Source organism: Zonotrichia leucophrys, chromosome 4A (genome assembly GCF_028769735.1).
Source record: "Zonotrichia leucophrys gambelii isolate GWCS_2022_RI chromosome 4A, RI_Zleu_2.0, whole genome shotgun sequence".
NCBI lineage: Eukaryota > Metazoa > Chordata > Aves > Passeriformes > Passerellidae > Zonotrichia > Zonotrichia leucophrys.
In genome coordinates this window covers 9,027,321-10,128,570 of record NC_088174.1, presented here as the reverse complement: position 1 = coordinate 10,128,570, position 1,101,250 = coordinate 9,027,321, and the positions used below count along the sequence as shown (strand labels likewise).

The 1,101,250-nt window shown below is 38.8% G+C and overlaps 5 protein-coding genes across 23 annotated transcripts; 3 read left to right on the top strand and 2 right to left on the bottom strand.

Annotated features, from left to right (window-relative positions):
* Positions 1–6,725: 6,725 nt before the first annotated feature.
* On the bottom strand, positions 6,726–54,608 carry THOC2 (THO complex subunit 2). Of its 6 annotated transcripts, none has more exons than XM_064713361.1 (40): positions 54,395–54,606; positions 48,603–48,658; positions 47,331–47,422; positions 46,148–46,199; positions 44,626–44,696; positions 43,851–43,972; positions 42,983–43,116; positions 41,745–41,911; positions 40,923–41,015; positions 38,469–38,624; positions 35,372–35,544; positions 35,055–35,250; positions 33,831–33,872; positions 33,108–33,149; positions 31,995–32,125; positions 31,807–31,908; positions 30,506–30,590; positions 29,426–29,519; positions 28,909–28,989; positions 28,542–28,638; positions 26,732–26,849; positions 26,054–26,233; positions 25,299–25,463; positions 24,367–24,642; positions 23,784–23,925; positions 21,328–21,485; positions 20,504–20,632; positions 19,772–19,903; positions 19,504–19,688; positions 18,590–18,774; positions 18,189–18,294; positions 17,393–17,829; positions 16,471–16,529; positions 14,937–14,972; positions 10,825–10,962; positions 10,408–10,477; positions 10,171–10,328; positions 9,488–9,564; positions 9,337–9,384; positions 6,726–7,590 (listed from the first exon to the last, which is right to left on the bottom strand). In XM_064713361.1, exons 1-39 carry the CDS (start codon positions 54,454–54,456, stop codon positions 9,357–9,359), a joined length of 4,827 nt encoding a protein of 1,608 aa, XP_064569431.1. In that variant the 5' UTR covers positions 54,457–54,606; the 3' UTR covers positions 6,726–7,590; positions 9,337–9,356. The 6 variants fall into 6 exon arrangements, 4 of the variants coding, with proteins under 4 accessions (XP_064569431.1, XP_064569432.1, XP_064569433.1 ...); XM_064713362.1 differs by having other exon boundaries at positions 18,189–18,291; XM_064713363.1 differs by lacking the exon at positions 33,831–33,872.
* Positions 54,609–60,551: 5,943 nt separating this feature from the next.
* On the top strand, positions 60,552–77,791 carry XIAP (X-linked inhibitor of apoptosis). Of its 6 annotated transcripts, none has more exons than XM_064713356.1 (8): positions 60,565–60,643; positions 62,647–62,767; positions 68,882–69,778; positions 71,476–71,575; positions 72,555–72,633; positions 73,231–73,264; positions 74,493–74,717; positions 76,101–77,791. In XM_064713356.1, the coding sequence occupies exons 3-8, from the start codon at positions 68,914–68,916 to the stop codon at positions 76,292–76,294; spliced, it is 1,497 nt and encodes a 498-aa protein (XP_064569426.1). In that variant the 5' UTR covers positions 60,565–60,643; positions 62,647–62,767; positions 68,882–68,913; the 3' UTR covers positions 76,295–77,791. The 6 variants fall into 6 exon arrangements, with proteins under 6 accessions (XP_064569430.1, XP_064569426.1, XP_064569424.1 ...); XM_064713354.1 differs by having other exon boundaries at positions 62,647–62,770; XM_064713355.1 differs by lacking the exon at positions 60,565–60,643 and adding an exon at positions 61,359–61,377 and having other exon boundaries at positions 62,647–62,770.
* A 9,222-nt stretch (positions 77,792–87,013) lies between these two features.
* STAG2 (STAG2 cohesin complex component) lies at positions 87,014–159,569 on the top strand. Of its 5 annotated transcripts, none has more exons than XM_064713353.1 (34): positions 87,014–87,240; positions 122,971–123,115; positions 123,717–123,795; positions 124,345–124,506; positions 127,255–127,351; positions 128,622–128,698; positions 130,263–130,467; positions 132,706–132,857; positions 134,078–134,151; positions 134,266–134,389; positions 135,408–135,506; positions 135,602–135,681; positions 136,196–136,303; positions 137,141–137,252; positions 137,829–137,946; positions 138,669–138,772; positions 139,646–139,738; positions 139,933–140,022; positions 141,086–141,289; positions 142,776–142,846; positions 143,194–143,281; positions 143,385–143,465; positions 145,420–145,512; positions 147,882–148,056; positions 148,510–148,649; positions 149,758–149,859; positions 151,497–151,645; positions 152,142–152,270; positions 152,613–152,818; positions 153,205–153,394; positions 153,510–153,593; positions 154,383–154,509; positions 154,835–154,912; positions 157,285–159,569. In XM_064713353.1, the coding sequence occupies exons 2-34, from the start codon at positions 123,072–123,074 to the stop codon at positions 157,306–157,308; spliced, it is 3,759 nt and encodes a 1,252-aa protein (XP_064569423.1). In that variant the 5' UTR covers positions 87,014–87,240; positions 122,971–123,071; the 3' UTR covers positions 157,309–159,569. The 5 variants fall into 5 exon arrangements, with proteins under 5 accessions (XP_064569423.1, XP_064569419.1, XP_064569422.1 ...); XM_064713349.1 differs by having other exon boundaries at positions 153,480–153,593; XM_064713352.1 differs by lacking the exon at positions 157,285–159,569 and adding an exon at positions 155,452–155,757 and having other exon boundaries at positions 153,480–153,593.
* A 31,144-nt stretch (positions 159,570–190,713) lies between these two features.
* SH2D1A (SH2 domain containing 1A) lies at positions 190,714–218,132 on the top strand. The gene is made up of 5 exons (XM_064712821.1): positions 190,714–190,805; positions 202,726–202,992; positions 214,730–214,793; positions 217,134–217,269; positions 217,628–218,132. Exons 2-5 carry the CDS (start codon positions 202,856–202,858, stop codon positions 217,666–217,668), a joined length of 378 nt encoding a protein of 125 aa, XP_064568891.1. The 5' UTR covers positions 190,714–190,805; positions 202,726–202,855; the 3' UTR covers positions 217,669–218,132.
* A 3,371-nt stretch (positions 218,133–221,503) lies between these two features.
* Positions 221,504–996,427, bottom strand: TENM1 (teneurin transmembrane protein 1). Of its 5 annotated transcripts, none has more exons than XM_064713345.1 (35): positions 996,343–996,427; positions 881,272–881,369; positions 687,844–687,945; positions 572,506–572,631; positions 452,274–452,552; positions 427,415–427,675; positions 376,007–376,247; positions 364,125–364,363; positions 354,145–354,297; positions 348,835–349,034; positions 347,219–347,429; positions 343,747–343,848; positions 342,517–342,711; positions 339,425–339,625; positions 320,549–320,734; positions 319,425–319,448; positions 316,997–317,143; positions 305,607–305,823; positions 298,572–298,691; positions 296,558–296,819; positions 293,760–294,027; positions 288,301–288,444; positions 283,451–283,700; positions 282,582–282,602; positions 278,957–279,189; positions 269,117–269,271; positions 251,131–251,497; positions 248,836–249,346; positions 243,640–243,812; positions 241,161–241,396; positions 235,009–235,305; positions 230,584–230,971; positions 228,670–229,890; positions 228,034–228,176; positions 221,504–226,642 (listed from the first exon to the last, which is right to left on the bottom strand). In XM_064713345.1, exons 5-35 carry the CDS (start codon positions 452,488–452,490, stop codon positions 225,884–225,886), a joined length of 8,142 nt encoding a protein of 2,713 aa, XP_064569415.1. In that variant the 5' UTR covers positions 452,491–452,552; positions 572,506–572,631; positions 687,844–687,945; positions 881,272–881,369; positions 996,343–996,427; the 3' UTR covers positions 221,504–225,883. The 5 variants fall into 5 exon arrangements, with proteins under 5 accessions (XP_064569415.1, XP_064569414.1, XP_064569416.1 ...); XM_064713344.1 differs by lacking the exon at positions 996,343–996,427 and adding an exon at positions 922,148–922,276; XM_064713346.1 differs by lacking the exons at positions 572,506–572,631; positions 687,844–687,945; positions 881,272–881,369; positions 996,343–996,427 and adding an exon at positions 527,855–528,178.
* Positions 996,428–1,101,250: the final 104,823 nt, after the last annotated feature.

Genomic DNA, 1,101,250 nt, shown 5'->3' with positions numbered 1-1,101,250 from the left:
TGAGTTGTATTTAAAACAAACGTTTTTCTTAAAAGCTGTATAAAATATGTATGTTTATCAGATCAATTTTTAAGAGTGGAGGCTTCACACCAGTGAAGGGAGTTTGGTAAATGGTTCGATATTTTTTAAACTTGCATGTAAATCTAAAATGTGTTGAGTGCTTACCAATTCTGGCTACCAACTTCAAGCTATCAGAAGTTTGGCAGTAGTCTCATGATGATTTGTTTTGGTATATTTTTTTAAATTTGTTTTGCTTCAGGGGCTTAGGGGGTTCTCTCCTTTTTCTTTTTTTTTCTCCTCTTTTTTGTTTTTTTTTGTAATTTAAGTTCCTATTTTTGGTCGTTGAAACTGCACTTGAGTGAGCAGAAAAATTGCCAAGCAAACTAATGGCTGTAAAAGCATAAACTGCATGTGTGGACATCAATTACTGAGCCTCATTTTGATGAGGTGTTGTACAAAGAGTTTTAATACATTTTGTAAATAAAACTGTAAAGAAAAAAAATTAAAGAGCTTGCTTCTCTCTTCTTCAGTGGGTAAAGAACCCCTCCCTCCTGTGCTCCCTTTGGCCAGTCTGGGATCTCCTCAGATGTTACCACAGAACTTTGGAAAGCTTTGGGTTGGAAGGATCACCCAGTCCCAGCAGCCCCACCATGGGCAGGAACACCTTTCTCTAGGCCAGGTTCTCAAAGCCTTTCCAGCCTGGCAGCTTAGGGGCCCCCACACTGAACTGAGGACCCTGCTGGGAAATGGCTATTCCTGGCTTGGTAACCTGCAAACCAACCAATTTTTTGTTTTCTTGATGATGGAAACTGGTTGATCCTGCAAGATGCAAGGAGCACCCTGTGAGGAGCAGGGGAGGAGCCTCAGGGCTGCACCCAGGGTGGGAGATGCTCTGCCCTGCCACTGCAGTGTCAGCAGTGTGGCTAAATAAATTCCTTAAATATTCACTACACAGATGTATTTTCCTGCAATTCCCAGCTTTTCAGCAATGCTTCTTTAAGGAAAAAAAACCCTTCACCCAGCATTGTAGCTAATCCCAGCTCTAATTTATTGAGTTTACTTCACTCACAGTGTAGTTTTTCCAAGTCACCCCAAACCATGAACTGTGGTAAGTACTGTTGGTATGAACTGGGGTGTACCCAAAGCACACCCCAGCTCCTCTGTGGGGCTCCCCCTGCCCACAGCACCCCCATGGTCCCCATAGGAGCAGCTCCCTGGGCTCCCTGCAGGGACCAATGGGGGTCACACTGCTGTCAGCACCCACGGCCACTGGGGCTGGGCTGGAGCAGCACCAGGCTTCTCTTGCATGGCTGGGGATGAAAAGATCAGCCTCTGAAAAATAAAAAAAAATCCCCCCATGCAGGTCTTGGGCAGTAGCACTGCTGCAGAGCAGGAGGGCAGGGACCTGGGTGGTTTGGTATCTGTTGGCCAAAACACGCCCTGCAAAACAGGAGATGCCTGGGGTGTCCCTGTGGCCCTGCCTCTGGCTGCAGGGGAAACAGGAAAAATGTGCTGGCAGTCACTGCTTTGGGTGCCTTTCCCAGCCCAGCACCTGGGGCCTGGCTGTGGGTCCCAAGTGTGAACCCAATCCCTGTGGAGCTGCCTCTGGAGCTCATTGCTGATGAGTGCAGGGGGGGACACGTGCTGAGCCCACCCTGTGCCTTCAGCCAAGGCTTCAGCAACTGCAGGTAAGCTCAGGGATAAACAAGGACTAAGTTCGAGCAATAAATAACAATCATTCAACCCTAAACCACCCTGCAAGGATGGAGGTGTCAGGTTGTCCTGGGTGTAAGCAGGATAACAGTGTGCTGTGTGCTGTGCTGATCACACTGGGCTCCGTGTGGGACCACACTTCCACAGGGCACAGGGAGGCCCCTCTGAATGAGCCTATTTATGTGTGAAGTGCTCCCACAATAAACACAGGGAAGCATTGAAAAAATATTGTTCTGTCCTTCAGCTTTCATTTCATGCTTAACATCCAGACCAACATGGGCAGACTGCATTTTTCTAGAGAGCTGTCTGGCCCACTCCCTGCTGCCTGACGGGCACACACAGCCCTGCACCAGCCATTGGGTGAGCTGTGCTGCCTCCCTCAGAGCTGCCAAAATGTGTCTGCAAGGAGGGCTCTGTGTGCCCACTTGCCCAGCCAAAGGCCAGTGCCAGGCTGATGCCAGCCCTGCCCTGAGTGAGCAGCCCCTGCCCTGCTGCCCTACCAGGCCCTGCACAGGGGGTGTTAAGTTTTTCTGATAAATGTGTCAGGTGAAGTTAGGGCTGTGCAAGTGGCACAGCTGCACCCAGTGAGCTGGGAGAGCCTGGCCAGCTGGGATGGGCTGGGGCATGGCCTCACATGGGAGATGATCTAATCTGGAGCCTCCCTGGGCCACCAGGGCAGTGCCCTTTGGGCCAAAACCTGGCTGCTACACAGACTACAGCAATGGCAGCAGGGCTGCACGGCACCCCTGGAATGCTGGGCTCCAACACACCCCAGCATGACCTTGTCTCTGGACTTCTGCAGCTGGGGAATAATAATACAAGGAAAAATTCAAAGTAATGCTTCAAATTGCAAGAGCCATCAGTGGCAGCAAAAGGACCTCAACAGTGCTCGGATTTGAGACTAAAAATCCAAACCAACAGCAGGTCTTTCCCATGGCACACCACACCGAACAAAATAAAATAAATACTGTATCATTGTGGCATAGGTTTCCCTTCAAAGGTTTTGCACAAAGCACTGCAATATTTATTTTTTTCAAAAACAATTGTTCTTTATGGTTATTAAAATAATACTATGTCATGGACATTGCAATTAAATTACAAAATGTCTTTGGTGCCCATATTCATCATTTCAGTCTGGAAAATGGGCTCTATTTTTGCAGGCAGCAATACATAAACAAGATCTGGATAATGATAGCTCTATTCAATTAACCTAAAGGATTTAAGTACAGAGATAATATTTGCATGGATATTATAAATTTCATAGTAGCATTTAACAAGAATATAATACATCTGAAACTGCTATCAGGGAGCACAGTGTCCCCAGGAGCAGCAGCACCCAGTTCCTGCAGCACAGGAAGGGCCAGGCTGGAATTACACCATGGGACAGCCCCAGTGGGGCCAGGGCAGCCCCTGCTGCATCTGCCCAGCCCAGGAGCCCCGGCTGCAGCCCCAGCACCACGACTGGGACACTCCTGTTTGTGCACCCTGTGAGCAGCAGGTTTGGCCAAAATCTGCCCATCAACATCCCAGTCCTGCTCTGACTCTGTGCTTGGGCTTTCTTGCCTTTATTTCATCAGTTACCAACAGAGAGATTACTGAGGGTGGTTTGTAACATGGCACCACCACTGCACCAGCACCAACAGCAGTGGTTTCCAGCTTGCCCTGGGTGCAGCCACAGGCAGCAGCTGCCCCACCAGGCAAGGAGCAGCACCCAGAGGGGAGAGTGAGCACAGGAGCTCACACACAGCACACACCCTCCAGCCAGTGCAGCAGTGAAACCTCTGCCCCTCCCTGGGGCACTGGGAGAGCTCCTGCAGGGCTGGACACCAAGGCAGAGGCTGACTGATGTGCTGGATGGTGGTGCCTCCACGGGCTGACACCAAGGGCAGCATAACAAAGCCTTGGTGCACACTCCAAGTGTTTATTTATTGCTGTTTCTACCACTGAAGTGTTATAGCCTTTAATTATTTATGCCATCATGGCATTTTGAGAATGACAGGACATCTTACAGCAGAGCAAGAGGACAAGATCCTGCTCTGCAGCAATTCCCCACTGGTGAGAAGCCTGTTGGCACCTCCAAGCTCACAGGCAGAGCTGAGACCTCGGGGTGAACCCAGAGCTGATTTGTAGCAGCAGATCAAAGCCAGGGGGTGTGGTGGCACCTGGCCTGCCCCAGCAGACAGTTATGGGGGATTCTCCCATCATCTGTATTTTGTTGTTTCAGAGTTTTCTTACTTCACCCTAATTTCAGGCAGGGAGGAGTTGAAGGCAGCAGTAGAAAACAAGGTAAATCCAAAGAGAAATGGCTCTGAGGGAGGGCTGGGAAACCTGGCAGTGATTAATGACCTGCCCTCTCAGAGTGGGGACCAGCACAGGGCTCAGGAATGGGACTGAGATGGTGACTGGACCTCAAAGGGTTAACAGAGGTGCAGGCAGCACCCCAGCCCTCATGGCAAGGAGAAGGTAAATCACTTAAAGCCTGTAAAAAACATATAATACAAACCAAAGCCATGATGCTGGTAATGACTGGTGCTTTAGATAATGTTTAGCACATAAATAAAGTAATTGACCAATTAATGAGCATGTGGCAGATGCTTGATATGCTGTAACAAGTGGGGAAGGGTGTGATGCAACACCAGACATTGATTAAAGGAATGCAGGAGCAGAGCAGAGTGTGGGAGAGCAGGGCCTGGGCCCTGGGCCCGCTGGTGTGGGCAGGTTTGGGGCAGAGCCACAAGAACAGGGACAGGAGACAGGGCAGGGACAGGAGACAAGGGCTTGGTGCCTGCTGCAGGGCCAGAGGGGGGCATGGAGGGCACTGTGGGAAAGGGGATGACTGTGGGATAATTTATATTCACTCACAGCCTAGAACACCATCCTGGGCAGCATCACAAGAACCAAACCATGGCCCGCAGGTCGAGGCAGATTATTGCACTCTCTCCACTCTGCTCCTCTGAGATCCCCCCTGGAGCAGTGTCCAGCCTTGGAGGCCATAGCACAGGGACATGGACACAAAGAAACCCAGAGGGTTGGAGCCCCTTTCCCCTGGAAACATCCCCAGAGCTGGCACTGCTCTGCCCACAGAAGAGAACGCTCTGGTGGGACCTCAGAGCATCTTCCAGTAGCTAAAGGGGCTACAAAAGAACTGGAAAAGGACTTTTTACAAGTCATGGAGTGATAGGACAAGGGGCAGTGGCTTTAAACTGAAAGAGGGTAGGTTTAGATTGGATATGTGAGGAAAATTCTTCCCTGGGAAGGTGCTGAGGCAGTGGCACAGGATGCCCAGAGAAGCTGCGGCTGTCCCGTCCCTGGCAGCATCCAAGTCTCGGAGCAGCCTGGTCTGGGCACGGCATCCCCACCACGGCAGAGGGCTGGGCCGTGGTGATCTGCACTGTCCCTCGAACCCAGAGCGTTCTGCGGCTCTGTAACGCCGGGAAGCGGCGGGGGAGGGAGGGGCGGGCGGCGCTCGGCCGTGCTCGGTCCAACACTGACATGCAGCGGCAGCCGCGGCGCGGCGGGAGCGCCGCCAGCCCGAGCATCCTCTGCCCCTGCTCGCTGCTGCAGCTGGCTTTTAATGTCATCCCAAGCCTTTCGATAAATATTGCATTTGATTTCCAAATATGGCCCGAGCAGTCTAATTGCCCAAAAAATCCTCCAAAATTAATGTAAGAGCCGTGGTTTGATCCGAGGCAAATAAATATAAATGATGTTTATTTAATATTCCCCTGACCTTTAAACAAGGGACGTTTGCCAGTGCTGAGGGAAAACACCTTATTATGAAATTGCTGAAGCTGTGACCTATCACAGATGCTGCAGATTATAGAGAGCAATTAGAACATCAATTTAGGGCTTAATTAATGGGTTCTGCGTACCAGGTTTTCCCGCAGGACCATGGGCCAGGACCAGGGCTGCTTGCCCACCCTCCCAGCTGTCCTTCCCCACAATCCTCTCAATCATAAAAACACTTAAGTTTGGAAGGACTTACCATTGAGTTCAACCCTTGACCCAGCGCTGCCACGATCATCACTAATACCCTAAGTGCCACATTCACACCTCTTTTGAACACTCCCAGGGGTGGTGGCCTCACCGCTGCCCTGGCCAGCCTATTCCAATGCCTGATCAACCTTTCAGGGCAGATTTCTCAATCTATATCTCTCCTGAGGGAATCCAACTTGAGGCTCTTTCCTCTTGTTCTGTTTCTTGTTGCCTGGAGAGCAGACTGACCCCAGCTGACAACAATCTCCTTCCAGGAACAGGTACAAAGTGATTGTGTCACCCTCAAGCCTCATTTTCTCCAGGCTGAACACCCCAGCTCCCTCAGCTGTTTCTGCACAGACCCTTCCCCAGCTCTGTTGCCGTTCTCTGGACAGGCTGCAGCACCTCCGTGTTCTTCCTGCCGTGAGAGGCCCAGGGCTGGACACAGGGTTGGAGGTGTGTCCTCCCCAGCACAGGATGGGCACTGCCCTGGCTCTGCTGCCCACACTATTTGATAAAGGCCAGGATGTCCTTGGCGTTCTCAGCCACCTGGGCACAAAGTCAATGAGTGTGCCGGTGGCCTGCACAGCCACACCATCCGGCCAGCTCCGTGCTTTCTCCAGCCCTCACTGACTCCGGGGATGCTCAACATTTGATCAAAATTCCCTTTATATTGTATTAAGATCTCACCAACACGCCCACAAACGAAAACCCCGAAATATTTAAGAGACAAGTCTCTATGTTTAATAGTATTAATATTTGATAAAAACTGAGATTTTAATGGCATTTGGACCAGGGACAAACAGCTCAGAAGAAAGGTGTAAACTTGGCTGAACGCAGGAAGGCAAACCCAGAGCTCCTGGAAACCACTGGAGAAGGGCAGCACATCTGTGCCTTCACAGCAGGCACCACAGTCCACAACCAGCCCTTGGCATCCAAAACAGGGCAGGGACAGAGGGACAGGAACCATCCCCACCCTGAAAACTAGAACCCAATTTTCCTAATCCAGAGAAGTAATAAAGTGACCACACAGAGAATGATTTACGACCCATTGAGAAAACTATTGTTTATTTAGAAAAAAGGTTACACTGGTAGAATTTAGCAGATAAAAAAATTCTTTTTTTTTCCTTTTTTAAAAATGTCATTGTGAAATTTTCAGACTAAAGTTCAGCAATACAAAGCTCCTGTAGCTGTAACTGAAACTTAATTTATTTCAGTTTTGAAGAGAGCATTTCCAATCAATCTAAAAACAACATGACAAACAAAAGGTGTGACAAGGGACAACTGAGCACAGGTTTAGGTTGGGATGGGACAGGGTTCATTCATTGTTTTTTTAAACAAGTCAACGTTATACACAATATACAAATATTCCCTAAGCATTGCATGAAAACAGTGCTCCCACTTAACTTTGTTTTTTTTAGTTACCGATATTAAAAACAGGCCAAGTAATAAATAAAAACTGAGTTTAAATGAGGTAAATCCAAAAAGGTTCAATAACTGTTTATTTGTGGTTTTCAAACATCTAAAAGAATGCAATTTCAAACTGAAAGAATTACTACACTCAGGCAGTATTTTCGACAAACTAAAGTGGAACTATGTACACATGAAACCTCATTTGCACTATGGCAACTGTTTGTTTGCAGCACATTGTGCTAAAATATGGAATAGGTAACACTTTCAGCCAGGTACTGAAAATAAATGTATAAGAAACTAAGCAACAAGTTAAAAATACAGTAATGTACAACTTAACAATTAAGTCCTTAGCATGGGGAAATAAAGCAGAAAACTGAATAATTTAAGGAGATGCAGATGGGTCCTCTTCATTGACAATTTTCTGTGCAATCTATACTCTGGAAAATACATTTCTGGTCACAGCTGGATATCTTGCCATTTCAATGTCACCTGCAACAAAGGTGGACATAATTAGAATTAGATGTTTAAATGAACACTGATCTCACAACTTCACATTTTATTCCATTCACAACTCAAAGAATGAGGGGGAAATAAAATAAAATTTTTATCATTCCCTAACTCTGGCTCATTCCACAGCAAGAAGTACATTACTGTGAACACTGCCCTGTAAGTAGTGAAATGCTAATTTAAACATACAAATAGCAAACAAGTAGTCACTTGTGAGGGTAGAAACTCCTTTAGAAGTGCAACCCCCTCAAAATCTTACTATCTCTAAATTAGGCAAGAAATAAATGCAGCCAATCAGACATTGTACATTAGGGAGAATGGTATCAAAGATTTAACAGGAGCACAGGATGAGATTCCACAACTGTGCTGCTACACAAAGCACTTCTTCATCCTTCACTATGCACACAGTGGGGTGCTGTCAGTGCTCCAGGCCAGAAGCTCCAACCATTGCACAGCTGGATGTGAATTCCACAGTACAACTGACATTTACCTGAGCACTTGCTATTTACACTCAGCAGATCATAGTTGTGCTTTTTTAACTAATGACTTCATATCCTTAAATCCTCACTCTATATTGAATTGCTAGTCAAGACAAAAGTTCATATTTTATTATTAAAGAAGCTGCAAGTGCTCAGTGGTGAACTTCATTTACCAAGACTGCCTTTTTCCTTCTGTTCCAAAGTAACATTTAAAAGAAGAGGGAAAAAGCTGGGATTCCTCCACAGTGATCAGACAGTAACAGCTATGAAGGACAAAGAGCCAAGAAAATTCCAGCAAATTCTTTCCAAAGAATGTTCATAATTTTAAGTTTAGAAAATATTCACAGAACTATCTTTCATTATTTCAATGGCTCAATGTAGAAGAGAAAAAATGCCTACCCTCATAACCATAAAACAAATTTTAAGTGCCCACATAACTCCACAGGTCTGAAAAAAGCCCCAACCATTCAGAGCCCCACCAACTACAAAGAACAATTGATTTTTCCAGAAGATCCAGTCTGAATAAGGATTACTAAAAATACTCCAAAGTTTCTTTTCTTTCTTCAAATAGTCCATGTTTCCATGCCAGAGTTTTCCTTTATCCTGCTCCTCAGATCAGACCAGATAAAAGATTATGCAGGGACAATGAGCTGACCAACTGCACCATGCAGCATTGTGGTTTAAAAGCTACTGCTTTTGTTGAAGTAAGATGAAGATACAAAACTTGAGTTTGCTACAGATTAGGCAAAATTTTGCCAGTAACACATAGATTATCAGGGCTGATGATTATCGGAATTACATAAATCCACCTCTGCTTTTGTATGGTAACTTTTCTTGGAAAAAGCAACAAAGATGCAATTCCACCAACCACTGCTGACACACCACATCCTCTGCCTCTTCTTTTTCCCAAAAAAAAAAAAAATCTGAGTATCTGTATCATCTCTGTGATGATGACAGGGAAATATTTTTCTCCTCAAGCAGTAATAAAAATTTAAAATACTAATAATATTTTTAAAATATAAATAATATTATTATTTTAAAAACCCAAGCCAAAACCACCCATACCCACAAAAACCCCCAAACATGAAACACCATCAATTAAAAAAAAAAAAAAATCCCCACAACACAACCAAAACACCACCCAACCATCCTGGCTGATTTTAAGCTGTTTTGTCTGTATATCCATTACCAGTCAACTGGGCCCATGGGAGATACCAAATCAAAGAAATTAAATAACAAACATTTTTACCTTTCTTGAAAGAATCTTCATTATCTATGTTTGTCTGATGATTTATGAGTAAATTCATTGTTAAGGAAAAAAAAATATGTATTGTGCTACATATAATAAAAGGAAGCTCATTTGCAAAAATTTTCTGAAATATCAATGTTTAAAAGGATATTGTTTCTTTTCTTCTTTCCCCCCAGTACTGTCTCGCTTTTCTTTCTTCTCTGCTTTTTCTTTATCATGTCTTGATTCCTTTAAAAATACACATATGGGAAATAGCTTATTATGGTACCCATTGTACAGGACATTTAGGAAGACTGTAACATTTAACATTATAACTGAACACAGCTAAAAAAAAAAATCATCACTCAAAATGACAGTACTCAGCTTCTGTGATTTTTGAGATGATTTTATCTTTCTTATCCAGCTCCCTGGTTAGTGCCAGCAGCAAAGCTGCAAGAGGGAACCACAGTTTGGTGAATACAAATAACTGCAACACACCTGCTTTTACCAAAAGAAGCTGTGCTGACACATGCATGTGGAAATCTGAATTACAGCCTAGTTTATATGTAAGTTAAGAGGAGTCTGCAAATATTTTAAATTATTCAGAACCTGTAAGTTCTGAATCTTCCTGGCTACTGCCAAAATGAACTAGTCCTCCAAACTATCCTGCTCCTGCTGGGAGCGACTGCTGAGATAGTTAAAGTCACAAGATCCCAAAAGTTTCAAGAGCATTTTCTTACACATTCACAGCATATCTTTTAAATTTAGGCTATAAAGCAGCAATAAGTTTTAGGGAAAAAATATCCGCATGCTCTGTCAGCAACAACAAATAAACAAGAGAAGAATTTATTTTACCTTTTTGCTACCAGAGGAGCTCTTCTCCATCTTTTCTGCCTTGATTGAATCACCTTTCTCTTTTCCTGAAGATTTTGATTTGTTTTTCTCCTTCTCTTTTTCATTTAAGCGAGGGGAATCAGAAGGACTTTCACTTTTGCTATGTTTTGAAGAACCAGCTAAAAAACAGAACACAAAGTTGTAATTCCCAACAAGCAGAAGCCTGACAAACACTCACACAAAAAGTAGAACACATACTTGTGCCATTTTCCTCTTTGCGTCGTTTAGTTGAATCCTGGGGCACCTCTCGGTCACTGTTTGAATGATCCTGGCACCAAATACAATTATGCAGATGTTAGCAGACTAAAACACACTCCTGAACTAGCACCTGCTTGTATTCTTACTTTGGAGAACTAATTTTTCAATACTTAGAATGTAACTGAGCTGTTACATCTCGTGTGAAGTTTCTGGAGATCAGTTTGGAGGGAGCAGAGGTTTGAAAACATTACTGCAAACCAAGCCTTGAAAGAGTAGCAGAACAAAAAAGGCACCTCTGATACAGATCATTCTGCTCAAATGGGCTGGACAGCCAATTATTACTGCAAGGGCTTGCAACAGAAAGCTTTCCCAGGACAAACCAACTGTCTAAGCCAGTTCATTAAAAATGCCACCAACCCTTTTTCGATCTTTCCTGTCCTTTTCATCTTTCTTCTCTCTCTCTCTGGATCTCTCCCTTGACTTGTCCAAATCTTTCTTCTCCACTTCTCTCTCCTTACTCTTGGACAGTGTTGGAGTAGTGTGGTTTATGTAGTGCTGTTAAATTAAGGCAACATCACCAAATATTAATATGTATTCCTAGACATGTAAACAAAAAGAAATCTTATTCTAACATATCAGACCTAGCTCAAATATTAAACATAAATACTTTATTAACAAAACAAAGAGTGACTGAAGACATGTTCAAACTCATAATCTATAATTTAACCTACAGCTTATTTACTCAATTTAAGAATATTTCCTCTTAATTGAAACATTTATATTAAATACACACAACTCTGTTCACCAGGACTGTTGGATGCAAGAACACAAATCTGACACAGGGCAAAAGAAACAGGATATGGAGGTTACTGGACTAAGCTAACACCTGCAGTCTTGCCCAGGAGGAATGAATGGAATCAACTGCTTAAACAAGCTATAATTCATTTTTAAAGAATTATCTTATCAACAAAGTATTTAGGACAATACTTTGAATAATGTCTTTTAATCTAATTTCTAACATTCAAATGAGAAAAACAGCTAAACATAGAAAATAATTCTATGTTTAGTTTCTCTAATATGTGCTAGATTGTTATTCCACTATCTCTTCTAACCAATTCTGGTAAGCTCCATAAAACAGGCAGCACATCTGTTATTATAAATATGGATACATTACAGTAATTATACCTGTCTTTTTCAAAACAGTTATATAGTTAGATCTAAAAAATATTAAGAGCACATTTTAAATTAAAATCACTTCCCTTGGTATTTAAGTTACACCAGCACACAGATTTAAATCAGTATACTTCATTCTTTCCCCAGTTTCACAAGTTAACAATTTTATTTGGGGACAAAACATCTCTACTAAAATATGCTCTGTATTTCTTTTTAGAGAGACACCCTACTTAAAAAAACACCAATGAAAGAGGGAAGTGGAAGATTAGTTTAAAACAATCAAGATAATGCTTGAGCCAAACCAATCAGTGCTTCAACTTTCAAAATTAAGGTAATCCCATCCTTCTCCAGTTTCAGCAAATATTTAACTTACCAAAACCTGATGTTAGTGATTCTATGTTAAATGCCACACTGACAAAATTTAGGTCTCTTTCCTTTTATTTCACTGGAATTTTATTCTCCTATAACAGACTGAACCTTCACTACTTCTTGCACTAGGTATTTCTTTTTGCTTTTCGCTCACTCCTCTTTTCTTATTCAATTTCTTACAATGCCATTCCACAGGTAAATTTATTCCTGCTCTCTTCTTTGCTGACAATGACATGTAAATGTGTTTTCTCTAAACAGCCCCATTCAGTTGTCTCTAGAGCTGCTTTCCAGAGGGGAAAACAGAACCTCATGGCTCTGCTTTCTCCTATTCCATTTCTTGTGTTCTCATGGCTGTTCATGACAGATTCCACTGCTCCTCTACCATTCCAATGCAGAGTTTTGGAAAACTACATCCATCCTCCCCCACCTCCTTTACCAGAAAGGCTTTATCAACTTGCTGCCAGCTGATGACACATCAGATTTTGGGTGCTTTGGTGTGGTTTGTAACTTGGACAAATGCCAAAGCAAGAAAAAAACAAACAAACCCTAACTCAAGTCTGGCACCATTTATTTTATAACCTGCAGTGTAAACCAGTATTTCCATTGTCTGGTTCCAGAAACTGAGCAAAGTCAGAATAAAGAAAGCCTGTAAGCAGACAAGAGCACTAGACTTTTAACTTTTAGTGGAAACTGAACTCATAAATCTTACAGGCATCTGAACATGCCATCCCTTCCCCAAATAAGTACATGGAAGTAAAGAACATTTAACTTGTCTTACACCATGTACAGGGAACATTGGCATGAACTGCTTTAAGTCTGTTAGAACAGTACTGAAGAGTGAAGATTAGTTCATTAAGTGAGAAAGATTAGAAAAGAACATTGAGAACAGGAAGGAATGGGTTGGACAACACCCAGTTTCCCAAACACTTAAAGAATAAATCCATTAAAAGGTCACACAACTGCAATACACTTCCAGCTAAGTCTACACAAACACATTACAGTTAATTCTAAAACATAACTTTTCAAATTAACTAGAAAAATAAAGCTGTTTGCTGTTAATTTGATTACAAACAGTTCCACTGCCTGCTTAATTAAATCAATGTGCTAATAAGTAAAATAAATACTTTTATTTAAAACTTTAGCTTAAGGAATGAAAACATAAGCAAAATTTCAATTAACCAACTGAATCTTGACTCATGCAGTAAGGAAGGGAAAAGTGAGGTTTAACAGATTTTCATACACCACCCTTCAGGCAGAGGCAAGCTCAAGACAAATACTATACTTTTCTAATTGAAAAGAATTACATATACAAGATATGTTGATGATTTATAGATGTATCTAGATTCAATCTACAGACATTGTAGTTTCATCAATGGTAAGACTAAAGGATGTTTCCCATATACACTACCCCCATAATCAGATACAGTTGGTATTGGAAAGATTCAATTAAAAAATCCACCTGCAAGTGTCCATTAAAGGATCACAGTTATTTTGATTTAAAATGTACAAAGTGTTCTGAACCCTTTGTACAAAGATAAATGCAACTAAAACAACAGTGTAAATACAGAACATGGAAATCTATAGCACATTTTTAAATTAGGTGCATATAAGTAATCCTAGGTAAACCCAAAAAGTATCCAAAAAGTCCAAATGGTCAGCATTTTCCCAGGGATAAACCTTTGTGCAGTTTAGTTACACACTGGTTCTGGTTATGTAACCAAAGACTTTAACAGCCACTTGAGAAGATTTGTCACATCCCCTGATGTATCAGCAGGTGTGCAGTGCCTGTGACTGTTACTGTACCACAGTTACAACGTGCTTGAGTTCTAAAAAGAGTAACAAAATATTTACAGAATCTGTCTAAAATACAATATTCCCAGTGCTAGTAGGCCACACCCAGAACATCCTGCTCAGTTTAGGTCCCTGCTGTACAAGGAGGATTTGGACAGGCTGGAGGAGGGCCAGAAGGGTCACAGAGGCTGATCCAAGGCTTGGGAAGCCTGACCTGAGAGGGAAGGCAGGGTGAACAGGGCTTGCTCAGCCATGAGAAGGTTTAGGGGAGACCTCAGCACCACATGCCAGTATTTAAAGGGTGGCTACCAAGGGAGATACCCTTTTAACATGGAAAAATAATGGGAAATGGATACAAGTTACTCCTGGGAAGATTCCAGCTGGACACAAGAGGGAAACACTTCACACCAAGAGCAATCAGCCACTGGAGTATCTCCTCAGGGAAGGGATGGATTCCCCAACACTGGACACTTGTATGATGTGGCTACACAGGCTGCTGGGCCAGCCTGCCTATACCACATTTTTGCTAAAAAGCCTGGACTAGCTGATTCTTGAAGTCTCTTCCAATCTGGGATTCTGATTCTATGAACTCTTGAGAGCATTCTGTAGTATCCCTTCTCCTAAGGTAATGAAACTGAAGTGAATTTACAGGAAGCAAATACATAAAGATGATAATTCAGGAGACTGTCTCTGATGCTTAGAAACAATACTGTAGTACTAGAACATGAATACAGTTTTAAGGGGAAAGAGTATCAATATTCCAGAGGCATGTCAAATATTCTTTAACTAACTGCTGTTCTTTAATGGGTATATTCAAAACCCCTCAAACAATTCTAAGAACTATTTTAGCTATTCTGTTAGCTCTTCAGCCAAACAAATGGCTTAATCATAAGGACATTTCTGTGTATGCAAAAGTTTTAGAGAGGAATAGAAGAGACACTGATAGACATCTCTTCAAAATATTGACAGAAAGGTAAATTCAGGGGATTTTTGTTATGTTGCTACTACATTATCAATTGTCTCTCCTGTACAGAGGATTTACACAACAGGGCAAAAAAACTCCATCCCTCCATAACTATGCTAGTATTGGAATGGAATTTGAATTTCTGATGGGAGTTTGCCACAAGAGCAAAAGATAACTTCTCTCTGCAACAAAACATGAAAATAAACTTGGCTGGTTTCTAAAAGATTCAAACCTTTGCTGAAGATTCCTTGAGTTCGTTGAGGTTGTCCTGTAGAAAATGAACGGAGATGACACGTGAGCTGGAATAGTTTTCAGAAACCAGAGGGACTTTGGGAAGCACGGCCGTGCCCTTGAAACAAAAAACAGCTACTCCTTCTGGAATAAATCTTATGTTAATACCATACTTCAAATAAAGCTAGAAACTGAAATACTTTTTAAAAAGAAAGTGGGGGGGGAAAGACAGTCCTTATCTATTCTCTAGACTTTGCTATTAAATAAACTACAAAATAAGTCTACATCTAATTCTTCCTAAAATAGTGAAAACACACTCTCCTGGCTAGACAAAAATACAAAGAAAAAGTAGTCAACTCTAAATTTAGCTGAACAAGAGGTGAAACAGGTTTAAAATACTTGTAAACCTGTATCTTCTCCACTTTCAGTTAAATGTGGTAGAAGTCACTCTAGAATGACCTTATGCTGCTATTTATAAAAAATGTCATCACTGAGTAGTTATCACTGTCACCTGTTTCTCAAAACTAGTAAAAGCTATTTGAATTCTCCAAAATTAAGTTAAATATTTCAAGTAAATCTTACATAGAAAAAGATGTACTTTGAAAAAAAAAAAAAGAAAAAAGAGAAGAGCTTGTTCTAAAGTTGGTAAGATGGTGAAGTTTAAAGACCCACATAATCCATCACAGTGCTCTCGATGAAGTATTGGTAACTTACAGTTTTAAATGTTCAACGTACTGCAAATTCAAAGATTCCATGAACATAGATGGTTTAGAAATAATAAAATATGGAGCAAGGAATGGCTACCCTGAGTCTTCAAGTAGGCTACGCCCATGGTTTTGTGCTGCGCTTGAGTGCTTGGGGTTTCTCTTTGCTGGGTAGGAGGCTTGGTGGCCACATCTGGTTTTATCGTAACGCAGGGCTCAACATGGTGGGAACCCATTGGAAATAAACAAACCTCGAAGGGAAGGTACAACAGAAGCTGCATGCGCACTGAATACACACAACTACAGGAGAACTGATCACCAAGGAGACTTTAAAATGGAACTCCTTTCAAGACTCCTCCTTAGAAGGCACATATCGGTATGATGCTCATCAAGAAGCCTGATGAATTCAGAGGTATCGTACATCCCGTATCATCCAGGAATCTTCAGTGCTATAGATTCTTCAAAGAAGTGCAGAAAAATATGCTCCACTCTGTTGCAAAGACTCGTTTGCTTGTAGCTACCATTGCACTCCAAAAAAACTGACTGCTTAAAGCAATGAGGCACTTCTGTGTAAAAATTCTCTTGAAATTTCCAAACACTATTTTACAAAATTTGTGCTAGGTCCTTGAAGCATTATTTTGGTTAATTAAAAAATATTTTTATAGAAAAAAAGACAGTCCGCCAATAAAGAAAAGGAATGCATTTTCTAATGCAACATAAAACCTCCAGTGGTTCCAGTGTATACTTGGCACAAAACTTGAAGAAGTCGAATACTGGCATCCCAAACTCGTGAGCCTAACATGGGTGCTGCCTTCCTCAGGCTATACTAACCTTTACTGTTGAGGAATGTGACGGAGAAGAATGTGTATCAACTTTGCGGCGTTTTTGTTCTGAGGAAAGAACAGAACAATGGCATTATTAAAACAGTTCAAAGAGTCTGAGAATCAAATAATATAACTTTCTGAAGTACCAACATAATTACAGCTAGATTTCTTACCACTATGAGAATTTTGTTTTCCTTAAGCTATCTAGAGTTAGCAGCACACATTGACCATCTTTATGAAAGTTTGCAGCAGAAGTGTAATGTGAACAAACTGCTGCAAAATTATGCTCACTCCAAACTTCCATTTTATAGAAGTCAGCACGTGAATTTCAGAATTTCTATGAAGACTCTGAACAGGTGAACCCTAAGAAAAGCATTACAGTCTTCCCTTATGGTGTTTGCCTCATGCAGAACAAATATAAAATTTAACATCAACCTCAAATAATAACTTAAGGATTTGCTCACTCTTAATATAAGAGGAGACCGATAAAGCTTTCTACATCCTTCTTAAGGATGCAAAGGTCTATCTTTCACTTTCCTTATTTTCTTCCAATTCAAAGGTTGTCATGAAGCTCTCAAAGTACACACAAAGTTTTTGCATTACACTTTTGCAAAACTTGCATGGTCAAAGTTATATCAATATATTTTAATAGAAGAACATTTAGACTTGCATTTAAAAAATGGCAAGCTTTGTGAGAATAAGCATTCACTGGAAATATGCGAAGTTCACACATTCCCATAGTTTGCTTTTTGGAGATACTCTGACCACCTCCCTTAGCTATTGACTGTATTGAAATGTCAGTGCCAAAATCTTACTTATTATGTAACGATTCTCTCTCATCTTCTCCAGCATTTTTTGCCATTCAGTGATTTTCAAGTGACATATTCTATTTTCCTAGACAAGAACAGAAACTAAATATTCAAGCTTACCCCTTTCAGATTCTGATGTTTCTGATCGGGGAACAGGTGACTTCAAGGACCCAGCTACTGGCACCTTTTCTCCTCCTTTAGCATTTTCCTTGGATTTCATTTCCTTTGCTAGATCTCTTTCTCTGGATGGCTCCTTTTCTCTCTCCTTTTCTGCAGTTGACTTTGACTCAATGATGGTTACAACCGTCTTGGACTTTTCTTCTTTTGAAGCTTTTTCTTCTTTCTTCACCTTTTCCTTCTCTTTGTCAGATTTTGGTGTTTTCTCCTTGATCTCTCTTGCTTTCTCCTCTTTGTTTGCCCGTTCTTCCTTCGGTTTATCTTTCCCATCTTTCCCAAGTGCCTTCATCTCCGGAGTGGCAGCTGGAGTCTTGTCTTTCTTTTCTTTATCTTTTTCCTTCCCGCTTTTTTCTTTATCATCTTTCTCTTTAATAATTTTGCTGCATCAAAAATAAAATGGCCAATTAGCATAGATACAAAACAGAGCTCTAGCTTTATCACAGAAGTTTTACTTCTGAATGTTTGACAGAATTTTCTGGAGCAGACACTAAGATGTACAGTTCTTTATCAGAACAGCAACAAGGAAATGTTCTCATTTATCTTTTGTAGCTAAAATGAAATGTATTTATCAATAAAACTGCATATTTTGAAAGAAATAATGTAATTTTTTAAACTTTAAAGAAATGGGAACTATTTACACAGAACCCAGAAGTAAAATGAAAAGGCAAGTCATTTCCAAGTGTATTTCTGTGGCTTGGAAGGAAGAAAATAGAGAATGTGACAGAATAGTTTTTCTCACCTATTAGATGCACTGTTTCCATTGCTTGTTGTCACCTTCGGTGTAGCGTTGACAGTTTTATTAATAACTTTCACCACACCCTGAGACTTCTCCTTTAGTTTATCTGCTTAAAAAAAGAAAGAACAGCTCTATTTCAACAAATTAATCTATAACCTACTGGTAAAAATACAACAAGTAGCTGAGCATATTCATGTCAGGTCATGTGTAGCTAACAGCTAAAACAGGCAGCAGATCCTCTCCCCCAAAACCAAGTAAAAATAAAGAACACACACCGATACCATTTAACATCCCATTTGTATTTTTTTTCTTTTTAGCTTAATGAGGCAAATTTTGAGAGAAGCCTGTAATGTCAGAAAAATTCTATTAAAAAATAAATATATAATAATCATAGTTGTGTTTACCAGTCTCCTCAGTAGTGCCCTCTTCCAGTCTAACTGTATTTATTGTGAGAGACGTAGGCATCCCAGCACCACCTGGCCCATTTTGTACTGTTGCAGGTACAGCATTCCTGGCAGGTGGGTCTTTGTGGTGAAATTCATTTTCAGGTATCATGAAAGGCTTCCTACTTTTCAACTGTCCAGAATAGCTGCAAGTCGCACAGATTGTTAAATATGCACAAACACAAAGCAAAACATGGGTTGAATCTTAAATGTGGATCTAATCTAACAGTTCATCTGTTATTTATTTCACAGTTTTTCCTAACTGATACGCAGTTTCTTCCCCCTATACTGATGAGCTCAAAAGAAAAAGAAAAACAAACAAACCCACTAGACACAGAAGCAGCCCTACCTCCACACCCTCTTCCTCAGCACCACACACACACACCGCTGGCCAAACACACAGAACAAACTGACTGCTGACAAAACTTCAAACTGTCAGGGCAGCCTGAACTGCCCCTCAGGCACACAAGGATGATTCCACATTCACCACTGGAAGATGTAACATGTAACTAAGCATTTTAGAATCATATGCACTTTCAATATCTAAACAGTCTTGCAGCAATAGCCCTTGGCTTTCTTCCTGTTACTATCCCTCCTATCTCCTTGCTGCTATATTATTTCTCTAAAATTAAGCTATGCTCTTGTGAGTAGAAATCTTTACTATTTTAAGGGTTTTCCTAGAGTCTTGCAAAGGAAATTAGTGATCATCCAGCACAAAATGAATGTTTTCATTCACACTGCCAGCACCGAGATGCAGGATAGCGAAATCTTCTGTGATAAGGTAAAAATCAAATGTTAGGACTGTAACAGTTCCGAGTCTTTAGATGCCTTTCATGATCCACTTTTAACCACTTTCTTAAATAAGTTGTTGTTACCCCATAGCCAATGCATATAGATCAGGTCTCTTCTCTTTCTCTTCCTGACATATCTTGTGTACTCTTCTTTCCAAGGCTTGACCCAGGTTCAGCACTTTTGGATACCATGGAAGGATTTTGGTCAGCACAATCAGGATGTTTCTGATATGTGTATATTCACCTGTTTCCAGACAGTGCACAGAAGCCTAAAACATAAATTACATCTAATGAAGTTGGGTTTGTTTTTAAAGCATTCAAAAAACATAAGGTTTTTGGCATCTCTATTTACCTTAGTTAATTTATAGTGCCATTTGTGTACCACGTGTCTAAAATTCTCATAATCCAGTTGATCAGCCTTGTTTCCACCATCAAACCCAGTTGCTCGTAATATAGTCAGGAAACCTGGATAGTTGCCACATTCCTACATCCACATCAACAAATAGGAGAAAGTTATTTTTTGGGAAACAAAACCAGTAATTCTAAACCCTAAACTCTAAAGAACAAGACACCATCACACTTTAAAAGACTCTTTTCTTTTTTTAAGCTAATTTATGTTGAAATTTTAGTTGTGGGTGAGAGAAAAGATTATTCATAATTTAACTAGCTGGTGCAAGGAGTATTGGGAGAGTTTTCATATGCTCCCTAAATTATCTTCAATTATTATTCAATATTATCTTTTCTATGTGAAAATCAGAAATGGAAAGGGTTTTTTAGCAAATTATATTATTAATTAACATAGTTAAATTTTATTTATATAATATATAAGAATATATATTATAATAGAAAAACCCATTACTAGTATAATTAAATTATATTTTTAACACCATACAAAATTACTTCTACCAAAACTACATGAATTATAGTAAAATATAAGTCAATTTTATGATTATAGCATCAGAAAAATCCAATCATACTGTTTTTAAATCTAAGAGTTACACTAAATCCATTTTTACTGGGCTGAATTACACAAATTGTTAGTACATACTCTAATGAGCAAACTCATTTTATTCAATTTCTGTACCTTTTCATATATGACTCTGTCACTGTGCCACCTGGTCACAGTCTCCAGCATACAGCACAAAAACCTGCCATATCTACTGGCTTCATTTTCTGTGCAACTTGCAACTGTATATATAATATCAGAGAAAACCTGTGAACAGAGCAAAAAAACATTACTAGGACCTTACTGAATTACAAAAGCAAAAAACCCAACAAAAATTATAAATTTTTCTCATCTAAACCACCATTAAGCTGGTTTCTAAATGCAACAGAGACTGCTTCTAAAATATTGTTTGTGTCCCAAGTGCTGGTCCCACACTTAGCCCAGAATCCAAGCACACAGCTGCTGCTGCCACACTGATAGTTCAAGTGTCTTTGCTGACATAAGTGTTTTATTTTCAAATTAATAATGATTTGAGCTGGTAGAAGTAAACATCCAGCCAATCAGATGCAAAAAAGTGTTTGTTTTTTTTTTTCTTGGCCCACACAGGTCCATCAGATAGGGCTACTTGACTAGAAAGGCCCTTTTGGACACATGAAATCAGAGCAGGTGCAGTGACACAAACAATCCCACTGTCTGCAGCACCATTTCCAGGGTCAGAGGGGTCCCAAGGATGTTGCTGGTGGGGGACAAGCAGCAGAAAATTGGTTCTACAGAAGGGAACACACAGCTAAAATGAATAAACCACTGAAGCTTTAAGAAAGCTTTAATCAGAAGATCTGAAGTACAAAAGTGAACCTCTGATTGTCACAGGACCTTGTTTACCTATTTTGGCAGGGGAGACTCTAATTTGGGATGTTTGCAGTGGTAATGATGAAATTACACACACAATGGTAGCTACTTACTCGGTCATAGCAGAGAAGTGTGGAGAAATTGGGTGTTTTCTGCTGATGCACCAGTTCAACAAAGTGAGCACAGTAAACTGCATCAATTGCCGAGAAAATGCAGCGAGGAAATATACACAACTGTAAAAATTTGGTGATAGTCTCATTTTTGGTAGATTCTTCAAGAAACAAAAGTTGAGAGGGAGAAAAGGAAAGAAAAATAAAGTCAATGTTTATCATTCAACTACTCTCTTCCCAAGTTCAGTATGACAGATCCATACTCTGGTGTTTGAATTCAGACACATCCTTGGCATTGATCAGAAAAAGTCAATAGAAGTGCAACTGTTTGAGGGTGGGGATAGAATAGCAGGGTGGATGTGCCAATTTCTTATTGGCAAAATTCTTCTTTCACACAATGGGGCTAAAAACAGGTTATAGGAAAGCTTCAGTAAACTTCACCTGCTCAAATTGTGCACAGCAGAAAAGCAAACACCACCTGCCATTTCTCTAGAACACCTTTCATCTTTCTACATGGGGCTGACTTTTAGTTTGGCCTCCTTCTAAACTGAAGAATATGGTGTCTCTATAGAATCCATTAACAATCATTTTTCCAATTAATCAAACAGAGAGGAATTTAAAGAATAGCCTTCAATAAACCACCACCCCAATATACACACATTTTGTGAAAGTTTCATTCTTCCACTGAGTAAAAGACTGCACTGTATCAAGTTCTAGAGTCACCCATTTCTGTTTGGTCAACCACAGGTTGGCAAACTCAAAGCATAACACATACCCAAACTGGTCCCATGGCAACAAGGAGCATAAAAACAAGCTGAGAGGAATGTACAGCATGAAGGCAAGGTCAGAGGGAAGTACAGAACTAAAGACTGCAAGTGGATGCCTTCAAAGGAAGAACAGTCATGATCCTCACAAGGGCCACTGCTGGTTCTGCACAGGCCCCAAGTTGTAATACCCAGGGTTTTATTGCTTCAATTTTGCAATGCTTGAGGAATAAAGCTTGCTCAAGAAAGGACTGGTAAAACTTGATGTTGACTTTAACTTTAGTATCTACCCCTCAAAGACTATAACAAACATTTGATGCCTTAAAAAAAGAAAAAAAAATCTATCAAGGGAATCACAGTTCATAGGACAATCAAGTGTGTGTTGCTTCAGAAGTGTACAAAGCAAGTCAACAGCCAGTTGAAGAGGTACTCTCCAATTGCTAAAGGTACCAGGTTACTCTGCCAAAAATTAACCTGTTCTCAAAGGTACCAACACTATCGAAAGTCTGTGGACAGGAAGCCAGTCTTAAATAAATTAAATGTCAATAATTTAAAAAATAATAATAACCCCACTACTAGAGTGGATGTGCTTTTCTAGTTCCTCATGTAGTGCAATTACAGATTACTTATTTTAATGGGCAAACTGCTGAAATAGTGAGCTTGCCTCTGGATTCAATGCTGGGAAACCCCTCAGCTGAAGCCCAAGCACAAGAGCCAACAATAAGCTATTCCCAGTACCCCACATAGAGTTACGTGTGTACCTATGTAAATTATTTTCTACACACTTTTTTAGGTGTTTATTTAAGTAGAAAAATTTACCAAGTCACCTCTAGACCAAGTTTTAATCAGGCAGTAACTTTTCAACCAATAATTTCTTGTAGTTCATTTGCTACAGTACATTAAATACTTAGAGGGAACAGTGTTTCTTCATGAAACCAGTTGGATGGATCTTACATGAGTTGGACAACAAAACTTTTCCACTGGATTATGCTAGGCTTCTTGGGACAGACGAACTACTACTTCCAGTTACAAACTCAAAGTTCATCCAGAGAAGAAAACTGACCAGAGAAAAACATTTCAGATTAACCATACCAGCAGAGTTCACAAGCAACATGAAACATTACAGATGTTTTGTAGGAGAAAAGATTTGATTCTGCTTGCTGCATATGTGCTCTATGAAACATGTGCATGCTGTTTCACTGCACGGGGCTGTTAGGCTGGCACAACACTTATCCTGTCATTGGAACAGGGCTCATGCCACCACCCAAACCCTGGCATGTTCCTCCTAATCACAGGACTCAAAGTAAGTTAACTCAAACGAACCATTGAGACTTTACATGCCTATTTTTTGTCCTGTAGCAAATATATTAATTCAGCAGCATTCTAACTGCAGTTAGCAAGTACAAGCCAGCTTGCAATTACAAGTTTCCAATGAATTGGTCAATCTCTAACTTATTTTCTAAATTAGGGCAAAATTTAAAAAGTCTTGACATCACAAGAAACAAAATCTTCTCTATGAAAACCAATTACTCAGCATTTGCAAAGACACATTACATTCTAACTAAAATTTTACCTTGCTGTAACAGACCTCAATGTACAAAAAATAAAATTTTCAAATAAACATTAAGAGTATTAGTGCAAGGAAGTTCTGACAACTACAAAAACATCCACATCATTTCCCTTAGAGATACTTACTTGCCAGAAGCCAGTTATCTTTCTCTAGTTTCAGTCTCTGTAGAACCCTCTGCACATGCTCCAACTGCTTCTTCTCCTCTTCAAGGAGCTTGTCCTGCAGAGCTGTGCAACGTTCTTTTTCTTTTTTCTTTTTATTTGGAGGCTATAAAATGTCAGCAGAACTTATTTAGTATTATACCTAAACTTGCTATAGACAGAGCAATAAGTTCCTGGTAACACTAAAGAATATTTGAAAAACTTTTTACTCAGAAATGTTCTGCTCTAATAATCAACTGATTTTATGAACACTGGCTATAGTTAAGACAAGAGTGAACAGACAAACCATAGGTACAGGTGTCTGAAAAAGATACTGCTTTCTGAAACTGATTTTCCAGTAGTTTTCACTTACTGGAGTCACTAGTACTTTAAACATGAGAGTTATGAAGGAAAGTCAATCCAAATTATGTTAACGTGGCAAATCAGAATGGATGAACCAGGTGACAAAACTTCCCAGATCTAAACAAGCTTAACATAATACTTAATGAAAAGCAACTCTTTCAAGACTAGAAAGTTTAAATTGGACCACAAAATTATATCAACATACCATTTCCTGATTGTCATCTATGGCTTTCATCTGGACTTTAAGTTTATTGACTTCTCTGTCATAGCTGCTGTGTGGCACAGCAAGGTCATACATTGTTAAAGACCAGAATGTAGCATAAAACTGAGGGCTGATGTCATCCCAGACTTTAGGGAGGTGCAGGGAAATCACAGCTTCGTGAACAGGAGCCATCACCAACTCACAAGATGTAATGTATTTGTGCACTTTGTGCTGCTGTTTATTTCCCTTCTCAGCTTTTTTTAGCTCATCATACTTTGACTGTGGATAAAAAAATAAATAAAATTGTAATCTATAGATACAAAAATTATATTTAATAATATCATTTAACTTTTCTATACAACATTTGCTTGTGAAATGTCAGTACATAAAACTGAAGAACCTCATACACAACTTTAGTCTTCATCCTCATTGGATGGATTTATCTTTCTTCACTGATGCTGCTGCCTCTTGTTATAGTAACACATTATGCTACACCAAGTAAAAACTGCTCTCCATATCAAACTTCTAGATGCAGGAACAAAGTCATTTCTGACACTTCCTGAGATAGCACACCATTTGGCAGCTGCAACACTTTCCTCCACAGCAAAAATCCATTTAAAACACCTGCAGAAGAACTTACACCTTTGAGGGAACGGGGAGGGAGAGAATTCCTACTACTGATAACCCAAGACATCCAAAGAAGTGAGTTCATCAGCTATGACTCCTTTCAGTTGTGTGAAAGTTGACACATGGGCCACATTTCCTAAGAAGATTAAGGACAACCTGTTCCAGCCCACAGCTTCTATTTCTAACTCTACTAAAAAAACTTAGCAAGTTTTATTTAGCCAACAATTTTTATCTGGAACCTGCCACCTGTACTGGTAACAGGTAGTAGAGCAGCACTAGAAGCAGACAAATGGAAGAGTTGTACTCACTGAAATGTGGTGTGCATACATAGGTCTTGAGAGGAAAAATGCAGCATCATGGGGTGTGTGAAACTCATTACAGAGAACATCAATAGAAGGCACTCGCTTAATGTAATCCTCTGTGCTTAGATTGGATGCTAAAAACCCACCAAACTGTACCAGGGTATCATGGCACTACAAAGTAAAAAATACAAAAAGTTAGCAAACATTATTATTTTGTTCAACAATTAAGTTAGGGAGAGCTTCAAAGTCTGCCTTTTTTTCCTTTTTGTTTATTGTTAAGAATGCTAACATCAAAGTAGAGCAAAAAAATTCTCATTGGGGAAGAACAATAAAATAAAAAACTCCACCTAGAAAAGCCAGCAGAATTCAAGAGCATTCTATTCTACCAGAATGGAATGCAATTAGTTCCTACTGCCTAAGGCAGCAACAGAATTATTTTTTTAAAAAAGGAAGTTTCACTACCAAAGTAAGATTAGGAAAACACAATGGACTCTTAAAAAATAAGAATTTAACTTTTTATGATAAAGGATGCGTTGCTCTTTTACTGAGAGGTCACTTGTCAATATAATATACTTTTAATACTTCCATATATTTTAATAGAAAAACCCAGCAATTAGTTTTAAAAATCCTATGTATTTATATTTATTGTACTAGATTCTCATATATAGTTCTGTTACTTATGTGCTGAATCCTCACATATTGTGCTGATACAGTAGAAGTTAACAGAAAGAAGGGGATCTCAAATAGATGTTTTCACTTGCCTGATCATACAGTTTTCCCACCAGCTTCAGATGTTTTTCTCCTCCTTCTTGAAAGATGACACCATTTCTCTGCTGAGCCATAAGCAGGCACAGTGGGAGGGCAAGATCATGGTCCAATAATGCATCTTTTAATCTCTGAGATGATTTCTTTGTATTCCTGATTTGGCCAAAGTATCCACCCTGCAGAGGACAGAAAAAGTTACCCAAGCTGAAAAACAGTGCATGAGGAATGGAATCTGTGTGAGCTGACTGCAGAAATACTGATGAATTACCAGCAATAGTTACTGTGCAGCAGTAAAACTCCCTGGATGCTGTACTGCAATGTATGTATAGAAGAATCAGCAACTAACCAGTCTTGCCTGCTTTAATCAGTTTTCACTGCTCCCCCTGAGCAGGGCTGAGCCAGCAGGGCTGCAGCACATCCAAGCTCAGTGCCTGCTGGAATTCCCAGCTCTGCCATGTGACACTGTCCTGAGGATGAGATGCTGTGATGCACAGGAACTGAAGTTCACATCTACACTGCCTTGGCTGCCTGACTCAAGGCCTCCAAGCTCAAAAGGAGGCAGCTCTGATAAAGCACACATCTTTCTCAGCTGTGCTGCCAGAGTTCTTGAACCAGAGTCTTTAGAATCACCAAAAAAACCCCAATAATTATTATTAAATTTAACACAAACACACCTCAGCTTTCAGCTGCTCTCCACCAGTCATGGCTTCCAACTGCTCCATGGTCATTTCTTCAGTAATTTCTATCCCTGCCATTTTCTGCACCACCTCTTTTAAAATAAGCAAATCAAAGCTGCAAAGAAAACAGGAAAGTGGAGTAAAAACAAGACAATTTGTTTAACAACCAGGAGCTATGACATTCAATATATATTACAAGGCAGCACCACAATGCATGTTAAACAACATTTTCATTCTATTTTGAAGAAGAAACTGGTATGTCAAGCCCAAGGATTTCTTTATTGCAAGTAAAAAGCTAGTACTTAAAAGCAATGCAATCATTCAACAGTTGGACATGAAGATGGTAGGGAATGTGGTGCTATTAAGTATCAGCAGATTTATCAATGTTTAGTGCCTCTTTTTGTTGCTTTCCATGTTTCAAACTGTATCTATACAACTGCTTCACGAATGCTTTATATTTTGTTAAGGATTTCTAGAATAGTACAGAGCCTTGGAAATGCACTGGCAAAGTTAGTCTGGAGAGGTTACTTGGAAACATGGAAAACATCCTATTTTTACTTGAAACAGAGAATATACAAAACATTCCAATAATCACCCTGCCCAGAGACAAGGTTTTACTTCCTGCTCTGAACTCCATAAAGACAATGACTTTTACTCAACAGAAGTACTGTTAATTGTATCCCAATCACACAAAGCAGCAATGTTTTCCAGTTAACTTCTGAAATTTGTGTGACTAACTTATAAAATCATTTACCCATGCTTTCCAAAACAAAGATTCATCTTTAAATAATTCATATGGCTTATATTTTTGTTTGCTGTTCCAACCATAAGTATGTTTTCTGTGTAGGAACTGTGCAATATCAGCATAAGCTCCAATACCTGAATACTGCAGTCCTATGAAACTGGCCACACCAGTAAATCCATTTAATTTTATTATCCCAAGTATTACACTGACTTTTTTCCCCAAAATACTTACAGTTGTGATTTTGAGGAAAGACAATAAACATTACTTACCCTTCCTCTGTAGCTCAGTGTGATTGCCATCATCAGAACAAAATGTAGGGACAGAGGAGCATATGAGACTGAATGTCTACATTGCAGGGAAGGGGAAAAAACTACATTTCTCAATGTAACTACCCTGAAATAGCATGCTGTGTTATCACCATTGGTAAGGTGCCTTTCAGTACATGGGGATTCCTAATAGAAAAAGGCTGATACTCACCTATGTGATAAAATTAAAACCAAAAAAGTAAATGAAACAATAATACTAATGATGACAATGGAAAGACAAAAGGAAAAGTCTAATTGGAAACCTTGTTTTGAATTATGATTGACATTGACACATGAAGAAGCAATTCAATTACCACTAAATAAACTGGATAAAGTACTTAAATAATATTAAAATGTTAAGAGCCATCCCTGCAGAGAAGACATTATGAGAAAAGAAAAACAAACTGTAACAGTCACACTGCTTTATATAATGGACACTTATTTTTCAAATAATGTACAATAATGTGTATGATGAAATAATACACTGGAAGGTTTTTTCCCCTATCTGGTTAGGTAATAATAAAACTATTAAAATAAGTTAAAGATGAAAAATCATTGCTTCAAGAATGTCACAGCTATACAATTAGAGGAAAAGAGTGTATCATTCTTTCTTTCTGCTATTTAACCCTTCCCAGTGCTCTGAATGGAGTTTACCACTACTAGAGCAACAACTACACTGAGTGTCTGTGGATCAGCAAACACCTAAATAACACTTCATAGAAACTGAGTTTATAAGGATCCACTGTGCAATACTTGCCTTTTGCCAGCTTTCAGCTGGTTGGCTACATACTGCAGGAGGCCTGCCAGTTCAATCGGGTATTTTCGGAAAACGGCACCACAAAAACTTGCCAGACCTGAGGCAAAGAGAAACAGCTATGACTGCCCCTGCTTATTAAACAAACATTAACCAACTGCATATGGCATCTTAGCAATACATGCATTTCTGGAACACAAAAGGGGAAAAAAATTCCTATTGATTAAACTTGACAGCTCTCCATTTTGCTTAAAATATTAGCCAGTAGGTGCAAGTGAAATATTGATTATAATGATCAATGGTTGAATAGATCATGGGGGAGGTGAATTATTTTAAACATTACTGTAACAAATAAAACAAGAATACTAACTCTGAAGCCAGCTTGAGATTGTAGTGTCATCATGCTTCATTCTCTCCTTCTCAGGGTTTGCCAATGCTTCAATGATACAATCTTTAGTGGAGTTAAAGAGAGTACTTCTCCTCAACTTACAAACACAAAAGTTACAAGGACTTGCTTTTCTGGCTTTTGTAATATATGAACACAATATGTAAGTACAGCAATCACTAACATAACTATGGTTTGAAAAAAAATAAAACCGTGAAATAGTAACCTAAAAGCAGAATTTACCTCACTATTTACAAGATGACTATGCCTTCAAGATTGAAAGTAGTAAAAACAAAGAATAATTTTCATAATGTGAAAGAATAATAGAGAGGGTTCCACAATCCACTACAAGTGCAAAGGTATTTGTAAACTTCACTGAGATTTCCAGCAAAAAGCAGCAAGAAGAGAAAACAGAGGCAATATTTACTCACAGATAACACTCAATCTGGCTACAATTGCAGCTTTATCAATAAGTGATGCAGTAATTTAAATCAAAGGATACATGCCAAGACATCATAGTTCAGGGAAGTGAGGTATTTCAGCGAATCAACAACCGGAGTTATCAAGTTATCATATTTTTGTATTTGTGATAAAATCTGCAAGTTACAACAGACATTCAGCTGAACAGGGACAGTATTCCTTATCTTTCACATAATAAAAGCATTTAACAATACTTGTCTTCAAAACCTACAGAAAACATGCTTAAAATTAATTTTTTCAAAGGTCCTAAACAACTGCCAAAGTAAATAGGCAAGCTCATTAACCTAGCTAGTACCTTAAGGATACCAGTGAAACATGTCTCTAACATGTAAAAACAATTCCTTATTTCTCTTTCAAATTATCAGCAAATAAAATAACAAAACCATTTTTTCCTAATATTCCTTAAGAATGCTAAACCTTAGCAGCAAGATTTCCTGCTGCTACATACAGTAATAAAAGAATGTTAAAAAAAACCCCAGCACCATGAAGCTAGGTCACGAAAGACTACAAGTAAACTGCATTAATCAAGTTCTAGGATGTTCTCTTTCGTACATGCAGCAGTAATTTCTTCCAGTACAATCTAAAAACAGGTCAATCCATACTCTTAGGTCACATTTGTGAATAAGGTGGAGGCCCATCAACACATTTTTACACCCCTCCAACACTCTGTAGCACTAAGCAATCTTAAAAACCCTTCCCAACTTCATAAGTGTATTTCAGACTTCAAAGCTTTAAGTTTTCCTCTAAATGGAAGAATCTGATCTTTATCCACCCCACTCATAGACAGCTGTCAGAGCAACTTAACCTGATTTTGCATTCTGCATAATGTGATCAGCAATCCCTGTGCCTGAGATCCACCTCTGCTATCTCAAATTAATTTTTTTCTGCAGTTGGTTATTCAAGACATGTTTCCACATTTAATATGTCACTAAGTATTATTAAGTCATATTTAGTATCTTACTATGCGCACTATAAAAAACTACTATGTTTTAAAATTTGCATCAAAAGTAAAAAATAATGAAATTAGAACTGCAGGCCCCTTTCTGAGCTTCAATTATCTGTTGACAAGATGAGATAGCATTAAATACATGTAACTACGTACATAATCAAATAAAATTGTAGGATTGCTGTGGCTGAGCTTCCCAATTTGTCTTCCAGAGGGTTTCACATTTTCCTTAGTTAAACGCCTGTAAAAGAGAACATAGTTTATTACAAAAGATAAGCTAGAAGAATATTAAAACATGTCAGTTTCAGTGAAGAAATATCTTTGTAAGTCTCAGAAACTAAATTCTTGTTAGCAAATGTATTTTCAAGACACCTCAGAAATGCTAATCTGCTGAGAACTGGAAATAGAGAAATCCTCCAAGACGCAGACAGTACAACCAGTCCAGCTGTCCCTCTGTTACTATGGACTATGTACTATGACATATTCTAGCTTCAAATTCCAACATTTTGCTTTCCAAAGTCATCAGTGAAACCTGTAGCACATACATCAAACTACCATGTGATGCTGTTAGTTGCTCCTGGAAATTTAACTTAGCCACAGATCATTTTTTGTTGCATTCAGTACATTGAAAAACAGTATTTCCTTCTGTGTGTTACAGCTCCACAGCATTTCCTACTGAAGATCTGAGCTCAGCCTGAAAGCTGAAGTTGACAGTAAATTACACACAAAGCTGTTGACCTTCAACAGCTGACAGCACCATGGTTCACCTGCACAGCTGAAATCCATTGTGCAGGGAAGGGGGAAAGGTTCATGGTGCATGCAGCAAGTCAGAAGGGAATCAAAACAGTTGTTCCCAGCTTTCACAGCTCTGAGTGCAGAGACTTTTATCCAGAAACAATTGCTGTCTTGCCTATATGGAAGGGTTCTGATTATCCACATTTTGACACCACACCATCTGCTTTTGGCAAATGGAGAACCTAATTCACTTGACAGCGACATCAAATGTGAGGTAAATCTGGAATTGCTGTGAGCCCACTTGAGGGTGAGAATAAATCATTCTGTTCACCTCACTGCCATACATTCAAATCTACAGAGAACTTGACAATTCTAGAGACTCTGGAGAAGAGTCTCCATACCTAAAGGAAATATGTAGCACTTGTACATTTCATAAGAAAAGCAACTTATCAAAAACCTTCCCCATGGAAAAGGTTTTAAGTCATTTAATGGGACATTTGTCAGAGATTATGTACCCTTACTGGTGACAAATTTGTCTGTATTCTTGCTTATTTGATGGTTTTTAACCACAATACATTAAATGCTTTATGAACAAGAACTATTTGGGAAATTACTAAGTCATTAGACAGCGAATGTATTTGTCAAGCTTTTTTTTCTCCAGCTGGTGACATGCAATAGACTGTACTACAGTTTATAATTATTTCTGGGAATTGACTACTTACTTCATGATGTATTTGGCTCTATCTATGGTTTGGGCTTTAACCTTCACAAGCAGTGGGTGACTGTTGTACGTTTCATTCTTCCATTGCCCATAGAGGCGGTACCTGGAAATGTTTCACAGGAAAAGGAATTTCAGAACTGACAATTCAGCAGCACATTCCAAAGGATGGAAACAAATCATTCCACTCACCGGTACTGGTATGGAAAGGTTTTGAACATCCCCCACAATTCCTCAGACATGCATGCATTGCAGTCCATCAAGGAAAGAGATGGAAGCAAGACTTGATCAGTAATGCTCAACAAACAGCTGAACAGTGTTTCCTGGGATAAAGACAAAAGGAAACCATCAGGATGTGCCTCAGAAGCAGTGTTAGACATGCAGTGTGCAGATGCACAAATGGAAAATTTGATTTTAAAAAAATACACTACAAGATTAAGATTTCCAGAACAAAAATCTAAATAGTATCTTGCAATATCTCCCATCATAAATCATCCAGTCAATAATTTACTGCCAATATCATATCTGCCTATATAAGATACTAGAACAAAGCTGCTGAAATCTTCAGCAGGTTGCATTCATTTTTGAATCAAATGAACCATTAAAAAAAGATATTGTATGGATTTGCATGAAGTGCAACACAGGAAAAAATTCATTTCGTCAACAGCTTTCAATGTATTGAGGTATTCCCCACCTTTACTTCAATTTTCAAAATTTCAGATAAAAGCCCAAAGGCGTTATACACGTTTGCAAGACATATTTCCAATTACCATGTTTTCAGTATCCTACCACCCTCAACCTTTCTTAAACAGTCCTCTTTTCTGCTGAGCTATTTTAGAATAACTATAGCAGCAGTGAAAAACAACCAAAACAAAACACAAAACCCAGAAGGGATTTTCTCTGCAATAATTCAGGAAATCAGGATAAGTGAGAAAGAGGAACAAGTAACAAAGAAAACTGCAAAAACTTCATACTGAAAACCCATTTGTTCATTTTAAAAAAATCAAACACTTGTTTTCCAAGTTAGATTTCTACTGAACACTTGGATTTCATTGTGAACAATACTGATAATAAATTAGAAAATTTTGAAGTAATAAATTAAGCAATTAAAGAAAAAATCATTGTACCAATAAAGTCCTCTCTTACTTCCAATTTGTCTTTTCTCTATGCTTTTCCCCACCACGAAGTACATTTATAGAATAAATAGCTGGAGGATTTCCAGCTGATTCCAAGCAAATAAGAAGTAAAATGCAGATTTGGTCAGCATTACAATCTTGCATAAAAACACTTTCCTCCAAAACTCACCATTTTCTCTTTATCTTCCTGTTTGCTCCCATCAGACTGAAACTATAACAAAGACAACCACGTTAATTGTAGCACAGTTAATGTAACAGAGTTCAGAAAAGAGCTATCTCAGCACAAGCATAAACCTGAAGGGCCAAGCATCTCTTAAATGTTTAATCTGCCATATCTGCCAGCATTAAAGTATTTTTAAATAGAAATTCAAATGCATGGATGAAACACATTCCTTACTTAGAGGGGGTTTGTACAATTTTGTCCAAAAAGAAGTAACAACTAGAGCTACAAGGAAACTTGCTATTACATGTGAAATACTGTATTTTCCTACTGGAGAGGAAAAAAATTGCCTAAGCATCCACCTTCTACCTAAAAAATCTGAGGATTTCCAATGCAGTTACCAACAGCCATAGATTATCTCCCCCATCTTCCTCTCTAACACCCTCTTAAGCTTTTAGTCTTCGTTATTAAATTACTTTTTCTCTCTGCTTGCTCCACTCACCATGAAAAGCATATTAAGCTATCACACCAGTAAGTGCACAATTATTTTAAAGGTACACTTTAGCATGAAAGCTGCAGTGCAGTGTTAGTAGTCTAACTAACTACTATATGGGTTAACTTAGAGTCAAATTACCTTCAGTTACAAGTATTTCTACTGCGTGTTAAATGTAATTTCACAACTAGAACATGCTGATGGCAACAATGCATTAAAAATAACTTTCCCTATGTTACCTTAACCACTCTGTCACTGACGAATTTCTTCACAGTTCCAACCTAGAGCAAATAGCTAAAATGTTGCTCATTCTTGTCAGAAATACATTAAACTGTCATATAAGAATATTTACAGTAAACCTGCATGAGAGATTCCTATAACCATGTAATCTCCATTCCAGTGTACATATCCTCAGAAACAGGGCTTTCTCACAAACCTTCAATACTTCAATTACAAAGTAGTCCTAATAGTCTGCTGACAGCAATAAAATGCATTAGTACCTTAAAATGATAATTTCCCACTTAGCTATTTTGCACTGACAGTGCAGTTACCACTGAAGTGATATCAGTCTTCTCACTGGCCAGCAAGAAATGAGCGTGCTATGAAACCAGAGTATTTACCACTGGGAAATCTTACCATTCTGGATGAGAAGATGCCAAGAAATTATACAGAAATATGGAAGTAGGGAAATAGTTGAAGGTTCTCTGATTTTATTACAAAGACTACATGGGAACCAAAGTTATTGTAGGTCTCTATCCCTATCACGGCATCTTGGAACCTAACAAGAATAAAATCTCTTGACAAAATCTGCTATTTTGAACAAAATAGACACACATGGTCAAAAGACAGTAACCCATCTCAAGAGATCAGTTAATTTCTGAAGTTGGCAACTTGAAGTGATTTCCACATCAAACTCATCCTTAGCAGCATCTAAAGATTTGTCACTGACACAAGATCAATACCAGCAGCATTTTAACTAGGCAGAACAGGGGGAAAAAAAAGAAGTAAAAGGATGCAACATCCCCTGTTTCCCCCAAGTAACCTAACAGCTGGAACAGAAAGCTGAAATTATTTGTACTGCACGTGTATTAGGTTATCAATCCTTGCTGATTACATTGTTGCTGCAATAATGTAGAACAACTTCCAGACATCAGTACCATATGTCTGTTGGGTTTTTTAATTATACACACACAGATAATACTTTAAAATATGAATACCATAATAGGAAATTAGCTATCACTAAATATCAGTGGTTACAAATCTAAAGTGCCTTAAGTTGCTCATAAAGATGTTTATAGATCATATAATTGATCCAAAATTAAAGTAAGATTCTCCATGTTTGTCCTTAGTCAAGACCCTCTGTTTTAGCATTAGAATATCACACAATTGGCAAGACAAGCATTTTTTGACATCAGAGTAATTGGTACTTTTCATGTTTTGACCAGCTGTTGAGTCATACCAACCTCTTTCATAAATGCTTTTCCAAGGCGCACCACTTTTGCAAATAAAATGGGATCGTGGGACAGATGAGGACCAAGGTAACAAAGCATGTTGAACACTTCCTTTCTCAATTCCTCAAAGCTCTCTGCTTGTTTTGGTGCTCTCTTGTTTGGCAAAGAGGAAATTGGTGACCCTTTAGCTCCTTTAGGTACACCAACTCTGAAAAACAAAACGTGCAGCATTCCATATGAAATAGAAAACTTTAGAAATGTATTTCTAATTAGGCTGTAAAGAAATTCTTTTTCCCCTGTGCAGCAGCAGCACTGTGGCTGTGCCCTACCTGCGGTACAGAGGCTCAATGGTGACGTGGACGAGCTGGCACAGCGCGATGGCGATCGGCTTGTGCGAGGTGGAGTAAAATGGAGGCATCTGGTCCATAATGCTTTGGGCATGGTGCCAATCACCAATTTTTAATAAGGCTTCCAATAAACCAAGTTTTTGATTATCAGGAGGCTGGAAGATAATAAAGAAAAAGTGTGTTCATAAAGTCTCTTTAATACTTCTCCTTAAGCAGCTGCGATCCACAGCTAGAGAAAAAAGCCATGTATATCAACCGTGTAATAAACACATAGGCAAAATAAAATTTAGCTAGACATTAAGACAGTAAGAAAACCTCAAAAGAAGTTATAAACCAATCCATGTAGAATTTAACATCTAGATCAAAGAAAAAGTTAAAAATGAAACAAATTTATAAAGTTGTCTGATGTATGTCTGATCACGTATTTTTCAAACTGTCACAATCTATTGCAGCTTATTATTTCCTTACAGGACATTTTAAGAACAATGCAAGCACTTGAGAATCCTTTATGCTGTGTGTTTTTCTGAGTTTACAAGCACAAACTTCTCTTGCAAAAGCAGATTAGAATTAAAAAAAAAGCTAAGCCACACTCAAACCCTTTCTCCATCCTAGTGTGCCTGTACAATAAGTTTCACATTAGCACCTATTCTAGGAGACTCTGGACTTGAGTGCAAGTCTACACAAAGTTTTTCCAAAATTCCCACTGCAATACAGGCATAAGAGGAAACAGGACTCTAAAATTAAGGTCTTGCCTTGAAGCACTTTTTCAGGGGCATGGTATTGACAGATTTTGTTATAAATTGGTTTTTCCCGGCCCCCAAGGTAAAAGTCTATTCCTAAGTGACTGACAGTAAGGAAAACTAGCTGTAAGTAACAACAAGCCCATGATGATGTTTACACCCAGGGAAGGAAGATTACAAGTCTAGGACAAAATGTTTTTATTATTTTAAAGCAAAATATAATTTTATTTAAACCACACAAGCAGAAAAGGCAGACTGACAAGAACAATAATTACTTACAAAACAGACACTCCTTTGCTTCTACAGTTTGCATGGTTTTAGTGGGGTTTTTTCCCCTTTTAAAACTTTAACAATGGCAAATATTTTTCTGATAGTTTTGAAAATAGAAAACAGCACAGCATGTGGTAAAATGTACAGCAAAACCAAGTCAGGTCTCTATTCATGCTGAACTTATGGAGCTCACATGCTGCTTGACTTTTGGGTAAGCATGTTCTGACATGAGCTCTCCGAAAGCCAAGACATGTCTGGCACAGAGGGGTCAGTCTGGAACTGCTGTCAAAGCCATTCCTGCTGCCCACACTCTGACCTGGCTGCACGTCCCATCACACACTTATGGCAAATGCACCTTCAAAGGCAAAAGCAGGCAGCACATTTGTCAAGACTAAATCATCCATATTAGAGTCATTAGATAATAATGAATTTTAACCACACAGAATAAGCACCTTGTGGATCTAAAAAAGAGTCCGGTCAATACTTTTTAAAGGCTGCTTTCCTTAAGCAGGCATTTATTCCATGATACTGTATCAACACCAGTACATTAAATGATGTGCTGGATACAATGTGCCTAAACTTGGGCTACCCACACCTTTCACGTGTAGTTACTCCCCTAACTGCCACGAAGTGCACAGCTAAGCACATACAAAAATACTTTTAACACAGAAACAAGCTTCTAAGAAACAGCATGCATTGCATAACAATGTGTGCAGTCACAGAAATTGGTTTCTGTTAAGTACAGCTCTTAATTTTCCCATCACACAGGCACAGACTTTGTCATTTTAATCCTTCAGAAAAATGCTACAGTTTCTGCTAAAGCTTAAAATTCCCTAGTTCTTAATTCTAAAGCTTAGTCATGAAAGCTGTCTTAACTCCTCTGACATGACTTGCAATGTAATTCCTCTGACATTCCTTGCTACACTCCCCATGTCCCATCAAGAGTTTATTTTTCCATCAGAAGAGGGTGACAAGCACACTTCAGAGAATTCTGGGCAGCCCCCTCTGACAGCAGAGAAGGTGGGCCAAAGCAATGTGCTGTAAGCAAAAGGGAGGGGATCAGAAATTTCAAGCGAGTGAAAGAAATTGGCAGCAGCTGTGCTGCAGCTGAGAGTCAGAGGGCAACAACTGTATCAGGGGCCTGAGGGAAGAAAATGGAATTAGATTTTTCAAGCCAGGAAAGAAAAATGAAAGGAGAAAGGAAGGTCAGAGATTACCAGAATCAAGGTGGTGTAGAAGATGTAGGAATAGGTAGACAAACCAGATTGATAAGGAATACAGCTGGATACAGAAATTCAAGAACAGACACCACTAAGACTGATGGATCCCTCCCCTCACTCCAGCATGCAACTTAAAAATGCATGTATCAAGCATTTATTTTTCTTTTTTGTTTTAAATACAGTGTTTAAGAAGCACTTAAGCACTCAAATAATGATGATAACAGAAGAGCCTCTAAGAGATCAAATAACTTTGTTTCTTAAATAAGGCTTGGACACACTAAATCAAATTAGACCTAGGGCAACATAAATCTGACTTAGTAGGAACTTAAATGAAGAGTTAAATTTACACATATGGAGATACAGGCTTAAAAGAAAGCATAGTGAGCAGTTACAAGTAGAAATCCTCAGTTATAAGCTTTTTCTACAATGCAGGATAATTACACCAACATTCCTTAGTCTGGCAATTCTTTATGTCCCAATTCTTGACTGAGAGAATTAACATCCTTATTTTTATGAAATCAACTAGGATTACACTATCACAAATCCTAGAAGTGCAGTTGTTAAAGGCTGTGAAGTGAATAAATGCTGGGGCATACTTAATGGAGCCAATACAACAAAACGGGAAGCAAGAATTCAATTAGCCATAGAACCAAGAATATTTCATGTACAGAAATCCAGAACAAACCCCAAACCATGCATTTTTGCACATTCAATATATCAGAAGTGTGGCTGGAAGACTAATACAAGCCATCAAAGAAGCACACAACTGCTTTTTAAATTAATATGTTTCTAAAACAATTGTTTTATGTAATTCAAATACTGTTACTGAAAAGAAAGCTACTCAGTCACCTTTTCTGTTTTCTCCTCCTCTTTTTCCTTTTCTTTCTCTTTTTCTTCAGTCTTTTCAGATGATAAGACAACCATGGTAAGTTTTCTGACAATTTGTTTAGCTTCCACTATCTCTCGCTTGTGTTCCTCAATGATGGCATTATCCCCTGGTAGAAGCTGAAAAACAGAATATTATATCTCAAAATTGAAGTGACAACTCCTGCTGTGGATCACCTGAGCTTGGAGAAGAACTTTGGCCTTTCTTGTTACTCATCTGACAGTGTTTCAGGGTACCAGTTTCTTTTCCTTGCTGCCATCATCCCAAACAGGGAATTACACTAATAGCAGACCATTCTGAAATCAAGGACTCATGAGAAATAATACCATTCTACTTCTTCACAACCATTTGTTGTCTGAGTCCCCCTTGCCCTCCAGCAAGGGGGACTCAGACAACAAATCCAGCTATATGGTGACAATTATATACCTAATTCATGATAACATTAACACAACTCAGTGCCTTCAACCCAAGTGAATATCCAAAATATTGCTGATCTAAAGGGAAGCAAAATTTAATCACCAAGGAAAACCAGGTAACCTACTTAGCAACACACTCTCATTACACATTTATTTTAAAGAAATAACATTCAAAGTGTACATAATTTTTTATTTATGAGCAATGTGAATTAAACACACGTTATATATGTTCTTTAAAAACCATCTTAAATAAAGTACCTGATATGTAGAAAACCTCAGCACAGTCTTGTACTTAAGAATAATCAGGGTGAGGAATATAAACCTACACTCAGTGGTTAAAAGGTCAAGTTGTGAGACAAAAGAAAAACTCCATTTCTGACAAAGCCAAACTTCAATTTAGCTCCTGAAACCAAGATGACACTTTCCCTGCAAGTAAGTAATCAACTTACTGCAGAGTCATGACCTCTTCAATGCACTTTTCTCTTCTTCTAATGGTTTTAACCAGAGAAGATTTTTATTGGTTTTTCTTTGCTCAAACTGATCATTGAAGGAGGAAAGAACTCCTGCATTTCACAGAAATAAGCTTCACCGAGAAGCAGCTAGTGTGGAATTTCAATGGGTAAATTGTATCTTTAGGATGCCAAGCATTCTGCATGGCTGTGTGTATACACAGACTGAGAACAGTTTTTACAGGCTTGGAAGGGCAGGGAGGGCAGAGGTGGGGAGAACATTCTAAATATGAGTGATAATCCTGGCAGTGCTCTCCTGTGGGAGCCACACAATGAACACCCCTCCAGACTCAACACCTACATGCTATTCAATAGAAACTTTCATAGCAAGTTAAATTAAGCCTGAACTGAGAAGAGATTTTAAAAAATACACCAGGTCAAACATGCAGAGACAGACTGGCAGAGAGACCCTGGAATGAGACAGAGAATCACCACCATGCAGGTGAACACTGGAAATGACTGCAGGGACCCTTGAACCTGAGACTGGAATGAAACATGCCCACACCTGCACAGGTCTGAGCTGAGATTGCACAGTAACTGTAACCCCAAGCCTGAGCATGTTCTGTAAGCTTACAAACATTCTCTTGAAAACAAGCTTTATCACCACACATTCCTCACTCCACACCAATTATCTGAGACATGCACTCCTACTCTTGCTCCACCCAACACATTTTCAGCCAAAATACTCCTATGAAGCCAGGGACAGTTATTGGCAAGTCAGTATTGATCAGATTGTGACTAAGGCTAGGAAATGCCACACAAATTAATGGCAGGACTACATTCCAAACTTTCCACAGATGCAACTATAACTCTTTCCTTGATTTCAGTGGAAGAGGTGAATCTTTAATTTCTTAAGACTATCCATGGATATTCTGAAATTAAAAATTCTTATATAATGTAAAATAATTTGATAGCTACAACAGTCTGTTAACTATTCACCAAACTGGAATGTTGGTTTATAAAGAAATAAGTCTCTGATTATATGTGAACACCTAAGTTCATTTCCTTCTTTCAACCTAATAAATGTAGGTCAGTATTCTTGTAGAGCATGAGAGGCCTATTCAGGAACCTGCAAGCATTTTTAAAAAATAACCCTACTATTAAACTAGAACAATGTTTGGAGCTGATTGTCCTAGCACTTTTCTCAAAAACTGATCTTGTAAAGTAGAACTTGATGGCTCTAATTCTTAAGGAAGGTTACTCAGGCATTTACCTCCAACATCCTACTCTGCCAGAAGGTAGAAAATCTGGAGGATGTTACACAGATAATTCAAATAAAGTTTATCAGCATTTATACTTCAATGTGTGCTTATTTGAATATGTGGCATAAAGAAAGCACTGAAAATTTTAAGAGTCACTAAATATTGTACACCTACAGGTATTACACAGAATATCATGAACTCAAAAAATTAGAAATACGATGAAGTCTCTGATTTTGTTTTTTTAAAATGTCCTTAGTTTTGGCATCTAGCAGAGTAGTACTGTTACTTACATGAACATAAAGATCTTCCAAGTCTATGAGATTATGTTGCAAAAGGACAGCAGCAACTCTGTATAAGGAGGAAGGGGTCTCACCACTTGGATCCTAAAATGGACAACATCGAAATAAAAGAAAAAAGTAATCAGACCACAGCAGAAAAGTATAAAACAGAAACCACTCAATTTCTGTTCAGATGAAACATATTAACCCACAGTTCTCCTTGTCACCACGTTATTTAACAGCTATCACTTCCAAGTCACTAGACTTTACTGTAATACACATTGAGCACTTTCAGAAACAAAACCTTTACCTTCACACCCTACAGTTCTTGTATGCAATTCCTAACTATGCATTTAAAAAAAAAAAAAAAACCCTGAGTATTTTATCAAGTATCAACCATGATTCCCTGCAAATATGCTCCTCACTCCTGGGGCTAAGTCCTGTTTAAAATGCACACTCTCTTTGTTCATGCCAGCCCTTACATAACTCTACAAGTTCAAGTGGAAGGTACCAAGATTGTTTTCAGCTCTTTTAAGAGAATATTAAGCATTCTCCTGTAAAATATGGTAAGAGACTCCCACTCAAATAATGAAATTATTGCTTTTAATACCAGAATTTTACAACTTAAAAACTAAATTCTATGTGAATAAAAAAAAACACCAAAAAGACCAATCAACAACAACAAAAAACCGAAACCCCCCAAATCAAACAAGCAACAAAAAACCCAAAGAAAAGACAAAACAAAAACCAAACAACTGCAGAAAATCTGTTCTTACTGACTGCAGTTCAACCACCAACCACAAAACCCAAGAATGAATAATGGAAATACATTACCTGATAAAATTTGAATTTGAACCCAAGGATATGGCATAGAGTTTGAGGTTCACACATGTACATGTAAGACTCTATCAGTGGTACAAAGAAATCATCATACTCAGGCCTGCACTCATAGACTTCTAGGATGATATCCAAAACTCTATTAGGATCAAGATTGAAACATCCTAGTGGAGAAGAACAGAGCAGGAAAGCTTAATTTTCATCTTCACTCTGTTTCTATAACACAAATCCATTAACTTTTAAAATTAATTCTCTGCAGTTAAACTTGAGCCTGATTTATCAGTAGCAAAATAATCTGGATCATCTATAAACACCGCAGAGATCATTGTGATTTGTAGAATATTGAACTACACAAAAATATTAAACAGGACTTCCAACCCAGATTACAGCAAAAATAGAAATTAACAACTTAAAGAGAACATTTAATAGTTAAAAACCCGACCTCACCAACACCACAGGGCCAGCAAAAGGCATGGGCTGCTGCTCCTCCTCTTGCGCTGCCACACACATTTATTCAGTCACACCAATCAGCCAGCTAGTCATTATTTTACAGCCCAAAAGCTGTTCTGGTTTGAGCTAGACCCTGAACCTCCTGAGGTCCTGCCCTGTCAATTCACCATTATTGCCAGCAGAGAAGAACAGAGTTTCTTTATTTGAAGGGGAGCAAGCATTTTTTTTTATAAAATGGCAGCACAGCCTTTTGCCCATTACTGCACTGGTACCATATAAGACAGGCACTGGTGCAAACATCAATATATTGTAAAGAATTCTTTGTTCAAAAAAGAAGTTTAAAACAAGGGTAATTACAGGTATTTCCTGTTTCATCACTCAACTTAGAAATATGAAAAAACCACTAAAAGAACTAGGTAAAGGAAAAACATTTACTACTTCTCATTTCTCTTCACAAGGAATCACTCATTCAGTATCTTCAAGAACAAAAGAATGCTCATGCACTGAACTGATATATTCAATAGTAAAAAGCATTACTTTGTTATGCTCCAATCTGCCTGACAAGCATATCTTCAAAAGATGTTAAAATCACAGCATGCATATCTAAGGCTACACCATAAATTCAGTATTTTAAGTTGTGTACCTACACAACACTCCCAAAATTCATTTTTCCAGAGAAATAGGAACTTAAAGATACCATAATTCTATCCAAGCTGATCTACTTTATGTAGTCATAAGATCATACAGGAAAACCAATGCTCATATTCTTTCAATAAATTCCTTACCTATTAAAGATTTGATATTTTCAAGGATTAAATCACTAGTGATATTTCCAGATAAGTCTTGACCCAATTCTGCAATAAGCTTTGCATAACCTTCATTCTCTTCTCTTAGCAAATTAAACTTCTGTTGCTTATAACTGCAAATAAAGAGAAATTAAATACTGTTGTGTAATATGCATCCAGTGAAGCTTACTTATGGTCTTAGCAATTTGTTATACAAAATGCTAATTCTGAACACATTTTTAAGAACTTATTAACCTGTGCTGTTGCAAAAGTTATTAAATGCAGTATATGAAAATACCTGTAAGGTAGCATGCACTCTCCAAACAAATCCAGCTCTTATTTCAAATGCAGACAATTAAAAAGATCAGACTTACACTTAACAGGAAAGCTTGTTCTACACACTACTCTGGAGAACTGCTCTGTGGCAGTCCATGTTTAAGAATCTATTCTTGTTTCATGTGATGTTCTTTGACACTGAAACATTGGATGCAGAGACAGAAACCAAACTTATACCAAAAAAACAATCTGTGCTGCCCAAACTAAAATAACTCTGTTTGCCTACTTATGAAAACAAAACCTATTCTTAACTGATGCAAGAGCAATAATTAATTTAGTTATATTTTGTAAATTCATATATCTGCATATGGAATCCCTGTAGCAAAACCCATAGATAACATGAGAAAGATTTTATACTTCTCAAGAGTTTGAAAACTAAGGGCAAACAATTCTTCTGTCAATGGCAAGTTAAAATGCAACAAAATATATTTCCCAAAGAAAACTGAGCACTTGGTAGAAAACACTGTTACCAGACTAATCATCATTGCCCTTCCCCACCCACTCCCCAGACACCCCTTGCCCCAAGACTTACAATAGTTTTGTCTTTATTTTAACAGATTTCTGATTGAACTGTTGAGACTGCTTGATGAGTCCCAATGACTCCAGTGTCTCTGGATCTAAACGCTCCTTTAGGACAGTGTCAGATACAAGATACTGAAAAACACCAAAAGCACACACCAAATTTGTCAATTACAAAGACCTAGAAACCATACAATTATTACTTTATGCTACATGTGCTTTCTGACTACAACAGAAAAGAGTTTGCATTTTGCTTCAAACACAGAAGCTGACAAAGCTGACACACTATTAACTGAAACTGGAATTTTACAATGGTAGATTTTATATACAAGAGCACCCCAAAGCCCTAGAGTCTAACTGCTAGTTAAACTGCATAGCACCCAGGAACATTACTACCAAGAACTGCATATTTACAAAGATAATTCTTTATTTTTTAAGAAGTCTTATTTTCATATGCTGAACTTTCCTACAAATCAAGCTTATCCCATGCATTTAGGAATGTTACTTCTAAACACAAGAGGACATTACATAAAGAAGTGCAACTCAGAAGAAAAATTTCTGGTAAACCTGCAGGTAGAAAAATTTAAGTTCTCTCAAAACTCTTTAGAGAACTCAAGAGGGAGCTGTACTGTACTCTTCTATCAAACACTTTGGAGATGAATTTTTAAATTATTTGGGCATTTGGAAAACACTCTTACAGTCTTTCCTGGAGAAAAATAAAATCAAGTTTCAACACTCTTATTTTCCTTGTCAAATTTTGACATGCAATTTTTCCAGGTATAACTTACCAAACAGGCCAATACCAGTTGTGTAAAATGATCCCTCTTATTTTTTTCTTCTAAACAACTTGTTTCAATATCTACAAAAGAAGATGGGCAGAAAGCAATTTTTACTTGTGAAATTTTGAGAGTTTCTTCTTTTAGGAACTATTCTGATAAATACTAATGATAACACAAGGCAAAGGAACTTATTGATAGCATGGCAGTTTCTTGCCACTTCCCACCCACTCATCCCCCATGGGATAATACCATAATACCCTGATGACAATTCTCACTCATCCACAAGTCTCATGAAAAGGTAAAACAGAAACCAGAGGAATGCTGCAGTAATTTTTCTTGCCATTCTCTTTGTTGCAATAATGTTTATGGCAAGCATTAAAGATCAATAGTAAGCACAAAATCAGAAATATGAACCAGTGAAGAGAACTGCATGACCCTGGCCTTAAGGTAATGTTCTCATCTTTTTCCCTGTGGCTTCAGAGAACTACCATTTACTGTCTGCCTGCAGTCTCTTACCAGCTGTGGTTCTCTATTACCATTAATGCCTTCTGTATTGTCAACTACTGAAAGCAATTCCCTCCTGTGGGTAGACAGGCCATGGAACACTGGCCAGGGAAGCAAACCTTCTAAAGCAGTTTTTAGAAAAGCACATCATGATAGGAAGTAAGGAGCTGCACAAGGAGTAGAAAACTCCCTAACAGAATGCAAGACAGGCTTTACAATAAACAAACCAACAAGAAACCCACCACACATACCCACAGAGGAAACATCAGCAACAAATATGTCAGAAAGAAGGCCCTAAAGAGACTGAAAACCAGTGACTGTAGCAGGGTAGAAGTGGAAGCAACAGACCAGTCAGACCAGCCTGGACCTCAGCAGCCAAGACTCTCAGCCAAAGAACAAAAGCTGCATTAAAAGTTTTTCCAGTGTATGTGGATGAGTGGACAAATCAAAATTCTCATATATTGAAACACAGCTGGGAAAAAAATCCTGATAGTAGCAAATACTGATTAGAGTAAAAAAGGGGTTAGAGGAAACAAGCAAGAAATTGTCAAATGTCCTTTGTTGCCAAGTTCAAACCCAGCTCCCTAGCCACACTATTCTCTGCTACTAGTGAAAGCATTTGGCTACACACTAACTTAAAGGAAAGAGGGAAAAGAAATATAAATAGAAAAGCCAGATAGATACACTAGTTTCAGTTATTCCTGTAGTTCAAGAAGCAGCTAATTTAAGTCTTCTAATCTAACATCCAACACTCTTACAAGCTAGCTCCTTTAACTATTCTTGGCAGATCAACTTCCACTGCCTTTAATAGGCCAACTTCTGGAAACTATAACAGAACAAAGCAGAATGAAAAGACATTAACAAGTGAAGTACAGATACACTGAGGAAGCATCAACAGATGCTTTGTAAAGAGGAATCATGCTTTACAGATTTAATGAAATTTCCTGAAGAAGTCAACAAGCAGGTACACAAAACTTGAATTTCTCCAAATGGGTTGCAATGCTGAAAGGAAGGGACCCCAACCTACCTAATATGCAGAACACATCAGCTAGGATAGAAGGCATGTCTTCTCGGAATTCCTAGGGAACAAGATCCCGTTTAATGAACGCAGAAATTCCAATATGCAAGCTTCGAAAATGTTTGCATTATATAAAATAATGCATCAGCATAAAGTTTAGATAAATTAGTCATGCATATTATTTATATTATTAATAATTGAAATTAATAATGCAGGTGTTTAATTAGTGACTAATATCTAATGTAAGTGCTGAACTAACTATTGATATGTAGTGACACCCTGTAACCTTGACATGTAATTTAAGTGTGTTTTGTGACCAGGGCCAAACCCCCTCGATAGTCCCTTCACCTCCTTGGCTCAAGGCTCTTTGTTGCTGTGTGAGGAGCAGGAGCTCAGAAAGTGACCTGCAGTTTCTCACACACCAAACAGATTCTGATTTCCTATGGCAACCAAAGATCCAACATTTCTCATGCCACCCCAACAGCAAGGTGCCCTACAGCCTTGCCTTCCCTCAACATCAATGCTCAAGTTCAAAAAAACCACAAAGATTACACTAGATTATTGCAACACATTTTTCTTTAATGTTCCATACACATCTCAAAACAGCAACTTAGCAAAATTAAGAAATCATTTCTAAAGGATTTTCAATGTATTTTTTCCTAGTTCACTATCTTAAGAAACTGATATTTGTAAGCATGGTAGTTTAGAGGAAATGACTCTCTTCCTTACTTTCTCCACTTATTCAAAGCATTTTAAGAAAAGTCTTTTTCAAACAAAAAGTAAGTCCAGTGCATTATTTCAAGGGCCATCACAGAACTTAGACATCCCAACAATAAAATGGAACACTGTCACACTGTTATAAAAACCAGAAGGTGGCATCACAGATGTGCTGCATGTGCAAGTGACATTTGTTTCTAGCATTTATTAACTTATTTATTAACAACTTCAGTCTTCATGTGCCCTTCAAAAGTGACTTAACTTTTCATTTATGCTGAAATATCTATTCCTCACTGTGAAAAAATGAAACCCTGCCAGTCTACATAAATATCACGTGTACACAAATAAAGAATTTGATAAAAATGACTTTTAGACATATCAAAGAAAAATCTCGAATACTTTCCTGCTTGGATGTCATCTGGGCTTTATAAGAAAGATTTTATTAAGTATGTAATTGTTACAAATATATACTTACTATGACATCACCAAGAACATTAGAAGCTTGATCATGCTTTAAGTTTCCTCTGACAACGTGGTAAGCAAGCTCATACAAAGCCTGCTGAATATCTGTTGAAAGACAAGAGATGACGAAGGAACATATTAGCTAATCCTCTGTGTTAAAGCAATGTTTACAGTAATGCTGCAGACATCACACAAGTAAAGGAGATATGTTTTCCTCACCAGTAAAGGGGATTACTTTGTTATTGCTAATAGATTAAAACTGATCATCAAAATCTAAGATTTCACACAAGCATAAAGTGAGCGATGATCCACTTTCTCTGGAGAGTCCATGGAATAACAGTAAAATGGGAAGAAAAATTACCATCCTGCATACAGAAACCTGAGTCTTGATAGGTGACTTAACAAAGACATCCTTACCTTCTAATTCCCATCAATGCCATATTATACAGACATATTATAATATTATCATATTATACACACATAGAAAACATTACAGTACTTTCCTAGCCGTGTCTCATTACAGATATGCTCTCAAAAACCACTCCTCTAGGAGAAAGTAAAATTTAATTGGAGAAAAAATGTTTGATAAGGATTATTTCTTCATTTTTCTAAGGAAAGTCTCCTATAACTCAAGAATGTAACCTTAAAAATGCTTGCAATAAGCTGAAGCACTAAACAGAGGTATTCCAGTTGAGAACAACCTTGCAAAATGTAAACATAGTGGTTGTAAAATCAGCTGTGAGAAACCTGTAAGGTTCTTAAATAATACACAAAAATGTTGTGGTTTTACTATATGAATAATGACAAACCCCCATGTGTTCACCTTGCACTTTGACCACATGGTTTGCTCAATAAACTATATTCGATAACAAGTTACACAGATCTGAATGCCTTAAATCATGCAGTCAGTAAGGTGGTGACTACAGACCACTGTGGGCGAATTAAAACAATTTCTTTTTAACACAGATAGGATAATTTCACACTTGCACACATAGGGTTCAGATATTTAACTTTTAAAATAAAATCTAGTTTTGTGTTGAGCTTGCAAAATGGAATTTCATTTTCTATGGCATAAATCAAATATTGGACAATCCTGCCAAAAAAAACCCCTGGATGTCTGAAAGCAATCCTGGTAGTGGAAGTTTGTATTTGTAGTATTCACCTTCAGCACCCACTAATGGTCACAATACATGAACACTCCAATCACACACATGCAAAGGTACCATAATCAACTGTTTCCAGGCTTGTTTTCTATTCAACTAAAACCAGCAAACAAACAACTTACCTCTGAAACCCACATCATGATTTTTGTTTTCACTGAGAGCACGACACAGCTGCACACTAAAATAAAACAAATGTTTTAAAAACAATCATTAGATATTAGGATACAAACGTTTTGGGGTTCTTTTTTCGTTGATGCTCTGGCTAAAGCAGCTTTAGATTTGGGTGGTTTAAATGGATAATGACATTTGAATTTCTCCAAAATAAACCCTAATTCAGAGAACTTACAGCAAAGAAACACAAGATTCCCAATAGATCTCATACACATATAAATATTTTTCCTAACATTGTATTTCCTTGAGAAAAGTAAGAACATGAGGCAAGGAAGTCCTAGCAATAATCTACTGGCGTTATCCAATGAGGAAATGCTTCTCATTGAAAACTACCATAGTTATAGTAATTCTAACTCCTGCTTGTAAAAAACTTTTAACATTAACATATGTGCATGATTTCCTCATGCAATGTTTCACCAAGAGTAAGACAGTTTTTCTTTATTCTAGTCTCTCAAAAATCCACTCTAGGAAGCAGAAACCTGTCGTGTTGCATTGTGACTGGCTGCTCCCAGGGCTCCCCCACCCAAAGAGCCACATGCAAAAAGCACTCAGAGTGCTGTGCACACTGTGCAGGAGAGAAATTTAGAGTTCTCTGTGTTAGAAAAGAAATGCTTCTCCACTACCCTGACAGCTTGGAAAGGGACATGTTTCCAAGATACAAGGATCTTCCCTCTTCTCTACCACTACTGTCACCCCAGCAAGAGGTTTCAAAAGCAGTTTCCTATTTAAAAGTGGCAGTGTTTAAGAAAGGTAGTGATTTATCTTTATCATAACAGACACCAGGGAATATTTGAAGAATTTTTGTCACATTTGCACATTTTCAACCAGAAGTTCACATATTTTTCAAAGTATCTTTCACATGCAGAAACTGAGGGTATCAGAGCTATGTCTCAGTCCTACATAAGATGGCAAGGCTACAGTTTGCTGTGGGAGCCATTTTAAGCTGTCTCAAACAAGGCAGTTATGTGCAATTGTTACAGAGGCTCATCATGAAAAATAACAGTAAAAAATAGTTCTGTAGCAATCCATTACTCATTCTATTTGCATCCTATAGAGATTATCACTTCTCCAGCAAGACTAAACAGCTGTTCCAGCAATCAGAGGATTATAATTAGCAAATATAAGGTATACACACCCTTCAGACAACAGGAAACTAGGGAGTTTCACACATAACAATCAGGAGAAACATAGAACCTCAGCAAAAAGCAAAGGTATGGCCAAAACATCCTAAACACTATTGGAGAGAATGTAATATATTTGGAAATAACTAGAATAGAGACAGTAAAACAGGGGAATAGGTATTTTATTTTTCATTAATGGTAAGTTAACATTTTTTAAAGAATAGATTTCTTCCCCCAGCTGTCCCCAAAAAGTATATCAATTCAATAGAAATCAATTTAGTTAAATTTTAATTACTTCTTCATAAAGAAGGTGCCCTATAAGCACTCATTTCTAAATTCTCTATACAAATAACAGTAAAGTGAAACATCAGATGCCAAAAAAAATTTCTGAGACAGACACTTTGGCCCCTATGTCCTAAGATGGTATCCTCAACCAGGTTACAAGAGCAGCAACCCTGTCTGCTTGGATTGATGAGTTCTTTTAAGTACACCTTAATGCAAAATCAGAGCTTCAAGCCCTTCCCACTCCCTTTCCAGCAGTACCAAAATAGTATTAACAACACCACATTACTTTAGGACACAAATCTGTTTGATCAATATAGCAAAAAACTCTTAAGATATCTGCAAAACAACATGCTTAATATTTGCAATTAGAACCCCCTGAATTATTAAACTGGAGTTAAAAAGAAGAAAGGCAGAAGTATTTCTTTTTATGATTCTATTATGATTCTATTCTTTTCTAGAGGCATTCCCTCAAAGCAAGACCACCTTTGCTGTAGGTGCTGCCAGGCAGTGCAGCTGCACTGATTTACTGGTGTGTTACTGCAGAAATGGGACACGTTCAGGAACACTTCCTCCCTTCTCAGCAGCACTTTCAGCCCTCCCATCAGTTACATCAGTGCACCTGACAAACCTGGCAGAAAACTGGTCCAAACCCAGGTCTCCAGCCACTTCTGCAGGTTGGAGCACTTCCCAGGAGGCCACAGAGGCACCCTGGTGACTGAAGGCAAGGCAGTCTCCTCCTTTCCAGTAACAACAAGCTGAGAGATGAGTTCATCTAGTCTCACCTGAGTGCATGAAATGAAAATCAAAACAGCTGCACCTTCACCAGACAGAATCTGGTCAGTGTTCATTTGACTTCCTGCTCTGACCTGGTAGCTCATTGCTGCCAGCTTAGGCTGGAGAACTTCCCTGCTCTACTAAAACCTACATCTCTTCATCTGAAAGTAAAACTGTCAAAAATATTTTTAAAATAACACACAATCACTTTTGAAAACCACAGTTTCAAAATTAAATTTCTTTTGGATTGTGATGGGATAGATTTGCTGAGAACACCAATTCTGAAGCAGTGTGAACAAGCCTGCATGGCAGAGGCAGCAGCAGAACTGAGACCTCCCAAGTCATACACCACGTCCTACAACCTCCATTCCACTCCCACACGGGGATTAAAGCAGTAATTATCACAAAGTGCATGTGCCTGCCAGCACTTAATATATGCATAACTTCACTGATGCAGGTAGTTCTTCAGCTGAGATAAAGTACAATCTATTGCACTTTGCAGTCAGGATGGCACAGCCTCACCCAGCTCTCGGGAGGATTCCCAGCCCCTCACCTGTGAGCAATGTTACAGTGCTGGGCTAACGTAACAAACAAGCTGGAAGGGCCTGAAAGATCGAGTCTCAGCATTTCACATCCACACAATGTCAAATTCTTCAGTTTATCCTGAGGCCTACACTAAAGGCTCTTTGCTGTGCAGATCTCTCACAGAACAAGGTACCAGTTACTGTGTGTGTTAGGAGTGTCCATGTGGGCTGCAGGCACACACCAGCATCTTGCTGTGGAAAACACAACAATTTTCCTACAAAGACAGCACACACAAGAAGGTCTACAAGGAGCAGCATAAATGGCCACCCTCAGACTCCAACTTCATCTGCACACCAGCATCTGCCAGTAGCAAACAAATGAACATTATTTAGTCAAGTGTACTTAGATAGAGGAGGATCTGAACAAAAAAGTGACACGTAAGATGACCACATCCTGACCAATGTAGTTTTGGCAGCTACATACACTTGAAACTACCACATTTATGTATTTTTATTAGATACTATTACAAATGAGTAGCTTGATTAATTAAATTCCAAGCTTGTACAGTTTTGACCAATTTCTCTGAACAATGTCTTAGAAGCAAACGGTCACCACTGCATTACTAACTAACATTATGACACTCTCAAGACATACAAAATCCTTACCTTCTGCTTTCTGGATAATACTGTTAAATCATGACAAATTGATCACACTATCAAAAATATCACACCATTCAAAAAAAAAAAAACCACACCAAAAACAACAACAAAAAACCCAACAAAACAAAAAAAACCAGAGCAATTATCTTAAGCAGCCATTATTAATCCCAGTAGAAACTGAAATGCCAAATTAAAACAAACCATTTTCTTCTCTCAATTTTATTTTCTTCTCTCTTCCCCCAGAACACAGAAATGTGTTTTCATTTAGGTATCTACTACTGCCAAAATACTATCTCAACTGATCTAGCCAGATCATGTAAGCCATTTCATGCTCCAGCAAGTAAATACTTTTACCATAAGAACTCATCTTTCCTAGTAATTATGAAGGGGTTTTATCTCCTTAAAATGCCTACCAAAAATCTTCTAAATTTTTGTAATTCTTCTATTTGCTAGTAATGTCAGTTTGGCCATTCTGCAGCACCCTTCCCCTCCCCACTTTTCTAACATCATTACAATGAGTTGGCCTCACTTTGAACCACAAAGACCAAGAGTGAACTTAGGACTAGACCTAATTTTTATTCTTGGGCATACTAGTATTAGACAAATAATTCAATAAAAATAAGTAGTGTTACATTTACTCCCTTTTTACTTTAATGCTTAAAAACATTTCATGTGTTTCATTCTGAAATGATAGCAGCCTAGCTCTGTTTTCCTCTAATTAGTCAGGGGATAGGAAGTTTTGGAAAAAGAAAAAAGAAGTTAGGCACTGAAGACCCTCCCAATAAAACTGGCTTCCTAATAAGTTCTCTAAATATTGTCTACAGGTATACACCTTAGATTCTAGAAACTAAGTTCATGTATATTCCTCAAATTTCTAAAGCTACCACTGCAAAACCTGACAACTGCTATCCAGACACAATTACACTTCTTTTAAAGCATATGGCCTCATCTGCAAACTGCTCTGTAAGTCATGCCTGGAATGTCATTTAAGCAGTCTCCCAAATGAAGTGCAAGTACCACAAACACAGGAATCTAGCTGATCATTTTGTTTTATCGGTCCCATGGCAGATGAACACTCTGTTCCCATCCTGTTTAAGAAGCACTGCTCCGAGGGGAGAGAAGAATCCCAGAAGGTTTTACCATGGTCCAAAGCCAGGTAAGCTGTCTCTTCCAAAGCTCAGAGTGCTGAGAACCCAACAAACACAGTGCAGTTGCCATTCTGTGATCAGCCAGGAAATGTCTGCTCTCTTGCAAACTCCACACGGCCTCTCAACGTGTTCAGCTTGTGCATTAACACAATAATGGTTCCAGCATAAGTCAAACCAAAAATTACATGGCCATAAAGGGGGCCCCTTCACTACAAAATGGTGGCTCTGGAAATAACAGTGTTTTGTGCAGGATTCTCTACATTCTCTAATCTCCAACCCACTGCCGTTTCCCTCATGCACAAGGAAGAGTCATTGGCAAATCTGCACAACCATTCAGAAAACACGAACAAAAGAAAATAATAAAATGTGTGATTATCAAGAAGTGTTTCTCTGAATGATCCCTGCAACATCCATATTTAAAACAGCAAAATTTGAAGTTTTGTTGTTACTCACAACAAAAAATAGAAGCACATGGAAGAATTAAAATAAATGCACATAAAAACATATAGTTAGTGCAGAGAACACCCCTGTTTAAACTAACAGAGAAACATGAAATGACCAAACTGGTGAAATATCTCTTGAACAGCTGTACTCCTGAAACACAACGTTCAGTGAACCTGTCACATTAAAATGGCTTAAAACAGACACAGGCCCAAAATGGGAAGCTCTTGGTACACCTGGATTAATTTGAGAGGTTGCAACCGGACCCCTCCGTGCACAAAGGTTACTTTGTGGGATAGAGCAAGCGTGAGTACCTGATCATATTTTGCCTGGGTCAAATAATACGGGGCCAGTCCTATCAGAATCGGTAAAAAAGTGGGAACGGGGCCTGGGGCCTCTGCCAGAAGGGTCAGTACGGTAGAGGCAGCGACACAGGAGCGCTTCAGGGTCCGTATTACCGCGGGGGGCGGCTGAAGATGAGTCCGACCCCCGACAAACCCGGCCCCGAGGCTGGAAGGGGGCGCTCGGGGCGCCGGGAAAGCCGGGCCCAGCTACGGCGGCCCAGCGTCGGCGGAGGGCGGCAGCACCCGGCCGAAGCGGACGGGAGGGCGGCCCAGGCCCTCATCCCGACCATGGCTTCGACCCTACGCCCAGCAGCAAGGACGGAGTCCCGACCGCCGTCCTCCCCGCCGCCCCCCAGGCTCCCCGGGCTGGCGAGGCCCGGGCGCCCTCGCCCCCCTCCCGCAGGCCGCAGCGCCCATCCCTCCCCACGGCGAGGCCCCGCACTCACAACTCGCTCTTGCCGCCTTTCTCCCAGTTCTTTATCCACTCGGCCGGGAGCAGCGCCGCCATCTTCCCCGTGCAGCGCCGAGGGCCCGGATGGAGCAGCGGCGGCGCCGGGTCAGAGGGGACGGACGGGCCGCGAGAAACCGCGGGACGCGGCCGCGCTGTGCGGGGAGGCGGCGGTGCGGACTGCGCCTGCGCGCGGGGGCCGCGAGGCGGTGCCACGGCCGCGCGTGTGCGTTACAACAGCGGGGAGGGGCGGGGCGGGGCGCCGTGCCTCCTGCGCGTGCGCACTGAAGTCCCGGGGGCGTAGGGCACCGTGCGCGTGCGTGGCAGAGGTGTGTGGTGGTGTGCGTGCGCGCGCGCGCGCTAGAGCCGTGTGGCGGGGTGTGTGTCAGAGCTGTGTGGTGGTGTCTGTGCGCGCACGCGTTAGACTGTCTGGTAGTGTGTGCGCGTGTGCTCGCGCGTTAGAGCCATGTGGTGGTGTGTGTGTGTGCGCGCCAGAGGCGTGGGGCGGGGCGCTCCGCGTGTGGCGTGTGCGTTAGTACAGCGGGGCGCGTGTGCGCATGTGCGTTGCGGTCGCGGAGTCTTGCGCGTGTGCTTGAGGCAACCCCAGCCCGAGTACCGTGGACAGAACGGTAAAGCGTTTGAATAAATAAGCGGCTAAAAAAGGATTTGTGTAAAATTTGCTGTGACACGTTTAAATGGTCGTTACGATACGAGCACTTAGGACAAACAGTTGTATGGATGCCGTATTCCACGTGTCACCCCTCATGCCTGTGCCTATTTTGTTACATATCCCTTGTCTCCATTAAGTTTCCGCAAGCTGATCTGTGTTCCCTTCAGTTGATAATTGGGACATTAGGGTTAAAATACTCTATTTCGTCGGGCAGCGCTTTTCAGACATTTCTCTTTCCTCTCAAGTCACCTACCTTCTCAGTCTTGTGAACGCTTCCTCCTCTACTCCTCTAGTAGTGTAAATTGTTTCACAAATGCGATGGAACTTCAGAAAACGGGGAAATTGAAATGAAATCTGAAGGTGAGGCCTCGGTGCCCCTGTGCCTGTGTCGGTACCAGCCCTGCTGTGCTCGCTGCCTTGTGCTCTGTTCACACTGAAGTGAATCGGAACTGAAGTTTGCCAGCCCTTGGTGTAAAGCTTTCCACTCGCTAATAGCTCTGTTCAGAAATGCTGGCCTTTCAGCAAATCTGCATAACTCTGCCTGAGAGAGGGAACAGTGTTGTTTCAATTCTCATTCTCAGCCAGTTCCCACAAGCTGTATGTTGTGCTGGATGCTGCTGCTCTTGGGCCCTATGAACAGCGCTTTCATCAAGGGAATCCCTTACAGCCCTAAACTCTGCACTAACACAAGTAGCAAAGGCGGCAGATTCTCTGCTTCTCATACTTACATTTTTAATTAGATACAGACCACATTCCAGGCATACCATATGCAGTGTGATAGAAGATACACTCAGTTTACTAATGCCTAATTTATTTATGATAGGCTATTTTAAAAAGAAAAATTCAATAAATATATTTAAAACATATGTGTGGATGATAAGAGGCACAGAATTGCAGGCCTGAGGAATAACATGAGAGGGTGTTATAAGCAAATGCAATAAGTCTATTTAGAATATAAGCCTAACAGACACATAAACAGAAAACAAGAATCTAGCAAAATATATTAGGTGCAAGGATGTATGTAGGAATAGCTAGGTAAGGTCTGAATGTAAAAATTTGAGATTTTGCCTTCATGATCAAGAGGAAGAGACAGTCATGGAGAAATGCAGTAGAATAAAGCCATCGAGTCATTGCAGGACCAACAGGTTAAATGACAATAGTACATGCATTGTAGAAACACACGTGACAGAACCAGTTTTAAAATTACTCTGAGAAGAGTCCACAGTATTTCTATGGTACTATACAAAACATTTAGTGGTAGAATTTATATAAAATATACTCTACTTAATTAATATTAATTACGTATATGACATACAAGCTCTAAAACATAGACAGTCATGCATTTTAATGAAGTAATGTAGGCAAAGCAAAATATTTTTAAAATAAGTATGTACCAATTCCTCCTCAGAATAATATATTTTTGACACAGAGTAAGTAGACTTTGTTCCAGGCTATAAAATCATATTCAGTTTTGACTTATCCTTGCTTTTGTGGTGGACATCTTTATATAGTGAAATGAGTTTCTCAGTACCACCTGATGTTAGCTGAATTGTGAAGAATTCATAGGTTAAGAAATAAGACTTATATTTTAGTTCTATAACAGCCTTTATAGTTTATTCTTCATCTTTTCATGAGGCTTTTGTGTGCTAGAAAAAGCATCCTGGGCATCCTAAGATTTGTATAAATGAGTCAGAGAACCTTGTTAAAAGCCACGACAATTTTGTGTTTCTTTCTGTTATTTCTACAAGTTGACATTTACCTTTCTAAATAATGGAATAAAATAAAATTTTGAAAAGAAGGAAGAATGATGCCTGCAAAGGCAGGATATGTCACAGCACAGTCTTAAGTCACCTACTGTGCTTCCTGCCTGAATAAAGAAGTACTCTGAAGGCTTTGTCCCAGCTGCATTAAAGGAAATGCCTGTGTCACCACTATGGTAACAGCTGGATAGCAGCAGGAAGTTATTTAACTGAACAGTGAATACAAGGTTTTCAAGGATGTAGTACATTATCCAGCAAATACATAGCTAGAAAAATATCAGCGGTAATTGGATCTTATAAAAATGTATTTATTCTTGGTTTTCTAAATAAATACTACAGACATCCATTGGGAGAGCTGGCAATGTACAAAAGCAAAAGAAATAAAACATCCAGCAGCTCATTTCCTCTTTATTAACCAGTTCCATGGAATTCATGTGGCAAGGCACAACTTTATTCTGCTCTCTGTCCATTGCTCTCTGTTCTGCTGCTGCATCTCTTTCTGATAGTTTGTGTGAATTCAAGGTTGGAGGATCCTCAGTTAAATACATCTGCCTTTGACATGTGAAGAATATATTTTTTAAGTTTCTACAGCAATATAAAACATTTAATAAACTTACTCTGTTAAGATTTGGATGGTCATGTTGAGTTGCCCACATATGTAAAACTCAGACACCATCAACAGGATGTGGGGATAATTAATGACCAAAGTGATCAGTTAAAAGGACATGTTTGTTAACCACAGCATTCCTCTTTGCTCCTCTCTGTCTCTTTTCTCCTGTCAGGGCATACATATGGAAACATGCAGGGAATAGGCAAGCATTGCCTTGAGCTTGCCATTTTTCTACTTATTATATCAGACTTACATAGTACCTGTGTGCCAGAACTAATATTCCAGCACAAAGGAGTTATGAATAGAAAACCATGCATGTAGTCATATGTCACATGCTTGCTAAGTCCAAAGTCCCAGTTCTAGATAATTATTTCTTGCATTAATCAGTTCAAACAGAACTAAGATAAATCACTAGTTGCATTTTCCTCTTCATTTGGCATTTATCTTAGCTCAGTGGATTGTGAAAGAGTGTAAACAGTCTGATTTGACATCACCCTGAAGTGAACTTCGAAGTAGTTTCAGCAGCAGCAGCATACTAAGTCATCAAAGAAAGATTCAGTTTTTACATGTTTAGATGTAACTTTCCCACAGGGAAAAGTTATTACCAAGTGCAGTACTGTTGCCATTATTTGATGGTTTTAGTTTTAATGAGAAGGTAATTTATTGCATTGTCTGACAACAATGGATTTGGGAGTTATAGGAATGTTTGTCCTGCATAAGATTTCATTGCTGTAGTTGAAAAGGCTCATCAGGTTTTTTCAGCTTTTCCTGTTTCTGTACTGTAATTATGCCTCTATTTTTCTCAAATTTCCCTTCAGACTCTTCCACTGCCTTCATGAAAATGTAACGAGAATGACGTTTATCACCTGCTTGCAACAAAAAGAAAGAAAGAATGAGTTGTAATAGTAAATGTTGTGGATAAAGAAAAAGAATGTTGTACTGTTTTGGAAGAGAGAATTAGATTTGATTTTCTGTGGGCCAGCATAGAAATGCATGACTTTCCTATCAAATGACTGAATCTCTTCTTCCAATGGTACTGAAAGCACTGGATATAATTCAAGGGAAAAGACAGCTTTCAGACATCTGTTACTTATTAGTTATTCAATTTTCTATTGTCATATGCACAAGAAAATGTTCCTTTTCAAGTTGCCATTTTGTGATTTTTCCGTATTTGATTTTCTTCTTTGCTGCACCTCTGAAATCCCAGCTCTGGATTGCATTACTTTTTTCACTCCATTCATTAATTTGGTACTAATGGCCCAATTGACAAGTCAATGAGATGAATAGGAAATAAATTACATTAATTTCTTAGGGATTATGTCAACAAACACAGCTTCCCATATGAACCTCTGTGACTCTTGACCCATTGTTGACTAAACAGTTTGTGTCAAAGAACTGTGTGCTAAGTCCAGTTTATGTTTATCTGACTCAAACAGGTTGTAACTGATTGAAATTTTTAGCACGATTGTGTAAAGAAATTTTCAAAGAGACTGTACTTTTGGTATGATCCGATTTTTTCAGTTCTTTTATCTCATATTTTTTGATGGAAAGGTTTTTGGTAGGCGATCTAACCCAAGCTCCTGCAGGGTGAGAGCTTTTCAATTTAAATTTTTACCACAGTTCTTGATTTAGACATCAAAACCTGAAAGTGGGTATTTGCAAAACCACTTTGTGACCTCTGAAAACAATCTGCTTCATCTGGACAAATATCAAACCTCAATAGAGCAAAGCCCTTTGTGAAAATCACTGCTAATGAATGTATTAATAATGTGGTATGACAAGGATTTAGGAGATTAAATATTCATATTCACATTGCAGTGTTAAGAGGCAAACCTCTTATTGTGCCAAAGATTCTTAAATAAATAATCTTGGCTTTGGACAGATGTGGAATAAGTTTAGGTGGATGTGACTCAGTACTGCAATAGAGCTGTTTATTCCTTATAGGCTCAGCATCACCCCTGTGCTGCATCACTAAATATTATGTTCTAGATTGCAGGTCATTCTTTTCTGAAAAAAGAGCAAGTGGTATGTGGAATTGCATCCTAAGGTATTGAGTATTGGTTTTGATTACTGAATGATCATTACATGTTTTTTCTGATCAAAGTGAGTTTGTTCCTATTTCATTGCTTACCTTGTACTATAGTTACTTGTAATAACTACAGGCTTTGGATCAAACTGTGGTCTCAGTAGGTGTTGGACAAAGTGAGAAGCAATCCTTACTCAAAAGGGCTTTCAGTGTAAGCCCTGGAATCTGCAAACATTCTAATATATTGTATGATTACACTGCTTCTCCTGAAATTGTCTGCACTATCTGCCACAAGTCTTTGGGGATATATGGTCTGCAAAAAGTGAGTTTCCTACTGTTGACATGCACGAGGGGAAAACCAAAAAAGTTTGAGAACATTGTTCCAGGTTTTCCTGAGGATAGCAGGTCCCCATAGCCAAGTACTGTCAACGTTAAATGTGCTGGGTCAGCAATGAGATCACCTGAGATTTTAAAAACCAGAAAAAGGTTAAAGCAACATTTTAATGTTCAGGACCATCTTAGTCTTAGCCATGAGAATGATTAGATGATTTTTGGCTACAAAGAAAATAGCCTGAGGTTTCTGTCTGATTTGGGAAATTCAAGTTCCAAAAAAATTATGGTTTAACAGATTTAAATCACAACAAGCTGTAATTCTGCGGGGACAAGAGGTGAGAACAAGGAGAGCGCTGGGCTGAGCATTTGGAGAAGATGGTGTGACATGGAGAGGCTGTTGGAGGTGCTGAGGGCGGAGAGGCGAGGCCGGCGCGGAGCCGGGAGCGCTGGGAAGTGAGGCACTGAACGGACGGAGAAACGGAAGGAGCTGAGGAGTGGGGCCAGGGAAACTGAGGGGGTTTGTGGGGGGTGAGCGGGATGAGAAGCGGGGCAATGGCGAACGAAGGGGCTGCGCGGGATGAGAAACGGGGCAGTGGGGACCGGAGGGGCTGAGGGGGCTCAGGGGAAGGAGGAGCGGTGCTGAAGGGCCGCTCTGCACTTCCTCCCGCCGCCGCCACGCGCCGCCCTCCGCCGGCCGGAGCCCGCCAGCCGCACCCCCACCGGCCCGCCAGGGGGCGCTGCTCCTTCCCCGGCGCTGAGCCTGCCGGGAACCGCCATCTTCTGGTGACAGCGCTGCCGAGAGCGGCTCCGGTGCCGGGTACCGGACGGGACGGGATGGGACGCGCCCGGTGAGTGTCCACGGCAGCGGCGGGACCGGGGCGGCTCCGGGATCTGGAGGCGGGCCGGGGTCCCCACCTTCCCGCGCTAGGGGCTCTCACCGCTCCGGGCGGCTCGGCGGGGCTCTCCGCGTGGAGCGGGGGGCTCGGTCCCTCGGTTGTGCCCCCACGGGGATGCCGAGGGCCGGTGCGGCCGCCGCTGCCCCCGGGCGCTGCCGGAGCCGGCGGGAGGTCCCGGTGCGGCGTTGCCATGGGGACGGGCGCGCCGCCGCCCGCGGGAGCGGCCGGGCCGGGCCGGGGCTGCCCGGAGGAGCCCAGAGCCCGTCCCGAGCCGTGCCCGGCTCGAACCTTCAGTGCTGCTCTTGGCCAAAGTGGATGAAAAATGTTCTATGCTAATAAGCGCTTCTGTGGTCTCTGTGGTTCTTTTGGCGTATGTGAATATTATCTCTCCTTGCCCACTCTTTTAGTATTTTAATTTTTATTAGGCCCGTCACTTTCTAGAACTGCTTCTTGTTAATAAAAATGCAGTTTTGTTCGATTACAGTATTTATTAAGAATTCTATAGGGACAAGTTCACTCAAAGTAATTTTTTTCACTGCTAATTTAAGTTCAAGCAGTTCTCTTTTGCACAATGTCTTTGATTATACGCTTATACATTTCTCTTTTAAAGTAAGTGCATTTCTGCTTCTGTACTGCTTGTCTGATGCTTCTGTCTTCCTGCAGAAAGCCCTATAAATGGGTGTAATGTAAGTATGCATTTTGGTTTGGGTAATTTTTGCACTGTTTTTAATCTGTATCTACTGCAAAATGCAGACATGTTTGCAGCACTACTTTCATTATCCCTTTACTGCTACAGTCTTAAATTGCAGTTTTAATGCAAATACTTCAGGTAGCTAACAGGGAGAATTTCGTTTCCTAAATGAACATCTAGAAACTGCAAGATCTTACAGTAGACCAATTTTAAAGGAAAAGCAACCAACTGCAGGAAAAACCTCTTTTATCTTTTTGTCAAATACCCTTTTTTTTTAATCTAATACCTGGACAAAGAGCAGTAGGATACAGATTTACGTAATTACTCATTGCATACAGATTTACGTAATTACTCATTGAAGTAAATCACTCATGTAACAGAGAACAGTGAAGTATTGTCTCTAAGAAAGCAAGTTTTTGTGTGATGAATTGGCTGGTTAAGCTTTTATCTGGATATTTTTAATTTTTAAATTGCTTCCTTTTGCTATCTACTTGACTGGTTTGCAGTTTTCTTTGAGGTCCTTTAAAGAATCCCAAGTAGTTCCTGTTATGAAAAGCTTGGCACCTACAGCACTGGCCAAGGAGGGCAAAGGAATGAGTTAATGATTGTTCTGCATCTGCTCTGACCTTGCCCTTTGCAGTCAGCAGCAAAAGTGAAAGAATGCTGATGAGGATGGTAGGTGTGGGGTTTTTGACTACTCCCACTGATATGAAACAGACTTGCATTTGTTATCAGAAAAGTAAGGAAATGTGTGTTCATATCTCAGTTTCAGAAGTATGGAAATGGATTTCATTTCTGGCTGTGTGTACCTGTGATAGGACTTCTCTGTGTTGCTCTCCTCCCAAGGTGGGTGGTACAGCTGCAGGGAGCTGAAGAGTTCCAGAAATCCAGTTTATAATCAAACACAGAATTTTCCTAGGAGAGAGAAGTCTGGATCATGGGATTTAACTGTCTGCTTTACATTTTTTCTCCTTTTTGCTGCCCTCTAGTTTTTAATTTCAGGATTTTGTCTTGTTGTCTTTGAATGTTAAGGAGTATCCCCAATTTATGTCCCTTAGTAGTTTTAGTAAAACATCTAACAACATTTCAGAGTTTCCCTGACCTCAGACTCTTTCAGCTTTAGATTATATTTTAATTTGGATTACTTGTCCAAGGGACAGAGTTTTAAAATGGTTTTTTCTTTGAAGTTGTGGCTTCACAAACAATGCTGAAGGTTATGTGAAAGAGGTTTCTAACCTCTTTTTTTTTTTTTTTCTACCAACAGGAATGTAAATATTGGAATTTGTTCTAAATATTGGCGGACAATAGCAATGAAACCAGTATCTGCTTTGATTAGTCCATTGCTGTACTTGGTCTGATTGGATACTAATTCCTTAGGGAAAACTGTTGTGAGTACCTTTTGTATTGTTTTGTTTAAAAATGTCCAGTCCTTTGCTGCTTTTTATTTTTCATAGCATGGGATCTTTTTTACAGAGTTCTAATCCAGGATATTCTGAGCATGATGATTTGAAGTCAGGCTCAAGAAACCACAAGATTTTTAAACATGAAAAATATAGCTGTGTGTGAAGACTGAAAGGCTGTTATTATGAAGAAGGCATGCTGCAAAGCTTGAATTGAGTGTCACTCCTGTCATATAAAATGTAAAATGAAGCTGCACATGTCTTGCAGATCATTGTCCTTCAATGATTTGGAGAGTTTCTTATTAAATAAAAAGGCAAGCAGAGTATTTTCAACAGGAACAACTTTCATATTTTGTTTTTGATAAAATATTAGAATTAGTTCCCTAGAATTTATTCCTTAGAAGAAGTCAAAGTTAAAAGTAAAATATAATGGATAAAAGTAAAATATAATGGATAATCCAAGAGAGATTTCCAAGTTTACAAGATCATGAGGGGGCTGTGTGTGTATAAATACACTTTATATATGTATGTGTGTGTACATATATATGTGTATATATATGTACACATATATATATACACATTTACATGTATATATGCAGATTCTTCCTATTCTAATAGTGAAGCATTCCTGCTGTGATTCTAGAAGGAATTGGGGTGCTGTTCTCCCTCAGTGCAGCTGAGTATTGGGGTGCTGTTCTCTCTCCCTCAGTGCAGCTGAGTCTCAGGTTGCTGTTCTCCCTCAGTGCAGCTGAGTATTGGGGTGCTGTTCTCTCTCCCTCAGTGCAGCTGAGTATTGGGGTGCTGTTCTCTCTCCCGCAGTGCAGCTGAATCTCGGGGTGCTGCTCTCTCTCTCTCAGTGCAGCTGGGTCTCGGGGTGCTGCTCTCTCTCTCAGTGCAGCTGGGTCTCGGGGTGCTGTTCTCTCTCCCTCAGTGCAGCTGGGTCTCGGGGTGCTGCTCTCTCTCCCTCAGTGCAGCTGAATCTCGGGGTGCTGCTCTCTCCCTCAGTGCAGCTGGGTCTCGGGGTGCTGCTCTCCCTCGCTGCAGCTCAGTGACAGCGATGCTCGATGATCGCAGCGTGGCTGCTGTGGCGGCGGCGCTGGCGGGGCAGGGAACGCCCTCGCCAGAGGCCGAGGCAGGAGGTGCCTGCCCGGTGCTTCTGCAGCTTTGCCTTGGAATCCAGGAGGTTCAGCAGTTCTGCTGTGGCATGAATCATGTTGCTGTTATTATCATAATATCTCCCTTATGAAAAACGCCCTCTTTTTCCATATTTTTCTTCAGCTAGAAGTTTAAATTATTTGCGAAAGAAGGATGTAGCACTAAAAGCTGAAGCTCAGCTCATTAGGAAAGGCGCATCTCAGGGCACTGCAGATTCTAATAGGCATTTTTTACTACTGGCTGTTCTTTTTAATAACCCCTCTTAACTCAGGGTGGTTTTTTTTTTGTTTTTTTTTTTTGCTTCTTAGCCGCAAGAGCAGTATCTTACTTGGGCTACAGCCTGCCAGTTTTTCATACAGAAGCTGGTATTTACTCCTTCCCTCTCATACATGCAGCTAAAGTTCTGATGACATTTAACTTGGAAGTTCTCCAAAAGGATTTTCTTTCTCTGCCCTTAGCAGCCATGAAGTCATCTTTTTCTGTTTATTTCTCTATTCCATACCCGTATGACTTCTTCATGAAGAAAATCACAGTGTGCAAATACTTCTCAGAATGGTATGTTTCTGTTGGCCTGGTTATGTACATTTTGAAGACAGGGAGAGCATGAAAGTCCTTGTGACTTAAGTCAAAAATTAGGAGGATATAATAGCCTGCTATAACCTTGAGCAGCTGACTGACTTCCTGTGATGACAAACCCTGATGGGAGGCTAAGCAGGACCTGTTGGAAGAACAGACAAATAAAGCTGAGCTGATAGGGTTATGTAAGCTTTGGCACTGAGTCAGGAGGCATTCTGTAGATACACACCCTCTCTCTAAAATAAATCAAAAATATCTAAATACATCTTTTTTTTTTTAATGGCTCTTGATAATTATATAAATACGCTGAAATTTTCAAACACTGTTTAAATAGATCATGTTTGTGGTAATTTTAATCTTTATAGGTAGGTTTTCAGTTAGCAGCATGCACCTTCCTTGATCTAATTGCAGCTGAGCAAGCAGAAACTGAAGTTCATTGAAGTGACATATGCATAATCTGTGTGTCAGCTGGTACAGTATGTTCTGTTTGATATTTACTTGGTGCACTACTCACATTTCAAAATTCAGCCAACAGTAAATACTAGCATGTACCCTTTGGTCAGGAACAGGAGGCTGAGCAAGGAGATTTCTGACTTGGAGATTACTGCCATGCTAGTCATGTAAATGAATTAAAAATAGCTCCTTGTAATGCCAGTCTAGTTTGGGGTTAAGGATGGAAATAATCACATGTAGTGAAATATACTTAAAAGGGAAAAGTGAGTTTTGTACATTTCCTTTGAAGCTTTTCAAATCTAGGTAATATGATCATGTTGTATTTTTGCATAAAATCAATACTTCTTAATATTTTTAAAGCTGAATTAAACATGTTTGTTTTGCAGATCCTCAATGTACAATTTTGCATTTTGAATAAGTTAACATTTTTGCTATATATTTTTGTCTCTACTTTTTCTTCTGAAACATAATCAGTGGGCTATATAGATTGCTAATTCAGGTTGAAAGAGGGTGGTGTCTCGTGGCAAAGAGCCTTCAGATGTTTAAAATCAGGATTAAGCTTGGCTTATCTTCTGGAAGCCTTTCAGGCTAAAATAGACTTGTTTACTCACTGTATAAAAATATATATATATAATGCTTCAATAATAGTTGAAATATCTAGGTTTTATAAGTGAAGATGATCTGTAACATTTCTGGAACTTCTACCTTTAATTCTCATGTGGTTAATTAAAACCTATGCAAAATGGCTTCATTACCTTAAGTGTACATGGAGTGTACTCTGACCTCAGGTTGGCTACTGGTACATATTGTAAAGTCTTGTGTGCCCATCTTAGGTGGCAGATTTTTGTGAGTTTATGTTTCTTAGCTGTAAACTATTAAAAAATTTACCCTCACTCATTTTTCTGCTACAGTTAATATCTGTCTGAGTGCTGTTATGGTGCCAGATATCATTCTAGATCATTATTCCAACCAACTGGAGTTAGGCAGCTGCTAAAAAACACATGCAGAAGTGGTCTTCCTAAGCTAGCTGTAATTTTACACTTTGATAGTTGCTTTTAACTACTAGTTGTTTGAAATAGAAATAGTTGAAGATGATACTTTATTTAAGGTAGTACTAATGTTGTATATGAAGCAGTACTTACACAGGCAAGGAGTTTGCCTCAGTGCTTGATAAACATGTTTCTCATAGATAAAACTATAGTGAAATGTAAACCAGCCATGTTTCGAGGGCTGCTGGAAGGGAAGGTGTGGTGTGGCTGGAGCATTGTCAGACCTTGCCTCTTCTGGGAGGGACTGGCCCTGCTTCTGTCAGTGCAGGAGTTAGGTGAGGCTTTTAGGGTGATACGTGAACCTTTCTGCTCCAAGTGATCCTGATTAAATTATGTGGTTGATAGAATTTGAAAAAGCAGCTAGTTCATATTAAAGAATTGATCTGTTGTGATTGTACCCCCTGTGTCAGTACTTAGTGCTCTCTTGGGACATGCTTTTCATACTGTTTTGATTGTGAGGATTGACTCCAGAGAATCCAAATGTGGCAAATATTTTCATTATCACCATGGGGAGGGCATAATATCTTTTTTTTTCACTATGTAAACAAAGGATTTTTGAAGTATTCATGGCATTGTAGAAAAAACTAATGTACATAAAGCAAAAAATTAAAATGTAAAAAATTTAAATAGGAATATTTTTTTCACTGTTTCAGAACTCATTTCTATGTAAATACTATAGAAATAGAGGTATACTGCTATTCATACAGCAAAAGCCATATATGTTTGGTTTGGTTTTTTCAATGGACAGTTTGAGAAGGAATTTTTGAAGGATGTGAGGTAGGCTTTGTTTGTGTTCTTGTAGAAAGTCTTTCAGGCATGCAGATAAAAAATTACTATGCAGCTAACTGGTTTTGAGTAATACCAGTTCTTTCATGAATGCAGTGCAGTAGTGATAGATGCTTAAGGTCACTTGAGATCTTTACAGGAACAGTTCTAGAGGCTTTAAAATAAGGCTTTATAAGAAAATAAACATGAGCAATAAACATAAAACCTTTTAAGATTTCATTTAAAAAAACAATTGCTTTCAATAGATGTATATATATAAAAATACATGTTTTATGACAACTTTCATATTACTAAATGTAATTACTGGTTTGGGTTTCTTTGCCCTTCAAACAAGCATATAGGTCAGATTTGTAGGTCAGTCAATGCAATTTATTCAGATGCTATTTTTGAATTTGCTAAGCTAAACCAGAAAGGCACAGTATAATTTGTAGTGTTATTACATTAGTCATGAAGGGACAGACAGAAGGAATTAAGGCTGGTGCTCAGTTTGGATCCATGATTACATGAAGCACCCGTGCCAGGTGGCTCACGTCACATTTCCTTCACCTGCTCACAGCCTAATTGTCTTTGTCATCTTGGCAGAGGATGCTGCAATCCTGCACTACATAGGCATTTTATTTTCCTCCTCCCTTTTGGAACCCTAAAAAAGGTTTTGTAGAAGCTAAATGTGGTGATATGGAAGTAATCATTGTAACATCTGCATTCCAGAATGTATAATCAATATTAATGCAGGTCTTGTGGAAGCTATATTTTTGTGTGCTGGCCTGCCTTATACAGACTGGAAATAGATATATTTCAGTATTCTTATAGAAAATGGAGAAGAACATTTGTTCAGTTAAGTACGTACTCTGTTTTCCTTACATGCCTTTCTTTTTGCTATTTGCTGAACTATCACTGCCTTGTGCTAAGAAGTTTATTTGGGCAGTCTCATAATTTAATTTACCACTTTAAGATGTGATCAGCAACAGCCAAGACTTTTTAAGTTCATAGTATCACTGCACTTGTCTGGACAAGACAGGAATGTTTACTGTGCTTTGACTTCATGCATGTTGGGATGAAGGTGATGACACTGTCAATTTGCGGCTCTTGCACAAGAACTGCTGTAGCCAAGCTGCTTTGTTCCATCCTCAGCTAAGACGGGGCTTGTCTGAGTGCTCTGAGCAGCCTTCTGGCACAGAAGGGACATGAGGCAGAACTGGCAGCTGGTACTCACCCTGGAAAAGTATAGGCAGGGGTAGGAATGTGTGACAAGTGCTAAGAAGAATGACATTTCTTCAGGTAGGGGAGGGAGGAAAAGCTGGGGTGATGGCAGAGGCACAGGAATTGTTCTAGGGGGTGTAGGCAGGGTGTGGAAAAGTGGAAGCAGTATGCTGGATGTGAACACTGGTGCTGGGTATTCCCAACACACTGATCTTTAAAGCAATGCCCAGCACTTCAACCAGTGAAATATTTGATAGTTAATTTCACAAGATACTTTGCTAAAATATAAATTGAGGTGTGCCTTTGCAATATAAGAAAAGTAAAAAAGCTTTTTTCTTTTCAATGACTGTTTTACCAATGTCTGCCCACCTGTAATGGGCAGGGATGTGATGGCCTTCATATGAGGTTAATATATAGTTGTGTTTGAGAATTTAGCTCTAAAATCTTGCAACTATGTTCTGGCTCAGATCAGTATTTTAAATTTAGTAACTTAGTATTTCAGGTTCAGAAGACTTTTGGCATGATTTTGGCCAAAACTTTTACTTGTATTTTGTTGACTTCATTCTTGCAATCTTTCTTAAGAAATAGAACATACTTTTAAAGCTATAAACCTGTGTGTTCTCTAGGTAAATGTTTATAGGCCTCTGAGACATCTTGATCTTTCTGCCTTTCTTTACAAGTTTTGTTATTTTGGTTTTAATACCTTGTTGTTTGCCTTTATGTGGCAGGTAATGCAGGCAGGGGTGAAATGGGGGAGAAGAGGAGCAGTTGTTATTTTAGTAGATAAAGGATGGTGTTGAATTTAGCCATTTTCCAGGGTTGTATATGGGTATGATCTATCCTTCTGTCTGGGAAATTCAAACATGTGTTCTTTGTTTAGGGAAGGTGCAGGGGAGCCCTGCCTGTGAGGAGATGACGTGCAATGTCCCCCCGAGCTCGGGAGCCTCTGCAGACACCGACGGGGCCCAGGAGTGGGCGCAGGAACGGGAGCGACTGGGAACTTTTGTGGGATTCCCACAGGACTGTCCTGTGTCTGTGCTGGCTCTAGCCCAAGCTGGCTTTGTTTATACTGGAGAAGGTGACAAAGTGAAGTGCTTCAGTTGCCATACTACTGTGGAAGGATGGGTGCCTGGGGATTCTGCAGTTGAGAGACACAAACAGCTTGCCCCCAACTGCAAGTTTATTACTGAATCTGCTTTTCTGGAAAGTGGCATGGATCCTGATACCCAGAACTACCAGAATGGAACTGAAAATGGTACCAGCAATTCAGCCCTCCCAAGTGCTCTGGATGACCCTGACGTGGAGGCAGATTACCTTCTGAGAACTAGGCAGGTTGTGGATATGTCAGACACTTTGTATCCTAAAAACCCTGCGATGTGCAGTGAAGAAACAAGATTAAAGTCTTTTCACAACTGGCCCCTCAATGGCCAGCTGACACCACAGGAATTAGCTAATGCTGGATTTTATTACACAGGTGTTGGTGACCAAGTGGCATGTTTTTGTTGTGGTGGAAAACTGAAGAACTGGGAACCCGGTGACAGAGCTTGGTCAGAACACAAGAGGCATTTTCCCAAATGCCTTTTTGTCCTGGGCCGGGATGTAGGAAATGTTTCAAGTGAATCTGTTCCTTCTGAGCTTGGTGTGAGTGGTCTGAACAATGCACAGTACCCAAGGAATCCCTCTATGGCAAAATATGGAAAACGTTTACAAACATTTTTATCTTGGATATATCCTGTTGACAAGGAGAAACTTGCAGAAGCTGGGTTCTATAGCGTAGGTAAGCCAGACCTTGAAATGACTAATACCTTTTACAAAGAAATTGTACATGAGGAAGTGTCTTGTTATGGAAGAAAACCCCAGTTTTAAAAATTTTTATATGGAACAATGTGGGAAATAGGTTTGTAGAGAAGAAACAGCTGACTTCTGATTGTGATAGCATCATGTGTATTGTCTCACCCTTCTCATGAGACTGAAAATGGAATGAAATTTTTTTAAACACCTCTCAATTGCCCCATCTGTGGGTCAGAAAAGGGCATTGTCCAACAAAACAATGTGCCAGAATCTCTTTACTCTGTAATCTACTTTTCACAGTTCTTATGTAAAATTGCATACATTGTATCACCTATGTTTACTAGCAAAGCATGGACTTGATCATAAATTTATTCTTGGCAGTAAAACAACCAAGTATGTTTTTTTGCCTGTTAAAACCTTTATAATACATCTTTCACAATGCCAATTATTTGAGTAATAATTTTTAAGAAACAAAGTGCTGTCCCCCAGACCTGAGGTGTAAGGAATGGGCCTGTGGCCTGTACAAAAGCCTGTGAGCGAGACAGTCCAGAATCCAGGTGGTGTGTCATTGTATTTAACATGAGTTTGCATTATCATGGCATGTGGACACCCAAAACCAGCAAATACCACTAGTGCCTGCTTTATGAAGACAGTGGTACCAGTGGAAGAGCTTTTACTCTTTGACATGTAGGGTTTGATTTGGATAAGACACCATCTCTGTGCATTGGGTTCTAAATTAGATGGAATTGCACAGTACCATTAAAGCCCTTTGAAATTCCACACTGAGATAATGCACAAGTGCAAAGTATTGCTCTTACTCAGTCACAAGGAAAAGGGGATTATCTGGGGTAATTTCTTGCTTTCATCTTACTTGACTTCTCTCTTACTATGTCTCAGAACTTTATAGTATAATTATGTTTATTTTACTTGTGGCCATAAATAAAATCTTTGCTGTATTCCTGTGTAGGTTGTAAATGGGCAATATTTGTACCCTCTAGAACTATTTTATTGATTTCTCCTTGGGTTCATGGAAGTACCAATAGATCTGTATGGTGGAGTTGCACTAGCTGGGCTCCAGCTTATCAGACTGAGGGCTCTTCAGGGGACTTGTGTGAAAACTGCCCCCTGTGGCCTGAGGAGCATTTAACTCTCTGTGGAAGCACCACCCATACCTCCTCTCATTCAATAAAAACAAGATTTAAGCAGTTTCTGGGGCAGTCTTGGATCACAGTGGGCACAGTGCTAGAACAGAGAGGATGCAGTTCTCAGCTGGTTTTGCTGTTGCTGGTTAGGGCCTGTTGATCTTAATGGGAAATAGAGGACCACAGAGCCATGTAAACATCTCTCATTCTTTGTGGCAGGCATCTTCAGGCTTGTTTACCATTGGATAGAGCTCCATGATAACAGATTATTTTCAGCTTTTGTTTTTTTATCTATATAATTACTTACTAAAATAAAATTCAAGAAATTTGCTTCTCTTATTTTGTGTTTCATTAAGTTCAGTTCTCCCCTGAACATTTGTTTCAAATCATGTGTGTTGTCCTCTGTTAAAAGGGAGTTATTTTCAACTGAAATTGTAAATCAGTAAAAGCAGTACTTCTTTTCTTAGTTTAACATTGTAGTTGAAAACTTGGTGTTATGCCTGCACAAAGTATGCAACTTCATTGTTGTGTGTTTCCTCAGGTAATGGTGATCATGTTGTGTGTTTCCACTGTGGTGGAGGATTGCAAGAATGGAAGGAAAATGAGGACCCTTGGGATCAACATGCCAAATGGTTTCCTGGGTAAGGTATCCCTTGTGTGTGTCTGAGGCTTATTTACAGTATATTGCACTTTAATGGCAGTGCATACTAATAAAGGCTTGAGAAGGTTGATTATGGTTTAATACTGTTTAGATTTATAATAATTTTGTCTTATTTGTATTGTTATTGAAGGGAAGATACCTGTGTCTGGATTTAACGGATGTTTGCTTTGTCAGCAAGAACTGTGTGGTTTTGTCAATATGTAGCTGAGGGGTTTTGCTTGTTATCAAAGTGCTACATTGTAATGATTGTTTTGATAGCTTTGTATTGTAAAAGTTTGTAACTTATACAAGATACAAAATGACTAAACAGCTGCCCCAGAGCAAGGAAACCCGAAGAAGCGGGTTAGTGGCATGGAATATCGAATATAGTTCTATTAGTAGCAGCAGCAGAAGTTGTTTTTAGAAAGACTGCCAGTATTGTCTAAAATCTGTTTTGAGGTTTTGCACATTAGCCTCAGTGGTGATGTGTCAGTCTCACAGCAGCTCTCTGTTCCTGCTGGAGCTGGAGAACTCTTGTCAAGGAGTTATGGCATCCCCTAAATCTTCTGGTAGGGAAGGCTAAGGCTGGCTGGAAAATAATGAAAGAAAGCATGGAAGGCACATGTTTCACCAGTGACTGTTTGCTTTGATTGTGAAAGACTAAAAGAACCAGCTTTTTAACATAGTGTTTGTTTTTCATTTGAGTGAGCCTTTACATTTTGAAATCTGTCATGAGCTGTCATGGCCAACAGCTCTTAAGCTTTCTTTTTTACCAAAAATGTGGGAAAGATAAGTACTGCTTAAGTGTTTAAGTGTTCTTAGAAATATTACAGTGACATCACAGAGGTTGACTAAACATTTAGAGATTTTAAAAGCAGGCAGTCTGTATGATGTAGGAAATTTGTCAAAGCTTCCATAGTTATGTAACAAATTTTTGCTGCTAATGCAGTTCTATTAAATCTAAATATTCTTATTTTTAGGTGCAGATTTGTGAGGAATGAAAAGGGGATAGAATTTATAAATAATGTTCACTTAAAAGATGGATGTACGGATTCAACAGTAAGTTTCTTGCTTATTAATAATTTTGCTAAAATAGAAAAAATAAACATAATTTTTATATGAAGTTACCTTTTAATTACATGGCTATCATTTAATCCACCTGCTGCCACTTTGATTGGCAGGAAGTGAAGGCATTGCAGTGTGTTTTGGCTCTGTCAATCAGAGTGTAGCCATCTCCCAGTTCTCCAAGGCCTGGGTTATGGATCCCAGCCAGGGCACCTTGGGAATGTGGGATATTGGATACTGAACAGGTGCCATTTGTTTTACAGCCTGGGAGCCTAAGGTGGATGATGAATAATAGCAGATACATTTTCTTTTCTTGTTGGTAGAACATTGTTAAACTTGTGTATAGTCACTAAAATGTCAAACTGATAATGTTTTAGAATTCTTTTGTAGACTAAGAATTGTGTACATATGGTTATTGCAGAGATGGGTTAAAATTATAACAAAATACTGATCATGTTCAGAGCAGATGAAATAGTTTTAGTTGCTAAAATAACTTGAGATCAAATAGCTATTTTTTAATTTTGTAACTGTATGTATTTCCTTCTACTTTCTCCAGAATTGTAATTTTGTTTCTTTATGTTTCACTTTTAGACAGAAGCTGCTGAAGGGACAATAATTCCTAAAGGTATCTGTTTAAAACAAATGGCTTCCCCTATTTTGGAATATCCATATTTGAGTGTATGGTGACAGGAATGGTTAACTTTAATAATAACCCTATTACGTTTTAAAATAAAGCACTACAGGCAAAATGTTGGATGATATTATTCCATTACTTCATTGCTTCTAAAGAAGTGCAGAGTGCATTTTATTTCTCTTAGAGGAAATATAATTACAATTTGGTAAATATAGTTAAGTAAAGATTGTGAACCATGGAAGAAGCTGTATAGGACTGAGTTAGAACTAGGGAATGTGCAGCAAGTATGGAATTAATAGTGCTGTGGGATGAATGCTAAACTCTGACCAGAACCAGCCCTTCTTCATGGCAGGAAGAGTTGGTCTGTCCAGTGGCAAGGAGCAGGAAGCTGAGCAAGCTGAAGTAGTTTATTATGTCTTCCAGAGTTACACATTCCTGCAATGCTTTTCACAAATAGCAAGCAGTAAAAAGACAAAACAATCAAAGGGGTAGGAGGAGGCCAATCAAGCAGCTTCATCCCAGGGAATGGGAGCTATTGACAGTAAGAGTGGCTGCACAAAACCTGCTTAGAAATCTCTCCCATACTGCTCATTTATGAGAGTTAAAACAAAAGAACCTTTAAAAAAAGGTTTTGTTTTTAAAAATTAAAAATTCAAAAGTTTTGCTATTTGAACAATGTTGATAAGTAAAAGGAAGGGGAAGGCCCAACAAGTGGTTTCCCAAAGTGGTGCTGTGTCTTGCCATGGATAGACCTGCTTGCTTGTTGGTGGTGTGTTTTGGATTTATAAATTCAAATTATTTATTGGTTTCTCTCAACACATGTATGAGGATTTTTTCCTTCTCCAAACTGAATTAAAATTGATGTAATGTGACTTTTCCAGCCTTTTTGGATGAATGTCTTTTAACATTCAGCAACAAAATTTGTGATGGTAGTTCTATGAGACATGTTATTTATTTTGAAGTAGTTGATTTTAATAGCAAATTTAGGAGGATTTCTATAATATAAATAGATGAGGGGAGACTGGGAAAGCTAGGATAGAAAAAAACTTCAAATCTGCACTCTTTACAATTAGCAAAATTCTCAAATTGGAAGTATGGTTCCTTTGATTACATATTTGTTTGCAAATATGTGTCTTAGAGTACTGTAGTCAATACTGTCAGATAATCAGATTCATCCTTCTTAAAGTGTTTTTGTTTTGTTTTTAATTTCTTGTTTTAGATGGTCTCTTACAGAATCCTTTGGTACAAAGTGCCATAGCCATGGGTTTCAGTTTGTCTGAGATTAGGAACACCATGGAAAAGAGATTGCAGATGACTGGAGAAAGTCACACATCTGTTGAGGATCTGGTAGCAGACTTAAGTGCTCATAAAGAAAATACAAGGGATGAAGAACCAAATGAAATCCCAGTTGAGCAAGATGAGCTTATTCAGTTACAAAACCTCTGTGTGTACTTTCATATCAGTTCTTTAGTCTGTGAAATATTTTTTGATGTTATCTGTTTACCCTCTGATCCCAGTCTTACCTATAGTAAATTTACAGTATTGTAAATTAAATTTAAAGACATTTGGTTTGGGACATTTGGAAAAAAACCCAAAATCCTGAACAAATAGTATGTTAAAATATTTGAGTGTAGCAGCATTCATAAACATCATCTCTAAAATAAGTAGTATTGGTATCTCACAGTGACAGCCTAGTGTGCTTCTGGTAAAGGCTGTATATGCTAAAATAAGCCAAAATTGTGACAATAATATTTAAAAATAAAAGCAAGAATATAGTTATAAGATGAACTATAGATGTGGCAAAGTGAAATAGAGCCAGGGACACGCTGCTGTATTTGGTGTATTCAATGTGCATTTATTTACAGTGTATCATTCTGCTTGGGGTAGAAGTATTTTTGTTCTTGGCCAATAAGAACAAGTGTGCATCTAAATGGTGTTTCTGTTCAGTTATTTATGTTCCACCTTTGCTGGGACATGCAAGTCAAGCTCAGAAAGCCCTTGTGGTGCACTCTGCAGACAGACCGAATGCAGGAGTTCTGATTCAGGAGACTTGTCATTTAAGCCAAGCACATGCGTGAATTCATAGGGAGGGCAAAGACCATCTGGTTGGCATGATAAGCTGAGATCTTACCAACCCACTCTTTTTAATAAGATTTTTAACAGGGCATTGTGGGGGAAGAGGAACTTGCAGTGCAACTGGACCTTATTTTGGTGGTTGTCTGTGCAGAGCTTCCCCCAAGTGGCAGGGGAAGGTGTCTGAATGTTGTATTTTCAAATGGGGCATATTGGAATAATAAAGAGCTCATGTACAATGCCAGATTGATTCTTTCTGTGTTACAGATTTTAAGCTTTTTGAAGTATGGCCATTTTGAAAATGAGGACAGGGAAGTCACATCCTTATTTTCTCATTGGGAAAACTCAGAAAAAGAAATAAAATCCAAATGACTTAACCAGTAGCAATGAGCCTTCCTTTCACCTTCTGCTCAAATTTTGGGGAAATTTTGTCAGAGAGAAGTCTGTGAAAAGAATGGTTCCTGATTGAAATATCCTAAGTTCTGTAGGTATTTCAAGCTCTTACCAATACAGATAGATGTACTCCCTGCTTGCATTGGCCTGGGAGATGTAATGGCATAGAAGGGGAAATAAAAAAAGAGGATTCCATGCTGCAGCTAGGATTCCTCTCTTGTAGTTCTTCTTGGTTCTTTTTAAGGGTGTAACCTTTAAATCACATGAAGAACACCTTGTCCTTGTGTGTAAAGAGAAAATAAAAATGAGATTCAATGGTAGTAAGTGTGTTAACTTGTTTTTATGTGTCTATTTTCCTTAGATCTCAGTACTGAAGAGAAGTTAAGACGTTTGCAGGAAGAAAAGCTCTGTAAAATCTGTATGGCCAAGGACGTGTCTGTTGTCTTCATTCCCTGTGGTCACCTTGTTGCCTGTAAGGAATGTGCTCAGTTGCTTAATGAATGCCCTCTGTGTCGTAAAGATATTATGAAAATACAGGACATTTTTTTGTATTAGTGAAATACACAGCCCTATGGATGCAAATGTTTCTTGTTTTATTACTTTAAAAATGTGTAACATAATGGAAAAAATCCAGTTAATTCCAGACTGTAACCATATGGCAGGACTTAGATTTTCTGCTGTCAAACTACACATTTTAACACTTTACAAATTATTTTCCTTAAGTGATTTTTTGTATGTAAAAAGCAATATGTATGAAAGGCAAATATGTATGTTTTGTAACTTCAGTTCATAGACCTGATATGGGAAAGCCCAGGTAATGTAAACGTTTATTTATGTGATCATTGCTTTGCTTCACTTTGGTAGGACTCTGTAGGACTCAAGCTTGTGCAAATACAGTTTGTACAAAGAACCTACCCCTATATAAAATTTGTAAATAAATTAATTCAAAATATAATTGTATACATGTATATTATACCTGAGATTTTAGCTTCTTCAAAATATTATGTAGGATTGTAAATAGTCTCTTTTTTTCTGTAACTTTGGTTGTAACATAATTCAGACAATACACATAAACCTGCTGCTGTAACCTTTTGGTTACTTCTGCTACATTTTAGGTTTGTCTGTTTTAATTTAATCCCTGTCTCCCTATCCATTTTTCTGGTTCAGATGTATAAATTGTCTTCAGTAAGCTGGTTTTTGACATCTGCTTTTCACAAAGTTCCATCTTTATATAAAATGTACATTAATTTTATTGATTAAAAGGCAACTCAAGAAATTAAGGATATTTTGTGTGCCCTTTGTGAGAGGAGGCTCATTTTAAATTTGCCCCTTACACAAAAAGATGTTCAGTTTGACATTTTTCTTGTTTGTTTTTTTTTGTAACACAGTGTCATCCTAACTGATTTATCAGCTCATACTTTGCACTGCTTCATAACTTATATTTTCATAGGAGAAGATAAATTTATCTCCTAGAAAAAATTCACTGGCAGTGTTAGAAATCTTTAATTTTTTTCATATCAGTTTGTAGCATTTAAATTTAAAAGTTAAGAACTATTCTGATGAGAGCCACCTTAAAATATTTAAACTATTTCTTGCTGGACTGATCCCCCATTTCTGATTTTGAAAGTATCACAGCTTTGTATTTAAGTACAGCTGTTTTATGATCACTGCTTGATTATGTCACTTGCTTACTTTGTGGAACTGTTGATATGTTCTGTGTATATATTTTTGAATTCTACACACTAAGGTTTAGAGTATAGAATATACAGAACATAGTTTTTCATGTTATTAAAGTTTTGAATACACAGAAATATATTATCTACCTTTTCTATTTTTTTAAATCTCTGCTGTGTAATGGTATGAATATTTAAAATAAAATGCAACCCAGATGTTCTTTGATCAGTGTATTTGATTCTCACATTAAAAAAAAACCAGAAGGCTGCTTTCTGTTGCTTTTTGTTTTATAATTAAATTAATTAATTTAACCTGAGTGTTATTAAGGTTAATGAATATATTTTAATCTGAGAGAAAATAAAATCTATTGTTTTTATAGATTGAAGTTTGTTAATTATAAATCTGACGTTAGTTTTGCTATTTTTTATGGTTGAATTTGGTCTTGGGAATAGATGATGACTTAGAAATTCATGAAGAATTCAGTTTTATTTTGCCTTTCTGTGTCTTTGTGAGGAGTTTAACATTCCAGCTAATTCCTGCATACAGGGATTTTTTGGGACAGATACGGACTGGCAATCCTGTTTGTTCCTAGCTGCCATTCTTCCCTACAGGGAGGGTCTTCTGTCCCTATTGAGGGAAATGGGGGTTGTGAGCCCTGAGCTGCTGGGGCTTGCCAGAAATAGCTTGTTTGGTGAGGGCTGCAGCCGAGTGCTGCTGACTGCTTGAAGCAGATGGTTGGTTACCTAAGCCTGACCTGAGTCATGTGAGAGCCTGGATCAGCTGCACCCAGCCCACAGGCTGCAGAGCCTGGCAGGCTGCTCAAAGTCCTGTCTGAGAAGGAGCTGGACCAAATTTAGCTTAAACTGTTGCAAAACTCAATCTCAGCAAGGAGGTGATTTGGGGTGTAAATGTAGTATGGAAATTGTCTGAGAAAAGCTGGGAAGTAGGTCACACACACAACCTTCTACACTGCCATGGAGAGCAAACACATTGTCCTACATTGCATGAGTGCTTCATGCTAAAGCTTGCTAACTTTTAAAAGGTTTATATTTTTAGATACATATCCCTTACTGCAACTTTTTCATTAATATTATAAAAGATACAGCTATATAGCAATTCAAATTGTAATCACTTAGGGACATTAAAGGATTAAAAGCCTTTTAGTGAGGTGTCAAAATAAAAATTACAAACTCTGTAGGTTTAGGGTTTTTTTTAAAAAAGCGATAATCAGAGTTCTATTCAGACTAAATGTGAAAAAATAATTAGCATAGTCATCAAATTCTGACAGCTTGAATTAGGAAGACTTTTTTTCAATTTATTCTGATTTTTAGTATCTTAAAGAAACAGAAGAAATTCCATGGCCTCTAATACTGGGCTGGATGTTTAAAGAGATGGAAAAGAAAGATGCAAATAAATGGGAGTGGAAGCACTGGGGCTTTGAAAAGGAGGTTAGCAGCAGGACACAGATGCCTTGGAAGTTGATTTTTATGAGTTTCCTGGGAGATGTGCAATATGTTCAAAGATCTGTATTCAGTAACTTTCTTCTAGTGGCTTCTGTATAGTATCTTTCTTTGATGTTACTTGTAGTAGCAGAACTACTTGCTACTCTGGATACATGAGATATTTACAAGGGTTTTCAGTAAGGTCCTGGAAGTGCATGGCTTATTTAGAAACAGAAGGCTAAAATAAGGAAACCCAAAGAGTTGATGTCTTTGTTAAATGTGGAGCTTTTTCTCACTGCCTTAAAATGTGAGGTCTGAAACACAGACTCACTCAGCTTATTGCAGCAGCTTCTGCCTCTGCAGCCAGGATCTGTCTGGACTTTTTTAAAATTTGTTTTGAGGCTTGATCTTAAGCTCATAATACAATAAAAACTTCTTAAATTATTATAGCTTGGGGATTGGTTGTTGGTTCGTTGGTGGGTTTTTTTTTGTTTTTGTTTTTGGGGTTTTTTTCAATTAGAGTCCTTAAATATTGATTTTAACATTGTCTGGTCAGTTTAGTTTTGACCACAGTTCTTCAGTGGAATTTTTTGTTAGCTATATGTGCAGTCTGAAGCTACAGGACAAATAGTTAGTTAAAGTTTTCAGTGTTGCTGTTAATCAGCATGTGTTTTATAGTTACCTTTTCTATTTGTTTTTTTGTAATTAACAGAAATGTAAATACAATGGATGTATTTACATTTGGAACTGAATTATCACTGGGTGGAGGTTAATGCAGGCACTTGAATATGGTGTTGATGTGAAACCAAGCTGAAGTGGAGTTCTCTCGGATGGAGCATTGCCAGGGGCAGTGGCCTTTGCTGCTGTGGTCTTCAGGAGCTACTTGGAAGAGAATCTGCCTTAGAAGGTGTGCAAGTTCAAGCACCTGATGTGTGAAGGTCAGCTCTTCATAGAGCACAGGAGGAGCTGGAGGTTTTCTGGCTTTTGCAGTGTTTTCCTGCAGCAGTGAGGATCAGAACAGTGAGTTGTTACACGATGCTCTTTGTTACCCTCTGTGTGGTGCAGACTGACCCTGTCAGCACGGCCAAATGCCAGAGAAGGCTGGAGAGGTGCTTCCCGTGCTGCCTCTGAGCCTTCTCCTGTTGGTCTTGTGCAGAGCAGCTGGATTGGCCTCGTGGCTCGTGAAGGGTGCTGGTCCCATTCTCCCTAGGGTCAGTCTACCACATGCACCCTAATTCCTCATGGAACTATGAGTGAATACTCTCCCTCCTACCAGCTTCTTGTGTGGTTAATATGCATTAAGTTTTACTGAGTAGCTTGAAAAACTTGATCAAGGAAATATTTCCTCCCCCCTGCTCCTGCCATGACTTCACGCTGATTCAGGTTGTTGAAATTACCTTCTCATCTTGGCAAATGCCACTGTGTCATGTCACTGTGTCATGTCACTTCAACAGCTCTACTGATGCTGCTGTACAGCAATTAATGTGCTGTAATTATAATGTGGCTTTCTGTGAGAAGGCAAAATGATGGCTTGTGATGATAAACAATCTGTGTTGAAATTCAGATTATATCTTCAATTTTTTCTTAACCATGAATTCCTGTTAAGCAATAGTGACAACATTACAGTAAATCTATATGTGTTAACTCAGAGAACATGGCTGTGTAACTAACTTCTCAAGAAACTTGCTTTTTCCTAGAATAGGAAAGAAGATGGTATATATTCATTTATGAATGATTTGGATAAACAAAACCCCAAGAAAAATCTGGGACAAAATGGTATTAATTATATTGTGAGTATATAATATTTAAAGCTGATCAAAAACTATTTGGTTGCCTTCAGATAATTACTAATTTACAGTTTTATAGCCTGGATAGTTACTGTGTTAGCTGAGACAAATTTCTTGATAAGTAATAAATGCTGGAAATGTATTGGAGAGATACTGGAATTAGTTTTGCTCTCAGATTGAAAAATGGTGCTTTTTCAAAAAATGAAAAACACATTTACAGAGTCCCACTGTGAAAACGTCTAGAAGAATCATTACAATAACTGCTGAAAAGCCAGGTCTACTGTAAGTGCAAATGGTCACCTTCAAATTTTGGAGAGTGAATTATTATAACCTTCAAAGATTACCAAGACAGCATTTAAATCTATTAATGTTAGGTCTTTTTGATTTTATATTGTTAGATCTTGCTGTAAAACTCGTGACACAATTTCTCTTGTGTACCTTAATTTTGCAGTGTATGATGAGAATCATCACTTCAGCCAAATAGTTAATCTTCTGAAAACGAGCTTTTCCAAAGTGGGTGTCAAGCCACAAGCATCTCTTCCTTTTAACTCTTGTGTTACAGAGAGAAGGTTCTGAGGGCAGGACTGGCTTTACCTCCCTGTCCTGCATATCTGACCCATGTGATGTCACTGGGAGCTCTGTCTGCAGGGTACAAGCACCAGAAAAGTCACTCTTGCTTCAAATGAGTGTTTTGCAAAACAGATGTACCAAAAATAACAATTGGACATCTGCATCACAATTTAGGACTTTTATAACTTCATCAACAGTTGCTTTCCTAAAGGCCTCATTGGCAATTGCAAGTTTCTTTTAGGAAGATCCATGTTCCAGGTTGGAAGCTTCACTTCTGCTAGGCCCACAGTTGGAACCAGAGGTACAGGGAAGGGAGAAGTGGGGGGTCCCTGGGGGACTGGGAGTGTTTATGGTGGGCATCCCAGGTGTGCCCTTTGCCACAGAGGGGAAAACACTTCCTTCACAGCTGGCACTTTGCAGGACTGCTACTGTCACACTCAAGAAAGTTACAGTCTGAAAAAGGTATTTTTATCTTAACGGTTTTGAACATCTGTGCAACTCCCCCAACATGTCATAAACTGTTGTATTCCTTGCTGCTTGTTATGCATTGTGCCATTTACAAAAACCTTTAATCTCAGCTAATGACACCATCACACTTTGCTTTGCTTCCACCACCCACTGTGTCAGAGCTGAGGCAGCAGAAAAGGCCTTGAGCCCCAGACACAACTGGCAGTAGGGGAGTGACTTGTGAGAAACACAGTCTGAAAGAAACCTTGAAGCTGCCTGATGGTGAAAACTAAACCAAAGGAAACTTGTGTTAGGGACAGACATATATAGAGGATTTTGGGAATGTGGTAGGTCAGCCCCAGAAAACCATACAAGTTGATCTGAAGAATTAATCTGTTCCTTGGTTTTATCTGTCAGAAACAACCTCCCATTGCCCAGACTTCCCCTTTGGGCCCTAAGTTCCTGCCTCAGTAATTTGTGGGGAAAAGACCAAGGTACATCCTCCAAATTTTGTGTTTGCCTGCACATACAGAATGCTGTCCCATATATTTAATAGAGGATTTTCTTCAGAGTTTAAACACAAAAGTATTTGACTTTGTTGTTCATAATTGTTTTGCTCTATGATCCTGGGCAGAAGTTGAGCTGAATAATGTTGTTTCTGTCTCACTTCCACTCTAATTTCACCTAACCACAAGCCAGCCTCCTTTATCCCCTTTCTAGGCAAGCCCTGGCTCCACGTAGAGTTCTGGAGAGGGGTCTGGGTCCCCATGAGCTCTGAGAGCTGAGAACTGCTTTGTGTTCCTGATGGGTTAGGTGCCCTACACATCTGGGTGATGCAGTATGATACAGTTTCACTGGGGGTTAGCTGTTTCTCAGCTAAAGCTTCTTCCCTTGCTTGGCATCAGTTGTGCTGCTTGGCCTGCTTGACCTTATTTCAGTTCTTGGCAGCTTCTCACCCCAGCCCTTTGTCTGCCACACACTCTGTTCTTTGCTGCCTTTAAGGGAGCCCTGTCACTTACCTGGCTTATCCAGTTTCAAACATGTTTCTCTGGTTCCTGTGCTTCCTCCTCAGACTTTGTCACTGATGCTGTCACAGTGCCCAACTCATAAAATGGACCTTGATTCATGGTCCCTCTGCCTGGACTTAGCTACAGAACACAAATAATGTCCTGCCTGTCTTCAGAAACTTCCCCACATCTGGAAACCAGAGCAAATTGTGTCCTGAATCCAAGAGAGGTGGCCTGATTGGTAACACTTGCTCCTGCACCTAGGGTGAGGTGATGCCTCAGGTGAAAGTGGCTTGTCCTGCCTGCAGCCAGGGGAAGGGCTTTTCACTCTTTCCTACCAAAAACTGCTGTGGCCTTTACAGCAGTTTGCTAAGGAACTTTAGAATCCAGCTAAGGGATTTTTATCTCAAAGAATGAGACATAGAAAGTATGCCTCACTCAAACAGGGGAGCTCAGGGCTTTGGGTGACAAGTGGCACAGGGGACTGAGTAAAGCTGCTGCTCATAATGCAATTGGCAGGAAGGCGTCTGCAACTTACTGGGATTCTGTTCATTTTTAGAGCTGATGATGAAGAGGAGTTAAAACTTCCTTTGTAGTGGTACAGGACAAATTGATTCTGTGCTCCTTAACAGAAGGAGCAGGCAGAAACTTACTGAATCAAAGAAAATTCAGACATGAGTTGGGTGTTCTGGAAAGACCTGGTGAGAAACAGGGGCACACAAGGGAGACTTACATAAATGGAAGAAGGAAGAAATTATTCACAGAGCAGGGAAAGACCTAAGGAGCTACTGATGTGCAATCTCCTGCAAATTATGGGAAAGTAACCCATTTTTTGGTCTTTATTTTTGTTTCTTATGTAATAGCTCATCTTCAAAAGGATTTAAAGCAGATTTCCCAGGAGTGACTAAGCCAGATTCAAAAATCTGGGAAAAAAAATTGACTTTTTCCCTCTGTATCCATCTCAACAGACAGAAGTATGGTCATGGCTTATTCAATACAGGCCATCAAAGCTACCACCTCACCTTGGGACAAATCCAGTATACAAATTCTGCTTTATTTTTCCAATTCTTTAAAAGAAAAGTCTTTAAATAAATAAATGATTGTGGGTGGTGGTGTGTTGTTGGTGGGTTTCTGTTGTTGTTGTTTGTTATTTTGGGTTTTGTTGTTTGTTTTTGATTGGTTGTTTTGGTTTGTTTATTTGGGTTTTTTTAATAATACAAATGAGGAAATGGACCTGCAGAGGGGCTTCCTATTCTGCAGGAGAAAGAAAAGGAAGAAGCATGAAAAGAAAAGGAAGCAGCATGAGCATGAATCTCCTGCCTGGGAAAATGAATCAGCCATCTGTCAGCTTGAGTTTATTCTGATCTTCTCTCATGGTGAACCTCTGGCCATTAATTCAGACACAGAATTGGTATCTGCCCTCTCCCTGCTCAGTTTCCTGTGTCACTGATCACGAAGCTCTCTTCGGATCAAGCATAATAACAGTGCCTGTAAAGTCTTTGTTAAATCCTCTCTAAATTGGGCTCAATATCAGAAACGGTGGAATTTGAAGCACCTAAAGAGTAGCTTTTTTGAAGAAGATGACAGTCCTGTGAAATACTTTCTCCTAGTTTTTCACAGAACTTCTTTTCTATCAGATATAAATCCTTTCTAGACAGGTCAGAATTTAAAATATCTCTTTTTCTTTATAATGCTTAGATAGCACTTACTTTTCTTTTAAATTTTTTCATTGTATTGGAAAGGATGCTAGTATGCTAAAACTATACAGAAACTTCAGGATGGTCTTGGTTTTTTTTTCCCAAAGTCTGAACTGATGGTACAAGCCCACTCTGGAACTGGTAGCTTAGAAAGAAGTGATGAGCTTGCAGAGGAATTGCTTTCCATCATGTTCCCTGTTGTACCAACTGGAAGGCTCAATCCCAGAAGCATGATCTCTTCATGAGGAAAATGCAGGAGTCAGGCTCTTCAGAGAGCCAGTTTGGCCCCCTTAAAGGAGGAATCCTCACAGGCCTCAGTTGACTTAAGAAATTCCTGTCTTCTGGTCACTGGAGCAGAGCAGAAACTTTCCTGGCCTCAGCACAGTGCTCAGCACCTTCAGCTGTGCTGACTTCAGTGCTCTGCAGCTGTACTGGAACAGCTCAGAGAAACGGGCTGGGCTGGGGGGTGGGAATCAAACCTCAGAGAACAAATGTCCCTCTCCCTTCTCCGATGAGACAACAGCTTTGCTAAGCCAGGGCTGAGCCAACAGCTGAATGAAACAACTGTGAGGGAGGAAACTGAACTGCAGAGTGTGAAATCCTCTTAGGCAGGCTCTGTGGCCAGGGGTTTGTACTGTGCTGCTGCACCTGGAGCCGGGCTCTAGAGCACTTCCATGCTTTGGCTCAAGCAGAAAAAAGCAAATTCTGTCCTGTGAGTCAGGACACCCAGAAGTGTTATGGATCTGGGCTTCCAGTGCCTGAGTCAGCTTTGGGAATTGGCTGAACTGTGCCATGGTATTGTCAGCACTTGCACACTCATTGAAAACCACACCTTAAAAACGATGTCATGTTTGCTTCACGTTAGGTAAGCACATTTACCTAAAACCTCTGAGCTGAGAGCTCAAGTGTGAACTGCAGTGCTTTTGGAATAGAACAAAATCCATGTGCTGTACATGTATTTAATGTACAGCTGACTGGAGCTGCCTCGTGTTCCTGCCAGCTCCTGCAGTAAACTGCTATAATCTTTCAAAGTTTTGGATTGGAGTTTAATCTGAGTTATCCCTATTGTATCTCAAGCAGAAGGCACATTCCTGGAATTCTGTGTGCAGGCAAAATGTTGTAGTTTATTTTTATGGAAAGGTTGTCTATATGGCAGCTGTCAGAAAAGTTGACTTTGTATGGGAAAGGCACAAAAGGATCCAGATCCTTTCCATGTATTCCTAAATGTTGTTTTATAACAATATAGACAATTTTTAAGGCTTACATTGTGCAGTGTTTTTTTTTTTTTTTTTTAATACACAATTCTTCAACATTTTCCAGACACTATCAGAGTAATATTAAAGATCAGCAGCAGCACCTGTAGCTGCAATTGAAACCGGGAACATGGTTGTATGACTGGGCACTCAGGATGCTATTTTAAAATGTTCCCTATCAGGCAGTCATTTTGCATTTCTTTTGTTGTTTTGTTTCCCCTGAACTTGACAGAAGGTGCAAAACCATTCTGAAATGTGAATTCAAGCTACAGAACATAATTTACTTTTGTAATCCTGTCTCATGTACCGACAGATTGTATCTAGTATTCCTAGGTGTCATCAGTTTATATTACACTGGTTTTAGTTTTTGGGGATTTTTTACAAGTTTTATTTTAAACACTCCTAATCTGATCACGGTTTCCATTGTACGCATTATTTTCTCTGCGGGATGCCTCATCTTAGTTTTGAAAGGACTGGAGCTGGTGGATACTCTTCCCTTAAATACCCTGCCTTTGTTAGGCAGGTGAGCAGAGTAACTCGCTTTAGCGACTGCTTAGTTATGCTAACGCTGTCCCCAAAATTATAAGTAGATGAACACAAGAGGGTGATTAGAGCCTAATTACCAGGACAAAACTATTATTGTGCTGGTCTAAATATAATCGTACGTGGAACTATTCAGCATGAGCAATGTGCTTAGCATTACACAATAAAGTGAAAAAAAAAAAATCAGGAGTCACAAATTGCATATCTGGTTACTTTAAGAATTCTGTACTGCTTATATGGATCGCTTTAGGTTCACATAATCCTCACGCAGGGAGAAATAAGGAATCCCACAAACGCTCATTGAACTGGGAGCACACGGGGCGATGGGCAGAAGCAGAACGCGTTTCTGGAGAACGCTGAGACCACGGGAGCTGCCAGCGGCGCCAGCAGCCCGACCTGCCGTGCGCGTCCTGCCGTGCCCGATAAGGCACCCGGCCCCGCGAGGGAACCGAACCGCGCCTTTATCTCCCGGGCCAGGGCTCCCTCCGGCCTGGCCCCGCTTCCCGCCGGCACAGCGCGGGGGGCGAGCAGGACCCTGCGGCATCGGCTCCGCGGGGCACTTCCGTGAGGCCCAGCTTTGCCTCGGCCCGACAATTACATCCAATTACTGCAGGGCTACAGCAGCAGAGCCGGGGCCTGCGTGCGGCCGGGCGCGTCCCACGGGCTGGCCCCGTGTCCCAGCGGCCGCTCCTTTTTAGGCCGCGCCGGGCCCCGCTACCGAGCCCAGCCCGGGCCCGCCCCGCGCATGCGCCGCACCTTGTTTACCCCGCTCGGCGCGGCGCTGCCGCGGGCGGCCGGCAGGTGTCGCCCCACGCCCAGGAGAGCGGGCCCCGCTGGGCGGCCGCCAGGTGGCGCCTGCGCCCTCCATTCGCCCGCGAGCCGCCGAGCAGCGAACACCCCAAACAATCCCCAGCGCCGCCGCCAAATTAAATAACCCCGACCCGCCCGCGCCCCGCGCCCCCTCCGCGCCTACAGCCCGGCACCGGCCGGGACGGGCGCGCAGCCGGCGAGCCGCGCCGGGGATACGGGAGCGGAGCTGCGCGCCGGGGCCTCCTCGCTGCCTACGCCGACACTGGGCAAGGTAAGTTAGAAAATGGCGGCGAAGCTTCTGGAAGTTTGGCGGGGGGACAGGGGATCGGGGTGCGCGGCGGCGATGAGAGGCCGGGCCGGGGCCCGCGGCGCCCGGGCCCGCGCGGGGCGCCAGGCCGGCTGGCCGCGGGGACTGCGCGCAGCCAAGATGGAGGACGGCGGGGCCGAGCCGCGAAAACACTCCAGCCCCCCGCTTCCCCACCCCCCGTTCCCGGCGCGCCGCGGCGGGGAGGGGGGAGGCGAGCGGAGCGCGAGTGAGAGAGCGAGAGGGCGCCGAAAGCGGCCCCCTTGCCCGCCCCGGCCCCCTTCCTCCTCCCCAGAGCCGGCCGCGGGCAGGCCGGGCCCGGCGCTCGGCGAGCTAAAATGGAGAACCGCCTTCTCCTCCTCCTCCTCCTCCCCCCTTCTGCCGAGCCGAGCAGGGGCTGCCGGCAAGATGGAGGACTCGGGCATTGTGTGCGTGGGGTGTGTGTGCGGGCGAGCCGGGCCGGGCCGGGCCGCTCGGGTGGGCAAGGCAGGGGAATGGGGTCGGGGCCCGAGCCGCGCTCGGGGGGAGCGCTGGGCCGCGCACAGAAAATGGTGGGGCGGCTGCCGGTGCCCCGGGGTCGAATGTCGGGGGAGGCCGCGGGCAGGGGACTCGCACCCCTGACAGCGCTCCCTTCCCCCTGCTCCCCGCTGCCCAGCAGTCGAGTTCTTCCTTCCAGCCCGCTCCCGGCGGGGTCCCCGCGCAGGGAAGTGCCGAGGGATCGGGGTTTGTCTCCTCAGTCTCTCTTCCCAGAGCTGGGGAACTCTGGCCGCCCATCCCCGTGGTTGCATAGGAGGGCTGGCGGAAGCGGGGCTCCTTCGGCCCGAGTGAGGACGTAGGTAGGGACTGACCTGCACCTTCCCCCCCCCGCCTCCATTCGCTGCCCCCCCGCCCCGGCGCCCAGCTCGGCGAAGGCCTTTGTGGGTCGAGTTTTCCCCTCCGAGTGACTTTGGCCGGGCTCCTCGGCTGCTGTCCGCTAAGAGGAAGAGTTGTGGCAGTTTCCGTTCGGCTTCCTTTATTTTTTTTGTAAAGAAAGGGCGCTTGCCAACTTGTGCCGGGGACGCCCGATGCCGGGAGCCGCGTGTTGCTGGAACCCCGCTGGGCTCTCGCCGGCCCCGGTGGGGGAGGGGGGCAGGAGGAGGAGGAGGAGGAAGGAGAATGCTTCTTACTGGGGGGTTTTGGCGCCACTTTTGTTTTAGATAGTGCTCCTCTGCCCCCTCCTCCTCGGCACGCACTGAACTGAGCTGAACCCTGCCCAGGTAGGAAACCAGAGCTTTCCTGGTGTTTCTCTTTTAGGGGCGCTTATTTTTTCTACACGGATTGAAAAAAAATACTATATATAGAGATACGTGTATATATACGTATATATAGTTGCTGCGGTTGGGGACGGAGGGACAGAGGAGCGAGCGGCCGCAGATGGCTGGGCTGGGAGGCCCTGTTTTCCGGGAATTCCTCCCCTGCCCGAGCGCATCCCTCGGTGCTGGGCGTGCTGGCCTCGGGGGCCCGCACCGCTGTGCTCCGGGCCGCGCTGCCTCCATGCCTTCCTCTGTTCTGCTGGCGTTGTATAATCCGTCTACCCTGTGGAAATCCGGGACCCACCGACCTCAATTTTTTTTCCCCCCTCTCTCCTCGCCCCCGCGAGCGGGTGTGGAAGCGATCGGGCTCCTCTGTCGTTGCTTTTATTTATTTATTATACTGCCCGGCTCTCCTTTCTTGTGTTCCCACGGGATGCGGCGTTAGGAGGTGACACAAAGTTTCGATCACCGCCGAGTCCGGTGTTCTAGTTACTGAGGGGGAGTGTGTGCTTGGTTGTTTAGTTTGGCGTTGGTTTTTTTTTTTTTGTTTTTTTGTTTGTTTGGGGTTATTTTTCCGTTTGTTTTATTTTTTAATTACTTTTTGGCAGCCCGGGTAGCGCTGCTGCCCCCCGCCTGCCCTGCCCGCGCTCGAAAGCTCTCCCTTCCCGTTCGCTCCCCGAGCCACACCCTGGCGTGTCCGGTCTCCCGAGGCGCCCGTGCCGCCGGTGTGACCCCGCGTTGTCGCTGCGCGGCCCGGGGCCGCCGCCCGGCGCGGTGGCGGGGGGGCCGTGCCGGCGGGCCCGGGCGGGCGGGCGGTTGCCCAAGTGCGTCACGGCGGCCCCGCCGGGCCTGCTCGCCGCGCCTCGGGCCGCGCCCGCCGCCCATTGGCCGCCGCCGCGCGGGAGGCGTTCGCTTCCTCCGCGCCCGGCCGGGCCCCTCCGCCCCGCTCCGCTCCCGGCCCGCCGGGAGGGAACCGGGGCAAAACCCCTTCGGGCTCGCCTCTCTGGGAGCCGTTGCACGCCGCTTTCGCGCTCTCTGGGAGTTTTGTTGAATCCTGTGTTTAATGACCAAGAATGAGAGTTTCTGGCGTTTCCTACAGCGAGGTGTTGTTCTCCAAGCATAAGTCTCCCTCTTAAGTCTCCCTGTTAACTCTTGGCAGTTTCGTCTCTATTTGTGATTGATTACTTCTTTCTCGTCTGTGGTGCTTGCCCATTCGAAACAACTTTTTCCGTTTTTAAATCAGTAGTCTTTTTATTATTATTCCTGGAGTATTTATCTGGTGTTGAACTCTCCCAAGACTTACCCATGTGCAGGATGGCTGATTGTGTGCAGAGAAATAAATACCACGAGTGATTGTGCAATTGACCATCATTAATCTCTGTCATCTTGGTATCACTTGTTCATTATCCTCAACTCATAATTTTGTGGCTCTGTCTTCCTGGTGATCAGTCGCAAGCTCAGTACCACAGATCTGGTATAGGGCTCTTTATTGGGTAACATAGTTTGTTTTCTTTTATGGCACAATAACAGTTTCATTGGTAAATGAAACAGGGTGTGAGAAATGCATTGCTTTTAACATTAACATGAATATTTTTTGGTGCTGAAAGCCCTGGAGGTGAACGGGCTGGAATCCCCGCACTGTTCTGCTTAATCAAAGAATAAAAAAGTTTCGAAGTTATACAAAGGAGAAAAACATGAATTGAATCTCATCTCTGACAAATAGATCTCGCTGTGTAACTCATTTGGCTCATGTTGGTCCTTCTTGACAAAACCAGTGACATTTCATTGTGCTGTCCACAGGTGGGCTTTGTGCAACCTGTGACACGAACCTCTGACCCCTTAATTTCTGTTGCTGTTGTTTGTATGAAGTTAGCTGTAGTAAACTTAGTTGGCTGTTGTATAAGCTTAAATTCAACCAACCAAAAAACCCACAGGCATGGAACTGGGAGATAGGAGAGACTTTAATTTTTCTGTGATGCTTCCTAGCCTTTAGATAACTTCCAAGCTATGTACTTAGGCCAGAGTTGTTCTTTTAGAGCTTTTTCATACGTTTACGGTTTTAAGAAGATAATGCTGAATAAAGTCAATAACCAATATAAGGATTTGTTAAACTTGTATTTAAGAAGATAAAATTTATGTACAGCTCTCATCTTTTAGATATAAAGTCTTGATGTTTCACAACTGAAAACAAATTAATTTGATTTGGTTTAAATATTCTGTGATATTTGAATATATCTTTAAAAAACTGGGTTCTGTGAAGTGACAAAAAACTGCTATTTCATAGCTTATTAAAATACTTAGTTTAAAAATGCATTGTGTTACTTGAATAGCATTCATTTTATAAATTGGAGTCTTCAGTTTGCTGGTTGGTAATCTTACTCAGATTCCATAAATACATCACATTTGAACTTTACGTGTTCAAGTCTTTCAACATTTGGAGTGAAATAATTTCCACTTGGAAGGAGTGTAAATAGAATTGTCAGTTAAATACTCTCTAGGTTTATTTCGTCTTAGTATAACTTACCAATAGGAACTGAATTATAAAAAAGTAAAGTCATGTAGACAGCTTCTCTTGAATATTACATGCTACTGCAGTCTCCTGTAGAAAATAGCTGCAGGCAACAAACCACTTGAAAGTTCCTGCTCTTGGTGGTGGGAGCAACTGTGTTAGACTTAGTTAAGTCATGAAATGATGTTGGCACATCAAAGCTTTATAAACTTTTTAAAATTAGATTGCTCTTTGTCACTTATGGCTCAAATTTAGAATGATTCCAGAATCCTCGTTTGTCATTTTCATTTGTGGTCCTACTGTCTCAGTTGTTTTGCTGCAGGCAAATATTTTAGGAGAGATGAGCTTTTCTGAGACTTGTGTGCCAGTAAAAACAGGTTATATGTTTTACAGAAACCTGAAATACTTCCGTTGATTATTTTCACCAAATGAATCTCAGAAAATAAGCAAATATTTTTGCTTGTTACGTATGCTTGTTGGTTGTGGTACTGGAATTCTGTGTTCTGTCAGATGAGACAAGGTTTCCAGCTCAGTGTGATCCTTCCCTACAGTGGCCATTTCTTCTTTGATTGATTTGGTAACTTGTAAGAATATTGTAGGTGTGAATTAACAAAATAATACTGTTGGGTTTTGGTGGTGGGTGATGTTTTGTTTAGTGTTGTTTGTTCCTCCTTTTTCCTCTTCTCTTTTTTGTCGATGTGTGTAATTAAGAGAACATACTGGATAGAGGAATATGTTGTCGATGTGGTCTCTGTCAGCGAGATGTGAGCATTTCCAAGAGCATCATCTGGTTCAGTACTTGTTTTGTCATGGAAAGAAGTGATTGATAGCAGCCAGCAACATACCAGTTTAATAATCTTAAATAAAGGCTTTCCTGTCTTTCTCAGCATCACTTAAAACATTCGTATTCTGAAAGCTTTATCTTATATGAGGATTAGTGACAAGAGAGTGATAATCTAGTCCTTGGGAAACGGAGGTGAGTGGGAAATTGGAAATTGGAGTTTTAGGTAGGAAAAAAAGCTTGCACACAGCAAATACATTGAGGAATGGAAAGAGCTCTTTTTCATGTGCATCACAAGAACTTACATGGTGACATTCCCTGCAGCTGTAGTTTCGATTCAGTGCCGTCCAGCGTTTTAGGTGAACTCCCCTTTAAACTCAAAGGCTGAGTGCAGATGGGAGTTCCTCAAGGTCCCGCAGTTCCCGGTCATTGGCACGGGCAGTCGTGCGGCGTGGGCTGCTCCGGGGCTCCTTTGCCTCCTGCCGCTGCCGTCCTTTGGCTCCAGAGGTGGAGCGGAACGGGGCTGCGGGCGATGAAGGCCCGGTTCCGAGCGGGAGCCCCTCCGGCGGGCCGGGGCCGGGCCGAGCTCGCGGTGGGTGCAGCGGCCGCCCCCGGTCCCCAGGGGGCGCCCCGGCGGCGGGGCCCGCACGGGGAGGGGGCGGCGGGAGCGCTTCGGTCACCCCGGCAGTGTCACACTGTGAACCGCAGCTCTGGGGCCGCCGTTTGTTCGGCCAAAAGGCTGCTGTGAGAGTGAACCGGTGAACAGGCTTCGTGTTTGGAGATCAGTCACCTCAGTTGGCTTTTTATATTAGAAAAAACAATCTGCGTTCAAAAAGTTCTGCATCTTTGTAGTTTAAGGGTAATAAGCCTTGGGGTCCGATGTGACTTTTGACAAGGTCGAGTATTTACTTGAGTGCTGTAGCAAAAACTGATTCTGAGAGTACAAGGTTAAAATTGTAGTTTTAATCCTATGCTGTTTGAACTAGAATTTATTTTCCTTAAATATTCTCATCTTGAAGTTCATAAAAATCTGGTAAAGTTGGAAAGTAATTTTTTGTGAGAATAAATACAAATTCAGGGAAATCTCTGAAGGTGACCCTCATTTAGATCATCACAGGCAATTGTAGGACTGGTGTTGGTTTGTTGAAGTTGGGACGCTTTTATCAAGAGAGATGTTTCAGTGTTCAGGGGGTATCAGCACATAAACTGTGTCCTTTTATTCTCAGTCCTGTCAGTTTGATGGGTGAGATCACGGAGACTAGAGCAGCATCCTAGATTTAATGGGTTATGCCATTCCATTAGTTCACAGAATACTCAATCAGTTTTTAGTATCTCTGTATTTCCAAGTTTTCTACTGTTTAATTTTTCTAGATCTGTGAGATCTTGGGTGGAGAAGAGGGAAAGGGAAACCTTTCACAACATTTTCTGAGATCTGGCACCCAATTTTGGAGATAGGAATGTGGGAAAATTTGATTCCCCAGGGTACCCCTGTGGCTTTCATGTGGCACCTGGCTTTTCCTAGCCTTTACTGGCTACAGGTTTGCATGGAGGAGCCCAGGACTAGTCTCTATTTAAACTTGTTTATGCCAATTTGAGTCACAAATGAAGGACAGGTAGGACTAGATTTGTGTGCAACTACCTCTTGTGTTATTGAGGGAAAATAATTCAGTGGTCTGATATCTGCTTTGTCCATGTATATACTTCATTGTTGTCTATTCTGCACATTTTTAATTGTGTAGCTAGCTATGGTTTCTGCCTTTGGAAGGCTTATTTTTGTAAAAGAATATAATCAGAAGAGGGAGTAGATGTAAGAAGATTGGCATATATAGCAGGGTAGTTTGTGATCTGTGATTGAGAGGCTGATCACAATACCTACCCAAAAAAGTATCTGAGAACATGTGTTGGTTGGTTTTGGGTTTCTTTGTGAAATTTTCTATGGTAGGTAGGTGAATGGTTTATTTTCTTATGGCTCTGAATTTAATGGCTTATTAGTCCTGCCCTTACACAACCTTGTATGCATTTTACTTTCTATGCTTTATTTCAGTAAACACTAGTTATTATATTGGAGCAAGGGAGTATGGGTGACACTAGAAATCATTTTGTTTTCTGCAGCAGTTTTTTGTTACTGCTTCTGTATAGCTCTAGAGAGGAAAGTATTTTTGTATCTGTTCAAGGGTTGATAGAAAAAGCTGATGACTTCTGCTTGTGTTTTGAAAAAGGTCTCAAAAGGTGCCTGTTGCCATATAATGGATCTCTCTGCAGTGGTTTAGATTTATAAGAATTATAGCTGAAATTTTAGGGTTTCCTATTAACAAAATAGTGAATCTGAATATACTGACATTTCAGAAAAGACAAAACATTCCTGAAACTACTGACTATTTTAAAAAGTAACAACTGATGTATGCATATTTTATTTAGTTGTGGTTGCATTCCAAATTTGGCTTTGGAGTTGCTGCAGAGGTTTGGTGAGATGGCCTGTGGGTGATGTGAGGACACCTGACCCAGCTGAGGCTCCCTCACTCCCTCCCTGCCCAGCGGTGCCTCAGTCCCAGCAGGGCAGGTGCCCGTGCTCAGCCCTGCCCTGGTGCTCGCTGAGGGCACACAGCAAAGGGCAGTTCATGCAGGTATTTCCTGACTGCAGAGAGGTGGGCATTGTTGATGGGGAGGTGATGTTGCAGCTCTTGGTTATGGCTGAATTGCAGTTTTTTACTGAACAAAGCATTTTAGCTTCAGTTTTAAGGCCTTCCTTGCAGCATCCTATCTGGGCAAAAGAAAATTGATTTCTACTTTGTTTACAAATAAAAATAAGCTGTTCGAGCTAAGGCTTTTTCAGTCTTTCATGATATTACCTGTTATTCCTTTATGTAAAACTTTTGGTTCATCCCTTAATAAGGATCAACTGAAAATTTGGACCATATCAAGTCTTAATAAGCAGATAATAAAGAAGTGATATAATTGGTTGGTTTTTTTCTTTTTTGGTCAGAGTATAATGTTCCAACGAGGAGAGTTCATTATAAGTATAGTTTGTATGGAGTCGGGGTGTGAATATTGGAGGTCTTATTTTTTAATCTCTTATTTTTTTAATGTGCTGTGGGTATTTGAATGTATAGATTACTGAAGTTACAAATATCCCCAATGTAAGTCATAAATGTGAGGACCACAGGTTCATAATTAATGCATGCATTTGAGGTGTCTGGTTTTCAGTTTGAAGGTGACTGACTGACAGGAGTCCTGGAGTAAGACATTTTTTATAATTATGGATATATTGGTGAACTGATTTGTGTCAGATGGTGGTGCATCCTGACCACTGGCCATTTCACTTCTGATTTTCTTAGAAACAGAGGACTGATTATGATGATGTTCTTTCCAAGGAAGGAAAATGGGAAGGCTTGATCAAGCCTTTTTTTAAAAAGCAAGAATGACCAGTGGCTGCAGTCTGTATATCATGTGGCAGAGCTGTGCTTGCAGCAGGGAAATAGAGAGGAGAATTGATATATTATATTTTGATTTAGGGTAAAGAATACAGTTTAAATATATTTGAACAGGAAAGACTATCATATTAATAATTTAAGATTAATAATATAAGAATTTGTAAAACCTGGCTGGTTTTTTGCAGGGAAGTTCAGTTTGGTGTGTGGCTATATACTATTTTTGTTGTTTCTTATGTACCTGTTTGGACAACTGTATCCAAAATACTTTCTTTTAACACCACATGAAATAAAGCTTTGCATAATGGATGCACAGTTGCTTCCTAGAAGTAATGCCACAATGAAAAGTTGTGTTCTTGGTCCCAGAATTGCTTAGGTGGGAAAGGACCCCTGGAGGTCTGATCCAGCCTTCTCCCTAAGTCTTGTCCTGTAAGGCCACTTTAAGTTTGGAATGTCTCAGAGGATGAAGTTTCCTCAGTGTCTCTGGCAGTCTATTAGGCTGTTCCTATTGCAAGTTCCTTCTTTATTTCAGATTTTGAAGTTATCTAAAATTCCTGAGAAGATTCATGTTTTTCACCCCCAGTATATGTTTAGAAAGTATCCCTTGATGTGGGAGGATTGGAACTCTAATGTCCCAGTTTAGAGCTGGTGATGGTTTTTTGCTGGGAATTTTAGAAGAAGAGTCAGGTAAATGGCTACTGAATGGCTTTTTGGTACCTGCTTTCCCCTCTTGTTCCATGTGCTGTATTTATCCTCCTTCTGTCTTTGCTCAGGCTTCACTTACTGTGTTTGACAGAGTCTTGCAAATAAAACTTCCTTTCCTAAGCATTTACCTGTTCACTTAAGTGCCATTCATACACTAATCCAAATGATTCTTCTTGCAGTTTTCCTATTTAAGCAGTGATATTTTTATTCCTTCTCATAAGTATTATTTCTAGAGATCTACAGTTCATTTGAAACTATGGTAACCAGAAAGGAAAGCTGCACAAGTATCTCTTGGATCTGTGGCATAGGTCTATTGTTACTTGCTTTATAAACAATTGACTAAAGAAAAGGTGAAACTGGCTTTTGCATGTCGATTTATCAAATGTAGGAATGGTTTAACAAGGCAAATGCTCAATAACACTGGAAAATGTTTGGGTTTTCTTCCCCACTCACTTACATTTATTTTCAATATTCTACATTTAAGCTGTTCTTGTTTTATTAAGTGTGCTTCCCTTCAACTAGTTTTGATAAGTTCTGTTTTCAAAGCTGATATATATTAGTATTTGATTAATTTAAAAATTTTTATCAATTAAAAGGTATTGCTGATGCAGTGACATGTATACTGTATTACCAGTCTGCTATGAAACAAACCAGATTTTGTACACATGGGCTGTACAGATGAGCTGTGGATTGACAGTTGAAATATAATCTAAAAAAATCAGCTTTTAGGAATTTTATTTATCTTGCTGCATTGCATTGTCTCTGTTATACTGCTCCATTTCTATCTGGCAAAACAGTGATTTTATTAAAGCTAGCTTAGAGCCTCAGAGCAGTACTAAGTGCTAAGCAGAAATTTTCAAAGGTGGCAAGACAGATTGTTTACATCAATATGATATAAAAATGTCAAAAACATTTTTAGACACTTTCAGTTCAATAGCATTGGATAGAAGAAAATGCAGAAAGTCATCCTCTTCATGTACAGTAGGTTAGTCATTAAGATTCTTCCTATTCACCCCCAAATGCAGTAACAATCTCTGTAAAATTGAATTCTCAAGGGTTTTCCTTTTTGTGCCAAGAGGCTGTAAACTGCAAAGCATACCTTGCATTCAAAACTGGTTAGAGAAGTTTTGTTTACAAGAGAGATTTATGCATTATTGCATAAGCCTACAAATGGGTTTAGTCTTCCCCTATCTCCAGTGAAGGGAAGCATGGAAAAATTCAAATGGTTCTTCTGGGTGCACAATTGACTCAATGTTCCTGGGAACTTGGGGATTTAAGAAATTTACTGAAGTTTTTCAGTTCCTTTACAATTAGCATTATTTGTTAGTGTATAAGGAGTTAAGCATCCTGGGAGATGAAATGGGATTACTGTGATAAAGGAAAATATAGCAAGAAAGATAGGAAAGGTAGGAATGTGGGAGAAAATGGGGATGAATACTAGAGCCATTTCAAAAATACCTTGTGTGTCCAGTTCTATCATCATCTCCTCTTCATTCTGTCGTGGAATATGTTGGCATTGAGTTCTTAGATACATACAGTACAAGTAAATGCTTTAATGTAAAAACTTAATCTTAGAATACATTGCCAGATGTGTAAAGGTGCAAATGTTTGTTTTGAATGGTTAATTTTTGAATGCCAAACTATCAAACATTAAAGGCTTTTTGAATGGGATTTGGAGGGAGAACTCAAACTGGCAATCTGTTGAAAACAGTTTTTTCTGTCAGGGTAGTTGGAGAGCCTAGTTACAGTTACTTCATTGATGTGAAAGAGCAGAATTGAGCAGTTATGTAACCAGGTAATTTTTCAACATAACGTCACGTGCAGATTTCCTCTCTCATTCATGGTGTTCTTCCTTCCACGCTTGTTCACTTCAAGCTGCTCAAGAGGAGCCTTCCCATTCCCAGGGCAGTTCCATGAGTGGGTGGCTCTGTCTCTGTGTCCTGATCACCTGCTCTGTTGGGGCCTTGTGCCTCTTTTATGGCCACTTGAGCCCTACAGATGGACTGGTTTAAGGAGCTAGACTCTGAGGAAAAGTATTTTTCTGTGGGTTAAATTCCTGTGAAGTCAAATGTATCCTGCTTCTGCATGAAAGAGGATATTGCAGCTTTTGGCTGGTAAGAATACAGAAATACTCAGTATTTCAGTAGTTGAAGTGCTTTATCACTTACCTTGTGCAACAGTAGTAGCAATGTCTTCTGTTACTGTAGAGCCAGGAAAAGAAAACTTTATTCCTGCTGCCATCTACTTTTCTACCTCGTCTTACTCATAAAAACCAGGCTGGCATGCCAATTGCTAAAGGAGTTCTCTAATCTCTGCAGTGATCTCTATTTTATCTTTTTTTTCCTCCCCTGAACTGTTGCAAAGTCTGTCATAGATCAATTAGAGCTCCACAAGGAAATTCAGGGCTGTGGTTGATTTACATTAATTTATGCAGGCAGGAGGACGATGTACATTTTTCTCTGGTTTCAGTCTGTGCTGGTTAGAAGTTGTGCAGGTGTTTCTGGGAATAAGATGGAAGGGCTAAGAGAAGATTTTAGGAACAATTGCAGATTTTTCTTGCAGCTTTGGCATGGTTAATCAGATGCTGCTGTAAAAACCCTGCTCGACCTCCTCCTTCAGCTGGATGCTTACCAGCCTGCTGTGGTTAGATCTCATTATGAGCCTTTGCACTCTTGGCTTTTCTGTGGTTCCTGGAAGCTGCAGTGCCAGTTCTATACATGAGATCTGCCTCTGGCCTGTTCACAGAGTGTGGACCATGCTCTGCAAGGGTCTGAAGTCCCATTCCTCCTGGCTTTGGAGATTTTTGGGGCATCCTGAAGCTACAGGTCTTATCTCAGAGTACCTGATAATTAAATCAGACATACCCTTTTATAATCTTATAAAGTAATAGTATTGTCCTTCAGAAATACTGAGAAATGCCTGAACATGCTGTGTGCCTCTCCTCTTTACCTCACTTTTGGCACAATTTAGGCCATTTTGTTTTCTTCCACTCTTGGAAGAAAGCTTGTAGAGTGTTTTTTGCAACATGGGGTCCTAGCTAGGAAGGTGCTGGCTTTCTTTACATTTTTGGGAAGAACTTTGCTCTTGAATGATCAGAAGCTAATACATTGTGATTCATTGCCTAATTCCTTGCCATTTTAGATTTTAAATCTGGGAAAACGAGTCTGCTCTAGACAGAACTGTGATGTATTGAAAATAAGATTCTATAAGAAAATCAAACTGACATCTCCATTGTAGGCTGACTTTGCTTTGTGAAGTTGTAATCTGGTCAGGAATACTAGGCAACAGGAAAGTCATATTTACAAGATGTTTGGAGTTCTGCAGATCATTTCAGGTTGTACAGAGGATTATAGAGATGTGGGTTGTTCAGCCTGTGTTTATATAAGCTGTGTTGGAGCAGGAGTTTCTTTTTTGGTGGTGGAATTTGAAGCAGGCAGTGGGCATTGGTTCTCCCCAGTTTTGCAGGTGCTCCTTAGAAGGACTGTTGTGAATATAGCTGCAATTGCCTGAGCTCTCTGTTTCTCCTTACTGCTGTTGAAATGTTTCTGTGGGACTTCCCTGCTTGGAAGCATGCCAGAATGAGTGTGTGGGAAGACTTAATACTGGCTACTTACATAGCATTTTGTATGTTCAAACTCTTCTGCAAATATTAACTGATCTTTACTTAACGTTTGAGCCTAATTTCTGTCAGTATAAATCAATAACAGGCAGTTATGACCCCTATTTTTTTGTGTCAAATAGCAAAATACTGTAACTAGAATAGTAAGAATAATCTGTATCATCTCATTAACATAGCATTTTTTGTCACTGTACCCTTCTGGTTTCACGTGGTGTAGAGCAAAGTTCCTGATGGAGTGCAGTGCTGCTCTTCAGGAGGTCTGTGCATTGTAGGATGCTGACTGTGGGAAGGAATGGCATTGTGTTCATTTTGTGTGTGGTATTTCAGGCTTTTCTGTGTTGGTTTTTGGTTCTGCAGTATTAAGGTTTATTTCTTTCCAGTCTGGGGAGCTGTAGCATATTCATAACAAGGAATGCTGTGAGAATAATGTTCATTCTGAGCTTGCTGCTTAAGAGCTGTCATTCATCTAAAAATGTACAGTTAGGTTGAAAATTCCTGTAAAAGTTACTAAGGTTTACCCTACTTGTGTTTTGGCATTGTAAATGCCAGTTTTCAGTTAACTGGTATTTATTAAATGGAGCTGCTATGACAAATTCATTAAGCTGGTAGTGTTTTAATTACTGTAAGGTTCTTGCAGCACCAAACCTAAAGCAGCTGGGGATGTTTTTATTGGAGTCCCATATTTTACTTTGAAAATTACAGTCACATTGTTTTTTGTTGATGCTGTTGATCAGCTCTAAATGACTACTGTGTTGTAGGCAGTTGTTTTGCTGCAGCAGTGTATAAAATATCAGCATATGGATTCCAAACAGATTTATAATTATTAAAAATGTTCCTTCTGAGTGGCAGTTTTTGCAGATAGTTTGCTTTAGTTTATGTTAGCTGGATTTTCTACAGCTTCTTTTTATTTTGAAGAGATAATAAAATAATTTTCTTCATGTAATTTACAACTGTAGTTTGCATGAAGTGATAAATGTGTGTTCTTGCCATTTGGGTTGGGTATGTTTTCATGTTAAGCATCCTTTTAAAATGTGGCCTCAATTCTGGCTTAAGTGTTAAGGTTTTGTCATTCCAGCTTTTGCTTTGTGAGTTAAACATGAAAGAGGTTTGTACAGTGAATTGCATGCTGGAAACAGCATGGATTAATAGGAGGGAGTACTGAGGCCAGGGTCCTTAGCACAGGTGTGTGCTGAGCTAAACCAGCTCCTTTGGGTTCCAGCTTGGAGACACTCACTGAAGTGGTGGCTTGGGTTTATTGGTCTTAAACTTTTAACAGAGAATTCAAAGAGAAATTTCCTAAGTTAGCGAAAATTTTCTTTTCATTTGTAATAGCATTATTTGTAGAAACTACACAGATCAATGAAGAAAATAATTGGGATTAGAACTAGTTCTCATTACATACTCTTGGAGTATTGAACTACTCAGTGGTGAGTGCTGTGTTGGAATAAAGCTGCTCCTGGCTTTGCATGGACAAATGGTACATTCTGGTCATATCTCATGTGTTGAAGTAACTTTATAATAGTAATGGATTAGAGAACCTAGATGAGACCACTCCAGGTTGTACTTGGTAAAATGAGTTAGTGGTTCATTTTTCTGCAGGAATTAAACAATTTCCTATTTCTGTCACATTTCTGCTGCTTTCATTGCCATTTTATGTAGGCTTTAGGCAAAGGTGATCAACTGTTGGCTTATCAGAACATTGAATTTATTCAGACAGAACAGAGTGAGTTAAGAATTTTCATTACTGTGGGAAAAACAGCATGTGGGGCCAGGCTTTTCTGTTTCATAGCTGGCTAGGTAACACTTGGTACAGGCCCTTGGGTGTTGTACTCAGTGTTCCTCATGGTGCCATAGCCAGAGAGAGCAGGCTGGGTTTGGAGCAGTGGATGGCAGCTTCTAAAGCAGTTGTAGCTACCAGAACAGAACAGACATCTCTGTTTGCTTTTGATGGAATTGGACACTTGATTCTGTCTGCCACAGTGTCTCACTGCCTTTCAAAAGAGCTGTTCTGCACCAGCCACAGGACTCCTTTGTTGAGCCAGCTCAGCTTATTAAACTGTTGGAAAGCTAATTAATTTGAAAAGAAATTAATAGATTGTTGCTCAACAAAGAGTATGACAAGTGCCCTTGACTATGAAGTATAGCCAGAAGTAAGTGCAAGAAGGGGGCAGTGGGAGAGCTCTTTTTTCCAGTAGCAACCCATCTATTTTATTGTATTATCAAACTACTATGTTATTGTTTGTAGTTTTGTTCATTATTTAGTAAAAAAGAGGATAGTTAATGCAATCTTTTCAAATACTGGTATAAATGTTGAATCACTTAGTTGATAAGTGAAAGGAATAACAGAATAAAATTTGAAATAACTAGATTTTGGCCAAATTGTTACTGTTGAACAGCTTCCTTTTCTGCAGGTCAGTGGCAAGTTGAGAAGGTGTAGAAAAGGCAAAGATTGTGAATTAGGGAGGTAAGTGGGAATGGTGGAAATGCTTAAGTTGTAGAATGCATTTTGTATAATGTGTTTTATGTTCTCAGTGTTCAATAATAGTGGTGTAAAACCTTTTAACTGCTGGAGAGCATGATGGTTTAAAATTTTTAGATTTGGTAGCTTCTGTACAAAATACTTAACAATGACAAACATAACAATTTAGAGTTGAAGGGTTTGTTTCATAGGTCATATATTGGACTGTGTACTACAGTATCATAGAACATAGTCATGAGTCTCAGAAACGTGGGGATATCTGTGTTACTTCTATTTCAGTGGTTCTCTGGAGCCACTAATCTGGGAATATATTATAGTCCAAATGAAATGGATGGAGGAGGATTCTTCATGTGTTTTGGGGAACCTGTAAATGGCTGAATTAATAGTTAGATATCAAACAGTATAAGCTGCATTTTGCTGTAAAATCACTGCTGTTGTGGGCATCATGCAAAACCTTAACAATTGCAATTGTCACATCCTGTAATAGTATCCTATAGTGAATCAGAAGTTTTTATCTTCTATGGTAAGAAAGAACAAGCAAAAAAAAAGTTACTTGAAACATGTATTTCACCAGTGTTGTTACTAATTCCTCAAATCTTGAGAAAGTGATGCTAAGGAATGTCTGTCTATGGATATATGTGGAATGAGTTCAAAAGGAGAGCAAAATAGGTTGTTTATATGAAGAGAAACATGAATGGCTGAGAAATAGAGTTGTCAAAATGGTAAGAAAACACTGGTGTAGACCATTTTAATGATATAGTATAATGATAAATCAGTATTGGAGAAAATGCAGACTCATGGCAGTAAGGAGTGTCTAAGAAAAAAGTAGTTGGGCATATACTACATTATTTTGCTTTGTTTTAGTCTATATTTGTTTTACTGGACAAATAAGGTGTTTACTTTTGGAGATGCTTGGTCCTACTCTATAAGTTAAGGTTTCTATTTTAAAAATACTATTGTATTTTAATTCTTTGGTGACTTTTGAAGCTGTGTTCTGTATGTGTCTTCTCTTTCTGCATTCTTGACATTCTTTCCTCCAAAGCACAAAATTCAACTGGTACCATGTAAAGGAAGGATTTCCATTATCTGTAATACTGCTTTGAGTATTGCTTCAGACTTTTTAAAATTATAAAATATTTAACTATCATATTTAGTGCCCACCTCTTGTGCATAAGGCCTGGCAGCACTCTTAAGTGTCAGTGAATCAAAAATGCCACACCTACACGTTAGGAAGATGCTGAGTTATTCTTCCTATGCTGACCTGTTCTTCCTGTTTTTAAAATCAATCTGTAATCCAGCAGGTTTAATGATGGATCACATATCTTCTGTCCAGGGCAGGTCTGGTTAATGCAGAATTGCAGAAATGTAGTTGTGGGCCTCAGTCTTAGGGACATCAGGGTTTTGTGAGTGTGGGATCTGGTACTGGTTTGTACTTGTCCAGGTATAAACACTTGTGGTGGCACTGTCAGAGGACTCCTGGCTGTGCTTCTGTCTCTTGTTGGCACAGAAGGCACATGTTCATGCAGAAGCCTGGAAGATGGTGTGATTTAAGTGTCATGCTGCAAGTTTTGACTGTCTTGTAAATTAATCTGTGTTTAGACTCTTTGGTGGCTTAATTTTGGAGTGAGATGGTTTTTGTTCAGGAAATGCTGTGCAGTAGCTTGGAACAGGCTGGGTCATTGTTCCTGAGTGCTGTTGCTTGGGGACTGTGTCTGTTGACACTAGAGGTGGGCATACCTGTTGTGTGCATTATCTCCTTGTATTGCATCATGGGGTACAGATGAAATTCATTAGTTGTATTATTGTTGAACTTCCTCATAACTGTGAAGTATTACTAGACTACTAAACTGCTCTTCATTGAGAGCTTAATTAAAGACAAAAGATACTACAGAAAAGCCTAATTTTACTTAAAGAATACTAATTTTACTTAATAAATGCTGAATTATGTGGTAGGTAAATACAGTCCATTTCATAATGGCAGAATATTAATCTTCTGATCATAATTTGGTAGCAGTTACTTTCCTGAAGTAATTCTTTAACCATACCATTTTAATTTTTTCCTCCTGCTCTCTCATTCCTGCCCCCAGATATTTAGATTTATGATTAGCATCTGTCATTTAACACTGTTAACTCCTCTGTCTTCTGGAATTCTCTGCAAGACACGGTAGTGCTGCCCTATTTAATTGCATTAATATTTTTTTTCTTGCATTGATGTTTGCTAATTCATCTCGTGAGGTAAATGGTCTTTGGAGTAACAAGTAGGAAGGGGGGAGTTGTCAGTAATGGAGATGTGGGCTAATGGGTGCACATCAGGCACTGCCCCTGACAAGGCATAAGAAACTCCACCAGGACCTTTTAAAAACATCTGCTAAACCAGGGGAAGTGTAAGGGGCACCCTGGGGATGTAGGGACCTGTTCATTGCTGGAAGTAGACCTGATCACTTAATACCAGTTAGGGCAAAAGGCTGGGAAGGGAGAAATAAAGTATTTTCCCTGGTTTGGTCACTCATAATTCTTTAGCTAGATGTGCAGTTTCCTGTGCAGTGTTACAAAGGATTTAAATTTTTTTTTTAAGAAAACATTTTAGGCTTCTATAGATAAGCCTACCTGTAAGACTGTGAAGGCCCACAATCTTGTTAGTCATGAATTCAAGTTCATAAAGCAGTCCTTGAACTTAAATTTTGTTTTGTTCTTGTATATATTGATGGAGAGGGTGAAAAGCAAACACTTTCAAAGCAACAGCTTTAGTTGAAATTATTCATTACTTTGCAGTGAGAAGTGCAGGGTTGTACTCATTAATAAATGTTTGTAAGAAATTTTCAGGTCATAACATTCTCCTTTTTTTTTAAAAGTGCATTGTGCTTTTAATCTAACTTGGGTGTGTAATAATGTGTGCTACATAAACTGGGCTGTGCAAACCCAAGCTTAGAGAAGTGATTGTTGGAGCCACAGATGAACAGGCAGGCAGGTGGATTGCTGAGCTCTTGAGGGAAGTGGGGTTTGTTAGGGCTGAGCCAGGTGGGCACTGCAGCTCTGGCAAAGCTAAGGGAAGAATTGAAAAGGAAGGTGTGAGCTTTGGTGGTCTTGCTCTTTCCTGTATATGATTTTAGTCAGGGAAGTTTGAAACTGATGTGAGCTATAACATTGCAGTTGTAGGACTTTGGGGTACCCTAAAACCCCCTAGTAGACTGACCATAGTGGAGGGTCATGCAGCTCCTTGTGCTTTGGCCAGCCATGTTTAACTTTGTACAATATACCTTGCTTAAAGGTCCCTTGAAAAACTCACATCCTGCTAAAAAATCCTCCAGTTTCTTGTCAGTAGCATTTATACTGCACTGCTGTCCAGCTGTGGAGAAAAAAAAATTGCGTGCATTGGGTGTTTAGTGCTTTTTCTCATCACTGAGTAAAGCCTGTGAGATTCAGGAGGTAGCCACTAGAAGATTCCATAGTATTTTTCACAATTTTGTGCCTTAAATTAAAAAAAAAAAAACCCTTGTTTTACAGCATTTATTGAGAACATTTGTGTCAGTCTTTTGGCTTTTTCAGGGAGCAATAGAGGATTGCCTTGTCTGCAGGGTAACTGTTAGGTTAACAGCCTGTTTTAAGGACTAAGCTAATATAGTTAAAAAGCTGCCTTTGAAAAAGATAATGGTTACATTATCTTTGCAAATATTATGGGGGACAATATTTTTGAATTTATACACTTTCTCCAAGTGGATTTCACTGAACATCATTCTCCTTGTGGCATTAGATCCACCTATGAATCAGCTGATGGGTTACTGCCTGGGTTTGTAATTGGACTGCCCATATTCCATGCAAGTGTAGGATTTTTAATTTGGGAATTGCAGAAGCCTTCCAGGAGTTCATAGCAGTTGTCACAGGTTAAAATGAGACTTAAAATTTTTGTGAGAATGCCTGGTTCTTGATTTTCTTCTGATCAGTAAGAGATCATAAAGGAGCCTGTGCTGCAAGGGTGGATAAACAGGCATGCAAGTGTGAGTGCTGTCTATATGCTAATGTTCAAGAAGGTTTTGAAGAACTAGATATCATCTGTTACAATGTCTTTGTTTCTTGCTCCTCACATGAAAATACAGTCAGCACTGAAGCAGCCATAGCAAAAAAAAATGTCTACTATAAAATGGCTGAGGGAAGATTAGAAAGATGAACATTTTTTGTTCCAGGTTTATAGTTTTATTTGGGCTTTTTGTGTTCATTTTTTTTTCTGGTTTCGAACTGTTTCATTGGAGCACAGATAATCTGTGTCTGGTGTCACTTATAAAAGTTTGTGAGAGGTTTGTTTCACGTGACTGAAAAATAATGAATTATAATTGTATCAATTTTTCTTGAAATACTACTCTTCATGAGTAATTCTGTCTGTATTAAAAATACTCGGGTATCAATATTTCCTGTGAAAGAGGAGAATTTTGCCACTTGTGGCTCAACAAAGATTTTTAGTAATAAGTTCTCTCCACTCATGACAAAATGTTTGTGTATCCCTCCTTTACTGTGTCTGAGGGACTGGAATACTGCAGTGCTGCTGGTTTGATATTGCTTTGGGCAGAGAAGGTACCCAGGTCCTGTTAGTTCCCTTTTTGTTCTCTCCCTGGCAGAGGGGGCATTGCTACCTGGGTGTGCATCCCTGTTATTGGTGCTGCTTCAATCAGCCACCAGCAGCTTCAAGAGAACATCTTGAAGACATTTTCCTTGGGGATTTACTGCATTTGCAGCCTCACACCTCTGATCCTGCTGCTTACAGAATATGATTATCAGCCATTAGGGCTGAATATTTAAACATGGTCACTACAAAGTGTTTCCCTTCTCATCTCGGGTTTTTTTTGTTGTTGTTCATCATTAAAGATCTCTCTCCAGTCTGTTGAGTTTTTGTGGACTTTTCTCCATGTGATGTTTCTCCTGTATTCATTGTTCCAGTGTGAGTTCTGTCTACTTCTTAGTTTTGCTGACAGATATGCTGGTAGATTTTCACAAAATGAATTTTTATACAAAATACATTTTCTTCATTTTCCTGAGGAAGATAAAAGTTCTGTCTTTTTTTCTAGTCACCAGTTAATCTGTGGACGCTTTATATTGTTTCTCCCCCCTGACCCCCTGTTAGCCTTGTGTGCTCCAGAAAAGCAAAAAAATCACATAAAAATATTTAGGTTTTGCCATCATGTTGTCTATATGAGAACTGCTGAGAAGTAGTATGTTATTGCACCTTAGAGACTGTGTGATATAGAAAGCATCAAATGGTATTTTACCTGGACAGTTAAATTTTTTTTGTTTGATTTTGTTTGTTTCAGCACCCCATATGGTCATACTTAGTTTACATTACACTATTGTGTGGGAGATGCACATGTTTTAAATCATGTAATTTATTAGTAAATAATAAAGAAGATTTATTTAGTGTGTTATTTTAATGTAGATTTGGGGAATGGTAAATATTAACACTTGTATTTTATCTTTTAGTTTCAGAATAGGATATTGTCATAGTGCATGTACCCTGATGTGTTAATTGGTGAGAGATGAGGTTTAAATAGGCAGCCAGGCTTTTCTTTGTCTTCTCTCCCCTGCAAATATTAGCTGCAATTGTGAACAAGAACGTTGTTTTGGTCAAGGGGAAACATTTAATAGCATAATTTTATGCCAGTGCTGGAGGGTTGTGGATATTGCAGTCCAGCAAGTACTTGGAGATTCCTTGAGCTGGAAATTGCTGCATGTGTTGCTCCAAGGTTGTAACTTAGATGTGAAGTGAAAGGCTTGATGACATAAAGTGAATTTCTTGATGAGCACTTCTTCTTCATTTATTGGAGGACATGAAAATATTTCGGTATCTGCTTCTGGAAATAGTGTTGGACAATTGGCTTTTTCCCTGCAAATTGATGTTTTTCCTTCTATTTAATTAAGGGTATTAATTCTTGGGAAAGCCAGGTTGTTGATATCATTAAAATTCTCAATTTATACTATGCAGTGCTTAACATACCAATCGAAACAACTTTAATTTTCTCCATTAAATGTTCTTTTGGGGGGCTTTAGGGAACTGTGATTGCCATTCTAAAATGTGTATATCCAGGTTGGGCTGTAATACAGAATTAAGTACAGAAATTCTGTAATGTAAAGAATGATTACCTTTTCCTTGCTGCAAAATGTATCCTGGTAGTCTGTAATCATTATACAATTTATTTGCTTGGAAGGAAGAGATGTGTATTTGTGTATGGTACAGAGAGTCCTGTGGACATTGTGTTGGGCCTAAAAGGGTAAGGTATCCTTTGTGGATTGGATTTTTTTGTAGTCATAAAATGCCAGAATGATTTGCTTAATTATGTCCTAGGTGTTAAGGGTTTTATGCATTTGTTTGTGAGAAAGCTGTGTGAACAACAGTTTTGATGGAATGCTATTTTTAGCTATTGCTACAAGAGTGAAAAGGCTTATTTAGAGCTTGTCACTGGTGGTGTGTTTACTGTGTGTAAATTCAGTACTAATATTCGATATCTAAATTTTAACACTTGCTATGCTGTCTTGTTTTTATTAACATACATGGATGTTAATTGGAGTTAATTGCCTTGGAGACCTATGGAGATTTCTGTAAATTGAATGATATCTCTGGGTCTTGCAAAAGCTTTTTCTCATTTCTCAGATGGTGTTTATGTGCTGTGATTTTCTTTTGCCGTTGAACAGCTGTGACTTTCCCATTCTCATGCTTTAGTCTTTCCACTACTCCAGCTGTGTCCTTAGACCTCTCCTTCGCAGTCAGTGAAGTTCAGAGGAGCTGATTGCTGCTTGTGTGGGGCCATCATCCATCTTGTGTGACCTCTGGAGAGGTTCGGTGCTGCTGCTCCCTCAGTGCTGGGCTCTGTTCTTACCTTTGTTCCTTCCCTGCAGCCCAGACTTGCACAAAGGAATTTCGCTGCTTTGTGGCCTAGCACGTCTGTCTTGCTATGATCAGCTGCAAAAGTGCTTACGTACCTTCCTGGTGGTTTTCTCCTTCTGCCTTGTTTTCTTAGTGTGCTGTGTATTATACCAGGATCTGCAGTTCTGGGATAGTTTTGCACTTAGCATACCAAGTCTTCAGTTAATTCACATAGTAATAAAATTTATGTTCTGTAATTAATTTTTTTGGCAGGCATCTGTTTCACAGTAATGAATTGGTAGCAGTTCCTAAAATGTCTGTTGACTGTCTAGAGAATTGTAGGAAAGCTGGCATTTAAAAATGTTTCTCATAACTGAAAGAAGTGGGCAGCTTTGTTTTAACCCATCTTTTCTCAGAAAAAGTCCAAAAACTTCCAGCTGAAATCTCTAAATTGTAAAAAAACAGTACGTTGTTTTTCTTTGAATTTAAAGGATAGTCACTTTCCCTTAATCTCAAAACCACCCTGAAATAAAAATCATATACTAAGGATGGAGATAGTAGTTGTGTTTCTTAAAAAAAAACTCACTACAAAACCCCAAACTTAAAATCTGCCAAAGAAAAGCCCAATTTAACATCGTGTTATCCATTATCACTATTGTCTGCAACACTTAACAGAGATTGAAAACTGTGGCTCTGATTGTAGGTTCACTTTAGGTTGCTTGCAAGACTAAATTTGTAGCATTTAATGATCTAGGATTTTCATACCCTAGGGCAAGATTATAGTAAGTGGAGGTCAAGCTGAACAACCGCCAGACCTGATTTACACTCGGATAAAAATGTTCTTGTCTAACAATTAGATTGAATGATGTTACCTCTTCTTAACTTCTGCTGGAAATTGTTTTATACTGTTTCAAGACCAAGGCAGTCAGATGCCAAGAAAGCATCCTGTGCATGGAATATTAGTCTTGCCTTTCAAGGTCAGGGAATCACAGAGGATCCAGGTATATTCATCAATGGCCCCTGGCCCGTGTGTTGTGGGGATAGGAAACTTACTGCAAACACAATGTGATTTATATATGTAAACTCTTCTTAATGGTATGTCCATATGAAAGCAACGGTCAATGGTGCTGAAATAGGGACAAGAAAAATCTTGGAAAGATGTAACTTTTGGTTATTGACATTTGAGTCTTCCCAGACATACCTGCCAAGTGTTTCAATAAGGTTTGTGCAGTTACTTCTCCAGAGCGGGTGTTTGACGTGCCAGTAACCGATGTTTTGACACTCAGGTAATAGATCATGACCAAAACAATGAGAGTTTTTAAATATATGTTAGGTGAGCAATTAAACTGTACTCTGAAACATTAAAAGTGATTACATTTAGTTAATGTGGGCAACCTAAAGGAGAGATGGTAAATACATTTCAGTTGGAGCATTGTGTTACTGTAACTCAACATTATGTGTAGCTACTTTGTCAGGTGATACTGACTTCAGTGGAATGCCTGTGTTGAATTCCATTTCTGTTGAAACAAGGTATTACACTTGTAATCCTGATTAGTGGTACAACAGCATGAGAATCCTATACTGCTGATTTATTGCCACAGCAGTTCTAAACAGTAAGTGACTTTTTGAGTAAGAGCACAAAGTTGGCAGTTTGCATTAGTAATGTAAAGAGATTACTGTAGTGTAGTAGTAGAACAAGCTCATTGTTCATACAGTGTTTTTGAAATTGGTGCCTGGGGCATTAAAATGATGACTTGAAAAAAATTTGCTATTTGATGATACTGAAGCATACTAGGTTATTTTCTGTATAAAGGTATTTAAACATGCATGAATCCTAATCTAGTTACCTAATTTTAAATATCTTCCCTTTTCCCATAATGTATAGCCCAACCCTGTGATAACAAACTGCATGTAATTAAGTTTTCTTTTGTAAGCAAATCATGGTTTCAGGAGCTGTGAACTTGTTGTAAGTAGTAAATGATTTTGCAGAATCTTAACTTAGTTAGAAAGTTATTTGCCATTAGGTGTTATGATTTGATGTAACAGTCCTGAGTGGTGATCACAGATTTCTGATAGAGGTAATTGGAGAACCAAATCTGTTAGACATGAGTAAGAGCAGAGCCTGCTGAGTTCAACACAGGAGTAATAAATAATTATATAATTGATGGTAACTAATTAAGTCAAAGAAACACTGCTCTTGAGTAGGTATCTAGGAGAACTGAATAACTTAATATGAGGGATTCAACAAGATTGAAATTCTATTTCAGAAAATTAAATATGTGTTTAGAGAAAATGTATTGACTTATTTCGGCATTGCATCAGTGCACAACATAAAATGGAGTAGAAAGATCAAAGCACTCTGCAAGAGGTATTACCTATTTTAAATAATCCCTCTTCTGTCCACCTGTTCAAAATACTTGAAATTCTTATTTACTGAGAAATGTCAGAGAATAAGAATTGAAAAACTCAACATGTAACAGTATGTTGTGTTCTCAGCTGTTGAGTTACCTGATTCTGATTTGAGTGTGGGGAGGTGGGGGGCAGGTGTTTGGTACAAAGCAGAGAAATCTATGCTGGGAGTCGGAATGCAGATAATTGCAACCCTACAGCAATTGTTGGGGAAGACTTGGTGACAGATACAGCACTTGCATTCTGGCCATTCTTGTTCTAATAATTAGAGATAATTGCAAACTGATAAGGCAAATATTATCATAAACTGAAAACCACAAGAAGATGACAGAGTTCAAATAACAAATTAAAAGCAGAAACTATGGTGAATAAAGTATCTTTCCATGCAGTTGTTGGACAACTAGAGATTTGTTAGTTGTCCTCTGGTGACTTTCTCTGTTGCAGTTGACTTTTCCATCCCTCTGTCAGGGGTTACCTCCTATGCCATGAAAGTCAGCAGGATGGGATTTGTCAGCTCTTCAGTCTTCTCTGTTTGCAAGTCCAGAATATTAGCTTTAATTGTCACTGCAGATGAGTTGCCATTAATAGATCTGACTGTATGCCAGAGCATATGAAATGGTTTCTTTAGGTTTTTTTCAGTTGGGTTGGTGGTGTTTTGGGGGGGGGCTTTTTGTGTGGGTTTTTTTTAAATTTTTAAAAATTTTTTTTTCATCTCCAATGTAATGATAATTACCAGTCTAGTAAAGTTCCACCCCCCCAAGCTCCTCCCCTCCCTCCAAGCTCCTCCCCTCCCCAAAAGCGTCCTGTTAAGCATCCTAGGAAAGGTTGGTCAGCAGTAACTGTGTCTGAATTTGCCACACAAAATCATGATTATGAAACTGCTGTACAAGCTAAGCTGTAGCTGATGTAAATTCAGTCAACACTGCTGTGTAACCTTATTCTATCTTTTGTACATACTCACCAACTAACATTAGCAGGCAGAAATGGTTTTTGGTGTGCCCTACGGTGAAAGAGCTGGTAAACTATGATGGCTAAAAAAGGATGTTCTTTTTGTGTGTGACATTGGCTAAAAACAATCACTGGATTTCTTTCCTTTTGCCCAAAATGGCATTTTTGTCTCAGCTGGAAGGAAGAAAAAAGAAGGCAATATTTAGCATGCAAGCCTTGTTCCATGTGCTGGAGGTGAGGGGATTGGTGCCTCCAGGTGCTGCAGAAATGCTGCAGGTTTCGGGCACCTCCAGGAGTGGGAATCGAGCTCACCGGTGCTGTAGGGTACACCCTGCTCCAGAATGCCTCTCTTGGAGTGGGGGAAGGGGGAGAAATCATAGCACATGTAGCTTGTTTAAGAGACATCTGGCACTACTGCTCCTTTTTTTTTTTTTAAAGAAAATACAGGAAAAAGGCTGAAAGCAAGTACCTTATCTCAACAGCTTCTGCTGTGTTGCTGTGTTGGTAAGTCTGATAGTTGTAGTTTTAATATTTTCATTGTATTGAACATGGCTCAAATAAAATATTTACTACAAATTGTCATACTTGCATAATGTCATCAGTGAATTTTCAACATAATATAAATTTAGCTGTAGGGTATAACTATCTTTTGAAAGAGGAGGGAGCTACTAGCTTTATTTACATGATGAATTTACTCGAAAGCAAACATGTAGGGGTACAGCTTTGTTTTTTTTTTTTTTCTTCTAAGATTAAATGAAGAAACCAAAGGTTTAATTTTGATTCATTTAACTAGCTCTACTTGTATATTTTAGGTCTGTGTAGAATGGATGCTTCTGTGTAAAAGATAGTCCTGCACAGTAACAGAGGCACTTAGAATGGAAGATAACTTCAAAAGGACAAATTTCACTACCCTTTTCCTCAGAATACTTTACACACATTAAGACTTGCTCAATATTTGTCAGCCTGCTTGGGAAAATGAGACTGGTCTCTAAAAATCCTGGGTTTGATACTCTTTTTCATGTTAGCTTCCATAAAACAGGCCTGGTTTGTTCGAGCACTCCCAGCTGGCTTAATTTTCTACCTGCCCCAAGTAAGCAATTCCAGAGCTGAAATGCCAATATATTTGCAATGTTTTTGAGACACATGCAAGTGGCCAGGCTGCTTTCCTCTGGATGTTCAGTGAATGTCAGTAGTTAACTGTAGGTCTCCATACATGAAGTTTCAGTGCCAGTCATCTCTCCCACAAAATTATTTTAAGAGAACTCTGTTTTAGGATGAATAAAGGGAAAGGAGAGAATCGTGTTTAGACTTAGTGGTGATAATATGTATTTTTTGTCCAGTAATTAATTAATGAATTATTAATTAATTACTGACTATGAAAATTTTTTATTGTGCTTATATTCAGTTCTCTAAATTGTATGGGGGAAAGCTGTGCACATCACAGCTACTGTTTTGTATAAAATTGGTATTCAGTACTGCAGATCTCTGAACAAACCAATTGGGCTTTTAGCCCAAATGTTATGAGGGAGAACAAGAACAAAATGTTGGGTATTAAAAATGTTTGAGCTATGACTGAGGATGTATGGAGCACAGATGTTCTGAGGTTGGCAGAGTTGCTGAGATAAGTTTTTAATGAACGATAACAAGGTTTTCATCTTTATTTCTTCTGTTTTAGAAGCAAAGCCAACTCTTGCATACGTGTGTAGTTTGCTTGAATTTTATTTTGTAAGGATGATTATTTAGTTTGACCCACAATCCACTTATGTAAGGCTTAGGTTTTAGCTTCCGATTACTTGGTTTGGATGTGGCACAATATTTTTAATTTGTTTGCTTAAATACTCCTTTTCCTTTTTGATGGTATAGATTTTCATTTGGGCCAGGGAAGGATGGACATGGATGGCAAGGTAAAGGCAGTCTTTGGAGCTGCCCTCTGAATTGGTTTTGCAGTGCTGCTGTGAGACCGTGGGTGATGGATGGGTGGGTGGGTGAGCGCCCGGCGCTGGGTGCAGAGCAGCCGAGGCCCTGCAGGCGGCCTGGGGCACCCTGGGCAGTGATGGCCTTGCTGTAGCCCAGGCCTGGTAGGAAAAAAGGCTGGGCTGATTGAGCAGAACAGTATTATAGTGAATGAATTATCCTCCCCACCATTTTTAAATTTTTTGTTTTGTTTTAAAATTAATGGTCCAGGTAAGACTAATACCGTTTGGCTTGTGTCTGTAGTCTTTTCCATTTATTTCTGTGGTGAATTTAGTGGCTTTTAGTTACTGTCTGGAGCCAGTTCAAACATTTGGAATGGTGTGAAGCTTCAGCTAATAAACTGATGAATCTGAGCTGACCAAATGTAGAACAGAGTTGGTCTCTTTTTGCCTTCTGATCTTGGAAGGCTTGGGATCAACATGCAGGGGGTTCTGCAAAGGACTATCCCAAGTGTGCTGTGACCTGGGCTGATAGCAGCTGACTGGGAGATGTGCTTGAGAGATTTTACTTCCCACTCTTCAGTAGTTTTATTTTATAGGGTTTTCCCTTATTTCAGCCATCTAATACGGACTGTATCTTAGAATAGCAGCTGAAGCTGTTGCAGTGTGCTCTTGTATAGTCCCTCCTCCAGAATTTGTAATCAAACACAGTTGTTCTTAAAAATGCCCAGAGTTTTGGGCACAAACCCCTGGACTTTTTAAAGAGGAAAATCTATATGGTAGGAGGGAAAGCAGTGGGGCTCCACTAAGTGAGGCAACTTGCAGGTTCACACTGATCAGTGGCAGAACAAAAACCAGAACTTGCTAGATGGGGAATGCCTTGTCAGTTGGAAAACCCTGCTTCCACCCTGTGCACTGAAGTAATTCCTTGCTGTTGGCTGTACATTTGAACAATGCTAATTCTGCTCAAGGATTTGCTGTGGAGCAGCTTACCTGCTTGCTGTGGACTGTGCGTGTCTTCATCCCTAGCTTTTACAAAAGCAAAGATTTTGAGGGGATGTGCAAAGTACATTTTTGAAAAATCAGTATGTGGAGAGGCATATTGTTGTATTCTGTAGTTTAGCTTGGAAATTTATGGCATTTAGGCAGCTGGAGGGTGTGCTTGCCTTGTATATCATAAATGAACCACTACTCGTTTTTTGACTTAAGTAGGCATGTGTGGCTTTTCCCCCCACTTCTTTCCCCCATTTATTTATTTTTTTCAAGTCTTGGTTGTTATCTGACTTGGCTTTTATTCTTCCTAAGAGCCTAATTTTCCACACAGTCAGACTAGAACATCTGGAAGCAATCTCTTCTTTGGCAAGGAAAGATGTGACAAACACAATGAGGTGTAACTTCTACTTTTGTTATCTTACCTTTGCCTTTTTTAAGACATCCAAACTCAAACCATTTAAAATATATATGGGAATTTCAGGTGTGTTTTAACAAAGCTTGGGAATATTGTTGGGCAGGATCATTAGAGAATAACACAGGTATTTTCCCCTTTAATAAGCAGAATAGTGGCATTTACTGTACAGTTCAATAATCTTTTAGATATTGTAATGCAAGTATTGAGTGTTTTACAGCCACATTTTACTGGACAGTGTGAATTACTAGTTGCCACTATAAAAACCTCATAGGACTCAAGCAGTAACAGTGTACTTATGTTTCAAAATAGCATTTAACTTCATTAAAGATATGGATGTTATTAATGGTACTTTAATGAGCAATCCTATGACTGTGAAGCACTCACTGTAGCAAGCTCTCTTCCTTCTGTAATAGTTCCACATATTTAATAAAACTAGCAGAAATCAAAAAGTACTTTCAATGAGAGGAGGATTATTTGGTGGTGTAGTTGAGAATGGCAGGCTTATTAGGTCAAATAAGTACAAAGGTCCTTGTATATTACTCACTTTTCAAGCCTCTAAAATTGGTGTAAAGTCTCAACTTTCACTTTGAATTTTAGCCTGACTTCTTTCATATGCCATTTAAATTTGTTTTTTTCTTTATTTCTTCCTTCTCCCCCTCAATAAAGCCTGTTTAAGATTTTGCTTCCATAGCATTGAACTGTGAAAGCAAATTTTGCTTTGTGTTGACCAGTGTGTGCATTGCCTCTGGGGGCCTGTGTTTCATGTTCTTGGCTGTTTCCTGGCTGGCTCTCTCAGGTTCTGGGGGTCCTGAGATGCTCTCAGCCACCTTCTGGCTGGGGAGCGGTGAGAGGTGGATGGCTCTGGAGGTACTGTGCTGTCTGCTGTATAATGAAAATGGAGGAAATGCTTGTGGAAAAGGAGTAGGGAGGAGCTTTGAGGAGACAGCTGGGACTGGGCAGGTGCCTGATGAACTCAAACAGAGGTGCTGTCACCGGTGCCGTGGGTGTGTCCCCGGGCGGGCGGGGGCCGTGGGTGTGTCCCCGGCGGGTGCTGCTCTGCAGGGCTGCTCCTCCCTTGGCAGGTGTGTGAGGTGGGCAGTTGGGGCCTGCTCAGCCCCACAGAACTGCAGGCTTGGCAGTGGCCCCTCCCAAGAGAAGGGTGGGAGTCCTGGCAGGAGCCATGCAGGGCCTGCAGTTTGCCATGTTGGTGTAGGAGCTCCTGTGTCACAGCAGAGCTCTGCTGCTGGTGGGGATGCTCTGACAAAGCTGGCAAAGCTCCTCATTGCCTTTGTTGGGAAGGTGGAGTTCAGCTGCCCATGGTGCATCCAGTGACTTGTGTGGCTGCAGGAGGAGTTGATTCAGTTGGTTGATCCAATGGAGAGCTAATCATGGCGGAAGGAAATGGCTTTGGTTTTATAATTTTCTTGCTGCTGGTTTGCCTGAGTGCCAGAATGAGCACAAACTTTCCTGTGTGTTTAGAGAGAGGAAAGGAAAACCTAGTGCTTGCAGTACCAGCCCACAGTGTTGGAAAGGCATGTTCGGAGATGGCTCTTCCCCACTTATTCAGCAGACTTGTTGTATGAACTAAAGAGCAAATGTTATAAAAAATTAATAAAGAGCAGGCCAGGGGAAAAAATTGTAGTGAAGGCATACAATCAACAACCATCATAACATGGCTTTTAAAAATTTTTTGAAAGATGGAGGGATGTATGGTCCCTAGTGGTGTGGAGGGGGTGTAACAGCTGGAAGTTTAGGGAACAAAAATGTGAAGAAGGAGACTGAAAAGATAAGAGCTGTGTGAATTCAGTCATTTAGGTTCTTTGTTGGCATGTTAACTGTTCAGTGGCTTTGGCACAGTGGATTGGTGCTGTGTATATTGACCATGTCTCTCTTGGTAAGCAAGGAAGAATGTAGATTGATGGTCTCTAGTTCAGGTCTTTCTGTAAAGGAATTGCAAGTCTCATTTGTTAAGCAAACAGCACAGAAATAACCACACAGATAAAGGTATTCATTGCATTATTGTTTTGTTTACTCTTGATTGCACTATCTTAATATGATCAAAACTGCTGATATGGTTATAACTAATATTAAAGTGCAGTTACATTACAGAATTACACTTGAAGTATGTTTTCTGTATTTTACTCAAATTGCAGAATTGCTTCAAAGCTTGTTGGCAGCTGAAATACTAGGTTGTGTACTATTAGTAGAAATAACACACTCTTTGAGGTCTGTAGAGAATATCATGCACTTGCTCAAAATCTTGCTTACAAGTCCACTTATAGAAATAGAAGCAAAAGGAATATGAAGAAGCAGATTTGTCTTTTTTTTTCCTGAATAACTAACACTTTTTAATCAGACAAAAGGTTAGGTACGTTCTAGTTTATCAGAGAAAGGAGTGAGAGGTATAATGTAGTTGATGCTTTCTCTTCTAAAATAGTTGAGGGAAAATGCTGGATGTATTTCTGATCCTTTATTTAAATTTTATCTGACTAGCATTGTAACTGTTGCTGCTGCATAATTGGTCCTGAATCATCAGCATCTCTCATTCATGGATAGGTAAATAATTCAGAGATGAAGTTCAGCCATAGTCTTCAGCATCATAGTTTGAGAAGTTCTAATTTTCTGAATTAAGTGAGGTCCTTGATTTTACAGGTGATTAATTGAATTACAGAGGAAAAAATCAATACATCTCTGAACAGCCTATTCTGCATTACCCAAATCTTTGTCCTGGCCATGTAGCCATATTTTAAAATTTGCATCTTTGCCTTCCCAACAGAATGATAACTGTCTTACTGATTTGCATTATAAAACTTCCAGGTGATGTATGCCAAGGATCCAACAGCAACCAAAATAAACAGCCTGTGTAGAGAATCCTCCCCAACCAAAACCCATCTACCTGAAACCTCACAGTGAGCTTGATCAATAACCCTGGAGTTACTGCATTTACACAAGTGTACAAAGCACAGGCGTTTGGGGCTGTTTTTGTGATGGTTTATAGTGTATATAAACCAATATATAATTAGGGATATTCTTAGAGCAAATGCTGCTCACTGAATTGCATTAATAGATCTGTGCATGTAGCAGGAATTGGGGGAGCACAGGTAGCCCTCAGCAACTGCTGATGACAGCAGATGTGTTATTGTGTGAGTTGTGCTGGTGAATTCTGTCCACTTTTGGCAGAGTCAACATTTGACCAGTGTATTTGAGTTAATCACAGCCATACCTAAATATTAATGTAATAGGGATAAATAGCCTTGAAGGTTTAAATCTGTTTTTGAATGAATATGCTTTTGGAGTCCTGATAGTGTTTCATGCTTGCCTCTTGCTTTTAACAGTCAAATTCTTTTAAGTAGGAGCCCCTCCTACATTTATAGTTGGAAGCATTATGTATGATTACTGTTGCTGGACTGCTCCTGTTGTTCCAGTAGGTTTTTTAGTTCAGTAATGTTTTGTTAGCAAAGTTTTAAATAGCAAGGTACAATAAAGGGATGCATTATTTCTGCTCTTAGAATGTGTTTTAAAATCCTTCTGGTTGGTTTGAAAGCCAAATACTGAGATTAGTCATACAACAGTAGCTGCATGCATTTTTGTCTTTGTAAGAGTCATTGGAGTCAAGCATGTTTGTGCCTTTATTTCAAAAAAGATGAAGAAATCCTCTGGTGTCATAACAATCTAAATACAAATTTAAAGGAAATGTGCTACAATATTGTCACAATTTTAGCAGTCTGTTATAAAGTTTATTGCAGAGAAATAACTAGGTCAACCTCTGGATGACCTGTCTTTTGGAGTTTCTTCAGTTAGCTTTAGGCTAGAGCTCCACCTTGTGATCCTTCAGCAGGATACATTTTCTTTTTATAGTTAATAATTTAATTATGATTTCACAAAGTTGAATGCCTTTTAAAGTTTTCACAGGCTTGAGAGATTTCAGTATCTGCTTGGGAAAATTAAAGTTGGAATTCTGTGAACATGCCAAAAAAGAAACTCAAGAGCTGATTTTTATGATGTAGTTTAGTTTAGAGTTAACTTCCTAGAGTTCTTAAAACAATTTATTAGAACTCATTTAATAAATAATATAGACTTGCACTGTTTGGAATGACATCTGCAAGAATTTCACTGTGATATATGAACTTGATGTATTTAAAAAGTTTTGGTAGGAAAATCATTCATATAAGCGTCTTTCCTTATTGACTTCCTGAACCACATGCTTTGAATGAGTCATCCAGTGTGGGCATGAAGAAGGCATGGCTGGCAGTAGTCTGGAATTCCCAGAAGGTGTTTAATGGGATGAAGGATCTTGGGGAATGACCAGTGTCACTTCTCCCATACCAGAACAAGAGAACATGACATAAAGTTGGAAAGTAATAAATTCAAGGCAAAGAATATGCCTTTTTGTAGTATGGAATTTGGCTGTGGGAGTTCTTGGATGGAAGATCCTCCATTGAGTATTGAGTTCAAAAACTATTTGGAAATAGTAATGGAAAAAAATAAGGTGGTGTGAAGTATAGGGACAACCTCTCTGGCCAGCAAAATCCATAGATTATTTCTGGATGCCAGGAAGGCATTCAGGGAAACTTTGCTCTAAAGAAAACAGTCTTCTTCCTTGGGCAGCTTCTCTTGGCCACTCCAGAGGGGGCTGACTGGACTGGCTTGACCCTGCTGGCTGAGCATTCTGGATGTGTGTATTAATCTTGTACGATTATTCTTTAGCAGGACAAATGCAAGGGGGTTTTGGTCATTGCTGGAATTAAAGCTTCACGCCTGGGATCTGTTACACTCTTTCGTTGTTCACCATTGCCAGGTGTTCATCTCTGGCTTCTGTTTTCCAGAATAGCAGTATCTAGTTGCACTCATGAGGGCTAAGTTTGTTCTACTTTCAAGAAAAACAAAAAATATGAATCTTAGTAGTTAATGCTTCAGCATCAGGCTGAACTTGATATGTCTGTTCTGTTCCAGGAGGTGGTTCTGACAAATGCTGCATTTTCTCTCATGTTTTGTGGTCTGTACTAAGATGAACAGTTCTGACAAGAAGATCAAGTTGGTGTAAATGGCAGACAGCTTTTGTTACGGATTTATTTGTTACAGATTTTATTTTATAATGTAGAGAACAAGTACTCTAGTAATTTGCCCATTCTTTTTCATAGTTTTTGGTTTTTTCTTTAATTTCTGTGATTCTAAGCATTTACTGAGATTTTTGCAAAAGTTTGTAGGATGGAATGTTTGGGTTTCATGTAAGGAGCCAATTTGCTTGTAAGGATTGTGATTGTTGCTTTAGTAGATGTCTTGCCTCTTAACATTGAAAAATGTAAATTAGAAAGAATCAAATACCAGGACATTGATAGACAGGTTGAACTTGAAACTGGTGGTTTTTGAAGTTTGCATCTCTGCTTTGCACTGGGTTTGAATCACAAGCATGCCTCAAAAAGAACTTGTGTAGATGTTTATCTTTCTTCTTCATTTTTCTTTTTTCTGTTCCCCCCTCTCTGTAGAGCTGAGCAGGTGCCAAGCCTGATCACTAAGTCATTAAAGTTTGTCCTTTTTTCCAAGTTTGAGTTGCTGATTGAAATAAAAGTAAATATTAAGAGATAAATAAATACAAAGTACACAAAGCAATTCCAAAGTGTAAAGCTTTTCGATATGTTGGCTTCTGAGCAGGGCATTTCACAGATGGCCTGGATGATCTAATAGCACCTTGCCACCAAAGAAGGGAATTTTACCCTTCCCTCCCCTGCTGGAGGCCATGCAGTCTTGTGTTTGCTGTGCCTTGACTCTGGAAAGCTGCTATTGAACCACTTTAACTTGAGAATCTCAGGGGAAAGTGCCTGAGTTGTGTTTTGCCCATGTTAGTGGGGACTTTGGTTGGGTGATGCTGCATGGGCAGAGCCTGCAGTGGTGAGTGGCTGGGCAGGGGCTGCCCCAGGGAGGGTGAATGGATGGAGTGCATTGCTCCTGTGCCCTTTAGAGAAGGGAGCAGTGCAGTGGCAGAGGCTGCTGCCATTCTGCAGCATGGTTTTTCTTGGAGCTTTTTACCTTCTGCTGTGTTTTGGATGGAAGATGCTTTTGTATTTGCAGCCTGTCTTGAGATTGATCATCTTGAATCTCCCTGCCTTTGCCACTATTTATTTCCACTGTGGTTCGCTACTTTAATGTAATTACGTGAAATGTGAAGAAAGAGAACTTAATAAGTTCAGCATTTATGGTTTCTCTCATTTCTCTAAATCTGGAAGCTACAGTGGCCCCTAGCATTCAGAACAAGCACTTGCAGGAGAAAACCTGTCCAGCCTCTGCCACACGCTCAGTGGAAATGCAGTCTCTGGAGCAGAGCTACCAGACTTTGAGCAACATGTGCTTGGCATGCCAAAATGAAATCTTTCCCTCAAATACCTAATCACTCCAGAAAGCTGTAGAGTCAGCAGACTGACTCTGAAGGTTGTTCTCCTTGGTATTCTGTTTTTAAAATTCCTGAACATCATACTCTCCTAATTTCTCTGTGTAAAACTTAGCCTGGGGAGCAAAGTGACACAGAAAACTTAGCAGATGGCTAAAACTTGAAGTATTCAGGGAAATTTTTTCCCCCCATTGATAATAGGAAAAATAAGAGAAAAAACTAAATTTATTATAATGAACAGTAGTATAAATGAAGTTTAAAACAACTGTTTCACAATCTTTAGTTTTCTTGCTAATACAATTGTGTTTCCAATGTTTTCCTTTATACTATGTGGATAGTGTAAGAGTCTGTCAAATGCTTCAAATGTTAAACCTGTTGTAAATCTGGTTTATCAGCTCTGGAAGACATGGAGTTCTGAAGCAGCTGGTTATAATAACTTGTTGTAAGAGATTATATTTATGGAAAATTACATGGAAGTTGGAGATGTAAAAGTTGCTATGTATAATATCTTGAAGTATACACATATTGCGCTTCAAGTTCAACATCAAGTCTGGTTTTGGTTTGGTCAGCTAGAATTAGAATTATCCTAATGTGGTCAGTTCTGGGCTTTGCTGCTTAGAGGTGTTAATGAAAACTATTCCAGTTTGCTCATCCTAATCAGGAAATGTGGGGTGGTTGGTGATTTTTTTATTTGTTTGTTTGGGGTTTTTGGGTTGGTTTTTTTTTTATTGTTACATTTTGTTTGGTTGAGGTTTTTTACAGTATTTCTGTACTATTATTTTTCTGCAATGCTTTTACCATTTGTGGAGTCACAATGTTAGTAGGATCATGAGAGGACTCAAAATCTTTAAATAAAGGGAAAAGCTTGGTTGGAAACAGAGGATAATGTGGTTTATGTTTTCTGTGTTTCCAACTCTTTATCCTTCCATATGTGGAATAATTTTCCCTGTATTTTTTTATTTATTTCATTCTAGAAGTTGTCTGCTACAAAGGAAGAAAGAAAAGTAAGCTTGCACTTCAGACTGCTTTTTGAATATCTTTCTAATACAGTGGTGTTCCAGAAGATGATAAAGAAATGATAGCAGCTCCAGAAATACCAACTGATTTTACTCTCCTTCAGTAAGTGTTTTAAAAATTTGTTGTTCTGTTTGTAAATGTATTGTGTCTTTTTTGTGTTATGGTTTACTTTCTCTTGGAAACAAGGAAACATAATAAAGGATGGTCTTCTTTTTTTATTTTCTATTGAGAAGTTGGTAAAATAATTTTAAAATTTTTTATTGAGTATTAATTCAAGAGTAACTTAAATCACATTTTTAAAAATATAAAAAAACTTTATTTTAAATCAAGTAGTTGAAATATTTGCTCTTAACTGGGGTGAGTCACTTAATATTTAAAATATGTCATTCCAAATGCTTTAGTTAAAGCCAAATTAATGGCTTCCCTTAGGCATCAGTTCCTTGGTGTGTTTGACACAATTTTACTAAGCCTTTTGTGTTCCCACAATTTTAAAGAAACTGACATTTGAGTTTCCAGGATTTAGAATTAGGTACAAATTACACTTTTGGTTAGAGAAGTAAAGTGATTATTTTAAACAGACCAAAAGAATCCAGTTCATCCCCTTTGGTGTTGACTTACTAGACTGAGAGCATACTGTGGTTTTATATAGTATATTTAAGAATGTTTCTGATGAAATGTGTGATTTGTCTTTTTATCCTTGCAGGGAGTCTGAAACACACTTCTCTTCAGATACAGACTTTGAGGATATTGAAGGAAAAAACCAAAAACAAGGCAAAGGCAAAGTATGTTCACTCTTTAGGGATACTGAAACGTTTCTGCTATTATAAATTGAGGAGTTTAGCACTTTCTTTGAAGTTGAATGAGCAAGAAGGAATATTTTCTGAAAATGCAAGTGTTCTGGAAAGAGAGTTCCTATTTGTATTTGCGTGGAAATGCTTCATCCTGACTGTTCCTGTGTTATTTCCTTAGTGCTCTGAAGGCATAAGGGAGGCAGGGGAGGAAAGGATAAGCTTTGATTTGATCAGTCTTTTGGCATATTTTCCATCCTATACCTAAATTCATCATGTATTCTGTGTTTTTAAATGAAGGAGGAGCCTGTAGTGTTCTTGCTGGTCTCTGTATCACTCAGGATCAGCTGTTCTCAACTTTTGAATTTTTATTTTATATATACATAAGCATACACACAGGGACACACAGATACACTGACATTTAAAAAATATAGTTGCTGAAAATCCAAGGCCTTGCCCCTATTTTTCATGGTATGGATAATGATTTCTTTTTTTGAATACTTCATGATAATTAAATAAAACCTCTTGTGTGTGTGCTTGCAGACCTGTAAAAAAGGAAAAAAAGGACCAGCAGAGAAGGGAAAAAGTGGAAACGGAGGAGGGAAACCCGGTGGTCCCAATCGGATGAATGGACATCACCAACAGAATGGTGTGGAAAACATGATGCTCTTTGAAGTAGTTAAAATGGGCAAGAGTGCTATGCAGGTAAGACCTGGGATAGCTCTTTGGCTTGGATGTAGATACAATTTAAATATAACAATATTTTCTTCTACATGCGGTTTAATCAAATGAAGTCTAAAGTAATTTTTCCCCTTCAATTTGCTGTTTTTACTTATATATAAGAATAAAAATAAAGTGGTTTTGCTTTGTTGATTTTTCAATGTGAATGAATTGATTTTTCATTTCTAAATGTTATTCATGAATAATCACATATGAAATGATTAAATTTGTACTACAATTTAAAATAAGTTTTTGGTATCCTGATTGAAGAAAGGTTATTTTATTTAGATTGCATAACTTTAAAGTCTTCTTGTGTGGTGGTAACTAAATACAAATGTGGCTTAGACTTATTGTTGTCATAGAACTTAACAAGAATCTGTAGTTTTTACATGCATCCAGAGCTTAGATTATCTGAAAATAAATAGTTGCTTCTCTTCTCTCATGCAAAGTAAAATCACTAGCTAAAACGTACAAACTCCTCTTTAAATTTCCTGACCCAAATTCCAGCCAATAACAGTGTAGCAATATACTCTGGCCAAGTCAATTTAGGGTAGATTTAACCCCTTCAAGTATCTACATTAGGTACTCCCCCCACTGCATTTACTAACAGGATGGAAGTCAGACTGTTAAGAAATACAGCACTGTTTTTGTTGGTTTTTTTTGAATATTCAGGTAGGTAACTGGAGTGTTTGCTTGGCTGTGAGTCTGCCAGTCGAGATAGGGTTAAAGTATAATAAGTGTAAGCCTGTCAGCCATGGAGCTTTGCTGCTGACTCACTCATGTGACTCCTGGCAGTGTGGAGGAAAGGCTATCTTTAGCTCTGGAAATCTGGAGTTTGCTGCTCCTGTAATACACATGCAGGAAGCTGGGTTGCTGTGCAGCTCTCTCAAGGTTTACAGCTGGGAACAAGAACAAATTACTTGGATGTATTTGCCCAGAGAAATTCTGATTTCCCCATCATTGGTTTTGTTCTGTTTCAAAGCAGATGGAAAAACAATACTTCTCTAACTGTTGCTCTGTGTGCAACTTGTTCAGCCAGTAATCAGTAATTGTATCTTCATGAATTTTTAACTGTTTAAAATTATATACAGTCAAAATATTTTGCTTTCTAAGGGCAAAATGAACCTTTGCCAGGTCTGATTACTTTGTTGAATTGGGAAATTGATACCTGAATTGTGGTCAATTTTTTTAAAACTAGGAAGAAAAAAAATCTCTAATTATTTTTAAACTAAAGTCCATTTCAGCAGTCAGAGGACAAAGTTTCCTCCATGGCCCTCAGTGTTTGCTTATCTGGGAAAATTTTGGTAATAATTTTAAGTTAACTGTTTTATTTTAAATTCTATTCTGTACCTTCTGAATTGGCTGACAAGGTGCTGTTAAGTAATGGGTTGGACTTGACGACCTCAAAGGTCTTTTCCAACCGAATCCATCCTGTGATCCTGTGAATTAGTGTCTCTTCCCTGGCAGAAAGAGGTGATTCATTCACTGAAACAAAATGTTTCAAGAAACAACTGTTTTGCTGGCACTTCTTTAAATTGAATAGATTCTGAACACAAGGCTGCCTAATGGAAATATTTATTCTGTTCCTATCATTCTTCAATTCTTGCATGATGGCCTTCTTTAGAAGCTGAATTTGATTTCTCCATATTTCATTCATCCCTTCAGGTCAGTCCACTCAGGTCCAGTTCATAGGTTCTTTTCCTCCTGGAAAGAGCATGATGGTTTCACTTTGAGTTTTTCATTGTTTTTGTTGTGCTGACAACAGTTGTGCATGACACCATAAACAATCTGAGATTCAGGGAAGAGGGATTTAGCTGAATCTCTGTTCAGAAATTTTTCTTCAATATGTTTTATTTGTCCTCACAGCAATATTGGCTGTGAGAGTCAGCACTGAGAATACAGACAGGGAGGCTTGGAGATGGTGCATAGTCCAGCTGTCTTTTGAAATTCTGAATTACTCCATCATTTAGGGAAGGGTACTAACGTATTAAAAAAAATCAAAACATGAAAACTTGATACTACAGCGAGTCTCTTGTACCTATGTTAATAAAATTGTGTGTGTGTGTTTTATGACCTTGGCAGTAGATGGTTTATACTCTACAAATGGATGGTTAAAGCATAATTGCATGTAAATTCTGTTTTCTCAAAATGATTTTCACAGGTTTAATTGCTTCACATTAAGGTCTTTTAATAAAACGTGCTTGTTCCTCTTTGGCTTAGTGACTACAGAGTAATTAATATCCATGGAGTGTAGGGCAGTGCTGTTCATCCTGTTATGGCAAATGTGGATGAAGCAAAGTTCATCCAAGGGACACATTTTTTGAAGAATATCGGGAGCTGTAGCTGTTGGAATTGAATGCACAAATAATATCTTCAAAGAAATATCAGTGGCTTGGCACAGCAGGGGGAGGGTGTAAATAAAAAACCTGATTCTGTAATATGCCCCAATTATTTTTTGGGTTCTTCCCAAAAATGTTACTGTAGAAGGATATGGTGTTCCTGTGCTTTATGTTCAGGTGTCATTTTTGTACTGGTATATGTTTATAGAATAAAAGGAGTTCTTGAGAACATACAGCAGTAAAAGAACATTTAAACATTTAGTTCTGTAGTAATCAAAAAAGAGTTCAAGTTACTTAAAGGAATGAAGAAGAATTACTTACTTGAAAGCAGTTAAGTAACAATGTCTTCAATTTGTGAATACTGAGCAGTGCCTTTTTATTTGTTTTCTTTCAGTCTGTAGTGGATGACTGGATAGAGTCATACAAACATGACCGAGATATAGCACTTCTTGATCTCATTAACTTCTTTATTCAGTGTTCAGGCTGCAAAGGTAAGATCCTGAATTGGTTACTCATCCATTTAGGCAATATTACAGCATGATTCTCAGTCTTTGCTTTCATACCACTCAGGCTGTAAGACTGCTTCACCCCCAGAGCAAGTTTACATTATCAGGTTCTTGGAGTTAAACAAGTATTTCTGAATGTGGGAGCAGGAGGTTTAGAATCCTATAATGTAGTTTCAAGTGTTGATTAAGCCTTTTGTATTTACAGCAGATAGAAATCAGTACTGGTATTTAACATGTGCTTCCTCTTCTTTTGTTCCTGCTATTATTTCAGAAAATCATTTCTCCTATCACTAATAGTTCAGGGTATTCAGTCTTGGAATTCTAATTTGGATGTACCTGTGTTTTATCATTGATTAAAGTTGCTTCATAGCTTTTGTAGACATGCTTGTTTCAAAAGATATTATGGACAACTTTGTGGTAGCCTGTCTACAGTAAGGTTGTGTTTCCATATTTTTTTCTTTATTTTCTGAATTTTCTTTCCAAATTTCCATGTCCTCCATTCTTTTACCTCTCACCTCCTCTTGAAGAGAAGGTAACTTGCCTTGCAGTGTCACCATGCTTGGCAGAGGAGGACTGGATGTAATTTCTTCTGCTCAAGTGCTTCTCTGTCCTGATAAACTTTTAAACGAGTGTAAATCTCCAGAAAGCGAACAGTGTTCCTCAGAGGTTATCTGCACTTTCAGGAATAGTGACCTTTTGATTTCTGTTACAAGATAAAGCTGCAGAATCCTTTAATGATTTCTGTGATGATCCTTGTCATGAATTTTTGCAGTAAACTTCGGGAGGTCTAACAATTTGAGGCCAAGACAAATAGAAATTTTATGAAAGTGCTCTGTTTATTATAGTGCAGAAGAGAAGAAGTAGCAATACAGCTGTTGGAAATTGTCTTGCACTATTTAGAATCTTGAGTCCCAAAAGGTCAGTGCAGGTGGTGGAATGCTCACTGGTACAGAGGCCTGGCACAAGTACCTTTGACTTCTGATTGAGTGAATGAGTAAATTCTAGATGTGTGTGTACATGCACACAAACACACTTCTTAAGAAGAATAAGACTAAACCCCACATAAATAAGTGCTGTTATGTATTTGTTATACAGGAATGATAGAAGAAAAAAAGTGAAATTTATTAAAAATATACATGTGTAATCAGTAGGTTTGGTGAAAATGGGTTATTTTGACATTGTAGCAGGAGGTATGTCATCTGCCATCTACAGCTTTCATATTAACAGTGCTAATGACCTAATATCTAAATTGCAGGAGTTGTTACAGCAGAGATGTTCCGACATATGCAGAATTCTGAAATTATCCGAAAAATGACTGAAGAATTTGATGAGGTAATTTAATGAAGTGCTGGTTATGTATTCATTTTTATTTTCCTTTTACCTGTCCTAATCTTGCTGGATCACGTTTATTTCAAGATATTTATTTCAAGAATATGGAGTTACAAAAATTACAGGACTTTTATGAATGAAAATGTTTAACTCTTATTTCACTGAACTTAAAAGACTAGGAAGTAAAGTTCTGCATGTATACAACTTATTTTATTAATGGTTTAAGAAATCAGTATTGACTTTCAGTTTTTAAATAATGGGAACTCCTACTTTGGTGGCACTGGGGGATGCCTCCCTATCTTGCTGTTTATATGGGGCCTTATATTGTCTCCTAAAATGGTTGCTGAATTTATTTCTATGCATTCATTAATCTACAAATCGTGGGGATTTAAATTTGATTATTATCCAGTTGAAGACTAATGCTTTTCGTTTGATAGGGATTATGGTTTTTTCCCTTTAAATTGTCACTTTCTGTTCCACAGAGTGTTGGGGTAAATGAGATGTATTGGTTTCTTTTTTTTTTTTGATGGGTGATGGGTTTCTTTTTGTTTTGTTTGTTTTTTGTAGTTTTTATTTTGTTTTTGTTTTGGGTTTTTTTTGTTTGTTTCATTTGGCTTTCATTTGTTTTTGATTTTCCTGGGTTTGAGTGGTGTTCCTTTCATCCTGTGTTCAGAGAACGTAAATGTAGCTTTAAAACCTCCTCTCCAAATTTGTCTAGTACAGATGCAATTCTCTCCACTGCCACTCCTCCAATAATGAAAAATATCAATAACTCTAACTGAGGAGATAATGTAATATCCTTTTCTTTCAAGGAATTTTAGTATTCCTTAAAACTACCTCAATGCATAAATAGATTTGACTACTCTAAGGCAATATTGTGTGAAATTTTTAAAGCCACACCTAGGACTGTTGGCACATGGTTTTTTAATCACTATGTCATGCTGACTCTTTATTGTAATAGAATTCTAATGAGCAGCTCTCAGATTTCTAATCCCTTTTCATGGATACTTACTTTATTTTTGAACCAGTTTTGTTGCTCAGCCTCTTAAGGAAACTGTTCACAGTGGCACTGACACAAATGATTCTTTTTGTCCCTGTCATTTCACCATTATTTGTAAAGGCTCCCATATCATGAGAGGGCACACATTTGTTATATTTGAGGTGTTGTAGTAGGTAATTTTATGCCTTCAGGAAATTTCAGTGTGATATGTGAGCATTTCCCTGTCAACTTCCTTATGATCCCAACCTGTTCCTAAACTTGTCACCTAACTGTTCACGTGATGATTCTAGTGTAACAAAGATTTGTAAGGCAAATAATTTTTTCCATTTACTTTGTGTCAAACAAAAAAGAGGAACTAGTAGTTATAATGTTGTCTTTGTGTTATAACAAGCCTCAGCTGCAAAGTATATTCATATTTATGGAATCATATTCTTCTGATGTATCATTTTTAAGGCCTCTGAGATTTTGGCTTTAAAGTTGCACGTATCTCTTCTTAATCTTTATTTAATGAAATAACTTTCAAAGTGTTTGAAAGAGTTTCCTGTTTCCTTTTCTGTGTTTTAATAGGATAGTGGAGATTATCCACTAACTATGGCTGGCCCCCAGTGGAAAAAGTTCAAATCCAGTTTTTGTGAGTTCATTGGAGTGCTGGTCCGACAGTGTCAGTACAGCATCATCTATGATGAGTACATGATGGACACTGTCATTTCCCTGCTCACGGGGCTCTCAGACTCACAGGTCAGAGCCTTTCGGCACACTAGCACACTGGCAGGTCAGTAAATTCTATTTATTTGGGTATTATTATTAATTACATTTATTTGGGTATTGCTTACATTTAATGTTTTGTGTTGCATGGGACAGAATTACTCTGCTTGAACTTTTTAATATTCAACATTCAACTTAGGTTTTATTTTGTGATAGTTTTCATCTTTAGACAGCTTTTTATCTTGGATTTTTGTTACTAAAAACACAGCACTATTTTTAAACATTCTAGCTCTCTGGTATTTTAATTTTTGTTACCTTTAGCAGAAAAGTAAATGGAAGGAAATCTAGTTGATTCTACTAGATTGTCTTTGATCATAAATAAGGGTGTAGGTGTCTTTTAATCTCAAATGCAGTTGAACCTGTTCATGCTCTGCATTAAGTCAAACAGAAGTTGTAGTTTATGTTGGATGCAATTTTTACTACAAACTTAAATTGTGCTACATATTGAGGCCATGGCGTTATGTAAAGTAGCATTTCCAGTCTTTGCATTAGAAATCATTAAAATAATTTTTTCATCAGTAATACAGTCTCTAAATTTCTGTGTTTTATGTAATTGACCTCTTCACATAATTTTTTCCCAATATGTTAAATTGTGAAGAAATCCTTTGAGTTAAGTATGGAATGTTTCAAAGAACTGTATTTGTGTGGACAAAGGATGAGCTTCTTGGATAAGGGAGTCCTAAACTTGCACTGATTACTGAGGAAGGATTGTGAATGGCTTGGTGTGGCTGTCAGCTTATGTGAGGTTATGGTAACAATTTTACTTTGAACAAGGTAAAATGAGGCAGAGTGTGAAACTGAGGTTTTGCCACACAGGAAGTAATTATTGTTAGCTTCCCTTGACCTGGCTGATTTACAGCTGGCTTCAGTCCTGACTGTCATGTCAGTCCTTCTGCATCCTTGATAACCCTCTTGAATTTACATTAGCACACTGCATGTGGGGCTGCTGCTGTGTGACTTCTACCAGCCAGAGCATTTCTTATGGAGAGAGAAACAACACTTTTTATTTCTGGAGAATTTACAGATTCTACTGTATCATCAGTTTTGACTGTTGCACTATATGACTTAATACAATTCTAGATCTTAAAAAGCAAGTTATTACCTTTGTTTTTTTTTTTAATTGGAGTTGTGCCTGAATAAAAGTTGCAGAAATTGCCCTGTTGCATGTTAGTTTCCTTCAAACAAAATATTTTTTTACAAGCCATGTGTTTTCATTTGTTCACATCAGCAGTGAATTCTGTTGGTTTTGTGTGTTCATCTGAGTTTTAGTGTTTGCATTGTTGAAGATCATATTTTATATGGAAAAGAGTGCCAGCAAAATCCTTGTATCCATATTTACTAGTACTTCTGTTAATTTCAGCTTCTGTGATTAACTCAGACTTGCTCTTTAATCTTGGAGATCACAGTGTGAGATGATATTTCAATGTAACTGCATGTCTTTAAGCCTTGCTCGTGAGCTTTATGCTGGTGATACATGCACATGAATTTTCTGTCTGCTCTGCCAGTGCAAGCCCTTTTATGCCTGTGCCTTATTACAGAAGCTCACATGGCAAGCAAGTACACAATTGATCACCTTTTACTTTCTGAAAAAGGGGTATTTGTCTGCACCCTTTTAAAAAGGGTTGAGCTAAAAATAAAAGGACAGAAAAATCCCACGCAAGTGTGTTTTATATTTTGGTTTTCTGGCTTGTAGTCGGCTAGTGGGCTTTCTCTGCTTCTGCTAATAAATGAATCTTTTGAAAACCTGCACCTTTTAAAAATTAAATTGAGTAGAAAAGACTGGTGTGATATAGTGGTGTTGGTTGTCTAAGACATTTCCTTTTGAAGAAAAAAAATTCTTATATGTTTAAGACTGAATGGTATCAGTCTAACTGACTCTGATAACATTATTCTAGTATTTCTTGGGCTAAGTTTATTGATCTTACATTCTTCCTTCATTTTGGGGAGGAAACAGATCTTGTATCTCTCAATTCAATACTAATAATGTACATATAATAAAAATAATGCTTATAAAATTAGTGATAAAAAAGAACAGAATAGCAATATTGCATCTATTGTCTTGATAAATAATGATGCAGTGCTTGGTAAAACATTGCATAAGTTTGTGTATCAGAAAATTACACTAAATATATTTTCATAGATACAGCAAGGGTTCACCAGAAGAGGTGTCAAGATTTTTCTTCTAAGTTTTCTTAGATCAGGTAACCTTTTAAATAATCCTTATTCTTTTCACTTACTTTTGTAGCCATGAAACTGATGACTGCTTTAGTGAATGTGGCATTAAATCTAAGTATTAACATGGACAACACGCAGCGGCAGTATGAAGCAGAACGAAATAAAATCATTGGGAAACGAGCTAATGATAGGCTGGAGCTCTTACTACAGAAGAGAAAGGAGGTTAGTCCAACTAAGTATTCATAAATATGAATGTTCATAAATGGCCACTAATAATTAATCTTGTTCTCTAATTGGTTTTGGTAGTTATCTATCTCTAGCTCTTCAGGTTGTTCATATTTAATGCTTGAACAACTTTGCAAGGTGCTTTCTACTGTCTGGTTTTCTGTAAAAAGAAGTAAATGTAGAGTCTTAAAAATAGTAGTGTTGCAGTGAGGTTAGTGAGAGAGATTGCAATCAGTAATAAATACATTTTTGTTGTATTTCTTGAGGAGTTTCCTACATTGAGCTCAAATATGTATTGAAAGTTACCACACATTGACAGGTTTTGGCTTCTAGAGAAGATCTCCATGATCTTGGAGCAAAATACTGCTTTTTTAATGTCAGTAATGATCTCAGCAGAAAATGTATTTAAAGGCTTCAGATAAGGCTTTTCTCATGTACAGAAAGCACTATCAAAGTTGAAAATGCAGTCTACTTCTGTTTTCTTTCTTTTGTGTAAGAGACTTGCTGATTCATTGCTGACAACGTTGTCTTGTTGAAAGCCCTAATTCAATCAGGTTTCAGTTTGTACTGTTGGGGCAATTGGAGGTTTGGTTTTTGTTTGTTTTTTGGGTGGTGGTGGTGATGTTTATTTTCTTTTAGGTTTTTGGTTTTTAGACGTTAGGAATGACTTCTTCATGATCAAAGGAAACATCTCACCTTTGCTCTTCAGCATTTGTACTGTTACCTGTTAAGGACTTTTTTTCCTGACATTGAGACAAACTAACAAGTTTGCCTTCTGATCATCTCCCAAAGATCTTACAGTTCGAGACTGATCTCTGAACAAGCCATTCAATGTAGTTTTGTTAGATATGTGTGCAGGGCCTGTCCTAGTGTGAGTAATACATAGATATGTAAAAAAGCAATGATGTTACTAGGAAATTAAATCAGGCTTTCTTACAAATTAAGAAGGGCCTTTCAGAAACACAAGATGTCTTTGTTACACTTGAAGAACAGTTTCCCAGTAACCAGAATTACTAAAATTTGTATACTGTGGTAGGTATAATTTCTTAAATAATAGCATATTGTATTGTGAAACAGATCTGTGAATATTTCTGAATCTGTGAAAGGATTTAATGGTCACACTTGTAAATGTTAATTCAGTTTGTCTAGCATCAGCACCATCTGATCTGACTGTAAAAATGCTGCTCACTGTTTATGTATTCTCTACATTCTTTCAGCTTCAAGAAAATCAGGATGAAATAGAAAACATGATGAATGCAATATTTAAGGGTGTTTTTGTGCACAGATATCGGTAAGTTTCTCTCAGTAAGTAATGTGTAGCATCATTAATTTATTCTGGAAGCTGGGGGCAGGTTATTTCTAATTATTCATCTCTTTGAACTTACTGCCCCACTTCTCTCCACAGAGATGCAATTGCTGAAATTAGAGCCATCTGCATTGAGGAGATTGGAATATGGATGAAAATGTACAGTGATGCCTTCCTCAATGACAGCTACTTAAAATATGTGGGGTGGACTATGCATGACAAGGTAAACTGCACAGAGCAAAAGGAGCAGAACTCCTTGGTTTTAGTTATTGATCTTTCCAGACTAGGTTTGCATCTCTTAACTGTTTGAGTTGATCACTGCTTTCCTTATCACCAGCATTTCAAAATGCATATAAGCCAGACTTGAATGTTTTTAGAGAGTACATACAGATTTTTTTTTTTTAAGAAACTGTTATTTGTAGGCAAATGGTCTTTTCTATTTATGTATTGCTGATGCAAACTTGTAGTTCATCATGCTTAACTGCTTCAAGTTAGCACATCATCCCTATAGCCTGGCAGTACTCTGTTTTGTCAAGTTATGAAACTCTGGTGTTCTCATCTAGCTGCAAAAAGTATGGGAAAAGCCCCCTTTTGTGCTGGTTAGTGCCTCAAGCTGTTATTTACCAACTACCACCTAGAGACTATTCTCTGCTTGGAGGGGTCAACATGGTTTACAAATACTCCCTGACTCATTATTGAGTCAGCACATCGCCTCAGTTCTTGCATCAGAAACTTCAAGCTGTTGAATTTGAAGTGAAAGAACTGAGGGCTGCTCGGTCTTGCTGTGCTGTTCATTGGCTTGGTGTAAAAACCCCATAACCTCTTTCAGTGGGTGGGGTCATCTTTGCCTTAGAACATGTACTCTGCTGAAGCAGATCTTGTATCTCAAGAGGAGTATTGCTCTCTTTATCTACTTAGTAATTTTGATTGAACAAGGAGTGGTCATCTATGATACAAATATCTTGAGTGTTTAGAAAGAATGAAACAGATGTATTTTGATTTATGGAGATGGTAACTGCAGGAAGACCTTGGGGGGGTTTTGTTAGTTTTTGTTGCTTCACTGCCTTGTTACAAAGAAGGTTATATCCTTATGTCATTAACATGATTATTCATATTGTGACAGCATTTAATCTTTGTTTTTGAATTAATTCTCACTGTAAAAGAAACTTATCCTGTATGACATGAAGATAACATCAGTATCCTGTATTTGACTTTTAATTCAGTTCTTAATTTTATTTTAGCAAGGAGAAGTAAGACTCAAATGCCTAACTGCTTTGCAAGGGCTTTACTATAATAAGGAACTTAATTCCAAATTGGAACTCTTCACCAGTCGGTTCAAGGTTAGTGTTATTTCTTACTTTGAGTACATATGATTTTTTTAAAAGTTGCATTACACATCTTTCCTCTTCAAAAATATTTTCTTTTGTGTTCTTAGGATAGAATTGTGTCTATGACTCTTGACAAAGAATATGACGTTGCAGTCCAAGCAATAAAATTACTCACTCTTGTTTTACAGTAAGTACATGTATATTTCCTTATCTGACATACAACAAGTACCAAAACTTAAGTGTTGGCCTTGTGGGTGAGGCCAGCAGCATGACACTTCAGATAATCTGAAGGCTATAGAAATGTCTGTGCATCTTACACTCAAAGAAAGTAAAATTCCAAAAGTAATCTGTCTAGAACAGTGTTACTGTTTGTCTCCCTCAGTTCAGTAGGTGTAAGGGCTAGGGACTCATAGTTAAAACCCATTATGGAATGGTTGAAATGAAAAACACAGAATATATTGAATGTTACACAGTAGTTGAGTCCTGAGCATAACCTTCTAGCAATAGCTCATACTTCATCAATGTGTTTTGTTCAGGAAGACTTTGGAGCTAAGACTGGAGTTTTAGGATGATAAATTGAAGGAAAAGGTTTAGCTTCTCATTCATTTCCATCTCCCTCATTAGAGTTCATACTTTGTTGACTCAGCCTTTTTGGTTTTTTCTTTCTTTCTTTCTTTTCTTCTTCCCATCCCTACCCCTAGGAGTAGTGAAGAAGTTCTGACTGCAGAAGACTGTGAAAATGTCTACCACCTGGTTTATTCAGCTCATCGGCCAGTGGCAGTTGCCGCAGGGGAATTTCTTTATAAAAAGTAAGATGGAGAAATTACAGTTAACTTCTTGGTCCTGTAGATTTGTGTGCATTAATATGATGGTTCTTATTAGATTTAATCAAGAGAAGGAAAAAGTGAAACATAAAGTGGCCTTAAGAAAGAAGAGACAGTGTAATATTACTCTATTTTCTAAACTGCTGTAGTTTTTCTAAATGTGAAATAGAAGTTTGGACTTGACTTTGAAAGCTTGTTCCTTCAGGGAATAGAATAAAAATGTTCCTATGTCTTCTCCTTTCCCATTCTCCCTGTGAAACATCTTAAAATGCTTATATAGTTTGGGGCCTAAAACTTGGGCTTGCATCAGGAGTGTTTTCCTGTTTGTAGTTCCTCCCCTGTGCCTGCCTCCTCCACATTGTCCCATACGACCATTTCATAAAATATTTTCATTTAAAAAATCCACTAAAAAGCCAGCATGTCAAGTGTGTAGGAGAACAAAATAGAGTTTCCATCTAATATTTTTCAGACCTCCTTCCAATATTTCTTAGCTGCTTTAAAGTCTCCTGTAGGGAAGTTCAGAAAATAGCATTTGCTGAGGAGGAGCATAGGACCTCAAGCACCTGCAGTTATCATTGATGTTTGTAAAGCATTTTGTTGTAATCATACATCCCACTGGAAACAGTCGGTGGCATATTAACTCAGCATATATAAAATGCATATTTTGTCCCAGATTACTTGTCCCAGATTACTGCCTTTCAAAGTAAAATGTGGAGCAAAGCAACAAGGTATTTAGTGTGTAAAAACCCAGTATCTTGATGTGAATGGACTATGGTGAAGGCAATGAAGAAGAAAGTTGTCAAGAAATAATTTTTCTTTTAGGCTTTTCAGCCGCAGAGATACTGAAGATGATGGAATACTCAAAAGGAGAGGAAGACAAAGTCCAAATGCTAATCTTGTGAAGACATTAGTGTTTTTCTTTTTGGAAAGTGAAGTAAGTTGAATTTCAGAGATGTCCTTGTTTTTGTGGTGTGTGTGGGGTGTTTTTGTTGTTGTTCTAATTTTTGTCAGTTAAATTTTGTTGGTCTTTTTTTTACCGCACTCATTAGTTAGTAACCATGGTCCATGTCCTGGTTTTCTTGTTGTTGGAGCAACATGGGGGTCAAAAGACTGTTTTGTAAGGTTGTGTTTGTTTGAAAGATCTGTCAGTACAGTATTGAGACGGGCTGTGAGTGCTACTCTGACAAACATGATGATGTGTAAGTGTAAAGAAATTGCGAATTGATAGATTTAAAAGGGGACAGAGAAAAAAAGAAAAAAATCCCACAATCCCTACCCACCTATCCCCCAGGTTCTGACAGATCTTGTAGCACTACTCCTTGTAGTTGTTGATCTGGATTCATCTTTTTAAGTTAATTGGGGAAGAAAATCTTCTGTTTAACCAGAGAGCTTGCAAAACTTGCTCTGTATTTTTGCCACAGGCAGGAGCCAAGCATGAGAAGCACTCTATATTATAGTTCTGTAATAATCTTCATTGCTGATAAAATACTTAAATATGTTCTTATTTTAGTTGCATGAACATGCTGCTTATCTTGTGGACAGCATGTGGGACTGTGCAACAGACCTCTTGAAGGACTGGGAATGTATGAACAGTCTTCTGCTGGAGGAGCCTCTCAATGGAGAAGAACGTAAGAGATTTTTGTAGATCTTTGTTTATATTGCTGTGCTGTTTTTGTTAGGCTTGAAATAAGGGAAAAATATGTTTACAAATATTTTCTGTGTTTCCATGACTATAAGAAGTCACTAATACCAATTATGAAATGTGAGGAAGTGTAGAAAGAGATCACCACCTGGTATGGAAGTGTTACACAAGAGCAATGGTTAGAAGAAAAGAGAAGGAATTAGCATGCAATGTTGCCTTGGTGCTCCACAAGTTCAGGCTGCACTTTTGGCATGGAGAAACTAAGTTACTTGTGAAACTGGTTAATTTATTGTTAAAACTACCATAAGGAAAAGGAACGTAATTTCTTTCATGACAGTAGACCCAAACAAAACCCCTGGTATAATTCTGTATTTCATAGGTCCTAGTGAATGGACCTCTGAAAAATAGAAAGGAAGTAAAGGAATTATAAAACTTAAGTCTTTATTCCATCCTATCCTGTGACCCATCCAGTGATATTCCCTAAATTTTTCAGTATTTTCTGGTGGTGTTTTTTAAGGTACTTACTTACTGTATCCTCTCTGTCACCCCCATCTCTAGAAATGAGCTGTTGGTCTACATGTCTGTCTTTTTGCCTTAAACAAAAAGCTGGAAAAACCCCCAAAACCCAGACAAAAATCTCAACATACCTCAATCCTTGTGGTAAATGAAAAATAAGTTGTGTGTTAACATCTGTTTCTTAAATTTCAGCTTTAACAGACAGGCAGGAAAGTGCTCTGATTGAAATCATGCTTTGTACAATTCGGCAAGCGGCTGAGTGTCATCCTCCGGTGGGAAGAGGAACGGGGAAAAGGGTAGGAAGCAAAAAACCCTGTTCATCTGGGGATGTGGGAATGGCTCTGTGGGGCCACTGTGGGAAGAAGGAAGAGATTGTAGGCTATTGCTGCTGAAGGAACTGAGATGGGAGATTGAGCTTTGGTCTCCACATCTGACTAGCCTGGCTAGTTTGCTTTTTCTGGACTCGGGCACGTGCTTGGTACTGTTCAAACTACTGCATTTGTTTGTACTAGTAAAGATAATAAAAATTGATTTTGAAAACAGTATTGATTTCAAGGGAGGACTAGAATCAATATTTGGGAAAAGCTAGAACTATTTTCAGTGGGGAAGAACAGAATAAAGGAAAGGAAAATCCACCAGATAGTCTCTTGAAAGAAGGCCAGTCCACCAGTTGGCTTTTCTGTGATTGTGTGGAGTTTAGACAGCCTCTTTTGGGAAGATATTAAGCACTCTTCTCTCAAGACTGGTTCGTATTTTGGTAAGAAACCCATTTAAGAACAGGTTGAAAGCTTGTATGAAAACAGGATTGACAAATTAATTGAGTAAATATTGCTAAAAATTGTAAGCTGAAGGGCTCCCCATTCTTACATTATCATTTCAGTCATGGTATTTTGTTGCAGGAAAGGTAAACCTTTTGTTCTAAGTTATCACTTCTGTTTTCAAGTTAATCTTATTTTTGAATGCTGAATGTTGGTATTTTTCTTCTTACTATTTTTTTTAATTGCACAATTAAAAAAAATTGTGCACAATTGCACAATTTCCTTCTGCTTTACATTGGTATGTTACAGTGATTTTAGAGCTCTGTATACCTAATGATCATTTCATTAACAATAATGAAGCTTTGCACCAGAACTTTTAGCTGTAAAATTCTCACAATGCCAATATTTTAGGTGCTGACAGCAAAGGAAAAGAAAACCCAGCTGGATGACAGGACAAAAATTACTGAGCTTTTTGCAGTGGCACTTCCTCAGTTGCTAGCAAAGGTAGGTTTAATTCCATTCCTTGCTGATGGATGATTGTTGAAATGTTTACAAGTATATTTCTGTAATTGAGGATGCAGCTTGCCATGAGTTTTATTTTTTTCTTACTAATTTTTGTTTACATTTACTTGTTCTGTAATGAATTATGTTGTCCAAGACTTTATCAACTAAACTTTTTTTCTGTGCCAATTTTACAGTATTCTGTAGATGCAGAAAAAGTCACCAACTTACTGCAGTTGCCACAATACTTTGATTTGGAAATCTATACAACGGGGCGATTAGAAAAGGTACAGTAACTTCCACACACAAACATTAAAGGAAAAGTCCCAGAATTTAGACTTCATCACTAGAATTTCAGTCACCATTTTAGGAGTGGTTTTTTTTTGTAAAGGAGATTTTATTTATTGTAACCCTTACTGATAGTGTGAGTTCAATTTCAGAATTGTGACTGACTGCTCTTCTTAGAGATACTGAAAATATGAGTCTTCTAAGGCCTGTCTGGCCAGCTTTAACAGAAAATCTTCCAATTAAATGAACTTGAGAACATTTATTACTGGGTTATGGTCGTATTTGTGATAGCTGTCTGACAGATAAAGCTTATAGAAACAGCTCAGTAAGTTCTCTTTTTCTTCCTCTCACTGAAGCTAGAAAAGCACCATCATCATTGCATAAAAAAGAGGAAGGATACCAGATCACAAATGATGTAGTTACTGCTCTCATTTTATCTGCTATGATGATGAAGTTGAAGCTGTTCTCATCTCTGTCTCCTTCTCAGATGTGCTACTGCATTGTGAAGGAAGTAGCTGGAAATCATTAGAGTCTAAAAGTGATGAAATGTGTAGTTGACAGCACAGCCAGCAGTGCTAGAGCAGCAGTGAGCATCTCAGGTTGAGGGAGGAATATATGAACAGCTGAAGTTGGCTTTAGTTGGTGGACAGTAGAGTGTTATGAAACTAAAACTTCAATTATACAGCTTTTAAGGCACACATAAACATGCATAAATGTTTGTGTGAGTGGGAGGTAAATACTTCTGTGTTGTTCAGTTGTCATTGCAAATTCAAGTGTTAGATAAGACCATACCAACAACAGCAAACTTTTAATTACTTCTGAGATTTGGTCTTTGACAAACTCCAACTTAATTTTTGATAAATAGACTTAATTTCTCAGAAGCTTCACTGATTTTCTAGGAGATGTTTGTGTTCTGTATTATAGTTACAGAAGTAATTAACAGAATTGACCTTTTAAAATTCTTTAAGGTTTATTAAATATGCCTGTGTATATTTGCATGTGTATATATATATATGAAAATAAAAATAATATATTTTCTTCTTTGACTTGTCTTCCTTGCAGCATTTGGATGCCTTACTGCGACAAATCCGGGACATTGTGGAGAAGCACACAGATATAGATGTTTTGGAAGCCTGTTCAAAAACCTACCATGCTCTCTGTAATGAAGAGTTCACAATCTTTAACAGGGTTGACATTGCAAGAAGTCAGTTAATAGATGAATTGGCAGACAAGTTTAATCGACTGCTTGAGGACTTCCTGCAAGAGGTATTTTAATGTGCAAGATCACCTTTTCCTGCCCTTGTAAATATTTCCAGTATTTTTTCTGTCTTTCTCTGCAAGTCAGAGCTAAGGATGGGAGCTTCCCTCTGGTTTTCAAAACTCTTAAGTCAAGTGCAATAATACAACAGTGTCGATGCTGTGATAGTGTGAGCACAGGCTGTTCTTGTAGTGAGTCTTTAATTTTGGTCTCCTTTTGACAAGAGTCCTTTGGGAATTTGGGATAAGTTTCAGATAAACAATTAAATACATAAACTTTTTACTCTTAGCTTTTGAGGCCTTCATTTTTGAGAGTTGTAGTATTGTAATTCCCCCAGGATTCTCCTCAGATGTACTACTGTTGCTAGTCTTGCCTGTGGTTGCATGTTGCTGTTGTTAAATATCAAAATCTCTAGAAAACACTCCCCCTCCCTTCCTGAATGCAAGCAGATGCAGTTAGTAGATCAAAAATAACTTTGTTCCCACACTGTGTTGATCTGAGAAGTGAGAATCTCCTGATAGAGTATTTAACTTCACTATGTGGGATCTCTGACATTCAGACAAAATTTGTTTCTCCTTTTCATCTGTGGTGAGGAGCATAGGAAGTGTCTTTTTGACAGCTTCATTCTTAACATTTCTCAGATGCATGTAGTTTATCAAGCTCTCCTTTTTTCTCTTGCTTTTTGTTCTGAACTAGAATTCCATTCTAGAAATCCCAAACAAGAAATGTGCCCATTTGTTTCCCTTTGTGATGAAAAGAAAGAATGAGACATAAAGCAAGGAAATGAGATGTCAGAAGTTGGCTTGAAGGAAAAAGGCAAATACTCTGGTGGAAGTGTTGAAATCCTTAGTTCTTTGATAGGTTGTGCAACTACAGAATAGTAAAACTTGCATTATCTCTGCTAGACTGGGGAGGAGTTTCTTGACCTCAGATAGTTTATCTTATGTACAAATAGATACTTTTCTGACCCTTTGATTTTTACTCTTTCTTTACCAAATGCGAGTTTGTCAGAACTTACAGGAAGATTAGAACAAACCAGTTCCCTTACCTGACTCAGAGACTTTTCTGTGATTAAAGTAAGACTGAGGTACTGACCTGTGGCCCGTCTAGTCCAGTGTCTTTTGTCTGACAGTGGCCTCTGCTGGATTCTTCAGAGAAAATAGAAGCACCTACATTATACATTGTATTTCACTAGCCTAGGCTTTTCCCTTTTCTTCTCCCTTCTCCTCCTTTTGTAGAATCCTAGAATTGTCAAGGTTGGAAAAGACATTTAACATCATTGACTCCATCTCTAGATATGAACTGCTGACTGCCCTGTCTCTGACTCTTCTGAAAGCATATATGACATGATAAATCATTTATCAATAATTTAGAATCAGGTCTGCACCCTCTCCTGCCCCCCAGTTTGGGGGTTTGTGGGTTTGGTTGTATTAAGTTCCCCAGTTCACTGAGACTACACTGCTTGAGGTATCTCACTGTATGATTATTAAATAGGGGGAGGAACCTGATGAAGATGATGCATATCAAGTCTTGTCAACACTGAAGAGAATCACTGCTTTTCACAAGTAAGTGGCTTCTGCACATGTCAGTCAGGGTTTGTGGTGGGGAAATTGTTTGTTTTTAATTCAGTATCAGTGTTTGTGGTGAGGGGCTTGTTTGTTTTTAATATGATACATCTTACTTTTTAATGCAACTTCATGGGATTGTTTTGGGGTTTCTTTGTTATTTTGTGTGTGTGTGTGCTGGTTTGGGTGGGGAGGTATTCAGTGGCTGGGCTTTTTCAACATAAATTAAAAAATTAAATTAATTAATTAGTTAATTATTTTTGACAGCTTTTAGTAGTTGTTAACCTCAAATTGCAGAAAAAGTGTTAGTTAAATAATACTTTTTGCTTCATTTCCAATGTGTCCAGTGCTCATGACCTATCAAGATGGGACTTGTTTGGCTGCAACTACAAGCTATTGAAAACTGGCATTGAAAATGGAGACATGCCAGAACAGGTCTGTAGTTAAAATGTGTTCTTTAGACACAACAACAAATACCTTTTGTTGCTGTCTTTTATTGGTCTTTGTTGTCTAATGCTTTCTTTCCTTTTGATTTCAGATTGTTATTCATGCACTGCAGTGTACTCATTATGTAATCCTTTGGCAGCTAGCAAAAGTTACTGAAAGCAGTTCCACAAAGGTATGCCTTGTTCCAGTTGTGTGAGTAAATAAACATTTGTACACAGTGCAGTGTCATCAAGTGGGGACTGTGATGGCATTAATTAAAACTAAGAATGTTTTTTATTTTGATACCTACCTAATCCTGCTTTTTTAATAAGTTCTTCTGAATGAATAGTTTTAGTAGTCACATTCTTTACTTTTGCAAACCTAGTACTTCCTTTAATTGCTTTTATTATTTAAAATATATTATTTTATTTTGTATTATGTTTAATTTGACTGAATTCAACATGATACCTATCAGCCACAGTAACAGTACCAAGAAGGGGTAGAATGGAAGTTGCCAAACACAGTATAGTTAGTGTTACTACTCTTAGGTAGTGGGTTTGGATTTGTTTGGAAACCTTGAAGTATCAGTGACAAGTTGGTGAGATCTAAGACTTTGTACTATCATAGTATTCTTATTGCTCAGTATGTCACAATCCTGCTTTATCCTTCATTGGTCTTTTAAATCTGTTGTTAAATAAAGATGTGAAAAGATTAAGTTCATTTTTTTCAGGGAATGATGAGCGGCCCTGTTCTGGTTCTATGTATAGTAATCTTGAAGGGCAAAGCTCTGGTAAATGTCATCTTTCCAATTTCACTTCTTGAAAAATCTTAGAGAAAGAATTAAGATTTCCTGTATCCAGCATTGCTTGAAGAAGTTGATTAGGTGGTTCACTGTGTGAACTGCCACATGAAAAAATGCTTTTTTTCAAAAGGACTAGCTAGTTTAGAATGGAGTTTGTAAGTGCTGAAGCATTTTAATTATTTCTCAAAAGTAAAAGATGTAATCCCTGTAATCAAACATACTTTTCCTGCAGTTTCCAGTTTTTTACTGGAAATCTATGCTGGAGTTGCACTTCATTATTGGAGTTACTGTTAACACACCTTTCTTTATGTCAGAGGGGAGGCAAGGAAATTCTTCAGGTTTTTAAAACACTTTGATTATCATGCCTATAATTAATACAAGAAAAAAAAGTTATGACTGTCACAATTTACTAGGGAGAAAACAAAGGGAACTCATGACATTAATAGTGTATGAGTAATTAATAATCCATTACTACAATATTCTCATTTTAATGTGAGGACACATACATTTTTCCTTTTATTTTAATTTTAGGATGTTGTAGTTTGAGCTTCTGGTAGATGCAGGAGTGGGAAATCATGCTATGTAACTTGTACTAATGATCTTATAACAGAGAGCACCTGTATCAGATTACTGTGGTTTTCCCCTATCTGTTGAGACTTCTTTAGTCCAGTGAGTAATCATAGTCTGAAGGTGTTGAGATGAATATGAACTTCACCACTGGCTGGTTAGTTTACCCATCTGTGTCTTGATGGCTTTTAACATTTCCAACCCCAAATACCTGATAAGAAGTGGCTGCACAGATTGTTGAGAGGTGGTGTAGGTGTGTGAAGGATTTGGAGGTTTTGTTACCTTATTCTTTAAAGGGTAAACAGCAGTCTTGAGGTTTTTGTAATTGTGATTAAAGCTTTATCACAAGCCTAATGGCAGAAAGGTGAGCTAAATACTGACAAGTTAGTTTAGAAATGAAGATTAAAACCTAGCTGTTTTGCAGCAAAATGTAATTTGTAGTACTTTCAGCAGGAATGATAAGAACCTAATGAAAAGTGGTGCCTTATTGAGATTGTTTTCTGCTCCTACATAACAGATTTTTTAGTTACTGCTTTTTTTAATAAAATAACACGATTTTCATCCCAACTGCCATCTCTTCTGTGCTACACAGAATGACAAAATTAGGGAAATTGCTACTTGCTAATTTTATTTGTAATGGTGATTTTTAAAAATAATGTACTGGACTTGAATGTTACCACTGAGATCTGTGGTGAAATGCTCTGTAAAAGTGAATGCACTGTATGGGACTGTACAATTGGAAAAGCAAAACTGTTACATGAAATCATTCTTTTTAAAGGAGGATCTTCTACGTCTAAAGAAGCAGATGAGAGTGTTCTGTCAAATCTGTCAACACTACCTGACCAATGTAAATACTGCTGTTAAGGAACAGGTTAGTGGCTGTTGTTACTTGGAGTCTTCTAATACTGTACTTTAAAGCAGCTGAAAAGTTCCTCTTGCCAATATTTTTGTCACTTATGTGGGAATGTGATGTCCTGGCCGTTCAAGCTGAGTGCCCTTTGAGTGTCAGTGCACATGGTGCTTGTATGCTTGTCCTCCTCCTGTACATAGGATTTCAGAATCCATTTAAACTTGATTCTTTTGAGTAATTTTAGGCAGCATAATGTTTTATGCAAAGGAGCTTTTTGTTACTTTTAGTAATGACTCTGCAGGTGCACTGTAGAAGCCTCTGGGTATAAGCTGAGTGAGAGTTCCATTTCAAACCTCTTGCTTTCCATGTGCTAATGACCCACATCTCCTGTGGAGCTGTGGATTCATAGCCTCAAAACTAGCTAAGGACAGCAATTTAAAAGGGTTTTTTTAGTTCTGTCTTTGAATGCGTGCAGGTGCACCTTCTCTTCCTTCTCTGTGTTGCTTCATGACACAATATATTCCTCAGTTTTTCAGAGTCCCAAAAATTTGGGCATCTCAAAATCAGGAGGAAAAAAGTGACTACTTACGATGAGTGTGTATATGTTTGAATATGTATGAATATGTACATTCACAAAGTATTCACTTAACCTAGGAGAGTTTATTGTTGGGAAATGGGAATTCTTGGAGTTGCCTTTAGGAACACTCTCACACTGCTCTGTTGGTAATAGTGTTGTTCAGAGATGCTGTAGCAAATGCTTGGAAGCCTCAGCAATGATACACTGCTTGATGAGCAGTTTTATAGTTAGTCCCTCATACAATTGCCCTTTGTGGGGAGAGTTTTAGCTCCTAAATGTTTCAGTTCCAAATGTTTCAGACGTAAAAAATGTAGATATTGAGCTTGAGTAAGTAATGTGTGACACTTCAGGCAGAAGACAGAAGTCCTGACTTTTTGAAATGCTTGCATGAAGGTTTTGGGGGTGGTCCTTAGTTTTTGCTTCCGTTTCAAAAAGAATTGAGACATTGGGAAACACTTGTCCTGAGTTCTGAGAATAACAGTTAAAAAAAAAAAATTAAATTGAACTGTAGGAGCTGAGTCTCTTCAATCTGTGAGCAAGTAGTTCTTTGGCCAGGATACTCATAGGAGTTTGAGGTTCCAGTGAAGAGCACAGGTTACTGATAGCAGAATTAATTCTAAGTAAAAGCCTTTAACAACATTTAAAATGCTAAAATGAAAGAAAATGAAGTGTCTCTACAGGGGAAGGACCAGATTATCTTCTAGGTAGACTGTTTAATTAAAGACATAGAAAGCCAGGAGCCTTTTTGCTGCTGAAGATAATAATAACCTGGTTAAAGTGGAAAATCTGGTCCACTGAGTCGCACAACTGCAGCTTTTGAAACTCTTGCTAGAAGAAGAGTATTCCTGGAGCTTAATAGGCATGTTCTATGTCCAAGAGCTATCTGGTGTAATAATCACAAGGTGTAGGGTGTGAATGTGCTAGTAACAAATATTACTGAAGCTCTGAGTAGGCCTAAGAGGCTGTATGACTCTGACTCTGGTGAACACTCTGGAAACTGGAGCTGCCTGGTTACACAGGGTACCTGTCACACAGGTACAATGTTCCACTTCTCTGGGTTCCACTTCCCTCCTTTCATCTCATGGAAGGACACAAGGGAATTCAGAGGGGCACATGAATTTTTTGTGACCAGGAATTAGTAATACTCACTTTGAGGAGTTAGAGAACAGACCTGTTCATGGAAGTACTTAGGAGATTAGAGCCAAAGAGAAGGTGCAGCACTAAGCAGCTTCTTGCCTTGGTCTGCTCATTTGAAGAATGTCAGGTACTAAGTCATTTGAGCCTTCTGGGGCAGTGGAGTACAGACATTTAAATCTGATATCAGATGTACAAGTTAGCCAACAAAAGAAAAAGTTGGTTGTACTTTTGCATGTTTGGACATTAGGATTTACAGGGATTGAATAATCTCAGCTGTTATATGTTAAACAAATGTGATTGAAACATTTTTAAGAAAAGACAGCAAAAAGGAGATTGTACTATGGTCAGAGTCCACAAAGTTCTCTAGTGACCGAATGTAGTATCAGTCAGATACAATTTGGGAGTTTCAGGCTTCTCATGTTTTAGTCTTGCAATATTTTCACATATAATTTGGCATCATCTGTGCAATATTTTTATTTGGAGACCCAGTCTTGATACAGGAACCTGCTGTGTGAAGCTGTCCACATTTTGAATTCAGTTGGCCTTTGTAGTTGTGTAGGGCTTTAGTGGCCTGTGTACACTGTTGAGATCTTGAGTATTTTCTCAAGTGCAAATACATTATTCTAAACAAAATCTGCTTTCCAAACAAGTATTTATTAAGGTTTCTTTTTAACAGGCTTTCACAATTCTGTGTGATGTGTTGATGATCTTCAGCCATCAGATTATGACAGGAGGACGTGACATGTTGGAGCCACTTGTTTACACTCCTGATTCTTCCTTGCAATCTGAACTACTCAGTTTTATTTTAGATCATGTCTTCATTGATCAGGATGATGATAATAATAGTGCGGGTTTGTACAAAACTTAAATTACCTTTTTATTTTTTGTTTTCTAACTAATATCTTTGTTTCTTTATGCATTTCTGTGTTTTTGTGGTGGTGGTATTTTGTTGTTGGTTTTTTTCTTGTTTGCCTGGTTATTTTTTTGTTTTAATTTTGTTTTGTCATTGAGAGGTGTGCATGTACACAAAGGTAGGTGTGGCTTTTAAATGTCAGCAGCTGAATAAAGGATTTTCTGTATTGGGAACACGTAGGATAATTGCAATAAAGGTTTGGTTTAGTAGGTTCAAATATTTATCTCTGTATCAGGGTAACAGACATGTCAGTGGACAGTGAAGTGTGTTGCCATCAGAACTGAGATCTGATTTTCTGAATCATGACCACTAGCCCATATCAGTTTTATATATAAATACTTAAACATAGGTCTTTAAACCTGACAGTTTTCCTGTTCTGAACTCTTTCTAGATGGACAGCAGGATGATGAAGCCAGCAAAATTGAAGCATTGCACAAAAGAAGAAACCTGCTTGCAGCTTTCTGTAAGCTCATTGTGTATACTGTGGTGGAAATGAACACAGCCGCCGACATTTTCAAGCAATATATGAAGGTAAAGTTGAAGCTTAGGAGTGCTACTTCATAAAACTACTAGAATACAGCAGTTGTAGGATTTTTGTTACTTGTTTTTTACCTTGCAAGATAACAGGTTCAAAATGTGAAGAATTCAAAACTCCGCAGTTGTAGGCCCTTTTTTGTATGTAGGAAGAAAAATTACTGAGGTGAGATTTACAGTTCCAGTGTTGTGTGGGTGGTGGGGACCGGGGAGGGAAACTAATTATTTTAATGTTGTTTTTACTAGTTTTATTTTCTTACTCTGATTGATAGTGTCTTTCTAATTCACTTATTAGTTTAGTAGGCCTTTTGAGAATGTTCTTCCCAAGATCAACTCCATAATGTCTAGTCTCATTCAATAATTTAAGTTTAAACTTGGTGGAAGTAAAATTTGAGTTCCCTCTCCCCATTATCTTTATATCTGTTTCAATCTTACTTAAATATAAAAACCTCTCCTGGCTCATGGGATTCACAGCTGCACACTAATATGAGTTCTCATTTTGTGAACATGATCAAGCTTTGCTCCTTTGTGATTACCTTAAAATCCTAAAATTTCGGCAGCCTGCTTTTATATCTGTCTTGAATGTCCTACATATATTTTTGATTCTCCAAATAACTAATTGGGTCTTTCTTAAACCTGAAATACTTTAAAAACTGAACAGACAGCTGCCTTTGTTAGACAAATTATACCTATGATGCTGTCTGTAAGTGCATCCTTTCAGCAAAGAAAATAAAACTCCTCACCAGAGTTACAGGAGTTGGTAAAAAGATTACATTCTAATAATGTACCCTGAAGGGGTGAACACGTGTCATTAACAAATATGTCATGAAGATAAATAGGTCATTCTGCCTCTAAAGTAATACTGCAAGAATGAAAAGTGGGTTTATTCTTTTTGCATTTAGGTTTTTTTTCAATTATTATTCTGGAGATAGTTTAGGGTGTAATTTTGATGTAATCATGAACATGTTGGGTTTTTTTCCCTTTAGATAATGTTTGATTTTTCTTTTTAGAAGTTCATATCCTAGATTTTGTTTTCAGAAGAATTCAGTAGTTGCAATGTTTTCAACTAACATTGACAGTTAACCTTTTTTTTTCTTTTTCCTAGTATTACAATGACTATGGTGATATTATTAAAGAAACGATGAGTAAAACAAGACAGATAGACAAAATCCAGTGTGCTAAAACACTTATTCTTAGTTTGCAGCAGGTAAGAGTTTACAATATTTTTATGCATGAAATTTCATCCTGTAGATGATATCCTGTTGTTTAGTAAGTAGTTTCAGATATTGATGATGAAATCTTGATGGGCAGTACGGATAAGTAGGTCTAAACTTAAACACATTTTCTGCATTTTCTACAACTATGTGAAAAACTGCCATAAGTCTTCCTATACTTACCATATATTGTACCACAGAAAATGTAGGAGTGGTCAATAAATACAAAATGAGTGTAACTCTATGAAACCTTCATAACTCTAAAACAATATTTTAAGTAAAATATTCAGATATGTGTTGTGAGGTGGCAAGTTTTCTTGTTTGTGAACAGATAAATACTTCCTGCCTGTGTGGTAGGGGGTTGGGGGTTTTTTGTGGAGGTTTTGTTTTGCTTTTGGTGTGTTGTTTTGGTTTTGGTTTTTTTTAACTATTCTGAGAATTAATATGAAGTTTTAGTAATTTCTTAATGTTTAGTAGAGACTTCACACATTTGACAATAAAACATAATTTAATGCTCTCTTCAGTAAAGTTTGTGTGGAAACCTGACGAATTCAGTTAAAGTTAACATTTGATTAATCTGCTCACATAAACCATCTGCATGGATTTTATTCACAGGCTCAGAACAGTGGAGACATACATCTCCAAAGCACTGTAATCCAGCATAGATCACTTCTATCCATGAAAGGAAAATCTACCCAAATATATTTTCTCTATCCCTGGTTTTTGACTGAAGATTATAAAGCCACATAGTGACTGTGGATCTGGGTATTGAGCCTGGTGGAGGCCAAATGGAAATAGTCCTTACTAAAGTAAGGACTGGCTTATCAGTATGGATATTGCCAAAACAAGGCAGGATGAGGCCTTTCCTTTTGATAGCAGCATGACTCTTAAGTAGCTGGTGGAACTGCAGTGTAAAATATGTAACTAAACACTCTTTGTTTCATTCTTTGTGATACAAAAGAGTGAAGGGTGTGTTAGACAAAATTTAAAAAATAGAAAAATGTATTATTGAAGCGCATTATAGTTGAATTCAGTAGAATTGAGAAAGGATTGATCAAAGAAAAGAAAAGACTGAAGTTCAGAGTATTTGACTTTGACAACTATTGATGAGTACTTAAAAATCTCATAATTGGGTACAGAATTTCTGCTGTCTTTGGCAATTTCCCTGAACATATCTCCATTTTAGAGTTTCTTCTTTATACGTGTATTTTGAGAAGAAAAAAGAATTGGGAACTAGTAGTTTGACAAAGTATTTTAGTAAAGACCAGGTGAAGATCAGCCCATTTATTTCTTCTCTGTTGGTGTATGTAATTAGGGAATCCTACTAATTTTTTGTATTCTCAGCTTAAGAACACTTTGAGTTAGTGAAGCACTGAAATCTGTCATCCACTATGTCTACAGTTTGATGAGTGCTTGATCAGTGCATCTCAAAGTTATCTCTGGGGTGCAGACTCTTCAAGAGTAGCTTTGGCTTCATTGTCCAAAATGTCCATGTTTGTCTCTTGGTGTTGTCAGATTAGCAGTGGGAGGAAAAAGCTGTGAAACATACTTTTAAACTGAAACTTATCTCTAGTCCAAAGTTTGACATAATCTTTTAATACATAAAAATTTCCCTTTTTATTCCATGCAGCTCTTCAATGAAATGATTCAAGAAAATGGTTATAATTTTGACAGATCATCACCAACGTTCAGTGGCATAAAGGAACTTGCTCGACGTTTTGCTTTAACATTTGGATTGGATCAGTTGAAAACAAGAGAAGCTATTGCTATGTTACACAAGTAATTGTGTGCTTTGTATTACTTCCATTCTTTGAAAATGAGTTTGTTAATACTAAGTGCCTCAGCCCTAGAGATGATATAGCCCATATATTAATTAGGGGATGAGTGCAGTTTTGTCTCTGAGTAAAACCTAAATGTTTAATATTGTTGGTGTTCTCCAGCATCATTGTATAAGCATGTAAATTATAGCAGTGATGCTATAATGAACAAGCTTTTTAATGTCTGGTCTATAACAATAAGAAAAGATCCACTTCATTGTCAGTGGTGATCATGTTGGCCTCATGCAGAAAACCTGCAATGCAAGGTAGAAATTCCACGGCAGAAAGAGTGTGTCTAGATTAAAATAATAACTAGTGTTCACTTTTTTTGCTGGAATATGGAAACATCAAATTAATGCTTTCTTGACATAAAGGAAAGGGGTTTGGTTTTAGTAGCTCACAGTGTTTTGAACTTCTGTTTGTTCTTTGTCTGATGTAATTTTTTTTTTTGTGCTTAGGGATGGCATAGAATTTGCTTTTAAGGAGCCTAATCCACAAGGTGAGAGCCACCCACCATTAAATTTGGCATTTCTTGACATTCTCAGTGAGTTCTCCTCGAAACTTCTCAGACAAGACAAAAGAACAGTGTAAGTATTTTCTTAATATTCGTAGTATTTGTAATGATAACCTCAAAAGATGTGCATCAGAATAAATATTTGTGTATTGTATTCATCTAAAATGGAATCTTTGACGCATCAAGGTAAGTTTACACTAATGTAGTCAAGTATACTCACAGAAGGTGAATTGTGTTTATTGTTATTTTTCATTTTATGGTGAACAAACAGAAATTGTGTTCCAGATTTGCTGTTGTCAGGTCTTTGTGTTTTGTGAAATTAACATTGGCTGGTAATTTCAGTAGTTGCTTATCTTGACATGGTAACATTTTGTTACAGATTTTTGCATCTCTGTATTTCTTGTTTCATTTCAAGGTATGTTTACTTGGAGAAGTTCATGACCTTTCAGATGTCTCTACGAAGAGAAGATGTGTGGCTTCCTCTCATGTCCTACCGGAACTCGTTATTAGCCGGTGGGGATGATGACACCATGTCAGTGATTAGTGGAATCAGTAGTCGAGGATCTACAGTAAGAAATAAGAAGACAAAGCCAGCAACAGGCAAGCGGAAAGTACCCGAAGGTAGAACTTTAAACTTTACTACAATAGATATTCATATAAACTGCACACATTGTTTCATATTTCTTAGTGTGACTATATTGGTATGCCTTTATGTATTTTTTCAGAACAGGTTGCCTCTGATCATGTATGTGTCTTAGTGGGAAAAGTATTCATTTGATTCACAGAAGAAAAGGGCACTATACAGTGTTGAGTCATACAGTAGAAAAGTATAGAAATGCTCCAGCCAGTGATTATAAATCCAAGCCCTTTGAGGCACATGTAAGACTTTGTGGCAAAAAGTAAAGCAATTGATTCTCTGTATCACACATTTAATTTTTGTTTCAGCATTGACTTTTAGACTAGTTTGAAAAACACTTCACGGGTGTTCTTGCTGTGTTTGCTTCCAGCTGAAGAAAGCAGCAGTAGTGACAGTATGTGGCTGAACAGGGAGCAGTCAATGCACACCCCAGTGATGATGCAGACACCTCAGCTCACCTCCACGATAATGAGGGAGCCCAAGAGATTGCGACCCGACGAGAACTACATGGGCGTCTATCCCATGCAGCCCGAGCACCACCAACCGCCGCTCGACTACAAGTACGTACAGCAGTAGGTCTGCTTTGTCTTAGTGTCCATACACAAAACCAGTACATGTTTAAAATAGAATAATGGTCTTTTTAAGCACGCAAGTAACGTGGATGTTGGCTCAAAGGCAACAGGAAGAAGCCGCGCGACAACAACAGGAGAGGGCAGCGATGAACTACGTCAAGCTGAGAAGCAACTTGCAACACGCCATGTGAGTGCAGTGAAGTGCTCCTTCCCTGGGTCAGGGAGGGGAGGGGAGGGTTTATAAATGCAGTGGTACACCTGTATCTTTTAAGAGAGATACATCTTCTAAGTTCAAAAGTTCTCTGCATTCTTAAGGGCAGTGTAGTTCTGCAGAAAAAAAGTACACATTGCAACCAAAACCACATGTATTGAGGAGCGTTACATCTTTCCCCTACTTTTGATTGTTTTATATCCAGTACTTCATGTAACATTGTTTAAGTGGTGGCTTTTTTTTAATACAATGGCACCGATTAGTATAATTAGAATGACTCCTTAGTTTTCTCATAAGTTCTGATGTTTCATGTGGAATTTGAGGAGAGAGGATGAAGGACTGTGTGGGTGTATTTGTAATGGTTTTACACATCTACTTTATTTCAAAGGCATTCTTTCTGGCCTTATCATAAGGCAGAAACAATTTTTCTTTAAGTGGCAAAACTTAAGTTCATTCTCACTTGAGCATAAATTAGGTATGGAGTAGATCTGCTTACCAGTTCTCACACCCTCTCAGAATACCCATTTAGAAATGTCCCATGGTTGTCTAAACTGACCTTTGTTAGGCATTGTCTCATGCCCTCTTAGTATCTTCTGGTTAAATACCAGCTTTCTTTAGTAGTAGTTGTGCATTCATTTCATTACTTCATTTCTGCTTTATCTAATGGAATCACCATTTGTTAGGAGTCCTTTACTGAGCATTAGCTTTTTAAATTGATAGAAGTTAACTTGATTTAGTGCTAAACAGTCTCGCTTTTCATTTCAGTCGACGTGGCACAAGTCTAATGGAGGATGATGAAGAGCCAATTGTTGAAGATGTGATGATGTCATCAGAAGGGCGGATTGAAGATCTTAATGAAGGCATGGATTTTGACACCATGGACATAGACCTAGTAAGAAATTTACTTACTTTTAGTGGTCTTGGGATTTGCATTTCTGCTTTTAAAGTAAAATATTTGAATTAAATTTTCCTTCTTATAAAATAAAAATCATTCTGGTTGCTTTCTGCCTTGCTAAAGGGCTGTGCTGTTGTCTGTATATAAGAGCCATCTGCTCCAACTGCCTTACAAAAACAAGAACACTTCCTGTCATAACTAATAACATTTATCCCTTGTGAATTTCTACCCCTTGAGAGTTCAGCTTCACTGACTACAGTGTAAAACCTCTGTTTTTCTGGTGAAATTGCACTTAACCTGTTTGTTTGTTTGCTTTCTAAAGCCACCATCAAAGAACAGGAGAGAACGAACGGAGCTAAAACCAGATTTCTTTGACCCTGCTTCAATCATGGATGAATCGGTAGGTTCACTTACATAAGGGGCAAGTAATGTAAATCAGTCTTAAGGTTGCCATACTCTCTTACTTCAGATTTTAAATGGAAAGAATGCAATACTCAGGTTGTCATTGTTAACTTATTTTGACAGACTGGTACAGTAATTCAGCTCCATACATTCTAGGATAGTCAGTGTTCCTTGCCATTTTATGGGATTTTTGTTCTTAATATCTATATATAGCTATGTAAAAGTTAAAAGCCTATGATTCTGAGCAGAAAACACATTTGTTATGGAAAAGACTGTAGCAGAGGCTGATAGCAAAGAGCATTAGAAAAATGAAGAAATGTGCATACACAGTATTAAAGGCAAGTTTCCTGTTGTGCTGAGCTTAGTTCAGTGACTCTGATGTCATTACCAAATGTCAGCACTAGATGGTTTGCATTTTGTGGGTTTTTTTTAATTGGCATATTTACTTTTGTGCATAAGTAAGATAATGGAGAAAATAAGAGATAATACAGATATCTGTTTATAGAGATGAGAGGTATTTTTTCTTTCCATATAAAGTTTTAGGTCCAAAACATCCGAAGTCTGTAGTTTCTGCTTGCAGTTGCCCTTTTATCCGACTTGATAAATCTGCAGTCTCTATTCTCTTTTAAAAATCTGCATGAGGGATTCCTTCTGTCTTGAACTACTTGTAAAGTATGCAGCCATTTTTGACCCTGGGTAGCTGGTACAAAATTACACTGGAAATAACAAGCTGCAGCAAGCCAGCAGAGGACAGTACAACAAGGCTTCCTGGGAATCTTGGACAGCTTGGTGGAATTTGGAAGATGGTTATGTATTTTTTTACAGTATTGTTGCAGCGTGAACTTGTTCATGTTTATGGGAGAAAGAAGTCCTAAATACTGTTTTAATAATTGCAAATCCATATATTTTGTACCAGTAGGGCTTTGCTTTAGTAATAATGAATCAGTTAGGCTGTGTGTCTGGCTGTTGTGTGTTCTTTCCTGAATTAACACCAAGAAAATATCTCGCCTGTTCTCTGACATTCTGTTTTACAATAATTCTTCCCCTCCTCTTCTCAATTTTTCCTGGACTGATCTGTGAAGTACCAGTCCCTTTTTAGTCTGACAATGCTGAAACCATGGCCTTCTCCAGGCTGCATTTCATTGATGTGAGAGCCCTTGCAGCTCCAGCTCTGACACTGCTGGGGCCGCTCGGGCAGGTTGGGGTTCCCGCCCGGCCGCGCTGTGCCGGCTGCAGTGCGCGGGAGCGGCCGCGCGGGGGCAGCCGCGGGCAGCGCAGCGCCGGGAGCGCCGGGCGGGGCCGGGAAACGGCTCGGTCTAAAGACAGAGTTCAGCGCAAAAACATCATCGCATCAGTGCAAAGCATTCTCGGAATAAAGTTAACTCGCTTTATTCTTATAATTTATTTCAGAGGTCCCTTATTCTTGGAGCTGTTGCACTTGTTTTTAATAGGTGTTTAATTTATTCGGATGCACATGGTTTATGACTAGACTTCTAGTCGGATGTGCCCAGTTACTGCTGGCAGCAGAGGCAGTTCTGTGTGCTCTGTTATAGGAGGCACCCAAAGTGAATCTAATTCAAAGAACAGTAAAAATGGGTTTGTAAACAGATAAACATGAACAGCATTGTCAAGGTTCAGGAAAATTTGGTCTGTTTTGCCTCTGCCTGATTTTATAATGTCCTACAAATGTTAAGACAGTCACATAATCTGGATCTTCTTTTTGGCACATACATACTTCCATTGACATAGAAAGCTGTATAGCTTGTTCTCACATGGGAAGTGGAAACTGATTCTTTTTCTTTCCCTAGTTACACAGTCTCCTGAAGTACAGTTGCTTGATTTTACCCGATGATTGTTTGATTTTTCACTGTCGTCCTGACAGAGTGAATACGTTTCCTAGGAAATGTTAAATTTGTGTCCTGGCTGGCTGATGTGGGATGGCCTGTGGTTTCTGTCATCACAGACACAGCAGCAGCCAGTGTCTGCAGTGTTTTGTCCCAGGTTTAGTAGCTGGTAATAACACATTTGATTTCAGGTTAGTGCCAATAGAATGTCAAAGAAGTCTGAGTTAGGCACCTAACTAAAAATTCTTCTGCAATTATTACCTAAAATAATTAAAACACAGGCTTTATTCCTACTGGATCTAGTTAATTTCAAGTGTGAGAAAAATATTTCTAATGAATGAGGAGCCCTTTCCATATTATTATCTAAATCAGAAGTGTGGTTAATCTGGTTTGAAAGAAAAATAAACTTAATAATGCCTTAACATATCTTGAAGTGTCTTAATCTTAAATTATATACTAATTGCTTTGTTATTTGTTAAATGTGTATTAGACTACAAATTGACACCATTTCTAACTTTTTTTTTAGGTTCTTGGGGTGTCAATGTTTTAATACCAGAACAGCAAATAAATCAGTGGTGAAGTCATTTTCTAAGTGGAAGAGGAAGTTTTTCAATACAAAATTGTGGTAGATACAGTGAAATTCTGAACAGATTTTTCTCTAAGGAGAATGACATGCTTTCAAGATCAAGTGCATTGAAGGGGCAGTTTTGTTTGCCTGAAAGAAAAAAGAAATGTAAAGGACAAGTAAACAATTGAGGATAAGCTACACTTTTTGTTGGGAAAAAATTCAATATTTTATTTATGTGCTATCAGTTTATTTCTGGATCATAAGAAGTATTCCCTCTGAGTTTTAATCTTAACAGTCTGAGAGGTGTTTGGTACAGATTTGAGCCCCTCTCTACACATTTGCTGGCTATACTAAATAATCATGAGCTCTGCTGGATTGCTGTTCACGTCCATGAGCTGTAATAGTAGATGGATTGGTTTTCTCACAGTGTAGAACGAACCAGAAGAGTTGTCAGTATTTTCAATAAAATGCAAACTTCAGCAACAGAAGGTTTGTATCAATTAATCATGGAAATAAATACATAAAACAGAATTTTAACAGCTTTTTAATCTAAAACACACTTTTTATTCCAAAAGCTTCATGTTAGCCTTCTCAGAAAGGTCCATAAGCTATAAGCTACCAGAACATAACAGATTTCACTCTTGCTTGCCCATTACCAACCCTGAAAGTTTGCTTGTCCTTTAAGAAAAATGTAATGTTGTGAAATTCCTTCCAGTAGTGCCACTGTATTTTGTCTCCAAATAAAAGAAGCTTATTGTAGTATGTTTGCAGAAAAATTCTAAACAAAAATTATACAGCTTATTAGAGTGTGGGAATAGGGATCTAAATTTTAAATAAAATTATATATATATATAAATTGGTGCTGATTTTATAATTGCGCAGTTTGTTTAGTTTTTTCTTACTTTTAAATTCCAACTTAAAATTATGAGGTTTCAGAAATATATTGAAAGTTTAACAATGTTTAAAAATAGAAGAGCATGAGAATTCATGCTTTAAAAATGATTTTTAAATTTGTATTTTATATTGTTTTATCTATCTGTCTTTGCAAGCAGTCTTCAGGTTAAAGATACTTCTAACAGGTTACAGTACATTTCCTCTATATGTAAATTAGATTGGATAATAGAAGCTCATAAACAACCCATAATATTCTTTAAAAGCTAAGCTTTAAATTTCATTTTGTGTCCATTCACAAATAAATTAAATTTGGTCTAAAACAGAAAGTGGATCTATGCCATTTTGACATTGACTCATTTTGCAAGGCTTAGGCAGCTAGACATCATTTTAAAGGAAATATTAACTTATATTACATATGTATATTTTTTGTCAGTTGTCTCTCAGTTCTTGAGGTATATTATTTTAATCATTCCATGCCTTAATACGCTTGCAATACAAGAATCTCCCCAAATGGGTGAATACAAAAAGGCTTCCTGTTTTTAGACTCAGAAATTAAACATTCGGCTGTGGTAGCCAAAAACCATAGATTATCTAAAGGATCATGATAAAATATAATTATTTTACTAGGTCATGGGTAACAACAAAATGAAAACTAGATCTGCCTAACTCATTTTACATAAATAAATACTCTCATGTCTAAAAGTACTGCCTATATTGTTTTCCACACCACTGCATTTAATAGAACTGCTGAGAGGACTGTATATATGATTTTAAACTTAAGTTGATTTTTCTTACTCTTGAAGGAGTGTTTCTTTGTGAAAGCAGTTCTTACAGCTTTGTTTTCAACCAGCTAAAAATGTTTTATATATTTACCTTAACCTGTTGTCCTCCACATTCTATTGTCCTAATTGTACTGTTTTCTGATTTGTATTTATGTCTTGAGACAGTAACTTTTTGAATAAAAATAAACCTACAGTATGTTGTATGTTTGATCTTTTTAAATTGGGGTTATGGGAGGACAGTGAAGAAAGGGGTATGAGTAATGCAAATGTTATGTTTATAGAAATCAAAATCTTTTTCCATGTCTTTTAAGTGTTTGTCTCAGAGTTGGGATAATGTATGAAAAACTGCACTGTTTTATATTTGTAATAAATTGTACAAGTTTTTAAAATGTGAATAAAGCACTAATTGGGTAATAATTTAAAGCAGAAAAGTTAATGCAATCATGATTGTTTTAAATATGCTTTAATTTGAGATAAACTTGTTAAAAGAATTAGTGTAAATACAGAGTGAGCTTTTGAAGAGGTTAGTACCTGCAAATAAAATTTTTAAAATTTGTATAGAACTTTTACATGCCAAGAAAGCAGTGGTTAATTATTTTTGTGTTACGTTTTCTAAAGGTGTATTAATAACCTTTCTGTTGGTTTCTTTTTCCTAAAAACTTTTATCTGATTTTACTCAGAATGCTTTTGATTCTGACATTGGAGATGCTGTACATAGTCCAATGGAAATACCATTAATTGTGTATGCTACTTTCCATTCCATAAGTTGATCATGCACCTGGTAAGCATTTTGAGCTTAATTGGCCAGACAGCAAGGGAATGAGGGGAAAACCCTAAACATCCCCTCCCATTCCCCTCTCCTCAACTACTGAGCACCTCTAGCTGGGAATTGAAAACTCCTTTCTGGTACAAGACTTTTTAAAGCAGTAATTTTAAGATCTTAGAGAGAGAAAACTTTTAATCCTTGCTAATGTAACCTTAGGAGTTTTGGGTTGGTTTTCATTTTAGTTATTATTATTGCAAATGTTCATTATTCCTGTCTCTAAATCCTGCTGTAAGTTCAATAGTATCTTGTGGAAAATTGTTTTAGTAAGTTCTAAGTTTATAATGCAAGAAAAATACCTTCACTATACAATGTAAAGTCTGTTCTAGTTAAACTGCTTTGGTACAAAAGCCTGTAAATGGAAGAAATTGGAGTTTGAAGAGAGAGATGATAAAAATGTAGAAAAAAAGCAAACTGTTCAGAGAAAGTAAAGCCTGTCCTCTGGTTTACCAGAGAGGCCACAGGGAAGGTATTGACACAGAACGAATTTCAAAGGAATAGTTTCCACATATTCTGTAAAAAGTATTTCTTGATATTAAACAACCAAAGACAATATGCAAGACGTTAGTGATGGCTGTTGTTTGTTTGTTTGGTTTTTACTCCTTTGGATGGTGTGATGCTGATTCCTGTAGCATGTTAGAGATCATAAATTCCCATCTTTAATCTCAGTATAACTAAAAATGCACCTCTTTAAAGTCTGCCCCCCTGTCCCGTTCCCCCCCCTAATTTATCCATACACTTTTGCTTGTGTGGGATTTCAGGACAGCAATACAATTAACTTCCTACACATACTGGATTTTTTGAGCTGCTTTGATTCACAACAATGCTTTGCTGTGCTTTTTTATCTATAGATTTTTAAAATTTTATTATAGCCCGATTAATATCAACGACTTGTTCCTTTGAAGCACTTGTCAAAATTGTGAATTTGTGCTTCAGAATTCTTTTGATAAAATGCAATTTGATTCTTTAAAAATATTTCCATTCCTACTTAACTGCTTTAATTTAATATTCTTTGACTCATTTGTGATACTGAAATGTAGCTTTTGTCATTGCCTAATTTTTCATAATCCTATACAATTTCTTGTCCTGAGATTGTTTAATATTCTTACATATTTGTTGGCATCCAAAAGTGATCGTATTTTTGATGGAGATGGATGATGACACATACTCGGAAAACAAGGTAATGCAGGACAATACTGTTCTATAATAATTCTGTTTTAAAAGTAACAATTCCATGTGAATTGTGCCTGTCATTTTCCTTAGCTGTCGTTCTCTCCTGTATCCCTTCTTTGTGTTGCTGTTCTTTCTTTAATCTATTTCTTTGATTAAATATCAATTTTCATATTTCTTTAAAGTTTTTACCAGTTAGATGTTGTTGCAAATGGTGCCTTCCAGCTAGAGATTCAGTTGCTGCTTTTTGTTGTGGTCTTTTGTAGCTACTGCCAGCTTTTATGGGTGTAAATCATAGTGGCAGTACAGTGGTAAGAAGCTATAACTGTGCCCAGAAAAATGATCCAAAGTGTGGTTGGGTGGCTGGCTGACAGAAATGTCCCTGTCCTTCAGAGAATGTGTGTGGTTCCATAATGTCATCATGCTTCCTAAACCGGACTGTGTAATTTCTGCTGAGCTTTTCTCAGCAGTTTTTTGATTGGAAAATAAGAGGAAAAGTCATCATGTTTTGTGTATGTTAACTGTTTTTGTCAAAGAAAAAGCTGCAGTTGCCAGCTTTAAAAGTGAAAGTTGTGTTCAGCTGATAACAGCTTGAATTCTGCACTTGCAGAAAAGCTATTTAAAAGAACCTAATAAAATAAAATATAAAAGTAATAAAACCTCTGGAGGCCTAGAACATCTCAAATTAGTAAGGAGAGATGTGAAGTTGGTAGTTACTTTGTGAAAGCATTCATGCAATACAACAGGACCTGGGAAAATGGATTCACGAGCTTGCAGAGAGTTTCCTGTTGGCTGAGGTGGGTGATGGCAGGTGAGAGATCCGTGCACAGAGCAGCAGCTTGTTCCCAGTCTGGTGAGCTGTGGGTACAGCTTGAATGATCCCTCAGACATTGAGCAGGGATGGTCTCCTTGTGCTCATCTAGCCTTTCTCTAGACTGCTCATTCACTACCTTTGCCCTTAGGCTTTTGTCCCTAAATCCCCTGTACCATCTGTAGGGCCTGGCTGTGGGACATTGGGGTGAGCCCTGTGCTGTGGGACATTGGTGTGAGCCTGTGCTGTGGGACATTGGGGTGAGCTGTGGGACATTGGTGTGGCGCTGTGCTGTGGGACATTGTGTGAGCTCTGGGACATTGGGTGAGCCTGTGCTGTGAGACATTGGTGTGAGCCTGTGCTGTGGGACACGGCTGTGAGCCCTGTGCTGTGGGACATTGGGGTGAGCCCTGTGCTCTGGGACGTTGGTGTGAGCCCTGTGCTGTGGGACGTTGGTGTGGGCCCTGTGCTGTGGGACGTTGGTGTGAGCCTGTGCTGTGGGACGTTGGTGTGGGCCCTGTGCTGTGGGACGTTGGGGTGAGCCCTGTGCTGTGGGACATTGGTGTGAGCCTGTGCTGTGGTTCCTGCAGCTCCTGGCAGGGCTGGGCTGGCTCAGGGTTTCAGCGCCCTCTGATCCTGCGCTGCCCAGCACTGGGGTGTCCCTGCTGGAGAGCTGCAGCCCCCGTGTCCTGGCCAGGGCTCCCCATGACACCTGTTTGCCAGGCCATACTGCCAGCAGGGAAGCCTTCAGTTGGCTGCTGCCTTGTGAAAAGCAGTTAAACCACAGCTCTTGAGTGACAAATGCACCCATCTCTTATTATTTTAACGCACTCTTTTCACAGGCTTAAATTCTGTTTTCTGCTTTTCAAACTGCTGCACTCCACCAAAAGCAAAAAAGCAAACCACATCCACTTGTTTTTCATATCGTGCACAAAAGCACTTAAAGATGTGGTGTATCTTATATTTAGCCTGCTCTTTATTGTTCATCTTAAAGCACTGAGCTGTCTTTTACACAACTGTTCTTACGTATCAACTGACAAAAGCTGTCTTTCCATTATTTCTGTTGCCAGTTTATAATCTTCTGAATCTTGAAAGGCAGATTTCTTGGGGTGTTTTTTTTCAACTGAATTCTTCCATTACAGACAAGAATCAAAGTGCTCTGTGAAACCTAGCGTGGATTAGGGAAAGTGGCATTGTCAGTGAAAACAGTATCTTGTCAGTTCCATCCTGTCTGAGGGACTGATGGTGTTACAGTTTAAGGGCTTATTGTGTAAATGTTTGTAACTGGAGAAATCTACAGATTTGGGCTATTGGTCCTTTCCCTTGTTAGGGACCCTTTTATTCTTGCTCATATCAATAGCTTGTGTGTGGTGAAAGGAGCTTGTTGAAGTGCTGTGAAGTAAAAGAAGCACATGTTCTATTTAAAGCTGCTTTCATTACAAATTCTCTCTTTTATTTATTTTTTTAACCTTGCAATGCTTCATCTTCTGCTTCAGACTGACTTTTAACTGCATAGTTAAAACTCACTTGGGTTGGATTTGTAGATCTGACAGAAAGAAAGGTTCCCTGTAGAGCAGAGAGGCTGCCAGTGATGCAATATCAGCTGTTTGTGTTGGCTTTTCCTGGGAATTGTGTCGAGTTAGCCAAAGAGAAATAGGCTGGTGGTGTTTGTTCTGGCACATTACTGATTTGTCTCAGATTGTCACAGAGCTACAGATTTTGTGGATTTAGACAGTGTAGAAGCATTTTCTCTCCACATGCTGTTTCTGTAGTTAACAATATTCAATGCAGGCCACTTGATCTATTAGTAAAGTTCAAAATATATATATGTCTTTTAGTTTTTTCTTAATCCCTACTCACAAGGAAAGTCAAATTTCTTCTTTTCTTTTTGAATTTTATTTAATCTCTCACTCATTTATAAGAAATGAATTGTGTGGAGTGTTCCATGGAGCCAAACCACAGCACTCAGGGATGTATAATCCAAACTGGTAAGTTGGCAGGGTGAGTCTTGTGGGTGGGTAATGACTGGTGTTGTACCAACCACAAACATTCACAGTGACAGCTCCAGATCTGCTTCACACTGGTGTAACTCACATCTGGAGAGCTGAGATGCTCTGACCAGCTGCCACGTTGGGCCCTGGCCACTGTGTGCTTCCTCCTCAGGCTCTGCCTCCTGCATGGTATCAGACATGTGGGGTGCCCATCTTCTCTGAAATGGCACTTAATTATTATTAATTATCATTCCTATTATCACCAAGCTGTCAGCAGCCTTCCCAGTCCTGTAACCCTGGGTCAGCCACCTTATGACTCCCCCAATTCAATTTTAAATTGCTTAGTGTGGTCAGCCTGTGCCAGGAAATGCAGTCATGTCTCACCTGCCTGCAGAGTGAGATGATTAATTTTTTTTTCAGGAAAATATTAAAAATGAACCAACGTGATTTTGGGTCAAGGCTTTCAAGGTGTTGTGGTCTAGGAATAAAAATACAGATCTGATGGATCAGCACACCCCTGATCCCTGTCAGAGTTGGTGGGGAAGAGGAGTGGGGACCCTCCTTCACTGTGTAACACTGAATGGGGTGATTTATTTTCTGAATTTCAGAACAATGGTTCTTGTGATGAGGGGCTTTTCCCACACTATTTTAAGGTGAAGGAGGGTGCATGTTAGAGGAATTTGGACTGAATGAGCCATGTCTTGGCTCAGGTACACATCATAAATAAACTGATGTTTGTGGTACAGCTGATTATAAAGAGCTCTGTTTCCAAAGGACAAGTCTGGCAATTACACAGTGTAAAGGCCTATTTAGTAGTACAGGCAGCCCAAATCAGTATCTTTTATAAGGGATGCTTTGCAGCTTTTGCAAAGTCAAAGAATTAATTCTGTTTTCATTCTAGTACCATAGGATTTAGGGAGAAAGTTCCCTGGCTTTGTATGAGTCAGCTCTGGGTAGATAATTTCTGGTAACTTAATAATTGAATTTGGCCTCTTTGATTTGTCCAAACATTGGGTGTTCTTTCCATTATTTCTGTTTCTGGTGCTACTGTCTTTGGTGGAGAGTCAGGTATTTTTTTTCTGTTGCTGTTCCAAAATATAGGGAGTTTTTCTACTTATCTTTGATCCCTATTGTATTTTTTTAATAGATATCATTTTTGGACAACCAAGGTTTTTAAATGCTATTTCAGTATAGTTCTTGACACCTAACAGATTACCAGGTGAATATAACCTTCATATTGGCAGACAGCTTGAGATTTTTATCACAGCTCCTACCTCCAACCAGGAGAAGAAATTGCAACCAGATTGAGGAAAAGTTGCAGGTAATTTTTTATGACATCCAAAAGGTTGTAAAAGCAACAAAATGTTTGTTGCTATATCCAAACCAGACATTACTTGTAGTGAGATTGCAGAGTTGTAGGATGGGAAAGGAGTGCTCTGCCTGTCCCAGTGGGGCACCCTGTGCCACAATTCCTGCCAGGAGGAGCCTGAGCCCTGTGCTGGGGCTGCCCAGCTGGCACAGCCTGGTCCCTGCTCCCTGCCAGCCCTCCTGGGGCTGGATGTGAGCTGACACCCTGATGGGAATGTTGCTGCCATGCCTGGTTCACAGCTGTCTTCCCCCTGGGATAAGGTCTCTTGGAGGGCTGGGGATTCCCACCCCCCTTTTTATTCCTCTATCACTTTGTTCCTGCAGATCTTCACAAACCAAATCCCTACAAGAACATACAAATAAGCAGAACTGGTTTTGTTACTTTGCAGTAACAAAAAAATCAATCCTTTTTTCAGAGCAGAGAAACCACAGCAGGGTAAAGAGAAACTTGGTCACCAAAACTTTCATAGAGAAGAATAATAGTGATTAAGAGAGGAACCTTCTTAAAGAATACTTCCAGGGGTGCTGTGGTGAGAGCAGGGCTGAGGGTTAATTCTCTGCTGTGTTTTGTGAGCTGTGTCTGGGGACTTCACCTCTCCCTGTCGCTGGGGAGCTGTGCCAGGACACTGGGCAGGGCTGTGGGTGCACAGCTGTCTGTCTGTCTGTCCCTGGAGCCTCTCTGCAGTCTGAAGGGCTGAATGCTGTTCCTGCCTGAGAGCAGCCCTGCAGAGGGTGAGGGTTTACCTCTGCATTAATGAACAAAATGGAAGTAGTTCAGGGGTCAGCAGGAATTAATTTATCAAAATGAGCTGAGTTCTTTGTCTTACAAAAATATTAATATGGAAGAAAAATATTAAATTACAGGAGCCTCTGAAATGAAGGACCTGACAGAGTAGAAAAATAAACCAGGAGATTTTAGCATGGTTTCAATTTTCAGAGAAGTTTGAGAGCAGATTGTACATTTCAGTAGGGTCAGGATGTGCTTTACAGGTGCTCTGGTTCAGATGTGTAATGGGAAGTAGATTTTAATGCTGGAATGTTGCTGTGGTGAGGATGGCTGTACCTCTCCCTGGAGAGGGGCTGGGTGAGTGCTGCTGGGCTCCCTGGAGAAGGTTTCAATGTTGCCAGAAATCTGGGGAAGAGAGAATACTTTTTGTTCAGTCCAAGAGCAGTGTAGATGTAGCTGAATTTACACTAGCACCCAAAATAGCCGAGAAATGGATGCTGTGGTTCTTTATGTTGTACAGAAACTCTTCTATCACTCATGTTGGTCCTGCAGTAGCCTGAGAGATGAATGTGTGACCCCTGCAGCAGCAGGGCTGTCTCCCTGGTGTTCCAGGGACACATGGCCAGCAGAAGGGCTCCCTTAAGAGACTCCAGTTGCAGTATAAATTCCATATTCTCACTGTGATGTCTCTGGGGAGCTATCTGGGCTTGTTTCAAATCCACACTCATTATGGATCAGTGGGGATGAATGCTGTGTGAGCTGCTTGTTCCATTTCCATCCCAGGGGCCGCTCCCTTTTCTCCTGTAGGGCCCCTCTCAAGATAAAAATTCAAATGAGAGGTCCTCACCACATGGTAGTGGTCTCTAGCTGGGGCCTTATGAAGATGTTCTCTCTGAATCATCAGCAAAAAAAGCTGTGTATCAATGTCTTCTGGATTGTGTTCTCTGCTGATATGTCTTACCATGTCCTCTCAGTGGCCCTCCAGCTAAAAAGAAAAATAAATTAAGTCTGAGTATGTTCAGCAGGAATTTGGGATGGCAGTTCCACAGAAGCCAGTCATTCAGCTTTACATATTTTCCCCTCATTTCCTTTTTCTTTTAGTCTGTCTTCTGAATGAATTTGTCACAGTGACAGTTTTTCAGTCTGGGAAATACTGATTATTTCCCCCTTTTGTGGCTGCCTGACCTAGCTGTAGGACAGACATCTGCAGTGGTGTCTGGGAGCACCACCTTGGCCTTTGGAGCCTGTGGATACCAGTAAAGCATAAAAAAGCAGTAACATGGGAAATGACAGGGCTACTGCCAGGTAGCTGATGATAGAAGATCTACAGCTGTGTCATTTCATTAATAGCCATTAACTTCATCAGCTCTTTTCAGCCTTGGCTATGAAATTGGCAGCCTGATCACAGTGCTGTCCTTGACTCTTCACTGCCTTCCTTAAACATTTCTTCTCAAATTGTTCCAGTTTCTTGACTCCTTCAACATTTGCACAATTGCCATAGGAAAAGAACCCCACCATTTCTATTTAAAATTTGAGTAGTTTTCAGCTAGACTTTGACTAAGTATTCAGGTCCTTAGTGGATGTCAGGGCTGAGATAATGCCAACTCCTGCACTAATTAGGACTAATCAGTGTCATTTAAAAAGGAATTTAGGATCTATCAAACTTGATATGCTTTCCATTAAATAATGAATGTTTCTGTCTCCACCCTCTCTGTGGTAGTTGAAGTCTCCTTGGCTCTGTAGAGGGGTTTGTTTTAAGCCAGACTAAAACTTTGCAGGTTCTTCTTTCCATCAGTGAGGCATTGTTTGAGTGATAAAATAAATGCTAGTGGAAATGGGAGCAAAACCCTCTTCTTTCTTGAGAAAATGACCACAACACCTTGGATGACTTGGTTTTCTTTGCCTCCATTTTGTGCTTTGTGTAACTGGATCTATTTTACTGTATCTCTTCAGTGCCTCTGTGCAGAGCATTGTGGCCGTGGAGCTGAACTGGGGGCTCTGTGATTCCAGAGCTCCCACCAAGGAGGAGCTCTGGGCTGGGGAGCCCTGGGGGAGAGGCAGCAGCTCACTGGAGATGGACTGGGAGTGGCTGCTGGGCTGGGGAATGGGAATGGGACTGGGAATGGTGCCTTCCATCAGCAGGAAACAGCCCCAGCAGAGCCTCACTGGGAGGGTTTGAAGCTGCTCCTTATTGCCCTCCTTGGAGCTGCAGGGCAGTGTCCCCCCTCAGAGGGGCTCATGCTGGAGTTGCTTTGCAGAGGTGATTCTCAACACCCCCTGACATCAAATTCTTTGTGTTGAGCAGGGCTGCTCCCCTCAGCAGCACAGTGAAGGTTCTGCAGTGCTCTGGCTGCAGCAGAGATGGAGGGGATGGGGTTTGAACTTCTGTGAACGTTCTCCTGGGCTGTTGGTGGGGCCACACATCCTGTGCTGTCCTGTCTCACAGCTGTGTCTGGGTGGGAAGGGTGGATGTGAACATCCAGGGTTGGGTTCTGGCTCAGCAGGTGCTCAGTTCACTCCACAGCGGAGTTTTAGCAAAAACCTGATCCTCTCTCTCACTGTGGCTGCTCGACAGAAGGCTGAGCTCTGGGAGTGGCTGAGCTCTCTGATGGACACACATCTTCTCCAGTGCCAGCTTGGTGTCCAAGACAGATTTTCTCAAATCATTACAATATCTTTTAATAGTGGTGAAGTCTATGATTCCCTGCAACACTCCTGGAGGCCATATGGAGCCTCCCATATAAATTGTAATTTCCTATAATTTCCTTCATTCTATCACAAAAGACCACCTTCTGCAACTTTTAAAAGTTCATGTGCAAATTAAAATCAGAATTCCACTTGAAAAGTTTTTACATACATCTGAATAGCACAGCAGAACACAGAAGCTGAAATTTCACATTATTAGGGCACATCCCTACAAACAGCATCACACAGTGGTACTGAGTGCTCTCCATAGACAGGAGATGCCACAGTCCTCTCACCGCCTTCCCAACTTGTGGGAGCCCCCTAGCTCAGGGGCAGGGTGTGCCAGGGCTGCACAGCCTTGGGACAGCAGGGCAGGAATGCCCTGAGGGAAGATGGGCAGTGCCATTGCCTTCCTTCATTAGGAGCCCTGGGACTCCCTTCTGTTTCTCCGCCACACGGCGGAGCTCTGTGTTTGTCTTCCAGCCATGAATGAGGCCGAGGAGAGCTATGGGTTGTACAGGGCCTGCACCCAAAAACCCAGTGTGAGAGGAGCTGCGGCATCGAGGGGCCAGCTGGGGGCTGGCCTTGCAGGTGTGGTGGGCTGCAGTAATTGAGTTTTGGGGGACAGACTGAGAGGGGATAAGAGGAATGGGAAACAAATGAGATATAGGTTACGAAATTAAAAAATCCTGTAAGAGAGGGGAAAGCAGGGAAATTTGTTAATACCAGTGAAGCTGGTTATTTGTTGGTTAGGTGGACCCACGCATGTCCTGGGAAAAGAAGCCATTGAGGAAAATGGACCTGCCAGCAAGTGGAGAGAGATGTGATTGAGGAGGAAACTGCTGGTGCTGCTCTAAAAACCTGGGCTTTGAAGGAAACTTAGGTGCTGGGTGGAAAATCTGAAGTCACAAAATGGAAAGGAAGTTGGGAAGCCACAGAAGGCAGAAAGCTCTGCATGAACCTGCCTGGTGGTGCTGAGCTGGCAGAAGCCCTGCTCAGGTAGGTGAGGCAGGAAAGGCAGCTCCTTCCTGCACACAATGGGCCCCTGTGGCAGGACAGTTCCCCTGGCAGTGGGGCTCTCATGCTCCTCACCACTGATCTCTTGCAGCTTTTTGAATCTTGTTCATCACAAAATCCTGTCTGTATCAGATGAACAAGAGGCCCTGACTCGCTTCTTGTAGGTCTGGTTCAAACCCCAGTGGGTGAGAGAAAAGCAGCTCCGAGGCCTGTGCTGGGCTCTGGCTCCTCTCCAGCCCCCAGCTCTGTGTGATCCCACAGAGGAGCACTCAGCCCTCCTCCATGCTGCACAGGGCTTTGCTGGTGTTGCAGGGTCTATGGGAACAGCCCCTCCTGCGAGTGAGCATGGCCAGTTTGAGTCCCTGTGTTCACAGAGCCACCCCAGGGAGTCCCTGGGCACTGGGATGGGGCAGTGCCTGCAGGTGGCTCCAATCCCACCACCCTCAGCTGTGGGGAAGAGCTGAGACCTGGCTGGAAACAAGAGCCTGTGGATTTCCAGTGCACTGGGCAGTGTGCCCTCCCTTTAAAGAAGTAAGTGAATGATGTAAAAACTGATTTAGTCAAACACCTCCAGTCCTAGGTCAAGTGTCTCCAGTTGGGCACAATAGTGTTTCCTGTCCCTGACAGCCTCCAGCTCTGCCCCTGCTGGGCTGTGTTCCCTGGGCCTGCCCCTGCTGGGTGAGGGGCCAAGAGTGCTGGACCCTGGGAACATTAAGCCATGGAATTATTTAGGTTGGGAAGGATCTCTAAGACCCTGTTGTGGTTTGACACTGGCCAAACACCAGGCATCCACAACAGCCAATTACCCTCCCCTGTCACAGCTGGGCAGAGGAGAGAGGAAAAAATTAGCTAAGGGTTCATAAGTGAAGATAAGGACTGGGAGAAAAACACTCCAAGGGCAAAACAGGCTCAGCTTAGATGTACAAAGTGCATTTATTACTAACAAAATCAGAGGAGAATAAGAGAATAATGAGAAGTAAAATAAGCCCTTAAAAACACATTTTCTTCTCCCAACGTCTCCCCACTGGCAGTGCAGGGAGACAGGGCCTGGGGCTTTGGTCAGCACATCCTGGTTTCCATGCCCTGGAGCCTGGGTGTGAACACTCCCACCACCTTGTCACAGGAGAGGAGAGAGCCCACCACCTTGTCACTGGCTGGAGAGAGCCCACTGTATTCTGGGCTTGTGACAGGAGTCTGCAAAGGTTTTGTGACCTTTCTTCATGGTTCAGGAAGGGGAAAGAAAAAAAGTGGATTTTTTTTTTAATGCTTTATTTTTGCTCTGGGGTTCTGCAGCCTTTCAGGCACCTGAGTAAATGTTTGTTGTGATGAACTGCTCACTCTGCATTGCTGTGGTCAGACTGAAGTGGTTTGTGCTGGGTCACTGATGAAAAATAGATATTTGCATTTCTGTTCCAAACTGCGTTCAAAGCACCAGGCATGAGCGATGGCACTCAGTGAGTGATCACCTTTCATTGCTTGGCCTGTGACTCCTGCCTGTCTGCTGCTTTGATGCCAGATCTCCAAAAAGGCCCAGAACTCACCTGGGGATGGGTTTTTAAATGTGCATCATCCAATTCAAGTACAAAGCAGATGAAGTCTTATAAAAGTGATCAGTCACTCAGGTGCTGAAGTTAAAGCACTATCTCTTTGTAAATCCCAACACCTGTTAATCTTCAATCAGAGCTGCTGGCTGCTGTGTTTCTCCCCAGTTTATTTATTTTTAATATCTAGCTACTGGTATGGCAGCACTTCACTCCTCAATGCCAGGGGGAAAACCTGTGCAGCCTTGCTGGCAAGAATGTCTGGGGAAAGCAACGTGATTTGTGTGTGTGCACGAGCAGTGACAGAATTGAAGTGTAAATAAGGGTTTGGGCTGTGTAAATCTGTGCTGCAGGAGGTGCTGCTTGGTGGTAAATCCCTGTGTCCCAGAGGGAGGAGGCAGCAGGAGCCTGTCTGGATGAGGAAGGAAGCAGTGAACACTCGACTTCCCCCATCCCAGGTGAGACCTTGAGCTGTGGGGTTTGTGCTGGCCCGTGGCTGAGCCCATGGGGATCCATTGGTGCTCCAGGACACATTCCCTGGCTGTGCCTGGTGCCCCTGGCACAGGGAGGGAGGGTTTCAGCAGGTTGGGGTTAGTGAGTTAACCTGGATGGGGCCCAGAGCAATGGGCAGCACTGCTGGGACAGTGCTGTGGTTCCCTGAAATGGACTTTGCTTGCTGGCACTGGGGAAGGTGCTGAAATTGCCCCCAGAGCCCTGCAGCAGGAGCCCCTCTCCCCAGGAAATGCACCCAAACCTCCCTGCAGCTCACACTCAGCAGGCACTGGCTGGAAGCTCCCTCAATAGCTCTGTCTGGGGAGAAAGTTTTTAATCCAGAAGAAATTGTGCTTAGGGAAGAAAGGAGGCCAATTGCAGAGAGGGGAGGTGAGGTGCTGGGCAGAGGTTTGGCCTCTGCCTCTGAGGGTGGTTTCCAGACAAAAGGCATTTTTATAGAACAGTCCAGAAATAGCAGTGTGATCTGCCTGCAAGCCACCTGTTCCCTGCCAAGACATTTGGGGGCCCTTAGCCATTTAAAATATTTTAGGTGCAGAGCAGCAGCAGCTGCCATCAAAGCTTGCATGGAAGAGAAAGAAATGTCTGGGAGCAGTGGCAGCAGCAGCTCTGAGCCCTCTGCCCAGAACTGCACACCAGCCATGCTGTATTTGCAAGCAATGAAGTCTAATATTAGGTCCTTTAACTTATTTATGTTTGGAGTGCAAGGATGATGGAGAGAAAAACAGTTAAACTTCTCTTAATCTCTTTAATAGTTTATTTGTTTCCCCTCCTGCTCAAGTCTGGCTTTCCCAAGGAAGCTGCAGCTCAGCCCTTTCCTTCTCTCCTTTCACAGAAGGGGACAGAGGAAGGCAAGTCCCACACCCAGATGAAAAAAAAAGTCTCTTTTATTTATTTGTTAATGTTTCATGTGTGAAATGAAAATCCCCACATCACCACCTCCTATCTGGTGTAACCAGCTTTTCCTTATGGCAATGCCTGCTGCTGCTGCTGCTCTGCAAGGAGCAGAGATGCTCTGCTCTGTATAAATATTGTAAATGCAACCATCTTTCAGCAGTTTGGTGTTTCAGGGGCTGGAGGTTTTGCCCCATTGCATTTGTTGTGTTTCACAGGCTCATAGGAGAGGCAAATGCCAGGAATCCGAACCAAGCTATAAAACTCATTTAAGAATGATGAATTAGTAATAATGAACAAATAATCCTGACCCAAAAGCAAGCTGTGCCCATCTCACCCTGGGCACATCCCTCTGTTCTGAGCCAGACAAAGCAGGATCACTGGGCTGCATCCCAGGAAAGAGGAAAGCCTGAACCCTCCCTGTGTGCCCGATGGAGTCACTGCTGGCACTCCCAGGGATGTGCTGGGGGCAGGGCTGTGAGTGCCAGAGCCTCCATCTGCCCTGTGATGGGGCCAGGGGCGAGCTGTGAGGTTCCAATAACGTGTCAGGGTGGTATTTCAGACAGCAACCTCACCCTGTTTCCACCTCCATGTCCCCAGGCTGCTGGAAGTGTCCTGGGCTGTGTGTGGCCCTGCTCTGCCCGTGGTGGCTGTGACCCCTCCTTGTCCATGGAGCACCCCTGCATGGGGTCAGTCATGGCCAAGGCTTTATTTCAGCTCTAACAGGGCTTTGTACTTGCACCTCTGTCTGCAAGGCAGAAATACAGACATGGGTCTTCCTGTGCCCCAGCTCCCTTCTCCCAGCTCTTGGCCTGGGTCAAGAAGGCCACTGGGCCAGGGGTGGGTGCTCAGCCAGACTCAAGGCTGAGCCAGGGCTCCATTGTAAAGCCTGTGTCCCCTCATCTCCTCTTTAACATTTATGCCCAGACTGCAGAGGTTGGAAATATTTCCAATCAATAAAATAGTTTGATGGGACCAATCAATAAAACATTATAAAAAAACAGTTAAAAATGGAGGAGAGATCCACTGGCTGTAGAGCACCAGTGCTGTGTGCAGGCTCTCCAGACACAGAGCACGAACTGCTGGTGGTTTCCAAAATCCACCTTTCCTATGGGGTGAGGAAGAGGAGCATCTCCTGGGATGGGAGCAGCCCTGGGATGGGCTCTAATGGCAGCAGAGGGACATCCAGGCTCTCTTCTAAGAACCACATGCACTGGCAATAGTTCCTGCTCACGGGTCTAGAACAGATTGTGGAGAGGCTCCTGGTCCCCAGAGCATCCTTGTGCTTCAGCACCTTCCTGCTGGGGTGGCAGGGCAGTGCAGAGCTGTTGGTGGCTCTGAGGGGCTGCCTGGACATGAGGGGGAGGTGCTGGGGTGTCAGGGCAGCAGCAGGGAGGGTGTTTGTGCCAGCTGAGTGTCTGTGCTGGGGCCAGGCAGCAGGGCCAGCCTGGTGCCACGAGAGCACTGAGGGCTGCAGGTCACCCAGGTGCTGATCCATGGCAAAAGCATGAAGCTGTTCAGGATCTGGCTGGCCTTTCCATCCTTTTAATCTGGAGGAAGTGGTGAGAAAAACCTCAGAGGCCCAAAGCAGGGAAGATCAGAGTGCTTTGCAGAGCCTGTGTGATCACTAAAGCCACATACATTGTTTTTCTTTTGTTTAACTAAAGCCCAGGAAATGTAAACTGTGATGGTTCTGTGAGGAGGAAGCTGTAGCACAGATCACTTCCTTGGCAAAGGCAATTACAGGTGTTTGTGGGTTTTGTGTAGTCTGCAGCTGTCAGTGTGACCACTGGGCAGTGGCTGTCCCTGTGCCCTGCTCACACTGACACCTGTGGCAGCAGTGAGGTGTGTGGTGCCAAGGAACAGGCACACAAAAGTTAAACCCCACAATGGTGTCTGCTCTTGGAGGATGGAGAGAATTTAATTCAGCAGCTCACAGCTAGGTACCACACAAGCCAGGAGGAGAGCTGGGTGAGAGGTGCTGGAGGGAGGAGATGGGAAGCTGAAGATGAGGATTTGCAGGTGCTGGAATGGCAAATGAACAGGTTAAACAGAAATCCAAGCAGCTGCTGTGCTGTACCTGAGCCTGGTGCTGGGGGCACCACAGTGAGCACAGCTTGGCTGGGGAGGCACTCACTGCACCCTCTGTCATGTCCTGGGCCAGTCCAGCTCGGGAACTGCTGACTCCAGAGCAGTTCCCACACATCCCTCATTGCATCAACCATTTCTGCTGTGACTGACTTACCCAGGGACAAAATTTTGTCCAGCAAACCATCTGAACTTTGTGAAATACTAATTATTTCCTCCCTGTGAGGGTGGTGAGGCCCTGGCACAGGTTGCTCAGAGAAGCTGTGGCTGCCCCATCCCTGGAAGTGTTCCATTTGGAGGGGACCCTGAGGAACCTGGTCTGAAGGAAACATCTCTGCCCCTGGCAGAGGTTTGGAACGGGATGAAGGCTGCTGCAGTCTGTGATTCCATGGTAAGAACTGGGCTGAGCTCTCCCACCCCACCTGAGCCCTGCATAAGATGAGGGGCAGCTGCTGCCCTTGAGAGACAAGCAGGGTTGGGCTGTGGGCTATCAGGGTGGAGGAGATGGCTCCTCTGTCTTCCTTTATTCCCAGGGTCTTGTGCCAGGTGCCCAGTGCTGCTCAGACAGCAGCAGAGCCTGCAGAAGGCAGAACTGGAACCAGCCTTTATTTCTGTGGGAATCACTGGAGTCTCTTGGCAGTGGGAATGCCTCACGTGGCTCAGTGCTCCCAGTGGAGTAAAGCTCCTGGTGTTAGATGTGTGTATTTATGTTACAGTGCTTGGCTCTACAGGAGCATTGTAAATCTGAGCCTTTCCCTGTCATCCACGCTCATCTTGATTTTAGAGCACTTGGTGGTACCTGGAGTATTTAACAGCACCTGGCTCTGACTAATGGTTACAGAAGCATATAAGATAGAAAGATTATCAGCTCAGCTGTCTGATTAATATGTAAATGTACCCAGATATGTGTGAGGGCTCTTAATGAAGTAGCTCACACTTCTGCCTCTGTATATCAAAGGTGATTGATGGGAAAGTACTTCAGGTGCCTGCTGGAAAGTGTAAAAGTTGTTTTTGTCTACATCTTGCCTTCAAAAAATATCTGTAGACCTAGGGCTGAGATTTCCTAAGGGAGGAAAACCAACCCAGCCTGAGTTTAATCTCAACTAATCCAAATTGTTGGCCATGCTCCTGCAGTATCTGTAAATTCTCAGATAGGAATAATCCATCAGGATCTTGTATAACAATCCACACGGTGCCTTAAATAAACCTTCCTTTTGGCTGTAGCCTGCAGCTGACACCTCCTGTAAATTTTTTGATGATACTTTATATGAAAGGCTGGAGGCTGAGCTGAATGTTGTGGTGAAGGCAGGAGGCCCCAGCCCCATGGAAGGAGCTCCTGTGCTGCTGCTTCCACCTGGCTCATGTCACACCACAGCCCCAGTCCCAGAGCCTTCTGCTGGGCAACCCGGGGCAGCTGCCTGCATCAGGGGAAGCAAATGGAAATCCTGGGGCACCAATGGATGTGTGGAACGCAGGGGATTCCCTGCTGGAGGAGGAACACCCCCTGTCACTCTCGGGGTGTCCCTGTCACCACTCTGTGCCCTGGTGGGTTCCCTGAGATCACTGTCCTGAGTCATGCTGGGCTTTCATCCCGCCCCTACAAACCACTGTGTGCATTTCAAGATCACTCTGCCAAACAAAGCCCATTCTGCTGAACCTGGTGGTGGAGTGGAAATTTTGCAGTGGCAGCGAGAGCTGGGGTGCTGCAGCACGCGGAGCAGAGCCGGTGCCTGCTGCTCGCCGTGAGATCTCTCACAGATAAGGTGTGTTACAGCACCTGGCTGTCAGAGCAGTTCAAAACACTCAAACCCTGTTACAGCTCTCTTTTGCTGCCTCTTTCTCACTCTCACAGGTTCCTGGGGGGCTCAGAGCACACATTGTTTCCACCTCTCTCCAGGCTGTGGGGAAGCCCAGCCTGTCCCCCTGGAGTGAGCCCACCTGGAACGTGTTTCATGCTGCTCTCCCTTTGTCAGGGTGTCTCAGAGCTGGCTGAAGCTGCAATTGCTTTGTCTAAAATTTTCCATGCCTCTAGCCAGGCTTTTTTTTGGTGCTGATTTTACATAGAGAAGGGATTGGAGCAGTGTGAAGTTTCCTTACAAAAGGTATTTGCTGATGTTCTCTCTGTGAGCAGAAATGTCATCGCAGTCGGTGAGCCAGGGAAGAGGGAGGGAGTGACAGGGCAGAAAGGCAGCAGGTTGCAGTGCCACCAGCAGCCACACAAACCACGGCCAGTCGCTTGCCATTCCCTGGTTTCAGCTCTGGGGAGGAGCACTTGGGACACAGGTCTGCTTTGGCACTTGCAGGAGAGCCCTGCAGGAGGTGTGAGGGCAGCAGGGTGACCCCTGAGCACCCAGGGCAGGGCTGACAGGGTGGGTGCAGCCCCTGAGCACCATCTGGGCATTTCTCCATAAATAAACACTTCTGCTGGCTCTGAAGGGTTTGTTTCCTACCATCACATTTACTGGCAATCATTCACATAATTTTTCCCCTAGCTGCAGCAACCTGGGTGCACACTCTGGCATTTTCAATTGTAGCTTCTTATTTCCTTCCAGTTTCTCTGGCGCAGGAGAATCACCTCCCTGGAAGCACTGCCTCAGATAATGGTTTATTGTATTCCTGATGATGGTTCACGATAATTATTAGGCTGATGTTTAAAGCTTTCAGTGTAAATCAATGCAATTAAAAAGAAAATAATACTCCATAATTCATACAGATAAAGATATTTGTCGATGGCTAATGTTTCAGAAGAAAGTTTTATATGAAGATTGTTCAGTCCCTGTGACACCAGTGTCCAGCTAATGATGCTGCACTGGGACTGTAACTGGGACTGTTTTCTCTGTGTTTCATGGCTACCACGTGTGTGGGTCCCCAGCACCACCTGAAATGCTGAGGGGCTCAGAGTTCCCTCTCCTGATTCTTCATGACAGCAGAAAGAGTGTATGACTTCAGCGTCTTGTTCCAGACTTCCATGATCCTTCTGCTGTGAGTTCCCTGCTCTGCCTTCTCTTCCCACCCTCCCATAAAGGTAGGTAGGAGAGCAAATCAATGGATTTTTGGTTGTGTTCCCTGTGAGCTTCAGCTGAAAGGTATGTCAGAGACTGAATTCATAATTTATGGATTTAATACCTTCATGTAGGCATCTTCATGCCTGTCATAGCAAAACTGTATTTCCAAGGCTGCAGAGAAGACCACCACACCCTGAACAGGCCTTCTGACTGAGGCCATGAACTGCCATGAGCTCCATCTCCATTGCTGACGGGGATAAGAAAGGAAACTCAGGTCTGGGGAGAAAAGAACACCTTCACAGAGGGATCAAGCTTAGCACCTTTGGGGTGGAGACCACAGCTTGCTTCCCCTCTTTCCCTCTTTTGCTATTAAGTAAAGTATATAAAATTTTTGACCCCAGCATCTAAGCTCATTTAGTTTTAATCACATTTTTGGGTATATTTTGAACCTTTCTGGGTCCAATCAATTTTATTCACAGAAGCTTAACTTCCTTTGGTCTCCTGTGTTAAAACAGTTTGTAAACAAGATATTTAAGGGTTCACAAAGTACAGAAGAGTCAAAAAGCTTTGATCTCCCAGGCAGACTGGGGAAAAGCACAAGGAAATATCCAGCCCTTCTTGGACAGAGTGAGGAAGGGGACTGGTCCATCACTCCCTCTCATGATGAGCCACTGTTTGTAGCAGGTGGGGGACACCCAGAGTGGACTTTCATTGCTGCCCGAGCTGGCTTTGTGTCACACCTGCCCTTTTTGGGGCTGTCCCTCCCTGCCAGGCTCTGGGCTCCCCTGGGCACCTGCCCTCTCCCACTCAGCCCCCAGCAGCAGCAGGAGGAATTTCACTGGGCTGGGAGGGAAGGACCGTGGCTGGTGGGCTCAGGCTGTCCTGGAAGATTGGCAGTTTGGGTTCTCACTTTTGTGACAAAATTATTAATAGATTTTTACCCAATGACAGTTTGGTGGGTTTGAAAGGTAAATATTCTCAGTGTAGAGTGAAATTTAGGAACTGCAGAAAATTGGGTCACTCCAGGGCCACTCCTTTACAAAATGATATTGTAGCTCACAGACCTAATATATATCTATATACACATCTATTTATATATATATTAAAATATCATAAAGTATATTGTATATATTCACTATGGTGTCATGCAGCAGGTTACTCATATATTAATAATTACTAACAACACAGATCTTAGATCTGGGTGAATATCCAAAGTTTCTGCAATTCAGTTTTCTTTTAAGACTTCAAATCCTTTATTCAAGATTATAAAAACAGACCTAAAATTATTCAAGAGAATCCAGTATTTCAAAGCTCTGTTTTTTAATGTGACAGTGCTTTACAATTTGGTCACTATGCAGAGTCAGCCTGTGCCCCTTGCTAAGGGACAGTGCTGTGGGTGTGCACTGCAGAGTCCTAAAGCGACATCATGATGAGTTCAGCTTCACCCTGTAATTTGCATTCAGCTGTTTACAGCTCTATCTGGGTCTTTTGTGGTAGATTTTTTTTTTCTTTTCCGATTCTAAACCAATAGAAAGCCTTTTAATAGCAGTAAGTGTACAGCTGATCTGCCGTTTTCAAGCTGCAACTTATGTTGTCTCTCAGCAGCTTTAATTCCAGCTCCAAGGCAGGAGGAGGGCTCAGGGCAGGCAGGCTGATGAGCAGGAATGGATCTGTGCTGTTTAATGAGGGCAGCCGAGAGGTCTGGGTGGGCAGAGCAGGAGAGCAGCTGGCACACAACTCCAAGCCCTCACCAGCACTCACTCCCAGGTGCAGGTTTCCCATATCAACTTCTAGGCACAGCCTCCATCACTTTTGAACTGGGATTCAGTCTCATTCTGGGGGTCCTAAGGATTATGTGTAGCACTGTGTAGAGTAAGAGAGGAAAACCCCCAATTTTCAAACTCAAATTTCCCTTTCTGCAGGAGAGCACTGATTGTTTTTGTGCTACAAATTGCTTTTTGTTTTTAGGAAGACTTTCTGACAGCCCTGCTGGCTCAAAACCACCTGGGACTGTGAAGTTGTCACTCTTGGAGGGAGGATGGCTGACTATAAACTCTCTGTGATTCTTAAAACCAGAGAAAAATTGTCAAGGAAGGTACATTGCCATGCATACTGGCAAAGGTCTTTCAGGTGTTTTTCAAGGGCAGAAGTGAAACTGCACACGTTGTGACAGGGACATGAACCATCACAAAACACGTCTGTGTCAGAAGAGCCTTAGTGCGGTTTTCTTTGCCTTTTCCACTTCCTTTGTCCCTGGCCTTGCAAGTGGGACAAATGCCTCTCAAATGCTGCTGGGACAAATGCAAGTGGGACAAATGCTTCTGGGAGTCTCTGGGGGAAGGGAAAGAAAAGATGAGGAAAGAGAGAGGCAGATAAAACGGGAAGCAGCAGGACGTGATGGATATATTTGCATATCATTTTGCATTCATGAGAACAATCATAACCCACTTATAGAATGATGACATCAAGCAAATGACATATCAGCAAATCAGTTTTAAGGCCTTTCATTTTGTTTCCAAAATAAGTTCTCTGCAGTTATTTTCCTTTTTAGTCTAGCTCCATCCAATCAATTTACTGGAATTTATGGACTGAAATTTGGGATAGTTTGTTTTTATCTGTCATGCCAAAAATCAGGTAAATAAACACGGCCTTGTTAGGTGTGACTGGAAACTGTGGGGCCGAGGGATAATGATGAGAAATGTGCCTGAAGGGGGGGTGGGAGCATGGCCAGGCACTGACACTGTCATGGAGGGGGGGCAGTCCTTAATCATCCCGTTTAATCACACAGAGCCCCTGCCCCTGGGGAAAACCAGTCCTGAACTCTTCTTTTCAAACATTTCCCTGCCTAATTCCAAAACTTTTCTATATCTGAGAAAATGGGGCTTCCTTTTATATGAGAAGGAAAATTATAGAAGAAGAGCTCAATAATTCCCAGAATTTATTGGGAAGAAAAGGCATTTATTTCGTCAGGTACCAGCTGAGCCCTGCAAAAAAAATCTTTTGCTAATGCAGAAAAGCCACTGATGATGCAGAAAAGGCACTTGATCCTTGCAGAAACGTTCAATAAATGTGTCATATTTGGGGAAAACAGTTCCAGCTGTGGCCATAGTGCAGGATGGAGTGTCCCACAGTGCCCCTGAGTGAGCAGCATTGCACAGGCCACCACTGGCCACTGGTGCTGGCCACAGAGCTCTCAGAAGTGTTTGTAATGACTGTCAGTGGTGCTGAGGCCATCACAGATGGGCAGCAGGGAGAGCAACCTTGGAAAGCAGCTGAGGACAGCCCAGCTTAACACCAGACCTAGGTATGGAACAGCACACAGCAGGTGTGGCTAATGAAGGATGGGGACAATTCCAAGTTATTCCATTCACTGTAGGGTTACAGAAAAGAACTTCATATCTTTTTAATGAGATTGCAAATTAGACTGCTAAAGGTAATAATGTTGTTGTAATTTACGGAGATATTTGATTCTTCAAAACTGTTGATTAAGGAATTAAAATTATATAAAATTAATGTAGTACATACTGAGTGTATTTCAAGGCAAGGGATTTACAAGCCTCACATCAGAGCTGCAAACAGGGCAGCAAGGGAGCTTGCGTCTGCCCAGCTCTGGTGGGGCACAGGTCTTGCTCTGTCACAGTTTAACACTTCTGTCTGTGGTTTTGGGGAGAAAATGAAACAGTCACAGATGACATAAAATGAGAAGAAAGGTGAAAAATGAGGTAGAAAGTCAGGGAGGCCAAACATTTGGGCTTTCTAGCTTGGCACAAATAAAGAGTGTTTGTTTGTTTTTAAATAAGGTCAAGCATCAAGCCCTGCACCCTGGAAGTCAGGAGCCAGGCTGTGTTTGCAGACAGGAACTGCTGCCCAGACAAGCAGGGAGCCAGAGAACAACTGAGAGATTATGGAGAATTAAAGCTCCTTGTCCAGCACTGTGTCTTGAAGGTAAAGGAATGATTGTGGTGGGATAGAGGGAGGAGTTTCAGCACTGGTAAGGAGACACTCTTGTTTCTGTGTTGGATGAAGATCTCTGAAACAGAACCTGGCAGGGTCTGAGACAGGGCTGGTACAGGGGACGTTTCTGACCTGATAATCCATGAACTGTGCTCTGTGTTTGAAATAATGCCTGGCGTGGGTGGATGAAATACGTGCCAGCTGAACCCAGATGTGCCTTGTCCTCCTGGAGCCTCTTGTAGGATCCAGGGGCTCACTCCCACCTCCCTGCTGAGGCTCTGTGTGCTCTGAACACACTGATGAGTACAGAGGCAGGGAAAGAGGGATTCAGGTGATACATTTTACATTTCCCCTTTGCTGCTGCCTTTTGCTCCTCTGTAGCTGCTTGGTGAGAGCCAGCTGTAGCCTTCAAGCATTAGAAATATTTAAAAATCATCCCCTTTGCTCAGGGGAAAGGTGGCATAGCAAACAACTGCCACGTTCCCCGAGAGATCAATAACACCCTGCAGGAAGCTAAATCGTCCTTTATTAATCTGATGAATTAGCCTGATACAGGGAGGAAGAGATCAACAGCATGGAAAATAAATGCATGCCCTGAGGCAAGCTTGTCAGCTATGGAAATAGAAGTGTCTTTCGTTTTATCCATAACAAATAATGTTGAAAGTTAGGCTGGAAGACCAAAGTGACTTCTGAGATTTGTTAGTGCAGTGTGGATAGAGAAACTCACTTCTCTTTGAAAAGCAATTACACAATCACGCAGAGACAAGCAGTTTCCCTGCTGTGCTGCTGGATTAGAGAGCCTGAATATCTTACTCCTTATACTTCAAGAGGGACTGATTCAGACAAGTGCTTAGGTATAAGTTTCAGCTCCAGAGTCATTCCAGGGAGCTCGGCTTTAGCCTTGAAGAATCAGGATCTAGAGGAAAAGACAAAATGAAATGGCATCAAATTTCTATCTTCTATTGAAGAAGGAAAATAGAGTTTTTTAACAAGAAACAAAAATCAGCACCCCTGACCAACTACCCTGGAGAGGCAGCCCTGGCCCTGGGTTTTTCCCTTGCCCCTATGGGAGCAAGTAGCACATGGCCAGGAATCATTGTGGTTTTCTCTCTGAAAATAGCATTATTCAGCCATTCCTTAGAAAATGTTATCAGCTTTTTGAAAGTCTCCACACTACCTTTGGTTGCATTGATTTGACCAAATCAGGGCTGGCTATATTGAGTTTTCAAAGATTATTCAATTTCCCAGTGTGGAGAGACTTCTGTTTGACTTAGGGATGTGGTTTGGTGATGGATGTGGCAGTGTGGGTTAATGGTGGGGCCCAAAGATCTTTGGGTCCTTCCCAACATAAATGATTCAATGACTTTGTGATTTGTGCCCGTTTTCCTTCAGGCCATGGTGCAGCATCACCCATCCATGCTCTGCCTGGGCCAGAGCAGCCTGAACCCAGCAGCTCTGCAGAACTGGGGCAGGCTCCTGTGGCTGCTGGAGAGTTTTGTTTCCTGCAGGTGCAGGGCCTCAGCAGGAGCTTTTGAAGATCTGCTCATTTCCCAGTGAAACAAGCATGAACGCTCATTCTGGAGCCAGGATGGTTGACATGTCAGCTCTCATATCAGGTAGTGTTTTCGCAAGAGTGAGAATTTCAGTGTTCATTTCAAAAGTCCACAATTCCTACTTAAACCGTCAGAAACTGCTTGAAGAAATTTCAAGTCAGGTTTAGGATTTGGAGCCATGTCAGAATTTGCAAATGGCTGTACATGGCAATGTGAATTGATAGACATGGCTCTAAAATTGCCATTGGGTGTGGCTTTTTAAAGGCATGCTGTAGTAACTCAGGAAGGTCTTCAAGCAGAGTCCACCAGGATCTTGGTGTATTTTCTTGGTGTAGAGTTAAGGGCTACATTTTCCCCACCAAACTCCACAGCCTGAATCAAAACCAAAAATGCACTGTGGTCTCTAATTCAATCTTCACAACTTACTATTATTTTTTATTAGATAGAAAATTCAAATATACAAATAGTCCCTTATAGTTATTGGGTCCATGCAAGCCACAAGGTGTTGCCAAAAAGCAAGAGGGGAATTCTGCAGGTGCAAAACCCAGTTCAAAAGATGAACTACCTCCAGTGTCACTGCTTTGCTCATTTCCCATCCCTATGGGCAAATATGAATTTTTCCTGAACCTTTAATATACAACTCTGCATAAAGTTATGTAAATCTGGTGCAATGAAGAAGGCTTTTAAGCTGTGGTAGGTATATCATGGTCCTCTCCCATTCTGTGAAATTACTTTACAGCCAGGCCATAATCGCAATGACAGACATGCTTGATTGAGTTTTGTCTCTCTGTTAATCTATGGAGTAATTTTCAGGTGCAAATGAAGAGCTGTGTGTATCTGGGAAACTGGGGATGCACTGAAAAATAATCCTTTTAATACTGAGCATGGAGATTCCCTTGTGCTATTATAGGAGTGCATTTTAGGATTAGAGTCTTTGGAAGCTTCTTGTTATAACTGTAATTTATTTTTAGTGGTTTTTTCCCATAAAGTAATATTGGATATTAAAGAGCATATATTTCAGGTGATAGTGAAAAACTGAAGATTTAGGCAAGGTATGTGAATGTGAATGCATGAGAGATGGTGAAGATGACTCATTTCTCTAAGCACAGGGTGAAAGCTTAACTGAAAGGGTGAACAGATGAGAGGCAGAGCACAAATGGTGTTTTATTGCCAAATCCTGAGAAATGTCATTTCAGACTCTCAGGGGAATTCTGCCTGGGCTCTCCTGTTATAAGTACAATTTGTTGTACACGAAACAAACTGGTGATGAGGGGAGGGATGGCCTTTGGCAGTGGGATGAGGAGAGCCACACGTTCCAGGCAGGGTGGACTTGCAATGGCAATGGTACCAAAGTAGCCAGGAAGGCTGCCTGTGTCCTTTCCTGGTAAGGATGAGCCAAGGAGAGCTACATCAAAGTGAGGGAAGGTTATCTTGAGTCTGCAATAACAGACTTGGTGGCACTCACCGGATCCCAAAGTGATGCATAAGCTTTAATCCACCTGGTGCAGACTGGAAGGGCTTTTCTCCTCTTTTTTTTGCACAAGAGGCTGCACACTGCTGCTGGAGCCTTGTGTGGCTGCAATCATCCTGTGCATGATTGCAAGCCCTGGAGGGTTCACATTGCCACTGTGAAAAGGAGATAAAAGCTCTTCTTATCTACATAGTTCTTCTCAGATATCAAGATGATTAAGCACACGCATTTGTAAAATGTGCCCCAGCACATCTTATTATTGATGACAGGGATGACTGGCAGCAATGAGTCAAAGTGAAAAATCAAAAGACAAGGTGAGGCAGTGGGGAAATCACGACTCCCAGTCACCAAGGCTGTGCCATGGCTCTTGCTGAAGGACTGCTTCCCACCTAAAAGGAAGGACCCTGACAGCAACCAGGTTGCAGATGGGGCAAAGAAGTTCTGATTGCTCCTTGTCTAATTATCATCATATGAGCTGTCCCTCTCTCCTGAGAAGGCTGTTCCTGGACAGGTGACACTGTGGAGCAGTGCCAGAGCAGATGTCAAGAGGCTGAAGCAAGAAGGGAGTCACTGGAGAGGACTTGGTGATCCTTGCACAGACCCACCTGATTTTCCTGTTTCCCTTGGAGAAAGAAGAGGAAGAGTAGACCAAGTGAAACAAAGAATACCTTGACATACTGACTCATTTCCATGCCCAAACCTGTGTCTCCAGACTCCTGGCTGACTCCCCCCATCTGCATCCAATTATATGGTGAATCTAATGGGACAGTGAATGCTGGGACAGCTGATCAAATTTCTGTGAAAATCAATGGCAAGGCTTCCCTGGTGCCAGACCAGGCTTCTCTGAGGGAAATGCTTCTTGTGAACGAGGAAAGTTGGTGGGAGAAAAACCCCAACTTCTTATAAATCCTTTGTGGTGATCAGCATTTAAATTTAGCCATTCAGGGACTTTTGATCCAATGCAAGTGGAAAATTGTAACCTTTGCTGACGAGCGTGATCCTGCTCAGGAGGTGGTGGCAGGGTGCCCCGGATCCCGTGGGCTTGGGCCCAGAGGGAGGTTTGTTTTTAGGTCTCATGTTGACTAAGTTCTCCTCTCTCTTTCAGAAAGGGCAGCGTTACTGTAAGGAGGGATATTGAGACGATCCTTGCCTTGGGCCCTTCAGAAGAATTGCCACATTTTACATTAAGGGCAACCTTCCTCACATAGCACATCTCTGCAATTAATTGTCTTGACACATGATTAGTACCTAGGGGCAAGGACGGATCGTTCTGTTGATTGGGCAGGGATGCGTTATTAATTGTATAAACTGGCAGATAGTCAAAGGACACAAACCAGTGGCTGCAGTTGCTGTCACCATGGATATTTGAAAGAGCACTGGAGATTTGTGTCAGGGCAATGCTCCTTTGCCATCCCAATATGATTAAGATTCTCTCACTGAAACTCCTAAGAAATTAGTCTTTAAACCTGATCCCCTGCAACACCAGGTCAGCTGGTATTTCTGGTACCATGCTGCACCCTCTCATTGTCTCTTGTTTTCCTTCATTGCCCAGACATGGAATGCGGCAGACAGAAGCATGCAGGCAGCTTCTCCCCAGCTGGCAGGGAGCAGTGTGGGGTTTTGTACTTAAAAAAGGAACTAGCTGACCTTGACTCATTCTGAAATGATGTGACATCCATTTTAGAGTTTTAATGCAGTTTTTTCTGCCAAGAAGTTATTCTGAAAGGAAATAAGTTTATGAAGGATGTTAAAAAATTTAGCAGAAGCAAATGTCAAAAACCTCAAAAATAATAATAATGGTCATATAATGTAATTTCTTCTCTCTGCATCCCATGTAGCTGAGGCAATTTTATAGTTGTTGTTACTCTGCACAGGATCTCCTCAATGTATTAATTGCCAGATGAGATAATACAGTTCAGGCCTTCCATACTTCACTAAAATGAATCCTAAAGTTTTTCACTGCTGGTTACCCACTGTTCATACCAGTGAGGATGCTTTGGAGAGCAGACCTGGACCTACAGGAGGCAGCCAGAGATGAGTAGGAGTGGTGGCTCCTTCCACAGGTAAACTTGTACAGGAGGAGCTGTGAGGTGGAGGCCAAAGGAAAGTCCGAGGTGGGGAGAATGTGTGAGATGTGATGAAGGCAGAGACAAATATCAAGGGGTTTTTTTCAGGTTAATGCTAATAGCTGTGAGTTTGCATTGCAACACCAGCAACATCTCTGCTGACTGGAGGCTGTTCCATGCACTGCATTTATTCACGTTGGTTCTCTTTGTTCCCAGCTCTGTGGGCTCTGAGGGGAGCAGTTGATGCTTGCAGGCTTTCAGTACCTCTCACATGCGCAGCTCCCATGCTCATTTCTAAACCTGTCTGGCATCCCTGGAGCTGGTGGCAGTGCCAGGTCTCTGGGGGTGCCCAGGTGGGGAGGACACTCCTGCTGTCAGCCTTGGGGTGACCCTCCTGCCCCCAAGTCTGCCCAGGTGCGACAAACTGCCTGCCTGTGTGCAGCTTCATACAATGCTGCCAAAATTCCTCATCTTAACAGCATCACCCTCTGCTCTCATTACTTCAGAAACAGAAATTGTCCATACCAACTTTTTAGAGTGACACCTGAAGGGAAATGCGTGTTATGTTACACACTGTTATTAAGTGCCTCAGGCACCAGCAATCTTTTTTCCTGCCAGCATTGATTCATTAAGCAGCATACGGAAGTACAACAGTGACTGGTATTAGTTTATATCTCCCTTGCTAACCAGGCTCTAATTTGTCTTATTCATTTTTATTTCCAGTCTTTTGCATTGTTGTAATGAAGAACAAATAGCACAGGAGAAAAAGCACCTTCAGAGCTGTAGCTCTTTGTCTTGTGCATTTCTACCAGGCCCAAGTGGTTCACTGATAGGACTTTTATATATTGCAAATTCAAAAAGAAAGACTTCTTGGTCTAAAAATTGTCTTGATTTAAATGGGATCTCAAATTGAGAGTAAACTTCTCAAGTTTAAGCACATTCAAGAGCTGCAGCCATTGTACCTGGTAATGTACAGAGGTGTCCAGAGCCCTGGAAAGCTTATGTAGAAGCATAGGGAGGAAAAGCTAAAGATAAACCAGATAAAGACAACAGCCGAAAAAAGGCGTAATGAGAAATGTCGATTGTTGTACAGTCTCCCCATAGGAGAAAACCACTCAAACGTCAAGGGCAGCCCAGTCTGGCTCAGCTGGAGCATGGTGGGTGCACGAGGCCCCTGGGCTGCCTCGAGCAGGACCTGCTAAAGGCTGCGGTTCCTTGGTTTTCACAGGGCCTTGCAGCACTTTACGTTTACAGTTGATCACCTTTGTGTTCGTGTCAAACCTCATGGAAACAGAATTAAAAATAAACTGAAGCAAGCCACACAATGTACCGAGCGAGGTGTGGGACCGCTCAGGGGACGCGGTGGGGATGGACTGGCAGCCCCAGTGCACAGCAAGGCTGAACAGCCAAAATGCTGCCTGGCCCTGGGTGGCTTTTTACACCTTGTTGGACGTTTTTCTCAGCCTGTTGTGCAGAATTTCCTTTGTTTCTGCCTTCTCCTCTCTGTTACAGTTGTGGTGATTGTGCAGGAGGAGAAGTGACAAAAAGCTCATCCAAGCAGGAGCCCCAGTGCCTCAACCCTGTACATCTTCCATAGCATGAACTCTTTCACAAACACCTTTTTTTATTTCAAAGCCACGTCCTGGGAAGCGCCAGGTTTGTTGCTGGGCTCTGTGGCGCTGCCCCAGGGCTCTCAGTGCCCTGTGCCATGAGTGGCTGGGTGGTGGCAATGGCCCCTCTGCCCTCAGGGCTTGGACCCCACAGAAATTACCCCCCTGCTCTCCACCTGCTCACATCCTGAATTTTTAAGTGTCTTCAGAGAGTAATGACTTCAGAGCAGCTCCTGAAAAGGACCCTGAGATTAACACTGCAAGAGCAGTAAAAGTGATGCACTAACCTCTAATAAAGTTTAAGTGCCCTGTTAACCAAATACTTCATGTCTCAACTCAATTTAAACCCTACTATGAAATATTTGTTCCTTTGAAGTGGACAAAAAATTTTTTCAACTGGTGAGGCACATTTAAAATTAATTTTAAAATAATTATATTAAGGTGCACTAATGACAATGAAGAGACGTGTGTGGGTGCTTGGGGCAAGACCAGAGCAGACACATTCTTCAATATTAATTAATTCATCACCTAATATGCAATCACACATCATATGTTTTATTATTGTTATTAATTAATTTACATTATATTAATATTTTTATTGCTCTGGCCCTCAGAAGAATCCCAGGGCTCCGGGGAGCAAAACGAGCTCTGTCAAACTCCTCATGTTCCAGCTGCAATGGGAGGCTGTGATCATATTGCTCCATGTAGGCAGAGGTGAGCCCTGTGTCTGGATTTAAAACATCACTGAAACAAAAATGGAGAGATAGTTCTGAGGATGGGTGGGTTTCCCCAGGTCAGAGCTTCTTGCAGTGTCTCTGGTGCCCTGGGTGTGGACAATCTCCTGTTTTATTTATTTTTGTTGTAGGCAGTAATTTTGTGAGAGGTTTTCTAGGCAAAGCAAAGGAGCAAAGGTTGAACTTTTGAAGCAAATGCACACAGCATGACCTTTATGTCTCTTAGCCACTGTCAGGCTTCACTGAGTGCTCTGCACCCTGACATTCAGTAAGGCAATAAAGAAATGAAAAGTACTAATGTAACCTTTATAAAAATAGTTGAAATGATAGTTTAATTTTTAATCTCCCACTATGGTGTTAAAATAAGCTCAATAAACTTTGGTGGTAAATTACATTCAGAAGGAATTTAATTTAAATAACATTATGGTTATGGTAGTCAGCAAATTATGTCCTAAACTGCTGCTTCAAGAAAAGGAAGACACATTTAGGGTGGGATTGTTGACCTTACCAATTTTTGGATAATACTTGGGCCGCTATTAATTTTTTGGTAGTTGATCTGGAACCTGAGGTGCTTTTGTCTTGCATATTCTGCCAGACAATCAAGAGGATGTTGTAGATTAGCACCTCTCAGCAGCCAGGGCAGATGAGTCTTGTGTATTTGAGCTGCAGCATTGTGCTTCATCATCTTTAGAAAAGACCTGCACAAAAAATAGGACCAAAAAAACTATTTGAAGTGAAGAGGAAAAAATGAAACAGAACCATGTTTTAAACAAAGTTATAAAGTTGTTTGATAGTGGAAATAATCCCTCAGCCTTCCTATAAAGTGACATGGTTTGCAGGGTGATCACTGCAGATCTGGCTATAAAATCAGGCTGAGCCTGTGGCTCTGAGGTACCTGTTGGAAACTGCCATAAGCTCACATAGCACGTGCTGGAAACAAGTGCTGTGTGATGATTGAAGCCTGAATGTGAGATAAAAGTTAAACAGAACTGTATGTACAAGACTATGTCTCGCATCTTACATGGAAGGATCTGATACTGTTTCTCAAACACATATTTGTCAGAATTTTTTTACCTAAAATGCTTTCCTTTTGCAGTCTGTGGAGGTACAGCAATCTTTTTCCATTGCCCTGGATGCAGTTTTGAGCTCTGTTTTGTCTAACTGCACAAAACATACTCAGGAAGGTAAGGGACATGTGCCCAGCTTTGGTTTTGTTGGATATTTTAATTCATGAGAGATAGCACTGTTCTACTTGTTCTCTTGCAAAATTAAATCCGCTCCCATGTACCAGCCTTTAATTGCTGGTAGTGCTTAGACAGAGCTTGGAGAGGAACAATAAAATAATTTTTTAAAATAGGTAGGACTAGGGAGAGCAATGGTTCCTGAGCTCTGCCCACCCTCTCGTGCCTCTGCTCAGCCTGACTCCCCTCTCCCAGTGGGACGTGTGGCCTGTCAGGGGGACAGCAGCAGGGAAGATGAACACAGGGAAAAAATGCAGTATTGCCACCAGTTCAGATGGACCAGGAGCTATTATTGGAGGACTGACTTTATTTCTTACAGCTGTTGGGAGGTTTCTGTTCCTTTGAAGCTGGGGAGAGCACAGTGAAGGTGTGGGAGGTGATGTTCAGTGTGGGGAAGAGGGACACAGCAAAAGCCGTTTGCACTACCAGGGAAAATGCGCCGAAGGGAAGGAAACAAATCTTCCCTGTGGGTGCTAAAAATATTGATGCACATTATAGACTAGTGGGGGCTATTTTCTGGAGAAATGGTGATCTCTACTAGCAGGTGAGTGGAATTGCAATGCTAAAGGCTCATAGCATTGTTCCCAGTGCTGCTCTAGGCTTAGGTAATTTCACACTTTCTCACTTTCTCTATGAAGAAATAATCTGCTGAACGAGTTTTACTGTATAATTTTCAATGAATAAAATTTAAAAAGGTTTCAGTAAAACAGCTCTTTACCCCTTGAAGGAAACTGAGAAGTAGGAGGTCAAAAATTAGTGATCTAGTTTCATGTTATTAGATTTCCCCTAATCAAGGCACCAGCAAATATACTGCATTAATAGAGCACCAACTGTGTAGAACAAATGGATTATGATTTTTTTAATGGTGTTGCTATAAATACTTTTTCCCTACCTAGATTTGCCATTGGAAGTGAAGTATGAAACATTAACACATGTAAAGAAAGCACATAATCATATCTGCATAAGCTTTTAACTTTTTGGGACTGATTAGGAATATGGGGACTTTTTAAAAAAGTTGGTTGGTTCTTTCTTCTTGAAAATTAAGGCAGATAAGTGTATTCCAGATGCTGAATTGGAGGGGGTTTCAAACCTATGGTTATATTGTTGCTAGTTGGACTTTAATCAAACTGGGGGCACTTACATATCCTTATGAATGCAAGGTGTGGCTTGTTCCAGGGGGTAAAACTGGTAAGAAAGGAATGGGCTAAAAATGTGACACTCCATGAAATTATCTGACCTCAAATATCTGAGAGTTAAGAGAAACATTTCCACTGGCTTGTATTCAGGACATGGCTTAGTAAAGGAAAAAGCATATTTTGTTTTTATTCAGTGACTGTCCCCTCTCTCTATGAAATGCAGCATGTTATCTAGAATTCACTCATTTCTTGCCATTTCTTAGTTTTCCCTTTTTTCCACTCAGTATTTGCTCAGTAGTTTTTCAGTTAAAGTATGTACATGTTATCATAGAATATAGAAGTTTGGTTTACTTTTCTGAAATTTTTGTAAAAACAGAGAAAATTTTGGAGAAGTTATGAAAATAGAATGCCCTAAAGTCTGCCAGATTTATCCTATTGTCTCTTAGAAATTTTAGGTGAAAATATTGCAGGAAGAACAATAAAGAAAGTGATTCAACAACACAAGAAGGAAAGTATTTAAAGAAGTATTTATGTAAAAAACTAATTACATGAAACTAAAATCAGAATTGTATTTTACTTTAAAGTTTGCAGTACAGTATCCGGTGGGGGAAAACCCCTTCATATTTGGTGAGAAGCTCTCTAAGGTAGAGAAAGAATTCAGGTCAGAGATTTCTGCCTGCTTTATCTGTCAAACAAGAGCAGGAAATTGCAGTCAAACACCTACATTTAGCAGCACAGAATGATGTGCTTTATACAGCCCACAGGGCTGGCACTGTTTGCTCACCTGGCACCAGTGTGGTCCCCGAGGGTCCCATTGCCACTGGATTGCCCCAGACCAGAGGGCTGGGGGCTCCCTGGAGGGCTGGGGTCTCTCAGGGCAGGTCATTGCAACCTGGGACTTGGAGCTGTTCCTGAGCACATTGTGCCCCTGAATGCAAAGCCCTGATGGGTTTTTTTTTGGACAACCCTGAATGTGCTTATGAATAGTTCATAGTAAAAGCTTCCACGGAGAATATAAAAAGCAATTAAATCTTAATGGCCTGATGTTTACATTTTTTGAACCACAGGTTGGAAAGCCTGAGTGCAAATTGTTCCGACACAGCTAATGTTTTTGCTGTGAGGGGATTTGTGATAAGCACTGGGCAAAAATGTACCTAACCAATCTAATCTCTCATTTTTCCATACACATTTTCCTTGTACCTCTAGAAGTGAGGGTTTTCAGTGGTATTTTAGGTGACAGCTCCCTCAGCAAAATGACTGTCAGTACCTGCAGATTTATGGTCCCAGGGAGGGGGCAACATGGTCTCACCTGGGCAGGGAGGTCAGGATGGAAATGCTGTCCCCAAATACCATCAGGGTACTTAGACACCGTCCCCCTATGAGCCATGATGACTACACACAAATAAAACAGGACCCAAGTACTCAAAGTGTTTTATAGTTGCTTTTCAGGAGCCAGTCCTGCAGGGGCAGCAGCCTAAGGGGAAGTTTCTACCCAGGCTGGCACTTGGGAGCCACCTACACAGACCTGCTACCAGCCTTTCGTGGGTATGCTATGCCAAGTCAAGCAGCAGGTTTCAGCTCTAAATAAAACTTTCCCTTTGACATGAGGGAGGATGATATTTTTGGTGCTTTTAGCTTTTTCCGCTCCCTATTGAGGAGCCTTTGCCATCTCAAATTTTGTTACCCACAGGCCAAGAGACACATCAAGGGAGGCAAAGGTGAGGCTTCCCTTTCAGCCTTGAAGATTGTGTGTCTTTGTGCCTGACACAGTTTTATTTATCTTAAAATACAGTAGTAAGCCACCACACAGTCCCAGAATATCCTGAGCTGGAAGGGACCCACAAAGATCATCGAGTCCAATTTCTGGCTTTGCAGGGGACAACCCCAAAAATCACACCATGTGTTTGAGAGTGTGTTCCAAATGCTTTTTGATCTCGGTCAGGTTTGTATCCCATGCACTCCTCCTCATCTTGTCCTTCAGGCTCACCTTGCTCTGACACGGAGGGCTCAGCCGTGCCTGGGCCAAGGCTCCCCAGCCAGCAGGGCTGCCAGGGCGTGCCAGCCAAGGGAACGGCTTCCTGCAGGCCCTTGCTGGCTCTCAGAGGGGGCCCATCTGGTACACACGGAGTCATGTGGATCCTCTGCATCACCCAGACTTCATCTGCTTAGCTTCTAACCTTTGAAAAACCCTCTTCTGCCTCAGGGAATGGCCTTAAATGCACAGAGCTGTGACAGTGATACAAGAAGTAAGAGTCTCTTGTGGCATGTAAAACGTTGTTGTCTTGGCCAGCTCAATTTCTTTTGCTCTTTTCTCTCAGTGTATTTGAGTCTGTAATCAATAGTGAAATTAAAAGGACGTGGGTTTAGTCCACCCACAGACTTTCACTGCCCGGCCTGGGGATGCCAGATCTGCAGTGTTCTGCTAATCTGTGCTCAGATGCTGTGTAGTCCTTGCCTAAAGATTGCTGCTCTCCAAAAAACCCCACATTTCCTGTTGTCTGTCAAGGGAAGTTTCACTGGCTCATGCTCTCACTAGAAGCAGGGCAGCTCTGCTGTTGATTTCAATCAGAACAGGATTGGAACTACTGTCATCTTGGTATCTGTGTAGGTTATGAGCAGATGGTATTGCCTGACATTGAGTTCAATGCAAGGTTTCTGGCTTGGGCTGAAGCAAAATAACTCTACTGCAGTCTTTCATCAGTGAGGAAAGATAACATTTAATGAAGGCATTTTTCAGGATCTGCCAAAAAATTAGAAGAAATTTAATACACAAAGATATCTTAAAACGCATAAGCTCCACATGCCTCTGTGTGTGTATACATGAACACATCTGTTCTGGGTTTTTTGGTTTTGGGTTTTTTGGTACAGAAATACAATTTTTCTTATTGCTGAAGTCTGTGATGTAGGCCAGAAAAGCAAGCTGTGCCCAAAATGCTAAGGAAAAACTTTCCAAGAACTATTAGTATAATCAGAATATGTTTATGTTTTTTCCCTTATTGAGATTGTGTCTGGTTTGGTGACAGCCTGGTGTCTGAAGCATGAAATGAGGGCCACAGTCAGTGTGGTATCTACATAAAATAGTGCAAGTATGTGTGTGTATTTCTCTGTGCTGAGACCAACAGAATATCACCACAGTGGCTTTTGAACAACTCATGAAATGAAAAACCCCAATGCAATGAGGGAATACTTGCTGGGCTGTACTGAACTATCTGTTCAAACAGTTAGTTTAAACTTGGTTAATGAACAACCAAAATCTTAACAACTCCCATCCATATATTTTCCCTTTGTGCTATTACAGGTAGACTTACAATTGGAATCCCAAAATATTAGAAACTCTAGCTAGACACAGAAGTGTGCACAGAGCACATTTTTATTTTGCCATGAGCAATGTTTGGTTTCAGGGGAAGCAGTTTGTGCATCACCACAAATTGATAGTATGGGATGAGGAGGTGAGAACCGTCATAAAAGAAACCTGGATTATGCCATAAAAGTTCCCATTGGGATCAACTGGTACATTCTGAATTCTGTAGTTATGAACCTTCAGCACAGTGTCATTTGCCTCACCCCACAGCTGGGTACTGGGGAGGAGAGACTTCATTATAGGCTAGAAGTTCCTGACAGGAAAGCAGCTCAGGATGTGCTGCCAGGGCAGCAGGGACTCCTCTGCTCCTTGTGTGCATCGTTGGCACTGAGAGAAACATCCGGGCACTATTGAAATAGATACAGGTAAATTAAAAAAAAAACACAGAAGGACTGCAAAACCAATTTTGCCCTGTGAATTTTCAGAGTTCATCAAAGCTTATTAGATAAAACCAAAACAAAATACTTGAGAGGTGACTCGACTCCAGGGAATAAACACTTACACAGGGGAAAAAATAGGGGGTGTCAAAGAGCTTTTTGACTTAGCTCTGAAAAGTGTAATGAGATCCAGTGGACGGAGTCTGGAGCCAGACACATTCAAATTGGAAACATGACCTACATTTTTAATGGTGAGTGTGCTTAGCCATTGGAACAAAGTACTCACAAAGTGGTGGATTCTCTCCTCTTGATGGCCTCAAATCAAGTCTAGCTGCCTTACTGGGAGATAAGCTTTAGTCAAAAATAGTTATGCTTTAGTCAAACACATGTTACAGGGCTCGATATAGAGGTAATTGGGAAAATGTAATGGTCTGTGGCATCCAGGAGGTCAGGCCAGATGGTATAATGATCCCTTCTGGCCTCAAACTCAATGAATCTCAGAATGAATATAAATGCTATCATCTGGATCTGCATTTGAAATAATTGCAGGCAGAGATTAGACACGCAATTGCATATGGTTCAGAACTGATAAAACTTTCCTCCCCTCCAGAAAAAAGCCTTTATTTATGCCTAATTATATGGTGCTGTTGTAATTCAGGTAAATATCTGTTAGAAACTCAGATGCCATGTCAGCAAATCAACTTTAACTTCTGTGTGTGTGTGGTGTGCAGATCTAGTTTCTAAAGCTGAATATTCAACTGCAGACTTGCTCACACAGGAATGTATCCAGGTAGAACTCCTGTGTGGACTTTTGCTTCACCCTGAGAGTACCCTGATGTGATTTAGCCCTCTCAACTTTGAAGTTGGTTCAGCTAAATCACGTGGAGGTTCTGGGCCTCAAAGCAGCTGCGTGCCTAATGCTGATGACTGCCCGTGCATTGCTGAATTTTACGGGAAAGAGTTGTGGAAAGAGTAATAGCAATAGCAAAAACTGAAAAGGTTCAAGCTTCTCTGAGTAGATTTTCTTATGCTGATATTATCACAAACAGCATCTCTGCTTGCCAATGCACACGCACCTGCAAATTGCATCGCTTCTGCAGAAAGAAGATATGAGAAATATTAGCTGGCAAAAGAAACCGCATTAAAACACAGATGACTTTTAATATGAATTTCACCTATATTGTGTAGCTTTCAATTTTGGTGTTGTCTCACTCACAAAGCTTTCAAAACAACTGCACAGGTAAGCAGTGAGGCTACGCAGAGGAAATAATATTGTTAAAGTTCAGTGAAATGTCGTCATTTATGGTATTGTGTGCATTTACCTGTGCTCAGAAGACAAATGTTGATGAGTTTCATTCATAAAGGTCCACAACCTTTTGCATTCTCAGTTGTTCTCCACATTGGGTTCTGACGGATGGCACCAAACCCCTAATTTCCAGGTGATGAGAAAGTTTATTTTTTCAAGTTCTCAGCACCATAGGGGAATTCTTACAGTAGCTAATATGCACCTTGAAGACTGAATATTCTGAGGTAATGAGGTTTTTCCCTAGGCTATAAATTTAATTTAAAGGGACAAAAGCCTGGATCTGCAACCACCCTCACAACTACCTTGCTCACCATTAAATCATGTCCTCAAGTTCCATGTCCACACAATTTTTGAACACTTCCAGGGATGGTGACTCCACCACTTCCCTGTGCAGTCTTTTCCCGTGCTTTACCATCCTTTCCAAGTAAAAAACTTTTCCCTAATATCTAATTTAGTTCTCCCCTGGTGCAGCTTGAGGCCATTCCTCTCATCCTGTCACTTGTTACCTGGGAGAAGAGACTGACCCCCACCTTCCATCACCCTCCTTTTGGGCACTCAAAAGAGAGCAAGAGGGCCCCCTCCTTTTCTCCAGGATAAACACAGGTTGGCCTTTCTCAATATGAACAATGTGTCTGTCCCAGAATACAAAGCTGGAATCCACACCTACATCCAAACTCTATTTATTATAACCAGCTTCCATTTCTGCCCCCTTTTTCCCAAGCAGCACACATAGAATGATGACTAACATGGAGGCTGTATAAATACTTGCTTATCTGTGAATTTTAAGCCACGAGTTCTTTGTATTCTCCTTCTGCATTGATGCTCAGAACCTTGCAGCTAATTACACATTTGCTAATTGTAGCCTGCTTTTCTCAACCTCTTTCATTTCAGCTCAAAAAGGAAACATGATAATGGTGACTCTGCAGATACTCTGAAATAACTAATGCTTTTCTGAATCTCAGCATTATTTTCTTATGTGAATAGTGAATATCTCTCTGCAGATACTATTCTATACTGTTCTGAATATGTTTTCAGATTACACTAAAAATGAAAGTGACATGAAATAGTGAAAATCCTATTTAAAGTTAGCTGTGTTTTAATGTGGCATTTTACCAATTAGATATTATGTCAAAAACTTACAAAACCTCCTGATTTTGAAGGTGCTTTTTCCATACTACTACAGGGATGGCATTTATGGTAACACTGTTGTATCAGCAAAACTGCCAATGCAGGTATTCTGCTTTTTGTCTGCTTTATAGCCCTTTATACAAGGCCTTCCTATAACAGTTCTGCAGTAGCATTAATTTCATAAAGGTCTCAAAGGTCATTCTTATTTTCAGTCAAATAACAATAACCGAGAATTTTAATGATGCTCTTGCATTAGTGTTATAATATTCAGAATTGTTATAAAATTCAACAATGTATGAAAATGTCATTGCTAGGGATGAATGAAGCAGCTCCTCTGAAAATGAAAATCAGCCCAAATCTTTCAAAAGGTATTAAAAAAAACTTCAGGTAATTTCATTTTCTCTCTCCCTTCTGCCACTTCTCAGGTACTTCTACAAGTTCCGGCACCTGAAATATCATCATAATTGATTTTTCTAGACAAAGGAAGTGCTTACAGCTAATTATCTAAACTTAAGTACAGCATTTGGTACAGTGCCATGTGGGAAATTATTACCTAAAAGGGGAAATAAAGAAAGAAATCAAAAAGTGAATAAGAATGTGAGGGTAGAAGGAGATCAGTACTGAGGGAAGGTAGTAAGGCTTCTCAAACATCAGTCTTTGGCCTAGTAATATTTAACATTTTTAATTAATGATGATCCCATAAAAAAATAAGTGTGTGCTAATGGAATTTACCAGTGGCATAAGGGAGGCAGGCACTGTCACTGCAAAGACAAATAACACTCTCATTTAGGAAGAACTGAGTGACCTTGAGAGTAGGATAAATTAGACAAAATTCAGAAGGGTTTGACTGCCAGTTCATGCATCTGGGTTTTGTTAATCAGGTTTCTAGTATACCTGCATGCTCATAGGTAAGAAAATAGTAAGGAAGGGAAAACACAGGCCATACAAATCTGGGTATTTTTGCCAGAGTAATGAAACACCATTACTGGTGTATGAGGCAAGTGTTAGAAATCAGCCAGGATGGTGCACAATATTCACAAATTATTTGCTTGAGTTTTGGGAAACTATGGAAAAAGATGATTAGGGTGGCCATGGAAAGGAGAGCCTGCAGTGCAGAGGAATTTGGCAAAATGAATGCTGAGGGAGGTCTCTATAAATACCACATGGGCAAAAGCTCTAGGAAGAGAAAACATCTATTTAAACTGAAGGACAACATTGGCATAAGAACAAATGAGCATAAATTGGTCATGAATAAATTTAAGATAGGAACTGGAAGCAGGTTTCCAAACAACAGAATAGCAATGTTCTGCAATTGCTTTCCAGTGAGAACAGTGGAAACAACATCAATAACAAATCCTAAGCTACTTTTAAGATGGATTTAAATGAGTTTCTGAAGGGTTTTATATGACGTGTTTGGTTAAGATAGCAGAGAAGTAGACTTGATGACCCAAGAGGTCTATGCTGTCCTATCTGTCTGAGCCTGTTTTTCATGACCAAATATTTCAGATCACTTTTAAGTACTTCCTTTCCTTCATGTATTTTTTAGATAATTTTTTTATAGCATATTGCAGGGATTGCTAGCTGGACTGATTTAGGAAAGGCACAAAGCAGTGGTGTCCAAAATATGCTGAATACTCTCCAAACAAAACAAGTGTGCAGTGTCCTACAGGGCAGTGCTTGGGTGCTTAAAGAAATCACCATTTTCTGTGGAAGGTGATGGGGACATAGTCCCAACAGAAGCAGCATCCCTTTGAGCCTCAGTTCTCTCTCATTTCCCTATGGCTGCTCGATTTTGCCTTCTCAGCACCCATGGCACAGATGCAGCAGTGAGAAATAGGATGGCAAACAATGCTTTAGATCCACAAGATTAAATGGATGAAACCTGGAGCAGTCAGTATAAGTGTGACTGGATCCCAAAGGGCAATGAAGATGGCTTGTTTGGGGGCATTCCTCCAGCCCCACTAGTGTGGTGCAGAGCTGTGTTAGCCTGTCATGGTTTATCTTCTTTCAGCCCTATGTCCTTTAATTTAGTTTATCCTGCTTGGTGCTGTTCTGGTCTGGTTTTACAGTTATTAGAACAGCCTCTGCCCGAATTAAGGTGCAAATGAGACCATATGCCAAAGTCAATAGTATGGATTTTATTTAATAGTAAATATGAGAGACAGAGAGAGTGAAAGGAAGAGAAAGAAATAGAAAAGGGGGGGGGACAGACGAGAGAAAGAGGGACAGAGACAGAATAAAGACAATATCACCACTCTGTGGATCCCAGTGATGTTCTGTTGATCCTCTCCAGCTGGTCCTCTTGGTGGTGAGGGTGCCCTGAAAAGCACAGAATCCAATGGAATAATATATGCTCAGGCCAGGTGGGAATGACCAGGTACCTCACCCAGGGTGGGGGGCAGTTTGGTGGTGTCTTGCAACAGACTCTGGCTCTGTTACATCACTTTGTGTCAGCTGCAATGCTGTGGTGCAAAGCCTCAGGAAGGAGTGTGGGGAGCACTTTGGGGGGGTCTTTGATGGATTATGACACCCCCTCAGCTGCCTCCTACGTGGATGTACCATGCACGTGGCCTGTGGGGCTGGGGATTTCACAGCTGGGCCGATTTGTGTAAGCAAGGATGGATGTTCAGTGCCTCTGACCAGAGGTTACACCACGCACAAAAACCTCCTCTCCCCACCCTCAGCTGTGGGAGATCTGTGTGAACCTGGCTTCTGTAGGCTGTGGTCTTCCCCACCCCAAACATGGCCAGAGATGATTCTCAGCACAGCTGCTGGGCTTGGCTTTCTTGAGGGTGCATTCTTCTCCCTCAGCCTGAGATTACTGAACAATAGTGTCCCCTTTATCTTATCTACGTGGCTTAACTCAGGGTCCAAAGTTCCACTCAGGCATCTTCAGGGAGGGGTGGATGCAGCCTCTTTATACAGTTTTTGCTATAATGGGCAAAACCTCTTCATAACAAAGTTTAAGGCATGAACCATTTCAGTCCCTGACAGGTGCCTCAGTGTTACTGTCCCTTGTTCCCAAACCCAGCATTTCCATGATTTTTTAACAGCTGCAATTCCCCTAGTCAGTGGGGCTGTAAAGGGATTTGTAAGCAAGCCTGGGGTTGAGATTCAGTAGCTGGACTTTTATAGATTCTTAACCAGACTAGCAAAGTTGTGTTTACAGCTGTTTTACAGTAATAGATGCTTCTTCATCCAAGTGCTGGAGAATGCAGGTTGGCTGGGTAAGGTGGTGACTCCACATTAGAAGAGGACCTCACAGTGAAAAGTTTTATTATTTTCTTTAGTTGAAATCTGATGAGTGGGACAATGAAATCTGCAGAATTAAATGATTCTGGCTGTTTTTCCTCTCCAGCTAATTACACAAATACTTTTTCTGATACCAGCTATTAATATTGAGAATAGGTTAAGAAATTGGAAAGTTAGATGAAATCCCCAAAGAGCACAGGTAGTTTGGAAAATGAGAAGAAATAGGCAGCAGCTTTACAGCTTGTTGCTGTCCACATTAATCAGATTTGCAGTAGGCAGTAGCTACTTTATGTGCAAATACTTTAACAACTGGTTTAAAAAACCAAGCAGGATGTCTGAGTCCCCAGGTTCACGTAAAGAGGTAATGAATACCTGCATAATGAGATAGAAAGGCCATAAACTCGGTGGTGGGAGTTTTCAGTCTCTCTTCAGCTGAGGTTTCTGCAGCTTTCTGAGCCTCTCAGTGCCAGCCAGGGAGGCAGTCACTTGCCAGGGTCTCCCTGTGGGGAAAGAGGCTCTTGGCTGCAGCTTTGCCATCAGCAACTTTGTGCAGTGCCCCATGCACGAGCTGCTCTGTGATTCTCACATCAGAAATGCCCATCCCTCAAAAGGAAAAACTAAAGCTAGTTTGAAAAAAATATTTCCAAGGAAAAACTGTATTGAAGATCAAAAAGTAAAGACATGCACTGTGAAATGGTTGAGAGAAAACACTTTGATTGATTGAGAGCAGCTATTAGTTTTGCTATTTTTTAATATAATTTCTGTTCCTGAACTGTGTGTATCTTAAAAGCTATTTTTCCACCTATCCGTAACTTCAACAAGGACACAGCATCTGTGAGCAACTGGATGAGATTATTTAATTCTGTCCTGTCCTGCTAGTAAACTCAATTAAAAAGCAATCAATCATAACCACAACCCGTACTTATTGCTATATTTTACTGACTTCTTGCTCACATACACAGGTGTGGGAAGGTGGCTCTTTGAGAGAGGGTGGCAGCCTCATGCCAGGGATGAATTTAGCCCTGAGCTTGCTGCAGCCCCATGGTGGCCATAACTGCAGGGAAACACACTCAGTTTTTCCATGGGTGGAAATATCTGTGGGGTGGAAATATCTGTGGGGCACATTAAAGCACATGGACAGCTTGTTTGCGAACAGCTGTGCATGTGGGAGCATTCAATTGACAAGTATACTGAGGAATTGTCTTCAGCCACAGCAGGTGAAGAGAAATGTCTCCTTCAGACATGGCTCAGGGTTTTGGATGCCAGCTCATGCCCCACATGAAGACAGCATTGGCAGCGATGGCATCCAGGAAGGTGTGAGCCTTGTATGTGCCAAGGCTGCATCCAAGTAGGAGCAATGACGCCCCCGACATTAACAGTGATTAAACAGCACCAAAGGCTTTGGAAACAACCCCTGGTGAGGTGAATCAGCTGGGGCTGGTGTCTGTGGAGCAGCTGCTGTGGAGCAGGGGCTGTGGTTGCACCTTCAGCCTGAAGTGAGCGCTCGGTGGGACAGGGACAGAGACAGGTCAGCTGACTTCCTTTACTCTCATCCCTTTTTTTAAAAACTATTTTAAAAACAAGAGGTTTAAAAACAATCCCTCATTGGAGTAATAATCCCCTTGGGTTAACAGCAGAAGAGGGGAGTGCCTGGCACGGCGCTGACAGCAGTGCCCTGGTCCTGTCCCAGCCAGGCCAGCCGCAGACCCCCTGGCCATCGTGTGCCCCAGCGCCATCCCTGCTGAGCAGGAGCCACATGGCCGAGAGCCGATGTGAGATGACACCTCTGCAGGAGAGCTGTGAGGGTGCGAAGATGTTATAGCCTACGTAAAAGGAAGACAGAAAGGGGCATAGGAAAATAAAACCCACAAAAATTGTGTGTTCGTTCCTCACTCTTCCCTCAGTGCCGTCTCACCCCGTGCAGAGGCTTCAGAGGTGTGAACACATCCTGTTTACATCTGCCACCAAGACGGGAGGCTGAGGGAGCACACGGCTGAGGCACGGGAGAGCAGCTGCAGCGGGACAGGCCCTGGCATGGACACAGTGCCCGTCTACCACGGGGCCATCACCCGAGAGGCTGGGGAGAAGCTGCTGCTGGCGGCGGGCACGGACGGCAGCTACCTGCTGCGGGACAGCGAGAGCATCCCGGGGGTCTACTGCCTCTGCGTGCTGTGAGAGCGGGCCGGGAGCACAGGGCTGGCTGGGGCAGCGGGCCGGGAGGGGGCCGGGAGGGGGCCGGGAGTGAGGGGCTGGCAGGGCAGCGGGCCGGGAGCACAGGGCTGGCGGGGGTAGCGGGCCGGGAGCGAGAGGCTGGCCAGGGCAGCGGGCCGGGGGCGGGCCGGGAGCACAGGGCTGGCTGGGGCAGCGGGCCGGGAGTGCGGGGCTGCCAGGGCTGCTCAGGCGGCAGCTGGTTGCCGACAGTCCCCTCCACAATACGGGGTGCCCCACAACAAAGTATGTTCTAGTGTTGCCATCTGCTTACATGAGTGAGACTTTTGGCTCCTTCACCTTGGCTTAAGAGAGAGGGGTGCAATAAGTGGTGTGGGGTCCCTTGCAAAGCAAAGAGGAGCAGGTTTTGCCTTGCAGAGCCCACGCTTCCCACAGACAAAAAGCCGTAAAGAGAAGTCAGGCAGGCACATGGGAAGGATAAGCAAGGTGCCATGGAGAAATGCCAGGCAATTTGGCTCAGAATGGTGTGTGTATCCTCTTTGTGCTCTATAACCCTCTTGCCTTCTGTCTGTGTTCTTCTGCTTCCCTGGTGTGCTCATGGGTGTGCTCAGTGACAGGGTCATTGGGAAAGGTAACACGGAGTGCTGCCATCCACAATGTGCCTTTGTTCAGGATGCTCTCAGTCCCACAAGCTTGTGGCTTGTCCCACAGGCCACGAGGCTTGGAGCAAACTGCCTGTAATGCACATGAAATACTGATGGTAACGTACTAGGTGATAATGTTTCATGAAATTGGGTGAAAAGGGAGACATCTGATGGGATGGTCTGTCAGAGAGAGAGTAAAAGTTCCCCTGGGAGAGCTAGGGGAATTTATATTCATAGGACCTCAGTTTAATGAGGAAATTAAATTACCCTACTGTTGGCAAAATTCTCGGAAGTCCTGGTGACGCTGTACTGTTGCATCAGAAGAACAAAGATGACACTTATGCTGTACTTCAGTAGGAGAAGGAACACTAGAGAAAACCCTTTTAGGTCCAGCATGAAATCAGCTAACAGGAGGAACTCGGGTACCTGGCAAAAAAACACAAGGGGAAGAAAGGTCCTAAGTCAGGTTTTCCCCAAATCCCTTGAATACATTTCTGACAATATGTAATTAAGCCCTGGATGAGTGTCATTATCTTCCTGTTATAGACCAGTAAATGGAGACATGCAAGGTGGTTATAGATAATCCAAAAATACACAATACTCTTCTCAGGGAAGGTCTTGGTGGCAGAGGATGTATTCTTTCTTCTCTTATGAAATCAGGTGAACCAAGTTAGGTGTTCCTGCTAACAAATGCCTTAACAGCGAGCTGAAAAATGGGAAATAAGAAGCATCTTGAGTTAAATGAAAATGGAAGAGACATAGCAAGAGGTAAGGAGTGCTATGATCCCTGGGGTGGGAATAGGCAATAAAAGCAGAATCTCTTTAAAATAACTATCAGAGGAAATGGGGATATACCACCCTTACACTCAGAAGTCATTCAGTGCAGGTGAAACACTAAGGCATTAGAGAAAGGGTCAGGAAGAGTGTTACAATGCTGAATAAGACAGAGATACTAGAATTAGTCCACTGTCAGTCTAAATCAGGATGTAGGTATGTAACAAGGTCTTTCAGTTGTACACTATCGGCTGGGATTTATTGTTAGTAATTTATGCCCTTTGAAAGAAATTTCATTAATGAAATAAAATATAGAAAATGAAAATAGGAAGAAATTAAAGCTTTACTAGCTGTGAAGCTCTGCAATCTTTGGAGGAAAAGATACTTCAGTAAGAAACAGACTAAATTGCTTCTAAAATTATAGGCCATTCATGTCCCCATGGTATGTTGCATTGAAACATATGTATGATAAACAAAAGGGTAAAAGCAAAAAACCAAAAATTAATGGTGAGTGTTCTGCAGGCTGAGAACATAGATCCTTAATAGTTATTCTGTAAAGGAAATTTGAAATAGCATCTTGGATAAATCCAGATAAAATTTAAATGAAAAATGTTATGATGAGTATGAACTGATACAGAAAGAAAGATGGCTGAAAAATTGTAGAATTAAGCCTTGGTTCCAATAATTCTTAACAGTCAATTCAAATAATTACGTGAGAAATAGCAGATATGGTAAACAGCATGTCACACACTAACTGTGGAGACAGTTTTTATACCAGGAAAGTATCCCACACTGAGATAGCATTGACAGTTTGAAGAAATGTGGGCTATAAACTAGAGAAGTGCTTTGACAGGCTAAGTTTGCCAAAGCAGAGCACTTTAGTGGAGAGACTGCAGGAGTAGGAAAGGAAGGTGTGAGAGGTAGAGATCTGTGTTTGGTGGAGAATGCTAAGCCTGGCTTTGGCAAAGAAGCCAGTGGACATAACCAGTCCAAATTCCAGTCTGAACATCAAGGGCAGAGATGGAACAGGTGACAAACACCCATGTGCAGGGCAGCTCTGGTAAAACTGAGGGAAGTGTGCAGTTGCTGTTTTCACTCTGTAAGAAAAAGAAAATTAAAGAAAGAATAAGTATTTCTCTGCTTTTTAAAATGTTTCATTCTAAATAAATAATGGAAATTATTAGGAATAGCAAAGTTATTCAGCAGTTTACATTTTGGTTCAGAATCCATGCCAAAGATCACTATAAGAATATATAGACATATGAAGATCAGACAAAAGATGAATTTGCTAGAAGTAATGAAGTGATCTTTGAAACATGGGAAATAAAGCTGGTCAGCCATTAGATATACTGCAGTAAGTATCAGAGCTAAACAAAATATTTTTCATGTTTCCAGTGAAAATTTCTACCAGGAGTGTTTATGTTTTTTGCTGCTGGTAGTGTTTCTATTGCCCTTAGAAAACAAAGAGAGAAAAATAGTCCAGTTTTCCAAAATCAAGACATGTTCAGTCTGCCTTCTTTGCCCTCTCCCTCCACTTCCCTGGGGAAATAAAACAAACCAAAACAAACATAAAGTCCTGCAGCTTCCTAGTTCTAACCATTTTTAGGGCTCCTTTTCCCATCACAGGGGAATTACAAGGCACAGTTCTGATAAAGAGAAAAGAAATATTTATCAAAAGAGCAATTAAGCATATATTTGGATGACAGTGATGTTATCTACTTGAATTCACATTAATGGCTGCTCTGCACTTCCAGTTCCAGGTACTGTAATTGTCAAGCCCTGTGATTTCACTGCATTGCTTATGCTCAAACAATGTCTCCTTTTCCCAAGAAACTGCATAAATTTGTAATGCCACGATCACCACCACATCCTCTCCCTTGAAAAAGCCCTGACATATTTTGGCAGGCTTTGAGCCTCTTAAGGCACACAATGAGGACTGCAGTGTTCATGGTCAGGCTCATTCACCTTTTGCTTTTCCAATTAAGAAGCAGAGCCCTGACCTTTAAAAAGGAGAAGAGTCAAAGACTTCATGAATCCCTTGTGACTGACGCTGATTTTACAGGGCAAGCATAAAAGAGACAGGTAGTAGCATAAAACCTGACCTATAGAGGTGGGTAACTGCAGCAGGCAGGGCCCTGTTGGAGCATTCATCTAGAAAACTCTCTGCTTTCTCTCTTCTTTGTTTCTCCTGAGCTACTGATTTATCTCCCTTGAATGCCACTTTCCACTTTCTGAAGCTGGGATGTGCACGTGGTGTGCCTGAAAGCTTTCAAAGAGACAATGAATATTTTCTTGGTGTGACTGCAGCAAAGCACAAAGGACCCACTTTCAAAAATATTTTAAGACCACAATTAAACAATGCATGGAAGAGTAGAAAGGTTTTGATTTGCAATTGTATGCTCTGGGGCTCTTGCAAACAGAGGTGTTGCTTTCAAATTTTGGCAAAGATTTTAATACCAGATGCTCCTGGGTCTTCATTGTATGAATATCATTATTGAATTGATATTATCTACTTTAAGGATGTTGGGAATATGTCAACAGAGGTACACAACTCTTTCCTGGAAGTTTTTAGAGTTGAACTGAAAAGCAAGATTTTTGTTGTTCCTGAGAACTGGTCTAGAAGAAATGCATGTGCTTTATAAAGCATACACGTTTTACCCATAAACAAGTTAGACACTACACACAGTACACCAGGGTTTTAATATCAAGCCTGATTGTTCCAGGGAGCTTTCTTTACTGGTTTGGTTTCCTCTCTGCTCAATGCCCCGTTTGACATTTTTAGCACACTCAGAAATCCTCTGTGCTCGCAGCTCCTAATGAAGTCAATGGGGGACACGGGGCTCACTAATGGTGACTACTTTGAGGAGCAGCCTCTTCAACCCTGCCTGAAAAATGTATAAAGAAAATGCCTGAGAGTGCCAAAAGCCCCATGTTCCTTTACAGATATATGAGCACACATGCAGGAACAAGCAGCTCATGCCTGAATTGGCAAAGATAAAGCGTTTGTAGTTGGGTTTTAAAATCCACATGCTTGAAAATACTGAGAATGTTAGTAGTTGTTTCAGAGCTGTAAGTAAGACAAACACGACGTGCTTGTCAAACTGTATGTTCAGATGATTTGTTTGAAACCAGCTGTTTGTGTTCTGTGCTGCATTAAATTTGTGGAGAATAATCAAAAGCTGGAATTGAAAGCTGTTTAGAGCTCTTGAAGCAACAGTAATGGCAACAGGGATAGGCTGCAGTCCTATCAGATTTTACGTGTGCTATTTTTTCTGTCACTGTAACCACGGTGCACAAGTTCAAGGCAACGTGCTGAAACTTTCTGATGAGACAGATACATCAGCTGTACAGTACGAAGGTGTAATACAGGATCACAAGCCAGCTTCTGCTTCACATTTCCTTTGTTTCCTATGTATTCTTTTTGATAGACATGGCAGAATAATTGCATTTTTTTATAACACTGCACATAATCATCGTCATCATTTAAGACGTAATTTGAAACAAAAGAAGAAGCCTCTCAATTCAGTATTGCTCTTGCAAATATCACACGCTGTTTTCAGCTTTGAAAAAAAGTCTTCTGTAGCACAATGGTAAATTTTACTAAGGTGAGTATTTCAGGTGCCTGCTAACCAGAGTGAGTGTAGTCTTTGCTGAGCATAACTTGGCTAATGACCTTCACATATTCCAATGACTTTTCTTGCAAAGCCTGAGTCATGGAATTGATGAAACTTAGTGGGAGGCTAAGTTATTGGCCTGTCATAAAGTAATATCCTTCTCTTTAGCATCTCAGATTTGAATAAATTCTTACTTTATTTCTGAATTTCAAGAAATTCCTCTTTAAAGTATTGCTTTTGGCTGGAATCTCCTTGTACCAGACTGACAAAACCCTGCTCAGAAAGGCTTCACTCTTGCTCTTTAGGTAAATCAGCAGCATTTCTTCAGATAGTTAGGAGTGTTGAAGCAGTAAAGATACTGACAATCTTCCACAGAAATCTCTGCATAAATTCAGAGCTATTTCACAAGACTTAAATTTCTCTTTTAAGCTTTTTTTAATTTCAGAAGAGAAAATCAAGATAATGCATTTTTTTATAATGCTACAGCATTACAGCAAGTTAATATGTATTACTCCTGTGGTATTGAGGGTAAATTTTTCCCACAAGAAGTGTTGATAAAGGAATCAGTGACAGAAATCAGTGACAGGAGTGTTCACTCAAGTGCTGCTGTGGTTTAAGCTACAGTCACTCCGTTGGGCTTTTCAGATGTTGTAAACACCAGTTTAACCTATTTTATTCACTCTTGCAGACATAGAGCTTATATCTTGCACATGATCTCAATGTGAAGGTTATTTCTTCAGCTTGAGTTAGCTGAAGGGTGGTAATTTCTGAGTTGCTGTACTTAGCTGAGACCTAAATAAGGAGAGAATCAGTCTGTTTGTCAAAAAGAAAATACAAATTCTAGGAGAGAGTGAGGAGAAGCTTAAAGGCCCTGAGGAACTGCTGTGTATTCCCCTAAATTCAGGAGTTTTGGCTTTGTGGTAGCCATCTCCCACCTCTGTATCTCCTGTTGTGCCCATGCCATCACCCACATTCCCTGTCCAGGGCTGCCCACCAGGAAACTGCCTGAAGTTGTTTCCTCTGGGCACTCAGGAGCTCATCTGTACCTACATCAAGTGCCTGTGGTGGGGCAGAAGTGGCTCCAGCCTTGGCTCTGGTCCTCATCTGCTCCGTGCCATTGACTCCTGCTCCGGAGCCCCCTTGGGTCCCCAGCAGGGTCCTCTCCAGAGCAGTGGGCTGCTCCTCTCCATAGCATTAAGTGGTTTCTAGGCATTGTCTCTGCTTGAGAGATGGAGAGTTTAGCTCTGTTTCACAGAAGAGAAAGGTGACACAGCAGCCCCAGGCCTGCAGTACCCTCTAGCTTTGGGTTTCCAGTGTAAGGGCCATGGGAAGGGCTTCTGAGGCTACCCAATGTTACTCTGCACAACTTGCTGACTTTGCTGGCATTGCTAAGGTCTGTTTCCTTATTTCAAACAACTTTGGCTTCCAAAACACCCATCTTCTGCTCCTGGTTGTTTCAGCATTTTGTGCTTCTCCCAGACCAAGCCCCCTCATACTTTACCTTTGTATATCCCCTTCCTTACTCAGTCTTTCTGTCAGGGGTTCAATATTTGTGCTGTTTCCTTGCCCAGCTTGCATAGATATTGGTCCCCTTTTCTTTCCTTCCACATCCATCCCACCTAATCCAAAACTTCCTGCCCAAGACATCCAATTACTAAATTACCTTCTGGTTTGAATCTCACTAATCTAGACCAGGCAACACACATGCATTTGGACACTGCTTGGCTGAGTGCCCATGGTATAGCCAGACATGGTGATGCTACAACTGCTAACAACCTTTAGAGGGTGCTTCCCTTGCAGCCTAGAGAGCCACTGCTGCTTTCAGAGAGAGCAAGAGATATACCTTCTTTCGAACAAATTGTATGTCTTACTCTGAAAACTGGGCACCACCTCCTCTGACAATTAGAAGGTTGTTTTTTTTTAAACATTGGGAAAAGCGCTGTTTTGCCTAACGTGTTCTCTTGTGCCTTCTCCATCCCTAAATGAGGGTGAGGCAAATACCTAAGAAATGAAATTTCAGTCTGAAATGCTGAAATGTGGCAAAGTTATAAGAAACTGACTCTGGGCAGTCTAATGCTCAGAACCACTGTTTGTAGGCTACACCATGGTCTGGTTCTTAAACTATGTTGTAAAATGAAATCCCAAGGTAAGGTCAGGTTGTAAATGTACCAGGTAAGAAGAGCTGATTGACATAACACAATGACATCTGAAGAGAAAGATACGTACAGAGGAAGAAATGGATGTAATTTATTGCTGACATGGCTTTCCCTTGTCTCTGTCTTTCTCCCTTTTAATGTGTTGAATTTTGGGCTCAGAAATGAACAAAAATCAGTTTAATAAAATTTCCCAACTGGGATGCAAAGTATTTGGAAATGATGTTAAAGTATACAATGCAGCTGAAATGTCATCATTAATTTTAATCTGCAGCATGCATGTAATGTCCTCGGGCTATTTCAATGGTGCAGAAGATTGTAATCATTCACCTGTTAAAGTAAATGCAGCTTTAACAGGTCTGATCACAGCTAAAAAGGAGGAATGGAGAGGACTGGTAGACAGATGGTGTTTCAGTATGTCATCTGTGAACGATGCCTTGGTAACTCTTTGGGAGGAATTATCTGGCTATAAAGAAAAAAGAAGCCTATAATATAAAGTATTCCTGTAACAGCAACTCTTTCTAGGTTTTCCTTTGAAAAAGTTTTCCAAGGGAAAGTATTGAAACAGAGCCTGTGTTAATGCAGTTCCCAGCTGGTATAACATATCCTTCCCTATGGAGACAAAAGAAAAGTGAGATGTCACAAAAATGTCATTAGTAGTGACCAAAGCACTGTTTCATAAGTGCTATCTGGTATTGTCCTTACAGCAGTGGCTCTTTTCTGCTTCCCCTCACCAGCATTCTGGTATTTTTTGCCTATGATCAAAAACTTATACAGCCTCATCAAGATATTAATTCATGATTATTTCTCTCCCCTGAGCTTCACTGACAGGAGAGAGGAGCTTTGCTGTTGTGAGTGGGGCTGTGTCTGTGCTTGGGACAGGTGAAGCAATGGGGGAGCCCCTCAGTGAATCTTTACCTGGGTGTCATGAACTGGTCCTCCTCCAAGATGTGCTGATACACCAGTGTCACTGAGAGTGCTCCCTGAGCTCACACCACCTATAGGAACATTGTGTCTCTCTAGGAGCTTTTTTTCTGCTCTGAAGAGAGAAAATGTAGAAAATTGAGCTGTCCTCTCACGTTAGCAGGGGAATTTCTCATTTCCTGAGACTTAAGCTTCAGTAAATGAATTTTTTCACCTGCTTTTTTCCAGTCTTACATGCTTTACTCTTTTGAAGGTAATGTCCTCTGCAATCTCAATTTTAATTTGTGTATATAATTTTTCTTTCAAGAAAAACACCTTGATCTTCCTTCAGCCCACACTGATCTTAGTTCATGTAAGGTAGATTAAATCATAAAAACCTTTCTCATGGGTGGCTTTTGCCCATATAGCAGTAAACTTCACCCAAAATCATATCACTAAGTATGGAAGGTAAAACACTCTTTGAAGTGGTAGTGAAGTAAGTTCCTGCTGCATGACAGAAAGTTTTGATAAGATCACATTCATTGGGAGAGAACTTATCAGAAGAGCTATAATTCATTTTGTGGAGACCAAGGTCTCAATGGAAAGTAGTTCAACGGGAAGATCTAGCAGTGCATCCTCTGAACAAAATGCACCTTCCTTCCTTCCTTTGTGCATTGCCTCTGCAGAGGCAGATGGGGATGTCCAGGTCATCTCCCATTTACACAGGGTCTTGCTTTCCTGGTGGCTTCAGAGCCAATAACAGATGATAATATTGTGTTTTTCAACTTAAGCACAGTAAAATCCCTCAGACCTTTCAGTCTTTCCTTCTCTGGGAGAAACATGAACATTTTCCAAGAGAGTGGAGAGCTCTCACTTGTCCCTCAGGAAGCTGTGATAACAATGTCATTCTCTTCCCATTCTCCACACTGGGCTCAAAGCATCCATCTTCTCAAATTCTTGTTCCTTTTTCAAACCTCATGGGCTTTTAATCTGAACTATCCTTTGTGCTTTCCCTGTGCTCAGCTGAAATATTTTACAGTGTGATATTTTGAAAAATGCAGGATAGCTGCATTGTATCTCACCATACTTCAATACTGAATATTATTTTATCTGACCTCTATTTTTCAATTCATTCTGCTTAGAAAACCTTTCTGGTATAGTGCTGAGAGCCAACAGACAGCTCAGAGTCAGACCAGCACCACAGCCCCTCAACCTCTTCAACTCATGCAACCTCTTATGTAGAGAAAACAGTGAAAGAAACAACAAATAGGGACTTTCCAGATAACCGTGCTGTTTGTGGAAAAATCAGATTTTAAAGGGACTGAAGCAGTTGGGAAAACCTTTGGGAAAACCAAGAATCAAGCAAGGGTAGTAGAATCATAGAATCATAAAATGGCTTGGATTGGAAGGGACTTTAAACATCCCCTAGTTCATCTAATCATCTAGTTCCAGCTTGTCCTGATGTGGGCAGGGATGCCACCCACTAGACCAGGTTGCTCATATCCTTGTGCACAGTGTAATACTGAAAATAGAAGTCAAGACAATGAGTTTTAGATGTGTAGAATCATACTGGCAGATTTGAGACTTGAAAAAAATCACTGTGTAAAAGGTTAAATACCCACTTCAAAGAGATGGAACAAAATGCCAGGACCTCTCTGGTATTTTCCAGTACATTATGGCCTGTAAAATCCTCATTTCAGTAACTGTGTGTTGGCTGGTATTGTACATGTTTAGGTACAGCAAACCTCCTTGTGATTTAAAATAAAAGATTCATGTGAACATAATGTTATAGAAAGCTGATGACACAAGCCCAGCTGTCAATCTTTAAGAAGAGATGGTACAAGACTGTCTGAGGGCCCTAAAGGGAGACACTGGGTTCCCAGAACAAGAACATACATAATCTAGTGGCTTAGAGGAATGTGCTTTTAGCCAGCTGGGCTTGAGTTGTGGCTTCAAACACCACTGACCGTGGTGCTATGGCATGGACAGGAAAGCAGCTCCACATTCTCCCCTCCTCCTGCAGCCACAGCAGGTTGTTCATGTTTCTTCCCAAGGTCCAAATCCCTGATGGACTGCAGTTTGCTGGGGAAAAAAGAGGGGAAAACCAGTGATGGCTGTTTTCCTCCTTAGGTTTCTGTGAGCATGGCCAGCTGCTTTCCATGTCTGGTGGTGTACAGAAAGTCAGGGAGAAGGCTCTCTAGGTAGGCATGAAGAGGTGGATGAAGCTGTGGTGTGATTGTGGGGCACTATCAGGCACATTCCCATACTTGAGCAGAGGAGGGCAGTGTCTCAGCTGTGCACAGGGAGCTTGTCCCTGCAGCACTCTGGGTGGGAGGGGATGGCTTTGTGTCCTTCACCTCTGTGCCTAATCACACTGGGACTCAAGTGGTGGGGGCAGAGTTCTCAAATCATCACAGGCATTTTGCTCCCACTTTGCTGGGTTGTAGCAGAGTGCCAGCTCTTAACAACTCCCTTCTATTATACCAGCCACCACTTTGCAAAGGTTGCTGTAATGACTTTTAAACAGGAATTTGACACAGATCATGAGTAATTGCAATCATATGATGTCTGTGTCACTGATGGCTTCTCATATTTTTGTAGTAGCTGCTATAATGCCATGCATAACTGGAAGTAAATACAGTATATTTCTGCTTTCTTAAGAATAAGAATTGATGGCAAAATAGGGAATGGTCCTTAAAATCCTGCTGTGTATTCATGTAAATGTATGTAGTGTGAAACAGAAGCATAGAATAATAGGATATGCTGAGTTAGAAGGGACCCAGTGGGTGTCCCATCATTGAGTCCAATTCCTGGCACAGCAGAGGACATCCCAAGAATCACACCATGTGCCTGAGAGCACCGTCCAAATGCTGCTTGAATTCAATACAGTCTTTCTTATCTGATACCATCTAAACTAATGCTGTACCCATGGAGCCTCTATTAATTGTTTCTGAGTTAAATTTTTGGATATTAGTGTAGTAATCTGCCATGTAAATCATTCACTGAGTTGGGTTTGTGAGAGAAGCAAGAGTGACTTTGGCACGAGTTGTGCCTTGTGTTAATAGTCTATGGCTAATTCCCCAAAGACTTGGATTTTAAAAGAGGGAAGATGCCATAGCCTTATATGTCTCTTTTTGGAGACAGTATTTGAAAGTTGGGAACATATGGGCAAAGCAAAGAGTAATTGATTTAAGTCCTTTTTTTAGGTGTAGTTTTCCAAATAAATTACAGTAATTGCTGCTGTTAACATCTGCATTTAAACAAGTCACAGAACGGTAATGCCACCTGTCAATAATACACCTTCTCTTTTTGTAGGCAAAGTGTTTCTGGTGTGTGTCAGTGAAAGGACATCACTGAAAAAAATTAATAAAAATGCTGAGGAAGGAATAGAAGCAACACCATTTAACCTAAAATAACTGAATACTGCTAAACTAGATCCGGGTCAGACCAATCCCTCTCATCCCAAAAAAACCCAGTAGATTTAACACTGCATCTATCCAGTGGTTTTTTAGCTACCTAGAGCCTTTAGAGCTGAATTTATCTTTAAGGAAAAGTTAGCAAATGAGCTAATTCTCACATAACAGTGTAGTTCTTGTGAAAACTGTCAGGAGACATGAATAATAAATACCTTTTTTTTTTTTTTCCCCACAGGCATCAGGGTTATGTTTATACCTACAGAGTGTCCCAGACAGAGGCTGGATCCTGGAGTGCTGAGGTGTGTACTTCTCCTTTCCCTTCTGAAAATTTGTACATCCTGTTTGATATAGATTATAGATCTAATGAAATATATTCAAATTATTCATGTTTCTGCCTAGTCTGATTTTCATTGATGGTAATCGATCTAGAGTGCATCCATCAGTAAGATGTCTTGGTGCCGCTTCTGACAGTCTAGAACTCATAAATTAATTCCCTGTTTCATTTCAGCTGTTGCATAATGCAATAGTGCATCATTTTGCATCATTTTAAATGGCAAAAATATTGTGGTTTTATAATTTGACAAGCACAATCTGTTTCCGTCTATCCTATGTACCATCAATGTCAGAATATTAAAGAAATAATTTTCAATGTACAGAGTTTTAATTCATTAATCCAGATCAATTCATCATTAGTGCAAAATACAGCCAAGTCTTGATACAAAATATATTTTCACTCATCTGATGGGAAACTGGTAATTTGGGTGCACAAAAACATTATTTGTAATACAGACAACATTTAGGTTGATGAAATTGGGATGTTAATCTCTATTTATTTTATGATTTTTTTTCCCTTTGGACGTACTCTGTGTATTAATTCATAATTAGCTTTCTGTTTGTATGTTAATGAACATTTATTTCAAATATTATATAATTTCTAGACAGGCATAATGCCTTGGCCATTACTGTATTAGAGGTGATTCTGGAACACAAAACTGGTTCTTGGGGTTACTCTGAACAGATCAGGGGATGGAAATGACTGACATTACTGTGGAGTAGATAATTATCCATGTGACCCTTGGGAATAGTGCCCAGTAATTCTTTCTATAAGACATCAGGAGGTTGATGTAAGGGTTAGGATTTGTAGTGCCCAAGACAGAAGTTTTCAGGACAGGGTGAAGGTGACAGTGCACCCATCCTGCCAGGGTAAGCACTGTTATCTATGGAAGGATTTCAGGACTCCACCTGTGTGGAGGGTAATTCCCTGGCTGAGGCTGCAGCCTCCTCTAGCCCCAGATGGGATCAGCCTCTGCAGTGAGGTTTTCTGGTGCTATATAGACCTGCTATGATGTCTGGCCTGTGACCTCCACTGGCACTCTATGTGTGGCTTTTGGGCTTTCCCTGGCTGTATTTTAGGCAAACCTTACCTGAATTTCACATCATATGTGTGCTGAAGGCCCAGGCTTCTCTGTACATCCTCTGCAGGAGAAGGTTCTAGCTACAGATCCATGATGCCAACCCTTCCCTTATGGAACAGAAACTTTAAAGTAAATGTTGCTAAGACCATGCTGGCTTCAGCTGTTAGACACAGCAGCCTAGGTCCAACTGATCCCCACAGAGTGTGCCTGCAAGCCAAAACAGACTCCAGAGGCAGCTGGTCCTTTCCTGCTTCTGCTTCCTTCCCTGTGGCTGGTTAGTCTGAGCAAGCTCAGATCACACCCATCTTTCAAGGATGAGGTAGGGAATTTAAAACAGTGCTGTGGAATCTCAGCCAGAGTGAAGATTCCAGCTGGTGCCAGGGAGGCTGAATTTAGCTCACAGCTGCTGGGTGAGAGCAGTGTCCCCTGAGTGGGACTATGCTGGCAGGACCCATGCTTGTCCTCCCTTGACTTCGGTGAAGAGGAGTTATTATGAGACTGTCCTGAAGGATTTAACACAAATGTTGGATTTTTGATTAAAAGCACACATAGTTTCATTTAATACTGTTTGAAAAATTGCTAATGTAGAGAGATAGAAAGAGTCTCACTTTTAATAAATAGGTAACATTTGGCTGCTGTCTTTGTACAAGAAGTAGACAGGAATACTCGATGAACACATAAGCCAACAATGAATGCTTCAAGAAGGGTTTGCAAAGATGCTGTGTCCTTGCTGGAATTTAGGGGTGTGAGGACTCCCTCTCTATAGTAAGCCCAGGCTGCTCTCTAGGTTTTCTCACTGGTGTTTCTAGGATGGAACTATTTTACTTATGCAGGCTAAAAAGTTATTGGTAAGGAGGTTAAATCACTGACTACATTAAGTCAGGGTCAGAAACAGCAAAGGGTCACTTGTAAGTCTGTCTAATTAGTATGGCCGGTGACTGTGGGTAATTAGTGTGAGATTCTCTTGTAGTGATTAAGAAATTGTCCCTCTTGCGCCTTTCTATCTCCATGCTGCTGGGAACCGCTCAGTGTGGGAAGGCTGGGATGGCCCCGGGAAAGCAGAGAGCAGGGTGGCTCATTGACTCACCTGGAACTGGCACATCAGGGGTTCACATCCATGGCTGGTTCCTTCCCTGGGAGCTGTGTGCATTTCTGAGCACAAGGCCTGTGTGCCAGCACAGGGTGCCCAGCACCCTCCTCACCTCTCCCCCTCTGGCTTTGCAGACGGCGCCCGGGGTCCCCCGGAGGCTCTTTCGGAAAGTGCACAACCTCATTTCAGCCTTCCAGAAACCCAACCAAGGCATTGTAACACCCCTGCAGAACCCAGTTGTCAACCACGTGAAAGCCAACTACTCCTCAGGTACTGGTGGGGGGAGGAAACCTTGGCTGCAGCTGAGCAGAGCCCTCCATGGTGGCAGGGATAGAGGTCTTAGACTTACTTGTATATTTGACCTGAACTGGCCAGCAGAGTGACATTGCCAAAAATGTCACTAACTTTGCTATAGTGTAATTTGAAATGTTGTCACTCAGGTGCTCATTACAGACAGGGCCTGTCAATGTGATAAGAAAATGGATTTTGAATATGTATTCCTGAGTGCTAGGGCAGCAATGGCTGCCTTCCCTCACCACCACCCTTGCCCATGGAGGTATGAGCTTTCTGGACTGTCCATTTTCTTACAGTGTTCATCTGTTCAAATGTTTGTGATTATTTCTCTTAGGGAGGAATGAAGGCTATGACTTCCACCTGCAGCCATCATGAGGATGTCTCCCCAAGTGTGACATAACCACATCTTCCAGCATCTCCTCTAATCTATGCTTTAAAACAGAATGATTTATATGATAGTAAATACAACTCTGTGAGTTTTCTTGTAACATTTGCAGAAATGTGTATTTCATAGAATTTATTGCTTAAGATGTAGAAGTTTAGATTTCAGAGTACTTTGAAGTTAGGGTGGGATATTTTTTGTTTTTGTTTTTCCCAAGAGAGGATAAAAACCTATGAACTGCTAAATCCTTTATGTCTTTTTTTCCCTCTTTGTACTGTCAAGTAAAAACATTTCTCCCTTCAAGATCAGTTCTTAATTAATAATTAGTTATTAATTTTACATTGCTTAACTTTGAATCCTGCTTTGCTTTGTTCTGGTTGGCATTTATGCAGAATTGGGCAAGTCTCCTTTCATAACCTTAGGAGAATTGTTTACATTAAAGTGTCCTTGCCTTGGATGGGCTGTGTGTTTGTCATTCATACAGTTCCTAAAGATATTCCAGATGTGATACCATGAGGATCCCCAAAAACTGATTTCCCATCAAAGCAGTTGCTCTGCCCTCTAACAAAATCCATAATTTTCACCAATGACCAAGAACATAAGTAATGCACAGAGTAACCAAGAACACCAATGAAGTGGAAAGCCTTGTTCTTTGCTTTTAGGTGTTCCCTGTACTTGAAACAAACCATCCTTGCATACAAGTTAAAAAAATAAATTATTTTTGCATGACAGCTTTTCTTTTCCTCTCTGTGTGTTTCCATGCTGCTGCTGGGCTCCTGGAGGGAGTTTTGAATCCAGAGGATTCAGCTGTGCAGAGTTAGGTGAGGCTACTGGAGAACTCAGAGGATGTGCCTTTTGTACTTGGGGTGAAACAAGTGAGATGGCACTGGGCTAATGGACTGGCAGACAGCAGGAAACACTTTTGAACAGTCTGGGTGTCCTATGGCCCTCTTGTTTGAGGAGACAGGGCTGTGTTTGAGCAGACAGGGCTGTGTTTGAGCAGACAGCGCTGTGTTGCACTGCTGTCCACAGTCCAGACTATCTCTAGGTGGGTTTTTGCCAGGTAGGTTTGTGTGAGTTCCTGTGGGCTTTGGAGGGACCCCAGCTAGGGCCCAGCCTTGCTTGTGTGCAAGGGGGATGCATCTGCTCCAGATGGCTGTTTTGTGCCACCAATGGCCATGCTTCAACAAACAGGAATGGTCCTGACTACCAAAAGAATGGGAGTCTCACATGCTCCCTTCCAAAGCAGACGACTAACAGTGATTACAAATGGTCTACAAAAATATATGTAATTACAGAAAAACAACTCTTAAACATTGTATAGGCACCTTTGGGTGCCTCTGGTTATGTTTTATGCCTATACATGTCTCTTCTGCAGATCTTGGAAGGCTAAAACTATTTCCTAAGACAAAGAGGCTTTTTCCAGAAATGCCAGGCTACAGACTCAGGGAGAACATAACTGACTGAATTTCACCAGACACTGTCACCTGCAGCTTGGTGGCACAGCAAGAGGCCCCACACCTGCCTTGTTTTCACCTCACTAAAGGCAAGCTGGGTGTGAACAATGACAGAACTAAGTGGGCTGCAAGTCCATGATGCAGCAAGGTGGATGCTCCAAGTAACATTTGATAAGGCTGAAATGTTTACCTTTTTACCCCCTCTGCGTGTGTGAGTGAGACAGTGCAAACAATAAAAGATTTTCTAGGAAGCTCAAATTTTTTGTAAATAGGAATAAGTGCAATAAATGAACAGCCCGGTCTTAACAGGGACTACTGGGCAACGATGTTGCAAAGTTGTGGTTGAGGCATTTTCAGTTCATTACTCTGTTTCTGTCTAATTGAGGGTCAAATTTCATCTACAGTGAACTGTCTCATCATATTTTACACTGCATGTACATGTGTTGCTCTGTGCCTTTTTTGTATGTGTGCTTGTTGGTTGAAATTAGTCTTACCTTAATACAGTGCCATACAATGGCAGATCCAGCATGATTTTCTCTTTCGTAAAATATTTAAAGGCTGGGGTTTTTTTTGTCGTTACATAACTCAGCAAATGCACTGGCTGGTTTGCTGTCACTTGTGCCCATTGAAGCTTTCCCTTCTCCTCCCTGCCTTAAAGGTTTCCCAGCCTGCTGTGAGCCTGCAGCATCTGGTCCCTGGCAGTTCCTCTCCAGCACTGCAAAGCCTGCTGAGCTGCTGGGTGCTGGCAGTGCGTGTGTGCAGCCCCAGCCTTCCCAGGGAGCTCTTCTGCTTTCCGAGTGCTGGGTGTAAACCCCTCATTCACCTGGCCTCTCCTGGGAGCAGGAACAGGTGTGCCTGGGAATCATCCCTGGCAGATGATTGCACCGTGTAGGGATGCATGCAGTGGGAAGAACTCTGCCCAGGGGCTGTTTCCTATTGAACTGTCCTCTCTTGACTCGAGGCTGAGGCTGCATGTGGAAAACCTGCAGTACACAAGCAGCAGCTGCTCACCCGCTTTGCAGTGCAGTCAGCTGAGGATAACTGGTTTGCCTGTGGTTGACTCCAGAAGTGCATTGTTCTTCTGAAAAATACATAAAATAGGCCAGAAGATGCCATTTCTGTTTAAAGCTGAGAATGTCGTTTCAGTTTCTGGTGTAAATTATTAAGACAAAGGCTTGTATTGTTTCTTTTGGGTACCCAAGTGTCTGGAATTGCTGTAGGCTTAAACAAGGTGGAAACAGAGAGAAGCTGGTGGTGCCTGTGAGACAAGAAGTAGATGCTTGGTTATGGCAACAGTAATTTGGAAATTATATTGATTTCCTACAATGACTTAGGTGTCATGAGCTACAGATCCTTTTAGAGAGCAGCAGCTGCATTTTGTTGGTATGACTTCCCACATGATGTCAGTATTGCCTGCTGCTTCCCTCCCACCATCTCCTTCAGGCTGCAGCCCCACAGGGCACAGTCCCTCGCTGTGCCCTGTTCCCCTGCCAGCCCTCCCGCCCCGTCCCCTCGCTGCCACAGCCCCAGCTCTGCAAGTGGCTTTGTAGCTCACGGTGCTGCCCCAGTTCTGGCCCCTCCCCAGCACAGACAATGCTGCTCCTCTGCAGCAGCCGAGGCTCCCTCAGCTCTGCCTTTGCCTCCCCTGCTCCCTGCCTGTGCCTGTGACAGCCCTCCTGCAGCACTCAATCAATACAATATCCCAGGCTGGTTTTCTTCCCTTTTCTACTGGAGCACCCACCCCTTTGGAATCACTTCCTTCTCATCCACCCAGCACAGCCTCAGCCCTCCTGCTTGGTTCCTACCCAGCCCAGCTGTTCCATGGTTTTTCACCATGTAACCTTTCCTTTAGCCTTATGCATTCCTTGTGCCCCTCCATTCATGTGCTCCTTCTCTCTGCTGCATGTACTGGGCTTTTAATGTTTTATTTTCCTGGGCACATACTTTTGAGAACACAGAATCATTCATCATCATCTATTTGAGGCAGCTCTAAAGAACATGCAGATACTTAAACTTTGCTACTCACACTGCCAGCAACATTGACTTCAGTCACACTGTTATCAGGAGTGCAAAGGCATTTAAGGCAGTATTTTTTCTCTCTCACATTTCCTTTGATGAAATATAATAACCTTTACACAGAAACTGGCTGGGATTTCACCTGCAGTGAAACCTGCAGAGTTATAAGCATGAACTTTGGGAATCAGAATGAAAATTAAATCTTGCTAAGCAACATCCTGCCCCCAACTTTTGAGTCAATCAATATTGGCTGAAGTCTTCATTTAGCTCTGTGGAAGTACCTTTTACTGACATGACCAGAATATCTCAAATACTGATGTAAACCGATGAAATAAAAGACAGCATCACATGCCATAAGTTTGCACCTTTATTTTTTAAAAATGAAATAGTCAAAGTACTTTCTTTTTCAAATATCGACACATAATATATTAACTTTCAATATTTACAGTGTGTTGCTGGGATGTTCTTGTAGAAAATGCATGCTTCTGGTCTGAAACCCAGAGCAAAATGCATCAGACCATTTAACTGCAGCCATATAACATAAACCTGTACAGTATCCAGTCACTATTCAGCACAGGAGTTAGAGCAGGAATAAAAAAATTGGGATCTATTGTTTCCTAGCAACGAGGCTGAGGCCATTATAACACAATTTCTGTAAGATCAGAACCTCTAACTGGTGTTAGACAGAAAGTGAAGATCTTGGCATACATTGTAAACATTTTTTACTGTTGATGAGAAAGCTAAAAAGGAACATTACTTTGACATATATTGTATGCTATGCTTCTCGTTCTTGTTTATTGACACTTCTGCCAGAAGAGTATGAAGATTTTAATGTTTTATCATGGTTCATACAAGTAAAATACTGTCAAGGACACAATCTGATATACTAACATTTATTAAAAGGCTAAAGTCCACCACGAGATCTAAGGAAAAACTGGAAATTGTCAAACACGTTTCCTTAGACAAATAATGGCAGGTGACAAATGCCCAGACAAATCCACAGCGAGTCCAACCCCACCATTCCCAGTTTCTGCCTGAAGAGATTCCTCTGGCAGTCAGGGTGCTTTCCACCTGGTAATGTTTTGTATCAAGGAGAGGTTTCCATAGCAGCCAGCGTTTGATGGGCAAAGCCCGGGGGCTGTTGGTGCAGCCTGAGCCGGTGTCACCCGGGTGTCCCCGCGCCCGGCGAACGCCCGGACACACGGACGGACACCCCGGGCACTGCCTGTCTCCTCTGAACCACGAGCTCCTCTGCTGAACCACTTTCCCTTCTGGAACAGCACCTTGGCTTCCAACAGCTCACCCTGGAGGAGCTGCTGCCCCTGCCCAGCCCTGGGGGGCTCCGTGGGCAGGGGGTGCAGGGGGGACCCCAGAGCACGGCCAGGGCACGAGGCCACCTCTGCCCAGTGCCAGCTGAGGGATCAGACCAGAGAGCTCAAACCAAAGAGCCAAGGTGTGTATACCCACTTGCACATTGACCAGTTCATATATATTTATTTGGCTATGTTCTACATAGATATCTATATATATATATTTATAACTTTGAAATGTTCTAGATTTACTAAATAAATATGAAAGCAAAGGAAATGTTACTTGTACACGCTATTTGTTTGGCGGTCATAAAAAATATAGCATGTATTTCTCATGGTAGGTACTTTGCTACAGGATAGTGTGCAATAGTGGATTTTATTTATTTTTATTTTTATTTTTTTTATACTTTATTTTAATTATTTTATTTTATTTTTCCCTCTTTCAGAGCCTTGTTTGCAGTGCAGAATGCTAGCATCAAATTATCTGATCTAAATAACAGTAAAAATTTCCATGCTATTGTTTTTCTTTTTTCTCAATTGGGTCTCTTTGTTATAGTGCAAAATACAAAATTAAAAAAAAAAAAAAGAAAAAGGAGAACTATATTAAAAAACCCCAAACCCACTGAGAAATTGCTCTAACTACTCAGAAAAAAAATGAAAAAATGGAGACTGAAATATTCCCTGCCTCCATCTGAGGTTGTTGATGAACAAGACGGTCCAAAGCTATTTGTTATGTAGTTCTCACAAATCACTGCTGGCTGGCCCATGTGGAGCTGTGATATGACTTCAATCTCCCATGCTTGCTCCTTCAGCAATAACTTGTTTCTTGAGCACTGTCATCTCAACACATTTATATTTAGTTTCCTAAATTTAAGAAACTGTTATGACGAAGGCATTTTTTTGCTTGTGTAACTGGGCCACGTAATGTCATGTGACTCTTAATGAAACCATATTTTCATAAGAAATATTGTTCAAAATGCACCTTAGACTGCACCCAGGAAATGGGAAAATGCCAAATCTACTTTCAAAGACAAACTTTTAACACATTTAACTCTTTGACCTTTTGGCATAACATGAGAACAACAGTAATCAAGGCAGTATTAAAAACCACAGCTGTAGGTAATACAAAGTGCATTTCCTGCATATAATACAAATATAACTTTAAGAAACTAAAGGCACAAGCTAACTAAATATGTATTACATACTAGAAATGCACTGTTCAAGGTAACTCTAATAGCTCCAAATATTTGTTTATAACGGATATTTAAAGCAGTTTGAAAATGATCCTCATTAGTGAATTGCAAAAAAGTATAATTGCTTAAAATATAAGTAAAATAGACTCTAATATTGACATCTTGGATCAGTGATAAAATACATCATCACATTTATGAATGCACTCTCTATATACAATTCATAAATTATTCTTCCATTGATTAAAAGTGTATTAGAGGCTCAAGGATTTGAAGGTCCATTTTTAGGCTGGTGTGGAGGTATTCAAATTCTCTGTGATTTGATGGAAAATTACAGAAATCGGAGCTGTCAAACCTGGATGTCGCCAGCTCCCTGTTCTGTACGTTAGTTAATGATGAGCCTGATCACAATGTGTATGTGCAGATTTTGGTCCACAGGTCCCCCTGGCTGGGGACAGATGAGGATTTCAGGGGCCAGGCTCCACCTCAGCCTGATCCTGCACCCCCAAAGCTGCGCTGGCTCCCAGGGGAGCAAAAGGAATCTGGGAAGAGACTGCAATGGGCTGAGGCTGAGACCTGAGCTCAAACCCCAGAGAGGGGCTCAGATCTCTGGTGCCAATTCAGGCTCATCTCTAACTTGGGTACAGTCTGCTCCACTTGCCCAAAAACAAAGGAAAAAAGAAAACTGGGGGGAAAAAAGACAGAAGGATAAAGAATGCACTTGGTTGGCTTCTGTAAATATGAGCAGAAATTGTTTCAATATATTTACTACGTTTGTTCTGAAAGAAATGTGCAATAACTTCACTCTTAGAGATACACAGGCTCTATAACAAGACTTCTAGATCCCTCTGGAAAGCTGCTTGCCCGTCCCCCCCTCCCTGTGTGCCTGACCCACCTCCTGAAAATCAGGTCTTATAAAAATGACAAGCTGGAGGAAGGATCACCTACTCTGCTATGAAGTAACTGTGCCAGTAGTGCATGTTACCTTGGGAAATAAAAATTTCTGTCCATGCAATATAATGCTTTTCTATGTGCTCTAGATATTGAGCTAAAAAGTGAAGAGTCATCCCCGAAATGTTCTATGTTTATCAACATATTTACTATCCACACTTAGGTTCATCAACTCCCAACCCACTAATCTTCTTCAGACTCGAAAAAATGAGTATTACAACAGGATTATTAATTTGAGATGAAATGAATGTGATGTCTGAACCCAACAACACTGCACCTTCCAAATCATCTGTGTGAAGACAAGTCCTGGCCCAGTGACTACGGACAGGACTGATGATGCACGGCCTGACACTGCTCTGTGAGGGCTCCCAGCTGGGGTGTCCCCAAAGCACTGGGTTAAAGCCCAGCCTGGAGCACACCTGCCAGTGGAGGGCCTACTGAAGACTACAGTGCCCACTGAGCCCGCTTTAGCCACCCCATCTCTGGCTGAAGCCTGGCCAGCACGGTGCCACCAAGCAGACTGGCAGCTCTGTGTGTGCCGCCAGACCCCAGCATATCCCAGTGCTGAGGAAAACCCTGGGAGAGAGGCCTGACATGCACGGGTGGACACATGTGATGTTCAGCATGGAGCAGCTGGCAGGTGGCCATGGCTGAGCAAAGGCCATAGGAACATCCTTGTACGTACTGAATCCAACCCAAGTCAGATTTCCCAGGTTAGAAAATCCCTTTGCTTTTATCTGTGAGGAATATGTGTGGGGTTGGTGAGCAGCTGCAAAGTTTCCATACACAGTCTGGTTTCTGTATGCAATCCCTTGAACTTAGGGGAGATCTCACTGGGATAAAAGACACCCAGTAAATAAGAGTTGCAGAATCAGGCTCTGTAACCATTTAAATAACTGGTGAATTATTAAATCAACAACAACAAAAAACTTGTGTTTCTTTAGGAGAAGGCAGAGCACGTGGCGCTCGCCCCCACCCCGCGGGGCTGTGCGGTGTCACCCTGGGCACCTCGCGCGCAGGTCGCGCCGCTCGGCTCGCAGGACTCTGCTTCTGAAATTTTTGAATACTGCCACACAAGAACTAAAAATTGTCACTGTCATCTCTCAAAGAGTTAAACAAACGATATTAAAATACCATCTTCTGTCACATTTAAAGGCAGTTGGATATGTTTTTTCCTCTATATTTATATATACAGAGTTCTGATCTAGAAAAACCAATACAATAAACCATTTTACGATTAAAAACAGGCAGTCTTTGGTGACGCAAAGGCAGAGATTTTCTTTGTTACCTTCTGCCTATTTCACTCTGTCTCATGAAGTGAATATTATTGGCACTGTCAGAAAGTTCGAGATACTGCTCCACAGATAAAACAAAATATCCATCGTAGCCTTGTACCCGCCCAGTGCTTAAAAGCTGCTGTTTCTCTCCATCTGTCCACGCCCGAATTCCTTCTTCCCCCTCCTGCAGCCGCCTCTGCTCCTTAGTCCAGGCCTGAGCCACGGCTCGCTGCCTGGCTATCTCCAGGACATGGTTCTTCTCCTCCTCCACCGTGGTTCCGTAGCGCACGTTGAAGCAGAGCGCGCCGTGCTGCAGCTGGATGTCGGCAAAGCGTCTAGTCCTGCCGTTGATCACCGACGTCATCTGCGACACCGTCACGTTGACGCCGTTCTCCAGGATGCGGCGCCCGCCCGTGCTGCCAATCAGGGCCAAATCTTCTTCCAAAGAGCCCAGCTTGATGAAGTAATGGGTGTCCCTGCCCTCGATGGTGAAATGCAGATTCTCCAGATAATGAGCGTTGTTGAGGATGGCAGCAATGCGCCGGCTGTCCTCGTTAGCCACCCCGATAATGTCAGCTGTCACTATACCGTCCTTTATAGCAAATTTGATGCCTTTTCCAAATACTGAAGGAACAGCTGCAAATCTCAGTTGCTTCACTCCTTCAGAACACTTGCCATCACTATACCTGGGCGTCATAGGAAGTTGGTCTAAGGATATAAAGTTTCGGAGTTGCTTTTGTAGCTCACATTGAATACCAAGGATAGTCTGGAAAAGAAAACATCAGTCAAGTTTGCAGGCAAGGTACCTCACCCTACTCATCTCTTAATTGCTTAGAATGGCTCTTCAATTTGTTTGGAAAGTAATGTGCACAGCTGGAACCTGGACATGTGCACAGGCTTTTTAATCGCTTACGGTAGTGCTTTCTGTCTCTTGGATTCCTTCATTTCTAGGAAACAAATGCAAACAATCTATTTATTACAAATGCTATTTTTGTATTTGTTCTTTTTATTTTTCCTCCCCTTTGAACTGTTAGTCTAATGGCTGTTTTTTCAGCCCTTCACAGTTCAGGGAAACCTGAATTCAAAGCCATGTCCTTTCATGTGGCTCTACTTAGTCTCTGTGTGTTTAATTACATCTTCTGTAGAACTGTGGTAATGACTTTTATAGCCCATTCTTTAAGGAAAGCAGGTTGTGAAGGTCTTGAGACACTAGAACAATAGGCAAGTACATCACATCTGTCAATCTTGCTCCCCATACAGGCTAGAAGAAACCTCACTCCAAGCCCCTCTTTGTCTTTTAACACTATCACTACATCTTTGCTGTGCCTTGGAAAAGCTTAACATCTCAGTGATAATTTTCCATGGGCATGCTCCACATCTGGCATGAGCTCCAACCCTCCAGCCTTCTGCACTTGGTGAATGCTAACTGTCTTAAATGCTGGGAACATGAATGTGAGCTCTCAAATGTTCTATGCATCTCTTTCCTGACTACAATAGAGGAAAGGCATCTTTGCAAAATCATGTTTCTTTGTTAACAGATGCTCATATGCAGAATGTGAATGCCTGCTCAGAATATCGGCAGTTGGTCCTGTTGCAGTCACATTGATTGCTGGACTCTGATAGCTGCTGTCTGGCTCTTTGTTACTGAAAACAAGCCCTGGAGTAAGGCTAAGATTTACAGACCCCTTACAAATCCATAGCAGCATTTCTGTTTCCTGCAATAATTATGCAGAGCTACTGACTTGTAAAGCTGTTTATGCCCTCAGTGATTTTCCAGTGCTTGTGGCATCTTTGCTAACAAAGATGAAAATCTGCTGTTCTGGTTTTTTAATTCCACAAGATCTTCTGTGGGTTTTTTTCAATATTCACAACAAATACTTTTACTCTTTTGTGTATTCTGTGCCTCAAATTTGGATATTTTCTCTATAAATAGCTGCACATTTTCTTCACTGTGTTGCTAAAAGCTTCTCCTTGAACCTCTCCCCCACTCTGATGACAGTACATAATTGACAACATTAAAGTTTCTAGCATTCTTAAACAAATTGCTTTGCCTTATACGTTAAAAGATATAGTCATGTTTTTTCCTTGATATCGAATATTTTCTATTAAAACTCCTTAATTTAGTATTAAAAGCAGCTGAAGACAATGTTTACTAACCTTTCCAGGATCCCACTCCTGGGTTTTTGTTTGAAGCTGTAGAAGTTCATATGTTGTCCCCAAAGCTTCTATCTCTGGTTTTGGGAATCCAGGCAGCACGTTGTGCAACTGGAAACCAAACAGCTCTAGCCAACTTCCAATGTCTACAAAACAAGAAATAGATGCTGGCAAAAAGGCTCATAAATCCTAGAAAAAGTGAGGGCTGTCTGCAGAAATTCCAGCTATGCAGAAATAATGATTTCACATCAATTTATGTTTCCTGCACTAGCTACAGCATTTACTTTAGCAAAGAAATTATTTGGTTACAAAGCATAGCTATACTAAAATCAATAGTGTTCCTTCTATCTATTTGTAATAGAAAAAATTCAAATTAGGCTGCTTCCATTCTTCCCCTTATTTTAGCACTGAGAAAAGCAACAGAAACAGCTATTAATTATTTTCTTGGTTACCATAAATGTTAGAGAAAACAGATCAAGCTCAGTAAGATGCAATCTATTAAATAAATTACTTCAATAGATTTAAGATTAGAGACTTTTTGTATGCAAAAGATTTCCGGAATGTTGAATCCATACTACAATTCAAGAGGAAGTTTTATTTTTGTTAGAGACATTTTCATGAGAGACAGGGTACTTTTACCTGTTGTATACTTAGCAACGTCTTGGATTTTGCCAACTGGGTAATTATTTTCAAACGAGTAGAGATTAAATGGTTGTGGGACAGCATTCAGATGCTTCCATATACGATGATTTGGTGTCGTCCACCGACCAGCAATGACGTCATAGTCCCGCTGCCCCAGATGGACTAATTTAGTAAGAGGATCATAGAGTCCTCCATGAAAACCAATGATAACCTCAAAATCTGGATTGGTGTCCTGGTAGATCTCTCCGTAAGGGGTGTACAAAATTTCTTTTATGACTTGGCCTCGACTGCTAAACACAGCTAGAGGCGTCCCAGTGTTATCGCAAGCAACATAATATTCTTCTCCACTGCTTAATTCCATTGCAATGAGATGACCTTGCAGATCATAATATAGGGATGTTATTTCTGAGCTAGTGTGATTGTACAAGTGAGTAACTCTTATTGGGTTGGAGAGATCAGCATAAAAGAACTGTAAGTGTTGTCCTAGGCTTGATTTGCTTGCAACTCGTCTTCCAAGACCATCATAACAGTATTGCACAGTCCAGCCAGACACTTTGTTATAGGCTTTGTTCAGCAAACCATTAGAGTTGTACTCGAAGATCTCATTGCCTCTTTGCCTGAGAAAACCATCTTCGTCCATTTTATACTGAATTTCCCCAAGCCTGGTAATGCGATCTCTCAGGTCGTATCTCAGAGGAGTGAGGCGCGCGCTGTTCCCGTGGCTCAGCAAGTTGATGTTGCCATTAAGGTCGTAGCTGTAGCGCCACTGGGTTTTATCATTCACAGACACAGTCTGGAGCTGACCATCAGCATCATATTCGTAAAAATACCTCGTTATGTTGGCATCTACCCCCACACGTATGTCACAGATCACCATGCGACCCATGTTATCATACTGGATGGTCATCCAGTAAGCAATAGACTTGAGAATTTCATACTGAACTTCTATCACCTGACCATTGGCACTGAAGATTTTGGTATGCTTCATCACAGTGGTGGTTATCACTTGATTTAAATCGTAATTAATGACACTGAATTTCCCAAATTGTTCAGTCCTGCCAGAAACATCGACGTAACGGTACAGATCTATGGGGAGGGGCGTCTCGTTGATCATGGCCTGCATGCTGGTGACACGGAAGTTGTTATAGCTGTAGTCAAATCTGGCATTTACAAGCCCTTCTTCACTAAACCTGAAGATTTGGCGACCAATAAGTGGACCTGTCCAAAACAAACATGGGAAAGAGGAAAAACAAGAATTATGTGCCTGGTTTACTTTATCCTACAGATCTAGGTCAGACAGGATATGACCTCAGGTATGCTCTTTAGGCTTACTACTCCTTAGCTGTCTCAGAAAATACCATTAACTAAGAATATGTTAGATTGTTCTCTCACAAACCTTCATTAATGCTTGCTCTACAAGTTATTTATATTTTATTAATATTTGTTTAAGTGAATGCTGTTTTATTCATAATTATGATTTCTATTTACTTACAAGATAATTCTAAACTAAAATTATTTCACATGGTGATTTCCTTCCTCATGTAAGCAGCCCTTTTGAATTTATATTATATTACGGTGCAAACAGGGAAACTTGAAAATACAAACAATAAACCAACTTGATTTAGTATTTAGCAAATATCCACACAGAGGAATAAAACAAACAAAACATCCTAAGAGCTATTCCACACCAAGCAATAAAAAGAAAACTGTATTTCAAGTGGGACAGCTATATTCACCTATGGACACAGACACAGAGATATACACACATATTTTTCTAGCGAAACGTAAAATATAAGAAATTGTAGACATAAAAATAATGGAATTTCATGCCAGGTAAGTGCAAGATCAGGGTGTTGTGAATGAGGAACGAGGAGACAAAAACTTTAGCAAAGCAGCCACACTTAGACAAACCTGTTTGCCTGTATCTGATGGTACAGATGAACCCATCATGCATTAAATGTATTGTTTTAATAACCCCAGAAGACTCCTCGTAGGTGAAGGTGACTTGCGTGGTGTCGTAGAGGATCTCGGAGAGCCGGGACTGTTTGGTGTACTTGTAGAGGACCCTGCGGCCCGTGCCGGGGTACAGGGTCTGCAGCAGCCGCCCGTCGCGGGCCAGGTCCTGCACGAAGGCGGCGCCGCTGTCGGGCGGGGTGTAGATGTTGCGGTAGTAGCCCACGGACAGCATGGTCTGCAGCGCGTGGCGCACCATGCTGGGCATCGTCACCGACTGCAGCGACTCCGACTGGTCGTACTCGAAGATGTAGCGCCGCTGGCTGTGCAGCAGGAGCATCACCGACTGCAAGCAAACAGCAACGGCACGGTCAGGGGGCACCAGGCACTTGGGGAGCCGGCCAGGGAGAGCCTGCAGCCTACGGAAATGCTGAAACAACCACTCACTCTTGTAGTTTGCTCTTACTGTTTGTACAATTCCAAGTGAAGCTTTCGGCTCCAGGAGACCTGGCCAGCAAGGTGGTACAAAACAGGAGGAGAATCATAGCAAGTCTAGAGGTAAGGGCCTCCAAACTGGAAGGCAGATGTGGCTCTCAGTAGCATTTCAGCCTCATGCTGACTTGCTATGTCGCTTTGAAATATTTAGGGCATCCTCTCAGGAAGCAAAAACGGGGAGATTTTGTGCATGTACAAGGTGTTTAGCTTTTACTGGCATTCTGCTTATCTCCAGCACAGACCTAGCTCTTTTCCTGTATATCTACATGGCCTCAGAGTTCATAATATCTCCATGCCTACAGATGGATGAAAATACTCAGCAGATTCTTTGGTGTGACTACTTCTGTTGCTTATTTTTAATGTTTACAAAGACTATAATTTCTGTACAGGTACTTGGTATTTGCCCTGTGTTGGTTAATTGTGGCTCATTAATGAAATCCGGCAGATGAATGTGAAAGCACATCAGATTTTTTCTATTGATAATTAAAGTTTGGGTTCTGTATGCCTTCTCACCCACCATGGAAAGTCACAGTGTCACAGATCACAAGCTGGCAGGTGAACAGTCACTGTTGAAACAAAGATATTGAAAACACAGACTGAAAATCTATGGGGAGCTTTGTCACCTTGCCCCAGCTCTAGTAAGTGGCTTGGCTGGACCAGAGCACTGCACATTCCTTGCCTTGTCTGAGCTGTGCTGGAGCACCAACACTGCCCAGCTCTTAGCCCACAGCTCAAACCTACCAGGCACATAAGCAAATTTGTCAGGCATCTGCAGACTGAGACATCACACAAAACAAAGCCTTACATGGAACAGCATGACTCCTTTGTCATAGAGTATTAGGGAAAGAAATCAGAAAACTAGGATCTTTTCCCCTCTAAGCTCAAAAATCTTCTCTGGGAAGAAAACACGTTAAGATCAGCCCTGCAGTGTGTTAAGTAACACTGGCCCTCAGCCATTTTTCACTAACAAATAAACCAACTGCCCATTCAAAGGGGCAGAGATAGGCTCAGCCTTGGCCATCCTCTGTGCACCCTCAGCCCCCTGCCTGCCCAAGATGTGTCTCTTCCTGCCCTTGGCAAAAGACATCTGTCACCTGTACAGCAGCCAGAGAGCACCAACATATGGCACTCCAGCTCCCCCTCTGCCAACTGGTGACGGCAGACCTTCACACCCAGCCTTTTCTATCACTTTACTGCTGCTCCACCAACCATTTCCGACATGCACCGTGTTTGTTTTGTTTCCACCTTCAGTCAAGAGTCTCCAGTCTGCAGTAAACCACTGGCTGAACTCTCTCCTAGCCCTGCTGTGACGCCTCTCTCTATATACTGCTCCCGTGCCTGTTTTTAAGCTGTCTGCCATTGACAGAGTATGAATAACAATATCAGAAACATCCCCAATATAACTTTAGTGCCCCTGTGTACCATTTTTACAGCACTTTGTAAAAGTGCTTTGGCTTTTTCACTATTGTCCAGGATAATAAAAAGATAGACAGTACAAGGGCTGGAGGCTGAGTATCCTCTCAAGCCTATTAGAGGATACCATAAAGAAAAAAAAATTAATTCCCAATTCATCCTAATAACATTACAATAGATTTTTCAACACTGCACAAATTGGGTTCTAATTGTTTTAAAGGATTTCAGAGGGTAGCTCATAAAACATCCAAAAATCTGTCATTTTATTAAAGCAACCAGAGCCTGGTCAACCACATAATGATTGATGCCGTATGGTGTATCAAGACAAACAGCCAGTGGCCAATTACTGGGGGCTCTGCTGGGAATAGACAAATGCTGAGCATCACCACTAGATGTCATTTCTGTCCAACAGACATACACAGACACTCATCTGTTTTGTCTGCCAGATTTTGAAAGTGAGTTTGGAGTATTCAGGAGATTTTATAACAGTTTTTACTAATTGAGGAAAGTGACCAAACAAGAGGAACTGAATCTCATCAGTAAGAATTATTTACAATGCTAATGTCATAGTGCTTTTTAATATCTTATTTATTTGAGCTAATTTTCTAAGGGGCAGAGATTTTTGAAGGTGTACAATTAACTCATCTAGTGATAAAAATGAAGAATTAAATAACTATGAATTGGAAGCAACCTATAGAATTGATTTTTTTTTAATGTAAGGAATTATTGGGTCTTACAAGGCTTCAGAAAACCTTTAGCAATCATTACATAATTAACACAATGAGTTATTGACTTTAATGAAGCCACAAAGTTATATTTCAATGTCTAATTTTGACAGTGAATTAATCTTTCTTTGGCACAAGAAACAACAGTCACGGAAGTACATTAAATAGCTGGGAGATTATTGTCCATGGTGTGAATGACTTTCCATAATTTTAATGACAAGTTACTGCATTACCCAAGCTGCTACCTGAACCAGTAAGCTTTTGCCACTGCTTCTACAAGATCAGGATTTGGCCTTTTGTGTAGAATTCTAGAATAACAGTGTTAAGTTATATGACTTTATTTATAATCTCATCATAAAGTAAGAGCAAACGAAGTGGTTTGGAAAGATAAGAAGCATACATCTTTCCAAAATTACAGTCCATTAGGTCCAAAGAAAAAAGTAAAAGATTCCTCCAAAAGGCACATTGCCCAAATATTTGAAAGCTGTAGAAAATGCCAGTTTACTTGTAATTTCCTAAAGAGCATACAGACAAAAAAAGGCCTGACAAATTTATCTGAAACAAACTTCTGAAGCTCCTGGGGTTTGCCCATCTTGTTAACACATGCAAGAACCACACTGCATGCAGACAAGAAGGAATCACATTTCTATGCATTTTCCAGTCTTGATAATTTTTTTTTCACTGGGTTAGGTTTAAGTTTTTTGAGGATCTTAAATACATTAAAAATAAGTACAGCAGAGTTTATCTTAGAAGTACACATTTGGAACTTTTTAATACACAAGTAACTTCAAAGTCACTGGATTTCCTGTGTGGATTTCCTCCTATCAGTGTTACCTCTTCTGCCCCACACCCCCCATAGCCTTTTCCTGTGGTTTACAGGTTCAGAGAAAATGTTCTGCTAACTCTGGGTGTACTGGATAGTCCAAGATGCTGCTATTTAAAAAACTTTGAATATGAGTTTGCACTGAGTTCTGAAAGCTTTAAAAATACAGACTGGCTTTCTGGTTTTGAAAGACAAGACCAAACAAAATGCTATTACAGATGAAGATGGTCCTCCTTGGTTTGTACAATATTTACCTCCATGTTTTGTGACCATTGCCTCTAGACATACATGGAACTTACAATATTCAGGGAATTTAGATGCAAAGTCACCACAAAAGCAGAGCAATAAATAATTTCATATCAGTATTTCTCCCCAGAATGGCCCCCATAAATACTGCAGTAAGCTTTCTCAGAGGATCAATCCCTTGTTTAAAATACAACATTGAATACGTAAGCTTGTGCTCACGGGTTCCTAATTTTGGCTTGAAAGAACTGTTTGTGGGGAGAAAAAGTTCTCTTTCAGGACTGTTATCTTTCTGACTGTTATCCAGAGCAGCAACTTGATTTTCAGCAGTTTAGGGTGTCTTTTGCTCACTTGAACTTGGACTGAGACTGAAAAGTTGTTTTGATTTACCAATTAAACAAGCCTGAGGTGCTGATAACTTTCTTCAGAACAAAACTGTGTCAGGTTTGAGCAGGTGATAGATATGTAGGTCTGAGCATATCCAGAGACATTTTTATCTAGTTATGTAATTCTATGCATTTTCTGTTTTAAAAGTCTTAAATACTCTTGCAAGAGGCAGCATTAGCAACATAGCTCAAAAAATTATATAATAAATATAATAAAGAAATACAATATTGAAAATAAATATAATAAACCCCATTTTTTTTTTGCCTTGGCACAAAACCCACTTTTAAAATAATTTACCTTTTCTAGATATGTGTAACTCCATATTTTACCATCTGCCCATGTTCTGGAGACGATGTTCCCACTTGCATCATACTCCATTTTCTCAGTCCAGGTTCCTCTTTGGATGTAGGTGACCAATCCAGAGTGGGAATAAGTGATATTGACCTCATTGTACTTGCTGATGGGGGACCACAAAATGGGGCGTCCTGTCTGGTCGTACATGATCCGAAGAGTGAATTTCCGATGATCATCATAAATCTTCCCTGTTCTGGTCACGTGGTCAAAGTCAATGGAGAGCAGGTTTCTGTTGTGGGTCTAAACACAGAGGTACAGTACAGTAAGGACACAAGGCTGACAGGTCTGTGTCAGCCCTAATCAAAGTGAGCAATGCTTTAACTTTGTGAGTTGGGCCTTAGTGAAGACAAGAAAAGAGGAAAGATTCAGATGAGAAACGGAAAAATTGTTCCTTGCACTCAGTATTATTATATTTGGCATTACAAGATGTTTCCATGGTATAAACCCTCACCTCTGTTCTCACCTTTTCCTGAATTTTTCTTCTTTCTTCTCAGCTGTGGATTAAATTCTTGATTCCAGCCAGAGATGTGTAGTTAAATCCACACACTAAGAAAGATCTACTATCTCGCATCCTCTCTTGAATTCTGTTAACACTGACAGGTCAGCTGGTGCTCTGGGACAGCCCTCACAGCACATCCTGGTGCTGCAAAGGGCAGAGCTGACCCTGCTCAGCAGTGTCCTCACAAAGCCACCTCCCCCCAGACTCTGAGAGCCAGCAGCACTGTCTGCTACTGGCCATGCTCCTTGCTGCTCTCACCACATCTGGGAGCAGCAACTGCTGTGTCTGACAGGTGGGACACAGCCCAGTGCTCAATTTGAAATCAAGTTCAGAACTGAGTCAGACTCATGAAGACAAAATACATTTATCCAGTGCTATCATCATCTTTACAGGATGGCATCTTTAGATCATTCAGTCACTGGGAAGTCTCTATTAAACACCATTTAAATCTGATAAACAATTTAAGGAACCATAAAATATTGTTCATTGACATGTCTTTTTCAGATCAATGCCCAATGTGCTTGTTGCATTAATCTACCACATTTCATCTGAACACTCTGTTCCCATGAATGACTTCCTGACAGCACAGACAATGCCAGTGCAGGTGTCAGCACAGAGTGGGGCTCTGTGCTTGCTCCTCTCTGAGACCTGGAGGCACAGCCATGGAGTAAAGGGTTAATAAATCTTGGTTAATAATTCAAGATGTGATTAGAATGAACATTTCTTTTTTGTTCTGTTTTTAGATACAAAATAATCACAGAATCTAGAAAAGCAGGTGTTCTTTCTTCAACTACCATTTCTGGAGTTTTATATACACACATGTCTAACTTTAATAGTGTTCATTTACAATAGCTGTAAAATACCTACATACCCCTGTAGACTGCTGTAACTATTACAATTTATGCTCTAATGATAGTTAAGGAGCCCAAGTAAAATGTGATGCTCAGTTCAACTACATTTGCTTGTATACAGACTGATGGTTTAATATATTTTTTAGCAAACTTCTTCAAATTTCTGAAATTTTATTTTTTCTTGGTGGAAAAATAAATGAAAAGCAAGCAGGAGGCATACCCTGTGTCTTATTCATTTCTGTTCCATGTACATGTTTAATGTTATTATTGCTATTACTATCATTGTAGAATGCAGTTAGGAGAAAGAAGAGCCTTGAAAACAAATTGCTTGCAATCTGAATTTCAGAGACTATACAAAAAATAAGAATGAAAACCAAAGAGAGGCAGAATTAGCAGTGAAGTGGAAAGCAGCAGTAATTGAAAACTCACAGAGTTAAAATAAGGTTAGAATACTTTCCTTACATTGCACATTTTATGTCCCATTTGTTTACTTTCTTCTATTAAAGTGAAGCTTAACACCCTTCTCAAAGCAAGACAGGATCATAAATGGGTAGGAGGACTCATCTCAATGCTGCTATTGACAAGCTGATTTCAAATCCCAGTGGCTTCATGAGATGCCTCCTCCAAGACAGATAAACCATAGCAAGGACCCCCTGAGAGTGGCTGGAGCTTGTGCTCTGCTACGAGCCAGAAAACTGGTATCTGAAAGCAATGTCAGGTTGGAATACCAGCTAATGAAAACAGGGAGAAAATTCAGCTGATTTCAGTAATGTCAGAAGTACCTAAAAAGATATATTTATTTTATATTTTTTAAACATTTGTTGACTACTTCCATTAGTTTTTACCTAGAAATTTTGCAGTGTAAGTATCACATAAACCTGCACTTCTTTGGTTTAATTTCCACCCTGCCTGATATGTAAGCCAGATGAGATAATTGCATTCTTTCCTTGTCTGTGTTTTGGTTTGAGCCAATGCAAACTCATACACCCTGGCAGAGGACTTGGTCCCATCTTTAGAATTTGCTGTAAGACTGGTAAATAAAGAGAGATCGTTTGCTAAGTGCAATAACGAACATGGCTGTCAAAGCCTGAGTCTGCAGGACTTTTGAACTGAGGCCAGTGAGTTACTTTTGTTGTTGTTATTAAAAAAAAATTAAAAAAAAGAGAAAAAATTAAGACTGACCAAGCATTCAATTTTCAATTTTGTAGACATTCAGTTATAAAACCTGGACTGCATCCAATGCCACGTTCCTCAAGTTATGCAAAAGTCAGGAGGGAGCAGAGCTGCATTCTAATCAGTGTATTACTATGCATCGTGCTCATCAGATTTAACAGCAGTCTTTGCTTCATTTTTAGAAGTCAATTAAAATAGCAGTTCAATTGATAAAAAAGAAGTCTTGCTAGATTAAGATTGATGTTAAAATGCCTGATTGTACATAGATTTATTATTAATATAAAATGCATACATGCCCACAGAGTGTTTTATATATGTTCAGGAAGTGCTGGGGCAAGCAGTTCTTCACTTAAAGGAAACCTGTGGTTAATTTCTGTTTCCCACATTGATTTAGACCCTGAGATAAAGTTAGATGACTGTTCCAGCATTTCAGTTAACTTCTGTCCTATCTCCAGAGCAGGGAATTCACACCATGCAGAAATCCAATCTTTTAAAACCCAATATTTCCAGCCTTATTCAGAACATGCTAACAGTGGCCTCTTTCCAAAACTGGAAATAAAACTAATAGAGTCACATGCTTTCAAGATCGTTGCTAATTGCTATTAGAATTAAAAAAGTTAGGACCAGGCAGATAAGGAAAAGCTTTATTCTCTTTCTTCTCTTCAAGTAGGTTATCCTTTATCTCATCCCCAGCTACCTGCCTTCTAATTTATACCTTTTAGCAGTCAAAGCCATTTGTTTCACTGATGGTATCAGGACTGATTTCTAAGTAACATCTTTATACCTCATTTCTATGCTATTTTTTCTCTCTTAGAAAACTCTTCCATTGTGCTGTTTTTTCTTTAACTGAGGGCTCCTGCAAGTCTGTTCATTTCCATTGAGAACTGCTCCAGTCCCCAGAGCTTTTCTTTACATGTATTTTCAAAGTTCAGCACAGTTCTCTCTGCCCTACATTGCAAGCTTTCTAACACACGTCCTATTGTGCCAGGCATGGCATATTAAGTATTTAAATACTTTATTTTAAAAATATAACTCACTAAAAGTTTTCAGAAGGTCTGTCCAGAATCTCATCCAGCATAATGACTTTCAATGATACCATTTTTTTTCCCAGCAGTACTCAAGGATCTGTCCACAGCAAGCCCTAAATCCATTTCATTATTTGGTATACTGTTCCAAACACACTATAGGATGGTTCTTTTGTTCCTGCTGTGCTGCATTTCCTATAACCACCAAGAAAAGAGAGCCGTGTCTGGGTAGATTCCTTTGCTCTACTGTTCCAGCTCCTTCCATCTCCAGTGACTCCATTCCACCAGCATACCATGCAGGCATCTCAGCGCTACAGATGAACTCCAGGATCCAGATATTTCTGCTATTCTCCATAGTTCTTCTTCATGGTCTTACCAGCCTCAGCAGTCCCTCTGTCCCTTTCTCTTGTGCCTATTTACATGGTGGCTCCTTTGTGCAGAATACAATTGGACTTGATGATCTTAGAGGTCTTTTCAAATATAAATCATTCTATAATTCTAACATTTCTCCTCCTTTCCACTCTAAAACCCTCCTTTTAGAGGAACCTGTGCTGTCCCACCAGGTTTCCCTACAGCTCTCAGAACAACAATCCTAGAGCTTGGTACAGCCAGGACTGCAATACAGGCACCTGGCTTGTCCTTCTGAGCAGGCAGGGGACAATTCCTAAGTGCTCTTGATCTTGGGTAGGTATAAAAAGGCACAGCTTACAGAAATAAGAAGGCAATGTTCTCAAGAGCTCTTTTGTTAGTGCATACTTTAGAAGGACAAAGAGTAAAAGACATAAGCATACCAAAATTATTCTTATGCTTGTCTTTCACCTTCCATCCTCTCTCTGGATGAAAGTGAAGGGGAAGGAGGAGGAATACATGAGTGGTTTTGTCCACCAACAGCCTATTCTAAAGGCAGGTCAATCAGTTGACCTCTGGATACCCTCAGTGTTGCAATATTTCAATGAACAACTTATGTCTCCAGCCAGAATTCATTTAATCCTGACCAATTTGTGAATTTCCTTTATTTTTTTTTTTTGGTTTTTGCCAGGCAGTGTTAAAGATCACATAGAAACAAGTGAAAATGCAAAAGAAACTGCAGTCAATTTCAACAATAGAAAATACAAACTGCATAATGGAGAAACTCTGCAAGATGAAGTGGTTGTATTAAACAGAATTGTGATGAACAACCAGTCCCTGGAAATGTAAGCAGAATAGATGACTGATTAAATCCTTTCTGTTTACCATCTTTTTACATAAGATTCTTGTAGAACAATGTGCCATACTGTTATTTAAGCACAAAGTCACACAGAAAGCCTCCAACTAAATAGGCAACATGAGCCAAGGAAGCACAGTTTGGATCCTGCCCAAATCTTAACATGTTTGTCACAGTGCTAAGTTCAGCTCCCTCCCCAGACAGGGCTCACACTCATTTGGAGAGGAAGGAGGCAGGAGGTGGGCAAGAACTAAAAGAAGCTTTTGCCTGCTTGCAAGATCCTAAAAAGTAACTGTGACTGTCAAATCTGAACAATGCCCTTTCAAACAGGTGTTTTACATACAGTGCCCAGTCTGGCCAGATCTTCCAAGTCTTGTATTTTTGATTGAGCAGTTCAAAAGCAAACAGATGGTACACTTAAAAAAATCTATAGTATCTCATAATCAAAATGAGATGGTTTTGATTTTGGTGGTTTTGACAATCCAGGGATTTTAATAACCATCTCTATATTTTCAGAGCTAACAGGTGTACCTTCAGACATAATTCCTATCCAGAAAGGTTGTAGTCAATAACACAATATTTTTAAGGCAAAAATTCCCAGTTGTACTATTGGTACAGGCATTTTAAGTGGTATTCATGTGAAAACCACAACTGATTTAATAAAAAACCTGTTTAGCAAAGTAGCAATCTCTTTGAGCCATGGTGTTATGTAATTAAATGCTAAATGTTGACCATCTGTCATTGTACTCACAGGTAAAAATAAACCAACGATGCAATGTTAAAGCAAGTCTTTCTTGGAGCTGTGGTGTAACCCAGCCAGAGGGAGTTGGGGGTTTCAGAGCATGTGGGAGAGGGCAGAATTAAATACACAGCCTGTCTGGATACACAGGGAGGCTCCACATCACTCTGAGTCCAAGGAAAGACACCCAAAGTGTGTCCTGCAAGAGGCTCTGCCCTGGGCAGCGCTGGCACCCCTCAGCTCCCCAGAATAAAAAGGGTTGATAGATCTGAGAGGTGCAAAATGTGGCTCCAACTTTGCTGCTGTGCCAGGGTAACTGTGCATGGTCCTTTGCTCACAGCTTCTTCCAAAGCCATAATTAAGTTCTTAGTTGAAAAAGAATGGGAAGAAAAGAACTAATTATGTCTTGAGGTCAAATCTTACAATCAAAATCAAACAGAGATCAAACATCCCTGAAACTGTTGGAGGAGTTTGGTTTTGAAATTCATGGCTGGGCCCACCACTGATACAAAATTTTCATTCTTATGAAGTATAACATTTCAACATGATTTTACTTCAATGGCTTTCAAAGGGAACACTACACTTACACAAGAGGAAGCCTTACCCTTAGCCTTCTCTCAAATGTAGAGATATTGCCTTTGGTCTGCTCCCTCCTTTGCCTCCATTCAATGAGATTTGAGTTATGCTCTCCAGGAAGGGAGATATTGCACTTCCCCAGCGTGGGGCTGACAACCCCTGCTAGAATGTGAGGTTCTGTGTTCAGAGTGATTTCCATTCCACTGGCAAAGGTGACTCTCAGGGACCCATCTGGGCTGATCCTGTAGATGTTCTGTGTGTTATCTGTCAAAAAACAACAAAAATCAGGGAACAGAGAGAAGTGCAGATCTCCAGATTTATAAACCAAATTTTAGGCACAGCAGGGCTCAGTTTGTAACCCAGGGAGGTTACAGACAGCTGAGCCCCAACCACAGTGTGAGTTTTGCAAGCTATAACCTCCAGACCTTCCCAAGTGTGAAGAGCTTTTTATTACATTTGGCCTGATGATTTCCATCATGAAGGTTTTCCACAGCAGGAATAAAGGATTTTTGCTTTCAGCTTAAAAGTGTGTAAAACCATAAGCTGAGTACTGACCATCAATATTGTGATGATCTTAGCATGTTGCAGGAAACAGGAAAATGTACAGCTTGAACAACTGCAAGAGTATCTGAGGTCAAACAAGAAAGCTGGTTTCCAAATATCTAGGCTGACAGCCAGTCTCCCATTTTCTCTGTGTCACTGTACAAAAAGCTTTTACTCTTCCCCATTAGCAGCAGGACCCAGGGCTGAGGCACAGGGACGATCAGCCACAAGGCTGAAGCTTGTGGTGCAACAGAACAACTGGGAAGTGACTGTGGCCAGAAAAACAAATGGATCAGCAGTGGTGGCACAGTGAGCAGCTCCAGGGGCTCAGGACTGTGCCACAGAGGGCTGTTAAGGGAGCTGGGGTGACCCAGCACAGCCTCCCTCTTCTCCCCAGAACTACCAGAAGTGTGTGGAGGGTTCAGAGCAGGTCTCCACTGAGAGTAAATGAAGGCACCAGACACTGAAGCTCCTTTCCCTTGCCTGGGCAGTGCCATGCCTCCTCTGCAGGCAGAGCTGTGCCACGCTGGCATCTGCTCAGGCTGGGATATGGAGGTTCCTGCAGCTCAGCTGCAGGGGGAACACCAACACGAGCCTGAGTTTAGTGCTAACATACAAAACAGAAGTCTCACCCTTACAATGAGACTGAACTCACTCCAGCTAGGGAGTATCCAAAGTATCCTTTTTTTAAAGCCAGTCCACATGGAAGTAACTGGTCCAGCTCTTGAGATACTAATACAAGGAAAACAGTAGGGTATACCAGAAAGTAAAGATAATTGGATGTAAGGATATCACATCTGACTGGCTGTTCACAGGGTGCTTTGTGCTAGTTTTTCAGAGATATGTAAACATGTAAATTATATGAATTTATGAGACACATACAATAATAACTATAGCTGTTAATTTCTGGCCCTGCCTGTTGTGTGCAAGCACTTTCCTGACACAGACTTTGATAATTTAACAACTTTGAAGAGTTTCAGATTTAAGGACAGACAGATCAGGCAGCAGACGGTGCAGAGAGCAGATGGAGTCACTTGGACAAAGCTTAGCAGGTGACAGAACAATATAATTATTTCTATTTATGCAGTGCTGTCTCTACCACACAATAGTAAAGAGAAATGCATTGGTATCTTTTGAGGTGAGTTCTTCCTAGTTTTTTCTTATAGATCAAAACTTGAGAGAAAGAAAAGTTCTGTGATGAGCTCAATTACAGAGCTTTTTTACAGCAGACCTGGAAAGACATCAGAGAGCTATTTCCCAGCACCTGCTCTCTCAAAGCCTGAGTAATCCATTGACAACAAAAAAACCCAACAAGGACAAAAGACCCCAGATCGATTAAACTATGTAAACCCAGAACTCTGGTGATAAATCTGCAAAATCTGCAGGAGGACACTGGCACACTTCTATTAGGCAGAAAGCAGGGTTTTTTTGAGATATATGATATTACCAGGGAAATACTGTGGTGTCTACAGGGGTAGAGTCAAAAACTAATCCCCGAGGTAGCCACTAGCAGAGATGGGCCACATTCTCCCCTTTTCTACAAGTGCTGTCATCAGGTCACAGAACTACCAGGAAGAATACACAGTATTAGCCAAAGGCGGCATTTCAGTGCTAAAATGTCAGTGGAACCTGTCATTCCTCTGGGAAGTATTTCTGAAAATAACAAAGCTCAGTGTATTGCAAGTTAGTTCAAGTACTCCAAATATTGCAGGAGAAAGTAGCATGTAAAGCCTGGAGACATCAGAGATTTCAATAATTAGGTTTATGCATGGAATTCTTCTAGCAGAAGAAGAATTCACTTGTGGCTTTTTCTAACTGGTAGCCCAGCAGAATTGCAGCTGTTGGTGCTGAAACATGGAAGAAACAAATGAACTAAATCTAAAGTGTTTTTTTTTCTGGCTGACAGTTAAAAATGCAGTAATGTCTAGTGATTAGGGAAGAAATAACAGAAATGCTTTTAATACCTTGCTTTAAAGTATATATTGTAGAGGTAGCTGAGAAGTTTGTGGCTGTGATCACATTCTCCCTGTTGGAAGTATCAAGTTCCACTCGTGTCAGTTTTTCAACATCGCTGTGGAAGCTGCTGACTTCCCCTGTGGGGAAGGTTGCATTGGTCAGGTGGCCATCAGAGTCATACCTGCAAAATGATGTTAAAGAGCCATCAAAATACACCCCTGTTGTCATGTAGATACTCGTAAAACCAGAAAAAATAGTGAAAGAAGTAGGAAGCATTGTCAACACTGTGCAGTCAGTAAAAAGGTAAAAACTGCTCCATTTAGTCACTCAAAATGCATTCAGTACCTAGTCTGAATTCCTGCTAGGAGTCTCTTTCAGAGGTGCTGGATCAGATACAACTGTGAATACTGTGAGATGCTACCTACATCACTCAGCCCCTGCCAGAGCTTTCTGTGCTGCTCACGGCTGGCTGGGGCCTCCCCAGTGGGCTGCGATGCAGGAGTGAGGCCACTGGAGGTCACTCGGTGGTCAGGCATCCAACTCACCCTAAAACTGCATTTTCATACCCATAAAATTAAACAAAACCAGTTCTTACCTTCTGCAACACTTAAAAGCTGCCTTTTGTCACAGATGTGTGAAGCACATAATATGAGTGGTGAATGCAAAAAGGGGACCCAAGGCGTAACAACAGTGATAAAATTAGATTGAAATCTGCAGGAAATAAGTTGCCTACATGGGTTTTGCTCTTGTGTTTTGTTTCCCATGGGTCTACTTAAATCAGCAGGAGCTTCTCACCTAGAATCCAGAGCACTACATTTCAGTTCAGCTAAACTTCATCAGTGCTAAAGAAATTCTTGCAGCTCAAGGTACTTGATTGTGAATCAGGCCATGTTACCAAAAAGTCAATAATTAATTCCAGAGCTCTGAAGCAGCATTTCTAACAGGTCATTTCAGTTCTATCAACATATTTCTTCTTTCTGATGGTTCACACAGAAATCAGCACAAAGCATTGCTTGGTGCTTGATATTGTTTCGTAATAATGCTTCCCATCTTAAAAATCTTATTGATGCTGACGTGTTTTTATTCACCTAAGACAACTCTGCAATGATATTGCAGAGTATTTGCATGAGCAAAACCAACTCATCTTCATAAAAGAGAAACTTATTGTGCAGGTATGAAAGCATAATTAAGTTTTCATGTTTTATTAGTTGTCTCCCCTCACAGACCAAACCAGTACATCAGCTGGCAGAACTACACTGTTGCCAATGAAGCTCCAATTCACACCAGCAGATGATCTGCCTTTGTTCTTCCCTTTCAGGTATTGGCATAATTTCTCTAGGATCTTTACTTGCCACCAATTAGTCAGACAAAATCTATATGTCACAAGAAGTATTGATGAAAAAATATCAGGATCTTTTTATCTTCCCTCCAATATTAAGAAAGAAAAATAGAGTTGCTATTTTCCAAACAAACACCAGAGAATGAACTAGTGACCATCTTGTGGTTTTTTAACAGATAAGTTAAAATTTATCAAATTATAAATTCAAAATAATCTCTCTCCTTTTCACCTCTCACTGCCCTTATTGTGTGACTTATTTACATTCTCCCCTTACGATGGTTCTGTGCAAGTTGACTGGGTGCCACAGGCAGGGACTAAAATTGACTCAGATCACTACTTTTCATCATTAGAAAACTCCACGAACATCAGGCAGCTATATTTCATTTACTGCTTGATCAAACAGGTGTGACAGCTTGGTAGGTTATTTTGATTTGCTACTGTACCACAGAAAATCCCCCAAAACTGCATTTTTAAGGTGCAAATACAGCTGGTTTATTGCAATGTACTTGTGTTCAAGACATGGGATCCATCTTCACTAAGGATCCAGTTTGGCTGCTGATGGTGCAGCTGCTGAAATACAAAACTCCCTGTCTAGCTGAAAATGGGATAACCTGTTCCTGCCTGGCTGGCCAGAAAGTGCTGACTGGTAATGAGACCCAGCACATGCCAGAGGCCTCTCACTCCTGTGGATGGGCCCACTGACTTCAGGAGGACACTCAGAACAGTGTCTCAGTATTGATGCCACACCATGATCATCTAAAGGGTTTTATTCCCTTCCAGATTGCTCCAAGAAACTCAGCCCTCTGAGGACAGGTTCTGTCACCTTCCACATGATGAATAGCAGCACACTGGGACTCAGCTCCTGCAATGTCCTACCCATACTAATAGGGGTGGAATCATGACATATTTCTTAATGTTAATTTGGGGCTCAGTTATGCCACTGTTAATCATGTCAGTGACCATTTAATCATGCAAATAATTGCATTGATTTCAGTACTCACATGAGGAAGTGCTCACTAGTATTTGAAATGCACACATGGGGATATTGCTTCACAATCCATTTGCATTTCTATGTGTAGCACAGTTAAGAGTTATATCATTTCAAAGGGAAAGCAGTCTAATTAATTTTTTCAGAGTTGTTTCTTGCAGGTATTTTCTTGTCCTTGATTTAACAGAGGACCAGTGCTTCCCCTCCCTTTTACAGCTTTAATGACACAATATTAAAAGAAATCTAGATGACTTAAAATTGTACATTAGCTATAATTGTATGCAAGAGCTCTTTCAGCACTTCAATTCCATCAGATTAGAGTAGATGGATGACAAGTACTTTTGTAGGTGGTTTTCTACCTCTTAATAATTTCCCTCTGCGAGTGAATCTGACATAAAGGTAGATGTTCTGAACAGCTCATTATCTTTGCTCATATTCCCAAGTATGTGTGATAGGTGTTGTTAAACTAACTCATCCCTATTTCAGCTTGACAGTGCCACGGGTTGAACTTTTGGATGGGAATGCAAATCTAGCTTAAGCACCAAAGATGATTTCAAACAATTTGAAAGTTGCTCTTAGTTCCAATGCTACATTCTCATAGTGCTCCCAAGCAATTCATATAAACCCTTCAAAAAATTCTAATCTTCAAACTGAAATTGGCTGTCAGTACAGAATGTGACCTCCCTGGAAAACAGTATCTGGGTAAAAGATAACCAAGGCCATCACAGCCAATGACCTATTCATGGTAGCAGGTGAGCAGCATCTCCTGAAAGCACAACTATTCAGCACAAATGTGATTACAGCCCACTGTGTCTCTGACTGGAGCAGACATTCTGCATTTCAGTCATTGAGGAATTTGTAATGTATTATGAAAATTATTTAATATATTGGATTGAATATAAATATTAATCACATTATTTTATTTACTTGACATTATTTAATTTTGTTGCTGTTTTTGCACTGCTGAAGTTGTAATTATGTTAGTTTTCCCTGACTGATGTAGGCTGGCAGGAGTGTGTGGCCATGCAAATCCTGGACAACTTGAAGCATTGGTGAGGACAGTGTTACCCAGCCTGTAGTTAAAGCTGGGAAAGTATGTAAAACTCTTTAATTTAGCAAAGTTTCCTTGAGTTAATCATATACATCATATAAATCCTCCCAAGCTACAGGTACTTCTTAATGACTAAATCTATACTACATACTGCAGGAGGCACTTGCAAGCAGGTAAAGTCCTTTAAAAGTTCTTTCAGCCCTACTTTAAAAAGAGGAACAAGCAATAGTATAGCAAGAGCAATAGTGTGAAATGGCTTATGCTCAATGTCAGTGGGACATTGAGAGTAGGAATGCCAGGACTGAAAGGCACATGACTAAAAATAATCTCTCTCCCATGCTCTAACAATCAAGGCCCTGCTACAAGGCCTGTTCAGCATTTTAATAGACATGGAGTTACTGTAAAGGTTCTTTGAAAGTGTCACTGGTCTGTGGTACGGACTGACATCATCATCAAGCGGGGATATAAATGGCCAACTCAGCACTGAAATTATTAAAAACAAGCATACATACATTTACAGTCAGTTCTGTTTATAAAAGGTGACTCTGATCAGTGTTTGAACAGCACCAGGGTATCAGAGAGCTTGTGCTGTTGCAAGGGAGTTGAAATTTCCATCAACAGATGTTTGATAATGATAACTGAACCAGGAAGATCCTGTATGCTTTTGTTTTCCCAGGAAGAGTGAAAAAAGGCCCTCTCTAATGGCTTATACTTATGGCCACCCTATTAATTTAGTCTTTGGCAGAATAATAGAGAACAGGATGAAGAAACATCCTGTTGAATAAAAACCCTCACACACTAGGCAGCATTTTCGCTGCTTTTATCCTACTTTCATTTGAAGAAATTATAATTCTAAAAACCTGTAATGACAGGGACTCAACCACCTCTCCAGGTGACTCAGGCAGTAACTCACTTCTTATCAATGTGTTTTTTGTTCCAACCTCACCTAGATGGGTTTCATTTTAGTTTTTGACCATGAACTCATATGCTCCACAGAAAATAGATACCATTATCTTCCTTAAGGACTCTGAACTAGGGACAGGATTTTCATCCAGCACTTGCTGAATCCTCAAACAGGGATTATGACAATTAACTACAAATAATGAGAAATCCTGATACAAGGCACCACTTTGTAAATAAAAAATGAACTTTCTCTTGGGTTGTTCTCAGACTGGGGTGTCCTGACTCCACCTTGAATTATCTTGTCTTGCTTTTTAGAAGTTCTGTCAATGGTCTTGTTTATGAAGCCTTTCCATCTCCCCTTATATACAGCCTTTTGCTATTATATATCCATTTGCTATTATTAAATATCTTTCTCCCCTGCTGGTAGAGACAAGCTCACTCGTGTCTTTGGATATTCCTTCCACTGAGATGCTCAATTTCCTTCGCAATACTCCGTTCTCTGGTGAGTATGCTAATTTTCCCCTTTTTGCTGTCTTCAGAAATTTTGCAAATTCCTGATTCATATCACAACTTGCCTGTACCACTTAAGCTACAAAAAAAAAAATCTCATATTTTCATTTAGAGAAACAGATTCCTAACAAGAAAGTGCAAATGAAGTGTAATTTCAGGCAATTTCTGCTGCACTTAACAGGCACTGTGCACAGAGATTTTACATATGACAGGTTTAGGCCCCTAAGAAACAGCAGTGCTTCATTTTAAAAGCTTGTGCAACAGCACTGCTTGTCCTGTCTCACACAGTGTTAGTAGCAGGGTGTCTTTTTAAATGGCTAGAACTGTCTAAGAAAGTTTTACTGCTCATATATAAGTTTCAGTCCCCATAAAACAGGACTCCTTGCAGCAGGCATTTAGTGTCGTGGACTTACTCATACACAGTTGTCCATCCGTTCTCATCGCTCTTGGTTGCTAAGAGCCCCGTGTTTCCAGGATATGTCATCAGGGCCAGGTTGTAGCCTTGGGCATAGACCCTTTTCAGGACCCCATTGCTGCTGATGGTGAGCCAGTACACCTGGCCCCCCGGCACCACCACCCAGAGGGGCAGCCCGCTGGTGTCCCTGCGGATGTGCACCGAGTTCCCGTTGCTGCTGGTGATGGTGGCCACGTCCCCATCGCCGCTGTAGGAGAAGTTGTAGATGTAGTCCCTGGTGATGAGGTTGAGCGTGTGCAGGTGGGTGCCGTTGATGGTGAACTGGTAGAGCTCCTGGTCGGCGGGCGAGGCGATCTCGTACAGGCTGGAGTTGCTGAGGTGCGCCCGGTTGCGGCTCACGGCGCGGATGCGCACGTTGCCCAGGTCTGCCACGTACAGCGTGTCGTCAGGAGACACTGCTAGGGAGGAAGGTGCTTTCAGCTTTGCATCTTTGGCATATCCACCATCACCTGGAGGAGAAATGGGAATTTTAGCAATCTCTAATGCCCTTGTTAAGCTGATCTTCTTAAGCCTGACAGGCTGCTTCTCTGCAGTATCATTTACAGGTCAATAAAACAATATCCTCTTCCAACTAATTAAATCCCTATTATCTAAGGTTGGTGCAATTCTAAATTAGTCTCAGTGAAGACAAACAGGAATATAAATTATCTAATTCGCAGCATTTTTGCTGAGTCCCAAACCCTGCTGTTCAGGAAAGCTTTAATGCAGAATTGTGAAAGAAAAGACTGTGATACCTGAAGTTTCATTCCCTACTTACTGTCTGTTGGCGTGTTGTTAAAGTAGAATTTTGTTGTAAACAAAAAGAAAATTCAGCTAAAATGACACTGAAAGAAAGATTAGTTTATACTTATTAAAAACTCAACACTGCAGGAAAACAAAATCACAACAGTAGCCAAAAGGTGCCTTGAGAAACAATCCCTTTCAATATCTCTTGACAATTTACTTGATTTGTGTCATTTAAGGTTTCAAAAGGATTTTTGCATTATCATGGTCTGTATGTGTCTATCAAAATGAGTTTACATGAGCAGGATTTCCTGTAAACAGCAAGAAAGCATATTAAACCTCACTCTTAGGGAAAACCACATTACTGCGTGTATTTCTCTACTTCTCCTGACTGAGTCAAGAAATTGCTGGAGTGCTTGAGCACACCCTATTGGTCTTCTCGAGCCTATTGGCTTCCTTGGAAATGGAAAAGTCAGTGGATCCTTCTGCCAAGCTGACCCTGCCTTTCACCAAACCAGGCTGGCACAATCATTATATTTGCCACAGTTTTTTTCTTTTTTCAGCACTGAGACTACTTTTCCTCAATAGGAATCCTGTCCAGGATTCTGTTCCTCACTGGTGTCCTGCAGCCACTAAAGCTGGCAGCACCTGGCAATGCACAGGAGCCTTTGATTATCATCACAATGCTGGGTCAGTAACCCACCTTCTGTGGAAGACCATTTGCATTTTTTCCTCTCTGTTCTTGACATACTTAATGTTTTCCTGTCAGTAATTAACCTTTTACTTGAAATGAGAGGCTTAAGAATTATGATGACATTGTTATGGAGCTGAACATGTTCAGTTCTTAGAGATGACAAGATGGCAACATACTGCACACCTCTGTATGGGAATGCTGCCCTTTGTCCCATTGAGTTTTATGAAATAAAAGAGCCAAACTCTGTTTTGGTGCATGCAGGGGAGAGTGGCTGTGCTGCTGACAATGTCCAGCAGTGCACCGCAGGCCTGGAACTAACTCCAGTTTCAAACACACAAAGAGAAAGGAATTCTGCACAGTATATGTTTGCACCATTTTGCTGGTGGTGCAGTATGACATGAGTGATGAGAAGGCATAAGCTGGTGTTTTGCACTTGATATGAAATCTCTTGCTAAGCAGGGCTGCCTGTTCCAGTAGCATTTAGGTGCAATTTGGTACCACCTTCAACAGGGGCAAATGCAGCCTTGACAAATGACACAGCAAGGCAGACCTGCAAGTAATTCTGAACAGTGTGTAATCACTGCATCAAAAGAGAAAAAGCTAGCACCATCCTGAAGTTCCTCCAGTGGCAATGGAAGACTCACATCTCAGCAGTGAATGGATTAAATTCCTGAAGACCCGCTGATTAGGTTTTGGGCTTTCCAAGGAAACCCAATCACTGCTTGTCCCTCCCTCCCCTTGTTACTTTGCTGATCTGCAGCTTTATCAGAGAACCCTCCACAGATGACAGACAGGAAATAAAAATCACCTCCTTACCTGAAAAACAATCACAATTGGGATCAATCTTGCAGTCACAATCCGACGGGGCTCCAGCAATGACGGAGATCTCCCCGTTGGTGGTGACCTGCTGGATGCGGTTGATTTTCCTCTCGTCGGTCTCGGCGATGTAGAGGACGCCGCTGTGGGACACGGCGATGGCGCGGGCGGACTCCAGGGTGGAGTGGATGGCCACCTTGCTCACCAGGAAATGGTCGATGCCGGGCACCTGGCAGTGGATGGGGCGCCCCGCGATGATCCGCACGCGCCGGCTCTCGGAGATCTGCAGCACAATGTTGTTGTCCAGGACATACAGGGAGTTGTCCAGAGGGTTCACTGTCAGGTCTGTTGGCCACTCTAACCGCACCTGGAAAATACATAAACGGGAAAACAGGGAAAGAAAGGGAAGGATAATGATTAGGGCAGTACGGCAATTTTATTTCACTGTCTCTGATCACATCATCAAGATGCCTGGCAGATTCTCTCAGCACTGATTCTCTAGTACCTTTAATTAGGTTTGGAACAAATTTCAACAAGCATACTCTTTTCTGAGATCCCACTCCAGTGTGGAACAAAATTTGATTTGAAAAGTAATTTAACACCCTCTGAGAGGTATTTGCACAAGTCCATTAAAGCGGGAACTTTATTACACCTATGCAGTCATGCAAATAAAAACACACACTTCATGTCATGCAACATCAGCCAGAAAATTTTTTAGGTTTGAATGTTATTGTTTCAAGGTTGCAGTCAATGCTGGCAGAGTGGAGAACAGTGAGAGGTTGTCAATGTCGTAACACTTTAATTGCCTGTTAGCACAAAGGAAAATGACATACCAGAAGAGTAGGACTCATTTCCACTGTTATTTACTAAGCAAGAAATGTTTATAAGACTTATATGCCACAAGAAATACAAGCTTAATTCTTTGTAGCAAAATAATACACCAATAATCTTAGTTTGTATGATAATGCAGCCAAGCTTAATTATTTATAATGATTTTGCTTTGTGAATTCATTATTTCAGTCATGGAATAAGTAAATTTGTCATACTTAAGAGTAGCTTTTTGCCTTTCTCCATGCAGGTGAGAGTGCTGACCAAAGGAAGTTTCAAACCAAGCTGGAGGAAATAGCTGAAGATTGACCTCTCTCAAAAGGTATCACTCTGATACCTTTTGCATCGTGATCTGGAGGAATTAAACATGCTTCAAATTAAAAGTAGGGCTCCCTGTCCACCTGAAAGGCAACCAGTACACAGGCTGCTGATTACAGCATGTGCTGGCCAGAGCTTCAAACTCCTTCTGCTGAGAAAGGCATTGCAGGATTGCTGAACTCGGAAACAACAACAGAGCAAGCTGGTCCCTCTCCCCAGCTCATGCCAGTGGAGGATTTGGACTCCAGGTTGTCTCTGGACAGGTCAGAAAACAACTGAGCCCCTGAGATTGCAAGAGATCATATTTAAGTCTGTCTCAGGATGCTTTACTTGTTATCCTTCATGAACAGATAGTTACTTTTATCTGAGTGGAATTTTTCTGGTCTAAATATTTCAATCACCAGAAGACAATAATTACCAGCCTAAAATGTAACTGTTTCACATGCTTTATATGTCACAGAAGCTTTTACTGTTTCACTTATTCTCACTTTGATGCTGGTTTTGCTCATTTTTCCACTGTGCTAATTAAAAGCATTATGAATGCAGAGACTGCTGATGCTCCCACAAAGCTCAATGCCATATGCTGGAGTGTGTGGCCATCAGCAGCCACCTGGCTGCCTGGGGTCAGCTCAGCACCAGGCTGGAGGCCAAGTCTCTCCCTTCTCAAGCAGCAGTATTTCCTCAATAATCTCATTTCCAGAGGTGCATTGCTGGTTTGGTAAGTGATGTTTTAATAATGTGAGGAGGGCACTGTGGCTGCTGTGTCTCATCCTGTGTGGGTACCACACCATTACAGAGGTTCACAGAGCAATCCCATTCCTGCTTGTGCCTTTTGGCCAGGCAGCATCATAACTGGCATTAAGACTAATGCTCTTGGGCTCAAGATTTCTGCTGAACCAGGTGGTGGAGTCCCTCCAAATGATGCTAAATGTGGTGAAGCAGTTGGAAACAGATTCCTCCCATAGCAGTGCTAATTTCTGTGCACGTGTGACTGCCTGGGTTCCACCCACTGCTCTGAGGCTGATTTGCAACCACTGTTAGGTCTTGCTTCAGCTGAGAGCTCACTGGGGCACTAAATAAAACTCTTCACTTAACAGAAGAATCTCTACATGCCTTTCTCCAAAAAGCTAGGAAAAAACCATATTTGCAATGCACCTTTTAATTCAGAATAATTTCTTTTTCTATCAAAATAGATGTATTAGTTTTAATGGCAAATAGACACCTTCAACTTTAGGGCCTCCACAGATGGCACTGCTGTAAAAATAATCTTTGATTATCTGCAACTAGATTGTTCACAATTAAAAATCTGCGACAAAACAATCTATTTTACCATAATGACCTTGCCTAGCACCTGCCATGTTTTGATAGCTGGTTTTCTTTTTTGGACCAGCTACACTGCCTTTGCCCAGCAAATAACGTGAATTCCTCCCTCTGTGAAGGTATGTCTGGTGTTCTGCAGATGACCAGGGACTGGTTTGGGCCTAGAAAACTTTCTCTGGTTTATTTGAGGTGGATTTAGTTTACTGAAATAGAAGGAACTCTTATGCAGATGCACATTTCACTTGAAGCAATGTGCCTAAAGCTTAACAGCTGTTAACTGCAAGCATATTTGCTTTCATACTGCTCACATCTGTAAAACTAGCTGCAGTGAGGTAAAAATAAATAAAATTTTAGTTGGAAACATCCAAACAATTTTTGTTACTACACCAGAACTGCTGCCCAGCTCTCTGCTCTGCATAGCTAACTGAAGGTTATTCCTTCAGTTTCCCTTCTGCAGTTTAAAGCAGTCATGGATGTATCCCTGGTTAAATTTCATCTGAAATATTGAAGGTAGCATACACCTGTGTCTGGAGACTGCAGCATAAAAACCAGCTGCTGCACACTGCAAGCTTGTGCTGGTGAAATTGGAGGGGGAAAAGAGGTGAAATGGCCCAATTAAAATCAAACATACACAATAACACAAATCACTCAGCATTCCTAATCTGAACAAGAATTTCAGAGATTTAGAAGAAATCTGCACTGTTCTTGTCAGGATTAGCCTTCATGACATCTTAAAGTGGTGTAAGATGGGACTGCTGCTGTCCCACTCCATCCCTTCTCCCAGCGCAGTCCCCAGCGGCAAGGCCAGTTTATGGCTTCCTACAGAGAGCAGGTTCAGGACAGTTTGCTGGTAAAAAACTAATCACCTAAATCAGCTTAAGCTGAAGTGTAACTGCACCCTCAGGTTCACTGTTACCTTGAAAAGTCACTGGTTGTTTACTCCTCGTTAAAGCAAGCTGCCCTCTGGCAGCTTCTGTGACCAAACCATCAGTTGTGCTTCATTCAAAGGTAATAAACATATTACAGAGAAGCACCTCCATTTTCATCTGATACCACTGTGCCTGCTACAAAGTTCTTCCAGACAAAACCTCAGTTAGAGTTAGAACATTAAATCAGTTAATATACCTTTAAATTTGAAGCAGCACTTCAAAAGTCTGTGTAAAAAGTCCTTTTCTATATATGTGTCTATTTTTTGTAACTCAAAATTGGGCCAATTCCAAGCATTTTTTCTTATATTCAGTTGGACTTTTTTTTTAGAGCACTGACCAGAAATGGCATTGCTGATTATCCCATTATAAACAAGCAGCCAGGGTTTGTTTATTCACCACAGACAGAAATTTTCAGGTGACAATTCTGGTTTGGTTCACGGGAGACTGAGTATTTGCAATAGAAATCACTGACAAAACAAGTGAACCCTTGAGCAATGAGACTTTTTGCATGTAAGTATTAACATGTCAGCTTTTCTGGGAATTCAGCATTTAAGTGTTAACATAAAGACTCCAGCTATATCTAATAATCCATCTCTGGTTTGAGAAGTGCAAAATTAACACCCACCAGTCCGGCTTTCTAATGCATTTTTTCATGTCAAGTGCTCTGGAAAACACAAAGTGCACTAAGGGGGCTTTAGTTTAAATGAATTTTCACTGGGAGATCTCACCATGGGCTGCAACACAGGCTTGCAAAGGAATCTCTGCTCCAGCACCTGGAGCATCTGCTCCTCCTTCCTCACTGACCTGGGTGTCTGCAGAGCTGTTCCTCTCACATATCCCCACTCCTCTCTCTTGAGGAGGTTTTTTTCTCCTTCTTAGACACATGATCCCAGAGGGGTTACCACTGCTGCTAATGCCTTGGCCAGCCTTGGATCCACTGGAGATGGGGGCTTCTCACAGAAGCCATCCCTGAGGCCCCCCTGCTAAAGCAAACCTTGCCCACAAACCCACTCCATCCTCCCACAGCAAAGCTTGACAACTAAATTAAACAGCATCAGTTTTTGCCCAATGGCACTGCTAGGAGAGTCCACAAATATACTCAACCATTTGCGCCTGTAGATGTACACACATCCAAGGGTTAGTTTGTGAAGAACACTGCTTCACTTTTGGTTTTGAGCATATGGAGAAAACTTTCTGCACATTTTGTATGACGTTTGATGGCTGAGCCATTTTTGGTACTGTTTAAAACAAATCATATCAAACAATTTATACTGTTCATATCAAAGTAAGACAAGTAAAGAGTGAAAAAATTATCCCTGTCTGCAAATGCCAGTTTCAAGAGCTTAACTGTTTGGTTGTGGGGGTAAATTTCACTGGGATAAGTTTCATTTATCATGGATTAAAAGAAGCTGCATAAATCCCTAGAAAGGCTTCACCATTGCTTTGATTTCTTGCCATGCATTGCTTGTTTATTTTGATTCAATTTCATGTAACAGCATGAAATTAATGCCAAAATTTTTCTGATAGTCCTGACTGATGGATTACTTCCTATCTGTGCTACTCAGCTTCAAGGACTTCTGTTTATGCTACCTCTGCCTTTCTTCAGCTCTATGATATGCACTTGCAGACCTGCTCATGGCCTCTTCTGTATTTCTCTTTTGCTGCTAACTTCCTTTTAAAATTTCCTTTCATTTATCTTAAGAGTCACAGAACATCCTGAGAGGGATGGACCTGCATGTATGGAGTCCAACTCCTGACCTTGCAGAGCACAGCCCCAAATATCACACCATGGGCTTGAGGACATCATCCAAATGTTCCTTGAGCTCTGTCAGGCTTGGTGCTATGAACCCTTCCCTGTTCTGGAGCGTGACCACCCTCTGGGTGAAGAATCTTTCCCTAATATCCAACCTACATCTCTCCTGACACAGCTTCATGCCATTCCCATGGGTCCTATTTATACTCCAGATGTTGTTTCCAAACCGTTTTACTCACCACAACGTCCTCCTAATACATTTTTCTCTCTTCCTGCCTAAATCCTTCTTTCTCCTTCCTCCTGGGAGAAAAGTGGCTCCAAGGAAGGACTCACACATGCAGGCCATTAGGAGTGAGCTGGTAGTTTGCAAGGCTGAAGGAGACTGGTTCTGCTTCCCTGAACTCTTCACAGGATGTCTCACTACACATATTTCTCTCTATTTTTTCCCCCGTAGACAATCATGGATATTTTTTCATCATTTTCTGTCAGTCTGCTCTCACTCTGGGCTCTTCCTTTTGTTGACACCGACACTGCCAGCTCCCCTCATCAGCTTTGCTCCTTTCCTAATGGCACACAGCAACACAATTTTGGTCCTGTGGTTTGACACTGGGGAACCCTTCCCTGTGCTGGGATTACAGCCTCATCCCACGCTGGAGGAGCCTTTGTGTCTCCTGCTTCTGATGCTGCATAGCATAAAATCCAGAATTTTACAGTTCAGCTGTAGCAGTCCCTGCCCTAAACTTCACAAATGCTGCTCTCTGCACTCACTGGTTCCCAGTGAAAAACCCAAATAAAAGAGTTTTACAGCCTAATGGCTGCTGTTTTCTACCCTGGGCTGGGAAAGCAGCTGTGGCACATTTACAGATGCAGCTCAGAGGTCTGAGGCCACCAGTTCTCCAGGATCTTGGCTCAGAGAATCTCCCTGCCAACCTGCTTTTGCTGTCAATTATTTCCAGCTGATGAGGGACCTGCTGCAGGAATAAGAAGGAAAAACAGCACTTCAACAGTTTTCACTGCCTGTCTTTGCCTGCCACAAAACTTGCTGCACTCTCATTTCCCAGCTCTCTTCTTGTTTCATAATTTCTTGTTATTTTTACTGCTTCACAACTTCCAAGACTGTATCTGGGGTCTAGTAAATCAATAGGAAAAGTTGATTTCTATGGGGACGGTTTTCAAATCGTCCTTATTTAACAATAGAGGGAATATTATCCAGTGTCACATAAGCACACTGACTATAAAAATCAATGGGACTTAGACTGCTAAGCCATTTAAGTCTGCTTAAACATGGTACCCATGGTTTACACAGGCTATGAAAGGAACACTTTGTTAAATGCCCAGAAGGAATTTATGAAGTATTTAGAACAGACTGGTACCTCTGAGAGGAGGAATCTTAGACTCTTCAATTAAAATATCTCAAAATAGACCATGAATTTGAATCTAACCCAAACATGTCTCCAGTGCTGGAGTGGGAATAGATGTCCTCCAAACATGCTGCTGCAGGTAATTTGCACAGCCAAAAGGAGGGAATGGGACCAGGTGGAAATCTAGCTAATAACAGGACTGGCTCCATTCTGCCTCACTCTATAACTCACAGTTCCAGGTCCTGGGGCTTGTCAGACAAGATGGCACAAAAGTGGGGTTGCATAAATCTTGAGTTTTGGCTCCATCTCTCTGTTTTGGGCTCAGAAGTTCTGGATAGAGAAAGCCAGTGTGCTGCCAATGCAGATAAGGGAAAGGAGTATCTGGAAAAGCTTTAATTGAGACAGTAATTAAGAGCTGTTTGAGAACAGTGAGGGGCTGGAGCTAGCATATTATTGTGTCTTTTGTTTCCAATAACTGCTGAGGTTCATAAAAGCATCTGGCCTGAAAACTGAGAGGATGAAAGGATACATACAATGAAATTTCCAAAACGGAAAAAGACAAACCCCTACCTTTCAGCAACACCAGCCACTGTTAATATATCACCTAAATACTCAGACTCTTCCCTGAATTCTGAATGAAACTCATAATGAAAATTTAAATTAAATTCTTGAAATTAAAACTTCCTGCAGATTTGTGCCCAGGAAACTGCCTGCCTCTGCAGGATCTTGACCTCTGACAACAGCTTTGCTCCTCAGGGCAGAGCTCCTTTAACTCCAGGGATGGGCAGAAAGCAGGATTGGGGGAAGAGAAGGATGAGGAGCTGCTGCCAGGAGGTTTCCAGTTGAGATGTGGGAGCCAAAACTGCTCCTCAGCCAGCTCAGGGCTGTGAAACACATTCCCACAAGGATCAGAACAAACGCCAACTCCACAGCTTTCACAAGAAAATACAAATCCACTTCTGTGGTTTAAACCTTCCCATAAGAGTTAAACTCACAAATATAACTTCTGCAAGGGAAAGAAAATAGGATAGGAAAAATAGTAATCCTGAAATTCATGCTTATGTCAAGGCATCTTCTATGGCAAATTCCTACAACGTTGGGCAAGTCAACAGTAACAGCCTTTTAAAATCCATTGTAAGAGTGAACTAATAATTTACTAAATTTTAGCAGAGAGTTAAAGCAAAATACCTACAGAGAAGTTTCATGATTATCTTTAAATTATACATTTTTTTCTTCATGGACATAAAAAATGGTAGGCAGAAAAACCAACAGAAGTAATTTGTGTTCTTACTTTTACAGAAATTAGCACCAAGATCAATTGTTATCACAAGATGATTTTCTGCAACTAATCTTTCACAAGTATTTACACAATAGGTCTTTCAACTGAGGAAAATGAATGCAAACAAACTAGCTGTGGTGCTGAACAGAAAGCAAACACATACTGCTGTAAGACTTCAAACAGCTAACAGAAAAAAAGGCACCTTGCATTTTGCAGAACAAACAAGACAACAGCATTCTGTGCAGCAACCCTTCAGTGTGAGCATTTGTATTGATTAAATGCAAGGAAATGCACTGGAGAATGTTTGATTCTAGTCTGAGACTGTAAGCAGGCACTCTGCTTTAAATTTCTGTCAGTTCAGGGCTTTGGTTACTGCTGTGATGCATATTTGGGCATGCATTGTCAGACTGTGCCAGAACAGCTTACAAGGATAACGTTTAGGACTAAAGTTTTTTAAGCAAAATTCAGTAACTACCACTTGACTGAATAACATATCTCAGGTCTGTGATGGATTAACTTGGACATAGAAGGAGAGGCATTCTCTTTTCTTGCCTTCCAAAAAGGTTCTAGAAAAGAGATTTTAAAAGTGCTCCTGAAAATAGTTTCACATTAGGTTCCTAATCAGATCAATAAATAGTTTTTGATTTTCAGTAGCTGAGTTCGAGATCTAGAAAGGCATAACATGGCTTCAGGCCGAGAAAGGCTGAAAGGGCTCCACAGAAATGCCAGGCAGGCTCTCAGAAAAAGCTTGAAAAGGCTTCCAAACGACTCCAGGAGAAAAATCCAGTGGCTCTCTAGCCATGCTCCAGAAGCCATGGATTCCCCTGGTCCATAAGCTGTAGATCTAGAAAGGCTGCATACCTTAAGAAGTCCTAAATGCCTTCAGAATGATCCTCAACACCTCTGCTGAGGTCCTAAATATCTGGATCTCAGGCTTCCAGCAGCTTCTAGACCCAAAAAGCTAAAGGAATCCCTAGCAAGTAGTAGGTCTAGAAATGTCCTTTAAAATCTCTTCCTTATTCCTTCAAATGAAATAAAAAAAAAAAAAATGAAGCGAATAGCATACATCTTTCTGGCTGACTGAAAGCATACAAAAATAATTTCACAATGAAATTAATTCCTTAGGACTAGACTACTTATCCAAGTTTCAACCACTGAAACTCTTCTGATTCCCTAAATTTTTGGCACACCTTTTGTGAGCCACCCAAAACATTTCTACAGTTACAATAGCAAAAATCACATTGTTGTTATTGTCACTACTGATATGACAAAGAATTTTAATTCTGAAGTGGCAAGAAAAAAGGAATAAAAATGTAGTATATATGGATGGAGGACCTAAAGGGTTTTATATCATATCATGACTTTGCCTGGCTCTCACTGGAGACAACTACACACTGTTCAGTTTCCCATTTTGCTTTGAGCAGTCAATTGAATGGCTATTGAGTGATGTTCAGACATTTATGATTTCCTGCAATGTGACCTACATTGCTAAACTTCGTAAATTTATTCTCCAAGGCAGTGTATCATTTTCCATGCCATCCTCATCCCAAAGGAAGCTATCAGCAGGAGATGAGGCCCAGTTTATAAAAGCTGAATGTCCTTCAGACACTTTTAACTAATTTGTTTGTAAATGTGCTATTGTCAGAGTAACATACTGTATAAAACATCTATCATTCTGTTTGCAGCTCTCTGTGACCTCAACTCCATCATGCACAGCTTTAAGAACACCCTCTCTAAGGCACACTACAAATGGGTAGAACCCATTTCTGTGCTGACATTTGCCATTTTTTTCCTCCACTGACACAGTGTCTTTTCATTATTTTTTCCTCGGCACAGCCAACGGTAGAAAAGATGCTGCAGCAAACGTGGCATCATGGAGAGGTGAAATCAGGCACTCTTAGCTGTCACTGCCCAGGCTGCAGCTCCTGCCATGGTACTTACTCTGACCAAGCCAATGCTAGAATCCCTATCCCTGCAGTGTGTGACATCTCTGCAGGACAGATCACCTCTGGTGCCCTCAAACCTCCCCTCAAACTCCAGACTTGTGACAAGCCATTTGCTTGTCACTCCCCTGGCCCCCTCCTTAAAAAATAACTGTGCAACATTTCCAAATGGCCAAACCAGAATACAGTGTGCAATCTGAAAGGTTTGTAAGAGAGGCAGTAAAGACAGCTCCACACAGAGCTCACTCGTTATTCACTTCATAACACAAAAAACCTGTTACATCTGTGGGAGGTCCTTTAGCCCATAAATATGTGAAGGACTGCTTGGTGAGAGGAGGAAAGCAACATGCACACAGTTCTAGTCCTGACAATTTTAAAAAACATGGCTAAAGTAGGAACTGCCTTCATCAAAATAGCTGTTCTTAAATCACAGGCAAACCTTGCTAGTGGATGGGGATGAACCACTGGGTTAAAACAAAAGGAGGGACATTGCCTGCTTGGCTTGGCTCTGCATCTTCCCTTCAACACCCACATTCTCTTCTCAGCAGACTGACTTGGGGCTTGGAGCCCAGGAGGGCAGGGAGCAGCTTTCACTATTTGGTTAGTTATGGTAGCTCTGCAGTGTAGGGAGAAACCACACCTTCATGTATACAGACACAGTCAAATATGCACATATAGATAATAGATTTGGTATCAGTATCTCCTTCATGCTTACATTTTGTCCATTATGTCTCTGCAACAGATGAAAAAAGACAGATGTAGTAATCAGTGTATCTCAAGACATTGCAGACTCCCACCAGTCTGACAAAGTTGTACTGAACATTTTCTGCAGTGCAATTCAACACAGTAGAGATAATAATTTTCTGCCAAAAATAACTGATCCACTTTACTCCATTGTAATGAAACCATATTTAGACAGAGAGATAACCAAAGGCTACTTGCACATATGGAATAAAAGGTGGAGCTTTGAGAGAAGCTCAAAGCCTGGAGGAGGTAAGGCAGCTTGGATGAGCTGGTGGATGGTTATGGGCAAGGGCTTTGTGCATGTGCAGGCAGCGTTTCGTGAGCATGGAGGTTTCTTCCAGTTGGAAGGAAGCATCTGAGAGCACTTGGACTCAGGGTTGAGCTGCTTCCTTCTCACCAACCATCCAACTCTTACAGAAGATTTTTTCCTTCTTGCAGTTGCTTATTAGAAACAATTTTTTTGAAAAAAAACCCTTAGAACCTGCATCTGTGTAGCAGGAAGTAAAAAGGAAGTAATGAGCAGAGTCTCCTTCACTTCCCCATCAGGGGTCTAATACTGCCTCCACAATCAAAGGAAAGGATGCAATTGCTGGAAGAGTTCATCAAAATGTACATAGTCTTTTACTCAGTCATAATGGATTATTTATGGCAGATAATTGAAATAAATTGCTGTTTTGTATGTGTTCAATACAAACAGAATATTTGGGCTTTAGGAGAAATTGCGGTATCACTTCATCGGATGCTATCCTGTGTCTATGACTAATTTCAAATTCAGTGATAGAATAATTTGATTTGAATATAAATTAGTTCTGACAAAACCAACCTGCTTTCTGTCTGATATTCAAAAAATGACATTGTATACCTCCAAGCTTGATTTATGAGCTCTCAAGCCTTTTTTTCACCTGAGCCTCTTTTCTCTCAGCTTCTGTTGAAGAGAGGCTACTTAGCTGATCCTGTACCCCTGGGAAAAGATATTTGCCCTTATACCTGAAGATTCCTTCTAAAAAAGGCTTTCAGCTTTGTTTTGCTTTGAAGTATGGATGCTAGTGACTGATTGTTCCTGCATATGCTATTATGGCTGGAACAGTTTTGTATAGACTTATAGTTTCTGAAGAGTTACACTTAATTAATTGGAGGGACACCTCATTTTTGAAAAGGTTTGAAAATGCCTCAGTGAAGACCTGTTCTGGTCTATTTCTCAGAAGCACACACTTTCTTGTGAGATACAGCTGCTCCTTACTGCACACTCACCTCTCACTACCCTTTCAATTAAGCTTGGCAAAGTCCTGGTTCCACTGAAGTCAGCGGCAAAACAGTTGCTGACTTTGCTGGGGCCACGACTTCCACTCCAGCAAAGCCAGAGAAGAAAGAACATGAAATTAAGCAGTAGAGTAAAAAGAACCAGAGAACAAGACGACTTCATTTTGGAAAAAAAATGACAGCTTTGTGGACTCCTTCATCCAGCAAGACCCAGAAAAAATAATACAGTTCTTTTCTAAAAAGAAAAAAAAGCTCTGAAAGTCTTCTGTAAGGGAAGACCACAAATAAAATAAAAGGGTCTATAAATTGTTATTTCTGCTTTGTGTGCTTTTGTTCAGCAGTTTGGAATATTTATGCTTCATTAATTACTCACAGCTAGAATAATGTATCAAAAGACACGGGTAGAGGACTAAAAGGAAAGGAAGGACAGGAGTAGTTCTGCAGTACTTTGCTACAGTGAAAACACAGTTGTCCCTTTATGATGGCACAATTAGAATATTGTACATCTAATGTTAAAAGATGCCTTTTCTTCTTTCTGATTTTACAAGAATGCAGTTTATAATTTCGGGTACGCAGAGAATAGTGGAGGAATAGTGTGTGTTCTGACCTACAATATTAATTAATTAATCAGCCTCATGTAATATTGCAGTTGCCCTGCAATATTCTATTCTCAACCTGGCTTAGAAATACTTCAGCCTAGAATCAATTTGGTTTTGTGCTGGCAGCTTGCTTCCCCTGGTCTCACCCGGTCATCAGATCATATTTTTGTCTTTCACATTTTTCTTTCCTTCCTCCAAACGTACCCAGTGAAAGTTCTGTTCAGGCTGTGCTTGCTCCGATGAGCAGACCCTCATTGCTGCTTTCAAGCGGGGTCATCATGTCCTGGGAGCTTTTTGTTCTGCTCAAAAGGCTTCCACAATGCCACTGAAGCATATTGTGCCTGTGCAGATGCTGCTGGGGAGCGCCTGCAGCACTTGTGACTGCGGGAGCAATGTCAGCGTTTGCATTTTTGAGGTATAGAATACATTTTCAAGCAATTCTGCTCATCTCACTCCTGCTTCCCAGCAGTCTGTCTCTTGCTTCACTATTTCAAGTAGGTCATCAACAGCATCACTTATTACCCTCTCCCCTCTTCTCCATCATTCAAAGCAGGCTGTCCAGGACACAACATTCCTGCCATGCATGGGTCCCCTTTAAACCCTGTTCTAGAATTCTGCCTTTTAATTTGACCTGTGCAAGCAAATTGCTTACCTAAGTAACACTGTCACATTTTTATAAGGGAGCAAAACATTTTGCAGTGTCACTGAAGTTTATGTGAGGCAACACAATATAGATGGTTCCCTCACGTGGAGAACTGCTGAACAAAGGCTGATGAAGTGCAAATGTCAAGAAAAAGTCTTCAAAGCAGACCTTTCATTTTGGAACACAGCGGTGACAGTTATTAACACCATCAATCAGGTCGGAGCTATTGCTTTGGCACAGACTCGTGCCTAGTGGGACTGACATAAGCACAAGAACAAGACCATGGTTACAGGCAAAGAAAAAGCTCTTGGGATTCATTTTCTGTTGACTTGCAAATGTTTGGTCTCTGTATTTGCAGTGACTGTGCTCAAGATTGGTTTAAACAGCTCCCAAATAATACCTGTAGCCACTCACACAGATATAAATGACTTGTGGTTTGGAGCAGTGGAAATTCAGCCCACATATTTCTCATGGGAGGAAAGATACAGGATGAAATTGCAAGATGGTAGAAATATCTGCTAATTTTCTCCTCAGCTTTCACTGTAGCATTGGAGGCAAGAACAGCAAAGCTTATCACTCAAGATGAGCTGTAGTGTTTTTACTTTCACACAAAAACTCCCACAACGTCAATATAACTTCCAAGAACACTGGATCTGATGAAGTCTGGTTTCCTAAGGACTTCTGTCGCATGGCTGACTGGCTTGGGAGTTTAATAAGATCCAGGCGCGAAATGAAGTTTTCCTGTGAATGGGGCATTTATTACATCCTGAGTAGAATCTCTGGAGTTTAATAAAAGAAAGCTTATGCTGCAATATTTCCTTTTGAAAGGGCACTTTAGGTTTCTGTCCTCCAGCTGGATTAATATTTTTTATGGAACATGTAGGAATTTAATTGCTGTGAAGGTGGGTGTTTCTCTACAAATTTGTTTGAAATTGGCCCAAGCTTTTAATTTACTGTGAGGAGGAGAATACTGACAGACAGACAGAGAGACTGACAGACAGACAGACAGCCACATACCCACACAATGTGCTCTCAGCTGCTATCAATAAACTAGCTAAAAAATATCAGAGTACCCTAGGGATGTGCAAACATGAAGAGAGTGTGTACATGTGAGACAAAAACAATCTAGAGAGGCCTCTGGTCTAGACAAGGATCCAGCCCAAAGCCATCAGGCAGTGAAACTGAGTGATGATCCCATCTCTTTGCCTTCTCTCTCCATCCAAGTCCCTTCCCTTGGCACTCCTGTTGTGGATCACGACCATGTAGGTGCCTGCTGAGCTCCTGACATCAATAGTGAGTGTTGAGCACATCCACACAGATATTCACATGCATAGCTCTGAAGAGCCATTTTCTTTATGTTTGCTCTATTGACTAATTGAAGAACACTGAAATGATCTGTGCAGAGAAGAAAAGTCATCCAAGTTCTGAACAGGCTGAAACACTACTGAGAATGCTGGGGTACCATACAAACAGCTCAACTGAGTGTCCCTTTCCTTCTAAATTCAGATTAAAATCCCCCCAGTGAAGTATGAGATCAAAGTAATTAGAGCTTGGTCATTTATTTGCCACAACCTATAATCTTTTCATCCCCATCTGTCCTTTCTTCCCCTGGTTATGAATGCAGAATATTATGCTTAAGAAGGAGAAAGTGGTAAATAACAAACACCTAACGGTTACCAAGAATAATACCACGAAAACTGATATTGGAACAAATGATTAAATCCTTTCCTAATCAACTCATTTATTAAACTGAATGCCTCAAAGTTAAAGCTTGTCATTTATGATGGTGCTTGCAACAGACAGTGACTCTACATATTTACTCCAAGAGTACATTTTTGTACTTCAGTAAATTAAGAAATACTGATTTTGGGCAAGTTGTTGATTTTACTGTCAGAACAAATTGAGCTTTGAGAAATGATTTTATTAACCTATTTCGTAAGTCTCTCTAAATACACAATTTGTGAGCAACCCACATTCTCTTGATTTAAATGCCATTTGTAACTTAGCCAAAAACTAATTTAAGTGGATATGGGCCAAAAGCATTTTTCATTTATGTTTATGCCATTCTGGAATAAACTCAGCAGTCTTGCAAGGATATACACTTGTTTCTAAGTGACAATATCATTCTGTTATTTTCATTGATGTAATTCCAGATTAACATGCTTGACTTCAAAGGGGTGTGATTATTTCATAGGCTTTTCTGGTTATCAGCAAATTTTAGAAGATGATTGAGCAAATTTATACAGTTGCTTTTCAGAACATGCAGTCTCAGTATTTATTTCATGTCTATGATTTACTGTGTATGTGAAATATCTCAAAGGTGTGGATTTTGCGAAACATTTCAATAAAGAGGTTTACTTAAACCCCCTCCAAACAAGAAATGCTTCCAAAGGCTTCATGTTGCATGTCCACATTGTGACTTCACTTACCAGTGAAAAATATACATAAAATTATATAGTGTTCCTACCCTCAGAAAATGAGACTGGCCACTTTTTAGGGAGATGTTTATAAGCCATAATTTATTATGTTTTTTAGAATATTTACTGACATGCATTCACAATTTAATTGAAGACTATCTCAATTTAGGGGTAAGACCATTTCTTACTTTCCCAGAATACTGACAAAATTGAAAATTTTTGCAAAATATGCAGCCATATTTTCTTGTAGCATGGAAACACCTGAAGTGTTCATGAAAAAAAAAAGAAAGGGTTTATTCCTGTTTCTATGAAAAGGAGATTATACCCCAGGTGAATAAAGAATGATTTGCTCTATGACATCTTTCTTCTTACCTATGACTTTGTAGAAGTCCATCCTCCATGGAACTGAACTATTTTGTAGGGTGAGGTAAATGAAACTGGTTTCTGGCAAGTAGCCAACCTATGAAGAACTAGGATTTTAGGGCTATTTAAATCTACTTTACAAATGTAGCACATTTGATTTCAGCCCCAAACGTTTACTTTTACAATTCAGTTTTAATTTAAGAAATAAATAATTTTATTTCTAAATTTGCGAGACCCCTTGCTGAGACCTATTTGCTAAGGGGGAGTTGCATTTTTGAAAAGGAAATGAAAACAATTAAAACTCCCTGTCTGAGATGTAGAGAGACACTTTCTTACTGAGCAAAATCAGCAAAAATTTCAACACAAATCCACAGCACACATTACATTAGGCAAATAATGCAATTATTTGCAGAACCTGAGAGTGCAGATCCCGAAGGAGAAGGCAGGGAGCAGACGCTGCACCCTGAGCTCAGAGGTACCTGATGTGGTCAGGGGTGCCCCAGGCAGTTGCTGATGTGCCCAAGCAGTGAGTGCATGTGCTGCAGGCAGCTGTGGGCTCCATGCAGCACAGCTCTGCCAGCTGGTGGGCAGCACTGCGGTGGGAATGCTGCTGCCTGCCAGCTGCTGCCCAGCACCTGCACGACACGCTGGCCTCAAGGCCTGGGCCAGAGCAAGAGCCAAGGTGCCCAGAAGCTGCTGAAACTTAAAACTATTACCAGGCCAATTTAAGTTTGGGTTTAGCACAACTAAGCCAGTTTACCCTGTTCTGCTTTATATGGAATAATTACACATTAACTGGACCTGAGAGAATACAAAGGGCCTGTCTGTCTTAGAACAGGGAGGCTGAGGTTCCCCTCCCCATGTTTGCAAACACATAGGGTCCACTGAAACACTACACACAAAAGAGAAAGAAGTTTCAGCTCAACATGAGGAAGAAGTTCTTTCTGCTGAGTGTGGCAGAGCACTGGAACACCAGGAACACTGGAACACCCCTCCCTCTCTGGAGACATCCAAACCCCCTGGATGCATTCCTGTGTCACCTGCCCCAGGTGACCCTGCCTTGGCAGGGGGTTGGACTGGGTGATCTCCAGAGGTCCCTTCCAACCATAAGAATTCTGTGATTTGGTGACATGTGAAATGGAACACAGACACTTCTCCCTGTTCTGATTCTAGAAAGAAAATGCCTCAGTGCTTCTGCAATAGCAGCATTAGATCCCTTCATTTCACCCTTCTTTCATAAGAACTAACCAAAACATTGACCCCACATTCTTCAGGTATGTGAATGCAAGACCACATTCATTTGTACTCAAAATCTACCCAGAAACAAGCAACAAGCTCTTACCATTGTTATGCATTGAATTTTAACTGTGATTCTCCAGTTGTGAAGGACGGAGGAAAGGGCAGGGAGAAAATGAAATGAAAAATTAACCTGATCCTGGTTATTAGCTGACAGTCCATAATAGCTTAGTATGTCACTTGAATGCCTCAAGATTTTTTCAAATACAGCTTCTCCCCTGTTTTGAAGCTGATTAATTCAATTATTTTTTGGCAAAGGCCAAGTCCTTCCTTGTGCTGTCTGTAGGTATGGCTCACTGATGAGCCAAGAGTACCATTTATACTTCTCCATGATTATCCATATTTCTTTATTAGCATAAATTACAGATGTGATAAGTTCTTTTATTCTTATTTCTTTTACTGTTCCTATTTTTTTGCTCTTGACATAAGAAGCGAAAAGTATTTTGAGAAACTGAAATCCAATAGTTTGACCACAATACTGCTGTTGTGTAATTACTTATTCTAATGCTCCTCCATGACTTAGAACAGATTTAGATGTAAACAGAATATCTATTTTTTTCCACTTACTAGTTCAAGCAGATCAGTCTGAATGCTGGACTAAAGGAAAGCACTTTAAACTTCTGATTACCTTCTTAGAAGATCTATCTCAGAGTAGCAAGCAACTTTTTAAAGCAGTTTGTATTCTTTACATAAGAATGTATATATATTCTCTATATATTCACATGCCATCTCCTGGGAAAAAAAAATCAAGTGTGGTTTTCCATTTATACACCTTAAAACAATCATGTGAGTGGAAGAACTACTCCATACGCTGCCATTCAGAAGTATCTGACTCATCCAGCATATTCGATATACAACCCTGGTACAGGACAGTAAGTGATCTGTCTCTACAACGTGTATCAAAGTGACAACACATAAAAAAGAGGTGTCTACCTGAGTGATGTCCATCCCAGAGTCACAGCTCAATGGCTGGGTTGATGTGAGGCCATTTGAACCTATTATTGTTGTGATCACACCATTCTCATCAATTTTCCGTATCATTGTACCATCAACGAAGTAAATAAATCCGTGCTTATCTACAGTGATACCTGGATGAAGAGGAAGGGTAAAAAGAGTGTTAGTCCTGGCATTATCTTGATTTAAAAGTATCAGCTTAAAATGTTTCCTCTCTTCTTAGACTACAAAAATCTGCTGATTTAAAAAAGTATGATTTTTTCCCCCACCCATTACTATTTGAGGCTTATACAAACTGTATATGGAAAGTTCATATCCATCTATCACATTAGCTTTGACTTAAAGGGGGAACCTGTGAGGATGAAACAAAACAAAACAGCAGAGGCTTTGCTTTTAATGTAATTTTACATACAGAGAAGAAGGCTCTTCAACAACTTAATGTCTATCACCAAGAGGGCAATATTAGCTTTTCTAAAAACTTATAGTTGATTTGTCTTCATTTCCATTTCACTATCTTCATTCTTATGCACAGACAATTTTTAAATTGCTGCAGTCTCTAAATGATGAAAGTGGCTGAGCAAGGACGAAGAACCCACAGAAGGCCAAAGAGGCCAGTTCTGACAGGGGCTGTACATACAAGTGGTGCAGACCAGGCTCTGCTTAGCAGGCAGAAGGAGCAGCTGTGCTGCAGGATGGATCACAGTGCAGTGCTGCCCTAAATGATGGCACTGCACTGGAACCAGGCTCATGACAGTTGTGGTCACCACCTGGGGCAGTTCTCCCACTCCTGGATCTGCAGCAGCTCCTGCAGCACTGCACTGCACAAGGGATGGAACTCAAAAGCCAGGGATGGAACTCCAATGCCAGGGCTCTGCACAGGAAAGGTCATGGTCCTCTGCATTTCATGGGGAACCTGAGGAAGGGAAGGTTTGCTGTCTCCCACCAGCACCTCATGCCACAACTCATGCCCAGCCCTGTTCTGCTCTGCCCCAGTCTAACAGCATTCAATTGGAACTCTAAGTAAGATCTTATTTCCCTCAAATATTGAAAATATAACTAGAAGAGCACTTCTATTCATGTTAGACTTGTGAAATCCTCTCTACCAAAACCACTCAATTTCTTGCTTTAAACTACTTCCTAATTTCCCCTTTAAAGTTGCATAACTTTGCAATTACAGCAGCTGCTGTGCACAGCCAAGCTATTTTAATAATGAATTTATGTTCTGCTACACAGAAATGAAAGGCAGAGGACTTGAACAGATGGTCTGGACAGTGGCTTATATGGTTCTTGATTTTTGTCCCCTGCATTTAGCACAACTGAAGGCTGTATGTACTCTGAGTTTACAAAATACTTGTCTGCAGGCCAGTTTAGGATCCCATACAGCAATCCCACATGCCATTAAAAAAGAAAAATAGCCTCAAACTGAATTTCCTCAGCTTCCAACCTCAACTCCTTGTACTTAAGGTTTTTTTGTTTGATATATAGGAGCAGTTACAGCTGGAAGAAAGGGAGATTAAGCAGTCTGGAGGGAAAAGGGAAGACCAGGAAACCCTGATGCAGAACATGCATCTCAGGGCTGGGAAGAGGGGGTGATGGTGTCTCCAAGCCCCTAAACATATCTTTACCTGGCAGCTGGAAAAGCCTGGGGGCTGAGCTTGAGTTGCACACATAACTGAGTGTAATATGCTGTCTCTTGCAGTGTTAATACCTGGAGGCAGGCTCCCAAGACAAATTGCCCATGACTGGTTCTGAGGAGCCTCTTCACCACAGGTGATGTTCAGGCACCTTGCAAAGGTCTGAGGGCATGATCACAACGTTCTGAGGCTATCACCACATAAAAAATCCAAAAGCCACAGCAGTTAACTTTAGCATGCAACACTCCCCACTGCATCCAGCTCTCAAGTTATCAGCACAGTGTTGGGATTTGAAACTAATTCTTTAAATTACCAATGCAATATATCCATCTGGCTGTGAAATGCCCTTAGAGGAGGCTATCCACCATCCTGTCACCTCCTCCATCCAGGACAAAAAGTGCCCATGGACTGCCAAGTGCCCAAGGTACAGGGCTAAGCTATATCTCCTCATTATGTGAGATGGCTGAAAGTTCTGCAGGACAGATGTCACCTGGGGAACTGAAATCATCTGGTGGGGGCTAGATAGGTCAGCTGGGTAAAACTGGAAGGTTATAAAAAGGCTGGAAGATTAGCAGACAGTCTCAGAGCCTGACTCCCTGCCAGCCTGCGAGCTCATAAATCGTGACTCCTTGGTACTGGCTCCCTTAGAGGATCTTCACTCTTTAATTAGAAAGTAACTGTACCTTTGGAAACTCCAGAATGACTGGCAAACTCCTGGCTGTCATCTGCTCCTGAGAAGTGCAAACCCAAAAGGCTGAAGGTGAGCTGAGGTAAAGAGTGAGTCTGAGAAGCCAAGAGGTTTGTTTTGGGGTTGGGGTGACATGTGTGCTCCAGCTTTGGGAAGGGATGGGCCCTTGTAGCTCTATCTCACTGATCCTGCATCATGTAGCATCATTAGATGGGATCTGATTTGCTCTCCAGTGTGCTTCACAAGCTGAAATGAGAAACCTGCTGTGGGTGGGAAGGGCAGCAATGGGCTGTGTCTGAGCCTGCCTTTGCAGAGGGGAGGTGCTGCACGGTGAGCTTTGCTTCTCAGCTGGATCAGATCCACAGCACAGACAGCACAAGGCCAGGATCTGTCACCAGGGCAAGTGCATCTTCTGTTTTGCGCAATTTGCCTGAGAACAGATGGCTGTGTTGGCTGCAAACCATCCATTATATAAAAATCAAAAATTATGCTGCAATGAAATAGAGCTACTCAGCTGTGTTGTTGAATGGATTTCAAACACTGACTATATAAGAAAATCAAGGATCTTTTAATGTTTCTAGTGTTTCTAGCCCTCCAGCCACTGCAGAAAAGCAACTTGCCTGCAAGGGAAGGACATATGCCAGTGCAATAGCATAAATAAAACCACCTCTTCAGTATTTGCACTAAATTCCTGGTACTTCCTAATAAGCCAGTTTCTTCAAGTACCACTGACTGTATAGATGTTCAGCAACAACCTACTGCTTTCAGAGCTTATGACTCTCCAGTAAAACAACACAACTTCACCAACTTGAAAAAATTACTTATGCATTTAAGTCTTGGTGACAAATACCCTACATAAAGCATCCACTGGAAAACAATACAGATTGGTGGCTAAACTGTCCCAATTTATTCATTAGAGTTGGATTCATTAATGCTCTTGTCACATTTTACATGATGCTACATATAATCTGTACTCCAAGAGCTTATTTTAATCCTTTTCTGACGTACAGTGTAATGCAGAATCAAATCACACACAGCACAGCAATTGTGCTTTAATCACCAAGGAACTGGGGGAGGAAACATGCACATGCTGAGGGTAATGAATTGCACTTGAGTGCAAGTGGGAGCACTGCTCAACCCTTGAGTGAGTAAGAAAGATAATTTTTTTTTTTTCCAGAGAAGGAGATATACTTTTTATCACACTCTGTGTCTGATTATTTTTTTCTTTTTTTAAGGAACTGTAACACGAAATTCTATGCCCAAATGATGATGTCTTTGGGCACTAAAGGGACCTATGACCTATTGCACATATGACAGACTTACCCTGCTTACATACAGATTGCTCATTAAAAACTGATGGCTGGGTAAGGACAAAATAAATCTGTGCCAGGATTGAATCTCATTGTTTGACTCAGAGCTGAGTATCAGTCTTGCTGAGTGACATGCTCATGCTGCAGGACTGGTTTGGTCATATTTTAGTCCTGGGAATGTCCTACATAGGGCTGAATTTTGTACCTGAATGTGAAACAGTAGTTTTTATGAAGATCTATCTCCAGTGGATTTACATGCAGACATTTTGGAGCAATATTTATAACACTCAGAGGTCTTTTAATCAGAACCATTTGAATTCTGTTAACTAACATTAAAAATTAACTGCCAGTAATGCTGTCAAATGTGGTGACTAAGTATTATTACTAGAAAGACTATGCAGAAAGTTTTCTTTTTTATAACTGCTTTTTTCAACAAATAATAATTAATACAGGAGCTGGGTACACCCATGATAAACATAGAAGGATGCCTATAACCTCTCCTGTTATCTGCTCTCCAGAGTAGTTTTGCTTAAAGAGTTATTTCCCTTGACAGCTATGCCTTAGGGCACATACATACACCATTATAAATGCAAATAGCACTCAGACAGCAAACTGACTGCTTTTTGTGTAGTTATCATAGGTATAAATTCAAAATACATATGATCATTCAGTCTAGAAATTTTGGAATTTCAGGAGTTAACCTTATAGTGCTAAAAATATGGATTAAAAGTAATGTAGTAAATAAGATATTAAGATATTTTCTTTTTTCCCCTGTGTCATATCCCACACTTGCATTCTAAGAGAAGCTTTTTTTGGGAACAAATCCTTTTCAAACATCTCAAAAAAGAGCAGCTAGAACTGTATGTTGCCCACCTCTTGAAATTCTACTTTACACTTTTTGCTCAGCTGAAAAGTTACAAATGAGCATTTTATATTGAAAACTTCTAATTAAACTTCTGAAGAATTTTTAAAACAACATCTACAGCTACTGGTGAGGATGGATAAAAGAGAATGCCACCTTCTGCTGAAGAACAACTGTATTTAGAAGGAACTTGTGATTCTCATAAAACTTTTAATAGGAAGAAGTGAATCAAATTGGTTAATTACCATTTTATGGTGCTAAAAGGGCAAATTGCATGCCATCCATTTCTAAACTTCTAAATGTCTTTGCTGCTTTTAATTAAAGCTGCCATCCAGGAACTAAAGCAATTTTATGCAATTAGTTATTTATAGGTTTCCATAATACACCACTCAAAATATGATTCAAGTGATTTGCAGTCTGTTGCCTTGTGATCTTTGTCATCTTTACTTCCTTACTGTCTCAGCACTAGCTGCAAAATATTCAGTAGTTCTTTGTCAGTTGGAACACGACTTCAGGACTTGCACTTGAGTGCTGTTCTCTTTAGAGGCAGATCAGTACACTTGGAGCAAACAGGGTTTTTAACTACTGACTGTGAATGAAAATGTTCAGCTTCCAGCCTGAGACATGATGACTGGGGTCATCCTGCTGACATGGGTGAATAGAAAAGTGAATGATTTATGAATTCAGATGAATGTTGGATGAAATTTAGGAAAAAACCTGCTATCCAAAAAGTTTACAGTGTTCTACAAGTTTCCCATCATTTGGAAATCATAGGTGGCTAAGGTCACTGAAAAGAAAATAAGGAATAAATTTAAATGAATAAAAAGTGGCATGAGATTGGTGGTTTTTTGCTGATTTTATGATGCATATATAACAATGACTTGAGGCTGAAAATTACTTTGGCTTGTCTGTTTCTAACTTTATATACTGCTAATGAAAAATCTAACCCCATTCTACTTTCCTTTTTGACTTCTATGGAAAGGTTAAAAAGGTCTTAGGAATTTACAGAATAGCAAAGATTGCTGGAAAAATAGCATTAATCATTACCTTTGGCAAGTGTGTCTGTTGTCACAAAAGGCTGTAATAGGAATTTGGTTGTGCATCCTACTGAAAGTAAAAGGAATCTTCCAGCTGAACAGGAGCAATCCTAAATGGGCCACTGACACTTGACAAGAGCAAAGGTTTAGTATGAACAGCTCTTACAACTTTATTTCCTTTAGAATGTACTGCTCAGAATGAGGAGCAACAAGACTGATTATTTCAGGATGCAAGCTACTAGGATGAACACATCTTCAAAACCACGATTTCTTAAAGCGATATTTCCTTAGTAATTGCAAGCAAACTATATAAAACTACACTGCAGAACTGATTATTAAATTATGCTTCATTTGTGTTTTTATCTCATGGCCATTGGTCTGAGTGAAAAAGTTCTTTGCTACAGCTGTGGATAAGGTATTTTTGTGCATTGGATTCAGAACTTACTCAAACCTTCTCCATTCCCCTGGTGTTTTCTTTGAGGTCACTGCACCTGCAGTGAGGTCACTGCAGTGCATCCAAGTACTCTGTGCTCAGAGTGCAGTTGAATTCCTCGAGGCACTGGCATGGCCTGCACAGACAGTGTGTGCACCTAGGTCTAGGCACTGGGCTGAACCCAGGAATCAAAAAGCAGACACTGCAGGACCTTAAATGTTTACATCTTTAAATTTAGTCCTTGGTTTTCCTAAAGGTGTAAATCACCTTGATGTTAGGGTGGCGTCACTGGAGGCACCCACTGTTTTCACAGAAGTTACACAGCTTGCATTCCAGCAGAGCTGTCCTGGGTGAGTGCTGCTCACAGACACAAGGCACTGAAATCAGACGTTAATGGACACTTTTCTCACCCTGCTGCCTGGCAGACCCTGGAGCTCAGCAAGAATGTGCTAACCTGATTGCCTCAAACTCTCACTGCCTTTGTCAATTATGCTTAGAAAGTCAAATCTATTTACAGGTCTAAAGCCCACTGATTTCAGAAAGGCAGGGTAGGTAAGTGTTTAATGGTGTTGATTCAAGCATTGGCTTTGCACAAGTCCCAAGTATTTCCACTCATTTTAGTGCCTCTCACTGCTCCAATACTTGATGACTAATCCAGTTAAAATCAGAACATGATCCTCAAGTACCTTATCATAAATACTAATCAGATTGTTTAAAAGATAGTGCTGGCAACTAGATGTGCCATAAATTATTTCTATTAAAAAAATCTCCAAACCCACCAAACAGAATTCCCCACCCCAAAATTAAAATCTGTTACTTGGTAAAGTTCAAGTGATTGGAATTCAGTCAATGATTAATATCTTGTGTAGTTACTTCTTCATTTTCAATATCTTCTTGTGTAATAAATGTGTTCAGCTTGTCACAGATCTTATTTTATGTCCCCACCTTGTATCATTTCACATTCTGCTTAAGTACTTGGTCATCTATTACATGACTCATTAGTCTGAGATCTCTACAGAATTAAAGAAAGTTGCAGTAAAAATAATATATTGAAGTTCAAATTTCAACTACATCAGCCATGCATGTTTAAAAGCATCTTTCAAAGTCAGCTCAACATACAATAGTGTAAGATTAATTTTCACTAAGCCCCATCTCCAGTCCTTCACAGAGAATTGGGAACAGACTGAACAAAGCTACATGTGTTTGCTACCTGAAAAATGAAAGTTGTGGAAAGATGAAATCAGAATTGATTAGTGTTACTTCATGATATTTTCCTGTCTGGCATTTAATTCCTGGTCACTAGGCAAAGGCAGTCTTACCAAATAAAGATAATAAGAAAATAAACATTGATGAAAGAAATAATGAAATAACAATGTAGGACTCTTCTAAACCTCCCAGCATGAAAAATGGGTATGAGTTCAGAAAAGTTAAAAGTACTTTTCAAAGCAACTTTCATCCAGAAAAGTAAGTAAGAAAGAGAATTTGAATTTCCACCTATTAACACAGCTTTGAGGATGTTACCAAACAGGATTAAGTTTCACAAGTGTTACACAGTAAGTATTTCATAACAATTTTGCAAATGGAAAAAGAGATAAATAGATAACCCCTTATATGCTTATACAAGCAGCTAGTAGCAAAAATTAGAGTCCAACTTTTAAGATATAACTAACCAAGGTCAAACAACCACTAAATGGAGTCCTTTTTCACATACTATCTTTCTATCAAGCAAAGGGGAAAATAATTTTTCCTTTATCATGGGAAAACGAATACTCAGGACAAAAAAAAGAAGGCAAGCAAAGTAAAAAAGCTAGCAATATTCATGTATCAGCTTAAGAAATAAATACAAATTATTTATTGAATAATGCAAGCAATTAGATTTAATAACTTGGAAATTAGTCTGTCTGGGACCTATCGTTGCACTGTAAAAATCTCAGAGGTATAAAACCAGAAGCAATTCATTTATTTCTGTGGTCAAATGCTATGCAAGACTGTGTGTCTGTGTGTCCAAGGATTTTTAAACATACTTAAGTAGTTTTTGTCAAAATTTCCTGCTTCCTACAGAAAACAGTTTTCTTTACACTGTTTGAATGTAATTTCAATAGAAAAATGACATCTTCTGACTTGACAAATATTTCAAGAATAAGCAAAATAAGTGATCCAAAAGAATCTCTAAAACTGTAAAGTATGGGAGACTTCTCTGTTTCTTAATAAAGATCTATGGGTACCAGACAAACACTTCCTTCTACTTTCCAGGGTTATTCACACTCTCACAGTTCAGGGGAAAACAAGGACCTGCAGCTACTTGGCTGTTACAGTGCTACACTGAGAACACTGCTGGGGACCACGAGCTGATGCTGAATTTTTTGAGGGCCTGCACTAAAAGGGCGTGTGGCTGTCCAGACTTACTCAAGATTAAAATAAAAACCTAACAAATTGGATCATTTCAATCTGATGTTATTTAGAGGAGATGCATAAAATTAAAGCACCTGGGAGTCATTGTCTGAATTTGCCAACCAAAGAGTCATTGTCTGCTCACAATTTCTTTTTAATAATTGCTGGCTGCCCAAGAACTCCGGACTTGTGTTTTTATTCCTCCTCATTTCTTTATGACTAGAACCTTCTATTAAGGAAGTAAGTATGAGTACCTTTAAAGGAAACAGTGTATCACAACATTTTCATCAACATATTTCCCCACTAAGAAAAAAAGATGGAGCAACTGATTGTATTGTAATTGGATATCATCAATTGTAATCAGAAATATAACATTGATCACTTTCATAGAGTCACACCTTCCTGATAAAGGATCTGAAAACCTTTGTTTTCTACTATTTTTAGAAGTGATTCATTACCTTAATTAGCTGCCAGAGATTAACATTTATTTGTACTTACCTCACACTTACCTTCTTTCATTAAAGACATACTAAAGTCACTCTATAATTACAATGTGTCTCTTGCTAAACCTTAAACCAGGATTATTTGCTTGTCTTAGAGGTATTTCTGCCTGGATGTACATTCTAATTTCCTACTGATGTACAGCCTTCCTTTATTAGCTGAGGAAAAAGAATCAAAGCCCTTCCTTGGAGCCAGCTGTGAGCAGGCGCGGGGGAAGCGCAGCTCAGCCCACGCAGGGCTCTGCCTTGGGAGCTGCTGAGTACCCTTTGTTCCAGGGATTTCAGTGGGAGCTGAGGGTGATCAGCTGCTTTAGAGCACCAAATCCAGAGACTTTATCACAGTTCTAGTGCACACTGCAAGGGGATTAATTGTGGCTTTGTGGGGATTCGAGGCTTCACATGCATTTTGCCTGTGACAATACTGGATGTACTCTGACAGGGAGGATGCAGTAAAATGCTTATTTCATGTGCAGCACGGGAGATGCTCATCTTTTGCACAGTGTGTTAATAAGAAAGGACAAACTAGAGTTCCAAATAAACTCGATTTTGTTCGCTGATTTGAACAGCCCTGACTTATTGTGTATGAGTAAGCTCTGTTAACATTACAACACTCACCTGATGCATAACATCTAAAAAATGGACTTTGAAACTATATAATTTGCTTAAGGTTACATATAATTAAATGTTGCCACCTTGCAATTGAAAGGTAATGAAAGAGGAGTGTTGTCATACAGGGAAGAGTAATCAGAGGATTCTAGCTGGAGCTCACTGCCCATGCTGATCTCTCATAAAGGACTGGCTGTACGGCAGACATGAGTAAGCCTCATGAAGGGATTTGGCTGAATAGTTGCTTAAATCATTGCCACAGACACATTTTTGTACATCCAGTTGCATCTGAGTTCCTAAATAATGACAGGAAATGCAGGTGGCCAACACTAAGTACCCCAGACACAGACATTCTTACCTCTTGGGCTGTTGAGAGAGGCCTCGGATGCCTTTCCACCATCCCCACAGTGACTCTGGTCAAAAGGAAGGCACTGATCACCTGTTCCTGCCACCACGTCTGCATTTTTGGCCAGATCCTTTGTTTCAGTGAGAGACTTTGCTTTGTAGACTTTTCTGGTGTTGGTATCTGATAAGTAAAGGGATTCTGACACTGGATCAACAGCCAAGTAATATTTATGTGCAGGACTTGTACTGAAACAGAAGAGAAGAGCATCAAAGTCAATTTGTTTTTTTCTTGTAAGTCTCTGTGGCAGCACAACAATTATACTCTACTTATCTGAAGAGGACAGAGGTATAAGTGAGAGCAGCTCAAGATACCACCAGTGTCCTGCTACAGAGCCTGACCAGTGAGTTTTGGGTCAGGAGCTGGGGCAGAGACTGGTACTGGGCAGTTGGTCTGCCCATCAGTACCAAACCACTCAGGATAAAGCTAAATGGAGTGAATTCAGCTTAGTTGTAGTTATTACTATCAAAAGCAAGATCATTTTTCTATATCTGCTACCTCCTAGTACTCTTGGCACTGAAAACAAATCTATGAGTCGCAGCAAAGTGAATCACAGGCAGTTCTGGATGGGCACAAATACCCACTCTTGGTTATTTTTATCTGTTTCTAAACCTAAGGAAATATGAAGGTGTGAAATATGGTGCCTTAATTCATGCAGACTCCATTGTCAGGAGCAAGGCAGAAGGCCAAGTACTGTCAGTGCAACCAGGGATGAATTAATGCACCATAATTCATGCACTGTCACTGCCTTATTGAGATTATAAAATGTTATTTAAAAAAATATTTACATATGTTAATTAAATGGTGGGGATCATAAATTCTAATCTGAAAACCGAGCTGCATCTTATTATCTAGTAAGACTTTAAGTTTCTTTTTCAGTGCAAAGTTAATTTCCAGTTAGAAGAAAATTTTTAAGCACAAGGCACACCATGCTAGTGTCCTGAGCCTGCTGAGCCTGCAGTGGGGCTTAACTAAAAACCCAGACAGAGAGCCTTTAAATCACACAGTTGGTTACTGAAATGGTGGGAGAGAGGCACAGGCTGAGAGTTTAGGTGCTCAGAAAGTATTTTTAACAACTACTGTGTTCCTCTAAGGGGGTGGAGGAGATTTCTGGAAAGTGGCTGGGTTTTACATGCCCAGATAGATTAAAGAAATTGCAAAATATATCCCCTGCTTCTTATTTTTTTCAGGAGATATTTTATTAATATTGGTACAATTAACTAACACTTAGGATTGCTGCAAAAAAGTTGTGAAGTGAGTTCCTCCTCTCACCTGGGCCAGTCCTGTTTGTGGTGGGTTTGACAATGCTCAGTGATATTCCCAGAGCTGGGGAGCAGATGTGAAACCCAGTCCTAGGAACCACAGGGAATGAGAGGGCAGTGGTATGATGAAAGATGAATAAGAGGATGAGCTAAAAGCAATTAATGCCAAGATATCACCACTACAGAATTTGTTTGTTGAAAATATCAAGAATCATTTTTGCTCTCTGGATTGAGGTCAGGAGTCACAGGCCAGCCAAATGATGACTTTTAAATAAAACATTTCTATGAAAAAAGTTGCAAGGAGAATTCTAGACTTTAAATAAACATGTTGTTCAGTATGCAGAAACTGCAGAGAACCAGGGGTCACTCTATATTCTCCTTGTAGACACATTTTCTGTCATCCTTGTCGTTAGATTTAATAGACCAGCTGTTAGAAAACTCTTCATGTTTATGCTTAAAGCCTTGCATACTGAAATGCTTACAGAGTATAGTAAAAATGGAACACAAATAAAAAAACTTGCTATTTTTGCAGAAGATTGTAATCAGATATAAATCTGAGTTGATTTAAATTAGTCTTTTGAAAACTATACGGAGTAGGATTTAAAATTAAACTTTGCAGTACTGCTCTGTATTAAATTTTTCTTTGTACTTTTCTCCAGGTTTAGTTTCAATTTTTACTAGTCAAACAGCTTTGCTATAGCTTAATAAAATCATTATGACAAGAAAAACAAATAGGATAAGGTGCTTGTAAACACCAAAAATAAGATCAGTGGCATTTTCTGTTTACTGGTTGCCAAACTCTCCCTTTTTACACAGTATTGTCTTTTTTACATGGTAAAAATAACTCTTTTGGAGGCTAAAAGTTGTGTAGAGGAACTGGATTTTGAAGCCTTTTCCTGTCTGGACTGTCAGGAGTCATCTTTTACCTGCTGCTTCTACATGTTTCTTTGAGCATTCTATAAATTTCCACCATGACTATTTCCTTTACAGCCTCAAGAGAATGGCACACAGTGGGATTGTTGAGTACTCCCCTATGACCTCAAAGACTACATTAACTTCAAATTATTTCCTCTTATTTTCTATAAAATTCACTTGGACAGAACAGTGACACAGACATTATTATTGTAATTAATAGGGCTGGAGTACTTGATATTGTCATAATTAATTAAGGTTAAAGCTCATCTCAAGAAACAAGTACTAGTAATCAGGTATTAAAAAGAAAAAAATCTACTTATGAAAGAAACCTCTAAATGTAAAAGCTGCTTTATGCTTTGAATGCATTATAGAGAAATTTAGTTTACAAATATACTGGTCAGTTTAAAGCAAGTGGAAACAACCCTTCAGTTAAAAAATGGAACTTTGCACTTACCAACTAGGAATTATTCTTCCTTTTTAAGTTTTAATTGTAAAATATATGAGATGTGACATAATCTGGTAAATAATTTATAGTATTCAATAGCAGTCCTGTGGCTAAAGTGAGCAATTCCAACCAATACTCTCATGCTGTAAACACAGCTCAGTCCACACTCTGCTCCCTACTATGCCATGCAGTTACTGTTTCACACGGTACTAGTGCTGGTTTATTTATCTCATTTAAGTACTGGAATGCTAAAAAGTTTATTTCTAAGGAGACAGAGTGCCTTGCTGCCTCTTTCTAGCATGCAACATCACTTCTGCAGCTGGACTGTTGGAACCAACTCCCTCACCGTCTGTCGCAGAAGCCGAATGTGCAATGTTCATTCCTTTAAAGAAATCCCTAAATTGCAATGCTAAAATGCCAGCTGGAAGGGGAGAAAGCCACTTGCTTTGTCTTTAACTGGAGCAGCAAGGACTGAGCTTTGACACAGCATCTTCAGTTCTGGGCTCTGCTGTGCACTGGCAGGTTTTAAAGCTCATGGTACCCCAGAACCTCTGAAGCACAAAACACTAAAGTACAGTGTTTTTCTGTAGCTTTTTAAACTATTTTTTAGGAGCTAAAGCTCGTTTCCTAGGATGGCTATATCTATGATCAGTCAAACACCATGTGAAATGGGTATGACAGCTATGAAATGTACTCTCAGTGTTCAGGTTTAAACCTGTCCATCTCTTTTTGGTGATCAGGAAACTGATTTTTAGAGGGAGGGAGACTTTACTCCTTTAACGAGAACAAATCAAACTTTCTGAACTATAAAGAAAGGTGAATTTGATTAACATCTGTATTTATTACCATTTCTATTTATTAAATTCAAGTGTTTCTCTATATCCTGACTTTTAAAAGGACTTTTGTAAGACTGTCTCCTCGAACGTGGTTTACATACCAGTTATTACATTTTACTTACCTGTGTCTTGTGTCTCTATTCCTGGAAAGGCAGATCAGGTTTAAAAGGAAAGAGAAAGACAAGGAATGTTAGTCCCTGACAGAACTGTGCTCTTTGCCTCACTAACAGACCTGTATCTCACTAACAAAATACTGTTTATCCTCTTACTTGGTATTTCTTTCAAAATGGTTCCTTTGCACTGCCCACACATTGCCAAGTTAATTCTGAACAATCAGCACACAGAATCTTCACCAGAAATGTTAGCTAGGTGGATGATAAATAAGAGAAATTTGATATATTAATGTCCAAAATATTTCCTGCCTTCCCTTGTGTGCCTCAAAGAGAAAGGGTAGCTGAGGTGATAACTACAGGGGAGTCATTAAGGGCAGCCCAGGCTCAGCCTTTGGCATGTCTGTGATGCCAGGTTTGCTCCTGCCTGCTTAAACTGAGCCCCATCCTCTGCTCATGAGAGGATTAACTGCATTCATTGTAAACATGTTAAGTCTATAGGCCCAGACCTGACATGATACTCTGCATGTTTGCTGTGGAATTATGCAGCTTTCTCCAAAAATACACATCACGGTATATTTTAACTATTGGAGAAAATGTATGGAAAACCTCACAGCTTTATTAATTCTGCAATTTGCAGAAATTCATTATGCAAGACCTGTTCTACAGGCCACTTAAAACATCCTATTTAACTGATAACTCCAAGTAGGTGTAAGTTTTCTGGTAAGTTGGTTTGATAGTTGATGACACACATGGCCACAAAGCGACCACATGTGGCTATTTCATCAAGTCCCAAGGGATAAAAGCTCACCCAAGTTTTCACAGGCATATCACAGCCAGGATTATGCACACTGATCAGAGAAAGCCAATTATTGTTTTACCTTAATTCTAATATACCAATGGAATTTCCAGAGGGGAAGATCCGTCTGACATAATTGAAATCCCCAATATAGACACTTCCATCAGGCCCAGAAGCAAGTGCAACTGGGGCAAAGAGTTTGCTGTTGAGGGCAAGCCCATTGCAGTTGGAGCAAGAGACACTCCTCTGGTGCCCATTGCCCATCACAGTGGAGATGACTGGAGGCTGCTGGGAAATGAACATGTTTTCCCCATTTCCTTTGTGCACAATTCCTAAAGGGAGGGGAGGGAAGAAAACAGAGACAAAATAAGCACATGTATGGCATTTAAACTATTCTGCAGGTTTGGATTACAAAATCCTCCAGAAAACCAGATTACCAAAATAGCAACAAACATCTGATATTTTAAAGTCACAGGGTTCCCTTAATCTTTTCCAATTTTGTTCATAATTTTGTTCACTGTCACCATTTTGTTCAGCAGTGGCTAGTGGCTATTTTAAAGCCAACATCAGGAGGAAAACTCATGGTTGGTTAATGCTCTAACAAATTGACTGCTAATTGCAGTGCTATCTGATTTCTTGGGGATTACTGCTTTAATATTCATTTTATTCATAAATTTTTATTAGGTAGCAGAGGAATTTCTTAGGCAGTTTGAATATTTAATTAAAGGAGATTAATAGCAGGACCACTCTGCATTTTTCACAAAAGAGCACCAAGTGGCAGTACAAAATCAATATTCAAATTCAACTGTGAGTCCTTCATGGTATATGAAAGTGGTGCCAAGTGCAGCAAAGCCAAGTTAAGAGTCAAGGAGCAATTGTGAAGCACCAGTGAGTGTCTTCCCAGCAATATCCTCCCTTCTGCCATAAAGGCTAGAACAGGTTATTCTAGCACTGCTCTGCAGCATACACTGTTTAAAGTCTTCCCAATTACTAGGTTGGTGATACCAGAGCTAGTACAAAGATGTATTTTCTCAAGCTGACAGCTACAGTGTTTATTTTAAGTAACAATGTGGTAATATATTTAAGAAGTATCTTTGAAATGACATGTTATTGCAAGAATTTGGCTACTGCAAACAGAAGATAGGTATTCTTTTAGATCCTAGTCCAAAATTTCTTATTTCCCTTGAAAGGCCCAGTACTTCATCAGAACATTAGCTCTATTAAAGGAACAAAGACAAGGGAATTTACTTTCTGGAGGACTCCTGCTGGGAAATGAGAATATTCTCCACACTGCAGGAAGTGCATGTTGAGACATGTCTGAGTTTTCCCAAGGCACAGCAAATGTATTTATGTATTGTCTCTACCAACTTCTATTTCAACTATTTGTGACTTTCAGGTAAATCTGAAGATAAAATTCACCTTGGAAATTACTGAATGTTGCCACAGCTATTTTGAAGGGAATTATAGTAAAAAAAAAAAAAATCTATGAACAACAGAGGACAGAATCCACGGATTTGTTTGAATGATGGCTTAAAAAAAAGGCATCCTGGAAATATAACAGTAAAATAAATGGCAATATTCTCTCTTATGCAGTGGACAAAAATACTACGAAATGAAGATGCCGCCCTTTGTCTGAAATTACAATGTTAAGGTAATCTTTCAACATCCTCTTACAAATGCCAGTAAATAATTAGGACTCTGGAGAATATGTTTTGCTGTCAATAAATGTAAGTGTGTGCTTAATATCAGGCTCTCAAGCTGCTGCTTTAATTTCAGTTGATGCTCTGTTGCACTGGGGTTGCTTTTACCTTAAAGCATAAAGTTCCTCTAAAATTACTCCTCCTTGCCCCAGATAAATAAAAATGGAATCAGTCCACTTTCCCATCAGAAAAAAAAATTAATCAAATAACAACCCAATAAATTGGTTAATAGCACATTCATTTGTATTCATGAGATACAGGTGTCTTTAAAAGACATCAGTGTAGGAACTAATATTTATGGTATCTGTTTTCTTCTTGATTATGAGAAATGCCCTGATGATCTTCCAAACTGACAAAAACCTTGGTACCAGAAAACATTAAACTCTAATCATGTCACAAATTAGAAGTGATCAAACCTCCAAATTGGTGAGGAAAAGAAAGTGGGAAAAGAGCAGAGGAGTGTAGCTGAGAACAGGATGCGATCCTTTGTTAACCTAACAGCCAGACTGATGCAAAACTGCATACATTTAAAAAAACTGAGCTTCCAGTGACAGCCACATTGGAACAATACTTGTTATTTCACATCAATTCTGCTGGAATTGGGCAGTTTTTTTTCTTTCTTTTTGTAAATCCTTACATCTGGCAGTAAAACACAGTTTTCACTTGCTAAGGTTTCTACACGTCAATACATGTACTTCCACATTACTATGAATGGCAAGTCTGTAAAATTGCATCTATTTCCTGTAACTCAGTTTATTTTGTAACTTCTTAAAAATGAGTGACCTTCATGGGGAGGGAAAGAAGAGTATCTACCCTGGCTCTGAGCAGGAATTTTGTGCACAGTAGCAGACTAGCTGGGCAACCAGGCTAACAGCTGAGGTTAGATATAAGCTCTTCAGGACTAGTAAATCAACCAAAGTGCTTCTAGTTTAGTTTGAAAATAAAATTGCAATTTGCAGTAGAGAATGTTATATTCCAGTGATGTTTCTGTAGTTAATCCAAAGGCAGTGTTTCAAAATCATAAAAGTTTCATCCTTCTAAAAAGAGCAGTTCTTCATATATAGAAAGGAGATGCTTTAATTAAAAAGTGAAAAATCTTAATATATTCATACTCAAGCAGGCTAGTCAATGCTTTTCATATCTGTCATGGTGGCATGGAGATAAGTCTAAAACACATAATTCTAGTTGGAATCATATTCTTGTTCTTATTTAAAGTCTGTGTTATATATCTGAAATTGAAATGCAGTTCACTTGTTTCTAGGTAAGACCAGAAGCACACTTGTTATTTTTATCCTTTTGGTTACCACAGTTTATTATTTTGTTTTGTTGCTTTAATATGAACTACAGGCTGCTCTGGTAGGTGTGCACCAGCTTTGTTATAGTAATTGTTTTTCTGCCCTTAGCTGTTTTTCTAGCTGGTGTACAAGAGCGAGATCTGGGTGCTCAAAGCCTGTAACAGTCCTGAGGAACCCCTGGCACGCCCCTGAGCCTGGGCTCTGCCAGCTGGCTGGAGATGCTCTGACATGCAAACTGCAAACAGAAGAGCCCCTGGATTTCAAGTCAGATGTCCTCATGCCCTCTCCTTCCCTCCTGTGTCTGCAGGTGATGGGTAAAGGGGTTTGGCAGCTCCCCCTGCCTTCAGCCTTGATGGTGTCCAGCACAGAGGGAACACGTGAGGAAGAGGAGCAGGTGGAGGGAGCTGCACATTCCCCATCCATGCAGCGGGCACAGCCCAGCTGATCTGAGAGGAGGTGGCTTGGGGCTGACAGCTCAGGGATCTCTGGCATTCTCAGCCACACAGCTGAGATGGGGACAGGAACCAATTTGTCACCACACTCCTTGTGCTCAGGAGAGCAATGGCTTAGCCCAGCTTGGATTATAATTGTGTACTTTACAAAATCTCAGAACATGTTAGTGCCTACAGGGTGAATTGTGGTAGTAACCACTGCAGTTATCAGATAGTCATATAAATTAGAGTTACTGCCAGCAATTTAGTCTTGAAATTAAACTATGCAAGTGGTAAATTGGCACTAAGGAGCAGACTATGGGACTCACAGTTGGGGGCTCAGCTGACTGAGGTCAGATTTCTCTTTGTTAAATGTCAATAGCTGGCATTTAAAAGAGACAATCTATACAAACCAATAAGACAGGGAATGAAAGAACTGCTGTTTAAAATGTCAAACTATTTTAAATCAAAACAGAAATCCAGATAATTTACAAACTAAATCTGACCTTTTGTATTTGGAATATTTATACTGTAGCTGTGCATTCAGGAACAGAACTTGTAAAACTTGAGAGCCATACATCTGTGCATGCATCTTCATCAACAGAAATTTGCAGATGGAAATAGATTTTATTGGACTGACTCTCAGCTGGAGCAAATGGAGAGAACTTTTCTGAATCCAATACTCTGTTGACTTCTAAGTGCTAAAATATGACCAAGTTTCTCTTCTAGACAACGAGGTATTCTGTTTATTGGCAAAACCATATATAGTTACCACAACTTATCTACAAGTATTGTTTTAATAATTTAGTTCCACTAGTTCCTGATCACAGATGGTCATAGAGGAAAAGAAATCTTCCCAGGTGTAAAATAAAACACAGGAAAAAAATATTCAAGCCTCCATGCCTGAAGAATATCTCTGCAGGGTTAATGTTATGACACTAAAAGCATTTACAGATTTTTTCACTAATGGTTTGAAATGTGTTGGATTGCTTGTACTGAGGAGTGACTTACTGTGCTTCTGCACAGAGTGGGAGCCACAAAAGCTGCACAGGGGACTGGCAGTGTGGCATTGGAAGTGCTGCCCTGTGATCAAGCAGGGTTTGTCTGCCTGGGGCTGTGCTGCTACAGACTGGTGGCAGCCATAGGATGAATTAGGGGTGAAGACACTTCACTGGGAATGTGACACACTACAGACTGACCTGAAACGTGGCACTTCTATACCAGTTGGGTGAGAATGAACCCAAATTAGTTTGCCCTTTTCCCATCTGAACGACCACAATGTGTTAACAATTGCAAGAGTCAGTGATATTAATGTCTAAACCCTGGGAGCCAGAACATTCAAAAAATCCTTTCAGATGGCATTTACAGTTCAGCTCTCAATACATGAGGGTGCACATTCAAAGAGGATTACACATTAGGAAGTGTAACACTTAAAACCTGAACAATTAATTCCTTTAAAATTTGCATTCTCCTTCTGTGTGGGCAGTTAATAAAGGAGGGACTTACCACTTTGTGGATTTAATACATGGTGTTTGTTTATAGACCAGCCACCCAGATTTGAAGCATCCATTTCAAAGCCTTGAAGGATTACTGTTCTCTTCTCCCACAGAATAAAATCAGGACATGTTTCATATTCATATCCCACCGACACTGCAAACAAATAATTAAAGATCTCTCAGTCTACCTTTTCCTCTGTGAACTGCTAGGCACTTTTTCATTCTAGGTGTTGATATTCATCTGTCAAGTAATGATGCCACTAATTTTCCTCTGTCTGATTGCTATTGTATGGTATTTTTTGAAAAAGAGTTTTAAGAGATTATTATGTTATTACAGCTATAGTTACTACTGCTTCAAAGCAGAAAATAGTCTGTGGTATCAGTTATGGATTTCATAAGATTACAAATCTCCTCCAATGACTCCTGACTTGATTGTTCATTGCATTTCTGCTAATTACCTGAATAACTGCTTAAACAGAAAAGAATCCATGCTAAAACAAATTGGTTTTAATTAGTTTGCAGGCTATGAAAATTATAGTTAGGCAGAAATGGATTGACAAGCTGAATATTTCCAGAATTCCACATTTATCTTAACAGGCTTGCATATTACCAAAATACCTGATAAAAAATCTTGAATTTCCCTAAAGATTGTGCGTCTTGGTAACTCAAATTGATTTAAACAGTTTTCATTTAATTTCCATAAAAGAAAACAAAAATTCGAAATTTTTGATATCTCTAACATACCAAACTTTAAAGAAAAATTAATTATGCCTGACTTTAATGGATTTCAGTGAAACCCATTAATAAATGAAGAATAATTCTTTATATCAAATTCCATAATTTGACCTTGGAAATACTGAAACAGTTCAACCTTTCCAAAATAGAAATGTTTAAAAAAAAGATTTTAGGTTACAAAATTACAAAGATATTAAAAAATTTTAATAGTTTCTTTTCACTTTTTCTATTTAACAGCTTTAGGTATATTTTACTTAAACCCTAAATAGTTTTAATACCACCTAAATTCTATTACTGTATACAATCAAAATATTCTGACCAGCTCTAACAGAGAACATTTCTGTTTGTAAGATAAATGTTTTATGGCCAACTGAAAACTGTTCCTTACAGTAACAGCTCTAGAGGTTCTTCACCACTTTAGCAGAAAGAAACTGTTTTTGCAGCTGAACTCTGATTTGTAAAAATCACATTTCCTTAAGTACTATAAATATTGTACATTTCAAACATTACAGGTTTCAGTTTGAGGGTCCAGCAGTCGCTTTGTCCAATTCCTCTGTTACAGGAGCTCTTACAACCAACACCAGCAAAGCTTCTGGGTTGACCCTGAGCTGAGAGCCCAAGAAAGGGCAGGGAACTTCCAGAGCAGCCACATCCTGTGCTGGCATGAGTCAGAAGGGTTCAGTAACTGAGCACACTGTTTTCTAGGTGTTAATGCAGAGAGGAGATAAAGGGCAGAGTTTTCCTCTGAAGCAACCTCAGATTTGCCACCTACACATTAAAATTTTTCCTCCAGTCATGTGCTTAACACGTTCAGTCCCAGGTCAGCTGTGTGTGCCCTTCAACACAGCCCCTCAGCCTGGCTCAGGGACCTGCCAGGGACACACAGGACAGTTACCAGCTGCTGGGAGGGACCGTGCTGGGAGCTGGGCAAGGGAGGGATAACTATTCACAGACCCTGGAATCTGGGCCCGTGGATCCACTGAGGCATCTTTACAAGGGCTGGAGCTAACTCTGTAAACCTCAGTATTCCCTGCCTACAGCTGATGTTTCTGAGCTGCAAAATTCTCTCCAGGGGTTATATCACCCCCTTTCTTAGAAGTTCACTGCTCCCTGCTCTCATATTGTGCATAGCTGTCATTTTGTCCCCTCTCATCAGTGAGAGACATATGGACTACACTCTCTGTGTGTCTACAAGCAGGTTTCTATGTGAATTTACCCACATTTATGAAAGACACCTATGCTCCGTGCTCCAAAAAGAAATATCTGTGTGATCTTAGAGCAGGGCCTCCTGATCCATCTAACTGGATGTTACTCCCATGAAAACTTCCTATCAGTCATTTTGCAAGCAAAGTAATCAAGGCAAAGCATAACACTGGTAAAGTCAGTAGGATGATTACAGTGCCACAGGAGAAGTATTTTGTTAGGCACAGGTTTAGAGAAATGTAATTTTGTAAGTGAAATTAAAACCTTGGTCAGCTTACACTCGTTGTGGGGTGTTACTTTCTGATGCAATTAATTCATAGCACTTTTTTGAGGTGACTGAGATTTCATTGTATAAATGTGAACTTGAGCAACTATGGCTTTAGATTTCAAGAGTCAGCAAGTACTGTTCTTTGCAGTCTCAAAACGGATTTCAGAAGATCTACTGATCATCTGTATCAAAACCCAATTCTTTTCATACAACTATTAAGAATAGTCAGTGCCAGACCTACAGCTTAAGGGCTTAAGACATAAAAGACACAATTAACCAGGACAGTAACCTCGACTTCAACCTCCCCTGAAATATTTGTACTTATCTGCATCCATCTTCTTTGAACAATGAATAAAATTCAACCACAGCACCAGGTAGGGCTGCTGGAGAGCTCATTTATGCTCATCCCTAAGAGAGTTCATCCTTGCAGACCCCTCAGTGCTGCTGTGTGGGACGCAGGGATTTGCACGAGTCTCTATGGAGTTCACAGGAGCATTTATTGAGGATTTGACTGAAATCCTTTTCCTGTGTTAGATTACAAGGGGACATAGACTTTACCACCAGACTTTTGTGTGTCAACATTCACATGGTGCTTATTTATTCAGAACAAAAAACGCTGCTTTGTCATCTCAGTTGTTACTCTGAGAAAATAGCCTCTTGTGGGGAGCTTGGGGACTGGACACATGCCAGCAAACATTTCTCCAACAAGTTCAAACAGAACCATTTGCATGTGGAAATATGTTCAGAAAGTCTTGTTTTCTGTAACTGGTTATGTGATCAGTGCTGTCAATAACCCCAAAGAAAAATATAGATGTTTATAGTATTTAGAAAACCAAAAGCAGATGGTTATAATCCTGAGTTCTAAGACTTCAACCTGCTCCAATTTAATTTAATTAAAATGAAAACTGAACAGAATGCATTATTAAATATTGGTAATATACTGGCAGAAGAAATTATTTTGACAAAAATTCATATAATGCATGCAGATAAAGGTCCCTGAGTAACTACAGTGTGTCAAATTAAATAAAGCTTTATTGGAATCTAACAAAGCATGCAAGTAATGCACTTAAAATATCAAGATTTTTGCTTCTATTTTGAAAGAAGCATAATTAACCTAACTTTAAGGAATAAAAAAAAAATTAAGCAGCTATTAAATAATTTAATAGCTGTTACCCAGCACTATTGTGCAAGCTTTATTCATATTTAAACACATGAAGCTCATCTACTCCTAATTTGGGAAACTAACTGCAGTATCATTTCATGAGACACTATGTATTTGAATTAAAATGTTTTAAAGTCTGGATATGTACTGGACTTCCCAATCACTAGAGGACTCCTAGATGATGCAGTGGGAGCAGTGTAGCCAACTGTTCCCTGTCAAACATGAGACAGTGACAGCCTCTGGACACAGGGCACATGTAGCTGTGCTGAGGGAAAGCCCCAGGTGGCACCTGAGACCCACCTGGTCCTGCCTGCTCACCCATGGCACTGCCAAAGGGCAAGCTGGAATACTTTTTTTATTTCTGGAGTTGCACAAATATGTGCCAACAACTCATCTGACACCTTCCCTTGCTGCAAAAACAAAAGGAACTGGTATCAGCAATGGGACAAGGCTGGATTTGCCTTCTCACAGGGTCTCTTGTATCTCAAGAGGCTGAGAAGGGCACTGCTGCTCCTTGCCACACACCACACCTGGGATGTTCAGAACCTTGGTGGCTGCAGTGCCAGCACCTGACTGACCCCAGGAAAAAGTTGGGGAGTCAGTTTCTGAGGTTGGAGTTTGGACTTCTTTAGGCCAATGCAGTACGTCAGCTACAGCTGGAATGAGAAGATCTGAGCTTCTGCATGAGCATTCATAGCAGATCAGGAAACTAATGAAGCCAAAAATGTATCACTTATTCCTTAGTTGCTTCAGTTTTCAGCTGAATTTGTTCCTGATCTGGCTCATTTCATGATCAAATGAATGTGAGTGGTGGCCCATGGGTAAGGAGAGAATGTGGGACTGTCCCTGCAGGCAGCAGCTCGTGTTGTGTGGGGTCAAGGAGACAGCAGGACCACTTGAAAAACCAGCTCTGAAAAAACCTTCATCTGACCTTTCCTTAGCATACTGCATTATGTAATCACACTGCACAGCTTGGTGTCATAACCCATCATGGGCATCCCTGTCTGTCTATGCCTGCATCATTCTCAGGGATGAAATGCCAAGGAAAATGCTGAAATGCTCCTTTTCCCCACTGCCTCCCCACAGAGGCACCTCCCAGACCACCTGTCTGGGAGCACACAGCAACAGTCACACACCAGAGCCCTGGGAGCTGCAGAGCCTGCCGGGCACCTTTTGCCTCTGCACAGGCCACTCTGCATGGGCAACACAACAGGTCCTGAAGGAAGCTCCTGGCTGCCCCTCAGAACAGCATTTTCATATGTGGAATGAAGGATATTCCTTGAGAGGGTGCACAGCTCTGTCACCCCTGCTACTCTTCCCTGACAGCCTGATCTGCCAGTGCTGCTGCTTATTATTGCCTTAAAAAAAAGCAAACAGAACTGCTACCAAAGTGAATGGGGTTGATTCACAATTCTAAGCTTTGCTTGTAAAGTAAGTAATTCTAATATAAAGCATCTATCAGTCCGTTAAACAACATAACATCAAATTAAATTAAAAAATAGAAAGCCCTTAAAAAAAACAAATAACAAAATTAATGAAAAAAAATGCTGGCTAAATAAAATGTGTTTGCACAGACAGCACTTTTGTAGCAATTCTCAGAATAGCCTGTGCTGCTTGCTGAACAAAGCCTATGAAACATGATGATTTTTGGATAAACATCTTTAAACAACAAATCAATTAGTTTTAACTATTGGGGACATGAAACATAGTACGAAAAGATGCCCAAAAGTTAAAATTTTGAAAACCCTAAGTGGAAATGACATTTTAAATGTCACAGCCAAAAAATGACAGAAACAATGACACACCAAAGGTCATATTCAGAGTAACATTCAAAAACAGAGACAGCTGAATATAATGCCATTAGTACATAACCATTCTCTGAGGGAAAAAGGAATTTTCAAATTGATTAAATTAGAAAGATGACATTGGAAGAACAAGAAAATAAATGTTCTTGGGAAATCATACAAGTCACTTCAGTGACTTTAGCTAAAGAGGCATTTGATTTAAAAGAATGTAGGAGCAGCAACAAAATTTATCTGCCATATTTTCCTGGCTTGATGTATGTGAGTGCTTCTGCTTACATCAAGGTGATTGTACATACCCATTGCCTCAGCCAGACCAGAAACCTTCTGTCCATATATATCTGTCTTATTCCAGGCAAACGTGTACACCAAATTGGCTGCAGCAGGAAACCACTTCTGAAGCAGACGACCTTCAACAGCAACGATCAGATGGACTTTGGCCATTCCAGAAGGGATGGTTGAGTGGGTCAGAATAATGCGCAGCAAAGTTTTATACCCCGGGGTCCGACTGCTGAGATAACTGAGCTTCACAAAACTTGAAGGAATTGCAATTTCCTCTTGGACCACCTTGGAAAAAACCACATCATTATATCTACAGCCAAGAAAAATGCAAAATTGTAACAGTAAGACAAGCTAATTATTTCATGTTTCCCAATTATAATGTGAGCACAGCACCACTGAAACAACTGGGTTTATTTCAGCAATGCAGTAGGCAGGCACACGGCAAAATGTCTAACATCAGACACTGCTTGGTCAACCTACTGGATGGCAGGCTGTCTGTCTGATAAAGAACCTCTTCCCCTGATGCTTTACTCTTATCTACTGGGGAGCAAATACTGCATCCATGCACATATTCTTACATATAAGCTGCACAGCTTTACCCTGTCTTTATTCTTGGTTTATCTAATAAGTGCTCTTAACTGGAATACAATAAATTTTTTTAAATATTCACACACCTTCTATCATATACATTGTGATGTAAAGATACTATCTTGCTTTGGAGACAATAACTTTAACTTGGGGAGTGTTAAGAAAGAAAAAAAAAACACCTTCCTGCTAAACCATCTGTGCAGTTAGGCCAAGCTCCAGCAAGAAGGAGCGCGGAGTTTAAAGGAGCAGCATTAGGAACCTAGAAAGACAACTGGGAACACACAGCAGTGAGGATCAAACAGCCTGAGCAATAGAGTCATCTTGCTCACAGGTAAGTCCCCAGGGAGTGCAAGTGCACTCAAATCCCAGGGCCCTGCTGTCAGTGCTGCTGTCTGAACCAGCTGGATTAAAGCAAGCTTGGATATGCCCACTGCGGGGTGGTACCAATTCCCACTGCGGTGGAGATGGGCCCTCAGCTACACAAGGACTGCAAAGGCTCTGAGCTTGTTAGGTGAAAATAGACATTTGGCCTTGACCTTTTGAATGATGTGGGCCTTGGAGCTACAAAAAGGGATTTAGCTCCTGATAGAAAAGAGCTTTTTCTGGGACAGACTGTGAGGAAGAACAGGCAAGAGACAAGAACAGCTTCTTGGAGGGTGCTACCACAGTCACTCAAAAGCCACCTGAAAACTAGACTGTGCTTAACAAGGTTAATGATGTTAGTGCATTTCTGTACTAATGAATCAACCTGTCACAATGTAAATTCATCATGCTTGGAAAAAGACAAACTGTTTTGTTTATATTTTCCAGTTTTTAAATATTCTTTATTTAACAATAGACTTACTTCACTTTCAACCAATTTTATTTACACACTGCAACAGTATCACTGTCACAGCATTACTGCAGTACAGCTGGAGGCCTGCCAGCACTTGTCGTTTCAACATATGAAATGTAGTGTTGCCAGGGAAATCCTGCTCTCTTTATTGTTCCTGATTTGCAGAGTTCCCCTTCCTTCCTGCTGACATCCCAGCTGCCCTCTCTGTCATGCATCTGACATTCCTTTTCATTTTTTAATAAAAAAGTAGGAAGAAATATTCACACATTAATACATGCTAATGTATCTCTTTCTCCTATTATTCTCAGTTAATTTTTGCTCAATTCCCAGAACCACACAATGAAACTCAACACTATGAAACCTCCAATGACAAAAAAAGAAAAAAGAAAAAAGGAAAGAACTGGGGAGTGGTTTCTCAGTAGACTGCATCTTTGAGTACCCCACTGTTCAAAGAAGACCAAGGCATACCTCATGTGGAGCACTGTGACCCAGTTTTTTCTTACTAGTGTGCAGCAGTTATTCTTAATTTATGTTCATTAGTTTCACTTAGTACATTCTGTGAAGCAATGCTATGACCATCAACTGGATGAAGCATGATAACAGTTATGGAGGTTTAGACATAATTCAGTTCAAGCAGAGGTGTCTCACATGTAGAATAAAGTAGCAACACTTTTATGAAGCTACAGGTACACCTCAAAGTATCTTCCAGGCTTGCTTGGTGAAATTAAAAGAAAACCCAGAAGAGGTCATATTCTTTAAAATCTAACTGCTCAAACAACATACAAAAAATTAAGGGCATTAATATGATCTGAGCTGTGTTTTGTTGTGTGCTTGGCTCTCACAATGTCTTTCAAGTCCCAAGTAAAACAACAGTTAATTACAACATTAATTAGAAATTACTTTAAACACTTAAGAGAGAGTCAAGAAAAAAAGATATTGAAATTAAAAAAGAAGTCCTAAAGATCATGTTAAAATTGCTCTCTACCTTGGTAATAAGAAATTAAAGTAATAAACCCCAAGAATCTGACATAAAGCTGTGAATGGATGAAACACCCCTTAGAATGTTCAAAGCATCATGTCTCTCACATTGATGTTTGGGAAGTTGTACAGTTCATCTGTAACTAGGGATGGTTTTGTGCTTCACTACCAACAAATCAGAATTTCAATAACAATTCATGTTAGCATTTCCCACTTTCTTCTACTTGAAGACAAGAAATAAAACACTTTCAAATATTAAAAGTAAAGAAAGAATAAAGACCACAGAATCTTGTTAAACAGTGCCAAATAGATGTGCATTGGTGCTATTCTGCCAAGTGAGTGGCATTACAGCAGTTACTGGCTCACTCTCTTTGAAGAAAGAACAAATTGTTAATTTAGAATTCTTTTCATTACCTGTAGTTCTGGAATAACAGTTCCTCTTTCAGGACAGGACCCTCCAAATGCTGTCAAGGGGGAAGGGAGTACAATTGGATTTGGACTGATAAAGCTACTGATGTCACAGGATGGTGTGTCTGACTCTGTTCTTTGCATTACAACTTTGTCTACAATGATAAATCTATTCCAAGGCAACCAAAGTGTTCTTTTTTCAGATATGAAAGGAGATCTGTCAAAAACTAGAGTGACAGAGATTCCTCCAACAGCCACAAGGTCAAAACTGAAAAAGAAAAAACAAATAGTTTTGTTTCTTTTTGGTTTTTTTTTTAAATCACATTACCACACCTTTCAATGCATCACAAAAACATTATATTCATTATTACAGCTCTTAATTTAGTATGTGAAATCATTCAAGTGTACATTCCTTGTATCCACAAAGAAGCTTTACCTCTGTGTGCTTTCTCCCTGTATGCAACAACACCAAGACACAGAGTTTCACTGTTACTTGGCCTCTCTCCCCTCTATTTATCTACTAGCATCAATACCAGTGAGCCATCTGTAACAAAACTGTCAACCCAGTTGCTTTGGTTTATATGAAAAGACATTCCTATCTCAGAAAAAGGATGCCACTCATCATGTATGCAGGAAGAGCATGCAGAATAAGAAAGCTTAAAGCCTGTTAGGCCATAGCTCTATGAACATAACCCTTTCCCTTCTTCTAAAAGCAGCAGGAGGATAAGGTTGAGTACACTGTGCATTTATCCTCCCTGCACAGGGTATGAAATTTTTGGGAAGGATGGTGATTAATTGCACTGAGAACTGAGTCAGCTCTTGAACACAAGGAGGGTGATCCTCTGGGAGGTAACTGTGAAGAACCTTTGGCACATCTGGATTGCAAAACAGTGGGATATAGAAGGTATGATGTACAGTCTCAATTTCCAGAGTTTCTGACATCCACAGTCAGGCAACACAAGGTAATATGTAAATAGCTACTTCACTCTCTGTATTACTGAATACATCTATTATGGAGGTTTTTGATGGTAACAAACTGTGATAAGAAGTCAGACTTAATTATGCATATCTCATCACATTTCCCAAATGACACCGATTACATTCACAGCAAAATACAGGTAGCATATTTTAATGCAACAACTTTATCCAGGCTAGTGTAAGGAGGAAATGATAATTACTAACTTTCAGTAGTGTGATTTGAAAGTCAATAAACCCAGGTGAAATAAATATGCACACTCCTTACTTCTATAAATTGGCAAAGCCAAACAAAAAAAATAATTGTGGAAACAGTGACAAATTGCAGCACTTTTTCCCTGCTGGAAGACAGCTTCAGATTTCCTGTAATTCACAATTCAGCCCAGGAAGATGAAGTCTTAAACTGCCCTTAAGAGCTTAATTGAAGTTCAGGAGCAAGTCATGACCCTATTGCAAATGGATGGCCAGCCCTCGAGGGCAATATAGAATATATTGAAACCTCACCTGCTTTGAGAACTGAACTCAGACCTGTGAGGGTGGGGAAGAAGGGAAGCCAGGGCTGGTTATGGAACAGCAATTTAACCATCTGCCTTTGGAAAAAGTCTGCTCCCACTTTTCCTTGTATGCCTCAGGTGATCAGCTAAAGAATTTGACTTCACTGACACCTCAATAAACTACTTGGATGATTCACACTTAACAACAACAAAAAAATGCAGAAGACAGGATATTTCCTGGAAAACCTGACTTGTGAAAATATTCCAATGTCAAGAAGGTACTGTTACAGCAGACCTGGCACATTTTGACTCCAGGAGTTTGAATGTCACTGTAGTTTTGTTGCAGTTTAGGTTTTTTTCTTCTCTTTCTTTGGTCCCTTCACTACAGAGAGCTCCAATCAACTGTGCTCCCAGAGCAGGCGGCCAGATGTCATCCTCAAGCCACACTGCGAACTGTGATGTCTATGAAAATTCTGTACATGAATAGAAGTTGGCAGATGGCCTTAACCACACAAACCTAACCAGTGGAGGATAATACATGAAAGCCTGACCTGCCATCCTGTCGACTGATGGTGTATCCATACTCATTGTGGTGCAGGAAACTGACGTTCACTCCAACCAAAGGTGTTCCATCAATTGCTACAACCTGGCCTCGGATGACACACGCCCGTCTGCAACAAGAAGAGTAGAAGGCAACAAGTTACAAACATGAGGAGGGTGAGAAAGACATTGATTACAGAAACTGGGCTGTGCTTTGGTCCCAAACAGACAAAACCACTTTGATATCAGAATGACTGCTGATTTTTGGAAGAGAAGTCATACAAGCCCAAAAGACTGATTTTAAAAAGCATTCTCTCATAAGGATGACACACAGACTCTCATGAACAGTTAGTATAGGGAGAATATGTTCCTGTTTACTCACATATTTTAGGGTACTATTTGCTCTGCCACTGAATGGCACTGCAAAGGTTTCACTGATAGTGTGATTTAGCTGGCTGCAGCTCTAGGGAGTGATGGTTTGTGAAAGGAAAGAATGAAACCTCATTCTCTACTGCTAGGTATAGGGCATTGCTGTCTATTAGAGAAAAGCTGAACTAATGTGATAAGGCAGTAGTGAGATACACTGGCTTCACAGAACTTCAGAAACTCATACAGGTAAATTCACAGGGTGCCTAATCAAGTGTAACATACATTTTTCTCCATCCCCCATCACATGTGATGCTATTCTGAATTCCCTCTGGGATGCATTGGACTTGCACCCACTTTCCACTTTATCCTCACATTCCAGTGAAGAGGGTGGAACATGGCAGCACAGCAGAAAACATCAAAGTCAATGGACAGGAAAGTGAACTCATTACTAAGTGTGTCTAATCAGAGGCTAACAGGATCACAGAGTCATAGAAAATGAGAGCTGAAAGGAAATACAAGACTTTATCTTGTCCATTCCTTTGCCTCAGGTTAGATCAACTATGCCTACATCAGTCCAGACAGATGCTTGTCTGACTCTATAAGCTCACCAAGTCACCCATTCCAATGCCTCTGCATGAGTGCTCTACTCATGGTAAGTTCTTCCTACTGTCCAATTTGAACTTTCACTGTTGTCCTTTCAGACCATTGCTTTCACCTAAGTCACAGAAATGGTGAAGAAATTACTCTTTTTCTTGGCTTTGGTTTTTTACCTATCTGAATAAAGAAACATAAAAGAATTAGGTCTCCTAAGGATGAGAAGACAGACATAAAATATCCTTATGATGTAGATTAGGACCCAGTGGGATTTTCTAAGGGCTTACACAGCTACGTTCAACTGAAATTCCTCCCAGTCATTTTGCCCTGGGCTGTCAGCTACACCACACCTCCACTGGCTGAGCCAACCCAGATCCTGGAAACTCATGAAACTACTGCAGCTATTTCCTGGAACTGCAGTTTGAGATAATGAAGTGAACAGTGTATGCAAAAGTCTTTTACTAACATTAAGACATTTAGGGTCGAAACCAATGCAATACTTATGAAGTGAACTGGCATTAATTACTCAATATAAATGACAAGCATAAATTTAGGCATTGTTATGTTTCTTTCTTAACTTGAAAATTTGTGGCAAACCTCAAAAGACACATCCACTGCACAGTGAATGTGTGATCTAAAGGAAAAAACTTAATAGCTCCTTAGACAAAAATTATTTAGGAGTCTACATATGAATTTTAAAAATATACCCAGAGAGATTAATTGACCATGATCCAATGAAATCATATGCAGAAATTGGAGAACATAAATTTCTGAAAATTTTGACATGCTTTTTAATATCCCATTCTCCCAAGCCACTAACAGGACACTGATTTATCACCATGATATCATCAAACCCATCTGACTATGACTTGAGAAAACACAACTGGTAAAAATTAACCTCTTTGCCACTACAGCATTCACCACAGTTGCTAATAGGAATTCCATGCTACCAGGCCATGAAAAGACGCTGATAAATCCTAGAGGAATGGGAGATGCTGCATTACTGCTAATATGCAAAACAAGAGTTCTGATTTATCACCTGCTTTGTTTCCTACATAAAGTAAATGGGTTGTGGCCCTATTTGTGGCCCAAAATCTGCTGCTCCACTGAAGGCAATTGAGCTCCTGTTTGTCTCAACAGACTCACAAGACTCACTCAAAAGAACACCCAGGTCCAATTACTCTGATTTCTTAGAGCAGATAATACTTCTTTATATTATTTTCCTGTATTTCTAACATCAACAGATGTGCATTTTCTTTTCTAATACCTTTATTAATGCACTCCATATATTTACAACACACTTAGGTGTGAGAGTGAGACCCCTTGGAGTAATCATTATTCAGTGCATTATTCTTGCACTCCTGTTTGTTCATTCCACACAGACCAGTCTTCTGACGCTACTCTGTCCTCATATTTTATCAAGCACACAGATTTGTACGATAAAAGCTCATCAAAATCTCCATCCATGGTCTTTTTTTCCTTTACTCATTCACTTTACTTCCCATAATTCATAAATAATATTAAGAGACTTATCTTTCAACATTCTCCATTTTATTCATCATATTTTACAAGCCACACATATTTACGGTATGTGATAAAGACATATAAACCTCATTATTCTCCATTTGTCTGTACTGAATTGTCTTTCTAATCTCTTAGATTTTAAATGTCCTAAGCCTGCCTCTGTGCTCCTACATTTGTCCTCATTATTTAATGTCTCTTTATGACCTATTCTGAGTTGAAGAGTCTTCTCTGGCCTCTTTTTGAATTACCAGAACCTACTAAATCTTTGACTAAGCATTTGATCAGAATTAGCTTTAATTCTGGCATTTACTGCAGCTATGAAAACATTTTTCAGTTCCTTCATGACCAGCACGAGTTACCTCCAAGGCTCAGGAGGTAACCAGGAGCCCCCCAGCTGGTTTCCCTTTGTTTCCCAGTGCCCTGGCAGCTGACAGAGCACACCCCACATCCCCAGGCAGGTTCCCTGCTGCTCAGAGAACACCTCAGTTCCTTCCCTCACAGAGCTTTTAGAGCACGTTCCCTGCAGCTCTGCTGCTCAGAGCACACCTCAGTTCCTTCCCTCACAGAGCTTTTAGAGCATGTTCCCTGCAGTGATGTCCCTTCATAGTCAGCTGCCACTTCACGCTTCCTTGCCTCAACATCCATCCTCTTCCCAGATGAGCTGGAGGCCTTGCTACCACTCACTGCTTCTCTTCATTTGAGCAGAGAAACCTCTAAAGATCATGATGTCTCCTCAATGCACTGTACTTTCTGCCTCTAAGACTTATTCCACACTCTTGTGACTGCCCTGCTTTGCTTTCTCACGGGGGATAACTTGTACTATGTGTCCAACAGCCACCTATTTGTGATGATTGCATAAGCTCAGACCTAAGGCTTTCCAAGTTGTTTTAACTTGAAAGTCAGTGCAAAAATGTCTTTTCTAATTTGGTGAAGCTGGGCAAGAACATGCCCCTGATAAGCTGCCTTAGTGTTTTCAAATGCATTAAAAATGTTCCCAGTCCCCTGGCAAGCTGTACTAAATCTGCAACTCCAGAGGGAGCAGTTGGCTTTTTGAGAGAAAGCTGAGATTCCCACGGGTTGCAGGTGGCCTAAAAGTAGAATTCCTCTATCAATGCTTCATGGGTCATTCCATGAGCAACTGAGGAACTCACTACTCTGTGGATCTCAGGTCTCTGCTGTGAGGCAGTTTGTTTGACATCTCTAATTTAAAATATGAACAGAAGTTTAAATGTTAGATGTATTATTTCAGTACTTGTGAAGTATTTTATTATTTTACCATCATTCTGCCTTGCTCTGCTGCTACTTACCTGCTATTTTTTGCATGCTAAGTTTCCAATAATCACCTCAGGCTGAGACATTAGGCTCAGATATGGAACTCTATCAAGCAGCTTGTGAATTTGCAAGTGTCACATTACCAGAAGATGTCATTTACTGTATTGCATTTCTGATTAAAATCTTCAATGAGAGAAATGAAGCTGAAGGCTAGTGAGGTACATTCGTTTCTTCCTGCTGACAATGTTGCTGTAAGCAGCATTTGAAGGGTAATTAATTCAGTACCATACACTGGACCCTTTTCGTGGGCAATTTACAGTGAGTCAAATAGCTTGCCAGCAGCATGCATTAAAACAAAAAAAAAAAAAACTCAGCAAAGAAACAAGCTAAAAACCTTCCTGAGAACAGAAGTTGACAAAAACATTATAATCTGCTACACCCTGCTAGATGCAGTAGGTTAAAACCATGCCTGATGTAAGCAAGTACATTTCCATTTATCCAGAATGTCTCTCATCTGCCTTTCAGCATGCCACAGTTTAAGTGGGAGTTTGTAAAAACCCAATGCATATGACATAGATTTGACATAACAAAAAGAAAAATGTTTTGCAGACATGTTGCCCCTTAACATTATTTTTGGTGTAGTATTTAGCTATTGCTCAAGCAACATCCTGACTGTACTGTATAAGCCAAATGATTAAATATTAGACCTAAGCTAAAGTCCAAGATGCAAATGCAGACGGATAGATGTCTCAGCAGGTGTCAGAACAGCTAGCTTTACTATTTCAGATTATTTGGAAAATTCCAGGATATGGCAGAGACCAAACATATCCAAGTATGAAGGACAGAGATAATCTTCACCATTTTTGACAGCTTTCCAAGATCTAATCAACATCATTTTGTCTCCAGCCAGATTCATGCAAACATCACTCATACTAGAGTTCCACTGACCTGTGGTACAGTAAAACACTGCACAATGTCATTTGAATCAGAAGACTGAAAACACTGGGTAGATGTCTCTTCCTTAATGCTCCTAATGGCCTCAGAGATTTCTTGTAAAGGGAAATGAAAAAAAAAAAAGGCAGATAGGGCTTTGCAAAATTGGAGCAAAAGTGGGAATGGATGGCAGTACTCTAAAATAAATACATGCCATTATTCCATCCAATCCTTCCAACATTTCATGCTGTACCACCAATGCTATAAAATCAGTGCCATTGCAGGCAGCCACGAGTTAATATCATCTGCCTGGACACAACCTTTTCAGCAACAGCCCAAAGGAGATTAAAACCCCTCAAGCATTCTTTCTAGATCGCAGATTTCTGATGTTTTTTACTGTAGCAGCAGTTGTCTTTCTGTATTTTTTTCAGTAATCTTAATTCCCAGGAGAAGAACCGACACAAGATGATAGTCAGATTGGCAATGTCAGAGGAAGATTTTTGAACAGAAGCACAACAGTTTAGCTATTGCCTCTTTCTAAAACCCTGCTTATCTCTTATCCTTGAGTAAAATTCTGGCAGTTTTTAATAACATTTGACTTCTGGATGAACAATATTTCAACAGCCTGGAAGACTCAAGGATCCAGCAAAGTGTGGACTGAGGAACCCTTTGGGGTGCCCAGTACATTGCAGATTGATGTTGACAAACCTCAGGGGAGACAGCACAGCACAAATCTCCAGGCACTGCCCTGACTCCTAAGATGCAGCCACCCCCATCTGAATCCCAATGATCTTCTCAAAATAACTATGAATTTGTCTACAGTGGGAGGAAATGGTATCTGGGGTGTCAGAGATACACCAATGCCAGCAGAGTCCTGCTCCTCAGTGGCAGGAAGCCAGAAGCTGTGGTGAGAGCGTGCTGCTGCTTGCACATGGGACTTCACTGCTCTTCAGTCTTCAAAGGCATGGCAGGTAACAGAGTAAAGAAATGAAATACTCAGAAACAGCTTTTAAATCCAAGTTAAATCCCATCAATGATAGCTTTAAAAGATCAATTCCTTATATCTATAAAAGCACGTTGATGGGATTATGTACAATCTGGCTGCTAACATTTGCAGTGTCACAGAACACTGTACAGGCAACTTGAGCACTCACCTCCTCTCTGGAAACTCCCCACTGTCAGGCATTTTGATGAGGAAATTTTTTCAGTGGTGACTTTTGGTTTAAACAGCATAAAAAGCCAGCCAAAGACCCTGCCCCAAGTACAGAAGCCTGATTCATAAGTGCAACACCCCAAGAGACCCACCAGTGGCAGGTGGGTGCATCTCATGGAGTTCATCTTCATGGCCTATTGCTCTACATATTTATAACATCCTGTTACAGTATTGATAGTGATTAAATGTTTAGGTATTTCAGATCAATAATGATGGTTTACAAATTTACTTTATTAAAAATTAATGCTGAAGAAAAAAGTGAACTGAATTTGTGTGCAGGATTGTGTTGAGGTTGTAAACTAAGTGCTGTGTAGGGTGAAAATAAAAAATTCTTATGTGCTTATTACTGGAACATGGTTTATCTAATGCAGGGGCCTAGTTGACAGGGTAACAGTCAGGTGATGTGGATGATTTGTGGATCTCTTTGTCAGCATGTAAGTTATAGCTTCCCAAGTGAACTGCAGCATAAAAACTTATGTGCCCCTCTACTTCAAATGTTCAAGAAAATATGTGTTACCAGGTTTTCTGAGTGAGTAAGTGCCCTTTTTCTACTGCACAGTTCCCTCCTGTTAAAGGGCAAAGCCAATCTCACAAACACTCAGGAATCACTCCACTCTTTGCATGATAACCTGCAGCACAAACCAGTAAACTCCACACTGCTTTATCAAGGTGTAGCAAAACCAAGGAAGTTTTTAAATTTATGTAAGTGACACATATTAAATTCATTGCACTGTAAATACCAATCAAATTGTACTGGGCAGAAAGGTGACTGAAGACAACAGATGTGAATCCAATTTGTCCTTCTGCATCCTGCCATTACGTATGCACAGTGGGAAGGGCTGAACTTCCTCTGCTGATTTTACAAGTGTGAGACAACTTACCTTTCACAACAGTCACTCTTGTTAATAACAGCAGAAGAGTGTGTTGGTGGGACACTTCCATCAACCAGACAGGCAGCAACAACAATCTGATAACCAAGATCCTCAGCTGTTGGGACTTTAAAGTTTGCTATCCTCTTAAGTATTTTATGAGCACTGGCAAAAAATTTTCAGCTACCCAGGTATCCCCATTTTTTCCTGGTTAAATAATTAAATTGCAATTCTCAATATTCGGAAAGTCTTTCATTTAAAAGAAGACTCACCTGCTCTCAAAGGAGACATCTCCTGGGATTACATGAGTGCTTTCCTTCCCAATAAGGAACCTGATTCGATCATAGAAGAGCCTTGGAGGATGCTGAGAGAAGGGTGGTTGGCTGTGCTGGATAAGGTCAAGGGGATCAGGTGAACCCTGGCAGAGAGGGCTGGAGTAACAATTGCTTTGCTGACAGCAGTCAGGGTCTACACAGTCTGTCAAGCCATCTAAAATGGAAAGAATGGAAACTTCAGGAAATTGAGCAGTTCTGAGAATAAAGCATTTATTATCAGAGAGCACAGGAGGGATGTAATCAATGTGAAGGCATGCTGATTATGACACAGTCACATTCAATAAAGCATGCTTAGTCCAGGAGGGTTATTTGTCTGTCATTAACACTGTATCACCTCACCAAATCCTCACTCAGTGAGAAAACAGAGCCTATAACTAAGTGAAAAGGGAAGAGCAGGACAGTGTTCCCTGCAGACCAGGCAGAAGAAAGTCACCACACTTCACCTGCCAGTGCAATGTGACCCACACTGTGCAGCTGCTCCCTCCAACAGCCCTTCACTGTCAGCACTGCCTGGTCACCCCAGGTGGGACATCCACTCACTACCCAGCCCTCAGTAACGAGGCCTGAAATTTACCCAATTCTCCTAAGTGTCCCCACTGCAGAAAAAACTGTATTTCTTATAGTTGTTTAACTTCTGCTTTAAGCCCTATAGTAGTTTTACAAGTGGTTTAGGATATTTACATTTCATTTATTGGTTGCAATACCAGAATGATCCAGAAAGAGCATAATTGTAACTACACTCCTGCAGCTGATACATGAATACACACCTAGATTCAGGCTCTATCCCACTGACCAGACAGTTACAGTCCTCTCTATAGATGTTTGCACCATGGAAGCAAATTTGGAAAGTGAAAATAAAGCTACTTCTCCTCTGTCCACTTTCAAGTATGAAAAATAGAAGAAATAATAGATTTTTCTAGAAATCTCCATTTCTTCATGAACAAATTTGCAGCAACACTTGCAGGTGAAATTAAGTTACTTAAATATCTAAAGCTTATGATGAAAATTGAAACACTGAAGCGCATCTAAATTAAGCACCTAAATAAAACTTAAAATTGGGCTTGGACTATTGACATTTAATTGTTTCTATCAGCAGCTTAGATTGTCTAAATTGGCTAAATTACATACTCAATCAGAAACAGATTTAATAGGAGGTGGTAAAATGTCCAACAATCTTTTTCAACATCCACTGTATGACTTAGCAGCTGTGTTGCTTGCATCTAAAGCAAGATAAAGGCGTGTTATCCTTCAACAAAGACATTTTGTATTTGTAACAAGGTTGGTCTGAATAAATGCAGAGTCATCACATCACTGTATGGATCTCCCTTGTATTGAAATTGGAATGCTATAGGATCAACATACCGTTGATATTTCAGATATTTTGTTGATACTGTCAGATATTTCACTTCATGCTTTGACTTTCTCTGTTCTGTTTGTACCAACACTTTGAAGTCTATCAAACTGCACCTCAGGGGTGCTCTTGGAGGGAGCAGGGGAGCTCCTGGAGTTTTGTTGTTGGCTTTAATGAGTGCAAGACCAATCCCCAGCCAAGCCTACTGCTTTCTCAACAGAGCCCTGTGTGAATGCTCAGTAAATGGCAGCATAAAACATTCACTTTGAAAAGAAAGCAAAAGCCCTTCTACAGAACAAACACATATAATGAAATGGGCTTTCCTGGCATCTGAAAATCCTTACCTGACCTAGAGCAAGATAATTGCTTGCCTAAGCAAAAAAAATATTAACAAATCTATCCTCTGCAACTGGGAAATCACAGATAGAGCTATTTTTTGTAAAGATGAGCCAAGGGCAACTGTAGATAGCTAGCAACAATAATCTAGGACCCTCAGCTCCAGCAGAGCTGGCATGGCTACAGGTCAGTGCGTGCTTGCCACATTCCCCAAATCCTGGAGACAACAGGCATTTGCCAGCAGCAGAAGAATAACTTCACAGGGCAATGTTGAGTTTATTGACTTTGAGTGTAGAAGTCACTTTATATTCAGGAAAGCCTAGGAAGCAACTGAAATCTGCTGGGAAGTCAGGAAGCTGAAACAATAAGAGGCCTCCAGTCTAAACAAAAGCACACTGGAAGGGATGGAGGAGTTCACAACATAAACCAGAGTCTTTTTCAGTGTGCTCTGATAGGAAAAAAAGTGTTTTGAGTTGAAACTTGAAGAGCATGCTTGGAACTGCAAGGAAAAAATATTGTTTCATCTATCTTTTGTCCAAGGAATGAAGCTCTCTGTATTCTTAATAAGAACTGAAAAGCATCAAGCTACAGATGCTTTTCAGCAGAGCATCCAAGACTACAAATATGAGAGAATTCTACTAGATGTGAAAATGTCATAAAGACATTGAAATCTCTTCCTGTGGTTTATACTGGTAGTTGCTCTGCCAGGGGAAGGGTTATGGCAGTGACAAGTCTTGCTCAAGGAATCAACTAATTTTCTGGAAGATATCAATTTCCACAAGCTCACCACTGTCTACCTAAGAAACCTGACAAACTTTGGTCAAGCAGATTTTGTGCCAATCAAAAAAAAAAAAAAAAAAAGGAGCACTTATTTCAGAATAACAGTATCCATGGGGAAGCTGTTTTGGAGTCATTTATTTCACTCTAGCAATTCTGATTAATTTTTTTCCTTGTCAACAAGCTATTAGATGTGGGAACTGAGCTGACCTGATTCTCTAATATATGTAAGAAATTAAAGTGAGAGGTCACAGATTATTAGAATATGAAGGTCTGCCTAGGAAAGAAACAGCTACAAAAATAAGACTTAACTATTTTGGTTTTTCTAAGAGAGTCCTCATTTTCCTCTGCTTCAGTCAAGAGCTTACATACCTGGTGACAACACAGGGCATTCAGGCTGGACACAAAAAGAAACCAAGGAAAGGGAAAGCAGTTTTCCATCTTCCAGTCAGACTCAATTTTTCTCTTTTCTTTGCAGTTTACTTGTCAGCAACAAGACTGCCTTATAAACTCTTCCAGATTGTGCTAATGGAGTTATTCTGGTTTGAATTACTTGCACCTGGTTTCATTTGCCTCTTCAGCCTCCCAGGGCTACAATAGGGAAGGTTTCCCATTAGGAGGGTGTGAAGTCCCAGAAGCACATGTGAACAAGTCATTTTGAGACTGGTGTGAGCCCTAACAGCACTACAAATGTATGAAGTGCTGGATTCAGCAGGAACAGCTTACAGGCAACAAAGGCTACAAAGTCATCAGAGAAAGAAACTGCTACCCAAAATGCAAAGGAGCAGGGTTCTAGGTCACACACCATCATTCGTGGGCTCTCTTTCTCTCTCATGGTGTTTTTTTTTTTTTAAATATTTTGATTGATCAATGGGAATTTATTTCAATCTCCTTTCAGAACCATGCAGAATGAAAGAGAAGACATGTTAGGCTCAGAGAAGATGCTTCATGGGCAGTAAGGCAAGAAGTGCAGAAGCAGCAGCTTCTCTATGCACCATTAAAATCATGTACTTGGCCCAGACTGCTGTGTGTATTTTAGGATAATTAACTACAATTATCTGAATAATGAAATTCCAGCTTTTCTCCAAACAACCAAAATTTAGAAGAGAAACTGACTTCCATAGAACTTAAAAATATTTTAATCATTTTGTGAAGAAGTAAAATAATAAAACACCTGTTTCAGGGCAAACAGGGAACTCTAAAGCCGAAACAAAATCTTTTTTCCTCTCTAGGCTCATTCAAGACATTCGTTTTAAATTAAATTATTTAAAAGAAAAAAGTAAGAAAATCCAAATCTAAGACCTCAAAAGAAAACTCCTATAATTTAGCACAATATCCATCAAAATGAGCCAGGCAAACCAAGCTGGTACAGAATCACAAGCTACATATGGAGGGAGGTCGTGATAATGCAAATTGTATTAATAAGTGCACATGAGGACAAAATTTTCAACAAGCCAATCCTATTTGAAATTAGATTTTTAATCCAGGAGAATAACCCAGGGGAAAACAACCCCAAATAAATCTTGTTTATAAACTATATTGTCAAATTCATGCACTTGAAAATGCTACAAATACATTAGTCAGTTTGCAACCAGTGGTCACAATTTTAGTTAAATTTCCGTATCAGGAACCAACTATTAAAAAGCTCACTGTGTCAGCAAATCAGCAGGGTTTCTTTTAAATCTCAGGAGACAACAGCCAGGAATATGAACAAACTACTACAAACAGCAAACATTGTAATTCATACAGCAGGAGATCCTTGTATACTGAAGTTTTTACTGTCAATTACCCCAAAGAGCATCACAGCATAGGCGCAGACTAAAATGTATTACAGATGTGTAAATGGTTTTGGTTTGTTATTAGCATTTTAAAATTTATTTTATATGAAAGACAGGCACATTCACAGTACACTATAGACTTATATAATAAAGTGATTTACATTTTGATGAATCTGAAATTATGGCTTCCCATCCTCCAGGTACTTTCTTTTGTATGCAAGGATAATGACGAACTGGGATTTTTGTTTTGAAAGTGAATTAGAAAATTAGAATATGTTTAATATTACTGCTAAAACAGAATTTACAAAGATCAACTTCAAGATAGAAAGCACTTCATAGTACTGTTCAATAATTTAAACAACCTCAAAGTGAAGGCAGAGCATGCCAAAACAAGTTCCTCTGTTTTCAGTCACAGCACTCCTATCTGCATTGCAATAGATCACAGAACTAGGACAAGATTTTCCCATTCCTTTGCTGGGAAATAGATTTTTTCAGGAAGCCTTCTATAAGGAATGATATTAATATTTATTGGGTCAGGACTGTGTGTCAATGGAATCACACACAGTTTTCCATCAAACAAAGTACATTTTCTTGCTAATACATTTATATATATATATATTCCTTCTTCTATATGATGGAAGGGATGTCACAAGTGCTGTGAAATTATTTCCACAGCCATGCTTCTGCTACAGCCATAGCAGGCTCATGTTGTGCTTGGTGCAGCACATTTTCTCATGTACACAAGAGATATTGGGCAGCAATCTCTCTTCTACAGGCATGATCACCTTCAGCAGCCAGAAAAATTGGCAATGGACCTGTGGCTATGGACCTACCTCTCCACTGGCTACCTTCCAGCAATATATATCTCTCTACTTTCTATGTCTGGAAAAATGCTGCACAGTGAGTGCATTTCATATGTTTTGCATTTGAGCTTTCCATGTGCTGCAGAATACTTGTGTTATCTTTAAAATAAAATAACAGTTGGAAACAAAAAAGGCATTTTGTCAGCTCTAAGTTAATTGCAAGAACATTGAACAAGTCATATACTCTGTGCCTGATACAAACACCTGTCACCTACTTTTCAAATCCCAGCATCTCTATTCTTCTCAACCACCCTTGTAGTACTTGCAATTCATGAGCACAAATATGGCAATATCATAATAGCTCACATCCCTGAAAAAGGATCTGTATCCACAGTTGGTACAAATTGTCTAGATACAATTTCAGGAGCACCCAAGGACAGTAGAGAGGCACTGCATGGGGACACTGGTAAGGGGACAAAGAACAAAAGGGTTCACACCAACAGCGGTGGCTTCCCTACCTCACCAGTGAAGCACACAACAACCTGCACAGCAGCTTCTTTTCTACTAAACCACTAAGACACTTCATTAACTGGCTTGAAAATGAAAAATTCAATCAGACTCTACCTCCCATGTTACTGATGTTAGTTATTTTAATAAACCATCCTCTATAATTAAATTCTGGTGAGGAAAACATAGCTAATTAGCAATAAAACTTACAATTGGTCTTCTTCTGCTTAAAAGTTCATTAAATGAGCAGAGCTCTCACCCTTTCAATATTTTTTCACCATGCAGAACATGTACCGAAATTAACTACCTGGTTCATGTAAACAAATAGATTTGAAGTTTTATGGTAATGTCAAAGCCAGAATACTACAAGAAGTGGTGTAGATGCTTATATGGTGCACAAACATGTATGCAGACATGCTCACAAACACATCCTAATGATGCACTTGCTCAGTGACACAAAAATCTAATCTCTAGATATGTTGTGCTTAGTTTTGGGCACCAGGATATAAAGCCATTAGAAAATGTCCAAAGCAGAGCTATAAAGGTGGTGAAAGCCCTCTAGGGGAAGCCCTAAGAGGAACATCAGAGGTCACCTGGCTTGTTCCTGGAGGAGACTGAGGAAGACCTCACTGTGGTCTTCAACACCTGCAGAGGGACAGGCACTGATCCCTCCTCTCTGGTGACCAGTGACAGGACTCGGGGGAACACCATGAAGCTGTGTCAGGGAGGTTTAGGTTGTATTTTAGGAAAAGGTTCTTCACCAAGAGGGTGGTAGGACACTGGAACAGGCTCTCCTGGAAAGCTGCAACAGCACAAAACCCGACAGAGTTCAAGAAGTGTTTGGATTATACTCTTAGATACATGGTGTAATTTTTGGGGCTGTCCTGTGCACAGTCAGGGGCCACACTTGGATGATTCTTGTGGGTTCTGTTAAACTCAGAATATTCTACAATTCTGTAAGTACCAATGAGTTTCATTTTCACTGCTGCAGAGCTACCCAGAGGGGTGTGAGTGTATCAGTGCGCTCCTGCTCTGTCTATACTGATCCCAGTGAGTGCAAGCCAGAGATGGAGCTGTGAGATCTGTGTTCAGAACATTTTCACAGAAAGTAAAAAATGGGATTTAAGTGTCTCCTTAAATATTGCCTGTGCTGACTTTGTTCACCATGGGCTCAGTTCAGTCTAATTAGTGTTGCCAGGAATCCAAGCAAACGGAATCAAAGAGTAACTTCAGAAGAGACGAAGCAGCAGCAGCAGCAACTGTCAAGAGTCTCTAACGCTTATTCATATGCATTAATTCAAAGTGCCCAAATTTTATCCATAATACATAGCAGGCAGCAGACAGTGAGGCTGTTAAGTGGGAATGCTGGTGTTTATATAAGGAAACCCATCAGTGCACCTATGGAAAGGCTGTGAGTGCTTTACCCAGTGAGTACCAGCAGTGTTTGGCCTTCCACACTGGGGACAATACGAATATATCAGGGTTTTCAGAAACTCTAAGTATCCCTAGAGAGTCCTTGCTGCTCAGCAACAATGAAAACCATTCCCATCAGTATTATTTATATTGGGTAATAATAGCATATTACTTATATATGGACTCAATATCTCTGTGATGGATGGGTTATTAAAACGCCAATGGACGGGTCAGAAATACATCAATATTTTAGCAGCACTGGTTATCAACCCAAGGCTATGCTGAGTCATATATTTCCTGGTGCTTGGAAAAGCTTGGAGAATGCTACAATAACTGTCTGAAGTGACTGAAGGCATATTTGGAAAAGAATTCAAAGCTTGTAGTAAACAGCATTTTCCTTAAAAACAAACTGGCAAGATTGATTCATGAAAGACAAATGATAAAAGGAGATGCAGGCAAATTTAAAAGGGAGATCTGTATCAAAGAAACTAATGGGAGTGACAGGCTGCAACTTTCAGCTTGAGACAAAGACCTGTTTGTGCAGCAACTAGGTAAATATATGTCCAAAAACCAGGCAAATTGTAGCTTGCCTACAACTGAGTGGGGTGTGACCCATGAGTGCCTTGTGTGTCCCCACACCTCAGCAGTGTGTTCTGCCTCCTGCCCCAAGACACAGGCACTTTGCCTGTGAAGAATTCAGCAGAGCTTTCTAGAGATCTTTTGGAGCTACTGGAGCTTCCAATGAATCTAAATTAGTGGCAGGACATGAGGAAATGACCTGCTCAGATGAGCTGAATTGCTCACCTTATAAACTGAAATCAAGTCAGTTGTGACAGGAAAGAAGGAGGATAAGGAATGGGGAATTATGCTGAGGGAAGCCACAGTGAGGGAAAGGCCCCACTGCAAAGGACACCTGCTTGACTCCTTGGCATTTTTTAATGGACATCACACTGCTAACAGACTGCAGAAGCACTCCATGAGAACAACTGCAAACCATGCCATCGTGCATCTGTTATAATGCTAAGACCTTTCCACTGATATTTGTAGTGATATTTGAACAGGTAAACATGCCCTTAAGCCTGCAAGCAGGAAAAAGCTAACAGAGACTTATGAGCTGGAATGGAAAAGGCAGCTCTGGTACAGCCAGGGAACAAGTGCAGCAAATCCTAATGGGGCTCTAAAAGAAATTGCACTTTCCCTGCCCCCGAGAGTAGTTCCACATGTGTTTTATCTTACCACCAGCAGGAACAGCACCGAGGGGGTCTTGGTGCTTCAGTGGCTGCAGGACCAGGATGACTGTGAATATGCTTATGGCTTTTCTTTATATAATTATATCAGTCCTTAAAAAATTAATTTTTTAATACTTTTTAATACTTTTAATACTTAATACTTTCCCCCTCCCAAAGCTTTGTGCTCTTAATACAGGGTAAACAACAACACCAACTCTTCCTCATACCAATTAAATGACATTACTGAATCCTTATGGTTGGGACTAACCTTTTTTTTTTTACTGTGTCACTGAATGTAGTTTTGAATTATAAAAATCTCAGGTTTTCCATCCCCAAAAGTACCATGTGACAAATTAACTGAAAAAATAATGTAAAACTACACAAAATTATCCCTTTGTCTAAGTCCTAAAATTAGAGTTTGTTTGAAATTATAATTGCTGAACTTTACTTCAGCTTTGTTCTGTGGTGGTGACCTCCACCTCATGAACTTGAAGCACAAAAGGACTGAGATATAAATGCTTGATATAAACACAAATGGAATGATTAAGACCTTTGCTAGGTGAGAATTCCATTATTTGGCCTATAAAAGGGCGCTTAATTATCTCTTGGGCTATGTGTCACTGACTATGTCACATCCTAAGGCCTTAAGAAGCTACCACCTGTCAGCTGTGTTTAACTCACCTCAGCTGCAGGGGAAAATACTATTAACTTCCATCCTGATGAACCTGCTCCAGGTGTTTAGCTTGGTGGATGAAAACTTGCTATACCACCATAATATTCTCAGTCGAAGGCTCAACCTCCCAGCAAACAGGACTTAAGAGGTAATGTCACACCTCCTTCCCAATTCCTGACTTTCCTGTTGTGTTGGTATACAAACCCTGAAACACACAGCTTCTGATTTCATCTAACACTGATATAACTCCAGTGGCTTTAGGGGGAATTTTACTAATTTATACTTATGCCAAATAAGGTCCTACAAACTTCATATATATATAAAGAGAAGTGGTTATAATATGTAGATATAATTTTCTTCTCTTATAGGAAATTGTGAAGAAAACTTAATTACATTTAGCCCATCTGTAGTAGTCAGATTAATTAAATATTTCTCTCTGCACTTATCTCTAATTTTAATGTCAACAGAGCTGTCCTAGTCCATGTTTTGTTCCCATTAAAAAGGGAAAAGAAAATTGCTTTTAAAACCTGCAGTGAAATGATGTGAAGTATCTGCCTTAAACTGACAAATTCAAGGAGATTTAGAGTTCTAAGTGCCAACTCTTCCAATAACTCAGTGTTATTGCAGAATATAAAGCACCCAAAATCACAGTACAGGGCAGTTTATAGAGAGCCAGTTCACAGAGAGTATCAGAAAATGCTTTCCATACATTGAGGCTAACCAGGGTTTAGTGGGCAGATCTAAGAGTGCAGTGAGTCAGAGGCTCGGGCAGCAGGGGAGAGCAGCGACAGATGGGAGAGCACAGGGGGCAGGGACACCAGCTGTGGGACCTTGTGTGACAGGGACACTCTCCAGTGCAGGAGAGCACAGACAGTGGGCACAGACAGGGCTCTTGGACCTCTTGGAAAGAAAGTGGAAAAGGAAGGATATGAGAGGAATAAGGAGATTTTGAATAGGGTTCAGAAATAAGGAAGCCTTTGCCAAAGGACAGCAGGGTCTTAGAGCTCACAGGATACAAAATCAGAAGGTCTCAAAATATATCTGTAAATGAGGAATCATCACTGAGTCAGAATGTTTCTATTGAGGTCCCACAGTGACCTCAGTTCTTGGACCTACATCAAGCTTAATTTATCAATGACCTAGAAGAAAACACAATCATCATAGAAAGGTTTGCTCCTACAGTCAAGTGTAAGATCTCATCCAGGACACTGATATGGTCTTCAAGTGTGACACAATAAGACAATATGTATTTTAATACATCTCAGTGTACAATCTAAGGGAAAAGAAATTAACTATGTTTTGGGCTGATCATATAATCACAGAACTGTATGGGTTGGAAGGGACCTTAAAGATCCCCTAGTTCCAAGCCCCTGCCATGGGGAGGGATATCTTGCAGTGCTGCAGGTATCTCAGAGCCTGATAAAACCTGGCCTTGAATCCACTCTCTGCTGCACAGCTCTGAGGATGGGACAAGCACGTGGTAAGGGATGGTAGCAGGTGAAGGAGAGAAAAGCAACAGTCCTTGACCGTTCAGTAAATGACAGAGTCTAAAAGAGACACGAAAAATAATTAACTCTGAGAGAAACCAGTCAGGAATATTGTGGCTTCTCTCCCACTGGCAAGTTTGAAATAGAGCTGGATGTTTTTTCTTAAAAAAAACCCCAAAACTCCAAGTCTTGTATTAGAACAAACTATTGCAAAGGAAGCAGAGACGAATGTATGAAAGAACTATGTTTTCCCCAGCAAACCTAAAACTTATGCAACCTTAGAATGAAATCAAGATCACAGAGAACTGAGGGGAGCACTTAGTGCTAAATGCCCTTATTCAACTGATAGAAAGGAGCAAATGATTATTTCAGTACAAGGCTCTGTTTACAGTACTTTCCAGAATCTCTTCTGCACACTTTCTACACTAGTTCCCTCAACAGTCCTTCAAAAGTAGGTCCCGATAATTGCAAGAACTGTGCTGTGTCTCAGTAGAAATATTGAGACTAATGTTAAAAGCAACTGCAAATGTGCACTTTATGCTTGCATATATGTTAAATTAATAATAATAGAAGTCTAACTGGATGCATTTTGACAGGCACAGAGGTTTCTTTCATTTGGGTGTCTCTTGGCTGTTTTTTCTGAAAGACTGACAGAATTATGAGGAAGAGTGGAAAGGAGATACAGGAAATTACTTATTAAACTTTTGTTTTGTTTTGCTTTTTATGAGAAAAAAACCAAGTAGTGGGATGGTAAATATGGCCAAAGATATTTTTTGCCTTCAGTAGCATCCAGCTCAAGGGTCTGTGTCCTCACTGTGTTACTTCAGATGAAGTCAGTGGAACAACTGTCTTGAGCAAACAGACAAACATTGACATTTTGTGATAAAAAGGAAAGCATACACCAAAACTATGGATTTAAATGGCAGTCAAGGATGTGACAGATAAACAAAGACACATGAATTATGTATCATACCTCCATCATTGTCCAGGTTATCTGCACACACCATTTCCATGACAACGTTACATCCCGAGCCACTCCAGCCCACTTGACAAACACAGTGCCACCCATTCTGATCAAGAGTGCACCTCCCATTTCCATAACAGAGACCTGGGCAACCATCTAAAAAAGAAAGTATGAAAAAAAAGCTTTCATGAAGGGATATTTTCTCTTATTTTGCAGTTGCAATTATTCATTAACATTCCTACTTCTAGCACTATACTTGCTGCCTTCAAATGTTCACAGCTTGAGAGCCACTTACATTTCTGGCCAAATATGGAAAAATCCCCAACTGTGTCTTTCCCTTTGCTTGCCCAAAAGTAGCTTCTCAGTGAGGAATAAGGATTTTTAGTGTTTAATATTTTGTGCAGAGGAGTAAAGTGAGTAAAGTCATGGTATAAAGTCATATCCATCTCTTTCTCTATTGAAAAATAAACTACAGTTCACTAACAATATCACACACATAGTCAAGATTTATATCAAAGATACACATGGAAAACATTGTCCAAATGACAAACTGGCATCTGTGGACATAATCCCACACATTGCAGGGAGTGGAAGTGACCTTTTTATTCTGTTCATAAATACTCATCTGACTGAGAAAAAGTCAATTTGATTTATGCTACAACACACTCTTCCCACAGAAGGCAATTGAGGGAGCTCTGCCTTCCCGTTCCACTCTCTTCCTTTAAAGCTGATTCCAACAGGACCAACACATGCCCCTTGGTGTTGCTGATTCTAGATTAAAACTGGACCAAGGACTATAGCATCCTCTCAATTACAGACCTGCAAGCTCTCTGAATCAGTAGTAATTTGGACATTCATATCTAGATTTCTTGCCTGTAAGAGTGAGAGAGGAATGGTCTCTTGGATGTGTACACTCATGTCCATCTGCTTGCATGGTGCAGTGCCAGCTCAGACATATCTCAGATCCTCACCATGTCACACATGGAGCCAAAGGACAATGGATAAAGCTTGGCAGTAAGATTGACAGAATGAGTGGCATCACTTCTAAGCTGGCTCCTTTCTTTTTGCCAGCATGAACCCATACAGGGTCTGAAAGCCCCTGTGCAGCTGATACTGATCATCAACACACATGTGTTATCAAGGAGAGGGCATTTTTGAGGAGGAGAGAAGAATCAGTGCCTGACAGCCCCAAGATCCTCCAAATGGAGTTCGGAGGAGCCAGTTGGAGAACCTGGTCTGTCAGGCTGTGATTCACAGCCCCACCTGCAGCACATTTCCTGGTAACTTTACATGAGACACATGATCTCCCTCCTTCTCACCCTTGGCACAGTTTATCAATCACATCTGCAAACAGAGGGATCAGAGAGTCTGACTCTTGCTCAGAAAAAATGGAAATGGGTGGCACCATTTTCTCACACTGAGTTATGGAAGATGCTACTCCAAAACAACATGAACTTGGCAACCACCTAAGATACAGTAAAAGCCTCTTTCAGGGAGTTGGGGAAAGGGCAGGATGTGAGAGCTCTTTTGGGTAATGCGGACATTCTTCCACTTTCAATCACCGTCCTGCTGAGTTAATTAATTTCTTTCTTCTTAAATTCTTAATTTCTTCAAAATTATTATATTTTGCTACTGTGTATGGTTACCCCCTAAGTCTATAAATGCAATAAAATGAATGCTTATGTGCTTTTATTATTATCTAATTCCAAAGAAATAAAACAAGAAACAGAAAATAAGCACTGAGGTCTTTCTGAACTCGTGGTTATTTTGGTGCTTCAGTGAGCAGCATTTTTGGGAGGGGCTGTGCACCACTGGTGTGGGGCAGGCACAGGGAGTGCTGTCATACTGGGAAGGTTCTCACAGTGACATGAACGAGCAGGACCTGCAGCAATGCACAGGAATCAAATGAACAGCACCAAACACAAAGCAACATCAAACTTAACTCTTGTATCAAATGATTTGAAGAGAACTAGATCACATCTGGCACAGACAGCTTTAGAAAACGAGAGCACTGCTCTAGCAAAAGAAACTTACTTCAAGCATAAATGACAAAAGAATACTTTTTTTACTTCTCATGGGAGACAGTTTCAACACAAGCTTTTTAGCAAGTCCTCAGCTCTGGCATTACTTTGTATGGTAAACAAGAGCAAAAAATTGATTTGCCTAACACAGCACATCAGATGGCCCTGTAAAACATGCTTACATTGGTACAACTTTGCAAATGAGTTGAGCACATTACTTATTAAAAACTGCACTTTCTGCTGTAAATCTCTGTGTGTGCATATATATCTATATATATTTCCATAAACAAATGTGTCATCTATTCTGGGAACCTAGCAGTACAGAAGCCAAACAAAATGAGTAACAGAAAACACTCCATTCCCATACTTTTGTATATTTTCATTATTTTTTTGGAATGCTGATATGAAAAACTTACCTTGAACAGCATCTAAGTAGTGAGCTTAAAAAAGAAAAGAACAAAACTGAGATGGATCAAACTTCTGTACCAAATGAAAATACATTTGCTTATGGCTTGACACCTGGGGGTTAGATATAAAATGTCTCCCTCTTCCTGCAGGCAGATCTATTCCTGCTGCTGTGACCAGAGCATTGTGTTTGTGATCGTTCTCCATTTGATGACAAGCGTGCAGGGACCACACCTGGCACTGCCTGTTCACTGTGTGAACAGCAGGTCTTTTCATCTTTTAAAGTATTCTGGTCCTTCTCTGCATTTGCTCTAAACAATCTTCAGAAAATTAAGCTGTTCCTCCATCACAAACCTAATTCTTGATTTAGTGAATTCTAGAGCCAGCGAATGAATTATCTTAAAATGCTCCAGATAAAGATAACACATTCTAGATTTTTTTTTCAAGAAACAAATATGAGACCTTATGCTGCTCATCTCTGAAAATTAGATGATGATCTCACTTTGGGACATGTTAGGGAGAAACACTTAGACTTTGTAAAAAACTGTTGAATTTCATTAAAAATAAAACTATTACATTTTTATAGTAGACTAATGACTTCTAAAATGATCTGAAAGCTTTACCTTGTTAGGAATATTGTTAGCAGTCAGCTCTAGAAAAAACACCATTAGCAGTAAGTAAAATATGTAAATCCTCAGACAGAAAGGCAAGATATTTAATGCAAGAATTATGTAAGGTAAATAATAGCTTTGTTCCTTCACACCTTCTACTTTTTAAACTTTTTTTTCCTTCCTGACTACAAAATTCACATATGAACACATCCCAAAGATATGTTAGGACTGAGCTATCTTTCCTTTATGTGGTTTTTTAAAACAATATTTTATTTCCTCTACACAGGAAATAAAAGATTAATTTAAAAATTATTACATTTTAATAATTTTAATAATCTACAGAGAGAGCTGTGCCATGTTGCTATTCTGTGGGACAAACAGAATGCAGAGGCACCTTTTTCACATCTGCCTGGCTTCTGAGTCTCTGTTTTTCCAAACAGATTTCAATCAGAATGATGGTGATCTGTGTAGGACTGGATTAAGATTTCATGTATTTCATTTCTTGAGGTACAAAAGGCCCTTACCAATGGTGCAGTGGTCCCCTTCCCATCCTGGGCTGCACTCACACTTGCCGTCCTTGCACTGCCCGTGCTCGGCGCAGTGCGAGTGGCAGGTCCGCTCTTCGCAGGTGGGTCCCACCCAGCCCTCCTCGCACTGGCAAATCCCTCTGGAGCACACACCGTGGCTGCCACAGTCCAGGGTACACAGCTCTGCACAGAAAAACAAAAGTACACCACGTGGAACAGCGTTTCCATACTGAAAATAGACTTTGCATCAAGACTAATTCACTTCTGTATGAATGTCACTCATCAGCTGGATCAAACATGGGATTTTATCACTCAGTACTGACCCTTATGCAATCTGGCTGCCTCCTTCTTTAGCAGTTATTTATCATTTATTTATTTGGGGTGGGGACTGCAAATGCTGGCTTTGCAGAGGGTAGAGTAATAGGTCTGATGCAGACAAACAATGACATGAAAGAGTCTGTATCTTTTGACTAATTCTTCTGAGACTCAGCTCTAAAATCTCTTACAAACTCAAATATTGTGAACTGAATTAAAGGAGAGTAGCACATAAAAAACATATAAGCAAACCAATCTTATAGATATTCAAATAGCTGTAGTGATGATAAAATGGCTTTCACTTGCAGGACAGAGAGCCACCAGAAAGGGAGTAAGAGATGAGGCAAGCACCTCACTCTGACAGCAGCATGCAACATAACATGACTTACAGGCCATTCAGATCCCCCCAGTTCTAAAATGGCTTTCAAGGATTCAGACTTTTTTTTTCCTTCCTGACCTTCATGAGTCAACTGCTAAGAAACCAGGAAAGCTGTTTCAAGTAACACCTCCTTCATTGCCCTTGGAAGATTTCTCTACCTGGGCACTGTAGAAGAGCCCTGATTGTGAAGTGATACGAAAGTCCTGAATTGTTTCAATACATCACCATATGCTAATTGCAATTCTGCTTCTATGTATACTAAAGTTGTCTGTGAAAATAATGGTTTCATTATAGAAAGGTTCCATGTAGTTTGAATTTATTTAGAATAATTATTGTAAAGACACAGGATTTGCTTGTTATCCTGTAATTAACCTGCTACAGAAATGTCACCTCCTTCTTCCTCTCAGAAAGCAGCTGATAACACTTAAAGTATAAGCCAAACACTCACGTCTACTCCCATTTCAAATGTCAGCGCTACATATTTAGTTGTGGCAGGATTTTTCCCTTGACAGATTTTAAACAATGATCATTTAGATCTTGGAAGTATTGTATATAAACATCCTTAAAAGCATTTGTAGTGACAAATGCTGTCACTTACATACCAAGAAAAGTTTTTAAAGTTTAAATTGAAATCTTATCTTCCAATCATTTTATCATAAAGAAAAAAGCAGCACAGAACTGGAACAGCACAGTGACATCAAAGACATGCTGGGCTCTGTCTTGAGTGAGAGCTTAGCCCTTATTTTTGGTAATAGCCAGGGTGACAGCACAGTGCACAATCAAAAGGATGGGTGAGTGACAAACTGCAAGAGCATTGTCCAACTCAAATTCAGAAGCAGAAGGCACAGTAAAGAACATTACGCACAATTCAGTAAAAGCAACTGCAAAGTATTGTCCTTAGGAATGATGATATGATTCTATGATATTCCTGAAAAACAGTATGTAAGACAAGAAAAGAGACTGCTCTATTATATTGAAATGAAAAACTGTGCTGAGTCTGGGACATTATACCTTAGAAAGTCTTGATTGCTGCCTGCTGATCATATATTCATCTACTGCTTCATGCCTTGGACTGCCTGCCTGCAGGTACTGGAAAGGATTTCTTCCCCCTTGCTGCATAATTTGTCTTGGCTCTTTTGTTTTGCTACTTGTTTGTTCCTTGGAAACCTGGGAGATTGCTTGGAGGACTATAGGAGGACTTGCTTTGTTATTCCATTGGTACTGAAGATGTCCAAATACTTGCTCCTGTGTTTAGGAAGTAAATTGATCCCACCAGATCACAAAAGCATCACTCCCAAGCAGACTGGCAGAGGATCACTGGTTTTATTTGAACCTATTGTTCCAGCTTGGACATCGGTCTACTTGTAAAATTAAATCTAGCAAATACTTAAAGAATTTAGGCTGCTAGAGGTTTGAGCTTGATCTCCCCTGATCTCTCTCTATTTTACTATAATTACTGCTTTTGATATTTTACTTCAAGTGGAAAAGATTGTTAAGAGGATATTAAGAAATATTGTCTAGTTTACAATATACTGAGGTCAGTGGAACTGATGATCATTTTGACCCTCTGGATTGACATTCTACTACAGAGACTTTTGCAGCTTTGGGACTGGCTTAGTTCAACTGATTCCAAAACTCCAGAGAAGACTGTAGGCATTGGAATACAGAAGTGGCAATGGCTGAAGTGGGGAAACCAAGCAATACAGAGAGCTTCTGATCCTGTCAGCAGTGCTAGCAGCTCCTGCCACTTCGCTGTCTGTAAACAGACCCAAGAACCAGCGGTGGAAAACCTTGAACACATTCCCACACACGGCATGCATGGCTGCACTACCCCACAAAATCTGATTATGACAAACTCATCTTCCAAACAAACAAAAGAAATAACAGCACGGAGCTGAAGGTAATGTAGGCACATTCCTACCACAGGGACAGGGATAGATCACGCACACACTTCCCTTTTAAAACCAAAAAATTAAACAGACCTAAACTGTTAAAAAGTTTTCCATGTTTTCCCTACACATGGAATAAAATGTTAAAACACAACTTAACGTCCTAATCTTTAATGAAGGGGAGATACTAGATTACTATCTTATAAAAAAAATCCTAGGTCAGTACATATAGTCTTCACTCATAAGGCTACTTTTTTTTGGTTCTGTTTTCCAACACAAGATCATACTCGAAATTAACTTACCTAGTTATTGTATTTCCTTCTAAAAATGAACTTTTTCCCCAAAATATTGAGTCTAAATGATCTTTAATGAAAACCAAACCCAATTTTGTAAGCACAAGATGTAATGAAATGAGGTTTCTTAGTTTGGGCCAGACACTCCTCAGCTACCCTAGCTGACCTGCAGTTCAGCCAATTCACACTCTGTCACATCATTGAGGCAACCTTGAGACTTACATTCTTTTTGGTGATTTCATAAGTCTTCAGAAGTGCTGTTTACCATGATAATGTATTCTTCTGCCAAGCAAATCCAAGATTCTCCACAGACTTCTCATGCAAAGCAAGGGAAATCAAGCCTAATGTCATCCTATTAATGCTGTGGTAGAACATGCAGCTTTAATCCACAGCTAATTCAAACAACTAAGATCAAAAAAAGGATTATCAGTTCAGGTTGTCCTGCTTTTAAATGCAAAATATTTCTTAACTCCTCCTGCAGATAAACAAGCCCAGAAACCTTTGTGTAGCAGGGAGCCACATTAGCATTTGTGTTTGTATTGAGGGCTTCTGCCAGAGACTGGACAAAATGAGAAACTCCAGGGAGTGCTCAGGGACCAACTGAAATGGGAAATTATAAAGTAACTTTAACTAGGTAAATAGCTTCAAATAAAGCTGATGTGGCAAAAATTCACACAAAAGTGAAGGCGGACAGCAAGTCATACAACTGTTCAGTTCACGGGAGCATCTTCCTCCTTCCAAAGCAGTTGGTCCTAGAGGACACAGAAGCACCACAAAATGCAGCAGAGCTAGCACAGTGGGAAAGGGCTTTGAGCTGTGGGTCAGTGCAAGCAGCTGAGACAGCCAAAAATGTCTTCTCTGACTGAAACAGCTATTCCACTCCTCCTCCTTCTCTCCATCCATCTCGTGGCTCTGTGATCCCTGCCTAGCAGTTAGCATGGGAAAGTGGTGAGATGATTCAGATCATGGAACTGTCAGATAATTATTCAGTTTATTTTCCTGGGTTAATACCTGCCAGCTAGCTGAGCTAAATCAGCCCAAGGAGAGATCAAAGCAGCCATACAGGCAGGATGAGGGAGGAGATGCAAATCCCAGCCTGGACAGAGACTGTCCTGCTGAGGAGCCACAAGCTGTGCCATCATCTGACTGCAAAGGACAAGAGCAAAGAGATGACTTCTGTAAGGTAACAAGGGAGGCAGGTGACAAGAGGAACAGTTTGGATTAGTTGATTCAGGGATATTACATCACAAGCCTTTACTTGTGCTGTTCCATTAATTGCCATTCATTCCTACCATGTACAGTGCCACGCTCACAGTACCTTAGCTCCTCGACCATGCTGGTGTTTAGGCTTACATAAATCCATCTCTTCCTTGCCACTCCTCTGTGCCACAGTTTAGTGGGACATGCACCTGCCTGCCTGAGCTCTGGGCACACCTTGTGCCCAAGCTGGGCTGCAGGCTGGTCTGTGGCTGAGACCCCACTCCTCAGCACATGTGAATTTTCAGGGTTCCCAGCACACCGAGTCACCCAAATTCACAGTAATTCACGGCCCCGTGGCAGTTTTTGTAGCTGTACACTTTGAAATCCACACAAGGTTCTCTAAATGTAGGCCAGGAAAGATAATTTTGGTTTTGAAAAAAGCCCAGGCATGCAGAGTCACTGTGAGCATTGTGCTGGCACAGGGCCGGGGGATGGCCTCAGCTGACCCCAGCAGCTTCCCTCAGACTTTCATCAAATACAGTTTGCATCAAACCTGAAATTCCAAGTCCTCAGACTCACACCAATTAATGAAGAAGAGATTTAAAAAATGTTCAATTCAGTCTAGAATTTTTACGGACATGCCCTTAATTCTGAATGCTCATTAATTTCTTGGAAAAAGGCAAATGTGAGCTGTGAACCATTATTTGTACATATTCTTGAGGAGGAGACAAATAGTTGATCATTCCTGAGCTAATCTAAAAAGCATTAAAAATTCACTCCACACTCTTCATTTTAATTACCTAAGTCAACAATGAGTTCTTTCAAATGTGTTTTATAATAAGTTCTTACTTATGTGTTATGAAAAGGGAAATTAAAGCTAAATATTTTATAATTTGTAATGATAGGGAAGATTTTAATGTTAATTCAACATGTGTCAGAAATAACTCCTAGAAAATCATGCTAAGAATACAAAACTATATGTAAACAAAAGTGGCCAAATACGATGAAATACTCATTATACTTTTGTTCAGTGGTGAGTCTTGTACTACAGATAGTCTAAACTTTCAGTATTATATTAATAATTTTCCTATCCATTTTTTAATAAGTGGTTTTCCATAAAGATTAGAAATTAATCTACCCTGACTTTCACCCAATAAGCTTAACAGCTAGAGGCAGCAAAAAAATCACCTATCTAGCCCTAATAAAGAATTTTTTTCAATTTAAATATACATTACATTTAATAAGTTGGCATGATAATTTCAACAATGTTCCTGAGCTTTTTAAATTACCTTCCTGCTGTGTCCTGGAGACAACACTGTTCTAGCTTTTATTTTCAGCAACTGACTTATTAATATAATTTTTTACACAACAAGAAAGTTCAAAAATGTAAAGTTTTAGGAGTTTCAAAAGCATTTGAGCTTTTTTTTTTCTTTAAAAACTTATGGAAATTTGTTCCCCTTAAAGAAGGTTACCTAGGAGAGCACAGTAGAGCTTTCATGCAGACATCAAATTGTACATATTTGTATTAGAAGAGATGTTATTTTTATGGTACAGCTTATCTTATTTTCCCAATTTACATAAATTTCTTTGGCAATCTGGATGTTAAGTGCATCTGATCTTGGCTTTCCCAGCAGTGTCACAGAACATTAGTTAGGTGTGTAATTTTGAACATTCTTAGTCAGCCACAGCTATGCCAATAAACCATCCCTGGAAGTGTTCAAGGCCAGGCTGGATGGGGCTTGGAGCATCCTGGTTTTGTGGAAGATGCCCTTGCCATGGCAGGGGAGTTGGAATTGCATCATCTTTAAGATCCCTTCTAACCCAAACCATTCTGTGACCTATGACCAAGCAAGGGAAAGCTTTTTCAGGGGTACAGCAGTACTACATGGGTTTAGCCAGTGTCTTCAAGCTTGAGATGGAAATCAAAGGGATTTGCAAATGTCTTCAAAAACATTAATGCTGAAGTCCTCCTCTGTCAGCTGCCAGGTTTTGTGAACATGTTCCCTTTGGAAAACTGAAATCAGGTTCCTGTGTGGAGAGGCAGCAATGGTGCAGTGCCCATCTCTTCCCCATCCTGCAACCACTGAGGAACATGTGATGGGAACTTGCCACAGAACTTAATGTGAAATTTAGTACCATCAGAAATAAATCAATAGGATAGATTATCCCCAAATGACTGATATATTTTAACATAAATTTATAAAGAATAGAACTGCAAAAGACTTCACAGGATCATCTATTATCATTTCAAATTAAATCATACCTGGCATCACTGAAAAGCTCCCAGCAACAGAGAGCAGGCTATACTATGACAGGCAATTCATACCACTATCAGACCATCTTCACAAAAAAATATTCTCTCAATCTGAGTTTCTCTTGCAGCAACATTCTTTATCCTTCTCTTCAAGCATTGCATGCTAATATCTGACACTGAAATATATTAAAGGTCACCTCACAATACTACAACAATGTGCTACCGTTGTGTGAATAAATTCAAAGCAACTCTTTCTGCAAAACTATTGCATTGAATTTATTATCATATATCTCTCCAAAATAATTTTCACAGTCATTTCCAAAGATTCTTTCCTGCCCAAAGTGGGTCATGGTGGCCCATCTCAACAAAAGACTCAAAGAGTGAGATTCATCTCACCTGACCTGAAACATTTGTCTGAAATACTTTTCTATTACAGTCTGTTATCAGACTAGAATGCTTAAATTTATTCAGCTATTGATATTTATCCTTTCTGACACTGTCACGAAGCAAGACTATAGCATGCATATAAAACTATGTTAAGCCAAGGAAGAATTATTTGGAAAAAATCTTAAGGAGAAACCAAGTCCAACTTGTAAATTGCATCTGCCCTCATTTCTGGCTCTGAACGATGTTAGAGAGGCTCATAACATATTCCAACTATTTACAGTTTTCCATGAATTACACAAATTTGGACATGCCTTAGCCCCCTCAAATACCATTTTTTTCTTATGTCTTCTTGATGTCTTCTAATACTTAAACTCATATTAAGTACTCTCTTTCATGCATGACTGATAAGCTGTATCTATTTTCTCTTCAGTAGCTTGCTGGGTTTTGTTTTGAAATGAATTAGTGATTCCAGAAAATAAACTTTTGTGTGGTCTCACTAGCATTTAAAAAAAAACAAACCAGCACAGCTGAAATCTGAGTAAAGGACTGGCCCAGGCACTCTTTATGTTTTGCTCAGTATTATCTCAGGAGCTGTTCTACCAGGAGGCAAAGAGGCATTTCAGGAGGTTGGGTCTTCCTCAGAGAGACAAGAGTGTCACAAAAGGACTATTGAATAGCCAGTAAATCAGAAAATAAGTGTGGGGGGGGGATCTAAACTTCACACAGCCCGACTTATTCAAACAAAATTATTGCACAACCATCAACTATATCTACCAAAGGTAAAACTTCCCCAAAACTTCTTCATTCCCCAAACATTAATTAATTTTTAACCTTCCTACTCTAAGTTCTATGTATAAAACCTTTCTGGAGGCTTGCCTTGCAGTTACCTAACTACCTTTCTTATCTTCTCACCACAGGCCACAACATATAAAATAAACCCACTGGAACTGAAATGCCATATCCTCACTGTTGGTTACTCACAATGTTTCACTACCCATAAAGTGGTGGTTTTAATTGCTCTCTGGAAATAATCCTTCCATCATCTCATTGAACTTATTCTTGATGCATTAGGTACTCTATAAATAACTCTTCTGGCCTCCAGTAGGAAGGTTGCCATTAGCACTACCGAGTATCACAAAATATATTAATGCAATTGCATTCAAAAAGCCCTTTAAGGTAGGTTCTGATAATGCTACATCTATTTACAAGTATCTTTTTGAAAGTGGAAGCCTCAATTTGCTTGAAAATTTATTTGTAGAAAAGTAATCAGTGGACAGACAGAAAAGTCTAGAGGGCAAATACAAGAGAGGCTGGGGAAATGACAGAGCAACTTTTTCCTCTTCTGAGATCTTTTATCACACTTTTTTCACCCAGCTTTATTTCTCATCTGATGAAGATTTTCTTCCTGATCCAAATCCAATTTATATATATATAAAACCTCACTCTATATCGATTTTGCTGGGGTTCAAAATGGTATTTTTACAGTACGAAAATTTAATCAATACAGCCTGAAGAAGCTGGACTGGTAATGGTAAACATACTAACAGATATTTCATTTCAGGCAGCCAGAGCACTGAAAATTGATACCACTGAAAAGAATTCCTCATTTGGCACTGGGAACATCTCTGTTTACCCAGCCACAGCACTGGTGTAAAGGAGAACACAACTATGCTGGGCTTGCCACACAAGAGACTTGAGCTGCAGAACTTGTCTCTGTTTTTTAGAGATGATACAGGTTGGCAGGTTGGACGAGGCCAGTGTGGGCAATGTTAAAATAAATGAGCAGAAGTGTAACTTAATAGCAAGGAAGATTAGACTGACACAGGGCAAGGAGAAGCACATCTGACCAGGACATTTTTAAAATATTGTTGCCCAAGTAAATGTGGAGTTTCCTTGTCATATTTGGTCCTGTTTTATAATTTGTCTTCACTGTTTAATTTCAAGTTGTACTTGTAGCACAGCAGCGAGATGTCAGTCATCACTGGAGACTTATACTCTGAGTAACAAGCTCTGAAATCCTCTGCAACACCCCAAGAACCACAAGAGAAGTGCTGTGCAACGTCTACCTTGTTGGATATTTTGTTTGATCAGGAGATTGGTATGAAAGCAGTCCAGAACAATCTGTCACGAGCTGTGATGAGCGAGATGAAAGCAATGTCATTGTGCTCACTCACAGAGGGGAAATGCGATTCACAGCTCCTCGGACTGAAAAGCCAGTTGTGCAGGAAAAATGGGAAACCTGTTGAGCAAGTGACAGACCACAAGAATCAGGGAAGGCATGAAGCCTGTGATAACCATGAGGAACATGGAGAACAACCATGACTTTGTGGAGAAAAGAGAAACAGGCAAAGAGATGGCTCAGTAGGTTCATACACTATAGCTGTCTCCCAGGTACAGCCTGAAATAATACAGCATCAAAAGAAAATAAAGGTTTTGAGACACCTATTTTCAGCAGAAGTTCACCAGATTGTCTGAGGACATCAGGATATGTCTATGTAAGCACTAAATCTTCTGTGGTACACAGAACAATGATTGTTAACACTGATTCAGGCTCTGCTCAAAATATAAAGCTTTCCACAATTATTCAATTACTAAGTTTGATTACTGATATCCAGTAAAGAAGTAATGATTTATTTAAGCATTATTTGCAACAAGTAGGCACCATCTTTAATTCACTGGCTTACAGGATGATGTTTGGATATGGGTCCACTCACAAAAATTGTGCTGGTCTGTGCTCTGCATGTTGGATGTTGCTGACTTTAGTAATGAAGATATATTTTACTTATCCTGTTTGAAAGAGCTAAATATGCTGAAATTGGCAATACTTCTCAATGTATGAGAGAAACAGCTATTCAGATTCAGCTCTGTAAAAGCAATTGCAGCCCAAAAGTGACAGAGATGCCATTGTTGCCCAAATCAGACACAGAGCTGGCACTCAGAAGGAAAGGGGATAATGATCTGCAGAACACACATCTATGCACTGGGACTGACTGCTTTTAAAAGGATGTGATTTTTATCTTATTTTTTACATTGAAGAGCCAGTCTATGGACAGATGGAAATCATGTTAAGCCTGGAAAAGAGAAGCTTCAGGGTGACCTAACTGTGGCCCTCCAATACCTGAAAGGGAGCAAGGAGGAGGGAGAGGACCAGTGGACAAAGGCATTTAGTGATAGGACACAGGGAAATGGCTTTAAACTGAAAGAGAGTAGGTTTAGATTAGGTAGGAACAAATTCTTAACTCTGGGGGTGGTGAGTCACAGACACAGGCTGTCCAGAGAAGTGTGGGTGCCTCATCCCTGGAAGTGTTCAGTGCCAGGTTGGATGAGGCTCTGAGCAACCTGATCTAGTGGAAGATGTCCCTGTTCACAGCAGGGAAGTTGGAGGGTGTCTTTAAACCCAAGTCATTCTATGATTCAATGAAAGAGTGAATCAACTAAAATAAGGCTCTGTGTGTTCCCAACAATCAATCTGTATCACAAGAAAAACTATTGTGAGAAATTGAAAGTCATTACCAGCTTCTAAGTAACATCTTAGGTTCACAGGCAAAAGCAGATGAAGAAGCTGGCCTTGCTTCCTCCCATTTTAGCACAAATAAACAATTCCTTGGACAAACTCAGCAGTGAGGCATGACAAGCTCTTGCACAAAATCAAGGAGTGCAGTCTCAATTAGCTCAAGTTCCACAGCATCAGCATCTGCCCATGAACACTGTGTCCATCCACAGGCAGGGAGCAAATGTCCCTGTGCTCACAGCTGAGCCTGGGCAGGTGAGTGCAGACACAAAGCAGCTCCCAGTAAATAAACCATAACTTCCTCTGTGTCAGCAGCACAAACAGAAATAGCAGCATGCATCTGGCAGCTGCTCCCTGCCCGACTGCTGCCAAACCAAAGGTGCAGCTCATGACTTGCATTTCTCTGTGGAGCCTGGTACCAGCTCCTCAGAGCTGGCAGAGGCACCACCAGGCTGGCCACCCTTCTTCAGGGCATTTTTGAATTCACCATATGGGGGACCAGAGCAGGAGTTAACAACCACGTGTCATGTGAACAATCAGCCCTCTGCACTCCATCAGAAAATTATTTTGGATCCCAAGGTGATAGACACTATTTTAACAATCTCTTTATAAAATAGCCAAGGCTTCCTGGACTGAAGAATGACATACCTGAATGTACACTGTAGCGACAATACACAAGGAGTTTTTGCCCCATTGCCATTTAAATATTGTTGGATAATTATTACAAATTTAATTTTATTTAAACATATTTAAGAAAATCTCCTTAAAGAGGGCAGTGACTGGGAAATCCTTATATGTCTACAGATATTACCCTTGCAACAATACACACAACCAAAACCCTCAGAAATGCATTATGTAGGGAAGTTCTCATGGGTTTGACTTCCACCAATAGGACTTGCCTATTTTCAGAGGAAGTTAAGATGCACAGACTCTGCTGCATAAATATGTTGAAATGACAGCTATTTTTGTACAACACTTACCATGACAACAAAAAAATATTATAAATATCTGCCTTTTAGGGACTGATGCAGCACATTTTGCACAATAGTTGCTCCAAAATTCACTGAAGGACAAAACCTCTAGTTCTATTGCTCTTTTGTACCCTTGCTCTTACAATTCCCATTTGTGCTTTTTCAGCTGTGAGGAAACAGAAGGTCACTCTAACACAAGAGCCCTCCTTTAAACCATAGTGGTATGGATAATTTGTGAGAGTTTCATCTTTGGATTCAGCTTAGCAAATTAAAAGTGGAAGATTTCCTATGTCATTCCTGTTCTGTTGTTCATCTGGGCTACTTTTCTCCCTCTACTGCAGCATCCACCAGCAGAACTCTCCCACAGCTCCTCTACTTCAGAGTCCTCTTTTACAAAGGGTTACTGTGGAGTACAAGCTTTCCAAAGTCAGAATATCCATCTTGACATTTTCTTTAATACAGACTATTCATGAAAGACCTTTCCATCCTCTACCCTGTCAGTTGTTTCAGCATGGTTCTTAACCCCTGTTCAGCACATTGAGTTCTGTGCAGGTAATAAGGCTGAGATGTAAAAGAGGGATGCAGGCATTTAACTATAAATATACACCCTTAAACCCCTTGCTTACCCTACTTAATTCAAAGGTCCTTGAACCTCTTCAGCACCTGAGTTGCTACTGAAATCCCACTTAGTCACCAGGTTTTGCTACTAGATAATGACAGCAGCTTTATGTTAAGAGCTCTAGTTTTGCAATCTGCAGGACCTTGCACCAGGGCTGCCCAAGGATCCTAAGGAGCAGCCCTCCCCTGGGGCTGGCCTAGCACAAAGCACAGTGAGAGGGACATTCCTGACAGGATGGACTCCCTGAAGAGGCACAATGCCATACAGACAGAGAGGAAAGGCTCTGTCAGCTACCCAGAGTAGAGAATAAACAGAACCATTTTGCCATCACCAGAGCAATTTGGCTATCTCCCTCCTGGGTAAGCCAAGAGTTGCTGAGATAGAAGCATCCAAAACTGGGTCTGTGGATTCCACCCTCTGGAAAAAGTAATAGCTTGCTGTGAATTAGACTAGGATTTACAAAAGCTGACTTAACTAAATTGCATTTACATTGGAATGAGGAATATTTCCATTAATTGCTGAATGAGGTGCAGACAGCAATAGATTAAGAAACTTAATTTTCAGGAAGAAAAAGGAAAGGAAAGGGCCATTATTTTTGGCATATCTGCAAAATAAGCAACAAACAGTTGAAAAACACCCCAAGTTTCCTCACTGTATATCTCATACCCTTGACTCATCCTATTTCTTAAATCAATAAATTACTACATCAGGTATTTTTGGTTCCCTGTGGACTGATTTAAACATAAAGGATAATTAATTTTTATTAGAGTGCTTCTTCACTACCTTAAATTTCTCATGTTTTAAATTCTGCAGCAACACATATTAAATGTTCCAATCTTTAACTAGTATTTTTTTAACAGAAACCTTGCTCATCAGATACGTTTTTGCAAACTCTTGCAACTCTACAGGAGATACAAATCAAACCAGTCACACATTGTTTTTTTCTCTTCAATGAAATATACAGTAGTAGGGAAGAGCCTTTCTACAATGTCAGACAATGTACAGCAGGGGAACTTCAATCATCCTTTTAATTAGCAGAGCAGTAACAGGCGAAGCTCCTCACAAATTACAGAAAGAGGACAGTTAGATGAAATTAAGCAAGTCCATCATTTCTTAAGAACAAAACAGCGAAGGACATTTCCAGTATAATTAAAAAGTTCTTGAGATTTGTCTAAAATAGGGAGCAGAGGGGCAGCACCAATGTGCAATTGAGCAGTCTACAGAAAATGCACGACATTACATCATGTACTGAGGAAATTTCAAGGCTATTTTCACTACTGCAAGCTCTTTGTAGTGAACAGCCTTGTCCTTGGTAAATGAGAACGACTGACACCCACATATTGCAATTCCCTAAACCTGAAGAGTTTCTGATTACGATGAAATGGGTTCACCTAATTATTTTTTCAAGCTGCAGTTTTTGATGTTTAATTTTGAAACCTATTTGAGATGTCTTGAACTACATTAATATACTGTATTATGCCTTAATTTCTTTTTGAAGTACTTTCCTGTAAAAAATGCAGACTTCTAATGATTTTTAAATTACTCCACTCTGCACATATCAATTTACAACAATTACAGCATTTTGCATTTTTCAAAGCACTTCAGTTTTAAAGACGTTTTTTGCTTCACAAGATATCGAAGGAAGAGGCTGCTGATTCATTTTTACCCTTTGTAAAATTACCACCAATCTTGCTAGGAGAGCTTAACCAAAAATAGATATGCTAAATATATACCATCTCCATATAATCATTTTAGGATGAATGTTTTTGTGACTAAGAACTGCCAGTATTCTTTTCCCAATCATAATTAGGTTGCTTCAGTGATATAAATGGATTCAGCAGAATTATGACAAATGTCCTGGAGTAAGGGGACAGAAACTGGCCTACTTTGTCTGAATAGAGTCTAAAGAAATGAATGCAGGACAGGATGTCAGAGGCATCAGCTCTGTCACAGATTTCTCAGCCTATAATATTTTAGGCACAGTGCTGCAATTAATTAGTGACTCAGGGCTGGATTCTCACCTAAAACACACTGGGACTGCACTGCTAGTATCACTGCAGGTACACTAATTTATGCAAGGCTCTGCCCCCCTGAACAACTCTGTCATCCATTTTCTCTTGATTTCTCTCCCTTAATCTCAAGGCTCCATGTTAAAGGTGTCAATCTGAGAACAGAAGACGAGGTTTTTTATTCAGTTGATGCTGCACCTTCAATTAGCCAGAGTTTGCCTTCTACCTGACAGGAGCAGTCAGCACTACGAGTTTGATTTTCTCTTTCTGAAAAGCACTGCCTAGACACCTCAAGGGGAGATGACTCATTAACATCAAGGCATTTTGGGTGACAGCCTATAAATAAAGCAACAAAGATCCATAGACAGTAAGTAGAAAGATGTATACTGAAGTCCTGGTGATATTAAAATAGTGCAATATGAGTCTTCCATCCTACTGACTGTGTCATTTATCAGTAGATCACACCCCTACTGCCCAGGTCAGCTGAGATGTATGCTGAAGGTCTCACTGATAATGGATTTTCACACACTATCATAGCAGGGTTCAGCATGGTGTAAAGATGCTGAGACTCTGAAATACTCCAAGGATGACCTTTTTCAGTACAGGTGACTTTCACAAAACATATTATATAATCAGTCTGACTTGGAACAAAGTATGAAATTTCTGTTCTCCACATCTCATAGAGGCAGGGGAAGACTAAATGAGAAATGGAACTCAGTCTCTTGTGCATATCTACTGTCAGATGGCTAAACTGGTAATGGCTGAATGTCTTCAAGCATTTTGGTGTGACTTGCCAAAGGATGACCAAACTAGGGAAAAACCCTAAAATTAAATGGGCAAAGTGATAAACAAGATAGCAACGAATTAATTCCAAAACCAAAGGTGTTCATCTGTGTTGTGAGCATTATAATGGATTTTTAATTTTCAGTGCTTTATATCAGAGAAGCATCTGTTTTTTCACAGGCTAATTATTAGAGAGATGAAATCACATCTATTTTTTAGCATGAGCTAAAGCCATTTCAATGTTTGAAGATGACCTGTTTGCTCTATGGTTGATGTTACTGTTGGGAACATCTTGGACAATGTAGAGCTGTAGCAGTGCTGGTGCTGTTCCTTTTTGCCTTGGAAACACTTTGAGAATCAAAATGGTGAAAAACAGCTCTTCTCAGAGATGTCTGTGGATCTCTGCCTGAGATGAGCTTAGCCTGACTCTGATGCCTGTGCCTCTCTTCAGGCAAAATGGACCTAACTCCCCTTAATTCTTGCACAGTCCAAAGAATACTGCAGAAAGCAGGACAGATGACTGTTCAAGGTACAGCAAGTAAAACAACTAAAGAAATAAAGTTCCTGTGGAAGAAGATGCTAGATCTCTGTGTATTTCAGCATGGACCACACTACAGGTAAAGGCAGCAAGCAACATCTGCCCAGGCCAGTAGCAATGGAAGAATCAAACATATTACTGCAGGCTTGGGATCCTTACAACTGGAATTATAAGCTGTGTCCCAGGTACAGCACTTGAAAACACTCTGCTGGAACAACTCTGTGTGGCTTCTCTACAAATTTCTGACACTGATATAATTTTGAAGCAGTGAAAGGCACAGCTTGTTTTTGACCTTCAGCATTAAGGCCAGTTGGCAAACTGGCACAAGAGACTAATCCATCTCCCTCATGGTAAATCCATGCCAGTATATATAACCAATCTATATCCATACAGAACAGTTAGAACACTTTGATCTTGTCCATATAATAAACCAAAGACAGACAGAAGGTACTTTTAAAATTTCTTCTCCTGATCACATATGGCTGTCAAAAAGACACAATGTTGTTTTGATTGGTGTAGCTAAAAATCTGCCAGAATCCTTCCAGGGTGAAGTTCAGTTGATGCTGCCTAAAGAAGGCAGAAGAATCAGTGGTGTATTATCTGTATGTTTGTAGTTAGCTGATAGGAAGAGCCTTTACAAAGATGCTCATAAGCAGCAAGGCAAAACTTAAATGAAAACCATGTCATCTCTGGGAGAGGCAAATTGAAATCTGAGCTAACAAATGAAAATGAATTTTCATGGAAGTTCAATATTGTAGGGTGGAAAGAGGCCAAATATATCTGAAACAGATATCCAGCCAAGGATATTGAAAGGATGGATCTTAACAGAGCTGAACAAAAATGCAGCCTAAGTTGTGCCCTACAAGTAGTACAGGATTAGCGATACTAAGTGTCAGAACAACTTTCAAGCTATATTGAACTGCATTTATTGAGAACCAATTTAAACACAGCTTTGAAGTTCTGCAAGAGGATTTTCTGGCCCCCAAGGGATGACAATTGTGTGGCAATAAATTTAAAAAAGAAGTGTCTGGAGGTGGTGCAGTGATATTGGGTTGTGCCAGTTCACAGGTCAGAGTAGAGGTCAGGCTGGACACTGGAAAGGACTTCAAATAATTTGCCAGTCTTTCACCTCACAGAAAGAAACATGATTGCAAGACTTTGCACCTATTCAGACTAGGAGTGGAAGGTGCACTTCTTAGCAGAGAGGGCCAGACACAATTGAAACAATTTATCTAGGAAATGGTAGACTACCCTTCATTTTCTGTCTCTGTGTGAAGCTTCACTTTCAAAAAACTAAACAGAAACTATGAGTGTCAAGCTAAAACTGAAGGATGATTGTTATTTTTTGGTAATGTTCTACAGAAAATCAAACAATATAAACAACATAGTCTTTTCCAGCCTCAAAAAATCCATTAATGATTCCAGAGCTCAGGCTGGGCCTCCAAACTGGCAATTCTTAAGGATATGCACAGATCACAGTTACCCTTCATCTCTCTTCTGCCCATACTGATTCTTTCCCCAGTCTGCCACTTTTAAAGTTTCTATTGTTTGAAGAGCTAGAGATGGGTAGGTAGGGGAAGGTATCATAGAGTTGGCTCATCCCTCTTTAGGTTGGGCCACACTGTATCGGGACCAGCATATTCAAAACCATTCTAGAACCTTTGCTATTTCTCCCTTTTTAAGTCTGCCAAGATATACTAACTTCTATTTTTAAAATCCCATAAGACTAAATATAATACATCCCTGTGTTTTGAAAGTACTCGGAATTTGCTGGGGAACACAGAAATCCTCAAGGCAAGACCCTATATTCTTCAAGGTGCTACAGAAAGGCAAATTTTCACAGCACTGTGAATGATGTGGTACAGAGATGGCAAAGTGCAAGGGTTTGAGGCAGGCTGAGAGACTGCTGGCTTCTCAGCTGCAAAGCTCTGCTGTTGTCTGACTCCAGACAAGCAGTCTGTGCTTTACCATTTCATCCTCTTCATTGCACAGAACCTCATAACTTTCTCCATTCACATATGACAACTCCTTTACTGTGACCTTGTTACTCCTCTTATGCTTCCTTACTAAATTCATTTGGTGTTTTCCTTACTCACTAAAATCAAGCTTTATTTTCCACATGTACAGCAATCACTGATCCTAGGAAGAGCATCTCAGGCACAAATGAACATCTTATACTTCAGTCTAACACTCAGCATATTGCCAAGGGCATCCTGAATCTGGTCTAACACCTAAGAAGAAACATATTTGAAAGGAGAAGTCTGAAGCATCTGGCTATGCTGCCTGTTGGCAGTTGGAAAAGCATCCTTTGACAACTCAGGATACACTAGGGGTGAAGAGACGTATTTTCTCTACTGATGGAGGTAAAGAGGTTCCCTTCCAAAAATGTTCAAAGCACTGGAGTTTATTTATTAGTCTTTTAATTCCTTACTTAATATCTAACTGTCCCACACAGCTGACACAACAGACCCATCTGAGACTAACATTGCTTTTTGAGCTACAATAACATTGTATTAAAACAGAATTAGTTTGCAATATTTTTGAGTAAAAAATTAGTACATAGTAACACCTCTCTTAATTATTTGCTTCATCAGTGGAAATATTGCTATAATACTAAGCCTCAGGGAGTATTTTTAATATATAATAAAATACAGGATAAAAATGCAAACAACTAATGCAATTGGCTTTTGCTGAAAACCAATAAAAAGTCAATTCTTATCAAAGCAGGTGCCATATCTGACAGTGTCAAACTAAAATTGCATGCATTAATTTTGGAGTGTAGACTGCATGCAAGGTCCTTGTAACAAACACTGAAAATTATTAGAAGGTCAATATTTTGTTGCTTAAAAATTCATCATGTAGAGGAGCATTTTATAAGTCCCTACTTAAAGACCATAATCACACACTTTGAAGAGCTGTGCAGAAATTTATACTGTTCCAAGTGCTCTTCTGAATGATGATTTCTAAGAAAAATTGGTGACTTGGACCACTGGCTGTATTTCACAGTATTCAGCAGATCTGTCACTTGCATCTATTCTCTACTAGGATGTGCTACTTATCATCTGAGATTCTGGCTCTGTGGGCTCTATAGGGGAAAAAATAGTAGTACAGACACTGGTAATGACATGCTCCACTACAGAGCAAAATGTGCAGAGTGCATTGATTTCAGGAAAACAAAATGTAGCACGTAGGAAATCCATTTCAACTCTTAATCTAGTTTAGGGGGATCAAACTTCGATGGTCCTCTGAGGAGGAAGAGAGTTTTTATCCCAGCATGAGAGAATTACAGTCTTTTTTGTTTAATTTTTTTTTCTTGACAGAGCTTTCCTACTCATCAGTCATTGTGTTTAGAATTTTTTTTTTTTTTAAAACATCTTCCCAATCTCTCTTGGAACTGTGGATTCCCTGATTGCATGAGCCTGACAGGTGCTCAGCAGCTCAGGTGAGAGTCACATTTGCCCCCAGTGCATGCCAGGAGGCATCAGCCCTCTTGCAGGATGTCACGCCACCAGACAGAAACATTCTTGTCACAGAGAAAATACATTTCTTATTCTTGGCAACTGAAAGCCAGTTGCTGACAGCCCATGAAGTGCCATGCCACAGTACTCATGGTTCATCCCTATCTTGTTTTTAAAATTCCTATTAGCACAGCAACAGCAACTACTTTCTTTCACGCCTCCAGCAGAAAGCACAGGCAATGCTGATACAGCCAAGTCTCATCCTACCTGTGGAGCAGTCAGGTCCTGTCCACTGTGGCTCGCAGCTGCAGAGCCCTGTGTCCAGCAGGAAGGTGCCATGGCCTGAGCACTGCTCCTGGCACACGGGCAGCGCAGTCTCACAGTTGACCCCGCCCCAGCCCGTGGAGCAGTGACATTCCCCCTGCACGCACACGCCGTGCCCGGAGCACATGGGGTCCAGGCAGTCCTCTGGAAGGAAGGGAATATACAACTTAGAGCATGAAACTCACACCTTTACAGTTATTTACCAGTGAAATACAACAGGGATTTAGATTAATTTGATGATTTTTTGGTGCAAATACTCAACTGAAAAAATGTTAGCAAACACAAGGGAAAAAGAGTCTGTTAACATCTGTGCAAAGGTATAAGTCAAAAACAAGGGAAAAAGCAAGCACATAGACTGTTAGAGGCCATATAAATCTCTTGTCATGGATTTTGTCTTATTTTTAAAACACAGATTCCCAGGACAGATCTATTGGTCTCAGTTGGTGAGGTCTGTGCTTCAGTAGTAGAGCTGGGAAACTGCTGGAGCAATTAATAGTTAATTCTGTAATTGTGCCTTGTATTTCCATTAGGGTATTAGTGCACTGTGTTTTATTTACATCTGGGAAAAGAAAGATTTATTCTTTCACCTTCCTGTGAAAAGCTATCTCTGTAGCTGAAAATCTGCTACAAAAAAAGGTTATCCACTAAGACTGAGTAGTGAATCTCTGACTCAATGCTTGCTGTAAAAAAAAATAATTCCCATACACATAAAAAATATGTGCTGGGCAATTGCAGGTAATGAACAGCTTCATAAAAGTCATAATCTACTGATGAACAATTTGCAAACAAAGAACTAAATTTGTTCTCAATTTGGATTAAACTATTCCTAGTGAAAAATTCAGGAGCTCTGTAGAGGAATTTAAATCAGCTGGTTAGTGCTGTATGAGCAGCATATTCTTTCACAAAGCCCCAGCACTGCTTTAACAAGACAGGGTTTAAGCAGGAAGCAGCCAGCCTTCCCTGGAGGCTGCAGGAAGACTGTGGAGCTGAAGGATCTGAGTATGGGAAAGAATTAGCCAGAAGCCCATTGATGTTACATCGTGCTTCAGACGGATGTTAAAGAGACACTGTGAAAGTTCTGCTAGGTATTTCTCAAGTACCAGCACAAGCACTGTTTTAATAATTAAACTGTAAACTTAACAAACAGCAGCCTGTGTTACAGGAATGAAAAGATGTTTTCTGCTTCAGGAAGGGAAGGCTAAATACTTCAGACATAGAAATTAATGGCCTCCAGTTTATAGGACCTTTCAATCTAAAAATAAAGAAGTAAAGCTTTATCTTTTGAACTGCTTTGCCACCAATTCAATATTTTATTTCAGGATTTATTCTGTACCTTTTTAAGCCTTCCAGGCTTGTGCACAGTGTAATTCTGAGAGAGGGAATCAAGTGTTTCTGGACAATGCACATCTTGCTAAGCATAGGACAAAAATACACAGCAATTTTCCCTCATCCTGAGACAGCTCTTTATTTTGCTGATATTTTAAAATTAATAGAATGACTCCATTTTAGGAATGATAATCTGGCAGGACAAAGGGACCTCCAGAGCAATGAATACATGGAGTTACTGGTGCTCCCTGGATAGTACATCTGTTGCTGTGTCTGTTAACAGCACTGCTATAAGACTAAATCTTGTTTACATACAATAAAATAATCTTAATTCCTTACAGAATTCCCTAACTACTGCACTAGCTATGTTTTACAATACAAAGTGAACACTCATATCAAGGACACACTGCTACAATAAAACCCCACTGTACTTGGTTACACAGGTTTGCTTCATCCACCATATTTCAGTATTTCTACATAATTACACCTTATTTTATAATTTAAATAAGTTTCTTACTGTAAAAATCTAATGTTTTCCCAGTCTCAGTTTCAATAACTGTCTGAGTATATTTATGTCAGTTTTTTCCCTAACCATTTTGCAGGATCTCATTATGGCAAGAAACAAAGCAACTGAAAACAGCAGTCAGCCTCTCACCACCACAGGCTTGTTCAGCATCATGGCCTCACTGAGGAAATCTGTGTATTACTTGCTTTTTCCCATTTGGGTTTTCTTGATTTCTGAAACTACCAACAATTGACTATGTCAGAAGCATTCTCTTGATCCTCCCTTTAAAAACCATTCCAGGTATGTCAAATCTATCAAATTCATCCTGGACATTTTTCTGACTAGAGAATTCAAGCAACATAAAAAGCCTCCTGTGTGTGCTACTCAAAAGAATTACTGAAAATCTCTACAGCAGGACACACAAAGTATGCTGTCAGGAGCTCCAGGCTAAAGCGACTAGTGAAAAATCATCAAATCAGGGAAAGCAAGAGGAAGAGTTCTGCTTTCTGAGGCTATGCACAAGGGAAAAAAGTCAAAGCTGATGAGCAATCTCAGACATGCTGAGGGAAACAACAACTGCTCCTGTTTATAGATGAGGGCAGAGACACATCAGCACCATAAGCAGCAAAACCACAATACCTTCTTCTCACAGAATTTCCCACTTTTTGTTAGCCAAGCCTTAAAGGATGCCAGTTTAGTGCTGTGAGCAAAGACTCCCAGTAAAAATGACATATGACAACAGAATTACACAATATGTTCTGGTAAACTAACCTGTTTGCTGCCCTTTCAGCTTTATATTGTCAGAAAAATCTAAGATATAACAGAATGAAAAAGGGAAAAGCTGATTACACTAGTCTGATTGCTTTGGAGAACTAACACATCTTGTTTTGTTTAAATGATCTTCTGACTGCCTTACCTTGAGCTTTTGGCCAAATCGAAATAAATAATTTTATCTTTTCAAATAAAAATGTGAACTTTATGTGATCAGTCCAGAGGACTGTTACCAAGACCTGAATACCTTTACCTTTGACAAACTTCTATTTAACATTACTTTCTGTCAGACAGTAAAGGCAGTTTTGAGAAAAATAGTTCTGCTTCACAGAAAGCTGATCACATCCCTGTGAATTTTTAACTACCTTAAACCAGGTGGAAATTAAAGACAAAAATCAACCCTCCTGACCATGAAGAAGGAAATTTCACAAACCTTCCTCACAAATCTCTCCTTTGTATCCGGGGACACAGATGCAGACGCCCATGATGCAGGTACCATGGCCAAAGCAGGTTGGATCAATACACTGCTCTTCTGGAACATCACACTCTGCACCTTTCCAGCCATTTCGACACACACAGTGACCTTTCTCATATTCTCCATTTCCACTGCACAGCACTGGACAGGAATCTGAAGAAGGCAGATTGACCTTTTTAATGTATTTACATACTTACATAGATTAACATTTATTGCATTTATTGTTCTGTAAAATTGCTTTTCCACTCCAGCTCCTCAATTCTTCATTTGGTTCAAGGGTTGTCACAGACTGAAATCTCTGAACTAGGCAGTACAGCAGTAATACAATGTCCTTGTCTCCTCAGTCTCTCTTGTATACCTTAATTTTGACCAGAAATGGGATATCTTAAAAGATAAAACCAACTCTCCCCTTGATTGGCCTCTGCAGAAAATTTGCAGGGGTGCCTGATTTTCAGTAAGATTAATATTTATTTCCTGTGAACTGAAGCAAGATCCTGCCTTTTTCTTCTAAGAAGCCTTAATATCATTGAAATTGTAGCCATTGCTGATCTGTATGTAAACCAGCAATGTGGAAGCTTACTTTTACAATCCAGTATCAATTTCTGAGCCAACTGAGTCTTAAAAAAATTAATCCTACATTTGAGGAGACATTGGGAAATCATGAGAATTTCTGGACATCACATGCAGTGGATAATGGATAATACTTACAGAAATATCTGAAACAGAAGTAAGCTCACTTAACATGCTTTTTTGCCCTAATGCTAGAAAACTGTCTTTAAGCTGCTTTAGGTTTCTTATCTGCACCCTATTTAAGTTAAGACTACAGAAGCATTTGATTTACTTATGTTTTCTCCAAAGTGAAACCTGCTTGTTACTTTTAAGTAGCAGAAAACATTATGCTATGCTAACCACCTATTAAAAATGTATTTTACAATCACAGACAGGATGCAAAGGTGGATGGAGGAACCTATTAAATTTGAAAGTCAGGGAGGGAGAAGTGGTTGATCCGTGTTAACTCAAGTACAGCATAAAGAAACTTTCCACATGTGTGCTTGTACTGTATCTGCCATCTGGCTGGAAAAAGGAATTTAATCTCCTTTAATCACTTTGAATCTTTGCAAGCCCAGCAGTCACACACCATAATCATGATCCCTGTCATGCACCATGGGTCAGTTAATATGAGATTACCTTTTGCACAATCAGGACCAAGGAATCCTGGGAAGCAGTGGCAGTGGCCTGAGATACATTCTCCATTTCCATTGCAATTAGTAGAGCAGTCATCCAGGATTTCTGTTTATTCAGGCAATTGTGCACAAAGAAAAACATAAATTGGTTAAATTTGAAATGAATGGCATCTTCACCTCACTCTGCAGGACACATCTCAACATACAAATAGGTGCAGAAGCAGTAAAAAGCCCATTTTCATTCACAGGGAGCATAAAACAAAACTCCTGTTCAAGCAGCTTACAAATATTTATTAGATTTTTTCTTGACAGCTTTGAGATAACAGGTGCATCATTTATATTACAACAAAAAGCTTTTAAAGTAAGTGTTCATGTAAAATTTACCACCATTAAAAGCACTGCAGGAACCTGAGTATTTGCTGAAAAATGTCCACCTTAAACACTTTCTTTTCTTGCTGAAGTAATTTGTTTGAAACCTGTTTATAGAGTAAATTGCCTTCTATCGTGTTCATTTGAACCGTGTGAATTGAATCCCTTAGAGAAGGGTAGGATTTCCACTTCTATACAATCAGATAAACAAAAAAATAATCTTTTGTACAGTGATGAAATTCAATGTGATAAAGAACTAAGAACTAGATTTGAAGGGAAAAACCCCCACCTTCAGTTCTGATCTTAAACCTGCCCATGTTTTATCTCACAGCTTTGGATATTAAGCCACTTAACCTCACACATCTGAGGACAGGCTCCTATCTGTACATGGGTTAGCTGGTTCCAATTTACACATGTATTTCCTACAGGAATGCAGTGGATTCACTGATTTTTATGGATTTTCCATAAAGAATATAAAGTAAATTGAAGCTAAGATGATCCTTTGTGGGGAGCAGGTCACTGTCAGACCAGCTCCAGGACTGAGGGGCTCTGCAGCCCAGGCAGGTGCTGGATGGGAGAGAGACTCTGGAGCCAGGGGAACTGGCACTGTCCAAAGGCCACATCCACTAAGACATGTGGTGAAGTACCCCTGGCTATGGAAAATAGGAAACTTGACACCTTTCCCACAAAATAATTGAGGAGAAGGAAGAAAATTCAGATATACAATTAATTAAAAAAAATAAGTGTATATATATATAACTGATATAAGTATATTTTGATCATTATGGACACTTAGGTAAGGATTAGCTCCTCTTGAAAGCTCCTATGGTTATATGAATTCATTCTTTTCAGGCTATCAGTTTTTACCAAAGAACAGACATTTGATATGCATCTGTTCACCAGATATCCACAACCTATACAAAGATGTCTGTTCTGAAGTTTAAAAAACAGCTCATTTTTAGAATGAAGATTTTTTCTCAGAAATGCTGGTCATTACTAATTTGGTTATATTAGTTATATAATAGTTATAATACTGTTCATTATTGACTCTTCTATTGCTCTATGTGTGCACTTGCCTGCCTTCTCTCAGTTTTCCTAGAATCACATGGCAAATGATCCCCACACTGACCTGAAGAATGAATGATTTTAGAAGCTATTTCCCCTCTGTGCAATGCCCACTTTGGGCTGCCCTTTCTTTAGTTAACAGAAGTACTTGAAGCATGTCACATTTTGCATGCAATTTACCCTCCTCAGGAAAGTCTGATCAGAATTTCAGTAAAAATCAATTTTGAACACAACTAACACAGAGCATCTTGAAATACAATCTGACAGATGCTGATGAGGGGCATGGCTGGTTCTCAGGAGAATTTGGCAGAGATGCATCCAAGCTCTTGCTCTGTTCTAAGGGTTTCTGGTCCTGGCTGATTCCTTTGTTGGCAGAGATGTCAAATATGACTAGACCAGTCTGGGTAAGAAGAAGAAGAATGCCTCAAGGATATAGATTTTTTTTTTGGTGGAAAAGAAGAAACAATCAAGTTCTGATGCACATAAAGGACATAGATATATATCCTCTAGACATGTAGATATCCTTGATATATATCTCCTAGATATATATATCAAGGATATAGATTTTTTTTTGTGGAAAAGAAGAAACAATCAAGTTATGCTGCACAGAAGACCAGGAGAAGGTGATACACAGGTTATGAAAACACAATAGCTGGCAGTATGCTCAAATGCACAAACAGTAGAGCCTTGCAGCAGCATGAACAGACTTTTTCCCAAAATTATCTTCTTGCAGGCATTTTGAAGGTGAAGCACAAGGATTCCTGCCTGCACTGTGGCTCACACACTTCCCCCTTTCATAGTCTCTTCTGCTTATTGGCCACAGAGGGGATGGAACATGAATTAAAGACTGCCAATTAATTTCATTTTCGGGGTGGGGGTGTGAGGAAGGGGAGGAGTAGAAGTTTTGCTACTAAATGAAATATTATTTAAACCCTCCTGTATAAACCCTGCTGTCTTACAATAAAAATAAACAAGGGATCAGGAATTTGGACACTGGACCGGTTTTATGGTCTTTGTAGAGCATCTGCAAAGATGCTTCATAAATTGCTTGACTCTTATTCTCTCAGATGGAATTGAATAATGGCATATTTTCTTGTAGAAGTTCAACTTTTTTGAACAGAGAAACTATGAAATTTTACACCAGAACCAGTCATTACAACTCTATCTCAATTTCTAATTTTTTTCTTCTATGCAAGTCCTTCAGAATATGGGTATTTGAATCACACTGTCCTGCTCTGCAAGGTGTTTACCACACAGTAAAAATAGTATCCACTTGCTCTCAAGAGCAGATGGCACGTCCATTACTAGTAAAGACATCTTGCTCAACATATGGTAGAACAGGTTAACTAAAGGGTATAGTGGTTAAAGTCTTGCAGCAAACTGAGACTGTCATAAATACAACACTTCACCTAAATTTAAATTCCAAAAAAGCCCTACGTGTGAGGACTGCTCACTCACAACACCTACATCTGCAAACACTTGCCCACCTATGCATGTTAAAAAGGCAGGAGGAATCTCATATGCAACCAGGACACTGCCTCCTGTATTTGTTCTCTGTATTCCAAACAAAACGGTGCATTTGAGTAACTGCATAACAAACCAGCATCCATGCATCAAACAACACTCACAAACAAATCCACAAAAGATTTTATAAATTACAGCTGACTAAAATACTGGAAATAAAGACTTAAAGCCTGGATAATTTTTGTAGTATTTATGGCCCACATAAGTAGAGAGGGCAGATATAATCTCTTTTACTTGGAAAAAGATAACACCAGAAATCATTCAAGCATTTAAGCTATCATATAAAAATCTTAACACATGACAAATTCACACTTAATTTGATAACATCCATCTGTAATATACAAATATTGCTATTTGTCTAACATTGGCTTAACATGATGTTGCTCCACTGGGGTTAATTAAACTAAGCTGAAATAAAACATATTTAAGAGAATACTTAAGAGGAGCTGGAATACATCAAACACATCTTTGTAATGTAATAATCATCATAATAATAATTACATAGTGATTTTTCTTACCAATGGCTGTAGTTAGTACAAACACTTGCTCTACTTTCTTTCCATCATTGTAGAATGCCATATGCCAAGCTCCTTGATCCATGTACTCGATGAAACCTGTCTCTTGCAGGGAAGTCAAGATCAGGTTCCTGGGAGCTTGCTGAGGCTCCTCTGAGTTTTTTGGTTCCTGTTTAATTAACTGTTTTCCATCCATCAGTTTTACAAAATCAAACTGAAATAATAATGAGCAAAAATTAACCACCTAGCAAATATTCATGAATCTACTCTGCATGTCTCCTTCAAACATGAATTAACAGTTGAAATCTTAAGAGGAATTGCCTAAGTATTCACCAATGCAGACAGCAATTACATAACCTAGTCAATTTGGCTTAAGTTTACATACAGAAAGCATTATCATAGTTCAGAAATGTGGCATCAAAACTGGTATAACTGTTTGCTATAGCAGGGTAAAATCAGACTTGCTACACTAGATACAGCAGATTCAGTCCAAAAATTACATCTCTTCAATGGGAATAATTCCAAAATTCCCAAAGTGTAGTGCCTATGCTATGCAGCTATTAATCTCAAATGCCAAGAGCAAATGAAAAACCTGTAGTTCTTTATCAGATTTTTAAATCCTTAATCTCCTTGATAACACTATCAGATATCAAAACCTCAATATACTTTTTCTTTATATTTAATTTCAGTAATGCAAATTAGTATATATTTTTTACAGGAAAGTTCTTAATACCAGGTGGATGCTGACAACTTCAACGCCTGTTAACCTCAAAGAGAGATTTCTATGAATCCCTGTCCAAGAAATAGACATATTTCTCTAGGTTTTTTAGGCATTCTGATTTTCAGTAAAGTTCATTGTCAGCTTGACGGAAGATCCAACTTCTATTAAAGTCAGTGACACCTGAAAGTGCATATTTCCAATACCAAAACTCTAGTAAAAATTTTTTGAGGTTAGAGTAGATGATCTCCAGTGGTCCATTATAGACAATCTTTCCATGATTCTACATATGTTTATCACACTCTGTGGAGTGTGATCCTGCTATAAAGAAAGATTAAAAATTTACTATCCATAAAAATGACGGCTTCATATGCCAAATACATTAGGCCTAAACAAAAAAGCAGGATGTGACTAGCAATATTGCATGTGACTGCTTAGCTAGATTTTCTCTTGCAAAATCCCCAGGAGTACGCACTCAAAAATAATTTTGATCTTAGCAACCAGAGAGAGTTTTTTCCTTTTCTGTTAACTCTTTAGACTGACTGTACTATCTATTTGTTTTAAGGGAATCATATAAAAATTAAAGCATTTTCAAGTGAACTGGAATTTCATCACTTGCATGGAAGACACTGGATTTATGCAGCAGGACAATGTGTACCTGTTCAGTCTCCCAGACAGTCACATCCCTGGGGTCACAGCTGCTGACCTGTCTGCTCTGACACTGTGCTCTGGGAGAGCATGGTTTGACATACTGCTAGAGCTCAGTAAAAAGAAAAGGCTAACCAGACTGGTTACTGCCAGTCCTTCCCTCCCTCTCTGCTTTGAAAGCGTGTTGTGAACACTCCTGTACACTGCTGATTGAAAATGTAAGTGTGATAGAACCAGGATCATTTCCAATTACCTGAGTGTGAGTAGGTGGGATGTTTCTTCTGCCATAAATCCCCAGCAGAGAATCCTTTGCCAGCGAAATGTTGAATTTCAGGTACACGGGGTGATGTATGGTAATTTGGAAGCGCCAGAACAAACCAGGTGGGATGGTCTGCATAACCTGCGCTCCAATCTCCACTTCTCCCGTGTCTATGGCCCGGCCCTTCTGAAACACTGATTTTCCAGAAACAAACAAATAGCCAGTTGAGTATTTACAGAAGAGAGAAGGTTACAAGGTATAAACATGCCTTAGATATATTGGAATATACAAAAACCAACTCCTAACACTGATAACTACATTTTTTATTCAACAAGTCAGAAAACACAAACAAACACGAACAACATATTTCCAACAAGTGTCACAGCATATTTTTTGACATGATTTTTGCTGATTATGAACACTTTACTGATTATGAAAAGGTAGAACTGCTGCTGTGTAAACCATGGTCTTTGCCCATCAACTATGCAACCAAAACACATTTAACTGCGAATACACAGAGCGAGGACAGTGGGAAATTCTCCCTCTGGCACAGATTTCTGACTGCTGCTGAAGGGGCATTGCAGAAGCTACACAAATGGTCTCCAGTGAGGACAGAAAATCCATCAAACATGGTAGTTCAGAGCCCCTGTCCAAGGCCTGGATTTCTATTAATCACCATTCCTAATGGTTTTATTATGGTAGTGTTAATCTAGTCCTGAAGAAGTGAAGAACATCTGTTCTGGCTTGGTCTTCATGAAAGCATAATAGGGGCATGAGGACAGGCAAAAGCACTCTGAAGATAAAACTGGCATGATTTCATAATGCTGGACAATAAATTTGCAGACATCTACAATGTGTACCTTCACACATGTGTGTGAGAGTGCTGAAACACAAAGTGAAATGGAAAGCATAAGGAAGACTTTGCCAAACTAAATTGGAGCTGGCTTGCTTTGCTGGCTTATATCACCATCTTTATGTTTTTTACTGCCTGTCTGTGATCAGCATTGTGACATGCTGCAAATCCTGACCCAATCCTGCTAACATTTGAGCTAATTCCACTGAAAGGTTTGTAAAACTCTCTTGACATTTCCATACTCTGAACTAAGGTAAAAGCAGGATAGTGTGTGGCATTAGAGGACAAGTCAGGAGAAGATTGAATTCAGCAGCCATACCCATCTATGTTTCATTTCATTCCAGAATCACAATGAAAAATAACCAGGGCAAAGTGACTGGAGCCTCATCTTTTACAATACATGGATATAAATATCTAAACCAACATAATGTACATGAAATTTTATAAATCACCCCTGGAAATGAAAACAGCAGTAGCAAAGCTAGGCCAGCTTTTGCCTGAGTATGTTAATAACAAAGCCCCTCTGTGGGACCTTACATAGGCTTTAACTAGCGTAGGAAGTACTTAGCATTCTTAATGAATAGAGATTTAATTTACAAGGCAGGAGCAATTCTCAGGGCACCAGATCTTCCAGCTTTACAGCTGCTTTGTGTCATCAAACCCACAGCAAGAATGAAGGACTAACTTGTAACACCTCACCACGTAAATACATCCATTTTTAGAGTAGGAACTTGTAATATAGTACTCTAAAAATACACCACTTAGTTTTTGAGTTAAAATATTTCCAAATTGCTACTTGAGCAATGTTCAAGATGAGACTACTTCTGCCCAACTTGCTTCATAGAAAAAATTTTGAATGTTGAGTTTTGAAAAAAGAATTAAACTTTCTCTGTTGTACAATGAAAGTGGATCCCTTTCCATCCCAATCTATAAAAGATCCTACTTGGCTTATGCAAATTTAAAAACCTTCTCTCCTATTTCCAATACTCTAGAGATATTAAATCTTAATGATTCTTTGCAAGCAATTACCCTGGGTTAAGTAAAACACTATGGGTTTTTTTGATGATATTGATACATGGTAATTAATATGATTCAATTTCAAGACAATAGAGCACTAAGTAAAAAGTTAAGGATACAGTATGATTTTTGAAGTTAAAGGCCTTACTGGTTAGTGTTCAAGGTCTTTAACATACAGTAGCTACTTGTATTTTGGAATGAGAAGGTCTGTTTCCTTGTTGAAAGGAAAAAGTGTTATGTTGTCAGTCTGGCTGAATTCTCACTAATTGATTTAATCAAATTATGCTGAATATTATATTAGTGTTGCGATGTACCTTAGGAGTTTTTCCACATTTGGCTGAATACCTTTGCTTTCACAATAATTTAATATAAGCTTAAAAACCCAGATGCACTTATATGTACATATATCTCATCCCTTGGGAGAGAAGTGCAGGCTGCTGTTCACAATGCTAACAGGAAAACACACATACTATCTGCCCCTACTGATAGGATGCAGCCACAGAATCCCCACCTTTCAAATGTTAATTTTTCACCCAACCACAGAGCATGGAAAGGCCTTTGTAGGAGTCATGTCTGAAATGCATATTTTCATCTTCACTGTGCCACTCTGCTTTCTTTAGAGAAAAATAATTTAGCTTTGTTTCTGTGTTTAGTTGAACTAAGCAGGTATTTGGCTGTACAAAAAAGGCACCTGAAAACACACTCCTCACAGACTATGCTTGTGTCCTTTTTTGCTCTTTCTTGAAAAAGTCCAAAATAAGATTTTAAAGTTACAGCACTGCAATACAATTCTGCTTTTGTTGTAAAACCATTTTTTTTTATGACAAAGTATCATTTAATTATCTATATTCAATTCCTTGTACAGCTCCAATCTTGCCAACTGGGGTATTAATTCTCCCCTATGCTTTCTAAGCACAGTTTCCTCAGAAGTCTAAAACAGAAGATAGATTCCTAATCACAGCTTTCTCTTGGCTTCAAGAAAGAAAAACTCTGAACAGCGTGGTGCCAATTACCTCCACAAGAATATACCCACATGCTTATTACTACTGATCCTGAAACAATCAATTTCCTTGTACTCCCCTGATAAATACCAGCATCAATAGGATATCTGACTTTTTAATCACATTACTACATATTAAAATGTTAACTCGTGTAAACTCATAGCTGTGGGTCAGTATGTTATAAGGTGACTTCTTGAAGAAATTTGACTTCTGACTGGTTTAAATTATTGATTTTCATTAAAAGATTGGTTTAAAATATACACTTTCAAAGTCTGGAAAAGTATTCTGTACTGCTGCATTGAGTTGGGAAAATGTGAGGTTACCAGTATCTGACAGCAGTTATTTATTCCTGTGAAATTACATCAGAGGCTTTACGTTTACAGCAAAGCATCAACTTTCTGTGGTTCCTGCTGTAGGGAAAGGAGTTGCCTGTTTCCAAGTCCACCTTTTCATCACTTAGATGGAGAATTTGTTAGGAGGACTGGGAATAAAATTACTGATATATATTAAAAGTGATGGAGAGAAAAGAAAATGAGCAAAGACTAGCCAGAGTCAGCCTATGCAAGTACTAATTCCACATAATTTTCCTTGTGTTTTCCCAAGTGTATACTCCTCGCTATCTTAAACTCTGGATTACATGTTACCCCCAAAATGTGAAAGGGGCCAAGTGAGACAACAGTGCAGATCTATTCCTGACCTCTGAAACTGCTGGATAAGCCCTCAGTGAAATGGCTCTGCTAGTACAGGACTCTGCTCTTTAGTGTTGTGGGGGAGTTGTGTAGCTACACTAAAATCTGGAATTCCCAGGGGCAAGGCAGGTGGTTTGCATTTTTACCTACTTCACTCTTTATTGACTTGCATATTCTTTTCTCTATTCCAACTATCTAACTTCAAAGATTTTTGATGTTTTTCTACACATCCTTCTTTGGAAGCCAAATGCATTGGAAAAGCTTTTATTATATCTGTAATACATTGACAAAATGATTTAACACAGTTGAGGAGAACTATTTGAGGCACTTTCCATGGTGCACCAGGACAAAAATACAAAAGTGTATAAAACATTTTCTACAACTCATTACAAATCCATTCTAAGGGATGAAATAATGGAAAACAACATCATTGTCTCCTTACATGTATTTCTATTGTTCATTTATCTAATATGATCTGTATCCAGTTGTGCCACACTGATTTGCAAGATTATTGATGTGTGCAATCTTCCTCCTGGAGGGCCTGGCACAACAGCATTCCACTTTGTTGCCTATTTTCAGCCATGGATCTTACCCAGAGCACACAAAATCAGATCCCTGCTCTGCTCTAAAATTTGAAAGCTCTGTAAGTCTCCTATCACTGCAGAGCTACCAGTACAATTTTACTTTTCTCCTAACAACTGGAAAGATTAGGTTTCATATTCCACTCCCATTCACTTTGATCTGATCTGATTTATCCACTTTTTCTGTGTACCATAAAAAGAAATGGGAAGGCCATTTTCTTTTTATGGTCAGAAAGCATTGTCATGATGGCTGATGGGAAGCACAGGCCAGAGCATGTGACTAGTACTGGAGCAGGTGATCAAACCACAAAAACATCACATAACAGGACTTAAGAGGAAGGAATTGCACACCTCAGTCAGATTCTTCTCTCTGTTTCACACCCTGGCTGCACAGCCCACTCCTTTCCTATCCTAACTCAGGCACCTCAAGAGCTCTGGTTCAGCCACTTCCTTGGCAGAAGATGATTTGCATTCTTTAACAAAGCCATTTTCTGCTGCCATGAAGGACTGATGTGGCTGGGCTGTGCAGGTGACAATCCCTGCAGTGGGCACAGGGCCACAGCGAGCTGCAGAGGGAGGCGGGAGGGCAGAGCAGGGCTGTGCCCCTGGCAGCAGGGAGCTGCCACACGGGCTCAGGCATTTGTGAGAGCTGTGGGAGATTCCTGGGAGCTGATTCACTGTGACTGGGTCAGCTGGGATGTGACAGGATGCTGTGCTTTAGCTTAAACTTCAAGAACTGGATGCTTTAAAAAAGCATTAAGATTTCTACTCTTCTGCACTTCTGACCTGTTAATACAAGGAGGTTCCCTTTGCCTGAGACTGACTTTGGTCTGCAAGACAGGCACAGTGTCAAGCCCTCTGCACAAGAGGGAACAAGGCAAATATGGTCTCCCCTTCCTTGTCTCAAGACAGAAGCCAAACACTCTCATCTCTTCTCTCACTGTGCTACTGAACCTTCCTTTTCTAATGGGCTGGGTGCTAATTTCAGTGAGAGTTCTGCTAAAGGAACCTATCTGGTTATGGGATTTTCTTACCTGTTTAAAAATTATACTAAAGAAGATCAAACCTGAACTGAAAATACTGTCAAAATGTAGAAAATACAGGATCTGAAGAGCAGTAATGTTTAACAATCCATCATCTGCCTCCTTCTCATTTACACTTACCTTTTTTTTCTGTTTTGTCTGAAGCTTTTCCTCCAATTGGTGAGTAAGTAGTATCCGTGGATTCTGTTCCTTTATTTCCTTTGCTAACTCCATTTTCATAGAGCTGCCCTTCCACAGGCTGTAGTTGCCAGGTTAAACCAAACAAGTGTACTGCTGCAAAAAAATGAAGACCAATTAATTGGTGTCTAAACTACAGCACCTTCAGCGAGACTACGAAAGAATGCTATGACCCAGTTTCTGCCAAGTCAAGTATTACTTTATTCTGTTAGTAATAAATCAGAATTTCAAGGGGGCTAATGAGCAATTTACCATTTTACCTTAAAACTCAATGTTTAATTAGTTTCCACACTTTCTTCTGGAGCTCAGCCAGGTGAGGGTGATGCATTTCTGCAGCAATTAATGGAATTACTTGCACTTAAAAGGATAACAGTTGAATAAATTCAATATTGTGTGATAGATTATAAAGCTATATCAGTGTTGTCCCTCAGCTTTTGACTGTTAAAGATCTCAGATTTTGTTGACAAAAACAATGACACCAACTAAAACATCTCACCTTTCCAATCCAGTTTGAAGTGAAATTGTGCCCACTGCACTCTGAAACCCTTTCATTTAGGTTACTTACTTACAAAAACTTACTTACAGGTTACTTACTTAACCAGACTTACTCTAGAACTGCACTGCAGATAAAAAGCTGTCTCTACATCTAAAATATATGCAATTATTTAACAACAAAAATGGACAGAAATACAGTTGTTACAGTTATATGTACAAGGAAAATGACTAAATAATCCTTTTTAGAAGTTATAAACTATCTTTATTGCCATATGCAGAGGCTGCCTACTCTGCTTTGCCTGCAGAGCCATTCATGTTTTCTGCTTTCCCTTCTTTCTTTCGGATCTGAGGCCCTGAAGGATGGTTGGAGAAAGACAGCAACAGAGGATCTTATTTTAGTGTAACATGACATTACTGCAGTTAGTCTAGACAATTGCTTAGGTCTTAGTGAGAAAGGCAAATTATTCCAAGGAAGAGGTTGCCTTAGCATTGAAGCAGCTCAGCAGGGAGGACTGATGACCCATTAAAATATAGATTGAGGATGATCCCCACTGAGGAGCTGAAATTGTCACATGAAGAGCAAAGCCTGAGCAGCAGCTCTTTAGCCACATGCAGCAATTTGCACTGAGTAGGATCTGCCCACCGTGGGAGCCTAAAAGGCAATATATTTGCTCTTCCTGAGCCATGTAGGAACCTCAGAGACTCCCAGGAGAAAGAAGTGTGATCTAGAATAGGTCTTGCATTAAGAAAGTACATGGTTTTATTCTGCACTTGTACATACTTCAAGGAAAATATCTCAATACAACCAGAAAACTTGGAGTCCATTTCCCATGTGTTTGGTCACAAGTCTCACTTGCACACTGAAAAGTTAAATTATAAAAACTCAACAAAATCCCAAGCCTTGAATGGATTCCTGCCCAGGGCTTGGGAACACTACCACAAGAATGCGAAGCTGCCAAACTACAGTCATTAATTCCAGATCTGTGCACTCCAGGGTCACCCAACTACAGATACATGATCCAAATCAAGCAAATGAGAGCATTACTGCTGAATTACTGAGGTGACTGTATTTGAGAGAAATTTACTGCATCTCAAACCACTGACTCACCATCAGATCTGGACTCCGCAGACTGGGCAGGACACACCCGCTCCCCAGAAGAGGTATTAGAAGGGTACTTCTAAGCTTTCTCGTGTCAGTGGTGAGATCTCAAGCCTGGATTGCCTATTACTCTATGGTCCTGAAATCACCAAGGGACCATGATAATACTTTGAAAAGGGTCTTGCAGTCAGATCACACAGTTAAGGTCTGAGTTTTGAGATTCTTAATGTGAGACAGATCACTGCCATGGACAACAAAAAGCAGCCTTGACATCTCTAGAGTAAGTGCTCTTACTCCTGACGAGCTTCTGGACGCTATTATTATTTAAAGAGTCATTAACAAAAAAGAGAACACAGTTCAATGAGACTGATAGCTAATGAATGCACATTTCATTTATACTAATGCAAATAATTATATAAGCACTTGAAACAGATTACTGGAAGCAAAACTCAACTGCCCACATCAATAATAAGCTTTTAGTGGTTATGGAATCCTGAATATGATATTGTTTCTTTCTTACACTATTCCCATTGTTGTTATTATTCATTTCCTAGGACAGCATTTGCACATGCTGCAGAGGGTAGGTCACAAAGCCAGGGCTGAATGTTTTCCTTGGTGCATGCCCCTGCTCCATCACACACTCTCACATTATCATCCACTCAACAATTCCAGTCCTTCACTGGCTTTGTCTTCCCTCAGGCTGGGGAAGTGCTGTTGTTTTTATAGCTTGTGCCAAAGCTTGGCAAGCTGCGAAACGATCTGTATCTACGTCTGACAGTCAGCTTCCTCCCTGGAAACACCGAGTGCGTGGCACAGAGGACGGCTCTGCCAGCTCGGATGTCTCATCCCCGGGAGCTGACACAGGGCACTGGACTGGGCTACACAATGGGCACCACTGAGGGCTGTACAGCAAAGCACATGGCTGGGAAAATAACAGCTACATGAACTGATCAATGACTTCAAACACTGCAGAAACCCAGTCACCTTGCAGTCTTAAAACCATTCCAATTTTTATTACATTAATTATAGCTATTGAGAAGTTACCTTCAGATCCAGGTGACACTCTGAGAATAACCAGACCACACACACCAGTGAAGGCATTAATTCTGAGAGACACTTTATTCAGAAGTTAACTATAGATATTTATTTAGCAGACACAGAGCCCTCCCTAACCTCTTCATTTCTGTGATACTTTTCTTTTACCCAGGGTATACAAAATTCCTATGGAGCTTTTTTCCTACAACATATGTACAGTTATTTCACCAAATAAGATTACATAAAACTTTCAAATCTCCATCTCTCAAATCTCTTTAGAAATAAGTAGGCATGTACTGAATTTCATTAAAAAGCTCAAAAGAACTTCTCTTTTGAGTTATCTGCCCTTTGATTTTTTTTTTCTATTGGATTTCTGGCTTTTACAAAAAGGGGTACAGAAAATGCTGTGCAATTCAAATGTGGGCCACAATGTCACTTCCCCCAGCATAAATCCATTTGCAAGGTTCTCAGCTGTATTTCCCGTGTGTAATGCCCAGGTGTAAGCTCCTACTCCACAGAACAAATAGGAGATGATACCATCACTCTGTCTAACTTAGCCTAACTCAGGGCTGGGTAAGAAGGAGGGAGATTCACTTTCAGTGAATGTCTCTGCCCTTTCCTCCAAGCTCAACCTTCTGAAGACCTTGACTGCAGCACCCTTGAGGGCTGACTAACAGTGTGAAACCCACCATTAGGGCTAAGGATGCAGCTCAACTTCACACAGAACAGCCCTTGAAGTTTGATGACTACACTTACATTACAGAAGGAGCAAAAGCTACTCTGGCTCTCCCTATCTGGCATTCCAAAAAATTTCTGCAATCACCTACCCTGTATTTTGCAGCACCTAAAACACTTCAGGTACTGGTGGGGTGTGTAAAATCACTGCTGAGCTGCTACAGTTCCAGGCAATACCCAAGGGCCAGCAGGCAAATGGAGATGAAACAGCTTCTTAGCTGGCATGACTGCAAAATTCACACTCCTGTTAGGAGGAGCTGTGGTGAGTCAGCAGGAGCATCAGACCCTAACTTCCTTCAGCTGGCCTAACCAAACCTCTCCTCTGACAGCTGAGTGCAATATTCTCCCTGCTGGGAGGAACTGCACTCATCTGAAGAGATATTCTTTCTTGGCTTGCCTGAACATCCAGTATAATCCCCTGTAAATAATTACATCATTACTTTGCTCTGTGCAATCTATGCAGTTGCACGTTGCCATGACCAGACTTGTACATTGCTTTCACTGATGTGATCTGGAGGCAAAATTAATTTGAAGTCAAAATTTGATCCTCTTTACATAATGCGGGGAGATAGGGCTTACATGATGGATACTACCATACCTATATTTCATTTATATTTTATTAGATAGCCCTTATAAATTCAAAGTCTCTGATAAAATTCTAACACAAAAGTTGGCACAGATTTTTTTTTTAACATGCATTATGAATGCTCTGGCAAAAGCTAAATTTGGAGGAGTCTGTAGTCTGTGGATTAGAAGAGACTGGAGGATGCCACAGGATCATGATGAACCTAAATGTTTTCCTCAGCCACGCTGCCCTGGCCAGGCCACACAGTGGAGCTGTGCAGGGTAATTTTAAATGACCTCTCTCTAGTACAGAAGATCCTAGTCATAGTAGAGAGCTTTTCTTAGGTAAATTATTGTGCTTCTTAGGTAAAAAAAAATTATTAGGTATAAAACAGATTTCTTGCAGAAAAAGAAATATTAAAGACCTACATCATCTAACCTTTCAATAAATTTCTTTCATGGAATCTCTCAGCAAAGAGATGAAAAGTGAGTGTAACTTTAGGCTGCCTAAGGGATTTTCCCCACTCAGAGGCAGGTTTCTGTTGTTTCATATTACTGCTGTAAGTAAAACCAATAGGGCCATGTTCAGAACAAAAGCTTGGGTCTTCATCTCTGAAGTGACTGACCAGATCACTTATTTTGTTCAACATTTAATCAAAAAAACCTGACAGTTCCAGACTGACTACCTCAGTCCCCACAATTCTACTGCATACTCAGGTAAATATCCACAAAAATACAAGCAATTTTTTCAGAACTCGCTCTGTAAACTGGATTAACCTGCCATCTGCTAGGAAGCCAATGATCTAATTTAATTTATTCTTATCTACCTTCTGTGTAAGCACAGCTTGTCAACTCCGGTGCTACACGTTTGGCAGAATGTGAATAAGAGCCTTGGCTCCAGTGCAAAAGAGACACTCACTAGTGAGGAGACATCAAAAAAGTCCTGTGCAATAAGTACTTACTACCTGCAAGATGAACTTCAAAGGACAAAAAAATCCTGCAAATGTGAAGCCCCTCCAAACTGCTGACCTCCACTAAAGGCTTCTGTTTAGCTTTCTCTGCTTTTTTACAGAATCTCAGTAGATCATCCCCCTGAAGCCCAGACTTCAGAAGAGCTGTTAAAGAATGTATATCAGCAGCTGACTACTCCTTCTGCACCTGCTCTAAGTGCCAGAAAATTATTTGTTTCTGTAACTGCTAGCAGGTTCTGTTTATAAAACTGGATTTCACTTTGGCATAAAGCCACAGATGCATCAGTGTCTCAGTTCCTGTAAAGGTGAATTAATGAGAAAAATACCTGGACACAAGAGCCAGAATCTAAGTTTTGATCACGACCTTTAGAAGAGGTGGTCTTCGGTAAGCTCATTTTATAAATAAAATACCATTCCATTCTACTGTAAACAGATTTCGTAATTTGAGACTTTTGATTCAGTCTTCAGATAATTTTTTAAAATACATATTAAATTGCTAAGTTGTTTTGATCATGTAGGGCATTTAATGAAATAAGGACTTCTTCCATGTGTTTGTTAAAGCCATCTTAACTCTCAGCACTCTCCTCTTTCTCAAGAAGTCTTATCTTTATACCTAATATATTTTTATACCTGAAAATACAAATATACCCTCCTCTCCTACAATCCTCCTAGAGGAGGAGGTGAAATGTTGGTTTCATTTTTCATTACCAAGTCATATTTTATCCTTAGGAACAAATAAAACCTAGTCCTGGGCAACAGTAAATGTTTCTCCTCTGAATAATTAGAGATTTGTGATAGTATCAAGCTCCTCAGTAATCCAGGAGAGCAGACACCACAATTCCCAGCTGAGACACCCTGATGGATCTGTCTCAGTGAGAGTTCCCCCAGTAAGGAGTTCAATGGCATTTCAGGGTTATGCATCTGTATCTCAACGTTTGCATAACCCTGAAATGCCTAGCACTGTTTACTATACCATTATATTCTTCAGTGTACAGCAGTATATTTTCCCCTTGATCCCTCTCTGCATAATTCCTTTTTTGTCCTGTTATACATTGTCTAAAGAGATGCAACCAATGTTATAAATTCATGCACTGAGATAGATATGTCCTTAAAATTTGATCTGGCCTTTCCCAATGTTGAAACCATCACTCCTCTCCCTTGTACATGGAGTGAGAAATGACAGGTCACAGTGTCAGGCAGCACAGAGGCTTTAATTTCCTTACCCTTCATGTGAATATAATTTAAGACCCAACACCCACCTCTGGTGCCTACTCATAAATAGTGATAATATCATGAAGGACAGGGACGACTTCATATTCATACTTGAGAATTCATTTGTATATAAAATAGTCATTTCATAGTCAGGGATGGTTAAATCCAAGAACATGAGATGCAATTTTCAGAGGCACTGAACATTTGCATCACCTGCTGAAATCAATAGGAGCAGTAGGAGCTCTGCACCTTTGATCAATAGGACCAGTGATTTGCAAGTCCAAAATCAGCTGCTGATAAAATGGTGAAGAATCATGTAAGAAAAATCCTATTCACTAATGGGCTAAAAAGAACTACTAAATGAGCAGCCACAGCATCCATTCTATTGGGCTTAAAGGAAATGACGTGGTGTTGCAAAAAACCAAAAGAAATTCTGTATTTCTTATTCCATCCCTGGTATTTGCCTAATTTACTGTTGAATGTTTCAGCAAGACTCTCAGGCAGAGCAGGAGCTGCTGGTGGAGCTGCTGCAGCCCCCATGCACGGGTGAGAGGCACCAACACCACCTCCCTGAGGTGCGTCCCGACTGCTCACCTGCCTCACTGCCCACCTGTGGGCAAATTCAACAACCTTGCCCAGATTTACGTGATTTACATTTCTTAACTCACAGGAAAACAGAAAAACGAAAAACAAAAATATGTTGGACTTTTTCCATAGAAAGTAATTCAACAAATTTACAATTACACCTCCAACAGTCTGAAGACCAAACATGCACTTTATGAAATAAGGTTTTTTTGGAGTAACTACTATCTATGACTTTAGAACCTATTCACAGAGATTACTCCTGTTGAAGTGAAAATACGAGTTTTTCTTGATAAACTAAAGATTTTCAATAAATCTGCTGTTACACAACCATCAACAGTGTTCTATAATTTCCTTACTGTCCATATAATAGTCAAATTTATTTAAGAAAGGCCAAATAGTAAACACAGCAATTATAGGTCAAAGGAGGATTAATGGAGAAATAATATTTTTTTAACTGAGTAGTAGTTCAAAGGAGAGAAAATACAGAAGAATTACATGTTCTTATGTAAAAGCTTTGCTATTGAGTCTCACTGATAAGAGGGAAAGGATGAAAAATAAAAGAACAAAATCATTTTCCTAGTTTACCTTTTGATTGAATAGAAATCACAGCTTAGAGCACTCTGGCACAGGTCTCAGTTCATTACAAATGTAAGAGCCACTTGTAAATTTTGATGTGGAATAAGCTTCATGTCTCTAAGACTTTGGAGATGCTCTGACTTGAGGCTGAGATTTGGGTGTCATTTTAAAAGTAATGTATAACTTAAGCATTAAATGGCAGTGAAAAATACTTGAAAAAGAACATTTAAGTTCTTAGATAAGGAGAAGAAAAAGCTTGATGTTAAATTTTGATCACTCACTTGACCTGAAATTGTAGTTCATGGTAAGTTAATGCAGGCTACGCCAAAAAATACAACGATGAAAACAATTTTGCCTTTTAGAAGTCTCCATTATTTCTCCAATAAAAATTGCTGAGCTGATCACAGGTTAAGTTTGGTCCTAAAATTAAAATGAGTTTTGTTTTACAATGTAGGCCCATGTCTGTTGTGATTGCTCAGACACAACTCTGACTTGAAGAAAACGTGGTGGAGTGAGGGATCTGAATCATGGTGAGCAAAGAGAAAACATTTGGGGGAGTGAATTTTAACTTCAGTGTTTCATACAGTCTGAATTCCTGCATTCAATTACTCATTTAAAACATACACACTTAAATTTTTGAAGTGAAAAGATATGCAAATATACAAGCCTACAGAGCCAGTGAACTCTGGAAACAGTTTATATGCTATGATTCAAATCCAGCAAAAGGGAAAGAATGTAGGTATCTGAGTCATAAAAAGAGACCATAAACTTATCTAAATATTTAACTAACCAGAAATGGACAGAGGGAATATTCACTTGGAATAAGCTAACTAAGACTACCTGCAACTCAAAAATTCCTGGGAAAAACAAGAGCAAATAATGGCATCCTGAAAATTTTTCTGAATTAGAACTCCTGGTTCAAAAATTGATATATTTTCCATAGAAAACATAAATAGAAATGGAAATAATTTATAAAATGCAAAGACATTTCCATTTTACCTGCTTCTGTTTAACTAAAGAAAACATGCTACACCCTTGTGTTACCCAGATGTGACAAACAGACACATCTACAGGAGAGTCACACAGAGCTCTTTAATTCATGGTGACAAGGAGTGCTTCCAGCCTTCCCAGGCTGATGACATATAGCAGTATAACCCCAGAAAGTTACAGACATTCCAGTGGCAGACTTGAAATCTAAACAGGGATGAAAGAGGCAGTGCTTCAATCCAGATAAAATCTAAATGGTGTGGGTGGGATAAAATGTGCAGCAAACAGATGAGGCTGCAAAAATGATACAGCCTGTCCTAACCGAGGGCATATGCTCACCAGCTGTTATGTAAATCTGCAATTAATGGAGCTTACAAGATCCTCAGGTGCTTTCAAATCATCATGCACCAGAAATGCTCAAATCTGCTTTCCCATATGCATTAGGTGAGGATGTTAGGAAAAAAATCCCTCCTGATGAGCATCTTGCTGACAATCACCAGAACTTTGTCACTGTGGGACTGAAGAAAACCTCAGTGGGAAACAAGAAATTACTGAAATTTTAATAATTTTCACTACAGATACATTTATTCAGAGAGTATAGAAAATCAGTGGCCATTTATCAGTTTGGAGGTATCTGTACTTGTATTTCTGTCAAGTTCTACCAAGTATGAACTGCACTCTTTCAGGCAAACCTGGAATTATTCCTATTCAAGCTATAGGGTATCAGGAATACTCAGGCTCCTGCCACCTGTGAACTGCCATCTAAAACAACAGTCTAAGAGTGGGTGAAATAGCAAAAACCAATTAGATTTCCCTTTGTTTACAGAAGCCACACTCACATTCTTAAATTCTACACACAGAACATTCTTTAATATTTTCAATTCAGATTGAAAACCCAATGCAATAATTAAAGTTCAGGTTAATGTTATGTAGGAAACCAGAAAGAATTGCTCTCCTATGTATGCTTGTAACCACATTGACTTCAAGCAACCTCCAAAAAGAAAAAAAAAAAACAGAACACATAAACCCCAAACCTGACAAAGCCCTTTCTAGCTACTCTGATAAACCTGTTCAATGTATTTTGCTAACAAAATGGCAAAGTTGGTACTGTGCAACCTATTTTTCAAACATACATTCAATAAAGGGATACCAAAATCTATCTTAGACAACACGATATAAAATTATTTTAGAGCTAGTTGTCATTCTAGTAAATGATATAACAATTAGGAGGAAAATCATGTAAGATTTAAATGCTGATGAGACTGAAGAAATTAACTAAGGGTAGCAAGGCAAAACACAATTAAACATTACCAGTCTTTCCAAATAATTCTTTAAGAGAATCAATGTTGTAAGGCATAATATGGAAATCAAACGTTTAAGAAAATATCGCAGCAATTAAAATCAGCAGGAGTCCCCTGCCAGTACAAACATGTAATCCTGAATAATATTTCCTTCTCTGTTAGGCAGCATCAAGGTTAACAGAGTAGAAAGCTAATGAGAATTCTATGTTCAACCTTTAGCCAATCCAGTGTTTTGTCTGGCAGGATTTAAAAAGCACCAATGGCAAATATTACCAGTAAAACATGATTTGTATTAGTGCAAAGCAAGAAGACAGAGCAGAGGAGGTGAAGGAGTAACTCAGCAGAGAAAGGAGCAGCGCTTACCGATGACATAGGTGAGCAACAGTGCCAGGGTCACTGTGATAGCAGTGGCACTCAGAGCTGTGCACTTCCAGTTGCAACACCTGTAAGGTTTGTTAAAAGTGAAGGCAGGTCTGGAAAAGGTACTTCTAGGAAGAGGCCTAGGAGGTGGAGAGTAAACAGTGTTGGATGTTAGGGGATAGTTCTGACTGGCTGCGCTGAAGATAGCTGAAGACCCAGATCCATGTTTAAACAGGAAATGCCTACAAAGAGAAGACAAAGAATGATGTTTTAAAACCACTCGGTGATGTAAAAAGCAAGAGGAACTATATAAGCACTGTATAGTACATACTTCATATAGCCACAGAAAATATCAAAGATGGGAAAATATCTATTTGAATACCTTCTGCAAGTTTTTTAACCACACCACAAGATGTCCCAATATTTTAGGGAAACAACACACCATAAATAAATTCTAAGCAATTTCCCCATGTTTCAGAGTAACACTGAGGGAAGGTTGTTTCTCAGTAGAGTACTGGGATCCTCCAAGATGAGCACCCATGTGCCTTCACACAGGTGTGACAGACATGGGAACTGCTGCCAGCAGTATCCCCTCCATCCACACCTAACTTGTTGATTCACCTGGAATACCCCAAAAATGCTAAAGCCAGTGCCACTGTGAACATCTATTTTTTACCATGGAATATAGAAAATTAAAAAAAAAAGTAACTAGTCACCTGATTTACAAGGATAATTCATTCTGAAGAACTGTAGTTACTATATAGGTGAGCACAATTGCTTTACTGCTCTTAATTGAACAATTCTGAGAGCAGTTTTTATTCAAATGCTTTTGCCTACTGCAGTGATTCTCAAATATACTAAGAAAGAATGCATTTGGAGACCTAATTCAGCATACTTCACAGGACTGATTGCCTTCAAGAAAAAAACAGTGAAGACTTACACTAGCACAAAAAATAAGGTACAAAAAATGTGCCTTGCAGAACAGGCTCTGGTGCAGAAGTATACAGTAGTTTTTTGTAGGAGAAAGGATGCTTTTTCAGGACTGGCAAGAGCTCTTCAAGAGAATTTAAGAAAGGTTATTTAATATTAAACAATAACTTACTGCGATATGTGCTTAGAAATTGTGGCAAAAAGGTTCAGGGCTGACCATACCAACAACATATTCTTTTGGAAACACCAAAAGAATTTGGTCCTTCTTGCCTTTGTTTTATCTAAGGGAGCAGTTCTTCAGTGCCCTCTTTTCTGACAGGTGCACCTCTAAAACTCACGCCACAGCATGCACCCAAAGGAGTTTAGAGCAGCTTGGTGTTCCTCTGTCTCAAGCTGAGAAAGCAAGTGACATGGTCCAGAATCTTGCAATGACAAATGTCTTTATGCCTTCAGCAAGGCACAAAAATAGTTTTTGAATGCATAAATGGATCAGCCAATCCATGCAGGGAGAATTTCTTTGACGAACACTCAGCGAAATGTATGCAGGATCAAACACTCAAGAGTATGAAACATTGTTATACTGTGACATTTGACTTTAAGAATATTGTAAATACATGTTCCTGAAATGGTAATTGCTAAAATGGTGTAATGAGTATGGTATTATGTATTTCTATTATAAAATTTTAAAAGAAAGGTTACGGTTTTCAAATGCCAGATTATAGAAAATAAAAAGGTATTACAGAGCAGTTTTATCTTTTAAAGAGCCCTTTAGTTACATAAAAAAGAAAGCAAATGAGAATAAAGGTTAGCTTGCCTTGCAGTTTACAGGGCTTGTGTATCAGGAGTCTTATGACTAAACCACAAGAATGAAATTTGAGTATTAGTTACTTCTGCTTCATGAATATTACCCAAATGAGCTGCACTCAGACAAAACTGGACATCTGACCCTGACTGAGTACAGCACCCTGGCAGTGCATCATACAACACATTCTAGCTTTCCTTCCCACTGACTTCCACAGCTCTAAATGCACACATTAGAAAGATGGCATTGCTCTGCACTTTGTAATGTTACCTCCATTTTAGTTCAAAAATTATAAACTCATATACAGTAAAATAATAAATTCAAATGAAGTAATATAACTGTTTACTGACTACATAAACCTGCTTCCCTCCTATCAGGCCATGAGAGCACAGTTGGTATTTTGGATTCAATGCTTTGCCGTCACACATGAAAGCTTCTGCAAGTACGAGAAGTTTTTTCTCAGTCAGCAGTTAACGAGATACAGTCACTGAGACTTCTGGGAGCAAAAAATGTCATGGCAAAATTCCTATTGATATTCAGGGAAATAAAAGCATAATCACCACATAAAATAACACATGTTATTAGATACAAGCATATACACATGAGAAGTATGCATGCATATATACATACACACAAATATATACACAAATACTACAAATATAAAAAGTCAATTGTTCTTTGCATGCTTTACTTGCTCAAGACACAATGACAAAAACTTACTTGATAATTTTTCATTTAAATTTTTTGGAAATTAGAGCAAAAAGGTCTGATATTGGCAGTATTGATTATCCTTTATGGTGCATAGCTCAAAGGTATCAGAGGTAAAGGGAAGGAAATGCTGAACAGAAAATTGTTATTATTACAGCTCTAACAACCTGCAATCAATAGCCAGGAATAATTTCATACTCTTGCACAGGAATTTATAACAAGGGCTTGATGATATAGTGCTAGTGTGCAGAGGCACTTCTCCATTAGCAGCAGAGTGCACAGAACCTGGATCCAGATCACTCTCTTTTGGACAGATGAGTCCATTCACACAGAGGAGAATTTACATTGCTCTAATTTGTAATAAAACTGAGATTCTGAAGCAATGGTACACTGAAACTGAGCTACTAGTGAAATAATGCTGAGAAAACGTTTAAAAAACCCAATTGTTTACAACTTCAATTTTTGGGAGTGTATATTGAGTACCCAAAGACATTTCTATAGAATTTGAAAAATACTGGTGGCACAAAGACAAATTTCCAAAGCCAGACTGTTACTATGTTCTCATAAACTCAGATGACTCCTCATCTGTTTGAGCACACCACGGTTCCCAAAGGAGTCAGGACATGCTAAACTGTTGCTATCAATTCTATAAAATCAGGCTCTCTTTCTAAAGAGCAAAATAATAAAACCTGCAGTTCAAAAGTTTAGACTTGACTGCAGCCTGATATGTGCTTTAATATTTGATCTAAGAGAAAAGCTAAGGGCTGTGGTGGATTTCTTTTTTTTGTAAACTGAGAACACAAGAAAAATCAGAGCATTTATAAGGGTGATTGATAACACCACTTTTTCCAAGTGGAGAAAAACTAAATGTTCACAAAAACATCAAAAACATCCATAAAGAAGATTGCAATATTCTCTTAAAAAAAGAAATACAGGACATAATCTGTAAGGCATTTGTTGGCGAAATGAAAGTCACTCAATATTATTACACTGATAACTCCAATACATAAATAAATACTAAAGGCTCAGAAATAACTTCACATATAGAAGAGGCAGTTGGAATTCTTAGCTAGGACAAGGCTGGAGAAGAGTTCATTTCTTTACACACCTCTCCATCAGGATATTTCTTTATGTACTTTTGGCTCCATATCTGGAACAGCAATTTAAGTCTTATAAAAGCTTGAAGCAACATCCCAGCTGAATTCATGTGGCAATAACATAATACTGTTACCAGAAAGCAGATTAACCCCACACAGAATTCTGTAATTAAATTCTGAGAAAATATTTTTATATCTTGATACTGTAAAAATGTCCCTCAACTTTTTCAAGGGCTTGGTATCACTTCTGTAACTTTTTATGCATTAACTCTGTGCCAAGCATCTGTAGGCCCAGACTTTCATTTGTTCCTTTACCATGCTTTCCTTCCATTTCCATTAAAAATCATGAGTTTGTAAGAAGAAAAAATGAAGAACAACAGCAGACTTAAAAGGGAGCCAACAGCTAAGTTAGAAACACAAATCTTGCTATACCTTGGCCAAAGAATTAGTCTGAATTTCTCCTGGATAAACCAAGTAGGAATACATTTGCACCTGTGTATGTTTCACATTCAAGAAGTAGTTACCTAAAGCATTACAAATTGCTGCAAATCTATGTGATAGAAAAACTAAGACGACTTCAGTTCAATCATTAAAGTTGATCAATTTCTTTTCAACGACATTTTATAGCTGCACATAATGTATGTAATTGTATATCTATACTGATATTTAATTGAAGTAATTCCTTTAGATGTCAACAGAAGTGCAAAGGAAATTTTTAAGAAGCATAGCAAATGAAACAGAAAAAAGGATTCTGTTTTTTTGGCGTAGCCAGAAAATATATAGAGATGGTAGCCAAAAGGGATTTGGAACTGATACAGTTTCCCATTTACTTTGGCAAACACTGACAAGAAGACATTGGTACCAGCCCATTTTAAGTCACTTGATATTTCCTGTGACAGTAGTAAGAAGCAGAAATTCACTCTCTCTTGGTTTTCTATCCATTATATTCTGTACTCAAAGTGGGAGGGGAAAGAAGAGGATACTTCTAAACTTACATAATAATCAGAATATATTTTTTTATAAATCTCTCAAATGGTTTTCAACAAACTATACAGTATAAAACCAAGGCAACTATTTTTTATATATATATATGTGTATATATATATACATATATATATATATCTCTAAAAAAAAAACCAAGACACCCACTTGATCGCAAAGATAGACACACACTATACCCTTATCTTGAAAAACAACCCAGAAAAACTGTATCTGAATATAAGACATAACTTATAATTATAGATAGACCTGACCTATAATTTTATAGCCTTTGTTTCACCTTTTTGTGTACAAGAACTATGGGAACAAAATGGTCATGGGTGAAGACAGAAATTGCCAAGAAAACTACTTATCTAATTTATTTTATAATTGTATTTTTCCATTATTTCCATGGATTTTAGAATTGTATTTTTCCAGGATTTCCATCCAGAGATTTGTATTTGGGAACAGAACCACTTTGTTAAAATTTCCTCTTTGAACTGGACTTGCATTTTGAATAATTCCCATAGAATTGCTTCCCTGTATTCACTCATGTTTTCTTTACATGACATCTGAAAACTGAGCAGTGTGACCCTGGATGTGAGAGGATGTGAAAGGAACCTGTGTCCCTCTCTTTCTGCCCCAGTACTGAACAAGTGATGTGATTCTGGCTCACTTGCCTGCTGTTGCTGTAGGCAAGCTAGGCCTGCTAACCAGGTGACTAAACTTTCAAGTCTGGCAGAAATCTGGGATAATAATTATATAAATATAGGATGGTGCCAAAATCAATCAACAACAGCTTTTATATTGGAACTGTTGTCCAAAATACAACTGCTTTCTGGTTTCATTTGCTATTTAATGAAGAAAATAAAATGAAAATTACCACACTGTGGACATAAATTACTCTTGCATATACCAGTATGGGCTTTGTTACTGTGATACACAGTGACATCTCTACATTAATTCAGTAATCTTCAAAAGTGCTTTCTGTGGCTTGAAATTTGCTGTAGTACTCCAACTCAAGCAGCAGCTGAGTAAAACAACCAATGGGCACAGAAATTTGATATAAGGAAGGAATAATCTCATGGCTAGCTCTATTCTTTTTCCTCAAGAAATTTTAAGATTATTTTGTGGAAAATATGAAAAACAGTAGTTACAAGAATATTTATGTAAGTCATAGAAAGTACATAATATTTACAGAGAACTTTGAAACCATGAATCAAGAAGGATAAAAATTGCTTTCAATTTTATAATTTTATTACCTATATTCTATGGTTGGAAGCATGACTTAAAGAAAGGAATGAGTAAATGAAGTAGCTGTCTCTCAGTTCTATTTGCCATCAATTTCCTTCTATGAATATCCATGCATATTCTGACTTTTGTTCCCAGCACTTCAGTCTGTTTCCAAGTACCTACACTCACCTGCATATGGTCTAATCCAAACTGTACAGCTATTGTGACAAATAAGACAAAGTTTACCTGACAAGAGATGTATCACATTAACTACATAAATATATTTCGTCTTTGAAGCCAGCTTAACTACATAAATACCATTGTAGTCTTTGAAAACAGCTTACCTAGAAATAGCTAGCCAGAAAATAGTAACATTACACATACATATCTGATTTTTTGTAAATGAAGAGGTAAAATTCTTTTCATGTCTTTGACCACTTCTCACAACCTAGACACTGTGTATGAACCTGTATTTATTGTTCTCTTTCAAAATTTAGATTCAGTCTATATCTGGTTTTGTAAAAGGAAACACTATTTCATGGAAAGCTAAAAGGCTGCTTGCTCATTGGTGGCCATAAAATCACAGCATAGCCTTACATTTAGTTATAACTTTATATACCATCACCTTATTCAAAACAATGAGCAAGGAGTATCTGCAATGTGATTGTTCAAGTTACTATATTTAGCCTCCACAAAAAACCCTTACACAAATAGATCCCACTATTCCAGGGAAGCCCACACCAGAGTTTCTCACAAACAAAAATAGAATAGAGTGCATGAACAATTTAAATTGCCCCACTGTCCTTAGTGACTGGATCTCAAACTACTCAAGGCAGGACCCTCAAGTGCCATTGCTGCTGACATGCAAGTTGTACTTCATTGTAGCTGACAAATGTTTATATTTTTATTTCCATAAAAGACAGCTTCCTTCTCCCATTATTAAATTTAAGGTCATATTTACAACTTTTATTTTCAGTTCATGGTCATATTGACAGTCTTCAATTTATCTTTTGGAATTCAGAAGACAAATATTTTCAGATCTTTTCTGCTGTGCACAGAAAACACATGGGACTCAGAATGAATTTAAAACCCTTGCTGTGTCTGTTTTTAACATGGTCAGCCTCTATATGTGTTGATTTATTGTTTAATTAGGTAGAAAATGAGAAAACACAAGAGAAATGTCATAATAGCAAATACTGACCAACATAATTTGAAGAAAGGATCATAACAGAAGCCCTCTCCTGCATTTATTCTTGGAATAGCCCCAAATCTGCTCATTTAACAGAGGAGCAGGCTCCATTGGCAAACAAGTATTCAGTGAACTGCACTGCTCAAGTAGAAAGTGTCTCCTGCTTGGTGGCTTATGATCATTAACACCTGTCTGCCTCAGGAGCTGTAAAAGCTGCTCTGTTTGCTATGGAAACCTTGAACTGGGAAAAAAATCTCAAGGCACAAAAAAGTGTTTTCTGAGTCTCTGCACTGGAGGCAAGATTCGTGAGATCCACAAGATGTTCAAATGCTGAGACCAAGAAAAAAGATCAAACCTTCCAAGAGCCCACACTGAACTGAGTGTCAATTTCTAGATGCAGTTTTATTTAATTATTTTTCCTTTTAAAATGACTCCAGCTTACACAGAAAGGAGCTATATGCAGGTATCTGTGATTTGGAAGGCTATCAATGTACTTCCTGAAGAGAAAAAAGTAATTATGAGGTTGATTTAAAAAGATAAACAGTAGTACAGAATTACATCATACAGAAGTATAATCAAGTTATTTCCAGGAAAATAAATAGAGCTAATCATACCTACACACCTTATATAACTATGTAACACAGAAAAGAATGTAACACAGAAAAGAATGATTCCATCCATATGATGATTCAAATACACTTCTTGAACTCCAAAACTCTCAATGTTTTCAAGTGTTTAGAGACATAATCAAACTTTTGGGCTCTGAAATATTGCTGAATTTTAACTAAAAATAATAACTGCCTTGAACCCCAAATACTCCTCTTATTATTCGAGTACTTCAAAGTTTTATATAAATTAATGATAATTGAATCTCAGGGTTATGGTCTGGTACCTCACTGTCCCCTTAGAGCAGCTATTACCATGGTGATAAGATTGCTTAAATTAAGCTGTCTTTTTCCACAGGACTTGGCTCATTGCCAGTGCAGTGAAGGGAGATTTCAGTCCATTCAGCACAGCATTAACCTTACTGCCAACACTGCTAAATGGGCTAGAGGAACTAGGAAGAAATCTGATTTTAACAAGCAACTATCTTAAATACTGACGCACAAAACAGGACTAAAAACTCCACTTTGAAACAAAATCAAAATTAGCTAAATTTTGAGATTTAGGCAGAAAACTTAAAAATTCTTATGCTTTGGTAATCTATGTCAAAACTTAACTCAAAATAAGTGTGACCAATGGTTTATCCATGACGGATCAGTAACAGACTATAAGGAGGATAAGAATATGTCAGGTAAAAATCCCTACTTAAAATCTAGATTTTACTTCTTTGGGGATTTCACTGAGGTGGGAAAATAAATAGCAAACAGCAAGAAAAAATAAACAAAGTAAGAAAGCAAGATATGGAAACAAATACTGAGTTAACTAGAAGGGCATGGAGAAAATGAAAAACATTCCTGTGAGTTATCAGGGTTTAATACTTACTCCATAAAAAGTAGTAAGCTATGTTCAGATGGGGCTGTCAGAGATAATGACAATGTATTACACTGTAAATCACAAGATTTGAAGCATTAGAGCAAAGTATCTATGAAGCCTGATAAAACAATTATTTTAGTGGAAAGGAAGGGAACAGGCAATAGGTTGCAAGTACTTTATTCTGGGGGAGAGGGAAAAAAATCAATTTTTGTGAGAGCCCAGTAACATTATCCTAAAAAAAGAGAATCAATGTTTCCTGTGTTTTTATGTGGTGTGAGAGATCCTTGCAGTCATTTTCTGGCAATACATAAAAATTATTTCGTTGTGTGACAATGAAATCACTGCATGTTCACAAGCAATTTTAATAATGGCTATGTTTATTTTTCCCAAACTGTGTGTGCATGCATAGATGGAGATTGCATTTGCATCTCTGGGCACATTACAGTGCTGAAGGTTGCAGCACAGTCACCAGTTTGAGCTGCTACACCTCCTACAGGTACAGCTCTTCTCCAATTCCCTCACAGCAGCAGGTGTTCCATAACATGTCCTCTGGAGTTCTAAAGCTGTTCTTAATTCTTATTTTTATTTGGGTTGCTTATAATCAGAATAACTGCCGCAGTAAGGGAACTGGCCTTGGCATCAACACACAGACATACTTTAATTTTAGCTTTTAGTGTGAACCTGAACAAGTAATTTCATCTTTCCAAGTCACTGTCATCATTAAAGAGTTGCATTACTAAGTTAGGTCTTGACAAAAGTGCTTTGCAGATTAGTGCGTGTAACACCTCTAGATGAAGCAAAAAACAAAATTTCTGATTTGCCCTTTTCTATAAAAATGTAACTAGGTTTTACTGCAAATGAAACACATGTACCACAGTATATGTCTTTACTGCAGCCCTTTGCCATCTAATCTAGGGTTTCAAACTCTAATTATGTAAGAGTACATGTCTAATCTGAGTATTGCAAGCATTTTCAAAACTAGAGAATTTTCTTTTACACAAATAGAACACATTAATACAACACACTACGAGCAGACTCATTAACTTGCTTCGTTTCTGTCTGTCCAGAGTGAATAGGTTTTACAGTCACATGATTAGATCTAGGAAATCTTTTTCTGCCTGAAAATTCTCTAATATTCCATGGCAGTAAAGATAACATCAAACACAAGTTCTACTTATGGATTAACAGGGGATACAGTCAGGAAAAAAGCTGAACATGTGTATTCTGATTTTTGTCTACTTGTTACAGTAGGGAATACATTACTGTCTAAGTTTTCTTTTTGATTGCAAATGTTCCAAATTTAACAGCAACAAAAAAAATCTCCTCAGCTATATTAGGTATGTAGATATTGCCTAGATTTGGTGTTATTAAAGATCTGGCACAAAACATATCTTTGAAATGTTCCTCTTTATTTTGTAGGATTATTTTTAATGGGCAGCTAAACATTAATGGAGAAGGAAAGCAAGGGAATCTAGATATTAGGCCAAAGCACCAGTTCAATTCTAGCAGAATCATTCCCTGGTAAAGGAAGGATAAACAAGCTGCAAGCCCTTCATTTTCTCTAAGGCTGTGCACTTTAGACTTCTGGGAAGTGGTGATCCCAAATGTTTCTTAATACAGTGTTCCCCTGCTATAGCACTTGTCTGCACACAAAGTGCAGATAGATTCTGGCAAACACACTCACAGGTTTTCCTTATGGATTACCCAGCCTTTCAGCCAGCTTCGTGAGAGGCTTCTGGAGTGACCAGTGGGGGCATGAAATCAGCTGAAACAACCACTGAAGGGTCAGAACATGGTAAACTCCCAGGCTCTGTGAATGACTAACATGTAGCCCAAAGGATGTTTTCCAGTCTGAATTCCTACTTCACTGCACAGGCCTTTATATAATTATAGATATAGCTACATATCTCTGTATTTGTCCTTTAAGAGAAGATTCAAATTTGCTAAAAATAGTAAGGAACCAGAAAATTTAAACCAAACTCGAAAGAAAAATAAATTGCAAAGTGTTGTCCCCAATGAAGTCTGATGGAAATGCCATGAACGGGGATGCAGAGCCTTAAAAAGATCTACTTGACTTTTAATTCAAGAGAACCAAAAGTTAATGGGACAGAACACCCAGAGACCACCTTTCTTGCAGTTTAAGCTCACTTTTGCAGAAAAGTTTCCATCCTCCTTGATTCTTTTTGAAATTTGTCCTTAACACAAATAAGGAAAGCTTTATTTCAGAATGAATTGGCGTTTTCTTCAATCCCAACTTAATAGCAGATCTAAAACTTGACACTTCTGATGAGCAGCAGTCAAGTGTTTAAAGACATATATTAAGATTAATTTTTGTAATAAAATAAAATCAACGTTGTTATAAAAGAACAAAATCTATGTTTCAGTGATTAATTGTGCTAACTGGGTCTCAGACATATGTAAAAATCAGACATATGTTAAAAATCCCCCAAACATTTCTGTGCATAATACTTTATATTTTCTGGATCCAATTAGGTGCATGTCAGAAATTTATCTGTTTCATCAGACACAACTTTCACAAACTCTTGCTCTTTACATGCTTTAGAATGACAAAACCCAAAGAAAACCAAAGTTAAAACCTCCTGATGCTCTGCTGACAATGAAGAGGAAGAAGACTGAAAATTCAGATCTTGTTTTAAAAATCAAGTCAGCAAACACAGCTGTAGTTGAAAGCAATCAAATTAGCTAATACTTATCAGGAGCAGGTGAAAAAAAAGCTTATTATAGCCAAAAAGTCAGAGGAGATTGTGCAGAGTTTGGGCACTGAAAAGTAAGTTGCCTAAATACATAATGTGTTTGCTCTGAATTGTTTTTCAGAGTAGATTATTTGTGTAAATTGTGAATGATCCTGAATTTGAACCCTCCCTTTGCAGCCATACCCAATGTCCATCTCGGTATCGTTTCTCCATTGCCAAATGATTATAAAATTATATTTGGCTATATATGCAATAAAGTATTTAATACATATTGAGGAAAAGATAATTTTAGTATTGTTTCTGGTCTTTTCCTACCCTCAGAAAAGCTACAGCCTGACTAGATGATCTCCAAAGGTCCCTTCAAACCCCAACCATTCCTGACTCAGTGTGACTCCAGAAGTGCCAAAGTACACTGATTAAACCAAACTTCTATTTGCTGGTTACAAAATGGTCCTGGGAGAATATGGGAGGGCAAGACAAACCCACAAGCACAAATCCTGACCACACACAACCATAAAATGCCAGTGTAATCTACACACGTTAAAGGAAGTGCTATCTTCCAAAACTTTGCATAAATGTGATTTTTGAGTATTTTTGACCTAAATGAATCAAGCAAAAATGGCCTCATGTGGCTACTTGAGATGGCCTCAGAGTAAAACACATTGGCATGTCCTGAAGGACACCACCAGCCTGTGTCCACGTCAGGCCTCCTCCCCACCGTGTTCCATTTCCCCTCTGCGCGCAGCCGCGGTCCATACCTGGTTTCCAGCGGGATGTTGCTGTTCAAGACCCAGCTGTTATGAAGGTGCACCGAGTCCTGCGTGCTGGTGGGGGGCGTGGGGGCAGCGGGGCTGGGCTGGCTGCGGGTGGTCATGGATCTCCTCTGCAGCGAGTCGGCCGACGGAGGCGGCTTCCTGGCGCACGTGCACGCGTGAGGCGGCGGAGGTGGCGGCGGCAGCGGCCTGAAGGTGAACTGGTTGTGAGGGCTACCAGGCATGTCTGAAACAGCAAGGAAAAGACGACCAAACATTATTATTTTAGAAAGATCAAGACTGTCTTTAGATGTTGTTTTGCCTTTTGCCTGCAGTGTGCCTGGAGCTTGGGGCTTTCTGCTTTAAAAACTTTAACCCTAGGCCTAACGCTAACCCTAGGCAGGTAAATCAGCCTGGGGTTAGGGATGGTTCATCTGAATTAAAAAAAGGAACGGGGAGACTGAAGTCTTAAGCTGAACAAGGGCAGATTTACATGAGGTATTAGGAAATAAATCTTTGCTGTAAGGGTGGTGAGGCACTGGAACAGGTTGCCCAGAGAAGTTTTGGCTGACACACACCTGTAAGAGTTCCAGGCCAGGTTGGACAGGGCTTGGAGCAACCTGGTCCAGTGGAAGGCATCCCTGCCCACAACACGGGGTTGAAACTGGTCCCTTCCAACCCAAACCATTCTGTGATCCTGTGGTACATTATTATTGGGAATAAATCATGGTACTTTATCACTTTCTTTACCCTGTTTCCTGTAAATGTTGCTGCAATATTTGAAGTAATTTAAAATAAAACAGTCTATTGAAACACAAACAATCAGATACAGACACACCCTACAGCAGTGTAATTCAGCAACAGCCAAACAAACAAAACCCAAAAAACAACCAAAAAAGAAAAAAAAAAAGAAGGTGGTATAACATTCACTTAATTTGTCAGGATTTTTTGGGGATGAAGGTAAAGAACATAAAAAGTAACAGTGAATAGCATCAGAGATACCAACTGATTTCACAAGGTATAATTCTCATTTAAAACATCTATGAAAGAAATAGACAGTATAAAAATTAGTCTTGCTCTTCAATTTGAGAGAGAAAATGACTGAATAAGTCCTGCCCCCTAACAAACATCTTCCCTAAAATAATCTTAACACATGTCTGGAGTCTGTTACTGCATTTGTTAAATGGAGCTGAGAAAAGGTCTCTGAAGCACCAACCATCCAGCCAGCCACAGAAAAGGTTTTATGGCAGATGAGCTGGCAGGGAGCTCCCAGCCACTGGACCAGTCTGAGAAGGAGACTGAGCCTGTGGTGGGTACCCAAGGCCCTGTCCCTGTGGGGCCCTCAGGCTGGCCCCAGCACACCAAAGGATGTTGTACTTGCACAGGCTCCTGCCCTGTGCCAACAAATGCTGCCACACGGCTCAGGGTGGCTCAGCCTGAGCCACTGAGCTTCAGCCCTCCTGCAAAGGACCACAAAGACATAAACATGGTGCAATGGTACTTTCAAGGAACAAACCAAACTTTGTTTTCTCTACTTCTTCAAAGTCTCCAAAGAATCTCACTACAGCCAGATACACAGCTATGGACAATAGCAAACACTTTATAAAGAAGATAGGGGTAAAAATTGCTGCCAGATTAAGTAATCTGTGAACTTTTTAACCTGAAACTCCTCCAGCTACTTCACCTCAGTGTCTAACAAGGCTTTATCCTATTTCTGTACTCACCCTCCCTCTCCCTTTTACCTTAACAGATGTCCAGTTAAATTTGCAGAAATCCAGCTGGAGCAAAGCTCTGATGAACCTGCAAAACCTCCCTGCAAGGAGCTGTTGTCATCCATTTAAAACATTCTTTATATTATGACATGATGTGTTTTCAAGGCAAAAGATGAAAGTGTATTCCCTCCTTTCCTGGAATGGCTTGTGGAAAAAAAAGCACCTTTTTCTGTGTGACAGTCCCAATTTACCCCAGCTGGAGAAACAAGGTTGTTTAGTGCTCCACATAAGCTTTTCAATGCTGTGGTAAGCAAAGCTGTCACAGATTTGGCCCAGGCTTAATCCTTTTAATTTCATTGATCTTTTATCAAGGCAGCATTCTTACAGTTGCACTAAGGTTTATGCTGTAATATTCGTTTGCATACACCAGAAAAGCAGTTCTAAGCATATTAGAAAATTGGAGACCTCAGTAAATTAAATCACCGGAGTCAACAGTCCAGGGCTCCAAAATAATCTGCTAAGGCACTTTCATATAATAATTAATCTAGGTAAATCCTGTATCCCGCTATTTTATTTGAAAGCTACCCAGATTTTGCACATATTTGATGTCCAGCATCCCTATGTATTTGATCAATTACACTTCCTTACTTAAGGTATCAACTGTAAATCCACTCTACAGAAAATTTGCAGGATTATTAAACAACCTATAATTTGCATGACAAACCATTTCAATGTTTGAGCCACTGTCCTGTTAGAAAAATGCTGATTTTTGCCAGAACACACAGTTAGACTCTACAAGGTACATCAAGAGCTGTGCTGTGAATGCCAAGCAGCCACGGTGACTGCTTCTCTAGGTATTTGGGAAAAAAACTATAATTTATATGGCAACACAACTTTTAGTTCCCTTCTTCCCCTTTTGTCTATCCTGTCCCTATCCCATCAATGGCACACAATTGTCTGACAGAGTTTAGTTTGTTCCATGCAATAGATTGGTTCTGCTTTTGAACCATAAAGTCTCTCTGGCTCAGAGGGTACCTTAAATCTCCCAGTGCAATTTATCACAATACATCAACACATCAGATTTCCTGGGGGGATTCCTTTTTAATTATCACACTTGTCACCCTTTCATCTAGCTACTGGCATCACAGAAAACCTCACACTGGAGCCTGATTATTTTGGTGATTTAAAAAGTCTTCATCAGACCCTCATTTCAGTGAAGCACTGCAAACTCATTAGGCTGAGAATCAGCCCTAGTTTCCAATTAGTTTTTACAGACTTTCTTATTTGGCAGAGTTGGTTTTATTTTGCTTGAAACTAAGTCTATAGCTCATTATTTTTATAACACCAAAAATATTGCTTGGAATATAAAACAGCATTAAATCTCAATATGCACACTTAAGATGCTTCAGGACTCTAAATAAACAGCAGACTATGTAAAATAACTTACTGCAAAATCATTTAAATACCTAAAATGGGATATTTTGCAAGATAATATGTCTAAAGCCAACAAACTTCCAAAATGTAAGAGACTGATAGAGGAACTGGCTTACCTAATGCTGTCTGTAACAACTGCTGCTTTTATTGTAATGGCTGCTAATAATGTTCATATTTTTTAATTCTTGTACATCAAAACATTTACGTATGATATGCAAAGACAGATTTACTTGTTTTCAGTGTCTCCATTGACAAGATAGAAATTTCCATTTATCTAAAAATATAGCTATATAAAATTACATCAGCTCAAACTTTACACTTGGAATAATTTGCTTCAAATCAGATTTCCACCTGAGGAGTAACCAAGCCAGAAATTCTTCTCTTGATCTTCATCATTGGCTTGCTCATCTGCATTTAGCTCATTTTTTTTACAGACAAAAGAGACTGTTTAAAAAATTTATAAATTCTTTCCCCTGAGAAGTAATTTTTTAAAAATAGTCCTCTCCTTTCAGCAGAACACATCTAAAACTGCAAAGTTTCCTGAAAAGATCCAGACAACATTCTGGCGATTTCTTTTACTCAAACTTGCACATTCCCCATCCACTTCACAAACTCAAACTTCTTTCTACCTGTTGGTTTTAAAAACATGTATTTATTTTTAGAGGTTTTGCTTTCATTGTTCAATTACAAGAATAACACAGGAAGTGCTAATTTGATTAGCTCCTCTGCTTTAAGGCACTTTGCAAACTTCATGTACTCACACCAAAATAAACTGCAGAGGAGATGGCAGCTGGAAACAAGAAAATCTTGCCTTGAAATTCTACTAGCTTGAAGGAGTCCTACTTTCTCTCTTTCCTTTGAAATTTGAAGGAAGGAGTTATTTTTATACCCTGAATATTTCTTCTAACATAAACTCATTTTCCTTAAGAGTCAGGCTAAAATGCCTTTGTAATCATAAACATGTAGCTAAATTGCTTTACAGACTGGCAAAAATGAAATAAACAGCTTAATCAACTAGTTAACATATAATTTAAAGTTAGTTTTGAAAATTAGCCAAGCCTTGGCAAAACTATTTTCCTAACAGTTCTAAAATATACTTCACTATACTTTTTGGATCCATTTAAGACACAGGGTAATTGAACTGTTTTATCATTTACTGACAATGCTACAATAGCCTGTATTGTTATTAGATGAAGTATATCAGAGAGAGTATACTAAAATGTAATGAACCATAAAAGGTTTGCATCTAACCTGTAGTGCTCTTGAAATATTTTAATTTTTTTCAGTTCCTGAATTTATTATTTTTTCATATGTTTAGATTTTTTTTTTTTAATTTATTGGCTGTGTCTCAGTAGAGTGTGAATTAGCTGGCAATCCATTATTTAAAGAACAAAACAGCAACATATGTTCAGGGAGCTTAATTCAGTTTATTTAAAAGTTCTGTGGGTATACTACTGCTCAATTACAAACCACTCTGTGATTATTTTTTAAGCATGCTTAGAAATATAGAATGGTTTGGGCTGGAAGGGCCCTTAAAGATCATCTAGTTTCAAGCCCCCTGCTGTGGACAGGGACACTGTCCACTGTCCCAGGCTGCTCCAAGCCCTGTCCAGCCTGGCCCTGGGCACTGCCAGGGATCCAGGAGCAGCCACAGCTGCTCTGGCCACCCTGTGTCAGGGCCTGACCACCCTCACAGGGAAGGATTTCCTCCCAATATCTGATCTAAGTCTGCTCTCTGTCAGTTTAAATCCATTGCTCCTATCACTGCATGCCCTTGTCAAAAGTCTCTGTGATGCTCCTATAACCCCTTTAAGGACTGGAAAACTCTGTAAGGTCTCTGTGTTTTGCACAGGAGCAGTAAGGACTACTTATGATGGCTACACTTGTCCTGTAAGACCTAAGTAACTATATTTTATAAACACTCATACTGGACCTCATTCTAGGAAATTTTACAAAAACCCAGTTTTGAACACCAGAGAAAAAAGGAACGATGGGACCACCACCAGCATATCTTTCTTTAAAACACTCTTATTGTCACAGAAGTGCAAGTTTTATACTTCTTTAAATCTGATTAATAAAGTCTCTTGTAGTACAGCACTAAACTTGCCTAAAGTTCTTAATGGAGTCCATATTTTTTTAGGTAGGCTAACATGAGCCTGGGATTTTCCCATATTTTAATCTACACTCTTGTTTCATTTCTAAGAAACAACTGCTGTCTACTACAAAAACTTCACAAGTCAAATAGCATAAGTGGACTTTATTACCTGCACATGATATCAACTATTAATGCCTTAAAACCCTTAGCAACAGTGAGCATAAGGAATTTTCATCATCAGGACTTCTGCAATTGCCAGTAATTTTCCATTATCACTGCACATCAGGATTGTAACACTGCTGAGCTCCATTTCTGGTAAAACTTCCATTACTGGCATGACAAAAGTGAAAAAATACTAGAGATCTCAGAGTTTTCAAAAATAAAATCTAAATACCTTGAGAGGATCTCTGCAGACAACTATTTCTTGACTCAGGTGCAGAGAGATGTGGGAGAATTTTATCAGGCAAAAGAATGGAGGTTAGAACTCATTAGAGAAGGAAAGGCAGTGATTTCTCTCTAGGGAACTATCACACGGCCACCTTTTCCAGCTTTCTGGACGGGATGCATTTAATAATATTCTGTCCTTCAGGACTCAAAAAATTATGGCATCTGTTGTCTTTGTGCTGTATACTTAACTTGTCAGTTTTAATTTGCACAATTCTTGAAATAAGACTGATATAGTTGTTTTTTAAGGTGTATGTGGGGCGATGTTTCTGCTTTTTCTGATGATAGAACTGTTAATATAACCAAGCCAAAAGAAGGGCTTCTGGGCCCAAAGCTAGCTCTTCTTTCTCTGCAGCTGGATCAGCTGGTGCATTGAAAGACATTACCTTTCCTGACAAACTTTGCCTCACTTTAGAGGCACTTATATATGTACAGCATTAGAGCTACAACAGCACTACTCCTCCTTAATTAACTCCATCACTCAGTGCTTTAACTTGGGAGCCTGATTGCTGAAGTAGAATAATTTTGGTCATAAACATTGCACTCTAAAATGTCCATCCTTGTGTTGTAGTTTGTAACCTGAAACAAGTTTCAGGTTATAATGCTGTGTACTGTGGGTGAGATGCAAGGTTTAAATGTTATCATACAGGAGCACCTGACAATATAAACATGCCAATGTGTGTTCATATAAAATTAACATTGCCAGAGGGGAATGAAGAGCAACAGTTCCTGAGGTGCTTTTATTCTACTGAACTGCCTGAATTACAGCTTTGTTCTATGGTACTTCACATAGCTGCTCAATACTAATGTGCTCTATGTATAATATTTATGCGAAAAACATTCTATTTATGTGAAATGCTCACATTTATGTCAATTAATTTGAAAAATTTGCAATGAAACTACTACTCACTCCCTTCCCTCTTTTTCATTGCAGGTGGTACATCTGCCAGATTTTAATACTCATCCAGCTGAGACAGGACTCTCTTAAATCACCACAGTCTGTGCCAACACAAGACAGGCCCCTTGGAGGCTGAGTCAGAGAGGTCAAGGACAAAATGTGAAGGGAGAAGAAAAGCAGCACTCCAGCTCTGATGGAGTCTGAGGGAACAGCCTAAACAACCAGCTCAGGCTTCCAGTGGTTTGTTTAGCAGATCAAGCAGCTGCTGGTACAATTAACATCACACAGCATTCAAAGGACAGAGTGAAGATTGACAGCTCCCAGCCAGCTTCAAGGTGGTATTTTCAGGGGAATGTGTAATTCCTACCATTATTTAAAAGTGGTGGGTTCAGTCAATATCACGAGTTGTAACTTCTATCAGTGGGAACTCACAGGGGATAGTACAATCACTATTCTAAAACTCTGAACAAAATGGGAGAGATTATAGCTTACAGAGTAAGCCTATCATCTAGGTTTGCAAAAGACAGGCACTTACAAGTAGCCTGGCAGAAAATTTCTGATGACCTTTGAGGTGAACAGATTTTGATTAAAGAGCAGTTTATGATTGGTAAAATAGGTTGCAAGCAGTCATGGCTGTAAAAATTAATGTTTCTGCAGTTATTGATGGTTTTGGTGGTGAAAAATATTCAAGTTTTGGCCCTTGTGTTATAAATTCATTAGCTGTGAGGGCTTTCTGAAAGGGATCTATGGGTAATGGAATTAGCAACTATAAATCATATTGAAATACCCTGTGTATTCAGCCCAATAGGTCAGTGGAAATATCATGAATACAGACACATTAAACCACTTTGTCACCACCCTGCCTGCTTCAGCTGTGTTCCTGTTATTTTGCAACATTTTCAGGAAAAAAAGACTGCTTGAGGACATGCCCTGTTACAGACTCAACTAACATAAAGCTCTGCAGCATCTGAGCTTGCTGCCCTGTCAGGGCTGAGGGGAAGACTCTTCCTTTTCAGTTCTTGCCTCCTCTGGGAGGGGGACAGTGACACCAGTGCATGAAAGTACAGAATCCTCTTCACCTTAAAGCCCAGTCATCAGAGACATGCGTTTGTTGATTCATATTTTTGCAAACATAGACTATTCTATGGCTCTACAGAAATATGATAAGATCCAACTCATGGTTAAATCTGCCAGTTAAATCAGGACCCAAACTTCAACCCTGATGAGCTCTGAAATTACTGGGGGCAAGGTCCCAAGGGTCTCGTAGCTATCTGCACTGAGACAGAGCTGGTGCTTTGCTGGCAGCACTGCAAACTTACTCTATGTTTACTTCAAGGTGGAAGCACCTGAACTTCCTCACTTCAAGGACGAACCATACTCCAGTTTCTCCCACCTGGCTATATAAATGCTTTTCTCAGGATACCTATCTGCACTGCAGATTATCCTGTCAAAACCAAACATCCAGAATATCTCCTGAACATGATTTTGCAGAGCATAACTGGAAATCCTGCATCAATTTTTACAATCAATATCAAGTACAGATGTAGAAGCTTGAGGCTCTTCTGGATCATTTGGGACTTGGCTCTACCCACATCTATTTACTTCATTTTTAAGACAAACCTTTTTAGAAAGATACTAATTAGGGAACATCAACAGAAAATAGACTAGTGCCTATGTTCATAATATTCTGAAGAATATGTTTATAACTTTAAGAGAAAAATTAATGCCCCTTTTATTCAATAAAACTGCATTCCATATGCTTTATTATGGATTTGATCTTGAAATTAAATTGCTTGATATGAGCATCTTTACATATAGGGAGTATTTAAAAAACCACTTTTCTGTTGTTATATAATAACCTGTGGAGGGTGAGAAAAAGTTGTTAAATGCCTTCAGAATATGTAAACATATATAGAATGTGGCTCCATATGAACATCAGCCTCAAATTTGTCAAAATTTGGTAGTGGGCAGCAGGGCAGTGCTGGGGCTGTCTAAATGGCTGTGCTCCACAGGAGCAGGGAAGCAGAAGACAGCTCGCTCAAAGTTGGCTCAGGACAAACATCCCTTCCCCTAAGAAGTTGAACCAGCATTCACTGGGTGGCATCTGATTATAAATCTGTATCCCCTATGCTGGCTCTGCAGAGATGAATTCTGGTATATTCCCTGAGATTCAGTTTAAAAGATTCTTTGTAGACTGCATATCATAGCAGAGTTGTTCCTACCATTTCCTGCTTGTTATTTTGGATATCAGAGAGAAATCTTTATACAGAACCAGGCTATCAACCAGGAAAATGAAAGGCTTTTGGTAAAACCTACTAGTAATGCTTTTATCTGTCTCTTCTGAATGGTTGCACCTACATTCAAATTTGTTATGGGAATTAGGAATATGATCATCCACCCTTTCCCAGTCAAGAAGAGATTTCCACTTCATTTTAGTGAAATTTAGTTTTAGCCACAGTTAATAAGGTGACAAGCAGCAAGCACATGTGCTTAGTACTGGTCAAGAAATATTGACAGCATTTAAAAAAATAAAATCCAAGTACATGTGCCCCTTCCTATGCTTTCATCAGAGCAGTCTGACCTATAAACCAATTTGCAAATAAAACAAATTATGGTAGGACAGATTTTTCTCAGCAACCTTATTAGTTCCTTGCTGACCAAGGTAGAGAGCTCACAGGAAATCAGAGACTGTTTCCTTCACCTTCACTTATAGTCTACTTTACAAACTTTACTTAAAAAATTTCTTAGAGGAAAGTTCCTTAAGACAAATTACAGTTTTAAAACATATATTGTCCTTTTTAAGTTTTACTTTAGAAGAGAAACAAATATTTAACTGGACATTAATTTCAAATTAACTTTGTCTATTTAAAGAGCGAAATATTGTTTTTAAAAAGGGAAACAATTTTTTTGAAAAGGAAGAAGAATGGTAACCTTAGCTGTAGGACAGTTAGCATCAATTTTTTCTCAGTAACCCTTAGAATTACAAGGGACCATTTAAGGAAGCTGCATGTAACTGTCAGATAGCATAACAGAAGGCTATTTGTTGCCCACCAAATGATTTTCCATGGTGTCTAAATTACACTATATTAGTTGAAGCATATACCTCAGTGAAGAATAAGCTGATTGACTACTCCTGCCTTTTATCCCTGGAGGAAGTTTACAAGTTTTTGTCCCTCTCAATGCACAAATAAAACAAATACTTCTACAAAAAGATCTATACCTGCATTGATGTTTGCTAACATTTTATTTAGGAATGCTGACACTTCTCCTATAGTCCTGAGCTGGCTGGGAGGAGAGACAATGGAACATGTGTTACTGATGGTAAACAGCAAATCCATTATTTTTCAAAGAAAAGCTAAACTTCTGTAGGGAAAGAAAGAAACAACACAGAAGCAGGTAATGTAATGCATGAAAATGAACATGAGACAAGGCCACAGCCTTCAAAGCAGTCTCTCTAAAGTACATTTGGGCACTTAGAAGCAAGCATATGCATTTTCTGAAATACCAACACGCTTCAACCTCTCCACTAAACTGGGGATTATGCCCTGATTCCACAGAACTATTCAACAATTTAAAGTGCTCTGTCATGTCTATTGTTAGGAGCCCTGCACTCTCTTACCCATCTGCAGTTCTGAGCAGAGCATCCATCAAGCACCAACAAGGCCAGAATCTGCTGCACAAGCAGATTCAGCTGGGTAACTCCAGCCTGGAAGGTTCAACAAGCTTCTCCTGCTAATCTGGCTCAACTTGCAAAGGAATCTAGTGCAACTCAAAATGAACAAAGATTACATTATTTTACAGCATCAATAGGCTATAAAAGTTCTTTGTGACCGTATCCTCAGTTCACCTCACAAGACATTTCTTTGTGTTTCACTCAAAGCTTATCTATATACAGTTATTTAAACTCATTGTAAATAAGACACACATTTTTGAATATTACTAGAAATTACATCTATAAAATACTGAATAAAACCTTCAAAACAAATGCATAAAGAAGTATCAAGGGAAAAATACTTTTTCATATGAATCTACCCAACAAAGTATTTTAATGAGCGCAGATCTATTAAGAGAATTCTCAGGATACCGTAATTATTATTCATTTTCTAGAATTGTTTCACCATGAAGCTTTATGCTACTATGGGGACTTTAATGTTTATGTTTTGTGACGGCTGCGTTGACTATTAAAAAGCAATTTGGCTGACATTTTAAGTCTTTTGTTGCCAGTTTTAATTGGATTGTTCACCAAGCATCAACTCCCCCGTTAACTGCAAAAATTACAGACCGACGTCAGTTTATAGTAATGACTGTTTAATGATTTTACGCTTTCAGGATGCCAGCTTCATACGGATGCATGCATGATTAGCTTCATATCAAGACCTGTAATTAAATAATTGAAACCTCAACAAAAGAAAACATCAAATGGGAAGACATCCTTAATAAAGACTCCAAGATTTATCAAAACACTCATTCCAAATAAAAAATGATTAATATTTTGAGGTCAGACAGTGCAAGAGTTGATGCTAAGGCAAAAACTTCTCTCACCCTTTTCTACAGAAGAAATTTACCTTTAACTGATTCAAAGTCTGAGAGCTTGATGCAGTAAATACTTGCACACCATTCTGAAACCTAACTCCACATTATTCAGAAGTCATTATTAGCTATTTTTGTTTACTTTCCAGACTAGGTGAAGCTGCTTTTATAATAATAATTATAAGATATAAAAATAATTATACCTCAACTGAAACTTACAGTACTTACAACCAAAGAAAAACAAGCCCACTAACTTCTCAGTAATTCAGGTTCTTGACAGAAAACAGATTATTACTCTTTGTTCAGCTCTGAATCTTATGCCAAACTCCCACATATTTCAGAATTTCATACAGAATAAAAATGGCTTTTAGAAGAAAACTCTTTGAAAGTGTGAAATATCCATGAAAATAAAGCCAGAACAAAGACTCACAAAGCAGGGCCAGCACTGCACAGGCAGCGAGTGCCTCCTCACAGTGCTCAGAGAATTTCACACCTGATGGCCACCCAACATGGCTGGAAACTTCCTGCAGGCAGCTCAGCATTTGAATTTTGGAAAGAACTTGGTATTTCACACATTTTTATACTTACAAAGTCCAGGGAGAAAAATTACTGACCGAAGGCTTTCACTGTCTTAATCACAACAAGGCACATTTTCACTAGAAAATTTGGGATATGGTTCCTCTTTAAACTGAGGCCATATATTTATGGATTCCGATTAATTTTACACCTCTAAGGTCAAACATCAGACTTTATTGTGTTACACAGTTGGTGTTCAGGCAAATTTCAGCAATTTATAGGAACTTCAAAGAACTCAGGTTAATCTGTTTCAGGCTTGACTTTTATAGACTATAGTCACCTAGTAGAAAATATTAACCTACTGGAAAGTCAATAGGGTTTTAAGGCTGCTTCATTTTTATGTACAAAAAGCTGTATGCCTCTAGGAATCATTCATTCTCCTTTTATTGCCAGGATGATGGCTTAAAATCTGTTGTGACCAAACACCTGAGCAGAAGGCTTTTTTTGAAAGATTTAGGGGTAAATTTAGGGCCCATCTCTTTTTCCAGCTGCAACAGCATGATATGGGATTAACTCCATTGATTTCAATTATGTTATTCTGCCTTGGTTTGCTAGATGCAACCACAGAAGAAAACAGCCCAACTTTGAGAGGGCCTATCTACTTTTAATATGTTTAGAAACAGAAAATTTGCCACCTCAAAATATCAGCTGTGGCAGAGAGCACTGTAGTTCTCTCTGAACTGTACAGTTCTATTCCAGGAACAGGGTTATTGTATTTGTAATTTAGAAAGGAATGAAGCACTGAACCAGGAAAATACAGGTTGGCACAAACGTACTTCAATTCGTAAAATAAAAACATCCAGCAGAGGAATGTGAATGGACCATACATCAGCAGCTGAAAACTCACACAGACAAAGGCAAGGTACCTCAAATTGATTGCTGAGATCTAAATTAACTCCAAGTTCTCAGAAAATGGCCTTGGGTATGTCTGCAAACAGCTCAACGAAAATTTCTTTTCTATGTACAGGTTTAGTAAAAGAATGTAGCAGCATAGAAAATAAATTAAAAAGGCAAGTAGAGTTAAATCCTCACATACACATCTTGTAGAATACCTTGTTCTATTCTTGACATGGTTTTTCAGGGAAAAAAATGGTGAAAATATAAAGGATTTTACAAACAGATGAGTAGATTGATGATGTTACACTAAACCAATTATATCACCTAAAGGGAAGGAAAATGCAAATGACAGAGAAACACCATCATGAACTCAGGTACACAACTATTTACACTCACAATAAAAGCACAGTATCACTAAATGAAACTGTTAGGACAGAAATTTGAAAGGAATACTCTGGAGTGGGTTTTGTTTGTTTTAACAACAAATTTAACCTAGAAACTTGTTGCTACTAATTGTCATTGAGAGGAGAAGGTTGCAAATATTTTATGTGTAGAATTTTATATAGATAATTATTTATCCACATAGAGCGAGCACGCAGTATACACACAAATCTCAATGTACATAAATTTAAACCCTACATAGAAAAAACAGGTACATATGTGTACATATACGTATATATTTTACATATACAGAAAGTCTCCACTGAATTTCCACTGAATGGAAAGAACAGAAGTTAGGTTCATATTTCCTCAGTTTATTTCCAAAACTAAATTTTTGTAATCTTGAAAGATTTCATTTTAGAACATTATTAAAATAGCATGGAACAAAACTGAACTCACTGACTGCTTCCTGCTCCAGCCAGAGAACCTCATCCAAATTCCAGAAATTGGTGAATTTCTTCCTATGTGATCAGGTCATCACTGGTCTAGTCAGAAGACATTTAGGGAGGAGCGTGTAATTTATAAGGAGTGTGTAATTTACTCAGCCAACTGGTGAAACAAGTTTAAGGCAATCCCTTCTGATGGCTGAAAAGAAATTAATGGATCTGCCTTGAAGTCATGTACCACTAGGAATACAAAAGTTAAAAGCTAAAGAAAAAATAGTTCATTTACAGATCTCAGAGTGAGCTGGGTACTGACACTTGAACAGCAATTTGAAACTTAGCATATGACTTACTGTACAGAACAGAATAGCCTCCTTCTAATCCTCATACTGATGTTTAAATTCTAATTTTGATGTCTCCTTGCAGTCTTTTGAAACACATGACTCTTAGCAATAACTTAGCTCATACAGATTTTGTGAGCAGTACAAATGGCACTCGTGCTCCTGAAGCTGAATGATGCAATAACCAAGTAACAAAGCACCCTCTGCCAAACTCAGGCACTGAGGAACAGAATAACCAAGGAAACTAGGATAGAACAACTAGTTCTGTTCATTGCACTGTTCTTTATCCACCTGCCTTCCCTTACTATGGAATATCCAGGCTGAATGCAAACAAAGCAATTGTACCAGGGAAGTGGAGGAAGTGGCTGGGATAATGCAACAGTTACCTTTTACCAAAGAGGATGGACAAAATGGATGAAGATCTGTAGGGAGCTTCAGCTTATAAAATTTCAGAATGTTCTTTTAAAAGTAATTATTAGAGATGAGTTGCATCATTCAGCTGAAATGGAACTTTTCAGAATTTCACATTAAGTAGAAATTAGGAAAGAAAAAAATCATACACATCAGAAAGGAGAGGGCTGCTCAAATATTGCTTTCCTCTTTCTCCACTTGGTCTTTCACAATCTTATATTGAAGAAAAAGCAACACACCACATATCTATCAAAATGAAGCATATCCTACTGCAGAAAAAAACACAGGGCTGAAAAATGTTTGAGTAAACATGTCAGTGAATTGGTTCCAGCTGAAAAAAGAAGAACTGAGTATAAAGACATAATCTAAGCCAGCTGTACGGCAGTTCACAGCCCAAATTCAGATGAAAATTTTGCCTAACATAGGAGGGAACATCAGATGGCTGCAGAGACACTTCCAGGCTAGTTTACAGCCTGCAGTGATCTTGAAAGATCTAATTCTGTCCTGTTGATTAGACAGTAAAAAAGAGGGAAGGGAAGGATCTGTCACCAGCGCAGCTCTGCAGTGCATGTGCCAGCACCCAGACTCGCTCTGCGAGCTGCAAACACCGGCGCTGGTCCCAAAGAGCCTGTGCAGAGAGAACATCTGCTGAGCTAAAATTCATCTCGTGGGAGGATCTCTGCCATTCCATAGCACAATATGATTATATTGCTACATCATCTGTATAAAAACACTGCTGCACACACGTGACAGCATAGCTAATGCAAAAATGTTTACTTCATGAGACCAAACTAAATGACAGAAACTGTAGTTGACATTTATGGTATTGATCGAGCTCCAATGTTAATACAAAGTAAATGGTTTGGGAAGTTTATTCATCTACTGATTAGTGATTCATCCCCTTCCAGATGATCCCTGAGGATGACAGCATTGTCTATGTTTGCGTTCATCTTCATTGTGAAGCATTTGCTTCATTTCACATGCTGTATAGGCAGCACTAAAATTATCGTGGTTTAACTATACAAAACCAAACACGTCATCCTGCTTTCAAAATGACTATTTCCCTACAGAAAACCCCTTGCAATCCCATAGCAACAGCAAAGACCTCCATGTCTCCTCATAAAAGCCTCCCCACAGGCACTAGTCAAAGACAAAGCCGCTCTATTAGGTTGTATTATTAAGAGAATCATTGAATGGCTGCTATTAAAGCAAATGACGTTGTCCACATTATCACTGAATATTCAAAATCGCCTGGAAAATTTCCAGAACACATTTTTTGATTTATAAGAACATTATGAATCTGAAATGCCACAGATTCCAGCAGGACTGCAAGAAGTTACTATTGGAACTACACAGAGAGCACAAGCACAAGGTCCTTATGTGTACCAAAAATAGGTGGCAAGCTCCTATCATTAAAGGCAATGAGGCTCCCCAGCCAAAAGCAGGAATGGAAAAGCATAAACCAAGTGAGACACTTTCTTATTTTCCTTTCACATAAGCCAGGTGAATGCAAGGGAACTGCCAAGTGCACTCTCTTCATGGACAGAGTAACACATTCCTCCTCTCTTACAGTCTGCTGATGATTCCACTGGTGCAATGAAGCCCTTTATTTTCTGTCCCAACTTCTTACTGTCAAGCAAAACTGAGCAATGAATGGGGATCCAGTTCAGCTGAGAGCAGTATTTGATTTAATATTCCTATAACACTTTGAACATAAAAATGCACTATAGAAGTGCTAAGTCTTATTAAGCTTGGCAGTAGTGAATGTAGGGTGACAAGTTTCCTGAGACTTGACAGTATGGCTCAGCAGACTCCAATGCATACAGGCACAACCAGGCAGTGCAGGGAACACTTAGGGGTAGAAAGCAGAGGAAACACGACTCCTCATAAATCTAGAAAGCCAACCTTTATAGCTTTCATCTGAGCACGGGAGGCTCAGCTTTGATTATTTATATGCAGTGAAGTAGCTTACAAGAGATTAGAGAGAGTGAGGAAGGGAGAAGAACTAATTGTGTACCAGGTATGAGGGTATCATTTGCAACCCTCTTCCTCACCATTATCTGACTTTCCAGGTGAGTATCTTGACAACTGCCTTTCCTGTGTGAGTCTCTTGCTCTGATGAGGAGCTTTCCCTAGAAACAGAGATCTCTTCTTTGGGGAAATGTCACTGGCATTGACACATTTCCTGAAATGTCTGGGTTTCAGCACACGCTCAAAGAAATGAGATTTTACATTTTAAAGCTTTACTACAGAGATACAGGCAACACTTAGGCAAGGCAGGAGTCAGGGAGGCAGATTTCTCTGTCAGGGACTGCACTCTGAATTCAGGGAGCTGTGCTGAGGAGGCACAAGGGCTCCGGCACAGCGCTGGGCTGGTGCCTGGGGCCCTGTGTCTGCCCTGACCAACGTGTCACCAGTGCTCTGGTCATTTATTCCTTTACCTGCCAAGCCAAGTAAACAAAACATAGCCTAAATATAGCCAATGGGGGCTTCTTGTTGATTGCAGTAGGAACTAAGGAAAACTCTGTGCATAACTTCAGTCCATTTGAATAACCAATTCACCATTTTGTTTTTTAAATCTACAAAACAAAGTGTGTGGATTCTGAATATATGCACATACCCCTGATGCTATATAAACAGTCTGATTCTACTCTATAGCCCAATAAAAGACAAGATACCTGGTAATCTGCCTCTTTGTGAAGCAGTACTTCTCATCTCACACAGCAGAGATAAGAGACAGCATGGAAAGCTGAAAGGACAGCACTTTATCCCTTTGAAAATCTTCAATAGACAGCATTAAAAAAAAATAAAATGAGTTCTATTCAAATGCAGCAAGAAAGAAAATGGTGCCTAGTCCAGGCTGGGCACAGCGACCTGCCCTAGTTTGTCACTTAAACAAAGGCATAAAGGCAAATGATAAATTTCCATTTTGTTACACAATATTTCATTAGGGAGCTAATTAAACAAGCTCTACTCAAACACAGCATATAAACAGTTTTATACTGGAAGGGGAGCATTTCTCAGAAGATATTAGCTGATAGTGCTAATGTAAATGATTTAATATTTTTTTTTCTTTTCTCAACAGTTAGGAACAAAAAGCTTTTTTCCCCATTACCTCATCCCAAGTAGTTTTGCAAATCAAGCCCATGTTCGCATTCATGCTGTCACTGATAATGGATCTTGTGTCAAATAAGAAGAGAGTAAAGGACCTGATAATAAGTGCAATTATAAAACATCAAAAATGGTAGATCAAAGTGGATTTCCTTTATTCCACTGTGTACAGTCACTTCAGAGCTTTTCAATGTTCCTGTCAGGCAGTCCTGACAGGATGTATTAATTTTCTCCATTATCCTAGCAACAAGTATGGCACACTTCAGAAAGCAGCTGACAAATGCAGCTTCTCATTATTACTCTGTCTTACTTTTTATTCATTTTGTTTATAAAAACACTTTTAAAATTCCCTTCTCCTGAGATTCTCAGGCATGATGATAGCCATCAAATGGCTGATAACCTTGTGATAAACAACATTCAGGGACAAAGCCTCAGGCCTTCCAAGTACTGACACTTCAAAAAAGGACTGAAATTTAAAGCCTCCAAAACTTTCAGTTCTACAGAGCTGATGTTAGACAAGCTTGAAAACTTCATCTAAATATTGTTTTCTAATTAATTTTGGAAGACTATCAGTTCTCTGCATATTTACTAAAATCTGGATCAGAATTTATGGCATAGATTGCCAATTTAACATAAAAAATTGCTCGGGAGTTAAGCAAACTAGCTCGCTTCATCCTTCCTGCCTCAGCCCCATGGGTACCATGACTCAGCTCCTGGTGTGGCTGCTCAGGTTCATCACTTCAACAATAGTCAGAAGCTTCTGAAATGAAATGTGCATGAGAAGAAAATAGTTCAACAGCATTTTCCCATAGGAAGAAATTAGGAGAGAGGCTTTGAGCTGGTGGTCTCTTCAATAAACTCTGCTAACACTTCCCAACATTCAGGCTTGCTCAGGGTATGTTTGCTTCTGAGCTGATCACAAAATGCTGCAGCTGGTATTGCCAATATATAAAGGAACACAGACTCCAACACTAAGAAAGCAAAATACAGATCAAGCAATTTGCACAAAATAAACCAGTGCATGCAAAATTAAGTCCTGAAGCAATACATTGTCATATAAAATTGCATATCCTTGCTGAAGTGAGTAAACCATGACAATTTGCACTAAGTGAGAAGATAAAATTCACACAAAACCCTAAAAACTATAATATCTGACATGCAGGATTTCATAGGACAAAATCTACTCTAAGCATGCATGCTAATGTGAAGTGCCCTGGTCAAAAGTATACAACGTTATTCTGAATTTAGAGTATACTTGACTAGTATTGACTTTCATGACTAGTTTGAAAAATAAATCTAAATTCATTAATTCAATTGACTATGACATGGCCCTGTACAGTTGGAAATAAACTGAGGAACTGCACCATGCTGCCATCACAAAGAGTATCTGTCTTAAATATCAGTATAAAAGCGGATGCAGCAGTTTCATACCCTATCATAAGGATATTATGGCAATGATGCGTACAAGTGATTTACATCTTCATTATTTCCAGGCTGCAAGAATTGCTATTGCAAGTACTTTGCAGAGTCATTTGCTAACATTTAAGCAAGTTATGATTAATGCAATTTGAGTAGAATACATATTGGACAGATAGATTATAGCCCTGCTGACACTGTATGTACAATAATTAGTGCTGTGACAACAGCTTATTATTTATAATTTTAAAGCTTAAGGATTTTATCCATAAATATTGTGGTTGAAGTTAATAGATTGGTTTTTTCCATAGCCTAAACAAGGTGACAGAAATTATGCATTAAATAAATGAACGATTTCTTATCAATATTTAAAACTAATGGAATGCCAATCAATAACATCCCTAGACATTCAAAGCACTGCTGTGAATTGTTACTGCCAAAATTAGTATATAAAGCACCCACATTTCATCCCACTTGCTGTGCTGTGCAACACAATGAAACTTATTAAAAGACAATTGAAAACATAGAAACTACCTCCTTAAAATTCAAGAGATCTAAGATATCAGTATGAAACACTGCTCCAGCTGTATGAAAGACCATCTGTCTGTGTAAGAACTGGAGTGAAAAAACCAGATCCTCAGATGGAGGCCAAAGGAATTACTTCATTGATTTCAATATTGCCACTCTAGAAGAGCATACCCAAATTGTCCAGCCTGCAGTCAGCAGCAGGACCTGACTTACCTGCTAAAGGCCAAAGCACTGTTCTGTACAGAATGAACACAAACATCTCAGAATTCAGGTATCAGAATGCCAAGGAAACTGTGAGGGCTTCACTCATGAATGAATGATCACATGGCCTTTATCAGAGTGGAAGTTCTGACTTTGAAATATTCCAGCAAGTTTGAAACTTTAGGAAAAGAGATTTGAAAGACCTTAAGGTGATGTGGTTGGGATGGGGGAAGGAAAGAATGTGTTTTGCTGACACATTAAGATGATGCAGAACTTGCAGCAACCCCAAATGGGCAATGAAGGACCTATTCCAATCTACATGGCACTTTTCAGTTACCCATGCCCCAGGTATAATTTGGGAGGGGAGAACAGCACTGAAGTGATTGCTGCAAGCATCGTGCCCACTTTCCCTACCCCTGCAAACTTCATTAATCAATAAGCAACTTTTGATTTGTGCACAAACAATAGCTACTGGCAACAGCAGTGCACAGCAAGAGCAGGCAGCCCAGCACTGGGATGAGGGGTGGCTCTGAGCTGCTGCCAAACTGCGGGGTCAGATCCAATACTCCAGTGATCAAACCAACGGGGCACTGAACACCATATAGGGATGCAAACAATAATTACGACTGAATTGTACAGAAGTAATGACTAAAGCTCCAAAAAACAACGTACAGCTCTAAATTATGAAATTTTCTTAAGCCCTTTAATCCATTTCCCTGTGAGTGCCTTGAGGCCCAATGGAAATAATTTCATGCTTTCCCATGACTGAGGAACACTGTTTTCCTTGAAACAAAAGCTGAAATCCTCACATCACCCTGTCAGCACTGCCTCCCAACACGCTCTCATGGAAGCCAGGGAAAGCTTGGCTGGCAGGACCTGGGTGTGCTCATTGTTCTCTGGGATTGGAGCAGCACACCGATTTTCTTTCAGGTCTTGCAATTTTTTCCAGCATTACAAAGCATTAATAATTGATGTTTCATTGATTTGATTATTTTCTTTAGAAAGCTGTCCAGTTCCTCCACAGCTCAGAGCTGCAGAATGCTCTCAGAGGCATTCACATTTATCAGTATTTCTCTGACTCACTCAATATCAGTTTATTAGCCTTAATTTGTACCTTTGTGTTTAACATCAAGGAAGTTGCTTTTTGATTGACTCTGAAGAAACAACCCTTAAAAACAGAAAGTAAAACAAAAGCTTTCCCAGCAGAACAATTTTTAAAACTTAATGATACTTGAACAAACTTCTTGGTTTCATTACTTTGGTAGCAACTGCTCAGTGCAGCAAAGAAGCCATTTCTAACAGAAGACTCACATCTCCCCTGCTCCTTTAAGTGCTTTTGGTATCAGATTAAATATTAATACAAAACAAACTGTTCAACTTTTTTTTTGCATTACTATTCTGTGAAGGATCCCACTATGAAGCAGATATAAGACTGATGTCAATATTAAATGTACTTAGCTTTTCTTTAAAGTCAATGTGTCAGTTTACACAAACAGAAAGGTACTCCTCTTCCAGCAATTGGGATTTTCATCAACATCTGCATCTCAGAATCATCATGAGATGAAAAAACTGGTCAGAAATGCACTGAGGTCGAATTGCATTAAGAACAGAAGAACCAAAGAAAGCAGAGAGACAACTATGCCATCCCATTAGTTCATTAAGAAATCTGACAAGACAGAAGAAGCAGTCTTAATTTCAAGGTACATTGAAAAAGAGAGAAAACAGTTAGTACAAAAGATTCACATTTTACTTGTCACTACATTACTGCCACAAACATGTATAAATGCAAACAGCTCTACAAATACCTTATTCTGTTTTATTTAGAATTCACCATATTTTGTCTCATAGGCAGAGAATAATGAAGAACCAACTTGTTTTTTTTCAGATACTTAAAATATGCTCTCAACAGCATGGAATTGAAGGGGTAGCAAGATTTCCTGTCACAAGTGGAAAGTGAGACATGATACTCTCAGTCCCAATAATTGCTGGGGATGGAAGAGTAGGGAAGAGCTCTCTGCCAGTGGAAGGGGGCTATCAAAGAACTCAGATCTATGAGGGACTCCCAGATCACTGCAGAAGCTCAGGCTTCTGTGGAAATGCAGTCCAAGTAGAGTACCTGACAGAAATTGTAGGCCCACTAATTAGGGTATAATTAATATTAGCTTGCCTTGAGCTCAAATGGAAGCATGCAGAAGGAGCACGTAACCAATAGCAGTAACAGCTCCACACCAAATACAAGCATTTTATTAATACATGAGAGCAATACAAGCAGAAAGATAGAAACTATGACTGATGCTCAGGTGTCACAGGACAACATGTACTTAGTACTCAAGTAACAAAATTTACAAGGTAAAGCAGGGTATATGCACTAGGTATTGCAAACTGACAGGACATCCCAGCAAGAGGTGTGTCATTCCTGAATAAATCTAATAGAGTTTCATTTTGAAGTCTCAGACTGGCTGATCAGATTTACCATTCTTCTGAAAACCACCCCCACAGCTGCCACCTGGTGCAGTTATGTTCACACATATTCATATCGAGAGCACCCCAGCTGCCCTGGGATCTGCGCAGCTTGCAGCAGACCTTATGTCCTTTAGATGTATAATAAAATAGAGAATTAAGCGATTAAGTGCAATCTGACCCAAGTTCCCCTTTCTGCATTATCACCCAGAGTTCCTTCTCACACATCTAACCTGTCCATGCAAATGTCAGCTTGAAGGCCTACTGTAATCAAGACTGAAAGTAAGAACAGATGTCTAAAATTGAAGCAAAAGCAGGAAACCACAAAAAAGTATGGATGACAAACTGTGTTCCTGCAGGTTTTATTGTTTCTTTTTAAATCATAATTGGCCCTAATTGCACTACTTAAATGTTAATGCACAACACCTGGCCTCAGCTGGATAGAAGGAGGCTAACAATGTTTTCCTCTCACCTCATTGACAAGGAATTAAAATACAGTCTCTCAAAGCTAGGCTTGCCAAATATAAGGCACCAATAATTAGGACAATGTGAAAGCACTCCAATTTAGTCACAAAAATTAAATACGTGCAAAGCTACTGAACATTCATTTTGAATTATTAATGAATTAGACTGAAAATAAGTCCAAAACACACAGATACAGGAGAAAAAACAATACCAAAAGGCAAAGCTTGATTAAAAACTTGTCTGTTGACTTAAAAGAGGAAAGTGACACTCCCCTACAAAAAACCCAAACCAGCCAAAAAAACCCAACAAACAAAAGAACAAGATTCAGTTACCTTGTGGACAGGATAAAAAAGTTTCTGGTTGTTTTAACTGGATGGGTGACCTGCTGTATTATCCTTACAATAAAAGTTCATTCAGTGCCTCCCTGACAAAGGTAAGTACCCACAGAAAACTTTATCAGTCAGAATAAACCAATGATCATGAAGCTCAAAATGCCAACCCAACTTCTAACCAAAGACTGTCCTTCCTCCTTCCCACAGAGTTGCCCTGGACCAGCTGAAAACCATGTTACCTCTTTTGTTTAATCACTGAGCCATTTCCAGTACAACTGCTCTTAAAAACATCCCCAGCTAATTCACTTTTATCTCTTTTAAACACTTGGTATTTCAGCGAAATTACCACGCCTATACAAGTACTGCTCCTGAAAGCACTCAATTATTGCTGCTAACCAGCACATCTCCAGAATTCACTTCAGAACTCTCAGTCTTCAGCATCTTCCAACCTGAAAACAAAGGAAGTAGATACTGATGTGTGCCTTATCCAAGGCCAGTGCACAGCAACGTTCTCCATCTAACATTACACTACAGCACAGCCTGAAGGATTCAGCCAAGCTTTTGTAGATCATACAAAACAATCTTGAGATATGATCTAGTGAACTGACTCTTCAGCCTATCCATTCAGATTTCCTAATAATTCTAACTGGATTTTTGTAGTAAGTATGTTCAGGAAATATTTATTTGAGACTTAATTTTTAGTTCTGCTTTGTTTCAGAAACTTAGTAATATCCTCTTGAATAGAAACAACATAATTAGCCGTATGTTGCTAATTTAATGTTGTTTGAGAAGATATTGCTCAACTACTGGGTTTAATGTTCTAATTAGAAAATTCCTAAACATTATTATAGATCAAATTACTATTTTCCTACATGATATTTCTCAGAAAAAGTTTGCAGAAAAGCTAAATCCATTGAATACACTGCTAAGAATAACCCACACCAAAGTTCTATTACAGACACACAGGGATCATTTATATGTCAGAAAATAAATTTGCATATAATGAAACAGCTCATGCAATTAAAACACATTCAGAATAATGACATTTAATTTCTTCTTAATAACGTAAAAAATGGATAAAAATGTTGTATGACCTAAGTTTTGCTGAAATCAAAATAAGAAAAAACATTTAAAGATAGGAAAGTAACTTCAACCATTACCATTTAACACAGTAAAACATTGAATGTTCATGTACAAAGAGACGTATTTCAGGAAAAAGAAAAAGAATCTCTTTGCATACTACTTTTCCCTCCAGTTATCTCTTATGCCATTTGTCCCACTACTGAGTATTTGCTAGAAAAGACCAAAATAACGAACCTGGTATGTCCACACAGTCACACTGTCAGTTCTAGAACATGTGGATAGGAAAGAAGTATAGAAACACTAGATGATGACAGTGGAAAATGGAAATGACTTACCATTCTGTGAGAAACAGAAGAGACTCATCCCTAAATCTATTTCAGAGCCCAAGTCTAGTACCAAACTCTGTGCAGGTGAGGGCCCACACTAAACACATGTAAACACCATGCTGTGCATGCAATAATTAAATTGTTGACAAATCCCTGCTTTTAAACCTGCTTGGATTTTTACTAACAGTCTTGAGAAACACCAGCAGAAGATATGAAATGCAATCTTTATGAAATTCAGAGCGCCATCCATCCACCAAGGAAAAAGCCAACTTTATGACAGTTCTGGAAGAAAAATCTAAACCTGCAGCAGAATCTGAGAGGCATTCCTAAAGGTGTGTTTTTCCCACTATATTTTAGGTCTGGGGGGAAAAGATTTAATGTGAGATGAGAGGTTATACTTTATATAATATCTAATTGACACAGAAAAAATAGTTATTTTTGTGGAAAATCAATAGAGGAAGACAAATCTGAAAATAAATAGTGATTTAAGCACTCAAGAGTGTGAAACAGAATGACAAAACATTCATTACAGTTAAGGCTGACATTCTGTGATGAATGACTTTGTAACTCACATCTGACAATCCCGATTTTATAGGAGAGAATTCATTTATAGGGACAATTAGGTAAAGATTTAGTATTTGAATTAAATTTCTCACTTTTTGTCAATTTAAGTTATGGCTCTCTTATTTATTTGTATTTTAAAAATCACAACTCATTTTGAAGAATTCTTTTGGTGAAAGCTAAAATCGTATTGTACTTATGGTTGCTACTTATTGATTTGTAACATAGATCAGCAAATACAAGTGCTGATGTAACTTCTTTCCCAAAGGAAACCAGAGCTTGCAATGGTCTTTACATCTACTTAAATCAGACAATCTGAAAACTACAACTTTAATACTGAAGTAACTTTTGAACAAACTGGTTTGAACCTATCAGTTTTCTCTCACTGTGAAGAAAATACTTTATTAGAAATTCTCTTCATCTCCCTCCTCTCCATAAACAACAGAACTTTCTGGCAGTTGTTTTATACCCTGAAGCACCTCTACTTATTTTCCCAAGTGATATTTGACAGAGGAAGTCAGTTCCTTTTATTTAAATCTGATGGCAATTTTCCTCATTCATGTTAATTAAAGTAGATTTACATTTGGAAAAGAAAACAATGGTCTTTGCCTTCTTTATATGAGAATCTTCTACTATCATAAAGAAAACAAAACTCAACTGAGAACATCAAATATGTGTCCTCAACTCTGCAAGAACTGATGGAACAAGGAAAAAGATCCTACACAGGAAGAGTTACTAGATAAATGCTTATCTTGTAATATTAAAACTAAAAAATTCCAAACACAGATTCTTGCTTTAGCTCTTTGGAAGATTACGATTCTAGAAGTCCAGATTTTGAAGAAAACTATATTCAGTTAATAACATCATAGTAATTTAACTCTGCTTGTTGTCATCCTGAAGCCCACCACTTCCTGTGAATGCAAATCTTTAATATATTAGGTTAGAATTTAGAAATAAGGGCTATCAACCAGCACACCTATTATACTGTCATCTAAGTCACACTGCATGGGTAAGATTTTTCATTTTGAAGAGCCCAAATTTCCCTCTTGTGATATGTTAATCATTGATGTTTTTACAGTTGTAGCTTTAATTACCCTTTCTCTCACTTCAGAGATTCAGGAAATAAAGCCTGCATCAGTAAATATCATGAGAAATCCTTGTCTGACATTTCAACCTGACTTTAGAATTTAATATGCATTTTTTCAATTATGTTTATTAATAAGGTTGGAGGTAACTTTCCTGTTATTAATATGAATTGCTTTGCCATAGCCCAACAGTTCTGAGGCACCTATGTATGGTGTGAGACACACATGGATGAGAGATGGTTTCAGGCTTCTACAGGAGGATGATTTGCATTTGAGAGCTGTCATATTCTGTGGAGGTAAGGGCAGAGCTGGCAGAGCTCCCAGCACATCTGGAGAACTTGTCTCAGCTCCCCTCACTCCACACATGCTCCGGGGACCACAGAGGAAACGCTTCACACGCCCCCTCTCCATCCCCTTCCCCAAACCCCAACACAAAACAGGCATGAGGAAATTAAATAAAGCAGCTCTGGATAATTGAATTGATTACCCCAGGAACACAACAGCTAACAGGAATTTTGAGGGGATGCTGTGGCTGGGGAGATCACACCAATCCCAGCAACACTGCCTAGGACGTTGATTTCAAGACTGTCTTTCATAAGAATAAAGTTTTTTGCTGATCATTACTATTCAAGGTAAACTGGAGGCTGAAGCTGCTCCTCCCAAATGTCCTAGTCTACGTGGAAAAAAAAAAACCAAAGTAGAAGAATTAAACACACTTTAATGAACAGAGATGGAGAGATAAGGAAATATCTTCTATATAAATATTTTCTGCTGTAATCAAAGGGTTTGAAGAACATCTCTCATGTGCCTTGACAAATTGTTAGATATATTTCTAGTTAGTCAAACTATTAGGAAAAATATTAGTCTAAGAAGATGTTAGGAATCAATTCTATCACATCTTTGGATTAGATGGTGCAGAAGAAAATGAGATTTCACAAGCCAGTAACAGAACTGCAAAGCCTAATGGGAAAGATTTTCCTGTATTGTCTGTTGTTGTGGATTTAAAAGATCAGCATGCACAAACACACAGAAGAAAATAATGCAAATGTCAATTTGCAAAGCTCCAGCTCTGCTCACTGAGCCTAAGCACTGAGTGAGATCCAATGGCATCCGCACCAGCAGGAGGGAGAGCTCCTGCTCAGGAGGCACCAGCTGTGGCATTTGGCGACTCTTGGAAGGAAAATAAAGCAGAAAAATAAAGATATGAAAACCAGCTGCAGGGTTCAATTCCCAAGAGTACTCTTGATAAGATCACCAAGGCCTCTCTCTCTCCACTGAGATCAGAAATATCTTTGCAAAGGAATATGGCTATTCTACAAATATATTGCTGAAACAAGTGCACAGGGAACAACTCACTCAGCAGAATCTGCAATTCTTTTATCATCAGTTTAACTGAGAACAAAATCACAGGACATTTATATGTATTCTCGAGAAAAGAGAGGATTTTTTTCCCAACTGACCTTTCAAAACAATTCTGCAGAATCGAGACCTTATGATACCTAAGCTTGAGGATCTCTCCCAGCAGTGAAAAGTCACAGAGGCAGTTCCCACCTTCCTGAGTGTCCAGAAACAATCTCAGTGATACTGGGGAAACTGGTACTATGCAGTCAACCTCCACCAGCCATTTCCAAACCTTCAGCCATAACAGCAATGTTGGGGAGGAGAAAGCAAGAGAGCATCAATCCAAGTAACCACTGAGCACAAAACACAAAGAAAAGTGAGTTGATCTCTTCTTTTACAGTCATGAAAACTAAACTTACATGAAAATAAACATGACAAATAAGACGGAACTGATGGCCAAGGACCAACTTACGTGAAGAGCTTGAGCATATTAGGCTAGATCTTGCCTCTGTACCTCTCAAAACCCAAAAGGAACCCAAAAAATAAACTGATCTGAGAAATGATAACATAGCAGAGTGAAAAACCTTTTTGTAGGGCAAAAAGAAGTTATTAAGTAAGGAGCACATCAAGCCAGAAGGTGCTGCATGAGCTCAGATCCCCTCTCTGACTCACAGGGCATTACCATGAACAGAAAACCACCAGTATTGGAAAAGTGAAGGAAAGACTAATGTTGCAAAATTGAGGTTGCAGCCTATTATACTTGGAAAATCTATTGAGAGTCAGCCTTTCCTGTGATGCAAGAGTTTATAATTTCATTAGCTGTGCTAGAACACAAATAAATTGAGATATTAATCAAAACAATTAAATGGAAGACAAAACTTGTTGAAAACAAAGTCTAGTGGGCTTTCCAAATGTGATTTTACAAGCACATATTGTTACAACAGGGTTTTTTTAATTCCCTGCCAACTTTTCATTATCCATCAGCAGGTCTTCACTGATCACATGTCAATTAATAAACCTGCAGACAAGCTGGATACTGTAAATTAATTTAATGTGTGAGAGAAAAGTTGGAGAAACCACAATTCTGCTTGACCTCCTCTGGTTCCTTCACCTGGCTTGGCCCCCTGTACAACTGCACTGCGCACTAGCTCAGCGTTCTGCATTGAGAATTAACAGAGAAAAGGAACAGTATTTTGTACAGGTCAGTTCTGACCTTGAGCAGGGTCACCAGGCCATCACAGAGATGGCAGGTTGGGGTGGTCAGGCTGATCTGAGGTGTAAGTGCATTTTAAGAGTGATAAAAGAACAGCTTCAGGGTAACATAACAAACAGTGTCCTTCCCACCCCTGCAGCGCTGCCAGTCCAAAACCTGCAAACACACAGGAACTGACTTCTATCATCTCCACAGTACTCAAAATGGAATTTAAAAAATAAAAATTGAAGCAAAACCACAGAAGTCAGGTGGCACATACCTATGCATTTAGTTTTTCAACCCCAGACTGAGTTTACAAGAAAAAAAAGGGCAAGAAAAGAACGTTAATTTAATTGAGCTATGGACTGTGGAATACAGGCTGACTGAATTGGAACCATAAAGGGTTCAAATTCAAGGGAGTTGTACATTCTTTTCCTGCTGTCTCTTCTCTACTACCCCATTCCCAATGCAAACATTGGAGGAAAGAAATTAGGAGGATCCTATCCTTTCCTCCTAGCAGCACAGTCACTAAAGCCAACGCCAGCTTTGAGTATGTGCTGGGAAGACAGGGATTCTTGTGGAAAAATGGTTTCAAAAAGCAAGTATTTTAAAACAAGGCTTCTTTTTATTTAATCATCTCACTATGTATTTTTGTCATTCTGGGCAAACAGCCAGTAACGGGAAGAAAAAAAATCTCCTGCAATCCATGAAACAAGAGAACACATGAAAATCATAATGTTATGATTCAGCCATCTTTCCTACCTTCCACAAATACAATACACTGTACTTTGAGTTTGAAATAGGCTCTATTTCTTATTAAAGAAAGAATAAACTTTGCAGACATCATCAAAGGCACCTCAGGGTGTGTCCAGCTGATGCTCTCTGTGCTCTGCCCAGGGCTGGCCTGGCTGGACTCACAACCAGGGCACCCTCCTGGCCCACTGTGGTTTCTGACAGGAACCTGCAGGGCTGATCATGAGCACCAGGATCCCTTGCTAACCATTTCACTGCAGGACTGTGCTAAAGCAAAATGGAGCTAATGCACTTTCTAATGCAGCAAAACATTCTTGCATCCTGACCAGTCATCCATTTGCAAAGAGGCTCTGTGAGAACCAAGTTAATACTATATTTCTCTCTTTTTGGCAGCATTTTTAAATACTCTTGTGGATACTGAAACAGGTGTCAGCTCAGAGAAACTGCTGCTTGAGCAGGTTGTTTGATGGGAGTGCATTCACTGCTGGATGGAATAAAAACATTTCCTACATGTTTTATCCATGGAAAAAGAATAAATCACTTCAACAGCTTATCTAGGATTCAAAGTGCACAGCATGAGAGTATGTTGTTTCCTACAACATTTTCAGGACCTCTTTACTCTTTTTTGAGGCTGGCTTCCACCAGCTTCACAAATTCCCTCTATTTTCCCCTCTCTCTTCTTTCCACCACAATTTGTTTCTGGGTAATCCCCATCTCCCTCTCTGCTTTAACGTGCACCTATATTTCATTGCACATCATCCTTCTGTCCCTGTTTCCTGTCACCTTCTCATGACACATCACCACAGTTCATGGTGCATGAGGCCCCTGCACTAAGGCAGTGAAAAGTGGATTTCTGATCTGGAATTGGCACCTGCACACAGCTCAGCTGCTTGGGGTTACCCACAGCCACCCAAGGCAGAGCTGGGGCCACTCCTCCACTTCTGTGCCAATGTTCACAAGCCATGCAACATTGAACTGAACAATTTCTGGATTATTAAAAAGAGTTCAGTAGAACATTGTTACAATTTCTGAAAGAAGAATTTAGTAACAGGAGAACATCTTATTTTCTAAAGCTTCTCCATGACAGATGTTTTTCCTACACACGAAACCAGAAGAGTTCTATTTAAAATTAGTATACAGGCGAAGAAAGATTTTTCTACTCCTTAATTAACATAAGGCCAATATAAGGATGTTAAAATCCCTGAGTTGAACAATTTTGCTTCTTATAAATTAGGCTTTTCATGATTATATTTTACTAATATAAAAAAGTTGAATCTGGTTTAGAAACAAAATATATGGTTCTTAGTGAAGACCATCAGATTTTCTCAAGTTCAGTATCTTCTTCCCTCTTAACCTGGAAGCCAGACTGCCCTCCAAGCCAAGCAGTCAATCATTGTCCCCTATAAGTGTTAAAAAAGCAAGAATTCCCAACCTCAGTGGATCATAACAGATTATAAAACTGTCTCTATGACCGAACTAGAATACTGAGCTTCTTTTACTTTAATGCCATAGGAAAAATCCTCAAGTAGAGGAAGGCTACAGAAATTCTGCTTCTATTTATGGATTTTTCCCCCTCTGTTAGTTTTACTGGCACAAACTCCTAAAACGAGTACTGGTGGTGTAGAGAGGCTTGCAGGCAGCCTCATCTGCCCTTCTCTGGCATTATTAATACATCATGTGTGACCTCTAGGAAGGCCTCAAAGTGATTGGAAGACTCTGAGGAGGAGATCCTCTAGAGGAACAGCACACTGAGCACTTCTTGGAATGCATCTCTTATAAAGTATTTCAGCAGCCCGAAAAACAGAGAAAAAAAGTATAAACTGAAAGGATTTAAGGACCATAAAGCTGCTAGCTCAGAGAGCTGTGAGGGATGGAAGGAAAGCACTACATCTGCTAAGTTTGAGTTTCATATTCTAGAAGAACACAAAGATGCAAAGAGCCCATACTTTGGTCTGTGTTAAGAAACTACATTCCTCTTGGGAAAAGTGTCAGGAAACAGTTTAAAACCACTGATGAACAAAATGTAGGTGAAATAGGAGAATCTCTCTTATAAGTGTGGCAGAGGAAGTGAGTAGATTTAGGGTTGATAGAAGACCCTAGATACCTAGAGAAGGTATCTCCTTTCTCAAAGCATGGAGATGAAGAAGAGAATTAACAAACAAGAGGAGAAAAAATTCCTCCGGAGTCTCACTTTTCAGAGGAGTTAATGTGGCAGTGGGTCTCTTTTACCACTCAGACCTCAGCTGTGTGCCAAGGCACTGCAGAAGAGCTCCAGTGAACCCCAGCTAAGCCTTTAGAACAACATGAAAACCTGCAGAGGCAGAATTATTTGCTCCTTACAGTATCTGTTTGTAGCTTTTAGTAACCGCAAAACACAGAGAATGTGGGATTTTCACTTTCTAAGAGCCTAACTCAACCAATAAAACTGAAGAGCAAGGAAGTTTTCTCCATTTGTCTGGTCACTAAGTGGCAGCACATGCTTAATTTCATAAATAATTCAAGGTAATAGGAAGTATTAACTTTAAAGTAATTATTAGTAAAAATAGTGCTTTCTATAAGAAGTCTAACCAGCAGCATAAACAAATACTTGTACTCTTGGGAATAATTACATTTATATTCATGAAATGAATATTTTTCAAGGACATCAGCTTAGATAAGCATGGGTTAGGGCAAAGCATTTCTTGCAATTTACTTACGATGCTGCATGGAAAAATGTATTTGGCTCAATCACAGTTTCAGAGAGGAACTAGGGTGAGATATGCTGCAACAGAACTACACATAAATCCAGACATATTAGCAATAGAAATTAAAAGTCAGACTTTTGAATTCATTTATATGATACCACTCTTTTTAGTGCTCCTAAATAAAATTGATTCTACCAGGAATGGATTTTTTTTTTTGTTTCTCCCCAACTGTTAGGACAGGTTCCCTGGAATACTGCACTTCTCAAACCATCAAATATGCATCAGAACAAATGAGAGCAATCCAAACTAAGGATTCATACTCCCTGGTTAGATTATGTGTGTCATCCACACCCATTAATAAAACAGAACTCTTCAGTAAACTCTGCATAATGTTTCATTCAGAAGCCAGGTGACACTGGGCAGGATTTGTCTCAACTCTCCACAGAGCAGGTGAATTATCTGTATACAATCATGCTGACTATTTGGTGAATGTGTTTATTCCAGAATGGCTTCTGGAATATTGCAAGAATGAGACACTAATGTAAAACACTGCCATATGACTGTTCACTGGCTGTTTTTTAAACTGAAATTATAGCATGATAATCACTACACAGCTGAAAATTGGGAAACAACCATCACATTACCTGTAAATTAAAAAACCCTCAGGCCACACATCACATCTTTCACTGAGCTGAGATCTCTATGTGTGCTTACATATATTTTTAATGCTGTCAATGAATTGTTATGTCCTGTGTGCAGAAATTACATTGACCAGTGTGTGGATTTAAAAAGCAAAACTACAACAGGCTCTGGATGTTCTGGGGAACAAGGGTAGGGAGCAGATCACTAACTTAGAGTTACAGAACCTCAGAAATTGAATTAGTTTTGAAAGCATTATTTTCAGGGGAAAGTTGTAGGAAGCTGGTTTATCACTTAAACTATTTAATCTTAATTCCTTACTGCAATATGACATTTGTTTTTTTCTAAAATTTTAACCATTTGGAATTAATCTCTCGTACCAGGTCCCTACCTCAGGGGGTTCAGGGAAGCAGGGTGGTTATTCAGATTCACCCAGACATGTCTGAGGATGGTGCTGGGGACAATGTGTTTTACAGATGTCACTGGAGACCCCTCCTCTGAAACGCTCCAGGGCCCCCAGCTGTTTTCCCCAGCTGGAACAGAAAATTTGCAAATTGTGGTAGCATTAGCCTTTATGTCAGTCTTGCATCCAAACTGAATGCACACAAGTCCTCAGAGGCCCCTGGGTAACAGGAAATGCTCACAGCTCACTGCAGAGAGGCTGAGGAGAGAGCCCAGGGCTGCAGTGCTCAGGTCTCTGCTCCTGCTGCTCCCTGCACTCAGCCAGCAAGGACAGCACCAGGGAATGAGCCTGACAGGGGTTTGCTCCTTCTGCACCCCCAAAGACCTCTGCTTAAAGGCACTTCAGTGTGATGGAGAGGACAGACAGCTGATTGAAACTGCTACAGAAGAGAGAAGATATGATGAAACCATCTGGACAGAAACCAGACAAACAGAAACAGGAACTGAGGGGGAATCATTAAAAACAGAATAAATAGAAAAGGAGAGAAAGGAGGAACACACAAAACCAAAATGAGCAGGAACAGTGAGATCAGATCTCTTGGAGATGCTGTGATGACTGGAATCTGAATGCAGGGTCCACAAGGAAGAAATTAGGTAAGGAAGAAATTAAATAAAAGAAAAGCTCTGGGGCAAATCTCAGGCTTGGAAAGAAAGTGCCTGGGACAGACCAGGGGAAGAGCTCAACTTCAAGGAAAGGATTTGGGAGAAAAAAAATTACTGACAAAAAACCCCCAGCTTCTCACTGCTATCAAACATTTGCCAGCTCAAGTAGAGTAAATGGTAATAATTGAACCTAGATGTCAGAAACTGATCAAAACCAACTGATGCCAGATGACAATTACACTTCTTATTTTGCTTTCATTATAAAACTACAGAGTTGCAACTTAATTCAGTGAGAGCTAATCTTAGTCATATATTGTACTAATATTTGAGGTATTCTAAAAAACTCAGGTGTTGAGCAGTTCAAAACAGATGCCCAAGTTTAGCAGGTATTTTTCATTTAATTTATATTAATTTGAATCCCCACCCACAAAAGAGAGGTAAATATCCCCCACTGTTTCCCAGAGTTATTGCAAAGAGTTATATATAAACATAGATGAAGTATTTGAATAACATAGTGATGAGCACCATAGTGATCAGCACCACAGAATTGCCAACAGGAACTTAATACTACTGTAAGAACAAGGTATGAATAGTGGCAATATGTAAGACTTAAGGTTATAAACTGAACAATTAAAATGAACTAAAACATCAAATAGATTGTCATCATAATGACAACATTCTCTTGTGTGGACTCAAAATGACAGGGAGAGGTCACAGGTAGAAAATACAATCACTGACTACAACACAATGTACAGATGTAGAGATCTTTAATTCTGACACTAGAAATACTTTTGATGATCATTATTGTAAATGATCATTATTGTAAGAGTAGGAGAATAAATATAGAAAAGCAGCATTGTTTCACATGAAAAATGAAACAACACTGAAAATACACCTCAATACACCTCTAGGCACATAGAGATATTCAGAGGGCTGCAAAGATTCAAGTTTAACAGCAATGGCAACACTTCGTTAAATCATTTTTGCTAGAAGCCTTTAATTTCCCAGTGCATTTTTACACTAACTGAGGAATATAGGAACATGAGTTTCCTTTGTTCCAGAACTCTTTCCCTTGGCACATTTCTATTCTCAATACAGAAGATCACTATTCCAACTTGCTTGGGAACATGGTTTGTTTAATTTCATGACATAGTGATATACAAAATGTACACACATTCTTATTTCATTCCCCTGCTCACTTCTCTGTGATCTTTGCCTATATGAAGAATTAAAGTAGAGATTTCAGTATTTGTTGTGGCAATGTGATGAAGCAAATTCTGCTCCTGTATAAATGGGTTTATACAGCAGGGCTGAAAGCTTCTCATTCATAAAATGTATGGATTAGTCAGCATGTAAATGACAGCAATAATTAAATTAATTTAGTCACGTGTATTTACACATAACGAGTGCCTTTGCCATGAGCTATTATAAGCTCTTAGAAGTTACTTCATAATGAGGGAGCAGAACTAGGTCTGATAATGCCAGCAAAGTGCTTGAATTTTAGAACTTCTAGAGCACAAGAACATGTTCTGTTCCTATTTTGTCAAGTGGCTCAGTGAATGTCACATCCCGCAGCCCTTCCTCAGGTAAAACTCCCAGCTCAAACAAATGTTTTTGCCCAAGTAAACAAGTCAGAAGGCAACTAAAAGTGCTGGCTACTTTTTTAAACAAAACAAATTGTGACTGGGCTTTGCCACCAGTGCTGAGCTGGGCTGAGCTGCCTGGATGCCCTGTAATTGCCAGCTCACAGAACACACTGCTGCTGGAGCTCGCTGCAGTCACAGTTACTCGCTGTGCTTTTGAAACAAAACCAGACTGACACATAACTGGAATTCTGGACCTTGTTAAAAAAATTCTAGGCCAAGGGTCATTGTTTCCTATGCCTTAATGCTCATAGGGCAGTCATGAAGTGTAATGCTCCAGTGTGAGATAATAAAATGCCTTTAGTACATTTCTTTGCATCACTAGATGCAGCAGTCACAAAAGAAGAGTAGCACACAACTGCAATAGATAATGAAAGGGAAGGCAGCCTTTTCCACAGACCAAATGCATTAGTAAATGTATTTTAAAACACTGATCTTTTGCAGTAAAGTTAATATACTGTTTTATATTCAAATACAAGTCAAATTTCTCTGGTTCTCAATGAACAGTGGCAGCCCTTGATTTACATTTGTTTCAAAGCAATTTAAATTTTTCCAATGATCTCAAAATAGCCACATTTCAGCCCACAGATAAGAAAATCACTGTTAGCTCCATTCCAAAGAAAGTCTGTAAGGTTTAGACAAGCAGAATTCTCCTCACAATAACTTTCAGTTAAGGATTGCCTCAAACCAGGTGCAGGGCTTTGCACTCAGTCTTGTCCAATTTAATGAGGTTTGTGCAGACTCACCTCTCCAGCCCATCAAGGTCCCTCTGCACAGCATCCCTTCCCTCCATCAGCACCCACACCCCACAGCTTGGGGGCACTGGCAAACATGCTGGGGGTGACCCCGCTGCTCATGTCACGACAAAGATGTTAACCTGCACTGGTTCCACCTCTGGCCTGAGCAATGTCACTCACTGCTCACTGACTTCCACTTGTGCATGGAGATGTTGACAGCAACTCTCTAAGTCCAACCATCCACCCAAGTGGTCCTTCTATCAAATCCATGGCTCTCCAGTTTGGAGACAAGGATGTCACAAGGACAATGTCAAATGCTTTGCCCAGTTCCAGGCACATGATGCCAGCTGTTCGTCCCTTATCCACCAACCCTGTAACCTTGTCATGAAAGGCCACCAAATTTTTCAGGCATGATTTGCCCTCAGTGAACTGATGCTGGCTATCACCAATCATCTCCTTTTTTCCATGTGTCTTAGCACAGTTTCCAGAAGGATTTGCTCCAGCATCAAAGGGAAACTGACCAGCCAGGTCTTACTTTAATTTCCATGTCAAGCACTTGGCAAGATGTACAGGCAATGCTCAAGAGATACAGCACATCCCCAGTTCAGAGTTTTCCACAGGAAGTATCCAGCAAAGCCAGCTTCTAACAGACGAGATGAACTGTAACTCCAGGTGAGATGCACTGCACTGACAGGCACTTTGCAGATCAGCCACTCAAAATGCAAACTGGATTAATTAGCAGTGTACACTTAATAAAGAGACATAGGAACCAAAAGATTAGATCTGTCTGGACCCACCAAAAGACTACAAACCAATTACTGTCTCCAACTGAGGCAGGAAAGCCAATGCACTTGAGGAAAAACTAAAACTTGCAACACCTGGAATCTGAATTGCAAACTACACAGGAGACAAAGAAGCTGAGATTAACACCCTGTCAGGGAGGGCAGCACAGGGAAGGTTCTCATTTAATCTTGGCACAGTTTGATTAGATGTAGATTTCTTTAATTTCTTTCCTTAAATCTTTAATAAATATTTGCCTGTTTAGGTTACCATAGCATACCATATCTTGACCTGTATTCTACTAAAAATCCCCTTTATTTAATGACTAACTGATTATTGTACAAGTCCTTCTGTGATGTGTAGGCATTATCATTTTACAAATGGATCCCACCAGCCTGTTCCCAGATGTATCATCTTCAGATTCAATAAGCTTCCTGCATAAACAAGAAATTGAATGGCCTTTGTCCTTATTAGCTAATAGAAAATTAATTTTTTAGTGTTAATTTTTGGGCTTGGGCCAGTTGCCAAATGCTTAGGGCAGCTGCTACATCTACAGACAATACACAAAAGTCAGAGATGGAAAGATCTATTGGGTTATTTCCTTTGACTACAAAATGACGAAGAACAGCAATCAATAATCACATGCTTGTCACGTCCTCTGCAGTATATAATCAGATGTGTTGGCTGGTTTTAACAACTGCAGCCACAAAACCTCTACCACTTCATTTATTGCTTCATACTACTCTAAAACAAACAAGTTGGAAAAAAATAATAGTCAGTAGAAACATAATAGCCTTACAGAAGCAAAGACAGAGCCAAGGCACCCATCCAGTCTGATCACCTTCGCAGCCAGAACAAGTTTCAGCCAGTGACCCTCACATTAACCCTCATAGCACAAGCGCTCCAAGTACTAAGTACGCTTCCTTGGCAAATTATTCCCATGCTGAATGACTGCACTGCTTAGAAACTGCCTCTGATTTCATATCTAAGTTCTCAGGCTGCCAGCTGCAGCCCCTGAGCCGCCCTGCTGGGTGTGTGGCTCTGCTCCCCGCGTGTTCTGTGCGCTCCTGGTGACAGCAGCATCACCCGGGAGGTGACACACAGAGCCCCTCCTGCCCTGCACCCCTACCTGTTTCTATTACCTGAGTAACTCAGACTTCCTCTACAGATTCAGGCCTTTAAAAAACCCCTTTTCTTGAATAACAAGTCCCAAAGACACAACTGCATTTTGTGCTGCTCTGAGATCCTTTCATTTTACACATGCCTGGTGCTGAAATGCTCAGAAGTGACTCATCTGAGAAGTGTTAATGACAGCTGCTATACTTCAAGGTTCCCTGACAAGACACATGTACACATACAGCTCAAAGTAGCATTTGACTTGTTGGCTCCATTTATCTCATTTACTGGCCCTTAAGGCCCCTTTCAGCATTACTGCTTTCCAAAGTAGCTCCTATTAAATATTTTATATTTGGTTACTATCCCACACACTGAATTTCATTCCATTTACCGTGTGTCCTTCTGGATCTTTGAAATGTTCAGTCTTGATTTGTGTATCAGGGATGATGCTTTAACGTCTGCAGTTTAAATATCAGATAAGAATCATATTTCTAACATTCCATGACAATTTCTCATAAATATTTTTATGTCCCTAACACTGTGTCATGTTATCATCCCCATGTTTCAGATATTAAAAGCCCAGGCAGCTAAATTTTAATACTGTAATAAACACCTATATTTTTAAAATTTAAAAATTGAAAATATTATATTTAAGTATATTTGGTAATTAATGCTTCAAAACATAGCCAACAGCAATAAAGACAGCAGGTATCCCTTTTAATAGTCTGTTTCATTGTGTTTCATTCCCCTATTTCAACTATTTCAACTGCTACTACCCCTATGCTACAAAACATGGTGCGGGAAACAAAGGTATCAATAAATTAAAAATACAAAAACCAATTATCCTTGACATAATAAAATATTTTTTCTGCAGAAACTAAACAGTTAGTTCAGAAAATAAACAGACTCAAAGTCTGATCTGATACCACCTGAAAAACAGATAAGAATAATAAAGAAGTTCTTCCCAGTTAATAACAAAATTCTTTATTGAAGAGCTTTATGCATATTACATGAGGCTTAGAATGAACCCATGGAAGATAAGAGATAAAATAATCAATGTATATATAAGTATATATACACACCATCTGGGCTCTTCAGAGGACTGGCTCATCTTTTACCTGTATCTGTATAATGGAAAGTAACATAAGTCTTGATTCTGATGAGAATCTATTAGATTTCTTCTAATGCAAATAATAAAAATCACTGGATGCAATGTTTGGGAGATTAGAAACCAGCCAGCTGATAAGGTTAACAAAGTTAACCAAGTCTTTGGTTATGTCCTGCCTCTATGACAGTGTGTTATTCTGATTTGGCTTAGTTTTTGCATTTTTCCTACTATTTCATTAACTGATAAAACTTCATTGCATATACTGAACATAGGTAAGCATTTCTAGTAGTACTAGACAACCTGCAAAGATGCAAGCTGGTGTAATGAACACAGATTATTTCCAAATGCTTTCAATTCCACCCAGCAGATGGGAGTAACTATGCCTTCCTCTATACTTTCACTACAGTTTGTAATATTTCAGCTTCTGAAATAACAGCTCAATGAAAGCAGGTTTGCTACTTCTTGGATATTTTCTTTTAGGATGACTATAAATTTCAGTCACAGTTACCAGTTTATCACAGAAGTGAGGTGACCCAGAAGCAGGTCTCTAGCCAATCCCCTGGGTGCCCTCACGTTAGCAGAACAATCTACATTTGAGAGAAAAGTCAAGAAACTAATTTAAGGATGAGAAATTAAGAAATACCACTGAATTTGGTAGGTATTTATAATCAACCAGGGTAGATGAGCAGAAGGTTATTTCCTGTTCTGCTAGTCTTAAGGAAATAAAATGGCCAATAAGAAAAAAACCCAAACCAACATTGAAATATTTATCATCTGTTTTCAGATCACTACCTCTAAAACACATGTAGAGGAAATATTTTTAGAAGTCATTAAATCAAACAAACAGTGAGCTTGTAACAATGACCAACTTGTGGTAGAGAATTGTCCCTGTTTGTCTTTTTCCTGTTCTGGTGACTCACTGTAAGCGCCCAAAGAAGGGCCCACATTTGAAATTACCATCACAAGCTGCTGGGCAGAAGCCAGTTAAAGAACTCTTCCAAATACAATTATTATTTATATGAAAAGGAGGAGATGCTTGACTGCCCTGTCAGCTGCTTTTTGGGATGTTTGCTTTTCTTGTATTTGCACATTGATCAATACATGAAACCAAGAGAAGAAATTCTCTCAGCTGAGGAATTTTGCAACATTTTTCAAATTAACTGGAATTTTGATATATTAGTTGTGCAAATTAACTAAAACTTCAAATTCCATCATCACAAGCTGAAAGGGCAGCAACAAGAGGGAGAGTGGAGCAGGAGACAGGGTTGGGTTTTTGTGAAATGGAAAAATTCTGCCAAAGGTGATCATCAAAACATGATGTGAGCTGGCCAAGCCAACAGTCCAACATCTCCACTTTGTGGACTGCCCCTCCTGCTCCCCAGCTGGCCAAGGCTCTGTTTCCACATTCTGACTCCTACATTTCCCCAGAACCTGAGCTCTGTCAGCTGTCCAGAGCCCACACCCACCTACACGAGTCCTTGCACAGGAACGATTTCTTTCCATGACTGCACAAATCTGGAGCTTTGGAAGAAAATAATCTGAAACCATTTGAAAGTGGCAACTCATTGCCATTTCTCCTACCACAAGCTTCTTTCCATAAGAGTGGCCATGATTCAGTATGTCAAGAGCTCTTACTGAGCCCAAAAGAGAAACTTAACTGAAACTGCAGGACTTGATTTAGCTTTCTGCAAAACCTGAAGGGAAATGCAGGGTTTTTTTTCTTTTTTCCAAACAGAAGGTAGTTAATAATTCAATCTAAACTGTTATAGAAGCAATGAATGAAAAAAAAATTTACACAGATTTATGCAAAAATTCAGTTGTTTTAGTCTCTACTTATTATGGCTATTTAACATTAATAAGCACTGTTTGAGTTGCAAAGCAACTGCAAATAAATGTGTTTATTTTATTGCATGTACAGCTTAGTATTGTTTTTGCCATTATTAGCCACCAAGCAATGAATAAGATAGCTAGAAGAAAGCTCAAAAAAATCCACCAGAAGTACAGAAAAGTACTGGTGAAGTACAGAAAAAGCTTTCTATTTGATTTTGTATTAAAAAGAAATTGGATATCACAAGTCTAAAATGGTGATGCCAGAAAGATATTTTGAGAGAAATCACAGAAGACTGCCTTTAGAGAAAAGACGCCAACAAAAATGAGTGACTGAAATAATGTGGAGTACTTCAGACATGGACAAGAGGTACTAGGGATCAGAAATGAATTATTATGCTCTAAAATGATCCAATAAAAATCGAACTGTAGTGCAGTAATCAGAAAATGTATTGAAAAAGAGATAGGTTATAAAAAGAAAAAGGAGCTTTCAAGTACTGTAGGCTATTAGCTACTACTGAGAAATCTGGATTCAGGAGATTGTATTTCTAAAAAAATATGCACACAACCAAACATAGATGAATTTGCTGCTCAATAGGTAGTGAACTATAAAAATTAAAAAGATAGATTGGAGACAGAATTACAGGCTGAAATAAAAATAATCAATGCAACCATCAATAGGAGTTTTGAAATGAACCCTGCACTGGCTGAACACACAACCACGCAGGCTTCAGGAAGAATGACTCAATTATGTTTTTCCCCACAGGCAAAGATATAAAAGATAGTTGTAGACACATTGAGCACATCAGAGAAAAGCATTTGGGCAGTGCCCCTTGCTGCAGAGGAAGAACTGCAGTTCTGAAGGGTGAATAATTAGGGATGCAGCCCCTGTGCCCACCTTCACAAATGCTCACAGCACTCCCTGCCCACAAACCCACACAAAATGGGAGGGAAGGTCTGCCTTATGGAGAAGCACTGGAACAACTCAGCTGGGAGAGAGGAGGGCTGAGGATTTTCGAAAAAGGCACAATGTGAAGTCTTATTTCTAGTCATATACACTTCCTTATAAATATATATCATCTTCCTTATAAAAGGAAATTATGTAATATTCTGGGAAACTTTTCTGGCCTCAACAAAAATTTACAAGTACATAAAAAATAAATTTGGAGATTTTCCCTTCACCAGGAGCTTTATTGCTTTACAGCAAAAGTTCCACCCCCCATCTGTGATCAGCAGCATAACCTAAACCTCTCCATGGTAATCAAAAGGTGCAAACATCCCCAAGTTGTTTTGTCATAAAGAAAATAACTGAGAAGTCTCTAGTGCTGAGCTGTAAATCCTGCATCACTCATCAGGTCCCACTGACAGTGCACAGCTCACAAGCAGCTCTCCTACTCAACAATTCAAGGAGATTCAAGTAAGATTCAATTCAAGCAAATGACATCAGATACTTTCTGATTGTGTAACTGGAGGTATGTTTATACCAAATTATGCAGAAAAACAAATTCCAAGCATGCATTATGACCCTGCCACATCTGCCATAGCAAAATACTTGCTCTAAAAGACCTTAGGGTGATTGGGCAATAATAAAGTTTGCTGTCTCAAAAGCACTGTTTGGAGGAAAATTAATAAAATAGAATGTTCTCAAACCCGAAGTGCCACTTGACACTGATGTTGAACAAAGCAATGAGAAGGGCAGACAAGTCTGAACAACACTTACTGTGACTTTGGTATCTATAAAAGGTGTGTATCAATTCATAATATACATTTACTCAAAAATAGTTGTAGGCAGAGAGGGAAAAAGTTCAAAAGTTACATTGAAAGATAAGACCAAAACCCTTTGTATTAAACAGGAGGCAGAAGTGCTAGGAACCATAATTAATACAACACACAGTCTAGAAATACCCTTTAATTTGTCCCTTGGTTACCTGCCTTTGAGATCTTTTCACAAAGTTTCCAGCAATAGAGATGAACAACCCTAACCTGATGTCCTAAGCCATCCCCACTTGCAGGTATTTCCTCCCACGTGGATATCTTGTAGGATATGTGGTTTCTTGGAATAAAAACCCATCCCCAGCTCTCCTTGTGGATCACCCAAGGCAAAGGAACGTGGTTACTGCACAGCTCGGGGTTTGAGGTGCCCCAGGGGCTGCCCCTCTGTGCTGCCACAGCAGCTCCTGGCCAGAGGCTGACATGTCCTGCTCAGCCGAAAGCCAGAGCTGGGAACATGGTACCAAAATCCACATGGCAGATCATCTGGGGTAGGAGTTTAAGACAAAATAAAAACCACTGGCAATATAATTAGTCATCAGAATATGTGAATCTGATTAAAATATTACTCAAAAACATCTGTAAGGGAAAAGAAGCAGCCTGCAGGAATTATTCAGTGCTCCTCAGCCCATATTCTAGAAGAGCTAATTGCACACATTTCCTCTTATGCTCTTGCTACAAAGTATAGAGTGAGGGTATAGAGCTAGATAAGATTAAATAAACAAAATTAATATAGAAAATGCTGATTTTTATTTTGTAAGCCATTTATATAAAAGCAAGTTGAAAGAAGCAGCATTCAAATCTGGTGAAATGAAAATCAACTCCAGTTTCATATACAGCTTCTTATTCTTAACCTAATTTCTATTGTAGAAATTAGAAATCAGCTAACACATTTAGTCTAGGTTTCACTTTCAGAGACTGCAGCCATGGGCCACTGTGTTTCTTCTAGATGAAGCAGTCACTATGTTTCTCCTAGATGAAAGCTACTTGCTACTATTAATAGTCCCGTTTTGTGAGACTTTTGTGAGATATGCTAATATTCCTAACCCTGAATAATACAGATTTATGCTGATCTTCATCTTACCCCCAAAGCCCAGAAGGAAATGAAATACTAACAAATTTGAAAATGTAAGATAATACTTTCTCATGTAATTTAAAGCACAATGAATTAAATGGGTAAAAATTAAAAAAGGTTGGAAAAGAAGAATGAACAACCTTTCTAACCCATAAGACAACAATAAATTCTTAGATCTCACATCATCAAGAAAAAAGAATATTTAGATTAAACCTTGCTAGACTCTAAAAGGGTAATCTGTCAGTATTTGTCACTTCTGTATCCATTCTCAACTCATTTGCTGGATCCCTTTTTATTTCACTTATGGTATTACAGTTTGGGCAAGTCAGGGGGAGGCCACAAAGATGCTCAGAGAGCTGGAGCTAAGGAGACAGGCTTGGGTGGAGCAGAGAAGGTTCTGGGGGGAACTCAGAGCACCTCCCAGTACCTAAAAGGGCAACAAGACAGATGGAGAGGGTATGGAAGGATAGGACAAGAGGGAATGGCTTTAAATTGACAGAGGGTGGGTTTAGAGGGGATATTGGGATGAATTATTTCCCTGTGAGGGTGGTGAGGCCCTGGAGGTGCCCAGGGCCAGGTTGGACAGGGCTGGGAGCAGCCTGGGACAGTGGAACGTGTCCCTGCCATGGCAGGGCTGGAACAAGATGATCGTCAAGGTCACCTCCAACCCAAACCATGCTGTCATGTGGCAGCTCTAACTCATTTTGCTCATTTGTAACTCATTGTGGGGATGAAAAAAGCCCCAGTTCTTTTTGTATTTAAAACCATGCTGGCTGCCAGTATAAGAAACCAAATGAGAGTAACTTGATCTCATTTATCTAGCAGCCTTAAATGTAATCTTACATGATCAGAGTTCACAAGTTTTTTCCTTAGCCTTATTTTCCACTAATGATATTCAACTTTCAGCTTTAAGCAGAACGTCCAAAACTTGAAAGAAAACCAGGTTCCAACTGGTTGAAATATCCACATTTTAAGACATATAAGGAAAATTGATTATATTTCAAAATAACTACAAAACTAAACAAAATAATTCCAAAGGACATACATACAAAATATGACTGTAGGTTGTTTCTGTAAATCAGACTGCTGATCTCCTAAAACATTTAAAAATTTATCCAAAAGAGATGAGAAATAAACAACACTGTAAACTTAATAAAACAACATAAATAAAACATCAGGACAGACATGCTGACTTTTTAGAATGGAACTTTTCCCAGGAACACATTTGTCCAGAGATGTCCTCTTGTAGAATTCACAGTAAATGCTCAACAAGAGAAAAAGTATTTTGTTCAGTGTTTGCCTGGCCTCATAAAGATTGTGAAATGAGAAGTCAGACAGTCCTCACCCTCCTGCACTGCAGCACCCTGACAGAAAGCAGACTCTTATCTGTCTACCCCATCTCAGTTTTCCCCCCAGTGGCGGCCAAAATAAACTGAGGTCCCATGAATTGCAGAATCACTGCAAAGTATTTTTGCACTGTGAAGTATTTCTGGAGATAATTTTCCTTTGCATTCATACCCAGAATACTGAGAAAATAAAAAGGATTTAAATGAAAGGAGTGATAATTTATATTGCTGCTGGTTCCTCAAGGCACATCCACTACACTTGCTGTATCACACAGGGGAGGAAAGCCAAGAGATTTTTTCCTGAGCTCTAATGCCAATTTACTGATTTCTGGAAAAAAAAATCAGACTTTTCTCCTCAAGCCTTCCTCCCTCCCCTCCTCCCCCACCATGAAAGAAAAAAGATTCAGGGAAAAAAAATTTATACAACCTTGTGCAAATGGACTGATAATTTTTACCATGCTGTGGGAAAAGGTCATTTAGATTCTGGAATATAGAAAGTACTCCTGCTACATTCTAAACACTTTCATTATCTTTAATCTAAGATGCTAAATATTGATATTTGTCTTTAAATTAGCGTTCATTGTGCTTAAAGGAGAACCACAAAAAAGGGAATGTTTTAACACCGTGTAATGGTTTTAATAGATCACATGAAAATTGTAAAGATTAAAATAGCAGACATGCAGATGCAATGCCCTTGTTAGTCAGAAAAAGTAATAAAGATGGTAATTTTAAAAGGCAGAATTTCCCCCACAATACTGACAAAAAAGCCATTAGCTGAATTTCCATAGATAAACAATTTCAGAAATGGTTTAAATACTGGAGGCACAAGCTCAAGACTTGCATGATATTGCAGCTGAGGCGATGCTGCAGTGCTTTCAGAAGCATCTCACACTTATCCAAGGCAATTTGGATAACTTACACGCTGCCTTTGAGACAGTAACATTTCCAGAGGAACCACTCTAAGGTCAACAAAAGCATCTTACACTCTGAACAACTGCAGCAGAGCAGCTCCCCTGTCAGTGGATATGCCAATGCTCCCCAAAAGACATGGCTGAGTTACTGCAGGGGCTCACAACCCTCCTTGCACTCTGAGGAGCTGCCTTTGAAACAACAGCAGAAGAAACCAACATAAACACCATGTAAACACTAAAAGATCAAAAAACCCCTCACAACAACAGCAACAGAGGTCTTTTATTAGGGGAAGGCAAGCAGCCCTTTTCTGTCAAATATCTGAAAGTATCATAAATCAAATATCTGACAAGCTATAGCAAACTACAGAAGGAATTTCACCATGAGGGGTTTTGCATGTTATTGATGAGGTTCCCCTAATCTATTAGGTGCCTTAAAAGATCTGATAGGCAGGAGTGTACAAACAGAATGGAATCCAAACCACAACAAAAAGGCAAAATAAAGCATACAAGGATCAAAGAGAAAAATATTAAATGACACAGAGGGAATGGGATTAAGACCAATATTTACCTTTATATTTTCAAGGCTACTTACACATATTTAACCTAATGGGTCTACTAGCAAATTAGTAATTCAATTTCTTAATTGCACCACTGTAAATACAAAGTGACAGGACAGGAGCTAATGGATACACTTCAGCCATCATTATTAGAAACACAATCCTGCATAGAGAGGCAGCCACATGCCCACTTCTCAGAGCATGTATTGCTATTGTAATGTAGCTGTTGGTAATAATTTCCTGGAGAAATGAGAAAGCCAGAGATCAGCTTAATGCCTGAGCTGTTTACAAAACAACAGTAAATAACAGCAACATTAATCACAATGCTGTCACTTTCTTACATTAAACACAAGACTTTTATGAAGAGCCAGATCCAAGCCTAATTTAAACAGGTGTGAATTCACAGTAGGTCTATTGTCACACACCATAAATTAAATCAGAGCCTTGTCCTTAGCTAAATCCTCCCCATGGCTGCATAGCTGCAGCATTCTCAAAGCTGTGCTTCTCATACAGCATCAGCCACTGTAGCAATTCCTTTACTAATTAAGTATCTTTATCCCTTTAACAGATACTGTAAGGATACTGAATATGAAGTGCAAAGAACTAAGGTGACTTGTCCAAAACTCACCCATCTGCCCAGCAATCAAAATGAAAAATCCCCAGAGATTTAGAGACAGTCAAAAGCTCTGTTAAATGGATCACTGCTCCCAGGCTATAAAACAAATACTTAGATGAATTACACAAGAATAATCTTACATGTTTCTAGCTCATTAAACTTAGCTTTGATCTGTAACCTACTAAATTCTCTACTACATCTACTTATTAAAATATGGCTAATACTATTACCCCATCTTTGCAGCCTGCTGTTTAAAATGTTTGTTATTATTAGAAGCATTGTTTCAAATAGAATCTGATACTCATGTTAAGAAAGAATTTCCCCAACACTTTATGGTGGGCAAAAAGGAAAAATTACATTTTTCCACAGCTGTTTTTTCCCTCTCTTGCTTTGCTTTTAACAAGACAAGAATGTTATTAAAAAAGTTCCCATACCAGATCTCACAAGCACTCTAATGCTACATTGCATGACCAGTGGTATTGCAGCCTGTACTAAAACCTTAATTTCTTGCCTACAAATCTCAAAGAAGTCATTGTGAACTACAGCTAATACCCAGTTGTCATAAAATAATTCAGCCAAAGAAACTGAGCAGAAATCTGGATCCAAGATGAGTCTGCATTGCACAGGACACTCCTCCATCACTGGAATCCTGTACTCTCCTCCTGGTTGTCACTGTGGTGTACACAAAGAGTAACTAATTGCATAAAAACATCTAAGTAGATGTCAGGAATGAGCCAAACAAGTCCGACTTAAAAGTACATCAGAGCAATCTGACAAAATAAAAGAGGTTAAAAATTGGGTTATTGTAGGAATGGCTGAAGTTCCACACTAGCTCTCAGCTGAGAGGTAGCAGCTAAAAGTAAAAGAGTTGATGGCTGTGCAGATGTGCTAAATGTGGCTCAAAATGGATTATGGCATGGCAGAAATGTACTTGAGGTCAAATTCACTGTGTCACAGCTGTATAGACATCCTGTAAAGGCAAACATAAGAACTGAATGAACAACAATGAGAAAGGTTATATGGACACAAAATGGACTGTGGGCTGCTTTTTAATACACTACCTAGTGTGGGAGGCAGATCTGTGTCAAATCATGTAATTTTAGGAATATATCTGGAGATCATGCTTTCTGTAGATCAGGTTTGTGTCCTCTTCTTGGCCTCATACTCCAGAAAAACAAATAAACAAATAAATAAATAAATTTGCCAGCTCAGTAATCTGGCAGATGAAAGCACTGAATTTTATGTTCTGACACACTGCAGTGACAGATACCACTGTACCAGTGAACTGAGGGCAAGTGCAGTCTTCAATGGAATAAAGGAACTATTTTTGATATGGTTATTCTGTGGTGCTGCTGTCTGAAATTTACATTCATATACCATAGAGTAACACTGTGTTTAAATGGAGCTGCTTACACTATACCAGAGATAAGCAATGGTCCCCAAGAAATTGGTCATTCATTCTGTGCAGTCAATATATATTTGCTTAGCCTCAGGCAAAGCTGAAGGCAGTCTGTGCCCTAATGGGCTATTATTAGTTGCCATTAACTTGACAACAATGAATGGGAACGTTGGTGTTTCATACAATCTGTTTAATGCTGCCAAAACAACCAGAGTGTGTTTTAACAGCGATTATGACAGAGTTGGTGTGTCTACTAAGGAAAACAAGCCTTAAATAAATTCTCAAATTGGGCTACCCACAATGAACAGAGAAGTATATATCCTGTGCCAGGGAACTTCAAGCTAGAGCTAAGAATGAATAGGAGAATGTCAAGAAATAGCTAAAAAGAAGAAGTTTTTACAAAGTATATTAGCTCCAGATCAATGCAAAGCAGAAAACTGCCTTGAAAACACATCTACTGGAGGCCACACAATTAATTGTCCCAGTATTACCACAAAAAGACCTGTCCTGTTTTTGTAACAAAAACTGTGTTCATAGAGGAAGAAAAAAAATAAACCCAAACCTGAAACCCTACTGATCCTTTCAAAATATGGACAACAATTACAATGTTTTCTCAAATCATGCAACAATGATGCCTTTCTCATTAATTTTACTCCAGTTCCAAATAGCTGCATTCACATACCATTTGGTCAACCCCTTGAAATCCAGAATTCCTAAATACTTTTACAGACATTAGGAAGTATCATGGTAACTAATATTTCATGTACTTCCAGCAACAGATCTTACGCACGTTCCCATTTTCACACCAGAGCAAGTTACTGGCAGGCACAAAAAATAACATTTCCATGGCAGAAACTGACAAGGATAAATGCAGCACTCGTGGCTCTCTGATAAAGCCCCTGGCACACAGGACTGCATAGAAACAGGAAGATGTGCCATCTGTGACATAATTTAAGTAGAGATTTATGAACCTCTGTATTCAAAGAGTGCTTTGTTGCTGAGTGCCAGCCCAGATGAAAAACACAGTGCTCTCTGGATCAGCAATCTTGGCTATGAACTTACCTGTGAAATAATAGATAATATAAACAAATATAGCTTGAACTGCAGTGTTCAAATTTATTCAGACTTTAACTTTCAAGACTGTAATTATTATAATGACTCAAGAGCACAGGAAGCACTGAGACCTGTGCAGTGGGCCCTGCCTGGAGACACCTAAAGACTTCAAGTGAACCTGTGCTCTCAGCTTCTCTCTCTTCCAACTTGCTCTTGCCCTCACTTTCCTCTCCCAACTATTTAGTCAAGCACCCCAAACATGAACCCCTGATTTAAAAATTGTTATAAGGCTTACAAAAAATGAAATATTAAAGCCACATGCAAAAAGACTATCTACACCAGTTTAAATGGATTAAAATCCTTCTCAGAGACTAATCCTTAGAGGAAAGCATTCTTTGGTGGGGAAGCACAATGCTATGTGTCCCTGTCTTAACAACACCTAACCCATAGTTGTTGCTACATCTGTGCAAGATGATGCAGGTGCACTACTTACAGTAATTTTCATCTACAGAAGATTACTTATTTAGTGGTACATGTACTACTAAGCAAAATAACATCAATGCCCAGCTGCACCACTGCACTCCCGACTGAAATACAGAACTCACTTAGATGATTTATTTGCTTTCAAGACTTCTGCTTCCCAGCACCTTACAAGAGAAATGTACATTTTTTAGTCTAAATGGCACAAATATACACATTCCTTCCATGTAGCATTCCCTTTCAATCATTTTCACAGTTAAGGGCCAACCAATGCCAAGCAGATCAGATTCAACTCCTTCAGCCATCACCGAAACCCCAGTGTCTCCAGGAAAACAAACACAATTCCCCCTCAAGGCCAAACAAAACCTCCCTATGCAGCAAACGCCTCACAGAGGATGGGTCCCACAGAAGCTGGAAGACAGGCAGCCATTGCACACTGGAAATGGGGTGACATCTAAGAATTAACTGATTCCACCAACACAATAAAATGTGGTGGCCCACAATGCTTAATCCTCAATGGAATATTTAATTAGAAACAAGCTGTGCACTAAAATCTCATTTTTAACCTCAAGCAGATAATGCAATGTTTTTGAGCCTACATTGGACATTATCATTGGTACTGGCAGACATCCAGGTGAAATTATATAATTATGAGCTTCATGTTTGATAAATTCAAACATGTAAGTATAGAAATGCCATTTATACTGAATCAGCTGCATTAACCTTATGACTACAGAGGCACTAAAATATGTTGCTGTCAACATTGAAGTGTCAATATTTAATGACATCTAGACCTATAACATGCAGCTATTAAACACAGAAATTAAAATATCAGCTAAGCTTGTTGATCTTAAGCATGATAAATTTGTTTACTTACTATACTTTGTAAGGAAGCAGAGTAAATTTTAATCAATTTTAATGCAGAGATAAAAGAATACTAATTCCTCACATTACTTTAATTAAATACACATTTTTTCCTTCTGTGACAAATTTAATTGTAAGAAAAGCAAATGAGTAAAAAAATCCTGAATGAGACCGAATATTTAGAAATCACAGATACACAAAAAACAAGCCCATGTGACTCACAAGCCCACTCTCTATATGCAGAGAAATACAGAACTGCGACACAACAAAGACCTGTTCAGTCTGTCTGACTGATAAAGACACGCCTTCAGGTGGAGCATAAGATTAGAGGTAAACAGAGAATTTAGGACTGCAGGTTGTCTTTCTCAAGTCATCTGGCTGAAGAGCCTTAAAATTATACCCAGAAGCCACAGGAGCAACTGTATGCAAAACATGATATAGATGTACATATATATATTTTAGAACCTAATTCATAGGCCACCAAATTCAAATGATAAATATCTTATGACATAAAAATGAAAAAAGTGGGAAAGTTATTAGTCTTTAGAGAAATTATGTTTTAACAAAATCACCGTTTCATTTTTTTCTCTTATTTTCTGTCTAAGCTATAAATACACTACACACAGCAAACAACCCCTTCACCTCACATACAGTAAAGGGATCTAGGAAGGAAGGGGGAAAAGAGAAAGAAAATAAAGGAGAAAAAAAGGAAAATAAGAGAAGTAGGAAAAGAAAGTTTTAAATAAATTACTCCTATATTGATTACATGAGACGCATTTCTTTATTACCATTCTCCCCATCAGACTTCCTCTCATGGTCAGTGTCAGTGAGGGACAGAGCTGAGTTTGCCCGGCTGGACAGGCAGGAGCTGTGCTCTGATTTGATGCCCCTCATCCACATCCTCAGGGCGTGGTCCGGGGATGCTCCTCCTTCAGTCTCGGTGTCCACATCCGAGCCCACCTCCAGAGGGTAACTGTGCTCAGCCACACCATGCAGGTCAGTCTGGTAGCCAGAGCACAGGATATGGGGAGTCTCACAGAACTCCATGTCTGGAAAAAACAAAAGTTCAGAAAAAAATGTAGCAGTGAAAAGCAATATAACTTTGATCTTCTCTTGGAGAATTTGTTTTGAGAATTAACATTGTTCACACTATTAGAAGACTTTTTTTGGTCAGTGACTCACTCTGCTATCTAATCTACTCTAAAGATAATACAACTAGAAGCATATATAGTAAAATATATAGTGATATATAGTGCTGCACTGTAATTGTGCCTTTTTGTCTAATAGAAATATGCATTATAGCTCAAACATGTGCACACCCACACACTGATAGCTGTACATCAATTTAGAATTGAAGTGAGCATCTGCAAACACAGACACTTTCTCACGTTTTGCCAGGAAGGCAACAGCTCTAAATTAATCTCAGTATGTTTTTATCCTAGGGAAAGTGTAGCAAATTTCCCAATAGAGAAGTTAAAAAATAATATTTAAAGTATTTGGTTTATGGTGGAAGACAAAGAAAGGGTACTTACCATTGGCTTGCTCTTTGAGAGTGCTGTCCTTGCATATTCACACCAGTGGGTTTGGGTTCTCCAGTGCTGGTGGCCTACAGGAGCTTCCTAGAAGAGCAGTGACTACTAGGGCTGTACAAGGGCATCTCATGACACCAAGCCATCTGAGATTTGAGAGCTGTACAGTGCTACAGGTTATTCTTACTGAACACAGCAGCTGCTGGGCAGCAGAAATCCAAGGACAAACAGAAGGTGGACAGGACCCATAATGTGAATATGCAGAGGAAACATTCTCGAAGAACTACAGGTAAGTAACACACATCAGCAAATTGCAACTCCCCTTTGAGGTAGCCTCTGCATATTCTCACTTGTGAGAATCCAATTACAAATGCAACTCACAGGGACTATGACAGGGAGTTCTAATTAAATAAGGATTACAGAACTGCACTTCCTAATTGAACATCAGACCTGGGATGCCATCTTGAGAGACTAAATACAATATCAAATATGCATACAGTATTTCAGTTTCTAGAAAGGAAACATTAGAGACAAGAGTCATTGTTTAAGACTAAGGACAAATACTCTTTTCTACTGTCATCCTAACCAAAGCTTTAATTTGCCAAACTAATCCACTTACCAGCTACTGAGAGGAATGATTCTGATTTTAATCACTCTCACCGAAATAACAAAAAGCCCTTTTATTTTCTTGAAGGTATCAACCAAAACCAACAAACCAAATGGTAAGATATAAATTGAACCACTTGAGGAAACTGTAATTTATCTGTCTCTATATATCTTTCTTTTGCCATCCAAAAATTCCTGAAGGTCTTGGCTTTGAGCTCAGGGAATGGCAACCTCAATTGTGGAGGGCAAGGGAAGAAGGCAGGCAGCCAACAGCAAAGCATGGCCATGGCCTCACTTTCCCACAGGAGTCCTGGAAGGTCACCCTGCCTTGCCTGGGGTTGCTGCATCCAGCAGCAGCAGCCACCACTGCTCCTGCTCCCTCTGGAGCAGCAAGACAGGAGTGGGGATGATCCCAAGGGCTCCAGCACCACACTCTGGTCCTTTCCTCTTGTCCACAGGAGGAGGATGTGGTCCCAGCCCCATCCTTGAGAAGCTGGGATGTGCCTTCACAAGCCCTGTCCCTCCAAGTCTCTCAAATGCTCTGAGGCTGACTCCAAGTTTGATGGAGATGGCTAAAACTGCCAAAATACTTGGAAGCAATTGCATAGGGAATATTTGGCATTTGAACTTTGTCTACCTTACAGCAGGTGGGATTTAAGGAAAAAACATCTGATTCTTCTTCCCCTTTAGAAGAGATCTTTGCTTATTTTCACCATCTGAGGAACTTCCCCATAATTAAAAATCTTCCTATAACCCCAAGAATGACCTTAGCTGATGCCAGGTCCTCAGGGGACAAGGATGCAGGATTTTTTACATGGCTGTCCCTCCAGGCAGATGTCTGCCATCAGCAGCCTGGAGCCCATCTTCCCCCTGTTTGCATTTGCATATGCCACAGGGAAAACTCATCCTAGTAAATCCCACAAAATGCTAATTAGATTACACATTTTTAAGAAGGACAGAATTTACCCTTCAGTCTATATGTTAATTCCTTTTTTTTCTTTTTATACTCTAACTCATGTTCAACTCAAGTTTAACACAATCTATTGCCTTAATAGTCTATTTCTTAAGTATACAAGCCTTTGCAGGATTTTAACTCCCACAGGAAGAATTTTCTGAAAAGCTTTTACAATGGCAGAAGTGGCTGCTTTTAGTCTGCATATCTAACCTTTTTACCTAAAATACTACATATTTCCACAAGGAGATAAAGTTCAAGTAGATTTATGATAGATTCGGTATTACCACAAAGACATAGTCACAAGAGAAATGAGAGAACATTAATACAAAATTCAAGGTTTTGCATGAACAGAGGACAGGAAAAAAAAAGTGGCAGTTATGAAGATGATGAAAGGATTTTCAACTCTGGACCCTCACAGAGCCTGGTGTAACACAACCATTAAAAAACAAGTATTTTATCTCACATTGATACTAATTAGCTTTTTCAAAAAAGTAAAGCATGAAGAAATATGAAATATCTAATGAGCAATAAAAGGAAAGAAGACTTGTTAAAAAAAATCAGCATTGCAATTAACAGACCCCTTTCTTTCTACCACTAAATACAATTTTCTATTAAAAACAAAATAAATCTTCAGAGATAAGCAGTTAAAGAGAAGTTGGAGAGTGGTGCCTCTGCTATTTAAGGCTGAGGTGAGAACTGGGCAGCTGAGCAGGCAGTGCTAACACAGCCCCAGCTTTGCTCACAAAGTTACTGAAACTGCCGGACATCTCACAAAGGGTTTATTTACTGTGGCATCAATTTAGCCACCAGTACAGCTCAAAACCTAAGTTAGGATTAGATGCAAATACAAAACATTTATCCCAGCGCATCTTCCATTGCATGGCAGGAGTAACTGTGTGCCAGCTACTCTTTCTTCAACTCTTAGTTTTTCTAGCACAGGTTAAAAAATATAACAAAATTACCCCAGTGAAAGACCACTGAGGCTCTTCTCTCCAGCCTAGTAATTCTGCAAAATTTGGGCTTGCAGGACTTGTGGAATCTCCTCACTGTTGCCATTTGCCAAGAATTCTGCTAATTTCCACCAACTAACCATGAGTATAAGTAAATATTTATTTCAATAAATAAATATTTAAAATACAGAAAAAATGATCCAAACAAAGAAGTTAGAAGAAACATAAAGCTAGAGTATAAATAGTGATGGGCATGAAGAACTTTCCTTTCCAGTCCTCCTACTCCCTTATGGAAAAATATTCTACTTATCAACAGAATGATAACTATTAATTTAAATTACTTAATTGACCTATGTGTTCAACTAGAGAAAGCGCTTACAGAAAAATATAATTTATTTATAAACTGAAATAGTTTGACATCTTGCAATTAGGTGCCTTTTATGAACCCCATCATATAATTAAGCAATTGCAATTTATTGATTGTGAAAGTCTTTAAACATCACTGATTCGCAAATTAATTTTATTCTTGATTCTTGGTATGAGGTGATTCTTACTCTGAGAATGCTCCCTGCTCAAACACACACAAAATCAATTCTCTGGATGAAAAAAATACAAATTATTCTTTCTGCAAATATAAAATTATAAAAGAGATTTAAGTAGCTCAAAGGCAAGGAGAAAATATCAGTCTTGGAATTTGAAATCCATGATACTGATTTTGGCCTAGAGTCCTCTTTCAGACTGAGTTTCTGAAAACACTGGAAATATCAGAGTCTGGGGAGGAGAATAAGGAAAGAAAGGCAAATAATACACATTAACCTGAACAGAGTCATGTTTATACTTGTGTCTGAGGGAATATATGGGGAATGCAAGGGAAAAATATCTCAAAGATGCACTTGTGTTGATGGGTTGGGATTTCAGTGTTACACCACAACCTGGTGGGTGTTTTTTCCCACTGAACTCAGTGCAGTGCTTTAATCTGCAGGTGCATTTCGTGCGCTGCCACACAAGCAGAAAGGCAGAGCAGCTACTCGTGGTGTAGGAGACTCCGAGGGAGGGAGTGAGGGAAGGAAGGAAGGAAGGGTGAGAAAAAAATGCAAATCACATCGGGAAAGTGAAGTTTGCCTTCATTTTTGGAAGCAATACATATGCATTCTCCTAAATAAGAAATTTTGAGGGCTATTGAACACTCTGCTAAATTTCATGTGTTCAACGGCCCTTAAAATTTCTCATTTTTCACCTGAGGACTGTGGTTTACTGGCTGGTCACTGGACTTGAGAATTAAATGTGCAGAGATCTTAAGCTGCTTCATAAAGGCATTTATGAAACACAACCTGCTACATATATTTTGGAATGCTTTTGTGTATATGCTTCTCATTTAGTCACAGATCTTACTTTCCATGTTGAGAGCATACCACATCTTTCCTAGGACAATATAATTCAATGAATTTAAGCTCCAGTAACCATCTGTACAAAAACCACTGAGGAAGAAGCCAAAAATAAATTAATTTTCAAAAATGCATTACACTGACTATTAATTTGTTTTATAAATTTCATGTTTATCAGCAATTGCATTACTGCCACAGCCTGGAACTGTTTCTCAGCTGCATATATCTTAATAAATAAAAATTGATATCCATATTACACATAAATAACAACCATATAGAATATATAATTTGAATTTTTTACTTTAATAACAAATGCATTGTATTGTACATTTTACTTTGCTGTATCCCAACTTTTCCTTGCATTGCCTTATTTATGTAGCTTACTTTCTTACATTAACCTCAAGTTACCAGCAGAGATGATATTAAGTTCAAAAATATCAGCTATAACAACTAAAGGAGGAATAAAAGAGGAATCAGAGTCTGTTACAACACTAAGGAGGGAAATTTGCAGGTTAGGCAGCTAAGGGATTAGGAAAGGAGGCTGCACTTTCAGAAAGCTCTTTGGCTTGTGAAATCTATAAGGAAGAAAAAGTCTTTATTCTCCAGGTCCTTCCCTAGAGGTACCAGAGGATGAGGTTCCAACCCATGCCTCATGGCAAATAGCTTTCTAGTCTCTTCTTCAGACTAATTCTTCAAGCTTAAATAAGAGCACAGAAATAGACCGAACCCCTTAAAATATTCTCATGCAGTTCTCAGATATTAATTTTTATTTTTACTACTACTGAAATCAACATAAGGAATTTTTACACAGAAATAATCCTGATCCTACAGGGACACAGATGAACATTCTCTGTCCCCAGAAGCAGAGAATTCATTTGGAGATCACTTGAAATTGTTAATGTTACCGATTTTGTTTTTCAAGAGTTTCCCAACTAACAAGATGCCAGAGGAGACATCTTTGGAGCTACAGTGTGGATGCAGCAGCTCTCATTTTAATTTAGGAAGAAACACTTTCAGTACCATATTGGTTAGAAATTTAATCCTTGAAGTTCAAATTGATCTGAATTATTGCTGGCTACAGCCTTTCCTACTCCAAAGTGTGGCTTTATGAGTTAAAATACTTCCATTCACAGGATTCTGTTAAACAGGAATTTCTACTGCAGGTACTCATAAATATCTCTCCTTTAATGAATTTTAGAGTTATAAAACCATAGCAAATGCCAGGAATTAGAATTTAAGCTAAATTTCATATAAAGGAAACCAGCTTATTCTCAAATAATGACCACATCAACTCTACCCTACTAAAGACAAGAGGATAAAAAAAAATTAGTTACCACAGATGAGAAAGAACCTCAATATCATTTGTGCAGATAAATTGAATTCTTCTAGTATTACAGTTGAAATAGAGTTTGGAAAGCTTGTCTTACAACACATTCACATATAATTTCATTCTCCATATGCAATAATCTATTAAGAAGTTACGGATTTTCAAGAAAAAAATATTGTCTGCTTCCAAAAACTCTGTCATAAGAGAAAAGCATTCCAATTTTCTTTCAAGTATTGTAAAGGCTCCTTGGCTCAATTTTTCTATTACAAGTTTTGGCATTTACATTTGTGTTTGAGGGAAGCAAGAGATAATGAATCCTTTCTTCTTGTGATTAAATTTTCAAAATTAAACCTAGCCATAACTAAAACTTTCATAAAGGGGCAATAGAACTATGAATCAAACTATCTCAAGCAGATTAACTAAGTTTCCCTTTGAAAGAGTTTCATATGCACAAATAGTTTTCCTCCAGCTGAAGCAGGGGGTGTGAAGCAGAGGGGCACTGTTCTGCTCCCTCTCATCCTGAGCATCCACAGCTCTCAACAGGCAAAGCTGTGCTGGGATTCTGCCTTGTTTCCAACTCCGTCTGCACTTCAGACAAGAAAGGCTGACAAAATTATCAGAGTGCAAACAGAATACCAACATTCCTCAAAGTGAAATTACCCTCAGATTGTGGCTCTAGCCCTACAAACTAGAATTCAACTCTGTCATGCTTTTCTGGTAGTAATTTCTGAAAGCAGTTAAATTTAAACAAAAATCCCTTTAATTCAAATCTCAGATGCCCATGGTCCATGACATCTAAGCATGACAGCTATTCACTTCAAAAAAAGAAAATAAAGTGACAAAGGTATGAAAATAATTCCTACCAACAGTTTTGATTCTGGCTTATAAAAATGCATTTAAAATACACTGTTTGTTTCTCAAAATATTGAAATTTGTTTTTAAAACTGCAGGTGAACTAAAGTCTTTTTAAGACAAAAGATGCGCAAAGCTGGTATATTTACAAATTTCACTGACCTAGCTTTGAAGGCTACACATGCAAAAAAATCCAGAAGTCTAAACATGGATTTAATTTTCAGGGCTGTAAATCCAGAAATTAATTCTATGAATCCAGTGGGCTGGGGTAGCACTTAGGCTTTAGGTCATTGTGAGACTCTCAGAGTAACCACCTGGCAAGCGCAGAACTTTGGGATGGTGGGAAGACTTTTGGAGAGCTGCTATCAACACCCATTTACCAGAAATCTTCTCCTTTACCGCTGGGACATTCAGCAGACCTGAGGCAGTCAGATCACAGACAATGCTCAAAAGGAATCATCAGAGCAACTCAGCTCCTCACCTTAACTTTCACCAGAAACTACAAAGCTCTAATATCACTTTAAAGTAGCCTAAGAGAGTATCAAGGGTACTACTAGCCATCTTTGAAGTGACATGAATGGAAGGCAGCAGCAAAGGGAGCCAGGCTGCAGCAGAGGAAGGTGGTTTTGATGCCCTGAGCCAGTTTCAATGAGGGATCAGTGAATGAGTAATTTCAGCACAAGTGAGCAAAAGGCTTCAGCCACACTGCACTGACCAAACCCCTTTTCTTCACATTCCAACTAACTGTTAAAAATGCTGGAAATCAGGAAAAAGTATTTGCAAGGGAGAAGGTACCACTGAGAAATCTAAGCACAAAGAGACAAAATCTCTTTAAGGAAGGGGTGCCAGCCCCCAGCAGCACCTTGTGCAGTGAGAACAGGAGCCAGAGAACAGCACTTGTGCACAAGGAGCAGTAACTGCTGCTGCTGTGCTGCCATCCCAGAAACAAGGAGCAAGATGGAAACAAGGAAAACAGGAGCAACACCTGCCCTGGGCACAAGGAGATGTGCCCAGCAGGAGGCTCTTGCCCCCCGTGTCCAATTCAAGCCTGAAAAGTCCCATTCTGCAGGAGTCGCCTTGTGTGCTGGCACAGCCACAAACATTCTGCCAGCCAACCTCTTCAGGTCATGGGATCAACCCCACGAATGCTGCCCATCCTGAAGGGACATCTGATATCGCTCCAAGCATCCAGCTAAAAAGACTGTCTAATGAAGCCCAAATGTGGAATCTACATCCATTGAATTTTTGGTGGGATGTCTAACCCCTGCAGAACACTACACCTAATTTTACAAATTTTTTCTCTTTAAATAACTGAAATTGGAACAAGTTTTGGCAGTCAACAGCACATCCCCAGCTCAAAGAAGGGCCAAATTAGATCAGTGTGCCCATGGCTCTTTATCAGGAGAATCAGAATCATACAGAGCAATGACTACTGGCCTGACTACCAGACTAAGAAGCATTTTAAAACTATCTCTTAGGTGAGGCTTTCAAGAGACACTGGGTTATGCCTCAAAAATAAAACCGGAAATCTAGTTTTGTTCTGGGACTTTGAATATCCAATCCATGAATCTATTTTTCACTGTTAAAATATTTCATTTTCCCCACAAATTTACTAACACCTTTTTAGTATGTAATCACCTTTTCCACTGGAAAAAAACTCAAGTCAGACTGCAAAATGCCCCCTAATAAAACCTGGGGCAACTAAACAGTTTGATTCTGACCTATGTTCGATTAGGGGTGGATTTTTTCTTCTCTTTTTTTTTTCTAATTATGCAAAAATTTACATATGAGGGGCATGAACTTAATAAATTAACATATACTATGAAAGCAGTGTATTCTTTAATTTAAATTAAACTGCTAAATAACATTCAGACAAAGAAATTCACCCTTCAGATTAATGTTGGAAGAAGAAAGGGAAAGCAGAAGCATGTGCACAAGCTGCCCAGCGCTTCCACTCACATCCAATTAGGTCCTGCTGTCAGTCTGCCATCAGTGGGAGCACATGGAGACAACTCGGCACGTCCGTTCCATTTGATCGGCCGACTGGGGACACGGCCTGCCACTCAAACAGCCCCTCTTCCCCCAAACCTCTGGAGGGGTTTGTCATCACACGTTCCATCTGATCAAGAGATGGGAGATTTAACTGCCTTCACAGAATTCTGACCACTTTTGCTCCCTCCTTTCCTCAAGTATTCGGTTTACCAAACAAATTTCAATAACAGTTCACACTTAAAGGTCAGCTCTGCTGCAGTTTAATATTTGAACAATTGAAGGAAAATCATTGGGTTTGCATGTTGTATTTTTACACATACAATCACAACAACTTTTTTCAACTGTTTAACTAATTTTCTTACAAGACCATTATTAGATTTTCTGATATTTCCAGACATTTTTTCTTCTACACTGTATTTCTAAAAGCAGTTATAAAGACTACTACATTCTGCAGCTGCAACTGCAAAACATAAAAATACTGGGGTTTATATCACCAAAATGCATCAAAGAACCGCAGCTGAAGGTGGTGGCACCATTCCAGCTCTATACCCCCAGAAAATAATTTTGGGGTAATCTTGCATCACTATCACACAACATCATTATTAATTAAGTTAAATAAGTACTTTTTAAAACACATATTATCCTAAAATGCACATCATGATTCCCAAGAAAAGATGAAAATCTGAGACACTTTTGTCAGCAAGATAGTTCCCAAGCATACAATGTGGTATCTACAAGATTTTCCATCTCGAGATTTGATGTAGAGCTCCCAAAGAGGAAGCGCCACCATCACTCCAGTGCTGCACCAAAGATAATTAAGTATGATGAAATTCCAAAGATGAACAACTTAAAAGACCTCTGTATATTGTCATGAAGTTTGAGCAAGTGTGAGATGCCATGATCTGGCATCAAAACTTACACAAACTTTGGGAACACAGTCACAACATGGAGAAATGATTCCAGTATTATTAGGAGCAGTTGGCTACAATTTTTACAGCTCTAGACCTCTTGGTTTCCTTGCCCTTTCTTAATGAGAGCTGTAATTGTTTAAAATACAAAATCACTCCTAAATGGCACTCATTTTAGTAACTATTCTAGTCCCTGACTTTGAAACCTCCAGTGTGAGATTTAACCACATAGTGTTTTAATCTTTCACAAAGACACAGCCATACAATTGACACCTGGGAACTGACAAGGCACTGACTGATATTGAAATGTGATTTCTGCTGTTGAGAATTAGTGGGCAGGCACCTTCTCTTTCTAATGCAAATCACAGGTAGTGTTGACTATCCACAACTAAAACTAAATCCCCTCCATCATCAAATAAATAGATATATACACATTGATAATGCACAGAAAGATGGTTGGGAGGCTGACCACCTAACATGAGAGAGCTCAAAGTTGTTACCAACTTTGACAGGTAAATCCTGAAAAGAAAATTAGAAAAATAAATAATTTGCATCTTAACAGATTGAAAGCCATAGGAAAAATTACCTACAGTATTGCACTGCCCATAAAAAATTGCTTCTAAAGTTTTCCAGCATCTGCCTTTCAGACACTTAATTTGTGGAACAGAAGCTGCACACTGGTGACTCTCTTCATAGCCAACACACCTTGGGCTCCACAGCTGTGAGCCCGTGAGCTCTCCTTAATTCTTGGCTCTGCAAAGGTGCTCCATCAACAATGCTCAGGAAGAGTCAACGTTAAGAGCTTGCACTGCAGCTGAGACTAACCCAAAGAAAATAAATCAAACCCAAATGGCACTAACACGTTAACCTACAGTGCCTCTGTAAACTCTGCCATGCCCTGAAGGAAAGCTTGCCATAGGCTGATAAGCAGAGCTCACACTCTGTATTGCCAGAAATACTTTGTGCCTCGTTATTAAAATATCCACACAGTTGGAGGTGAACTAATTGAGGCAGTGGAGACAGTAACACAGAAGGCACTTAAAATGTAATTAAGGCATGATCAGAAAAGGGACACATAAGGGAGAAAGCACTGAAAACAGAGACTCCAGAGAAAACACCAGATTCAAACAAAAATGAGAGCAATTGTGTATTAAACCATGTTTAACGACATTTATATGTACTGCTAAGAGAATCTGTGCAGAATTCAAACGCTAAGGCCACAGATAATCAGGAAAAACCACAATTTATAAATTTGGTTTAGGGTTAATAGATGCCAAGGAGACAGGTGTTTTGAGAGGAAGATGGCCCCACCCTCACCTGAGCAATTCTCAATCATGCTGGAAATCTAAGAAAAGAAATGCCATAGGAGCATTCAGTGTCTCAATTCTTTTGGTTTTATTCTGTAAAAACACAGTTAACTCTACTGCTGGCTGTTCTGGAAGGACTGCAGCAGCAACTGTTCCCTCTACTGAAAAGCCCACCTCACACATGCACTCACTATCATAAGGAGGGGGGAAAAAAGCCCCAAAACTAAAAGACTTAAAACATGCAACTATAAACTTCACATTTTCAACACATACAGCATACTCTCTGTAATAAACACTGTATTTTAGATATACTTGTTGACAGTCTGCAGAACAGTCTATTTTTCCTTCAGTTTAACTATTTCACAGGGAAAAAATATATCAGAAAAAAATCCCAGACTAATATGCAGTTATGCAAGGATTTTTTTTTCAGATCAAGAAAAAAGGAATCTTTGTAAAAAGGTTTCTTCTAACAGACAGCTCTATGTATTAACCACACTTAAAAACCCTTTTCCATTGATTTTTCCTATTAAATTTGTTTCCTGCAAATATGCTGAGTGAAGAGCCTTCACAAAAACGAGCTCCCCATAGCATGTACAAGTCACATGTGGATTTTGCCTTTTTTCCCATTTTCTCCATTTAGTATTGTCTCATTTCCCTACCAGCTGCTTCACCATTTCCTGAGCTGCACCATCTCGTGCTGTGTCCAATATTAGGCACAGCAGTGACAGAGCAAATGGGAAATAAACAGCACAGCTGATCAGGACAACTGGCAAAGGATGCAAGCAGCACATCCAGAAGTGGTTGTAAGTGAAAAAGCCCCAAAACATTTGGTTGTAGGAGCTTAAACTACTGATCTCTAAAAACACAGCAAGATCCTCACTGACTTGACTCTAATCAGACAGAGAGCTCTGAGAAACCATCCTGAGTCCTGCTGCAAAGAGCACATGAGCTGAGCACTGAACTGGGAGCAGACATTTTCCAGTGCTGGCACTCCCAATGGAGGGAGAAGGATGGGCTTGAACTCAGGGGGTCTGAACATGAGGGAAACTCAAACCAAGCAGGATGAGCAGTGACCTGCCATGCAGCTAAAGAGAAAGGGAATACAGGACTAAGAACTATTTTTGCTAAGCTAATAAGTATTTATTTGAGCTATCTTGTGAACATACACATTCAGAAGAGTATTTACACACCTCAGGTGTCCCCTTCCCACATCTCCCTGCTTTTCTTCAATTCAAAATGAGGAATCAGAGGACAGATGCTGGGACAGACACCTGAACACTGAATGAGGAGCAGCTCTCCTGCTGAACAACTGAAGAGACACTGGCCAGAAAATGTCACAAGCCAGTATTTTCCTGTTTAATACAGTTGCCCTCTTGCTTAGACTAGCTTGCCGAAATGATAATGGACAAATTTGTTGAATATGTTTGGAGGCTAATTAAAAAAAATAATGATGCAAACATTGTAAAATTGTGCTGCATGTTGTCAAAGACATCAAGTTTGTAAACGCCTCATTTGCGAACAATCTGTTGCTGAACTCTAACCAGTTCAGACACTTACTGATCTCCCACCACTATAATTGTAGCTATTTAGAGGTTTTATTCATTTTAATAATAATGACAGCAATAATACTTAGAGCATAGAAAGAAAACAGTATTTTTGTGTATTTTCATCCTGTGTATTTTAGGACTTATTAGCCATTAAAATGTATTTTACGCATATAAAGTCTTCCAAAAAGATCATAAAATTAAACTGAAATACTGGTACTTGTTAGCAACATTATTCCACTCAATTGACAGTTGAGATAAAGACATTACTACATCCAATTTAAGGACTGAGATGTCTTTTAGTAACAACAATCTTGGAGAAAAACTTAAAAATCCTGAAATATAATGTCTGAACACTCAGTTTATCCCAGTGGTATCTAAACTGGAGCGCCAAGGTAGAGAAAACAAACACCTTGTTTGAGGCCACTGTGCTGTTAGCTCAGGTGAGGGACGCGGGGAACACATGCAAAGGTAAGTGGCAGGTGCCTCTCTTTATTTTCTTAAAGCACTGCATAAAGGAAGAGTTTTCTAACCCTTATGATGGTCATTTGACCCAAATCTGATAGCACAGATGATGGAGCATTATTAAAGCATGAGGAATCATGAGCTCTGCGCTGCCAAAACAGCGACAGCGATGATGGGTTGCGTGAGAAGTTTGGGCTGTGTGAGTGGAGCCGCTCGGGGATGACAATAATTACCTGTGAAATGAATATTCATCACTTGGGTGAATTCAAGGCTGAATAATATTTCACTGGAGAGTTGGGATAATGTTAGGCAGAAGCTGGCCGAAGCTGACACAGCTCACTTTGTACCGAGGTCTAGTGCAGCTGGATGACACACAGATGGGTGCCAGGAATTCATGAACTGGAGACACAGCCTGCAGCAGGCAGAGCCACCCCCTGTTATAGTTTGTAAATACAAGCTGAAAATTAGCTAAATAGCTTTTTTATTCCTGAATGTATGCCCACCTCTATGCCAAGAAATACATTACTACTGTTATTTCTGCAAGAAGTAAATAGCATTGAGCGACCCAATGCCAGCCCTTCCTTTTCTCCACAACTCCGACATCTGTCAGAGAACACCTTCCTTTTTTAGAGTAATAAAATTTTTCAGAGGCAACTAATTCTAAAGGTACAGTCAGTCTCTGCCAACCTCTTTGTGAGCAGCACAAGCCTCCAGCCAGCTGAACACCTGGCAACTGCCCCAAAAGCACAACAGCCACTACAGAGGGACTGGAGTACAATACTGAATTTTTTATGTTTTCCTTCTTTATTTAATAGATGTTATCAGACTGGGGGAAAACAAACCAATCAACCAGCCAACCCAAACACGCAAAAAAACCCCAAAGAAAATGTGTGCTAAAAGTCCTCAAATGCTACCAATGAAGGAGGAGAAGTGTGGGGAGGATGCAAGAGATACTTTAAAAACAATGGAATCTTTAATAGTCTGATCCAGCAGCTAGGGCATAAAGATGCACAAATGATTCTGTAAGTAAGGCTCTTCCTTTTAATTGTCTGAAAGCAGATTAGTTTCCTAAGCATAAATAAAAGTAAACTATTAGCATCCATCCCTTAACACCAGCACTCTGCAGATCAATAGCCAACAACTCAACAACTCAACAATTAACTGCAAACTTTTAAGTAATTGCTGCTACAGTATCAGCTTAAACTCACACCTATAGGCATAATTCTCACTGTTACCAGGAAGAATCATATCCCCAGAATCAACAGCTCAATTACTCCCTTGAGAATCTATATGCAAACCAAACCAACCAAATAAACACTACAAATATTTCCTTTCCAAAGCCACTAATGACACACTTCTGACAAAACACTACTCAAGGTTATGTATTGACACATGCACAATACGTAATTTGTAATGTACTCCTTTGTTGTTAAAGAAGAAATATTATTTTGTGATTTACAGTAGTATGCCTAGTAAAGGCAAAGGGCTATTTTCATACAGAATTAGTATTAAAAACAGGCACATGGTTTTTCATACTTTTATCCATAAACAGGCATACAAAATCAATTTTCCCCTGTATCTTCAAAGCAAAATTCCACAGAAAAGAAAGTCTTAATTGAAAGACCACAACAAAATACAAAACCGTGTGTCAGACAGCTTCTCCTAGGACTAAAACCACAAACCTATAAAAATTAATGGATTAATTTATTAATGAATTAAATAATTAGGAAATTAATTTTTAAAATCAATAAAAAACCCAAAGTATCTGCAAAAATTCCTCAAGCTAAGTTTAAATGTTGGGGAAGCAATGCAAACTGTCACCAGCCATCAGAACACCACCCTGGCAGAAGGCATTTGTGAGTAAGGACATTTAAGTTACTGTGCTCAGCTTTGGCTTTACCTGCAGAAACAGCACAAAGCTGAAAGTTCTGCCTGTGCTAACTGGGCAGGTGCAGGGCACACTGTGTCCTTCAGCACAGACATGAGTACATGGTGTTCTGACAATAAACTAGGCTGTGGCTCAATGACACCATGCAAAACAGATACTCTAGTCAATTTATTACTTTTTTTTACTTTTTTCACTAGAAATCATTAAGTATTACTGAATATAGAACTGGCTCAGAAAATCTGGATAAACAAGAGGAGAAATTAAATATATTTAAAGCAACCAAAATATTCTTTATGTGGTTGCAGGCACAATGGGAGGAGGAATGCTGTTTATGCAGGTGGAAACTGTGTTTTCATTGCTATTCTTACACTAAGTAACTGACGTGATGATCATCCAAGGTATGCTCACATAAATGAAGATTTATCCAGGAAGAACAGGCAGCTATTTCAGCTACTTCCCCTATTTCCTTTCTCAATTGAAATGCAAAGATTTTTTCACACCATGCCTTACTCTTCATGAATTCTGTATTTTCTTTCAGAGAGTGTAAAAGACAAATGAATTTCATAATCCGTTCCCAAGTACAAAATGAGAAAAGGAACATCAGCAAAAGGAAATTAGTAATACATTTGCAAGCAACAAAGGTGAATACCTCTGGGGGCATCTATTAGTCAACATTTCTAATACTTATCTATTTAAACTATTAGTAATTGACTCCAATTACAAAGAACAACCCCAAATTTGTTCAAAGTTCACAAGAAGGTGCACACACACTTCTGACTTCTGCATTTCCTTTAATGTTCTGCATCTCCATGTATGCAAAAAAATCTTCCAACACATTTTCTGACAATTTTTCTGGACTAAACAGTGTAAGGTACAACATTACTCCTTAAAGTAATGCAAATAGTAATGTAACAATGCAGATCATCAATTCCAGGACATTAATACTGAATAAAGCATAGGGTTTTTTTACAAAACTTATCATTCACATCTGATTAGTCACAGTGCTAATATTACAGTTTGAATTTGCTGGCTTTCTAATAATCTCTTGGTGACTTTCACAGCAGCTGTTTATATTTTGGTATTTGACTTTCCTATGTTTTTCCTGGGGTTACAGCTGGAAGTGACCATATCAATGTTACTCAGTAGTCACATGTTTTGTTATCTAACTGGTGCTTGGAGGGTAGGGGGCAGTGAAAGAATTGTTCTGCTGGTGTTAAACATTTCATTATTCCTTCCATGGTGTTTCAGCCATCTGAGCTACAGATACTTCATCCACTTGCAAACTCTTCCTACAAAGTGACAGCAGGATTTTAAACAGTGTTCAATGAAACTGAAACTTTGAAGAGGGATCCTTAGCTTTTAAATCACATTCAGAGTTTATTTCACATAAAGACCTACGTTCAGAAGAATTTGAGCCTCTTTCTCAAAAGAAAAGCTAATTCAAGCTCTATATTGGTTAGGGTACACCCACTCTGCTGTTTATCTAGATATGCAACAATGTCATCGAGTCACTGAGCTACTTCTTGACAGTTCTTTACTTTGAGACATACAAAACCTTCTGACAGAAACATAAATGAGAAACCCTGGGAAGAAATGTTATTTCGTTTCAGCATCTGCTCTACAAATGAAGATAAGCAAAGCAGATCTCTAGTTCCAGAAAATGACAGCTCTGCTTTGTTTCAAAGAGAGTGACATGAAAGACCCAGCAAGAGAATGAACATTAAACCAGGCTGTGGGGCAGGGGCAGAGCTGTGTGCTGGTTCCCCTGCTCTGACTCCCTCACTCTGCCTTGATGCTTGCTCCCATCTTGGTTTAACTCCTGACATCTTCCTGGACACTCTTAAATGTTATAGGAAGAGGTTCTATTAATATAACAAGAACTTTTAACAGATATATTTCCAGGTTTTGAAAAAGAGAATTCCAAAACATTAACTCAAAGTAGATATTCCATTAGTATTTGGCACAGGTTACTGCAAAGGTTGCCGTATCTCATAGAACCACAGAATGGTTTGGGCTGGAAGGCACCTGGGATGGCACTCACCACATCAGGTGGCTCAGGGCCCCACCCAACCCAGCCTCAAACACTTCATGGATGAGTCCTCCACAAATACCCTGGTTCCTGTTACACTGCCTGCATTACTCTGCCCTTCTGGTTTTTACTTTTGGGCTTTCTGGCATTTGACACCATGGAAAACTGGTGATTAGGAGAAGAGAATGGAAATTCAGATAGTTTGTATCTGTGCACTGACAAATGGATTGTTAAACTTGTGTACCATTTGGAGAATGCTTTTTTTATTCATCAGATGAGATTTGTTAGCAGGAGATTGGAAATGCACTGTGATCCTTCACTATTTCATTTCCTCTCTCTGTAGGTTTTTTTTCCTCACTTTTCCCCCTCTCTTGGATATCCACTTTTTAAATCAGAAGAATTACTTAAGAGAATGAAATTATTTTTGATCATATGAGGCATTTTTTTTCCACTGAGATGATGGCAGCTGAGACAGGATCGGAAGCAGCGTTGCAGGAATGGTGACAGCAGGTTACAAGCTTTTGTAACACTCTGTGATCTAGGAAGGGAGCACCCACTTCAGCCTCGTGGGGAAAGAAGCGTCTGCACATTCCGTTCACTCATGTATTTTGATTTGATGAAGGCAAGGAAAAGTATTCCCCCTGTGAGATTTCAAATGAAGGTACAAACACAGAGTTTTCTCACCCCAGTTATTCCAGGGAGAGAAATTTCCAATTACTTGGCAAATCAAAAAAGAATATCTGGAGGGGGTCTAAACCAGAGCGCTGCTTTTCCTTTCCTTAGACTTTGCAGATCCTCCCCACAGAGCAAAGGCTGCAGTCCAGGAAGCCACAGGGAACTGCTCATGGCACTGTTTTTCTCTGGGAGACAGAAACACCACCGTGATTGCAACACAGCCAGCCAAACAAAGCACAGCACACCAGGAACCCCTTTTTGTGCAAGGGAATACACGAGCAGACAATGCACTGAAGCTTTAGGAGTGTGGAGTCTTTTACTTTGCCTCGTATGTAATTTTTTTTTGGACAACATGAAGCTCATAAACACTCGGAGCAGATGGTGTAACATACAGCAACAGGAGATGGAGCTTATTAGCTGTCGCTTCCTTCCGCTAGTCCCCAGCCCAGAAATCTGAAGGACCTTTAAATCACCCTCTGCTGAGCTGAGTCCCTCTCAGGAAACAGCACAAGGGATAAACTGTGTGCCCTCACACAGAAATCACTTCATTATGCTTCAAGGCTGCTCTAAAGCACACAGGTACATAACACACTTCAGTTCTCAGAAGATTTTCTAAAATTACCTAAAAAAACCACCCCAGCATTAAAAGTCTGAGCATCTGGTATTTGTAAAAAAAAAGAGAAAGAAGATCCTAATAATACAAAATATCTCAGCTGTTTTCACACTAACCCTGTCTAGTAATATCATTTTACCAGAAGTCTTCTATATTTCAGAAAATTTTCTTCACTAAATCAGAATTTCAAGGAAAGTGCTTGCAAAAAAAATTGGTTTCATTTGTAACCAGCCTGTTCATAACATCCTCTTTTAGTACCCAGGAATGCTTCATTCCACTGTCCTACAAACACCTTCCACAGCAGCTCAAGGCACAGCTCTGAACAAAAGATGCAGCTTAAAGGTTAAAAAAATTCCTTCCTTCATTAACCAATGAATATCACAAAGAAAACACAGGGAACAAGAGAAGTAACACCTAGCTGAAAAGCTCCAAACTACCATATTTCTAAAAGGCTGCATAGCAGCAGTTCTCTTAAGAGCATTTTTTTGGACATTATTTTTCCTGTCCTTCTCAAAACTTATGATCTCCCTTTCAGCTACAAACATAAAAATATGCATTTCACCATGTTTACATGTCAATGAACAGCCAATGAAATATATTTTGGCAGTCTTTATCTTTAGACCATGAGTACCAAATGGCTCCCAAATATGTAACTGGCAGGTGCAGTGATAGTGAACTGTAACACCCTGTTCCACTGGCCACCAGGTTACCACTGCAGCTTCTTAATATCAAGAGACTTGGGGTGCCCCCCAACAAAATTTTCCCCTTCACTTACTGCTCTTTGTGGAAGTTCATAAGCATAGACTCCTAAATTCACCCAGATAAGTGCTCCAAATCTCTATCAAAACAATGAAAAATCACTCTGCTGGCATTGGTTTCCTCTGGGAGAGCTCCCAAGACCACAGACTTGTGGTTTGCCAGTTTGTTATTCTAGTGTTATACATAACAGATTAAGGGGAGAATCTAACACAGGCTTTTTTTACCCTTACACACCATTTAAAAATAAGGTAATTGTAACTAAAAGCACATACTACATATAGCTCAAATTCAACTCTCCATGGCCCTGGTACAGGCACAAAGCAGATCTGCTGTCCTGAATGGATTTACATAATTCTGGGATCAGAGTAGAATATGGTTATTACATAAAAAGCTTTTGCTGCTTCACAGTTGACAAAACACCACCATGACATTTTCCTGACAGGAAAATTTCCTAGCAATGCCTGTCAGCATGCCTTTTATTTATGTCTAGGACTACCAGTAAAACTGGTTTTGACTGGTCATAGGATGCTAAGAGTTACATGTGTTTAAATCTTCCTTCCTAGTAAGCTGAAAATCGCTGAACTGTAATGCATAGCACAACAGACCTGTTCCTGCACCTCAGAAGCAGTTTTTCCCTTCTAGGGAACAAAATTGCTTTTCAGCACTGGAACATTGCTGTTGCTGGGATGTATCAGAGGGCAGAAAGGGGAATTGGATGGCAACAAGAGAAAGCTAAAAAGAGAGGATGAGACAGAAGTGGCCTTCGGCTGCAGAGCTTTCTCTCACTGTGACCCAGGACTCTGTGAAGTCAGTGGAGTTCATTGGATGAAGGCTTTGAACACTTAGCTGGATCTGTTTACCTATGGCTCCTGAAGATAATTTTATATGTGCTTTTCAGAAAACATTAATCATGTCACCAATCTGGAGCTTTTGTCCACAAAACCAGTTTGCTTACTTTTAAAAGGGCTAAAAGCAGAGTAGGCCAATTCTTTGTGAGGTACTCTGTCATTTCCTACAATACTAGCAATGCTGATTTCCTCACACGGATTTACCAGAAATTATTTGCTGTTGGATTCTCCTGTGAGGAATAACTCCATTTTGCTTTGCCCATAATGCAGTTCAATACGCTTATCTTGCCAGGAAATGAACATTTGTCTAACCAGAAATTTACTGCCATATGCTCATATTGTTAACAATCAATAAAGTTTATCATGCCAATGACTCGATCCCAGATGATTATCCTATCAGGAATTCATTCCTCTAAACTAGTGTTTTCTTACAAATCTATAATTAACCTAAAAGCCAGAAAGCTTTTCTGTACTGCCAGTATTTGTAGAATACAGCTTCTTTCATATTTGCTTTGGTGGAAACAGAGAGAGCTGTGGGAGAAAACAGCTCTAATTATGTAAACATGTCACAAATAAGCTTGAGATGTATGTATGGTGCATCTATAAGCACATTCTTTCCTCACAGCCAGGTCCATCAATGATTTTCCTAGAAGAGCAACATTTTTGATAACTTCTGCCAGTTCCACTCCATCTCCTTCAAGGACAAAACAGTATGTTTACCAATTCTTCCAAAAATTAATTTACTCGGTTTGCCAATATATCTCCAAACTATATGATATTGGGTCTGCCAGGAATTTACTTTGTAAGATCATCTTGCCAGGATGAGATATTGCAGGTTTACATATCTTCAGACAAGCAGGATTCTGAACCTTCCAGTTACTAAGAGAATGCATTTTTAGATATACACATTATGTGTTTAGCACTGACTCTTCAGGAGTCAGCAATGCTTTGTCAGGAGATTTTTCTATCTGCTCACATTGAGTTGTTAGGCCAGTAAAATTTAGTTGGGCTTTAAACAGTTTGTGATGTTATGTGGCAAATCTCAAATTGTCAGATAACTGCAAGTTATCTGTATCTTATCCAAGTAACACCAGACACAGAATTCAGCTGGCACTGGGCTCTATATAAAGGATACCAGTATTAAACCTGAACAACAGCACGTAAAAAACTGCTTGATCAATAGATCAATTCTGTATTAATTTGGGGTTTCTTTTATTCTATATTTTCCTGCAAGGCCAGCAACACCAACCAATTAATATCTCTGAAGTGTAACATTTGAGATACAATTTCAGGAATTTTAAGGAGTTAAAAATACTGACACAGTTAAGAATTCTATATTTGGATACTGTTTTAAATGTTTCCTATTTATATGATCACACGATGTGGCCTTTCAAACTGACATGAAAAATGTTTTAGAAAAGACTAACAGCTCTGTTCAATTCTGCAGGATGAACTGTTGAAATGATTCCTTTAAGTTCATGTCATATAAAGTTCTGGTTTAATACAGAGTGTCCATATATGCAAACATATAATACCTAATACCATATGATTTTACATAATCTCAAATTTCTATTGAAACTTTTCATAGAAATAATTCCTCAGTATTGACATTAATAATGAAATACACAAACTGTTTATAACAAAAATCTTCACAGAAATGGCTGAGATACAGCAGCATTTTGTGCAACAAATCACATTTTACTCTGAAGCTATTTACTAAATTCAGATGACTGCCCAGTCTAATTTATATAACCTATCTTGCTTAAGTAGCCAGTAGCAATTCTTTGAATTTTCATAAACATCTGAAGTGCTGATTCTTCTCACAAAACTAACTAACTGAGTGCTCACACCCCTACACTTGTTCCTGTTAAAAGTTTCCCTGTTCTAATTATTTTACTCTGACATAATTCCTTCCCACATTCCATCATTAGAGCTCCTTGGAATGCCATCTCCCAGTCATCATTATCACCCCAAGCAGGGCTGTTACTGTGTGTGTTTCTCATCTATTCTCACACCTTTCCAGGATGAAGTTCATGGGCATTATCCTCACTGTGCACTCTGCTAATTCATCACACTCAGGGAACTGTTTCAGCTGTAGCTAGAGAAGAATATTACACCACTAAAGAATTTTGGCACTAATTGGGGATACAATCTTTGATGCTCCAACAGCCTTTATAGGTAGAATTATTTTATACAAGTCTCCAGCACTGGTATGGTACAGCACTCCTTGCAGAACAGTCCCCTTTGAAAAGGGGGTGCTGTGGAGGTTTTGGTTTTTTACTTTCTTTTTCTACATTCAGATGATGTTGCAAACATCTAGAAAAATCTTGTTAAAGATTCTAATAAGGCATTTCAGAAAAGAATGGATTAAAAAACAAAAAAAATCCATTGACAGTTTTATGGATTCATCCAGATTCACAGTTCAAACCTGAACCTTTTTCCTGGTGTTGACTGAGTAACTACCAAAAACTACCAGGAACTTCCAGGTCCCACACTGTGAAGCCTGGGATCCTTTTGGAAATACTTTGATTTCACTAGAACTGCAATCCTACCTGCCTGAAGTCAGAAATTTTACACTCAGCTTTACAAACCCTTTTGCTCTTTGAATTTTGAGCACCACCAGTTTTATATTTCAAATCTGCACTGCTTGCCAGGCCAAATATTCAGGTTCAATTTGTGGCAGAGAAAAAGTATGATTTAAATGACTAGAAAGATGTCAGGATGAATTCCTGAGAAGTCAAATGGAAATACTCAGCAGTGCAATTCCAATATCAGTTATTCCAAACTGAATTCATGACATAAGACAAAGCTGTGATTTCTAGTACAGGTTCAGCTCCATCTTTACAAATCAGTGCATGTGAATAGGATTTTAAAAATATTTTGAGGTGAATAACACAGTGTTTAATAATTATATACTGACCTACACAATTCTGGGAAGAGGTAAGGAAATATTTAAGAGCTGCCCTGCATATTGGCAAAGTACTCATAGAAGCTTAAGTAATTCTTCTAGAAACGTGGACATCAAGCCTCCTCCTGCAGTCTGAAGCAGTAAAAGACTTTAGTCCAAAAAGAAAAATACCAATGTTTGAAAAATAGAAGATCTGAAAATTCACACAGTATCTCATAAAAATTAATTTGAATGGAAAAATCTTGGGGCATATAACTTCAATAAAATAATCATACAATACGAGTGCAAAATACTTCCTAGTCTGCACATAACTGATTCCTTACAGGTCACTCCTGAATAACTGAGCTAAGTTCATGCCTGACAACTTCTTACAGAAATGCACGCTAATTTGGCTATTTCTCCAAAATTATTAATGTGATTGCTTTCGGAGGCAATGTTCTGGAAGAATAAATCCAGCATGACACAGAGGCTGGTTCCTGATGCCTACAGCAGTGAGTGCCAGCCTTTCAGACGTGCCCGAGCCGGAGATGCTGCAGCTGACAGGAACATCAACAGCAGCACAGCCCTGCACACCCAGCTCCACGCTGAGCTTTCTCCCACAGCCACAGGTACAGGCAACAAGGGAGCTGCTCTGACATCCACAACAACATTTACACCATCCAGAGGTACAACAATGCAGCCAATCTCAGTTAATTAAACTCTCATAGTGTGTTCAAAACAAGGTCACAAACAACAAACAAATCTGTTTTCTAAACAATCCTCTGTCGAAATCTATGTTTATGACTTGTTCTTCCCCAAAATAGCAGTTTGGTAACTCTTTGGAGGGAATATATGCACACAGATGGAGGCAGCCAAGTATTATTACTCCCATGAATTACAGGTACTTTCAGACAACACCAGTATTATGGGTGTAACTTGAAGTACAATATCTGCAGTAAAAACAAAAATGCTGCAATAGCTTTGTAGCACAGCTGTTCCAAATTTCACATTAATTTACACATCACAGAGAAGACAAATTTTCCATCTTCAAAAAGCCTATTTTTCATTCCCTTGTAGAAAAACATAATTACTTTTATCTTCAGAAAATTGAAGAAGGCTTTTCTGAGTAAGCAGCGAGGGCTTTGGGGGCAGGGTGTGTGTGTGATGTGGCTTGTTTGAGGATTTTGGGTTGGTTTGTTTTTACATAAATACCTTAAGTTTTAGCTGAGAAGTACTGGCCTCACTTTATTGTAATTTAACCACTTCCTTGAAGAGCAGGGAGTGACTGGCCCCAGAACCCTGCTGCTGTTACCTTTAAGGGGACAGAACTCTCATTGCTTCTGACACACTGATTCCTAGAAATATTCTCCCTGTCCCACCATCCTGCCTGGACTGGGGACAGAGCTGAAAGCAGCAGCAAAGCCCCTTCTGTGCTCATTGTGCACAAAAAGCAGCAGGTGGGTTTACAGAGTCTGTTAGGAAATGCTGCAGTAAATTCTGCTCATTCCTTCCATTTCTTTAGTCTTAGTCTTTAGCTTCTGTCTCTAATCAAAGAGAAGCTTTTCCTAACTTTGGTTCAGACATCATCATTGCTCAAATATTTGTCCTAATCATGCAAAAGGCTAAAACAGAAACTTAACTCTTGGGGTTTTTTTCTTACAATACACTAATTAACTTCAGTTTTTAAATTACTCGATTATTTATATGATTAGAAATGTTAAGAGAATTATTGTATCTGAATTAATTCACAGGCTTTGTAAGCACATGCAGAGATAGCCTGCAGCCTCAACGTTGATTTTATAGCAAAATGCACCCAACATATGCAAAGGCAGTAAATAATTAATCACTCAACATTATTAAAGAGTAGCTCCTACTAAAGAAAATATTTGTCTGTAGCTAGCATGTGATGGTTTCTAGAATACCAGTCAGTCTATCCTGCTAAAAGTGCACTTTATCTTAAAAAAAAAATCCTAAATTTCTGATATTACAGGATGATTAAAACTAGGTAAAAAGTGGATTGATACTATAAGAGTTTAAAAATAAAATGTTTGCTCAACTCCTGATATTTTTTCATAATGCATAATCAGAAAGTAATCATCATAATTAGTAAATAAAATAAATTATTTACCTTGCGTGGACTGGTCAATGGCTTTTCTTTTTCTGCTATGACTGTTATAGTTAAGTCTTAGCTCTTGGCTATATTCATTCAGAGTTTCTCTTGAGTCATAGGATTGCCTTTGCTTTCCACCATCTTCACTTTCATCTGAAGAACTTGTGTAGGTTAGATCCACCTCATGTTTAACTTTTGACAGTGGCTGGTAGGGTTTGCAGTCCATCTGCTCCATCTCTGATTAAATAGGCTCAAAGTCATGAAAACAAGCAACTGGAATGCCTTAAGGAAGCAGTCCTAGAAAAAAACAATAATTCATTTCAGACATACTATATACTTTTAGATCAAAAAGGTCCATTTTTTAGTTATATAAACCAATTAAATTTCATTATTATCATTGTAACCCAGGAAAGAAACTGCACATGTCATGTTTTACTGTTTGGGCTTTTTAAAATAGAATTAAAATAACAGCTACTTGAAGGAAGAAATCAAAACTAAATATTAAGCACTGTCCCAAAAGACCAAGCAATATCTGTATCCTATATAAAAAAATACATTACAACAACTTATATTTGATTTCAAAGATGGAACAGTTACTATTTCTCTAAAGGGATGCATATTCATATTAAGTGAAAATAACATTTTATGTCTTTTAAAATATGAAATCTAGAAAGCAGAAAGTTCACTCTCTAAGTATTCTCCTGTGACTTATATTACATCTAATCAAGAATAAGACTTCAGACATTAGAAAACCACCAATATTTTAAAAAATAGAAGTATACCACATTGTTACTCCAGAAGAGCATGCAATCCTTCAGAAAACACCCTTTTCTTCGAGATTTTGAGGACATTGCAAGAGGAAGAAGCTTCTACCCTGTTCTACAACCTCTTTTCTTCCCCTCTATCTCCCATCTGAATTTCTGCCCACACAGGGGCTACAAATATTCAATGGAAACTTCCAAACTGCACCTTGAGTTTTGTGTACGTATGTGTATACTGATGTTCAAATCCAATATCCTTAAAATCACACACACTGCAGCTGCAAGTGCAACTGAGGCACCTGTTCTGTATCCTTGCCTTCATTGAGCTGCTTCCATCACTAAATTTAAGACAAACTCTGGGATGAAAAAACAGGGATTGTGGCACAGCTTTTACAGCAGCACGGCTCATAAACTGAGACTCTGTTCAGTTTGGTTGTTTTTGTTTTCTTTTTAGATCAGCAGATATTAATGACCTAGGAAAACAAATGTAACAAAAAAAGGTGCCTGTAAACATTATTTCTAGAAGACAAGAAGACCCCCATCAAAATTCAAAGAGAATTTGCTTAATTAGAAGGCAATTTCTCACAGCTTCTTCATTATTTCAAGGTCAGCAGTCGATGGAAATAAGTTTAATACTCAGTTTGATACAGGCCCATTTCTCATCTGCCCCAAGGACTTTAACCCCACATACTGCCAGCTGTGAGCATAAAAACAGAAGTGAAAACACACAAAAGGTAAACACAAAAACCCCACAGAAGGCACTTCCAAGAGAGCTAAAGAGATGGCCAAGTTCTGACACTGTCTGAATGTTTGAGACACTCCTGGTGGTACTGCACAGCGCTCCACAACTCCATCTCCTGCTTCTGCGTCCTTCCAATACTTTTGAAAGGAACAATTTCCTGAGCGGGAGTGGAAAACACTACACATGATGAGAAGAGGGAATAAGGCTTCTAACATTGTAAGAGAAAAACAAAATCCAGACCCTCAGAACCCTTGGAGGGATGGAGTGAGACAGACCATTACAGCAGAACTAACACTGGGGAGTGCATGCCTTGCTTTCTTTGCCTTTTCCAGGTTTCAGGAGGTTATCTGGGGAAAGAGGTTGAAGGCATGTCTCTGCTTGAAACACTAAACCTCAGGGAGTCCCGTCCAGCCCTTCAACCTGACACGGAACAGACCTTCAGAAACTAATGGCACCTGGACAAAGAGCTCTAGTGTCAAAAAAACCCCAAACAAAAAACAACTCATACCTCCTACTCAAAGTGGGCTTGAAAGCACCTCAGTCAATAAAAAACTCTCCAAGAGAGAGACAGAATCAAAGCTATGAACCAGGAGCTGCCAGACAGCAAGGCCAGCCGAGAGCGCATCATGGGGCTGCAGCCCTGAGCAGGGACGTGTGCAGTGGGTTGACTGCACTGTACCCAGCTGGGGATCAGCTGCTTCTGCACAAGGTTCCTACTAAGTAATACTTGCTTCTCCAAAGCTATTTGCTTAAATAATTTACTGTTATTTCCCAAGATTGCCTATTATTGGCAAAGTTCAGTGCTTGTTCTGAGAGTCGCTTTAATAGCGACAGAAGAACGCAAAGGGGCCCTAAATGCAAGCACAGAGTTGGCTTAAAAGATGAACTGAGGACTCTGTAGAAATGGTTACTGACAGGAAAAAGCCTTCCAATATATCCTGTCTGACAGAATAAATGGAGACAAAGCTACAGAAGCCAAAGGAAAACAAGGAGAAATTAAGGGCCTGTATTAAGAAGATGCAGTAGAGGAGAAATAAATTTTGCCAGGAAGGCAACAAGTGCAAGCAGCCTCGGACACAGGCACTGCATCCTGCTTTCAAAAGTGCAAAAGCACCAATCTGACAAATTTGGCTCATTACTCAAACAAACAAAAAAACCCTACAAAACCAAAACACAGAAGTTCCCCCTAAAAGACGCTGTGCATCTATTTTGTGGGAGGTTTCAAGTAATTTTTAACAAGTAATAAAAAATTATTATGATGCACAGAGACCTGTAAAACTTAAGTTATAGTAAACAACTACTTAAGGAAGATTTAGTTGTATTCTTTTAAAACAAGGTTTAATAACCACAGTCTAGCTTGTGAGGACTGTTTCTAGCAGGAATATATTTAATGATGTTAACCAAGGCAGCAGACAGACAAAATAATTAAATGTAAGCAATTAATATTAATTACATATTCCATGTATTCTCTTTCACTGTGGTACTTTCATTGTGCTGCCTTCTTATGCAAAGAACGTGCATTTTCTCAGTTGTAAACTAATGAAATACACCCTTAAAAGCTATCATTTTCTAATGCCTTGTTATAGAAGGACAAAGATGATTAAAAAATACGACCAACTTCTGAATACCCCAACACCCCACTGCCCCTGCTCAGGGATGCTACTGCTGCCATTGCTGCGTGTGCCCACGTTTGCAGCAGCAGGGACAAGGCCCTGGCACACGTGTCGGCCATAGCTCAGCTTTTCCCGCAGCAGTTCTGACCAACAGCCACATCAGCACCAGGCTGGAACCCCAATCACCTCCAGTGTGCTCTGCACAGACCAGAAAGACCCAGCATGAAGTTTTATACCCTTTGTGGTGGAAGGGTATGGACACAGATGTAATGCAGACACATCCCAACTCGCCTACTCATTCACCGCCTGAAGGAAGGAGCCCTTCAGCTCACCTGCCCCTCCCCAGCCCCACTGCTCCACAGCCAGTGGAAACTCAGCAGCACTAAAGGCTCACACAAGGACTAAAATACAGCACCAGAGCATGGAATGACACAGGGAACTCTGGCTTCCTTTCACACGGGAACCAAGCTTGTGCTTCCTTTATTTTTGCTTAGGGCATCAGCGTCTCACAAACCCACAGACACCCAGGCCTCACATGACAGCAGGTGATAAATAATTTTCAAGAACTGCAAAAATACTTATTAAAAATTTTCATCAAAAAGTGTTTTTATGCATCAGAAACAACAAATCAAATATTCAAGTTTTTATACAGTAAGAGATTCAGTTAATTTTAACAAATGATGGTATGGTACATGAACCTGAGTTTAAACACTGGCAATCAAATACTTGAACTTTATTTCATATTTTGTTTGGAAAAATACAATACAGTAAGCAACTCAAAATGCTGAAATAGGGCAGGAGTATGAAGAATATTGCCTGGATGTTAACACAGGCTTCTTCAAATAACTGGCCCTCAAGTAACTAAGCAGAACACCCAGCCAATCAATATCAAGTTGACCTTGTCAGCAAAATGATAAAGTCTCATAAAAGCTTACAGTTCCTGTAAGTGACCTTTCTATAAGTGTCTAATACTCTCCTCCTTCACAAGTAGCACTTCTTTGCCCTTTTCATCATTGTTCTGTTATTGCAAGGTTTCACAAAATATGTAATAAAAATACAACAGAAAAATATTACATGTTCATTATATACATAGACATATAAATATACAAAATACATATTTAGGCACTGAATAGCAGGTAATGCTGAACCTTATTTTAAAACAGATATCATATGCATCTTACAGTCAACTTTGTAGAAGAACGAACAACTAATAACTTAAATTCACAATGAAATGCCTCTGCAAAACCTTCTATTGGATAGGAAAATACCACTCGAAGTAATGGAACTAACAGAGACATATGTAGGATTTTTATGTATGATTTGTGCAGCCCTCTAAGTGCACATTGTACATGTTACTAGAAACTATTTTCACCTTTCCCGTACATAAAGATCCTCTCCCCTCAGCGCCCTACTTCCCTGCTCTGCTCAGATCAGCCTTCCTGCTCCAGAGCTCAGTAAGGTTGGGGTAAGTGGTTGTGAGAAAGGCTGGGCTGGGGCCGTTTGCAGTGCCCATCAGTGGTATTTGAGAACAAAACTCCCCCTGTGCAATTACACTGCTCACAGGCTCTGCACTCCAGTACAGCGGCGCCCCAGAGATCACGTTACTGTAATAGTGCTTTCTATAAATTCTTAATAGGCTGCTCTGATAGGGTGCCCATTTAATGAACAAATTTCTGTAGTGATTACCCACCATCAGCCCCATCAAATCACCAGTGGCATACCCAGTTGGTTTCCAGTAAGTCCAGAATTATTTAGAGAGGTCAGGTTATGGCTGCTAATGAGTATCATGTAGCTGAACAGGGTCTTCCAGAAGTGCACAAGATCAAAACCATGAAAAAGTGTAACCTTTGTTGGCCTCAGCTAATCATTATGTTTAATACTCAGATATTCCAGACTATTTCGAATTAAAATGTAATGGCAATTACAATGCTAAAATACAACCAGGGAACTGTGCTCTTTCTCTCCTATGTTTCCTTCCTTTCAACACACACCCTTATCTGAAAGCTACCGTTTGCTTATTGCCTTTTCAGCCCAGTAGTTTCTGAAAATGAACTGCTAAGCAGCAATATCAGCTCTGGGCTGCCGAAGGCAAAAAGAACAGCACCTTTATTCTGCAGGTCTTTCTGAAATACAAAACTGTAAAATATGAAAGGCAAAACAGAGCAAACACTCTTGATTTAAACCTTTGAGAAATGCATTACCAAGAAGAAAAGTAAAAACATTCTGACCTTGTACATACCTTCAAAAATTTACCCCTCAAATATTTGTCTAGAGATTATAAACAAAGTCCCTTTAAATTCAATCTTACAGAACACAGCAAGGAAGATACCAGCTAAAGGAGCTGAGCAGCATTAGAGGAGGAGGAAGTTCTGTTTCAATGTGATACACCGAATTAGACATTACAAAGAAATAGAGAAAATCTGCCTAAGTCTGGAGGATAATACTTTCCAATGGAAGGAAAAATCTCATACTAAAATCAAGCAAGAATGCAATACCTAGAAGATCAACTGAAGAAAGAGAATTAAAAAAAAAGACCAAACTAAAACCTACCAAAATTGATATGAACATTTTCTGTGGCTCATGAAGTATTAACACATCAAAAGATGTTTGAAAATGACATAAGGATATATGGATCAGTAGGTACAACATGTCCAGTGTTTATCAGGGAATGAGTGAGATTGCAAAATGTTGAGACATTGTGTTATTCCTGCAGGTGGACTACATAGCACCTCTTAAGAAGAACAGATGCACAGATAATAGATGACAACCTTAGAATATGTTTTTTCACATATCAGTCTAATTTAGATATGTAGATGCAAACCAGAGTTTTCAGGGCCATGCTATGGGTTTAACACACTCTCCAAAGAATGTGCTCTTTTAACTTGGATGGATTACACTGGCTCATAAATTTACATGTCATTGTGATAGATGCAAGCAGAATAAGGTTCATTTTCACATTTAATGATCTTCATTTAAAATTAGTCAAAGTCTAATTTAATTCTAGTAATTCAAAGTGCTGTCCATTACATCTCATGTTTCAGAGAGCCAACACTGCAGAATAAAATTGTGAAGAAAGTCAGGTTGCTGCAGTATTTTGTGGCATATGGCAAGACTGAAAGTGATCTTAAAAACATACGTTATGTCAGCTACTCAACTGTGCTACAGAATTCTTGTCCAACACGTGCCCTTCACTCTGCTTGGAGAACTGCCACTGACTGTAAGAATCACACGAGTCCCTAATGTTTTCTTCTGGAAACTCATTATCTGATTTTACTGAGATTCAAGCTCAAGTTCTATTTCTGTGGTACAAAGTACATTCAGGGTGATATATCCTGGACAGGCTCAGAGTACCTCTGGAGCACAAAGTCCTTCTGAAGAGCTGTACTTTAGGAAACACAATTCCTAATTATATTGCAGAATAACTCCTAGTGTGAACATTTTTTCATTAAAAAACAACGGAAACACTGTGAACAGGCTCCTACCATCTCAACATTTCAACTAAGAATGCTAAAGAACATGAAAACGTCTGAGCTTAAGTAAAAGCAGCCAAGGGCTTAATGTCTACAGATTTGATCCCTAACGCAGGGTCAAATCCTCTCCTGCCTTTTACACTTAATTCCTAACTATATGGTAGGGACAATACAGGGAAAGAGAGAAAGGAAATCTGGCCTATATGAGAGTATAGTTGGAGACTACAGGAATAGATATTTCAAAACAGATCTCCCAGAACTGGTTTTTTCCCTCCAAGGAAGTGTGGTCAAAGCTGTAAATTTCTTAGTAAAACACATTATAAGAAGATAGAACAACTGAAGAAAAGGAATGTTCCTCCTCACATTCAAGAATGCCTGGGACAACCAAGCTCCCTTGGGCTGTACAGGTAATTTCCCATACACCCCAGGCACTTATACCGAACACATCCACATGAAATGTTGAAATTCTTGCCAGTGGAAGTTCAGCTTGTTCTCCACTGTTGTAATTATTGCTCTGTTGACAAGAGCATTTTTTTGTATTGTAAGGACCTAATATTAGAATACTCCACTTAGTAGCTGAGTTCTATGAAAACACAGTTGAATGTTGTTTTTTTCTGAACTAAAGAGGCAAATATTATCAAAATATTTCTATCTATACCTGTATGTGTGCATATATACATACCTACACTGCTCTAATTTATCTAACAATAATACAATAGTGAGGTGTACGTGCACGTGTACATGCAGGTAGGAAAAATGGAATGTTCCTTTCATCTAGGAGTAACTTTGGAAGGTAACTGTTTTAAAATACACTGGTGATTGGCAAATAACATTTGTATGTGACAAGAAAATTGAGCATGCTTTGGTTATTTTTTGATAATGCAAATTGGCATAGCCATCAAATTGAGATAATTATTGTCTCTTTTCCAACTGTGTGCCTAATTAAGAAGGCCCAGTAAGGCTTAATTAGCAAAAAAGCAATTGTTAAAATCAGGTTTAGCTGCTCAGAGATTACAAAAATTGAAAATTACATGTTCTGTATAGATACTATTAATTTTTTGAGATACCAATTTAAATTTTGTATCACAATAAGCTTAGCACATGAGAATAATTTACAACACATGGATACCATGGAACATCTAAACCATAATTCAAGTATTAGATTATCACTGATACCAGGATGCCTTGGCAATGCTGCTTAAAAACATTCAGCTGGCAATTTTTTCATCATGTTCACTTTCCCTGTTTTTAATTAGAATAATGCAAGTCTTCTTTAAGCAAACTAGACATTCACCAGAGTATTTATGGACTACCAAAGCATAAGAACAAGTCTCATTATTGTCACATTTGATGAGACAAAGGATTTCATCAGTTGACATCACAATAAACAAATTTTCCTGGTAGATTTTTTCTCCCCCTGGCGATTAGGAGTTGTTGTGGTAGATCTCACGGGGCCTTAACAAGTTTCATTTCCCTTTTCAATATTTAAAAAAAAAAAAAAACCTACTAAAAATCTCTGAAACAAAATGCTGACACCAGCTCCCCCCCTCCAGGTGAAATTTCCTAACAGAACACATAATGTTAAATATTAACAGCATCTCTTTAGCACTGTCCACTTCTCAGATTTTACGTGGCTTGTTCATATTTAGATTCATGACCTTTTTGGGGCAATTTACTTTTTGCTACATTCTAGATTCCTAGAAGCAGCACTGATTCAGCAAGTTGCTTTATTTCCAGTAGAGGCTCACAACGTTGGTGCACTTACAGAAGGCAGAAGAGCTATACCTTAATGTCTTGCAAGATTCTCAATTAAGTTATCACAGCAGCATGAAGAACTTTTATGAAACCACCATTATTTACTGCACACAGAACGCAAACTTTCCAGTCTTCTCTAAAATAGTTTTCTTAACTTCTGTTCTTCTAACTCTGGGAAGAAACACCATCAAGTATTATGCAGTTCTGACATCGCCCACAAAGTTAAAACTTGAAAAGCTTTTCAAGCATTTCAAGTACTTTTTGCAGGAAGATGTGACTACTGCCTGACCACAGGACCAACATCTGCTTCACCTTCATCTGAAGCATCACTCAGGTTGCTATCCCTGTGAGTGACACCATCATGCCTGAGAAGTGATCTTTCTGTTCCTTTTCTTCTTGCTTTGATGTCTGTCAAAGTATTCAGTGTCTTCAAGTGCCATTGTTCTGACAAGCAGACCCTCCCAGTAGACTTGTACTATATCCTGTGACTCCCAGAACTGCTATTATTTGAGCTGGTGTCAGATTGATTTTCTTTCTGTTCATGATAGTGCTATGATCTTGCAGAGTTGAAATTACTGCTGATTTATGCCTTGATGCAACCCCTTGAGAACTGGCTTGTATCAGCATGTCACCTGTGAAAAGGTACATTTGAATCCTTTGAGATCTTTTTAGTGGAACCTTTGTTCTCATTTCAATAGAGAATCCTTTGTAATGAATGTTTGCTAGAAATTTCTCCTGCAAGTACCAAGAGTCTTCTGTAGTGCAAACTGGAAGTACATTATGCATCCATCCACTGTCACCAGTCTGTGAAGCCTTCTTGGCAGAGATTATTTTAAGCTGTCCATCCAAAACTTCACAGTTTCTGCAAATTGATTATACCATTTTCTTCAGTACTCTAAAAGAAAATGCAGGTAGGGCTGGCACTGAAGAGTGGGGATATTTCCCAGCTCAAAGGCTCAGCTACATCTGGGAATGCAACAGACTACAAATACAAATATGCCTCTAATGTGTTTGTGGAAGACTACTGCCTTTTATAGCCAGGCCTTCTTTTATTTAGACTTCAGAACAGCAAAGATAATTATTCTTTAAGCATTGTTCACATTTTTTACATATTGTGCCTATTAGCATCACAGTTTTTGCACTCTTGTCACAAGTAGCCCCTTGATTACATCTTCGCGAGCTATTTTTCAAAAAATTAGAGAAATAGTGTCTTCTGTAGAAATACACAATCAGGGAGGCACTGATCTTACATTTAAACAATTCTAACATGGCAAACTGCAGTTGAAATAATCGTCCTGCTCTTACCATCAATCTCCAAAATACAAATTTTCATTCTTTTTACTGTTGGTAGAGCTGTTTGCCCATGCCTTCTGTCAGACCAAGTCCTTCTGGTACAGATACTGGCCTTTCTCCTACTTTGGGCTGCACTATCCTCAAAATCCTTCTCAAAAGGGACTGAAGCAGCCATTTCCTTTTTGGAAACTAGTATTATGCAATAACCAATTCCAGTTCAAAAGTAAATAAGACTTTGCTGCAACTTCTTCTTCCCCCTAAGCAAGAACAGAGGTGTGTAAAACTCAAGCACGCTTCTGTTTGAGTGTTCCAGGAAGATGAACCTTCAGAAAAGACCAGAATAGCCTCTGAATTCCAGCGACTGCCAAGGGAGAATGGTGTGACTACAGCCACACCATGGGTACATACAATTGGAAAAATTAAACCATGCCACACTTCTGTTTTTCAATTAAGTCCTCAAAATTCCCAGCTATTTCAGCTCTTCTACATCAAATACATTACTACCACTATGACCACCCTACTTGGCAAGAACAGTGTTTAGCACTGGTACAATGACTCTTTTTAGCTCAGCTTCCTTTCTTCAGCTGAGAAGTCACAGCAAGGAGAAAGAGAAGGATAAGACTAAAATGTGACTCTTGTCTGTTGCTTTTATATATGTGTACACACACAGGAACACATATCTTCTATACTAGCTGCATTAAAAAAAATAGAATCATTATCCTTGAGGATAACAATTTTGCCCCTGCTAATTCTATTTACATTGGGAGCACTGTAGTGTACATTTAATGTGAAACTGTGTTTCTCTCATGAGCAAGGAAAATGTCACTTTCCTTTCCCAAAGCACCAAAAGACTCCTTTTACTGTCACAGAACACAATTATAAGTTAGAGCTCTGCTGTCTCTTTCCAGCCAACAAGGCAAGAAAATGACCTTTCTTTAACCTATGGATGAATTGCATTATGTTTGGTTCAGTGGATATCCTTTTTTATATTCTCCCACATCAAAAACATCCACATACTGAGGTTATGAAATGGGCACCTGACTTGCACATCTGGCAGCGATTTCATTTTTTCCAAAAATTTTGAGGGTTAACTCTCATCTCCCATTTCATATCCTAGTTTGCAGCATTTGTAAATACCTGAAAACACTCAAAGCTGCAAGGGCACTCTGCCAGCAGAATCTGGTTATTGGCTGCTGCATTTTGCCCAATGACACAACCATGAAAAAAGGTCAGGAAGAAATCTGCCACCCACACTGACTGTGTGCCACTCTGTGACCCTGCGCAGAATGACAATGCCCTGAAACAGCCCCCATCTTCCTGCCCCATTCTGTGAAGCAACCTGCATTTCAGCTCTGTCTTCATTTATGGGCAGGTTGGTAATGAAAGGAGAGACATTTCCAGAACAGGTACCTCGACTGTGCTGTGGTTTATATGCACAAGATGCTGGAGGGGAGCAGAAAAATGCAGCTGTGACATTCTTACAGTAAGCCAGTGCTCATCCGCACAAGAGAACAAGTCAGCAGGGGAGGATTTTTGAACGTAATGCTGAATGATAAATATCATTCTGGAAAAAATTGTGCCATAGAGCTTCACAGAGTATTTAGAATATTTTTAAAATTAAGAAAGTTCAGAGACAAAAGAAAACCATAAAAATCAGTACTTACACACATAACTCATATCACAAGTAGCTACCTAAATAAGCTCCCCTGGAAAACATCTGGCATCCCTGCTGACCTGGAGGCAATTCTAAATACACATTCCAGTGCTTTTAGGTGAAGAGGAGCTCCAAGGTTCAGCAATTTGTTATACGACAAGACTTATGTCAACTGTTATTAAAGATGACTGATATTAATATAAGTGCTCTTATTCTTCTTATACAAGAAGAAAAGTTGTGTAGCCTAAGGAAACCTTCCTAAATGCTGCCATTTTACCAGCACTCTCTTGTAAATGGAGATGTGCACCAGAGACAGCCTGGAAACATACATTAACCTTGTGAAGATCATCGTTCTCTTAAAAGCTTATGTCTGATTTTCTGCTATTACATTACACTGAAAATGGAAGTACCCAACGTTCAAAACAAAATGAAACAGTCATTTTTGTTCTGTAGTTAAAGAAATCTCTGTATACAGTCAAAGACCAGTTTAAGATCCTTTTGGAATTCACTGTGAAGTAAGGATAGGATCTCCATAAAAAAAGACATGAGAAATGTCTCTGAAGCAGACCAAATAAAATACAGCTTCACATGTACCTACAGCAGCCTGTGAAATTAAGGAACGGAAGTGCACTGTTCAACGTGAAACAAATAAAAACCCAGCTAACCAACGAACCACATCAAAAAACCACAACAAAACCAAATGAAAAACAACCCCAACCCCACCCAAATTACTGCAGCTGCACCATGTGATCCTCTTCATACAAGGACAAGTCTGCAGATACTCCCAGAGCATAAGTTCTGACACAATCGCTTATTAAGCACTCAGCTCTTGAGTGGTGGTACATGTCTGTGGTTTTTACAAACACATGTAAAACTTCTGGTTTCAAAAATACTGCAAGAAGAATAATTTTAAACTATGCAATTTCTTTTACCTCCTAGAAAAATGAGAAATCCCTTACATACATACTTATATTTTTATACCATATCCTTATAAAGTTACAAGGAACTCAAATCTGTAGTCCAAACTATAAAGACTAGCAGGAAAATTTGATACCAAAATCATCAACAGAAGGCCTATTCCTCATTTCAGCTCCAGCAATTCCCAAACATTATTAATAGGCTTTCAGCTGTTTTCATCAGGATTGAAGACCTAATCACAGTTAAATAAAAATCCAACTCCTGTTCCTACTCCTACACATAATTGTTACAACAGCCAACCTTGAATTACACATGGTGATGCTGCTGCCAGACAACCAAGGATAAAAATGAAGTGGCTCTGGTTCATGCACTGTTCTATGGGGGCTTTTTTGAGAGCAGCAGAATCTGGACACAGGGTGAAATCCCAGCTGGAGCACTTGACAGGGAAAACAATCATCAGTGGCTTCAGCTGATCTATATTAACTGACTGATTCCCATTTTAGGGAATGGGTCATTGAAAGAAAACAGCGAACTTGTTACTGGAAATTGCTGAATAGTTGGAGGAAGGAAAAAAGTAGATTAAGAGAAAAGATAATTAGTTTCAATTTTATTTCTGCAGATAATAGAATATTAAAAAAAAAAGCTAAAACCAACTAAAAAAACTTAAGCTATTGGCGTACCAAGTTTTATGTAACCGATATTGTTGCCTACTAATCCAACTACAGCACTTAATTCCTTTAAATAAATTAAGGATGAGTACACATAGAGAACAGGATCAAAAATTCCAAGGATCGCCAGAACCATTTGCAGGTATTACTGCATTCAACACCATGATGGCCAGTGGGTTATCTCTGACAAAAGAACACAGAAGTATTTATATATTTTGATTTCCCCCAGTTTAATTAAGCCTTTTTTAAAAAGTTGCTTTGCCTTTAATTCCTAACACATTTATTCTTCTTCAACACATTTATTTCAATTGATTTCCAAGTCAGTTCCACAGCCCAGGCATTATTTTCTTACTCAAACCCTACATTTGAAGAGCCAGCTCTCAACACCACAGCCATGTGCGTGACTTGCTGTGAAACCTCCTCGTTTAACACCTAAAACTGCAGAGATCCAGGCATGGTTTTTTCCCTTTAGCCCTCGTGAAACTTTTTTTGTCAAGTGATGTACCAGGAGTCTTGTAAAATCTTGTAAATTACCAAGCTATTTTGTTCTTTAAAATGGCAATCCCAAGCCTCCTGCTTAAATACAGTGCCTAGGAAATTGGTAGGGGTTCACAACATTGCAACACCAGTACCTCGGCAAAACCAAGAAAAGAACAAATAAACTAGTTTCTACTTTAGTGGGGAACAAGAGAAATTTTTATACATTACAGAAAAAACACAAATTGCAGCTGCACTGCACTGTACCAGACACTACCCTGTAGGAATGTGAATGCTGTCGTAGAGTTTTCTAATTTACTTTGGAAAAATTAGCTCATTAATACTGAAAAACTGAAAAGTTACAGAATTAAGGTCATCCTCAATATTATCCTCTTAAACATTTTAATGTGAATTCTGAGCAAATAGAGTGAAACTGCCAGAGCTGCAATCCTCACCACTTCATTGACTTTTAAAATTAGAAATACTTTTCTTAATTTTTTAAATTTTCTGGTGTGGGAACACATATTCTTCTATATTTGAATTACTTCTAAAAATTTACATGCATTCCTCTAAAACTCAGTGGGAGCTGCAGTGACACACAGTACCATAAGTGAGTTTAAACACAAACTTCATGGATTTAGCAATGTAATCTGGTGATTTCTGCTCCGCAGTTCAAATAAGAGAACCTTACACTGGGAGAAACACAAAGAAAAAGTCTTATTAGCAGCTTGAGAAGGTCCACTTTACAACCACAGATGTTCTGAGGCTAAACTACTTCAATAACTTGGCTTTAAGTCAACTTAAGCTGTATTACAGTTCAGAAGTAATTCAGATAACAAACTATTAGGTGAGTTTGGAAATAAAAATCCTCTTTGATCCATTCAGAATGAAAGTAAGAGACAAGTGAATAGTTCAGTGAAAGTGCATGGTACCCTAGATGTTAAACAGTGATTTAAGTATTTACTTTTTCTCAGTAACACGCAAGTATTAGTGCACATTGATCACAAATTAATCAGTTGAGCAAAACACCAGGTAAATTTATCTCCCTGATGAGTTTAAACATAAAAGAAAACATGAGAAACTGAATTCTTATATCCTAAATATCTTGGCTGAATTTGGAATGTAATCAACATTATCATATTTACTGAAAATTAAAGACTTAAATTAATGAGTACCATGTGTTTATCTACCAAATTTCAACTTGCTAATCTAGTCTGATCATCATTTTCCAAGTCAAATGGTTATGAGAAATGCTCAATGAATGTTTAATAATGATCAAATGACTTTTTACAGCAAAACAAACAACCCAAACTTAACACAGAACACATTTTCAGTAGCACAGGAAAATAGGAAACAGATCTGCCAGAGATACTGATGTTCATAATAAAAAGTACTCCATTAGGATAAATGTGTCCATTTCCTGCTATGACATAAGAAAGCAACACATCTGAATCTGTGTGGCTGAACTGAAAAATTTTAGTTTGGATTTTAGCTAATGGATGCTAATACTCAAATTTAAAAAAAAAAAAGTTAAAAGGCAATTATAAACATATTTCTGAAAAGTCATCTGAAACATGAAACATGGATGTAAAAAGTGAAGTATTCTGCCCAAGAGAAGTATCCTGCTCAGAAAACATGGATTGATTGTGAAAAAGCCTGAGTAATGACAGCAAAATATGAAGAAATTTCACTGCCCATTTCCACTGACAGGGTCAGCAATGTGGGGATATTGGTACTGCACAGCTTGTATCATGTGGTCCTTTTTCTCAGGTCTGTATTTTTCCTAAAAACATACACTGAAGAAATAAAGAACAGTACTCCTGACTGTCAGGTTTTCCAGTTCAGTATCCAGACCTTTCTATTCCCAACCCATTAAAGAAATTTCTGATTAAGCCACATTAAGCAGTGAACTCCACAGTTGGTTTAGATTTTGTAATTCAGAGTTCTTTCAGCAGGATTAGGTTGATCTCAGCAGAGATGCACAGCTTCCTGAGAAGTTAAGGTCTCCTGGATTTAAAATAAATAAATGAAGGACTCCAAGTTAATAATCAGAAAAACCTAATCAGATTAAGGTTGTGAACTCTGGACTACCACAGTGCTTTCCAGCAGCTTGGTGTGCTTAATCCACAAATGGATAACTCAATACAAAGAATTTGTATAAAATATTTCCCTGCAAGACACTAAACCTATCATTTTGGCAAAGGAAACAAACATCTCTGCTACAGCTAATATGATATTTAACCAAGATCTTTAAGCGAGCTATCAAGGCTGCATTTAAAAATAACATTTGTGCCCATCAAAAATTCTTCCCATATTACCTATTCTTTGAATTACCTTTTACATAACATTTTCAAGAAAATATTCAATATATTTTAAGAAAATATGCCTTCGCCTTTATCTATCCTGAGAGTAATGGGACTAAATAGCACAGAGCCATTTCAAACCACCATTTCATTACAAGTGGCTTGGTTCACATCAAGTATGATGTAACTGCCTTATTAGCAAAGGTCATCCTCATAGTCCAATATTATTTGGTACATTTTACTTGTCAGTTAAGCTTGGATGAACACATACAGTTAACAGATTGAACAAGTTGTGCAGATGTTTCCTATCAACTCCTGACAAATGAGAGATAGCTAAGGACATATTCTTCACAACTACAAGGAGAAATTAAAAGTCTGACATGGAATTCAACTTAGTTTGCAGCTAAGAAAGTGCACTTTCCATTCACAAATAATAAGCCATTAATACATGGCATTTGCTGTAAAGTTTCAGAGCCACCTCAATAGTCTAAACTTATGTTTCTATTTATTCTACAATAAATACATAAAACTACAGATCCCTGAATTTTTAAGTATGAATCTTTTCTAACATCACGATCCCTGTTTGACTTTCTACACCTCTGAAAAATCTTCTCTGATTTTCCTGCAGCTTAACATGCAGTGTCTCCTTGTTTACTCCCAGCCAAAGTGAACATTTGGAGCATGGGACAATGCTCCAAATTTCAGCCCTCATCGTCAGCAAGAGAGGGTAATTTCTATTCCTGCTTCATCTGAATCATAGCATTGTTAAGGTTGGATAAAGCTCTCAGATCATCCAGTCCATCCATTAACCCAACACTGACACGTTCACCACTACTCCATGTCCTCAAATGCCACATCTACACATTTTCTGAACACTTCTAAGGATTGTGATTCCATAATTTCCCTGGGCAGCCTATTTCAAAGACTGACCATCATTTCAGTTAGCAGTTTTTTCTAATATCCAATTTAAACCTTCACTGGTGCCACTTCAGGCCTCTTGTCCCATTACCTTTTGCTTGGGTGAAGAAACCAAACCCCCCCTGGCTCCATGCTCCTGTACAGAGAGGAGGCAGCTATACAGAGAAATAAAGCTCTCTCTGAGCCTGCTTTCCTCCAGGCTGAGTCCCTGCAGTTCCCTCAGCTGCTCCTCAACAGATTTTTGCTCCAGACCCTTCCCCAGTTCCAGTGTCTTTCTGGACTGAAGGAAACAAGTGACAGGAACTCTTCTGCAGCAGCCCCGAGATTTCCCTCAGCCCTCTGCAGAACAGCACTCCCAGCCAAGACATCCCAGGCTGGATTAATTTGCAGCAAAGCAATATGCAGGAAATTAAACTGTGTTTGTCATGGAAGATAAAACATGCTCATCCATTTTACTGCACACCTCCATAATATGAGAGTTTATCCATGAGCTAATACTGATAAATACTGAAAAGAACCCTAATTTAGAATAAATGTTGATTGCTTGAAAAAATGACACACAACTGAACACATGTATATGTGACTTCATGGCTATGCTAACAATATTTCATTAGTCAATGCTTTTCCCCAACTATAAAGCAGCACTCACATTTATCCATTAGTTTTTCATGGAAATACTCTGAATATATATTGGACAACTTCTAATTCATTTTCACTTGTCTTCTTAGACAAGAACAAACCCATTTTTCTTTAGAACAAAACAATTGTCTAAACAAAAAACTGTAAACTAGACAGCTTTTTATTCTCCAATAATATTCATATTTCACCACAAGTAACATATTTAATGCCAACGAGCATATGCTTAATTTCTAAATAAAAGCGTATCACCTCTCCAATACAATCAATAAGGAGCTTCTTGGTATTGAGCATATTTTTGAAAAAGTTTATGCAGTTGTAAATATATAAATATTGCCTTAATTTCCCACTGTTCATTCTATCCCCATGAAAATTAGAGATAAACTTGAAATGTGCAGACCAGACACACTGACTCCTTCGTTCATCAAAGAACTGCCACGGACAATGGGATCACACATCTAAGTCACACAAAAGCATCAGCAGCTTTAGATTCCTTTGATACCATTTATCCTTTGTTGGTTTCTGAACAGCACCCATTACTTTATAACACCATGGTATTATCAAAGCCTGTAAGACCTATTCTACCACAAATAATACACTTTGTTCATGCCAGTCTCATCAGAAGGAAGCGACCTTCACTGTGTTTGGGAAAATATGTTATAAACATCTACATGAAGTTTAAATTTCTATCAATAGGTGGCAACACTGCTATGTGTAACATATGAAGCACATGTTTATGTACGTGCATGTGCCCAGACAACTTCTGTACCCCTCTAGCACATTTTGCCCATATTGCTTCATTTTGTTTTAAATGTCAACTGACACCATTTTCCAACAACGTAAAACCAATTTACTTTGTGTGCTTTTTATAGAACATATGTATGGATTAACAGGATATTTTAAATTATTTTAGTAATTCTCCCTGACAGACTGCAAACTGTGCAAGTGGGATCAGGAGGCTGATGTGTACATTTGGTGAATGATCAACATGATACCATGGTTGCTCCTTGGGGACCAAGAGATTTTTTAGGAACACTGAGGAGTTGTTCTTGCTCCTTGTGAGGCCCACACGGCTGCCAGGGCACTTTGGGAATTTTAGGGGTATTGAACCTTTTGCTTGTTTGTCATCACAAACAAATCTTATATCGCAATGTGCAGTATAAAATCAGAAAAATTCCAATTTTTTGAACACGAAGTTTGAGACACGGTGATCTGTTTAGTGTGTCTTACGTTGAGTCTCGCATCCCAAACACGTTGGACATGTGCAGGAGGAAAAAGGATTCTGGTTGGTGATTTAAAAAATTGCTACTTCACAGAAGCTCCTATCGGGCTATGAGATGCAGTCGAGGTCAGAGGAGCTGCCACAGGCAATGAGAAACAGAATCGGCCCCTCCTGCCCCATCCTGAGCTAGAGCAGGAGCAGGTGTCCCCTGGCAGAGCACACTGTGCTCACCAGTCAGTGAAACCAGAGCTCTGCTAAAGCTGGGCAATCTTCACACCAGCTCAAAGCACAATGGGATAATTAATTCACTTTCCAAATATGTTTTTGTAAGCTTCTATCACACCGAACAAGAATAGCTCTGGAAGACCTAGTGCTACTAAACCCACATTTCTATAGACAGTGTTAGTCCACAGAGAAAAGCTAAACCTTCAAAGAGGCAGGATTATACAATGAGATAGCAGCACAAAACACACAGATAGACTTTTGTTATTTTCTGAAGTACATTCATCTCCATTTTCAGCAGGAGCTTTTTTTTTAACTAAAGAAAAATCCAACTGTGTATTCCCAACTGATAAGAAATGAATTTGGGTGTCAATGCAACAGGAAAGCTGTAGGAATTTTGACAAAAGCTCTTTCTGGTGGGGGGAAAAAAGGCATCAAAAGGTTATGTTGGACAATATTTCAGGTACCATGGTTACAGCTGCCCAGAGAAGGCTTCCTGTGTTACTGCTCTTTGGATGTTCCATGAATTTTCGGTTTAACAGCAATGTCACATGCCGGGTAGGGCTCAGATATCATAAAAGCAATTTACAGATTACTTGGAAAACATTCAAAGTGATATCATAATTTAAACGATTCCAAGTGTTCTGAGAAGAGTTAAAGTCAATCAGGACTAACATTTAAAAATTGCACAAACTCTTTTATAAAGCTATGCACATAAATACTGCTGTGTCTCAATACACGCACGTAGACACAGCACAGTTACTCTTCTGGGAAGCACCATCTTGGCAGTGCCACCAAACTTCCATGGGAATAGAAGCAGTGTTATTCTAAGAGAATATGAATAAACAAACTGAATATGTTTTTACTGATAGCATCTCCAGGTTAAACAAACTGAACTCAAAATATGCATATGTATATGTGGCAGCAACAGTCAGATTTAAAACAGCAGTCATTACTTATCTTGTCAGTTATATTTGCAGCTGGTGGGAAATACTTGGTTTATTGAAATAAAAAAAACAAGTGCTTTCAGATTTAAATTTTTTCCTTCCTCTCTCTCTGCTTTCTACTTATTCACTTGTATTTTAAACATGGCTATACATGATGCACATCCTGAGATGGCAGCATTTCAATAACAGTAAATCAGGCTGCTGTGCTTACTGAAGTTATTTTCATGTTTGCAGATGATGAAAAATGATGTCTCTAGGACTGCAATCCACACTACTTTGGGAAGGCAAACACACAGCCTTGGTACTGCAGTAAGCTTTGGGAAAATACATTTGTCATAGGGAAACCATGGGATTTCTTGCAGTCAAAAAGGCTGCAAAATTCCTCCCATTCCTTGTGGAATCAATTCAGATTTATACAGTTTTAGGCTGGCCATTTGTTTATTTACTGCCTCCTGGGCAAAACACTGTGCCAAGAATCAGTATGCAGGATGAGACTCATGTACATTTTCCACACACAGACACATTTGTGTTCTGCTCATCTATCTCACCCTCACAGCATAGGCAGATCAACATAGCTATTTACACCTTCCAGAGAGCTGTTAGCGGTGATTTATGAAAAACATGCAGTAACTACTTATTAAGGTAACCCTAACAGGTTTATCATTCATAAAAGCATACTAAATTCACCATATGTTTGGAACTATTTACCCCATCCTCTCTGCTTAAGTTCTTCCCTGCAGAGTAATAATTATCATAACCCACTGATAAAACTAGAAAAAGATTGCCAGTATCTATGCAGAAAAACTCAAAATGTAACTCATCAGCATCACAGATCAAATAAAAATACTCCTATAGACAAAATCTTCACAAAGAACCACATGCATGTGCTGACTGTAATCTGCTCATTAGTTTACAGAAGAATCTGAAGTTCAAGTGTGCTAGAAACCTACACAACATCTCAAATGCTAGCTGTTGCTTTCTAGCTTTTAGTTATCTGAAAATGTACAAAACATTGTATCATTAGACAGCTCTTCATAGGCAATCTACCTCAAGATGCTCCTGAGAGTTCTTCTAGAAACAAAAATGGCAGTAATTTACACTAAAAAAAAAAAAACAACAAAACAGCAAAGCTTAGTAAATTGAGCATTTTTGCCTTTTTTTTTCCCCAGGGTGTTCCAGGAACTGATCAGATCTGCTGTGTCTCGATTTCTGCACGTTGCCCACACATTTTAGGGGGGAGAAGATGGGCAAAACAACCCTGCAAGTCTGCTGTTGATTTTATGGACATAAAAGTTGTTAGGTAGTTGAGAAATACAGAAATCCCTAACAGAATTTGGCATAACAAATATCCTTGGAGGGAAAAATTCTGATTTGCATTGCCATTTTTAGGCTGACTTAATGAAGAGAAAAATTGAAAAATTTCTTCAAAAATATCATATTATGAAGTATAGAAGAAACATCCCCCAATGGGAAGCCCTGGCAAAACAATTCCAGTTAATAACTTGACTCCACTGAAAAATGTAAAATCTGTTTTCCTCCAAAAGCCTTGCCATACACCTCAGAAATGCTTCATCCTTCACTGATGCACTGCCATCTCTGACTGGAAAGGCAGTTTTACTTAACAATGGGTTAAAAAATAAAAAAACCTCTCTTCTTTTAAAACTAAAGAAGAAGGACAACACACCCAGTAAGTTAAGTTAGTTTATACTAAATATATTAATGTTACAGAAACCACAAAGTGTGTTTTCTAAACATTGCTAACAAGGAGTGTGACATAGGCAATGGTCATGTAAAATACACAGAAGTCCTAAAAATATGCATATAAAACTCATATGTGTATGTGCAAGGGCAGGCATAGAGAACAGGTCTGGAAATAGAACATTAATTATCATACCTTGAACAGAAATAGCAGTGTGAAGTATAATCATCCTAAAATAACACATCCTGGGGGGTGGGGGAGGAACAGAATTACTCTATAAAAATGAGTATATCTTGCAACAGCACACAGCATTTCCACTGCTAACTCCAGTATGAATTCCTTACAAAAATGCCATCAACAATCCTGCTATAGTAACTCTCTGGAGTTAAAGGATGTGGCAGCTCGGATTTTGCAGAGCCAAATCTCTTGAGGGGAAGGGGAGCGGGGGTGTTGAAAAAAAGGGAAAGAAACAGTATTTCTGCGCAGTTTCTAATATGCTGAAGTGATTCCATGCTGACATAACTGACTTGCCCTCTTAGTCCTTTTCAATTTGATTAGGATAGCAAGGTCTGCTTTTACATGGTGTTTAGAAATAATCACAGCTAGAGTTCACTTGATGCACCTTGCATGCCAGATTGTCAAAGGCACTAAAAGTTTAATTGACAATAAAGATAATTTCATTGCCTTACATTTATATGGGCCCTTTCACACAGAAGGATCCCAGAGGCACAGTTGACTTCCAGGTACCACCGGACTGGAAATGCGATTGCTGTTTGCTGCCATAGAGCAAAAGAGCTACAACAGAGCACACAAAATGAAATCGCCACCCATAAGGTCAGAATTCTCCTCTTATTCTCTCTCCCCACCCAAACAGCCTTGTTCCTAGTTAACAACCAGCTTAGACAAGCAAAAGTAAGATTTAACATTCACCCCTTTTTACTCTCTATTCATTCTCCTTGATGACTGGAAGAGAATACAGGTTTGAAAGATGCTCCAGCCCTGCCTCACTGTAATTTGATCACCCAGCTGCTCTGAAGCACACATACTGAGATGAAGAGATTTTCAGGCACCAGAGTGACAGCCTGGCCTGGGTTTCAAAGGACCTGGGTGAATTCAAGGCTGCCCCTCAGATGTCACCATTGTGGTGTCTGGAGAGGATGGCAGAGCCACAGCACCTCAATTCCCTCCCAACTCAACCTGTCCTTGTGCAATGGAGAGCTGCAGCTGAACTCCACTGATTACAAAAAATTTGAAAAAGCTTCTCAAAAGCACAGAACCTCTCCACATACAAAAAAAAAAAAAAAAGTACAAAATCATCTGCACACGATCAATGCATCTTCAAGCTGATGGAAGAGTAATGACTGCCTTGTCTCTCATGACTGAAATGATCACTGCCTCAAATAGGCAGGAGCAGGGGCAAACCTCTCCCTTGTTTTTCAGGACAAACTGAAAATGGAGACAGTATCAAGGCATTCTGAGCGTTTCTAACTGCAGGCTGCCATTCAGAAAGCCACAGTGCAGGCACGGTCTGATGACCAGCCGCTCTCCTAGAGCCTAGTAAGGTCAAGATTCTGCTCAAGGCATGAAGGAAGAAATCGCCTCAACAACAGTGATGCACAACTCTCTGCAGTGATGAATAGTAAGCAGACATCTGTGCCCGTCCTCCTAGACTTCCCTACAGCATTTAGCATCGTGGATCAGAGAGATGGCAAGGATCCAAAGAACTGCACTGAAGTCATTTAAGTCCTTTTTGAAGGCACACACAAAGTAGGGATGCAAAAGGCAATCTCAGCAGTGCAAACCTCTCCTCAGAGGGCTGACAAAGACACAGCCTCTCCATTTGTATTCACAACAATATAGACTCAAGCAACAACACACAAATGGCATTGAAGCCAAAGTGGTGCTTATCTCATGTAAGCATAAAGACATCCCAACCCCCAATTTTGTAATATTTAGCTGAAATCAAAACTAGACACTGAATCTGAACCCAGGCTCAGGCAAAGATGAAGCACTGAAGAAAATGCAAACGTCAGCCCTACAACTGAGGGCAAATTTCAGCCACAGGCACTGATGCTTGGCCACAGCCATTCACAGTTTCTGCATTCCTCATGATTCCTTATTACCAGTGGGGACAGGTTCAAAGGGGTGTTTCTAGTTCTCTTAGTCTCATCACTTAGCAACATAGCGTATTTTCTATAAATCACTAAAGCCAGTCTAATTTCAGGCAGAGTAGGAAACCTTCCAGGAAGAGACCCAGAAAAGTCAGCACCTATTCAATTAGGCATCAAACAATTTAATTTTAACTCTCAGTTTCCTGATTTGAAGAAGGAGTTACTTTTCTAAGCTCATGATCTTGGCCTTTGTCATTAAGAATACAAAGAGGGCAAGGGGTATACACTCCTTTTTTCCCCACATTTGGAGAATAGTGTAACAAAATACATAATAATCGTATATATTTTTTAAAATGTTCATTAAGATTGACAGCTTTCACCCCACATCTCTAGCTGCTAAGCCAGCTTATTTTACCAACAGACACAAAAGTAAAAAGTAATCATTCACCTGCAGTTAAAATATCAAATAGTGTATTTCAGATGAAAGAAAAAATGCCAAATTTGTCGCTCTTATTTAAGCTCTTTCAGTTCCTTAATCTATGAGGGCTACCACAGAAACTAAAGTAAGTTACCTTGTTTAAAAAACTAAAATATCACACAAGCTAGACCCATTTCATTCACAGAATTCGCTTCCACACAGATAAAAATTTCTTACAGACACGATAATGGTCTCACCTTCCTTTTCTATGATTATAAAATTTGTTTCAATTGAGTTACTGTGGATGCTAAACATAAACCCAGATATTGACTCCATTTTTAGTGGACACAGACTCAACTTTAGACCTACATCTTTCTTGCTGACATTAAAATACATCATCATCTTCCATTTTCTACTTGGGTATTTCTCAAAGTATTTGTTACCTCCATGTATTTCGGAAAAAAATCCACAACTCAAAACTTCATTATTCAGATAAAAGCAACATATGAACATAGCTGCTGGTTTATGCTCACAAGGGCAGATGGTTTTGGCAACAGAAATACTTTTATGGACATGGTACACATTACATTTGGAGGAGAGGGAAGCTGTCAGTATATTCTGATTAATATCACTGTAGACAAATGCCAGGCAATTGATTCATTGCATCATACACACAACTGGGATCTAAAATAAATTCATTAACTCAACAGGAAAACCTCTCTAGTACCTTGGAAAAATTAACGAATAGGTCACTGCTGTCATTTCCCTACACTGGGAAAAAACCCACAAAATAAAAATATTAAAGGTGCATTAAAAAATTGAAATACAAAGGGAATCATTAATTATGGTGAGTGATGTGGCATGAAACTAAAGCTAAGTCTTCTCCTGTAATGGTATAGTTAAACTGTTTATAGTGGAAGTAATATTCTCAGAAATGGGCAATTAAAATTATTATTAAAATAAATACCATTCAGGTTTTGAATGCCATGTAGATGTCTCATCTGTTACAATCAAGTGGGGATTCTTATTTATTGATCTACTGGACTATTAATCATTTCAAGCTGATTCACTTCTCCATTGAGCCATAAACCTGACACAAGACTCCCAAAAAGCAAATAAGAAGTTAAATGGAAGTTCAGACTATATATCTAACAGATGATGGCAAATTTCCATCCAGATCTGAATTTCAGAGCTCACACCTGTCTCTTTTGCAAACCAAGATACAGAATGTGAATCCCATACTTACTCTCATTTAGAGCATCTCTAAAGAACACAAAGTAAATGAAATATCTCTAGGGATCTTCAGCAAAAAATGTTGAAAGGCTCAGCTTCAGCTTACAAGTCCGTTATCACATGCGCCGTGTTATATATAAACACGGAATGCTTTGGCAAACTCATTTTCCTGCACTGAACGATGTACGAGCTGCTTTCCCCCCGCACCCCGTGCCAGGGCAGCCAGCAGGGCGCTCCCAGCCCGTCAGGCCCTGAGCTCAGCCCCGCCTTCCAGCACACCCACAGCTCAACTCCGCACATCGCTGCACACCAGCACCTCCACGGGCTGCTTTGTGTTTTCAATGAGCAAAATGCCAGATAGTACCATTTTCAGCAACAATGACTAATATTACCTCCTTTGGTATTAATCCTTTTCATAAAGCTTCTCTGATCTATTACAAATGTAAACCCTCATTAAGATTCATATATATATATTTTTTTTCTTTCTGTGTATATTACCGCAAGGGAAACTCTAAGTCATTTCTCTCTCACTGATCCTTTTAGAGCCTGTGGCCACAGTTGATCTGTATTAATTGGTACTGAAAATTCAAAATCTGCATCTTCAAAACAGGCCAGAATAGCTCTCTTCATCATTATGTCAACTGCAGTAACATTTTACCATAGAAACCCTGAGCACGATGAAGCTGGAGCCTTCTGTGAGTTCAGAGTACGAAATTATTTCTGGTGAATTACAGTTACAAAACAATTTAGGGCTCTTTCCTTAAGACAGTAATTTCAATAAGCACTTCACTTCTTTTCTAAGTATATCTGAATCCACCACACTTTGTCAATCTAGAATATAAAAAATTTTCTTTGTATTAAGTCATTAGGCTTACAATTTCCTCTTCTCTGAAACAGCCTTTCCAGGAGAGATCATTGAAATTTCCCCAAACCTACACATTCAAAACCAGATACACACAGGCATACTCAAGTACTGAGTTCACTGGGATTAAACAAAACAAGAATAAACATACAAGAATGACAGAAATAAAAGAATCTCTAAAATCTCTTACACATTTAACATGTAGCATTCAGGCAAGCACAAAAAGTTAGCTTTCAGGGTTCAAATAAGAATTACAACATGCATGTAAGTGCATGTTGCAGATTTTAATAGAAACTGGATTGCCAAAGAAGCTTATCAAATATAAGAGCCCAAAGCAGGAAATGCTCGATTAAATTGTTTTACATTTACTACTAGTTTTTAAGCCATGAGATACATTGTAGAGAATAAAATCTACAAGAGGATGTGTTTAAAAAAAATATTTACCCCTAAATCTACATAATCAGAAAGTTTGACCAATAATCCAAAAGAATTTTCTCTTCAGTTAACAAAGGAAGATGAAAAATTAGTACACACAGCTATGAAAAGTTCAAAAGTAAGGGTCAATGGCAAGGTGTAGAAGCTGTTCTTAGCTGCACGTCAAACCTTGCTTAGCCTCTCAAGTCCATATTTTCCAAACAGAAACAAAATCCTAAAATCTTTCCCTTCTTACTGCACCAGTAAATAAAGACACATGCCAGCTCCAGGTGCACAGTGCAAGCATCTGCAGCGATTTGAAGACGATGGCGCACATCAATAATGTATTTAAGACACAAGCCAGAGAGAAATCAATGGCTTAGATGCAATTCTGAGAGCAGATTGCAACAGCCATGCTCCTCTTTGAGTTACAGAGGGGTCTCACATAAAGCATATAAATGTGGTATCTCAGTGTGGAGGGCTCACTGTAAAATGCAAAAAAAAAAAATAAAATCTACACTGTAAGTGATACAAAGATTCTGAGAAGGTAGCTTGGTAGGTGGCATCAATATCTTCATCTCAACATTTTATGGACACAGAACAGCTAGTATTGCAAAAGAAGAAAACCTAAAAAAAATTACTGTGATTTTGTAGTCATTGCCAAGTTTGCAGGGAAAAGAAAAAAATAAAAAAATCAGTCTGAACCCATTTATCATTATTTTAAAATAAAGTCAAAGAGCTCTCTAAAACTCTTCAGTCATATGTCATCTGTGTCCTACAGAGAATTCAGGTGGCAAAAAGCAAAGAAAACAAAAAACAAACAAATGAACAACCTTTTTCGACGATCTGAAAGACTCTGGAAATAACATTACATATCAGCAAAAGAAAACTTCAGGGATGCAAAAAAAAAAAAACCAACAAAACCAACACTCTAAGAACCATTTATTCACTGAAAACAAACTCCTATTTAAAGCACCGTGTACTTCACATAGCTTCATCTGGAAATGCATATGGCATTTTCAGGTTTTTCCTTTACCTCTTCATTCCCAGGATTCAAATCCTGGTTAGTGTGGGGTAGTTCCATTTCAGCTACTTTGATCTCTTTCAGAAGCAGGGCCAGTCTCACCCCGGCCACTCAGCACTGCTCACTTCAGAGATCAACTCACACCCAGCAGCCTCCACTCTTAACTGCAAAGTACAAATTAGCCATGAAGTACTAATTAGCCATGATGACTGAGTGTGCTCTAGCCCTTCGTTTACTCTCTTCCTTTATTCTCCTGGTGTGGCATAAGCCACTCACATTTGGATATAAAATAATATTGCAACATGTGAGCCACTGCACCAGTCCACACACACAACACCAAGGGCCCGTCACCCTCTGGGGTATTTCCATCCATCCATCCAGAGTGGAGTGCCTCCTGAGCTCATTCAGAGATCCAGAGCCTGAAAAGAGTTTCAATGTGCTCCACCTTCAGGTGAATTTCTACATTTCCTTAGGTGCCATGTTCTCTTGGTTTGTACCAGCAATCTGAAATTTCTATGACTGTACAAAGCTAGTGTGCACTTGAGACTTCTCCCTAAAATGTCCCCACTCCCCTCCCAAAACCGGAGCCTAATTAGAAAACTGATTTTAAAATCAATGTAGTATTCAGCTATTAAGTAGCCTTTAACCATAATTTTTCAGAGAGAAAATAGAAAAAGACTGTAGAAGTCAGTTGCTGAAAAGTCATGTGGTATTTTGTTCTTTCACAAATGTTGCTCTCCTCCTTTCTCCAGAAATGTATTCTCAAAAGAACACAGACCTTTTTTTACATGTAACATGACATTTGATGCTTCTCTATGGCAAACTCAGTAATGCATTCAGGCTAACACATGCACATCTGTTGTAGAAATCTTGAGACTTTTCCATTAGAAGAACCCCAGAGGTGTCCCAGCCCCTGGAGCTGGGGTATCACATCCCCTGGAACACTACCAGTCTGTTTTTATTGACAATTTCCCTTCTGCCCAGGTTAGCTGTCTGGGCTGCTAAATGAGATCACTAGCTCAGCTGCTTTCCTACAGCTTTAGTACTGTTTGCATGGCAATGAGATTGCAAAGATAAAAATACGGATCTAATTTCCAATCTCCTTTTGGTAAGGCCATAATACCGTATGTATTACAGAGTAGCAACCCTCCTAATGCTGTGTTAAACTGAAAACCAAACAAAAACCCTTCCACTCAAAATCCACAGCTTGATCTCTTCCAAAAATAATATCAGAATTCTGGTCCATACAAGGCTACAGAAGGAAGTTTTACATGATCAAGCAAAAGAAAGGCAATCAGGTCATCTGTTCTCAGCACCAGGACAATCCCTCTGTGTGGGCTTGGAAAAGCTCTTCCATATTTCCATCAACCAAACAAAATATTTTTTTTATTTCTGCAGTAAGGCTGCATCACTTCATCCACCATTTACAGCTTCTGGATGCTGGAATTGTAAGATGCATAGAGTACCCATTAAAGACACCCAAAAAGTGGGGTTTGGAAAGGGCAGGTGCAATCCAACACAAAGCTCAGCCAGTCACTGGCTCTTGTGACAGCTCACGTAAGATATTCTGGGGATATTTAAACTGCACTAAGAACTCTGTAAATATGCTAAGCTACCTTGAAATCTTAAGAGTAAATGTTGTCCCTATATAAATTATAAATACTGTCAATTTATTTGTTTACTGACATCTTGAGTTTAATATAACAATCACCTTGACCCCCTGTTGCCAATTACAATGGTAATAATTACATAACTAATATTTCTCTTACTCCCTTTTCAGAAAATAATTTTGGCTAAAATTCTACAAGAGGGAACAATTCTTCAAGTGACTTTTTACACAAAATAGCCACAAATAATTCCCCTTGCCTTTCTGGTAATTCACTTACATTACACAAGTGAAGAGTTTGGATCAACTTCCCAGTTTTCTCTTTAGCTGGCTGTACAAAATCTTAGAAAACTCCAACTCTATTGTCTCTGGCAGAAATAGTGGCAGTTCTGTTGGCATCATTCTCCTTTTTTAGTTTGACTTCTACTACAGCTCCCAAACTGGGTCTCCTCCCTGCACTTTAGAAGACTGATATCCACACGCAAGTGCATTGTGACAATGGAGGGAAGGGTGTTCGCTGGGCAGACAAGAAAGACTTAATAGAATAAAACACAGAGAAAATACATGTCTCATACAATGAAGTAATTTTTCTTAATGTTTTAAATAAATGCTGCTTTTCATTCCTCCCAAACCACATTTATAGTATAATTATATGATTGCTGGGGGTTTTATACAGCTGAATTATAGGGTGTCTCTTCCACATTTAGTTTGTGAAAGAGTCTCTCTGCTTCCCTTCATATCTCTCTAACCACCGACAAGGATACTCTCAAGGCATTCTATAATTCAATTACAGCGATCCTCTGAGAAACATATAATTTTATAGAAAGATTTAGGCCATCATGTATCCCTTTCTTCCCTGTTATGAAAGCATTTGTCTAAAGTCTGGTATTAAATTTCAGAAGGTCTGAAACAATCTTAACCCAATAGTTTTCAAGAGTGCCATTTGACAGTTGCCAGGCTGGCACAAGCCCTGAGCTCCCGTTTAAGCTCAGGTGCTCCATGGGCTAAGGACGTGCTGCACACAAAACACCACACAGGGAGTGTCTGATGGCTTGGGTGTGTAAATATACACATGATGCATGTTCCCACCTCAGTTTCTATGCAGCTAAACCGGACAGAAATAGACACCAACATTCAAAGCAGTTCAACTGTAACACCACATTCTTAGCTGTTGTACTGGATGTCGTACACTAATGAGAAAGCAAAACACAAATGTCTGAGCTAATTAATAAACAGCACTCTAGTATCAAAAATGCTTCCTCATCATACAGGTCTTTCCAGGCACCAGAAATATTGGTTTGCAACAAATTAGATATAGGTTTGTAAACACCAGAAATATTGGTTTGTAACAATCAGAAAGCCTTATATATGTTTCTTTTCCTAAAGGAGTGATATCATGCTGATTCCAGTGAAAAACTGAAGAAATACTGAATGGATACTTCCCTCTCAGTTCAATTTGTCACACTCTTCACAGCACAGGAAAGCCTAACTAGTGCAAGTAACTCCCTCAAACAAGCTACAGATGGTCTGAATTTGTATTCTAACAGAACAGTTGTAACTTTGCAAATAGCAGCTCCATGATCCCTGCACAACTCAACTGAAGATGTACATGGAAAATGGGTTTAAATTTGCACTCTTGAACAGATTTAATTTCCATTATTTCTACTCAGTTAGTTCTATCACTCCGATGAAATTCAGTTTCTTGCAGCTTCTGTTTTAAATCCACTGTAGGGACTTAAAAAAATTAATTCATTTAAATAAAGTTTATTTTACTGTTTAAAAATTTTAATCTAGTCCTATTTTTTTCTAAAAATCAGTATTTATTATACAACATATATTTCCTATTATCCTGTGTGGAACAAAATATTATAAGAGTAATACAGAATTTTAAGCTTGATTTTCAGCTTGCTTAAACATAATCACATGGAACACTGAGTAAACTGTAAAGAAAAATAATGCAAGTATCTCAAAGTGAGACAATTGTGAGAGGAGGAAAAAACAGTAAGAAATCTGCTCACAGTTCTGAAATACTTTGACACCAGTGAGTTTAATCTCCTGATTAAACCAGAGAGAGGACTTTGCTTACCCTGGTGTAAGTAGGGCTTTCCAGTGTCAGACTGCTCGTGCTAGGGATCTGAATTGCTTTTACAAGGCCACCAGCAACAGCTTTTCCAAATGCCTGAGCTCAAAGAGAAACAAGCTTTTTTCATCAGGAACTTTACCATCTTGAGGCATTTAGTCATGTCTAAAAAACCAGAGATGTGGAAGCAACAATGCTTGCTGTAGCTAACTTGTGGAACACAGCAGTGAACCTAGCACTGAATTCCAAACCCAGGGAAATAACACTGAGACTTCCTGACAACATTCTCTTGGTCAAGAATTTTCTGATCTAGGAGACTGAAGTTATTTTAACCATGAGGCTGGAAAGCAAGAATTTTCACTGTTAATACATACTATTTTAGTTATACATAACAAAAAATCCCTTTGTGTATTTAAGTCATCACTAGTGATTTTTCACATGTCACCTGAAATGGAGGCTGAAAGTATCCCTGGAGCTCACGACTCCATCTGTACCATGTAAGGAAAAGAGACCTTGTATGTTTTCAACTTTACTTGAATTTATTGTAGTGTTTTTCAAATTTGCAGCCTCAGAGCTATCTCTGACTCATCTCTTTCTTCAGCAAAATCAAAACAAGCCATCAGAATAATTCAACTGCACCATGGCAGTTTTTTTTCTATTTCCTAGGTTTTCAAGCATGACTGGATGGCAGCCAGTGCCCAGTGCTGATTTTTGTAAGGATAACCACAAGCTACCTAGGGAAGGAAGAAAGTTGCCGGTTGACATATCATATTTCATCTATCATAATTTGTCAGCTAAACCCAAGAAGGGTTTCTAAAAAGAGAATCTCAATGGCACTTCAAGAATTTTGTTTTTCAGATAATGCTCACAGTTGACAAAAACTTTTAAACTTGTTCAGATTCCTGGTGAAATTAAGCAGATGTCCTGAGTTATTTCACAACTATTTTTACATGCATGGGTTTTTTGGAACAAGCAGCTCTCAAATGGTGATACAAATGACACTGCAGTAACACTAAATTGACACTGAAAAATAGAGCTGGATTTAATTACCTTCATTTTGCAAAGCAGATCAAAGCACCATAATTTTTACCACACAATCTGATTGTTGCTACAGAACAATCTAAACGTTAAGCGTATTTTAAAAAATACGTTATTTGTGTAAATTCAACAATTACAGCATCTGAGGTAACTAAAAAATGGTGACCTAAATCAAACTAATTCCAACAGAAACGCACCTGAAATCCATGATTCTCACAAAGATAACTGAAACCTATGCCAAACAAGAAAACAAATATCTGCAAATTCTAGTTTAAAGGGACCAAAAGATACCTCATGAGCGTCACATAAATAAAACAAGTGTAAACCACTGCAGAAGCTGTCTGCAATGCCCAGCTACTGGTGCACTAATGACTGTCAGAAAGGGATCAAGAAGCTTTTGGTGAGGAAAAAGTCAATATTATACCTAATATCCTAAGTATATACCTACAGACCAAAACTGCTAGCAATATTTTATATTCTACTTAAAATGGATGGCTGCTGTTCATAAAAACATTTTGGTGACATGCAGTTTTGGTATCACTTTCCACCAATTTTATAACAGTATAAAAGGGTCCATCATACAGTAATCTGAGCTGTAGTTTCAACTACATAGAAATAATGTTTACTTCTGTAATGAAGGCTGTCCTACTCAGTTTGACTGGAAATACATTTTCATTTGACTCCTTTCATTTAAGAAAAGCTGTGCAATATCCACCCCTCTGGCCTGGGGCTTGAACAGCTTGTTCAGCTCCTCTCAGTCATTAACTGCCCATGTGACCTTGCACAAACCACTTTTCAATGTGTAAGGCTGAGATAATAGCACTCTTCTACATCATAAGAGTATTTGGTGGATAAGAATGTTAAGGAGTGCAAATTGCAGGGAAGGCACAATTGTAACTTTGCAGAGAGAGAAAGATTAGTCTCCACTTATTCCACAACCCATTATCAAAGTCAGGTGTGGCAGAAACAGGCAGAAGATTGGTGAGAATTACTGATTTTCTTGGATATTCAGGTGCCTTACAGCCATAGAAACTAGTTTAATTTTGTTAAGATATTGCGCTGATCCCTTTGTGGAAATCAAATTGTTGGTGCCTTGAAACCTGACAAAACCAAGCAGTAAAAAGGGAGGCAGATATTCCAGTTGGGTCTTGGCTTCTCCCTCTCTCAATTTATCAACCTTAGCACATGCCTTTATTGGTCTCAGTGTTTCTGGGACTGATTTGTTTACTCCAGATTCAACATCCCTGTACACATAACTGGAACTGCCTACAGAAAAACCAACACAAAACAACCCCCAGGTTCTGCCCAGAATCAAAGGCAGTAGCACTAACACAGGAATGATAATTTGTCTTTGCAACTGGGCAGAGCTTGGCAGCCAGCAAACATGTCAGGCCTACTGAATAATTCCCACGTGATATAGGACAACACAAAAAAACCCAGACCAAAGAAACCAGAGCTCCTGGCTGACCACCCAATAACAGAAAATAAGAAGCAGTATCCTAGATTTTTCTGGGAAAGGGAATTCATGGAGATGGGGTTTGTTTTCAGTTTGTGATGACAACAGGCACCAGAGGATCCTGTCATTAATCTGCCTCCAGCTGTGGTGCTGGAGAGCACTTGACACATACAACTGAACTTAGCATTTAATTTCCTTTCACCTACAAGGCAGGGTCAGGGGAGTGCTGGGCATTTCTCCTGCATTTCAGTCCTCCAGCTCTGTGCCTCAGTGCAGCTAATTGGGAATTCTAGTGGGTGACCACTTAATCAGCACCTTACAGAGCCACCAGACTCATCTCTCTGAATATGAATGCACTGAGTTTCATGACAGTACTCTTCCTTAAAGATAAAAATGTATTTGAGAATGATGTAGAGGATGTCAAAATCATGCCTTAGATTTGCTACTGGCCCCCATGGCATGGAGAAAGGTTAGCTTGGATATTGTTGGCAAGCTGCCTGAACTCCACTGTTAGGTGCAAGGACTCAATCTTTTGCCATTGCCAGAAAGAACCATACACTAAGACAGGGAACCAAGCAGGACGGAGGGAAGAGATTAGTACAGTGAGAAGAAAAACAAGTAATGGAATAAATAATAACACTGCAGGGCTTTAAAGACAAAAAGATTGCTGGAAAGAAAATACCATATCAGATTTGTTTTTAATAAGAAAGTGAGAGTCTGCCAGGAAGCCCTGAAGAGGAAAACTACTAAATCTTCTTGACAGTGATCCTTGGAACACAGTGGAATAATACATTTTAACACAGTGTTGAATTTTAACAAACAGCAAAGGCCTCATTAAAATGTTAAGTACAGAAACAAAAAATTATCAAGATTTTGGAATCTGTGAATTCCTCATAACTATAACAATAAAAGGGAAGTAAAATACATTTATCCTACTACATTTTTATTGTCATATCAGAAAGTGACCTGATAGTTAATGAATAATCAACAAAAAAGCATAAACATGCTTAGATTACTGTTTGACAATTTATATCTAGGGGGAAGCTAAACAAAACAGGAATGCTCTCCTTACTATGTATGTCTTCAAAAGATTAAAATGATAGCTTTGTTTTTATACAAATCCAAATCTTTTTCAAGGGAAAATCTCTTACATGTTAAAGATCATCTATGAATATAATAATTTGGAATTCTTGCAGCAGGAGGAGTAGTATATGATATTCTTTCTAAAATTCCTCTTATTAAGTTTTCCTACAGCTTCCAGGTGCAGTCAAAACCTAAGGAAAAGTTACAACTTTTTATCTATAGTTGGCATGTTATTAACACAGAATTCTGAATGGCAGGGATGTTACTGGCTGCTGTGCCAAGTCCTGTTCACAAACCTTCAGCTTTCCAGTGACTCAAAAGAAGAAAATAGCTCATTGTAAGTGTGTAATATCTGCAAACAGATACAGAATATTGTCCCATAAAATTAATAATTAGCTTACCTTGATGAGGTTGAAAGATGCAGAAAAGGCTATTAATAAACTGAATCAAAACCACTTAGCAAATAAAAATTACCCAGTCCCAATATCTGAATTGAGTTTTACTCAAAGGTAAGAAGAAATCTCAGTAGTATTGTTTATGGTTTGCCACACCTACATAGATTTTTATTATGGTGCCAGTATAAAAATGAGAAAAGATTTGCAATTTACCTTCTGATAAGCAGGTGGTCTTTGAACAAGACTACAAAGTAATCTTCAAAAAAAACAAACAACAAGGAAGCATGCCTGAAAACAGCAGATCAATTGCTTTCATTAAACACATACCAGTATTCTTTCAAAGATTCATTTGTTTTAGACAATTAACTGATGATAAAAGAACTTTCCAGATCTTTTAAGGAGTACATAAAAGACTAAAAAACTCAAAGTTCAGTAAACATCCCTGTTGTCCCCCCAGCAGCCCTCATCTGGTTGAAAGTTGTGGCAAGCCCTGCTGTGTCTGGTCTGTGGCAATGCTGGCACACTCTACTCCAATAAAAGGAAAACTTGCTACACCTGACAATCATCCTGAATTCTTTTCCATAATCCCAGAGGTTGATCATGCCAACCTGTGATAGTTAAGTGCATCTAGATGGAGATATTTGAGAAAATTGTGACTCCTTCTCATACAACAGTTAGAGAAAATAAACACAAAGCTGTCCAGCTTAGAATCTAGAGGCAAAAAGTAAGATGAAAATGTAGGCCTTAGTCAGACAAGGACTTAGATCAAGCTGTGAAGACGCTGCTTTTACCATTCAATCAAGTATTTATGGAAGTCCAATACAAAGCTGCATTTACAGAAATCCATAACTCCAGCTTTAATGTAAAGGCATAGAATTTTGGTTGCAAACACAATCTTGGCTTTTCAATTACTCTGGAAATGCCCTGCTGTTTAATAAGCAAACTACCATGAATTACCCCTTAATACAGAATTGGCTGGCTGAAGCCTGGCTGGGGGATTGATATTTCATTAATTTATTTCACTTATTAACATACAAACACTGTTGGCCTTGTAAACTTTCCTTCAACCTTTTTTGACTCTTCAGACACATCCAACTGAGATGCAGGCCCTCATCAGAGGATTTCTTGAAGTTAAAACCATAGCCTTCACCAACAGGATTGTCTTTGAGCCCATTTCTATCCTTGGTCTGCATTTACTTCCCCTCTTAAGTTTTTGAACAAATGTTGACATTCTCAGACTGCACAGCAGTCAGAAGATGACTAATTCCTAATCTTGTGTTCTTAGGCAACTGCCTCAGTAAGGGGAAGGGAGCCAGGCTCAGATATATCCTTATCAGCAAATGCTGCTCCCCATCATCATTTTCACACCCATCTTAATACACATACATTCCTAAAACAAGGAAAATACTTAAGATCCTTCCCCCCAAACAACAGCTACATTACATTTTTCAATGCAGTACTTTGATTAAAGTACACACAGTTACAAAAGCACAACTAATTCAGTGCACTCAGGACGTGTAACATTTTTTGACTGCTAAGGCCACATGGACAAAGACAACAAGGCCTTTCAGCTCTAACCCAGCAGCTCAAATTTAACTCAAGTGTCTGGTATGAGCTAATGGATAAAAAAAGCAATGAGGCTGGGGTCTAGATGATCTTTCTTTCATTCACAGCCACTGCTGTTTAATCAGTATACAGCAAAGTCGAGACTGACTGAATTTTTATCCAAATTCTTAACTTTCAGTGAACAAGTGGACTCTTATTTGAAGCACAGGCATCAATGGAACATAGAAGGGTGTTAATCTGATTCTAATGAAAGAATCTCTAAGGTTGACTCGCTGGGCAGAGGGCTGTACACAGCACTAAGTGACAGGTGAATGGAGCAAACAGGACCCTGTGAGCACATCTGCAGTCACAGGCCAGCCCTGGGACAGAGGGACCAAAGCCACAGGAATTCAGGGACAGCACTGCCACAGAGCAGCAGCTGTCAGCCTCCCTGCATCTGCACTGTGATTAGGACAGAGGATTAAGATATTTGGATTTAGATATTCTAGATATTTATGGATTTTGATATTTGCAAGAAATACCCCAACACAAATGACTAGTGGTGATATATTTAGTATTTATTATTTTTAAAGAAAATCACTGCATTTAACTGAAATTAACTGCATTTAAATTTTATGGAATAAGAAAGAATCCTACAGCTAAACAATCATGTAGCCACAGGATGTTGGTTTATAAATTAATGGAAACACCTACCTCATATTAAGCCAGCTTGTCACTAATGAAAAACATATCCTACAGAAGAGTTGTCAAAAATTTACAGAACAATTCCCAGAATAATTTTTAGCATATAAACCAAGCAATAATTGAAAAAAAATAAAGGAAATAGTTGGAACCCAATCAAAACAACACAACACTAAAAGAGTTTTGTTTTTAAGGGGCCTTGTGGAGGTCCAACACCATGCACAAAGCAGGTGTAACTTTAACAGTAGGCAAGGTTCCCTGCAGCCCTCTTCAGTCAAATTTTGACTTGGCTAGGATCCCACAACTTCCCCAGCAATGCATTCCCAGGTCCATACCAACCTTCATCAGTAAGAATTCCCTGTGCTGTGTTGCTAATCAGCACCTCCCTGTATCCCTCCTGCCTGTTCCTCTTGTCCCTGTGCACCCCTGAGGGCAGCCTGGCCCCTGCAGCTCATCACCCACGGACATGCAGGAGGCCCAAGAGCAGGGCAAGGATGAACTCAGCCCTTCCCTGCAAGGCCACTCTCCCCCAGCCCCCATTCAGCCCACTGAAGCACTTCAGAGTGAGGAAGACCTTGTGTGGGAGAGTTCCAAAGCCATTTGCTACTGACTTCACACTGCTCCCACTACTATGCTAACATCAAATGCTTATGCAAATTTCAGCCTACCACCCTGCTAGCTGAAAATACTATTAATAATTAAACTGACCAAAAATACTCTTTTTCCCCCTATTCCCCATAATGGAGATACCATCTGTTGTCTATTAACCCTCAGTTTTTCAGCAAAAATGCTGAAGTTCGTCCTGTTCTGCAATTCCTGGCAGGCTGACTATTTATAGCCCATCTGAATGATTTTCTTTCAGTTTTTACTGGGAGTGAAAGAAGTAAAGTATTTTTACAGTAAAGTATTTTTATTTGTCCTTAATGCACTATGTTTGGTATGTACTGAGATATTACCCTTTGTCTGAGAAAAAGGGTCAAAATCATGTGCATATCACATCATCCCTGCACCAAACAGATTTTTGCCTAATACAAGTTACACACAAGGTGTATATTTGTAGGTTTATATAAAAGTACAAGTAATTTCACATGCATTTCATGGATGAGATACCTGCTCTTTCCTCCCAGATGATACCTTCAGACTATTAATCTTTTGCAGAAAAACACAAAAGAAATTAACAGTGTATATCAAACTAAGTAAATCAGAAACTTATTCTTTAAAAGGACTGACTAATCTTGTAGTCAAATCCTGATAAAATATCTCACCATGTCTCCTCCAGAAGCAGAAGAAACCATACATAATGACAATTATTTTCAGTAACCAGAAGCACTGCCCAGGTATTGGACACTTTTCCAAACTGCCTGTGAGCATCACTAGGAAGGGTCCTGGTGGGCCCAAAGTGAATCCTACAGGCCTATCTAGTCTGAATTATTTCCAGACTTCACCAGTGAAGCTCAGAGCATATACTTAAAGAAATTTTCTTTAGTCACTGCTAAAATGTTTAGTAACTACAACATTTCAGCTACAACTCAACACATACTTAAAAAAAACCAACTAGTGATCAAAGCGTAATTATTTTTAATGAAACTATTGATTACTAATTTTAAGGTTAAGAAAATAGTTAATATTTGGAAATAGTAAAATGGCATTCAGTAACTGGGATAATCAGTAGAAATTCCTAAAGAACTTATTTTAGCATGCCAAATAATCTGTGTCTAGTACATGTGTACACTGCTTCCCAAAAGCTCCTGTACATGCACTCTACAACAAAGAAATAATTATTTGCATTTTTTGCTGCAGTAAGATAAATATATACCCAGTAGTACAATCTGACCACCATTCACTCTTCCACAACTTCAACTCCTATTTGAATCTGAGCTTGGAAAATACTATTTTTATTTGGCATTTCCATAATTGTTTTTGGGGAGGCAGAGGGGTGATTCGGCAGAGTTCAACAAAACTGGTCCAAAAAATGGTAATCCCCAGCTACAAATGCAGCAGTCCTTAAAGGCAGTATGCTTAATAACTGACATTGATTAGAGTCTCTAAATGTTCCTGCTGGGGTTTAGACACGTGGCAAAATGTTCCCTGTGAAATCACACTGGCTGATGGAACAGCCAGAACAAGATGATGTGCTCAAGCTGATGTTTCTTTGAATTTCAGCAGAGGAGGAGTTCCCATTCACATCTTATACCACTTCTAACTGAAATATATTCAAAGAACTTCTTTGCTCCATTTCTCACCATCAATTTGGCAAGTTGAATAGTAAACCCCACAGCACCATATGGTAGAAGACAGCTGAGAGATAAACGTGTTGTGTAATGTCAATCCTAATGAGTGATAGAAATAAAACTCAAAGAGCTAAATATCTGGCTTAAGCAGCAAAAACTCACAGTTAAGGATAAAAGCCTATTGTACAGCCAGTGCCAACTATTTCCAAACTGTAATATTGTAACTTACAGATGTGTGGTACCACTTTTGCTCCTCACAGCAGACTAAGAAATATGCATTCTCCCAAACTCTCAATGAGGAGCTCAGCAATGCCATGAGCTATGCCTAAGAGCTCAATGCTGCTGGAGGAGAAAGGCAATGTAAACACATCCTTGTATCTTTCTCCATTTGAGTACAGAGAAGAGGAAGAGAGGAGAGCCTACTTTAACACTAATTCAGTACAGCTTATTGCATATGTAAAAACTCAGCTTGAAAAAAGCAGATAGCAGGAAACACTTAGCATTTGAGGAAATGCAGGTTTTAAGATGTCTCAAGCATTTTAGCTGTTTATTTTTTAACATCAAATACACTACTGACAATCCCAGACACAGTTTCAGCTCTAGACACATAGCAAGCAAATCTGTTCTCCCTCCTACTCCCTCCACCCCTTCAAAAAATAATCCTATAGTTCAATCTTTCCCACTAATATAAGAGACTCAGATATGGTAATGCCTTCAAAGGTCTGATTTTTTAAACTTTTGTCCTAGCCTCTTTCTTCTTTTAGAATACACCTTAAAACTGGAGAAAATTAAGTCCCCACCAAGAGTGGCTGTTATTGAAACCCATCTGTATAGGCCTAGAGTTGCAAAAGCATCACAACCTGACACATTATTGGGTAGAGGAAAAGGTACAGAATATTCTATAGAAAAAATTCTCTTGCAATATACAAGTATACAGACAGGAACAACTATTGAGGAAACCAAGCCTCCTGAACAGTCCCCAAACTGGCTGCATTGCAGGGTGCATTTCCTGCTTTCCCCAAAGAAATCAATCCTGGCTTCTATGTGCCCCTGCACTTAGTTGGCCAATAATGATGAGAATGGCTTAAGTCCATTTTCTTGCACCCCAAATCCTGTGTTCAATTTACAATAAGAAAGACACCGAGAGGCTGGAGCAGGTGTAGGGAAAGGCAGTGGAGCTGGGGAAGGGTCTGGAGCCCAATTCTGATGAGAAGCAGCTCAGAGTGTTTAGCCTGGAGAAGAAAAGGCTCAGGAGCGAATTCATTGCTCTCTACAACTCCCAAAAGGATATTGTAGCCAGGTGGAGGTTGGCCTCTTCTCACAAGCAACTAGCCACACAATGAGGGAAATGGCCTCAAGCCGTGTCAGGGGAATTTCAGGCTGGGTATCAGGAAAAATTTCTTCAGTGGAAGTGTGCTAAGGCACTAGAGCAGGCTCCCCAGTGAGGTGGCTGAGTCACCATCCCTGGAAGTGTTTGAGAAACAAGTACACTTCATCATCTTGAAGTATCTTTTCAAACCTTAATGATTCTATCTACGATTGCCTCCTGCTGCCCTCTGCCCTGCTAACAGGCCCTACACTGCCCCAAACAGACTACTTTCACAGAAAACTAAAACAAAGGTCTCAGGCTTTTCTCCCTGAACTTCAGACAGATGTTTTATACAAGTTTTTACAACTAATAGTACTTTTAATCTGGCACTGTTTCGTTTTAGAACAAAACCATAAAGTTCATGTTCAACAAATGCAGCTGCCCCACACTTTTGTCCTCTTGGCATATATGCTACCTATTAATCTAAATCCTGTTTGCCTTATATTACTATTTCATTATTAAATATGTAAAATGAAGACTAAGAATTCTGTTTCCCTTCCAGTATTTGATTCCACCTCTTGAATTTCAGGAAGACTCTATAGTGTGACTTCTCCCTATTTAAAATATTGCGGTTACACTGCAAATGTGCAGATCTATTTTGATTTGTATCACTCAACAAAGAAAGCAGCCAACAACACTGAGCTCACAAATGCAGAGGAGGTTAAAGATCTAAGTCCTTTGGTACTCAGACCACTTCAATTTTAGTCAGTCTGTCAAGTACCAAAAAGTTTCCTACATGGCTTACTCTACAAAATTTTTAACACTCCTCTATTAGTTTGTAATTGAAATTGAAACATGGCAAACTTCAATTTCCATTTAATGGAGTAAGAGACATTCACTGAAAAGATAACTCAAAGTAAAAGGCACATTTGTTCAGATATCCATTGCAGCCCTACAGAGTGATAAAGTCAGGAACACAACTTGGACAGCAGAATGAACATCATGTTCAGACACTCAGAAGTTGGATGCCAATTTTTATAAATGCTATCTCAATTATCCATGTTTTCAAATAGAGTAAATTTGTGTGTAATATCAGAACAAGTAGAGCTTAGTTTAAAACTATTAATTCATAGTGCTAGGGAGATCAATGTTTTACTTCCATTTTGCTGCCATGTAAAATTAGAAATAACTTCAGAGGCTCCTGTGACAGTCACAAGAGTTTTAGGCTCTGACTTGTCCCTAAGCTCCAAAAAACGTTATCAAACAAATTCTGAGTGAAGGAGCAAAAAGGATAAGGTAAAGGAGTATAGGGAACAGCTTTTCTACGTGTTCACTTGAAGCACTTTAAGCTTAAGGTGCTTCAAGCAGCATTAACTTCTCCTTAGAGCCATCGCTTACTTCAAAATACTCCTATCCTAGCAGACACCACCCACATGCAAAATAGAAGTGATTTGAGAGAAACAGTTTACAAATCAAGAACGAGGAAGGAGAGAACAGATAAATACAGCAAACAGATGGGAAAAGAAAAAGGGAAAAACTAACTATACAGTCCTGGGTAAAAGGCAGTGTCAGAGCAGTGGAGTGGTATTAAACATTACAGAGATACCACAAATGCAGAGTTATATGCAAGCATCTGAGGACAATGAACTTGGCAGGCATTATGGATTATCTTTTTGTTGAGTAAACAGGACAAAGGTGATCCAAACACTACACAAGACTGAGATAAAACTTGGTACAGGCTGATCTGTGCATGAATTTTGTCTTCCTCTAAGCTATAAACAAGGAAGCAGGCCACAGAAATTTCAGAAGAGGAAAGTTAACCAGTTTATATTTGATAAGGCAGAGAAAGTGAATTGGGGGAGATGTTGAAGTGACAAGCCAGAAATCTAGTTTTTACTGAACAATTTTCAGTGGTTATGTAAGGAATGTGTTTAGGGAAGACTAGAGGCAAATGGACATCACAATCAAGAAGAACAGAACAAGATTAAGAGATTTAACTCTTCTGTCAGAGGAGTGATGTTATCTGAAAATGTAATTACAAAAAGCCCACTCACTTGGCCAGTTTAGGTCAATCAGAAGTCACAGAAATGGGCCTGCTGCAGTGGTGAGTGTGAGCTATCAAACTCTACAGTCCTTCAGGCAGAAAACAACTGCAGATAGAAACAAACCAAACCAAAGAAACAGTGACCAAGCTCTTAGCGCCAAGTCTGTACAAAGACAAGTGGGCAAGAAAGCAGTGCTAGAAATATAGGGGCAACAGTCAAAATTCATCTGTAAAGTAAGAGGAGGAAAGATAAGCAAGAAAGTATTAGAGACAAGCAAATGATCCAGGAGACCTTTGATTCAGGAAAGTCCAAGGAGAAAAGGATTTTAGGAACAGAACATAGTATGAAATTTTAAAAGAATCCAAGGGCTTTCAGAGGATAAATGGATTTTGTTCTGACCTTTTCTTTGGTATTATTTCCTAAGCAAAACAGAAGTCATTCAGCAACCCACCCCAGGTTCTGTCACTGGACCCTAACAAGCTACGAGAATGCTTGGTAATCAACCCACCTTCAGCAACTCCATACACCACAAAAAGTCACTGAGGTCTTCACAGCAAAATTTCCACCAGTAATTCCCTACTTCTAAGAAATGGTTATTAGACTTCAGAAAAAGAAGCTCAAGAATATTTTTAATTAGTATTTATGCTTAAGCACAAACATTCTTCTCATTTGAGCACCAACACGAAAAATCAGCAACAGACAGGATATAGAGGCTCCCAAACACAACAGAACGTGGGCTTCACTGGCCCTCTGCAAAAGGAGGAATTCAGCAGAAATTTCACACATCAATGATAGTTACATATTTTAACCTTTATAGATTATTTTTACACAAGGAGAAATGAAGAACAACATTACTAATTAAAATCTGAGGAGTGATATGTCTGTTTTAAGACTTCTCTAAGGTGGTGGAAAGCAAGTCATAAGCTTATAACTTCATTGCTTGAGCTGAATTTTCTCAGGTAACTATATGCAAGCAGATAAAATTTCTTTTCACTTTTTCAGAAAGTATAATAATTATTTTCTGAAATAGGATTTTTTTCATCTAAATATTCTCTTCTAGAATAGGAACACAAAGTACAGAATGCCTAATGCAATACTCACTTAAAGATCTAATTGTCCAACCAGTATGTCAGAAGTGACTTGACTTTTAAGGGCAAGAAGATGCTGAACCTGATCCAAGTTTGTTAATTAATAGCCTCCCTAGATAAATTATTTTTTACTGTTGTACTTGATTACTAAATCTCTCTGCTTCAAGGCAACAGATGGCTTCAATTCCCCCCAAACCAAAAAGTCCATAACTCTCCATACTACAACAATCTAAATTTAGTTAGATGCTTAAATATTAGTATTTTTAATTGAGTAATGAAACAGCCATGGATAGATGAAAAATCCACTCTTCAAATCTTCTGGACATTTACAAGTTCAGAAAATTATTGCTTCATTCTTGTTGTTTAGTGAATCCTTGGTCAGCACTAGGAACGTTAAAAAAACCACAAAAACAACAAAAAAGCACCAAATCCTTGACAGCAAATTTGAAACCACTATGAGAAGAATGATGAATCACACCCTTCTGTCAAGACTGCCACTTAAACATTCTGTGTCATAAGAAAATCAAAACACAGTGCACACTCTAAAGATGTCAGTTCTGTCTCTCCAATAGCTCCTTCCCCTTTTAAGCTTTCCAGCCTTCCCAGCTGACCCACGATCACCGCAATGTTTAAACACAGCCCACAGGAACCCTTCTCTCTCAGTGACCATACACACCACGACTCCAAACACAAACACCACTTATTTCCTCCTGTTCCTATGGCATCATGACCTAAGGGCCACCAAAGTCAGCAGAAACCTTTTAATTGATTTGAAAATATGTCCTCTGACCCTGGTGTTGCAAAGATCTGCACAGACAGATCTTTGCTTCAGTGATTCCACCACTCTTCATAGAATCAGGACTACTAAAATACAGTTGCTGGTTCTTTGTAGCAGTTTTGGATTTTACACCATTCCAGTTAGTGAAAATGCTGTGGAGTTTCTTTATCAAACTGCATTAACACCCATAAAAGGATAAATTGAAATTCCTGATAGTGTGTCAATGTGTGTGTCAGAATCTTGGAGCAAAACAAATGGGACTCTTGTCAGACACATGAGCACTCTGAATAGGTCCTGCCTGGCCATTTATTAATGCTTTTACAGTAACATTTTCAACACATACTATTAAAATAACTATTTTAAATTTCACCCCAATTATGTTCATTTTCCTCTCCTGGAGTTCATTGTATCTTGTGTTTAATACCTCATGCACTGAAATGTTGTCAAAACACTGAGGTTGAAAACTTAGAGATAATTTCATTTTCCAGTACACCATTGCTTGTCGCTGCATTCTGCTTTCTACAAAATCAAGTCAAAGAGAAGAGAGTTCATCAACATTTCTAATACATTAACTTTTGGTGGGTTTTTTTTTTCACATAAAAATTTTAATCCATTCGTAAGAGCCTGTTCTATTTAGAATTTAAAAGAAAGAAAGTCAAACCTCAGGGAAATGGAATTCAATTAATATGTATGTGTCCACTGGTGCTGGGGGAGAAGCTGATCTACATGTGGAAACCACAACACAGAATTCTCCATTGGTTTACGAAAGAAAAACAGATTTCATCTGCTGAAATGGTCAATATAAGAATACAAAACTTCTAATCTGAATTTTAATTAGAAATAGGTCAAGTAAATGCTCTTCCTCTCCCACCCATGACCCCCAACTTCCCTAGCACAAATCCCACAGTTCTGAAAAGCATGGTGTAAAGCAAATCTAAAAATAAAACTAATAATGTACTTTTAGCACTGCTATCAGGAAGAGCGACAGTTTTCTGTCATTTTTTCAAAACACAGTCATAAAAAGAATAAAATTTGAGAAACCTTGATTAAAGCAGTCACTCAGAATTATCTGCTTGACTATTAAATAAAATAATAATTTGCATAGAGTACTACCTGACTCTCCTTATGTAGTTATCTCCTTCCCAGGAGCTCTCAGAAGGCAGAAGTGTGGAGATGTCCTAGATACAAAGGCTCCCCCATCAGACACACACACAGCAGTCTCACAGGCACCCAATTTCACTGCAGTGCTACAAGTGGGGCAGCAATGAGACATTTGATCTCCAAAACAAGCCCAAATACTGCAAGAAGCAATCCCAGTTGAATAACATACTCCTGCCTGCCTCAAACTGAGCTGAAAGCAAGTCTAATATTAAAGGTACCCTGGCACATTGAAGAAGAGTTAAGAAATCATGTTCCTGTTCCTTGCAAGAAAAAAATCATCACAGTAGCAGGAGGGAAAAGTGCCCAGCCCTGCAGTTATTTACATGGGCACCCTGAAATCTGTGAGATCACATGAGGGAAAAATACAGGCTCCATCTCACAGCTATCAAAGACTAATCTCTGTATATCAAAGACTAATTCTCTGTCAATAATTCTCTTATTCATACTATGGATGTAAAGTTACTTACAATAGGTGCATTTAGGTTTTGACTCACTTGGAGAAATAGCAGAACCCTTTGGTCTCCAAGGTTTACTACTCAGAATTGTATTTCAATTCAGAAGCCAGTAAAATAGTTTAAAGCAATGAAAGGACTTAATTATTAGATAACAACTTATCTGTATATTAGACATCTGAATGGTTATCAGCTCTATAGGTTGTTGCCACAGCATATGTCACAGCTGAGACAGCCACAATACACAGAGTGTCAGTACACGATTTCAGAAGGCTTTAAGCATTCACCAGAGGAACACCTTACCACATCAGAAGGCTTCAGGCACCTGCCCACACAGAGCAACACCAGCTCACTTCAGAAGGCTGCAAGCATCTGCCCTGCTTGTTCTTCAGCCCAACCTTTTATCCCCTCCTGTTGATGCCCTGCACCTGTGCCCTCTGCTCCCTTTGGTGGTTGGTCAGTGTCCCTGGGCACTCCATGGCTCGTTGTGTCAGGGCTGCTCACCTGCTGCTCACAGCTGTGCCCACTGGGGATGGGGCTCAGCCCCACTCCCAATTAACACCAACTGTGTGCCTACAGGTTGTTACAAAATAGATGGTCAAAAGCACCAACAGGATTTACTTAAGTAAATTATAAAGTACCTACATATAATGAAGTTTGTAATTGGGATGGCTCAGCCTGGAAAAGAGGCTTTAGGGTGACGTTAATGTGGTCTTCAAATACTTAAAGGAAGCCTACAAGAAAGGTGGAAAGGAACTTTGGACAAGGGGGCTTTAAACTGAGAGCCGGTTTAGATTAGATTTTAGGAAGAAGTTCTTTACTGAGAGGGTGGTGAGGTGCTGAAACAAGGTGCCCAAAGAAGTGGTGGATGTCCCTGGAAGTGTTCAGTGCCAGGATGGATGGGGCCTTGAGCAACCTGGTCTGGTGAAAGGTGTCCCTGTCCATGGCAGGGGTGGGTTGAAACCAGCTGATCTTTAAGGTCCCTTCCAACCCAGGCCACTTTGTGATTCTATGACTTCAGAGGGAAACTAGATCTATTTAGTGGCATTATTTCTCACTTCACTTTCTTTTGCTCACCTATTTAAAACACACTAAAACTTAGTTTTTTATTTTATGCCTGTATGGTTAGTTTTCCCAGATAATTATTGCACACAAAACTAGTTTATGTGGAATAACAACAGAATATCATAGTTACCTTGCCATTTATTTGGAAGCACATTATTACAGGAGGACTCCTCCTTTGTTGAATTTAATTGCCTATGAAGATCTTGCCATTTGAGTCTGTCTTCTGGAACATGCATTTCATCATTATTTTTTAGCCTAGTTACATCAATCACCACAACTGCTGCAGAAGATTTCTGGGCTGTGAAGTGATAATTTGTTCCAGCGATATTAATGAGGCAAGCATTGGTCTTGAGGGAGGTGACAGCCCAGTGCTTTACAGACAGCAGCAGATTAACGTGTTGTACTGTACATTGTTAGAAACGTATCACTGGAGCATTCCAAATATTATTATCTACACTTAAGGTATTTTTGCCACCCACACTACAAATTACCCATTGAGTAATGTTAACATCCCTTGCCACAGTGCACTGTCACTTCAGGAAGAAACACCAGTGCTGGGTGGTTTGGGGAGTCTGGGAATGACACCATAGAATCAGGGAAAAAAAGCCAAAAAAAAAAGGGAAGATTAGTTGATGCTGTAACAGCATTCCCAGTATACTGCTGCAGGAAGCAGTACATCTGGAAACAACAGATGGTCTGTGTTTAAATGGAGGGAATAGAGGATTTTAATACCCATACATCTCTAATTCAGTTCTACAAGTTTGATTTCTACGTTTTCTCAGATTATGGAGTGTTACAGGATCTGTATGACAGGCTTTACCCATATTACTGTTACTATCAACATAGCCAGCTAAAGCCCTAATGTTGTACTATCTTTATCTGTGAACTCTGACTTAGCCATATGTGCACTTTCAGAAAAGCAGACTTGGTCTTTAAAAAAAAGCTTACACCGGAAATTTATATGAATTAAAACACTATTTGTTACAAGACAGATGTTCTATCACCCTGAATAATTCACAATCACCTATTCAGCCTTTTGCACTTGTTTTATGACATACTTTGTACAGGTACACATGGTTTTACAGAGTATTTTTAACATCAAGGAAAAAAAAGGAAAAAAATGACAGAATACAGGAATTTTTTCCATATATCCTTTCCACATAAATGTCTCAAGCTCTTAACTGATTTATACATAAGAGCTACTTACAGGCGTTCTAAAGAATAATCCTAACCATGCATGATTTACATTTACACATTTTAACTCAAAGGAGTGGAGGAAAGAGGATATGGCCATCTGCATAGAAAGCCTTCTGTGGATAACAGCTAGTGCTACCAGCTCTCCCAGCTCCTAATGCCAGATTGAACCATTTGTGACTGGTGCATGGGCAATGGCTGGCTGAGAGCTGCAAGATAAGCTTCTAGAAAGAAGGACCACTTTTTTTTTTTTTAAGCAGAAAGCACAATTATGTTCCTGGTGATTAATCTCTAGCAGAAATACAAGATAGTAAAGATGAATGAAGTGAAAATACTCTGAGAATTTTTCTTTTTATGTTATTTTCAACAGCATGTGCTCCAAGTATTGGAATTTCAAGCCTGAGACATCCTAAAACAAATTTAACAGGTGTATTATACTGATCCATACCCTTAGAAATGTAAAAGGATCCTTAATGGTGGCCAAAATTGGAAATTTGTTCAAGAATAATTAGCCCTTGTGCCTTTGTAATATAGAGGTCAGCATCTGTTTGAAGTAGGATTTGACATCAGTTGAAGCATATGGATAGGAATCCAAACTCTTTTTCTCATTAAAAATACACCATTTAATTTGGCTCAGTTCAGGACGATTAGCAATATGGGCTCGAAGAGAAGCTTACAATTGGCACAGGGAAAGTTGGCTTGGGCAGAAGACCAGAGGCAGAAGAGAATCCAGAAGCTTGTAAAGATGGCCTGCATAAACTATGCCAGTCTCTCGTTAATGCTATTAGCTCTTCATTTTCATAAGCACTCAGATATAGTAAAAACATTCAGTCAACAAGAAACACAATAATATATATATATATAAATCAAACAGTATCTCCTTAAAATACCCAGAGACCTGTCTTCCAAGCTTTCTAGAGATAACTGACTTCTAAAACTAAAACACATCCTGAGGTTATTTACTCCTAAGCATTATTAAAATCAATTAGACAAAACAGACATTTAATGAAGAAAGACATAATGCTCCAATTCATGATTTATGCAATCAAATACATTGCTAAGTTTAAAGGCTTACACAGTTATCGGACTCTAAAGTTCAAAGAATGTTGCAATGCAAGAAATATTTTGGAGAAGAGGTTTAAAAGCAAGTCCTAGAACTTTCCAATCTCTGTTCTAGAAATCAAAAAAGAAACAAACAAACAAACCCAGAAATAAATCCAAACTGAAAAAGTACACCTGTCACGTTAACATTCTCCTCTCTAGAACTTCTATATATGCACAGAAATTGCTGCACAGAATGATAATCCATCATTTTGTATTGACACACAGAAGGTGCTGGATCCAACATTATAAAAATAATCAGCTGTTTAATACAGATATTGTTTTTAAAGTTACTCTGAAACCTCTGACTGAAACCTCAGATGGTACCAAATGTAGCAAACTCATAAAAGCAGATCTAGTGCATTTGTCTAGGTATCTTTTTTCTTCCCCCATAGAATTACAGAAAAAATATAAAAGGAACAAAATACATTGTGTTTTTCCACAGTAAAATTGAGAATTAAAAATGAAAATTGTGGGACATTCCCCGCTGTAACGTTACATTTTACTTCCTGTAATTTAACTGAAGTTATCAGGAAGACTGAAAATTCACTGGCTTAAAGTGAACTGACTTTGAGCCTAGATTTAGTGTAAACTGCTCAAAAGAAAGCAAGAAACTGATTTCATCTCACCTCCTTGCACATGACCATTTTTTGTGCTTAATATTTTATCATCTTGCTATAAATACACAACACAAAGCCAACAAACAGAGTACACCCATGCCTCCTCCTACCACATGCGTATTTTTTTGTCCATCCACTGTTTATCAACTGGATCATCTGATGAGCCAACCAAACCTCTTCAGCAGTGCTGTGACTCTGCCAGGACATAGTGACAGCTCATTTGCTCTCAGCTCTCTCTGCTTTTACAGAAAGGGACTCCGAAATTACTTTTCACACACCACACCTGTATTTCTAGCAATGATGCTGGCATAACAGCACACAAATTCTCTCTCTGTGGTCCCAGGAGTAAAAGTTCACTTGTGCTCCATTTTTAGTTTGTTTAAATAGGACTTCTATCAAAACCCTTGCCTTGTTGCTCTTCATAAAAACTCCTTGCTTCAGGGGCACAGTGTTATGACATAAAAATGCAAACATTCTCACTGCCTTGCTCTTCTTCTTACTAAGAATAAGCAGAAACAGGGTGGACTTCAGTGCACCTTCATATTTACTATTAATGCATTCACACAGAAGTCACACAAAAAATGTACCTTTATTATAAATTATGCTTTTTGTTAAAAGGCTCATTAGTTTTGCTTTAATACAGACTCGTCTTTGTGTATTGGGATAACAAATGGTATTTTGGGGAAAAAAAGGAGCTTTGCACTGAAGCTTGTTTCTGGGTAATTTAAAACCCCATGACAGCCTCTGACTGTCAGACTGAAAAGCAGAATAAGCTAACCAGATATCTCTTCTTTCTTAATAGGACTGACTGCTCTAATCAAATATGTGGAAGAAGAAAGAAGAAGAGGCGCTTATTTTCCTCCCATGGATTCCTCATCTGGGAGAGAATACACTTACCAAACAGCTTCAAGAATATCAAAGTAAAGCCTAAATCTTCAGCTGCATAATACAGTGATTTTCAAAGGGTATTCTTTATTGATGTGCTGAATGTAACATTATTAATGTGTACTTAGAGCAGCACTGTGATGTACCTTTATTCTGAAGGAACAATAAAGCAACAGGCATGGCCATCCAACTTGGAATTTTAATCTACATAATGCTAAGAACTTTCCAACTTCTAGGCAGGTGCTGATTAAAAACAAAACAAAGTCCAAACCATTTACCAAACCCACAAAAATCCTATACAAAACACATACCCCTCCATCAGTCCTATTCTGCAAGATACCTTCCTGACACAACTGCTTCCAAAATTTCATGTATCAAAATTCTGATAAATGACATTTATAAGGATTCAAGTTACTCAATATGATATTAAAAAGAAAAACATAATTTTTAAAAGAACTGCTGCTGCTACAGAGACCCAAACAATCACAGTAATGATCTACTGCATTAGGAGACAGCCCCCATGTATTCACTGAGTGGTGTCCCGGAATAGGCCCCCTGTAAAACATGGAAAGCACATTTAAAGACTCCAGTATTCATAACTACAACTCTCTCATTGTTTTCCAAAATGGCATATTTGTAAGACTGTCTAAAATACAAGTATACTAGGTAGAACATGTGTTACACTCATTTTTTTATCCCATAAAGCCCAAACAGATGACTGAATTAATCAATACACAGGCACTGAAACCTGTTTCAACTGCTTGGACTGTACAAAACAACAATAAAAAATATTTGAAACTAATCAATATGGTCATGTAAAAAAGCAAAACATGGAAAAATCATTGGAGATGATTGTGGAGAAAGACATACACACATTCCCAAAAGAAAAAAAAAAAAAATCACACATAACCAAACTTAAGTTTTTCAGTAATTGCTTTTTCCAGCCCATAAAATAATTCTAATCACAAATTAATAAGTTTAGTAGTAATATATGAATAGACTAATTAAATCTATACAAAGTGCTTTTCTGTTAACTATTTCTCATTAGAGTTAAATATGCCAAGTCTCAGCACAGGCATGGTGTTGTGTGCAGAGGAAGACTATTCCTTTCCTATACAGGAATCCCAAAATTATAGTAAGCAAACGCCTTTAAGAAACTTTTTTGGAAAAGCCCAACAATTTTCAAAACCACCCTCAACATCATGCACAATTATGACCATTTTTCACACTCAAAGACCAAATGCTGACGTCTAACATATCACAACCTTAATTCTTTCTAAAGCAGCTACTTACTGAGAACTGTTCACTGCAGGTAAGGAGAGACTCAACTGGTTGTTTCCTCTTTGCAGTATTTAAGATTTGTTTAAAAGAAAACTGATATATTTTCACAATATGCAACTTCCTAATGCATATTCATGTTTTGACTCCCTTAAGCACGCTACAATATTAGGTTATAATTCATTACACAAACTCATACTCACCCAATACTTTTTAATTATATACAATATTAATACACCCCATCCTCTTTGTCTTTACTAACAATACTGGTAAACTGAAACAATGACTGATATCTTTTTATGTCTGAAAGCAGAAAGAAATTAGAATTTTCCATCCATTTTATTGTAAGAGAGAAAAATAATGCAGAAGCCATACTAAGTATGCATGCTTTCATGAGCCAGACAATGCAGGCTCAATTTAAATTACACATGAATTCTGTAATTGAAGAAAGATTTAATCCTGGCCACATAAATGTTCTGCTTAAAGGGAAGGAATGAGCGATGGAAAGGAAGTTGCAGCACCTGTCTCTATTAAAGAAAAAAGACTGTTCCTTGTATAAAAGTCTTGGAATATATTTAAAACTTCATGTGGGAGCCAGAGCACTGCCTTGCAATCAGAAACATCACTTCTATGGAAATGCAAAATACTAAACTTGCACACCTTTTAGTTGTCTGGTCTCAAAATAGAAGACTTGAATTTGCTGGTTGATGACTTAATTTAACCTATAGATACAAGTAAAGAGAAAGAGATTGCATTAGTCCAAGACAACACAAATGCTGTGGGTTAACTCCCCCAGGCAGCTCAGCCCCTGCACAGCTGATCCCACAGTCTCCTCCTGTGGGATGAGGAACAGAATTGGAAGGGTAAAGGCGTGAAAATGCGTGGGCTGAGACGAAGACAGTTTGATACATAAAACAAATGCTGTGTGCGCAAGCAAGGCAAAACAAGGAATTCATTCCCCATGTCCCAAGGGTGGGCAGGAGTTCAGCATCCCCAGGACAGCAGGGCTCCAGTGGGGTGAGGAGCAGGAAAGGGGTTTAGCACCCTGCAAGCATGACTCAGCAATAGCACCTGTGTGTTATCAATACTGTTTGCATCACAAAACCTAGCCCCAAACCAGCTGCTCTCAAGAAAAGTAGCCAAATACCAGTAAACAAATCACACTTTTAATAAGAACGGTCGCAGGTAAAGTCAGTGTCATATCAAGAATTCAGAAAGAATTCCATTTTAACTCTGGTAGTTTGGAAACTTTTGACTTAACTGAATAGTCAAAAAAAATGGTTTTGCATCTCAGAATTTCCAGCAAACAAAATGGTGTAGGTCAAAAGAAAGGAAACATCTAGAAGCACTGGAACCACTGCAATACCTACTCCTCTGCAGACAGGGAGCAGCAGCAGCAATGACTGCAGAGCTCCAGCATCCTGCCTGTCAGCTCCTCTTGCAAGAATCAGGACTGTTCCACGTCCTGTCTCTGCACAAAGATCTCTCCCTTTGTTTCAACCAATATTTAAAATTCTGGTTTAACATCTCTTTTTGTAACTAGAAGCAGTGACTCTAAGTATGGGAAATTTAGAATCTGGAAATCAAAGTACAATTTTAACTACTTCCATATCTTAACACAAGCCTCAGCTATTGCTAATAGTCACAACAATTTAAATAACTGATTCTCAACAATAAGAAATAAGAAAACATGCTGATATTTTTAACAGAAAAAGTTCTTTGAATTAAGAATACAGGACAATAACTTTGCTTTGAACAATTCCCTTTCTTTCTCTGTTCTTACTACAGCAGAATATTACGCACATCCTCTTAGAATCACGACAAAAACATGAACATGAATATTCTTTTCCTAGACACAAATAATTCACCCACAGAAGTTTTTTTAGAGGGTAGTTTTATGAAATTTACTTCATAAAAAGACTGTTTGAATTATCTTATATTGGAATAAATCAGCAGAGACTCCATTTTCTTTATGCAGGAAAAGCTGAACCTTGATTGCACAGCTCATATTTTATAGGATTATCAGAAGGCACCGTGTCAGATCTCACTGGTGGACAATACATTCACACTTAGTTCATTGGTTGGTACATGGTATTTTGCACATCTATCAAACTTCTGTAAATTTTTAGTTAGTTTACATATTTTTTCTACTGATTCTCATGAGACAGATCTTATTGTTTCATGAGACAGATCTTATTGTTTATGCAGGTGCTAGTTGTCTTTTACCCAAGAATAGGTTGTTGTGTTAACAAACCTTTCATACCTAAGATTGTTTTCGCATGGGAACTTCCAAATTACTTAGCTGCACTTAGAAGAAATGACAGCTAGTTATTAGTTTAACAGAGCAGGCCTGGTTTTATGAGGCCTTTCTTCCATAATTCTTCTACCTGTCTACAACAATCTTATGCTGCAGTAAGTATACATGAAAGCTTTAAACACCATAACCCAACACAGATTGGGATCATATCCTCACACTGCAGAGTAGATTCGGTAGAATATGGCATCTAAAAGAATGCAAAGGAACTACTGCTATACACTGCCTTCAGCAGCAGCCAGTTTTACCAAAACCTGAACTGATGGCATCTGGAGACAAAAATTCACACCAAAACCCAGCCAGCACATGTGAAGGAGCCAAAATCAATTCCCATCTTCATTTGCAGCCATTTTCTCCACCAGAAACAAAACTAGTGAGGTTTCTGTGGGAATTTAAGATGAGCACATACAACATCTGTTGTATCTGTATATACAAGCAATAGTGACCTGCTCTTCTGCATTCCAGACCACCAGAGATCTGCCTGGTGATATGGTAAAACTACATCAAGACAATAAAGCATTAGCTATAAGATGACTGCAACATTTTTCAATTCACAACTATGAGTCAATCAGAATACTAACCTGGAGAAAATAAGCACACTTTTAGTAGAACAAAATTCCAGATTTATGTTTATTATATTAACCAAAATATTAAAATACACAAATATTTTCTCTTCCAGATACAATACACCTACTTAAAAGAATGGGAAATTATTATTCTGTTAGTCCTAGCTTTATCTCAGATAGCATATGTGTAACAAGTATAAATAGTTTTATAGACATATTCCTTCTCAAACCTCTATGTGATCACTATTTCTGAAAAACTACTTTAATTAACTTCATTCTCTGATGAAATCTACAAGGTACTACTCTTTATTAATAAACATCTTAATCATGGACTAGTACCAGGATAAGAAACAAGAAGAACATTGCCACCTAGCTGTTTCAGCAGTGCCCATAAAGAATGGCATGTTCAGCTTACATCTCTCAAATACTCCAGGGAAAAATCAGTCCATATAAAAAATGTAGAAAGGGCTACCTAAAACCATGGTGCAAGGCAAAGTTTCTGTCACTTTTATCTTATGAGCTCTGAAATGGTGGTCACAAAATACATGAATTGAAAGGCTATTCAACACAACCACGAATGAGTGTCTGCCACCATCTCTCTCTCACCAGTTCTCAGCAGAAAGACAAACAGACCAACATATGTGTGTACACTGACACAAGGCAATTAAACAATACTGTGAAATTCCTGCAAAATCTAGAATATCCTTAGATAAGGTATCAACGTACATGCAAATAAGTAACTACCTGTGATGGAGAAATGTTTCTTTAAAACACATTTCCTGGCTTTTTGTTTTAAATATATTTAATAAAGGCTCCATTTGAAAAGTAGTGCTTGTACAATTTATAAAATGCAACTGGCTACACAAATCATCTCAGGACTTCCCAGAAAAATCCAAAAAAAAGCAAAGCAGCTGAAGCCTGACATTGCAGATGCCCAGACTGGTATTTTCTAAGCAAATGTAAGAAATGCCACAGCAGAAGGGCATCCTGTCCTGCCCCACAATGCAGCAAGAGCAAAGGACAGCATCACAGAACTGGCACATCATCTGCTTGGCAGCTGTGTGTTCCAGCTCTGCAGCCTGGAGCTCATGCATTCCAAAAGCATTTGGTAGTTTCTCTGAAGCTCTTCAACTTGATACACTAAATTTAGGGAGCTAAAGTAGTACTTTAGTAGTACTGAGTAAACAGAAAACGGGATCAAGCTTCTGTATACCTGCAATGCTTTAGATGGTGATTGCATCTCCCACTCTATGAACTTTATGATCTTTCTAAATTAATGCCATTTTTGAAGAATGAAGCTATACTATGGCTTGTTAGGAAGTAACGTGTAACATGACAAAATGTCCAATTTCGTACACTTTTCCAATAAAAATGGAACCTTTACCAGATAGCTGCTGGTTACTCCTCATCACTGAGTCAGTCTGTGAATCTCATCCTGCTGACTGATCCTGTGCATTGACAAACAAGCTCTGGAGTTCAGGGAACATCTCTTCAGGCTGAGCCTCCCTCCTCACGGTGCAGGGAAGTCAAGAACAGGGTCCCAGGCGGCTCCAGAGGGAACCATGCCCTTAGTGACCCTGGAGGAGAACTTCAACCGGGGGCACTTCCCTCCCCAGCACCACCGTGGCTCAGCCATGCAGGGCTGTAATATTCTCCTCTTCAATAGCAATTATTTTCATTAAAACCTAGGGGTAAGTAACAATTTGAGAAATAACAGGGGGTCTTCTTTTAGCACTTAACACTTCATCTCAAACACAATAAAAGAGAAATTGACTGGGACTATGCAAGTTTATTACAGGCACAGGTCAATTCCAATTCTTCCTACAGCAGAATGCTGAAGACCTGTAGGTTCTTCAACTCCCTCCTTAACCTGGAAATGCAGTGCAGTCCTGAGGCAGTACAAGGATGTGTATTCCATGCTACATTCAAACATACACAGAGACTTGGGAAATCCTGACTATTTTATACAGGTGGAAGGAACAACAAGGAAGAGAAAGGAAGAACAAGTGGGAGAAACAAACTCAAGATAAAGATTCACAATTTCCACAATGCAGATAAAAACTGTCAATTTACCTGGAACTAGCATGAATTATACTCATCTGCTATAGATATGCCAAATAATTAGTTACATATATTAATTGATAATTATATAGACTCTCAGAGATAAAACCGCAGAAATTAATTTAAGAAAAAGTAGCATAAGCAGACAAAGGAAAAAGCTTTACACTGCCCAAAGAATAGCACTAGTTAGAGAAAAAAAGCACACACCAGAGTGTAATTGGTGTCACATCACTGTCTTTTGAAAATTAGAAGTGTACAAAGAACTTGAAAACCAAAACCACTAAAAATTAAAGACACTCAGTTAAACTATGTTAATCCCTTATGCAAGCTCCTTAAAAAGAAAATTTCTTCCCCTTAACATTTCTTGATTAAGAAGATTTTACACCTTCACCAATGGAAATGATACAAATTGCTATTACTACTTAGAAGAATTAACTGCAAATATTATTTGTATGATGACACAACCTCTGCAGAGCTTAGCTTGCACAATAGACAGAAAATGAACACATCATCTCATTCCTGTACAAATTTTAGTCAGTCTTTTCCCCTGAGCATTCAAATTTTGCATTCAGAGGTTTATTATTCATATTGGCCACTAGATACTTCTCCTGTGCTTATCAGATATTAAATCAGGGTATAATTTACGTAAACAACTGGAAACCAGCATGAGTTCCTTACTCCATCCCTCCCAGTCCTTCCTTATCTCTGTCCCATAATTATAATGATTACAGAGTGAAATTTGCTTAAAATTATTCAGAGGTTTCAAGCTGAAATTATTCTATCAGATGTCCAGAACAGATACAAGATGAAGCTAGCCAGTTTCTGGGGGAAATGGAGTGTTTCACACCTACCCCTTCTCTTTGGCCAGCCTGTGAGCACACACACTCCAACCAGCCACAGAAACTGCTGTCACATCTGGCAAGTCAGGGCCAAGACAGATAAAGAACAAAAGAGCAAGGATACCCTGGAGACTGCAGGAAGAAACTCGGACTGCTCCAGGGTATTTTCATGATGAATAAAAGATCATAGAGAGAAGATCTGGCATCTCAGATGTAACAGCGGATAAGACACAATCTGCAGGAAATCACCTTTATTTCTTTTGTATTTAGAGAACAAAAAATAAAAATGGTTAACCTGTATTTAGCCCTTCTGTTTCTAGACCTGAACCTACAAAAAGCTAAGCAAGTGTTTCTCTTAGCACAGTACACAGCATTTACCCTCAGAAGAAGAAGAAGAAAGTGCCAACCTATTTTGAAAGGATACTGGGAAAAAAAAACCATAGCCAAGTTTCCATGTATAATATGTCTTTGAACAAACATATATACACACATACATATGTCTGTATTCATATTTAATAAACAGATGATAATTAAATAAATTCAAAACTCTAATGGTTTAAATTTCTTTTGCATGATTCCCTTCAACACAAAGGAAACAGATGGTTAAACAAAATCTGACAAACTACCACACAATTGCTACTGAATTACCAATTATGTTTACTATATCTTTAAGGCCAACCAGGAAGGACACTACCCTGACTTTTAATTTCTCCAGGCCACATGCCCCTGTTTATTACTTTTACAACCATGTTAAGGCGGGTGAGTCTAAAGGTAAGGAAAAAGTTTCACAGCCTTTAATAAAAGCAACAAAATGTATTTTTGTGCTTCAGTCAATTGCCATCAGTACCTACATCATAGTGATTTTTCCTGATTTGAACACTAACAGTAATATTCTATGTTCATAACATCATATTCATGTATCACAATAAAGAAAAAAAAACCCAGATAATGGCACTGTTCAAGCTTTTCCAGAAGAATGCCCAAGAGACATAACTGAAACTTTCTTGTGAATTTTTTTTTCTGGAAACACTGAATTTATAATAAGTCCTTTACTCCAGCAGATATGATAATTATGCAGTAACAAATTACTTTACCTGGTTAATAGTTCTATTTAGATTCCTCACAATCATCTGGTTTATAGTTACTTGAATTGGTGTATTTTAGATTTGCTGTGATGCTCTCACTATGTTCTGTTCTTCCAGGTTTTTTGACTCACATTTTCAAATACTCTGAAAAGTTTGTCTAGTTTTCACAGTCCAGCTGTAGGCAACAAGTTGAAGAAAATGTCAACATTATGTAAAAAAACAGGATTGCCTTAAATTAAAGAATGGTTCTTACAGATGCATTTCAGCTATTTCATACTAAAACTAGTAAGGCTAGTTTTAGTAAGAAATTATTAAGGTGTTGCATCAAAAGCAACAATTGCTTCTTCACAGGACTTTGGACATCACAGATCTAAGAGGTACCACAGCTTCAGGCCAGAAACCAAGGCTCACCTCAGGCCACACTGTGATCCCCTACACCAGAGGACGGAGAAGGAAACTGCATTTTCACTTCAGTATCTCTGTTTTCCACAGACACCATGGGCACTCCTACCTTCCCACATGGCTGCAGGCAAGAACTCACACAACTGCCAAAGAAACCATTTATCAGCTGAGCAACAGACTGACCTGGCAGCGTCCCCATCTATGACTGCACAAATGCAATCATGCTCCTACAGATGAGCCAGGCAAATGAGGAAAACAGCCCAGAACTTACACAAGAAGAGTCAGAAGAAAGATTAATTATTTTGCCATCTGAAGGCAGGTGGGTTTCAAACATGCTCTCCATTGTCCATTTGTGTGTCTGATAATCATTAGTGAAGAAAAGGCACTTTCTTCATTCCTGATCCTTGGATATTACACCCAAACCAGAACACTTGTGAATTGGTTGGGTAATACATGATTGAATTACAAAAAAAGGAAGGACAGAAATTAGGGGTTTTAATGATAACACAAACACTGGGTGATTATGTTTTTCAATGAAAGGGTGGAGAAAATTATTTCTTCAAGGTTTGCAACTTGTGTAGTTCATTTTCCTTTCATTTCAACTCTCAAGACTTACCACTGGTATGAAATGGCATCACAAACTTAAATGAAAAGCCCTAATGGACAAAGCAGCTTCTCAGGCTCAATGGAAGACAGTATTTAGACTCCCTGTTTGGGAAGTTATCTACAAAATAAAGCAATTACCAGGTCTTCACACCAATTATTGAGAGGTGATACAGGTTTCATGAGTCTCTTTTCTACCTACTGCTTTTCAAGACTGAGTTAGAAACTAAAACAAAAGCTGAAACCTAATGCAGAAGCAGCAGACACAGAGGTTTGAAGCACACAGTCCTGAAATACTGAACATTTTATGGCAAGTAATACCATTTTTTTGTTGTTTCTATTAATGAGATATTCTCACCCTAAGAGAAAAAGAGGAATTCACAGGAGACAAATGCTCATCAATTACTCTTACACTGTCACTCTAAGGACAACTGCAAATATTGACAAAGGACAAGGTATTTATATGGCACCTGTTTCATCAGGAGGGAGTTGGGGGACGAGGGGTGGAAAGTGACCTTTGAGTACAATTCATTGGAGAGACAAACACTTGAGAGTATACAAGCATACAAGTCTGCTTGCACAAAGTCTGTCTACTCTTAGAAAAACCAAGCTATTAAATTTAGAATTTGCAAATAATTACAGGAAACCTGAAAGTGTTTTGATCCATGGCAGGATTTGATTTCCATCTATACAGCTTCAAAGAGTTGTCTCAACCTCCTCTGAACTAATGTCCAACTGCCTGTTTTGGGCATCTCTTGATTTTTCCCCCTTTAACTCTAAGGGGGAGAATTTTTAAACACATATAACATGTTTAAGCATAGCTGTCACAATATTTTCCTCTCAAAAAGCAAACAGTTCTAAATCTCTCCTGAAAACTACCAGAGTATTAGGGTTTTATGCAGCACCATATTTACAACTTCTCAGTCAGTTCTTTATTTAAAAATAAAGTTGATACAGTATAACTCAGCTCCACCATTCAAGACTGAATTTCCATATTAGGATGTTTCACTTAACCAGTAGTCTTAGGAAATCAGTATCTTAGGAAAATGCATTTTGGAGAATTTGTTTCTTTTCAGATCAAAGTACCCAAATATTTTCCGTGACTCTAAGACTAGAATGTAAACTAAAACTGTCATTATGCTCTACTACTGATACATAGTATCAGACTAAGCAGTAAACCAAAACCTTAACATCTAACATGTACACAAAGAAAACAGGAATTACTGTGTGAATTTTAACCTTGTGTCCATGAAACACCACATAATACTCCCCAATGTTTGCAGCATAGGTTAAAAAAAAAAAAAAACAACAACAAAACCAAATGTTGGGAGGAAAAGTGAGGCTTATTACAAAGTTATGAGAACTGATGAAACAAAAATTGAAACAAACACCAAGTGTGAAAAAAAGTACAAGAAATGCTTTTGTAGAAAAAAGGGTGCAATTGCTCAGGCAAAATTGAAAAGAATATGAGCTGAGAGATGCTTATAAGCAAACAAGCAGAAGGCTAACGACAACGTGGGCCATTGTGACTTCCATAATGTAAAATTAAAAGCTGATAAAGACTGAGAATACCTTTTACAGTTCTGTAGGAGGGCTTTTACTAATTGGAAGGCAGCTACTGTCTGCCCCCAGTCTGCCAGAAAACAGAACCAAATATTTACTACTTTACTGACATTTTAACAAATTTAAAAGATGACAAACGTGTTGTATTTGTGTTCATACATTTCAATTCTAACATGCAAATAGAAACAAATGTTTAAGATTTACATAAATTTTTTTTCAGCCTAAAAGGAGTCTGTTATGTTACATTTTTTTCCCACTGTAATCAGGAAATAGGAATGAAAGCTCATATGAAGAACTGTTTTGCAAAAACTTCAGCCTTTAGAGTTGTAAAGAGAGACTCAAAATGGACTATGGACTAGATGACCTCCACTTAAAAAATTAAAATAGGAGATCTGGGAGAAGAAAAAGTAAAAACTCTTTACTTCCACATCATCCAAATATCCACTATTGAATCACTATAACTTAAACAACAAATACAGTTGGGGAAAAGAAAGTCACAGGAAACAGAGACAACCTGGGGGAGAATGACAAGTACTAAATTCTTGACTATTAGCTGTGGAGAGAGTATGCCTACTCTCTGGAAATGCACTGTCCATGGTGCTGCCTTCCATCCTGCCAGGCTGCCCAGAACTGCAGGGCTGTTCTCTGCACCCCACACTTGAACTTGGCTTTTTCTCCTAATGTGAAGTTGCCCTCTGCTCACAAGCTCAAGTTGAAGAGCTGATTTCCAAAACAACAATTATATTGGTCTCTCTGGAGTGTGCAGGAAGATCTAAGAAAGGTGTAATTAAAAAAAAAACAACTGCCATGTAGATTGAATTAATAAATTGTTGATGTGTTGGTTTTAACCACCTTTTGTGCTAGTTTGTCTACACCCCATTTTAGAAGGATACCAGGCATATACCTTGGGGAACATTTCAGAGAGAATTCAGAACTAAAGTCTCTAGATTTCATTGAATGTTTACTGATTTACAGCCAGTGGCTCTTAGTCATACTATAACTCAATAAAACCCAAAATACACTATTAGAAATTAGGCACCCAGTAAAATGTGGCTTTAGCTACTCTTACACACTATTCCTAGTGACCACCAAATTGTACTGCACCATGCAAAAGGACTGCCCAAATTAAAAAGCCAAGCATAAGGAAAGTTAAACTTCATTTTTACCATGGAGCTTAGAGCACAAGTGATTCAAAAATATCAGCCTGATTCAAAAAGAGAGTACAAATTCATCATTGTTGGGTGGTACATTTATTTTAAAGTGGAATATTATGACAACTGAAAATAAAGTCCCTATCCATTTCCAAATGATGCTGAAAAATCACTTCAGCTGTTATGCTGTTATAAAAGCAACGTATCAATCATTTCCCAGTAATACTGCACTTGATTCAGAACCAATGCCAGCTATATGACTCACGTTAAGTACATCCAAGTACACACAGTTTCACTTTATGATCACTAATTTTCACTATTTAATAGCAGCATATTCAGTGTCTCTGCACATGCTGTTTGAATATTGATATAGATATTCTTTACATATGAGAAAGAACAAGAAAGAAGTTCTGCAAACTTCATTGGTCTTCCACTGTGAAACCTTTCAATTAACAGGAATGTTAGCCCATGATGAAAAAAGATAAAAGTTAAGCTTTATGAATCTCCTAGATTTCTTTGAAATAAATAAGGCACCCTTTGAAAGTGAAGTACATGAATGATTTCATGAACAATAAAAATATGTTGGAAAACAACAGCAAATTCCATTGAGGATGGCACACATATGCAACCAGCATTTTCTGCTGGATACCTCCCATGCTGAAGAAGTACAGTAACATAAGCTGAAGTTTGGGCTCAGAAACGATTTACTTCACAGCATGCAAAGTATTAGGTGCTGAAGAAAAATTAGGAGAGTTGTGTCAGTGACCCTCAAAACACAAACCAGTTATTCTCCTGAATATTTCTAAAGATTAATTAAATGCCTTGAAAATTAAATGCCTTTAAAAAATTAAACATGTGAGAAATGTGAGCAGCAATATGATCCACAATGCACAATAAACAAATGAGATACTAAGATCTGCTGTTTCTCAGTTCATCTCCCAGGAAAACTAGCACTCCATGGCTGAAGGCTACATATATTTACTTCTCCCTCTTATCCAAACCTGAAAAGTTTATCAACATTTTTAAATGTAGGAATAATAGCCCCAAAGTCCATTGCCTCAAGAACTCCACAGATAAGACTTACCTTGAAATTTCATTCAGAAAAAACCCTTTAAACTCCAGTCATTCACCTTACCATTGCAAATTACAGCTTCAATTCCATTAGGCAAGTTGAAGAAAAGGTGAAATTGTTGTGCAAAAAACAAACTCAAAGACTGGATTGTTTTAAAGACTCAGAACAACTTGTTGCTAAGTTCCTTACATCATTCTATAAACACCTTTTACTATGGAAAGAATTTTTATCTGATATCCTTTGAAATTGTTTCATATATATGACTGCAAAGGAGGAATTAACTGATTTTAATTAATTTATTTTTTCAATAAAATAAAATTCCAGGAAGTCCATAGTATTGAGAATTTAAATGGACACTTGTCATCTTGAATGCCATTCATGACAAAGAACTAATTTCTCAAGAATTATATTCTGTAGCTAATGCTTTCCATCCTTGGATTCACAATTTCAATGAATGCTCATTTATTTAGAGGCGTATTCTCCAAATACACATATTTTTACTCTACAACTATGCCTTTGTTCAGATCAGAGGTACACCAACAGGAGGACGTGAACACTAAACTGAACCTTTCTGTGTCTGGCCACCATCTCTACCATCAATGAAGAGTAGCCAGGTCAAAATAATATTCCTTGTTTATGGGTTTGTTAGAGAAATGCAGACAAGAAGCATGACACTGAATTAGAACATCCATTTTTTTAATCTCGTACAGAAAACCCTATGTCTGACCCCCACATTATCCCTTTACCCATGTAAAATTCTTAAACTGCTTGTCCATAGCAAAGAACTTCATCTAAGCTGCTCAGGGAATGTCAAGAGAAAGATTTAGAAGAGGTATCTTTAGTCTTTTAGTCATAACTAAGAAAACATAAAAGTGGATGCATACTTGGCATTGCAGATCTCTGATTCTAAAAATAATTCCCCATCCACCCACAATCTTCTTGAAGAAGTTTACAAGTTGACCCAAGTGTTTAAAAATGCAACAGAGCATTTATGGGTTTTTTTAAAATTCTCTTTATAAAGAAAGCTTCCATGTAACAGAAAAACCATGGAGAGAGTATAGTTAGATCAGCTTTGCTGCTTTGAAACCTAGAAGGGTAAGATCCCAAGCAGGACACAGCTGCCTAGATAGGAATGTGCAACAGGCACTCGGTACTTTACAGTCCTGCTTCACAAACCGTACTGTTAAATAATTTGATACCAGTGTATTTAGAGCTGTCTTACTCTGCCACTGCTGGCCACCCACCTTAGAGGTCCTCAGGGACCTTCCCAAACACCACTGATGGGTGTGTGGAAGGAGGGAAGAACTGGAGAGGATAAAAAGGCATCCAAGAGGGGAGAACATTGCTGCACTGGAGAGGGCAATGCACCTTCAGAGATGAGTGGAACTGCTCTCTCAGACTTCTCAGACCAAGCAGCAGAAGCAGATAAAACAGAGCTGCTTTAGTTCCCCATTAATTGGATACCAGAAGGGGAAAAGTGAATTTGGATATAATCTGGGAATCCTCAGAAACTGCACATAATAAATTACACTGCAGGGAGTGTCATCTACATATTCCCCAAAACAGATGAGTTATTTCAGCAAGCAGGAAACAACAAATCTTTATTTCTACTAATTCTGTTATCATTGCCCCTTAGGCCTATACAGCTCATCTACTGTCCAATTTTAGCTGTGTGCTTCCCCAGAACGATAATCTTTCTGAAAGTGTCCTTTCCTGCCCTTCTTTTTCTTTAAATATGCAAATCTCATTCTGTGTAAGAAAAAGCATTGAAACATTTAAAAGGGCTAAAATAGTAATTCCTGCAAATGATAGATTTTTTTAATGAGCACTACTTAGCAGAGAGCTCAATTTGAATTGCCATGGTAGAGAAAGTTTGTTTTCCCATTAGTAATGAACTATGCCTTTGTACTCAAATGGAACAGGATGCTCAGCTCCCAGGATAACTATCAGGAGAAGAACTCGTTTTATTCTGTAGACAAAGTAGAAACCATACTTAAGGTTTTGTCCCTAGGAGCTGAAACCATAACAGAAGACCAGTTTTGTTAACAGTTTAAGGAAATAACCTTTTTAAAGTTTCCATAATATAACATTATGACCTAAAGCAATTTTGATACAAGTTTCCTGTGGTCATAATCACCTTCATGGTACATATAGTTGTTTTCTCATCTATTAACAGCCTTGTAATTCCACAGCCTTTTTATGTTGGAACACTAAATCAGCTTTGGAGGGAAATTTTTGCACCAATGCAAACAACTTCTGTTAATAGGCACAATGCTATTTAAGCCTTCTAGTGCCTACAGACAACAGGCATCAAGAACACATTTCTGACCCCCAGGCAAGGCATCAGGGAAAAATCAGAACAACAGCTATGAGGTTTATTTCTTAATTACAATGAGCTGTCTGCAAATTCAGGGTATAACAGCCTTGAACTGATCTCACTCATCCTCATTGTAGGAAATTAATACTGAAGTTGTTACTGCATATCAGTTAATAGTAAATAAACATTTACTGGAGGGATTTTTGAAAAATGTTTCATTTCTACTTCTAATTTATTTCAAACTTTGTCATTTGTAAGGTTTCCATTAATACATTATCCAAACAATAATTCAGAAAGTTGGTTCCAGATTCATCATCCTCCTTCACTTCTCTCATGCTCTTCACAAGAAATTTGTGGAAGGGGTCACAGTTCATTGAAAATAAGCAAAACCCATGCACACATCAAAACATTACATCTTCCCTCACAAATCACAGCAGTCTCAGTGGTCAGTGTGAAGATGGGTCAGAGAATCACAGAAAGTCCCAGACTAGAAGAGACCTACAGGGATCATTGAAGTCCAGCTCCTGGCCCTGCACAGGACACCCCAGTGATCACAGCCTGGGTCTCAGAACACATTCCCAACTACTCCTTCAATGCTACTTCCAGAAAAGCTGTGGAGTTCAGGTTTTTACTGACCCTGTTGTCACAAATCTTCCTGTGAAATTTGACATAAACAGCAAATATATCAGAAGTTAATTATACAGGACTGCATTGTAGTCTAACACAAGCTCAGAGGTAGGGGAAGCACATGTACATGTCACTACAAATATTTATACAAGTGCAGTGTTTGATTACATCAGTCAAGGCAAATTTAGACTAGTTCAGATTTGCCAAAAGCATTTTGCTAACAATTGGTATCAGTGGCATGAGTCTGCCTGTGGCAGCCTACCTGGAACACGAGAGCAAACGGGGAACACCCTTGGCCTTTTTCACTGCTCCAGTCACACAGCTTCGTTCTCCTGCTCCACCTCACCTCATCTCCTCACTCTACCATTTTCAAATCTCCTTCAGCATATTCAGTTTTCCTTTGGCCTAGAAGAGCAGCTGGTTTCTTTCCCATCCCAATTATTTCTCACCTATCCTTTCTACACAAATCTTTCCTAAATGATTCCCAACTTAAACTCTTGAACACCCAACGTTTCTCTGACACTGAGCAGCAGCACTCTACTAAGAGCCTTTTCCCTTTGATTTCATACCATGGTCTTTTCTCCCATCTCTTACTTCTCTTGATATTTTAAAATTAGCTTATAAATTCTGAGGAGAAAGGGTGACAGTAGACACAGCAGATTTTTCATACTGTATTGCAACATGCAATATAAGAGTGATTCTTGATTGAGGTTTTTCCTTTTTAGTATGTAGGCAGTTTGGGCTACTTTTTAGATAGAGGCAGATCTCCTCCAGAAAAGTGTAACTCTTTTCATACATAGAAAAGTGATGACATAAAACACAAATTTTTTAGAAACATCAAAATCTAGAAAACATTCAGTTTTATTTGAAAATAAAGCCAACTACTAAGGGTACCCTGGTACTATAACCATGCCCTTTCAAATAAAATATTGGGCTCTCAATAGTTTTATTTTATTTAGGAGTACATCTTTGATATTCTGCCAATGAAACGTTTTAATGGCTATGGTACTTACGTTTGCAGAATATTTTGATGCATTTACTTGGCATTTGTGATTTAATCTGCAGCCCTACATTTATCCCTTAGGTGTGGCAATCCCCACCATTAAAAAGGCAGAGCAAAACAAAAAAGCTGAACACACTATTCATGCAGTCTATTTCAAACAGATGTCAGAGACATTTTATTATTTTTAGATCAGACCATTGATCTGCAAGATGATGAGCAAAGAAAAAGATTTGCTAACCTAAAATGGGTGACTCTTATTTACTCTCCATGTTCAATCAATAAGGTAAAACATTACTAAAATATGAAGAGCCGTGATTTGATTTACTGCTGCTTCTCATGTTCTGGTGTGAAATCCACCATCCACCATAGAACTGTTTATATTTCACTCACTACCACTTTGTCATTATATAAATATACATTACTTAGGCAGAAATGGTTCCAGATTTTCCAGCTCTAATGAAGGTGCTGGATTCTCTGGCTGACACAGCTGAGCTCTTGGTGCTTATCCCCAGACACTGGCTCACCCTGTAACCACCCTGCACTCTGACCACAGCTTAGCATGGAATAAGAGCCTGCAAACCCTTGCTCACAGCCTCTGCTTGTTAAGAACTGGTACACATTAGAAAGATTTCACGCCATTTAGTTATCTACAAACAAAAGCACATGTGGAGAGGGAGCAGAAACACACATTTCTCTTGTATTTGACTTTGAGTAATTTCTTTTAGAAATGAGAACTTGTCTCCACCTGATAACAAGGTAGACAGTACACTTAGCACCCAGCATGCTGATGGTTACTGAAATGTCAAAGGTTACTCATTAAGCATGGGGCAGGAATGACTAACACTTCAAGGGCCCCATTTGTGTTGGCTTGATGATTTATGGCACAGCAGTAGTAAGCAATGATAAAACACAATATAATTGTATGTCTGTAAAAAGTTCTGAACATAGAAGACCTAAGACAGGTTTTTAAATCACAAGTAACACAGACACCTACGATCCAGCAGTCATATTCTGAGACTTATGAAATAAAAATAACTTTTCACTTAATTTTTTATTATTTCTATTAATTTGAGAATTTGGTCTACATTCAGTGTAACAGCATGTATATGTGTATATATATATACACACACACATACAAGATGACTTCCAGCTTCTCTCAATTTCCATACATCTACCATTTCTAGATACAGTTACAAGTCTGAAAGCACAAAAGGTTATGTGGCAAATACCTAGGAGAAGTCCAAAGCTGCTCCATTCAATACCCAATCACACAAACTCAAGAAATCCAACATGTAGGTTCCATATTCAGCAGAGGAGAACACATAAGTCTTCACCATCTCAGTTCTCCAAAATAAATCCATCCTCACTCCCAGCTGATGAATCTGTTACATTAAATTTTGACTCTTCATCAGTTCAAGAGAAAAGGGAAACATGCTGAGTTCAGTATAGAAGCTTCAACATCAAGCCACAGAAGAGACAAAGCTTAGTGCTGGCAGGAAGTGAACTGCTTCTGAAAGCTTGAAAAGAAAAGAGCTTCCTTTTCTTTCAGACTAACTGGAACTTTAACAGAGAAGCTTTGAAAATACCAGTTACTTACTGACAGATAATCAGAATCCAGCTAGACTGGCAACAAGAGCCCTCAACTCACGTGCCCAATCTGTGGAAAGGGCAGGCAGAGTCAAACATCCTTGGCTCAAGAAAATAAGAGGAAAAAGCACCAAAACTTACTCCATGCAAGTAAATAAAGATTACTCAGCAACATGAATATGAGAAATGCCTCATCTCCTTGCACACCAGAATGCTCTTCACAAAGTCATCTGTCTTTTTTTCCCCTTAGGGACTTTCTATGGAGATTAATTTTTATGCCTCGTTTCATTATTATTCAGGAAACTGCTTTAGATTTTGTGTTCAAATATAACAGCAACAGTTAAGTTAGAAACTGCAGTTTTAGGATGCATTTTCCCCACCATTTTAGGACTCATTTCAACTTTTAAAACACCTTGAAATTACTCTCAGTGTAGAAGTTACAAGTAAAGGAGTTTTCATCCTCTGGAAGGTATTTTTTTCCTGACATTCAATTAACCCTGTATCACTGATATTAATATTTCAATTTCCACCTAAAGTTGTATTTCTGGTGCTTTTTCGTTGCTCAAACAGGTTTTTAAATTTATTAAAGACACATTAAGGTAAAACCAATGGCATTTAATATAGTGAATTAAATGAACAGGTAACACCTACAAGCTATTTAAAAAAAATAAAGAACCATCTAAATTACTTCTCCTGTCAAGTATAAATACTAGTGGCATTACCGTGTTGCATAATGCAAACTACAGCTATAATTTATACACAAAGATTGCCATGTTATAGTGTTGTCATCTCATTGCAGGTGTTCCATACTGCTGTCTCCTATCACAAAAGTTCCATACCTTATTGGTGTTTCTCATGAGCAGCTCCTCACAGCACTGACTCTTTCTCCTTCACAAAGCAGCCACTGACTGCAGCTCCCTTCTCACCCAGCCACCCCACTCTTTTATAGCACTCTGCTTCTCATTGCTTACACCTGTGGCCTGTTAAAGTCAGGCCTGCTCCTAATCTTTGATAACTGGCCCAGCTGCAACTCCTTAGGGGTGAGATTACTTTCTACACTATCTTTATTTTCTTATATTCTATCCCCCCACATTATAGTGCATCAAATTTCAAGATGTATGAAGGCTTTCAAGCAAATAAACAGAAAACACTTAAGCATCAACAAATAAAAAATGAGTTTTTCTGAAGTTAGATGGTAATGGCAGACTTCAGCTTCATCCATGTGAACTGATTTTTAAGCCTACCAGTAAAGACTTTTTTTAAGGAATTAATATTTATGTGGTTTCAGCCATAGGCAAAGATGGATGAGGACTGAAATCTGCTCATTTAAGCAGTCTCATTATGAAATGCAACAGAAGAGTCTCAAGAACAGGCTTATCAAAGTGCCAAGATAAGAATATAACTAATATCTCCTTTTTACTTAAGCAGCATCAAAATCTTACTTTCCATCCAACAGAAGTACCATTTAACATAATTTCCCTCTTATTTCACTCATAGAGATCAACTGACACATAGCACATTTCTGTCTCTTTCTTAAGTTAATTGTTTGATTCAGAAAGCAGAACTATAGCAAGATACATGTTGGATAGTCACTTTGGAGGAGGCATCTACCACTGGCAGTTCTATCATAGTGTAAAACCTACAGCTACAGCTGTACTACAGAATAATTCTGTGCATCTGTGATAGCTCAGCCAAATATTACTGTGCTGTATCCTTGGTCAAGAAACCACAAAAAGTAAGTTAGTAAAATGGCAAACTGAGGGAGGGACAAGTCTACCTCTAACTGATTTCAATAAACTTTGAATATGCCACTTATCAGTACTTCAGCAAAATGCTCGATATTTTAAAAGAACTATCTGCCTGGTAAAATAATGATGATGCTCTTGGTGAGCATCAGTGAGAAAGTGGGAAGATGCAAAAGCCCTCAGTGATGCAGTGCTGGTCTGGCAGAACAATGGAAAGGTTGAAATGCTGGTAGCTGGTTGATCTGTCTGTCACCACAGATGACAGGTTTGCATGCTACCTAGACTAACGTTAGATACAGAGCTTTTTGTTCTCTAGTGGAATTTCGACTTTGTCATCCCAGTTACAAACCAGCATCATACAGAAATGCAGCACTGCTGATGAACAGAAGCTTGGATAACCACCTGTAACTTTTCTGTATCAACAGAGTGTAAGACTAAATCAACCTCTACAGGAGAGCAACAGCATCACTTTAACATGTGTCCACCAAAGATTCCACATAACCTTACATTATAAAAATCAGCAAATTTTTCTAAACATGGTATTTTTTTCTGAACCAAAACCTTCATAAGTCTTAGCTTCAATGTGGTTTCCCCAAACACAGCAAGCATTTTAATTTGTGAGACAAGAATGATTTTTATTTATTCACTGGAAAGGACTGTAGTCAAATACTGATATCAACAACAATGACTTAAACAGGATAAGGGATAATGGCTTCCAGCTGAAGGTGAGCCAATTTAGATTAAGGAAGAAGTTTTTATAGCAGAGGTGGTGAGACACTGGCACAGGCTGCCCAGAGAGGTGGTACAGGCCCCATCCTTGGAAGCATTCAAGGTCAGGCTGGAAAGGGCTCTGAGAAACCTGATCTACTTGAAGATATTCCTGCTGATTGCAGAGGAGCTGGAATGGATGACCTTTAAACATCCATTCCAACCCAAACTATTCTGAGTCTGTGAAATTCTCCTTACTGTTTTAATACTGTGATATTTATTGGTAACTTCTGCATAGGTTTTAGAAACGTAAGTTGTCATCAACTTGTGTATGCACAAAAATCTAGGGAAATCTAAAGTTTGTACTCTGGGATTATAACCAAACTTTAAAGGTGAGAAAAAAAAAAAACTGACCAAAAGAAACCCAACACTGTATTTCCTTTTCTTAACTCATATAAAGGCTGCATAAGTATTGCAGTACTTCATGCACCCACCACTCTAAAACACTAAAGAAGCTAAACAGATTAGTGACTGCAATACATAAAACTGCTTCCACCAACAATTACCAAACTACAGTTTGACTCAATCCTATTTTCACAACTTTGAAGGCAGAAAATTTTGGACCTCAAATCGGTAGACTCAAAACTGGGCTTTTAGAGAAAGAGCAAAACTGTATTAAGTCTGTTTGGTCTCACAAAAGTTATCATTAACTCATTTGTGCTGAACTGTCAAATATAATCAATGGGCACATCGAAATGAACAAGAAACTGACAAGAAAACAGAAACTCGTGAATTTCAGACATAGTTCCATCACCATAGTTTATATCTGGACTCTAAAACATTTCAAAATCTAGTCCCACACAGTCATTGTGAGACACTGGCAGTCATTGTGACAGAAGCAAAGACAGGACACAGCATTCTCTCAGTCTGTACAATGGGAACAAAAAATATTCCTGACCAAATGGAGAGGACTGTTCTCCCATATTCAAAGCCCTGAGATTATGATATATTAAGCAGCATTATTCTTCTTACATTTTTCAGATTAAGATCATTTAAAAATTAAATGCATACCGTTTAGACCTCATGAATCACATTGAAATAATGTCCTGTCTGCTCCAATTAACATCAACACCAATTCTCTAAATTTCCTATCTCATTGGAAAGAAAGAAGTATACATCTACCTGTTCCAAAGCCATTACTGCAGAGCAGAACATTGCACACCTCCATATGTGACTACAGGCACACGTGTGAGCAACCAGGTAATTTCTTCAGTTTTCAAAACTACCATTTTAACTATGATGCCACATCAAATGAGTAATAGACTTCCTTTGCCACAGTTTTCCTCAGATGACACTGCTTTTATAGAACTCTGAATACACTTCAATGGCTTTTTTACACATAAGCCATCAATACAATATGTTCATTTACTTCCACATCTGACTACTTGAAGTGTTGAGAGTAGTAATTTGCATTCCCACATTCTTAAAAGCTGCTTTTAATAAGAATTTTCTCGTTTGCTATTTATACACATCATTTAAATACTTAAAATTTGGCAACTGAAAGGAACTGTTCTCTTTAAAATAAAGGATTTTTATTTCACTATTTGAAATATAATTGTCTTGGGATCTTATTTGGTTTTGATTGAGGTTTTTTTAAAGATAAAATATTCAGAGAAAAATTCTATTGGATATGTGTTATTCAGAAAACTTTGAACCATTCTTTGAAACAAAACTGTGATTAAAAAAAGAAACAAACAAAAAAAGGCACACCAAAAACAACAATAAAAAAACACACAAGACTGAGAGAGGTTCCTAAAATCCCCAGCAGTTTAGAGATTTGAGTTCTTAAAACAAACCAGCAAGCCAAAATCCCCAAGACACACAGTTATATTAAAACTACAGTATCAACTTCTGATGAATTTATGTTATCAATATGATATCTATGGGGATAGCAGGCTACTAAGAAGATTGCATTTTGCCTGCAAAAAAGTGTTTTGAGATTAATCCACAGCATTAAGGGTCATGTATAAAATAAGCTCTGAAAAGAAACTATGGACAAGGAAGAAGGAAAGCTATTGGGGCTGTATCTCACCTTCTGATGTATAGCTCTTCCCCTACTACAGTTTATCTTGCTCTCTGTGATTCACAAAGTGCTCACATGCTTCCAATATCAAACTGCTTTACGTTAATCTTCACAATTAACAGGTAAAATCCAGGCACTAGGAGTGGTGGGGGTTACTGCAAAACCATTCGGAGACACAGAAGATGTCTGAGATGCTTGCCCCACCACACGGACAGTTGGTATTTATTTCCATAGTCAGTGTATCTGACTCGTTAATTACCAGGGAAGCATCAGCACAATCAAGATGGGTATCTACAATCTTTGAATATTGGGAAAACAATCAATAAAAGACTATCACTGAGATAGTTAGTTACTACACAGCCTAAAGAGGTAGCATATATTTAATCCAAATAAAGGGGAAGGTGGGCAGCTCTTGGCATTGATTTCAGTATAAGAACACGTAAAGCCCAGATCTGCTAAGGTAAACGTGTTGCCACTCAGCACGGTAAGAGCATACAGTTAATACTACAGAGGCAGGTTCCTCACTATGTACCACAATCATATCCACAGCTGCTCTGAGCATACACCAAGCTTAAACCGTCAGTCACGAGCTGCAGCCGTAAGGTGTTTTAGAGAAAAAACAGCTGGAAGCAGCAGAGCAGCGTACCGCCTGTATGTACACACGCCTTGACTAAAGGAGATTACCAGATCCCACAACCGGTGGCAGGAGAATACACCAAGCACACGTTTAGCAGATTACGCCTGCGGAGCGGTGAGACATCAGGCTGCTCCATCCTCCAGCTGGGAGCAGCGCGGTCCCGCTGCCCCGGCGGAGCCACCTCACCCTGCGCGCACCGAGATGCGGCTTTTCATGCGAGCGGCCCCGCAACGCCAGCGCGGAGCCGGAGCCCGGCCCCCGGCAGCGCCCCGCCTTTCGCCGCACCCCGCGGAGAGCCGCGCACCGCGCCGCGCCCGCTCCGCCTCGGGCACGGGGAGCCGCTGCCGCCCGGGGCGATGGCACCGCGGTCAGAGCGCCGCTCCGCGCCCACACACCGCGCCCGGCAACCGCGGGAGAAGGAGCCCCGCTGTAGGCGTGCGGGGCGCCGGGCTCAGCCCCGAGCGCGGCATCGCTGCCGGGCGCCGCTCCCGCAGCCGCGCGGTGCCCGCACGCACCGCCCCGGAGCCCGGCAGCCGCCCGCCGGCACCGCCGCCCGCGCAGCGCACACGGAGCCGCACGTACACACCCAGTGCCATCCAAAAAACCCCTCCGGGATCGCCCGGCGGCTCCCGCTCCGGCGGGGTAAGGCATCCCCGGCGGCGCCCGGCGCTCCCCTCGCCGCCCCGGCTCGGACGCCGCTGCCCCCCGCGAAACGCGAAGTTCGGGCGCCCGCGGCGCCGCTCCCGCCTCCCCGGCAAACTTACCGAGCGCGGCCACCGGCTGAACTTTCAGCAGCGCCCCGGCTCAGCCCCGCCGACGGCTTCGCCCATCGCCTCTAGGTGCGGTGCCCGCGCCCCGCTCCCCGGCGGCTGCGGCGCGGGCCAATATAAATCCACATCGCCGCTGCCGGCGGCTCCCCCGCAGCCCGCCCTGGCCCCTCCGCCCCGCCGGGGGGACGCGCCGGCTGCTGCTGCTGCCGCGGCTCGCCCCGCAGCTGCCCGCACCAGGCGCTGGGAGCCGAGGCGTGAAGGGACGCGGGGCCGGCGCGGCGCAGCCCCGCCGCTGCTGCCGCCGCCGCTGCTCTCCGGCGGGTGTAGTGTCAGCGGCGCCGCTCGCTCTCAGGGTGGGATTTTTCTTTTTTTTCTCTCTTTTTTTTCCCCCTTTTCGGCTCCTCCGCTGTTAATGAGCATGCCCGGGAGAGCTGCGCAGGCGCCTTGCCCGCCGCCGCGCCTCGAGCCGCCTCGCGCCGACCTCGGCGGGCGAGGGCTGAGGGGGCGCGAGCGGCGCCGGGGCTGCCCCGCGGCGGGCGGGAGGGAGGGAATGAGGGGGCGCGGGCCGGGGGAGGGACCGGGCGGCGGCGGCTGAGGCGGCCCCGCCCGTGGCCGTGCAGGATTCGGGCAGAGTTCGGCAAGTCTGCGGGCAGGTGAGGCGGCTGCGCTCGCCTCGGGGAGGGATGCTGCCCCGGCTCGCCGCTCGTCCCGGGGAAAGGGAGGAAAGAACGCCGCACCGGCGGGCCTCTGCCTTGGGATGTAGCGCAAACACCTAAATAATTTACTTTGCTCGGGAAATCGGACTGATAGTGGAATCAAGGCGTGGGAGAGGGACGCTGATTTATACAAGGTGCTTCAGCAGCCTTCCTTTCGCGATCTGAGTTTATTAAAGTGGGGATCTCCGGTGGCCACCTCAATTAAGAGTCCCTGGTCTTAGCGGAGGGGAACTTCAGCTGGTGATGATCTCTATAATTTCATCATTTCTACACGGTTTATACTCAAGAAGGCATACAAGGTGTAAAAGTTATTACCACCTGCTCTTTTCATAACAGCTAATTCTGCAGCAGCACTTATTCGTAAAAATTTTATTGTGCTGAAGAAATGCAAGGAACTGGAAAAGGTGTGCCTGTGAGGCTGGACCTGGCTCATCAGTCTGCCTCCATCCTGGTCTGCGTTCACATGGATACTGCATACACGTATCTATCAATTCCTAAAAATCACTGAGGTTATTTACATCATTTGTCTTGTGCATTTAGTCCCAGGAAAACATTGTGAAAAAAGCGTGCAATTCACTATTGCTGTTACTTCTTTGTAAGTTTCTATAAGTCTTTCGTAAGTTTCTGCATGGACCACCCAAAGTGGAGTCCTTTTGTTTACTCTGTGCTGTGCCCCAGAACGTACATCATTCAAACAATTTATGGTGTTTACATATGTATTTGGATAAAATAACATCTTCAAGGTACCTATGTAATATCTTGGAATGCATAAATAAAAAAATAATAAATTAGGTAACATAATCTGATATTCAATACATTACTTTCACAGGAAGCCCAGAAAAGCCAGAAGTAACCAAATCTATTTCTCATGAACCTTGAAGCTGTTGAACAGTCTTCATCATTAACTATTTCTAGAAGTTATTTTAAGCCAAAACAGTCCTCTCAAATTTCTGTGATTTAGTCCTGGTAGGTGTAGTAAAGATCAGCAGTATAGATCAGTCTGAGTTCTTCTGAGCCTAAAGTAAAATGTAAATTTCCTTCCCAGTGGGCATGTTTGTTTTGGTTTCTTCTCTCTCTGGACAGACTTTAACATTTGTCATTCTTTAACTCAAAAATTAGACATCATGGATTGAACATGGATATAACTCAAAACCAAAGAAAGAAAAAGGTCTTGAATGAAGTCACCATGTTAGTCACAGAAACATACAGCAAGACAGCTGACCCATCTGGATTCCAGGTTTTAAGATAGTACCAAAGTCAAGTAAATATTGGTCTGCTGTGGGCAGACAAGGAACACAAATTATAATAATTCTTCTTCTTGCAATCCTATAGAATTGCCTGTTGTAGTCATTAACATATAGTAGTCATAAAAAGATGGCAGCCTCATCAAGGGAAAGCATAAAAAGATAATCATTGGAGGTGGATGTTCAGTTCTACCTCTGTCTCTTCAGCCTCTGCTGAGGAAAATGAAATAAGGTGGCTCAACTCAGCAGTGGAAAATTGTTGCCAGGTACCAAGTGGAGTGTCTGATGTATATCTATATATATGTGAAAATTTCAGATACCCATGGATGTTCCCTAATGAGTTAGGGAAACTCAAAAGATCTGCTTGGAGAACCATGCAGATACCACGTATTCATCCATTAAAAAGATGCAGAAGAAAGTCTGAAATTTTGGGTGTTACATGCAAGTTCCAACAGAAATAGGAGCATATCCCAGTGGACATCCTGTGGGATAATAAGAGTGGGACAATAAGAGTTAAAGGGAAATGCTCCAGTGGAAGGAACAGATACAGATAAAGAGCTTTCCAAGGATCAGGATGAATATTTTTATACCTAGAAACAAGAGTCCTTAAGTGCATCAAACCTAAATGCATTTAGAAAAAAGAATTCTGACCCTCAGATTTCACAGCCAAGCCTGCTAATCTAGTTTAAAAGAAAGCAGCAAGTAAAATATTGCTAGAAATGCTGGTGCCAAATGGAGTTTTCTTACACAGGTAGGTTCATATAGCATTACAGCTCTGCAGTGGAGATTTTCTCTGTAAGTAGCAGGGGATGGTATCTCGAGTGCACAGGTGCAGCACTCATCACTGCAGCACTGATGCTGAGGACTGGCTTGACACCTTTTGGCTCACTCAAGTTCAGATGAGCCTCCTGAGTGAGTCATTGTCTCTACCTGCTGAGATATGCTGAAGCACTGGTTTTAAATTTTCCTCCTGGGGGAATAAAGATCATTGACTGCATTGCAACAATCTGAGTTGAGACCTGAGACAAAGCTGCTGGTCTCACAGCTGAAGAGGAACTTTTCAACCCACCTGGGGTAGGATTATCACCTTTCACCAAAGTTCTGTCAGCCTGTGCTTCTGAGAATGATGCTGAAAGTTCCTCTTTGTGCATCTGTTGTTTCAGATAAATTCCTCAAAAATTTCTCTGAAATTCTGGGGAATTTTTCTGGTTTATACTAGACTGCTTTCCTGACGACTGTGAGACATAAGACACTTCCCTAAATAGTTGAAGTGGTTGTTTGATTTGCCATTTGTGGAAATTACTCCTTACAGTTAGCAGGCTTCAAAACACTGAGGCAAGAGGTCAGCCAGATCACAATGCTAATACACAAAATACAAGGTTCAACTCCATAGAATCATGGAACAGTTTTTGTTGGAAGGGACCTTTAAAGACCATTTCATTCCAACCCTCTGCCACGTACAGAGTCACCTTTCACTAAACCAGGTTGTTGAGAGCTCCATCCAGTCTGACCTTGAACACTCCAGGGATGGGGCATTCACAGCCCCCTGGGCAAGCTGTGCCAGTGCCTCACCACCCTCACAGCAAAGAAGGTCCTCTTAATACCTCATCTAAACCTGTCTTTAGGCAGCTTGAAGCTATTCCCCCTGTCCTGTCACTCCATGTCCTTTTAAAAGTTTCTATTACAGCTCTCTTATTGCCCTGTAAGGTACTGGAAAGACTTAGTTTCTTTCTGTCTTTTCAACAGAAAAAAACTATTTCAGAAAGGTGATGGAATATTTACAGTGAGTCCCTTAATACTGCTAGTAAACTACTCAAATATAAAGGGCATTGAGATCCCAGCTGTCTGACAGAAAGTGACAGAAGGGACTGAGTAGCACTAATAACAGTGCCCTGCCCCTTTTGGAAGAGGGAGAAAAATTACAAGGACATTAGAGACATTGTCAACCTCTAAAAGGACACTGTTGAGGGAGAGCCTGTGGTGTACATCAACATGGAGTCCCAACCATACCACACAAGGTTGCATTTTTTCTAAAAACCCAGGTTTATACTTGATAAAACTAATGAGACTGATCCTTCATGCAGAGTTTGCACAGTGGGTTTGGAAAATGTCAATTTTTTAAAATGATACCTTACATCAGTCTGATAGAAGTGCATGAGGCGTGGATGTAATATATGATCAAAACAGAAGTCTAACTGTCCCCAATGCAAATTCTCTGTAATGATGCACTAACTGAAGGGTAAAAGAGAATCAGGATCAATTTTTTAACACTTATCAGCATACCATGCCGTTATATGTTTTTCTAGTTATGTGTGTACTGAAAATTGATACATTGCACTAAAGTGAGGTACAGACACACAGTCTTGCACTTAGTCTGGGAACATTCAAATTTTTAAAGATGAGAAATGTGAAAGTGAGCTGTGAAACACCAATCAGAAGTTTTTAATTTCTGGACCAAAAGAAGGGGCCAGAAAGTAGGGACAGTTGCTATTCTGTTTCATTCTCAGATGGAAGACCTTACTTTTGTGAAGCTAGGCTAAATACACTGAGGTGTAGAAAACTGACTATGAAATTGCTCTCCCATATTATTACCAGTTCTTGAAAAGGTTTTGTCCCAGAATTTCTGCAAGATACTGTACTTCATATTGTAGAACTAAAAGAGAAGTAACTGTAATTTCTGGTGGGATATTTCTTTCCAGAAACTGTACTCCCAGAACCAAGTGGATAGAGAGAAGTGGATTTTTTTTTGAAAAAGAAATAAAAACTGATGCATTTTCATAGTCAAGTTGGTGGAAAAAATGTACCAGAAATAGATTTGTTTACAGAACAGCTTCTACTGTGCAAAAGACTGAAGGAAGCAGCACTGCCTTGTAGGATGTTTACAGGCTATGAAAGAGGAATCCAAACATGACACTGACTCTCTCTCAAGGCTCTCCATCACTACATGACACCGGTCTCCTTTGTTCCCTTTTTAAATTTTCAAAGAAAAGAATAGGTTTTACAGTGTCATGTCTCACATTCAGAAAGAACTCCTGTAAATAACTGCAAACATTCTCACAAAATTCACCTCTAAGCTATCTTGTTGCAAGATGCCTACTGAAAAAATCTGGCAATAGTTGGGCTGCTCATGTGCTGCGGCTGCTAACGCATTCACCAAAAATGCAAGCGAGTTTCCTGATAAATTCTCATGTACTTGGATATATCGATTATTCTAAACTTACAGTAGCAAAAATTATGCATCTTTCTCCCAAATATGGCTCCTTGGTTAGCTTGCTGTGGGGAGCAGAGGCAGCGCGGCGGTGTGGGTGCCCGGGGAGGCGCGTTCCGGGCTGATTTTCCCATCCCACGAACACAAGGTGGTGCTGATGCTCCTGGCACCGGGGCTGGTTCGCCACTTCCCAGGAAGCCTGGCTTGGGTGGTGGCCGCCGGTGTGTACCTGCAGCACCAGCGGCTTCATTTGCCTTCAGTTAATTATAAGAAATATTATCTATCAAGATAAAACATTTTGTTTAAAGTTAAACTCTTGGTTTTTCTTTTTTTTATAAACTGGGAGAAAAAAAATCAATTTCCAACTGACATAGAGAACTTTTTTCTTCATTATTTTGGTTTGAACTCCAGAACCCTCCAAACAGACCAGTTGGATCTGCCAGCTTCCCTCCAAGACCCAAATAAAAATTAATTCTAGGTCATGAATAAACAGGCAAAAAAGATGTAAGAGCATCCATATATTTTCAGATCTTAAGAAAAGATTGAGAAAACCCCATAAATTCACGTGAAGCAACATGCAAAATGCATAAATAATATACTGCCAGGTAATTGAAAGGAGCAGGAGTTATGAAAAGATTAGTTTAAATGCTTTGCTGCCTTTAGAGGGAACTTCTTTGGTACTGCAGAAAGCTGTACCTAACCGAGAAGATTTGAGGAACCTTTTACTAAGAAGGATGACTATTAAAAAACATTGTTGAAAAATATTCAATTGAAATGTGTACTCTGGAATATGAATGCATTCTAAAAGAGGTTTGAGTCTATCCACTTGCCCATTAGGGTGGAACTAAGGTAAAGCACTTCTGAAGAGAGATTAAGCTTCCATAAAACAGGGATCGTTTCTTTCCCAAATGAAATAATAAACTTCTCATTGCATTGAAAGCTGACACTGGAGAAGATAAGGAACATGAAAAACAAAGGCATGTTTTAATAGAGTATTTTGGATACATTGTTTCATCAGTCTCATGGTTACCTTCCAGTTTATTATACAAATAGGAAATCCTAATCAGGATCTGTTTTCAGATATATTTTATAAAGACATAAAGTCCCTTCTTCCATATTTCTCTTTTAGGTTCATCTGATAAATACATATTATCATGTTAGGGAGAACTCACAGTTCAGTGCAATATTTTTTGAGGCAAGTGAACATACTTTAGGACGGATAATCTACCCAGCCTTTTCCTGTTCCCTTATATTACATAATAATCCCCTGTGTTCCTGCTGCTTTTCTTCTTTCTTGTATTTCTGCTGATCTCTGTTGCTTATGTATTTACTTTTCCCTTAGGAGAGTATACAAAAACAAGACCTAAATATCTTAATCTCTTCAGCTTAATTAGACATGAAAGTAACTCTGGCCTCATTAAGAAATGTCCTGAAGCAACAGGTAGAATGGAATAACATGAGTTTGAAATCTGATCCTGAGTTCAGCTTGTCAGACAGTCCTAGTTATTAAAGAAACCTGGGAAATAGCTACTGTAGAGAAAAACTAAATGCTTAGTATAAGTCTCAGTGGAAGAGATGACTAATTAGAGATAATTATACACAGATTTCTTGCATTAAAAGTGCTTTAAAACATAAACATTCAAATTTTACTTAGACTCCCAAGTGCTTCCTAGGAGGCAAGCTTGCAAAAAATGTCTTTTAAATTATGACAAATGCTTTTAAACCAAATGGTTTTTAAGAGGCATCTCACTGACAATTGTGATGCCTTGAATTTTCTTGTTCATCTTCACTTTTGTAAGAAATTGCAATAAAATGTATGGCCTAGTATCCTAATTGTCATATAGCAAAGGTAATTGAGAGTCATACTGGACTAATTTGCTACTGTTCTCTAGCAACTTCAAATATTGTACCCAAAATTCACTTGATACGAAGACATTGAATTGTCTTCAGAACTGAGGCTGAAACTGTCAGAAAATCAATAAGTAACATAAAAAAGGATGTTGTGCTAAAAAATACATTATCTATGAGATAAAACCAACCAAAGAAAATCAGAACAGAAATTCAACCCAAATGAAACAAACTAAATGACCCAAAGCTTAGGATACAATCCATTAGCAAATTTCTGGAATACTTATTGAAAATGACGAAGGTTGGTGTAGAAATTTTCAGATATCTTCATCCCTTAGCATCACTTGCACTAGAGCAAATAGAGAATTTCAAATTTTTACAAGGGAATTCAATTTTTTTTCAACTTTGTATTTGTTAGCAAAATCTCTCAAATTACTCCCACAAAAGCTGCATGTTGAAACTGATGGATATGGGGTTTTTTTTAGGTAGTAAATCAAGACGTATTTCACACAAACTCTTCTGAGGCTTGCATCATTATCATGCAGGTGTTCAGGAAAATCTATATATACTTCTTTATTCAAGATTCATTGAGAAGGTTTTTAATCTTTTAAAACATTGTCAATTCATATGGTTCCTTTTGGAAAAACAGGAATACACAGCAATCAACCATTTCATCCATCCACATAGATACCTGTCAGATTGCTTATCTTCTATTGATGTCAGAAGAACATATAATGCCTTTATTAACAGCCTGAACAGTGGGCAAGAGTGCAAATTTGTGAATAACACCAGGAGGAGAGGGGTGGCTCCTGCACAGCCCAGGGCTCACAGGACCCTCAGGAAGTTCAGTCAGGGTCAGACCAAGCCCTGCAGGTGAGTGCAGAGGAGTCACGAGCCTGTACAGCGCAGAGGTGAGGCAGGACAGCAGGAGCACCTGGGAATCCTGAGGAACAAACTGAACAAGAATCAGCAAAATATCCCTGAAAGACAGCAGGCCAGGCTGCGTGCAGCAGGTGGGGAAGCCGTGCTGTGCCTCTCCGCAGGATGTCTGAGTCCACACCTGACAGATGGGTTAGAGCTCCCCTCGTACAAGGCAGACAGCAACTTTCTGGAGTGAGTTCAGCAGGATGGGACAGGAAAAAGGCAACAGGCACACATGAGAAATTACAGCTAGATATTATGAGAAATGTTTTCACCATGGAAATACTAGAACATGTTGCCTGGAGGGGTCTTATCTTTGGGAATATTCAGACTTGAAAGGTCGAGGCTCCCAGTGGAAGTAAGATCAAAAATTTCTTGAGATCCCTTCCAGCTTATTTTTTAGTTCTGTGATTGATCACTTTTTTCATTACACCAAAAGAAAACAGGATAAAAATACTTTCATATAAAGCATTCACAATCACTCTATTTATAACAAACTATTCCTTTTAATTTATTCAACCCAATTGTTCCAATGAGATAATACTCCTGAATAGCCACAAAAAACACAAACATTTTTTCAGCACCTCAAGTGAGGTTTATGTCATCATTGTCCTTCCAGCCCTTAATGTCTTCTAGTTATGGTCATTGCTATCAGCATATATTGAAAGAGATTATTGATTCTGAGTGGGTAAAGAGTTAGATTATGCAGCTGGTCATAACAACTAGTGAGTGTTTAATCACTGTGAAAAGTTTTAAAAGGAGCCATTCTTCAAGTATAAAAATCTCAGGTTTTATAACTAGAATTGGTGCTTCACTACCAACCATGTCAATAGTTTGAAGTAATTCTCACTATTTATCTTTTTTCACTTGCTTACCATCAGAACATACTGTCAGTGGTGATTGGGATAGAGAGTCAAGGAAAACAGAGTGTGGACACCCATGATCATACAAAATACACTGCAATGAAAATAAGCACTGCAGGTGGCTATAAAAATGTCAGGAAAAGGCAATGAATTTGCAAGATTTGTCTTGCCAGTAAAAAGTGAAATAAGTAGAATATTGTGGTCACATTTGTTCTATAACTGGATTTTTTTTTAAGCAGAAAAGAATCTTTTTAGAAGCAGTTTTAAGTCAAAATGGAATTGGACAGGAATTATTTATCAGACAGACAGTAATAATCTGTAACTGGAGGGTGTCTGAGTCTTACAGTGCTATAGAAAGCACACAGACAATTATAGAAATATTCTGATAATTATTAATGGAATTTGAGCATGCCAGTTGCAGAAGGCTGGATCCCTCATTCTGTAGCACATTTTTAACTAAAAGTTCGTGGATGAAAATGTTAGTATTCAAGGCTGCTTGCTCTCCTTTGCTAATTTACATTTATATTCTTAATGTCTAGATTGAGCCTAGGGAAATTTAAAACTCTATTTCATTAATACTAACTTTAACAGAAATCCCAATATGCAGAGAAGTTCCTAGATTGCAGGGCTAGTTAGATGAGAATGCAGAAGCTAAATGTAATTGCTGGGTGGTTATGATAGTTAAATATGTACTGTCAGTTTTGACTTTTGAAATCCCTATAGACATCAACCTACTGTTCTAAAGATATGAAGTAACAGAACAATTAATTAAAATATCTTTAAAACAAGCATTTTGAGTTTACAGATATGTTTGAAACTGCTCCAGCACAACAACATTGTGTTTGGTTTTTCAGAAGTTCCTGTGAAGAGTTAGATAATTTGATCTCTCCTTTTTTGACCTTCTGAATGGATGGGAAATTACAAATACATGTGCAGCCATTTTAAGAGTCCAGCCTGGGTTGTGTTCTGGCAGGCTTTTGTGAAGTGCAGCAGTTTTCCAATGCTAATGCAGCATTAATGGGCACCCATTTACTGGCTTTCATCAGCTCTGAGCAGAAGGTTCTGATGCCACTTCTTTAAAAATAACCCATTTAGAGATCTGGGTGGAGAAATCTTGATGACCTGCAGAGATCTTTGCATAGATGTATATATTTGTGTATATATGTGTGTGTATACACAAATATATAGATATATATGCACACACGCTCCTGCTTGGGCAGCTGTGGGCTCAGGGGGAATAAGACTTGATAATTTTGTTACACAGTAATTTAATGCCTTAGGTCTGCCTGCAATTTCTGCTAGGTACATTACTCCACACCTGAAGTTCTGAGCTGCCTCAACCCTTTGCAAGCTCTGTAATCCATATTCATTAAAAAAAAAAAAAGGCAAAAAATAAGAAAAAAAAGGGCATATTTTCTTTAAGTGACTACAAAATTCTGTTCATATTCATCTTGCACAGGTAAAACTGCATCAGTATGAGACAGTAGAGAATCAGATGGAGAATAAATAAATTAAAAGTGATGATGAAATATGCATGGGGCATTTATGAAAAACCATATTTTCTGCAAGGTAATCTCTTATGGAATTTATAGTACAGTATATCACCAAAGAGAGAAACTGGAGAAAAGGTTAATAGCTGGACTAATTAGAAATCCAGATACATATAATTCAGCCTCCTAAACAGCATCACACCCTTGCACTTTAAATAAGCAGCTATATGGGAAATACACTTTTGGAGCCTATTGGTCTTTTCTGTAATATTTATTACTAAACTAGCATTCAGTTCATTATTTATAAGTTTCTGACACCCATCCCATTTGTTTGATATCTAATTTTTATCAGTACTACTTTGTAGACAAGCAAGTACTTCAGGAAAGCAGAATGCACTGTAAATCTGCAATAGCCTTTGGGAAAATGTATTGAGTATGTAAACCTGACTGAATAACACATGGGGATATAGGACAGTAAGTTACAGTTTTGCTATACTTGAAGTAAATTTTAATGTTTCTGTTATTCATCCTAAGTGCAAAATCTTTAATTTGAACTTTCACTGTGCAGCAATGGATCAGAAACACAATCATTCTCATGGGAATGAGAACAAAAGCACAAGAGAGTTCCTTCATGCTTCTTTCACCTAAGGCTTCTCTAAGTTGTTTGTGTATTGGATGGGAAGAGGAGAATCAGTTTCAAACAATCTCACATAATATTTGGTATAAAAACCAATGACTGGATGAAAAGTCTGTTTATAAATGAGTGAATTATGTGCAGTTCAGTTGTTTGCAAACTGATCAGCCCACATATATGTTTAGATTTATATATATATACACACAGACATAATAGGGAGCCTTAACTTGATATGGAAATATTATTACATATCCTGTGGTCTACTGGTGGGATGTAGTTTGAGCTTTGAATTTTAGAATTTGGAAAAATAGGGCCTTAAGCCTAATAGTATTTAAAAGAAACTAGTATCTGGCTGTGGAAATGCATAGGAAAGGTTTCTGGTGTGAAAATAAATGAGATATGTCAATCTTAGTAGAAAAATGTAGAAATACTATGAGTCATGAGTAGAAATAATAATGAAATATAGGCAGAGTTGAAAGATAAATGGAAAAGTGCAGTAATACTTCTTAAAGCTGTGCTTTGCCATGCAACATAGCTAAATAGTATCTATCTCACCAAATTTTTACAGCTGAAGATAATATTTTGCAGATTTAAATGCATTATTTATTTTCCCCCTTTCAAAGATCTTGCATTACTATAAATGCCACAATTCTCTGTTGTTTGATAATTTTACATATTTGTCACAAAAAGGTAACTTTTTTCTTCAGAGAGCTCATCAGAGGTAATTATTCTTTTGCTGGATAACCTATCAAATGCAGAAAAAGCTTCTGTTCCATAAAAGTCTCAGTGGTCATGGAGAGCAAAGAATTACAGACATTTATTTTTTCTCAAAACTAATAAAAGTGACAACTAGCCAAGCCTCTCAGTAACTGCAACTCAATGTGATGGCTTTCAGACTTTTGGATTCACTGCTGACATTCTTCCTATTCCCTCATCCTTGCTGGAGATAAAAAGCAGGAGGAGCAGAACTGATGGAATGCAGACTGCAAGGGTCAAAGGAGTTACTGCAGCCAGAGGTGCTGGAATCAATCTTGGCTGAGGGGAAATAGGAAGAAGTCTGAGCTACCTTGCAGCTCCTGCTTCCTCACTGGCTGATGATGTGGGAGTAATGCAAAAAATAACTAAAGACTCTTATGGCACTGTTTCAGAGTCACTGACTTAGGAATCAAGCACTAAGTTAGATCTACACAAATTATTAGGTCCTGCTCCCAGTTTGGCAGCTGGACCATATTCCAGACCTTGTTTTTTTCTTCTGTTTGAACAGCACTGACACAAAGAACATTAGTCTCTATTAATGAAAAGTATGTCATGGGAATGTGAAAAATCCCCATAGTTATTGTGTGGAAGAACAGAAGAGAAAAATGTAATAACGTTACATAACTTTTGATATTTAGCTGCATGAAGACAGGTACATAATGCTTACTGCACAAATTTTTTTGCACCAATATACTATTCTTTTTAAAAGAAATTTTTAGTAATCTATATTCAAGAAATTTAAATTTTTACTTTCAGATGTGACCCAAAAAACCCCTTCGAAAGCCCACCAAACAAAACCAAACTTTTGCTCCAGTTGATAATCTCACACAGGCCTCCTTTAAACACAAGCATTAAATCTTTATCTCATTACCTCTTTCCTTGTTAGAGGCTAAATGATACTTCTTTCCATTGTAAGAGGAATGAAGAGTTTGCATTTTCTGAGCTGCTGAAGCTTGTTATTGAAATTAAGCTTTATGACACTGCTGTTTTCCATACTTGGACCCAGTCTATTGGATTTGTTTGGCTGCATCCAGAAATAAGAAGGGCAAATGTCAATGCATTTTGAAAAGTAAAAGCAAGGAACAGGTTGTTAAATGGGCTGAGTTAAGCAATCTCCTAGAAAGGACAGCTACTAATAAAAGTAGTATTGCTTGTCCTAATGTGCTCCTGTGTCTGTGACAGCACAGTCCACACTCAACAATGTCATTTCCTTTTACATTTGATACCTTTGCATCTTTGTGGTTTTCAGTAAGATTGATTCCTTAAAAAGGCTGAATGGCAAGGAACATCTCAACCCCTTCACTCATCCTTACATAAAAGAATGTATATTTCAGTGTTTATGAAGTGGTGAGAAAGTACTGCTTCTATTTTCCAAAGAATTCTTGTCAATTTTCCTTTCCACGTGTTATAAACCATATTGATGTGAATGCCTTCTGAAGTTACTCAGTCAAAAAAGTAATTCATTTCAGTAGAATGATTTCTGAGGCACATCACTGCCCTGTAGACTTTCATCATATTCCTTTCTTCACATGAAAAATGAGTACATTTCTAAACTGTAATTTTAAATATTGAATAAGGCTACTGATATCAATAAGTTTGATTATTCAAGACATGAGCTTACAAAGTGTTGAACACTATTATTATCAAGTACAAAGCAAGAGCGTGCAGGCTTTTCAATATAGCTGCACCACTTTGGAGGATTGAACCCTAAAGAAAGAGAATTACAAGAAATTAATGTAGAGAGATAGAAGCCAAGATCTGGCCCTTTAGATTATTTAGATATCTTAATTTAGAAATATATACCTAATTTATATTAAAAATTCATTCTAGCAATGATCAGTAATTTTTATCATTTCAGCCATGTATCACATCTATTTCATAGTGTTCATATTCCCTTGGATCAAGGTGTTGGCAGCTCTGGATATTTAACACTTCATTAACACACAGCATTAGCGTGTAATAACAGGTTATACTGACAACAATATGCACTTTGCAATTTGACAACATTCATTTAGAATTAGTAACAGAGGCTGAGCTAGGAAGCAATTCTGTTATAAATGGGATGGCAGAGAAAACCAGGTTTTTTTGTACTTTACTAATAACAATGTACAGATGTTAGGGTCCTGAGGAACTTCTGTGTTACCTTCATATTTTCACACACTGCTATGGAAGTAGAAGACAAAGGAAATTAGACATATGACAACCCTAGTTGCCTCTACAGTTTGTCTGTATTTTACTGTGGTAATTCTAGGGGAAAAGTTTAGCTCTGTATCCCGCCAGTTTTCCAGTCAAGTTTCTTTCTTAGAAGTCAGATGAAATTCTGATAAAGAACGGGCACATATTTATCTTTCTGCTGTATATGTATCATCTTGGAGCATTAATGTTTTAACTAAAAAATGTCCTTTTTTTTGAGCAGTTTGATAAATAGCAAATGCACTTGTTTTGAATTAGGATTCCTGTTCTGTAAATGGTTTTCAGCATACTTAATATGTGCTTTGATTCTTACAGCTCTTTATCTGCTCCTTTATTTCAGTAGAGTTTTCTTTAAGGAGTACACACTGTGGATGTTTTGCCCAGGGTGTTCTGATTCATCTGATTCTACTGTGCTTTCCTATTCAGTTGTCACAATTTCAAAATTTATTTTCCTTTCATCAAGAGCTTTCTCTTTGCATGAGGCATAATTTTATTTACTTTTCCCTTTTCTTTTGCCCTTTCTGGTTCTTTTTGATACCTCAGTTAAAGGAAGCAGCACTTTATTCAATGCTGTTGTCAACCATGGCTGAATATATTACTACAGTGTAAATTATTCTGCTTTCATGAAACACTAGAGGAATTGTAATCATACAAATTCTGTTAAGTCAATGGAATAACTTGATTGAATGACAGAAAACAATATCCTCTCATTTCACTAACCTAGAACCTACAAATTCGATAGCAACATATCCACAAGCACTGAGCCTTGTTTGCAGGTGAGTAGATAAAGGCCAGTAGAGAGCAGGTAAATCTCAGAAAACCTCATCTTACATTGTTTGCTTGGGCTGGTTTATGCTTTGGGGGAGTTTCTTCAATTTGTGTATCTGAGAATGTAAGACAATGAAAAATGATTCCTTAAGTAACACTGGGGCATTTTATATCTTGCCACTGTGATTCCAGATTACCCTACTTCATTGTAATTTTTTTTTAAATGTTGCCTGTTTATCAGGGTCAAAATTAAGTTAAGATCAACATAAAATCTCATAATCTAGTGAAAGATGTCAAGTAAGAAAATGACATAATTTATTGATTTTATAATACCAATGTTTTGAATTATATCACAAATTTTATCTTCCCTTAAGGGACATTGTATAGAAGGAAATACTTTGTAATTAAAAATTTTAAGATAGCATCTGGATGTGACTGTTACTAAGGCTTTTACTTTGGAAGGAGATTGCAGAACTGTAAATGAAGGTCTATGTTTTGAGAAGAGATTATACAAACATCTTTAAATCATAGATTTTCATTCTCTGAGTTTCTGTATTTTGTCTAGAATTCTGGCCTTTGTCTTGCTCTTCAGCTATGAATTAACTGTAAAAGAATTCATCAAAAATTGCAACTGATACAAGCCCAAAAATAAAATTCAGTTCAGTTTCTTCAGTTTTTGTTGGTCTGACTGGGAGAAACACAGCAGGAAAATTATTTTTGTCACAAAAATAAATAGGTACAGGAAGCAGTATCACTGAGTAAGCAAACGTCAAATTTGTAATGACCTGGATACACTCCTAGGTTGATAAACGGTGCATAATAAATTGTACAGCTCACCAAAACAGTGGTGGCTTTTTAAGTGAAATTCTTGCATGTATCAAAGTTTCCCTTTAGCTTTTGAACAAAGGTTTGCCTTGCATCTTCAGTCCTCTTGAAAAATAATGCTGATCTGCAGTATCCTCAGAACAGATGTGTTTAACCTGTGTCTCACTCGTGCTGTGAGTAGTTCTACTGCCACCAAAGAGCTTCAGTAGCTCTGTCAAGTGCTCTGCTACTCTGAGTCATATTTACTCCATATTTTCAAAGGCTTGCTCTGATATGACAGACAAAAGAAAAAGCAAAATAAACAAGGAGAGGTTTATAATGGCAGCTATCTGTTGGAAAGTATGGGCTGTTTTATTCTTTAATGTTCTACAGACATTAATCTGCTTATTCCAGGATTTCCCACTATTCTCTGAGAGCCATTGAAAGAAGATGTCTTTACAATACAAGTTATTAAAATCTATTTCCATGAGGCTCTCAATAGTGTGTGTGTTCAGGTATGTAGTCTACATCAGAACAGGAAATCAGTATGAAAAAAAAGGAGTCTCCTCCTTCCTAAGGGTGAAAGTTTCTCACCTTTGATCGTGAGAACATGTTTCAGTTTATGGTTGGCAGACAGGCTCATTTTCTTCTAGTACTGATAGCAGCTATCCATCTCTGCTCTGGGAGCCACACATCCGCACCTTCAGACAGAATGTTCTGTCAATTGGTTAAGGCAGCTGTGATGGAAATTTTTATCCAGAGGACATTTCAAATACAGAACAGCAGCCCCGTGCTGACATCAGACATAAGTGCAGCTGAAGCCATGCAGATGGCAGGAACAGTGTGCCTCCCCTCTACCTCCAGCTCCAGCAACAACATCCTGTCCATAAAAGCTGCTTCTCAGCGGTGGCATGGACTGCCTTTACACTTCTTTCTACTCTGTGGTAGACAAATAACTGACTATTAAATTAAATGGCTTAGATTGTACCATGTAAAGAAAATGATTAAGTCTTGGTGCTGGTCTTCAGCTGTAGTCAAATAAACATAATTTTCACTGCACGTGCCCCATCTGGCCACAGCCAATTATATCACAGCAATGCTTGGTGATGAATATATCCACATCACTAATACCATAGTAACTACTATTAAGAGAAAGCTTCATTAGCAGCTCTGAGAAGGAGGCAAAGATATAGAAGGGAACAGAAAGAAACTTTATCCAGTTTTCAAAATAATGACACTTGAAGGTCATGGCATGGTAGCACTGAGAAAACTCCAATGCCATATCTGCTCCTCAAGCCAGCAGATCTTTTGGTGCTGAGAATATAGACTTCTCTCACAGCACTAAAACTTTAGATTACTATATCATCTGAGATATGCTTCAATCTATAAATATAAATAAGTCCTTTAGCTTGATATAGCAGCAATGAATATTGAGAAGTGAATATCTTTCCATTACTATACTCAGTTTATTCCTTTTTGTTATCTAAGAATTCTGATCTGTATGCCTTTGCTCTTACTGAGTGGATGTAATCCAGTATTCACAGCATATTGATAAGTCTAATTTTAAAATCTATTTGTTACATCTACTTCTCTCCCCCCACCCCCAAATTTGTCATCCTCATGGAAAATATAACACTGCAACCCTGAGTTAAAAGATGAACATATTGAATAGTTGCTTTGCAGCAATATATTTGCACAGCATTATCTGTGGCTGGCCTCTGAGTCACCCCAAATTAAGGCCCCATTTTTGCTGTGTAATGAGCACAGTAGAAGAGTGTCTTGGGACTGAAGACAATCTCAACCAACCCTACAGGCATGAGATGTGCAACTAACTTGCTGCCATTTGATGCCTTGCTTTACATTTATTGTTTGAGAGAAGTGGATCTCCATGGACAGAGATGAAAATCCCATGGGTGACATGATCAGGACAGGTACAGTGGAATCTCCTGCAATCTCCTCCCCCTCCACTCCCATCTCTCCACTTCCTATCTCGTGTTCTTTCTCACCTCTCCCCTATCCCAGCAGCCCAGGTGCAGCCCAAAACCCTTCACAAGTCACTGCTGAGGAGGCAGGGTGATGCTCTCACACACAGGGAAGCCCCACCTGCAGCACACACCAGGCCATGCCCTCAGCCTCTCCCCAGCTGCTCTCAGTCTGTCCTTCAGAAAGTCTCTTTCCTGAGAGACTTTCAGGCTGTCCTTCAGACTGCCATCCATCAGATGACATTTCAGGGACTGCATTTCAGTGCACCATTCAATGGCTAATGTGCTTGAATTCACTTCAGCCATTGTGGAAAGTGCAGGATTTGGTCACAACTGTTCATAAGATTCCAACATTGCAACACTAAAAATGTCAGCTGTACAGAAAAGCTTATAAAGAGAAAATGAGTGACCTGACAAGTTTTCAAAGTACTTGAAAAACTATGATTCCACTAACAATCTGTATATAATTTTTTTCCAGAAACATTCAGATTTTGCTGTTATCAGAAGCTGATATCAAGATCATAAGGTGAAGTGCATCCAATAAAAGGAAAATTGCTGCAAAAGGGACTGATCTAAATAATATACCACAAAGGAAAAAAAAATTTCTTTTTTTATACATTGTTTAAATACAGAATGCTTTTTAAAAGAAACTTCTTTCAAGTCCAGCTCACTAAAAAATCTCGGATAGGATATGAAGACTTAACTCTTATTTATTTCTTTTTTATCCAGCTATATCTCAACACCATTTTATTTTATCCTTAGCTGACTGAAATCTTTGTGCATTTCTCTAAAGTCCATGTGTATACTAATAGTGTCACGTCTGTTTTCAGGTTTTCAAGCTTGCTGCTGATGGAGACTTTTTCTGGACATTCTGTACAGCATTTTCCATTTTAGTGGTAATGCTATTGACCTAAGAGTTTCCATCATGCACTAAAAAGTATTACAGGTATAGATCTCTATTTCTTTGCAAAGATCCATAATACTCTGTGCCAAAAAATTCTCAAAGTCATGAAAAAAATTACACAATCATGTACCAAAACAGAAAGTACTCTAGAAGTGCAAAAGTAACTCAAGTTATTAGAAATGTTATTAAAATATTACTGAGGTATTAGTGCACAACTTTAAATAGACTGTGAGTAGCTATTTTAAGAAGTAACTAGGAGATATTTTTAGATACTCTGCCTTCTAAGCTGGAGCTTTAAGTACTCATATCACGTAAAGTTAATATTCTTGTACTATAAAATCTGTTAATAGTTAGAAACAGGAAACGGGGAAGGAGAGTACACTTTCAATTTAATTCAAGTATTCCAAAAGAAAATTTCACATTAAATTTGGCAAGAATTGTCTGGCATTCAAACTAGATGCAAAATTCTGAATGCAAATTTTTGTGCCACTTGAGAATGAATACAGGATATACATATGCTTTATTTGAACTCAGTTGTAGTAGTAAAACTTAGCAAAATTTGGAATTATATTAATATCAATTAAGTTTCAATGGATTCAGAACAAAAATGTGGATTTCTTTTTGAAGTTCTGCCATAGAGATATTTAGGGTCAAAACCACAGCTGGAATAAGGAGTTGTGCCTATTCTCAGCTCTAGGGATCCCTTTAAGGTTTATGGGAAGCACAACAGTGAATCACATTGGAATCAGCAGATGCCAGAGGTTCATTATTTCATTGTAATAAACCTACTAATCTTTCCACAGATCATACCTCAAAAATATGAAAAAATCGAGTAGAAACACAGATTTACCAACGTTTTACATTGGGAGACCCTGCATAGAGATCAATTTCAGCTCCGAGTGTGTCTGGCTTAACTTTGAATGACCTGGTTTTGGCCAAATGTGTCACAATTTTAATGTTATTTAAATGGGGATGTTTTGTGTGTGAATATTAGCAAAGCCCTTGCTGCTTTAGATAAGCAGATGACATTCCATTCCTCTTCGTTTCCCTCATTAAAGCAAAGAAGTTGAATATTAATGAGTGTGGAGAATTATGTTGTCATGCATGTTAGTCTAGAAAATATAAATTCATCTCATAAAAAAGTCAAGGGATCAAAGAAGGTTTTTACTGTTAATTGGAAACAAAGTGTCAACGGTGTCCTGATTTAAAGGGCACTCAAGGAGGATAAGGGAGGGGTGGGCCTTTTACTTTTCTAAAAATGAAACATAATAAGGTAAAAGAAGAGTTATTAGTATTTTTTTACTAAAATCTTTTTTGTTGCCTGTGTCATTCAATGTGGCATTCCTGATGTTCAAAGTAATATTAAAAACAAAAAATATATTCTTGCAAACATAATTCAACATTAATAAAAGTAATATTAATATAGTCAAGAGCACTTTGCTTTTAAATCTACACATTTATTGCAGCTAGTATGTTTTCATTGTTCTCTTGGTAAGTAAGCTTAGAAAAAGCACATTTAGCTTGTGGCTAATTAATAGAAAATAACAGAGGATTACCTCCATATTTTACATTCTTATGCTCAGCCCTAATTGCAGCAGCAAAAATTGAGCCTGTGCTTCCTTAGCAAGCCTGGAAATGCTGGATTTCTTGCACACACACATGCACACAGCAGAGCAATAGAGTGAGGGAACAGTTCTATGTTAATGTTTTTAATTAAATATGCAAACTGTAAACTCTAATGGACAGACCTCTCACTTTTCTGATGAGACAACCTCTATACCTTTACAAAACTTAAGGTCATTACTCAGTCTCCTCAAACATTTCTTAGTTACAGAATTCTTCAGATACAGCTTTCAAAAGGCTCTCATTCTTTACTGCAGCAACAGTAGATGTTAATTCTTATTTTCATATAAATAGAAATTTGATGAAAAAAGGTGAAAACTATTGTTTACATTCACCCTAAAATGAAGTGCTAAAGTCAATTGGATGTTGACAAACCTACCTGAAACCTTCCTGGTCTTTTTATATGATCTCAAATGTAAAACTTAAAATATTATAAAGTCATATTGTTTGGTCAATTAATTAAAATGCTCTAATATGTATTTATTTGCATGGCAAAATCCAAACAAAACTATTCAGTATGCTCCTCCACATGCCTCAGCTGAAATACTCTAAGAATAAATTAATACCATTTCTCAATTCTTGATTTTACTAGAATACCTGTTAATAACATCAGGATTTAATTAACCTGAAATAGAATAGAATAAAGATAGAAAAATAGCATAAAAGTATGATACTGCAAATCATTACTGCTTAGAACAGTCATGTAAACTTTTTTTCAGTAGTAATGGAATTTACATGATTACAAGTGCAGTGGGTGTCATTAAAATTTCAACATTTGCCACCTTTTGTCATTGTAATTCTGCATATATTCAGGGGCAGTGAATTTGGAGGTCTTAAAGCATCTGCTGCTTCTATATAAGTTGCAAATTTTATTTCATTATAAAATAATTTGAATGTTCTGCTGATAGGATTATTCTGCTGCCTGAGCTTGCTGCTGTCACTTTTCTTTGAACACAGACCCTCTGGGGCAAAGTCACCCAACAGGCTATTCCATTACTATTGTTCAAAACCAGGACATTTGTTTTTAATTTTAAAGTTTCAACTCCATTCCATTAAGCTTGCAAAATGGCAAGTCAGTAAAAAAAAATCCCTTCTTAAAGACATGAATGCATGGGGAATATTTTAGGATATATATGAGTAATCACTGCTTCATCTCTAGGTAAGCTGTAGACAGGAGTTAATTGCTCAGCTCTCAGGACTTTTTTTGTGCATGCTTGGGTGGGGAATAGCCCTGTGCCTGTAAAGCAATTCAGCAAGAGTCATTAATTCCAGCATGACATGAAGCAAAATCTAATGTGGTTTCAGATTGATGGGAAATTAATCATTTTTTCTTGTCACCACTTGAGACACAGAACCTTCGAATCATTTAGGTTGGAAAAGGCCCTTAAGATCACCAAGCCCATAGGAAAACATGAAAGCCAAGCCCAAAGTGGAGAGCTTAGGGAATCCCTGCTGAGGAGCAGGAGCTTTTGGGCTTCACTCCTGGATCAAGAACTGCAGGGTCACCGTCGGGGGGAGCAGAGTGGGGCAGGGGCTGAGCCAGGGAGACCCAGCTGCTCAAACATCGCCCTCCCAGCTGGGCAGCCTGCGCTGTCCTGAGCAGAGAGACAGGAGCTCCAGCTTCCTGCATGGACTGGAGAAAAGGAGACTCAGGGGTGACCTTATCACCCTCTTCAACTTCCTGAAGGGTGGCTGTGGTGAGCTGGGGGTTGGTCTCTTTTTCCAGGCAACAACAGACAGAACAAGAGGACACAGTCTCAAGCTGCGTCAAGGGAGATACAGGCTAGAATTAAGGAGGAAGTATTTTACAGAAAGAGTGGTCAAATACTGGAATCATCTACCCAGGGAGGTGGTAGAGTCACCATCCCTCGAAGAGTTTAAAAGAAGACTGGATGTGGCACTTGGTGCCATGATCTAGTTGAGGTGTTAGAACATGGGTTGGACTCGATGATCTTAAAGATCTCTTCCAACCTAGAATTTCTGTGATTCTGTGTGACTGCCCTGTGTTCTGCACTTACATCTCATGGGTCAGGGCTAGGTGGTAGCCAAGGCTTCAGCACTAATGTCTAAGCATGGTAGGACAAGCAAATGCTCCCACTTCTCCAGGAGAGCCCTGATACCTCTTTCCAAGAGCAGCAGCCTAGCTACTGTCCTCTGATCAAAGGATTTTCCTAGTTTAGACTTCAAATTATGCTTTTCTATTCAGCTCCAAGGAAAAGATTAACAAGAAAAGATAGTTTTTAACTGAACAAGAATGTTATATTATCTTCTTCAGTCACTGCTTTCATATATTTGCTTAGATTTAAATATATAACTAATAAGATCAATGTAATTAGAAATGTAAAAGGTCTTTTTAGATCACCTCGTCCATCTTTGCCAGCACAGCATAATTTCATCTCTGTGTTGTCTGTTTTCTCTTGAAACCTTGATAATCTGTAAGTGATGTGGGGCACATAAACTGAGTGCTTAGCAGAAATGTTACTTGCAGATGATAATCACAAGCCAAGGAGAGGCGACACTGCAGTACACACTAAAGTTATGGATTTTTTTTTTGTCCATCACAAAATGGCAATAGCTCTTGGTGTTGAGTGGTCAAGTACCACACAAGTTCACCTCCATTGATGGGATTTATATGTTTTGACTACAATACCCTGCATAGAATGGTGTTTACTATTTGAATTTTGCCTGGGAAAACTAATTCGGGATGGTGGCACTGAGAGCAGAATCATGCTGTCAGGGAATTGGTTTAAAGATGTAACCCAGAGCTTCCCAACCCAGGTAATTTGCTGTAGAAATACAGTACAGGAGATATGTCCACAAGCACACACAGGAGGGCTGTTTGTGGAGGTACTTATTAAGAACAGTGGAGTTTCTCCAACCCAGTGTGCTACCTGCCTGTCACGTGTTCAAATCACTTGAAGTGAATATAGGAATATATAAAATATCTATACGAACATTTTTTAATGTAGAAATACACAAATCTGCTGCTGAACCACAAAAAAAATCAATGTTTGTGATAGAGGTGAAGAAAATAGCCCTGGATATGCTGAGAGCTGCCCCTTAGGCAGAAGTGAGCCAGAACAAATAGCTATGACTTGCAAAAAATCAAAACTGCTTTCAAACAACTCTTGACTTAGCACAGCCTTCTTCAAGGGACTGAGGAAACCCTAAGTATTTTTATCCTTTTAGTTTTAAATATTATTTGTATGCATATAGTATATGCACATGGAAGTACATTTGTATTTAAATGTCTTATTATGAAGAGAACATTCAGTTTGGAACCAAACGTTAATAGACTAGTTTTTTAAGTCTGAAAAAATGCCTTGGAGCTTTCCACACTTTCTTAATGCAGCAAAGTCTTAAGAACTTAATGAGAACAATTAAAACATCAATATTGTCAATAATTGTACTTCAGAGCATTTTCACAGAGACCTCAGACTACTGAGGTTGTCTGCATTCTGAAAGAGTGACAAATTCTAGAGAGAGGAACAGCAGAAAATGCTATCTAGAAAAACCTGCTGGGACAACATAACCTTTGTTGAATATCTATTTAAAATTCAGACAATTCAACCACTAAAACCTCTCCCTTAAAGAAATTAAAGGAAGGGGCACCTTTTCTAACATCCAAAATCCCCTTGCCAGAGCCAGCTGTCTCCAGGCTCTAGCCAGCTGTCAAAGGCTCTAGCTACAGATTTTCAGCTTTTATCTATCTTTTCGGAAACAAACAACTCCCCAGTTCTCTGTGGAGTACTCTAATTAATGAAAGCTCATGCATTTATTCTGCATAGTATATAAACCTACTCACAAAACAAAGCAGAACAAGGTTCATCACATCACTCTCAGTCTGAATTTTCCATCACTGGGAAGCAGGCAAGGTAAGATCAGTTGACAGATTGAGGGCATGGGACTGACAGCCGAGGAGGGGAATGGGGGCCCAAAGAGATTGTGCAGTTTCTGTCCTTGGAGGTTTTCAGGACCCCTCAATAAAAATCCCTGAGCTGCCTGGCTGAGCCCTGACCTTTCTCAGCAGGAAGGTGGACAGTGTGTGTGAGCTTCTGAGCTCTTTGAATGCGATCCTGCTACCATCCCTTCCCTTTCTGTCTCCATGTTCAAACTGGTTTTAAAACAGGAACTACCCATACTACAAAGAATAATTAAGATGAGTGATAAGTAGACTCAGTTATCAAGGTTTAATACAACTCAGATGTTGCCTCAATACCCTCTTGAACAGCTTTGATCACCCTCCTATTTCTAGGAGTCTCTCACTTTATGATTATAAAGTCCGCCAAGATGAAACGCACTGCATGAATGCCATGTATATTCATTTTTCCTGTATTTTAACCCAGCTGATGGATCAACAAAGACAGAGTTTACTTTCATGACAGATACCTGCTAATTTTGTTCTGCCTCATGGAAACATGCAGCTAATCTGAATGCACCGCAGTGATTTCTCTTCTTGTTTTATCATGTCAGACACCTCTCTCCTATTAATTCAGGACATCAAAATCTGTGCCAGTATGCAAGGGATTCAGAAATACTCCACTGCTTATTTTATGTGTAAATCCACAATTTGAGGGTAAACCAAACAACCAGAGCACAAAGAGACTGTGATTCAGAATTAGCATACAGAAATAATCAGGTTTGTAACCAGGATTACGACCAGAGATTTTAAAGATTTTTTTAAAAAACCGTAAGGATATGAAATTTCCTCCAATGAATCTTACACAAGTAATAATGCAATCTCATTAAGTTTATGCTATCATTTTCTTTTTAGTTTATGGAGAAGAAAGCGTTTGAGAATATTCATTTTCTTCTCTACCAGTCTTTATTTGATTTATTAGTATATTAGATTTATCGGCATCAGTTAGGGATGTCGGCATCAGTCTAACTTAGGGAACAATCTAAGCTATTACATAATGAATGCAACAATGAGATTGCTGTTTAAAGACTGAAAAATTTCCCTTCTGAAAATATGCCTCATTCCCACTGACAAATTTTATCTAAACTTGGATATCCCATCCAAAACACTAAATTGATAAAGGCAGTGAAACAGTTTTCCCTCCACTTCCTTCAGTACTAATGTATACAAGATGAAAGGAAAGTATGGAGTCCATAACAGCACAAAATTTCATTTAATAGAAACAACAACAAAATCTATGCAGTGCATGTTGGAATTTGGAGAACACATTTAGCTTAACAAAGCTGTAGTAGCAAAAAGTTTCAGGTGTTCTGAAACTTGCTGACTGCATCTGTTGAGAGTCCCAGCTCTTACAGTGCCCAAACCCTCTGCCCTGGAGGCAGGACAAACATCTTACAGAAATTTTCTCTCCTTTTTAGTCTATTCATGTAAAATTACACTTTGTAGCCTGTCTATGTGGACTGGGGAAAGAGGAACAGTAACAGAGGGAGGAGGAGGAGAAGGTTGCCTTCATGTAAACTAATTATTTTCTCTCAAGTTTCTTGCAGTAACAGAAATAATTGCTGAGTTTCATGACATTCAGGAGCTCCTCCAAGGAACAGTTTGTCCCTGGCCTCACAGCAATGCTTGAGAAGCACAGGTGGAGGCTGAGCCAGCTCCCCTGCAAGCTCATCTCCTGATGCCACAGCCCCAAATCTCGTACACAGCTCCAACCAAACACCAGACTGAGCCACAGTTACACTGTGAAATCCCATGAGATGTTCACACCAGGATGGAAAGGCTGCGGAGTTACTCACATACGGTCTCTACATTTCTTGTTTCTGAACGAGATTTTCCAACACCCAATCCAAAACTGAAACCTGTTTTACAGAGGGTGAAATTCCAGTTAAAATATGTAAATAGGAAATTTCTGTTTAAAATGGCCTCAGCTGTGACATGTGAGATGCGATGCAAGAAGCAGTTACAGCTCTTTACTAATTAAATTAGATAACAATTTTCCAGTTTGTGTGGTACAGTCAGAAAATGACTTATTACCTCTGAGTAGCTAACTAGGCTTGAACTAGACAATTCATTTGAAAAAAAATAAAAGCTTTAGCAAGAATATTTGTTTGATAATTTTGACCTTCATGAAAGTACGTATATACATGAACAGGCACAGATTGTCTTGTGTACAAGAAATGTACATACAATATACATACAAAATCCTATACATACAAAATGTATATACAATACATTCAATGTATTGTATATAACATATGGATGACATATTTCACTTCCATCTCACAAGAATTAGAGACTTAGCTCCTTTAAATCATGTTGCCCTTGTATAGAGAATGAGCCAATTGAAACTGGGATACTGATGTGACCTGTTCCTGTGGCAGGTCACATCAAAACACATTTATTGGAAAGAGTTCCTCCAGACCTTTCATTTTGAGCACTCATCTGACATTGATTCAAGAGCAGAAAAGATACCAGAGGACAGCAAAGCCAGGTACAAGATGATCAGCCTGGAAATATGGACTCTAAAATTTTCTGACCCAGAGGTTGTACCCAAATTTTCTCCAGGAGTGTACTGGGAGAGTTGTTCTGTAGACTGGAGGATGTCAGCAATGGGTAAAGGATGTGAGCAGTGGAATGAACGTGGCCCTGAGCACAGGCTCAAACTTGGTCCTCCACCACTATGAAAAATGTACCTGGTGAAAGAGTTCCTGTGAAAATATTTTGCACTCCATGCATGTACAGACTTATTATTGATGTTCTTGGGACTCCAAAGACTGTGTCCCTTAGATTTGACAATGTGTATGAGAAAAATAAGGTTTAACTAGGAATGTATCTGTTTCTGACAAGAGAATGATGGATAGAGGCCCTTTATTCTCACTGACAGAAATATCTTTGTTGATGAGCCTTGAGTTTTGCAGAAGAGAAGGAATGGTGAGTACCGAGCTTTATATATGTGAGGTGAAATATTGCATTTTAGACTGGAATGTATAATTTCATAGATTATGAGTTTTGTCTAATGACTGACTGCAAAACTGATATTTCAGGGTTTAGCACTTCAATGATTTATGGTCTTGTCAGCAAAGTTTTAATATGTTCTATGTGTGCAGATGTTTCTGCAGTTGTGACATGCTGTAAAAAATCACAATGGTCAATTGCCCTCCAGTGATTTTCATGACAAGTCTGTGGCAGAACAGTCAAGAGATTGTGTAGTGGAGCTGCTATGACTAGAAGGGATATTTTAGTCATTAATTTGTGATTTCTTATTGTTACCAATGCTCACAGCCCCCTGTGCTTCGAAAGGTGTCAAGAAAAAAAAGATTAATTGAAACAAAAAAGACAGAAAATTCAACTGAAAGCATTGCAACAATAACACCTTTTGTATGTACAGACCTGACTTCCTGATATCCAATTTTGGGCTAAATTTGCTCCAGTAGCTGAATAGAAACAAACTTAGAAACAAATCCTCCTCACATCTCTTCAAAATAATTTTCTCCTAAAATTATTGAAAAAAATTGACTCCTCAAAAAATCCCAAGGAGGACTGGTTGGAGTAAGTGGATTTTGTTATGAAGTATGGCACTTACAGTAAGGTCTTGCCCTCCAACTGGTTTGGGGTCCAGCAGGGTGTGGAAGAACCAGCATCTACAGCAGTGCTGCTTAATACATAACTGTATTATGTGAATATCTGTATAATCTTTTGACACACATTTCTCTAAGACCTGAATAAATTTAAACTTCAAAGCACCCTCTATTCTCAGAAGCAGCACTCACTAGATCCCAAGACTCCTGACAGCTAAAGATCTGGTCCTTAGTTTTGTTTGTTTTAATGTTTATTTTTATCCTTCTGTTCCATTCATATAATTTTCAAAGCTGTGTTCACTACCTATAATTTTGATTTGCTGAGAGTACTTTTGTCTCATCCTAGGCATGTGAAAGAACAGGGAACAGTGATACTACATTGTAGTGTGGCAGATCAGGGGTGATACAATCAGCTTGGTAGCTTCTTGGAAATTTACATCATTTATTCTGCCTCCCTTCCTTGAAACAGCTTCTCAGTCAGTCCCCGGTTTCATGTTTTGTTTGACAGACTTATTTTCAGTCTAACTGAGGTCATTGAATTGCAAAGGAAGCCAATGAGTAGGAGCACTACAGCACTCCCACACAGACAGCTCTTCCAGCTGGGTGCCACACAGAGCCCTCACACAACTCTACCAGATTTCTTGAGCAGCAATGATGTATCAGAACAATACATTGCTTAAAAAAGAAAAGCTCTTCTTTCATAAATGTGTAAGTAAGAATACAAGTAAACAAAACTAAATTGTAAAAGTTGAGATTTATTCTTAGAGAGTGTTTGGCAAATGAAGTCAATGTGCATCTAAAATCGGTGTGTCTGCTACAGGGTGTTGTTAGGGGGCTCCTAAGAAGCAAAGAAAATAAACCAAGAATTGAGCAGTTTTTCCCCTGACTGATTTATCCAATGGAGTAATATTAAAAGGACATTCACACACATACACACACACAAAGGAGAGAAAGAAAAAAGACAGAAAAAGAGCTGAATTTCATCATGATCCTATTATATACCACTTCTTCCACAGCATGGAACCATCAGCAAGCCTGACTTGCATTGCTGTAGATACCCTGTCCCTTAAAGCCCCCCACATTCCTCTGTGGACCCTGCATGCCCCTCCACAAAGCTCAGACAGGCTGAGGGTCACATGAGAAATCAGCTGCTTATTTCAAAATTGTGAAATTCAATGACTGTGGGATATTTAAGCCTGGATATCTCTGGCCCTTCCAGTTTTATCCTGAGCTGCCTACATTACCAGTGGCTTTCACTACTACTACAGCTACTACTACTAATCAGTCTGGCTTAAGAAATAGTTTTAGGAAGTTGTTATTTAAGAATTTTTTTAGAGAGAAGCAAAACCACAAAGTAACTAACTTCTCTGATGTTCACTCTCCTAAACAGTCAACATCTGACTTCATAATTTATCTTTTATAATAAGAAAATCAACAAATTCAGCTTAAATTTAGCTGTGAAAAATAGACAAGCCTTAAAAAAATTACTATGAGTAGGCAAACACATGGCAACAGATTTTAGCTCAACTAGAATATGAACAAACTCCCATATGGTTGCATGAGCAATCATGACCAAAACAAGACTATATATCTTGTAAAAGGAATAACAAACAACTATGTTTTGACAAAAAAACCCTTCACTGCTTTATTTGCATGGAAAAAATAACTGTTTTTCTGAAAGTTTAACTACAGGAATTTCTGGATTACTAAACACAAAATGTCCTTTACCAAGCTGATTCCAGAAGTAACAGATGCTCATAAACAGCATATATTCTTCTTTCTGTAGAAAAACGTCATTAAAACTGCATAACAAAAAATATATTTATGTATCTCAGTCTGCGCAGATACAAAAAATATTCCGAAGTCAGAATTCAGAGCAAAGAAACTGGGCAGTAGGTGAAAAAGGGCATAAATCAACGCACATCCAGAACATTCTCACAGAAAAAGTGTAAGCAATATTCCCATGGAGTGCAGACAGTGAGTGATATAGGCAGCCTCTTCTTACAGGGTAACTTTCTGGGTCCTCTGCAGTAGCACTGCAGGGCTGGGAAGTCCAGAGCTCCAGAGCAATAAACTCAGAGCAGAATATCTGCTTCCCTGCCAAAGGTTTCATTTTCTGCACAGCCCTAGAGACAGTATCTTCATATCTGGTACACAAAAAGGGGATAGGATGGCTCACTGGCCATTAGGGAAAAGTTCTTTAACCTAGGAGCTCTTTCCAGATTTCAGTACAACTGCACTCAGACTCTAACATTAAGCTTATTGCACTGCAAATTACAGGAAAAGGATAATTTTTTTCCCTTTTGAAATGAATGTTAACTATTCTTATTTAGACATTACAGCAAATAAACACCACTATAATACTAAATAAACAAAAGTGCATTTATATTCTATGATTCTGTGTGATATCCTGACCTCATTAAAAGAATTCTCTGCAATTTTGATATATTTTCCCGACAAACTTCTCCACCATTTGCCAGGTGGCATGTCTGACATTAAAATCTCTTTCCAAACAGTCTGAAGTTGCTAATGCAGTAGAAATTCAAATAATTTGTTCTACAGAAACAGGTTGAATCAACATGCAGACAAAGTGCAACCCCTATATTTGTTCAATATTAATTGCACTTCTGTCTAGTTCAGCACAGGACATCTGTCTCAAAGCCATCAAGATGATGTCAGTTGTAAGGAATAACATAATGCTGACTAAAGATGTGTTTAAACCAACAGCCTGAGCCACTGTGTCAATGTCTTACCTCTCACAAACATCACATATAATCCATCTCCCTTTATAGCATAAGGTGAGTTCACAGAATGACCAAAAAATGCTAAATTGATTAAAAGTTATCTCACAATATGTTCATACATTCATTGAGATGTTAACAAGAGCTTCCTCCACACTTTTAATATACTGTGGTATTCTTATACTGCAGGAGACACTGTAGAAAATTTCTGAAGTAAATAGAAAATAATTTTCTTAAATTGCACTGGAATTTGCTAAATATTTGTGAATTCAATATAAGGAACTTAATTCCCTCACTGAATAATGGTAACAACTAGCCAATATTTGGAGGCTAATGTTACCAAATTTCAAAGGATTTTGCAGGAGATAAATATCAGTATCCCCAAGCACGGCACAAACAAGTCCCTCGAGACCTGGTGCAATGTTTTGTCCATTACCTTCCATGGATACCACTGAAGAATAACTGGATAAGAGACAGCAGAACTCTCCTTCCAAGGAGACAGACAGTGTGGGCTGTGCACTGGAAACCAAGCTCTGATAGAGCCAGAGATCCCTTGGTGCACACGCTGCTCCCTGCAGAGCTCTGTGGGAGCTGCTGAGGCTGAGCAGTGCCTGCACAGGCAATTCCAGTCCTCCCAATGGACCTGGTCCTGCCACAGCATGGCTGTGCCAGGGGAAGAACCAAAATACTCTCAGATTTTCCCCAAACTCACTCTTCATCCTACAATCTCTGTTTAAAGTGTTGGCAATGATTATTAAGGTCAACAAATTATCCACACTGAGAATTCATGCAAACCACGCAGGGCGTGTCAAAAAGTGGCTTCAGAATCTCCACAGAATCCCCTCCTTCAATCTGTGTGGCCAGTACCTTTTAGAGTTGAAAACAGGAAGCTTACATGCAATAGCTTTTTAATTTGTAACTAATTGCTCACTATCAAGTTATGCTTTCCTCTCCTACCCTTTTTAAATACTATTAAGGCCATTTACAAAACCGATTTTAATTATATAGAGAATACCACGGAAGACTTGCAAGATACATATATTTTTTTCTTTACACCTGCCACAAACTGCTGTATATTAAATGTGATTTAGACAAATTGGGCTGTTTGCCAGTAATGAGCTGAAAAGAACATCTGGATACATGTAACACATGCAAATTCACCTCTAGCAAATCAGTCTGGTGCTGGTGAATCTTAGTTTGTTTCTAAGTAATTTTTGATTTGTGGCCAATCACTCTTGACCTCTAAAAAGGACTAAAACCTTTCTAGACTTGTAACTTTTTAGACATACACTTCTTGTTTACTCTGTAATATCAGATTTGATGCAGGTTTTCACTATAGAAAAAATGCATAGACAGTTTCAGTAGTTTCATGTAGATCTTCTATAAGCAGAGGTATTCATGATTCACAATATAAACATCTACAAGATGTTTGTAAATCAGTAGAGATATTTAATTTTAGAAACTTTCCTAGTAGGAGATGTAATTTTTTCTGGAGTTCTTTATTCCCTTTGGAAGCCACAATGGGTCTGACAAAGTGGCCAGATTTATCCTCACAATGGCTGTCCTGAGGTCAGTGGTGTCAGTCTGAAGTTTGCATTGAAGTCTGAAGTTGCTTCAGGCTAATTCCATTGGGATTTCACATTAGAGAAATAACAGAGACTTGGATCAAGCTTCCAGCTTCTTATTATTGCCTTTAAGAGACACCATTTGTGGGATCCCCCACAAGAGCACTGTGCTTAAAAGGATTGGGGACAGTTCTCCAGATCATTTCGTTTTCTTTAAAAAAGAAAAGTTTCTAGTTGCCAAAGACCTGACACACCTGACTTCTGCTCTGAGCGATGCCCTCCTGGAATGCCATTCATTTCAACACCTCTTAAAGCAGATACTAAAAATAATTTAAATATCAACATGGATATGCATTTTGCTGTGCTTACACAATCCTCCAGGCTAAAGAATGAATGTGAAATTTCATTTATTTTAAATGGGAGGTGAATCTATAAGTCTGGGGAATTCTACAGCTTGGTAGGATAAGACCACCTAAACCAATGTGATATATCTTAAATGTGTCCATGGTTCTCCATTATAGGTTTAATTCTGCAAGAAACACACAAGAACTTATGCTGTTCCTGACATATTCATGTTACCTTGAAATTCCAACTCACCAGACAGTGGTATCTACCAGCGTTCACTATTTTAACCTCTTTTAAGATATTTTCTAATTAGTGAGAAACAAGGCATGTGCCTTCCACATGCCATTACAGCTAACACAGACCATGGGGAGGTGACCATTTCCTAGCAGGATTTTCAACGTGATTACAAATTTTCCAGGTCAAACACTGGAAAAATTGCTTCCCTTTTAAACCAGAACAAAAATAAGTTTGCCCTTCTGGTTATTGTTCTGCAAAGCAGCAGGGCAAAGCAGCAAATTTGTAACATGCTAAAAATTGAGAGCAATTGTTATACCAGTAGTATTTCCCTCATGATAGTAATAGTGAGAGTGGAAAATTGACACTGTAAGTCACAGAAACAATTACTGTCTGATGCTGGAAAAGTTCAGATCTGTTCTTATGTTCCTTATCTTAGGGCTAAACAGTCACATAAAACTGGAATTTTTTTTTAGAGCACGACAATTGAGGAAACCAAAATAGTTTGGCAAGTTTATGTGTCTTTGAAAATGTAAATTTTCTGCCTTACATAGTATAAGAAACTAGACAGATGAAATGAGAGGTTAGCAAAAGAAACAAGCTTTGGAAAGCTTCTCACAGCATGCAATAGGCTGCAAAAGTGTATTCTTGATATCAGTAATGTGTATCAGTTGGAGGTAATTTTTTCCCCTGTTCATTTTCTCTCTACTTCCCAAGAGAATATTTCAGAGATTACCGTATAATTATAATCAACAGTTATTTTATGAGGCCGACAAGACCTCCCTGAACTAAATGACTTTTCCCTTTTAGTCACAAGACTTTCTATAGCACTAGTAATTTCTTTAAGTGGTCAATCATACAAATTCAAAAAATGAATAGCAATCTTTATTAATACTGGGTTCAGCTGCTTTATCCAGTGATGAATATATCTTACACTATACATTTTTTATGTGCAGTCACTTCTATTTTTGTTAATTTTTCTATTTCAAGTGAAAAGTTTGATAGTAAGAGATTTTTACTAGGACTGTAGCTGCATCTAAAAAAATATGTATTTATAAAGAATTGGTGTCTTTTGTTGCTTCTGTGATCATTTTATCTTCCTTTTCATTATTTTCCTTATAATTTGAAGGCTGATGTGCAATTCAGTGCTATGGAATGGCCAAGTGGAAGGAATATTTTCAAAGTCATTTATACTTAGAACAAATCAGAGTAGTTAAAAGAAGCACTAACAAGGGAGGACTCCACTCACAGCCTGAATTTCCTTTTACAATAGTTCACATTTTTCAGCTTTGAACCTCTGACAGAATATAATAAGGAAAGACTAAACAGAGAAATGATACTTTGAGTATTGCAAAGAGAGAGGTCATTTATAATGGTAATCACAAGTGTGTGTTATATCCTATTGAACATACCTGGTTTTTCACATGATTTACAAGTTCCACAGATAGTGATTAAGCTTTATAAACCTCACAAGAATTTATTAATTCCCAACAGGAAACACATCAAAACTATGATATTTTTATTTCCACTCAGGGGAAGAATCTCTGCTCTAAACATGAGACAAAATATACCAAACAGTCATAGGAAAAATGAGACCAGAAAAGTAGGTGATGGGTTTAGAATAGCAGGAGCAAAGCACTGACAAGTTTTTTTGGAACAGCACAGCAGAGACAGTTTGGGGCTGAGGCAGAAAAACATCTTGGCAGGGCAGAGGTTTGCACACAAAGCCAGCACGGAGGCAAGCATGGGGCTGGGCAGGCAAAATTTGACATCCTTGTAGCTGACTTACAGAGGGGATAGAAAGGAAGATAAACTTTTAAATCTGATGAGGAAGATCCAGAAAAAAAGGACAAAGGATGTTGAGGAGTGATAGAGTCAGAATCAGGGGTTGGGATGATGAAGGAGCTCTGCAACAGAGTCATGGGTAAGCTGCAATTCCATCATGGTTGAACAAGAATGGTGCAGCTGAAAGAGGGAAAATCACATGCCATTCCTGAACATGGTATTTGCAACAGCAGCTGTTGTACTGTTAAGTAGAAGGCGAATGGAGAAACAAAAAGTTCTCTGGGCAGTTCTAGAGCAGAATTACATCTGGGCAAGTGAAGAAAAAGCTGTACCCCACTCTCAGAGCAACCCAGGACTAGAATGCAGCTGTTCCTCATGCTGCCCCTGTGTTTGCAGGGGCCCTGAGGCAAGGCCAATTACCCAGCTACACAGCTCTTGCTTGTTGTCATCTTATTGCAAAAGTCCATACCTTTTTGGTGATTTCTCAAGGGCAGCTCACAGCACTGACTCCTTCTCCACAGCACAGCCACCAAACTCCAACTGTCTTTCCACCCAGCTAACCCACTCTTTTGTAGCACTCTTCTTCTCACTGGACACAGCTGTGGCCTGTTAAGGGCAGGCCTGTTCCTAATCTTAGGTGATTAGTGCAGCTGCAGCTCCTCAGGTGTGAGAGTACCTTTGCAGTGTTCTCTTACATTCTATCCCTCCACACTTGCTGCCTTTTTTTTCCCTTTGCTTTTAATAAATCCATACAGTCAAGCTGTACAGTTGCAGTCCCCTCATGACGGGACAGCTTCTTCAATTTAATATACTTAAGAATCCCTAAATCCAACACCCAAACCTTAATGAACATAGATGCAAAAAAAAAAAAAATAGATAAAAAAAAAATTAGAAGTTTTGGAAAAGGCAGTTAGAGGAAGTCACCAGGAGAAGCCAATGAGCAAGGTAAGAGCAGGGTGTTACTTACAGCCCTTTCTCTGTACAAGCACAGCAGAGCTGCTGAGATTTGCTCGTAAGGTGAGCATTCCTTCCAAGCTTCTACCATTATCTCTAATTAAGAAACATTTCTTTTTAAATTAAAAGATTCCCATGGTCACATTATTCACCCTCTTTACTTTGTTCTGTACACAAAAAAGCTGTTGGACTGGAAACATCATTTACTTAAATAAAAAAACAACACCCCACAAGGTGTGTGTTAAAGTGAGATAACACATGCCCCACTGGCCTTAAAATGATCCATAAAAGGACTATCTTACAATACCACACTCTTGGAAATGCCTTATTGTGATAATGAAATGGCTCCAAAGTTCATTTTGTTATAGAAAAGCTGTGTTCACCCACATACTATGAATATTTTTACACAATTTCAAGCAAATCCAACCAAACACAACCTTCCTGTTATTCTGAGGTATAGCAGAGAAATACACACTGAATTATTTAATATATTAATTCTGTAATGTAATAATATGTGATAGTTATCAGACGCATTCTTTATGTGTTTATCGGCATCACAAGATTGTAGAAGGAGGTTCATTGCTCTGTAAGTCTCCAGTAAATTCTGGACAGGAGACTGCCATTCCTTCTGTATCAATGATACTGATAATACTGTGGAAGGGAGAAAGTAAATCAGAATTTATTTAAAGGTCCATTCCTTCCCCCCAATTTTATATTTCTGCCATTATTACTGATTTTTTTTTCTACTGGAAAACTACCAACATTAGACACACTAAATATTCTTATCATGTGTAGTGCTCTGTAATTAATACTTACAGACAACCAAAATATATTTGCTGCCTGGACAGTTGTAACTAAGACACTTGGAAAGCAATGAATCGCTGCAAGACAGGAGGAAGCGATGACATTTATGATCCTGCAGATTTTCAGCCACAATCAGAGCACACATCAAGGGCACTTGTCCTCACAGCAAGGCTGGAGCCCGTCCTTAAGGGCTTCACTCCTCCCATTTCTGCCTGCAGAAGGGCACTACTTAAACACACAAGCAGAATCAAAAGGCCTATCATATAATTCACCTTTTCCATTCTTTAATAGGTGGCTAAAATAGAGACCAACTCTCCACTCCCATTCTGTCACTGTTGCCACACATTACTTCCTAGGTCTTTGTTTCAGCTCCACAATGAACTAGGAAAAAATTTTTTTCTAGTTTTGTAAAATGTTCTGCTATCAATGAAATGGTAGAAATTCAAGTGATTAAATTGTTCTACCTACAGAGTAAAAATTTTTAAACTACTTTAAACACCCTAAAAAGGCCATCTACAGCTTCATCCTTCAAAAAGCAGAAAGACTGATAAGAAAACCAGAAAACTAGGTCAAAGAATATTTCCAAGCCTATTTCAGTGTAATATTGGAAATTGAAGTAAGAAATAGTGAATAATGGCCAGGAATTTTCTTTCTGAAATTATGTTTTATCTCCTCACTGTCTTTGTATATGACATAGATAGTCATCAGGGATAATGTTAGTTCTTTATTTTAACTGTGAGTATTAAGATAATGGAAGAAATTGGCTAGTCAGTTATGAAATATTATAGCAATAAAAGTCTTTGGTGGAAGATGAATCTTCTTCAAAATAGTACGAGGGTGTCAATAAATGAAGAGTAATGTGAAGATCACTTATATTTATTGAGACTGCAACATTTATCAAAGTCATCAACATTTAATTTGAGTTAATATATGTGCTAGCTTTTTATTTCTTCTCTACTAGTTTTTCATTGGATAAAGGGCTAAAATTACTGACTTTAAACTTTTTTTGGCTTTTATATTAACTATTTTTGGCTTTTATCTTCCATATTTTAATAAATGTGCATTTGGATTACACCTGTAGCATTCCTTTGGTGGGACAGCTGGGCTGCTCTTTAAATGCATTAGTACTTCCCACAGTGGACCTGCATGTTAACAAACCCCCTCTGCTGTTTTAGAGGCATTGTAAGTAAAAATCTAGGAACTCTGGTACCTGAAGTCAGTAAAAACTTTTTCTGCATATGTTTATAAACCATTGCTTTATGTTTATGAAAGAATTAGATGATAACCATATTAGAGAAATTATTCCATTCGTGATTGGAACTGAATGGATCCAGGCATGAATCTGAAGGCTGTTTGAGCTTGGAAATAAATCTAAATATCTTGGCTATCCCAAGCACTGATATGTCAGGACCTGTGACAGAAAGGAGAGGAGAGCAGCAGGACCTGAAACCATCTCATGAGGCCCCCTTTTCTCTCAGGGAAAGATGGAACTATTAGAAAAATAGGAACTCACACACTCGCAATTGTTGGCATTTCTCTTTTAACACCATGCTGAGCTGCCACTGTGGGTTCCAGCTGTGTCCAGAGGGCAGCAGACACCTGCTCACCCTCTTTTCCTTGGGGCTCTCAGGAGCCAGGCAGGCAAGGGCAGCTGCAGCAGCCCTGGGCCCTCTCTCTGCATTCCCCGTGGCTGATGTGATGTGGTGTGACAAGGACACATCCAGCTCTGCCAGGGGCAGGGCATGGAGGCAGTGAGGCCCACCCAGGAAATTTGGGAAGAACACATTCTGGCTGTGACAGCTATCCTCTTTCCTAGTGCTCCTCTGGCAACTACTGACCTGGGAAAAATTATTTGTGAGAAGGACTTACAGAAAGATGAGTCAATGACTGTGTTTTACGGGAATCCACAGCCCTACTGGGACGTTTATGTTATTGATTTTTCCCATTGATAGATTCCTCTTCCGAATGTAAAAGAGCAATCCTGCATTAATGTATGAATGCAGATTTCATGAGACTCCCTAACCAGCTGCTCATGAAATAGTAATGCCATTCTTGAGTAAGGGAAATGGTGAATCTAGTGGTTGTTTTAACTGCTGTCTAATGCCTCAACAAAAGGTATCTGCACAAGACAACGCAAGACAATTTTTTACTGCAGTTCATATTTCAAGCCTGAATTTGTAGTAGTTGAAGCATAATTCCTAAAAAATCCTCAGATGCACTGTAAGTTGTAAATTCCTACTACACTGTAAACAGGATGTGTTGTTTACAGCTTTAGATCCACTAAATATTTGTGGATTTGCTTCCTCAGCTATAGCAGGAACTTACTGGTGATAACTCCCTGCCTTGTTCAATAACTTCCAGTAATTATCATGAAGAAAATGCAATAAATTTATGTAATAGACTGCCCCTTTGCTATAATATACAATGAGAAGCAATCAATGCTCCTTACAATGAGGAGAAGAAATACAACTGTGTTTTATTTTATAGCTTTAGAAATGCAGCTTTGGAAGCCACCAGAGGGAGTAGAGGGAAACTCCAGTGGTCAAATTCCAGCCCTGTGAAAGGCAGCCCAGGGCTGGCATTTTACAAAGCAGCAACACAACAGTGCACTGAGTACTTTTTAGGAGACTATTTTATTTGCTCACCCATCCTGCAAATGCAGCATCCCCAGGAACTGATGCTCTTATTTCACATGCTTAGAAAGAGAGAAGAAACATGAATCTTGTAAATAACCCTCAAACTTAGCCTGTGGCAAAATAATTGTGAAAAAGGCAATGCAGGAAGAGGATAGCAAAAAACCTACTTCTGCTGCTAATAACAATTTTGGAAAACAAGACAACTGTATTTAATAATTGTGGGTTTAATATATAGTTTTATTGCAACCTAAATCAAAGGGCATTTCTGAGACCATCCTTGTTATGCTTTAAGTATAATTACACACTATATATATTGGAAAGTAAATGAAAGCCTTTTCCTGGTGATTTGTTATACATTTCTTTTTTGCCTCTGGCTTAGTGAAGGCCAGACCTCTGAAGAGTTTCAAGTATAATGCACAGTGAATATAAAACAGTCCATTAATTGGGATAATAGGTCCTGGCATGTAATTGCATTGCTAAGGTACTATGGATAGCTGCTGAGTGAAATGGTATTTATTCAAGGTTGTTAGTCATCCGTGGATAACTTTATTTGTCCACTGATGCTTAAATAAATGCATCATCCATCAGTAAGAATACTTATGAAAAAATTTATTGTAAAAATCATTATCATGTCTCAAATTATAAAAGGAAACAATATACAAAAATTGCTGAGCAGTGGTACAGTAAAGCCATGCCATGATATGTTTTTCTTGTTTTTCTGCCAGTGGATAGTAAAATGTGGTTGAAAAATCAAGGCTAAATGGCAAGTTTACATGCTGACAATATTTACCCTTGCTACTGAATATAATAGCTGTCTTTAAAAAAATCTAATAATTCATTGTTAAAGTGCTATAGAAGTTATCTAATCTAAATAGGAGAATACATTCAAAAATGAATGCAGCACCAACTGCAAAAAATATAAAAACAGTATGTTTAAGCTACACATTGAGATATGGCAGCAGCTTTTGTTCTCAACATTGTTTTGCTGATACTCTACAATGATCAGTAATCCCTGAGAAAACAGTGAAGAACAGATTACAGACACAATAGTAAGACACAAGAATTTCTTGGTTTTGGGCAGCCTTAAATAAAGCTTAAATAAGACAGAAAAGACCTACAAAGGATTCCCATTGTTAGTGGCAACAGCTCAGCTGAAAACACCTTTGTATCTCATGTGGATAAAGAAATTCTTAGGGATCTGGTTTTCAGATAGAGTGCAGCCACATCCTCTTTTATCTTCAGCTACATATGCAAACACTCATTATTATGACAATCCTACCCTCAAGATCTTATCTCATCATACATTCCTGCTGAATAGAACTGAAATAATACATAACACACAAGGGATACAGGTATGCAAACAACGTTTGAAAGAAAATACATACATTAATTGGCATAATGGTGTCTGCAGCTGCAGCAAATGTAATTTGTATTTGTAGTTTCTTAGTAATTTTCAGCACAGTTTGACTGGAGTGCTTTGCATGTTGGGTTTACAAACTTTTTCAAGGGGTCACACCCAGGCTTTTGGATAGATATAAAGTCAAAACAACCTCTTTTGAGTTCAAGAGTTCTTTGCCATTCCCAGCAATAAATCACAGGTCAGCTTTGACCAGGTTTAATTTCCACACCTCCCCACCTGCATGGGAGGCTGGACCAGCATCGCAGCAAAGCCATGCTGTTTTTCAAGTGTCAAAATTTGTCAAAGCCACCCATCTCGTGGGATACAAAGGCTGGCAAATGGAATAGATGGATGAGAAAAACACCCACTTTAGAACAGCCTACACTTTATCAACACAAGAAACATTGGTGACAGAGCAGTAACTCCTCCCTTCCTAATGCACATCGAATTTCACAGGAGACGGGAAAAATTGCACCCAGCTCACAGAAGGGGTTATTAGTTACATCTAAATATCAGGCTGATCAGTGAAGCCTGATCCTGCAAACACACATGCATGGTATTAACTTCAGATGTAGAGGGTTTTGCAGCAATCTCAGCGAGGTAACTCATGCGTTAAATTAACCACATCTATATTATGGGGATTAGGAACAGCAGCAATGTCTTTTCCTTGGGATTCACTTCTGAGGACTTCTGGAAGGTGCCAAAGACTCGGCGTCAAGTTTTGAAATGTCAAATAACATAATATGATTGAAGAGTAAGTAGGAAAAAACCCTCCAGTCCTGCCTCAAAGACTATTGTCAAAGCAGAATTCACAGTTTTTCCTCCAAGTTCAATGCTATTAACAGGGGCTCTCATCTTCTCTGCATATCACTTTATTTCCACTTCTCTAGACCATATATTTCCACATTTATCAACTCCACTGAATGTGCTCCTTTTATTCCTTGATGATTCTATGTTTACAAGTTAATGAGCAAAATAGGGAAATTCAGCCTAATGGTTATTTTTTATGAACTGGTTTATAAAACAAGATCAATTTTGTATTAGAAGTGAATTTGGATGCATTAGCCTGTATTGCTGCTACACAATGAAGTAAGCAGTTAACGCTGCATCTGTCAATAGCATGCATTGAACATTTTTTCCTGACTATTACCTCATTCAATATCAAGTTCAACCACACTTAGCTTGTGTAATACACCAACTCAGGAGCATCACTTAACACTTAAATCTATTGCGTTTAATTTTTCACCCCCTGGTCTGTCCATTTAATTTATCAGAAATTGTCCTGTAAAGCAATTGCAACCATCTGTCGTTTAAAGCATCTTTTTACTTTAGTACCACCTGAAATATTTATTACCTACACGTTTTAAACTGAATCAATAATTAAATTATTGAAGAGAAATTGTTGCAACAAAGAGAGAAAAGAATTCTACTCTTCAACAATCCACCAATATGCACTTCCCATTCCCTGCTACTCTGGTTACTTATCAGTATTAAAAACCTTGAGCATCCAATCCCTATTCAGATAGCGTGTACAACAATCTGTTGCATAAAATCTTGGTAAAAAGAAAGAGCTTTTTTGACATAGAGAAATACTAAATCTGCCATTTTGTCTTCTGCCAGTCACTTATAAGATGGTAATCTTGTTTGTTTAACATGACTCACCTTTCAGAAATCCTCGCTTACTCACGTCCTTTAAGTTATAATTTTCTATGTGTGTCCTTTTGGCAACCATGAATTAGAATTCTCTACCAACTGACTGAAAATATTTTGCTTAACAGGACTCTAATTTTCAACCTTTCATGCATGCTGTCATTTTAAAAACAGTGACTAAATTCACAGCTTTCAGTCTCCTGAAGACTTTTGTATTAAATATGCATTAAAATAATAACGGCATCAACAATTTATTTTCACTGTCACATATTAAGATATGCATAGTACCTTCTTATACTTCAAGTAATTTCGCTTGTCCTAACACTTGCTTACTAGCACTTCTTCAAATATTTGATGTAATATTTTCTAAAGTAGCAAGGTTTTAAAAAATCTTGAAATACCCTCAGAGCCCTCCCTGCAAATTTCCCCTTATGATATAAGAAAGCAGGGTAAAGACAACCATTATTAAGACAAGTATAATTATTAAAATTTGGGTCAGTCTCTGTAACATGACATGTTCCTTGCAGATGCTGCACCAGGCTAGAAGAGCCCTGGCTGTGCCTCCTGCCTGGAAACAAGGAGGAGAGCTGAGAACACCTGTAGCAGGTGTTCTTCAGTATCAGAGTACTCTTCCAGCATCTTAAAATGCTGCTGAAGGACTCTGACACATCCAGTTTGCATTCATTCATGCCAGGTTTTAAGCACTTTATCAAATGCTGGCAATAACCTCCTCTCCCTTCCCTGTGTTTAACCCTTGGTTTTATTTACAAAGATGAATCATGTGCTTCTGTCTTCATTTTACCAGGCTAAATAAGTAGGTCCTATTACATAACACACTTTAATTTCTTTTCATATGATAGATTCACTGTTCGCTTAATCATCATAATTGCACCTCTTTCCATCTGTTCTCATTTAAGTTCATTTTTCTTGAACAAGGATGACCAGATTGTACCTACCTCTCAAAATAAGATTAATGCCTTCAGTGATTCTCATTCTTCATTATTTCTTCAGAAGATCTTAATGCATATTACTTTTTAAAAAAAGTGTGTTGCCTAGATTACAGAATAACCTGAGTAATTCACCATAAATAACTAAAATCTCCCAATATTTAATATCAAGCCCTACTTCTAAAATTTTTTACTTGGATTTTTAATTTAACACAAGATGCCTTGGATATAATCACATATCAGTGTTATACTTGGCACCAGGTAACACCTGAATTTCAAATCTTACGTGTTACACATTTTACACTGTTCAGCAAAAGTTATCTCATTTCAGATTGTTTCATTGTCCTCATCAAACATCCTCAGCTGGAAGGGACCCACAAGCCTCATTGAGTCTCCTTTTAAAACCATGAAGCTTGAAATCTACCATGAAAGACATGGAAAAAATGGCCTTCATAGGTGAATTTGGGATTATTTTCTCTCTCTGTCCCCTCCATTCTAATTAATTTTCTCCACTTCTGCCCCAATGTCCTGAAGCAGAACTCTCAGAAAACTAAAATCAAAGCAATAAGTCTCTGTTACTGCTCCTGCACTCAGAGAGATTTCATCAAGACAGACACCAAGTCAAAGGTAGTTATATATGCTTTTTTCTCTCCCTTATTATGACTTTTTTCAAACTAATTAGTAACTCTACCCATACAATCAATGTGGTAGTGAGAAGCTCTCATTAGAAAATTGTTGATATTTAAAACATATATTGGAGAAAGAAAAATACATGTTAAAATCTTTATTCTCATTGTTAAATAAGCAACTTATTTACTACAAATTTTCAGGAAAAAGTTATTGAGAAGCCAAGCCCAGATGTAAGGCCTTAAAATAGTGAAATTATAAAAGAAAATCATAATTATGACAGCCAACTCTATTTTAGAGAGGGGGCAAAATATATGTTCTAAGCACCACTAAATACATTATGTTTTCTAAGGAATCTTCAGAAGTGAATCCACATAATAAAAAACATAATTAAATTCCCTATAGAATATAACACCCACATAAAAATTAAAATTAAAATCGCAGCAATTTTAATTATTTGCCATTTACATTTATAGTAAGAAATCTGATATCAGGCCCTATTGTGTGGAAGTGTAGCTCATTATGGTCCTCTCCCTCTGAAGAATTTCCTATTTAGCCTAAGACTGAGCAAGAAAAAATGAAAATGGGTGTTAAAAATGTGGCTGTTAAAAACCACAAGTACACTGGCCTATCATACCACTAAGGTACTAACTTGGCCATTTCTGGAATGGAATAGTATAAAGCAATTAATATTACTTTTTCTCCCTATTTTTACTGCAATAAAGAACATACTGATCACACATTACTAAACCTGTAATATTGGTTCATGTTAGAAGGAAAATTTATTACAAAATAATAAAGAGTGTCTAATCAAAAATGTCTCTCAGAAAACACTCATAGCATCTGCTCAGCAAATCCTGCCTGCAGCATCTCCTGGCTCTTCTGTAATTTACAGAAACACAAAACACATAAAACTCTTCCAAGAAAAGTCCTTGACCAATGGACATCAGTAACCACAAAAGTAGAAAGAGCTAAAGTAAAAGCCAGTGATACTTTCAATCAGGAGGAGAATTCTCATTCATTTGTAAATAATTTTCACACTTACTGTTCTACAACAGCTACCAGAAAAATAAAAAGTGATTTTACACTATCAAAAGGTGAAGCCTGAGAAGGAAAAAAACTCAGATGAAACCTTTTTCTCCAGCATTTCATTAATAAATGTAGTCCTTGAACTTGAATACACAACATTGCCCCATCTCCTGATTTTCACATGTGCTAATTTTCACAGTTTTCCATATCCACACAGTAAACAAGTAGCTCAGTATCTCTAGGGTCCCTATGAGACATTAAAATTCAGCTAAAGAATGCCATAAAAACTAATCATCACCTCTTAAAGATGTTATTGCCTTTCCTACCTCTACCTTGGCCCAACTTTCACAATACAGCTCTTTAAGTATAACGTGAATAATTCAATTTAGAATTTCATAGTGTAAAGTGGAAGTCTAGCTATTAATAAAGGAAACTACCAGACACTATAAGTACCTATTTCTGAATGTAGAAACCGTACCTTTGTGAGGCTTCCCAAACTAAAATTCATTTTGGTCACAGGGAATCAGGACCAGATTCTCCTCCTTCTGCTTCTACATGGAGCCAGCAACAGAGATCTGGTATGCAGAACATGGAGCTGCTTCTCCTACAATGAATACAGATAAATGTAAAGGAACCTCAGCTGACTTTGCTCAGGCACTTCTCCTGCCTTAATGATGATGTGCAGTAATTCAGCACAGCTGAACTCTCCAGGAAGTCTTGAAGCTCTGCCACAGAACACTTCCCCTAACACAAAATAATATTGGTGAGTTTGGGATTGACTTCTATCATGCTGTAATATTTTTTTTTCCTATGAGTTTGTTGGATGCATAAGCTATAATGGACTTAGATTGTTTGGGTAGATGTGGAATACTAAGAGGCAGGATCTCTCATTTCAAACAAAACTTACTCTATTTGACAAGACAGCAAAATAATTTCACTGAAAAAAATCCTAGTGAATGGAACTATTTTAGTTTAATAAATCCATCACACATCAATAGAATTAGCATACACACATCATCCTGTATAAAAATCACTATCAAGTGATGTAATGTGTGACACATTACAGACTTCTAAACACATTTTTTGAGTTGAACATCAGTGTGGTTGAGTGGCAGTTTACAGTTTTAGATGTATCTGTACATGCATGAACTACGAGCACAGAACTGTGCACGCAACAGAGCAGAGTAACATCTCTGCAGTGGATATAAACTGCCTGTGGGCATTAATGTTAGCTCAGACTTTTTCTATGCTGATGAGTAGAATATGAGAAGGCAGAATTGACCCAGACTGTGCCCACTGACAGCCAACAGCTCCAAGAGGAGTGTTTTGGCTAGAAGGTAAAATGTACCCCCACCTAATCCAACCCAAGTCTGGCCAAGTGCCCACTCAGTCACTCTGCCACTCCCTTTCCACTGGGACAGGGGAGAGAATAAGATAGAGAATGACCAGCAGGGTGAGATAAGGCAGCTTTACTACAGCAAAAAGAAAGAAACAAGTGGAGATCTGTGTGCAAGAGCTGAAGAGGAAGAAGCTCAGTCTGTACTTCCCATAAGCAGCCATGTCTGGACACCTCCTAGGCAGTAGGAATCAGTATGGGTAATGGTTCCTGTGCAAGGCCAACACTGGAAACTCACTGAAATGAAACTCACTGACACCCCCTTCCTCCTGTCTCCCTTAGCTTGGGTATCTGAGCTGCCGTCACACGGTGTGGAATTGCCCCTTGGCTAATTTGGGACAGCTGGCCTGGCCGTGTCCCCTCCCGGCACCTTGCCCACTGCCATCCCCTTTGCTGGGGGAAGGAATGTCACAGGGCAGGGCTGCTCAGCAGCAGCCAAAACACTGCTGTGGCCCCTGCACCCATCCAGCTGCCACTGCGAGCACTGTGAGGGCTCTGACCTCTGCCCCAGCCAGACCCAACACACCTGACCTGAGCAGAAACCTCTCAGTATCACAGTTCCAGAATCCCAGGTTGAAAGGGACCTCAAGGAGCATCTGTTCCATCTCTTCTTGGCAAAAACATGGCCTAGGCAAGGTGGCCCAGCACTCCATACAGCTAAATCACAAAAGTGTACAATAGCAGGGAAAGGCAAGAAAAGAGATGTCATGAAAAGTAATGTATCAGATAACAGAGAGAATTGGTCACTCAGATTTATTATTGGACTTTGGCAGGGGTTGGGGCTTGGTGTGTAATTAACACTGATTTCTAGGCTTTGATGCTGCCTGCAAAGATGCCTATTTTCTCAGGATACATAATTATAATAGCATTAAAAAATAATAAAGAGTGTACTCTAGCCTGCTTTAAACATCAGGAGAAAGCCTAGTTTATACAGAGCAGGAGCTTGTAAAGAAATTAGTGTTAAGCTTATTTTTAGTAGCAATATTAGCAGTCTTTGGAAAGTTTTTCCTCTGATTTTAACAGTTTATAAGCATTAAACTTCATAAGCATTCTAGAAATCAAAACCAAAGTTTATTCAATTAGACTCTACACATAAGGAAATTTCCATCAGCTGCTGCCAGCATGAATTTAGATTGGCAGCAGAATAAATGCAGTATCTCAGATGCTGGCAGTCAGTTCTTTGTACACATGAGGGCAAGCAGTGCACTGAAAAATATTTCAGGTTTAACTACTAGATTTGAGTGAAAGCCAAGTAGCTGAGGGAATCTGTTACATGTGACTGGGCCCATTGCAGTTCAGAGAAGTCAGTGACACGTGCACTGCTCAGCCTCTCGAGCAGCAGCTGTGATGAGCACAGATAACAGGATGGTTTGTTTTCTATAGGACACAGAAATAACATATTGCCCTGCCCTTTCATACAAGGTGAGAGAAGCTCACAATAGGTTATTGGTTTAAGGAAAAAAAAAAAAAAGAAAGAAAAGAAATGGTGGTTTCTATGATGTTTTGGATCACTTGAAAAATGACATGAGAGTATTGCAAGTTAGAGCCTTAAAATCAGATTCTGGAATGTGAACTATGAACTCCCACTAACTCAAAGTACACGGTATATTTTTATAAGATCTCATAATTAGGTCTGTGAACTTACATGTGAGGTCCTTCCACTGAGTTATGCCTCCCTGGCCCCGGGCTCTGACATTTCACAATGTGAAATGATGCTTGACAATGGTGCTGTCTTGGCTTGACAGGTGTAATAGCAGAGCTGAGCAAACCATAAACCCACACTGTGCAAACCTTTCCTGTGCTGTTGCAGCTGGGGCAGTGTTATCTACTCCACTAAAACACAGAATGTTTGTACCAACCTCAGAGATTATTCATCATCAACTTTGCTCTTTCCTTGCATGTCATCAGATGCTTCTGGAAAAGTCAGAGTAGCAACCTCAGCTCAGTGGTATAATCACTGTATTGCTCCTTGCCATAATACATTCTGTGTTCTTTTCATAGTAGGTCTAGAATTTACACTTAAACAAATTGATTGTAAAAATTATGTCAGTTTTATTGCATACTTTCTTTCACATGATTATGAAAGAGTTCATTCAATCTGTTTTTTACCCAAAGATTTGTCTGATAACTTTTTTGTGAGAATATAAATACATCTAAGGTATTTATTCTCATATTAGTCCACCAAGTAACAAAGAATTAACACTATTGCATGGACAGGAAGCCAAACTAGCACTAATTAGGGTCCAGGCTCCCACAGAAATCCACCAGCATTGTAGTGCCCTGAACTCAGTCCTGCCAAGTCCCAGCCTAATGCACTGACCACAGTTTCACCTTCTGGACAGCAGAATAATGAAAAGGCATTAGGAAAAAAACAACATAAAATGTTTTGCAAAGTTCTTCCAGGAAAAGCACATTGTATTTTGAAGGAGGAGGTGGTTCACTATTCTTCTTATAAACTTTGATTTTTTCTTCAGTTATGGGCACTATTATAATTTAAAGAGTGCATCACTTTTGCTCACTCTGACTTTGCCACAGGAAAAATCATTAAAAAGAGCTAGGATAGCTTTGAGATTACATTATTTAATTTTCCTGGCTAAAAGGACTTCAGCACCTCTTGTCCACCGCCCACTGAGTTAACCTATGAAGGAGTTGGAGAAGCATCTCCTCTCCTTGACACACGGTGCAACGTGTTCCCTTGGTGCCCTGCTCTCCTGGCACCACAGAATGCTGGCCCTGAGACAGGAATCACCAAACCAACACCACCCAACACACCTGGGAGCTGCCTTTCTGTGATGGGAATCACCAAACCAACATCACCCAACACACTTAGGACTGCCTTTCTCTGACTTTCTGAGCAGCTGAAAGCAGGAAAGCAGGACCGGGTCAGCATCATTTGGTCCTTGGAGCAGCTCAGAGCCAAGGAACAGCCAATGGCCACAGGAGCTGACTGTGTAGGCCAGAAGAAGCTGCCTGTGACAACACAAAGAAAAGCTTCTGAGCCACATGTTTCTTTTCACATTTAGCAAATCTCCTCAAAGCATGTGCAGAAGCTTTTCAACGACTTACCATCTCACCAAGTATGGCTGGATTTTCACAGAAACCCCAAAACATGTATTTCTGACACAAAGAACTCCTTCCTCTTGCCTAATTTGAAGCCCCTGCTTTGTAAAATGCAAATCAAAGTGGAGTCAGCCCTTCCATTTCAAAATCTATTTGAATTTGCCTTGACAGTTTTCTACTCTTTCATGGAATAAAAATGAGTCATTTGAGAACTCCTGACCTGCATGTTTGTTTTGGTTATTGCTCTTCTTAAGATAACTGGTTTTTGTTCTTTTCATGCAACCAGTCTGTCAAAATTAAGACATCATTTTGCCAGTTTTATTAATGCAAATATTTCTTGGAGAAAATGCAGACACAGCAAACAAGAAACCTTTCTTCAGCATTTGTTACAGGCTGCTTTCACAATACATTTTTGAGAAAATTTAGACCAAAACCTTTAAGAAAAAATCTTTCATTTATAGAAAGGCATATTTATGAAAGCACAGACACTCTAAGAAGATTATATCAAGTGTACAGCCATTAAGGATAAAGAAAATATGCCTATAAATACATTGAGAAATTAATTAAGAAGGCAAGACAAAGGGACAGGATGCAATGTCTGCTTGCCTTTGAAATCAAATATTTGCCATAAGTGTGATTGAAATGGAAAAGAGATGTAGGGAAAAAGTATTCAAGAAAAATTAGCAAGTATATAAATAGATACTAGGTAACTGAATAGATATTGGAACATCTCCTGGGATGGGAAAAAATTAACCCTAAAGACACAATATTCTTTATTTGGGATAGAAAATAGTAAAATAACTCAGTGATTTTGTTTTGTATCAGTATTAACTCATGCAATTTAAAAATACAGCTAAAAGGGAACAGTTATTTGAACAGAACAATGCTGTTTGTTTCCACTTCATACAGCATGCTTGCTTTGTCTGTAGGGAAAATATCGAAGAGTCCAACTTTCTTCTAGGTTTGGGAATATGATCAAACAATAAACAAGTATTCTTCTAGCACTCTAGAAGCTTTCAAACTTTACTAGAAGCTTTTCAAACCATTGGAAAACATTAATATTTAATGTATAAAATGGGTAAATGTTAGGGATCGAAGATAAAGAGAGGTAATGTTGTTTGCTGAAGACCCCACAGTATTTTGAAAGTAAGCCTAAGCTGAAAATTTTTATTTTCTTGAGCCCTTGGTTTGGTGGGTGATTTTTTGTGTGTGTTTTTTTTTCATTCTTTTAAAATTATTATTTGTATATTTTAAATTAATTTCTTATTTTCATTTTTGGGATGAGTCCCCCACTCTTCTCTTGGCCTTTAAGGCAAGTGTACCATAGAGGTATTTGCAAAGACGTTTTCTACTAGACATCAATCTGAGACTGTTGAATCTCACTCCCCCTGCCCTGTATCAACCTTTAATATAAATCTCATGTATCATCCCCTTCAGCATCAACCTCAACCTCCTCATTCTTCTCCTGTCTTTTCTTCCTTTCTCCTCTCTTCCATTTAAAGCCCAGGACTGATAATTGAAAATACTGTGTATTCCTTTCCCCATTCTTTCCATACCAACATATTTATATCCATTTGCACTCCATTTTATTCCATCATCATCATCACTGCATTCTTTTATCCTGCTATAGTTAAGTACTTTTGAGGCTAATCTAGGTCCTATTACAGTTAATGGACGCCTTGCCATTAACTTTGATGGAGGGAAAATTAGCCTCTAACCTCTACTCTGTTTAGTTCTTTCAAGAAGGAATTCAATTCTTAACTCTCCATTCCTTATTTATATAGCTATTACATACAAATGGTGTATTCCCCCCATTTTCTTTCCAAATGCTTTCCTGGTTTCTTTCTCCATATTATACATTTTTTTCCTAATTTATTTTTTTAATATTTCCAAAGGTGTACCAAAAACACCTAAACATGTTCATACCACAGCTGTTCATTTCTCTGTGGGCATATATGGACACAGAGAAACTTCTCTGCAAGACAGCTCTATTTACTTCTAGGGAATTGCACAGGCACAACCAAGGGCAACATTTTAGGCTTTAAGAGACTTGGAAAACACAGTAGAGTAGTTTACAGTAAATACGGCATACTAAGATAGAACATTGCAGTAGAGCTTCCCTATCCCTCATTGTCTGTATCCCTAGCAATTAATATCACAGCTGTCAGATGGAATTGACCTGGATAAATCATTTCCCCCAATCAATAATCACAGTAGCACGTTTGTGCTGCTTCTCTCTGTCACTGTATCTTACAAACTTCTTTTACCAGGTCCTTCAGGGAAAGCCTTTGGAATGTGCCAAAGGCATCAGGGCTCATCTTGCTGATGTGCAGCACTGAATTCTCAGCTGTAGAGTCACTGCAGTGCCTGTTTGGAGGATCTGGCACTGAAGATGTTTTCAATAGACTAGCAGAGTAAAATGAAACTCAAAACATTAAAACAAAAGAGGATATTACAATAGAGTCTGACAAGAATTTGAATCTAATTTTCAGCTGTAGGAGAGCAATGCTGACCACTGAGTAAAACTGGATGCAGTCAAGTCATATTAAGAATATCCAAAAATGCACAAAATAAGATGGAATGTTTTAGTGTTGCTTTCTTAGCACACTACTGGCATTTCAGAGAATTTACACAATAGTCATTATATATATAATAGTTATTATATTTATATAAAACAATAGTTATAAATATTATTGAACATGTCAGATGTGATGTAATGTCTGTATGGAGATTGGCATTAAATTAGACCAGAGTTTAACTATTTAACCCAGAGCTGCTGGGTGAGCTGATGAACAAAATAAGGTCAAGGAGGAAACACAGCCTGGCTTTACCTCCTTGATCAGTGAGTACTTTTGCAAATACACAGCTGAAGGAGCCAAGACACAAAAGCTTGAGCATCATAAACAACTCCAACTAATCCACAGGAAAGGTAGCTATCCTCTGTAATAGTGCCTAGAGTGATCTGCAGATGGCCCTCTGCAGCTGGAAGTCTTTGCTTTCAGTCTTCAACTACATATCACTTCCTTGGAAAATTAGTAGCTGTAGAATCATCCATCTCTTTCTGTTGAACAGGTCTATTTATAATTACAAATTCATGGCCTTTTCTGGATGAAATATTCATGCAAACTCAACTGCCAAACTGCACTTATGGCATAGTAAACTGCAAAACATTATCATATTAAAAGCAATTCAGCAACGTGCTTCATGCCAACATAATAAAAATGTCATTTTAAATATTGTTTAGGAGCACTAGATTATTTTTCAATGTAGAATCCCAAAATGCATTCAGGACACAGTATATCTTGAGAAAATGAAATCAAAGTATGAGGCAAAGCGTTGAACACAAGCAATTTCCAGGAACTGGCAAATTGTTTTATTTAGTGAAGAGTGTGTGTTCTTTCCAATGCTTTTCTAAGACATGCTATATATGTTCTACTCTTTTGAATATTAGGCAAACTTATAACTAGTCATTAAAGAAATGAAATAAATAAAGATGACTGAAGAATATTTAGAATATTGAAATGCTTATGGTAATATTTGCAACTGTATATGAATGTATGTATACTGACTTCAAAGATTTGTGAAGAGCACAGAAATCTTAGATCTAATGATTAAACAAACTGAGAAATCATTAAGCATTTTTAATTGAAGTAGTAATATGTAAAAGTAAAGAAATCTGTATAAAGAAAAGATAACATTATACCCTTGTAAAAAGTTCCTTTGTAGCCCTTTTAGGGATTGGAAGCTGCTCTAAGGTCTCACTGGAGCCTTCTCCTCTCCAGGCTGAACAATTCCAATTCTCTTGGTTTTTGTCATAGGAAAGGTGACTCAGATGACAAGGCTTAGAAGGAATATATTATATATCTTCCTATTCTCAGCTGGACTAGTAATTGTTAGTGACAATAACCCCAAATCAGCAATTCTGAAAACAAGGATTAAACATTAAACTGGCAGATTAGATAATGGAAAAAATAGGCTCTAACTCATAGGTAACAAAGGGTTATCTTGTTATAAAAATAGGGGAATTTTGAACTGATCAAATGATTTTTCCTCCCACTAAATTTTTAAAAAACTTCCAGATTAAAGAAAATATTTCTGACTCTGTTTAACAAAAGGAAAATTAATTCAAATAAATGTAAATTTACAATAGGAAAATAAAAATGGCCACTCTGGGACTTACTTTACTTACTAGCTACTGGATACGGTCCCAGTTTCTGCTTTATTAAATATTTAAATATTGTGTACAACATGGAACAGTGGGAACAGTGGAGAATGAAAGCAACTTGATGTGAATCACTGTGTATTCTGAAGGAATAGAATTCAGACACTCCTATGAGGTTGCTGCTGAGAACTTGGATATTCTTTGGCAAAATAAGAAATGGAATCAGCCCTTCACCTCCAGGCTAAGCAAATCCTGAGTTCTGCTGCAAAACATGCTGCTTCTGCCAATACCCCCTGTTCACACCACACAGCCCACCCAAATAACCCTTTCAGCCACATATACTGTGCTTTTTACTTTTCCCTTCTTTGTCATCCTAATTTGATGTTTAGTGTGCCCCTCCAAAACCAAATTATGCATTTTTTATCACTGAATCATGAGTGACATCCTTGGAGCTCGCAGGGATTCATGCAGGTACTAACACAGCTGAAGATAATTTTGTCCATCTTCATGAACTGTTTTCTTCGACAGAAAGAAAAATCTATTGGATAGTTGAAGAAAGAGGAAAAGAAGAAAAATATCCTCTTTTCTCAATTACACCATTTTTTTCTGCTAGGAATGTGAAGTGGTATCTAGGGGGAAATAAACCCAAGCAAGTAGAGGAAACAAGAAAATTATTGACTATGTCCAAGAAGCTTATTACAGGAAGGCATTCTGCTCATAGACTCCAGCAGCTCTGTACCTATTTTTAAAAATATTTTTCTTTCAAAGCTGGCAAGAGCTCCACTTCCTGCTTTTTGGTAGTAGGGCAAATCTTTGTCCCCAGGGAAGTCTTTCCTGCCCAGCGTGTGTGAATGGGCTGCAATGTGTGAGATTTGCAATAGCCTAATATTATTTTCTATAATTGCTTTGTTCCAAAAGGTTTCATCTCTAGGAATTTTGTTTTAAATTGTTTAAGTTATTAATCTCTAGCAGATAATTTCTGTATGGGAAGAACTGGAGAGGGATGACAGAAAATCTTCATTTTTAATAGCACACCTCCCTAATTTATGAAAAACTAGTGACTCCATCTTCTCCTTTTTTCTTAAGAAAAAGATACTAATTGCTGGAGTAAGACTTTGCTACTGAAATGTTACTTATTAAAAAATAGAATTTTCCACACTAATATTTTGTAAAGAAACCACTTTATAGTTTAATTACTTTAAATTATTTACTGGCCTCGCAGCATTCAGTAACACACTCTAACTTTCTCTGCAGCAATCACTGAAATTGCTGTAGAGAGGTTCCTTGACAGCAGAAAGGGTTTATCCCAGCTCTGAAATACCTCCAAGGGTTTCGTGTATTGCGGATTGCTGCAGAATTTCTTTGAGACAAATGTGATGCCAGATGCAGACACTTCTGTGGGTACTGACTGAATGCCTTCCCAGGTACTCCAACAACATTACTGTGCTTAATCAATAGAGAGAGTTTATATTGGCCATAAAACCACAGAGCATGATCTTCTAACTAGAGCCACATGATGTGTTTACTACCAAACCTGAAAACTATATTTATTCTCTGTACTCCACATTATGGAGAGGAGGAATGACTCACAATTACTATTAGACATCTGAACCATTTCATTTTAACTGTGGAATATACTCACTAGGTAGCAGTGTCAGTGTATAAAGGAAGGACAGGGTACAATCAGGCTGGGTTAATGCACACTGCAAAGTATTTACATGAGTGTGTGTGTGCTTGTCAATATTACTATTCAAAATTTGTTAAAAATTATGAATCTGTGGAGATTCAAAATTTTTAAAATATTTTTCACTCTAAACACATAACAGCATTTTATCTATAAAAACTCAGACCAGATAACAGTGACTAAACTTTGAGTCAGATGACTCAAAGCCTAAAGAAGTCAACAAAGAAACTGTTCTTCACTTCATCAGGTTTTCAACCAGGCCTCAATAACTTTTTTTAGAAAATGTCACATCACATTCCATTAAATAAATCCAATAAAACTCCATTATTAAAAGTACAGCCTCTCAAATAAAGTGGTGAAATTATTTCCTTTTTTCTAATCAGTACTGGTCATTTTGGAAAGGGTGCTAATATTTTTTTGGAGTTTATTAGCATTAGTATGAATCCAAGGACCTGAATATGCTTTAGAACACTCACTACAGGTTGTTGGTGATTGTGTTAATAAGAAATGTTTCCAATACAACTTGGAAACAAACTTATGTGCTTGCTGCAGACATGACCAAAACAAAATGCCTACAACTGTTGAAACTTCTGGCTGGTAAATATGTAATTTCTGTACTGTTTTCTGAACAAATCCTTATTATTGTGAAAAACCATTACATCTCCTGTCACTAAATTTGGCCTCCAAAGGTAGAAATGCACACAAATCCCCACAGGATGCTGTGCTGCACAGCCAATGAAGGTAAAGCCAGTGGCTAGTTCCTTCAGGGACTTACAATAAATGCTATTTCTTTTCTTGTTTTCTTAGGTCTTCAGTTGAGGGTTTATTTTTTTTTTTTGACTTGACAAAAATAAATACTGCAGCTCTAGATTCCTATTCACCAGAGTATTTTGGCAAATAAGCCTTTGAAGCTCATCAGGCTCCTGAGTTCCCCCCAGAGAGCTCCCATTTACCTGGGGCCTGGCTGTGTGATGCAGACTAAGTCTAACATAATGATGGGAATAAATCTAAATAGCACCTTCCAAACCACCAGACCTCTGGGAAATTCACACTTCTCCTTGTGTGAAAAAGCCAACAGACTCATTTGATAAAATGCTGCTTTTACTGATAATGCCAGTGAGTTGTTGAGTTCTCTTTCCAGACATGACTCACAAGAGAAAGTCACTTTTCTATGTACAGAGTGAATATCACACTCTCCTCTGTTGCTACTGCATGACTGCAATAGAGTCATAACAGCAAAAAACTTGTATCTTTCTGCTCCAAGTTCATGTGTTTCTAATTTTAGGGTTTTGGTTTGGGATTTTTTCTTTCGATTTCTTTCTTTTTTCCATATATGAGAAGAAAATCTGATGCCAGTGATGATGAAGTTGCTATACTGCCTAGTTAGGCCTTATAGGACTTGCATGTCCACATCATCATCCAGTCAAATTGTTCTCTTAAAAAATTTGCTGCCATGCAAGACGATAGAAAGAGCTGAAATTGTAAGGACCAGAGATGTTTAAGACCATATGAAATGATTATGGGTCTCACAAGGATACAACCTGCACAAATCACTAAAATGTCAGAAATGGGCACCCAAAATTAGGAAACATCATGATTCGGATAGCCTACTTTCACATACCCCGTTCAGATCATAGTCTTCATGTGATAAACCCCCACATTATTTCTGAAAAAAACTACCATTTATCAGTGCACGAGATGCAAATAAATCACTTGCTGACACTTATTCAATATTATCAGTTTTACCCCCACTGTTTTCTGTATGGTAGTGTGCCTTGTTTATTGTACACTATTTAAACCCTGACTGGACAAAATGATTAATTACTTCAGAGCCTTTCTGTGACACCCATCAGACATTAGTTCCTGCACTACACATTCATAACAACTATCAGAGATAAGTGCATGTTGATATTCCTTTCCAGAGACAGCAGATGCAATGCCAGAAATCCACAATCTGATTTAGTGCTATACTGTACTTTATATATATAAGGCAGAAGAATTTGCTCCATTTGCAGCTGTGAAGTCTCAGCATTGGTGTGCACTGCATTCCAAGCCACAGGCCCAGGGTGTTCACAGCTCAGGCAAACCCTTATCAAGTGTGGGTTTAGTAACCAGCACAGAATTACTGTGTGCCAGGAGCATGCAGAAAAACAATTCTCCAGGTCACTAAGCACGAGGACATCTTTCTTCTTCCTGCAACACCCTGCCTCATTCACTCAATCCTATCCAGAAATAAATGAGGTGGGATTGAAACATTTTTTCTCTTTACAGAAGTCACAAGGCCAGCGACTGCTGGAGCACTGGGGAGTTGTGAGTGACCACCCCAAGATTCCCTTGTCCTGCTCTGCCCTGAGCATCCCCTGTAGGCAGATACCTGTCACAGAGCACTGCGACAGATCAGCCAGAATGTATCTTCTTTTTTTCTCCTCCAAAAAATCCTCTTAAATTCTTCTATTACATACCATCTTCTTAAATGCCACATACTTCCTTACAAGTGTTCCACGGATGCAAGGGCTATAAACTTCCTCGTGGAAGTTCTGAAAAAGGATCCAGAACTTCCTCAAATGTTTTCAGCTATTTACTGACAACTGAAGAAGAGGAGAACTCAGTTATTTCCTCTGCTCTGCTTGGGGGCTGTGGAGGATACAGGAGGGAGAGTTCCCCTGCTCGTGTGCTCTGACTCTCTCCTGGCAAAACCTACACAATCAAAAGTTTCAGATGCAGGAAAAGTCTTGTTTAGCTCCAGGGCTGGATCATACCCACTGTGAATAAAACTCCTACAAAGTTTGCTGCACAAAGTTTGCTGAGAAAACAAAACTGAGCAGACAAAAAGTGGATATAATTTTCAGTGTTATATATTAAATATTCAAAAATAATGCTCTGCATAAAACAGCTACTTTTCCTCTTACCTACTTCTAGTAATATCTTTGGATTGTATTATGAGGTGTCTGATCATCTTTTAGTTGAGCAAACCAATGTATTTTCCTCTTGTTTCATTCAGCATGTTACAAAAAATACACTAAAGTGGATATTTAAACTCATATTTATCAATATCTAAAAGGCTTCATGGAGACTTGAACTAAAAACAATACCTAAGTCCAGTTTGAATATTCAGTTTAAGGAAAACACTGAAACACCAAAAAAAAAAAAAAATCTAAAAAGTGACAAAACCTGACTTAACAAAGTGATGAATATTTCTCTATTTACTATCCACACAATATTGATGAGGATGATGCCATAACATCACAGGAGGATAGACATACATACAAAAACATGTGAACTTAGCTTCCAAAACAGCTGGTAAAATAAGAGAGGAAAGAGGAAAGGATAAATTTCAGATTAGTTTATTATTAAAAAAACCAATGTAAGCTATCTCTTCTCATCCCCTAAATAAGCATTTGCATATATATATAATTTAGTTACTAGAAGTGGGTTTTTATTATTTTGTGTGTTTGTTTGTTTGTTTTTTCCTTTCAAAGAGAGCCTAAAGTTGAGCAAATATTATTCAGGGACAATTTTGCTTTAATTGATCTCGGGCTAAAGGAATGAACTGGCAGATTTCTTGAGACTGCTGCCAGGTCTAATCTCCTGAGATGAGTAGCCAGGGACAGCTGTAACCTGATGCATCTTATCAATCATAAAATAAAATTCTGTGCAGACTGCAGAGCGAGCACTGCTTCTCAGCACAGTAATTCTGGCACTGGTAAGGTATTTAATTGCAATGTGATCCTCACTATTAAAGATACATGAACTTTTCAAATGAAAGTGCAGGGAAGTCTGGGAATCTCTCACTCCTCAAACCTATTGCTTATAATATTGCTGCTATTCCCACTGCAGGCATCATTATCATGATACAAAGCAATAAGTGTTTGAAGAACTGAGGTTTCAATCAGTCTCCATATCCCAAATAAAGTGTAGATGAAAAGCATAAGAAAATATATTCCAAGTCTTGAAACAAGCAGTAAACAAAGAATTTTATACAAAGACTTCTGTGCTGGAGAGGAAACCCATTCATTCTTTTTTATAATTCCACGCATTCCCTCCCACATTTCACATTTCTTGTTGACACAAAGCACAGTATTGTTTTATCTCCTTGTCTCCCCATTCTGTTATGATATAAAGCCTTCCCTACCTGAGTAATATCAGCTCAATCTATCACTCCAGCCTAATGTTCTCATCAGAGCCAGGCAGCCTCGCTCCATTTCCCCTCTGCAAAGTGCCACTGATGCACAGCTCCTCACCCCCATGGAGGGCTGGGCTGTGCTCTGGGAGGATCCAGCTCTGAGTCTGACACACGGGGGGATGGATGCAGGATCTGCCCCTGATCCACACCTTCCACACCTGGGCTGTGCTCTGGGAGGATCCAGCCCTGCAGACACACACACAGGGGGATGGATGCAGGCTCTGCCACTGATGCACAGCTCCTCATCCCCACAGAAGGCTGGGCTGTGCTCTGGGAGGATCCAGCCCTGCAGACACACAGGGGGATGGATGCAGGCTCTGCAGCTGCCTCTCAGGGGCCACTGATCCCACACTGACCTCACCTGCTCACTTCCCTCTCACATTCCTTTACTGACTCCCTGTAATTCCCTCTACCTGTAATCTAATTCTTACTCTGCTTCCATAATCAAATTCATTAAGGGAAGCCCAGCCTAAAATACATATATATCCAGAACCAACTAAAGCTATGTGGGAAGTCCGAAACCATTCAAGTATATGTTTCAATTTATTTCATTTTATAGCTGTGCTTTACCCCATAAACTCACAATGCTTGCTCATCTATTTCCACTTCTGGGAAACTGAAACAAATTTGCATGCACACATAGATTACAGAGCAAGAAAACGTGTGTCTAATTAACATCAACAAATGGCTAATTATGAACAATAAACATTGGATGAAGAGAATCAGTCTGCAAAAGAGGTGTGGAGGATGGCAATTTGATCATATAAATCCTTGATCAGGTATTTCAGGGCAGCTGACACCAACAGGAGCAGAGGAAAGATGGGCTGCAAGGTTTTCTTAGGTCTATAGATATTTCTTTTTGTCAGGAGCACCTCATCCCAGCCCCACATCTCACAATGGAAGCAGAAACAGAAAAAGGTTGGTCATTTAGGAGGAAAGGTTCTGATGGAATCAAAATATCTATATGACACCCCCCCACACCAAAAACTGGGAAAAACTGAACACATCTGCAGTTTAAAACCTAATCTTGTTACAGGTCTTCCTGTGTTGTGCTGAGGTCTCTCCAAATATTGTCTTACATCCAATCTAAAACCTTGTGAAAATACTTGGAGGGTTTTTTTGTTTATAGTTGGTTTTGCTATTTTTGTTGGTTTGTTTTTTTTTTTTTTCAGTGATTTTCTGTATTTCCAGAATACTCCAGAGGTATTCTCCAGATTACCTTTCTTTTATGACATCTGAATCCTGTTTCTTTTCCTTTAAGGCAGTTGTGAAAGAGTACACTTTAAACCTAATCCAAATGTTTTGGAAGACTGAGCAGGTGACAAAGCAAGTTTCATTCTCAATTTCTCTTTGTCCATTAAGGGATTACTAAGAAAGTAAGCAGCATGTAGCCAAATTTTGGGGTGTGTTACTAACTAAATTCAATTTTTTACCTCTTTTTATTTATTACTTTTTGGAAATGTCTCCCTGCCTAACAGTTAAGAATCCCAGACCTAGCAGATAGAGAGATTGGTTTACTCAGTAGCAACACAATCCATGAGCCAAAATGCTCTCAAAAACTCCCTAGTATTTGTCTCTTTTTGACTACCTAAGTATGTGGGTAAATACACAAAAGGTGCACAGAAAGTTCATCTATTAATATCAGACTTCTCATGCATTAATTATAGGTATATGTTCAATCCCTTCTTGTTAAATAAGAAACATGACAAGAAGCACCAGAGAAATTCAGTGTCCCAGATGTGCTAGACTGTCTGGTGGCAGTGTATTGCAGAAGCCTCTGTGTATATCTCACAAAAATTAAAAATAATACTTGCAGTACTCTAAGGCAACCACTAACAAATTTCAGAGATCTATAAGAATCTTGCCCTTATGCTGTTGATAAATTCTGTCCTTGCTGCTAATTCTTAAACTGTTTTTAAAATGTTGCAGGAAAAAATTGGCACATGGTCTCGAAGGTGGATGGATGAAAGGTTCCCAAGCAAACATGGAACAGGAGCCAAAATTCAGAGGTCAAAATCATAAACTATTTGTTGAAGAATGCCTTCATTCATTTAGTCCTATTGAATGTATCCTTAAGGGCCAATTTAAACAAAGTACAGCAAAGACTATTTCAGCCCAGAATGCAAAAACGTTGCTGTTTTCCCATGTTCATGTTTTTGCTAAACCTAAAGTTAGGCTCACACTGCTGCCACTGGAGCATTACTGCTTTTTACATGCAGCATTTAGTGAAAAAGTAGAAAATCACCTTTGGCAGCAGCCACTAGCAATCTATGCTAAGTATCATTAAATTGCACAGCCCTCTGACTGGGTTTTAAATGGAGACAGACTCAAATGAACTTGCTGCTGGTCCTAGAAAGTATTTATATTTTATATATATATATATATATATATATATATATATGTATATATCACAGCACAGAGAACTCGAGCGGCAGCCACACAATACACTGAGCAGAGCTTTTCCCTTCCTGAGCAGCAAATGGATATGCAGCCTGTGTCTCTCCAAGGAATTCTCATCTGCAATTTAATACTCTGAGTACCCTGGGAACCTGTGTGTTATTAGACAGTAGTTACTACAATGTTTAAATTAACTCATGTAACAGCACAAGTTCCTGTGAGTGTAATTACATGCACGTGGGTGGTGTTTGCATGAATGACTCCCACACCTGTCCACACCACTGCTGCAAATATCAAAAAGATTATTAAAAGGCAAACATCTTACCTGCTCCCAACAACACACCACAACAGCATTTTCCCTTCCCTCTCCTCCACTCCAGCTGATCATCTCAAAGACACATCCTGGCAGTTACCAGCCACAAATAAGCTCTGAAGGCTCTGCTGGGGTCTTAACAACAAGCCCTAATCCTGCCTGGCATCCTGTGATAAATAAGTTGTTAGAAGCTGCTAGAAGTTGGATCAATGCAAAGAAACATCACCCCAACGAAATATGCACAGAAATTTTGCAAAGCAGGAAGATGCTGAGAGAGAAATGGCATTGTTAGAGTGTTAACAGCATCCAAGCAGCTGTGCCTGGTCCTTGGCAATCCCAGTGCAATGTCAATAGAGTTACTCCAAACGTTTCAAAGTCTCTTAGCACTGCAAAAATAACTATGAATACTACCATCTAAAAATACTGCAGTAATTCATCCTCATTCCCCCTCCCAACACCCACTCTGGGCTGGTGCATTTACACTCTGTTTGCATTTTACCATTTAGGGCACCAGCTGAACATTTGCAATGAGATGTTAACAAATCTGTGCTCACAGGGTACTTATCTGTCCTGGCATCATCAATTGTACAGCTCAATTACTTAAAAGAATGAAAATTTGCTGCTCCTATTTGGACTGTACAGCACACTATAAGTAAGGATCCTACAGATTTGTCTTCCCCTGTCCAATCCCTGAATCACATCACAAAGCACAAATGACACAGTTATCTTAGATTTGCTGGATTTGTTCTGGGTTGTGGTGGACCAAAAGAAGTAAAGATGAAGGTAAATATTCACTTAGAACAACTCTGAACTGAAGTGCAGGGCTCTGAGCCCTTTTGAAATGAGAAACAGTCATGGTCAAGTGATTGCATAAATGAACTGAAGACTGAATGGTATGAAAATCACTAAGATTTTTTTTTTTTCACTCCTGGCTTCCAAGTTTGGCAAGGAAATAAAAAATCTGAAGAAAAAAAGTAAAATGTGAGATCAAAAGTTTTTGTCATCAAAATATTAATATTTTTTTAAGATCTCATGCAATTTTTTATTAATATGGATTTCAAAGTCCATCCACTTTCAGGTCTTTGCTTGATAACTGGAACATTTTAAAGAACTCTTGATTTACACTCAAAATATTCTGCACAGCTCTAACCAGAATACTCATGAGTTCTGTTCTGTGACAGCTACTCCCTCTACAGCTTTTGGCAAGTGACTAAGGATGAAACTTTGTCTAGTAAAGTCAGAGGGTATCTGAGTGCTGCTTTAAATGAGGCCAACATTTCATAATCTGATCATTCCCATCTACAGTAAGGCAATCAGGCATGCCTGAAGAGCAAGAACTTGTAACATCATTTATAATTGACATAGAAAATCATATTCTAAAATGCAACATTTTCAGTCCTAAACTCTATTTGCTCTAGTAAATAGATACTTCATGATCATCAGAGATCACCAGTATTGTTTTTCTTAATTACATTTGCAAGTAATTAATGCCATTGCTGCCTTCATGGATTTGAAGTATTCCCTAAATGTTCCTGCACTGAGCAAAAGGGGAATACAGTGATAACGTAATCTAATTGCAAAGTCAAATTGTAAAGATTTTTAATAGCAACCACTCTATAGCACTTTTAATTTTCTGTCTGCTTCATGAGCATTAAATAATTATTTCCCACATTACCCATGTGAGTGTGTTGCAGCACTCCTGTCTGTAGGCTTGGTACTGAAATGCTGAGCATCTGATGCTTGAGAGGTTTCAGACACAGCCAGTGCTGCAGAGGAGTGCTGGGGCTGTTGGTGGCATCTTCCTAACAGCATCCATGGAAATCAAGATTTCTGTTTGCAGAGAAACTCTGAATGAAGAGCTTTTCCAATCAACACATGAAACCTTAGGAAATCATGGGATGCCATCTGCTTTACTCTACATTTTAGCACCTCATATTCTAAATACCTGCTTTCAAATGCATGTTTTAGAATATTATCTCTAGGAGCCAGATTATGGCCAAAGTTGAGGCCAGGAGAAGAAAGAGATGTAAGGATTTAGGTGAAACAGTTGTCACTATCTGAAGAAGGACAAGCCTTGCATGTTACCTGTAGGAATATACAATGTTATTCTGCAGACCAAGTGAGAAGGATAAACTTTTAATCTTTCACAAGGCAATAACAATTTCATTAGCAAAAGGAGCTCTGTGAGAGTACTCACTTTCACTTGGAGCAGAGAACTTCTTCAACCATACACTGCCACGAGGACTGCAGAATTATTTGCTCTGATGAGGGCAGATTCACAGGCTATCACTGGTGCCCTGAATCTAAACAAAAATATGGCTCCAGCAGCTCTGCTTGTGTGTGAGAAGGTGAGGAACTCACATAAAGGATTATCCCCAGAAATTGTTTTCCACACAACTCAAATTTTCCTGAGAAGATATTTTTACAAACTATTTTATAAATTGCTTAAAGCTTACATTGGTAGAATCCAAATCAAGAGTGGGGAGATGGTTCATGGAATAGGAGAAAGTTTTTAATTCAAGTCAGTAGTCTTTTTTTGAACTCTTACAATATTTAAGTCAAATCTATTTTATGGCCTCAAACTTTTGCTTTTTTAAAATGTTACAGACAGTCTAACATTTACTTCAGAGTACTTTGTTTCTGTTCATGAAAGGAAATTTTGTTTATATCACCTGGACAGAAGCCTAGTGAGCCTAGGCAGGTGGAACTTGAAATTTTCATCTGTCTTTTAGATAACCACTTGAGTCATCTTTCAATGGAATCTGCCCTATTAGGTTCAGACAGAAATAAATTAATCATGTTTTGAGGGTAAGTCAAAAAAACCTCAAAATAAAGTAAGATTTACTGTGTGTTCTAGTCCTATCAAAGAGAGAGGCTTGGAAAAGGAGTTTGAGAAACTTGTTATTAAGAGGTTAATGTGTCTGTCAGACTCTTAAATCATAATGCCAGTAGACTCAATGGAATGACAAATTGAACTATAAAGAAACACACAAGCAATCATTCTTTAAGCTAAGTATTGAAGGACCAGCTTTTGTTGGTTTCTTCACTATTTCTGTAGACTTGAATGATTTCAATGCAAACTCTGAACCACCTATGAGAGTTTAATAAAAGGCAGAATTTCCTTCTCAACTTTTTAATGCTTGTCAGAGACAACTGCCAGAGCTCTGACACTCACCAGCCATTTTAACTCTCCACCATATTTTAATTTCCAACTAATCACCATTAAGGATGTAGAATATTCTTTTATAATTAAATGATATCAGAACAGGAGGAATGACAGAGGAAGGAGCACAAAAAAATTCCAGAATAAATAATTCTTGGCTTAAACAAATACAAAAATAATTTCTCATTTATGTGAGATGCATGGGGTCTACCTGTATGTAACATTATACAATGGGAATCTTTTAAGCATATATTAATTTTTTAGGTCTGCTTCCTCTTCCACTTTTCTGCTATTATTCTAGAATGGGCAGAATATTCAAAAAAGATCAAGACAGCAAAATTAAGCAAAGTGACCTTATTGTTGAAAACTGTTTGACAGAGTAATAAAAAATTATTCATGCACTTTAATATTTTTGAAATTTTTTGAGCTTTTTCAGGCCAACTGTATAACACCATCTCTTCCCTCATTTTTGCCTAATAAGGAAAAAAATGTTTTGAAAAACAAATTCCTTCTAATCTCTCATTCAGCTTCTATCAGAATTACACTGACCACTGCCCTCCACTTGTCCTTCCACTTCGGGACCTCTCTTGTACTTGAACTCTGCCCTTCTCCTGTGCTGGCTTTTTCCTGTTCCCTCTTCTGTTCCTTTTTTTCTGTGTTTTTCTCCTTACTGTTGTTGAGTCCTCTCTAATTCCACAAGGTTTTGCTAATTAACAGGCACAGAATTCCTATGAGGCTGAATGACAATGCCTGACAGACAGGTAAAATTAAAGAGAGAAAGCCTAATTAGTTTGATTGGGTCCCTGCAGGATTCAAAAGCAGAGGTGCCATCAGGGCACAAGCATCCCTTACAGTGTTCCTCTCTCCAAAAGTGGAGCAGGCAGGTGGGGCTGTGCCAGCTGTGGCTCTGGGGCTGGCACTGTTGGTGGCAGTGTGACAAACACCCCCTCCACAGCTACCAGAGCTCTGTGCTTTTCTCAGCCTCCACAAAGCTGTAAGTCTGAGCAATTTATGATTTCTACCAAAAAAAAAAATCAATATGAAAACATTATTGTATTCATTCTTATATTGCATGGTCACATTCCATATTTATGACTTTTCAATAGAAGGACTGGTACAGCGCTTGTAAACATGGATTTTCAATGCCAAGCTCAAAGTACTAAAAATCACAGTAGGAATGTTGGATTTTGAATGCCAAGTCCAAAGTACTAAAAATCACAGTAGGGATGTTGGGTTAAGGGAGACACAGAAATTCATGTGTGAAGGGCAGTTTCTTGGAATAAGCTTGCATGGAAATATCCTGGATTTGATGTAGAAGAGCAATGCAGAGGCCAAGCATGGCTCATTTCCCCAATTGAAGGGCAGACCCACAGCATTCCCAGGGCTGCCCTCCCAAGGATTTCACCCACAGAAACTCCTCTGCTGCTTTTTCTCTGCTCCCTGGCTGCAGGCATGGCAAACAGCAGCACTGGCCTCAGCAAGCCCAGAAGATTCTGCGATGGAGTGAAACACTCCTTATAGCACGTTAAAGGTGAAATTTAATGACTGCAGAGCATATATAGAAAAAAACCCCAACTTAAACCATTACTAATTTTTACCTGCAGCATAATACTGGTCAAGTTATGACTCTTAATAGTTATTTCCCTCATATTTAGGGGACACAGAGAAAAAAGACACACTAAATCTATCATAATTTCAAGAGTATGAGAAACAAGATAGCCATTGCTTGCACCTTCATTTCAAATGCCCCATTAAATGGCAGATTTGGGAGCAAAACTCATAATTTCATAAGGGTAATTGGATACACTTTCTTCTGTTGCAAGCAAATTACCCCCTGGCACAAGAATTTTTAAATCTTTGGCAGCAGACCTCCTGAAACCCATCTGTGTTGGAAATTACTTTTTTGCTTTTGGGTATACTATATTTACATATTTTGTTTTATTTCTCAATATTTAATCTAGAGAGAAAAGAGACTCTTAGGACTCACATTGAAGCTTTTCAACAGATTTTAAAAAAAATGTATGTGTCCAGAAGAAACTGACCATACTAATATAGCAACATGTCAAACTGGAACCAAATTGACTTCTGTTAGACAGTCAAACATTCATTTTAAGCACACCTATTTTTAAATATCTCTTTTTTACTTTATAGCAAGAGTAAGAATTTGCTACAAATGCAAATTGATGACTATCAAATCATTGTAACCCTGCTAAAATTTCCTTTGGTGAAATCTGTCATGCTGGGTCTCCAGCAGTATGGAATCCCTGTTGTTTCCACACACTCTGTTTATTTAATAGAAATGATTTATGAAATATTTTAACAACCAAAGCTCTGGACAGTTGAGCACAGAATTATCCCTCCCAATGTAAAACTTTGGTGCTCCTACCCCCTCCTCAGCAACAGCAAGAGATGAAGAGGTGGTAAATCCTAAGGTACACCTGATTAAACTTAGCTGGGATGAATCAACTTTCTTGGTTTCCTCCTGCCAATATTCCTCTTGCAAATGTGGAGTTACAATGAAATAGGAAGAGTAAATGATATATTCACCCACTGAAAATGTGATTTTTAAGACTGTATTTAACCATGTCGATTTTTGGGGAAAAAAAAAAGACTGCAAATTCTTTGAACATAAAAGGGTAGTTTTCTAAATAAATAGCATAAATGCCTAAAGGACTTTCCAGCATGAATTGTCTTAAGTCTTCCATACTTCTCAACCAGAAACATGGCAGTATAAAGAAAAAGTTCCTCATATTGAGTGGTATGGGCACAAAAGAGAAACACCCACTATAAAAGCTTGCCCTCTCTTGTAGGAAATAATCACTTCTAGGACTCCAACCACTTTGAGAACTTAAAAAAGTATTCAAGGTTGTCAAGGCTGCAATCTATGAAAAACACAAGCTGTTAAAAACCCCTGGAACTCAAATGTGCAAAGATGATTTACAGAGATACACCACTCTGAAACTCTAAGTGGAAAAAGCAAATGCAACATTACAAAGGACACACGTTGCAAAAATTAAGAACTTCAGGGTATAAACTTGTTTCCACATGAGGTTTGTAACAAATTATTTTCTGGTTCAGCATCTGTCAGTCTACTGCCAAATAAAAGGTACCCAGGTAGCCGAGCTACCATTCTGCTTGCAAATTTCTCTACTCTGCATTATTTAGGAGGTTATTCCTACATACCCTGCTACAAGTGTCCATGGTCAGGGACAAAAGTAAATGTCCTTAAAGGACAGATGGCAGAAATTACACATTATTACAGACACAAAAGGACAGAAGAATAAAAACTCTTATAAATGAAAAAAATGCCTGAAAAGAACTTCCAGCTGTGAAATACATGAGCACTGTGAAGTTGGCTATTCCTGTGTGCACTGACTGGCCACGATTCTGCTGCCTAAATGCTGCTTTATCAGCCAAAAATTGCATGAGCCTCCCCAGGCAGACACAGACAGATGTACCTGTTGGACTCACATGGACAGGAGGGAACATCCAGAATTTTGAGGTACATTTTCCACACTGTGGCGTTACTGAAGTATGATAAAATTCCACGCTGAAGCTTTGGCCAAAAAATGAGGAAGGCACTGATCCAGTTGACCCTGGGAAGGCAGAGGGCAATGTCTGCAGATGATAAAACACTCCAGACAAGCTTGACAGCAGGGACACCAGGGCTTGTACCAATACCTCCCCGTGACAGCCAGACTCAGCAGATGATAGAAATGGCTCTCTTTCTTATCTTTAAACCTTTCTTGCTGTCCTCATTATTTCCCAGTGGGTAATTAAAGCTTTCAGCTCAGGCAATTTCCCCCACAGTGGACAGGGTGGGAGGTAAAGGGGTGCAGCACTTGGAGTGTCAGAGCCCAGAGGAACGTTGGGTGCTGCCTGCAAGGACAGACAGATCTGGGCTTGGAACCAGTGCCTGCCACCAACCTGTGCCTCAGCAGAGTGCAACAGGGCAGAGCTCCAGGCTCTGAACATCATCAGATGGTAGAATGAGTTTTCCACACCAATTTATCTTGCTATTTCCATTTGTACTGGGTATATTTTAATTTCCCTAATTAAAATATTTTAATTAGGGAAACTGGGGTGGGGTGGGGTGCCACTATTTCAGTCTTTCATGTGTCAAGTCCTACTCCAAACTTTAACCCCTGTTATGCCAACAGTGAGCATCAACTAAATGCACATGAGAGAGTGCTACTAAACACCATTTCCAGTCTGCTCCCACAGAACACTGAGCAGGTAGGGGAATAAGTTGCCATTAGAAGGCACACATGGGGAAGCTATGGGTGTATCTGTAGCACTTTGTCAGAGTCACACTGCAAGGAGCTGTTTTAGCCATTCAAGGTGGAAAAACTCCAGAACAATGGAATAAGAAAATGGAAGCAAACTCCAGAGCTGTTTGGGCTGGACACCTCAGTAGCACCTAAGGACACAACGTAAGCAAACCCAGAGGGGAGTGAGAATCCTTCCCCCTTGTCAAAGCATTGGTAGACCAGAAAAGGAAAAATAATTTCTGTCTGCATCTGGAAAAAAAGCTGGAACCTGATTCAGAGCAGGAAATGCTGCTATTCTCTATAATGCAATTAAATTATCTGCTACAAAATAGGACATCAACTTCAGTGAGAGCACACGTGCTCAGATTTGGACAGAGAAGAACAGTTCCTCATTCAGGATGGCCAGGCAATGCATTCAAAAGTTTTTCTGGCCAAAGGAATCATTATGATCATCTGCTGCTTTTGCAGAAAACAGGCCATGGGATTTTGTTCAGTATTTTCCACATTAGCCCCTGGGACATGAAAGCTAGACATACAAGAAATAATACTGATTTAAAAATATCTTTCTAGCTATAAAACTGAAAAAAATCTAAAAAAATACATTCAGAACAAATTAATATACTGAAAAAAGAGTGATTACATAACCAAAAGCCCTAATTTACACAGAGTTGACAAATACAAGTAGGAAATTATATTGAGGAAAATCAAACCATATTTCATGATATATAATGTAGCATTACTGCATTGTATTAGTATTTTTTAACAAAGTAAGTGGGTTGGACTTCCTATTTCTGATGGTAAGGAAAGAAGGAAGGAATATAAAAATGAATGTATCTCCACTTGGAGCCAAAAGAATGAAATATTCTTTTTATGGGTTGCCATGCTGCTGTAATGTTATGAATATTGGAAGAGCAGAGGCAAATTCCTATTTTCCACGAGGAATTTCAGAAGATGTAGAACTTCAGACACTTCTTTTTTATGAACGTGATGTCCAAAATCTAAAGGGTGTTTTATACAAATCTTAAACAAATATATGTACAAGACAAAAAACCAGATGGGTGATAAGAAAGGAAAGCAAATTTCCCTCTAAAAGAATAGCTGCATGTTATGCATATTTTAAATAATCTAGCAATTCATTTGCATTTTCATAGCATTTATACTCACAGCATAAGCCCCAAAAATAAAATGGAAGGAAATTACTCTACCTGCAGCTTTTTACAACATTTCCTCATGAAAAAGATTAGGCTTTTACTAATTCTACAGCAATTTACCAGTTCCATCATCCTGCTTCTTTCAAACAGAAGAAACCCATTTGTTTGGTTTTGCTGTACTGAGTATTTCTAAAGAGAGGCAGTGTACAGTCTGTCAGTAATAAAATTATTAGATAATATTCTTGAAATTTAAATTTATGAAAAAGAAACATTGAGGTTTTGGCTAATCTTCAGTGAAAAAGAGATAGGACAGCTTTTGTGAAATAAACCACCTAATCAGATTAGCTTTAGAGCCCTGATTACTGTACTTCACATTTAAATAAATGCCAAAGAATAATTTATTTGATGTAGTAGTTAAGCTAAAAATGCAGAATCAACAGAATATTGAAGTTCTTTGATCTTTTGTAGGTGTTCAATGGACTCTCAATGCTGCTTGATGAGTGACAACAATTCATAATGTTTTAAAAATAAACCTCTATGCACAGGGGGCTTTTTTGGCTTTAAGATTCTGCTTTTATTGTATAACTGGTACTTTGAAGATATTTTTTTCTTCTTATTAAACAACATATTTTATTCTTATCTTTGAATGCAGAATTAGGAGCTAAAATAGGTTTGTGAAAGGGGGACAAAGTTGACTCAGATCCTTCTTCAAGAAGATATAAAAAATATAGTCAGCAAGGTAAGTTTCTCATTTACTTTGCTTTTCAAAGCTGATAAAAAGTGACAAGAGTCAATTTGGGTTCATTCTTGTAGTATCTAAGTACATTTTTCTGAATGTCATGTTCAGACAGGCCTGCCTTCAAATTTGTCTCCCATTTCCTATTCATTCTGTCAGCATAGAAAAAAAATGTGTGAAACAGGAACAGATATTACAAATTGGGAATAAGCCTCCCTGCCATTTCCCACCACCACCCTTGCTTCCTCTTGACATCATATAAAAACCCAAAATTTTCCAAGAAATACAGGTAGTCCAGAGTAAAGATTGAAAGGAGGAATTACTCTCAGGAAATTTTAACAAAAAACCAAATTTAACAAAGTAATTTATTTTTTCCAACTGGAAGGATTTTTAACTTTCAGCCAAGCTTCTCCTATCACTTTCTGCTGGTACTGGATCAACCTGCTCAAGCTTGTTCCTTTAAATTGCAAAACCATGATTCATTCCATTGGCAACTCCTGGTCTGCAGTTGACACAAGGGTTGGTTATTTTGGGTTTCCCTCACAGCATTTCAGAGGCTGGGAGCAGGAAGCTCCGCTCAGCACAAAATTGGGCTTGGCTCACCAGAGGCTGCATCAGGACAATTCCTGTAGGGCAGCAAGGGGGCAAAGCATTCAGCCAAGCTAAAATTCCACTTGCAAGCAGCTGTTAAGGTTGGCAAGATAATGGAGAGAGATTGTATGTCACAACCTCTTCTTTATTTATTCATGCTTTGAATTTTCCCCCTTAGGAATTTTTGATATGAAACAATTCTGTTGGTGCTGCACTGCTGAAATATGGTCATCAATGGAAATAGAAGTGAATGGACTGGGCCATGAACTTTCAACAAGACTAAAGTGAAACAGATTTTAGTGAAAAGCCTTGAATGTCATTCAGGGAAAGGGAGAGGAATTAATATTTTCAGAAACCATGATTTTTTGCCTTTATTTATATATTTAATAATGCTGTTCCACCCCCCCACCCTCCAAAAAATCCAACAACTATTATAAAATTTGAGCTTTTAGTTATTTCTAGAGAGAAAACAGTAAAAACCAACCAACCAACCATCTGAACTATGTGATTCCAAATGTAATTTACATGCATGTAATTATAATTCTGACAATATTTAAGATCACAACATTTAAGATCACAAAATCATTTGGTGTGTCATTATTATTTTTTCAAATTTCTGGGATGCTAGAACTTAAAAATTTAACATAGTTTCATTACAGGGCTGTTGAGTTTTTTAGTCAATACTGACTGTGGCTTTAACAAGTCAATTTCTGCTTGCTAAAGTAAATACTTGGGCAGCAAGAATTCAGGATTGCAGCACATCAGATTGCTAACTGGGGGCAGGGAGGGAAATGATTCCAAGGCTTTGGTCTTGGAATCCTACTGCTTTTAAGTTTGTGTGGCTTTATTTTTCCACAACCAAGGGAAGAGGTAAAAGATAGCTAGGATGGGATTTGCTCAAAAAAAGACACCTTGGATGCCAATAATTCTGCATCCAGCTGTACTAACCTTCCATCTCTCTGCCTAGCACACACCTCTCAGATGAGCAGATTCTCTCAGCTGCTCTTCTTTGTCTTGGTCCTTCTGCATTATCCCCCAGGCATTTCTGCCTCCTCCCTGCTCTCCTCCAACAGGTCACCACCTTCCCTCTCACCATCCCTGCCAGCCAGATGGAAATCTCCTTGTGCTATCTCCATTCAACCCCTCACATCTGTTCTTCCCTCAGGATAAGAGTTCACACAGGTGTGAGCACATCCCTGGATAACAGGGACAGGGGGGCTGTCCCAGTAAACCCAGTCAACATTTCCTTTTGCTCATCTCTTTAGGATGTGCAGATCTCAGGAGCGTTTCTCTCAAAAACCACATTCCAAATTTTCAGATCTTGGTTCCTGCATGTTCTGAAACTCCTTTCATCATGACTTTATGTTGAAGCATCATTTTCATAGACTCCCTCAACCACTCTATGAAGGAATGTATTATTTAAAGTTCCCAATGCAGCGTCATTCCATTTTAAGTCAGCATGACTGTTTTCTGCTCATATCATTTTCATATTTGTCATATTTTCTTGAGTTCTGGCCTTCTTGGTATTTGTGCCAGAGCACCAAAATAACTTTTGGGTTCAAGTTCAAGCTAGGACAAGATCTCAGACTTTGGTAAACTGCAAAGGGGGCTCTGGTAATAAAGACAGTTGCGTGTTTCTGCTCAAATGTTGGCAACAGAAACAATCTCTCTCCAAGATTAAGTGCTGTCACATGACCTTGTAAGTTGATTTTATGAGGGATTTGTGAAAAACTGTGGTCTTGAGCATGCCACAGTGACTAAACTGCTCACAAATCACGCAGGATTTACATAACCGAGCGTCTCGGCTCTCACACAGTCAGCACCAGACCTACTTACTAACACATGAAAAATGCATTCTCAGACTTGGCACATGGCTTCTGCAGCTGCCAAATACACCCCCTGTGAGACAGGAGCAGGCTGCTGAGGAGGAGATCATTTCCAGCACTGCTAGCAACAGGAAGAAGGATGAGAATTCTGTTTATCTTGTTAGAGATTTTCTTATCATATTAGTGATTTCATTATGCTATTCCTAGAGACCAAACCTTTAAAAATGGCACAGAGCTCAAAAATGCCCTGTGAAAATTGCTGCTATAAATCAGACTCACACCATATTAACAGCACAGGAATTATACAATGTCATGGAAACTCAAACACTCCTTGCAGCTGGTGTCTGATGCCCTTCTGCACTGATATTCACACAGGTGAACCTGTCTCCACCCCATAATTTATCCCAGTGCCTGGTTTCTGGCATACCCAAATTTCACCACAGGGTTTTGTGCTTTCAGGCAAGCCCTGAAAAACAAGATGATGGAGTTACTGAAGGGAAGAACTTCAGAGTAATAATTGTAGCTCAGTCATGATCAGAAATAGTCCAAATTCTTTTAAATGCACAAAAGGCTTCCAGCTGGATAATTAAAAAAAAAGTAAATTTCAGAACTTCTGGTGGAATAGGAAAATCTACCCTGCATGTTATTTTACTCTTTAGACCCAAAAAATAACTGGGAGAAACCTCTCCCAGGAGAGAGAGTTGGCTGAGGACTGTAAGTATACTGCAACTGTACTTCAAAATACTTTAGAAGCATCTGGGGCAACAACTCCTCTGTCATACTTTATTTCACTCACGGTATCTCCAATAAGGATGAATCCCAGGCTCATTTTCCATTATCTTATTTTGCTTCATCAATGTCACAGTTGCTGCTGCTTCTCTGACATCTCTCCCTATGATAAGCACTGGTGTAATTTTTCATGTTGTGGCCTCATTTTATTTTTCTGTTGTTCTTTGAAATTATGAATATTAGGGATCCAACCAGGATATTGGTGCTTTGGCCTTATTCTCAGTCATTGTCTCACAAGCCTGGCATTCTGTGCTGTGCCTTAACCTTCCTGACAGCAGCACATCTCTCATGGCAATGTTATATCACAACCAGCAAATCCCTGATTCTGGTATGGTGCACATCACTCTTCTCTGCACTTGCAACACAAAAGGTGCCCTTAGAGCTTCCTTTGTCTGAGCAATTAATGTCCCATGATACTGCCAAATTATCCAGGAACCCAACTTTGCATCTGAAGCAGAAATAGAAGAAGTAGATTGTCTGATGTGCTCTTGGTTCAAAAAAAGTCTGAGATAAATGAAACACCATAGCAATAGAGGTGAAAGAAAAACAAAGAAGTGATGTCACAGATGTTCTGATGTCATGAGTGATTGCAATATTTTGGAAATACTATTTGTCCTAATATATACACAAAATATGTGGTGGCTGAAATAACTGAATGGTGATAATGATGATGATGACTGATGCGCATGCTTACCTGTTACATGGTTTGTCTTTGCTCCTGAAGGGTTTTACAACTGCAAATATCTAAGTTCTATGTGAAAATATACAGAGGACTATGTAATCCAACTATTTAATAGATAAAAGCCAGCTTACTGAAGCTAAACTTTGTGAAAACAATAGAAAAACCTCCTGATAGGTGTTTTTGATAGGCTGAGCTCTTGAAGACACTCAATAAACATCTCAAATATAACAGTCATATGATCACCACCTTGTGAGAATAATATGCATCCCAGGAGAGCTGTATCACTGATGATGTAATCCATTAAAATATATTTACTTAATTGTACAGAACAGGTAAATAACTCTTTCTTAAGCATTTAATGTAGGACAAGATCTTGGCAATTCATGTTGTATAATTTGCAGAACAGATTTTTTACTGTATTACATTTCAGTCCTCAATTCCTCAACATGGAAGTTGTTACCTTCCAGCCCATAAAAATTCAACAGGATTTTTCAGAAAAACATCCATCCTTGGCACTCTTCAAAAAGGTGCTTTTTTTTTTACAGGCAGAATTAAAAATTCCATTTTTTCAGTTACTAATGGAGATATCACTACAACTTGTTCTTTTTCATACTGGTGACTTTAGTTGTCAGATGGATACACTGCCCTTATGTTTATAATTTAACTGTGTATATACCTAATTTTGTAGTGAGGATACATGAGAGCCAAATAGCTATTTATGAATATGCAAATACACTTTTTAGTGGTGTTATACCAATTTCACAGATACATATGATCATGAAAGTAACAACAATTACTTGACATACAAGATGAAGTTAAAATAAGGACACCATATGTCAATGTGATATTCAATACATCAGGCAGTACTGACACTACCTAAATATCAGAATACAGTAATATCTGAGTGCAAAATGAGAAACAGGAATGGCACCTGCTGAGCTAGAGAATGGGTTTGAAAATCTGGCTTTGTAAATGTATTTGTCCACCAGGGCCCCTTTCACAGAAAGCACATTGGATCTCTCAGCATCTCAAATTCCCTACTTACACAGTGCAAACCTGATTGCCACTTTTGGCTATGCAGAGTTCAGAAACCTCTGGGAAATCTTCATTACCACCTTTCAATGACACCTTAGCAATTGGAAGCAGTGGAGAGAGAGCTGAATGCTTCAGCTTGAAAAGTAAAGCAGATTTATGTCCTGCTTTGTGTTTGCACCTTGGCAAAAATGAAAATAGACTTATGTGGCCAATCCTTAAAAACTCCTTAATTTTCATTACAGAGACCTTGATAAAGATAATTCCTTACTAATGCAATGATGTTGCAGGATCCTATAGTGTCTTCTTTTTCTCCTTTAGACACTTTAAAAAAGAATTTCTTGATTTCCTTGTGATTATTTTTTATTTTTCCTTTATTTCTTGCACAGAAAACAAATATAATAATCTTGGGGAAAAAAGGCCAGTATCAAATTGTGCATTCTTTATATAATTTTAGGAGGAAAATAGTTAACATTTTATCCTCATGACTTGCAAATGAAAGAAAATAATAATGCCTAGCAAAAGACATTAGAAGAACACATTTACCATGAATCATACTGCCCTTGAAGGTGCAGCTTAAAAAAGCAGAGAAATAGATTTGACACCACTTGGACTTGCAGCTCGGACATGCTGCATTAAACTGTTCAAAATTAATTTAATCTGAGCATGGAGAATAATAGCCTCTCAGTTCAAGGCTTCTGATAGCAGTAATTTGCACTCGAAAGTACTTCCAAAGGGAAAGAATAAATGAAGGGCGACTCTCCAAAACTGAGTGAGCAAATGGATTCGCTAAACGAGAGCCTCTTGATCACACTGAGAAAGAGCATCCAGGAGAACGACACATTCTACATCATTTTGTGGGTTAGGAATTTTTTCTTCAACTGCTCGCTGCTACAAGGAGAGCCACTGTTCTTCCTGGACTGATGATGGGGTAAGGAGCAATAGCAATAAGCTCTAAGCTTGCTTAGAGCTCTTGCATTTTAGCTCAAAGGCTGTGAGATCCACTTGCTAAGCAGGGAAGTTAGACTTCCCTGTAGTGAAAAATCCTCTGGTCACACTTGTAAAGGCAATTGTAGACTAATTGCATACAGGGCTTTGGCAACTCCTCTTGCTTTATCAGCACAGGACTAAGATCTAACTGTAATAAAGTGTTAACACTCCAGCCATTAAAAAGTACCTTATCAACTCAAACCACTTTTATATTTCATGAAAGTCATATACTCTTCACTTACACATTCATAACTTTCAATTCCATTTGCCATACCTGCAGCAAAAATCTTTTGACAGCTGTTTCCTTTCTTGCTGAGCTCCTAGGAGGCTGTGTGATCTCAGTGAGAGGGCTCTGGGACACAGGGCAGCACACACTGATTCTCTGCTTTGGCTTAGAAGATGTAGTTGGTGTTTTACAAAAGCATCAACTCAACAAAAACTGCTCAGGTTGCAACAGACTGGATGGGGACACCTCACTGCCTTCAAAATCCCATGTGGACAGAGATGCTCAACACAGAGACTGCAAGGCTGTGCTCCACTGTCAGAGTCTGGCCTTTGTGGTGGCTTCTGCAGCCCAAAATGAGTTTCTTGAAGTATTCTTCAAGAATGGGCAAAGCCTGACCTGTTTGACCCGTTTCAAGTCTAAGGAAGAATGTGGGGACAATCACAGGGTCAAGAGTTGATCATCAGCTATGTGAAGGTTAATGCTGTATCCAGAATGGGGTGATAGGAAAGCAAAGGGACTGGTGTTGCTGAAAAATCTGGCTTGGTAAATGATATGGAATGTCTGGAAGACTTGTTTTAGTTTTAAATGGAAAGGTGGGAGGGACAGGGAAGAACTGGAAAATAATCTTCACCTTTTCATTCAATATTCTGATTGTTTCTTAATCATGTTGTTACCCTTTCATAGTAATAGTAATAAACAAGAGTACACATGATCTCCTTTATTTGTAAAGCAGACAAGCCAAATATCCCAACCTAGTTAATTAGGGGGTTTGGTAAGGAAGTGGTGTCAGACCTGTGAGCACTAGGCAGGACTCGAAGAGGCAGCAGTGAGGAGGTGACTCAAAGCCCCAGGGCACTTAGTGGGCTCTGGGGCTGTCTCTTTTAGGGTCTTGGGCAGGCTCTTGGGTTTTACCTTTTTAGCTACACTTCAAAAGGGAAAAGCCAAAAATACATTTGGGGATGTGCATACACTTCCTGATGTGTGTGCACATGCCCCCACATAGAGAATTCTTTCTCTTAGAAAATCCAGCATTGTTAGGAGCTGAATCCTGTGGATGTGCAGCACAAGGCAAACTGACTGCTTAAGTAAACAATAATCATTAATATACTTTCTAGTCAGAGAATTATGGAGAATGCTTTACACTACAATGCACTGACAGGATGAACGAACAATACATTCAATGAAAAATAAAATTGCAAACCAAAATCAGTTCTTGAATTTACACCTTTATGATTTAAATATTTTGTCTCATTTTTCTCTCTCTTTTTTGTTTTTTAGGAATTACAAAATCTCTATTTTTTTAATGAACTTATTTGCTGTGAGAAAGTCTTAGGTAGAGATACAAAGAAAAAGTTTCATCAGACAGCAGAAGAGTAAATAATGTATTACTATTCAAATTTCAGTTCTAATCCTACAGTTGTGTTACTTTTGCAAATTTACAACAAAGAAAGCCAAACGGTCTTTTTGAATTCTCTGGTGCTACTTAATTTCTTCTGAATAATTTACCTGCCACTAACTGTTTGTTCTATAATATTTCAAAGAAAACTGGTTGTGCCAAAATTCTAAAAAAAAAAAAAAATAGAAAAATTCTTTCAGAATGAATTAAAAAGTTTAAATAAGTTGAAAGCCTTCAGGATATTGTAACACATATGCTTCTGATATAAACAGCATTGCCAAATACTGGCACTTAAAAGACCAGAGCTACTGTAGACATGATGCTTCTGGTACCTGTCACCAGATCAAAACTGGAGGATAAACTGTGAATTTACATTGTCTCTATGCAAATTACCCTTTGAAGAAAATGTAGGTTGCAAGTGTTTGAGGCTCATCCTTTTATATCCAACAGCTTTCTTGAAACACCTGATTTTCTAATGTTCTCGACTAAGAAAAGGGAAGGATATCTCAGCTTGCTCTTTCTAGCATACAGCCATTTAGTTGCTAAGTTAATTTATCTAATTTCATTTGAAATACACTGGTATTTAACCCTTGACTTGGCACATGAATTAGCACAGCAATATTGAGCGACTTATGGGAAAACGACCCTGCAAGTTAGCAAGTAATTGATGTTAAAAAACATAATAAAGTATATTATCCCACATTTTAGTTCCTTAAGCATATTAGCAACAGAGAATTACACTGAGACAATAATGGCTGGTCAACATTTCAGCTCATTTATGTCTTTCAAAACTCCAATACTACAACCACTGTTTTTCAAAAGAGTGCTGGTTTTGGCTTCCCAGCAACTGGTATGGGGCTGTGGTTTGGATTTTTCATAAAAACTGTGCTGATAATTCAGAGGTGCTCTGTTATTGCTGAGCAGCGCTTACACAGAGCCAAGGCATTCTCTGCTCCTCACCCCACCAGGGAGGAGGCTGAGGGTGAGCAAGGAAATGGGAGAAGACACAGCCAGGACAGCTGAGCCCAACTGACCCAAAGAATATCCCAGACCACGGGGCCTCGTGCTCAGCAATAAAGCTGGAGGAGGAGGAGGAGGAAAGGGGCATTTGGAGTGATGACTTTTGTCTCCCCAAGTCACTGTATGTGGGGTGGAGCCCTGCTGTCCTGGGGATGCAGAACACCTACCCACCCTGGGGAAGTGGGGAATTAATTCCTTGGTTTGCTTTGCTTGCATCATTTTTGCTTTACTTGTTAATCTGTCTTTATCTCAACAAATGAGTTTCCTCACTTTTACCCTCCCATTCTCTCACTCATCCCACCACTGGGAAGTGAGTGAGGGCTGAGTGACCAAATGGGGTTAAACCATGACAGCCAGGGAGGAGCACTTAATGACCTTTGCTTCAAATCACTTTTCATGAGTAAAATTGGATGCCTATCATAAGAACTGCTTCATAATGAAACTCAGTTTAGGCCAGGAATATATATACCTTTCAAGAAAAGAACAATGCAATAAGAGCAACCTTCAATCTCTAATCAAATTTAGCAACATATCAAGAACAACAAGTGAAATGGCAATTGATACCAACCCTATTTTTATTTTGAAATGAGGAATGAGTTTTTTTAGAGTTTGAAGTATCTCTAGATTTAAAGAAAAGTTAAAACTCTTGGTTTTATAATATTTTATAATTTACATAGATTTAAAATGTTTACAGTTCTCAGAGATAAAAATAAACAGGACAATTACTAGATGTGACCCTTTAATTTTGTTAGGCCATAAAGTTTCATGACCCAAGTACATTTGAAAACTAAAAGCTCTATCACCTTTGTCAAGAATTAAATGGTATAAACGTGTTTTTCCTAAACATTATATCTTTGCTTTAAAAGATAAGTACAAGCCATTAACCTTCTGCCTGCACATCCAGCTAAGGAGCCTCCTCATGGCCCAATATCACTGAATCACCTTTTTTAAAATAACTTAGACCCACAGTTCAGACAAAGTTTATGCAATCAGGAGATTAATAATGTTTGTTACTGTGAGATATTAAGGTCTTTCCCTGGGAAGTGAGATTACATCTAAAAGTGTTGTATGTTTGTTTTGGAGTCCTCAGCTTTGTTCTAAGCCATGGTGGAAGGGCTGTGCATCTTGTCTGAGCCACAGCAGCAGGAGGGGAGCTGTGGCCCTTTCTCCCTCTCTGTCCCTCCCATGGCAGAGGCACAGCCAAGGGCACTGGGGAATGAATTCCTGGCCCTGGGCTCCTGAAATGCTTCTTGGTGCATGGCAGGGAGCGGCCAAATATTTTCATAAACCACAATTCGAAGTCTCAGTTTTGAAAATCCTTAACAAAATAATTTTCCTAAAATGAAGAAATATTGATTGAATTTAACTATCAGATAGGGAACTATCAGCCACACAGAAAATTTATAAAAAGCAAAGTTATTATCCCTAAAAATGTTTGTTCTTTCAGTTTGCTTCTTTGTGTAGGGGAAACATATTCTGATGGCTGAAAATGTTTACAGACATTTATGTTCTAAGGATAACATGGAGAAAATGAAGATGCCCACAATAATGATAATTCAGAATAGGAAAACATCTTTGTGAAGTACCTCTGGCAGGGCATGTAAAGCTTTCTGTGTTCATGAGCTCACTAACAAGAGAATTCATAGAAATTTAAAAAGTTTATGATCCGTTGAAAGGAAGCATCTGTGCAAAATGAATGCTCACTGCAGAAACCTGCATAGGAAACCTGCAGTTATATCCATCCCTCTGGGGGGAGAAAACATCAGATATCAGAGGAACTATTCAACCAAGACCAGGCAGAACTACTTTACTTTCTGGTGATTCCACCCAACCTACAGAGCACTGAGTACTTCCACACTGAGCAGGGATAACCAGCTTCACTGAGTGCTATCCAAGCCAAGAGATGAGAGTGGGTAAGAGAGAACAGAGAAGCTGAGGTGAGAATGAAAAATTACTTTTGGTCTAGCATTATACAGAAATGTAGACAACCGCAAACCACAACAGCCCTGTCAGGCATTAGTCAGGTACACTTATATTTAACCATGCCACAATTTCATAGCTGACAGAGAATAGATTAGTTGGGGCTTTTCCAGCACCTGGAAGTATTTATTCTTCTTGAAACATTAGTTATCGCAAATTACAAATATAAAAATAACTGAAAAAAATGCAAAGTACTGCTCATAAGCAACAAACTATTATTCAACTCAGCAAAATTAATGGTAGAATTCAGTGATCCAACCTTAATGATTCTGTGGTTATTGATTTATGGAAAATCAATTGAAAACTTCTCAACACCATCCCAATACCACTGGAGACCCTGTAATTAAAGAAAAACCACATGAGGGTTGCAGTGGCTGTGTGACACCTCCAGCTCAATTCTGACCATGTGTGGATGCATTCTGTGGTAAAAATACCATCAGAACAGGGGTTGTGAGTCACCTGGGGTTCCTCTTCAAAACTCCTGTGGATACTGACAGAACGTGGTGAAGGCACAACTTAGGGGATTTGTTACAGAGATTAAATGTTTTAAAGGGATAGAGAAACTAGGAGGTCATTTTTGCATCTCAGAATTACCAGTAACAAGACAAGGAGCAGTGTAAGTTTAGGAAACCTAGTGATGCCTCCACATCACTTACAGGTAGGGTAAGGTGTGTTAAAATCTGCAGAATAGATACAATGCAATCATAGTACCTGCAAAAGTGTTTGGCTCTTCCAAGTAAAACAAATTAATTTTGCCTTCTGAAATGACAGAGCGGATACAGCCTGCTTTGCTAGACCAACAATTACAGCATCAGTGCTGTGGACTACTTGAGAAACTAAGCTAACAGGTAGGGAAAAAAATAACTCTCTCAAAATATCATAGCAAGAAAATAATGCCCCTTTTGCAGAATGTCTCAGTTTAAAGGATAAATGAACAGAACTAAAAACATGAACTATGAAAAATATTCAACAAGCAGATGGTGTGAGAATAATTTGAGAAGCTGATATCCAGTTAAAAACACTGCCTAATGACTGACAGCATTAGGGATTGGTGGCATTTGTTATTTAAGTGGCTACAGTGTGTGCAGTGCTGAAGACCAGCTGCAACGTGGAATTACAGAAGAGAAGCAAAATGAAAAGAAGCAGAAGCAATTATTGCAAAGACGAATTAGAGCAGAAAAGTGGAAACATGGAATTGAAATGAAAGTATGGCAATCAAGCAAAAGTAGTAGGGAAAGCGAAATGAAAATATTTTGTTTCCAAACAATTAATTAGAAAACTAATTTAGGATCTTTATCAACCATATCTGAAGTCTACTGGATATGGATCACAAACTCATATTGCTATTATTATTGTGTTAGTCACCATCCTTTTATTAACTCAATTACTTTATATCACACTTTGTTCACACACTTACCTATAATTAAGCACCTCTCTTATGCTTCATCTTTTTAACAGTCCAAATCACCTTGAAAATGCTGCAGGGTGGAATACTGACATGCCTCTCAGCACAGATTATCAGAAACAAGTTAAGAACATCAAATTAACTGTGACTGATTTTAAGAAGGCTCCTTCAAGAGCATATCTGCACTTGACATCATTCCAAGCCTGGTTAAGTTCTGACAGTGTATTTCTACCTTGCAGCATATCTGGCAAACCTTGTTAATCTTTCCAGGGGCATGTATGTCACCAGATTGGTGATAACACATGAACTGCATTTTAAGAAGCCAAATGTCATCCCTCCAGAGGCCTCTTAGCACTTCTGAAAATGCTGATGGACAATCTAGTCCTTTCGCCATGCCCTGTCTTGCCCTCTCAAAATGATTAGCTCCTAGAAAGCTCAGAGAACTCAATCTCACAAAATATCTATTCAGAAACTCTCCCAACTGTCCAAATATTCATGGATCATTTGTCAGAATATTCAACAGGGCTTCTGCAGAAAAGTCTTTTTCTTTCCCCTTTTTGCCAAAGAAATACACTGTAAAATATTGCCACAGTAATGACCAGTAATTACTTGTATAAAACATCAAGTTTCACTGGAGATATCCTCCACCTTTTTGGGTTTATTTCCATCTTGATTCAGCAAAAATTTACATAGTAAATATCTCTCATGGACATTCAGATTTATTATTGTTATAACGTTTTTCCTTGCAACTATAATGAAGATTGATTTAATCTCTACAGCATTAGCCTCTTGCCAACTGAATACTGTCTTGCTCCCATAAATCAGAAACAAAATTCTTTATGATGATGCTGTTTACCATTCAACTTTCTAAAATACTGAGTTTCATAAAACACAATTTATTGATTTATAGTTAAATGATTTACACTAAAGAATCAAAGATGATGGGGGGAAGACTGCAATTATTTCCTCACTTCTTAGTAAGTTAAGAGCATCTTTGTCAACAACTCTAAGGAGTAAAATATTTTATCTTCTCAGGTGCAGGTGAATTAAATGTCACTTTTGTCATTGGGGTCATGTAGTATCAATTTCACCAACACTTGAGCATGCACTCAGCAGTGTGGTGGTAAGGAGTGCAATCCTCCCAACCTCTCACAGAGCATCCTGTGCAGGAGGAGCAGCCCCACACCATGGTTACACAGCTGTTACACACTCCCCACACTCTCACAGAGCATCCTGTGCAGGAGGAGCAGCCCCACACCATGGTTACACAGCTGTTACACACTCCTCACACTCTCACAGAGCATCCTGTGCAGGAGGAGCAGCCCACACCATGGTTACACAGCTGTTACACACTCCTACACTCTCACAGAGCATCCTGCGCAGGAGGAGCAGCCCCACACCATGGTTACACAGCTGTTACACACTCCCCACACTCTCACAGAGCATCCTGTGCAGGAGGAGCAGCCCCACACCATGGTTACACAGCTGTTACACACTCCCTACATTCTCACAGAGCATCCTGCGCAGGAGGAGCAGCCCCACACCATGGTTACACAGCTGTTACACACTCCCCACACGCTCACACAGCATCCTGTGCAGGAGGAGCAGCCCCACACCATGGTTACACAGCTGTTACACACTCCCCACACTCTCACAGAGCTGCCCATGTGAACTGCAGGACCCTGCTCTGCCCTTTCTTTTTCTTTCCTGTCCATCTAAGAGACACACATGGGTCTGCAAAGGTATTTAAGGAGAGAGTCAATTTTTTGTTTCAAATGTGTTTCTCCCTGCAGGGATCATTAAATGCTTGAATTCACTGCAGAAATGGAAGGATATCAAGTTTCCTCGGACTTAGATCATCATTAAAACACTTTTCAAGTGTTTTAATTACTCTTTCCCAGCTGAACTTTAACCACATGAAAAAGCCCCATCTACTTCAGTCTATTCTAATTTCAGGGCATGGAGAGTAAAGGGCAGCCAGTGTATGCTTATTGACAGAGCAGGCTGAACACAGCACATGCTAAGATAAACCATTGGACATAAGAATGCAGCTGTTTGGCTTTAATCCAAATGTTCCCAAACTGTCTTTAGAACTTCACTGAAATTCACTGGTAAGAGTTAAGTAATTCTACAAAGCTGGCATATGATTTATGGCATATGCATAATATGGCATATGCAAAATACAGGAATCTGCATATGGCAGTATTTTGAGATCACTAACTGAAAAAAAGATTGGAAAGCACAGGGAAAGGAAAAGAATGCAAGCAGCGTGGTTATTACTGCAGCATATTAATTAGACTATGATGACTTTTCAAGCCATTAAATGAAAAGCTGATTATGTTGTCATACTGTGTCTTTAATGAAAGACCTAATTGTAAAATTGCCTGGTATTTATTTTGATTTTTACATAATTGACATTTTAAAAACACAAGGTATAATTATGTATTGGGCAGAGGCTTATACCTTAGCAAAAATATAAAGTGAATGTTGTTCTGCTGTCATGTGATTAATGGTAAATCTATTACGTTAAAATAGTTAAATAAAAAATAAGGTAAAATACATAAAAAAAAAACATTGGACAATTTTACAGAGGAGTGCATGTCTCATAGAGTATGAAAAAAAACACTATTTCCAGTCTGGAATTTTCTATAGAGACCTCTATTTAGCTCAGATGCCTTTTGCTGCACTCATTGTTTCTATGCTGTTCTTCAAAGACACAATATATTGCATTAAATACCAGCATAATGTACATTGGCATCTATTAATACACCTGTCAGACAAAAAGCGATCCTTTTTCACAAAGGGCAGAGAGGACAAATTCCATGTGAGGAATAGTTTCTGTGCCTTCTTCTAGAATTGACAGGTCCTAAAATTGGCCAAAGTCCTTAAAAATTGACTAAAAATAAACATTAATCTAGGTCCAAGTTTAAATCTTGTAAGTTTTCCTGATATCAAAGTAACCTTAAATTTCAAGTTAGAAGACCCTCTTGTATCCCCATATAATTTAGAAAGACAGAAATGAAAACATTTCTCAGCTTGATTCCTTGTAATTCTGAAGCATTTCTAAATCTATCCTTTCACAGATCAACAGAAATACCTGTAAAAATATTCCAGATTCAAATATATCCTGCCAGTGACATATGGTCTCTACCTGAGAAAGATCAAAAGCTACACAGTGAAAGTGAATCATGAAAGCTTAACTTTAAAGAATAATTTTTCATTTGCTAGCTTGAGATTATTTTAAGTTCTTGGTATGATTCCAATACTTTCAGGATACTTGTCAACAGCATGGATACACATATGCAAGTTAGATTAGATACCAGAAGCTGTGAAGATGCAGCAAGAGCAGCCCTGAACATAACAGGAAAGGAACCTCAAGTTCCTCCTGAAGCAGCCTGGGGCTGATGTTCATCCTGTCACATTTTCATTGTGACCAAAACAAAATAGATTACAGCTTAGTTCTGTGAACACAGCCATGCAGCAAGCAGAACTTTGAGTAGGGCTGGGAGCTTAACCAGCGTGTTTCAGAATTTTTAGAGTATTTTTTCCTGTTCTATGTGTTTTGTTATTCCATTATCAATTTATAAGTGTGGCAGTTGGCTAAATCTGATTCGTGTAAGGAGTGAGTTCCATGTGATAATGTGGAATTCCAGCCTTTGGTGGCACAGGAGCAATTTCTGAGTGGGGTGAGGTGAGTGCAGCTCACAGCTGGATTCTGGGACCCCCAGCATCAGCCCTGTGTGGGTTCTCACAGCTGGATTCTGGGACCCCCAGCATCAGCCCTGTGTGGGTTCTCACAGCTGGATTCTGGGACCCCCAGCATCAGCCCTGTGTGGCACAAGGAGTTGTGTTTGCCCCACGAGGAGGCAGTGACTGCTCTGCTGTGCACATCTGCCCCTCTCTGCCCTGGTTGCACACAGCTGAACTCTGACACACCGCAGAATTTTGCTGTTGCAATGCCTGTGTTTGGCTTGAAGGCTGTGAAGCACTGTTGTCCTGGTAGGTACACAATGGATACCTATGCTGGTAAACTCAAATTATTCATCACAAGAAATATATTTTAGTTCTTCTGTTGCAACTCTGATCTGGCATGGGCCCACTAACCCAGCTCTAAACAGCAGGACACAGAACAGAACTGTGTGTGGGGATGCCAGCATACTGGGTCCCTGGATTTTGGAATTTTTGCTGCCCCATGACATAATTGCAAGGGGGAACAATGCCTGTGATTAATAATGATGCATGTAGATGCAGAATTGTACTCAGATGTAAACTTAGCTTTTATTCACTACACTCAGCATATTTTGTCAGTATAGATTCTGATATTTATGATGAAATGCTGATTTTTAGTGTTCACAAATACATTTGTTTATAGCCCAAAGTCTGGAACAAAACACTTAGATATTTATAACTGTATATTGAAATGATGCCAGTGGTGAGGGTTGATTTTGGCTGGATGCCAGTGCCCACCAAAGCCACTCCACTGCTCTCCTCCTCAGCTGGAAATTTTAAATATCTTACTTGTCTTCTGAAAGGAGACATTTCTCTGATCTTTAGGGTGGTTTTAAATTACTTTTTCTGATTGGAAATAAGTGTTATTACACATCTTTAGTGATTTTTGAAAGCTATCTCAAACTTAATTTAACTCGTGATTTCCTTTCAAATATTTTTTGTACTTTGCTGTATAAAGAACAACATTAGTAGTTAGATCAAAACTTTGGAACTAGAATAGTTTCAAAAATCAAAATAACTAATGCAATTACCAGCTATTGTCTCATCTGAACAGGCAGATGGGTCCACACTGAAGTCAATGACATTTGGCATTTGAGAAAAGCATGGAGCAAAGTGTTATGCCATAAGGTGAAGGTTTGTCCTTTGGAATGTTATTGTAGTGCTATTCAATGCTGCCAGTCAGCCAAATTGATTTGTCTTTAGTTAAATTCTGACTTTCCCTCATTCAAACCAGAATTAATGTTTAATTGCCCTTTCATTTTTTTCCCCACAATTTTTGAACCTGTTTATATTTTGTACATGTACTTTTTGAACTCTAAACAGTTATTTACATAATATATATTTTTGTTACTATGGTGCATTTATGCCTCTATTAAATCTGTGGAAATGTACTTGTCTGATCTGAAAAATGATATGCAAGCACAAGACCTTACACTGTTCCACTCAGTAAACAGAATTCATGTAGAAAAAATATCAGATTACAGCCCATATAATCATGCTCAGAAATCCACAAATTCAAAACAATAGCCCACTAATTTTGTCCTGTCTCTGTTGTTTAAAAGCTATTGGTTAAATTTATGCAACACAAAAGAAATATTTTAATATACTGATCTATGTACATACATTTAAATAAGTAATTAAATAAATACATTTTAAAAATGGAATGTATTATGTTTTGTGGGTTTTTTTCTAAATGCCTATAGTAATTTGAGGGGCCATATTACTTCATTCAGAGGTTACTCCAATACCTCAGACTGGCACTGTGCCTATGACTGTGCTTGTTATTAATTTATTCCTGATCTAACACTATTGATGAGGAAGGACTTTTTGAATATCCCCTGATGCTCTATGGGCTGTTAAAAACATGCCTGCCCAAGGACAGCAATTTCAGGGACAAAATTCTGCTTATCCTTCCCTCATCTTTGTCAAGGGAATCAAGCTAAAAGTTCCACCAGCACTCAGTGTGTCAGCCCTGGGGCTGACCTGCTATTTCTTGCGTGGCTATTTCCTTCACAGTTTGGAAATCTGAAAGAATAGGAAAATTGTCAAATACACAGTTTCAGAGGCAGACAGAGGAGAAGGAATAAAATCAGTACATTCTTCTGCTTTACTATAGGAAGCTACAAATGCATTTGCAGTAATTAACCTCCAAAAAAGGCTGCCAAATAAATTCATAACAAAATAGTGGAGCAGAAGGCTAGTGGTTGTGGAATTAATAAAATTATTTGATTTTTTTTTCTCTTCTGATAAAAGCTAAGCATTTTTTAAGCCTTTATAAAAGAGGAACATTGCACATTAATTTGAACTGCTTAGAGACCAGTTTTGAAAAGTTTTGGGTTTTTTGTTTTTTTAACTATATTCCCTGACACAATGGAACAAACAGCTGTCAATCTATGCTATTTAGCATTTTATCTATGCTTTATATCCCAAAGATCTATATAAAGTTCTTTGCGAAAACAAAGCATGCCCAGATACCATCTTTAAATTCTATCTACAGGCATGCAAAAGTATTTTTAGACAAGAAGCATATTTTTATTCCTGGAAGCATTAGCACCTTCTTGACCATTCTCATTAATTGGGCCCAAAATCTGCAACACAATTTCAGGTATGCACTTTGACTTTTGAGCAGGTACCTGCTGGCTCCAGCTAAATCTACATAATTATCCCTCAAATTAGGCAATCATTTTGCATTCAGCCAGCCATACTCTATGAAGTCCTAACTATTTAATAAAAAATTCAAAGTGAATATGAAGTATATTAAAAAATTATATGGAAATGTCAATCTGGCAAGAACAGCTCCAGAAAAACATAAATCATGAAGACTGATAGAAAACAAAGCAATAGATTACACCAGCAGCAAATGTCACCTGACTTTTTTCCAGTTGACATTCAACCCATAGGACTTTACTGAAGCAGCTGAGGAGCTGCTCTTTATTTTGTTGATCAGATAATATGCATAATTCTAATACCTTCTATATCTTAATGAAGCACTGTTAGTCATAAACTTCACAATAAATACATTTTTTATGGTGAACACATAAAAAATTTAGATACAATTTATAAGTACTGCAGATTTTAAGGAGAAAGCTCTGTTTGGCTGTTGAAGTACACTGAGTGAAGTAGGACGTTTAATGCAAAACCAAAGATTAGATAAGAACTCAATGTGAAACACCCCTGTTTCCATGTAAGGAAATATAGAAGGTCCCTACTGACTCCTTCTTTTTCTGGACAAGATGTATGTACTCAATGGAAAAGAGGAAAAATGTGTATGGGGTGTTGAAAATTTCAGGACATCCCCTTGAAAGTGAAGAGAAAATATTCACATTTAGGGGCCATCTCAAGATACAGCTCATGGTGAAGAACACCTAGAAATGGGTTGAGTGAAGAATGCATTTTCTCTAATTTTGGTCCTCTGAGGCTCTGACTCATGAGCTCAGGTTGTGTTTCAGTGGATTGTTGATCCAGGAATTTTCAAACAATTTCTGGCATTTGTATTTCAAAAGGGCTATCTTACTGCCTGCTTCTGTGGATGGACATTTTCCTCTGCAGCCCTGTTGTCTGTAATTTTTGATTTAGAAATAAACAGAAATCCAGGCTCTGTAGGAAGCCTATGAAGCAATGAAAGGACTTAAAATAACCAGTGAAATAAAAGCTGTACATACGGCCTCACCTTATTTATTGCTGAACTTCTGCCCACATAATTCTTGCAAGGAGCTGTTTTATTGCAATTCTCTCTCAGAATCCCTAATTTCTACTTTCACATTTAACCAATAGTCTAAAATATATCCACTTGGCAAATATTATGATATGCAGTTCAAGAGACACTTGACTTTTAATCAGATTGGGGATATGTTATTTTCTCTTTAAGTGCCTACCCAATCTGCTTGCTGAGTTTGGTATCCTTTTTATTCATGGTATTTATAAATATTTGTTGAACCCAGATAAACTTATCCCTTCCCTCATCCTCATAAAACACTCCAAGAAAATCCTAGGTTTTAATGATTTCTTCAGCAGAGTAACAAATAGTCTGTGACTAGGCTTCTGTATACAGAAGTTCTTTCTCAAACTGTGCTGACATGAAGTGAATATAAACTAGAAATAACCAATTTTAAGACCTCCACTGAGGTTTGTTCTTTGACAGTTGACAGGAAGACTGAAAAATTAGTATTTTGGTAAAACCTTTATTTGTTTAAGATGCCTCTTAGCCAAAGAGACTGTCTGTACAAAAGGATTAACCTATTGACAATGACTTTCTAAATCCAAACTCATTGAATAACAAGTACTGAATGTGTTTACCTTCCTAATGCACTCACAATTCACAATGAAGCAGGCTTTCTTGAAAAGGTCAGAATGTATGAAGACCTGAATTTCAATTGGAAAAAAATAGAGCTAAGTAGAAATGAATTTATTTTATACAAGAATTGGTAGGATTAGGAACATTTTGGCAAGTGAAATTAATAAAAATATTAAAAAAGGATTTAAAAAGACTGCCTTTGTAGATCTGTTAGGTTTACCTGCTGCACATTCAATTGCCTGTGTCTTAAACACAACATCCAATCATTTCTGCATCAACCTACTATACATGAATTTGCTAATCCCAAATTACTCCCATGTTCACCCCAGCTGTGTGTCCCCTCTGGGCAGAGAAATGAACAATTATAACTTATAACATGAAATGAACAATTATAACTGATTTCAGTTTTCTCCTGAGGAACAGTTTCACTGTGTGAGGCAGCTACACTGGGAGGGTCATTTTCTGAGCTGGTTCTGAGCTGAGTTCTCTACAAAACTGTTTTATATATTTTGCAAAATAAATTGGAACAAGTTGATTATTCACCATAAGGCATACTGGAGAGATAATTATTAAGATAGATCACTTGTCAGACACCAAAACTCCTTTTTTTCAGACAGCAAATGAAGCAGTCTGAAATCTCAAATCAAGATTAGGCAAATTTCAATATTTTGCAGACATCACAATGTGAGTACTGTATATATGAAAGGGAGCATTTTTATAGAAAACCTAAAAAAAATGTGACAGAATCAAATCAGAACCTTGTATCTGAAGGAATAAAATCTTCACCACATTACAAAAATGCAAGCATCCATTAAGTATTTTGGCTACATTTACTATGGCCCTTAAATTACACACTGAGGCCAACAATTATGTTGAAAGTGTTGCCCAGGGACCCCACGTTCAGGTGCACAGACTGGGAAATCATGCTTTAAAGCAGTTCCCGAGCACTTAAGTCAATTTGAGGCTTGTGAAAAACTTTCCTCAAATCTGTATTCCTTTAGGCTGCATTTTCTTTTCTCAAAATTGCCAACCTTTCACTACATACAGAATACATGTGTCAGGATATTCAGGTCTTGACCTGCACTATCACAGCAGGATTATAAATTCTGAACAACTCAAAATTCACTCAACCCATTCACTATTTTAAGGTGCTAACAATGATGATAACTAGGGATACTTTAAGCATCCAAAACTGGGAGGGATAGGAGTCCCTAAATGGAAGGGGTTTGGCAGTGACTCAATCCTGAAAGAATTTAATGACCTGTACTGTTGAAAGAGGCCCCTAGCTGCAGAGAATTTTGTTAATTTGGATGCCCTGATCTCAGAATACTGCCAGCATTTCCCACTGCATGTGAATATGGGTGGCAAGTTTGCTCTCTCTCCTTGGCCAGGAGATTCTGTTTCTGATGAATGAAGACATGGCCTTGGTCACACAAACTTTCTTGTGTGTCAAAATCTAGCAAAAAAATGTTAAGAGATTTTGCTACGGGAACCCCCACATAGTACAGTCCTGTTTAAGACTATAGGAAACACAAAATGTTTTTGCTGTACTTTAACAGCTATTTTTTAGCTTGTTTGTTTTTGTTTCATTTATTTGTTTACTTTGGAGGTTTTCTTTTTTGTTTTTTGGGAGAGGGGGTCTGGAGAGGGAAATTGCTTGTTTGTTTTTAAAGATTTTAGGATCTAATTCTTCCCTCAAGACCTTAAATTAAAGGAATTTAAAAAGCAACTTGTAAGCTTCATCCAGCTGGCAATAATTTTGGGGTGTTATTTGCAGAGTAGGACTTTCTACAGTACAAATAAATCTCACTTATGTTTTAGACAGAGCTTTCTCCAAGGTACCCTAAACAGAAAATGCCCATGACAACCAGAGGTCACAACATCAGTGAAGCCTCATCAGCACCTATTACAAGTGGAAGGTAAATTCAGAGATGCTTTGTCCCACATTCCTATGCATGAGTGACCAAAGATGTTCCCACTGCCTGTGCCTACATTGCTGGTGTTAAGATGATAGAGTAAACATGACAGAAACACTAATTATTATGTTACCAAAGGTCCTTCAACTTGACAAAGATAAGTGTTTGAAAAGAACACGGCCACAAAAGCATCATTATTGTCTTACTAAATATGTACCACAGTCCCCAAAGAGATAAGAATGCTAATGATAGAAAAGCAAGAATAAAAAATGGTGAAGATTATTCCACTTACAGGAATACAGTAATGAAATATGATATTGCAGATGACCTCATTAAAATTGAAGCAGTGTTCTGTTAAAATAATAATTCAATATTTTTCAAGAGGAGCTTGAAATGAAGCTGGTGTGTCTCTGCATGTACCTACACGTGTTGAGAAGTGCACTTACCTGCTCTAAGTACATAGCTAATCACAGGCTTGTCCTTCAAGATATGAAACATCAAATAAGTTGGGAAGAAGAGCTCAAATAATAATGTTATGTAGAACTCATAGTTTTTTGTTTTGTAGCATACAAACATGGACCTTTATATACAAAGTGGGTACTGTGCAGAACAAGCTCTGAAATGAAAACTGATTAAATAATCAGACTGAAGCAGCCTGATCTTCAGAAATGTGATTTGGAAGACAAAAGCTAGAGATTTAGGAAATGACTACTGCAGTGCTAATGTATGTGAGCAGCAGTAGATCACTGAGAATATTTCAACCAAAGCATGACTTTCCATTAATACCAGCTGAGACAAAGAGAGAAATTTAATATACAGTAATGTCAATAGAAGGAACAGATGTAAAAACCATTCTTAGCCACAAAGCACAGATGACAATGTAATCAACCCATGCAATACGTGTCTGAGAGCACTGCATCAATTTCCTTTATTATTTGAATGGAGACTCGCATCCAGTTAGAAATTCTTAAGACCCTTCCAAAGTTCTGTATATTAGAAAGGATGACTATTGGGGGAAACAGTGATGATAATTCCTTATGTGTTACCATGCACAGAATCACTTTTTTCTGTTATTCAAAATTTTCCACAACTGTCAGGTACAATATTGATCATTTAAGTCAGTTTTTAGCATTAGCTAGAATTATCAGACAAAATGGAAATATCTATAGTTCTTTTAACTGCATAGCAATTGACTTCTGCCTAATAGTGTATAGCAGGAAAAAAAATCCATAGATTAATTTATTTAGGGACAGCTCTGTATTTGCACATAGTCTTGCTGACATCAACGAAGGCCTGTTTATGTTTGAAAGTCTAATTCACCAGAAACTGTGTCTAAAATTTACAACTAAGTTAAAAGTGAAATCTGTTTAGGTTATTATGCTCTTCTTATATGAGAAATTACTTAAAAAATAGTCAATGGGCAACAGATTTTAAAAAAATGTTCAGTAATACAGCTTTGTGGGGTGGAAAAATCTCATTTTTTTAAAGTGGTATCTAACCATGCTTAATCAAGTCTTTCCATTGCAAAAATCCACCATAATGCTGAAACTCCATGACATTTAAAATCAGTAAACAAACTATGAAAATTAAGCATCTGGATTATAATTTAAATGTTAGACATAAGCTAATTTCACTTAGGATAAAACCTTTTGAAATTATAGTGTGTTTCTGTACGTGTTTAATTGCCCTCTGGTTATTACAGTGATTGTATACTCAAGGTAGCTTAGAATTAATTTGGATTCTAGAATTGTTTTATATTTTGTTGCTACACCAAAATAATAATTAAAAACAGTTTTCCTTTAGAACCATTGTAATCACTTAGGAAAATCTCTTCTATGCCTGTCAGAGGACACATGTTCTTCAGTAGTTATGGGAACAGAGAGTAGGATCAGAATAACATAACAAAATAAAGAAAGCATTCTCTTAGGGTATGTGTTTTCTTCTTTCCTTTGTGTATTAAAAACACTAAGTATGACTACTGCCATATGACTTTGTGTTACTATTTCCACTTTAACAAATCTTACTCTGCCAGGCTTTTGTTTATTTATGATGAACCAAAAGAGCAGTGTGAGGTGAACTTGCAGTGTCTGACCACTGGGAGCTGTAAATGCACATGTAACAGAGCTGCTGTGAACAGCTGGTCACTTGTGAAACAGCTGGAAGTGTTCTTTCTCCTTGGCTCTCCTGATATGGTTCAATACAATTTTCCCTTGATTTTGCTGTTCTGTTGGGGTAAAATCAGTTAAAGCAGTGTTGGAGTATCAGTGCTGAAGTTCACGCTGGATGTTAGCAGTCCCATGGCAATCAGCCATTCTCCAGGTGAGCAGAATTGTCTTCTGTCACATGTAATCCTCTGCGCTCCTACCTTCAGGAAATCTTAAGTGTGATGAGACAAAGTGCAAACAAAACCATTACAGAATACTTCAGCTGCAAAGACTTCAGTAACTTCTGAAGTCACACATGTTTAATCTCTATGCTAAAAACACTCCAACCGCCCTCACAATAAATTGTGATTCGTTGTTTGATACAGGGAGGGCTTAAGGAAGTTAATGTTCTTTATGTGTGTGCTTTACAGAAATGCAGCAAATCAAAATAAAAGAGAAGTGTGATTAGGAATGCCAGGTTTAAAATTAGGGCATTGGCACAACAGGCATGTCAGAAACTCTGTATAAGGAAAATAATGAGCTGAAACCCCTGGTATCACCAAACATTATATAAAAATAAGACAGTAAAACACTGCTGGAGAAATGCCCTATGTTAAAGAAGGCTTAACAAATAAGTTACCTGCATCAAGGTTTCAAATTCCAAACCTAAATAGAAACATTAGTATTGGACCTCAAATAGTGACAACTTGACCAGGTGCAAAAGACTGCGAAATGCTGAGGCACATTAAACTGCAAGGGCAGAAATCAGAGCAGGACTGTGAGGCTTCAATTATTTTTAGACAGATTAGGTAAATGTCACAGTGTTCTCACATCAAATTTGTTTTCATAAAGGGCACAATTTTAGCAGAGAGAAAGCACTACATTTCTACCCAAAATAGTGCACATGCTCTTTGCTGTCCTTGCCTCTCAGTGTTCCTTTTCCTCACACCTTTGGCTCTTGGAAACTGAGCTTTTTCAGTCTCCTGCTGCAGAGGAAAGGTACACTGCACAGACAATCACAAAAAAAATACAATCACAAATGAAAAACTGCTGTAATTGTACTGTGACATTGGGAAAGGAGATGGCATCCAAGGAAAGTTTGTCTTGAAGACATGGAAATAACAGCATATATTTGGGTGGGATTTGAAACAGCGTGTCACTGAAATTTGGTTTGATGCTGAAATGGAAGCCCTGTGCTGGCAATGTTGGATATTATTGTCATCTCCAGTTCTGAGTTTACATATGGACAGGAGAAAAATATCATACAACTTGGCTAGTGAGAGAATAAGATCTAAAACTAGTTGATCTTAGTTCCTGAGGATGTTACGGGAATATTTTGTTATGGATGTGGTGCACCTTTTTGCACTCCTCTGAAAATAAGCCATGCTGGTTTACATTCATGATTCTCCTTTAAGTACAAAGAATTTTTTAACAAACAAATATAGGTATAAATCATAAGGTATAAATCATAAGCTGGCTTGGTTTATTTTATCTAATTCTTTACATATACTAATCACATTGTAAAACTGAGGTGTCATTTTCCTTTCTCCAACTCTAACTAAATCTTATCATTGTGTAAATAAACATCTGCTCCTTAAAACACAGCTAGAAAACAGCTCACATTTACTACAGGATAACAGGATTAAAAAGTATTGCAACATTATTTTGCTTTAGCTTTCTTTGCTTCAGCAACATCAAGGTCTGAAAATACTGAAATTCACTGTGACTTATATTGCAAGTAATACGTTTCTTCAGATTGTAGGAACCATGGGAAGAACCAATGTACAACAAATCACAGCTGTTTATGTGTAGCATGTTTAAGGTAGCTACTCCCTTTAAAAGAATAACCTCCAATGTGATCTGATTACATAGATTTAAAATATCAGGAACACAGGGACACAAGAAAAAGCACAGCTGAGCAAAAGCCCTTGACTGCAATCCAGCTGCCTAAATCAGGAACGCACTGAAGTGCACATCTGCAGGTGAATGTGCTGTGTGCTCACACCTGTTTATCTTACTGGAGTTGTTTTCCAGTGGAATGAAATGCTTCCATTTTATGGTTTTATTTTCTGCTAGGACTTTGCTAAGATGTGGAGCTGGCATTCATCACCCCAGTAATGTCAAGAAAAGAAAGAGGAAAACAGAGAATAAATGGAAAATGTCCAAGTATTTCAGACAGGGTTTCTGAAAGATTAATGAAACTCCACTTTAAAAAAATACTATAGAAGTGGCCAAAATTAAGTAGGAATACAGTAGCTATACTGAAATATTGAAATATTTGACTGACCAATAAATATTTCTTACATTATACGACTGTGGTAAAATGACAGTGGTATTTGCATCCAGTACAGGGCACAGAGATTTGTACAAGGTTCCATTAGGGGAATGATATTCCAAAGCCAAACTTCTAAACAAGAGTCATAGATAAGATGGAGGGGTTGCATGAGAACTGATAAGAGAAGCAGTCTTTTCGAGATTATGATGACAGACAGAAATATAAAATTTCCAAGAGAGAAGAAAACACAAATTCAGACAGATTTCAAAGTCCTTAATCATGAGCAAAGTACAAACTCTTTTTAAGTGATACTTCTGTCTGAATGAAGGTGATTGTAAATCACTGTAAAAATCTAGAGATATATCTAACAGTTACATTTCAAAATGCTACAGAAATGGTTTCAAGGCTTCTAAACTCAAGATCAAGGAAGATATTATTACAGTTTGAAGGTTCCATGCAACAAGAGAAAACAATGCTGCTTATTCTGCTACAACACATTTTCTGATACATTTGGGATAGGAGGGCACATAAAAGAAAACCAGAAGCTGCTCATAATTCTCCACATTGTCATGCATATGCAGCAAAGCTCTTTGGTCTATTCTTTCCCTTTTCCCTGGACAGAATGCAGACCACACAGCTTTCCAAACACAGCAGTATTGCATGATAGACAGAAAAAAATAATTGTTATCTCCTGCTTTGAAGAGATGGGACTTTAACTTTATATGCAAGGGGCTGATTCAACTGAATATGAGATTTTCTTTATTGTAGCCAGAAAATGTACATGCTTATTTTGAGGACAGGTCAAAATTGTTTGAATTCCTTCTAGGGGCAGTGGATTTTTTAATGCTATGTCCAGGAATAAAAAGATGAAGATAGATCTTGAAGTAATTTTTTCCCCTCTGCATTAGTGGTGTTCAAAACAAATCAACGAAACGAATACCTCATCACCCCATCTGAGAAGATCCCTCAAAAAAATTCACATTAGAAGCCAAAAATGGAGATTTATTCCACACTTTTCATAGGCAGCACAGAACTGGCACCACTGAAGGATTTGCAAGTGCAATCTCAAAGACAAAGCTAAAGAATCCTCATTCCATGAAGTGGAATTATTAACATTAGCCAGTTATTCCAGTGATAGTCACCACACTAAAAGTCAACCATTAAAAGATGCTATGCTTTGATACAAATCACAACATAAATTAACTTAAAGAAGATGGTGATAGGAGCTCCTTTATGGCTGCAGGATGCTCAGAAAATCATGGCTACTACACCAAATGAAAGAGCAAACAAACTGCTGTAAGCCATCACTCAATTGCCACCAGGAACACAAAGTCCTGCAGCATGTCCAGTGACCCTGGCAGGGTGGTGAAGGTCATGGTGTGATCAATACACAACTGGCAATCTTGCCTGGGACATCCTGAACACATGGAACCTACAGATTAAATAGTCTTAATTCTGCTGTAGAAACTCTATTTTTTGACGGGCTCTTTTGTGTGATTTTTAGTGAGATGTGTCTAAATTGGGATGACTTTTTTGCTTTCCAAACTGTTCTTACAGACAGCAGAGCACAGCACACCTCCTGTGCTTGCTTTACACATTGTGTAAGCCATCCAAGCGTAACCTGAAGGGATTTGCAGCTACTGCACATCCTTTATCTCCATCCACAAACCACTAAGACAACTGCCCAGTCTGAGGGAAAACAGACCACGTGATATGAGGGCAGAATATGTCTCAAGTGATTAGAGAAGAATAAAAAATTCTTGAAGCTTACACAACATAACAACAATGCTCCCTTCCCTCTATCTCCTGTCTTCCATGCCAAAACATCAAAATTCCAAACTGAACAAAGACGGTTTTATTTTAAAACTCACGAAAAAATTCTGCTAGCAGCCAAGCACTCAAAACCTGAACATTCAAGGGAATAGCTGTTTTCTGCCTAATCCTGACCAACATATCCACATGAGCTTGAAATAGTGATTAATGGACAGAACCTTATTAATTTTATGAAAATAGCAGATTCTTAAGGGAACTGTGTAGATCTCCCAAATCTGTTACCAGAGCCAATGTTTCAAAGGTCAGAAACCAGCTTGATGGCAGCCACAAAGCCACTCCAGCTCAACAATACTGCTGCTCATCCTTGTTCAAAATGCTGGAACCCCGAATGATTTCCCATGCAGAAATTAAAGGAAGAGATTTTGGTAGAAAACACAGCAGGCAGATGAGTCACAGAGGAACAGATAGACACAGGAGCTGTGGTAGGATAAAAGAAAGGCTCCATTAAAAATCTTTTTTGAGGTAGTTTAAATCATGAGAAACTTATACCAGGTATTAGACTTTTAAGTTACAAGTGATCAAAATCATGTGAATGTGCTGTAAATAGAAACACAATGAATCAGGTCCAAATTTTCAAAGAGTAGGATTATACATGCTTCAGTAAAAGGACTTTCAGCATGGGGATATTCTTTTGATGGGTATAAATTTATTTCATATTTTGCAATGGATAGTACTGCACTAGGTAACACAGATATTAAATTGCTTTTTTCATGTCATTCACTACATTTACCTTGTTTTTTCTGTATTTACTGCATTTCAGCAGCTTATAGAAAGGCAGAGCAGTGGAAAATACAACCTGAGATTTTTCAATGCTTTCCACATTGCTTCCAAATACAATTTAAGCAGAGGATTTCAATCCCTATGGCATTAAACATCTGTACTCCTTGGACCTTGGTGACCACACGTTCCCTCGTGTTTACACAATTCCTTTCACGTATCAAACCTTGTGCTTAAAGCTGAGATTGCCTGAAGCAGTGTATTTTTGGGAAGGAGTTTTTAACTTTGCTATTTACTTTTTTTTCTCCAAAGGTTTGCCAGAAAGTGTCTCTACTTTTTTCCCCCTAACTGCAGATCTGGAGGTAAGCATGAAAATATGCAATACAGAGCAGGATCTTGCTTTGGATGCTACAAAGGTTTGATGCTGTCTGAACCCAACATACATCTATTATGTAGGTGATTATTGTGTGCTAAATTTTGTAAATAAGATACATTTCAAAGCAATGGACTACTCTAATTGAAGTGTAAAATGCGTTCTTGTTATTTCACACTTGACGTGGAGGATTAACAAATGAAAGATGCTAAATTTCTATTCACTCATCTGCAATACCACAGCAAGGATTCCAGCTGCTGAGCTGTGTAAGAATCAAGAAACTGAGGTCCTGGCCTCCAGGCAGGAAACCTCTGGACACTTCCCAATTCACCAAAGACAGTGTTTTTAAAGGATTATCCTTATGAAGACAAGGCCCCTACCGATAAGTCCCTTTCACCAATTAAATCAATAGAATCACTTAAGAATGCACAAAAGAGATTTCTGTAAGAGGTAAATGGAATTTATGTTCACAGCACAAGCGGTAAATCCCAGAAACAATAAAGTGGAACTAGTAGGAAGAGGTCATTCATTCACAACCACAATGTATTAGGCCCAGGAAACTGCAGGAGAACACATTGTTTTCTATAGTTTAACAGAAGTGCAACCAGATGAAACAGGCACATACAGCCTTTACTTTTTGCCATGGGCTCTTTGTGAACACAACAGTTACTGTACTGTGCACTACAGTTTGCATCCCTATCATCATTTGATTCTAGGTTTCAAAAGCTTTCATTTCAGTTGTTGAAATAAATATTACATTAGAGGCCAGGACATCAACATAACACCTTAATTTATAAGGCCAAGAATGAAAGGATTATTTGATTTTGCAACATGATTTACAGAGATTTACAATCTCTAAATGAGATTCTCCTTACAACAGTGAGAGTACCAAAAACTGAAATAAATGGAACTCTAATTTAAAAGAAAGTTGAGATTTCAAACTTGTCAAATTATTAGCATGGTCCAAAAAATGAATTATATATTCATTCTGAGTATATTCCCTTTCTTATTATGAAGTAGCTAGAAAGATTAAACATAGTAACTCTGAGAAAACAGAAAGCTGTTCTGACAGTCATCTCATCGTACAAAGGCTTTATTATGGTGGCAGAAAAATCATCCTTTTTTTGACAAAAAAATCATTACACAGATTTTTTTATACATGCTCTAATTTCTTTAGCATGGCAATATGATGTCCTATATGCTTGGGCAGACTATCGTATTATTTACTATTAAATTTGCAAAGGGTATTATTAAAAAAGGAGTTTAAATTCACAGCTTCTGGTAAACAGAAAATAAACTCAAGATGAAAATGCAGCGAGTCTTTGAATTATGCACAGAGGCTTTCAGTGCATTGCTCGGTAATTGTAAAATCTGTGGAAGTGACCATAAATAAGTAAACTCCACAGCTCTCCTAATCCCTTTTCTGCAGAGCACAAATAACTACCTCCCTCCTATCTGTTGAAATTAGGAATCAGAACAATCAGTGGGAGCAGTATTACAGTAAAACCATAGTTTTTAAAGGCTTTCTCAGTTCAGGCATCCATTTATACCTGTTGCAGGACTAATTTATCTGCAGTGTACTGATAAACGCTGGCATTCATAAAAAATTTGGTCAAAGGAAAGAAAAATTAACATTATTTCACAGTTTTCGTCATCATCATATTTTTTATTATAGGCTGGTAAAAACTTTTAATTAAGATCTTATTTAGCCCAGGCCTCTAATTCAGATTGGTTATATTACAATTTTGCAATGCTTTCAACCAAAAGTTTTGCACAGGGCTAAAACAATCACGCCCAACTTGCTCTCTAAAACCTGAAAATCCCATTTCACAAGTTACTCTTGTACAAGTGCTTCAAATTTCTAGCCTCATGAGGTTTCACTAAGACACTGAAAGCTTGTGCCATGCACAGAATTCCACGTGTTTTAGACATGGTGGCGTGGCAGCCTAAGAGTAGCTCACTACCTGCTTGCACAGTTCATCCTGTCCAATCTTCCTTTCTTACAAGATTTACTCTAGGATTGACGTTTATCTGGGAAAGTTTTCTGGTTTTTAATGCAAGAATTGCATGAAAAGGGACAGTGGCTGAGTTTTCCTGCTAATTCATGCTTTGCTCTGTTTTTGCTGCTAAATGAGAGAGACGGTGATCGGGCAGTGAGTGGGCACAACCAAGTGCTGCTCTGAGGGAAGCGATTCTCAATTCCTGTGGATGAAGGATTTTCAGGCTGCATTGTCCATAGTACACTAACAGAAGACTTCATTGTGAAACCATGCACTAGATACAGTTGCTGCATGAAAAAGATAACATGGAGTTTACAGAACAGCTGGAAAGTGGTGACACAGTGATGTAAAATAATAGTTATTATATAGTCTATAGACTTTAGGTAATTTTGGTTTGAAATTGAAATAATAATATTGAGTACTGGAAACCTGAGTAGAGATTGTCTCTCATGTTCATGTTAAAAACAGGAAAGTCAGATTTTTATTCAGCTTAAAGTCAATTTTCACAGTGACTGCTCACTTTTAACATGTACAATTAGGAAGTATTATCTGGATCTTTCCTCTTGTTCTTTAAGGAGATTAGATGAACAAAATCCATTTTGTCTGGTCTCTTGTAAAGCTACACATTTATTCAGAGCAAACAAGAAATGAGATTTGCAAGCATTTCCAGCTCTGTGAAGGTACATTTTAAAGTTTCAAGTGCCTTGTGGACATTCAGGATTGCAATTTGTGCCATGAGGAATCTGGAAACTTCAGCTTCAAGCAAGGCAGAAATATTTCCTGATCTATTTGAGAGCTGGAAGTTACTTTTGGCAAAAATCCTAGAACTATTCTTACTGTTGCTTTGTTAGAAAAAGATATTTAAGACAGGAGCAGGAGAGAATGAAGCTTTAACTCATCAAGCCAAACACTGAGCAAGCTAGAAGGCAAAGCTCAGGTCAAAAGCCTAAGAGGAATGGAAGCCATGGCTGAAATGAAGAATGTCCATCAGAAGACTCAGCCCTGCTTTTAGGTCCCATGATGGAAGGAGAGAACTCTTACATGGGGTCATATGGGGGGCACTTTAAGGAAAGGCTGCATTAAGTCTGGATGTGAAAAAATCTGTTTCCCTTTAATGCATCAGCTACAGTAATGGTAGAAATGTTTGCAACCTAAAGTACTTTTAGTCCCTTTCAGAATCTACAAAGGGTAATACAGTGGAAAACCAAGGGTGTCTCAGAGTAATCCTGTGTGCCACGCTTTCAGGGAGAGCTTTTAAAAGGGGTATATGTGACTTTTTTAAAATGCATGTGCAAAATTGGAAGCAAACCTTAGATCAAAGGAATGGAACATATATTGCACCTTTCTTTGGAAACCTGGAAAGGTTTGCAGCCTGTTTTTTCCATAGGATGTTTATGAGACCAGCAAAGCTGGAGGGTGTTATTGCAAGACTGTCAATTCCCGTTCTGGGATCAGAGCTGGCTTTGCTCTGAAATAGCATTTAAACTGTATCGCCAGTGGTTTCTAGCCCATGCAAACACAAACTAAATCCCTAAATCCCACAAAGTGTTACACAATTTACTTGCATTCTCCACATCCCAGAACACACTCAAACGTAGCGCCCATTTCTTGTCACCTTAATAAATTGATGGATGACAGAGAAAATATTTTATTATTTTCTCTTTTTTTTTTTGGAAAGAGATAATTAAAATCCAGTATTCTAATATCTGAAAAGTAATTAAAGTGATCTGCATAGAATTCTTCAAATTTATCCTAAACTTTAAGCAACATAATGATTATACGACAATGTACCGCTAACATCAATCAGGAACATTTCTAAGTGATTTAGAAAATGCTTACTCTATATATATATAACATGGGTGTGAGGAAGAAAAGCCCCATGTCTTGATTTATGTTCATTTTCTAGACCAGGGCAAAGTATGGAGTCCATTAATCTTGCCTTTAAGGTAATTTTAGCAATGATTAACAAGAACAAAACTTGGTGTTTTTATGCCAATAACCTCAATAAAGTTAAACCAGTGAAATGACAAATATATGACAAATAAAAGGAGATTTGGACTAAAATATTGTCTAAAAGTCATGTTTTTTTAAACTGAGATATCTAGATTTAATTTATGGTACTGAAAGATATGACACAACAGATCAAACTAGTCCAGCATGTGCTTCTACTTTCACTTACAAACATATGAGTGAATGGCAAAATGACTAAAGGTAGAAGTTTTCACCGCAAAACTGGATTAAAATTCTGCATTAAAAGAATTTACTTCTAGTTGCTATATTTTGCTATACTTTTAAAAAATTACAGCATAAATAATCTTTTGTTTATGCTCACGAGAAGCATAAATAGATTTACAGATACCCTATTTACTAATTTTGTGAAAAATGAATAGAAAAAGATTTGTACACTGCTCTTACACACAATCCAACCAGTGTTGCCATCCCTTCTAAGCAGCAGATTCAAAAATCCTTTCAAGAAAATATTGTCTAAAAATACATTGCAAAGCTCTCACTAAACCATGTGACCTCTACTCTATTAGTGGCAGCATTAGGACAAGCCTGTTGTTTGCTGACCTGGATAGAATATTCCTGCACAGCTAAACATCTGCTGTGGCCACCTCTCCTTACTTGTTAAATTTCTACCCATCATCCAGCCAGTGTGAATTGCTCTCAATGCATCAGTAAACAATATTTGTTGGGAGGACACCCTTCAATTTGAGCACAAAATTCACATTCTAATCTAAGACTTTGTCATGAATTTATAAGAATAGAAGCCTAATATATGCAAGATCACTTTCTCACAATAGACATTAAAGCTATCAACCTTAGTTGACAGTTCTCAAAAAAGGTTATAGCTTGAGTAATTGGCAAAGAAATTCACAGGAGGGATTAGAATGCAGCTGGAAAAAAGGAACTCACTTTTAGAAAATTCTAAATTGATTACAGAGCATTCACAAACAAGTCAGTTGATAAATTATTTACTGTTTAACTGCAAAACATTGAATAAGACTGTATCTATATGTATTGAATAATAAGCTACATGACACTTCTGCCATTATTTAATTGATAAAATGAGCACTCAGGAAATGATCAGTCTTTTTATGTCAAAGTGCTCAGAGTAAGTGATGGTGATGATGACAAAGATGACAGATATTTTTCTCCCTTTTTAGTATTTGTTTGACAATACCAGCACCTCCTAGATTTATGAAGTGAGACATCATTAAAATCTCAATATTTCATCATAAATACTTCAATTTAGAATAGATTCAAAAATTGTTCATGTCTTTCCACTGAGGGACTTGGATATAAATGACACTGAAATTAATATATGAACTTCACCAAAGGTTTCCTAGCAGGAAGAGGTATCAATGGAGTAGTGCTTCCAGCATTAGGCTCAAATGCTGCTTAAAAAAATCTCCTTTACTCAGCTGCTCATGGGCCGTGGTACCCTGCACCCACGTTGCTGACCCCTTGAGTCTGGGCTCAGATCATCTGTGCTGAGCAAGAATGGAGCTCACAGTCAGCAGATCAAATTTTAGAGCAGTTCCTCATTAGATTAACCCTGTCTAGAGGACGTGACCACCTTTTAATTAACATTATTTTGCAGCTTGCAGGGGCTTTCTGAGAGAACACTCAAAGATGTGAGACTTGGTGTGGATATTTTGCCTGCAGCTCTGGTACATTTTTTACTGTGCTAAAAAATAACACTAACTTAAAAAAATAAAAACAGCAACAAAAAAACCCACCAAAAACCCCAAAAACAAAACAAAACTCCCACAAAAACAAAGAAACAAACAAAAATATCACAGCTTCCCTGAGGCAGAACAAACAAGACTCTGTCCTCTAGGTGGGCACTCAAGAGATGGAAACCAGTCTGTAGCATCTGTGCTCCAAGAAATTAATCCTCTATTTTTAAATTGTCCAGTCTAGGCTCAAGGACCTCACCACAAACTTGACATATTTCCTCTGTGACTGACCTAAAAGTCTCTCTCTTGCTCTGAGCTGGGAATTGAGAGAGGGCCCAGGGTCCCAGCTTGCTGTGACACCCACCGAGCTCTCCTCTGCCCCAAGCCCTGGGCCAGGGCTCACATGGCCTGACCTGGCCATAAGCTGGGCCAAATCATACCTGTTCCTAAGTCAATTGTTTGAAAATACAAGTGGTAATGTGAGAGTTCCTGTGATACTGTTAACTTTGTGGAGAATTGAAGTGTTTGTAGCATCTGTAAAACTGATGGATTGTTTCTCATAGAGGCAGCAGCTCCATAGCAAATGCAGCTTTTATGGGCAGGAAAGCAGCAAGGTCAAGCAGCTGTGAAGGGTATGCTGGAAACACAGCTGACTTCCAGGGGAATAATCCATGCCCTGGAACTCACTAGTTGTTCCTTTGAAATGAGACCAGATGTGAAAATATTAAAAAAAAAAAAAACTCATCCATTCTTTTTGAACAACTTCACGTATCTAAGATGAACAGAAAAGCTCAGAAAAATATTGCGAGGTTTTGGGTTTGCTTTTAAAGAGGATTCAGCAGAGATAAATTCTTTTCCAATAGGATACTACAACCTAAAATACATGCTCAGGTTTTCCCAAATGTAAAAAGAATACCCAGAGTGTCTGTGTTGCCACTGCTAAATCTCAGAAATTACAAAATCCAAAGAAGGAACTGTGTTTATTTGTTTATCTACTCAAGCATGGAATAATTACAATGCAAGAAAAAGCAACAGTCATTTAAATTTTACTTTTTATTCTCATCCCTCTATGTTCTGAGTGCATATTTCTGTCACTGAATTTCTGGCAAGGAAAAAGGCAAGTAAACCTCCTCAGAGGATGTATTTCTCCATAGTATAGAAAGTATCTAAAGTTATTGAAAGTGAAAGTCTGTTGAAAAATTCACTGGCAAAAAATGCCTGACAAAATATAACTTTTGATTTTGAAACTACATCAAATAACATTCTATCAGGTCTTGTAAAGAGCTAAGATATTGTGAAAATGATACAAGTTTATGATACAGTCTAGTTTAAGACAATTCTTGGTTGTGATTGCAGCTTGTCATCATGGAGGAAACATTAACTGTAAAACACAGGGCTCTTGTCAAGCTAGGAAAGGTGGCTTGACTTTGGCTGTTGCCCAACCAAAGAGCCATAATTGAAGTGCCAGAAAATTGTGTTAAGTAAATATAAAACTAGATAATTATTACAGATCTCTGTTTAATTCCTGGTTTTATTTGTCTTCCTGTGTGACCTTCAATGAGGCATTTAATCTCTTTCTGAATAAAACTGTAAATAGTTATCTGAGAAGGACTATGGGATACCAGAAGGCATATAAACAGCTAGCAGCAAAAAGTGACATAAATTATGCATCTGTTTTATGAAAAGCTTGTCCAATTGAGTAAATAGAGCTTTCCAGTCTGAATTATAGTGTGTGAGCAATATTTTCTTTATAATGAATTCATTTTATTCACTAAATGCATTACGTTACTCAAACACCAGGAAAATGGTGTCAACCATACCTTCCATCATTTATGATAGAATTACAGTTCCTCCTATTAAAATCAGAGTTTCAATACCATTCCTAACATCTTTTTAATGTCTCTTCAAGGTAGAGTGTTACCAGAGCTCATATTCTGACCAAAAAATGTGGCGTTCTAAGTCTACTAAAACCCAAATTTCACATTTATCCCTTGAATAACCCTGCTCCTGTTTGTCCACACTGGTGGAGCAGTGTGGCCTCCTCTCAGTACCATTCAAGGTGTGAGCTTCTCCCACAGCTTGTGCTCTGTGAGCACTCAGGATTATTTGGTGTGGAAAGCAGTAATTAAAAAGCTGATTATAAACACACCACGTAGCAGAAGAGTGGTGCAATGACAGTAAAGTCTTTTCCCCGCATTAAAATGGATATAATTATTTTCAAAATCATTTATGCCTAATAGGTTGCCTTGCTATTTAAAGAATCTTATCTCTGCCATGATGTCATGAAAATAAATTCATAGAACTTCTTTCCTATCTCATTTAGCAACGAGATGCAAATGTAACTAATGTTTCCCTGAAAACTGAGAAAAATATAAGTACAGTGCCTAATCAACATCAGTAATGTTATGTTGGTAATCACTCACTATTAGTCTGAAATTACTTCAGCAAAATAAACAACCACCTTTTTCAGTTTGCAAGGCAGTTCAAGAGAACTTTCAAACTGAGAAACATTTTAGCTAAGAGGTGATGAAAACCAGATTCAGATTTTACCTGCCCACACATACTCCCAGGCCAGATCCTTGCATAGGCTCAGTATAAGAAATTTATGAAAGCACTTTCAGTGAGTTAAGTTCCTAACCTATATAACATACTATATATGTATATGTATGATTGATTGTTTCTGAATACAAGACAGTTGTAGAAAGTTAAGTAAGAGCAGTAGTATTAACAAGAAAAGATCCATTTTGCTGCAGAATAAAATATCAAATCCTTCAATGAGCATTTTAGATACAACAAAGGTCTCATAGATCAGAGACAAAAATTCCCACTGCTTACATTTCTGTTACAGATAACCTAAATGAAACAAGTCTTTATCTGTTAAGAAATTCCGTGTTCCAAGTCAAAGTGATACTGCATAGCAACAATCATTAGCATATAAAAAATGAAGAAAATAAGAAGGCACATATATAAAATACAATTTATCTTACTGCAAATCTGATATCAAACATTAGCAGTACATCCCAATTATCCCTTCACTTTCTCTGAAGCTCTTTTAAATAGAATAAATATTTATACTGATAGCTCTTGATGATTGGCAATACCCCTGTAGCCCACAAAAATCCCCAAACACCAAAACAACAAATGGAAAGCATGGGAGCTTTGTTGAGGATGCTCTAATATGAAAGTAAATTATTAACAGAGCCCTGTGCACACTGACCTTGAATATCTTCAGGAATGGGGCATCCACCACCTCTCTGGGCAGCCTGTGCCAGTGTTAATCATTGTTTTATAGCATTTCTTGATGATATGGCACTCATTTACCAACAGTTTCACTCTAAATCTAGCGCAGCCCAGGAAGGCTGGGTATCCCCACCCTGTGCTCCCACACTCTGCTGCTCAGGAGGGCAGGAAAAGCTCAAGGGCCATTTCTGGGGAACTGACTGAGAGCTGCTGTGAGGTTTTTGCCATACGGGGCAGTGCAGTTCTTCCTAAAAGAAGTAAATTTATATTTCTGGACCAGAATCCTGAAAGGCTTCTTCAACCAACACAATTCATTTTCATCCAGGCAGTTTCACTGGATGAACATCAATATGTTCCAACTGCCATATATTAACATTAGTCATCAACACTTTAAATTAATTTCAGAAGTTTGGCTCCTCATTTCTATCAGATACAAGTCTGTCTATAATTACATTTTTTTCTACAAAGCACAAAACAGCATGCAAAAATAAGTCACAGCACTCAAAGCAACCTCAAAGAGTTTTGAGGTAAGCCACAAGACCTTTTCTATATGAGATCTTGAAATGAGGTGAGAATTCAGAACTTCCTGCCACTATCAGCATCATTACTGGAAAACTGGGATCATTAAGTCACTCAGTTAAAAAAGAACTTTCTGATGGATAGGAAACTCGATGCATTTAAGATTTATTTTTCAATAAAAAATAAAAGCTGTGTTGCATAATATTTTTCCAAATAAACATAATAATTTAGTATTGCTACAGTACAACTTTTTTTCTATTGAGATACCATTGAAAATGCATTACTTGCAATGAAACCCTAACTACTGAGAAACAAATGCTTGAAAGACACAGACAGACAGATCAATGTTTGAAAGAGTCTTGTTACAGTTCTATTTCCCACACCACTTGAACAGGAAGCTGTTCAAAACTTCACAGCTGCACTTCTTACCTGCCAGCAAGTGCTCATACTTTTGTTTTGCTACAACTTTCATGCCTCTAATTTCACTCAAGTTCATCCTTCTTTGCACTTGAGTCTTGTCAACTGCTGTGCTCCAGGTTCAAGTTTCAGTCAAAGCACGAATGATCCTAAGGTTTGGTAAGGATTTAAGCTTCACTGTGCCATAGGAGACTTACAACTCAAAAAGAATGCACTAGAAACTGTTTGATTTTATTTAACCATTTTCACTAGACTTGCAAGTTTCCTGACTTTTCAGTTCTACCCTATCCAATAAAATTCATTGTCTGATTCTTACTACTCTGATTAATTCATCAAAGACCATGAGACTTGTAAATGTGTAAAGGTAATGAACTCTGGTCCCCTCATATTTCTTTGCAACACATATTTGCTTAGGTTACTGAATATATGTGAAGCAATAAATTTCAAAAAATTATTTATCAGGAGGTATAGAGATCAACCTGGATGTTATGCAAGCATAAATTATCTTGAAATAGAAATGTGCCACTATACTCCGAATAAAGGATAGTTTGCATTTTTTGCTCTGATGTCTCAGTGACTTTACCAATGTTAATGAAATTTACAGTTCCTACTCTAAAATTACTCCCTTGTTACTGTATATCTAATGTGAAAAAACTTTTTTATTAATTTGACAAACAATAGGGATTAGGGCTCCTTAGTATCAACTTTGCTATATTGGCATAAGTCAAAAACACTATAAATTTATACCAAGTCTAACCGAAAATTATTATCCAGCCAAATATGCTCATCAGGAATGCACAGTTGATGTCTTCACAATGGCATAGACTAGGAACCTAGCTTGGTTCAGGAATGGTCTAAATGCAGCTGTTGGACAAAAGAGAGAGCAAGAACAGAAGAAAGCAAGGCAGAGGTGAGTGGGCAGAGAAAAGGAGAGAGATAAAAGGTGGCTAAGGAGGTTTGCCTTTCACTCAGTACAAGCAGGAATGTATCAGCACCTGATGGCTCTCTGGTTTTAACACAAACTCCGAAGCTGAAGAAGCTATTTAGGTTTCCTAAGGCCCAGCTCAATGCAATCATGCTGACAGTTCAGGCTGCCCAGAAATCACTAAGCAATGTAACAGCCCTTTCAGGGAAGAATTTAGACTCTTTCATCTGTCCAGTGTTGCTAAGATGAACACCTTTGAGACAACATTCAGAAGAGAGACTTAGCACAAACTTGAAACTCCAATAAGCATACAAATATCTTCACAAGTAATACAACATTGCAGTGATGTACTACACCTCAAAATCACCATATTGTTGCCTCCTCACTTCATAGAATTGCTATATCAGTTTCTATGACAAAAAAAATTTGATTTGCTTAGCAGATGAGAAGTCTGTGCATGTTGTCTACCTGGAGTTTACTAAAGATATTTTCTTGTTTTCCACAGCGTTTTCTTGGAGAATGGCTTGGATGGGAACATTCTTCACTTGGGCGCTGACACCACCCAAGGGAGGCTGGAGCCTGGTGGCCATTGGTCTCATTTCTCTTTTCATGACAAATGACAGGATGAAATGGCCTCAAGTTGTGCCAGGGAAGGTTTAGATTGGATATCAATAAAAATTTCTTTACTGAAAGGATTGCCAATGTACTGGAAGCACAGGCACAGGCTGCCCAGGCAGTTGTGGAGCCACCATTCCTGGAGGGATTTAGAAAATGTGTGGACGGAGAACTTGGGGCCATGGTTTAGTGGTGGGCTTGGTTGTGCTGGTTAATGGCTGGACTTGATGATTTTAGAGGTTTTTTCAAACTAAGTGATTCTATGACTCTAAGTCTCCAGCTCAGTGGAGTTCTTTGCTGAAAGATAAACCTTATCACACTACAGACAATCCAATGTCAAAGAACTTAACTGTTCTCTGTTTTTAACTCCCAGGTCTAGGTTTATCCAGATAAATAAAGTCCAAAGACTGAAATTTTTTTGAAGTCTAGAAAACAGCTTAGTAGAATCAGCACTAAGGTTTCTATTTACTTCAGAGTACTTCAGATCAGACCTTTGGTTAACCTGCAACACATCAATACAGAGATGTCAAATTTTATAAAGTCTTGGATTTAAGTGACCCTTGTGAAAGGCACTCTGTTACTGGGCAATCAGACATAACAGGAATATCTGTACCAATCACAAGGAATTTCAGTTTGAACCAGATAGTTTCTACTCTGTGTTATAATTTAACCTGAATCCCATCTATCTATTAAATGCCTGCTAGTCTGCAGACTACAGACTCAGAATTTTCCTTTTATGGAACTGCTGTTTTCTAGTCAGGCAAAAAAGTAAATAATTAAGAGATTGCATCCATGGATAGAAGGAGCCTTCAAGAGTTTAATTGAGGGGAATAGCAAGAATCTTCTAAGGTTTACTGGATGGGAACAATAACTCACACTGCCAAACTCATGCTACATCCATCAAAATAAAGTAGAAGTTAAACAATTTTGGTCTTTGCTATCACAAGCTCCAATGTGTTGTATCAACTTCTGATGGGATGCAGCAAAAAGAAAAAAGACTTTATATATATATTTATAATGTGCATATAGCTGTGTTTTATATCTATGATTTTGGGAATGAAGAAATTTTACAGGAATCCTTCTGAAGTGGTTGGTGTGAAAGCAGTCATAGGATAAATAGATGAGGACCTGTGTCATGTATTGCCATTTTTTTTTCCACAGATGCTATCATATGGATTGTGTTAGAATGGGAAATTCTAACAAACTAAATAGACAGGCACATACACTAATCTAGAGAATGGCCAAGAGCCTTTCTGCATTTAACAATATTTGGATTACATGACATTTTGGATGCCAGATAACATATTATTCACAAACCACATCTTGTTTTGAAACAAGGTAGAGATGGGAAAGAAGTTCATAAACAGCACTTTGTGACTTTCTGCCATTTCTGTAGTGCTGTTAAGAAGTACAAGAACACCAAGAAAACATGAAACAACCAATGTTTAAGGATTTTTCTCTGCTTGCAAGGGTTTTTGAGTATAGCTTCTCAACCAGCTTTAAACACATATCACAGTGTAAAAAATCAAGAGCACAAATTCTGGTGGAAGCTTTTTCTCAAGCAATCAATTTAAGGATCTTGAGATAGTCTGAAGAGCTTTCACTACTGACAGAGAACTGTGTAGTGACTGGCAAATCCTACACAGCAAAAATACACTGAAAATACAAAGTAGACTCAGCAGCTCCATGTACAGGGTCAGGAAGTCTCCCCGCCCTCACTGACAGGTTTCTGCTGGCAGCTGAAGGAACCCCAAATAATTAAGTACTCACAGTATTAAATTTACTTAATTATGGATGCACATTCATAGACTACCCATACTTTGGCTAAAGAGTGAAGATTTAATTCTCTGAGTGGAGGAGAGGCAGAAAAATCTAATCCAAATGCTTTTATTTATCAGTTTAATAGAACTGTAACTTTTGAAATAAAAAACATTTGTCAGAAAAGTAGCTGCCGTGTTATCTTTGTGACAGACCATTTCAGACATACAATGGTAATATCTGTGTCCTCATTCTCTGAATTAGGATCATCAATTCCTTAGCTACAGCCTAGAGTTCTTCTGAAAGTAGAAGGTTTTATTCTCCCATTACAATTTTACACCAATTTTTAGAGGCAGAAAGTACATGTTTTAAATCTGGGATGTTTGTCTCAGATTCCATTTCAGAACTTTGTTTTAAGATGCTGACCAAGTGTCCCATGATAAAGATCACACTTTGAGCAAAATTGAACAGGGGAGTCTGAGAGAGGTCAGTGTTAGGAGGAATGAGTGAACATATTTTCTACTATTAAAAGAAAATTAAATTAAACAGAATAAGTCATGATCCTTTAGAAGTTCCAGACTTCTATGGAAAAAAAAACAAATCTAGCATCCAGTACAGGGTATTTCAAGAGGGTGCGAGTGCTCAGTAAATTTCAAAAGGGTAAACACCACAATTATAAAGAATTAACATCATATTCAGATTTTAACTAAGGAATGTGTATAGCAGAAGCTAAGATCAAGTTTCCAACTAAACTCTTAATCTTCCTGACATCTTTAGCCACATCCTAGTGCTTTTACCCCCTCAGCCTTATTTTCTAACAATTTTCACTTTAAGGATTTTTAAGGGCATCACTGCAGGATGTAGCTGTACCAGCCAGAGCTCTCCCACAGACCTGCTCCAGCTCTTGTGTTCTGTGAATTGTTTTTGTTGTGGTTGTGTTTTTGTTTGGTTTCAGTAGCATATTTCTGACCCATCAGATTCTAAAGAATTGTTATCTTTCATGCTGTTAAGAAGGCTCTGTCATGTATCACCTCAGCCCTAAAGTCATGACAAAGATAAGATTTTTTAAAAAAAAATATATGGAAAAGTCACAGTACTTTCAGGATCAGCTACTGAATTTTCCCCATCTAATCAGTAGCTGCAGTAGAGATGATATCAAAATATGTGAAGCTGAGGAAAAAAAAAAATCAAGATTTCCAAGAAGTCACAGAGACTGTTGAAATATTTGCAAATATATAAGTGAGAAAAATCCCTCATTTCTAGAATTAAAAATGCTTTGCTTTCTTTAAAGAGAAAATGAAAGAACTTGAGGTTGCAACAAAGTAGTGTGTTCTCTGTAGTTAGAGCAATAAAAAGGAAATGTATGTAATTTTAGTTTGCATAATCATTATAGCTGACCATTCAAGCATAAAAGTGGATTTTCTGCTGGAGCAACAGTTTTAGTTTCTGTTTTTCATCATAAAACTAATTAAAAGTAGAATCAGGTTGAACTGTTAAGAAAAAAAGTTTGGGTGTATTTGAATCCTGGCTTAGCCATTAAGGCAGTACATCACCAAATACTATTCACTTTTCTTGAGTGTAAATTATGCCTCAGAAAAAAACTCCAAAATTTAGCTGAAATAATTTCCCTGGCTCACTATCCACCAAAATGATCCCAAAATATGGCTTTTTCCCCCCACTATGACTTTCTAAAAAATTTCCTTTTTTCTCTTACAGTTGATGAAAGGCAACATCCAATGTTGATTTTCTGGGTTGATTCAATTACTGCAAAAGCCATAGAAAGCGTTTGAGACAATTTTATGAAATGTGTACATACCTCCTCTTAAAAGCTTGCTCTGAAATTCAGCTGTGTCACAGCCCCATTTCAGCACACATAAAACTAATGGAAAAATTGCCTGATATAGAAACACAAGCTTGAACTCTGGGTAGCCAAAATGTTTTAAGATCTAATCCACCAAGCTTTCTACTTATTTACTCAGGCATGTGGTGTAACTTGAAGCATTTTCAGGAGGAAAAAATAAATGGAAGAGACAGTAGGTGCAGCAGATAAGCCATATCAAAACTCAAGAGAGATTTTAACAGGAAGGTAATGGATGGCTGTTAAGAACAGTTACCAAAGGCTTGACAGAATATAGACCTGGAGGCCAGAAGATGGGCTAATGGAGCATAATTTTGCATTTCACATGTCTAGAACTTCATATCCAGAAAGCAAAGCACAAAATACACACAAACCCACACTCATTTAGAATCCTCCATTCTTCAGTGGCCAGCTGAATGTCCCCAGCACACACAAACAGGTGCAATCTGCACATTTAGTACCTGGTGTGCAGGTGTCACCTCCTGGCACCTGCCCTGCTCCATGGCTGGGACGAGGCTGGGCAGACCTGAGCTCTGAGCCTGCACCAGCCCTGCCTGTGCGCTGACACCCCTGTAAACCACCAGCCACAACTGCTTGGAAAGGGCTTTTCAAGAGAGTTGGAACAATATTTTCCTGAAAACTTGTGCCATTATTTTCAGATTGTATACTGGGATCATGCAAATACTGAATCTTCACCTTATGGGAAGCAAATGATTTTAATAAACCCTCTCCCTCCTAAATGTTACAGCTGTCCCTTGGCAAACTCCTGCCCAATTTCTAATTAAAGTGTCTCAAAAGCTGACATTCGGTTCTGCTTAAAAATATTGGTGGGTTTTTTGTGTTTTTTTTTTTTTCTTTTGTAATTCCAGATTTCAAAACCATAGCCAATTATTTAGTCATAGTACTCTATGCAAATGTTCCAGAAGCTGGATGTTAATTTGACATTTGTAATATATTATTTCTGGTGCCCAAGCCACACAGTCAGTTTGTAATAATCAGACAAATACTGTGTTATCTACTATAGGATTAAAAGTTCAAGTACGTTTCTCCTAAGTGGTTGCGCTGAAGTAAAATAATTTAAATTCTGAAGAAACACCTATCATAATCTGAATCTAAATCTTAATAATAACTAGTTTAATGACTAAAACTGCTTAAAAGGCAGGATTTAATTTTTAATAAACCTGTCTATATATACTTTTAGTTGCATATTCAAAACTTACTGGCATTTTAATAGCTTTATTTGTCATTGTTACTGGTTGCTGGTATACACTTGCTATAAAGATAAATGGTTTTTTTCATAGAACATCAAAAAAAGTTACTTAGATTAAGACAACATAGCAACTACAATAGTAGAATCAAACAATAATTTTTTCCACTAAGTGTATTGTTTCTTATGCCCAGGATCATTTAGAAACTTAGAGATGCACATTTTAATGAACAATTATCATATGCCAAGGAGATTAAGAGAAGGATAAAACACTGATTATAACTGAGAAATAGAAACAAGTACAGAAATAAAAAGCTGGAATTTTGCAGCTTGGAAGAAGAAGAGAAAGATTCAGAAAGTATGGCAAACTGCACATGACTGAGGAGAATCAAATTGATTGCCCTAATTACTTTTATGCAAAATTATCTTTTCAGTACAGAGTATGCCCATTAATTTTTACTAATGAAATTAAGCTTTCTCAATTATCTGTATTTATACAACTGTTATGCTTGGTGCAGATCAATAATGGTCACAGAGCAGTGAACATTATTAAAGTCCTTGAATATCTGGCCAGAGCTTTCCTGTAAATCTCCAGCACAGTCCAAGCAGAAAGACAGTAAATGGAAGCATAAACTGAAAGGGAAGAAAAGGAAACATTACATTTTTGTAACATAACACTATCTCAGGATTGCTGTGTGACATGATCTGCAGTGCTTTCAGAAGGGTAAATGGACAGATAACACTTTTAGCTATGCAGTCTCAAATAACTGAGCAGCTCAGGCTCCAAACCTGCAGAAGGAACACCCCTGGCCTGGATGGGATCCTGCAGCAGGATAATTCTTTCACCTTGATTAGCACAGGCACATGCTTGAGCAGGAGGTGACAGATAGGATACACCCATGGTCTGGTTCACTGCAGATAAATTCTCTGCTCTTTCCTTAAGCCAGAGCTTCCACAACATGAAAATTTTGGTGGGAATTGAAATTTAGAGTTTACTCTGAAATTCTGCAGTTCAACTATATAGACAAAAATATATTAGGAAAAATATATCTATAGTTTTATTTGTTCAATATTCATATTTTTCATACTCATGTCAGTCATTCCTTTAGGTAAATGCACAACAAAGGTCTGTCCTATATCTCATTAAATAAACAGACATTTGTATCCAGTAATATTTTACATGGCAGATGAAATTGGAGGCCAGTTTAGGACCTCCAGGCATATCTGCCAGTTCAATAAAAAATAACTTTGTTAACTCAAGTTAGAAATACCTAACATATTATTATATTCCTTCTAGCAGAAATTGAATTTATGGTTGTGGGAGAGTGAAAGCTGAGGCCTTGTGTGGACCAGTAAAGACCAGTGCTCACAGACATTACTGGAATTGACCATATTCCATCACTAAAGTAGTGCTGGAAGCCAGCTTGTAAGAGAAGCACCTCTGCTGCATCTATTTATTAAATTCAAGGGACTTTTAAACAAATACATTACTAGCTAGAAATTGTATTTTTAATTCTTGTAGCAGAGTCTCAATGAAAATGAAAATCCATGTTTTAATTTAAGCTCTGATCCAATTTAGAAAGTGATTTCTTGATAAATTCTGGTTGTCTAAGCCTATCACACTTGGTACAGAAATAGTATTAACAGAATCTTTGTAAACTTTTTTTTTAGCTTTTTCACCTTTTAATATACAAATTAAGCTAAAATCTTGCAGACACCACATAGTTTATACCCATTGCCCATAGCAGATACAGTCCATGAAACAACTGTCTGAAACAATTTCAAAAGTCTCACTAAAGGTCTGCTTGCTCTGTTAAATATTTCCATGTGTCACTACCCATGGACACCATATGTCATGCTGCTTGGAATTCTAATATTTATATATATATATATATGTATACTTCTGTATATATATGTGTGTGTATGCATTTATACATTTACCTGCACACAGATGTATGGATATACATACACACATATATGTAATCTCTTTTACATGAAAGGTATTAAATTTCCTATTAGTGGCCAAATCTTCACTGTGCTCAGGTTTTTGAACACATATTAACTGCTGAAATAGTTTCTGAGAAAATACTGAGTGTGCCTGGTTCCTCTGTGGTTTCCCAGCTTCAGCAGTGTCAGCCAGCCAGTGCAAAGAGACAGAATGTCTCCAGACAGCCTGTAAATGCCATCTCCAGAATAAGAACTTTGCCAAGTTAAAAAGAGATGACAGAATCCCATTAGGTTACTAATGACCATTTCTTTCCCCTGCTGAGGAGCAGAAGCTCCCTCCAAACCTCCTTGCCCAGCACAGCCTGGACTGAAGTGCTTCAAGCACAGCTGTCTTCACCTCCCAGGTACAGAAGAAATTAGTGCAGTTGTAACAATCATGTATAGTTGGCATTTTTATGTGTCAAGTGGTTGTGAAAGGTGGGAGACTGAAACTTAGAAAAGTTTCAAAATCAAGTAAGATTATTTCCTATCTATTCTTACCCTGACAAAAGTTGAAAAGCAATTTTCCCACCTTTTAGATTTTTTTCTGAATAGGCCTAAGCAGGTATTTTAGTCCCTGTTGAAAGCAGGATTTGATACTTGCCCTCCTTTTTTTTTTTTGCAGTTTGGGGCTATTCAGATGCCTGTGTTTATCTGGACTGGACCTTTATGTGGGGGCCAAGCAGAGCCTTGTATTTAGGTATGGCAGCTCCAGCCTCACAGGATATTTCTAATGAAATACTGCACCGTGGAGCCACAATTTCAAAAGCCCTTATCAACAGTCAGTGACATGAAATATGAATGTGTCTCTTTATGATGACATTTAATGACTGTCAAAGTTGTGATGTGACAATTGCTAAGTCTGGCTCCCTTCCTGTCCCTGTTCAGTAAAGAAGAAATATCTGTGTAAAAAAGGCTCGTGAATGTGTGGATGACCAACAGATACTGAATGATAAGAGAGAAATAAGTATTATTTCATAGTAAAATATGCATTATTCTGGATATAGTGTTCTCCAAGAAGCTGCTATGCTCTAATTGAATGCTGAAAATGAAAAATAGACCCTCTATTTCAGATGAGAAAAAGAACTTTCCTCTTTCAGCTCATTGCAAATACCTCTCTCTACAAAGTAAAGCAGGTCCCTCATGAGACAGATGCCCATTAGTATTGCAGGCAAGGCTAACTTATTTCAAAATGCATAAAAGACACAGCAGTTGATAAAATACTCTGTCTTCAAGGAACAAAGTTAAAAGCTTTAGTGCTTTAGCAAAGCATACAGATTTTAAGAAAACAAATGAGTTACAAAGCACCTCTTTGGAAGTTGGGAGTTCAATCCCTCTCATTTCACAGTTCCTTTTTTTAAAAAATAAACCAGAAAAACTTATATACAGGCTGGGAGTGGCAGGAAGAATTGTGTTTTTTGGTTAAGTCATGGGAAGTTCCAAATCTCTCCGGTGGGAACTGAATCAGCCCACACAGAAATTATGTGATAACTAAAGTCAAAAACCCACAGGCGCTCTGGAGCTACCTCCTTAGCACCCACTTCTTTATGGAATAAAGTGAGTGGTTCATCCAGCTTTGTTTTCCCCCTTCTTCCTTTCTCTCTTCCAAATATCTGTGGACTGTCCTGCCCTTCTCCTGAAGGTCTGGTCTGAGCTGTTTTTAACTCAACAGGAACATTTCCACAGCCCTGAGATCACCTTGGTTGAGCCTGCAAAACTCCAGCTGCACAGCATGGTAAACAGACCAAAGCCCAAAATCATCTCTGCAAATCTGGGGGGCTCAGGACATCCAATGCAGAAAAAGAGGCTTTGGGATTCCAGCATCACAATTCCTTCCAGTGAAAATATTTTGGAAATTAAATTAAAGCTGGCTAGCTCTGTGAAAAATGAGTAGCTAAAACTGGCCAATCTACCAAGTTTAAAGTGAAATAGGCACACTTTTCTCTTACTGCTCCTCCAGAGATAAAGCAATCTTCTCTTCAACTATTGTTCAGTATGATAATTTACAATATGAGCTTCACCAGCATTCCAAAAGAAGGATAAAAAAAACCCCTCTCATTGCCTTTTTAATGAAATCAAAGTTTCCCAGAAATACTAAAAAACAGAGAAAATAAGTTGCAGTGAATTCCATATCTGAAATACCTACTGGACAAAAGAAAAATACCTACCTATGCAACCCTCACTCACAATGAAATTTAACTTTATACTTAACACCCCTCTGCTTCCTCATTTGGAAATATTTTCATAGCATTTTGTCAGTGCAATCTCTGCTGTTTTACAGAACCATTATCTACCACTAGCAATGAGATAAACCACTGCTTCTGAGTTGCAGTCCAACAATATTTTACATATAAAAGAGAAATTCAGCTAAAAAAACAGGGCTCCATTGAAATGTATGTAGCAGGTACAACATCCCAGCTGGAAACTGGATTTGATGTTGAGTACCAGAGATGGACTATTTCCTGTGGGTATCACAGTAAAATAGAGCAGCAGTTGAAACAACACTTTCAGTAACACATTATGGGAACTTCATTTATCTATTCAATGAAGAGGAAATCTACTTAAGCCCCAGTGCCAAGATATGCTATTTCTTTTGTCTGAAATGCATTTTTCACATTGCCATACTCTTAATGGAAAAAGTGTTGTAAGCAACAAACAATGTATTTTGTCTCACAGCACACTTAATTCAGGCAGTGAAGATTTTAACTGAAGTTTCTGCTTGAGGATGGGACAGGCATTGGTCAGTGGGTTGTGAGCAACTCTACTGGACACCAATTTTCTTTCTTGGGTTCTATTTATCTCTCTTTCCCTTTAAAAAAATGTTACTGTAATTTTTATAATTATATTTTACTTCAATTATTAAACTTTGCATATCTTTATGGAGGTTTTACTTTTTTCTGATTCTCCTCCCTGTCCCACAGCAGGGGGGTTGTGTCAGCCAGCAGCTGAGCAGTGTTTACATGCTGGCTGGGGCTAAATGATGACAAGGGACATAAAGGAATATAAAATACAGCTGCATTCCTTGTAGCACATCTGGCAGCAGCAGTGGTGGTCAGTGCTAGCACAGGGCTACTTTGTGCATCTCTTCATTTGCACCCTCACATTTCAGCAGAGGTCAAGAATGCCATTTTTTGAATTCAACTGGGAAGAAAACTGTTTCCATTTTGCTGTGACCATATCTCTGTGAAGCAAACCCTCAGCATTTCTGTGCACAACTTCCTCAGCAGCTGGCTGCTGAGTGCTGGGTTCTGGGAAAGATCCAAACCAAAGCTGCCCACTGTCAGACCACACCAGAAGGAAGAGCTCAACAGGTGTCTTTACCTTACTGGGACCTCAAAGTTCTTGTTGAATATTATTATGTATAGCAGTATTTCTCAAGTTAACGAGAAACAAGATAGTATTTAAAATTCTATCATGAAAGCTCTCGAGTTTTGATGTCAATATTGTTCCACCTATAAACAACAGAGTTGAACTAGAGTCTGACCACCTACAACTGCAGGCATGTCTCCTCAAGTGACATCAAATACAGGATGCAAAAAGTTGTCTAATTTTGTCCTATACAAATAATTAGCAAATTGCATTATTGTAACATATTGAGCAGAATGAACCATAATTCCCTAATTTGTAATCACTGAATCATGTCAGATCAGATGCATGTTGTGTGATGCTATAGACCATCAACAGCTATACTGCTTTCTTTTCATGCAAACACAAAGGCAGATGAATAATATTTGCATTTTCTGAATTTAGCAGTCTATTTCCTACACATTCAAAATCAGAGTCCAAAAGCTTATGAAAGAGATGTTTTGTATGATGGGAAAGAACAAACGACAAACTGAGAGCTGATGGATATTTACAGAAGGTAAAGAATTCTGAAATCTCCTGTGAGGAAAAGGTGTACTATAATACTATATTTATTTCTCATATTTACTACCTACTTAACAGACTCTTAAAAGACACACAGCTATAAAAGGCCACTATTCTGCTATGACAGCACTCTAGTTTACAGTCACTGATGATTTTCCTAGAACAAGAAAACTTTCCAAGTACTATTATAGTAAAAAAAATAATGGAAAATAGCACCATATTTTGGGGTTTAAGTTCATTGTTGTTATCAAGCAATATTCACAAATCTTTGTGGCCTTCAAAGTTTACTTATACCTCACATTTCCCTTCTAATCAACAAGTTCAGGTGATCCAATATCAGACATAAATTTTCTAAGTGTGAACATTTCAGAAATTCTGCCCAATTCACAGTAAAGTGCTTTATCTTCAGTGCTGCATGGCTGTGGTTTTTGATTGCATGGAGTGCTATGAAATCAGTTTTTGTGATTTGTGAAGGGCACAGACAATCAAACACAACTTTTACGTCATTACCCTGCATAAAAGCATATGTTCACTTTAATATTCCAGAGCTGTAGGAAAGGCCAACAAGAAGAAAAACAATGTTTGATTGTTTACTCACCCCATTTATCCCACATTTATGTGGAATAGATAAAGGAGCTATAAAGGAGCTCCAGCTGCACAGCACATTTAACTATTGCTGCTGAAATTCTAAAGCACAATAGGCAAATACTGGAACAGTCAGAAAAATGTGTTGCTCCTTTTCCAGTACAGCCTATATCCCAAATCAATGCAAAACACAGGAATATCTATTAAGTTTATATGCAAATTTTTTTGGTGTCTATTCTATTGCAGTTAAAAGCCTGGCTTAACTTAGGCAGAAAAACACTTTATGTGAATCTTTCAACAAGTAACTCCAATAGGGTCTTTATAGTTTTGGTCTGTTGCAGTGGGAGGGTGGATTATTATCACCTGTGCTAGTAGCTGCCTGGAATTCTGATGACTTCCTAGTTAACAGTATTAAATAACACATCAATTGCATTTGGCTTTAGGCAACAGAGAAAAATGCATGGTTACTACACAGGTGTGGCATATATTTTCTCCTCTGTCATACAGATGATCTACTCCATTATGGCTATGGATCTTTTACTGAATGTTATGGTTACCATGGACAGTGGATATGATTTTTGACAAGTGCATCTTGACACAGGATACACAGATTTTTATCAGGCTAAGAATATATACAGCCATTTTCTAATGCAATACAGTACTTTATCTTTTAGCCAAAACTATTTATTAGCTTTGGCAAGGGACTTCTTTAAATTATGATCTCATATTATTCATTATTTGATACACAAGAGAGGATAGGCATTTTTTCATAAACAAAGGCATACTAGCTTCTTTACATCAAATATAATGTTGGCAAAATATGTTTTTTAAAATAAAAAGCTTGCCATCTATAATTTATTAAAAATCCTTCAATCAATTGATGAACATAATTTTCAAGAATTAAAGTTTGAAAAGACAACCAAGGAGCTAACTCAGATGGATGCAGCTTAAAAATATAGATTAAAAATTGCCACAAAATATGCTGACCATATCATGTTCCTACAGTGATAGAGATTCACCCGACCAACAGTCTGTGTGTCTTGAGAATTTGGTTTGGATGTCTGAAGATAACATAACCACGTTGCTAAGGTAACGAGTGTTGGGTTGTTTGGGTTTTTTCTTGGAAGAATAAACAGGCATGTAAAACCAGCATAAAATAGACAAGTAATATCTTGATGCCTGAGGGCTTTCCTGCTTTATATATGGCACTTTGCAGAGATGCTTGATATTCATCTTTCACAGCTGATTACTCAGTTCCTCATTTAGAGACTCCATTAGAAACCATTTGTGTAAAATGGAGAAATAACTAAAGATTCAGAAGAAAGAGCAAGCTGGCCTGTGCAGGCAGTGCTGCAGCCCTGCTTGGCTGCTGCATCCTCAAGTGAATCACTGAGCACTTTTGTCCAAGGCAGAGCAGAGAGAAGGTCAGTGCAAAGCCACTCATACATCAGGGAAATCTAAATCACTGTATAAATAAAATAAGGTAGCACTGTAAATATCACCAAAAATCCCCCAAAACCAACCAAACCAAACCCAAAAGATCTGATTCCATTTAAAAAGTGAATTACACTCCACTCTTTCCCCCTTTTGTATTTATTTTCTCTTAACTATATTTTATTTGCATGAATCTCCCAGAAAATTGTATTACAAATTGCATTATAATGGGAAATCTCAGAGCATAGAAAAAAGTTAATTACTATCAGCACCCAAATCACTGTCCTAATATTTTGTGAATTAAATGAACTGGAGAAGATATTCAACTATGAACACCTTGCTTCATGTGTTTAAGACAGCTCAGGTCTGGGATCAGATGACATTACACTGCAGCAGAGCTGGCGTCTCATTGTGAGGTTTTATTCAAAGAAGGCAGAGGTTGAAGTGTTAGAGGTTTCCATTTTACCTAAAAGCAGATGCCCTTTTCCACTACAATCTTTTTTCCTTTGCTTCATTCCCCCTATCCAGTGCTTTTCTCCTTCCCAGAGAAAGAAGCATTAAATAAGGATTCATGGAAGCTTGAATAACCTACATATTTGAATCAGACATTTACAGGAACAAATTTAGCTTTGGCTCTGAGGTTTTTATTCCCTATAAATCCACTAGTTGCACCTCTGGTAAATAACCATCTTTCCATCTACTTTGAGGCAATTCAGAGCTGTATTTTTAGGAAGTGAGGTCAAAGACAGAAACACAATTCCAATCTGTCCACACGCATCATCACTGCAAAAAGAGGTGCTGCTTCTAGTTTAATACTGTTCAGTGCTTTCCCAAGCTAATGAGCATCACCAGGTCATATTTCAGCACATGATTTGCTGTTGAGAAGTCTCTTTTGGCCATGAGAGTCATCAGTAACATGGTAACAGGAGGTGACAGCGTGAAATGGGGGTGAAGGAGTGAGGCACGATGGAAGTGGCAGCATCTCATTGTGCTGGAGTAGAGGCAGAACAGAAGTTGTGTGAAGGGCTGACATGGACACGAAGAACAGATCACTGCACTGATGAGAAGAACTGGGGAATTAGATTGGGAGCTGCAAGGAGGAATGGAGATTAAGGGGAAAGGACAGGTGGAAAAGGATGGGCAGAACAAGGATGGAAGATTGGGAGTTTTGTGCCAGGAGGAGGAACGAGGAGTTGATAGCAAAGGGGTGTGAGAATCCTACATGCACAAAACAGAGAGCTGCCCCCTGAGATGCAGGAGGGGCTGGGCTGAGACCTTGGCACTGCACTGTGTGAGCTCTGAAGCCATCCTTACTGTGACCTGGTTTGGCAGTGGACATCATGTACAAACCTCCAGGCCTCTCTCATCATCCTCTCATTCAAGTCAAATGAATTCTTTTTTGCTGGCATTCTTTTCAACTGCAATGCATTGGGGCAAGACAGAATGACAGGGAATCACTGTGAAGGAAATTGAGGTTGCAGCCTGATCTAAGCCTCTTGTACAATTGCATCATACTAGTTTATGAGCTTTCCCTACTCCAAGCCATAAAAAATCATCTGCAATCAAACCCAACCATTTGAAACATTAAAATAATGAAGTAAAAATATACTTCTGAATACATAAGATGCTTAAAACGAATCATTTGAGAATGATGTCTTTATACATTGTTAGTCTACAAATCTTGTCTACTACAGGAGTGTGGTAGACAAGTAGTAGTGTACTCCTTCACATGAAAAACAGGACCTAAATTAAATATTATTAACCCCCAAAATGTTTGTAGATTAGTTTGAACACTGAAAATTTAAGTTTTTGCATTCTGAATAGAATAAATTTATTTTCAGTGAACTTCACCTCTTTTTCAACATCAGCTACTTGAGATCTGTCAGATATATATGAATAATACATGAAATTTTAAAATACAGCATTTGAAGCTGTTGCAGATATTTTGAAAAAATGCTGTAAAAGCAGGTAGAAAAGAGGAAAACAAAAATATCTAATAACATGCTGAGCAACTGACCACCTTATGCCACTCACATAAAGAACTACAAGTATTCTATCATAATCCTGACAACCACTGTTATTATTTTTCATACTCAGTGATCAGATATTCAATAGTTGCACTCAAGAAAACAAACATGGAACAAAACAAATCTATAACAGCTTATTATATACAGAAGGTGTCTTACACATCACTGAGTTTGCTCAACAAGCTCTCAAAAGCAGTGTCCATTGTTCAAAGTACAATGTTGCACAATGCTCTTTTTCTCAGATATTAAGAAGTTATTTCATATAGGTCCTTTGAATGCATTTTTCCTTGAAAATCATCTGTTTTTCACTTGATGTCTCCCAAATAATCCTTCCACTAAGGAGTTCATTTAGCTCATTGACACTTTTGATGCCATCTGTATAATTTAATGTTTTTGAAAGGGGAAAAAATTTTCAGAAGAATGAGCCTAATGAATTGTATTGATAATGACAGATATTTTGCTAAACATTCAAACAACTTGAGCCTTCCTATAAGCTTGGTGAGAGGATTTTGTTTTGAACCTATAATTAAAACCAAACCTTCATGTCCAAGTGGCAGCACCAGTGGAAGACCTTCTACAGATACACACCAATTTATTCATAAGCTGAAAATTAACTTCAGACTTTTTGAGCCAACAGAATTGGTAATTATCAAGACCAAAACACAATTCTGCATGTTTCCTTTCCTGTTTCTTCTCTTTTTTTTTTTTTTTTTGGCTACTACCCAGAATATTTACATTGCAACTGTCCTTGGTACTGACTTCCCTCTGAACCTTAATAATCATTAGCAATTATTTATGATATCAAAACATTATATTCTCATGAAACAAAGTTCCTTTCTTAAAACCATTTTAATGCTCTTCAACAGCTACAGAAAATAAAAAATACTCCAAATAGAACATTGTGGATTCTTTAAGAAACTTCAGAAGAAGAAAAAGAAAACCCTTTTTTTTAGGCTGAGTAGGGTATGCATTTTAAGCATGCATACCATGCTTAAAATGTTGTGCAGCAGAGAAATACTTGTCCATGCATTATTTCTACTCTCCATTTCAACAGTGTCCTAAATTGGGTTGAAAATGCTAACTCTGAACATATCACATAGCTGTTTCTGAGTAATTACTACATTTTTTTCCCTCAGGGGTAAACTGTAAAATGTAAATTATGTGGGTACTTGCATGTTAAAAACCATACCCAAGTTTCTACAGGATGTTATTCATGAATCTTTGCATCATGCTGGCCTGCTCCTCCAAGTACTCCAAGGACCCATCTGTAAACCAGGATGGGCTAAAACTTGCTGATTTGCTTAAATTTAATTTTTAAAGTCTTTTGACTCCAAGATACATGTCTGTGCTGGAGAATTTTCAGTGGGATTTCAAACCAGGTCTCCTGAGTGGGTGAACAGCTGCTGGTCAGCCAGGGTCCAGTCTGTCTTAGCCTTTGCATTTGGGCTTTGGCTAAAGATGCTGCTGAAAAAAGATGAATCTTCTCTTACAAAATGAAGCAGGCTTCCTTGGAACAGTCCCAATTTTCCAGAACTGCTTGGCTTCAGTTATATGCATCTGATCACAGAAATTTAAAAGCAGTGAAATGACATTTCTTTCAGTGTTGAGGTTTATCGGGGGGAGGAATAAAAGTTTTAAATGTCCCATCTATCAAAATAGCAGGAAGATTCTACATTTTGAATAACCTTGATGCAGATGGAAAGCAACAAAACAGCTCTATCTGAAGTTTGAGAAGAAGCTTCACATTACCATTACAGAGCTGACAAGAAGTGACAAACGTTTGCTCCATCCTATAAGCTTGTTTAAAAACCAGAAGGGGACAAAATGCAATGTGTCTATCACAGACATGCTGCTCAGGATTCAAGTGGTAACTCATAATCTCAAATACGACATTTTAAAATGAAAAAACCTGGGTGTCCATTTCTATTAAATTAGGACAAGATGCAAACTCATTGTGATAGCCCTGTCATCCAGTCTTATCCCCAGCTCCCAAAACTTGCACAAAGAATGCTGCAATCAGCTTCTGGATGACACAAAATCTCTCAGGCCCTGTCAGGCATAATCCTTTGGTAAAATAGGCTTCTTTACCTGTGATGCTATCACCTGTCATCAGAAGTGATGTGGTGCCATATCAATAACTTGATTCAGATATAGAATTTTAAAGAAAAAAATCTATTTTGTATAAGTAATCTGATTTAGAGATTTCTGGCAAGTGCTGTAATTATTTGAAGTAGTTATGACAAAATGACAATTTGTCAATATAGCAAAGATATCTCCAAGGTGAGTAGTCCAAATAATTGTGATTAAACCACTTCCTAGTTACTGTTTAGATGATGATACAGTAAGAATGACAACACAATGCAGTTAGTGACATTTAGAACTCTTAAAAATATTTCAAATGTCTTTGTAGTCATGTACATGGAGAAATGGTTTCTGTTTTGATTTTGACATTATAAAGGTGTTTAGGACTATTTTTTCCCTGTGGTCCTGTCACTGAGAGTCTCAAGTCTTGCACAAGATGTCTCATGAGTCTAATGTTAGTCTAAGTCCTGTGTGTTTTCTGGAAGAGACATATAGCTCCTCTCACTGTTATATCCATATGGGTCCTTTCATAGTGTCTTAAGATGATTGAAAAAATAGTATCGTCTAATGTGTTTTATATATTTTTTCTACACAATTTCAGACAGATCACTACATTTAACCATTTATTCCATACATTCATATATTTCTAAGTAGAGAGAAGACCCCTCTATGATCATACAGTTCATCCTCCTGCACATAACAGAACCCAAAATTCAGACTACCAGATTAAAAAATGTGTTACAAGCATAGCCTATCTTTAAAAAACCCCAAAATCCCCAACAAAATCTATTTTCTAGTTAATGACTTCAAGAGTCAGCAACTCCATCATATTGCCACATAAGGATCATAGAATGCCAGAATAGTTTGGGTTGGAAGTGACCTTAAAATTCACCCAGTTCCAAACTCCCTGCCAGTTTTCAGCTTTATTTTCAAAATATGATGTCTGTTAATGACATATTTAATATCATACACATGTGATAAAAGATCTGTTTGACCTAATCACTTCCCACTTAAAGGCAAGCTTGAGAGCTCTCTCTCATAGTTAACTTTTCACACAGGGATAAATTACATTTTGCTTCACTATGTTGACACTCCAGTTATTTTCAGAATTATATTTTTCAAGAGTACATTGTCACCTCTCCCCTCCCTCATTTAAATATGGCAAAGGCTTTTATTCCTTGAGGCATGACTTCTCATTTTAATAAAGAAAAGATCTGAATGTCCTATGTGACCAACTTGCCAAATGATCTAAATTCTCTGCTGAATTAAGACTTTCTTTAGGACATACTATGCTTTTCATTCAGCCTTTTAGAAAACTTTGTCCTCTGACCAAGCCATTAACACCATGCTTTTTATTAAAGTATTTTTTCCAGTTCCTCCAGACTTTACTATAAAACAAAAGTGACATTTCCACAAGGCTATAATTTGTTCTCCATTTTGAACACTATATTTAGTCCATAGTCTCACTAAAGCTTTTTAATAGATATTAATCAAGTTGTAATACTTATAACTCCATCTGTCTGCTCATGGGGAGTGCAAAATAAAAGGCTGGAACCCTTCTGTTGGCTCTACATGCAGCTAGTGCATCAGTTAAAATAAAAGCTTTAAAAATGTGTATGTGGACTCCCATATTCATGTTCTACATGAAGAGTTTCTACCAGACACACTATCCAAGCCCAGCACTGTTTAACAGACCTTTAACACATTCAGTTCTTCCTGAACTGAATCTTTATTGGTTCCCCACAGTGCTGACAGAGTCATGGGCCTGTAAAAGAAGAATGACCACCAGAATGCCCCCTTGAACTTGGGAGGACAGGACACAGTAGATCATTATAACAGCCACTAGAGAGTCAATGTCCTCTGGTATTTTAACAACGCTGGTTAGTATTATAGTAAAAATAATGTGCTTGAACTTTGGAAAATGCCGTTAAACTTGTGTGGCACCTTCAGAATTTTGTCCTCCCTACCTAAAACCTATTATATGAGAAGACTGATTTATCTATTGATTGGATTTTATACAGATATGACAATTCTTTGCAGAGAAGGATGAAAAATATTCATCTGCAGTGCTTTCATGATCTAGATAAAAATCCCAACAAAACAAACATAAAAAGTATTCTAATATCTCTTTACTTTCAAATACTCAGAGGCTTATAGACCTGACATTTTTAATATATATATTGAAATCTTTCTTTGGTAGATGGAAGGCTCATCTGTTAGTAACTTTCTATTACACTGACATTTAGAGAAAAATCTGATCACCATATTCTATTTGACAAATACTTCAAAACTTATATTCTTGAATATTTTCTCAATGAATTACATTTTCTCTTTAATCTTTTTTTTAATCATTCATCGTTCAACTCACTGAGCTTCTCTATATTTTTTAACATTCATCTTCAATTGCAGACATTGGAAATGAACACAGTAAAGGGATCAGTATTGACACAGAGAGCTCAACCAAGAATAAAAACTTATTAGAAGCACAATTAGGAGCCTGTTCTTAAAGCCCACCATCATTAGAAACTCAAAGACACGTAGGAATAAAAAACCCTCATATTCCAAATACAGAGAGGTTATAGCCAATGTTAGCAACATCCATCACCAGCCATTTACAGTATTTCCTTCCATAAAAACCTCTGGTCAGTGACAGTAACTCCTGCAGAGACCCTATCACTGGAAAGGCTAAAATACTAAACTGGGTGAGTGGACATTACATAATCTTTCTCCTACTTGCTGTTAATTCATCACCATCATTTCAAGAACATTGGTTAAGATTACAGCTTATTATTGCCTTATTAGCTGAGTTAAAATCACAAAGGAAGTAGTTCAGATGGGCACCTGAAAGCATATTATCAGGAATGTGTCCAAGAGTGGGGCAATGAATGAGGAAACAACATGAAACAGTAATTTGCAAATTTCTTTGAGAACAGCTTTTACTATTTTTTTTAATTGGGGGGATGAGGAAGATGAGATTGTAAACTTTCCAGTATCCAGTAAATTTTTAGCTTCCCTACAAGCACTTTTGTCATTTAAAAATATTTTTAAAATATTTTAAATATATTTTTAATATTTTTTCTATTTAGTATAGGTACTCCACTCATTTCTTCCTCCTGTACACTTTTAAAAGCCAAGTGTAAATCGGTTGAAGTTCCAGATAAAGTTTGCATCATGGGAGTACTAGTGGATGAGCTGTAATAGTTTTGTCTGAAATGAAATAAATTGCCAGGCCATGGCTTCTGGTTCACTATCCTGGTCAACTAAGTAATGTGCATTTGCTCTGTCCCCCTTTTATACACAGAACCAATCTAGCATGAAGAGCTTTGAAGTTAGTCACTTACAGTACCTGAAAAGGAATGCACTTAAACTCCACTTATTTATTTATTAAACAGATTGGTGCTGGTGTGCAAGCAAAAGAAATTGAGGAATCAGTGAATAAAACTAGCTGGCAAGTAGATTTAAAAGATCAAATGCTCACCTTTTGTCCATAGAAAGTGCATACACAAAAACAGGAGGAACGGAAATATCTCACTGGCCTAAATTGAATTGTCACCATTTTATTGTCATCTTTCAATCTTCCATAAACTCTTTGGGAATCTGCAAATAACAGCAAACTGTATTCTGTTCATGACATTTTAGAGGAAGATTGATGTGTACTCTTCTCCTGTTCTAAATGCGGTGCTGGGATGCCACAACCCTTTGTGGGGCCATGATTTTCAAAAGTAGCATGGAAACTGCGCTGCAATCATTCAAAATTACACTGAGCTCTATAGTCCTCTATTACAGTAATTTTTCAATACTTGCCATCCCTACTTTTACAGCACAGTTGCACTCAGGAGATCATAACAGGCCTTGGATAATAGAAATAATACTGGTTATTGTAATCCCTCTGACACAAGCTTGCCTAGCAGTAGCCAGAGTAGCCTCCCATTAACTTTCCATTATGCTTAGTGTCATTTTGTATTGCTGTGCTATTACTCTCAACACGTCTCCTGCACAAACAGCCTCTCTATTGTACAGTGAGGGATCAGCTAAACATCAGTGAACATCCTTGTCAACAGACAGGGGACAAAATCCAGCACTAGTGAGCAAGAAAACAGGCAAGCCATGAACCAGGGAATCTCCTGTGTAAAAGTGAATCCAACTGCCCCCCTGGATTTCTATCAGAGTAATGAACTATCTGGAAAAATTAAATTATTTCCTCACATGCAGACACTGATTGAGATTTCTTTTTTTATATTCATCTCCTGGTAACTGATTAAGTAAATTTTATGTTTTTTCATCTATGACAGGGTATAATCTCTAATATTGACTCGGTTGAATGGCCTCATCAGTAGAGTGAATTAGTTCATCACTTCATGTGTCACTTCTACCTGCTATGACATAATAAGGCCTTTTTTATGGTGATGATTTAATGAGGGAAGCTCAGAAGTGCAGCATATATTTTTGATATTCAAATTCACTTGTAACCCAAAATATTTTTTTTAAAATAAGTGCTGATTGATTGGTGAGTATGTTTTCTAAATAATGTTTATATTCTGTGTGTAACAACACAATGACAAATAGAAATGAAGGCTAAATCTAATTTTGAGAAAAATGCTTATTTTAACAATCTGTAAGGCACTTTGAACAGCCTGTGTGATTATGCCGGTTTAAAAAAGAAATTTTAAAAAAGGACACTGAATAGGAATTCAAGAATGTAACTTAGGTATTTTCATTATCGTAAGCTAGCAGTTTTTCATTAAAATCCAGATGGACTGGAAAGGAATAGATACAGATTCTTTCTTCTTTTATTCACACTGGATATTCCTTTCATATAACTTATTGATATGAAAAGGTTGCATTTTTGCAGGTAATGTTAAGAAACACTAGACTATAAATGTAAATTTATTTTGTAGCCTGAGAGGTCCATTCAAAAACATTTATCTTGGACTCATTCAGCTTCATTTTTATACAATTTCCCTCCATGGTCACTGCAAGCTACTGGTACATTATTCAAGGAGATGCCAACCTGATGCAAACATTCATGGGTTCAGTGGCTTAGGGAACAATCACAATTTACACCAGCTGACAAGAAGTCAACAACAGAAAAGGGCCTATATTCGTATAAAACCAAACTGTGTATAAATGATTTCTTACAATTAAGGAGAATACAAGTTGCAAAGGTGCACTTGCTGAAGGGATATGTATTTATTCAGTCCACCTCACACTGAGGAAAGGCTGATTGTCTCTTTTAAGTGGTCATTTAACAATCAGATTTATGATGGACATGGTATTGTGGATACAACATTATTCTCATAACACAGGAGTTCTTTTGGTCAAACCCAGGTGCTTTTCATACAACAAGACTTTGAATATCATAGCCACTGCCAGAAATATATAAAAATGAATAATGCATTTTCCTTGGAAGAGAATTCAGGTAGAATGAGTTGAGAAATGCTATATAAAAAAAAGTGTTATACTAAATGCATAAATGCAAAGGTACTTCAATAAAATTCTTCCCCTAAGCCTGACTTAGCCAGGGGAAACAGGTACGAGAAAAACAAATACAGATCCTACGTATGTTTCAGGTTTAATTTTCTTTTTTGTTGCTGTATAGATAAACAACAAATTTAAATTGGAAGGTTCTTTTGATAACATATACACAAGTATTATGCTAAATAGCCATTCCCTAAATCCTAAGGAAAAAAGTTAGCTTAATACACTTCTGCAGACTTTTGTCCAACTGCATTCTTCAGGAATGCAAGTTTATATATTTGTATGCAAGTCACATAGGTGGTTTGTCATTGACTTTATACACTAATACTATATATTTGTCCCTACAAGTTGGCCAGAGAGGCTGTAAAATCTCTCTCCTTGGAGGCATTACAAAATCCATGTGGACGTGGCCCTGCCTGAGCAGGGGTTGGCCATCTGGAGGTCCCTGCCAGTCTCACCCAGTCACTGATTAGGTACATGGAAAGATGGCTTCATCTACAAAAATTATAGTTAATATTAAGGTACCTACTTACACAGCCACATGATCTAGAGAAATGTGGAGCCTTAACTATAAAGCCAATTGTTTGGTGATCTTCTAATAAAAACTGAAGGTGTACCAAACCCCTGAAATACATTGAAAACACTGAATGCTGTTTGGTTATGGTAAGGATGGGTTAAAGGTTTCCTTAAAGAAAGATCTCCCAGGTAGGTTGATGGAGAACTTTCCTACATTACCCACCTACATCACGGCAATTTATTTCACATTTCCATGTTCTATTTGTCGAACAGTGAAGTATATTCTTTCCCCCCCCCCCTCCAAGTTTATTTTAGTCATTACATGATAGCCTAGAGTCATTTTGTTATGCACATATGAAAACAATGAACTTAAGCTGGAAATAAAATGTGAAAAACCTGGTTCATATATAAATTTCATTGTTTAGTGTGATAATTTAGTTCAGTCCATTCACCTTGCATTTGCCTCCCATTCCTCTCCCACTGTAATTACCTTCCCTGATTATTGCACACAAACCATTTCTATTTCTAATCCACACTATTTCTACATAAGATATAGGAAACACAGCACCTGTTATTGATCTATATTTCAGTAAATTATTTAATGTTATGCTTCAAGGGAAAATATTAGCAAAATGGTATAAAGTAGATCAGGAAATTATTACAACAAGAATGGAAAAAACAAAAGAAAAATCCTGAGCTGAGAAATGGTTAAAACATTTCATTCCTCAAGGTTCAGTTTGGACCCATCTTGTAGAACATGCTCACTGTTAAAGAGAATTCTTTTTAATAAAAATAAAGAATGTTCTTGCCAACTTTGATGATGGAAGAAATTCAGGCTGTTTCATGAATGTAGAAAAGCTCAGGATACCACACAAAAGAACTTCATACCCTTGAGGACTCATAACACACAGAGAATGAAGTTCAGTAATGCAGGAAAGGCAAAGCTAGAAATAGGAAACTATTTGCAAAACCATGTTCCTCAAGTTGAAAGATCACAAAATAGAAAATATGAAAGAATCAAGTGTTTGGCACTGTGGGATTCAGAGTGAGATGACCGAGTGCAATGCTGGGACACATCAGTCAATGACGTGACTTAAAGAAGAGACACACAGAAGTATTAGTGCTACTCAAGCTGTACTCCTCTGTGTAATTCATCACAAGTATTCAAAGAACGGTACTGCAAACTGGAACTAGGTTCAGAGATGAGTTTTCTGAATGATCAACAAAATGGATTCTTAGCAGAGCAAAGATGACCAGCCTCTCATTTTTACCCCAGCAAAACCAAGGTCAAGTGTGAAAGGCAGATTGACTTTGAAGGCAATCTGATATCTCAGCTAGAAACTCAAAGCACAACTGGCTTTCAGATAAGAAGAGTTCAGGAGACACCTTTTTACAGTTTGATCCTTGTAACAGAAATCTTCTGTCTCTGTTTATGGGAGTGAAAAGTAATTGCCTTTGAGGTACATGCTTGCAGATATGGGGTATATAAGTGTAGAGAGCTTTGTTAGCAGTTTACATCAGCTAGGAAATGAAACAATTTCTATAGCATATCTGTAAACCAGGAACTTGGAAGATTGTACTTTTCTTTACACTTCTTTCTATGTTGTTTTTATAGCACATCAAAGATCTCTCATTAGAATTACATTGACAAAGAAGCCCATCACCACATCAGCTTATTACACCCAATTACAGAACCTGAGCTGCTTTGTTAAGGTATTCATTAACCTTTTCAGAACTTACAATAAGAAATCTAATCAAACAGAGGTGGTAGGGTGCACTCCGAAATGAGAAAAGTTGTCATGTACAGTAAATTTTAATGCACTGACTTTTCTTAAATTAGCTAGTTTTATTAAATTGAATTAGGTGAATTTATTTTAATTAGCACCAGCTGTACAAAACAGGAATTATTCTGCACTGTAAAAATAGTATATGTTGTCTGGAATGAGTGTTACAGACTATTTTGACTTGTATTCAAATTAAAAGGGTAGCACTTATTAAATTTATTCTTTTTAATTTTGTGCCAGGTGAATTTGCATTCTTAAAGGAACAGCATAAGCAATTATAAGTAGACCTAATTAAGTTCTTTAGTATTTATCATTCTAGAAGTACATAACATGCTTAAAAATAAGTAGACTGAAATAGCAGACACTTTATAGAACAATTTTACCAAAATAGTCAGTAGCTACCTTACAGCAGCATCTCAGGAAATAGCCCTGTGAGAGTTCATTGGATATGAGCTGAAGCCAACTGCTGGGGGAGTCTGGGGCATTGTCTGAAGCCAATAAAACTACAAAAATCCTCCAGTGAAGGTCAGTCTGCTTAAGAAAGTTGGAGAAAGATCTCTTGGAAAGGGAGAGTTGAATACAAGATCTAAGTCGATCAGTCTCCTGAAAGATGCAACATCTGGGATTCCATTTTCCAAGAGGAATTTAAATATTCTGTAGGAAATGAAACAGTTTCAAAGAAAAACCTGAGACCTCAGTACACTTTATAGACTGATATTTTTGAAATATATTTGGGATAAGAGAAATTATTTTAAACCTTTGTTCTGACAGATCAACATGGTTCCTTTTGATCTTTTTCTCCCTATCATTTGTCCATATATTGTGTTGCACACATGAAATTTTCCTTCCTAAATACACCACTTCAACTGAAACAATTTTCAATTATTTACTTTTTAGATATTTCAATTGCAGATATCTCTTCTAGCTCCTCCTTCCAAACCTCCAGCACATCATTCCTGGCTGTGGGAGGACTCAGCTGGAGGTAGTTTCAGAGCAATATAATTTGGACTTAATCAGAAATGAAAGATGCATTATTTCACCCACAATCTGGCTGTTGTTTTCAGAGATTTTCCTGTTCTCTCTCACTTTGTCCTGGTCTTTTTGCAGTTGTAGCACTTTTTAGGAGGGGCTGTTGATTCCAAAAATACAGAATTTAGTTGATGTTCATACACCAATCTCAATATTGTTAAACCTTTCAAGGTGATACTTAGAAACCTTATGCAGCTGTTATCAAAGTATTTGGAAAAGAAAATTGCAGCTGTGCATAAAACACTTAAGCAGGTTAATCTTCTAAGCACTGTTAACATTCATCATTTAATCTCATGCACTGAAAAATGGTTGTCAAATTTTTGAAGCTCTCTGGTATACTGTCATCAAGACTTACCATAAAATGCAATTTTTAGATTGCAATACCAATTGATAAAACTCACAATTATTGCTGTATTTGCCCTATAAGTAAGACATAAGAGAGTACATTGAGGGCTTTATGAAATATATAACATTTACGTGCCATAAGTTTGGCAAGTTGGTTTCTACCTCTTACATCAAATCCTTATAACCTGTCTCAATGATAACAGCCAGTTAATCACCACCAATTATTCAAGGGATTATTTCACATGCATAATTACAGTTTTTGGTTCACCAATTCCCTGTAAAATATTGACCTATAAAAACTCCTGTTAACCTGACCTTGCTGTAAAATACGTTATTAAATGACCAAAGCTATTAGTGAAGAGAACTAAAGGCCAATGTTTGAAGGACAGAGACAACTACCTCCACATTTAAATGCCTCTGGTACTACATGAAAGTATGTATGAAGCCAAGGTCAATTAACTGATTGCATCCTGTTTCTCAGTTGGTGCTGTTGAACATGAAGTTCAGCAAAATAAAATGTGAAGTCCTGTGTCTTGGGTGGAAGAATCCCACAGGAGGAGTAGAGATGTGGGACCATGCAGAGAGAGAGTGACTATGCAGAAAAAACCTGAGGGTGCTGGTGGACAGCTTGAAGCAGAGCCAGCAGCGTGCCCTTGAAACAGAAAATGGCCATCTGCATCCTGGGAGGAATTAGCAGGAATGCAGCCAGCAGCCTGGGAGAGGTGATCCTTCTCCTCTGTGCTGCACTCTGAGGCCACACTCCAAGGGCTGTGTCTCACTGGGTGTCTCTGGGCACCAGCTGGGCAGAGATGCATTGCAGTGACATCCTGCAAAGGGCTGGAAAGGTGGGGGCTGGATGGAGCACAGGGAACTGAGGGGAGGATAAGATCTGTCTTTGTTCAGCCTTGAGAAAAGAGACCCAGAGGAGACCTCACTGCCACCTGCAGCCACACAGTGGGAGGATGTGGGGATGGAGCCAGAGGTTTCCTGCAGAGGATACAGGCAGGACAACAGGCAACAAACACGTGCTGGAGTGTGGAGAATTTTCACTAAATATAAGAATAAATCCCTTTACAATGAAGGTAGCCAGATATGAACAAGGGTCCCACGGACTTTTTGAATCTCCTTCCTTGGAGTAATCCAAAACACCTGTACAAAGTTCAGAGCAAACACAGAGCCAGCTGTGCCCTGCCCTGAGTACCAGCTAGAACCAGAGATAACAAGGGGGCTCTCACCACTAAGTGATTATAAGTGTCTGTGAGTCTTCTGGGGACTCACAAACTTCTGCACTATTTTATTAATCTAATCTACTGTAAATGTGTCTTTTAAAGTTTTCTGGTAATTCACTAGCCTGCAATTCTTGCATTAATAAAATTTTTGCCCACAATAAATTCCAGGTGTGCTACTAAGCTGATAACAAGTATGTATTAATGGTTTTCAAAACTTGGCTCCTAAAATGTAGCAACATTTGGTAATAATAGCCTCCAAAACTTAGAGCAGATGCTCACTTCATTTATTTTCAATAATTCAGTTATTATTCCGCTGCTATGAAGAGCATTTAAAAAGAGCTATCCTGGCTCAGTGCACAGGTAAGACAACCTGAGAAAGCCTTCCATGCCATGTCTACCAGCAAACCCTCCCAAAGCATTTCATTACATGCAGTTTTGGATTTGGTGTTAATTTACTGTTTTTTGGACTTTGATACAGACTTAAGCATTGTTGGAGATAAGAAAAAGAAATTTAAAGAAATAAAAACGAGAGGAGAACAAAAAAAGAAAATAACATCTGAAATGTAAGCCTGATGCATAACCCCAAAATGAGTCAAACCACCATAAAAGACAGGATAATCCCAGGAAGCAGTGAGGAAAGCATTGTTTACATTGGTGTGGCTTGTAGTCATTTTGATTTTGCATGTAGTTCTGCTACTTCAAATACAGAGCCTCTGGGCATAGAAGAAGCATTCCTCAAAGCACCCTTTTCTTCCCTTGTTCTCCCAACCAACTCTTTGGTCTGCAGCAACAAACTCTTTTGGCTGCACCTGCCACTGAACAAACGTTCTGCAGTGTTCAGCACCATCAAAGAGAAAATGAAAGTCAAAGGTGCAATCCTTGCCTTTCAGTACCTTTGAGCTGCAGCTTTGCTTAGGGAAGCTGTCAAATTTCCTCCTTCCCCAGTGCACTCTGCCTGTGCCGACCCATCACCCCTCACATCCAAAAGCTGTGCTCCCACTCCCTGGTGCTTTACACTCCCCTCACCATCTCACTCTCTTTAGGAAATAAGGAAAGACAGAAAATTCTCAGAGAGCTCATATGTACAAGGGAAACAGTACTATGCAGTCTTGATTCTTTACGTGAAGTACTGCAATTTTTTACTCTATTAGATGAAAATTTGAAATAAGAACTATTTCTACACAGACCAAGTAATTTCTTAAATGTTTCATCTTTAAAAAAACACCTAAATAATGTGAAACCAGCCAGATGATAGCTGAAGGGATAAGAAATGGTTAGAAAATAGCAAGGATTTGGATCTGGACTTCTTTGTTTGTGGTGGGATTTTTTTTTTTGTTTTGCTTTTTTTTTTAGATTAAAGTAAAAAAGCCCTCTACATTTGGAGAGACTTGAGGATGATTTTTACAACTGAAATGTGACAAGAAGATTATAGGTTTACTATTATTCATGATGTTTAGTGGACAAAAACTGACAATTCAAAACAATGTGCTTGAATATATTTTTGAAATTAATAACTGCAACAGTGTGTTGACAGAATTTGACGGATGTTAAGAAAATTAGTCCTGCATTCCCAATGAAATTCAGAATTTAAAACCATATAATGAATTAGTCCCATATATCAAATCAATAATAATCTGTTCAGCTCAAATGTACAAGTGTCCTCAGTGTCACAAATGATCTCCCACCAGAAATGTCGTGTTCTTAACAGCAAATGTGCTCCAGGAGAGCAAGTAGCTTATTAAAAAAAAAAAAAAAAGAGTCCTCTCTCCTCCCACTAAATAAAAAGCTAAATTCTTCGTAGGAAATTATTTGGTTCTGCTTTCATAGTAATACATCTCTGAATACATATAATAAAATTTAGTTCAGCCAATAATTTCTGTAAGAGGCAGGCTCAGGTCAGAGCCAGCACTGCACAGTGAGGGTTTTTCCATTTGTGGCAAGTGACAAAAGTTAAGCAGGAGCTGGAGGTACAGAGGGAGCACAGGAGGATCATAAATGAGCACAGTACATGCTTTTCCTTTTTTACTGTATTACCTTAGAGCATCTTAAGCTTCAGCAGAAAGCTGGAATTGTGTTTTGTCATGGATGACAGCACCAAATGTGCTCTTTTAGGAGGCTAAGGGAGCCAAGAAGAGCTGAGGACAGAGCTGCCTCAGTGCTTAGAAATGCAGCAGAAAGGCCAAGGGGGCAGCAGGATGGTACCACTGCCTTGGCATGTCCAGGAGAGGATGGCTGATGGTTTATCAGCAGCAGCCACCGCCCTGCTGGGGCGGGCTGGGACTCCTGACGGGTGCAGGGCACTGCAGGAGCCTGCAGGAATCACTTCCCTTTCTGGCAATGATCAGCAGGCACTGGGCTTGAGGAGGGGGTGTCAAACCCCCACTCCCTGACTTCTGCTAAAAACTCCAAACACCTCTCAGGCCCTGCTGGGACTGAAGGATTCATCCTACAAGATGGATTATTGCGGTTTGGGGGCTGGAATGGAAGAAAAAATCCCCAAAGGAGCCCTAGAGTATATCACTCAATTTCACTAGTGAATTACTACTTTACAAAGAGCAGAATATAAGCTTATCATAATTTCCTCCTTTCATTTTAACCATCATCCTTTTGACTTGAAAATAAGCTTTTAAGCAGACATACACGAAGGAAAAAAACCCCACTAACTAGTTTGATCTACCTGATTTTCTGAAAATTGGAAAACTAAAAACAGAAGAAGAATCAAATAAACTGTAATGATTTACACAACTCTGGTCTGTGGTTAGCAGTCACTCTGTGTGCACCTCTCAAGACTGTTCTCAAGCAGAATTTCACAGGATTTTAAATGTTTTGGTAGATGTAAAGGAGAAAAATAATTGTTCAGGTCTGATCCTATTCTTCTGTTTGGAAAAGACAGGAAATCCATTATCTAAGGAAATCACTTGTCCACAGGAATGGACATGGCAGTTTATGCAGCAATACAAATATGAGAAGCTTCTTTAACTCAAAATCCCTGAATAAAAGAAGCATGTGTGAGTGCTGTCACATTACATACTGCTCTTTGGAAATTAAATAAAATTAATTATTTCATCACCATTTGAAATTGTTTCTCATGGTCATGTTCTAGGGAAGGTGAGAATTTAGTTATCTGCTAATGAGCTGAATATATTTTGAAAATAGGAATACTACAATGATGCTGGATCATCAGAATGCTGAAATATAGGTAGACAGCAGATGGGATAGAGTGTTCATAAGTAAATTAAGCTTTATTACTTTTCCTTTGTATTTGCTTAAAGCATATTTGTGAATTCATAAAAATAATTCCTCTGGCTAAATGAACTTTTTAATTACCTGATGTTCAGTGATACAGAGAAATGTAATATCTGTGGCAAGACTGGTATCTAATTGTTCATTTAATTCAGCATCTGCATCGTTGCTAGGGAATGTATTCACTTCTCATCTGTTTTTCAACATGTGAAACTATTCCTAATATTAAGGGTACCATGTATTTCAGATGAGAACAGATTTATTTGCAGCTCAAGTGTTTTTAGATAAATCATGCAGAAGTCTGTGGTATCTACCTTTGCCACTATAGTAAGTTACAAAAGCCTGGTCTGAATTTTGGGGTGCATTACTCTTTCTTATTAAATAGTAATTCCAATGTAAGCATCTCATAAGAAATGGTCAGATTGCACAGTGAAAGCTTTCAAGGATGGCTTAACCACTGCTAGAGGACAGAATTTGGAGAGATTTTTTTATTTCATTCTGCAGGATGGCTGTTTGCTTTGTACTGATAACCTGTCTCAGCAGCTTCAGAGCAGAGACTTGACACATGCTCACTTCTTACTACACTGAGAATAAGCTGCAGTTGTGCAGTGCCTAATTATTTTTTTAAAATCTGATCATGTATCTAGAAAAAGATAAGTGGTCTGATCTCCTCAAAACACTGAGCTTTCACAGTTCCTTTGAAAATGCATAGCAACACTAGAATTTCTAGTCTGGGAAGAAAATTGACATTCAGGGAAATTTCCTTTAAAGGCAAAGGTCTAAATGTGTTAACTTTTTTTATAAGTTTATTTTTTCCTTGCTGAGCTTTTCTAAAAGAATCCATGCAGAATCCATGCAGATTCCTAGCAAAATTCTTCAGTATATGAGTAATACAACCCAAAAACTGCACAATAATTTAAAACTGAAGAATCCTCTGTGGAAATAAGCAGTTATCTCAAGAGAATTATTTTATGCTAAGGTAATAAATCTATTCAGTAAGCAAACAGATGAAAAACAATAAATGAGCCATAAGCACAGGAAGCAATAAAAATTTAGCAGAACTGCCATCCAAGGCAGCAAAACAACTAATCACAGTGCATAAGAGAAAAACACTGACTATTAGGAGAGCTTCAGCTGCTAATGGGTGTGAAGAATGTTTAGGTTTGCTATAGAGGGAGTCATTTTGCTGGCAGTACACAACAAAGATGGAACTCTAAAGACTGTAAGAAGCTTTCATATGCTGTTTGAGAGCTGATGAAATAGAGTTTTATTTTCACAGACTGTTCTGTGTGTAATAAAAGTATCAAGAATTGTATATGCAACTTCCACACATAGTTGGCATGAGTGGCATGATAATAACAGACACTGCAACAAGTTGGGGAAAGCACGTTTGGAGAAGGAAATAAACGATCAGCAACATGTTCTGGCAATATCAACAGAAAGGAACAAGTCAGTAGTACTAGTGCCATCCATGGTAAAATAGCAGCAAGTAGTAAATTTGTGCCTTTGATAATAAAACAGCTGCATTTTCACTTTTGCTCCATAAAGAATATTTTTATATTTTACAATGCAGGCAGTATGCAAATACCTGCTGAAATAATTCAGAATGATAGTATAGGGCTAAAGACAAGCATTAATCTTGACTGAATTACATGTTGATCATTAATGTAAATCAAGCTCTAATTCTTATTCTTTAAAATAGACTTTTAAAGTGCCATAATATATAAAGGTGATTGAGTCTAATGCACTGAGATGATCTAGATTCCTCACCTGCTTTCTGAAAGAGATATGAGATACCTACTAGATGCTTGCAATCTGAATGATGCGCTGAAAACCAAGTTAATAATGGCTGTAATAGGAATGTTTCTTAAAGCAAATTCCATTAGTGTGAGAATGAGAGATTTTTCTTCTTCTGTATAGAAAACTCCTATATGGACTGAGTTATGGCTAGGGAAGTAAAAAGCACTGTGTATTTTTGACAATAGACCAAGGTTCCTGAAAGTAAAACAGTAACATGACCCCTCCATGACACAGGTATTTTTCCTGCTAAAGACTGAACTGCAAGATTTCCTCTTTTCTACCAAAAAGCCACAACTTATTTGCTCATTTTACTACATGAAACGGGGCAAGATAGGCACCAGATGACTCAATCTGCTCTGGTATTCACATTTAAGAAAACAAATGAATAATTTGATCACAGTAGGAAAACCAAATCATGAACATTTATGAAGGAAAGGACTAAGAGCTCACCAAGACATTTGAGTCTCCATCTAAGAAAAAACAATAAAATTGAAGGGAGCAAGTGTGAAACTTACTCTATAAAGAAGCTCAGGATGGAAATTTTTCGCCTGAGAATAAGGAACATATTTTAAGGGTTGATTAATCTTTCAAGTAAAACACCAAATAATACCATCATCGCCCTCCCAAAGTCACTAGATTGTTTTTCTTATTGATATCTTCAAAACAGAATCAGATGGAGATTGAAGTACATGATATCAATGTTAACAAAATAAAATACAAGGGTACCTGTGTAAAATAAAAGGGTCAGTGATACACAGGAGGCTAAATCAGATTATTTCATTAAACTATTGTGCCTCAAACTGTGAAAGCTTATTCTTAAAGGAACAAAAGAAAAATATTTTTCTGGTCTCACACAATATTAACATACTGCACTATTTAATTTAACAGAATTCAGCAGAGTGATGCTTTCCCTGTGACACATACACAGCTTTACAGTCAATGGCTACCATAAGGACAAAAGACAAATACCACATTAAAGGCGGAATTGTTCTGATCCCAGATCTCTCACTGAGCCAGAATCAGAAAGCAAATAGGATTGATACATTTGTGCCTGAAATAAGGATTGTGCCAGCTAAAAATTCTGTAAGTGCTTAATATTTATTGTTTGCATTCTGCTGTATGTTACATAAGAACATTTCATGGCTAAATTAAGTAACTGCCAAATCTTTAAATGCTTCAAAAATGTATTTAATTTCAAATTTGCTTTGTGTCTCAAGGCATCTCTTTTGCTTTATTTGTTTTGGTCTGTGGGTTGGGATTTTTCAGTAATGCAGTTCAAGTTTTTTTTTCTCACAAAATCAGACTCACAGACTGGTTTGGGTTGGAAGGGACCTTAAAGATCGTCTTGTTTCTACACACTGCCATGGGCAGGGACACCTTCCACCAGACCAGGTTTGTCTGAGCCCCATCCAGCCTGGCCTTGGACACTTCCAGGGATGGGGAATCCACAACTTCTCTGGGCAGCCTGTGCCAGTGCCTCACCATCCTCACAGAGAAGAAATTTTTCCTAAAATCTAGTCTAAACACACTCTCTTTCAGTTTAAAGCCATTACTCCTTTGCTGCCATTGATGAAGTATCCTCTCTGTTTCATTAAAAATTAAATAAAGACCCAAGGGGTTGAAGGAAAATGGATTTTTCATTTTTCTCCCTTTTGCTCTTGAGAATGATTTATGAAGTACAAGTGCATTCATAAAATAGATACCATGGCCTGGAGAAAATAAACTAGAGATTATTCAATTGTTAGTGATTCATAATATAAATGGCCAGCACCAATTTCACATTGTTTGTTAGAATCATTTTTAACACATAGTTCTCACTCAAACCATGAGCATTTGACCAGCTTGGGTCAGCTGTCCTGGCCATGTTCCCTCCCATCATTTTGTGCACTTTTTCAAGGACTGAACATGACAAGTCCTTGACCTAGGGAAGCACTACTTAGCAGCAACCACAACATCAGTCTATTACCAATATTATTTCTGTATTAAATCCAAAACACAGCACTGTACCAGCTACTAAAAAGAAAATTAAGTGCAACTGTGACATAAACAAAGCAATTTAAAGATATATTGAATGGGACTTTTGTTGTTGCTGATGTCAAATGTGCAGTCAAATTAACAGTAGTGGGTTTTAATGGACATCAGTCTAATAAAACCAGGTGAAAATACAGCTTTACTGATTTTAGAAAAATGGTTTGAAACAATGAAAACCTATATTTTTGTATAGGCCTTGGCTTGTTCTGTCTTGCCATTTCAGATACAGCTACTGACAGCTACTACACATGTATTTAAAGTTCAATAAATAGCCACTGGCAGCAGTATTGCAAGGAGCTGTATGTAAACATCACCTCTGCAACACTCCTTTTTCATTCCCTCCTGGCTGCAGAAATACAGCTCCTGCAAAGCTTTCAAAGAGTTCACATTTACTGCAGCTGTGTCAGAAACACAATTACCCTACAACAGAACATCTCCAATGTTTAATTAATGATGAGACAAAGAGCGCATTAGACATTCCATTTGTAGGAGACAAAGTGATCCAAGCCCCATCATGTAAATATCAGCGAGCTCCACGAGCATGTGCAAGGAGCGTAGAAGGGGAAAATTATGAGATCCAACAGAGCTGCCAAACCTTGCTGAGGCTGGATTACTCCAGATTCATAAGGCTGATGTCTCTCTGAGGTGACTCCTCTTAGCCCCTGCTGCTCAGTCTCGGTGTTTGGGAAACTCTGGAAGCTGTGGCACAGGTGAGGAGCAGGCACTTACTGCAGGTGAGGGTAAGTGTGAGGGTCCCTGCTTTGTCACCCCAGGGAGGCTGAACAAATGCAGCACAACTGGCTGTCTAGAGAAGTCTCAGGCAGGAGCAGAAATACCAGCAAGAGCCTCTCTCCTCCTATTAACAAGACAAGTCCACTGAGAGCCAATCAACCCTGCCACCGCAGAGCCAGTGCGAGCCTTGTTCTGCACTAATAGACTGGAAGAAAGTAAATAATGACTTTTTAGTATTCTGAAAGATCTCCCTAAATCACAGAAGGCTCTAATAGCATAGTTACACATTTAAAAGTAATATTCGCGTTTCAGTAACATGAAATGCTGGGAATGATTCATAGAGTAGGTTTCAAAGCCTTCCCATTCCCCACCACATCAACAAATAGCAAGAAGCTGTTACAGAAAATGCTTGTTACTTTACAAACATGATAGCTTTTGTTTAGTGCCTCGCCAGTTGGCCTTTAAACAATTACTGAAATAGCATTTTTAATCTGAGCACTAAATTCAGCTAAGTATTTTAAGAAAGGCAATGAATTTAGGAAGGATGCAAATCACACATCAGTGTGCTTATATTTCTTCCTCGTTAGAAGCCTACAACAACCCAAGGCAAAAGCCAAGTGGCTGCTTGCACATGGATGGAGCAAGGATGCACCTCTGTCTTATCTAGACCTCTGGAGAGCATCAAAATTGAACTTTGGTTCAGCACAGCTAAATCTGCTCAACTTCTGGGTGTGCCAGTTGTACACGTTTTACAAGAAAGGGAAAACACATTTAAGTAACAGGAATGTGTTTAAAGTGTTGTGTGTATAATAATATTAAACAATCTCATTTTTCTGATAAACACAAATTTGGTAGCATTCCAAGAACTGAAACTGGGCCCAACAATAAATCTCCAGTGGCACTGGAGGTTGTTTTGAACATGGAATACAACAAAAGGACAAAGCAATACTTTGGAACTGGCTGAAAACAATTATGAGCAAATGTGGATTTGTAAAGCAACAGAGGAGCCCAAGCAGTGTCTGCATATGCACACTAAGGTACAGCCAGGCCAGTTTCAACAGTAGATTCATAGTATTTGTAATGGGCATTATTTGTAGTACTTTAGAACAAATGCATCACATGAACATTACTGTCCATTAACATTTTAATTGTATGTAGCTTAATATTGATACCATGTGTAAGTGCTATTTAATCAGGATTTTTTTCTCCAACTGTCATCAAATTTTTTTCACATAGTATCAGAAATCATTGATTTTGATATTGAATACTGATGATTTTCTAAAATAAGGAAAGTTCACCATCCTAAATGAAGCAACAAAGTTTATCAAGACTGGTGTATTTGGATTAACAGTGCAACAATGCATTCTTTTGGGAAAGACTGGGCTATTCTAAACACAGCTGGTCCTTTTCTTTCATATGCTTGACTTGCCCCTGCAGATGAACTTTCCCAACAGCTCCTCTCTGAGAAAACTTGTTCTTTTGGGGGGCAGCATCTTTGACAAGTATTGCTGAAATGGCACATGAGTGACCTACTGATATAATACTGTATTTAAAGTTTTGCAGCTGACTACTAAAACAGGGTCCTACACGATAAAACTTCTGCTCTGCCATTACAGAAAGGTTTCATCATGGATGGAGAAACCAACTCCTCAGGAAAGAACTACTTGCTTCAATGAACAATCACTGCAGTGCAAAACCTAAGAGGTTCTGCACCTTAAATCATGTAATTGATTTTAAACCTAGAGCTGCTGGTTACAGCTATTTTCTTAGAAATCTTATCCAATCCAATTCCTCCATTCTTACTTTTATTTAAAACACGTTATTGACAGAGCCTTTATTTAAAAAATGAGAATAACTGGGTGGAAAAAAAGTAACAATGAGAAGGCAATGATCCAGAAGAGACAGCTTTCCTCAGATTTCACAGTTAAAGCATCATGTTCCAACAGGCAGATAAAGAACACAGTAATTTGTAGCCACATCCCATATGCTCCTTTCTGTTTCCTGTTCTCCTCCCACCAGATTCATACACTGCATTACTTTGGTATTAGACCAGGACTCCTTAAAAACTGTCTTTCAGCCTGGATTCTATTGGCAATTAAACCACTACATTGTTCAGATATATACAAGCCAAAGTAGACATAAATGAAAACAAAAAAAAAGAAGACCAATAAATACCATTAGTTGTATAACTCAAAATATAACTGCACAATGGCTGTTAATGTGATCCACACCTCTTCTATAAGAGACAGCCCCTAATATATCACTGCCTATTTCACATATGAAATAAGCCAAAAAAGCTGCAAGGGACATGGTGTGATTACTCAATAACTTCATTAACTCCAGAAAGTACACAGAGATAAATTACACAGTGCAGAATATCCTGTATTTCAAACAAGCTTCTATTTTTCTCAGAATGTTAATAAAAGCTTTAAGACATATTAAAAAAAATAGAAAAGATAGTCATCCTGGGATAAGTAGCAATTTTATGCCTGGGCCTCATGTGTCACCCAGCTGAATACACAGCATAGGTAACAAACAGGGCCAAGAGCAGAGGGCTGCATCTGCCAGCATCAAATCTCTACAGGAAGAAAAATTTATTCTTTATTAATAACATCTCCATTGAAAAACAGTGAGTCAGGAACTCCTGCAGAGTTTTCAGCCATTCAGCAGACAGTGTGGCATCATCCTGTCCCACACTGGGTCAGTGTTAATGTGGGGGGAGAGAAGCACTGGGCAGCAGTGTAATGCCTAAAGAGGCTACTGGGACAGAGGCTAGACAGTGATAAAGGAATAAAGTAGGGATTTAGTAAAAGGCCTTTAAAGGATACACCTTGGCCATGGCTCCACTCAAGATGGACCTGAGCTGGGCCCAAGATGGACAACCAGTCACATGTTTTCACACTTTTATAAGTTTTGGTCCATTTACATATTGGGGTTAATTCTCTAATTACAGCTCCAGCTTATAAAGTCCAATCCTCCCAGTTTTGTCTCCTCAATTTACTGTTTATATTTTTTGGGCCTAAACCTGCATCAGTGTCCTTGGTTCTCGGGCTGGAAAAAGATTGTTTTGTCTGATGAAACTGTGAAGAGAACTTGCTAACACTTCATATGAAGCTCAGAGTCACACACTAAGGCAGTACAGAACCTAAAAAATATGAAAGCTAAAACTCAAGGCATCAGTGCAGTGTGTCCCTCTGCCTGTGGGAGCCCCAGGTGTTCTCTCACACCTCAGCCCCATTGTGCAGCAATGAGGGGGGAGAAGGGCCGTGCCAGCAGGGCACAGAGAGCCTGCTGCCCTCGGCAGAAGGGCTGACACCTTGGGACCTGTGGCTCCTCTGGAAATTAGCTCACAGAAAGCTAAGGAAAGATATAATTACTCAGTGATGTATTGCATCTCCTTTCTCTTTCTATTTGTTCCACACAGAACATTTTGCACAGAAAACAATACCATGTCCATAAAGGTTTTATGTACACACACCCTCCCTCCTGCATTTCATTTGCAACAGTGAGAATTTTTGTGCTATATTCTGCAAATACATGGACTATTGTACAAAATTGATACTTTAGCCTTTTCAGCATTCTCTTCAGGATAGGCAAGTCTGGGGCCTCTGCAGATACATTATGAAATGATTGATTCTGCAGGAGTATTCCTTGGTACTTGGTACTTCTCAACATTTTAATGATACAAAAATAAATTGAGTTTAGAAATTTCCATCATTCTTCTCTCTTTTCTCTCTAAGGAGAACATGTTACATTTTTTCTCTCAAAGGAAAAAAAAAAGCAATCACACTTCAACCATTAATGTTCTCACTGAAATTGCAAAGCATCATACTAAATGTACCAGCATCCCTCTGACAGACATATAAGAGCACCTATTCACCAGTGTAATGGAAAAAGTTAGTGATTGCATATACTGAAGTGATTGAGCCAACAACTACTCTAATGAAAGGAAAAAACCTTGATTAATAACAAGTGCCACTAAAAGAACAGATTGTTTTTTAAGGAATGAATCACACAGAAAGTAGTAATACATTGTGTCCTTGTCCATTGGCTGGGAATTGGTAAGGGAAAGAGTACAAAGACAAATGTCTGAAGATCAGCAACAGTTTTGCTAGAAGGATTTAAGAATTAATTTCTCCCTCCTCTCCATGTGCAGGTGTATGGGAGAAGGTATTTCATGATCATATGTCTCTGGAAATCTCTTTCACATTAACTGTGCTGCTCTTTTAATGGTTTGTACTTTGTGTTAAAGTGAGGAGGATGCAGGTGGTTCTACCACAAAGCACTGCTTTTGTATTTTAAGTCAGCATATTATTTCTATAAATCAAAATAATAACTGTGCCTTTGCATACTCCTAAACCCTGAAATGTGCACACACCCCTATTTGAACAATTTTAATTCAGTAACACAAAAGGCAGGAAAATATTTTTATCATTAGATATGGGGAAACTCCAAGGGATGCAACAGACGTTTTAGGGTAATGACCAACATTTACATGCAAGCCATGCTCAAAAGCAAAGAAAACTAATCAGAGTCTAAATGAATGAATTATTAGGATTCCATAAACCTTTTCTACATTTCTTGGGATATTTTGTTATTTCTAAAAGTGGAAATACACTGATTTAAAGAACAACCCTAAAACACTGTCATACCTCAGCTGTACTGGTTATCTCATGATACCATTGAAAGATTTTTACCAGGTAAAGCCCAAGAACTGCCCAAACAAGAAAATTCCATGCAACTGGTAAAGTTCTATACAGCCATAAATGGAAGTCTGTTAGGCATATTCTTGTACATCAGCTACTTTTTATTTCTAGGAAATACTGACAAAGAGAACTCAAGAAAGATTTTCAGTCAAAAAAAAAAAGGAAACAATTTTAAAAGAAAACCCTGAACATTTTTTCCTATGCTTTCTAAATAAGAAAATTATTTGAGGCAATGTCTGAATCAGAGGTGATAGTTTTGGAGAAAATAGTTTTTAATGAAGTACATAGATCAGCTTTGTAGAAAACATTTTAGAAGTCACCAGATCTCACTCCAAAATAATTTTGCTAATTTACCATAAAATTGTTGATCATTACTGATGGGTACTCCCTAGCCAGATTTAACAACTACCCACGTGAGACTGACAGCACACAAACACAAGACACCAGTTTGCTGTGAAAGCAGGGGATAAGCACAGCTCCTCTCTCACATAACTTCAGAGAGAGCCAGGAACTGCAGCCACCACCAACGGCAGTTCCCCCATTCCCAGCAATTTCAGTCTGACAGGGCTAAACATCAAACACAAGCCTCATCCACACATTCTTGTTCCACTTCTCCTGCACTTACCCAGCATAAGCCAAAGCAAATAATGCTGAAATTTCGTTCTTGGTCAATATAGGAATTTGTGCTTGAACAATATTTTGTGCAACCAATGCACTGCATCCTTCACTTTAAAATATAATCACAACAGGAGTTTTCCACTCTTTTCTCCTAAAACTTACAAAGCAGATGGGCTGTACACACAAACACACATGTAGTAGAAACTCTGATAGCCACCAGGAGGTCTGGCTTCACCAGCAGCAGAGTGTAATGGAAAATCATCTGTGCTGTTACAGTGTGCAGTTCTGGATATGGATTTAATCAACCCATTCCATTGCTTCCAATTTTTATCAATTTTTCACTTGTTACAGTGCTTACATGAAACCATCATAGCTGGAACAACATATTTGGTGCATATTAGTTTATAATTTTCTCAGTGAAGCAAACAGATATACCTTCTTAAGAAGTACAATCCTAATCTCTTTAGCAATATCACTAACTAGATATTGGCTTTTTCCCTGAAAACATTGAGATTTGTTACTCTGCAGCAAATTTTTTCAGATACAATGTCAGAGTATTGCAGCTTGAGAAACCTGCTTGGTGAAAACAAGAAAAAAGATCTGAACATAGACAAAAATAAATAAGCCCTTCCTACTGATTGCCACTGCTATAAAAACCCCATTTTCAAACTGGTATCTACACACTTCTTGTGGGGAAATACTAATTTATGTAGTAAGGGTACATGAAATAGCTGAAATTAGTAATGGAATAATGAAGAATTTGGGAAACTGCAAACTGTACCTTTCAAATGAGACAGGCTTTGCCTTTGCAGCAAGCTTGTATATTCTGGCTCTGAATCAGCAGAACACTTAAGTAAATGTCTCAATAGGATAATTATGCCAATAAGTATAAAAGTCATTGCATTGATTTTAGTGGTGTGACTCAAATCTAAGTGCCTACATATTCCAGCATTTTTCTGCCTTGTGACCTTTAGCAATCATCTAAACAGAAACACTGCCTTCTGTGTTTGTAGCTACTCCTGACCTCAAACAGAAGCTTTGTATTCCACACAGATCTCCATATTTTATTTTGAAAACAAGGTAATAGGCTTCCTTTCACTGTTTCAAACTGAGCTTCTTGCTGCTGCCATAAACCAGATCAGTAGGTTCAACATAACAGAAACAGGAATTGGACATAATCCATACTGATGACACTGTATTATTAATAAATTACCTACTATGAACTTTCCATTAATTATTAAAGCAAATAAATTCTATTTTAAACTGTTATAGATACTAGATAATTTATAAATATGGGATCATTGAATTATAATTCAATTTTTCCCCTGATCTCGGCCTGTCCTTCTATTTCCAAATGACTTTGAAAATGTCCACCCAGCACTATTTGGTATGACTGTCCATACATGAACTTGAATGTCACCTGCAGAGCCAAGCCTGCTCTGTATCTGACAGCCTGCAGGAACCATGAGAGGACAGGGGCTGATCCAGAATCTGCTCTTTGCCATGAAGAGATTCTTTGCAGCATCCTCTCTAAGAGCACATACTCACCCCTTCCAACCCTTGAAGCAATTCCTGTCCCTTGCTCCTGGACAGTGAACTGTAATTGTATTTTAAAGAGACTGAGAGGTGGAAAAAAAGCAGCAAAGTGTGAAGGAGTATGTCCAGTGCTCAAACTGTCTATTACTTGACAGCCAAGTAACCTGTCTTCTAGAAATTCACTTTGCTCTCTCACAGCTGATGGCCCCCAGCTGTTCTGCCATCAGATTCTGGGAGAGAATCTCCAAGTGCTCTGAGAAAGGAATGACTGCAGGCATGCCCTGCCTGAGGCAAGTCTGGGGGTGGCAGAGCACTGAGCAAAGGCATGGCTAAGTGCCCAGCATGCTGATGCCAGTGCTGCTGCCTGAGCTCTGTGAGATGCTCTGAGACAGGTTTGAAATTTCCATTCCTACTTATAGAGCACACAGGCAGAGATCCACGGGACAAGTTGTGCTGAAACTGCAAATTTTACACATCCCACGGATGAAAGGCAAGAGCTGGGTGACTGCAGCATGTCTGTACCTACCCAGCTGAAAGAAAGAGTCTTCCTGACACTCGGGATGAGAGAGAACAATTTTTTCCAAGGGAATTTCTGAAGGAGTCAAGGGGAGTAATGCCCTGAAAAATCTAGATTTCTCCAAGTTGTCATCCCTAAACTTCTTGACACTGTAAGGAACAAGCCATGCTGCTAACACAGTTTGGATATATTCAGTATTAATATCTATCTCATTATGTTTTTTATGATGAAAATTACATGTAAAATCTTCTTAAATGAAGGAATAGAAAATACAGACACAAGTTGATTGCATTGAAATTATCTATTTTTCCAACAAATACAATCCTGCTGGCTGTGGTTTAGATAGAAATCAAATTAAATCTGCAGTAATTAATTAAGAGCTTACACAAGAGCTTACACATGCTGTCTTGGTTTGGTTTTGTACAGTTTCTTCCCACAGTTGACACCTTTTTATAATTTCGGGGCTTTTTTTCAGCTGGAATTAACATGTACAACAAAGAAAAATGCCACCAAAACAGTGTTACTACTGTTCCAACTTTCTCACCTACAGAAGTCCTGGCCTGCTGCACCTATTCTTTTTTAATCCAAGTATTGAGCAACTTGGGTTAAACAAAAAAATAAATTACTTGGACATGACTACAGTTGTAGTTTTAAGATTTGGAAGAATGCCTACCAGGGATTAGATGAGATCAGTCTGCTTACACAGAGTTTTATCTGAGTCTCTAGAGACAGAACTTTAGTATACTAAGCTACCTGAAAGCTATCTAACACTTAAAATCCAAGAAAATCTCAAAATAATTTTTCTGGGGATATAGAGAAGAGGAGTTGCAGTAGAGGTTGCTGCAAGCAAAGTGTTGCTGGTTATAATATCATTTCTGGTATTATTATTTTTTAGTTGTTAGAGAAATGATTACTTCAATTATTACTATTGTTACTGCACCATTATGTGTAGTCTGAAGTGAAGCGGAGCTTGGACAGCAGTATTTTAGAAGCCATGCACTACTGAGGAGCAGCATGAATGCTGTGCTTGGTCTCACAGCTGCAACTTGAGAGTGCAGGGAGCTCAGACCGGGGCACAAACACTCCTGGAAGTTTGGGAAAAAGATCTGGAAACTACCATCTCACTGCAAGCTTGGTAGAATTTCACTGGGATAAAAGTCACTTCTGAGCTCCTGTGCCTGGCGTGATTTGAGTTCCTCGATGATGTTTGATGTTTGTGCCTCTCTGTTCACTGGCAGCCTGAGGAGGGAGGCTCAGTGCTGATCCTCTAAACCAGGCACAAAGCGCTCAGCTCCAGCAGCATCCCCATGCCCTGGGAGCTGCCCTTTGGTGCCACAGGCCTCCCTTCTGCTGGAAAGCATTACCAGCCAGGAGATGAGAAGAATGGGATGTGATTACATTTGTGGATGTATAGGTGAAATTTGTCAGGCAGAAGATATATATTTAATCACTTACTGCCTTTTTGATGCTAGCAAAATGCATCACAGGAGGTGCAATCCTTCTAATGCTAGCAAAAGCACATACTGCTATTATTTATAGTATATAGTGATCAGCTTTATTTACTCCAAAAAATGTTTTCTATATAAAATTATGGCCTACAGGCAGAAAACCAAAAATATAATAATACTGTAAGTATCTCTGGTCTTTGGTCAGCATTTATCTTTTGAATTATTCATTTTATCTTTCCTGTTTCTGATTCACTGGTTTACAGATTTGGAAGAACCACAAAGCATCTCTACCAGATGTGCTTTTGGAAGCCTAAATGCAGACAGATGATTAAGCCAAGTTAATACATCAGTGATTTGTAAAATAATATTTTAAAGATTTGTAAAATAATTTGAACTGCATAAAAATACATTTATCTTAAAGGACACAACTCTGGAATACTGCAAGAAGCTGTCTCCATGGTGCACTACTGAAAAATTGCATTACTGGAATTCTACAGCAACTCCATTTCTTCATTTTATGTACACAATTAAAGGAATAATGAAATTTCACTGCTAGATAATTCAAGATTTCTCCAAGAAGTGCTTTTATTCGTCCTTAAAATATACTTTTTGATGTTATAAGTAGAAACAACGAGAGTTCATGAGATCACAATTCAAATGGTAGTGCACATTGACATGTGATTTATAGTACTGGTCATTGTGAAAACTTTTACATAGATTTTCATTAATATCAAAATGAGGTTTTGTTACACAAAATACTTCGGACTAAAGTGTACTATTGTCTGCTTTGGTATCTGCAAGTTACACTGACTTTGGAGTCCTGTCTTGGAACTGCCAGGCAGTAATTGGTAATGGATTGTGGAGGGAAAGTTGGAATGTCCCACTCCATCCCAGTGGGACAAGTTGATGAGACAAGAGCATAACAATTTGGCAAGCACATTCTGACACTGGATAATTCAGTACTTACTGCATTTACTACTTACTACATTGAGCCATCATAGTTAGGTGTAGCAAGTTAGAATCAAAAGGTTTGTGTTATCATACAGAATACACTGCAAAACTTAAACAAGATATTTATGGAAAAAGGGGGGGAAAAAAGAAAGAAAAAAATAACAAAATGCCTGTCAAACTCAGAGAAGACTTTGCTATTTGACATTTGAATTGCTCACTATTCCTCTTTATTGGTAATTTGCAATTGAGTCTAAACTTTCAGCAGTGTAAAACTGATTGAACATTGAACACAGTCATTCTAAGACAGTTTCTATACTCCAACAAGGTGAATACTGCTATTAGAAAATGTTGTTAGTGTTTTTGTTTCCTTCTCATTCTTCATATTATTTCAAAATTTAGCTCAAGCTATGAAAAAGCTCAAGATAGACCAGAGTTCTGATGGAATAATCAAAGATTAGCTTCAAAAATTGGAGTCCAGAGATTGGAAATTGTGACCCATGAGCATTTTTTGAAACTAAACTCCATGGATGTCCAAGAGGGTTCACAAAGAGGGGAGGCTAGCAAGAGAATGGTTTGTTTCCACTGTCATAGCATAGCTGTTACCTACTTTTAGCTTAGGTTAAATTTTCTAGAAGTGAATGCTCACAGAGATTCAGGAGGTTACTGTAATGTGTTATTAATGTTTGTAAATTGCTCTCACAACCTTTAATAAAAGTGAAAAGGACAGTGTTGTTGCCAAGTATTTTTCATTGATTGCCTGGAGATTCCCAGCAGCCATTCTCCTGTTTCACTATGGCAATATTAATAGAGATTCTCTGATATGAAAACCAGCAGAAATGAATGTTTAAGATCCTCAGAGTAAACCTTCCACTGTATGGATGTAATCTCAAGCATTTCAAATGGTGCTGTATCTAGAATAGAAACTGCAAAGCATGCTTTATCTTTTATGGCTTATAAATCCACATATGTCTTGCAAGTATGAATACCCCAAAGATCCATTACACAAATTGTCCAGGAAACCACATTTCATCTTGAAGGCCTGTAACCCTACCAAGGCACTGTAGTGGTGAGAAGCCACGTGTTCACAGATACTTCACGTGCTCAAGAACTTCCCTGATTGTACAAGCTAACAGGAATTTATGAAATCACAGCTGTGACACTGTTTATGAGGGTGATGTCTAATCACATACCTAGTACACTTAACACAGATAAATCACATTCTTTCATCCATAGCATAAGGTTTGTTACTGTTCAATAAGCACAATAAGCTCCACAAACAAAACAGATATTTTTCTGTGTTTGTAGTTGAAACAGCAAATATAATAAACCATAAACATGACCCCAGCCAACCACAAGCGTATAATAGGGTTTGGTTTTAAACACAGAAATTATAACCTGAAAGTAAATGTTCCTTGGCTGCAGGACAGGTTTTTTCACATCCAATACCAGCATCTTCCAGGCAGACAGGACTATGTACCACAAGGAAGTGGGAGATATTCAGAGCACACAAGGAGGGAGCCAGTCTGATTCCCTGAGCAGAGCCCTGGAAATTCCCTGCATTCCACATTTTCATTATGGACCCTCCCATGTTAGAAAGGTTGGGATTCTGACCAAAATGCCTCTCCCAAACTTGGCACATAAATTAGATCTCTTTCTGTTGTAGAATTTTCCAAAAAAGCTCACAAAGTGGCCTTCCCTTAGGGCATTTTCAATATCGTTTTGTTAACTGCAAAGCCACGTATTTTCACTAGAACATTAGGAACAATTTGTCTCAAAATTCCACTTTCATGTTAATTGGGCTAAAAACTCTCATGTCAGTGAATGAGTTAAAAATTACTGGGGGATACAGACAATCAGACATCCAGATATAACACTGTAATAATTTAAGTCTTGATTTTGTTTCAACAAACCAACTGTGTTCAGTATCAGTAGGGGTCCCAATTAAACTGCATACATAGTTAGCACATAACTCATTTTAGGCACCATTTCAGTGTAAGATTTTTTTTAATGTCATCTGCACTAATCATAAGATAATTATGTTTATAAGAAGCGAATAATTACAAAGATTATCTGTTTTAAGTTGTTAATGTGCCTCACCAATAAATGAAGAAGCAGGAAGGTTTGGAAAGTAAAGAAGTCAATTTTTCTTAAACCAGAAAATATAAGAGAATCTTTTAAAAAATAAATTTGAGATGTTTATCTATTGAAAGAAGAGCTTTGAAATGCAATTATGAGGAATTGAAAGAAAATTGAAGAGTAATAGACAAATCAAGTGTGCTTTATATTCAAGTCCTATTAAGAGTAGTTAAATTAAAGCTTAATTAATTTTTTTGAAGATGGACACTGTCGGTAACTGATTCTACACAAGCATCCCATCTTGCTTCCATAAGCAATGGTAGGGAGTTGATATATAATAATTACTATAGACAATTACGATAATTTTGTTAAATTATAGAAATGTTTGTTGTTTCATCATCTTTTTCAGTGTCAGAGTACAGCACTATGAGAAATTTTAGCAGACATGAGGCAGTAGATGGGCAACCTAGAAGACAACTGGGCTGTAGGACACAGTCACAGCAAGACAGGATTCAGAACCCTGGAAACCCAGTTATTTGGCAAACCTAAAGGATTTACATAGCAAAGCCAACAATCTACACATGCAAAATTAATTTCTGATAGAAATTCTAGGAAATACTTCAGAAATGCTTTTATCAGTGAGCCATTTCCATCATCAGCTCTGGATGTGGAGGGACAACTCCCCTCAGCAACAAATCTGCTTTACAAACACACCTACTGAACCCACTTCTACTTATTGCTGACAAATACCACTGGCAATTTTCTGCCTGGCCTATGGCTTTCCATGGTCTGATGATTAAACATTTTTTCCCAGCTACTTAATAACAGCCTTTACACAGCTTGAAAAGCAGAACTAAAAATAGCATCCTTGAGAAAGACCCTAGAGGAGATGTGTGGTTAACACTCCCAAACCAAATACATGATATTTTATGTTGAAAAGGTGAGAGGCCAACAAACTTTCTAACCTGCTGGTTTTCATATAAAGACCCTGAGGTGAAAGCATATTAAGGAGCCACTGAGCCTGCTCTGCACCAGCTAATATTAGTTTGAACTTGACCCTGCGAAAGGATGTGAGAATGCAGAATAAATGAGTGGGCAAAAAAAGAAAAAAAGAACTGAGATCCCAATATTGTCTCTTGTGCATGTCAGCAGTGGCTGCAGGGGTGGCCACTGCAGGCTACGCTTTTGCAACTCAGGAAAGGTTTATATTTTTCAAACCATATCTGCCTTACATCCTTAGCCTGTCAAAGCTAAATCACTTTACTACTCTTCTCTGTCACCTCTAGTTATGCCTGCCTTGCTCTGTGTTATTGGAATCCTAAGTGACATGGCAAAAGCCAGTTCCAGGTATTTTGGACAGATCTATTACCAACAACAAAGGGTTGTACAGCCCTAAGTGCTGAAACGTTTAAGCCTTTAATACAATACCCAGTGTTGCATTATGCACATTTGAAAAACATAAATCATGACTGACCCAAAAGTGAATCTTAAATAATTTCAGAAATGTTAATTATATTCAACAATTCAGCATTAAGATGTCAGACAATCTTACAGAGGACTCAGTAGTACAGAGAAGCACACTTAGCAACCGCTCCTATCAGTCATTTGTGTCCTGTGGCTACATCAACAGTAAATCTCTTAAACACAAACAACAAAACCCTCAATGCATGCAAGAACATGCTGGTACTTACAGATTCTTTACAATTAACATGCCTAACATGATCACATTTAGTGCTCAACAAATAATTTTTTAACGTCATTGATCCTGAATTTTTTTAAAGCTACTTTCCATTCCTTTGACAGATGTGCTATGCTGCATTTCATTACTTTTTCTCCTTACCTTGTTTTTTTGTTTTAGATAAGTGATGAGGCCTTCGAAAAAGATTAAGCACTGGCAGGCAAAGCAATGGCCCAAACACGGATTTAATTGGAACCTCAAATCCTGTGGAAAGGAAAAAAAAAAGAAATTAAACCATTAATAATTTAATTTTACTAGCAGACAGAGTTCATGTATCCTGTTTTAGGTAGCTTCCACTACACTTCTTTATGCTTGATTTCAATAGGTATGCAGCCTGTTAGTCAAACCATGGTGGAAAAACAGCCATTAACAGATTTCAGGTGGATGTGCACAGCTGCTAACAAGGTGTTAGTTCCCATCTGGAGAAGTAATCCACTGATGATTGGTAATGTCAGAATTTACTTTATTTAAGCTTTAAGTTCAAAAGGCACTTTTTTTCTGAGAAACCAAAGAATCTTCCCATGGTGCAGCATTCAAAATGCTGTGTCCTTGTGCTGCTCTTTGCCCCATGAACACGTGACAGAGCACAACCATTATACAGCAATGTGACTCAAATGCAGCCAAGTCATAATGCTAAACAATTCACGCTTCAAGACAACAGCTACTGAAAGAAATTTCATTTCTTTCAAGATTGGAAAGGGCTCTAAACATAAAAACCTCCATAAAAGTAAGCCATAAAAGCAATTTTTTAGAGAGTCAGAGGTTATAAGTTGTGGTATTGGGCAAGCGACAACAAAATAACCAACAAAATAAAGCAACCCAGAGTATGAGTAACTTGTTTATTTCTGCAGTAAGATATCTCTGCATTAGTAATTTTTATTCAGACATACAGTACAAAAATCTCAGGTGCATCACAGAACATCTCCAATATTTTGGTCACAGAATTATGCTTTATATTTCAAAAGACCACAAGACCAGACTCTTACACAGTAGGTGGCATTAACACAAATTATTTCAATGGATCAGGAATAACTTCCCATGTAACCTATCTGACCAACAGAGCTATAATTTCCCAAGCTCTCAAAGCTACACTGGGGAGGAGGCTTGTTTCATTTTCCTACTTTGCTGTTATTGCACAACAAGTATATATAAGTTTAATTTGGGAATACAATCAGATTTATGTACCATGACCTCAGTCACACTAGGCCACTAGAATTCAGTAAACATTCTGTAGTAGGCAAGGAGTTATCATTAAGTGTGTTCAATTACATACATAGTTATTATTTAATGTGGCAAATATATCTAAAGCCTGTACAGAAAGTGGCATTTCAAACTGCTGTAAGACCATAATGCAAAAGCTCCTCGCATGATGATAGCTTGTATGGATATTGAATTTATTTTTTATTGTTTGTTGATTGAGTACTCCAAGATGCTATGTGGTCTTTAAAGACTAAAGATGTCTATGACTATGACAGCAATATTTTTCATTAATTTTCTGGAGAATAAATTTACTGAAATGTCTCTCCAAGCATCACATCAGAAGCATTTTTCAGAATGGAGAGGTAATCTATGGTCAAGATGACGATAATATAAATGTTCCATGCTCAGATTATCTTGTACATCATTTCCTTTCCAGAACTGATTAGCTCAAGGCACAACAAGGAATATGTGACAGTCTGCTTGCAAAGCTGCTGCAGAGGGAAAGCAGAGGCAGATTCCTTGCATGGCAGAGACCGTGTCAACAAAAGCTGCAGTGACAGGATGAGATCTCTGTGCACGTTCCCATCTGCCCCATGATGCTCTCCCAGAAGCCCAGATCGCAGCGCAGACGCGCAGGGAGGCTGAGCCAGAGCCAGAGCAGCTGCTGGGCAGCCGCGCAGGGCACCACCCAGGCACGCCGCGGGCATCAGGCACCGCACCCACGCAGCACTCCTGGCTCAGCAGGACCTTTCTGGTGCCCAGCTGTGCCCACCTGGCCTCAGCCCCAGATGGTGCCACTTCATTAAGTGTGACCGTGTTCACAGGGGTCTGAGCATGAGGGAAGAGACGAGGATCCGACTCCATGTTTCAGAAGGCTTGATTTATTATTTTATGGTATATATTATATTAAAACTATACTAAAAGAATAGAAGAAAGGATTTAATCACGAGGCTAGCTCAGAATAGAAAAATAAAGAAAGAATTATAACAAAAGCTTCTGTCTCAGACAGAGTCCAAGCCAGTGACTGTGATTGGCCATTAATTAGAAACAACCACATGAGACCAATCACAGATGCACCTGTTGCATTCCACAGCAGCAGATAACCATTGTTTACATTTTGTTCCTGAGGTCTCTCAGCTTCTCAGGAGGAAAAATCCTAAGGAAAGGATATTTCATAAAAGATGTCTGTGACAATTAAGTGCAAAGGCACCTAAAGAAAGGCTGGCAGGAGCACTGGGAATTTTAACTTCGAGCTGGAAGCCAAAGCAGAAGCAGGCTACCCTGTCAGCTACAAAGCTGAAGTCCTCACATTCAGCTAAGGACATACTTGTGGATTTCTAATGTACCACAGAGAGAAAGCAGCAATGCTCAGCACTGGTAATTCAGCCTCAGATATTTTTAGAGGTTTATGACTGCCTTTTCTCCTGAAATTCAGAAATGAGCTTGAGGGGAAAACAGGCTATTTCTACCTGAAAACAATTCTTGGTCTAAATATCACACTTTCACTTACTTCTCCATCAATAAATAATTTTAAATACAACTACTGTGCTTCCTGGTGTTCATTTCAAAAATGTCTTGCAAACTGCAAGCTCTCTAGGCAGCACTGCTCCCTTTAGCACAAAGAAATATTTGAGTCAGTCATTTAATACATAGCCATTCAAAGATATTACTGAAGTTTCACAGGAGGCAATTTTAGAGCCTGGAGCTCTAAATGACACTCAGACACTGAGTCCCCACCTAATATTTACTTACCTATGAAGCTATAAAATAACAAATACAAAAATAACAGCAATCACAATAGACATCATTACACTTTTGTAGCAAAACCTGCCAGAAACAGGACAATATCCCATTCTGAGCAGTAAAGGCAGCACAAATCAGCTGTTAGGTCCCCTCTGAAAATATGTGAACCCTTGGGACATTCAGATGCTGTGCTGTATATGAGATAAAGAAATGTCCCAGTTGGGATCCATGAGAACAATAATTGAAAAAAAAAACCAAACGACAAAATTGTTCAATAGCTTTACTATAAATATACTTATTGATGCTTCAGGCATAGAAAATTCAATAATGTGGTGAACAAACCTCACAATGTCTTCAAATTAATTCACATTCACAGAAATGTCACAAAGATAATTTTGAGGGCAGCTGAACCCATCTAATTAACAAACTGAGTATTTGTTTAGAGAGTGACTGCACTGATTGATTGACTGCAACCACATTCTGTACTGCTTTAGCTGTTGTATTACAGCCACCAGAATTTTAAACCTTGGAAATTGTGCCACACCTCACCAAATTGCAATTTACTGATATTTGATTTTTTTAAGGTTGCCCTACCATGATGAATACATGCTTGGAGTGGAACAAGAGAAGAAATGACAGCATCTCCTCCACAGCCTGTGTTTGTGAAAGAATATACTTGAAAGAAAGAGCATGAAAGAGCTTGACATGTCCTTGGGGTATGATTAAAAGCTCATGAAGTAAAATAACTCAAAGACGACAGCTCTGACTTAAACAACCACTGGGGACAAGAGATCTTTCACTTAAGACATGCCAGTCATTCACAACTATAACTGAAATCATACAGAAGATGCATTGTAAAACCCAGTGATTTAGATACAAACCCCAAACCAGAAAGATCCTATGGGTGACATAAAAATGCCACAAAGTTTAACTAGAGTTTCATTTTTTGTAATAATTAGGCCAAAGTTTGGAAACGCACCCATTTTAAATTGATAACATTGTATGATAAAGAAAACTACTATATACATATTTATGTATATATAAATCCATATAAAACCCCACATAGAAAATGAGTCCTTATTAAAGAAGAAATCTCCTCCTCCAGGCTGTTTCCTATCCAATGCCACATCTGGGCCATAATAACTTGGCTCTGTAGCAATGGTCTGAGCTTGTTCAAAGCTACTGAGATTCATAACCTGGACTCTTTTACATTTTATGTAGCTCTGCCTTTTAAGTGGATGTATTTCATTAACCATAGTCTTTCCTAAGCTTCAGAGTCTGTTCCACTTCTGTGAATTCCCTTTATTTCCTTTTTGACAGTTCTACAGTTAACTGTGTACAGAGATATAAAGCCAGCTGCAGCTCACATTATAATACATATATATGTGTGAGTGTGTATATACACACACAATTTACATGAGCTCTCATCTCACCCTAAGCTATCTTCAACAATTTCTTTTTAAAAAGTAATGAGATTGACCCAGCACGAAACCTCAGCATTTGAAACACGAAATATCTTGAACAGAAAACTGATGAAGTCTGGTTCAGAGCTTAATTTTTAATTCCCAGCTAAACTTGCCAAGTGTGAATGCTGATGTCATTTCTCTCCTGGTGTTTAGGACAGAGCACACACACACTGCAGCCTCCCTGCAAACAGACACAGGGCTGCTCTCAGGGGCTCCCCACCCAGCCCTTGAGGGCTGATAACTAAACTGCTTTCAGGATTGGCATCTTGTGGGAACTCACTGCCTTTCTGAGCTCTCTCTCTTCAGGAAATGTGTTTCAAAATAGGTTCAAAGTTACCAGGGAAAAAACCCAGATAGATGTGAGGCATAAACCTCCATTCCTTAGCAAAAAAGACTAAAAATATATTGCATCTCATGCATTTTCTTACTATAATTAACAAACTAAAAGACCAATCAAATCAGAAAACTGCATTTAAACCGTGTGTTAGAATCTGTTTAGTGGTGTGATGTCCTAAGCCACTTGAAGTTAACAAAGTTCAGATGTTTACTTCAGCAGTTAAATATTCAGAGGATAGAATTGCACAGCTTTTAGACACAGAGTCCCAGTGGGATTCTAAATCATTCCAACACTTTTGAAAAAATTCCACCTTTTAGAGACACATCCCTGCTCTCAATTGCTGAGAGCCAGGAGGAGACACCCTTTCATTTGGAGGAGAGGTGTGATGTTCAGATTATTTCAGTGCTCCCTGTTCTTGCAAATGCAGCTCAGTTATCAATATTGAGATGCCATGAATAGATCACCTTTGCCTCTCTTCAATATTAATTATGTCATAGAGCTTCAATTTGAATCAAAATGCAAGATGCTTTATCTTAATATTTAAAAAGCAATCTCTTCATATAACAAGTTCCAAAACTGATATTATTTATTGTCAGAGTAATATTTACTGGTTTTTTAATGTAAGGTTTTTTTGTGGCTTTCATTTAGCAGCTGCTAGTTTGCTGTTTTTGTTGTTACTGTTGAATTGTTTATAAAATACAAAAGAAAACAGATTTGTTGCATGCTTCTTTTTGTATGTTTGTATCTTTTGAAATTAGTTATAACAGCACTTTTCATTAATAATAAGCCCATTAATAACAAACTAAACTGATTAATAGATAGGGGTTTATCAAGTATGGATGTCAGATGAGGCTGTACAAAGTAGTTTAAGTTGCATTTTCTATTGTGGAGAGTGTCATGATTTTGCCAAGTTTCATCCTGTGTGGGTTCCTGACAGAAGAGAAGGCTTCAAACATGGGCTTTGTCCAGCTGAGAAGTGTTTGGAGACAAGAAATTTAACACTAATAAAGCAGTGAAAGCTCTGAAAGCATTTTTCCAACCCAAAAATTCTTGATTTCTTACACTTTGTCTCTGGAAACACCTGCCTTAATTTGTTCTGAAATTTTCTACATCAATATTTTGGCCCATAATGTGTATTGAGACTCAGTTGAAGGCACATTTTCATTGTGCTTAAGGATCTTTCCTTTTGTAATGCCACACCTAAGATTTTATATTAATCTTTCCAGCCAGACCAAAACCTGGCCCTTGGGACAGATTCCAAATTCAGAGTGCTGAACAAATACAGGTTGTGGTTCTTCAACACCAATCCCTTTTCTACCAATATATTAAAGGCTGGCTGAAAGAAAAAAGAGTAGCACTTTCTATTTGTGCTCTCTTCCCTCAAAGAGCTTGCATCCTTCTACCTTAGATATATTTTCAATCTTTGTACTATCAAAAATCAATTTATTTCAATAAAAACCATTTAATTCAAATTTTTCTTAGGCTGCTTCAGAAAAATAAATTTCCAACAAATGAACAGATTTTCTTAGTATTCCCATTCTCTCTGTTATTTGCTGCTATGACAATCTAAACACATATTTATGCCAGTCCCTATCCAAAAGGTCTCAGCAATAGCATGTAATTACTTAGTTAAGCTTCTAATTCGTTTGTTGTTAGTTTTGTTCCTTTGAAATTCCTTCATTAAGTTATTGCAGGGAGCTGTGTTTGCACAGTAAAAGACAAAAATACAAGCTCTTTATTGCATTCTTTTAATACCCCTTTTATCTTTAAACTAGCTAATTAGCATATTAATTACCTAGATATAGTAGACACAATCTTACAATTAACTGTGGGTACAACAATCTACTGATTTGGTGTAACACCATTTGTACTTACATCATAATAACATCTTCACTTGCTCTGATATACTCTGTCAAGTATTTCCAAATTAAAACAACTGGTATTGCTAGACATGTATGATAAGTATTCAAGTGAATGTTTGTGTACTTGGTCAAAAGCTTCCAGTCCTAACAAATAAATACACAAAGCTAATTAATTACGTAAGAGGTGAAATTACATTTGCCAAATCTCTTAAAAGCTTATTCCTTCTCTATTTTTACCATCAAAACTTTTATTTGTTTGATTTAGACCTAACTGCTCTTCTTGCCAACTTACAAAATTTCAGTGGAGATGATCTTCCTTTATATACCAGTAACAGCTCTGAATGAGGAAAACACGCTGTAAAATGAGTGAACAAAGCCCCATTCCCTGCTTGGATTCAAAGTGCTGCTGAGGGGCACTTTGGGTGTTACCAGAAGCTCACAGAATATAAACTTGTCATCACTGCCCCTGTCTGGCTTCTCTCCTGCTCAGGTTCCATCTGCTATGGGTGTAATTACACCAAGAAATTTGCCCTTCTAAGCCCCTTATCCCCACCCCAAACTGTGCCTGCCAGAACAGGCTGAGCTGGGAACTCCAAGTGAGGCTGTTTCAGAACAAACCAGGTCAGTAACCAATTCACAATGGAACAAATTCTGGCTCACAGTGAAATAAAAATTATTTTGCACTTGCCGGTTAAGCAGACTACAGTTTGGTCCAGAATGGTCAAAATATGTCAGTCAATAAATTTCTGATGGCAATTTCAGCATAAGTGCCTACACCACCAAGTATGATTGATCTACTGGAGCCATAATGTTATATTTTCTGTAGCTGAGCATTTTGCAATACAAAGAATTAATTTTAATGCAACATTCCAATAATGCCCTCATAAAACTATGGTAGCTGAGAGGTATGTTTGCACATGAATTGAAAGGGACACAAATATTTATAGCACAAGCCTGATACCGTGAATACAAAATGAGTATCTGAATAGTCGTGCACTGACTCCAGAAGTTTATTCTAAGTGTGAGGGTTCCATGGGTGACTACACTGGCAAGTTCTTCTCCACTGCAGTTGTTCCTGACAGCTCCAATGCACAAAAAGCTCTGTCCCTGTACAGTGCAGTAAGTGCCAGTCCATTCTGCAGAACTCCTTTCCTTTCTCTGTCCTACAACTCTCCTCAAGTCCTCTGAGCTTGGGCAAAAATCCAAGGCAATTTAAAAAATAAAAAGATTAATTACAGGCTGATCACTTATCATATTTCTATCATTGCAACAGCCTATTGATGTTAACAAGCATTTATGAAGTCACATATTTGAGACAACAGTATTTCAAGCTTCTGTGGAATTATGGGAAGGTACAGAATGTACATTGTATTTTTTTTATTTCAGAAATTCAGCAGACCTGGACATTTTATATTCGTTTTCATATAGACGTTGATGTATCAGATGATTTAGAGTGTATATGCTTTGCATTTGTTTGAAATATCTCTGACAAGTAGATATTTTTGAATTAGTGATCTAAAGATTTTTTTTGATGATATAATTATGAGCTGGAGGCTGAATTTTTAGAAGTGAATATGGTTGTAGATTTGCAATTCAAAGAAGTTACTTAAATTAACAAAAATGCCCTAAAAGAACAGCTGTCTACCTGACTGATCCAAGAAAATGAACGCTGAAAATAAACAGCTGCCCCATAGAAGACTATGTGATAAAACTAATCACTCTTTGCATAATGTATTTATTTTCCCCGTGCTTATTACAGACCTGGTGAACCTTCAAAGCTATAAATATTTAAATGTTACAGACATCCCAGACATGTGAGTTCAAATGAAAGTAGGATTTCAGTAGCCTGACTAGAGCAAAACTGGATCTCTTAAAGAAACCTGTTCTGATTGTTATATAACACTCCAAAACATGCTTTATATTTTCCCCCAAATTCTTGGGTTTGTTACACCAACATTTTTTTTTTTTTAAAGCACCTTTCTTCTGAAATCTCAATGTTCTCCATACAAGACTCAGCATCTGGACAAAAGATACATTTTCACTAATGTCATCACAGCAAGATATTAAAGAGAGCAAAATTAACCAGTAGCTGTTTGAAGTTACTGGGCAAATATATCTGGGTGTTATATTCTATCATAGATTCTCCAAAATCAAGTCACTAAAATTAACCAAGTAATGACATTATTCAGTAGTTGAGATGTTTCAGCCAACTATTTGTCACTTTCAATAAGCTAGATGAAAGCAGAGATAGAAGCAGGCATGCATCAAAATAATTTCAGGGTTCAAAGCAGGGGATTTAGATGGAGGTATTTTCACAGCACTGAGGACTCAGCAGTCATGACCCAGAGTAAGGCACTGCACGGAGTCCTGGTGAAAAACTGCTGTGTGACAAATGAAACAAAATGTTTCAAACCAAATTGACTTCCTTCTTTTCATGTCCATGCACTAAGTGGGATATTCTTTCCTTTGGCCCTTTTTTGCACTCCAGTCATACTCAGAGGCTTACATACCCCCCAGAATACTGTTTTCTCCCCTATTCCTGAGCCACAGATCCTACTGGGATAGTCCAAATCTGATGTCAACAAATTCAGTTACAGCAAAGGACATAGGAAATAACATTAAAAGCAAAGCTAAGCCATCTATCCATCATTTGTCATGCCTTGTGGGTATTAAGTATGGCCTAGTCTGATTTATGGGGAAATCCATAGTGTTCTGAAAGCCTCCTTAGGGAAGCATAATTTGGGATGCTGCCACTGGTCCTGAAGCAGCCAGTAAGCTGTGATGGCTGTGGATGTGATCTCAGTAAACCCTTTTAAGTTTTAACTATCACAGCAGCCCCAACAGTTTGCAGGGCTTTTTTCTAAAAGCTCTCCAGCTTGCAGCCTCCCAGGTCCTGCCAGCCCTCCTGCCATGCTGCACCAGCTGCCAAATGAGCACAGTGTTCCGCTCTCAAGGATGGAACAAGCCCCTCTGTCTCCAGGGGCTCAGTGTCAGGATCAAGGCTGATGCTCAGACATGTGCTCCCAAGTGCAGCGCTCAGTCCCTACAGTCAGCCAGCACCTAGGTGATTTGTCAGAATGAGCATTTTACCCACATCCAGGAACAGATCTTCATCAGCACTGCCCACAAACAGCTGCAGCAGCCATTGGGCAGAAAGGCTGTGATAAGCAAATCTAAAATATTTACTGCACTTCAATTGCTAAAGCAGAGGGCTTCAATTTATGCTCATTTATTAAGATGAAGACCTGGCTATTATCAAATCAGCTCACTGCCTCTTTCAAATCCAACCATTAAAAAGCAATCATTGTTGTCATCTGTCCAGGTGCACAGATTGAGGAACATGCAAGGAACAGTCTCCTTTCTGATGGGGCCATGAGGGCTCTGCTGTCAGACTAAACCCCACAAAAAGCCAGGGGAGTGGGTAGAGATGTTTCAATCAGTCAGTCAGCAGAAGTGGCAGCCTGGAAAGAAGAGCTCAAAATATACCTTACAACAGTCTTTTCCTCCCTTTACCCCTCCAAAACCAAGTGGATCCACTCTCAGTAAAGTCAATAGAAGATTTCCACTGATTTTAATGAGACCTGGAGTACGTGGGCTCTCACTGAGGACAGCATTTCTTTCTTTTCTATTTTAATTCAAAAATTTCTTTGCATGGGCTGCCTGAAAGGATGCAAAGAAGATTAACAATAATGTTCCAAACTAGTTTAACAAAAAAATATTTATTCTATAATGTCTCAGCACACACTCAGATGTTATGAATATTCAGTACAGCCCGCCTCAGCAGACATTCTTTGCAAGACTATTTTTGCTAAAAGACATTTTGATGTGACATACAGAAAAGATAAGACTTCTTATACAAAAGAGGGTTCACAGGAAATACTTTCTAATGAAATTTTTATGCTATGTAAGCTAGCCTGCCTGCACTCCTTTGGATTATCCTCCATGGTCTGCTACAAGACATCCCATGGTACAGCGTATCAAAAAAGGGGCCAATCTGGTCATTTCTTGAGTCTTTGTACATGAATATGCTATTAAAAACAGAAGATGACCCAGGAGTATCTCAGGAGTAAAACACTTGAATAACACACCGTCACTGTGCTATCAAATCTGTTACACATTCCTTAAAATTAATAATAAAAATAGATTTTAAAAGACCTATTATAAACAAGCACAAGAGAAAAGCATTTTAAATAGCTCATGCTAATTGTGTTTATCTCAGTGTGAAGCCATGTCAAAGAGCCTGCAGCAAATGTATTTTGTTAAAAGTACCACTTGCACAGCAGGCGTTAAACATTAGAAAACAAGCTTGTCATTAGTGGGCTACAGCAGAAAAGGCTACTAAAACTCAGCTAAATTATTAATATTGGATCTTAAACACGTCAGATGGAGAATAAAACTCCTTTTACACAGCACATTATTTTAATGCTACTTTTCTTCATCTTACTCCATCAGAAATGTCCCAGTTTATATAATCTTGGGGAGGACCAGAGGGTCCCCACAAGCCAACCTTGGTTTGCATTCCTCAGGGTGGGAAAGCTCCACTGCTCTCCTTTTAATTCTGGGGCTCACATATTTTATTTATGTGCTTATCCAAGTGGAGTCAACTTTGGTTTTTTATTTTCTCAGGTTATTTATAAGGCTAATGAAGTGTATAAAATATAAGATTTTTTTTATTTACATGCACTGGCTCTTTGAGACTTTTAGCATTTTTGCAGGTGCAGTTCCAGGCTGCTTCTAAGCCAGTTTAACACTGAGCTGAAACTGAAGGGGACAATTCTCTTTCTTGCCAATCCATGTTTGGATTTCTGGAGAGATGAGTTAGTTGGCTTCTTAGATGAAGCATTATCTTTTTCAGGGTTATTTTTCCATTGTATCAGTCATGCCACCAATATGGAAAAAAGAGAACTATGTGGAGCACTAAGGTGCAAGGCAGAAAACATTACTTTAGATGGTGATATGCCACCTTCCTTTAAGGTGAAATCACCAAGTCTGGTGTAAGGAGAAGGGCTGCAATCTAGAAAATACCGCTGACACTAAGAAGTGAGCGAAGGGGGTATCTCAAGAGAAGAATTGAACTACATATTGTAGAGGTTATTTAAAGGTTTTCTTGCTTTTGCAATCAAATCCTAAGTCTCCACCATGAACAAGCAATACCGAGACACAATGCAACACTTTTTCCTCTTGGTCTTTGAAATCTGACAGAGAATAAGAAAGAGGAGAAACATGAGCTATCCCTTAGCAACACAGCTATGATGAGAAATTGTGTTTCCTTAAAACATGAACAGACTCTCACCTCAGCAGGTTACACTCTCAAGCAGCAACTGCATGGGTCAGTGCACACATTCATCTACCATGCTGAGAAGAGAACTTCTAAAGGTTTGAAGTTGATTTTGTTTATTTCATTTTTTTCCTTACAGAACTTTCCTCTCATTCTACAGATTACTTTTAGTCACAAAGGCATTCTGGGAAGACAATGCAAGCCCAAACACAAAATCCTACCCAATTCCTGTAGTTAAAAAGGAGACACTAAAGGTTATGTGTTCTTATATCATCAAGGTTCACAAAGTAAAAGCTTTACAAAATGAGTATTTTATCCATAAATGTTATATCTGTAATGCATTTGGTATTAGCTCCGAGTAATTTTTTTGTAGTTTCTTTCTAACTTCAGAGAGGATGAGATGAGATGAAAAGTAGTAAAATGAGGAAAGTCATACTTGTGCCAGCAGAGTAGAAAAATCCTTTGGTATCAAACACAACTCATTTGCTTCCAGATTATTTGGCAAACAAGAGGAGAGGGAGAGAGCAGCTAAAATGGGTGTGTGCCTTCACTGCTGCCAGGGATCAAAAGTGCTGCTCAGCATGCCTGGGGTGAAGCTGCTGTGACCAAGACCAGCATGGTTTTCTGCTAGGGGTCCTGGAGACTAAGCTGACACCAGCGAGGTACTCTGGGGGTCCAGCCATCCTTTCTCCTCAAGATAAAGATCACCTACTCAGTACAGGTGTCTTGGGAGCAGAGGAATGCACTCATTCCTGAACTTTAGTGTCTTACAGACTGAAATATTGCTCAGGCTGTTGTTTAAACATCAGCAGAAAGATGCACTAGGTCAGTCATTCAAGATCTTATGAAATATAGCACACTTCTAAATGTAAGCCAAAATTATATTCTAAACTGGCATTTTTCTCTAAATAAGCCTATGTTAAAGATTACTTCCTATTCCAGGCAGCTCTTGACCTTGGCCCATGATGGAAACTCAAACTAGGACAACAGATGTGCACAACCACAAGCCAGGTAACAGCCCCCTTGCAGCCCTTTCTCTGCTAAATGCAGCTGAATGTCTTTCATTTTACTTATACAATCCTCATGTCCAGGTTCCTGCCTATTGGAGGAATCACATTCTCCATAAAACATAGTATTAAGAAAAGTATTCAAGCCTGAAAGTCCTTTCCATTAAAGAACTAATGTCAAGATATCATCCATCATACAAATCCAGGTAAAAATATGTTTCTTCTCACTACTTTGGTGAAAAAATATAAATTTCTGGTCATATAAGACAATGCTGATTTCCTCAGAAAAGTGGGAATTATGACATTCAGTTAAAAGGGTGGACAGGAGTTAGAGGAGTCAGTTGAAAGAATAGAATTGTGCTGCACGGAGTTTTGTTACTTGATATTTTAGCCCAAATTTTAACTGAAATAAATAACTGAATATCTTCCTAACTAAGGTGACTTCCAGGAATTTCTCTGGGAAAGTTGTTCTGAAAACTCTGACAGAGCCAAAATTTACACTTTGTTGTCTACTTTCTGTGGCAGGGATGTGGGGATGGCTCTGGGGAAGACCCAAAAGGCAGATTTCTCCATGGCCAGGGAACCATGAGTCCAGGGTCTCCTGCAAATCTACATAGTCAAACAAAAATATTTTGAATTTTAAATACAGCATCTCCTTTCTCTAGCCAGCAAATCCTGTTGCTTTGGTTGCTTCGATTAAATTTCATATTTTCAAGAATTGAACAAGATATTTTTTGGGGTTTCAGTTCTTTAGAAAGGTGTAGTTGCATTATTTTTATTTTAAAAACACACATTCAAAGAAATGTATTAATTAAAACATGGGAGAGACAGCAGACTGCACAAAACAGACAGAATGGGAGAATAAAGGAGATAAAGGTGTTTTCTTTGCTTAGCTCTTTCTCACAGCTTAACCAACTCCTAACATGAGTTACTATTAAAATGCTTCTCCTGCTTTAAGATCTTAGTCAGACACAGAGCTACTACATCCCAGCCATTTCACCCCCATTTTATTAAAAATAAATATTAAAATGTTTTTCATATCCATTCACCTCTCTGCCATTTCCCTATTCTGTTTTATATTTGACTATTAGTATTTTTGGTTGCAATAAATTCTAAGTACTTCAGCTTTTCAGCCTTCTTGAGCAGTTTCTTCAACCGATGACTTTTATAGGGAGGATCCCAAGTGTTGGTATAAGTGTTATACGGTTGACAGATTAAGCCAAGAATAAATGAAAGCAGTACTTTACTGCAGCAAGGATGCAGCCAGTGTTGTGTGAAATGAGGTGGTCCCTCTGTTCTGAGCTGCTTTAGGAGACTGCACACAGTCATTGCTCTGAGCACAGTCAAGACCCACTTAGCAACAGTATTTAGAAATGCATAAATAAATTCCAAGAACACCAAGAGTTCACTGAGGAGACAGGTTAATTGCCCATTTATTATTTGGGGTCTATGCTTTTACCTTTAGAATGATGTACAAAAGTACTTGGATTAGAATGGAACGACACTTTCACCAATGCTACCTCAAATAAATAACATAGTGTGTTTGAAGACATTTAAGACATTTCTGCCCCACTTTTGAGTTCTTTGATGCTCTGACCAGTGTGACCACAGATTGTTCAACGTGAACAGCAACCTCACCTGTGTTTACCTCTGCTGAGATAACCGAGGCAGCCCAGAGTACAAAGGCACCAAAGGACCAGTGGGAGTTCTTTGGAAGCTGAAAATGACCTCATCCCATGGACAACACATGAGCAAGAGACCAGATTTCATGACACAGATTCAGCAGCCAGACAATTTATTCTCACTTCATGGAGTCCAATTTTCTTTCTTATGGTGCTAAATCAATGGCTCATATTACAGAGCTCTGTGCCATTTGCAGTGTCAGCTGGACTCCTCGTGCTTGTCTGGGAAATGGTTGCAATGGGATAAAGTTTAAGTCTCTCCTTCAATTAACAGTTAAGCACAAAGAAGAAAATCACTACAGGTATTAGCTCTTTAAATGCAGACATTTTCCTGCATTAATCAGCTTCTTTTTCCTTTTATTCATGACTAATATGGAGGTAGGGAATTTGTATGTCACGTCTGTCAAACAGTGAGGTTCTGACCTACTTTGCTGCTATAATAAGTACAATATCCCATCTATGAGTGCTTCAATAAAAGCATTAGTTTAACCAGAGTTTTTTGGAGGCAATAGTGACTGTCTTAAATGAAAGGAAATATTTTTTCATACAGGAATTGATAAACATTTAAAAAAAAACTTGAAGAAAATATTCTAAATAGTTGTTATGAAAGGTAGAATAAACCAGGAACTACAATAACTTTTCAAAATACTTATTGGCCTGAAAGAGGTAGAAAACCCCCCAAACCAGACAGATACACTGACAATTTCCTTGACAGATTGATAACCTTACAGCTTCCAAAACTTGTGTGTTCAATAACATTTCATTAGCATACTCCAGTGTATTTACTGCTATTCATTATTAATACAGATATGTGCCTAGGAGATGTACAGTTTGTAATTATTTTTACTTTCAAAGCATAACAGCTTCACACTGGACTTGTTGCAGCTGCAATATTTCATCTCGGAATGTTCTTTCAAACATTCTGGGACTGTGACAGAAATTTGTATTTGAACAGAAAAGCTGTCAAGAATGTGCTGTGGTGCCATCCATCACAGTTTTAATCCCAACCATAGTTAGATGTTAGTGAAGCTATCTGTCCAGCACACTAAACAAAGGTTGAAATTATGCCTTCTGTTCTTCCACATCAAAGCTACCAAGTTAGACTGAGCCCAATAGGCCTGTATTACACTCTATTAATTTCCTATTAGTTCTCAGCTATGCAAAATCCAGCCACAATGTCACTGTGGTTTAGGCATGCAACCTTGATTTCAGCATCAAAAAATGGAGCCTGTCATTTCTTATAATTTTACAGAAGATTCTCTAAATGTAAATCCTTTTTCATCCTGTCATCCTTTTATGTCCTTAATGAGTTTGCTCACTAACAGTGCAGATTCTTAATTTCACATTCAGAAATATTAACAGTTACTATAACTTTAAGCTCCTGAAGTAGCTGCTCAATTAAAGCCTGATTTATACATTTACACTTAGTTTTACACAAAGCAATGACATTTAGAGTCTTGATTTTCTTTCTTTTTCCTTTTCTCCCATTTGCATTTTACATTCCAAAGGAAAAAAAGTTGCAGCTAAAAACTGAGCTAAAGATTCTAAAACAAAACCTTTAATCGGGAGCACATTATGTAGTATAATATGATTCCTTAGCAGTTAAAATCTAACATTTGTAAAAACAAATGGCACACACTTGACAGGCAAATTACACATGGATTACCATTTGTTAAAATTTCATCACAGAAAATAGTTTAACTGTTGTGGATATGAGCCAAGATCAGCCTGACAAGTACTTTACATGAAAGATTAGCATATTCTCTTCCAGAGGTTTATGCTTAATTTAGATGCATCGACTTTTTGCCACCACTGCTGACCTTTATGTCTAATCAAAGTCCCTTTGAATCCAAATCCCCAACCTTTTATCTCTCCTGACAGATTTTAATTTGAAGGCTTGTAATAAAGTCTATTAAAATTCAAAATGTATCAGTGTTTAAAGTGTGGTTCACTTGCTGGATTTTCAGATATGGAGCTTCAAATGGGCTGATTACAGAGACTCCAAACTTTACATTTAAGATTTACACCAGGTTAAAAATAGCTTTGGAGGAGGACATCAATCTAGATTTTTAGTTACACGGCACAAAGGTGATGTATGTGGCAAAACCGTGAGTGAGTATCTAAAAGGAGCATTTTTCATAGATGCTGGGTAAGTCAGGACTGTTTCTGTGAGAGTCCTGTATCTCTGGTTCATCCTATGATGCCAATTCACCCAGGGCAGAGATTCCATATAGGACAGCAAGAATTCAGTGCAGTACGAATTCTGTGCAGCCTGCCAGGCTGCATGATGCCCAAGCCAAGCAAGCAGCAGCTCCATAGCTCAATTTACATGGAAGGAAGACAAGGTCAATTTTTCTGGGTCACCTGTAATTGTCAGATGAATAAGCAAATCACCTTTTCCATCTTAATTAAGGCAAATAATTTAAAATAGTAGGGTAATGGGGAGTAAAATGTTCCAGAATCGTCAAAGTGCACAATTAAAGGGTTTTTTTTAAACAAACAAACAAACCCCTCCCCCAAACTTGTTCAAGTATGCTATTCCTTCAGCTGGAATTTTTCTATTCTCTCATAGTAGCCTGTACAAATCCAAACATTATATATCTGATTTTCACACAATCCTTTTGTTCCATCAGACAGGAACTTCCCTACAGAGAAGAAGTTGTAGATGCAAGAAGAAGATTAAAATGTAGCCTGAAATAACTTGGTGTTATAAATTCTTTTAAAGAAGAAACACGTCTGAATCCTACAATGAAATGTGAATAGAGGTGAGATTTATATTTGCAGGGCTATCAATTACAGAACCATGTAAAGAATTCCTGCACACTGCTGAACCCACAAAGAGCACAGATCAGATCACAGGAGCTCAGAGATCCCTCCATACACATCTCATGGCAAGATGCAAATTGATTGCCTTGTAGTTAAAAAAAATAAAATAAACAGAGCTCTTGGGGTGAGTGAAGTTAAAATGCAGCTGATACCATAGGGGGGTTGGCCTCTTCTCCAAAATAGCAAGTGGTAGAAGAAAAGGAAACAGCCTCCAGCTGTGTCAGAGGAGGTTTTGATTGGACATTAGAAAAATATGTCTCTGCTGAAGGGGCTGTCAAGCCCAGGAACAGGCTGGAATCACCACCCCTGGAGGGATTTAAAAGATGTGTAGGTGTGGCACCTGGGGACATTTAGCTTTGGACTTGGCAGGGTCAATAGCTGGCCTTGATCTTAAAGATCTTTTCAAAGGTAAAAATTCTATGGTTCTATTCTTAATATACACGATGTAAAAATTTAATTTATTACAGCACTGTAGCTCAAAATATAATATTTCTTAACCACAGAGCACAATTGGATTTAAATCATGGCTTTTTTCCCCCCAATGATACAGTAATTTAATCTTCTACAGCTGTTTTTAGTCTGTTACAAAGAGGCAAAACTTCTCACATCTAATTAACCTTCTCTCTAATTTCAGCTCAGCAAATGATGCATCACCCTCATCTCAGCTAGGTTATATGCCAGATGACACAAGGAAACGCTGAAATATAGAGTCTAGGACACCAGCTCCATGGATGCATTGAAGAACCCAGAAAGGTTATTTCCAAAATTAGCCCAGATATTGTACAGAAGAGGAAGGTCTGCATTCATTTCTTAGTGCTGAAATCACCAGGACATGGCAGGTGCAAGCATAGCCAGGCTGCAGCAATAGACACTTGCCTTTTATTTTCTCCTGTTGTTCATTTCACACATTCCTCTTTATAACTTCCTCATTTCCAGAGGCTGGTAATTAAAATAAGCTGAGCATATTCCACAACTTGATCTGCTTCCAAAATACAGAAATTTTCTGGACAGACAGATGTCAGTGCCATTTTCTGGCACTCCAGTGAAGTTTATTCCAGATATCCTCAATGCCATCCCCCCACACTCAGAACCAGATGAGCTCTTCCTTCCTGAAACAGCATTGTATCACCCAAAGAATCGAAGGGTAAATAAGTTTATATAAGTCATATACTCATTTTTTGGAAGCAGCTTTTTTTTGGTTGCACTAAGAATCTTTCTATATCCACAGTGAATGTGTCATTAACCAAGAACAAATGCACTTTACACCCTTGACCACCAACATGAAACTGACAATTTCTCTGATCTTCAACCAAGATTTAGATTTATATTTTTCCTGCATAAATAAGCAAACAAGTAAAGGTGAAATTTAAATTTCAAAGAATTGTCCTTTAATAAAATTGTCAACAAATATGATTAACATATGCAAAGAACTAGAAAAGAAACAATGCATAGACTCAGAATGTGCAGTGACAGAAAATCTCTTAAATCCATCAATAGTTTATATTATAGGTTTACATTCTGCAGTGACAGAATGTCTCCCATATCTAACAGTATTTTATATATCTACAGACATGTAGAATTCCTCAGATGTTTAAAAAATGGAAAAATACCAACTCAAACAACAACCAACCCACAAGCAAACACAAAACCAAAAACGTCCCCACAGAAAACTCCCAAAACAATTCTCCGGCTCTGAAGTAAGTCCTTTAAAGAGTTTAAGGTGTTCAACACAACATCAACCAACATCAGCTAAATATCTGTGGCTGTCTAACACTCATTCTGTTTTACAAATTACTAATCCACTTATTTGACCTGAATTTCCCATGTAATGTGCAAGCATTTATGTAAAACTCTCACTGTATTCTGTAGGGAGAATGGAGAAAAAAAATAAGACAAGAAGATGAGACAAGTCGGACACCACTATAATTTTAGGAATTCATCATTCCTCTGCCACATTTCTCTGCCGTTTTATCACTGGGTTTTTTTGGTCAATGTTTGTGCATTAGCATCACTAAGAAAGCCCTACTGCTGATTCTCACTGTGATTTTAAAACAGGCTGCATAATGATCTGTTTACAGAGATACATGAGCAGAACATTTCTTCCTGATTTGCCAAATGTGTTGTCATGGGTAAATTCTTACTGTGTAGAGGAAAAGGAGCACCTCCAGCCTGGGCTGCATGAGACAGGAGGGGAAGTTAAGTGGTAAAGTGGGTTTTCTTTCTTTTTTCCTTTCCATGTATTTTGTATGTACTTGTCATTTGATTGAGGAGACAGTTTATTTACCAAAGTTAGAAGGTACATAATTGCTCATTAAATCTACATACACACAATCAAGTTCTACGGTTCATCTCTATGAGGAGAATGAAAAATAACCAGTATTGTCTGCTGATTTCCTACACTGTGTGCAAAAGAGAAAAAAAAAATTGATCAAGTGTGCTTAATGATTTCAAGAATAAACTTTAGACCTTTGAGGGCAGAGGGGTGAAGTGTCAGAAAACAATGAATTTAAAGAGTAACCTTTAAAATACAAATTCTTCAGAACTCAGCTCTAATTGTTATCACAGACAGACTGAATTTGTTTCCAGAGACCCATGTTCTTTACAGGGTCATATATGGCTTCTAATTAAGAGAACATAATTTCCATAACAACTCCAGGTAAACATATGACCCCCATTTTATGGATAAGGCACATTAAGCATCAAGTAAACAAAACGTCTCTTATTTTCAGATGCAGAATTTGAGAATGTGGGACCACATTGTTTCCATAATGATATTTTCTGTTACAGCACTTGATGCTTTCAAAACACAGCTCTCAGCCCTCAGTACTTCTCCAAGTCAGACCTTGGTTACTAAGTTAGAAAGCCACAAAATGAAACCCAGATGGTGACTATCTGGGAAAATATTTTTTCCCTTGTATGCCATGAGAGCTTTGTGGCAGAGGCTGGGTTATCACCAGTTCAGCTGCAGAACATTCAGCTCCCTTTCATGAGGTTTTCTTTTCCTTACAATCAGCTGCACCATTCCCTTAACACTGTCCATATTCTACAACCAAAAATTTGGGAGTCCCAGAGAGGAGATACACCTGCCTGTGGTTCCCATCAGGGTACCCATACTCTACCTCCAAAACAAGGAGGAGGAGAGATCTCATGCTAGATTATTGGAATTGTTTGATATGGAAAGTAGTTCACGTCTCTAAAGGATGCCAGAAATAATAAGTTCATAAAAGTACATCAACGAAATCTTGTGATTCTGACAGGACCACCACAAATGCCAACATGCTTCAGAATAAAAAAAAATTATCTGCAACATGCCACTAACTTGAAGTAAAAATGACACGAATACAATTACCCATACTTGGAGATTTTATAATTTCAGCTAATCAAGTCAAAATGTCAATGAAAACAAAGGAAATTTAACATTTTAATGCAAGTTTTCCAGAATCTCAGGGGATGATTTCAAAAGCTCAAGTGCAGTATCCAATGGTATATTCAGTATGATTAAGAACAGAACAATTTTTAGTCAAGTTAGACTGGTAATTTTCTATTAAAATATCTGATTTATGTAAAAGTATTATCATAATATTAACTTTCTGTTTGTACCTTATGCCTACATCAATTAAATTACAAAGCCATAAAATAGGTTTAATAGTTCAGCAGCAATAAAACACTTAATGAAATGACACTTTCTGATACCAGTGTTCTTGATTTGCATTATATGGGAAAACCAAACTAACCCACAACAACCTGGACACCATTCTCAGTTGAAATGTTGTTTCTATGCCAGAAGAAGCTGTAGAATTATTTATATAGTTTACTAGGAGAAGTCTACTGTTCAGGATGACAACAGAGACAGCTGCTGCCTTGACTTTCTGGAGGGGAGCTGGAGGTGGTGATTACAGGCTACAGGAAAAATCAGCTGGGACAAATATTGTAATATTATCCTTTGGGTCTCATCTCTCTAAAACTGAGACGTGAGGCTGAGGTTAATAATTCTAAACCAGAGGACAGAAATATAAACTACCTGATTCCCAAAATTCCTGTCTCACTAACAGTGGCAGGTCTACCTATGAAGCATACTCATAACTGGGAAGATTCCCCAGGAGCACTGTACCTGAAATAATGTTTCCTAGTTGTGAGCACTCTGATAACATGAAAGTACTACCAGAATAAGAACTGAAATTCTTCTATTCTTGGCTTAGTTTTCCATAAAAAAGAGCATAAAAGGCACCTAAATCCAGTCTCTATCTGTCACTTTAACAGGAAAAAGCATATAGAAAAGCCCTTGGAACACACATGGAAGAGGCAAAATGTACTATATCTGAGACATTATTGGAATAAAAAAGACAAAACCTGATGAGGTTTTTCTATATATTGTAGGAAATGTTTGACAGTTTTGGAGATCATTTTAAATAGAAGAGCTTTTCAGCTTTTCATTACTCGTTTGAGGCTTTGCCAACTCAAGAGCCTGCACCATTTCATTTTTGAAACAGAACCCAGAAGAGCCACTGGGAGTAATGACTGCTAAAGGATTTAATTGTCTAATTTATCTATAGAGGCCTTTCAGGGACCAAAAAATAATAATAGCATCCCATACTGAAACATCTCATTTGATTAACTCTAGTCCATAAATTTGTGAGGGGGAAGGTTGCCATAAGTAACATAAGGACATGGAGCAGTGACCTAAAATTCTGAAAATCTTGAAGTTTATGATCAAATAATCAAATCACAGAATAATCAGTGGAAATTGACATCAAAATATTGGTTTAGCGTCCTTCAGCAAACTGTTTCTATTGGTCTTGATAGTAAAATCAGCTTTTACTTTTGCCCCATTAAAATTTCCCAGCACCTGATTACCTGAGAGATTTCCTTACATTCCTGATTATGGCATTCCATGCCACAGGCAGGGATGGATCAGTTCAGCATGAGCTGATCCCAGAGTCACAATGGCTGAGGAAACACTCCAGAGACACTCACAGGAACTCTCTGGTTCAGGTTGGTCTGAGCTAAGCTAAGAGATTATTGGCTTCTATTTCATTACAGCAGACAGCTATGCCAGAGGATATCTTTATGGAGAATTTGTGTTGATGGTGTTGCCAAGCTGATCGTGAAGAAAAGGTCAAATTATTCTCCTTCCGCCTTTCCACTGAGTTTGTCACCATCCATTTTTGGCTCACAAACAAATATGAGGCTATTCTGTAGTGCAACCTCCAGGAGCAAGGAGAGCTCTCTCTACCTTTGACATGACTCTGAAAATGAGAAAGGAGTTTTTTCTCAGAGGATGTAGGTCATAACTGTGTCCCCTACCATCTGGTCCTTGAAACCCAGTAAAGGAGGCTGAATATATTGCATTCCAGCACTCTCCACTGACAGACAGTCCCTCAAGGACTGTAACTAACTGGTGAAGTTTCAAACAACCTCCAAACTTCTCTAAACACCATTAGAGCTACACAAGTCTTATATTGGCTGGCTCAGTAGGAAACTATAAACTCAGTAAGCAACTGCATGAACTTCCTTTATTTACTTCCCTTTTTACTACAGCTAATCTGCCTTTATTTACTGTCAGAAAGCATTCATACCTGAGAGTTGACTATTTTTTCATGTAATCCTCTTAATCAGCAACAGAGCATTTATATATTTAATTTTAAACTACATTTGATGGTGGTTAATACTTTAATTAGCTATTTACACATGGCAAAAATTACAGAAGCAATTAGGAATATTCAGATTAATTAAAAGTATTAGGCAGTATTAAATGTGAGAGAACAGATTTTAATTAAATCTTTCAAGTATTTTTTTAATAGTCTCCTCTGAGATTTCTCCTTGAGAAATAAACTGTAGGAACACAATCACATCTGAATCAGATAGCTTTGCACTATCATCACCATAATGTTTCAAAAGCATTCAAAAGGAGTTAGTTAATGAACTCATTCTATACTATTTATTAAAAAGACTATCCATGCAAACTTTTTTTCTCTCCATCTATTTGCTTTACCAGTACTGATACAGTGACTGGCAATGAGCTGAATTGATTGAAATGCTGTCTTAGTCTCACTGTAGCTTATTAATACTCCACAAAAACATTTGAGAGAATTACCTTTCAGCCAGTCTGAAAAATTCTATTCAAAAAGGAAGGAACTTGGCATCTTCTTAAAACTCAACAAAATCCTAAGGACTGTAGACACCCTGTGGAGCCCAGCACAACAGCTCAGACACTCTTTAGGCAAACCAAGAATGGTTCTGTGTAGCCATGATATTTTCTGAAAAATCCTTTCCTTAGGATTTTTTCTCCTGAGAAGCTGAAAGGCCTCAGGAACAAAATGTAAATATTGATTATCTGCTGCTGTGGAATGCAACAGGTGCATCTGGGATTGGTCTCATGTGGTTGTTTCTAATTAATGGCCAATCACATTCAGGGTATTGGCAAGATATGGGCTACTAAAGCCAAACTGGAAGAGGGTAGGTTTAGGTTGGATAACAGGATGAAATTCCTCTCTGTGAGGGTGGTGGGGCACTGAACAGGTGGTGGGGTTGCCATGAGAAGCTGTGGATGCCCCATCTCTGGCAGTGTTCAAGGCTCTTCCACCTCAAACCATTTTCTGATTCCATAACGAATCTTTTTCAAAATATCACGAAGAAATCTAAAAGGCTTTTAAATTCAGTGTTCTTGCTGTATATATGCAAGCCAGAGTAAGATATTTAAGTTCTTTTACTCACAAATGAATCACCCACGTAGTGTCGGCGCTGTTTGTTCCATTCCCATATGTTCCAAGATACTATTTTGTCCTACTTTTGCATGTATACAAAATTAGAATTGCAAGTTGCATCAATTTTCATCTTTAAATTGGTTTTATTTACAACCTCTAAAGTTCCTTGATTATTTCTAGTAACATTTGCATCAATGTTTGCTTAAATTATTCATGACATTTCAGTTATATCATTGGGCTCTTCAAAGTAAAACTCAAAGTAACTTTTCTTTCCTGAGAACAAAGATATACTTTCCTTCCTCTCAAGCAGAAATTCATAAGAAGATGAAAGAAATGCCAAGAATTGTTAATAAACAAATTTGTGGTGTAAATTATAAACAGAAAAATGAAAATATTCCCAGTGGAAATAGAAAACACTGTCTAAAAATGCCTCCAAGCACCAATTACGTACATCCAATTAGGATATTATTTGATTTATCTAGGTCAGGACTCAAGAAAATTTTTTGTTGCCTAAGTAGGATCTGAATTACACAACCTCCCTGTGTGGGACAAGTGACTAGGCACAGTGGCACTGAGATCAGGCAGAGCCAGGGGAGGACAGAGCCCCCAGTGTGCTGCAGTCACTGTGGTGCCACACGAGCCTGTCCCCAGCACAGGGAGGGATGGCCCTGTCCCAGTGTGCTCCAGCCTTGTCCCGGCCTGCTCCGGCCCCGTCCCTGTCCCCGTCCCGGCCGCTGCTCCAGGCCCCGTCCCCGGCCTGCTCCGGCCTTGGGGATCCACAAAGCAGGAGATGGGGCAGGGACTGGAGCTTCCCTCTCTCCCTGCTGCCCTCCTCCCATACAGACACACACTTGTCCTCCAATACATGTAAAGCGAATGAAACTAGATAAAAGCACATAACAGCAGCACCTTCATGCACTTTTGCTTTAATTCCTCACCCTTAAACCATCACCCTTTAGAAAACATAAAGCATGGTTAAGAACCCTGTAGATTTCATTCACTCCAATCTTATTTTCATGTTCTAACACTGAGACAAACACTGTATTTGTATTTCCCAGTGGAAGAGCAGGACATTATGAAACTTCCAACTCACAGCCTTCAATTTGCACTCTAAATCAAATGCTTCTCTTCTTTCAGTAAATACATATAATGACCTTTTTAAATATAAGAAATTATATTTATGAATGACATGCAAATTTACTGTAAACAAATCACCTATTCAATTTAATGTTATGGAAATGTGCTAACATTATTTCATAGGACTGAGGTGAATTATTGCCAAAAAAACCAACAAAACAACCCAACACAACCAAACCAGTACAAGAAAACTAGAGACTTACATTTGATAGTAAATTAGCTTCCTCAGAAGGCTTCCTTAAGTGCATGATTAGATAAATTTATGTTTTCACAGCACATTTGAATTTTCCTATGGCTTTGAATCACAACCAAGGGGAAATGTCTAAAAGGCTGCCAACATTTACCCCATCATAACAAGAGCAGTTGATACTGATATTGCAGTGAAGAACAGGTCACACTCTGAAGTTGATGGGCTCTAATCTCACCAGGAGGAAAATATCAAAATTGGGTAAAAAATTTGGCCTGAGCAGCCCTCCTTGGTGAATGATTTCACTGAAAGGGTGGGAAAAATGAAGTTTGGACTTTGAACCATAGAGAGTGGGAGGAGCTTAAAAGCAGTATATTAATATTTCTTCCTTAAGATGCCGTTCAAGGATCCTGTTCCGATCTTAAAGACCTGTAAATTAAAATTTACTTGAATAAGTAAGCTCTTGTAGATATGTTAGAGACTTATTCACAAGGTGACACACAGCTTCAGAGATGAAAACTGCCAAGCCAGTTAAATTTTTATTAGGGCAGTCACATCTTTAGATATGATCACACTGCAAGCATTGCCCATTAAAATAAGGTCATTTGACCTTCATTGGGGAAAACCCCCTTCATATAGCTAAAAGAAAAAAAAAAATTAAGATATTTATACACAGAAGGAAGGCATTTCTACTTCAAGTTCAAATAGCAATATTCTTTGTGGTCTTCAAGAAACCAAAATGTAAAAAGCCAGGAAGGTTTGCTAAGGCAAACAATGCAAAGGACAGCACTACCTTGTCTAAAGATGATTTTCTTACTGGCTGCAAAAAATTCAGAACTAAAGTCCAAATTTCACCTCCAAAAACTAAAATGCACCCATAGCTGTATTTGAGATAACACCTTTTCCCAGTTTTAAGTTTTTGTTTGCAAATAGCACTGTATAGCAACCACTGGAGCAGTGCCCAAGACAGAAACAGTTGATTTCAAGTCCTTTGTTCTGGAACTCTGGCTTGTTTGAACAGGACAAAAGGCTTGCAAGACAAAATTCTGCAAACAGTTGTTACATTTAAAAGACAAAACCAAACAATATCTTCCAGCAAATTCTCATGACAAAGGGCTGCATTAAGCGGAATATCATTCTGGTATCACACAGGGCGGTGAGCTCTGGCTCCTGGCACAAGGGCAGACTAAAGCCTCACAGTGACTCAGGCTGGAGAAGCTTTAGGGCCATATAGTGAACAACTGGTTCTTTTCTAATATCTCAGTACCTATCTTCTTTCTGCTGCTCTGAAAGAACTTTATCATAAAGCTATAAGAAACTATTTCTTTTGTTGTCAAGATAACTACGGCCCAAATCAGCAAAATAAAAGCCTTGTGTTTTCAGACATATCATTTTGCTGCTGGTTGCACTGTATGAACATACATATTAGGATGTATCCTTTGATATATTCAGAAAATAACTCACTAAGGATTTGCTGCAACCTGTATTAATAACATCAGCATTTCAGCTATTTTATGGATGCTTCCTAGAGAAAAAGTAAAGTACAGAGCAGCAGCAGCAAATGACCCTTGCTATGCACATGCACACATTTATATATTACTAGCTGTCAAGACAAGAAAGCCGATCTCGCATCAAAAGGATTCCCTGAGAGTTCTGGGGAGGGGGAAAAAATCCTGCAAACAAACCTCTTACTCCTTCACTTACAAACAAATAAATAAATAAAGCACAGCAGTGAGTCAGTTAATGGCCATTTATCTGAAACCATGAAGAAGAAATAAAAAAAAAATATCCAAGAAATAAAAATAATATCCTTTTGTTTCCCTCTTCCCCTCATGATTCACAGTCTTGGCTCTGCTTCTGATGACAAATGACACAGTGGTAAATAGCAGTCCTTGTTATCAGGACAGGTCCATATCAGCTCTCTTTAATAAAGCAAGAGTTGTAGTTACTGTCTCTCTGATTTGTACATTTCTTGCTCCTCAGAGAGCTCTTTGGGTAATGCTTTCTTTACCTGGAATCACTCCAGAGCAGTCGCCTGCCATTTGTTCAGGGCTGGGTTTCCAGCTGCCCCAAGGTGCTTAGGTGGGAGGACTGAGAAGCACCACCAAGCTCCAATAACTCCACTAATTAATTAGGGACTTTGGGGCACAGACAGGATGCTTTACTTTTAACATTTTTATTGAAACATCTGCCCTCTCAGTTGTCTTAGAGGAAATCCTGGGCTAACTGCACTCTTTCAGCTGCCAGAACTGACATTTCAGCTTCTCTTCCAGTCCACGAGGTGGATTTCTCATTAGGGACTCTTAAGGGTCTGTCCATGTGCTAGGGCTTGGAGGAAACTTTTAATGCCATTTCTGTGATAAAAGACTTGACAGTGCTAGAGTACGCTGAAGTTATAATTCAAATAAGGGTGTTGATTGGAATTTCTAGAATCTTTAAAAGCAGCTTTTGAAATGCATATGAATATGGTGAAAAATTGAAGGAAATAAACTCCCTAGGTTGAGGTAGCCTATGCTATTCACCTTTTTTCTTCAGGTAAATAAATGGCTTCATTGATTTAGTGTCCTGAAGGCATTATCTTTGACATGAGAAAACACAGAGGGGAAAATAATACTTTTTCCAGGAAAAAGGTTAATCCTAAAATTTCTGAAATAGGCAGAAGACTGTTCCAGAAAACCAAAAGTCCAGAAGACAACAAGTCCTCTGGAAACCCTTAAATGCTGTTCTTATGCCCTCAACCTGCCTCACACACAGTAAAGAAAGTGAAGTATTTTGCACTAAATCTAACAGGTTGTGTGTTTTAAATCCTCTGTGTAGATGAAAATGAGAAACAAGTGAAACCTGCACATTTGTTACTGCCCTGGTAGTGGAAATGCAACCCCAAAACACTCTCTGCACCCCCTCAGCCATACCCCAAATCCTGATGGACACCACCTTTGCTATGGCCCTGCTCCTCAGCCTCTTGATTCCTCTTGTCAAAAGCTTTTAATTCAAAGACTCTTTTTAAATAAAGAACTCTTTATAAATGAAGAACTTGATCTGGACAAAGGCCTTTTCTAGACTCTATCTAGTAGGATACACTTGAAATGCCAGCAGGGTTTTCCTGCATCCAGAAATTTTACCCCAGTGACTCCCTGGCTTCCAGCTCTTTCAGGAAGCTTTCCCAAACAGATATCACAAAGCACTGATGATTTTGCTCTCTTAACATTCATAATATAACTCTTGGGTACAGATAACTTGGCAAAATCCATGTCAAAATCTGCACTACAGAACACTGCCTGTCTGAAGGGAGCACTCACTCTCCAAAGACGACATTTTCAGAAGGATTGTTGCTTCTTAACCAAGAAACATTTGTGGCATTTAAATGATTATGTTAAAAGAATTAGGGCCATTCTGAGAGTGTTACTGTACTTCTATATCTTTGGAAATAATTGGTAACTTGAGCTAGACCCACTCTCACATGACCAACACTCAAGGAACCTTCCAAAACCCACCCCACCTTCCTGTCACAAATTCATGATGTGGAAACTCCACTTACAAATAAACATGTTATTTTATTAAAAAAGGTCCCTGTCTAACAAGTAATGAAAGATAAATAGCATTAATAACTTGGTCCATGTTTTGCTACAGTCCTTTTCTTGCCACAATATTATCCAGCAAATGAAAATCTGGTAGAAAAAAATAGTTCCTTAGAAATACTCCTTCTTACACATAAACCTTAGACAGCATCCCTATTAACAACTTGTCTGTTCAATCCCATGATTTTTCTATGCTCACCATTTGATAAAATTTGACAATTTACAATTCAGCTGTAAAAGTGCAGGCTGTAACATCACACTGTTTCCCTTGGGGCTACTCATTTTATAATGAGTTTAGTGGAAAGCACCTATGCAATAAGTTGTAGCTGACAGCAGCCCAAGGGAACTTCTAAGTGCTAAAAATTAGCTGCTGAGGGATGTTGAATCTCATTTTTTCAGGGTAGAAAAAAGGCTTTTTTTGAAAATACACATATTTTCAAGTAGACATAAATCAAACGGGAAAAAATCATTTTGCTTTGGGCTTTATCCTGTTTTTATTCTTACACTCTTAAGAGGTAGCATGTACTTAAGAAAGAGTAAGATTAGTCATCCTGCTAGAGATCCAATTATATTAATTTGTGACACTGTACCACTTGGAATTCAAAAAAGGCTGCTTTGAGTCAACTTTGAGCCTATGTAAATACAGAGCTGAAGACCTCTACTCCCATTTCAGGGGGCAGAATCTCAGAGTACGTAACTCCTCACAACAAGATTCACAGAGTGCAAGTATACCTTTATTTAATTTTGCCCCACCAGTAAAAGCTATGTTGCTCTGTCCTGTCAATACAGACCTTTGTCAATCTGAACAATTAGTTGCTGTCATTACATAGCATGTTACACAAATTTATCACAGCAGAAATCTGTGGTTTAATGTTGCAGAGCAAAAAAGCCAGGGAGAATCTCAGACCTTTCAGAAACCAGGGATAGTGACCACAAAGCAAAATAATTCTGAAACAATCAACTGGTAATACATACATATACAGAATCTCTGAGTTACAAAGCCACTAATTCTTAAATGCAAACACAGCTTTTGCCACTGCAATCACTACAAGGATGGGCACCATATCTGTCTTTGCCAGCACCTTTTCAGGGTGATTTGGTAACTGTTTAAAATGGCTCCTAGGGAAATGTACACAGCTTATAACACCTGTCCTAGAAATTTGACCAGCACGTTTTCAGGATATTAAATAAATCACTTTACAGAATAACCCAACATTCCGTAATGCAAGCTGCCTTAGGAAAGTTATTCTTTACCTGTAGAACTTTTAGATGAACTAATGTGTGTAATCCCATCCTGGCCTCCATGGAGCAAATGCATTCAGCTGAAGAAATACAAATCAGCTGCACGAGATTAGCACTCCCTAAAGTATTATCTGTATGCATAACACCTGCCAACCACATCTCCCTAATAAATAACAGAGTTATATTGCAATTTACCCACCCCCCCCACCCGAATACACATAAACTTAACAGAATCAGATGGCCAGCTACTCAGGTATTAGCTGAAAGGTAGAAAAGAGTAAAAATGCATCTAAAATAATCATTCTAAGGTCTCTACAGCCTGGTTAATAATGATTCTGTTTTGACATGCTGTAATTATACCTGACACAACTAGAGTTAACTGTGATCCTAATTTGCATATCTACCTATATTCATAAATATATATACCTGCTTATTATATTTTCCTCCAGGCTACACTTTTATCTATGCACTTATGAAATATAAACCCACAATTATTAGGAAAAAATATATTTTTCTACAGTGTAGTAGAATGTTTAAACAGCAAGGAAAAATAGGTCCATTTTGCATAAAGAAAATTATTGTCTAAAATTTTGAGAATTCAACATTTCAACCTGAATTCTAACACTTATAAATGAATGACTTGGAATTAATTTATGCTGTTTTGTACCAACAAACTCTACTAAGATACATAAAATATTTAATCATTTAGTCCATTAATTTTTCTTTCTGGGTTTTTTTTTCATCTGAAGATGAGTTTTCAGAGGCACAGGAAATCTTTAAAGAATTCTGACAATAGCTTAGTTTTTCAGACCCAGAGCATTCAAGATAAGCTCCAAATATGAAATACTGGCTGCTTATCTGAATTGGAATCCACATCCAAACCATTTCAAGTGAGACATTATGTCTAGTGGCCCTTAGGTTGCTGTGGCTACCAGCAACACAGACTTCATTTGGAGATGGGATAAAGTTCATAATTCAATTACAAGGATGATTGCCTAATCCACTGAATAAAATGGACATAAAGGGTAAAATAAACAAAAATCCCAGCTCAGTTTAATGAGATTCTTTGACACAAAAAGAAGCAATTTTATCCAGTTCTTGCAGAAATACCTGCTGAAAATGTAGATATTTATCACTGAAGTCAAAATTTAATTGTAGCACAAATTCAATTTAAACAGAGTGCACAGAGTTACTATATTGTATTAACTGAAAACATGATTCATCCATGCTTAATAGTTAACCATAGTATGGGAAGAAGAATCACATTTGAATAATGACCACTATTTGCAGTCCTGAGCATGCTAGGTAGAATTCTGCCATCAAATAGAGCAATATAACAATTACAAAAATGCTTCCTACATTGTTACAAATTATGGCAATAATTGTTGGTCTATTCTCCAGGAACTATTGATTGCTAGAATTGATGTTGCAATTAATATCTACCAAGATGCACCGAAGTTAATTAAATTAGTGTAAATTAAATCTTCAGAAAGATAATAGCTATTAATTTAACATTAGAACATCAAAGGGTAAAAAGTGGGAAATAAACAATAGTAAAACAAATTTGATTTAGTAATGTAGGAAAAAATTCTAATGACTATGTGAAAACTGCTGTGATCTCACAGCAGATATAACTAAAACAGTTTAATTTCCATTAAGCATTTTTTAGATTAAATTCAATTTGTTTGGTAATTGTTTTATGAGATGATCACACTTCAGTCTGAGGAAGGTCAGTAAATACATCCACAGCAAAAAGATTTTGAGATTCTGGGTGTGTGAGTCTCATAAAACAGCACAGGCCCTGGCTGATGCCAATATCATTGCAATGCTCCAAAGCACTGTCTTCACAGGAAAACTCTCCAAAGACAAGGAAAGGCCCAAACCTTCCTGTCAAAGGTCTCTCACCTCATTAGAGTTTTGATAAGTGCATTTATTTCAAGTCCTGTAGTTCAGTGAATTTGTGTTTTAAATTAATTTTTGGAAGTAAGAGATTTCTCCCAACAACTTAAGTCTTTTTGCTGCGGGGAGCAGGTGTTCCCCTCCTGAAGCTCCTCTGGGTGCTCCTCTTCCCTCTTTTCCTACTTTTCATGGCCCTGTACAAGTTTTAGGTGCCTCAGAGATGTAAAACCTTTTGCTGCATCTGCAGCAGGCTGAAGGACCCCAGCTTGCTCTGTTTCTTTAATGCTTCTCAAGATCTATCAGAAAATTACTTTTGTAAAACAGAGGCTCTTCAGAGCAAACATGTGGTCCTTGACCTGGCAGGTATAGATCCCTCTGGCAAAGGGAAAACCCAACCTCTACCTTACTGCTTTGCAGGAAAAATTGTTCTCCTTGGGCATTAGCTCTCAGTCCTAGCAACATCATTAAATGAGATGAGAGGAGGTACCAGATAGACAAAGCAAATTTTGCTTATTAAAAGCATTACCATAAATCTGTACTATTTACACTCACACAGAACAAAGATGTCCAAAGAACTACATGACCATCTATATTCCAGTTTCTTACACAGCCCCCAATACCACCATTTATTTTGCTCTCTGTTATACTTAAAATGCAATGGGTGTAAACAAAAGCAATTGCTTTGTTGCAGTCTTGGAAATAAGCCAAAATTCAAAAGTTTTTAGAAAAGTAGTTCCTTCAGGAGATATTTAGGAAATTCCTGGAAATATGTACACTTTTATAAAAGAAAACAGTTCTATTATCTCTGTAATAAGACAGAAATTAATCTTGGAATGGGAAAAGAAAAATAACCAACAAAACCACAACCAGTTTGACATTCTGCTTTGATGAAATGTCTTCCAACAATTAACAATCTTTTTCTACATAAGCTAAAATTTTGGAGTTATATATTCCAACTAAACCAAATCCCAGAGTTCCATAACTACTGAATAATGTAGGTTGAAAAAGGCCTCTAAGAGGAGTCTATCCAGTAGCTCAGTACTGTCAAGTGCCAAGAATTCCTGCAATCATGACTTCCTTTGACATGAGCAGGCAACATTATTGTTTTCTGGCTAGACAGGGATGCAAAGTATGCTTTCAGCCTGTTGCAAAAATATTACATAATTCTGCTTGTACCATTATCATAGTAAATGAAGATTTTCTTTACTGCAGGTATTTCTACATTATTATTATGTGAATGCAGACTCTTAAACAAATGTTCCCTTTGCTCCAGTCACCAAAAAATGTCATTTGAGAGCAACAGGTAAAACAAACTTGCCTAATAAAAAAGTCAAGAAATAGATAGTAGATGAGTAGTAGAAAAAAATTGCAATCTCTCCCTTGCTGTTTGCAACTGAAAGAGACTGTTTGAACAGGAGACCTCTTTCTGTGACACAGAATAGGTAGATTTATTTTCTAGTAAGTACAAAGCCCCTTAAAAGGCTAAATCACCAAAGAGCATTTTCCTGGTGTCTGCTGCTAAGTAAACACAATGTATAAATACCTCCAAGCTTAAATGGCAGGAAGAAAACCCACTGTTATAATTACAAGCTAAAGATATTAAAACAACTACCCACTTCATAAATAAATACAGAGGGAAAAACCTCACACTTGTACTTGGTAGTGGTGCAGCTGCTCCCAGGCGTGAGATAATAACTGGGAAGAAACACAGACTTGCACTCTCAGCAAAACCAGAAAGGTTTATGCACCAACAATCAGTTCCATAGTCACACATCTTACTAGCAAGCCAAGACCAAGCAGGTCAATGTGTTTTGGCTTCCACCCATGTCCCCCAGGACCCAGTGGCAAGGCATCAGAGGCAGCACGACCTCCCTTTTGTAATGGGGCACTAACTTTGGCACCCAGCTAAAATACTGCAAGCATTCCTAGGCTAATGGGTCAAGGGAAGATATAATTTTTATATGAGGCCATTTCTGCATTGCACCAAGTCCCCTTTAAAAAAAGCTATAAAGACATTGATTTCCTAATTTGGGAATGCTCCTGGAGTACAGGGACTTTGGAAGGTAAAGTGCCAAGGTAGCCAAGCTCTGTGCTGCAAGGCCTGAAAGGACTGGGAGATGAAATGTACTGAAATGGGTATTTGTCACAGCACACGTGGCAGTTGAGACAGCTATCATACACAGAATATCACCAAACAATTTCAGAAAGCTTCAATCCACCCAGAGGAACACCTTACCACATCAGAAGGCTTCAGGCACCTGCCCACACAGAGCAACACCAGCTCACTTCAGAAGGCTGCAAGCATCTGCCCTGCTTGTTCTTCAGCCCAACCTTTTATCCCCTCCTGTTGATGCCCTGCACCTGTGCCCTCTGCTCCCTTTGGTGGTTGGTCAGTGTCCCTGGGCACTCCATGGCTCGTTGTGTCAGTGCTGCTCACCTGCTGCTCACAGCTGTGCCCACTGGGGATGGGGCTCAGCCCCACTCCCAATTAACACAAACTGTTCCTACAGATATTGGCATGACACAAGTTCTTGGGACCCCTGTTTGCAGTAAAAAGTCAGGTGCTATCTTTCCATTTAGATGTTTTGTGAAGTTCATTTATGAGATATCTGCATACAAATATTTAATTCCTGTTTGACTTCCAAGTATCCCAATGCCCTCTGTTGGTATGAGAATGAGAGATGGTCTGTAAATATTTTCACATATTATTTATAGGTTATAAGGACTTTTAATAAACAAAATCTCCATCCTTAAAGCAGTTTAGTTCACAGGCATTGCTTGGCACGTGAGTTCTGATGTGTCCACCTCAAGTAAGTCCAAATCTGACAGCATGAATTTATTGTTACACACAATTTCTCATAAGAAAGACAAATCAATCGGAATTCACTTCTATAGAAAAACTGAAGGAGAAAAACTACATGAGCTCAAGTCCTGTTACTGTAGCACTGAAACTGAAATTTAATTCCTTTTCCAAAAACTTGCCAAAAGAGACTTCAACCTCGTGGTGTAAAATCCTTATTGAGATGATGTTGCCAAAGCCTGAACTGACATGATTTGCCCAGCTTAACCTTCCTGTTATGCTGAAAAGCTATTCTGTTATTAAAACACTTATTTTAATCCAAGGAAGGACACACTTTGTTGAATTAAGAGATTTTTTGTATCTATTATGCTTACATCATACTGTTTAATTTATAAAAAAATCCCTCTCCAACATCTTTCATAATTCTTAGTTATCAACACTAAGCATACTTATTTGTTCATCTTATTCAAAAACCATTAATAAGTTAGCTTTTGTGCATTTTCCTCATTGCTCCAAGGCCTGTGTGAAATAGGTGTTCAAAACAAATAAAACAATTGCTCTTTTCTCTGTCTGCCTCTATTTCCAGCCACAAAAAAAACCCCAAACAAACTCCTACTTGTTAACAAACCAAAGTATTTAAAAACAAAAAAGGCAGGCTTCCTTTGTCCTCTAACTCCAAGAGACAGAGAGGTTTCATTTCACCTTCCTCAGTCACAAAAATGCTTCAATACAACTTTTACAGCAACCTTTCCTAGCATGGCTTTTTCCATGAGTCCCAACTGCTCCTTTCCATCACCTTCTCCAGACTTGACAGTAATTAGAAACTCTGCTTTATCTAATGTTACTGAACAAAGTGAAAGCATGTGCTGCAATTTTACAGCAGGGAAATTTAAATAAATATTTCACAGTATTTAATGTTACTGTAGTCACTTCAGTTGAGCTAATGTATTCAAACTCCTGTGAACCCCTCCTGACAGTCCCACACATTGAGTATTTATTTACTTGTTACCATCTATCCTCTGCTCCTTGCAAGTGCAGAATCAAAACACCAAAAGGATTCATTATCTCAACATAAACAACAAGACTGGTTTCATGTTGCTTCCAAAATAAACAAACAATTGAATGTACTGAAAAACTCTTTCAGAGATGTTTTAAAAGAGCAGCAACACTGGGTTTCTCTATTTCAAAGAATGTTAAAAAATTTGACTTGAATTTAGGTCAACCCCTAGTTTAAAGTATTTAATAAAATAAAGGATGTATTTTTTTAGCACTGTTTGAAACAGAGATGTTTGCAGCTAAGATTGAGAAAATCAGAAGAAAAAGATATCTCAAAATGGAAATCATAAAAACCCCACCCATCTCCAAACATATTTGTGCTGACACATCTTTAGCTCCACATGTCCTTACAAAAGAGGAAAACTAAAATGTCACTTTATAAAACATCCTAAAAATGAATGTTGAAAAATGCAAATAAGTTTTTAGAATTTGAAACTGCATTTACCTGGACAACTACAATGAAGTTACAATGAAGTATTATTACTTTATGAAGAGATAACAAATGAAGAAGAACTATGGAGCTCCATTTCGCCCCTGTTTAATTTCCTATAAAGTATTAATACATTTTATTATTGTCTTCCTGTGTTTAAAATTCTATTACAATATTTCTGAAGGATAACTGAATATTATCCATGCTGCTTTGTTATCAGTTGGAACTGCTTTAAGATGATTCCACTCACCACTAAAGGCTCCTTACTTTTATTATGGTTTTTTTTTGAAAAAACCATCCCCATAACCATAAAATCTGTTAAGGTCTTAGTATATATATGTGCTCTGAGAAACAGTTTGCTTTTATGAGTGTTTATTTTCATTAGGCCAAACAAGTTAATGTCTCTCAGAAAGGCAGCTGGAATCAGCTCTAACTTGGAGCTGAAGCAAAAACGACAGAAGTTGATGTTTTCACAAACAGGCAGATTCTATTGACTTTAAAAAAGGTTTTAGAAGACTGTCCCTTCACACTTTAAATTGATTAGCACTTCTTTGTAAGACAAATCAATAGAGCATCCATATAATCTTAATGTAAATGTAAAAAAGTAATGAAGGATTTTTTAAATTTTCTATATGTATTTAATTTATGAAATGATGGCCTCTAAAATGACACAGTAGATAACATCTATTTATAGCAATGACAAGTGTAAGCAAATCTTAAGGAATTCACTTTAATTCTAGATAGATACTGACCATTAACAAGCATTTAATTGGAGCTCAAAGAACTGGATGAATTTTATACTGTTGATCTCAAATTTTTGAATTCATGTTAGTTAATGGAGATTTGTGAAATTATATAGCTTATAGACAAATGCCTAATTAAACATCCTAGATCACTAGATTATTCTTGCAGAAAAGAGGATAAAAACTTCAATAGAACTTCATGTATCAGGAGACCATCCACACTACCATACAATCCTTTGAGGTTTTTTTCAGAGGGAAAGAATCATGTAGCAGATTGCTGAAGTAAATAAGATTTGCTTGATTATGTGCTTTGAAGAAAAAGTATGCGGGTTAGTTAAGCTTTGCCTCAGATTTTTGTCCCTCTGGTCCTCGAATCAAAGCTTTGATTTTGTATAGCTCTGTGGAAGCTAAATCAATTTTCAATTACAAAAAAAAAAGAAAAAATCACTTCTGTTCAGAGGATCAGCCCAGGATCCAAGAAACTTTCACATCCTTGTTTTAAATGATACAATTCAGGTAGTATCCTCTACCCATTAACCACTGTAATCCAAAATCAATTTCTCATGTACTGTATGTCTAGGACAGATGAATAATCTGGTCACAATATGCAAATACAATTTGAGACACTTGCATGTATTACTCATTATAAGGCAGATTTCTGTACTAACTTTGATTCTTCCTGTTAAAAAGGGCTTAATTAGAATTAAAAGCCAAACACAGGCAGAGAATGCATTGGAATTTAATCTCAAAAATCACTTACATTAATGTGTGATACTTTTATTCATATTAAGTAAGACGGTAATTTGTATTTATGCTCTTTCCCTCAAGAAAACACTACCCCAAGTCAGGCTGTTGGAACAATTGCCTCCCACACTATCACAGCAAAGCAGGTCTCAAACACAAGCACCCATCAAGATTTTATCCAACAACACCACTCTGCAGCTCCTTTAGTTCAGCACTCTGAGTAACAGAAGTTCCAGTGCAAATTAGGAATTTCTGAGCATTTCTGAGCACAGGCAGTCTGTGCCTATTTCACTACAAAAACCTAACAAATGGAGGCAACCCACTTATTCAACTACTGCCACTGTCTTTTTTATTTATTTCACTGAGATAACACTCCAGAGATGTCATATTTATTCCTGTCAGACACATTTCAAATGAACAGCTTCTCTCAAAAGTTTTGCTTCTTTTGTGAGGATATTTTCCCTGATCCAGCCAATAAAAAAGTGTGTTTAAGGACAGCATTGCATTAAAGGCTTCCTCCAGAAGCTAGAAAAGAGGGGGTCCTATTTCCAAACCTTCATTGACGTCCACTTTAAAAATATGCAGTGCAAACAAAACGACAAGAAAGAGGATCATTTTCTCTTTAGCGGGACTCAAAATGCAATAAAATATTAATTGTGTTTTTGTTTTAAAAATTCAGAGGGACACAATAGATGGATATCCTTTGGGCTGTAACAATGTCACAGGAGTCTGCAGTCTGAGGAAAGGACCAGAATTTCCAGCATAATTTTGGACAGCTTCCATGCCAGCACACAGTGATAAAATAATAATCTCTCTTTCCACTCCTCTGTGAAGAAAGTGCTTTATTGTTCTTGAAACATCTCTCTTTGGTCTTAGGAAACTTGGCACAGTAACCATGCAACGCACCAAGTACATAACAAATTTATTGTTTAGGTCAAAAATTCTTGATTGGAAATCCAAATCCCAATATTTGTCTCTCAAGAAATTCAGTGAAAAGAACTTGTGTCTCCATGAGGAAGTTCTACCATTATTAAAAGTACTAAGACTAAGGCAAACAGATCCAACAGCTGAATTAAGCATCTACCTCGGGTTTTGCAACAATCTCAAAACATGGGTGTTCAGGTCCCAGGTTCTACAATTATATTACATTTTTTATTCTTATATACAGAAGTTCCCCCTTCAAAGCAAAACAACACAACCCCCAGTAGCTTTTATTAATTACATTATTTTTCCTTCTTTAGCTTTCCCTTGTTCACCACACCTGATGAAGGCTGAAAGGCCTTTTACCAACTCAGACAAGCTTCTGATTTGGTACAGACAGAAAAAGCAAAATATTCATGATTTTTTTGTCTTGTTTTATGCACATATCAAATAGCTGCAGAGAAAACAACTTGGCCAAGTAAAAGCCTCACAGGCCTCTTTGCTTCCTGAAGAGTTTTCTTCCATATTTGCTTTTAACTGACACTGAAAATTTCACATGGTCTTTCTAGAGCTTTGCTGCATAATGATTTCTGTTAACACAGTTAAACAAAACTGCTGAAAATCTTTCCTTCCTCAAAGTAATTTCTTTTACAGGTAAAGAATCATGCATGAGCCACATAAATTAGTTAAAAATAGGACAAGCTTGATCCAGATGAAAAATGCCATGGTCACATAAATGAACAGTTATGAACTGATGGGAACAGGAGCCCAGCACTGGCTGTGCTCAGCCACCAGCAATCCTTTGTGCTGCCAACCAAACCCACATCCAGCACCCAGATGGAAGCCCAGATAACATTCCTGTAAACAGATTTGATGAGTAGAGAACATTACAATCTCTGTTTTTAGAGTTATGTTAAATGGATTTTAAACACTACCATACTTTCTTCATGGGTTAGACTAGAAAAGAACAGTATAGCCTGTATATTATATGGCATTTTAGTCTCAAAAATATCCTTTTTAGTCCCTACTTAGGTTTCAGGGAATGTGCCTAATTAGAGCTAATACTTTCTGGGTAAAAGCAAAGTTTTAGATCTCTCAAAACCACCTCAGGATCTCCTTGCAGAGACTAGCATAACAGTAGCTTCAATATAAAAACCTCTTAAAGCACTTTGAAATAAAGGCCTTTTAAAGACCAATTATAATTATAAAGACCAGATATAATTGAAAATTATAATTGTCTTGGCTCCCCAGTTAAATATTGTTTTATATTCCAGCATAGGTGTTTATATGGCAAACATTACGTTAAGAAAAAAAAAATTGGTCTAAAAATCTGTCTGAAGATGAATTCCCTTTGCAGGAGCATCATGCAAATGCACAAAACATGTTCTATGCAAAAGCAGTTTTAGTGGATTCTGGGACATTATTGATGCCAGCACAAATAATTTATACATTAAATATTGACAGAAAATGAGCTCCTAACTGCAATTAAATGCCTTTTTTTTTATAACAACACTTCCACCACAAATCAGCATAGGTGCCTGAGACTTATCTCTGCAGGGACTAAAATCCTTTAATAATTTGGTTTTAATTTTCTAAAATTAAAGTAAAAAATGGCATTTAATGCTCCTTGTGGCATTCAAATATTGTAAAACAATTTACTGATGAAGGGAAAGCCTTAATGAAGAGTTTGACTTCAGGCAGGTGCCTAAAAGGATGCTGCAGTCAGTAGCTGAAATCTCCTGGGGGTTTTGCATGTGTATAAATGGGTCACATAATCATCCTGATACTTAAATAGTCCTTCCTTAAAAAAAGAAAAAATCTCATTTCTCATCTGTTTACTGTGATCACAAAGCACAGAAGAAAGTGTGATAATAAGCTAAGACTATTGTTACTTATCTATTGCAATTCACAAAACAAGAAATTAGGTAATTATGTTAATGAGACAATATTCAGAGACCCGAATTTAAAGAATTATTATGCAAATCACATCATGAATAGGGAAAGGAAGCAAAAGAAAAGTTTTCATACCATAGTCAAACAATTATCCCAGAATTCCCACAACCTACTGTACTTTAATTAGAATGAATGGAATTAAATAATGTATTTTCATACTTTCCTAAACATTAAATGCAGCGCGCTCAATTCCTCCCAGCCTGGGTAAGTCACCATGTAAGCCTGCATGCACGGAGCACATGTAGGCCAGCAAGAAATTTGTTTCAAGCAAAAAAAAAAAAGAGAAAAGAAAGGAGCGGCTAAACTACACTGCTTTATGTAAAATCCACCATTTTCTCCAGTTAAAGCTTTATGCAATGTTGATACTTCACCAGATGCTCCCTCTTGGTACCACAATATTCCCTCCCACCAAATTCTGCAAATCTGAATAAAGTAAAAAGGCTCCCAGGTCAGGAACTCAGGTAACTAGTCCAAATAGAAAAAGGTCAGAGCCAGCAGTAGGGGCGGGCATATTTCAGTGATCCTGGGATGGGGGCAGTTGTTAACCCCAGCCAGAGAAGACTGAATGCCCACAGCTGAGCCCAGGGCTGAGACAGAAGAATGCCAGGTTTGGTTTTGTTGCAGTTACTTTGCTGTTTCTCTTTCAGAAAGGTGAAGAATGTTTACATTTGGTTATTTTTCCTTTTTTTCTGGTGTTTTTTGTTCCTTTCTTATGTTCCTTCCCACCACACCCCAGAAAGCTGTATACCTATTATACAGTTAAACACTGTATAATAGTGTTCTTCTCAGGAAATGAGAGATGAATTGGGAAAATCTCAGATTGAGGTAATATTCAAATACAAATATTTAAATTATTTAAGTCTGTGAGATTCTAGCACACTGACTTTTGCACAGTTTAAAACTTCAACGACATGATATAGTCTCCAGTAAATTACAGCAGTCAGCTAACCTACTCCAAAAGATGGTGGAGCTCTAAAATAAGAATACTACAGCTAATTGAGAGATATCCTGTAACTTTGTAGGGGACCTGTGGAAAAATGCATTTACTTGAAGGCGTTATTCCACTATGAGACCAACGAAGCCATGAGCAAAACCATCCTGTGATCCCCTTTGAAAAGGTAAGGTCAACACATTCATTTCTCAGTTCGTTAAACCACAATCTCAGTAGCATTTTTTAAAAGCTGCTTTAAAGTGTTGATGAGCTCAGGCTAATTTAAATGACAACGGGAGAAGAGCCAAAGAAAAGTTTGAAACCAAGGAATGGCCTGACCTTGAATAACTTCTTGTGCCTGTCAGAAATGGGCTGGACCAGCAAAGGAGCAAAAACTAAGGGAAACACATAACGTCCCCAGTTGTATATGAGTTGGACAATACAGAAACAACTCCTATTGATTATCTCATTACTTTAGCACTTGTCCTCCTCATCCAGCAAAAAGAAAGGTTACCCCTGGGACAGCTCAGTCTTTCATGAAAGGGAAATCAAATCGGATTTACCATTTCTTTAATGTAAGACTGACTCTCGTAATGAGGAGGAGGGGACTCTGATCCTGGGAAAGCTTTTCTCATTAAACTGTCAATTCTGTGTTTCTAAAAAATTGATTAATTGAGGTACACGTTGGTGATCCTGTGAATTTTAACAACTTTAAGTCAATTATACCAGCATCCAGGCACAGAGTTTCAGTATTGATGCTGGGGTGTTATCTTTCACATCTCACTGAAATACAGCGGAAAGCCAAAGCCACAAGGAACAGTTCAAAATGTGAGAATGCAAAGGGCAGAGCTCTCCACGTTGCTGTCATGAACCACATTATGGTTTAAAGCATTTTGTGATAAAATACTAGAAGTTAAAGCCATGAATAAGCATTGCTTCTCAAAGCCTAAAATTACTGTGGCAGAGAAAGCATTCACTCCTGCTTTACCTGTGAATCAGGCTACACAAAAGGAAGATAAAATGGAAGTTGGCAGCAGAGAGACTCTTGAGCTATTTTTATCTTTTCAAGCAGAAATTATGCAGACTATGATTAGGATTAAGGAGTCACACATATCCCCTTAAGTCCATGTTTGGAAGGAGTACTGCATTCACAGGCCCTAGGAAAATCTAATTATTTTATATGGATTTATGGAAACAAAATTAACAAACCAGGAAAGATTTGTTAATTTTGTTAATTTAAAAACCAAAACTAAAGAACCACACCAAAAAAAAAAAAACCAAAAAACCCTCAAGCACCCCAAATCAGTTTAAAATATCAGAAATGGTTCAAAAAGTTAGACTGAAATATTTTATCAGTGAGCCCTTGACTTCTAGTCAGGCATTGTTACATTCTGTGAAAAAATGAATTTATTTTGTCTATCTTCCTCTACTTGCAGCTTCTACCCTTTGAAACTGGGAAGCTGCAATAACAGAAAGCCAGCGCATGTTTGTGCATATGCTGTTTCCAGGGCTGCAGGCAGAGTGAGGGAATTGCTTCATTCCTCATTAGTTTGGGAACCACACTGCAGTTTTGATGACTGAGAAAGACATTTATTTTAATGGAGCATAGCCTTTTATGCAACAATTGTATCAAATAATAATGTTAGAAAAGTTTTTGTTGGTTGGTTTTAGTAATTTCTGACCAGGTTAATGCTTGGGAAATAATTCTTAGGGAGTGAGCATATAAATTTCCATCTCATTTCAATACTCTACATAAACATGAAAAGGTAATGCTGTGCCCAACTATTTAGGGAAGAAGAGCAATATGCTGGATAACGTGCTGAGTTCTTAAAGAGAGACTGAAAATTCTCTACATTCATTCACTAAATTTCAGTGAACATTTTCCTCTGCATTTATCAGATTTAGAAAAAGAGTATACTGATTTATGTTACAGACTGGCCACTGCCCCAACATTAATTCTTACATCCATACTTATGACAGTAGAGCTGATATTTCAGAGAGAATATAATTTATGTAGAGACAAGACAAGATTTTCTTCCTCTATGTGATTGTGCTATCTATTGTACTTTTTGAATACTAGCTCTATTTTACTTTTAGTACAGAGGCATTCAATACTTTCAACCTATAATTAACAGCTCAAAACAAAAGGGGACAAACATTCTACACTGCATTCCTTCCAGAAGTATTAGTCTCATGTTATAATTTTGTAAGGATTGAAGAAAATGACATCTGTGAATGTGACATGAATGAGATTACTTTATCGCCTTCTGTCATGGTTTGACCCGGAAGGAGTGGGAATTCTGGGAAGCTGTGGTCAAACCAATGAAGGTTTTGGGTTTCATACTGACACCTGGTGTAGCCAGTGGGGTTTGGACACACCTCCGAGAATACACAGGGGTTAAAAGCAGGGCACTGCCCTGGCATTTCCTCTTTGGACCTCGTCGGCCGAGGAGTTCAGATCTCTCCCCCGCCCGGCCCGCTGCTGCTGGGCGGGGGAGGGGCCAGCCATGCGGTAAGGCCTGGGGCCTGGACAGAGATGGTGTTGAGGGGGCTTCGAGGATGGAAGGGTGGGGGAGCCCCAAGAGACATCGAGCCCTCGAGCAGCCAGCCCCCCTTCCCCCCCCCCAGGAGAGCAGCCAGCGAGAAGGGGGAGGAAGACTGCCCGGCCGCAGCGGCAGCGTGTGGGCAGCGTGCGTGGGAGCCGTTCGACAGACAGAGACTGAAAACTTTTAACCCTTTCTTGCATGATTGGGGCCTTACAAAAATGCTAATCCTCCTCGAAGCTGAATAAGAAGGGAGATGAGAGATGAGATGACTTGGCTCGGAGATTGTGGAGATGATTGGATGGGGAGAGATGATTTGGAGTGGCCTTTTGGCTGGACTTTTTCCTGTAGCCATGGACTCAGTTGTTCCTGTGACACAGACTGCATTTAGGGGGAGGCAGTGCCTCAAAACCAGGAGGGTTCATTTGTGAGGACCCCCCGGCCCCAGGGGGTTGGAAATATATGGGGGGGACAGTTGTCCCAAAAGCAGAGACTGTGCCTTTTTGGAGTGAGACAAGGCATCCTTGAAAGACCACCCTAAAAGCAGCTCTGGCCATGTCTCGGTGGTGAGAGCACTGAGCATGGAAGGAACATGTCACAAGCGGCAAAATGGACTTTCCGGGCGGTGCCGAAGTGACAAGGAAGCATCCGGGATTTCAGTGTGCTTCCAGAAGCCTATGGAACAAGAAGGACTCCCTTTCCTCTTCATGAACTGATGTTTGAGTATACTAAAGTGTAGTGTCGTGATGGGCTGGGCAGTTGGTGTTTTTTGAGAGAATGTATTGGATTGGGAAAGTCAGGGAGTGGGGAGGAGGAAAAGTGGTTTTTGTAAGGTTTTCAATTTTTTTCTTTTCCTTATAGTTCCTATTTTTTTTTTTCCCTGTAGTTTTAGGTAATAAAGTGTTATTTATGTTTAAGTTGGAGCCTGTTTTGCTTATTCCTGGTCACATCTCACAGCAGACACCAGGGTGAGGCATTTTCATGGGGCACTGGCTCTGTGCCAGGCTCAAACCATGACGCCTTCAGAGTCACAAGCCTGAGTTTTAGAGAAAAATAAGAGTTTGGTTTTTGTTTTTTTTTTAAATTAAGTGCTTTGATTCAAAAAACAGATTTCCTTTCCAGTTCATCTATATTTAAATTACACTCCAATATTACTCTGGTTCACAGCACCCATCACTCCAGGAGCTGATTCCTACCCATGGACTGGTTCATACATCCCATCCAAGACCAACTTGCCCAGGTCAGGAGAGACAATGACAACCACAGTAATGGAGAGGAGCAGTCCATGTTAGCTCAGTGCAGCTCTGCCTCCCTGCTGAACTAAGCCCAGGAAGCCCCAGCAGTTTTTGACAAGCTTTTTTTGAGCCTGTGTTTAATTTTAAGTGATGCCTCTGCAGAGTCATGCTCATCAACTGACACTGCACCAGACTCCAACTGCTGGCTCAGTTAAGACCCAAGTTTTATTTTTATCTATTCTCAGAATTCTGCAGAGGTTCTGTATTATCATTAGTGTTTCTTAAACAAGCAGGTTTTAAAGACATACTGCAATTAATACTAAAAATATTATTTTTAGTATTAATTGAATTTCACTATATATTAAAATTATTTAAAACCCCAATCTTTTTATTATAATTTAATTAAAGAACAAGAAATGATCTATCATATGAACAAATGTCAAGCAGCATCTTCCTTGGTAGTATGGTTGGAGTATTTTGAAGAAGTGTATGGACTTTAAATAGTCTGTCTTGAAGTTAGTTTTGATGCAGTGTAGCACCTCAGGTCTTCAATATATAGACCTAAGCTGGGTGAAGATGATATAAATATTTTCTTGGAAAGGTTTTCTATATGTGTCAGAACTTCGACATTTTCATGAATGTATGACATTGTATTAAAACTATCTTAAGCATTTAATGCCAAAGCTTATTTGTGAGTAGTTACTGTGCTGTTTCATTATCTACAACCTTCCATGTCTCAGTGGAAACAATGTTTCTAATTTATTATAACACAAAAGACAAACTAGCAAATACTATGTATTAATCATGGCTAACCCTAAGTCAACCTTATGACAGTTAAATTGATATTCTGAAGTTATTGCTTATTATTATGCTCACATTTCTTCCTTTCTCCCCTCAGTGAAATACTAAATTTTCATGATTTTCTTTTAGATTTAGAGTCATAGAATCATTTATGTTGGAAAAGACATGAAAGATCAAGTGCCAGCACTGACCTATCACTACCAAGTCCATCCTTAAGCCATGTCCCCACATGACCCTTCTGTGCAACTTTTAAGTCCCTGCAGGGACAGCGATTCTGCCACTGCCCTGGGCTGCCTGTGACAGAGTGTGACAAATTTTGGATGCAGACATTTTTCCTAATATCCAATCTAAACCTCCTCTGGCACAACTTGAGGTCGTTTCCCCTTGTCTTATTGCTTGTGGTTTGGGAGAAGAGCCTGACCCTGCCTGTCTACAACCTCCTCTCAGGCATTGCTACATTCTGTGAAAAAAATTAATTTATTATATCTTCCTCTACTTGCAGCTTCTACCCTTTGAGATTGGGAAGGTGCAATAACAAAAAGCCAGTGCCCTGTTTGTGCATATGCTGTTTCCAGGGCTGCAGGTAGAGAGTGATGAAATCCCTCTGGAGTTTCCTTTTCTCTGGACTAAACACCCCCCAGCTGCCTCAGCCTTGTGCTCCAGACCCTTCCCAGCCCTGCTCCCTTCTCTGGACATGCTCCAGCCCCACAATGTCCTTCTTGACATGAGGACAAGAGCTGGACAGAGGTTTGAGCTGTGGCCCCAGCAGCGCCCAGCTCAGGGGATGGTCACTGCCCTGCTCCTGCTGCCACACCACAGCTGGCACAGCCCAGGTGCCGCTGCCCCCTTGGCCACACCTGGCTCATGTTCACTGCCAGCAGCAGCCCCAGGTCCTTTCCAGCCCCTGTGCCCAGCCTGGGGCCCTGCAGGGGCTGGTGTGACCCAAGGACAGGATGCAGCACTTGCCCCTATCAAACCTCACCCACCTCATGCTGCTGGTCCGGCCTGGCCAGGTCCCTGCAGAGCCTTCCTTACCCCAGCAGATCAACACTGCCACACACCTTGGTGCTGGCTGCTGTCAGTTTGTGATATTGCCATTTGCTAGTCCAGATAAATTCAAATCTCTTAAAACTGTAAAAAACCCCACTCACCAAATCAATTAACACATTCGATTTTAATAGGTTTGGCCAGCGATACAAATTCTATAAAGATCTACATTTTTAAGGCCCCTTTTTTGGATTGTTTCGCTGTTGACCTTAGGGACTTTAAAACATCAGATTAGAGCTTGTGAATTCCAGACTTCTCTTGATAAAATTGGATTCCTCACAGTTTGACCTGTGGCAATTGTTTTGCTTTGCTTTCTTCCCCAGCGGCAGCAGTTTTCAGAAAAAATGAAATACACAACAGCCAGTGGATGACTGAATGCACCAAATATTGTCACAACAACACTCACATGGTAGGAAATGGATAAAATGACAGTTAAAAAGGACAAAAAATGATCTAATGGTATTCATTTTCTTCTCCCTTGCCCAATGGATTGCCTGTTGGTTCAGCACCTGATGTGAAGCACATTTTGCTGATAAATCAAAGTGGCCTATATTAATCTCCAAAATGAGAGTAGTTCAAATCTTTTTATACACAATAAGGGTGATTCTTTTTTCCTACACTGAAGTCTTGGGGACATGTGAAATACATTTCTGAATGCAGGCTGCACAGCAGAGAGCAATTCAGCAAGGGCTAGATTCAGTTCAGCTGTGCAGCCCAGCAAATCTATTGGGGACATAAAAATGGGATGCTATGGCATCTCCACTCCCTCTCTGCCCAGGAAATGTGGCTTCTTGTGCATGCTGAGGCCGCCCCTTTCAGTGGTGGCAGTGGGAACTTGTGCATTTCATCCTAGGAGAGAATGCTGTCCTCCCAGCATTCAGTACCACTAAGAAATTACATTTTACCCTTTCATCATGGGCTTAGGCTAGAAGAGAATAAGAAATGTGATTTTACCTCCCTACATTTCCCCACTGTTTCACATTTATAATTGCACACCACAGGTTGCTTTCAATTTTTAAAAATTATTCCCCCAAAAAGGTACATCTTTTTCTCAGAGAAATCTTTCCTCTCTCTCCATATAAATTTGGTTTTTTTCCTGAATAGCTTTGTTAAATCACAGCTGAATTTCCAACATCTGATACCCAGTAGCCACATAATTTTATCATGTGAATAATCAAGTCTTAAAACAATTTGCCTATAGGTGTGCTGAATTCTCCATCACTTGAAGTCATCAAATCAGCATTCAAATTCTCCTAAAAATATAAGCTCTAAATCAACCAGAAACCACATTATACCTCATGCAATAGTAACTGCAGCAGATTCTAGGTGTTTCTTACACAACCAAACAGACAAAATTACAATTGTAGGTCTATTTAACCTTAAAAATCTTTTAATAAACTCACATAGTTATTGGGTAGAAAACTAGACGTAAATGTAAAACAGTAAAATTTCTGTAAGTGATAGCAGAATAGGGAGGCAGTTTGGGTAAAGCTAGTCTCAGTTAAGACAAACAACTCAGAATTCCTCAAAGTTTCTTAAAAATATACTATTTTATACTGGCAGAAGTAAAAGTCTCAAATAGAAAAGATCCTCTCTGGTCTTGAGAGACTGGGGTTGGTATGAGGGTTTTTGGCAAAGGCAAAGCCCCATCTCACAAAGCTGTCCCTGTGGATCAGCCAGTTTCAATTAGCATCCCATGGAAAGTCACCTAAAACAGGCAACAGCACTGATAAAAATTCTGCACTTTCTTCCTGCATCTTCAAGTAGCATCTTCCTCTCAAAGTGTCCTTACAAAACAAGGAACATTAATGACTGAGAAAATTAGCTTTGTTCTTCCATTCTCATACTCAATATGTGCATTTATTTGTTCTTTAATCCACTAACAAACCAGATTTTCAGCAATCCAGCATTGTTTTTTTTTTTTTTCTCAAGTGATGTTTGATAAAAAGGAAAGTGATTAAGAGAGAGGAAAAGCTGAACTGCTGAGTGCAGTGTTCTGGAGCATTGTGATAAAAACACATTGGTAAAACATGTCAGGATAAATACAACTCAGAAAAAAATAATGGACACAAGCAGAGTTGGGAGCCTGAGTACATTTCTCTGATCTCTGCTTTTTCCTTTGAATATATCCTTTTTACATAGCTTTATATCCTTTTCACATAGCTTTACATAGGAGTCACTGAAGCCACTGTGAGACTGATTCTGCTGCAGAAACAGCAACAGCCAGACCTTGCACCAGTGCCAGCAGATTAAATAAATTACTGACTTCTCTAGAAAACCACAGATCTGTCTTCCTATAGCTGAAATGAAAACCAAACCAAATGGAACCCACTGCAAACTTAGACTGTGAAACTTGAAATCAGAATGGATGCCATACTTGCAAAGTTTTCACGTTACAACCATCACTCTGGTAATAGAGTTCAAGTGAGTGAGCAATACACAGGAACACTTCCATTTCTGACCAGTGCCATGTCTGAGGGGAAGGTGGGGTTGTATGAGGTTGCATGCCTCTGAATAGATTTTCAGAAGAGTCAAAGATCATGAAAAGCTATAAGAATATCATTGTTTGCAAGCAGAAGTAGTACATGACACTTAAGAGTGTATCTGGCATCACAGACTGTTCAATATTTTACTTTTAATAAAATCAAGGCCATCCCTACTGGGCACACACAGATTGCATTTAATACCAATTTGTGTCTGAGGCTATTCACCACTCCAACAACTCTGACTTAGTAAGCCAGAAGGAGACACTGGAGGGATTTATGAGACATCCCTTCAAAATTTCTCATAGAAAACAAACTTTTTGCAATAAAAGCATCAAAATAGTTCACAATAGAGTGAAAAAGTTCTTTAATTAGGATGTGGCACCCTGAAGCTCTCCTGTATATTTTATACAGAAAGCACTGAGAAAAGTTGTTATATTATTTTGATTAATAAAAATTGCATATAACTCTCCAGCCAAATTCTCAAAGCAGGAAATGTGTCCTGCATTATCAGCACTGCTTTCTGAAGACATCCCAGTACTAAGGACAGACAGTAAGATAGTGCCAGTTTGGAGGCTGTCACCTCTTAGTCAAAGTATAAGGGAATAATCCTATCTAAAGTTAAACTTATACTGCAAGTGAATGCCAAGGTAAAGAACATTTTATCAAAACTATTTCTCTGAGACCAGTCAATCTAAGTGATTCTCCTTTTGCATTGCTCTTGCCTGAACTCAGGTAAGACTGGCCTCTTTTCCTACTTCATGGTGGAAAATTTGGCAGCTCTGTTTCTGCTTGTCAGAGAAGAGGGAGCAAAACAAAGTGTTGTCAACTTTCCACTTTTGGAATACACATAGTTAAAAAGATAGGCATGTAAATTACTTTTTTCTGATCAGCTATGTAGAGAACACAGGTTATATCTGCTAAAATGAAGGGTTTTTTTTCCTCTATTGAAATAAACTAACCTTCATTTTCTATTTTTCAGAACTAGTGTATTTTGCAAGTAGTGTTCAATCCAACAAATCACTTGAACATATGTTTACAGATAAATTGACTTTCACAGGACTACATTTGCTATTAGTCCTGTACTGAATACTGATATTGTCACCAGATTACTTCACTGGCCCATCTGCATCAGCCAGGCATGACACAATCATAGTTTCCACGTCCTAGTAATGCAGCACCTAATACATAGGCTCAATAAAGAATGTTATAAAATATCATACCAGAAGATTTGTTTTACAGCAAAAATTTCTGCACAGCCATATTAGTACCAACCCAATATCCATTCTTAAGAAATCAAAGGCATACACTTATCCTAGGCTATAGAAAAACTCAAGTGACTGAGGACACCTAGGTGTCAAGTTTCCCATGCAGAAAACTCCATTCTATAAAGGCTTTGAAGACCTTAAAGGCAAAGCAATTTCTATCAACAGAGATTACAAAAAAGAAGGGACTTGAAAACCCTAAATAAATGTTCTACATATCTCATTGCTTCCAAAAACATATTTATCCCTCACAATAAGGAATAGCTGTCCATAGTGCAAGAGACCTGACCAAGAAAGTAGCACTGAATCTGATTTTTACATTGGCAAAGTTGCATCTGGTAAAGCTGGGGTTAAAGAAGGAATGCAAACAAAAATGAATTATGTTGCACATAAAAGGTAGTTTCAAAGGGGAAATAAAATATGAGGTATAATTTAATTGGAGTCACTAGACTATTCTTCACATTATGCATAGTGTGCATACAATCGCTCGTGCAAGTAGGTAAAATTCAATAAAAACGAATAAAGTTTCCTAACAAATTTAATGCATTTATCTCTTTTACTATGAATCATATACAGAAGTTGCACAGGTCTCCCAAGGACCCTGTTTCCAATTACACCCACCCCAGATAAAGGAGTGCATTGAACACTGGTTTGTTCATCCATTCCTTTACAGTGCTCATTCATTATGAAAAAAAGGCACAGAAATTGGATTGAGCCAAATCCCATTTCCATTCTTTTCTGCAGCAAAACCCCCACTTACTGGTTGTTTCTGTAGTATTTAAATTACAATAAAGTCAGAACCAATCTGGGGGGAAGGGAATTTGCCTCGACTGCAGCCAGAGATCCTCCACATCTTTATTAACAAAGATAATCACACAAGAAAAGACAGTAATTTTTTCTTTTGTGAATATAATTAATGGTTTAGGATAGGAAAAAGTAATCAAAGCACATATATAAGAAACAGATAAGCTAAAAATATCAGCACTGAATTTCCCCTAGCTTTCCTTCTGCCCAGCCTCAGCCAAGTCAGTTTTCCAAGACCTCTAACTGCACATGACTACAGGAGTCACTGGTAATGGACAATAAACGTTTGCAAGGGGTCATCAGGAAAAGAATAATATGTGAATATATGCCTAAGTAATTTCCCCAAATGATCTGGTCACTAGTTATACCTACCCCTAGCCATTACATAGGGAACATACAAATCAGAGAATATCATACACTGGGAGAAAAAAAAAAAGCCTAATTTAGCAATTGTCAGCCCATATCTCCAGCTCTGCATTACCAAAAAATGATAAATGCCAGTGACACAGGGACTGACTACTGTGCAAATTATTTTTTATAGTTTTATTTAGAAGATGAAAGCATCTCCTTTGGGACACTGCAGCAGAAGACTTGGCAATACATGATGCATGAATCATGCAGTACTTTTAAGGGAAATATCTATGTGCCCCTATAGCATAATTTTGTTAGAGAAATTTGTTTTAGAATGTAGTGCTGGAGGGGTCAAAGAAAAACATTACTGGACAATGCTGCCAGCAGACTACAAGTGTGAAGTGTAAATTACATCAGCCCAATTATAAAGCAAACCACTGGATATGTTCTGTCACTGATGTGACACAGATATAATAGAGATTTTTCTGGCACTATGAGAAATATGTTCTGCAGCTTCTCTGCTGTGCTCAGAGCACATCAGGGTAGCATCTAATAGGGTCCTGCAGAAAAACACTCGTAATTATTTTGAGATGGAAACCATATCTTATTTTATGCATAAAATAAAGATCCCTTTTCAACTTCCCATTTACAGGACTGATTCAAACCCCCTGTTTCCCAAGCCACAGCATCTACTGCAGTTCAAGGAGAAGTGAATCAAAGGTAACATGGAGCTTCTGATTCAGGAATTGTTGTTTTTCAGTGGCAACTAACCACATCTGCATGAATTAGAGTACTAATGAGGTAAACAGCACTGAGACAAATGGAAAAGTATAGTGGAATGATTTCATAACACTATCTAGATGCACTGCAAAGTAAATCAAAGGATATAATTCATTAATATTTTATTGATTTTTACTTATAAATAGTAAAGAAAACCAGCAAATTCAGTGGACAGAGTGGGTGTAATAAAGCTAGCTACATAAACCACATATTGCCTTGTCGGATCTCAATATCTCAGTCTGAATCTGAGCCTCCGAGACCAGCTTAGGGTCTCGGAGTCCTGGAATGTTGCAAAAGTGTCTGGTAGTTGACTTTAACCCTACACAGGAGACGACAAGGATGAGGCTTCACGGTGAATGGTGAAGGGATTAGTTAATTAGAGAGTGAGAAACAGGTTTAGGATTAGTACAGGGGTTAGAGAGTAAGATGGAGGAATTGGGTGTGTCCTGTCCTCCTTCTTCCTCCTCTTCTCTCCATCTTCTTTGGCCACGGTGGCACCTTTCTATTGTTATTACTAAGAGTACACCGAGTTATAACAATAGATGTATTGGGGAAAAATGATAATATTGTATACGTAGCAAAGGGTATAAGATACGTGGCTGCCGGAGGGAGACAGAGTGTGCCATGGCTGACTGCTGTGCGATCTCTGTTGAGCTGAAAGAACATCTTTTAGATAAACAATTAATAAACATAAACCAGAAAGAAGAACTGAAGCCTCTTCTCGTCTTTCGATACCCGGCTGTCCCAAGCCCCCAGAGCCTTTCCAGGCCCTCAAACAGCGAGATAAACCAGACTTGGCGGTCCTGGTGGGCTCCATCACCACAACCTTTCGGGGAAGGTAAACCGGACCAGAAAAAAAAAAAATGAGGAAAAACTGAATCTTTAAGTAGTAAAAGACCTCCTTTAAAAGTCAGCTCTTTTTGAAGATGTCTAAAATACCAAGAGCTTGTTGTGTAGCACTGTTCACTTAAGAGGGAAAGAGAGAGAGAGAGAAAGAGAGAGAAAAAGAGAATATTTGCTGAGCTCCCTACCCACAGCAGGACCCCTCCAACCCACATTGCCTGGTACCTGAGAAGGGCATCATGACACACTTGGGTCTAAGTGCATCTTGCAGAAAACTTTCAGATTAATATTTTTCCCTTTTTATTTTTCAGAGAGAAGCTTAACTTTTATTTAATCAATTGAAAAACTTCTAAAGGTCTCTATAAACACAAATATTTAATATAAGAGTCATCAGGCTTATCTTCTAGCCACTCTGCAGCCACAGCCCAGTTCCACAACCTTTGATTTTCAAAGCTGGTGACAAATCTTGATATGTCCAACTGTCCTTGAAGTTAGAGTGAGCCAAGGATCTAAGCAAGTGGCCTCGTTTTTCAAACCCTCAAATTGCCTTTTTCACCTTTCAGAATCCCCCTGCCATTACCACAGAGCAGATCCTGACAGACTCTTTGCTGATGCACAGGAGGCAGCATTTTAGCAAAGCTTTCATGTTCTATGTATGGGTTTGTCAGAATCGCAGTGCCAGGGGACAAAGAACATCTCACAGCAGGAGAGGGGAGGCATTTTGAACCTCCACAAAGGGCTGCATCAAAGCTTGTCCTTTGCCTAGGCACCAAATTAATGCCGTGAAAGAAAAAGGGAAGAAAGAGACCCTCCTTCTCTGAGAGAATGGAGAACTAATAGAGATCTCTGGAAATAATTCACAATTTGGTTGCATGCAAACCTTCACAGAGATAATGCTGATCATGAATTTAACAAGAGGCTGCAGCAGAAATGATAATAAGGCATGGTGGGAGATGGAAAAGGTGCAGGAATGCTGCCCCAAGAAATAACTCACTATTTTGCTGCTGAATTGATGTGCTGGGAAGAAGGTCTGAGATTTAGTGCCACAATTTCATTGTGGCTGGAACGTCTTATCCCTGCCCCTCATCCCAGTTATTACTGAGCATGACTTGCCAAAAACCAGAGCATGCCAGAACCTCAAACACCACCAAGCCTTGAGTGTCTCAGCAGGCTGTCAAACAAGCTTAAAAAGTACATCTGACCACTTCTGCATGTTAAAAATGGAGTAAAGGTGCTCAATTAAGAAGGTGCTTCCTGGTTAGAAAGTAAAATGTATGGAAAACATTTATCTTGCAATTAAATTCTTCTCTACAATGAAGAAATAAAAACCCCTAACCACAAAGAAAAATGGCCCACAAACCAGTGCTTTTGAGATGGAAGTTGATTTCAGAGTCAGGTCTGCTTCTAAGCAATTTCTGTGTAAAATCCCATGGCTTTGAGCACTGAAGGATTTTTCTGGACCACTTGTCTGACACTGTTTTATTTCACAACCACTCCTACACTGTTGCCCTCTTACTTCCAGCTTTAAGTGCCACAGTTGAATGCTTTGGCCCTACACTGGAGCAAAAGGGGTTATTTCCACGGCCCCTGTGACATTCTGGGAGAGCTACCACCATAATACACAGCATTAAACCCCAAACAAGAAACATTTGTACAGGAGCTTTGCAGCTTTACTTGCACCTGAGCTTAATGTAACAGCAGAACTACTGACACTCATGAATAACTGTGAGGGCAGGAAGTGCTCACAGACCCAACACATCCATTTGGTCAGGTAGTATGAAAGCTAAACATCCCATAACAAATATATGAACATCTGATGGAGGTGAAATACAGTTTTATATGGTGCTACTGTTAATTAGCAAAACAACTTTCAATCTGGTAGGAATTTCTTGAAATTGTTTTTATAAAATTGACTATTTCTATTTAAGCATTTATTTTGAAAATGCATAATTTCACAGGTAAAATGAAAGTGTTATAATTTTGAATTATACTTTTGGTATGAATTCCATATATTTAGTCAGAAGTTCTCTTTTTACAGTTAACTTTTAACTTTGTTCTGTGTTGAAGGATACATCTAGAATCAGAGAACTCCCATGGACAAACACTGCCAGACACCCAGCTGCCCTGCAAGTTACTGATATACATGATCATGATTTTCCCAGGAAATCACTTACAGTTCTGAGGGAAGGAGGAATTTTTGCCTGCATTCAGTACATATTGTTATCTAGCACTGATACTTAAAAGATCCTTTTAGGGCTCTAGGCATAGATAAGATTATTTCCAAGTTAAGAATAGATCACAAGATAATCTTTCATGCCTAATACAGGAAATGCATAAAACCAAACTAATCCAATATAAATCTGTCAGGGTTTAACCCCAGCACCATGCAGCTGCTCCTCATGTGACTGAGAGGAGAGACAGGGAGGAAAAGAAAGCAAACACTAAACCACGTGGGTTAAGAACAGATTAATGATTGAAACAAAATTCACGTAATGATAACAACTATTAGAATGCTACTAATAACCATTGCAATAAAAAGGAATGGAGGAAAGAGAGAAAACCCAAGAAACCCAAGTGACCGATGCCCAGCCCCGCCCTGAGCATCCACCAGTGGCTCTGGCCAATTCCCCCAGCCACAAGCTGGGCAGGGCTGTCTGTGGGGTGGCATCTCTGGTCACTTCAGGCCAGCTGTCCTGGCCATGCCCCCTCCTGGCAGAGCACCAGGCACTGGCACGAGCAGGGGGATAAGGCTCAGGCACACGTCCACGCCCACAGCAATCCTCCAGGACGGACTAGGAACATATCCCCTCCTTTCTTGTTATCTCTTGCAGCCGTATAATGCCACTTTTGCTCTAGTGGGCTCTGGAAATAAATACTGAACAAAGCAGTAGCAAATGCATAATTTTTCCTGAATCTATTTCAAGTCCCAAGCTACCCATCTATTTCAAGTCCCAAGAAATTTTCTTATATCTATTGTGTAAAAGACCCCAAACATCCAAACAGTAAGAAATGCATAAGCAGCAACAATCATTTTAAAATCAGTGAGACAGTTCTTTTACAAAGGCAGAAAAAACCCTAATTTTAGCTATTGCATTTAATTTTTGCTACATGCTCCCAACTGCAGGATAATTTTGTACTGGATAAGCTTTTAGTGATACAGCTTTTGTGAAAAATACAACTGTAACAAAAGCAACACCAAAGGCTTCTGACCAAAAGGTTTTTCCAACACTTTTGTTAAGGTGTCAGAAAAATTCTGCCTTGGTTTTTGCATCTATAAAAGCCTCCAATATCCACTCAGTAATACATTTGATATCCAGGTAGTGGGCTATTGTATTGGCTTCCACTCTAGTATGGCCATGGATTTCAGTTTAAAACTGTGAGAACATAAGCCGCCTGTTCTCAGGTCTGGCCTGATGTTCAAGAGACAAAACAGAGGATAAAAGCCACAATGAGATCTATTTACTGCATCTTTGCCAACTGGAAGAAAGCCAGGGAGGACAATGAGAAAAATCCACTATTATTTTAACATTTGCTGGGTTTTAATCCCATACAGGACACAGCAGTAGAACAAACTCTTTCCCTGAAAAATACAGTTAATTCAGAAAACTAGTTAATACGATCAATATATCAAGCTTCACCTATCATGCAACTGAAGGTACAATAGATTTAAAAAATAATTTTCTTTTTCTACAAAGAGTAAATTCTGAGTCAACAGGGAGGAAAAAAACCCCAAGGCCTGACTGTCTCTGGCTACTGAGCTCTTGGAGTCCAGTCTCAATTACAAACTTGCCATTCGTGCTTCTATCCAAAGTCTTTCATTTTGTTTTCTTATTAGAAATAATAGCTAAAGAAAGAAGAAGGAGAACAGGGTAGATTTGAGTTGACAACAGCTAAATTTCCAAGAAATGTTAGTAGAGAAAGAATGAGACAAAACAAAATTTGGATTTCACAATCTTGACAGCATGACTTTGAGTTTTCTGCTACAAAGACATTCAAGATCACACACACACACTGTTAGAAAAAACTCAAGCTCTGCTTATTCAGACTTTCATGTGGAACACAACCTTCTGAGCTACTGTTTGACTTTCAGCTCTGTCCCTACCAGTAAAGATTCAGCCCCAATTAAAGTTTAATAAATGGTTTTTTGTATAAACCGTTTTGACATATGGATCATGAAATATCCTCTTATTATGCCAAAATCAATATCTGTAATATAATAATAATAATAACAGTATCCCTACAAACCCTTCATTTAAAGAAGCCAATGCCTTAAAATTAGAATTGCAAAAAGCCTTTTTTAAAGTAATGGACTGGCCTAACCCACTATAATTTTAGAAATGTAACCTTCTATAATCTCTTTGCAAAACTAATATACAAACTAAATAAATAGTATTATTAGTCCAGTATGCATGTCTGAGTTATATACAAATAATTTTCTACTAATCCCCAGAAGTATACATACAGTTCAGGCAAATCAAAGAGACTCCTCAAATAAAAGAAAGTGAAATAAGTCCATAGATGTGGCCTCCAGGAAGTGCAGTGTGTTAGACTGATAACTGCTAATTTCTGAAGATACTTCAGAATACTCCAGGAAGAATACTTCTGGAAAATTAATGTCTTCATAAAAATGTGTAGAAGCAATAAACCCCTGAGATGAGCAATAGAGCATCTGTTAAGTAGTTTATTTTTTATGTTAGTACAAGTCTGACAAAGGGGTCATGCAGAGTTAGTATGTATGTCACAAGTTACAATACATTTATTTCTCTGTGAAGTATAAAATATTTACTGTACTGTAATATGTTGCTGATATTAAATAATTCTATCAAAGCCAAGACACACATAAGGTTTTGATGATTTCCTGAGAAAATACCAGCATAAATCTTAGGCTTCTGTATAATTATCTCAAACAGCCAATAGACCTCATATGGTTTCTTCAAGCTTCTTTGTTTTTCAGGGCAAAAAGTGAAATGATGCTTCTTCAGGGAGAAATTGCTCAAATATACAGACATTTACACTCAGACTCTTAGGTCCATGAAGCCTCATTAACTCTACTGCTACTCTGAACAAGAACCAAATGTTTTCTCAATTACATCAACCAAAACTGACTTGAAGGTACTAATGGCAGTGTAAAGAGAGGGAAATAGCCTCTCTATTTAAGTGAGCATGTACATCTGCCTTTCTAACCTTACCAGTCAGAGCTTCAATCAGCTCCTTCACATCAGGATGTGGCAGGACCTGTGGAAGAACCACTCCTGGACAGAGTTATCTAATGATATTACAGGAAGAGAGTATTCAGGCTTGAATTCCTAGGAATTTGTAAATTGATGCACTTTCATTGACTTTTCAACAAGTTTACAGTACCATGAATAGTGTTCTTTCCTAAACATAACCAAAATATTATTTTGTGCAGATCTCCATGCTTCTGTTATTCTTCAAACACCAACAATAGGTAGTTTACCTCTCCTACCCTGTCAATGCAGCAACTGTTTGCTGCTACTTACTGTCCATGAGCAAGAAAGTAACAGGACTTGAGAAATTCAAAACTGTTTCAGCTGCAGTGTTCTACAAATAGCCACTTTCCTCTTTAGTGCTATTTTAAGATTAAAATAATATTTTACTTCATAAAATCATCAGCTTAACATTCTTTGTGAAAGCATAACAGTGGGGAATGTTGAAATTTCTTAGAGTTATAGTCACTGTGTGATGAAAAGCCCACTACTCCATTTAAATCTTTGCCAATTTTGGTACTTCCATGAAGGTTTAAGAAGCAAATGGATCTTTTTCTTTCTGTGTACTTGTGGCCAGTTGTGCTGATCTAATGCCTGCTATCTAATAAAAGCATTTAGCATTCTTTCAGATTTATTATTGCAACACTATTCTAAATTATGCTGTTTTAACATCTAGATTAGACTGTTTTACAACCAACATTTCCAATTAAAGATTAGATAAACCCAGTCCAATATAAAATAAATAAATGAAATATTTAAAAGGCAGTAGTACAGCCATACCTATCTTATCTACCAAGAGCATTCTTAAGTTTTAAATAGCAATATTTCCAAGTCTCACACTTTATTGCAGATTTTCTGTCATCTTGGCCACTGAAACGAGATGTTCTCTCCTAAAACATTAATCAGCACCTTATGGTCTGTCATGGTGAGCCTCCGATAGTTTAGCTCAGAAATTCTTTTCAGTGATGTAAAAAACTATTATTTTCCAAGCACAAAATGGAAAACAACCCAAAAGTAATGATCAATAGCACATCAAATTCCAGAGAAAAACTTACTCTTTACAAAGAGTTATCCTTCCAAACTGGTCTCCCCTTCTGACTTCTCTTGTTTGATCTCAGGAAGTATTTGGACAAGCAGCCTTTGCTGTCTGGGGCACAACCAATCCCTCTGGTTTTCCTCAAATGAAGTTAAAACAACTTTGCTAAGAAAGATGGGACAAAATATTCCATTCTTTAAATATTCACTTATTCCAGCATGCACAAGGAGGAGCCCACCAGTCTCATTTTAATTGGGTCTACTTCTCTCAAATAAGGACATTCTATAAGCTGGCTAACCTTTAAAGGATTTATTCAGTAATTTGTACTTGAAAAATGAAAGAAGGAAAAAATTTGATTGTAGTTCCACTGCACACAATCAGTTTAAATCATAGAAATACTTTACTAGCAATATTCAAGACTAATGTCAGGTTTCCCTTCTTTCCCATGCTCCAAAACTAAATGAACCACTTTTTTTTTTTTTTTATAATTTCCCTATTCCATCTAAAAGGCTTTGAATCTGAAATGTCTCAGATGCATTTTGAATGACAGGGTTAAATATATATTGCTTCAGCACACAGTTTAGATACTTGGATAATGAGACCACAGAAAAGAGAGCACTCACCTTTGTCAGACACACAGGCTAAGCACCACCCCTAAACACGACCATAATCCTGGCCCTGAGCACCACACTAACCACTGACCACATTAACCTCCAACACAAACCTGATCCTACCCCTAACCACTGCCCTTAAAACTGCCCACAACCTCTACCCAAAATCTTCCACTACAGACTTCACTGACCACTACCTCTACAAAGTAACCTAACTTTTACTAATAATCACTATCCTTACCCTGAAACCATCATCAGGGAGGGTGGTCCAGATCAGAAAGATGCAGGAGCAGCAATGCTGGGGCCTGGCCACCAACACCTTGGCTTGCCTTTCCCAGCCCCAGTGTTCGGGGAGCTGTAGGCTCTGGGACTCTCTCATCCCTAACCACCACAGATGTGCAATGAGATGGTTCTGCACATGTTGCAGAATTCAGCCTACACTTCAGTCCTTCTGAAAAAGGCCCCACAGAAAATTCATCTTTGTCAGACATCGAAGATCTTTATCAAGTTGATCAGGCTGTAAGTGGTTGGCAGGAAGACAAGTAATGCAATAAATAAGCACAGGTTTAGGGACTGTTCACAAGGACTAGATCAATCCCTTCAGCTGCCTGACTGATCAGATCACATCCTCAGGCAGCTTGAGACAACTTCCTCAAATAATTGTTTCAGCATGAACTAGCCTGTTCAACAATCATAGGAGACAGCACAGGAATTTCATTATAGGATGCTTACAGTATTCAGTTATAATTCAGATTACAAAGGAAAACAGAGTTCCCAAAGAGCCTTGCACTACTGCAGTCAATACCATCTATAAACACAAAGTTTCTGATAGCCAACAAAAGTTTCAATTAATTACATCCTAGCTATAAAACAGAATAATCAGCAGATGAAAGAGACCAGACTTCAAAGAATAAAGTAGGTGGAATTTTATGACCTATCCTTTTGTTCAAAGCAGGTCTCCCTTTCCCCAAACATTTAAGGAGATTTTGCCCTCTAGTAAGACAGGCACATTATGTACATCTGTCTGAGGAACTTCTACAGGAATAAAATCTTATTTATAAGAACTTCATCCTCAATGCTAACTACTTTGCCTAATGAAAGGGCACAAACCTTCTGATTCAGGTTCAATTAAAGTTTCCAGTGCAATCACTGTTAAAGACTGCAAGCAAGCTGCCCCCTGAGCCTCTCATTACAGCCCCTGACAAAGGGATCAAGCCCAAACCCCAGCAGTATAAAATTCCCTAATAACACTCTGGTTACATGACCACACAGATAATCTCCCTAACTTGCAGAACTTCCTTCTTCATCCCTTCCCAACACTCCCACAGGCTCTGCTAGGAGTGAATTCACGTGGGCAGGTACAAAGAGTAAGCAGGTCTACAGCACCAGGGGCACCCTGGAATCACCTTTGTTCCCACAAGTTTGTGCAGCTTGAGCAAGCCTGTATTCCATCTCAGCCATGGAGAGAAGGAACACAAATAGCTGTGCAGGCCAACTCAAGGAGAAAGTGACCAGTTTGTTTGGGACTCACACAGCAGTTCTGCTGCACATCTCCACTTGCCTACACTGGCTAAGTTTGCAGAGTCAGCTGCCCTGCAAACTCTGCCTTTAGGAAAATAAATTAGAAATGCCATGTGAGGATCCATAAATGTGTCCCAACACCTATGCCAGGCACAACGATCCAAAGCAATGAGTTTTCTTTTGGACAGCTTCAAAGAGACCTAGTGAAAATTACTCATATCAGGGACCAGAGTAAAAACAGGTGAAACAAACACAGCACAGCATAGGTAGAGATGAAAACATCAACTGTTTTTATCTAGTGAATTGTCAGATTGCAGAGAGTTACTTGCTCATGTGAGATATTATCATGTCTTCTTTTAAAGGGTTCAGAGCTTAATAATAAAAATAGCTGTAAGCTAAGAAGTCAAACACAAAATTTACTATATGTTTATTATACTTTCCCCTTATGATTTTCCTCCACAGTTCTGGAGGGTATAAAAAGGGTTTAATTTCTAAATATAGCCCAGCACATGTCTTCCAAAAATGTACTCAGCCTTGGGAAGACAATAATTCGCAACTAGTCTAAAGTTTATTGAAGGGCGCAATTTTCTGAAGAGAAATATTGGTGTCTCTGGTTGTATACCTACAGAAAACTCAAGTCTGAATTAGCTCACTAGTGGCCTCAAAATTTCTAGTCGATCAGATTTAAAGACACAGCACGGGACTTTATTGAGCAGTTTAATAACATGGATTGCCAATCAAATGTGATTGCAGGGAGTAAAACAAAAAAAAATTTAGGCTCTAATTACCAGTGGTCTACATGAAGGGGCCTATCAAAAATTTCTAGAAGCTTTTAGAAATGATTTTCACAGGTGAAAACCAAAGTCCTATTGCACAGGAAGCCCTCTGTGTCCTGGGGCTGTGCTGATTTGAGGATTCACAGCCACTTGTTGCTCTCCACACAAATCAAAGGACAGGGATGCTCACACACAGGAAATAAGGCAATGCACTGTTTCCTCCAGTGGGCAGAGACCCAGCAAGGTGGAAGGATGGCAAAACACCTGTTACACACACAACAGTTGGAGGCACTTTGAGGTTTGACATGACAGAATCCCCCCCGTGTTCTGAGTTTCTGTCATTAATATTTCAGTTTCTTTCTTTCTTTCTTGTGTAGTAACTGCAGAGAGAGAAAAAAAAAAAAAAAAAACAAATAAACCCCAGCAAGACCTGATCCCAGCCAGCCATACAAACAAAGATTTGCAACTGGTCACAGACAAGGAAAATCTAAACCAAAGAGCACATCCATGAAGACAAACAGGTTCATTTCCTGGATACACCAGATTCTTTCCTATGCAATGATGAACAGCACAGGTTGTGCTGTGCTTGTGACACTGTGCTTCAAATGCCAGGCAGGTGATGGTCAGCAGTGGCTTGGCTGTGTTAGTAATCTTATGATGAGCTTTGTGGAGAAAAAGAATGACTCTCACTAGATTCTTGACTTTTCCAGTCCCTTCATAATCTGTGCAGCCATTTCCAAAGCCCTTGGTTCACTTGCTACACTCCTCCCAAATTTCACACACACACAAAGCTCTCTGTGCCATATGAAGCCATGCAAATGGGGATGCTGCCAACAGAAGCTGCAGACAGACCCACAGAACTGTGCTTCATCAGCATCCCTGCCATTTGCTCAATCCCAGCTGATAAAACAGTATAATTGATTTAAACCATTATAACAGATAGTGCACTTCATTTGATATTAGTAAACAAGAGTCTGGTACACTGGAAATTAAAATAGGCTTGCTGCCTAGAACAGAGAGACTGAAACACAATATTTTTAAAATCTCATACTCTCCAGATAAGGAGCATTTAAAATTTAATTTATAGCAATTGTATTTTTCCTAATGTGTCCATATTTAATTTTTTTACTTAATTTTTAATAATAAGCTCATTAACCTAGGAATTATTTACTTTTATCTACCTTCTTATTGGCAGAAGAAGTGACTGTGATTGGGATAAGGAACCACAATACTGCCATAAAGAAAGATGTGAACCTATTTTCAAAGTCTCTTCACACCTGTTTCCTAACATTTTAATTTATTTTCATATTTTGCACATCATGCTGTTTTCTTCACCTTCACAGCATCAGGTATTTATTACAGTTAAACAATCAGTGTCTTTATTTTCTAATTTACTGGGCTGTAATGTTTTAGTCTGTATATAAAGTGAAGGGACTACCAAGTTAAAATCTGATTATTAGAGTACATTAGATATTCTGCATAATTATGGGCCCAGTGGAAGGCTAAGAAGATAATGCATTACAAACCTCATTTACTAGGGGTTATTTTTTTTATTACATAAATGAAGCTTTCCTTATCTTAAATTGTATCTCACTAGAATTCTTGCTGAGCTTAAGAACAGTTGTCCTTTTTTTTTAATGAATGTTGTTGCACTTTGCCATGTGTCAGCAAAAGGGTTCTGAAATGTAAGGACTGTAGAAAAAAATAGCAGCAAGACCTTCGCCACTAAGGACCTAATGCTTTATTACTTGTCAAGAAACATAAAAGCAAAATAAATAAATTAAAATGATGCACCACTTTACTGAGAATGGCAGCCTGTCATATAAATTTAATCCCAAAGATTTAAATTGTGTTCCACAGTAGCACTAGAAAAAGATAGAATCCAATTAAAACCATGCTGGATTTCAAGGACATTGCGATATTCACTCTGCTTCTGTCATGTAAAATAAATTTAGTCCTGATTCAGTGCTGAGTACAAGGAATTAGATTTTGTAATGATCTATTTCCTCAGGTATTTTGCAGTACTACCTTAAAATATTGGAAAACAGTCAACAAATTTGCTGAGCCAAGAGATATATTTATAAAGAGGCATATTTATAAAGTAGATCCCACCATTAGGCAAATAATTTTCAGACCCAGATTTAGGTCCCCAAATCCACATGCACAAGTGAGCATTACATGGTTTCCAGTAGGTGGGACACAGAAAATAAAGTAAGTAAAATTGCAGAGTATAAACAAAGTGTTGCACATTTTGTTATGGGAAGGGACAGCTGCACAGCAGAAGGAGCTCACTTTGCCTGTTTGTCCTGGCTGCCCCTCTGCACCACAGCAAACAAGAGCAGAAGAGAAGAAATCACCTCGTCCTGGCAAGGCTGGGCAGGCACGGCAGTGCCAGGCAGAGCCTGGGGCAGAAATGGGGCAGAGCCTGGGGCAGAAATGGGGCAGAGCCTGTTGGCTGCAGCCCAGGCACAGCCCAGGGGAGAGGGCCCAAAGCACCACCTCTGCAGGGCAGGGAGGAGGGCAGAGCTGGCATGGGGACTTGCAGAAGGAGGAAAAGCCGAGGAAAAGCCAACGAAACCCCAGAGATGCTGAATGGAGGAAAGGCCATTGCGCCATTCCACCATTACACCATTCTACCTACAGCCATTCCACCTGCAATCATTCCACCTACAAGCCATTGCACCATTCTGCCCACATCTACAAGACAATGGAGGAGGCACACATCTTGACCTTGAAGGAGGCATTGATCTTCAAGACTTGACATGACAATTATGTCAGGTTAGTTTTGTTTATAAACAGGCTATTTCTTACCAAAGTCACTCTTGGGCAAACACAATTAAAATATATGCACAAATTCAGTTAGGGAAAAATTAACTTAATTATTTGCAGAAACCTCATTATAAGAAAGGTATTAAAATTATTTTCTCTCCAAGTATTTTTAAAATGAAATTAATACAGCATGAACTACAACTACTGTTCTTCAGTGAGTATATATTTTACCAGACAATTAAGGATACGCATATACTATCAGGGCAATATTACACTATAACCCAGTCTTCAACAGCCAGAGGCTTTTGCTCCTTTGTTTAAAAAGAACTTAACACAGTTGTGCCATGGGAAAAAAAATAATCTGTAGCTTGTGTGTGCCTCTATGCATCTCTTAGAAGCAATGAAATAAATGCACTTTGTTTCCTATACATAGATCCTATTACAAGTCTGTTTTCACAAATTGCAATATCTCTACAGCTCTGCTGTATTCTAATTAGGTCACAAGAGGTGAAAAAAATCTACAGGCACATTTCTAATCTCAAATAATGCATGCAACATGATTTCAATAGAAATTCTCTTCTCAGATGTGATTGCTTTATTATCTTTAAAGTAATTTATTCTTTAAGTCTTGAACAACACACATAGTATACACTCCACACACATGTTCACTTAATGAATTGGTTTATGAAGAATAACTAATGGTGCCAAAAGTATTTTAGCACAACGAACAGTGCAATGCCTCAAACTATAAACTAGGATAGAGAATGCATCAAAGCAATATATTTTAATAACATTTTCATTACCAGAGATTAATATTTTTCTAAATCGTGATAAATTTATTTGTTGCTGAAAAATTAAATTCTAATAGTTGCTTTTCAGTACAAATGTTATCTGATCGGGTCTGGAGGCAAGTCCTTACACAGCACATCACTGAATTCAAATGCAGCATCATTTTTAGATGTATTAGCACTACTATGGTTACAAAAATGTCTTCTAAAAGTGCAACTTATCCAGCAACTTAAAAAGGAGAAATGTTCTGTATCTTCAGTTCAGCATAAAGAAGATTGTAGTTTTTATCATGCCAATCTACTACTGTCAAAGTGAAAAACCTCTTTTCTTCAAGTCAGTCTTTTCCTTTTATCCTCAGTGACCTTTTTAGTAGTCTCAGGTCACAAACTATACAGCCTGGTGACCTAAGATTAGCCATCAGTGAAAAATAGGCTACATCTCTACTCTGCCCCCAAAGAGCAGAGATTTGACAAGGTAGTGCTTAATAGAATCTCCAGGGTAAATGACACAGTTTTCTGTTCTGTGTGGGGAGGAGGGAAAGTCCACCTTGCAGGGCTCAGGCTTGGGTCACCAGGTCAGATCCAAACTGCTAAGAGGATACATATGGACAAGTGGAGCATAGTTAAGCAACAGAAATTCAGGTCAATTATGTCTACCAAAAATCTATACAGAGTTTGGCATTTTACATAAAAATATCTGAAATATGCACTTATGCTGAATTGAAAGGGTATAATGGGTATAACATTGATCTCTTCACACAATCAGGATATACAAGAGACATCAGAAGGCCATCCAGACTTCTATACCAACATTTGCTATGTACTTCTCCAAGCAAATTGCAAAAGGTGAAAAAAAATCCTGCAGTCAATGAATTGGGTGCAACCCAAGGCCAACCAGAGAATAAGAACAAGATGCATCTTCTGCATCTGTTCTGTCAAGACTTTGCATTTTCCCTGCTTTTGAGGAAACACAAAGAGCACTTAGGTACCTCATGGCGTGACACCTATCCCACATTGTTGTGTGCAATATTTGTCAATGAAAATTTGGTTCTAGAGTGATTATAATACTACATTTCCTTTTAAGAAGTGCTACAATTTTTCCCTCCTGCTGAATATTCCACCATTTTACTGGATAACCTATGGAAAGGAAAGCCTTTAATAAAATAGGTAGTGAGAACTAATCCTTGCATTTTCTCTTCTGGGAGAAGTCAGGAAAGAGGTCAAAAAGTAGCAGCCTATTCATCTGTTACATCTATTAGTTTAATTTCCTGAACATAAATGAAATAGGCTTCTCAATTTCCACAGTGATCAAGACGAGAGTCACGTTCATATGACTTTTATCTGTAACACTTTGTTTTCTCATCTGTGACAATAACAGCCTGATAAACTCTTAAATTGCTCTGCACCACTGAAGCCTTATGACAGAAGATACGTTTTCAGAAAAGCACATATTTGAACAACATTAATAGATTTGAAGACAACTTATTTTTCAAAGCACCAAAGACAGCTCACCAATTATCTTGTTTAAAACCAAAGTCTGATGACAATTAAACAGAACACCAGATGTACAAAATGACATTCTATCCTGAAAGTCATTCAGCAGCACAGTCAAACTTAGGTATTTTTCCATAAGGAAACCATACATGAACTGTGAATAATGTACAGAACTTTGACATTTACTAGTACAAAATTTCTGAGTGACTTGTGCCCTGTGGAGGGTCAAGTTTTAAAATGCAGAGTTACCGAACACAAGGGCAGAATCTATTAACACCAAAAACATCAAGAGGCTTTCCAAACAAACATTTCAGCAACTGTTCAAAGCTACACATTCCACATCACAGTGAAGTGTTCAACAAAGGGAGAACGGAACAGCCTGTAAGAAGTGATCACTTCTGGTTCTTTATTGTTCACAATATAACCTCGTGCTGTTGCTCCATTTAAATAGCTGCACATTTTGTCTCTGCAGACCTCAGAAAGAGTTATATGGCACCAGCAGTCAGTAAACAAAAACTGCATTGAATACTGACTAAACTGCAAGCCAGAAAGCAATATTCCTTTTCCCTGCCTCGCCAAGCCTTGGGGGCAAGCTGCAGTGAGGGATGAGGCGCCTCCAGCTGCAGCAGAGTGGTGCAGCTCTCACACTCCTGCTGAACCGTGGCTACGTGTTTGTGCCACACACAGGGAGGGAACAAGTCACTCAAACCACACTGGAGTACCACTGAGAGAGAGACACTTTCTCTTCCTGTTTTGTTGCTGCTGAAAAGAGAAAATTATTTCTATTCTAGCAGAAGGAGCACAATATTGTATTTCAGACTTCAGGTCTGCCAGTATTGCTGAGTTACCAGGTCAGGTCACAATGAAGGCAATAAGACCAGCTTACTAAACCCAAGAATTTTAGAGGTCACAACTTTAGAACAATAAATCTTTGAAATACCTTGAAAACATACTGCAGTTTCAAATTTTTTTTTAATCATAACCAGAATGATTAGATTGTTTTAGCAGTGGTATTTGCTAGGTTTAACATCTAAAAAGACACAGATATGTTCACAGTAATTCAAGAGATGAGGCTTTAAGGTAAAAGAGACAGCCTGGGTCTTGGGATGAAATGACTGGCTGTGTTAGGAATTACAGCTCTATTCCAAATCTATTGTTCTTGAATCCTTTTTTTTTTTTTTTTTTACAATACACCACTTGATATCAGGTATCACTTAAGTTTCCTCTAATTTTCCTTCAACCACTTATCTTTGAAGTGATTTAAAATGCTCCTGGCATTGCTACTCACAGGTGCAATGAATTTGAAAAATATTGCAATTCTCTTATAAATTGTCACAGTAGGGCTTATGGCCTGTTCCCATAAATGTGTTGACTGTTGACTCGTTTTTGCAGTGAGGTTGAGGCAGGGAGCATTTAAACCTGGTTTCTTCCAACAAGGCTGTGAACATAAAGCACCATCTTTTCATCTTAGTCTATTCCGAATAATCAGGAACCACTTCTCTGGTCCTAGTTTTCACCTCTGGAATTATTTAATAAAAATCTGACATGAAAATATTTTAATAAAAATAGAAAACAAGTCCCACTGAACAATACAAGAGGACTCAGAAATCTTCTAGGATACCAAGTTTATTTGTCCATTGCAATGGCTCATTTGGTAATGAACTGAGAAACTGATAATTCATGCTAAAGGCAGAATTTTAATAAAGCTATTACAAGTTTATCATCTGCTACTTTTGAGCTCTAAGTAAATAAAATACTTTTGCTCCATGAAATATCCTTATCTGTGGAAGCACAGAGAACTAATCCTCTCTTTGATCTCTGACAGATGCCTCTACCAGAAAAAAAATTGAAGTGGGATGCACATGAAAGAAAATCCATCTGGGGAAAAAAAGTTACAACTACACAAAACAAGCGTTCCAGGTACAGCATTGTAGAGACATGAAAAAATTAAATTAACAATAAGAAATGGATGTAAGGAAGGCAGCGTTAGGAACCATAACATAGATGACCCCTTCAAGAAATTACAGAAAACAACAGGGTTCTTTTCTAACTGAAAAGAGACTCTCAGTAAGTTCAGAAGATGTACCTCCAGAAATAAGTGTATCATAATGTGATCTTCCTCTTCAGATCAGCAACTAAATGTAACCTTCATTATTTTTAACAGCTAGTCCAAATATTTTTAATCTTCTATGAAACACATTCCAAGATCGGAGGAAGATGTTTATAGGATTCAATAAATATATGAAGAAAATGTATAATACAGGTGTGAAGTCATATCCAAGAAGAAAGGAAAATATGGACAGGAACTCTTCTTCATATATTATACTTCCTTGCTGAAAGTGAAGTCTTGATTGCACCAAGATCTTGGAATAAGCAACAAGTAAACATGAATTTGAGTAGTTATTAACATTCAAAACATTATACTGGAGGTACTCTTGCTTAAATACACACAGCAGAATAAGGCATTAAATATAAAAGATGAGTAGCCCACATAACTTCTTGCTCTAATTGCAACATGTATATTTTCTGCCATTAAGAGAAGTCAGATCTGGTATGAATTAGGTGATTATCGCCAATCTGAGACAGCTGAAAAGCTAAAAAAGCACTGCTAAACAATAAAAGCCCCAAGAACAATGACCAACCAATATTTCCTGCAATTATGAATTAGAAAGCAGCTTGGGCTTCAGGTCATTGTAGAACACACTGGTTTTCAGCTGCAAATCTCTGCTGGCTCCTAGGCATGGGGTATGTGACAGAAAGCAGAGGAATGGTGCATAAGCAGCCACAACAAAGTCAGCACTCAGAAAATGCTGCAACTGTTAAGTGAATTTTTATTCTTGGTATATCTTTTAGTACCAAAGCTACATCCTTCCAGGTAAGGATGAAGATTTAAGGAAACATTCTCATAATTGTACATTTAGTCTTTCTTATTAGAAAGAATTCCCACAATATTAAATTCACTTAAAAATCCCCAAACCCTAGTACAATACCCACATGCCTCCTCACCAAAAACTCCCCAAACCCAACACAAAGCAACAAAACAAAACCAACAGCAAAAACAACAACAATAAAACTACCCAACCAAAAAAACTCCAAAACCTTACAAAAACCCAAATAAATACTGAAAGAAAACTTTTTTCTCCAAGAACACCTTGTTCGGGATTAGGAAAAGATTTTGTTACTAATTAAAAAACAGGCAATGTATCACTATTTTTTTTATATGTTATTTATAAATAAGCAACACTGCAGTGATGCCTCACTTTCATGAGTGCAAGATTAACACAGAGTTGGAAGGGTTTTTTTTATTCCTAAACCCCTTTTACCCAGCACCCAACCAAAAAGCCTCTATAGAATTTTCTTGGAACTAATTTTTTTCAAAGCTCTTTCTGATTTCCCTGGCTTACAGTGATGTGTCTGTGATAAGCTCTCATGTTCACAGTCTCTCCCCCTTGCACATCTAGTCAATCACCTTTTTGAGCTTCCTCATATTAAAAAGCATGTCCTCATTTAGGATGGGGAAGTAGATCTGAGCTTGGGAGTGAAGCCAACAGAAGTTCATAAAGAAGCAGAACCGTCGTTTGCGTTTTTAGAAAAATGCAGTGCTTACATTAAATTTATTGGCATTCCATCAAAATTCCACCACCACAAATGAAATAAAACATTCTTGAATTTTAAGTCCACAGAAGTTTCATGCCGAGCTCAGAGAACAGTGCATTAGCATAGTTATGAAGCAGGTACCAATTCAACCCTTATTGTTATGTTTAATTTAACACCCTATAACTTCCAGCAAATATTACACAGCCTTAAATGCATAACCCAATCTAATTCATAGCAAAATTTCATCTATTTCTTAACTGCTTTTGAAACATGTATGCATTGCAAATCTGATCCTTTCTAGCTTTGCTGAGCCCAGACACTGCTACTCTCTTTTTTTATTCAGTTGAAAATATTGGGGGAAAAGTCAGTGATGATTAAATGAATGACCATGCTGAGACACACCAAAGTCCATTTAGTCTGCAGTTCCAAATCCCACAACAGCCAGAAACTTGTGTCTGAGGAAGAAGTTAGGGGAAACTCCATAATGACTCTTTTCAGGTACAGCCCCTCAAGCTCCTGAGCCAGAGGTGGTGTTCTGTGTGCCACGAAAACCACAAGGGCCAGAACCCAGCTCAAAGCTAAGTCCTGCAGCTAATAACGTAAAGTTCAGAAAACTTCAAACTGATAAAGAAAAACAATGTACCTTAGAAGTACATTGTAGAAGTTGTATTTAAAAACAAAAATAAAGGAAAAATTCTTCTTTCATGGAAGCCTTTTAATAGAAATCTTTTGAGAGCTTACTCTCCAAAGGCACTTTTATTTTTCTTAAAGTGTGAATCCACAGCTCAGTCCTGCTCCCCTGTGTGTATATATACACTCTGTCAACTCAGGAGGGAGGCTCCCTTAACTCCACAGCCATGTGTTTCAGTCATGTCCATACAGAAATATTTATCCCTATCCCTGCTAAAGAATCATAGAGATGTTAACTTTCCACATTTGCTGTACAGGGTACCTTTGCAAAGTGAGATTTTTTACTAAACTGCCCATCAGAAAAATCCTCCTTTAGCTGTTAGATATTATGCTTTCTATGCTGCATTACAGAACTACCATATTATCTAAGCTGGTTCCATGCATGGCTTCTTATCAATGCTTCAAGCCACAGAAGTGCTGTCAGGACCCCATATTTTACTTCTCTTTAGCTGATACTGTCCTTCAGGATTTGTACACTTCAAGCTCCTAGATTGCCATCTTCTCAACCATTAATGCTCAAGTCTACCTTTCACTATTGCAAATTCTCCTTTACTGATGCTTTTTCTCAAGAGTTTTTAATGATATCCCATCTTTAGTGAACTACTGGGTATTTCACTGAAACACAGCAGATTATTTTTATGTTATGTTAACAACACTTGGGTGAAATTATGGGCCTGTCAGAAAGTCATCTGGTGAGGATTAGCCAGGGATTGCATCCAGAGATTATTTCGATTTCACAACTACTGGAAATCTTTCTTTAAGAACTCTTTCCAAGCTCAGTTTAGTGACAAAAATAACTCAATTTTTAGTTATCGTTATAACTTTAACAGCTGATACCCTATCATCATCATTGTCAGCTCACTTTATTGGTTAGTTTTGATCAGCAGGTGGCTCTGATTAAAAGAGTGATATCAGCAATCACTCCAGGGCAAACCAAAATCAGTGAAACCTTAGGATGCTTCTGAGTGGGTTCTGAAATGGACCATGCCTACACTGAAAAAGCTTAATTGGAGTTGCCCTTGCTGGTGGCATCATGGTCACTTGGGGACATGACACGGTTACTTAAGGACATCCCATCAGACACACAGTACAAATGCACACAGCATTCATCTAGAAATGCTTAGAAAAGAGCAACAGTTGGTGCTAAAGGTAGGAAATAATCTTTGAGAAAGCTGAAGGCATAAAAATAAAAAAAACCCAGACAGCATCAGAACCAGACAAAATCAAAATCTGGCTGGAACAGTATGAAAAGGATAGACAGGCTAAAAAATGCTTAAAGCTGGTGAGTCTTTGGGTCCAGTTTTGAGTATAAGAGAAGCCTTTCAGGAAGATAAGGTGATAGAATGAAAAGCTGGAATATATCCAGCAAGTGGGTCTATAAACTCACTTCAGAGTAGTCAGGCATGAGCTCAAGTTGTCAGATACTCTGGCATTGAGAATTGCATGTTTGAACCTCAGCATTTACAGAGTTTATATGCATACTGAGAACTTGTTACCTACCAGTAAAACACACACAAAAAAGTGTTTTTTAAATTTCATCTTTAATAAATTCCCATCTTTTCTGTCTTAGCTTTTTTTTATTTTCTTTTCTTTCCTCTTTCTTCCAAGGGAAAACCAGAGGAGCTCAAATATTTCACCTAAGGATTTTTTCCCTTCCAAAATACTAGAATGAAAGATATTAGCAGCCAAGAGAACCTGACAATACTGGAACTTTCTGAAACAAGGTTTTGCATATCTCTCTTGGCAGCTGGCAACGGAATGTGACAAATGAGAATTCTCACTCCAAGCTGCTGGCTGCCAGTCATGAGTTATCTTATTCCTTGCAGTGAGAGCAGACCACAGAAGAAACAGGGAAGCAAGCAGGCCGGAGATATAGGGAAAAGACAACAGAAGAAAAAATAAAAGAGGGGGAAAAACCCCATAACAAAGAAAGCAATCAGATGATGAACACATTCATACTCTTGATGCTTCATTTAGCTTCAAGAATTCGAGTGTCACATTATTACAGGCTCTAATGAAGGTTATATAAAATTAAAAACATGGTCCTTGCTACAGGCATGTTTTAATTTGTTCTTGAGTTCATTTGAAGTGTGTCAACTTTTAATTGTTCTTTTAGAGGAACTTGTGGCTTGCTGAAACTGCTTATTACAATACAAGGCCTAGAGCTAAGCCCAAGTGGCCCCCAGAGTGTCTGCCTGTCACATCACCAACTTCAGAGCACATCATGGCCAAATAAACACTTTTTCTGCAACCACTAAGCTCCCATCAAAGGGGGAATTCAAGGAAGGAACAATATTTCTCTTACTCATTTCCTGTTCAACATACCATGTGTGCTTTTACTCCAATGTTTTTTGCATTGTAACTCACCTACTGTAATGTTCATTTTTTGTATGTGTGAATCTCATAATTGAGTGATGCACTTGGGTTTTGCTTCAGATGTGACCATTTCTCCCAGTACTTTTGGTCACTGCCTAGAAAAAATCCCTCTCTCTCACAGCCTTTTATCCATTCACAGACCATGTTCTGTTCTTGGACTCCAAGCATTCACTCTGTGCACTCACAAACCCTGCTGCTCCCACCTCAAACTGGGAACTGGCAACCAGGGGAGAGCCCAGGTGACTGGCAACATTTTCAGATTGTTTCTTCAATGGAAGACATTCCAACAGCAACTAAAACCAGAGGGAGTTTGTTCTTGAAGCAGTCTGGAGAGAGAGTGGAGAGCATTTTCTGCATCTTCTCCATCACCACAGCACTGCTCATCCTTTCACAGGGGCTGCATTTCCTCCTGCAGCCATGGCACCCTGGCTCCAAGCCTCTCAAATTACCCATCTCTAGGTTATTTAATGCCAGAAACATGCAGATGTTTTCACAGTAAGTTGCCCTGAAGTTTGAAGAAGCAACAGATAAAGAACCAGCTAGCACCACCACCTATTGGTGAAAACAGGGAATTTTAAGTTATTGATTCGTATTATATTATGTAAATATGTAGTTATTAATACTTCAGATTTAAAGGGCAGATACAATTTCTTGTAAACACTGGGTGAGGACGTTCAAGAGTAAATAAAGTCCTGAAAATGACAGGTAGCTTGTAAAAATGTCCGTCAAAAAATTAAGGGAAATAAATACCAAAGCTTTCGATAATCTTTTTCTGCATCAGTAATGAAAACTGGGAGTGGGATACCACATAGATGTGGTTTCTTAAGCTTTTTTTTTTTCCCCTATCGTTTTGACTTATTGAAGTTTACAAAGACCTAATTAAGGGTTACTTACTGCCAGAGATGGCCACAATTACAATCTCTGAAAGGGATTTGGGACTTTTCAGGCATGTCATGACAATATACAGGAACTTCTCAGAATAGCATTAGACTTTAGAGAGCACAATAAAAATAGATGGCATCCACTATCTTCTTAATATCTTGATGTTGTGAGGATTTTACTAAGATTTACTCCAACATAATTCAGGAAAAAAAATTAATCTTGGGGATGATTACTTTTTCCTTCTTAGATTATGGAACTAGGATATTCTTACTTACTGAGTCTTATTGGGTATTAGCCCCTGAAATAAATATTTTTATCAGGATTAAAAGTGTATGAGATTTTTTTCAGTGACACCATTATCTCCTGCTTATCTCTTTCTCCTTACTATCACTGTCTTAAAGAGCAGAAACTCTGCAGATTAAGACACCCCAGGACTGCACAGATAACTTCAGACTGCATATCACAGGATAACATGCTATTTAGTTAAACACCACATTTTGTTAAATGCTATTTATTGAAAACAGGAACTCCTCTGGTATTTCCTAACAGCATGAGATAAAAATAAAGAACCTTAACATTTCAAATAATATTGTGAAAAGCTGATTTTCCTTTGGACTGACATCTGAGATAATATTTGAAGACATTCTTTAAGATGGAATAAGCATTCCTGGAAATGGATCTTACCAGTACGTGGAATAATAAGATATTCCACCTACACACATGATAGCACACTTACTTAGATATGCACTAGTTCAGGAGTGTAATAAATGAAGAGATGCTTATAAATATTGTTTTGAAAGATTAGTTAATTTTCTAGATCATTAATAAATAACAGGTTCTTTTGAAGCACCTGAAGAAAGAAATTCTGACTGATAACACTCATCCAACTGCTTAGAATAAAAAATGCTGTTGCTGATTAAAGTCTTGCTGATGTCTAGTGAAGACTCTTTGGATGTTTCCCTACATAGGAAATGACTGAAAAAATCTTGGATAAAGACACAGAACAAATAGTGGAGCTACTTATGCTCATTGGCAGTAAAACAAAGGAAGCTTTAAGGTTCATTCCTCAGATAACCTTTTTCACAGGAGATCAGTTTCCTTTTAGAAAAAAAGCCATTTCAAGGAGACAGAACAGCAGATTATAAAAAGTTCCCAGAAGTAATCAAAATCAATCAATGTACAAAAAGCAGGTGAGAGCTTTAAACAAGGAGAGCATTGCTTGGTCATTGAAAGAGCGAGGGACTTAAGACCCTTGTGCCTTGCCCAGAAGATGCAAAGCCACGTGACCATTCCCATGGTGTTCTCTCCCATCGTGTGTCTGCACACAAACTGCATGACCCCGGGAAAGGTGAGGATCCCAGGGCTTGTGAGCATATGGCTGCATCCATTAACTGTGCTATTGGCACAGCTTAAAACAGCCATTACAGCAGTGTTCAAATTTTCTTGGACATCATCCATTTAATAACATTCCGAAGACACCAGCACGGTCAGATGGCGGTGCTGCATGCAGAAACTGATTTCTGATGGCAGCTCAGCCACCTGACTGGGAGCTTACATCCCCTGGAGGAGAGGCTGTCCCAAGGGGCAGCACAAACTCCTCATTTGTGTGCCCTTCTCCCCCATCTCCCGTTGCCATTAAGCCATTATTGCTCATGGCTCCAAGTGATGATGGTGAGCTTCAATCACACCATCTTACAGGCAAATAAGGATTGATTCCCACCCCCTTGTCATTTTACACATATATACAGCAAAATCCATTTGCTGTTTCTTTGTTCAGTCTCATGTCCTGTTAATCCCAATAGGGAGATGCAGAAAATTTAATTCTCTGACGTGGAATCATCCCTGTCAAAACAAACTGCACCCTCAAATCAGCCTGCTCCTGCCTGCATACAGACAATATTTGCAGAAACACAAACCTCAGCATGCAGTGCCCCCCTTCCCAGGCTGCACAAACACAACCACACAGCTACAGCTCACGTGCAGGTTTATATATCCTAATCAATCAGGCTGATTTTAATTAATCCTAATTGTCCTATTAAGGTTCCTGGCTAACAACAACACAGCAAAAAGGATTCCCTAAGCAGCATAATTGACTTAATCAGCTCCTTAATAATTCTTCTTCAGGTCTTTAAAATGAGCTAACCTCTGGTTCATTTTAATAAGCATATTGAGGAGGAGTATAAAGCCAAGTGCTTGACTCCAGGAGTCAGATCTCATCTCTGCAATGAAGAGCATGGCAGGCAACAAACATGTTCAGGCCCACAGGCAGAGAAGGACTGCACCAGAAATTGGTGATCAGCTATCCTCCAGGCAATGGAAAAAGTTTAAGGAGACCTACCTGCATTTTCCGACAGGGAAACATAGATTTTAATATTGGACTACAATTACAGTTATCGATGAGTCTTCAAATGCTAATAAAAAAATACTGTAGGTATCAATATAGCCATGAATTGAAAACCCTATAAATTAAAAATATCCAAGTTAAACTAAGGTGTGAAAAAATAGCTACTTTTACAGTATTTTAAATTCTGAATTTCTGCATTGTATACATTTAAACTGTGCCCATTAGTTATGTGCTGGAGGCCTACAAGTGCAAGACAAGGTAATGAAAGGTCAATTGCAAACATAATTCTTTTGTTCTGGCCTTCTGATTTATTAAACCTTTTAAACTATGGGAACACATATGAAGTAATGAAACAATAATCAGAAGCATTGATTTTGTTAAAGTTCCTTATGCTTAAGTGTCAGAGCATCTTCATGAAGCCAAGTCTGGCTCATTTCAGCTCACACAGTGATACCTTTCCTGCAGGCTGCTCAAAGTGCTCTCTGTAAAGATTTAATTTATGTGAAAGCCAAATGCAATGTGGGAAAGCAGAATTTGGAATTAAAAAAGGAAAAAAGCTGAAACACTGTAATTTCAGCTTGTTTTAGCAGACAACCTTCTGATGATGTTTAGCTTCTCCTCTGTCTCAGTGAGAGCAAGAGGCTGGAGGTACCTGCAGATACAACTCCAAAATGGGACCAGTGGGTGGCTTAGCCAAAATACCCCACCCAAGCTGCAGGACCAGGAGTTCTCTTGCTTGGGGGCTGAGCATGTGCTCCTCAGCAGAAATCATAGCAGTGAAGAGATGGAAATACTCCATTCCTAAGAGTCCCTGCTTACATAAGAGGCTTATTCTCATACTTGGAAATTCACAATTTCAGAAGGTTATGCAATTCTGGCCTCTCCATGAAATTTATTCTCCAAAATGAAAGCCAGAGAATGTCTAATGGTTTATACAGGGATTCCAGTCAGTTAAATTCAATAGAGAGCAGTTTCCTTTAAAATAGTTACAAGCCTCAAGACTAAAAGTACTGCCCGTTCAAAAATTAGTTTTCTAACAGTTGTTTTATAAATCAACTGAAGTATTTTTTTTCAGTGACTTAATGGAGACTTACTATGAGCATTATTTTAAATTAAGTTCTACTAGATGGCAAGAAACCTCTTCTTCATCTTCACTGTCACACTAAAGGAATATGCAAGAGTAAAAAATGCTTTGAGTCAGAGCATTTGTCTTCCTAGCTCAGGAGTCTGTCTTGGATACAAGGAAGAGAAGAGGACAAACAGGGATAATCCCTGGATTGCAGTCCATAAAATGAGTTTGGTTTGTGAACTTGCTGGTGCTGCCCACCTGCACAGGCTCCCGGAACACCAAATTCCTGGTACCAGAATCACCAACCCTTCCTATCCCTGAGGAAACCTTGTGTCCCCCCATCTGCTTTATGCAGTTCTCCCACTGGCATCTGGAGTTCTCTTACAGCAATCAACTACTGCTCTCTATTCAGCTTAACAAACCCCTCTGCAGTTTTGTAGACCTCTATTCTATAGTTCTCTCAGCTTTTTTCCCCTCCAAAGTGGAGAGTTTCAGGGTTTTTTGGCTTTCTCTGCAGAGTGCCTGGCCTGCCCTGTAACCACATCCAGGAATTCTGGAAGCACCCGAGGTGTCTGTGTAACAAGGCTGGGTTTTCTCTGTGTAACAAGGCTGGGTTTTCTCTGTATTTTCTGTTCTGCATAGCTACATCAGCACTCCTGTGATATTTATTTCTCACTAATTTACTTGGATATTGAATTCAAGCTTATGAAAATACTTGAAAGGTCTTTGTGTTCTTGGCAGAAGTGCCTATGTCATCTTGACCAAGAATATAGAATAAAGACTACTCACATACTTTAGACTTTTTTCTTTGTAACTAGAGAGACACTCTCTGAAACTATGTGCAAAAAAGCAACATAAATAACTACAAAATACCCAAAGGCCAATCCAAATTGTGCAAATGATTCCTGTAACTGTCTCCTTACATCTCACAACCACATTCTGGACACTTTCATCAAGTAAAGTAAGATATCTTAATGTTTGTCTATGTACTACTGTTCTGAACTAGCAATAGCTATTTAAAACTAACCTCCTACAGAAAATAATTGCTTTGCTGTGTTCTAAATCATCACAAAGGATCCAGTGACATTCAAATATTATTTGTCCTTCTACTGTATGTTTGAGGAAAACATCTCAGTTAAGCATTTTGAAAGTATTTAATCTTTCAAACTCACTTTTATAATTATTTCAAACTGCTCTGACAGTATGATTAATTCCTCTATGAAAGGCAGGGAAAAAATAACAGTGTTTAGGCTTTGCATACACATACAAATTATTGAACTGCTGATTAACATAAAGATTTTGGACATGGTAATAGCCAATTTGCATATACCCCTTCTAATATTTTTAGGAAGTTGAGATATTTCACATTTAATTTTCAACAAGATCATCAAAATAGAAATACAGAATCTGAAGGTGACTGCTTTTTAAATTCTCTACTCTTCAGTTGTGCAGGACTTATTTAACGGAAATAATACATTTCCAGGCTCCAGATAAATTTCAGTGTGCTCACTGTACATTAATAGCCCAAAGAAATTCAACATTAGGTTGCTGTTGAAATGAAACTCCTGTAAGTGTGCTACCATTCTTCCATTCAATAAAGGTCAAGCTGTTAGTTGACTGTCATTAGGCACAGTCTCTTGACTGCTTAAAGGTTATATAAATATTAAAGTTTATGAAGTCAGCCAGGAAACTTTCTTTTCAAATATCTGGCCACATCATTTCTATCTTTTACCAGAAACAATTACACATTATGTAGAATAGGATGACCTGCTTTTCTTTTGAGACAAACAACTGATTTTCCATAAATAATGGCTTTGTCTGAAATCACAGTGAGCAAATAAAAGGAAACAAATCAAGTGATGTTTCTTATTCTTATTAAAAAAACCCAAAGCACCCTATGACTTTATTTCATTTATCTAGACTCTGAAAGAGTGGCTTTCATTATTAGGTTACAATAGATCAAGATTTATGTCCACACTAACATTGCTCTCATTTCCATTTATATTAAACTGGTATTTGTTTTTTAAAAGAGGCACATGAATGAGCAGAAATTTGCCCAATCTCTGTTTGTTCAGCTTGCAACTTGCACAATAGCAAATTCAATCTTGTTAAGAAGCTTATTCTTCCATTGTAGAAGTTACCTGAATTGTAAGCAAGTTGGAATCTGCATAGGCTATGGGTTTATGTCAAAGGAAAATGACAAAATGGGGAAAGGCAGTTTGGGCTTGCACTAATAAATTTCATATAACTGGCTCATTTCAAATATCCCTTGCAAATTTTATTTCAGAGGTGGAGAAATGCCTCCACCTGACAATGGCAAATGGAAGGTCCTCTCACAACCCTGCAGGAATAACAGTGGAATTGCATTTCAGCTGCCAAGGCAGTGAGCACCTGTCCTTGCCCTCTGCTCGGGGAGGCAGGAACAGCCCCAGTCCTGGTGGGAAACCCTGGCCACAAGCAGCCCTTGAAAAGCTGATCACTGATCTTCATTGTTCACCTGAACTGCTTCCAAGCCTGGCTCCTCCTGGCTTTCCATTGTCCTCAGCAAAACAATTAAACTCTGTCCAACTTCACAGCTTGTACCATGAAAGAAATAAAGCAGATTTCTCTCATAAGGATACAGGGGGTCTTGTTTGTGCAAGGTTCCTAAGCATGAACTGGCAGTAACATTTACCTGAACAGTTATGGGGGGAAAATGCCTGCTGAAACAAGTTTAGTATCTTGTAAACCACACTGATCTTCTTGAACTAAGATTCCAGTGGGAAAATCAAAAGCTTCTGGTCTTTTGTTCTATTTTCCTCAGTACAAAGGAAAAAAAAATTCTTCAGCAATGCTCTTATTTGAGAGTAAAAACTTATTTGAGAGCAAAAAATATAGGAGCAGGTAAACTCCATGAAGGTATGGCAAACCTAGTGTTTTTGTGCCATTTCCGTTCCTAAAAATTTATTTAATATTATAATTATGCTATTTAGCATTTACACCCTGCACATTCATTAGTTATTTTAGCAAAACCTGGACTACACCAAAACCTTGTTGTTCAGGTATGGAAAACTGGCATTATATTCAAGACTCTTCAGGACCTCTAGCAAAAACAATAACCAACCAAACAAAAAGAATGCCAGTCAGCTGTAAGATTGCAAACAAAGACTGCAACAAAAAGCAATTCAATTGTAATCCTTAAACATCTCTTTCAATATCCTGCAAAACACTGGGTTAATTATCAAAGTTGTTATGCACCCCAAATCTTTCAGAGCTACAAAAATAATTGAATTTTCATGTGGAAATATCAGCTGCAAAGAATATCATCACTAGATATTGAAAAAGAAAATTAATTATTTAAATGCACAAGACTGACATGCTCAGACAGACAACAAAAGAGTTCAGTGAAAAACACATAATAGCATTTTGATGTTTCATTTTTATACTGAATATATATTTTAATGAGAAAAAACACATTGCAAGATATCAGCTGTGAAAAAATGCTACAAATTAATGTCTATTTAATGGGCCTGGAGAAGAAAACAGAAGTGGTAACAACATTATGGACAGCAGCAAGTCTCTGTGAAACCTTTCCTAAATATGCAAGCTCACTGCAAGGGAGGAACTGTTATACAGCACAGATAACTTGCACCCTGAAGTCATCCTGATGCCTAAAGCCAATTAAATAAAATTAGATGGATAATCCCTTTCAGGTAAAAGGCAGTGATCTTTGGAAAAGCCAAATATTTAGATTAGTAATTTACTGCATCAGACTGTAACAGCTTGAAGGAAGAGAAGAATGGATTCTACAATCTTCTATAAAGTTTCCATTGTTTTGGGAGCAATACGAAGACAAATCCATTTCCAAGCTCAGGCATTATTTGCCTCTATAAATCTGCTGAATTAACCTGGTGTTACATTTCCTATCACTGATCTCTGCTGCTTCAGGGGGGCTTTTTTGTTGTTGGGTTTTTCCTATTCATGGTGTTTGCAATGACTGATGTGAGATTATTTGAAATAATGAGATACAGTGCAAGAAAAATTAAACTACACAAAAATTAACTAGGGCCAGTCCTGGATCTTTAACCTGCAGCTTCAAAAGGTGCACAGGCACCTCACTTCTGTGTTGGACAAATCAGAACCAAGCATGTTTAGACCTTACATAATTTCTGAGTCTGGAAGATTTCATGGACTCCTGCTGACATTTTAAAATGTCATCATTTATTTATTAAACAACTTGAAAACAGTTTAATGGTTTAATAAATAGTGCAGACTGACAAGCTTAAGACCTATTATATCCTCCAAAATGAATCCCCTGTGTACTAGAACAAAACCTAAGGGACAGGTAAAACTCCCAGACTTTTTAATAGTGCCTAGAACTACACCACAGCCTTCAAGAATAAAATCTTTACACAAGCATTGAGATCAATATAGACTGTGGACATTTCCCTCTCTCAGAGGAGATGGAATAGCTCAGTATAAATACCTTCTGAAGGCCAAAAGCTCATAGGGAGACACTTTTTCTTCAGAGGACTTTTGGGTAGATTGTGTATCTAGCATGAGTTTGGTACTCCTGCTGAGCTCCCATGTGGACACTCTAGTGCCCAAGAGAAAAGTCTTTACAGGTGATAGCTAATCAGCTTCAGATTTTTCCACATAACAAATTAATGTGGGTAGTTAACACCCCATAAATTCAACATTGTTTTTTATTCCTAATTATGGATAAACCCTAATTAAATGCTGCCATTGTAGTTATTTTAGATTATAAAGACGCTGGCCTACTGAAATGGGTGAAAAAAATCGTGCTGATTCACATCTGTTGTCTCTATGATATTCAGAGTCAATTTCCTCACTTTGTAGTAAAAGGAGTTTTATTCTTAAAGCTGTCAGAGCTACAGATCCTAGTAAAAACATGAAGGTTAATCTCACTGCTTTATTGCTTGTTTTCACTAGTCCAGCAGCAAAATAGAACTTCTTCCTTAACTGGAGCATTTACTAGCACAAGTAGCCAAAGAGAACCCAGCTCAAATGTCCACAACCCTGCTGGGGAACTGCCACAATTAAAACTGGCAGCTACTTAAATGCACACTTAAAACTTAACTACTCACTGGCAGTTCCCAGCCTTAAGTGAAATTTTTCTCCTAAGAGCAAAGTTAAGAACTTTTTCCTACCCTATTTTTGAAACCATAATTCTAATGGAAGAATATAGTGCTCATTATAGCAATATTCCTGATTAAGAGAGAACTGCTGCTGCCAGTGATTTCCTCTGATTTATTTTGTGATATGGAATATTAAAAGCTTTTAAAACTTATTTGGTGTACTGCAGGTGACATGTGATTGAATATTACTGTACAACCAAACCTCCCAGAGGGTTTAATCAATACATTTTTATGTTTTCCTATCATATCTGCCTTGTTTTATTTCCTACAAGCATGCTCTGACCATGAAGGGTAGATGGTTTATATTCAAGCAAATATGAAGAACTGGTGAACAATTACTCTTTTGCCCTACTGATGGAAGAAAAATGGGACCAAAAAAATTCTTATTGTTGTAGCATACATGGAAAAGAAGTCAGGAATGTAAATGTAAAATCTTCTTTAAATAGAAATAGCACTGCATATTTCTATACTAGAAGCAAGTAGAAAACAGGTGTAGTCCTTAGTTACGAGGTTCACATATTGTAGCTTTTCAATTTTTTTCCACCAGATGGCAGGTGAAAGTTTTTGATTCCATACAGAAATATATTATAGCAAATTATACTCTTTCTGCATTTCTAAGTGTTATCTTGAGTCCCACTAAAAGCTCTGTGTCACTCAGGACAAAGTCAGTGTAAGGTTTTGGCACCTGGATTAGTGGTAACTTGAATCTCAAAATTTAAACTATATCAATTTAAAGCTTAAATATGCTAAACCATTCAGATTATAATGCCTTGAAAAAAAAAAAAGATTGAGGAGAAAAACACACATACATGTGATGTACTTCTGTACTCAACATTTTAACTACAGGCAAGAAGAGCACAGTAATTTTCTTCCTCCATTATATTTGCTCACTTGTGGATTGTCAATTTTGTTCCCCTTCTGACTGTCCTACATCTCTAATATGGCTCTTGACCTTAGAAGCAAAGCTGTCACAGGAAAGTGCCCCCAAAATACCTCTTGCCCCTATTTTAAATGGAATTAGAAATTCAATAAAACAAACCAGAAAACTAATTATTGCAACATCTCAGCTCCAGGGGCTAAACCCTGCACAAGCCAGTTTTCTCTGTGCACATGAAATGTCTGTCAGAGAAGACAAAAAGGTTCAATTTTCCTCTGTTCAGAACAGAAGCCTTCAGGGTAGGAGTAGGGCTCAGCCAAGTTTGGGGCTCCCAGTGCTGTTACCCCGAGGGCAGAAGAGCCAAACCCCGCCTGGGTGGAGCTGCAGGACCGGGCTGGAGCTGCTCCATGCCCAGAGGGGCACCGGCCCCAGAGCCAGCCCCGAGCCCCCAGCAGCATTCCCGAGGCGCTCACTGCCACGGTGGGTGCGGGCTCATCCCCACCAGCCCTGCCTGAAGCCATTCTCTGCTGGTGACTGAAGTCAGCCACAGGTGTCCTGGCCCAGCAATCGCTGCCAATTGGCCTGACAATGTTCAAGCAGCTTAAAAAAGCCATGATATTATATATTGAGCCTTTCCCATTGAAAGAATAAATGTTCATGACAAAAATGTCAGTGTTGTGCTGGAATAAAGAATATTTCTTCCTGCAGTGGGGTGTCTAAATTATGCTATCTTGGCCATTTTTTACTGAATTTTATCTCAATGCTCTACAGCTTTTCAATATTTGGCCTTTATCTCCTCTAGTCTGCTACTTAAATATTTCAGCAAACAGAACCTACAAAAAACCCCAGGACACAGAATGGAAAATTACCAGGCTGCTGAACCCTCAACCAAGCTGAGCAAGCTGTATTTGATTCTAGACACAAAAACATATCTGGAAATTTAATGTGATATTTATTAAAATTAAACATATTTTCAAAATAAATTTAAGCTGTATCTAATATAGCTTAATTAGAGTAATCCACAGAGAATATTTTTATCTCAGTGAGAAGATATGGATTTACATTCAGAAATCCCTGTGCAAGAGGATTTAAAAATACCTTTTGGGTTTTATGCTGTTTTATAGTGTAAGCTATGTGTTTGATCATTTCATACATGTTGTGTTCCTACCTACAGCTCTTGAGCTTCATCTAAAGAGTGACATTAGCATAAAGACAGTGTTTGTCTGGCTAAGGTGATCTCAACTAGGAACTTTGAAGGCCACATTTATCTTAGAAACCACATTTTATCATGATATAGTATTTACATGAGTTCTATGAGACACGTTTTCAAATACACTTCAGGATAGATGCACAACAGGACACAATAATTTCAAAGCAGCTAGTAATATTTAATTTTTTTTAACTGTAAAGAAATATTGCTGACTCATTTGTTTCTCTTTTAAACAAAATCCACAGAACCTGAGGTATGTTATTTTAAAGCTTGTCCTTTCAGCTGGAGGTTGGACTGAATAATCTAAGGTGCTATACAACAGGCATCTTCTATTAAACAAGGCAATCATAACTGTTTTCATCATCATTATTCCAAAATAAATAAAAATAAAAATTGATAGATCAGGATCTGTTGGGGGGAAAACCCCCCAAACCCTCACTGAAAGCATTAAAAACAAATGAAAAAAAGCCAAATACAATCAACCAAAACTATCATCCCAAATCATCTTTTCTTAAGGGTGTGCATATCTGCCAACCCAGGTGGTGGCACAGTGGTGAGTGCACGTGTAACAGAGTGCTCCATCTCTGATGCCAGCAGACAAATGAGGGACACCAAATTAAGCATAGACCAAATTAGTGAAGATTAACTGAACAACTTCATTTCACCCATTGGTAATCAGGTCAAAAATAAAACTTCTGTTCCCATGGCTTTTACACTCCAGCTGTTCAAAATGTCTCACTGTCCTTCCTCAATAACACTGATGCAGACAAACACACAAGGCTTTTCCATCTAAAGTCACTTCTCACGGATATTGAGTAGATAACATTGAAGTTCCACACAGTCCTGGCTATCAGTGCCTGATGGTTTGGACTCAAGAAATTTGATAAGGATGAAGCCTAGTGATGAGTTTGCTCCTCTTACACTACAAGATCTTCTTTAGGGTTAACATCTCTCAAAGTACTCTAAGGGTGCTCCAGAGGCTGAGGAACTCAATCTCAGCCTGGGGAGACAAATCTCTTTGCCTTTAGTTCCAAGAGCAGAGCACATCTATTCATACTGGCTTTCATATCAAACATATAAACACAATGTTATCTAGAAACAAATAAGCTCTATCACAGTCATTGTATCTCTGAGAAACAAAGACAAAACAAAGTCACTTTCCTTAATACACTCCTATCAGGCAGTGTAGAACAGAGTAAAGAAAGAATGTGTACACCATAATATAAACCATCAACAGTGCAATAGAACCCCTCATCCATATGCAATTTATTTTTTATTTGTGAGAGGAAAATGTTTTTCAAACAACAGCAAATATGCCAAAGCAAGTTTGTCCTTGATAATGCCTGCACTCCCCTTCTGCCCCATGCACAGGCTGCCCCACAGAGTTACATGAACATTTCACAGAGCTGTTTGGGAAAGCCTAAGGAGACCCATTCCATTACCCACTTTTTCAGACATTGCAAACTCCTGCCTGCCTCATATTTGGTCAAGCAGGTGAAAAAATAGATGAATGGTTGGCAATGGGATATTTGATAATTGGTAATTTGATATGTGGATGTAGAACTTACACACTCAATTTGATTTAGCACTGACCAAATTATTTAAGTGAATGAGCAGTTCAGACTAAGCAGAAGTACCCTGCTTATCTCCTGAAGGAAGAAAGTGTGTAAGCAGCTAGAATGGGGAGGAGAAGAGTAGGCAATAGACCAATGCAGCTTTTCACTGCACCTTGCAGAAAACCTTCCATATATTTAGCACTCTGTTGATGCCTACCACAGTGATCTTTCCCTGCGGCCTTGTTTTCCTCACAGATTTTATCTAAATAGATACAACTCTGCATTCAAAATAAAGAATAGGAACAACATTACTGCAAAGCAAACAGGTGTCTGTCCTAAAATGCCACCTTTGCATAACTCAGTGGACAGATGGGTAATTCTGTACCTTTTGAGTGCAGGAACTAAACTGCTGCTCTGATAGTTCTCATTCCCATATTACAATGATTGAGGAATCCATATCACTGAAAAATAATGTTCTGGTCACAGTGTTGGCCACAATCCCTCCTGTCTATGTGTAGAAAGAAAATATAAAAAGTCATATAATATAAAAATTGAGCAAATGGAGGAAAGACACTACTTGCTACTCTTCTTATGAAGAAAAAAACCAAAACAATATAGTCCACCAATTCTTTTAGTGTCTCATTTCACCCTCACAAAGTAACCCTAACCTAGACAGACATGCAGTAACATCAAAACAAGCAAACAAAAAGCTCTAGTATGGACTGTTGCAATCTTTCAATTCTCTCGCTAAATAATGAACCACCTTGAAATAAGAAGTTAGAATTTTGTTTATGTATTTGTTATTTCATTAACACCTTCAAATAAAAACCTCATCCCTTCTACAAAATGTTTCCCATCTGAGCTAGCAACACACTTCAAAAGCTGCCAAATTAGACAGTCCAATCTCAAAATGAAGAAAATATATCAATAACTGCACTTACTGTAATCACACTTACTCCTGACTCTGATGAAATAAAGCTGAAGGAGGAACTGGCAGAAAGGCACGACTGGTTTCTTGCCAGGCCACATTCCCTGTAAATTCACAAGTGAGAGAAAGTGCTCCAGAAGGTGGGCTACTGCAATGAGATACAGGCGGAAGAAATAGGAGCTGAGGGGCAAGGAGAGTGGAATGCTGCAATTTTAAGATCCAAACAGATTGATTTTGAACCAAAAGAGAACAAGCATTGACATCTGGAAGTTGTGATTGGAACAGAGCAGGTGCCTTGAACTGCTGTTTCGCTGCCTGTCTGCAGCCCCATTGTCACTGCTGCAGCTGTGCAGTGCACAGGGCGAACATAATGAGCTAATCTGTAACTCAGAGGGGATGAAGGTCCTTCTGCTGCTCTTGGCCCCAGATTTAGAGGCAGCTCTGGCTCAGCTGAACAGGAAAGCATGGATGCAGCCCCTAAGGGTTCCCACACACGTGGCCATGTGAGTGTCTGGTACCTGAATCCTGCTCACTAGCTGTTACCTGGGGCTATGCACTGCAGCTGGCTTTTTAACAAGTGTGCCATAAATTCAGAAATTCTGGTTCAGCTTCTTTGTTTGAGAGAAAGCTACATTCTGAACAAAGGAATTGCTCACATAGGAAGCTCTGGTGGAATTAGAGTGAGGGTGATAATGGAAAAAGAATTAAAACCTGTTGTGTTACAAAGATGCTTCATTAAGTGCGGAAAGCAGGCCTGTTGGAATCAAAGAGAATATGTTTTATTCAAGGAAAGGTTCTTAGGGAGTTTTCAAAGGAGCTGAAAGAAAATAGCTTTCTATTTCAATTTTAAATAATGCAGTTCAGGAGATAGTAATTTTTTATCAAAAATAATAAAAACTTCCTTTGATAAGAGAAGCATTTAGAAATTGGTTCTGTAAACATGTCTCACTAAAGATTGAAGCCAAATCTGATGAAAATATTTGCTGGGTCCAGCAACAGCCAGAATACTTTTTATATTGATCAGATGTGGAATTCAATGTATTTAATAATTTCTCCAGAAAAAGCTTTCAGCACACAAGGTACCTGCACAGTTTCCATTTATTAGCCAGTTTCACACTCTTCTGTCCTAAAAAAATAACTACAGCAAGTATAACACTTGTGTTTGCTCCAGATAAAGGCAAGAATTTTTGAATGCAATGAACAAGTGCCAAGAAACGTGAGAAAATTTACTACAAGTTGCATGGTCAAACACAGACTAAAGTCCAGGACTTCTGACACAATATCACTTCTCTATCGAACCCAACCCCAAGGGATTCTGTGGGAGTGAGCACCAAGCAGCACACTGCAACCTCAAAGTGACACAGGGGGTTCACCATCATGGGGAAGAGATTCTGACAACTTCACCCTGAAATTGCACATTCATTAATATGTACCAGCTCTGGTATGGAAAAGAAACACATGCTGAGTGGTGAAACATCTGACTTGTTCAAACTAGATATTTCACTTCTCTGAGAGGTAACTGATGGGACAAAGACGTTGGAAAGTACAGGTCATGAAAGGCAGGTGATTCCATCCTATAGAAATTATTAAATTCGTTTGTTCACTGCTTTGAAATTGAAATTTGCTAGCGTAGCAGAGAGAATGCAAGAGTAAACTTCAATTTGGAGAACTGAAAAAAACTGAAAGGAAGGAATCAAGTAAGAAAGTAAACACTATTGAGTAAGTTAAAGACACAAAAGGTACTTTTTCATGTTTATTTTTCAAAAACTGTCTGAAGGGAAATGCTCTATTGTTTGATTTCCATACCTGTCACTCACAATTATTGACACCTTCCCCCATACAAATTGAAAATATACTCTCATAAACTGAAGAAAACATGAAATGGAAAAGACAAATATTTCCTCAGTGACATTGATGGGAACAATGTACTCACACAGAAGGTCTTGGAAAAGACCTTCAGGATCATCAAGTCCAACACATGACCTAACCTAACACCTCCTCATCAACTAAACCATGGCACTGAGTGCCACATCCAGGCTTTTTGTAAACACATCCAGGGACTGTGATTCCACCACCTCCCTGGACAGATGATTCCCAGTGTAATAGAGAACAGTTATGCTGGTAAAAATCCATAAAAACAAACCCACCATATCCAGCAGATCACTAAAGTTAACTAAGGCCTGTCAACAGTACTGCACATTTTAATAAACAGAACAGACACATTTGACTGTCTTGAACAGTACAAAGACAGTTCAGAAGAGGAAGAAAACCAAAGTCAAAATGCATTACATTTAATCTTTTGCAGGCTTTTGGTACAAGCTATTGATCCCAAATCAGCAATTTGATATCTTCTTTGCAAACCATAACAAAAGCTTAATAATCATAAATCAGAGGGAGGCACTACTTTTAGAGAATCTCATGTTAAGAGGCTATATTTCAGAAATTATAATCTGCATTCTTCTCTAGACAATCAGAACAAATATTCATTTAGTTCCACTAGGCTGGAACTTAACCTCATGGGGACTGAAACATAATATCTATCCTTAATTTTTATTTGGGAATAGAGGGAAAGTACTAAGGAAAATTCATGAGTAATCAGAAAGCCAAAAGGATGACATAAAAAAGAAGAAATGTGAAAAGCCCTGTCATTTATCTCATAACAGTTGAATGCATTGTTAATCAGTGACTTTTGTTACAGTGACAAAGGAAAATGAGAGCATCCTCCCAAACTAAGACATCTATTCAGCCTGCAGACAACTCAGTTCTTCAAAGCTGTCTGAATCTGTGAATTTGATTTCAGTGCTCTTTAGAAAAGCACACTGTACAAGCCATTATACCTCACAATCCTGGCAAATTTAGTGCATCTGTGTCTATGTTATGAAAAATTATTGCTGTAATGATATCAGAGAAGATCATTAAATACATGCATGTCTTTAAGGCATTGGTATGGCTAGCATTAACTACAAAAATTTTTTTGGGTTACTTGAAATTCCCTGTTTCCTCCCAGGGCATGTTTGTTTTTATTGATTAAAAGATCTTATTTGTGCAACCATTTCTTGATGTTTTTTCCTGCTGTTTTTAACAACTACTCTGTAATTCTTCTCACATTCCATTTCTACTCCTGTATACAGGTTAGTAGAATCCATAAAAAATTGGAGAGATGTGAAGATTGTCCATGGTAAATACAGAAGTTGCTGGAATTTCATCAGTTTATACCAACTCCTAACTTGCTTTACAGTTCTGTGTATTAAAGACCACTGGATGAGGCACCCAGAAAAAGCTGGCTACAAGATCAGCTCCTTGTGACCTGTTTTTCATATGTTCATCCACTGTATGTATGTTATGTGATGTCACCGTGATTGTTTCAGAAATGATAAAATGAAAATGCATTTCCTACATGAAAATGCATTTTCTTACTGCTCTCCCATTTTCTCAGAACCCTCATTACCACTCCTCCTTCAAGCTCCCAGTGTGTGATTTAGTATGAATGAAGCCATACTTGGTCCATCACTCAGCTGTTGTACAGTAACTAGACTCAAATGCACACAAATAATTTCCTGGCTGCCAGCTGGATAAAATGTCAACAAAAGATGCAATGAACCCTTGGATTCTGATGATTTAACTCTTCTGTCTAAAAATCAAAAGAGAGAATGCATTGGTATAGGAAGAGAAAGGAAGATCCCAAGAACTTTAGTTTTATGTAGGCCTAATGGGAACTCAAACTTACACATGAAATAGAGGAGTTAGTACAGAATATCTGCCAGGCTCACTAACAGGTGGGTTTGCCTGTTCAAAATTTCACTCTCACTATTTTTCTTTTCCTCCTTCATCAGCATATTAATGCTCTTCATCATCATTCTTTGGAAGTGCAACACAGCCCACGTTTCCCATCCTTCTGAGCATATGGTGTGGAACTATTCAATGCTGCAGTGCGATGATTCCGGGCTGCTGAGCACAACTGATAGGCACATTAAACTGCTGGGAGACTCTTATCTGGGCCAGACAGGATTCTTCCCAGTGCAGTCCTCAGGGGCCCTCAGTAATGAAAAATAGTCATTCTAACTCTTTTCTACCTGTCTGTTGCCAGGCATTTTAAAATGCAGTTTCAATAGTTTTTCATTCCCCATAACCCTTATTAAAGCAAATCAAGTGTAAGCCAGAAGGACCTGGAGAGTTTCACTAGAGACCCTGCAGTTATCAATTTAAGAATGGGTTTTTTAAAGCTTATTTTCCCTTGCTTTGAACACAGTAAAGCAATCTAATATAGAAAGGATGCTAATACAAATAGGATAAAATTAACTAAGCAAATACAGCATTATGATATTTTATTATTATTTAAGAAAAATCTGTTATTTTAAAAGAGACTCTCCTCTTCATTATGAAATTAATAAAGAGTAAAGAAAAACAGAATTTCTTTTGCAATAAACAAAGTTAGTCAAAATCTAATTGGAGATATTAAGTTTATCAGATTTAAAGAGATTCCTTCATCTTTTTTAGTCGCTTCTTAGCTGTGATTATAGTGATAAGCACTCATGTTCTTGCCTGGAACAACAGTGAATGAAGTATTTGTTTCCAATTCCCATTTCTTCAGCAAAAGGGAAAAAAAAAAAAATCAGCTTCCAGACCCATGGCTCTTTACAAAATAAGAGAAGGATTTTCTGAGAACAGTGATTGCCTGAAGAATCACTGTAGGAATAGGATAGTGATATCATGATCTAAAGACAGAGCTTTTGTGGCTGACACAGCGGCAATTCAAATGGTTTACATGTGCTGCCTTTTAACTCAATAAGATAATGCTTCACTTCCTTTCATCTGTACACCTAGAAAAAACTGATTCTTTTCACCTCAGTGTAAGTTTTACTATGCTTAGATCCTTAAATAGTGACTCTTGTTCCTTTCCAGGAGATCATGGTAAATTCTGAATAGATATGAGGGTGTACAGGACTTTGCAGCAGGCATCACTTCTGCAGTAGTGCACAAAATTAGATAAATGGAGCATCACTGAGAAGTCTAGGAAATATTCTCAATTGCTTTATGTTTCTAATGCACACAACTTTCTCACTTATGTTTACAACTTTAGTAACATTTCTTGCACTGGATGATTCACATGACTACACCCTAAATTCTAGTTTCTGTAAGGTTATAAATTTACCACTCTATGTCAAGGTCTTTCAGTTTAGAAAATATGGATACAGCAAGGATTTTATTCCTTAGGAGTCAGCCATTCATATAACAGACAGCACTGGAAATTAGAGTTCTTACTTTTGAGGTTGTAAAAAGATCCCAGAGAGCATTTCATACTTAAGTTCTCTTCACAAATATTGCTAAATTTGCAACTAATCCCCATTTCCAGGGATGAAATTTTATCATTTTTTATTTAAAAACTTCTCAGAGGAGAAATAATCACTAGTTTTAAGACAGTTAGAAAGAAATCACACACAAAATCACTTATTTTCACATAAAGAGCAATATTTAAGTTACAAGCTTGTCTTTATGCTTCACATAAAAACTACATTAACATTTTCATTCTTTGTGGACTCACAAATATTTTCCTTAGTTTCCAATGTTTATGTGTTAAAAGCTGTATTTTCCTCCAGCATCACTGTAGGTGAGGATCTGGCAATGCTGTTTGCACTCAGCTTGGTAAAACTGAATTCTTTTCAATGGTGATGCATTAAAGCAGTTGGATGCACTAACATTTGTACAACTCTCCTGCTGGATATTTGTAAAACCATTTATTTTCATGTTTACTATGAAGGAGAAAATCACTTATTTGGAGAACTTCGTGAGTGGTTTCTTGCAGAGTAATCTGCTGTGACAGACAGAGCCAAGGACCTCAGAAGGACAGATGCCTGACATGGAATATCTTACACGCACAGCTGTACCTAAAGAAATTTTTACCCATTTCACTTTTCTTCATGGCTTTTTATCTCTAAGCAAGCTTCTCTTCAAATAAGAAAGAGGCAAGAATAAGTTACAAACAGTGCAGTGACCACAATAAGAATTTGAAGTGGACTGAAAGGAAACTTTCAGATTCTGGACACAATCTGTATTTTTGGGGGCTCTTGAGGAAGAAGCAGCAGTTGGGCAATTCTATCAAGTATGTTCTACTACTGTTAGATGTGCAGGACTTCTGTGACTCAGCAGGCAAGATTTATTCACCTGTGCATCATCTAAAATAACAGTTTATTACATTTATAACAAACCTCTCTGTTTAGTCAGCTCTTGTGTCCTGCCTACTCTGCCTTTGGAGAATATTGTAGTACAGAGAGTACTTTAGAGTTTCAGAATTTTAATGTGTTTCTTCTACACAAGGGCAGATATCACATCACCAATATAATGTGTTTTTTTCAAAGACACTGTAAATTAGAAGTGGCTATTGTAATCCTAAGTATTCAAGACTTAAAACATGTGTGATATGTATTTTTCAAGTAGTCTAAGCTGAATGCCTTCTCTCCTGACAGACTCTTGAGGGTTGCTGAATTTGATTTAAAAATAAATAAAATATCTATTTTACTAAAAGCATTTTGCTGACAGAGTTGGAAAATTAGCATTATTGATTTTAATACATTTAATAAAACCCTTCTACCAAAAAGCAGCAGTTAAACACAAAATATTGTATCTTTCCTTCTTATGTTTTGAGAAATACTCTTTCAAAAAGTTGTACATTACTGTTGTAGTTTAATGAATATCTTTAATGAACAAAATGTTTAATTATTAGATATATTGGAATTTGAGGGATGCTTAAAGAAAACGAGAGCATGGTAAAAGAAAAAGTCCTCATTTATTTAGGCTTCTTCCCACTCAAATCTCAGGCATGCTCCTTTTCCCACCTTCAGGAGGTATCATGTTCCCTGAATGACTTTAGAAGTATTTTTCCTCCAGTCAAACAGTCTGTCATTAGCACAAAGTAATCCTTACTGTAATGGTCTTTAATTGCCTCTAATTATTTTATATCTGAATTACCGTACACTGCAGGACATTCAAAGCCATAACAATAAAATATCTTATTACAGTGGCTTATTGAAGTACTACTGGGCTCAGACTTCTGGGAATCATTCTAAAGTCCAGCAGTGACTGTAAATCATTCTGATTTCTCTGTGTAAGTCAATGGGGATATTGCACAAGAAACTCCACTTGTAAACTCTAACATTAAGTCCTACTTGAACCAAAGGCATTAAATTCCTTCATTCATTGTACTTGGGTTAGGCTAAAGCTCCAAAAGCAAGGCAAACATCAACTATGGCACAAAATCAATGCTTTCTTTTCTCCTAAATATCCAGTATTGGTGACCCATAAACTCCCTGAAGGGACTTGCCCAGGAAAGTAAGCATTGTTTTAAAGTTATTAAAGCCACCTATACACAGGCCATGTCCTGAATTCACCACTTTAAATCCATGCTTTGAATCTGGTGAAGTTTTAAGGTGAGGTTATTTCTTGAAAGGCAAAGATAAAAGGCAGCCTATCCTCAGCAAGATCTGAGATAGCAAAATGGTCATTAGAAAAGTTGTTTAATGTATTTGCTAAAGGCAAGTAAGTATTTAAAAAAATAAGTCAATTATATTAACAGCAGAGGGGGGGTTTAGGAGCATTGAATGCTTGCATCAGTAAAGCCTTTAAACAAATTGTCTAGTACTCTCCTAACAGGAGACACAGGACTGGCACCACAGAACCAGAGAACGGCTGGGGGGGACCTTAAGGATCAGCTCATTTCAATCCCCAGCCATGGGCAGAGACACCTTCCACTAGAGCACAGTGCTCAAATCCCCATCCCAGCTGGCCCTGAGCACTTCAGGGATGGGGCAGCCACAGCTTCCCTGGCCTACCTGTGTTACTGTTGTTGGCCTGCTGTTCTAGCTCACACAGCTCCTCTTAGAGCCAGAATATCAACACCTAAAATGTGCAGGCAGTGGTGCCTCAACTGTACATGGGTCTGGCTGGCCTGTGCCGTGTGGGCTCTGCACTCAGGAGCAAGGATTGTCCCCAGAGGACACAAAGCAATGAACATGAGATTTTTTTATTATGCAGCACATCGAGCTTGGTGTTGCTGAGGTGCAGGAGTGCTGAGCACCAATGTAAATGTGTGTGTACAGAAGAAAGCTGAGCCCAGGGTTGGAGCAGCCCACTCTGGCAGCAGCACAGCAACAGCAGAGATGGGGGAAACAGCTCTGATTCGTGTCACACACCAGCTGCCAAGCCACATCAGCTGCCAGAGTGCTCTGCTAACCCATCCTTAATGCCTTGTGTCTGTATGGGCTTCAGCAGCCTGTTCTGCTGGGGAACAGGACAGGGAAACAGGCAGCAGCACCACAGAACAGAGCTGAAACCAGCCCCAGCTCTGCCTTCATCACTGGAATTCACTGCCCTCATCATTGTCCCTCTGCCCCTGGAATTTCTCCCTTTTTTTGTTAACAAACTTGCCAGTTCAAAGACATGTTGCATTCCAAATGACATATCACAACTACCTTTAATGTGAAGAAAGTCAAAACCATCTCCCTCTAAATAACAGACTGAGTTAAAGCACAGTGAAAGCTAAAGACAGCGTCTTACAGGAGCTTCACTGGAAAACAGGACAGACATGGGAATCTCAAGACAGGGTAAAAGACATAATATCACATAATTGTCCAGTGGTTTCAGATATTCACAGCAGTACTAGTATTTGTAGTACCACTAGTACCATTACTAATAGTATTTGTAGTACCGCTACAGAAAACAAATCAATAAAACAGTCTGATTTCAAAGCATTTTTACACATCTTGAAGGAATTTACTAAACTTTTGTCTTACTCATCTTTGCAATCATTCTTTTTCTGTCATCAGACACCTCAGGCAAATGTCAAAAATCTGCAATCCTCTCCATCACAAGCTAGTTTTACCATCAAATCTTTCTATTAAGATGTAATACAGCCATTATGTCAATATTGTCCCAGAGGATGTGCCCTCAGCAAGACCAATATTTTCATTTTATTGTATTGTATTTTGTCTCTCATTAATAGTGTGTATTAAAAACCACTTATAGAGAAGAAAGCAAACACAGACTTTGCTCTTTGGAAGAAAAAATGTTTGTTAAGTTTGTTGGCACATGCCTATCAAACCAGCACAGCTGAGACCAATAAATAAGAATTTGATTAGCATTCAAATTATAACTTCTCCATTCCTCTTCATAATGACAGCCTGACTGAGATTGTGTTTGTCCATTTCCAGAGATGAATAACTGTGGCATTTAGTAAAGAGTGAGAAAACCATGTTTGGTTTTTAATTTGCTTTAATGACTTTCTTGGCCATAGTTAGTTGAAGAAGAGTCTAGCCAGATGCCTTTATTTCCCCTTCTGCTAGATTATGATCTCTCTCAAAACAATACTTGAAAATAGTTCATCTGAACAAAATTGAGAAAGGGCTACAGAACAGCTGAAAGACAAAAAGAAATTGTGCCAGCATTACTAAGTCAAATTCAGCAGAATGGTTTATGCTTAAACAACCTGGAGAAAATTTGTCCTCAGCCTTCCTTATAAATAATTTGATTTTCAAACACAATCTAGACTGTGCTCTTCTGTTTCTCTGTCCTGAGGCACAGGGCACTGTGGTGTTAGACGCATTTTCAAGAGCTCGTTGCATTCTGCCTTCAGAAGCCACAGAACAGAGAAGGGAATTGTTTCTGCTGCGGCTCAGGGGTGCACCCTGCACACCTGTACCAGGTGTGGGTGAGTCACAGTGAAGGCGCCGGCTGGGGGAGCAGCAGTGCTGAAATGCAGCTCAGAAAGTGCCTTTCTGCAAGAGCTCTGCATTCAACCACCCTGTACCACACCCCCCTTGCTGAGCAGGGCAGGAAGGGGTTAACCCACCCATCCAAAACCTTCTCTCTCTGTTCTTCATCCCAATGGAGCAATATTTCCACTTGGATCATTCTCTCACTTTCCACAGTACATACAGTCATCCAATATTATTATTCCACCTGGTGAACTGAGAGTATTTGTAACTAGAGAACACTGTCAAGTGGCAAGACATAAAAAGATGAATTTACCAAAGGATTTGCAACAATTCATAGACTACGTATGCTAAGCAGAATAAAAATCACCCCTGCCCAGTTTTGTCAGTCTTTCCATAAAATGTTTTAGACAATTTTTTAGCTATCACCAAAATCACTAATCAATGGATATTTCAAAACTGTTCTTCAATGTCCTTCTCCCTTCTGTGCTTTATTCATTTACATGTACAATATGGATTTTCACTCCCCTCTGTTACATATTCAATATTACATGCCAACATAATTCAGCCTCAATTTCTCAAATGTGATTAACCCATTTAAAGATATTTAACATGTTTGTAGAAGGGCTCACTTGAGGTGCTGTATGCAAAAAAGTGCTACTTAAAAGAGAACTGAAATTGTGCAAAAAAGAAAAGTCAGAAGTGAAGCCATAAATCTCAGCTGTCTCAAAGGGTTTCCTCTGTTCATTACAAAAAGTAGTCAGTGCATCATGCAAAATACAGTTTATATAAACATTACATTATCCAAAGACCACTTACAGGCATAAGGTAGTGGCCATCTAATTAATGGAAATAGCCCTCTTGTGCAGCTACAGAAAATTCTGTCCTAGTGAAAATTCCAAGATTAAATGAAATATCTGGGAGTTCCTGAGCATATTACAATTTCTTCTTGCTAAAGGAAGCAAACATCATTGCACTGAACAACAAAATATTCTCAAGTATGATAATTAATTAAAATTAAGAACTCCCATGTGGCACCAGATTCACAGTGGAGAGGAAAGAGCAAACAGGTTTCCTAGTCAATGGAGTATTTGTTTTACCTTCACATAAAATGTATTAATAACAAAGTAGCTAAGATTGTTCAAAAAGCATCAATTTTACACAATTTTAACCTTTGTAATGTAAATGAAGATATTCTGTCTTTGAAAGTACAAAGCTAAGAATTGCTTATTCTAAAAATATACACTTTTTTTTTCCCCAAAGCAGCAGAGGTTTATGCTTGGAAAGAATGTGTTTGTTTTTACACAAATTTCTGGCTTAGCAGGAGCTCCTAATGTTACAATACATCTGTAATGATAAGTGTTACTGGGCCAAAATTCAGCACAAGTTGTGAGGCCCATTCATTGTGTGGGAAATATTACATCCACAAGCAAGCATCCTCTATATATACAGTGCAATCTCATGGAAAGATTTCTGCACTGATTTTTTTATTATATTTACATAATAAAATTGAATTTTATAATCAGCAAGTTCTGGAGTTTTTGAGGGAATGGGTAATTTCAAAAGAACTTGCTTCCAGATTTCATCTTACTATTGAAATTCATATGTCCATGTATGCACCCAGAAACAAAACTGCTTTACAGATCTGTTACATTTGAATATTTGTTATTTGAATATCTACTGTGTTCAATTGATATTTCTTCTTTTATATCTTTTTGACATATTCACACTTCATTAACATTTTCTCTCTCTCCACAGTTGTGACAGGATCGGCTGAAAATTAATACACTGAAAAGTTTGTTGAATTCTCTTTCCTTCTGTGAGCTACAACTAATTTTGCATGCATTCTGTTAATGCTTCATAATTATCTTATCTCACCAACTGCTGTGCCACAGCAACAATTGTTACTGCTACTGCTATGGATGAGGCATTTTCCCTCTATTGAAAGCAGAAGATGTGGAATCCTCACTGCTCCCAGCAGGCTCCTGGGGGTGGCTAGAGACCCCTTGAATATCAGCTCTCATATGACAAAGACTTTTCTACCAACTCAGAAGTCTGTAAACAATGAATACATGATGAGGATGTCACAGTGGTAGATAAAAGTCATAGTGAAGACATTAAAATAGCAGCTGTCAACCATTCTCTTTGGTGAGCCTTGCTCTTACAGTTTCTCAGTGTGAGGGAAGAGCAGAATTTAACAGCACAGCCCAAAGCAGAATAAGCCCTCATTCTCAGATAAATCACCAAGATAAGTCAGAGTCAGCATTTGGGCACAGCACAGCCCCTGTGCTCCTCCTCAGGAATAAAAACCTGAACACAGCACAGCCCCTGTGCCCTGCTCAGGAATCAGCATTTAAATACAGAACTGTCCCTGTGCCTTGCTCAGGAATAAAAACCTGAACACAGCACAGCCCCTGTGCCCCTCCTGGCAGTGTTGGGTGAGGTAAAACCCATTCTGTTCTGCAGTGCCCAGCTTTGGGGATTCCCACAGCACCTGCTTAGACAGAGCTGCAGTTTTACAAGTGCAGCTGAGCTGTTAAACACAGCTGAACAGTTCTATTAGTGCAGATTTTAGCAAAGGCTGTTGCTGAATTTTAAATGCAGCTTTTCCTTGAAAAATGTGGAAAAGTCCTGGTATACAAGATGTGATGCATTTCCTGCAGGTGCTCTGCTTGTAATCCCAACTGGCTCATTCTGATGGAAAACCATTATGGTTTATGATTTTTTTTTTTTGGCATTTTTGTCCATGCTTATAAGAAGTGGTGCAGTAGGATTTAATGAAGACACTGAAATGGTATGCCCTGGACAGACTCTGAAAGCATCAGTACTTCTTATAAATACACAAATAAATGTATTTGTAATATTAGAAAATATAAGGATGACTGCTTTTACTGTACATATCTGCACAATTCAAGATGTATTCACAGCTGTTCTATAGTCCTGAGCTTAATATCACTTGAGTCATGAAAAAAAATTCTCAGCTGATAAAAATACTGATTGTTGTATTGATTCCCTAGAGCTCTGCTCATTGAAACCAGTCCAGGGTACAGTTGCACAGATATCATTGCAAACTCATCTGCGTGGGCCGAAATGTGCAGCAGAGCAAAAATCACAGGTACCTATCCTCCTCTATTTTTACATATTTCCTCCTGCCTTGGAGAACTTTTAGAAATAGAAGCTGCAGTTACACATGTCATATTTTGAAAGGGAACATCAGAGTGAGTCAAGAAAAAGGATTTTTCTGATCCAGATCCTGACACTTCAGCATTACAGAATGTAAAGACATCCCAGTGCCACTGAGGAGCTGTCTGCTCTCATCAGACACACTGGATTGACTTCTCCCCTCTCTGCAGATTCAGTTCGCCAAGGGGATTCAAAATCAGGGTGAGAGAAAAGGAGAAAGGAGGAACTGAAGCACCACTTCATCACTTCATAGCATCTCTGTAAGCAACATAGCCCAATAACTGCAGTATTATTAAAACTTGAATGCAGAGTACCCAGCAATGATGCAGGGTTCAATGGCACCTGATCCAAGATCCAACACTGCCCTGGTGGAATATCCATGCAGCTCACACACTGCACCACAAACTGAATAGCAGGGATATTGCATTAACAAAGAAAAAATAACTTGCTGAATACTGCTAAAGAGAGAATTTCCTATCTACTTTCTTCAAGATTCACTCTTCCTCTGAGCACTTTTTACAAACTCTTGTTAAATTTTTCCTTTGCTTTTGAGAAAGATCAATTGTATCTGTAGCCACTGATAAATATACATATAAATTGTAGTACATAGTCAGAAACATGAGTACACCTTGACATGAATTTATTAGCAATACAGAACTCTCATCACACCACTTACAATTCCATTTTCACCTGCCTCAGGGGATATTGGCATTAATGTTACCTACTGCTTATAAGCACTCCCAGGCTGTAGGTAATCCTTAATATTTTCATTATTTCAACCCAGTATTTCATTATTTCAATCTAATCCTACTTCATATGAGGAGTTTATGAAATCACAGATTTGGATAGAAGGTGGATAGATAGCTGAACTCGGACTATTTCATACCCATAATTTTTTAACCCATGGTAATTTTTTTAAACCACAATTTTATGCACTTGCTGGTGTGCTTGACCAAACACAAGAGAATAAAACCTGGACATCCATGAACTCAAAAATGGCTGTATATCACTTAAAAAAAAAAACCCCAAACTTCCATAGCATTTTTCATCTGCATATTGTGAAGTCCTTTCACATGAGCCTAATCATCCAGTTCTCCCAACTGGGAGAAGAAGTGATAAAGAGATGTTCATTTGCTGTTAAGTAGATAAAATAGTTGAGACTAAACACTCGGACTTGGTTTTGTTCTGCAAGATCAGAACAGCCTTCCCTGCTCTAGAAGTCCTCCATGTACTCTCAGCACAAAGGATTTCAGATAAGACATCCAGGAGAAGCAGCAACCTTCTAGCACCATCAAAATCTGTATTGTCTTCTTTTATCTTAGCTGAGACATCATCCAGAATAAAGGAATAAGTTCCTTTATTCACTTCTCCTGTGTTGATTATTTTCTTGCCCTGGTTATACTTAAACCTTATGACTCCCAATCGTGGAATTGTGTACTTACACCACAGTTTATTTGGTGTTACATTACATATATTATCCAATTACCTCTATCTTTGTTTCCACTGCAGTGAGATAATGAATTTCAACACCTGGAAAGTAATTTTCATTTAGAATGGAGCTCACTGCGGTTGATGATCCAGTTCAAAACAGTGTTTTTAGCAGGGTGGGAGAGCCATAACAGAATGCATTATCTTACTAATGAGAAAGAAACTAAGCAGGTGTGGAAAACTCACTGGCCTTAAAAAGGGACATGTAATGAGTGGCCACCACGTGTAAAATCCTAGAGCACAGCACCAACCTCACCTATCCCAAAAGATGGAAAACAAACATGAGAAAGGTATCATTAGAAACCAGTATTTTAAAGTTGAATGATTGATAAGGATAGGTGGATGAATATTGAAGCCTAATTTGACCTGCTTAGAAAGTGATACCTGATAATAGCTAAAGGAAACCAATCATCTCACATAGGTTTTTAAGTTCAGTTCTCAGTGCTAAATTGAGTAATAGAAAAATACAGACATGTAATTGCTTCTCTAGCCTTTCTGAGAGGAGAAAAAAAAATGGGATTCTTATAATATATCACAAGTTCAGACACTGCTATCCTTGAAACAGTCATTAAGGACCAGTTAAGTGAACTAACCAGTTTTGAAGTGCCTTCCTCTTTAACTTGATTTGCAGAAGACACAGCAGGCGACAAGGATACTGTTAACAAGAGTCTCTACTCACGAGTGTTTTGCATTTCAGTACAAAACAAAAGGGCAGAAAAGCCATGAAGCCTTAGCTGTGACACATCTGTGCACATCTGTCCTGACAAGCCCTGCCTGGCCCCCAGTGCCAGCCAGCCAGGGCAGCCCTGCAGGGCCAGCCAGGCCTCACTCAGCAGCAGCAGCCTCGTTAGTGAGGCTGACAGGGAACCTGGGTTCACTTCGTGTGCCAGGGATCAGGGGCTGGGCATGGTCCTTACTTTTTAAAGAGACTCTGAATTCCATCAAGAGAATTACATGTATTTCTTCTTTACCCTGTCAGGTCACCTCTTCACTTGATTGTGGAAAAGATAATCCAGGAACACCAGGCTGCTGCATTTCAATAAGAGCACAGGTTTACTTATTTTCCCTGCCTTACTGCAAGAGTCAGACAAGGTCCCTCATGCAGCATTTCTTCAAATGACACTTCATCTGCCCTATGAGCACTTCACATCCAGTACTTTCATTTTCCTCCCCACTCCATTTCCAGATGTGGCTGTTGGGAATTTACATTTGGAAAGAGCAATGAGTGCACACAGCACTTGTGTGTGTGAGCAACAGTCCAATGTGAGCACAGTGACCCATCTGCAGCAAGGCAAGGCCACGGTAAGCATGCTGGGTCTGCACTGAGGGCATGTGCATCAGGGAAGAGGATTTTCCTTCTCTGCACAAAAGAAATGCAGGAATTTTTTATTGCACATGAGGCTTCACCCATCATTCCGTGACAAAGGCTGAAGTTTAATTTTAAAGGGTAAGAAAGACAAATCCTTCCTGATGATCATAAGGCATTATGGCAATTTGTATGCGGAGTGTCTTTGCCTCAGTGCATTTTTAGAGAGTTGGAGCCCTCAGTTTCCATCTGTCAGGAATGAGGTGTGTGGATAGGTGCTACTTTCAGGGGAGCTCAGGATTCAGAAGAATTCATTCAAGAACAGGTGGCATTGTTAGGCTGTGGAGATGTTTGCTAATTTAAGAGACCCACAACCTACTTAGAACTCATTAGATTCCAGCAGCCATGAACAGGATCCTCTGGGCTCATATTTGGGCTTAACCTTCCAAACAGAATAAAGCAAAAAAGCTAAGCTCAGAGCTTGCACTAAGTCAGAGCTATCTAATACCATCAGCAGTATTTTTATAAGGAAAGGAGAGCAACAGGGTTAATGTGCAGTCATAAAACATGATTTCAGTTTGAATGTTTGCCATGTTTGAGCAAAATTTTCACTCTGGCTTCAGCACACAAAATGCAATTTATTTTTTTGTGATGAAACTAACAACATTGCTCCAAGTAAAAGGGATTTAACAAAAAGGATTAGTAAGTAGTTTCTGTTCTCAAGTTCTCTCCCTGTATTTAGCAAAATGTGTGCATAGCACCAAAAATGTTGTGTGCCTGTTGTCAATAAAACACAGTAACAAGGTAAACATTAAAAAGGATTAATGATCCAAAAGCATCACAGTTTCACAAGCTAATCATTTGTGACAAGTGTAATGTATTGACCACTAAAATGCCCCAAGGTTTCATATTCAATCTGAAGTTTAATATATTTATTAATGGCAGTGCAGGTGAACAACAAAGCAGCAGTATTTGCAAACAACAAATTAAATTCAGGGAAAGCTGTGAAGAAAGCTGGGGGAATTTTGCCATACTGGGTGAATAGACAACAAGTAGAAGTGCAAGGGGAAGGAAAGAATTTAAAGTACTTGCACTCCTGCTAGGTTTGGACGTGGCTGCTGTGGCACAGGAGGCTCATTGCGAGCCCCTGCTCAGGCTGATTTCACATTAAGATGTGCAAGGTATGAGGGGAAGATGATGTGCAATCCATTCTAATTCAGCCTTCTCTGGAATGCTACAGGCTGCACTAAAGGAGGACAATAAAAGCAATACAAGCATAGAGAAACTATCACAGAGAGAGAGACTGCAAGCCTTAAACAGTTTGTCTTGGAAAAGAGACAAATAACAAAGGACACAAAAAGGGCATATTCCAAACTAAAATGACAGGGAAGATAGATCTGACATTATCATTCCGCACACATCATAAAGCAAGAGTAAAAAGGAAAGCTAATGAAAGATGGTGGAATTGAAAACACTGAATAAATGCCTTCACTGTCACAATTACACTGTGAAACTCCCTGCCACCAGCTACTGCAGATGTGAATATAGGAGTCCATCCTATGACATTTAGGATTGGACATTATACATGTACAGAAAGGATATACTGAACTGAATCATAGGAAAGAACACTAAAAAAAGAAAATTCTATCTCATCCTCTAAATTGATGTCTAAGTAAGGCAGCTAAAAATCCAACCTCAGGAAGAAGAGAATGAAAACTTTATTTTACATGTACCTACTGGCAGTTCCCCAGTGTCTGCCATAAGCTACTATCAAAAGTAAAATTCTGAGTAAGATGGGCCACATTCAGTACAACAATTCATGCCATGATTAGCTTTCTCAAACAAATTATGATTTTATACATTTTTAAACAGCATATTGTTCAGTCACTGCTCCAGCAGACACTTTCTGTATCAGAAATGACTCCAGAGAGGAGCCAGAATGTCTGACTTCTCACACACATGGACCTGCCAGACTCAGAAAGCAAAACAGGGAGGCTTCTCTGCTTATGCTCTTGCAAATCTGTTTAGGCCAGCACAGCTATGTTTATCCTGGTGTCTATCTGGGCTGTCTAGAAACTGTCTTAACATATACTCTGATCCTTCTGCAAATAGGTACATAGCATAACATGCACAGACAGAGGTCTGAAACTAGAAAATTGAAAGATGCCATACTGCGAAGAGTTGCACTATAATTGTAAATTACACATGCCAAAGCCCACATCAGGTATATCAAGCGAGCTTAAAGCTGCTCATTAAAGCAAACAAAAGAACATGTTCTGATTCTGATTGTTTCCCTTGGCTAACAAATTTAAATCAATAAGACTGAAGGGAGTTTGCTGTTGCTGTTTTGATCCATTACAAAAATAATACTGAAATCCCCATTCCCCTTAAGCAATCTCAAAAACAAGAAGACACATATTTCCTGTGTCTTTTATGTTTTCACAGTTCACTCGCTATGATGCAAGACCACTTTCTTTTCTTCTTCATACTGTAGTATAATACAGAAGAAAACATGACTGCAGAAAAACAGTAAATGTAATAACCCCACTGCTTGGTGCCTGAAATTACTTTCCAAGAGAAAAGGCTTTCAAACATCATTTCAAACTCCTTCTTCTTCAATGACTTTGAGAACACCTCTTTCTCAAAGGGACTGTGGCCAAGGTGCACACAACAATAATGTTATCATCTTTACCTACATACAGATGCTGGATATTCTTCTGTTACCAATAACTTTCCATTTCAGCAAAAGGCAACAGAGTAAGGAAAAAAAAAAAAAGAAACCAATCCCAACACCCCCAAACCCCCTCAATGTTCTTTGCCAGGTTCAAAGATGACCCAGTGTAACACTGATTCCCATAATGCTGTTAAGGAATCAGTGAGATTATCATCTTCCCTTTCATAGCTGCCACAAACCTTTCATAAACAGGTTGTGCCACCTTTTCCATTTGCACACAGACCAACACAATTTCCTGCACTTCCAGGGAATAACTATGCCCAACCTGTTACTTCTAAGGGACTGTGAATCTGCCTACCCAAATTAAAGAAAACTTCTTGCTTTCCTGGTACAGCATGATTTAGCCCTCACCTGGCCATTGCAAGAGGGTTTCATCAGGAGAAAAAACAGCTCTCCAAGAAAACCAATATATGCTGGATTAGAGTTATGTTGGAAAATCTGAAATCATAATTTTCAATTAATTTCACTTTCATGAAAATCAAAGTGACTACAGAGATGAATTATCACACAGCATGACCAAAACTGAGCTTGGCACCTTGGTCAATACAGCTTAGGTTTATTAGTGCAGCAACTAAACTTTAAACAGCAGCAGGTTTGGGATGGATAGTCATCATTATCTATTCAACTGGACACAAAATAATTTGTTACAGCCACTTGGTTTTATCATTACTTGATATTGAAAACTGACAAGCATCATAATTCACTGGCATTTTGAAATCTCTTAATGCTTTGATCCTTCAGAAGATTTGTTTTCAGTAAGTAATCTAGGTCTGGCCTGCTAGGCTTATAGTAATTAGTTTCCTAAGTGTATATAGTATCTCAATGTGGCTTATGGCAGGAATGAAAATGATGAAAAGGCCTGTCATGGTTCAAACTAATAGTTTCTCCAAGCTCTTTGTGAATTCCCCAAGCATATCCTCCTCAGCTGCTACACTTCAAGGCTTTTATCTCAGGTAAATCACATGAAGCTTTCAGACCAGAAAATGTCCTCCTGATTAACCGTTCTTATCATGAGGGCAGCTCTTGAACCTTATTTATTTTTTTCTACCATCTACTGCCTCCCCTGCATGCTATATTTCTCTCTCCCTCTTTACTGGTGCAGAACTGCTGATCCCTCTGTCCCTGGGCTCTCTGCTGCCCAAATCCTCCATCCCTCAGGCTCTCCCTGCCCTTCCCAGGCCCCCATTCCTGCCTCCTCTCCCTCTGCTGTCCCGTGGTCTGGCTCCATCCAGACTCAATTTCTCCAGTGCACCTGCACCCCTCGCTGCTCATTCCTGCCCCGGTGCTGCCTCTCATTCTCTGCTGGCACAGCTCTCTTGTGGGACCCAGAAGGGACTAAACACAGGAACTGTTCCAGAAAAGAAACTGAAACTCCTTTACAAGCTGGATCTGTTCTTTGATGTAACAAACCAGTTAATGAACATGAAAACTGAGAGCAGAAGTTGGTACTGCTTCAAGAGGACGAAATTGTTCTTGCCAAATGAGACACCACAGCCCGGGTGTTTTTCATCTCAGTATCTAAAACAAGGGAGCCCTGAAGACACCTGACAAATGTGCCTTGGTCCCAATTCCTGGAGGACCTAATTTTTAAACAAAGTCCTTTTTCCACTGTATCCACTTAATTAGGCTTTCAAATTACCAAACTTACATGTAAAACCACAGAAGACAAAGGGAAGTATTTCATGAATGCTGATATAGTCACCTTGCTCCCTTTCCCTTCTAGAGGTGCTAGAATTATTCTAGAGTTTACAACATTCCATAAACACCTTCTGACCATTTAGAGAAGTTAATTAGAGTATCCATAACTTCACTTAAAATTCATCACAGATTAAAATCTAAAGAGATCATAGACTGGCTTATCACATCAGAACTTACACTTTCCTTCCATTTTGAATTCAAGCAGCTGTAACAACACAAAGTTCACTTACCAGAGAGATCCCCAAAAAGTTGTGATGTGTTCTGTACTGGATGCTCCTTCCCTCTAGTGTGCAGCCCTTGCAAAGCCCCAGTGACACTCAAGTTCAGAATCCCACACAGCACAGGTTGCAGTTGACGTGGCCACAATACACCTCACAGTTTCAGGAGTATCACCCTACAATTTCAGAAGGCTGCAAGCATCTGCCCTTCTTGAGCTACAGCCCAACCTTTTATACCCCTGATGTTGATGCACTGCACCTGTGCCCCCTCTGTTCCCTTTGGTGGTTGGTCAGTGCCCCTGGGCACTCCTTGGCTCGTTACCTTCAATGTTCCTCACCTGCTGCTCACAGCTGTGGCTCATTGGGGATGATGCTCAGCCCCACTCCCAAGTACCACAAACTGTGTGCCTACAATAATCCTTAAAATTTACTCCAAAACAACATCAGCTGCAAAGCTGCGTAGTCTTTAAAGAACACCACCTTGCAACACCATTTCATTTCTTTGCAGTCTGCAATCAGAATGTAGCCCAGCATCTTTGCCATCTTTTGAGTACAGCCAGCATTCCTAAATATGATAGAGCAAATGTGAAGCTCAGGCAGAAACTTAAAAACAGAAGTTACCTTCATGACACTGCAGAAAACCCTGACTGATGTAACACCTAGTACTTTTATGAGGAGGTGGCCAGCAATAACTGATAATCCCTTGGATTCACTCATCAGACAAAGTAATAAAGTACTTTGTCAAAGGAAATTTTAAAAACCTGTCAGAATTTGTTACAGTCTCACTCAAAAGAAGTGATTGTTTTGAGCAAATTTTCCACAAGCTCATAGTTAATGCAAAAGTCTGTAGTAAACTAACAAAATCATTTTGAGCATTATTTGAATCAATCTAACACACTTATCATGCTGACAATTTGACTTTTGCCTAAATTGTAGCTAACTGACAATAAGCATTAGAGGACAGATCTATTCCTGTCATTTCAAAGCACAATTGGGTTTCTGCCCTTCCTCTGACTGTTATTACAGGGTACACTACTTAAATTGAGCATTTGAGTCCCCATTCACATGCAGAAAATGAACATTAAACTTTCCTTTTAGAGAACCTCTCAAAATTGTCTTTGAATTTCTTTTTCCTCCCATTTAAAAATCAACCATTAATGCACTGTATGAACCCCTGCCACTGGCCATAAGAGAGTGGGGAGACAGGGAATGTGCAGCCAAGACAAGCAGTCCCTGCTTTTTTCCAACTTCAAGTGCTTCCCTAACCAAAGATGACCCTACCTTGAGGAATGTTATCAACTGCCCATACTGGACAGCTGTCAAGTACCTAAACAGATACAGAATAATTTCTTCCTTTTCTCAGTCTGCTTTCACTGGCAACTCACACATTCCCTGAAGAGAAGTCCCATGACTTCTCTTTAGCTCCTCTTCCACTAACTTGTCAATCAACCAGCTGCATCTGCCACAGCAGGTCTTGAGCAGGAGAGGAGCTGTGCAGCTGTACAGTTTTGTAGCCTGGAGAGAAGCAAACAATTTTAAGTAAACAAGTTTGATAACAACTGTCAACATTGCACTAATTATACAGGTACTAAACTGTTAATGGCAAGTAGATAGAAATGAGCTGTACATGGATACACGTGGATTCTTCTACTATTGATGCACAACTTGAGTTTCCAGGGTTCCTGAGAAATCTGGGAAACCCAAAGTATGAGTGTATGTATTAACAAGAATATATTAAGGCAAGCTAGAATCATTCTGAGAGGACAATAGTGAGATTCTGTGTTCCAATAAATGTAAATCTGTCTCTGAAGAAAAATATACCCTGATAGTATTTCTGAAAACTTTTGATTCACAAGATGAACAGGTTATCTAAGCAATAATACATTGATAGATAGGCTGCCTTCACCGAGAAAACCACTTAAACCCTTACAAGAATCATTTAATTTAGTTATGTGGGAAATCATTAAAGATGATCAAAACTAATGGCATGAGCAGCATCATCTCTGTGTTGACTCTTAAGAACACATCAAACTCCAATAAGCTGCACAGGCACTCCTTTATTTGAAGAGAGTTTGCAGAATTGTGCTTCTGGAAACCACAATTGTATTTCCTCTGTGCTGCTACTTGTAAGACCTGCTGAATTATTATCACCATCCAGGCTGGAATTCAGATGCACAAACAGCATTGGCAGAGGATGAGCACCCTCACACCTCCCAGGTGCAGGCTCATAGTGCATGGCCTCTGGGAGTTCCTGGTTTGAACACTCTTCTAATTAACTCAGTGTCCTCTTTCTTCCACTTGCCTGATGCAGTACAAGCTGGCTTGTGCTGGGCAATTAATTCTGCTATAAATAAGAAACCCAGCTCAGTTCTGTGGATGCCATGAGACAGAGAGAGAGAAACAGCAAGCGTTTCTCACTGGGGCTTGTGAGAATTTTTAGGGAATTGTAAAGATGTAATAACTTGTTAAGTATAAACAATCTGCAGGTGATGTTTTTCTACATCATCTTTCTGTTCTTCTCAAAGATGGTGTATGAGGAAAGTGTTTTTATTAGTTAGCCAATCAAATAGAACCTATTGTATCACTCTCTAAAAACCGCTCAGTTCTCTTGAATAAAGCTGCCTTCTACCGCTGCTCTTTCTACAGTACTGTCTGCCTCCTGTTCCTGTGTCATTCTCAGCACAAAAGAGACACAGTTCCACGTTCCTGTCTGAGCAATGATAGGAAGGATTTGAACACAGACAGGGACTCCACCCAGTTCTATTCCATCTGAGCTGCAGACATCTCACTGGCCTGGGAGCCAGGCAATGTTAAATCCAGACCAATGGAGCCGGGAGTTGTGAGCTCCCTGTGTAAGAAGGCTCTGAAGAATAAACCATGCTGCTGTCCCATGCAGCTCTGAGGTGTGTGTGGTCCCTGTCTCTGAGCAGCCCCTACACAAAACTCATGGCTCCCCATGTAATACTCACTCAAATCACTTTTTCTGTTCTCTCAGCCACGGGACTGGGAGCAGAATGGAGTATAATGGAGCACCTTTCACATAGTGTAAGACACACCCCACAAAATCAAGTAAAAATTCTTCATAGCTTATCAAAATATTCATAAACTGGGGGAGCACAAAGGCTGTTCTTTCCACCCTCTCTAGCTTTGTCTCTACCAGTCTTGTATGTGGGAATGAACAACTCTATTTCTGGATTCATCGCTAGGGCAAGCTTCAGTACAACAGAGACAGGTATAATCACTTGATCTTTTCAAACCACTTTTCCCTACTCTCATTTTGGGTGTAGCTAAGCCAGCTCTGCTACCTTATCACATAAAGTCAGCTCCCATTCCTTTCCACTTTTTCCATGTTGGCCATTTACCCTCACTTCTGAACTCAGGCTCACTGCCACCTAACTTTACTGAAGTGGTCCAAGTTAAAAATAAACCTTTAAAAGCAACAGCAGAAATTAAAAGAATAGAAGAGGGGGGAATGCACAGTTTCATGGCAAGTGTTCAGGGAAAAAGGTGAGAAATTTTTCAGGCCACAATGCCTGGTATAACATGACCCCAGTCAGCCATGGGATTCTTGGGTATTGTAATAATTAACAAATAATTAAAAACTAAAAGCAACTTCACGGTTTAAATCTTCAGGGTTTCTTTCCTATTAGGTTCCTTTTTACTTTAGTTGTTTCACCTCCAAGAAACTTGGATTACTGAATCCCTAACTTAATTTTTAGCAGCGTAGCAGAAATATTTAATGCTTGTTGCACATTAAATATTGAAAATACTTATTAATAGAACATAAAACATAATAGAATATAAGCCTTAACACAATAGACCTGTTTGAATGGGTGTATTAAATTCAGCCTTAATTTTGAAATTAAGAAAAATATCTATTTTCGTTTCTCATTAAAACTCCTAGGTCTTTTGGGGTTATTTCTGAAAATATGTAGTTTAAAAAAATAATAATTCTGTAATGAGAGGAACTCTTCAAAAACCATTATACCTTGCTTCACACGCCTATATTTAAAATCCATTACCACAATTGTATTCTCATGTATTTTTTTGCATCAGTTTCTGATAAAGAGCCATGCTCAGACTTAGAATGGTAATGAACTTACAGATGTCCATCTGTCTCCTTTTTTATCCATTCAAAGTGTTTCCAGCCTAGGGCTGTGCCTGAGGCAAAGTTATATCATCTTGACACAAAGAAATACCAAGTCTTGCCTTGGAGATTCCCTTGCTTGAAAGCAGCAGTACTGTAAAAGCTCCATGGTGTTATAATTAAAAACTTATCAATTAGTTATGCAGTCAACTAAAAAAAAAATGTTCAGAATTAATTTCAGCCATATAGCAAACCTTTCCTTGTTCCTCTGTATTTGTACCTTTAAATTACTGATTCAAATGCTGTGTTCCTTGTAGAAAAATCATACCAAGTGTGTCTTAAATGCCCTATGGACTACTAATCTATGAACCTTGTTATGTATATATTTAACATATATTTGAAAAGATATCAATTGAGATGCATATTTTCTGACCATTGCTTTGGGCAGCTGAATACAATCTTTCTCTCTAGAAATGTTAATATAATTTTTGATATCACACAAGAAATTGAATTTTAATTAAAAACACTTTTTTCATTATTTGATCCTTTTTGGGTATGCGTACAAATGTGGAATATAATTAGACACATTGTAATTAAAGAAATAATTAGCACTGCAGGCTGCTAGCACAAACATTTAGGGCAATTTCAAGCTTTTACCACCATGTCACACCAGCAAATTCCCTCCCTCACGCAAAGTTTGCTCAACAAAATCACCATCTCTTTAGTCATTTAAAATGAATAAGATATATTAACAAGAAAATGAAAATTTTATCTTGTTGGGAAGGGGAATAAAATGATTCCTGCATAAATTAAACTGCAGAATCAGTTCGACTTGGACAAATAAGAGAAAACAAGTTGCTTTTTATGGACAGCCTTATTTTATTTTAATTAAACAAGAGACTCTACCCACTACAAATAATTGTGGTGTTAATCTCACTACATTAATTTGAGCAGAAACTGAAGAAAAACTGGTCAATGTTAATCAGGTGCCTTGGAAAAAGACAGCACTTTTTGACAGACTTGCATAATGGATGAAGCACAAAATGAGATAATTGGGAGGTGTTTGTCCTAGAGGGTGCAAAGTTTGTAATTACAAGTAAAAAGATTCATTATACTCTTACATTAAGTTCTTCTCATGCATGATCAGGGTGCATTCAGAGAAATACTCAGCAAGGAGGGGGGGCTTGATATAATTTTATCAGATATTTAAAACTATGCTTACTTTATTATGCTAATGAAGGCCTTAGTCAAAAGACTCTCACCTTAGGCAATCTTCAGCAAACTAAATTAATACAACAAAAGAAGAATGCTTAAAATTTGCCAGTTACTTTGCTTACAATATATAAAAACCTGAATAAATTGAAGTGATGTTTACTAAATCTAAGAAAGGAAATTCCAAATCCCAATATTTGCTTTTTTTTTCCTTTACACTGAGCCCCACCATTACTGTCAAAATACATAACAATAAAAACTGAGCTGTAGCAAACAGAATCATAGAGACAGCATTTTCACAGGAAAGTAAATTTCTTGGATTACCTGTTGGTAATAGTCAGGATAGTCTGTTATCAAAAGCAACAAAGTAGAAAATTTGGAGATTATCTAAAGACACGGGCTTAAAATAAAAATTTTCCCCAGGAGAGTATGAGAGTCCCTCTCCTTTCGTGAAGAGGTTTTGATCACACTCCTCCCCAACAGATTCTGGGTAACACTGAGGTATTTGCCCTATTTTCGCCTTGTCTATTCATAGGACAAGATAAGCATTAAGAAGATCCTAGTATGTTATTTCATGTATAATTATAACAAGGATATGGAACAATTTTCCTAATAGAAAATCATAATGCACTAATCCTTTCAATTGTAATATTCTGTTTTCCAATCTCATGTTATAATGCTAATATAAGAAAAAATGATACATAAATCATAACACCAAATGTCTCAGGGGAACTTGGCATTTCTGACCAGGAGTTTCAGCAACATAAAACTGGAATTAAGGTAGTGAAAAGCAACATGTCAAAGCGCAGCACTTGTTGGAACAGTAATTTAAATTATTTGTCTGAAGCTGCAGAGAGATTTGCTAAATTTTGGAAGTAATCTTGAGAAAGAAAATTCTAAAAAGCAAAACAAATGAAGCTGAAGAAAAAGATCTCTAGGTCCAGATCTGTATTTATTTTCAAGGATTCAGCAAAAGTTTTGGTTACCACTATAATCTTTTAACCAATGTAAATTCAGCCCTTGCTCAGCTAATAGCAAGTAGTTCCTATCACAAGACAAAACTGCAACCCTTGAAAGATTCAGATGCCTTTTCATGGGGAGAATTCAACAAATTTTGCAAAAAGCTTGAAGAAGTTCCTACCTATGGCATGTTACAAGGAACATAATCAACATAATAAAATAATCACATTTTTCTAATGACTCAGCTGTGAGGAGCACCAGAGTTTTCTAATTTGCACCTAACTTTTAACAGCACAGCAAAGCAGGCCCCATCTTTCATCTTAATGCTACATTTATCAAACTTTTGGTTTGCTTTGTCACTTTTTTTTCTTGGTTCCCTGCCCATCTACAAAGGTTCACATCTGTAGCCATCAACACCTAAATTGCATATCAGAGTTTCTGATGGAAAAAGCAAATCATGCCAATAAGAGACTGTTTTGAATGAAAGCCAGTTTGCCAGTAAATTATAAGCTTTATTACAATAAAACTCCAGCAAATTGGACCCACTTCTCCTTCACTGAAAGCACAATGGCTGCAGCAATATTCCTCTCCTGGAGGAACCCTCATCTGTTTGGGGGCAAAGATGGAGCTTCTGCTGAGATGTGCCACTAATGATAACACTAACTTTACATATTAAAGAATGTCTGAACATTTCTGAAAATACTCATTTCCACCTTCAACTATGCTGTTCTGATTAAGTTACTGTACTAATGAATTCTATGAATTTTAACTTTTCTCTATCAGAGAACTGCACATTAATTTCAAGTCAGAAAAATGCTTTATCTTGGATTTATTTCCATTGGCTTGCAACTTTCCATTTCATCCACTAGAATAATTTGTAAATTGAACTTGCTCTTGACCTGCTCTACACTTTGAGCAAATTTAGAAGGAATATTAAAGAAGAACTACTCTGCTGTTCTTGAGCTTGCCAGGCTTAGCTTTTATTTCTAAAGAAATTTATTGTGTTTCTATAGACTGTTGGAAACTTAATTATGGAAAGAAGAGAGGAAAGTCTGCTCTGCAATACATGACATAAAGCATTGTAGTGAGAGCATTAATTAATGAAGGCAAATATCACATTAGGGTTTCCAATCACTTCACACTTCTTGCAAAAGCAATCATTTGGTGCTCTCAGCCAACATCCCAAACTCACCCTGCTAGAAAAGAAGTTCCTGCAGCTGTGCAGTAAAATGTTCTGCCCAGTGTGGAAGGACAGAACAGAACCACAGCCCCACCATGGTCTGAAAGAAGTGTCCTGCCCCAGCACCTCTGCATGTATGTGCTGCTGTCAGACAGCACAGAAAATACGATTTTAGCACTGTCAGCCTTTCCCCTGGCCCTTTTCATCTCATGAGCTGTTTGGGAAATGGCTATTGCCAAAACTCTGGGTAATTTTCTTTGATTTGGGTATTGCTCTTGGACTCTCAATTTTGGTACATATGAAACTCTCAAAAGAAACTGTAAGTCTTAAATTGGCAATAAATTGGAACAAGCCAGGAAGACATGTATCCCGGAATCTCTAAAATCACTCTTTTTCTGAAATGTATCTTTTTGGGTTTTTTTGTACAGAAACTGCATGCATGGGAATGACAGTCATCTCAAATAGGTGGAAGGTATAATTCTAAGGTGACAGTAGGATATAATTTCTTTTTGAAAGCATATCTATCATAGAAAAATTTACAGACAAAATGATACTATGAATATAACTTGAAAAGAAATTACTAGGTTGTGCAAGTTATATAGCTCTTCTTCCTTTATTCAGTCCAGCTTGCTTGATTTTCTTCTGTAATGATAATATATACTTTTAAACAAAATAAACAACCCCAAAACAATTTCAGAAGTCTCTTTTATCAAAGTAAATATATAATAATTATTTCTTTTGAAGGGAAAAGGTCAGATCCATGTAGTGATATCATCGTGATATCAAATGTGGCTTCTTTCTAAACAATATTGGACAGTTTTAAATTGGCATTTCATATACATCCCATGAAATTTAATTATGTGATATTTAATTAAGTGTGATAAACCCTTCCTGCATTTTGAAATTATTTAATATTAGATGTTGTTTACTAAATGTATGAGACCAGGGAGACAGCAAAAATCTTGTTGGCCAAAGAGAGTAATAAGAAATACAACTAAAGCAAAATAGTCTGTCTGCAATAGGTCTGCAATGGAGCCTTGACCAATGTAAATCAGAGCAAAATAAAATCCCTGCTAGGAGATTCTTTCCTGTCTGGTGCTTCTCTCCAGACCCCTGGAGCTGACTCTACACCTGGTGCTGTGGCTGCTTCTCCTGCCAAGTCACACTGCACCACGCAGCTGCTTGCCAAATCAGTGATGAATAACAGTGCACTTGCTGAGAAAAGTCTCCCTGAAAATGTAAAACTAAGAGAAAAACAGTCTTAATTCCTGGGAAATTTTAAGCCTCATGAAAACCACGGATTCTGCTAGGACATTTAGCCTCTTGTGAGCCTTTCAGTAAATCAGGTCCTCCTGCATATGTTTCATTTCCTACAGTTTCTCTCTTGCATTTATCACCCTGCATGTAGTGCAGCAGAGAGACCAGCCCTCACTTCTGCTATTTTTGTTACCCACAGATGCAGAAGTGCAGAAGGTAGTAAGATTATTTTCAAGTTTATTTCTTGATCTAAATTTTATTGAACTTTACCTGCAAGATTCCAGAAGGCCCTATATCCTAACAGCATCTAGCAGCTCATTTTTTCCTTTATTTTTTTACTCCAATCTCAGAATTCACCTTAGCTCCAAATAATTTTAGTAGGTTTATACTCATTGTAACACAAGGTTGATACAGTTCACAATTTCCTCAATACAATAGTAATACAATGCATTCATGTCTTGTTTCCAATTACAATGCAGTAATACAAACATTGTTAGTGATGAGATTCAAAGAATTCTTATCAAGAATTTTTTACTAGATATTTAAAACTGCAGCTATTAAAGATATTTTTTGATAGAATATTTTCCTTTTCTCGGTTTTTATAAATATTTGGACAGTGAACTGGCAGTTGCCAAGAGGCAGAAAGTGATGGAATCAGCTTCATGAAGCACAACCAAACTGAGGGCAGTTGTGTAGCTCTTGTTACCCTGATGCAGCCACACTGAGGAGGGGCAGGAGCACACCTGAGGCTCTGAGTTTGAACTCCCTCCTAAAATAACTGAGCCCTTATTTTGGCACAAAACTCACCACACTTTTAATACTTCATCATCTGTGTCACATGGGCAATTGCTCCCAGTAAGGCATGCCATGTTTTGATTCCATTACCGTGTTGCATTAAATATGAACAGTATTTCTGAACAGCCCTTCATGGATTGATACTCAAAAGAGATTAGTTTGTACCAAAATTTTTCTGCAGGCCTTCCAGAATACTATTTTTCTGTCTTCTGAAGACAGGAAGTTTTCTAAAACCCAGACCACAGCCCAGACAAGCTCTGTATTACAATGAATAATAAATACATTACATTGGCACTTGTAAACTTTCCTGTAAATTAGCCAAAACACGTATCTGCATTTTAGCTAGGCTAAACAAATATAATTAGTTTTTGCTGAATAAAGTTATTGTTTGTTTAAATGTTGTAAGCTTCATACTAAATATAAGACAGAAGTTAATTTGATGGCACAAGTAAATATTTCAAAGCAGTTTCATCCAAGTTACCTAATATAGCTTTTCTTATTCTTTCCTCATGAAATTTACATTTACATTATTAGAATTCTTTACAATTTCTCTTGGTGTTTCCTACAGATTGGTTAATAGATCTTTCATGAAGAAAAAAGACAAGAACAGGAAAAGATAACAGCAGCACTTCAGTTAATTTATGAAATGTTTGCTGATTTCTTGGTGTGTACACATTAGATTTAAATGCAGATGTGATAGAGTGAAGAGAAAAAGCAAATCATATACCTGAGATTTTTGGCATTTGATTAAATTGTTTCCAAACACCCATGCCATCCCTGGGACATGGTTTAACCACAGCCTCTGATTCAGGTGTAGTCCATGCTGAAATCCTTGGCATTTTTAAGTCCTCCAGTCTATTGAAGCTTTAGTGCTTGGCTGATGTATGTGATGGTGTTCACAGGGGTCTTACGTTGAAGGAAGAGATGAGGATCTGACTCCATGTTTCAGAAGGCTTGATTTATTATTTTATGATATATATTACATTAAAACTATACTAAAAGAATAGAAGAAAAGGTTTCATCAGAAGGCTAGCTAAGCTAAGAATAGAAAGGAAAAGAATCATAACAAAGGCAGCTGTCTTGGACTCTGTCCGAGCCAGCTGGGTTGTGATTGGCCATTAATTAGAAACATCCAACATGAGACCAATGACAGATGCACCTGTTGCATTCCACAGCAGCAGATAATCATTGTTGACATTTTGTTCCTGAGGCCTCTCAGCTTCTCAGGAGGACAAATCCTAAGGAAAGGATTTCCATGACAAGATGTCTGTGACAGATGCAGCAGCAGGGTTTGATGCAGCCCCGTGCAAACCCCGCGGGCTGGAGAGGGCTGTGCCAGCTCCCATCAGGCACCCCCAGCCTCCCAGCCCGGCTGCATCCATCTGCTCTGGTCTGAGCTGCGCTCCTCCACTGCAGGCACATTGCACAGGAGAGGGGATGGAAGAGGGAAAACGTGTCTGAAAGGTCAAAAGCAATTCACTTTCACAACTTCTGAGCACCTGTGACGTGTTACACAGAGATTCCGGCCATGAATCATGACCAATCCACTTTCAGCAGGAGGAAAATGAAATTTGAGCCATGCTGAATCTTCCACTACTTATTAAAATCTGGGACTTTTTGACAGCCTATTCCTTTCAGCATTTACTAACTGTGCAGGGGGAAAATATCCCTAATTGGGGACAGTAAACATTAATGTGTTGTTACCAAACATGTGAGAACCACCTGATTTAAATGCCAATTAATATTTACCCTGGCTAGATAATCAGACTAGCGCAAGAGTGAAAAGCAGAAGGTAAAAAGATTCCATTAGGTTCTTTCCAAATATCCAGTTCTAGATTTGTTTGTATTCAGATATCTCACTGCTGAGGTCTATCAATGTTAACTTTGTCCCAAACACTTGGAAAGGAAATAAAAATGAAATGGAAAAGGTAAGAGTGAAATAAAAAACAATTCACCTTCATCAGCTGGGACATTCTGGCTTTTTCACCCTTTCTGAGATCTATCCCACTGGACAATAGGCTGATTCTGAATAAGCATGTCAGAGCTTTCTCTTCCTCAGAGCATTTCCAAGGGATGAAGACTGTCATATTTAAGCCTTCTCCTGACACTTTTGCTTCTAGTTTTGGTGGAACAGCAATCCCATCTCAAAAGTGCAGAATGAAGACCTCTTTGCTGATCCCATTACTAAGGTATGGTTTTGTGCCCATTGGAATCCATCTTACACTTCATTTATATGCTTTAATTGGCTTCAGTACTAAGAGCAAGTTCATATTTATGTTTCTATTACACTTTAATTTATTTATTAATTATGAATAATGTACTAAAGTGCAGAACACTGACTGGGAAGAGGCATTTATGAAATGTACAGGGAAATTATTGTTTCTTCAGAAGAACACAATGTCCTTATTCAAAGGCCTTGAAGTCAGACTCTGAGCATTAATTTCTTTAAATAAGATCTGGCGAATCTCTATCCCTCCAAATTAGAAAACACTTAGAAAATGGGCTGGAGCTGACTGTAGCAAGGTGAAAAACAATTAAATCTGTCACTGCATTATTAACTCATTAATATGAATTTGCACAGGGCTGCTAATACAGGAAGTCAATGTTCTCTCCATTTCAAACAGACCTGCTCCAGCTACACACAGAAGAAGCACTGCAGTAAAAGAAGGTTCTCATGCTTTTCAGTTGGCAGTCAGGCATGTAATTAATCAGTTTCTAAAGGCTGATGTAAATGCTGGGCTTTGCATGTGCATATTTACCATCTTCAAACACTATTTCAAAATTTAGACCACTCAAGTAAATCATCTATAATCTGCTTCTTGTCCTTTGCTGTATGACTCTTTTAGAGCAGTTTAAATTTTACATGTTGGTTTGTACTGAACGCTTTGTTTCTTTGCATAAATAAATAAAATGTACGAAAATAACAACAATCTATTTCCATATAATAGCAAACAATTTCAAGGCAAAACAGCAGCCTTCAACTGACATTGGACCAACAATGGCACTTCAGAACTGAGGAAAAATTTCTCTGTTGTGCAGCAAAAAGCACATTACATAAATGCATTTTTTTCCAAAGTTAAATAAATAAAACAATGTTATATCAAATGACAAGCTAAATACAGAGGCAGCAAGACAGGTCTTTAGTCCTTCACAAATGAGGAAATAGTTGTTCACCAGTAATGATTAAAGGCATTTTTAGTAAACACAGGTGATAGCAAGAATCAGGAGTGCATCTTCTGGGTGGACTTCTATCATTATTTTAATTTTGGGCCTCACCATATTTTCTTGCATATTGAATTACAGGCAATATATTACATTTCATCTTGCAAGGTGTTTATTTGATTGTGCATGAAAAAAATATTACTGAAATTTTTTAATGTATTAAAATCACTTTGTAGATGACATAAGCATTCTCTAAAGGAACAGGAAACAGCCGTCCTGGTTCCTCCCTCATTTAACTAAACATCTGAACACTTTCAGTTGCTTATTTTCTGTTATATTAAACCTTCTTGCAAGTTGAAAAGCTGATTACAATCGGCAGTCACAAAAAGAGGTTACAGAAAGAAAGACACGGATGCTTTCAGGCTCCTGGGGAACTCCACACATGTTGCTGTGTATTGCAGCCATTAAATAGAAGGAAATGAAAGAGTTCCCATGTCTGGATGAGATATTTTTCTATTTTCTTAAGTGTTCTGACCAGAAAAACAACAGCAGCCAGTTACATAGGACTTGAGACTTAAAAAGAAAAATGCTATTTATTTGTGAGTTTGGAGAGTATTCAGCACCAGAAACATGGTTACAACTCATTAGAAGTTAAAATATGCCTTGTCAAGACTACTTTATACTTAATGCAGTGAACAATGAACAGCTGAACCTCAGACAATATTTCTTCTCTAATTTTCATTTTAATAAAGCTCCCTTCGTGTTCTTTGGAACTAAAAGCCTATCCAGGGATTTGATGCTATTCAGACTGGAAATATAATATTCTGCAACATGACCTGTATTCATTTAAGGTACTAGAAGAGGTCCTGTATATTTAAATGGTTGAAAATCAAATTCCTCTTACTGCAGGCCCCAGCACACCTTGGAGTGAGGCAGGAAATCGCTCCAGTCCTGTCCCTTGGTGTTCTTCTCTAGATCACTTCCTTATCGCTCCCTTTCCAAAGTTTCTCCCTGTGCTGGGTGGCAGCAATGTGATCTTTTACTTCTGCCTTCACAATGGATTCACCAAGGACAGGCCTTTATGTATAAAATGCTCTCCCTAAACCTTTTCATGCCACCTCTCACCAGCAGCTTCCCCCTGGTTCCAAATGAGCCAGACAGATCCCAGTAAGAGCAAGAAGAAAGCAGCTAACAAATGTAATTATCAGTTTAAAGGGATGCCTGGAGCTATTTGGCTGCTGAAGTAGTTGCTATTGATTTAACTAGAAACTTCTTAGCCTTGGCTCAGTCAGCCCAGTGTAACAGAGCTCAGACTTTCTCTCCTTTGACCTTCTTGGCCTAATTACAGGAGAGGTTCAAGGGAACATAGGATATCTGCTGACTGACAGCCCACTTCCACCCAATCACAATTCCAAAGCAAGTCTAATATGGACAATTTAACTTTTTTTAAGCATTTATTATTTACTAATTAGAAAACGCCAATCACACAGAACCACACTCTTTCCATTCTCACTGTTCCCTAGCAACACTCAGAAATTGAAGCCTGTGCACTGTCTCAAAGCAGCACACTCACAGCAGAGCCACATCTGTTAGCAGACCTTTCATTTTTCAGACTTAATCTTTCAGGAAGCACAATTATGCTGGAGTTTGTGTTTTTTTAGAAGCATTTTGAGACCTACATAATATACAAAATAATACAGAAAAATTTAATTGGCCCTTCCTCTATTGCACTCTTTGCAAGAAAAATGCTTTATTTTGACAATAATGGAAATTTTAACTGCTTCAATATTATTAAGCTAGAGTAAATATGCACATGTAAGGTATCCAGCTGGATATTCACCTCAAACCTCAAAATAACTCAGCAACATCTTTGAAGTTCATTTCATTTGAGAGGCTATATGGATAATCACTATAAACCAAATACTCAGATGTTTTTCAGGAAAGTTCTCAACTCAACACTCTCAAAGCCATATATTTCATTTTCTAATTGTGTGTATTTATTCCCCTTCATGAGGGTTTGGAAATTTTATCTCACGAAAGTGACCCATGTCCCACACCACCCTCATGGCTGGATTCAGGGTGCCCTGGGATGGAGAACTGGGTCCAGCTTCCTGACAGGCTTCTCACAAGAGGCAGATTTAGATGACATCAGAGTACGAGTGAGTCGATAACAGGAGCAGTAAAATCCTGAAATAACTAAGAATTATTTCAAAGCTCCAAAGGAAAACACCAAGTGACCTCAGGAATCCTTTCTGATGCCAGATAGAAGCTACAGGAGGAATCTGATCTGCAAAACCAATCTGCAAGAGCACCACTGGTGTAGGGAGAACAGATTTAGATTAGTAGAGTTGTGTGTATTGGATTCTGTGGCAGGTCTGTGAGAAACATGACTTATAATCCTGTAACAGAAAGGTAAGAGTCTTGGAGATGCTTAAAATACAACTGGAGATGTGAAGAAAATACTAGTGGTATAAAGCTGATTTGCAGGTCTTGATCCTCTACCTGTAGATTTCTCAGAATTTTACAAGAAAAGTTTCTGATTTTTATATAAGGTGGTAGCACTACCAAGTTTCTACCACTGAGACAGTAGTTAAGTATGGAAAGTTATTTCCTATCTCATTAGCAGTTAGTGAAGGTGTTTTGCTAGTGCCTCCTGGATTTGCTTCCACCTGAAGGAATTCTTTGTCATCTAACATCATTATGTTTTGGGTTCGTGTATATAATTCACTAAAATATCAAAAATTCACCATTTTATATCAACAGTAAAACCTAAATGTTATTCTGAAATAGTCTTGGTAACACCTGGATGAGAACAAGCAGAATTTCTTGGGAGCACTCTAAGAGAAATCAGCAATTAGAGGATGGTGAGCTGAAGTTTTGACAATTTATCTTGATTTCCTTACAGTTTTCAGTAAGTCAATCACAGGATTCCTTAAGATGAATGATTTTTTCTTTAATAAGCTATTCCTGCATAGTTATACCAATCTTAACAAATAGCAGAAAGAGATTTTGAAAGGGCATCTGGATATTGGCAGATGAACCTCCTGTTGTACTGTGTACATTGTGAATTGGGAAGTTATTCCAAAAAACAGCAGTGCCTTAAACAGAGACATTTGGCAAATCAGGTGACAAGTTCACCTTGTAAGGAGACCTGGCCACGGTGGGATAAACCCTTCCTGCATTTCCAGAGCAAAGGAGTTGGGAATCCTTGTGAACATCAAAAATAATTTTTGTACCACCTGCAGTTGTAAAACCTAAACAAGATACAGACAATGCATCAATAGCATCTAATTATCTGGGTCTGTGGACAGTTTTATAAAGGGGTGGTAATGCCTTTATTTCAGGTCTACAAACCTTCTTGCAATCTCATTTTTATTCATGTTATTGGAAGTATCCACATTTATGCACAATTGCCTTTTGTGCAAAAATGTTACCTTTTAAAAGAGTGTCCATGGAAGATAGTCCATTTAAGATCCTTGCTGGATCCAATTATACTTTAAAATCCCTTTCTTCTTTCTTACAATTACAGATATTTAGAACATATGTCCAAGGAAACATCATCTTAATACAGTGAGAATGAGTTGAGAATTTTCTCCCACTTATGCTTGTTACAATCATTATCACAAAAAGAGATTCATGTTGTGCTGTTTATTATTTATGGTTCTCATTATATTCTTTGTCACAAGACCACAGAATCAGAATTTTAATGCCTCATATATTCTGTGGAAGATAATAGTAAAGTGTACTGCTCTGACCTTTTCAATGTCCTGCAGTTTGATTCATTAGCCATTCCTATTCTCTCCTATTAGCAGCATCAGTAACCTGGGAAGAGGTAGCTCAGGCAACCAACCAAAAAGCAGAATATTGAAAAGGTTAAAATCTAGATTTATAAATCTATTCAGAGTTTACAATCCTTTCCAAACTATGCTCAGTATAAAAATTATTTCTTGGTCTTCTGGCGAAGGCTGTCACTGCAAACAAGAGTGTAAATAAACTACTTACAGCCACTTTTGAGATTGAAAGCCTTTGCTTTTTATAAAGAGCCAAAGGTGAATGAGCTCAATATATAGTCTATTTGTCACATACCATGTCTGTCAATTTATATCCAGGTTATAGGTGCAGTTTGAGGAAATACTGTAACCGCTGCATTGTCATGCAGTAATGATATTATAAGTGCCAGAGAAGTGCTGCTTGCAATACATTGTAAGGAAAATACATTGAAAAACAAACTTGTATTTCATTTCACAACAAAGGGGATTTCAAGTAGGAGAGCTGAAGCAGCTTATACACAATTATTTCAAGATCAGCAAGTATTCTCAAATGATTTCTTAGGCAGTGTTTACTGTGCAATACAACTAGACTCTTGAGTACAATATAAATGCATTCCTATTATATCAAATATAATGGTGCTAATGGCAAATGAAAACAATCTCAGAGTAGAGAGGAGAGGTAAGAAATGCATTGTATCATTCCATTTTATTATTTCATGGTCACAATTTAAAAGCAAAATTAGTTCAAATTTGGTTAAAAGTTAAACAAATGATAAAATGGCAGTAAAGCCATATCCTTTATGTGCCTTTGCTTAGCTTAAAATAAAATCCATTACACGCTATTGTGCATATAGAAGATTCTACAGCTCAACAATTCCCTAAACTAATAAGGATTTTATAAAAAATTTTGGTTATGCTAAATCTCCCAGAACAGATGTATTTCTCAACACAATATAACATTCTGAATGGAAACTATAAATAAACCAATGAAGTAAACAAATTCTGTAAACTCAGAATTTCTTTGCCTAGCTCCTATGAAAATCTGGTTTTACTGTGTATCCACAGATAAATTAAAAGAAACATGGGACACCAGCATTAACAAATTAGCTTTGTTAGAGCAATAGGCCCATGGAGGCTTTACTTTCTGTTTTAAACACTCTGCCATAACAGATATTTATGACTTTGGAATCATGCACTTTTTCCTTTTTGGTTATCTGAGAGCTCATTGTTTCCCTTTTTCACATCCTCAGCAATTGTGTAGTTAACAATTTGCAGAGGTGAAGCTAGGAGGGAATATACATGTTTTTATTCAATGCAGTCTTCATCAAGCAGCCAATAAATGTGTTTTATTGCCCTTCCCATAGTAGGCATTATTGCCTCCTCCATGTAAAAATGGCCATATATTTTGAGTCCTTATAGTCACTCAATAGCTAATCAGGAGCTCATACCATTATAAATGTGCTAAAGACAATGCATAATGTCACAGCCTGAGTGTTGATTATTCCTTAAAAGGAAACTTCCACTAGTAATAGGTCACTTGTGCAGCATCATGGCTAACTCTAGGCATAAATTACTTTTTAAAGCCAAATATATTTGAATAGTAGGAATTCTTTAAAGATCGACAATAGAATATAATATATTTACACAAATCACAGGATAAAAATGTTTTTCAGGTACTAATTTAATTCCCTGCTTTTTCTTGGACCAGTGCATAGACTGTATAACGCTGCCTATACACTCAGCACAAGATCAGCTTTGTTAGTTTCTGCACTAAATGTGTTTTTTTGGGTAATTATAAACAACATTTCCACATAATCCATGAGACACCTTATTCCTATGCAAAGTGCTGTGAAGATTGTAGTAGTTTCCTATTGGCACAAGCCTTTTATTTCATCTGAGCTTCCTTCACTGTGCTTGCTCTGGATTTGGCTTTGCCAGATTCAGGAGAATTTGCAATTTATACCAAGGAACTGGAGCCCTTTCTTGTTTGTCTCTGCACACCTGGCACTGTCCTCCCCAGAAATACATGTGTCCAGTCTCTCACATAATATGAACACTCTTATATTTTCTATTACTTTCCCTCCTCAGTACTGTAGAGTTCTTTCTCCTATGTTCAGTCAAGAAGTTACATTAAAACAAAATCACATAGAAGAGCCATTGGGATATCCCCAACTGCAAATGTTATTCAGAGTCCTTCTCACCACAGCCATCATTAAGTGGAATATGAAAACTTCTGCAGATTATAACATTCAGCTTATGTTGCATCTTTGAGAAGAGATAACATTAGCTTTTGAATTATTATAGATGAAAGGTTAGACTATTAACTCAACTGTTATACATTCAATACATAGATGTTCAGAATAAGGACCAAGTGCAATAGCATTTTTAAATTTCATATTTTACCCTAGAAAGGAAGGGTAGATTTACAGTAGAAAAACAGCAAAAGATAAAATAATTTTCCCCCCAAGGCTTCAATTATCATCATGATATTTCACATTGCACCTGTCCCTAACACAGTAGAAACAGATGTCAGAGATGCAAAGTAAAACATTTCAGAAATATTCACAGCCATTGTGATGTAGAGGGGTATATTTCAAGTATACTTCCTGGAAGAAAAAAATCATTATGGTCCTAAAATTTTAAAGCCCTAATGAAACAATTTACATGTAATTGCAGTGTCATACAATACTACATACTGAATTTGCAGCAAAAGGGCAATTAAGAATGAAGCCCTTTCCTCTTCAGTGAGGTAGCTGGAATCAAAAGTGGGATAATAATAAACTTTCTGTGAACTAAACAAGTTTCTTGGCAGTTGTCCTTCATTTGCCACCCTTTGAAAGACCCTGTGTGGCACACAACTCCTTAAACACAAATCCATCAAGCACTGCAGCTCTATTCCCATTTCAAGTGAGGCAACTTATTTAACAATTTCTTAGGCAATGTCTCTTGGGTTTAGCTGTAGGCAGGAAATGAAGCATAATTAGCACTTTTATGTGGCATTAACAAACAATCTTGTTACTTCATTACTTTTTAATATTTGCACCAGTCTTCTGAAAGCAGATTAGGACCAACTGCAATTTCCATATGTGAGATTCCGTGACTGTAAAGCTCAAAGAACCTTCACTTTAATCAAAACACTATGATGTTTCCACTAATTTTTCCCTAAAAATCTTTTTGAAAACTTAGCTTTATGTGAATAAAGTGCTAATCTGAAATGTTTATTCACTTGAGAGTGATTCTACAATTCACAAATGTGGCCAGGGTCATAATGAAAGGGCATGTACACCAGCACAGAGCTAAATCAATTTTTATTGGAAAAAAATACAATGATATTAAATAAGTTGCTGAAAAGGGTAAAACAAACAAACAAATCCGCATACTAACACAGATATTCTGATTTAAAGATAGATCCAACCAGGGAAGTCAAATAATTCCTCGAGGCCTCTCAGCCCTCTATCTATAGGGATGCTTCAATTTTTGAGTTTTATTAATTTCTACAGCAATTGATTCTGTTGGACAGTTTAGATCCTGGTGTATGGCGGCTTCTATCTTAGTATGTGGATTCTGAGGAACACTCTCCCAAAACACTTGGCATATGTGCCCTTGGGTGCTAAGTAAAAGCCAGGGATAATTAGGTTTATTTCACTTGCTGTAAATGAAAGCAGAGTAAATCAAGTGGTTGAACACGCTGCTGCATCAATCCCTACAACATGCAAAAGAGAAGAAACTTAGCCAAGTTCTTCGAAAGTTTAGCTCCACTCTGGTGTTAAATAGAAGCTTTCCTTTTTAATAGTTTGTGCTGCAAAACAAGTTCAGAACTTGCATTTAAATTGAAATTGGCAAAAGTGTATTGAAATCTTTGCTATGCATGTTTTCCTCAGACTGGACATTAGAAACATTTCTTTGCCAAGGGACTGGTCAGACACTGGAACAGGATTCCTCGGGATGCCCCCAGCCTGTCAGACATGAAGGGGCTCTTGGAACTGCTTTAACTTTCTGCCAGCCCTGACTCGGTCACAGCTGGACTCAGTGGTCACTGAGTGACCCCTTCAGTGAAACAGCCTGTTCTATTGTCTGCATTTGCTTTGATCATAAATTCAAATTACACAAAGGTATTCTTTGGAACATGTATTATCACTGTAGTCACAGAGAACCCTAAATAAGCCATGTTTTTTATTTTCAGGACTGCCCTTTAGGCTCAGGTTTTACACTGAATCAAAGACTTTATGTTCATGACATTTTATTTATTAATGTTTATAGCTCATTATATGGAACTTTTCAGGCCAGAACCTACATCTTCGATTAGTTCCCTCTTCTTTTGAGCCACTTTGCCCCCTGCTGTACAGAGAGTTAAACACTGCAGCAGGGACACAGCCAGGCAGGTGTTAGAGCAGCATTCCTTGTACAGCACCTCTTGTCAGAGGCTGCTTGCTCTGGATAATCAGGATAATCAGGATTTGTGCTGCCACTGCATTCCAGACCGGGTCACAGCTGGGGCTGCTCTGTGTTACCTGCTGCTGAGGTGAACACAAACACAGAGCAGCACAAAGGAAGCACCTCAGCAGGTCACAGCACCTCTGCCATCAGTGAATAAGGAAATTAGCCAGCTGTGCTTGTTTATGAGTCTCCAGGCAAACATGGTGAGGTAGAAAATGAAGATATATGAAAAATTATCTTAACTGATAGAGGATTTTTTTAAGATGTGAGTAGAACAGGGAATAAAAGTACTTTTGGCGCTTTTTTTTATGTTTAGCAGGTGAGAAAACCAGCCTAAACTAATAATAGTTAAAAATCAATTTGCCATTTCTGAGTGAGAAATTTTAGGTAGAGTCTGGTAAAATGTGGAAATATTTATGCTTTGTCATATGAGTTAGAAATATCCAATGCCACCAATGCATGGCATGGCCTGTTCATAAGAAAAGTTTTAGAAAGAGTTGGGTTGTTTTTATCTGAACAGTGTACTTCAGATCCAGATAGTTCTTTGTCCAGGGAAAACTGGTTTCAGTTTACTTTCATCTTGTCCAAAGCAGAACTGTCTAAATTCTTTCCTAAATTGGTGACCAGAGGCAAATTTTATCCCTTTATCAATGAGGTCTGTCTCTGAAAACTACTTGAGAAAAACAGTGTCTGAAAAGCCAAAAAAGCAGCATGGTTCAGAACAATATACACAAATACACATTTATTCTTACACACTTTAAGAAGAAAGAAAACCATAAAAAAATAAAATTAATAGAAAAAGAATCCCTAGATCCAGCAACTTTAGAGGCTTCCAATCTTAGCTAAAACAAGGAGCAAGAAAAACCTGTAACATCACTCTGAGCAGATAGAAATTGGAAAGAATTGTTTATTAACCAGAGAAAATGAAGGCACAATAATCAAAATGTGATGCCAAGGCCTATATGACAGATTTAAATGTTAAATAATTCAGATATTAAATAATTCAATGACTATTCAACAGATTTGCTGTTTGTTAGACACCCAGAGCTGCATCTCAGCAATCACAAGTGCAGGCAGTGGCTGCTCTGAGTGGATTCTTTGTGAAGGGTGCCACAACACAAGAATAAATTCTAGTTAGTTACATTTACAGTATTGGCTTAAAACAGTTAACACTGGCCAACCCAGCTCAAAAGCTCCTTCTACTATGGATTTGAGCTGGATTCTTAATGGCATTTGAACATTTTTATTGTGGTAACATTATGTACTAGCATATTTAACATTTACTGCAGGCTTTTTCTGGATGTGAGGTGAAATATCTCTCAACATCTCTGAAATACTATTAAAAATAAACACATAGAGACTGGATATATCATTAGATTTCTAAATCCAGCCTACATGACAAATGAATAGAAGTTATATTGCAGAAATATTTTCATTTCTGACTTTACTTTGAAACACACAACCTCCTTTGAATTTCACTTTTAATTCTACATTGTACATATCAAAGCTGGCAAGAGGACACCATTGCTTCACAATGTCTGTAATGAATACAAGTGGAAATTTAATTGATTACTTAGGCTACAGTCTCCAGATTTACAAAATATTTTGGGCAGCCTATATTGAACTTCTGACAATTGGCAACTGGCATCATAATGGGAGGCTCTGCTGCTGTTCCAGTGCCAGCTCGTGGTGAAGTTGCTGCTCAGGCACTCAGAAGTAAAGCTGAGCTCTTGGTCACAACTGCAGACAGTGAACCTTTGGAAATGTGGCATTGCATTAACTTTTAAAGCAGTGGCTTGGCTTCAGTGCCCACTGTACATTATAAGAACCAATAATCTTATAATCATTAATATAGCACAGTCTCCAAGCCAAATGAATACACAATAAAATCTAAAGCCACATACTGTCTACCCTTTCTTAAAGTAGTTGAAATGTGCATATTTTTGAGCATGGCATGAGCTATTTAAAACCTATTTCATGCATCATCTTGCTCTTCCCTAATATCAGCAGATGAGCTGATTTTATAATCAGAGGCACTGTCAGCTTGTCACATTCTGCAGTTCAAAATGTCAGAGGCACTGTAAACAGGCTCAGGGTAAGCCAGGCACTTTAGAACAGAGGGGCTGCATGCTGAGCTCGGATGTAGAGAATAGATGAACCCTCTTTATATTACACAGAATAATACATGAGCCAATACTTGTTACAAGGGCAAGTTTCCTTTGAGGGATTATGATGAACAGGATAACTGTGGGCAAAGAAGTTCCCATCAATAGAGCCCTAGCAGTCTCATTCCTTTCCTCTCTCAATTATGTTTTTAGAAATGTGCCTGCTGTATGAGGATAAACACACTTACAGCTGCTTTTTTCAATTAATTTTCTATGAGTTTTAGGTGTGTTCTCCCTTTCTCTCTTCCTAACTCCCTAGAGTGTTTGATACATGAATGGTGGAGTTGGCTGGGAGTAAATATTTGAAGGAGATTAGCATCTATACAATTATGAGTGTGAAAAACAACTATGGAGACTTGCATGGTTTTGGAGGAATCAGGAAAAAGATAAAACCACATAGTATGTCATTTGTTGAAACATAGCAATTTCCATTTTTTTTGTTTCTATTCAGTTGAAAAGGTTAGCTTACCCTTTGCATTATATATCTGCCTAAGAGCTACCTGATATGTGGAGGAAGAATAAAAACCAGTCTTTGATTGACAGTCCATGTGAATAGAATCATTTGTTTGAAAAGATCCCTGGGATCATCAAGTCCAACCATTAACATAACACTGCCAGATCCCCACTAAACCATGTCCTTAAGCAGCACATCTACATGTCCTTTAAATCCCTCCAGGGATGGTGATTTAGCAAAGAAAAACCTTTTTCTAAAGCAAAGAAGATTGAATTAACCAAAGCTTGTTAGAATGAGGATAATTTTTTTTAAGAAAGTGACTACATTATTATCACAACTTTACTAAGCCCAAAACATGTTAATCATATTTCTTCTGGGACCAAACAGTGAAATAATAAAAGCCCCACAACTTTGCTTTAAGTAGCAGAGAATACATCTAAATTAACATTTCAGCCTTTCTACTGATGCATTGATGAATAATTATGTCCTATAGAATAAAAGCAGGATTCCCAAAGACTGGAAAGCAGAGAAAATGAACTACCACTCCTCAAAGGTGCTTGAGCACCTTTGAGGAAAGTAGGATGGAGTCCATGAATGTGACTCCTCTGAAATGTGTCATTCCTCAGCTGAAATGGTGGGGAGGCTACAAAGACACACAGACACCCATAAATAGATCAGAAAGACACTTCTCATCTGTGTCACAGAAAGGCTAATTTATACTTCATGCTTGGACAATATTCTTTAAGGCTATAATGCTCAAGTCTGCTCAAAAATCTTGCTGTGAGCAACCTCAGGCATTAGTCTGTACTGAGACCACTTTCCACAGGGTAAAGTAAATTTTAAGAAGGAAGATGTTATTGATCACACCTCTGGCAATCTGGGTTTTTTGCTGTGTCTTTCTCAATCCCTGTAACCTTGCTCTAAAAGTATTACCATCAATATCTAACATCTTTATTCTAATGGTCAAAATCCATTTCTGTTATTACCAGCAGGTGCCACTGACTAAGGCTGAGTTAACTGAGTGCTGCTCCTCACTCTTGGCCCTGAAGTATTGACATCAGATGTTTTCTCCTCATAAAGAATTCACAAGAAAGATAATTGACACTGGTTTTGTCAGTTCCTGACTTAAAAGCAAAGACTTGTCAAGGTTTGGGTCATTAAGTCAAGTGAAAGTGGCGAGAAGGATTCTTAAGAGTAGCATCATCTGATTAGATATTTCTTTCCATTACACATATATATTATTATTTATAATATTCCCATATCATTGGTTCTTTTACCAATTTTTAAAAGGACTTTTATTCATTTGACTTGTATTTTGTGTCCTTTTGTCAACTGGTGTCATTGTGGTACTTGTTAATTTCCATTCTGAAAAGACTAAGCTGCAACTCACATGATTTCTTAAAGGCAGTTTATTTAAATGCACTTCCAAAAGTATGATCTCAAATCAACAGAAACTTTTTTTTTTTAACCTAGGCTTCCTAGGTGTGAATCCCTAAATTAATCCCTAAGTCACTGTTATCTACAAATATTTCTCAATTTACAATGCATTTACTGTATAGCTACAAATATAATAATATTTAACTCTGTGAAGAAAATTAAATAGTAGTATAGAAAAAAAAGATTTCTAAGTATAATGATCAGATTTTATGCAACCATAAGGTACTTGATAATTCTCTGTAAGTGCAACAATGTCTGCATCTCCGAAAAGTAGTGGCCCTTAAATCATGGTTTCTGCACAGACGCAAATCTGGTAAAAGTGGGATAATAATGAAACCTCTGGTAATTGTTACCTGACAAAAAAATACTACTTTTCTTTAGTAAAAATACTCAAAATTTTACTGATACTAACCCTGGATTTTTTTCTTCTGTATGAAACTGTTGCAATATCCAGTTGGGTTGCCATGATTAATTAATCTGTCACCTGGCTAATGAGGAATGGTAGCTGCATGTCACAGAATTTCAAGGACAACTTCAACTTCTCCAGGATCTCAAGCTGAAATTTTTTCGCTGACAAGTGGTCTAATTGAATTTTAATGAGCTGAAAATGGAGTCTTTTTAGACTTCTTAATTTTCCTAAGTAGCTTTCTTTGTGGCAATCCTATTATAATTACATATAGTTCAAATTGTTCTACATCACATATGACCCCCAAAACGAGTCTTCCCAAATCTATCACCTTACTTTTGAAAACACATTTTCTCACATTGTTCTTGTTGGTTTAGGGTGGTTTTTTTACTAGATCTACAGTGGGAAACTTGGAAGCACTTCCAAGCATCCACGGCTCTGCTTCTGAACCGATTTAATTCCACATGAAGTGAATATTGAGACTGAAGTGAATATTCTAAATCCTTCTTCTCTCCCAACCAGCACTTAGAAGAAAGAAACCTGGATGCCTGGGAGTTGCAGCACAAGCCCCAGCTTGGACTAAACAAATGACAGAATTCCTCTGTGCCCCATGACCCAGGTCATCTGTAGGTGTCAGCTGAAGTCTCTGCAATGATAGGTAGTTACACCAGTACATCCCAAACTAAACTCAGCTACATTAATTGATTCTTTTCCATGATGGCAATACCTGTAGCTAGCAGTGGTTGTTAACACTCCAGTTTCTTCTTCAAAAAAGTGACTTTTCATTTTTGTGCATGTCCTCAGTCAGTAACAGCAAGGCTTGTTTTCCCAGACATGCTCTCTGAAGTGCATGCAGTGTATCTGGCTCTCAGGCACAGCCTGCACTCCAGTCAAACACAAGCTGTGGTGCTGCATCACATCAAATACTCCCCAGGGCTACAGCCTGTACGTGGAGAGAAGAAAAAATGTTTCTCCTACATTTCTGTGTTCATTGGACTTGTCTGCAATTGTAGCTAATGCAGTATTGCCACTCAGTATGAGCTGAGCAGGAGCAACCTTCTTGATGGAGTAATGCATTATTCACAAGGAGAGAAACAGTGAGCTGCCTCTGTGCTGCTGAGTTAGTTCATTCCCTTTCCAAGAACATTCCTTCAGTTTAACACCTCCCTTGCTTCAAGTTTTACTGCCTCGGCCTTCTAACTGAAAACCAAACCCAAACAAAGCCCAAACCCCCCACAATCCCAGGAAACAAGCTGAAAGAAGCAGTGTGTGGCAGGAAGAGTCTCAGGCAAGCACATCCTTCCTGGGACAGCAGCATCAGCTGAAGAGGAGCAGCGATCACTGCTGGGAGTGGATCTGAGTCAGGATCAGCCCAAATCAAGGCGAGCTGGGTGAGCACCTGCTTTCAAAAATGCCATGGTGAAACCATCTGATTGCATGTGCAAACAGCACTGAAAATGCTGTTCTGGGGGTGAAGGAGAGGGCTGAGTTCAAAGCAAAGCTGTTAATTAGCTATGAGATACTGGAAAGCTTACTCAGCACTAACTCAGAGTAGCATCTCACTGATTTGGGGAATATTCACAGCTCCTAATTTTAGAAACGTGCAGACACTAAGAAACATTTTATTCTTTTTAATGTTTGAACTTCAAATCCCCTAAGATCTGGCTTGTTAATTAGCTAAACAAGGACAGTAATTTTACTAGCACTGACAAATCAAGCACTGTCAAATTGGTTCTTTCAGTTAAATGTACATCACTGCCCTCAGAGTCAACTAAAACTACTTTTTTATAACCCCATACTTAACTCCTGAGGGTATCCTAGAAACCTTTTCCAGATAACATCTTGAGTTTTAAAACCACTTTAAATGCAGGGTTGTCTTTATATCAGCAGCTAAACAGACGCAAAAATATTCAGAGCTGAGAGAAACAGATCCTGTTCATGCGCAGGAAACAGAAAAGAATATCCAATGTTGTTGCCTCCTTTTCATTATCATCAATTATGAACAGGTTTAAAACTTCAGCTAAGTTTTATTCATTTGCATAGTCCTGTGGAACTCCCACATTTCTCTGTTTTTAAGATGGGACTGCTCAGTCCCCCGGGTGTTTTTCTGGAGTACAGACAGGTTTGCCTGGTTGGTTGGGTTTGTCTGATGAGCAGCAGCTCTCACACTTGTAATCATTGCAAAGCAGAAGGAAATAATTCCTTTACTAAAAGATCATGCAACTTTAAAGAGAAACTTAACTCCATAAGTAATTTTTAAGGAGTAACAGCAAATTGTGACAAGACCACAGATGACAAAAAGTGTCTCTCAGGTTATACAGAACCTGATTAAATAAGAACTGTTTGTCGTTACCCACTCCCCAAAGCCCTTTAGGAGCTAAGGCAACAGATGTTTGTCACTACAGCCAGTCACATGCTCCAATTTCACTCTGGTGAACATGTTTTGGAAACAAGCTAATGAGGTGATCTGCAAGAAACAAGTTTGGTCCCCTTTGGCTAATATTTCATTACTGATGTCATTTATCCTCTATCATTAGGCAGAAACAACCTGTAATTACTTTATCCTCTAGAAAGAAATATAAAAATTATAAAGAATATTCTCTACAAGTGTGTCTAAAAAGTAAGATTTGTACAAGTGTCTCTAGTTCTTCATAACAACAAAACTGAGAAATCAGATATTCAAAAACTCAATGTTCCCATAAATATTTTAATTACTCTTCTTTTTATATTTTATTACATTGTAACGTGATTTCTTCCCAACTTGGTTCTCTCCTCTGCACTATGCTTTCTGGAGCATAGCTTTTACCAAGTTTACCTATCAGTCTCTGCAAAAGTTACACTGATATATTCAAGTTTTTTGACCAGAAGAGTTTGTGACAGATTTAGACTGTTCATTGGAAATTGGAAATTTTCCAAGGATTTCTCCTTTTCCAATTATTTCTAGTCATTACATTAAAAAAAGTAAATTATTTTCTTTTATTGACTATTGTCATCAGGATTGAAAATAAATTTTAATTGCACCATTGAAAGTAGCTGCTATTTTGCATTTACTGGTTAAAACTAGACCAATTCTCTTCTCCATAAGCCACAAGATTGACAAAAGTGCTTAGAAATTTCAGGTAATTTTTTGAAGTGGAGCCTTTAAAGCTTTAGGAAGTATTAGAGACAATCTTTAACACCTATTAGTCATAGTGAGATCCTGTTAAAAAATAAAACCAGGATAGCCTTTACCTAAGATAATTGTTATTAAATTAGCTAACAGAATTCTAACATTACAGACTGTATGGAAAGACATTTCTAAAAACTTCACACACTTTCAGCTTTAATTAGTCTGCTCATTTATGTACTCATCATGGCTAAAAAGACAAAGAAAAACAAGAACTTAAGAAGGAAGACTGAGTGAATCTGTATTCTGGTGTGCTTTCTTTGCTAACGACTTGCTGTGCATTTCTTTAATGGGATATTTTCACATTTACATTCAGTCAGTTAAAAAGAGAATTAAAAGTAGAATCAAACACTACATCCACCCTTTGGACATCCTGCCAAATTTTGTGATTTTACAAACTCATTTTTTTTCCAAACGTTTCTTGCTCCTTTGCTGCTGTGTGAAATAATCAGACATAAAACAGATGAACTGAAAAAAAGTCTTTCATTTATGATCTAGCTGTCATTTGTAAAAATGGTAGGGTAGACTTATTGGAAGGAAGTAAAATGTTTATGTAAAAGCATTAACTTTAAGTTGGATATCAAATAATTTTCCATGTATCTGCAATGGGGTTAGAGAAGACTCTTGAAAACAGAATAAAAAATTAATCTTACTGGGACAGTAACTGTGACACTACTGAGTGTGATGAACTGAGCTGCAGTGCTAACAGAATCACAGAATATTCTGAGTTGGAAGGGTCCCACAGGGATCAATGAGTCCAACTCTTAAGCAAATAGCCACACCAGGACAGAACCTTTTTCTTGAAAGAGAGAAGCAAAACCAGATCAGCACTGTTATTTTTACAGATACACTGTACAGTTTGTGTCTCGTGAGGTCAAGCACAACAAATCTGCAAAGTCCAGGGGTCAAGAGGAGAGAGAGGTGGTGGCACCAGCAGCACACCCAGAGCCTGTGTGAGCTCTGTGGTGACCCAAACCCTGGGGAGAGCAGCCTTTGGGAGAGCACAGAATGGCTGAACAAAATCACCACTGCAAAGTTCAGGTCCTATCAGCATTTCCCTTTACTCATGTTTTTCTCAAGATTTTTCTTTTTTACTAGGGTTTTTGGTTTAATGCCATATAAAATTAATACTTTAAAAATTGGTAGATAACATATAGGCTATGTCCCTCTGTTTGGAACCTGTTGCTCTACTGGTAACTGAAGATGCACAAAACATCACAGAATCAGTCTGTGTGCCTAGAAACAAAATTCCTAAAATCACCCTCACTTACTCTCATGTGAAAGCATCCAAAGATGTGACTCAGAAACGTGACAGTCATGACTCCGGTTTGTGACAAAGCCATTTGGGACAGTCACAGCTCTGGAAATATTAACATTTTAAGTAATACTCAGACCCTTAAGATCTGTCCTGGACTAAGCAGTCCAGGAAATAATTATCAGTAACGATCAATGGCTATTGCAGAGATTCTACAGACCTCTAAAATATTTAGATTCTCCCTCACTTCCTCTGCACTGCACAGCTCAGTGAGTTTGTTGTTGTGTGCTATGCAGCAGTAGGGAACATGGACAAATGGCTTCCACATAATGAAATCAGTTATTTAAACTAAAGCAAATGACAACGTTATATGAAATAAATGGGATAGACTGACTGATTGATTTATTGAAGAAATTATGAGACATTAACTGCTTATACTAAAAAGACATTTTAACAGAGTTTGTAAGATTGCCAATTAAAAATACATTTGCAAAGTAAAAGGGAATAAGAAGTGAATACCTCTGGAAAAATGAAATTTATCATGCAAAATTGAAATCGATTAACAATTAGTAATACTCTAGGACTTAATAAACTTGTGCTTAGGATGATGAAAATAACCAACATAGTTTCCATAAATTTAAATTCCAGCCTTGGGCAGACACCCTAAAGTGAATAAGGCTTCACATGTCTACTTTTATAATATCTAAAACTACATCTATATCCTTTGATAGCCTGCACAACAGCGAAGAAAGTAACATGAGAATTTATTAAAAATGGCTCAAGTCAGGTTAGATTTAAATACTTCTAATAGGCAAGAATGACAACAATCTCAATTTAACTTCATTAATTTATGTAGTCCTAAAATAGAGCCTCTCTAGAGCCTTCTAAGCTATCAACTTTTAAACCTAAATAAAAGAACTAGAACTCTTTTTAATCATAAAGTTTTAGTTCATCCTCTATCATTATTTACAAGTTTCTGTCTTAAAATTTTCAAGTTTAACAGTCATGCAGTTTGATACCAAATAAAATAAGACCCTTGGATTTACAAATATCAGTAATAGTTGTACAATTATTTTTCAGTTTGTTTTTCACTTTTTTCTGGTTCATTACCAACCTTTTCACATAATAATATTCTTACCCCTCATCTTTATTCCCTTCTACATGCATATGAAGATCATATCTTTGATAATTAATTTCCTTTGAATGTTACTATCATTAAATCCATAATAAAGTCAATAATAAACGAGCTCTAAACTGCAGGCACTTTGCATCTTTGCAGTTTTTCTAACACAGTATGGATTCCAGTAAATATTTCTTTTATGTTTTTCACATTTTTGAATGAAGTCTAAAGGGAACTCAGTCTTAGTGACACAACTGAGTGTACACCTATAGTAAAGATTTATGTTGTCATATAAAATTGCCTTTCTGATTTACAGAACATCTCTGTATCCTCTTCACAGCAGCTCAGGGACTTGGCTCTTTTCTTACAGTCAAAGGGTGGATTGAGTAGGGTGAAACTACAAAACAGAAATTTTAGCTTGAACTACTTCATCATATGAGCTTTTGCAAAACAAGGGGCAGAGTAGGCAGATGTGGAAAGTACAATAAGTTATTACTGAACCATGGAATCATTAAGGTTGGAAAACCCTCTAAGATCATCAAGTCCAGCTGTTAACCCAGCACTACCAAGACCACCAGCTAACCTTGTCCCCAAGTGCCACTTCTACATTTCATTTGAGCACAAGGACAGTGATGCCACAATTTCCTTGGGAAGCTGTGCCAACACCTCACAAACCTTTCAGTGAGGAAACTTTTTCAAAATATCCAGTCTAAAATTATGCAAGTATTTGTATTCAAAATTATGGGAATTGAACATTTGTTCTTAAAATGTTGGCCAATATCAGGTGCCTGACAAACCTCTCACCAGGGTTATACTCTGTTTTTATTTGAAGTTACTTGCATGAGTTTATTTGAAATAAAAGAGTACTGTTGTTAACCAGGTCTACTAATATTTACTAACCAGTCACTTTCAGTTTGTAGTTGAGGAAGCAAATAGGAAAGAGGGATGCCTCAGCTCCAGAAAGCTGGGAATCAAGGTACACAAGTCTACTTTCAAATGGTTCCAAAGCTTTTAACAACACCTTCACAGAGGAAATGGCTTTTTTACAGCCCAGGTCTAACACTGGCACCAGGGGCTCGGTCTCTGCTCAGCTCCAGGCCCAGTTCAGCTCCGGGCTGATAAATGTCTGGGTCCTCCTGGCTGCTATGAGATTAAAGCAATATTCCTACTATAGCAAATGTTTACACCCTCTGACAAATTTCCTTTTAGTTGCTGAATTTTCAGAATAATTGCATATATAAACCAAACACTTTGCTTATTTATATTCTCATATTTAATGACATAGTGTTGCAGTAACTTCTGAAATTATAATGAATGATGTTTTTAAATTACTATTCCTGCTTATTTTCATTATATATGTACTTGATAGAATCAGGCAAAGTAATATTATTTCATATATATTCAGAAATAATGTTTTTTTCAAAAATGCAATCTGAAGAAAAAAACTCATCTATAAACTGTTCCAAAAGCCTTCTTAATTACATTTTTAACTGCAAATGAAATAAATAGTTAAGCCATCACAAGAAGATAAATTATATTTATTTTTTCCTATGTCAAAATGTTTGGGATTGCAACTGCATTACTCAAAACATTTTACAAATTTTATGTGTATTTCTGAGCATTTTCAGTTTCTCCATAGGGTTTAGAATTTTGTTTTTCTCTTACTACCCTTTCTAGCTCTCTATAATTCAGCCTTGATGCAAACTAAGCAACCTGAAGTGAAAGAGTAGGTCCCCTGCATGAGCTGCCCAAATCCATAATTGCTTTTCTTAGGCAACCAGCTTGGATGCCGTAAGGGCTGCCCATAACATTTTGACACAAATACTATAAAAAAATTCATTGATCAGCTAATAATTGATATTTGCAGTTACTCCAGAACTGTCTGAAACAAATTTAAGATATATTGAGGCAAGTATCACTTTATTCTTTTTTAAACATTAACTTTTGGGGTTTAGTGAAGGTTATAGGAAAAGTTTTAATAACAGGAAAAAGTATGCCTTTTAATTATTGACCCAGACTATCATAAACTAAATGCCAAATAATACATAAATGCTAATTTGAACCTACTTTCACTTCCATGCAGAATGCAGGGTAATGAATAAGTAACAGACTATCCTCCAAAGAGCAATATACTCTATCACAAATCTGAGCTGCATTTCCTCCCTTATTTTTAGTCCAAAATAGGATTCAAACAAGATATTATTAAGTTATAATACCTTAGTCCTTTTCCAGCTAGAGGCACTTAATATGCTGAATTTTAGATAGGTTTTTTATATTCTGCCTGTTCCCACCTTCCTTACTGTATGTTAAGGTATTAAAACTGTCTGCTCCAATTTCCCCTCTGCTTAGGAAGACATGACAGAGAGATGAAAAAGACCACCTTTGGTCTTGAAAAGCTAAACAGATCATAAAAAAGAAACAGTGGGAGCTTTACTAGTTTACATGATGCAGCTACTGAAAATACACCAAAATAAGAGTGTGTGACATAGCACAAGTCCTGTCAGGTTTCTTCCAGAAAAACTACAACTGCTATTTCTCATATTTTGAGCTTCTATTAAATGCCCTAATAGAAAAGAAATCCTACTAAATTACTCTCATTAATAAAATTAAATAAAAAACCCTGAAAGTTTATTCAGTACGGTGAGACCACCAATTTTTAAATTTCAGTCTACTTAAAGTCATTAATCTGGAGTGAGGGGTGATGGTGTTTTCAAAATACCTTCAATGACTAAAATTTAGACTGAAACAATCTCCATTCTCATAGATTTCAATGCTTAAAATTGAATCCTGGCAAGTCTTTCATGTGTAGCTCTTGTTGTTTTGGAAAAAAGAGGAAGAATCAGGTTTGGATCTCTATGACCAAAGTACTAGATGGCATGTCTCTATTTGTAGGTGGAATCTGAAGTTGAATTATGTAATCCTAGAGACTGTTGCACCAGAGACAACACAATTTACAGAGAAAAAGAAAAACAAAACAGTTTTTGCATAGATTTTTTTGGGGTTGAAAAGACCTTGAAGATCAACACACACACACACACAAAGAGGAGACTACTTTCCAGACATTTTGGGACAAATGACATTTGCCACCACAGACCAGGAGTAACACCACTGCACATCTTCAGGCCTTCTGCATAACCAGGAAATTGCTGATAGGAACCGTGAAAGCCAAGCTCTGAGCTATCAGTTTGCACACAGCCAAAAGGCTGATTTTGTTCACTCTCATACAACTTCATGAGAAATACTGAGCCATTAGTAACACCAAAGGTAAATGAAATTATTTCAGATGAGAAAAAAAAGCACTGGAAAAGGCTCATTGCCCTAAATGAATGGGCATTCCAGGCTGTATCAGCTGGAACAGGTTCCACAAGGAAACAGCCCAAAGCCCAGACACCAGAGGGCTGCTCCATGGAATCAGACCTTGTGTCCCTGAATGCAGCATCAGCCCAACCCCACACTCTGGGACACACTGAGCTGCACCCCCAAACAGCTGCACCAGACAGAAGGGGTGCACTGAGCTCCTCTTCAAGCTTAAAAAGTAGTTTGTTATTTTTCCTCAGAGCTTTAGCCATTGATGGTTACTGAGCCTATTCCCCCTGAGTGCTCAGCAGAGCCTTGGCAAGGCTCAATGGCAGCTGGTGCCTTGGGGCTGGGGGAATCTCCCACTGTTTCTGGAGAGCTGCTGACAGCAGCACAGCTGATTTTATGTGAGATATTTGCATTCCTTTTATGCTAACAGCTCACTTTTAATGTTGTGGAAATCAAACATCGCAAGACAGAATAATCAAGCCACATCTCCCTAAGTAAGACACTCAGTTAATTACCCTTTTCCACAGAGGTGAAAACAGTGGTGGCCTCAGAGAGCTCTGTAAAGCAAGAGAACATAAGCAATAATTTGAAACAAGGGACTGTCTCAAATATACTTATTTTAGGTGTCAACTGGTGGGAAATTTACTATATAATTGTTGGGGTGGTTTTTTCAGACTGAGAAGATCATTACTTAGTGAAACAGTTCTACACTGATAATAAAGGGGGGAAAAGTTTCACTTAGGAAACTTGGAACACTTTCCTACAAGCTCATTTTGACCCCATGTTGGTGGTTATGGCAACATGTTCCAGAATTTTCTCTCATAAAATGGAACAATCAAGATAAGCTATTTTTCTGCACTGCAAAAGCAAATAGAAGTCAGCTCCTGGTCTGCATTCCACAAGCTGCTTATGTGGACGACCTGATAGGGAGAATTTTCCTTTTAATTAGCAAGTGAGAAGTGCTAATATGAATATGTTGACATAGGATAAAAATCTACCCATCCGATGTTGTCCAATGACATACATATATATATATATATATATATATATATATATATGTATTTTCAGCCTACTCTGGGAGTCAGCTTAAAAGGCAATTGAATCTAATAAAGACTGATATGGTCTCTATGTCATACAAAGAACAATGCGTAGCAGAAGGAGGAGCAAAACTGAGTACAGTAATCAAGGTGATTACATATACAACTGTTTTGCATTCAGCCTTTTTTTCTGCTTTACAATGCACTCACTCATGCAGTTCAGAAAACCTTACAAAGACAGTAAGAAGAATAATCAAGGAATTTAACTTGCAGACATGCTACAAACTCTTGCCATGCAGTGAGAAACTGATTAAATTCATATACTGATAAAATAGAACTTCATTAATTGTTCAGACAGTGGCCTTTTGAACTAGAAGAGAAATTAGATCTCAATATATTTCACTAATTAAGGCACAGTAAAAAACACAGTTCATACCACTGGACATCCAGTTGATGACTTGTTGCATGTTACTTGTTATGACTTGAAGGAGTTATTCTGGATGGAAACTTTTACATACAGGCCATGTAAAGAATTCTCCATCAATAAACCCATCCTGCCTGCTTACAATCTCTCTAGCACGAAGACTGAGCGCTTTGCTGTGGCTACTCTTGCAGAGAACTGCAATAACAGATCCTCCCAACTACTTGGATCAACACCACGAACTTTGGTCTGCGTTTCCAGCGGGAACACACGTTCCTGCGAGCCCTGGGAAGGGAGGGAGCAGGATGCCAAGAGCAGCCCTGCTGTTTCTGCAGTGCATTTCGTGTCTCCAGTCTCGCGCCGCCCCGCGCAGCAGACGCGGCTCCAGATGGATCCTGCAGCTGTGCACGTGTGGCTCAGAGGTGTGCCAGCTCCTGTTTGCTCACCAGCCAGCCAGCAGGCTCCTGCCACAGCAGCAGGGCAAGGATCAATACAGGTGGATGCCAAAAAGAGCAAGTCACTGTGGGTGGGCCACGGTGCCCGTGCACGGCCCTGTGTGACTGTGGGAGCCACAGTCTGGGCAATGGCTCTACCTCAGGCTCACTCTCTTACCTGGAAGGGCAGAATAATAACTAAAAAAAAGGATAATCAATAATAACCCAAATGGAGACTTTACTGTTTCAGTGTTTCATCATTTCTATTGCAGTAAATACCAGTAAATTAATATATTTGCATCTTTCTAGATATTTTATTTTCATATTTCAGCTCCAAATACTTTAAAATTGTGCTGATTTTACTTTATTAATTCTTTCCTTCTCTGAGATCTAAAAATTACATCAGATTTCAATGTAAATTATTTTGGTATAATTGAGCACTTCCTTCAGTACATCCCATAATCCATATAATTATTTTGTGTGACCTTCCAGAGGCAGGAGGCAGTGATGCTCAGTGCCCTCCTCAGCCCATTCCAGTAGCTCACTCACATTGCAATGCTCCAAAATGATGAAGTTTATGATAGTCTCAGGGTTACCCTTCAGTATCTATGGTAGCTACTAATGTTCTTTTGAAATTGTGCTGCTCCACAGAGTTTGTTTTCCTCATATACATAAAGATGACAGCTCTTATCATCTCTCTTGCAATTCTCATTTACTGTGAATCTCACTCCTGGGGTCACCAACTGAAAATATCACTTTTGATAGTAATTTCATGACTGCAAGATTTTGGGGAAAATTTGAAAATGGAAATCTGCATTTATGCAAAACATCAATGGATATTCAAGTATTCAGAATATTTTTTAATAACAGTTCTTATTCAAAGGCCATCTCGTAGCTTTTAAGACTCAATTCACTATTTTTGAATTCTTACTTCACAAATATTTTTATTTTCCATATAAATAAATATGAATGGCCTGTCAGAAAAAACATGGCCTGGATGTAGTTGTTTGGCCTAGAACTGCTTTTGTAGGTAAAATTATAAAGCAATATTTATTTTACAAAGTGAATGTATAGATATGAGTGCCCATACTTTACTAGATGTACATATGACAACCTGATGGTTATTGCTGGTGTGCCATATCCCCCACAACCCATTCACTTCTCATCTACCCTTTCTCAGTATATTTGTTGATACACATGTTGCATCTAGACTTCTCATTTGCTCTTCAAAACATAATTGCAAAGCTGAGGAAAAGAAATAAAAAATAATAGCAAAGCTCCAAATGCAGCTATTCAATGCCTAGCAACCTGTGAGAGACTGAAGGAAAAAATCACAAATTATCTGCGAGAGGCAGTTGGAACAAGGCTTGGGGTAAACAGACACACAAACAACATGTCAGCCATGATAAAGAGTGTAAATTTGAACAGATGTCACTTCCAGAGCAGCAGCAGGCAGATTAAACTGAATTGGCTTTGGATGAATTCCAAGGAAGAGTGAGAAAATATGACGCTTTCGCCTTGAGCGCTCACAGAAATGCAGTCTCCAGAACCTCTTTTCTTTAGTAATCATAATTGAACCAGGCTAAAAATAGCAAGAATCTTCAAGAAAGGCAGTTTAAAATAAACTAATTCATTGCACATACATATTGTTCTGTAAATGATTCATTCTAAGGTAAAAAGAACAAAAATCCCTGTCTGCTATGAAAAAAAGTGCTAAATGAGAAGCCTTCAAGTTATGATAGTTTACAGTAGCAAAAATGTCACCAACATGCTACTTGTGCTTAACGAATCCAGGCCAATACTCTGAAACAAAACATAATGTTGCAATCTTCAAGTTAAATCACACTTATTATAAATTTTTTCTGTATTCCTCGTTTCTTGAATAATTCTGGTTGCCCCTGCTTTGTGCATGTGTGTTTTAAATCACTGCTCATTCTTACTTGCATATTTCAGTTTATCATGCATAATGTACACCAGCAGGAACAGTGGGAATACAGAGCTCTGAACACCTGAGCCAAGGAATAAGAGAAATACCTATCTGGATTTCCCCTAAAAACATTCTAAACAAACTTCATCCTCTAATTCTGGTAATTTACATCATTATTACACTTTCCAAAGTCCTAAAGATGGACCAATTGCATCTCTGTCTGTAGTACATAAGATTGTCTGTTGGGTTCTGTTTTGCTTTTGATGTATTTTTTTCCCTGGGACTGCAATGCCTCGGCTTTGAATGCTAAACAAGGAAGCAAAACTTTATTCCAGCGGCCACAATTCTTATAAGGACATTCCCAGAAAAGTTCTCACTTTTTCCATTTAGAAGTGTACAATTATCTTATGAATTTTAAATCATAACACTAGTAGAAATAAATGCCAATAAATGTCACCTCTCCATGTTTCCACACTCTAAAATTGAGAAAATTATATCTAATCCCCATAAATAATTAATTATCGTAATCAGCAGCATTATTATCTTTCACCGTTAGACAAAAAAAGAAAAACAACACTTTGAGAAGTGGCAAAATAAAGGAATAAATTTCAGAGGTAGATTATGAAACCACGTGAATTTTCAATTATTATCACTGAAATGGACTCCACCATGTGACCTTTAGATCCCTGAAAATACCTGATTTCAGGGTGGCCCACAGAACAGCACAATTATTTTCATGAAAGCAAAATGAATGACAAGTCATTACCTCTCAAATTAATTAATATCAGCTCTCCTAGTTAATACTAAGCTCCATGTGGAAGAGATAAAAATCACACACTTTGTTTAATATTCACAGCAGATGCCATCTCACATTTGAATAGAGTTTTCATACTTGTAAGTCAGTATTTCAAGCTGAAACACTGCAGGTTTTTTAAGTCAATAATACAAGCCTACGAAATTAAAATGCACTACTTGTGTGAAACACAACAAAATCATTGTTTGTTTATCTTTAAGGTGATAATAAAAAAGATTAATGATACTGCTGTATAATGAAACAATCTGCCACAAGGCAAGCTGCAGAATACAGAGTGAAGCTCTAGCAAAAATACTGTGGAAAGCTTCAGTTTTCTCCCAAACACGTTAAGAAGTCCCTTTTATTACCAGGTGACATTTTTACATTTAAAAGAGAGTTGATTTTCATGTGGTTCTTAAAGGTCAAACAGTTAATCTACCTCTGTAAGGAGAGCGTATTCCTCTGAAGAGATTTCTGGGGGACATCAAATCAATAAGAGTCAGACTCAAAAAGAATAAAATCTTTGCCTGTTCTCAAGGCAAAAGCTTATACCAATCCTAAAGAAATTGGATCCAGCTCATGAAAAAATCAGTCATCATGCAGAAAGCAATAAAAAGTAGCAACCTTTAGAGTAGAACAGAGGTGTAAAAGATTTTTATATCAATAATTCTGAAGAAAAAATCCTATTCAGAATGGGATCTGGAAAAGTATTGGTTTCATCATATGTCCTCCCTTTGCTTTTGCATTTCTAAGTGGTAAAAACAGTAAGAGAGTGAAAAGTGGAACCTGCCACAGTCTTGTACACTGGAATGTTCAACAGGGCATTCTTCACCCCTCTCTGATGTGACACACACTCTGTGCTTCTGCTGGAGGCAGGAGAGACAAAAAGGGAACCCCAATGAGAAAAGGACAGGTCAAGCTGCAACACTCCAGGTTTACTCAGCCCATTTTTTATCTTCCTGAGGAAACTGCCATTTGCCCGCATACCATGGACTGAGAAGGGTTCATTGGGGGTGCCTCAAATGAGAGTATAATACTCAATTCTGGAAACTGTCATTTCAAAAATATTTTTGGGTTTAAAAGTCAGAAAGGCTACTTGTGAATCTGCTATTTTAGAATGGGATTCAAAAGGACTGGTTCTCTGTTCCTGGCTCAGTACAGCCTTGTACAAGAATTTTTCATGTCAGTTTTCTATTTAGAACATGATAAGAACAACAATATCCTTTTTTGGTCTTTTCAACAGATCAGGAACTCTTCAAGACAGTGACTGTGCCAAGATAGAAATTGCATATATAAATATATACACACAAGTAGAAAACTCATCTTAATATCTTGATCTCACTTAAAGCTACCAGACAACTCTACAGCACAAATGGAAAACTGCAAAAAATAAACTCAGGTTTTGACCTTCACTATATGTGCAAAAGACTTCAGTGCTTGAAAGGAAAGGGGGGTTGAGAATTACACAGGAATATTGAACCTTCCATGAGGACTGCTCTTAAATGTCTTTCTGCAGGTACAAAACAGCACTGGCTACGAAGGCTTTGCTTCTAAAGGAAATAAAAAAATATACAGGGAAAAGAGACTGAAAAAAGTTAGAGAATGGTAAGAGAGGAAGTGAGAAAAAAAATTCAGTGAAATCCATAACTACAAGATTACATTATACAGGCAGCATTACAGTATGATTATTTAATTTGTTGGAAAGTAATTATTCAATTGATAAAGCAAAACAATACAGCTGCTTGGCCTGTATCATATCTTGAGGAATTCACCTTGACACCGACATTGTCATTTCTATCTGAGTTTTATATTGAAGCTATGGTACATTCATTTTTAATTTTCATTCCAACTTCAGCTAATCTTGGATAAATCTCAATCATTACTCTGCCTAGCTTGCTTTCAAATCCAGGAATAAAAAATCCATAGCCTATAGGCTTTGATGCTTTTTGTTTATATGATAACTGCTTTTAATTACAATTTTGTTTGCCAAGTCTTTTCAATGAAATTTAAAATGCAATTATTTTCCACTCAAACACACAGTAATTTGAATGAATTATATTTTGATGTAATTAAGGTAAAACTAATCATTATATATAAAACATCTTATAACATTTCCTGACAATACATTATTATTATAATTTATCTTTGAATTCTCATTTCATTCATCATTCATTTTGAAACTGTTTACAAGGTGCACACAGATTGCAGTCCATTAACTACACCACACTTCAATCCTGCTGCAGACTCAGCCCCAAAGCAGGAACCAGCTTTGTAGAGGTCTGAAACCTGAGCTGACATAGGACTGTAAAAAAGGTGTGGGACAAAGAGACCCCACATTCCAGGGGCTTGGAGAGATGGAAGTTTTGGGTATGATTTGTTCATAATGGAAAAGTGAACACATGGTTTCTAAAAGAATTCAGCACAGTAAAACAATTCCATCTTGTAAACAATAGAGTCCTTTAGTTCTAAAATCTTCTGGGAAATTATTTTTCTCTATTATCAAATTAGTTGCGTTATAACATGGCTTCCTGAGAACTGCATTCTGCACTCCAAAGGACTAAAAGTTCATTCCACACAACATGTTCTCCTATGCTTAAGTCAAGGAGGTATTGCAGCCCTGTCCTTTGATAATTTTAAGACCTGCCCTTTACAAAACTTAAAGAGCTAAAAAATGTGACTGAAAGCACTCATGGATGTAGAATAAATCAAGCTGACACAACCATTTCCCTTTTTTCATCTTTTAAGAAGCCCAGTCCCAAGGTGAGACTAAGGGTGCAGCTCCACAAGGATGAGAGTCAATCTAACTTTTGGGCTCTCTCAGTCCTCCTGCCCTCTCAACTCCTCATCCTCTCTCCGTTTTGAGTTTCTTGCTCTTTCTAGCTCATTGGATTGCTCAGATGAGTTGAAGCTGTTTTTCCCTCCTGCCTACCTGCACTGCAGCTCCTTCTCCCCCCATCACTGACAACCATGAGACCAGCAGATAAGCCAGTCAGAGGAACAGAATCACCTGAAATTGCCATTAAAAACATCCCAGAATCCAGATCAGTTTTTAGCCCATCTATCTTGCACAGAATTGGGTGTGGATAGTGAAACAAGATCATCAAAAGCAAGACACTAAAATAGAAAAAAAAAAAATCCCACTGCTTTTAAACATTAAAAATTATAAAATAATTAATTGTAACAGCATCCTCATTATATAAATGTATCTCTTTGCAGGGTCACAAAGAATGTCAAAACAAATTTCTCTGTTAATGGATTCTTCAGTGAATACTCAGACTTAAATATTATGCCTTGTGAGCAATGCAATATAGCCAATATCAAGTCATTCTTTCTTGTCAGAAAGTTAATAAATGGTAATAATCACTTTTCACTGAAATTTTAGTGATGGAAAATAGCACAAGGACTAATATGATTCTGATTACAGCATTTTTCCTGATGAAAGCAATAGAGAAACTCTACAACATAGAAGTCTATATCCTCTGTAAGAGGAACCTGGGGTAGAATAATACAGTGATAATGATGACATTTCCTTTTGAATGTACAAGGAACAGGGACAGAAATTATTGGAAGACAGGACACAGAAGCAGAGTGAGTTATACCACGGCTTCTGTGGTGGATGAGAAATGGTAAATTAGCTACACCAGCTGATATGGGAAATGATGAACGAATCACAGAACAATAGAGTTAACATAGAAAATGATGAACAAATCACAGCAGAGTCGAGTTGGAAGGGACCTCTGGAGCTCCCCCAGTGCATCTCCCCTGCCCAGGCAGGGTCACCTGGGGCAGGTGACACAGGGACACATCCCGGTGGGTTGGAATGCCTCTGGGGCATTCCAACAGCTCTGGGCAGCCGTTCCACCCCAAAAGACCCTTCTGCTTGTTGTGCAGAGCCATAATTGTTGTCATCTTCACACAAAAAGCAGAATGTAGTTAAAAGTATGTCTTTACAACACAATGAGGACATGGAATAAAAATTCTGTTCCTATGCCCCAAAAGAAGTTCTGCAACAGATGAGATTCAAGCCTTTACTGAGTAATCCATTATGCTTAAAAACACAGAGAAATCTTAAAGGTTTCACTCATGGAACTTTAAAAACACTTTGACAATGTATATTTTTTTTCCCAAATGTGCATGTGCATTAAATACATTCCAGCTTTCACTCCTTCCAACACTACACAGCAGTATTTTTAGTGTGCTCACTTAAGATGTTTCTTCAAGTTTTAAAGGTCATCAGAGTTCAAGAAGTATGTTCTATACTTGAAATGTTCACCAGAGTTTTAGAGTTATTAATAGATCTCATTATATTTTTCATATATGAGTATATCTCTTAAAGTTTGTGTTCAATTTTAAATAACCAGAATTTCGAAAGGTCAAATAAATAATGAGGTGTCTCATTGCAACAGGAAATATATTCACTATTTTGCCACAAGGTTTTTCTATTTAGTTACTTCTGGAAAAGAATTACTTTGCTCTATTGCCTTGTTGCATGAAATTCTCATAATCCTTATCATTACAGAATAAAATATAAACCCATGTTAGACAGAAGCATAAAAAAAATCTGTAGTGATGTTTATTCATGATAACCTCTCAGAAATTAAAATTTGTTTCAATATTTAAGATTAGTACTTCACCATCACCTACAGCATCATACAATTTCATTATTGTTTGTTGGTGACAACAGTAGAGACTGCAGTCCAAGTTCTCTGAGATTCTAAAGGACAATGAACCTTTTCGTGGCTCATAAATTGATACTGTCCTCCTTTGAAAGGCACAGGTCTCTTTTCTCAGCATCCTCCCCTTCCCCAGCCATTACTGACACACACCTGGTGCTCCACTCCACTGGTGACAGGGATAAAAGCATCTGAATTACACAAATCACTCACATTTCTGATCCAGACAAACAGCACAGCACTGTGGTGTCCCATAATCATGGATTCTTTCCCCACTATATTATTCTCCTGTCAGCCAACAGCACTCTTATATTCATTATACACTTAGCAAAGTTGCTAGCCAATTATGAACTGGGAACAACAAAAAAACTATGAGGAATTTATTTTCAGTAGCATCTCTTTAGTTTTTCGCATTAAGCCACACAACCTAGAAGCTACCTGAACTACTTCTAGGAGCAGAATGCCATCACTGGTCAAAGCCTTTTTGTACCAGCCACCTGTCAGAGCACAGAAACACCATGAGGTCCAGACACTTGTCAGTCTTTTGTTCATTTGCCTCTCTTGAGGAGCTCAGCCTCTCACAGCTACAGCTGCACTTCCCTGGTACAATGAAAGAGTTGAGTGTCCCTTTCACACCCCTGCACAGTGCACTCTAAAGCTCAGAGCCTTTCCCTAAGCTGAATCCCTAAGTACCCCAAAATTAGGATTTCACAGGTAGGTGAAAGAACACTTTGACTCTAAGGTCTAATAATTTAAATCAAGCTTGGGGAAGCCAAGGTCCAAAAGGATTTGTGTAAGTATGAATGAATGTCTGAGTATCCATAGCAGGGACTTGGAACTTTGCTCTCCCCAGGGTCAAAATCAGCAGGTTGGGGATTGTTCTGGGGGATTGTTCCTGGGACTGCCTCATGAGGTGCTCTGTTCTATTGGAGAAGTAATCTAAGCTCAATTTTTAGTGATTTTATATTACAGACTTGATTTTTTTTGTGTTCACTGGAAGTTTCAGATGAAAAAAGAATTCTCACCAGTCCCATCCAAACATTCTTACCAGTGGGCTAATTAAATATTATGAGGACCTCTCTTTTTTCTTGTATAAAATCCAGACAGGAAAGTACATAGATTCTTAGGTCAGTCACATATTCACAAATGGTTTCACAACACAGGGAGCTCAAAATCTGTTTGACAACATTGGTTTAACTCATCCTTTCTCTTTTCTTTTTTCTCCAGAAGCAGCTCCCTGTAGAATTACATCTGCACCTCTTAGAAAATGATCAGCAAGAGCCTGAGGATTGCATTTGATTGCAAGGTATAAATCAGTAATTCAATACTTATTTCAGAAAGTACCGCACTGAATATTTTTATATGTATATTCATATATACATATACATACAGATATACACATATATATCCACAGATCTCTTTCCAGGAAAAAATGCCTTGTGATTCTGTGAAAGTCTCCATTAGAGAACTACTTTCATTTATGTAGCACCATAACAATAATATTACTGTGGTTCTTAAATGAACGTTCAGAGAATTTAGTAGAAAGTAGAGTAAAATCCAAACCTAAATCTATTTTGAGTTTCTGTTGTTTGGAATGATGGGGAAGACCTTTAGTTAAAAGTTTCAAATGTAACTTTTAAGAGTGTTAAGATACTCTGTACTTGGAAGTCTCATTAGCCATATATACATTAGCTTTTACTATCTATAAATTTTAGGGCAGTTTTGCATTCTAGTGCTTTCTGTGTAGCTGTCTGAACTGTCATGTGACTTTCTACTTTCTAAAGTTCTCTGTCAAATTTAAAGCTTTGTGTTCTTTTTTTAATAATTCTTTTCATGAATATATTTTGTCTTTTGTTTCTTTCCCATAATTGTGTAGAAGAGCCTTGAGGCAAATTAGAATATAAAAATCGATAATAGAGTTTTATTAAGAGATTGAATGATTGAATTTAGATAGACATGCAAACTGAACATTAATGTACCAATTTCTTCTGATATGCAATTTCTACATAAGATTTATTCAGAAATATGCTGTGACAAAAACATCTCTATTGAGGAAGAGTTTTTCTACATTGAAACTGTTATAATTTTTTTACTCAGCTGCAATATGCCACAGGTTACACTTTCAACCAATTCAAGAAGGTTTTCTATGCTCGCAAGATTGGCTATTTGCAAGTCTTGTCACTTAGCAACTTCTGAGAAGCAACAACACTTATGTGAATGACCCATATGCTGCCACTCACTAAATTATTTAGGAGATAATGGAGAAGGATGAGCACAAGAGAGATCTGGTAAAAAAACCTCAAACCCTCAATTTTTCTCTATAGCTTACTCTAGTGAATTAGGAAGCAGAAAAACATAATCTAGTTATTTAAATGCCTGCATAGAAATACAAAACAATAAAAAAAAAACTTTTAGCATTGTTGTAATTACAAGAAATATCAGTATATTTTAACATTTAGTCTAATTAGACTGAGAAAGAAGAACACCATAACTGAAGGCTCTGCTCTTGTGAAGTCACCGCAGTCCAGACCAGAAGCACAAGGAAAGTCTCAGGACCAAAATAAAGTAAAACCCCCATACTTGTCTTGGTGCATAAACCTGCACTGTGAGGGACTGGACAATTCTCAGCTTAAATGAGCGTTAGATTTTCTCTCCAAGACAGCTGGAAGAAACCCCAAAAGAGCTGTCAGAGCATTGATGAGATCAGACCAGCTGGACAGATGTGGGGATATCTGGGGGAGGAACAGGTTCAGAGAAGGCTCTTTCAGCCTTAGGGGCCATAGAGCCCTGCCCATCCTGGCTTCCAGACCCCTCCTGAATTCCCTTTCATCCCTTCAGCCTCTCCAGACTCTGCTATGGTAAAACCTTGCCTGTGAATCATTCTGCTTTGTTGAGGCCACCCCCTTACATCTAGACAGTACTATAATAATCTCACAACAGCAAAGAGCTGAGCCTTCAATCAGGCTATCACTCACTGACATAACACATTTAATCACAGAAAAGTTAAAAGAAAATATGCAAAGAGCTTTCGCCTTTCCTCCTCTTTCAAGTTTCAAAAAAACATGAACAAACTGTCTCACACTATGCCAGACCTGTCTAACTAGATCTGTATCTCTGGGAGAGAGTCTGATGCAAAATAGGAAAGACATGAATTGAAATAGATAAATAATGCCCCAGAGAATGTTGATTTTATTCTACAACAAATTGATCAAATATTTCCAAGAAATTTAATAAAAAGAAATGTGTGGTTTGAGCTAACATTCCTTTGACCTTTAAGATTCTGAAATCAACAAATACTTCATTAAAAAGCAGAATAAATACCTGAATGATTATGAGTTTCTAGGCAATCATGTTTTAAACTTTTAAACTAATGTAACACAAACCAATGGCGAGTGTATATATTTTCTAAAATAACATTCAAACCACACTCTCTTGGTCAATCTCTTCATGCCATCCCTATGTCAGATAAGATGGTAGCCAAAAAATAACAGATCAGACTGTTTCAACACAATATAGACTGTGTTGAAATAAGAATCATTAAAAAAAAATTGAAAAAAAATTTCACAGGAAGATCTTAGTGATGTTTTTTTTTTTCTGCTGCTGTTCCAATTGAGTTATTTTGCCTACCTGATGTCATCATATCAAGAAAACAGATTGAGTATTAGAAAAAAATTCTTCACTGAAGGGATTGTCAAGCACTGGCACAGGCAGCCCAGGGCAGAGGTGAAGCCATCATCCCTGGAGGGATTTAGAGATGTGTAGATGTGGCACTTGGGGACATGGTTTAGTGGTAGGCTTAGAAATACTGGGTTAACTCTTGAACTTGAAAATCTTAGAGGTCTTTTCCAACATTAATAATTCTATGCCTCTAAGGGCATCCATTCAAGTGCAATCACTGTCAGTACTCCAAATCCTTTGTTTCAATTGGGGAAAACCATTACGCTCAATGGTAGCATAGACTGTTAAGTCATTAATAGATTTTGGGGTAGAGTTATCTGAAGAGATCATGTTTGACGCATATTAAAGTTAACAGTTTAACTGAATTTTCATAATAAATTCTATTATATACTACTACACAGCTCCATTGGGCAGCTATGAGGAAATTCTAATGTTCGTGAGTTCTTGAATGTATTAACTGAATATAAGAATTATCTGCCGCTTTACTCTATGTGCTTTCCAGGTTTTTCATAAATAATGTCTTAGTTCCATCTTCAGTGTCCCATCTTTAAGGTTTCGTTATGATGTGCTGTATTCAATTCACTTGGTCCAGATTTTTACTTCCAGCCTAGAAAATTTAGAACCAGAGCTCCAACACATCAGTCACACAATCAGCTAAATTAGGCTACTCCAGTTGGTTTAACTGGCAACTTTCAAGCACACAAAACAAAGCAGCAAGGTTTTAATGGTTTAAACCCTCCAAAGTGGATCATAATACAAAATGTATTGCTCATCAGCTGGCAGAGAAGGCAAGGAATGCCATATGCTTTCGGTTCCATTTGTGTTGTTTATCTCTAATACTAAACCCTAACGCAATACACTTTCTATTACTCTGCCATGTCAATCTTTTTTATGTGCAAGGGGATCAGGAAAACAAGGCTATATTGGTTCCAATAGTGACAAGCCAATACAGACTCGACTAATTCAAGGGTAGCTCAGAGCTATGGAGTAGTAAATTACTACTCCATGCATGGATTAGAAATACAGGTAAAAACAACACAGTCAAAACACTTGTTTTGATGGCTAGCTGATGGCTTGGAGTTAATGCTCAGACAAACCTGAAAACAAAAAAGCAATAGGTCAGAAATATGAGTGAGCAATTTGAGTTTTAAAGCATTGGGGCTAAAGTTCTGCACATGTAACTACAGGCTAACCCCACATGTATGGGGGCAAGGGGATTCCCTCAAGACAGCACTGCATTCATAGCTTTAGGAGACCACTTTTTCCACTTACAATGGGGGACACAAGACAGTGCCTTGGGGACAGGAATGCATCACATTGCAAGGCAAGAAGTCAGTATTTATGAAAAGCCAAACTCCATATGATCCATAACCAAACTCCATCTGATCCTGTCTACCAGATTGTTGGTGGTTTCTTTTATCATGCTCAACATACACACACACAAACATCCAGGCAGAGACAGGCAGCAATGAGCACCTCTGAAAGTAAGTTTCAAAAGGCAAAAGATTTAATTCCAACCAATTATGGATTCTTAACCCCACTCATCTTTGTAATTCAAAAAGACGAAAACACAAACACAGAGGCAATTCTCTGAGGATCTCTTTGCCCCTAAATAATCCTTTCAGTTGCCAACTTTTTCCTCTGGGTGAGATGGTGGAGTTTATTTCTTGATGACAAAATGTTTCCCTGAGTAGGTACACTATAGCCACCTCACAGAAGGTGCTTTGGCTGCTTTGCTCCCCTGACCCTTGGCACAGAATGTGAAGCACTAGTCTTGATTCTGTTGCAATCTCTTTTATTTCCCTACCTTTCCCTGGTCCTGAACTACCCATTGTAAACAAGAAAGAGGCTGCAATAGGACATGCTAAGGGCTCAGGGGTGGCAGATTGCCAGCAGGCCAATGTCCTGAAATATCTCCAGGAGAATGGCAGAAGGCAGCAAGCAGAACTGCTAAACACAGTCATGGGGGGAAGACAGAAAATGCAGCTTAAGACAGAAACTAAAGCAGGAAACAATATGAACCAGATAAATTTCATGATCACTGGAGAAATGATCACTTAAAACTTCATTCAAACTCCAGACCCAAGATATTCCTCTTGAATCAGGAGAAGAGTAATTGCTTTAACCAGAAACTTTTGTTTAGATGGTAAAGAAATGAGAAGAAACTGTGGACCAGAACAAGTTCTGTGGATGATGAAAGTTTTCTGGATGATGGAAAACTGGCAGATATGCAGCTGAATTAGAAAAAAAATGAGAAAAAGTAAAGCAGATTTTGCCATAGAGGAGCACATTAATTATCTTCTAGAGAGAATTAAGTCCCTGAAGTCTTAAAACTCTTTGAACACAGTTTCACTGGGATAAGGTCAGAAAAGCGACTGCTTTGTTCTCAGTTAAAACAAGGAATAAAAGAACACAAACAAACCAAAAACCTCACAAAACAAACAAAATTAAACAGAAAGCCCCTGGAAGCCATGTATTTTCTAAACTGTGTGTTGTACTTTAGACGAAAACAATTAGAAATAAAAACTCAACCCTTCTTCTTGTATTGATCAACTCAACAATTAAATATGTCCAGTATTGCTTAAGAATTTCTAAATAAAACAACCACTATAATCTGAATTTTGTTCTTGGTTAGGACACAAATCTGCAGAGAAAGATGACTTTCAAAGCATCTGCTGGAGGTGTCCCAGAGAGTTAAAGATTCCTAGTCAAAAGTCTTTGCTTTGATGATTTTAAATAAGATTTTGGTCTTACTCTCAGAGCTCATGACACAGCATTTTCTGCAGGTTTTACAATCGTCTCTACTGCTTAGCTTTAAGACCATTACCTAAGAAAGATTTCACTACATATAAATGTGCTAAGACACAGATTAAAGTTTAATTAACGAGATTCATGTTTTTCAGTGACATCCTTGCAAGGACAGCTTATATAATTATTTATAGAATTTTAAAATTAAATTTCAAATAGTACATCAGTAATATAATTCTTTCTAAAAAGTTATTTTACTCTTAATCTTAAGGTGACATTATCCAATCCTACCCAGCTGAGAATTCTTGAAAGGTTCTGACTTGCATTAAAAATTATCATTAAAAATTATCTATATTTGAATTAAGTTCACTTTTTGTGGAAACATTTAACTCTCAATGTAAAAGCTTTGCAGCTGTAGAATTTATCAAGATCCTCGGCAAATATTTAAAAATTAATTGCCTTCTCTTAAAAATGTACTTATGGTCTGAATTTATATAAGTTCAGCTTCTGCCCAAACAGTCATATCACAGAAGGAGGTCTGCAGGAACCCCTGGAGATCACCCAAAGCCTGTGCACTAAAGCAGGTTGCCCAGGACTGTATCCCATCAGGTTTTGAATATTGCAAAGGATGGTGATTGCACAGCCTTTCTTGGCAATTGTTTCAGTGCCCAACATCCATTACATAAAAAGAAAAAAAAAACGGGGGGAAAAAAAGGAAAAAAAGAAAAGTTGATGCTTTCCTTTGTTTAAATGGAATTTCCCAAATTTCAGTTTGTGGCAGTTGACTCTTATCCTGTCACTGATCCCATCTCCATAGGTTACTGTCTCCCTCTGGGATGTGAACTCATTGATAAGAACCCCCTGAGCCCTTTCTACTTCAGGTAAACCAATTCCAGCTCTCCTAGTATGTAGATGCCCCACTCCTCAGCCATCTTTCCTGGCCTTTGGCTGAACCTGTCCATGTCTCTACAGAAAAAAAAGCCCAGAACTGGACAAACTGTTCCAATTTCAGTCCCACGACTGTATTCCCATAGTACATACATATATATTTTTGAAGCTAAACAAACTGCACACTGATTTATCCAGGGTATTCATAGAGGTTCACCCTAAGCTCTCCTGCATTTATCTGACAGTTACAAAAGAACTTCTTTCTCTACTCTCTCAACTGCTCAGCTGAGCTGAATAATGCTGTTTGTTGCTTTTAGATGGCACATTTAGATCTCCATTCCTTCTCTAAGACTCCTCTCTATATCATGGAGAAATGAATTTCTGTTACACATTAATTCTGTTTTGCTCACTTCAAGAGCTGTATTCTCTGACATGAGATTTTTAGCCCTGGATGGGCACAGATGTTGTCTCTACTGTTCTGGCAAAGAGCACAAGCACTAGCAGGTGCTCCATTTGTTTGGCCTTTAAAACAACAGCCAAAAGGGATCAGCATCTCTAGGATTTTGTGGTTTAAAATTCCCAAATCTTCTAGCTCTTTGGTAATCTGCATCTCTAGTACGCCCAGAGTCCCAACCCTACCACTCTTCTGAAGCAGAAAAGGAGCTGGATAAGAATCCTCACATGCTCCCAGGGCCAGAGAGCGCTGTGCACACCCAGCCCACCAGCGCAGTCTGTCCAGGACCTTCCAGAGCAGCCACCACCCATCCCAGCCTGTGCTCAGGATGGGACAGGTAATTACTGCTCACTTCTCTGCATTTCCTCCTGCCCTCAACTCAGCTGCACCCTGAAATGCAGTCAGTTTCAGGAGCAGAAACCAATAGAGTTTCAGAATTCGCTTCTCCAGGGAAGTGAAAGAAAAGAGCCTGACATGAAAGATCTATAACTCAAGTTTTGATTATATACTGCCATGCATCTGTGTGTAGTGACCTGGATATCACTGTGAGCAAATTCTCAACAGCAAGCTGTAGCAAGCTTGGGAATTTTCTTTATATTATCAAAATACAAGAAGCAAAGGTAAAAAATTATATCTGCTTATTCCTTGGTGCAGTTTCCATAAACCCAGAGAAGCTGTTGTAGACTACTGCTATTATCATCAAAGTCCATTATTAATGCTAGTTTTAATTTTTCTGATTTACAGAATGCAGATTTACATGCATGGAAATTAAATGTCAGAGTAAATCCTGCCTGGTATTGCCATAATTTTGGAATAATTTCTCAGGATAGTTAAGACGGTCCCAACCATCATTATTCTTGGCCATGTTCAGATAGAGAATGAATAGACACAACTCTTAGAAATATTAGCATTATTTTTTCCCCAGAAGAACCTTCAGGTTTTGTTTATTTGGTTGGTTTGGTTTTTAATACTACTCATTAGTTCCTATGATTTTATTGCTTACTAATCCAGTGGTTTTAAACATGAAATGACTATTTTAGCGAAAACATTTTGTCATCTTTCAAAGGGAGATCTAAGGAAGCAGAGAGAAAACACTTTATTAACTAAGAGATGAAATTTTTTGTTTATACAGCCTAATCCTTCCTTCCTAAAAGCTCTGCCATCCATGGAGCAAACAAACTGAATCCCTAATAAATGAATATAAACATACTAAATCCCTTAATAAAACTTCTATTTTTCAGTCTCAGTGGAATTGGGAGTTTCTAGCATCCCTTGATGCTTCTGACAGTGCTCACTCCAGCAGGATCTCTGGGCATTTTTCATGCCAGACACCAAGAGAAGGTCCTCTGGCTGTACTTCTGTCCATGTTACAGCTCATTAATCAGAGAAATTCATCTCCCCAAGTAAAGTTTAAAGCCTCAAAAATGGAGACCTGAGCTTTCAGAGCAGCCCTGGTTGTGTGCTCTGGCACTGAGATGATTCCTCTTTCCATCCAAGTCCCTAAGTCACTGCTGAGCAGTTTTCTGGGGACAGAAATAAACTCTTTACCCAGGCTTTGCAATTTACAGATCTAAAACATGGATTTCACCTGTTGTTTCATGATGTTGCCACCTCCCATCTCTCTCTGTCTTCTCAGAGATTTCAATTTGCATTATTAGGAGGAAAAACTTGTACTGAAGTGAAAAAAATAAATATCACTACACCGCCATATAAATATATGATGAGCCTGCATCTTGTGTGCTGCATGCAGCTCTGCTCCCCCCAGCTCAGCAAAATTATAAACAAAATGGGAAAAAAAATAGTAAATAATTCTGATGAATGATGCAGAACTGCTTCCCAACAAGAAGCCAATCAAAGAGACTCGAATTCCTCAGCTTAGCCCACAGGTGCACAAGCTGTACCTGCTGGATATGCACTCACAATACCATATTCCCTTTCTAAAGCAGCACAGTTTGTAGCATAGCAGTGTTGCTCTTTTAGAAAATTTCACCTTACAAATTCTACAAGAGGTTTCTTTGGAGAACTCCAGTGCCACAGAAAGGTCTGGAAGCATTTCTAACCAAAAGTAAAACCTTGATGCTTAGTGTTTTAAATTCTGGCAGTAACAAAGATATATAATTTAATGAGCACTTTTAAACATGTAACCTTTTAGTTCATCATAGAATCAATCTATTTAATTTCATACTACTACAGGTTGTATAAAATCTCCTTGTTTTTCATCATCTTTCTATTCTCATCAGTTCATCTTTCTAATGAAATCACTCAGAATTTCTGTATAAAAGTCTTAAATTAAGAAAATCAACCTTTCTACCATTTCAGTATACCAAAGAATGTTATAGTGAGAGCTAAGAACTATCTGAATGTTAATGCATTTTTAATAATATTGTATGTTACCGTTTACAAGCAAAAAATTACCTATAGATGAATAAAATCTTTAGACTTTTTATTTTACATTTCTATGAAGGTATATATCGATTTTCTCACAAAAGTAGATTTGAAAATTAAAAAGTATTTACTGAGAAAGAACTGAGTAGCCTAGAAGTACGAAACATAGAAGGAACTAGTAAAAGTTGCATGTGAAAAGATCTAGTATAAAAGATCTATAATTTCCTCACTTGTTTTTTTCCAAGCTCATTAAAAAAAATCCAGCAAAACACAAATGTCTGCAATAATTTTAACGGACATTGTCTAAGTTTAATAGAAATTGCTTTAATTGCTTTGAGATAGGACTATATTATAACATTACTTGTGTCTCTATTTTTGGAGAATAAAGTGGCTTCACAGAAAAACTAAGTAAAACAATCTATCTAAATAATTACTATTTTCAGAGGGAAGGGATTGCTTTTGTGCCCAAATACACTGAAATCAGTCCAGAAAGCTGGCCATTTACTAAATACTGTATTACCAGCTTACAAATACATCTGCTGTCTCAGCTAGAACAGGTGGTAATAAACAAACCCATCTGCCATCATACACTGCAGGTAAAATTCACTCACTTTTGAGTCTGGGCATTATTACAATCAATAGTTATATTTTCAAAGACCTTTTTTCCCCCATTTAACACAATATTTAATTTATGAAATGCAGCATTTCATGAGCCCAAAGAGAGCTCAGGTGAACAAAAAGGCTCAGTGAGGGTGGAAGATGCTGAGTGGACCCCACAAATCCCTCACCCTCAGCCCTCCCAGAGCAGCCTGGTGCCAGCTCCATTTCATTCTTGAAGTGTCATAGACCCCTGCCATAAGATGAAACCTTGCAGATTTATGACTTGTAATGTCAAATGTCATTAGACATTTTGTCTAACTTTTCAAACAAATGCACAGGTTCCTTTTGCCTGACTCAGTCCCTTTGAGCTGCACAGCCTCAGTGTCTGAAGATGCTCCACAGAAAGCTGCTAAAGTTGTATTGAATTACAAATTCCTGTTCAGTGCATAGAGACACTCTTTTGTGCATTCACTATGGCAATATTTGTTCTAAAATTAGTCTTCATACTACACAAGTCCTTCACATAATAATCATAAAAACATAATTAGGAAAATGGAAGCAACATCTTCACAAAAATTCCTGATGTTCAGAGTGCCTGATACATATGTAACTTCATATGAAAGCTTTACAAATATAAATATTTAATTTAACCTTATTAAACCTCTTCCAACATCCAACTAACTTTCGCTTCCTTCATCTCACAAGTAATTTTTTCCTTGAAATCTGATTCTGGACACTAAACAACCTTAAATATGGAGTTAACTTGCACAGAATTCTGAATTCTCCTGTTTCTTTGATCATCTATCTGATTCAAGCATTCTACCCAATCCTTCAGACATGACTGAGAATGTCCAACACAAATATTAAAGAAACTGCAAGATCTGAGTGCAGTAGCTCAACAAGGACTATTACTCCAGGTTATTAGCAAAGGGAGTCTGCCCAGCACAGGATATTCAGTCTTCACTCCCACAAAGAACAGACCAGGCATGTTAATGATCTCACCTAGACACCAAGCTTTGAAGGATTGCTTGTTTGAAAAATCAAAGTCCTACTAAATTATTTATCCTGTCCCCTAATATAAAAAAAATAATCATAATTCATTCCTAGGCAAAGTTTGCCTTTTCCAAAATATTTCACATTACTAGAAAGTAGTTATTAAGATGAGAATTCTATGGTATTGTTTGTTGTCATTATTATGCCACGTCCTTTTTTTTGCAAGCCAGAACTCAAGGAGCTGGTGCTTCCAAGTGACATTTAGATGGTTTGTCCTGTCTCATCCTAACCACAAGTCCCAGTCCTGGCACTGGGGGCAATTCCCTGCAGCTGGCACATTTGCATCTTCCCACAAGCCTCTATCAGATAGTTTTTCTTCCTATTGTGCTCTCCCACCCCTCTCTGGGCCCTGGTACTTTTACTTTCAAAAGCAACAGTCTTAGCAACAGTCCCTACCTAAAATTTATACTCCTAGAGATCTAGAGAACCTTTCACTCTTCAAATCACTCTTCAAATCTAGATATCGCCTATATTACATTCTGTTTAACTTAAGTATTCTATTTATGTGATTATTCTGCTTAATTTCCTCCTGGTAATTCTGGGAGAAAGATTTTAGTTATTTAAACTCAATAACCTGCTGACTGCTAGCCAGACCTAATCAAGACCTTCCCATTGTTTTAGCATCTGCTTATTCTCAGCTGCTATTTTTTCCTAGCTTCCTCTCCAATGATTCTTTGTACCATATCTGTCTCTTCCATGAAATCCAACTCACCAAAGCAGCATGCTGAAAGTACTGATATCAACCAAATAAATACAACATAAAAAGGGAAAAACTTCCTGCATTATCTATGGGGTTTCAGGAACACTTCTGCTTAGTGGCAAATTGGCTGATACACAAAAAGCAAACTGAATGCATCTCTAAGTATATGAGAACAAGAAAATGACACAAACAGAATGTGAGGAATCATTACTGTATTCTCAAATACTTACAGCATTCATCAGGTTCATTGCAGCCCCCTAGAGAAGCACTGCTTGGACAGTAGGTAAAGATGAAGTTGATAAAGGAAATGAATAGATTCTTTTGGAAATAGGGACAGTCTTTCAGGGCTCTGCATTTTGAGCACAGGTAGATGAAAGTGACATGCCTGACCTTAAATGTAACACTTCACTTTAGAGACTGAGTTATTTGTGCTGGACTTGTCAATCAAATCAGGCATGAATATATTTCAGCAGCTGTGAAATTTGACTGAAACTTATTGCAGCCTTTCTTTTTCCTGAAGTCTGAATGCACTTAGGTGGCCTGCTGCTTGTGAGATTTTGATTTTGCTTGTTAATTGTTCATTATTTTTACTGTTAGGGAAACCATTCTTGCTCTGCTTTCAGCTCAAGAGCAGTTAAAACCAGCCCTTTTATATTAACACTTCCTTACCCTGAGGCAATATTTAAGGTACTTTTTACAGCAAGAACCCTGACTGCACACACTAGTAAATGTTATGCTTAATACTAAAAAAAAAATAACATTCTAAAATACTTGCACTGTAAAAAACTAATTACAGGAAACTAATGCTTTTGAAATTTAACAATTCAATTCTGTTTAACTGGACTTCTTCCTCAAACAGCTTAAATACCTGGGATGTCTAGGAAAAAATGGGAGATAGATTAAAGCATTTGGCAGAACTTTAACACTCTTATGGACAAAATAATATCAGGATAGTTATTATTATTAGTTTAATACAGAAAATTATGCACTGCTATGAAAATCTTATTGAGTAACTGCTCTTTAAATATTAGGTAAATTGGCTGAATATCAGAGAGGCATAAGTTTTATTCACTTCCCACATTTTAGAAAAAATATGTTATCACTAAGATAAGTCTCTTTGCAGCAACAAGAAAGCGGTAAGGTTTTCATCCTGATTTTGAATTTTTGAAATTGTTCCAAAAGGAACAATTTCAAAGGTACAAATGGTAGTGAAGATGTTTTATGATGAACTTAGTTTTATGACTCTGATCTCAGATAGACAGGTCTGTCTAATTGTGTCCATATTTCTGATGCAGAATTTTTATCATTAAATGACATCAATGGCTCTCATTATCTGCAGCTCCAAACTAGGAGGACTGGGTTTAAAATGCTTTTGCTACTTATACCTCTTTAAAGTAATTTTGATATCTGCAATATTCTTTTTATCATAGCCTTCAGGGTGTAAAGAACAAAGATATCTAATCCTTCTTTCATCAGAGATTTTTAATAGCAGCATGTAATTATTTTAGTGCATTTATAGAGAGAAATGTTACAGTTGGCTAAAAGAAATACAATATATGGTGTGTAGTAGGTGATGTGCATGTATCATCTCTGGATGTATAACCAGATTAATTTGAAGCTGCATGGCCTGTTTTGTCCCCCTCCTGTAGCAACAGTTTGAATTGAACAAAATTGTTGAAATAACTATTTTCATTTCAATGTTCTCACCTAAGTTAGAGACAATTTGATGCTTTTTGTCAGTATAACATGCAGTGTCTCATTTTACAGAAAAATTTTGTGTCTGCAATACTCTGGTCTCTGAAACCTAAGGAAATCTTTCTGTTTTTATAATTTTTAAGATGGCAGAGAATTTTTAGAAATATTATGCATAATGCTATGTGAGCACCCAGAACTACTGTTGAAGACAAACTTTCCTCCCCAGGAAGAAATCTTCTCTGTGCTCATAAAGAATAGAAATATTCCCAGAACTCTGGATAATTGTATTCTTTTTTCTGTCTTTTCAGAAGACAACAAGTGTTTTTAAGAACAGTCAGGTATTTGGCTAATATTGTAACACAAAGAGAAGATTCAGATGACTATTCAATTCTTATCACTGACAATTCCACCTGTAAGGAGGATTTCTGCATAAACACTGTTATAAATAGTCGTGGCCTCTGATTTCAATATGTTGTGCCTCACTGAATATGATGGGTTACACTGTTTTTCCTTCAAGGTTATTTGAAAACCTTTTTCTCCTCTACAAGATCGTGTTTTCTATTGCTCAGAGCAGCAACAAATCTCAGTAATGCTGAATAGCTCTTTTCAGGGAGCAGGATACTCTGGAAGATCTTTGGACCACAAGGCTTAAACGATGGGAAAGCCTCCACAGTTGTCACGATTCCCTCTGACATGATATAGGCAGTCACTCTGAAGTTTAAACTGGCAAAAAAAACCCCCACTAAACAAACCCCAAAACAACCCCCCAAAAACATAGAAAATGCCAAACAAGTAGACCACCCCCAAAGAAAACCAAACAAAAAAACACCCAGCAAAAACAAACCAATCCAAAAATCTTCAACTACCAAAACCCAACCCAAACCAAAAAAACCTAAAAAGAAACAAACCTCCATCTTCACAAGTTTTAAAGTTGGGGCTTTACCATTATTACAGTTACACCCAGAGTCAGATAACTTCAGTTTCAAAGCCTTAGCAGGGGAAATTTTGAGTATTCCCAGTAATGAACAGGTCAAAGTGGAGAGCTTTAAGAGGTTCACTGTTCATACACACTCCTGGGGAATTGTGGTTAGGTAGGGCTCTCCAAACACCCACTATGCTTTATTAAAATAACTCAGAGCATGAGCAAAGTCAGACACCCCTTTTATGAGCACAGCATTGTTACAGGGGTAAAAACAAATATTAGGACCACTTTTAATATAAATATCACCCATTCAGTCAAGATTGTAGAAGAATAATAGCTAAGCTATTATAAAGATCATAAGTGTCTCAGTTTGGCAGCTGCCAGAGCATTTTAATGCCTTCAATGAGTTCTCCCTTCCTTCTAATTGTTTGATGAATGCACATCATAGATTCTACTGCTAAAAGCTGTATTTTCTATTTCCCTTAGATTACCAGAGACTGAGTAGCAATATATAAAAAATGTTAATATTTTTATCCATTACTCATGACTTGATAGAGGAGGATGAGTATGTTTTTCTACTTAAAATAGAAAGATGGCCAAGATGGTCAGCAGGAGCTTGATTGGTTTGCAAAAGAAACTTGCCCAAGAGACACACTGTAAAAGCTCTGTGAGATTAAAGACCTATGTGCCATTGGAGTACACAGGCAAATATAAATATAAACATACCATCAATACAAGATTCACATTCTTCAAAGAGCACAGTCTCATTCAGAAAGGTCTAAATTCCCTTCTCCAAAGTGTAGTAACCCTGTCAGTGCAGAGTGTTACCCCCAGAGACATTTCTCATGGCAGTTTTAGATTGGCTGACATCCTGAAATATTCTTTTGTTACTATTTGAGCTGGAGCAATGTAAATCTTTCTTTTTCTGGATGTGATAAAAGGTACACAGAAGTTATTTTGGATTAGGAAATCTTTGTTCCAAAGGTTGGGAAACAAAATGAAACTGCAATGCAGTTCACTATGTGACATCCCCATAGCCACTCTAAGCAAGGCTTGTTACGGACAAAGCTCCACTCTTCCCTGTGACCTCTACAGAGCCTGCTAAAGTCAAGGCTGTGGTCATCAAGAAATCTCCTTCTGATTGACTCATTGTGATGAAAGCCAGGGACAAATGCAGAGGGAATGTCTGGGGATGGAAAGTTTCACATGGTACACATGATCTAGGGCACTCTGTGTGTCAAGATGTTGGAAGAACAAGCTTTATTTGGAGTAGAAATATATATATTATTATATATCAATGAACATAAAAAGTCCTTTTTTCTTCCTAAACCAGCATGCCTTGGCATACAAACACCAGTCCAGGCTTCTTGTGTTTCAGTTAACTCAGAAGTGATCTGTACAAATCAATAAACCCTGCACAAGCAAGGGAGAAAAAGTCTAAGCAAGTGTAAGCTTGTCAAAGGGAAAGTGCTGAAGGAAAAGTACAAGTTACAAACAATTTCTCTTGATTTGCCTTTGAAATTCATCTTTAGCACGCTGAACTGAATCAGGGCAGAAAAGTGGTGGTGGTACTAAACAACCAGTACAACAAGTCAACACCAAGAAATTTCTTTGCCTGTCTCAGTGAAACTTCTAACCCATTAGTTGGACTGTACATGCTTGCAGCCAATTTACAAGTATTTCCAAATCAAAGAAACTTTTAGAAACCACACCAGAAACACAAGTAAAATACAGTAGTGATACATGGGAACAAAATAAGCAAATCACAATTAATTACCTTCTTACTCCTGGAATGCATATAAATATTTAGAAACAATTGCTTTTGTTTAATTAATAATAGTTTAATTTCTATGTATTTTCAATATTATGTTCATAACAAACTCTTCTGATACTTTATGACAAAAAAACCCCAGCAATTTTAAACAATTTTGGGGAAGATTCAATCTAATAATGATTAGCAACTGTTTGGTCTGACTTTTAGATGAATGGAGACTGAGAGATTGGTGGACTACTTTTCATGGCTCATAAAAAGAGAATTTCTCTATTAATTTATCTTAGCTGTATATATAGAAGTGGAATCATCTCAATATGTGAGGTGTGTGAATCCCACCCAGCAGAGATTTGGGGTGGCTGTGCTGGGACCCCTGCTGTGATCCCTGCCCTGCTACTGTGGTTCTAAATTAGACATCATGCTGTAATGGTTCTGCATCAATAAAACTACGACACTCAGGCAATGCAGGGAAAGTCCAGAATTTCCATTGTGGAGGATAACAAGCTCAGAAGGAGCACTGATACCCATTTAGGCACCCAGAAAGAGATGGAACTGTCTTGCCATCTCATGAGATATTAGAATGTGGACACCCAAAATCCTGTTAATAACGCCTCTTAACTTAATTACAAATAACGTGTATCTGTAATAAATTATTTTCTAAATCAAATAGCTTCCAGCACATCTCTTATGACTGCTGATTTGAAAGGCTGACAGCACAGTTTTTTCAACCAAAACAACAAAGTGCCTTCTCACCTGCCAGAGATTTAAAAGTCTTGATAGATCAAACATTGATCCTTTTGTTAGCATACAAACCTTGAGCTTGTACATACATGACACCAAACATAACAACAACTACAAACATTTCTTAGGACTAGTATTGTGACTTGAAGGTACTTGGACTCAATTTGAGTTTTCTTACCCATTTCTCTATTTTCTTTGTGAAACTGGCTCTCAGATGAGTTCAGCAGTTGTTACTAATGATGCACGTGTGTGAGAAGATAAATGGGCATGGTTAATTATGCAGTATCCGGTGAGATAAATGTTGTATCTGTATTATGCACATGTATCATTGAGAAAGACAATTTTATACACCAGACCAGGCAATTGATTAAGATGAATCATCAGGTCACTGAAGCTCATTTTACCAGCCTCTACAATGGGCTCTGTCAGGCAATTTCAGCAATTTGGGTTAACATGAACCTCTTTTCTCAAGCTGTTTTGAGGGGGCAATTCAAGAGCAGAAAGGCTCAGTCTTTACTGTCAGACAGATGATGTTAGAGGGGGAAATTATCATTATAATTTATCTCCAGTGTACAGGTTACCTTTCATTTTACAACATTTCTTTTTTAGGGTGAAGCAATTACATATCTCCACATTAGAGCAGGAAAGGCTATCACCTCTTGGCTAAGTACAGTCTTACACTTAAATTACTCCAGGTATAAAGAAGATTCATCAACCCCATGAAAAAGACCTGGCAAAGTTGCACTATTAGATTTACTACATCTGAACTGCTGCAGTGACTTTCACTCTAATTGAATGATTTGATTTTACTGTCTCCAACATTGTCAACAGGACTTACAATTCTCTCCTTTTAAAATAAAGGCTCAAAGGCATGGTATTCCCACTGGAAGCTACAAATACAGGACAGGTGAAATTTTGCCATTGCTTTAATACTTCTGTGTTGTTGGCTATTCAGTGCTGACCTCTGTGTTTGCCAGCAGCGATGAAGAAAGAGGCATTTTAAATGTATGTTTAAGCACCATTACAAATTGACAGTAGCAGTCACATCTGATGTATTTTTAAAAATGGACCCAATTGGGTCCTGCACATCTGCCACAAATGTAGCAGGCAAACTTAATGGCATCTTTATTGCCCACAAGACAAAATGCTTGGATTAAGTTTTTATTTCTAGATTGAAATTAATCTGCACTCACTGGAGACTGAGTTTACATTAAGAAAAAGATTGAAGAAGTCTGTCTTGCATCTGGAATGGAAGCTTTGTAATGACACTCAACTCTTGGGGGAATTTTTCCCACAATTAAGCACTATTCCCTGGAAGCTCTGTTTGCTGAATAAACGGGTTTAACTCTTTCCAGAGAACATTCCACATGTTTCTTCCTAGAAATCACTATCACCCCTAAGTGTTATTGGAGAATACTGAATGACTAAAACAAGCCTAGAAATTTAAACTTGGTTATATATCATGGGCACAGTAAGAATTCAGCAGAGAAAGAGATGCTAAGGGACTTGATGATGTACTGCCTAACCCAGATAAAATGGTGACATTCTAAATTCTAAATATTTGTAACATGTTTCTATTTGAAGGACCTTTACAAATTTAAGGGGATGGGGGAAAAAAGAGTTGTTTAAAAGACCAGTATATTAAAAATTAGGCTGCTGTAAAAACATTTTTGGAAGTGTTAATGCTTTTCATGTAGCAAGTCGTGTGCCACACTATAAAATTTGTAGATTTTATAATATCTCTTAAAGAGTAATATAAGCAGATGGTTGATGTTTTAGTGGCAATCTCTTCTATGTGTATTTCCCATAAAATAAAAAATGAAACCTTTGAAGGCCTGTGATGTTATGATGATACAGATAACTGAACTGTGCTGTGACATAACCATTTAATAATGCTTCCTATGAATTTTACCTTTTAAATGTAGAGGAACAACTCAATCTAATCCTTAGGAAGGTTCCATTCACATTTCATGTGTGCCCTCAACAATGGGCAGCAACCCCAAATTTCAAACCCCAGGCACCAGCAGATGCACCAGGCTGCCAATCACTCTCAGGCCAGCTCAACACACACATTTAAACCTAACACCAGCGCCCTTGATGCCATATTTACAGTCTGACACTGCAGCCTCAGTGAGGGCTCCTGCATGGTGGGGATATTAGTTCACAGTTAGATATAATCCACTTTGGTAGACAAGCTGTCCTTTTGTCATTTAAAAGTGATAATTAAATGCTGGTTTTCCTTACTGGGCATGCAGGATGCTGTTATTCCTGTGACCCTTTGGATACTGAATTTTTAGTGAAGAATACAGCAAGGCAGCTCTCAGGGCTTCACACAGCATGAATTGAGAGGGTTGTGGTTTGGCTTTGATGCTCCAACTGGCTTCTTTTTATCTTACCTTCTACAGTCACATCTGGGGGCTATCTTCCCATTAGCTCACAAAGGTGTTATGAGGTTTAAAAAAATAGAAATTGTAAAATATTTTAAGCCTGTTGAATGAAAACCACTGCAAACCATAAACACCACAAAAGATGAGTATCAGCAGCTGAGACTCCCATTCTTAGCACTTGCTATGTTGAAGAAAGACCAGCAGTACTCCTGATATTGCAACACTCCTCTCTTGATGCAAGGATCATAATTTCTCTGCCAGTTTAGCTCATCATGAGTATTTTGAATTCCTCTTCCTTTTTATGCACAATGCAAAATTAATAATACTCTAAAATACTGATAATCTAAAAGAGGTAAGCATGTCAAAAAGTTTACCACTGGCTAATAGTCATCTGCTCTGTGTTAAAATGATTCAGAATTATGTAAATTTAGTGTCTGTGGATAGACAGATAGCCCTCTAATCCTGCAATGGGAAAACCAAAACAAGACAATATTATTGATATTAAGGAGATGAGAAGCAAATTCATCTGTTGGTCACGATTTGAACATTTGAAGACCAGACTTGTGACAGCTCAGAGAAACCAACGATTTCCTTTCATTTCCCTCTAACATTTCCCATTGAATTACAGACGTTGCTGTGTTGTTTCATGTTGCAAGGAATAGTGGTCACCCAGATGGATAATGTTTCCTTTCCCCTGCAGAAGGGACAGAAGATTTACACACCCTATAAAGGAAGATATCAGAACATTGAAATGCTTTAAAAATAACATTCTTCACTTTTCTGCAAATCTATTTCTTTGACTGTGTGTATCCTACAACATAAAGAACATTTATAGAATCCAAAGTGGCATACATTAGGATGCTTTTCAACAGGAAAATAAAGGATAAAAACAGAGCACTACTTCTCAAGTACTTTGAACTTTCAGACATCACCAAAGATGGGAACCTTTCTTTTTCCAGTCATTTTTCAAAGCATCAGACTCTGCCTTTATATTTTGCTGTATGGCTGATAAAATGCTAAGTGCTGCACCTCATCTATCTCCTGCATACAGTTACAGAACAGCTGTCAGGGGCTCTGAGCACCTCTGAAAAGGTGATGAAGCTCCACTCCTGGAAACGACCGTTCGTTGCAAAAGACACTTCAATGTTTTCTATCTTTTCCTCTGCATGAAAGTCATTGTTGAGATACCAGCTATAAATAGAGTTTTCTTTGTACACTAGGTGCTTTTCTCTCATCCTTTCTTCCTCCCTCTGACTCTGCCCACTGAATAAGCACTCTGCTGAAGTAATTCAGCTTCTTGGTGAAATCAAACATTCTCTTTTTAAAAATAACGAGGCCTGGTTGCAATTTTTTTAATGTTTTCATCTACTGTGATAAGCCAGCAATCTTTTTCAAATATTTTCCTGTGTGATAGCTAATGATCTTGATTTTGGAGGTTTCAAATGTGAGTTTGAAGATTAGGATTGCTTAATTATAGTTTTATTCCTCTAAAAGTTAATGCTAAAATTACATTTTTTATTAAAAAAACCCCAAAACATTAGGCATCCTGGTAGTAACAAATATCACCCAAATAGGCCAGGCCGTGTTTGAACGGTTTTTCAGTCCAAGACTCATAAAATCTCCTGATATCCCATTCTACCTTAGTGGTTTTTTATTCCTTCACAAAAAGGAAAAAGAAAAAAAAATCATTTGCCAGACAAGATTGTGTAAAGACATGAAGAAAAGAGGTATACCATGCCAAAATAGTGCAGGAAAACAAAAGGTAAAATCTTGCACTCACTCTGGACACAGCAGAAATCAAACTCAGTCAGACATTGCTGCTGCTACAGGAACCTTCCAGCCAAGAGGATTGAAGACTGCAAATCACCACTCACACACAGAGTTATGTCCTCTGAAATTTTAAAAGCTTAAGCTAAATATTGAAAGAACATCAGTTTAGAATATTCATGGGTCTGATAATGATATTTAAAGAGCTTCCCTCGCAGCAAGACATAAAAGCACAGGATAGCTGCTGATACATTGCTGGCTGTAAAACAACTTTCATTACAATCCTTACTGTGTTTCCCACACAATGTGACTTGGAAAACTGATAGGCAGCCTTGATCGAGTACACATCTACATCATTGAATATGTAATGCTAAAAACTAGGAGAGGCAAAGGTAGCAAAACTCATATAACATTAAACACTGTTAGACAAGACATTTTTCCTGTTTCTGCTGTCACAGATATTAAATGTGTGCCACTACATCCTGAAGACATGAGCTTAAGATCAGAGTAAATATTCCCCCTTCACCCCATTCAACTGTCCCCTATGACCACTCAGTTTGAAAATGTTCCATTCTGTTCTATTATCTGAAGAACAAAAATACTTTATCTGGGCTTACTGCTTTTATTCAACACCCAGAACAATCTATGTCTATTCCTTTAAGCTCCTTTGGATGTGAAAAAATATGGTTACATAAATCTTTGTAATCCTGAGGGGAGGATAGCATATAAAGAGTTTACTGGCATTAGGATTAAGTCTAGTGTATTACAGTGCAATCTTTAATCTCCTAAAATCTACCTCACCATTCCAAGCTGTTTTGTGTGAGTAGATGAAGCTTTGGAAATAGGACACAGCTGGCAAGAGTGATAGACAGAAAGACTTAAAAAAAAAAAAGAAAAGAAAAGAAGCAACTGGTAAAACTGTTAATGGGCTGATTTAACACAGTGACATGCATAACATTATTTTTATTAATTAAGAAATGACAGAAGTTGGATTAAGATCTTGTAAAACAAATTAGGAGGAAAAAAAAAATCATCAAAGTTTGAAAACAGGGAAGATTAAAACATGGACCAGAACACATCTGAAGCCATTCTACAAGATAGCAAAGTCTTGTTTGGTTTTGAGATTCCTTGATCCAAACAAATATAATAAATGTTTCTCAGGTAACCAAAAAGGACACAACTGCAGGCTGAAATGGACTTTTTGCTCTCTTCTGATGAAAGTGTATGGAATGAAAGCACTGCTGAAACCATGTATTACCCAAGAGAAAAACGTAGGAAAAGGTTATTATTAGGCGTATTTCTAAAGAATGCTACAGCTCTTTTTGGACCTGTGATTTCCCATTCCAAGTCTGCTGCAGAGGTACCTGAGGCCTCTGCTGAGTTTAGAGGTTTAAAACGCCAAAAGCAGAGCAGCTCAGGAATGCACAGGCTGGACTGGGTGAGGTACTGGAGCTCTGAGCCAAACTGCAGCCTCAGCTGAGGGACCTCGCTGCACAGGTCTCAGCTTGCTTTGGCTCTGGTGAGTTCAGGAAAGTAGATAACTGACAACAAAATGTAAACACTTGCTTAAAGGCTATTGTGACCACTGGTATCTAGATATGTGTTAAATTATAACTAAATTAGGCCTTAGATAGTAAATACAGATTGCATGCTGGTGCTGTGTTTGGAAAAGACAAATTTCCTTGTTCCTTCTGTGTGGCTGCAATCCCAAGGCACAGGAGCATCACACAATGAAACAAAAAACAATGAAGCAAATTCTTCCACTTCTGTTCTGAAGTGATGCTTAAATTTTGAACCTGAAACCACTGTTTTGAAAAGTTACAAGTGTCAGTGCAACAAATCACTGGACACCAGCACAAACCTCTGTATCTGGTCAGTGTCACTGGGACACTGCCAGCACAGTCTGGGTTGTTTTTTTTCTTCCTACCACTCTTTTTTAAAAGGAGATGCCAACTTTCCTACAGTTCAGATTGTTCAACCTGCCTTGTCTAATCTTTAAATACACTAAAGGTCTGGCTGAAGATGAGCCATGATACACAGAAATATGTTTATCACAAATTTATACAAATAATTCCGCATATAACTGATATTTATCAGCATTTCAAGTGTTAGGTAAAATAAGTTTTATGTATTTCCAGCACTGAAGAGAAATATGAGCAGGAAGCAATCATGGTACTGCAGAACCTACAAGACATTACAATAATAGCATTTCTTTCTTATTTAGTAGTTTGTATTTCCAAAGCACCACAAAATCATGAACAAATTAATCTAGGGCTTACACTGAATTTTACTGATAAGGACATTAAAAGCCTTTAGCAAATGTTTAATTGAAATAACTGCTGCACATTAATTCCAAGAAACTTGTTTTAGTATCTTAGAGATTTAGCAAACACCTAATGAGTGAACTCAATATGCCCCAGTGCACAGAATTCTGTGTGCTCTTCTTGAGTCTCAACTGGCAAGAAAATGCTTTGAAATGACATCTTAGAGGCAAAGAAAGAGCACATTAACAGAAAGAATCTAATGATACACAGTCCCATGGAGCATGAGCAAACCCCACAGTCTAAGGTTGTCTTTTAGCTGACAGTATAGATTTTCATGGAGAAAAAAAAAGTCACTCTGTTGTTTCAGTAATTCTGAATTTGACTCCCAAATCCAAAGGTTTGCCGTTTTTAAAGCAAAAGTATAACTGTCATCCATTTTTCCCTTCAAAACCAGTAAATTAATTGTGATAACTCAGTAAAACCATGCATGCACTGCGATAAACCCTTAGGAAATTATTTTTCAAGGAAAAGCATCACTGCTTTTCTGCTGTCTCCTGATAGAAATCTGAATCCTCTAGGTTCCCCACTGAACACCACTATCATGAACGTAATTTTTATTTTGAATTTGCTCTTCTTGCAGATATTTTTGACTACAGTGCCTGGCATTTAACCCATTTGTCTCTCTCCCCAGTAAAAGTTAGATGTAAAGAAAAGAGGGGGGATTCATCACATCCATACCTCAAACCACTTTCTGGGTTTCATTTGCAAACTTCTCAGGGTACACTTGATCCGTCTTTCAGATGATTTATAATGACAGTAACCAGTGTCAGGCCCAACACTGATCCCTGGGGACCCCCCTTGTGCCAGGTTGCCAATTTGAGGAGCCACTTCCAGCACACTCTGGGTGCTGATTGCCAACGAGTTCCCCACCCACTGCATGGGCTGTGACACATCAACTTCTCAGGGAGCAGACTCTGGGAAACTCTATTGAAAACCTTGGGAAAACCCAGTCACTTGATATCTACTGCTCAGCTCGCATGCACAAAGCAGGTTACTCAGTCCTAGAAGGTGACCAGGTTTGTCAAGCATGATTTGCCCTCAGTGATTCCACGCTGGCTTTTCCAATCCCCCTGACCTGTGACAGCCCCAGGGGGATCCAGTCTCTCATCTCCCCAGGGACTGAAGCAAAACTGATGGGCCAATAAATCCCTGAATACTCCTTTAAGGCTTTTTTGTAGATGTACATGGCAATAGCCTTCTTCCATGCTCTGGACATCCCCTGACCCCCAGAACTGTCACCACGTTTCTCTTCACAGAGAAAAGCAAGGCACAAATTCTTCCCAAGAATATTTCTGGGTTTTACATTCTCTATATCTCAAAGAAAAAATAAACAATTATTATCTCATTTACTGCTCCTGTGCTGTTCACAAGTAGAATGCAATATGGAAGATTGTTTACCTGAAGGGAATTGGTGATTGGATTGTGGTGTGGGAGTTTTGATTCACTGACCAGTTGAATCCAGGTGTGTGTGTTGGGACTGTGGAAAGAAGGTGGAAACTAAGTGTATTATATTCCTAGAGGAAGGTGCCCTTGCCTTCAAGTTGCAAGCTTGAAGTTCTTTGGAGATCCACCTGTTCAGCCTACCTGTGCAATATTTTGCAAAGTCTCTACCACATTCTCTGAATGATGTTTCTGCCAGTGTCTACACGGGAAAACATCTGCGCTTTCATATGAAAGAAAAAAACTGAAGAAAAAAAACCAATGTATTTTTCCTATATGTAGATAACATGCTGAATTTCAATTTAACATCAATTCCTCCTTGAATAAATGTACAGAAACAATAAGAAGTATGCCAAGAAAAGAAACAAAAACTGAAACTGCTTAGACAGTAAGTAAAATAAAAATTATACTTTACACAACTGTAGAACTTACCAGGCAGATATGAAGTGGATTTATTCCTCTCAATGGATATTCAAATGCAAATGTTTGCCTTAGTTGTAAAGACATTAACATTTAAGTTACATGGCCTTGTATTATGTTGTTTCTATCCTAAATGTTGTCAGAGAAAGTATTTGTCATCAACTCAATGGAACTCAAATGGAACTCAATTTTTTAAAATATTCTGCATATATAAAATTGACTGGTTTCACTAAACAGTTTTTAAATCCATGAATAATTTTATTTTCAACAGTTTTATGAAAGAAGGGAAAGGTAAAGAACTCGTATTCACATTCACAGGACTCAGGAGAGTTAAAATTGAATAAATTGTGAACAAATGTTGATTTGGGGGGTGGGGTTAAAGCAACTTCACATTAGTGAAATATCCTATGGTGCCTTACATTATTGATTCTCTGTCAACATCATGTTAGTTCTTTTCTAAATTAGTTCTGTGGCTTGACCTTGAAAAGATTGTGATGCAGAGTCCACAGGTTCATTCTAATTGCTGTTTTTCCTGGTGGACTTAACCATGCCAACCCGTCACTCATCAAGACCATTTGTCTGTGAACAGACTTAATTAAACACCTCAAATCCAATTTCTCTGATCCTTTCCACTATTAAAAAACCCCACATGTGCTCCATTAGCTATTAAGAGTTTTCTAAAGGAAAACTCTAACATCCTCATTGCCATTACTCTCTACTGTTGAAGAAAGGCAGAATTCAAAACCCAGGATTATTAATTAGGATGGGAAAATAAAATACTTCTAGAGACAACAAAGAATTGGCTAACTCCTAAATATACAGTAGAAGATTAAAGAATTATTCAAGCACCTAGACAACTTTTCCCTTTTTTTTTTATGTCCTTCATATAAGATCTTCAACATGTTGTACAGGCTTGATTTAAATATGAATTTTAATTTATCGTCCTTCAGGTTTAAACAGGCAACTGCATTACTTACTGTGAAAGTGGTAAGCATTTTCAGCTTCCTTTTTCATGATTTAAGTGTCCAGCACACAGGTAGAACGAGTGAAAGTGAAAATACCTCAAATATAAATGTCAAGTTTCATTAAAATTATTGACAAGTTGCTGTTGCTTTCTATTCTTAACAAACTTTCTTGCAATTTTAACATTTGTTATTAAATTGTTTCCAAATTACATTTAACCATGTCTTGTCTTATAATTGCATTCCAAAGGCTTTTTGTTTTAAAAAAGAACTGATCTCAGAGTTTTGTACAAGATTATTCTGCATTTGATAGATATTCACTGCACCATCAAGTACAGTCTTCAATGCAGATTGCTCAGAGCTATAATTCAAAAGCATTTCTTTATAATAATTAATTTATGAATCATTAATAACTCTTATATTGTGAAATACTTAGAAAATGCTGTTCCTGTAACAGCTTTCATGAAAGCAAAGTTAGTGGTTATGGCTGGTTTTATTGTTGCAAAGTCTTTAATGCCTGGTGAGGTAATTCTCTCTTGCTCTCAGTTACATATTTTCCAGAATTTTATGGCTGCACCAAGACCCAGACTCTGCCGCAATGTCTGAAGAGTTCCTTATGACAGATACTTAACAGGCTAAGTACTATTTTACCACTCTAATTAAGGCTGCAGTAGCATGCACTAAATAAATGCTCAGCCCAACCTCTAAATTTGAACTATACTATGAAGACATCTCTGAATTCAAGCCATTCCCAAGCACAGCAACAGTTTTTTAAGTTTATAGCTTCATCAGTTTGGAGTTTGGGAATGCAAAGTTTATGTCATAAAGACATTTAAAGAAGAAAGGCACTGAGGTTTCAGAATTACTGTGAGCTTCTAAAGCAGTGTTCAAATATTGCTTCAATGGGTTCTGTCATTAGAATTTAGATCCTTGATGCTGAAAAAACCTAGAGGCTTATTTTCATGTTTGGTGCAACAAATTATGTGAGCTGCCTTAAAATACAGCAGTAATCAATCTAGGAAAGACACATATACCCAAAACAGTGCAAGTGTCTAATCTGTGTACTGCCAGCCTTGATAATTCTTTTCTGCTGAGTTTGTATCACCTCCAAGAAATATAAAGTAACACGACAGTGTCAAATAAAGCAAACTAATGTAACATGATTGATCTCTGGTGCCAGGACAGCCAGACTCATCCCTGTGTCATTCCTAGGGCCAGACAAGAGACATTTCCTTTTACACCCAATAACATATTGTATCTCTACAGCTGCTATAGTGTCTGCCTAATACAAATACATACATTAGCTTTTTATAATACTGGTAAATCTTCCTGCATACAAAGGTTTTATTAACCCTACACCTCACTGGGATTGGAAGAAGAAGAAAAAAATTTGTTCTTCTCAATACAATTTTTTCTATGAATGAAAACCACTGCCTGAAATAAGAGCAGCAGCACCCAAATCTGCCAATATTCAAAGTACTACTGGAGGTGATGGCTCTGCTGCACACAAGCACTGCAGTTTATCTGATACTGAGAAAGACTGAACATTCTTACATCAGATATGCTCTCTTGGCAGAGAGACACATCCCTGAATTTGAAGCCTGAAAATATCTGTGCTGAAAGTGCCAGTCCATTCTCTCTTGTGGTGACTATCACTCTTACTATTAATTTCTCCCATTCTTTAAATTCTATTTTACATCACACCAATGTACATGAGTGCAGCATCACTGATATAAACGGAATTAATCAGTATTCAGCCTGATATGCTTGGCAGCAGTACTTTATTTTTGTAACTGTTCTGGTTTATTAGGCTTCTGCACATCAGTTCTCGTTTGCAGGGAAATATAATAATGAGAGTAGAATCTCAAAAATGGTATCTGTTTTCAAGACACTTAAAAACCAGATATGTGCTATGACAATGCTCCTGTCCTGCACAATAATTAAAGAAAAGAAAGTACCCTGAGTCAGAGCCTTTGTCCTGGTGGCTGCTGTGGTTTCTCTGACATGTCCAGTGGGTGAAGCTGTCACAGGAGCAGAGAACCCTGCCTGCTCCACCTGTATTTACCCAAAATCCACAACTGTGGGACTGGGATTATTATTGGGCACAAATTGTCTCCAATTTCAGCACTTCCAGGGATGAAAAACCCCATATAATACCAGCCAGACAGCCAGGCACTGTGGTGCTCTATTATTTGTTCTCATTATTACTCTTGTTCTGCCAGTGTTAGCTCTTTACAGAGACATCCTGTCCTGCAGAGAGAGGACAATTCCACAGCAAGGCTTGATCAGACAAGCCCAAACTGCGGGGAGGATCATTCCCCCAAGGATGTGGGGGAAAGGCTCAGAAATTGGCACGTGCTGGACCCCAGAGGCGCCTGGCAGCTGGGGCAGGGAGAGCCAGACACAACTCTGCTTTCAGCACAAGATTTACTCATGTGATGGGTTTTGCTCTCACATGTTGCTGCCACAGTTGGAGCTCAGCAATTGCCTCCTTTTCCTTACAATTCCACACCTTTTTAGCTAATCCTGACTCAGAAGATTCACTGCTCCTCTTTCACACTTAGCATTACAAATGAAAATAAAAAAGCAGTATAATATTCAAACATATAAAATATCAAAACAGCAAAGACAGGAGAGAAAAATCAATTTATAGATGAATTACAATCAATTCAGTAAGTGGTAGGTCTCAAGCTTGCCAAACTAGTAATAAGTCCCAGTTCAAGATCTTTTGTTCTATAATTGCACTTTGAAACTTTTTCTGATTACTCAAATAGACATAAGCACAACTTAAACACCCTAGTTTTTGGTTTTCACAGGAACAATAAGTCCTATATTGAAGATATTTTGTCCTCCAGATTAAAGACTGAGAGGTCAAGTTTTCTAAATTGCCTCCTTTTTTTATGCTACCTCCTTGAGAAGAACTAGGGTTGGCTTTTTTTGTAATTCTAAGAATTATTAGAAATAAACTTTGGAGATATATTTGTATCTAAAATATTTACTTTCTCTTTAGTTTGAATGTTTTTTCTATTAATAATCCATTATGAAAGACACAAATGTAATCAAAGCAGAAATCTCTTTAGAGTACATTGTTCTTTGTTTACTAAGTTTTTAGGATGCTTTAGATAATGAAAATTTTATGTGGAGAATGCAATAATTCATATAGTGGTTTTAGAAGCATTTTTGTTTCTTTACACAATTAAAAAAATAAAATTTACTTTAGTGTTTGCTTTTCCTAAAGTTGTAATGCTTATGACAGAGATTTCTAGATTAGATAATAGCACGGGTTGCTTTTATTACTCTTCCATTCTCTTTAAAAAACACAAGGTATTTTTGAAAGTTTGAGGAATTGTAGCATAAAACTTATCATGATCAAAGTTGAAAAGTGGCATTGCATGTGATTTTACAGACCAGTGTTATAAGAAGGTAGAAGGAAGCCTGAGCAAAATAGAAAATGTCATGTAGGCTCAAAAAATTCCCATTTCAGCCTGCAATGATGCTCATCTGTGTTATTGCCTGTTAAAAGAGTTACACAAACAAAGCACAGCCAGCCCTGCTGAATTTCCTTCTGAGCCTTACCAAATTACCAACACAGATTATTCTCTGTACATATGCAAGGCAGACTGCACTTATTTTTTTCCCAAAATCCCAGACTTTTGGTCCTTTATCCTTAAAATAAATATGAGAAGGAGGATCTTACATTTGTTATGTGCCTCATCCATAAGTCCCCACGTTTTTCCAAGGCATAATGACTCAGAGTTTCTGAAGATGGGACTTGTGACATGTATTTCCAACACTAGAGTGTGAACTGCAGCAGCTTCTACTACTTCAGAAGTTATCAGAAAATGCAGTGGCAAATTCTGCTGCTCTACAAACTTCAACTTTGTCTTTAGAACATTTTTAAAAGATTGCAAATACCATTTTCTTTGTACATTGCAATGGCAAGTGGTTAAACTGCAATTTATAAAATGTCACATCACTCATAATCCCCTGATTTCCAAAGTATTAGCATTTGATCTGTATTGCAAATAGTACAGGTCAATTCTTTCTTTGGCACATGGCTACAAGCAGTTGGAGGCTAAGTGCCAAGACCAAAATGTACATTTTTCTCTGCTTCCAAGCAGTGCAAACTGACATCATTTGACTGAATTCTGAGGGGGTACCATCAGTACTGAAGCGTTACAAGAGTCAAACGTGGCTGAATTCACAACATTCTCTCATCTACTTCATTATCCCCAGCAAGTCCTATAAATTGTCTGTTGCTGGAAGGTGCTTACTGAAACAATATCAAGCACAGGTAGCATGTCTCCTGAATAAAAATAAATTTCCTGTAGAGAATGTAAATAACTTTTTTTCAAGAGAAACTAAGCAAACTTGCACCTAAATAGGCTATTGGTCTGCCCACTTTATCAATCAGTGACCTTACTTTGAAACAGAATCAACAGGACTTCTTTTCCTTATTTTTTAAACTGTATTACCTCACAATCCAGTAGACTTTTCTGAGAAAAATCTAAGAAAAAAACCACTGAAAATAAACTAAATAAACTGAGTGAGCACAGGGTTAACAGAGCCAGCTCTGATCTCCATGAAGAATTCAGTTAGGTCCAATCACCAAAGGGTCTTAAATTAAGCTGACATAAGATAAGAGGGAAGGTCCTCCCAGGGATAACTAACTAAAAGATCAGGAAAAAAGAGCTGCAGTAAACAGTCCATTTTCTCAGAGAAGGGAAGGTTCAAGTGGAATCCCACAGGGATCTTTGCTAAGGCCTCAGCTGCTCAACACATTCAGGAATGATCAGGAAAAGAGAATGGAAAGGAGATTGAGTTTGCTACTGGAGACAAGTTTTTCAGTGGAGGAAAGCCAATAGTGGACTGAAAAAAAAGGAAAGTTGCAGAAAGACTCTGTGGCACTGAGTGATTGAGGATAAAATGGCAGATGACATTGGAACCAAACAAGTGTAAAGTAATGAACTTGGCAAAAAAAGAAAAAAAAGGAAAAACGAAACAAAACAAAAAACAAAAACCCCACGCAAAAACACCCCCAAACAGTTTGAAATTTATGTACTTAGGAATTGATTCTAAGACAGCTATTGCCAGAGGCAACAGAGATCTTAGGTTAAAATCACAGCCTTATGATACAGCAGTTCAGTGGCTTCAGAATTATAACACAGGAAAACCTCAAAGTGTAATGCTTCTGTGTAAAGTCTGCATTGTGTCCACATCACAATTGTTATGTGATCCTTTCATCTGAGAAAAAGCATTTGAGCAGAATTTGAAATAGAACTTGACAAAAATTCTTAAATGTAACCAAGTAACTTCCACAGAAAGAAGATATTTACAGACTATCACTCCCAAAATGGAAAAACATCAAACCAGAGCAAACTAAAAATCATGACAAGTGTGAAAAAGGTGAATGAAGAATTAGAAACCCTGAAATACAAATTCACAGGTGGATGTTCAAACCAAAATCAGGCAAGCACCACTTCACTTAATGCAAAGACAGACTATGGAACTCCCTGACATGAGGTACAGACTGAAGGCTAAAAACAGGCATGAATTCACAAACTTTGGAAAATATTAATAAAACAAAAATCTTACAAGCTCTTAAGACCAAAAAGCCTACCCTGGACTCAAGTAGTCCGTTTTCCTCAGATGAAAACATCCATCAGAATTACCACAAAGCCACCTCCTCACTTGCATTCCTCTTCTCCCATGTCTGAGCTGGGATCCCAAAGCAGAGGGGCCTTTATCTGACCTGTTGTGGGGATTTCCATGTCCCATAAAGCATTGCAGGGCCAGAATCCCAAGGCAAACCATTTCCAAATCCTCTCTCAGCAGGACTAATTCAGAGTGTGCAATGCTAACCAAGCAGTCTGACTATCTTCAGCAATTCTCCTTAGCTTTGGGTTTTAAAAGACTTTTCTAGAAACAAACATTTTCTTTTTGGAGTACAGATTCTCATTCTAGTGACAAAAAGTATTTCAAATGAGGAGGAAATAATAATAATATGCATATTAATAACTTCACAGTTATCTGTGTGTTCAAAAGTCCTTTGTAAGGGAAAGGAAGATTAATCATCTGTTCTGCAGAGCAGGAAAAAATGGCAGAGCAAGCTGTACATGAACCCAGACTCAAATGCTGGCTTAGTGTTCTGTAAACTGAGCAATGCAGTCTCCTTGGAGATATAGGAAAACCTCAGTGAGAGTTAAAACAGAGATTTTACTTGATACATTATAATAAAAGGTGTGTTTTCCTCCATTCAAAATGATTTATCCTCCAGTCTTACAGCTAGTTTAAGCTGCAAGAAAAAAGTCATAAAAGCAAGCTGTAAAAAAATGGAGGAAAAATAGGAATGCTGCACCTCGGTTCATCTATGCCACTAACTATAATGAATTCAAGAAATTTTAATTATAATTCTCAGCAAATTGGAATTTTCTGTTTACAAAAATGCTGTAGGTTTTTTCTTTCTTCATGAGCTGCACTTAAAACATTTATCTATCTTGCAATTCTATGAAGAGAAAAGAAAAGCTACAGTCTTACAAAGTAAAAAAAATATTTCGACTTGAAGATTGACCTACAAGTTCTGTATAAGGCTTTTAAAATCCTATCAAATGCATTTTAGTTTTTGGAGCCCTGTTTTGAACTGCTATCTGTGACCTAGAACTAAAATCTGTAAAACAGTCAACAGAGTGGGGAGTTTTAGGTTGTTGGGGTTTTTTGTTTGGTTGGGTTTTCTGTTTTTCTTTTAATTCAAAACAAAATCACATAATTACACTTAATGGGTTTAGGTTTGTTAATCCTAATATTGAGAATTTGGTCATCTACCCAACTATATCTTAAACAGCCTGTTGTCTTTACAGAAAAAGATTATGCTGATAAACAGAAATGCAGGGCAACTTTGATCATCCATCTGTGTGCTGATCAGCCAAGACAACTTCACAGCAGTTGGTACTGAGCATCCAAAAATAACAACTGAAGTTGAACATTTTGGGCAATGGGTGAATGTAACTCAGTAAATACTGAGTTATATATTTCTCCTCATCTCCCATTGCATGATTAGAAAAGTAAAATATTACAATAAAAATCTATGCCCTCTGAAAAATTAGCTGTGGATTTAAGAGCTATGGTTTGCTATAAAGGGCTGATAACATTCTTCAACTTTTGTTTAATGTTATCTTTTACAAGGGGCCAAAAAACATCCAACCCAGTCCAGAATAGGAAAAATCTCCCCCCCCAGACTATGAATTTTAATTCATTCTGTCCATCATATAATTGAACATTTAGATTCTTGACTTTAGGCTACAGGCAATGGCTATTGAATTGTTTTTAGTAACATTTCCAACTTCCCTACTCTGATTTTACAACAGCACATTCAATAACTGGTATACTAGAAATCCTGAACAAAAACATCCCAAATTTTGCATCAGTCATGCTAGGGATAACATAAAAGTAATGGAATATATAATGAGAAATGGGCTGGAATTCAAATATTTAACAGCTAAATGCCTCTGGCTACCCAACACACACCCCAATGCACCAAGCCTGCAGGAACAGTAGGGGAATAGGCAATGAAATTGGGATGTTTAAAGACCAGTACCTTCAAAGCAATAGCAAAAAAAAATAACTGGGAGCTAAGCACAAACACCTGAGATGCCAAAAAGCTTCCTTAACTCTGTAAGCTGCACAAAGTCCCAGGTAATCCCAAGGAGGAGCTCATTGCCATGCAGGCAGCACTCGGATCAGTCAAACCTCCCTGAGCCTCGCTCACTGATCATCTCTGAGCTGGGATGATTCACTTTAGAGATCAAAGTCAGCGGCTGCCTGCAGGAGCTCCAACTAAGTCCATTAACATTCCTCCTCCTGAGAAAGTCTTCTTGTACAAGGCTCAAAATGCCGCCAAAGCCACACACTCAGAGGATGCACAGGGTAGCAATGCCTGGCAGTGAAAGACTGCTCTGGGGTCACAAACACAGCTAAGGAAGGAAATGGACACTGCTCTCATATCAACTCATTTAACATTAGGTGAGGACTCCAAACAGTTTGAAAACAGATGGTTATGTCAGAATTTTGCAGTGTAGGAAGAATTTATTGCATTGTTAACAGGAGCTTAAATTTTACATTCAAATCCTCATTATAATTTATTCAGGAATGTACTCTACCTTTCTGTGCTGTGTTGCCTTCATTGGCATTAATTTGTGTTTTCCCCTGATATCTGCAACAAAAAACTGAGTGCAGGTAAAAGATTAGAGCAGACAGAATCAGCATTCCTTTACTGGCATTAACCCTGCCCTCATTTATTTATGGATGAAGCTCTGTGGTTTAACAAACACAGGCACTGGCAGGGTAATGAGAGGATGCACACTCTGATATTTACTGTACAAAATTCAGATTGGGAGCTAAAGGTGTCATAATTGATTTTGTTGTGGGTTTTTCTATAGTGCTCATCATTGTGGTATTTAAATTATTCTCCAAAATATATTAAATTCCATAATGCCCCTTAAGGACAATTAAAGCTGAAAATCTCAATGCAGTGAGTATTATAGTATGATACAGCCAAAACAATACATGAGATAAAAGTTTCTGAATTTTTGTTTGTTTTGGGGTTTTTTATTTGTTGTTGGTTGGGGGTTTTTGTTTTTGTTTTGTTGGTTTTTGTTTTTGTTTTTTTAACCTCTGGGTTCCAGACTGGGGACAGATAACTATTTTTAGGGAAATACAAGCTTTAGATTCACTTCATGATCTTCTGCCTCTTGATTACACAGTTACTGACAGAAGGAGTGTATCTTCTAAAATTTCCCAGTAAAGCTGACAATAAAGAATTCTTTTGACTGTGAACTATTTTACTTTTCAAAGTAGGGAACATGGCACTTATTCTAAAAGAATATGATATTCATGAGAGTACTTTGACTTACAAAAGTAAAAATCTGTGGGATTTAAATAACATAACCAGCTGATTTGAGAACATTTGAATTAACATTGGTGATAAATTTTTTCACAGTAAAATTATTCATACTCAGCAGGAAATTAAGTTGTCATAATATGTTAGTGTTAAAGAAAGTGTATCTGTTATCTACCCCTACATATGTTGCATGAAATCACTGATTGGGGTTTCTCCTGGTGTTATCTAGAACATATTCCCCTCTATAAATGGAGTAAAGTCATGTTGCTTACTTAGTACAAATTACTGACTTCATCAACTTTAATATAAACTCCTACTTCTCTCAATATGTGAACAATGAAGGAGTTTTAGAGGAGCTGCTCAGTGATAGCATTTTTACAGAACACTTAAAGTAAAAGAAGAAACTGTGAGCAATATTAGAACATTTTTTCTCAACTTCTGAGAGACAATTCTAAAAAAAATGGTAAAGTCCAGAATTCACAAATTGCCAGGAAAAATAATGCCATTTCTGTCCTCTGTAAGTCTGTACCACCTAATTTTAAAAAAAATCTATTCTTTGTACTTGAAATTAATGAATTTGTTCTTTACAAAGTTGTCATTAGATGTATCTACAACAATGTTTCCTGAAGTGTAATTTTGCAAAGGAAACAAATGCAGTGAAAGGCAAAATGCACTGAAAAGGCAAAATTGACAAAGCACTGAAGACAATGGTGTGGTGATGCCTTGAGAGGCTGCCTGGATCAGAGGCTCAACAGTGCTAAAGGAATAAAGTAGGGATTTAATAAAAGTCCTTCACAGGATACACCTTGGGCAGTGCAAGAGCCTGGCTGAGGCTATGGCCAAGATGGACAATGGGTCACAGCTTTTCACACTTGTACAAGTTTTGGTCCATTTCCATATTGGGGTTAATTGTCCAATTACAGCTTCAGGTTATGAACTCATCCTTCCAGTTTGTTCTCCTCAATTCACTGTTTGCACTTTTTGGGGCTGAAGCTGCAGTGGTGTCCTTGGTTCTCAGGCTGGAAAAGATTGTTTTGTCTGACTGAACTGTGAGGAGAACTTCCCAACACTTGATATGAAACTCAGAGTCACACACTAAGGCAGTACAGAATCTAAAACACATGAAAGCTAACACTTAGGGCATCAGTAAGAGCTCTTATACTTCATAATTCAGATGTTTTTGGCAAGTGATATTTTCCTCATGAAGAAAAAAGTCAAATTTAATTGGAATTTGGAAGAGGTGTACGATAGCATTTTGGTTTTAAGGACTGTTTTCCAGTCCTTGATGTAACAATTTAACATGGTCCTAATCTTGTTATTTTCTACCTAATAACTAAAGCACTCACTAAAAATGTGAAAAGGCATGAAGAACTTTTGCTTAAGGCATCTTTTAGTCAATCCATTCTGCTTTACTGGGTAAAATAAGATTTATTTGTATCTTATAAACTGCTTTTGAGTGAGCAAAGTCATTGTAATGATTATATTTGACCTTCACTGCTTAAACATCAGCAAAAATAATCACAATTCAGAGATTTAATTAAAAATACACAATGATACAGAAAATTGAAAACTGCTTGAAAATAAAGAGAAACTTTTATTTGGTAAGTAAAGCTCCAGGTGCAGCTGTTTCTTAGAGGAAAAAAAAAAGATTTTTTAAAAATATCTCTGCTGTTATAATGATAGCAATTATTTTTATTCTGCAGTTTCCTAAATTTTCCAGTCTCTTGAATACCATGGTATAAACCTACTGGTAAAACTGCATCTGTTGATAAACCAGATGTTCCATAGATTGGCCTGAAGTGTAAAGTGGTATTTTGCCAATCTGACAGGTTTTTCCTGAAATTAAAATCAGTGTATGTCACACATAAAGAGACATAGTATGTGTATATCCCTCTTCAAACATTACTAATGTATACCCCAAAGCAACACTAAAATAGCTGGTTCTATTTCTTTAAACAGATTTAAAATACCTTAGTAGAATTATCTATTTGTCTATTTGGGGAGGCTTCAGATTGTTTTACAATGTTGTCACTTTAGCATTCACTGCTCATAATAGACAGACAGAAGAGCTGCAGCCACAGGGCTTGGCCAGAACTGGGATCTCAGTAACTTTATTCCCTGGATAAAGCAGAGCCTCTGCCTGTCCTGCAGACAGGGTGGGCATCCCATCACACCAGAGGGCTGCAAAGGTCTGATCTTCATAGGGAAAAAAGGGTTGAATTAAATTCTATATAGGTACACAGCCATAGGTAGGGAAGTGTTTTACCTTCAGACAAATAACCTCTTCCTAAAAGCCATTTCCCAGCTTATTGTCACAGAGGTCTTCTATTGATCACAGCAAAACAACTCAGTGACTGATCCTGCTTGTTTTTACTATTCCCAATATGCTCATAAACTGAAAGTCTAGGTACTATGTATGAGGAAGAAAACAGGATATGCTTGAGCCTAGGTTACTAAATATATGAACTTTTATAAAACAGTCCAATTTCTTGACATCTACTGGTTTTACTGCAAAGGACAAGTAGACCTTTGAAAGAGCATTGAACATAAAAATGTTGCTTGATAAACTTATCAATATATATCCTTCTCCATTGTATCATACTGCTTTTATACATCATCCCAACCTTAGGAGCACAGCACCTGTCATATTTGTCATGCCTGTGTTCAATGCTGCCTTCTGTTATTTCAAGTTTTACCTTCTTTCCTATGAGGCTGTGTCTCAGGTCCTATATTTATGCTTGCCCTTGATCTTCATGGTGACAACTGGGAAGCCTTTATTGCTCTTTAGAATTCAGATTTCCTGTTGACATGTTCTATGCAAACACACAGTATTTTCTCTAAATAAAATCAGTCTTTGCCTGATGGAGCTTAGCACATTAGCATGTAACTCAACAAAAAGTGGACATTTGGGAAGGAAAGAACAGAAAAGGCCACAGTTAAACTGGTGCTTGCCAAGACAACAGAATGAAGTTTGCATGCCATGTAGTCAGCACCAAAGCAGCTGCTTTACGCTTGTACACCTTGGGAATTCTGTACTTCTCTAAAACTGATGCACACACACACTTGTCTGTCTGTCTGCTACTGTGAATGCCTTCATTGAGAAAGCCATGAACATCCTAAAAGGTCTGCCATGCCAAGTGCTGCCAGATGAGGGGACAGAGCATCTCCATCTGCAGTGCTAGGTAGATGTCATCCTCAGAACTTCCACTTTTTTTGATGCTTTGGGCACCAAGGTTAAGAAAATGAATTTTACATTGAAAAGCCATCTTCTTGTTACGTGAAAAGAAGGAATACAAGAGAAGAACAAAAATGAGCCAATATTTGCCAGTGCTACTGATTAAGAGGACACAGAAAATGAAGCAGTGATGCAAGAAGCATGATCTAGAATTGGTTCTGACACAATGACAATAAATTATTTTTGTTACTGATGCCCCACACAGGTGTGTGCAGTGTGCTCTGCCACCATTAACACACACTTGAAACAGGAAAAAGCAACATCTAAATCAAACCATATTTCAGCATGATTTCTGTTTTAATTGTAAGGGACAAGGCAGTCAGAGCTTCATATAAACTATGTGAAATTATATATGGCTACAGGCATTACCAATTAGTGAATGAGACATCCTTTTATTTCTGTCACTCTATCAACCCAAAATCCACCCTTGCAAACACACCTGAAGCAAAGAGAGTGTAGAAAAAGAAGCTAAAGGAGGTAAAGATGAACTGTGCAGAGAAAACAAAACTGGAGTCCATATGGAGCAGAATTGTCTGCAATCTTACCATAATTTAACTTTTTTTATTGAATGAAGAACTCCCAGTAATCTGAGGTCTGTTATTGTAACCCTGTACTCTAGAAGATGTTACAGAATTGACAGGAATTATGGTCATACTCAATTCTCCCCTGTAGAAAATTCCTTCACTTCTAAAATTAAATCTAGAGACAAAACCTCACTTTAAGCACTAGTTTTATTTCATTATGTCTTTTGTTATTTTGCTGCCTTTCTTCCCCAGTAAAATTTTATCTGTTCTAAGCCAAAATTAACTAAAAACCAAACACTTGTTTCCCCCCACAAACCAGATATGAAAAGGACTGCAAATATTCATTTTATCAAAGGATAAACTCTTGGAACAGGAAAACAATCTGAAATTTTGTCAGCACCATTAAGTCAATTTACAGAGACTTCCAGCTGCATTCTGAGGCATCAATGACCTTTCCAGAGAAAGTAATGTATATATTTTCAGTATAGTTTTTTTCCTTGTAAAACAAAAACATCAGTCCATTCACCCAGCAAAAACCATACTTGTCATGCCAGAGGGCTGTCCCAGTCTGGAACAGATTGCAGAGGTGAGCAGACAGAAAGGAGAGAGCAGCACCTCATTTGTGGAGAATTCTCTCCCAAGGAGCAATGGGGAAAGCCTAGACATCCATATGCTATTACTGAAATGGCTGGAACAAAAATCAGCTGTGGAACTGACACTGGCTCAAAAACCCAATCCTTTTGTGACACCTGTCCTGTCTGGAATTTAGAATTAAACCAAAATAGGCATACTCCATCAGCAATGAATCTTGAGATTACTTCCAAATACTGTAAGCAAACAAATGGTTCTTTGAATTTTCAGCTTAATTCTTGAATCTAATTATCAGTTTGTCTTCACACTGCTCAGCTTAATTTTTAATATATTTCCAGCTCAGAATCAGTAAACAGGAATTCTGCAGCATTGTAAACATAAGGAAAAAATAAAGAAAAAAAAACATGCCTGGAAAGTGAATCTTTAGATAATTATTTTTCTGGTATTATAAACTTGGTTCTGGAAGAAGTAATTTCTTTGGTGTAGAAAAACTTACATGTTGACCTATGAAACCAAACCAGTTTTCTCACACATATTTTGAGTAAGTAGCCTTTGCTCCCAATGACTTGCGTGCATACACACAATCTGCATGTTAAATCTTATTCGGAAGTAATTTTGAAAAATTGAGTTCTGCGCAAACCAGTCTACAAGGAACAAACTATTAATTAAATTCTTAGCTCTAATAATTCACTGATTTTTTTTTGTCTGCATTTTTCCCAGACTTTACTCTGATACCACACCTGAGACCAGGCGATTCATAGCAAAATCTTGCTGCAGTTGCTTTTTTTAAACTCACCTAATTATTAATTTGAAATTTCTTCCCTTTGTGAAGACTCAGTGAAGCCTCTCTGCATCTCCTGCAAGCTCAGCTGAAGGTCCTGGCAGGTATTGCTGCTGTAAAGAAAATGACAGATGAAGACAATTTTAATCAAATCTGAAAAATAAATTGGACTTGCAACAGAGCTGCAAAATATAGCAGATGTGTTCAAAACAAGCATTTTAAAGTAAATGCAAGTCACTGTTACAATACAATGACTTCAGCATTAGATAATATTGCTTAATCAAAGAATTAATGATATTTGTGACCCTGCAGATTCTGCAGTAGCCTCCACTCCTGAAGAGCCCTCCACATTAAAAATACTTACCTTTACTAGCACTGAAATATAGCAAATATTTAGGAATAACAGAGAAACAATGTGTAAAAGCAAGACACAGTATAAAGAAAAATTCTATAGCAGAATTATTTTTTTCATTAAGAAAATATCAAGAAGAAAAGTAGTCAGTTCTCTGTTCTACCAGGCTAAATCTACTCAAACTCCATGTGATTTGCACCAGTACAGCTGCAACATCAAAGTTCCCTTCTCTGCTTCATGATAAAGGACTGTGTCCATTAATTACTGGATTTGGAATTGGGCTGAAGAGTCATCATTTACAGAAATTTTGAAGGTCAAGATATTGTCTGAGAAGGGATTCTCTTGCATTCTCCTGCATTAATGTGTTTATATAACACAGATTAACTAGGCTGCAAGATATTGAAAAATGAATAAAGGCAGTTATTAACACATATTGCTTGTCTGGGAACTCTGAATAAGGCTACTTTGCAATTCTCTTCTACACAGGAAAAAATAAAGCTTTGTTTCCATTTGCACCACTGCATTTTTTTATTGTTTTTCATATGCATTAGGATATTTTTCATGCTGTGAGAAATAAATATATTCAGAACAGCTGCAAAATATTGCAAAGAATTATTGTCTTAAAGCTGGCACTGATTTCAAACAGATAGAATGTTTATTATTTCATCTAACAAGCATACTTAGGATGAGAGAAAAAGCAACCAGATAAGCATTCCAAATGCATTGCTTTACTTCAGTTGCCCATTTTGGTGAAAAAATAGAATATGGGTTCATCTACATCTAGGCCTTCCTTTCTAACCTTTTAACATGACAACATTTTAAGTGACAAGCTTCTCTTAAGAACTTTTATAATATATTGCCTAAATTATTTCCAAAACAAAAAAAATACTCCAATGGAAATTAAAAGACTATTAACAAATTTGAAACATTTTTTTGGTCAAATCCTATAAGTCTGAAGTGATACATCAGATTATTTGCAATTTATTTTTTTCTGTTTCAAACCGCCAAACAATTCTATTTAACCACCATCTGCCCATCAATTTTTCTCCTCAGACCTATTTCCATTGCAATTTTCTAGAGGTCAGCTTAGACATATATAGAATATATATCATTTTAACCTGAACAACAAACTATAAGACATGAAACTGCTGGTGGAGTTGGTAATTTGTCTCTACAATTGACCTTTCAGTGCTCCATCTATTTCATATTTCTATTTAATCACAAAGCCAGTGTTATTATCAGCTACTCTCTATACATTTTACAGTTTTGTTAAAATTCTTACCATTATTCTTTTCAAATGAGGTTTGAAAATATTCTTGAATTTTTCACCAAATTTAGGAATTATATTCCATGATGTTCAGAAGTGGTATATTCTTTCCTATGCTATAATTAGTTATATGGACTATTTATAGTTTTGAAAACAAAATAGATGGAATTAAATTAATCACTGCTGAGTTGGCCTCTACTTGTCCATTAAAAAAAATGGAATGGCAGTTTTAACATGAACATTTAAGAAGTCACTCAACATAAAATTTGAAATACTTTGGTGGCACCTATTATGAAACATTCTCACAGGTCATATGGGAGACAATCCAATTCAATGAGCTTAACTCCACCACAAAGATGACCAACACTGTCTTTATATCTACCGTTAGAAATGCCATGTTTAAAGAGCTGTGCTCAAAAATAGAAGGTTGATACTTAAATTAGAGAATCTATCTCAAAATATTTATAAGTCTGCCAAGTATGGATCCTCTCTGATTAGAGTGGGAGCAATTATATAATTTTTCTTAAATTTAATTATATACCTCAATTTCATCACCTGCTCCCAGTCAGGAAGTAAAATGTTTTATGAAAGGAGAAAATCAACTTGCTGACTGTGCAAAGGTGAAAGTAATTCCTAGAGAAGTCATCAAGGACAAAAGCTGTTTGCCTCCAAGTTTCCTTAGCTTCCTACCAGCATGACCATTTCCCCTTTATAATTTATACCCTGGTATCAGAATGTATCAAAGTTTGTCCCCTACTTCTCAGGAACATGCCCAGCGTGTCAATATCCTATTTTAAAATATGTGCATTTATTGATAATATATTTTAAATAGAAGCATTTATTAACAAATAACTTGTATTATACTAAGGCTGACTGATACCTAGCAGAGTCATATGTACAAACTGGAAATATTCTGATACCATATTTGCAACACCCTGAGAGTAGTTCAGGTATCTGCAGTTTAAAGTAATATTCAAACCTGACTATAAAAAATAATATTCAATCATGACTGACCCTCAGAGCTCTATCCTGCACTGCCATTAGCAAACCCAGTTCCTGGTTCCAGTCTGTCTGTATTTATATATAAAAGCAACCATCCCTATGCATTTAAAGGCCAATCAATTTTTTGTTTTTAAGCTTAATAATGCCTTATTTAAAACTAGCTAACAAACAAACTATAAATTATCAGAAATCAGTTTTGTTTGGTACTACATGGTTTCTTTCCAGAAAAGCCAAAAAACACCAACATTTTCATTGAAAAAAAACAACCTGAAATCCAAACAGTTGATAATTACTTGCAAAATATGAAAATAATGTATTTTCTATAGGAAATACTTATTTTCACAATAAGTTTTTTTTTCCAAGTTAAAGTTTTTTTCAAGACACAACAGAAGGATAATCAGGCTGGCACTTCTGAGGATGATTTTTCATAGACACGGATGTTGGCTCAAAGCAGTGAAAGAGAAAAAAATGGGCCCTATGTCCACAAGTGACTCAAAGGAGGATTTCTCAGCAACTTCTGAGTGAAAAAATGTCAAGTGTGCTCTTAAATGCTTTGTCCATAGGACACAAAACTATCCTGACTGAAGTGTCAACAATTCACCTTTGAACTTTCTAGCTTTAAGCCAGTAAATCTCCATTTGTATCTTTGCTAGTTCCCTAGAAAAGGGTCTTACTTTTACATCAACTTTCATTATTTTGCAACATAATAGAGTAAAGCAGCTTGATTAACACTTTTGAGGCGGGAAATTGGAATCTGAAGTGTTATTGTTCTGGAAACCTTGAGGTTTCTTTGAGTAGGACAACATTCCTGCCGTCTGTTTTGCTTTCTCTGCTTGTACCAGGGACCACGTTGCTGTGGCAACAGTTCCAGGGTGGCTCCAGAGGTGTTTGCTGCCCTGAGCAGCATCGCCCTTGAGGAGGGAGCTGTCATGACAACACTGAATTCGCCAACAGAGCAGCTCTGGGGTTCACCTGTAAATCATGCACATGGTTTGATAAAGAACACAAAATAACAAGAACTAAAGTGAAGAAGAAATATGGAAAACAGCCTCCAACGAGGCCGATGGTTCAACCTGTGCTATGTCACTTTACTTTCTGTTTGCAGGTTTCTCTTTAACAGCTCTCAGAGTCCTTCCTCCATCACGTTACCTTTATTTCATATATGCACTGCCCAACAATTTATATTAACGTGAAGCTTCAGGGCAAAACCCTCACTTTTCAGAAGCTAATAAGTGTTTTATCACTCAGCTTCCTAAGGCCATGATTTAATTGCTGGAAAAGGAAAGACCCGTCTACAAAACATGCAGGTGTCACCTCTGTAACTAATGTACTCTCCAAAGTAAACAAAATCCTGAAAACAACTTGCCAATAATGTAACATTCCTTTAGCTCAAAAAAGGGCTTGTGTTCATTAGAACTGCATTGAGACATCACTTATCAATTTGGCAGATCTCATTATTTAGATTTTTGCCTTTAAAATCTAATCAGTATCTCCATCCCAAATCATTTTTATGCTCCTTCCTCATTACAAAAACTGCTATTTTCAACTTAATCAGTTTCAGTACAGTTATATTTCATTAGATGCTAAAAAGCTGTGAGATTGGGGTAGTCTATTAAGGAAAACATTAAACATAGAGCTTGATGTCTGAGAAATAAAGTGCTCTACAGGACTCCTAATGGAAGAGATTGGTGGAAACATCATCCTAACAGAAATTTAGGAAAACTATACCTTGCAATATATAATTAGGCTTTGAAAGCATTGTGTTTGAAATAATTCTCAAATACATTCAAATGGAATTATGGCCAGTCTACAACTACAGTCACACCTATTTTTCCTGTGTACAAACCTTCTAAATCAAGAGTAGCATTCAAGCCTTCTAAATCAAGAGTAGCATTCAAGCCTCAGGTATATTTTGACTCCAAAGGCTGATCATTTATCAGCTTTACTGGGACAGGCAAGGTGGGGATGAGGAAGGAGCAAACCATAAACCCAGAAAAGTTTTCCAGCTCTTTCTTGGAGCTGACAGCCATCTCAGAGAGCACTGAACAAAATCCCACTGTTTTCATGGTTGTTTGAAGGTTATGGGTTTGCTGAGGCAAGTTGCAATTCTCCTGAAGTCTCATGAAACAAATTTTGTGGGACCTTATAGAAGAGCTATGTAATGCCCTACACAGCAAATACCTGCTACTATCTTTTGGTGTTCCTCTGACTGTAGGATACACACCTAAAGAGGAACACAAAAATTTTGTTTAACAGCAGAAAGAAATTGATTTATTTTCGTTCAAAAAGCCATGTTTTGGTTCAATTCACCTATTTTAAGAGAAATAAAAGCAAACAACACAGGAGAATCAATGTGAAAAACCCAAATCCCATAATGATACTGTAGAGGAGACACTATTCAAACTGAAGTCTGTATGAGCAAAGAGGGATAATGGGTCCATCAAACTCAAGGCCAAGATTTTAGTTAATAATGAGATGCCAAATGTTCAAGTATTAACTTCTTAAAAAGACTGATTTTCTAAAAGCACCAAGGGGCAGGTGAAAAAAGCCCAGGTTCTACAGGTTTATTTCAGCCCACGTTGCTGTTTTGAGTACAGCAGGAGTTCAGGGCATTTGGCCAGCCCAGACCCAGTTTAAACAATAAATCAGGAATAGACCTACAAATTTATACCAGCAAGACTGCTAATGTTTTGTCTTTGGCAACAATCTTTTATTTTCAAGGAAATAATACATTTCCCTCCATGTTACTTTATGGAAAACAGGAAAACACAAGCATTAAAATATTGCTTCCCAAGGATAAAACAAACTAGGCCATATCACTGCTTGAATAGAGGTGAAAACGTGCCCAATATCATATTTAGATATGCAAGGGATACTGCTGATGTGTCTGCAGCTCAGAGAAAATTTACAGCACAAACTTTGCATGAGTCAGTGTGATGGCTGCTGTCAGCAACAAAAATCATCTGCATCTTACACATCTACCACATGCAAAACACTCCTTCAATGATCTCATTAAGGAGGCTCTGCCATATATCAAAATAATGTTATACCTACAGCAGCCTATAGATACTAAAATATGCCATCCCTGCTTATTTTGTACACGGTGAAAAATGAGACACTTGTGGGTAAGCTTGCTCATTAATTCTGACAGATAATTGAAAGTACATGCTTGATACCACAACTTAAGTATTTGAAAGCCACAGAAATATAAATGTTTGCGGAAAAGAAAGAAAGGGAGAGGAATGGAGACAGCAATTATTTGAACTACACAGAATTTTAAATGGGTAATAATTAACTCAGTGGTGAGAAGCTGAGATGAGCCACGAAAAATTTCACAAGCTTTCTTGGGCAGTATCTAAAAATAGGGCTGAAAGATAAGAAACACTTTTTCAGCAATTCTGAGTTTCTTTCTTTCATACTTTCTTGAAACACCAACTTCTATTTACTTTAAAAAACTGAGGAAGTTCTGTACATTCACACGAAATAATTGAGGACTCTCTTTTACTTATTGATGACCTTGAGTAGATCAGCCTCCATTAAGATGGGATAAAACTGAAGAGAGAAATTCCTAGAAGTTTTCTCTCAGAAAGACACAATCAATCCCAGAGGTGCCTTGTATGGCTGAGATCATTCATATCTCATCACCTTTGTGCAGCATGGATATTCCTCTCATTCCTAGTTAAGGGTCCATGCACAGCACAGGGCACAGCTTCATCTCCTGCACAGGAACACCCTTGGAATAGTAACGTGTTAGAATGGCCCTCTGAGCCAGCTGCAAGAGCAGCTGTGGCAGAAATGCCTCTTCATTCCTTAATCAGAAGGGGAAAGCAGCCCCATCCCTCCATTCATGGGCAAATGTGTCCTGAGAAAAGGAAAAACATGCAGCAACAGGAAAACCTGCTGTGCTCAGACACAACCAAAGCATTCCTTAGAATGGCTTTGTGTCTAGAACTGATCCTGCTCCTCAGGAACCAAGTGGATTCCTCTCCTCTAATTTTCCTTTGCTGTATAAAATCTATCCATAATCCACTCTATTCCATATTTTCTAAGCAGCCCCCATCACATTGTTCATTCAAAGGTCAGGCCAACACATATGGCATGCAATTCAGAGCAGCAAACATGAAAACATTTGTCATTAGTCATTAAAAACCCTAAGTATAAACATAAATAGCTACCTAAAAAGGATATTTCATTTCCTAGGAAAGGAGGTGGCAGTGGATGCTCACCAGCAATGAGTTGTAGCCAGTACAATAATTTGAAAATTTATATACACAGTCAGTGCTCCAGCCAACAAATAACATAGGCAATTAGTGCTCCTGTTAATGTGCCTGCCTGCCTAATTTTGGGAGCAGCATGCCCAGTGCTTTCCCCTTAAGGTGGCTTGAGCAACTGGTCTGTATTTTAATGGAGAGAACCATATGTAATGAAAGCAGATTTCCAGGAGACAAGCCACAATTTCAACTTGTTCTTGTTGCCAGAGTAATAATTACAGTGAAATGGAAAAAAAAAACCAACCCAAGTACACACCTACTATAAACAGATGGCTAATAAAAATTTGGGGAGCTTTTACAGTACAGAAATTGAGTACTCTGAAAAGACACCTACATAACAAATGCTTAGACATGTTTTCTCCTTTTATAGGCTACTTAAAGATGTGCCCTCTGGCTCAGGAGCTGAACTGCTTTTTCTTTTATTAACAATTATATGCAAAAGTGTCAGAATACGTTTATACTAAATATTAAGCTTTATTATAGAATGTTTCAAATATTCTCATTAAATACAGGCAGTAGGTATTAACTATTAATGTGACATGCTCTAATATGGTTATGAATTTTTATGTTATTGATCACAAGTTTCTGGTCTACCACCTTTAAATAAAGAATAATCTTGATGAAATTAGGAGTTTACAATATATATTGTAAGCTTGGGCCACGGAGATTTACTCTGTTTTGTACTTCCATTTGAAGACAAGAACAAATATTTCCATTTGCTCAAAAATGCTGACAGGTGAATCAATGTTTCAACATTCAAATAGGTCAGCCCATGCTGCATTATTCAGTGTAGCAACATGACTTCTCAACAATAAAATATGGTCTAATACAAATTTGAAGTGATACAAGCAAATATCTGTTTTTCTTGCAGAAAAAAAGCTGCTTTAATTTGAAATTGTCCCTCCTCCATCTGTAAGAAGAATGTGAAATATTACAAATTAATTACTTTTGCCTGCCTATCTTCTTCATCCCAGTTGATAGCAGAGCAAACACAAGGAATGGGGAGAGATCTGTCTGTTCCAGGCAGCACAAGCGACAGCAGATTTAAAGAGACATCATCACCTTCAAGCATTGCCAAGTAGAAGCAAAAAGATTAAAAGCTATTTCAGGTACCACAAACTGCCTCAAGTCTTCCCTACCAATTTAGGGAGGCAAACCCAAGCCATTTTCTGTTTCTTAGAATTTTTTTTTATTTTTTTTTTTTACCCTGTTTGTGTTTGAAAAGTTGTGCCCTAAAGGGAAATGCAGTCTCAGTGTTCCACATTATCTGTACACAGAAACACTTGTCGGGGGGGAGTAAACAAAGCAAAGCTGGCACTTCTCACCTGCCTCATTTGCAGTAATTCTAGGTAGCACTTTTAGTAACAGGAAGCTGGATATTCTCAAGAAGAGTTTATCAAACAAATAGTTGGCCCAGAATACAACAAAGAGAAATCAAAAGTATACTCGTGCAAAAAAAAAAAAAAAAAAAAAAATCAAACCAAGAATGTGATTTACACCACAAAATAACCTTATATTCTCTTCTTAGCGTATGTTATTCTGTCACAGATTTCTGACACCAAATGTCTACCATAGTTTCCTACACAAAAAGAAAAAATATTTTTAAGATTGCAAACACAGACCCTGACTAGTTTCTTAGACCATGTGCTACTTTTTCAGAAAGAGTCAAATCCTTTTCCAAGAAAAAAATGAGCAAATTCTGTATATAATTAAAAGACTACACTGTTATTTAAAAGACCCCAACCAACCAACAACAAAACAAACAAACACAAATAAACAAAAAGCCCCAGAAAACCAACACTTTAGTGTTTTATTAATAATCTAATTATTTATTAATTCAATAATTGAGCAAGGTATTTGTACACAGTCTCAAACACTAATTTATGGAGTAACCAGCCTCAAATGCCCTTTCTTGGGGATTGGGGAGGATAAGCTTCACAACTTTAAGTCTGTTCATTCATCTTTGTGTGCAAGCAATCTGATTATTCAGCAAAATCTACACACATGTTTAAAGTTAAATATACCTGAAAATATCCTTGCAGATGGAACTGCCCATAATCATGGTTGCAGAGGATACGATTGAAGAACTTTACAGCCTCTTAAAGCAATATTTGTATTAGAAATTGATATAGATTTAGCCAAGAATGGAGAAAGGAAAGCCAAGCCTTTTATTGTATTATATATTGCCTCCCCACTAGCAGCGTGTTCCTGGGGGGTGCCTTTATTTGCCTCTGACCCCTGACAGATGGGAGACAACAGACTCAGCTCTTCCCTGCCACACTTCATAAAACCTCCAAAATGACAAATGGATCAGAGAGGGGAGAAGAGGGAGGGCTCAGACACTGCAGGTAAAGCAATGGTCACAGAAGCCCACCGTTATGTAAACTGATTTCTTTAGTGAAAAACCAACCAACCAATCCCTCACCCTCCAACTGATTACAATAAAAATGTCATTCCAAACAACTCTTCTGTCAAATACTTACCTGCACAAACCACAAAGACATTTTACCTCTGATCACATTTCAGATTTGCCCCACTCTGATAATCCTTTTAAACTTTCTGATCAACTACATCTAAACAGATTTAACATATGACCAGGCTTCATTTCTCTCTTTGCTCCCCTCACTGTATTTATTAAGGAGCTGCTCTTATTATTTTTTAGCAGTCTTGTTTCTCTCTTTCCTAGGTCAGTTATCTCAGTAATTTAGACACTCCAAGTGCTGTCTATGTCCATCATGTTGTCACACAGCACCAAACTGGGAGCCTTTAAAACACCCCTGACAGCTCTCACTTCCATCCAGGTGATTCTAATAGTGTTGCTGAGACAAATTTCTCTGGTAACACCATCGAAAAGCATGGATGAAAGGTTCAGAAGCAGTTTTTCTAGGCAGGAGTTGGCAGTGCCTGCACTGGCAAAGAAAAATAGCATTTGTCTGAGGTTTTTCACTTAGCTTTTGCTCATCTTTTCCCCCACACAGTTCCCTTCACTAATGGCAGTGGAATGGATGGCAAAGAAAGAAGGAAAACATATGATAAGATGACACATCAGTTGCTAATTTTAATTTGTTTGGTTTTGCTATGTCTTTAGAACACAAAAAACCCCCATTGTTGTTCCTGTTGAAGTGTGATTCTCCATAGAAAACTGACTAAACAGTGACACCATAGGGTGTTCTGCCTATTCACACTAATTAATTTTTACCTAAAAATATGCAGCATGTTAAACATTTCAACTGCTACCCCCTCCAGAAAGGAAACAGCAGCATAAATAGGGCACACCAGGCAATGAAACCTTTACAGGGACTCAATATTTTTGTAGAGGGATCAAGAGGTCCCTGTAAGGGGCAACCGCATCCTCACATTCCTCCATTTTCCATAGACATTGTATAAAAACTTTTCTATTGCTTTCTCAATCAATACTTCCCAAAGCAGCAAAATAGCTCTGAATGCAAATTAACCTGAGGAAGTTGAAACAGATCTAAGTTCAAGATAGCAAAGTTGTAAAGTGATCATTAAAATGCTGGTGACAGAGATGCAGAGATACATTTGTTTTCCTGCATAAAACCTTTGCTTTTTTTCTTTCTTTTTTCCTATTTTAAGCCACAAATTATTTGCATTCATTTTGACTTTTAGGGGGAAAAAACCCAATCAAGTTAACGTGCTGTTTTAAGAACAGACATTAAAAATACTTCTGGAGATGGAGACTGAAGTACAGATTAAGTTCTATATTTTTAAAACAGTTTTGATAGCTAAATTTATGGCCAACCCATTAATTTAAATGTCTGTAATAATTACAACTTGATCATGTCTCCAACAGAATTCATGAGTCCAGTACCACATTAATGTTTATTACTTTTATTTTAGTAATGAATGGATCCCAAATAAAGGCTTATAGCCACTTTTTTGGTTTTTTAAAGGTATGAACAAATGTTTCTCTCACTGTTACTGATCAATATTTTTTCCATTTCAATGGAATTTTCAGTTCTCACTTACTTAGGTGATAGTAATAGGTGGTTTTTCAGAGGCTCAACATCCTTCAGAGACACTTCACATGGTCTGTCCTATCCAATTGTCACTTTAACCAGCTGGACTATTTTTTCAAACAACTTCAAATTGAGCAAGTCCCTGGAGTGACCTCTGCAGGTCTGAGCCTGCCCTGCTGAAGAGAATGGGAAGCCTGGGACTGACTTCAGGGCACCTGAGAACTCACATGTTGTTCTAAAGGCCAGGAAAGCTAAAGCTGAGATTTGGATCAATAAACTCAAACAAACCTGTGAAAGCATCAGGTCCAGTTGAGCACCTGCCTCTAATGATCAGAGCAGTTGTCTCTGCTCTAACCACACATCAAGGAGTATAAATACAACTTTGTTTGCATTTGGGCATCTCAGCTGCAGCAACTAAACTGTGAGAATAGTAAAATAAATTCCAAATGTCATCAATGAATACACCAATGGAAACAAATTACGCATCGATGCTACACAGCACCTTCCAAAGTTAAAATTTCTTTATGGTTGCTTTTTTGGACACTCCCAACTTTGAAAGCCAAACGTAAGATAAGTCAAATCACCTCACTGAAACCAGAAACACTGCTGAGGTCACAAGCTGGGAACCCCAAAATGGGAAACACACAAAATACCTTTTTGAGATGGACATCATGGTGTTTTAAGTGAGGAACAGAAAGAGAAATTACTGTTGCAGAAAGCTGTATTAACTCCTTTATAAAGGAGGTTCATTCAAGTGGGCCCAACAAAACCCCTCATGTTCCCTAAGGAAATGAATTTAGCACACTTGTCTTGCTCTGTCTAGAAAGACCTACTTGTTTAGGGTGTCTGCAGACACAATGCCATGGGTTATTATTTCTTTTGTAAAACAACCCTTAACTTTGTTTTTCTGAAACCTGTGTCTCTCTATATTTCTCAGGGTGACACTGCACATTGTGAGAGACATCATGTCTGATTACATCAGTCAGACTGCATTAGGCTGTGTCAGTAATGACTGCCAAAGTGACTGATCTAACTGCATGTGACACACCATCACTCTGTTTCCTCGTCTGTGAAATATGAGATGGATTTTGGGGGCAAGAGGAAAAAGAAAAATCACAAAAAAATTCATACCGATAGGAAATGAATTTAAAGAAAACTGTTCCTGTGCTCCCTTTCAGAACCAAAATTGAAGGAATATCTTTTATTATTTTAGAGACTAAAATAGCGGGGCTTAAGATATCTCCACAGGTGTGCAGATGCATATCTTATTAGAGAAAAATCATGAAAACTGCAGGATAAAACCTAAAGAGTTTTGCATGTAAGGAAGAACTGCTTATTTGAAAACCTTCATGACCACCCCTTTGACACTTCTGGAAGAGTGCTCTTATTAATTTTATATATGTGAGCATAGGAGGTTAAACAAAGCAGTTTAACACTTCAAACTGGAAGATTAAAAATTTGGTGGACCTTAAAGGCTTCTGGTTACTGCTTTATGATGAAGTATTTTAACACTATTAGCATGCCAGTCACTAACAAATTTCCAAGAACTCTTTTTGTGGCCATCTGATTGCTTTGGCAGTGGCTCAGGCCCATCAGAGGCAGGGATCAGGCTCTGAGCGTGCCCAGGCTGCAGAGCAGGGCCAGGAAAGCCTCTGGTACCAGACCTTTAAAAGCCTCAGTCTTTCAATACTTATGTAGGCTCACAAACAGAATTTAAGCTATCTTCAGCAATGCCAATATTACAGAAGCCAGCACATTATTTGCCATGGATACATCCTCCCCAACCCTCAAAAACTAAGCAGTGATGAGAATCCAAAACAAATCTAAGCCTGGAGAGCAGCTACAACAGTAAGACTTTCATGTGGTGCACAGCAGGAAAAAAAAAAAAAAAAATCAGCCTTTCAAAGCAGATCACTTTCAAAAATCCCATGAGAAACTAAGGCACAAAAATCATGAGTAGTAACAAGCACTTCAGGGACATTTACCCTTTTAACTTCCTGCTATATTTGTTTTCCTCTGGCCAGTTAGGGAATTCTCACAGCCAAATTCTCAGGATGGCTGTAGGAGCTGCCACTCTGCTCTTTGCAACACAGAACACTCAACAGGAATTGGCAGAGACACAACTTGAGCAACAAGATGAATCAGTGGCTCTTCATCTTCCATCCCTGCCTCTCTGCTGAAATTACAGGAGGTGTGTTCAAGTCCTTTGTATCAACACCATGAAATGGAGTTACCAAACTTTTTGTGTGGGCTGACACCTACCTGATCATAAGAACTAAATAGTGTCACACTGCTGTCAAAAAATAAATCACACACAATCAACATAATCAGGCATCAGCTGGCATATTTATGCATGTAATAAATTTGTAATACTTATTGTTTAATATTACTTTTTTTTTTTTTTTTTTAGTAATAAGACCCAGCACTTCTGAGTGTGATGCTGCCCAGTGCGTGAGAAACAGAGTACAGAACTGCCAGGTAAATTAACCTCTACTAAATATAAAGCTCATTACAAGCAGCAGGAATTATGTCCCATGCAATTATAGGGAAATACAGTCCTGTTTTTCTTGTTTTTCTTTCCTCTTCTTCCCGTTGCCTCAACAGTTCTGAACATCATGACCTAACAGAGCAATGTAGCAGCAGCCATGAGTGGGGTGCAGAAAATGTGCCTTGCAGGGGCTGTAGGAAGAAAAGTCCCAGGTGCAGCAAGCTCAGTCCCACAGAGAAATGCAGGACACGTCCACAGCACACACAGACACAGGGACAGGCAGGGCCAGCCCAGCAGCACTCTCTGCTCAGCCCTGCATCCTCAGCTGCAGGCTGGATTTGCCTGTAAACCCATAAGCTCATGTGGCCCGTGATTTGCAGAGGGGAGAGGATTGTTTGAGTTAGAGAGATCTTTGCTCTGTTTACAGCAAAACAGCCAACAAGGCTTTTGCCCTGTATACAAATGACTGTGTGCAGCTCCTTAAGCAGCTTTGTGGTTCAGTGGGAACTTGACCATATATAAGCAGAGGATAAAAATAACCTTTTGAGTTCATTTGCTGCAGAAATAAAATAGACTGAAATATGTTTTTATATGTGCACAACAATAAATTTTTAAAAAAAGAGATTCATTTATATTAAACCATCCAATTTTAAAAAAAGCTTTCATGTTTGCACAAAGAAAATACCTCTTCTAGACTGCACACAAGGCATTTAACTGCCTTGATCACGCTGAGATTTCACCTCAAAGACTTGTATATGACAAGCAGAGGAAAAATAATTGGCCAGGTAATGTTTAGAGTCACACAGGTACATTTGAAGGTCCATCCCTGTTCTTAAATTCCTTTTCTAAATGCATCCAAGTGTTCTGATAAAAATCAGCCTTGATGTGAAATAGGAAGAGAATGCATTTTTACTTGATTTCAGCCTTATCTCCGAAGGTCATCTCTCCCCCCAACACATTTTGCTTACAACAGACAAGAGACTATATTTTCCATGATGTTGCCTCACTAAATTGTATGAGTCAAAATAATTTGTGTGTCCATTTTCCACAAAAAGTTTTCTGAAGCCTAGAGCTCTGTACAAGAGAGTCTCTATAAATTAAATCATCTTCAGAGAGAAATCATGCGAATACTGAAACTGGGAGTTCAGTATGCAAACTTCAGCATTAAGGAGCTGAACAGAATGCAGAGCATAAGCCCACTAGTGAAAATATGATTTCCCACAAATGTCTTTATATCTCATGCAGAAAAGTTGCATTTACCTCTTCTCCAACTTACAGTCTGTTGAACAGAAATGCAGTTACCAGATATTGCTCACTGGACTTGCGGCAGGGAAGAAATTAGTGATATTTCTAAATTTATCTCATCAAAACTGAATTGTAATTTTTAATTCTAGTCCTGTTTTTTAAATTCACAACAAGTTGTGGAGAGATAATTTTTAGGTGTGTTTGAATATCTAGTTCCATTGACACTCAAACACCATTTCTAGGCCATAGGAATCCTTGCGGCTTTCAAGAGGTTTTTCCTGTCCAGAACAGTCACAAAGCTGCACAATATATTGCCATGTACCAGTGCACACATTAGACAGCAATAAGGTCACAAAGCCAAGAATTTATCAACTTCTTATTCAGTGTCATTGAGGAATAAGCAGAATGAGCCTATGTTAGCCATGTTATACTTCAAAATACCTCTCCAGAATGTTAAAAGAAAAAACAAAGCTACAAATAAATTATTAAAAAATAATCTCCTTCAGATAAATGAAATATAAACTTGTCCTCTTCCATAATTCAGAATAAATTTAGAGTTTACTTTAGTATCCCTTGCTAATCCTAATCCAAAGGCAACTCAGCTGGTTTTATGCAGAGGCTGCTGTACCAGAAAGCAGATGTACATCCTAAAAAAAACCTAAAGCCATGCTTGGAGCATCCACTAACAGTCTCCTTTCTGGTCTGTGCCAGCTGAGCCAGCCAGCTTGGCTCCAGGTAGCCCAGGTTTCCAAAGACTGAATTAGATTTCAAACACTGCCAGCAGCAGTCAAGGAAGAAATGCTGATTTGATGTTCCTATGAGTATTCCTAATTTGCTACAGATTCAGTGTTCTTGAGCACATAAGAAGCTATCAACACTGTCCAGAGCACATGATGATCTAAAAGAGTTTTAAACATATTGAACAGTAGACCAGAACTTACTCTCTAGAATGGCATATGCTAAAAATCTAACTCTTAGCACCTATGAGCATACTATAAATGAAATTGTGAAAAGTCAGTAATGCCTTGTTGTCCAACTGTGAGCAATGAACACTGACACAGCTGAGATGTGTGCCTGGAAGCTCTCTCCTAACCCACATGACAGCAATAGAAAAAATTCATTCAAGAGCTTGGCATGTGAGTTTTGCAGCTGTCAGAGCACAGAGTGGCCACAGGTGCTACTCCCAACCATGAAATCCACCAGGGAGGAGAGGGCAAATGAAAGTAGAAATGCTACCAGCAAACAGGGAGTAAAGGGCAGGCATAAAATCCCCTTCAAGTGCCAACACACTGGTACAGATCCCTTCTGACTGTACTGACATGGTGACACAGAAACAGCAGTCAAATTGGTAATCCTAATGTGTGGGGGATTTCCCTTTGATGTAGGCAAGTCAGCATTTGCCACAGAGTCTCAAAAAATAAGAGGGATGGGGGTGTAGAAATTATAAATAAATAAATAAATAATATTAAATGACCAAGGGGAGAAAACACAGCAGTTCACTTCTTTCTTCAATGATTGCTCAGTGACGTGGAGATGTTCCCATTTCTATTCATTTTTCCTCCTGCCCTGTTCAGGCCTTCTCCTTTCATCCCTGTGGTCAGCTGTCATTTCTCATTATGTGAGTCACCCATGCAAGATGCTGCCTCTGAGTGTCACCCTCACAACTGTGCTCATGCCCTCCACAGTGCCACATAAATAGCTCCATGAAAACCAGCACGGACAGAGGTGACTCTATGAAATGGCGCAGGAACTCAAGTCAACTTTCTGTAGTTACAAAATTAGGGTAAGGGATCATTTGCAGCATTCCTAACAGAAGAAATGTCACTCCCAGTGAATCCAAGTAAAGTCATCCCCTCCCTTTTCCTTTCTTCCCTCCAAAATACCTACACTTAAGTTTATACCTATACCTATGCTTCAGCTAGAAAGTTTCAGCAGCAGAATATTGGAAAAGCCATTACAAAGATGCAGTTCTGCAACATACAAAAGTAAATCAGACAGACTTGCTATTGCAGCTAAAGGAAGATGAAGGTCTCAGCTAGTCTCCTGTAAGCTGCTTACTCACCCCAGGAATGGAATCCACCATTATCTCATCTCTGTATTTTAATTCCCTTCTTTTAAAAATAGAACTTGACACAAGAGCAATAAAGGGCAATATTCCTCATGAAAATACCCTAATAGAAAGCATTACTTCCAGCTCATGGAATTTCAATTTTAACAAGTCCTTTGATTTTCTTATAAAAATAGTAAATATGGATTACTATAAGGAATATCAATTCCAAATATTTTGACAGGCATTTCCCTAACTTCCTATTTGTTCCCTCCATTTCTAGATACTTCTGTAATAATCAAGTATATACACAATACTAACAGATTTGATTCCTTAATCCACACAAATTCTGAAGAATTAGCTAAATCCCTTCCTGTTATTTTCTATCCAACTTTAAAAAAAGCACATATTTGCCCCAGACAAGACAGCTGGATGTAAATTCTTTCATGTACTCTTTCAAAAATGCAAGAAATCAGTTGCTGTGTAAGCACAATGATTAGACCAGAGTCCATTATATTTATGAATCAGGGCATGGTGTCTGCCTAGTTTTTAACTATTGTATGGTGGCAGATCCATATGAGCCTTTGCAATTGTAAAAGTAAAACATGGATTAATCTCATGCAGTATTTTCTACAGCTGTATAAAAGAGACTAATTCCCTTAACAGCCTTTACATTACAACTGGTTTCCATGTCCATTCATTCCAAAGCTTTTCCACTTAGCAATCACATTTTGCAACACAGCCTGTGCCCGTGAGTACCTGGCTGATATACTCACACTGAAAAGCTGATGCTGATGTTTTGCACACAGTTAATGCCTAACAGCTCATTTGATGGGATTTCCCAGGGTGGTTCACTGGATGGGATAGTTGGAGTGCACAGGGTCCACATTGCTAGAGCTGCTGAGAACACAGGGGTCAAATACCAGCCCATGGCTAGGAATTTCACTAGGCATTAAAAATCTCTGTAGCAATTAGTGATTAAAAATGTTTTCAAGGCACTGCTGTTAGTTATGATTCTCTAGCTCAGTGCATCAGAAGATACAGATCTCTATAGCACGTAAGAGGTTTACAAACACTATTTAAATACAATGGAATTTATGCCTTCAACTCATTTAAGCATTGTGTTATCTAACCTGTCACCAATTTTCAGCTAACAGTGCCTAAATCCATTAATAATAAATCACTTTTATCCATTTGCATCATACAGCCCATTTTCACTTTAGGGACAAACTAATTTCATGGTACAACACTACATTTTCATTTGTATTCTGGTGTAAGTAAAATTCTAAAACTAAAAGACTTCTAAACTACATAAATTCAGGTAACCATGTCATAGTCTGGAGACAAAAAAAAAAAAAGATTATCCCAAGACAAAAGCACTTGTTAGCTTGCATCTAGTGTCTGGGAGATCATTCAGGTGCTCCCTCTCCTCAGGGCCCTGTAGGGCTGCAGGGAGCTTTCAGCATGGCACAGTGCAGTGAGCTGGCAAAAGTTATTCCATGTTAGTGTCAGAAACTGAGACCAATGAAATTCTCGAAATAAAAAGGTGTGACCAAAAGTTACACCTGTACTTTTCCCTTCTGATCCCTCCTGAACCCCACAATTCTTTCCCTCCCAAGTACTCTGCCTCTCTCCCTCCCTGTCCCATCCTCTCTGCCTTTACTCCCAAGTGTTTCAGTCTTATATTACTTCTCCATCTTTACCCAATTTCTTATTTCTTGCCAGCAATCATCTCTACAGAAGCTTCTCTGTCACCAGATGAGATTTCCAAAATGCAGTTTTATAAATTCTGTTTCTCTAGAACCTCCTTGGGGAAAACTTGGCTACATCTTAAATTACAGGCTGAAAAATGGAAAATGCATGTAATCTGCAAAGGCTATCATTGTAATATTATGCCCACTCTGTTCCTTGCTACATAGTTCCACCAAAGCAAACCCAGAGAATAGGAATTAAGTAAAATATTTCTATAAACTAGAGCTTGAAAATGGGAGAAATATCATGGTCTGAACTAACCAGAACAGTGGCTTTGCTCAGCTCACAGATTGCCACATAAACTCCCCCTTTCGATTTAGGGGTCACAAAAGCACAAAGGACAGAGGGTGCTGGACTCTGCAGGACCAGAGCCAAACTCCATTATTATGATTAGAGTTTTGTGACATCAAAATCACCTGTATGAAGATCTGAAACCCACAGGACCTAGAAAATTAATGCATACATTTAATCCTAACATAGACATTTGTCTACCTTCTGAGGGTGTACTTGTTTCTTTTTACACTGAATTTCAAGGAGAGACTTAATATTTTATCATTTACATGTGGAGGATTCTCTTAGCATCTCCTGTGTGCAAATTTGTTTACCATGAAGAGAGCTCATTTATTTCGGGGCAGAATTGTTGATTTCTTCTAAAAACAAATAGAATTTCTGACTTAATAAAGAGATTATGTCTCTATCAGATTTATGAGGCTATAGAAAATATTAAACCCATGAGAACTTAACTTCCAGTGGTTCATAAATGTTATTTCCAACTGCTAAGTTAATGTCTTATGGTATCATTATGGAACTTTTTCAATCCCATTGGAGAATTTCATCTATTCCCACTTCTGGAATAAATAGCCTGAAACGACGTACTCCCAAACTGTTCTGGCTGAAAATCTTATGACACCCTATTGAGAACCATAGTTAGATTATTATTTCCTGCAAATACAAATATTTGCCTCTCAAAACATCCAAGAAAGCTATATTACTGAACAGCTACTTCTTATTCATCTCCCAGCTATCTTATTAAACCTTTCAGAAGTTATTTCCAAGTGATGGATAACAGAAAGTGAAGTGTTGCCAGCCATCTCTAGGCTTAGAAGTTAGGAAAAGCACAGGGATGATTGGCTGGTCTTCATTTAGAATGTGATTGACATTTTTTCAGTATTTTTCTGGTGTCATAGGGAGCGACTGCAGGCAGGGTGGTGCCCTCCTGGGGCAGTGCCACTTCAGGGTTACACTGGCTTCAGTCATGGAGGGGGCTGAAACAACCATAGTGAACAAAAGCACATCCAGGAAACCCTTAACAAGAGATGGACAACAAATCAGAGCCAATGGCACAGGTGTTAGCTTGGTGTTAGCTTATGTAGCTCTTTTGTATTTTAAACTGAGAACTTTAATTCAGACAGGGTTTCTTTGTGTCATTCTATTGCTTCCATCAAGACTATGCTGTCCTTACCCTTTAGCTATTTTTAGGGTGTAAATAAATTTAAGTTAAACACTAGGTCCTTGTTTAAGACAGTTTTTTCCTGTTTTGGCATTCAGCCACTCCTGTTAAATGCATTTACTGTGTTTCCTCTGACAGCAAACTTCCCCTGCTGGGAAACACAAAGAAATGCACAGAGCTCCACTTGTTCACCTAAATCTAAAAAAAAGGCTCATCTGGAGCATTACTCTGTAATTAAATGTATATTGTATACATGGCAAATTAATTTTTAGCACTATTATATCAGTGGGGTTTTGAAGCTGACCCCTGATGAAATCAATTTTTCTCCAGTACCAGACACCACTTTCTGAGAAAGGTGTCTGCAGTTCCGAAGCATCTCTGCAAAGAAACTACATGCTCAGTTCCAGCTGGGACAAAGATTACAAACTACCAATAAAATGACGGAAACTAACTTTTTTCTTTTAATTGCTGAAGTAAACATCTGTTGAAGATCAAGTCCTTTGAAATAAAAGCATTGTGTTATGCTTATATCTAGAATCTTCTTGTTATAATTGAATAGCAAATTAATCTCTGTAAAAATAAAAATATGGCCTTGTCATTCTGTTGTCCTGGAACACTTCTGTGCATCTTATCCAAGAAAAAAAATTCACTGAGAAAGAAGCATTAGCTTCTCACTAGAAAACCTTTCTGACTGTTTCAGCTTTCTACATGGCCATTCAGGGGCAAATGCTTCTACTTTCTTCTGATAACCTTCTCATACTCTGCTTTACATGTGTTTTACAAAACATCTGAGCACCACTCTGGTTCAAATTAGACAGAAAACTAATGCATTGGATCCTTCCTTTAATCTTCTTTTTTAAAATTGCACTATGTTAGAACTCTAAATGTAGTCTATGCTGTTAAGAAAAAAAGGTTTTTTTCCAAATGACATTTAATTTAGATAAAGATGCAGACTAGATTAAACAGATAAAATATATGATAGTAGAAAATTGGTTTCTATCTACTTTATCAGGATCTGAATCAATGTTTTGCACAAAATGCTAAGTAAAATAAACTGCCAGAGAGGAACATTTGTTCTCTCTGATGGAGAAGTGAAAGTCAGCAATGTGATACAACAATGTTCATATAGAAATCAACAAAAATGCATCATTGGTCCATGCTGACAGGAAGCTTCATCTCTTTTCATAGCATGAAGTAAATCCTAAAACACAGTTAAGAAAGACAACTTTGGAAAATAAAGAAATACCTTGATAAAACTCACTAGTCCATAGTTGGCAAAGAACTTCTCTGGAGGATTTTAGCAATCACTATGTTTATTTAAAAAATAATTAAAAATACACCAAATATGAACAAATCCCACTGAGTTCCATACTGGAGATAGGAACTGCTGCAACAATTTACTGTGAATTAGAAACCACAACATATTCACCCTAAGTGCAATGTCCAGCCCTCCTATGACTGAAGTAATGAGGATGTAGGTCATAGTTTTCAATGAAAATAACTTCTATTCACTCACACAATCAACCTGAGTAATAGCAGTAAGAAGCATTAGATTTTTCTTGCAACAGGTGGTGAGAAAATATACAAAAATCAGACACATTGTTCCTTTGTGGCTGTTTTAGTTCTCCCAAAAATAGATTATTCAAGAGGTAGGTGGTAGGTTATTCAGGGGTTTTTGTTTATGCTCCCTGTCATTATAAATCATCTGCAAGCTTCATTCCTTCTAAAATTGGTCTAGTCATTATTTCTTAGCTACACTGTGACAGGCCTCCATTGCAGATGACTTTCAGAAATACAATAATTCCCTCTCTGAAGCTAACAACATTGCATGCCACTCAAACTTCAGGATGACATAAATCATAGGTCTTTTTTTTTTCCTTCAAAGTATTTAATATTTACAAGCTTCTTAATAAATTCTTCCAGCACAGAAAAATTATTGCTTAGAAACAAGTTTTCCATATTAGTTTTTAGCACCCCTGTCCATATGCCTGATTATATTTTGAAGATACATAATTGTATTTCTAAATTAACTTTGCATTTTAGCTAATTGATTGTGTCATGCATGCCAGCAATGCAGTTTATATTTCAAAACTTTGTCTGCTCTATGTTTTAAAAGAAGGCAAAAAACTTCTTTTCTGTTATAGTCCTGAGGGGGTCTCGACATTTGCCTTGTCATCCATCTGTACACTGAATAAACACATGGATCATCTTTAAACCTTTTACATAATTTCAGCATTGGGCAAAGATGCTGTATTTTAAGTGTCCATACATTTCTCCACTTTGAGGTTTGATTTATATTGTTACTTTAAAAGGTTTTGAGCTTATAAAACTTGGTGCCAAACCCTGAAATGTGCTGGTAAAAACAAACAGTCAAGCCGACAATCAAGTCCAAAATGGTCTCTGATTTGATGGAGAACTGGCAGAGATTGAGACAGAGTAAGGGAAAAATAAAATAATATGTACCACACTGAAAAAAAAGAGATTATAACTCTTGGGGTGGTGGAAACAGAACAGATGAATGTGAGAAGCTTAAGGGAAAAAAAATCAACTAAACAACAAAATAAAACTGAAATTCACATAACTTGGTTTGCTAAAGGCCCAGTCCATGAGTAACACTCTGACTCCAGGACCACACTTAATAAATTACTTTTACCAAAAATTCAGAAAGCAGCTTTTTTAGAATAAACATTTCAGCCTTCATTCACTTCTGATCATAAAACTGGAAAAAAAAATATCTGGAAAATGTATGTGACTGAGCACAAACTCCAAAGCTTTCAGCAAAGTGCAGTAAACAGTAACCTGTCCGGTTGCAGAGCTGACTACTGCCACAGTGCTTTTCACACAGAACACACCCTCATCAGTACACAACATTAGGGCTGGATATTATGCTTATCTGTAATGCAGAAACACTTCACTAACGCAGAGCACTGGGCTATGTGTACAGAGGAAAAATACAAATACACACCTGGAGAGAAAGAAAATAAAACACTGCAGCATTTGTTGATCCCACCTGGCAGCATGGGGTCAGAGACTCAAATATTTTATTTTATGAACTGATTACAGCACTTGTGCTTTTAATTTTTTGGCATTAAAATTTCATAAGAACTTTAATGTTGACTTACTGCACTTTTCCAACAACCACACAGATCCAATCGACCACAATGGCTTTAAAAGCATTTTAACAAACTATGTGAACAATAAACCAGCCTTGACAAAGGAACCTTGAGAGACTCCCCAAGGTAGTATTGCAGGCTTTAATAGGGTCTGTTGATAATTCTTTACAGAACTCTGAAATTCCATCAACTTCAGGGTTTTCAAAAAAGCTGTGGGAACAGGGTAAGGAGGGACCCTTTGTGGGCAGCTTTGAAACTTCTTACACTTGCATTGGCTCCTATAACCTCAGCATCAGCTGAAGTTCCAGGTGCATTCTCTTTCAGGTTATACAATAAACAAGCCAGAAAACAACACAATGCTCTATTCACACAACTCAATAATTATGCATAAATAAGTTTTCCAATTTTTTCTTCAATCCATAAAAAACAATTTCAAGAGAAAGCAATCAATGGGCTGATTTTGGAGAGTATTCATCTCTTCTTACTTCACAGCTAATAACTTAAAGTGCAAAAAGCTTTTAGTTTGACTACTCAAAATCCATAGTAAGATAATTAATTCTAATTGGAAATTCAGTTCACGTGCTATTATTTTCTCCTCTAAATTAATGTAATTCTTCAGTTCAATGTGGAAACACTTAAATTTCCATAGGCAATTTCAACTTATTTTTAATATTTCCTAAAATTTGCTACAGTTTATCTGTTTTCAGCTTTTATACTTGCTTCCACACGTGGTCTTATGCAGAGCAAAAAGACTCTTTTTTTATTGTTGTGCAATTAAAACAATCTACACAGATTAAAATTGGTGGTAAAAATAGCAAACAGCTAATTTTGCTATTTTTCACTTTTACAAAGAGATTTCCTAAAAAGATGTTAGAAACCAGTATGCTTCAGGTTTTTTATTCATATGGAGCAGTCTAGGCAATCCTCCAGGAAACGAAAAGGGAGGACTGAAAAAGGCAACTGTGCTTTAAAGTACCTTTAATACTTAATCACAAGGAGGCCGGCACATTAACTCACAGCTCTAAAATGCTCTGTGCTAACACATGAGCTAATTAAAAATGGCCAGTCCCAGCACCTCATTTCCAGCATTTAGGATTAATCAGAATTCATTATGAGACCCTTGAATGCCACTTCAGTCACCCTGTGTCACCCCATCAGCCTGAAGGTCACAGCGGCTTCCATGAGCCCTGCCCATGCTAAAGCACTTTTGGAGAACTGGTTTCACCCTGATAATTCACATGCCAAGAGAGAATGCAAAGTGCTATCTCAGCAAAAACCCTTTCCTTGGTGAGATAAATAATGGAGCAGAAACTAAAAGCACCCTTATTCGTATTCCCACCACTCTAAAGAAAATTACAATTCACACAGAATTATTTCATGTAGATATTATTTGCATATGTATATATATAACATCTATATATATAATATGTATATATATAAAATAATATATATATATGCATATATAAGTATATATTATATACATATATATGCATATAGATATATAAATAAGGCAGTGTACTTTATCTTTCAGGAAAAACCTAGAGTATCCCAGGTTTCTCCAAAGGTGACAAAGACAACACTTCCCCTAAACTAGAACCCTTTGCTTCATCCATACACTTCTTTCTTTTTAAAAAGATATTTTTCATTAACTGCCCACAGCATAAGAAATGTAATAGCAATATTACAAGTAGAAAAATTGCTTGCAAATGGGAATGGGAAAGGCAACTCAAAGACAAGTGGAAAGGTGAAGAGTTGAAATATCTGCTGGAGTCTTGTTTGTTTAGATTAGCAGCTGATTACCACTTGCCCACATCAATTGCAATCAACTGTATTTATATTTATCCTTGGCATTTCCTTCTGAGATATCAATCAAAACATTTCTTTCTGGTTTTTGTGTTAACACACACTTCTAATCTCCAATCTGCATTTAAGACTTTCACTTTAAGTGGTTTTAAGCCACTTAGACTTAAAAACACATTATTAAAAACAAGAAAGAGCTAAACATTTTAGAAAATACGAGTGGAAGTTGATTTTTTCCTTTAGAACTTAACTAATTTGAAGCTTTATGAAGATCAAAATTGCTCTAAACATTGGAAAACTTACTTTTCCAGTAAAATGACTAAAATTAAAATTCTGTTCTGTATATTGCTGTATACTACTAAAAAATGTTATTTCATTTCCCTAAAATAATTTTAACTCTTAAATCTTGAGCTTTACATCCATCAGCCCTTCACGCCAAGGTCAAAACATTCACCTGCATGACCATCTTTTACAAGTGATAAAAGGCACATGGTGCACTTCTGCAGCAGATAGAGCACAAAAACTCACCATGGCAAGGTATCCATGTAAAAATTCCTCATTAGAAATTTGCTCTTTCTAGCTCTCAGTGCAGGTATTTACAGAAAATATGGGGCTTTAGTGGCTATTGAGTATAAGCAATAAAAGGAATGCACACAATGTAGATTCTTTTGCACATTCACTTCACATCCCTGGGTACGCAGACATTGCAACCTGCTTTGGCCAGTTCTTCCAGGAGAGTTGGAACATGCCAAGAATTTACCTTCTGCTGTTGCTAGAATTACCCTAGAGCTCCTAATTTGTATGATATTCAGCTCCCAATAATGTACTGGATTACTATTTTAAATACAAGTATACAGAACTTTCAGACTGACAGAACCTTATGAATTACTTTTGTAAACTTAAAAGCCAGGCAAAGACTTTGCATTTAAATTGATTTTTTGAAGGGTTTGCTGAAAAGGCCTATTTTCTTGACCATACTTAGAGATATCTAGCAGGATCCCATAAAGCATGGGCAGCCTAGAAAAGAATGACAGTCATTTACATACAAATGAGCTCATTACTATTGCATTTTTTACCAGCTGTTGATTCAAAATTTGAAAGATGTTTTATGAATCTACATAAAATATTAAGTGATGGCCATTCTATTATCAGTGTCCCTTATTAATTCTTTGTACTAGTTTTCATCTGCACTTTAGTAACTGTCACTCCATATATTGATTTTAATCAAAGCCATCACATCCCCAAATTTTAATCTATGTTAAGAACTATTTCCAGCTGCAATGCACACTGAATTGCCTGGCCATGAGTGTAAGTTTAAGCTAGAACACGACATGCTAACAAAATGTACACTCAGTTTTAATGGAGCCAATATGCTACAACTCCTTTCAAGGAAATAAGTATTCTATCCATTGCTTAAAGCAACATCAAATTTATGGGCCACCTCTGCAGAAACTTCCTTGAATAAACATTCACTTCAAAAGGATTAACATGCATCTTTTCAGGAGCCAGCTCTTAATAATGCTGGTTGCCTTGCTCTGAAGCAGCAGAACTTTTATTCTTCCATCTCCTGTACTACAGGTAACATGGTACAGCCCCTCCAGAACCCTCATCTGGCTAACCCAGGGAAGCCTCAATTTACACTCACACAAATCTTCATTTAGCCATTAAGGATTGCTTATTTACAGAATGACTTGGACTAGGTTCATGTTACATTTCATGCACACCTTCACACAATAAGAACATAAAGAAAGCCAAGGAACACATCCTGGCTTCAGAGAAGATCTGCTAAGCAGTGTCTGCCAGGAAGCAATTGCACACCTTCAGTGGTGCAGATGAGCAACACTAATTTGTATTACTCATTTAATAGGAAAAACTTTAAAACTATCTTGAAAGAAAAAGATTTTGTCTTAATGCAGAAGCATAAATTCTGGATCTCATGAAATAAGCAAACAGTGTTGAAAACTATCCCAAAAGAAATAAGGTCCTCCAAAGCAGGGGCGGAGTCACTAGGAGTGTGATGTCTCAAACAGCAAAGAGAGGAAGCCATGAATGTAATATGAGGAGAAGAATGCCCATCCCTGCTCCCAGATTACTGCCCTTAATCACAAGTACCCAATGATGACCAGAAGCTCTTCATGTCACAGAGTTTCTTACATCCCAGAAGTACCAGATTTTGTTGCTTTACCATCTCAGAAAACCCAGCTCCTCCTCCTCCTGCCATACCTGGATCTATTCCTCATCTTGCTCATTGCCCCTTCCAATCTTGACCAAAGTCGGAGTTCCCCCTTCCATCACTGTGAGCCACAATTTGTTCAAACAGCAATTGGCACCCACAGAATCAGAAGATGAACAAAGTAGGACAAAGAAAACAAGGCTTGGAGCTTGCCAAATGATAACTATAAAACCAGTCCAGTTTGCAGGCCTAACAAAATTCCAGAGGAATTTCCAGCAGTGGTTTAGACTGACACCATTCTTGCATGCCAGCTTTTGATTCTCAGACCTGCTGAGTTCATCATCCTCCTCCACTGTCCTTTGGACTATAAACTTCCCCATCACAGAGCATTAATTAATAACATCTAAAGTGATGGATTTTAATTTAAACATTGCAGCACATTACTGTTAACACTATAGCCTCTGCAACTGCAGATTGTGTAGTATAGTTCATAATTTTCCTTCCTGCAGAGTTTTTGGAGGAATCAAGCATTCATGAACAAAGCTTTGCTAATTAGCTCAGAGCCTGCCTGTCTGAAGGGGCCATCAGCAATGAAAAATGAGAAGCAATCAGTGAGAGACTTCAAAACACAAGAAACTGGCAAGAAGAGCACAGCAAACCAAAACATAATTGTATTCTAAATATTGCATCACCCCTGAAATTAAAAATAAATAAATATAGGAGCAATTTTTAACAGATATTATAAGCATAATTGGAAGGTATATAGAGCTGATTAACACATTCAGAAAAACACTTCCATATTTTGAATACATTGTTCATCTCATGTCCTGGTGGGTGTGTTTCTAGCTTTAATTTCACACTTCTCAAGAGCAGCCAAGCTAGGAAACCATTGAGGGTATCAGCAAAAACTCATGTGAAATTCCATGTTATGCACTTGAAACACAGCTTATTCAAACCCTGTTTGTCATTGAGAAGATCTTGACACACGCACCAAAATGTAACCTCACCCCAGGGAGGCTGGCGCAGTGTTGTGTGCAACACTTCAGAGGAGAGGCAAACTAGAATTACTCCTGCAACGCCACCACACAAACACAATGAAATCTGTCATCCCCACATCACACTGCCACACTGATCCATCTTCACACCACAACAAATCCAAACTGGTAGATTAAGAAAGGCATATCCAAAATCCCACTATTGAATATGATTAATAATGATGTATAATAGAAACTGCCCTATTTCAGGTATTAATCAAGGAAATGATTAGAGACTTGTACTACTGCAGAAGCAAAGCATGGAACAGTGAGCCAGGCTATCCCATGACCCTAACACACCTGCAATCAGCTGTACCCTGAATTGTTTCTGATCAACTGTTTATATTTACAGAAAACACGAGGGTTATGCAGACACCTTCTAGATCTAATGGTTTTTTATGCTTCCTGCCATGTGTTTTTCTGTGCTAAGTTTCTCAGTAAAATTCAAAAGCCAAACAGAAGTATCTCCACTAGAAGAGATTTGCTTATTTTATGCTTAAACTATTCCCTTAAGAGATAAATGTTGTCAGAGGTTCAGCAGTGAAAATGAAAATATTTCCACTACATTTAACTTTCCAAAAACATCTTATTTGAGCCAGGGTTGCTGTCCTTGATGAGTAAGACAGCTAAGAATTGCACTAGACTTTGAGAGAAAGCATTCTTTCACTGTATTTTATACTTCATTAATGTCTATCCTCATTTGATGTAAAGAAGCTGTGCCAAACCAGAAATCCAAAATACTAAGAGAAATCATTGCTTGAAATTTTAAGGCTCCAAGAAGAAAGAAAACAGATGTTAATTAAAATCTCAGATTTTGATCCTTCAGAGAAGTCACATGAAGATATTATTTTTATAATATCTATTCAAAGCTTAACTGAGTCTTTAAACCTGGTAACTTTGAGTATGACTAATTAATTGTCTGTGCAACTGCTGATAATTTTCTAGAAGTTATCAAGGTCTATTGCACAAACTTCTTCACGGACTTAAAAAATTCAGATTATTAGCATGATAGAACATATAATATTTGAAATGGTTTGGAGTAGACAGAATAGGGAGTATTTAATACAATGCATGCACCTACTTAACACAGAAAATGGTCAATAATATAGAAACTACTATGAGAATGAAGGGATGAACCCCACCTCCCTCTCCTGATCCAAAATTATATAGAAGCAAGAAAATTCAGAGCAAAATGTGTACTATAAAATTTATGCACCATGTTTTTTATATTCCCAACTGTCTGGCTTCTGTCATCTTTTTTTTTTTGTCAGAGTCCTTGTGTCAGTTCTCCTGAAGGGCACAAGTATTGGCTTGCCCTTCCTATATTGCTGGCACAAAGCAACAGCCCCCAGGCTCCAGGAAATATATTCAAAAATATCACAAAATAATATTTATGTACATAAATACAAATGCAGATTTGTGTCAGGTATAAGCAACTTAAGAAATGGGTCATTAAGTTGGATGGAGTGACAGAAACCAAAGAGAGAAATAAAGTAGATTCTGCAATCCCATATTATTTGCCTCACGTAATAGTAAAATATTACAGATCATTTCTGTAACAGTGAAAGACATAAAACCCAGAATATTGAAACCTTTACAGAGTTCAATGGATTACTCATGTGAATAACCAGCTAAAATAACAGTAATTTTTAAGATAAGAAGGCCAGTGAGAAAGTATATTCATCTGTAAAGACTAATTTTTCCTCTTTTAGCAGTAATTTTTAAGAAGCAGTCAGAGCCTATTCCAGTTTTTAAAATTTGGATTCCAAGAGAAATACAGCTTTTCTGTGCAAAAATAAGTAATAAAAATACTGAAAATTATGTGTTCAATTGAAAGCCATAAAATGGTTTCCAAATATTTTTCTAGATTGCAAGGAGGTGTCCAAGTAAGGATCAAGGAACAGCTATATTAAATAACTATGCAGAAACTAATCTTTGTATTATTTGCCTTCATAAAATACTTCCCTAGTAAAAACACATTTTCCACACACAAAACAACAGCAGGTGAATGAAAATGTGACATAAGCACCAAACTTCAATAGGAAAACTTCATTTTTATTCATAGATCTGAGCAGGAATGCAAAGAACCACGAAGAGGTAAAAACACCCACAGCATTGGTCTGAGTTGCCAGGCTCTAAGGAATTCCCTTTTCCACTCATCCTGATTAAGACATTATCCTGACACTCCCCAAACAGTCACATCTTACAGCAGAAAATACTTAAAAGAAAAGCCACATCTACTTTTGTATAAAAGAAAGCTGGGCTTCCCTGAAAGTACAACACAAAGACCTCAAAGAAAGAAAACTAAAGCAGTATTTGCCAGATTTAGGCAGAATCTAACCAAAATTTGCATCATTTGAACCAGAGTGGACAGGAGGGGACCATGGGTTGATTTGCTGCTGTGTATAGAATTGGCAGGACAACAGGAGCTGTCTTTAGCTCAGCTGAACATCTGGACACTAACAGTAAATATTAAATAACAACTTGACTTAAAATACAGCATTTTACAATCACTTTACAATGAGATGATCCCTGTAATCAAAATTAAATAATTAAAATGCTAAGAACATAAATCCACATTTTTCATGGTACAGATAGGTATTTTGCTGATGAATTTATACTGTTCTTTACATAGCCAGATTATTTGACAGACCATCTTAGTCAGCCATGTCAGAGCCAACAAACTCATTCAATAGACCAATATTCAATTTCATTATAGAAAATCAAGTGTTTCTAAAACCTCTTTATTCCAATTGTTAAAGCAGAAGCCTTTATTGTTGTCCCATAGGGCTCAAAATAACCTTGAATATTTGTGTCAAGATATTAGGATATAAACAACTTCTACCTTTAATGAAAAATGATATTGCTCATATTAGTATCAGTAGGACACTTTTAATCTTGTGCTTGGGTTTTTTTCCAAATGAGAAAGAAGATTAATTTTTATTTATCATTGAAAGAACTTGTACAATTGCAAAGGGTACATGTGGGAAATAATGATGGAAACTTTGCTGATGGCAACATTTTTACTAATTGCTTCAATCCACAGGAAGTAGAAAAATATCCAGAAGTAGTTGGCTTTAATCCCGATCCTCTAACAACTTTTTGATAATTAGCTCTTAAGCATCTCCTGATACATTAAGTTATTTCCTGTAGCTACATGAATTTAAGAAATAAACTATAGATGTTTGGTATTGTTCAGCATTTGAAATCTTACATTCAGATTTTTAAAAACAGTTTTAATATCTTCTTTGAGCTTGCCAAATTTGTCAAAATGATAAAACTCTCTCAAGTCCATAGATAAGAGATTTAAAGGTAGTATTTGCAGTATTTCATTTTTCAGCCATAACCATTCCCAGCCTTTTTGTTCCCAACATTCAAACTACATGGTTCACTTTTGATTAATGAAAGCACAAATAGCTAATGAAGAATAGGTGACACTTGATAAGGACTGGAAACACACTGGAGTTTTATCCTGAGGAGTGACAAAGCAGAAAACATTTCCCTTCTCATGCCTCAATGCAAATCTTGATTCCTCCTAAGGGGACCCTGGAGAATCATGACATAGAAGGCAGCTGTAGAATCAAGCAAGTTTCTTTCTTTCTCAGGATTTTTCCTCTCACTTGTATCCCTTACAGATCTATAACATACAACTCCTCACGTGTAATCAACTTGCAGCAAGAGAAAAAAAACACTGTTCACAGAACAAAAACTGGGGTTTTTTTCGTGCATGTGTAAAATGGGATTGCTACTTTCCGGTTGCCCCCTTTCAATTTGTTCAAGTTTCTTGCCATTTTCATCACTTCATTCATTAAATGAACAAGATTCCCCTCTCTTTGTTTGAGCAAATTACATCCCAGAGAAAGTAAAACAACACTTAGAGTTGCTAATAGATTCATGCCTAAGAGCCCAAACAATTCCTTTAAGGAACTTGATTTTTAATTTTCAGGAACCAAAATAAGCATTCAATGTTGTAAGATAAAGTGCCATGGAGAAACCTTCACCCTTACTTGTATCTCTGAAGCTGAAGTTATAATCATAGAAGTCATCTGTGATTTGATAAATTTTGATTCACTTGGGATGTGAAACTATGCACAAGCAGAATTTACTTCCTCTATATTGATCATGTATAGCATAAATACTTGACCAGAGTGGAAAGGCTCCATTAAGGTTTTATTTTTAGGAGTTGCAAGAAAAAAATAAAGTGTTCAAACAATGAAAAACAAAATGCACTCAATACTTCCCAGGAGATGATGACTTAGAAGAGCCAAAAGAAGATTTAGGGAGCAAGATCAGGAGTTGAATACTCCTGTACCCTGACAGGACCCAAGGGATTTGCAGAATATACCCACAGCTAAATGGAAGAGCTTATTTCATTTAAAACATCTTTTCACTTAAACTCATTTTTTTCCTTCAGCCAAGACCTGACCATTGTGTTGAAAATGCTGTTCTTGAAATGTCTTGCTGTTCCAAATAACCCGAAATTCAGAGCATTGCTCAAATTTTCTTATTATTTGACATACTCTATGATTGGGTTTTCATGTCAGAGGTGTGTAATTCCAGAGAAAGTAAAACTACATTTTCAAAACAAAATATATTTTAGGACAGTGATCTATTGGGGGCACAATATGTCAAACAAAGTCCAGCACAGTTATTACTAAGCACATAGAGGGTTTAGACTAAAAACCTTTGCCTGATCAAGTCTGAGCAAAATAAAATTTCATTTATAGATAAACATTCAACAAGTTATTGACTAAGGAACTAAATGCTGTAAATATGAGCAAACACCACTGCAAAGAAACAGGGAACTTCTCTGCAGCTGTACAAGTGAATTTCTCCTTGCTATCACCAGAGAGCAACAATTTGGAGAGAATTCTCTTGTCTGCATGAGGAAACAGCTCTCAGACTCACATCCATGTTTTTAGGAAAGTTTTCCTGAAAGAAACATCCCTTTTGTTCAAATGCATACTCTCCTATTTCAAGCAAAAAGCACAAGACTTGTTAGGCACTAATGATTTCTAAAATGTTAATGGCTCAATTAAGTGAGCAGGGAGGACTGGATGGAAGGAAAGGGACTCATATTTTCCAGCTGCATGACTGAGACACCCAGTGCAATGTACATCAGCCTCCACTCCTGCTCAAAGGTCACTGGAACCACTGGGTACCAAACTGCTCACTTACTGGGACACAAAGTCCCAATAAGAAATAAACTACAGATGTCTATAGTTTATAGAAAACCATGGGGATGTCTCTCACCAGCTCCGTTAGCAGCTCTGAACACTCCAAACCATAACAATACATTAAATTATATAAGAAAAAAAGATGCTCATATCATCTTTAAATAACATCTTAATAATAAATGGAGAAGTTTCTGTGGAAAAAATATCTTTTTCTTTAAAAAAACCCCTTCATCATCAATGTGGAGTTATAGTTGCCAGGGAAGATCTTCATCCCTTCCAAACATTCAGTTTATTCAAGTTCAAGCACAGTTTAGTGCATTTCTTAATCCTTTCTTGGGTTTTTGCTACCAAGAGCTCACACACAGATGGTGTCACACAGCTGCTTTTGAAAGGTGCTGTTTAAAACAGTGTATCATCATCCTACTCCACAAATATCATCTAGCATTTGACAAATTTTGCAAGCATATTATGTTTTTTTAAAAACTTTTCACTTTTAAGCATATGATACTATCTCACTGTTCACTTTTGGTTGCACAAAGACAAATTTCAGAGCAACACTCGTGGTACTGTAACTGCTGAGAGTGGAACTGTCCTTGCTGCTGACACCATCCACTGAGCCCCTGGGACCATCCACACCACCCCCTTTGGAGCAGATGGAAGCATGAAAATAGGACTTGATCAAGCAAAGCAAAATACAACTTAATTATCTTAAAATGTTTGCCATTGAATTTCAAATAACTCAAAACTGCTGATGGTTTGTCATATTAAAACAGTATTACCATCTAAATGAAACTGACTTTATATACACAACAGTACAGCCAATTTATTTTTTTTTAAAGCATCATCTCTCTTGAATAATATATATATATTGTGCTCAGGCTAACATGAATTAAAATCTAAGCCAAAACCAAAATAAGATTTTCAGACAAATAATAAAAAAATACATATAAATAAGAATGATTCCTCTCCTTATGTTTCTCTGAAAGTTAAGCAAGTTTACTTCCCAAGCCAAGATTTATTGCTGCATTTCACAATATACCTTATTATTTATTGGGCCCTAGAATGAAATTCCAATTCTTTATTGCATTATTAACCAAACAAAGTGGCAAACTATTGAAATACAGCCATAAAATTAAGGCAGCTTAACAAAAATGCTGAATTTTAAACCAGTTATGGGAAGATGGTTTTGAAGATACTAAAGCAAGACAGTTTACTCAACAAAGACAGGAAAGGTTTTTCTTTCCTGCATGACAGAAATTAGGAAAGCATTCTAGTATTTTCTTCATCTGAAGTAAAAAAGAGGAAGGAAAAATGAAAGAAAAAGCCAAATAGTATTTTTCCTCAACAGAATGAATATGGATTAATGCACATTATAACACAGTTCTGGGAAGAAAATTAAAATTAACATTCTAGCAGATCCCCTTGCCATCAGCATTTTTTCAAGTTTTTATTCTCCAAGAGAGACGTTCACAAAATCCACAAGTGATCATTATTATGAAAAAACCCTGAAACCCAAAATACATAACTCCATATGGTCTACAAGAATTAACACAAGTATAACATTTATACAGCTTTCCATTCAGGCAAAGGTGAGCAGATTTGTCACAGCTCCACACTCCTTTCTATAATATGCTCCATATCTGTAATACCAACACTGGATTTTGCAAGGCAGGTTTCCTGGATTTCCTACTACTTGGAAAAGCTCCACTGCTATGGAGCTCTGATTCAGGGTACATTTCCTGAGCTCCAGTACCCCACACTGGCTCTGCCTCAGTTTCAGGGCCCTGTTGTTTCTTCACCAGACAGAGTTCTTGTGCTTTTGCATCAGAACCCAAGGTTCCACCTTGGAATGGGGTCACTCTCTGGGAAACTCCTGAAGAAGTCAGTAGGTGTTCCCTGGAAAGCTCCTTCTGTAATCTACCTAATTAACAAACTAATTTATTCTCTTTAATTGAGACATCAGGAATTGGCTTTCCCTCCGGCATATGTTGGTGTGTTTGGTTCCCTTAGCAAGCTGGGGAACAGACCAAGCACACAGAGCAGGATCCTGCCCTGCAAGGAGGAGTCAGATCCCAGTGGAGCAGCCTGTGACAATCAAAGGCTCCTGGTACAGAGCCAGGTGGGCAAGCAGGATGGAAGGGTCTGGAATATCCTGCTGTTACTTCTGGCAAAATGCACATCTCATAGTCAGGCACATACACAAAACCAAAACAAAATTTGACAGGTCTTCTCTAAGTTTTGATTAAAAAATTAACTATTTCAATCAATGTCTGGGTGTCTCCATTCTAAAATAATGCCAACTAGTACAAAAAATTCTGTGAAAACCAATACTCTTCTAGAGAGCTTTTATATATGTGTATATGTGTGTGTGTGTATACACACAAACACATTCTTATATCAGTGAAGTTTTAGGCTCTCTCCAGCCCTCTCTGTTAGTCAAACAGCTATTCCAGGTTTTTTTCTCAATTATTCCTATTTTTTCTGGATTTACCTTCTTTCTAGATAATGGCAGCATGAGATTACTTTGGTTCTTAGTATCACCCTTTCTGAAGCGAAAAGAAAAAAAATTTATATCTGATGTTTCAAAAAGATCATATTCTCCTGACTACAGCAAAATAACCCAATCAAACATGAAGACCAAAGGCTTTGTCTTGCTACTGCAACGACATCATGCAATTTTTCTTCTCTTATGGAAGGAACATAAAGGAAACAGAAATACAGCACACTCGATGGTCTAAGATAAAATAGGTTCTGTCCTTCTCTAAAAGGACATTCAGCACTTGCAGTAGGGTGCACATCGAGTGAAGGTAAGTCAGACATGGAGCTTTTTCCCTCTGAACTGGGAATCTTCAGCTATGCTAACTTTCAGAGTTCATAGAACCTGTGAGGTGAAGGACAGAGAGGCAGCATCACCATGAGCCAATATAACACAATGAAATGACAGAGTGACAGTGGTGACTGAGATGACAAATTACCACATCCATATTATTAAGTGCTAGATGACATTCAGAGACTGTCCAGTCCTGGCTACAGTGAAAGACAATGCAATGCCTTGGAACAGCAGCAGATCAGAGATGACTTTTTAAAGTATTCCACAACTTGAGCAATCAGCAGGGAAGGGACAATGCTACATACATCTGTAAAGAGCTCTTGAGGGGTTCAGCAAAACAGAAATTACTCAGAAAATGCATGTGCAGAATTTTTCATTGACCTAGTTAGCTGTGTTTTCTTCTTTCAAATCCATAAATTCCAAGTTCTCCCAACACATACAAAAAGAGTGAAAAAAAATTATTTCCCACCCTGAAACAGTGGCAGGAGGAATTTCTAGACCTTCCAAATAATTCTTTCAATAGACTTTTTTGCTCATTTCATCCATATATATGGATCAAATTGCAGAGCTGATCCCATTCTGGCTACAGAGTTTCACAAAAGGAACATTTAAATTCCCTTCTGCTCTTTGCTACCTCCCCTGTCCATGGTCCTTCCTCCAGGAAGCTACAGCATGTATTTCAGCCTCCATGCCAAAACCCACCAAAATAAAATGTTGCCCATTCTCCAAAGCAGGTGCCTTTCCCACCCTGCCAGACCCACAGAATCCTTTCAGACACACCCTTGGACAACCTGAATCCCTGTCCCTGCCCACCTGCTGATCCCATTTTGTCAGACTGACAATTCCCAGAGCAGCTGGTTCAGTTGGCTGCTTGCTAAGAGCTGAACAAAGTAATGAGGTCCTTCAATGTCACCTTCCAGGCTGTTATTTGGAGTGGTTATATCCCACAGTAAATTTATTTCCATCAGACAGTGTTTTTCATGGATTTTCCATTTTGGTTCTGCTAAGAAAGCTTTTCCCAAGCCAGAGCGAAACATTCAGACTCTACCATGTTCAGGGGCTGTACACTGAGGTCCAATAAAATAAATGAAGCACTTCCAACAGAATAAAAATATCCTCACAGCTGAATGCAGTTTTAAGCCTTAAGAAATACACACTAAAATAGAGACATGAAAAGATAGAGGCTTTCTCTCTCCAGGCTGTAGGCCAGTGCAGCCAAAACCAGAAGTCAGTTTCAGATGAGTGAATAATCAATGTTAGACTACACAGCTACAAACCCTTTCCTGCCCCAGGCTGCAGCTCAGCTGCTCCTCAGCCGAGCCCCGACTGCCTCCCCAAGCTGGACCGAGGGCACTCTCCACCTCTGCAGAAAGGGAAATCAAAAGAAAATGCTCTTCCTTACAAGAGGATAACAAAATAAAGATATTTATCCCGAATTTTCTAACCTGTTAGAGCACAGTTCAGCTTTCAGACACAATACATTGCATTCGTTATTATTCCAGCAAGCCTTGCTCCTACTCTTGCATAAAACAATGTTAAGTCTGTGTTGTTCATATACTGGCAATGAAGGGAAATATCCATCATCTTCTAAATCTTCCAATGGCTTTTGTGGCATGAAAGCCATGAGAATTTGGTTCTAGGCAGTCAGTATTACTGGAAAGGTGGGGGGCATGTGTGTATATATACAGCTGAAACAAGCAGTCCTCCAATCCCATTTTATAAATATGCACTCACTGATTTTATGAAATATACAGAAAATCGACTGGAAGTTTGGTGTAGAGAAGCTCTACAGTCCAAGTACTAACACAAAGGTAATAATTTCATAAAGAAAGCTGCCCATAGTAGTTAAATGACAGGTGAATATGAATATATTATTTATATATTTGCATATTATTTATATAATACTATTAGCAAGTAGGGTGCAATGATATAAACTATTCGGTGTTAATCTGAAGCATAAATTATTTGTATGGCATGTTTTCATGTTTTGCTCATTCCAACATACAAATCAGAAACAACTACTAACCATATGCTCTGAATCTCCTTTTTTCAAACACCTGCTCCTCATTTCAGGTGTTCATGTTTCCCACCAAGAGAAGTAAAGATAGTTTAGAATTGGAGTGCTTTAGCAATTAGTAACCATCATGAAAAATATTATACAGAAATTATTGAAGCCTTTTACATTCCAAATGACTCCAGGATTTTAATACTGTGGAAAATATTCCAAGTTCTAGATATAATCAGATTTTACCACTACACTGAAGCAGAGAGTACAATAGTTATTGAAACAGTTTAGTGTCCATGTAGAGAAATTATGAATCAAGCAGACCACAGCGAGTTATTGTAACTAAATCAATGAAATGGGAACAAAAACAGCAGCTTACTCTAGGCACAGTTTAATATTATATGGAGAGCTTCTAACCAAAAACTATGAGTTAGAGCTGACAAAGGAAATACCAAACACAAACCCACTACACATACATGGACAGCTTAACTACTCCTCTTGTTACAACTTCTTTACCTATTTTTGACTAAAAACTACAAGACCGTATTTCATTTAAAAATTGATATTGAAACATGACCAACAACTAATGAGAATCTTAAAATTCCTAACACACAATGTGACAATTCATAAATACACAAAGCAGACAAAACTTGAACCCTTAACAAAGCCAGCCCATTGAATGCTCAGCCACCTGAAAATTACTTTTATATCATCAGATATTTCATCCACCCTGCCTTAGGAGTAGATCATGATCATCCCCCCTGCTCTGTCATTCTCAGGACTGCAATGCAGAGCTGTTTGTGACCCAGAAGCTCAGCTTTGTTCCAGAAAACTTTAGAGATCTGCCCATTTGTCAGCCCCTGACCACATTTACACCACTCAACAATTCTTTGTTTTTCTTCTGCCTGCCAGTGCAGAATGCTAATGACCAGCATGGGTGCGTTAATTTGTGTTACAGTTGCATATAAAACCACAGAACAGAGAGAGAAGTCTGTGGTCTTCATAAATTTCAGCAGGGCTACTCCAGCTGATCAGGCACTGTGATATTAGAACAGGACCAGGAAGCCTCCAGAACACAGCAGAAAAAAGCCCTAACGCATGGGGGAAACAAACTACAGAAATATAATCAAAACATATCATGTCTAAGTGCTTGGAGTGGTCAGGAAAGCTGCTGAGACAGAACAGCCAAGGGAACAGGTTTTTCCTGTATTTTAGCAAAAGCAATGCAGATAGGAATTTTATACCTGACTGATGAGTCCAGTGCAGTACTAAATCCTGCCTGTTAGCACTAGAAAATAGCTTTTCATGGTGATGGGATGAATGTAAGATACGCTGCATGGGATGGCTGCAAACTCAGCACTGCTTGAAAACTGCAAAATAGTTTGAGATGTTCAGCACATCTGTCTGGAGCCAGCCACAACCCTCCTGTGAGATACTCAGTGATGGTTAAGGATGAATTCAAACCACACAAGGAAGACTGACTTCCTACAGGAAAGAATAAAATATGTCTTTTCATACTCCACTGAACTGTGCAGGAAAAGTATGCAAAGATTTTGCTTGCACTTTATAGTAAAAGTTTTCCTTTTAGACATTACTTGTTTTCACTAAAACCACAGTGCATAATATCCACTACCACTGAAAATCCTGCAGAAAGCTTAAAAAAAAAAAAAAAATGTGTTTCTTTGCTACTTGTCCTTCATAGTTATTGTCTTGGTTTAGGACAAATTTTGGGAGGACATTTTTGAAGTGGTCTCTTTTAGAAAACAAATTTAAGCTGCCCTTTTCATAACTTGTTCAGGAGAAAAATCTTTTTTGAGAAAAGTGGAAAAAAATTGTTTATTTAATAGCAAACTCACAACATGAAAAAATGAATGATCTGTCAGGAGCCTTCAGTATTGGGGATTCAGGCAGAGGAAGGGACAGTGAGGGCAGGCAAATGACACAGAATCTCACTGCTATGAGTGACAGACCCTTAAGCATGTCCAACTCTTATTCAGACTACAACAGGATCCAGGAAAGCTCCTACAATCTAAAAGTCTAACAGTTTAAAACTCATTATATGTTTAGGTAGAATAACCAGTTCCTTTCAGTGAATCAAATTGGATGAGAGATTGAGGAGGGGTGGGCAGAGGTAACTGACCTTCACCCGGCCCTCTGCACACACCTTTCCTCAGCAGCAGTTTCAGGGTTGAAAATCACCTTTAGCACTTCCTTCAGCTGTGCTGCAATGCCCGTGCTGAACCCCATGATGAAAAGCAAGGCAGCCCTGAGTGTGCATTGCAAAAAGCTGCTCCTAAAGGCTCTTTTATTCTCTTTTATTTTCCTTCCCCACCCCACAATGGCTATCAATTTATTGAATGACATTTAATACCAAGGGGGAACTGCTATGTTTCTTTCTCTGCATTAAAAATCTATACCTAATAAGTAAAAAGTATGGCTTATCAAATCTTTTTCCTAACAGTTGCATTAGAGTGCTTTATATTCTTTTTACTTGAGTGACTTCATTTAATTCTTACCCCTTTCCTTTGAGCTGACAATCTATTTTATAATAAGCAGTGAGCTATGTTTGTTAGCTTTATTCTACCAGGTGAATCTGAACTCTTCTCAAACACACACCATTACAGCACAGACAGATTTGCTAAAGAAAACAGAAGTTGTGCCACAATTCTCCTCACTCCTAATTTCAACTTTTTGACCCAAAACCTGCATTGTCACTATTTATTTCTAGATAATAGATATATCCAGGTCCTAATTTGAACAAACATAAGATATTCAATATCTTAAATCACCAGGAGACCATAAAAAAGGTTAAATCACGGGACTATTCTAATTAATCACAATACACCATATTTTACTGACACAATATTATTTTATAGAATAATTTACAAAAGTAAATTAACTTTACCATTTTGTGGAAACGAAGTAGAAGGGATCCCAATCTCTGTTGTAACCTTACTTTTGAACTCTCTTGGGGTCTGCTGGCTCAGCTGCTCTTAGGAAACATCCCCAGCAATGCCCTGAGTTTGTACACGCCTGTAAAGGGGCTGATGGGTCATCACTTTAAGTGAAATCAGCTGTGGGGTTGGCTGTGATCACATTCACCTGGACACCTGGCATGGGGCTAACGATGAGCAGCACAACAAAATTATTTGACCACAGAGAAATCATTTTTCTGATATTTTTATGAGAGTTTTACAAACTACATCCTCCTTTCAGGAAAGATACTATACATGTTCCTTGCTGGTCAACTGTTTTGTTCCTTCTATTGTTTGTTTTTTCCTAGTATTAGTCTGGAAAAAAAAAATTAAGTGTTGATGGAAACAGTGAGTTCATTATATGCAGTGGTGGACAACAATACTGAATAGAGCTGTTGAGTGATATTTTAACAGCAGTGTTACTTTGAAAATAAGTTGTGTCTTTGTACTGTTCTACCTTTTTCAGAGAAGATTGCTGCTGTCCAAATCATAATAAACTGCAATAGTTAAAATTATGGTTCATCTAAATATGATGAAAATAAGAAGCAAAAATAAACCAAACTGGCAAGGTGAACAAGTTGCAATTAAGAAAACCCCAAAAACCTATAATCATATATGGCAAAGATCTTTATGGCTTAGTAATTATCTGATAGCTAGATTGGTTCAATAAATCAGAAAGGGAAAGAAATAGAAAGACAAAATAATGCTACATTGTGACAACTCAGACATGCAAAAGAAGGAAGACACAACAAAAATCCAAATAAAATGAAGATCTATGAAAAGCAAATGGTCCACCGTCACTGATCTCAAATATAAGAAATGTTTTTGAGGTTTTGTTTAACCAGAAAGCATGAAATCCTGCATTTTCTTTTAGTAAATTGTAGATTTAGTTGTACAGTCACAAATCCCTACACCTGCAGTGGACAGGGAGAGAATAAGAGCAAATAAGACAGGCAGAAAGATGAACAGTTGTGTGCATTTTTAAAAAGAAAGAAAGAGATCAGAAATATGAAACCTAAAGTGGGGAAGGTGCTTGCCAAAGGATACTCTGCAGACCTTTAGGTGAACAAGAAAGTGAGCCCAGCATCCTGAGCTCCAGTTCAGTTCCTCTCAGTCACACCACATCAGAAATGAATAATTTAGTGTCTTCAGCTATTAAAGGTGAGACATTAAAGAATGGGACCTTTACTTCTATTTTTTAAAACACCCCTTCTAAAGTGTGCACATCCAAGCTCAAACAACAAGAAATGAAGCTTTGAAATAGGAACACCATCATTTTTAGAACAGCACACTGCTGTTGTACAGGAGACCTTATCACTCAGTGCTTGCCTCAAAAAAACTGCCAGGCTCAGTTTGTAGCTCTTGTACCTCATGCTGCTGGAATCCCAGCCATCATCCAAGCTCTCTGTGTCTCAATTAGCTCATCTGTAAATTACACAGTGAATTCAAAGTATGTTGTTAGAAGAAAACGCTCCATTGAAAATAAACATTTTCAACTTTGAAATCCAAATATGTCCCTTTCTCCATTTACAAAAGTAAGTAAAAGTGATCTTGTTTTATATGGAAAGTCTCTGGGTGTTGCTTTCAATAGAAGAGGTTAGGCAGTGCAATAATCACAGGACAGCTGTATCTGCTGACAGCAATGCCTGCATTAGGGGCTGAATAAAAGATCTTTTCTCTTTTCAATATGCTTTAGTTTTCAAAAACTTCTTCCTCAGCTGATTGGAAAATCATTCCCACTCCCTTAGACAAATCATTGCAAGTTAAATGCATTTAGTAATAGATTGTTGGACATAGCTGAAAGAAAAATCACAGCACTCTTTTATGAGTAGATGCTGCTTTCACTTGATGAGCTACATGCAAAGTAGTCACACTTTGGGAACCCTTGCTATAATGTTTTGGGATTAATGCTACTTCTCCAACATCCTAAAAATTACATCTGTTTGACATCATTTACAGTCAGTCTCTCTCAGCTGAGTATGATTCACAGCTGAATATGCCAGCAGTTACTGACCAATTATGTGTAATTCATGCTTACTTGTGTATTCTTGCAGTTGCTATTTATTCTTACTGCATTTCCAGGGTGACCTGCAGACCACACCAGTACACAGCTCCTAAATCACAGACTAATTTTTCAGAAATGCTGAGCTTTAAAACAGCATGAAAAATCTTCCATTGCTTAATATTAGACTGTCAGCTTCTTATGTGGCCATGCAGTTACTACAGATACATTTTCAACAGCTTAAACAGAGCAATTCATAAAGGCTCTGATTTAAAACATCTGTTACATATATGCTGCTAAACAGGTACAGGATTCTCCACAGTCTTCAGCCAAGGTGTAAGCTCAGAATTAAATACTTTGCTAAAGAATACAGTCCATCCTATATGATCAGTATTATTTTTGTTACATACTCCTGTAGGTAAGAACTCCAGAGTTCACAAGGCTTTGTGTTAAGACAACAGAAACAACATTTTCTTTAATATACTCTGGTTTTCCAGTTATCACAAAGTATTTATTTATCAATACAAAGCACAATAAATATTTCATCATTATGGCTTATTTTACAGTAGCCATATTTCTCAATTTATTTCTATAAAGTAGGAAAATATATTTCTCTGGCAATAAAAAGGGTGTCACAGCAGCGTGTTAGTAGATGAAATCTTAATTTAATAATATATATGCAAGCACAAAAGAAATAAACCTGAACTGGAGCACAAAATCTAACTCAAGACATTTATAAAAACTGTGTGTTTACGCGATTCCTGAAACATTAATTTAAATAAATTAAAATTATTAATATTGAATGTGGTTACTTCTGTTTTGAAATGCTTCTTCACAGGAGTTCTTCTATGAAATTTTTTGTCTAACTCTAAAATTTCTCTTTAGCATTATGTTTGAGTGATAGGATTTCCTGCCAGAGCAACATCTGCCAGAAAACTGTGAAATCAGGTATGAACATACAAAGTTTAGAACACCAAACACAGTGGTTAATTAAACAATTACCAATTACCAGATTTTTAAGTCCCAAGGCTGAAGGATGTCAAATTATCACACAGAATAGTTAAGTTAGGATACAAACTTTAGCAGTAAAAATAATTTGTTTGCCTCTTTTATTACCTTGATTACCCAAAAAGACCACTTGATTAAACTGTTGATGACAACAGCTTAATTTGATGAATTAGCAGTACTGAATAAAGAATGACAGGTCACTAAAAAGTGAATTTAGTTTTCATATATTTGGAATTACAAAATAAAACTTGACTCAACCACCGCAATATAATGAATAGTTCAGTCAGCAGTATTAATACAGCTGGACAAGTGATGCACATCTATTTGTGAGAGGTATGGAATAGATACTTCAAGAGCACTGTTATTTAAAAAAGGACAAAAAACAGAGATGAAAATTCAGTTCACCTTACCATAACCTTCCATTTGAAGCTGTAAAGATCTGAGACTGCCAGTTCACCACATAAAATAGAAACTTCTTTATTCCTTCTGCTGCCCATTTCCAGTTTTCTGTGAATGCTACCAGTTTTCTGGTTAAAGTAACTACAGTGATATCATCTGCTACCAGGGTGAGTATTAATTCACTGATGATTTTTATGTAGGCAGTAATTTATTGCATTGACATTTTCTTTGCCTGGTTGACAAAGGATATTACTATTACAGGTTCTAAATGAAGATTAGTTTTAACATGTGACAGTTTATACCTTTAATTTCATATACATACAGAAATCCAGGTCTTGGTGTCTTTTCTGTCAGCTCAGAAAAGGTGATGAGCATTTTATTTACATAACATAATCTCTGCCTCTCAGTCCCTCCTCATTCCAGTCTGCTCTATGTTGCAGGCATTTAACATGTACTGAGTTTTCCTGTCCCTGGAGACCCAAATTATAACCCAAGAGCCAGACACACTCTAAATGAAATCAGGAACTTACGATTGAACAAAGCCCAAGCCACTTGCCCTTTTTCTTAGCTGCATAAGACTTGTAGGACTTAGTGATAAGATGTCGTTTTTGGCCCTAACAATACAAAATCCTTCACCCCTAGGCAAGCCTGGAAAACCATACTTAGCCTGAATTTACCATAAACCTTTACTGTTAATAATATTCTCCCTCACTCAAAACCAGTAAGCCTGTCTGAGCCCTGAGATTACCTGAGATTTATTCTAAATCTAATCCTAGCCTACTCTGAAACTACTGATAAACTCTCCTTCCCTGCTGGTATTTCACCCCAGCAAGACTTCTAGAATCCCAAATAAAAATTTCGCATTTTTACAACCAAAGTATATTCAGCACAGACAATATCTTGCAAGCCAACACCAGCTCGACAGCTAAATCAGCTGAGGGCACACTGTGAAAGAATGAACACAGATCTGAAGCTGACAGCATCAGTTACTCCTCCCTTCAGAACTTCCTGGCCAGGCTCTGCAACCCTGGACAATCACACTCAATGCATCTGAGGCTTACACTGGACTTGCACTTACCCCATCTGGGTCTTTGCTCTCAATCCCAGCTCCAGTTTCACACCAAGGCAATGGATTCAGCCACAGGCATTATCCCAGGCTTGTGAACCTTGAAGGACAAAACTTTTGCTCTGCAATTCAAAGCCCAAACCCCAGAGATCCCTTTTGGTCACCAGAACTTGTCAAGAAACACTACTGAGCACTGAGTTTTGATCTCAGCCCCAAGGTCTGTCACCACTACCTTCACCTTTTCTATTCCAACACCTAAAGTCACTGCAAATATAAAACAAGGCTTTCTTGCATGGCCTGGGGTCACCAGGGTCTATTCATCTCCACTGCAACCAGCTGTAAGCTGCACTACAAGCACTAATCCTAAAATGAGTCTGAAGAATCCTGAGTTTTATTTGACCTTGGGGATATTCACCCAACCATTAACCGTAAGTTCTCCACTACATCACTGGATTTTATCTTCTTTCTGTCCAAAAATGTAGATCATAACAGGGATTACCTGATCTTTCCTTTGAAAGGATTCCACAAGGTATTCTTGGACTACACATTTATCTAGGACTCAGGAAAGAAACACAAGATCTTGATATATTCCTTGATCTTGCAAGGCTGCAGGACTAACATGGAGTGTGGCAGCACTAAAAAATATGGGATTGTTATTTCTCAGAAGACTGAGCAACACTCAGGGCTAGAGTGTGAAATAGGCTGGAATTCACTAAGGAGGACAAACATTTATTGCTGTATCTCAAAAGGCAGTCAGAACTAAAATGGATGCTGGTGGGGTGGCCCAGACAGTTTGCACTCACCTTCAAGCAAACATATATCCACTGGACTGTGGCTACAGCTAGAATTAGAGGTGATTTGGGAAAAAGAGATTGAGGATCTCAATTTACTGCAGGTTTCTACATCTGTAAGCCTTCTGAGATCCAGGAATAATCTTAGCTGCTCAAGCAGTGCTTTCTCAAATACCTGTCCCTATTTCATCATTAACTCTAAATTTACTCTAAAAATGAATTTTCTCTTTCTCCCCCACCCTCATTGTAAGCCTTTTATCCCCACCTAAACCACCTTCTTCACACTAAATCCTACAACATCCAGAAACAAATGTACCCTTTGTCACTCTATAGTCTCCAACACTAATCTTTAACACATCCCTAACTTTAACCTTAACATCACAGCAAAGAGATTTTGCAATTCTGGAGCTAAGCACAATCCAGTTATTCTACTATATTTCACTTCTGAACTGTGTTAGAGAAAAAAGATTGAGTTTTTCAACCTGTTTCTCATTTTTCTATTTTTATAGAGTTTAATTTTTTTTTTTGGTGATGTTTTCATGTGTGTTCATATATCTTGATAGGTCTGGCTAAAAAAAATCCATCATTTCTATAACAGATATCAGTGCATATAAAGTTGGAATGGTTTATGTTTCAGCCAAATAATAGTGTGTGTTTTTAAATGGCACGTGGAAAGTAATTAATAAAATAGAGCATTAATTTGCTAACCTGAAGTGTTTGTAATGGAGCAGTGAGGATGTTTGAATACCAGATGTTATAAGACATTTGTGGAGTCACTCAGTGCTAAAGGTAGAGTTTTTAAGGTGCTTTTAAGCCTAAATACTTTAAATTATGTATATAGCTTTATGCTGCTATTAATACCCCCAAAAAGTAAATTTAGTGCTAATTAACAGAATGAGATATCCTAAGTATATGTTACCAGATAAGTGAGCATGTATTTGGGAGATATTAAGGCACAAAAATGCATATATCAATATAACTGGTTTGAATGGTATTTTCTGAAAAGGATATCACTTTTGGTATTAATCATCAAAATCAAAGGACGGGTGAGCATATGAAACTGCAGTTGAATATTTGTTCAATTAAACTCAGAGCATGAGGTTATATCTAGGTTGTTTTTACTATGAAAACACTAAGCACAAAACCAAAATTAATTTTTTCATATGCCTCTTCAAGGTTTCAACCTGATCATAAAATATGTCAAATATTGAACTAATTAATTTTTATTGCATCACAGTCAAGAGATAAAAATCCTGGTAGTAATAAGGCAGGCAAAGTCACAGACTGTGAACTTCTGACCACAACCTCAGTGTTCCTCATCTTCTGCTTACAGTAGCTGTCCATTGTGTGCTCCCTCACATTCACACAAGATCATCCTGCATGTGCAGGGGGTACTCAATGCATCCAGGAACAGATTCCAGCAAGACACCACAAATATGAAATTGCAATAAACTGCTACTCATAGTCACAGTTATCACACATCCATGCAATAGCACAGAACCTGCACTCAGATTCAGAGAAATACCTTCACAGTTAATAATTACCATGAAGGTAGAATAGAATGACTAGAATACAATACACTTCTTAAAGTAATGACATGAAAAAAAATTATATATGGAATTGAAGTATTACAAAATCACCCACTGAAAATCTAGCATATGACATAAAATGCACATAAAGAAAAAGGTTTTCTTTACCCTGCAAAACCCTTTCTGACTTCTCTTACCATTCCTAGAGCACAGGTTTATTATTTTCACATGGTATATATTACTTCTCATTAACCAATGGTAGATTTTTTGAAACGGCACAAGCCTAATTAAAAAGTGATTAACAGTTCTTTTTCATCTCATCTTTGGTAAACCTTGCATTCATTACTCCCTCAAACTTGGAATAATAAGCAGATTTGGTGCTTCATGTTTGTATTCTGCCACCTGAGCCATTTATATAGGTTAGAAATGGGGATAACAAGTAACTCCTAGGAGAACACAATTCTCTCTGCACTGAAACATCCTGAAAGAGCTCATTCACAAACACTCTGTTCCTTCTATTTCAAAACCCAATTCCTTATCTGTCTTCATCCTCTGCACTCTGGCTTTAAAAAGTATATGTTATGTATGGAAGCCTACCATGTGGAACAGAGCTTTATATAAATCCTAATGGAGTGTGGATCATACTGGCTATTGGAATCTAAGGTCAAATTCTGCTTCCTTCACTTGCTCTGAACTGAGCAACAAGGAGGACTGAAGCAAACTCAGGTTTCTCTGCAACTCTGAAAAACAATGGCATGGATTCTGTTACACAATGGATGTCGATGAGAACTGCAACAAGTGCTCCCAAAACAGAGCATTTTGTGGGGAAAGCTACAAAGGAGATGTATGACACAGTGCAACTCAACAGCATATCGGAATGAAAACAAACATTCCAAGATTATGTAATTAGTGCTGCAAAATATCTCGATGCAGGAGAAAAGGAAGCAAGTGCTTAGACTATTAAACAAGAAATGTGCTTCAGAATGAGGCACCAATGAGGATCAAACAAGAGGTTTTTTATTGTAGCATAAAACTTTTTGTCTTTTGGACCAGATTTCTCTGACTTCTTAAAGAGGTGTTCCAGAATAAGTTGCAGGCAGGACAGTGAGACAGTGATGTCTGGGTAGATATATGCTTCAAATACCACAAGGGATAAACTCAACAGCATAAATCCTCACATGTGGCAATAGTGAGAGATTAAATAAACACTTCTCTGCTGCAATATATGACAGTGCATACTGTGGGATCCATCAGATCCATCTTTATTCAAGCTCTCAAGTTGGTCATTGAGCAACTTGCCCCAACATAGCTCCAAAAAAAAATGTGCCAAGAGCCATCTGATTTATACATTTATAACCACAGAATGCATGACTTAAATGCTGACCATTATTAACATACATTGAATGTTTTAAATGGATGTAATAACAGTATTTAGAGACAAGTTTCTGAACCAGCAAAGCTTCAGTTCCAGCAAACACAGAACTGTGATGTTTTCAAGCACATTGTAGATTATGAAATTTAGCTAAGGGACAGCTAAATGCCATATGATGCTATTTCTCAATGCCATTCATACTTTTTCTCTGTGGAATCTTGGGGTTTTTTAGCATTCTTAGAACTCTTCAACTAGCTGCTAACTACTAAGGCTACCCTTGCTTTTTCAGTTTCAGCACCTTACAAGAGAACAGCTGTATTTACCTTCTTTTGTTCTCTTGAATCTGTGTATACTCAGTATTCCAATAATGTCAGAACGCTGCTACCACTTAATATCATGTTCTTATACTGCCTTCTGCCCTAAAATCTCATGTGGGACAGTTGCTCCTCTAATGTAAAACTTGCTTTATAAGGGAAGAGACTATGAAGTCAGTCCCAACACCACAATGGACAAAAAAACACCCTCAGGGCACAAGTGTCTGACAAGCAGGATCAGGTGGCATGAAAGGACATTTCTTTTGTAGTGGCAACAATTTCTGCGTGGGCAGGGAGGCTCAGATCTCCTGAGGAATGCGAGTACCACGCTGTAGTGATTCTCAGACACACTAGATGCACACAGATGTACAAATTTCTCATAACAAAAAGATATGCCAAAGAAAAAGTATTCAAATAATCAGGCAGTTTCAGTTCACTGCAGATTTTACTGAGCAAAGGGCTTAAAATCAGATACACCATTATCAGTACAACTCCCACAAGGATCTGCAAGGCAAAAAGGATACCAGGGACTGATTTCTACCACAGAATAGTCAGGCTCTGTGTGAATCCATGGTTATTGACCTTTCTGTTGATGTACATGGGGAGAAATAGAAGCTAGAAATATTAATTGCCTCCTTTTCTGAACTGTAATCAGGTGTTTACATGAAAATCACTGTAAACATCAACTGGGCATGAATGGAAATAGAAATAAATAAGGCTTAGGCTCAAATTTTATTAACAGAAATAAAACTCATGTAGTATCAGTGAGATATTTGATACAATAACAAAAGAACCTGAGAGTACTCCTTCATATTTAAACAAATCAAATTAACTTTTTTTTTGTTGTTGCTAACAAAGCACATATGCCCACAAATTTCCTGGGAAAATTTGGGCAATGGTGGATGGGTAAGAGCCTTAGAACACCTCTCCTCATTTTCCTGTATCCCCATAAAGGGCTACCACAGTTTAAATCCTTCGGCTCTGAAAAATCAGAGTCACATTCAAAGGTTCTGGCCAAGACACTGACTCAACCTTTGTTCTTATCAAACAATATAAACAAATAACTGGCACTAAAACTTGCAGAATGACGAGAGTGCAAACCCCAAAACTACCATCTCTCTAAATACATCTTACACATGTGAAAACTGGAATTCAGTCCTTCTTTCAAAAGTATGACCAGCAAGCCTAATTTCACTTTGTGTTTTTGCAAGGCATGAAATAAGCACACATCCATGTACCAGGTAATTTTCTCAGGTAATTTTGGTCATGTGAAACTCTTCATCCCTCTTTCTAATTTTAAACAGTTTTCAAAGTTTAAGATAGCTCAAGGGAAATTCTAATTTTGAAAGTAACACGTGTTGTAAAACCAAACAAAAAAACCAAACCAGATAAAGCTGTAATTAATGTATATGCTGACTGTAGCAGCACTGAAGTCTGCATATTTTTGCTTTGACTCTGGTCAAGTGCATGAAATCAATGTGAATTATTACAAAGGAGTTAGGAGATAATTTTGAAAATATGTCTGAAACGCAAAAAAATTGAAAGCAAGATGAATGTGTGACAGCTGTATTGATTTTGATTTTACACAGAAATATCATTCTGTTTCAAAGTGGATCTCAAATCTTTTAAAGCAATGTCTAACACTATAAATGGCTTCCAGTGCTATGTTTCCAGCTCTGAGCAGACATAGTCTAACCCTTGACCAATCTGTAGATTGGTGGCTTCTGAAAGTGAGAATGAGGTCCTGAGTTACTGATGCCAGCCTGGGTCATGGCCATGCTCTTTTGGAAGCCTTCTAGACCAGTTCATTAAGGAGCACAGCCTCAATACTGTTAATACATACTGACATTGCAGACTTTCTGTACACTGAAAAATGTACCCTGAGCCCTCAATCTTTCACAAGAATCAAAGAGATTCAGTTGCAAGCATTTAAATATTCCAAAATTTACCTAAAGAGAAAGAACTGTAACAAGTAAAAAGTCATAGATACATTAAAAAAAACCAAATACACAAAAAATGAAATTATCATCAAAAGAAAAATGGGAGTCTAGGCTTAATTGTAAGATAAAATTTATCTGATCTTGTTCCCAATCATCCATGTCAGGTGGCTGAGAAATCAAGCATACTTTGTTTATTGAATACATTAACAGCAGACAATTTAAGGAAACAATTTCTCAAACTTCTCTCAGATAAACCTACTTCAGTAGGAATAATGTCAAACTGCACATTTTGTCCCTGGTATTTTCAGAAAAAAAAAATTCTGCTGTTTTCCCTTGTGACTATGTGCTAACAAATATGGGAACACTCAAAAGGCAGAGCATGCAGCAAGGCAAGCAGTTTGCACTTCCAGATGAAATCACCAAACTCTCTGGGGGGAGGACATTTTAATTAATTTGACAATACATAGTATTATATATATTTATGGTGATCTAAGCACAGTAACATATTCTAATTAGTGTGGTGGAATGGGATGAGTAACACTGAGGGTGATTGGTGTTTGCCAGGAGTGAAATGTTTATTTCCCATTTACTGTGGTGGCCATTTTGATAACAATCAGTCTCCTGGCTTCTGCAAGCAAATATTCTTAGAGGATGAGAGTCCCAGCTCTTCTTCCCTCTCACACCCTCATATTGTACTTGAAGAGGAACAACATTGTAAATAATAGTTTTGATTTTCCATTTTACCCTCAACAATTGTCTGTGTCTCCCAAGAATTTTCCTAACCTATAGGAGTTATCAGATCACCAATTTCAGCCTATTTTCAGTATCTTTAAATAGCATGACTGAGAATCAAGAACTGAGGCTGAGATCAGCAGTATAATTTTTACCCATTTGATGACTGAGTTGGCTCAGAGAATAAATTTGATATGTTAGAAACATTTAAAATACCCTGAAGCTGTAGAGGTAGAATGAACAAAATTTTCAAAAGGGTAAATATATCACTAACATATTATTTGAAATTTAATGCACAAATATTAAATTCCTCCTTTTTTCAGTAAACAATCAGATTAGAATGCAATTATCATTAAAGAGAATTAAATAGTGATTACTAGAAATTATTAGAGGTAATTACAAAAGACATTAAATGTAAAGAGAAGCTCATCTTCAAAAGAATAATATTTTTCCTATGCATTTAAACTATGCCTTTATTTCTATTAACGAGGTGCATAATGATGACTGGCCATTTGAAAAGCTAGAAGTCTTTAATTGAACAATTATTAGTGTCATGCTGCCTTAGGGCACTATTTGTCAAGAGATTTATATTATGGTAATTATATCCACTCAGGCTTGAAGGATAGGTAACATCTTCTAATGGAAATAAATTACACTTTAAGTTTAATTTTTTTAAAAAATTCTGAGTTCTCTGTTTTATTATTTAGACCCTCCATACTAGAGAGAATATTTTTTTCCTCCACTATAAAAGACTATCAATTTCCCTAGGACACAATATGGAAGAAATACTCAGTGTCAAGTCATTATGGTAATTACCTCACCACAAGAAGAAAAAAAAAACCCAAAAAAAGAGGATTTGTTTAATTCATGTCTTTGGCCTATTAGGTTTTATTTAACTTTATAAATGTACAGAATTGCATCTCTAATCCCTACTGAAAGACAGAAGAAGCTTAATGAATACAGAAAAATTCTTCAAACCTTTGAATCTATTTAATTACAAACTCATTCATTCTTTAATACCTAAATGAATCAACAGAACATCATGGTAAAACAAGGCATCCAAGTCCTTGACCATTCTTTTCTAAATGCTTTTCAAGTCCTCAGGAAGTGTAGAGATAATCCCCACCCCCTCCTCCAAATGTTGCTTTATCTCTCACAAGTAAGAAAGTAAAAAAGGAAAAAAAAAAGGGGAAAAAAATAAAGAAAATAAAGGAAAGCCTTGCAGTTTCTTCTGATAACAAAGAGTGTGGGTGGGCTCTCACAGCATAATTCACTTTGTGAGGTCCAAATTCTAAAGTAGATTAAAAAGAGCTTCAAAAATATGAGCATAATGATTTCTAAATGTAGAGTGTTTCTCTTCTTCTGTTTTCTGTTGATTTTTCAACTGGCATTAATTAAGCTCAAAAAACCTGATTTGACTTAGTGGATCATGATTTGTAGGAAAAACACTTAAGTAAAGGAGCTTCAAACCCTGGCAGGATGCTGAGGATGCCTGAAGGATACTACAGAGCACCAAAGGCATGCAGGTGTAATTTTTCCCTCTATCCACCTGATGGAAGAGTGATTAGTCCTGCAGCCATGGTTCAGGCCACACATTGTGTGCTTCAACTGCTGCCCATCCCCGGAGAGCAGATCTGCACACTGGCAATCTTGCAATAGATTTTCACATCAGCAAGGTCCATATGTCTCCTTAAAACCCTTCCAACACAGATATAATCAACTTAGAGCTTACAGAGGAGGCCAAGACCCACAAATGCAGCCTGTCACAATGAGTGCAGAGCACAATGTTTAACAAACATTGTGTATTTTTCCACAGAGGAAATAACCCCACATTGTAATAAGCCCAGTAGCAGATGGGGCAGGATGAGCAGTGCCCTGACAAGGACTGACACTGATTATTGCAAGCATGAGCCAGACAGAATTAGGAAATGAAATTCATGGTTGTATCAAGACTACTAGAACTGTGCACACTGCATGACATGATAGGAAAATCAATAGCCACATATTAACAAGCATGACCACAGGCCCACTTCACACATAAAAAACCCCAACCTTTTCCAGGAAGGATCTGAAATCTGCCACTCATTAACTTTGGCAACCAAAAAATTGCCTTTGGAAGACTTACTGCAGTGTGCTTCACTGACACATTGCTACTATCCAAGTCTGAAATGCCCTTCACTGTTATTATTTGTGTTAAATAAAACAGTGGTAAACACTTCATTCTTTTCACAAATTCTATTTCTGTCAACTCAACCATTATTGCTTTTCTTCTTGTCAGTTTTAGCAAATAGCCTACTAAAAAGCTATCTGCAAGTTAATTAAAACACACATTATTAATGTCATGTTTCTATGGAAAATCTTTGGCAAAATAAGTAGCCTCTAGCTTTTGAAGTAACCACAATTAAGTCTGTCAATATGTACTCATTGCTGAATACCTGAAGAAAACAAGACTAAGTGAAGCAATTTGACCTGTTTCAACCATCTCTGCATAAACTGCCTTTTCACAGAATAGTGGACCTAGAAAATTACCCATGGATCAATTATAAGAAACTGTCACTTGTGCAATATAATGTATAACTGAAGGTGCTAGCTAATTTTCTTTAAAGAGAATAAGTGCTAGCTAATTTTCTTTAAAGAGAATAAGTAAAATCCTATCTCATACATGGAAAATTTACCATTAATTTCAATAAAACCCATAATTTCTTGGTAGTACATAAGAAACAACCTTAATTTAACTACAGAATAGGAAGTGGCCGCTCAAAATATATGTAGCTAGATGAAACCATCCCAAATTCCAAGGCTACTATTTTGAAATATTTGTTGGTGTTGCAGGTTTCCCTGCTGCCATCCTCATTTCATGACTGCTCTCTCTAATTTCATCAGTAGGTAGCTCAGCTTATTTTCCTGGATGCCAAACATCACCACAGTTATATTACCTTCTGCCTCTGAATCACTGTAAGGGGCTGTGAAAACTTGCATTGAATGATTTTCATGTCAGTAAGATTTTATCTCGAGGATTACTCTACATATTACACAGATTTTTAATTTTTTTTCTTTTGAAGAGTCAATTTTCTACTCCTTTTCCTGTTGTTTCCTTCCTGACAGCACACTATGCCTAACGCACACAAGTAATTTCTTTCTCATGGAGCAGGAACTTAGGGAAGGTGAGATGGAGGATCAGGGGGATTACTTTCCACTTGGAAAGTGGCAGGCAGAGAATTCAGCAGCTGAGAGGCCATGTCACAGCACTGTGGGAGACACAGACAAGCGTGTGTGCTCAGGCAGCTGGTGTGGAACAAAACCAAGAACTCATTCAAGTAGTGGACTTCTCAAGATTTTGTTTTAGATGGTAGAGGCCTGAAAATCAGGGATCTTGTATTTTGAACATAGCTCTGGAATGTTTGAAGTAGGACATTTCTCTATATTGTGTCTACTAGTCACTATACACACAGAAATACATAAAATCATCAGCCTATTGGTACAAACATGATTCACATGAAGAGGCCAACCCAGCCAGTGCCACTCCTTGGGAACTGTGCATCTCACACCATTTGCAAGCTCAGATTTTTTCTCCTCTCCTACAGCAAGACTAGATGAGAAGATGCATCAAGGTTTGACTCACTCAGTGTTAAAGGGATTGAGGTTAGGAATGAAGAAGGCATCAGAATGCACTTCCAACCCCGCTGTAAAGCAGGGGCAGGGACACATGAGCATCACACAGTGGGACAGCCAGGGACAGGGACAGGAGATGTGATGGTGGATAAACTGCTCCTCAAAAGGTCCCAGCAGAGAGCAGGGATGAGGTTCACAGCCACACCTGAAGCAGAGATTGCTGTGAAAGAGCAGGGGGGAAATCCAAGAACACTGACACGGTGTCATGAGCACAGTGAGCGGTGCAGCAATCCTGCTAAATGCACGTATCTGACAGGTCAAAGAAAATCAGCAGGTTTATGCATTCTCTGGGTTTGTGAATGCCAATATCTAGATTTATGTGTTTGAACTTTGTAAAACACTAGATGTAATTAAAAGTGTTGTTATTGAGCAATTTAGATGAATAAAGTGTTAAACCACTGGCAGAAAGACATTTAAATACAATATTTTAGAAGCAGATCAAGTGTTTAAGTTTTATAAAAGGTGATTGAAACCTGGTATTTACATTTACTATTTTGAATTCCCATAGTGATCTGAGAGAGAAAACAAACAACAAAGTATCCACAATTCTCTGGGATGGAAGTCCCAAGAGTTAATTGACTCTGGTAACACACATATGTTATTGTAACTGTACTGGGGAAAATCTGATTTGCTTTCTAAAATTTCCCATTATTTAATATTTTTATCCCTCTGTTACTCCACATCTATTAACACAGGATAGAAAAGAGATCTCTCACTCATAGTGACCAATTACATCTTTAGTCACCACTGTTCCTTTATCAGGGCATTTTAAAAAATCACATTTATGGCAATTATCAATTCTTGAGCAAAATAACTGTAGAAAATTTTGTATAGTCAAGTAAAAAACTAATAGCTATGTAACATGGCTGAAGTTAATGCAAGATCAGAAGCAGACAACTGCAAAACCCTTCACAGTCCAGCCATTCTATACGTGGTGAAATAACTTGTGATTCCATTGGCACTCCTGTTTCACATACTCAGACTCACGCCCTGCCCTCACTGTGACTGCCATCAATCCTCTCTGCGATGCACCTGTGGCAATGGTGGGTCCCCAAGTCCCACACAGAGTCACAGCCAGGTGCAAAACGATAATGACAGGCCAGGTGCCTTCTGTAACAGGGAAACATGCAGGAGTTTGGGGAACTGTGAATGCAATGAAATGTGAGGAAACTTTAAAAAGGCACAATCCCTTCACAGCAGCAAACAATATGAGGTTGGAATGAGCAAAATACCCACAAAACACCTGCCTTATAAAACAAACTCAAAGCAGGTTAAAATATGTGTTTTGACTCCATGATTTCTTCAAGAACAAACCCTTTCATCACACTGGATGGAATTCTAGACTCAGTGAGTGCAGTGAAAAACTACTGATTTTAACAGTCACAACTTTGTCTCAGAGCCACTCACTTCACCATGGCCCTTTGCTGCATTCCATGAGCTATAGAAGAGCATAGGACCTTTCACAGGCATGAGGGGTACAAGATGAACCTTCCAGAGTGCAAAAATGTGCAACAGGACATTACTTAGAGCACAAAATGTACAGTAATTCAATTATGTTTTAAATATGTTAATTTTATAAATGTTCAAGCACCATTTAATGATATTATATGATATAATGCTTAATACTGGCAAATATGGGATAGGATTATGGGATTAGAAAAAGCAAATACCTCAGATGATTCTCAAAGGATAGAATCAATGCTATATTAGTTCACAGCTGTTATACTGCTCAATGCTCTTTGATTACATCAGCAGGACATCAGATCATTTTACAACAAAAAAATAGGTGCTCTGTGCAAAAGAAGAGATGATCACAACAGCACCTTGTTAAAGTTGCTGGTTTATATGCTGAAATTATATTTGATCTCTATACTCAGACATGGGAACAAGAATCCCTTGAGCAATGTGCATACAAATGTATTTACAAGGTAAGGGGGTGCAAGACCTCATCAATGTCTGTAACAGAAGAACTGAAGAAAGACTAAGGTAAATAAAAACAGAAAATTAATCCTGGTCTAACTGCAAATATTTAAGCTTATCAGTGTAACTCCTAAGATGCTACCAGAGAACAATTTTGTGCAGCAAGTAGACAACAAATGTCATGTTTCTCAACTTCTCCTGGCTGAGCTAATAGGCTAACAGCAACAAAGTAACATTTAGTTAATTGTGACAAGTTCTATAAATTTAAGCCCTGCAAAATGTAAGAGTTCAACCCACAATATAGATCTTGCTAGATCCCATTTTCCACTAACAAAATGTTGGATCAACCTTTCACTGCAAATCACTAATGGATTTTTATAGATGACAAAGTACAAATAAAGGCTTCCCTCCCTACCCTCTGTCAAGAACTCTATTTAACTGTAAGATTCATTAAAGACACAACTTCCAAATTACTGAAATTGCTTAGGTAAACAAAGTAATCATAAATCAGAAGAAAATGAAATATTCAAACACACACTAAAATTATTATCCAAGACCAATTCCAACAAGCTGCCTCTTGTTGATTACTGTAGTATGCACTTAGCAAAGCCCAAGTAAAATCAGAACTGCTGAGAACAAAAAGCTCCTTTGTCTCCAACCTACAAAACTGCTGCACTCCCCAAACACAGGTTCAGTAGCAAAATACAAGTTACAATGTTAAAGTTTCATTTTCACTGGCAAGAAAAAGTAGATAAGCTTTCAGGAGAAATCAAGTATTTCACTGTTTTATTAAATGCTGTCTTCAAAGATATCTTCACAGCAAAGCAAATCCCAAATTGTTTTCATGCCTTGAAAAGCCCATATTTAATATTTTTCACTCTGCCAGAGAAGCAATGAAGATAATATATTATCTTGCAGACTATCTGTATGGTCAGACATTCACATTTGATGATGTACTATTGTCTATGGGAACAAAATATATATTTTTTTCCCTTTGTGAAAGTGTTTATATCTCCTCCCACTAATGAATTAATGCAACAAATGTTTCTTACAGAATAAAATAAAATCTTAATACTTCCTAGAGGGAAGAAAGGAAGATACAGGTATGGCAGTATTTCAGACAAAAGAGTGGTTTGACTGAAGTGACATTTGAGACACAAAGGCTGCCTCATCTCTTTGAGCTATGGCTCTACAACTATTTTTGTGCTAAAGTCCTAATCTATCAATAGCTTAAGTCCATCCTAACACAGAACTATGAAACTACACTAAGAAACTTTTCAGAAGTGGTAGTCTTACAAACCAGTGAAAAAACGAAGCAGAAACATTTTGTAATGCTAAGTACCTAGAACCCAAAAGCAATCACACAGATCACTCTTCTCACAAATAGATACCCATAAAGTATTATCTACCTCAGTGTCACTGTGACAATGAAAGCAAAAATGCCTTGGATAAAACCCCTCACTGAAGTAATAAGGTTGCCAAAAAGAAAGGAAAAGCAGGTCAGGCTTCATGTGCCTGTGTGATTTCTCAGGGCAGCTCAGTGTGCCAGATGCTGTACAGAGCCCAAGGAGACAATATCCCTGCTAGCTGAATCGTCCTTATCCTCATCACTCAGAAGGCACAAGCTGTGTTTTATTTGGTATAACAATGTTTCTTAAGTGACAAGTCACAGAATGGCTGTGGGTTCAATGGGAATTGCAGCAAATCTTTTGATTTGATACTTGGACCATGCTTCAACCTAAATTCACCAGTAATTTTTTACACTCAAGGTTCAAAAAGAATTCAATAAGCTTTCAAGTGTCCTTGAAAAAACTCCATTTCTTCTTCATCTAAAACTTATCAGTGTGGTTTGGGTCCTCTGCAAGATACTTTTATGTAATGTGAGATAATTTTATCCGGCCCATGAAAATTTAATGTATTCTCATGTTTCTGGAAGCATTTCACATCCCTTTTGCACAGTAAACAACTCAACAGGGCTAGAGTAGAATAGGATTAAACATATTGTGTGCTGATAAAAACTTAATTGTAATATTTTAAAAAAATTGGTATGTACTGAATCAGGAACTTGAAATACAGTCCTTCTTTCCAAGTGGAAAAGACTGAGAAATGCTTGTTTTCATTATCTGAGATGTATTTATAGCCTCCAAAATCATCTAAAATAGGGATAACCTGAAAATCTCAGCTCAAGACAGGATACTCACATTCACAGTGACTGACAAGAGAAACTACGGCTATGAAGGGAGGCTTCAGGCTAGAGGAGATTTGCTACAAGAGAAGAAAACTGAATTCAGAATAAATTGATAAAATGGATATCATTAACAACTGAAATACTTTTCTAACTTCTTCATAAATAGGTGGTTATTTAGAAAAGGACAGAGTTGTTATTTGAGTTCGAAACATTCTAGATAAATTACTATATAAATGACACTTCTTCTAATTCAGAATAGGCAGGGATACATCTGGATTGCTTTTCTATTTAACTCTCTGATGTGACTGACCTTTAGATTAAATTTGGTGGAATAGATTTCCCATTTATATTAAATGACATCAAAGAATTTACCTCTGAACTCCAGACTTAGATTTCCTTGGGCTTGAGATTATTTCTGTGTTCCAGTTATTTACTGAGCCTAATATGAAGATACCCAAACCAACATCATGACTAGCCTACCAATATCATAATTAAACATAACAGTACTCTGGTCCAGAGACAAAACCACTCATTCATCTTTCATCATTACATCAAATAATTCCCTGCCTGTTTGGTCTGCAAGTTATTGTTTTCCACTCCTGAAGAAGGTTCCTTTCCTTGTAACCAGAGGTAAACAAGTAGATGTGTGAGCAGCAGAACTAATGAAGCCTGGTTTACAAATCTCCATGGGAAGCTTCTGATGCTTAATAAAAGGAAAGCTAATAAGCTTTGGGGTTAATAAGTTTGGATATTAATAGGGTCTTTCTCCTCCACTCAGAAACCTGAATTCAGAGCTTAACACTTTGATTCTTCTACGTTTCTGGCAGATATAAAATATTGGCCAGTCAAAGAGCCAAATACATCAAGTGTGATTGAAAAGCTTTATTTTGGGGGAAGCAGTGATAAAAATTAAAAAAATCTTATTTCCTTTCATAGAAAAAAAAAAATAAAGCACTTCATCAAACTGGATAAATAAATAATACTGAAGATAAAACATGTTATTAAATATTTTCCAGCAAACATTCACAACACTTGTCATATATTTTCTTTTAATAAATGAACATACACATGGCCGGTGTTCATGAAGACAGAAGGATTCTGCTTCAGAAGTCCTAACACTGAAACCAGTATTTCCTTAGACTTTTCATCCCACAGAAGTCAGCAGAGAGTATGGAAAGAAAGGATGCCAACAAAATGCTCATGGGAGCATGCAGAGAAACAATTGCAGGAGAAATAATTGCCTACAGCATGCAGGGGAAGGGTTCACATGACACTAACAGGGGGACAATGATGGTGGAAGGAACAGCTGTGTCTATGTGCACCACTGGCAAAATCTGAGCACTCTGCCACTACTGCTGCATTGCTGCTTGCTGCAGGACTTGAGAAACTTCCAGCCTCTGTGGAAGATTAACAACTATTTATATGATCAAAGTAATCTGAAATTTCTGTAGAAATTTCATGCTCATAACAGGCATCTTCACATTCATGTTAGAAACAAGAGTTTGTTTTGATTCACATGGCTGCATGTCAGTGCACTCTGCCAGTGCTGGGATGGGGTTTCCTCTGCTCTCTCCATTTCTGCAGTCTGGCCTTGTACAATGCTCAGTTACACAGATCAGGAGCTCTGAATCCCAAATGAAAACTGTTTGTGCAAAGAAATGGGAAATCATTTCTCTGGATTTTGAAAGCTACTTGTAGATGCACAGAGCTGTCAGACATCTCATCATAATGAATATGATTATGATCCAGCCTCTCTTTTTCCATCACTTCATGGCAGAAGAAACTGAGTATCACAAATAAGGAGAAGACCTCAATATATTGAGCCTGTCATTTACATGTATATAGATTTATGCAGTAATACCATAAAAATGAAACCCTTATTCCACCCTTGAAATGTGCTTTGATTCATCATATTACATTTCAGAGAGAAGTGAAGCAACTCTTTAATCCAGTAGTTGTTCACATTACATCAAAATGCAGAATATTAATGTATATATTAATGCTTATGATTGAGTGCCACTTTACTAATAAATATAAAGGAGAAGCACAAAATTATGTAAGGAATACTAAAAAAATTTAATCTTATAATTCTTATTCTGTTTTTGAGGGGTGGTGGGGTAGAGTAAAGATGGAAGATCATCATAGATACATGGTTTAAAACTACAGTCACACCAAGATTTTTAGAATGAGCTCATCCTTTTTAGTTAGACCAGCAGGTGAAGAAAAAGTAGATAAAAGTTCTGGCAAGTCCTTTTTCAGATCTTGAACAACAGCAGAAAATTTTAAGAAGAACTGTAATTAGACATTAAAGGCAATTGCTTAGAATTTAATTAGATATGAATTACACAGCTCGGGAGAAGAGGAAAGTTTGTTTGGGGAGTCAAAGACACTCAGAAGGAGCTGGGGTGAGAGGGGGCTGCCCTCTCTCAGGGGAAAGAGCTCCATGTAATCTGTAACCTGTGGAACTCTGTAACGTTAATGGGAGGCTGAGGGTGGACAAGGGCTTGGACAAGGCTGTAAAGGACAAGGAAAGCAGTATCTGCAGTGAGTCCATAGCCTTTGGTATTTACTAAGTTATGAATCTGAGTTTCCAGGCTTATCTTTCAAAAGTATTTTGTAGGTCATTCTTTAATTAAGTCAGAGCAGTTTCTTCCAACTTAAATTCTACTTTGAAGTTTCCTGCTTCTGTTTCAGACTTCAAGAAGTACTTATGTGCCTGAGAGCTTATCTGTTTTTTATTTCCCAACTATACTTAGTCTAATTAAAGATGTTACCCCTACCTGTAAATCTTCTCCTAATTAGCAACTTCATGGATTTGCTGATGGCAAGTGCAAGAGTGGATCACTCCACTGCTATCAAACCAACAGGGAATTAAACTAAGCATGCTGAAATGTTATTTCCTCATTAAGAAAATGCAGAAACACCTTTTCCTCTCTAACAAGACCATTACTGCAAAATGCTGCCCTCCAAGATTGGAGTGTTCTTGTTGAGGTCTAAGAGAACACCTATCTCATGCTGTAGTGGTTGCTGAACAACAAAATTGTGGTTAAAAAATTAAGTTTCTCTCACATGCAGGTGTCACACAGGAAATTATGAGATAGAAGCACAAGCACCTGTAAAGAGTCAAATCAAAACAGAATTAATTAAAATAATATGTTGTTAGTGAAATGGAATAGAACATAAAAGCATCATGCTGGAAGAGGCAGAGGGAAAGTAAACACTGAGTGGACTGGCACATTGATGAAGAGGGAAGGTCTCCATGGTCAGTGCATATTCCCTACAGAAGTAAAGTAGGAATGAAAATCAAAGAAAATATTTTCAATCTCCTGGGTTTCAAAAATTCCCACTGAAGGATCTATGTGCTCTCTCATGTAAAGGCAAAGCCAAAGGACTCAAAAGGCAAATTAAGCAGATGGGACATGGTGATCCAAGAACTGACTTAATTGTACAGCAAAGCATGGTATGTACAATCAGCTTTAAAGATTTGCACACGATGTCAAGAGATGGAGAGTCCCCTGAACTCACCTAAAAAATTTTGCCATAAAATGGCACTTTCTTCACATACCTCCAAAGGGAAAGGAAGAGCAAATAAATCTGATATACTACAGAAGAACAATTTTATAATTTAATTTTAAAGTTTTTAAAGAAGCTCTCAACATTTCAGTGATATAATGTACACTGGTGCTCTGTAAAAAGATCAGGAAAAAACATAATATTATTGCAGTTCTTGTCATGTATTTATCATATAAAACAAATTCAACATCTTTGGAAGCTAAACAAACAAACAAGCATAGCTACCTTCTCTACTCTGGATTTCTATTAAAAATCAAAACAAAACAAAACTAAAGACAAGATATAGAATAGTAAGAAGATAATTGAATGAAGACAGTGCAAATGCCAAAACTGTGATTTATTTTAGTCTGTTCGCTGAAGCTTCTCTGCCAATTTTCTTTCTTCCTTTGAGGATAATTGTTTAATATTTTATATTACAGATCAATTACAGTTTCAAAAGGAGGTAAATATAGTTCAGTAAAAGGATTCCTTAGACACAATTCCCAAAACTGAAACATAAATACAGGATTAAGGAAACCACCTTAAGATGGAGGAGAGCAGGAACTTGATTTCCCAGTCTGTTTGCTGCAGACACTGACAGGCACAAGAAAAAGGATTCAGACTCTACCTGTGGATGAGCACTGACAACAACATGGGGTAAATTCCAGCTGCTGCTTGGCCATATAGTGGGACAGGAGGAACCAGATGCAGAGTCTCCAACTGACTACACCAAAAAAAGCCAAAGCCAGGTTAGTGATCTCTGCCCTTTTGGGAGAAGGAGCTGGACCTACACAGACTTAAGAATAGGAAAGCAGATCCCACTGTTTTCTTTGTACAGTGACTCAAGCCCTTCACTTCTGGTACCAGCACTCCTTTGCGATCCCCTTTCCTGCTCAAGTTCTAGACTTGAAATGATTTTCCACCTTCCTGACTTGCACGCCCACATTTCTACAAGCCCCTTGGATATGACCTGCACCTTAGACAGCTTTTTTTAATCTGCATGTCAATTCTTTCTGGAGGAATCAGAGTTAAACTCAAGAAGTGGAATTACTTGCTTGATTTACATAGTTAACTTTCACCAGAATTACTAGAACATATCAAATAGAATTGACAGATGAAAATATAATTTATCACAGGTTCTCTCAGGCACATCTGTCCTGATATTTATTTCTGTTGGTGTGGCTGCTTACCTTCCTAGCACAGAAACTTCTGTTCCTTGCTCACAAGGGTCTCTGGTGCATATTTCTAACAGATGTCTTCCTATGACTATCATATTCATAAAGCCCCAGTGAGATGATAATCATCCCCACAGCTTTCAGTTTATTCTAAGAATTTTCCCTTAAAACTTTTTCTTTGCCTCACAAAAATCAAACCCTTTTTAACAAGAGTCCCTCTGTCATGCATATTCTCCTGATTTCAAATTTCATCCCTCTAACAAGTTTATAAGCAAAATAGCCAACTTTTCTTTTGAAAAGACCAATGTCTTTGATCCACACTTATCTTCTATAAAACCCTTTTATTAGCTATTGAAACAGATTAGCAAAAAAAAAAAAAAAAGTAAGAAGAAAACTCATCATCTCCAGTACAATGAATGTTGTAGTCTTTGGATGTTTGTTTATTGAGCCCAGGTTTAGAATCCAAAAATCAAAATTTATATTCTCCTGGGTTATATCCCTGAGACAAGACATCTAAACCCTGTATGCTGAGAATAGCATCCTTGAGCCACACTAAGGGACACGTGTTCACTCATCTCCAGAACAGGCTCCTGCATGAAGGCAAAGTGACAGCTCTTTTCCTGTCACAGCCTCAAAACTGAAACATTCACAAAAGTTGTAGACTTCCAATCAAATCCTTCCTCATAGCCCAAAAATCTTTATCTCTTACCTTCCCACAAGTATCCTAAAAATTAGACAGGTGAGATTTTCTGGGACTGCAGGAAACCACATGCTGTTTACTTACAACTTCTATTAAGGTTCTATTAACATTGAATCCAAAGGAATACAGACTTATATTGCCAAAAGGGAACAAAGAGAAAGATTATGTAGAAAGAGGCCATTTTATGGTCCCTCCTTTTCTACTTAATTGATGTACAACCCATTAAATATATCCTGGGAAAAGGAACTGGAATATGAAGCTCCATCACACATTTGTCCCAGATGATGTTTTCAAAAGAATTCAAAAGACTGATTAGTGTATAGTAAAGGAAATTAATCCCTACTACTTTGACTTTGCTCTTTTCTTTGTATTTATTCATCTGTTTGAGAATCATAAAGTTTCCAGAGAATCTGAAATTCTCACATCTCTTTCTTCACTCTTAACCATAGGGGTTTTTTCACTATTATCACACTCTTTTTTTACCAGTCCTATCTGACCATCTCCCCCTCTAAACTGAGCACACTAGAGTCACTCTTACCAAGAAGGAAGTGAAAAACTTCGAAATGTGAAAAGAAGTGCAGTGTTAACACTGCTGGGGAATTGAGACTGTTCCTAGGGATTACCTGTCCTGCTCTGACAGGCGATGGCCACACACTGCCACTAAGGGGTTAAATCAGCAAACACACTGTATGAGATGTACCTGACTTGAATTGGGTGAGGTCATTACTCCTCAGAAGGAGAACCATGGGTGATGGGGACATTTTTTTTTTTATTTAGCCTGCAGGGACTATGCTATTCTTAAAAGTGATGAAGATTTCAGAGATGTGCTGGTTTTGGCTGTGAAAGTTTTCTTCCTAGTAGTCAGTATGAGACTGTTTGTGATTCATGCTGAAAACATGAATTTTGTGTAGGTCAGACAGAGATGTTTTTGTCACTTCTTGGCAGGTCCTACCCAGGGCCAAGGCCTTCCTACTCCTCACTCCACCCCAGATGCCAGGAGGACACGTGGAGCAGGGAGGGGACACAGCCAGGACAGCTGGCCCCAAATGATGTTAGGGATGGATGTCCCAGACCACAGGGCCTCATGCTCAGCATATAAAGCTGGGGGAGGAGGAAGGTGAGATATTTGGAGTGATGGTGTTTGTCTTCCTGTCACCATTGTGTGGAATAGAGCCCTGCTGTCCTGGGGATGCTGAGCACTTGCCTGCCCTGGGGAAATGAGCAATGAATTCCTTGTTTTGTTTTCCTTCTGCACATGGCTTTTGCTTTACTTATTAAACTGTTTTTATCTTGACCCATGAATTTTCTCCCTTTTACACTCTGGTTCTCTCCTTCATCCCCCCAAACAGGATTGAGTCAGTCGATGTGTGGGGGTGAGTTGCTGGCTGGGGTTAAAATATGATAGGAGATTTCTTTCTTAAGCCATTATTTATTAAAGGACTTTAGTTAAAAATAAAGAGAAGAGATGTTAGATTTTTGTTTAGGGAATTCAGTTTGTCCCATCAAAGGAACCCCTTGTTTACTTTGTTACTGCCTTTACCTCCTCCAGATCCTGACATTACTGCATGTTCTCTATCAAGGGACATCAGTATCTGCAGTGAAAACTGGCAAGAAACCTGGCACACAGACAAAAATCAATATCATTTTGAAAAAACAAATTGAGAGGTAGCCATCAAAGGGCTGTGTATTTGGAGGTAAAAGAACATATCTCCTCCCTTTCCTCCCTCCCAAATGTCATGGTTTAGGAATGATATTCTCCAATTTAATAGTCCTCTAAAATTATGCCACTGCTTGCTCCCCCTTCCCCACCAACTGGAAGCACAAAAGATGAAAATCACAGACTGGGGATAAGAAAAATTTACTGGAAACAGCAATCAGATAAAACGAGTAGTAATAACAAAAATACTAATAACACATGGCCTAGCTAAAATTCTACATCTTAGATTCTCTTTTTTCTATGGGAGTCCCTTAGCTCATGTTTATTTTATTTCTGAGAAACAATATTTCATAAAAAGTTTCTATAAAATTCTAACTTCAATTTTACTATTCATTCAGTTTGAAGTAAGTTACATCACACAATTTATAATTTTTCTTCTGAAGGACAAGCACTACTTTTGTTTGCTTTGATACAGCAGTAGAAACTCCTAGCCCTGATTCATTGCAACTGCCTGTGCTGTACCAGCCATGAACTCTGACAAGGATCTCCCCCTCTGCAGATGCACCTACACAATTCTGATGCAAACCTAAGCCCTTAACCAGGCTTTGCGCCTTTAAAAGCAGAATCATCTCACAGCCTACAATACTCTGCTGGTTTGAGACACCTAAACTGACACAATTACAAGCTTTCACAGACCAGTATATAAGCTGTGTTCCTGAACTGAATGGTTTCAAACTCAGTCTCCACAGTAATTTGTTCTCCAAAATCATGACTTCACTAACTTATTAATCTTCCTCTACTTTTGAACCAACAGCTAATTATTTTTCTTTCACAGTGTTATGAACGAAGTTTAGCAGTTTATGTTGTTGCTCCAACTCTTTCATTTATAGAAACTGTCTGTAAATAATAAACCCCCATTTTTAAAGGCTGCTAGAAAGGTTATATACCAACACAACACAAAAGTTTTAAGATAAAATATTAATTTAAAAAAAAACTCCAAACAGAAAATACAGTGAGATTGCTAAATCCCTCTCATCAATCCAAAATGGCATTGCAGAGGAACGTCACATTCATTTCTATTTCTGTTTTAACTTACTGTTCATCACCGTGAATAAATTAGCACTCTTACCACTTCCACCCTTGGCCTCTTATTTTTGAGATGCAAAAGATTTCTAGAAGCAAAGACGTCACTTGTACTCCAGTTCAACAGATTTCACTCATGCTGCACTAACTCACGTTGTTACCGTCAACTCTGACACTGTTTTCTGAATCATAAAAATTCAACATCAGAACCAACATATTTCTGTTCAATATTTGCCTTGAGGCTGAATATCATACACAAACAGGGAATGTAATCCTTGTGACTGTAACCACTGCTAACTGAATCATGTGATGTGAAAACAAATGCTTCTTATTTCACAACAAGGTGTCATTTGATAGGCAATTATAACCATAGTTTAGGCAATTAAAAAAACCAGACTAAAATATTCATAATATTTTTGTAAAACTGTTTGGAAGATGCATTAAAAAGTCATTAAAGATTACAAAATATATTAATGAAAGCTAATATAAGCAGAAATTATAAAATGCACTCCCTATTGCATGTTACTGTACAGCCTTGAAACCCTTTCCACTGAAACCCAAATCTTACATACAGAATACCACCACCTACTTCTGAATCCCCTAATTATAACTGAACAAAATGAACTTGTGAGATGCCAGTATCACTTCCAGTTCTAATTTGGGAAAACCACATAACTTGTTCTGAGTGGGGGAAAAAAAAGTTTTACTCTGATTGAAATGGTGCAATCACAGTATGTAAAGGAAATGTGTTAAACCCAGACTCCAAGGCTTGTGTACACCACAGAGACTGCACTAGCACTGGTGTCATTTCAGCAATCTCAAAATCAGAACTGAAAAGCAGCGTTGTTTTAATGCAATGCACATCTCTAAAGGAATGTAATTACTTTCAGTAATTCCAACAGAATCTTGCTCCTGTCTGAAAAGTTCACTTAGCAGCCCAAGCACACAGATATATTCAGTCTACCAGCAACAATGCTCAGCAGTCTCAGGCTACAAAAGCAGCACGGCCTGTCAAGCTCAGAGAGATTTAGGGCTATTTACAGTAGATCAACATTTTTCAGTTTTTTCAGTTTTCTCAATATGAAGTCTCAAAATATCTTATTTGCTGGGCTTAAAATAAAAATTTGTTTCATTAGAGACTTTAAAATTATTTCACTACTTCTTCCTAAAGAAGTTTTGTTCCAGCCACCTCCAGGAGCCTTTTAGCATTCACAATGCACATGTTGCACTGAAATGATAGGAAAGTCTAACCCTGCCAAACAGACATCTTTAGAAGAACCATAAAAGACCTCTAAGTAGACCTTAATCACAACTGCATACTCTTAGCAAATAGTCCTTTTTAAAGACTCACATCTTGCAACCACTTGAACAGAGGCAATTTTGCTCATGGAAATAAACCCACAGGATGAAGAGTAATACACATTAATACAATGTTATTGTGTGTTCAAGAGTTTGCTGAATCTTCACCTTTTCAGTACTTGAATGTCTCTGATTATGCCCTGGCTTCCCAATCCGAAATGAAGCCACCCTCAGACTGTACCTACTGGGTTTTTTCATGGACACTTAGCAGATCTGAAGGCTTCCATTTCAGAACAAACCAAGCTGTTTGAGTACCTCTATATAAACATGTCATGCCCATATGCAGAGTGCCATTCACTGCATCCAGAATGAGCGCAAGGTACTTCTCAACTTCCCTGCAGTGTTTCCAGGGACATACATATGTTGTAGGAATTCAGCCATGGAAAGATAGCAGGAATTCAGTGTGTATTCTGAAGGTTGTGTTTGGGGAGAGTTGGAAGATCATTTTATGTTCTGCTGAGTTTCTTGCAGGGAAGGAAGAGACAGTGGCAATTCTCCCAGCAGATTGGAAACTCTTGTCTTTGCTCATTTTCAAGTAGCAGAAAAAGAGTGGACCAATGCACCATGTCTCTGATGTTCTTCTCTTACCAATGCATTTTCTCAATAAGAGGAATAAAATCTGTGAATTAATCACATTTTCAGTAGGGTCATGAGCCAATATGTCTCAATATCCAAAATTACAATTGCTCATGGAGGCAACAAGAACACATAGCTGGAAAAAATCATCCAGCACAACTGGCATGAACCTATCACAAAACAGCACAAGAACTTCTTACACCTACTTTGATAATTTGGTCCAGCTCTCTCTTAATCTATTATTTTCACTGAAGTCTTTGGGATAATACAAGAATTCTCCTCCCAAAGTTACCAAACTCTCATGCAAGTCAGTAGGAGAAAAGGCTAAATATGACTTAGCCCAGTACTCAGAATGACTTCGGCAGCTTTCAGATTATGCCTCATGCAGAAGGTTATCCAAAACCTAACTGTGCAAAACTCAGGGCTGTGGAAGATGCTCTGTGTCTCCTTGCTCAAAGGCAACTGAAATCACCAAGAACTGAACATATTTTAAAGTCTGCATCCACTTTTCTCCCCTATTAGTATTCATTATCAGGCTGTTACAAAATGGAACCTAAGTATATAAATAAAACTCTGGTAATGGTTTAGGAATTTAATCCTCCAACCTTTCATCTTTAGAGCTATCCTTCTTCACATAAGGATCTCTCAGCATGGGAGCTACAGCACCTCAGGTCCAGGAGGAGGTTTTCCCCTTTAAAATGCAACATTTCACACTGAGAAATGACTTGGTGGTTTTAAATAAGAGACATTGGAAGCTGCTGTACCTTCCAATCCCATTGGTGTTAATGGGTAAAATTCTAAGGTTATGATTTAGTTGTGCTTCAGCTCCCGCTGAGATGAATAGACAAAAACTTTGTACTGCTTTCACTCAAACAGGATTGGGAGCTCAGTTTCACCTCAGGCCCGGCTCATGCAAGTTTCACACTGAAGTCAGTGGGACGTGGCTTGAACAAAGATTAAGGATTTCAAGATCCAGCCTAGCGTGAGCTGAATCCTTCGGCACCTAACAGGATCAGGCACACACACATTACTTTAAGTGGAAAATTATGACCGAAAATGAAACCTATTTCTATTTGACTCATTTTTCTGAGATATGAGGAAGAGACTTACTATTTCAGAATAATATTAGAAAGTACATTATAATCCAGTAAAATACAAAGATGTATGGAAGAACTCTGTTCATCCACATATTCATCAAAATAAAACTTATTTGCAACTCGTATGGCTATCAGCTGCAGCAGGCAAATAACTTTCAAGCTCCAGCTATGGCATTATGAGCTCAAAGGCAGTAATATATTTCATCTATTTAATGCAGTGGAGAAAGGCTTGTATACCTCTTCATTTGTAAATTGAAATGCATTGTGAGGCTACATGAATAATGAATATTAAGAAAAGACACCTGCTGCCAACAGGTCTAAGAAACCCAAACTGTAACACAAACAGGTTTAAAATTCATTTCAGAGCTTTTCCATTTTTCGCAACATGACAGCTTTGAGAGAAAAGACTCTACTGAGCAAAATGGGTGCTGCTTCTTTTAGAGTTTATTATTTCATTTCCTCTGACATTTGGAAAATTTTCACTCCATTCTGCTCTTTCTCCTGCCTGTGTTATTTGTTACACTCTCCTTTTCCTTTCTTGCCTTTTATGTCAGGAAATAGATGAAATTATTTGTCTCATCACTACAAAAGAATGGCTCATAATGTTTTTCTTTCAATTTTGGTTCTCTATTACTTAACTGCAGTTCTGCCTGGCTCTTTGTATTATGGTTTTCATCTTGGGAATTAATAAATTAAACAGAACAAAAATTTAATTAGACTTGGCAGGTTTGCAATAGCAGTGATTTAGGTGCTTTCTCACATCAAATTGAGATGGAATGTTTCTTTATCCTAAGGGAGACCAAATGAGATGAATACCTTAAAAGAGATTAAAATTTTGTTAGGAAGACAGAAAGAATAGGGAGCCACTTTGGAAAAAGATCTGAGGTGCAGCACTTTTATTTTTTCAAAATCTCTTTGAGAAAGAAGGAGTTATCTGATCAACCAAAAGACCCCTTTCTGAAATTTGGCACATTAAAAGTATCAAAATATCACAAACTTTCTGACAACCTGATAGCACTTCTACTAAAATTTTCATTTTTCATTCTAAGTATGAAAAAAAACCCATCAATTTTACTGGTGTTATACTAAAAGGAAAATTGCTGCAGAATTAGAAGTATGGACTTCAACTGATTTTGTGCATTTTTAGGTGGCATGTTACACTTCTTTAAAGAAAACTGGGTCAGGGCAATTCCCAGTTTAGAGTGCTGATGCAGGTGATTTTGCACTACAATATCAGGCCTGTGACTGACATGTGAGGCATCCAATTTGTTTTGCAATCTTTATTAGGGAGGCAGTTACCACCCAGAAGTGCCACGAACCAAGAGTTAATAGGATGCCAGGTGAACTGGGGCAGTCACCCCAGCAAGATTTAGCAGAGGACTCCTGTCATGGCTCTGATACATAGGCAGAAAGCACATCTTTATCACAGTTTACATATTCATGCAGCAGCACTGACTGACTAAAGGAAACCACACATGCAGGGACGAGACTAAGGGGAAGGAAGAGCACAAAGTGAACTTTATAGGAACTGTTTCTTTTGCCAAACCAATTGTTACCTTATCAGGAGGAGGTTTATAAGAAAGATGTGGATGCTTTTTAGCAGGACATTTTGCAATAGGACAAGCAAAATGGTTTCCACTTGAGAGGGTATATTCAGATTAGGCAAGAGGAAGAAAGGCTGGTGAAACATTGGAACAGGCTGCCCAGAGAGGTGGTGGTTGCCCCTCCCCTGGGAACACTCCAGGCCAGGCTGGAGGCAGCTCTGAGCAATCCCACATAGCTGAAGATGTCCCTGCTCCTTACAGGAGGATTGGTCTAGATGACCTTAAAAGGGACCTTAAAAGGTCCCTTCCAACCCAAACTATTCTATGATTCTATGAACCGTAATGTGTTCTGTTAATCAAGTAAATTGGAGCAAACCCAACATAAACCCAAAAATATTTTTTAAAATGCTATTTTTGATCCAACAGAAAAGCAGGTCTTCATGCTTTTGTCTGAAAATGAAGTCTAGTTAAGTTGGTAATACCAGGCAAGAGGTGCAGTCAAACTGAAATGTATGTTACTGCTCTGCTCCATTGAATAAGTCACTAACCCCTCAAGAACATATTCCCAATTGGTTTGAGAACTATTAAAGTCATTCTATTTAATACTCTGAAGGATTTTGCACCTGACGGCAGTATCAGGAGATAACATATAAATTATACAGTGTATTCAATGGAAAGGCCTGGGCAAGGAAAGAAATAAACTACAGGCAAATCAAATATAAAAAATTACATCTTGTTTCTATTTAGTTTAGAACTACTAATTAAAATTAAAGAACTACTCTATCACCTTCTCATTGTGAATTATTTCAGGTTTGAAAACCTTTTCCTATTATTCACACAAGCAGGGCTATGATCATTCCACAGAAAGCAGCTCCTCCTGAATTGACCTGTATTGTTTTATTTGTAACTGGAGGAAACACATTTGTTGTGATGGTCACACAAAGCCAGCCCACTATTAGCCATAGGGGCACAATGATCAAGCAGGATTTATTACTACAATTTACTGTAAGTGGGGATATAATCACAGCCCTTCTTTCTCCAGCAGAGCTGAGAAAACCATTAGGTGACCAGCTATTACTTTTTCTCTGTTCACTTTGGTTCCTAAACAAACGCACAGAACTGTGCTGCTTTTCAGACAGGACTTTTGTGTTGAAGTATATTCAATTCCAAGTGAATGCAGCTACAAGCCACATTGAACCATGCCATTTATTTGGCTTTGGGTCTGGCCTGCCAGATAACAATCCTGATTTTTCATGATAAATGTGACCAGTCAATGAGAAAAGTTAAATAAAGATATCTCTGCTAACAAGCAAAATTGGAATAATACATTACAAAGCAGACTCAGCTTTTCAGACCTTTCATTACAAAACCTAAGTGGTCATTTGATTAAAGCTGAACAGAAATAGCTATACATCCTTGCTTAAAATGCTCACCAGGCTTAATACATTTAATGATGTTAGCTATGATTGGCTTATAAAGCCTGATCTAACAGAAATATTTTAGCACCAAAGCTTCAGATTTCCTGTCCTTTAGGATGAACCTATATCCCTGTTAGGTGCCCAGACATTCTGTACAGCACCCAAGAGAGCACAGCCCCTTCAAAACAGAGACAAAAGTCCAGGCAAGAGAGATTCCTCTTACCATAAGTCACCTTACTGAAGACAGGAATAAATATTAAATTTGAATTAGGACACTTTTGTCTGCTTGGTTATGGCTGCAACATTTGGAAAACGGTATCCACACTGTCTCTGTGGAAGGGCTGCACAGGCCAGCACTTTTCTTTTAAAAGATTGCTATTACCATTAAGAATAGGCAGGTAATAGTATTTATATGTTTCATATAATTAGACCATTTACCCAGCAATAACTCTCCATGGGGGGATTTTAAGCAAACAGGATAGGTACCATGTTGAGTAGCAATTAAGTGGTGCTTTTAAGGTTTATAATTGTGGCCTAGAGTTTTCACATAAATTTCATTTTATATCTAGCCCTAAGGATATCAACTGTGTGAGAAAAAACATCAAAAATTCTTTTTAAAACTCCCTTTTTTTTCCCAGCCCATCCACAGACAATAACTGAAATCCCTTTGCAATAACTGTCAAAACACTGAACCTAATTTTATTTCTTTGTTAATCAAAATGGTCATTTGAGAAGCAGTGATCATCCTGAACACTCTCTAAAGACTACAGAGGAATTATCCTAAATGTAATGAGTGCTGGATAAGGCTACAGAGCATCTTCATTTCAATTTATAAAATTGGTTATTTCATTTGTTCACCACTTGGACATGTTCTAAAAAAATAATTCATTGTAGATATCCAGAGTTAATTGATGCACTCATTAAAACTGTAGGCCCACAGGTAACACTGCATGTACACTGCATGCCCATAAACTTCAATGAGAAAGCCATACTTAAACCTCTTACTCATTAAAAACATTACAAGTTATTTATTGCAGAGCTGCAAGACTGAAAATCAGTTCCTACATGAACTTTGCACTTTCCATAACATCATTTAGCTCAGATACTTAGACACTAATGACCTCATGATTTTGCCAACTAATAACTGCTTATGACTTTTCCAGGAATAAAAAAAAAAAACACAACCAAACCCAATCTTTTCCACATGACTTAACATTCTATTCTTTGCAATCTCATGTTTCTTATTTCCAAAAAAGTGATCTACACATTTCTATCAATTTTCCTTTAAAGTCAGCTGGGGTGATCAGGCTACAGTTGAGGCACATGCAAATCAATGTGTGATGCAAAGCTCCATCTTCCTCATTTTGAAAAGAGAGAATTAATTTATGTAAAGATATAATACCTTAGCTCTCATCACATTCTGTATGCTTCCTCTGAAACAATTTCCTTTTTTTTAAAGTGTGAGGGAAATCATGGCCACATGGAAAACATAAAAAAAACTATTTCCTCTCTGACAATTCTGGTGCCTGAAATTCACCTAAGATTTTTGTACATTAATATATTTTTTTATCAGAGAATTTCTATCACCAGCAAGTCACAGCCTCTCTCAGACCCCCTCTCAAAGAGAAAGGCATTATTGTCTGCACATTAACCAGCAGATGCAGATGTGCAAACATTGATGCAAAACATTTCTCACATTCCTTTCATCCCTTGACAGTCAGGTGCCTCAAGGCCATTGCTATAATCTAACCATCCCCAGGGTTTTGTCCAAATTTACAGTTCTCCCCATAAGAATTGAGAGATTCTCAAGCAGCCTCTTTTCACACACTGAAATTATGTTCCATCCACTCCTACAGCAAGGAATGTGAAGTGATCCTTTGAAATCAACCCTTGGAGTAATGAATACAGTGTCTTCTTTTACCTTAGCATCAATTGCAAGAAAATCACGCTGATGTCTCATCCTTCAGCTTCTAATATATAATATTAGAATACAGCATTAGAATATAGCAATATAGCATCTCTGTTGGCCAGTCCTTGCTGTTTGCAATGAATACATGCACCCACTTGGAAAGCAACATGCCACATCATGTGTTTCTAGATGGTGAAATAAGCTACAGAGTCTCCAAATTCAGAAAGATTTTGAGATTGGATGAGAAAATGATAACTTGTTTTTCAAACCAGCAACACTGTATGGCCAACATACATTCACAGATGACTAGCTAGCCAGACAAAGTACTTGGAGGTATTCTATAGCAAATAAATTAGCAAATACTCTCATGGTGATGATTTTAAAAGATTAAAATATTGGCCATATAAATTACACAAAAAGCTAAGTCTGTTCTAAAACTTCCCAATGTTCATGCCTGCATTGCATATTGCAGTTGTGCCTGCATTTCCTTCTGGTTAGAAGTGCATGTTCTTTCTCCCAAGGGTAAAGTCTAACTCAAAAGTAGGAATTTCCTGTTGACAAGTGGGAGCGCATTGCTTCTGACAAGGAAAAAAGGTGGAATATGATTTATGAAGATCTAATACTATTTGAAACTACTCACATCTATCTCACTTAAAGAAAAGCCCAAAGGAAATTTAGTAAAGAACTATTCAATCTGACATTTGCTGTCTTGAGTATGAAAAAGCATTCCTTGTAAACATTACACTTCATAGCTCTACGAGAAGCTGTAATCAAAATTAATATGAAGAAAAACCTTTTCTGATTAAAAAAACCCAACCACACCACAATGAACAGGTTGATAATGGCATTTCATCAAAAGAATTACCTCTAAAAAGACACAAATAAAGTAGTTATTATTTAGCTCTAAATCTGAAAGCATAAAACTAAGGCAACTCACACTCACAGTACCAGAACTTGCCTCTATTATTAACTGTGCTGCTACTTCTGAAAGATCACAAACAACTCTGTTTTCTTCTAATCCCATGCAATCTAAGTCTGTTGTGTCTATGTCAGCTTTCAATACAGACAGACCTAAGCCACACACACAGCAAATCCAAAACCGTTCTCAAGTCTTCTTTTAGTATTTTAATTCAATATATTTTAGCAAAAGGGGCCAAGCAGAACACAGGTGTTTGGATATATAGATTCTGAGTCCCAACAAGTCCTTATCATTATGAATGCTGAAAGCTTTTCTGAGGCAAGGGCAATGCTGTCATATCTGTTGCAAGGGATAAGATCTTCTCTTTGAACCTGTGCCACTTAATTCAATTGATTGTTAACTTTTTTCAAATTCTAGTTTAGATGAGCATTATTCTCAGATGACATTCTCAGAAATGCAAGGTTAGACATATCTGATAAATTAATTCCCTTTGGATGTTACAAATATCCCCCTCTGCAGGCCTCAGCTCTATTAATTACCAGTGTTTTGCTTTATGATCTGACATTTAAGCTAGAACTGCAATAGCTTTATTGTGAGATACATGAGCTGGTGGAAAGCTCACTGCATGTGCAGGGTTCATACAGAAGGAAAAACACAGTAGACATTCCAAAGACAATCCTGTGCAAGAAAAAGAGGACTGGGGCAGAAGAGGAAAGAGTATCAGAACTGCTGTATTCATAAACCATAAAATTAAGATGATGATGAAAGCCTGAAACATAGCACTATAATTCGCAACTACTGTTCTCCTTCAGTAGAGTTGTTGTGCAATGTTATTGTGTCTGAAAACTTTTATGTCAGGCTGTAGCCTATCACTTATACAAAAGTGAAAAAGAGAAGATAAACATGGAAAAGACACTTTTTAGTTAAATAAAGGGAAAACATTAATGCCGTAGGAGAGAGGAGTTTCTGTTTGGCTGAGGAGTGAGAATGCAGCAATACAAAGTCCAGAGAGATCTACTTGCTGGTTGGAATGACAGTGCTGCCCACAGATCTCACAGGGAAAAGTTCAGTTTTGTTTCTTAAACTGGGCTTTGGCCAGAGCTGGGACTGCCAGTCTGGGGTACAGGAACCTCTGTGCCGGCTGTGGGAATAGGAAAGGGAAAAGGGCTCATTTAAACTGTGTTTTAATAGACAATTTACACAAGCATTTCAAATAAGTTATGCAAAGATTTCTTTCCCCTTTAAGAAAAAAAGCTTTTAAAAATTATATTCTTGTTTACTTTCCCAACAGAGATGGGGTTTATACCAACTTTCATTTCTTCAACATTAGCTATTCCTGGCCTGTAGTATGAGATAAATCTGCCTTCAGCCCTAGGGCACGTTCAGGCACTCTGACTTAAAATTCCTTTCTACTTATTTAGCCTGAAACCACCTTTTCCCCAGCAGTTGTTTTGTTTCCGCCCCTCACTCCCCGACTCCCGAAAAGCTCCCGCGGCTCCTCCCGCAGGCCCGACCCGGCCCCTCCGCCTGCTCGGGGCCGCGATTCTGCCCCGGCTCGAGCCCAGCGGGCCCGTGCCCATCGTCCTTCCCGAGCCCGGGGCTGTTCGTCCCCTCGGGTGTTTGTTTGTGCCCTCGGCTCTTCATCGAATGTCACTAGAGCAATTCCGCCGCTCTAGAAAGTCCGCCTCCCTTGTAGGAAAGGGGGATTCCAGCTAATAGTTTCAAAATCCATAATGGAAGATACTTTAGAAAGAGAAAAAAACAAATAGAAAAAGACGATGAGGCAAATGGCAGGGAGAGTGGTGGGTGGCTTGGGCCTGGGCAGGAGCTGCCATCTCAGTGAGCTCTGCTCAGGATGGCCACACACTCATTTCTCAGCTATTCTGTTTTAGACTCTTATTTGTGCCCTAGTAAGAGCTGTTCAGGAGGTTTGGGGGGAAAAATACAGATTAAAAAAAACCCCCAGATGTTGAAAGAATAATTTGAGGAAATGAATGTTTTCAAGTGAGTGGGGCAGCCCCTGGAACGCCTCCTGCTTCCAGCAGGTGCACATAACTCTGCTCTCCTGTGAGGAAATATCGCACCTGCTCCAGTGAGAACGTACTGGAGAAGTCAGTATTGACTCTGCATTAAATTAAAATGTAATCCTTTCATAAAGCAGAGAGAACACAGAATTTTTAAATAAATTGGGGAGAGGATAATTTCTGCTCTGAGTTAAGACACTTCTAACTTGGATTTTCTTTCTACTACTTGTGGAAATGTGTATGTGTCTACCTCATTTCTGCTACAGAACAAGCTGCCTTTAGCTCATCTGGACAGAGCTTTTATAGCTGATATGGGGAAATGCAAATTACATACATACAGATACATCAGTGACAACTAGTACTTTTAACAAATTACAGCCCTTCAGACTCCTTTTTGACACCAGATCTCTTCCTGTCCTCTCCTCACTGTGCCCTGAGCCTGCAGAGAACATGGCACTTTCTCCTTCCATTCAGAGCCATGAGGCTGAGGATGCTCAGTGTCTTTGGGGATCCACTTGAAACTTCACAGACCTGTGTCTAAATCCACTCATGGCTGGTACTGGTGAATTATTCTCTAATAATTCACCAGTATGCAACATAGAAGGGGTTTTATTGCTGAGCTGTGGTTAGAGGGATGTTACTAACCCTCTCAATGTGAGTCAGTCTCCAAGCCTCTAAGGGCAGGACAGGAAGTCAGAGCAACAAACATAAAAATAATTTGACAACTAATATTTGATATTTTACCTTTTTCTCCCTGCTTTATGCTGCTTTCCTGCTAAAGCAGCTGGGATGAAAATGACTTTCATTGGTCTTCAGGGAAACAGCTTTTTGTTTTATTATCATTATATTTTGTTATATTTCCATGAACCCTGGAAACTGCAGAAGCAGATAAATCCCTTTGTCAAGAAGACATACTCAAGGTTCCAGGGACAAAACTGATCTTTGCCTCATGGGTTAATGGCATTAATAATTGCCATTTTGATAAGTCTAAATATAAAAAGCCTGCTTAAACAAAAGAGTCAACCCTTCAAAAATGACTATCCATGATAAATTTTCAAGAGCAATGAAAATTGTCACTCTGCCAACTTGATAAATTGTAGCCCCAACTGGCAGAGCCATTTGCCTTGCAGTAAGCACAAAATGACAGATCTTTGCTGAATACAAACTATATGCTTGCACCTTTCACAGCTGGTTTAGCTTGTAAACGCAGCAAAAAAAAGAGCCTTTAATAAAAACTGAAGGTTATGCACAAAAAAAATGGTTTCACATCTAACTGCTTCTCTCAGTTTTTAAAGATATTTCTTTCATATTGGTAAGTAATCTTGAAAGAAACCCTCCAGCAGTCTGTGGGATCATGCTCTAAAAATACATGTACAACCACACTGTGGTGGTCTCTTCACCACTACTGAAATGATTCAACAGTCATTTCAGGGACAGAAAAATCACATTTAGTAACACCTCAGTATTTACCAGAACACATGCACACCCCTCATATATGAAGGTACGAACCCTTGTACTGAACTGTGTATCATGACACAAATAAATACAGCACCTACTCTAATTCCATTGTTTAGCTGCTGATCTGTCTCCCTGATGACTCATCTAATCTTCCAAGTTGCAGAGCATCTTTTGCATGCTCTTAGAAAAAAAAGAAATTGCTTTATCAGAGATACATTCAGTTCTTCAATAGATGGAATTCCTTCTTGAAAAAAATAAAAACCCACACTTGCCTGAAGCCACTTTTGCATAATGTGTACATTATGCAGACACAGTGAAGTTGATATCTATGGTTTTATGTTACTATAAATGGATGCTTTGTGCCTTCAAAAGCAGATTTCCACGTACTTGACATAAGCAGTCACTCCTAGTCCTGGCAAAACTTGATATTAAAAATGTACAAATGTAAAGATGTGATACCCATGAGCTATTTTAGGATGAGCTTAAGGATTCTCAGTTCTCCTGAGCCACAGCAGACTCACAACATCTGACTAGCACACAGCTTGATGAGCAACAATTGTACAAAGCTCTTCCAACTTCCTGAAAATAATCTGCAGATATTGCAATTCACAAGAGAGGCTTATTTTAAAGTCTTCTTACTTGGTCTGTCCTGTCCAGTTCAGAGGGTTTTTTTTTCCTCTTTAAAAAGCTACCTCCAACCAGCTTATTTTATGTTCTACTAAAACACAGCTTCAGAGATCAGAGGGCCTCTGCTGTATTTTGACATGTTCACTTCAAAGAAAGCTCTTGAAGCTCCACCTCGAGGCTCCGGCTGACTCGGTACCTCCATCGTACTGCTGTGGGCAAATATGCAGACAGATCTTGAAAGCAAAGGGTACAACTGAGTTCACATACTAAACTGCAAAATTTACCAACCACTGGTATCCTTTAATTCCATAATTTCTCACTCCCTCAATCTGCATCTTAAGTTCATGCACAGTTCATACTGTTTGGATCTGCCTTGTTTATTCCTCTCCATACTTTTCCTCACTCCATTAAAAAAACCTACAAATGAACAAGTAACAAAAAATGAACAAAACAACCCCACAAAACCTACAGAAAAATCTCATCAAGAGCAGAGATGAAGCATGGGGAAAAAATACTCAGAACAAGGAGTTAATATCTTTGAAAATGGTAAAAAGCTACAAGTCAGTCAGGTAGCTTTGCAATTTATATTTCCTAGGAAATCTCTGTGATAGGCTCACTGTTTACTATGCTTGTTAAGGTAAAGCTGCAGACATGCAGTTTGTCTCACTACAATGATTTGTATGGGACGAATTTTGCCAAAACTACCTTACTGTTTTTCCTTGCTTATTTAATGAGATGTCTTTTTGCCTTGTCTTGCAGACAGAGAACTTAAGTGGTTTGTATGATGCAGCCCAGAAAAATCTGCATCACACTATCAAGAACTGCTCAGCTCTTGGATCTTCTTGCTATCCTGTATTTGACAAATAGATAGCTTAATGAAAAACTTGGTATTTAAGGAATTTAGTGTATGTGTATGCAAAAATCACACCATGAAAGGAAAGCCAGAAAAGGAAACAAGCAATACTGGGTTGCCACTTCCATCTGGGGAGCGCAGTGGACCTGAGTTTGTGCCAGGCAGACCCCAGAGCTGAGCTCCTGCTGGGAGGATGAGGACCAGCAGCTGAACTCACCTCTGGAGTGACAGTGCCCTTCCTGCACACCTCTTTTAGTTGTCTCTACTTTAACTATGCAAACAGCGTGCCAATCCAAATGGCTTTATTAGGTGGCTTTATTTAGGCAGCCACCCAATTAATCACACTCACAGATTAGTATATTCCTCAGTATTGCAGCCTGTTACACTGCTGACAAATTCAACACATCATAAGGAAAAGTACTGTAGTTCATGAAGACATGACTAATTATCACCTATCAGAGAATATATAATAATCAATGCTTTCGATCTACTCAAATAGAAGATCAATTAAATATTAAACTTAAAAAAACAGATTGTGGGGGAAAATTAATTCTATCCGAAAAAGAATGTATCTTTTAACATGCATATAAAATATGGCATATAGAAAATAAGACTCAGATGATGTAATTAGTGGTCAAGGTGAAAATATGATACAGCTGCTAGAAGAAGATGGGCATTTGCTGTGTGGAAGAAGCATACATAGGGTGAGAATAATGTCAGGAGATGTGTGACGATATCCTCTAAAAAGTAGCTTAACCTGAGATCTTTAGTACAGTAAAGTGGTCATTGCTTTCCAGAGGGACAGTTAATGGTTACACTGCATCAGTTACTTGGGTAACATTCATAAAATGCTGTGGATAATTTTATTTGTTTGCCTAGGAAAAAATGGGCACAAGTGGGTAAAAAAAAATTACTTTCTAAGAAAAGATAAGACATTTCTAAGCCCCACATTCAGGAATTTGATGTAGCCCTCCAAAGGAGAGGTGTGCAAGGGAAAGACACCCAATTTTAGAAGGAAAGATATATGATGCTACTGTCCAAAATAATAGCAGACTATGACTTGACCCAGAAAATCCTTTCACTTCTTACATTTATAGCGTTGCCAATAAAAGCAGGAAGAACATGCAGTCAACAGAGAAAGAGAAAAATGGGGAAGGTGCCTAGATTCTTGACTGAACTGAAAGCATATTGTATGAGGGGAGAAAAAAAGTGAAAAAAAGAAAAGAAAAAGAAAAAAGAATGAAAGAAAAAAACCTTTGTCTTTACTGTGTTACCAGGCTACAGATAAGGAGCTTTCTTTTTCCATTCTATGAAATGAATTTTATTTCTTCTGGCCTAAGGCTTTTCTCTCCCCACTCCCTAAATATTATAACAGGAATTTTTAATCTGAAGAAGTCAGATAACTGCAGGGTTATCACAAAGAAAATGTCATCATAAGTTGAGGTCATTTTCCTGAGGAGAGAAAAGGAAAGTGAACACGGGCAATGTGTTTGGTTATGCTTTTTTTTTTAACTAACTGGGATATTTGTTGGCTGGGGAGCAGCCCTGACTGGAGTGCTGGATGCTCTTCAGCTGCAATAACAGACTGATCAATGAACATGTCCGGATGACACTCTCCAGACTGTGTGTGCAAGTAACTCCATGTGCAGTGTGACTTCCCAAGCATGATACCAGTTAGGAAGATGCTTCTAAAGGTTTAATATAAGAAAGTGGTTGGTTGGTTTTCCCCAAAGCAGATAACAGAAACCCAACCAATAGAAGACTTTTGGAATCTCCTTCTAGAAATCAAATGGTAATTCTATTTCAGCTGCAAAGAACCAAAGCTAGTGAAGGTATGTTTTTTGGCCAGTCGTGCCCTGATTAAATACCTTCCATGAAGTACACAAGTACTCCACTGTAGTAGATTAATCCAGACCAAATTGTTATATTTACCAAAAATTCTTCTTTTCACATTGTCAGAGCTTATCTTACTTTCATTATTTGATCCAACAGATGAGTTCCTTTAAATTATAGCTTTCTCAACTGGAGAATGAAACTTGGAAATGAGAATAGGACTGTTCTACAGAGAAAAAAAAAATCTGTGTAATGTCTTAGCAGAAGTCAGGGAAAATGCTATTTTTATGATATCAGGATTAAAAGTATACGAAAGCATCTAGGAACAATGAATTCCAGAAAAGCAAACACACAACAAAACCACTATTTGAACTATTACAACATCCTTCTGTAGTGGTTGGTATTTCCCTTTATGTTTCTTACACAGATAAGCTTAGCCAAGGCTTTTCTTTTATAATTCAAGATAGAATCCTCTATGTAGCAGTACGCGTACGGAAAAAAATTAGTTAAAAGCAATTATGAAATCAAAGAGTCCATTATCATTGTTTAACTGGTATTAATGGCCTCCCTTCTTTGCTCATGTACCATTTCTCTGATTTCACCATTATATGTAAACAGAAACAAAGGGTATTTCATGTTTTCTTCCAGGCCACAAGTACTAAAATTTCTAATAATAAAGGGCTGAAAAATACGTATACATGAGACCTCTTTAATCACACACCTCTAGCAATACCCACATCTTCTGATCAGCTCAGCATTTGCTGTCATTAATTTCTATAATTCTGTTGTCTCAAACAAGATTCTTTACAGTATCAAGTCAAACATCATCTTTGGTTCTATATATAGACCTATGCTGTTAATTTAGGCAGTAAGATTAGTAAAACAACAGTCTTCTATAACCTCAAAATTGTAAGCTTGCTTATGTTGCCAATGTTGAGTTATTTTGTTTAATACCACTGCTAGTCTGGCATTCCTGCTGTTACCAAGGCTGTCTATCTTTAATCTTTATAAAATATTGTAGCAACATTTCTTTCATGTTTCTGGCCTTCAGTATTTGCTACCTTACTAAAAGCTGATACTTTCTAAGCCGAATATTTCATATCAAGGAGAAAACCAATTTAGGTTCTTGGTAGAGCACTCACTCTGGTCCTGATGTTTGTTTCTGTTTGGATTGCCTTTAAAGAAGAATAAACTGCAGAACATGATGTTCTTATGGTGAAAAACTTTGTGAAACAGCAAAAAAAATTCCAAGAACCACGTTAAAAACTATTTTTTCAGAGATCTGCAGCAGATTTAATCATTAAGTTTTATTTTGGGCTAGTTTTGACATATTTGTGAAATATTTTTTATGAACACAAACTTCTGTAACTGAAAATACTGTATCTATTAGAAGTGCCTCTGTGTCAGTAACTTAGACCTTACAGAGAAGTGAAAATTGCAGTGTTGAAGAAGGCAGGAGGCTTTGTACTTGAAATCTGAAACCACTGTTGGCTGTGTTATCTAATATTTAATCAAAGGTAGTAGGAACTCAAACTATGCAAGTCATTATTTTCACTGGACAACAGAGGAGCACAGAAACAATACATTACTGCAAGTAATAGTCTTTCATTAATGACCATAGCTCACTACAGATGATCAGGATATATCATTTAGAGTTCATAGCTGAGCATGGGGAATTAAAGGAACTGACAGTCAAAAACTTCTATAGAAAGTTTAAGGTGGAAATTCATTTGTAGCTTAAGCACTGGCAGGTCTTCCAGTGACTCAGTTGAATAAAGGGTGTTTTACATTAGATGCACAGTACTAATTTCAGTATGGAATTTACTCTTAGACCTATTATCTTTTTTGACTAATTATAATTTGAAAAAGCAACCAATCAACCCTTCACCCCTGCCACCCCCCAAAAAAACCCCACCAGCTCATATTTTCATGTTAAAGGTTCTACATGCCTACATGCTACCTACAGTGATGAAAACCACAGTAACACCCAGGACTTAAAAAAAAAAAAAAAAAAAAAAAAAAAAAAAAAAAGGGGGGGGAAAGGAACAGAAAGGGGAAAAAAAAGACTAGAAATAAATCAAAGTCTTGGAAAATAATAAAAAAAATTCTCCCAATCAGTTGGAGAGGATCTCTTGTGCAGCATCTGACTTGGCTTTAAAATGCTGTCATTTAAAAATGTGAACCATAGTATTTATGAAATTGTAAAAACATTTCCTTCCTGAAATATTTTTTTTCCTATTAAGAGGATTAGAACACCTTTTTATTGAAAGAATGCTTGCAAATGTTGAATTGCTGGCAAAGAATTATCTCTTCTGCTATTTAAAAATGGCCCTGAAGATTTAGTTTGGGGTATAAAAACACTTATAGAAGCAAATGAACTCTACAGAAACAGATGACAAAAAAGAAGAGCCTTGGCAGCTGCTAGGCTAAACACTTCTGCTGTAGTTACAAAAGTAGCAGGATAATCGACTTCCATGATCACTTAATATTTTGCTTTATCCCACTGCTCCTATTCCTCCTGCCACATCCTGGGGGACACAGCCTCATAATTTAGCAGTTTTTAACATAGGAAAAAAGTATAGGATGGGTTTGACCACATAAATAGCCTTGAATATTTGTCTGTTTCATTTCATTTTGAAGCTGAGCATATGGTGAAAATGATGTGTGACAGGCAGCTTTTGGTGCAGCATGTTTTCTGCAGCAATGTATGGAAGCTCACTGGCAGGGGAACAATCTGTACAACGAGCTTCCTTCCCCACAGTGCCATCCATGGATCTGAATGAGCTGACAGCACCAGCAGAGGGGCTTGTGCAGGTACGGGGCTGCAGCCACCACAGCTCGAGAGGCAGAGCCTTTGCTGAGGCCAAATCCTCATCTGATTCAGATTGGTGTGGCCTAGTAAATGGTACAGCTTGACCATGAAGAGTCAAAATAGCTTCGATAGAAAAATGCAAGGATGCAATTTTATTTACATTCTGGAGAAACCAATTAAAACTTGATGAGTGGTGCTTTTTAAACAGCCTCGTTTGACCTTTCTCTGCTTTCTCCTATGCAGCTCAGAGGGCTAAAACTGATGAGTTCAACTCGGTCCCATGCTTATGGTGCAGGCTTTGATCTTGTGCACTTAATGCCTCTTCTTCAGCCATGAAGAATACAGGTATCAACTGCTACATATAAAACACTGTCGTTTCTCTTCAACTCAGTAGTCTATATATTTTTAAAGCACATAAATAAGGAAATGGGGCAGTGGACTGACTGCCACTGTCACCATGAATGAGGTTTGTATTTACACCAGAACACAGACACATTGACTAAAGGAGCAATAATTGCTGGTGCTCAGGGGAGAAAACTGGCACAAGGACTGCAGCTTCATAGGTCAGGGTAAGGAGGCTCTCAGATCGGGGAAAATGAGAATTAGTACAAAAAATATGCAAAAACGTAAATTCAGACCTCTTTCAGGAAGGAAACTATTTCTGTCAATTTGCTTCTGGCTTCCTAGTTTGGACAATAAAGTTTTCCTCTTAGAAAGCAGTACTTTTTGGCCAGAATAGGCATCTTTGAAGTTCAGTATTAGATCAGTCCTTTTCAGTAATAAGACAATGAAGTAGCACTGCTAGCATGCTACTGTGTCTCTCAGAAATATGTAGAGACTCTGCTGCTGGATACAGCTCATGTAGGATCTCATTTATTTACAAATAAAGAAAACACAGGAGGAATACGAAGTAAAAGAAGAAGAAAAAAAAAAAACAACCCGTAGGCAAAAAAGAAATCTTGTTACACTGGATCCTGTGATCTGGGCAGCCCGATAAGGTGTTTGTGGCTTGCTGGGGGTGCTTTCAGGTCTCCCTTCTGAAGGCCACTTGCACACTGTCACCAATTAGTATTGCATTGTGGAGCTCAACAAGCTGCTAAGTGTCTTTTGAGCTACCATTCTGTAACCTTTCCAAACCTGACCTTTTCATTATCATTTCTCACCACTCTGTATGTGTATGAGAGAAAAACAGCCTTTTTAATGTCATGCTTATTTCCACTGGCTTTTAAACTTCTTGTCAAAACATTCTGATTTATTGTACATTAAGTGAGAAAGAAAGATCTGATCTTTCAAATACATTCAACACAAAGCAAAACATTTCTTTCTCTTTTTCAGGAGGAGCATAACTGCATCATGGTCATCAGCACACAGTGCATAACCATTGTTAATAGTAGCATATGAGGGCCTCACAGTTCAGCTCTAGAAGCAAATGTTGGTTCCTCTCTGAGTGAATTGCAACGAGGCCCCTTCTCAAGCAGCAAATGCCCCATGCCTTCATGGGGAGCTGTTTTTCACAACAGTTGTTCATATTCTAAGGCATCACTGCTGATGCGCCCTATAAAGCTTTTACAGAGTGCATTTGGTTTCTTAAAAATCATCAAAAATACTCTTATAAAAATTCCTCCAGAGCTGTGGGACAAGTGTTGGGAAAACTACATACTGACCAAAACTTTTATATCCATTCTGTTTCTGAGTTCTAAAGAAGAAGTGCCTATGACAAAGTTCCTAAGATGGATTCAAAAATAGCAACTGCCTCTGCTTCTGTATAAATATGTGTTGAATGGATCTGCATGAACTGAGCCTAGTTGTTGGTTTCTGGCAGCTTTAGACTGCCAGATGATTTGAATTTGTCAATTCCTATTGCTGCAGTATTTCTATTGACTGTAATAATGAAAGACAGCTATTTTCAGAAATATGAGCATTTCAGTGTTAAACCATAGCTATCAAAAATACTGCATTAGTACCTCTAGAATCTTAATTTCTCAAAGACAGGGCATTGCACCCCCAGACATGCACACACAAAAATGTAATGTCCATCTTCTCTTTTACAATATGTAGAAAAAACTTATATGATGCATTCAACTTTAAGATTTTGATTGAGGGTCTATACTAGCAAATCATGCACAAAGCAGCACATAAACAAAGTGCTAGTTTTCACACATACAACAGTTGTAGGCAAGTGATCTTTTTAACCCATACTTTAGATATTATTTAGGTGACTTTTTGTTTTGTGTGGTGAATTATTTATGTATCTAGTGTCACATCTGTTCTACATTCAAAACTCTTTGGTGCAGTAAAAGTGCCAAAATAAAGTGCCCCCACACAAAACCAAGAACAGAAATCTTACATTCCAACTCAGGATATTCTTTAATTCTAACAATTACCCAGTAGGGCTGTAAATTGAAGAAAAGATAAAAATTATGGTTCCACCCAAAACATCTTGATCTCACCACACACAAATCACTACCCAGACCAAGACCTCTGTTCATGTATCAGTTTGACACTTTATATTTCAGTGACAAACATAACTCCAAGTAAACTCTGTTCGAGTGAAGGACTTCAGAGAATGAGCAGATGAGGAATATTTTATGGAAAGATTCTGTGGTTACTTAGCTAGTCGTCATGAAATTAGTTTCTTTGTGGGTATAACACTTTTAAATACAAAATATTTTTCATGACCCAAGATCCTTTTGCTACAAATAATTTTCAATACCTCTTGCCTTTTTAAACGAGGTTCAGAAGGCAATTAAAAATTGAGTTTCCAGCTTTCCTATCTTGGTGAAATCACCATGCTTTAATTACAGTGAGTTTCTAGAGGTCATAACTTCATAAAAGGGAGTGAGCATCTCCTACCTCACCTTGGGCTCTTTCCATCTTTTAGGTTCATACTCTGCGTATTTGCTCATGTATAGACCCATCCTGATGGTGCTAAATCTGCTCTGATGACAAACCTGTCAAGTCTTCTGAAAGGGTTTCCCATCATGAAGCTGAGCTGTTGCTGATCTGATTTTCCCTTTTCACTCTTCTGATCCTTCAGTCCTCCCTGCCCTCTTCTCTCAGAAGACCTTATTCCTTCCTCACATACATCTATAGAGCACTTTCTTTACCTCCTGAGCAGTGAGCTCCAGTGCACTGATTCTTCCTCACATCTTTGATTTCTGTAACTACCAGATTTCCATGTCAGCTGCCCCAATTACTTGCCTTCTTTTTATTTTACATCTTCTGCTGAAATTGCCTTATTTTTTAGCTTCTTTTTTCCTTCACTTGCCCTTGGCACATGGTGAAGACCACATGCCTATAATGGGTCACACTGCTTGTCTAAAGATCTGCCTTTAGGTCCTAGTCGTAGGTCAAGAAATTTCTAGTTACCCATGAAACCTGGGGATTTTTTCCCCACTCTCCTCCCTCAAATTCTCAAAACTCTTCTGTATTGCCTGCTCTCAGCTATGTCTGGTCCTTGAATCATGTTTTACAGATTCCACAAGTTTCAATAGCAATACTTTACAGGTAAACAAATACTGTCAAGCACCTACTTGAGAGTACCATTGGTTCTTCACCTTCTCCACACAGTTTTGTTTTCATTATTTCCCTTACTATTAAGAGCACCTCCAGTCCTGCATCAAAATTTTCTTTTCAGAGAAAAAGTTGACTCCCATCAGCCCTCTCTTTCCTCCTCACTGCAACCCAAGAATAATCACACATTCAAGAACAAGTTGACTCTGCTACTAAGTATGAACAATAGTCTAAGAAAAGTTTCTCTTTCCAGAGCAAAGTTAAATGTCAGTGGATGAGCCTAAATAAAATATAAGTAGGTTGAAAAGCTGTGATTTGTTCTGTGTTTTCATAAGTTTTAGCTCAGAGAAGAATTCAGCAATTCTTTCTAATTTTGTAATAATGATTATTCTTGTATATCCACCAGGTAATGTTTACAGGCACTTGCCAAACACAACTTCTTTATTTTACACAGCAGGACAAACAAAGACCGATATCACCAACTTCCATTAGCTCCTATTAGACCAGTCAGAGGTAGAAATGGGTTTGTTTCCAAGCCATCACCTTCTCTCTAACCTCATGGCCTCGTTCAATGGGAAGCACTATTCAAAGCTTAAGGACAAGGAGGCATTAATGCAGCAACACAGCAGCTCTATTTGCAGTAGTAATTTTTTTCTATAAAAGAGTATTACTGCTCTCCTAGTTGTGAGGTATATACGCTGGGTTAAAATTTTTGGGGGGCCTACTGTGAAAACTACAAATAGCTCTAGGGCATATTGCATATTTCAAGAGATTTTATTGTATAGATGTACTGTAGAAAAATGGATTTTTGAGTTCATGGGAGGTAAACTGTGGACAATATAATCAAGATCAACCCAAATACAGAGTGTGGGTTAAGACCATGAGCTATTTACCAAGATCCAAGTGATAAATGTACTTTCTCTGAATGTGAAAATTACTGTTCTTGCAGTTTTTCCCTCTTACAAGGCAGTGTGAGAAATTCCAGGTTCAATACTTGTATGTCAGCCACACTCAGCATCTAAGAAAACCTTCTAATTTCAGTGTTCTGGGAATTAATGAAAGAAATATTATGATAACTAGAGGTGGACAACCAGATTTTGGTGACAGAGGGACTCAATAGAAGAGATGAACCTCTGTTTGTTCTGCTGATATAATTGAACTAACTTAATGTCAATACCAAGAATATAGTTTTGCATAATCCCAAATGCAATGAGGTTTTCTTAGTCTGAAGAGGTTTTTCTTTAGGAAGTTCTCAGTTTTGTCCTGGCTTCAGCTAAGAGCTTACAGCCCCACTGGGTAAAAAAAAAAAAAAAAAAAAAAAGAAGAAAAAAAAAAGAATCTAGGCTAGTTTTTTCTTGCAGTGAGTCATAAAATAAAACTAAGATGGAAGAATTATTAGTTTCCACCCTGCTCCCTGCTCTACTTGCTGCCTATGTAGAATTGTTCCCTATGGCACAGTATGTAGTGTTTCATCCAGACTTATTTTAAGTGTTCAGCTCAATTTCAGCCATGAAACGGCAGCTAACGAATAATCTCCTTTGGTTTATTTTTATCACATTCTCAAGTATGCATTAAAATTAGCATAATTGATGGTGTAATTAAAGATGTCAGCACAGCCCTGAATACAGAGTTTGCTAGTTTACTTCTACTCTTAGGATATTTTCCTGAAAGCTTTCTGCCAACATCACACTGGATTATTTTAAAGACATTTTTAATTCCTGAATTACTGCTCAGGAGATCACAACATGTTTTAAAAGCTTTTAGAATTACAGTCATATGAATGAAGACCAGGTAAGGACACAATTCCACCTGCTCCCATTCCATCTCTCCATTTCTGATATAAAACCAATTCAGTGAGGAAGGTAGAGCCTCCCTGTGCTTCTTTTGTAAAAATTGATCTGTACTAACAGAATGGGAGCACAAGCACCTCAACAGGCACAGCAATTTCCAATTGCCTACGCAGGTGTCAAAGTTTAAGCACCTACAGCTAAGAAAACATTTCTCTTGAAGCTGTGAAGGAGCTCACAGGCTCACTACAGCTCTGAACAGAGTGGCAGCCTTACACTTCCTTTTCACATATGCCCTGGGTCATAAAGATTCCAGGCACCAGCACTGAAATTCAACTTGAGCTGTTAAAATGACCAGGGGAATGAGGGAAGGAAGAATAGTCCTACCTGCCATATCACTGAGGGGGTTTTCCTTTCATTTATGTCCTGATGAGCCCAGAGTGACAAATACCCTGCTTCAAAGATGACAATAGTTGCAATAACCTTCCTCATAGCTTACTGTTTATTACATTAGCAGTATAATTAAGGGCAGTGCTCATTTCACAGTCAACTTTTGGATCATGCAGAACTTTTGGTTGAACCTAATCTCATGCACTGGGTGTTCTTGCACTCTCATGTATTCAGTATGAAATGTTCTTGTGCTGTCCCATTGTAAACAGATACTTGCTGCCCTCAGAGGTGGCACATTCATGGAGCAGATTGCTAACTCATCTATGAACATTATGAAGAGATAGCATGCTTTTAAACCTGACAATTAGTGCCTTTTTTTCCTACTAAGGCACTATTTCCTATTGTCCCCTTCCCATTGTACCAGAAACCCCCCATAGCTGTTAGTACTAGCTCCACTGATGTGCCAGAATTCAGAAGGCTCAAGGAAAAAGTGGATTTTGAAAACAAAAAATGGTTTAGAGGAATACTGCCGCAAATTATTTTCTTGCAGATCTCCTGCTGAGTATTATGCAGCTCCACAATGAATGGCCTGTTCCCAAGTTATGAAGGAGCCAGCCAAACTTTTCACAGTTGTTCGTAAGTTCAGTTAGAGAAGTTTTCCCTTTTCCTCAAATTAAACAGAAAGCAAATAGTAAAAATGTCAGAATAAAGTATAAAACAATCTCTCATTTCTGTAAACAGCCAACTAAAGCAAAGGTGGAGCTGGGAATACCTGAGAGCATGAAGCATGTGTCCCAGATTGAGGAGCCATTGGCTATGAAGCGAGCTCAGAGCTGCCCCTCATTTGGTGCACAGCAGAGCTGCAGGATCTCATGTGCTTGAAGAGAACCACACTGGGATTTTAATCAAGGGTGATGCACAGAATGATGCAGTGGCAAAGAAGAGATCTTGAATATCCATACAGACATGTATGACAGTTATAATAACGCTTAATGAGAACTAATGGAATGCTTCCATCTCTTTAAGCTCTTTATTCAATGAAAGATCCTCTGTAAGTCAAAACTCTTGACTTCTATGAAGCAGAAAAAGAATTTTTGAATCTATGCAGGTCTTTCTCAGGCCTGAGTTTATGACTGTGCAGTCAAAAGTCTTGAAGATTAACTGATGTTTGAATATAATTTTTACAAATAGTAAAAATGCAGTATGTTACCTTGTCTTGGTTTCTGATATGTAAACCAAGCAAAAAAAAAATCTATTTTTGCCTGTTATTTGGCACAATTCCATTATAATTTTCCATTTCATTCTTTCAAATGCTCCTTTGCTGCATTTCAGCTACCTTATAGATCTCCTCTCACTCAGCTTCCTTTTCATGAATCCATTGCAAAAGATACTTTACCTGTCTTATACTTCAAAATACTTTTGTTTCAAAAAAAGATGAAAGAGGATAAAAACCATCAGAAGTAAGTCTTGATAAAAAGGCAGACTTTGAAGCTCTGATACAAATACAGCACAATGCTTTCTAACAGATTTTTAATTTAAACTCTCACATTAAAACAGAATAATTACTAGGCCCAGTGGCAATGCAGGATAATACGTAGCTAATATGTGGCTTCCTTCCCTGCTTCTGGTACTTTAATGACATTTCAGCTATATAATGGTTCTGGCAGCTGCCCCCTCTAAAGAGCTTTCTGAAAGCAGAACCAGCCTATACAGAACGGGACTGATCAAGCATTGCAAGTTGTTTTAAGAAGGACACTTCAGAAAAACATGTTTGGGCTGCATTTGAATAAAATTCAATAGGTACTTCTTAAGTGTCTAAGTAGACAAAATTACCCAGAAGTTCTTAAAGATCAGGAAACATAGTGCAAAAAATACTCCCACCAGCATGTCTTCATATAAGAGCAAAGCCCTTTTGGCAGCCATGTCATCACCTAACAAAGATACAGTGTCTAAATGTAATTTGTTGGCAGTAGTTATTAGGAAAACATGACATCTGTCTTGGTAACAAGACTTAAGAACGTAGGCCATGGAGGTCATGAGTTTTTAATAGAACTCAAAAGTAATTACAAATTTACTTTGGTTACATTGGATTGCTTTGGAATTAAAGCAATAATTATTTCACAGGTAAGGTTGTATTTCCAAATGAATTACAAACACTACAAACAAGTAGCTAAGTCATTTGGCATAAAAGATACCCCAAAAAACCTAAAAACATCACATGGGGAATGGGAACACAGACCCCAAGGAGACTATGACATCCTAAACTGCAACCTCCACTATGGACCATTAACCTCAGTAAACCAAATGACTGCATGCTTAAATTGACTCTGAATCACAGAGACTTGGAGTCCAACTGATTAGGAATTCATAAATTATAACACAGTTAACCAATAAGGGTGGCTTTACCTCTTTGGCAGAGTTGTAAAGAGCTGCATCTAATTTCAACAGCCATGGGTACCTATCATGTTAGTTCAGTTTAATTCGTTGTACTTCTGACTCACAAGATAAATAGGTCTTTCATTTTAAAATATCAATCCTACTTATTTCTTACTACTTTTTAAAAATATAAATGTATTTTGAAATAGACATTCTCAAAAATCTTTATTGCTAATATAATCAAATTAGATTTAGCATTTCAAGTGTGGCAATACCAGCAAGTCTGAGTAGACAAGTGTGTAGGCATATAAATAAGTTTATTCCATCTTCAATGAAAATAGAAAGTGTGAAATGAACTGGATTAAGAGTCAAACTGAAGTATAACTACTTCATCTACAATTTCTCTACAGTTATATGTATAGTCAAGACTCTTAATTCATGCGTGCAATTATAGTTGGCAAATACCTAGTGTAAGCCAATATTCTGTGCAACTATCTTTCCATCTGCAATTCTGGAAGGAAACTAGGAAAAATGCCTGAGAATAATATCTACAAGTTGGAGGTTATGGCACTGAATAACAAGAATGACAAAGTGAAAGCACAGAAAATCTGATTGAGTGACAACCCCTGACAAAACTTTGGAAGAAGAAAGGGATGCGTAAGCAAGCAGACAAGAAAAAGCAGAAGTATTCCTAATCACTTCCACTATGTATAAACTGATTAATGCTTAAAAATAACCAGCACGCTGTCATCTCACACTTCCAAATACAACTCCTCAAAGCAGCTTCTAATGTGTGCTTCTGACAGCCATGAATCAAAGAGATCTGCTATTTGGCATGAAAATCTAGAAACCAAATTGTACACTGCCAGCATAAATGTACCAAAAGTAGCGGGAGTTTGAAGGCAATATGTCAAGTTGTCCACACAGTCCTCTAGACTGAATATTTTGTCAAGATGTGTGCCACACAGATAACAGGAAAATAGTTTAAAGGAATATAGTCCTTCTAGTGAAATACTTCAGTATAATTACAAATCAGTTATCCATTCCTATGGATTACCCACTGCTATAGCACACCTTAAATGGACAGATACTTCAACTTATTTTTTAACCTCCATAGTAGGTCAATGCCCTACCCATCAATTTTACTCTTCCTTCCAGATAAATGAGGCAATGACCCTATTAACTGTTTCCTTGAGCAGCTCAGTGATGGCACAGTGCTCGCTTTGCAGAGCATGCTACAAATACAGTAATGATATGGCCTGACAAGCTGCTTGACTGCATATTATTTAATGCTCACAGGGCCACTAAGTGTGCAGTGGAATTTGTGCTCATAAGATAAACTAGGCAGCATTGGCCATTGTTTCATTCAGTGGCTGGAATTCTCAAGAGAAGATTACCTAAATCATCTCCGAGTTGATGGGCCAGCAGTGTGGGCAGAGGAGAAAAGGACAAAAGCAGAGAGGACGCCTGGGAAAATGCAGAGACAGACCAGCCTTGAGTCAGACACCTCAGGTAAATTCTGAAATCCAGTTTATTTGAGAGAGGCATTCTGGGGTGCTTCTGAAGTTCTGAGACACTACCAGGAAAAGTTGGAAAAAAATTAATATGCTAAGTTTATGAGTATCACATACTCAGCTCATCATGTACAACACTACAGGAGTCAAAATTGGCAATATTCCTTATTCATTACTATGCTTCAGTCAACTTTCAAGTCAATTTAGAAGAGTTGAGGTGCATTCATCCTAGCTCTATTGTTAAAAAAAAAAAAAAATGACATTATTGCTTGACACTTGTCATTTTTCCACCACATCACTATAATCAGAATTGTACATTCATTGTGCATACATACACACCCTGGGTGGGCACTGTCAGTTCAACAGCTTGAGGCTGTTGGTACAGAGGGCTGAAAGGAAATACACTGGTCTTTAGCAGCATCTACCAGAGCTTCACAGTGCTGTCAGGGATAAAACACATTAAGTACCTGTCTGAAAAAAACAATCTTTATTTGCACCATTTGGTAGCTTCACCTTTTGCCATTCTGAGGGAAGATTTTTTTTCCCCCTTTTTAAACAACAACTATGATGATCCTGAAATAACAACAGCAACAAAAATAATTTGGGTACTATGCCTGGGATGTTTGCCTTAAACTAAGCAACAGATGTGGAAAACCCCAGGATTGGTTCCATGAGTTGATAACTGCTGCTTAGAGAAGTCAGAAAGAGCAGATAATATGGATAACAGAAAAGTGAAGAACTGTTGCTCCCTAGTGCCTAAAGAAAGTAATCCCTTGACGACAGAGCTGAGCGTTACTGTAAAGAAAAACAATTAGGTGATCCATGTATCTCGAGCATTTAAGTGTAAGCAACACGATATGTTTTGTGGTATTCTTAACATTTTGCTCCAAGATAAGTATTTCAGAAACACTGACCTATACAAAATAGAAATAGCTTCCCAATTCAATCATGCTTCAACCATCTTGCAAATAATTCATAGATAATAGAAGGTAGTAAAGGCAGCTGTCAGAAGCTGGATTGCTGTATCTGTGTTGTGTGTGTGTATTACAGTGTTTACAAAGAATGGATTAAATTTAGGTGATACTGCATTTGAATTTAGTATTTATATTATGAATTAACATGAAATTTTAATGCATGGACTGCTTTATATGTATTTTCATTCATGTATCAAGGAGTACAAGTGCAGAAAATAGTACATTTATCCATTCTTAAGGCATTAAGAACATAATCGCCTTGTGATTGTAAGCTGTTTTGTTCTATTTTATTTATTATTTGACATAGTACTTTGGTTTTGTAGATTGGGCTACAGCATTTGCTGGTAGAAGATGAACCCTGACATAATTTTAACTAGGCTTTTACTGCTGTTGTAGTCAGTGCTCTGTTTATTGTCCAAACTATGAAAATTACAGTACATCTTCAACTAAAATTACTCTTTATTTCTCCAAGTCCATTAAATGTTACTCTAAAATTACCTTATTTTAAATGTAGTGCCTCTGTAGGGTGCTTCCAAAGTCCTTTTAAACCATTAGTGAATCATTTAACATTTCATCAAGCTATTTGGTATATTTTTACACATTTCAAACAAGACCTCCTGTGCTTGACCACAGTAAACAGGACAGTGACGGTGCTGTGAGAACCTCATACCAAGGCCCAGCCAAAATGGGTTGCTGCATTTATTTAACACTCCAACATTGCACACAACTTTCTCACTATTTGTTGTGCACAGACCACAGTGCCACAGGAGTCGGGACATGTTCGCTCCATGCCATGGGTGCTGTCCATACAGTAGTAACATCCATACGTGCACAGGAGTCAGGACATGTTGTTCTGCAGGGGCAGACTCATCAGTGCCACGGGAGTCAGGACGTGTCCAGCCTCACAGTGCCACGGGAATCAGGACATGTCCAGCCTCACAGTGCCACAGGAGTCAGGACATGTCCAGCCTCACAGTGCCACAGGAGTCAGGACATGTCCAGCCTCACAGTGCCACAGGAGTCAGGACATGTCCAGCCTCTCTGGCCTCCTCCTGAGCAGAGGGGCAGCCAAAGGGCCCTCCACTCACACAGATTTGAGATCGAGCACTTAGAGCAGGGAGCTGAAGTGGGAGAAGGTCAAGGTGCCCAGCCTCCCAAAGAGGGGAGGAGAGGGAAAGCTGTCGGCCCTGCTGAGCACAGCGTCTCTCCCCAGCCACCCTCTGGATCCACTGCGCACTGAGAGCAGACTGAATCTGCAGCTGCACCCCACAGCTACACCCTGCAAGCTTTGGCTCCCCAGAGAATTGCAAATGATCTGCCCCACAGCAGTGTGGCTGCACCGTGCAGGGTTTCCCATTCAAACCCTTGCTGCTGTGCTGGGTTTGACCTTGGCAGCATTTGAGAGGCTCCTGCTCCTGACAGCCAGTGCTGGCCTGTTGTATCCCACAATAATGAGCTCCACCTTAACAGAGCCGGGATCGATTTCCCTGCCAGTTGTCAGCCCTTACTTATTCATTTCACAGCACTACAGTAAGATCAACAGAGCTATAACCGTGCCACCCGGATCATTGAAATATGCACTGTGATATAATAAAGTGACACACTTTGCATTTAAGCAATGGCCTAGAAAAAAAAAAAAAAAAAAAAAATCCTGATAGTGCAGAAACTGTTTCTCCTCATAAGATTGATGGAAATATCACACAGGAAAAGAATAATTAGTTTTGCTCTGGTTTTATGTAAAAAGCATAATAGGCTTAAAATATTACCCATGTTTTTTGTTCGAATTGAGTTCAAAAATTAAAAAGTATGATAATTTACATATGCAAAAAAAAAATATCAGCAAGATCCTTAGAAGTTTTAATTTCTACTTTATTTTCTCTATAGAGCAAACATGCATCACATCTATGCACTATGGGTGGGTGTGACTCATTGCAATAATAGACCAATTATGAAAATGAAGGAGCATAACAATCACAAATGCAATAAAAATATTTTTAAAATCTCAAACAAAATCAACTATGAAAGGGTGGTTTGCCAATTTCAGTACTCATGTCCTTCCTAATACCATTAAACACTACTCAGTTTATATATAGAAATATCCCAAACTATTTATTTTTAGGAAGGCAAAAAATAAGGACTATTTTCATGTACTTAATTTCAAGATAGTGAAATTGTCCTTATTTAAACTAAACCATTAACTGCATTTCCTAAGCAATGCAATATTTCTGCCCACATGAAGTCTTGCCAAAACATGAAGAAAACCTGGTGCACAAATGGACAAGACAAAAGCTTTTTTACCAATTAAGCTATATTTTAATCCTGAAGTACAGCTGAAGAGTGTTTTATGTCATATCATTGCAACCTTCAAGTGAACTAAAACAAAACTGAAACTGGATACAAAATAAAGGCAGAAGTGGAAATAAAATACAGTCAAAACTAGAGAATTGGAAGCTAGGGTATTTATGTCGCCCAAGCTCAGGGGTTTGTCATCAGGGACTCATCTTCCAACACCTCACACAAACAGTGAAAACTGTGCAGGAGAACAAATAGAGAATGTGGCTTTGAAGTGTGACCAGCACAGAGGATGTACAAAGAGTTCAGCAGAGACAGGGATGATGGAGATGTTATCACACTCAAAATGTCATTTAGTGCTAGGTTCTGAAAGGCAGGGGTGACAGCTGCCTGGGAAAGACAGGGGGGCTGGAATTAATGAAACGCAGATGAGATCAACAGTGGTGCCTTTTGACACACTGGTCTTTTGTAGGTAGAGCATGTGAAGGCCTCTCTGAAATGCAGACCTCTCCCGTGCAAATGTGGAGAGATTAACATCTTTAGAACTGCCAAAAGCAGAGTGGGAGAAAATGAAGAGTCATGAAGTTATCACACAGATTCATTAACCAACTGATTGGTGCTTTCCTGTTGCTGCTGTCATGAAAGAGGACAGGAAGACAGATTCACATTTATCTTGAACACCTCATAGCAGCAGTTCTCAGGGAAAGTACATAATCTTCTCTCTGAAAGGTCTCTAACACTAACGTATTTTCAATATAGCACATGCTAGCTGTAGAAAGAGCAACTTTTATCAAATACAAACTTACTAAGAAAACTTTGCATTTCCCATGGTGTTTGTGTTATTGCCATTCTGACCATAATTACAAATGCTAGAAGTCCAACCACTAAAGACATAGATATTAACAACAGGACCTAAAACCACAGCAAATATTAAACAAAAAAAAGTGCCCTTTGGTTTTCAATTTAAAAAACCCAACCAAACAGTAAATGGTGGCAAAGTAATACAAGCCTAGAAGATTAAGGCATACTTTATATCATTTACTTACTGACAAAATCATCATCATTAACCAAAAACTAATTATACCAACATTTTACACCGGAAATGACTGCAAATCACTAAGATAAACATCAAAGAGTACTGAAGAATTCCTGAAGCTAAACTGAGTATTCTAAAAGAATAGAACATTGGTACAAAGACCCAGCCTTTACCAGCGAATCATTTACACAGTGTTCTGGGCAAGCCTTCGTATATCACAAGCCTTTGCAGAGTATGCTTCAGAAAGGAAGTATTTGTATTTTCTATCTTTTTACCTTCATAAAGTTTGAGTTCTCTATACAGAACAGCCTTAAAATCTTTCCAATAGCACAAAGCATGAGATTTTACAGCTAGCACAAAAATAGGCTCGTTAAAACGCCAACAGAGATACTACAGTTACACTGCTATCTACTGGTAGATTTCTTCTCTCTGAGTTGTAGGAATCTACACAGGCACATTAAGAAAAGTGGTTATTGATAAGAGCCTGTCATTTTTTCCTGCATAGACTTTGACATTTAAAAAACTACCAAAATCTGAGTACTATCAGTAGATATACTTTTTATATGGCAAGATTACTCAGAGCCTCCAATTAACTGCAGGGTGGTATCTTACTGCATAGAAATACATAAAGAAGTGGTTCTTTTCAAATAGCTTAAAATCTAAACAGACAGTTGACACAAGAAGCCGGAAGACAAGATGGGAAGAGTCTACTGTAGACAATTAAATATACACAGAAACATATGTGAAAATACTAAACACATATGGAGAATGCTTACTAGAGTTAAGAAATGAAAAAAAAGGGCTCAATGAGAAACAAAGAGAAATAAAGCTGAGAATTGCTGCTCTCCTCCCTGCCACCACCAACGTGCTATTCTGATTCATTTTCTCTCCAAGGTGAGTCAGTGTGGCAGGAGCAGATGCCACAAATGCTGCTGTAGTAAGAGCACTAACTGTGACAGAGGAAAGGAGCAAACAGTGGGGTTCAGGGTGCAATAGCAGTTTCTGCAGCAAGAATTGCCCTCTTTCCCTCTTCAGGGCAGCCCCAGACCTTGGTTTGCATGAGAGCATGAAAGAAACTGCCAGAGATTACATTAAACTTTGGTGCTACAGCTCACTGTTGTTACAACCCTGCAAGCACTCAACTGCAGTACAGCAGTAAGAATCACATGATGGGAGTTTTGGCTTTGTCTGGTGCAGGGCCAGGAGTTGGACTCAATGGTCCTTGTGGATTCCTTCCAACTCAGAATGTTTTATGATTCTATAATAAGAGCAGCACTCCAAGTTATGAATAAATGGCCTGATGCACAGTGCTGCTGAACAGAGATAACAAAGTGTTTGACACTTTCAGTAATAAGCCATGTGCTCTAAGAGGGTCAAGGAAAGTTCTCTTTGAAAAGCCCAAGAACACCTGGCTGCTGTCAGGATGTTTGTTCTCACCTTTTCTGCATTCATCTCCATTCTGCATTGTGTTCTCATCAGCAAGTTCACGTACCTTAACAAAAAATGCAAGAAGTTGGCTCTACTGAATGTATTTTTAATGCGTCTGAAAAGATTCAAAGTAACTATAAGGTATATTGGCACTTAGCTGCAGTTGGAGTAATCACTGGCTTTATCTCTTTGCCTGCAGTTCTGTAGCATGAGTGTTCAGCACCAGCAGCTCCTGGAGTCTGGTGTGAACCCAACACAGATGTTTTCCACTACTTAATCTGTGACTGTGACCAATGTCTCCCAACAGGAGCCTGTTCTAGCTCCAGAAAGACTGAAGGCAATGCAAAGTGAGACTGGCACAGCTTTATATTATGCAGTGCTCTCAACAAAACTTCCAAACCATGTCTTTGAACTTAATTTTTTTCCATGTTCACAATAACTGTGGCTTATAAAACTGTCACATTTTAACACAACTATTGTATTCTTCACACCTGCAGCTAAAGTAATTACTTCAAAAAGCACAGGTTAAGACCCGTGTCTCTCTGAAGTAAGACAGCTTATCCTAAATCAATTCAAGCAATACTCCTTGAGATAAATTTATGTGAAAGTTTGTCAGCTGTGTGATTCAAGAAGTGAAATTCTTTATGAAGCATAGGCAGAGATTTTTGAATGCTCTGAGAAGAGGTGACGGATATGAAGAGTCATTTCTATTACTTCAGTCTTCATGTAATCATGCATTTTTCTGATAGCAAATGTGCTAGAAGTACATATCTCCTAATCAATCCATCGCAGTGCTTCATTTTTCTACATCATGCATTCTCCACATTATGCTATAAAAAGTTGAGTTTTCAAGCTTCAAGGAATATCTGAATTTGCAGTTTAAAATGGGTATCTAATATTTCTCCGAAAACTCACAATATCTCTTACTTGCTACCTCTTTTTAGGTATTAAAACTGCCAACAAAATCAAGTCTATCCTGGCAATACCTGTGTTCTGAGAGCACACTTAGGGGTGTAGGGGTTGGTTCTGTATCAGCCTTTGATTCTGTGGCAGAGATATATTATTTCACCTTCTGAGGACGATGGATTAGTTACTTTTCACTGAAGCAGGAATTGTCTAATCATCACAGGAGCTGACTAGCTTATAAATTATGTAGAGTATTTCTCTGACTTCCATTTTGAAAAGAATATATACAGTCAACATAAGAACAAATTTTCAAGGAGCAAAATGGAACATTATTTTGGAACAGGACTATTTCTTGTTAAAAGCTACTTCATGATCACCTTCAAACACAGTCTAAAAGAAAACATCTCGGCTTCTCATCACTGCCTAAGTGCTCCCCATTAACTAGGTACAACCAGTAGTTCAGCAAAAAAATCAAAAGATAAACAGGTGTTGATATTGAAGGTAAATCCAACAAAAACTCAAGTTAGAGGGAAGAAAAAAAAAGATTCTGTACATGACATGGTGGTTCTAGGAATTCCCTCCCAGCAATTCTACTTTGTGCCAATAAAGCTGCAATTTGAGCCCACAATTACCATTTGACAGCATTTGAGGAACTTCAGTTATTATCTCCTCTCAGAGCTGCTCCAGTACCCTCAGGCACTGTAGAATTTCTCAACTGATTTCACTGTAGAATTTCTACTGCTATAGCCTGTAAGTGTGCACACAGGGGGATCAGATACATGGAGAATTCTACAAGAAAAAGAATTGGGTTCTCCCAAGGTGACTGAGCTTGCAGGGATGTTGGTCCCAATATGAAAACTTGGGAAGGAATAGGATAATTTTACAAGAGTTCAGTGGAGTCAGGAGTTTGTCCTTCAGGGCTCCTGTCCTGGCTGCACTCCTGGGCACCTTTGCTCACTCCAGTGGCACAACACTCCTGTAAGAAGGTCTATCAGCTGTGGAAAGGTTCATCTATCCTGCGAGACTATCCTGGAGAGATGGCTGCTCCCAACCCAGATTACCCTTGGATGTGAAGCCATCATGGAAAAACTGGAAATGGCTACAAAAAGATCATACCTCTGGGGTGGCAAAACAGCCAGTGCAGACCAGGCTTTGGGCTGCAGGACCTTCAGGCTGGGTTTAAAGACAGCCTGAAACATGAGTGGATGATTTGAGCCTCCTTCAATGCAGCAATAGCACTGGACGCCTCTCAGGAGGAGACTGACAGACACTTTCAGCTATACAACATTTAGCTCTACTACAAACTTTGCAGTAAAAAATTAAAATTTATGTGACTTGACTTGTGGCAATTCTTTTCAGCCTAAATAAATAGTTAAAAGGGATAATTTGCCATGCATATGTTGGTCTTGCTTTTATTAATATTTCTGCTCCTCTTCCCTGTTTTTCATTGCCGACCTTTCTGTCTTCATGGTTTTTCTCTTCATCCTAGTCTCTGTTGTGTTTGTCACACATTTTTCACTCTTTCCCTTTTCTCCAAAATAGCTCTCTATGGCCTTACTGAATGGACTGCAAAGGAAGCAGTTCCTCCTGATTGATGCACACTGATTTCCCACACCAGAGAGGAGATGTTGTTTTTCAAAGTCCCAGTTCAGCTCAGCAAGGAAGAAGTGGCTAATGCCAAGAACAGCAAAAAAATATTGTCAGCTCATTATGAGGGGAAAAAAAAAGCAAAATAAAAGCAAAACACCCAACACCTGCAAAGCTAGAATTTCTGATCAGCAGGATGGCAGAGATGGTAATTTTATGGGAGTTCATTAATACTATTAAGGCAAATTCTCAAGGAAAAACTGTTTGCATGACAGGAGTTCAAGCCTTTCTTTTCTCTATTTGTGATCAGCATGGGGTCCAGTCAGATCTAAGCCACTGGGATTTACAAAAATGAGATTAAAAGTAGATTGGAATGCAATATTTCAGTGGAGGAAATATCCAGGTAGGTATTTGCAGGATGTGTCCTTACAGAGAGAAAAGAAAGAGAATATGTCAGTGAGGATAAGCTGCATTATCAATGCCATTATAGCACTGTGGCTCTTCCCAGTCTGACAACACCATTCTGGCAGTTTATGACATAGGCTGATTTCTTCCATTTCCAATATGATCCAAATAAACAGAGGTTGAACCACACATGAACCCAGCAGTATCTGAATTATAGAACTTATTTCAATATTGGCTTTTCCTTATAAATGCTTGGAAGCACTGGAAATTATTGTTCCCTTGCTCCCTTCAGTCACTAGCAGGCAGGCTCGATTTTCTCCTTTAAGACAAAAGGATCTTAGTTCAAAGGCTGGTAGTTTGTGGGGGGGCTTGATCACCATTAAAATTGGGTCCAAAATATCACACCTCTGAGAGCTGGACACACTTATTTCCAACTTAAATATAGTTATATAATTTTTCCTAATTTATTGCTCAACTTCTGATAAATTTGTCTGGTTGGACTAAGCGCAACAAAGTCTCTCAGACTCTTTTTGTAAGACTTCCCATTCTCCTGAACATCCAAGTTGCATTTCAGCTGGTGCATTTCTTTGCATCAGTTCCAGCTTGAATTCACCTTCATTAAAATCAGAAAAAGAAAATGATTACAAATATCCCACAATATTGTTTCTGCAGGACCTAGTTCAGGTGTTTGTTATTTCCTTTGCTAACACAAATATCTCCCCCAGCACAGTGTAAGATTGTATTTGCCCTATTCATTGATGTTTTGCACTGATGACTTGCAGTCATTCTATGACTTTCTCCTCTTCTGTCATTTCCAATTAACAAGCTCCTAGCTTATAACAGAATTGTATTGTTTTTGTGCATGATCTTGCACTTTGTCCTATTGAATTTCATTCAGATAGTATTACTGTAGTCCTCAAGGTCATTTTACTCTTCCAGTATGGAATTCTGAACTCCCCCTGTGACAGGGCCCACAAACATTTTGGGCTTCAGAAAAATTGTTTTTGCTAATTTATATTTTCAAGGAAATCACTAAATTTTTAAAACAAGGTATACTGGGAGCATTTATTGAGGGATTGACTTGTAGCCCCACTACCTGACATAACCTCCGTGTGTCCCTGGCAGATTACAATAATGGATATTGTCACTGCAATGACTTTGAAGTACTTGAAGCAAAATTCCAGAATATTTTTGTCTTTTTCTCTGAAATACAGCCAGAGTATTCAGAGACATCCAGGCACTCTAGTTATCCATGGTATCAGGTTTTTTAGGCATCTTTCACATTCCTGACTATCCCCATACAGCACATGGCCTAAACAAAATTCATTGTATTTAAAACTTCACAGCACTGCAGTTGTGACATCACTACACTAAACAGTACCTATACCTGGAGATGTCCCAGATGACTGAACATATTTACTGGATATAGAGCAACTACTTCATTTATCATGAAAAAGTTACCACAAAGAAAACCATATCTCTCTAAAGGCAAGTCTAACCATTATCAATTTGTGGCACTGGAAACTTCCTCAAGTTCAGAGAAAAACATATGTGTGTGCTAGGTCCAGGACACTGGAAAATTGAAATATAAACTTGAGTGATGAACAAACCAATGCTAGCCCCAAGAAAATGAAATTCTTGGCCTATCTATGATGATCAATCTGCTTGTGCTACAAAGAAATCTATTTTTTAGAGTTTTTTCCTCCTGCTTTTGGGTTTTCCATCTCAAAGGTTTGAATGATGACCTCTCTTGAAAATAACTGCTTTCATAGTATTTTACCAGACAGTTTAGAAATACTTAAACAATGCAGTTGCTGCACATCAGGACCTCAGAAACATTGGCCACACCCCCAGCAATAGTCAAAGAAAGAATGAAGAGTGGGGAAGGATCCTTTTACTCCTTAACTGAAGCACAGAAACTGCATGTCAGTTTTGTCCTTGGGTTTACTTAGGCAGCAAAACAATTCTTGAATTTCAGAAGTCCATTTCTATCCTGCAGGAAAATATTAGTGAAACTTTCTGCTGTTACACTAAATACTGCATTTGGGAACAGGTATTCTAATGTGCTGCATAGCAAAAATCCAGCACCTTTTGAGAATCCTTTCATCCTGTCCCTTCTGCCTCTCAGCATCCTTCTTCTTCTAGAAACACACAACATTTTACTTGGGTGCCACTTCAGTCTGCCTTCTGACCATGTGTAATTATGTGAGGCCAGAGGACACATCTGCACCGTTCTTCCCCTGTAACCTGCAGAGATCACCTTGCCAAGGTACAGGAGATAACCCATGCAGACCTTTGCTCCAATTCCTAACACCTCTTTTCTTAAATGTTACAGAACTTTTAACAATGTCAGTTTCTCAGCACATGGCATTCACTGGTCTCTATCCTCATATACTGTGCCACTGCTCAAAATGGAAATGCAGCTCCAAAACATTCCAAAATAATTAGGCAAACTTCATGAACTTCAAGAGTGTAATTAATTGATAGTGAAGTGGGAAAATTGGAGGTTTTCCAAGAGCCTCCTGGAGCACTCACCTGAGTCTAATAAGCAAAACCCTTCCAGTGTCACATCAAACTCTAAACACATCCATTCCAAAGACTGTAATGAGAACACAGTTTCTGAAAATCAAAATAGTCTTAAAATTAAGGACAGAGTTTTTTATAATTTTTAATTTCTTCCTCTGGCTTTGTTACATTTTTCATTACATAATTGGAAGAATTGCCTCGAAGCAATTTTATGAGACCTACAAAAGCTCATTTTTACCTCTCTGCAGAATACCATATATTTAGATTTTTAATAATTAAGCCTTACAGCTCCCTGACATATTGTCTCATAGAATTTCAGAGAGGAAAGTCACACAGAGAAAAAGATTATTCAAATTTACTACAGAAAGAGAAACAAACTCTCAGAGTGCATGTCCTATTGTAATTCTCTTCAAAACTGCCAGCAGTTATGGCAGTAAAAAATTTTGAGTGTCTTGGGCTACTCAAGCTAATTCCTGTCAACTCATTCCCTTGGTTTTAAACATGAGCAAATGAAGAAAAAAATGGAAGAGGAAAAAGAATCAAACACAGGCTTAAGTGACAGGGACTGTTCTTTATCTCCTCAGATATAAACAAGTGTCCTGAGCAAGACAGGTTTTGTCACTAGCCCCATGACTAGCCAAAGTTCCAGAATTCTATGGAAGCAAATTGCATGTGGAGCAGAACTGTGGATAAGCATCTAAAGACAGAAGAGAATACATGTTTATTTGCAAAACAACATGGGAAGGTCTCCTGTGGTGTCATCCTTGGTTCAGAGATCCAAATCCCTTTTGCATGAATCAGGAAATTTCAGCATCATACCAAATGGATATTAAGAAAGACCATGTTATGCAAGGACACAGCATGTAAAGAAGACATTCTTCCATTGCTGTGATTTATTCTTCACCTCCCACCTAACATTGGTCTCTGTACAGTACCTGTACAGAGACCAGTGGCAGACTGCAGACCCTTCTTTAAGTCTTCAAATTTTCTTTTAAAAATGGCAGAGCCTTCTTTAAATCTACAAATTCAAAACGTGAAGTGTATTGGGGCCACTGAAGTGCCATTTGAAGGGAAAAGTACAAATAATTACTTTTTAAATAACACCCTAAAAGCTCAGTGTCTTCTTATGAATGAAGACAAATGCTCAGCTGCCAGGAAGCCCTGGCTGTTTGCACTGCAGCCCACACCAGGAAGGGAATGCAGCTCTGGAATGCTCTGTCTGGGGACAGGATATGGACATGGACCTCAGAGTTGGGGATCTCTCACTTTTAGGCTACCTTGTAAGGAGCTTCTTAGGAAACCCACCTGAGAATGGGGACAATTTTGCTGTTAACAGAGAAAGACTCAAGTGCAGCTGTTCTGTCTGGCTGCAGAGGCTCCCAGTGGTGAATGCCAGGCTGGAGCCCCAACACAGCTGGTAATTCAGCTTTGAGCAGCTGACCTTTGGTTTCTGTTGCTGTAAAATCACAGTGAACTGTTTGGGTGCAATGTCAGTGCAACATGTAATTCATCTGTCATTCTGCCTGAATTATGCTCCCTTACAAAAAATGTTGAACTTAGATGATAAATTGATATTAATATACCAAAGAACAATTAATTTCAAGTATTTGAGTATTTAAAGGCCACAATTCATTTGAAACAGGGTTCTTATTTCCTTACCTCTATATGCTGTATAATGTCTATTCTCTCTGATTTTTAGGTCTACAGATAAAGTATTAATAAGGCAAAATTAGTTTTATTCTATGCAAACCATTTTTCTGTTTTAGTGCCCTACACAAGTATTCTTTCATCCTGGCAATAGAACACAGAATCCTGTCATTCATTTCTGCTGACTTAAAGATCCATTTTATTGTGTGGTGATTTGCTGTTAAATCTGGCAGGTGTTTTTTTGGCAAATGTAAATAAAGGTACAGCCAGTCTGGAACACTGGGGTATGCCTCACATTCAACAAAGCACTCATGTCAGAAGCTTGATGGATATATTTTATACCAGGAAAACCTTTTTCAATTAAATACCTGTCATTTTAAGAAAGGACATCACAAAATAAACAAGTTGTCTCTAAGAACAACTGTTTTACCTTTACTCCTTCTCTTGAATGATGTCTGTCTTCTCCAAGAGATTTGTACCAGTCTGAAAAAACTGAAGTGAAAAGAAAAAAGCACAGAAGGAAACTACACCCAACAGCATGGCCACTTCACAAAAGTAATTTCTTTCTCAGAATTTGTGTTGCTTTCTTCTGCTTCCTTACAGGTACCTTCAAATTGCTGCACATTGTGCTGGGTAGGGTGCTGAACATAGAGATCCTCCTTCTCTCCACCTCCCATAATTTCCACAATAAGTTGCTTTATCCAAAGAGGTACTTCAGAGATGCATTTATTGTACCAAACTAATGCACCATAATATAACAAAAATTGCACTCCCATCTTTCTGCCTCCCTTGCAGCTCTACAATAAGTAACCTTAATCCTGACAAATTTTACCAGCTGTCAACCCTGGCACTGCCTGGTTGCTTAAAATAAATGTAAAAACAAGAGCTTTTGAACTGTAAAAAGAGTGATTAATTTTTCATAGAATGGCTTGGGTCAGAAGGGACTTCGAAGATGATCTGATTCCAATCCCCCTTGCCATGAGCAGGGACACCTTCCACTAGACCAGGAGCCCCATCCAACCTGGCCTTTAACACTTCCATGGATGGGGCATTCACAACTACTCTGGGCAACCTGTTCCTGTGCCTCATCACACTGACAGGGAAGCAATTCTTCCTGACATCTCATCTAAATCTGCCCTAACAATTTGAAGCCATTGCCCCTTCCCTTATCACTCCATTCCTGTATAAAGAAGTCCCTCTCCAGCTCTCTTGTATCCCCATTAGGCACGGGAAGGCTGCAATGAGATATCCCTGGACCCTTCTGTTCTTCAGGCTGAACAAGTCCAACTTTCCCACCATGTGTTAGAGGAGAGCTGCTCCAGACCCCTGAGCATCTTGGTGCCCCCTGGGGACCCAGTCCAGCAGGTCCCTGTCCTTCTCAGGGTCCATCCCCCCCCAGCACCAACCACTCCTCACTGCTCAGTGTCACTGCCAAACCTGCTGAGGCTGAATTGTACAAATCCTTGCATAATATTTCCTTTTGGATTGTAAAAATAGCATCATTTTCTGTTCTAGGTAAGATTCAGACTAAGAATCATGTAAGCCAATGTCCGTGTTGGTCTTTTTATTCTAAATTACTCAGATTACATATTTAACTTGAACTTTTAAGAGGTTTCTTTTTGTTTTTTCCTGCCAGTATTGTATGTGGGGCTCATTAAACACTGACCTAAATCCATCTCCCTACATTTCATTGTAGCATGGCAGATTTTGTGATGGTTCTAATCAGGCTTAGTAGAGCTGCCCACCTCAATTCCATTAAGGAAAAGTCAACACATGCACACTTGCACCCTAAGCTAGTGGTGATTCCTGGATCAAGCAAGCAAAGCCCACAGAGATAAAACAGCTGTCCTACTTTATAAAAGATATAATTTTATATCTAACCTGCTTCTTTCCTTTTATTTTTCTGACCCCCAAAAAGTTTAACAATGAAATAGAATACAACATTAAATAAAGCCAGAATTTTAAACAAACTCATCAAAATAGCAGTTTTTAAGCTTCCAGTTTATTTTCTGTGTCTCTCACTATTCAGTTTTGCTTTCCATTTTAAACTCTAAATGAGGCTGAGGATATCAAGAAGGCAAAAACACGACAAGCTATTTTTTCCAATTCTGCTTATTCTACAAATGACCTTTATCAGAACTTCCTTGTGCTAAACACTGCTGCTAGGACTGATTGAATCAGATCAGGGCTGTTATAATTTCATTTAGGAAAAAAAACCGTTTTACATAATCAGATACCTATTTTGTTTAAAATTATTATTTAAACATAAGTACTGCATTAAGTGTTTTTTTAAAAACAGCAATAAATTCTCAGGCAAAAAATAACACATTTTTCACATTCTGCCAGAAGTGTAACCTTATAGATATGATAAATACAGCTCCAACATCACAGCCTTTCCACATAGCATCAAAAGGCACTAGCAGAGAATAAATTATTTAATGATTCCTTAGCTGATAAAAAAAGTCTAGGGCAGATAAAGTTATATAACACAAAACCCACAGTCAGAGCAAATGCATAGATCAGAATATGTTGTTACTGTAGTTAACAGTCAGTTTGTCAGAACATTAATGGTCCAACAACCCACAAACCAACAGTTAATTGCTAGTAATGATTGGCTTCTTGGGGATTATTACTTAAATAAATCTTAAAAGTTGTGTGCTGTTAAGTAACTGACAATTTTCTTAAAGTTGGCAGTGAAGTCCAATGGTTAGTTAGTGTAGTCAGCCTTGCCATTAATCCTGATCCCCTGAGTCCAGCCATTAATTCTAATCCCTTGCACACGTCGAAAGCAAAGTACAAAAGTCCCTGATTGTCTTCAACTATTCATTTGGAAAAATGTTACCCAATATCTTGACAGTGGAAAAAGAAAAATTTAGCCTCGTAGTCTTGTTCATGCTCACAGTAGAAGGAAGACAAGCCTGAGTGCTGACATGTCTGCTCAGCCTAATTGCCACCTGTGAGGTTGTTTGGAAATCCTCATGTATAAATTTGTAGTCATCACACATTACTGGGACTGTGTGTTTAGTGTTTTGCTTCCAAAAATACCAGGAAGTTATTAAAATTAACTAAAGCTAGATGAAAAGATAATGGCCACTCTGGGGACCCACAGTAATACAGAATTATATCAACACACAGAGTGTCATACATTGCATTTGATAGTCCCTTTACTGACATCAGACTCTCAGCTCAGGCCAATTATTTGATACAATAAAATGTCAAAAAGCACCAAGAAACATCAATTAGCTGTAGAGAGGGACTTTTCCTTTCATACATCAAGAGACAAGACCCTTGCAACAAACCTGAAACTCTGTCATGTGATTTCCACAGGCACTAGGAGTCCAAGCTTTCCATCTTAAAAGAGCAGTTCTGGGAACTGATAGAGAGATTTGGTCAAAGCCACCAAGGTAAAGGAGTATCCACACATTACAATATGACAATGCAATGTCAGCTAAGTGTGATACCTCTGGAAGTCAGATTTGCCTGGTTTTATATTTTAAAAAAGCTACACAGAACCAATTGCACCATTTCTGCTGAGAAATCATAAGATTTCTAGGACAGTAAATCCAGTCCACTTTTAGATACACAGACATTATGGATTTGCTATCAGTGACTCCTGAGCTTCTGAAGGGCCTTGTCAAAGGTAACAGGTTCCCCCAGAGACAGGCCCATCCCATATTCCCACTAAGCTCTCTGCAGTAAGGAGAATCTCTTCCAGGGTAGAGATGAAGCATAAAGATTTCTGTTATCTGTTTTATAGTTTAAAACATGATTTATAGTCATGAAGAAAATAACATTACTTCAGCAGGTTTTTAGTAGGGTAAACAACAGGTAATAAGAAATCATTAAAGCCAAGTTCATAAGCTACAAGGAGAACTGGAGTCACAAAAAAGCAAATCTTCATAAAGCACTACTAGTGCAAGTGAGGATAATCCAGAAAAATTCCTGTCTGCAATATGTTCCCAAATAGGCAGCTGCCAACACCTGTATTAATGAGTAAACTGAGGTTTACTCATAAAAATGAAGTGACCTGCAAGCAATACCAAGGTAAGAAACCTTTAGATTACAATGCACAGTCCCTGTGATTCCCTCTCAGAGAAACCTACAAGGTGTGACACTGCATTAATAAATAATAAGCCATTTCAATCCAAAATTTAAGGCCTGAGTCAATTAATAATATACTTTTTAGGATTTTTTGAGAATTCTACATATCCCTAGGGTGAGCATTTGAACTGGAGCTTAAAAAAATACCCCCAAACAAATAAAAACAAACAAAAAGAAAAAACCATAAATCCCAAACCCACCAACTGTAATTCACCTGAAATGTTCCTGAAAATCTGAATTTTATGAGTCTCTACTGAAATACATTGATGTGTTCAACTTATTACCTCCTTTTCCTCTTCAAGGTAATGATTCACTTCAGTTTTACATCAACCTGTTAAAACAACCTGAAGGGCGTGAGTATAATTTTCATCATCTCAAATTTCATATATCAAGAGAAATTAAAGGAGTCAAGACATCACTTTCCCATTCTATTTTCTTTCCCATCTAAGTTGCTAATTGAACTGGTACTTTCCAAGTGTGAATTTTCTGAAGCATTGAATTTCTCAGAACAGATAAAACAGAGGGTAAAACTGTTCTCACCTACTGCCAGATCCTCTAACCAGTGCTGGTCGCTGACTACATCTCACCTCTATTTCACAGCTGTAATTTTCAAAGCTATTTCTTTTGTACCTTCTTAGCTTTTATAGCTATCAGATACAATTCTCATTTTCTAAGAATTGTTTTTTTCATTATGCTCATCAGAAAGAAAAGGCTACGGATTTAGACATCCTCAATAGTTTTTCCTACAGATAAGAGTCACAAGATACCTTTAAACAAAATATATGGAGCTATTTCTGCATAGAGCAATTACATACAAGAAAAGGTTGTGTGGCTATTGAGAAAGCTATGCTATTATCAGTATTTATTTTTATTACAGAAGTGGTACCTAAGCTCTGACTATTTTGAACATTATTTTCAGGTATTTTTGCAAGCAACAGAATCCTTAGGCATGGTATACTTCCTGATGCCACTGCTTACACATTAAAAATACGTAGAGATATTTATCCTTAAGAATTCCTGGTCTGGGCAATTCTGGCCTGATGTGTAGAAGAAAATGTCAAAGATTGCAAAAGTTTGCCTCAGACTCCCTTAGCTACTCAGAAAACAACGTACACTGGTGCCACAGTGAAAGTCTGAGTCTCACAGACACCACGGTGATCCTCACAGGACTGACTCCTAACCCCAGAACTCATGGAACTGCTGCTCCTGTTTTTAATAAATTTATTAAGTCCCATCCCTGTCACAATACACACAGTAGAGGTGGAAGAGATGTCACCTAACCGTTCATTCCTGCGAGCGAACACAAATAAAAGCACAAGGAGGAAAACACTGCACAACAGGGTCACAAAGGGCAATGCCAGCTTTCACCTCCTCCTCGCTCTGCCCTCTGTGCTGTAGTACCAAGGCAGGAGAAATGAGCATTTGTGACCTGGGGCTCCATCCCACCCCAGCCCTCAGACACCTCAGGAGGTGCCTGTGTTCCCACAGGCTTGCAGCAGGCAGCCCTGTAAAGCGAATATCGTAACCACTCACTACAATATCACATCAATTATTTGTTAGCAGCAATGCTAACCTGCCACAAGACAGCTGCCTCGGGAAAGTTTAGGAAAGTCTTAATAAAATATGCATAAGTAACTATGAAAATATAGTAGATAACTGTCAAAATAACTTTGAATACAGCAAAGCATATCTGCTGACTTTCCAACACAAAAAGAATTTATGGTAATAAGTTTTGGAAAGTAATACAGCCGTGTTGCTAAAAATGCAGAGCAGCTGCTTCAGTTATTATAAAATGGCTAATTTTTACTCATTTGTGACATGGTTTTGTAGATGGGTAACAGCTGCAGTTTCACCCAGCTGCATCCTGATGCTAAACGCACACTTTAAGCCATCAGATGAAAGTATAGATTGCTTTACTTTACAGCACTAAGTACCAGTGCCTTTCTAAGAAATACCCTGAAGGTCATTGGCAATTAAAGCTCCCCAAGGTCTCTTTCACTCGGGGAATGGTGACTGGCAGACACAAGGTCTCCACAAGTCAGACACTGTATAGCAACATAGCAAGTAGTAAGTGAGCTGCATGGATTTAAAAGGATGTTGAAAGGGCTTCCTACCTGGTACAAGTTGCTACTCCCCCTCAGAGCCTGGAACCCTAGATGCTGGCTCTTCTCCTTAATTGCTGAGGTAACACGAATTTCTCTAGTAAGAAGTGGGGAGAGGAAAAAAAAAAAAAAAAGAAAAAAGAAAGAAAGGTTCTATTGGCTGCCGCCTCCTTCTTAGAAAGGTTACTTCAAATGCCTCTCTCGCTCCCTATTTATTTTCTCTGCCTCCCAGAAGAGCAGTTTGGAGGGAGAGTAACGGAGTGTTTATCCTGGCTCTGAGGATGCACGCGTGTGCGATAACTGCCTGCTCCCTGCAGTACAGCCGGCATGATGTGATGTGCATACTAAAGCAGTTTGCATTAGGCAAGGCTTAGCAGAGCCAGCTTCCAGTCTCCACCTTCTACAGCACACAACCAGCCTGCTGCCCTGGAAAGAGTGGGGCTGGAATGACAGGGCTATAGGGCTCTGCTTAGGGCATAAATGCATTTTCTTTGAAGATAGTCTTTAAGGAAAAGGTGATATTTTATGTATACCCTCACCTATGAGAGCACAGCAGCAGCTATAAGTGAAAATGCAATACAGTCATACAAATGTGCAAAAATTCCCTGTTGTTTGCTGTCATATGACAGATGATACTAAAAGCAAAAACTAATGAGACATCTCCAGTTAGGAAACATTTATCTGCTGCCATCTATCAAACAAGCAAAGGCGTAAATAAATAAATAACACCCCGAAGAACAGAGCGGCTTAAATGTCTACAGGCTCAAAGATAAATGCGTGATATTTATACACTTTAGTCATGACTGAACAACAGATACATTATGAACAAGAATTAGCTCTAAAGTACTACATTTATCATAAATCTGAATAAATATTAGAGAAGGGCTCAAGCTGTAAAGCCCTGATTTGGATTTTGAACACTCCACAGCTCAGGAGTGCCTCAATCTGGGGATTTGGCTCTAACCTCTCTGTCCATATTAGCTGCTCATGCACACACTTACAGAAGTACACAAAATAAATAAGACTATACATGATTATATGAAAAATCCCTTTGCTTGCCCAGGTATGAGTACAGTAGTAATGGCTACTCTGTCAGCTGCTTATAATTTTTCTTTTTTTTAAATTCAGGGATTTAGTTCTTAGTTACAAAGCATATTTCCAAACTCCACATACAGTTGGAGTACTGTGCAACTTTATAAACTAAAAGGGCATCCTTTCTGGATGATCCCCTTAGGAGCATCAGGATTCACCAGGGTCATGTTTCTTCCTTTGGGCTACACCAGGCCTGACCAACCTAGAGGTAGGGAACTTTGCCTGAATTCTCTGTGTATTCAGAGTAATTTTATAGCCATATATTCTTTGCTCTATATTCAACTGTTCTACAATTAATTTTTCTCCCTCCATGCTGTTTATCTCTCTGGCATGTTTATCAAAGGATCTGAGCTTTGGATAGGTGATTTAAGGGAGCTCCCTCAGTCTTTCCTTGTGTGGACACTTCTGACCTGCCTGGCTGCAGTAACAGGTGAGGGGGTTGGTTTGTTTTGTTTTTATAGTGATCATGAGTGACTAAGACTGTGCTGATGTTCCAGCAGACAGCTGAAAAACATCTTGTGTAATTACAATGTAAGTATATTTTCCTCTCTATTAGAAAAATATTGCAGTGCTTTGAAAGATTGTGTTTGCCTTTTTATGGCTCCATCACTCAGGGAACCATAATCATCTTATATCAGCTTGTACACCTAAAGCCTTCCCACTGGGTGAGTTTTCACCCTGCAGAAGTTAATGTTAGGGTTTTCCACACCCATGGATCTGATTTCCATACTAGATATTTACTTTTATTCACAAAGTTCTCATGGATATCAATTTTGTATATAATATTCTAATACTCCTTTATACTGACAATGCCTCTTATGTTTCCATGCAGCAGACTTTATCACACAGCATTTATATAAGGATTTTGAATATGTTTTATTGTTCCCAAGACTGATTCTTGATTAATTGTACTAGTAAATTACTTCCAGTCTATTACTTCCATATGTAAAGCTTCAAGCCTGCAAAAAGTGCTGGGATATGGATGCAAAAAACCCTTGTACAAAATATCTCCAATTCAATACCCCAGTGCCATATAGTGTGATAAATCTATAGCTGGGCAGCCACATAATGAACTCCTCTGTCATTTCCATGTCCTGACTGAAAGTTCTTAGTAAAGTTCTGGAAACATTGTGTTACAGAAAAAAAAAAAAAATTACAGCTGCACACTTGAATTAGTGTCACTGCTGGAGGACAGACTAACAGACTACAGACTTGGTTTTTAGTTCTGTATTAAAAATCTGGGGATTTAGTTCAAGTCTTCATCAGAACACTGGCAGTGATGCTGATGTGTGCAGACACAGGTACACAGTAATACATCTGTGTTTTTCACAGCAGCAAGAACTGAAGCTTCACAACCTTGCAAGGTGACAAAAGACTCTTGGGTTGTTTCTTCTCTTTTGCTCTGTGTAGCTTTGATATCTTTTAAAAGATTGTGGTTTTTGCTCACTCTTAGTTATGAAGCTTGAAATCTCTGTTTCAAGTACAGTCTAAATCGACTCAAATATTGTCACTATGGGCATAAATAACATAAGTCAGGAACTGCTGGAATTAATTGCAAGCCTTGACCATTTTTCATGCATTTTTGTTTAAGACCCAGCGTATCACTTTGAAGATATCCATTAAGATACCTATATCAAACGTACATACATGCACAGACATCTGTGTATAGATTGTAAATTATCCTAGATTTTCAATAGACCACTCCACTACCCACAGTCAGCTGAAGAAGACTGGAAAAGAAGGTGTTTTATATATATATATATATATATATATATATATATATAGACACACACAATTTCTACCAGGGCTTCCTCAAAAGGCTAGCAACAGGAAAAAATTTAACTGCCTGTAGCCAATTTTAATACAACCTGTTATTCTTCCCACCCTATGACAGACACGAGTTCTGAGTGAAATAGAAGTAACATTTGGCTGGCTAAAAAATCTTTACAGACAACTCTGCCAACAGACATTACACATTAACATTGACAATGTCTGATGTTCATTGTGCAAACATTCTCCTTGTGTTTCAAGTCGGAGCCAAAAGATATTTTATGGCTTCCATAAAGTTTAGTGGCAACAGCAAAGGCATATTTTTATGGACAGTAGAGTAAAAGTCCTCCTGTTCCTGAAAAGGCAACTGGGGAACAGCTGGCAGTCAGTGCTGGTGAGAGGTGCAGATATTGGAATGGAGTATAAAATATACCTGTCACTCATGCTTGCAAGGGTGGACACAAGCACCAGCCACCAAACATTTTCTAGGCATTAATCACATCTTCCAAGAAAACTTTAGAATCTGAGTAACAAAAGAATCAATTCCCACTGAAATAGAATAGAGGTGGGCTTGGTTGGTTATTTTTTGGGGGTGGTTAGAAAGGAAATGGGAAGGAGCAGTTCTAAAAATCCTGATTCCTTTGAAACACAAAGGTCAGCTGCTCACCCAGACTATCTAAAGATCAAAGTTACACAGCTGTATAGGTCAAGAGAAACACAAAGGTTTTTCAAAAGGCACTTTCTGCCTTTCGAGACAAAAGGAAGAAAAAGCACGTATTCAAAGTGAAAATAAAGTCTTCAAAAAAAAATCCAAATTCATAAAAGTTTGAAACAAAAGGTTCGTTTTAAAACAAAAGGATTACATATAATTCATAGCAATGATAGTGTAACTGTCTTAGATATCTAGGCTTTAATCATTGCTTATCAAAATGTGGTATATTATGTGTATTTCAAATATTTTAGTGCTTCTTTCCTTCCTTGTTACAGTTGGCAGATATGAAAGGCAAAAAAAGACTGTGCCTCTTGGTGTTTCACTTTTGGGAGTCTTATTTCAGAATGGTAACATCACCATTCCATGCTAACAAACTTTATTGCCAGTAATTTCAATGCAGGATAACCAGAAAAATTTGACATGTCAGTATGGACCGAGAATTGGAAGTGAAGAGGGGCACAAAGCTGCTCTCATTCCTCACTTGCTCAGGAGCATGAGATGATTTTAATAAGGACACAGCATCTTGGACCACTAAGGAAAATTTGAGACTATTTCTATTTCAAGCCAATGACTTCTCTTGACATACAGATAGAGCTCTCTCTCCATCTCAAAAGAAAAAAAATGGAAATCTCTCATAGATACACTAGAGAAATTTGCTTTGCAATTGACATATGACCGGCCTAAAGATGAAACTGATTGGTATTCAAGGAAAAAAAAAAAGAAAAAAAGGAAAAAAAATTTAAAAAAGGAAAAAATCCTGCTTTTTGGCTCACACACTGAGTTTGCTTTAGCAATAGGCAAATTATTATGCATCTTCATTAAACAGTGTCTGTATTTGAAAGGAATGTTCCTGTTCATTACCTGACAGAGCTTAAGTGTATAAAGGCTGAAGGCCAAAAAAAGTGCTCCATATGATTAGCTCTGATTTTCTGTTCTACATGAAGTACATCATTAAAATGAAATTACTATTCAGTGTAACCAATATAATCCAGTCCAACTGTTAGAATTAGTGTTTTCTCAAACTCCATTCTGGGAGAATGATCCAGTCTCCTCCTCAAATACATATTTGCTCAGGGACAGAGAAGAGCAGGGCACCAAACTCCCATCACCTTTGGACACAAGCCAGTAGGAGATGGATAGAAAATTTTGCTCAGAATATTGGCTTCTTTGATACAAAATTTATTTAAATACTTCTGGCTGGAATTTTAATATTAAAATTAAAAGTTGTAATCCTGTGGGTGAGAATAATAAAAGAAGTTCTGCAAAATATTTAGGAGAATAATAAGAAAGATCTAAAATATCAGAACATGATAGCACTTTTTTTTCTTTCCAGGAAAGCTAATCTATATTTAATAACAGAGCACCAGGAGAGGGGCACTCATAACAGGATGAGAAATATTACAGTGTTTCTCTTGTTAAGCATGAAATATAGCCATTAAATCGTTAAAACCTCTGTAGTGCTTAAATATGACAGAAGAAAATTGGTCCCAATGAGATGATATGATCCTATTACACTCTTTTAGAATCATGAATGTGGACAGCAAGATTGGGAACTACACTACTTTTCAGTGAAATTTCAGGGCATAACCACCACTGCAGTGAATCAATTTTGACTTCCCAGAGAGATTTACAGAGAGATGCAGAATACAGCACATCAATCCCTTCATGTGTCCCCAGAGGGGAAACATTCTGCTTAATTAACAACTCTTTAAAAAAAATATTATTTTCAGATACATATTTGTTCTCTAAAACCAAAGTTAACAATTTGGATAATAGCAATATTTTTACTGAGATAAAAAAATAACAATATCTCCACACATGTACAATAACATACAAGGCAGCATGCAGGTTCTGCAGAGGCCTTGCAGTTTGTGTCTGATGGCACAGATGTGGCCAAACCCCTGAAATGCTGCTTTAGGGACTGGCTCTTTGAGCCCCAAACAGCTGGGCAAAATCTGAAGCTGTTCAGTGCTGCCCTGGGATGGATGAGACACCACCAGTCCCTCAATTCCCCAGGCAGCTGTGGTGAAGAAGAATAGTGTTTTCAAATATTTCAGAAGCGCAAGAGTTTTCTGGGTTGTTTATTTCAATTATTTATTTTAATACCAGTTTGCATGCTGCCAATTGAAGTATCTCCCCCATGTAAAAAAAAAAAAAAAAAAAAAGCCACCAAAAACCCCACAAAACCTGTGAGTCCTGCAAGTGTTTAAGTGCCCTCGCTGTAAATCGGGGAGGTGTTAGAATGTCTGTAACCCAGGAGGCACAGACAGCCTGCCAGCTTCCCTCTGAGCATCTGCTCAGCCCAGGCACAGCCAACAGATATTAGCAGACTTCTTGGAAGGCAGGAGCAGCACCAGCCAAGCACCAGAAGCATTGCAAAATGGTCACAAAGCAAACTTCTGTCAGGTGATTCATAGGCAGTGTTTCTGAAATTTCAGTTTTAATTACCTGCAGAAATTTAATTACCAGAAATGCTATTCAGTCTTATCACCACTTCTGCATTTTTTATCCAAACTGTATCTTGATAGGAGCAGAATCTTACAATTCTACTCTCTTTTTTGAATTTCTTGCCACCAGCCATTGAAAATATAACAACTGTCAACAAATACCATTTCCACTGTAATTTTATAGACCCTGACAGCCTTCAGCAGCTCACTGTCTGCTAATTCCTTTAATAACCTTATTTCTCTGTGTCATGTGTTCTAGTTTATGACTTCCTTTTTAAATCAAGTTGTATCACCCCAGAGGAAAGAAAACATCTACTCCTAGCAGTGTGGTGGAAACAGCACAGCTGGAGAAAGCTGGTATCTAATCAAGAGGCATTATTGCTTTTCCAGCAATGGTACCACCAGTGGCCCTGTGGTGCTTTCCTGAAGCATCAGGCTCCTCTTTTTTATGTTAAGTAACTTGATTTTTATTTCATTTTCACTACATGCATCAAAAATAATATTTATGAAATAGATTGCATTCTAAATCTAAGACTCCTGGGCTAGCTCTGAAATCTTGATTTTTTAATTTATTTTTAAACCTTTGTTGGAAAGGCAGTAGGCATATTTAACACACACCACTCCCTGTCCCTGAGGCATCAGTTTGTCAAGGGTATTTTTTTCTTCTGGGGAAATGGGCTGAAAATTCCAGGTTAGAAGAAAATGACTTAGTCAGGAAAACCTAAATTTTCATCTTAAAGGTAAGTGCAGTTCTGGTGCCCCATGCCAGAAGTGCATCCTGAAAAACCACAGTGGGACTGGGTCAGGACTGAAGCACAGACCCTGGTGCAGAGCAAACCCAGGCACCAAAAAGGAGCCAATAGCAACAGCTTGTGATAGTAATGTTCAAATTCATGTGGAATTGTGCTAAAAAGTCTGGGTAGAGCCAAGGAATGGGATTGTGACAGAGCCCAGAAAGCTTCTGGGGTCCCAGCATGCAGACATTAATCAATGCTGCCACAAAAATCTTCCATTTCAATATCTTAGGAAGAAAACCAAAAATCATTAAAGAATGTAAGACTTGTAAAAGGATGGACAGGAGGCCCATGTGATGTTTTAGTCATGTGGACTTGGGCTGTGTAAGTAATGGTGAGCTATTTCCAATCACTTTTCTGCACATTACACTACATATGGTGGTAGGAGGACCCATATTTTAATTCAGCATTGGAGACAACATTAGCTTATTTTTATTCAGAGTACTTATTTCAGCTTCCTCCCCATGTACTAGGGTGCTCTTGTGAGAAAGCCCTGGCTCAATGACCTTTGCAAAGATAAGAATTTATAACTTAGATTTTGTAGAACTCAGTCAAAAATACCAATATACCTTCTACATGCAGTAATGTCAAAGTAGGTCATAAAACATTAATGGAAGAAAGTGAGATTAAATTATGCTTAAGACTTCATTCAATACCTGTTCTATCCCAAGTATTTTATTCTTATACTATTGGTCAATTTAAAATTTACCTCCATGTCTCTTGTCTTTTCACCCTTCTGGCTAATTTGAACATAGAAATGCAGATATAAGATCCAAGTAATACAAAACTTTTCAGAGGAACTTTGCAAACTTCATATTTTTAAAATTAAATTTTGTTAAGTAAATATTTACTTCTTACTCTGAAGGAGGGGTTCTTATAGCTTTCCCTCCAGAAAACAGATCCAAAAAGATATTTAGGGATTTAGCCAGTTATTTATTCTGTAGAAATATAGTAACTCTGATACTCAGAAGATATATGTCTCCAAACTTTTCTGTTCCACTAATTCCTATATATATGGATATATAGGAATTAATGGAACAGAAAAGTTTGTTTAAGCATATAGGATTTAACATTGTAGGGGTTTTTTTTTACTGTTTTCCTTTGTGATTCACCTACACAAAATCCTCAGTATCATCGTAGAATTAATATTGTGAGAAAACTCTTTTTAACTTTATTGAAAAAAAATTTTAATCAATATAATCCAAATCAGCTCCTCTACTCCTTGTTTTCATTTCAGAACAAAATGAAAACAAATTCTCCTGGGTAAAGAATTATTATCTGTAGAGGAGAATCAAACAAGATGATTCAACAGGAGGGAGACTGACACTAGCAGACACCAAGTACTCTGTCAGAAACTCAGCATAACTAAAATAGTTCTTTTTTTTTTAAGATGAACACAAGTTTGTTTTTTTAAAACAAAATTAAAATTATTCATGGCTCAATAGATGGAGAATAAGCCACTGAAATAACATGCGCTATTAAATTGGGGAAAAAACAGCAAAATGGCCAATCTGTTTGATTAAGAAGGTGACTCAGCTCCTTTTGTCCACCACAGACATCAGTATTATTTTTAGATAAGTCGAGAATGAGACCGCAGTGGGGTCTGGAATCTGTCATATGTGCCATCCATGAACGCTATTCAGGTCAGCACCGCCAATGTGGGCACTGCACAGGTTGGACTGGCAACTTGCAATAGCTCATAAGAGACACCCCATGCCTTAAATACAGTGGCAGAAGTAAGTCAAATTTGGTTCCAGCTGAACCTTGCTTTTCCATTCTGTTACACAAGGGCTTCCCTCTCAGGGAGAAGGGCAAAGACACAAAACTCTGCTCTTCTGTGCAGAAAAATAAATAGTTTATCACACCCTTCTCTATCACAACTGACAAAGTGCACATCACAGCATGGGGAACCAAGAGTCCTTTTAAATGTTCTTTCTGCCCCCTGTGCAGATACAGGGGCAGCTGTTCAAAGCACAGCATCTCCTGCACAGACCTAAAGCTCAGAGCTGTGAGGAAAGGTCTCCAGAGGCAACGGGCTCCTCTGAGCCCCTGAGCAATGAACAGCAACATGCCACCTCCTGGTACAAGACTTCTTCTCACTCCTAATTCTGAGTCTGAGCACCACCTGACCCACTGTACCCCCATCCACCCAGTTCCTGGCCTTTGCTTAACCAATGACACCTTTAATGATCCTGCTCATCACTCTGAGGTCAAGGTAGCAGAACAGCACTGCAGAAACTACCCAGACTCTTTCCAGAGGACATTTGCAACTGTTCCTGAGAGTCAGAGATTTGTTTCAGGTGGGACACATCTTTAAGATCATAGAGTACAGCCATTAAGCCACATATGCACCTCTTTTAACTTTCATCAGATTTAAAACACTTGGCTGAAAAGCATGTTCCAGTGTTTGGCAAGTCTTTCTGTGAAGAAATTTCTTTATTGCAGACACTACTTTTATGATTTTTTCCAAGATACTTGGTTAATTTTGAATGCCTATATATAGTTTAACAGAGTAATCACCATCCCCAGAGAACTTCAGATAGCAAATGCATGTTTTTAAAAAGTCTGTTTTACTTAGTCTGTTTTGGTGGGTTTTATGTATAGTTTCTAAAACCCTTTAGCAAATGAAGACATTTGCAGTAAGCACTGAAACATTAAACACAGATACTTAGATTAAAAAAAAAAAAACCCCACAAACCAAACAAACCAAAATAAAACCCATAGCAGCACAGAAGATAAATGAAATCTGTTGTCAGTCATTACATAAAGCTGTATGACCTGGTTAACCTCACCCCAGATTAAGAGAGGTGATATTGTCTATTAAAATTTAAAAATCAGATAAAAATTTAAAAAATAAAAACAAGCCCTAAAGAGCTCAGGCAGCCCAAGAGCAGACGCAGGACCACAACCCTGCAGCTCTGTGCTCTGTCACAGATGACAGTGCTGTTCTTTCAGACACCTTTTCATCCTCGCCTCTGCCTCTGGCTACCACAGGATATTTTGTGATTTTCTCACACACAAGCAGTAGTTCTGCCTCAGGATCCCGAGCACGCTGCGGAAATGCCCTGAAGGCAGCCCTGGGGAGGCAGAGGGAGCACAAGGAGCTGCAGCAGAGAAGGCACAGCCTGTGCCTCCCTCTGCATGGGATTGGGCTGCTCCTGCCTGCCAGCCAGGAGAAATCCTAAATGGCTTGGAAGTAACGACTCTAAACATTTAATTTACACTTGCTGTTTCTGTTCCTAATTTTGCCTTTCAGTGAAATGGTGTTTATCTCTTCTTTATTGTTAGCATGCAAATGCTGTCCTCATTTCCTCCACAGCCATGCCATCATTATACTGTAAGATATTGTGCATTAATGCTAAATGAAGGTTTATGAACTATTGCAAAACAAACTCATCTGCATCCTCAGCCTAGAATGCCACACCACAGGCCTTAGTCACAAGCAGATTACACCATCGCTGGTATATTTCCATCATGACATAGTGGGGGCTTTTCTCATCTGACTCTGGAATATGTGAAATTCATGCATAGGGAGGGAATTTACAGAAGGCACACATTGATTTGGAAATCTGCCTGATTTTTATGCAAGTTGCATAGAAAAATGCTGCATATCTCTGAGCTGAGAGGCAGTCCCAAAGTAAACCTTTTGTCTGCAGCATGAAATTGCCTGCATAATATACTAAGCAATAGCATCTCATGCAAACAAGTACCTACCATTAAAAGAAAATACTGTGAAAGCCAGGTGTGCTTAGCAGGCAGACCTGGAACTTTATCTCTTTTCTTGCTAAATATGTGGCATTTACTGAGATACCAGCAAATCTCCCCTTTTTTCTTTTTGTATCAACACACACAGAGCAGACACAAAACCTCTGTGTTATTACACAGCAAACACATTACAAAGCATATTCCAATTGGATTCACTTTGATGAACTCTGTGTACCTCAGACCTGAATAACTAAAACATTCCCATCACCCTTTCCAAATTACATCAAGACAAAAAAAATGTGGAGAAAAAAATAAGCTGTTTCAATAATTGAATTTCATTAGATTTGTTCATTTAGAATGCATCTTCCACATCTGACAACAACTGCTCAGAAAACACCTCTGAGTTTATCTAAGAGACACTAGGAATGCTTTATAAGAGATGCATCCTTCCTTCTTGAATGCACCCTGCATGAACTTATTTATTTGTACTTGAATAATGTGTGGAGCTACAGACATGGGATCGGAATTTGGCTGTCCCTGGTGTGGAATAAACCAGTAACAGCAACAACAACAAGGCTTCTTTCCTCAAGAGAGGTCATACAGCAGACAACACATGGAGACAGAAAAACAAAGGGAGCACAAAAACCTCTGAGAGCACTCTTCTCAGCAGGGAGGCAATCCTGATACTAAATCACCCACTCCCTCCTTGTCAAGTTTTTGCAGCCTCTTGCACAGAAGATCTCGAAGGGGGCTGTGAAGTAGGATGCTTGCAGATGTTTACAAAGAGCTCATCTTACCTGAGCAAAGCAACAGGGGAGAAAATGTGACAGGTTTGTTTAGAAACACACACAGGCAAAACCACAGAATAAACCTCTCTTTTCTATTACTAAGTTGGAGTTCATTCTTAATTAAGAGCAATAACTGTTCTTGGGATTCTCACATGTCAGAATGAAACTTAAAAAAATCTTTGATTACGCTGACAATTCCCAGAATTGCAGTTTTTTATAATAAATGCCCTGTTTCTCTAGAGGGGCAAAGAGACATGAAGGAAAAAGGAGAAGGATTTACCAAGTGACTTTGTGATGAGCAGCTCTACTAATTCAGGGTAGTGCAAGTCGTACATTCCTGCTCATTCCCCCTGACCCAGATTTAGATGGCAAAATGCATTAGCAAAACTGAAGATTATCCATCAGCTATTACAAACCAAAGTACCATAAGAGCTGGATTGGGAGGGGTGTGCCAGAAAAGGGGAGAATGTGCCTAGTGAGAGCAATCAATATTGCTAAAACTTGTGCTCTGAGGTCCATTCCTTTATACCACCTAAGTGGTCCAAGGGGGCCCTAAACAGACACAAGCTGCCCGTCAAGAACAACCCACAGATGGAAACTGCTGTAGCATTTGTGTGGGGCCCTGGTCCTGCAAACACCACAAGACAAACTCCTAGAATTTCCTGAGGTGGAAGAGACCCACAAGGATGATCAAAGTGCAGCTCCTGGCCCTGCACAAGAGAGCCCCAAGAATCACCCCATGTGCCTGAGAGTGCTGTCCAAATGCTTCTTGCACTCTGTCAGCCTTGGTGCTGTGACCACTGCCCTGAGGAAAATTGCAGTGCCCAGCCACCTCTGGGTGAGGAACCTTTCCCTAACATCGAACCTAAACCTCTCCTGACACACACACATGGATGAGAATTCTCTCCAGCTTTATCTCCCATCCACCTGAGCCATTTTTGAGTGCCTTTGAACTTCTCCAGGGGGCACAGTGAGATAGCTGCAATGCCCTCAAGGCTTTTTACACCCAGGAAAGTCAGATAGTGCAAGCCCAATGAGGGCAAGGCCAAGCCACAGCTGGGCCAGCATCACTGGAACCTGAAACTAACTTTCAGTTGTTTCAAACTGCCTGGAACCACATCTGCACAATTACAGAATTGTGAGGTTGGAAGAATCCAGAGTGGGTCACCCCAGAGCATGGGGCACAGGATTGTGTCCAGGCATCTCTTTGTGCCTTCCTACCACAATTCTGCAAGAACACACCCAGAATTTATGGTCAGCTCTGGAAAACCTATCTATCAGGGTCCACTGAGATTACCTGGGCTTCCAACTTCACTGTTACACGCTTGAGAGGGAGGTAAATGGAGCAAGCACGTTTTTCCCTTCAGTTTTGGACTTGTACCATAACAAATCAGTCTGCTTTTAACGAAAGCTCACAGGGAAGAACTAAAAAAATAAATATCAGATAACAGAGGCCTCAGTAAAGTAAGAAAACAGGAGTAGCACTATATTTGTAGCTGGAGAACTCCATAATAAGCACAGGTTTTGGAATAATAAAAAAACTAGTCAATTCCTTAATTTCTTTAAAAGTCATATAGAACTGCTTTGTAAAAAATCCCAACTTTAACCCCATGTGAAGATAATGCTGTCCACCTATAACCAGAATTTATCCTGTCAGCTTTTCCTATACTATGTGTGCTCTGTGTGTATTACTTCCACCAACTGCAAATACCTCTTTGCACTTAAGATATGGCTCCTGGCAGTTGTCCAGCCTATTTCTATGTCTATGCTCCATCAAAGCTCAATTACCCTGAAAACTTCAATAAATGTTACCAGGATCTCTGTCACAGTTTCTTAGAGGACACACAGAAAGAGTGTTTTTGAGTAACAGTATCACAGTGAGAAAAAAGTACCTACAGAATATAAAAATACTAAAATAAACCAGAGTACTAAAAATGCTAAAATAAAGCAGAGTACTAAAATACTGCATATTTTTGAGGGAGGGGGTAAACAAAAAAATATCCAAGTTATAAAAATATAATAAAAGTGCAATTTTAAGTTTATCTTATAATGAATGTAATTGTTTTTCTGCATCTGTCCTCTGAACTAATTTCTGGAGTACTTACCTTCTTTTGGGCTGCTCACCAGCCACATTATAGATACTTTATGGCTCTACAAATCATTTTCTGCCCTATGAATGTTTAAGCAGAAAGAGTCTGAATGTGATACTAGTGCAGTTTATTAAAAAATATAAAACAAGGTGAAAGGAGTACAAGTACAAAACGCACCAATGGAATATTATGGCCCCAAAGAAAAATGCTGTACACAGGTGCCTTTGCAGGGGGACACTGAACCCTTGGTGTGCTAACACTGAAGACACAGAAATTCATGGATTTTTGCAAACACATCTGTCCAAAGCTCAGTAGTTTTGAAGACATCACAAGAAGCCTTCTAACACTCCCATTGGGAATACAGGGAGACATTGAAGGGTAGCTCTGAAGCACAGGACACAGGAGACACCACAAACAGGCAGCCAGGGAGAGCTCTGCAGTGAACGTGAGGAAATGGAGCTGCCAGGGCTGCTGGAAATCCCTACAGCACCATCCCATGCACCAATTACACACTTTGGTTGTAAAATTTAGAGATGAACATGGGGGTTTTTCTCTAGTTCTATTACAGACAAACTGCAAGGGAGGAGCAGCTGTGAGGGAGCAGAACACAGACTCTGCAGGAAGAGCTGGGGCTCCACAGGAAGCACTTAGTGCTGCTGAGGCTTCATAAATGATAACAAATGTTCTCCAATTTTAGATACTGATAGAAACAGCCTCTTAATGACCACACCAATATGAACAGTATCCCATGTGAGCATACATTCTAACACTTTGTATTTTCAATTTTTAGATACTTGGTTATCACTGAACTAATTATGGAAAAGCTTGTAAACTTTTACTCCAGCTCTATAGAGCCTGAATGTCTGCACCATCCAAAATCGAGCAAAAATCTGTTTCCAAACAAAAATTTGTGGTTAAAAGTGCTATCATTGTAATAGCATGCACTTATAATATGCATTATATAAGATGCACTTATAATACACATTATATAAGATCCCAGTTCAAATCACCTACTCTGCTAAACTCAATTTAAACTGTGGGCAAATTGACATCCAAGCTGAGGCACTGATCCACAAACCAAGAGGATTGCTCAGTGGTGTAAAAGTATTTAGGAAATTTCCATATCCAGAACAAGATAACATGCCCAGGGCTAAATGCTAATTTCAACTATTCACTTCCATGACCATGGCAGCTGCAGGGCAGGCTCCTCATCCTGGATGGGGAATCTGCCCCTCAGGGTATAACCGATGATGAAATCTGTGCACACATAGACCTGTCCCTTCATTTCATTCATACTTTGCACTTGTAAATTTTATGACTCAAAGACACTCTAAGTAGCTCCTAGTCTAGATAAAGCCCTTTCAGAAATCTATAAGCAATGGCTTAATATATGGGGTTTAAATTTTGTGGGTTGAAACATCTTTTCCTCTTTGAGAACAAATGTGGCTCTAAATCCTGCAGGAGCTAATGAAGATTCCCAGCTGAAGATTCCCACAAATCCCAAAGGCCGTGACATCTGCCAGATCACAGATAAAGAACAGGACATTTTGCAATAATGTGGTTTTAGTGCTGGGTGACTGAAATTCATTGTGCACATTTGCTGAACAGAGTGGAGTTTTCTGTGTGTTTGTTTGGGGGGGTTATTTGTTGTTTTTTTTTTTTTTATTTTTGGTGGTTTGTAATCATAAATAAACTAACTTCTGGCCTTTCCAATGCAGATTTTAATATGATCTTAATATCTAGTGCAAGCATCTCAAAATCCCAAAATTCTCTCAAATGATCTATCACAGCCCTGGGGGCACTGATATATCTCAATGACCACATCCAGCATCCCCTGATCCCCACCCAGTCCTGCTCAGGAGCTGTTCTGGCTCAGCCAGGGTCCCCACCATGTCTGCACCTTGTTGGCAGCCCCTGGTTCTGCCACCCATCCATGGGGAATCCATTTGGTTCTCCCTGGCCAGAAGGAGCCTGAAGATGGTTCAGGTGAGGCTGAAGGAGATGGAGGAACCAGTTTCACCCTCCTCACACTTGCGTGAGCGTGGGGCAGCTGACCCAACACAACCCAGTCAGTTCAGAACAGTTTTCCAGGCTATAAGTTTAAACAGAGCTTGAGCTGAGTTGTAGTAGTTTAGCTATATAATTCCTCCTCCCCCCAATACCCTTATATGTACATTTGTTTCTCCTCCCTGGGCCCAGTCAATCACCCCCACTCCTCCTATTTTGCCAGAAGCTTCTTCCCTAGGGGGGTTATGATTGGCTGTGGTCCCGGGGCCCCTCCCTTACTTTGTATTGATTGGGTTTTCCCTCATGCCCGTTATGTTATGTTCACTCCCTGGTTCTCCCTTATTGGTTCAGTGTAAACCCCTCCTTTGTACGCCCACCCCCTTTATAACCCTGTTTCACCCCCATTTCGGGGTCTGTCCCTGGATGTCGTCTTGGCTTTTTCATTAAATCTGACTTGACCCCATCGAGAGTCCAGCTCCTTGTTCCCCTCGCGTTGGCAGCAAGATCGGTCCGCAGGCGAGCACAGCCCAAGGCCCTCGGACGCCCAGGGGTGCTCGCTCTGGATTGCAGCGGGGTGTCGGCCTGCCCTCTGCTAGCCGGACACTGACCACCCAGGCCAGGTACACCCTCGCCGCACTGAGTGATCAGGTTGAGGTTTTGTACAGCCTGGTGCTCCCTGCTGCCCAGCAAGTGTCAGGGACTGGCTGCAGGAGAAGCAGTTCAGGGGGAAAAGATAAATGTCTTTGAGAAAGAACAAAAACACAGCAGGAGAAGTAAAAGTAACTATGGAAAATATGAAACATCAGTATCATTAGCTGGAGATAAACAAAACTGACCCATAAAGCCCACAACTGGCTTTCTACTCAATTGCTTTAGATGAAATAGTTTTTTGGAAGAACATATTTTAAGAGCTACTTTGAAAACTTTGCACTATACTAGAGAAGGCCACAGCCAGCAATCATTGGGAGTGCTGCAAAAATCTCATTGCATTTTCCAGGTTCATATAGCAATGTGATCAACAAAGTGGCAAAGTCAGCTGCAGCCCTGGTCAGAGAGCCAGCAGCAGAAACTTGGCACTCCTGACCTCCCAGGCGCAAAGAAGGAGCAGAGGGCACAAGTTAGAGATGCTGTGATGAAGAAAGGCAGGTCCCAGCTGACTGTGTGAGCATCCCCCTTCAGTTGCCCTTCAGTCTCACCCATGACAAAGCCAGGAGCAGAACAGAGCACTGGAACAATCCTGCACCCCGTGTGGCAGGGGTGCACGTGGCCCCTGCTGCAGGTGCTGGCCCAGCTGTGCCACGAGGGGTGACAGCACCAGGGTGTCCCCACACACCCTGCCCCATCTGGGGGATGGCTCTGCATCAGCCCTGACCCCCAGGAGCATCACCTTGCCAGTCCAAACACATGGTCTGCATGGCAAACCTGCACACCCTGAGCCCCAGAGGGATCTATTATCCTGCTTTTTCACCTTCACACTACCCAATGTTCTTAGCTTTAAAGAAAAGGTCAGACAACTCACTGGCTCTAATTCAGTTGTGTTTATACTGAGCTTTATTTTAAGGATTCTGTTGAGAGACCTTGGGTAGTGTCTCCTATCAATGTGTCCAAGAAAGCAGAGAAGCACAGTTGTGCACATTTTTCTAAATACTTACACCTTGTTTTAACCTACATCTCCCCTCTAAGACCCAAACTCTCTCCTGCACGCCTGCTAGAACAAATTCTTTCTGTAACTTTTCCCTATTTTTAGGCAAAAACCCCTACTTCCAAGAAAACAGCTGGCTGACGCCAAAAATACATGAAAATAATGGTGCATTTGGTTTTGAGAGCATTGAAAAACACATAGAAATACCAAAATATTCCTCTTTATTATATTTCTCTGAATTAAGTAAAATAACCCAGAGGTGAGTGCAGTTTCTGGCTGTCACCCTCTGGGGAGCAGCAAGGCAAGCCCAGCACACAGGGACAGGCTGGGGGCCCTTTTTGGGACACAGCACACACAGCTCTGCCCCATCCCACACCCTCCCACAGCTGCCTGCAAGGAGCTGCTGGAGAAGAGGAGATAAGAATTAAAGCGCTTCATTGCAGTGCACACAGGCACCAATCTAGAATTAGATGTGTTTGCAGATAGGAAAAATCAAGTCCGAGAGCTTCAGATTTCTGGATGCCTCACACTAAAACCATCAATCAATTTTAAAACCTAATAAAATTCATAAAGGAGTCTAATTATCTGTAGAGTCTATTCAATTACAAAACACAAAGAAAACACCGACAAAATAAAACTGGTGCCTTGTATTTACCAATCCATGTAATGTTGCTGGTTGTACACACTAAATTAATATTTTCCTCTTGAAGAGAGCTGGGATATGTATTCAGGATACCAAAAAAACAATTATCATTTAAAGAGAGTAGTGAGAGCCCTAGTAGCTCTCACTACTCTCTTTAATGTTTTTATTTATTATCTACAAATTCAAAGTATATGGACATACATTCACACATTAATATACACATTAAATGCCTGCATAAGCACAAATGTTTATACATGTACGGGCTTAGATATCTGTTTATATATTTATATGCTTACACAAACATCTATGCGTATATAGGAAAAAAGAGCTGTTTTGGTATTTCTTGTGGTTGATCAAATCTATACAAGAAATTAATTTGTGATTAGGAGAAGCCTTATACTGTCAAACTTTTCATATTAAGGTTATTATTAGTGTTTATTTGATGCAATCCCAGAGGAGGTTTCATCAGAGTTTTTAATAAACTGTTAATTAAAGTTTACAGCTTTGGGAGGTTCTTTTCTGACTGAAAAAATAGTATTGGCCAGCTCTATTCTCAGAGGCTTTTTCTTTTTGCCTATGATTGCCATATCCTGCCTCTTCCTTAAAAAAAACCATCATAAAACACATTTTTAATGCGAGATGAGCTACCACAGCTTCCATTAGCCACAACTGGATCTGTGATATCTCACCATTAAAAAAAAATAGTATCTGCTTGATTAGTTGTTGGTGAAGACTTGGATTGTTCCAGTTCATTAGATTTACATGAAGAAGGGTTTTAAAAGAAAGTTGATGCAAAGGCAAATGTAACCCTCAGCAGTTTCAATTATCTTCTTTGATTGGTCTTCATTATTTGTACCTTGTCTATTCCTTAACCACACTGCAACATCACATTAACTTCTATATCAAATATTTATGCTTGGGAGTACTGAAATTATATTAAAAATACCAAACTACCTGAAGCATACATTACACCTTAGGTCATTCAGAAGTAAGTTTTCGTAGTTAGAAAAAAAAAGATGAGATTTCATACTCTTCTGAAGCATGGGGTTGTTGTTTTGTTTTTTAAATCTCTACCTAGAAACTCTAATACTGAGATTACCTACCTAGAAACTCACATTTTAGCTCAGGGTGCACTAATTTTGATGTCACTCATAGAAATCAGCCAAATTTCCAAAGAAGTTATTTTGCTAAAATACAAATCCTCTACAGAGGGAGAAATTAGCTGAACAGAAAAACCCCAGAAAAATCATCAGCAAAAGACCACACAGATAGCAGCACAGCAATCTGAAGGGAGAAGGAAACAGATTTATCACCTGCCATGGCTGCCGCTGTCGGAGCCTGAAACTGAGGAGCTGCAATCAGCACCTCACAGAACCTGGAGAATTTTAGCCATGAGATCAGCTGGCACAGGAAATGTATTTTAATAGTAGCCAAGTTGCCAATGCCAGGGAAAAAAAAAAAAAAAAAACAGACAAGAAAACTGGAAAAGGTTTTCTCATAAAATAAGCTCAGTGAGGAAAACACGAAGAGAGGATTTCCAGCAGGGTTTTAACTATCACTGACTGCACTCCTGAAGCAAAGAGACAAAAACGTGTAAACAAGGGAACAGATCAGACTTCTGGAAAGGTCATTAAAATTAAACTAGTTTTCTCCCAGAAGTAGTGCTGTTTGAATTACCTTCTCAATTACCTGAGCCTTCCTGGCATGTTTTGAAAATTTGTGTTTAGGAAGCCAAGGACAGTCTAATCCTCACAATGCCCCAGCACTTAGGTACCTGTGCATTCTGAGTGGTAAATTAGAGTCAGTTGTTTAATCCTCTTCCCTTTGTGATTTTTTTTTAGGCAAATATAAGTACTTTTCCACTTGGCTTGGGTATTGAGAGATTTAAATTCAAAGACAGGTTTCTCACAAAATTGTAAGATCGCTCATTTGATCTCTAGGTATAAATATCTCATCTAATTCAATCACCCTAGAAAATAAAGGTATGGAATTACAGAGCTACTGAAAAGAAACATCTACTGTGATTTACAAATGTGAAAAGTTTTTTCCCATGTTTTCTTTTTGACAGTACACTTTTCTCCATTTACCTAAAAGTTCAAGCCACTTTTGTGGTTTATTTTAATTTTGCATCATTGTTTCAAATAATGCAAAATTAAAATAAACTTAAAAATCAGTAACTTTTATATTATGAAGGCTCCTCTAAAATTAAAGCATAGAGAAGTCTCTGTGCAAATATGAAACTCCATGTCTTTGCATGTCTGTTATAAGATGAAACCCAGGTGTCTTTGGTATTACTGAACTCAATTTCCATGCTTTTAAAAAAGCTTTACTTCTAAATTTTGCTCTTTCTGATGGTTTTTGTGAATACCAGATCTAATTAAAATGAAAAATGAAATCAATTAAGAGGCAATATCTGACATGTTTGACAATATAAAGGTTACTAACCACAATGCAGTGATTTATCTTAGATCATAATGCTTGTCACCAAAACCCATTCACATCACTATCTGGATGCCAATTCCTCAGGTTGCTGAGAAGGACAATAACCTAGAAATTAAATCACTATCAGATATTCTAAGCAAATTATTTCATAATAGAATACATTAATCAAAAATATATAATTAACTGTAAGTGCAATAGAACCAATTACTGAAATTCCTAGAGATACAATTATTTTTAAAAGGCAGTAAAAAGTGAAGAGCAAATTGAATTTTGCCAGAGGTTATTCTCCATGAAAAAAATGAAAATCAGTATTTTTCAAGTGTGCTGTGCCCTGTGTTTTATAAATGAAGGTGGCATATTGCCTTTGCTGAGTCTGTGTCAGACTGCTCGAGGTGTGCCAGGTGGGACCCACACCTTTGCACCCTGCTCTGAGGCTGTGATCATCTGTCATTCCCATGAGTGCCACAGCCTTGGTGTTCTTGCCCTTTGTATTAAAATGCAAAAACAAGACAAGCCATTAGTTGCCTGCTGTGCCAATGAAAGCAAATTTCTGATGAAAAGTCTATGACATGATCAAGGAAAAAGAAAAATCTCAAGTGCCTTTATTTAAATACCCAGCTAGGCACCATGGGATCTGGGACAGTTTCCCCATCGCATGGAGAGGTTGCTGCATTTCTGTTTGTTTTGTTTGGGGATCTACTTTTGATTGATCAATTGATTTATTCCATACCATAATCTGCAATCACTGAGAGGTACGATTAATGAAACTGTCCTTCATTATCATTCTTGTAATCACTTCCTTAGAAGCGTGTTCTTAAAAAGAATCAGTACTGAAATTGGTGATTTAGGGAGGTATGGGTAGATATTGAATAGTTGGAATAGTTTACTGAAATGTCTCTCAGTCAATTCTTCCTGTACGTACACAGTGATCACATAGAAACCAGAAACTAAAGGAATCAATATAAACTTGAAGCCTTAGGTCATTCCTGGAGCTGGCATTATAAAATGAATCCTTTTTATTCTTTCCACTTCCAACATGTTTTAATAGTAATGAATACTAATGCAATATCACTCCTTGATGGGTTTTTTTTTCTAATGATACAGAGCACTTTAAAGATTTTTTCCCCTCCACCAAGTGTAATGGTATTTTAATTATGTAGTTCTAAATGCTCAAGAACTTTAATGAGGAATTTGATAGACTAATTGAATGAGATGCAGCCAAATATAAAAATTTAAATGGATGCTCCACACACTTTATGATTCCTGGCAAAGGTGCCTGAAAAACGTGTTCACCCATTTGACACATCACCATGGGTATTTCACTTCACTGCTTCACTTTCTACATCAACAATCCACCTGATGGCAAAGCAAAAGAGGGTATTAAACTGCTGTGGCAACACCACCACCTCCATCTGAATGTTAATAGCACAGAAACAACGATTCTGCATGCTGGAATGAGAGGCTCCAGCACAGAACAAGGCAGCTATAAAGAAACCAGAAGTGTAGTTAACTTACTTCCAACAGCTGAGACCAAATCTTGGGGTGGAAACTGCAAATTTAGAACATAGAAATAGCTTCCCCCCCTCCTCTAGGGCTCCTACTGTGTAGCTATGCAAGCCTTTAAGAACATTTTTTTCAAGTTACCCATCTCATTTTCAGCAGCTTCCTAATGGGACAGGTGAGCAGCACTGAAGGAGAAGCCTGGAATGCTGATGTGCATTGAACAACCACAAAAGAGTGAAAGGGCATGCAGGCGTTATGCATGTGAGAAAAAAGGTATAAAAATTTGAGAATAAACCTCCTGAGACAGAAAAACCTGGGTGAGAATCCCCCAAATACCCTGAATTGCAATTTTACACCATAAACTCTCCTCAGCTTTTAAAGGCCAGCACAGCAACAGACATATGAAGGCTAGAAGTTCTGTTTTCCTGGTTTTAACCATTTAACTTGGACTGAAGGCAGCAATAGGACAAGGTGTTTAAAGTGTCCTTCCCATCAGTGGCTCAGCACAATTGCTGTCACAGGAATGTCATGGCAGTCTCACTGGGAATTCAACACTGTCAGTTTAAGATGGAACTTTGTCTTTTGCTTCTTACTGAGTGTTGCCCTGACCACAGCAGAAAGAATTTTAAATGACAGTAAAGCCATCCTCACCATTTAATACTCCTTATTATGCATTAGTACAACAATGCACATTATTGAAGAGCATTACTTATTAAAGATGAATATTTAACTATCTATCTATTTGCTAAATTTCCCTTTAATTCTAAATCTTCAGAAGCTACATGACACAAGCTGAAGATCTTTTGTTTATTTATATATATATATATGCATTTATCCTTATGCAAACATTGGTTCACCTTCTATCGGTTCACCTTGCAAGGACTGGTATTTCACATTGCTTTAAGTTTATTTCCATTTCAGATTTCTTCCAATACAGCTCCATTAGCTTTAAAAAAAATTCACTTTAAAGTCTGAAATAATTTTGCCTTTTTGAAAGTAACTGGGCAAAAGAGGCCTCAGGGCATCATGTAAGCCAGGCTGAACTGATAAGATGCCAAAGTTTCTGGTTTTGACAGAGAAGCTGAAGGTTGAGGAGCTTCTCTGCAGGTGCAGAAGGACTTAGGGAGCCCAGGAAAACTGCAGCTTTGCTCCACCCAGGGTGTGTCTGTCAGGGTTTCTCACTGCTCCCTGTCTCTCTGTTGACAGAATGCAGCGGGCTGCAGACTTCTGCACCACCACCAGATCTGTCCAGTATTAACCACAATATTCAGCAGCTCTGGGGAGGAATGGCAGCATCTCATGGAGAGAGCAGGATGGGGAAAGAGTCTTGCACATTGTAATAAAATAAAATCATTTCTATATGTGGCACCAAGGTGTTCCATAAAGTGCTGCCCTCCACCTCTCAGCTTCCAGAAACAACCAGGACAGGTGAGTTAGGGGCCTGGTGAGACCTCAGTGCCTTCCAGGACAAGCAACTGACTGAGCACTGATGAACAGCTTGGTTGTCATTAAATCACTAATAAGACTGATCCTAACTAATAAACACCAGTGCTGTGTCAGACAGAAAAGTGCATCTCCCAGAGCAACCTGAGGCAGCTGAAGATGCAGGAGATCCTATAATGGATGATTATGAAATAGCTCACTTTCTGGGGAGGGTTTCTTTCTAATTTGCAGGCTCTGAGAGGATTTGCAATAGTCAGAACTATGCTTGCACAGTGCCCATCATCCCTGTGACATTCAATAGCCATATAAATATGTGGTCGATGAATTCCATTAAGAGCTTACTATTTTGTGTATAGATTAATTCTGTGTTTGGGAGAAAGCACATTCAATATATTTGTAGCCTAGCAATCTGAATCAAGTTGCTTTTGCTGGCACTAAATTTAAGCTGCCTTGCTAATTTATTTGCATCTTCTTTTGTGTTTATATTGGTTTTAAACTGTCCAGAAAACCACCAGTAGTACCTAAATAATTGCACTGCAGATGATAATTGGTCCTACATAGCTACATTGTCCTGTACTGCTAAGTGAGTAGTAAGTGTGATATCAACAGCTGAAGAGAAAAGATATTGAGAAATTATACTTTCAGGCCTTCAATATTCTTACTAGATGGCCTGAAGCAGCGCTTCATATTTTAAGGCCATTTTAAAGTGTTCTGCAACTGGTAGATAGACAAATACAGGTTTTGCAATGTTAAGAAAAATAAATATCTGATGATTCATGCAGAAACATGATGACTGAGTGAAATACTGCAGGATGACAGTTGATTTTTATTATAAAACTCCTGAGGATTCCTGTGTTTAGAAAGTTAGCAGCATAATTTCAGGAAGAAATATGTTGTGTGCTTTTCTCTTCATACACTTTGCCCATCTCTCAACACAAAACAAAGTGTCAGAAACCCAACATTTCCTGCCCTCTTAGCCTTGGTACACATGTAAACCTGGGAGCCATGGACTGAGGTGATGCACAGGTTGTCTCTTGACTCTCTTCTCCACAGGTGCAACCTTTCTTCCATGAACAGCCATTTGTCTTGATAACAAGTTATGACACATCTGCAGCGTGACTAACATCTCCAAAATACAGTGCACACTGCTGTGACTAATCACAATAACAAGGAAGCTTATGCAAAGAAGTCAATATTACACCCTAAACAACAGTGTCTGCTCAATTTGCACAGGCACATTAGCTCTAAGAACTGGGGAGGTTCCAACCTGTGGCACTTGGTCAACCCATGAGAAAAGGGAGCCCAAAATGTTGCTCAGGGCAATATACACACCTTACTTCTGTTTAAAGATTTATGGCTCGTGCCATTTCTCCTCATTATGCCTCTCCTGAATTCAGATTCTTGCCAATGAATCTCAGTGTAAAGATCTGCAGCAATCTGTGCTTTTCCTTGGAGAGGTTACATGAAGACTTACACCTAAATTGCAGTTACAATTCTAACCCTTCCTGAAGACTGTAAATGGTCGAGGTCAGAATGAAGTTTTGTGGTTTATAAAGTTTTGTGTTCACAGAGAGACATGTCACAAACACTTTTGTCAGTGATATTAAGGAACATTTTTTTGAATAATTAATTCAGAGGGGAGGGGGAAGAACCTCTAGGCACTGAAAAATTGCGTCTGGGAAGAAACACATTATTAAAAAAGGTTGTACAGGATAACCATTCAATTCATTCATTATTAAGAGTTGCCAATTGCATTCCATGTTCTTTTAACTTTTTCCTTCAAGAAAAGTATTTCCTGTACAACACTAAAAAGAGCTCCAGTGCCATATTTTAAGGATCCATAGGGCTGAAGGCACGCCTGGCTCCCACTCCATCTGATTAAAGCAGTCCTGCAGATTTACACTTCACTTAGACTATTAAGGGAACAGATGTGAAGAATAGGGAGAGGAAATATGCCCAACCATCCTACTCTTCCTGGAATTCCCTTTAAACTGATCAGTACTGGGGAAGAACACAAAAGGCACATGTGTGTCTCAGCCTGATGAAACCACAGGAATTGAAATACAAAGCTGCTAGTTCAGTTCAGTGCCTGCTGTATTCAGAAAAATCAACCTGTGCAATATGCAGTTACATCTACCCTGCTGAGACTCTGAAATAAGTACAGAGAGTATATCAAGGAAAAAAAAGGATCAGATCATTCCATCAGGTGCCATGTGCAAAGTCCCAGTGATGTTCAAGATGTAAATTGCTGAGAAATTCCCTGACTTGGGTTAGGTTGTTACTCTAATCCCTTCCTTCTGGCATGTAAAGAAACATCTAGAACCAGTGCTGATATGTGTTACTTCAGTGCAAGATGCCTGTACATTTGCGATGTAGAATGGAACAGTAATTCTTATTGCTGATACTACAAGCAAGATGAAATTCTTACTTCTCCTACATAGAAGCGCTTTGCATTTTTCCAGCTCTAATTTCTTAATGTGTTGCTTCCAGTAAAAATGTACTTTTTTGGACCTTAATTCTGTATGGATGGATATGCATAAATACCTGTAAACATGTAGGTTCTCACTAATTAGGCATCTCTGATGATACCAAATGTTAACAAACAGTTCTATTTCTAGGAAGTCAAACATTGGCAGTTATGCTTTGCACTTCTAAAATACTCCAGCATTTATTCTGTGATGATCACAATCCTCACCATGCCTTATTACACAAAGAGTCATCCCAGACAGTGAAACTGGAGGAACGTGACCTATAAAGTTTATCTAGTGCAGCAGTTTTCTTCCTTGGTGATTTTGCAGTCAACATTGCATTAATCTTTGTCTATTTCTGAGCAAGATATAAACAGCTCATTATTATGGTGAAGAAGAAACAAATGTTAATGAAGCACACAAATCAGTGTGTGTTTCTGAAAATAGGATTTTGGGACAGAAGAGATCAATAGCCACAGTGCTGGGCTCTTCACTCATGACCCAAGACTTGGCAATGCAAAAGGGCCTTCATATTAGAAAGTAGAAAATGAGCACAATATTTTTATTACTCAAGAACTACAGAGGAACAAAGTTATCAGATAATACATAAAAAATGGTAAATCTATAATAAAGGTATTCTTATACATTTTAACAAATGTGTTTTGGCAGCCTTCTGCAGAACACTAGAACATGGTCAACCTTCTGAAGGTGCAGGATGAGAAAGTGTTTTTACATCCCACTTCAGTGTATTTTCAGTTTGATTAGACTGTTTGCTTGATGTTTGCCTCTTATTATTCACTCCAAAATGTCAACAGCCACTTGTGAAATTAAGATTTAACAAAAGGCAGCACAGAAAAAGTTACCTCAAGTATATTGGAATATAAACACTTGTATTGACTGTCAGTGAGGAAACAAAGGGTCTTTATGGCCTCATCACAATTCAAGATTGTCATCTGATTCCAACTGATGAATTGTTATAGTATTTTCCATAGATCCAAATTGACCTTTTTGCATAGTATTTGTACATCGATTGGCTAAGTGCTGAGCAGATTTAACCACAAAGGTAACAGCAGAAATTGCTAGGCAAACTGATCTAAAAAATACTTTCTTAACCTCCATAAACAGTACGGAGTTTCTGAGAATTTGAATTATCTGATGACCACCTCTCAGATTACATCCACACAATGGGTGTGGTGACACTTGTACTACTCTCTGTATTGCCCGCACTGTCCACACAACAATTAGCACTTCCACATACCCATGCCTGCTGATTTGTAATGCAAAAAGCCCAATTATGCATTTTACATCCATACAGAGAGGGTCTAAAATAATCCATATTCCTCTGCCACACCAGGATCACAGCACTATCATCCTACATCGACATTCCTCTGGAAGTGTGAAGGCTGGGAATAACCCTCCCTCTGCATGGGAACGAGCACAGCCTGCTGCAGGGGCTGGAAAGCTGCCCCCACGTTGCTGCTGTGCCCTTGCAGAGGCTGCAGGAGCTGCTGTGGCCACCCCGCAGGGCTGCAAGCAGCTGCTCCGTGCTCATTAACAGCACCTCCTGCCATGCAGGTGAGCGCCCCGAGAGACTCCTCACAAAGGACCACTCCAGCCTTAACTACCGCAACCATGGCATGCAGTGCACAAGCAGCCTGGCTGCTGGGTGATGATGTATAATGTGCCTTTCAGTATGGCCAGCAGGTGTTAAACAAATCCTCTGAAACTTTCAAGGGTGTTTGTTATAGAGACCATTTCTTACTTCACACAAAATGTCTCAGAGAATGCCGTCAAGTGAAAGGAAACCAAAAGCTCGCTGGTACCAGCACACATCACTGTCTGGCTGTATTGATGCCCTGTATTTTCAATAAGCATTCCTTCTGCAGAGTATCCAGGTAAACATGCTACTTGTCTGTGTCACAGCCTATACCACTTCTGCTTTAAAATATGACAGATAAAGCTGTGACATTATCACCCCAAGCTTCTATACATTATCTCTGCTGCATCTCAGTAGTTCATTTTCCTCCCACAATACAAACAAATACTCAAGGAATCCCCCAACTACTCTGTTTCTTTCCAATATACCTATTTGGATTAAAAACAAAAAAACAACCAACCAAAACCCCAACCTTGAGAGAGTTCAAAATTCAGCTCCTCAGTGATACAGCCAACATCTGCTTTGTAATGGCTGCTCTGTATTCCTGCTGCCCCACAGAAATCTGATGTTTCACTGTACATTATCTTTGCCCATGCTACAGTATGAGTCACTCCTTTCCTGAAAGTATGAATAAATCTTTGCAGCAATGCACTGTCAGAGTGGTGAGGAGCTGCTCTGACATTCTGCGTATTTCAAAAAACAATTAGGGCCCTCAAGGTGAGAATAACATTCTGCTCTTCAAATTTATGCAATTTATCCAAGTTCAGAAATGTGAATTTTACACTTGCAGTCCCTGCACTGCTATATCCTGGGCACTAGTGAATATCTAATGCAGTTAAGGCATTAGATTCCACAAATAGAGAGATGTACATACCTAATAAATGGCCCAGCACAGTCTAAACAAAACAGTGCTCGTTAAACTCCGGTGCAAATTAAAATATTTAGGCATAAGATGCATTTTTAAAACCCTTGAGACCATTATGCTTTATCTTCTGTTTCTGTAGAATTCCCTCAAAACTGAGACAGAGGAGTGAGACAGACAACCTGGATTTCAAATATGCCCTATACTTGGAACTTGGAAAAAAACAGGCCCTTTAAAATCACATCTTAATTGTAACTGAGACCCAGCAAGTCTTCTTAATAAAATAGAATTAAAACTGGAGCTATCTTAAGCCTGGTTTCTAGGTGATGACTCTGTAATGAAAGAACAATAGGAGCAATCAAATTTTACAAGGCTTATCGTGTAATTTCTCAGGTCTTTGCAGAATGCCATCTCTAAGGTTAACTGTTTCCATCCTCCAGACACATCTATATCCACCCATCAAATGCAACCAAACCTGACACATCAGTAAAAAACAAAGATTTTAATTCTTTAAGAAAGAAAACCACCAAAAACCCCAAAACTTGCTACCCCACTGTAAAAAAAAAAGTCAAACCAAAATAAAACCATCAATCACAACCCACCCCAGCCACTTCTTCCTTTACCATCAACCAGGAGACAACAGAAATGGGGGTGATGGAAATTATTAGGGGGTCAGTACATGACTGGACACACAATGGGAAGGACAAAGTTGTAAAAGTCACAGAGGAACACAAAATTCTTCCAAAGATGAGAGAAAGAGTTGTAAGACACTCATTTGTAGGAAAAAGGATGTTATGCTGCTGATCAACTAGTTTGTATGTACAAATATGTCTACTTTGTGTTGTACAAACTTTAATCTTCAGATTACTTTTGTATTTTAATGCATTTTTCAAGACCTTGAATTTCTGTCATGCAGAGTCTGTAGGGCTCCCTTTAATGCTGATTTTTTCAGTGAAAATTTTGCCAGACAAAAATTCATGAAGCTGTTGGTAATTTTGAAATCAATTCAGTTCAGCCATCTTCCCATCCTCAAAGCTGTTCAATAGTTAAGATTGTAACGTTTTTGTGGGATTAAAGCTGAAAGTACAGTTGATGATCTTCAGCCAGCATAAATCATTACCTATATAACACTGGTGAAAAGTTTTAAACTGCCAAGAATAGCTCGGAGATCCTTTCTCAATTTCCATGCAGCTCCATTTTGCCAAAGTAAGGAATTTAGAGGCAAAGGCAATGAACCTTTCACTCTGATCTCCCATCAGATGTGAAATTACTGCTCCTGTTCCAGTTAGGGAAGCATCATAAGGTAGCTTTAAAGACAAAGGTGTGTAAGGACTCTCTCACACAATATGAGCTCCATCACTCATGAGGAGTCCCAGAATGCCACGTGAATCGATGTGTTTCTATTCATTCTGTAACAGTTCATGCTGCAGATCGAACACTGCTACTGTCGTGGGCAAAACCCTACAGAAATAACAGGGACTGCAATCAGGGGCTCACAGGGGAGCATTTGGAGGGTAAGGTTCCTCAAGATAAATCACAAGGCCTAGGTGAAACTCTGCCAGCCATATATAGGAGAATCTCCAAAAAAAAAATCTGATTTTTCATGTTACCCTCAAATTCTTGACAATTTCTCAACAGTGCTATTTAAGGTGCTCTGCTGGTAACTTCCAGTACCACTGAGTGCTAACAATGTCATAAAGCATCAGTTTTATTGTTCAGTGCTAAAAAACAAGTACTGATGGCATTGATAGGATTAGCTGGTGATATTGCAACTGTCTTTGAAGAGGTATTTGTTGCTATCAATTTCAATCTCCATTTTTATAGACATATTTCTCCAGGTAGATTTGGGAGTTTATGACCAACTAATGGAACAAGTTTCCCCACTGTTTCAGTTAAAAGTTACTAAATTGCAAGTATGAGTTAATATTGAACTCAGTTTGGATGCAAAGAGCCTTTACTCGTTTCCAGCTGGTGGAAACACCTTGCAGTGTTCCACTCAGGTTGCCATAAGATTTCTGAGAGGGGTTTATATTCCACCTTTTTCTTTTTTTTTTTTTTCTTAATTCCTGTAGAAGCCTAGAAACCTGTATGTTTAGTCACTCCAAACCCACAGTTTTAAGATAATAATGTCCTCCTAAAACATGCAGGAAACTTCACAACATGCTACAGAAGAATAGATAATTTCTTTTACACACTACACCTTCATTGCAGTAGCACTTAGAAAATGCAGATTCTCTTTCCATCCATTTAAAACATCATGAGCTTGATGCTTCATTCCTGGTGTGTGAGCACATTGCCAAAAATACATTTCACATTCCATTCCCTCCACTTCTAACAAAATCCAATAACATTTTGGCTATTGTATCCTAACTTCAACTGCTGTAAAGGTACTGGTGCTTTTACAATACCCTACAACAGAACACAACAGATGCTGTCCTGTGCAGCGCCACAGCTCCAAATGCTGTTTTATGCTGCCTTTCTAAGGGGCAATAGGTTTGGAACCTGCATACCCCATTTTCTCTTAGCTATTTCAGATCAGCACTTATTTGCATAGAGACAAGACATGCTGCTTTGCTTGTCTGGTTTGAGCTCTCAGCTTGGGACACTGCTTAGTGGTCACACAGCATTTTAGTGTCTCCCACAGCCCACCCCTCTCAATGTCCTGCTCTGGATCAATTACTCCAGTCAATAACCATTTTTAGACTGTTTCATTTCTGCATATAATACACCATCCAGTCTCTTTAACACATCATTTAAACCTTTTCTGAACTGACAAATTCAAGAATTCTCATTTTCTCTTTTGATCCTCTTTATAGAAGCATATACACTCAGCAGATACCAGAAAGGTAATTTTGCAGACTTTCCACAATCTCAGCAAATGTTTTGTCTGCTGATTTAATACCAGCTGTTAAGCTATCCAGCACGTTATAGGCTTTAGCCCTCATTACGCTCTGTAAAAGTGTCACCTTTTTCTCATTACTCATATCATTTGTTATAATACACTGTTCCTATTGCCTGACACAGGCCAGTTCTCTAGAGCAGCATGAAGCATCCCTGCTTTCCCCCTCCCTGTGAGCTCCTCTCTATCCCTGCAGCATTTCCCGTTCTCAAGGTGCAAACCCCAGGCTGTCTGCAACCCTTGCTCCTGCTGCCTGCTGCAATCAGGCCACCACAAGCATCCACAAAGCCTTATCTCTCTGTGTTACATGGAAATTGGAAATTACACAATCTAATTCCCAAACTTGTTTGTTGTAATTTCTGGAGGAAAAAAAAAAAAAAAAAAAAAAAAAAAAAAAAAAAAAAAAAAAAACCACACCAAAAAAACCCCACCAAGCAAAAATCAGAATTATTAGACACACACAGATGTTCTGTAATTGCCTAGTGTCTTCTACCAAGAAATTTAAACTGTTAGAAATTTATAGGTTATTTAAAGGGGTATTAAAAAGAATAGCTTAACTGAGTTTGCAAGAATCACTGATCCCTTATGAATCAAATTCAGTTTTATTCAGTGTCTGTAATTACTCTGGAAAATTTAGGCCTATATTGAACAGTGCTGTATTTGAGAGACCAAGCACCAGAAAAGTTATATTTGAAAAAAGATGACTTGAAAAGTGGGTACTAAAATCTCAAATTGGTGCAAACTGTCAGCAATGGGTAGCGCCTGCCACAAAGGATCATACTTCTCTCAACTGCACTAGGAATATAACAAGGGAACCTATTACTCAGTCCTTTACTGATAAAAAAATAACCATGAAATTTATAATTACAAAAGTCTTCCTTCTATCCATGCAAGTCCCTCATCATGATTTTTAGATTGTCTAACAATATTAACAGAAATTATGCTGCAGTCTCTCCTGTCAATTCAGCTTCCTTAGAAAAGATACTTTTACTCCATCCCTTTAAATAACCAAAGCATGTAAAGCTTTATCAAGTCATAATAGGAGCTTCAAATTTAGATTTTTCCAAAAATTGGCAGATATTTTAATTAAACAAACAAACCCACCCACAAGACCACTGCCTTCAGAGAACCTTAATGGTCAGCTTTTTTTGGAAATCAAGACACAGGAATAGTGAAAAATCTAAAATGCAGGTGCCATCTTTTGAAAGCATCTCTTTTGAGGGAAACAGATAAGCTGTATTTTCAAGAAACTTCTTATGTGAGGTTTAAAGGCTTTTTGATTACAAAAGGGAGTCATTCATGGTAAATAAATTGGGAGGGGAGGTTAGAACAGTGCTATATCTGAGTTTAAGTTGTGGTATTAACTGGGTAAAGTCCTGTAAATAAGACTGTATATTTGAGTCTACTTAAAATGATAGCTAACTGAAAGCAAAACTGAGATTAAGAGCTACATGTACCTTCATACTAGAGGATTTTTAGGCTGTAAAAATTTATCTGAGAAAATATTGGGGTGAAAGGCTAAATGTATAAAGTTGTCAGAAGGATTAATTCCTTTCTGAGACCAAGAGATAAAGCCTCGAAGACACAGAGAGCATTAGCAAGGGAATTGTGAGTATGATGCAACAAACTCATGGAAGGAAACAGAAGTTAAAAGGAAAAGAGAAATTTTGAGATTAGACAGCAGCTTGTCTCAGATAGCAGAAATTAAGTGTATTATTGAAGGTCTGGTAGAGGAGCATTAGAGGACAGGGGGGTGTAGTAACAAGATCAGTTAGAAATATGGAGAAAGTATTTCTTCACTTTAAGGTTCACAGTAACAGCCCTTCCCACCTCAGCCTTCATTCCAGAATAAAAAGAACAAACTTAAAAAACATTTCACATGCTGCACAGCAGAATTCAAGGCTACATAGAGCTGGGAGGGCAATACCAGCATTTGGGACCAGCTGCTGCACAACACTACCTTGTCTGACTTGGGGGGAGTCAAACCAGAAAAACTGGCCTTTCCACCCCAATAAATCCTGCTTGCAGATTGTTACCAGAAAGACAGAGCTGAGAATACCCTTAGATCATTTGAGAAGTTGGAAATTGTGAAATTGTTTGGTTTTTGCCCAGCAAATAATAGGTGCAATCAGAAAGATAAAGCAAAAAGATTCTCTAAAGAGTACTCCCAAGTTGTAAAACTTGCAGACATAAATCTACTGTCTTTGCCTAATATGCCCAAGGAAAAGGAAAAATATTGGATTTCCAGAGAATTTTTAAAAGGAGGAATACTCTACTGAACACCCCTCCAAAGACAGCCTCCTTCAAAGCTGAAGCACCAGAAGCTATCCACTACAGTTCCGTACTTGTTCCTGCATTTATTTAGGAGGAAATCTCTATTGCTAACAACAGTGATGAGAAAAAAAAAGGAAACAAAGAAAGATGAGACTTGGTCATTACAGACGTAAATCTTCACAGAACCAAATCAATTATTTTGAACATGCTATGAATGTCTAAGCAGAAAGAAGAAAAGAGGGAATTAGTTCAAAGGAATATCAGAGGAAAGGGAAACAAATAAAGTGCAAGGTATCCTTCAGGAAGAACTGGGCTGAGGCCAGAGTGAGCATTATGACATCCCTGTTATTCTTCAAGATTAACTAAGTGTCCATGACACAACTGACCTTGCTTCTCAATGGATCAGCTAAGCCACTTACCAGCTAATTCAACATCTTCCTAGAAATAAAATTGCTTAGGTATGAACAGCAGCAGGAAAATTAATGAATGTTTTATCCTGGTGCTGTCTTGAATCAATATGTCCAAACCTTCTCTTAAATCCATATACCTGCAAATATTTGCATGAATTGAAATTTTCTTCTCCTAAGTCTTTCTGCAACCTTAATTCCACTTAATTTTGGGTAAACATTTGCATGTTCACTAGGAAACATTGTGATTAAGGCACAATTATCCATCTAAAAACCAGAAAAGAGCATGAAACCATGGGATACAGTTCCAGCCAGGCAGCTAGACACAAGCAAAGCAGGAAGTGTATGACAGAGTGTTTACAATTTACAGAGAGCTACAAATACTCATAGAAATTAAAAATCCGTTTGTGGGTAATTGGAAAACAGAAAGCACAGAATACTACTGTTGACTCACAAACATTTCATTTATCTTTCAGCTTCATTTCAGCACTGAGAAAACAACATTACACTCTTTGCAGTGTTCAGGAATCCCTTATGTCCTGCAGATTGCTGTTAAATCCACACTTTTCTGTTAGAAGTAGTGGAAATCTTAATTTTCTCTATCTTCACCATTTTCTAGCACTTTTGATTCACTAGGCTGCAATGCTATCAGAAAACACTTTAGCTAAACACGCACATCTTAGTATTATTCTATTTTCTGTCATTTGCTGGTTTTGCTTTTGGGCCACTGTGGTTATCTGTAATGGCAAACAATAACTGTGACATTTTAAGGCATTGAGGTGAACCTGAAGATGGAAAATTACAGGAGATTACTTGAAAGTTAAGCCTCCAAATCCTAGAACTTTGTATTTAGGACAGATCATGTTTGATAGTGAAATACTGGAAGTAGAAACTTCCATAAAGCAAAAACTCACTTATGGGATTCTCAATATAAAAACTAGTGGTTTTACTCCCAGAGGTTAAAATAAGATGGAATCTCTGTTCTTGATATTTCAGTCCATTTTTTCTCATTCTTCTTCCTAATGCAAAAAAATAGTTGAGCTAGTAGTCACTGAATGAGACAAGAGCAAATATACCCAAAAAGGGAACAATAGAGAGAAATTATGACATTTATAAAGTGATTGGCTTGGGCAGAAGGGAAGTAAGGAAGGGATATAGAGTGAGATCCATTTCACTTAAGCCTCACACAAAGGACCCATAAAGGAAGGAAGGAGTTACAAAGACATGGTTTATTGACTGCTCACCACTGAGACAGAGTTTTCCTGTATAAATTCTTTCTTAGAAGGTTAATTAAAAAAGGGTTAGGGCCATGATCCGAAAACCCTTTATTCACTACCATAATCCTTATTCACACAAGGGATTCCATTGATTTCAGTGGACACGGGATTGCTCATGGGGCTTAAGATTTGCAGAACTAGACCCTGTGATTCTGAAGCATTAAAATTGACAATACTTTTGGATAACAATACAGTTATCCAGTCCGGGCAGAGCAGCACAGCTCAGCCTGAGCACAGGAGCAATGTGGAACTGGGCTGTGGCTAACTTTTATTACAGAGGACAGAAGAAAAAGATGTCAGGCATAAAAACCTGCATGCATACATACACAGTAGAGAAAAACCATTTGATAGTTGAGCCTTGGTTTATTACTCAGAGCATGCATGCCAAAGTAACACCCCTTTGCCCAGAGCACTGCTTGTGTGTCTGGTCCCAGCTCAGGGCTAAAAGCACAGCATGGGGCTACAGTGGGCACTGCTGCACATTGCAGAGGATGGAGACTGAAAGCAGCAGCTCCCCTTAACCTCAGCATGAATTCCCATAGCACCAGGATGAGCAGCAAGAGCTCTCTACAAACACAGCTGCTCTTAATCTCACAACTAATGTCCTGTCTGTAGGCCACTCTTTCCCCCAACCTGCTTCTTTGCCTTGCCTTGTTCTGCCTCTCTGTCCCTTTAGGGATGCCAGCTGGAAGATGTACAAAAACCATTTAAGTCATCTTTATGCATCATGTGCGTCCTCCATAAAGTTATTCCATACATTATTAGTGAGAAGGACAAGAATATAAAAAAATACTTTGTCTATGTGTGAAATGTGGAATGACACTTCTTAGCAGAATTAAAGGATTAACCAAAGCAGGAATGCTGTATCTTAAACACTGGCACTTCTAGCAACATGAGAAAAATAGAATTTTGGAGGAATAAGAATGATTCATTAAATGAAAACTATTCTTAAGGCCACAACCTTATATAAAGTAAGCCATTTACAAATATCAGCCTAATCTATACCACTGCGATGCTTTTGCTTTAAGAAATTCCATAAAGGTATAGGGACAGGAAATCACTGACAGTATTATCAGAGTACAAGGGCACAGATAACTATATATAGAAGACTCCCAAACATAAGGTACTGCTTTAGTAGACACAAGAAACAGAGACCCAATTCCCTTCCCAGATAACACATGAATATCAGGGGCACAGACTACTTCCAATACAAGCATCATTAAAAAAGAACGACGCAAAAAATAACGTAACATTGTTTTTCTTCAAACCTCCACATATTTAAGTACAACAACAACAAAAAGAGAAAGAAAAGGATCAATCTATGCTTCAGGAAAAGTGCTGCAGGCCACAGCATAGAAAATCTTATCATACCTTTTGCAGCCTGCTCTGAGGAACACTTCAAACGCAGAAGGGTGATCAATAAATCCTCATGAAAGTTAAGCCAAGAGCACTCAAAGCCTTCCCACCTCTGTAGCTGGCATCACACCCATCCTTTGGTAGCAGGACACTCCAACACAACCAATAATTTACTGCAGCACTGACACAGGCACCTCCCCACTTGTGATGAGCAGCACTTAACCATGAACACAAGGAGAAACACAGGTGTTGATCCTTTCCCAATGGCCTGAGCTTCAGGGGCTCAGTGGTGAGTGACCTCCTGAATCTGAGTTCCAGCTGTTTGCTATTCCCTGGAATCCACTCCCCCATATTTTGTCTTATTCACTTCTATTCACTGCCCTGACTCCAGGGTTGGGGTTTTATGTGACATGCCAGGATTTCCTGCCTGGGCAGCAGGAAATGCTGGAGATCTCTCTGGTACCACCTGGTGGCAGCTGTTGAGAAATGGTGACTTTTCTGCTTGGAACTACTGAAACATCTCACACCTCTTGCAGTTCCTGAGGTGCAGCCTCAGCATCAACTCACTGAAATGGTTCCCATTAACCACTTTCCCCAGCTCCTGCCCTCAGTGCATTCCCCACCAGCTCTCTGTGCTGCCTCACAGCATTCCCATCCACAGCACCTCCATTTCAGGAGATGCACTTTGGGGACTGCGAAAGCCCTGATGCCTCTTACAGCTCCAGTAAAGAGCAGCAATAAATGTAAGGAAGGGAGAGGGGCACTGAGCATTCAGGCAGCTCCTGTTCTCTGCAGCTGCCTGTGGAGACAAAGTGTGAGGAGGGAAGCTCAGCTCAGCTCCTCACTGTGCTCAGGAAACAGCCCAAAAACAAACACCCACCTGCTTAGACTAATACAGCAAGGAGAGAAGCATGAAAGCATTGAAAAACAAAAAAAAAACCCCAATTATCCAAGTATTTTGAATCTGAACACTGATGGACTGAATTACAGTTTCCGTTAACTTTCAGAAATATTTCTCTTTCAGATGTAGGCAATTAATTGATTAACAGCAACCTGTAGTGCTTGATGCCAAGGTTCCTTTGCCAGCAGCAGTGGGATTGATGTGCTCACCTGTCCCTGGCCAGCTCCTGGCCACTGGCCTGGCTCAGTGCTGCCAAAAGTGTCTTCACAGAAATACCCCAGTACTTCTTTGTCTGCTTCCCAAATATGTTCTGGAAAATGTTCTTTCTAGAGGGAGTGTTTAGAGCAGATCTAATAAAAGTGACTGAGACAAGAAAGATAAACATTGCCAGTAACTTTGTGGGCTTTCAAGGCAGCAAAAGAGAAGCACATATTGAGCATTTCCAGCAAAAAGGTGACTACAAACTTACAGCAGGAGCTGGGTTTAAAGCCACCCTCTGTCCCCCAAAGGCCTCTGAAATGGCTGCACTGGGATGGGGGTTCTTTTAAGCTTCTCAGATGCTTAAATGATATGAATTAGAAACATGCTGTATTTCCTGGAATGTCTTGAAGATATGCCAACCTCTTAGGTCCCCTTTCGAGGAAACTCCACTGAAAACAAAGGAAATTTATGCTGCTGAAATCCTCTGCATTTCTGGAAATCCCAGGCACACTCCTTTCTCCAGCCCACACCTGAGTCCCATGAGAGACCTTGCTGCTCCTGACTTTGTTGTGTAAACTCAACTTCTCAGCTGCACCTTGGGCCTCCATGACAGACTAGCAAAGGTGGCCATTCCCAGGGCCATGGAGCATGTAGGGATGTGGGGGAACAGAAAGCATTTAGACCATCAGAGAGTGGTTTGCACTGGAAGGGGCCTTAAAGATCACCTAGTTCCAACTCCCTGCCATGCACAGGGATGCCACCCACCAGATCAGGTTGCTCCAAGCACCATTGAACCTATCCTTGAACACTTCCAGAGACAGAGTAGCCACAGTTTCCCTGAGCAACCCGTTCCAGTGCCTCACAACTCTCACAGGGAAGAATTTCTTCCCCTTGTGTAATCTAAACATAGCCTCTTCCAGTTAAAAGACATTCCTCCCTGTTCTAACGCTTCATGCCCTTATCAAAAATCCCTCTCCAGCTCTCTTGTAGCACCTTTAGGTACTGGAAGGTGCCATAAGGTTTCCCTGAAGCTTTCTCTTCTCCAGGCTGAACAATCTCAACTCAGCCTGCGTTCACAGGAGCGGTGCTCCAGCCTCTCTATGATGCCCTATTGAGCACAAGCTCTGGAAAGAAGATCTCTGAATTCCACCTGAATTGTCAAGGGCAAAGAAGCGTGTCCATGCTGGCTCTGTGCAGGGGTCCCCCTGAGGAGGACTGAAGCACTGTCCCACTACCAATCCCCTCAGTGAGGCTGGTGGCACCCACAGGTCCCAGGGAGATGACTTCACTCAGCAGACCCTGATAAATCTAGTCATGTCTTTTCACTGACAATTTAAAGCTCTTACATTCTTCACTTCTTATCTGAAAAGAAGTGACATTTAATTCCAATGAGAGCTACACGCCTTTATACCTATTGACTTTGTCCTTAAATTTTCTTAATGCCAAAATGGCCCCTCTTTTTCTGATAACATTATTGTATCTTTGAGGTGTGTTTCTTATCATGTCCTATTGTGATGAATCACACAGTGCCATGCCAGTCACCATAGGGAAGCAGATATAAAACAAATGATCCTCCAAAAAGGAACAAAACATTTATAAAACAAAGCATTGAATGCTCCTTGTCTCAGCTTGCTAATATTGAGGTGCTGTTTTCCATCCAATATAGACAGCATTGCAACACAAATCACCTCCACGGAGTGACTTGCAAGTTTCAAACAGATTTTTTCAAGTTGAGTTTTTGAGACCTACACTTGGAACCATAAGGGAAAATATATTGTATTACATTATCAATATGTGTAGCAGGCTGGAAAAGCTTCTCCTTAGGGATCTGAAAACCATTACAGTAAATTTGTGCTTCATAATAAAAAATGTTTATTTCTAGAATAAATCAAAAACAGAAGCACTTTTCTCTTTAGAGCTGGTAAGATGAGTGAGAGTTTCAGGTGTCTGAATCCAATGGCTTGAGAGCTCAACCATAAATCACAGATATAAGACAAAAAGCACCCTCCTGTCCTCCAATACCTAATGTGTAATCAGCTGCTTGGGAAAGTTAAATTGCATCTTAAAAGACAAAGAATAAAGCACCACTTATGTTCTTAATCTTAAAGGTAATATGAAAAGGCAGATACCCAACCTGCCTGTTGCTTTCAAAGGAATATCTGTCTTTTCTTGGGCATATGTGAGCAGGCAGGACTTGACTGCAGGTCCTGTGTGACCGAGCTTGTGCATCTGGTCCTGCATTATTTCTGCAGCGTGCAGCTGCAGGAGACACGTGCAGACACAGCAAAGGAAATGTAGTCTTTGTCCCCCAAAGGAAACAAGACATCTGCCCTTGTACCGGGCAAAGCTGCACAGTCAATCTTGACACCTTGTGTTTAAATAATGGATAAAAGTTGTTGCTTTGTCACATGTAGATGCTAAAACTCCATCTGGACATACTGTTCCATGCATTGCTAAAGGAAAGTTGAACCCTGAACATATGAAGGCTCAACATTTTTTAGAGTCTCCTGGTGCTGCTGCAGCATTTCTCTTGTTCTCTCCCTCACAGTTCTGCTCTCGCTTGTCATCTCCCCTCTCTTTTGGTCCTGTCTCTTCCTTTGCCTTTATCTTTCCTCTTTGTGCTCCTCCTCCTCTTTCCACTGCTATCTCAAATTATTTCTCCTGCTAGATCTTCCTTCTGTCATCAGAGGGGTTCTTTCTTTCTCTAGAAATGGCTAGATTCTGCTAAGTGCAGACCAGGCTCCCCATTGTCTCGTGACAAGAGGGGCTGAAGGATGCTGTGTTAGATTGCAGAGGAAGGCTGCCACGAGTGGAACTCTGCTCTAGAAGCAGCAGAGAACAAACAACAAAAAGGCTGAGGAGTGGATAACACATAGGTATGCCATGTTGGGAACTCATCTTCTCCTGGAGGGACCCTAAAACTGTTCTGCCTTGCCTGGGGTTTTGCGCTGCCACAGCTGTAGTAATCAGAAAAAAACAAAGGCAGGAAACTTCATGATGCTCATCCTGAGAAACACAGAATGCAAGAGAAAATATGGGAGTGATGATGATACTGCTGAGCCTTTCAGGTGATTCTTTTCTGCAGACAAATATGACAGTGTGCATAAGTGGATGGGAAGTGACAGCTACCAGTACTGACCTCTACCATGAGGGGGTTGTGGTGTGACTGCTGTTCCTCTCCTGCTGAGCTGTGCAATTTCCCCATTCCCAAAAAAAAAGGCCAATATTTAAATATTTCTTTCTTAGATACGAAGTATAAACTTAAGCCATCTATCTACATTTTCTTCTGGGTTTCCAGACAATATTAAGTTAGAAAACTCTGAAATTGTTTATGTACTTCATTCACCAGCCAGCCATGGATACCCTTCAGTGCCAGCAAGGAGCAGTTGTGGGGGAATTCCTTCATTCTGCTGCAGTCCTAGAGCCCAATGTGCAGGTCTGAAATAAGTCTGTGCTGCTGGAAGCCAGTGCACATAGTTTTAAAAGTTTGTGTTAACACTTTTTTCCACTGAAAAAGAAGAAGTAATAAAGTATTTCTCTCAGTTTGAATTCCCATGTGGATGCAAATAAAACGCATAATCAAAAAAAAAACCGCAAAATGCTTTAGTTGTATGAAGCAGAAAATATTCAATTCCACTCAAATTTCCTCATTAGAAAAAAGAGGAAACAACAATAACAACAACAACATCATCAACAACAACAAACTGGGAATGTAATTTTCAATTACATAATTATAAGGGAAGGAAATTTTTGGCCACCTCTCAGTTACTTTTCAGATTGAAACACTACTGGGCCACAACCTTGAAATTAGTTCCCACACACGGAAAGGTGAATCAAAACTTTCCTTTCTCCTCTGAATAAAATATACACTCTTTTAAGCACACTTTTTCTAGAAGCTGAAAATCAAGAACATCTAAAAAACAAAGCAAAGCATTTCACCCATCAGTCCAATCATTAGAAAAAGAGAAAACTGCACCATTTTGATGTTAATGTTGTTCTGTGAGCTATTACACATTATCCAACAAATCTCCTCAGTGTAGTAGAGAAAGCATACAGCATGAGTTAAAAGAAAAAAACTTAGCACATTTTACTCTACTTTAGTTATTTCTATTTAGCAAAAATCCTGTGATAATATAATAGCTCAGGATTACAGCACCTTGCTTCATCACCACCACAAAGGGTTTGTCGGCCTCAAGTGCTTTACTCCAAGATAATTGATGGCTAAAGGACTCAAGCTATGTAATGGAGTTACAGACAGCATTGCAAGTAGATGCTTTGCTTTGTTCCACCTAATGATGTTTTGTGCAGCCTGTCTTAATTAGGATGGATGGAGAGCTTTCTGCAGCAGTGCTGCTCACTTCAATGAGCTATAACAACGTACAAGACAGGCAGAGATGGGGATTAGTACATTTGCCTTTGTGTAAAAAGAGAAAGAGAACAGAGACTTGACCTCATCTGAAATTTACAGAATTTTCATTAAGCTTTCTATCCAAGTTACCCATCTTGACTTGGCCAACCTAAAGACTCCACATTTTGGGTTTTTTTTCCCGATGAGGACAGAGCAGTAGGCTGTTTTTCTCAGCTAAGCAACATACTAAATTTCCAGCTTCTTGACTGTGACAATATTTTACCTTACACTAATCGGCCAGTGCTAGCAAAATTGTTGGGAGTGAAGAGGGGGAGAGGGGGATTAAGACAAGGTCATCTTTCTTCCCATCATGGATTAAAAAAGCCTAAGACTTTTCCTTGTTTTTCTCATTATCACTTCCAGAAATCTCAGGTCCTGTGTCTGCAAATCCAAAAAATGTGCAGCAAATCAAGGGAGTGTCATATAACACTGGGAGTGATTCCCACATAGACAAAACTCCCTTTCCATCATTTCTGAAGATATGTTTTCTGCACTGCAAAACCACTTTATGCTAACATTTTTATAAATCAGTGTCAGGTCTGTGGTGCTTAATTGATTAACATGCTGGGGGGTCTGAAAGGAAAATGGTTATACTATAAAAAAGCACAGCTCCTTCAAGGTGTTAAAATCTAATGAGATTTTCCACTTGTTTGTGCACAACTGGCCCAGGGCATCTTTTATAAAGTCTTCCCCCAGCTGAGGAGCTGGAGAAGAAAAAAACTTAAAGCTGCTTAGTTATTGTTTCTTGCTTTGAAGGACAAGCCCCGTTATTAGATTTTTCTGATGCTCTGTATGGCTGTAGGATGTGGGTTTTTCCTCATTTAGAGGTTCTAAAGTAGTTGGCAGGATTCTGACCAGGTAATTGTAAACAGCTACACTACCATTGACAATTCCTTACTCAGTACATGCCTACCTTGTTCCAGCAGACACATCAGGTCCCTGTGTTCCTCCAAATTTATTAAAAGAAATTAATCTTCTTAAAAGCAACTCCTCCACCCCACCCCAGTAAACCTTTCCTCTCATCCCCTCTCAAACAAGGTCTTGTTTACCAAGTAAAACAGGAGCTTCTGCCCCAGGTTTTCATGCCATCACGAGTAACAGGAGAAAAATGAGAAAGGAAATGTGATTAAAATGGAGACAAAATAAGTAGGAATGGGGGGAGATGAACTGGCAGACTACAGAAGAATAAGCTGTGGCAATAATGACCAGAAGGTTAAAATCTGTTCCCTCCAGTATTCTTCATTTAAAAATTTCCTTCTTCTGATTAAAACTTTGTAAATAGTAATTATTATCCCAAAGATATTCATAAACAGATGTTTTAAAAAATGCAAATTAGGCCACAATTCAGAAAATATGCAGTTTGTGTGCCACAGGGAATTTAATCTTTGAAAGCAGAAAAAAGCATCAGACCCCATTTCCAGCAGAACACCGTAACTCAGGACTAGAAGCAGTGCTTTTTTTCCTCTCTACTTGTTAAATATGGTAATGGAGTGAAAAACCTATTATTTACTGAAGACTGTGCTTTTATATTTCATTTGTATTCATAAAAAAACTACAGAATGTACCTAATTCCAAGCTGCTTTATTTGTTTAGCATAAAACTGAAGCATATTTATATGAACAAAAGCAAAACCAGTTTCCATTAAGATAGGTAAGTATCTACAAATAATTCAAAAGGCGAAATTTTTCTTATCTTTCCCTGGAAAGGGAATAGTCATTCAAATCAGATGCATTTCTGATAAGTAAGAGCAGCTTTCCTGATCGTCATTTGTTTGTGAAATACAACATGGATTATTGTTTCTGTGAGGGTAATTGGTTGTGGAGTCTCTTCCATTTTATATCATGATACCACTAGAAATGATGAAATACTATAGATTCTAAAATGAGTATGGTCACTTAATTTTAAAACAAAGCAATTACTGTTCTATTACCAGGTATTCTGAATCAATATATTGTCTTGCAACTTGCACTCACATCCAGAATAAATCTATAATATTACAAGTAGTCAGAAGTGAATAGCAACTGAGCAGAGCAGATATTCAACAGAGTTCTTGGGTATAGTTTGTGCAGGTTATACACTCAGATTGGCCAGCAGTAAAAATAGAGGGTGGTTATTGGTCTTCCAGGTGTCTCAAAATATCCAACTTGCCCTGGGATATACAGAATTGATGGAGCTTCTGGAAGCAGTAAATTACAATTTTCACCTTATTTTCAACAGTTAGAGTTGGTCCCTTTGACATCAAAGGAACTAATAAAGCACAAAGAGTGCATTGGATTTGACCCAAGAGACACACATGCACTTTTATATACGAGGTAAAATTTTATTGCTGATGGTAAGCTCATGGCTTTCTTACTGGTCTGGATTTTCCTGCCTGTCTCTTTTTTCAACAGTTCTTAGAAAAAACCCTATATGGTTCTTTATTTTTTCCTGATGGGAAAACAATCTGCTTCTCAAAGGGGAAAAAATAAAAAATTCACAGTGGCTTAGTAATAAATAAAATAGTTAACATAAATAATGAGTAAGCAAAAAAGATAAGTGATCACCACTACAAGTGTCAAAACCAGAAAAGTAGATGAGAGCTGCTGTTTTTTGCACTGAGAGAAATTTTCACAATGCTATATTTGCTCCTTTAATTGAAGCTTTATACATTAGCATTTCTACAGCTGATTTTTATTATGCTTAATATTAATAAAGGATTACACAACTCAAGGCCCCAAATTATAATAATTACAAAATTAAACCTCCTCAAGCTCTCTGAACAGCAGGTAACTGCCATCTCCTCTGTGGAAGCTGAAGGAGGGGATACCAGGATGTGTAGGGATGCTTCTCTTTATTCAAAATGACAGAGAGCAGGCTTAGATTAGGTATTAGAAAAAAATTCTTCCCTATGAGAGTGCTGAGCCACCAGCACAGGTTTCCCAGAGAAGCTGTGGCTGCTCCTGGATGCCTGGAAGTGCCCAAGGCCAGGCTGGAGCAGCCTGGGATAGAGGAAGGTGTCCCTACCCATGGCAGAGGGTGGAACTGGATGAGATTTAAAACCCCGTCAAACCCAAATCTTTCTACAATGTGATTCTAGGACAAAAAGAAATTGCTTTAAGTTGCACACAGGGAAGGTTTAGATTGGATATCAGGAAAAGTTTCTTCATCAAAAGGGTTGTCAAGCCTCAGCTTCCCTTTTGGCTCTCGCAGGCCCTGTCCTGCTCCTGTGTGTCCCTGACCAGCACACTGCCTGCTCCGTCCCGGCCTGAGCCACCTGCGCCCAAACCAGGCCACAGCCGTGATCCTCACCGCCACCCCGGAAAATGTTTTGCAACACTGACAAGTGATACTAAATCAGAGGATGTGTCAAACAGTATTAAACAGATTTCGGAGGGTCACTCCTTGGCTTTAGGTTTTTGATATTGTCTCAAATTGCCCAGGCTGCCAGCCTTGCTGCCTGCTCCCCCTCAGCCATGTCCAGGCCCAGCCCTGCCTCAGGACATGCACAGCTCCGCCAAGCTCCACTGGGAGCTTTCCCTCTGTCTCCTCTCTCTCTTCCCCCTTTTTCTTCCTCTTGTGATGTCTGTTCTAGGCCTCTTTACAGGGTAACTCCTTTTTATCTTGGTTTTTTTCTTTACCAATAAACGGTTCTCAGATATAATGTTTGTTTCGCTTGACTCCATTTCGTTCATGGCCATTTATCTTTAAAATAAGCCCTCCCAGTTCCCTACAGTGGAGCATGACATGGGGTTTGCATGTGGAGAGGGTTTGCCGCTAGCACGAGGAAGGTTGGCTTTCCTCCTTTAAACCAAGCTCCTGGGAACAGGCAGCAGCCTTTTCCATGTACATTTATACCTTATATTTACATCCATCATTGCATGTCATTTACTGACACTGTGTAAAACCATGTAACCAGCACCTTGAGGGTGAAAAAAGACAAAGACATGGCTCCTTGAAAAGAAACTTCTCTTACTGTGTTAGTTTAATCCTGAAGTTTGGCACTGCAGCTGCTGAAGATTGACTTTCCAAACAGTTTCGATAGCGTTGTTCTAGACAGCATCCTAAAACAGGATTATTGTGAGCACCCAAGTTGTCAGTAAGTACTAAATCAGTCTGTTGGTGTTTTAAATGTGACATTGTGCTCAGGTCCACCTCTCTTTGCAGAATACCTGATCAAGGGGAATAAAGCAATTCCATCTCATCTGAATTCTACGAGGACATTGGAAAACTCTGGGCCACTAAGAAAAAACGACATTTTCGTGATGGTAGCCTCATGTTGATGCAGTCACAGATTAACTCACCTCCTGAATATAGTAGGAAGTAAAAAATTGAGCTAAAAAACTGCCATTCTAGGAAGATTCAGATGCTAGTGCATGAATATCAGCAGTGTTTGTGTCCACAGGGATTTTGTAGAGTGGTTTTGAAACAATCTGTGCATCAGAAAATACCACATTTTTCAATGAGCACAGGAAGTCTGCAAAGCTTTTTGTGCAAAAAGCAAGGTTAAAACTCATTAAAGCTCACATCAGGCATTTGATGGGCTTTACAAGCTGCCTTACTGTCTTAAAGTGAAAAATAACTGTTAGGAATTGGTTTATATTTTTAAACGTCCTGGATTCTCCTTCTCTAGCAAGGAAGCAAAATTGCCCCATGCCAGACACTTATTCCCCTGATAATTCCTCTCCTATTGTTTTAAAATTATGAGTTCTGACAACGGTTGTAAAAACTGCTGTTAAACTGTGCTTGAGAGCTGCAATGGAGCACAGGGAAGAAAGTAAAAATAGTCAGGATCTGGGCCACACTTGCTTCTCCAGAGCAGCAGAAGGAATCTGTGGCAGGAACATTCAGGCCTTTTCCAGCTCAAGATCAGGTTTACACTGTGACCAGGGGGACCTGCATTTTTGAGTGGCCCTGGTCACTGGGGCCAAGTTCCACAAGGAAAGATCGCTGGTCATGTCTTTTTTTGGAAGCAAGAACAACTGAGGGCCTCCTCCAGACTGCTCCTTTGATTATAGAGAAATCATAGGTTTGCTCCCAAATAAAGTGATTTGCAAACAGTAAAATATTGTGAGATTAAGTCTGTGATCTATGATTCCCAATGTACACAGGCCCAAATTAAATTTTCCTTTTTAATTTCGAGAGCTGTCAGCAAAACTACAACACAAAAAGATGTGTTTGATACAGGAAAGGAGAAAACAAAAATTATTGGTAAAGAAAAGCCAAAACATTAATAAAACATTTCCAGTATCTCTTTGTTATTTCTAGTACTTTTATCTGATTTAGCACATCACTGAAAATCCTGAAATCCTTAAATTTTAATTTGGAAGTTTGACTGAATTTTTTTTTTTGTATTCAGCAGTGTCAGTACACAAACTGTGTTTGTGTACTTTGTTAAATCCATGTAAAACTTTAAATTTGTTTCAGGGGAACTCTGGATGTGATCTAAATAATTGAGCAAGAGAATCTTGTTAAATATTTAGAAAACGTATATTGGCATTTTTATATTTTACAGTTCTGCCCTATTAAAATTTATGGTAAGGAAGATTTCTATTAAGCTTCTGAGACACTAAGTACTAAATAATCCCTGAAGAGAAGAGAGGAGGGAATGTAAGTATTTCCTTGTTATTGACTATTCCCAGAGTTTTCAAGCAAACAACACTACAATCCAATCTGCATTTAAAACAGTTGAAACTATGGTTGGGTGCAATGAAAATCATTTTACCTAAAACTTACTCATCTACCAAGACCTCTTGTGTCTGCACATATACAGTGGCAACAGTTATTCCAAGTGTTTCCATCTTGGACTCATCCACTCTAGCTTCAGGCAGTGCTTTAGCTGAGGTCCTGTGCTGCCTGGGTATGAGGGGAGGAAAAAATAAAGGATAGCTGAAAACCCTTAGTCACATGTCACAGAAACAGTGGTATGTAAAGAAAGAGGAAATATCTGAAGACACTCATGGTGTGGAACAGATCTCACATTTACACAAGAGAGAGCAGTCATGTATGATTTAAATGGCTTCTGCATCACATTATTAGTGTTTTGAGACTCAGAACGGAGAAGCCAAGCAGGATTTCATCGGCAAGTCAAGCTGAGGTCTCCTGAGTTTGACCTCCAAAAATATGGGGAAATAATCAGCAGACTCCTTGATTGACAGTGTTTGCACCAAGAAATCTCTCATGGTAATGGCATGAACCTCTGCCCAGCCACTGCTGCATGCAAACCATGTACACATAAGCAAATCTGTACCTGCATACACACACTGAGCAAAGTGTGTTCTCCTACAGGACTTCATGTCCTTTTTAATAGCTTGAAACATGACACTGAGAATAGAAATTGAGCTGCTTTTACAAATTATTTATAATAAAAGAGCGTGAGATTAGGAAAAGAGGAAAATGTTATATCGCATTACAGGAAAGCAAATGTTGCACAAACCATTAAAAAAGTCACACTGGCCTGTGCAGATTAACTGTGTCAGCACAGCACATACTCATCCTGAGTTTTCTGGATTGATTTTAGAGACAGAATCTGTCAGCCATCCAATACAAAGCTATCCAAGGCAAGAGCAAGGTGAATGATCACTACCTCTATAACTCTGCCATCAAAAGCAGTCCAAGCCTTGAAATTGTGAAACTATTTTTTAAATGGCTTCCTTGACAATTTTCTCTTTGACTAGCGATAGCACTGACGCATTTTCTTAGTCACTACTCTGATTTGTTTGCCAAAAAATGCTGCAGCAGAGCTGCTGCTTCAGGATGACAAGAATCTCAGGACGCCTGGAAAATGTTTTGCAACACTGACAAGTGATACTAAATAAGAGATTGTGTCAAACAGTATTAAACATGTTTGGGAGGGTCACTCCTTGACTTTACATTTTTGACATTGTCTCAAATTGTTCAGTTCTTTCCTCCTTTGCACTCTGCAGTCATTAGAACACCATGGAAGTGTCTATCTTTGTAACTACAGCTATTTTATTTCATTATTTTGTATTCTGCAGCTATTCCACACAAGCTGCTGGGACCACAATTCCTATATAGCATCCAGCTAAATTCCAGACGTCACAAGGTTAGTTATAATTTTATACAACAACCAATCAATGACAAAGTGAGAAGGGATGACTCAGATTCACTGACTTTTACTGACCAGATTGTACATTCCACAGCTGTATTTGGTGACTTCTAGTTACCCCTTCATCTTGCCTGATGTTTGCTAAATTAAATACAAAATTAGGAAAAAAATCTAGTCCCAAATTTTTAATAATTTACAATTCAATAACTGTCATCATTTTCCATAAATCACACAGCCTTTATGTTCTAAAATTAGAGCTTGTGCAAGCACTTGCAGCACAACAGTGATACTAATTGCACATTGACACATCTGTGTTCCCTAGTATTCTGTCTGATGCACTCAGAATGCTCTTCCTAGAAACATGTAAGAGAAGAAAAGAACCAAATATCAACAGGACATGTGCAAAACAGGGGAAAGAAGTCCTCCTACATGACCAGAACAACTTTGGGTTTTTTCATTATTTCAAGGTAACAGTTATCTGAAAAGTTACACTAATGCAGTCATTAGATATCTTTAACTTAAACACTAAAACTTCCACCAGAGTGATAAGAAATGTTTCTATAGAAGCTTTGGAAGAAAAATCATTCAAATCCGGGAAAATGCAGTTAAATCTGAATACAACTGTATTAATTACTTCTACAAAAAACATGGAGGCTTTATACACCCTCTTGCCTCCTCAACTGAAAGTGGTAAGTTAATAATGGCCAAAAGAAACAGCATTTATTGTATGCAACTTTCCTCCAAAGCTCTGAGCACAGAGATTTTCTCTTCCATACTGTTTAAATATAGATGAGTGGTTTTTCAAAAATGGTAGAATTATTCAGTTCTTTGTTATTGATAAAATACTCGCAAAGGTCGCAGATGCAGCACTTTATAGATGATAAATATTCCCAACAGGAAAATCCACTGAAAAAAAGGCTACTCTGAACTTTTATCCATTGCAAAATTACTTCCTAGACAGTAACAGCCCCATTTCGTTTGGTTGGGTTCTTTGTTTGTTCTCCCATGAACTTCAAAGATGTATTTTATTAGTCATTCCAGGGAAAAAAAAAATAAACTCTGCAACATTGCTAGTAAAATTCAGGGAGATACTGCAGATAATTCCTGCTGCAGAAAAGAAAGCAAAGCACTGTGCATGGAGAGAACCAGTGAAATCAGGATGTCCTTCACAAAATTATTGCTTCATTATTTGTAACCCTGATGTTCTTACATTCTTTGCTGTGTAGTCAAGCCATACCTATCCAAACTATTTCTCTATGTTTACATTAACAGATTTATCATATGTGTGCACCCCAACATGTGCAACCACGTATTATTTGCACAGAAACAGAAGAAATATAATATTAAAATAAAATATTATTTATAAGCCAAACTCAGAACTTTTAAGACTTCTAAAGCTTATTTTCACTGGCTTGAATGTGACAGTGGGGGAAGGCATTGCACACAAGTGCTGACAGTGCTGGTTTGTTGTCACCGTCAGGAGTGCTACATGCGCAGTATATTTTACAATAAAAACCTGGAGGTACTCTGGAGCACCTTAAAATGTTAATGATGCCATCCTTTGTACTAGAAAAGTAAGCTTAAATCCAACCCCCCATGCTCTAAGACAAGGAAAATATTGTTAGCATCAGTCAAGAAACCTACAAAATTTGGTAAAATAGTTTTCCCTTAGGAAGCAAGGCTGCAGCACCACGATCCAGCCTTTGAGGACACTCCAAGTATGAAAGCTGCAAATACGTCACTACAAAATACCACATCAGAACCCAGGAGGGATTATTGCTCTAAAAGAACAGAGGCCAGAGCAGATGATTCCACTCTGACCTGCAGTGGCCACAAGCACAGCTCACACTCCTGGGTGCAGGGAGTTGGTTTGGAAGGAACAGCTCTCAATCAGCACCATGGACAGGACAATCTTCTGTCAAGGGCTTGCTGATTACTATCAGGAGTCAAGGGCAGGCTTAGGCCATGAAAGGGTAATCTTGACACCTTGGCTGAATGTTAGGCAAAGCCCAAAGCCTTCCTCACACGCCAAGAGAGCAAAGTGTGGGTGCAATCCAGTTTCCAGCACTTACTGGCAGGGAATGACAGCTCAGCTCCCGTTTCTCCCTTTGCTTCCTGCACAACACGGGGTGGGGGTGGATGGTGCATGAAAAGCACCTGTTTGGGCCCTAAGAGAGACTGTGGCATCACAACTTATAAACACTAAGTTGAACACAAGGCAACAATTTCCCCAGAGGCATTCGAGCCTGAGACAGGCCTTGGATGCAGTGATTTTTGCTTACTACATTACAATGGAAACATCTTTTAATACATATCCTTTGGGTCCTGTATTCCAGTAACAGCTTTGTCTCTTCAACTCAGTCTAGCAGAGTCTTACCAAGCAATCACATACAAATTAAGATGATCTAATAACCATAATTTTTGAATGACTAGCAAGGGTGATACAGCTGATCTAATCTATTCACTATTAGTTATGGCTCACATAGGTCTTCACCAGAAATACTGGTTCCACACAGTCTGTTGTGATATAAACACATTTTTAAAAGAACTCAGGATCTCATATCAGCTCTTTTACTCACAAATGCCTATCAAATCACCTGCATGTCTTTGCTGACTGGAAGTGGCCTATGCACTTGAGCAAAGGCTACATACATAAGTGAGACTACAGATCTAGACTTCCTTTTTCATGTTTTATCTACACAGACTTGTGATTATTTTATGTTAAATGTATTGTTAACACATTTCTTTATAGCTGTTCCATTTATAATTTATTTGTATAAAGGATCTTATAGCATCCTCTTATTACAAGAAAAGCTTCTGGAGTTCTGGGATTACTGTCAATGAAATCTAGGGATTATTTAGGTTATCCATGAGTGAATTCCCTCCTTGTCAGTGAGCTGATTCACTTAGAAGACATTTGTGCATTCCTCAAGCTTCATTTATAATTCTCCACTTGAAGAGCAGCAAGACAAAGCATCCATGAGAAAAAAAAAAAATCACAGAATCAACCAACCAAATCAAAAAAAAAAACCAAAACACCACCACAAACGCCAAAAAATAAGGAAGAGACTGAAAAAAATTGAACCTTAGAGAAATCTAAGCCTCCAGACCCAGTGGACTGAGGATAAGCAAACCAGCTGGCTATGGCAGAAAAGTTCCTTTAATCTGTAATCTGATCTCACCCCAAGCAGCTCTAAGATGATTTTGTTAGCAAGAATATGGGTTAATGTATATTGGCATAACCCTATAAAAGAGCTGAGTCCAGAGTCCCTAAATATCAGCATATTGATACAGTGCATTTGTTAATGAGAACAGGGCTTGTGCACAGCTTGAGGAGCTGATGGAGGGTTCCCCAGTCCCAAAACACCTTGCCAGTGTGCAAAGCAGAGCTGTGTGGTGCCTGCCTTGCAGCACTAACACTGGCAGAGCAAGGCTGCCATCTGTGCTCTGTGCCAAGGCTGGGGGTACAGGAGCTCTGGGCAGGTTTCTGCCAGGCCCTTGCACATCACTGCAAACTTGATGTGCTCAGCCCTCCTGCTGCACTAACATTCCTGGCCTCTTGAGGTTATCCAAGGCTGGAATCCCCCTCTTATTTGCAAAATCTTCTACAGAGAAAATGGTCAAACAGCAAGCAACAGGTTTGGGTCCTAGAAATCCAAACCTATTGTGGAGCAGTTTACTTGGCATACACACCCTGCCTTACTCATGGTCTGAGAGGAAGCTACTGAAACACCAATTTTGTACCTCTTCATGGCATGTGTATCCCTTATGATGGAAGAGAACACATTCTCATAGAAGCTCAAAACCTTGGCAAAATTCAGCCCAGAGCAACCCTTCCTGTTGTTGGGCACAGAATGTGGGGAGGATCATGGCAGCAGCAGGGGACAGAGAATCAGGGTTTGCAGGCACACCACTACCTCAGAGGGAGCAGGGGCAGGGAAATTTCAGGAGATCTCTGCCAGGACAGTAGAGAACAATGCTGATATTGCTCTTTTTAAGGTCTTGTCAGATCTGTTGAGCAATAAGTCAGTATTTAATGTTTCCCTCACCTTCAGAGTCCCTGTAGCAGCCAGGGTCCAGACTGCTCCTTCAGGCAGAGGCAGAAAGGCAGGTTAAGGTTGTGTGGAACAGCCAAATCCCCATCAATCCATATTGGTTGATAGTTTCAATAATGGATTATAGCCACAAATAAAGCATGGCAAGTTGTCAAGAAAACTTGGCATTGGCACAGCTGCAGTTTTACCTGAATCACTTCTCTGCATATCAGATTTTTGGATCAAGCCTCAATGTTTGACAACGCTGCCTCCATGGCCCTCTGAACACTCTCAGGCACCCAACACTGAAATAATGAAAGGCAAAGCTACCACTTTCTACAAAGAATCAAGATTAGTAAACTTGCAGAAAGATTTTTGCGAGCTGAAGGCACATGAACTAAAAAGATAAAAAGGGATGAGAATGTGCTTGTGCTACTCTGCAAATTATCTGGAGTCTCAGTGTTAGCATTACCTGCAGAAGACAATCTCATACCAACAGCAACTGGTCTGAACGCAAATACTCTTTGTCCTCCCACCAGCAGCAAGGAGCCAAACATTAGGAGTCCTTATCCAGGGAAGCAGTCATTGTAGGTACAATCAGAAGTTATAATTGGAAGCTACAGTACAGTAGTCTTAGATGAGGGATCAGTGCTTTTGCAAACAGGCAAGGAGAGGAGATACATCTGTCTCTGTACATTTTATTGAAGTATGATTCAAAGTGCAATGTTGGTGGTTTAACATAAATGCAACACGTTTTTATAATCCTTATCAAACATTCACTCACTAGATCAGCATAAAGCACAGCTTATTAAAATGGATAAGAGAGGATTATGTGATTCCCATTGTGAAGAAATAAAAAGTATTTAAAATACAGAGATTCTTTAATCTGTTGCGCAGAAGGCACCACGCACATTGCTGATGGAACAATGTGTATGCATCCAACTTTTAATCACACAGGTCCTGACAAAGAAAATAGTGAAATGATTCTTTCCAGCACACAGGATAAGCTGTTAACAATATAATCCTGATTGCATGTCAAACTTTGATGATTTTGGTTTGGTTACTGTATAAGTATTTAATTACACTTTGCAAGTTTTAACAACAAGGATGAGACTTCAGAGTCTAAACCCTCATTCTAAAGTTTTGTATATCTATTTTGGGCATAAATATTGTTTTCTAACAAAATTTTATGTGATTTCTGAGACTTAGCAAGTAAATCAAACAAAAATGGAGCACTCACAAGACCATATTTTTCCACAAAACCATATCCCAAATTAAGACATCTCTGATAAAAGAAATAGAATATTCATCAAGACCTAAACTAAGCTTAAAAAACCAATCAGATCACAATTCATAATATTTCCTTCATTTAGTGAGAAATGAAGGAAAGATATTAAAGAGTGATAAAATGAAAATACAAAGAGTATTAAAACTGAAAAAATTTTAAAAGGTTAGATTTCTTCAGCTGTGTTTTTTTAAAGATATATTTAGAAAACAGCTAAAAGAAAATGGAAGGGACATATCTCTTCTTGGTCTCACTTAGAAACCACTTTGCACAGAAGTTTGTCTTTTCCAAATCATACCTAGGGGAAGTGGTTTTGCTAAGTACAAGTGGGATCAGAAGGAAGCTGAGGACATCACAGTAAAAAAAACATAAGAATATGACAGTGTTCCTGCATAAAGGGAGTTTTACCACTTTCACATTGGTTCTGAAAATAAGCTGATGCCTTCAGCAGTTATACTTGCACTTAAATATCCTTTGATCACTCAGAATTTGTCTTGTGATTGGGAGCAAATTAGAAGAGAGTGCTTTCAATTTACATTATTCAGACAGGAATTAAAAAATAAATACTGTAATAATGAATCCTAATAAAATTATACCTTTCTTAAAATGAGGTCATACCAACATGCTATCACCAGATGGATTCAATTTTGTATTGAACCTAGGAAAACAGAAGAGCTCAGCACAAGAAATCAGTCCTTTTCAAGAGCCAGTGATGCTGATAGAAGTGTATATGCTGTTGGCAGAATCCTCTCAGTAGTGCTCTGCTCGAGCCCAAGGGCAGAAGCAAACAAGTCATTAGTGAAACCAACTGCTCCACCTGCCACCACAAGTTTATGCAAACAGATAAGGAAACTGTGTTAACAGCTAGCAAATGCCATCAGAAACAGCAACACCTCGAGTGAAGTGACTGGCAGGGCCAAGTCCTTTGACCAGAGAAATACAGCAGTCTGGATGGACTTCTGACCCTTCAGCATTGTAGGAATGAGGTAACGTGACCAAATATAAATTCAAATGTTACTCATGGTCTTTTTAAACACACTTCAGCTTGAACTTTAATTGCTTTTTCTTCAGCTTTAAAGGTAAGTACATTTTAGCTCTTGCGTCAAGAAGAAGGAAAATACACTGCCATGGCTCAAATCACCAAAGGTTAGAGAGCCAAGTGGAACAACTACTTTTCATGGACGCTACAGTAACTCATCACCCATGTCTTTGGAAGTGATTGCTTTTATTTTGTACACTGCTCAGCACAAGTCAGTAGTTTAACTTTTGCCCTGTTTGTTGCAATAAGAGAGCCAATATGAATAATGCTGAGCTACCCAAGCCTGGCATCACTTAAATAAATTCTTTTTGTTAATCTTTGAAGAGTTAATTCTTCAGGTGAAACAGCAAACAGTATTTTCTACTTACATTGATAAAATAAATTATCATAGGGCTATTTTATTCTTAAATATTGATTTTAGAAAGGGAATGCATGAGTTCCTTGATAAACAGACTAGAACATCAATCATGTCATTTACTCTGACATTGAGTGAGATACGATGTCAAAAATGGGAGTTTCTGAAGGTGGTAACTTGTTGATTCAGGCTAACAATACACCACAGACTGTGCACACAGCAGTGAACTCCCTACCTCAAATCACTGTTGTTTTCACAGTGAGCCAAATATCATGGCCAGTGACCAAAGCAGTGTGTGAGGTCACGGGCCGGATTATGTTAGTGAACCAACATTATTATTTAATGCTAACAAAAGCCAGGGTGGGAGTTTTAAGTCCTTGCTACTTTAAGTGGAAAACACAAATCATGGTAAATGTTAAAAAAGTTTAAGTGTTTCAAAACATGTTTTAATAATGATTTTGAGCAAAAAGGAAGATCTGAAATAGAAAGCAACACAAATCTAAGCTGGCAACAACTCATTCATTTGAAGATAAAGAACACGCTTCATAGACCAGGTCCTTTGTAACCTTGCCATAATTTTGGGTTTGTACATTTTATTCATTTCAAGAGGTGGTATTAGCCACAGAATTATTGTTGTAATTCATTCCTTGTGTTGCTATGGATTAAACAGTAACTTATCTGTAGTAATTATGCAATAGGCTGTAACTACTGAAATATGAATACTGCCAGTTTGTCCCACTGTGTTTCAGATCTGCTACATAATTGTTAATGTTCACAACAGTGCAGTAATTGAATTACAGAACATTAGCCACATGATTATTATGATCGTAAACTGCTATCAAAGGGAAGAATGTAATAAGACTCCAAACTCTGAAGTTATGAAGTTCAAACCAGCTGTATCTGCCCCACTCTTATACTCAGACTTATTTCATCACTGATAGCCATTACTTAATTCACCTGTGAAATTTCAGCTCACACAACCAGCCTTATCTTCTGAAAGAGTTTCATGGTCCCAAGCTTTAAGTTTGATTTTGATGCAACCCACACAAATATTCTGTGTTGCTAAACTGGCCAAGTTTCCAATCCTGAAAAGTCTTTATATATTTATTTGAATGAACCTATCTTTGAGAAGCATTGAGCAGATATCTATCTGCTCCAGGTTACCAAACTAGGGTCCCGGTGGGATTCATTTGACCTAATGTCAGCTTTAGGTTGGATACCCAGGCTAAAGCAGATATACAGTTTCAACATACACATACAGGAAAAACAACCCAAAACATTTCAGGAAAGAATTCGTCACAAAGCAATGTGTCTAAGAACCTAAAAGTAGATATTCTTAAGAAATATTTCTGTTGAGCAGCTTTGGTTAAAACCCCATTTTTCTGGTTAGTTAGGGTACGCAAAAGTCTCAGCATCACTTTGGTCCCATAGTATTGGTGAACAAAGATCATTATCTTCTATAGTTTCTTATGTGTACCGCAATTGAAATACAAAGTCACCAATCCAAAGAGACTGCCCATTTTGATTCTGAATGCATCATAGTCCAACCTAAAAGCCCATTTTATGTCACTGTCTAATTGGGAAGACTCTATCCCTGAGTTCTACGTCTCAGATGGGATATTATCCTCATTAGTCATTTGTTACAATTTTTTTTTTTACAAGATGAACTAAATGCCTTGCATCAGAAGAACATGACTGAGAATATAATTGAAATAATTACTTTTTAAAAGACTTCTACTGTTATTTCTCAGGATTACTTAAACTACCAGAAAGACAGGTAATCTAGACCTGCATGAGCAAAGAGGAATCAATATGGAAACAGCAAGTGTGAGCTCTTCATCCACTGAGGCTTTCTACATCTGGCACCTCTGGGTTGTTCTTCCACTGCTGCACAGCTTTCATGAGTTCTTTTAATGCATGAAGCTGCAGATTATTTGTGGTGAATAAAGCCCTAACGGATTACTCATTGTTAATTAAATAACCTGATTCTGTCCACTGAATCTAATGCATTATAGTATTTAATGTTTGTTTGGTAAACTGCTTTGCTAAATGCTCCTTTGACTTTTATTGGTAATAAACATTAAGCATTTATGGCCTGTGAAAGCAGTTTCACATCTAGCTTATGCTGTTACTATTTACAGTTTGTTAATGAAATACCATTAACTTGCTCCAAACTGCAACTTGTTTTTGTTCTACTCCTTAACTTTTATTATATAGCATATAGAATAAGTCAATGGAAATCACATGAGCTATAAGAAACAATGGTACTTGCTACAAAAAAAACCTTTGCATTGTCAAATCCAAATATGTTTAACTATATAAAGCCACAACTAGTAATTTTTTCCTTTTTATTCCTGCTTTTGCTATATGTGCACATACATTTATTTGCATGTGCCATTCTCAGTCTCTGTTCCCTGCAAAGGGAGGACATCAGTTCCATGAGTTCCCAGGAAAAGTGCATTTGAGACACATCTGTAGAAAGCCTGGCTCAGTCTAAAATTAAACCTTTACTGTGCATGACAGTGGCTTCACACAACTGCAGCTATCTGATCTTAGTAGGTAAAATGTGCCTGCTTAAAAATAATAACTTTTCTTCCTCCCTCCACAAAAATAGACACATGGTTCTCTTTCTCTGTACTAACACAACGCAGCTCCTGAGAGCCCTTGAAATTTAAGAGCAGCAGCCTGTGTGTGCAAGTGATTTGTGTTGCTGCACTGAACAAGCAATGTATTTTATCTGCCAGGGTATAAAATAGAGGGTCCTGCCAATTTAACAGTCTCCTGTCTGTCATGTGCAGTGGCAAACAACTTAAGTGAGCCCAGCTCTCTATACGGAAGAAGCATGTGCTGTATTTATGAGAAGAAACAAATTGTGCATTTCAGCATAGTTCCTTTGCTTTTGCATTTGTTTTCAAATTATTTTCTTTGACTGTTAGATGTGCCCCACAAACATATTATTGAATATATTGTGTAATCATCCTCTATGTTTATCTGCTTGGTATGTATCCACAGAGGGGAACATACTGCCCAACATTTATGTTCTCTTTGCAACACAGACTTGAAAAGTTTTTTAAAAAATGGTTTGGTCTTTCTGATACATTTAATTCCTATAAAGAAACCATTACTGTGACAGTGCAGTTTTCTCTAATGGAAGTAGTTGAGTGATTCATTATTCTCCTTAGGAAATGTCTAGTTTTGTTAAAAAAATTCAGGAAATAAATGAGATGGCAAGAATTCCTGCTGTTGTGTGCTTAAGAACAACAACACATCTATCAAGCAATAAACACTACACAGTTTTAAAAGAGGTGACATTTCAGGTAGGCTGAGGGGACACCTTCTCTCTACAATTAACTGAAAGGAGGCTGTACCCACATAGGAGGCAGCTGCTTCTCCAGCTAACCAGCAACAGGACAAGAGAAAGTGTCCCCACATTACATCACAAAGGTTTAGAATGAATACTAAGAAATGTTTCTTCACCAAAAGAGACATCAAGCCCTGGAAGAGGCTGCCCAAGGCAGTCACCACACCTCTGGAGAGGGTTAGAGATGAGCAGATGTGGCACATGGAGACATGGTTGAGTGGTGGACTTGGCAGTGCTGGGTTAACAGTTGATTATCATCAAGGGCTTTTCCAGCCTAGACAGTTCTGTGATACCACGAGGGCAATACCCAGACAAGGAGGTGCCTGTGGGGCACCAGGCAGGGCTCAGAAGGGTTCCAGCCTCAGCCCAGCACAGCTGCTGATGCCAGCAGAGCCCAGGTGCAAGGCTCAGGATCAGCCAGGTCAGCACATGCACAAGGCAACAGAAACCACCAAGGAGGCACAGACCAGGGCTGCAGAGGGAGGGTTGTCCTTAGGCTGCTCTTTGGGTGGCTTCACTGGCATTTTAACGTCTCCAAATTTGCATCATTGCCTTTGGGTACTGCTCAAGGACAAGCAGTACAACCTTCTCCTTAGCTGATTTACTGAGCTATGATTTTTTTTGCTTGAAGTTCTTTTTATTTAATATTGATTATTGTAGAGTGCTGTAAGGTAACAGCATGAAAGTGTTATTAACTTACTGGTAGGGTACATTTTATCTTTGAAAAAAAAAAAGAAATGTTTGTGTGTGAAGGTTTTAATCTTCATGAATAGCTCCATGATGAATAAGTGTTAAGTGCAACATGAGAAATTTTGATTTTTAGACTCAAGTCATACAATCCGGGAAAAAAAAAAAGAAACACAATCTCACATTCTTCTATCCACTTCCTCTCTATCTACTTCCCCAAAATCCAGGCAGAAGTAAGCTAAGAGATGTCTAAAAGAAGCTAATCTATTCTTAACCTTGCTTCCTAAGTGACAGCAAAATTAAATTGAAGCAATCATGAATCATAGGAGGATCAGAGCTGAGTAACTAATTGGCCTATTTTCTGTACTGTCAGAATCCTCTCGAGCAATTTTCCTCAATTATAACTGCAAATCAGCATGTTATTTCCTCCTCACAAACTACCCTTTGCTGAGGGACTAACTAGGTGTCCCAGGATATTTCCTGATCTATTGCTGGAGACCAATTCCCACTGTTAAATAATTACCGAAAGTTCAGAGTCCCATGTTGAAGAGCAAAAAGAAGAAAAACCCTTTCACCTATAAAAAGAGAATAAGCCTTGTTTTTAATAGCAGGATTTCCCTATAATTGGGCATCTTCTTTGATCAAAGCTAGGGACAGCCTCAACAGAAGAGTCCCAACACTTGTTCTTCAGATAATGATTTCCCTTCAGTATGAAAGCTATAACACTAAAAATATGCCAAATGTAGGGTCCATTGGAAAAAGGGACAGCAGTTATTCATTGCTATTGTTCAGGAAGATCAAAGATGATTAAACTTGCATTCAATGACACCAACCAAGGGAAGTTGATAACTTCTCTGGCTAGCTGCTCATCACACACAATGCACATTCCACCTGCTATTTGTATTCTTGAAGATGCATTATTATGTCTATTATTTAGTTAACATCAATTTGCCCTTGTAATAGTAAATATGTAATGAAAACACAAACCCTCATCTATTATAAAGCATAAATAACACCTCAAAGAGATCCCTTTGGAAAAAGGAAGGTGATAGAACAACTGACCCTTCTAAAACATGCTACCCAAATTTCCTCACTGCAATCAGACTATAAATATACAGTTTAACAAAATTGATCTGGAATGAAATGAAGAAAAAAGAGGTTAAAATAATCAAATTCCTTATTCATTTCAGAGCAGGGTACTTCACTGGATGACAAAGCATTTGGGTCTCCCTGGTGACAGATCCAGCAGATTCACCCTGACCTGGCAGGACAGTGAGGAAAACCTACACATAACAGCCTTAGGGCTTTTATTTGCTTGCTTGTTTTTTAAAATCTCTCCCACTACAGCAGCTTGCCTGCCCAGGGGCTGAGCTGGATTTGCTTTCAGAGCAATTCCTTCTGGCTCATTAGTAATGACAGGCTCATTTTCCCCAGTGACACCAGTGCTAGTGCCACAGAGGCCTTTACTCATCTTTCAAATACAGTTGACATGAGAGAAGAATTGTTATAAGTAGTGTTCAGGCATCTTTCTTTGTTGCTTGAGCTGAGAAAGATTTTGGATTCAGCATAAGTAGTACAGCTTCAGACCGCATCCTATATCACAGAAAATAATGGCTTAGCATTGGAAATACTTTCATCTCAGCGAATCAAGAGCTTAAAAAAAAAGGCACAAAAACCCATAAATTGTGTGTATGTAGATGTGTGAATTATCTTAACATTCTTTTCTACATCATGAAGAGTTTAACTTTTCCAAACAGTGCTCTCAGTAGTGACATTTGAAAATTTTTTTTCAGTGGGGCTTTTTTTTGGTTGGTTGGTTGATTTTTGGGACTTCTGTTAAGTAGGCAGCTATCTATAAACTAAAAAAAAATAAATTATGGGAACATCACAGAGATACTAGAATATATTTAAGGTTTCTTAGTTCTCAATAGCTGCAGTGGTCCTGTCACACTTAGAACAACTCAGCAACCAAAGCTCCATCATTGCTGTCTGGGAACAGCTGAATGACCATCAGCATCTCCAAGGTCTTCTGCACTAGAACCTTTTCAAAAGACTGGGCTATATACCTCATATCCTGTTTTAATTTGGTCTAGTGAGATTCTGGAAGTTTTTATAGTATTAGAATAGTACTACTTCATAGTGTAGAATAACAAAGAGACTACTCTCTTCAGATCAGCTGGAATTGTGACCCAAAATTTTCAATTAATTTCTAAACCCCACAGAAATATCCATCAAGTTTTGGATGGTGCACTGCAGCTCTCTAATACAGCACCTACCATGTCTGGAGGAGGAGTTTCATTGAAGGCGTTTAAATGGTCATGCTTAAATAACTAACTTCAGATAGCCTCAATTCAGTAATTTCCTGAAAGTAAAAGCTGTGCTATGGTCATAATCTGTGTTCAAGGAAAACTTTTTACCCTGTCCTGTTAAGAAACAGAAGAATGTTCATCTGAGGTCAACAGGGAAAACATTTGAAGACAAAGACAGAAATTATCTAAGGAATACTTCAAACATGTATCAACTGCCAATTTTTCTATGTCCTTCAATTTTATTGTGTTTTGGCAATGAGCCATTGCAGTTCCAAAGCAGCAGCTTTTATTCAGCTGTGGACCACAGGGCACAGCATCCCCTTTTTTCTTGGTCTGTAGGGAATTTCAGATATGCATTAAAAAAAAGCAAGCAAGCATAACACTATTGACTACAGTGATGTTTTGATGTTTTGCTGGTAGAATAGAATATCATTTAGCTTAAAGCAAGTGAATGTGAAATCTAATCAGGAGAACCCCAAGGAGAGCACAGGATTTACAACTCTCTAACAAAGATGAGCTGACAGAAGGTTAAATGATGTCATTTCTAAAGTACTAAAGCATTGTCTGATGGGGGAACTGCAGCATTGGAAAGAAGATGCCTTGAACTCATGCACAGAAGTAGGAGGCATGATGGATATTTCAAACTGTTCAAAATTGCTCCCAGGAGAGTAAGAGCACTCAGAGCACCAGAACCATGCCAGAACACCATACCTAGGCTCACATACCTTGCCAAGAACCAAGGCTGCCCAGTGGATGTGCTACTTGTTCGACTCTGACAACCCCCATCAGAACCTCCCAGTCTGATTGATCCATATTGTGCCTTCAAACTGTCAAAGCAGAAAACATCTACAAAGGTGCCAGTATTTAAGGGCACAATTGTCATTCCATTGAGAAAAGTTCACCAGAAAGCAGCATTAAACTTTAGACTGACAGAGAGCAGGCTTAAATTAGATAACAGGAAGAATTCTTTCCTGTGAGGGTGGTGGGCCCTGGCAGAGGTTGCTCAGAGAAGCTGTGGATGCCCTATCCCTGGAAGGATTTAAAGCCAGAATGGATGGGCCCTTGAGCCATCAGCCCCAGTGGAAGGTGTCCCTACCCATGACAAGGGATTGCAACTGATGGTCTTTAAGGTCCCTTCCACCCTAAACCCTTCTGTGATTCTACAGTTTGCTGGAGGAGGCAGATGAACTGTAAATTCAGAGTGTAGGATGATGCAAATCAGGACACGTGCTGCTGGGATGTCAATCTGTACTGCAGAAGTCAAATCAGAGCTAGCTTCGAATGGTATTTAAGCTCTCTCAAACTGTGCTACTGAATCATGCATATTCATTTTGTTTATTTTTCTGATCTTTCTTTAATGTGCTTATCAATCAATTGCCACAACTATTTGTCATAAGCTCCAGTATTGCTGTCCCATACATCAGCTCTTTGATGCCAACCAAAGCAAAGCTGATTCCAGCTTGCTGCTCCAGGACAGGGATCTGGAGACAGCCCTTGCACACACACAGTACTCAACAGGACAATACAGATGACAAGCACATGAAACTAGATCATAATGAGGCTCCAACCTCTGTTCTTCACATCTTCCCTCAATGACTGGTTCTAAACTAAGGCTCTGGCAAGAGATTTTTTTTTTTTCCTGCAATGTAGCCAGCTCAAGCTCTGGCCTTACATATTGAAGCCTCCTTGTTTAGTTCACACCCATGAAAACAGCTGTAGAATTTGAAATTGTTAAAGAAGATTAATTTGAATAGTTAAAGAAGCTCTGGAGTAGAATTCACATGAGGCAGCAATGCCTGTAATTGTTCCTTCTCAGCACTGTGTGTCATATAATCCTATCTCTCACCATACCATCAGTGCTGTGCTGAGCAAAGCAAACTAACAAACTGCAGCTCAAGCCTTTTATACTGCAAACCATTGCAGTCACACTAAACTTCCTCACAAATGGTCATACATTCATTAAAAGCTGTTACTGCACTGGAGGTTAAAAACACTTGTGTGGCTCACCTTCTCTGGGGGTAAAAGTCTCCATCTCACCAGAACATAAATCATGATAAAGCCTTCTAAAAATAAAACAAAACTCTCCTCAGAGTTTGAATCTGGTTTTTCCCCTGATTTTTTGCCCATGTTGTGTCACAGTCACAAGCAATGTGTCTCGTAATGTTCCCTCCTCCATAAAGCACAGACTATGCATGTGCTGGCACCAGGTCAACACCACGCTGGAAGAACATCACATGGCAGAGGAGCTCCCACATGGACACCAACAGCTCAGAGAATAGGCTGGGGAACTGAAAAAGTTGAAAGACAAAGGCCCTTTTTTCCTGCTTTCCAGAAAAAAACTTCAAGGTTAACTACAGGATAGTTCAAGAAGTGTTTGGACAATACTCTCAGGTACCTGGAGTGATTTTGGGGCTTGTCTAGACCAATGCCCAGAGTTGCACTCAATGATTTTTGTAGATTCCTTCAGATCAGGTTATTTTGTGATTGTTTTTTCCAGGTTAGTATTATTTTGATAACAACCTACACTGATTTTTTTGTATGATACTGTTCTCTTCAGTTTCCACTGTGTTATGTGCACATGAATGCAATGACACACACACCAGAAAACACTTCACTGAGATCTCCACCAGCTAAAATACAATACAGCCTTTCAGGGCATATGTTAGTATTAAAAAAAGCCTTACTTTGCTCTTTCATTTTCTTGTATTAGTGGCATCTATTGGATCTTACCTCAAGTAGAATGTTTATATTTTACCTCCACTAAAGTGCAATACAACAGAACAAGTGCTAGATGACATTTCCCTTCTCTCTTGCATGCAGTTACCATCAGCTTAAAAGCACAAAGAAATCCAAAACATTGCTGCGCTACTTTGAGAAACTTAGAATTTACACCAATGAAGAAATCCAAGAAACTAATCAGTGTTTTCCCTGCTTGAAAAAAGCAAAAGCTTCATGGCCTTGAGTGTACCAGTAGCCTTTGACCACTTCACCTGAGGCTTACATGGCAGCAGCCCTCCCCAAAACAGCCCTTGCCTTTGGCTCCTGCTTTGCTGCCTCAGTGGGACAGCCCCACTTGTGCTGCTCCACTTCAAAGGACTCCAAGCATTCCTCCCTGAAAATATCCTTTTATATGTGGTGTCATGTCAAGTGTATACTACCTGTGTGCATAACAACAGCTGTAGACAACAGTGATTCAATAAAATAAAAAATCTATAAATGGCATCACCTTGCATTAAACTTTTGACTCGAGGGGAACGTGGAGTAGACTTGACATTCACAGTTATTCAGGTCAGACATTTAACTCTGCATGGTCCAGGTCCATCTCTCCCCAAGGAAAGGCTGCTCTCTCCTAATGAATGCATATGCTCACTTTACATTCTCCCAAAGCCAAAGGAGGTTCAGATTGAGCTTGGCTGATATCCAAGCTCAAGCTGCACAGAAACACGAGGTGACTGTGAATACACTCATCAAAAATGTAGAGTAAAGAAAGGAGCAGAGTATTATCTCTTAAGAGGGGAGTTTAATTCTGGTTTCTACCCTGACTTTATACCAATGTTGTCTCATAGGTATTAGCGATGCTATTTCTAATCACCCCTAATATGACAGAAAAGATAATTAGATTAAATACAGCCAAAGCCTTTGACTTCTCTTGTGCACCCAAATGATAGCACCAGAATGCTAACAAAAACCATGTACTTGCTCAAATAATCCTTTTGAGCTCAGATATAAATATGGGCAAGTAAATTGCAAAATTAAGACCCAAATTTCAGAACAGGCAAGAAAGAAGGACAAAAATGCAACCTTCACAGCTAGCAAAAAAAAAAAAAAACTACCACAGAATTTTTTTCCTGTAAGGGTCAGTAAAGTAGGATTAGTTTTTTTTCTATTGATGAAGGTTTAAATATTATGTACAGATGATGTTACATTTATGTACAGATGATGTTACAGTTGATGTCTGAAAAAAGAAAAAAGTTCCTAAGTGACTTGTGGTCAGTTTATTTAAAAAAAAAAAAAAAAACCCAAAATATCAGTTTTAACACCAGTATAAGTATACATAAATCAATTCAGTCTGAGCATACTTTGGACTAAATATAGGGTTTATTTAGCCAGACCGTTGTCTTATTCAACACGTTTACTATCCACATAACTGGAAAACCCAAAGTTATAAGTGAACAGAACTCCAATACTGCAAGACTTGAATAGCAGATGGACTCAAACTATTTTGAAATTTTAATTTTTGCATTTCTCTGAGTTCAAGGTGGTCTGTGCGCATATCCTGGAGATTTCTGCTGGGCTGAAGCTCTGCTCCTCCCGAATCTGTTGTAATGATACAACAGATGCAGATGTGTTTAAAACAGAAGAATATTTGACATTAGAGGCTTGTCAGTAGCAACACCCAGACCCTCCAGGTGCCACCCAAAGGTCTGACAGAGGCCCACAGCTCTGTTTGGATCCCACCACCTGTGAATCTCCCTGCATAACTGCTTGGAGCCTCACTTCATCTTCCACACTCCAGTGCCTTTGATTTTATTAGATGTTCTCATTGATTCCACTTAACGATTTATATATTACCTATAGTCTAAGTGAACTGGCATTTTTCTACTGAAGGTAAGACAAATTACAAAGGGAACCCACAGTGGGTCACATAAAGCAACCACAGTGATCTCCAAGGAGATATTAATTGCCAAGTTGTGGAAACAGAGTAACCAAAGAGAAATAACCCAACAGAACTGAAGGCAATTAGGGTGCTTCATATTATAGATTGAAACCCAAGGACCTCAGATTGATAAGAGTGGACTTGAAAACCAGTGAATTTGTTATTAAAATGACAGACTGGCAATTTGCGTGCCACTGATTGTCGTAAGAGTAAAGTTCTACAGCTCTCAGGCGCTACAGTTCCAGATGGGAACAAGGAGCAGAAGCAACAGCATGGATGTGAGGCGCTCAACCTACAGAAACCTCTGCCAGTTCTTCATGCAAGTCTGAAAGACCTGAGCCTGTAATTCCCTCTGAAGCAAAATGCAATTAGCAAAATTATTTATTTTCCCAGAAGAACACCCAGTGCTCCAGGAGATATGGTAAAACAGCCTTTCCAAATTAAAATGGATGCTGTGCTGCAGCATATAACCCAAAATAAAGGAAAACAAAAAAATTTTATCTTAAGTGATAGCTCAGCATGAGTAATCCAAAAGCAGGGAAAATGAAGTATTAATAGCAGATAATTTGTAATTCAATATAGGCATTATTATACATGGCATTAGAGTTATTAGCATTTCACTAACAAGAGGAGAAATCTTTGGGAACCACCATTGCACTATTCCTAGCTAAACAGCCCTTCTTTAGATCCCATCTGGGCAGTGCCTATACTTGACCTTGTTTCCAGAAGTCATCTATCTCTGTTTCTTAAGTAGGAAACATATAATTACTATTAATTCAAGGGGGGGGGGGGGGAGTTTAAAATAAATAGTATTTTTTTGTGTTGAATCAGGTAAGCTGGGGAAATCACAACGTTTGTGTTGAAGTGCAGTAAATGTTAAGAATTCTACAAGATTCCAATGGAGAACCATCTCATTATGACAAGAATTAATGAGTCAGAGGCAGCATGCTCTGGAAAAGATGGGAAAAGATGAGAGAGGTGCAGCCCACACCTGCTCTGCTCTCTCCACAGAGAGAGAACAGCGCTGTTCACATGGAGAGGGTTTGGGAGCCACAGCCCTGCCTGGGCAGGAGAGTGCCATGGTCCTGAGCTGAATGTGCCCCAGTGAGGGCCCTGTGGCACAGCCCCTCAGCCACAGCGCCAGGAGAGCCCCAGATGTGCCAGCTGTGCCACCTCCAAAACCCAGCAGTGCCTGATGGCAGCAACACTGAGCAAAGCACGGCTGATTTAAGGGGATGCATGAAACACAACGGGCTTCCATTACAACCTGCCATCCTTTTTATGCCTTTCCTGCATGAGAACCTATTGAAAACACCCCACCACTATAATCACAAACAAAGCCACAAATATGAAAACAAATAAGAGGTGAAGCACCGCACGCTGTTATTGCAGAGCACCACGCACATTCAAGCCATAAAGAACGAGAGGGGAGGGAAGGAGCCTGCTGCAGCTGCACTGTGTGTCCCCATTAGTACCAGCAGCAATACTCCAGGGGATAATTAAACTCTTTCTGCTCCTTCTCCCCGCAGAGCAGCCCCGGCCAGGCCCCTTCTGCGCAGCCCTGCGGGGTTTGACAGGCACAGCTCAAACATCTCCTCCAGTACTGGCACCCCCTGCCTCCTCCCATTACACCTCTGCAACATCAAAGCCGCCCTCGTTTCAGCATTTACTCAGCAACCATTCAGGTTTCAGTGAAACCGGGAAGATTAATTAAGTGATAGCAAGTTTGAACATGGGAGATGAATGATTAAAAGTTCTCAAGGTAAGAGTAGGTACTCTCTTTTCAGCAAATGGTACCTACTTATATTGATGAATTTCTTGCTCAGTGGTCTATAATGTCACTTTTAGATGAGAAGCTGGAGTGCTGTAAAGAGAAATTCTCTAAAAACTACTCTGCTGACATTGTAACACCACTTAAGTACAAAGTCAGATAATGCAGTATCACTCAAATACTGCCAGACTGAAAATATTTTTAAGCTATTGAAATGAAAGAAAGACTTCTGATTTATTTGTATTGCTGTAAAAATTATCAGAGCAGTTTAAAAAAAATTTGAAGTGTAGCAGTTCAAATTATTATGTTCAAGTGATATTTTCTACTTTTTTTTCCATTTACAAGCTGATCTGCACTTCTAAAAATTGCATGGCTGTTAGAAATCTGCCTCTGTCTGGTAAATTCTAAATATGTGGGTAGAAAGGGAGGGGAATTCAGACACCAGCAGCACAAGCTTTTCCATCCACAGCCCAGTTCTGCATCAGGAGATGAACTGAGAGGCAGCAGTAAAGCAGTGTCTGCACAAAGTGATTTGCTCTGTGCTGAGCTCAGGGACCTGGTCCTGGGGAGCACATGGTGCCTGGCACAGAGAGCACACGGGACAAATGACAGTACTGGAGTAGTGGCCAGGCAGGCTGAACTGAGAACAGGCTCAGTCTCCCGCTAGTAAAGGTTGCTGGTGATATCCACTACTTTTGAATTCCTTAATTTATTAAAATTGATGTAAAATTTAAGTATTTCCAGTTAATCTAATCTAATCTTTAATCCAATGAAGGCTAACAAGGCCACACTGAAGCCACATATACACATTCACCAGAGTCATCTGAAGAGGGACAAAAGTAAAACAACTGCTCTAAATTTCAGGCATTCCTGCTTTCCCTTTTTCAATCTCCTGCTCCACTATTTTTCATGGGTCAATCACAGGTCAAGCATCCCTAACTAAACACAAACAACCCCCTGCTGTGCAGTATAATGAGCCTCAGCTAGGAATCAGTCATCGATGGAGCAATCAATAGCACACGGCTGAAGAAAGCACAGAGGTTGTAATATCATCTGTATGCCTGACACTTACCAGAGATAACATTAATCCCTAGAAGAAATCTGTGATACCTCTCAGTATTACTTTTTACCCAGAAGTACCCAAAGAATTAATTATAAAGTTGATTTTGAATAGTGCTTTAAACTGGAAATTACTCTAGAGTTTAAATTAAGCAGTAGATTGAAATGACTAATGGTTATTAACCAGTGATTAAATAAAAGAGCTGCAGCTACTGACTATAAAAAGGTTTGTGCTGCTTATCACAGTGTCCTGAGACAGGTGACTGATGCTGAGATGCTGAGTGTGTGCTAATTCCTGCAACATCTTTAGCAGTGGGGGCAGTGACATTCAGAGCCTCTCAAAATAACATCCCAGGTTATTTAAATCAGTAATTTTCAGCTGTTTCCAGAGACAGGACTCTATGAGACAGCTCAAGAACTCACTCAGACATCAACCACTTGGCTGCTCACACAGCTCCAAGCAACCTCTTGTTTATTCCCATCATGCTGCAGAACAGGAAAAAGGGGAGAGAAAGTGAGCACAGAAAAGCTGTAGCAGCAGGAATGAAGTTCAGTCCAGTGAGGCATCTTGGACCAATTTGCCTTTCATGTAAAAAAACTCCTGATTTACGTTCTGTCTGTTTGGAGATGTCATGGAGTAAAAACCTGCCTGCACGAGGAAAGGACAACTCTAGCAATGTCTTTATACCACAAACTTTCCTGTGCACTACAACCCCTAGCACAAAACACGAAAAACTGCTTGAAATTCATGCCTCCCAGAATCCTATCTATTGAATGCTTCTTGCCTTGCAGGAAGCTGGAACAATAGGTGAATCAAAGGCAGCAGAAAAATCACCCTGTCGGGGGCAGAGAATAGGAGCTGAGAGGCAAGCACCAGAAATAGCCCAAAAATTGATATTATTTCTGTAAAAAGAAAAATGTGAGGGTTTTGCTGGGGGGAGAAAGAAAGGGGATGGGGAAAGAAATCCCAGACAAGAACACTTGGTTATTCTGAAAAATCACTAAGGAACTTCAACTCTAAATATGTGCTCTATCAGCTAAGCTGAATTCTATGCCTAAACATGTTGGATGTCATGGTCAAAATAAACCACTGATTTGCTAAAATACTATAAATCACAATTTATTTAACAAAAAAAATCAATTAACTTGATTTTTTAAATTGTTTTTAGCATATAGCATCCATTCATCCAAAGAGCCCCACCACCCCATGATGCCCTCAGAAAAGAATTCTCCAATGATTCCAGCTGCAGAGGGAATTTGCTTATTTGCTTTACAGGGGGATGCTCAGGTCCCACAGACCTGCCTCCCACCCTTGAATCCTGTACAGCTGCAGCCTCTTATCAGAATGCAGAGTGGGAGGAAAGAGCAGTTTCTGGCTGTTTTTTCCTACTCAAATTCTACACAGAAACCTTATCAACAAGCTGGCTCTGTCACTCAGGTACAATCTGTGATGGTGATCTCTATCGTATTAAAAGGAAGGCTAATAACATTAGAAGTGGCCAAGTCAAGAACTGGAGTGCTGGAAAATATCAGAGGTTGGCACTTTCAGCTTAGCCCACCCCTCTTGGGACACATAACAATATACCATGATTTAAGCGTGCTTAGTTTATCATTTACTGTTCCAGAAAGGCTATTTTCCCTAGTCAGACCATGAAATAATGTGGGATCAGCAAAATAACCCACCAAAATAACTAATGTTATGTGGACTTGGGTGGATTTGTTGTTGGTTTTTGGTCCTTTTCAAAAACCCACCAAACAAGTATTATGTGGGCTGAGGGATTTTTTCAGAAACCAGATCCAGAGAGGTTTCTGAGAGAAGACTAAAGACACTTCTGATAGAGGTGACATTTAGCTGCTAGATTCCAGTCTCTCTTCCAAAGTACATGTGAAATCATTTCACAGATGTACTTATTTAACACAGACCAAGCTATAGGATCTCCTGGATTCAGTCCTAGTGATGATCAAAATATTTTAATGAAATACTCCTAGAATGGGGACATGCAAGTACAGCAAATATCCAGCCAAGAGAATGTCAAGCAGAATGATTTATATCCATCAAAGCTATTGGGGAACTGGAAACAGGACTCTAAAATGAAAAGTGTCAGACCCTCAACTGTGGGCACAGTACCTGGCACTGCCTGTTTCCCTCTCTCTTCTACCATCTGTGGCCCCTTCCTTTACACTCGGGAGAGGCTGAGGGGTGAGTGCTGATTTCCTCCTGGCTGTGCCATCGCTCAGAGCTGTGTGTCCATGCTTGAGGCCAGGCTGTGCCCTCTTCAGGGCTGGGGCTCCTGTCCACCTACAGCAGGCACAGCCACAGGGAGCTGGTTTGATACACCACATGCCACTCAATCAAAGCACTGATATTAAAAACCATAATTAGTAATTTATATCACATAGTGGCAATGATATTTTTAGTGCCTTGCACATAAGTAGCTGGAATACCAGTAGGAACTGCTGCATGGAGATGTGTGTTTCATGGGAGCAAAAATTACATTTAAATAAACAAATCCCAAAAATGGAGATGGGTACTGCCACCAGATGAGCCCAATACTTGTATCTGATAATGGCATTGCTGGGAGAAACACACAGTTAAGAAACAACATAAAACAGGAGAGCTGCACTTGCAATTATAGGGTGACAAGGCTGTAAGACCACAACATTTACACTACATATAAATCAGCTGCTCAGATGGGCCTTACTTGTAAAAGTGTCAGTCAGTCAAACCACTCTCCTCAAACTACCAGAGGTTTTCAGAATCATTTCCCTGTGCATTTGGACACTCCTTTGTCACCTAAAGAGCTTCTCACTCAGACAGGAAGCAAAAGGCACTTGGAAAGTTTGCTGGCTTCCAAAGGGAAAACCTACAGGAGCAAACCACACATTTGTGTTTTGCTGTGATCAACTGTTTCATTCTCCCTGAACAGGAAACTTTTGGAAAAACAATTACATAAAACTGCAGGTCAAAATAATTTTTACATTTACAAATAGGACTATATTTATCAAAATGTATATGCTTGGGCTTAGCAGGAGTCTCCAAGCCATTTTCATATTTGGTTTAAGCATTATAGCACAAATATCCTTAAAGCAGGCCCCTTTAGCAGACAGCATTTACCAAGTTTGATTGTGCTATGTGGAGTTTACTCCTGAGTTTCAGATTAACCCCATTGCCATGACTAGTTTTATCAGAGTGTTCTGATAATTTAACTTATAGTTTTAATACTCATTCAGTTCTCCAGAGTACTCAATGTTAATAATGCATCCTATCCTGAGGAGTTTTGGTGGAAACAAAAGACACCATGAGAGACCCCTGACGAGCAACAGCATCTCCTGTGGCTCAGAGAGCTGAATTAATTTGTCCACGTTGACAAAGGGAGTTCATTAGACAAGCTCTGCTGAATCATGATGGGGAACTTTAAGAGGTTGCTGCCCTTGTCTGTTCCACTGACTCCACCCTATAATTGATGGCAACCTGAGTTAATACACCCTGCAGGAGCCATTCCCTGCTGCCAAGCTGCAGGATTAGGTGAGGAGCAGAGGATGCAGCCTCTCTGCTCACCCTCAGGTTAACAGGCAGAGCTCACCTTCCACCATGGCTTGCACTGCCAGGTGTCCTTTTCCTGCTCCTAACACCCTGTGCTCACCACATGTCTTGAGCACAGTCTCATTTTTGCAATATTAATAGACATCTCAGAACAGAATGCTTTCCATTATTCTAGATAGTCATTTGTTGCATTAGTATATATATGAAGAATCTAGGCTACAATGCACAAAACAACTACAGCAATTAAGAACAAATCTTTGCACACCTTTAAATGCCCTTTCTGAGTGTTTTCAGGGTAGTAAGAAGGGTAAAATGACAGACTGAAGATAAGGTCCCAGCCCTGCATAAAGTACATATCATTCATAAGAAAGAAAGTTCAACAAACCCCGTACCAAAACAAAGCACAATCTTATAATATTTCCCATATTTAGTTTTACTTAATCACAAGATAAGCAAATGCAATATTAAACAAAAATTTAGGAACAGAAGACACAAACCTGTCACAGTGTGGTAACAAGACTGTTTACTTAGGGTGAACAGCAGCTTCCCATTTTGACATCCTCATTAATACTACTTATTTATAATCACAAGGATAATTAACCAACTTTTATATTAGTCTGAAATCAAAGGGCACTTCCCCATCCAATGAGAGATATTTTGAGTGAAAGATACAGTAGATACATTTGAAAATAAAGTCTAATTAGCTTAAAGGAACAGAGAGACAAACCCTGCCCTCTGCAATGTTCTTAGCATTAGATGAGAGAAGAAAACCATTGTAGCAGCTGCAGCTATCCCTTTCCCAGCTTTTAAATTCTCATTTTAGAGGGGGAGGAAAACTCATCACAACCTCCAGATTAGCTCTGACCAGGTTTGAAGCAACTCACAGCACACAAGTGACCAGTCCAGCTCCCGCTCCCTGCCCCTCTTGACGTGGCCCTCAGAGCAGAGGCCTGGCACTGCCACAGCTGGGGCAACTCCTTGCATTGATTATTCAACAACACAACAAGAGAAACCATCTCCTCTGCTGAGGCTATTCTGTTTTAAAGCACAGCCATGGGCTGCCTGTGTCTCTGGGCTCAGCACCATCAGCCACTGCCTGACTGAGAAGGGATCTGCAGTGCTGACCTGAAACTCTGAGCAGGAAAACACAGGCCACAGCCTTCCATTTTACTCTGAATATCATTTTTTCCTCACTCATTCTTCATACCTGTGCTTGTTGCTCCCAAAGAGTTCCCTTGTGAGATCCTCTGCATGTGGCCAAGCTGTTTGTATCCCAAACCACTCCAGCATACATCCCCTTTGGGTCAGCCATCCCAGCTGCCCTGGACAAATCTCCTTTATAGGGTGCCCCCACCCCTCAGGTGGGGCATTTGCATTGATGCCTTGCACATGATCCTCATCTCATTAACTGCCTGCACCTGCACACGTTCCCACCTGCACAGCTTCCCACCCTCTCTGGGGCTGAGCACCACAATTCCAGTTTGATAAAATCACATCTTGGGGAAACATAAGCCTGATTGTTCCTACTGTTTCTTAATTTATTTATGCATAAAGGAAAAAATAAAAGCCTAAAATTTTGCTTCATCCAGAAAAAAAAAAAACCCCAAAACACAACACAACTTTTATAGAGGGAGAGAATGAGAAAGGAGGTCTTTAAGCCAGTGGCAATAAAGGGAACTCCAAACAAGCATCCTAGTCTTCAGGATTTTGAGATTTTGAAAGCTCATTAAAGGTCTAGCAGTATGGAAAGCCCACCAAAATAAAGAGAAAACTTTTCATTTAGTAGAGCACACTCAGCTGTACAGACCATTGTGTGCACTGTGTCCCCACCAAGTACCCTGAGTAATCTCTATTAATGCTCCTTTCATAACAAGCTGACAGCAAAGGTGCTGACAGTATTTGCCGAATTTTTTTTTTTTGCTAAAATCAATCTGTAACAGTGACCACAATAAGCGAGTTAGGCTTTTCTTTTTTTTTAATTCATACTTAAAATAGCCATGAATCTTCTTAATGTGTCATTTGACATTTGTTATTACTTGGCTGTGGACTGGCTTTGAATATTTTATGAAATATTTATGGCAGAAGGGGGTATGGGATTCATAAGAGCAAGACACATACAATATGTGGAACATTAGTGACAATTACCACAAGGGTAAAATTAGTATAATCAGCCATCACTTTCTTATGAAAAAATACAGACTTAATTGGTGGCAGGTGGATATTTCTTCCATTTTAATACTGCAATTTTTTAGGACTGATTTGCATAGTTTTTGCAGGATTAAATAAAATTCTGTTTAAATGTGAACTTTGGCTAATTAACTCATGGTAAACAGAAATGTCCTGTTCTCTTTTAAAAAATATTTAGCAAATTCCCTTTTTGTTCCTAATAATTTGTCGAAAGAAGAGAATAGTAATTATGTGCATCACATCCAGCTAATGTGCAAACAGATTGTGAGCAGGTGAAAGTGAAATTGATGAAAAAAGACATTTCTGATGTTGTGTTTGTTGGAAGGTGGATTGAATCCAAAATCTTTAATTAAAAACTATTGTAAGAGTTCCACGATTAAAAAATATTCACCAGTGATAATGACAGATCCCATTTTAGGAAATGAAACCCTGAGTCCCTGCAGTGTCTCCATAGCCAGGTGTGTTTGGACTTCCCAAAGGATCTGAGTGTGTAAAATCCCACTGAGCACCATGAAATGCCCTGAGCTGTGGGGCACACTGCCCAGGGCCAGCAGCTGAGCCAAACTCAGGCAGCTCCCAGGGCAAGAAATGTTTAAGCAGTCACTTGGTGAGAAGGTTTCTCAGGCTGGATGGAAATTTACCTGTTCTTATTTGTGCAGGGCTTGAGACAACATGCACACTTGGAGGAGATTTTGCTTCCAGATTTATATCCACTGCTGGAGCAGAGGCAGGGAAAATAAGTCAAAATCTGCTGCTGTGTGTGCTGCTGCACCATCCACTGGAGTCATATATCTAAAGTAAAGCTGGAGTTTGCTTTGTGTATCAAATCTGGAGTTACTGCTCATGGAACAAGGCTTGCAAGGGACAGCTGGGGCTGGAGGACCACTGAAAACCTTCCCTTCAGAGAAGTTTGGATTGTACTCCCTCAAATTACTCACATTTTCAGCTTGTGCCCCTTTTAACTGGGCTTACCAAAGCAACACAGTCAGAAGAAAATTAGTCTATAATTGCCTTACCCTAATTCATGTAACACCTAATTAATAAATGAAAATCCAAGGCATGCTGTTAGTTTGACCTGGTATTAGTACTCCCATGGAGGTTTTTACTGTTACTTTCCTTGCTATACACTTTTCCCTGCAGGAAGATTAGCATCTTTGGGTCACATTTATTTATGTGTGTGTATTTATTTATAGGTATCAAATATTTATTCATTTTTTCAACAATAAGAGTCAAAGTAATTTAATACCAATTTTCCCTTTCCCACTAAAATAGTGTTTCTCATGCAAATACTTGTACCACTGTGATTGTGTTCTCTTGAAATCTCTAGGGGTTAGGTGCTTTAACACCTCCTGGGATTATGGCATAAAAACAGCAATGTTTTCTGCATAATAAAACCCCATCTTAATGCATTTTGTTGCTTTTATCTAGGAGCAGACCTAAAGAGCTCTCTCTCAGGAAAAGAAATAAATTAAAAAATAGATATTTAAGCAGATAATGGAATTCCTTTGGAGGCCTAAAGTTCTTCTCCAAGTATATACATACAATTTCCATTAGCATTTAAAGGAACCTGAAATGAGGAGAGATCTCTGAGCCTGTTTCACTGGCTGTTGTGAATATCCTGGCTGCAAAAATGTTAATGTTTTTATGTATTACCTCCATCTGCTTCAATCCTGTGAAACTTGGGTGTGCTATTTATAAATATGAATATGTTGAGTTAGTATATGTTTTGCCTGTTCTGTAGGCACTATTCATTTTCTTGCAGAAAGCACATCTGTCACTGCTTTCATTAGCAAAGGGTCCTTTTTACCTTCTTTTTGAATTATAATATTGATTTTTTTTTCTCCAGCACTGCTGTTTTGCATAGTGTATTGTTAAACCACTCAACAAATTTAAACCCTTGAAAATGGGGTTGGTGGTGGAAGTGCTGGCACACCCTGAGCTGCATTGTCATGAGCCCTGATGCTGTGCTAAATGGATCGAGCCACACTGACACCCCCCACCTCAGGTCTGGAGTCCCCAAACACCTTGAAATACTATTTCAGCAACACAGTTATGTGGTGATACACTGCTTGGATTCAAAATAAATTCTATGAAATTCAGAGAAGCTGTGGGAATGAATAACCACTACTGAGGTGCTGGAAATGTCTCACAAATCAATCATCCCAGGTGTGAACAGAATTTCCAGGTTGGTTTCCTACATATTTTATTTTCATGGGTTTCTTTGAAGTTGAAATCTCTTTTTATTCCTAACATCCTTGCCCTTGAGTCTTTCTTCTTTTCTAAATATTCACTCATTCCCCATAATCCCTTTATTCCATTCTATTTTCCAGCCATGCCTCCCCTGATACGCCTTTCAATTGTGCTCAGCCCCGTCTGGATGTTACACCTGGAGTTTTGTCTCCATTTACCTCCCACGGGAAGAGGAGAGGCTGGGGTTCCCTGGATCTGCTTACCCAGCCCTTGGGCAGGAATCTCTGGGGAAGGGGAGGTTCCAGGGGCTCAGAGCTGCTCTGTCCTGCAGTGCCCCAACATCTGGATCTCCCATGGAAGCGTTCTCCTGAGCACGTACAGCACATTCACTGATTGCTGCAATGCCACACAGAAACTCAACATAAAACATCTTTGTGTGCCTATTCCTTTGGAAAAAAACCACATTTCTGCAGTCCCTGTGACAGTGTAATAGTCCAGTATTTCTAGTATAATTATATTCCCCTTAATAGTTACTATACCAGGATGCCTTTTTTATGGAAGATATACAGACAACATTATACACACTTTCTGAGGCCTTTTTTGGAGTACAAAAAAATACAATCCAATGAGGGCTTGGAGGCATTCTGGTTTCACTAATATTCATATGTTAGAACAAACAAATGTGGAATTTTGGATTATAGCCATCTGAAATATCACATCAGCCTGTGGTTTCCTTTTGAATGATTAAATATTGTACCAAAATAACTTTACTGCTACTATTCAGGGGGAAAACATGATGAGAAAAGGCAGAGAAAAATATATGTCTCAGTGGGCTATGCAGCAGATTGCAATGGAGGCACCCTGCTTTTCAGTTCACTCCTTTCCCTGCTGCAAGGATCTCCTAAAATCTTGATGGGAGGACAGGCAGGGTGTCTGTTCCTGTGGTCAGGGCAGGGAACATGGTCCCAGAGCCATGATTCTGATGGGGGCTGGCTGAGACCCTCTCCTGCACCGTGCTGGACCCACACCCCAGCCTCCCCCCTGGTTTTGCTGTTTGAGCAGCCCCACACTTGCACTTGGATCAAGGCAGGCTGGGGTGTCCTGAGCCCAAAATACCAGGTGGAACAGTGTGTGGCTTTTCCCAAAGGCTGGCTGGAAAAGCCCCATCTCCATTTCTTGCCTTATAAAATCCTGTTCTGGAAGCAAGGGGGTTAAAAGTAGAATCATTTGCAGCTCTATTTCACTTTTGAAATGCTAGATTTCTGAGATACTCATTAAAAGATGAATTCAGACAGTGTCCTTGAGACAGTTAATGAGATATGCTAATTTAAAATAAATAGGTCTGGTATGAATTCTTGATAAGAAAACATCTGCTTGGATCGGTTGCTCACTTTCAAGGGAGGTAACTGGGTCTGAAGACAGCAAGATAGGACAAGGAATTTGTAGCCATCTTGAAGGCAACAGTTTAAAAGAACTGATTGCTTTTCAGGTCAGCCCTTGAAGACATTAATTTATTCTGTCTGCCTTTTTTTGTATACAGGGACTAAGAGAGGCAGTCCCAGGCCAGGAAGGCACTAAATGCATTAAGGGGAATTTAGGGGAGCCTCCTTGGCCATCAAAGCCACCGGGGTGAAAAGCAGCTCTAAGGCACTCCCTGTTCCCCAGACTTGTGGGAACATTGTCCTGTCTGGCAAAGAGAAGAGATTTTGCCTGAAAGTCACCAAAGGAGCTGAGCTAAAGATCCCCTCAATAACTGCAGAGCCTGTCACCCTGATTGTCCCCTGTGTGACGCAGTGTGGGTGGCAGCCAGAGGAACTCCTCTGGGTGAGCCAGCAGCAAGGGCATTTTACCTCCCCTACCTTGGCAGTGAAGCAGAATGGCTTTACAGTACAGGTGGACCCATGGGTTTGCGTCCTGGGCGTGCTGCAGGTTTTGTTATTGGGTTGGGGTTTTTCGACTCAGTCACAGAAATGTGCTATCTCATTTTACACAGAGAACCTTGCACCATCCCTGCCTTAGAAGCAGCAGCTTGGATAACACCTTGTAGCAGTCACAGAGCAGCAAAAGGTGGCAGGAGAAACCCTAACACTCCCAGTATCTGCTCAGCTCTCCTCTGACAAGTAAGAATTGCCATCCCCAAGATGGTCATTTTAGCACAGAAGTGAAGTGCTATGGAACAGGGAGTGCAGCTCTCTGGCCAGCAGTTATAACAGAGCTCATGGACTTATGTGGGGTTTGAGCTTCACACTCATAATGGTGCAGTGTGCATGCTACAAAATTTTCTAGAATTTTAGAAGTTCAGTATGCAAAGATTATTTATACTGACCTTTCAAAAATTTCTGATCCATTGTTTTTATTTTTAATTTAAGTCTATGCACCATACCTGTTACAGGGTTTTACCAAACACACTCAAAATCCGCTGGGTATTCAATCCCTTGTACTCAATAATATGAAATTAGGACTTGAATTCCCTTCCACCACACCATTCTTTTCCAGTTGCACCTGTGCAGCCAGGCTGTCTCTGTCCCTGAGGAAATGAGGAAATTGTGTCTGGGCAGTGCTATTTGCACCCACCAGCCTGACTTGGACTGAGCTTGTTCTCTGTGGAAATCTGAGATCAAAATATGACTGAAAGATCCTATTGCACTGTGACATTTCCTCACCTCTGTCTGCACCAGCTTTAGGGCTGTGGTAAAAATCAATGAGCAGGTCTGAGCTCAGCCTTTAGATTTTCCTTCTCTAAAATACTGATGCCTCCAAAATGGATCTGAGAGGGGGTTTGAAAAATATGACAGTACCTGCCTATGTGCAAGTGCCTGAGTGCCAGCTTTCTTGGGTGATCAGAACATGCTTAAACAGATTCCTATTCCTTGATTTCATGTTTAATAATGGATTCCTAATTTCTGTTTCTGTCTGGTAAAATCTAAGTACTCAAGAAGGTAAACCAGATAATATGATATAAAATATCTGTTCTTTCCCCCCATTATTGTAACAATCACATTATATTACTTTTTTCCTCTAAAACATTTTGTAGAGGTAATTTTTTGGCAAAAATATTATTATTATATAATCATAATAACATAATTCACTACAATTATTATCAGACACATCATCTTTTCTTATCATACATTTTCTCTCCTGAGTTGCTTTGTTCAGTGCTGTGTACATGTGCAGTCAGCATCATGCTGAGTCACTTAATAGGTGAATCAGAGATATTTTTATAGACCAGAATTTTATGTTTGGGCTGGAAGCTTACAGCTCCCACTAACCTGAGCTTCAAATCTACTCTACTCATGTCTTTAACATGGAGTTTGATCCCTGAGTTTATTTGTGACAATAAACAGAGAATTTTATGACAAATAGTATGCACTGATGGTGCTTGGTTAGTTGTAATTATGAAAGATGATTGCCTCCTCAGTTAGTGCTGCTGCTGCAGAGGGCTACTGGACTTCATGAATAAATGATCTATACCAATACAGCAAGTTCTGTTACCCTGAATATTTTGTTCAAATGGTGTGAATGCCAGTACTCAGTATATGAAATGCAAGGAGAAATGGTGCAAAATATCCTATACAATTAGTGTTTACCAACTGTAATGCTGATTCCTAACTCTTACATATGCATAATGTAAAATGGGAATATCTGAACATGTTACATTTATCTAGAAAAAGGTTTGAAATCAGGTCCAGATTTCATCTTAACTGGTATTAACCAAGCTTTCATTAAGCGATCTCCTTTTAATTTATAAAACACAGAGCCATATCTCTAGCTGATATAAATCAGGACCACTTCCAAAGCTGCATTATATAAGTAATTTACAGAGGTTCAGAGGCTTCATTCTCAAGTCATCTAAGTTTGAACTTTACTGCGTAAAGGACAACAGAAGTCAATTTGTATTATGATTGCTGAGTAATTAATGAGAGAAGGAAAATCTAGGCTGCATTATCCTTCACACTGGATAAATTGCTTTCTATGCCTTTAATAAGGTGGGCTAATGGCCAGCCATTAACATGTTTATATATTTAGCAAATAGTCTATTATATAATCTCAAAATTAATTCTGAGGAATACCCTTGTCATAATTCCCTTTGCTACAGCTTAATTCAAAGGCTCCACTTGCACTTTCAGCTGGGCTGCACGAGTGCTAATGAAGCACACACAAAGTCCTTGCTTTTCTGCCACTTGTACCTCGCTTAATCTCCTTTATGAACGTGCCACTCACTCCTGTAAAATATCTTAGTGGAGTGGTTGTGCCCTGCTGGGAGCCAGCGGGGAGCTCTTCATGTGCCATGGAGGGGACAAAGGGGAGCACTGGTGCTGCAATAGGACACAAAATAAAACAATGCACACACTGGAACTTCTAAGGTAAAAAAGAAGGGCAGTTTGTGCTCCACTTCGATATATAGAGGATTCAAAAAGTGACTCTGGATTGGAGGATGAAATTGCCACCTCACCAATGACACTGGTCAAACCAACAGCCCATCAATTTTCTCGTCCTCCAGGAAAGAATCTAAAAACAATCATTATTTACATAAAAGTGCGTGACAAACTCCATTACAAAGATGTAAACATCAGAAGGCTTAGAAGAACTTAGAACAGGGTAACACACTGGCAGCCCACACCAGGCTGGCACCACCTTGCTCTGGGGACTCACACTTTGGTTATGGTGGCTGGTAAATATTAATAGCTTTGGTGGTGGTAGTTGGTAAATGTTAATAGCTTTGGTTGTAGTGGCTGGTAAATATTAATAGCTTTGGTTGTGGCTGGTAAATATTAATAGCACTGCTTGTGTTGCCTGTTGGTGCAGTGGAGATCAGAGCTCTGCTGCTGGTGCTGCTGCACAGACACAAGGAGAGACAGAGCTGCTCTGGCAGGGTGGGACAGCAGAGGGGAATGCGGGGACAGGAACCCATCGCTCCAAGCACTACCCCCTGAACCTGACCGTGAACTTGAGCTTCTCTGACCAATTTTCAAGCCCATCCCTCCTAGGAATCCCACTAATCCTCATCTCAATAACATTCCCAGCTCTCCTACTACCATCCCTAGACAATCGATGAATTACTAACCGACTCTCAACCCTCCAACTCTGATTTATCAACCTAGTTACAAAACAACTAATAATTCCCCTAGACAAAAAAGGACACAAATGAGCCCTAATTTTAACATCCCTCATAATATTTCTCCTACTCATTAACCTTCTAGGGCTACTACCCTACACATTCACTCCAACCACCCAGGGCTACTACCCTACACATTCTAGAGCTACTACCCTACGCATGCACCCCAGCCATGAGGGACAGGGCTGCACACAGCCTGGGGGCCAGGGAGGAACATGCCCTGCTGTCCTGGGCTCTGCTCCATCCTTCTCTCAGCATTCCTTCCCTCCCTCAGCCCTTTCTGCACAGCCAGGGTTTCACAGCCAGCCCCAGGCACCCCAAACTGGACTCAGGAGCCAAGCCAACCTCCCCCCATCATTTCGGGTGACAGCTCCCTGATCACTGAGCCTTGCAGATACCTGCAGTACAGGGACATTTGGCAAATCCTGCTAGTGCCTGTAATGTCATAATAAACTGACATATTTATGTACATTTTATGTCTTTTTGTGATGCGTCTTGGGGATATGATTTTTCATTGTTGTCATAATCAGTCAGTCAGAGAACTGGTACCTTTCCACAGACAGAAATAATGCATTGACACTGCCTGACTGCAATATATTAAAATTTAAATCACCCTCTGGTCTGCTGTAGGAATCATATTAACGGGTTCTAAACACACAAAAAAGGCAGAACAATAAAATTCAGAGAATGATAAATTACTGATGTTCTTTCATATTTCATAAAGAAAAGGTTTTATAATAGCCTGAAGTTTACTTACTAAATGTTTATAGATGCTAAGAAAATTTTTTTGAAAATCAGAATAATATTCTAAGTCAAGAAGACATTTCTCTGACACTTGACAGCTTCACAGCCTGGATAAGAAAGAATTTGCAGTAACTATGAATTGCCATTCAATTTGGGGACATGAATTAATTGAGAAAGTGTGTTAAAAGCCAACAAGCCAGAGTCACAAGTAGTAACTTGAGTTCCCAGTGGCAAGCCCACCATGATCTGAGGATCAAACTGTAGCACCTTTGTTTCAGTAATTAAGCATACAGTGGCAGCAAAGAATATTTTTGTTCCCATATTGAGCTCCTGCAATAGAAAGCTGCATGAGCTTTCAGACTGAGATGTACGTGTGAATTAATTTGTATAATGGTCCAAGAGACATTTTGCAGATTTCTATTCCTTTTCTAGATACTTTTCTATCTGAAAAAAGTGCATTTTCCAGTACATGTTATTCTAGTCCAATTGCCTGGGTCCTTTCCATTGTGATAATTTCAATACCTGTGTATATAACATGAAACCAGTCCCCCATTGTTAACATATCTATTTAAGCAGAGAAAATGGGGAATTTGTGGTGGTTTTATTTCAGTTTATCTTCATGCAGCTATGTTTGGGATCAATTTGGGTTTAGGCTATAGAGGATCAAATAAAATGCATTTTAATGCTCACATGAAAGAGCAGCTGTTACTTCCCAAATCTACCTTTTACATGTGTCTGCCTTTCCCTCTCCCCACAATGGCCAATATCGTGTCTCTGGCCTATAAAACAAGAAATGAAACCTGAGTTTGGATGATGTTTTTCTTTAAATGTATTTAAAAACAATCAGTTCTTGCTTTAGTTTTGGGAAATTATCAAACAACCTCTTGTGAGATTTCCAAGGTTGTGGGACAACCCACACTAAAAATGTCTTAGTACATTAAAGGAAAGGCTGTTAGAACAGGTAACATCCATTCTATACAAGTCTTTTGTTTCCTTCTCTGGGTTCTACTAAAGTGGTTTTGATAGAAAAAAGCAAGGTTCATAATGAGGTCCAAAGGCCAACTGCTTTTTCAATGGGCAGGGTAGCACAATATGTCAGATTTTTTCTCTCCAGCTCAGCCAACATTTCTCCTCAGTCATACTGATGCACTTTCACGAGCTCAGTGGATTTTCAAAGTATTTGCTGCAAATGCATCTCAGACATTTGCTTGCTATACTGAGCCGCTTTATTAAAACCAAACTCAGCAAATCACTTTATTAAGTGCAATATCATTAAGAGACTCCCTGCAGTTTGGTGGGAGTGTCTTGATGCATTTCCACCTCTCACACATGGTGTGCATCTCAGGGTTAAGGGAAAATTGCAAAAAGCTGGCAGGACACCGTCTGTGTTGGCATCACTGCTGCAGTTTTTGAGTTTTGAGTTACAGTTTTGAGCTAACAAACTACAATACTGCAGCATGAAAAAAAGTAAAGGATCATGGCTTGAACCCTGCCAGATGGAATATGGAGACAGCTCAGGAGAACCTGCCAAAAAAATGTGTGTGTGCATGCATGTGTGTGCACAACCCTTTATAAAATTAAGCAATCTCTTGAAATTTCTCCATTTCAAGAAGCTTCAAATCAAACACTCTTGCACTTGCCAACACCAAGAGAAAGTTATCACCATTTATATTCATATACACATAAGTTTCAACCAGATGGTTTTACACACTGTTTCTTGTAATCTAATGCATTTTTCTACTTGTGAATTACAGAGAGATGATTCTGGTTATGACAATTATATTCACACTTGTGACTGCCTGATAAGCTCAAAGGTAAGTGCTTTAAAGCCAACACATTAGCTTCAAACTTTCCACTTTTATTAATTATCTGTTCTTTGTAGTTGGTCACCTAGACACAGGACATTGTTTCTATTTCAAATGTGTGAATAAAACTTTCTAGAATAGCAGAGTATGGAACAGAAAGCATGTCATTCTCCCACAAATACATATTAATTTCTGAAAGACTAGGAAACTGATAACAGGAATGTTAATGGGTAGGGAATCATTCCTTCCACAAAGCTGAGCCTCAGTTGGCACTCATCTGCATAGCTCCAGTGGCTCATAGGAAGATACAGCAGTTTACATAGGCTGAGAGGATCTGAACTTTTGCTTCTTGTGTCTCTGCTGTATTCTCCTATTGTCATGGCCTTTTTACCTTGCATAAATATGTGTTAATGAGCTTTAATTAGGATAATTTCATCATAGCTATTCTACTCACACTTTCAATGGTATTAAAGAGATTCAGCCCCTTTAGATTTTTGCTAATGATGCTGGTTCACTTGGAGAGCAAAGTAATGTTGCCAGGTCTGATAGCAAAATCTTTTTTTTTTTTTTTTTTCAGAATTAAGAATTTGGTCACATTCTAAAGCTGAATGAAAGTCAAAATCTCAAATTTTTAGAAAAAAAAACTGAGATGTAGCTAGGTATATACCTATTAAAATCATGAAACGACACATAAATGTGCATTAGGACAGATAACAGAAGAAAATAACAATGCAGTTGCAAGACGTTTTCCAGTGGATTAATTATTTTTTTAGTTACACCAGTAGCAATGCTCTCTAATCTCATTTGTCATGTGCAAATCAACTGTTTTTAACAGAGATTAACACTGTACAGGAAAGGAATGGAATGGTTCTGTTGGAACGGTCCTACAAAAACCATCTATCTACTCCTACTTCCAGATTATAGGAGAAATCCTTGGCTGCCCTGATATTTGATTTAAGTAGGCTGGGTGGGCAGAGCAGTGTTAAGCCATCTCTTGACTCTGCTCACTGGGGCTGTTGGAAATCAATTTGGGTTTTATTATGGAGAGCCATCTCTGGTCTGATCAAATTTGAGTTTGCTCCAGAAAATAATTTCATGGCTTTGGGCTTCTGCTGCAGTTGGTGCCCCATCAGCTGAAGTAAACAGGAGAGTGTTTAGAGCTAGCTGTGTCGCCTCAAGATTACCTGTAGGCAAGAAATCCTTGGATGTTGGGTTAGAGCAGTTTGGGAGCTGTAGAAATGAGGCTTAGCCAGAACCACTCACCATTAGTCAGTAATTAATAATACACAAACATCTTAGTGACTTCTGATTTCATGGTTGAGCAGGGCAGTGATCCTGTGTCTGCAGGCCTGCTCAGGGCTCACTCAGTTCATTTCCCCTCTCACACCCTCAGGTAGGGATTCACCAGTGCCACAGAGGTTTCTGCAGAGCACCAATTCAGCAAAACCAGCCCTGAATCCATCACTGCAGCTACAAAATGTGGCTTGGCACAACTGTATTATAGTAGTGCATTCTTGTGCTGTAGTTAAGGCCTGTCAGCAATTTCATTATTGAGTCCTATTTTTAGCCATTCATAACTTGTAAAAAAATAAAAGCATTTACAGTGCAGGCCTAATCTGAACAGTGTTTTTTCTCAGTGGGAAATGTAATGATATTCATTCTGTGTGTGTATGACAGTACAAGTAGTTCTTTCATCTACATAAAAAATCTGCTGAGTTGTGTTTCCTTATTTTTTTCTGTGATTTACAGTTATTCTCAAGTGGATTCTAATAAATTTGCAATTTATTGCAAAACTTTCTCAGCGACACAGTAGCACTAATGTGGAATAATGTTAAACATGGGCTCCATAAAGCTGAGATTCACAGCAGTCAGTGATACAGGTGATACAGAGCTGATGGTTATTGATGAAGACATTCCTCTTTAGTTCATGGGTTTAGTATATACCATGACAACTTTAAGCATCATGAAGAAAAGTTATCTTGTGCCAAAAAATAAGTAGAATTTTATTCCTCTTCATAAAAAACACAATGTAAATTCAGAATAATCCTTGAAAGAGCTCTGAAGATTTTAGTCTCTAAATTGATAAAGGGCCACATTTCCTATTTGCTTTCAATACAAAATTATTTTACCATCTATTTTGTGTTATATGACAAATCCTGTCTTGAACTGCATCTCTGGAAATCCAAAGTAGCTTAAAGGATCCTGGTGGACTTCTGCCAACTCACCTTTGGTGTAACAGAGCTCACGGATTGGCCTCTCCCCCTTGAAGGTGAAAAAGCATTTTTCATGTGATGGCTGAGATTAGAAAACCAAAGGCAATTCACAACTTGTACAACGAGACACAATTCATCTATATATTGTTTTTGGAACAAAGGCTTGCTTTTAAGGATGGCAATTACAAGTAATTGCATTTCTAATAGTGATATGTAGCTCAATTATCAAGGCCTTCTCGTAGAAGTGAGAACAGAAGTACATGGACTAGTTTACTTTTTATTTATTTGCTAACATTTTTGTTGATTTATTTATTCCGAGCCTTCTACACCTGCTTAAGCTGACTCCATAATGACCTGTTCTAATGCAACACTGATGGGAATGTTTATTAATGGCTACTTAACTGCAGAATGTCACAAAGAACATTATAAATGTAAGAAACTGGGATAATTAGATTGAATGTTAAACACTGAATTTATGCTTGAAAATATTCAAATATGCAAAATCTGCTCAAAACCAGAAGTTCTTCACACAGCAAATTCAGCACATTTTTGGGCAAGCTTTTGCTATGTGCAGCTCCCACGCCTGGGTCCCGTCTTCACAGGAGTTCCATTAGCTGGCACAGCTTTAGCTGCAGCCTCCTCCCAGATCTCTCTGTGAGAGCCAGGGGCAAGAGAAGACTTTTCAGCAATGAACAGAGACACAGGCAGCAGCAGGAAACATCAGCAGCATCAGTTTGTGCTAAAGCATCAATTTCCATTAGTTACTGGCCAGTAGCTCCAAGATATTTTTCAATTTTAGCAAAGCTTCCTGTATTTACACTATTTCTGCTATTACCCTACAAACAAGGGTTTGCATTCCTCAGATTTTTGTAGCCATTTTTACCAGGGGAAGCTTTGCACATCTTCAGTACTCTCTTTCTCAGAGCTGCTCCTCTCCACTCAAAGCCATATCCTGGTGGACCCTGTCAGGTGAGAGAGACACAAGACCTGCTCAGCATCAGCAAAGTTGATGTTTGAAACAAGTTTATAATTTCGATTTCCCCCTTGCTCTCAAATTCCCATTAAACCCTTGATGCTTTATGATACTGAGAGACCTCCATCACTTTCCATAGGCACAGTGAGGTTGTGGGGAAAATACTGAGCACCTGCTCCCAGAACAAACAAGTTTGTGTGCTGTGATGACCCGGGTGATGAGCTGTGACTGCTCACCCAGCCTGAGCCTGCAGGTCCAGAGGGGCAGCACCATCACCAGGAGTGCCAGGGCTCAGCAGCCCCAGCTGGTGCTCACAGCACCTTTCCTTCTGGGGAAAAACCATTAAAACAGATAATTTTGAGAGTATGCTTCAGGAAACTGCTAAATCCCATTGCCTAGGTGGGGAAAATGTCATTTTTTGGACAGTTGCTTATGGAGACAACTTCCATATTACTGTCACAGAAAGAGCCTGTGTGAATGCCACAGCACAGTCACAGGAAAATAGTTCTGGCAAGTGGGGCTGTCCTGTCATTTTGTGGAGGATGAAGATCTATATGAGTACATTTTTTTGTAGGGAAAGGATGAGCAGGCACACACTGTGTTGGCAGCTCTGTACATTTTCAGCACTTTTTTTACCTACATAACTAATGCAGACTCTAATTTGGTGTTCTCAGATTTTCATCAAAGCAGCAAGAGCCTCACACTACAGAGCAGCGTGGAGCAGGCAGGCAAAATTCATCCTAACAGCAAAAGTGCAACTTCTTTGTCTGTGCCAGAGAAACTCCATTTCCCACACCTTATAAATGATTCTTTTCTTTTAATTGTGCCCAGAGATGGAATTAGTTTTAATACAATACAGCTAAAAATCTATCCTCACTCTGAAAAAGAATTTTCTATGTATATAGTTAAATATGTTACATCACACATATGTATATATAAAAGGATTTTATAGATACTCTATCAGACATATATATGCTTGTAGCCACATCACCCTATTTACTGGCATGAATTAATTTCTTTTTAAATTAATTTTTTACTCTCTGCCAGCTCATTAACCCTGTGGCAATCAGTTCTGTAATTTAATTACCTGTTGGGAAGAACAGCCCCTTCTGAAAAGCTAACATTTTCATGGGGAAATTTATATCTCCAAGAAGAGATTTTTCTAAAATCTCTGCTTTATAGAAAAAGTTGATGATTCACAATTCATTTCCTCAACCTGCTGATAATTTTGTAGGCTCCTGTTGGATCCTTACTGCAGCCATCAGTTTTCCAACACAGCAAGCTCCAGTCCACTTAGTACTTGCTACAAACAGATGCCATTTCATTTTTATGGTCATTCTTATGGCCTTCCTGCTATCTTTGCTAGGTCCCCTGCAGCCTTATGAAAATAGAATAAGAGGAATTCTGTACAGTATACATATTTACTACTGATAGATACAGCAGTGTAATGACACATGCTGGTTTGTTCTCTCTGTCTCCAAAACAGCAATCAAATTGTTCTACATTAAGAAACAAATGACTGCGATATCACAGAGTTCCCCTGATTTTAGGGTTTTTCCCCCTTGGTAACTATAAGTTTGATTGTGAAATTCACCATCTAAGGATGAGACCCTGATGGCAATGTCCGAAAATAATTTATGTCACTGCTGTGCAGTGGAAGAAAACTCTTGTTGTTTCCATAGCTCTGAGCCCATGTAACCTCCTACTGGACCATTGTGGAAAATAATCCTCACCAAAAAACTCTTCAGGGATCATAAGGAAATCTCTGGTTTTACAAAAAAAATGCCTGCAGGATTGCTGCTTGTGCTGCTCATGGCAGGGTAATGTGCATCAGCTTTCAGCCCTGTCTGTGGGGTGCTTTTCATGGCCACATAATCTATGCACAAATCTAATGATCCATAACTCTGTCCATGGCCTGAACAAGAAGTGACTCTAAGCAAGGGAGCAGACCTGTGAACAAGCAGAGATGCTGCACAAGTAGCAGGAGCAGGGGGGCACTGCCTGCAGCCCCCTGGGCTCAGCACTGACCTGGCCTGGCTGGAGCTGCCTGCTGCTGGGAGTAACACACACACACACACTAAGGCATAAATATACAGATAGAGACATGTAATAATAGAAAATTAAGAACAAAACCTTCTAAAGGATCAGGATTAGCACCTCACAGGTGATGAAGAACTCATTATCAGGATCACAGCCCTCAGAGCACTCCATTGCCTGTCTGGCACACAGCCAGAAATAAGTGTGCTGCTGTCTGGGTGAGGTTCTGCAGAATATTAATGGCTTCCATAGTCCATCTCCCCTGGATCCATAACTTCCCCAGGAGCAGGCAGACACAGGTATTTCTCCTTCAGCCTTTCCTTTCACAACATCCAACAGCATCCCCCCTCCAAGATACAGAGTTGTGCCATCCAGCAGGTCAGGGCAAGGGCAGAGCTGCTACAGCCGTGGCACTTCCACAGAAAAGCTGGTCTCAGGAGGCAGGTTTGGGATCAGGGGAACTGCATTATTACAGCTGGGTGTTGGTGGAGCTGAAGGAGTGACTCTGGGTCACCCAGTGAAGAGAGATGGATGTGGCTGGGGCACACACTGTGTGTCCCTGCAGGTTCCCAGCCCAGCTCTGCCTGCTGGCACAGGGCACGTAGCTGGGTCAACAGCAATGGTGAGGAAGAGCCTGGAAAATGTCCTGGGTCTTGTTCCAGTTGGTGAATAAAACACAGGATAAATACAGCATCCCTTTTCTCTTGCAGCAGCAAAGTGTTCTCAGCACAGAAGGCACCAAGGTGTGAGCAGGGGTCTCCTAGGAGGAGCCACCACAAGGATGAGGGAAAGCTGCATCCCTGGGGGTGCTTGTACCTACCTGTACCTGCACCTACCTTGTGTGCAGTCAGGGCACAATCTCCAGGCTCCTTAGAAGAAATAAATAAAGGCAAAAATACACATGTACAGAGCACTTTATTCCTATACTATTCATTCATTCATGTATAAAACAGCATAGTATGTTAATTCAAGTCCACAGTGTCAAGGCAACACTCCCCACTTCCATTTCTGAAGCAAAAATATCACTTGGTACATTTAACTTACACTTTTAATGACAGGGCTGTACAGATTTCAGAAATGTTTTTAAACCTCCAGAAAATATGCACCACACTTGTTTGTCATGCTTGAGCCTAATGTGATTTGAATGAGAGGAGAAAATAAGCCTGACAACTAACATATTTATTGTAATAGACAGTAAATATTAAACACAAGTATTTATGTGGGAGATAAACCCGTGTGTATAACAGGAAGGGGGAATGGTGTGTGAGAGTCGGGGATCTGTTGTTAACCCCATGGCAAATGTAGCTGAATTCTGCTGCTCCAAGGAGCAGCGGTAACAGCACACGAGCCAAAGCTCTTTACTAGAGTTTCATAGCTCATTAATAATATCACAAGTCTTGAAAAGGAATCTTTTTTCCCAGTATGAGAGGAAATTATTTCCCTTGCTGTGCTCTATCACGGTGCCTCCCCGATGCATCATTTTGCATTTGCTTCCCCTTCCCTCCCACACTTCAGGGTAACCAAGCAAAGGTGGGTTTGGCAGATTTTCACACTGCCTCACAAGAGGCAGATAATCATGATTAAATTCCTCACTCTCCCAGCTCTAGTTCTGGGGTTTTTTTTACACAGTTTTTCTAATCATAATTGGATCATCTGAGAATTAGAGCTCTGTTCCTCCTCTCGTTTCTAGTAACCAGAATCACTCTCTCTTTTTTTCTCCCCAGAGATAATCCCCTGGAGATGGGAAAGGTTTTCTGTTGTGGTTTTCACTTCCATGTAAGCTTTGAACAATGACTGCTGAGCTAGCTTTGACAGGTGTTAAAATATCTTGGAGCTGGCTGAACATTGGTATTGATTAACTAATACATGGACAGAGGTTTTTAGAACTGATTGCTTTACACTGTTTCAAAAGGAAGTGGAGAAAATATGCTACATTATCACTTTCTTTCTCATCCATTTTCATGTACTATATTCCATGTTCATCCAGTTTAACTGCTAAGCTGTCAAAAAACAGAAAATAGTGAAGAATGTAGTTATGTGCTTATTCAGAAGATTGAATCTTGCTGTTTATTGCAGCTGTTTATTCATGATATAATTAGGCAGAAAGACACAGCTTATGTAAAAGTTAATAAATTCCTGAGACAGTCCTAAATGATTGATGAATATTTTTCTACCAGTCTATCTGGTAGAAATGCCTTTTCAAAGTAGAGAATCCTCAAATTTGCAATTATCACTGTCCCTTTGCCTTATCACTACAGCTAATTAGTAATAATAAATACCAGTCAAAAAGATTTACCTTGTAATCCAAATACCTGATTTTATACTTGTGCTTTATACCTTCCTTCTGACATGGTCCTCAGTGAAAATGTTCAGTGTAGAAAAGATGCAAGATGAGACTCCTTTAGGAGGCAAAGCTGAAATAAATTTATCACAAACACTTTAACAATGAGTTGCATTCACAGCTGACAATAAGATAGTGGAGCCTGATCCTCCTACTGTAGGAGCTTGAAAAGACAAAACTTAATAGCACTGAATTAAATGTTTGTTTTGATCACAAAAAGTGAATATGAAATATTTTATTGTAGACATACCCCACAACTAGCCTCTCAGTTTGGATTCAGACAGATACATAAAATCTGTGATATTTAGATCCATTTTGCTCATAACAGTAGTACATTTCTCTAAAAGCTAAAATCCTGGAATTTCCAGGCTGTTCACATGCATAACACTACCAAAACCACCTCCTTCAGAAAATGCTGCATGCACATCTCTAAGAAAATACAAAAACACATCTGCTCTTATATGTCAGCACTTACCACTAATTTAACAACCAACTCCCACTTGAATTGCTAATAAAAAATGTAAAGGTATTGTATGGTATAAAATAAGTGTTATCACCAGGCAAAACAGATGTTGATTTGCTTCCTTCCATTTTGGCATTCTGCATGCCTGTGTGTGCCCAGCAGAGAGCCCAGGCCAATAAAATTAGAGATTTTACCTGCACTACACGGCCAGCATGGCCCTCACTGGATGGAGGCACATCCTCCTTGACTCAGGAGAATTCAGCTGCATTCCAGTTCCCTTCTGGGAAGCAGAGGTTTCCTTCTATGCAAAGTGGAACAGAAACACTGAATTTCAACTGACTTCAGGCCTGTGCACTCCTGGCTCCTTTTTCTGCCAGGATGCTTTGTGGAACAATTCTTTTCTTAGAGTCATGACTACTAAATCCAAACTTTTTTCTATTTTCCTTCAGTGCTACTAATGAGCTCCTATTATGCTTTAAGTACCTCTTCTAACTCAAATTAAAAGTTTACACTGTCAAGTCATGTGTGTAATGAACTGAAAAGTTCTTAAATTTAAAGAGCATTAGGTAATTTTTAACTCAGCAACAATAAAAAGAAAGAATAGGCTCCTTTAAGCCCAAGAGTGTGACTTCAGAACTCTTTACTTAATTTTTATTATTTGGTTTATCTTTCCTATTTTTTTATTATCCTTTCAGAGTTGATTGAAAAACAGCACAATTGGGCTCTTACAGAAACCTGTTTTCCCTGTTAATGAATGCATGAGTACTTGAGGGTTAACATAAAGTCATTGTAAACAAGCATTAACTTTTTTGTTCCTTCTTTTTTTAAATTGATTTTATGGATTAAATAATTAAATTATGAGCTATCCACTCTTTATGACTGCACACAAATCACGAACTTTGAAGACATAAGGGATGCATAAATAAGAACTCCTGCCTGGACCTCTCCTGCACTTACATATGAAAGTGACAAGCAAAATTATGGTCCTATTTATGTTAATTCAAATCTTGAGAAATATCAAGTAATTCAGTTCTATGTCTCTAGATTTACATTGCCACAGCAGATTCATTTTCCTTTTTTACCAGTAAAGGGGCTAACGCTGAACCTAACATGAAATTACTACCTAAGCTTGAGAGTTCTATTAAATGGAAACTTATACCAAAGCTGTAAAAAAATAAGATAATAATAATAATATAAAAATAATAATATATAAAAATTAAAATATAAATATATAAAATAAAAATAAATAATAATAAGATAAAAATAATTAAATTAGTATTTGCACCATACTAACATTTTTTTAAAACATGTATTTTTAAAACATGTATTTTTAAAAACAGCCTTCTCTTTGGAATACAAAGATTTTTCGTAGTTGCAATAGATAATAAAATCATGTCAAGGGAAAAAGGTGAGACAATGCCAAAAGTTCTTTCTTGTTATTTATTACACATTCAGTGTGCTTAGTTTTGCAGATAAACATTAAATGGATGCACTACTTTTCAGAAAACCTTCACTTATTTTATGTTATTTTAAGTTATGATGCTCTTAGCACAATTTGTGGTAATTTTGTTAAGACTAAGCTTCACTGCATTACCCCATAGGTCTTCTGTCAAGTTTGAGGAGCCATTTGCACAATTTCATATAGAATTTTCAAAATTAGAAAACGAAGATACTCTCCACTTTCAGGGAAACAATACAAGTGAAGGGAGAAAAAAGTCACTAAGAAAGTTAAATCTACTCAGGGTGTAGCAGCGAAGGGATGGAATCACAATTCCTGGGAGTGTTCTGAAGGCACCTGGATGTGGCACCTGGGGATTTGGTTTAGTGTGAGCACAGTGGGGCTGGGTTAATGCTTGGACTCATTTTCCCCCAGGTCTGTTCCAGCCTTGGCAGTTCTGTGATCCCTGCTCAGCCTCCATCTGCAGGTAACGAACCATGCAGTGTGTCCTGAGCCTGCCCAGGGCACCCCCAGGATGGGGACCCATTTCAGACACCCAAATCTTCCAGAACCTTCTCCTTTCCTGACTCACCTTCCAAGAGGTGTTTTGGACTTACCAGGGTGACACTGCTTGCACTGACATCCAAACCCTTCCACACTGGGCTGCACCCCCTGCTCACCTCAGCACTCCCTCAGCCAGGGCTGGAAAGAGCAAACCAGAGCCCACAAGAACATTTTCACTCAAGTCCTGTAATGGGAGTAAGAGATGTTAAAGCAGAGCAATATTTCACACCTTGCTGAGCTGATAACTTACCACAGAAATATCTTTATCTTAATAAGGAACAATTAGATTGGTGAAGTTCATTTCTCACTTTAAAAAAATGTTCTCTGCTCAAACTGCTCGTCTGAGATGGCCTAGATTTGCACATTGCACTATTAGCAAAATGACTGTGATCATTTTAATTTAACAAATGGAAATGCACAAACACCTGCCTTTGTGCTAATGAGCTTGGCCTTTGGAACTGGTGGTGAATGGCTGCAGGTTATTAGACATGCCCAGCAAAACTGTGGCTGCAGCTTCCATTTGCAGCCCTGTAATTCACTGAAGTTATCTCATTTTCCCAATTGGCTCCAATTACAACAGGCATGATAAATAACTTTCCATTGTTGGTGCATTTAATTCTCTGGAAAAGTAGCTGGGAAATGGGTCTGGGGTACTTATATGAACAGGAAAGAGTGTGTTGTGCATCTTGGGGGTGAGGATGTACAGGAGAAAGAAACAGTTCTATAAAGTCTCTGTACATTAAAATAGAATTTTTTCTTAATAAGAAAGCCTGGAAATGTTTATCTCTGTTTTTTTCCTCGTGCATCTCTGCTTGCCCCAGACAAGTTTCCCTCCAGTCACATCATCATAAACCTTTGCCTTTTAGATGACAATTCCTTGCTTTACAACACTTCAAATCAAGATTACCTGACCTGGAGAAGAAAAACCTTGATTTTTTTTTTGTTGCTTTTGTTTTCTACAACATATCAACATATTCTTTATTTCAGTCCCCCTATATCACATTTTATATTTTTTTAACAAAGATATTCTATTCCATTCTTTCATACTTTATCCTAAGGAAATCAGCCTGTTTATCTCAGACTAAACTGATATTTCAGACAAATCACTCACAGTGGAGAGGAGCTGTCCCAGCCCCTGGCTGTTACCAACAGGGGCTGCCAGCTTGTAACTCAGCAATGTCAGAAAGCCACTTTTCACTAGCCTGTCCTGGTATTTCAGCATTAAAAAATAAAATTAAAAAAAAAAAAAAAAGAACGACAGGTTATTTCCTATAGTCAGGGCTTTCTGCTCCCTGCACTATTTTGTTGATGTTCATTTTGTATTTCTATACATTCCCCCTGAGCATTGAACTAGAAAATAAAACTGAAGCTATTATTCCTCTCTATAAAAATAAAAATCTCACATGCTGAGCACTCATCCGGCCTTCATAACACTCCTTTGGTTTTTCCACATTGTGTGACTGGATGCAAGAAAATAGCTCAATTATCTATTGGACATGGGCACTAATGAGGCCCAGGTCACTCTGAGCTAATTAGAAGCAGCCCAGTTTTTTAATGATTGCAGTCTTAATATAGCTAAGAACCAGGATGGCAGCAAAATTAGTTGGTGCCACTCTTTCTATGCTTCCCATTCTACCCATTCTGGCATGTAAATTCTTCCTTATTATTACCCATGGCTGACTGCCCCGCTAATGAATGTGATTTCTCAGTCAGGTGTTTATGAAAATGTCCTGCACTCCACACAAGATGCAGTCCCTGCAAGGAGCAAAATTTGCTCCTTCAGAGCAAAACTGTTCTGTCCCAAGGATGCACAAACAGAAAGGCCAGCAGGAAACTGAGTCAGCTGTGACACTCCAAACTGCCCCGGTCACACAGAGCTCTTGGGATAATTGTTGCTCTGTCCTGTCTGATTTCTCTTGCAGCTCTTGGAGCAATGCAATTAGTGGTGATATGAACATTAATTGACCTAACCAGTGAATCAGAAAGGCAAGCCCTGGAGAAGGACTGCGAGCCTGACAGCCCTGGAGGAAAAACTCTGACATTTCTAGTTAGTGTTTCCACAAGCAGGTAAACAAATGAGCAGAAATTGGACTGTGTCACCATTGTAGATGTCCCATTAACAAGCCCGGGGGAAATATTTTCTAGGAGCATCAGCAAGTGTGTTTTATGTGGTAAGCAAGCTGCCATCCTGGGGAATTGATGCTTTTCATGCATAGTCAGGAAGATCCCTTGTTTATGCACTGCCAGGCCGTGTCCCATTCCCAGCTGTGCTTTAATACCTTCAGAAACACAACTGGCAACTGCTCTGCTCCAGAGAAAAATGCTATTTCATAGCTCAGCCCAGCACACTGACATCCACCTGCTCAGCTTTAACCCATTGTATGTGGAAAGAAAACTCCAAATTTTCACATAAACCCTATTAAAATATCATGGGATTGCATCACCCTATCACAGAATCACAGAATGGTTGGGTTGGAAGGGACTTTGAAGATTATCTGAGTCCAGTGTGGACAGACAGACTTTCCACTAGCCTGTGCTTTCCCAGCTGGCAGCATCAGCCATTTCCAGCATTAATGTTCCACAAAGTGCAGTTAATTATCATGTTGTAATATTTTAGGGAGTTCAGTCCTTTTAGGTCTCATTTGTGGCTCTGTTCAGAGCTCTGCACACAGTTTCAGCTCCTGTGCAGAGCAGCAGCTCCTGTGTCACTCCTTGCTTATCTTATCTGCAGCTCTCAGCCTGAGAGCCTCCTGTCACCGAGTCCTGAACAAGTGACAGATGTGAAAATGTGCTGCCAGGGAGGACAGCCCTGCTCTCCCACACCTTACCTTCACTGCATGAGCTTGCTCTGCTTTACCTGTCACTGCTTACAAAATCCTTTAAGCATTTGAGACCACTTTCATCGCCACAGTGCCAATGCAGGGAATTTTGTGGTCCAACAGCTATCTCTGTCTTGGAATTAGGCAATTTGGAGGACTGGACATTGCCACCACCACCACCCAGATGGATTAGGAGGGACTTGGAAGTGTGAGGTTCAAACCAACCCATCTATGGCAAAGGACTGGGACAGTCTGCTCTGGCCCTGCACACCCCAGGGTCCTGCTTGCTCTGTGGGGCTCCTGCAAGGCCCTGCTGGCTGCCATTGCCTCTCCAGCATGCCAGAGGGGCTGGCAGGTCCTTCCTGCCTGGTGCAGAACCCTTCTCATGCTGCTGACAGGGTCAGAGGGGAGCCTGCAGGCAGCCAGGGCTTTTGTCCCCTCACCAGTGACAGGGACAGGAGGCAAAGGGCTCAGGGAGACTGTCACAGACATCTTTTATGAAAAATCTTTCTTTGAGGATTTTTCCTTCTGAGAAGCTGAGAGGTCTCAGGAACAAAATGTAAACAATGGTTATCTGCTGCTGTGGAATGCAACAGGTGGATCTGTGATTGGTCTCATGTGCTTGTTTCTAATTAATTGCCAATCACAGTCAGCTGGCTCGGACAGAGAGCCCGAGCCAGAAACCTTTGTTATCATTCCTTATTATTCTATTCTTAGCCAGCCTTCTGATGAAATCCTTTCTTCTACTCTTTTAGTATAGTTTTAATGTAATATATATCATAAAATAATAAATCAAGCCTTCTGAAACATGGAGTCAGATCCTCATCTCTTCCCTCATGCTCAGACCCCTGTGAACACGGTCACAGAGAACATCAGAGCAGATGCTCTTCCCTCCCCACCTTTGCACTGCCCTGCCCTTTCCATGCCTGAAATGCATCTCCTGCCTGGCACAGCCTTTCCCATTGGATATTCACACCAACAGCTTCAGGCACCTACTTTAGCTGGCTAATTTAAGAGCTTGGGTCTGTCTCATTGGGTACTAACAACAAGTTGTAATTAAATGACATTTTCTATGCTATATTAAACTCTTTCAGTCAAAAAATATCTCATTGAAAAATCAGGAAATAAGTCCCCAGGGCTATCATTATCCATCTGCTTTCCTAGCAACTTTAGGCAACTGCAAATTTTAAAATAAATTTATAAAGGATGCCTCCCTCTCTCATGTGATATGGGCCTAACTATCTTTCATGCTGCCTTCTTGGAGAACAAAAGTTCCAGAGATGATATTTTGCAGCAGAGTGTCCCCAGCCAGCCATGAAGGCAGCAATCCCCTGCATTCCCAGGTGGCCTTTGACTATTTACAGCCCAACACTGAGCTGCTCCTCAGCATCTCACAGACCCAGAAAGGAGGGAAGGTGGTTACATCCACTTTGAACAGGCAGATGAGAGAACAGCTGACAGCTGAAATAAACAGAAACAAATGAGATCAGAGAGTCTGAGAGACCAAAGTGGGAAGGTTCAGCTTTGGGGAGCCCAGTAGGAAGGTGAGAGGTTTTCTAGCATCTAGATTGATTTTCACATGACCCACAACATCCTTCTTTTAATTAGAAGCAGTGCAGAACTTGAGTTGAAAGGATTATTCTGCTCACACAGGAATGCATGAAGCACCCCAATAGTGCTTAGGCAGAAGCTGAGATGCTGGGGAGGGCGCAAGTTAACAGATTTTAGGCAGTTTAGGGGCAGATTAAACCATCCAAATAGTCACAGTGCCTCCCTGCATTGCACACACAGGCAGCCTCCCATAGCAGCCAGCCTGGAGCTGGAAGGAGGAATATTCCCTCCCCAAAACTCATCAATAGCAGAGAAACCACCACCCTGGGAGCAGAGCAGGAGGCTTGCAGGAGCAAACTCAAAGGACTGAAGGAACCAGAAGTGGGTCACTGACATTTGAGCACAAAACTGCTAAGCCTGAAAATGCTTCCATTTGTTCAGTGCAAAGCACAGCGGAATCCAGGTGTTTAAATTCAATTCTTTAGACAATAAAGATGACAGCAGCTACAGCCCCACAAAGTTTCTTTCATCTTTCAACACCATACATAGATTATGTTTCAGAAAAACTTCTAAAAAAAAATGGAACTGTGCCTGATTCCTATTATGCTTTATGGTTACACATATTCACTCACCTCCCAGCAGCAGCTGCCTCTCAGAGCTGCATTGTAGCAGGCTTTTCCAGGGCAGTGGGTGATCATTAATCTTTGTGTTTCACTTACTTAGTCCAGAGTCCAAATTTAAGCCAATAGAGACTGTTTGTTTCACCGTGGTATATCAAAATTAAGATTTGAACAGCACCCACTTGATATTATTAAATTACAAGTTTTGCCATTTAGCTTCAAACACAACTGTGAATATAAGTTATAAATAGACACTTAAATGTTCCTTTCAACTGGTGTTAATCAAAAATCACAAAGGGTAACTTTTCCCTCTGGGTTCAGGATGGAAAAGCCGTCCAGTTATTTGAAAGATAATTCCATTGCCACGTTTCTTCCCCACCTCTTTGCTGAATGCCTCTCCAAGGGGTGTGCAGTGACCTGCAGAAGCTGCTAAACTTTCCCTGCACAACTTTCTGGCCTTAATTGCATCCTATAAAGAGCTGGAGCTGCTGCCACCTATGGACAAGCATCAAACACAAACATGGATTTGCTACTGGAAAATGGAAGTGCCAACCGACACAAAGTGGTTAATATTCCCCTGTAAGTGTATTGCTCACCCCACCATTATTAATGCCAAGCCTTTTGATAACGAGCCACCTTAAATGTTTATGGCACAAGCCAGAATGCACAGAAAACATCCAGCACCTCTGTACTGCTCCTTCTGTTGTCAGAGCTAATGGAGAATAAACCCCAAATTTCAGTAATATATTGGTTATTATGTTTAGCATGTTTAACCCATAAAGAAAATGAATTACTATATTTTTCCTCTGTCAAACAAATGAAGTATGGATTAACCTTTGATTTAGATTTTAACATGCCTGAATCTTGTTGTCTATGGACTTAGCAGGACAGCAAAACATTTTTTGATTGACTCACAGTAGCTGTGCATAGATTATTTAAAAGCACATTACAACCTCTCAGGAAGAAAAAAATCAAGTAGCATTGTAAAATAATGCAACAATCCTGTCCTTTTTTCCTTCATATTATACCTGTGTAATCTAAACAAGTGCAGAATGGAGCCATTTACAAGATGAAATAAACACAATTCTCAATATTATTGCAAGACAGCAGTAGAATAAATTTCACTGTAATTTCCATTGCTGTTGTTTCTGTAATGCAAAAAAGTGATGAATGAGTATCTGTTCCATATAAATCATTGTAGGATCATCTGGAATCACTAAATCTAACATTTTTAGGAAGAATTTTAAAACTTTTTCTTTTCACTACATGTTAGGGACTTTGAAGGTCAAAATTCTCAATGATTTTTTTTATTTTGTTTTCTGACAGATGCTGAGTATTTAATACTCCTTCCAGGTTCTTGGATTTGGGGGCCACTTTAACACTTGTAAAAATAAAATCTGAGATAGCTCAAATAGGGCACCCAAAATCCCAAACTTCACAAACCACAGGCCATGTTTACATAGAAGATCCTCCTCCTCCATGGAACACAAACTGGCAGAGAGTGTGACATGTTTGCTGAGACAGGGATATACCTCACACAGCTGAGTTAGTTTCTCAGATCTGCAGAAAAGAGCAGATCTTAAAAAAACAATAATAATTGTGAGAGATGAAAAGATACCTTTAAACATGCTGTAGACATGATTTCTTTGTCGCAAATTTAAAAGTTCAGGAAATCACAGTCTCCCAGGCTCTTTGAAAAGCACTGAAAAGGAAAGGAAACCAGGAATTGTTTCATCTTCCAGTCCTTCTGAAATGGAGATGTGCTGGGCTATGAATAGCTCCACTTTCCCTCTATTGCTGGAAACGTTCCCAGCCTGTGACTTGTTCTGGAAGATGAGGCAGGACCGTCCTGACAAATCCTAAAGAGCTCCCTTGGTCTGCACTTGGAACAACAAGGACACGGTTGGTCAGTCTGTGAGAGGAAACTAAAGGAGTTGGAAAAAAGGGAAAAACATTCCTCAGAGAGTGCACGGCAAGGAGCAAAATGCTGATAAACCACAGGGCAAAAAGGTGAAAGGAGTCCCCAGCCTCAGAAATGCTGGACAAGCTCTGTTCCCTCTCCAGACAAAATCTATTTTCCCTGTAGAAAACAGAGATTTCTGCCTCTCCTCCTCTGCCCCCACGAGGGTCTGCTCCTCCCTCAGTCCCACTGAAACCCTGGCACCCCTGGGCTGTCACAGCTGGCCACATCTGGCTGTCCCAAAGCCACCTCCCACACCGTGGCTTATCCCAAACCATGGCTTTGCACTTCTGCATTTCCATGCAAAATTCTTTATTTTGGGAAGTTCCAGAAGTATATGAAAAATTAAATTAAGCTTCAGTAAATGCATAAAATTGTTCATCAGAGAACCCCAAATTGTTCCAGCAGCTAGAGCTTTTTAATAAACAGGCATCTAGTTTCTTTTGGGTTGAATCATGCCTTTTCCTATGTTATGACAGAGATAATTCCTTTATCAATACACTGAGCACACATACAAGTCTGTGTCATTAACAAAACCACATGTTCAGTTGGTACAAACTCAATTTGTGTTAAAAGCTATATTCAGATGTTTTCCAGTACCTGCAATTTAATGCAACATCAGGACATCATCTTCAGATTTTTTTTTTATTTAGGGCTGTAATTACCCACCATGTATCTACTACTTTATTAGGTGCCACTCATGTTCTCAAGTTCCTACTTACTTCAGTTGACAACAGTTGAAATCCATTTTTTTGGGACTCCACAATATTAATAAAATATAACATATTTGTTACCACAAGACACCTGGCATCTCCTAGCATATTTCTGAGTCTTCTTGCTGCAAGCCAATAAAAACTGTATTGAAAAATCTCTTTAATGCCTGTTACTTTGTGTGCAGGTTTTCTGCTCTAACATACCTAGCAAGGTTGGGTAGGCTTTGAAGAGCTGAAGTTCTGAACATCCATCAGCTCAAAACTGTTGATCTGTTTGATGCAATCACTGATGTGTTCACTGTGGGAACCAAAAGAAGAATATGTAACTGAGCTTCCTACTCATGAAGGCAGCAGAGCAGAGAATTTTCCATATGTGGGGTTCAATTCTTCCTTCAGTCTAGCCTCCTGTTGATTTAGAAACAGCTTTTGAAAGCAGAAAATGAGGATCTAATTGTGGAATGTAGTATTTAACTGCAAAGCCACTAGCACTGGACAAACACAGTTAAATCTAGAAAATAATTAAATTAATAAGTTTTTTTCTTGAAAACAATTTCAGAATAATTTTATACTATTTATTTCATAATAATAGATAACTGTACTGATAATAGTGGGATTATGAGCAGGTTTTTTTTACTTGTTTGATCATGTGCAGAATTGTAGCTAAAAGCAGCAAGTGGTTTTAACATGATATGTTGGTTAGGATTAATTGGAATGAATTTTCTATTCCAAGGAATGGTACCTTGCCTGCTCCAGGCCTATTGTCTGGAAACAGAAACAACTCCACAAAAAAAAATCATTTCTTGCCCAGGAGAAAAGAGGCCTGTCCCTAGGGAGAAAATGGAGAGAGCAATGTATTGATGGAACTCCCTCCTAAAGTAATAGTGAAGCACAGGGAGGAGCAAAGATCATGACACAGAGGAGATAACAAAGAGGGAATAATTTCCTGAGGATAAGAGACCTGTTTAGATTAGACAAAGCCAAAGAACAATATTTGCAGCTAGAAAGCCTATCAACTTGAAGAGAAAAACCCACAAACTGCAGGCTTACTTCTATATAGAATTCCCAAATAAAGTAGTTGCAGCTAAAGTGCATTAAATAAAAATACACAACAAATTCTTCCTCAAGTTCTGCTGTTACTGGGACACATGCTGTTTTTAAAAGCACTAAAAATCCCTACATTTCAGTGCACTAATGATACCCTTGCAGGAAAAGCAGGATTAAATAGCTGCCATCCAGCAGGTACAGTGGGTCCTTCTGCCACAGGGTTAAAGGATATTGGCAAAACGAGAGTGGTTAGGGGAGATTCAGGCTGATGCACAACAATGTGAATTCCATTTTACTAATCCCAGAGCTCAGTCCTGGGAGCTGCTGTCACAAAGGGAGAAAAATGCAGCAAGAAAACTGAAAGGGACCAGGGAGCTGTGATTACATGAGAAAATAAAACAGGTTCCCCTTGTATGATTTATCAGCACAGCTATGAGTGGCCATTTCAAGCAACTTTAGCACAAACTGCTTAATACTGGGTGTTTTTCTCAGCTGTCCAGTGGCTGAAAGCAGGTACCTGTGGGAGAATCCCAGGGTTCAGCACAGGAAAGAACAAAATGCACTTCTGTGCCTTGGGATTGCATAAAGCTGTGGAAAATGCAGTTCCTCTAGCCTTGGGAGTGTTACAGTTGTTTAAAAATGTCACCTGATTGCTGCAAACTTGGCTCTGCATGATGTTCCCAACACCATGAGTACAATGAGGTATTTCCTTCTTCATGGGCAAGATGAGACTTGTTCAAACTGTGCCTAAAATTTCACACCTAGATAATGCAACAATCAAATCATGGCCTCTGGAATGTCCTTGTAAATGAGGGGGGTTTTGTTATTTTCTTGGTTGTTTTTTATAATTTTCCCAAATATATTTTCATGTTAATTCATATCAGTGAGGAGCACCTTGAATCAGAGCCACCATCTCTGTGTTCCCAGTTTGGCAAGATAGAGCAAATGTTTCAGTGCCTTCGCCCTTAAATTTCTTCCATTTTCTTAGAGTGTAATTGCATCTAATTGTACATTTTGAGCAAATACACATAATCACATCATTATGACAGGCAATTACCTTATTGTGTTGTATAATTAAGTAAATCACACAAGAAATTGCGCAGAACTTTAATAAAATTCTCCAAAAAGAAGTTAATCTTTTCTGCAACTGACAGAAGAAGCCATTTTCACTTCTAATGATCATAATCAATTTAGCATTTTCTACCCTA

What these genes read in the sequence shown, in the direction of transcription:
- THOC2 (XM_064713361.1), bottom strand. Translation starts at nt 54,456, where the DNA reads ATGGCGGCGCTGCTCCCGGCCGAGTGGATAAAGAACTGGGAGAAAGGC. An exon ending in TGATGTGTTCTGCATATTAG is followed by an intron (nt 44,697 to 46,147) that starts GTAGGTTGGGGT and finishes CTTCTTTTGTAG; the next exon opens with ATATTGAAACAAGTTGTTTA. An exon ending in AGATAACTGGCTTCTGGCAA is followed by an intron (nt 21,486 to 23,783) that starts GTAAGTATCTCT and finishes TGTTTCTTGAAG; the next exon opens with AATCTACCAAAAATGAGACT.
- XIAP (XM_064713358.1), top strand. Translation starts at nt 68,914, where the DNA reads ATGACGTGCAATGTCCCCCCGAGCTCGGGAGCCTCTGCAGACACCGAC. An exon ending in CATGCCAAATGGTTTCCTGG is followed by an intron (nt 71,576 to 72,554) that starts GTAAGGTATCCC and finishes TCTTATTTTTAG; the next exon opens with GTGCAGATTTGTGAGGAATG. An exon ending in TATTCAGTTACAAAACCTCT is followed by an intron (nt 74,718 to 76,100) that starts GTGTGTACTTTC and finishes TATTTTCCTTAG; the next exon opens with ATCTCAGTACTGAAGAGAAG.
- STAG2 (XM_064713349.1), top strand. Translation starts at nt 123,072, where the DNA reads ATGATAGCAGCTCCAGAAATACCAACTGATTTTACTCTCCTTCA. An exon ending in GAAGAGGAACGGGGAAAAGG is followed by an intron (nt 138,773 to 139,645) that starts GTAGGAAGCAAA and finishes CCAATATTTTAG; the next exon opens with GTGCTGACAGCAAAGGAAAA. An exon ending in AGAATCACTGCTTTTCACAA is followed by an intron (nt 142,847 to 143,193) that starts GTAAGTGGCTTC and finishes CAATGTGTCCAG; the next exon opens with TGCTCATGACCTATCAAGAT.
- SH2D1A (XM_064712821.1), top strand. Translation starts at nt 202,856, where the DNA reads ATGGACACAGTGCCCGTCTACCACGGGGCCATCACCCGAGAGGCTGGG. An exon ending in CTGGATCCTGGAGTGCTGAG is followed by an intron (nt 214,794 to 217,133) that starts GTGTGTACTTCT and finishes CTGGCTTTGCAG; the next exon opens with ACGGCGCCCGGGGTCCCCCG. An exon ending in GAAAGCCAACTACTCCTCAG is followed by an intron (nt 217,270 to 217,627) that starts GTACTGGTGGGG and finishes TATTTCTCTTAG; the next exon opens with GGAGGAATGAAGGCTATGAC.
- TENM1 (XM_064713345.1), bottom strand. Translation starts at nt 452,490, where the DNA reads ATGGAGCAGATGGACTGCAAACCCTACCAGCCACTGTCAAAAGTTAAA. An exon ending in AGGACCTGACTGCTCCACAG is followed by an intron (nt 320,735 to 339,424) that starts GTAGGATGAGAC and finishes TTTTCTGTGCAG; the next exon opens with AGCTGTGTACCCTGGACTGT. An exon ending in AGGGGACCACTGCACCATTG is followed by an intron (nt 319,449 to 320,548) that starts GTAAGGGCCTTT and finishes TTCTTTTTTAAG; the next exon opens with CTCACTACTTAGATGCTGTT.